Source organism: Ambystoma mexicanum, chromosome 6q, assembly GCF_040938575.1.
Source record: "Ambystoma mexicanum isolate Mex_15411 chromosome 6q, UKY_AmexF1_1, whole genome shotgun sequence".
Classification (NCBI taxonomy): Eukaryota; Metazoa; Chordata; class Amphibia; order Caudata; family Ambystomatidae; genus Ambystoma; species Ambystoma mexicanum.
This window is the reverse complement of record NC_090937.1, coordinates 1,116,281,673-1,117,435,105: the sequence shown is the minus strand read 5'-3', so window position 1 is coordinate 1,117,435,105 and position 1,153,433 is coordinate 1,116,281,673. Positions and strand designations below refer to the sequence as shown.

Genomic DNA, 1,153,433 nt, shown 5'->3' with positions numbered 1-1,153,433 from the left:
GCGGACAGGACAAAGGAGCCTCGTGGTCTGGCCATTTTGGGAGCCAGGCCACCATTTTGGGTGAAGCGCAGAAAACACGCTTAGAACGCCAAAAGGAGCTCAAAATACAAAGAAACGATCGCTGCCACCATTCCCGTCCCTGAATCACTTGCACCGATCAAGTACAATCCTAAACGAGTATCTAGGGCCTGTAGAAGGCTAGAGACCCAAGAGAGCTGTAACTTAGCTTACAGTGCCCTCTTGTGTCATGTTGCACTAAAGCCGCAACATGATAAAAGAAACTAAGGGAAACAGCGTTCCCCGGTAATGACTGTCTTAAGGGCATGTCAGTTTCCCCGTAAGAAAGGAGCGAAAGCCCAGAGGAGTGCGGCAGAAGGCTGCACTTCTCTGGCAAAGTCAAGAACAAGGTGAAAAACAACAGCAAAAAGTTTAGGGGTTGCCACATGAAGGGAAAATTACCTACAATTACGAAATCTTTCCTAACACTCGCCCCTCCCAGACTATGGACAGGGGGAACTAATCCACCCCTGGATGAGTCTCTTGTTCAGGTCGGTTAAACATTCTGGACAACCCATCAGCATTGCTATGTTGGACACCTGGCCTATGCTCAATAGTGAAGTCGAAGCCTTGTAGACTTATGGACCACCTAAGCAACTTTGGATTCTCCCCCTTCATGTTCATTAGCCACTTTAACGGCTTATGGTCAGTTTGCACAGTGAAGTGGGTCCCATAGAGGTAGGGCCTCAGCTTCCTTAGGGCCCACACAACAGAGAAACATTCTTTCTCTACCGTGGACCATCTGAGCTCTCTGTCCTTAAGCTGGCGACTAATAAAACCGATAGGGTGTTCCTTACCCTTCTCATCTACTTGTGATAGTACAGCTCCTATCCCAGTGTCAGAGGCGTCCGTCTGCACGATAAAAGGTCTTTGATAATCAGGGGCCCTGAGGACAGGGGCCTGGCACAAGGAGTCTTTTAAGCCATTGAAGGCCTTCTCACACTCGTCGGTCCAAGTTACCTTCTTGGGTTTCTTCGGAGTTGTGAGGGCAGTCAGAGGAGCAGCTATGGTGCCATAGTCTGCCACAAAATTGCGGTAATACCCCGTGAGTCCTAAGAAGGCTCTCACTTGGGTTTGCGTAGTGGGGGTAGGCCAGTCTTGTACTGCTTGTACTTTACTGGGTAGAGGCTGTATCCTCCCTCCACCTACTTCATGTCCAAGGTAAACCACTGAGCCTTGTCCAATCTGGCATTTACTAGCCTTTATGGTCAAGTGGGCTTTCTGAAGGGCCTGGAGCACAATCCCGAGGTGTTTCACATGGTCTTCCCAGGTGGCACTGAAAACTGCTATATCGTCCAGATATGCAAGACAGAATTCGTCCAACCCATTCAACACATGATTCACAAGACTCTGGAAAGTGGCAGGTGCATTCTTCAACCCGAACGGCATTACCCGGAATTGGTAAAGGCCGTCTGGAGTAGAAAATGCTGTCTTCTCCTTGGCATGCTCTGCTAAAGCTATTTGCCAATAGCCAGCAGTGAGGTCAAACGTGCTGAGGTACTTGGAGGCACCCAAAGTATCCACCAGCTCATCTGTTCGAGGCAAGGGGTGTGCATCTGTCTTGGTGACAGCATTCAGAGCCCTGTAATCCACGCAGAACCTCAATTCAGAAGTGCCTGCCTTTGGAACCAAAACCACAGGGCTGGACCAAGGACTACTAGAGGGTTCAATCACCCCAAGGTCTAACATCTTGATGACCTCGGTCTTAATATAAGACCGTACTTTGTCTGACATCCTGTATCCCCTACTTTTGGTAGGTACACTGGGCCTCATTACGACCCAGGCGGTAAGTTACCGTCTGGGCCGTGACTTTACCACCATGGCGTAAACTACGTTTACGCCATGGTGGTTGGCGGACTTACCGCCCCATTCCGAGGTTGGCGGGGGCGGTAAGTCCCCAAACCCCATTTACCCTTCCCCATTCCCATTTTTGCCCCATAGGGCATAATGGGAGTGGGGAAGGCGTTAATTACGCCACCGTAAATTACGGTGGCGTAATTAACTCCATGGTCCCTTAGCACCATGGATTTTAACACCTGCTAAAAGCAGGTGTTAAATCCGCCATGGCGCTAAGGGACCTCGTACTCAGGCGGTAAGGGTCGGCGCTGTTTACGCCGTCGTAAAACCCTTACCGCCTGAGTCGTAATGAGGCCCACTGTCTCCTGTGTCAATGTTATGTTTGCACCAAGGTGTCAAACCAGGCGACTGTGAAAACAGGGTGGAAAACTGCCTAAGCAAACTTTTCACCTCAGCCTGCTGATCAGAAGTCAGGTGAGGGGCCACTCGGACACCCTCAAAGGAGCTATCTGAAGGACCGCTCTGGAAAAGGTCGGGGAGAGGTTCAGACTCCTCTTCCTCAACATCTGAAGCCAGTAGCAGTGCTGCGATTTCGACTCTTGGGACGAAAGCCTTCAGCCTATTCACGTGAAACACTTTTGGAGCCTGTCCAAGCCTTCCAAGGTCCACTAAATAGTTAACCTCACCCAGGGGCTCCACCACTGTGTAAGGGCCTGACCATTTGTCCTGTAAAGCTCGAGGCCTTATGGGATTCATGATCAGGACTTGCTGACCAGGTGTAAAGTTGATGAGGGAAGCTTTCTGGTCGTACCAATGTTTCACCAGCGCTTGCCCTGCCTTCAATTTATCACTAGCCAAGCCCATCAGAAGTACCATCCGTTTTCTGAGCCCCAGCACATAATCAACTACGTTGGTAGTAACAGGGGGAGTGGGCATCTCCCATCCCTCTTTGACGATGGCTAAGGGTCCCCGTACGGGATGACCGAACAGAAGTTCGAAGGGGCTGAAGCCAACACCCTCCTGTGGTACCTCTCGGTAGGCAAACAGTAAGCATGGTAAAAGAAGATCCCATTTTCTTCTCTGAGGCTCCTCCAGAGCCCCAATCATGCTCTTTAACGTTCTGTTGAAACGTTCCACCAGACCATCGGTCTGGGGGTGGTATGCAGAAGAGAACTTGTAGGTGACCCCACATTCTTTCCACATAGCCTGCATATACTTCGACATAAAGTTGCTGCCACGATCCGACACAACTTCTTTAGGGAAGCCAACCCTAGTAAATATGCCGAGTAAAGCTTTTGCAACTGACTTGGCAGTTACAGTTTTCAATGGGATGGCCTCAGGATACCTGGTTGCATGGTCGACCAGCACCAGGATAAACCTATTGCCCGAGGATGTTTGCGGGTCAAGGGGACCAACGATGTCGATCCCTACCCTTTCAAATGGTACCCCCACAACTGGGAGCGGTACCAACGGAGCTTGGATTGTCGCGCCAACCTTACCAGACAACTGGCAGGAGGTACAACTCCTGCAGTGACTTTCTACTTGCACCCCCATCTTGGGCCAGTAGAAGTGCATGGATAACCTTTGCTTGGTCCTCTTCATACCAAGGTGACCAGCAAGGGGAACTTCATGCGCCAACTGCAGGAGGAAGGGCCTAACAGCAAGGGGAACCACCAACCTCCTATGGTCTCCATCTGTAGACTCTGTGGGCTCGCTATACAGGAGTCCACCTTCCCAATAAATCCTATGCGTCCCAGGAGGTTCACCCTCAAGCTGGGAGCAGGCCTGTCTCCTTAGGCCTTCCAGAGATGGGCACTCACATTGGCCTTTACTGAATTCGTCCCTATCAGGACCTCCTTCAACTAACAAGTCTTTTAGTTCAGGATGATCGTTTGGGTCGAATACTTCAGGCATCGCCACCTCCTCGTCAGGCCCGGGCGATTGACCAACTTCCTCCACCGCAGTGGTAGGCGAGCTCGGGGGAATATTCTCTTTCCCTCGTCTTGACTTGTCGACTCCTTTCGCCTTGGGTTTCTGGCGCGGCGTATTGGGCTTGGCCAATGCTGCCCGTGCTTGAGACCGTGTGTAGGGTCTTTCGGCAGTGTCTCCTACGAGCCCTAAAGCTCTGAGATCATTACCTAACAAGACCTTTCCCGGGATGTTTCTCTGAATGCTCACTGGAATCCTGACTGCTGTACCATTTAAAGTAAGATTTACAGGTATTACTGGAAACATACGGAGGGGGCCGTCAGCCAACTTAGTGGGCATCAGAGTAGCTCTGGCAACTTCCTCTGAGTCTACCAAGGTAGAATCCACTACAGTGCGACTGCACCCACTATCCCTAAGTGCTGGAGTATCCACTCCATTGATCAGCACACTGTCTTTAAAGTAGTGCTTGGTATTATCCGGAATCGTAGCATAAGCCTCTGCGACTTTAGGCTCCCAGGAACCCAGGGACACTAAAACTACCTCAGCCTCTATCCCGCTGGGAAATGAGTCTGAGGAGAAGGATGCTCCTGTAATCTCTTCTTCCTCGTAGGAGGAGAAGGCCAGATTAGCGGAGTGGACCCCCAAAGGTCTAACCTTACAACGGGGATCCCCCTTCACGTGGTCAGTTGCTCCACAAGAAAAACAAGATCCATTGGGTCTATTTACATAGGGAGGCTTATTGTAACCAAAGTTCTGTTTCGGAGGCGGACCTCCACTACCCTGTGAGTTCTCTTGTGTCCTACCCTTATTTTTCTTTTTGTGGCCCTTATGGGAAGAAGATTTAGCAGATTCTCCACCCTCCATATCTTTGGACTTTTTCCCTTCCTCCTGCTTACCAGGATGAGTTTTGTCCTTATGAGACACTCGATGTGACACCCATAAGTCTGCCGCAATGGCCGGCCTCTTAGGATCTATCTCCTTCGAATCAGCCAAATGCTGCTTAAGCTCCGGGGAAGAAGAAGCAAAAATGTGTTCCAGCATGACAAGATTTATCATGCCTTCAAAGGTAGAAACCTTATAACCTTCGACCCAGCCAGTTAAGTTTTTCAAGGATTCAGTGACATAAGATACCCAAGTACCACCTTCCTTTTTCTTATACTCTCTGAAACGTTTCAAATATTGGGCCGGAGTCTTCCCAATCTTTAAAATGAGAGTTTGCTTTAACATTGCGAAATCAGCTCGCTCAGCCTTCGACATTTCCATAATGGCACTACAGCCAGAATGGGGCAGTCTGCTGAGTAACCATGCAATCTTATCAGCATTGTCAACTTGTTGAACTTCGCATGCATACTCAAACGCATTCAGTCAGTCCATAATGTCATTCCTTTCCTCATACACACTGAGCAGATCTTTCGGAAACCGTGGATGAGAGGAAGCCCCAGACCCATGTCCAGGACCCTTGGACCCATTTGCAACCTGAAGCTTGGCCAGTTCCAACTGGTGATCCCTGTCTTTTTGTTTTTCTGCCTGTTCGATTTTTAGTTTGGCTATGCTGAATTCAAGCTCCTGCTGCCTAAACCGCAGCTCTTGCTTCTTGAATTCAAGCATAGCCTCCCCATCAGCACTGGCAGAGGAAACATTAGACATCACATCCTCCCTGTCCTCGTGGTCGCGATGGATCAGTGCAGCGGCAGAACCGTCGGTTCTACCAGTGAGAGCAGCCCCACCACCTTCTGCACTGTCCTCAGAAGTTATAGCGTCAAGCTGCGCTTCTTGCCACGCCACGATTCTTTGGATCATTTCCAATTTAGTGCCTTGAGAGGAAACACCTCTCTCCGCACACATCTTCTTCAATGTTTCTGATTTGGAAGCATTTAAAGTTAACAAGGTATTTGTTTCCATACTGTTAGATAGGACTATGGCCTTTTTAAAGTTATACTACAACAATTCACTACGTGTCCTGTTTGGAATAACCTGATATGCCTTAGTTCGTGCGCAACACTGGATACCTTCAGTCGTATCCCACCGCTGTACACCAATTTGTTAAGACGGATTTCTGAACTCTGTCCTAGTGGCGCAGAAGTTCAGAAGGCCAACCTAATTAATTGGAACAGGGTAACCTCTGGACGAGCCAGACCAATCAAGGTAGCGATCGCGGCGCTCAAGACTAGGTCTCAAGAGGGGTGAGGGTGACTGAAAGCCCGCAATGAGCACACAAAGCAAGAGCGCTTACAAACTACTCCAAACAGTTGTTATATCAAAAATATATACACATTTATTTTAAGGCCTTTAAAATAATGACCGTAGCGAGAAAATCACAATATCACAATATTAAGCCAACGCATACCATATCAACACTATATATATACAAATACGACAGTCTCAAGCATTAGAGGCACGAAATGTGTAGTCCACCTGCAAGGGAAGGAAAACAGGCAGTGCGATAATGCTTTAGACTCAGTTCGCCTTCAGAGGCATCTAACTAGATGGAAGTCCGAGCCCTGCGAAGAGTGGAGCCTTGTGCTCAAAGTACCTGCACACGCTGGTGCCAACGGGCAAAAGGAGAAGCTCTTCGGAGGAAGTCAGGCAGTTCGGGTTAGTGCACAACAGAAGAACAGGTTCCGCGACTCAAGCGCAGCCTCCACAGTAAGCAGAAGCAGAGCGCGAGTATGGACAAAAGGGTACTGTTTTTACACAGCGGGGAAAAGCAATGGGCTACTGCAGGAGGTCGACCAGATCCTAGCTATACTACTCACCGGTCCCCGATGCAAGCAGACTCAGGCTTCTCCACGTTAGTTTCAGCAGCTGGCAGGTTCAGAAGAGCCGGGAATGCCTCGTCGTCGTGTAGAGAAAAAAGACGTCCCAATCGAAGAAACCTGCACAGTTTTGTCACCACAGCAGGGCAACGGAGCGGCCGTGTGTATCTGAGCCAAATGTACACTACTCACTTCAGACTTGGGAACGCCAAGTGTACGAAGCGTGTGAGAGTGACAAGGACTCGAAATACAACACAACCTGGCGGCGGTTACAGAGCAGGACTCCCGTGTAAGCTGGTCAGTCAACTGGATGGCCCAGAGACGCTTCCGAAGGCTCACTGGCAGGAGATGATGAAGTCGCCGAGAATAGCTGTTCCTGCTATTCCAAAGGTCGAAGCACCAGTACAGGCCTTCTGGTTCGATCAAAGGAGGAAAGGGTTTCACAGGACGACAGCAGTGCAAAGGAGGAGTCCTTCAGCGGGTCACCAGCGATTCCTCGGTCCAGCCTCTTGGTTGCAGGATACTTGGCTCCTGTATTCCTTCGTTCGTGAGAAATCAGGAGATCGACCTAGTAGTGGTGTTTCCAGCCCCCTCTTATCCACGGTTCCCTTCGCGCCAAAACGGAGGGGACCCAATGGGAGATCCGCTCATCAACACTCACACCATTCGTGGACCAATCACGGACCACGGTGGTCCCAGGCATTCACACCACCCTAGACTCTCTGGCACCCAGGATGTGTATTGGGACCAGACATCCCAGCCCACACCCTGGAGGCACACAAAAGACATGTAGAAGCCTGCGAAAGCATCTGTGTTTCGCGGGAAAGTACATGCCCAAATAAGGAAGGCCCCGGGTCGCTCGACCTGGGGAAGGTGAAGGGAGCAAGACAGTCAGCGGACAGGACAAAGGAGCCTCGTGGTCTGGCCATTTTGGGAGCCAGTCCACCATTTTGGGTGAAGCGCAGAAAACGCGCTTAGAACGCCAAAAGGAGCTCAAAATACAAAGAAACGATCGCTGCCACCATTCCCGTCCCTGAATCACTTGCACCGATCAAGTACAATCCTAAACGAGTATCTAGGGCCTGTAGAAGGCTAGAGACCCAAGAGAGCTGTAACTTAGCTTACAGTGCCCTCTTGTGTCTTGTTGCACTAAAGCCGCAACATGATAAAAGAAACTACGGGAAACAGCGTTCCCCGGTACTGACTGTCTTAAGGGCATGTCAGTTTCCCCATAAGAAAGGAGCGAAAGCCCAGAGGAGTGCGGCAGAAGGCTGCACTTCTCTGGCAAAGTCAAGAACAAGGTGAAAAACAACAGCAAAAAGTTTAGGGGTTGCCACATGGAAGGAAAATTACCTACAATTACGAAATCTTTCCTAACACCCATCTATGGAATGATAAAGAACTCCAATGGGTGTCAATGGATAATCACTATCTGTCACCGGCGACGGTCTAGGAGTGGCTATGGGTTCCGAGAACTAAATTGATATGGAGACTAAGAAACCACCCTCTACTGGGAACCATCTGGGAGATGTAGAGGGCAAGGAGAGAAATGGTGGGTATAACCTCATGGCCACCCCCCCTGAGCCATATATGGGCCCCTGGGATCAGAGAAAATATCCAAAATCCAGACAGATTTCAGACTTGTTTCGAAGCAGGCCTGGAGAGAGCAGGGCAACTCTGGAAACAGGGGTCCTTCATTACGATTGTTGAACTAGGTGAGAATTTAGGGCTGGGCCCCTTCCCTGTCTCCCATTTCGTACAGATCAAGGGAGTTATAACGAGGGCTGAATGGAAAAATAAAGTTGACAGAGAACTCACCCCCTTCGAAAAACTCCTGGACTCTAAAACAGAAATGAAGGGCTTAATATCCGCTATGTATAGGGAACTAGTCGAGGCGGTAGGGGGCTCTACATCGCAACTAAGGAACAGGTGGGGGAGGGATTTTGGGGAGGAAATAGACCCAAGCATGTGGGCCAAGATGTGTAGGGTGGCACCCCAAACCTCACTAGCCTGCCAATACAAGCTTCATGCAATAAAATTATTGCACAGATGGCAATATGACCCCCTCAGACTCTCCAGAATGTTTCAGCCTCTAAGCCCATTGTGTTGGTGTAAGTGTGGGGGAATAGCAGACTATTGGCACATGTGGTGGAACTGCCCCAAAATTAAGATCTATTGGAGTGAGGTCTTGGGATGGATCGGCGGAATCACAAGGACTGCAGATTGTTATAATCTATGCTTATGAGCACAGGCTCATAACTAGGCTTGTGGAATGATGAGGGTGTCATCATGTGGAATGTGGTGGTTCAGCAGTTCTACTATTGACGGTTGGGCTAGTCAGTGAGCAAAGGTGTTCATGGGGTGTGGGCCTGTCTCAGTGTTTCTCCCTTATACTTGTATTTCGTGTTTCCCCTACAATCCTCATGTTTGATGGAAGAGCTGGACCTGGACATTAAAGACTCATTATAACTTAGCTTGAGTACCGGGAAACCTACTTTCCTACACTGGCGACGAGGATGGGATTGTGAGGGGAGACCGTTGCTGCTGGGGGGGGGGCATACCTGTGCCACCAGAGAACACTGCCCCCGAAGGAAGCCCTGCACCCCGAGCGGATTCAGCTGTGGAGGTCTGCTCTGTCCACATCCAAAGATCTGTAATTTAAGGAGCAGCGGCTGAGTGGGGCTTGAGAACTTCCAGTGTTCTCAGATCAGCTGCTGCGAATATTCCACCCGTGCTGGATGCGCTGTCCATGATTTGGCAGAGCTGCGGTTTCCGGCATATCAGCAGTTCCTGGCCAACGGCCGTGTGCAGTGTGGCGGGGATGCGGCGCTAAGCGGTATCCGAGGTGTTTCCTTCGGCTCTCTGGTGGAGCGAGGTGAGCAGCCGGAAGACGTCAAAACATGGAGGCTGGTGAGGTTAGTGAGTCCGGAGTTCTCTCGGTGCGACAGCGGTTGTGGACGCCTGGTCCCCATTTTGGGCGTGTTCCCATGTTCCGCAGGAATGGCTCAGCGTGGGCAGAGAGCCATTATGGAGGGAGACGACAGTTGTGTATGCCTGGTTCTTTTCCTGGTCTGTCTTCCGCCTCCAACATAAGTAGCTCGTTGGGGACAGGGAGCGATGTGGACAGTGTGGGGCGGAATGATGACGTCGCCCTCAAGGTTCACTTATGAGCCAATTACCGCCAAGGCCTTTGGTGTTCTTGTGGCTCTTGTCCTGCCCACGTTGGCGTTGACGTCAATGCAAAGGAGGTCATTACGACCTTGGTGCTAAGTGCACCAACTTTACCACCATGGTGTAAACTCTGTTTACACCATGGTGGATGGCGGATTTACTGCCCCATTCCAAGGTGAGTGGGGCGGTAAATCCCCATTTCCCATTTTCCCTTCCCCATTCCCATTTTTGCCCCATAGGGTATAATGGGAGTGGGGAAGGCGCTAATTACGCCGCCGTAATTCACGGCGGCGTAATTAGCACCATGGCGGGTTAGCGCCATGGATTTTAACGCCTGCTAAAAGCAGGCGTTAAAATCAGAATCAGGCGTTAAGGGTTAACGGTGGCGTTAACCCTTAACGCCTGAGTTGTAATGAGGGCCAAAGTTTCGCATTTCACTTCCGGATTTTACGTTGGATGATCACATGGTGCCGAAGTATGACTATGGGGGAGATGCCGCGTGTGTTTCTTTTCCGGTAGTACGGTCAGGGGTTATGGAAGATCCTGGTCCTGGTGGGGTCTGCCAGCAGAGGATAGTGCACCCCGTCCCGAGGGATCCTTTGCGCCGTCCTGGTCATGGAAGCCCAGCAGAGGACAGCGAATCGTCCCTGTGCTGGTGCTGGAAGTAGAGTGTGTCATTTTCACTTCCTGGATTTGGCGTAGGGGCACTTCAAGGAACCGTATGAAGAGGAACATTATTGAACAATGTTCATGGCAGGTTAGTGTCTTGGGCCAGTGTGTTGTTGTGTTGATGTGGTGGCCCACTGTGGGTGAGGGTGCAACCTCTGGGTAGTGTAAGGGGTCGATGTCATGGAGGCTGTTGTCTGTTGCAGTGGTGTGTTACGTTGTGGCCTCGTAGCCCATTTTAAGGTCCAGGTTAGGTTTGTTTTTGTAGGAATTGTCACCTTTAAGGGGTCCTCCCATGGGAAGAGGGTATATTTCCATAGTGCAGAGGGGTTGGAACTATTCTCTTGTATGGGGAGTTGACATTAGACTTTGGACTTGCGGGTGGTGTTTCCAAGGGACTGGAATATTTTTGGACTTGAGGGTGGTGGTCTACGGGACAACGTTCATTCAATGTAATGTAAAGCAACTGTATTGTGAATTGGAGAAATGTCATATTTTATGAGATGCATAACATTTTTATGTTTCATGTCAAGTTTTTCCTGTGAGGTGAGTGAGTGAATGTAGTGCCAATGGGGCTATGAAGTTTTTATGCTATGAAGTTTTATGGTATGAAGTTTTTATGCTAATGTTGGGATGGGGTGTTTAGCCATGTAAGGCGTAGATGTCTGGGTGGATCTATGTCGCTTCATTTTTCCATTGGTTCCTACCTAGCTGAATTTATGCATCATCCATAAGAATTGTGGATGGCTGGGTGGGTTCACGCGATATGCTGTTCAGGCATGTAATGAGTAGGTGCATACTTTGGTTTTATTAGGTGTGTGGATTCAATTTTCAAGTTGCCTTGATAGGGGTTAACTTTGTGACATCCGGGAGAGTCCACATTTTTGTGTTGTGGGATAGTTGATATGAAATTATGGATGCCGGGTTGGGTCCATATTTCCACTTTTGGGGTTATGGGTGCCGGGTGGGTCCATAATTCCATTTCTATTTGGAGGTCCACGTTGTTGTATTGTGGGTTGTTAGTATGAAATTATGGATGCCGGGCTGGGTCCACAATACCTGTTGGTGTTCTGTGGTCAGTTCACTTTTATTTTTCCAGATTTTGGGTTGGTGGGTGCCGGGTGGGTCCACCATTGCTGTTGGTGTTGTGGTGAGTACACGGTTATTACTCAGCCTTTTGGTCTTCTTAGGATCATGTAGGGAACATTTCACATGCAGATGGCTATGTAGGGATTACATTTTTCTTTGTCACATGGTCATGTTAGAGGTTAACGAACTCCAAAGGTAGTTCAATGTCATGCCATGTAGTGTGTCCTGGCGTTGTACGGTTTGCCCCATGTTTGTTTTCTACCGGTTGGTTTGGGGTGTGTTAAAATGTGTTGTTAAGGCATATTCAGTCAGATGCGTTGTAGGACTTTTGGTTAGTCTCTTTGTAAGATTCTGTGGAGTGGTTTGGTTGTTTAGTATTAGCCTGGTCCCTCGGTGGTGTTGGACATTTGTTGTGCTATCTTGAGCTGGGTTGTGCTCGGGAGTGGCAGTTCCGAGAATCTGGGGTGCATACCAGAGTGGGTGGATGTTTGTGCGATGGTGGTATAGGGTAGTTAGGTAGTTGTGTTCTCTAATGAACTGCGTGATCTGGGAGTGGCAGTCCTGGGTTCCGAGGTGCAGCTCGGAACGGTGGTAGTGCATTATTTGTTATTTTTGTTTCTTGCAGGTTCTCATGGATGGGTTGTTTAGTCTGTGGAATTTAAGGTGGTATTTTTGTCACCTAGGAATTACATCGGCATTTGATCTGGAGTTTGGTCATGGTGGTGGTGTGGTGTTTGTTGGTGGTCCGGGTGGGCCTGTGGAGCATTTATGGTAGTGGTCCGGTTGGCCCAGTGAAAGTTTTCCTTAAGTTGGGTGCTGCGATTACTGACATGGACGGCCTCTGTGTTTTGTAGTTCAGTGCTTGTTTTGTGATGACTTGGGTACGATGCTGGTCATTTTCCCTTGTTCTTTGTTTGTTTCCCAAGGGAGGGGGAAGTGTTATAATCTATGTTTATGAGCATAGGTTTATAACTAGGCTTGTGGAATGATGAGGGTGTCATCATGTGGAATGTGGAGGTTCAGCAGTTCTACTATTGACGGTTGGGCTAGTCAGTGAGCAAAGGTGTTGATGGGGTGTGGGGCTGTCTCAGTGTTTCTCCCTTATATTTGTATTTTGTGTTTCCCCTACCATCCTCATGTTTGATGGAAGAGCTGGACCTGGACATTAAAGACTCATTATAACTTACCTTGAGTACCGGGAAACCTACTTTCCTACTCAGATCCCTTCTCAGTTCTTTTTGGGTTTGAGCAAGGAGAATATGAAAGAGGGAAAATCAAGGGACTAGCAGCCCACTTATTATTAGCAGCCTGTGCTGCCCTAGTCACGAAATGGAAGTCTGAGCAAACCCCGAGCAAAAGTGAATGGGTCAATGTTGTATCGAACTTATGCGTCATGGCAAAGATAACGGCAACCCTGTAGGGAAAATCCACCCAATGCGACATAATGTGGGAAGACTTTGTGAGCAAGTATATGCCAGGAACCACCCAGCAAATGGTGTTTAGCAGTCGGAAAACCATATACCCCCCCTGGGAAGCATACCCCAACCTGATATGCTGTGAAAAACTAAAAACAAGACCCAAAGGACCCCAAATCTTAGATAACTAATGTCAGTGTACAGACTAGATGTGTCATAATGAAGACCGAACAAGGCTCTACTCTCTATTCCTGGACTATATATATAAGTTAACGATTCCTCCTAGACGGGAATGGAATATTGTGGTCGGGAGGGGGCTGGGAGGGATGAGAAAGGGGATAGCTCTCCTTTTTTACTTTCTCTTTTGTTGATTAAACTACAGGTTGTTTTCCCAAATGTTAATCTTGGGAATGAGAATGTCACAGAAAGATATAGTTTGTTTGAACTGTACAATTTTTGACAACTGTTTTGCAAATGTATCCCTATATAACTTTGAAAATCTTATTAAACTTGAATAAAAAAAAATAAAAAAAACTGCTTCTGTGTAAAAATGCAACTTTCCAACGTGTGATTTGGCTGTACTGGGTTTTCAATTTCAAATCTGTTTTGTGAACTGTATGTTTTTGTGATACTTTACCTGATGGTTGCTAGTGATATAACATCCTTGATACCGTGATAAAACATATGCATAGCATTATTTCAAAACACATATAATTAATTATTTATCAAAATTCGAGTGTTACTTTAGGCCTTAGCAAAGGGTGTTTCCCTCTTATTTTGATTCTGTTTTATGTCTATTATCCCTGACTACCTGCTGTTTATTTCTATCCACTCAGAATTCGATTATTTGTGGGTTGAGGGAGCATTGCAGGGGGAAACCTTAACTTGGTGCTATCTGTCCTAATTCAAAAAGTGCTCCTATTCCACTGTGCTTTGTATATGTTCTACTAAAAGGTTAACCAAGTACATTGCTTCCATTTTCATTGTAATTATCACCTCATTGATGATTGCTCCCCCATATAAAAAATGGTATGATTTTTGTGAACTTTAAAAATAAATAAATATTGTATTTTCACCAACCGGCCTGGTCCATTATGACCCGGGGTACTTGTAAAAGGGGGTGTGAGACGGGTCGGGTATCCGCTCAATTTGAATTCATTAAGATTAAAGAAAAAGCATTCCTATTGAGCACCACATACCAGGCTAAGACCAAGTGTCCTGGTCCAGTGTGTGACGCCTGATTGGTATGCTTAACAATGTGGCATTTATAACACACCTGTACACAAGTGTTTCTAGGTTTGACAAGACAAGGAGTGGGAAACAAAAAGGAGGACAAAATAACTATCCTACTAGGCCTTCTGTCATTCTGATCGTGCCAGTGCGGGGAAGAGGGAAGTGGAGAAGTGCCAGGGGGAGGGTAAGCGGGAAGTGCAGTTAACTCACAATTGCAGCCAGCGGGTGGCTCATACGTGCAGAGAGAACTGACTGTAGGGTTGCAAATACAAATCCTTAAGTGCTGGGGAGCCCGGATGTGGTGCGAGGACAACTGGACATGACGGAGCCTTGGCCCGAGTTCAGAGGGTGACCAAGTGACCAGTGCGCGGAGAAGTCAAGTGCATCAGCAGGGGAGAGGAAGAGAGAAAGCGAAAGCGAAAAGAAAGCTTTTGAGTTGCTTCCAGAACCAGAGGAGGTTCTGCTCAAGTTTGAGAGAGGCATTGAGACTGTTCTAGAGGGTGGCCCCAGCCGAGGAGCTAGATCTGCCCACAACTCTCTGCTTGGAGAAGCGTCTGATCCTCAGAGAGTTGGAGAGCTCAAGAAAGATGCTTTGAAACAGAAAGTTGTAGGCAGAGCGGTCCCAGGACCCAAACAGCCTTTTAGATGATGCAGAGGGTCTTGAAGTGGATCCTTGTAGCTAAAGGGAGCCAGTGAAGAGATTTGAGAGATGGAGAGATAAGATCCCTATGCATGAGGACATGGACAAGTGTATGAGTCCTGTTCTGGATAAGTTGTAAAGGTCGAAGAGTAGAGGCAAGAGATTTAGAAATAAGCTGTTGAATTATTCCAGCCTAGAGAGGAACAGAGCTTTGGAGACAGTGTGCTTCTGCAGGAAAATGAGAAAAGTAAGAATACCTCTGAGGAGGTGCAGCTGATAGTTTGACTTCTATGAGATGTCAGAGATGTGAGGAGAGAAGGGGAGGGTGGAGTCGAAGATGAGACCAAGGTTCTTAGCCTCACAGGAAGGAGCAGGAAGAGGGCCCAGAGTGGGTGGCCAGAGAGAGAGAGGAAGGGAGGGAGTGGGTGTCCCAATGAGGTGGATCTCAGTCTTACTGGCATTAAGGCTGAGACTGTTAGAGGCACACCATTCATGAATTGCGGCTAGACAGCCTGGTATGAGAGAAGAAGCAGAGGTGGCTGAGGGGAGCCTGAAAGAGAGCTGTCTGTCATCCGCATAACATTGAAAATTAGAGCAGAAAGTAGCGAAGCGGTGTGCAAGAGGTGCCAGGTAGTGGTTGAACAGCCTGGGAGGGAGGTTAGACCCCTGGGGAAAATCCCAAGTAGAGAGAGAGAAGTAGAAGAGAGGAAAGACCCCAGTTGGACCGGAGGGGGTCAGTCAGTGAGAAAGGAGATCAACCAGGCCAAGGCCCGATCAGTAATACCAAGATTGCTGTGGAGCAGAGGATAGATTGTGAAGAATGGGGACAGATGAGAGATTAGAGTCAAGATTAGAGAGCAAGTCTTCACAGGTGTTCAGGAGAGCAGTTTCCATGCTTCTGGCAGCTCAGAAGCTAAACAGGTGGTCATAGATGCAACCAGCAGATTCGGTATGTTAGTTAAGCTGGGAGCTGGCCAGCTTTTCCAAGGGTTTGCCCAGGAAAGGAGTGATGGAGATTGGGCGATAGTTAGCCGGAGAGGAAGGATCGGCCCGAGGGCTTCTTTAGATGGGGGTGCACAAGAGAGTGCTTAAGGGGGAGGGTAAAGTTCCAGTGGCAAAGGAGTGATTGCGGAAATCAGCCAAAGCTGGAGGAAGGGTGCTGATGTGGTCCTTGCTGGTTCTGGATGAGCAGGGGAGAACCTGATTTGACGAGTCTTTCATAGATCAACTTGTCTAGAAACATTGTCAGGGTGAACAGGGGAAAGGAGGAGAAAAGAGGAGGAGAGATGGCCTCAGATGGTTCAGGAGTGGTAGAGGAGGAGGAATGGGAGGTAGAGGAAGAGAGGGTGGACAGCATGTCCTGAGTTTTAGTAGCAAAACAAGAGATCAGGGCCGTGCAGAGGGCCTGGGAGGGAACAGGAGAGGTAGAGACTGAATCAGGATTGGCCAGCTCCTTGCAGATTTTTAAAAGTTCTGCTGAGTTGTTAGATGCTGCAGATAGGCACAAATAAGGAAAAAAAGAGAGAAAGAAAGAAAAAAAGAAAAAGGATTCTTTAAATAACTCAAGACCCACTCCAATTGAATCAAATAAAAGATAACCTAAATAACTACAAAGTGGGTAAACCCACAGGAACTTCCTCTGGTTAATTCCCCTCTCGCTTTTCATCCAACCGAAGGGCTTTTAGATAGGTAACCACAGCTATTATAGTGTAGGTCGTGTGGCCTGATAAACAGGATGTCCACATCTCCTCGCTGTCGCCTTAAGTCAAGGAGGACAAAAACGTTTGTAAATATTTCATCATTTGAGAGCCCAGTGCTGGACAAGCAACAAATAGGTGTTTCAGGTTTTCAGACATAGTTTCATTTTTACAGAAGCAACACCCCAACTGACCAACACTCGCATGACCCCCTTCTAAATAGAATTTCTTTAGCCGGACACAGGTTCAACTTAAAAATGAACGACGGCCCGTCAGGCTCGGCTCCAGGAATTTTCATCTGGGGGGGCCAAGGTTGTAATCAGGGGGGCCCACATTCCATTGGGTGTGGGTCTAGGAGTACCATAAACAAAGTGCTGGCGTTGATCCAGATTTCCCAGATCTGTGACCAGCAAAAAATGTCTTCCCAGGTCTGCAAAAATACATTTGCACCCATTTATAAAAAACAGTACATGGCAAAAGAGAAGCAAGGAAAATGGTGTTGCAACATCAATCTACCTATCTTCCCTTCCCATCTGCTCTCCCCTTTCTGTTATATCTGACCCTCCTTCACTTTTCACTGTCCAGTCACCTTCCTTCAGCTGCCCCTGCCCACCATTCCCATTTATCTCCACTGCCACCTACTCCCACCAGCACCCAGCATGCCTTTCCTGGCCTGGCTTGGGAGAATTGAGGGTGATGCCTCGTCTTGCTCCTCTGAGAGGGCTGAGCAGTGAGGCCCCCAGTCTTTGTACCATCTCAGATGGTATCCGCCTAACAATACCTTGCTGAGCACTGTGGCTACTCCCGGCAGGCCCCGGAGGAGATGCTTGTGCTCCCTCCATCTTGTTGGGAAAGACATACCTAGAATGCACCTAGAATACCAAAGCAAGGAATATGAGATTTTGTTTCCTACAAAATTACATTTTTTTCCAAACTTCTTTTCATTTCAAGGACAGAACATAACATGTCCAATCAATACAGGTAGCCTTGTTGATCTTAAGAATATTTCAAGCACAACAACATATCCTCCAATAATAAACACATATATATACAATTCTCCCTTCACCCACCCATTCCACAACCTCCTCCCCCCTCCTTTCCAACTGAACCCCTACAGTAGTCCCATTCTAAATGTCTCCCATCATTGGTTCATGTCCAAAATTACATTTTAACCACAAAATGTTATTTTGTGTTGCATTTTTGCAGCACATTTTAATTGAGTTGAGAGTGCAAGGGCTGTAAGGGCTGCAAACGGAGGCAGACGGTGCTGTTTGAGAGGTTTGCAGCCTCCTGGTATCACTCCTGGTGGGGCGTGCCCCTATACATCATTTTCTAGTACATACTGTTAACATACTGGTTATAATATGCAATTGTCCATGATGACTCTTTGTTTGATGTGTTTACTTTGATTTGCTATTGAATGACACAATTCTGTTCAATAAATGTGGCCCAGATATTTTCAAAGTTAGATGTGTGTGCATCCTAATGCCTGTGCTGCCCATCTATTAAACCATGGGTGAGGATTTTTGGAATAGCTTATAATGCAAACTGAATCACTTCTAGGGGCACCTAATTTTAACAGGTAAGGCATAGTGAAATTAAAAAATATTCCAAAGATCACACACTTTCGTCAAGTCGTAAAGCCATAATTTGGGCCTAGCCTGAAATTTAGATACTTGACCACACATCTTCCGAGCTCAAGTTGGTACAAATATGTGTTGACGTTTGGCTTTGAATACCTAAAATAAAACTAAATGTTATGCAGATTACTTTAAAAATGCACAAGTCACATGATAAACCAACCTGACAATGTATTTATCATTGTAGAAACATATTGATGAAAAGATTAAGTGGGGGGTGGGGTGGGGGCATTTTGTTTTGAATCCTAAATTGCACTGAGCGGAATGCTCCTCTTTGTTGCACCTTTTTTGCAATAAGGGCCATTCATTAATGTTAATTGTTTTCACCAAGTACTGGAAAAGTAAAGAGTAAAACACAGGCGAAAATTGCATTTGCTCCTTTCTTTACCACTATGTGTCTGGAAAAGTGTAAATACTTCCACAATTAACAATTGTGGGAGCTATCCACAATGTATTCCTTTGGACTCTGCCGCTTTTACCAGGTGGATTAACAAGGCCCCCCTGCCAAATCGGATTTGGCAGGGGGACCTTGTTAAGTCCGATTTGCTCTCCAACTTCGCTTGTCAAATCATACAAAAACCAGCAGCTCATAAAAAGTGGAACTAAATGCATTTAGTGCCACTTCTTCCACTACGCTTGACCTGGAATATTATCCCCTATGACTGTAGCTTTATTTTCCCCATCCTGAATGGAAGCCTACAAGCTCCAGCATAGCAATTAATGAGAACTTACAAAAAATGTCATACAGACTTTACTTTAAATTATTTGTTAGGCACAGCCAAAGTGTCCCTGAGGCACACGGGCGCCGAAGACAGTAGTTAGCAAGCAGTCAGATTGTAGGAGTCTGAGGACCCCTTTATTTAAACAAGAGTGTTTTAAGTTTGTTCTTGAATAGCTCGAATGTCGGGCAGTTTCTAAGGCCTGAAGGTAGAGCGTTCCATCTCGCCGGGGCAGCTGCCCAGAAGGCGCCCCTTTTAACGAGTTCCAATGAGGTTTTTGGAATTTGCTCATTTTTGCCATCATTAGAGCGCAGAGTGTGTGCCACCTGTTTGTACTTCAGTCTGTTTGTTATATAGGCAGGAAAGGATCCATTGAGGGACTTATACGTGATGGTAAGCAACCTAAATTCAATCCTTTCTGCAATAGGTAGCCAGTGGAGCTTTCTTCCTATGTCCGATACATGTGCAAACTTACATAACCCCATGATGGCTCTGATCATGCTGTTCTGCACCACTTGAAGTTTACAGAGTTCTGTTTTACCCACTCCTATGAGAAGGGAGCCACAGTAATCAATTTAATCGCTTGAGCGATCGTTTCGCAACCCTGTTGGGATAAAAATGGACAAATATGCGCAAGGAGCCTGATATAATAGGCCGAGGTTGACACTAGGCTATTAACATGATCGGACATATTCAAGGCCTGATCAAATGTCACCCCTAGGATTTTTATGTTGTCCCTTGTCGGGGTGTCGTGATTCGCAATGCAGAAAGATCCGTACTGTGGTGCAAGTTTTCCAATTCTAGGTCTGGATCCGACGATCATAAGCTCGGTCTTGCTATGATTCAATGCCATCCCACTCATTTCCATCCACAAATTCAAATGAAATGCATGACAAGGTTGTTTCACACAGCTTGCTCTGTATCCCCTTAATTACTAATTACCCAACAATCACACTTAAATAGCGTCTTAAAACCCTATATATATATTTTTTTTTTAAAGTGCCACAGCAATGGTCACTGCCTTTTCCTTTTCTCATCTCTAATAACTTCCTGTTGTAAATAATCTGCCTCTGAGACACGTTAATAAGATAAGATCTCACTGGTAGGGCCTGTTCAGCACTGCTGTTTGCATCTGATGGGAGGGAAATCCACCTCTGATTGCACTCTTTAGAATATATTTAAATACTGCTTTTTATGTACACCTTTTATTCTTTGTCCGTAACATTTTAGAAAATTCTTTGTTATTTTACAGGTGTTCATGTTTCATTTCCGGCACTGCCTAAACACCCAGCACCCAGGATTTACATCATACTTTCCAAACAAATCCCACAACACACATGACATATTCTGTTTGCATGCAAACTCTGTAAAGTTAATCAAACAGAATGAGGTTATCAAGGCAGTACTTATCAGTTTGAATCATGAAACGTTCTGGCAGAGTAGACTATGCTTCCAAACAAAGATACATTCTATTTAGGTCAGAGCCCAACTGGTAAGTATGCATGAGAAGATCTGAAACTGGTCAATACTTGCCAACCTAGTCTTATCATTTTCAGGTAGGGCCTTGTTGGACCAGCTCAGGGAGGTGCAGCTTGATTCCATAGGCATAGCAAGCAAGATACCCACATCTGGGCATATACACATTCACTTAGGGAGACAAATGGAAGCCAACATGCATTGGCAAAGCTAACAGCTTGGGCTTTTCATTAGGCATGGATTGGCATTTGCCAGGCACTGCCATAAGGTTACCAGCTGGCCATAAAATGGGAAAAGCTGGAAATTGGTGTTAGTAATTGGGCATATGATGGCATGGAAAATGTCTGCTACTACCTATACGCATGTCAAAACTGCTGGATTGTGATTGTTTGTTTAAGACAGGACTTCAGTGCAAGTCAGAAGCATTGACAAATATATTGCTTATAGAATCAACTTGCTGAAGACACACATTAAGAGAATTTTACTACAGCAGGAGCTCATTTACAGAGGCAATTAAGTAATTAAACACTCAAAAGAATGCCTAGATATAACACTGGCAGGCCCTATACAGCAACACGTTTGTTGTTACTTTGTGATAGAGCTTGCTCAAAGGGTTCTGGAAAGGTTAGATTTTGGTGGTGAGGCATTAACATAACCATGGCTAGTAATTAGGTGGGTAAATGACCAGACACACCCATAAAATGTGTGTTTGTCCTCACAGTTTATTGCCATCCTATCTGTGGTCCAAAGCATGCGTTCTGGTTGTACCTATTAGGTAAAAAGTCTCTGGGCCTCATTACACGGTAGGCGGTGAACCAAGGTGCTATTAGCACCTTGGTCCATGCCGGTAAAATACTGGCACCGCCTTGGAGGAAAGGGGAATTACCGCCCTATTCCAAGGTTGGCGGGCGGTAATTCCCCCTTCCCCCATTGCCCCTACCCATTCCCATTTTTGCCCCATAGGGCTCTATGGGAATGGGGAAGGCGCTAATTACAGTGCCGCAATTTGCGCTACCGTAATTAGCACCCTGGTCCCTTTGCGGGTTGGTTTTTAACGCCTGCTAAAAAGCAGGCGTTAAAGTACCAACCCGCAAAGGGACCTCGTAGTAAGGCGGTAAGGGTTTACCGGTACCGGTGCCCTTACCGGTACCGGTAAACCCTTAATGCACTACGTGTAATGAGGCCCTCTGAATCAATTAGAACCACAATCATTGCTCTGGCTAGCCTTCTATACCATTGTTTGCATATCAGTCTTGGCCCTGTCACTAATGTCAGAAGCCCTTCCAAAACTGCTAGACCACAGGGACAAAAAATTCATGTGGTTGTTTGTGTTCCAGTGCAAATGGAACACGGCCTAGCAATTGAGATTCAACTACACCTTTTGGTGGCAGCACCAAAAGTAATTTGCTAATGGCTTTTCCCCTTCTCTAATCGCACAGACATACTACAGAATTATGGCATGGAATGTTGTGCAAAGCAACGGTAGTGGTAATGTTTAATTGAAAGCATTACATTTATCACTTTTTGATTTTACTATACTCTCCCCTCCAAAATTAAATTTGTGTTACTACCAACCTTATCTTTTCACTTAAACTCAAGTAGGTAATGCAGCAGAATATATACTATGAATGTAATTTGTAAGGGCCCCCCGTCAGTTGACGCACCTTCTGCAGAAATCTGTGTTAGTAATTTTACCTGTCATTTATTGTTTGATATAGTTAACCATTTTATTACGCATGATGTAAAAAAACACTTTATTCCGACAAAAAACAAACATACTTTAAATTACGAAAACCAAAATTGTGATTTTATGTTTCAGAAAATAGTTGTAGGCAGCCTGTTTGAATAAGTGTGCTACCTCACTTAGAGGTGTGAATGTCCCTCCATCTCCCTGGTCATTTGTACTTTTATGGCTTTGGGGCATAAATCATTATCTAGGGTAAGAAAACAAATCCTGGCCGGGCCTCCTGCAATTCAGCGTCTCAGAATGTCTCAGAGGTTGCTGCTGAATGTTTAGAGTGACATCCACCTCCACTCCCTCGTTTACCAGCAGTGTATAACACACCACTGACATGGCCTCCTTTCTAGGGGGGGCCAGAGGCTGGCACTGGGGGGGCCTGGCCCCCCTGGCCCCCCTGATGGAGCCGGGCCTGCGGCCCGTCGGTAGAGTGTTCACTTTTCAAGCTTGACTGGCAACTCAGCTCTCAACATCAGATAGCATAAGGGAGCACTAAGCCATGTCAACACACAGCTACGCAAATAATAAAAATTACGGAGTAGAGGCACCTTCATCACAGAGACAATAATAAAGCAATACATGGATCTGGATTTTAAAACAATTACTCAAGGATCTAGATCTTAACACATGTATCTCATCACATGATCAAATCCTGATAGAAACCTGTTTTATCCTTTTTCCCAGGTAAGCATTTTATTTAATAACTAGATCGTTCAAAGGGGCACCGCTGTGATTATATTTTCCTCAATGTACCTTCTCTCGGGGCGGAACATGTTCAAATTCCAAGAGAGAAGAATATACTTTCAGGCTGAAAAGAAAGCAATATAAAGCAATGTCAGCTGTGATCCATCATTTATACATTGATCAACATCTTTCCCCAATAATACAAACCTAGGGTTTCTTTCACTTGTGCAGCTATTGACGTCTTTCATTGTAGTAATGTACACATCCCAGAACTTTTCAATACGTGGGAATGACCAAACAAAGTGACCCAGGGAGCCAGCTTGACTGCATCTCCTCCAACAGTTGGGTGATTCTGTTGGGCCCATACTAATCATTCTTGATGGGCTATAATGCATCCATTGAATGGTCTTAAACTGTAAATCTCTATTTTTAAAATTGTAGACCTGTGTTATCCTTTCAAAACAAAAACAGATATCCTGCTCACCAACCTTTACCCCCACCCACATACTCCGACCACAGTGAATTTCATTTCTACTCATTTTCTGTGATATGTGGAGGTTGGAAAATTAACTTCTTTTTTGGAAGGTTTCACCATCAGCTTTCATCAGCCTTTCAAAAGCAGACCCCAACCTCTCATGGATTTCCTATCATCGAGCTCGTCGAAAGATCCTCTTGCATATAATCTGAGATTGGCTTTCCTATTGTCTAGCTCCTCGTGAGAACCTCATGTATAGAATGAGAGATGGGCTTTGCTATCGTCCAGCTCCCGTGGGATCCTCATGCATATAATGTGACATGGTATTGACTAGGTCCTCCTGGGTTCCTCATGCATATAATGTGAGATGGGTTTTCCTATCATCTAGCTCCCAGTGAGATCCTCATGCATAAAATGTGAGATGAGCTTTGCGATTGTCTAACTCCTCATGAGATCACTGGGCATATAGTTTGAGATGAGCTTTGCTATCGTCTAGCTCCTCATGAGATCCTCATGCATATAATGTGAGATGAGTTTTGCTATTGTCTACATCCTCGTGAGATCCTAATGCATGTAATGTGAGATGAGCTTTGCTATCGTCTAGCTACTCATGAGATCATGAGATCCTCATGCATATAATGTGAGATGGGCTTTCCCACTGTGTAGCTCCTTGTGGGATCCTAATGCATATAATGTGAGGTGGACTTCCTATTGTATAGCACACCTTGAGATCCTCACACATATAATGTGAGATGCACTTTTCTATCGTCCAGCTCCTCGCGGGATCCTCATTCATATAATGTGACATGGGCTTCGCTATCATCTAGCTCCTCATGGAATCCTCATGCATATAATGTGAGATGGACTTCCTATGGTATAGCGCACCGTGAGATCCTCACACATTTAATGTGAGATGTGCTTTGCTATCGTCCAGCTCCTCGTGGGATCCTCATGCATATAATGTGACATGGGCTTTTCTATCGACTAGGTCCTCATGGGTTCCTCATGCATATAATGTGAGATGGGTTTTGTTATCATCTAGCTCCCAGTGAGATCCTCATGCATAAAATGTGAGAAGAGCTTTGCTATTGTCTAACTCCTCGTGAGATCAATGTGCATATAATGTGAGATGAGCTTTGCTATCGTCTACATCTTGTGAGTTCCTCATGCATATAATGTGAGATTAGCTTTGCTATCATCTAGCTCCTCATGTGATCATGAGATCCTCATGCATATAATGTGAGATGGGCTTTGCTTTCCCACTGTCTAGCTCCTTGTGGGATCCTCATCCATATAATGTGAGATGGACTTCCTATGGTATAGCGCACCGAGAGATTCTCACACATATAATGTGAGATGCGCTTTGCTATCGACTAGGACCGCATAGGTTCCTCGTGCATATAATGTGAGATGGGTTTTGCTATCATCTAGCTCCTCGTGGGATCCTCATTCATATAATGTGAGATGAGCTTTACTTCTGTCTAGATCCTCGTGAGATCGCTGTGCATATAGTGTGAGATGAGTTTTGCTATCATCTAGCGCCTCATGAGATCCTCATGCATATAATGTGAGATGGGCTTTGCTTTTCTATCTACCAGCTCCTCGTGGGATCCTCATGCATATAGTATGAGACTGACTTCCTATGGTATAGCGCACCGTGAGATCCTCACACATATAATGTGAGATGCGCTTTGCTATCGTCCAGCTCCTTGTGGGATCCTCATGCATATAATGTGACATGGGCTAATCTATCAACTAGGACCTCATAGGTTCCTCATGTATATAATGTGAGATGGGTTTTGCTATCATCTAGCTCCTCATGGGATCCTCTTTCATATAATGTGAGATGAACTTTGCTATTGTCTAGCTCCTCATGAGATCACTGTGCATATAGTGTGAGATGAGCTTTGCTATCATCTAGCTCCTTGTGAGATCCTCATGCATATAATGTGACATGGGCTTTCACATTTTATTACCTCACAACTGATTCTTCTAGAAGGGCTTGGAATTTTTAGTGAGATGTGGCAGCACTTAGAGCTCACAATTACTCACCTTAATACAGGAATTCCAATTGAAGCTTCCTTAAAAATAGTAAAATTCATTCTACAATTTAATAACGTAAATTACGTAAATGTTTACTTTAGTTCAAATAATATTGGGTTCCTTTTGGTTCCTAATGCTTTGGTCAGCTTCTATTACAGTCTGCGTGCCAGCTTAAAATTGACCTCATACAATTTTCCATTAACCAGATACAGGAAGGCTAGGAAGGAAAATAATGCATCACTGTTTCCAAAGGTTTACTCCCAACCTGCAACATGAAATGCTCTACCACCTCAGCCTCACATCAACTCCTTCTATTGAGAAAAGGGGAATTAGACTGAACTGGCCTATATAGACAGTGTTCTTCTGTTTGTCATCCAAGTAAGGTGGGAATATAGTCTAACTTGGTGTAAAAGATGGTCAAACAATCAGGACCCAGAATATCTTTTACAAGGAGCCTACTGTATCTTCCATCCCCTCCCATAGGCACAATTTCACCGTAGATTCATCTGGTTGATCCATTTGCTGTTGTTTGTCCAACCGGCTTAAATGGCAGCAAACATACACATTCCATTTGCTATAAATGTGGCAGGGGACCTCTCTCCATAATCCATACTCATGTTACCAGTAAGGGTATCTCAGTACACTGTGTCACCAAGACTTGCACACCAATCGAAGCCCACACGTCTCACAGCATTAACTTCATCAGTTCACCAACTGATCTACTGCCTAATTCAGCTGTCATGCCAACATGCAGTGTTCCCTTCGGGACCCTTTAGAGATTTCAAGTAAAGAACTTTTCTGCACAGATCAACTGATCAGTTTTTGGTCTCAAGATGTTAGCTACTTGAACTCCACCTGCTGAGCGATAAACATCTAACTTTCCTTCCTAAGGGAAATGGCATTGCTGAATGGGATAGCACCCAAGCTGTGAATGAGCCAATAGGTGATATTTACAACCCCAGAAAATGGAAGGTCACACCTCCTTCCTGCTTTCCTCTCTCCAGGGGGTACTACTAGTCACTCATCCCATCAGCAGCAACTCGTTCCCTGTGAAGTTCGGGAAATCACATAATACTAGCTCATTATGTGTACTCTGACAATTCAGATGATTTGTTCCTAGGTGTTTGCTCGCTATTTACACCTGATGTGGTCTATCAACCCCTTCTTAAGAGGTGATCCTTTGTGTTTTCTCACTGCAAGCTTTCTCCCAATGTAATTTTTCAAAGGTGATACTTGCTTCCAGTGTCCACATGGTAGTTTTGACATAGTGAGATTCTTGCACACAAGTGCCTCACTGTTATATCGCCCCATGTGTCCTCAAAGTAATTGTGTCACTTTGAGATTATTCCTCCTAGGTGTCCTCACTTTAAATTTGTTCTGGGGAGATTTGTTCCTAGGTGTTTACTCACTATTCACTCCCTATGTGGTCCAGCTATCCCTACTTAAGAGGTGATCCTTGGTGTTTTCTGACTGCAAGCTTACTGCCACTATATTTTCTCCACTTTGATTCTTTCTCTCATGTTTCCCCAATGTGATTATGCCCCACTGTGATTCTCGCTCTGAGATGCTTCCACAGTAATTGTGCCCCACTGTTATTCTTGATCCCATGTGTCTGTACTGTAATATTGACTCGTAGTGATTTTTACTCTATGCTTCCCTCGCTTGGTGGCCTCACTGTAATTAGGTGCAATTTTAATTCTTGCTCTCAGGGTTCTCCATTTTATTTTTACCCCCACTGTCCACAGTGTAATGTTTCCCCAGATATCCATACTGTGCCTTTTCCTGGCTCCAATTCTTGCACAATCTCTTATGCAGTGATCTCTACTGTTGCCCCACAGGCTTTTTTCTCTCTTGGTTGAGCTGAGCCTGGGTGGCTCCCATTGCCTTCTCCACACACTGTCTGTTGCTGCCCATGCTGTTTGTCTCTGCCTGCACTCTGCTGTTGCCTGTTACCTATCCCCTTGTTCCCGGACTTCCCTCCTTGTAGACCCGGTAGGGTGCAGCTATGTGCAGTATTTTCCTTCTCTTCTCCTACTCTCGCTTCTCCTTAGCCTCCCTCTATCACATCCACTATGGTGCTCTCAATTTCCCCCATCTTCTCTAACTGCTTTTCTATCTCATATCCTTCTCTTCTCACTAAGTCTGGAAGGAAGAAGCTCAGGAAGGACACCCTGGTCTCCAATCCAGGCCTTCCCATCATGACACCTATATCAGTGCATCCTCCAGACAAACTCTCACTGACATCCTCTTTGTCGTTCCTTTACCTGACCTATGGACCTTTCATATGGTCGCACTTCTCTCTCCTTCCTCCTTCTCTCCCATTAATTGTGGCACCCGGCGGGAGGTCCTCATGACTCCCTTCCAGTCTTCTAGAGTCATCATTAAAGTATATCTCAGTGGCACCATCATGGTCCAGTGTCCCCAGCCCGGTCTCCTTCTATTTGATAGGCGCCTCTCCCACCTCATCAACATCCTCCCTTCTCCTGCTATTCCTTCTACCACCTCTCGGGCTACTCTGCCTCCTCCTTCTTCCACTCTGGCTCCCTTGCCATCCAATAAATCTCTGCCTATTTTGCTGCCTCCTCCTTCCACCTCTCTGGCTCCTCTTCAACCCCTTTCCTTCACCTCTCAGGCTCCTTTGCTGCTTGCTCCTTTTACCCCTCTGGCTCCTCTGCGATCCCTGTCCTCCACTTCTCAGGCTCCCTTGCCTTCCACTACCTCTCTGGCTCCTCTGCCGCCTCCTCCTTCCACTTCTCTGGCTTCTCTGCCACTTCCGCTGGGGAAGCTCTCCCCTGCACCCTCCGGAATTCTGTGAAAAGTGGCAACCTGCTCCACGTGGCTACTCTCAACTCTCACTCTGCTGTCAAGCACTCCTCTGACATATACCACATTCTTGAACTTCTGGACCTGGATGTTCTCGCTCTTACCAAGTTCAAGGCCTGCTCTGTCACAAATTATGACACACTCCTCCGTAAGGGCTACATGATCTTTGCCGTGCCTAGGCCCAACAGGCCCGGAGGTGAAGTGGCCCTGATCTTTCCTGAGTGAGTGGATCCCTGCTTCCATCATCCCCACTCAGACCTACTCCTCCTTTGAATGCCTACTATTTAGGCTTGTTATCTCTCCTGACCTCTCCCTTACCTTGGCCACCATCTACAGGCCACCTGGCCCAGTCATCCTCTTCCTCTCTGAATGAGCTGCTCTCACCTCCTCTCTCCTATCCTCCACCTCCCAGCTTCTCCTCCTTATGGATCCCAACATCCAACTGGACTCCCCAGACTCCTCTAAGCTTTTTCGCCACCAATGTGACTCTCTTTCGCTCATCATTCTTCCCTCTGGTCTGACTCACTCTGCCGGCCACACCTTGGATGCTCTTATCTCTTCAGGCATCCCCCTCTCTAAACCTCTCACTACTCCATTCTCCTGGACTGACCCCTTCCTTCTCTCTTCTCACATGAAACTTCCTGTCCCTTTGTCAAAGGCCCTGCCAGCACTGCCACCTTCCTTCACGGTCATTTGACCTATGAAGCGAGTGTCAGAAGCCGCCTTTGCCTCCACCTTCTCCCCTCCACCTACTCCTGCGGCTGACTCCCATCCTGATGCAACCCTTTCCAACCTTCACCTCTCCATCTCTAACACTCTGGATATCCTTGCCCCTGTTATGAGGATCTGCCTGATCTCAATGACACATGGTCTAGTAAGATTGTTGTCTTGTCCTCCCTCTGCCCCCTTCCTTTGCCTTGTTGCGCCTTGAAACACTTGTATATAGGTGCATAATAAATGAATCAATCAATCAATTATGCTATTCAATGATTTCAGACCTTGCTGAACCCAGTTGGCTATACAGTGACCACCACACCAAGAAGGGCACATAAAGGCCCATTTTCACGAAGCTTCACTAGCTCCACATCAAAGCCAGGATTGCATTCTAAATGCTAACTAGTCCCCACAAGGACTTATATGGTGATACACCGATTTATCTTAAATAGTGTTTCAATATTCATGGAACGTCTCTGTGCACAGAGAGCTATAAATACAGATTCTCCACTTGAATCTAACTAGAGATGCGGGTATCTCTTTCTTGACCCTGGCTGCTAGACATTGGTATTCCCTACCTGGCAATATCCATGCCATCACATATTTGCTATTACTTAGAAAATAGATATAATCTTTGCTTTCTTAGCTCGGCTTTAGTTATTCTTCCATTTTGCTTTTCTGCAGAGCCTGAACAGTGCTCAGATTCCCTTATTGGTGGGAGTGTGTAAAATATGTCAAATTACAAAATCACAAATTGCAAACAAATATACTGTACTGTGAATCGCTCTTTGTTTACTTCCGACAACCCACGTTTCTTAAGGGATTTTCAGATATCATTGCCAACCCTGTTCTGGAATATGGGCACCCAATTGAACTAGGGCTTCTTAATGCTTGGTTCAAAGAAGAAAGTTAAACTTCAGTCAGATCACATTGCTCCTGCTGGGCAACCCACACCTCAATGAAATGGTGGAAGGGACTCTTCACTCAGCCGAACACACCCTCAATTAGATTTTTTCTGCAAAGAGAGCCTACAACTACAGCCCACGCCAAGCCAATAAAACACAGACCTTAATCTCACAAAACGCCTTGCACAGGTAAACATATGGCTGACAAGGAACGACCGGAAACTAAACCCATGCATGACGATAAATAATAATTTGCTGTGCTAACACTACACTTCGCACAAAAACTCATGACACACATAAATGGACATTTGCTTAGAGACATTGAAAGTGGTCAAGAACTTAGGAATACTGATGAAGAGTAGACTAACCCTGGTATCATAAATCAACACAGTGGAAAAGAAGTAATGCACCACCTATGCTCAACCAGTTGGGTAATGGCCTTCCAAGCGGCCATATCAGTGGTTCGACTAAGACTAAATTATGTAAAAAGCATATACTTTGACATTCAGAATAATCGACTAAAGAAACTACTATAAATCCAGACTACAGATGCAACACTTCTACTGAAACTCAAATAAAGATACCCCATCGCACGAGTACTAACAATGATCCACAGACTACAAGTAAAGAAAGGACGATACTTCAAAGCACTCTGCATCACACACACACACACCCCTCAGAGTTGTAGAGCACTAGAGGATGCCTTTAAGATCCAGAAACAATGTACTCCTAACAATCCTGAGATACATCAGAAAGAGACACGACTCTAAAGTGAGTACCTCCTGGAAGAATTTGTAATTGGCATGCCCACTCGCACCCTCCCAGCACATAAGCAACAAGAAGCTATCGCCAGGTGAGCCTGGACATTTCTTAAAATGGGGGATCTCAACAAACTGGAAGAGACGCAGTCACTCAGTCTTCTCCAGCATTCAGTCCAGACTTTACATCAGGCCTCGAAGGGCTATCCGCACAATTAATATTCATCTAACATTCCATACACAAATTTAGTAGGCAAAAAAGTGTTATGACAATTAATAGGTAAGTAATGTATAACAACTTATAGAATGTGTTCTTGACTGGTGTAAGAGAGATGCTGCTAGAGATAGAATAGTCCCAGGAAAAGTAATAGTATTCTGGTCTAAGTAGAGATGTGACTCCACGGGGTCTGCAAGATGCTCACTGCGTACGTATTTACGTTTGGCATGTTATAAGTGGGGATTGCATTTTCATATTATTCACACTCAGCTTTCCAAGTTAATTTGTTTGAACTTGCAACATTATATCTGCCCACTCACAACTAGAAAGCCTCTCTAAGGTAGTTGAAACGGTATTAGCCTATTTGACCTAAAACAATTCACCTTTTGACCAAATTGACCTTTTCTGAGTGGTCCAAATTGACCTTTTTGTTTTAGGTGAAATAGGTTAATACCTACTTACCTGAACATGAGGTGTGGGGTTGTCCCCCGCTCCTCTTGTTCATGTAAGTAGGTTAAAGGCGGGTTGCGGGGGTGTCCCCTGCATCCTTAACAATGGAGGGCTGTTTGGTCAAATGTTTTTAGGTCAAATTGCGGAGGGCAATTTGCACAAGGTCAACCATACCCAAACCATTGAAACTAGATAAGGCTGACCTGCACCAATGATAGCATCACGCGGTGTTGTATCTGGGCGAGCCCTGCTCCACCAGGATTTGGCGAACTGACGGATTTATGAATTCTTATTTGAAGTATGTGGAAATATACAGGAAACTGAGAGTTACTCCTTAAAATGATGTGTTAGTCACGCCCTTTTCATTGAAGCTAATGGTGAAGAAAGGTATAAGAATCAAAGTGTTTTGGAGAAAGGGTCATGCATTTTGGATTTTTGTGTGGTATCCTGTCAATGTTCCCTCTGCTTTGTTGCTGATTATTATTAAAGATATGTATCAATCCTCCTGATTGGATTATTTGTGGTTGAACAATTTCCCTGCCACCAATAAAGACATGGCTGCCTAATATGGTATACCCGTTCAATAAACTATAACCAACAAACATCCCACTGCCAAGATCAAAGGTACAGACCTGGGTTACAACCAAAAATGGCAAGTCAGCCACAGAGAACCCGTCAAAGAATCACCATGTAACTCAAAACACACGATACACCTCTAGCCATTGACAAAATAGGAAGCCCATCAAAGACTGTCACTCGACTACACACCAGACCGGGCTTCCCCTTGCAGATTGTATGCTAAGGAGCCACCAAGAACCCACCAGAGAGCTGCAACTCCATGTTCCGGATGTCAACTTGAGGCCCCAGAGCAGGTCAACTGCGGTCATCCTGATCAAGAACAATCACTGGACTACACGCTGTGCTACACGCTGTGCTACAAGCTGTGCTACACGCTGCACTACATTTCCCCATCTGGACTGCATGCTAAGGCACCACCCTTACCGAGGCACGTGAATAGATGCCAGCATTTGTGCAGAGACCACAGGGTGATGCATCAATGGTGGTGTCCTTCTCTGAACTAGCACCCATTGTCCCCAGGTAGCGCCATGAAATTGCTCCGGGATGATCCCACCATGGTTTTGCCCCTCGGTGCGGCATTGCTTTTGGCTTCCAGGTGCCTCTCCTTGACTTGGTCCATGGCTGATCCTCGGTTGCTTGCTCTGATTAGTTCCACACCGTCCTGTGCCCTCTCTAACGCTATTCCTGTGTGTCCCCACAGATTTCAGCTCAGGGGTGCACCCATTGCAATTCAGCTCCACTGTGACCTTCTCAAAGGGGCTCCCACTAGTGTGCACTCCTAGATTTCCACTGCCATTTTGTAGATTCACTTTGATTTACCCAAACTGTTGACTACTGTGAAGTATTAGCCACTGCTCTCTCGCACCACTGTGGCCTGTTCCCCACTGTTTTCTGTTCCTGGATGTCTTCCGCCATTTTGTGCTGTCTATGTTTGAGACCCAGGTACTGCACACTGGCGTATGCCAGGGATACCAGCCCACTCTGGGGTCCTCCAGGATTTTGCTCAGAATGATTATGTCTAGAGAGGCACAGCTAAAAGAACATCGGCACAAATAAACCAGCTAAAATACTGCAAATAGTCATTGGGATCCCCATTGACTGCTCCCCCCCATACTAAGATGCTGAAATTCTACTTGTTCCTCTAATAATACACACAGAAAACACCCCTCCAAACACACATCAAAATACCAGAACTCTACATCCCTCCCACCAACTTGCATAGCGCAGTCCCAATAAACACATCTTTTCAATACGGGCGGGGGGCACACAAGTCGCATCTCTGGACACAGGCACCTCGAGTGCTCCCAACGAGGTACTGCACTCACCAACAAAACAGCAACCCTCTGTTGCAGTTACCCACTGCCCCACTTAGCAAAACAGGCCTCCACTTGTCCAGGTCCCATAGTGGCAAGAGGCCATGCACATGACAACGGAGAGCTGTACAAGTACCAGTAACATTTTTAAACTGCTATTTGAATTTTTTTTGTCATATTCTGTGAACAAAATGCAATTTTAAAGGCACAACCGTTGTTATATTAAACGAGCATTTGTTGTCAAGAGCCATGTGATGTGTGGATGGAGCATGCGTTTTCCAACATTAGTGTAACAACAGGTGTGGGCAAGTCCTGGATGTACTCTTGATAAATAGCAATTAGGTATTAGCAAGAAATCACTGCAACATTGCAACGCCTGGAAAAGTGAATCCTAATGTGCTGAAAGGTTACCATTGCATGGCCGAATGTGGCCCGGCCCTTGACTTTTGCTGTCCAGCCAGTTATGAACAAGGCAGTTAAACTGACCAGACGTACGGGCGCGTCCAGGTAAATAGCGCCATGTACTGGCCAGTGGGTCTCATGCATTTGCCCTCGGAGGCTGAGGGTCTTCACATTCATGCTTGCGGGTTCGTTGGGCTTTTGTGGGGTCTACCCAAGGCAGTCGGCCCGCCTTGCTCGCCGGGCTGTGTGACGTCAGCACAGGCGGCGCCTGCATCTTTAAGCTCCCTCTCCCTCCTCGTGCAGTGCTTGCCCGCTCACTGCTGCAGGCGCCACACACACAGCGCGAGCCTCCACACTGCTGCTGCGGCTGCTCCTGCGTATCCATCTCAGGCGGCTGACAGCATCGAGTCCTGGCGTCTCTGCGAATATTCGGAGCGCTCTGTGCACACGTTTAAGCATTTGGAGGAAGACGCCGTGTGGTAAGAATGATTCGTCCATGGTTTATTGTATAGATATGCATGATTGTGGACCCATTCTCCGCAGCCTCCCGGCGAGGCACGGTGCTCCCTTCTCGAGTTTCCGTGTGCTGGGAAGGTTATTTGTTTGGAAATCATTCGTGCTAGACATATTTTCCCTGAAGGAATTAGCTTTGGTGCAACAATGTACATTAACCCCGGCATTTTAAAGGAACGTTGAACATCTGGATGGAAGTGTGTATGGGCGCTTTTGCGCGAGGTTAGTTTTAAGTGCCTTCTCTCTAGCGGTGTATTGGCCAAAATAAAGTTCGCATGATTTGGAGGTTCACAGCAAATTTCCTTTACCTACTGACAGCAAAACAAAGCAACCACTACCTTATTTCATAGGGATGAAAGATACCATGGAGAGTTGGGGAACTGTGAGGCTGCTGGGGTGTTGTGGGGGTAGGGGTTCATGTATGGGGCCCTGCAGGGGCTAGTTAACAGTAGGGGATTGGTGGGGCTAAAGTTAAGAACGACATGGTGGCTGGCACACTTTAGGGTAGTGGTGAGAGCTGAATGTTGTTAAGATTAAGCAGGCCCGGCTGCTGATGGGGGGGGGGGCATTTCAACATGATGGTTGGCGGCCCCCCCTTGCTCAGAGTGGAAAACAGTCTGAGGCACCCGTGGGATGCATATATTGTAATGGAGACAAAGAAATGCAGTCGGGAGTTAATAACTACCAATTAGCAAGAGATGGCCAGCCAGCAGGGAGCTGAAACACGAAATGCCAACTGAAAAGCTATACATCTTTCTTTGTCAGCAAGAGGCTGATGTGTAGGAATAAACGAGGTGACAACACTACTGTATAACGTGAGGGAAGTGACGGCCAGAAGGGCTCCCGCAAATACTAGGTATTAATAGAAGCGCTGCAGATCACACATTTAAAGCCCCACAAGTAAGTAATATGCAAAGCAATATATTGTTGTGTTATAAGACTGCTGACTAGCAACCTGGGTGTAGTTGCAGGGGGCCCCATTGTAACTCAAGTCCCCTTTCCACTGAAAACATTGAACGGCAATGACACCATCCCTGAGATTAAGGGATTAAGGCGGTGCAAATAGAGGTAGAGGGGTTAAGGCTGCAGTTAAGGCTGACCCAGTGGTTGGAAGTGTGGTGGGGCACAGTGTGGCATGGTTATGGTTAAAGGTGGAGAAGGGATAGTTAAGGGTGGAGAAGGGGTGTTAACAGAGTTTGTGGAGACATGAAGCTTTATTAAGGGTTGGGTTTGTTGGGGTTATCAGCCGATTTATGTATAGTGGGAGAGCCACATTTCCTCTTCGGCAGGTCTCGTATGCAGTCTCCCTTGGCTGTGCCACACTTCCCAGCCCTGAGAAACAGTCTCATACAACCCAGGTACTCATTGTGTTAATGAACTAAGGTGCATAGCAGCTACTGTGAGCACGCCTTGATCCTTTGTTGAGGATGAGAGCAAATAAGCACCCACGCCTTTACATGGGCACTTCACAGTGAATGCCAAGGGCCCACTTGATCTCATCAGGATGATGCAATGCCATCATTTGTTTTGTATGGAATCTTAGGACTGAGAGTGGGTGTGCTGCACACACTTTTATTGTTAGGGTTATTATTAGGGTATTTATTGAGCGCGGACCTAGCTTCGGGAAGCAACGGATCGCCTTGTAATGATACGGGAAAGATCACCGCGAGGGAAGCAGAGAAAAAAGGAGCAGGGGGAAGACAGTGGGGAGCAGATCACTGAGTCTCAGATAGGGTAGGGAGTGCAGAGTGTGTGGACCTAGGTCTTAAGGAGGAGCCATTCCTTGAAGAGGAAGATCTTGAGCTATTTCCTAAAGTGTAGAAGTGATGCTGATGGGAGGAGGTTCCAAAGTCTTGCAGTGTAGACAGAGAAGGCCTGTCTTCTGTGTTTTTCCTTGCTGCACTGTCGTAATTTAAGCCTGCACATTTCCTTACTTCTGGTAGATTGCAGGCCACACCCATTATCCCCAACCTCACTGTAGCTGTAAAATTTCACTTTTTGTCTATTAATCAAATTTGTGGAACACTTTTGTCCCATAACCATTGTTATACTAGCAACGTACTACAAATAACCGGGGTTATCAGTAAAAAGCATGCAAAATCCAAAACTCCTCCCTGCCCTCCCAGGCACTCACCAAGTGCCCCCCCCCCTGTGCCATGCTCTCCCACTCCCCTCAAGTCCCTTTTATTTTTTGTATTTTATTTATTTATTTCTTTTTTAAATTACTTGATTTAACTGTTTGTAGCAGTTTTTACAAGAACGATCATCATTCCTTTGAATCATAGTTTTTTGTTTGTTCTTCTCTCTCCCTTTTAGTTCAGTTCAAATTTACCTGAGTGGCACGCTTTCTCCGGTAGTTAGATTTATGTTCTGGAGTAACTGCCCAATGGCAATGACTGCGTTAGTGTCTGCTCCCGACATCAACATGTCCCATCAGTGTTCTTCTTCCAAGCACTGCGTGTTCTTGAACAAGTGACCCATGTGGGTCATTCTTTTTCAGGTGAAACCCGGACAAGACAGTAGAAGATGTCTCAGAGTCTCGATGGTATCTGGCTTGTCACAGAATCTACAGGTTTTGTTTGCTGTTATACCTCTGATTGCTGATATTTCTTTGGTGTTTAGGAGGTTCAACCTTGCCCTTAGGTACGTGTTTCAGATTTTTTTGCTGGGACCTTTTAGCAGGTAGCCCATGGGCTCGTTTGCTTTTTGAGAGTTGATGATTGGTAGATCGAAAGTTAGTTTGTTGTTGGAAGCTGCTTCTAATGTTTTGATCCAGTCAAGTTCTTTAAGTTTTTGTTGCTGTTTTGTTTGGGTTGGAATCTAATTCCTCTCAGGAATTTCCTATTTCCTCAAGCAGCAAGGAATTTCTTTGTTCCCTGGCGGCCAAGATTTTGTTGGAACCTGCGTTTAGTTCTTCTCGAGTTATCTTGAAGATCTTTAGAGTCGAGAGCCTTATTTTTCTATGGAGCATCAAAGTGTTCAGTTCCACTCTTCCTTTTAGGGATGTCAAATTGAGTTCTCTACGTATGGATGCCATTGGTGTTGATTGCGACAGTATCTGGGGTATCAGAGGCATGGCTTCTGCTCCGTACATAATGGCTGGAACTGCTTTTGCTTTATAAAAATTCAATGCAGGTTTCAGTGTGAATCTGACAATTTTTTTGTCCAAGATTCGCGCTTGGGTTAGCATGCTTTTGGTCTTGACTAGCATGGTTTCTTGCATTGGGAACTCTGAGCGGTTTGAGTTGATTGTGACTCCCAGATATCTGAATGCCTTTATTTTTTCCAGTTGTTCCCCTGCTATATGCCATTTAGTTTTTTCCCTCAGGCTGATGGTTTTTTCAAGTGTCAACACTTTTGTTTTTGTCAAGTTGAGTTTCAGATCATTTGTCTGGAGATATAACAACAGGGAGTCCAGTTGTCTTTGGAGTCCAACCATAGTTTGATCGAGCAGTAGAATGTCATCAGCATACAGGAGTCTGTTTATCTTTTCGTTCCCTACAGAGGGAGGGAATGATCTGATAGTGGGTTCCCAAGTGGTGCCAGGGGGCATCCTTGATTAACGCCTCTGTGTGTTTCGATCGCTTCCGAGATTTGCCCTGCCCCATTCAATTGCACCCTCATGGATGTTCCGGAGTGTTGTTCGATTATTGGATTGAGAATAGCGCAGGTCCATCTCCTCAGTTTGGACCATAATTTGTCTCTATTGACTGTGTCAAATGCCTGAGAGAGATCGATGAACGCCAGATGTATTTTTGGGCTTCCCTCTAGTACCTTTGCCTTTAGAATGCTTAACAGCATTATGTTTGCTGTTGTTCCTGTGTTTTTCACAAAACCAGTTTGGAAGTGATCATGTCCTTGGAAGTTTACCGCCCAGATCTTGAATTTCTCGAGAAGGAAGGAGCCAAACAGTTGTCCGATTGTATCCAATGCAATTGCCCTTGTCCCCTTTTTTGAAGATTGGGACAATGTTGGCTGTCTTCCATGATTTTGGGATCTTGCGGGCTGCAGCACATTGTTGAAAAATGTGGGCTATCAGCGATCCCCATAGCTCAATGTTGTTTTTGAGGGCTACATTGGAGATTCCATCCGGACCTGGTGCTTGGGAGTTGTTCAACTTCCGGATTTAAATTTCTATTTTGTCTTGTTCTATGTCGGCCAAATATTATTTAAAATTTGTATTCAGTTAATAAACCCTTCACAAAAATTCATCAAGAATAAAAAAAATGTATGAAAACAATACAGCACAATAAAAGTAGTCCATATGTGCACCATACAATACATCCATGAATATCACAAATGGATTCCTTTTAAGACAGCATATTAAATATACAACATTAAAGTATTTAAAATTTTATCATTTGCTTATTACTTCCAAATCTTTCGAAAAGTGCAAGATCTTTTTCTATGATCCTTAAGAGGTGGCCTAATGCAAAGATTAGTGGATAATAACGACCATTTATAAGTCTATCCCATAGAAATACAGCACAATCAGCAATTTCCGGATTAACAAATTTCATTAAAAATAAAGTGCGAGGTAGTTTAAATTGTGGGCATTCAAGCACCAAATGCTTCAAGGCTTCATATGGTTTGTTACAATGAGGAAACCTGCATTTCATCAATTGCATGAACAATGGCATATCTGTCCAGTATCTACATCGCTCCTTAGTACAAAATTGGTTCAATTTAAAACGAATATAATAGACCCTTGGGGATAGACAGGGAAAAATAGATATATTGTGACAGCATGGCATTCTCTTCCGTGTAAATAGATATATTGTGACAGCATGGCATTCTCTTCCGTGTAAATAGATATATTGTGACAGCATGGCATTCTCTTCCGTGTAAATTCCGCATATTCCGCAAATGTTGAATACTGTTTCAATTGATCCAATGTACACATCCAATCATTTTCAAACAGTTTCTTTTTAACAAAAGCGGGTCTGAAGCAGAGATCATATTGAGTTACGGAGAGTCTATCCAATACTTCTTGCATATGTTTTTGATAATTGTTAATTGAATAAACCGTTTTTGCTTCCATCAGAGCTTGCAGATCGCTATATAAGCAATTACTCGGGGGGTTTAAGATTTTTGCGTAATTAGCTAGCGAACGCCATAAAACCCTGCATGAGAGGGCAATAAGACTGAACTCATGCCTGATTACACAGTTAGGTATAGATAATGCTAGGTGCATGGCTCCTTTGAGAAGACGACCTTGTAAGGAATCCAAATAAGTACTTAGGTCAAACGGGCACATATCAAGGATATAAATTAAAACTGCTTGGGCTTTCATTATTAGGAAGTCCCATATCGGTATGAGTGAAAAACACCAGTATTTCATGAAAATCAGCTTCAATTGGCTCACTAAAAGACAGGCTTTCTGGTTGAGCCTATCTTTCCATATAGAGATAGACAAATTACTGCTCAGTTGGTACCCTAAGTAACAGATCTTGGTTAATTGCTGAACCATAAGCTTACCAATTTTCCCTTTAAAAGATTTTAATTTTCCTCCTGCATGAATAACAACTATACTATTTTTACCAACATTTGGGACTAAATTCAAGTCATATGCACATTTTTTAAATAGATGTAATTTCACCTGAAGCCCTGCTGCTGTAGCATCCATGATGATTAAATCATCGGCAAATGCCAGCCAGTGCATTCTAAGATTGCTCAATCTAACCGGATACATTCCGATCCCACTCCATTAGTCGTCGAGGTTGCAGAGATATAGATTGAAAAGAATCGCTGCAAGGTTACATCCCTGCTTGAGCCCAATTAAGGTTTTAATGGACTCCGTACTGCCACCCTCTCTGGTGATTTTTACCTTGTATGCAGTAAAACAGTGCAACCTCATCAACCAGAATACTAGTCCTGCAGGTATCCCCAAGTATAGTACTTTGCACCAAAGCAAATCTCTCACCACACTTTTGAACGCAGAGGACATATCTATACTCGCAATATATAGAGGATATGCTCCTTTGTTTTTGGTGTTAGCTATAATATGGGACATCAGGGTTGTGTTCAATGAGGTCCCCATTTCCTTCCTAAAACCGATCTGTGATTTAGAGAGAATTTTATTCTGTGCTATGAATTTCTCTAAATCATGTAGGAGTAAACTCGAGAAAATCTTAGCACAGGTATTAATTAAAGAAATCGGTCTATAGTTTTGAGGGTAGTTTTGATTTCCTTTCTTGTATATTGGAACAATTATACATGTTTCCCATTGTTCCGGAATATTCCCTATCTTTATCATTAGATCAAACTTGATCTTAAGAATAGAAGCCCATAAGACAGGATCTGTTTTGTAAACACATGGTGGAATCCCATCTGGCCCGGCGGCCTTGGAGTGGGTTAATTTATTTATTGCGCAAGTAATGTCATGCTCTGTCCAATTAAAACAATCCCATTTCAAAGATACCCCTAATGCAATTTCACTACATTTGTTTGTTTGTTTGTTCACTTTTATTGCGCACCAGCCCCGTAAGTAACAGGGCGCAGTAAGAAAATGCAAAGCTTACATAGTTACAAGAGATACAATATATACAATAAAGGCTTACATAGTATCCGTAGTTATAAAATATACACGATATATGATAAAGACTTATGTGATTACAAAAATATGCAATGTACAAATATACAGGTTACAGAGAGGCACAAAGTTTAAATGAGAATATAAAGGAGAGTGAGACTCAATTGATCAAGGTACGAAATAGGCCTAGATGTAGGAAACTAGGGGTCGGTGGAGATGAGGTATTTGATGGCATTTTTTCGGAAAGGTGGGCAAGGTTGGTCTACTCTTAGATCTGGTGGCAGTAGGTTCCAAGATTTAGCAGCCTTTACTGGGAAGCTATTACCACCAATAGTGATGAGTCTGTATCTAGGTATGGCCAAGCAATTAGCATTGCCAGCTCTAGTAGGTCTGAGAGAGGTTCTTCTATGAAGTTTATCTGTGAGGTAGCTAGGGGCAGCGTTATTTAGAGCTTTGTGAGTCAGTGATAGCGTCTTTAGCTGTATTTTGTTACCAGTAGACAGCCATTTATGATGGCGTCTAATGGAGGAGATATGGGTTCTTATATTTATGCCAAGTGCTGCTCTCAAGGCATTATTTTGTAATGTTTGGAGCCGCTTGATGGTATTTTTATTAGCACCACTGTATAGGGCATTACAGTACTCAGTTCTGGATAGTATTAAGGCTCTGGCCAGGATCAAACAGCTGTCATTAGAGAGGAATGGCTTGCCAGCTCTGATCAGCTTGCAGGTGTAGGCTGTGGTGGAGGCCAGGGATTTTACCTGTTTATCAAAGGACAGGGTGGAATCCAGGTAGAAGCCAAGGGTTTTTACTTCCTTGGAGACTTTGATGGTATTTCCATCGATGTTGAATGAGGAAAATTCCTGACCTAGTTTTTTGATGTTGGCATGTGTTCCCATGATTATCAACTCGGTCTTATCATCGTTCAGGCATAGGCCATGAGTGGCCATCCATGCCTGGATGATAAGATATACTCTGTTCACCAACTCTGTGTCCTTGATATGATCCCCAGAAAGCGGGAGGAGAATCTGTGTATCATCTGCGTAATTGGTGTAGATGATACCCAGATGGTCCAAATCATCGAACAGGGGCTTGGTGAAGATGTTGTATAGAGTTGGAGAGACGCAAGAACCCTGAGGAACACTGCAAGGATAGGGGTAGGGTCTGCAGCTGCCAAAGGAGAGAAAACTCTCATGGTTCTCTCACTCAGGAATGATTCAATCCATCTGATAGCCTCAGCAGCAGAATCAAGGTGTCTACAGAGGATCTTATGGTCCACAAGATCAAATGCAGCTGAGAGATCAAGTAGGAGCAAAAGTACTGACTTCCCTTTGTCTCTCAGCTCATCAATTTGGGATTTTAAATCGATAAGGGCAGTTTCTGTTCCGTATAGAGGGCGGAAACCAGATTGTCTGTCTCCTAGGAGTTTGTGCCGTTCTAAGTGTTTCTGAATTTGGTTATAGGCAGCTTTGTCCAATATTTTGAGGAAAAATGGTACAGTTGTAATGGGGCGGTAGTTGGTGGGGATGAGGGGATCTAATGTCTGTTTCTTTAGGAGAGGGAGCACCCAAGACTGTTTTAGGTTGGCAGGGATGGAGCCTGAAGTAAAAGAGGCATTAATCAATTTAGCAATGAACGGAGATAGTTCCCTGACAGCATCTTTTATTAGTTGCGCAGGGCAGATGTCGCCTTTACAATTAGAAGGCTTCAATGAAAGGATGATTTTTTCTACTTCCAGAGTAGACATTTTGGTGAAATGGAAGATATTATCGCGTGCCTTCGGTGGGTCGCTAGGCAGAGGGTTTTTAAGTAAATGCTGTAGATTCAGCGTTTCTTTTTTGTGCTGGATTTTATTTTGGAGCATATTCATTTTGTTTGATAATGCCTGTTGGATGTCTGTACACCAGGATTTATCCTTAGTACAGATATCGGGTGTGGCTATAGGCGACTCTAATTCTTTTAATAAACAGAAGAGTTCCTTCATGCTAGAGTTGGATTTGGCGATGCGCTCGTCATAAGAATTACGTTTAGCCAGGCAGACTTCATTCGCATAGTGTGAAGAGAGCAAGGTTAATTTGGCTTTATTATCGGTGGAGGGGCAGAGTCTCCAGTTGGTTTCGCTTTTTCTTTTCAAAAGGCGTAGGTCTCTAAGTTGTGGCGTGAACCATTTATTTAAGTGGGCTTTGGGTTTGCTAGATCTAAGTTTAAGAGGGGCAATTTTGTCCAATGTAGTGAGCATGATATTGTTGAATTCATGGACTAGGATGCTAGGATCTAGATTTTCTGGTAAAGCATTTAGAGTGGGAAGGATCGCAGGGATTACTTTATCAGCTGTAATACTCTTTCTATTTCTTGTTAGACATGGTGGCACTAGTAGAGGGGCAGTGGGAGTAGGTCTGGTCATAGATAAGTGAAAGGACACCAGTGAGTGGTCTGTCCAGGAAAGAGGAGTGATGGATGAGATAGTAACTGCACAGTTATAATCCGCTATCCAATCCAATGTTCTCCCCTTCAAATGGGTGGGTTTATTGACTTTTTGAGACAAGCCTAATGCCTTGATTGAGTTAGCTATGTCTGTAGCATTTTTGTCCATCAGGTCATTAAAGCCTATGTTGAAATCCCCTAATAGGAGTGATTGAGAGGTTGGTTTGAGGTTATTAGAAAGTATATTATGCAGGTCCTCCTCGAAAGTGCCAAGAGGACCCGGCGGTCTGTGTATTAGATGGATGGTGAGTGATTGAGAATTATTTATCTGGAATTTAGCAGATAGAATTTTGCAGGATTGTGACAATTGGGTAGGGGCTAGTCTGAGGGATAGGCACATTCTGGAGATGATAGCGATACCGCCTCCTTGTGCACCATCTCTGTCTTGTCTGGCTATTGTGTAGCCATCTGGGATGGCTAACATAAGCGACGGTCCTGCTGCGTTATGTAGCCATGTCTCGGTAATCGCAAGGAAATCAAGATTGCCTTCTGTGATTAGATCAGCAATGTCAAGGGCATGGGCGACAAGCGATCTTGCATTGAGAAGTGCTCCTTTAAGGGAGGGGGCCTCAGTAACAGCTTTGACCTGGACAGGTTTAGCTGTGATATTATCGCTTGATTTCCGTTTATGATTATTGGTTTGGTGGGCATTAGTATTGGCGATAGAATGTGAAGGTGATAAATTAGAATGAATAGGTTTCAAAGTATGCTGAAGGTTAGTCTTCAGGTTGGTGGGAGGTAGGGATCTTCTTAGTGGTTCGTGTAATTTTGTTAATCTGGCTCGGAGTCTAAGGTTTCTATTAGACGTGGCACAAGGTCGGGAAGCAAAGGATGCTGGCCCTAGGGCAATATGGAATGCAGGTTGTGAGGGCGTAGCATAGTGTATAGCTGTATTTATCAGTTTGAGCGGGCTAGGATCTAGTATGGGTGCTAGAGGGAGCTCAGTGAAGCATGCTAGGCTTCTAGTATCAGTATGTAATGTGGCAGCCATAGTGCAAAACAGAATAGTTGGAATTAACATCTTACTCAGTTAAGCGGCAGGGATATGGCGGTGCTAGTAGAGGCACCTATTCCGAGTACCAGATGGTGAACACGAATATGGCAGTACTTGTGAGGCAACTAGGTGCCTGGGCCAAATCACAATTGGGCAGCAAGAATAAACAAAGTAGGCCAATGCAGGGAAGGCACCTGGGCCAGAACACAATTGGGCAGCAAGAGTAAGCAAAGTAGGTCAATGCAGGTGAGGCACCTGGGCCAGCTCACCACCAAGCAGCACGAGTGTGGCAGTGCCAATAGGCAACTGGGTGAGATATCTATTCACAATTGGCAGTTTATGCATCACAGATTGTACCGTGCAAGTAAGGCATCTGAGCACCTAGGCCAGATTGCAATTGGGCAGCGGTGGTGGACAAAATATGTTAATACAAGTGAGGCATGTAGGCAAGGTAACAGTTAGTTAATTAGCCGTTAGACAGCCCTGATAAGGTAATGCAAGTAGGGCAGCAGGGTAAGTTACCAAGTATTGTAACGCTCACCTGATTCCCACGGAGGCGCAGGTCTGGCTTCGAGTGCTGATGCTTCTTCAATGGTGAAGCGCAGGACTCTGAAGATGGACAGGAAGGGCCCTCTACTCTGGCTTCTCCGGCTTGCAGGAATATTCCCCTGTGCGTGAAAAGGGAGTATTATCTACTGACTGAGTTATGCTTAAGCCTCCCACTCTCTTCCAACCCTCCACGATACCCTTCCACGATTCCCCGTGAAGTCTCACCTTAGGGTCAGGAAGGATGAGCTCTCCATCCTGCTTCTGATGCAGGGGCGCGTTGAAACCCAGTTACTTCACTGGATTGAGGATTGATTGGAGTTCAGGTAAGCTTGACTATTCAGGTAAGGCTCTGTAAAAGTTCAGTTGCAAGTTCAAAAGTCCAAGCTTAATAATAATGTTCATTGTCTTTTTGCAGCAAGCGCTAATGCTTATGTCTTTTTTCCCCTTAGGGGCCGGGGTTCGGAATACCGGAGGTATGGCGCCGACCCGAAGTGAAACGTGCAGTTCCAGTTCCAGTAAATGACAGGTTAGTTCTGGATGAGCGCTCGGGAACTGTCTTTGCATATGCTCATTCAATGTCTTTGTCTTTTTTCCCAATAGGGGCCGGGGTCCGGAACATGCCTAGAAGCGGCAAGACCCGAAATGAAATGGGAATGACCCAACAGGTAAGTCTTATTCCCTTCCTTCTCTCACCTCTTATTCTTGTCTTTTTCTCTAGGCTCTGGGAAGTGGCTGTGTATCCGGATGATCGCTGCTGAAGATGGTGGAACCCAGGAAAGGTGAGTGAAATGCAGCGCTGCAGCGATCGTAACGAAATGCTTTTAAAAATAATGTCTTCCCTTTCAGGATCGTCGGTGATGTCTCCGTGGTGCAGATTTAGCTGGTAGAGTCTCTTGTATCCCTTTGCAGGTGACCCAGGATGCTGACAGGCGTGGCTGAAGTCCAGATGCAGGAGCTGACACGGTGAGCGTCCAGCTGCGAGGAGCAGAACAACGCGAAGCGTGAGTTGCTGATCGGGTGTGGGTTAAATAGCTTTGGAAGAAGTTCCAAAAGTGTATCCTTCCTCCGATCAGGTATGTATCCTTCCCCGACCACACCCGGGTGGAAAGTAATCCCACAGGTAAAGTAGTTCCATTCAGGCCTCAAGAGGGTCTGGATGTGGCAGCATGGTCTGCATCAGGTAAGTGCACATTAAAACACTTGAACACATGTCTAGCTTTATGAGCCTGGCGCCTAAGGCGCCAGGACAGGGGTCCAACATGAGCCTGGCTAAGGCGCCAGGACTGCGTCCAAAGGGCCCCAGCTTGGGCCCGCTGGCACTCCCCTGGGGGAAATGATGCCAGCCTCTGGGGTTGCTGGGTCGGACCTGGCTCCTTGGAGGTAGGCATCATGACAAGTATGGAGTAAGGTCAATACCTATGTGGTGACACGAAGTGTAGACAACCAATGGGCAGCAGTCCAAATGACACAAATATGAAGGGTTTCACAAAGAAGCAAGTGTATCATAGAACACATGCGCATGATTCTGGCATAGTACAGTGCAGCAATAATGAGAACACATACAGTGCAGCAGTAATGAGAACACATACAGTGCAGCAATAATGAAAACACATACAGTGCAGCAGTAATGAAAACACATACAGTGCATCAATAATGAGAACACATACAGTGCAGCAATAATGAGAACACATACAGTGCAGCAATAATGAGGACACATCAAGGTGAATACGTGGCTGTGGGAGTTGGTGAAGACGAGAGTAATGGGAGATGGGAGTACAGGTCGCTGAGCATGGTTAAGAAGCTAAATATAGTTCGAGCGTGCACCTGTGACACAGCAGGCTAGTGAGAGTAGGATAGCACTACGAGTCGGTAGGTGGCGTGTACACGTGTGCAAGAGGAGTAGTTCAGGGACAGGTGTTCAAGCAAAGCAGGCAATGGTCCGATAGCCACTAGGGCTGTAATGTTACCTTAATACCAAGGTGCAGGGGTTCATGCAGAGGCAGACAGCTGGTGACAGGCTGAGGACAGGTGCTGGCCTTGTCTCCTTGGGCCTTGCAGACGTGGGCCGGCTTCTGCCTGTCGGCTCACTGGATAGGCTGGTGAAAAACGGCCAGAAAGCCAATCAGAGCCGTGTAGGGAGGCCTGAGGCTGGGGTTAGGATGAAGAAGCCATTGACTCTCGGTGGGCGGCCATCTTGGAAGGTGCTTCCTTCCTCGTGCACCACAATGGCATCCACAAGCACAAAGGTCCCCAGGGCAGGGCAACTGGGCCTGGGACAGGGTGGCAAGGTGCAATAAGGCACAAAGGGCAAATATGGAGGCAGATTGAGGCAATTCCGGCGCGCGTGGCTGGGAGCGCTATTTCCGAATTTGCATGCACAGTTTTAGTGCGCTTACCGTCGCTTCACAGGGAAATCAGCTGGGACATCCGAGGCTTGCCCACTGCTCCTGCAGTGGACCGAGGGAGCTCCTGCTCCATAGAGGGCTGGTTCCATTTGAAGCGTGGCGGACAAGAACATTTGTCAGATATGTAATTGACCCATGTTTGCGCTGGGATGATATTTTCATTGGTTACTGAATTGGAAGGATTTGTATTGCTTATAATGGACCATATGCCCCTTGAGTCGTGTTCACATAATTTACAAATGATCTCACATCTAAAAGTATTTAATTTTATAATTCACAAGAATCTCAATTTGTTCTTATACATTTGAAGAGTACGTTTTTTTAGATACCTGTACTGTTCATAATTCTTGACAAGGTTTTTAATATTGTGGAGTTCCTTATTTTTTTTACATTTTAGTAATTGAATTTCAGAATCATATTTCACAGATATTGACGTTCTTTCCACTACAGGTTTAACCCCTTATAGATTGAATAGCAGGGGCAACGCTATCACCTACAATTTTTTCTTTTAAAAAATGGGTTGAATGACATATAACAGGGTTCCACCTAATCAAGATCTTAGTGCGAGCAGTTTCGATAAGAGGAAGTAAATGATTTACATTGTGACGGAATTGGGGCCTTGCCAAATGTAAATGTATCGGGAGCGTGGTCACCAGATGTAATCGGGTGAATCATAACCGGTGCAGCTAGATGCATCAACGTATGGGAGATAGCGATAAAATCAATAGTCGAGGCAGAATTCCCTCGACTCCATGTGTATTGCTGGCCTGCTTCAGCAATATTCACAAAAGCGATTTCCCAAGTATCAAAATAAGCAGTCCATTTGCTACCACGACTCCACGCTAGACGCTTTCCTAGATTTTGTTCATGGATCATTTCCCCATTGGTATCTACGCACAATGAGTTAAAATCGCCAGCAATAATTATACTGCATGGGGACCTTTGAATAAAAATATTTTCTAGGCATAGATCTAGATCATCGAACATATCATCTTGCAGTAGTTTCAGTGGGTTCCAATATAATGTTATCACAATTAAAGTGCCTTCCACTTCTTCATAAACATCAATTTCAATTGCCAACGCATTTGCTGATGAATACAAAATAACAGATTTGCATTTGATCTTGTTATTAATTGCAATTGAAAGTCCGCCCATCGGGCGTCCCACATTGCACTTAATTGCATGACTACAAAATGTATTAAAACCTTCAAGCGTTATTCGGCGTACACTCATTGTTTCCTGCAAAAGAATAATATCTAAATTGGTTTTGTTAAGAAAGGAAGCCAACCACCCATGAAGCATCAAATGGCCACATGAGTTCCACAAAACAATATCAAAACCCAATTTCCTTGCTTGCTAAGTCGAGATTTTCACATTTTTAAAAGACAGGATTGAACGCAATAATGGTTCAACACGGGCCAAATCTTGCTTGCCTGCCACCATTGTAAGCAACTGTGAAATACAATTTTGTTCTACAGATGTTCCATCCAGTCTCCATGGGAGGAGGGCTCCTCACTCTTCACTACCGGCTTCTGCAAAAACTCATCCGCCGCAACTTCGCAGTTGAATGTGTGTAGGCAGAAGCCCAATTCCTTTAGGTCTGATCTAAATCCCCAAATGTATTTTAGCACGTTAACATTACAGACATAGCATATCATATGATAATTATTCAGGTATGCAAGGGCAATCAAATCAAAATTCCTACTAGTGAGAATACAAAGTGAATGTATACGTGCAATCACATCCAAAAGATATCTTCGATTAATCCATTCACCTCGAAGGATATCAGGGTTTCCCTCTAATCTGATAATGTTAAACTCTTGAGGTGGTGACACTGTTTCCTTACTTACTGGAGAGGGGTGTAAAGCCTGAAGTGACTGATTTAATGGGGCAGTAGCACCTTCAACATGTGACTCTAAACTCAGTGTAGGACCCCCCACATTAGAAGGCAAAATAGAGGGGCTTGATTCAAGTGCATCAACAGGGAAAGCGCTAGATGGAGGTTTTGCATCATTTAAAACCCCATGTTGCGATTTGGACTGGTACGCCGCAGTTAAATTCAATTCATTTGCCAGCGTGTGCAATGAAAGTTCACCGCTTTCGACCGCTGAATTTAGGGAATGAATAATATTTGCATAACTCAATGAATTTGGTGAGAGTTTGCTTGATTTGCCATGGAGATTAGATCCAAGGGGGGCTCTGTGTAACGCTCACCTGATTCCCGTAGAGGCGCCGGTCTTGACTGGGCGTATACCGTATCTGCAAAGGTGATGTGTAACACACGGCTGGCTCTTTGGGCTGGACCTCTGTGCACTGTATGTCTGACTTGAAGGGTAAGATGTCTGCAGATAGAAAATATGGGATTAAGGAACTGGGTTATTGAATGTCTCTCTCTTCTTCCCTTTCTCTTCTCCTGTAGAACCCCAAAGGTTAACGCTCTCACCTTAGGTAAGTGAACGCCGTGCTCTCCATCTGCCTCGGGGCAGGGTGCTGTAACCAGTTTCTTCACTGGATAAGGGGAGCAGGCCTCTTGACTTCAGAGGACTGCTGTCCGTCGTTTACTGCACGAACGGTAAGTTTCGAGTAATTCTAATGTCTTTAAAGTCTTTAGTAATGATGTTTCTTGTTTTGCAGGGTTCCGGCGATGGCGGATGACGGGCTGAAGTGAGTTGAAGATGGAGCCCGTGTGATGAATAGAAGCGCCTGGAAGCACGTAAGTAAGCGCTTGTTGCCTGCTTCACGATGCGCTCTAACTGTCTTTTTATTTTGCAGGTACAAGTTCGGAGCGGCTGCAGGGTGCCGGAATACCCACTGGGTTAGATGTGGAAAGGAGTAATGGCACGTGAGTATTAAAGTTCCCCAATGTCTTTAAACGCACCTTGTTTTGTCTTTCAGATGCCGGAATGCAGTGTGAAGACCTCCGGAGCGCACGAAGAGTAGGTAAGCCTTTGTCTTTCAGATGCCGGAATGCAGCGCGAGGCGTTGGTGACAGCCGATGGACCAGGTAAGTGAAGAGCTGTCACTGAAGACCGTAATGCTAACCTGTTCTTTCTTGTCTTTATAGGTGTTGCTGAAGACTGGATTCAGGATGGTAAGCCTTTTTCCTTAGGCCCAGGATCAGATGCAGAAGACACAATGAGCGTTCTGCTGCAGAGGATGCAGAATAACGCAAAGCAAGATTCATCCATCGGGTGTGGTTTAAATAGCCTCCTGTAGTGCTTAGGTGTCTCCTTCCACAGCCACGCCTAGGTAAGAAAAGAGTTCCTGCTTTCCAGAAGAGTTCCAGTGTTCTGAATCTAGGGAGTGGCTCCTGCCCCACCCAACAGGAAAAGTAGTTCCAAACAGAAGAGGATCAGAGGCTCAACTGGCAGGCAAGTAAGCAGCATGGTCTGCTGCAGGTAAGTCCACCCAAGCATTATGAGCCCGGCGCTTCCAGCGCTGGGACTGGGCATATTTATGAGCCTGGTGCCACTGGCGCCAGGACTGGGTGCAAAAGGTCCCAATTGGGACTGGTTGGCACTCGGAACCTGGGTTATGGATCTGCTTCCAAGGGAGTTGGGAAAACCCTGACCTTTTGGAAGCAGAGATCATGACAGTACCCCCCCTCAAGGCCCCTCCCAAACCGGGCTTCTCCGGGGGTTTTGGCTTGTCAGGAAATGTTCGGTGAAATCTTTTGATTAGGCGAGGAGCGTGGACATATTCAGCAGGTTCCCAGGATCTCTCTTGGGGGCCGTAGCCTTTCCAGTCAATTAGGTAAAATAGTTTAGATTTGGAGATCTTGGAGTCCAGAATGCTTTTGACTTCAAACTCGAGTTCTCCATCAACTAGGATAGGTTTTGGAGATTTAGTTAGTCGGGTTTGAGGTTGCACGGGTTTTAATAGAGAGACGTGGAAGACCGGATGTATCTTCATGTGCGGGGGCAAGTCCAACTTGACCGCTACTGGGTTTACTATGGTAGTGATGGAATAGGGACCAAGGTATCTTGGGTTGAATGTGCGTGGCCCTTTTAGAGGTAGATATTTGGTGGATAACCAGACTTCATCCCCTACTTGATATTGAGGGGCTTCCTTCCGATGTTGATCTGCTCCTTTCTTGTATTGTTCTTTAGCCCTTTGAAGGTGAGAAACAGCTTCCTTAAAGGCTTGGGTGATTGTAGAATGCAGGTAGTCTACTGCTGGTGTTTCAAGATCTTGGAGGGGATCCAACTCCGAGGTTCGAGGGTGACTGCCGTACAAAAGAAAAAACGGGGTTTTCCCAGTTCCCGAATGGACAGAGTTATTGTAGGCATATTCGGCTATCCAAAGGATGTCTTTCCAAGTTTTTTCAGTTTGTTGCAGCATGCAGCGTAAATACTGTTCCAGAGTTTGATTGGTCCTCTCGGTTTGTCCGTCGGTCTGAGGGTGGTGACTGGTCGATAGTCTCACATCAATTTGAGCCGACCGAGAGCAACTTCGCCAAAAATGAGAAATAAATTGACTATCTCGATCCGAAATTAGAACCGAAGGAAAACCGTGCAGTCGAACGATGTTTTCGAGAAATTCTCGGGCCAGAGTTGCTGCTGTTGGCAAGCCTTTGAGCGGAATGAAATGCGCCATCTTGGAGAATAAGTCCACGATTACTAGAATCGTATTGTATCCGGAGCATGGAGGTAGATCGGTGATGAAGTTCATAGAAAGCGTATGCCGAGGGCGAGGTGGGATGTCAATAGGGCGTAAGAGGCCTGCTGGTCTTTCCTTTTGACTCTTGTTTTGGGCGCATACTCCACAGGACATTATAAAGTCTCTGATATCTTTTTTCCAAGACGGCCACCAGAAGTAGCGCTTGATCTTTTCTGAGGTCTTGGCCATACCGGGATGTCCTTCCATTAAAGAATCGTGATAACAAGAGATTAATTTTTTCTGTAAATCTGTGCTGGGTAGGTATAATCGTTCTTGGAAATACAATAAGTTGTCCTTTACTGCAAAGTCCTTTCCCTGCAGATGCCAATTCTGTATGTCTGCTGGAGTTACAAGTTGCCTGGCCTTATCCTTAACTTCCTCTATGGATTCTGTGGCGATTACACCCAGAATTCTTTGTTCGGGAATGATTGGTACAGGTTTAGGGTTGATCAAGTGTTCTTCCACTCCCATCCGAGAAAGGGCATCAGCTTTACCGTTCTTTGTACCAGGTCGATAGGTAATTATGAAGTCAAACTCGGCAAAGAATAATGCCCAACGGAGTTGTCTAGAGGATTGGGCTTTTGCGGTTTTTAAATATTGCAGGTTTCGGTGATCCGTAATCACAGTAACGGTGTGTCAGGCCCCCAGCAGATAATGCCGCCAAGCTTTAAAGGCAGACTTGATAGCCAGAAGTTCCTTGTCAGTAATCGTGTAATTGATTTCAGGAGGCGAGAATTTGCGGGACCAAAATTCCACGGGATGCAACTGATTGGTTACCGGGTCCTTTTGTGATAGAACTGCCCCCATGGCAAGGCTTGAAGCATCAGTTTCCACGATGTAGGGGAGTTCGGGGCGAGGGTGTTTTAAGATTGGTGCAGAGATAAATTTAGTCTTCAAATCCTGGAAAGCTTGTTCCGCCTCGGTAGACCATTCAAAACGTTTGTTTTTCTTTAACAAGGCAGTGATGGGCTGGACTATTCGAGACAATTCAGGGATAAACCTGCGGTAAAAGTTAGCGAAGCCTAACATGCTTTGCACACCTTTTACGGAGGATGGTGATGGCCATTTGAGAACTGCATCGACCTTCTTTGAATCCATACGCACTCTGCCAGGTGATAATATGAATCCCAAGAATTCAACTTCAGTTACGTTGAAAACACATTTTTCCAACTTAGCGAAAAGTTTGTGTTGACGCAATCTTTCGAGGACCATTTTCACGTGTTTCCGATGTTCAGATTCCGATGAAGAATAAACGAGGATGTCGTCAATGTAAACAACAACACACACATCTATGAGCTCTCTGAGGACATCGTTCATAAAATATTGAAAGGCGGCCGGGGCATTGCAAAGTCCGAAGGGCATGACCTGATATTCAAATAGTCCATACTTGGTGCGGAAGGCCGTCTTCCATTCATCGCCCTCTTTTACTTGTACCAAGTGGTAAGCTCCTCTAAGATCCAGCTTTGTATATATGCATGCTTTTCTGACTTGGTCCAGGAGTTCAGGGATCAAAGGTAACGGATATCTATTCTTAACGGTGATCTGGTTCAGGGAGCGATAATCTATACAAGTTCTAAGGTCTCCTTCCTTTTTTGGAACGAAGAACAAAGCTGAAGAAGCAGGGGACTTGGAAGGACGAATAAACCCATTTGCCAGGTATTGATCCAGGTATTGTCGAAGGTGAAGGTTCTCAGGCTCGGTGAGGGCATAAATTCTACTACAAGGAGGAGTAGATCCAGGTATCAAGTCAATCTGGCAGTTATAAGACCTATGAGGAGGTAGAGAGTTAGCCTGATCCTTCCGGAAAACATCTTGGTATTCTAGGTATTCGGGAGGTAACTGGGGAGTCTCTGAAGAAATTGCTGCCAGTGCAACATCAAGTGGAGGGTGACAAGTAGAGACACACTCTGGAAACTGGACCGTTCTTGCTCGCCAATCGATCAGAGGATTGTGTTTCTCTAACCAAGGTATTCCTAGAATAATCTGAAACTGAGGGGCCTTGATCACATCGAACACGATCTTCTCATGGTGTCCATCTTGACTTACTAGCGTCACCTCTTGAGTGGTATGCGTTACTGGCCCGGAGGCTATCTCCGTACCATCCACCGTAGTAATGACGTCCTTTACAGCCTTGGGACAAAGAGTTAGATTCATCCTCAAAACCATTTCATGATCCACATAATTGCCGATGGCACCGCTGTCGACGTAAGCTTCAATTGCATGTAATCGATCCGGATTATCAGGGCTAATGAGGACCATAGGTATCACGAAATGCGAGGTCACGGAACTGGTTTTCACGCTCGGCAAGAGGACCTCTATTCTTGTCGGGCGAGGTCGTTTCCCTGCTCAGAGTTTGTAACTTTGGTAACTGCAGCTCCTACTGCCTTCTTGGCAGGTTTCATCGGACAGTCTCGAAGAAAGTGCCCTGAGTTTCCGCAATAGAGGCATAATTGCAACTGTTTTCTCCTTTCCCGCTCCTTTTGTGTTAGAGGACCTTTCAGACCCCCTATTTGCATGGGTTCCCCGGGGTCTACTCCTTTGGAAGGAGTTGGCGGTTCGGAAAATACTCGAGCATCAAACTTGGAACGATCGGCCTTCCTGTTCTGCAGTCTGTGATCTATTTGAACGACTAAGTCTATATAGTCCGAACAATCTTGTGGGGGGTTCACTACTTGGGCTAACACATCTTTGAGCTCTCCACGTAGACCTCTATAAAACAGCGTAATCCTTTTGTCCTCAGGCCATTGAGTTTCCACTATCAGTCTGTTGAAAGACGCAATATAAGCCAAAAGGTCTTGATTACCTTGTCGCAACGAAAGAAGCTCATTGTCCAAGGCCTGCCCCTGTGAATGTCTTGCGAACAGTTTTTCCATACTGAGCTGAAAAGCTTCAAAATCATGGAGGACCGGATCATCTTGATTTACTAGAGGGATCGACCAGTCTGCCGCATTGCCACTAAGGTACGAAAGCACGAAAGCTACTTTAGCTTGATCAGTTGGAAAGGCTGCTGGCCGGCATAAGAAATGCAACCGGCACTGATTGATAAATACTGCAAACCTCTTTGGGTCACCAGAAAATCGTTCGGGCGGAGCCAGAGGTACATTCCCAGGTAGGTTGATCTGCACTGGATTCATAGAGGATGTAGAAGGAAGATTTCCCCCAGATGCGGGTAACGGGGTCTGTCCGGCTTGTGACTGTAGCAATTGTCTAGCGAGATCATCTGTTCGCTCCTTGGAAATAATCAGTTCCCTTCTTAGAGCGTTCGTTTCCTGACGGGCTGCATGCACTTCTGCCCTTAGTTCCCCAAGTAACTGGGCTAGCTGGTCGGTATCCGAGGTTTCCATAGCGCCTGGACGGGAGTTTTGTGGTAGGCTTTGCGTTCTGTAACGCTCACCTGATTCCCGTAGAGGCGCCGGTCTTGACTGGGCGTATACCGTATCTGCAAAGGTGATGTGTAACACACGGCTGGCTCTTTGGGCTGGACCTCTGTGCACTGTATGTCTGACTTGAAGGGTAAGATGTCTGCAGATAGAAAATATGGGATTAAGGAACTGGGTTATTGAATGTCTCTCTCTTCTTCCCTTTCTCTTCTCCTGTAGAACCCCAAAGGTTAACGCTCTCACCTTAGGTAAGTGAACGCCGTGCTCTCCATCTGCCTCGGGGCAGGGTGCTGAACCAGTTTCTTCACTGGATAAGGGGAGCAGGCCTCTTGACTTCAGAGGACTGCTGTCCATCGTTTACTGCACGAACGGTAAGTTTCGAGTAATTCTAATGTCTTTAAAGTCTTTAGTAATGATGTTTCTTGTTTTGCAGGGTTCCGGCGATGGCGGATGACGGGCTGAAGTGAGTTGAAGATGGAGCCCGTGCGATGAATAGAAGCGCCTGGAAGCACGTAAGTAAGCGCTTGTTGCCTGCTTCACGATGCGCTCTAACTGTCTTTTTATTTTGCAGGTACAAGTTCGGAGCGGCTGCAGGGTGCCGGAATACCCACTGGGTTAGATGTGGAAAGGAGTAATGGCACGTGAGTATTAAAGTTCCCCAATGTCTTTAAACGCACCTTGTTTTGTCTTTATAGGTGTTGCTGAAGACTGGATTCAGGATGGTAAGCCTTTTTCCTTAGGCCCAGGATCAGATGCAGAAGACACGATGAGCGTTCTGCTGCAGAGGATGCAGAATAACGCAAAGCAAGATTCATCCATCGGGTGTGGTTTAAATAGCCTCCTGTAGTGCTTAGGTGTCTCCTTCCACAGCCACGCCTAGGTAAGAAAAGAGTTCCTGCTTTCCAGAAGAGTTCCAGTGTTCTGAATCTAGGGAGTGGCTCCTGCCCCACCCAACAGGAAAAGTAGTTCCAAACAGAAGAGGATCAGAGGCTCAACTGGCAGGCAAGTAAGCAGCATGGTCTGCTGCAGGTAAGTCCACCCAAGCATTATGAGCCCGGCGCTTCCAGCGCTGGGACTGGGCATATTTATGAGCCTGGTGCCACTGGCGCCAGGACTGGGTCCAAAAGGTCCCATTTGGGACTGGTTGGCACTCGGAACCTGGGGTATGGATCTGCTTCCAAGGGAGTTGGGAAAACCCTGACCTTTTGGAAGCAGAGATCATGACACTCTGCATGAGGAATAAGCCCAGAGGAATGATCAATGGCTGATGGATTTGATAAGCTGGAGTGCTTATTCACAGGGACCCAATGTCTGCTAGACCTAAAGGCACGCTTGTGACACTTCGTTTAGGGTAAGGTGCATCTGAACTGGAAAGGCCTCTAAATTTACCCGGTCCACTAATGATGACATAGTCATTTTTAGTTAGGGGATGTGTCTGTTTCAAAGATCCACGTGCTGTGCTACATACCTCAGCATAAGAGGCACCCGCTCCTGCGCCGAGATCATTGGGATCCACATATTTGACCACTGTTGACTTGGTAGTACACACTTCTACAATGGAGTGCACTGGGTTCGCCACCCTATTCCCTAGTTTGTTACTAGTCTTCATACCAGTGCTGGGAAAGTAGTTCGTCAAATTACTCTGCATTTTTTGACTTTCATGGGTGGGAGATTGAGGCAGAACTATCTCGCTTTGTGGTTGTATAGCCTTTCCTTTTGAATTTTCGATACTCACCAAATTAGAAGAAAGGGTAGACTTGACGTGTTCGCCTTTATTAGGGACACTAACAGGAACATTCCTAGCTTTTCTGGGGGAGAAGGGTGGGAAGAAGGAGTGCACGACTCTCCTCGATAATTGATCGATTATGTCGTCATCTTGGAAACGTGGGATCGACTTCTTCTCTTTGAGATATATGTGTTCCTCTTCTAAAGGTCTATTGGAACCGTTTTTTTCTGAGTTTCTATTTTCTTTCCTGCGCTTCTCAGCGCGTTTGACAGCTCTAAGGTGAGTATTTTTAGGCTCTGTGATAGAAAGATAGGTTTCTCTTTAGGAACAAATTCATTACCCTCTTCTTGTGCAGCCTCTTCAATGATTTTCACCAGGACAGAGGGACTGTCTGGGGTTACTGATTCCTGGGCAGTTGAAGGAGACAAGGGAGGTCGTTGACCAATTGTTAGATTTAGCTTAATTTCCCTGATGTCCTGTTTAATAAGGTCAATATCGCTCAACCAACTTTCAGGGGTCGTAGCGAGATGAGGATCAAGTGGTTGTATTGGATCATCTTTCATTAATTGAGGCTCGTCGATTATCTCAATATCACTGTGCTGGGTCTGTTTGTCTACACAGAGTGGTCTTTCATTTACATTTCCTAGTTGGTTTAACATGTAAGCACAATGGCCCTCATTACGACCCTGGCGGAAAGCGAAAAACGATGGCGGAAATGCAATACCGCCATCGAATAGCGCTCGGTGCGACTATGACCCGTCACCGCAAAGTACGAAGCCATTAGCGACACCGTAGTGAACGCCAACGCTAACTGCACCAAGCACGCGCGCGCGCGCCATGCCAAACCGCAAACACCACCATGGCGCAAGGGTACGCCAATTCCGACCCTAGCGGACATGTACCTAACGCCATCAGGCATGGCGTAATGTACCATTCCGCCATGGCGAGAAGTACGGCATCGCGAATCAACCGTAAACGGCCCCACTGAGTGCCTGTACACCGCTCCCTGCCCACAAAGTACAACTCCCCGTAGGTGCAATGAAGTCACAATGCAACCATTGAAATGTACAAGTCACCCATGCATGCCAACGAACAAAAGCAACACAAGAGGGGCCAATGGGAGCTGCAGGGCACAGATGGCACGAATACAGAAGCCATCCCAATGGACATGACCACAGTCCCCCACCAAGAAACGCACGCAAACACAGGCACCTGTGACCAGCAATATTCCGAAAATCACATCATTCCACCAGTCCACCTGGCTGACCGGCATCTGTTACACAAAACCCAATCCCCCGCCCCTGAGCATGACAACATTCAAACTGTCATATAGGCAGCCCCCATCCCTGACCTCACGGGCTTAGTAGGCAAACGCGCCCAGTACAGTACCACGCAACTAAACCCCGAAGCTGGAACCCAATGCAGATCTCCTCACAATACATCGCCCCCCAAATAGGCATATGCCACATCACTTGCAAAGAAAAACGCTACACGGGCCAAATCAGAATAGCAATTTATGCACATCAAAGTCACCAAGCCCATACAGCCATCAGGCCATGAACTCCAAAACACTAATCACCATTGTGGGCTGCATCCGCAAGAAATGACCAGCCACTACTTGTGTGTCGCCCTGTTCCCCCATGGTACACAGAGCCACATTCACGTACGAAAAGGCAACATGGAAGCGCACAGAACCGCAGGGCCGTCCCAATGGGGAGGCACTAGTCCAGCTGAAAGGCCGAAATGTTGCTCCGAGCCACCAGTACTGCGTAAGAGCATGTGGGCCATTGGCGATCGTCCCATAAGATCGTAATGCTGCTCCACTGATTAACACGAAGCAGCAGGTGTCAGGAGTAAAATCCATCTGCAGGAGTGGCATACAGATGGCAGTGGCAAAAGGGGAGGAGATACCTGTCAACCAAAAGAAAAGAAAAAGAACAGAATGGCCATCAGAACTACATTCGAACAACTCACTTCAATGATCACACGAAATCCACAGCCATATGCATGCTAGCCCACTCAAAAGGATCATCACCACCCCAAAACCACTTGCGACTCATAACCATCTATATCGAGGTGCAAACACCATCACAAACGAGTGTACCTGTGCATGCGTCTGTCAAAACAGAATCCATCAGATGGGAATGTTAACGTGCATGGACACAAGTGTCTGAGGGCGCCTCGAGACAGGGAGGGCTCAACAAGGCCAGATAGACGATGGTCCCACTATGGCAGCCCTGCATCACATAGCGTAGGGGAGGCGGATAGATCCCAAGAAGCCCTGTACATGGCAAACTCTGTATCAAATCACCTGCCCATGCATCCATTCATCATTCCCTCATCCCGGGATCAAAACGCCTGAATAATTACTCACATAACATTAGAAACATCCATTGAGTCTGTGCGTCATGCAGCCTGCAAAATCCACAGTGCCCCAGCCCGTAATTCCAGTGTTGTGAAGTAACATGTATTTGGGAACGGCCGGCCTCATCGCCCACGTAGCTATTGCGCATCCCAAACTATTCATATCAATCATTGCTCCCTCGCCATGGGCCCTGTCTCAAGGACATTGAACAATAGAACGTTATATTTGCAGTCAGACCTGTGGGCATCTCCTCGCCGCTAGCTGAAGACCGAAAGCGCCGCCCTTCGAATTCCTCATTTGCAACACCACGTCGGAAAGGCATCTGTGGCCGTTTGAAATCACTAATTATTCCATCGAGTGCGGCTGTGTGTGAAAATGGCAACTGCCTTCACCCACGAATGGGACGCCCCGCCCGTCGTTGCAACTCGGTACAGTGATGCATGAGGGCCCACCGTTACTCGAGTACTACGTTCCACTGACCCTTCACAAGTCTGTTCGCGACTGCACAGATAGAATGGGAAACAATGGGACCATAGCCGAATGAACATATCAACCAATCTTACACGGCCATCGGGTACAAATACATGATAGCAATAGCAAGATACCCTTCCCCGAATTGCAGCGTTGTGCGCGTGACGTGCTCGGCCAAAGGGGAGGGCAGTTTGCACAGGTGGAATGAATCACCACAGGTGGAGGCCATACAGCCTGAAAACACATAAATTGCACAGACAGTCTCCTCCCACAACCACACCGAAATGCTACCGGCAGGACTCGCGATGTTGGCCCTGGGGGACCTGATAGCACTGCAAGTGCTCCAACTCCAAGAAGAAGACGAACACCAACTACAACCAGCAGCACGGAGGAGACGCAGGAGGAGGAGGAGGCCAAGGCAGGGCCAGCAAGGCCCACCAGCACAGCCACTACCACCACGCAGGCAGCCCGCAATCCCACGCCTCCGAGCACATCCGTTCAACCTCACTGATGAGCAGATCCACACCCTCTACCGTTTGGACCGGGACACCATAGCCGCCATTGTGGACATGACACAGGCTGACCTTGTCAGCATGATAGATAGCCCAACCGCCATCCCACCCCTACTGAAGGTGGTGTCTGTACTCCACTTCCTGGCCACAGGCACCTACCAGCACACAGTCGGACAGTTGCATGGCATTTCTCAGCCACTGTTCTCACGGACACTATTGCAAGTGCTCGATGCCCTCCTGCAGCACGCAGACGACTACATCTCCCTACCACGCTCGGAGCAGGAAATTACAAACACGAAAGTGGGATTCCATGCACTTGCCGGCATACCGGGTTGCATTGGTGCCATCGACTGCACCCATGTTGAATTGGTCGTCCCACATGCCATGGAGGCCCAGTACCGCAACCGAAAACAATTTCATTCCCTGAATGTACAAATGGTGTGTGACTCCAACAGGATCATTACACATTGTTGTGCCCGATTCCCTGGATCAACCCATGATTCTATGGTCTTGAGGAACTCTACAATACCACGCTACATGGAGCGACACGCAGGGAACAGATCCTGGCTACTCGGTGAGTCTCATTACATGCATGATGATGTGGGGTATGTGAATTGGCAATGACCTGGCAGGAAGGGGGGGGGGGTGTGCGTACGTATCAATGGCATTCCACATCATACGTTTCTCGTCCACATACAGGTGATGCTGGATATCCACTGAAGAGATGGCTCCTCACACCAGTCCGGAACCCACGGGACCAGCATGAGGAGGACTACAACCATGCCCACTCACGTACCCGTGTAGTCATAGAACAGGCATTCGGCCTACTGAAGGGCCGTTTCCGCTGCCTCAGCAGGTCTGGCGGGGCACTCCTGTACCGCCATGAGAAGGTTGCAAAGATGGTGATGGCATGTGTCATGCTCCACAACATGTGCGTACGTAGAAATGTGCCCATGCCCCCTGACGCAGAACTGCAAGCACCTGAAGATGGTCATGATGAGGGTGGGGATGTGGCAGCACCTCATGGAGTCTGCGAGGCACCGGAGGCCCGTGACATTCGTCAGCATCTCATTGATGTATGCTTCTAGCACTCACGCCTGGTGGCTGATACATGGACACGGGACTCGTGGCACTGCGTGTGTCTGGGACATGCACAATATGGACTGTACGCCTATGATGGCCTAGTACACAAAGATCAATGTCCACACATCTCATTGGTTGATCGTGCACTTTTTATGGCATATGTGATGTCATGTTGAACACCCTATCGACCCGCCACCCAAGTGAGCCCAACACACCCCCTCCACCCCCCTACCTCCCCCCCGAACACCAGTGTCCAAAGATGCTCATTGTCAGTGGGCTGTCGCTATTGCATGCCCCCTCTGCGGGTATCAGGGGCACCCCTGCCTGTGGAGCGCAGGTTCCTTCCAGATCTACGTTGGGGGCTGCCCTGGACGGAACTTGCAACGGATGATGTGTCTGCCTGCTCACGTCCATGCATGTCCCTAAGGGTTTGCGAGAGCTCAGTGAGCACACGGCGCACTGCGGCAAGTTCGGCACATACGTCCTTGGCCGTCGCATGCAGTTCCCCCCTGAGGCTCTCGGTGCTTCTCTCCATTTGGACTCTCAGGCTCTCGGTGCTACTCTCGATTTGTGCCCTAAGTGTCTCAGTTGATGTTTCTATGTCTGCCTTAGTGCCCCCACATTCATCAGCATGGTCCTTGAGGAGCGTGGCCAGTTGCTGCTGTTGTTCGATCAACTGGTCGAGGGACTGTTGCCTCTGCTGGGCCAAGGCCATTTGCGGGGGTGTCACAGAGGGGCTGTTGTCCTCATGTTGCCTTGCCACAGGGCTTGTGGGGGATGGCCAGTCGTCGTCTTGTGGGTGCCCCTGCGTGGTATCCTCATGTTGTACGGGATGGGACAGACAGGGGGATTGGGACAGGTCATGGATGGATCTGACTTCGGCATCCCCGTTTTCTGTGTCGGAGCATGCTGCCATCAATGGGGTGTCACCTATGGTGCTGCTGCCACCAGAGGCAGTGCCTTCTGTGGCATCCATTGGGGGGACCTGTGGTGGTGGTGTTGTGGGCATGCTGGCTGCTGGGGTGCCTGTTGATGTTCCCTCCTCTGTGCTGCCACCTGATTTGTGCTGCTGCCGTGTCTTGATGCGTGCAGCTGAGGTGGAGGGTCTCTGGCCGTTGGTCTTGGCCCTCTTTGCAGGTGTGCTGGTAGGGGTGTCCTGTAGCTCGTCGTTTGGATCGGACCCTGTGGTGGAGTAGAGGAGGGCGAGGGTTATTGATGGGTCTGTGGGAATTGGAATGGCATTGTATCACATGCATTGGGGTGGTACCTGAGGGTGATTTGGGTCGGGGCCTTGGAGGTGCTTTGATTTGTGTGTGGAGTGAGGGTGCAGTTGTTTGGCAGCCTGCAGTTAGGGTGTGCCTGCTGCACGTGTAGTGCGTGTATTAGGGGTTTTTAATTATTTATGTATTTATTGTGGGTTTTAACGTGCGCTATCAGGCCGATGTGTGTGGACGTTCTCCTGGACATGTGTTTCTGTTGCACTATGTGGACGCATGGTACTTCACATGGATGGACTGTGGATTTGGCATTGTTTTATCTGGCCCACCTACCTGTATCTTCGGATGTCTGCACTCCTTTCTCCATCCCTCCGACTCCCTCTATGCTCTCCATTCCGATGGTGGAGGCACAGATTTCTTCCCAGGGGGTCAACTTGATGGGTGATTCAGGACCTCCCCCGGTGGCTGTGGCAATGTTGCGGTTGGCAGAGAGTATGCTGCGGACGCGTATCCGCAGGTCGTCCCATCGCTTGCGGCATTGCTGTGGGGTGCGGGGTGCGGTCCCCACCGCACTTACCCGCTGTGCCACCAGAGCCCATATGGCCTTCTTGTTTGCAAGTGCCGTCCTGGTCATTTGCGTGCAGAAGACGACGGCAGCATTCTCCTGGAGGGTCTCTGTTAGCACGGTGAGTTCCTCACGGGAGAAGTGGACCTGCCGCTTGCGGTCGCACGCTTTCTTCGCTGCTTTTCCCATTTTTCTTGGTTTCGCTAGGGTGGTTGACGGGTTGGGGTGTGTTTCAGGGTAGTGATTTTAGTGGTTGTGTGGTTTTAGTGTATTTATAGGTGTACGCCGGGATGTTTCCCGTTCCGGGCCCATGTTTTAACTTCCGTTTCCGTATATTTCCGGGCACCGTACTTTCCGGTAGGCGCACACTGCGGTGACCGCTAAGAGGGGTGGCGGTATTGCACCTAGGGCGCCGTACGGCGGCGGTGTGGGCCGTTTTGGGGTCATTTCCGCCATCGCGGACTTTGCACTTCCGCCATGCCGTGGTGCTCGTGCCCGATGGGTCGGAATGGGCCGCACTTTGCTCCTTCGTGCAATGGCGGAAACGCTATTTACGCTGTGGCGCTCCGGTCAGTCGCTTTCCGCCAGGGTCGTAATGAGGGCCAATGACATTTTGTTGGAGGGCTAGCATCTTTTGCCATAATAAAGCCTTTAAGGCGATTAAGTTTATACAGCATCTGGTTTGATGCGACTTTCAGCTCACGTAACTCCATGTGAGTAAAATCGTGTCCTTTATCAAGTAAGTCTAATATCCTGATAATAACTGGAAATGAATAGGGGCTGGGAAGTGGGGAAGTGTGTAGCAGATCGATGCCCTCCTCCACCTGCTGCCCTTCAAACTTGGTGTTACTAGTGGGATCATTTGTCTTAGGGCGATCGCAATATGATGTATTGTACGTAACCTTCCCTTCCCTCTGTGTAGTGTTTAAATTAATTGGGGGTCTGAAGGCGATTTCTTTAGGTGGAAATTCAGTGGAAAAGGAGGCATAGCAAATTGTGAAGTAGAAGGTAAGTCAAAGAAAAATGTGCGGTTATACAGAGGAGTCAAAACACCAATAGAGTCACTAATACACTTATTGAATTCATAAATTGCTAGAGACCCATCTACAGGTATATCATTAACATTGCCACTTCCCAAAGTGGATGTGGTCGGTGAATTGTTCACAGTGGAAGATACCGCTTCTATTTCATAAGGAATGCCAAAGTTTACATCCTCATTCAGGTTAGACTCTACTGCAATTGAAGATTTCACAGTCGAAATACATTTAGGAATGATAATCTGATTCACTTTGCATTTTATGCTTACATTGGGCAAACCCTCAGACTTATTTAAAGGAACACATTTAGCAGGAGATATATGCTCAATCATACTGTCATTGATATTTTCCGTGTTTAGGTTAGTTCAATTGGGCACCTCTAAGAGGTACGAATAAGCAGCATTAACGGAGCATATTAGCGCATCAACGTTCAATATATTTGAAAAGAGCGGCTCCGTGAGACGACCACTAAGCAATCCAGATGCCATTAGAGCTGTGACCGTAGCAAAACGAGAAGGTGATCCCAGAGAAAGCTTGGTTATTCGTGCAATCAAGTTAGCGACCATACAAATACTGTAGGTTTAGGATTGGGGCCACCACTCACCTATCACCCTAATAGCCCAACATCCAGGTCACTTGCAATGCCATTTACGATGGACGTGCGATGCGCGTTCACAGTGGTTTTGTAGCTTGTTTCCTGTTGCAGTTGGGGGCGTGGCAGACAGAGGTCCCTGGGGCGTAGTAACAGCGCAAATTAGCGTGGTCTAGAAAACAAAAGTATGAACAGGAAGTGAGGTTACTTAAACCTCCTTGTTGGAGCAGAGAACCACAAACATGAACAACGTCAATGCACACAAACAGTAATGTGTGCAGGCACAGTCCATTTCTAGTTACTTTTGATGTTGAAGCACGCGCTTTATCCAAGTTGCGGGAATCCCCACTTCGTCTTGGCGACTCAACAATGTTGCGTGTCCATAGTGTGAAGAGGCAGCAGTAGAAGGCAGAAAGTCGACAGGAGACAGCAAGTCAGCCCAACAGCCAGATTAACTTGCAATGCCACTTACAATGCGCCCTTTTCCCTCTCTAGCCCTCTCCCATTAACCCCCAGCACTCGTTGCCTCTTGTGACACACTTTAATTTCCAATCGATTTTTCTATTAAAACCGTGGTTATCTCACTGAATAACTGTGGTTATGCCAAAATGTTTGAGCTCTGAACTTGGTTCCCAGCCCCCCAACTTCCGCATTTCACATGGTGTTCTCTTTCCCTCCACACCTCTAGCCTGATGCCATTGCATGCTTTTTCCTCCTCCAAATGGCATTTTTTTCCACTTCATATTTTCGGCTAGCTGCGGTTATTCCCAGTGTTTACAGCGGTTTTCTCTTGCATCGAACTAAAAAGAAATGGCAGGTTTTCCTTTCTGAAAAGTCCCTCTCCTGCAAAGCACCATTGGAGGTATAGCTATAAGTTGTTTAGTACCTGGTGCAATTCCATCCAGGGTTTCTTGCCCTCCGCTGCACAGAAATGTGGACTTTTTCCCTATGGGGAAATTAATGGAAGGAGGCTGAAAACAGTGTTCTTTTACTTTCTTAATAACTTTTTCATTTCTTAACGAATCTATCCCGAAATTTCCAGTATGAGGAGGCCTGTGATAAATGTTTTGTTTGCAAATTTCATTAAATTTTCAGGCTTCTTATGTATCTCGATACTCAACTTAACTATAGTGGGTCGACCGCTGCACTATAATATAGTTCATTTGTTTTACCTAGTTAGCCAAGGGTAGACTAGACTGCTGATCGAAAAGAAAGATATAGGTCAATACCATAATTAGGTTAAGAAGTCATTTGATTGCAAGCTTTAATGGTATTCACTACTTCCCCGGAAGCCTTTTAAAAACATTACAACACTAGAGCTCAAATAGCCCCTCTTGGGAGTCCCTTATTCCTTTATCTGTGTCTGTCTGTGTACCTGATTAGTAGTTTGCTCAGAGAGGCATGGATTTGATGTTGAAACAAACCCCCTCCCCCACACACAGGCATATTGCTGTCTTAAAGGTTTGAATGGTAAACTGAGTTGAGTGGGAAAGGGGCCAGTAGAACTAAAGAGAAGGGAAAGTAAGAAAACTCAAATGGAAAAAAACACAGCCTACCCTGTTACAAGGCTCTCATGAAGTTATGAGGGATGGATGTTGCCAGTCATGGTACATGAAGTCCAGTTAAAACTTGCCATGTCTGGCCAGAGCCTTTGCAGGATCATCTACATTTCAGGCCGACAAGGAGGAGGCACAACCAGTCATGTTTAGGCCTTTCACTTGTGGAGTCCAGTTTGTGTGAAACACCATCATGACGAAAGGGTGGGGTCTGACTTGAGGCAGAGTCCCTCACAAGTCTCTTGGAAGCTTTCGGGGAAGGAGCATTTTAATGGCTGATGGCTGATGGGGCTAGGCTGGATAATGGCTTTGAAAAAAAAGATATCCATATGAATGTATTAGCAGATGTATCTATGTCATTGCCTATGGTCTATGTGATGTGTACATTTATGACACAGCTTGACTTGCATTACTTACATTCAATCTAGACAGGATAATTGTTACACCGTTGTGTTAGGCGTGAGATTGATTTATTGGTTATGTATCTCTATCTCGAGATGTAAACGTCTACCAGCTGTAGAAGATGTGTCTCTAGGTAGATGCATCATCCAATAAAGTGCTTCACGCGCTTTAGTGTTATTCACAAGTTTTGCTAAAGGATTACAAAGTACAGCGCATTGATGCCATGATCTGGCTCTGTCTCCTCTAAGTAAAAAAATATAAATACATGAATACATATTTCACTTGTGATGGTTGCAATATAGATAGAAGCAGCTTATGTTTGATGCTTCTGAGTGCACTCCCACGTGTATGTTAGCATGACAACTAAACCAGAACAAAGGACTATGCTATCCACAAAGTGTGAACATCTATAGATGCTGAGCACATCGAACCCACAATTCCACAAACCAGGAAAGAACATACTTAATGATTCCGAGCTATACCCTGTGTGTCATTTGCCCCTCTAGCACTCTTGTTCTCAATTTGTGTGCACTTTCATACTCCACACTTCTTTCTCCCTGTCCCACTCTCTCCATCTCTTTCTGTGTCACTGCCGCTCTCTCTCTGTGGGCGAGAGTCATGTTGTCAGAAGGGTGATTGCTGGAGCCACCTCATCCGAAGTGACAAGGCATCTTTTGAGGTGTGGAGTGGACTGTTATTTGGATTGTCATGCATTTGTGTCCTGCATAAATGTCGCCACTGTACTGAAGGTGCATTGTGTGTACCGGAGGTGATCAGATGCACGTGGATAGGCTCTGTGTGGGGTGCTGGATTTCTGACAGACCTTGCAACCACAGGATCGGACCCTATGCGGCAAAGCCAGCGCAGGCTAAGGGTGCAGTGTTGTGCAATGCAGGACTGCACAAGAATCTGGCCGTTTAATCAAAGCATGTTGCGCTATGTTCCATTCATCGTATCATTTAAGAATTGAGGATCGGACCCTCTGCAGCAAAGCCCGCGCAGACTAGGGAGTAGTGTTGTGCGACGCAGGATAGCAGGAGACGCTGGCCATTTAATATGTAGCAGGTTGCGCAACCTTCCACACATCGGATCCTGTAAGAAACGAGGATTAGACCCTGTGCAGCAAAGCCCGCACTGGCTAAGGGCGCAGTGTTGTGTGACTCAGGCGTTTGGCAACAAAGGGGTTACGAGTACCCTGCGCATCCATCAACCATCAGCAACCGTATGGTAAGAAAGGTGCAGGCAGGGGCAGAATTTATTACTGCTCTCTACTAAATTGCTCTGCCCTTGCACGTTTCCATTTAAATGCTTGTCTCAATGTACACTGCCTCCGCGCACCCAATAGGCGTCCTCTATCATGGTTGCCTCACTTTCTGTTCCCTACTGTTTCCTTTGCATTTTTCTCCCTCTAGGTTTGTTGTTCCTGTGCTTTTAGTTGCACTCTGCTTCTGCTGAGCCCTCCAGGCCTTTGTCCCCCTCTAGGCTCCTCCCCCTGCATGTTTACTGCTGGTGTATTGTTGTATGTACTTTACATTCTGCTTCTGTTGTGCCCCCTAGGCCCTTTTCTCTCCCTAGGGTCCACCACTGTGTTTACTGTTGGTTATTGGTGGTTCCCACTAGGCCTGTCTCCCCCTCCTAGGTTCCTGCTCCTCTGTGCGTCCACCTGGGCTACTGTTGGTTGTTATTCACCCCCCTCTAGTCCTGCTGCTCCCAGCTGTCTGCCTCATCTGCCCTTTCCCCTGTGTGTTCATTCCCACTGTTGAGTCTACATGCTTGTGCTTCTCTGTTGCATTCCTTATTGTGCCTCCCTCTATGTCACACCCCTGATATGTCCCCACCTGGTGCATCCTGTGTGGTGTAGTTTTGTGCAGTGCTTCCTCTCCTGCCTCTTCTCTCTCATGTTTTCCCTCTCCTTTTTACCTGCACCCCTATATGGTGTTCTCTGTCTCACCCATCTTCTCTAACTGCTTTTCTATCACCTTTCCTATCCTTCTCACGAAGTCCGGAAGCATGAAGTTCAAGAAGGACATCCTGGTCTCCAATCCAGGCCTTCCCATCGCTGACACCCATGCCAGTGCCTCCTCCAGACAGACTCTCACCAACATCCTCTGTGTCATTCCCTCTCCCGACCTATGGATCCTACATATGGTCACTGTTCTCTCTCCTTTCTCTTCATCTCCCATTAATGGTGGGACAAGATGGGAGGTCCTCTTTGCCTCCTTCCTGTCCTCCAAAACCATCATTAATGTCTATCTAAATGGGACTGTCATGGTCCAGGGCACTCAGCCCAACCTCCTCCTCCGGTATAGGTGTCTCTCATGTCTTATCAACTTCCTCCCTTCTCCTGGTTCTCAATCTACCACCTCTCTGGCCCCTCAGACTCCTTCCATCTCTACCTCTCTGGCACATCTGCCACTCCCTTCCACATCTGCTGCCTCCTCTCTGGCTCTCCCCTCTGCCTCCTCCCTGGGCCCTTTGCCACCTACCGCTACCTCTACCACCTCTCTGGCTCTTCTGCCACCTTCCTCTTCTACCGCTCTGTCTCCTCTGCCACACACCTTGTCCTCCGCTGCCTCCTCTCTCTTACCTTCCTCTTCCTCCTCTATGGGCCATCTGTCCCCTCCTTCTACCTCTGCCCTCTCTTGGGCCTCTTTGCTTCCTCCACTGGGTGTACCTCTCTCCTGAAGCCCACCCCATAAGTCTTTAAAAAGTGACAACCTGGTCCAAGCAGATACTCTCAATGCTCGCTGTGCTGTCAATCACTCCTCTGACATCTGCCACCTCCTTGAAAACCTTGATCTGGATGTTCTCGCTCTCACCTAGACTTGGTTCATGGCCAACTCTGTGCTCTAGCACCTTGACGCGTCTCTTGTGCTAGATGGAATTACCAAATAAAGATCTCAGACCAAATAACCAAACAAACTCAACAAATATAGCAAAGTACTACTTTATTCTCAGTTTAATAAATCAGGGCCAACTGGCAGACATCAGATGGATGCTTGCACACTCACACACAAACTTGATTACAAAGAGGTCTTATACCACAATATAAATCATCTATGACATCATCCTATGTGGCAAACCATAAAACCTATTAACGGGAGGGATTGGTTAGGGGAACAAATCTACCTAAGAATGTATATGGGTTAGTACACCATCCGCTCTCTCTTATCTGTAAGACACACCTCGAACTACCTCTTAATACGTATAGCACTGATTGTAGCTAACAAAATGGCAGTGAATTGGTCAATGCAACATTGTATAGCAGGTTGCTCCACAGACCCACTGATAGGTTAGCATTCTCACCCAACCTCGGCTTGGCTAGCAGCATGTAAGGAAACCGAAACCCGGGTGCTTGAGTCACATCAGATTACTCCCCACTTCCCCAATTAGTCCATCATCTCTCATCAGTGAGCCAAAGCTTCCCATCTGTAGTTGATCTTGTATCCTGCTCTCTGTTCTAGGAGCACAAGCACATCGCTATCTGCATCTGAGGCTTAATGAATAGCCCTGGTTTTTGATGTGTGAGTTACATGTGAAGAGACCACACATGTGTCTATTTCTACCTCTTATTTACTGCTATTTGATTTAATTGTACTAAGTGTCATTGCTCCTCTTGGCTTCTACAGACTTGCTCACTCTAACTTGTATAGACTTTATACACTTAATTGTTCAGTACTTGGCTCTTGCAGATGTTTTCTTCTCTTTTAATCTAAGAGAAATATGTCTCATCCATGGCTTATCCGTATACCTCCCTGTGTACGTTGCAGATATTCCTTAAAAAGAGCATCATTGATCCCAAGCTAACACAGTTTTGCACATGAAGCTGTTCTTCCAGTGTCTCCTGACTCTGCAACCCTGATCTGTTTCTGAGGTAACTTCACTGAATATTAACACAAGCCGGTGTCCATTTCCCAACTATTGCCATCCTTGCCACATTATATATTTCTCTATAGCAAGCTGCTATGTATCGTGTCTACCTTGCGTTACTGCGTATTTACGCTTATTGGTCAGCAAGTTACTTTGCCTTCATCTGTATTCATGATTACTTTATCATTTTGTACATGTTTCTCTCATTGCTTCAGTTACATTGTCACTCTTAAGTATTTTAATATTGTTTCAGTACGGCTTCGTGTATCTTCTTTATGACATCACTCTGCCCTCATCAGATTTCACTCAGCGCTCCATGATGTCCAACGTTGCATGCTGACATCCTTCCATACGTCATCCTTCCACACTTTCAGTGCAAGGGTACATCCAATACGATTGCCTGAGTGCATATCATCTCTCGTACACTCGATGCGGTATAGGCATAACACATGGAGTCTCACATATGGCCCTTCTCCTGCTCTTAGGGTATGATGTCTCTGAGGGGGCAGGAGTTAGGGAAAATGCATCCAACTGCTCCTCTACAGCTCTGTCTCAGGTTTTGACACTCTCCTCCCTGAGGATTACAAGATCCTCTCTGAACCCAGGACAAATCGTCCCCTGAGGTGGAGTGGCCCTGATCTTTCCTGAGTGGGTCCATGCCGCTATCATTCTCACCCAGCCATACTCCCCCTTTGAATGCCTGGTCTGCAAGCTCTCTATCTCTCCTGGTTTCTCTCTGACTCCGGCCACCATCTACAGGCCACCTGGCCAGGTCGCCCTCTTCTTTTCTGAATGGGTTTATCTCTCGTTGCCTCCACCACTAAACTTCTCTGCCTCTGGGAAAGGAAACTGTGAGAAGACCACCATAGGACAAATATTGAGGTCACATAGGGTTTGGCAGAGGCAACTGGATGCAGCCAAAGCCTGAGGAAGCACTTGAGAGACATCCCTAGATCACGCTGTAAGCTACTAGAGGGCCTCTATGCACACCCGGGGAAGATAAAGGAAGTTTGAGGAGCTCAGCGCTTAGAGAAATCATCTCTGCAGTCCCACCTATGAGCTGACCATTTGGGAGTGTCATGCTGGGGCAAACATGGGCAAAACCCAGGGCAGACTTAAGAGATGAACTATGTGGGCCAGCAGGCGATATTGGAATGTTTAGTGAACACTCGTACAGACCTGGCAGGCGTGCACAGACCAGGCAGGTACTGTGCCAAAGCACAATGGGATCAGAGATCATGGATTTTGGCAGATTTAATCGGAGACCCCTGTTGAAAACAACAAACTATTTTTAAAAAGTGCAAGCTCCATGCCTGCCTGGCGGCGGGAGTGGCACTGGCGCAACTCTGTGTCTCGAGTTCTGCAAGGGTTGCTTGCCAACCATGAGCTCATCCGTGCTTTCACCCGCCCAACCTGAGCCTGGCTAGTTCTGGGGCCAGGGAGCAGGTCCGTCGGAGCACACCAACACAAAGGAAGCAGTCAGATGACAGTCACTGCAGCATAGGCAAGACACGATAGATTCAAACTAAAACATTTTTTGTGTGCGTGGCATGTTTTGATGTATTGTGTATCGCAGTTTTGAGCACTGTGTAAAATATTTGTTGTATTGCATGTGTGCGAGTGTGTTTGCAAGAATTGTAATGTAATATGTGCATGCTTGTGTATGTTTCTGTCAGACTATATTGTATGAACGTACCATTTCCCTCAAATTACATATGAAGTATATCTTTGTCAAAAATTGAAACACAAACAGGTAACCTTTTCCCACATTATCTTTTGTTATGAGCATTTAAGTCTTGAAAGTACATTTTCAAAATCCACAGGTCAATTTTTTGCCTTCTGGTGAATTTGCGTCGGGTGTTTTTAGTCTTCCATTCGAGGTGAGGGAATAATGCCAGAATTGTACATTTTGTGCCTAGCATATTTCTATAAGGGTTTTATATATTTGTGTGAGTACTTAACTATGGTTTGGGTACTTTTCAAGTTCTCTTTATAAAACAGAGTATTGTTGAAAGCCAAACATGAGGGGGAGAAGGGTAAGGATGAGAGGGCACGTGAGTCATGACGATATGCTCAGGATGTGGCAAATGAGGTTGAAGTCCTGGACTGGAGGGGCTATTTTTTCTGGTTCTGGTCTAACTCTGATTTTCAGGGCACAAATCAAGAATACATGTGGGTGGACAGCGTCTGCCCACTTTTTTCAAGGGGCGAACGCAACCACTTATAGGTGTTTTTGAGGCCAGCATTTTTAAAAAAGTTTGATCGCTTACATTTTCGTTTACTAGTATTCCACCACAGCCTGTCATGTTTCCAGTGCAGAGGCTTACCCACAAGATCCTCTTTGGCTTTTGTTGTCCTTGGAATATTTCATTATGAAATGTTGGATTTAAAAGGTGGGCATCTTTTATTCTTTGCCAGCATAGTTATTGGAAATTCTCCTCTCTCAAGTTCTTATTCCAGTGTTGATTACTTTGTTTGAAAGGCAAGTACTCATTTGTCTTGTTCAATTTCTTCCAAAGGGAAAAGTCAATCAAAACTAAATTTGTATATTTCACTTTAATATTAATGGGTGGCAGGTTTTTATTTTTCCTATGGGCGCAACTATTCCCACACTGAGTGACGCAAGGGAGCTGTAAACATCCCCACGTAGAACAACACATTTTACAGCAAATTTTGCAGCAGGTTTAGAAAAAAGCCATATTATATAAACTCTCTGAGCTATTCAAGTGTGACACAAATGCTGTAGAATCAATTCCGCAGTTAAGAAGAACCATTTATGAGGATTTCTACCCATCAACCTCCCGAGTCCTTTAAAAAATATATATGCCTACTATTATCAAGATTACTAGTGTGCCATTACATATCCCTGCTGCATCTAAGCACTGCAATAGTAAGTGTTATGTTAATAAGAAATGTTACCCCCTTAGCCAATAAATTACCAAAAGCTACGGTATGTACATTTAAGGATAAATAGCTGGTAAGATAGCTCAGTGGGTTAAGTGCTCACGGCTGGGGTCCATGTGTGTTCTGCCAGTCATAGCTCTGCATCCTAGCAAGGTCTACCCAACCATATATGCCACTGACCATATAGCTCAGACATGTATGGTTAATAACATATAAGGTATGCGGCATATATGAGTACAATACAGTGTTGTCAGCCTCTTGGTCTGCCTGATAACGAGCCATGTATGTATTCCCTTTCACTGTATTCCCTTTCAGTTTGTCTATGAACTTGTGATTTAATTTGCAATTGATTATATTGCCTCTACACACCTGGCCTTGATATTATCATGAAAGTCTACTTTGAGTACTTTGATATTTAATACAGGGGGGTGTGTCAGTTGGCAGTTCCTCTGACTTTATCCCATGCCAGGTGTATGATTCATTAGCTGATACTGGGTCAATTACTGGACCTTTAAGGATGCACTTTGCATGAGAAAGAAGCAACTGGGTGTATAAAGCTGTAACTGTTTTGACCATACATAGACTGTAAGGCTATAACAGACATGTGGTGGAATATCGAAGCACCAGGGAATGTGGGGCTTTGCTTGACATTTGATTTCCTGATCTTACATGTGCAGCAATAATTGGTATAAATTGATAAATAAATTGCCATATGAGGCTAAAGTAGCATATGCATGGCAGTGTCCCGGGCTTATGTTGGTTCTACTGTGTCTACCCCTGTCATAGCATGATCCCCTCCTTGGCATATTAAGGCAGCACCATTCTGAAAATGTGGTTCTTCCTGCTTTTCTTTGGGGTTTTTTTGTAAATACCTTTTTTTGTTCTTGTGTTAGCAATGATAGTTTGTCTTCTTTGCTTTTGAAATAAATTGTAAATGATGAATTGAACTAGCCTTGTATATAGGTGAAAAAGGATGGAATTAACCAAATATGTAATACTCATTCACTAGTTCTTCTTTTGAAAGGTTCGATATTTTGAATCGACCAAAATAAAAATAAATAAAAAAATAAAAAAATAAAAATGTGGTTCGTATCTAAAAAAGTCTTACATTTTATGAAATGTTAGCTTTTGTGTATTTTTATGCCTATTCATCACTTTGGGTGCTAAAAACAGAGTTAAATGTCATAAAATGGCATCGAGGTCAAAGGTCATATCATAATACTTTCTGTGATGTCATCGAGTGTGTGATGTCACTTCTACTACCCCATGCATTTTAGTGAAATTGCATCCCTGGATTTCATATACATCAAAGGGTTTAAGGGGAACACGTTTCTGTGCCAAAATAATAGGTAATCAAGTTGCAGACAAGTTGTACATTTTGAAAACAAAGCAGTGATTGGCTGAGTAGCGAGCGAGTGATTGGTGAGCGGATGAACGCAGACTCTGCACACTCTATCCCTTCTAGATACATTAGGTTGAGAGATTACATCTTACACCACCCAGTGGGCACAAGGAGGATAGCCAATAGCGCCAGCAAACAAAGTAATATGTATAGCTCTGCAAAATTAGGATAAAAGACAAAGGACCTCGTTAGGAGGTTAGTGGTAAAGTGAAAAGGGGTGGTTAAGGGACTACTACCCCTTTACCACCACTCTAAAGAACCACCAAATTCTGACTGTCCAGTTAGTGGAGGGAGGATTAACCCCCGCATTTAGATGGAGATCTTTCCTGAAATTTACCCCAATAAAAGGGAGGATGTACCGCAGGCAGAATTCCTTCCCACAGTAAATCCTCTGAATCTCCAGTGGAGCCCTGCAGGCTCCATGAATGGGGATGAACACCAGCAATACCCCAGTCTGGGGATTTACCACCAGAGAGGCAGCAGTGGTAACAGGTGGGCAGATCTACAGGTGGTAAATCCGGAAAACTCACAATGAAGCCCCTGATGTGAAAGAGGAACGCTGATAGGCTCCGTATTGTGAAATGCTATAAGCAAGATGTCAATGAAAAACATTCCAAGAGCAAATACAGAAGTATTCATTGTTTCCTTGGAGACAACATGTGCATAATGTTGAGACAAGCGTGCCTATCTCTCTTTTATTTACGAGTCGCTTGATGAAAAATAATTAATTAGTTGGATCATCTTCACTTTGACTGAAATGGCTGCACTCTTTTTTTTTGCAAACAAGCGCGTGCTTCCACTTGTTAGAATTTATTGGACCATGTCGGAGATCCTTGTCACCCCACAATCCACCATGGTGACATCTTTTCTGTTAACTGTATTTATGCAATTTCCGCAAAAAGCGAGCACGCCAAGTCAGGAAATTACCATCCCAGCCCGATTGTTAAATAGCTTCTGCCTTATAATAATGGCAAATAGATGAGAATACTTGCATTTACATTAACCACATCCAGCAGGGTGACAATCTTGGAATGATATGAAAATATCTGGAAGAGAAGAGAAGGGAAATGGAAAGGAGATAGGAAACGGGAACAAAAAAAGAAAAAGGAAAAGGGAAAAGGGAAAGGGAAAAAGAAAAGGAAGTGACGGGGAGAACAAGGGACGATGAGGGAAGGAAGGCGAAGTGAAGCAACCTGCCGATGTCCTGACAAAGGGTCCATGCTTATACACATCCTTGGTAACCTGCCGATGTCCTGACAAAGGGTCCATGCTTATACACATCCTTGGTAACCTGCCGATGTCCTGACAAAGGGTCCATGCTTATACACATCCTTGGTAACCTGCCGATGTCCTGACAAAGGGTCCATGCTTATACACATCCTTGGTAACCTGCCAATGTCCTGACAAAGGGTCCATGCTTATACACATCCTTGGTAACCTGCCGATGTCCTGACAAAGGGTCCATGCTTATACACATCTTTGGTAAACGCTTGTGGGAGAAAGACCCTGGGCGCTGTCACTGCAGCATCTCAGTTATCAGAAGGGGGCATTGACAGGTAGCCCTATTTTTTTAAGCTACATGGGACCAAGCATGTTCACTGATGTTATGATGCTGGCATACAGCATTATGAGCAGGTGCAATGGTGCCACATTGGCATTGATGCCAGCATCCAGGGGATACAACAAAAACAGCATAAACATCTGCATGCAACACACTGACTGAAAGCAGTAAGCCCATATCCAAACAAAACAACTCAATACAGCTTAAGTGGTTTATGGAATAAATGAAGCATCTTCCATTTGCTCGGATACATGTTCACTTGGTAACACACTGGAGAAGAGCCCGGCAAGGAACTTAGTCAATGGCCATGGATCCCGGTACAGTTTCCTGCCGGGGCATGAATGCATCACGGTGGCAAGCAATAAAGCATGCAAGGGCCACCTTGGATTCATAATACATTACATACAATGAGAAGTGGAGGCTTCTTATGGAATTAAAGTATCTGATGTGCTAAGAAGGAAGGTGGATTTTTAAAGGTTAGATATAGTCTTACCTAATAGATATAGACTTCTTGAAGTCTCCATGGTATGGCTCAATGACTGGAACGTTTCAGCAGTGTATGAATAGTCTTCTTGTAGTTGAACATTGAACTTAAAGCTCTTTGTTCGGAAATAAAGTCCAAAGATGGCAATGGAAAAGCTAAGACTCTAATATTTCACAGCACCATAAACCCGTCTGTGTATTGGCTTGGTGTTGAGTTCTTGGATCAATGACAAAGATGCAATTCTCAATTCTGCATAGAACCAGGCGTTGATTGGACCCAGCACTAGTCTTGCAACCTATCAATTGGACAAAAGAAATCACATGGTGTGTTGGACTTCTTCCAGTGGTGGAGAGTAGGAGACACGGCTCAGTCTCCACCATATATGCACGCTATCTTTAAGACTTCTTAGAGAGCAAAGTTGTGTACAGTTGTTTTAGAAACAAACAATGGAACTACTCTTGCGATAATTAGTTCTAAAATGTTTTAATTTGGATAAGATGATATATTTATGAAAAGTAACAAATGACTCCTCTTAATAAAAAAACAAAAATATACTGTACAAATTTGAAAGTCTCATCTTTAAACTTCGCAGTATAATAGTATAATACCCCTCACCCCCCCCCAGAGTAATAGCCGACAATGCCCAAGTTTCCTGGAAACAAACAGTATCATACAAACCAATCAAAGATAGCCAGTCTCCATCAAGCAATTTTTCACTCAAAGAGAGGTGGTAAATGCTTAAGCCTGGAGGAGGAAGGGCCAGTGAGTGCTAGTAGGGGGAACTCTGATGTGGGTTGAGCTAGACCCAGGTGGAAGACTGTACCAAAGAGCTCTTGCTAATGGAGGGGTTTAAAGTTTGGGAGGCTGGAGCAGGCAACCAGCAGAGACTCCTATATACACGATTGCCAAAAAAGCAAAGGACACTGGTAACACCTCCCGGAGAACTATGAGAGTTCCTGTGAAGGCAGGAGAGAGTAAACTGGCCTGTAGGGAGAAGAACCTTGTTCCTTCAGATGCCAGAAAAGCCACTGGCATTAGAAGCCTAAAACATTATGTGAGAGACCGAGAGGAAGAACAAGGACAAGACCAGTTGGAAGAGAGACCCTGGGGGTATTAGTATACAAGTTGGGAAATGTAGTTAAAGAACAAAGTGTCCTACACAAATTATAAGAGAAGGAAAAACCGGACACTGAATTCTGTGTATTGTACCAGTACCAATATATCCAATCAAGGCTGTGGCCGAAGGTAAGGTCAAATGCTTAATTCTGAAAACTGTAGCCACACTACCAGAGTGCTCAATGAAGACTGTGAGAGAGGGGCTGCTAAGACACTGAATATTGGGAATTGTAGTCAAAGTAGCAGATTGTGAAAGCACAAAAAGGGCTGTAAGGGGGCATGAGAAGTCTTTCAAGCATTTAACCCTACTTGGAATTGTCCCCAGAGCCTTGGCAAGCGAAGATGTGAATTTCCAGATGTTGAGTGACAAAAAAAGGATATCCAAAAATACCTTTTTTCAATACATATACGCATCTACCAAGTGCTGAATGCAAAAAATAGTTTTCCATCACAGTTTGGCGCAAAAAAAGTTATAACATTCAACATGCTGAAATGGGTAACATCTGTGCAAAAGAGAACATCTAGGGTAATTTAAGATACTAATTAGGGTCTCGAAGTCGTACACTAGATAGTGAGATGGTCAGAAAACCATGGCAGTGCTATTCTGCCCTCACAGATATATGCAAAATAGGGCTTCATTTCTGATGTGTTGAACGCATTAAGAGCATATTATTCCGCTAATGCACTGCTGACATGGCAATGATTCCTCATTGCAAAAGCAATGTTATGTTATGTGCATTCCTGCAGCACACCACTGAACCACCCAAGCAATCTGTGAGTGGGCTTTCAACCTCTCTTTAACTGTCACAGTGTTGAAGGCACATTTGAGTCTTGATATTGATATTGATATTTTATTTCTATTGCGCTCGTACAGTAGTGTTTTAGAGCGCGACAACGCAAGGGAGGGGAGCAGGGGAGAACAAAACAGCGATCTTACTAGGCCCAGTGACATTGAGAACGCGCAAGTGCATGGGCGAGGGGGAGGGGAAAAGTGCATGGAAGGGGGGAGAAGTGGAAAGTGCGAAGCAGAGGAGAAACAGATAAATAATAATAAATAAATAAATAATAAAGGCAACAAACAGTGATAGTGCAGCCAGCAATTTGCAAGTGCTAGGTGTAAGGCAGCAGACAGGGTAGGTCTGATAAGTGCAAGAAGAAAAAGGGGGGGGCTGTATGGGTACAGATACAGACCCCAGTGCAAGGGGTGGCCCGGAGGCAGTGCGGGAGAGTGGCAGGGTGAGCAGGTACCTGGGCCCGGAGGACAGAGGGTGGCCAGGTGCACCGTGCCAAGAGAGAACATATCAGCAGGGGAGAGGGGGAACAAAGGCAGAAGAAAAGAAGAAGGTCTTGAGGTGCTTCCGGAACCAGAGATGGTTCCCCTCAAGTTTTAAATGGTTTGTGTTGTATTCCGACCTCTGTGGAGAGTCTGTTCCAGTAGCTGGAAGACAGGTGCCTGAAGGATAATCTAATCTTCCTAGAGATAATTCCGTGAAGCAAGTTGCAGCTCTTATATGCAGATATATTTCAGTTTCTTGTTCAACAATCAAAATTATGTAAACCATTATGTAAGCAAACATCAGTGGCATAACAGTCACCATGTCCCACGAAAAACATCCTGAGTGCCATTACGAACTGGTAATAGCCTAGGCCCAAGTTAATGGAGATGAGTGCTATGGGACATTATCACCAGGTAATGACCATGTGATGAGGGATACATTTTCTAACCATGGAAAGACAAAGGAGACATTTCGGAATGTTGGGGAAGAAGACATACCAGTCATCATTGCCCTCTATTACTGCCTGCTAACATTCCAATGTTGTAATGGGGGATGTTCCCTTCATTGCACAAATCTACATAAAACGGGAAAGAATCAAAAGGTGTGACCAAGATCACACAATTAGAATAATACTCAAAGATGGAGGACTCAGGTGCACGTCAAAACACATCTTTATTCAAACAACGAATCCAAGCTGGGACAGCATACAAACATCTTTGTTCTCATAGATCTCAACTATTTCAATGATTACATGCAAGTGTGTTGTTTGTTTGTTGTTGTTGTGATGAGGTGAAGTGTGTGCGGTATGCTGGGCGAGAGATGGTTGTGTGGATTTCCGGGTGAGTTAGGTATGCAGAGATTTGAAGTTGGATTACTGGGTTGAATGTCCCGGTTCTAGCAGATCTTGTTCTATTTAAGTAGCATTCCTATGGGTAGACTTATTTGCTGCTTTCCTTTCTTGATCATTTAACGGTTGTGAGTGATGGCGCGGCGCGTTCCCGGCTGTATTGTAATTAACTTAGTATAATGTGGTTGGGTATGTCTATTCCCCCTGTGATTCTGGAAATGCATCGGAGGGACAGGGCCTCCGTATCCTTGTCCTTTACTGCTGTTTATCGTGTGTTCTGTCGTGTTTTCCGCGCAGGAGTCCATGTGAGACTCCTGGCGGTGCAGCTCTCTCTCTTTTGGTTTGGTGAACGGACCCGTGGGATACCCTTATGGCACCCATGGGTGGGGGTACAACCCTGTGCCCCTAGTGTATGTTTTTGGGCACCTGTGGGTGGCCCGCAGAGCAGGGTATGGGCTGGTGACAGCTCCATGCTGAATTTGACAGTTGCGCGGAGTATCCTTCATTTTGGGATACCCCGGCCCTGCCATTGGGATCAGTTGATTCCTGATGGAAAACAAGATGGCCCGGTGGCCTCTTGCTTTCTATTACCCATTACCTTGTTTTCCCAAAGTCCTGGGAAGCCCTGACTCTGTCCCTTCCCCCTGACTGGCTGTTGGGTGGAAATGCCATATATGGTGTTGTTGTGAAGGCCCGGCCGGACTAGCTGGAGTCTTCCCGGTGATGTATGTTGTGGGTACCACCTGTGGGTGGGACCCGGGTGAATAGAGTGTGTGACGAATATGCATTCTGTGTTGTGGATGTCTAGTATCTGGTGGTTGACACAATGACTGTGACAACCCTGCCCGAAACCGGTATGAATGCAGCTTGGAGTGTTGAATGGCTCGGTACTTGTCCCAATACACATAACATGTTGTGAGTGTCTGGAGAGAAGTGAATGGCCTGAATACCTCGTGTGCCTGATTGGCTGCCTGCCTGCATGAATGCCCGTAGTCGTGATTGGATGCTTGAATGTGACCCAGCGGAATGAATGGGAGATCAACAGTATATCTGGGGACCTCTCACTGCTAGGAATCGTGTTCAGAAGCTGAAGTCCACTACGACGAGTAACTGGAGTAATTGACACTTGACCTTGAAGCCCTGCTGGATGAGAAGAATTGCTGTTGCTCTCCTTCACAATCTGAAAGCTGCTGTGCCTCCAAGGACTGACCCAGGGAGGACCTGGTAAGGCGCCCTCTTCCCAAGCTACGAGGGACCATCGTGCACAGCTGATCTTTGCCAATGCTCCCTGGTAGACAGATCTTCAACAGGCTGCCGACCCGATACGGGGACTGCTGCGGAACTCCAAGGAGAAGCACTCAGACTGTTGTCCGCCACTGTCGACGACCGCCGTCGCCGACCGGAGCCACCGTGCTCCCGTTTGCCTAAGAACTTCAATTGATTATCGGACGCTCTCGCCTGCATCGTCATTCGCTTGTCTCCCGCTGGAGAAGGCCCGACCGTTGACGCGCCGAGGAGCATCCACCGGTGGGTTTACCGCCACCTAAAGACCGCAGAGACGCCGACGACTCGACGCCCTTACTGGGCCACAGTTCTTCATCATCTCTTTGCGGTCCAGAGCTATCATCACAGAGGTGCCCCGCACGCCTCTTCCTTGCAGGACGCCAACGCTCTGTCGTCGATGAGCACCGCTAGGAACGAAGCTGCCACTTCACGGCCGTAGTTCAACCTGTTCACCGTCGGACGTTCGACGACCCGTGACTCCCGCCTTAAAGGGAGGGCACTCAAGAAGGGCCGTCGATTCCCCGACACCGAACGCCGAGTTCCTCAACACCTCTCGACGATCCGTGGCTCCTGCCTTAAAGGGAGTCACTCAAGAAGGATCGGTCGACGCATCGTCGGAGAACTCTACTCCACCAGGTACATTGGGGGGTAAAACCTTAATAGGAGGAAGTAAGACTATTGAACATATGGACTGGGCTTGTGCTATACATCTTTATTTACAGGTTACCCAGGTGGGGGGATCTCCACACAGAACTGTGTCTAGGTAACGGGCCAGCATTCTGCCTATTGTTCCAACCATCTAACGTTCCTGCCTATCTCTATTGCTGGTTTCCTCGTTATCAATCTGCGTGACATTTTAACCGTATAGTTGATGCACTTTAATGAGATTCAATAACATTAGTGGTACCACTTTAGAATTGTATATATTTATCATTATTGACTTCCAAGTACAAAGTGCGTTATTGTGATCGTGTACATACCCTTGAATATTAATTATATAAAGACTGTGTTTTCAGTAATACAGTTTGTGGACATTCCTTTGTGGGGGTTCGGGGACTACACTGTACTTAAGAACCAGCCTGCATCACCTCCTGAGAATCTAGGCCTTGATTGCTCGACCACATACCAATAATAGAGAATCTTGGCTTGGGTCCTCTGTGCCTCTCCTCTACCATATAGAGAGCGGAAGTACAGACAACCCCTACCAGTCTTTGCACCTCCCCCTCTGGTTTCTTTGCTGTGGATTGGCCGCCTCATATTTCTTTGCTATCTATTGTGACTTAGGTCTATTGGAGCTTGGTGTAATATCAGTGTTAAAAACCTACAGGTAATTTGGGTTGGTTAGTAGTCCAAGCTACTTACAGAATTCATATGGGTTATTCACTTTATTGGTCACTTTCTAGGAGTGCTTCAATAAGCACTATGAGCTCCGCTGCCTGGGCTGAGTAATGCATACGCAGCCTTTTTTGTACCAGTACTCGTACTCACAATCTACTAGGCAGACAACTGCTGCACCCGTATGCCTCAGGCCTGCCCCTTGTTCAATAGTTGCTGAACCGTTAACAAAAAGTATTTCTCCCCCCTCAAGCCGGCCGCCTTTTGCTTTTGGTATGTCCTCCTCCTCCCCCCTCAAATGTCACACAGTCATGCCTAGCGATATCTTCCTCAGTGCCCAGTTCTGTCAGGAAGGTGGCATGGTTTACTGTCTTGCACCGCACTATGTGGAATTTTGGGCTGGATAAAATGGCCTCATATGTGGATGCCCGCTGTGTGGTTAACGTTGATTTAGATCATTACAATATGGCAATAATGCATGGTCTGCGTACAATGGTACGGAACACTCCTTGGTGAATGTGGAGCTTTTTTCTCTAGTGAATGCAGCAGTTACAAGCGCCTGCTCGCAAGGGATTTGCCCCTGCATTACTGAGTCTAGCAGTCCACTGTAATAGGCCACTGGAAATGTGGCCCATAGTGCTTTTCTGAGTGAGTACTGCCATCAGCATTTGGCCATCAGAATGAGAGAACAGGTAAACAGGTGTAGTCAGGGGTTGCCATTACCGGGGCAGTGGAAATAACCTCTGTCAGTTTCTCACCCGGGGCAACACAGCACCTTGTTTGAGTGTGATCTGAATGGGCGCCACTCCATGTAAAAGCTCTACATTGTGGGCACTGGTTGTTCATAACCTCTCAGGAACCTGTTGTAGTTAATATTAAGTGGAGTGGGGTGCGTAAACAAGGGCCATCATGGAACGCTGTACTTTATTATGTTGCACCATTATCTCACAGGGTATGCATATCTATCCATCATCAACCCAGTCCTCAAACAATTCTGCATCTGTTACCTGTTTCAAGGGTACTGTTGGCTCAATACACAATACAGTGCACCACTCACACCCATCTGAATTGGTCCCAACTACCATACTCCTTTTCTCTGTCACCACCAACCCCTGCAAGTCCAGTGAAATTATTGTCCTTGCCAGAAGCTCCAGGGACACAACAGGTCTAAAGATAAAATCAGATGGTATCCTGCAACACATTTTTCCAATCTGGGGCACTGTATTAAGCAAAACTGTAATCCCATACACAAACATATCAGGGTGAACAGAAATACCACGAACTACCACCCTCCTCCTCTGGCATGTATTATCATAATTGCTCTCAGGGCACACATTTCCTCATCTGGGTGGGTAGTCAAGGACAGGACAGGGCACTTAAGAGCTTTCTGTTGGCTGTCCTAGTCAGGATATGTATTCGTACCCGGGAACGTGAAAGGGTTGCCTCCCTCACGACACTTACTCCTCAATAAGGTACCACTGTCCCATTAAGAACAGCATTGCTTCCGGGCATATGGGCGCCATATGATTGGCCAGGTGGCACAGCTTGCGTTGGGATGCAGGGCAGGGCAGGCAACTGTGGCTGAAGGTGTCCCAGTGGCAGCTATGTATACGCTTGGTATATCTCATATGGTATTGACATAGTCATCAGGGGTGCCGGGAAGTGTTGCTACTGTGGTGTTGGGACCACAGGAGTTTAATGATTGTACCCCGCTCCAATCCTGCATCTGCACTCCCTCACAAAAAGACACATTTTTCCGCATACCCAACACTTAACTGGTCCCACACCCCCTCTCTGCCCTATTCCTCCAAATCCACCTATACCCCTCCTACATTCTTGAAACCCTCCTCTTCCTCACAGCTGACCTCCTTGGTACCACTCAGGGTACTGTGACTGAGACCCACCCTTACATTGCCCTCTGCCTTGCCAGAATGTTGCTATTTTTTGTCTGTTCGTGCTGCTGCCTGCTCTGCTGAATCCATTTGAGTAACTGCCACGACTGCCCCTTCAACTGCTATTTTTGCTAATTTCTTCTGCACCAGTTTCACTTCCACGGCCTGCAACCTTTGTGCTGTTGCTGTCTCTCTTTGTTTGATCTGCTTACAATGATGTATAATTATAGTCCGTATTTTGGCCCACCCTTTTGCCTCTATACCCATGATTTTCTCGAGAGCTTTCTTTATTTCCTTGGGCAATACCCTTTTGATAACAAAATAGAAAAGTGGAACTGATCGGTCCCACTGTTCGCCCGTCCCTGCCCTCCCCATCTCCTGTACTTTCAAAATATGTTGAGCAGGGTCTTCATCCTCCCCCATTGTATACTGCATTATGGACTGCAAATCTGGTTTATCAGGGTATGCCTGCTGAAGTGCAGCCCACACCTGCACCCTGTTGTCGTTAAAGTGGCCCATCATGTACATCATCATCTATTTTAACCACTGGGTATCCAGCCTTAACCCAAACATCTCCTACCTGATCGCCCACAATCGCCACAAGCAAACCTTTGATATCCACCAGCTGTTTCATTTTCAAAAGCATACATCCATTTCCCTGCCCCTGTAGTGATGGGTGAGAGTGCTTTAATCAGGTTGTTTTTGTCCATCTGAGCCCAAGGCACATACGGTGCCCTCCCGGGGCCTTTATGCAATAATGGCAACAGTGTACCCATTCCCCTTCTCCCCTTCTTGCCACTGCTGCCCATCCAAATCTGTTCCTCAACTGCAGACTCCATACGCTCTCTATCTATGGAGTAATTACCGGCATCTCTTCCTCATCCTCTAACTCATCCACTGTGTCCTAATCTTCCTCCTGCAACTCCCTATGTGTATCTCCATCCAAGCTCATCATCCCTTAATCTACACTCCCCACCCCTCGTTCAAAACACCCTTCTTCTTCTCAATATGAACATCATTGATTGTGGTACTATCTAATCTGAACAAAATATCTCTGGTCCTCCATTTGTCTAGTCCAAATCCCGATCTGCTCCTTTCCTCCCAGAGGGCCCTCAAAAACACCAATAACATTTGCGCTGCCTCTTCCAACTCCTTCTGTTGTTTAATATCCATTGGTACGGCAGCATTAGTATTTGTTTATATATGGGGAAGGTAACACAGATGGGGTGGTGCTGTGGCTGATGAGGGCACATACGTTAGATTGGTATATGTAATGGCGGGTGGGGTCGGATAGCATCCTACAGGGGGCAGAGGTGACTTTCTTTCCTCAGATACCTCTGCTTTAACTGCATTCAAGGTTGGACCACTGTCACACTGGGATTACACCCACCATTGTCCTCTATATCCTCCACCATGAATGATTTCCATTAATCTTAAATCTCGTTACTCCTTTGGAGCGTTTTACCTACATATTTAGCAGCCAAAAATGTGTACCAGTATCCCTCTAATGTTCGTATACTGCTCTGTCCATAGGAACAATCCCCCTCGTATCTCTGCCAGCCACTGCTTATGATATTTCTCAATGTTATCCTTATACAACAGCAATGCACTACACATGTATTCTAATGGTGAAACTACCCCATGTTAAAAACATTAAATGCAAAAATGTCACACCAAATCCAAAATATACTTTGTCTTAAGCGTTCCTATCAGTCCTTCACTCCCACTCCCCTGTCACCTCTATCCACACTTCCTTCTCTCTAACTCACTCCACGCACACACACACACTTTCCACACACAAAACACTCACACCACTTCTTCCACCTCACTACACAATATGAGTTAAAAAACTAAAACAACAATCTAAAACAATAAACTAAAAAAACTTCATCTTATTCCCCCACCCAAGATATATTGGGCACAGGAATTCAAACTAATTATGCAGAGCTCCTACTTCTGTATTCTCTTATTTTTTGTCAAAATATGGCGCCCTCTTCCCTACCTCGGAAAGGATTTCACTTCTCCATTTCTATTCTCATATACTAATAATAATAACAATAATAATAATAATAATAATAATAATAATAATTTTAATATTAATAATAATAATACCACGTGGTCTTAACACACTACTCAACTCAATCGCACACCATTCTACCATGCTCTCTCACCACCTCCTCTTCAAAGCACACAAACCCACACAGCTTTTTCTCAAATTCCCTCTCAGCGTCCTAACCCGTTGATTTTGCATGCAAGAGGTGTACTTACATATGCATGTTCACCCGAGCTCTTCCATCACAATGTCCCATTATTGGCCTGCATAATCCAAGGAGCTGCGCCCCTCTCCAAAGAGCAGAAAGAAATTCTGTCAAAACGGCTCCTGTACACCACTATGGGTTGCACGCTTGGGACTGGTCGCTGCAGGTGGGCCCGACCCCTCCAGATGTGCTGCCTGGAATCCTCCATCTCTGCAGAAAATCTGGGATCACATAAGAGTCACCAATTTGTAGATAAGCCCCTCAACGCTCACATCAGAAAAAATACAACCCACAAGGAAAAAAGGCCCAGCACACCTCTTGCAAGGAGAACAAAGTGTATTCTCACAAAAATACAAGTATGTGCCAGCAAAGAACTCTGCTGCCACATAGCGCTCTGACAAAAACAGCATAAGCAATGAGTTCTAAAGGTATACAGCATCACAAGTGACATACATCACATTGGTTACACATCTAAATAGCTGGGAGGTGCGACCCCACACCTATAGCCTGCTTCATACGGGGTGCCAGGTGATTTATCCCAGCATCTTCTGTCCATCTCCTTCCATTTGGGGATCTTCTTCTTCTTCCGTCATCGAGTACGGAGACTCGAATTGGCAATTTGGTTTCACAATTCATTATTTCATAGCTCTAAAGTTCACCTTTTACCAAGGATATGAGTGAGGTGGCTACTTTCGAGGTTGTGATAACTTCTCAGAACTACGTGAGCCCCTGCTCCAATCACAGACATGCCAGCGCCTCCACAACCTTCCTGTCTCCCCTGCCACATAGCAGCACAAATCACATGAACCGATGGTAGGGGCAGCCCGTTGGTGCTCTCTGACCTTCCTGATCAATTGGCCACTTTACAGTTTTATGGCCAAGGGTCTTGGGCTGGTCAGTGCACTCAAATGTTTGTGTGCGGGGGTCAAACGATGCCTATAACATAGATATCTGGACTGGTGAAGGCCTAAAGCTCCCACCCCCCTTCTCATGCGATAGCTCTTCAAAGATCCATTCCGACCCTCTCTTGGCCTTGCAGGGCGCATTCCTTCTGGGTTACATGCACTAATGATAAGGCACAATTTGTCTTCAGGAAATGAACCTTCTGCACGGCTGCCAAGGCTGCAAGCAGAAATCGCACACACGTCATTCTAACCCTCGGGATGGGATCATAAGTGTAATGACATAGCTATGGCACTAGGCCTCAATTTCAAGATGGTGTCTAACTTCTAAAATGGAGTTTCATTGCACACATGATACTACCCCCAGAATTCACTACATTTGCACTACAGTCCAGTTTCTAGTGGTGACCCCCCGCCCCCTCCATTCTTCTGGCTCCCCTACAACATCTCCTTCTACACTCGTCTCGTTGTAAATAGCTGAGAGCCCTAGGCCCTCCGCCCCTGATCCTCAACACTTTTATCCACTAAATGTTAAAGGCAGAGAGCAATGATCATTCCATGCATTTTGTATGATGCTGAGAGTGATGTGATGCGAAAAGAGCAAGGGGTAGGTGAGAAAAGAATCTAGTGTGGATTGATGTAAACCGTTAGAAAAGGTGTTAACCATCATTACTACCTGATAATTCAAAAACACACTTCAAAATTGAACCACTTCATCCGACTTAGTTTGTTTTAAATATGTTTTGGGCAAGTATGTTTTTGCAAAACGGTGCATGAATAAGGGAATTGTGTTTTTCACCTAAGTTAATACCCTTAACATTCAATTCCATGTCAATTATGACATTTTCAGTTGGAAAAACGACTTCCCAAACAGTTTTAAAGGGAGCCAGTTCCTCATATATTAACTGATCATTTGTATTGAAGTGACTATATATGTTATCCACAAAGTTGTTAAAAGAGGGCAAAAAATCAGTGAGAGAGTTAATGGTGGTCAAATAAAATTTTAACAACGTGCTATCCAATTCATTCTTTACGGCAATAATCAAACACAGCTAGACTGCCTAAAGCCCCCTTCTGGCTGAAAGTAAATACATGTAATGACCATGCTACTGTGGTTTGCTCATAAACCGTGTTTCTTAGGGCACATGGATATTCATGTGTGATAATAATGACCCTGCTTTCCCGTCTGACCCAAAACTCGAATGTTTTTGTGAGTTCAAGAAAATAATTAAAAGCCTACTATGTCAATGGCAGGGAGGCACAATAGTATTCAGTTGTAAGGCATTGGGTTACCAAGCCCAGTTTAAGAAGAACCATTTCATCCTAACTCACTTGGCCAAAGGTTTGAACAACCTCTCTAGCACCGTCCTTGGTCATGTAGAGCTGATATTCAAATTATTTACATCCTTCATGTGACATCCATTACCATTAACAAGGTCAATGTGGCAACCCTGTGCCGGTCCCATGTCAATCATTTTGTAACAGGACACATTAAAACAGATATTAATGCCCATAATTAAAAAGGATTCTAATTCTGATAGCATAAGTGTCAACAATACCACTGATATCAGATGAATATTAACCAAATAGGTATCATTCATAGGAAATTCCACTTCAATAATGTTATCTGTACTTAAAACTTTAAGATAAATTACGCATATGTTATGGAACAAATTATTGAACTAAACATGCATTGCCCAAAAACACCAACAAGTGCTGGAATCAGAGAACTGCTACTTACATCATTTCCCCATGTAAATATGGTGTTGTGGGTTGCTGATATGTATATGCAATTTTAAAGTATGTTTCCATTCGGTTACATCAGAATTCGTAGGGTTTGAGTTATGGATGTAGAGTTATCGATTTTGAACACAAAGAATTTAAGTTCACCCACCCAAACTAGGAGAATAGTTTTAGGATATCCTGACACACGTATGAGTGCCCTTAACCTTTAATTTCACAGATAAAGTCCCACTGGCATGGGATTTCGTTTCTATGCTATCTAAAGTTAAGAGTCAAGGGTTGCATGGGATTTACATTGGCATAATTTTCTATGGTAGCAGAAATCACACAGTTAAGATTGCTTTCACTCCTGAATTCAGTTTACATTTATGGCCTTCACAGATTACACATTATCAAGCACATCTTCATTAGGCTATGGTACAGACCTATTTGAATCAGAGTTCAATGTTACCTGTATCTGTTAAAAAGCTTTGGGTACAATTTAGTGAGATTATTATTTACCCAGAGCTGCACTCAGCTGCACAGAATTATCTGTATCACACTATGCATTCAGCTGAGAAATATATTTTCTGTTGGATTGAAATTACATACCACTTGATTATAAAAAAAGTGACAATGCACTGTTCATTTACCATTACACCATCAATGTAGTTTAGTAGCACACTTTCCAGACCACCCCCTTATGGGACTTTGCAAAAAAAATCATTCTACCAAGCATAAATCATTTTTAGGGGGAATCCTCAAACTCACTTTAAAATTATCTTTTTATTTTTGGGGATCAGCATGGACCCTCTCAGATAGGACATCTCCCAGTCAGAAAAGCCCCTCTGGTCTGCCTTTAGGAAGTTAGAACTGTCTCAGGTTCCCTTTTGAACAGGACCCATCCTCATGGAACATGAATCCTCACATCTGCAGCCCTCAAGGTGGTCTCTCTGATTAATCCATCCATAATCCACAATCTTCTGTCTGATTCCAATGTATGATCTAAAATATTCCCACACTTTGTCATTAGTGATTCTGCACATCTTATTTGGACAAGTCCTTCCATTGGCATGCCCAACAGTAAAACAGTAAGACACTCCCAGAGAATACACTCCCATAATCTCCATTCGAAGATGATATGTCTGAATATTAAAAGGGTGGGGGCCGATTTGCTCCGAGTAATATCGTATTTTAAATAGTTTTTGTATTTTTTATCTAATCACAGTAAAATGGTACATGTGATGAAACATGTATTTCTGTACTTCCATGCCCCACATACACATCTGAATAAACAATTAAGTTCATTTTCATATATATATCAATATTAATAATTAAATTAATTTTTTTATGACAACACACTCTTATACTTTTTTCTACCTCTTGTCCTTGCTGAGTCATTTTAAAAAAATGTTTGGCTGTCTGAAATGTAATTCTAACATACTGTGAACATTTAAATCAAGGAAAACATGGGATCTTCATTTTCAGCAGATGCACTCATGTGAGCAAGTCTTTGGTATTGTTTTAGTCAATGATTGATTTGAGTAATATGAAATTACTTCTTTGTTCCCCTGCATCAGGCCAACATGATGGCTGGCTTAATTGTGAGGAAGAGTTCAAAGGTGTTACTTTGATGGGAACATTTCCTCTTGAAATTCAGTAATAAAAGAACAGGCTTTGACCATCTGGACAATTTATATGGTAATCTCCACCCACATTACAAATTTGTACTTGGTAAATTTTTGAATATTTATTTAAGAATCCTCTTAAAAGGATTTCCAGATGTGGGGAATAGGTTGCTGTGAATTGAAACTCTTGTCAGCTTATTCTGTCAGCTCACTGTAGGGCTCAGGTGAAAACAAATGATATTCCAGTCAATTCAGTCAATACACAACCATTGGTTTTTACACATTTGCACCATATTCTATTCTTTAAAGCCAGCATGTTACTAAACTTGTTACTATACATTTTGTACCACAATACGACTGTTGTTCAAAAAAAGGAATACACTGTTGCCACTTTATATATCCTCTTTATTTCTGTCCTGATGATCTTATTTCCAGACTCCCTTTGTTCCTTCTCTGATTAGCCCGAAAGCCATGAAGAAGTGTCTTGATAGCAGCCTCCTTTTCCAAGCTTACGCATGGTACGATGAGTCGTCATGCATGAGGATGGGCAGATTCTCAGATACATCTTGGTTATTTCTCTCCTCCCTCCTGACATTTGTCCTTCCAAAGGGAAGGAGGCACAAGCCTGGTGCTAGGTTTGTTTTGACAAGCATTAGATTCCATGGACTGTAGACTGTAGATTGTCCGAACGCTTACGGCATCCTTTATGATGCAGAAGTGACTTTGCACTTGCTAAAGCCTCACTATGCATCCAGGCCATGTAGATCACTACAGGATTCTAGTGCACATCTGGAGTGGAAAAGCAGACTGCAGACTGTTGCAGCACTTTCTGCAAGCTTTGTGTCTGTTTTGCACTGAGCAGGTCTTGATGTTTGCCCAGGTTGCACCTGGACTATGTAGATCACCACAGGGACCTAGTGCACCCCAAGTAGAGCAGCATACTATTTGAACACGTTCTGCATAGCGCATACATACATTTGTATTTTGCATATCACAGCTCAGGAATCCCAAAATAGATGCCATATAAAAATGCCAACATATGCCTCTGGCCGAGACCAGGCATATGTAGGCAATGTACCTTGTGCTTGATCTATGGACAGCACGTTGTAGTCTTTAAAGTTGGAGTCGGCAACCTGTGACTCCCCTTGGCTATTTTAAACTGCAACTCCCACTACCCCACCAATGACTATGCTGGCTCGGGCTAATGGGAGCTGTAGTCCAAACATCTGTGAAGCCAAATGTTTCATATGACTTATTTGAGTAGTGACAGGAAATCCCCTCCCTAATGCTAGGGTATATTTGTGATGATTTCAGATATGCTGTCTCATTCTGAAAATGCTGGAGTTTGCTTACACTGAGCAGTAGCATATTCTATGGAGCTATCATCCTCATCTTGTTTTTTGACGCTATAGCCACACATGACACAGAGCTTAGTTTGTTATAATCATTTACTCTCTCGGTTTCAATTTTTAATGTTGCATTGTACATACACAACCTGGGTGTAAAGACAGTTCAGAATAACTGCAGTGTTCTGTATTCTATCCATTTTTACTGTTGTATAGTGCATTATATACATGGAAACTACATGACTGTCCTGTATCATTAAATCCATTGATGACCACAGATGCTAGCAGGGAGCATCCAGCTAATGGCTATTAGGGAATTGCTTAAAAAATACAGCAACTTTTATGTCTTTGGGGGCAGGATAAAAATAACTTTTATGGACTTCATGGGACACCGACATGAAGGAGCATGTCTTATAGAGGCCGATGCCACAGGAGAGCGGAAAAGTCTATGGTGCCGGGACCACAAACGTCCACTAACTAGAGCCTTGTTAAAAGGAAATTGCTAAGGTTGATGCAAGGGGAGTTCCTTAAAGCCAGGGGTGAATGCACTTCTGTGCTGTAACAGCAACCAGAAGCAATGCGCCTTTCATATTGGAGAGTCGTCATGTTCAGTAGATTGTTTCTGTTTGTTTTGTGTGTTGTTTGAAGTACAAATAAATATACCCCAAGCTTGCAATATGTACTGTAAAACAAAAACAGGAGAAAATAAATACTATACAAATTATAACTAGTGAACTAGTAATACAACCAGTTGGCTGGAATTTATTTATGGTTCTTATTTTCACCGCCCCAAACCAGAGTGTATAAAAACACAGCAAATACATCAAAATCAAATAGATGAATACCACAAGTACCAAATGAACAATTTAATAAACATAATAAAAGTAATGGAGTTGATTGAACCCTGATCCTGAAATCTACCATGGGCACGCCAGGCAGATTTCAGCCCATATAATCATGGCTGCTACAGAGAGTGGCAAGCATCTTCATTCTTTTGTGGTTTTAGGAATGTCGTCTCCGAATCACAAAATGCCAGTGACCAGGGCCAGCACATAGAATTGCAGGTCCATCCACCCAGCTGAATAGCAAGAAGCCACCTAGTGGTAAACTGATTAACAGCATCTTGAAAGTATGTGTACAATCAGTATTATAGATGCATTGGGGACAAATCAGCATAAAGATTTGTGGACAATGTGGCTGATTCACCTGATTTAAACAAAAATACATATTGACAAATGTTACTAATAGCTACTATATTTTGAATGCATACTCTGGATGAACTACAGTGTGTGCTGTCAAAGATGGGATGATGAGAGGAACACTGTGATAAATTGCATTTTGCTCCGCATGAGTACACGGGGGCAGTTCAGGGTCAACAGTACCTGAATTCAGTTCTTAATGGGCTGACACAGTCAGTCCTGGTTTCAAATGTAAATGCAAGTTGTTTAGGCTAAGTTCGAGCCAGTGGGATCATAGAGGCCCCAGCAGCAAGCAGGTGAGGAGTAGGGGCAAGGACAAGTTATCTGTGTGGTAGAAGGGTGGCTCTCAAGGGTCCATGTTGGGGCAGTCCCAAGAATGCCTCGCAGTTGGAAAGGCTGAGTCAGGCTTTAACCGCTGGGAAGGGTTGATGACTAATGTTCTAGTGGTTCCGGTCAGCAGGCGATGGTCATTTTAGTGGGGACCTTGGTTTCATCGATCTGTGATCAATGAAGCTGCAGTTCAAGGGCTAGCAGGGTCGAGACATGGTTTAGCCCTCAGTTAGTGTCAATGTGTGACTTTCCAGTGATTAAGTTTGGGTCCCGGTGCTGAGCAGTCACTTCGTGCCTACTGGGTGAGCTTTATCAGGGACAGAATGCAGTGTTCAGCTGGTTGAGGGTGAAAGCAGTGTTCAATGTGCTGGAGGAGTGCATCAACCAGCACTAGCAACTTCCCTCTTGTTCCAGGTGCAGTGAACATGTGGCAAGTGGTTTGGTGCGCTAGAACAGGGAGATTTAGCTGGTCTGGTCCAACGGCTGCTATGAAGCCCTGTCAGGGGGACTCGAAGATAGATTGGTTCCGCTCAGGGGCTTCTCACCCACAGAGTGGTACGTCCTGATACACAGCAGAGGTTACTCCTGATGTGCCCTGGGAGTGGGAGGGAAAGGTCTTGTAGGGGATGTTGGGGACAGATCAGTGCAACTCTTCCAAAGGAAGTCCAGGAAGTCCATCTGAGAGAAACTGAGTGAACCTGGCGTCAGGATGGAATAACCCTTCTTTTAAGTACAAAAGTCTTCAGTTGAGTGGAATAAAGCTATCCTGCCTTAGTGGCCCAACCCCTGCTCGAACAGAGTGGAATTTGTGCTTCTGATATCACACCAAAAGTGTTTTGCTCTAGTGGAAGTGAAGAGGTCAGTAAAGACAGAGAGAGACAGTCAGAATCAAGATTGTGGGAGCCTCCTTGCCTTGACTGGAGCCCTCCTGCCTATTATAATCCCGCCCTCTTCTCTTCCCACTGAGAGCAAAGACCTTTAGAGATACAGCACCGTGGTGTGAGGCTTCTTCTTCATGTAACCCAAGTCTCTCACTGTATTCCAATAGTCTGGGAAGTGATCTAAATGGTCCCATTTCTTATGATAAACAAACACTAAATGTTCTAGTAAATAAAAATGAATAAGTAAAGCACAATTGAGTAAAAGGTTGATCTTGCTTTAACATCGGTTATTGCCGCCCTTGCTTTAACATAAACAAGCTTTTTGCTTCTATGAAAGATGCTGAATACTGATAATGGGTTGATGATCTAACCAGCTTTTTTCTTCTGTGAAAGATGCTGAGCACTGACAATGGACCGATGACCTAAACAGTTTTTTACTCCTGTTAGTTATCATGCTAATAGGGGGAGTTGACAGCTTATTCTCAGATACTACAAAAGGGCTAACTTCGGAAGGCAGAGCAGGAGATTAGCCATTTTGATGGGGTTGGCAGATGAAGACGGAAGGCAGATGGAAGGCTGGGAGGACATTCCATGAAGAAGCACTGGGGTCATATCCTCTATGGAGAAGGGAGGGGTTGAAGACCCTCCTTTTTTACTTGCCTGGTTATAAAGCAACTAAGTAGGATGTTGGGCTTTTTATGAGGCATTTGCGTCCCCACAGGACTATTGCTATTTACCATTTGTGAAGTACTACTATTTTCAATGGAGTTGAGTGGGGATTAAACCTTACCCATAGCAATAAGATGACCACCTATTCACAATTGACTATTATTGACTGACACCATGGGCACTTCCAATTGGCACTGCATACTTTTCCCTTTTTTGCTAAAAGATGCCATTGTGATTCTGAGAGGCGGTATTTAATGGTTGTTCCAATTGGCTGGGATATTTTTGGATTGTGCAGATCGCCCAAGACATCCAGTCCTCTCCAGCCCTCATCTCCGTACCCTCTACAGAGAGTGAGTATGAGAGGTTTACACATCATTGATATGACATTGAGAAAGGTCTTGAGATACTGAAAAGGGCAGGTCCTTCTATGAAGATTGCCTAGAAAGATATGACGAGGTTACCTAGCGAGATCTAGTGAAGCGGGCAGTTGCATTTAAGGTGTCTATGATGTTTCTGAGAAGGTTTATTAGTTTTGAGTAGACTTAGAGGCAATAACAATGATTGCTGCATATTCATTAATAACATTTTGCATATTAAGTGTGTTGGGTGTAGTGGCAATAATGGTAGCAATGTTTCTTTATTACTTATTTCTCATAATTAAAAGATTTGCATAATACATGAGAGTGTAAGAAGCATTCATCAAGTGTTCATTGTTCAGAAGCATTTAAACATGAAGATTATGTGTGGGGCATCACGTTGAAATGCTCTGTATTGATATGTTATAACTGGTGCATGTCTTTAATACACATACAAAGGGATACTGGAAGGTTTGAGCAGTGGCCTGTCAATAAGATGGCATAAGCAAGCCACTCCTGTGCAGACGACTGAGAGCGGCCACCAATTGCAGGGGGTTGATTGACTGCTCTCTTTACTGCTGCACAGTAATAGGTATATGCTTTTCACTGCCTCTATTACTACCACACCCTCTGCTGAGGGGGTCTTGGACACTCCACTGGGGATGGAGCAAAGGTTCTGTGAGGTAAGGGTGACAAAGTTCACATCGAGAGATCAAAAAGGAGGCCCGGCCTTCCAGGTTCTCGTTCTGCCATTTTCCGGACTACACCCGGATGACCAGAATACACAGTACCTACCAGAGCAGAGCTAACTCACAGGAGCTGACACCAATTGGAATGTGGCGGGTGCGATCATAAGTAGTACCATGCACTATGCCTAAACATATGCATAGTTTATATTTAGAGTTTACCCTGCCACAAGCATGGGCGACTTATGATCATCATAGTTTTAGGCACATGGAGGCATATCTTAAATGCTGCCTCTGCACTGTCAAATGGGCATCTTGTGACCTTTGAGTCTGATCTGTATGATGAGCAGGTTCCCCGGATAAGGCTACTGGTGTGGCAGGGTATATGTGCACAATGCTTTTGGCAAAGAGTCAACAGAAATGGGGAATCTGTTTGTTATTAAAATCAAAAAAGCCAGGGCTCTGCACCCTTGTCAGATGGCAATTTCTGACACACTGGGATCATGTTCAGTGTGTTTACTACTTGTATGTTGCTTGCCCCTGATTGCCTGCCCTATGAGGATGGTCCAATGGCTGTAACTAATGTTCTGAAGTAACTTTAGCTATTAAAAAAGAATGCCGTTTCACTTACCTGTGCCTGCTGTCTCACACCCTGCTCCCTTACGTTTGTAACAAACAGTGGTGAAGAGTTATTCAAAACTGAGGCCATAAGTAGCTGTGGTGGGAGAGCAGCTTGACTGAGCACCCACCCTCTCTCAGACAGCATCCTCTTTATAAGTAAGTGAGTCCAAAGGGCTGTTGCAGAGCGGCTATGATTGTATATATTCAAGGTGTCTATATGTGAGCTACAGTCTTATGGCAGTGTAACACCCATAAGCTGCAGGCATCATTGTCAAACCGCATTTCCCTTTCTGCAGGCAGCATTTACTAGCAGATAATGGTCCTCATTATAACCCAGGCGCTAAGTGTTTAACGGCGCCGTAAAAGGCTGCGGCGCCGTTAAACACCTAGCGCCTAATTACGAGGTCCCTTTGCGGGAGCCGACCTTAACGGCTGGTTTTACCAATGAGTTGCCGAAGTGGCCACTGTTTTGAAGGTGTTTCGGTATTGGCACAAGCAGCGTTTCATTATTTTTGAAGCTCCCCTGCTGCTTCTGATAGTGCCTAGACTGAGTCACTGAGGTGCAGTATTCTCCTCTATTGTTTAAATTCTTAGGCCGCTGTGCTCACATCTACCCGGAAGTACATCGAGATGTGTGATAGCTTGCTCTGTTTGTGTGGCTATGGGAGATATGCACACTGTGAGGGAGGGCATAAGTATCACTTCTTCAAAGTACAAAGTGCAGATGCTGATGCAATGTAATCTAAGAAGCAAATCCCTAAGCTTGAACCAGTCATCCTTCTTTACCTGTGCTGCTACGCTTGCCTTTTCTGTGCTGATTTATCATAAAATTAAAAGTTCATGTACTGATTTATCTTGTAGATTCCCTGAACGATGCTTATCTGTACGTTCAGTAAGAGTTCCATACAGTTTCAACTTTGCCTGGTGTGTTGAAATGAAGCAAAGTGGTGTTATGTCACTGGTCTGTTTGTGTCTCATGCCCTCCTCTACAGGTGTAGAGCATATGTTTGGAGGGGACGTGGGTCCCCTTTTCAGGGCTATGGAGTTGGGTACACTTGCTTTTTCTAATAGCATTGGCCCAGGGTGATGGTGGAGTGTTGCTGTTCACCTATAATGCAGGTCCTTTTGTGCAGGCCTTTCTGACTGCTTGCATTTGGGATAAATGGATGCATTACCTTTTGGATGTGTCATTACCACTCTGTTGTATTTGCTCACTTAAATATTGCATGATGCTCTGTTCTGTGGCACCAGTGTATTCTGCTGTGGCACTGTGGTCATGTAACATGTTGGTTGGTTTTCTGGTGAGAGGCGGAACAGGCTCCTTACATGAACCTACACGTTCTTCAGTGCAAGTAAGAACATACTCAAATAATTTATAAGATTACTTTAATAGGTGTTTCTTGTTGAACAAAAGTCAAACCAATAGCCCCATATTAAAAATGCTAGATTTAATCTAACTATGCACGCGGCAGCTCCCATTTTTAAATAGCATTAGAACATGACACAATAATTCTTACCTTTAAAAAACAAGAGGCAATATGAGATATTGTTATATTAGGACCATCCAGTAAGATTACCACAGCAGACAAGTAGAATAGGATAAACAAGCATTTGAAATCTCTATCTCTCATCAATATATCATGTTTTTTTCAAAAGGACTAACTTCTGATTCAAAGATGAACATCTTTAAGATGGTGAATTACGAAAATATAATGACTAACATTGAAATTGTGTACAACATAAATTGCCCTCCAACCAAACTTACGCCATGTTTACGCCATAGGTTGCGGTGGTCCCCGTGATGACCTTTGCATCAAGGAGACACCTGGTGGAATACTAGTGTGGAATTCACTCTAGATATAGCTCATAAATCCTTTGAGCTCTGTAATTTTTATTTTTTATTTTTTGTTTTTAAAAGGTATAGTGGGGTTGCTAAATAGGAGTACTGAAAGAATTACCTCCCTGTATAGCCTCCATCACATGTTGGGGTACACTATTTAGTGGCCCTGTGGTGTGTGTTTTTTTACTGTGCTACCTAGAAACCTTCTTAATGGCCAGAATAGAAAGAGCAAGTCTCTTCCGTCTGTCTCCTAACCCTAGATAAGCGAACACCACCACAACCCATGGCTTAAACACCCCAGGAGGGATTAGTAAGTTTCGCTGGAGGGCAATTTAGGTTGTACACATTGGCAACATTTAATGAAAGAAAATGAAATCATAGACCTCTGTGTTTTGTGTGTGAAAACGTTAGGCTACATTTGTAGGCAGTTACCCACCCCAAGTCCCCAATTGTGTTTTTTGTTTTTTTACCATTGAAATTGACCATGATATCTTCAACAACACTTAACTACTGTTCCCAATCAGAGGTAGCAACCATTCCAAGTACAATATTAAGGAATTAACCAAACTACATGACGACATTTTTTATATGAACTCCCAAATGATTCATTCATGTGTTTTTATTCCACAGCACTTACGTTCCTAGAGTAATACTGCTAACGATTTTATAATTATAATGATTATAACACACTTCTTGCTACAAAGGATTTTGAGGCTGAGGTACAGCTATCCATATGTGTGGTGAATTCACAAATATACCATGTTAGTATTACAATAAAGGATGTAGTGTCGACAATCTGCTGGCATTTATTACTAAAATCTACACTTGCCAAAACAATGTATTTTATGATTTATTTGTTTGCTTTTTATGATAGAACATTGCTAAATTACAAAGTATGAGATTGAGAAATTCATAAAAGGTTATGTCATACGATTACACCATAGTAAAATGGTGTTTTCTTTGTCTCTTTTCTCTCACATTTCTCTTACTATTTTCATTTTGAATTATATATTTCCATGGACACTTATATTTACACACCTTGAGGATACCACATTAATTGGATATTGGAAACCACCTGAATTTTGAATCACTACATTCCTTGCTTACATGATTTCTGGTTCTATTTCCTAAAGTTGTGCTTGTGTAGTTTATCCAACTATCACAATTGTATCTTCGTACATAAACGAGATAGAACTCCTCAAGGTACTGAAACATGTGTTGGTCAGCTATAGGATATGCAATGCTGGTTTAGAAAGGACAATTATAAAATGTACAAAGGTTGTTAGAAAACTGAATTAGAAAGGGTCTTTTAGAATCTTCCAGCTATACTTGATTTTTCAACCCTGTAATTTGACTTTAAGTTATTCAAGTCATCTCTTGTGAATTATCTATCAAATGATGTACAATGATTGTTGGAGAGCATTTTATAAGCCGTTATCCGGGAATGATAAAAAGATATATCATGTCAATACTTTGGAACGACAACAAATCTGATTGTGTAGACTGTTTGGTGTAACCAAAACCAATGTATTTTAATAACACCTCACGTTCTCTTTTTAAACTGCTCAAAAATTGAAAAGACATTGTTATGTATTTGACTATCAACCAGTTGGCACATTCTCCACAAAATCTGGATCAATTAGATTCTATTTTTGTTGCACTAAGGGGTATTGGTGTACATTTTAGGATAATGCAAATTCCTTTAAACAAATATGGAGGTAATCAGGGGATGCAGTGTTGATTCCTACCCTTTTTACCTTCAATTGGATCACTATGACTGTCAGATTTGGCACTTATATGGCGTCCTTAACCCATTCCATGGGACATGCCAGAGGTAATGGCCACGCAGCCCGAGTTAACGGCCTGAGCGAAGCAAGAGCGGTTAACAAGGGCACTGGGGCGTTACCCCTAGTGTGGCCCATGGAAAGGGTTAAGTACACCATTCGCACCCCGGGTTACCAAAGCGGTAAGGTAAATAAAAAGCATTTTCATTAATTGAACGGGCCGCCACGTGTGTCCTGCTCAGTGAATGAAAATGCTTTGCTAAAATGGCCACCATGGTAGTAGAAGGCGAGGCCCCTCTTCCATTACCATGGCGGCTGGAAAAGGAAGCGGCAGGGGAGCTGCAGCGGCAGCAGCAGGTGGCGCCGCCGCCATAAGCAGGTAAGTGGTGTTGGGGAGGGGTGTTTGGAACATTAAAAAAAAAAGGGAACAGAGAGTGGGGGGAAGATGGCTGGCTGCAGAGCAGCCATCAGGCGGCTTGGAACGTGGGCTAGATTGGAAGTATCAACCTGCATTCTCAGCCACCTGATTGGCCAGCTCCCACTCACAAAGTTCTTATATAATTTAAGGTATTGACCTGTGATACATACCACAACTTGTCTGTCCCTCCTTTTATCTTGTCCTGGTTTCACCTAAACACCTTACTAAGACCTTTCCTATATATTTTTGAGGAACAATGCAAAGCAAACCAACTGCGATCCACAGGCGCCCGTAATTCAGCGAGGACACAAAGTGCATTCTTCATGATTTTTAAAATGCCTTCATATTCGTTGGTGTGTATCCACAAAATAAAATCCTTCTCATGGGTTGGGGGAAAGAGGGATCAGGTATTTAAAAGCTTGGTCTCTACTGTGGGTGGTTGAAGGTATTGCCCTCACTAATGTATGAAGCTTGAGCCCCAAAAGGATGAACAGGACAAACTGAAAATATCCTGTGTATTTCCACTTCTTCGTGGATCGGGGGCTTACATTTGGCAAAAAAAGAAAAGCCAGAATAATCAGAAGATCTCACGCACATAGATGCTGAATCTGGCACAGCCATATCAAGCCACCGACAAATGCTCCTAAGGGCTCACAACTTTGTAATCAGCAATCAGTCGTAACTAGCTCCATGTAGAGAGCCGTTCTGGGACTTCAGAGCACCCAGCCTCTAAAAAATATCTTGAAACCCTATCAACTACTGTGCTTGCTTCCCATACTGCAATGCCTGGATACCCTAAGGATTGACTCTTCTCTTGAAGGCCTAATGACATATGGAATTAGATACACCTGTGACTTGTATATTGCAACCATATCATATGACCATATTGATACCTGATTCTGGTGTGGTGCCTACTAGAATTGCTAATGAGATGTACCACCTAAATGTGGTTGTTCAAGCAGTGTTTCCTGGCAGGCTAGCATCTGGAACTCTTCCTAGTCAGTCTGCCTTGTGGTAGTGCTATTGGCTGTGTCTTTCTGCTGTGCAGGGCTTTAAGCCCATCCACGGGGCCTTGCCAGTTTACCAACCTTTCCCCACTATCCAGTCAGTCTCCACTCTCATCTCCCTGCATGTATGCTCCTCTTCTCCTTTATCTGGCCTTCGGCATCCAGCCATACCTGAGAGTGTGTAGTCTATGGGCCTCTTTAATTCAGATGTCTTCTTTAGTCCTGTGCTTCCAGTTAAGTCTTCTGTTCTGGCTGTGCCCTTTCCCTGGATCAATGTTTGCTCTATGCTTGAAGTTCTCTCCAGTCCCTAGCTACAGAGTATCTTGTTTCCAGTGGCCTGCTCCAGATTACAAGAATGTGCAATTCCACCAGTTAGTTGCTTTTTGCAGATCGTTAGTTATCTTTCTTCTGGTCCCCTGCTCCATGTTACTAATGTGTGCCATGTCAAATGTTCGTTGTTACAGTTACAGGTTTTTAGCTACCTTGTTTACTAGAACTTGCCATGTTACCAGTTCCTTGTTAACGATTGTTAGTTACCTAGCATCCAGTCCCCTGCTGCAGATTACTAGAAATTGCCATGTGACCAGTCCTTGTTAAAGATTGCTAGTTACCTAGCTTCCAGTCCCCTGCTGCAGATTAATAGAAATTGCCATGTCATCAGTTCCTTGTTAAAGATCTCTAGTTACCTAGCTTCCAGTCCCCTGCTGCAGATTACTAGAAATTGCCATGTCACCAGTTCCTTGTTAAAGATTTCTAGTTACCTAGCTTACAGTCCCCTGCTGCAGATTACTAGAAATTGCCATGTCACCAGTTCCTTGTTAAAGATTGCTAGTTACCTAGCTTCCAGTCCCCTGCTGCAGATTACTAGAAATTGCCATGTCACCAGTTCCTTGTTACACATTGATACCTGGTGTTCCAATGTTGGCAGATATGGCATGGTGAGGTAAAATAATTGGCCCAGGATCTTGCATTTAGTTTATAGGTGACGCCAGGATTTGAATTGAGTTTGCACTTTAAACACTTGTCTAGGGGTCAGCACACAATTATTGCAGTGATTGTTGTCCTGTGATGGTCTTGCGGAGTGGACCATGAAGGACCAGCAGTACATTGCTATCTTGTGCATCATTTCAAATCCACGACCACATAAATTACCATAGAGCGTCCAGAGGGCGGGTAGGTGGCTCTCTTTCGGTAGGCGTTGCACAGAGGCAGACTGCAAACGGTGATTTCAATGAGGCAAACCCACGTTTTAACTGAGGGATTTCTCAGGGTGGGTCCCTTTGACATATTTGTGTAACCATGGGTATACATATTGTGAGCTATGGGTTGACAACTCGAGCAGAATGTTTATGACGTCCATATTTGACCGGGTGCCACATGTCAACCGAACACTCACTGAAGCACGCCTCGGATGGAAGGCTGGGCTGCACACACACAGCGCCCCCTAGAGCAAACACCATAAATGAAGCAAAATATAATCGTTTCCTCGCTGGTACCTCCCACACAGCTACGGACACATAAGCCCATCCATCCACACCCAAAGGCACACCTAACCCTTTTCTCCTATACACCAACTCCAGAAATCACACCCACACACCTGCAGACTCCCACACATACTTGAAATCAACCACTGCAAAAAAGGAAAGACCAGAAATCAAGCCTTAACTGCTTATGCCCCAAGACTATGGAACCTCCTCCCGGTCAGCATCAGACTCGCCTGCATGTTCCTACAATTCAGAAAAGGACTCAAAACCCACCTCTTCAAGGAGTCTCTCCTCCTCAACACCTAGGTCATCACATCGCCCCTCGTGCCACCTGACCCATTAGATGCCGCCCGCCCCTCTTCTCCATGCCACCGGTACAGCTGTACCCTTCTCTGTGCCCTTCTGTATCCTATTGTATATCTGTTCTGTTGTTACCTCTGAAAAGCGTTCTGTTATGCATATGTACTGTTGGATATCTCCGTAAAGCGCTCTGTTATGCATATGTACTGTTGGATATCTCCGTAAAGCGCTCTGTTATGCATATGTACTGTTGGATATCTCCGTAAAGCGCTCTGTTATGCATATGTACTGTTGGATATCTCCGTAAAGCGCTCTGTTATGCATATGTACTGTTGGATATCTCCGTAAAGCGCTCTGTTATGCATATGTACTGGATATCTCCGTAAAGCGCTCTGTTATGCATATGTACTGTTGGATATCTCTGTAAAGCGCTCTGTTGCTTCTCGAAGCTAGGTCCGCACTCAATCAATACCATAATAATAAAATAATAAATAACATACCTGATCTGTTTTTTTATCAACCCCATTAATATGATCAAAGTAAAACAAATGCATTCCTGTATTTTAAAAATACACGCAAAGAAATTCAGGATGAATTTCTGCAAATCTCCTTCGCAAATGACAGAAGAAGCACCGATACTCGTTCGAGCCACCAGATGGCAGTCATTTCCTTTCACTTAATCGGAGCTCAACTTGGAAGCCTATCTTATTAAAGCAGCATTCAAATATTTGACTACAGTGCAAACACTGCAGCATGCGCTCACTAACATGTTCTTACATTTCTACTCAAAATGATAGTCCACTCTCCTGCAAAGGGTCGTTGAGATATTTTGTAATCATGGGTGCCTCAGTATGGGTTTACTACTAAATGCTGTTGGTGTGAATAGTGATGCGCTGTGAGAGATCTGAGGGTGCCCCAGTTATTTGGTTCCACTGTGTTCCTATCCATGGTTGCTATACCATAGGTGGTCTCTTTGGTGGTGATTGGCAAAGTAAGAAAAGAATAATGAGAGTGTTTGCGTGTGTGTGTGTCTCTGTGTGTGGTCAGGATAGACGAAGGGAGCGTTTACAGGTAGCATTCTACCACCCTAGACCCAGTTTATGCAGTAGCCTATGTATTTACAAAATGGCTAATCATAATCGAAAATGTGGTTTTGCACAATTTTAAGGGACCTGGAAGATGCTTCTTTGTTTTGCATGTGTGTATATAGGTTTATACATTGAGCAGACACGACTAAAGGAGCATTAATGGCCAGCATTCTACAACCCTACACCCAGTTTACAGAGTAGCCCAGGCATTCACAGAATGGCTGATCTGTTTTGCTCAAATTTCAGGGACCTTCAGGCTTCTTCTTTTTGTTTCACATCCCCTGTTTAAATTTCTCAGCTAGTTTAGCATAAGACTGAGAGAGGACAATGTACCATTGCTTTTGTTTGCAGCAGCTGCCCAGTTTAAGAGCGAGTGAAGGGTACGTCTGCTGCCTTCTATGCCCTTTTCCTGAGTTTTAAATGTTAGAGTACAATTCAGTCAATACTTCACATATTTCAGAAAGAGAGACAGCTGACAGCCTCTCTCCTTCCTATCTTTTGTAGTGTAAATAGCTGTTAATGGTTGAGGGGGTACCTTTCCTAGTTCCAGGAGATTGTGCATATGCTAATCCCTGACAGCCCCTTTCTGCCCTTGGAGGGACAACCCTTAAAATATGGGTGAATAAAGCATGGATGTTTTTGCCCTGATCTCACAAGTAAGGAAATCCCCACACGGTCATTAGCTGGCAAGGGACCAGAGAGTCTGCAAACGCGCGATTACAGCCTTATTTGAAAGTCCATAATATCCTTCACCCCCAAAACCCATGCCTGTTACTGCTCTTTGCCATGATGCAGTCGTCGCACTTCCCTGACCCCCTTTTTAGGACAAGGTGCTGCACACCCTACCCTCCATCTTCTCTGCTCCTTATTTCATCATAAAGAATGGCATGCAGGGTTTCAGCATCATTGCAACCAAAAGCGTGGTCTCCCATCCAGACTTGGTGAGATGTGGTTGCTGGTATTCAGTCCTTTTGGGTGGGGGGGTATTTTGGACTGTGTGAGAAGAGTTTGGGGCTTGTGGAAGACTGCATTGTAGACCACTGGGCCGGATGAGCAGGGATTCTGGCCCCTGCCCCAACCAATGTATGATGAATGCCTGACAAAATCTTTGCACTGTCTCCACAGGCAGAAGTCACCAGCAGTTCACTGAGCATAGCACCTGAGCAAGAGAGAGAGCCAGAGAGGATGCAAATGGCCAAGGGTAGGAGTGCAGGGTTGCAGGGTCTTTTGCCTTGTAAGGCCTCCTCCTGCCTTCCTCGAACTAACCAACCACCTTTAAAATCTTCTACCACCTTACTCTACACAGATGGCTACCGCAGATCTAGCCGTTAGCACATCAACCCTTGCTGAGCCACAACTAAGCTCTTCTCTTTAGCCCTATCACACGCTCCAAGATTAGTCACTGTAAATCGCTCACTGCCCAGTTTTGTGCATGGTAAAAGGCCAATCATAGAATCCTATCCTTATAAAGGCGGTTTATTGGGAGACTTGATCCCCCACTACCACTGAGTGACGTAAGTGCTCAATAGCCCAGGTTGCTATGAGGTTCTTCTTTGTCTGGGCTTGTGCTTTCTGCTTTCCCAGAACATTATCCTCTTTCACAATTCTAGCATCTCTGGTAAATTGAGGAGGAGGGTCCGGAGGTAGACAAAGTTGATGACAATGATGATGATCACAGGGTCAAGGGGTTCAGTCCTTATCGCAGGTCCAGGATTTGTGAAGAGCAGGAGGAATGTCGAATGAGACCTGGCCGAAACTCAGTTACACTGGTAATTCCAGTTATATGTGATTTAATCATTCCTAAAATACCAAAATCACAAAACAGTGGTAAAATAACAGAGGTATCATTTTCATTCAGAGCGTCCCTATGTAAACAATGGGATAGGCAATTTCATTGTTCAAAAAATAAATACTGCTGCTAGATTATGTTAACCAATGCTAATGTATTTCACTGCACATAATACAACCATTTGCAAGAGGCATCCAAAATTGAAATGAAATAAATTGTGCCATAATTTAAATCTCAGTGAGAAAGGGGAATCATCAAGTGCAACTGTATTTAGAGTAATATGTCTAAAAATCTAATTTTACATTGCAGAGTATTGCATTTAACATACAATATTAAAAAGTGCCAGTTAATAGTTCTTACCAAATTCAGCAACCACAGTTGTTAAGGAATAAATAATAAAAGTGGAAACTTACCACATTGTTATTATCCGTCCAGGTGTTGCAGCGTTTAGAAACATTTTGTTTTTAAAATAATTTTCCAAGACGAATTACGCCAATGGAAGCACCATATCCTGAGAAATCGATCCAATATCCTGTGTATTTGGGCATCCAAGTACCCAAAAGTAATCCAGCGATCCAACCACAGTGTTCAGATAAGCCATTCCAAAAACCAAAGAATCCAGCCAATAAACCACCCGAAACAGTGAAAAATCCATGTTAACAAAGGTTCTCCTGCGGTCCACACGCAGGAACCAGAGAAAACACTGCAAAAACCAAGGAATCCAGTGAAAGAAATATCTGAATATGTGAAAAGTCCAAGTTCCCAACAATAATCCAGTGATCCAATCAAAGTATCCAAAGAAACCATTCCAAAACCAAAGAATCCCAGAAAAAAACGTCCGAAAATGTGAAGAAATTCAAGTTGCCACATGTAATCTTGCAATCCAAAAACAGTGTCCAGAAATAGCATTCCAGAATCCTAAAAACTCAAGAAAAAAACATCCAAAATTGTGAAAAAAATCCAAGTAAAAAAAAGTAATCTGAAAAAACCATCAATCCAAACACTGTGTCCGAAAAAAATATTACTAAAAACAAAAGTAGTGTGGAAAAAAGCCATTCAAAATAGTCAAAAAACAGTTCCCCAAAAAAAATCCAAGGCCCTCATGCACTCGGGAACCTCTTCCCCTTGAGCCTTCGCCGGAAACACTGAAGCCTGAAAATGGCAGGCGTAGGTAACCGCAAACCAAAACTACTGTGAACGAAAGGAACTACAGTTGAATACAATTGTGCAACAGCTTCCAGTGGTGAAAAATTTGAACTATGTGACATTTACACATTAATATCAGAAACATTATACATTAGAAATGTTATATATATTTTACATTGTACATGATACATACATGATTACATTGTCAATGAAAATGTTTTTAGATATTAAAGTATTTCGGTGAATATTCACCACTGATTAATACAGCTTTATTTTTTCTGGCAATAATATGACTGGTTACCGTATTTCCAGTTCATATTGCAGCAGCTGCTAACACAGTGAGTCTGGGCACCACCAATGTGTGTCACTTGTGAGACGCTTTATCCCTATGTTTTTGGCTCAACCTAGCTCAAGAACACTGGAACACTTTACAACGGACTTGGCATTTCATTACTTAGCCCAGTACTTTTGTTGGAGACAGGGTTGGGTTTGTATTTATCTGGCAGTTATTGATTAAAGAGCAACATTGTTAGTGTTTTGTGGAACTGGAGGAAGGTGGGGCATGTTTTACCTCTGACAGGAATGAGTTCCAGATGGTCTGAGCATGTCAAGAAGACTGTTTGCGAGTCTTCTATTCATGAGCTAGCTTAGACTCCAACCTTTTAATGTTTTTTTTAATGTGTGGTGGGAGAGCTCCAGAGGTCTGAAGTTTAGCCATCAGATATTTTGGTATTCTATTTTACACTGCTTTGCAGGTAATACATGTAGTTATTAAAGGAATAGTGTGCTCAAAAATGGTATTGGCTAAAAAGATGGCCCATAAGCAAAATATATATAACATATTTTTAAACAAAGTCCCTATGTAAAGTTTTGAGAAAATGAAGCTCAAACTCAAAATTTTGAAGCACTAGGAGGCATCCATTTTGTGAAATGGATGAGCCTCCTGTGCTTGCCCTTGCGGCACTAATGAAGCAAAAGCCAGCCAGCTGTAATAAACAAAAGTTACCACCGGGTGGCTTTTGCTTCATTGGTGCCGGAGACCAGAGACTGCAGGCAGGAAAGCTGCATATAGGTAAGTGCTTATTTCTTTTTTTAAATAAGCACTGGAAATATAAAAGCTGTGGTTTTCTTTCTAATTTTTGTGTCATGGCTTCCGGCACCATGGCAAACACAGCACCTAAGGAGGAGAGAAGCAGGCAGCCAGATGCCAGAGTCCACATCAGGTAAGTGGGGGAGGGGTGCAGGTTGCTGCATAGTTGCACAGGGTTCGGGTGGACCTTCCCAACATGGACCAGGAGAGGGCTGCACACAAAAGGAGTCACCTTCAGAATTGCAGCTTTTTGTGCTGCAATCGCAGGCGTGACTTTTTATGTGTGACCCATAGACATAGAACCCCTCTATGATGCACTCTGTGCTCTCTGCAACCTCCCTCATGCTTCCTTCAAATCATCTGTAGAAACAGAACCATGGGTCATGATAGATGTGTGGCAGCCATCGTATTGCAGACCCACCTCTTCCTTTTCCTCTGCTGTCATCTATGACCCTCAGAAGAAACCCAATTTGTCAATCTAGTCCGGACCAAATTGGGCTGGCTCCACACATCTTGATTTTCCCCACTGATTGTGTCTGCTGAGTATCCTGGACGTGTGGGCGGATGAAACATTCCATTCCAAAGTGCAAGAATGTGGTGCAGATATGTCTTGGCTTGTTGTTCAGACCTATCCAAAATGCAGGCCATTGGCCTGACCTCATTTTCTCAATGAACCCTAACGTCTGCATCTTTGACCACCGCCTGATATCACTATCCGGGAACACTAACAACTGCATCTCTTATCACCACCTAATATCCAAGTCCAGTTTTCACCACATACACTTCAATGTGGTGTATGTCCTTCGTAAGGCACAGCGGGGAGCCATTTATTCATTCTAGTGAAATGCTGCTGGAGAGGAATGGCGCCCAACACAGGGTATAAATAACACACCTTCTCATCCTCCCATCAAAGAATAGCGACCTTAAGTCTAAGGGATGGATTTTTTCACGCCCTAGTCTTGACCATCATTATTCAGCCTGCCAAGCCATTAGAGAAAGGGGAAAGACCCATAAGCAAATCAGGCTTGGTCCCATCCCAAAAAGGGCAGGTGAAGCACGGTGGCCTGGAGGTTTGCCCAGAGCAATTGACAGAGGTTTAAGATTAATTATAAACCTTCCAGCCGTCACCTCTTTTGTTTTGGCAAGGCACGAGTGGGTTGTCAATATATGATATGATATGATATGATATGATATGGCATTTATAACGTGCCTATACAGAAGTGTTTCAAGGTGTTTCAATATTAACGAGAAGACACTGAGTTCTCCATGGAGCTCCTGCAAACAAATTAAGAAAATTAAGGGGACCCTGTGATATCTTTGGAGGGCTTATAGAGAGTGCACAGCAACAGCTTTTTGATGAATGGAACATGCTAGCAGAAGTTGAAATACAGATGGCCACCACCAAAATATATATTCTTTTTTGTGTGGATTATGGTTAAAATACAAATCTTAAGCACAAACTACAAAACGCATATAATCTTATAAAATACATCTACACAGAAATAATACATCAATCTTAATATCAATAGAATTCATCACATCATACATGGTTAGCACTACAAAAGATTCCTTAAAACACTTACAAATTCATACAAGCTTTTCAAATTATTTCCAAATAGAATGTGCAGCAGCAGATGTTACCAATGACTCCCCAGAATAGATGCTACTCAACAAAATTGATCAGTGCAAATTGATTCTACGTTACTAACAAATGTGTGGTAATCATTGACATGCCTTCCCTGTAATCACTGACAACCGCTCAATAAATGTCTACAAATCCGATTTACATATGGGAATTTTTTCCAGGCTCCTATATTTTCATAGGTTTCAAGGAGATGTCAAGGAGATTGAACCTTTGCTTCATAATGAACCTTGTTAACAAGGCACATTTTGTTTTTACAATGTATGAGTACAGATGGTGGAATGGAAACCATTTCCTGGAATAGATTTCATATTTTTTGCAATCTTTGTGACTATTTTTCCCTCTCCATTCTTCCCTCTAGTCCGACATACTCTGCCGGACACACCTTGGATGCTCTCGTCTACTTTGACGTCCGCATTTCTAACCCTCTCATTACTCCTCTCTCCTGGTCTGACCACCTCTCACTTGGACCTCCTTGGTCCCTTTGCTAAGCCTCCGCCCGCACTGCCAGGCTCCTTCTCTTACATTCGACCGATGAAGCGAATGTCAGCTGCCGTGTTTGCAGCCACTTTCACTCCTATTCCTGCCACTGACTCTCACTCTGACACAGTCCTTACTAACCTTCACCTCTCCATCTCCAACACTGTGGACATCCTTGCCCCTCTCATGAGGATCCGCATGAAACCTGTCTCCAAGGGTTCCATGTGATAATGCCCACGCTAAAAAGCAGTGTGGCAAAAAAGTCACTGCAAAAAGGCTGTTTTTATTTTATTCTTTCCCTAAGGTGAGTGGGGGACAGCCTCGCTCCTCTCACAAATGGTCACCATATATAATGTCGCCACATCCTTTTCCAGGCAAATATATGTATGGTGACCATTTGTGTGGGGGTAATATTACCAGATACCCCTCCAAGTGCAACTCCTGGTATGACTCCAACCTGGCCACTCTGAAACGCAAATGCAGAGTGGCAGAGCGGAAGTGGCAGGTTTCAAGTGCATCCTCTGACAAACTGGCCTATCACCTGTTTCAAAGGCAATACAGACTCTCCGTCTGCTCGACGAAGAGGGCCTACATCCAAGCCCGCATCTCCACAGCCACTGACAACACAGTGGAACTTTTCAAAATATGCAAGGAACTCGCCAACCCTACCACAGTCTCCATTTCTCCCGACCCGTCTCAGGCCCTCTGCACTTCTCTTGACTCTCACTTCATCTCCAAATCCCAAGATATCCTCTCCTCACACTCCTCTACCCCACTCCCTTCTTCACCTTCTCTCAGACCTCCCTCGGCTCTTCTCCCCTCCCTTACTACTCCCCTCCTTTTCTCCCATAACACCTGATGAGATCTCTGGACAAGTCCGCTCTATGAAAGTCTCATCCAAACAGGTACTCCCCTGATCCTCCAGAACCTGCAAGCACAATATTATTTCCCTTGCTCCAGCCCTGGCCAATTTCTGCAATAACTCCTTTCTCACTAGATCCTTCCCCACACTCCTCAAGCACTCCCTTGTCCAAATAACAGAACCAACTCAGGAAGATGGAAAAGTACTGTTTTACTGACAATTATCTAAAACAGGGAGGTTACGGGTGTACCGAATAGTAAATTTACTATCAGGCCGAATACCGAATAGTTGAACTTACTATTCGGCCGAGACCGAATAGTCATTTTGGCTTTGTGTAGGCATGGGAAAGGCACTTGCCGGGCCCTGCCGTAGTGTTATTAACTGGCTATTGATGGTTGCAGGTGCAAAATGGTGCGAGTACCTAGGCATATAAAAACTGTTGCCTTTGCCAATGCTTATTTTAACATGACTTCAGTGAAGGACATGCATAGTGTATACAAACACTTGTGTATAAGCGCGTTATAAATGCCATATCATATCATAGTGCTCATAAATTGTGCCAATGAGAACTTTCATTCACAGGCCCATTGTTCCAAGGTAATTGCAACAAACAAACCTTTCATTAAAGCTTTATAAGGGTGACTGCCATTCCTTCCCTTTCAAAGATATTATCTTCTATGGCCAAGAAATATCTTTTCACATCTAGTATAATTCTGTTAGGTCAATGGCAAGTCAACCCCCATGGTCACTTGGGACACGAGAAGGGTGTCTGCCCCCAGCTCTATAGTTAAGTGAAGTGGACTTGATGGTTTCAGTTTTGTGTGCTGGGACCGGGAGGGGGCACAGGATTCAATTAGCTCCTTTTGTAATTGGGTTACACTCTTCTGTGTTTGCATTTGTGTAACTTGGCGGAACATTTTGTAACCATGGTATCCATTTAAAAAACATTAAAAAACTAATGTGCTTATCTCTGTAAGTGTCCGAACAATTAGGGGTCAGGCAAGGAGATCACACATATTCATGCCTTTCAAATATCCCCAGAGATGCTGCATTGTGCAAATTTACTTTGCAGCCGTGTTAGCAGAGCAAGCCTGCATGCACTGAAGAACATTCAGTAAGTTAACTGCTATTGAAATTCGACAATGCAGCCAGCAACACATGCTTAAGGGGCCACTTCTTTGTACCGCCACACAAAGAGATGCCATTAATCATTGCCTGCCCAGCGCCGTTGAGGCGGGGGCTGGCTTTATCTGTCAGTGGGTGCACCTACAGAGGGGCGATAGTCACTGTGAGCACAGCGCCTATGGGGAGCCTGAAGCCCTGAGGTGTTATGCAGTGCAATGAGACTGGGAGGTAAGGTGAGACCACCCTCTCTCCCACCGCCGGGCACAACAACCTCCTGGGGCCTCTGATATCCTTCCAGCCTATTGAAATTCAAAGTTCCCCTCGCCTCCTCTACCATGCCCGTCCTGCCCCACTTAGCAAAGCAATGCAAACTGATTGCGTGTGAGTCCTGTTTAGAGAGAGAGATGTTCGTCAGCCCTCCGATCCGATTTCCGAGGCTCAGGAGGTGCCTTGAAGAAATCAATGGGGCCTTGCTGCTAGGCATTTCCAACCGACTTGTGCAGAAAATCCATATTTAAAAGTGACTGGATTGGTGGCAACAGGAGGGACACAACATAAACACCCTTCATGCTGATAGTTCTAGCCGCTCGGTTTTTCAAGCAATGCAAGTTCTCTTGTGTGCAAATCGAGTGCCATCTAGTGGCTCATGGTTTGTGCAACAACTGCTATATTTAAGCTCTGCATACAAGGCGAGCACACTTGTTGCTTTTATATAGGAGCAGGTCTTTTCAGTGAAGGAATTTATGGTGTGTTAACTTCGGCTTCGAGTAAGGCTTCAAGTTTGCATTCGGCCAAAACCGAATAATTACTTTTGAGCTGAAAGTTAGGCCGAATACTTACTCGAAGCTGAAGTTCGGTACACCCCTAGTTACAACAAACATAAACGGACGTACGCTCAGTCTCTCAATGATCTTCACACAAAATACAATCCTTATACTAGATAATGCATCAGAATGAAGTCATACTATGTGGTAATCGTGAGAAACCTATCAAGGGTCTGGATTGGTTATGGAAAACAGCTAAGTATACATTTCTATGGGAGTTAAGATTGTTATTGGCTGCCCGTTATCAGGTGGACAACTTATGCCCACCTCCAAAAACATGTAACTTCAGAAACATTAGATACACTGTTTCTCATTGGTTTTCATACTATAACGTCCTCTGTTATATGGACTGATATAATTGGTTGACATGCTTGTGCCACATCTGGAACATTCGGTTCATCTAGCAGCACATAAGCCCAGACCCAGGTGCAGGGAGATAGGACATGAAATTACCTCACCACCCAATTAGCCCAGCATCTCTCATTGCCCATGCCTTCTGCCATGAAATTGTCTTTGTACTTGGCCTTGCATAGTATCCTTGTCTTTGAGAGTGCACATAAGTGAGGGCACTTGCTATCATGTCTGGGACTTCAAGTTTAAGCTCTAGTTCCATCCTTGGCTCACGCAACAGGAGACAACGATTTGGTCAATTTTGCAGCTTTTAAATGCTCTAAATGAATTAAAGTTTGGCATCTTTTGTGTTCTATTTTGCACCTTAATGTGAGAACGTTCATCCTCCGCATACGCATTATTCAGAATAGATAGCTGACCTTGCTTCTTGAATCTTTACTCCAGGCCAGACAGCCTTGCCATGCAGCTTCACGACCCTATTATTCTTGCTGCAACACCGTTTTCCATTCCAGCTCCATGGGTTCTGGCCTACTAAATTCATGATACCAATGTCCAGTATCTATACAATGGCGGCTTCACCTGCATTCTATTCCCGACTCATATTTAGCTTCTAAGGTGCCTTAATCTACCTTGCGTTTCAACATCTTTGTTGAACAGTTGTTTTTCCGCTGCGCTTCGTGCACATATAATAATCTTTCTTTATATTGGAAAGCTCACTCGATCCTTTACTTCGTCATTAGATTCTTCAGGATCTATACATCATCTTCAGCCGGTATATCGGGACATCGTGCACACTTCTTTATGACATCATCAATTCATTCGGTAGCTTCTTTTCATACTCCTTCAGGTTTTTCCTCCTGCAGGTTATCATCACGTCGAGGGTACATTCGGTAGGGTTGTCTGAATAGATATCTTATTTCAAACACTTGCTGTGGTATTGGTATTATGGCTGTTGTTAGGCACGGCATAATCTCATGTCTCCAATACACGGGAGGTAGGAGGGCGGGACTGCTACATCCAACTCTCTCTCCCTAAATACCTCCATGCTAGAGCCCTTCACTCATCAAACCCTCACTCTCTCCAGATTAGACACTTTGCCAACACTTTGCCAAGCAGAGAGATGGGGGTAGATCTCTCTCCTCTGCAGGTGCTTCCCTCCGGAATGGCCTCCTTGCCCCTCTCAGACTTGAGCCGGACCTCCATCAAGTTCCAGAAGCTCCTCAAGACCTTCCTTTTCTCTTCTTCCTTCCTCCTCCCCCTTCCCAGCTAATATCCCCGTTCTGCCCCAGACTGGTGGAATGGTTCCCTTCAGTGTAACACAGGGCTTTAGCCCCCCCTGCCAAATCTACCCCTGCACTTGGTCTCTCCTGACCCCCCCAACCTGCACGTGCCCTTGTGCCGCCCCTCCAGCACTTGTCTAGCTGATCCTGCAACCTTGGAGACATACCAGCCCCTCCAGCACTCTCCTCTTTAGGGCCCGCCACCCTTTACTGCACTTGCCCCCACTCCCCTCCACCCTTGGACTTCTCATGACTGCACTTGCATGATCTGAATGCCACTAGGCCTATTAGATTGCTACCAGTCTAATTAAAAACGGCCTAATATTGATCAATAGAAATCTGGAATATCACTTTCTCAGTACCCAACACCATGGCGAAAAAACATCCAAGCAAATAATTTATGTTACCATGATCATACATCTTCAAGTGGAAGGAACATCTCTGAATCCTCCAAAGAGTCAGGATGGAGGTGAGCCCTAGCTCACAACAGATTGCCTCAGATGGTACACATTGAGGCAAACCAAGAGTATGCTTCCATATCTTACTCTCAGTCTGCTGAAGCCAGAGTATCTCATCTTCAGTAAACACCTCCATCCATACAGAAGGCTAGGTATAAAACAGGCCTTGTATAGGGTTAAAACACCCTCCACAGACCAACCCACTTTAGCTGGTATGAAAGACTTGAGCAGGCAGGCTCTCTTCAATACTCAGGGGATTATGGATCAGGGTGATACAAATGTACGTAATTTGGACTATGATTAACACACCCAGGTAGACATAATTCTCAACAATTTCAATATTTGTCCCATCCATTTTCCACTTGAATTCCCTAGAATTCTTCAGACAATTTCCCAACACCAATATCTTGGTTTTAGAGGGATTAATGGATAGGCCATTCTCCTTGGAGTAGTGAGTCAGGGTATCAATGCTGCGCTGTAATCCAATGGGCGTCCTATCCAGTAAAATGGTATCATCTGCATAGGTAAGCCAGGGCAGCAGGCTGGCACCAATCCTGGGAGGGACATTACATACATTATCTAATCCCCCTCCCATATCTGGCACATATAAATTACATGATAATGGCGCCAGCACGCTGCCCTGTTTTACTCCCTGATTTGAAACAATATTGGTAGAGACACACCCTTCAAGATCAAGCTTGGCCTGCACCTAAGTGTTCTGGTACAACTATGACCATAGCAACAATTGAAGGATCACAACGCCAGGCAATCAGTTTGTTCCACAGCCGACTTCGTATCACTGAGTTGAAGGCTGCTGAATAATCTGCAAAGTATACAAAATGCCTGGAGCCCTGAGTTGACAGCGGGATCTCATAAGGTACAGCAGGCACTAGAGATTGTATATGGTGCCCTTCCCTTTCCTGAATCCTGTCTGTTGTTTACTCAAGAGACCCCTTTCCACAACCCACTCTTTCAATTTATTTAGTATACAGGTTGCAAAGAATGTTGACATTGAATCAGTGAGTAGGACTGCTTCTTGTACCCTTTTTAAAGACAGGCACTAAAATGGCCCTTTTCCAGCTATCAGGCACGATCCCCCGCAAGGCCACATTGTTAAAAACTATCCTGTAACAAAATCGCCCAGTATTGTCCTGTGGACTTAAAGATCACATTAGGGAGCCCCTCAGGGTCAGGTACCCATGAAGATTTAATTTGTAGTATATTGTTTAAAATATCTTCAGAGAAGGTATACCAATCCCCATATTACGTGGCATCAACTGTAGTATCATTAGGCGATTCAAATGGTAAAGACACATAATACTTAAAATAAAGCTGCTGTACATTTCAAGTCTTTTCCACTATACAGTTAATTTCACAATATTCTTTGGCCTTAGTGTGTAAATTAATCATATGCCAGAACATGGAGCTATCACGATTTCTGAGTGTTCCCCGAACAGAATCTGCCAATTAACATAATTTGTTGAAATGTTATGCTCCCAGATCCAATTTCTGTATTTGGTTTTGATCAACCTTATGGCTTGATGTTTTTGTACTGGAAGGAAGACTCACTTTATTATAAATCTCAGGTCCGCCCTGTACTCCCTTTTCCTGGCCGCAATAGCAGCATCATAGACAGATTGTTTGACAGTGCTACGGTAAGCCCTTTTTTGAATATTTTCAAGACTGAGAGCAAGGCGGTTATATAACTTACCAACCTCCGACAGCAGAGTATACCCCCCACTTAACCATTTGGATAAAGTCACTCTGTCCAGCGGTAGCTCAGCAAGCATCAGCTCAGTAAATTCACTGATGTGCTCTAGGGTCACAGGAGCTGTGTGTGAGGGTGCCTCAGGGCCATTACAGCCTCCAAAGTCAGTCACAGCGCTGTCAACACAACCCCAGCCCTCCATACTTTCCTCCATACTTTCCTCTCCATGTTTTCACATAACATAACTTCCAGCCACACTTCCATCATTGCAGAGGTTATTTTATCCACAAGTGCCATAGGGGGAGGTTGAGGTTGACACTGTGGGTCTGGGGGACAGTCAAGCTCTAACAAGTCGTCAGCCATGTCATGCTGCTTACCCACACATCCGTTACATGACGGTGACTCTCCTGGGGCTCCAGAGTCTACCGGGCTGGGGGAGGACTCCAAAGGCTCCACCCGGTATGGGCGAGCACTTCGTAAACTCTTCAGCTGTCCCTCTTGGTCCCTTCCTTCTTTCCGGCTTGGGAGTCTTCTCTTCATGTTTACCCGGTTCGTCCCCCCGCCTCTGTTCTCTGCCTCCCTCAGTTACCTCCAGCAGCCGACTCAGCACCGGACTCGCCGCGAAGGCACTGCGTGCCTGGATTAGGTAATTATAGAGTTCCTTAAAGGCATATCGCAGCGTGTTGCAGCATTCACTTTCTGTGGCAAAGACAGATAAACGGTGACCAGTCACCTCAACCTCATTTTCAGGAGTAACGGGACTCAGCACCGGAATCTCCGCGCAGGTGCTCTGCAGCGGGATTAAGTAATTATGGAGTTCCTTAAAGGCGTATAGCAGCATCTTGCAGCAGTCACTTTCTCTGGCAAAGACAGATCAACGTTACCAGTGTCTCTACTGGAAACTCACACAGCACCCGCAAGGAACTGCATTCTTGATTGAAGGCCTAGCAAGGAGAAGCACCACCCTAACAATGGTTGACACCATAGCAGTAGTGTGCTGGTAGACCACCAATGAAACAGCCAAACTGGGCGATGATTGAAGGAAATAATCATTTAGGGAATTATTCTGAGTATGGCGGTGTGGCAACAAAAGTGGAGGTAATGGAATTACTGCCACATTTACTGCACTGCCATATGCCCATTGGGAGGTAAAGTGGAGAAAATACCTCCAGGTCTTGGCTGAAGAGGTTTGCTCCACTTTACCTTTAAAAACTATAGGAATTCCCACTGGTAGTAATGCAATGACTTCAAACCCTAAAGCAATCCTATGAGATGGGAGAAGGGAATAACACCCCCTCTGAATCAGGAGGATTTACCTCCAGTTCCAAGATGACATCATGGTGGTAGCGGTAATCAAATATGGCAGAATTACCACTAGTAATTTGCCCATGTCTGTAATGATGTCTCCCTTCTACAGGACTCTGTGCTGAATGGTCAGCTGTGCAATCAGTGTAAGGGATGTCATATCTGGCATGGGGCGACGCTGCTCTACTGAGATCCTCTCCTTGAATGACTCTGATGTCTGGTGGGAGGGTCACAAGTTACCCTGGTTTGCCTGAAATATGCGCTTGTGTCATAAAGGTGAATTGTCAAAAGATGGTGGGCAATGTCAGGGGCTGTTACACTTAGTCCATGTCTATCCAGGGTGATGTGTGTTTTCCATGTCTTTTATGGAATATTGTACATATATATGCATGTTAAAACCCATGAGTGTACAAGTGCTGCGAGAACAGAACATTTGAGTGGTAGCACCAGAGAGCAGGCTATTACTAGAGCAGCTAAAAACAGGTGTGTAGCTTTTTTCTCTATTTCAAGATGTTATTTTCGGATTTTAACTCCATCCAGTTAGAGTGTGCTGCATGCCAAGGGTCCCATTATTTTACCCTAAAACAATGTCAAATAACATTTTGGGATATCAGCTTAAGAGCCCATGCAGAGTAGAGGTATCTATAGCCTGATAGCAGCATGTTCTCAAGGTGAGCGTGCAAAGTGTTTAACAATAATAGAATTATGCAGGTCATTTTCTCTCTGAAAGGGTCGTCTGCTAACCAGACACCCCTTTCTGACAATGTTGTGCCAAAAGCATAGTGTGTGCCTGTGCCCTGCTACATCAGCATCCTGATCTGCAGAATCTTCTCTACAGTGGCACAGAGCAGGTTCAGTGGACACAGGCGGCCTCTGATAGCTGATGTGACCGCCAAGTAATTGCAGCACTCGGGCTAAATGTATGATATGCAGCCATGTTCCAAAACCACATAACTGCGAGAGTTACTTATGATGTCTCAGAGGGTGGGCATGAAATATCTAGGTTATATGAGCTCTTGAGAGCGAAGGCAGAGAGGGAGCCGCTCCAGGTGAGGCACGATTGGGAAGAGGAGATAGGGGAACCCATGACAGACAGACAATGGGATAGGGCTCAAAGGTACCATAAAAAGGTGTCCAGGAACGTGAGACTCCAGCAGATCCAGCTGTATGTCACCCACAGGGCCTATTTGACCCCTGGTAGAATAGCCAGGTTCGGAGGCTCAGCCATACAGAAATGCCCCAGGTGCAGTGAGGAGAAGGCAGAGATGCTGCACATGTTCTGGGCTTGCCCAGAGGTGCATAGATTCTGGGAGGAAATAAAGACGAAAATGGCCGGAAGGGGGGTAGTGTTGGACGTGGGGTCAGCAGGGGCATGCATGCTCGGGAATTTCCCCAGGCCACGTAACCTAAAGCATATCAACAAAATGAAAGATCTGGCCTACAGCCTGGCCAAGCGCAGGATTGCACTGTGTTGGAAGGCGGCCCCAGGCCTAGAGTGGAGACATGGTGGGCAGACCTCCTGAGATGGGCAGAAGCAGAAACTGCGGTTTGGTTTGAAGCTGCCACCAGGGGGGAAGAAGCAGAAGTGGGCCCCTGATGGCCTGGAGGCAGCTAGTGACCTCAATGGCAGCCCCCCACCAGGCTAAATATGCATCGGAAGACTCAGATGAGTATACAAGTACCGAGATTCCCAAAAATACTCATGAAGATGACACTGATGGAACGGCTCAAGTTTGCGGGGAGGGAGAGGGGAGGACGGGAAATGTATAAAGTGCGGGTTTGACAATGATTATGAACGTCCTAAAAGTTATAATGTTTGGTGTGCTTTTAAAAATAAAAATTGTTTAAAAAAAATAATAATAAAAAAAAAAAAACAATGCACTTATAGCGGCATTAAGTATCTTAAAAAGGGAACACATTTCACAGGCCAGACGCAAAGCCCAGTGGCTTCCAGTCAGAGATCACATAATCTTCAAAACCTTGACCATCACTCATAGGTACCTCTCCTTCTTAGCCCCTCCTTACCTGGCTGAAAGAATTCACTGAGCCCCCTCCACCAGATCTAAGAGAGCCCAACACTCCAACCAGATCCTTGTCCCGACTGTTAAAAGAGCCAATGCCGGGGGGGGAGGGGGCGAGCTTTCCATTCCTAGCACCTAAAAGCTGCAACGATCTACCCACCTCGCTCAGGAATCAGACATCGCTCACAGCCTTCAGGAAAGCACTCAAAACCAAGCTCCTTAATTAGCCATGCTGACAAATATCTGGTGGTCCTACTGTAACCCCAGGACTTGCCTAAATCATGTTCGTTAAATGTCTGTCTGAAATGCTCCACTGTATCTACCTAAATGCCATATGTTTTTCTTCTCATATACCATGTAACGGTAACCAAGCAAGCTCACTGTAACAGCGCTGCGATACCCCTGGACCATTGTGCGCTTTATGAAGTCCAATAAATAAATGTATTAGTTTGAAAAAAAAAACATGGTGGCATTCGTTAACTTTACATATTAGCAATACCTTAGCTTGAGGTATGGCAGCTAGTATTTCTCATATTTATTAAAGCAACATCAAAATTCATTTCACACATGTGTGAGCCCTGTGAGCTCAGCTCAGCTTTGGAAGGGTTATGTGTATTGTGGTCAGACAGTCTGCTGCTGGAACTTGTATCTCTGCCAATCACACTACTGCCCAGGGCTTCATCATGGTGAAGGGCCCCCGAGTGTGTGCACCAGCCTCCCTTGCATTGGGAAACCAAGAACAAGGATTACACTTGCCTCTGAGGCCCCAAAGTAGGACTCGCACTACCTGAGAGCAAAGACAGCAGGGATGTATGTATTTTGGCTGTTGAACTGCTGCAAGCCATGATCCAAGCCTGTTTGACCTTGTTCAAACCAACGGGACCCTCCGTAACTGCCTTTGGCACTTGACCGATCTACGAGCTGCTATCTTGCACACTTGAACCAGTACGCTGCTGCACTGTGCCAGCTGAGTGCATTGTTGCTTTCGCTTGAACTTGAAGCCCTTCCTTGCCTCTGCCACATTCAAATCACCAGCATCGTCGCTGCCAATCTACATCTGCCAAACTGACTCTGGTGGACTCGCCAAACAGTGACCATCGAATGCCAAAGCAAACCACCCAATTTAAACTGTGATGCAGTCACCAGCATCTTTGTTGGCCAACTGACTCTGGTAGAATTTACGATTAAAAGTTCCTTGAGTGCTCATCGCGCAGACTGCCTAGAAGAGCACATCCAGTCACCAGTTTATTTGCTGTTCAACAGACTGTCAAACCGACTGTCGTGACCCTGTTGATCTGCCCTTCTTTAAGCATCACTTCGAACTGCAACAAATTTGAGTTCGAACCCTGCTCTACACCGCTCTTGTCTGGAACAATATGACTGCCGCATTCCAGCCAATATGAACCGCACGAGTAACACCTATATGCCTTGCTTGCTGTAGGCGAACCTCCAAGACCACGAAAAGTACAATTGACTAGTAACTGCCCTTATGTCCATCTTTAGGCCCTAGAGACTAGCTATGTCATCATTAACCACTTTTCACACCAGAACATATCTTTTTTTTTAAATAATTGTGGTTATTTATTGCCTCCCTGCGCTTCATTAACCAGAGTGCTGCATCTTCCCGCCTTGCATATGCTCTGTTCTTTCCACAGGGGTGGGATTTATGTAGTGTTTTTCGATTTTGTTTTTTTGCCGATGATGTGTTTAATTACTGTATGAATTTATGTGTATATATATATATATATATATATTTGTATAGAACCTTGATTCGCATTCATTTAATTTTGGACTGTTGAACGTTGCTGTTTGGGTTGCTTCTTGATCATATTTACACCCTCCTGAGAGTATAGCCTTCCATTGGCTATAACTGTGCCTCCTTTACCTTTATGTTTGGGCTTGTTCTTGTTCGGTAGAAGTATGAGGGCTGAGGAGGAGTTTTAGCCCCTACTCATGCTTGTCCTCCTGCACAGCGAAATTCACTTTGTCAGAGGGCGGCTGTTTGTGGCCTAAATCTTAATGTAGGAACGTCAAACGTGTGAATTTAATACTAGTCTCAACTGGTAGTTAGTGACATTGTCTAAGTAATAATGTAGGATGATCCTGCTTCAGAGCAAGAATAAATGGACTTCCCAAATATTCTCTCTTCTCTAGGGTGCACAAGCATGAACTGGTTAGAGGCGTTCACCTACAGGGCTCTACCCAATGGAAATCCTTTGGACGGGAAATCTCTTAACCTGGACTCGACCTTGAAGGGTATGAGAAGGTTCTCAAAACTCACCTATTCCCCATGTGTATGGACAAGACTGTTATCGTTATCACTCACTCCCCGACATCCCCCGCCACACAAAACACACCTATTCCCCATGTGTATGGACAAGACTGTTATCGTTATCACTCACTCCCCGACATCCCCCGCCACACAATCATGAAAAGAATTCTGAAATAACTGAGAGGAGCCTAAGTGCCAAGTAAAATAACAAATAGTTACTTTGGGGTATTCTACCTCCAATTTCGGTCAATTGTTCAGCAGTGTTATTTAGTCTGGCATGAATATTCATTTATCAGGTCTTGAGCTCACCTGTGGTTTGATTGTGATCCTAGTACTGTGGAGATAGGGCCTGTCCTCCCTAGCAACAAGGGGAGTCCACAGAACAAAGATCCCAGGCTACCAGCAAGGCGGGGTCCAAGGAAAAACCCTCACGAACAGGGCAAAAACTTCGCAGAATCCAGCGTGGTGGGGAAGTACATCCAAGGAATACAGAAGCAAGCAGTGAAGCCGGCAGCGGATCAGCTGATCAGTACTTGCGAGGCAGGGTGAGGAATGCTACTAAGAAAGCTGTATAGAGCATCAAGATAACTCCAGAGAGAAATATAACAAAGCATCAAGGAAGAAAACAACACAAGAAGCGCAGGAGCAACAAGAAAGTTGAAATGCGCAGATTAGTCATGTGTAAATGCTTTTGTGCTGGCAGTGTGACAAATCCTAGGGTATTGTTACTGCTTCCATGTGGGCCAGGGAGGTGAGGCTGCTACCTGATAGACCCCCCGGGTGTGGCCGTCAGCGCGTGGATCTCATGGGGAGGGAAACTCTTCATGGGACCAGTGATGATGGCCCTGGGAGAATGCAGTATTCCCCTACTCCATTGGTGTCCCCACTCTCCTTGTACCCCACTCAGTCCCCTCTGGTCCTTACCTCTATGTGTTATAGAAGAGTAAAAGATTTCATTAACCATTCTGGGACAGGGAAGAGTGAGAACCGGGACACAGAAAGACGTGACTCTCCAAGAGGTCCACGCAACACGGACCTGGCCGGTGGCAGAGAGAAGAGAATCCCAACCAGCAAAAGCAGACCGAGATCGAGAATGCGAACAGCCAGAGATGTGAGAGAGAGTCTGGAGCTGAGGAGCTATGAGAGACAGAACACCAAGCATGGCAGCAACACAGAAGCTCCACTACACCTCCATAAGAGAGCAGAGACCACACAGAGACTTCCCAAAGGAAGGGAAAGGGCCAGACCGGTTCCTTGGGCACTGAGGAAGTGGATTGAGTTGGAGAGGCAAGTAAATGCACCCCAAAGAGCAAAAGGGGATAACAGGAAGTATACAATTTGCTACGAACTTTGTAAATCACGTAAATACATCCCGAAGAGCAAACGGGATAACCAAGCAATTATACAATTTGATACACCCTATGTAAATTCAGAGAAATACATCCAAAAGAGCAAAAGGGGTAGCAGAGGACTTATACAAGCTGGTACAAACTTTGGGAATAAACCTATGTGGGACAGTACTTGGCAGGAGAGTATACCAGGTCAGTCCAAGGGGACAATAGGTGAAGCAGGGACAGGGATCCCACAAAATCAGAAGAACAGGGTCTGGGTCCCATATGAAAGAGGGGAAGCCCTGCCAGTATACATCATATGGAATTGGGCAAAGCCCATCAGTGAAGTATATAAGAATCAAAGACCTACATCAGTACGAAGATACCTATAACCAGTGGGCTGTAGCCCAGAAGAAGACTGGGAGACGCTGAGAAAGTATAAAAGGATTCAAAGAAACAAACAACAGAGCAAACGTTTTGGAACTCAAAATTGTGTAATCAAATCTGGCAGGATAGTGAATCAGACTTCATACCCCATTGGTGATTACAGTATTAAGTCATTTTGGTAAAATCTACAGTCAGGTCTGGCAGGTCTAGTCAACCAGGCTTCATAAAAGACTGGACAACTACATTTCTGTTTCACAGACAGAGGAAGAGGATTCCTTGAGAAGATTGAGGGCACTGTGTTTTGTTTATGAGTTAAATCAAGGACCAAGGAAGAGGTTCCCTCCAAAGGATTGGGCAACTGGGTTTTCTTTAAGTTGTGTTGAACCTGCAAGAAGTGGTCATTGAAATTAAGTATCCTTTCACTGAAGAACTGAACCTTAGAGTCTATATCCAGAATGAGAGGGCCCTCCTTCTGGGTTAATGAAACGCCTAGTTTTCTTCAGTTAGTTTAAAAGTGTAAAGAATGGAAATAGGTTTAGACACAGGATGGTGGACATTTTACTTTACGTACATCCTGTCTGGGTGCTTAGTATTTTTATTGAGGTAAGGCTACCCCACATAATAAATTGGGCAAGATAGGCTTTTCTTTTTACTGTTCTAAATAAAAGTCTATGCCAGCCAATATGCCACCTCTGTGTCAGACCCGTACTTCTGCACTCTTACAGCAGACAGTAAGGCCCTGCTTCGGGGGCGTAACACAAGATATGTGCTGTCACAGCCATGTTGTGGTGGGCTGAATAAGAGGAGAGCTGGGCTCTGTTTCCTGGTCGGCAATCGAACAACGTATCCATTTGTCCCATATTGACCATGGGTGGGCACACAATCATCCTGCCCCCTTGCAAACCTGGTTCCACTGGGTTGCCAAGGATGCAGCTTGTCAAACCTTCAAATCAAAACAGGGGAATGAACAAATCTTGCAGGTTCCCAGGTATGATCTGCTGGTCAATAACCTTTCCAGTCAATGAAATATTATAAGGTACCTCTGTAAGAGCGGGAATCACATATTTGGGCAACTTCATATTCGGGGTCCTGGTGAATCATTACAGGAGGTGGTGTTGCCTTGGCCTTGTGTAAACTGGAAGGACTCTTATATGATTTCAGTAAGGACGAATGAAATACAGGATGTATATTCTTCCATGAGTGAAGGATTTTCAAACGAAAAGCCACGGGATTGACGATTTTGTCAATCTTGAAAGGTGAGAACTTCCTTTTCTTGAGACGGGATGGCAGATATTGTGTAGACAGCCATACTTCATCACATTTTTGATAGGTGGTAACTGGATTCCTATGCAAGTCTGCATACTTTTGGTTTCTGCTCTAGATGCTTGGAGAGAACCAAGGGTCTGTGGCTGGATTCCATGTAATTATTGCAGAAGGTCTTCCACAGTTGGTACCATAGTACTATGCAAGGGCAAAGAAGGTCACCAAGTGGGATGGTAGTAAAAAATGGTGTAATTTCACTTGAAGAATGCAAGGAATTGTTGTAGGAGAACTCTGCAGATGGAAGTAAGGAGACCCAGTCGTCTTGAGCAGCTAAAACAGAGCATCTTAAATATTGTTAGAGTGTTGTGTTCTGTTAATCCATTGGACTCAGGATGATATCCAGATGACATACATCTACTGATTCCTAAATCTGAATAAAGTGCGGTTCAGAATCTGGAGGTGTATTGTGAATCATGGTCAGAAAGGATGGCTGTTGGGAGTCCATGTAGTATAAAGATGTTTTTGAAAAAGATAGAACTCGATTCGTAGGCCGTAGGTAACATGGAACAGGGTATGAAAGGTGCCATCTTAGAAAAGGCATCCACTGTGACCATTATAATGGTACATCCTTCAGAACTGGTAAAGTCCACGAGAAAATCAGTGGCTATCGTCTGCCATGGTCGAGTTGGAAGTGTAGGTTGTATGAACTTCCCTGCTGTTTTAGCACTATGTGTTTTGGCTTTAGCACATTTGTCACACGTTTGGCAATAAGAAGTTATGTCTTTCCACATTCTAAGGCACCAGAAAGGTCTTTGTACCAGATGATGGGTAGATTCTATACCTCTGTGACTACCTATTTTAGAGTCATGCAGGACCTTTTGTTTTAAAGACTCGGCAGGAATGAAGAGAGCTGTGTTTCTAAACAACAGTCCATCCTTGTTGGTAAGAGTCATCTGAAAAGGCTTGAGACTAGTCTTTTTGGATGCTTCTCTGGTCTCTTGCTAAAAGGTATTCACATTCAATATGGATTTAACGTTTGGAAACATCTTTTTTGGGAGTCTGTACCTCTTTGACAGAATCACCATTTATACATAATAGTGAGTATGCTACTACATTCTAAGATCCTGGAATATAGGTCAGGTGAAACCTGAACTGTTAGAAAAAATAGGCCCATCAGACCTGTCGGCTGTTTCCACAGTCGAAGGACTGAAGCATGAGAAGATTCTGATGGTCAGTTCGTATTTCGGTCTCTTGCTCTGCCCCTAACAAGTAATGCCTCCATTCTTGACAGGCCAATTTCATGGGCAAAGGTTATTTTTCTAGGACTGAGTAATGAATTTTAGACAACTGCAAGGTCCTGGAGTAGTAAGCCAAAAGATGTTCCTCTTGATCATCTCCCAGCTGTTTCAAGACAGCCCCCACGGCCCTGTCTGTCTTATCCAATATGAAGCTTTTATGTGCATCAGGCTGAATCAACACAGGTGCCATAGTAAAACTACGTTTTAGATGTTGGAAGGCTTGTTGGTCTCACAAAAAAGGGTGTATTCTTTTTTCAAGAGTCAATGGTAATACCGTCTGTGAAAAGGATAGAATTAACTTCTCTCACATGCAGTGTATGATCTATAGTATGTTTGGAAAAAATCAGAATGTCCTCCAGGTAACCATATTAGTTATAATAGAAATATGGTCCATGAACCTTTGAAACACTGCTGGGACATTGGCCAAGCTAAACAGCATAACGCAGTATTCATAATGACCAAAGGGCATTCCAAAAGCCTTATTCCATTTGCCACTTTCCTGAATACAGATCTGCTGATATGTGCCTCAAAGGTTTCCTTTTGTAAATAGGCATGTATTTTGTATGGCGTCCAGAATATCTGGAGCCAAAGGCAATGGATACTTGTCTTTGATGGGGACAGAGTTTAAACTGTGATAATCCAGACACAGTCTCAATTCTGTTGTCTCCTTGTTGGGAATAAAAAAAAGACACGCTCCAGCTGAGGATACAGATTCTCTGATAAGCCCATTGGCCACATATTCGTTGAGCTAAGCCTTCAGGACATCCTTTTCCGCTGGTGGCAAGCGGAGCATACGATTAAATGGAACTTTAGCATTGGGATGGAGAGTAATGGCAGAATCTTCGGCCGATGTGCAGGCAGAGTCTACACAGATCCCTTATCAAACACAGATTTATACTGAGAGTATTTCTGTGGGAGTGTACATGATATAGACGGATAAGATGCTTTGAAGTTTATAGGTGGTCTAGCGAGCACAGATATAGGTATTCTGTCTTAAATACACATGACATACAATATGCAGAACCCAAAAAAAGGTATGAGCCCTCCAATTAATGTATGGATTATGGAGGGTGAGCCAAGGAATTCCCAATATGATCAGAAAATGAGCTGCTTGAATGATGTCAAACTCAATATTTTCAACATGTTGATGTATGTGCATCTGTAGAGGAGAAGTGTACGTTGTAATGGGTCCACTTTCCAGGAGCCGTTCATCAACTCCCTCAACCGGGACTGGATGTTTCTTATTTTCATAGAGGGATTGCCATTGCAGCAGCCCAAGAGGAGTCCATGAAAATGCCTGCCGCCCCTGGATCTACTAATGCAGGCACTTGACTGAATTAACTTGATATGCAACACCACCGTCAATACCAACACAACAAAGTTTCCGTCATAACAGGCTGTATGACACTATTGTCTTGTTGTAAGGAACTAGGTTATTCCCGATCCAGAGCCCCTTTTAGGATAAGGAGTCAATGTTTTTCTTCCTCGTAGGGGCCAGGGGGCAAGATCTTAATAGACGAGATGTGGCTCACAGTACATACTATGAGATACTTAACAGTACCCTCACACCTACTCCCCTTGGATCCTCTTCTTAGGTGGCCAGGGAAAGGCCATCGCTTTTGACATTAAGGTCCTCCTTTGGGAGCGTAATGCAAGGTACATGGTGTCGCGTCCATGTTGTGGTTGGCAGAATCGAAGCAGAGTTAGGCTCTAGTTCCTGGTTGGCAATCGTCAGGAACAACGTCACCATCTGTCCCATAGGGACCAAGGGAGGGCACGCAATATGACATTGTGTTATAAAGAGAGATGGTGATGCATAACAAAACCTACATCAACACCAGAGCCACCAGGGTCAAGACACAAAATGGAGAAAGAACAGGTTCCTGCAGCAGGGGTGCCCAGGCCTTATGCCATGTAGTGGAGAATGTGTGGCAGTTGTACGCATAAAGCTCACACTGCCAGTGATTTGTAACACAGACTTATGTTGACTCTCTGGGATTTAGAGTCAGCATGGACCAAGTATCTGTACAGAAATTCCATGAAACTCAATAACTTTATGCGATAAATATTCCTCTATTGTTGAAAACGAACAAGTCAACGCATGCTTTGTTTTTTTAAATGATTCATCAGGGCTCATTCGCATTTGTTGAGAAAATTCATACCAATGATCAATACATCCGAGACTTCCTTCAACAATGATACATCCAGTGAGACAATATGGTGTTAGGGCCCAAAGTTTTAAATAATGGAGAGTGCAGGAGGTGTGTCACTTCTGGGCCTTTCTTTGTATATTGGTTAGCCACTATGGATAGAATGAAAGCTTGTGTAACAAGAGTGATAAACAAGCATTCATGTCTACAGCTAAGCTACACACCATCTAGGTGTTGTGGGAGTTGGGGCGATGGTCATGCGGCAAATAGTTGTAAAAGAAAATAATAAATTGAGCCTCTCTGAAGACATATATGCTTTTTGGGAGGCAGCAGCTCGCTCCTTGGATATTCCCAAATTGCACTATCAAAGTACACCAACCAACAAACAGGGACTTCCTATGGTGTGTGTATTTCTGGGCTTAGAGGCTGAACAGGGATCAGTCTGGAAGTGATAGGCCATCTCTAGCCAGAGAAGGCTTTGACCAATTGATTGATTGTTGCCATAGTGCCAGAACTGGTTTATTGAAGTTCCACCAGGTCTTATGCTTTTTGACATCTCAAAAGATACATTTTACAACTGATCAGAGTATACTGGACATGCGTTTTGTCAAATTTGCAAATGAAACAGATCCAAATGTTAACATCGATTCCTATTAAATTGTGTTATTCTGGAGGATAAGATCATAAATGTTGTGGGGTAAAGTATTTCAAGAAGAATGCATAGATTCTATCGCTAATCACTAACTATGGTTTGACAGAAAAGGTTCTTCTTAACAGTAATTATAGACATCATCATTTTAAGACAGTTTTGTTTTTATATCACACTTCTGAAAAGCTAAGTAGGTATAGCACCCTAAAAAGCTACAATGGCCTGATTCTCAAAATAGGGGACCTGATTTACAAAGATGTTCATGGAACAAAACAGGAGGTGCCATTCAGCATCTTAGATTTGCACCTGGTACCTTGACTCAAACCCTAAAACCCAAGCACATGCTGAGATGCCCAGACCATCTCTGAGATGCTCTTGAGAAAGGCCTTGGGCATGTAACACCAACATTTGCACTGGAGCAAGTTAGAGATGCCAGTGAGCTTCTCAGATTTGCTTCTGCTACCTTACAGCCCATTCACAAGTACTAAAACGGGAGACAATCTGGAGATGCCTTTAGCATCTCTAAGATGCCTTGGAACTAACCTTTGTGAATCACAATTGCACATGGACATCTTAATGATGCTGCAGTCATCTCCAGATTTGCTCCAGTTTTAGACAAATGAGCAGATGCCTGGAACAACTTTGTGATGGCCTTGAGCACTTATTTGTGAAACTCAATTGCACGTGATTACCACAGAAATGCTTGACACGGCTCCAGGTTTGCTCCAGTTTTAGCCTTTATAAATCAGGTAGAAGGTAGCAGGTGTGAATCAGACCTACTCTCAGGAATCTCTCGAGTTGCTCCAGTAGAAATCTTTGGGAATCTGTCTATATGTTTACAGATGCAAATCAGATTCAAACCACAAGCTGTTTAAGAGATGATAAACACTTTGAACATGTGTGACAGATCTGAAATGTCACTTAGCACATGGATGGTAATGTTAAGATTTGAGACACTAGGAAGCAATGCATTTTGTGGGTCTTGTATTGATCTCTCTCAGCATTTCACATATTCAGAATAAAAGAAATCGTTTCTGGCATATGGATGCGCTTTTGGGTTTTGGATTTGAGTTTTAACAAGTCATGCTTGTTGCACATACATTCTCACTCATTTTAGTATTGGGTGAGGGTTTGCAAGTCTCCTTTATGTAGGTGTTACAGACACTTGTTTGTGTAGGGAAAGGATTAGGAAAAATTGATAGTTACGTGCTTGAATTGATCTGTTTTGAAGAGAGAGTCCACGGAATACCCTCCTCACCCCCAGGAACATGACAGGACGTAGTGCCGGGAACGCTCAAAGTCACCCATCTTATTTCAGACGAATCCCAAGGGCACCATTTGCTGACACGTACATGGAAAGATATCCCCTCAATCAAACATACAGACCCAATCCAGTGCATATGGTATTCGGTGATTCCATCGAATACAATGCATCAAATGCAAAAGCATTGAATGCAAAAGCCTCTAAAAAATGCACTTTTTTGTAGGTAAAGTTTTGTTTATTACAATGGGATTTAAGGGGTAAGAAAATGGTGGTTTGGGGATCCCCCCCATAAAAAAAAGAAAAAAAATGCATTTCTTCGATTTTTTTCGAGGCTTTTGCATTCAATGCTTTTGTATTCAATGCTATCACTATAAACCATCCATATTCTTACAGGTATAGGGGAGACCACAGAGATTGTGGATGGAAATACCCTGACGGACAGTCTTGATTAAGCACCAAGAAGCCAAGAAGCTGACGTCATTAGTGATAGCACGACATAGCAGTGTTAGCCATGAAGCACACTTGCAGCCGTGCAACGTATTACACAGAAACACATTTATATAGATGAAGAACATGCTTACACAGTTCTATAGCTAGAGGATAGACACATATACATACTGTCAAAGCTTTTATTATTTTTCTTACTAGCCAAATGCAGCACTGCAGAAACACAAGGCAACAAGAGATCCAGAGCAAGCTTGCAGGTGCTTATGGCAAAATAACCTTATACAGGAGCATATATGGAGCCTGGTAGGACCATGTGTGTCTAATTTATAGGTTACGTAGTATAACACGAGCAGGTAGAAATCATATTATAAGTCCAATGAAAATTACCGAAGGCCTCAAGCCACAGAGCGCAGTTTGGGAAGAGCTGATTCAGACTGCACAGAGAGCAAAGCAGGCTCACAGCCAAGGTTGGAGATCCACAGTCACATTCAAAACTTTAGACATGGGACCAGCTGCAGAGAATTTGAAAAAATCCTCATAAATGCAAGCTCAAGAGCTTGATTCTGTGGTCTACAAGCATGTAATGCAGCTGAGCCAGACAATGGGCATTCACCCACGGTGGGAAAGAAGAGCCGATCCCAGCACACCAGATGAGGAATGAAACAAGTGCTGTAAACGTGGAGTGCACTCTCATAGGCAAAGGTGGTACACTACCAGATACAATACAGACACATAGATGTTTCACATCACCTTGAAGAGGTGCACAGAGGGATGAGAACCAAATCAAGTCCCAGGTCTGGGGAGATCAGCTTTAGCCAATCACAGAGTAGAAAATCAGGAGTGGATGGTAAGGAGCAAGAACGAATGGTAAACCCACTACTCTGCAACAATGAAATAGATAGTTTCTTTGGGGAGGGGATTGGACAGGCCAGCCACCGGACATGCAAGGACCAATAGAATAACCTCCACAGGGTACTTCTATAGGGAATACCACTCTCGATACCCAATAATTTGTGGTGATAGGTTTTTTGTTGAAGGGCCCATAGATGATGTACTTTGTCCACAAAACCAAGACGCACACCATGGAATACCGAGAAGTACTGGAGAATTTTGATTGTCTTGTATGATTCCTGTTGGTTTTTTGTTATAAACCGCAGTTCTAACTTGCCGTTGGCTGAGTCCTCCATTTATTCTGGGGAATCATGTTGGGCCCTTGAGAGTCAGGCGGACCCCCAGACAACCTCTGGTATACTTGGGAGGATTAGCCCAACAGTTTAATAAAATGGCAGATTAGATATCTCACTGAGGTGGACTTGCAATGTAACATGAGAAATAACTAATGACCAGGCCAGACAGGAACACATGTTAAAGACAGATTTAAAATAAAAATGCTGCCTAATGTGATGTACAATGAATACAAAGAATATTAATTGAGAGAAATAAAAAAGTGTGTAATGTTATATGGCTTGGAGTTGTAGTCATGTAGCTAGCAGGCCGTAAGTGTAAAAATGAATCGTGAATGAGATAGGGGCTAGTGTATGGATAGGGGGCTAGGGTTAGAGTAAAGGTTTTGGTTAGAATTTACATAAGGGGCACATTCAGGGTGGTTGTGGGAGGGTTAGTGATGTTGGGGGTTGGTTAGTGGTCAGAGTAGATTAATTGGCAGGGTAAGTGTTAGAATATGGGTTATGGTATGGCTAGAGCTAATAGAGTAATGTTTTTGTCCGTTTTAAAGAAAGGGCTATTGGGGTTGGATTGGGCTGGTGATTTTGGTCTAGGATATAGGTTGGGATATGAAAGCAGTGTCCTTGATCTACACTAGTTCTTGTGGCTGCACCCAGTCATATTTGCCAATACACCATCCTCAGGTGCAGATGACTCGGTTTCAAAATCCTCCTCTTCCTCCTCACCTGATGAACTTGGCTCTGGCAATGGTACCTTCTTCTTTCTTCTTGTTGGTATCTCTCTTTTTTTTAGTAAATAATTTCTGCTATGGAAAGAAGCCACTGTGTCTGCTGTATCAGGCAGGTCGGGGACTTCACTCCCGGAACAACCGGGTGTATGGGGAAAAAGCCTTCTGGCATAAAAAACCCCAGGAGAGTTGCAGGATGGAGAAACTCTTTTTGAGTTTTTGGTTTGCAGGGAAGAATGGTCCCAGAGGATAATAGATTAAACCGGTAGAAATTCCCCTGTGGTATCTTCCTTAGAAAGAAGCTTGTGCACTAAGGTACTAATAAGAAGAGGGTAACTATAGTTCTAGTCCAAAAACAATCCCTAAGAGAAGGGAGTAGTCACAGGAAGGAACTCAAGCAAGGATAAACACTGTAGTAGAACCGGTGTGTGGAGGTGGAAAGTGGAACAGAGAAAGACGTAACCGGAATGGGTCCGGAGAAAAGGAAGCAAGGCTGTGACCCTGGGAGAGGTGAAATAAGCTGGGAGCCCACAGAGAATAGTAAGCCAGAGAGCGAGGGAAAGCCAAACGAGAGAGAGGACAAAAGCCAGAAAAGATCCGGAGAAAGAGAACATAATCTGACGGCTCCGGGAGGGAAGCTGGAAGCCGGGTGCCCACAGAAAATACAAAGAGAGAGAGCGGGGATACCAGCAGGGATAGAATGGAGAGCCAGAGCGAGATCCGTAGCAAAGGCACAGAAAGTGGAAACAAAACGAAGCAAACTTAGAGGGGCAAGCAAAGGGCAAGCAAGAAAAGGAACAGAGCACCGCAAAGGGAAATTATCTAGTGAGCAGAGCAACAAAGCAGAAAGGAATACCTGACGAGTGACGAGTTGCAATACGTCGGCCACCGGGAACTGAATGGCTAAAAGCTTCCCGCCGGCGGCGGCCATGTTGCTAGAACACTAGACCGTGTATAGAAATCACAGCTGAAAATGTGAAGGCACATTCAATGGAGCCGGCTCCTCCAACGATTCCACAGCCTCCAGCCCTCGGGAACCATGACAATATCATAGCAATAATAGGATAGATCAAGAGCAGCCTGCGCTCCTTGGGAAAAGGGAAATTCTGTGGGCATGGGTTTGATAAATCGACTCACCCCATCAACCTCGCTAGATCAATAATATCAGTACCAAATTGTCAATAATAATGACAATAATATGTAACATTGGTCACTGATTGTTGCAAAACTGAATGTCTGGTGATAACTGTATTATATAAACGGTTCTATGTGATCATTTTTATTTTTGTAGGTCGCCCAATAAAAAGACTGATATATTTTGGCTGATTTTGGGCTGCCTACAAAAAGCGAAGACACACATTGCCTCGCACCCAACCCCACCCTCAACTGCACCCTCCCCCACCCTGCCTGACAGGATTTGTTCAAAATCGGGGGTGGTTTCATTCCCCCCCTGTAAACCACTCCCTTATCACTCCCACACTTCCCAAAAATAAACAAACACGCAACACACACACAAACACACACCCAACACACTTACCCGTTCACCGTTGTGGCCACTTCCGGGTCCTAGCGTGCCTGTCAGCCCCTGCGCGTACTCGTGTGCATTGCATCTGCATGTCAGTTGGATTCAGAAAGACCGCTCCATGCGGTCACTGAGCAGTCTTTCTAAATCGATTTTTTGGTGAAAATATTTTTATAAAAAGGTCTTTTCATCTAGAACGATATAAACACCAGAATTATTATTAACATAAACTCACTCATACCCTATCGAGTCAGCTCCTTCATTAAAATGTGGTTGATGACTAAAACGTTTTTTTGTATTTTATCAATGTTTAGCTCATGTAATTTATTATTCGTTGGATGTCCCTTCCTATGATGTCATCAGGGGCAGAGGTCACATGGTAAATGTGGAAATCGATCAGAGAGCAGTCCCAGCCCATAGTAGGCAGCGTTGTATCTTGTCTTAAACTCCAGTAAGGCAAGCTAGTATCCTTCAAGCCTTCCTTTCTCCTTGTCACCCTTGTCATCTAGGTGTTTGTCCTGATGGTCGCAATAAGCTGAGGGTAAAAGGGCAGAGGGAGGGAGTTGATATACGCAGGGTTCTTCATGCTGATAAAAAACCTTAACAAATCAACCAATGCCAACGTGATACTTCAATATGAACTTAAAAGCTCGGTCCAGCTACACCAAAAACCTGTTTAGTAGAAACACAATTAAATAAGTCGATGTGAAATTTACCAATATCAAAAAGGTTCTACATTTAGATATCGATCAATGAACAATCTTAGGATGATTTAAACTCATGCAAAGAGCCGAATGGGTTGTAACACTGGTAAGTGATTCATGAATAGTCTTTTCGGGTGGTGTTGGCCTGCATTTTGCATTCTGGATTTGGTGTGTGTAATTAATAGCAGTTGTTTACCAACTTCTATCATGGAACACTGAACACAGGAGGGGCTGGCAAAGTAGTAGAAAACTGTACAATAATTGCCCTATTTACCAACCAGTAGAACATATGTAACATGTTTTTTCTTCCATATTAGGTGATCCTGTTCAAAGATGAACATCGTCGTTAAGAACATCACCCTCACGTCAGCCTTAGTGGCGTGGTCAACCAAACAGTTTGCCTGCCCCGACAACTTCTACAAGGTGCTGTATCGCACCAACTGGAATGGAGTCTTGTCCAGTTTTTCGAGGCAGAACTTCCACCGCGAGGAGATGGTACCCGTTGGTCACAACTTCCTGGCCCTAAGGAAGTTAAGCCCTTCCACCAGCTACATCATCTGTGTTACATGCCAGGGGGCACACCCCTCCAGAGACCAGTGCACCATCTTCCAAACGATGGCCGGGGGGGCCGTGTCGCCAGCCAGCAAGAAGCTGGACCTGGCCGTGGTGATCTGGCTCATCAGCAGTGCTCTACTCATCATCATAGTCATGGTACTGCTCTATGGCTGCTTTCGAATGTGGTGCAGGAAGTGCAAAAGCAGTGGTAAGAATGCGGATTCCCCTCAACCGGGCGGTGGCAAAGGCAAGTCCAAATCATGGCCCGGAATTGATGCCGAAACAACACTGACTGAGGACATCTTTGAAATTCCCACTCCAACGGTGCTCAACAAGATTTCAGAAGCCATGCCCGATGCCCTGCTGCAAAAGACACTGGACGGCAGGCACATTTTACTGCCCCACAGGAGGGATGCGGATACATTAGCTATTCTGCCCCAAAATGGTTCTGAATGAAACAACTGCCTTCCGGAAAGAGGTTGCTGATTTTGTGACCCAATGGCATGCACTTGATTCCCGTCAAAGTCCGCCATCTTAGTCTTCATCTGTTTACACAACATTGCACCTTAGGATGCGTTGAACCGTAATCACATACAGAAGATTATTACATTGCGTAAAAAACATGCAATAGTAATCATTAACACATTCTAGACAACCACAATACTGAATTACTTTTCCTTTCTTTTAGATGTGTTGGTAAGGCTGTCTAATGCATGCCCAGACTGGGTCAATCACTCATGCACATACATTGAAATGACTATGACACATTGCAGGTTGCAGTGATTTCAGAATAGTCTTTCAACAGCCTAACACACAAAAACATTAGCCAGAGGACCTCAGTGAAGAAATGCATAGCTAAGAGTAAAGAGACCACGCCCATGAGTAGATAGGCCAATGGAAAGCCACTGCACTCTCATTTTGGAGACATTTCTGATCAGGGTGGTATTTGTACAAAATGAGGGACACACAGAGATTCTGACTGTATATAAGTGGATCCTGATGACAAGGTAACCAAGCCACTGTCAAGTCCTTGTTATGGTCCTTTTTATTAAACACCCCTTAGATTTTCAAGTTTCAGGCCAGGCCATTCTCAGGATACTCCAATGCTGATTTGCCAGAGTGGCACAACAATACCAGAACAGAAAAAAGGGAAATGAACCTGTGCTCCCAGGGGCAAGAGTTACACTCTGAAGATGGTTAAAATTAGCTAAACATGTATGGAGGATTTGACGAACCCAGAATAGGTGTGAAACATTATTTGTGGGTGACATCATAATTTAGGCAAATGTCTGTTTTATGGTGTCCAGTGCTATTCCCTCCTATCGTACGCGCCACAGCGGTAACGCAACCGAATTGAGTAGCCACCTGCGTGGCCTGTAACGGAACACTGCAAATCCTAAACCATGGAAGACCAGTAAAGCACACACTGGAGCTAATTTCCCAAGTAATGTAATTAGAAGGCGTACACACCTTGCTTTTATGCCTATCACTCACGTCACGGATCATTTTCATGCATTTGTATCGCAGAGGGGAGGATCGTCACTTACAATTCCGCCATACTATTATTCTCTGTCATACAAATGCACCAGTGTTTGCACCAGCAGACATTTTCATGCTGGCACAAATGCAGCGCATTCCTATGGAGTCCTCCTCCTTTTTAAATCAGCAAACAGCAGGCAGACACCATAGGAATCCATTGTAAATTCTGCCAGTGTTTACTTAAATTCCACAGCAGAGTGCAAAAGGGTGGTGTGCAAATGTGTATGCTGCCTTTTTCTACTCCCCTTTTTCACTCAGCCTTGCGTAAGAGGAAAATTCGGCAACCGGGACCAAGGTATTCTTACGGGAGACTCGAAAATGAGCTCCATCCACTGTGTGTGTACGGCTGTGTAACACCGTTTTCACAGCCGGCATAAATAAGACCCCGCAAAAGCACCCAGGTTCTCTTTGTGTGAGATATTGTCCTGGCTGGAAGTAATGGGGCATGGAAAAGAGCATGAGGGATATGATATGATATGGCATTTATAACGCGCCTATACACAAGTGTTTCAAGGCCCGACGCGGCAAAGGATGGGGCACAATGGGAAGACAGACAACGATCCTACTAGGCCAGGTGTCAATCAGATCGCGCAAGTGCATGGGAAGGGGGAAAGGGAAAAGTGCGGGGGGAAGGGAGAAGGGGAAAGTGCAGTACAAGGGATAGTAGAATAAATAAGATAAATAGAAACGGCCAGCTGGTGGCAAGTGTAAGGTAAGTGCAGACATAAGTGCTGGTAGGGGGACTGTGAGGATACAGAAAACAGTCCCCAGGTGCAGAGGTTGCCAGGGAGGCAGTGCAGGTGGGCGACTGGCGGGCCTGGCCCCGAGATCAGAAAGGGTGGCCAGGTAACCAGTGCAGTTTCTGTCAGGAAATTCAACAGGGGAGAGGGGGGAGAGAAAGCAGAAGCAAAGAGGAAGGTTTTGAGGTGCTTCCGGAACCAGAGATAGTTCTCCTCAAGTTTCAGAGAGGCAGGAAGGCTGTTCCAGAGGGAGGCCCCTGCCGAAGAGAGAGATCTACCACCAACTTGTTGCTTGGAGAAGTGACTGACCCTGAGGGAGTTGGAGGCGGATGAGCAAAGAGCTTGAGAAGGAAGTTATTTAGGAAGAGAGAGTTGAAGGTATTGCGGCCCCAGAAGGCTTTGTGGACAATGCAGAGGGTTTTGAACTTAATCCCCACAGCCACTGGGAGCCAGTGCAGAGATTTCAGTCCTGGAGAGATACGATCCCTGGGCTTCAGGGCTGGACTGCCCCACCGGGACACCGGGACATCCCCCAGAAGGCCTCAGGCCTGCATGGCCTCTTTTTGAGCGGATGGATACACTTTGTTAAGCACATCGATCGCAGATTTTGCCTCGGCTCCCCCTGGGTGGTTTGCCTTGAATTGGCTGCCACCACAGTGCGACCGAGGCAGGTGCTGCAATTTTTTATCTTCCCAACAGCTGGGCTGGGCTGGGCCTGCCCCACGCCTGCGTATTAGGGCCTCCTAGGCTAGGCACCGGAGGAATCGCAAGTGCCCCTGACCACCTGCTGCAGTTTAGGCTGTGTCACGTGCACTTTGGAACAGACAGTCTGAACAAGGTAGGGCCCAGTCACTTTCTCGCTCTGCCCCCTCTCTTTCTCTCTGCACCCCCTACCACTCCCGCACTCTTTCTCACTCTGTCTCTCTCCCTTTCTTGCCCTCCCTCTCTACGGTTCCATCTCGCTTTGACCGCACTGTCTCACGCTCTCCGTGGTCTTGTGTGCTTCTCCTAAAATGGCGCCTCCATGTTCCCCTGCACCGGAGCTCTGCTGCCAAACTCTCCTGCCAAATGTTTTGTTTAAAACCCGAAAATTGTACTGTTCCTTTCCCTCACCCACCCCGTGTCAAGAGCTCAAATTTCACACGAGGTCTGCCTGAGTCCTGCGCTCCCACCGCAACAGCCCTTCTGCTCTCCCTTAGGCTGTCCACCCCTCCTCTGCCCCTCACACTGGACCACACATTCTCCTGCGCTCTCGCTTGCTGAATCCCATTCATTATATTTAATATTTTTATAAGAGTGATGCAGGCCAGACACGAAGCACCGATCAGAACATATGAATGCATAACTGGTAAAAGTGTTAGAAGTATGCCTTAAAAAGAAGCATTGTTCAAGCCAACTATTTTGGCTTTTGTGTAGGCATGGGATAGGCATTTGCCAGGTAGTGCCATAATGGTACTAGCAGGGCCTTTTCAGGCTGTAACACTGCATGAATGCAGGGAAACAACAGCAAAATGGTTATACAGTGTTACAGGGAAAGGAGGGCAAGCTCACTTCAGCAAGTTGCTATGCTCTGCACTGGCGCCAGCGCCAGACGCGCCCGCCACCCACTCATGACTACCACTCGTTAGTTATTTATTTTGAAGATATAATGGAGCATACGAATGGTATAGTATCAATGGTGTCGTAGTGCTTATTTACTCTGTTGTGCACGTGGTGCCTTACTTTGCGTGGCCTTGAGTTGGCAGAAAGGATGTGGCAATGCCAGAGCAAGCACATAGATGGAAGCTTTGGTGGGAGATGGTATGATTATACATTGGCCTTTTATAGTAGCAATTTTATACTTATTTATATTATTTCATTTGTGATGTTGCCGTTTCAGCGTAAGGTAGCCAGGCCACCTATTCCTCTGGCATTTCTTGCAGTGCATTGCTGGATGACGGATTGGTAATTGGGTGGACTCATTGATTATCGTATGGCGTTTCTCATCTGTTTTCTTTATGACTCGTTGTTAATACTTGCACTTTATTTATTTTTGGCGTCCTGGTTATTGGTTTTCTCTGTGGCCAATTTATATACATTAGCAAGGGGCCTGACTTGGGGTTTAAAGGGCCAGCTCTTGGGGCGATAAGCAGCAACTTTTGGACACATTCTACAGGAGCAAGGAATTGGGCCGCGAGTTTCAGTTGCCAGCAGGAGGCGGGAGCAAAAGTCAATCGGAAACCAATGGGATTGAAAGCAAAGCGATTATCAGAGAAGGCGTAGGTACTTTCAACTGCAGTCAAGTGGAAGGACCCCATGTTAGTTATTGGCCTGGTGACACTGCGCAATATTCTTGCATGGATGATTTACTTTGAACAGGATAGAGTCTTCACAGGGAGAGTTGTGTCCTGTGCAGGGAATTACAATTTGCGAGTGTGCGGCATGCAATGCACCGATTTGTCTGCTGTGTACAATGCCGGCAGGAGTGAGTGGGCTGTGGAGATTGATGGAGTGAGTTGTGTAATTACCCACTAGAGTGGACCTAGCATCTGTGCACATCTTTTGTATCTTGAGTTGTCTGACTAAGTAAATAGTTATGTTTGTGCTAGGCCTAACGTTATCAAAGTATTTGTGTAGCTTCTTGACGCCACTGTCCTGTCTCGCTGCTGTTGTAGTTGGTGAAATCCCTGCTAAATATAGGTAAAGGCAGAATAGAGTGGACTTGAAGTTAGGACCACAAACCAGGATATCCTGTGTGACAGTCTGCCAAATTGCCCAAGCTAAACATACATTTTTTGTGCAGCTATTGTTTGAATGTGGGGTTGTTGGTCAGCAAGCTGTCACATTCTGCCACTTTGTCAGAACATTGTGGGTGCTTCATTGGCATGACTCACTGATCTCATACCAAGTCAACCCTTTAAGTGCCACCTATAAGCTGAAACTATTGCATTAGAGTACAGCTAGGAAGAAATAGCATACGATGCGGGACACAAAGATTGTACATGTTGTTTGGTTATGTACCCACCCATTGACTGCCCATGGCTGTGCTAATCCCTATGGCCATTTCTACCCGCTTTCTGCCCCTCTTCACTCAAAACACGACCTCCTATGCTGTATTTGAGCTAGCTTTATCAAGCCTTACCATCAAACTCTGTGCCCGAAGTGCCTGCCAGTGTTTTCTCAAAGCAGTCTTCTGAGAGTTAATGATTTTATTGGAACTGTAAAAGCGCTACTTGTGAAATAAAAATGTCGACCAGGTCTGCCTTCAGCCACTCGATTTGTAAGTACTATGCTATCCTACACTGAAGTCCTGTTAAAAACAAGCATTGGCAAAGCCAACCGTTTGAGCTTGTGTATCAATATTAGGCATTCACCAGGCTGTGCTATTATATGCCCACGTTCTCTCACCACTTTGCATCTGCTACCATCAATGGACAGTTAGTACCACTAAAAAAGTGCCTGGCAAATGCCTTTCCCATGCCTACACAAAAGCCAAAACTGAAGGCATTGCCAATACTTGTTTAAGAATGTCTTTTATCTGTGTGCACTTACCAGCACGGAAATAGGATGGATTAGGGATGCATGTTGTCAGGGCACCTTTAATACCAGAATTCGTTTTTCACATCTGCAAAATGTGTTATGTCCCAGGCCCCTCTATCATTGAAGATCTACTTTAAGAGATCATGAACTTATTTAAAACTAACTTTTTAATCCATATATCTTTAAAACATACTTTAAATGCACTCATTTTGACTAATTTTATTCAACATTTTCTTGGAGGATACTGCCAATACCCTCATAGAAGGGTTGGGCTCACACGCTGTGCTCGCTAGTTCAGCGGAATATGGGGCCACTTTGAAAACATTTTCCAGGGCCACTTTTCGTTCCCAGTAGGGCCCTGCTGGGCTTGAGGCCAAGAACAAGTCTTGCAGTCCTGTTCTGGATAAGTTGCAGAGGGCGGAGAGTAGAGGCAGGCAGATTGAGAAAGAGGCTGTTGCAGTAGTCCAGCCTAGAGAGAACTAGAGCTCTGGAGACAGTGAGCTTCTGGGGGAAGGAGAGGAAAGGAAGAATACCTCTGAGGAGGTGCAGCTGGTAGTGTGACTTCTTAGAGACATCAGAGATGTGAGGAGAGAAGGAGAGTGTGGAGTCGAAGATGACCCCGAGTTTTTTGCCTTGCAGGTTGGAGCGGGAAGAGGGCCAAGAGAGGCCGGCCAGAGAGCTGCAGGGAAGGAGGGAGTGGATGTGCCAATGAGTAAAATCTCAGTCTTACTGGCATTAAGGCAGAGGTCATTGGCGGCACACCACCCCTGGATAGCAGACAGACATTCAGAGATGAGGGAACGAGAGGAGGAGGCTGAGGGTAGCCTGAAAATGAGTTGGGTATCATCCGCATAGCACTGAAAGTTGGGGCAGTGAGCGGCGATGTGGTGGGCAAGGAGTGCCAGTTATTGGTTGAACAGCCAGGGAGAGAGGTTGGATCCCTGGGGACACCACAGGCAGAGAAAAAGATATTGGAGAGGAAGGACCGAAGTTGGACCTGGAGTGCTTGCATAACTTCTCTGCCAGAAGGAAAGCTATTGCTACAATAAAGGTTACATGTTATCTATTGATGGAACAATTGTTCTGTCTCCTACACTTCACTTTTTGTAGGTCTCTAAAGGCGCAGGTCTAAAGTACTGATTTGCTTATAATGGAGCAATCTGTGCACACACACACTGTCACTCAGAGAGAGTTGGTCTGAAGAGGCATGGAGAGTCCTTCTCACAACCATGTGGGCCAAACCGTATATAGCGGGAAAGACAAATTGAGGCAAGCTGGCCCACGTTAACACTCGTCCTCACTTCACTTACCACTTTTCTAAAAGCTGCATCTCTACTCTGGACCTCATCAGTCTCAACTACCGCCCTAGCCTCCTCCATAGCCTCCTCTGGGCCTTCCTCCCTATTGCAATCTCCCCTATATGAGATATGCGCTTTGGGACTCTCACTGTCTACAGCCTCTCATGCTCCTCTCTTAAATCTGGCCACCACCTTCACACAGACTGGTCATCTATGCAGCACATACACCTCTTTAAACTCTTCGCCTCGGTTTTCAAGTCCATTCATGAAAGGCCCTGACGCTTTCGTGGTCAACTCTTGCTCACCTCCTTCCATCCAGAGATCTCAAGCACTTCTCAATCTGGCAGTTCCCAAATTCTCATTACTATTTCCCACCTCTGCACCTACCTGCACCATGCACTCCTCCACTGAACACCCTACACTGGGAGGTTGAAATCATAGCTACTCTCCTGAACTTCAGAACTGCTGTGAAACGCTCCCTCTAGCCATGGAAGGAGCTGCAGAAACCAGTGTGCACAATCACTCACAAGCACTCAACCCCTATGTTGCCCCCCACCATTTTACAAAAACAATTAACTGAATTCATCGATGTGCATATCACAAACGAAAATGTTGGTCTGTGGTATCCTCAATCATTCCTTCTACGTGAATCTTCTCCCAAATTATCAACATAATATGTTCACTTTCACTTATTGCAAAGCACCCCGCTTGGAATTGCTCCACTCACTGTTACAGCCCTTTCATGACTGTATTTTCTGATAGAATTACTCGCCCTCTTTGGCAATAAATAAAAATACAAAAAAATACTCTCTGCAACAATTTAGTGTATCACGTGTCTTTATCTTTCTGTGATGGTTTTTAGGGATTTCCTTCTATATCTCTGAATGCAGCATCTTTCCCCTCCTCTCTCCCATTGCACTCTTTCCTTCCAACAAGAGTGAAGTGGCAGAGTGGTGTCTTGCTAAAGGTGTACTGAGCTCATTGGAGTTGGACTGCCTCTCTGAACATGTAACACCACTCGCTCTCTCCCAGTCAACATCCGACTCATCTTTCCATCAGGATCCTTCACCCCACTACTGCTGGAAGAATCACTCTCCAATCTCCCAGTTAGATAGCTCTTCCTGGTGTGCGTGCCAGCAGACAGACCCCGTTGTCTCCTGCACACTGCCATGACATCTTCCATGCCCTGTCTTCCTCTGAGATCAGCGCCACCTGTCACCTGCGGTTTGGGCTCCTTTCCGAGGTAGCTGTTCCCTCTGCACTTCTCTACAGTATCCAATAAGTCTGCCCTTGACTTCTTCCCCTTCAGCCACTGCACTGCTACCAGCTGATGAGTCTTTCCTGGTCGTTTATGTCAACTCTTCCCAGCACACTTCTGGATCTCTTCCCCAGACCTGCGTAGGTCTACACTTTTGACCATAGTGCTGTGTGTCACCTGCAAAAGACAGAGCAAGAGATTGTCCTGTGTCTGAAGTATGTTTATCTTCCAGATGGACTAATTCACTGTGCTATCTAGGGTACTTCAAAACATACCCTCTACTTATATGCTTTGTGTCTAGTGCGGCTACGTGTGTACGTTTGGCAATGAGGTCACTTGCTCTCGTTCTCTTATGGTAGGGTTGCCTTAGTGAGTAGCATCTCTCATACTTATATCGTGGATGGGGCTACCGCCATGAATGATGTACTTCTCTCGTTTCTATGGTATGGAGGCAGGGTTGGGGCAGCCAAGATGATTGTTGTATTCATTTGCCTCTGGACACCTGGAATTGTGTTACCCATTTCTGCTTGTTCGGGTGGATAAGGAATGAATGCATGTGCTCCTCGATTATTGAAAAAGACATGTTGGTGGCATCAGTGGTCATAAACCAATTAATTTCCAGACCTCCGAGCCTGAACTACATTTGTTGCTGGTTCCCATGAGCCATCAACGTTACACGGTAAAGTATCTATTGGTATGTCAATTAATCGAGTCCCAACATTTCCAATGTGCTCTTTTTTATAGTTTCATATGTGATATCATCTTTAGGATTTTTGGTAGAATAATTGTAGATAACCCACAAGAATGGCAGGGACATTTTGGCTGCAATATTTCTCAGGCCAAGGCACACAGTGAGCAAACCACTCAAAGTTTATGAAGAGCAAGACTGCAAAAACTCAGGCAAGTTCAAGTCTGCATATGTAGTTTGCGGATTTCAGGACAACATCCTTGTAAGATGATGCAGCAGGATTTGAAGCTGATATGTGCTTGCAGCAGGAGCCAGTGTAGAGAGATGTGATCAAATTTCAGAGTACTTCTGCAGCATATAGGGGGGCCGTGGCAAGCAAGCCATGCACTAGGAAGAGCAAACCTGGAGCTCCCGACGATCCGGAAAACATCCTTACAATGCCTGCCTTCTAACCTACTGAAAACGGGACAAAAAACCATGCAAATGGATGCGAAATGATACGGCACAGAATGGTATGCTCGGCAACTGCAACAGTGTGAACCGGAGGAACTGCAAGCATTGAGGCGAGCGAGCTGTAACAAAATATGGAAATAATATGTAAAAATTGTAAAACAATTAAATCAAAAAAAAAAAAAAAAAAAAAAAAAAAAAAAAATATGTCCGCTTAGCACAACAAAGGAATCGAAGGGCTGAAACTGGAGATGCGGACGCCAATTTACAAAAGAGCCGCCACGGACCACTCCCTGGGAGAGGGATTGCAGGAAGCGTAAAACAGAGCACGTGGGCAATCAGAAGATGCCTGCCCCGTGATCGTGTGAACTGGGGCCCCACATGCAGATGTCCCGCCCCTGGGCGCCCGAGAGAGAGCCCGACCCTCAACACAAAGAGAGCCGCGGTGCCAGAGCGGGGGCACGCAGGGCGGCGACCCAACATGGGAGGCCGGGACACTGACGGCCCCCCAATCCAGAGTGTGATAGACGTGCTAGCCGGAGAAAGGACCGACTGCACACACTGTGTATGGACCCCCGCCCGGAAACCAAGAACGAACTGCAGCAACAAGAGGGGCTCCGTGGAGCTTGCAAGGTGGAGCACGGACCAACGCCCGGGCACTTGGCCCCTGACGATCCGCGAGGCGCTCGCCCTGTGAGTGAGTACACCGGGCCCCATACAAGGGGGCTCCATGGCTGGACACTCGCTCCTAGCTGCTAGGAGAGCCGCAGCGGGGGCACAGAGCGTGGCGACTACACACAGAGGGCCGGAACGCTCCCAGCCCCCCCGGGCACACGAGGCAACACAAGTAAGAGCCGGGAAGAGGACCGGCTGTGCCCGCTGCGTGGTATTCCATGTTTTTAGACCTCGAACTGAAACACAGCTTAGGCCCGCTAATCAAAGTATCGGAACAGGAAAAGTGGGGCCACAACAACAAAGGGCACGACACCTGGTGGGGCGCCTACAGATGCAATACAGCTCGGCCATAGATATATGAGCGCAAGGCTGCAGCCTGATCCCACAGTAAGGCGAGCAAATCCACATGGCCACCCGGGGTCGGGGCACTGGGAATAAGACACTGTGTGGGGGGCGGGAGGCGCAGACTCACCCACAGACAAGACACAGCCTGGGGCCCTCGCAGACAGGGGACCAGGCTGGGGCGGAATGGAAATTGAGAAATAAGGGGAACATCAGTGCCAGAACAATACTCAAAGAGTCCATACAACGCAATGCCTTAAACTATCTGTGACCCACCACTCTCAAGAGCAGGAAAGTCTGCAACGCCAGGGGAACAAGGAACACAAAGGGGAAGGACCCCAATACTACTAAAGCCTTGGACACAGACAACGGAGCTGGAACACTGGAAGGGATAGCAATAAGCCCACACAATTAAGGCTGAGTCCCTGATAGCGGCAACAGATCGCAACATCCGGAGCAGGGAGCCCACTCACCTGGCGCAGCTAAGGACATGGCAACCAAGCTCAATAAAACAAAAGGGAAGCAACCTACGATGGAGGACTACACTAAGACCCCGCAATCAACGGACGGTGCCAGAAGCAAGGATAGAAGCGCCCAGCAGGATGTATCCCCAGCACGAGGAGACCGGCAAATCCTGCAAGCTATTGCAGAACTGAAAGCGGCGTGGGAAACGAAACTGGAAGCTGCCATGACCACACTGAAAGTGGCATTGGAATCCAAAATAGACGCAGTACAAATAGACCTAAACCTCCGGAGACAAGATGTAAGGGCAATAGGGGTCCGAATGGGAGGACTAGAAAAAGAAGTGGGGGCCAACACAGCAGCTTGCGCCTCGCACGCCTCAGAGATCCACACGCTGCGCCAGCAGGTGGGCAACCTAGAGAGCAGGGCCGAAGAAGCCGAGGGACAGGCGTGAAGGAACAATATATGTATTGTGGGGCTTCCTGAGGGAGAAGAGGGATAGAACCCCACAGAGTACATTGAATCCATGTTGCTGCAAGAAATAGAAGGGGGAACACTTACTCAGGGATTTGCAGTAGAAAGAGCGCATAGAGCCTTGGCAAGGATCCGCCCCTCTGGGAGCCCCTCGAGGCCCATCATAGCCAAAATATTAAATTATCGCAACAGGGAAAAGATCCTGGAATACTTTCGCAAGGGAGGCACGATCCAAAGGACGCCTGCCTCAATTACAGCATACCCTGACTACACACTCCAGGTGCATCGACGGCGACTCAACTTCGGAGCAGTAAAGTGGAGGCTACGGGAGGCGGCCACAGATACATGCTGATGTACCCAGCGAGACTGAAGGTATTCCATAAGAACAGGACACTATTTTTTGACACCTCAGAGGAGGCATCGGATTGGCTAGATGCACAAAATTGCCCTGAAGGGAAGGAGTGCCGAGAAATGATGCAGAGACTCTGGAGAGTGAGGTGCTGTATAAGATGTAAAAATGGGACTTGATTATAGCCGTGTTATACAATGGGAAGGCAGCGAAATGACAACAGGGAGATACAGAGCACCCAACCTCACACCCCCTTAGTTAGTTGGGTTACCAGTAGAACGGTAACCTCCTGCTGGGTTCCCAGTACCGGTTTAGCTGGACGGGACCAAATGCGGGAATGCCTGAGATCCAGGGATGGAGCTGGGCAACAGTTGTGGTTGGAACAGGAGGGGTGAGGGGAGGGAGTTGGGGAGCATGCACCCGTGTGCCTCTGCGCATAATCCTCGCTAAATATTCTCGGGTTAAAGGACATGGAGGGAGGGGCGGGGAGAGGGACCGGAAGGGTAATGGGTGACCTCAGAATAATAACCTGGAACGTCAGGGGGCTTAACACCTACCTGAAGAGAAATAAGGTGATGATGTACTTGAGGAGGCAAAAGGTAGGCATAGCTCTGCTGCAGGAAACTCACCTCACCAAGGAGAAACAGGAGGTAATAAAACAAAAGTGGAGAGGCACTACCATAGGAGCAACATATTCAGCATACACTAGGAGGGTGATCATTTGGGTGGCACCACAGGTGCATTTCCAGATATTACAGACCATGGTGGAACCGGATGGGAGGATGGTAGCACTGCAGGGGCTCTTGGAGAACAGGGAACTAAGCATTATAAACACATATGCCTCCAACCAAGACACAGCGACTTACTATAAAACATTATATAGAAAGATCAGCCCCCTCACAGGCGGAGCGATCATATGGGGAGGGGACTTCAATTGTACGCTAGACCCTAAACTAGACAGATCTGATACGAAACTAGATAAACCCACCCCCGCAGCGAGAGCGTTACAGGCCCTGCTGAGAGACTTTGGGCTAGAGGACATTTGGAGGCGGCAACACCCGACAGCAAGACGCTACTCACACTACGTGGCCCCACATAATCTGTACACGAGGCTGGACTATGTGATCACCACCCCCGGAATAGCGGGGGAAGTGGTGGGCTCAGACTACAAAGCTAGAATACTATCTGACCACTCCCCTTTGGTCCTGGAGTGGCGCCACCAGCCCTCAAGAGCCAGAATTCCAACAAGAAGGCTTAGGGCCGAGGCACTGAGAGATAACACATTCGGAGATGACCTACGGGAAGAGATAATTAGCTATTTCAAGAACAATACTGGAAGCGTGGAATTGGAGGGAACTCTGTGGGAGGCCTTTAAGGTGGTAATAAGGGGGATGACCATAGAAGCCCCAGTTACACTGGAGGAACTAGAAGCAGTGTTGATGCATCTACCCACGTGCAAAGCCCCGGGCATGGATGGGCTCCGCAGCGAGTTTTATAAAACATACAGACAAGAGATCTTTCCCCCGCTACTAGCAATGCTGAATAAGGCATATGAGAAAGGTAGACTGCCGGAATCTCTGAAGGAGGCGGTAATCATCCCTCTCCTTAAACCAGAAAAGCCTAGCGTAGATTGTGGGTCGTATAGACCACTAACCATGTTAAACCAAGACAGCAAAATCCTTACATCAGTACTCGCGAATAGACTTAAGCCAGTGATAAACAAACTAATACACCCGGACCAAACTGGGTACGTCCCAGGCAGAAGCATATCTGATAATCACAGGAGGCTCCACCACATCATAGAGCAGACAGAGGGCGACCCAAACGAAATAGCAGTAGTTTTGCTAGATGCAGTCAAGGCCTTTGACTCGGTTCGGTGGCCATGGCTGATGGCAGCTTTAAAGGAATACGGGATGGGACCTGGGTAGCTGCGGTGGGAGAAAATGTTGTATAGCTTCCCCCCAGCCAGGGTAAAAACAGGAGCGATAATCTCAGATAGATGACAACTAAGCAGAGGCACGAGACAGGGTGGCCCATGGTCTCTGATGCTGTACATCCTCGCACTTGAGCCGCTGGCAATTTATCTGAGACAGCAATACAGTGTGGTAGGTGTGCGCACCAAAGGGGGACCGCACTTGATATCACTGTAAATAAATAAATAAATTCGGCCGCATATAGGACACATCTCAGGGGTGACAGGGTAGTCACTGGAAGGCCTTATAGAAGGGCATTTCGTCCAGGTGGAAAAGGACAAGGCTTGCACAGCGGATCTGAAGTAGTTTTCTGGCATTAAGGGCCTGATTTTCTGCAGGAGGGGATGTTGTAGCTAGCCATTGGTGTCTTCCAGGCTATGTTCTGCTTGAAGGCAAGGTTGTAATGGTTGGGCAGAAATTCTGAGCCCTGAGCAGACCAGATAGGCCGGGAAATCTCATACCCAAGAAACAGAAGAGTCAAGGCAAATGACAAATGCCTGTTTTATTAACAAGCACTACAAACGAGGGACAGCAGCAAACACAATTTGTCTCAGCGCTCTCAATGAATTTCATGCACAACATTAGCTTATAATCGAAAAACACATGATAGTGATGTTGCATTTCCTAAAACCTATGTGAAGATGGGATTGGTGCAGGAAACTACCTACATATAGCATACATCCTGGTCAGTGTTCTCATTGGTTATTGAACTGTGGTGGCCCCACCTCAGACCACCCCTTAAAAGTGATAAGGTAGGGGAATATATCATAGCAGTAATTAATCAGCTTCTGCAACAGTTGCAAGACAGCACTTATCAGAGAGCAATACGCATAAAGCATCAAGTGGCATACTTTTGTGGTATTATCTGCACGGGTCCTCCCCCATCGTCGACCAATGTGAGAAGTTTTGTAATCCTGTGCCACTGGTCGATGCACTCTTGATTCGCATTTTCTACAACTTCTTCCCATTGTCCTAATAGTGCTTGCGCTTTGCATACAACCAGTCCATCCGTCCACCCCTCAGGTGTGAGTACTGGTCCCTTTATCTGCAGTTGCCCATGTTCCAACATCCAGGTATCTCCTTTCATGCCTTATTGTTACACTGTAACACTTTATTTTCCTCTATTGTAATTCCTGTTCAACTTGGCCCAGGCTGCTCATACCTTATCACTCTATGATCTTTTTCTGATTTTGCCCTGGATTTCAAATCTTGCATATAATTATCTTCTCTTTGGGATGTTGCCTTGTTTACACATACTAATGAAGCAGTTTGGTCTTGGAATTGTCCTCTAGTTAGACTGAGTGCAAGGTGCCTTAGGCAGTGTGCCTTCTTGACGGGTACCTCTGTGACTAGAAAAACCCTTGAGGTGCCCATAGCATAGAGAATTAGGGAACACACGTAACAACTCTCAACTGAAGTTTCTCGACCCACCTTACTCATGTGCTTGTACCACATGTTATGGGTCACCTGGGCTGAATTCATCATATAGGAATTTATGTGTTAGAGGTTAACCTTAACCTCCCATTTCATTCTCCTTGACTGCTGGATACTAATAGGAAAGGCTTGTTCTATTTCATCATCTAACATAGGAATGGGTGTCATGTTAGCATGCGCAGGTTTGGGCACATTATATAGAATCACTTCTTGTACTGCCAGAAAAATGAAGAGATAGAGACAACAGAATATAGAAATGGCAGCTACAATCAGCACTGCTAGTGCATCCGCCTGCTGCAATGGGGCACAGCCATAACGTGGTCTGTGTGCCAAAAGGCTGTACTTAACTGAATAAAAAAGATTCATAATTTTTGCTTCTCCTTTATGGTATATTCTGCACACTGGGTACCCTCATGTTGATGTCAAGTTACTATTGTCTATATAAAAAAACAGTGTCATGATCGCCTGAAGGATCCTTTCAATAATCCATCTAGTGTTAGGATCTACTAATAGAGTGACAAGTGGTACCTTGGTGGACTTGAAGATCCAGTAGCTATTGAGTATAAAGGCAAGAATTCCATACAGCATTACTCTTAGAGGTAACTTCTAGTAATCATTTTATTTTTCCTTATAATACATGCACTTTATTATGCAGGCAGAATGTTCTTGGGGAGGAAGTTCATTTGAGCCAGTAGATTTGTTTGTGTAAGGAGAACAGTGTATTATTGGCTCTAGTTTGCAGATTACTGACTGTTTCTTGTTGTTGACCTCGTCTGGATTCTCATCACGACTTCTTCTGGTTCATCATCTTGGACTGACAGCAGGTGAGTCTCTCCTTTGCAGCGATTGATGTCTCTGAGATACAGCCTGGTGCGCCTTCCTTGCACTGTAACCACAGTTTGTGCGCCTTCTTCCACTGTAAAAGGTCCTTCAAATCTAGGCTTGTGCCAGGTTCAGTACAAAATTCTTGGCAAAAACAGAATCACCAATGGGTTTGAGTAAGGTCTGTAGATCAATTTTTTGCTATCCTTCTCATTGTTATTCGACCTCACCTGCCGGTTCCGAAGCTGTTGAGACATAAAATAGACACTTGCGGTCATACCAGTCAAGCAGTCCTTCATTTCTGAGAAAAACAGCAGTACTATGGGCCTCTGTTCGCACCTTAGTGGGAGGAGCAAAAGGTATGTGCATTTAGCGTCCCATTACCAGCTCATGAGGAGTCAGATGATGGTCTGAGTCGGGCTGAATGCATAATGCAAATAGAGTTAAGGGTAGGCAATGGAGCCATCCTTTTTTCAGGGTAATTGTGAGCTTTGCTATCCTCTCTTTGTGAAGATCATTGAGTCATTCACAAATTCCATTTTCCTGCGGGTGATATGTGGAAGAGAATTTATACTTAATGCCCAGCAGGATGGTGATATGTTCGAACAACTTGTTTACAAAATGCTGTCCATTGTCAGACCGGAGGACTTTGCACACTCTCCATCTCGGAAATACCTTTCATACAAGGAGTTTTACAGCACATGTGGCATCATGGTGCGTAAACGGACCTGCCTTTATCCATCAAGAAAACGGGCATACAACTACCAACATATATCTGTAGCTATTACAGTTTTGGAGCACATCTATATAATCTATATTCAAATGCTAAAAAGGCATGGTGGGATGGGGTATTGTTCCTCTCACTATGCACAGCATGTGCCCAGCCATTAATTTATGGCTCACCGCACAATTAACAACTAAAGCTGCAAAATGCTAAGTGAGGTTGGGTGTGAACCACTCCGACGAGATCAGAGCTGCAATACTCTCTTGTGTCGTGTGTGCAGGAAAATGTTGTCTGAATGGAAGAAGCTCTGACTTTTCCAATGTGACAGTTCAGCAGGCACTGTGGACGTCACGTAGGCAGGGTCTGCATACACTGTTTTTCCTGAAATGTAGATGCAGTCTTGCACTGGCCACTACTTCGAAGTCACCATTCAATTTTAGCTTTACCAATGCAGTCCCTGTGTGTCTTTTTCCTGAAGTCTGGTCAATTGTCAAAAGAACCACAAATTAATAGCACTTCCCCCCTCCGAGGGCATTCTCTCCAACATGGAGTATATCATCGTAATGTTCAGTGTAACTGGTGCAGTCATGAACATAGTCCTCTTCTCCTACTGGCTCTGCTATGAGCATTGCTGGGTTCACAACTCCAAACAAAAAGGTAATGGCTAGAATGTTTTGAATTAATCATAACCATGGGCATAGCTCGGGACAACCCTCCATGCACAACATTTTTCAGCCTGCCAAGCCATTACAGAAGGGGAAAAACCATATGCAAATCAGGCTTGGTCCTACCCCAAAAGGGGCAGTCCAGCCCAAACTGCTAGGTCACATCCCTTCTGCACGAGACCACAAGCATCACCAGACATGTTTCAGCCTTGTTGGGCATCATCAGTAAGGAGTAGCTTGGGTCTCTAGGCTGGGCAGACTCAGGACCCACGTCTGGGCATACCCGTCCCACTTGGTGTGACATTAGCAAAACAAAAAGGTGATGGCTGGAAGGTTTTGAATTAATCATAACGACGGGCATAGCTCTGAGCAACTCTCCATGCACAATGTTTTTCAGCCTGCCAAGCCATTGCAGAAAGGGAAAAACCATATGCAAATCAGGCTTGGTCCTACCCCAAAAGGGGCAGTCCTGCCCAAACTGCTAGGTCATATCCCTTCTGCACGAGACCACGAGCATCCCCAGACATGTTTCAACCTTTTTGGGCATCATCAATGAGGAGTAGCTTTGGTCTCTAGGCCGGGCAGACTCGGGACCCATGTCTGGGCATACCGTTCCCACTCGGGGTGACTTTAGCAAAACAAAAAGGTGATGGCTGGTAGGTTTTGAATTAATCAAAACCACGGGCATAGCTCTGGCCAACCCTCCAGACCATCGTTTTTCAGCTTGCCAAGCCATTACAAAAGGGGAAAAACCATATGCAAATCAGGCTTGGTCCTACCCCAAAAGGGGCAGTCCAGCCCAAACTGCTAGGTCATATCCCTTCTGCACGAGACCACGAGCATCCCCAGACATGTTTCAGCCTTGTTGGGCATCATCAGTGAGGAGTAGCTTTGGTCTCTAGGCCGGGCAGACTCGCGACCCATGTCTGGGCAACCCGTCCCACTCGGGGTAACTTTAGCAAAACAAAAAGGTGATGGCTGGAAGGTTTTGAATTAATCAAAACCACGGGCATAGCTCTGGGCAACCCTCCAGACCATCGTTTTTTAGCCTGCCAAGCCATTCCAGAAGGGGAAAAACTATATGCAAATTGGGCTTGGTCCTACCCCAAAAGGGGCAGCCCAGCCCAAACTGCTAGGTCACATCCGTTCTGCACAAGACCACAAGCATCCCCAGACATGTTCAGCCTTGTTGGGCATCATCAATGAGGAGTAGCTTGGGTCTCTAGGCCTGGCAGACTTGGGACCCACGTCTGGGCATACCCGTCCCTCTCGGGGTGACTTTAGCAAAACAAAAAGGTGATGTCTGGAAGGTTTCAAATTAATCATAACCACGGGCATAGCTCTGGTTTTTCCCCTTCTGTAATGGCTTGGCAGGCTGAATAACAATGGTCTGGAGGGTTGCCCAGAGCTATGCCTGTGGTTATAATTAATTCAAAACCTTCCTGCCATTACCTTTTTGTTTTGCTGGGTTCACTACTCTACATCTAACTATCTTGATTGCCGGGTTCAAAATGATCACCTCATGCCCACATTCTCTCTGTGTTGTCAGTCTGCTTTTGGGTTTCTCAAGAATTGTGACTAGGGCATGCTCTACATATAGCGTTATTCCACAGCCTATTGTAATATTTGCTGACTTCTCAATTGCCAAGGTTGCGGCAGACAATGATTGTTCACAGGGGTCATGGCCCCTCATCACTGGGTTAAGGGACCCACTGTAATATGCTAGTGGCTTGTGTCCCAAAGATGTCTTCTGTGTAAGCACTGCTGTCATTACCACCCCATTGGAGTGTGAGCATAGGAAGAATTCTGCACTGTAATCAAGAATTCCTAACACTGGTGCTGTGCATATTGCTTCTTTCAAGTCATTTAATGCTTCATTAATTTTGCCTGTCCAGGCTACACTACTGTCATTCTTCCAAGCTTCTTTAAGACCCTTTAAGAGGAGTCTGACATACGTACTCTAATCAAAGACCCATGCTCTGCAGTAGTTGCAGAGCCCCAATAACTGCGGCATTACTCTTACTGTCTTTGGCTGGGCAGTCTTCATGATTGCATCTGCTCTTTCAGGGGGCACCTTTCTGCCTTCTTGAGATATCAATTGTCCAATGTACAAGACCTCTACCTGATCATATTGTAACTATTCCTTATCTACCTTATATGCTTTATCTGCTAGAACTGTCATTAAGTGTACTGAATATTGCCTGCACTGTTCTTCAGTCTCACTGCACACCTAATTGTCTTCTACATTCTGAACTATTGTACTGTCAAGATGGATGTTTCCCAAATCCATCTGGAAGACTCTGTTGAACATGTATGGTGACTCACTGTACCCTTGTGGTAAACAAGTATGTTTCCACTTTTCATTTCTATATGAAAAGGAGGTCAGGTCTTGTGATTCTTCGTGAAGGGGGATTGAAAAGAATGTGTTCTTTAGATCAATTACTGCAAAACATTTGGCTTTGGGTGGGGTGTTACACAATATCATAGCTGGGTTCGTGACCTATGGGAACTCTGCTTCAACAATATTGTTTAGAGGGTGTAAATTCTGAATAAATCTCCCCGACCCCCATGCTGATTTCTTCACAGGGTCACCGCTGTATTACATCTCAAAAATGCCCTCACCTGCTTCTCTTGACATGGAGTACTGTTTTACTCTTGGTAGGATTCCCCCTGGTTTTAGTTTGATTTTTACTGTGCCTACTCCTTTCAGTAGGCTAACATCATAAGGACTGTTTGTCCAAAATGTGCCTGGTATATGTGCCAAAACAAATTGGAAAAAATGATGGTCTTTTTTTTATCAGTGCCATCCTCTGTGGCACCTCCCTGTTTTCAATTTTCACACAATAGGTGAGGCTTAGAGGGAATACCACTTCATCATCTGAGCTTTCGTCTTTGAACAATTACTCATCTGTCAGGTCAGTCAGTCTGTGTCCTTCGTCCAAAGCAATTCGTGCTCTGCAAGTTTTCCATTCATCATCAGTCCAGTGAATAATCAGCCTTTCTTCCCTCGCTATTACTGCTTCTAGCTCTAACAGAAACACATACCCTTCCTCCTCATCGATGGGAATCTCTGGCCTGAAAAATATTCTGCGGGTAGCCACAATACCATGCCCCTGATCCCAAGAAGCCATGCTAACCAGAGGCTCACTCCATATTGAAACACCTTGGGATCAATGGGTACACCCCTCGGTGGCATTTGCCCTGAGAATGCTGACATGAATTCTCGATGGTTCATGTAATGAATCCCAGGAGTGGAGCACACTATTCCCTGGTCAGTGAACGAGATGGTCATGTTGTATTTGCTTATCAAATTCCATCCCATGTTGTTTACTGGTGTCTAATGGAAATATAATAGTGGCATGGAAAGGTCCTGTTTTCCTATAGTGATGGATGGGTTGTCAGTGAATAGAACCAAGTTTGTAGCCCCAGAAAACCCTTGTGCATTCATAAATCAATCCAAATTTTATTTTGGATTTCTCCATAAACAGTACACAAAAACACATCATTAAAACAACATAATATATACAACATCATAAAACCCAATTTAAAATCTTCCAACTTCAAACATACATTTTTAAAACGAGGCAGTCTGATAAACGTCAGGGTGGGTAAAACATAAGTCTATTCGCCCGTTTTGTGCAAAAAATGCGTTCTCATGTCTAGAGCTCTTTTTAAAATTTCACCCAAATCATACAAAAAAAGGTATCCTCTGAGTTTAGGACCATAGACATTGCTTCCTTAATGACTGTAATCTGCGTACTCCTAAAACGAGATTTTAACCGATCCTTCCTCATGTCCTGATAATGTGGGCAGATGAGGAGGAAGTGAACCAGATCCTCATCCAACCACGTCTTACAGCCACATTTGCCTGATCCCTTCATCCAGCTAATCCTTTTAGACAGAGGCAATAGATTTAAATGTGCTAAAATCAGCAGCCTTCTGCCTGCTGATGAGTTTATTTTAGTAATTGGGCCTGGACTAAGCTTATACATTTTGAGATCGGAGTGCCAGGCCAGCGACAGAAGGGATCTACAATTTACCACCTCAGAGTCGAGGGCCTTTCCCTTTGACCAGGAAAGAATACTTGCCTTAGCTTACTTTAATATCCCTGGCTTACGGTGTTCCCCTGATCCCGACTGGAACACCTGCCACAGACTGCGCCCAAATCTGATCCACTCATATTTCAGTGCACTCTCCGAGACCTCCATCTCTTGGAATCCAGCAGCCACACTAGCATTAGCAACAAAACCTAATTTGAGCCTTACCCAATATGATACGAGTCTTAGATTGCACTATCAGGTTAACACCCTGAAGTCCCAACTCTACCCTCAAGGTGCCACTTGGGCAGCTAGGCGATAGCCCAAGCAGCTGTCTCAGAAAACAGTTCTGAATAGCCTCCAGAGATTTACCGTCCCGATCTTGTGCATTCATGGATTCATGGCAACGCCCGATATTGGGTATCTCTCCTCCATAACACAGTACCTGGTCACCCCCTTATCTACAAGGAAGGAACATTTTTTGTCACCCATCATTACTCCGACTTGTGGTTCCTCTTGTGGGTCGGGTGTAACTGATAAGATTGAACACATCAGGTCAGTCTATGGGCTGTCCTTTTGGGTACAGGTTCAACCCTGTCCCAGTGAAAGGATTCCCCCCCACTATGGCCACGTTCCCTATTCTAGTTATAGGTGACAATGCTCCTGCATTTGCATTCCGTGCTGCGATAGTTGTATTCTGTTGTACTGGTATTTGAGGCTGTGCCTGTGTTTGCTGTATCTGTGTGGGTATTAGCTGCGTATGTGCTGGTTGTGATTGTGCTTGCACTGGGGTCTTTGGTGTGTGGTGTATGTTATATTTTCAGCACATGTGTATGATCCTGCGTGTGATCTGCAACCCCATCTGATCCTGCCAATTCTGTTGCATTCTTGCCCCGCATTCTTCTCCCACTTCTACATACTCGGGCAATGTGTCCCATTTTCCCACATGTCCAACATTGTTGAGGTGGTCCCCCAAATCTGTGCAGTCCCCCATTAAATCTTCCTCCTTGCAGAGCTTGGAACCCAATCCCTCTTCCTCTCAGTGCAATCACCCTTCCTTGTGGCCAATAATTATATTCTCCCCTTCCTGCACAATTCACTCCGGCCATTGGCTGTACCTGCTGTGTGTTTTGTGTAACCATTCCCTCTCCACTTGTCAACATATCCCCTTCCATGAAAAACTTTGATCGTTTTTTCTGGACTAACTGTGCAGTTTTCTCTCCTCACGCTTCTTTCTTGCTTTCTCTTGTAATAGCCGACAATGGTGAACTATCATTAATTGGATCTCTGTCCATGGATTTGCTTCCATTCCATATAATTCTTCCAGCGTCCTTTGCACTGGCTCTGGTAGTCTTTGGCACAGGATGTGGTGAAACATATCTATAGTTTTGTCAGGATATTGCACTCTAAGTGGCCTCCATATGTTTGCCCTGCAGTTGTTAAATGGTGTGCCATCATGAGCTGTGTTTTGTGCAGTCGCCCACGATACCCCGCCCTTTTCAAAATGTTATCCGCTTTCTCCCCAATGGCGGCTGCTAACAAACTTTTTTTGTCGCCCACCGCTATTGTAATTCCTAACGTCATTCTTTCAGCTCAGAGATCCATGTCCCAGCCCTGAGGTCAATGTTGGTAATTTACCTCTCAAATTGTCCTTGTCGATTTGTGGCCATAGTATATATTCCACTCATCCTCCCCCCTTTCGAACAATGGAAATTGTGGCAATTCTGTATTGTATTCCTGTTCAGGGTTGCCCTTCGATTTTGTGACTTCATCTGTCATGTTCTCCTTTTTCTGTCCCGGTAATGTTCTTACCATGTTTACATAGGGGGTTATGTCTTCTAAGCCCTGCAATTGTTCCCTTGACTACTTGGGATATTTTGCAGGGTCTGATCTTTTCTCCTCTGCTTCTTCCAAATCTGACAACACTACCTCCTTCTCTGGCCACTCTTGCATTTTCCATTCCTCTCCCTCATTATCCTGTTCACCTCTTGCCTTGCCAAACCCCATTGTCCCACAATCGACATCACTTTCTTCATTTTCTCTGCCCTCAAGATCCAACTGCGGTAACGGGTTTGACCCGTATATTTCCCTCAATGCTTACTCCAATAGACTTGGCTCTCCTTGCCGTAATCCTACCACACTCCTTTTCACCTTGAGCGTGTTGCAGCTGTCCCTCTCACTTGCATATAAGTTCCCAATCCTCTTTCATATTGCTGCGCCCTCATCTTCATCTGGACGAGTATTATTTCTCTGAAACGTCTCTCGAAGGTCCTTTCCCTTTCCCGCTCATTCTTCTCTTTCCCTTTTAATATGCGCTCCTCAACAAGCATTTGTACTTCCTTTCTCCTCCTCTCATGACTCCGCTCTATTTGTCTTTCTCATTCTTCCTGTATTTCCTTTGCTCTTCTTTCTTCCGCTTCCCTTTACCTTTCTGTATCCTCCTTCTGCTTTCTCATCTTTCCCTGTTTTTTCTCTCCTTCTCCTTCTCTCGTTCTTCCAGTTCTCTTCTAACTTCCTCCTGCCACTTCTTTTCCCTTTCTTTGTTCATCCTATATTTTCTTTCCCTTTCTGCTACTTCCTCCATTATTCTCTCCCATTCTCTCTGTTCTTCCTCTAACTTCTACCTCTGTCGTTTCTCCGCTTCTTCTCTTGCCTGTCCCTATGTAACCTCTGTTCTTTGTTTTTAGAATCATCTATTTATTTTATTTATTTATTTTATTTTAATATTTATATTGCGCCGGTAGCTCGCAATCCTCGGGGCGTAGAAACACAGACACGAAGGACAAACAGTAACAGGAATTATACAATGAGGACGGGACGGCTACATAAATTTACTCTGGCTGGGGATAGACTGGGGGGCAATTTATTTGCAGATGTGGGTTTTTACCAGTTTGCGAAAACGGGTGTAGTTGGTTTCCAATCTTAAATGATCCGGAAGACTATTCCAGAGACTGGCTGCAAGGGTCGGAAAAGCTCTGCCTAAGCCGTTTTTGAGTTTGTGTGCGATTTTACCAAGTTGGGACGATCTCAATGTTTTATTTGGAACATATGGTTTAATCCTCGTTTTAAGGTAGGTTGGTGCTTTTCCATAAATACATCTATGTACAATGTTTAAGGACTTGAATTGCACATCGTCTTCGATTTTCAGCCAATGGAGCTCCCTTCTGGAGCTGCTGATATGCTCAGTACTAGATTTGAGCTTCACAATTCTTACCGCGTTGTTCTGTACAACTTGGTAGCTTTGTAGACACTGCTTGGAGGCACCCAGGACTAGGGCGTTGCCATAGTCAAGGCGTGACATGATGGTAGCTCTTGCTATGGTCGCGCAGTTGTCCTCTGATATAAAGGGTCTGATAGCTTTTATTAGTCGGAGATGGTAAGCACAGTTTTTTTTTATGTATTGTACTTGGGTGTCCGCCCCCAGAGATGCTTCCAGCAGCATGCCAAATTTGTAACCTTACATAGGACCGGTACGGGTGTATCTTTAATCTGGAAGGATGTGTAGGAGGGAGATAGCTTTGCTCGGGCTGAGGATGAGCCGAATATCATGAGCTCGTTTTTTTTTCTCGTTGAGGCACATCCAATTGGAGCCCATCCATTGTTCAACGTTGTTATATATCATGGTTAGTTGCTCACTATCTTTCAGATAGTCGCCGCTTAGTTCAAACACCAGCTGCGTGTCGTCAGCATAGTTTGTGAAATAGGTGTTGATATGGTCGAGAACAAAGCATAGGTACCTCAAGTAGAGGTGAAATAGCAGTGGTGACATGCTAGCCCCTTGGGGGACTCCGCAAAGGATTTCTTTTTCCAAGGAGAATTTGTCCCCCCAGTGCACCCTAGATATCCTATTTTTTAGGAAAGTCATTATCCAGCTGATGGCTTCATCGGAGCAGTTGGTGGTCTTTTTTAGTGCGTTCTGAAGTAGGTTGTGGTCGAGGAGGTCAAATGCGGCACTGAGGTCGAGTAGGATGAGGAGACCTGTCCTACCCTTGTCGATAATAATGAGAATGTTGGTCTGTAGGTCTAACATGGCCGTCTCAGTACTATGAGCAGGGTGGAAGCCTGACTGTTGTGGGTGGAGGGAGTTCGATTCCTCCACGTGTGCCTGGAGCTGCATGGTGGCGATCTTATCCATGATTTTAAGGATGAAATAGCAGTTTGTTATAGGTCTGAGGTTGTTCGCATCGCGTTGGTCGAGATTGTTTTTTTTTACCAGGGGGGTTACTGTGACCTTTTTGATGGCTTTAGGGACTTCCTGATCTCTGAATGAGGCATTAATGATCTTTGTCAGTATAGGGGCGAATATGTCTGTGTTGTCCAGTATTATTTTGGGCGGGATGATGTTTTCTGCGCATGTCGTGGGCTTCATGGTGGCAAGTACCCTGGTCATTTAACTGCTGGTGATTTCTGTGAACTTGAAAGTTCCAATACATGGTGTTGCGGTCTCATCTGGCAGAGTGACTGTCATTTTTTTGTTGGTCAGGGAATTTATAATAGTGTCCCTAGCTTTAGAGATTTTGTTGAAGAAAGCGATCTGAGTAGCATCGCATTCTTCTTGTGAGGGTAGGAAAGGAGGGGTGATAGCTTTAGGATTTTCTATGGATTTTAGAATGTTGAACAGTTTGCTGGTGGAATTAGCGGCTGTAGAAATCTGTTCATTGTAGAAGTTTTTCTTAGCCTCAGATATCATGTGTTTAAATTTTATTTCACTTTCCTTCCATAGGGCTTTATTGGCAGGTGATGGGTCTTTTAGCCAGACATTTTCTCTGTTTCGTTTGTCCCTTTTTTGTTCTGCTAGTTCTTTGGAGAACCATAGTTGTTTTTTTTGGGTGGATCTAGTTGACTTGGTTTGAATGGGCGCTACTTGGTCTGTAAGTTTTTCAAGATGACTGAGTAAATTTGCTAACAAAGTTTCACAGGAGTCGTTCTCATCTTGGTTGTTTTCCACCTCAGCCAGGCATTGTATGAGATGGTTCCTATCGATCTTTTTGTAGTTACAGTATGTCGAGAGGGTGGGGAAGTTGGGGGTTGTAGGTTTAGGAAGTGGCAAAGTGATTTGAAAGGATATGCTGTGATGATCTGACCATATGCAAGGTTCCGTCTTAAACTCTCAAGTTTCAAGGTTGTTAGAGATGACCCAGTCAAGAAGATGACCGTTATCCATTGTGGGCTCTTGGTTGTTGATCTTAAAATCAATGTTGTTTAGGGATCTTTGTAGTTTGCCAGCTTCTTTGTCTTTGGTGTCGCCATACCAGCTGTTAAAGTCACCCATGATTAAGGTGGCTGTGTTGGGTCCTTTAAGCATGTTTAGCTGGTGTGTTATTTCGTCGTTAAAGTCTGGGGTAGACGCAGGGGGCCTGTAAAGGACGATTAAGTTTAGGCTACTGTTAGGCGTGGGGGGTGTGTTTAAGGTGCAAGATTTTGCAAGCTGTGCATGCTATGCTATTGGGGAACATGTGGATGGAGTCTCTTGAAATGACTGCAACACCACCCCCCTGGCCCTCTTCTCTGTTTCAGTAGAAAATGGAGTAACCTTCCGGGACTGCGATATCGCAGGTAGGGCCGATGGGGTCCTTAAGCCAGGTTTCAGTTATGCAAAAGATGTCTATTTGTTCATCGACAATCCTGTCGTGAACACATTGTGCATGTTTATTGAGCGAGTGTTTAGCAGGCATATTTTAAAGTCAACCTTAGTTGTGAGGTGATGGTCGGGACTGTTCTGGTGGGGGAAGTGATCAATTTTTCTTTGTTGACTGGCCTTTTGGTAGCAAGTATTTCCCTAGTTGTGGACATATCCTGACTAGTATGGTCTAGGACAGTGTCCACCACGTTTTGGACCATATTGATGCATGCGTGTTGAGATCTGACGTAAGCTTGTCAATTGGGAGCATCCCCATGATTACCTGTAAAGATGTTGCTGTGGTCTATGAGAAATCGAGCAGCGGTTTCTGCCCTGGCCGCCGTGGACAGCGAGGACCGGCGCAGACCGGCTTGACTCTGAAAGCGCTGGTGCTGAAAGCGCCTGACGTTTCCAAAAGTAGGCAGCGGAGCTGCTGGGAAGTGTAGTTCCCGTTCAATTAGTGCACACAAAACTAGATACGAATGCTTTGCTCGTTGCACGTTTGTTTTCAGTCAGGTACAACGAAGTTACAATGCAATGAAATGAAATCACAAAAATGCAGGAAAGTAAAGTATAATGCCTTGGAAGGCGAATTAGACAAAAAGTATTCACACTAAACAAATTCAAAATCAGCAGTTCAGATAATTTAAATTGCTTCTTTCTCGTTACTTTTCCACCCTGGCTGAAGGGAAACTAACCTCTAACAGGATCAGCTGAAGCTATATTCCTTCCGTCCAATTTAAGTAACATCTGTCCTCCCAACCACTCGTTTGGAGTAATCACTGTCTCTTCCTTGTCCGTTGGTCTCGTTTTTCATACTTGCGTCCCCTCTTCAAGCTCTATTAGCTTCTCCTGTAGTTTGCTGCACTCGCTATACTCATCATGACTGGGCACTGTCTTTTTATTGTTTATACTATACCCATTTATGCTATCTTCACTACTGTAAGTGGGTGGTGCATATGTAGGGTTAGTATATCCTGCTGCTGCTTTTTACTCTGTTAGTTGGTAAAACCCTTGTTTTCTGTCTGGCGGATCGAGGCTCTGGAGAGGAGGAGGAGCCGAGGGCACTGTGCCCTCCCTTTCATGCTGATTGAGCATCCAAATCTTTCAGTGGTGGCTCTTCCACCTCATCTATGAACATTTTGCATAGCTCTAATGTAGCCAATCTCTTCTGCAGTTTGTTCTCTCTTATTTGCAGCATGAACATATGTGATCATGTGTTGCAGCACTGATTTTGAAAGAGTGCCCTCTTGGGGCCAGGGTAAAAACATTTTATCTGCTGTGACCCTGGGTGTGATATTTTTGAATTTTGTCCTTGTACCACGACAGGGATTTGCATACATTCATAAGGGGAATTTCTCCTCCCATAATGGCATGTCACGCTCTTGACTGCCGATACTTACCAACTTTGAAAAAAACAACCTTCAAATCTATTTATTTTCCACTCCTCCTTCTCAATGTCTTATAATCAACATTTCCTCCAATTTCCAACACGTCTTATGCCTCTTTCCAAGACTCTCAGCTTCACCAACAACCGTTTGGGTGTGCACCACAAATGTCACCCCTTACTTTCAAACACAAGTTCCACCTCCTATACAATATAGACCAATATTAACAAACCCTTGCTATCACAACCCTAAAGAACTTTTCACTCTCCCGTTTGCTTCTCAAAACCTCCTCACCACCTACCGCTGGCGGGCCACTCTTCGACACCTCCTCAATCTCTGTTCAATCTATTGCTGGCCAGCAATCCTTTATACATATAGGTGCACGTTCAAAATCCTACAATCAAAACCCGAAAACCCTACAGCACTGTCTTCTTGCCACACACAAGGGAACCTTATCTTACTCAGACCCTAAAGGGATGTTTGAAATGTATTTTTCCTAGCCCCTTGGCTAAGGCTTGATCTGAGGCTTAATATGTCACTTTTCAAAACCTTGTCCTAGGTAATCTTCTCATAAAACACTTTATCACAATTCCCCACTCTGTACAGACACCTCCCTTCCCTCTTCGTTTGTCACTACGATGCTTCTTATACTTAAAACCGTGGATTGGCAGAGGCCTTTGATATTGCTCCTCCCTTAACCAGCCCCTCGCCTTCACCCTGTGGAGCACCTCAGCGGGGATCGGGGCAGGACTTTCACCAAGGGGTCTCCTGATGGCCATCTTAAGGTTCACTTGTGATTCTCCGGTCTCCATGGGTTGCTCTGCAGTTCTCAGGCTCGCAACAGGAAAGACTCAACCTTCCGAGAGACCTGGTAAACCATCCGGCTCTGCAACAAATATGTAATGGTTGGGTGGAAAATCCCAGCCCTGAGCAGACCAGATAGGCCAGGAAATCCCAGGCCCAAGAAACGGAAGAGTCAGGGGAATGACAAAGACCTGTTTTATTAACCATCAATCTTAAACAGAGACAGAAACAAACACAATTTGTCTCAGCGCTCTCAAAGAATATCATGCACAACATTAGCTCATAATCAAAAAATACATCATAGTGACCTTGAATTTGCTAAAACCTTAATGAAGTTGGGATTGGTACAGGAAATTGCCTACATATAGAATGCATTTGCTTTTACTATTTTGAATGCTCAAATGTTTAGCTCTATTTTATTTGGTGCCTTATACTAGCATTTTAGAATTGCACAAGATTGAATGGTATCTTAGGCCTTTATTTTAGTGTTGAACTTTTTGGGTAGCTAGCTTTACAAGTTTTTATGGGCGTGTGATCGTCTTCCGTTGTACGGCTGCATTTTACATATTTGTCTGTGAGAATGCTACTTTTGGAACTACAATACCCGCCGGTACTGTAGTTTGCGTCCTCTACTAATTTGCTAACCGACGCTCATGGGGCATGGATGGGCTGCTTGCTGCTTGGTTTTTTTGTTGCGATTAAGTAAGCCTGACAATTCTATTTTTTCTTGTTTTTTTCCTTTTTGGAAGTCTGTGCCAGGAGGCGCCCATTCGATCTTTTAGAGGCCGCCCATAGAAATATGGCCAATAGAACAGTTGATTACAGGGCCATTTTAGATGCGGCGGCTGCACGCAGAGATTAGTGCACACTATCTTACGCCTCCTTCCGTTGTTGTAAATCCTCGTAATTTGGCGCAGGCTAATGTGGAGGAATGTACAAAAACAGAGAATTGCAACAAAGAAAATATGCAAATAAATATCTCCACTAGCGATTGTCCTGGTATGAGATGAATTCCAAGATTGGCCACATGCTTGCAGAGAATACATAGAATAAAGCCTCAGCAGGACTAGTAGCGAATAAACAATCTACTGACTTTTCTGTAGTGGTTAAAGTAGATAATATCAATCTACTACCTCTGGGAATTAATTAAACTATAGTGGACCTAGCACGGAATCTCCACGCAGACACTGTCTCCAATATACCAAAATCATGTTACTTAACACTAGATCTCTGGTTAAACATTCCACAGAGGTGGCAGATTATATTTTTGGAACAAAATCTAGATATGTGTGCTATTTAAGAGACATGGCTCCACCAAGCTGCGGGTGCGACCCTCAGTTTGGTTATCCCCCCTAGATATATTATTATGAGGAGGAACAGAGAATCAAAATCTGGAGGTGGGGTCACTGTGATTTCCTGGATGTCTGGGAAATAGCGAAAACAGGACCAACAGATAGTGACTTCTTACACCTTAAAATCGGGACGCCTACCACTAAATCTATTAATGTGGTGATTTTGTATCGCCTACCCTCTTTAATGCAAAATTTTAGTCACCAACTTGGGGAGGTCTTACTCCCATTATTGAAGCCCACTACTAAAGTTATTTTCATGGATGGTTTCAACCTATGGTGGGGTAATGATTCAGATAGCGCAGTCGAAAACCTGAAAGAAACTTTCTCGAGTCTGGGTTGATCTCAAGTGATTAATGAAGCTGTAAAGGTAACACTTTCGATTGGTTGGTTACCTATAATATAGAAACCACCAAGCCTAATATATCACCCTGCCCTTGTTCAGATCATTGTTTCATTTATTTTGAAATTCTTTTAACAAACCAATTTTGGAAAACAGAAATTCCACAAAAATGGGTCACGTCCAGAAATGTGCGGAGATTTCAGCCAGATATTATGGAAGCTTGGATCACCCCACTCTCCAAAAATCTGGTTAACTTAGAAACCTCAAAGCAAATAATAGCAGCATATCAAGATACCATGTCACTAGCAGTAAATTCTATTGAAAACTAGATTGCTTCTCATCGGAACTACAAACGTTGAAAGTAAAGAAAAGGAAATGTTTCCACTTCTGGAGAAAAACTCTTAAAGATATAGATAAAGAAGAATACAGAAAAGCAGCCAAAAAAACTATAAAGTTGCAATTTTAAAGGCAAAAAAGGTATGTCAGAAGCTTGCATACTGGAGGCACAACATTACTCAAAAGAGCTGTTCAAAATGTTGACAGAATTTGAAAATCCCTATCCAAAGGACAATAAAGAACACGTGAAGGATACGAAATGATGTACAACCATCCAACAGGCATGCTTGACAAGCCTAATGAGATCAAGTATAGCATCTCTCTTAAAGAAGATAAAGAGGTCCTGATTAAGTACAAACAGAAGCCTAAGGATTTAGAGGCATGCTTCAATTTTAAACTTGTTTTGGAAAAGGACTTAATGGCAATCATCAGAAAAATTCAAGCCGACTAAATGCAAGGGGGAAATTTGCCCAGCCATCACGGTTAAGGCTTATGCTCCTGACTTAATAACAGTACTTACCACATTTGTGAATAGATCTCTCTTGGAAAAAACATGTGCCAGTCAAGTTCAAAGGGTCCTGGATCACTCCACTGATCAAAACACGGGTTTGGATCCCGTGATTCCAATGAATTATAGACCTATCACAAACACTGCTTTTTTGCTAAAGATATTGGACATATTTTAAGCTACTTGACGCAGGCAGACATACTCAATAAGAGGCAATCCGGCTTCAGACCATGTTTTGGGACTAAATCGGCTTTCCGTGTCCTTAAGTCAAATATATTGCAACATATGGACAAAGGTCAAGCTTCGTTGCTCATGCTCTTGGATATGTCTGCAGCATTTGGTTTGGTGACCTATGCCCTACTTGTGCAAAGGCTGAAGTCTTGCTAACTGTAGTCCCGAAGCAGCAGTGTGGGTTCATGCAAATCCAATTGTTCTGCAGTATGATGTACCATAAGGTGCATGTTTGTCCCCTTCTCTGTACAACATATTTACTGTACCGTTGTTCCGGTAGTTGGATGAAAAGGGCATTTGCTTTACTAACTGCGGATGACACACAATGTGTCATTCCGCTCTCCGGGCAACATGAAGAAGATACAAAATTGCTGAATGAGGTTTATCGCATAATTGAGAATTGGATGATAGAAAGTGTTCTCTCTCAATAGTGGTAAAACAGAACTTATGGTAATGGGCACCAGTACCAGAATAAAGAAGCTTGGCTCTGAATATCAGTTTTTCCAGTTAGCGGGCTGCAAAATGGCTACCAAAGAGAAAGTAAAAACATTGGGAGTTTACTTTGATCAGAACCTTGGTTTGCGAGCACAGGTTAAATCTTTAGCGTCCTCAGCTGCTTATAATATTAGATTGCTAGCCCAAATTCACCCATTTCTAACAACTAAAATCTGTGAGACTAGAGCAAGGGCAATAGTTGGATCCAGAATTGATTATTGTAGTAGTCTTCTAGTTGGGATCTCAAAATGAGACTGTATGAAACTACAAACTATTCAAAATAGCGCAGTAAGAGCAGTGCTGGGACTGAAAGAAATGTGATCATGTCTCTTAGGCAAAACACAAGCTTCACTGGTTGCCCATTGAAGCGAAAATAGAACACAGGCTTTTAGCTATAACGTTTAAATGCCTGAACGGTTTTAATGCCCCTTATCTTAGGGATATGTTAGAATGGAAATCAGAAGTCAAATCCCTTAGATCTAATAACAAGCATCTTCTCATGGTGCCCAGATGGAAGCTTACTGCATTCAGTAAAGGAGCTTTCTTCATGGAAGCCCCAAAAGCATGTAATCGGATCCACCTAGACCTGAGACGATTAACAACCTTCAAAGAATTTAAAAAGAAATAAAGACTTACTTATTTAGTTAATAATCTGATTGCATCTACTGTGGGATTTCAGTTATGGGCCTTACGTTGTCCTGTATGCTTTTTGCTAAACCAACCCGCAGCTCCTTTATACCTCTGTGCCGTTATAGAGGCGCTTTATAAATAAAAATAAATAAAAATACTGGTCAGTGTTCTCATTGAATATAGAACTCTGGTGGCCCCACCTCAGAAAAATTAAAAGTGATAAGGCAGGGGAATAGATCCCAGCAGTAATTAATCGGCTTCTGCAACAGTTGTAAGACAGCACTTATCAGAGAGCAATAATTGGTTGATACCAGCTTTACCAAGCTTGGACATTTTGGCATGTCATCAGCAAAATGAGCAAAATATTTGGTAGGAGGAGAGGCGCCAGAGAGCCGCTTCTTTTAATTAATAAGATACCATGCCAATTTCCTAGGCCACAGGCCAGGGCTTCAACCTTTGAACCTATCCGTAACCAGCATTTTTACTTTGAGAATTAATAGGGAGTCGATGTTCTGATCTTGATGGTCGTGCCGATTATTGAATACCTCCGTCCCCAAGTACCACACAGACAGAATAACCAAATACTGTCTGTGCAATCTTTGAGGCCACAGGTGTGGTGAGCCGTCAACTGGAACCAGGAAACGCCGGAAGAACCCCTTTGACCACTGTAAGGCAATAGACGGTTATCAACTAATGCAATATGGACATAGCAATAAGGAACTGATTGTAGCAAGGCTTACCTAGATGAGCTGTGGGTCAGGTCGTAATGCACTAGGGGCAACCAGCAGGGACAGTGAGCTGGGTTTTCAGAGAGGCTAGGGTAGTAGTTCCACACCTGGGCAAGTTGGCACAAGAGGAGTCCAAAAACACGTAATGGGGTCAAAACCAGTTCAAAGCACAATGTCCAAGCAAAGAGATAATCCGTTTAAGCAATCCGTTGAGGAGGTGCAGGGTCGAATATCTTTGGAAGCAAGCAAGGTAACAGATGAAGCCAAGAAGTAGAGTATCCAAAAAACAGTCCGTGGTCGTAGAGCCAATGAATCCTTGATGAAAACAATAACGCCAAACAGTCCTTCCGAGAAGCAGCTGAGAAGCGCTGCCACCGTGGTTTCTGGCGCTTTTAACTGTTAGTTGTAGTCACATGATGCAAAAATGCGGCAGCGTGGGAAAATCACGTGATGGCAGAGGATGAACGTGATTGGCAGCAGTTCACCTCACGTGACGCATGAATCGCTGTGTTCCACGGCGGTGCTGCAAGGCATACGAGAGTTTCCATGGGAGTTGCCAGGACAATGAAGGTCGGAAAACACCTGGAAAACCAGTCATCTTTCTCCAGTGACGAGCAGAAGATCGTGTTCTTGTGCCCCGATGTGATGTGCCAGGTAAATGCGGGCTGATCGTGGGTTGCCTAGTGGGTTGCCTAGTAGTGGGCACACTGGGAGACGTGACAGAGCCCCCCCCAAAGGCCCACGACCCCGTGGGCAGGAAGGATGGTCCCGATGTTAGGGGCATTAACATCCCAGGAAAAAACCCAAGAGCACTCCTCAGGACCGTAACCCAACCAGTCCACAAGGTATTGCAGCCGACCCCGTCTAAGACGAGAGCCCAAAATGGCACTGACCTCAAAGACATCTGGAGAGGAGACCGAGACAGGGGCAGGAGGAGAGGTGATACGTGTGGATGGAATGCAAGGCTTGAGGAGGGAGACATGGAATACTGGGTGTATACGCCAAGTTGATGGAATCAAAAGACGTAGGGCCACAGGGTTTAGGACCTTGAGAACCCTGTATGGGCCAACAAATCGAGGCAGCAACTTCCGGCAACTAGGGATGTGCAGATGGCGGGTCGACAACCAAACACGGTCACCCAAATGGTAGTCAGGGGCTGCCACCCGTTTCAGGTCTGCCTTTGCCTTCATAGACACTTGGGCCTCACGTAAATGGAGAAGGGTCTGGTCATGAACCGACACAAGATCGCAGGCGCAGGCCGTAGCAGCAGGAGCAGTAGAGGGGTCGAAGTCAGGGAAAGGAAGGGTTCGGGGATGCTGGCCGTATAAAGCATAGAAAGGAGAAAAGCCCGTGGAGGAATGCTCAGAGTTATTGTATGCAAACTCAGCGAGGTGGAGAAGGTTCAACCAGGTATCTTGGAACTGAAGAGTCAGGCAGCGTAAGTATTGTTCTAGGGTCTGGTTCACTCTCTCCGTCTGCCCGTCGGTCTCCGGGTGGTAAGCGGAGGAGTAGCGGGTGTCAATACCAAGGAGCTTAGTGAGGGCTAGCCAAAAACATGAGGTGAATTGTGAACCACGATCCGAAACCAGGACCTGTGGCAGACCAAAAAGACAAAACACTGATTTGAAGAATAATCGGGCCAATGTAGGGGCAGAGGATATCCCTGTACAAGGAATAAAACGGGCCATTTTGGTGTACGAGTCAACGACTACCCAGATTGTGTCATAGCCCTGTCTGCGGGGTAGATCTGTGACTAGATCCATAGAAACAGTGTGCCAGGGTCAGGGAATTTTGGATCCATTGGAGCTGGTTGAGTTGGTATGCGGGTGCACCTAGGTAAAGAGAGTTGGCATAGTCTAGCTGGGAGAGGATAATGTCCATGATTGCCAAGACTCTGTGAGGGAAAGAGAGATAAGGGAAGATGCGCATAAGGATGCGTAGGTGGTAGAGGCAAAGGATGGAGCAGACCTAATTGTCGACCACGGCGTGTTTTGCACTGAGCACATATGGAGCAAGTGTTCACGTAGCCTTCCACATCGCGCCGCATTGATGGCGACCAGCACCAGCGCTTTAGTAGTTCCAGGGTACGTAATTGTCCAGGGTGACCATTGATGGCAGAATCGTGGGACCAAGCAAGCGCCTGATTGCGTACATCAGTTGTGGGGAGAAAGAGTTTCCCGTGAATAAATGGTAACCCTTCCTGAAGAACCAAGTCCCAATCTGTCAATTCATTTGGATGTTGTGAAACCCACTGCCTAATGATGGATAGCATGGGTTGGGATGGTGTGCATAAACAGACTACGTGACCCTTCCCTAATAGTGTTTCAGGATACAAATACAGGGATTCCCCCCCAGGAGAACGAGAAAGAACATCCGCCTTGCCGTGGGTAGTCCCCGGCCTATGTTTCACTACAAAAGCATATGCAGCGAAGAAGAGATGCCAGCGTACCTGTCTGCTATTTACACATTTAAGGGAGGCCAGGTCTTGGAGGTTTTTGTGATCAGTGTATACCACGGTTTGATGTTTTGCCCCTATAAGGTGATGTCGCCATGTTTGCAAAGCGTCCTTAATGGCCAGCAATTCTTTTTCAGTAACCGTGTAGTGATATTCGGAAGACGTGAACTTCCTCGAGTGATAGGCTATGGGATACAGTTGTCCCGTGGCTGAACAAGGTTGAGAGAGCACTGCACCTAATGCAAAGGAGGAAGCATCGGCTTCCAGGACAAATGGAAGATCCGGATCAGGGTATTGAAGCACCGGGGCGGAAGTGAACCTGGATTTCAGGGCCTCAAAGGCCTTTTGATGCTCCGATGTCCAACAGAACGGGACAAGAGGGCTGGTCAAGGCGGTTAGCGGTGATACAATGGAGGAAAACCCAGCGATAAAGCGCCGATAAAAATTGGCAAAACCAAGAAAAGATTGTAACTGTTTCAGGTTGGTCGGGGCAGGCCAGTCTATGATAGCGCGGACTTTCGAGTGGTTCATGGATAGTCCACCAGGAGTTATGTGAAAACCCAAAAAATGCACCTCTTTAGTGTGGAACTCACATTTTTCGGGTTTAGCGAATAAGGCATGATTCTTGAGGCGAGTGAATACTTCCTTAACATGGACGATATGTTCCTCCAAGGAGGAGGAAAACACCAAAATGTCGTCCAAGTAAGCCACTACATATTTGTCAAGAATATCACTGAACACCTCGTTGACAAATCGTTGGAACGTAGCTGGGGCGTTACATAAGCCGAAAGGCATCACAGTGTATTGAAACAGGCCATGTTTGGAGCAGAAAGCTGTTTTCCACTCGTCTCCCTGACACATACGGACAAGGTTGTAAGCACCTCGGAGATCCAGTTTAGTAAAAATGGTTGCACGTGTCAGTTTATCTAGTAGTGGGGAGATCAATGGAATGGGAAACTTGTTCTTTATAGTAATAGCGTTCAGTTTTCTGTAGTGCACACAAGGACGTAAGTCTCCTTCTTTTTTCGGTACAAAAAAGATGGGACTAGGAGCCGGAGAGCAGGAGGGTCGTATGTGGCCTAATCGTAAGGCTTGTTGGATGTACTCCTTTAGGGCCTGTTCCTCTGACTGAGATAGGGAATATATCCTGCCCCTTGGGATCACTGCATCAGGGACTAGATCAATGGGACAATCATAGGGTCTGTGTGGTGGTAAACCTTCTGCCGTGGCCTTGTCAAACACAGTCAGGAATTCATGATAAACGGTGGGGATACAAGCCATTACAGCACCTACAGTATGTGTTGAGGGTACACTTTGCATTGTCTGCTCTAGATGGGAAGAGGCCATTGCCCCAAGAATACTGGCAGGGGAGGAGAGCGTCTGAGATTCTATCAGGCAGAAGTGTTGACAAATATCAGATTGAAAGGAGACTTGACCCGTACCCCAATTGATCAGCGGATTGTGTTGTCTCAACCAGGGAATGCCCAGAATGACACCGAATTGCGGGGTGGTGATTAGATCGAATGACATGGTTTCCTTATGGGTGTATTGGATTATCACTTCCATAGGAGCCGTTTGATGCATGATAGGACCAGAAGCAAGGGAGGTACCATCAACTGCTTGCACTGGTTCTGGGTGTTCCTTCTTAATCAATGGTAGATTAAGTTTGTGGGCCAATGCTATATCAATGAAACAGGTAGTGGCTCCAGAATCTATCACTATGTGTGCCAGGTGTGTAACCTCCCTAGTAGGTTTCAATGAGGCTTGAACCACGATAGGTCTGATGGGACCGAAAACGGGTTCAGTGGGGGACATGGAGGTGCTCGCTGGTACCCCCGCTCTTAGGGGCGAGCCTTCTGAAAACCCTGATTCTTATTTCTTGGGCGTCGAGGGCATTCTTTTACATAATGTCCGTTGATGCCACAGTAAAAACAAGAATTATCCGTTCTTCTACGTTCCCGTTCAGCCTGAGTAATGGGACTCCGAATTCCACCGACTTACATGGGTTCAGGGACCGACAAAGTCGAGGATGTTTGATTTGAAAAACCGACCTCTGCCTTACGCTCAGATCGGCGTGCATCTACTTGCAGGGTTAGGTCTACCAACTCGGAAAAAACAGAGGGAAGGGCCGGGACTACCGAGAGGGCGTCTTTCATAGTATTACATAGCCCTTTGTAATACATAATAGCTTTCTTTTCCTCCGGCCATGAGGTCACTGCAGCAAGTTGGTTAAAGCGTGTTATAAATTCAATAAGTGTTTGTCTGCCTTGTGAGAGCTCTAGTAGTTCCAAGTCTCGAGATTGTGCTTTATACCTGGTATCGAATACTTTAGCCATTTCCGTTACTAGAAGATCGAAATCATATAATGCTGGATGGTTATTTTCCAGTAACGGGTTCGCCCAAGTAGCTGCCACGCCAGATAAATGGGAAAGAAGGAAGGCTGCCTTGGTGAAGGAATCAGGAAAAGCCTGGGGTCGACATAGAAAATGTAGTTTACACTGAATCAAGAATGTGCGGTATTTCCTTGGATCACCTTGGAATCGTTCTGGGGCAGCAAGAGGAAAGGAAGTAGGAAGTAGTACAGGAGTGGGAGTTGTGGGCAGAGCTGGTGGAGACTGGGCCTGAGGAGCGTCTCCAATCTCGGCGTCAGCCGGTAGAGGATGACGTGTGCTTTGCAAGGTATCGAGACGGTGGTGGATTGCTGTTGTTGCGGTGACCATATCGGTCCTAAGGGCCGCAACTGCCTGCATTAAAGCGGTCACGGGATCCCCGGCGGAGGGATCCATAATCAGGGGGACCAAAAAGGCTTCTTAGTCTGTTCTGATCTTGATGGTCGTGCCGATTATTGAATACCTCCGTCCCCAAGTACCACACAGACAGAATGACCAAATACTGTCTGTGCAATCTTTGAGGCCACAGGTGTGGTGAGCCGTCAACTGGAACCAGGAAACGCCGGAAGAACCCCTTTGACCACTGTAAGGCAATAGACGGTTATCAACTAATGCAATATGGACATAGCAATAAGGAACTGATTGTAGCAAGGCTTACCTAGATGAGCTGTGGGTCAGGTCGTAATGCACTAGGGGCAACCAGCAGGGACAGTGAGCCAGGTTTTCAGAGAGGCTAGGGTAGTAGTTCCACACCTGGGCAAGTTGGCACAAGAGGAGTCCAAAAACACGTAATGGGGTCAAAACCAGTTCAAAGCACAAGGTCCAAGCAAAGGGACAATCCGTTTAAGCAATCCGTTGAGGAGGTGCAGGGTCGAATATCTTTGGAAGCAAGCAAGGTAACAGATGAAGCCAAGAAGAAGTAGAGTATCCAAAAAACAGTCTGTGGTCGTAGAGCCAATGAATCCTTGATGAAAACAATAATGCCAAACAGTCCTTCCGAGAAGCAGCTGAGAAGCGCTGCCACCGTGGTTTCCGGCGCTTTTAACTGTTAGTTGTAGTCACATGATGCAAAAACGCGGCAGCGTGGGAAAATCACGTGATGGCAGAGGATGAACGTGATTGGCAGCAGTTCACCTCACGTGACGAGTAAATCGCCGTGTTCCTCGGCGGTGCTGCAAGGCATACGAGAGTTTCCACGGGAGTTGCCAGGACAATGAAGGTCGGAAAACACCTGGAAAACCAGTCATCTTTCTCCAGTGTCGAGCAGAAGGTTGTGTTCTTGTGCCCCGATGTGATGTGCCAGGTAAATGCGGGCTGATCGTGGGTTGCCTAGTGGGTTGCCTAGTAGTGGGCACACTGGGAGACGTGACAGTCGAGCATGTGCACTAATGAATAGACACTGCTTGTTATTTATGAGTCACGTGTGAGGAGACAACATTACGAATTGTCCTGCTAAGCTTTTACCATGAATTTAACTCTTATTAATGCAGGTGCTGTTGCTTTCTCTCACCTCTGGAGAATTGGTCAAGTTACTTTTCCTGTGTTTTTAAGCTTTTGATTAACTGGCACCTGGCATCCGAAGGTTATTTGTTCTTTCACCTAATCTAAGAGAAATATGCCTTACGCTTGGGAACTGTTATCCTTTGCTCTACTTCATAGCTAGCCGACCCTCCCTTTCCTGCACTTACCTTGGCCGCAGGCTGGTTCATGCAAATCTGTGTTTCAATTATTTCAGCAAACTGCGTTGAACAAGCATTATATGTCTCCTTATGGTCTTGTCTTTCAGTATGTATATATACATTAAGTATGTGTGTTCTAGTGTCCATTGAATGCAAAAATACTTTTCATGTCTAAATGCAGTTTGACCTAATGTCTGTGTAACTTCCTGATGAATGCATTTCTGTTTCATGTTCAATGTGTCATCTTTGGTTACAGCATGTCCATGTCTGCTAAAGCTTGAAGATTAATCTCTCCTTCAATTGTTCCAGGGCACAGTCGGTAGGGTTGTCTCAGCGAATACTGTTTCCTGTGCTTGCAATACGGTGGCGGAGAGGGGACAGGTTCCATAAATGCTACATGTCTTCTATCCCTATAATATTGAGGCAGGTTAGGGGCCGACACTATGGATGATGCATTAATCTGCCTCTCGACAAGGTGTCTCTCATTGGCGAACCTAAGGATCTTGCCACAGGTGGTCAGCTAGGGTGTGAAACTCTCGAGGTTCATAGTGGAGAGCCAGGTCTGGATGTCAGGGTGTTTGGTGTTGTGGTCAGCAGTAGGAATTTAGTGTTGGAGGGGTTGAGATTCAGGTAAGCACTGGACATCCATGACTAGATCATTGTGACGGAGGCCTTGAGCCTGTGGATGTATTTGATGGAGGATATCTTGTGGTACAGCTACATGCCATCTGCATATTGCAATAGTGGATGTTCCTGCCGAGCCAAGAGGGTTCCGAGTGGTTCCATGTAAAGGTTGAAGATCACAGGGAGAGGATGGATCCTTGCGGTATTCCACAAGTTATGGTGAGAATTAGTGAATCAATTTTAAGGAATTAGTGGCAGCTAGCAAAGTTAGGATGCAAACCATCTGAGGACAAACTCGCTGATCCCCATATGATGATGTTGAGTGTCGGTGAGTGTCTGGTGGACTACTGTGTCAAATGCTGCTTAGAGCTCAAGGAGACAAGGACTGCCATTTTTGATAATACCATTAAGGGCATTGTGAATCACCTTGATGGTAGCTGTTTCTGTGCTGCATCTGGGACTGAAGCCCGATTGGCAGTAATGCAGGAGGTTGTTGGCTTTGATGTTGGAGGAGTTCCATGGCTACTGCTTTCTCAAGGATATTACCTAGTATGGGGAGATGGGTTAGGAGTTGCTGAGGTTGTCAGGGTCCAGTGATGGTTTCCTGAGATGCGGGAGGATTTGTCTGCTCTTGAGCTTTGAGGGAAGGTGCCTTGAGGGAGGAAGCATTCGATGATTATCAGGTAAGGGAGTAATGCTTTAGTATTGTATTGTATCATTTGAATAGCGCCTTTGACCATTAGTATGGTCCCAATGTGCACTGGGTTGAACGCCCTTAGGGGACCGAAGTCCATGTATGGGAAAATCGTGAAGTGCTAGTATGTGTGTGTGCATAGTGGCAAGTACAAAGCTATGAAGGGCAGGCAAAACCCCTGATAATCACTCATGTCGAACTGGCATGTGGACGGGTGAAGAGAAGAATCTAGAGGGTCTAAAAGAGAGAGATAGTTATGTCTGCAGCTATGAATCAAATCATTGTCGTGAACAATAGAAGCATTTGCATGGCAGAGGTGGAAGCATTTGCATGGCAGAGGTGATGTGCAAAGTGTTTTGTGTAGTGTATGATGTCAGATGCGTGCGTGTATGTGGCCATGCCTTCGGCTTAGCGTCAATAAGTATGGAATGCAACAGGATTTGAAAGCATTGGCTTCAATGAAGGCCTCAGTGCTCTAGCTACCTCCCATGTTCTCCAAGGGTTTTAGCACTAGCTGTATTCTTCCCTCCCTTAGAAATCACTTACTAGGTGGATAGTAAATTCAGTATGCTTATGCACTGGTTGAGATCTACACTGTTCTTTTAAGTGTAGTAAAAGGAATAGCCCAATTCTAATTAGTGTGAAACAGGGCCGACCTGCATGATCCCTCCAGGCACAATATATTGTCAGCCCTCACAGTTCCACTGAGTGCAATACACGGCTATCTGCCCCTTTCTATTGATTGTGATACCAGAGCTAAACTATCCTGAGTAAGTGGGATAGGTGCCTTGCCAGAGGACAGAGAATCGCTGCATCTTAGCCCTGCTGAATTTGACCAATGGATTACCCTCCACAATTATCAGAGTGCCCAAGTTTGCCCCCCTCTTACCCCTGAAGTTCGTCTTAGTGCAATGCCTGCCCCAAGGATCATCTAAGGCCTTGTTACCTGGGGAAGTGGGTTTAGATCAAGGTGGAGGGACTGTGGGTCAGGGAGCAGGTGGGAAAGATGGAGGGCATTCCAAATGGTCGGTAGAAGGACAGAGAAAGAGGTTCTTCCTAATCTATTGGAATTGAAAGGAGGGACCACCAGAAGCTAAGCATTGCCAGATCTCAGGGTTGTATTAGGTTGGTAGGGGAGAGCTTCATTTGGAGGAAATCTAAGCCTTCTATTGGACTGCATGGTGGGTGATGCACATAGCTTTGAAAGTGTCCCTTCAGCTGATGGGGAGCCAGTGGAGTGTCCGGAGTGCAGGGGTGATAAGCACCCTCGGCAGGAGGGCAAGAAGGAGACATGCAGCTGAATTTTGGATCCATTGGAGCTGGTTGAGTTGGTATGCGGGTGCACCTAGGTAAAGAGAGTTGGCATAGTCTAGCTGGGAGAGGATAATGTCCATGATTGCCAAGACTCTGTGAGGGAAAGAGAGATAAGGGAAGAGGCACATAAGGATGCGTAGGTGCGTAGGTGGTAGTGGCTGGAGCTGGAGACCGCATTCATGTGGCAGGAGAGAGAAAGGTCCAAACTGAGGGTGCATCCTAGGTTCTTTACTGCGGGTGAAGCAGTGGCCGGGGAACCTTAGTGAAGGAGGCCATGGGGTTGGTTGGGGAGGAGAGCTATTTTGCTGCATATCAGAATTTTCCGTTTTGCCTCGGTTGAGTAGGAGATGGTTGTTCATCATCCAGTGGTCAATTTCAGAGAGGCGGGCAGCAAGGTCAGGGAGCAGGGAGTAGGTGGAGTTGGGGATCTTGAATGTGATCTAGGTATCGTCAGTGTTACTGTAGCAGGTAAGGTTGTGGGAGCCGGCTGAGGTAGAGGCTGAAAAGGAGGGGGCAGAGGGAGGCACCTTGAGGGACCCCTTGGGACACAGGGCAGGAGAGTGATGAGAAGGGGGAAGGAAGGTGATTTGTTACTGGATGGAGTGGAAAGATGAGATGCAACGTAAGGAAAAACCTCTGATACTGAGAGAATGTAATCGTTCTATGAGGGTGGAGTGGTTAATGTTATCAAAGGCTGCTAAGAGGTCAAAGAGGATGAGTTCTGCACATCCTTCTGAGTCTACAGATCTTTTCAGGTCGTCCCAGATGGAGTCGAGGCAGGGTTCAGTTCCACAAGAGGCCTGAAGCCAGATAGGGCAGGCTCAAAGCGGGCATGGTATTCTTTGTAGAGGGAGAGTTGGAAATATGCTGTGGGATCAAGTATTTGGCGGTTAAACAGTTGTTTGAGATTGGGCGGTAGTTTGAAGGGCAGAAGGGGGTCAAGGGAGTTTTTTTTAGTAGAGGTTTGACATGAGAGGTTTTGAAGTCATTTGGGAAGATGCATGAGTATAGGGAGGGGTTGGTTATAGATCTGGCATAGGTTCCTGCACAAGTGAAGGATACGATTTTTTTTCGGAGTGAAGGGGGTCAGGGATCTCCAGGGGATCCCGAGAGGTGGCTGCTGAGATGAGATTCTGTAATTCCTGATGGGAGACAGGTGAGAAGTAGAGGAGAGATGGCGTGCAGAGGGAAGGGGAGTGAGGGTGGGAGGGGGTGAAAGAAGTGAGCTGACAGGAGATGGAGAGGTTTGATTTGGTGGTGATGTTTTAGAGATGGTCTGAAATGGCATTGCAGAGCTGTTGTAAGTGGGGAGACAGGGGATGAGCAGAAGGGGTTCTTGAATTCTGCAATTATCTTGTGGAGATATTTACTTGGGTTTGGGGCATTGGAGATATGTGAATCGTAGAAGGAACATTTGACATTTCTGATTTCAACCTTATAAGCCCTGAAATGCCTGGATAAGATGGATTTACTGAGGAGGGATTGATCAGTCCACCACTTGCATTCCAGGTGATGCTTTAGGGTTTTGAGGAATTTGAGCAAAGGTGTGAGCCATTTTGGGGAGTGGCCTCCTCTGTGGGAGGTGGATGTCAGGGGAGTTAGGGGGAGAGGGCTTCGGAGAGCCATCAGTCAAAGTATTCGATAGAGGGGGTTTCTCCTGGGGTGACGAGAGTGTGAAAGGAGGCAAGTAGGGAATTGGCTAGGTCGGGTATGATGGTGACCTCCTCCAGAGGGGAGCAGGAGGGAGAGGGATGAAGGAAGATGGGAGATGGGGTGGGCAGGGGCAATCAAGGAGAAGTTGGGGGAGTGGTCTATCCATGATAGTGGTTGGATGGAGGTGGAGGAGATAAGATCGGTGGAGCTGAAAATAGCATCCAGAGGGTGACCTGCTGTGTGGGTAGGACCTGATACCAGTTGGGTCATGTTGAGGGCTTCTGGGTTGTCGATGAGCGGGCAAGTCATAGGGTTTGAAGGAGAGTTGAACCAGATGTTGAGGGTGTTGTAAAGATGAACTCTTGGAAGACAGCAGGTAAGTTCTGTATTTTCATTTACTAGGCATCAAGGTAATCAGGCAACATCAGCTATATGTTCATCACTGCCCACTGTTTGCACTGTCCATGAAGTTGTTCTGCCTCATGACAGAGATCAGAATTCTTGTCATTCTCTTCCAGTAATTTGAATATCTCCTGTTCCACGTCGTGAAATTATTTGTCTTTTTCCATGTTATGTTCGCTAAGGGTTTGCATTTCCCAAAAATGGCAGCATCTTTGTCTCGTTTTAGTGCATCTAAAATTCCTTTTAAGTGCATTCATTCTTGCTCACTCTCATTAAATTGTTTCTCTTTCTGAGCCAAATGGTGTAGCCATATTGCTGCATTTAGATTGCAATTCTGTGTTTAGCTCCCTCAGGTCTCGTTGTGCTTTTAGCTGCTGCACCTGATCACATGCATAGTCCAAGCTGCACTGTAACTTTACTAACCACTTCAGTGTCATTTCCCTGCATTTTTAGGGATCTGTGCAACAAAAACCATAACTTATAATGCAGTTTTTCTCCTCCTTGCAGTCTGCTGCTCGGAATAGTCTCATGAGGGATACCTGCACAATGCTTCCTTCATCAAAGATGTTTTCCATTTCCGCTTTTCGTACCTCAGTGGTAATCCGGCACCTCCATATTGTTGCATATTCTGAAGACCAAACTGCCTGGGCAAAAAGATTTGCCTCAGGGTAATTCAGGACACTCAGCCTAGATTTGGTACATAGTGACACTATTGTGTAAGTTAAGTGCGCACACAGTACTGCACCACTTCACAGCACTAATTCACTTAATAAGTGCACAGAATGGCTATGCTTATAATGCAATGCCATGCCCAGTAACTGTTTTAAAATTTCCCAATGGCAAACACACCAAATATGTGGGATAAATGTATAGGTTATACCTACTTTGTGGTATTATTCATCATGGTGGTAAAGAGTGGTATTTTATGGTGGTAATATCTCTTTTTACAGTGGTGAGACTAACTTCAGAATATTTCCTAACAATTGTTTTTACCAGGGTCACTCACCATAATAGTATACTGAACTTGATACACTCTGGCTAGATAACGTATACCTTCTTTTCGCAGTATTTTATATACAATACTGCAATATGCCCCTGTGGCAGTGTTTCAAAATATATTGATCATTTCATAACCAAATAGTTATACACACACCCACACCTAGCACTTCTGAAAACTCAATTTGCAGAAAAACAATTTATCATAGATTTTAACACATGTGGTAATGTGAACTACCGACCGCGGTAAAATAGGCTTACCACCTGTTGGACATCAGTCAATGTGCTAACAACAATTCAGAGACACATTATAAAAGCACAAACCCAATTCGTTTTTTCTCTTGTGTGTGTTTATAAATGTTAAAGTTAAGAAAGTATCCAAACAGTTGCACTATGCTGTGCCATTTTTTAGTGGTTTATACTTGGACATGGATAAAATGCATTTCATTAGAGAACTTGCACAGTCCTAAGTAACCTTGAATGTTTCTCTCACAATCTTTAACAGTTAGGAGCCTGTCATTTAACAAAAGCTCACTTCATAAATGGGAATCCACGTAGAATATAAATCATGAAATACTTTTAAAAAACAAATATTTTTCTATCACAAAACATGAAAGTATTTCTCAGGCACACTACACGCACCTCAATTACTGCGATATTTCTGTCTCAGCTTGGCATGGAAGCTTGCCTCAGCATGCTTGCCTGTTCTACCCTGGGGTCATGTAAATAAGCACTCGCTCCGCATCAAATGGCCCTCAGCCTGCCAGCTGCCACCTCGTCTCAGGCCGAAGACATCTCTCCCAGCATTCGAATATGTTTGCCCCCAATACACCCACTCACAGTCTTTTAAATAGGTTGTTCTGTCAGTCAATGCAACACCTCCCATCTAGTTCCATCCACATCATTTGATCTGCTATGTGTATTTTCCCTGTTGAAGTGACTGCATTTCTGTGACACTTCTTCCTTCGCTTCCTGACCCAACAATGGTTCACCTCAGCAAAGCGTAATTTCATGTTTGTTTAACTTACTGCCCCAAGCTCTGTCTGCACAATCCTCCATTTTACAAAACACCATGAATTTTCCAAATCTTTCCAGGCTATTACGCATAGACTAATTTGCACAAAATATTAGTAAAGGGGCATGTTACTGGGGTTTGATTACTATGTTAATATATTAGTATTAGTTTTATTACAAATCAGCCAATTGAAATATCATCCTGAAATAATATGCACTTTTAAACAAATGCTCTGCATTTCTGTGTTCTGTGCATTTTCCACCATGCGCCTTATGCAATGGAAATCATGTGCTTTGTGCATTTCTGTCTCACCCACACTACAGCTACATGTGCATGCTAAACTAATAAGCCCCTACTGTACAGAGCCCCCAGCAATTCAGTGCCCCCAGCACCTCCCGCTACATTACAGATTAGCATTCTGGCTGAGTGGTGGGTGAGGCAGGCAGCAGATTTTCAGTATTGTGAGATGGTTTGTTCTGGTAGCAGTGACAGTTGCAGTGGAGAAAAGCTGGATTCTTAGTTCACTGTCACAGAGGACCCAATTGTTGTGCACCTGGGTGAAGAGGTGAGAAGTTCAGGGAGAAGGAAATGGATAATGAGAGTAGTGTTAGCCTTTGAGGCAGTAAGAAAGAGGGTTTGCGTCTTGGAGGTGTTTATCATCAGGAAGTGTAGACCCATAGAGTGGCAGATGCGATTGAAGCAGCTAGGGACACGTTTGGAGATACCTCAAGACGGAGGGAAAGGAGAAAATGATCTGGGTGTAACCAGCAAAGAGGTGGGAGTGAATGCCAAAGGAAGGTGGGGTTCTAGGGAGGAGGTGTAAAGAGTGACAATGAGTGGACTAAGGATTGATCCTTGAGGGACTCCCAAATTAAGGCAGGTCGCAGAGGTGTTAGAGTGTCATGAGATGGAGAAAGAGTGGTTCGGGAGATAAGATGCCACCATTTTGAGTGCACAGTCCTTGAAGACATCGCAGGGGATGGTCCGTACAGATGGATGGTCCACAGTGTAAACAGTTGAAGAGAGGTCAAGTTGACAGGGAGTGGACGATATGCGAGAGTGCTGAGTAGTGGTTCAAAGGTTGAAGAAGTGGGTGAGAGCAGTTTCAGTGTATTGTTTGCTGCAGAAACCAAAATAGAAGGGATAAAAGTCTGTAGTCCTTGAGGAAGCCGATTTTGCAGTTAAAGACAACTCTCTTGTGGATTGTGGAGTGGTGGGGCAGGAGAGAGACTGAGCTGAAAAAAGTGTAATTGTTAGGGTCAGCAGTGAGTTTCCTGATCATGTGGCTGAAAATGACTATTTTGTAGCAGGCAGAAAAGATGTCTGTTAGGAGGGGGAAATTGAGAGGAGAGATAGATGAGGTGACAGGTGCAAAGTGCAAGCTCCTTAATTGTTTGTGGTGTGAGTGGGTCAATTGAGTGGGTCAATGGGAGAACAGGATGGGTGGTACTTCTCCATGCAGAGCGGTTTTGGCAGGGTGTTCCACAGTTTTGTGACCTGAACTGAAAAAGAACGTCTTCCTTGTGGTTTCTTGTTGAAGGCGGGGACTAGTACTAGTGCAGAATTGCTAGACCTAAGTATTCTGGATGGATTGTAACTTACTTTTGAAGGAGGAAAGGCCCCTCCATGGCATGAATGATAGGTGATGCACTAAGTTTTGAAATAAGCCTTTTTTTGATGGGTTGCCAGTGGAGAGTACATAATGCTGGTGTGGGATGTTCAAATTGCTTAATTCTAAGAAGTAGTCTTGCCACTGCATTTTTAACTATTTGAAGTTTCCTCATTGGGAAATCTGGGAGTCCGAGATAGGGGCTGTTTGCATAACCTAGTTTGGATAATATTAGACAAATTATGGCCATGGCCCTGTGGGTGAATGTTAAGTAAGGTAAGGTGTGGCGTAGCATGCGCAGCTGGGAGAAACGGCTTCTGACAATGCCTCTGACCTGTGGATCAAGAGTGAGGATGTTGTGCATTTTCGTTCCAAGATTTCTTACTCTGATTGATGGGTTGGGACATCAGGCCATGCCATTGTGGCAGTGTTAAAACCTGTAGGGTTAAAGAGCATCAGCTATGTTTGGCCAGTGTTGAGTTTTAGTCTGTTTGCTGTCATCCATGTGTTCAACTGTGCAAGGTAGTTTTTAATGTCTGGGAATTTGGTGATGGATGGTTCACAAATGTGTAGATTATTTGTGTGTCATCTGTGTAGTTTTAGTAGGAAATACCAGATTTATGATGATGTCAAGTAGGATTGTCATAAAGATGTTGAAAAGTAGAGGTAAGAGTATGGATCCTTGCGGTACTTTGCAGGTAAGTGGGCGAGGCCAGGAATTATAGGGGCCCAAGATTGTGATTTCTGCTCTACCCATGAATAAGGAGGTGATGCAGTGTAGAGCTGATTCTTTACTCTTAACTTATATCTGCCAGTGTTTTCAGGCGGATCTCATGAGTGATGGTATCAAAAGTGGCTGAGATGTCCAGCAGGATGAGTGCACTCTCTGAGTTTTCATCTACATTGTTTTAAGTGTATCCCAGATGGAGCACAGAACCGATTCTGTACTCCTAGAAGGTCTAAAACCATGCTGAGCCTCATTCAGGAGTTGGTTTATTTTGATAAAGTCCCAGAGTTGCTGATATAGGAATTTTTCCAGCTTTTTCCAGATGAAAGGCGTGTTTAAGATGGGGTGATAGCTGGCTCAGTCATATGGGTCTGCTCTGCGCTTTTTTGAGCAACGGTCTGATGTATGCAGATTTCAATGAACTGCTGCTCTTCCGGTGCTGATGGAGTCATTGTGGAGGGATTGGAAGCTGGGTGCGATGTCTGGAGATTTCAAGATTGATTTGTAAAGATTGGGGGACATGGATCTTCAGAAGATCCTGACGGATTGCATGTGTAAATGGTAGCATGTAGGTCCTCTGCAGACTGAAGGCCGAAAGACAACAGAGCAGAAGTAGTGAGAGGTGTTGGTGGGATCTCCATGGCATGTGGGTGGGGACATTCTTTATTGTAAGATGATCCTGCATGTCCAGGATATTTTGGTTGAAATATGCAGCAATCTGGTCACAGAGCTCTTGTATAGGTTGTATGTGTTGTGTTAGGCTGTAGGGTTTTTCAATCCTCTGATGGTCTCATGCATTTTCCTTTCAAAGTGATGAGCCGAATCAATGCATTTTGAGTAGTGCAACTGTTGGTGATAGGCGAATTTGCTAGTGTGTAGATGGTTTTCCCCCCAGATTTTCTCAATTTTTCGATGTACCTTTTTTAAGTGATTTAGTCGGGAGGTGAACCATTTGGCTTGTTTCTTTTTTTGAGAGATTTTGAAAGGGTTTTTAGGGCCAAAGCAGTCCAACGCGGGAATAATCCAGTTGTGAATGCGGTGGAAGTTTGCATCTAGTGTGGTTGTTGGTCCATCTGCGGGTATGGTAGATCTGGTTGCTTTTAGTCTTTCCAGTAGGGAGTTGATGTGTATTTCTTTCCACAGTCTGAACATGGTCGATAGTACTTTTGAAAGTCCTGTAATGCGTGGCGTCTCTGTGAATTTTGTGAACCCTATAGATAAGTGATCCCCCCCCATGAGCGCTGCACTGAGGAGTAGACAGTGATTATGTTTACTTTAAAAAAAAAAAATTAATTAAAATGTTATATTTGGTTTCCAAACTTTTCATGTGTTTTGGTTATTTTAGAGCCTTCTAGTCCTTCTACACTTTATCTGTCTTTTAGGTTCTGGATGTAGGATTTAGTTTTATATTTATTTTCTTGGTGTCATAATGGCTATCCAACATTGAATTATTGGAAATATTAATGGCTTGTCATGGCCACACAGGATTTGAGACCATCTTTCGTTGGTATCCATCTGTTTTTCTGCAATTCTGTAGAAGGTCTCTTTTCTCAGTCAAGGCTATGCATACCATCACTATATGGAATAGTGTTTCAGACATATGTTCTTGCTTATAGAACCGACACTTTTTGTTCTTTGTGTCGGTCTGTTTAGTTAGTACAAGGTAGTCTTTTGTTGGGAGAATATTCAGGCGAAATTGTAAGTACAGACCCTGGATCTTTTAGTCGGGAAAACAAACTAAGTAATCTGGTAGTTCGTTTAGTGTTCTTATTTCAATTTTGCATCTCAAATTATGCTTGTATTGTGTTTGTTGAGCTACTGTATTTATCCAATCATTGCTTTGGATTTTCCGTTTCGCGTATTGAGGTCTTTGTATTAGCATTTCTGTTGGGATCTCTTCGAATTGCATCAATTTCTCGACCTGTATCATCCAATGGTTTAGCGCTGTTACATTCATCTCATTGTGTTTTTTTACGAAGGATCTCTATTGCTGGAATTTGGTAATTGGAAATTACTTTTCTATACAAGTCAAGCTGCTTCTACATGATTATTGATTGGAGGGACTGTAAGTTTTTTCAGCAGTGCCAGGGGTTTTCTCCAAAAAATCACCAAGTAGGATTGCCAGATGATGTGATGTTGATTTATTAGAGTTTCACCTGCACAGCTCAAAATTAGGACGACTTTCTGGGGCTGATTCATGGAATTTGTGTGCCGAAAAACAGGGATTTGTGTGCCATTTTGCCCGCAAATCCCTGTTTAACAAATGGGGATTTGCGGGCAGAATGGTGCACAAATCCCCGTTTTTCGACGCACAAATTCCATGAATCAGCCCTTTGTCTGAAGAGGGCAATGATTGGTTTCACAGAAAATTTGCCAAATTTACAGTGAAAGTATCTGCCTTGACGTGCCAGAGATTGAGCCTTTGTTTTCAGGTGCCCTTTCCATTCATCTTCATTCCCTGATGGCTTTATCATAGCACCTAGATATTTTATGGTTTTAACCAACTGGATTTACCTCCCAGGCTGGCTCTTGGGATTTTTTCTTTTCTTATTTTTCGGCTTGTTAGGGTCATGAGTTTTGATTTGGAACTGTTGATTTGTAATTTGTTTGCTTCCATGTAATTTTCCAATTTGTCTAGGCTGACTTGGAGGCCTGTCATCGTTTTGTCTGACAAGATGATATCATCAGCATAAATCAACGTTTGAATAGGTTCTGCATTTAACTTTGGCGGATTCGTTGCTGAGGATAGGATCTGTTCTACAACATCTGAAGTGTAAAGGTTCTATAAGGTGGCTGCCAATGGACACCCTTGTTTTAATACATTCCAGGTGGTTATTAGGCCCGACACTATTCCATCTTTCGTTAGTCTAACTCGAATATTAGTGTTAAAAAAAAGTTGTTTGAGTGGATGGCTTCTGGGAATTTCCATAATGTGAATTTTGCCCATAGTTTTTCTCGATTTACGGTGTCAAATGCTAACTTTAGATCAATAAATGCAGCGTATACCTGATGTTTCTTTATAATAGCTTTGTACTTTAACATGTTTAAGAGAATCAGATTGATGTTTGTTCCTACCTTTTGAACAAATCCAGTTTGTCGTGTTATCAGCCTACCGTTTGCAGGTACCCATGTGTTAAGGTTTTTCAAAAGAAATTAAGCAAACAGCTTTCCTAACAGATGAAAAGGGCGATAGGTCGGTAGTTAATTGGAATTTTCCTATCGCCCTGTTTGAAAATAGGAATAAGCGTTGCGGCTCTCCAAGTATTGGGGATTTGTTTAATTTGTTCGATCAGCATGAGTAACTGAACAAATAAGGTGGCCCACTCTTCTGGCGCTGATTTTAAGTTTGCGTTTGACAAGCCGCCGGGTCCGGGAGCTCTTGATGTTTTCAATTGGGTAATGCTTTTGATGATGTCTTAGAGTTCCCAATTTAAGTTCCACAAGACCTCCTGGTTTACTCTTTGTATGGTGGGTATATGAGGCCTCTCTTTGTAGAGTTCTGTAAAGTGCCGTACCCAGGCCTGTGCTTCCACTTCTTGAATCATAATGTCTGCAGTCTTGGTGCTGTGTTTCAAGATGGATCATAGCTGACGTGTGTTTCTTTGGTTCAGACCTCCCAGTATTGCCTCTGCGTCAGTTTGGTGTAGCAATACTTGGGCTGATTAAGCCAATTTGTATGATTCTGTTTTTCTTTTTTGATTTCTTGTTTGAACGCTCCTGTCTTCTGTTTCTTTATTATACAAATTATTTTCTTAAGATCTTTTTTCCTCTGATTAATTTCTTTGTTAAAGTGATGCTTGTGGATTTTATAAGATTTCACATTTTGTGAGGGCATTTGATGGTATTGAGAGAGAATCCATTCATAGTTTAATCTATCATTATCTGGTCTTCTGGTGGTCTCGAATTGCTTTACGAGGTTAACCATATGATGTTGTTTTATTCGTAATTTGGTATTGCCGTTGTTTAATTGTAGCTCTGGTATGTTCACCCGGTCCATGTGGGTTCGGACTTCACCTCAGTTTGTTGCAATTTGATGGTGATCACTGTTGTCCTGTGGCAAGTTTGAAGTCGTTCTCAGTGATTGAAGTATTCGGTCTGAGATGTAAATGTAGTCAATGACCACACTAGAATTGCCACAGGTCCAGGTTGGTTGCATTCTACCGTGATCATCTGTCTATTTTCCTGTCAGGGTAAGGTTTATCATGGCCTTTTCTTTAGCCCATTTCCTTGCTCTGGGATTTAAGTGTGCAGGATCGCCGATTTTTCCGTTAGGTTGATATAAATTAATATTAAGGTCCCCGGCCATGATGAATTCAATATCAATATAGATGTTAGTCAGAGTATCTATTGCAGTGCATATTGAATCAATGATCTTATTGTTGTTCATAGCTGTCGGGATACAGTACAGATTAATGATTCTGCGATGTTTCTCATGTCTTTTCCCATGGGCTTCTTTATTGAGGTGTAGGCCTATGTAAGATGAGATATTGAGCCCAAGTATACAGATTCTTCTTTGCCGTGATTGACCAATTGGGATACATTTTTGTTATTATCATCATCCCAGATGATGGTCTACCTTGCTAATGTGCGATTGCTGAATTCATGGGGGTTATGAAACCTCCACAGATTACATTGGATGAGATCCAAGTCTCTTGCAAACATATTATGTCAATTTTTTTAAAGTCGGCAGATCCTTCAGAGAAAAGAAGTACATGGCCTCACATAACGAGTAACTTGTTGTTGGTAGCTCAATTAATGGTTATGAGTGGGACGATTTTTCCGGGACTCGTGGGGTGTAGACAGTCATGACTGTTCTGGTAACTATCGGTCATGTCACGAAAGATAGCATGCGTCTTATCAGTTGCGGTTAACATGTTCCTGGAATTTACATTCCTGTGTGCCCATCTCTCGTTTTGAATATCTGGAGGAACGGTTACTTGGTCTCTGGCACTTTGCGCTTCCATTTTTCTATCGAAAGCAGATTTGTCTTCTCGCCATTGATTGTTGATTTCATAACGTTGATTGTCGTTCTCGGATATATCGTGGCAATAGAATCCCAGTCTGGCTAGCTGTGCATTCATGATCAGTATTTGTTTCAACGTGAGTATAAGTCTATGTACACTTGTTCAAGCTGGTTATCATTTGGAAAATAAATCACTTTAACGTCTTGTGACCTGATTGAGGTCAGTTGCAGAATTACATTGAGTAACCGCAGTATATTAGCTCTGTTCAATATCAATGTCTTTTGGGATTTATTTCTTTGCTGCAAGCTAAGTCTTAGCACTTTTGAAGGTTTCCTAGGATCTATACATGTTGGCAAAATTAAAAAATCGTCCTGGTGATCATACTCTGTTAGTTCATCCTCTTGTGTTCTGTCGGGGTTTTCTTAGCTGATTGATGATCTTGAGATTGCGTTGCCAGGATTTTCTGCAAGAAGGCTCTCGATCCCGTTTGTTGTCATTTGACTTCTTTCTTTTTCTTAATGTTCGGTGTCAAAGTTGTTTCGCGTTTTGTTAGATCGAAGATCTCAAATGGGGTGCATGGCGGAGACCGTGTCTTGTTGGATTGGAGAGTTAATAGGGCATCTGTTAACGGTTAATCTGTAGCTTTCGTTCTTTCTTGCTCATTTTGTAGTTCTATTAGTGATGGTGCTTACCTGTTAGGACAGACTTGTGCTTGGGTCAGTACTTGTGGGGATGCATTGGTACTAGTCGTGGAGGTTTTTTGCTTTATCATCCATCAATTTCTTGGTGATTACCGTCAGTGTTTCCATTAGTTGTTGTTTATCAGCTCGCTCCACCCTAGCGATCTCGGTGAGTCAATTTTGCCATAGTCTACTTGCCTCAGTTTCTTGGTTTAACCGGTCTTGAATATTTAATATGAATGCTTCTACATGTATCTGTTAGTGTCGCTTGATCTTTTGTAGCATCGACCATGTCTTCTTGTAATTTTAGCAAGGGGACCATTGATTGTGAGAGGACAGCAATTAGTGTGTTCTGTAGGTCCAGCATGGCGGTTGGAATCCTTTCCTGTGGTTCTGATTCCCTTTGTCTCATCTCATACTTGTCTTTGTGGATCTGCTGCTCGGAATACCAATCTTCTTCCTTTCCTTCCTTGTGTATGTTCTGATGTAGGTGCTGGGTAGAATTTTTTAACTTTGGCAGGGGAGACAAGTTTTTGGACATTGGGTGGTTTTGTCTACTGATTTTGTCTGCTGGCGTTGATGTGATATGGGCATTATTTTCTATGTTTTTCATTAATAAAAATTCCATCCCGAGCATGTCCAGCTATGTTAGTGGGACCCTTAACCATCTGTTTGAGGTGTAATGCAGCAAGGTTTGCTCTAAGTGACTTTGTAATAGCATTGTCTTCTTTCTCGAGCCAGATGTTGAAATCTCCAAGTATATTTAGGAGTTTTGCGATCTACGGACAGGATGGCGTCAGCCAGTTTGTCATCAAAGTGGGGGCGGTAGGAGGGAGGTCTAGAGATTGAGAGGAAGCTTAGTATATTTGTGGGAGGGATGGAGCAGGTCAGATCGAGTGCTTCACAGTCTGGGATGGTGTCTTGAACCCTCATTGGATACTCTCATGGATAACCGAGGGCTGATCATCTGAGAACCAAGTTTCTGTAATGGAGTAATAAAAGTGTTCTATTTATATAGCGCTGTTTTTTATTCAAATGCTTTACATAGGACATATTTACATACATTAGTCGAAATGGTCTTCGGAGAGAAGGTTAAAAATATCTGAGAAGGTCTTGGAGACAGAACGTGCATTGATCAGGAGGTCTTTTGTGGAATGACAATTAAGGTGAAAGTTTTCAGGATGTCTATTCTTATATATCCTTTGCTTTCTGTTGTCACAAGCCATTCTCCCCTGCACTGCCTACAGGCCTATGTTCACGAAGGGCTGTAACTGTAACTTCTACAGTCCCCTGCCTACTTGCACTTACCCAAAGCCGGGCTGCTCAGGCTGCACTTACTCAGAGCAATGCCACCCTGATTACACATCCCTCTCTCCCCTCTCCCTGCACCTTTTGTTGTCGCACTATGAATGACACAAGGCCTAGTAAGATCATTTGTCTGTTCCTCCCGCTGTCTTCCCTCCCTTGACTTGTCACACCCAGAAACACTTGTGTACAAGCACGTTATAAATTACATATATCATATCAAGCCAAGTATTTAACCCTGAAAGACTATCTTGTTTCTCTTTGGCAGATTTTTGGGACATCAGTCCTCTCATCAGTTATGTCAGGAATGCTCTTGTCTCAAACCAGTGGCATTTCAGTGTTTAACCTCACAGTACCTTCTTTGGCTTAAGTCGTTGGATGACATGATTCATGTCTGCCAGCATTCGGCATTCCCCCTCTTCCTGAGATAGTGGTAGCTAGTAATAATGCAGTCCCTCATGCATGGGAGTTTGTCTGGGTGGCTGAATAGGTGCCTGCTGTGTACTTCTCTCTAGTGCAGGCACTGGGATGGGGAGAGCAGATGAGAGTGAAGCTGAAAAACTAACCTGTGAATGGGGAATTCCCTTCCCATGCAGGTAGGTTTGTCTGCTATTATTTCTATGAGGGGCATGAGAAATACCAGTTTTCCTGTTGGTGGAATCCCTTGCAATATGCAAATTGTATTTTAATCATATAGATAGAAATTAATTGTAAAGAAGAAATTACCATTAATTTAATCGTTTAACAACAGTCTGTCTCTTTAGGTTAATTCACTCCACGCGACTTCTCTCACCAGTGTAGAAATACATGCACATACCGTCTGTTCTGGGGACTCTAATAAACCCAGTGAGTCTGATTTGGCATAAATATGTTAGGGGACTGGACTCCTACAATAGTTTACACAACTGGTGGTAATGTCGGGGATCTGGTTATGTTCCCCCCGCCCCCTTGTTGACCAATAGGCTTCTAAAGACTGGGGCCTCTGATATCAAGTTACAGGTTCTGGAAAGAATGTAGGAATGGCCATGAGCATTATGGGTCTTGCCGTCCTCACTCATCTATAGGGGCAGATCCAGCCTCAACATTTTGAGTGGCCTGTGCGGGGGCTAGGAGTAAGAGGAGGACACAAGGGTGGCATGTTGATCGGCAAAGACTTTCATTATCCACAAGATAAGGAAGGGGTTGGAGGAAATCCTAACTAGGTTTCCCTGCCTCAACAAAACTAGCTGATGGAACTGTCTGTGTCAGAATGTCCAAAGTAAAGTTTGCCCTTATATGACCAAATTCTAAGCTGTCCCTCACATTCTAAATTTAACATAAGGTCAAAAGGGGAAATGTGTCTTGACTGCCGATCTGCAGCCCGACTTGGTAGACCAAAACACAAAAGTTCCAAAAAGGTGTAGAAAGTAAGCAAAAAATCCACAAGACTCAAGGGGCTGATTCCTAGAGTCTTTTCTAGAGTCTTTCTGGTGTTCATACAATGGTCTCTGTATCTGTAGTCTTGAGGGTTCCAGACCCTTTTCTCAGTACCCCCTGCTTGGTCAACTCTCCTTCCAAGCAGGGTGTTCGACTTTCTTATTCACCCACAGCCTTGGTTTACTCTCCTGCCATGGTCTGTGTTTGCTTGCTTTGTATTTCTTGATATTTTGCTTTGGAGTATTTGTCCATGTGCTCTTTTACTTGGTTAGCTTCACCGCTCTGTCCTTTTTCAAGCCCCAGCCTTAGTTACTCTACTGCCAAGGTCTGTGGAACTCTCTTGTCTATACTCCTCTTGGTTACTTGTTGGGGGATATTTCCTGAGTGTGGGTCTCAGACCCCTTTCACTTGCTCGTTTTCACACTACCATTTACTCAGGTGACTCAGCCTTGGTTTACTCCCCTGCCAAGGTCTGGATGCGCTGCTTGCATATACAAAGTTTGTATTTGTTACGGTTTGGTTCTTATATTTCCACTGTGGGTCCCAGACCCTCTTCACATTTTTACTCTGCCTCTTTAGCTCTTCGAGTGCCTTGTCCCGAACCTCTCGCCTCCACTGGATCTCCCCTACCTTGGGATCAGCCACCCTGTTATTTGTAGAGTGTGGGCCGTCCCGCTCTGGTTGTTTGTGGGTCTCCCAGAAGCTTTGGCAACTTCCCAAGCTCTCTAACATACTTTGCGGCCTTCTGCATGCTCCTTCTGCTGCTTCCTCTGCACTCCAGCTGCTTTGGTCACTGGTTAGACATTTCCCTTTGTTTGGTCTGCTCCCTGTGTCGTCAGCCTTCTGCCAGTGCTGTTCCCTCTTTGACACCGTCTGCTTCCTCCTCTGTCTGTGCTCAGCATACCTGGAGCCTCTCCTGGTCCATGCCAGACCAAGAAAGAAAACGCCATCCTTTGCTTCCATCTCTGCCTTCGAATGACAGTGGCCAATCAGGTCACTGCAAAGGCTAGCGTGTGTATCGTCATTCATGTGAGTAATCATCTTTACTCATGGCCTCTTCCTCCTCCCAGTAGATATTACCTGGGATGCATTGCATCAATACAAGGGGGTATCAGGTAATGTTGAGAAGGATGGGTTTTGAGGGAAGGTGGAAGGGGGAAAGGGATATTGTGTTCTCCCAAGCTGGTCACCACTCCCAATGGGGTTCTACCTCTCCATGAGATCCTCCCACAGAGCACCACCCCCAGCGGGACTATTGGGTAGCGGCCTCACCTCCCTGGCCTCATGGGAAGGGGCTCCCCCATCTAAAGAAGTGACGAAACCTCGGGATTTGTCACATCTGCATGACAGTTTAGAAAGCTGGTAGTGAGTGGGGTCTTCAAACCCATTGTGTCTTCATCCTCCGCCCCCTTCATCCATAAGGCCATGAGGTTGAATAGCTTTATGCTTTCCTTTGCCCCATTAGTTGCATCTTTCACCACAATTCAAAGTGTATTTAATTTCACAAACTGATGCTAATCATTGGAGGCATGGACCATCTAAAAGCTCAACCGAGCAATTCATCCTTTGACTTCATCATAGGGGGTATATTGATATCGCATGACCAGGCTTGTGTCTTCAGCTTCAGTACCTTTGCTGCTGCTGTTGCCACATTAAGTACTGCTTACATGTAAGTAAATACACTGCTCTCTAAGAGAACTTTGAGGAGCTCTTGCCTTAGCACCGTTTGTTATGGGAGCCCTGGAGGCTCCCATAACAAACGGAGCCCTGGAGGCTGGGCATCACAGCAGAGTGCTACTTTTTACCTAAAAAGGGGAGGGCTTAAGCCGCCCATGTCCTCCTAGAGCCACTCCTGACACGACAAAGGGATCAGAGCATATATGCACAAAACACTGCATCTCCGCACCTTTTATTGTTTGACATAAGAAGCATGGGATGAACACCTAAGGGTCACCAGGAGAGGTACAACGAAACAGGATGGCCACCTTGGCTGCACTATAAACAGTGTGCGTGGGGGCTGGGGAGAAAGAACAAAACTGAAATATGGGAAGAAAGTTCCAAAGTCTCTGGACCGAAATTGCCTGTTCTTACCATGTAGCCAGAGATTATTTAAAGGGGCGTTCCCCTTCCTAGAGAGCTCCATGTTATATGGGGGTAAATGAAGTCCTATGGGATTGGGGTGAAGAAAATAATCAAGAGAATGAACTCTGTCTCACAATGTCAGGAGGAGGTTAAAACAAAACAAGCGCGAGCGTCCAAGCTGACAAAACAGTGTCCAAAAAAGATTCGCAGGGATATAGTCCCCTATTGGCTGGTTCCATGTCACTCACAGAAAGTGTTTATGGTGCCCCAAAACACTTTCTTGGCTGCTTTGCCTATTGCTCTTCGGCTCTAAGGTCTTCTGGGTTACTGTTCTATAATCGAATCACAGCTACCAGGCAAGTACTCATGAATCTCCCTGGCATTAGGGGATACCCACCAACGATTACCAGGCAGGAATTTCTCTCACCTTCCCTCAACTGGGTTCTTTTGAGACTGAAGCTATTCTCACACATCAGCAAAAGGCTGCCTTCTTATGCTGTGCCTGCCAAAGTCTCTGATTAGTATCCTTCTCATTGTGATTCTCTGGCTCCTGCCACCCTAAAAGTTGCAGTCCAGGCTTGTAATCTGGTCCATTCTCTGGTAAGGTAATTGACAGGACCAGGATCAAGCTCCCTGTGGGCTCTTGGCAATGCATGCTTCTTCAATATCCTCTGGCCTCTGAGAGGATTTGTATTAAAGCCCATGTTTCGCTCTGGGTAATGTGCACTTCACCTGTGTTATCTCTGCAGATTGCCTTCCTAACCCCTCCTGCTGCCTTCTTCCCCATTGTATATACTCTCATAACCCATCTAAATGATTTAGAATACCTTGGATTAGTGAGATTGTTTCCTAGTTAGCCCTAAATAATAGGATTGGTTGGGGTCTCTAGGCCACACCTCCTTCCCATGTGCTTACTCCTTTCTTAATATTGCGTCTATGTGGTATAGTTCTCACTGATCGCCGGTTATGCAACTGTATGGTTGGATAGAGGAGCATGGGCCAAGGGCTGAAGAACTGCCATGCCATCTTGGAGTCAGGGAGGGCCGTAATAATGCACCTGTATCCTGGTCTAATTGTTACTCTGTCTTTATGGCTTCATCCCACTGGGTTCTTCTGTTCTCTGCAGTTGGCAAACAAATTCAGTCCAGTGTAAGCATGTTCACGAGCCATATGTCCGTACTGTGGTGCCTCTTCAGCTTAAGTTCCCTTGTCAGCCGTCCACTCACTTCCATACAAAATCTTGTAGATGGGTTCTCCAACTTATAACTTCCCCCAACAGAAAGTTATCTTCTGTAACTTCCTCCACTGGCTCCCGCATCTGTTCTGTCCCCTTTACTGCCACACCTTTGCATAGTAGTTTGAACAGGGGGGTAAAAGGCTCTGGAGGCTCCACCAGAGACCACCACTAGGGTTAGCTTCACTAGGCAGGTGGCTTCTCCTGTCCACAGATCCTCCTGGTTCTCCCATCAAGGGTAACTTTATCAGTCAGTCAAACAAACTTATATTTGGTTTTAACATTCAAGTTCCAAATAAAATTGTTATAACATGAGAAAATATTTCATGCAAAAGGACCAATATTATAGCACCAAAAAATTACAACAAATAAAAAAGTTACATGTAGAGGTAATGCTGGAACAACACATTAACATTCATAAAAACAACACATAAAATTGGTAAAAATTAGAAAACGGTTAAAAATGTAATTATCTAAGCTCCAAGGAGAGATCAATTGCGCAGCCTTGGACACTTATCCATGGGTTACCATATGACTGGGACCAAACTTCAGGGCCCTATTTCTCTGTAAATAAAACAAGCTGGCCCATTAATCGCATGAGGATGCAAGCATTCTCTTAAGAATCTCATAGCTGGTGTTACACAACAAATACCTGGGTTAATCAAGATAGGTCTCAGGTACATGCATCTCAGTCGATGGGTTTCGCAACACCTTAACAAAAAATGCATCATAGTTTCCACATAGCGTCTACACATTCGGCAAAGGTCCGACTGTATACCCAGCCCTCTCATAGATCTGCAAGCAACTGGTAAACAACCAAGCCTGAATCGTACATACAGAGATTGCTTAAAAGGCAAGGGACTATCATTCAGGTAACCCTTAAACCCTAGATACATCATACTTTCGAGATATTCTGCTCCAAATTCTAACTTCATAGCATCAGCTATCAGATTCTCAAACCTGGCCATCTTCTCTTTGGTTTTTAAGGTGCTCACATCCCCTGCCCTGGTATTTTGGGGCTTTTTCCACAGATCAGGCATGTCGGACTGGAAAGACTTGACTTAAGAAATCTAAACCAATTTAAACTTCTCCCCCATTTAAGCACATAACATGGGACAGGGCATTCCTGTATTTCCCCAGACCAGCACCAGTCCAGAACAGTATCGGATTAAGCGCAATCTGGGCCGATACTCATTTATTATCAAGTTCCAACTGGACCAGGGCAGTCGCTGCAGACACAGGCAGAAGAAGCCATTTCTTAAAAAATGTCTTTTCACAAGTGGGCAGTTTAACAATATTAACATGGCCCCACAGTTCTGATCCATATGTGGAAACAGGTATAGCTTGTTTATGGTACAGTTCTAGGGCAGGCGCGATTGCACCCCTGCCATGTTTGACACTAAATGAACGAATGCCACCACAATAGTTAGTTAAAGATAAAGCATATTTGGCCACCTGTGGCCCCGAGCTACCAGACTCCTCAAAGCGAACTCTGAGATAATCAAAATAAGATACTGGCTCGATCATGGATCCCTGGACATTCAATGTTAATGATCTCCCTTTCGTATGTGGGGGTTTGAAGGTCATCAATTTGCACTTGCCAATATTTAATGACAAGTGTAATTCAGAGCATTTACGGTCGAATGTAGACAAGCCATATCTCAGACCCTGGGGAGTTGTAGCCAGAAGGAGGGCTTCATCTGCGTAAAAGAGCCTGGGGTATTTATCAGCATCCATCTTTGGGCAATCCTGACACACTCTCATCAGTGCATCAATAATTACTTGTATATATACATTAAATACAAGGGGGGCCAGACCACAACCTTGTGTTACACCAACATTTACCCCCAAACTCCTGGGTCTGTTTACCGCCCAACCCATATCTCACTCTGGTCTTATTAGTAGAATATAATGAGCGAACAATGGCCACCAAATTGGGGGGCTCCACGTTGCAACAAGATCGGCCATAGCTCTTCTCTCGAAACAGTATCGATAGCTGTTCTTAGGTTCAAAAAGACCACACATAGATACATTTTCCTTAAGATCGTATATTTAGCAATGATCAGAAAGAGAATAAAACAATGAACGATTGTACCCCTTTTGGGCCTTAATCCCGCCTGGAGGTAACTAATAACTTCTTCACGTTCAGCCAACTCCTGGAGATAGGTAAGTATAAGCTTCCCAAAACATTTGCCCACACTGTCAAGGAGGGAAATAGGCTGGTAGTTGGCTGGGGATTCCATGCCTCCCTTCTTATATATGTAGGTTCGATTGTCGCCCTATGCCAGGAGGCTGGCATCTCACCACTAGACAAAATAGCATTAAATAGCCTCGACAACTACCTCATCTTTAAACATATCTACAGGGTAATTTTATGATACTCAATAAAAAATATGCCTGTCTTCACATGAGGTACTTTTTGTGACCAGTCGCCTTCTGGAGTAGCCGTGTTGCAAATCAGTGTAATTTCCATAGGACAAACCAGAGAGTGCCTGGACATTCTGAGTATTTGGTTCTTCTCTATCTGTAGTTTCCTTCTCCACTTGGCCCTTCTCTTAAGTACTGATTAGAGCCTATTCAAAGACAGTCCTTTTCATCGCTTGGTGTCTTGTTTACTGTGCCAGATAGCTTCCCTGTAGTCTGCCCAGCATGATCTCATGTGATAGGCATTTTGTCTTTCTGTGAAGCTCGTACCTGCTCAAGCTTCAAAATGTGCATTTAAGAAAGGTTGGATCTGGATATAAGAGGCTGGAAGTAGGTTGGTACAGGGGAAGCAGCCTATGCATACCCTGCAAGAATCTCAAAAAATACCCCCATATCATGTGGCAGGGAATACGGTCCAGCTTGAAGAAGCTTGCAAAGAAGCTTGACCCCCGGTGATTGGCATAGCTGGCAGTGACTTTTGCTCACCTCGTACTTTTCCACAATAATACCTTGAACCATACTTTCAGACCCACAGTGCAATCTGCAATCTGCGCCCAAGCGCATTGACCCCGCTTATCCCTGAACAGCAACAATAGCATCAGCGCCATCTCACTCATAGACTGAGCCTCTGCCCTCCTATGAGGCCCTACTCAACCACTCTGCAATGCTCCAACCCACCTGGTCCCCTCATCCCTCACCACATAAGGTTACAAGGTTCCTCTTGTCAGCAGCAATTGCAGGCTGTGGAATGAAGCACAAACTCCATCAAACCCAGAGCAATGCAGAGGTGTATTCATGTGGAATGTGCATGTATTTTTTCCACCTTCCAAAAAGGGTGCACAATTCATATAAATGCATGGTAATGACGGCCACCATTTATTAAATGGTGGCCTCCATTACTGGTCTCCACCTTGCATAGATGCAAATCACTGTTCAAAGCGGATTCACGGTCTGATGCAGTGTTGGGCACTGGAGCCCATGGTAGGCTCAGATTTCCTTTCCTAACACTAACATTAGCATTATGAAGCAGATCATGAAGACCTGGCAGGAAGTGCACAAACTCTGAAAGAGGCAGTGGTGGCACATCTCCTACCAGATTCTTCCCTAAGTGAAGTCCCCCAAGTGTCAGAGTGAGCAACGTGCAGCAGAAAGGGGACTGTGCTGCCCCTGCTGCTGCTGGGCCTGATTCATGTGACAGTCGAATAGAGGTGAGGGCTGATCAACCAGGTGGAAAAGAGGAAGGACTGGAGATATGCCACGGGAGCCCATCGGCCCTCAAAGAGACTGTGGAAATAAGCAGAGTGCATTAGCTGTAAAGCTACAAGTGGAGTTGACTGTGGGTGTTGAGACATAAGGAGGACTATTGAAAGGGGCAGATGTTTGGTGGGCACAAAACTCCTGGTGAAGAAAGTGAGCAGCGACCTAAAACTGGTCGGAGCACAGAACCTGTTAGAACAGCACATTTTTGGGGACTGTTGGCAACATCTCGTGCAGCTGAAGCAAGGCAGGAGCTGGAGTGTATGTGTAATCCTCAACGCCTACCCTACGGAGCACCCCTTGACCTCCTAGTAAGCTGTGGCCTCTGCGTCCCTTCTCTTCCTCAGCGGTTGGGCCGTCAGAGTTTCTCCTCGTAAGCTGTGGTCTAACAATTTGTTCAAAGCCGCCTGGGACACTGCATGGTCAACCGCCTCACGCCTTTGTTGCTCAACACAGTGGCTATCCATGATGCTGCCCCCATGGCACTGCGGCCCAAACCACCTGATCTTCTCCTTGTTGGTCACGCTGCTTGCTTGATGCTCCACTGCACCATGGGTCCCGACGCTGGCTACCTCCACTGATGGCCCTCTCCAACCTCTTCAGCGGCTGACTCTTGCCCTCTTCTCCACCTCTTCTGCTGTATTTTCATTAAAGCTACTTCTTCAGATCCTGCACTTGACGAGACTCTTCCTGTTGGACTCCCACCGACCTTTTTGGGCTGCTGGGTCACCTGGTGAGTTTGAGTGCATGCTTGTGCAGACTCTGCATCTATCCTCACCTCTATCTACTCCATCTCTATGGCACTCTCCATCTCCACTATCTATTCCAATTGCTATACTATCACCTATCCTCCTACTCTCACGAAGTCTGGAAGAAAGTTTAAAAAAGACCTCCTGACCTCTCCCCATCACAGACACCTACGTTAGTGCTACTTCCAGGCAGATTGTCACCAATATTTTATTTTGTGTCCCCTCTCCAGAGCTATGGACTCCTCACCTGATCACTACTCTCTCTCTCTTTTCTCTTCCTCACCCATTAATCGTGGCACTAGATGAGAAGTACTCTTGGCAGGCTTCTCATCATCCTGATGCATCATTAATGTCTATCGCAATGGTACTATCATGGCTCAGGGTCCTCAGCCCAATCTCCTCCTATTTGACAGGTGCCTGCCATCCCTCATCAACTTCTTTCCTTTGCCTGCTACTTCTACTTCCTCTCTCTCTACACCTCCTCCGCACGCTCTTCCAACAGGTGTACCATGCCCCCTGTACCCCTCCTCGGAAAACCTTTAAAGGTGGTGACCTGCTTCACCTAGCCACGCTCAATGCTCGCTCTGCTATCAAGCACTCTGCTGAAATCTGCTTCTGTCTTCAAGACTTTGACCTCGACACTCTCGCCCTTAACGAGACATGGTTCAATGCCAGCTCACTCAATGCTTTTGACTCTCTTCTCCCTGGTGGCTACAAGATCATCTCCCAGCCTCGCCCCGACCGATCTGGCAGTGGAGTAGCCCTAATATTCCCTGAGTGGGTTCCTTCCTCTCTAATACCCACCCAGACTTTCTCCTCCTTTAGAGGCCTGGTCTGCAAACTTGGCAACTCTCCTACCTCTTCTCTCACTATTGCCACCATCTACAGGCCCCCTGGTCCTATCTCCCTCTTCTTATCGGAATGGTTCGATTTCTCCTCCTGTCTCTTATCCTCAAAGTCTAAACTCCTCCTCCTTGGTGACTTCAACATCCATCTTGATTCTACTGTCACTGTCTCCACTCTCTTCCTGGACCTCTGTACCTCTCTCTCCCTCACTATTCTCCCATCTGTCTCTACCCACTCTGCCGGACACACTCTTGATGCCATCATTCATGCGGACCTTCTGCTCTCCAAACCTCTTTCCTGGTCCAACCACTATTTTCTCTCTTCCCACTTCGGTCCTCCCTGCCCCTTGAGTGAGCCTCCCCCAGCACTGCCAACCTCCTTTGCGGACATCCGACCGATGAAACGAGTGTCAGCTTCTGTATTCTCCTATACTTTTATCCCCCATTCTGCCCCCTGCTGACTCACACATTAACTCTGCTCTCAACAATCTTCATCTTGCTATCACTAACACTCTTGATATTCTTGCCCCTGTCATGAGGACCCACGTGAAACCTGCCACCAAGCGTAACACTTGGTATGAAGCTGATCGTGCTGCTCTCAAACGCAAGTGTAAGATGCAGAGCGGAGGTGGAAGTCCACAGCATTATGCTCTGATAAACTGCCCTATCGCCTCCTCCAAAGGCAATACCGTCTCTCGATCCACTCTAAGAAGAGGACCCACATCCAAGCCCGCATCTCTGGAGCCTCTAACAACTCAGCTGAACTCTTCAAAATCTGCAAGGAATTAGTCAATCCATCTGCAATCTCTACATCTCCTCTTCCATCTCAGGCCCTCTGCATTACATTGGCCACCCACTTTGCTGCCAAAACTCAGGACATCCTGCTTCCTCTCTCAACCCTCCCACCACTCCTCATGATATCCTCCCGCCTTCCCTTGCCTCAACCCCACCGCCCCACACTCTCTCCTCCTTCTCTCCTGTCACTTCGGATGTAATCACTAGAGTTGTCCGCTCTATGAAAGTCTCATCCAAACAGGTCTCACTCTGTTCTTCTAGAACAATATCTGCACCCTCGCACCTTCCCTCACTGACTTCTACAACCACTCCCTTGCTTCTGTGGCCTTCCTCTCCTCTCTCATGCACACCCTTGTGCACCCTCTCCTAAAAAAGCTTTGGGTCCAGCCAACTACCTTCCTATCTCTATCACTCCCTTCCTTGGGAAACTCCTGGAGAAGTTGCTCTTCCCTCAACTCACCCAACACACCAAGCTCATTGGTTGCCTTCACGACCACCAATCTGTATTTCAAGCATCAAGGGGCACGGAAACTGCTCTACTGTACACCCGTGAAGAACTGCTCACAAATCTTGATTCTAATTCTCCTGCTGTTTTCATTCTCTTTGACCTCTTTTCTGCTTTTGACACGGTTAACCACTCCATCCTCATAAAGCAGCCCCAGGACATTCTTGGTATCTCTGGCCTGGCACTGGAGTGGTCAACCTCCTTCCTCACCGACCGCCCCTCCCAGGAGGTCCTTGGCTCCTTCTCCTGCCCCACCTCTACCTGTGGTGTCCCCCAGTCCTCTATCCTCTCGCCTTGGCAATTCAACATCTACTTTGCTCTGCGTGCTCATCTAATCTCCTTCTCTCCTCATTTCCAGTGTTATGCGGATGACACCCAACTCTTTTCCAATCTCCCTTCTTCATCCCTTCCCACCTCCTCTGTCATCCCTGACTGCCTTTCCACTATCCAGTATTGGTGCACTTGCAACGATCTCTGTCTCAGTGCCAGCAAGACTGAAATCCTTCCAGACGGGACTCCTGTTCCCTGCTTACCTGCTTCACTTTGGGCCCCATCTATGGGTCCTCCTCCCTCTCCTTACTCAGAAGCTAAAAACCTTGAGGTCTTCTTTCACTCTTCTTTTCCCTTCTCTCGCCATATCCTGGACCTTTCCAAGAGGCCCACTTTAAACTTCACCTCCTTAAAGGCATTCTCCCTTTCCGCACCTTCCCCCAGAAGCTCAATGTTTCTCAATCACTGGTTCTCTCTAGGCTAGACTACCGCAACAGCATCTTCCTTATTCTTCATTCGTTTTTTCTCCCCCATCAACTAATCCAGTATAGGGCTGCGTGACTTATCCTTGACCTCAAGCCCAGGGACCATATCTCCCCAGCCCTAACATTCCTCCATTGGCTTTCAGTTGCTGCAAGGATGAAGCTCAAATCCATCTGCATCTTCCACAAGGCTGTCTGGGGCCTGTGGCCGCACTATCTGCAACTCATTCTAACTAAATACTCTCCATCTAGATCCCTACAATCCTTCAGCTACAACTCTCTGCTGGTCAAACGCTTCTCTAAGCAGAGAGCTGGTGGCAGGTCTCTCTCCTCGGCTGGCCCTCCACCCCTTCCCTGCTAATTCCCCCTGTTGCCGAGATTGGTGGGCAGTTACATTATGAGTCATACTGGGTTCTGGCCTTCTGCCCAATCAATACCAGCATCTGTCCTCAACCCTCCTTGCACTTGCATTCGGGCCCTTTACCTGCCTTTGGTGCTGTCACAGGCTTGCACTTACTGGTCTTGGCAGCTGTCATCACCCCCCTGGGCTTACACCGCCTCACACTAACCTGTTGCCAGCAACAGGCTCCTCAGCACTTCCCTTGTGGGATCCCTAGCACTTACCCCCCACCACATTGTTTCCTACTCCTTCTCTGAACTTGCACATTCCGAATGTCACAAGGCCTTGTAGGACCGTTTTGTCTTGTACTTTCATCTGTCATTTGTGTATTGTCATGATTGCTCCCTTGTCCTGCTCCCTTCCTGCCTTGTGGAGCTTTGAAACACTTCCTACGTTGTATAAGTGCCTTATAAATGCACAATAAAATAAACCAATGAAATAAATTCTTCACTTCTTATAAAATGAGGCTGTCAATGTTTCTTTATCTCGAGTCCTATATAGTACGTTCTTTAGCCCTCCTTTCATGGACATTTATTGAACTTGCTTGGACATCCAATATGCAGGACTGTAGTTTTACTTGCAACAACCAGAGAAACAGCGTCTTCAAGCTTGCTGGTGTTTGGTGACTTCTCCCGAGTTCATTTACAGCTATTTCAAGGGATTGTAGGAAACAGAACACAACGTGCAATCAATTGTTCACATTCATGCACTATGCCCAGTAGATGGGTCTTATTCCTTAGTATTCATGGAACATGGGAGACAGCCTTACCCCTAAAACCTCAAGAACTGGGTATAGCTGCAGGTCGCAATGAGATACCACTTTAAGACCTTGCTATTTAACTAAATTGCCCATGTTCTCTATACTTCATTCAGTCAGCTGCCTTATCTTCTTCTGATCATAATGTCTAGATTTAGGGCCTATTGATTTGTACTCCTTTCTCGACTCTGTTCTTTCATGTAACCAGTGCCCAGAGGCATCCGGGTTAGTGCGCGCTGTACAAATTAAATAAATAAATAAAATAGACTTTTTTTTAAATGAGCCTCAAATTTGGATGCCATTTTTAAATATTGTTATTATTAATTAACCTAAATGTATGCCAAGGTCCTGGAGATCAGCAGAGATTGTCCCTGTTTTCAAGAAGAGTGATAGACTGTGAAAGCAAACTATAGATTAAGATTTTATTAGGCTCGTTGGAAACCTGGACAAAGGAAAATGACATCATCATGGAGATACAGGATGGATTTAGTGGGAAACTAAGGCAATACAATAGGTGGTATTACTCACTGTAGTTATGCATACATTTGCGCTGCAAAGAAAAATTCCAGTTTATATTTTTTTATCAACTTTAAAACAACTTTCAACAGCCTAGATAGGTCGGAGTTATGAGGGTTCCTGAGGGAAATGGGGGATGTGAGGAACCTGAGGGTCTTCTCACTTAAATTCCATTCGAATCCTCTATGCAGGTGGCCAGGGAAAGGCCATCACTTTTGGATCCCGCCCCTGGTGGTGGACAAGCTTGGGAGGATCACCTAGATAGAGAGTCCTTGGGGAGTGGAGGTGGGATGCCCATGGCTATTCCACATTCTCCTTTCAGAAAGGAACCCCTATTCCAGAAGTGGTTATGGGATATTGTGATATTGTTCATCTTGGTCCCCGGTTTCTGAGAGGGGTAGAAGACATTATCAAATCAGACATGTTAAACAGAGGAAGAGAAAAAGTAGGGATGAGATACTTTGGAACCAATCATTGTATCCCCCCTATCCTCATGATAACCAATCTAACCACCCCCCAACCTTTATGGGTCATTGGAAAAGTGTTCCACTTCATCCCCACTTTAAAATGCATAACAGTACTGAGACGGGAAGAAACAACCAGGAGCCATGAGGATAACCTCCTTTATTCATTTGAGTTCTAGGACGAAGATGATGTCTGGAGGTCAGGCATTCCCTACTTGTTTGCTTAATTGTGGTCAGGCATGTCAGGTAATGCAAAACCCTAACTCACACCGGCAGCCTGTTAGCCCAACACAGGTGTATAAAAGGAGGAGCTGCTTGAACCCGAAAGGTGAAGGAAAGTGGAAGCCGTGCAGAAGTGAGAGAAGCCAAGACACCAGTATGCCTGTCAAGCACATGGAAGTGCCGCTGGATGGTGAATGCAGACAAGAGCTCTCAAAGAGTGGAACGCAGGCAGCAGACACTGCCAGAGGGTGAAGATGAAGCTGTGCATAGCAGCCTGCGAGTGCTTAGTGGAGTGCCAAATTATCTGGCTTTGCCGCAGGAGTTGCCAAGACCGGGTAAGTGTCGGAGAAACTTAAAATACCCCGGGAGCTCCGAGAAGACCGTGAATACAGTAATGGTCAATGAAACAAGTGAAAGTAACTTATTAAACTGAATGAAATGAGGCAAGTTGCTTCTATTGAATACCGTACTGAATGAAACACGTGAAAGTAACGTATTAAGCTGAATGAAACAAGGCAAGTTAGTTCTATTGAATATTGAACTGAATGAAACAAGTGAAAGTAACTTATTGAACTGAACAAAATGAGACAAGTTACTTCTATTGAATACTGAACTGAATGAAACAAGTGAAAGTAACTTATTGAATTGAATAAGAAGTGGCAAGTTACTTCTATTGAATACCACATTGAATTAAACAAACAAGGAGGGATTTATTTGAATACTGAATTGAAAGAAACAAGCAAAGGTATACTTTATCAAGTGAAAGCCACGTGTATAGGTGAAAGCAACATCTTTGGCAAATTGAACTACTTATGTGAATGAAAGATACTTTGAATAAAGCAGAATCACGATTAAGAAACAACATATGTGATAAAGTTTTGAAGCTGTGGTTTAAGAAACTGCCTGTTGATCAAACTATTGATCTTTCAAAGAAACCCGGGAGTTCGTGGTTGAGTGACCTGTAGTGGGTGGACCGTGCAATCTAAAACTGCACCAAGTCCAGAGAACTACTATTTGTGAAACAAAGGATGATGGAAAAGTAAATGCTAAGTTCTTGGTTGCGTGACCTGTAATGGGTGGGCCGTGTGTTCTAAAACTGCGCCTAGACCCAAGACCATATCCATGTCAACAAGGAAGCTTGCTTTGGTGAAAACAGAATAACAATTGATGATGAATATCAGACTTGGGGAAGGGAACCCTGAGTTATAAAGAATTGCAAAAGTCCAGTTGAAAGACAAAGCTGCAAGATATTTCTTTTGGTGTTTACTTTAAGCCTGGGGAAGGGAACTCTAAGTTTTGGTGCCTTGGAACTGTGTTACCCTGGAACTATGTTGAACTTGGGGAAGAGCAACCTAACTGTCACAAAGGTATAAAACTGTATTTCTTCTAATATTCAAAAGAAGACACATAGAACCCTGTGGTGAACTAATTGACATTTGGGAAAGGAAGCTAAAGAGTAAGCCAGAGCTGGAAAACAGCTCAGAATTGTATGTTTGGAACACTATTTTGGTTGATGTCCCCGCACATTGTTTTTGTATTAAGTTGTGGGGACAAGTATATTATTTGAACACGGACAGACTTTTAAGTTGAACATATTGACACAGATTTTCCATAGCATCTTTAGGTAGGGAACTCCCACCACAGTATAGGGCAAGCTAGGCCTTACTACATTCTGACCTTTTCTCGAATGAAATACTATTGTTCAGCTTTGAATCTGTTATCTTTGTCTCCTTCCATGATGCCAACCTCACAGGGATTAATCCTTCCTTATTAATGGATACTTTGAAACTACTAAAGAGTAATAATTCTGCCATTCTCAGATGGGGGCAGGGAGGTGAAAACACTGATGCTTTCCACATAGAGGTGGGCGCCTATGAATAATGTGTTTTTGCCCCTATTGTTTCTTTTACATATAAATGACCTGGCAAGAAACAGATCAGATGTTAATGGTGATGCACCTCATTAAAGTGGTAAGACATTTGGCATTCTGCTTTTTACAGAGGATGCAGCCATAAATCTCTAAAACACTTTAGGAAGTAGGAAGCTATGGAATGTTCTAGAGGATTTCTCTACAAACAGTGGTCTGGTGGTTAATACCACTAAAACTGTTTTCAAGCCCTGACGCGTCTCCAAAGTCTTCAGAATTGATCTTCAATACAATGTGGAGAGCAGACGGTAAGTAACCAATTTGACTATCATTGAGTGGAATTCTGAAATAATGGGGCATGGACACCACACCTAGACATGTGTTTGAGAGGTACTTCTAGTGACAGCATGTCTCTTGCAAAGCATTTCAGAGGCAAAGCCACTAAACCAGCAGTTGAAGTCTACAAAGCCCAGCTCAGGACAGCAATTTGATATGTGGCCAAACTTTGGGCCGTATATCTATCAAAACATTGGAACCACAGGAAAGGTGCCTCTTAAAATAATCCACACAGTACTCCCACCATTCCCTTATTAGTGGATTTGGGCTTGCATTCCATTAAATATGAAGCCTGGCTTAACCCATTAGTCTTTTAATTAATACTGCAATGGGGCAGTGGCCCACAATTGCCCAAAAAGGACATGTATTTAGTGGAAATCAATGGGGGCAACTTTTGGAAATGGATTAACCATGTTAAATCTTTTATTCAAAGACTGAATTGTAAACATCTTCTAACCAGTGAATTAATTGAAACTGACCAGCTAATTAATGGGATTTACAGGTCCTTTCTGAAGCGGCGCAGGGTAATATACTCTGTATCAGATTTGGGCATCAATCTACTAAAATACATCTGACATTTAAAGATTCAGTGGAAAGAGAATCGTACCTTATTTTGACTGCCTTGACTATTGTGAGGAGGGAAACACAGCCTATAGGTGTTTGATTATATGCCCACTGTGATGAACTGAGGGATTCTGTCCGTTCTCCCCAAAGGGATCCTCCCCCTTTGAGGCTGGGAAGGTGAGCCTGCTCCACAAGACCCTACCTAGCGGTCTGGGCAAATGGGACCTCACTTGGAGAGACTTCCCCTTAGGGGGCAAGGACTCCCGTTCCTCTAAGGAACTTCATAGCCCCTCTCCCAAAATGGCATACATGGGACTGCCAGAGATGCTTAACAGCAACAAAAACCAAGAAGGGTCTGAAGACAACATTAACATGCACCATGACCATCAGACAAAAGAAGCTGTGTATTTAAGGACAAACCTCGACTTCACTGTGATGAGGATGTTTAAGGAGGAGGACACACTTAGATTGAAGAGAGAGAGAGAATCATACGGCAGCAGGGGAGGCCCCCTGGTAGTGTAACGCAAGTAGGAGGTGGAGCCAAGGAGAGCCATGGAGCCTGCAAAATAAAACAATGACTCTGAACTAAAGTATCAGACACTGGGAAGGCAGCATACCGAATCGTCAAGAAACCGAGGGTCTGAGAATCCCAAACTAGTTGGTTGCATGACAACAAGTAGTTTGTGGTGGGCAGGGAGCCCAACCAACTATGCCGATACCAACACGCAGAGGTATCCGCAACGGTACCGGTTGCCAGATGGGACACCCAACCGTAGCACGAAAGGGACGCAAGAAACTGGCGAAGAGACACCAAAGGAGAAGACAACCGAGAAACAGAAGCAAAGCAGGAAAGAAGGTCCTGAGTGACTGCAGGCCCTGGCGACGTTCCCCCATAGAAAGACAAGGTAACAGGGAAAACGGGAAGCCAGGGAAGCCAAAAGGGAATCTTTATATGAGTGGAGAAATTCAGCCCATTGAAATTGTTGAAACTACAAAGATGATAAATCTGAACTGTAACAAAATAAGAGGGAATGTCATATATAAACCTGAGAAAGAAAATATTAATCAGTGGATAAGACTACCCTGGGAAGAGGGGAGAAGATCTCAGATCTCAACCCACAAGAAGGATTAAGTGGAGGGTAGTGGAAACAAAAGAGTCTGAAATACGAACAAGATATAAACATACAGATGACCAAGATAAGTCTGAGGTAAGAATGGGACATAATAACAACCTTGAAGGGATAACCCATCCAAGAGAAGATATCACGCAAGGTCGTACATGGAAAAAGTATGTGGATTGAAGGATCAAACAACCTTTATGAAAGAGCCCCAGGAAAATAATCCCACAAAATAAGGAAAGAGCCAAATAACGTGTCCAAGAATTGCAAGCCTTGATACAGAAGGTGGCTAGAGACTATTTAAAAATAAGATATTAGAAAACCTTTAAAGCAAAGCAGAACTCTGCTTCACCGGGCCAAGGGAGTCATTCTCCTGGTCTTTGTTTTGAATAGTGTCAGGGTCAGATAGGGTTAGTTTTCTTTTTTACAGTGGACTTTCTTTTGATTTGGATATTTCAGTTTGACTGATGAGCACCTTAGTTAATTGTATAGGTGGGGAAAACCCCATAGTTATAGAGATAGGCCTTCTTCTTATTTAAAAAACCGTTGTTGGAAATGTCTTCTGAGTGTCCACGTACTTCTTCTGACCCTCCACACCACCCATTGACTGCCCAGGCTCATGCCAATGTCTAGGGCCATTCCCACCCAGTTCCTGCACCTTCACACTCAAAACACCTCCCCATGGGAACTCTTTAAGCTCGCTTTAATCAAGCCTACCATCACACTTTGCACTAAAAGTGCCTCCCAGTATTTATTAAAGCTGTTTTCTGAGAGTTAATGCCTTAATTGGCGGTGTAAACCCACTACTGGTGTAGTAAAAACACGTCTTATCTAAGTTACCTTCAGCCACTCGATGTATAAGACTTCTGCGTGTCCTTCACTGAATTACTATTAGAATACTATTAGAAACAAGCATTGGTAAAGCCAACAGTTTTGGTCTGTGCAGGTATTCACATCATTTTGCACCTGCTACCACCAATGGCCTGTTAATACCACAATGGCTCTGCCTAGAAAGTGCCTTTCCTATGCCTACACAAAAGACCAAACTGTTGGTATTGCCAATGCTTGTTATGCATTTGTCCCCTATAAAAGGAGTTAAAAAGGAGGAGCTAGCTCCTCACCTTCATTTGCCTGGAATTAACTCAGCAGTGTTTGACATCTCTCACGTGTACATACTCTGCAATAACTGTGAGGGTGACTTCGATCTGTCCAGGGCCTGGAACGTAAGAGCAAAATATCTTTGTTTAGGCGTCTGAGTAGCCACATTGTCTAATCTCTGAATTTTAAGACTGCTACCATCTTTCTCATCCTGGTCCTGGCTGATTGAGTTTAGTGCCTAGCAGATTTGAGGAATTGATATTGAATCTTGGTATTGAAGTAGGTTGGACCATATCATATTTTTTGGGGGGGGGCATGGTATTCAGAATCTTTATACGATTAAATGAGATATTACAGGTTATTTTGCACATATTACATTGCAGTATTTAGGTCATATTGAGCGATGTTCATAGATCATTATGGTGGTTTTAACATAAAATATGATTTTATGGATCTTGTATGTTTTAATGCAAAGTTTTCATGGACCTTTCCATCTTAAATGAACTCAATAAAAATGAAATGTTTTGAAGAACACATAACATTGATAAAATGAAACTTGAAGAAAACAGTACTTTCCAGTATAATCATTTAATCTCTTCACAAAATAACCACCAATTATAATGCTGGTTTGAGCTCTACATTAAAAGAGGCTTCAGACAGTAGTAATCGCACCTGCTCAAGATGACAATGAGGCATTAACCCAGAGCAACATTGTAATGCACATTGGGACAACACCCACTAAAAAACTGCACAGCTGAAAAGGGAAATGGTTACTGGTTGCTCTTCAGTAATCATTCATGAGTTTTACCGCTAGAAAAAGTCAACATAGGCGGTTCATATTTCACATTACAGTGATTAACATTACTGTTAAAACAATGCATTAGTACATATTGTATAAGTTGTTTAAACAGCACTTCTCTGAGAAATGTGAGGTTCAACACTTGACGTAGTGTCACAGAAAAAGATTTTGGGTGGGGAACTAATTAGAGGGTTGATAAAGGCGTCCTGAATACATATAACACATCAAGAACATAGACTGCAATGATAGCTCCGGGGCAACACGCTCTTCTTGATAACAGGACAATGCTGTGCAACATGGGTGCGATCCCCGGTGGAATGTTTAGAAGCTGGAGCAGTCTGGGATGAAGCACAATATAAATAATAACATTGTGAAAAGGCAGGCATATCAATAAACAGTTCTTACCTTCTGGGAGCACAATATGATTATATACACGTATTGAATACTCTGCAAAGTCTTGTGTTTATAAATCCATGATCCAGGAAGCCACATCTCATCATCCTTTCTCCCCCATCTTCCATCTGATTAATCTCTGAAACCAGCCACAAGGGCTATACAAATGCAGAAGCCAATGGGCCTCATTACGACCCTGGCATTAACCAGTGGCGCTATTAGCACCATGGTTAAGGCCGGTAACTTACCGAATCGGCCATGGTGAAATGGGGAATTACCACCCCATTCCAAGGTTGGCGGAGCAGTAATTCCCCATTGGCCCTTCCCCATTCCCATTTTTACCCCATAGGGCTCAATGGGAATGGGGCAGGTGGTAATTACGGTACCGCAAATTGCGGTACCGTAATTACCTTCAAGGTCCCTTTGCGGGTCCCTACTTTAACGGCTGGTACAGACCAGCCGTTAAGGTCAGGAGCCGCAAAGGGACCTCGTAGTAAGGCGTTAAGGGGTTAACGGCGCCGCAACCTTTTACGGTGCCATTAACCCCTTAACGCCTGGGTCGTAATGAGGCCAAATGGCTTCCTTAATTAGCATTCCTGCATTTTGCCTGTTATCTTCTCAAACCACTTCCTGCAAAACTGGGTCAAGCTTTGCCAAATCATTGCAGCCCACAAGTCCAGTTACTGATCTTATTTAAACCAATTGCACTATATTTTTATGCTCATGTTTTCTATTAAACATCTCTTAAAATATTGTTAAAAGGATTGGCACCCTTCAATGGTAAGCTATTCAGGATACACAATTGGAGCAGTACCAATGAGGACATTGAAAACCTGATAAGGATGAATAAATCAAGATTGTGGGTTGTGCTACACAAGTCTGCTTTTTCCCACTTGCCCAGACATTCACAACATATAAACATAATATATTCGAATTTGCGAAAAATACTAGAGGGAATCCAGAATTTTGAACCATGTTGCACACTTTACATAAAACATTTCTTCATAGAGATCCCCAACTAATTCTGACCCATTAGAAATTGAAGGTTAACAGTCACTACAACATGTAAAATACACAGTGCTGTGATTAACTCATTAATTATATGGTGAAAATAGGATTTCTTTGCAATGTTAAATGGTTTCTTGTAATTTGATACTCGTCATCCAAAATATTTGAAGCATCAGACACTTAGTCCAGAACATCCACAATGGGTTAATCATTTGAAAGTCACCCAGCAGCACATGTGAAGGTGCTGAGTGATGCTAACTATGTTCACCATGAGCTGGTGCCGTCATGACTGGAATCACGAATCATGGTCATGTTTGCAGAATCTACATAAAAACAAGGTATTAAGCTACAGAAACAAAGTAAGAAACAGGTACTGGACAAGACTTACTAATGAATATGTGCTTCTGGGCGCATTTTTGGTCCTTGTTTAATGAAAAAAAATATAGCTTCCAATTACTGTTCAATCAATCTGCTTCTTTTCACATGCTCCATTTTCAAAAAAAATGTTTTTAGAAATAAACATGAAATCCATAAACAGTGTATGTATTGTGACCTTCTGTGAAATGAATACATCATCTTAATAAACCAGTGTGCACAATACAATGCATGGAATGTTTCCTGTATTAACGATGTGAAAAATACTACCAGGCTACATAAATATATTTACATTTACTTACATATAAATATGATCTAACATTTCAAAAAACCTGACACTTTTAAATGGCTCAGGGGGGGTCTACATTCTGTGTGTGGTTGGCGGAAGGTTTTCAGACGATCCCCAGTAGGCAAAAGAGAAGGTGCTATAGTCTTTGGTGATGTCAGGTTTCTGACCCAATGAAACCCTTTGTGATCAGATCAGTCTCCAGCCTCTAAGATCTGCCCGATCATCTGCATCAAATCTCCAAACGTGGGTCGTCCTTCTGGTTTCTGAAAGATGCAAAATATTTCCTTTTACACAAAATAAATCAAGGGAAGTAGCACATGAAAGTGATGAAGAATTGCATCCTAAAGTGCTGAAGTGAGTGAAACAAAAGAATTCTGTAACACGGTCTGTGACCAGGCATGGAAACAGTTAATAGAGTACATGATCAGAGTAGGCGAAAATATGTATCCAAATTCCAATTCCAGGCAACCAATCAACCTTCTGGGAACACAATGTAAGCAACAGATATATTGAATATTCTGCAATGCCCATTTGCCTTCCTCAATCCAAAGAAATATTAGCTAACCTATAGTAAAATATTGTACTGCTGGGCTGGCTGTCCCAATGAACCTTCGCAAAGCTTAAGAAAAGGATAAGAAAGAATCATCAGGAGAAAGGCTGCTGAAGGTATTACACACAGGCTTATGGGTAACATTCAATTACTGAATAGATGCTCAAAGCCAAACACAAACCCTGAGTCCGAAAATTGAGGCACAAAGGCAGAGACCACACAACTCTGTCAGAGAGTGTTGAGGATCTATAAAATGTCCATCTTGCCTCTTCTCCCTTGGTGGATTGGCTAAACCATTGAAGGAAAAAAGCAAGGGGAATCCAAAATAAAGACATCAAGAGATTAGAAGCAGAGAGAGCAATGACATAGATATCAGTGGGTTTTGGTAATGTTGTTTGCGATATTCTGTTGTTTTAATGTTCATTTATATTTCTTTAAAGCCCTTTTCATAGTCTTCCCTTATTCACACATAGCTGATGCTTTGCCCTTAGTTTACCATTAATTCCTACATAACTTTGCTTGATTCCTTTAACTTCCACCCTTCCCTTGTTTTAGTTGATCACCTAATTGCCTTTACTTCTGCTTTGCAGATTATGAAGGAAGTGTTAGGGAGAGGCTTGGACTGTGAGGTAGAGTGGAAAGGGAGGGAAGCATTTCTTTGTTGGAAGCTCACACTTTTCTGAGAAGAAGATTAAAGGGGTTGCAGGTGGAGGTGTGCAGACTGATGGTTAACCCCTGCATGATGTCCCTGAGACACTAGTATTACACTTTTAAAAAAGAAATAATAATAGAGCCATACTTATGGCTTTTTATAAAAGAAATTAAAGAAGTATTCACCAAATTGGACAAACCATTTTTTTCAAAGATAACCACAAATGAAATAAAAACAATGAAACATTGCAATAGGCTGTTCAAAACCATGAATTCATATCATGATTGTTTATTATATTGGGGGGATGGCACAGGCTCAACCAAAATGTGATATGCGCCAATATCTTAGATGATATAACAGTCCGATATTATGTCCTTCAATATACAAAAGGCATAAACTGTCAAAGTCTATGTGCTGAAGCTTTAAGTCCCCTGTTGCAAGGAAGGCCTTTTTCCTTAATAGATGAGTTTTGGGGTATTCACAGAGAAGATGTTCCGAGACTCAAGTGGCATAGTCTGCTTTTCTGATCCTCTCTTAAAACACCAAGTCTGGTGCCCGTCACTTCAAATGAGTGAACCAAATTAAATTGTATGTTTATGCAGTCAGTACGTACATATGAGTTGGAAAAAGCAAGGAGATACCATTACACATGGGAACTGTGCACATCTGTAAATAGATTCTGTAATTGCACGCAGTCAAGTATAAGAACCATGTTTTACCCTCGACTCTGCTGGTCAATCACAACCAATTCATCTGGCACAGGTTCTTGGGACACTAAAAAGCAGAGCCATTAAAAATGGCACTGCCACCAAGCATTGATATGCAACTTCATTTGAGGCCTCCTAGCCAGCACAGATAAAATGTAATCTGCAATACCAAGATAAGTTAGTATACCACGCGATCACACTTATGTTTGCTTTTACCCTTGATGCAAAGTACAAACATACCATGTCACATTAAGAAAGTAAATGCAGACTGACAGTAGTCGTGCCAGTCTGCATTTACTTTTTTAATGTGGCAAGGCATTTTTTACTTGGCAATAGTAAAGCAAACATAAGTGTTATTACTTGGCTAGACAGTCCTACATTCAATGTACCGTACATCAAGAGTAAAGCAAATGATAAAAGTGTTATCATATGGCTAGATTGGCCTACCGTCTAAGCATGTGATAACACTTTACTTATCTTGTTTGCTTTACCCTTGATGCACTGTACTGTGTATGAAGGCTAAAGCAAAAAACAGACCATACCCCCATCAGGCTGCTGAGCGGGGCCGATAGATTTAGGGGTGGAGGCTGACACACACACTCACACACGTGCACAAATAACACTTCCATCCACACATTCATACAACTTCTTGTACAACTTCTTGTAGAAATTCTTAAAAATACAAACCCACACCAACATACAAACATTACACTGAAAAACACTTACCTGCATGTATCAACCATACGGTACTGGGCAGCCACAGGGTGGACCGGATGGCCCACCCCTCTTCTCTGGACGTAGACACACTGTCTGTGGGTCTCTACAGCGTGAACACGCTGACTGTCAGGAGAGAGGCGTCCCCCGGTGCTGTCATGCAGTGTGTCTATGCTGCTAGCACAGAATAATGAGAGCTTGCAGGGCCAGTCTTCGGACCCCTGTTGGCTACCATTATTCTAAACTAAGTTTATTTCAGAGCCAAAAGGGCTCAGCAAAACAAACAAACAATAAAGTACAGCGGGGAAGGTGCCCGTGCAAGAGGCAAGCAGCACAGACCCCAACCCCCCACAGTGGCAGGCCGCTTGTTCTTTGTCTCGCCCAGAAGTTTATGTTTATGCTCCCACAAAGCAATCCAGAACGCCCACAGACTAATGACTCTTAATTGGTCTTCCTTTTGACCACATTGCATTCCCACTCCTACTGAGGATCATTGGAAGAATCTTGTTAGTGGAGCACAACTCTTGGGGCCCATATGGCAACTCAAACCTCACGTGTCAATACACCAAGCATTCCACTGGTACACAGTCTGCACTTCCAAATCTACATGTCAGGATTCAAACTATACATCTCTCTCTGCTCCCACATCCCCCTCCCCAATCCCTTGAAGAACCTGGCCTCAAGATCCCACGCTAATGGCAGATGTTTTGCTTTAGAAGGCCAGATTACATTACTTTGTGGTGATTTATTGGGAGAGAAATGTGTGATTTAAAATAGTACTAGATATAAAGTAAAATGTGGATAATGTATGCATGTAAAAAAACACAAAATAACAAATATTTAATTTAAAAACACCTATCAAATTAAACAGGAATAAACAATCACAACAGAAAAAATATATTCTGATGAATGCAGTGATAAAAGTAAACAACGCCAGCGAGGAGACTTGAATACTATAACAGAGCATTCTATAACATTAATCTACTGCACAGTATAAATAACACTTGCTATTTTATTTCACAGCAATATTTTATCTTATCTATGAAGCAGCTATTACAATAGTAGCTTTTAAGGGATGCTTGACCTTGTTCTTGTCACCAGTCTATGTAAAGAATTTAAGCTTCAATTTTCCTACAAAGATGCAGATTTTTGCAAAATATTTCTCTTCTGAAATGCTGACAAAGAAGATTATTTGGGCAGAAGTATGCACAGAAATCTTCATTCGACAGCACCAGAATGGTGCAGATTTGAAAACGAAGGTTACAAAATTGGCAGAATATCTACACATATAGTTCTTGCACACTGTAACTGCAGACATAATCCATACTCGCCTCAATGTGTGGATTGCATTTTCCTGCAATACAATTCAATGTATTGTTTTGATAATGAGCTCCGAACCACCATAACCGTTTCAAAGCACATGGTCATTAGCACAGATTAAACATTGACTGGAGAAGTTTTGAATTGCGACAGTTAAATAGAAACAACTGTTTTTATTTTGGCTTTAGATATCCTATACGTCTAAAGTTCTAGCTTATTCCAGGCCTGTTCCCCTATGACTATCAAGAAGGTATGGGCGGGACAGTTCAAGCAAAGCGCAACCCCATGGAACTTTAGGAGATTTTTCCAACATCGGGACAAAGGGGTTGACTTGGCACCTATGGTAAGATCGGTGAGTAGAAACTCGGGACAGTCAATGGTTGCCATTTGAAGAAGCAGGGGTGGCTTGTGCTGTTCAGTGAAGGGATTTGAACTATGGTTAGATTAGAGAAGATTTAAATTGCTAATTTGTCCTGCGTAGAGCTCGGGGAATTAGGGTAGATGTTTTGGGGGACGGTCTTTGTGGGTACATTATTTGTGGGTGTGAATTGTGGGAGAAGAGGCAGTACAACCCACATGCATTCTGTATGAGAAGGCCGAATCACTGAGAACACAATGTGCATTTATTATGTGGAGAAGATCAAAGCACTGAGAACCTCAAGTGTATTTAGTAGGAAGAGAAAGCCAGAGCACTGAGAACCCCATGTGCATTTACTAGGCTAGGAGGGGGCCAAAGCACTGAGAACCCAATGTGCATTTATTATGTGGAGAAGACCAAAGCATTGAGAACCTCAAGTTATTTAGTAGGAAGAGAAAGCCAGAGCACTGAGAACCCCATGTGCATTTATTATGTGGAGAAGACCAAAGCACTGAGAACCTCAAGTGTATTTAGAAGGCAGAGAGGGACAACGCGATGAGAACACCGGGCGCATTTACTAGGCGGAGCAGGCCAAAGCACTGAGAACCCCACACGTATCTAAAGGAAGGGAACTGGTGAATTTAATTAACATGTCTGAATTTACGGAAGTTGACAAACGTGGCAGAGGAGTGGGTAAGTGTCTGGGGAATGTATCTGTTGGGCATTTTCTTTTTATCAGCTGCAGGTGCCACTGTTTGCTTTGGAGCTCCATGCCAGTCAGACCAGTCAATCAGTAGCTGCAGGTCACTTCCTCTTCAAAGTACAGGGGCACTCATCACAAAAGAATCTATTGCATTGGGAAGAAATTTAACTGTGCATGCAGCACCTTCACACATGCATCAGGTGCTAAAGTATGGAGTGCAGGAGGAAGTGGAAACAGTGAGCCGCCACCAACAGAGGCACAGGAGAGAGAAGATATGAGCTCAGCTATAGAGATAAATCCCTGGATTAGGTAGAAGAGATCATTCATGACATTTTTCTTACTTGGAAACAGATTGCAATGAATAACATGACAAAGATGATGCCCACATCAGATTCAAGAAAGTGACTCAAATACCTCTTCTTTGATTATGCAAAATATAGCAACAGAGACCAGACAAAAGAAGAGCTTGAAGGCATTAATGAACCCATGCAATTGCCAAAAGAAAGCAATATATGCGGGCAGTAAAACACATACTTTTGGTAGTATAACTTTGTAGGTGTTTAAATCAACAGCAGTGTACACTCAGTCAACAGCGCCTACACAGCATCGAACTGCAAAGTACATCAAGCAAACCCCAAGAAGGAGGAGAATCAAGGATCCATTGCAGTCCTCCAAGAAAATCAGGAGGGTGGAGTTATTTAGTCACAAAAGCAACTGGATGCCATCTGCCATACATTCCAGAAAACCTGTGTAGGAAGCCGGGTATCACTTTTGGTACCTCTTCTCTGCCGGCCCACATGAGATGGCACCGTCCCCAGAAAAGAGGGACAGGGCAACCTCTCATGCCTGAGCTGGAAATGGGAATGTCCCACACCACTACACCAGAGAATCTTGCTGATTCACTGATTTTCACAAGCCCTGTGAGAGCACATCATTGCCTGAAGATCAATAGCATGCAGACAACTTATTTCCCTCTCAATGGACAGCTCACCACAGTTAAGGCTTTTCACCTTGTTAGAAAATATCACAAAGGACACATAATGCTGCATGTATTCAATGACAACAAACTATAATTACTGCTTAATTCCTTTGTAGAAAACCATGGATTCAAATAGCTGCTTAGACTTGTTGAACCCACAGACCCTTTGGGAAATGTTGAGTCTGCACTACTTCGTGCAAACTTCTGTACAACCCTATCATGGAAGCAATTGACATGGGGGTAATTTGCTAGACCATTGCTGGTGGCAAAATGGAGTGGCAACTAACACTCTCTTGCGGCCACTGTCTCCACTGCAGGAGGGTGATGCATTAGATGTGTCTGTGGCACATAAGGTGAACTTCTTGAACACATCATTGTGCCACAGCCTACAGTGTTTGCGCATTTTAGAGATGCTGAAAGGTCTTACTTGAGTTACCCAGATCCATTGTCTTCTGGCAGAGATTGCATATTCCACTGCCTTCCTCCCCCTCCCAGTCACACACTCTGCCAAGCTGATGTAATCCCACACCCATGTGAGGGAGACTCAGAAGAGGATCCCCTCTGCCTCTTCTGCTCCTTCTCCCATACCTGATTGTCTGTCTGCAATTCAAGAATGGTGTGCCTCCAACGATCTCTGCCTTAATTCCAGTAAGACTGGGATCCTCCTCATTGGGAAACCTGCTCCTGCCTTCCCTCTCTCACTCTGGCTGTTCACCCTGGGCCCTCTAACTGCACCTTCCTGTGAGGCTAAGAACCTTAGTGTCATCTTCGACCTCACGCTCTCCTTCTCTCCTCACGTCTCTGACATCTCTAAGAAGTCACACTATCAACTGCACCTCTTCAGAAGTATTCTTCCCTTTCTCACTTTCCCCCAGAAGCTCACTGTCCCCACAGCCCCGGTTCTCTCTAGGCTGGACTACTGCAACAGCCTCTTTCTAAATCTGCTTGCCTCTACTCATCGCCCATTACAACTAATCCAGAAAAGGACTTGTTCTTGGCCTCAAGCCCAGGGATTATATCTCTCCAGCCCTGAAATATCTCCACTGGCTCTCTGTGGCTGCAAGGATCACATTTGAGACCCTTTGCATCGTCCACAAGGCTTTCTGGGGCTAGGGACTACAATACATCCAACTTTCTCTTCCTAAGCATCTTCCTTCTTAAACCCTGTGCTTATCCAACTCTGACCAAGGTCAGACGCTTCTCGAGGCAGAGAGTGGAGGGTAGATCATTGTCCTCGGCTGGGGCCATCCTCTGGAACAGACTCCCTGCCTCTCTCAAACTTGAGCAGGACCACCCAGGTTCCGGAAGAAACTCAAGATCTTCCTTTTTGCTTCTGCTTTCTCTCTCCCGATCCCTTGCTGATGCTCCTGTCTGCTGCACAGACTGGTTACCTGGCCACCCACTGAAATACAGGACCAGGCTCCTGCACAACCAGTTGCCCTTGCACTGGCCCCGGGCCTCCCAACTACTTAGGGACTGTATCTGTAACCCTACAGTCCCCTGCCTCTCTGCACTAACAACCTGGCTTGGTCACCCACTAATTACGGGACCAGGCTCCTGCACGACCAGTTGCCCTGGCCTCCCAACCACTTAGGGACTGTATCTGTAACCCTACAGTCCAATGACTCCCTGCACGTAGGAGCCACCTCCGTAGCAACACTTGCACGTTCCATCACACTCTCCCCTCCCTCTTCCCCCACTGGCACCTCTTCCCCTTCTTCCTCCCCGCATTATCTGAATGACACAAGGCCTAGTAAGGTAGTAGTTTGTCCTCTATCTGTCTTCCGTTCCTTGACTTGACGTGCCTAGAAACACTTGTGTACAAGTGTGTTATAAATGACTTATCATATCATATCATGAACAAGTGGGCAGTGATGTCATGGGTGGGGATGTCTTCAGACTCGATTTCCCACTCTTTAAGAAAGCCTGTGCCTGTGTTGCCCCTGCAGTGGACTCTTCCTCTTTAGACATCTGTTGGGGGACCATCTCTGGTTCCTTAGCCTGGTGTTGTTTGGTCTCTCACAGGGCCACCATCTCCTCACCCCTGTGGCCATGATCCCATTGCACCTCTGTGGTAACCTCTCACTTCCTGATTCCTGACCTGCCTCCTCCTCCCAGCCAAGTACAAAGTACTTGCACACCTTCTGCAGGAACTCCTCAGAGTAACTATGCCTCTACCTGAACCTCCTCCAGATTAGTAGACACATCCACCTGTACATGCTCCATCTCCCCCTCTTTGCCATCCCCGAAACCATCATGTTCTCTTCCTAGACCACCATCGCCACTTCCTCAACTACCATCTTCCCTTCCTCAACCACTGTCTTCCAATCCTCATCCACTGCTCCGCCCTTACATTTCATCTCAACCTCTGTCTGCTCCTCCTAGTCCTCCGGCTATGTCTCCCCCGGCTGGCCGACTACCTCAACCTCTAACAGAGGTCTAATGAGTCCAGCTCCTCATCTTCTACTCTCTACACTCCCTTAAAAAAAAGCATATTGTCTAAGGCCCCGTTATTGAAAACAGAAAAGTGCGTAAGGTGCCTAATGTGACAAACACAGATCAAGTGATAAAGACAAACAAAGGGAGTCTCACAAGTCTCACACGATTGAAGGGTTCTCAAAACTGACAAACAGTACAGAAGGGTAAAGAGTCTGGTTAGATTTCTCGGTCATACAAAGGTTTCTCTACAAACACAGGGAAAGAAAGGTCATAGTAAACTTTTTTGTTTTTTAATCTTTTAATCTTTTTGGGGCGGCAATAAAGGGAACATAGAAAAGGATAAAAGGAAAAGGATAAAAGGAAAAAAATAAAAAATAAAACACAGCATAGGTAAAAAGGGGAGATTGGAAAGGGAGCCTAGAGAAAACACTCTACAGAAAAAAAAGAGGATAAAATAGGGATCATGGAACGCCAAAAACTCTTCTAGACTCCCAAAAGCAATCAACAATTGTTGTAAAACAACCACAACTGACAAAGGAAGCAGGAAGCAAGGTGGGCCTTGCCATTTCAGAATGTCTCAGGACCTCTGATTGGCAAGTTGAACTCACCACTCGAGCCTCCGGCCTTGCAAGCGGATGGCGGGCCTGAACTCTGGCTTGCATCGCAGCCAGATTCAACCGTATGGAAATCCATCAACAATACTGTATGGTGGGTGAAATACGCCCAGAAAAGCTTTGTTTTGCTGCGGGGCACAGTTTGGAAAGTTCAAGGTATTTTCTACCACTTTCATTTATTTCATAAACTCCACCTTGAGACTAAATCATCCAGCGGCAAGGGAATAGGGCAGGAGCCCTCCCGCCCCCCCCCACAGAAGCCAGATTCATGCTGCAGCCTCTGTAGCGCGGGCACACGGAGCAAGGCCTGCCTGACCTTGTCTCCACGGAGTGCCTGAGCCGTGAATGTCGGGCGCATCGCGGCGCCACAACAAGGCCGCACTTTGCTTTGTTTTTGGATCCGACATCCGCCGGCAGGCGGAAACGCCGGCCACAACGAGGGCCATACAAAGGCCTGTTCTTCGCCTGTTCCGAGCAGTCTGAGCCTGGGCCAGAGACGCTGCCCCTCACCAACTCCATCTTGAAAACCTTCTCAACAATATTACCACAAACGTATATCTGCCCAGGGCATCCGTTGCATCCTGCATCTACCTGAGGCGCCATTGATGTTCCAACACAATCATGCACCTATATATCCATTTGGCCATGTGAGTATCTGCCACTCTGCCATACCTGCCCCTCGTTGCTATGTCATTGCTGAAGGCCTTCCACACGCCTGATATTCTGATGTACGTCTTGTATTCTTGGCGCCACCTGCACACATGACCCTACTTGTCCAAAACTTAGGCGCCCCCTAATGTAGCCTATGCACTATTCAGGACTTAGTTGCTACCACACTGCATCATGTGCTGCACTTGATCTGTGTTGTGTCCTATGTTCGCTATTAGACCTCACTTGATTTGTACTGTGCCCTCGTCGCCAATGGACCTCATTTGACCTGTGTTGTGCCCTATGGTCGCCAATAGACCTCATTTGACCTGTGTTGTGCCCTATGGTTGCCAATAGACCTCATTTGACCTGTGTTGTGCCTTATGGTCGCCAATAGACCTCATTTGACCTGTGTTGTGCCTTATGGTCGCTAATAGACCTCATTTGATTTGTGTTGCACCTTACCTGTAGTTACTACTGCACTCTTGCTAATAACTTATCAACTTCACTGCCCCCATCAGCTGAGCCAAGCCACCTACTATGGCCACATTTAGAGGCGCCACCCTAACTATGGCTACCCTCCTCCTGCTGCTCCGCGCCCACACAACCACACCACTTTACCCAGACCTACTATCTCCAATAGAATGGATAAACAGATTCGCCCGCCCACCTTCACCATGCATACCCTGTCCCACACCCTTTAGAAATACAAGACTAGGTTCTCGCCTTGTTGTACCCACCACCACAGGCCTGAACGTAGCCCCACTGACCATGACTAGAAACGACAGACTCAGCTATCGAACCAATCTTGCCACAAAGCTCAATAGAATGCTCACCAATCAGACTACGCACCCTAAGCAGCCTACCTCACCTTCTGAACTCCCACCTAGTCACAACCCTTCTATACCGCACTCGCCACCACACACGAAAACTAACCCTCCACAGACCTCTATCAAGGGAGCCCTTATCAACGCTCGCTCACTGGTTGCCCACGCTACTGATGTTGCCGACATTATTTCCACCAACCACCTAGACTTTATCGCCATCACGGAGACATGGCTCCACCCAGCAGCCAGTCCCACAATAGCTCTAGCCACTCCAGTCAACTACAACATCATCCGAGCTGACAGGAAAAATGGAATAGGCGGAGGAATAGCAATTATTGCAAAATCCACACTAAACATCAGAGAAGTAACCAGCACAACCCTACCTTCAGCCGAACTTCTATCCGTCAAACTCCCATTATCTGACACACAAACTATCCGGCTCCATATTATATACAGACCCGCAGGACCCCCCTCCACCTTTGAAGAGGATATCTCCATCCTACTCACTACCAATTTGAAACCAAAATCCCAAATCATCATTCTGGGAGATTTCAACTTGGGGCTTAACGACCCCAATGACAACCAAGCCACTTCCCTTAATGACACAATTACTCATCTAGGCTTCACCCAACACATTAATCAACCTACACATACAAAAGGAAGATCCTTGGATTGGCTTGCAGATGCCAATTGCAACCTCTCACTGACTGACATCACTCCCTGTGCGTGGACTGACCATCATCTTATCACCTTCTCCTTACCCAGATCCCTACCATCTACCACACGACCTACAAAGTCACCTCAAATAATCTCCAGAAACAACCGCAACATCACTATAGAGAACCTCAAACTTCTCCTTGCACCTATCAGTAAAGCTAATCTACCCACGCAAAAAAACAACCCAGCAGCCATAGTAGACCTATATAACAATACTCTAGAACTAGCCCTCAACCAGATAGCTCCTCTCAAACTACGGAAAGCCAAACCTATTGCCCATTCCAACAAATGGTTCTCAGTAGAATTAAAAGCTCTCCGTAATATTAAAAGAACTGCTGAAACTAGCTGGAGAAAAGCCCCTTCCCTCTCCACTAAAGACAAATTTGCTTCAGCTGCCTCTGCCTACAAATCCGCCATCTTAAATGCTAAGAAAGAGACCTACAACTTGAGAACACAAAATGCCAAATCTGGCACCAAAGAACTCTTCTCTATACTAAGAGAACTTGAATCACCACTGCCCCCTACAGAGGACTGCATCAAAGACAAGGCCTGGTGTAACAATATCCAGCTCTCCCTCGCTAACACAATTGCCCTCCTACAAACCAAGATAGAAGCAAAAAAAGCTAGCCTTGCCTCCAAGCAGAATTCCAGCAGCAAAATTAACCACACTACCCCTATCTGCCCATCTTTCCACTTCTCACCAGTCACAGAAGAGGAAGTAATCAAGATAGTCGCCAGCCTCAAACCATCCAACTGCAAAGGTGACATCTGCCCTGCATCCGTCATCAAAGATGGTGCTAATAAGTTAGCCCCTCTCATGACTTCTCTGATCAACTCCTCCTTCAAAAACTCAGTGGTCCCCAACAATCTTAAAGAAGCGTGGGTCCTACCCCTGCTCAAAAAACCTAACCTAGATCCCAACATCCCCACAAATTACAGGCCCATCACCACAGTCCCATTTCTTCTCAAAATATTGGACAGGGTAGCCTATCTCCAAATACAACAACATTTGGAAGATAACAATCTCCTAGGCCTGCGACAATCCGGCTTCAGACCAAGGCACGGGACTGAAACTGCCCTCTTGGATCTAAAAATCCAAATGGATGACGCCAAAGACAAGGGCAAACTGGCCATCTTGCACTTGTTGGATCTCTCCGCTGCCTTTAACCTGGTTGACCACCAGATCGTCACTCAACACCTCTCCTCGGCTGCCGCATTCTCTCAGAATGCCACTAAGTGGATCCAGTCATTTCTGTCTGACAGGACGACTAGAGTCTTCACCTCTACCGCGGCTGCGGACCCTATCCCAATCACATGTGGAGTGCTGCAAGGCTCCTGCATTTCTCCTACACTTTACAACATCTTCACGAAGCTCCTATTTGACCGTCTTGACGATCTGGGTGTCAGCTACACTAATTATGCAGACGATACCCAGGTCCTCATCACGCTCACTGGAAGCTATGAAGAAGATGTTGCAAAGCTTAATGATATCTACTTAGAAATCCAAGCCTGGATGGCCACTCACAGTCTTGCCTTAACGACGATAAAACAGAATTGCTTATCGTAGGCTCCCAGGCTCGCCTGAACAAACTGGACCAAAGGTACCAATCCTTTACCATTGATGGTAACATCATAAAAGTCTCCAAAGAGGTTAAAACACTAGGTGTATACCTCGACTCTACCCTATCTCTAAAGAAACAAATAAACTCGACCATCTCAGCTACCTCATACACCAATAAATTGATGAATGCCTGCAGGCCTTTTCTCTCCTCCTCTAGTTGCCTCACGCTATCTAGAGCGCTGATATTGTCTAAATTAGACTATTGCAACACACTCTACTTAGGCACTACCACTAAAAACTTGAACAGACTCCAGATTCTGCAAAATAATGCACTAAGATGTGCCCTCAACCTCCCACGCAAGGTGCACATATCCACAGTTAGAAAAGAAGTCCACTGGCTCCCGATCCGTGACAGAATTAAGCTAAGAACACTGGTCATCACCCACAAGTGCCTATCACTTACTGCCCCACGTTACCTTTCTGACAAATTCTCTAGACACTGCCCCATTAGACCCACCAGAACACCTTATCTACACCAACTAAAGATCCCCAATTATAACCTAAAAACAGCAGGGGGCTCCAGTTTTCCAGTGCTCGCAGCCCAATGCTGGAACACCCTCCCCACCTCAATTAGATCGGAAGCCGCTTTCTGGCCATTCAGAGCCATGGTAAAATCATGTCTACTAGCCTAAACATCCAGACTTTCACTGACATGACCTGATAGCCGCCGCTCTCCACCGGTAGCTATGTTTACTCTACCGACAGCCTACTTAGGACCAACCTGTAACCCGGTCCGCATTAGCCACTGTAACTTCTTTCCTGCATATTCTCTGTTCATACTTCTCTCGGTATGTTCTACTCTTGTATGTAAACATTCAGAGCCTGGACTAATGTACGCTCTGTCCGTTGTACCTTGATGCTCGTGCAACGATATGTAACTCTGCTGTACACATGATTATGCGCCCAGTTACCTGAGGGTTCGGATGCGCTTTATAAATAAACAAACTAAACTAAACTAAACTAAAGGCAAACACAGGGCTATGGTTTATGAAAAGTGACCTCAAGTATTTGGTGGGGACTCTATCTCAGTGAGTTTTACAGTTGCTCTGGAGGGCTCACAAGTCAAGACATACCTTTAGACATGGGTGTGTTCACTGTTAAATGTGCGTGATGGCATGATGCAAGGAAGAAATGGTCAAAGTTCAAAACCCTGATATACGTTTGCAGATTTAGACTGTCCCTAACTGTTCACACACTATGAACACTTACGTCATGCCAGCAACTCTTCATTATCTGGTAGACGCTGTTTGATGCAAGCTTTGGGCGGTACAGCCTTTCTCCATGTGTGACCTTCGTCACTACTTCCAAGTTGGTGTTATTTTCGAAGGGCATCTTCCCCTCTGTGAAAACTTCCCACATTAAAACTCCTGGGAAAGGAAGAAGGGCTCTGTATGTCACAACAATAGACCATCACACAAGTTGAGGAAGAACATCAGCCCCATCACAGCTTAAAACATGTGCATTGGTTTGAAATAAATACACATCTTACCAAATGACCAGACATCTGATTTGCTGCTGAATCGACTGTAATTGAACACCTCCGGCGGGGACCACTTCACAGGAAACTTTGCCCCTGATGAACTTGTGTACTGGTTATCGAGGACATACCTTTAAAACAAGAAGACAGGTTTGTTTATTCTGTTTAGCTTGGAATTTTGTGTAAGGCTGTTCTATTTTCATCTATATACACGTTTATACTTTTTGCAGACTCCAACAATAATTAAAAAATGTGTGATCATAAAGTGATCTGGCTACATGGTGTGTCCATGTAAATGTAATACACTATATAGAACAGGATTGGAGGTGCAGGTGCTGTAACTGCATTATTTACTACTTTATTCTTCCTGTAAATACCAGAAAGATAATTCAACTAGCTTAATCATTAAATGGATGGCAGAAGTAAATGATGGCCTGTTCGAAGGTTTTCACTCATAGGTCATTAGTCTGGAAAGAGACATATGGTGTGTTTATTTTTTCATTTAATTTCATTTTATTGAGTTTATAGAGTGTCTTTCGCTACAGGCGCTTATTAAATATTACAAAAGCAGTACAATCACAAGAAAATGTAAACAAGGATAAAAACAGAAGAGGGAAGAGCATGCAGAATTAGCTGGCTACAGAAGATAAAACATGAGTTTTTAGGTTGATTGAAAAATACAAAGAGATGTGACAGAGTGAAGTGAGAGGGGAAGAGAGTTCCAATGTTTAGGAGCTAGAAGAGCAAAGGAAAGGATTTGAGAAGAAGCGCACAGGGGTTTGGGGACAGTTAAGAGAAATACGTTCTGAGATCTGAGAAAGTGAGACGGAGCATAGAACGGAAGTAATGAAGAAAGATAAGGGTGAGCCAGACATTGGGTACATTTAAAAACAATAGAGAAAAGTGATAGAGGAGACGTGATTCAAAAGGGAGTGGGGAAATAGAGAGCAAAGAAGATGCAATTGAAAACCGAAAGGATAAGGAAAAAAGGAGATGAATCGAGGAATAATAAATAGAATGGAGGGGGTGAAGATTTGAGGCAGGGAGACCAAGCAATATAGATGAGGAGTAATCAATACGAAAAAAGACAAGAGAAAAAAGAAGACGTTTTGTAGCATGAAAAGATTGATAGGGGTGTGCATGACTAATGTTAAACAGTGCATAACGGCAAGAACGAGCAATAGAAGAGATGTGAAGTGAAAATGGGAGAGAAGGATCAAAAGTAACGCCTGAGTTACACGCGTGTGGTGAAAAAGTAAGAGAAGATGGAGGAAAAGAGAGAGACGGAGGAGGAAGAATAAGGCAAATAGTAGAGGTAGAAAAGAACAGGACCTCTGTTTTAGAAGGGTTGAGGTGGAGAAAATGAGAAGATATCCAGTTTTGGACAGCAGAAAGACAGTTTAAGATACTAGAGTGCAAAGCAGAGTCGAATGAGAAAAAGGAGAAAAAGAGCTGAGTGTTGTCTGTGTACAGATGAAAAGAAAGATTGAATGAAGAAATGAGAGCGGAGAGAGGAGCATTATAAAGAAAGAAAAGAAGAGGACCAAGTACAGAGCCTTGAGGGATGCCATATAAGAGAGGAAGTGAAGAAGAAGAGTGTCCGGCCCAGGTCACAGAGTAGGACCAAAGAGAAAGATAGGAGCAGAACCATTCAAGAACAGACTCCAAAATGCCTAAAGTGGAAAGGGAGGATATCAGAAGAGAGTGTTCAACAGTATCAAAAGCCACAGACAAGTCAAGAAGAAAAGAAGAGATCTTAGAATGACGAGAAGACAGAAGTGAATTAGACACATGTAAGAGAGCAGCCTCTGTAGAGTGAGAAGGATGGAAGCCAGATTGAAAAGGAGGGAGAAGGAAGTGAAGATTAAGATAGCAGGTTACCTGAACTTAGGCTGCCCGCTGAAGAATTTTACAGAGAAAGGACAGAAGTAAAATAGGTCAGAAGTTGGTAGGAGTAGATGAGTCAAGAATGGGTTTTGTTCAGAATAGGAAGAAGAGGTGCATGCTTAAAAGTATTCAGAAAGCAGGAATTTGCAAAGGGGAATTAATAAGAGAGGTGGGATAAGGAAGGAGATGATGATAGACCTTAGGGATAAGAGATGAGGATAGAGGATCAGAAAGAGAAGCAGTGGGGTGAGCACAAGCCAGAAGAGCAGAAGTATCAGAGTCAGCAAGTGGAGAGAATGAAGAAAGTGAATATGATGGTAGAACAGAAAAGGAGGAGGAAGAGGAGTGAGTAACAGAAGGAGTAAAAGCTTAGCAGAGATTTGCCACTCTGAATGTAAAGTAATTTACAAAGTCAGAGGAGGAGAGAGACGTGGAAGCAGATGATTCAGTGTGTGATTTAGGAGACAAAATATTGTGAAGAAGTTGATAAAGACTATGAGGGTGATGGGATAGAGAAAGTGTGGTTCTGAATAAAATAAAACAATGTAGGGGCAGGTAAAGCAGAATTAAAGTTAGGGTGCAAAGATGAAAGCATAGCAAAGTCAGAAGGGCTTTTTCCATTGCCATTCAGCTTAACGCAAGCTGCAGCGGACGAAAATAAGGTCGGGAGAAAGCCTGGGATGAGGAGCTTTACAAGTAGGAGAAAAAGGATGCAGGGGAGAGACTGAATGAAGGACAGATAGCACAGAGGAATGCAGAGTACTAGCAGCCATATCAGGAGGAAAGGAAGAAAAGATAGGAATTGATGGGAGAGAGGAATGCAAGGAAGAAAGACTGGATGTTGAGTCAAATGAAGTGAGATTATGACGAGTAAAAATAGTCAAGGAAGAAGACAAGATCGGCAGGCGGAGGGGCAGAAAAAGAAAGTAGTAAATGATCAGAGGCATTAAAGGGGCAGGAAGATACAGGGGAGGAAGAAGGAAGTGAAGACAAAATTAGATTGAGGCAAGAACCAGACAGAGGGAAGGAGGGGAGGGAAGAAAATGCAAATGAAAACCATCAGTGAGGGAAAGCAGCCAAGGGAAGGACGAGTTAGAGGAGGGGAGATTGAAGTCCCCAAGAAGAAAGAGAGGTTTGGAAGATGGAAGAAGGTGAGATAAGAGGAGATCAAGATGTTCAAGAAAATCAGTAACTAGACCAGGAGGACGATGAACAACAAGAAGCAAAACAGGAAAGGGATTAGAAAAAGGAAGACAAATTATATTCAAAGGACAGAAAGATTGGGAGGCTGGACGGAGGAGGTAGAAAAGTCCTGGAGAATTCCAGAGCCCCCGCCACTCCTACATGGGCGAGGACTGTGGGAGGAGAACGAGGTGGAAGCAGTGTGAGAGGAGGCTGGAATAAAAGAATTGTCCGGGGTGATCCAAGTTTTGCTTAAACTGAGAAAATGAAAATTACAAAGGAAAAATAGCCCTCCCAAATTAATGGTGTATCAGAAAGAAATTGGGTAGAATATTTTACTAACATCTATGATCTCCCGCAAACTAATTATGATCAAACACCGTGCAAACCAATTGATTTTCCCTTCCTTCTCATATTCGATCGAGAAGATGTGCTATTTTACATAAATAAGGCCAGCTCCTCCAGAGTCCCTGGACCGGATGGGCTTTCGAATTTTGTTCGAAAACAGCACCCTGAATTGTGGGCAAACATTCTATACACCATCTTTCTCTCCATTCAAGTGAAACAACGTATTCCAACATCTTGGTGCCAAGCTATTGTGGTCCCAATATACAAAAAGGTGATCACGCGAGGCCGGCTAGTTATCGTCCCATAGCGCTTCTTGATGCGCCTCGGAAGAATTTCAAGCCGCATCATTCTGAGAGATCTTAATACATGGGCCATTAGTGAAAATCGAAGAGATCCCTTTAAAACTGGCTTTGTTGCGGGCTTTGGGACCTCTATTAATATTACCACGCTTAATGCTATCAAATCAGCTTACGCAACAAGATGCCAACCCCTGTACTTGGCCTTCGTAGATTTTCAAGTCACTTTCGACTTTGTAGACCGACAACTATTAATCAATAAATTGCTGAAATTTGGCTGCCCACAATCTCTCATCTCACTGATAAATCTCCTGCATACAAATACAACAATGCAGGTCAAATTGAATTTGAGTGGACTACTATCAGAGATAATCCACATTAAGCGTGGGTTTAAGCAAGGTTGCATTTTAGCTTCAAACCTGTTTAACTTATTCATCCTTGACATGAGAGTTGAATTTCTGAGGATAATAAATGATGCCCCAAAACTTGGTAATCAAGTCATCGCATGGCTTCTCTATGCTGATGACTTGGTTCTCATTTCACAAACTCCAAGTGGCCTGCAGTCTCTACTCAACCAACTAGAAACATTTGCTACCAAAAATAGTCTGTTTAATTTAGAGAAAACCCAAATCATGGAACTGGGGAAAAATAAATCGAGCCTAAACATAATGAGTGGGTCCTTCAGAATCAAAAACTGTCCATAGTCACCGACTATAAATATCTTGGTGTTACATTTAGCAACTCTCCTGCCAATACCCCTAATAAAGCTAGCATAACTGGTAAAAGTTTTACTTTACTTTCTCAGGCCAAGATTATCCAGGCTAAATTTGGTAAATTTTCTTGTGCACATGTTTTAACCTTTTTCCAACAGAAAGTTATCCCCATTATTACCTATGGTGCTGAATCTGGGCCTCCTGATAAACAACTGTATTGGGATAGAACGGAAGCTCAATTTTGGAAAAAAGTACTCAAACTTCCTAACTCAACACCCACCGCTCTCTTGCGATTTGAATTGGGCATCTTATCAATTCATATTCAAGTCTCTTGGAAGAGATGCTTTCTCTTTCAAAAATGTTTATTGGGCCTTGCCACAAATAATTTGCTCTCAATACTGGCCAATTATCTACTGCTGTCCCCACACTCCTTCCCATCTAGTTGGAGAGACAGTGTACTTTCTGACTTGTCTGAAGCAAATATTTCGTTGGATCTTTTGCTTAATAATCCAACGAGAGCTAAACTTAAGTTATACCAACTGGATTGGCATCACACCCAACAGAAATTCTTATTGCTAAAAGATTTTGATAGACCTTCTTTTGGTCATAAAAAATGTCGTCAATCAGCTGACTATCTGTTGAAGTGTCCGTCAGATGCACTTAGAAGTCAAATTCTAAGATTTCGTATGAATTTATGGCCAACCAATCAAATCTTATTGAGAAGGGGACTAATCCATCGTGATACATTGTATTGTCGATTCTGTTAAATTGCGTGAATGGAAGAGACATTAAAACATCTACTAATTGTGTGTGTTGCGTTGAGGAAGCAAAGGATAACTGTTTTACACAAGTTAACTCAAACACATTACTTGACGCGGTCAGATGATGAATTGTGGAATGAACTATTTGATACTTTGAAAATTTCAATAAGAATAGCCACAGTGCAATTTTTAAGTTCAGTATTGTCCATAAATTGATTTTGTATTAATCGAGCTGATTACACTGTATTTAGAAATAACACGTAGTCACTTAAGATTATTTTACTTTGGACTGCTAGATTTTATATGTTTAGGTATTAGTTCGTTTATATGTGGCTAATGCTCTGAATTAAGTTTGACACGCTACTTTTATGTTGATTTTATATTTTCATTGTGTTTCTTTTTGTCTCTTCTTGATGTGTTATGATATGATTTGTAATTTAAAGTGTTATATAGAAATTTGTTTTGAAAGGTTAATTTAATTTAGCCAACCAAAATAAATAAAAGAATAAAAAAAGGAAAAATAGGTGAGATTTGTTGCAAATTGAAAAAGCATTCACAAGACCAAAATTATACTGGGAGAGTGCTTCAGAAGTGATTAGGGGACAGAAAAGATTTCAATGATCATGTGCACGAGCAGAGGATAAGCGAGGGAAAGTACTGTAGGTTATCCTAGATGGAATAGGCCGGGGCATGAAGACAGAAAGGAATTTGAAAAGAAAACAGATAGATGGGTAAGTGGCTAGTTGGCGCATGATCAGGGATGAACAGGGGCAAACAGGAGCAGTCAGAGCCCTTAGAAGGTCACCATTTGAATGGGATGTCCAGCTTTAGGACGTCCTATAGGCACTTCCTGAAATAGCAGTCACGAAAACACAGATGACTGCTCATGCACGCCAGAGGGGACGGGCCAACCACGTGAACCTGCTGCAGCAGCGATGAAAATGAGTCCAAAGGAGGACATCCTCCAATCCAGGCAGCAGCGGCAGGCAGCAGATTACACAGGGGGTGAGTAGGCAGCGCACACTGCAGGTCTTCTCAGCACACCACCATGGCACTTCCCTAAGGGGGTATGCAGAGTCAAGTGTCCCCTGTTTCCAAACGGTAGTTTACTGTGTGGTAGCTCTATTCACTCCTACATTGTCTAGGGGCAATGGACTTCATAATGTATATATCAGTAGTGTCTACCACTGATTGGTCTGATGGTGTTGGGTGTTTACCACACACAAAGGATGGAAACCTCAATCATTGTAGATTGCTCGATGAGCAGAGGCATTATCTTTACCAGTGGGAAAGTCTTTCAAGTCAGACCAATGAGCAATTGGGCATAATAACACATTTGCATGACAGTGTTCCATATGTAAATTAGCCCCACTGCCTTCCATCACCAACAGCACTGCAACTATGTTCAGGGTCACAGTGGCAGGTATGTGAGTTATATGATCAGTGTTTTGAGAGCCATGAGCTCAGCTGGGATTCTACAGCAACCCACTTGCATTTGGGACATTTTGGGGCGCGGCTCAGAGGGGCACCTGCATGCCAGGAAAGGGGAGTTAGGAGTATGTCAGACCTCATCTGTGTCCAGCAGTCTGATTTTCAGCTAGTGCATCAATTCAGCACCAGGCATATAAAACACAACAGAGTTGGAAACAGGCCATTGCTTTTATGCATCACGGAAACCGCTACCATTAAGGTGCTCTACGATGCCTTTAATATCCTCGAAGATGAACACCCTTGCTTCCTGTTTCTCCTCGATCTCTCAGCAGCATTCGACACAGTAGACCACCAGAATATTTTCCAACATGTATGGGGATCAGCAAGATAGTCTTCAGCTGCTTCAAATCCTGCCTGCATAATGTCACCAATTCATCCAAATGGATTCCACCAGATCAATAATTCTACCCATCACCTGTGGAGTTCCGCAAGGATCCATGCACTCCACTGTTCCCCTGTCATCTTCAACCTTTTCATGCAACCGCTCGAAACCCTTCTGCCCCCCCACGCCGTCCACATGCAGCAATATGCTGATGACACACAGTTCTGCATCAATATATCCGCCATCAAAGACATCCACATTGCCTGATATGGATCCCGAACTGAATGTCCAGTGCTCACCTGAAGCTTAAGCACACCGAGTCTGCTGACCAACAATATCAAACACCTGGACATCCAGACCTGGCTCTCTGCTATGAATGGCTCTCGATGGCGTAACACCCCACTTGATCAACTGTGCCAAGTACTTTGGGTTTGACATTGACAGACATCTCCTTCAAGGAGCATATAGCAAGGATGACAACAACTTAGTACCAACATGCCTTACTGCAGAAAAATCATGCCCTACATCACAGAAAACAACTTCAGATCTGCTGTCCAAGCCTTGATCCTCTAACACCTGGCAGTTGGCAATGCCCTTCTGGAAGACCTTCTGGCAACGACCCTGGAACCCCTTAAATATGTCCTACATGCTGCATCATGACTCAAAGGACATCACACATTTGATCACATTACCCCAGCCCTTATCAAACTGCACTGGGTCCATCTACAAGCAGGTATCCTCAAATTCTGCTGCATCCTCTACAAGGTTGTTGCCATGAAGTCCCCAAGCTACCTTGCTGAGACGCATACGATCCACCAGAAGTGAGGACAATTGCAGATGTAAATACCACCAGTGCTGGAAAGAAAGAACCAGAAGACAGGACTTCTCGGTCTATTCCCTAAAGCTCTGGAACCTCCTCCATGTCAGCACCAGATTTGCCCCCTCACATTGCCTACATAGGGGACTACATTTCAGGAAGGAGCTCAAGGCCCTCCTCTTCAAGCAATAGCCCCTCCCTAGCACCTAGGTCCACCCACCCTCCACTACTCACTTAACCTGAGACTGGATGATCTGTTCCCCCATTTCCTCAAATGTTTGATAAATAGAACATTTGCTTCCAAACTGCCCACCCTCCCCCACACCAGTTTTACCCAGCCGTTCCCTTGTATCTCTGCTGTAATGAATACCCTAATAATATTAACAAGCATTGGCAATGCCAACAGTTGTGTCTTTTGTATAGGCATGGGAAAGGCATTTTCTAGGAACTGTCGTAGTGGTATTATCTGCCATCGATGGTAGCAGATGCAAAATGGTGAAGAAAATGCCTTATTCTAATACACAATCCAAAACATTTGGTTTTGCCAATGCTTGTTTTTAACAGGACTTCCGTGAAGGACAGGCATAGTACTTACACATAGAGTGGCTGAAGGAAGACCTGGTTAAGACCTTTTTGTTACACCAGTAGCGGGGTTACAGTGGCAATCAAGTCATTAAATCTCTGAATTTCACTTTGAAAAAACACTGCGAAGCACTTTGAGCATGTTTGATAGTACAGCTTGATAAAGTTAACTTACTGCGATCCCAGGAGAATGTGTTTTGGGCAGCAAGGTGCAGGAAGTGGGTGGGAATGGCAATAAGGATTAGCATGGCCATGGGCAGTCAATAGTTGGCTACATGCTCAAGTAACACCTACTGTACTCTAGCTGTACTCTAATGCAATAGATTTGGCTTATAGGTCGCATTCCACAGCCCTTGATCAATTCCTTAGTGCCTTCACAAGCATTCTGTGAAGAGTGAGGTCTATTTTCTTAAGTGTAAATTCATTGGAGAACAGCTTATAATGTAAGCTCCATTTGGGTATGCCAATAATTGAGGAGGCATTAACGTCCTGGATCTGCCTCCTGGGAAAATCTTTGAATCTTTTACACCTTTAACAGTTATCTCACTGTTAAAGTTGATCACCAACCATAAGCCCATTAGTGCCCCTCAGGATCCCTGTCCAGCTAGACTAAGGGCCTCATTACGACCTTGTCGGTCCGGTAACAATAGTGCCGGTAGGCTCACCGGCACCATTGTTACAGGACCGGCAGAGTACAGGTCTGCAAGCTGGATGCCTTTCCGCCCGCCAAGTCTGACGTGGCGGGCGGAACAGCACCCACTCGCAGACTTTGAGGGAAACACTGGCACTGTTGCACACGGTGCCGGTGCTTCCATCCTCCCCATTCCCATTGAGTCCTACGGACTGGAATGGGAATGGGGTGTTACTTTTTCCCACGAAAAAAATACAACTCTGGTGGCAGTCATGCTGTTTTTACCGGCACGGCTACCGCCGGGGTCGTATTACTTCTGGTCCATCGTTTTAGTGTGTGGCTTAGCAGTGAGGCTTCGCAATAGAACACCTCTTTATTGAATAATTGAGCACAGATGGTAGCTCTACCACCTTTTCTTTTGTCCAGAAACAATCTCTAGGAGTATCCCCATGCTCCACTGTAAGTCCACCGTTGTCCAATCTAGACATAGAACTGTAGTATCTCAAGTGCAGTGGTTAAACGGGTGGAATGTTCTGTGGATTCCAGGTCTAACCGCTGTGCAGGACTTCAGGATGGGAGCTGAGACTGAGTGCAAGCTCCCTTATTTCTCTCCTGCTGAACCATGACCTGTAACCAATAAAGACGTTTCTTTCTATTGCACTAATCTGGGTGCAGTGCAGTTCCTGCTCCATGTGTGACGTACCTGATACCCCAGGATACTACCTATTTTTGGTGATCAAGATATATGAAGCCGTTCACCTGTGGTAAAATTGTGAGGAGGAAGATACACTTGCCACTGATGATGATGATCCATGAAGGGGCGAAGTATTGCAGGATCCCTGAAGGAAATCCAGATGGGGGACATGTTCCTGCTGTCGTGGGACATCATGAGGTGATGACTGACAGCTGTGCCCTGCCCGCTCCACTGTGATGAAAGGGTTTCCCATTCGGGAAAGTGCAGGAGGACGGGAAGACCCACAGGCAGGACTGATGCCTTTTGTCAGTGCATGGAGTGGACTCGGTGAATGGATCGGTGCACGGACGAAATGCCGTTGCAGCTGCGAAAGCAGAACACATTGGGACATGTCGTCCCTTTTCCCTGGGCTTTGCAGGAGACCTAAAGAGCTGGATTTCCATAACCTGTGGATCCAAGAGGTTGGTGACTGTCCCCCATTTCCCCCCATGTACCACAACAAACATTGTGTAAGTGTTGGCAATAAAAGGCCGGGGTTTACATTGCACATTACGTAAATAATACACAATCATCATAATCATAATAATAATACATCATTTACACTTTTGGGCACGAGGTCCAGGGTTGCGAACCCTGGCTCGTGCTGCCTTCCTCTTCCCATGACACTGTGGGCCCCATTCATTGCTCTGTATCTCTTTTCTTTCCTTCTCTCGCTTTTTCTTGGGTGGGAGGGTTCTTGGGAAAAGAAAAAGTATTCTACCTACGCAGACTACTTGTTTGGTGCTCTGTGCCGAGTACCAAACTGATTGTACTCATTTTCTGCTTGGGCAGCTCCTTATATTGCCCAGTAAGTAGCCCTGGGCTCTGTCTGCCTGTGTGGGGGCTTGTCCAGCCCACGGCCGGCTGGCGCCGATGGCATTTCGCACCTTGGGGTGCCCTTTGTCCCTGCCTGGGTGTTTTGCTGTTTCCCCTGACACTGGTGCTTTGAACCTTCTTATTGTTTTTTTGTACTGCAGTGCTCCCGCATGGCCCCTCATCCTGCCTGGCTCCAGAAGTCTGAGGGAGTTGAGAGGGAGTGGTGCTGTGCTTCTTTCCCTAACACTTGGCTGGTGATCTGTCAGCCAGTGTCCTGCCCCTCTGTCTCCTTGTCCTCATCCAACAAGAGATCTCTGTTCTGGAGACAAATCTCTGACTTGTGTACCCCGGTCCACACGGTGTCCAGGGTGGACAGGAGATTTGCTGTGTTTGGCCTTAAGCTATGGAACCAGTTTCCACCGGAAATCAGAGCATGTCAGTCCTTGGGACTGTTCAGAAGGAGGCTGAAAACCTTCCTGTTTAAATAAGTTATCCAGTCACAGATCGTACACAGGATTTCTGGTCGATAGTTACCATCTGCGCCCGAATACATTTTAGTCTGTTTGGTGCACGTCACAAATCCTCAAATCAAATCCTTGCCCAACAGTTAATGGCCACCACTTTTTAGCTGCAGGGTGCCCCCTCCGCAGCACTGTCTGTTCTGCTTGTGGAACTCCCAAGACAAGGGAAAAGAAAGAAAATGCTTTTAACAGTCGTTTTAGGCGAGGTCTTTGATGTCACTGTGCTTCCATGGAAGCCATTGCTGGAACGCATAGCGCCGGCACCACCTTCTTGGCACGTTCTGATGGGCGTAAGTTCACTTGTCTTAAAAGCATTTGAGAAAAGGACGTCTGAATTACCATCAGTTGAGAAGAGTTAATACGTTACTATACTGATGGAGAATAAACCGTGGTGGCAAGCTGTTTTCGCTGGACCTTTGCCACCGAAGTACTCTCTGGCCTGCATTCCGTTGATGGTCAGGGCATACGTCATTGATACGTGAAAGAGAAGGATAAAATGGTGTTTTATTTCTGCCTGACGTATTTGTTTTAATGCTTACAACTGCGCAGAGGCCTGAGTCTTTTGGTTGTAGCCCCGATAGAAGCTCAGGGGTTACAACCAAAAAGGCTAGCTAGCCCCGAGTCCTGACAGTCCCAAAATGAGCATTGCCCCGGATCTTTTCCAGACTTAGCAACACCCCTGTAACTGCGGCCATAGGTATAGTGCTCCTGTAAGCATGGGCGTAGGACATGGGGGGGACAGGGGAGACAAATCCCCCCACAATTTTAAGTGGGGGGATATAATGGCATCGTTCCCCCCAGAATATGTCTGTGTTGTGCACAGTGCACTGTGTCTCTGCCCTGTCTGCAGTTGCATGCAGCATGTAAATATACTTCTGTGGGCTGTGCACTGCTGAAAAGTGACTTTGCACTGCCAACACAAACCTGAATCATGGAACTGTGTAAAGTGCATTTTTGGGGTGCAAAGTCAGTGTAAAGTCATTTTTGCTGTACAAAATGACTTTGCACTGCAAAAATACACTTTGCACGGTTCCATGAATCAGACTTTGGGTCGGCAGTGCCAGTGCAAAGTCACTTTTCAGCAGTGCAAACTTGCAAAGTCACTTTCGCCAAGCAAAATATTCCATGAATTGGGCCCAAAAATGTGTCTTTACATGACATTGGCGACCACCCCTGAGGTCTCTCTTGATACCCCTGTGGTCTCCCTTGCTACTCCTAAGAAAATCTCCCCAAAAAAGTGTTTAAACATTTTTTTAAATTTATTTTTAAAATTGAGGCTCATTGGCTGTGGCCAGCAGTATGTGGCTCTTTGTTTCTGGAGTGGCTGTTTTTCTGATAGCTTTAGTCAGCAAGATAGCTCAGTGGGTTGAGCGCTCGCTGCTGCAATGTGTGTGTGGCCTGCAGGTTGCCGGTTCGACTCCCAGCAAGGTCAATTTAGCCTTTCATCCTGCTGAGGTTGAAAATTGAGTACCAACACAGGTTGCGTAATATTGTATGTGTGTTTGTTCTATATGAAGCTCTTAAACATAAGTGCTATATAATAAGGCATCATTATTGTTTGGCCTTGCATTCCCAGTGATTTAGTACTATGGGCCTATACGCATCGATATTAACAATACATATGGTGATCCATTCTTGTTTAAAACATATATCACTTTACAGTGATATTGTAACCATATTTTTCAAGGGGTGAAAGGTCGCGTTCCATCGCTTCCTGTGATGTCACTTCTGGGTGGGGTCAAATTACATCACATCCTGTGATGTCATCAGAAGTCAAGCGTTGCGTGATGTCACTTCACTACCCCCTGGCATTTTGGTGAAATTACGTCCCTGAAGTAATCATAGGAAACCTTTGCCACAATATTTCAACTTTGTATTTATTGAAAGCTCCTTCGCAACACAGCACTTGCATTGGTGTGTTTACAACAACAGGGCCTTATCAGCTCCTGCATTTGTGCATCACTAATCCAATGCTTTGCTGGGTGCATGGTGTCATGGGAACATAGCTATTTATTTATGTATGTATTGGGTATTTAAAAAGCACCTAAACAGAAAATGGTGTTTCAAGGCGCCACAAGACAAAAAAGGGTGCAGAGGACAGGGAAGAAAACACCAAGGACAGTCCTACTAGGCCTTGCTGTTAACAATATAGCAGCTGGAAGCTGCCGTCTGTCAGACATCAGTGAGATAATAAGTCAGTAGCGCCTGACCCTTATTCACATATCCTGATTCCTTCTCTTAAAATATATCAGTGAAGCAACTGCACATGTTTGGGCAACCAGCAAGGCTCGAAATAGAGAAGAATCCAAAGCGACCTTCATTATAAATTCCCCTCAGCCTCATGGAACCTCACCAGTCCGGAACCCAGGGTCTTTAGGTTCTTTAATCACTGCATCCTCAGTTGAAGTTCTGTCCCATTCAGCCGCAGAACGGCCCAGAATGCTGCAAAACATGCTCGCCTACACCAGCCTACGCCAGCTCCAAAAGATTGTAGGCACACAGCTGAGAAATAGATGTCGCAGCTGCCAATGCTCTATTGGTGTAATCAAAATGTTGTAACCAGGTTCGTGCTCAGCCACTCGATTTATAAGCACTAGGTTTGTCCTTCACTGAAGTCCTGGTCAAAACAAACATTGGAAAAACCAGCTGTTTTGGCTTGTGTACAAGTACTAGGCATTTGCCAAGCACTGCTGTTAGATGCCCAGGTACTCACACAACAAGTGACTTTGCTGACACAAAAGCACAAACTGTTGGCATTGCCAATGCGTGTTCTTTTTAAAATCAATTAGGATAGAGGGGGGCGCTGTTGCGCGCGAGAGAAAATGGTCACTCTCGTATGAGCTCCGGCGTGGACCAAGGCCGTAATGCTGACATAACCGCCTGCGATGACCGGTTCCTGACAGAAACTGTACAGAAGGTGTGGCAACAACGGCGGAACAAACTGGGAAAGTTTGGTGTCTGGCAATTGCAAAATTTCAGAGAAAAATCCGAATTAGTACCCCACGTGCGGAGGGAAGCGGCGCCTGGGGACAGCCGAGGAGCGAGAGGAGGAGCCTGGTGAGCGACAACGCGGATACTCGCTGGCAACGGACGGTGCAACAACCAGCTTGGAAAGGCGGTGGGCGCTCCGCTCCTCGTTGAGCGCCTGCGAGTGGCCCCCCTTCAACCCCCCCCTCCGCCCCGGACACTCGGCAGCCTTCAGTCTCCTGCGGCCGCAGCCCGGAAGGGTGTCACGCGTGAAGCGCGCGCGGGAACTGGGGAGCCCCCCGGGAGGTGAACTGCAGAAGACCGGACAAACTCGATCAGATAAGTGGGGCGGTCACAACGGGGGGGACGCACAGTGAGCAGTAAGATTTATGTGTACCCCCAGAGCGCCGGCGATCCTCCCCTCTTACCCTCCTCCAACAATACCTCTGTGATACGCACGGATTGTGGACAACTGCGAATAACAGACACAACTCCCTATAAACACGTAACTCGACCGCGAGGCGAGGTTGGCCATAGTGGTGCGGGCTCATGGGATCAGTTTATAGGGGGACGGGCGGCACCCCTCCACTCGGCGCGCTTTGCCAGAAGTAAATCAGAGTATCACGCCACAGAACCGTAGCGCAGAGAAGGGCACATTGTAGCTCATATCGACCCAGAGGGAACAATGCCAAAGGGCTTCGGCCCCAAGAAGAGTAAGGGTTCTATTGATAAGTTCACGACACCACTGCAGAAAGAACCAGGTGTGACGATGGCGGAGAGCACGATCCCACACGAACAACAGACCCCTCCGGCAACGATGATGGAACCCCAAGCCCTCTTCCTCGCCATGCAACAGGGCTTTTTGGCCCTCAACGACAAACCAGATGGGATAACGGCGAACGTGGCGGCCATCAAAACACAACTGGATAAAACCACTTCACGCATGACCGAGGCCGAGACGAGAATCTCGGCCCCGGAAGACACACTTGAAACCCTGAAGACCACGGTCTCAAAGATGGCGATCGATCTGGGGACTGTGAAGTCCAAATGCGAGGATTTAGAAGCGAGGTCAAGACGCAATAATATTCAAATAATTGAAGTTCCAGAAGAAGCGATAAAAGCACCCATGGAAAAGACAGTAGAGGAACTTTTGCGTGCCCTCTTGGGTGATCCAGGGTGGTCACCGATGTTCATCATAGAACGGGCCCACAGATCCCTTGCCCCGAAGCAGAAGCCAGGAGCCTACCCTAGGCCTATAATTGCCCGAGTAATGAACTACAGGGATAGAGATTTAATTCTGAAAGCGGCAAGAGAAAAGAAAAAATTACGTTGGGAACCTCATATAATACGCATCTTTCCAGACTTTACCCTTGCGGTACAACAGGAGAGGAAGATGTTTACGGGGGTCAAAAAACTGCTACGAGAAAGACAGATTCAGTACGCTATGTTGTAACCAGCGAGACTCAAAATCCACTTCCAAAACAAGATCCACTTCTTTACGTTCCCAGAGGAAGCTGCACATTTTGTGGAAACACATATTCCTGCTCCGAATGATCATCCCAGGATAGGGGAGTCTTAACGAAACTTGTGATTATGTGAATATGGGCATGTTTCTGATATGTAATGAACAATTCCCGAAGCTTTAGCCGCCCCCCCTCCGGGGACGGCCTTTACAATGGGTACATATGGCTGAAATCACAGAATGTGTGTAATTATGTTGCCCCCACAGGTTACGATATGCGTGTGAGCAACCAAGTTGAACCGGTCTACCGTTTACCAGCCTCAAGATGGCATGGCCATTGGTACACGCCGCAGGTCCCCCCCCCCCTGTAGCAGGTGCACAACAATGATGGGAAGGGAGAATTGGGACCCTATGAACAAAGTTGAAGTTGGGGGAACTGTGAGGGTGGGGGGAGGGAACAAGTTGGGAATGTTGGGTTACGGTTATGTTAAGGATGGTAGTAAAATAAAACGCACACAGGTAGTGAACATGATGACCAATAAGCTCCTAATAGAAACATGCTTTTTTACACACATCGATAACTACTTCATAGGTTATGGCTGGAAATAACGATGAAAGTATCAAAGTACTAAGTTGGAATGTCCGAGGCCTGGGGTCCAGAGTCAAGAAGAGGAAAATCCTGGCATATATCAATAGACTGGGCACTAAGATAATTTTCCTACAGGACACTCATGTGGGACCTCAACAGGGGGGACAATTAATCCCGAATTGGGGAACGCACCAGTACTTCACAACATACTCTAAACGGGCAAGGGGAACTGCGATTCTAGTACATAAAACCCTCCATTTTGAATGTATAGAAGCGAAATGTGATCCTGAAGGGAGGTTTGTCCTACTCCATGGTACACTCTGTAATAAGGAGATAGCTCTCCTAAACATATACAGACCAAATGTGGACGACCCAGAGTTTTTCTCCCAAATTTTCGAGAAATTGGCCGCCTACCCCACGGCACAATTGATATGCGGAGGGGACTTTAACACTATCTTAGACGTCCAAACGGACCGCACATCGACACAGACCAGGGCACTGTCCAAAGCAGTGCAGACTATCACTACACATATGAGAGACCTAGGTCTGAAGGACGCCTGGAAAACATTAAATCCTACTAAGAGGGAATATACATATTACTCGACGGTGCACGACATGCACTCCAGAATAGACTTGTGGCTGGTAGATAATGTAGTCCTTTCCTGGGTCCTAACAGCACAGCACTAACCCAGAACATATTCAGATCACTCCCCAATCCAGTTAACATTACGAATTCCAGGCACCGTAGCAGCGCGACCAATGTGGAGATTTAAACCTGCAGGATTGACAAACACAGGAATATTTTGAACTCAATGAAAACTTGGTGCCCAGTCAAGCAATGGTATGGCAAGCATTTAAGGCCTATATAAGGGGAAGCTCAATATCGGCGGAAAATGGAATTCTTAAAGACATCAGGGGTAGACTGAACAGATTGGAATTGCATATAGCATCACTGCAATCACAATATGCACAGGCCCCATCAGCTCACCTCAGTTCCGAAATGAAAGCAAAACTAGATGAATACAATGAGGCAGCAGATCAAGAAATCCGATTTTTTTATAAGCCAGTTGCAGCACGCAGATACAGGGAGGGCGAGCGCCGCGGGAGGTTACTGGCCAGGACAGTGAAGGGAGAGAGGGGACCAACAATCATACCATGCGTGCAAAGGCCAGATGGTTCGGTTACCACTGACCGAGACAAGATTGAAGAAACGTTTCATACATTTTATAAAAATCTCTATTCCCCGCAATCTGATTCCACAGATGAAGAAATTGATCGATACCTGTCAAAAATACCGACAACATTGCTGGCCGATGACACTAGGGAGTCGCTAGAGATGGCAATTACCAAGGCGGAAATGTTAGAGGCGATAAAGGCATTACCCAACGGGAAAGCACCAGGCGCTGACGGACTGGGGGCTGAGTTTTATAAGGAGTTTGGTCCCCTACTGATCCCCAGATTAATGGCAGTATGGAGTGAAGCCCTACATAAAGGAGAACTCCCCGAAACCACTAGGGAAGCAGTAATTACACTCTTACTCAAGGCGGGGAAACCCCCTGAGGAGTGTGGATCATATAGACCATTATCATTAATAAACACCGATGCAAAGATTCTGGCAAAAATACTGGCAACTAGACTAACACCTTTGATGCCGTATATGGTCCCCGAAGACCAGGCAGGCTTTGTTAGGGGAAGATCCACTGCAACCAATGTTAGAAGGTGCAATAAAATCTTAGCCACTATATCCCCTGAGGTCCAGGCCGTGGCTGTTTCCTTAGATATGCATAAGGCCTTCGACACGGTTTCGTGGCCCTTTCTCTTCGGGGTTCTGCGTAACTATGGGTTCGGCCCCAATTTTCTGAAATGGATAAAAATACTGTACACACGCCCACATGCAAAAATAAGAATCAATGGGGTTTTAACAAACAAACTAGAACTGAAGGGGGGAACGCGACAAGGATACCCATTGTCGCCATTATTATTCGCATTAATAATTGAACCTTTGGCGGATATCCTCAGGGCACGGTACAGCCCAGCAGGACTCAGACTAGATGGGGAATTACACATTATAACTCTATATGCAGATGACATTCTGCTATATCTAAAAAGTCCTGATCGAACCTTGGGCAAGGTACTGGCTGTGGTCAAACGGTTTGGGGAACATTCGGGTCTACGTCTTAATCCTAGCAAATCAGAGATATTCCCACTCACAGAAAAAACACTGCAACCACACGACTTATATGGCCTGGTCTGGAGCCCTACTCATATACTTTATTTGGGCGCACATATTGCCAGAACAGCACAGCTCTCCCGCACATTGAACTATTGCGTTCTAACTGAGACTCTATGCGTGAAAATAAAACGCTGGAGCGTCCTCCCCATATCATTGATGGGCAGGATAGCACTGATTAAAATGATTATATTACCTAAGCTTTTTTATTTGTTCAGCACTATAGCTGTCTGGCCGGGCCGCTCTTTATTTACCACACTGACTGGCGCGTGCACCTCGTTTGTGTGGGGAGGACATCCCAGAGTGAGCTGGAAAAAGCTATCTGATACACACTCTAGAGGAGGTTTGATGGCGCCTGACTTGGAGTTGTATTACCTGGCTGCACAGGCACACCACGCCTCCCATTGGGCGACGCAATTCCTCAACCCTGCGACCTCGATGCCCGGTTCTATAGAGCGCAAAGCGATAACAGCACTCCACAAAATGAGCAGATCTACCCCCAAGCACTATAACACTATAGAACCAGCGAAGGTGACGACCACTGCATAGACCAAAATAGCCGATATGTTCGAAACCAATAGACTATACCACCCGAGTATGCCACTCTGGGGAGACCCACAAACACCCTTCAGTGCAGACAGTCAAATCGCGATGCATTGGGCATCCAAAGGGATCACCCAGTGGGGACAACTCTTCCCTGACCAGAACTTCAGTCGGCGGACATCAGAGAGGTTGTGGGAAACACAGAGAGACATAAACAACAGTACACCCAAGTGCCTTCGGCCGTACAAGAAACATGCCCCACATTCCCCAGCGAACCAGTGATAAATATAGGTCTTGGCTACATATTCACAGGGGGGACACAAAAAATCTCGGCGGTGGCGTTGTATAAGCTACTACTTCAAGCACGCCCAGTAGAGAACACCGCAACTAAGAGTCAATGGGAACAAGACCTGGGACAGCAGTTTGATGATCAGGAATGGGCACAGATTTGTTCGCTCACCAAGCAAATATCGTGTAATTCCAGATACAAGGTAATTCACTACAAAATAGTGCAGAGAACACATTATACCCCAGCAAAACTTAAACGACTATATCCCAACATGTCGGCGACCTGCCCTAGATGTCAGACAGAGGATGCAAATATTTATCATATTCTATGGTCATGTACAAAGCTAAGGGGTTACTGGGAAGAGATCTGTGCCGCCTTGGATGAGATGGCTGACCAACCACTGGAATGGTCACCCAAGATATGCTTACTGGGAGCAGTTGGGAAAATGAACCCGACATGGCGTAGACTGTTGAATTTGAGCCTGCTAATAGCCAAAAGGGCAATTTTGATGAAATGGAAGAGTGCACACCCCCCAACAAAGGCAGATTGGGACAAGGACATGGTGTGGACTAATGATACAGAAGAAATCTACATGGACTCGGTACTGCCCCACTCCAGACCAAGGAACATATGGGACAGATATAAACAATACCTGTTGGATAAGGCAGAGTGAGATGACTCAAAATCGGAAACTGACTGATGTTGTAAACTGTATTGAAGCAATGTGCAATATATGTAAGCAGTAATGTTACCTGTGTGCAAGAAAAATAAAGTTTAAAAAAAAAAAATAAAAAAAAATAATCAATTAGGATAAAATCAATAGAAGAAGATATTGTGTGAGTACATGTAGTCTATTGGTGAAAGTAAGATGCAAGCACTTAGATGTGGGACTTCAAAATTAAGTTCTTGACGGTAGCATAAACATCTGCAAAAAAAAAAAAATAATAATAAAAGAAGCTTTATATATTGTCGGATAGGGGATGCAGGCATAGGGAAACCCCTGAGGCTGAACAGGGCAGTTCCTGTATATGGGGAACCCTCGCAGCCCTACTTTACATGACAGGCAGGTTTTGGCTAATGGGTGGGCTGATGCATTCTACTCACAGGTGTGGGCAACAAGAGGCCTACAGTGTAGGAAATTGCATTATCCTGGACCATGTGCTTTGGTTGCATTGAGCACGCTAGCACAGGAACCGAGATTGAAACCAGCTGCAGTGGTTCAACCACTGCGGTTTGGTGGTGCTCAGGCACCTCAAAGAGGAAGGGAATTTAGGGTCGGGAATCTGCATTTGACACCCTTCTAAGAAGGACTTGGAATGAGGGAGCCATATCAAGCAATGACAAAAACACACACCTCCTCTTCGTACACATATTTGAGTGATGTCTCACATGCACTTTGACCACCATTGAAGGTTCCACACTGTATACATCAGAAAAGTCCCTGCATGGCAAGCCTCAGCCTCATCTCCCAGCAACCATTAATCCCAGACTCCCAAGACCTTGAGTGGAGATTGGTGCAATCAACTCACTCTTTCATTGATCGCCTCCTTCTTGTCCACATCATTTGCACTCGCCATTTGCACCACATCCATCAGGCATCGATTAACACTTTCCACCACCCCATTACTTTGGGGAGGTACAGCGCTGTCCTCCTGTGTTTTATACAACATTAGAACCCGGCGAGGGACAATCAGAATGAAAGGACCATTCTGATTGGCCCTCGCTGGGGCATTACCCGACCGGGAATACCTGGATTCATGGCTTTGTCCCCGGCGGGGGGCATGGCAGCCCCTCAGCCAACGAAGAGGCTCGAAGTGGGGCAATCCCCGCTCTGAGCCTCCACACGGCTGGAGGCCACCTTCGTCCCCGCCGTGGATTCAGGTATGTTTTCTTTTTGTCCTCCACCCTCCCCACCCTTACCTTCTGGCTGTTTTGTCTCCAGTGGGGGACGATGGCAGCCTCCAGCCGTGTTAAGACTGGAAGCGGGGACACTTCTGTTCCCAGCGTGTCCGTTCCAGATGGCCACCATGGAAAGGGAAAACAGACTCTGTTTTCCCTCTCCCGGCAGCCATTTTCTTGGGGTTTTTTTTCTGTCCCGAAACACCGCAGAGTTTCGGGACAGAAATGCTTTTAGTGCTCCGGTCACACAGATCCTGTGGGCCGGGGTACTAACTGCTATATGCCCCTCGCAGCGGGGGCATTACCGACTCTGCTTATAGGCCAGAGCGAATCGAGGGCCTTAACGAAGGACCCAGGCCATTACCTGAGTCGGTAATGCCCCCACCACTCGGGGCATGTTGCTTAATTGTCCAAGATACCTTTATAGCTCCTTAGTCACAAACTGGCTGGCTGGGTTGAGCTGTCACCGAAAACGCACAGAGCTCTCACTCCAACAGCCCGCTGCATGCCCTGCTCCACTATACAGCAGAGAGGGCTTTTTAATGCTTCTGCATGGTCTGGTGCCACACCCAATAGACACTGTGCCAGGTGAGGGGATGCCATCAGTCCTACCCCAATAGTTTGATCCTAACTGTAGTACATGCTGTTAATGGACTCTGGTATTCACTGAGCCATGCTTAGAGCACAGAGGGCCTGATTTAAAAAGATGTTGTAACATTGGGTGTCTGTCTTAAGCCACCTCTCCAATATTCACATCACACATTAGATTAAAGCGCTCCTTTAGGGGATATGGATTTGTGAACAAATGCTCATGATCATCACTCACTACAAAATCATTGGCAGATCATTTTACTCTGTGGTTTGTGTCTGCAGCAAAGTCCCCGTTAAGAGGGTTGTAAAACTTGTGAGATTTGTGGACAAGGATTAGTGGGTGGACAGGACACCCAATCATTTTGGGACCAGCTATGCTTAGGCCATGAAGCTTTTTGACCTGGGAAGTGGTAACATTTTTACGTGAACTGAGCCTTCTGAAATGAGATGATAAATTGAAGGATTTTATGCTCTGAACTGCATTTCTTTTTCTTAATTTTCTATTCTTCTCTACTCTTGTTTTATACAGTGATGATACGTGTAATTTAATATGTACTACTATTTTAATTTTAATTTTGTGAGAAAGGCGAGTTCTTTGACTAAAACACAATAAATAAATAAAAAAGTAAAATCCCCAAGGCGTCCCCTGACCCACCCAGATTTGATGTGTCTCCTACGCCTCTGCCTGTAAGCTTTGCAAATATCTGACTGAAGATATACTACCTGCCATGGGCAGCCTGATGGCATTCCGTGTTATTTAGCAGATTGTAACGTGTTGGGGAGCAGTTTGAGTTTTCAGCCCTAGACATTCCTTATTGTGCGTGCCTTGCAGAATAGGCGTCTCTACAGGAAGAGATCAGGGAATGCCGTGATGTTTTCTTCATGCATTCCTGGAGGAAGCGCTTAAGAAAATGTGCTTACTGTATAGGGTACACTGGTATGTTTATATGTGTGGCATCTGTGTGTGATAGATGCAGATTGTGCAGAAAATGAGAGTAAGTGTAGTTTATAGAGTATAAGGGCAAGGAGAACATTGTAATTGAAAGGATATCTGATTACAAGTAACTCGCTTAAGATATAAATGAGTTGCGTATAATGCTTTAATTTGAACTGCCATGGGTTTTCCCCCCAGTGCCAAGGCCTTTTTGGTGATTTCAGTATTTCACCATGCAAAGCTTTCTAACATTTTCTCCTTCATTAACCCCTTAAGTGCCAAGGACGAGCTATCTCGTTCTTGGCACTGGGGAGGTATCCCAAGGACGAGATAGCTCGTCCTTGGCACTTAAAGGGGAACATTTTTTTAATGTGATGATGCCGAAGTGACGTGGACAAGTTCTTGCAATGACAAGTTGATGTACAGGTGGATGTTAAATATGTCAGGCTGTCTATGGGCAAATGCGAAAAATAAGGATGCAAACCGATGTACCATTAACATGTGCAGCTTAGAGGAAAGCAGATATTGAAGGCTTTGGATGGATTTCTAATTAGTATGTTATTACTTGAAATGAGTGCCGGATCACAACTGCTTTCGGGTTATATGTAATCACTAAAGGTAGCGACTGTTCACCATTACCTTTGGTAGGTGTAGGAGTGTTAGGAATTTACACCCTGTGCACGATGGTTGAATTTGATGTTCTACATTGGAGTGAAATGTAGTGTGTGCGTGTGTGTGTTTACTGGTTGAGTGAGGAACCAGTCACACCACTTTGTGTGAATTGTTAAACAGGGTTATAGTTAGTGATTTCCACCACTTATGTAGCCGTCAGGTGATTGTGGGTGAAGTTTAATCGAGTTGAGCAATAATTTAGTATTATTCAAGATCAGTGAGATGATTTTCGTCTGAATGTCTTCGGATTGCCACCTTTTAGGGAACAAGTATGAGCACCGTTTTGCTCCACGAAGAGCAATTGAATTGTGTTCAGTGCTCATGCGCTGCATCCTGCAAACAATAGGTCTATGAGAGGGATGCATGAGGGTGGGTTGTGATGCTTTGTAGCACTAATGGTGTAGAAGCACACGTTAAAGGTTCGTTTCGACGCATTCGGCACTATACGTGTAGTTATTTATGCACTTTAGTGAGTGAAATACTAGAGCCTTGTAAATGGTTTGCTGCTGTACAAAATGAATATGACCATATAAGTGTGGGAGTTGTGAATAACAAGCTGTTATGCACAAGTGTACGGTTTATTTCTAACTTACACGTGAACATGGGAGTTTTTAATCATCCATTGTTTGTGTGTCATGGAGAATGCTGCTTCTCCGCAGTTGCGTTTGTTTCGTGTGATCCTTATCTTTGCGTGGCGTTTTCTGTTTCATTTATTAGATCTGTTATTAAGGGAGATGTCAAGGTGGTGCAAGCAACGAGGTTTAGATCGTGTGTGCGCAGGGTTGTTTGTAGCTCATGCAACGTTCCTTAGGTTTTGACTTCAGCTGGTATTCTCCATGATATGATATGATATGATAGGTTATTTATAACGCGCTTAATACCTCGAGGGGACCCGGGGATCGAACCTGTGCTGCTCCATGTCGTCTTGCTTCCAAGGCGATCACGTTGCCCCAGAGCTATCCTCCAGAGACATGCTGTGCTGCTTGGGCATGTTGCAGGTTCTTTAGATTTTTAGTCGAGTGTTATGGTTGTGCAGCAGGCCCGAGGTCAGAGTTCTACAGACCCAACATGCAGGTTTGTGTTCGAGTGTGGCAGGCCCAAGATCTGGGGTGGCAGGCTTGGATAGGAAGTGAATTTGTTGAGAGTGTGGTTATGTTGTTTTGGGTGTGCTGGTGCGTGTTGAGATGGATTGTGATTTGGGATGCAAAGTTCCTGTCTGTGCATGTGATAGTTGTAAGTCTGAGTGAATGCTACATTTTCCTTTTTGCAAATATTAAGGAAGGGAGGTGTGTAGGATCTTAAGTGCATTAGTTAAACTGGTGGAATGTTCTGTGGAACATGGAACCTGGAGATCTCTAAATTCCAGGTCTGACTGCTGTGCAGGACTTCAGGATAGGAGCTGAGACTGACTGGAAGCTCCCTTATTACTCTCCTGCTTAACCACTATATCTATGACCTGTAACCAAAAAGAGAAGTTTCCTTTTGCACTTACCTGGGTCCAGCGTCATTCCTGCTCTCTGTGTGATGTACAGTTACCCCAAGATACTACAGACATCTTTGGTGGACCTTGTCTATGGTTTTATAATTACCTTATATATATGTATATAAATTGGCAACACTCTAATTATCACTCGCCTGGGAAACTCTGATCATAATTCCATGGAGCATTTCAAAGCGGTTGTGAGTGGATGACTGTGGATCGTTTTCAGCTAAATGCTCAGAAAACGGAGTTACTGATCAGTAAGAAAAATCAGAATGCATATTGAAGTCTCTCTACTAACTCTGCCATTATGCTTTAGTGGGATGATATGTTTTTTGTCCATTGAGACCATGCCAGGAGCAATCAAAGAAAGTAAGCAATCCAGGCGTTTTGCTCGATTAAGCCCTGCAAATGGACACTCAAATTTATTAGCAGTTGTTGTCTGCATTTGAGAACATTAAAAAGATTTTTGGACCAATTTACCTTCTTTGCTAGCGTCCAGCTCATAAATGCTTTTGTAGTTAGCCATTTGGATTATTGTAATGCCACTTACCCCGGTCTTCAAAATCCACACTTAATGAATCTACAGTATATTCAAGATGCAGCAATCACATCGCATCTGCACTCTGAGAAATGCATTGGCTGCCTGTGAATAAGTGCATTGCCTTTTGTGAGAAACCTGAAGATGCCTCACCCACTAGTCCCCGGGGTTCAGTCATTTAGATGGCCAGGACATGGCCATCGCTATTAGATCCAGTTACTGGGGGTTTGTTTGTTTGTTTTATTTATTTATATAGCGCTCCAGACCCAGAGGTAGAAGGGCGCTTCAGGAAGCGGTTACATAGTATGATATATACATTTTTCATTATACAAACATTTATACAATTTACAAGATGGAAGCACAGTTAAACAACAGCAGTATCCTCAGATATTTTGAGAGAGGAGGTAAATGCTCATTTTTGTTCAGTAGCCATCCAATAACATGTTTCCTAAAAGTCTGAAAGGACTCAATAGTTTTAATGTTAAGTGGTAAGGTGTTCCAGAGTTGGGAGGCAAGCACTGTAAAGATGGAACCTCCAGCTCTTTTAAAGGTAAATCTAGGCACTGTCAAGCATAAGGTATTAGAGGATCTGGTAATTCTGGTGGCAGGTTTCATGGTGAATTTATTGGTGAGATACGGTGGGGCTAGGTGGTTTAAGGACTTATATGTGATACAGATGGTTTTCAGGTCGATTTTTTGTTGTATGGAGAGCCATTTGCACGATTTCTTGGCTGTGGAGATGTGCTCTCGCCTGGGGATGTTTAGTGCTGCTCGTAGTGCGTTATCTTGGAGTACCTGTAGTTTGTTAATTATAGATTGGTTTACGCCGAGGTACAGGCTGTTGCAGTAGTCCAATTTGGACTGTATGAGGGCCCTGGCCAATGTAAGACAGCTATTAGAGGATAGGAAGGGTCTGCTGGCCCTGATCAGCTTGCCAGTGTAGGCAGTGGCTGAGGCGGTCATGTTGATTTGTTTGGAGAGGTTAGTGGTGGCATCAAGGTAAAAGCCAAGGGTTTTCACACTTTTAACAATGGGGATTGTGTTACCATCAATGATAATGTTATTGTAGTTAGGGCTAAGTTTCGGCAGGTTACTTGGAGAGCCGACAAGGAGAAGCTCCGTCTTCTCATCATTCAGGCATAAGCCGTGTATGGCCATCTATGCCTGAATGATGGAGAAGATTTTGTTAATCTGGATGACGTCTGCATTGTAGTTGCCTGAGATGGTGAGGAGTACCTGGGTGTCGTCTGCATAGTTGGTGTAGGTGACACCCAGACGGTCCAGTTTGTCAAAGAGTGGCTTTGTAAATATGTTGTACAAAGTTGGAGAGACACAAGAGCCTTGTGGGACACCGCAGGTGATGGGGATAGGGTCTGCTGCTGCTATTGGTGAGAAAGCCCTCATCGTTCTGTTTGCCAAAAAGGTTTGTATCCATATGATGGCAGAAGAGGAAAACTGAGCTGCGGATGATAGGTGGTTGCAGAGGATTTTATGATCGACCAAATCGAAGGCCGCTGAGAGGTCTACCAGGAGTAGGATGGCGTCGTTACCTTTATCTTTGATTTCATCAATCTGACTTTTGAGTTCAACAAGGGCAGTTTCTGTTCCATGTTGAGGTCTAAAGCCAGATTGACGTATTCCTAGCAATTGGTTAGATTCCAGGTAGTCCTGAATTTGCAGGTAAGCGACTCTGTCTAAGATTTTTAACAGGAATGGGACTGTGGTGATGGGTCTATAATTAGTGGGTATGGCTGGGTCTAGTGATTGTTTTTTTAAGAGTGGGAGAACCCAGGATTGTTTTAGGTTGCTGGGGACTGAGTTATTAGCGAAAGACAGGTTAATTAATTTGGTGATTAAAGGGGATAGATTTCTGGCTGCGTCTTTTATGATCTGGGCGGGACAGCTGTCCCCTTTACAGTTGGAAGGTTTAAAAGAGGTGATGATTTTTTGAACTTCCAATATAGTTACCTTCTTAAATGTGAAGCCTACATTGGAGTCGACCATTGGTGGACCATTGCGTGAGGATCACCTGGATGGGGGGTCTTCGGGGAGTGGAAGTGGGACACCGAAAGGTGAGATGCAGTAGCCCCTTCCCTGTAACACCTTTTCCCCATCCTACCAGGTAGGGTACCTAGAAGCTCAGTCCCCTGCCCCTTTCCCAACACAAACGCAGTCATGGACAGTTCATCTTAAGCAACAACGGACTAACACCAGAGCTGTATACCTGACATGTCCCAACACAAGGATCAGGCAGAGTCAGGCAATTACTGATAATTACACACACCTGACTTCCATCACACTTCCCCACACGGACAAAAGGCAGAGCTCGAAAGCACACTCTGAGCAAGGAAAAACACATGAGGAAGCATCAGTTCCGAGATGGCGGTTTAACACAAGGAGAAAGGCAACCCTTTCTGCAAGACCAGAAAGGGTTGCAAGGAGGGAATTGCCCATGGCATTTTCCAAGGAAGAAAACCACTACTTTCATGAGCCCTCGATAATAGGGGAAGACCAGGAATTAAAGCTGCAGAAAGCTGCACCGTGTGTCGAAGATACCCGAGGCTGTCCCGCATTGACAGCCAAGGCGGGGAGGAGCGATTACCACTGTGGTACTGTCCTTGGCTCCTGATACAAAGCTGCTCCAGTAAAGTAAGCACAGCCAGTGAGTTGAGGAGACTGATAGCAGACCGGTCTGTGTTAGAACCAAGGTTGCAAGCGGCAACATTGTATGAAGAAATCTCCAAAGAACAGAGTATAAAGCATATGTGATGAGCAACGCAAAAATAATTGAATATCTAAGGAGTGATTGAACTTTTGAAAACAAGGTAGATGCCATATACAGAGTGGTCCGGCGCCACGTGGGTGCTCATTCGAAGGACTCTGTTAGGCATCCAACCAAGAACATACAATTGTGAACAGTGAAATCGAAAAGGTGCTGCAACGGGTCAAGCCACATCCTGTGCACATTCGAAAGTCTTCGATTGCTAATACAAACTGTAATTGGTCCGAACCCTGCTGAGGGAGACTAATTGTGAAAAGAGGATCTGAGCCCGACTGAGGGGGGTCCAGTGAATCGCCCTATGTGAATACTTTGAAAGGAACTTTTCATTTGTTTGATACATCAGGCCCTCTGAAGCAAGAGACATTTGGACTTAGGAGACTTGGGCATAGAATGCCCTGATACTTGTAAAGGAACTGTGTCCTTGTGCCAAAGAATCCCAAGAGTGTGCTATGCTCGAGTGAACTGCCTTGTCCCGTGCTGAAAACGTGGGCAAGGGAGGCCAGCGGCCTGAACATCTTGACTTATCATTTTGTGAACACTTCTTTTTCATGAACATTACCTCCACACTATTTGTAATTTAGCGGTAATGATTTGGCATTAGGTTTTTTAGTATAGGCCCTTTTATTTTGATGAGACTCCACTAGGGCTGCATTATTATTATTTTGATGGTCGTAGTTGGCTCCCATCTTAGATTTAGGTCTAGATAGGAGTTTATCACACCCTTGATAAAGTTCAATAAACACCCTTGAACTATGGTCACTTCTGTCTTACTTTGACACCATGCCTTGCTTTCAATTTATAGCGTTGTGCTTGGTTTATCAAAGGTCCCTCTAATAACAGCTGGCGTTTTCTACACTATACATGAGGTAGGCTTCTGAAATCAGCATCAGCAAGCCTAGAGGTGATGCTGAGATTTAAATACCAAAGATGGGGAGGTTGCTCCTTCACCATCAAGGCATCCAAGTTTTAGAACTCACTTCCATTTTGTCTATGCCTGCTGGAAGACCATCTTGAATTCAGGCACAAGCTTAAAACCTATCTTTATACTAGGCAATTTGTGATTCGACCTCTTTTAGGAATTGCATGTGTTAAGACCTGAGCACCTCGATGCCCCTTCTGAGGCGAGATAGTGCTTTACAAATGCTAACCTAACCTTCCTGAAATTGGTTGGCGAAAACCTTTTGACAGATGAGGTCCTTATGGTTCTGGGAGGGTGAAGACAGAGAGGTACCCCGGCACCTTGCATTGAAGTGCTTTGTGAATCAAGAAAAAGGACTAAAATCAATGTTGTTCTAATGGCCAGTGCAGGACCTTTGGAACTGACTTGATGTGCTCTTGCATTTTCAGGTTTAGGATACACCTGGCAGATTTGTTTTGGATCAATTGAAGGGTGTGAATAAGGTGTTTGGAGAAGGCCAAGGAAAGATGTTGCAGTAGCATAGTCTAGGTAATACCATAGCCCTAGAAACTACCACTGTATAGTGCATATTCAAGAATAACAGGATCCGCTCAAGCATGTGTCCAGTGTTGAATGGAGATCAAGTGCTTACTGAATAATAAGATGAGCATGCAGAATTTTGCAGCGTAAAGAATATCGTGCATTTTCTGCATACGGTTGTATAGGAGCACTAAAGCTCTCCATCTTGTCTATGGGTATTCATGCATCAGTTCAAAAGTAGTGGTGCATAGACTGAACCCTGGGGGACACTGGTGGTAGTGGTGAATGGTTCATAATAGTAGGTGCCTAGTTCCAAGCATAATTCCCTGTGTTGAAGGAAGGATTAGACCCATGTTAGAGCCAGCACCTGGATGCCCAAAGAATGCTGAAGTGTGTGCAGCAAGGTTGACAGATTCACAGTGTCGAAAGCTGCAGACAAGCATGTTATATCTGCTATAGCCAGAAAAGACTCTTTGATGTGCAGGAAAGCAGATACAGTGCTGTGGACTGGGTGAAACTGTAATTGGAAGTTGTGTATGAGATTCTCTTTATCACACTATACCATGAGCTGCTTAGTTGCAATGTATTCCAGCACCTTTCCCATTAAGGGGATTGATTGTGATTGGACCAAAATTGGCCAGCATGGTGGGATCTACAGAGAGTTTATTCAGTAAAGGAGCAATGTTGGCTTTCTTGAGATCTTTCGGCATGGCCACATCAGTAAAGAGGCTGTTGGTGAGGGTGCACATGGCAGGTGTTTATGTTCTCTTTCATGTTAACAGCCGGGCAAGAGAGACTTTACACAGAATGGGCATTCATATTTTCAGTAGTTTTATTAAAGTATTACCGGATGATGGGTTGAAAATACCTGGGCAAGCTGGCACAGAGGGAATGGGATGCTAGGGTAAATTGGACTTGGCTAGGTCATCAGCTTACTTATGAGAAAAGATGATGGTAGTTCCTCATTCAGCTTTCAGCTAATTTTGAAAATATCAGCAGATTTGTTTTGGGATAGCATGATGTGGTGATTGAGAGAGGCCTTTTTTCTGACTATGGCATAGTGGTGTCCTGTTTCGTGCTTGGTGAGGTTCTCTCAGTCTTCTTAGTTCCTAATTTTGGACCATGTGGGTTTACGATGCATATTTCCCCTTTTTAGGCGTGCCAGGTCATCACTGTACTATCTGTTACTGTTTCTTACAGGTATATATAGATTTTTAATCAGTGAGTATGCCAAGGTGTCGAGAATCCTAGGGTAGTTTGCCTCGAGGGACCTGACAATATTGTCTGGTAAGTTGTCCATGGCGAGGCAAGGAACGCTTCATTGAAATCTTCAGTGGTGACCCATTTCATAGGATGAACCGTGATGCATTTGTTGCACACTGTTTCATGTGTTTTTCGGCACCTCCTTGGTTACACTGGAGAATAAGAGGTAGTGGTCTGACCAGGGGAGGGGTGTGATGCTGGGGTACATGAGGAAGAGGTTGGAAGAGATGAAGGCATTCAGAGTGTGAACTCCCTCTTGTGATGCTGAGGTGGGCAGAGAGAGAGGCTCACGCTGTCTAAGGTGCTGGGGAAGGTTTCTGTGGCCTATTTCAGCAGGGCATCCAGCCAGATGTTTAGGTCACCAATGATGAGTATGGGGATTGCAGTTTACGTATGCAGGCTGCCAATTCTTTTAGGGGGGCAGTGGTATCATCAGTATGTCCTTAGGTGAGAAACATGTTTAAATCATACGTTGAGAGAGTAATTACATTCCAGCCCCTCAAAGGTGTAAATGGGGTTGGTTGGGATCATCACAGGATAAAGGTATGCAGGGAGGATCCGGACTATAACAGTTCCAGGGTGTTTGGTTCTGCTTTTTACAATCATTTTGTTGCTCTGAGAAGGAGAATGTCTAGACAAGTAGAGTTGTTGTCAAAGAACCATGCCTCAGTTATAGCCACAAAATCATTTTCAAGATCTTGAAGAAACTCACACATGTAGGAGGTGTGCTTGGAGGCACCTCTGGTGTTCAGTTTAGGATTCGTTTTTGGTTTGATCAGTGCTACAGAATACACGGGTGGCGGCAATGTGAAGGGGTCTTCAGGTATGGTGGGAGGGTGCGAGGACAGGAAAGCCTGTTGGATTGGGGTACAGGAGATAGGTGGTTTGATGCTCCCCATTTGATCTCTCTGCTTCCCCAAAAGGGAATTAAGGGGCCCAAAAGAGATGCGGGAGCGGGGTATGGAGAAGCAACCTTAAGGCTGTTCGGAACACTCCCAGTAGAGAGGGGGTGATGGCTTCAAAAGACAGTAGATTTTTGTTATTGCCTTGAAACATAATTGTTCCACTATTATAGATGTTTACTGTAAGTCTAGTGTGTGGGTTTCCAGCAGGGAATGGAATCCCCTTGAAGCCATCATTTATAGCGCAGCAGTCAATAACAGAAAATTTGGAATGGAGAATTGAAATCTATGTGTTGGGGTGATGCATAAAAAAACCTGATATCAGTGACCTTTTCCATTGACTTAAAGTTCAAGTATGTGTCTGCAATAGGCGTTCTTTTGGCTTTTTTAAAGACAACTTTAGTAGTGTAATTGCCGTGTAGTTTACAGCAAGGCCTAACAGTCAAAAAAGAAACTATATGCAAGACCTGGGATATTTCCTAAGCGCGAAATAGGGAAGGGAGATCAGCACAGTATGCACGTATCACATTTCATGATTTGTTCCAAAGGAGTCATAGCCAGAATAAGTATTACATTTACATGTGGGAGGTATGTTTAGGCTTTTTTTCAATTGCAAGGAGCCACATCAAGGATTACTCTAAAAAAGGACACAAGCATGTAGGGGAACATGCATGAGAATGCATGGACACAAAGGGCTGAAAACTCCCAATTTACACACTACGGATGTGGGGGGAACACTCATGTGTGAATCCATGATATGGACAATAAAGGAGCAGAGAATTAGGGCCACTGCCCTTTCAGGCCCTAACAGGATCTGGCTTTTGTTGCGACATGTGACCTCTATAAGTGTAGACTAGAGATGAGGGTCATGTGACCCCTCCCAACCAATAAGGACTGTGCCTGCCCTCAAGATAGCAGCTTGGCAGACCTAATCAGACAGCAAGATGATGCCACAAAGGAAGCTCCAGTACTAGGTTGGAGTAAGCGTTCACAGAGGGCTCAAGGCTATACCAGAGCTAATCAGGATAGAGGCCACTTAGTCAGGGGTATCCTAAAAGCCTGGTGCTGTAGGTGCTACCAACGGTCAGAGCTGTAGAACCCTGATCTAGAAACATGTTTGGCAAAGAGATGAGACAGAAGCCTTCAATGGACATAACTATCCAGTGTAGCAGCTGGTCAAGGCCAAGCCACTGATTCATCGCAGGTATCTTCCAAAATGTGTTATAACAAGCTACCCAAGTGAATCCTTGGATACGCACTTTAATGACTAGATTACCAGAATATGAACAAAAATGTGGCTGTAGGCGGTTTTGTGTTTAAAGCTCACCAGCTGGAGCTATACTCTTCGTTTGAAGCCAGCTTGCATAAGCATTTTTTGAAAATGGCGGACGGATTCACTGGTACAACTCGGCATGTCCAGAGTTTAAATGCTCTAGGCACGAAGGAATGGAATGGCCAAGGAGTGGGCTTCTTTCTGTATCATGTCTTTTCGGTAAGGTAACCTAGACTGTGGGGTCATCAAGGGCCTTTGTGTTGGTCAGAGGCAAGTCTGGTGCTTTTGCTTTATAAGGCAGCGGGTCTGCTATCACACCAGAAAACAAAACAGGATATACTTGCCTGGAGACTAATTCCTCCAAACGTCATATGAGAAAATATATTAGTCATCAAAGGACAGAACATCAAAACCCCTATAGCTCACAAAGGACAGTGTAGTGCTTTGTTATTTAGTCCTTTTATTGTTTCTTCTTATGTATATCTTTTATGTATGTTTACATTTCTTTCTTATGTATCTGCGTTCCATCTGCACATCTATTGAGTTCGTGGAGATGGAATGCGGATGAACTGACAGTTGATGGAGGGAGTGCTGGTGGGCCTGTTGAATAAAGCTTGTGCTCACTATACAAGTTTGGTGTGTGCCTCTTAACGATTACATTGGCGATGTGGATATATTCTTGATCAGCGCAGCGGGCCCACCGCACACCGAACTGCAAGAGGAGAGGAGAGTGCACCGAGAATCGGAAGCTGAAGGGTCGCGTCTCCCTGGAGTCTTCTCCCTGACCATTGCGCTGTGATCCTACGCGTGTCTGCAATGTCACCGTTGGGAACCGGCGAAAAGCAGACAGCCGCTCTGTCAGACGGTGTTGCAGTGGCCACAGAGTGCCCCTTAGCCGCTCTGCCCCCTTCCCAGGCGTAGAAGTGGCCAGCCCCCCGGCGGAAAGCAGACAGCTGCTCCGTCAGATGGTGCTACAGCGGCCAAAGAGTGCCCCTTAGCCGCTCCGCCCCCTGCCTAGGCATAGAAGCAGTCAGCCCCCGGCGAAAAGTAGACAGCTGCTACACTAGACGGTGTTGCAGCGGCCACAGTGTGCCCCTTAGCCGCTCCGCCCCTGCCCCAGGTGTAGAGGCAGCCAGACCCTCCTCCCTTCTCAGCCACAAGTCCGGAGAATCAGGCTGCTCTGCCCAACCCACGTCAATGGGCGTAGAAGTGGCAGAAGGTAACTGCCGTATTGTTTATGAAAGAGGGGAAGTTCTTAATTAATGCTACAGGAGCTGGCACAACATTAGCAACGTGTTTCAGAGGAAGCACCATTTTAACTTTAGCAGAAAGGCAGCTGCCTTTTAAAAGTATTGCAGCACAAAGGGAAATACAGAAGTGGTTTGGATAAGGCAAACCTGAGCAGTTTTTCCGAATTTGGGAGTACACTGAAGAAAGTAATATTGTGACAGCATTGAACATTGACAAAGTTTATATTGTATATCCACTATGGCAGCAGCAAGCATGCCCCCCCACCAACCTTTTTGTCAGAACCAGGTACTCCGGTCATAAGATGGGATAGGTGGATACAACTCTTCGACCCGTACCTGATAGCCATCGGGGGTGATAAATTCACTCCTGCAAGGAAGGAGGCAATACTATTACATAATCTAGGAACAGAGGGGTGAATTGTTTTTGATGGGTTCTCTGACCCCACAGACAAAGGACAAGGTGAAGAAGACCAGTTCACGGTGGCCATCAGAAAATTGCAAGCGCATTTCGAACCAAAGAAGAATATCACTTTTGAAAAACACAGATTCTTCTTAAGAAACCAAGAATCGTGTGAGCCAATAGAAACATTTGTTGCAACTTTGCGCACCCTAAGTCACTCTTGTGATTTTGGGCCTCTAACTGACTCTCTGATCCGTGATCAACTGGTACGTTGTAGCAACAACAACAGAATACAAGAGAAGTTGTTGTCTAAAGACCTTCCTCTAGAACAAGCAGTCGAAGTAGCCAGCAGTATGGAGGAAACCACTAAATATATGGCCAGCATGAAGTTGGATAAAAGTCACAATGAAGTAGGAGCTATCAAAAACAGTACGAGACAAACCTCGACTAAAGGCATAAAGTGTTTTAAGTGCGGTAGAAACCACCATGTTTCCTCAAATCCTTTCTGCCCCGCAAGGAATGGTAATTGCCTTAAATGAAAAAGAAAAGGACATTTTGCTAGAGTCTGTAGAGATAATTCATCAGTAGAAAATGTGAAGCGAGCATCAGAAGTCCTGAGCAAGAGGAAAATATAGTAGAGCAACAGAACATACAAACCAAACATGTCCTAGAAATTGGAGATGTTTCTGGTGGAGAAAGAGGACCAGTGGACGTTTTTAAGGTTAATAACCGAGTTGTCACGATGAAAGTAGATAGTTGCTCACCATGGACAATAATGTCTGAAGAAACATATTTGAATTGTATAAAGGGCAACATGAGAGATCTACGTAAACCTACTATTGAACCGTATGCCTACGGTAATGTCAAAATTGAATTACTTGGCAAGTACAATGCTGTCATCCAATTCAAAGGAGTGGACAGAAAAAATTAGGAATAAGAATACAGGCCAATGCGTATTGTCCAGTAATGGTTGCTGAGATTAGAGACCAATGGGAAAAAGAGTTTGCTAAAGTATTCACTGATGACCTAGGGAAACGATTCCAACAAGATAGAAAGAGTCATAGCATTTGCCTCCTGAACCCTTAGAGGAGCAGAAGGGAACTACTCAGTTATAGAACGAGAGGCACTGGCTATATTTTAGGCCATTAATCATTTTAAGTATTTTTTGTGGGGAAGGAAGCTCAATGTGCGATCGGATCATAAACCTTTAGTTCAGTTCTTCAACAGTGGCAGGTGGGCAATAGGATCCCTGAGAATAAGCAGATGGGGTCTTGGACTTCAGGTGTACAATTTCATCGTAGATTACTTACCTGGTAAAAATAATATTGTGGCAGACTGTTTGTCTAGGATGCTGATAGAAGATAAGTCTACAACGAACAATATGTCTGCGGAGGAATTTGTTGTAGGTGAACTAGTGAGTGGGGACAAAGAGGAATGGGTCAGGGCTGAAGCGACTGATCAGGATTTAGAATGTATTAAACAGTGGACTGTAGACGGATGGCCAGAAAAAGAAATTCTTGACAAAAAATTTGAAGCATGGTGGGAAATAAGGAATGAGACGAGTATTGTGGGGGGGAGGTTAAGACGAGGCAACTGTGTAATTCCTCCAGAGAGCGTGTGGAGGTGTCTCATAGAGTTAGCTCACCAAGGTCACTTAGGGGAAGGTGCAACAAAGATAAGGCTACGTCAAAGCTATTGGTGGCCTAAAATGGACAAAATGGTGGAACATTTTGTTAAGAATAATTATGCCTGTCAACAGAGTGACAAATCGAAGGTTGTCCGTGATGTACCAATGATACCAAATAGTGTACGAACCTAACCTTGGCAAAAGGTAGCCATAGATATTTTAGGGCCGGTAGCAGGCCTAGGAGATGGATTTAAATACATCTTTGTACTAGTTGATTACCACTCTAAATGGGTAGAGTGGGAAGCATCGAGGGAAGTAACAGCCAGAGACTTAGTGTCTTTTCTAGAGAAAGTATTTCTCAGGGAAGGGTGCCTGGCAGAATTAGTCTCTGACAATGGGGTGCAATTTGTATCTCAAATTATGAGGTCATTTTTGGAGGGTTATGGAATCAAACACATCCGGACTGCACTATACCACCCAAGAGCGAACGGATTGGTTGAGAGGGTCAATAGACTTATAAAAGGAGGAATCAATTTGGCATTAAGGTCAGGTCAAGATTGGAAAGAGTTGTTAAACCACATGTTATGGAACTATTTAACCACACCACATTCAATGACCAAAGTATCTCAGTTTGTATCACTTAAAGGGAGAAAACCTGGAACTAAACTTTGTGCTGGATGGTTGGGATTGGCAGGTACAGTAGTTGTTGATAAAAGTGCCATTATGAATCTAATTAAGGAAGCACAAAAGTACAATAAGGAATCTTTTGATAGGAGAGAATGTGTAAAATACAGAATGTGGAAAGCATGGGATAGAGTATTCATTAAAAGTCCGAGATACTCTCAGAAATGTGTAGAAAGTTGTCATGATGCCTACCCCCGGAGCACCAGGCCAGGCCCAGCACACCCGGGAGCAGGCATCACGCCCCCGGGTAAAAGCCCAGCGGCCCTTTATAGGGGCTCTTTGGACTCTGTCCTGGCGCCGTTGGCGCCAGGCTCATGTTGGACATCAGTCCTGGCGCCATAGGCGCCAGGCTCATAAGGGGAAGTGTTTGGTGCACTTACCTGAAGCAGACCATGCTGCACACTCACCTGATGCAGACCATGCTGCATGAAGAACCAAGCTAAATGAGGCTTAGGAGGGACTATTTTTCTGAAGGAATTATTTTGTTACTTGGGTGGGGCTGTGGAAGAATACTCATCTGGAACTTCTTCCAAGGCTATTTAAGCCACGCCCGGACAGCCACACGTGCTTCGCGTTGTTCTGCATCCCAGCAGCTGAACGCTCACCGTGTCTGCTCCTGCACCTGGACTCCAGCCACGCCCGCCTCGAACCTGGAACACCTGTAAGGGAATAAGAGAAGAGAAAGGTGAAAACCAAGAACTATTTCAACCTTCTTACCTGCATCCGGAATCTTCACGCCAGCATTCCTGAAGGAAGACTTCCATTTAAAAGCACCGCGTTGCTCGCTGCAGCGCCGCGCTTCACTCACCTGTTCCCAAGACGCCGCCCGGCTCCATCGCGGCTCTCAGTGCCGGTCGCCACATCTCTGCACTGCACCTAAGGGAGAGAAGAAGAGACAAAAGCTGAGCAAGGGAACACAAGAGGAAAGCCGAATTTTCAGCCATATTACTTACCGGCTATTCTTGGTGAACCATTCCACATCTCGGGTCGGCGCCACATCTCTGGCAGGTACCGCACCCCGGCCCCTATGGGGAAAGGACAAAAAACATTACTGGGGAATTATAAAGACATTTAGAGGGGTCGCCCTCATCACTAACTCACCTGATTTTACCCCAGCAATTTAACCCCTCAACGCATCGCCTTTGCTCTGCACCTGAAATAAAGGACAGAAAAAGACAACATAAAAGGAGGCTCACACTTGAACTTTTGCATCTTCATACGTACGGCGTATCGCTCAGTAAAGTCAAGTGGATTTGCCAGCGCCATTCTGAAAACCAGTGAAGTAACTGGACGAACGCGCGCCCCTGCACCAGAAGCAGGATGGAGAGTTCATCCTTCCAAACCATAAGGTGAGCTTAAACCGGGGGTTTTGGTGGAAGTCAGAGAAGAACGAAGGGGGAAAGTGGGGAGCAAGCACATTATTCAGCAGACAGTTAATCCCCTTTCTCATCTGCAGAAGGATATTCCTACGGGCCGGACAAGCAAGATTTGGGGGTCCTGTTCAATCGGTGGTCCGAATTCTGCGCATCACGCTTGAAGAGGCCACAGCAACCCAGACCAGACCAGCGCCTCCGTGGGAGCCAGGTGAACGTTACAAAAGTAAATACATTGGCCCCTAAAAAATGATTGAAGTGTGGAGAAATGTTGTTGTCTTAGAGGGTGGTGAGGTGTGGTCACAGGGTAAGTTGGTAAAAGCTAAAATGGTGGGAAACCAAACTGTAAAACAAGATAAATCAGCGGGAGCTAAATTGGTGGAAATCCAAGTTGTGGAGGATGAAAGAAACAAAAATGAGATTTCTAAGGAAAAACTTTTTGATGATGACCATGTGAAAGCCAAGGATGGATCCAGCTCTAAAAGAAAAAAAAACAAGTCTGGATGGATGAAAGATTTTGTTGAATAAAAAATAAATTGTTGAAATTATTTTTAGGATTTGTTAAAGTATTGGGGAGAGAGATATGTAGTGCTTTGTTATTTAGTCCTTTTGTTGTTTCTTCTTATGTATATCTTTTACGTATGTTTACATTTCTTTCTTATGTATCCGCGTTCCATCTGCACAAGCTCATGCAGCTATTGAGTTCGTGGAGATGGAATGTGGATGAACTGACAGTTGATGGAGGGAGGACTGGCGGGCCTGTTGAATAAAGTTTGGTGTGTGCCTCTTACCTCTTACAGACAGTAAGATTTGTGATCCATTCTGTATAATAAGAAAGAACGACTGGGAGCTCAATGGACAAAACTAGGTTACGAAACTAAGTTACAGAGCACCCACGATACTGAGCACAGATATGGTTTAATCTCTTACGTTCTCGAATGCTCATATTCCTAGTATTTTTACATTTCCAAATAGCCCCAACTAAACTCCTCATTATGTGAAATAACAAAATATTTCTTTCCATGTAGTAACTTCATGTGTACCTTCATCTGTTACTTTCAGCAACCAATTGAACAATTTTATTGTGCTTTTCCATGAGACGTCACACACATTGGGCCTCATTACGACTCAGGCGGTAAGGGTTTTACGGCGGCGTAAACAGCGCCGACCCTTACCACCTGAGTACGAGGTCCCTTAGCGCCATGGAGGTTTTAACACCTGCTTTTAGCAGGTGTTAAAATCCATGGCGCTAAGGGACCATGGAGTTAATTACGCCACCGTAATTTACGGTGGCGTAATTAACGCCTTCCCCACTCCCATTATGCCCTATGGGGCAAAATGGGAATGGGGAAGGGAAAATGGGAAAATGGGGATTTACCGCCCCGCCAAGGTTGGAATCGGGCGGTAAGTCCGCCTACCACCATGGCGTAAACGTAGTTTACGCCATGGTGGTAAAGTCACGGCCCAGGCGGTAACTTGCCGCCTGGGTCGTAATGAGGCCCATTGCACTGAATCGTTCATACATTTTACATTGTTCAATTCAAGTAACCAGTGGTGTCACCCTGCCATGTACCATGAAGGTTAACGCTACAAGAAGTAACAGCATATACTTTCATCTAGTGCACAGCAGGTGATGATTTGCCTCCTGGAACTTGGGCTTCACTGCTAGTGGGCCCTGAAATGAAGCCACCAGAGGCTAAAAGCCTCGGTGGAACTACAGGCGGCCACACAATGAATGTCCAGGAAACATAAAACTACCTGAATGGGAGAAAAGGACTCTAGCAAGGACAGATTAGTGAACAATTTGCTTGAAGTGAAACAGGTTCCAGTTGGCTAAAAAATGCAATTTTTATCTAAGCTACTGACTTCCAAAGTTTTCTGTACCAAGCTCCCCTCGAGAAAGGATTTGAAGTTGGCCCTGCAGGACAGTGGATCGCTGGATAGGAGAAGGACACTGCTTTCCAGAGACCACCTTACTATGGTAGCTGGGAGCATGTAGCATTGGAAGAGTTCAAGTGCCCACACTCCCATGCATACCGCTCAACATTTGAGTCTCCAAAAAGAGTGAAATGGAGCTATGACCATGAAATTCAGTATATGGCTTTTTTTGTTAGTAGAATTAGTCCAATAACAGTGAGGGACAAGTCCTAAAAAGAAAAGTGGGGGGGGACTTGTTAATATACCAATTGAAGGTGGGGTCACCAGAAATTAGCATATCAATGTGTGCTGTGAAAAAAGTGGGGAGAGTCCGTCCACACACGTGTACCCTTTAATTGAGCCCTGAAAGTGACACTATCCAAAGAAGGAGAGTTTTCTTTTTTGTATTCACATATTTATTGAAAACATGAATTCTAAATGACAAACATAAATAATGTACATATATATATAAACCCCTCCTCTCCCCCCATACAGGTACGGTGATAACATGGAGAACAATCCAACTATTTACAACTCCAAGAACCGCCCCCGAATTTCTTCATGAAGCTTGCTTTTATTATTTCTATACAGAATCACCCTTTCCAGTAAAGACATTTTATGCAGATCCTCCAACCAGACAGAGGAACTTTCTCAGTCTTCCATTCCCGCAGTATAATTTTCTTCGCAGATAATGATGCCCTGAAAAACCAACACCTCTGTGGGAATGTCAAATCCTCTATTAGATTATCCTCCCCCAAAAAAATGGCTGAAAAATCATAATCAACGTCAAGCATCAAAACATTGTTCATTGTCAATGTGACTTCCTTCCAGAACAACCTCAATCCGCTGAATTCCCACATCATATGTTGAAATGAACCCATTCTGTGTTTGCATCTCCAACAAGCCTCATAATCAAGCAAACCAATTTTATAGAGCTTGAGTGGAGTCCAGTGAGTCCAGTATACTCTGTTTAGAATGTTGACCTGCCTCACCCTTTCCCCAAGGTTTAATGATGTCATGTTCACATTCCTGCATTAATTGTCCCATCTACACACTGGGTTGTACTACGAGTGAGCCATCTGGGTGCAACTGGATATGACTTCATCTTTTAAAGTGTGTATGAAGCATTTAGGAGCCACTTTTGCCATTGGACGATGGAGTGTGTGACGTGGGCAATTTTTGATGCCCGTTTCTAAATGACATCAGTCCTACATAAGAGGAATCTGTCTGTATATATGCATTAACGAATAGTCCGAGCACAAGAAGCAATTTGAATAAGTGGTTGGTGTGGTTGTGATGCTGTGGACCCGTCAACCATTTCAGAATCTGTGGCTGTTTAGCCCCTGAAGAATGTCACAGTATCTACATTTGGGGACAGAAACATGTCATGCTGTTTACATAATCACACAGTTTGGACCATTGAAGATTTACACTAAGACCCTTGTGTGGGTTGGATTATCATTGTTAATGCATTGTGTTTTTGTATGTTTGTATAATATATGTTGGATGTTTGTAGTGGGTTTTACGTGGTGTTGTATTTTGTGCAACATTTGTTTTAATACATGAATTTTACAATAAAAATGTTTTCATAAGAATGAAAGTTCTTGTGTGTAGGAGAAAATAAGGGAGAGGGGGAGAGTCAGCATTCAGTGCTCCAAGAGCAGTTTTTGTTGTGCTTTTTATCTTCTTGTTATGTATGAACCCGCCTGCACACATTCCGCTCTGACCCAATTGCTTCTGACCATGTATGGAGCAAATTTCCAATAACTTTCTTTATTTCGCCAGAAGCAATATGACCATCCAATTGAAATGCCATCAACCAGGCTACAAGGTCTTTCTTCTAGTTCAGTATCCTCTTGCCAACAGCCGGCTTCAATTTTCTGGATTCAGCATATGTTCAATACTGCAGACCCCTTTCCTCAGTCAGACTACTAAAAGTGATCCACTTTTTATACGCAAACTGGTCGTCAAGCCACCAGACACTGCGAAGGTACCAATTTGGCCAGCACAGGTACTTCCCCTCCAACTCGATCTCAGGGTTCAGCCATAACGACGAATTTGAAGAACAAAAGACATCCTCTTTAGTCAACTCCATATGTCTATGCCAACATTCTCTCAAGAACTTGCTTGTGTTCAGACATCTGTCGAATCCTCAATAAAAGGAAGCAAGTGTCTTGCGTGAAAGACAGATGATAATTCACAGAGTCTTGGACTCATAAACCTCCTTTCTCACATGTGAGCTGCAGCTTCCACAACTTCAAGCAGGATTGATTTTCATCCCACAAGAAAGACTGTATCATGCTCTCTATTCTATTTAAATTCCTTTTCCTTGCCGATAGTTGGACCATATTCGGGACATAAGTAATGCATGCAGTAGAAGTCATCTTAATAGCCCTAACTTTCCCCCAAAGACTAATCTTCAATTGAGACCATCTATCCAGATCTTTATTCAGATTATCAATCAAACATTTGAAATGTACTTCCATCATGCGATCAACATCCTTAGTTAGCCAAATGCCCAAATACCTCATTCTTTCTGGGCACCAACTGAATCCATATCTACTAAGCTGCTGACCGGTACATGCATCTGATGCAGCCATCGCGTCTGACTTTGCCCAGTTTATTTTGTATCCTGAGAAGTTATGGAACGAGTCCATTTGTTTCATTACCGCCGGAACTGACATGTCCACACCTTGTACCACCAGCAACATATCATCGGCATAAAGCCATAGCTTTATTTTATGCTTTTCCAAACTGAACTCCTCAAATCACTGGATCTCTTCTGATCTTTTCGGCAAAATGCTCCATCACAAAGACGAACAGCAATGGGGAGCACGGACATCCCTGTCTCGTTCCCCTCCCCAGTTCGAAACCATCCGAATACAAACCATTTGTATTTACACAGAGGCTGTAGGTTTTGAGTACAAAAACTGTATCCACTGTATCAGAGTTTCTCCGAAACCAAAACCTTTCAAAGCTGCCAAAAGGAAGTTTCATTCTATTCGATCAAGTGCTTTTCATGTCCAAAGACAGGACCACCACATCTGATGATAACCTTTGACTTCCAGACAGGGTCAGGATTATCCTGCGCATATTCACAGAGGCACCCCTCCCTTTAACAAAACCCGCTTGATCATGGTCAACATTCAGAGCCAAAAAGTTCTCCAGATGAAGAGCCAATATTTTGCTAGTGTTTATTGGGCTTATTGGTCTATAGCTACTCAAGTTAGAGGGGGCCTGTCCATCTTCAAAGAAAGCAAAATCGAGGCCTGTCTGTTGGTGAGAGGGAGCAACCCCTTGTTTCTTGAAGAATGCAGCATTGCAAGCATCAGTTCATACACTATATCAGGCATAATCTTGTACAACTCAGCTGGCAGACCATCTGGAGCTGGACATTTTACTACATTCAGGCGGCATGCAGCTCTCTTCAGTTCTTCAACACTATGTTCCTCATCCAAACTAATTCTCATTGCCTGATCAATATTCTTTAAGTTGTAATATTCAATGTAATTCTTCAAGTGTTCCGTATTCATTTTATCCTTGGAAGTGTAGAGCTTGGTATAGTATTCTCGAAACTCCCTACTGATCTCCCTTGGCTCGTATGCCACCAGTCGAGCCTGTAATTGCACTGATTGATTTCTCACTTTCCATAACCCTCCCTAGGTCGATGAACAACAGCTGGTCACATTCCTCTCCTCTCTCATAATAAGTACATTGCGTTCTGAAGAGGAGCTTATCAGCCCTTTCTGAAAGCATTTTCTCCAGTGTGTATTTCTTGTGTTTCAATTCAGAACAAAGATCCACAGTTGAATATATCATTGATTGCCCCTCCAATTTTAGTATTTCTTCCTCCAGCAACTTCACCTCCCCATCCCTCTTCCTGCACCTCTTACTTGAGAGACATATCAGCACATCTCGCATGTAACATTTAAATGCCTCCCAGACAGACCCCACAGACACTTCATTCGTCCAGTTGATCGTGACAAAAAATTCAGCTTCCTTCACAATTTTATCCACAACCTCTACATCAAGTACTGCAACATTAATTGTCCAGAAGCTAGATTTTGGCATTGGAAATGTCATTGATATCTCAATTGATACAGGAGCATGGTCTGAAATCATGATAGAACTAATGGCCCCAAACAGAAAATGTTGCGTGCACAGAACAGTTGTCAGGAGCAAATCAATGCAGGAATACATGTTATGATGCCCAGAATGAAATGTATATTGCCTGTCTTGAGGGTTATGGAGTCTCCAGACATCTAGAAACTGGAACCCATCCATAAGATCTATCAAGGCCCTACGGTTTACCCCAGAGTCAGAAGATGAGGAATCAACTCTCCTGTCCACCAACGGGTCTAATGTGACATTGACGTCTCCACCCAAGATGAGGTTGTCCTGGCCCAAAATTCTGAATAAACTGAGCCAAAGGAACAAAGAATGAGCCATTCCCCCCAAATGGAGCATAACTATTGCAAATACTGTATACAGAATTTTGTACATTCACAGCAACACACACTATCCTTCCAGCATTGTCTTTTGTACATGAAATTACAGACACTGGTAAATTATTCTGAATTAACGTACAGACCCCTCTGGAACTCGAAGTAAAGGATTAATAAAAAACCTTCCCCACCCACCCACGCCTCCATTTTTCTGCATCTGTTTCCACCAAGTGAGTGCCCAGTAGGAGAGCTACATCAGCCCCCATTTCATTTAAACAATCTAAAATCCTCTTTTGTTTGTTCGCACAGTTAGCTCCATTGACAGTCCAAGAGACCAACTTCAAGATACACTTGGAGTTGTTCACCATAGTCAAAGTGTCCATTCCCCACCCTTTGAAGAAGCACACATACAACCAAGACAAAAATACAAACACACAAATAACGAACAAACACAAAAACATACAAACCAACTTGGTATTGCCAAACCCAACCCAAAAGCACCTCACATCAGCGCTGTACACGATGAGAACTCTGGTCCACCCCTTCCCCGATAATTCATCAATCTTAGTATTGTATTATATCAGAATCAAGTTTAACATGTCACATTACACTACAGCTCCATTGAGTATAGAACACGTCTTGGAATCTAGTAAGTAAACACTAAACCCCCTTCAGAATATTCATGTTGCTCATTTCCCCTAATCAGATCTACCACATCTAAACATTACACTGCAACTCCATTGAATACATAACAAATCTTGAGCTCTAGCAAATAACCACTAAACACTAAACGTCTTCTGAACAAACATGCAGCATGTCTCCACTAACCAGATCCACCACCTCCTAAACTGTCCACCTTGAGGACCCAAAGAAACCCCAATACAAGATTGCCAAATATTAAGATTCCACATTGTCTATAGACTGAGGCTACCACTAAGGGTCTCGAACCTTGCAGTGCATAACTAGGCCGTTGCCAAACAAATAACCACAAATACCATGCAAAACAGCCTAACCTCAGCCAATTTGTGGCACAAAAGGACTCCACAGTATCTAGTACTTTGCGTCCATTGGCCATGACTAGGTAGCAAAAACGTCTGGCTCAGGTAATGGGTCCGCGTGTCGAATATCTATTAATCCATCCACTACCCAATATGTTATTATTCAACACATCCTATTGGCTTTCTTGCCATCTCTAATAAACCCTTAAGTAATACTCCACCATCCTGCAACCTATACCATAGCTACTTTTGTCCAGAAACAATACATAGTGTATGCATTTAATGAGTCCTCTCCAGCCCCCAAACCCGGCTCCTCCACATCACTGATGCACAGACCCCTTTCAATATCAACGGACAGTTTCAGTTTAATAACGTATCAAGTAAGTAAATGAATCTACATCATTTGCTAATCCCAACAACACCCCAGTAGCGGTAATTACTAATCGCCCCTAGGAACCACCCATATCAGGGGGTGATTACATCGATAGGCCAGGTCACCGGAGAAGGGGCTGTAACTTAGATTTACTTGCAACCAGTTAGTCGGAGTGCGTACCCGACTCTCCTACGTGCAATGCACACACACCATCTATACCCCAGCATACAATGCTATGTACATTCATTTACACACAGCATCCACGCTTACCATTCCGTGCCCCTTGGTGTTATTTGTGTCAGTACAAAGGTAACAAAACTGTTGGAGGGCGTGGAGAGAAATAGATAGTATATTATTTCATCTCTGACCACTTGATCAATATGTGAGTACTGCATGCAGGCTATGATGAAGTGTGTATGGAGGCGGTGGGGTCTCTGGCCCGATGAGAGGAAAGAGACTTGCAGACTGCAATGGTTCTGCTCCAACTGCTGTTCACTGGGGAGGGGGGGAATGCCAGAGCTGACAATGCCATGACTGCATTTGTCAAGCATTGTGTGTTCTGCAGGGAGCATACTAATCTGCAACTGAGGCAAAGGAGGCAAAGGAGCCTGGAGAGAGAATGCTGCACTACACGGGATCAATCCCTTGCCTGTTGCTGGAAAGAGACCACCCCCCACCATCCTCCCAAGAATCCATGACTGAGTATTCAGAAATAAACATGTATGCCACGCCTCTGCCGCGTACACAAGCATTACCAAATTTCGGATATATGGGTAAGCAAGCTAGCGCCCCACCCCCAGCCTCACATTACCTGCATGACAGCATCTGTCATGTCACCAAAATGATTATTGTCCAGCCATCCCGTATTGAAACTAGCTTCTCCTCAATGCCCCCACAGCCGACACACCACGCCAATGAACGCCACTACAGAGACCAAGCCGCTCACTTCCTGTTAGATGAAGGCACCTCACATAAAACACATTCTCACACATGTCTCGAGCACGATCTGACTTGCCTCCGGAGCTGTTATGAATAACAGTAAACAATTTTACAATTATATATCAACCTAATTAAGGAACAATTACATTTCTTCTAACAATAACATGTGAAGTATAAATAAAACATTGCAACCCCACAATACATAGCATGAATCACCATCCCGTAAAACAGCCCTTCTGAAGAATAAATATAATTATTCCAGGGCAATCCTTGTTGGTTGTACTGCCTTGAGCCATAGTTCAGCTTCTGCAGAGTCCTCTGTACTCTTTACGCCTCCATCCAGGAACATTTTCAGAACTGCGAGTAGTAACCTTAAGGTTTTTTCCACTGCCAAAGCCTTTGCTTCCTTGAATGCTTTACTTTTTCCACTATGTCCTTGCGGTAATCTGGGAAAATAGCCAGGGGTCTCTCATCAACAAATAGTTGTCCTTTGTCCCTCACAGTCTTCAGGATTCTCTCATTGATGCTTACTTTGTGAGGACCAAAATAATCTGACGTGGTTTGTGAACCAAAGGTTTACCGGCCCTGAAGGTATAATCCAAATCACCAGAGGCAACAAACTTCTGCCCAATTCCTCAGCTAGCCACCTTAAGAACACGAGCATCCAAGCCGTTATCCAATTCAGCATTTTCTTGTAAGCCCAACACGCGAAGGTTAAGATTTCTACTTGTCACCTCCAGGCTCATGTTCTTTTTCTTTAGAAGAGAGATTTCAACTCGCAGATCATTGTAGGCTCTGAAGCTCCCGGTACCACAGAAGATAAAGCTGAATTACCAGCCTTCACTTTTGTAATTCTAGACTCCAGATGATTAACCTTTGAAGTCAGCTCACTCAGGGAAAACTTCATTTCGCCCACATCCTGGGAGACCTTCAGTAAAAGGGCATACATTTCATTGATGCCAGGGGTTTCCTCCAGTTCACCCACCTTGCATAGATGTTTTCGGGGTGGGATTCTCAGGTACCTCAATCTTCCTCTTACTCAGTTCACTCATTGTCAAAGGCCCAGTCACTTCAAAATTCACCAACAGAGCAAGGGAGTAGGAGCTGCTGGATTAAGCTGCTGCCGGGTCAGTTGACATTCCCGAACCAAAGAAGGAGAGTTGAGATGTGTACTTTTGTGGCACAAGGGTTGGGCCTAATCCTGCTTCAGCAGTCTTACATGCCAGGTTATTTTACTATGGGAGGATGGAGGGGGTGTGCATAGGTCCCAATCACACAGCATCAATATGTTAATGACTGAGGATGGGATTAGCACAGTGTAGTGCAGCAACTGACTGCTTTGCACCCTTACCTCTATTTTTTAAATCCTTTTCAATACACCTTTGTCTATTACTCTCATCTGTCATGTCCTTCATCTGTACCCAGTCTCTCCTATTTTCATATCTGGTGTTCTCTCTTTTGCTTCTTCAGTACAACTATTCAGTCTCTCTTCTTCCTCGCTGGTCCTGACTGCCTCCTTCACCACTTCTCCTGTCCTCTCAACTCTCTTCCTTCTCATCCCCTTAAATTCCTTTATCTCTCCCTGTTAGACCATTGCATCTCTCCATTCTTCCTCCCACGCTGTCTCTCCTTACGCTACCACTCTGTCTAATATTTCTCTTGATGTCATCTCTTGGCTTTCTATCTTTCCCATACCCTCTTCTGACTATCACACTTGACCAGTTTTTACACACACTATCCCTCCCATTCTCTATGCCCTCCTTTCCCATTCTGGATCATCTACTCCTAATCTGTTCTTCCCTGTCTCTCCTTCTTGTTCTGTCTCGCCCCACAAATCTGTACTATTCTGTGTCCTCCACCTCTGTCTCCACCTCTGTCTCTTTCTTTTATTTTGTCGTTTCTGCCCCTTCCTTCAATTCTCTCCAATTCTGTATCTCTGCCTCCTGTTCTCAGGCAAACTCTGCACTAAACACAAGGAGAAGACAATGCAATTTGGAGATCCATTTGGTCACTAAGTTTAAAGTGAAAAATTGCATATGTGAAATTTGCTGTATAGCGATTGCTAACAAAGTAAAATAGTTTCTGTCAAAACACTTGCTAAAAACGTCCTTGCTTATCATAGTGTTTTGAATTTCACCTACTAACCAGGAAAATCCTTCCAACCAAACAGCAAGCATTGGCCTTCCCAATAAAAAAGTAAGCTCATTTCAAGAACAAATGAAAAAAGATACAGGGCCTCATTACAACCTTGGCGGAGGACCATTGTGCTATTAGCACCATGGTCCATGCCGCTAAGGTTGCAATTCCGCCATGGTGGATGGCGGAATTACCGCCCCATTCCAAGGTGAGTGGGGCAGTAATTCCCCATTCACCAATGGCCCCTTCTCCATTCCCATTTTTGCCCCATAGGACATAATGGGAATGGTGAAAGGCGATAATTACGGCACTGTAAATTACGGTGCCGTAATTATCGCCAAGGTCCCTTTGCGGCATGGCTTTTAATGCCTGCAAAAAGCAGGCGTTAAACAGCCATCCCGCAAAGGGAACCTTGTAATGAGGCGTTAAGGGTCGGCGGCGTTTACGGCGCCGTTAACCCCTTAACGCCTGAGTCAGAATGAGGCCCACTGAGTTGAAGGAGGAGGATCAGTATGAAAAGTCTTCCCTGAAAAATGCTCCAAATATATTGTTTGTTTTGTTTGTTTGTTTCTTTATTTATAATGCGTGCCAAACCCAAGGGTATCAGGGTGCTTGATACATGAAGATTTTAAGCTTAAGGTTACATGGTTACAGCCATATACAGCTATCATACATATAATACAATACAGTTAAGGATCAGTGCAGTTGTTAAAATGCATACAATACAGCTAAAGGATAGATTACAACAACAAGGTATATACATGAATTAAGAGGGTTGGCGGTCATTACATGGAAGGCAGGGAGCAGCTAATAGCGTCTGTAACAGTCTAAATACAGTGCAGATGAGTGGGGATAGTAGACTAGTAGCTAGTGTATTATTAGTGATTGTTGTCTTTGAGCCACTGTGTCTGAAGTGGGAATAGGATTGATACACTCCCAGGAAGGGGGGTAGTGAGTTACAGAGCTGAGCAACTTTGACTGGGAAGCTACTGCCTCCAGCTTTCGTCAGCTTGTACCTGGGTACCCGCAGGCAGTTTGTATTAGCCGCTCTGGTAGGCCTATTGGAAGACGTTTTTTCAGATATATCTTTGAGATAGTGAGGTGCAGCGTTGTTTAGGCACTTGTGAGTGAGAGAGGCAGTTTTTAGCAGGATCTTGTCGCTAGTGGAGAGCCAGTTGTTCTGTCTCCTTACTTCAGAGATATGCTCTTTCCTGGCTATACCCAGTGCTGCTCTGAGAGCGTGGTTCTGTAGAGTCTGGATTTTTCTTATGGTATATTTATTGGCGCCCAAATATAGGGCATTACAATAGTCCAATCTGGACACGATTAAGACTCTGGCCAGTGTGATGCAGCTGATTTTATATGAAAATGGTCTGCCCGCTCTAATCAATTTACATGTATAAGCTGTGGCTGAGGCCATGGAGTTCACCTGTTTGGCAAAGGACAGGTTAGAATCCAAATAAAAGCCAAAGGTTTTCACCTCTTTGGCAACCTTGATGGTGTTGCCATCAATTTTAAAGGTGTATTTGTGACCGAGTTTATTAAGAGTGGGCGTGGTGCCCAGAATGATGAGTTCAGTTTTGTCATCATTGTTGTGAACATTTCCAAAATGTACAGAATACAGATCAGCTGACCTTACACAGTTTAGCAGGTGTGGCATCGGACACAGACTCTTATGATCCAGTGCATTCCGATTATCTTTAAACAACCTGGTGAATTTTCAAAGCCAACCTCACAATTCTCAGCATTTGTGCAGAGGGGCAGGTTCTGTGCTTCAAAGGTCTGTTGTGGCTTAATATTACAAATCGCAGAGAGCAATGAAGAGTCAGCCCTTTTCTGTCTGTGTTCCTAAAATATGGAGTTCACTTCCTTCAAAAGTGGTTTTAGCCACACATTATATGCAGTCCAGGGAAGAGCTGACATCTTGGTGACACCATTCATGACATCAACAGAAGGAGGGAGGGCACAGGCTCCTGCTTTTAGGGTGGGACCAAGCTCGATAACATATGGTCTTTCCCGTTCAATGATGGCAGGCATGGCAGGCTGGAGACATGGTTTAAAAGTTGCCCAGAGCAATGCCATCAGTTAGCATTCATCAGCACCTGAGGGTTTGCATCTGACTAATCGGGTGGATGTGAATGCAGGCAGTATCCATGAGCCTGCTGTGTCTCTCCCCAAGCATCAGCCATTGTGGTTTGTTCCCCGGTTGCCCCAGGCCCATTATTCTCCACACCAGCCATCTCTGTCCCCATGATGGACAGCACCGGCGCTTTTTATCAGTAAATTTTTACCACCAACAAGCCAGGGACAAGCAGTATCCTTGGGGAACTAAAACTGAAGCGTGCCCAATGGCAAACTAAAAGCTTGACGCCTACCACACCCAGTCTTACACAGGCTACGGGTAAGTCAGGCCCCGTCGCCACCCCATGCAGAATCAGGGCAATGAGGGCTGAAGGGAGGCACCATGTGTAACTTCACTCCTACATATATCTGTGTGTGCCTGCTGTTAAAAGCTGGATGAGAAGGAGACCACTGTTGGTACATGCAGGCAGGGATAATTGTTACGTGTGTGTGTGTGCCAGTGTGTGAGAGTGTGTGTGTGTCCGTGTGTGCGTTTTAGAATGTCTGTGTAACTCCTGGTCAGGGAATAAAAAGGAAAAAAGAAAATAATCAGATCCCTGACGAGTGAACAAGGAAAAAAAAGAACATTGCCACTGTGAGCAAAGCGCCCGAGATATTGGTTAAACCCTTCAACGGGGTTGCAGACGCTCCGCTCTGTGCCATTCACTGCCACTTCTCAGGGCCTTTAATCTGGCACCTCCTTGACCAGCAGGATAGTGCATAAAACATCACAGCCATCCCTCCAGGTGGCCTGTAATCTGTGCGGAGCATATTGAAGTAACAGCGCTCCCCACAGCAGGGGAGCGCCCGACTGTTCCAAGCCCTTCTGGGCCTGCCAGAACTCCCTGGGCCACACCTGGTAGACGTGGGCCAGGTGGAGTGACTTGTGTGGGGGTTCCCCACTTTGGCTATGAGTGCTGGGCTGCATCTGGCATACTCAGCCTAGCCCATGTAAAGTACTTTTGGGCCCTAACGCACTGTTGCTGTTGCCGCTGCTGCCTGTCACCGCCTACTGCAAGCCCTACAAAGACTTTGGGGGTTCCCCACACTGTTGTTGTTGCTGCTGCCTGCCGCCTACTGCCACAGAGCCACCACCAAAGAGCGCAGGAAGAAAGAAGAACGCAAGAGCAGCAGCAAAGCCCCTCAGACAGCCCTGGCCAGGTTGTTTTGCAAGTAAGGTCATTATAAATAGTTGTGAATACAGTGCACTGTATAGACTTTGTATATATATTTTATAACACTTTCATATTTTTCAAGGACTCTATATTTGTGCATTTTATTTTTTTAGTTACGCAGCTGCTAGATTTACGGTAATTTGTATATAGTGTCTTGTGTTTTGCACCTTTTTGTAAAACAAAACTCACAAAACCCTGCTGGTGTACTGGAAGAGGAAAAGTAAGCTTTAAACAACTAAAGAACCGTGCACCAGAATTCCTTTGACCGCCTTTCTTTTTGTGCTCCAGTTACTCTAACTTTGTGTTTTGTCTCTAGGGGTATTTGGGGAACATGCCTGCTCTAACCTCTAGATCTACCCTACCCATACCCCTTTCATAGCCAGGTACACCGGGGTGATCTTGAACACAGGAGAGCAGGGTTTGGAGATAAGTAAGAGGCAGGTCAAGTTGTTATAAGAGAAGGTTTACGCTATATATTGATTCCCTTGCACTTGCGCTTTCTTAAATGTCACTGGGCCTAGTAAGATCACTGTTTTCTGTTTTTTCTTTGTTCCCCTCCCTTTCTGCCTGGTCGCGCTCTGAAACACTTGTGTACGAGCGCGATATAAATAAAATATCATTTCATTTCATTGTGTGCCTGCATACACCTGCCTCCCAATAAGGTCTGTTAAACGATCACCCCACTACAGCTGCATTTAAGAATGAGTAGATCTGTGCCTGAGAGCAGTTACGTGTGTGTTTGTGTGTGTGTGTGTGTATGAGAGAGAGACTGTGTGGAGGTTGAGGGTGAGCCAGGGGTGCATCAAGGAGCAGGAAAAAATCTAATATTTTACAGGCAATGCTGGAATATATCGTAGACACAGGCATCATAAAAATGTGCCAATATTTGGTGGGAACAGTCATAAAAATATGACGTAAAATATTGTTGTTGTACTGTTGTTGACATGGCATCTATTGAATTGTTTATTGTGTTCTTCTACAGAAGCAAAATGTAAATCGAATAGCTTTTGGCTGTTGTAAAATGCACCATTTCAACCCATTATTTTTAACATAGTCTCATACTGGGGATGGGAGGAACACCCTTGAATGAAATGGGCCCTTTCAAGCCAATTTGGGTAAAAAAATGTACTCCCCCTTCACTTTCAAAATTCTTCCATCAAATCATAGAGTACATTTAATCTAAAAATAATCTTGAATAAGAAGAGGGATGACACACAGACGTAGCGGATGGGAAACGCAGAATACTCTTTCTGATTATGGTTCTGCAGATAACGGCCCGTTGTGCCTACCTTGCCATTCCAAAATCCGACACCTTCACGTCTCCAGACTCATTCACTAAGCAGTTTCTGGCAGCCTAAAAAACAAAACAAACTGCATTTCAGGAAAAAGACCAAATTACGCGTCTTCACTTGGCATGAAATAACATTGCACTTTCTGGCTCATAATGCAGCAGAGGAGTTACAAGCCAAGAGTGGAGCCAACTTCTTTATGTAAGCAACTCAAACGTCCAAAACAGCATTATTCTCTGCCATTGCCACGCTTTGGAGAGCCAATGTGGACAGGGGTGGGTAGTGTGATTGCTTGCTGCAGCATTTGCAAATCTTCTCTGCTCCAGAGAGGCAACCTCATTCTTTCATTTATCACCACGTCTGACAGCTCTTGGGCATCCCATCTTGCCCTATCTAATGGGAACATTAACAGGAAAAGGTTGTATTTATGATGTCTTACCGACAGATCTTTGGGATTCTGCTGGTCAATCTCCACCAGCTGTACCTTTTGCTGCGGCTTAACACCAGCGTCCTCACTACTGTGGGCATGCTGTGGTCAGAAAACGGCAGCACATGTTTGTGTTACCAGTGTTTGCTTCTCTCTTACGGTTTATGGGGGATTCCACCAGAACCTCCTGTTCGGCACCCCCATCCCAGTCTGATCTCCTTTCCTGTGCCTACATTTACCTTTTTCTGCAGCAAAGTGGCTCACCAGTGCTTGTTGCTTGTGGCATCTCTGTTATTTCCCACAAACAGTGCTAGCCGTCTATGCCGCAGAACAACCAGGCTGGCCAATGTGGTTGACCACCAGCATGCATACGCAGTCGAAGAGGTGGTGGCATTTTTTCAACCAACAATTTCACCGCCTGTGCCACTGGACTCTCAGTACTTCAAAGTTACGATGCAGAGACACGTGGGAGCTTTGCAAACAATTACAATAATTATTGTATGTTTTTATGTATAATCTCACATTTTATGTAGAGATACTCTGGCCAGACTTTATGGAATCCCCTGTGAACCACATTATGCGGTGTGCCTATAGGGCCACATTATATGCAATGTGAATCTGTGATTAATAGAATACAATACTTGCTAAATATGTGTTCAGAAAGTTGCTATGTGCCTAATGTCCTGATACTAAATATGCGAGATTCACATCCAATAATCAACCGTGACAAACATCATAACTAAATGTTGAGGTTACCACTAAAGGGACATGTTTATTTTCTCAGATGACCCATGCATGGACAGCACATTCTGAGAGTTACCATAAACATAGAATGGTGTGAGACATCAACATGTATCACCTACTTTGATTGTGGGATGGAGCTGAAGGTGAATGAAAAAGGATGCTGATCTTTAAATAATGAGTTGATTAAAGAAACATGAAGTTGTGAAATAAATGCATAAAGATGATTGGTGACAAGATTGTCACAAGACTATAACATAAAACTATGATGTTAAACGCATGTAATAGCCACCGAAACTTATCAATCCTGCCAGACCCTTCCTCGCCAAAGCCAACTGTCTAACCATCGGCCACTCAGTGGTGGGTGCCAGGTTAGACTATTGCAACGCCCTTTTTGCCAGCACTTCATCCTGCAATCTTAAGAAACTCCAGACTATACAAAACAATGCCCTTCGTGCGGCCCTGAACATTCCCCGTTCAGAGCACATCTCAACTGCCCATAGAAAGGTTCAATGTCTCCCTATCAAAGAAAGAATCACTATCAAGACTCTCGTCATCACTCATAAATGCATCTCCAAGTCTGCCCCCCTTACTTGTCGCAAAAACTCACCATATCCCAACCCTCCATGCCCACCAAAACCCCTTACTCTCACAGGCTTATGCAACCCAAATTCAAAAGTGTGAAAGCAGGAGGCACAAGCTTCCCAGTCATTGCAGCCAAGCAATGGAACTCCCTCCCACCCACCTTCAGAGCTGAAGGTTTCTTCTGGGCCTTCCGCAAAGCACTGAAAACTAGGTTGTTCAACTCATCTGCCATGCAACCTAAACTGTAACTGCTTGATACTGCATGACCGATGTACGCTGTCTACTCCTCTGTAAGCTTTTGCCTTATCGCCTTTGGGCCCCATATAACTGGTTCTATAGTTCCTGCATGCCTGAGGGCTTGTGTGTGGTTTACAAGTGAAATAAATAAATACATTTAGAGCACCGGTGAGCGTAATAAAGCCCTTAATGTCCATCATAGCCAACCATTTCTTTGCTCTAATAGTAATTGGAGCGGGCCCTGTATGAAAACACAGTATATTTAAATCCCACGCTATTATTATTGAAGTTATATTGGGATCTAAAAGGGCTAAATCCAGCATACTTGCCACACAGTCAAGGAACACATTGTATGCGATTGCTGGGGGATATCAATAAGCATTAAAAAGAGCGAACAATTCACTTAAACAAACCAAATTTGTTAACTGCAACTAACGATTTGGGTATGCCCACCGCTCCAGGATTAATCCGGGACTCATTTTACAAGCTGCTAATAATCCTGACGATGGACGACCCTTGGAAGCCTTGACCGCGTGCATCAAAGAAATTACGTAACCATTTCATACCGGAGGTGGTAGGAACTACTTCTCCTGAAGCATAACAATATCTAGACAAATGGTTCTCTTTTTTATGAGAGTAGGTGTTTGAACCCTCTAGTATTCCACACTGTTATTTTCCAAATGTCTGATTGTTTTTTGGTGGGCAGTTAATTTGAGGTGGTTCGCTTGTAGCTTGCCAGAACACCCGGGAGCCAGGAACCATCTGACTGCCTTTTATTATGAGCTTGTTCCCAAAATTCTCTGTGAATGGTGTTCTTCCGCCTTTGCAGTGAATAGAAATAGTCGGTAGTCCTCTTAGTTTGGTATGATGATCTATCACTGTGCCTTAGTTAAAACCCTGTTGAAATAAGTGGTTTCAACTAGTGCATTCCTAACTAACTGAGATGGAATCCACAGTCTCACCTTCCTCGAAATCAAAATCACTCAAGAATTCGACTTGGGCAATGTCCAAAGACTGTATCGCCTCCAATCCCGGTATTTCAGTGATCAGAGCTAGTATGTTTGATCTGTTCAAAATGGGCTCTTCCTCAAAACCTCCTCTAGATTCCAAGAGTAAGCTATGTATTATATTCTCACTTTTATTTGTATGGCCTTTACTTGAACAAGGTGGTCTAGAGGAAGAATGTGTATCACACCTTTTTTCAGTTTGTCCCCTCACATTATTTCCCTCCTAATGGTCAAAATCGATCCCCCGCCTCTCTGATAGTTCCCTCTTTTTTCCTTTCTCCCCCTATACATGATCTCGTCCTGGCAATCAATATGATTGTTCTTTCTGTGAAACCTTCTATCCTCCCTGGGTATACTTCCACCCCTCCTACTCTGATTAGACTCATTATGATCTTTTATCAGCCAATTTCTTTTTTGTTCCAATGTGAAAAATATTTTAGGAGAGGTGGAATTATTATGATGAACCATTTTAAATACAAGGGGAGAGCTCCGTTGATGTTGGTTCTTATTAGATGATTCCTGGGTTGGGATTGATGCATCCCCTATACCTGAGCTCTTGATTTCAGTGTGTGTAGTTTGATTTAAGGGATCCTTGGCTATTGTCACCTTCGAGAGGACAGGAAGAAGGAGCTCTCCTAATTCCCGGTCCACTCGAGCCCTCTGTAGCAACACATCGTGATTAGCTTCTGTGCTTGTAGGGGAATCCTCGTTACCCTGCCGGTGCCCACCCCCTAGCTCCGTACATAGAATTTCCGCCATAATGGTGGAGTCTGGAATATCATCAAACTGTATAAGCATATTTTGCGAGGGGGGGCCTTGCTCCCAGCTAGATCCTGGGGGAGTTTCAGTGTATCCAGTGACTCGTTTGCAATGGTTTCCTGTGGTAAGCTTTGATTTGTTTTATTAAGATAACCTCTAATATCTGAGGTTACCAATTTGGAACGCTGACGTGTTATTGCCAGCCTTGAACAAAGTGACAGTCCTGCATTTCCCTCGTACTAGGGAGGGGTTTAGTTGGAACTGTAACCTGCTGTTGGTGACGAGATGTCTATGCATGGCAGATGGTAAAGTAAAGGCATATGACATCCTTAGCCTTCTAGGGTTGAAATGCCAGTAGCAGAAATCAAACCTCCAAGCTTAGCTCATAAAAAATTATTAAATTAAATACAATACATTTCTATGGAGTCATAAAAACATAGAATTATGTAACAACACCAAAAAACACAATCTCATGAATAATGTTAAATACCTGCAAAAAACAGAAGAAAAAATAGAAATTCATGCCTGGACCCCAACCACTTAACAGAGTAACAGCACTCAAGGAGCACTCCGGGGTGTGCATGGGTAGGGCGACGTGTTTTTGAGGATTTTAGCGGGGGTGGTCGTGGCCAGTAGAGCGCTTAATAGTATTTTTAATTAAATATGTCCAAATAAGGCCAAACAAATTAAGATTCTCTGAAAGTCTGTGGGAAGTTGCTGGAAGCTTTCACCAAGTAACACCAGCATAACAGCAGTCAAGGAGTAAAACTATTTTAATGTTGGGGATTGCCAAACAGAATCAAGCACAACAATCTGCAGCTTTGGTTGAATCTTACAAACTTTGGTTGAAAGACTGTAGAGGGTTAAGCATTTAATATTAAGAGCAGTGTGATAGTTGGAAAAGGAATATGCGAGCTAGCAGAAGAGAACACAATGTGTCTCTCCCTTTGGGACCAAAAACAAGCTGTTGCTGGAGTGGGAATGTACCTTAAAAGCTCATAATCCTGTGTGGTGGGTTCAGTGGTCAATTCCAAAAAGGACAATAAGTGCAAGAACTCGTGTTTTACTGAGGCAATATGCCCCGAGTTGGGGGGCCCACCCTGTAGGTAATGGCCTGCTGCCCATGTTAAGGGTCCAAGTGCAGCGAGGTGGCAGGCCATTACCTACAGGGTGGGCCCGCCACCGTGGTGCTTATCGCCATTAGCACCAGTGTAATTGTCTACACAGGTGCTAATGGTGTATATGTAAGATAAAAAAGAACTTACCTTAGATGGGTGGCCCGACGCCATGCAGTCCTGTTTGACAGGAAGCCTGTTTTCTTTGTTGATGACGTACACGTAATCAAAATAGAAAACGGGATTCCGGTCAAACAGGACTGCATGGCGTTGGACTGCCACCTAAGGTAAGTTTTCTTTTTAATTTTAAACTAAAATAACTCTTAGCACTGTTGGGGGTCGCCTGCCATGGACATCCGGCAGGCGCCCCTGGGTGCTGTGGTATTCAGCACACGACAGGCCCGGTGCCTGTGGGGGTGGGGCCTGCCATGGACATCCGGCAGGAACCCGGGTGCTATGGGACATCAGCACCATGAGGTGGGGTCACAGCCTGCCAGGCCCCTGACCATGTGGACCTCTGCCAACATCCTGGCGGTGGGGGGTCCCACGGCATCAGGGCATACAGGCCTGTGCCTCCACGTGTAGGCCGGCGGCCTGCATCATTAATGAGACACAGGGCCTCATTACGACCCAGGCGGTAAGTTACCGCCTGGGCCGTGACTTTACCACCATGGCGTAAACTACGTTTACGCCATGGTGGTTGGCGGACTTACCGCCCCATTCCGAGTTTGGCGGGGCGGTAAGTCCCCAATCCCCATTTACCCTTCCCCATTCCCATTTTTGCCCCATAGGGCATAATGGGAGTGGGGAAGGCCTTAATTACGCCACCGTAAATTACGGTGGCGTAATTAACTCCATGGTCCCTTAGCGCCATGGATTTTAACACCTGCTAAAAGCAGGTGTTAAATCCGCCATGGCGCTAAGGGACCTCGTACTCAGGCGGTAAGGGTCGGCGCTGTTTACGGCGCCGTAAACCCCTTACCGCCTGAGTTGTAATGAGGCCCACAGACTCAGTCATTCCTCTTTGGGAGTCTGCAGCCGTTCTTTCTCACGTGCCTGCAGGAGCTCCTTTTATTAGCTTGGGCCATGACACAGTCATGGCCCACCTTAAAGGGGCAATACACGTGGGAGGGACACATCCCCTTAAAGGGGCAATGCACATGGGAGGGTCACCCATAACAAGCACCCACGTTGAAAACTACACAGGTGCTAAGAGATGAGGTGGGAGGGGTAGTGGTGATGGGAAGGGGGCGCCAGCTGCACAGGCAGCTCAGAACGCGGGATTGTACCTGATTGGCTGATGCCACCTGCAGGGTGCTTATATAATATGAGGAGGATGGATTGGTGGCATCCCATCTCCCACAGCGTATGTAATACATGTTCTCCAGAGGATGGGAGAGCTGTTCGGCCATCATTGCAGACTCTGACTCCTGACATATTCATCTTGATAAAGCTGTGTGGAGAGTCTGAACTACTAGTGTGATGTGCCTTATTCTGAGATGTACCTTGAATTCCTCCAACATGGCTATGGGGCAAAGAGAGCCAGGCTAACAACAATGATGATGTCACATGCCGAGACCCCAGGGGGGAGAACGGAAGAGCTGCAGATGACCAGAGATTCTGACTTGCAAAGTGGGGATGACCAGCAAGGTGAGCCCTGGGTGAATTCTTACAGGTGCTCCCCAGTCACTAATCTACTCACCGAAGTTAGAGGTGTCACTGCTGGGGAATTGGCAGGGTGCCTCCATGAGAAGTGGCTGGATCATGAGGGTTACCGGAAAAGGACTTGTGAATTAACGTGCCACGGTCTAGGGCATGGGAATCCCTCGGCAGGTTGGTTGGTAGGTGCAAAACGATTTGCAGAGTTGCAGGAATGCGGTAACAAGATAGGCTACCGAGTCTGAGAAAGACAGACTGCAGTCTAGGGTGTGGAAATGGTTGAGAGGAATAGGAGGCCTTAAGTGCAGTTTTGCCTGCCCCCAAGATGGCTGACAACAAATATGAAACCTCGCTCAGAAGGGCAGACCCTCCCACCCAAACTAGGGATGGAACAGTGTCCCGAATGCCAACCCTCAGAGCAATGACACAGCCAGTCCCATGTTAGTTTCATCCAAAATGGAAACCAATAGGGAAGGAATTACAAAGGGCGGGGGGAATCAGCCATCAAGAATGGATATAGCTGGAAAAATGTTTCTGAGGCCTGTTGAAGCGATTAAAAAGAGTAAGAGAAGTGGACGAGTGGGGGTCAAAAGAAGAGGAAGAAGGAAAGAAAGAATAGAGAAAGAAGCGGGAAATGAAAAGGGTGAAAGAGAGGAAGGAGAAGCAAAAAGGAGGGGAGGGAAGAAGAAAGGATAAACCCGATACAGGTGGGGGACAGACCCAAGTGGAAGAAAAGGAGACAAACCAAACAGGAGGTGATGACTTCAAGGATAAACATGGAGGAAGGAAGAAGTTGTGCAGAGAGAAAAGAAGGGGCAAAACGGCTAAAAAAAACGGTGGAAATAATGGACTCCATGCCAGGAAAGATGAAGAGACATAGAGGAGTGGTAGAGCTAGAGAGTGAAAGGTAAGCGGTAGAGGAGATGCAAAGAATCATATGGATGGCACAGAAGGATATAGAAGGAAAGAAGAGAAGCTGAGAAGAAGCAGGGGAGGGCAAAGGGATAGGGAAAGAGGAGACTAAAAGAACAAAAGAAAGGCAATACTAGATGAGAAGATACACTTAAGAGGAGAGAAGAAGGGAACTTAAAGTGAGTGAGGTAGAGGGCAGAAGAACAGTAGAAAAGGAGACAAAGGAGAGAAAGAGAAGAGTGTAGGAATTTGTAAAGGAAGGAGAGACTGATTTATGAGAGGAAAAGTGAAAAAAGAGAATTGGTAAAGAAGAAAACAGCTGAGCACAGAGGAGGTGGGTAGGCCATTAAGTGGGAACAAGGAAGGAGAAGATAACCAGAGAAGGAGTCATTGGGATCAAGGAACAGATAGGAGTGGAATAGTGAAAAGGAGAGCAGGCGACAGAGAAGGAGAAAGGTTGGAGAAGGAAGAAAGACAACACAATGAGAGAAAGCCATACATCAGAAATAGTAGGCATGGAAACCCCAGAAAAGAGGAGATTCCTCTGGGAGGTGATTTTTTGACACCAGCCAGGCAAAACAAGCAGCACTGGCGAGTTACTGGACCTTATAGTTATTTCTCTAGTGGCGAAGAAAACCCAGCTACCCACCTACTGACAGAGGCCATTTCTGGAGACAACCATGCCTGGAAGTAAAACTGCAAAGAATTGTCACTTACCCCATCTCCTCCAACCTGTGAACCTCATAGCATAGGTATATCCTGAAAGTCAAGCATGTCTGGGGCCCAGGACAAGCATGCACCAATGGATGTTTGATATCACCCAGCCATTGTGCCTACATTTTGGAACTTTTGCCAACATACCTTTAGGCACTTCAACGTTGGAGCGCCCAGGAGGGTAAGCATGCTTAAGTCTTGAGGGGAGCTGAACTGCGATACTCAGTTATAGAGAAGGAAGCCCTCAGTGTAGTTTAGGCAATAAACAACTCCAATGTTTTCCTTTGGGGCCGTACATTCCACGTCTTTACTGCTCATGAACCTTTGGAGAGAGTTTCCAAAATTCATGGTCTGAAAGGGATATCTAAGAGAATCATGAGGTGGGTCGCCTCATTACAATGATGCAATTTTGGAGTCAACATGTGGCAGGCAAGGAGAACATAGTGGCAGATTTCTTGGCCCGGGCAAGGTGAGGAGGAGATGATGTGAAGGGTGATGATGAGGTGGAGGAGATGGAAGAATAAGTCTATGTGGTATGTGGTCACTGAAACAGGATATGGAGCTAAGGGATGTTGTCAGCAGAGTGGAGTCAGGATGGGACAGGCAAGTGGATTGTCCAGTACTTAAGCAGTTCAGTAAAGGATGAATTGAGCATCAAGGTTGGTGTCACGATCCTCAGCCCTGATCCCCACTGGCAAGCCCATTGGCCAGGTGGACCAGGGCTCAGATCACTAATAAGGCCTGGCATCTACTTCCAGGCCCTCTTGGGGCGAGTCCTGGCACCTTTGGCGCCAGGCTCATCAGTAAGGAAAGACATCTGCTTGAGGAACTACTTTATTGAGGCTTTCAGCCAACATGGAGGCATCCACATAGCTTGGTTCCTAGAACCAAGCTATGCGGTCTAGTGTTTTGGGTGTGGTGGCCTAGGGACTACTTTACCTGGACTACTTTACAGTGGCTATTTAAACCACACCTGAACAAGACAACAAGCTTCGTGTTATTTTGCTTCTAGCAACGTGACTCTCACCGTGTCCAGCTTTCTCACGAGCCTGGTGAATTCCGGACCTGTAGAAAAACCAAGAACATCGTTAGCAGCAGAATCTTACCTGCATTCATCATCCTTCACTGCTTGCAGCTCATGGGCAGCTCTGTTGGTGGAGTTCACCGCCCAGATCTAAGGACCTGAGAAAAGGAGAAAGACATCATTAAAGGAGGTAGTGGAGACATTACAACCACAAAGCGCTCAAAGACTTACCTGGTTGGTTGCTTTTCGGCCGGCATAGCTCTGGAACTCCATCTGCGCTGGGAACTCACCGCGACCTACGAAAAGAGAAAAGCACAGGCCAGTGAGGACAAGACCGCTGCGCTACTCAAAGCGCCTCCTTACCGCATCATAGCGCTATAGCGCGCCATCATCTCCCGGTGAGAGCCAGCATATCCAGTTCTCCAAACGGACACTCCGTGCTCCTAGGAAGAGAAATTTAGAACAGAGAAAAGACATGCAAGAATTACGACGCCATCAATCGCAATAAGACCTACCTGAAAGACACTACAAGGGCAGCAGTCAGTGAAGTAACTGGACCGCCCGCACCCACAAAAGACAACGCGCCCCTGCCCAGAGAGCAGGACGGAGAGCCCACCGATTCCGACAACCAGGTGAGAAGAGAACCTGGAGGGGTTGGAAACACAAGGGAGGTGGGGGAAAACTTACCTTGGTCGCCCAGTCCTAATATAGTCTTCACTTCCAGGCGGAATCCCATCGACACCGAGACCACACCAGGGAATCATTGGGAAGGGCACCAACGACCAACTGGCTGGGTGGCGTCCCCGTGGATACCAGGTGAGCGTAACAGTTGGTTTCCTCTACAAGGGAGGTGGAGTAGGACCTCCTTTGGGTGTAAGAAATAAAAGACTGAAGTCGGTCATGATGGACATTTAGGCATGATAGTGGTCAAAGGTAGGCTTTGGTGTGACTATTGGTGGCTTAGCATGGATCAGGATGTTGAAGAAATTGTCAAAATTGCAGTGTGTGCCATGATACCAAGATGTTAAAAAACAGGTCTCAGCTATTAAAGTTAATGGAATTTCCCAGCTTACCAAGGGGCTTGGTGTCGTTGGATGTAGGAGGTCCTCTTGACAGTGGGCACAAGAAGTATATTCTAGTTCTATTGGATCTCTACTGAATGTGGGTAGAAACTCAGGTGGTGAGGGAGGCTAACTTGAAGGCAGTGGTTGAATTCTTGGGTATGGTTTTCCAGAGAGATATTTTCCCCAGTAAGTTACTGATGGACATGGGTTTTAATTAACATCAAAGGTTGCAGAGTGATTTCTAGATAGTGTGGTGGGTGGCACACCATCCAGAATAAAATGCTGTGGTTGAACGTTTCAATCAAACACTCGTGCAAGTGTCCAGGAGAGTGGGGGTAAGTTGGCAGAAAGACATGAAATGCATGGTGTGCGCATTCAGGTTGGTACTACATGCAACAATGGAACTGATACCCTTCGAGATGATGAGGAGGAGCAAGCAGCATAGTTTGGTGGGTCCATCTGTGGTTGGGACGTGGGAGGTTTGTGAAAAGGGACTAAGGCAAACTGAGAGAAAAGGTGAACGAGAAGGTGCAAAATAATGAAGATGAGGTCCAATCTTTAGAAGAATGTTAAAAGGAGTGATTTTCAGGACGGGAAGCTGGTTCGAGTGAAAAAAGCCAGGATACGCCATAAAGGACTCAGTAGGTTTTGCAAGACACAAAAGGTACAACAAACAAGTATATACTGATGCTATAATCATGGATGTTTGGAGCATATGGAAAGAAGTAAGCTTGCCAAAGTGATGGAGTGTGCGGATTTAGGCAGAAGAAGTTGGTTGGAACCTCATCTTATCTTATCTATACTTGTATAGCGCATTGTTTGGCGGAGGGCATCATGGCGCTCATGGTTAACCTCATGGTTAACTTTCATTACATATCAACCTTTCTTTCTGTATTATTTCATGATTGTGAGAAGGCAGGTTTGTTATATATCAGCCTTGTTGTTTCCAGATCAGTACTGCTGTAATGATTCAATGAGCAACATTCTACATGGAGTCCCCAGCATTCGCTGTGGAACTCTGTAAGCAACATTCTACATGGAGTTCCCAGCATGATATGATATGATATGGCATTTTTTAACGTACCTATACACAAGTGTTTCAAGGCGCGGACGAGGCAAGGGAAGGGAAACAGAGGGAGGACAGACAGCAATCCTACTAGTCCAAGTGACATTGAGATTGCACAAGTGCAGGGGCCAGGGGAAGGGGAAAAGTGCAGAGGGAAAGGGGAGGGGGCAGTGCAGTACATAGGATAACAGTAGAAAAGTAAGACAATACTTAAAAGTGCGGCCAGCTGATGGCAAGTACAAGGGTAAGAGCAGCATTGCTGTGAAACCTCTCATTGTGTTTAATTCTACCCTGACGTTCTACTGGTGAATTGAGGCAGGGAGCTGAGAGGCCGAGGTGCTCTTGGGGCCTTGCTACCCACTGATCTGACACGATTCATTATAGTAGGCCAATGTCTTGTCAATGACTTTGATGGTGACTGGGAACTAGTGGACTGACATCTGTATGGGGATGAGGCCCAGGCATGATTCTGCTTATAAGACTGGTCAAAGTGATCTGGGCCATTTATAGAAAGGAAGCTGGCAGTAATAGCCTGCTGGTGGAGTGAATGTTATTCCCCTTATTACAGTACATGGTGTCCTCTGGAGGTAGGGGGTAAGGTTGCGTCTAAATAAAATAAGATTTAACTAGTAGTGAAAAGCGCTGGTCAATTATTCAACCAAGGCAAATGGGGTACTTTCTTAAATTGTGGTTACTTGTAGGCTTTTGACACAAATGGCAAAATGTACCAATGCACGGCCAGCAAGGTGGCATTTGTTCTTTGCTACATTGAATTTGGTGGTTACATACTGTCCTGGGTCATGACACAGCCAAGCTAATGCCCTTTCACACTTGATGATGATCAACCATCCTCCCATCAAGTATGTCCATATTTTAGTCCCAGAGCAGGTAATATGCATTTGTACACCCTCGCCATCTCCAATTCAGGTGTTTTGGGATTGCCACCATTCTCATTCTGCTCAGTCAGAAGGAATGAACGCCACACTTCATGAATGATTCCCTACCATTCAGGGCTACCCGTACCTACCAGAAATCAGCATACAACAACAAGCTATAATGTGGTGTAGTGACTGTAAAGTAGCAGGGCATTCATGGCAACAAAAGACCTTACCTCTACTAAGTTGATGGTGTTGGTGGCTTTTTATTAGAAAGGATGTGAAAGACCATGTCTTACATTGTTCAATATATGCCAAATATAAGTCAAGCAGTAGGAAACCTGTTGGGCTCTTACAGATCATGCCTGGTCTTTATTGTTGACACGCCTAAAGTACAAAGTCGAATCATGATCTGGATAATTGTTCATTACTTTTCTTAGATGGCTTGGCTCAGCTCAAAGGATGGCAGACTTGGTCTTTCAAAAGTATTCAGTTTCTTCTGGCTTCTTTCCATTATAGTGTCTGCCTGGGGTTCCCATGTTCTCTCTCATTTTTGGAAGGCCCAGATGAGGTTATTGATATTGATGCCAGGTGTTCATTAGCCCTCCACCCACACACTAATCGACTGTCCGAGAGAGGAAATCAGACCCTGGAACAATAACTCTGATGTTTCTGCCTTCAACAACTGGAAACCTGAGTTTCGTTGTTATGCATGTTCGAATTTGCATGCAACAATTGTCTTCATTCTACAATGGGTATCCATCTTGATTGTTGCCAACTATGTGCAACATCCATGACTGTTAAGTTTAGATTCCCCAGAATCAACATCAGTTGATTCACTGTGTAATATTTGTTTTCTGCATATACAGCTGGTGCAGGCATCCGTGGTCCAACACCTGCAACAGTCTCAGCAGTGGACAAAATGATATGCTGACGCCATATAGAAACAGAACTCTATATTCCGAAATCACAAACTCCTGACTTGATTTGTGGATCCTTATACAGTCATGAGATTGACCCAGTACCTTTGAAGCTTGCTCTGCCCAACAAATGACATATTCATCCTGTTTTCCACATGTACCTTCTAAAACCATGCCCCCTTCTTCTCAGTTGCACCTACATCCAAGTCCCTTTGTTGACACACTGCTCTAAAGAACTATTTTGGACTCACCTATCCAGCCTCAGGCTGTCCAATATTTAGCCAACTGGAAGTGTTATGGACCTAAAGACAGATCTTGATTTGACGCCTTGCATTCTGATCTATCACATTGTGCAAACACCTTGCAGGGTGGCACTGTCACTTCTCAGCAGTACTTTGCTAGAACCCTGCCTTTCTGTGCAAAGTTGGTGTCGGATTTCCCACAGCCCCGGAACTACATTTGCCATCTTTCCTGGTAATCTGTGACATCATAGATTTGCATTATTTCTGGGCACAACCAACTTCATCTGGGTGCAGGTATTAAGACGGGTATACAGCAGAGCACGCTGGAGAGGAATAAGAAAATAGAATGCTCATGAGCATCAGTTAAACAGATATTTTAAGGGCTTTATGAAATGCACCTAAAGGAGTCATACTTGTAACAGACAGTGATAGCATATTCCATAATCAAGGTCCGTCAATGGAGCGTCTATCTCATCTATGAACACAACAGGAGGGAGTTGGCATCAATAAACACTTCTCTGCTGATCAGTGTGGATGGGCCGGATGATACTGAGAAATATCATATACAATGGTGGAAATTGATTGGTACTTTTAAAGACCAGACAGGCCAGTGGTATATGGCATGTCATAGTTGGCTCACTGTCAGCTCCCAAAGAAATAATTTCATGTTTAGGATCAGGAGCAGTTGGTTAGCAGGTGCATGTGGATCAAGGTCACCTGGCCTAAGCTGCGCCCACCTGTCAATCACCTTAAATTGTTGGCGCCTTCCTTTTTTCCTACCCGTTTTCCTTACTTAAGCAGCCATCCAGCCTCTTTCCTTTGCAGATGGGGAGCAGGTGCAAGTAGATCTAGGTCACCTGGCCTAAGCCCCACCCACCGTCTTAGCCCTGCCTCTTCGTTTCTGCTCTTAACTCTTATATCAAGGGCGTCTCCCGCCTGGGCGTCTGAAGTGAAGGGCAGACAAAGAAAAGGGCAATTCCTGTTTGGACCTGTACAGACCAGGAGGACCTAGGGCGCCAACCCCTGCTCAGAAAACAGATAAGCCCGCCCCAACATGTGTTTTCTCCCTCTGTTCCCACAGGCCATCCCCACCATCACTAGCCAACGTTAATTACATCACCCCTCCTCTAAGGCATGGACTCTGCAATGCAGCAACTTCACCCACATCATCCTCAAGCCCATCAACACCCCCTCACTGTCCACAACAAGGATGTTGATGCTCGTCAATGTCCGCTCAGCTATCAACCATGCAGCAAACATCATCAATCTCATCACTACACATGACCTTAACACCATCTTCATCACAGAGACCTGGCTTCCACCCACCTCCACACACATCCTAGACGTCCTTGTCCCCGACGGCTACAGCATCCAACACATAGACCGGCCGAACAAGACTGGTGGAGGCCTTGCAATGATACACAAGACCTTGTGGCCCTGCACCAGACTTGACGTCTTTTTAGGAGACTACAACCTCCCAGGCAAGAAGGCCACCAAACCGATGAAGGAAGCTCTCCTCAGCCTTCGAGACACCCTCTGCCTCACACAGCACACGAAAGACCCAACACATGAGAAACGTAACATCCTCTACCTAATCATCACTGCACTGTTTTCCCTCCACTACAGCTCTCCTCTCCTGCTGGTCTGGTCTGACCACCTAACCATGCCTTTCAACATCCCGCACATCACTACAGTCAAGCACTCCCAGCAGAAATCCAGCAGACAAACCATCAGGTCCTTAAAGAACTTCCCAGTGGAAGCCCTCACAGAAGACCTTGTCAACCTGAACCTTATATGGACCAAATACCCCCAAGTCAACTGTGACTCTCTACTTCAAGGACTCAACACCACCCTTTCAGCTTCCATCAACCAACACGCGCCTCTGAAACAACACACAAGCCAATCGAAACCGTCAGCACCCTGGTACACGCAAGAACTGAACCTCAGCAAGAGAGTCATCAGGAAACAAAAGAAAACCTGATGCCGCTCCAGGACTACATCTGACCTGGCGCTCCTCAAGGAAGTCTGAGCAACCCGCTGACAACTAATCAACACAGCCATGGCCTCCTAGTATGAGAATACCGTAACACAAGCCAAGCAGTGTGTCAACTCGATACACAACCCTGCCGTATGAAACTCCATCGAAAAATCCACCACCATCAACCCCTTCTTCATCAACAAATTCAGCAAGATTCGCCAGCACAGGGATGCCAGCTCTGCATCCACACACTCTCCTCATGTCCCTCCTTACAAAATCTACACACCCTGGACAACATTGAAGACACTCTTGACAGAGGACCTGGTAGAAACCCTGGCCACCCTCAAAGCCCCATCGTATACAGATAACATCCTCCCAGCATTCATCCTCAAGACCCTCCGAGCAGAAGCTCTCCTTCCCTACCTGGAGACCATCAACAGCTCACTAACTCAAGGCACCTTCCCATCGACCCTAAAAACAGGACAAATCCTCCCTCTACTAAAGAAACCCACTCTGGATCCTGACAATCTCGGTAACTATAGCCCCATTAACCATCTTACCTTCCTAGGTAAGATCATTGAGAAAGCAGTAGCCGCACAACAATCATCTCCAAACCTACCAATCCAGATTCCGACCCATACAGGCCGTCGACGACGCCCTCAACATCCTTGACGATGCCCACCCCTGCCTCCTGCTTCTAATCGACCTCTCAGCCGCTTTTGACACAGTAAACCACAAGACGCTTATGGACACCCAACATAGGGATAAGCAACCTTGTCCTACGCTGGTTCAAGTCCTACCTCGCCAACCTCAAGCAGTTTGTTCAGATGGACTTCTCTAGATCGCCAATGCTACCCATCACCTGTGGAGTCCCGCAGGGTTGCAACCTCTCCCCAGTGATCTTCAATCTATCTTCACACCTGAGCTCACCTCCTGCACCAAGCCCCTTGAGTTCCACATCGACAAACACCTCTCCTTCAAGACACACATAGCTAAGGAAACTCAGACAGCTTGGTATCAGCTCAACATCCTGTGAAATGTCAAGACCTTCCTCCGTCCAGACAACTTTAGATCCGCCATTCAAGCACTGGTCCTATCCCACCTGGATGGGGAAATGCACTCCTGGAAGGCCTCCTGTCATCCTCCCTTGTGCCCCTGAGAAGTGTCCTACACACTGCTGCACACCTCATCAAGATACAACCACATCACCCTGACTCTCATCGACCTTCACTGGCTCCCAATGCATACACGAATCACTTTCAATTCTTGCTGCATTACCTATAAGACAGTCGCCCTCAAGTCACCCAACTATCTCGCAGAGAAAATCTGCATCTCTAGCGGACAGCACACTGTCAGAAGCCAGGAAACGTGCAGACTTGAAATCCACCACTGCAAAAACAAGCCTTCTCTGCCCACGCCCTAAGACTATGCAACTTCCTCACCGTCAGCATCAGACATGCCCCCACGCTCCTACAATTCAGAAAAGAACTCAAGACCCACCTTTTCAAGGAGTCTCTCCTCAACACCTAGGCCATCACGTCGACCTTGCGCCACCTGACTCGCTAGACACCACCTGCCCCTCTCCTCCCTGCCACCCGGTACAGCTGTACCCCTCCTCTATACCCCTCTGGATCCTACCTCCCGCTGTATATCTGTTCTGTTGTTACCACTGAAAAGCGTCCGTTATGCATCTGTAATGGTGTACACCTCTGTAAAGCGTTCCGTTATTTATCTGTATTGGTGTATACCTGTGTAAAGCACTCAGTTGCTTCTCGAAGCTAGGTCCACGCTCAATAAATACCATGATAATAATGATAATAAAAGGTAGCTTCAGTGAGAAGCAGTACTCTTTAGTTGTACTGATAGTGATTTGAGAGCGCAAGTAGCAAGCAGAGTTCGGTGCATGCAAGTGCCGTCAGAGGTTTGGAGGCAGGAGCCGGACGACGGACACCTGATTATTCCCGTGATCTGTAGCAGCTGGTCACAGTTTCAATTGGTAAATTACTCTTCTACATGTGAAAGGGTGAGTGGGGAGCAGTGTAAGTGCATGCAAGTGCAGTACGCAGTCTGTGGGAAGGGAATGGGACTGCATCCTGCCTCAACGCGTTCTACCTGGCAGGTAAGCTGGCGTACCGAAATCTTGGTTTTGTTTTTTTCCACAACTACAATTTTAAGAGACACATTCAGGGAGGGTTAATATGGGAGCATATAAAAAACTTAAGAAGCAATTCAGTCCTTCATTACCTTAATGGCATGGGGAAAGCCCCCTCTGGCAGTCTAACAGAAGCACTGAAACTTGATGTGATGACAAAGATTGCTGGCTTGAATTCCACCCATGGAAAAATAACTGCTTTCTTTAAAACACAGCAGAAGGATCTGGTGACCGATACAGGCAGAACTAGTCACGCTCATTTGGAGGGTCACGATGTAGAGGGTGGTTCGCAAGAGGAAATATCAGTGGATAACAACTCAGTATTGAACCTCTGTTGTAGCCTACAAAGGCAGGTACGTGACCTGAATATAACTTCATTATAATCAGAGCCTAATCAGCAGGAGGTTGAGGCGGGTCGAAGCACTCCTGCTTGAGATGGCTAAATGCAAATGTTGGGCTCAGTTAAACGTTTTGGAATGCAAACATCTATTTCAGTATTTGCAGAGACTGACGAGGCTGCCAATAACGCAAATGGAAACCACAGAAGAAACGTGCAAAAAAACACAGAACATGTGTAGGATGCTGTCCAGAGCAACACACACGATAGAGCTGTTGTCACAGGACACATGTAGCACCAGAGAGATGGGGTTTTGTTATTATGTAAGGTTGGGCTTTGTTAGGTAAGAGTTATGTGTCTTTTTATGAGCAATAACTGGGCAGTCATGCTTTTGTAGGACACAATTGGGGGATAGCATTTTTCTAGTCAGCCCATATTGACATGCTGCAGGCTTCATTTCTCCTGTACTAAGTAGCAAAGGTCAAGATGACAGGGGAGGATTTTTCTCATGGTAACGCAACCCTGCCAGAAGCGTTCCCAGAAGATAGTTGGAAGGCCAAATGGAGGCAGGCAGAATTTCCATGGTAAGAATTAATAAAATAGCAAGGAATTACTTTCCAGCAACGGTGTCTTCCAAATTTATTCTAAGCAGAGCTGGTACAAGGCATGTGGAGGAAGATGAGGATATCACAGGTGTGGGGAGAGGGACAGGGAACGGAGAAGCTAAAATGTAGTGCCTAACCTTGGCACTATTCTATTTGAGCTTGTGTTATCTTCAACCAATAGAATCCAGTTCAAGCTTGCAGCTGCATAGCTAGTTTTGTATGAGGACTGTGCCAGCCAATCGAATCAGAGAGTTTATCTCCTGGTCAGCATTAGGTGATTTCATTGAGGGGAGGGTGATTTCAGGGTTATTATGTAAGAAAGGTGTGTTGTGGGTTTTGTTCCAGGAAATATGACAGCCAGTAAGATTACACAAATATACGGGGCATTATGGATATTTGCACCAATCAGCTTTTTTGAAATCCCCCAAAATGTAATTCATGTTTTGTTGTATAAAATATATGTTTGCAGTGGGCAATGCTGAGAACCTTTCAACCAGTACAGCTTACAGGGCTATTTGAATCTTTCTCCCAGCTGTTGGGGAGTGAATACATGTGTGGGTTTTCTTACTGCACAGTGTCACTCTTCTGTGGAGTAGTTTTTGTACTTTTTTTCAGATTACTTATGTAAGTAGTCCCTCTTTACAATAGCCTACTCAAAAATGAGGAGAACAGTTTTCCGTTAAAAAGGATACCACAAGAGTAACTCAAAAATCAAAGCGAAGTAAAAGGCAGAAACCAGCAACATTGGATCAATTGGTAATACATCAGGAAGGGCCACAATTAAATGTCACTACATCCCAAATTAATGATGAGGATGGTCTGGTGTGTATCACATCACCGATTGACTCTCCTAATATTTTATAATATGAACCGGCAAAAGAAGGTGGTAACAACAGAAGGCCAGACCCCAATGTTAAAGAATGATGTAACAAGTTCAATAAACTACAGTTCTACTATTTACATAACAGAACTATTTCCCACGTCCAAAAAAGAGCCATTAAATAGAAATGAGGTATTAAATATGATGGCTATCATTCTGCAATGAAGAGTCATTACTACAGGGAACATTTAGGTTATCGAAATGATGGACGATGGTATCAAAGTGCACTTTTATGCAGTTCAAACAGTTGATTTGATAATGAAGTTTAGCTCCAGTTTCTTGAGAATTGGTGTCTCACTGTAAAGAGCCAGCAGGGGCAGGAACAATATCTGTACTGACATAAGGCCATTGAACTGGGGTAAGGATAAAATCGTAATTACCTATAATAATCAAGGACGAAAGGTGAACCTAGAATACCTTGAAGCTGGGGGAATTTAGTGGCAGATAAACTACAGGTAACGTGGGACTGACTTTCACGTGCCTCAGGGGGATATTTAGCATGGAGTTCCTAGCCACAATGGTGGCGTGATTAGAATACTTCAATGGAACACAAAAGGGCATAACCATTTTATAGCCAGAAAAGAGGGTTTTGATATTTTAAATGATTATGATATACTATGATTACAGGAAACCTGGCTAACCTTTTTGGATGGGTATTACGTTCTGTGTCGGAAGGCAAAACAAAGGAAATAAAGTCAGACCATGTGGGGGGTCTTCTGATGGGAGCAGAGAATGCACATAAATTATAGGAGATATGCCTGGGTAGAAGTAGTGATGAATCTAGCAACGTCTAGCAACGTCATCACTGCCTCTCTTGGGAAACTCTCTCCCCATAGGGCCAGGGAAAGGCAGCCGCTATCTGATCCTGACCCTGTGGGTAGCTACCTGAGGGAGAACCATATGGGGGGTAGACACTCCTCATGGGAGGGAGGTGGACTTGTTAGCTGGAAAATGGTATCCCCCTTTCCACTGAGGGTATGACACGAACCCCTTCATTTCCCAATCCTGTATGGCATACTGTTGTATAAAATCAGAACATCCAGTCTGGACTGACAACAAGGCTCTTTCATACCCTTGTAATAAAATTACTGAGACAATGAAGAGCAGTAGAGCAATGCAGAGCGCTGAAGCCAGGAAGCTAAAGACGCGCCCTAGATTTTGGAAGGATCTGATAGGTGCCGGGACGTTTAAAGGAACTCATGGCGGCAACAGTAGAGACAGACACAAGTGATCACTGTTCAAAGGTGTTCATTAAACTGTATAGGTACGTTGGAAAAAATGCCTAATCTAAACCTAAATCTAAGATGGGAGCAAGCTACGACCATCAAATAATAATAAGGCAGTTCTAATGGCGTCCTGTCAAATAAAAGGGCCTGTACTAAAGAAAACGATTGCCAGTCCTTACAACTAAACACGAAAAGAGTGTGAGATAGTGTTTACAAGAAAGAAGTGTTCACAAATGATAAATTAGAATATTATAGCCAGGGTGTCTCCCTTCCCCATGTTTTTAGCATGGGACAAGGCGGGACTCCTTAGTGTAGCACACATTCGAGCTTTCCCAGCACAAGACTACAGTTCAGTTCTCAGGTATCAGCATATTCTGTGATTAAGTCTCTTTCCTACAAAAAGTCTCTTGCCTCTGAGGATCTGATGGGTTCAAAATAATAAAACAAAAAGTTCCTTTCCGTATGTACGGTGGTTGATGGCTTCTCACCCCTGGATCCCCCTCATATGGGCTCCTTCGAATAGCAGCCTCCCTCGGTCGGGATCATATGGCTTTGACTCATAAGATTTCATCTATTTTGCTATGTTGGTTGATGGTTTTCCCCCCTGGGTCCCCCTATTCCAGGCTCAGACCCCTCTCGAATGTCAGCCTCCCTCTGTCGGGTTCCTTCCGGCTTTTACTCATACGATTTCACCTGCTACATTGAGTCGTTGGGTGATTGCTTTTCACCCTTGTTTCCCCCTCTTCCGCACTCACATCCTTCTCGAATGTGGTAATCAAAATGTTTTCACCTGTGGTATTCACAAGTCGTTGGGTGATGATTTTTCACCCTTGGATGCCGCTCTTCCTCTTCTGGGCACAGACCCTTCTCGAATAGCAGCCTTTCTCTGTTGCCTTCACTGCAGCTTTTATTCACAAGATTTCTCCCTTTTCATTCTTAACGTCTTTTTAAACAATCCACTGTGGACAGCCCTCCGTCGGGTTCACTCTTGTCAACACAATGTTGATTGGGGCATCATGCTTTGCCCCTTTTTGTCAGCATCCCTCCGTTGGGTACACTCTTGCCAACCACATGGTTCCTTCTCCTTTCTTGCTATGCGGGATTCATCTCCCTTAGCTTTCCAATTACGTGCTGTTCAAAGACTCTGGACTGCACAGGAGTTTTTGCTAGGGTGCTGTATGACCACTTTGAGCTTTTCCTCACGGCTCTCCTAGGGCCTTCTGGTATTAGTAGTTTCAACAATAGGGGAATCTACCAGAGTCTATCGATTGCACACCCACATGGTGCCGGACCCCTCTTCCACTGGTTTTCCACTTCATTTGCCATTCGCAACTTGTTCAACACAGTTCGGTTTCCTATTGGTACTCACTTTGACTCACCGGCTGTGATGAACTGTGTTGTATTATTGTATTTGGAAAGGGATCTGAGGAGCATGATGGGAGGTTGAAAGAAGTCTTGATAAGATTGGAAGATGTTGCGTTGAAAATTGAAAAAAGCAAGTGTAAGTTTGGAGTAGAAGAGGTGGAATATTTAGGGCATACGGTGAATGGCAAAGGATACAAGCCTAAAAGAGATGCCATGAGGGCAATTAAGGAGTCACCTAGTCCCAATAACAAAGATGAATTGAGATAATTTCTGGGGTTATGTGAGTATTATAACAGATTTGTAAGAAACTTCGCTAGTGTAACAGAACCTTTGAGAAGGTTGTTGAAAAAGGATGCAAAGTTTACATGGGATGATGGATGTAATGTGGCAGTTGATTGCATAAAGGGAGAAATGTGTAACTCTTTGGAATTAGGAGGATTTGAGTTTGGGAAGTTAACCAGGATCACGGTGGATGCCAGTGGGAGTGGATTAGGGGCGGTTTTATCACAGGTAGATGAAGATGGTAATGATAAGATAATCAGTCATGCATCAAGAGCTATTTCAGAAACAGCAGATATTCGGTCATTGAAAAGGAGTTGTTAGCTTGTTCATGGGCAGTGAATTACTTTAGGAAGTATCTGTGGGGAAGCAAGTTTGTAATACAGACGGATCACAAGCCCCTGATTGAAGTTCTCACGGTGAAAGGAATGTGCAAAGCTTCGCTGAGGATAGCAAGATTAAGTCTTAAGCTGCAAGATTATAATTTTTTAGTGAAATATGTGCCGGGGAAAAGGAATGTTGTTGCTGATTTTTTGTCACGGTTACCGTTGATGAATAGTGAGACAATGGGGGATGTCGATGAAGAAAGGGTGGCTGTTGTTTTTGAGGTTACGTCCAAGGATACTTGAATTGAGGAGTTTGGTAGAGATGGAGAGTTACAAGAAATCAAGAAATACACTGAATCAGGGTGGCCTGAAAAGAGAGTAGTTAGTGAAGGATGTTTGCGATTCTGGGAAGTAAAGGATGAGTTGTCTATGGAGGATGGATTTTTAGTGAGGGGAGATGAATTGATTCCTCCACGAAAGTTATGTGGTGAGCTTGTTGAAAAGGCACAGCAGGGCCATCCTAGCATCACTGACACAAAAAGAAATGTGAGGTCGAAATACTGGTGGCCAGGTATGGATATGATGATCGAGAGGTTTATTAGGAATTGCTGGCCATGCCAGAACAGCGACAAGAGCTGCAGGAGTGTCAAGTCAGAACCAATCAATATTTGTAAAGGTGAAGCACCATGGGAGAGGGTGGGAATTGATATTGTTGGGCCATATGTGAGGTTGGTTGGTGAAAAGAAGTTCCTAATAGTTTTGATTGATTATTACTCAGGGTGGCTTGAAGTCAAAGTAGTGAATAAAATTGATACTGATGAGGTGATTAAATTCATTATGCAGATTTGCAGGAGGGAGGGATTCCCTAAAATAATCATTAGTGACAATGGAGTTCAATTCAGGAGTAGAGAAATGAGAGAATTTGCCAAGAGATCGGGAATCGAATGGAGATTCTCAGTGTTATATCATCCACAAACCAATAGGCTAGTGGAGAGATGTAACCGTATGATAGTGGAAACTGTGGAATTGGCTTTGAGAAATAACATGCCGGTAGATGAGGCTCTCAAGGAGAGGATATGGAGCATTAGGATGTCTGTCAAGAGGGGAATGGATGTCTCTCCTTTTGAATTAATGAGGGGGAGAGCCCCTAACACATTACTTAATCCGGAATGGGTCAATCAAAGGGGAAGTTTAGAAGGTAAAAGAAAAAGTTCTGACACATATCAAGACAAGTATAAGTTGTCTCCAGAAGAGGCTAGGTTGAGAATTTCACCAGGAGATTTTGTGAGAATAAAGTTTGGGCGTAATGTGAGCAAGGGTGACTCTAAATACAGCAGTCCGGTTAAGGTGATACAAGTGTTCAGGAGAGCGGTCAGAGTTCGTGGTGGATCGGTGTGGAATTTGGATAGGGTCAGTAAATGGATGTGGAAAGGTGAGCATGGAAGGGATAGACAATTTAGACATGAGAAAAAAGTGATTGATTTATTTGGGAATGATCATATTCAAGATGGGAATGAGAATGTGAATGGTGACATGGTGAGACAAGTTGGGGAAGCGGACATGCGACAAGGTAATAATGGAAAGGATGTTACAGAACATAGGATCTTACGTAGTTCAAGAGAGAAGAGACTACCGATATGGTCCAGAGATTACATCATGGAGAGTTAAGGAATTGTATTAAGTTACAGGTGGATTATTCTAGTTGCTGTTTTTAATTGTTAAGTTGTTCTACATGGGGAATGGGTATATTGTTGATTTTTGCTATGCACAGAAATATGTTATTCTGTTTTATTATTTCCTTCTTCTGTTATTCGATATTAGAAGAGGGGGGGATGATGTTATATTCTAAGTATTTATGTGATGTTGCTATGTTATGTTGCCTTGGCTCCCCACCTGCATGAGCGTGTGGAATGTTTGGGTTTCAAAGATGTGTGGATTCGATCAGGCGGTTGACAGGGAAGGACGGAGCTGAGGAGTGAGTGTATGAGAGTCGCAGTGCGGGGCGCCCGGCTAATCACTTGATGTAAATAAACTTATGTTTGTTTTGCCTACCGATTCCTGAATACATCAAACTGCTTGGCTTTTCTTGTCTCTGGAGTCAAGGACGGTACTACGGTAACAAGAATCTCGCCCTGTCCTGATTATCAGTGTAGGAGGGATACGGGTACCGTTGACATCTACTGTAACACACACTGGCAATCATTTGCGGTCTTATGATCCCTTTCTGGGAGCCTTCATGGGTCTGGGTCAGAAAGGGCAAGGTTGCTTCTCTCCTTGTCAACCCTTCGGTTCTCGCCGCTTTTCGCCACCTCTTGAACTGCCACCCTGGGATAGCTGTCTCATCGTGTGGCTTGGCTTGCTCGTCGTTTGGTCTCATGCCCCACCTTTTATCCCTGAGGGGAAGGGAAAGGGCTGTCAGGCGTGTGTGATTTGGGTCAATTTCCTGATTCTGCCTGACCCTTGTGTTGGGACATGTCAGGTAAACGGCTTTAGTGTTAGTCTGTTGTCTTTCGTAGTGTAAGAAAGTGTTAGTCGAAAAAGGGGGCGGGGGAGGTAGAGTGTCTGAATATCCTACGTGGTAAAATGGGGAAAAGGTGTAATAACAAGGGGCATATTGCATCTAACCCGCTAGTGTCCCACCTCCACACCCTGAGGACCCCCCCCTCCAGGTGATCCCGCCCCACACTGGTCCACCCCCAGGACCCCCCAGGAACTAGATCCAAAAGCGATTGCCGTGTCCTGGCCACCTGGATGACAGATCCCTGGGGACTAGTAGGTGAGAATCCTTCAGGTTTCTCACAGCTTCAAGAAACATGGAGAACCACTACTCCCAACGTGGGTCGGGAAACTGAGAAGAAGCAAGTTGCAGCAGGTAGCAAGGAAGCTACTGAGGGCATTGTCACGAGAGACTTGGATTCCGGAGATTCGTAGCGTAGAGGCCAAGAGCAGAGGAAGCTGTGGAATGAAGGCAGAGGTATTGCGGGTACCAGAGAGCCAACAATATTCCTGCAAGAGGAGGAAGCGAGCCGCTGGGAGAATTGCAGACCACAGAGAATTCCAAAGCAGCCAGGAGAAACTAGTGAGCCCAGAAATAGGAGTTGGGATGCCGGGGCGCTTTGTGGCGTACACCGCACACCATTGAAAGAAAGTTAAATAAACTGGGTGAACCCAAGCAGGGGAGCTGGGACGCCAAGTCAATTGTTGAATGAAGCAAGGGAAAGCACGTTGAGGACAAAATGGTTGATTGAAAAAAATATAAAAGCATGGAACTGTTATAAATTAAGAAAGAGATAAAACACATAAAGGGTCAATTAAAAACATGATCCTCCATATCTATGAACAAGGTCCACCGAGGAGAAACAATGTTATATCACAAAAGGGTGTCAATTACTTCACCAATATCCATTTTAGAACTAGTTTTATCCCTCAGGAAGAAATAACTTATCCTGTATATATGTGATCACTAGACACCGATGGTGTGATGCCTATCTAATAGGGTTAGCTAGGAAAGTTGTCCCTAAAACTAGACACTTATGATGCACCACTTATCGAATAGGGACAGCGAGGAAAGGTGTCCCCAAAAACCTCAATGCTATGTTAAAATTACTCGAAGCGAGAGGGTCAAAGTGACTACTCAAGATGGAGTAAGATTATTCTAATGCAGTCAGGAGGGGATTTTAGTCAATTTATTAAACCCACACCTGAGTATGTACCAGAAAACCTGGTTATTAGCCACATTAAAACTACCCCCCCCTGCCTCCAGAATCCCAAACACTGGAAGGGTGGAACATAACACAACTGTGGCAACCTCCCGGACCACGGAGATAGACATAGGCTGGAACACACCTTGGAGACTAAATACTTTTACTAACTGTAACTTGAAGTACATAGGCATGACTATCAGACAAATCTGTACACGCATGACAGAGCATAGATCGTGCATAAGAACAAGCTAGCTGGCTGCTCCTCTAGTGCCGCATTTTGTGGCGGAAGGGCACATCGCAGACCAATTGAAATGGACTATCATTGAAAAGGTCACACCGCCCAGAAGAGGCAGCAATTTCCACAACATTCTGTTCATGCGTGAACAGATGTGGATCTTCAGACTTAAAAGGACTGAATGAGAACATTCAATGGCAGAAGCTAGCGGTTTTGGCATAGGCACAACGCCCCTTCACCCTGCGTCGTACTACCCACGAGCACACGGCCCACTAAGCACCTAACACTTCAGTGCCTTCCATTGTCCACTTTGCACTGACTTGGTATACTCCTTCTTAGACAGCGTCTGCTTATTCATGCTCTGGCACCAACACACACTCTGCTCCATTGTGCCCCCGGTGCTAGCACCGTTTGCATCTAGCCCCACAACCCACCAGCAGGTAGGGCACCCGGACGTTCCGCTGTCCCCAGGCTGCCTTACCCTCTCTGGGCCCACTAGTGCGACAGGCACATCTCCAAGACAGATGACCCTCCCCTTGCCTTTTGGCTTCTTAGTCTCTCCTGGAGCCTTGCAGTCATTATGCACCGAGATACCGATTCCCACCTCGGTCCGTACAGTTTAGTGCAACGATGTTTATTCACCATTGAGAGTCTCCTGCCCTTTTTTGAGCATTTTCCGAACTTTAGACCGCCTGATCGCTCCTCGAGCTGTCATTCTCTGCCAGCGGCAACATCTCATCACCTGCCCAAATCCCCCTTCACGCCTTCTCCTGTTTTGGCACACACGTCCCCATGACAACGGGACGTGTCATGCAGCTGCCAGCGGGACCGCACTCCTCTTTGTTTTTAGAGGCGAACAGGCTTCCTCACCGGAGAACAGTCTTCGCCGGGCACCGCCGCACACATCAGCTCCGCGTAAGAGGTAAGCACCACCACTTTGCTCTCGTGCTCCTACGGGGGCATATATACGTCCCCTTGACTCCTTTGCTCACTACGCTCCACCTTGCCATTACAGCTGTTGCTGGATTATGCTGTGACATGAGCAAATCCACTAGTCCCCTTGGATTCCTCTTGGAGGAAAGCATGGTTGTGCTAAGTCTCCCTGCATGCCAGAGCCGAAGAGTGCAGCCACACTGCTGCATGAGCCCACCCCACTCCTCCTCACTCCACTACCAACACTCCCCCCCCCTCCTCCCTTTTTTAACCTTTGAGTCGGTGTAAAGCTTGGATGAACATGGACCATGATATTGGGACCCACGGTCCACACCCACACGTTTTCCTGCCACCCCCACCCCGGGTACCCCTCCTACAAAACCATGAGACCCACTCTCCACTACCCAGGTGACCAGGCACCCAAGTAACCTGCACCGAGTATGAATTCATTCCTACTGTTCCTTCAGATGAAGGATGCCAACCATAGCCCTTTAGGTAGGGAGATTCAGGTTACGGTTTTGTTTTCTAAAAACCCCATGTTTCTCTCTCTCCTTTTTTGTCTCCTCACAGGGGATGCATGTACCCAACATTGGCACCTCCAGTACAGCGATGCTGGATAAGTAAAATTAACTTTTTTCTTCTAATCACTGTCCTGACGAAGATGGCTAACTTCTCTAACGCCATCGAAACCGGTCGACCCCTCTCATGACCTGCCTGATATCTCCCATTAAAATCGAGAGATACTGTTTGGATTAATCAGATTTCACACTCACATAGATGGAGTGAGCGTTTTTATAAGAGCGATTTTAGCTTTTTTATTTGTAGCAGCCATTCTGACTGTACTTGTTGCATTCCACCAACTAAGACCCACAGGCACAATTAAACTTTGCACTTAGTTTGGAATTCAATTAGTTAACCTGTTTTCAGGTTGCCATCATTTAGAGCTGGCTGTGACAGAATCTACTACACAGTTCTGTCTCTTGTTGCATCAGCCAGTTGGAAACTTTCCAAATGTATGACACTTTTTTTCGCACCTTGAAACACTTGTGTATAGGCGCGTTACAAATACCATATCATATCATATCATATCACTTTGCTCGATTAGGTATATGCCACCATTGTAGAAGGTTAGGGACAGCTCTCTTCTCTATCGCTTTTAGATAGGCGTTGCACCACACGCCACCTTGGGTGAGGCACCCCCGAGAGGGTCAGGGTGTCCTTGCCCAGGGCTAGCTTGTAGCTTGGTTGTCTCCCCTTTTCTTCAGACTGTGTGTCCATGTAAAATTAGTAAATTCACTGTAACTTTGAATAACCTCTTTCCTACTGAACCGTTGTTTTGTGCTAACATATTGTATCCAGTTAACGGTTAAGGACGATAATGGCTTGTCTGTCTCCCCTTGCTTTTACGAATTTACCCTGTTTGTTTGCAAACTTTGAACTTTGCAACCATGGGAAGGGAGTCATTTGCTTTGGTATTTTTGGAAAACTCTGAGGAGCCATGAGAAGAGAAATAACTTCTTGGCATTGTGAATTGTGAAAGTGAGAAAGCGATCAAGGGAAGAACCATACCCTTTATAAATGTGAACTGTAAAGAGCCTGAGAAACTCAGGGGAACGGAATCATCTCCTGAGACTTGTGGAACTTTAGTTGTTCATTTATTTTTGCACCTTTTGGAACTTTATGTTGGAACTTTGGAAAAGGGCTGCAGATGACCAGTTGAAAGACTATTTCCATTTTCCCTTTATCTTGAGTTTAGCATGTAGGGGTCAGGTTAGGATTTGGACACAGGACGGAGAACTTTACTTTGGACATTCTGGCACAGACATCCTTTAGTTTTGTTGAGGCAGGGAAACCCCTGTTAGAGTTAGGGTGAGATAGGACCTTTTCTAACCCTCATTGTACTTTAATAAAAACATATTTGCCAACCACCACAATGCCCTTGTGCCTGAATCTTACTTCTGGTTCCTTAACGTGGGAAGGTATTGTTTCAGACACAAGAAAGAGAAGAATGTATACTCATCATTTATGTCAATGATCCTCTAGGGGGAAGTTATATGAATGGCATTGCGGACCATATTGCAGAAGTCATCAATCTATGGTCTTGTAACAACAAAGGAGTAACTATAACATTGGATGGTGATTTCAATGCATATTGTGGGGAGTTTGATCTGCATGATGTCAAGAAGATGAAATTTATCAAGAATGTTGCAAGGCTGCCCCTAACCAGGTCCGTTGGGGAGCTAAATTGGTAGATATGTGTGCCTCTTATAGGTTAAAGAACAAAGATCGAACATGGCAAAAGTGAATCTACCTGGAAGGATATGAATAAAGTGAACACATTTGAATTCATCGTCCTATCAAAATGTTTAAGGAGAAAGGTCAACTACTTTAAAATAAGAGTTTAATCATTTAAGTGATCATGCAAAACTTTTCCTGGATATAAAAGTAGGATAGACTAAAGTTAGGGAAAGAATCAAATGCATGCATGTAGTTAATATTAAAGGGAATCGCATCATGTGTAACAACGTAAAGACCAAACAATTCAACCAATAGGTTTAAAGGGAACATGAGAAGATGTTATCAGTTATTGAAACTTTATGCCCAGACAGCTTAATAAAATTGATCACTGAGCTGATTATGTGCTAGAGATGCAAAACACAACCTACAGTAGTTGTAAAGCAACACAATAGATTGGTTCCCCATGATGCTATAATTGCCTCATTTAAAAGAAAATGTAGATGATCTCTTAGGCTATTGAGAAGAGATAGAGATGTGTCAGCAGACAAAACAGACATTCAAATTAAACAGATAAAAAAACAGTACAGGAACAGGGTCTGGAGGCATAAGCTATCGCTGAACACCACACCCTGGCACATGAGGAATAATGTGATAAAATCACATGCTACTGGGGCTGCCCGGAATAACTCCAAGAAATTATTTGAAGTTTACAGAAATCTTGAGAATCCAAAATTACAACCTCAATCCTTGTTGCCTACTACAGAGGACTGTAATATGGTGCAGCAGGCCTTCGCCAATAAAACTTGCACCAAAATATTTGATTTCACGAAGACCAACACCCACTCCTTAACTTCGAATCTGGCCCCTCGAAGTGAAGTACCTTCAGATCTCCTCTTCTCGTTTAAGCATACATTGGAGGAAGAGAAGCTAATGGCACTCTAAACCATGCATCCTACCCATTGGCCAGGTGGAATATTCCCCTCTTAAATCATCTTACAATACCCAAATATCTGTGTCTCTTTTTTGGAATGTTTTGCAAACTCTTCCTTCAGTCGTTGTAATGTGCCGGACATCATTAAACATGTAGTGGTCACCCTGTTTCCAAAAAACAGCAGCCTTTGTCCAAGGAGGATAGTTCAGCAGCAACGTGCTCGCCTTGGAAGCAAGACGACACGGAGCAACACAGGTTCAATCCCTGGGTCCGCACTTAGAAACCGCTGGGTATTAAGCGCGTTATAAATAACCTATCAAATCAAGAACCGAGTAATCTGCGCCCCATAACTAGCACGCTCATTCTGCTGAAGGTTACAAATTAGCAACAATCCAATTACAAAAACATTTGGAAAATGCCAACATCTTTCATCCTAAACAGTCTGGCTTTCGTGCCCAACATGGCATGGAAAGTACTCGATTTTAAAATTTACATGCTTAGCTTTATGGAAAATAGCAAATCTGGGCTGCTCATCTTGCTAGATTTATCAGTCGCTTTTAATTTGCTTGACCACAGGCGACTGCTAGACTCTTTATCCACCTATGGGGAGTTCTCTAGCGAGGCCACAAACTGGATTTGCTCCTTTTTCAGCAATATGAGTTTCAAGAGTGTGTTGGGGAGATGCTTCTTCAAACCCTGAGCAAATACACTTTGGGGTGCCCCAAGGTGCCTGCCTGCCCCCAACTTTGTTTAATATGTATACCAAGCCTCTCAGTGACCTCCTCATCTCCTCCGACATCTACTTTTCAAACTATGCCAATGATACTAAACTACTTATGGAATTAAGTGGCGATTATGTATCTGATTCAACTCAGTTTAACAACATCTATGACCTTGTAAAAGTGTGGATGTCTCATAACTGGATGTGTCTAAATCCAGCAAAGACAGAGCTAATGATCTTTGGCTCTGCGCAAGTTAGAGCCACGTTACACCCTGACTACGCTCTCGTGAATATTGGAAACAACCGGATAAAGATCATGGCCAAAGTCAAAGCGCTACATGTGCATATTGACGCCTCCTTGAGCTCTGCTGCACAGGTATATGGTATAGTTGTTAGCGCACAGTACCATCCAAAAGTGCTAAGACACGTCAAACGATTCTTGTCTCCCACAAACCGTGCGGTTTTAGGCGGGGCATTACTCATGCCTCGTATAGACTATTGTAATGTCCTTCTGACAGGAGCAAGTAACAGTAGCTTAAAGAGACTTCAAACACTACAAAACGATGCTGTCCGTACTATTTACAATATTCCTAGGAGAAAGTACATCACACATGCCAGAAGGTGACTACACTGGCAGCAAGAATTCGTTTCAAGGCACTCTTTGTAGCTCACTGATGTGTCTATGGCAACGCTCCTGCCTACTTAAAGGACAAAATAAAAATCTATGCCCCCCTGCGGAAACTCCAGTATAGTTCTGCTGGCTTGCTGTCTATCCCTAGATCTTACAGAGCTAGAGGTCTGGGATGCTCGTTTCCTTTCTTAACTGCCCAATACTGGAATGCTCTACCTCTGGTATTACGCTTGGAATCATGCTACTTAACGGTTCGGAGACATCTGAAAACATTCCTATTTTAATGAATTGCCCGGACTGTCAACAAACTGCATGCATAAGCTCTCCCTCCTGAGTCTATGTTTGTCCTGAGTTCTTATGTACTTGTGTACATGTAGTGCCCTGATGCCTGTTGGGCTTTCGGTGCTTAAGAAATAAATAAATACTAAAAGATGTTGGTCATTATTCAATAAATATATGCCCAATGGGAATAAACATGACATTTATCCTATCTTGGGGTCTGGCACTAACAGAGTTACACCCTTTTGGTGTGATAGCCTTACATGATTAGCATTGTACGAGGGAGAATATTGTGGAACTTATACAAGCATTGAAACCCCCCAAGGCTCCTGGTCCAGGGGCACCCGATATGCTTCTTGTTTTCTATCTGTTGTGACAGAAGGGAATTCAGGTCCCTATCATCAGATTCAGCCTGTGTTCCCTGCAAGATGGTAGGTAGAGGGGAGCATCCAAGATTTGTGGTCACTTAAATGGAAACCTAGAACACAACCACCCTGGATTAGAAGGGGGGACTAATTCAAATCATTGGATCGCATCATAGCACATTATGACATGCTAGGCCCCAGAAAGTCTTGAATAAAGACATTGGGCCTCATTACAAGCTTGCCGGTCGGGAAACACCGGTGGCGCTAAACCCGCCGCCACTGTTGTCTCCGGACCGCAAGACTACGAATTCTGCAGTCGGGTGGTGTCACTCCCGCGAGGTCTCACCTGGCGGGAGTAACGCCACGCACCTGCAGATGGAAATGGAAACACCAGCACCGTTATTTACGGTGCCAATGTTTCCATTGTCCCTATCCCCATCGGACTCCATGGGAATGGCGATTAACAGAATTATGCCTCCGGAATTACCGGGTCACCGGAGTTGTAATGCCCAGGTGATTCCGGCAATCATGGAGGCGGTAATTCATTCCAGGTATGGCGGCAGCCTGCCGGTTTTTCCGGCCCGGCTCCCTCCGGACTCATAATGAGGCCCATGGAGATGATTATCCTAAACCAAGAAGAGAGCCATTATTTTTCAGAGCTCTTAGAAACTAAGCACTCCAGCTCACATGGTAGCATGGCACAAGTAGACCAACAAACATATGCAAAACACAGCAACAAAAACACAGTTGAATTCAAACTAATAGCTGCTTTCAAAAGGAAATATAACCCATAGAGTGGCAAAATCACACACATGCATCATGACTACATCACTCAGTAATCCGAACTGTTGGCATAGATATTGCACTGGGAATGGGTAATACATAGAAATGAGTGTGGGATCTGTGCATGACTTCTCTTACTAGGTCTCGGTGGAGGAAGCTGTTGCCCTCCAGGTAGTGCATCCCGTCGCACACGTCAAGGCACATGCTCAGCAGGGTGTCCTTCTGGAATTGCCCACGTTTTTGTCGAAGGTAGTTCAGGAGGCAGCCATGATCCATGAACTCTGTGACAATGTACAGCGGTCGTGATTTTGTGCATACGCCGTACAACTGAACTAGTTTAGGATACGTCAGTCGCCTGAAAAATATACGCACATAAAACATTGGTAAAGCATCATTGGTAAAGCATACCTCATTAAATCAAATCGTGTACTATTGTCTGCAGTAGAGCGGATGTCCCTAGGTTACCTTTGCCGGTAACTATGGTTCTTTGGTGGTGGTGTCTTAGGAATTCAAATGCTGTTTTTGGGGATCTCCTCAATGGTTAGACAATGACTGCATGGTACAGTTGGCTATGCCCATGACAGCCATCTCATAATCGATAGCAACACATGTGTATGCAAACCAGAAACAAAAGTTAGAAGAGAGGGTAGTATCTGAATAATTTACCTTGCAAATGCTGGAGTAATGCAATTAAAGTCAAGTTACATGTTTTCATGCACTGGATTCTTACACCAGTTTTTGAAGAGCGGGCAAAGTCAAGTTACATGGTTTCATGCACTGGATTCTTACACCAGTTTTTGAAGAGCGGGCAAAGTAAAGTTTTCCTGAAGTGGAAGGTGACGCAGTGTCTCATCCGAACAAATTATCCAATACTGCCCGACATATTTGGGTGCGGGTCTTTGCAGCACCAATTGAGCAATGTACACATTTCTTTCCATAACTGCTCTGCAGATCTTTTTGTTGTGCTGTATTGGCTACAAGGGCTAGCCTAGCTACTTTTCTCCCTAGTCACGTGTGCGTGTATTCTTCCAGGGAGTGATCAGTTTGCTTAGTGATAGCCAAACTTCATGCATCTGGCCGGCCATCTGGATATTTCATATTTAGATCATTCTTGTCAAACTGGTTTATGGCCCTCTCTACATTAACAAAAATCGTAGCAGTGAAGCTATGCAAAGAGCTCTGCAGGGTTTGATGCATTTTGCAAAAGGTTTGGTATAGGTACATCAAATAACATAGCAGTAGCTAAAACGGAAGCATCATATGCTGACCATGCACACTCATTCTCTCGCTCTTTCTCTCCCTCTCTCACTCGAGTCTGGCGGTAACCCTTCCGGTGCTACCAGCGGGTTGCCGCTGGACTTGTAATATTTTACCGGCACCTGACTTCCCGGTGGCACCGGGAGATTACAACTCTGGCGGGCCCGCAAGTCAGGCGCCGGTAAAATTGGAAAGTCCCCTTTACAATAGAGTTCATAGGACTCTATGGCAGTGTGGACTCGGAAGCACCGGCACCGTTGTTAACAGTGCTGACCCTTCCGTGCAGAGTCTGCATACTGAGGCCGCTGAGCCCGGCGGGGTGAGACCTGTCAGACACAGCGGCCTTGGCAGGCCGCACGTCGTTTCCCGGTCCGGAAACAAGGGTGCCCGTGAGCTTACCGGCTCCCATGTTTCCAGACCGGCAAACTTATAGTGAGACCCTATGTCTCTGCCTCGCTTCCTCTTTGGGTGAGAGACAGTTTGCCAGTTGCACCTTTGCTAGAACCGCCTCAGCCGTTGCTGACATCAGCAGGAACCGAAATAAATCGGAGACATCTTGAAGGTAGGATGAGGGAGCTGTGTTTCTGATTAAAAGTGAAATTTGAGAAGCAATGACAGCATAATTAAAAAGAAAGTGCCACTCCCTCAGTGATTAAGATGCTGCTCTAGTGCTGTTGAACACTGCACAGAATAGTCTGCACGGATGAGTGCTTTACCTTGACCCCATTTACAAACCAGAAACAGTGACAGAGGCACCCATTGAGGGGGGAACAGGCCTAGCATTTGGAACATACATTGCCATTGCGTCTGTCCTGCAGGAACCTCGCTATCGTACTGAGCGCACATTGTCCTCATGGGGGGAGGGAGGGAGATGTGCATAGACGTGCATAGGCTTTGAAGGCGTGATGGGGTTCTGACAGACTGTGCAAGGGAGTAGAGGTTTAGGATGCAAGATCTACAACTGCATTTGATTTTATTTTTTTTTGTGTTTGTGCATGCTGTAACAAATGGGTGGTTCACAGCATTAGTACATCAGTAGCAAGCACGCACACCTAAACATAACTTTGGTGCTACTATCAGAAATTGATCAATGGTTTAAATCTGAGTGCAACTCTTTAAAAGAAAGAAGAAGAACATTTGGAGGGACAACATGGCATGTATTCTCAACAAAAAAAACGTTGTTATTTAATTATTCTAACATTGTAAATTGTCTCTTTTTAGAATTCTGCAATTGTCATATCTAATGATCAAAACCAGTAAATGCTGTAGTCAGAACAAGAATGTTACACTTGTCCTACTGAGCAAACACGTGATCAAAACAGGACTAATGACATACATTTTATTTTAGAAGGATATCATTCCAAGAATGAGTCGGGGGCACTCTGATTGTACTTTGAAATAGCCCTTTGAGAAAGGGGAACGGGAAAATAACACTAATAAAGCTAGTTGCGTAATAAAGGATCCTGACGGCTTCGTATAAAATGAAAGAGCATTTTGGAAACACAAGAAAGACTACAGATCTTGGTATTTGACTAATATGTCTGTGATAAAAGGGCTGTTTGCTTGAAACACTAATACATATTGCACACTGGGTTTGGAGTTCACTTCATTTTTCGCAACTATCATCCTAACTTTAATGTGTTTGGTAAATTCAAACCATATATACTCATTCGGACAGCCTAAGGATTTGAATGTGAGAAAATAAATGGCAGCAATATGCCATTGCATTGAGGTATTAGGGCCATCCTGCTTCAAATTATCTAGAAGCCTTGCAACACTTTCAAACAGGATGTTGCGACGAAGGGAAGCCATGCGTATAGATCCTTGGAGAATTATATATAGCACTGTGAAATGATCTTTGAATTAATTTAGAGTGGGAGTAGTATAGGGATATTTTATTTCTATGAAAAATCATATATAAGTCCTTAACCAAACAGTATTGAGCTTCACTAGACTCTCACCCTGAAATAATGGCTGAAACAAATCCTGCTAGAGAGATAAGTACTTTAAGTCAAACAAAACAAATGCATATGCATTTGCTTGACAGTACACTCATTAACAATATTTTGATTGTCACACCAGTGCTGGATTGTTGTGCCACCCAATTCGTTCTGCATCAGTAAAGTGCCATGAGAGGAACTCTTCCGGCGAAATGTCGCAAACTGGAATCCACAACTTATGCATTAGTTGGACCATAAGGAAAATTGTTTCCAATTATGTGGTCATGCTCTGTTCAAGCAGAGGTTTGGCAAGGATCCTTAACGCTGGACGTTCATTTTTAACTGAGGCCAAACCAGCGCACATTCCTGTCTTCACTTAAAGAGCTGAAGTGCAAGCAGCACCCTCTAAGACTCTGGAGGTGTTTGCAAAAGAGCTTTGTACCCTGTTTTTGTAGCCCAAGTTGAGACAATAAGGGCAATCCTGTAGTAGGAATTAAGTAGGGTTTTGGGATGAGTAAAAGAATGAACAGGTGCATATTATTCTGGCCGATGGCAAATCCGCAACAGTAGAGGCGGGCCTGAGGTGGATGCAGGTCACTGCAGTCTCGAGGCACCTCGGCGGCTATGATGAAGTGGTCCGCCCGATACAATCAATATAGTAGGAGCCCAGCACAGTCGTGTCATCCTACTAATTCCATTCAGGATTCTCCGAACTAGCATACAAATGTGCCCACCAATCGTGGGCAGCCCAGATCTAATATAGCCTTGAGTAAGACCTACATGGGTTGAAACACGTGTCGGCTGACCTAGCTTACCTACCAATTAAATCTTTTACATGAAAACTTGGGAAACTATTGTTACTTTATTGTGCTCACCAGCGCAAGATATCCGGGGGTAATTCCTTATATGCTAACACACAACCTTGCAATAATAAGATGGTTGCGTTTAGCCTAAAGAAATGGTTTTTGTTGGTCCAAAAAAATTGATTTTCACTGAATGCTTTTATGTGATGTTATTTGTTAACAGTGTGTTTTGTCTTTTTTAACACAAAATCTTTTTGGGTGTTTTATATTTATGAATTAAAATATGTATATCTCGATTTTTCCTGTCCGCATAGATTGATTGACTTGAAAGATGGCACTTTTTGCAACTAAACACACCTAGCATGTGTGCAGGTGGGTAGCTGTTTTTGTGGCATTCCTTATATATATGTTTATAGTTGGTCCTCTGTCACACAGCCCCCTACAAAAGAGGACTATACAGCTCTAATTGTTTGGTTCACTCTGATGTGTTAAGCCAGAGGGCATGTTGGGGAGCTCAGGGTGCGGGAGGAGCAGCTCATCCACCCATGATCCCAAACTGCTTGCGTGTTGCATGAAAGTGCACTGGTTGGTGCTGAGATCCCACCAGACTGAAGGAAAGAACGAGCCCCCAAGGTACGTTTTGATCCAGAAGAACAGAGTGGCTCAGGCCTATTCTTTATTTAAGATTCCTCCTTAGATTTATCAGGAAGAAACCTTTGAACATGTTCGACGTGCCATCAGTAATTACCGCTATTAACCAGGGATATGCGTATGTGCTTCTGATATGCATAATGCACTCCATGTGCGGATGCATTGGGAACAGGAACCAGCAAGGATTCACAGAAAGATATTCCTGGAACCATTGAACAGGACTTCATTGCTGGATCTGCACCCAGGAACATCACAAAATGTTTGACCCCAATATGAGCATTTGATAATTGACTGATAAGAGCGACATCACTCTGACAGCGGCAGAAGGTTCAACAAGCCATCTATGCAGGAATGCAATCCTTTGACAAGCTGGGACTTTTCTCCTCTAAGGAAATCCACACTAAACCTGTGCAGTCTGGGTCTTTAGTAAGAAAAATGTCTTATTCCTAATGGCAACTACCCTTTTCAAAGGAAACCCTTCCATTTGACTATAAAGGACAATGTCATGTGTTGCATTCTCACTTTAAAACCCCCACAAAGCTAAAGCAATTAACCATACTTGTTTTCTTAGAAATTCACAATTCACAATTGGACTTGTGGCAGAATCCCACCCTAATCGGTCTATCATAGTTTTCAAATGTTAGTTGGAAGCAAGTTGCCCTTCTGCTAGCAGATTATTCACTTTTAATTTTTCTCATCCTGATAAAATATCACCTGTTGCTTTAGTAGCGCCTGTTGGCTATTTTGACTTTCAAGAGGCAGCTGTATTTACCTCATGTTCTATGTTCTGTAATACTCTACTTTTTTTTTCTTTTTTGACAGAAATGATATTAAGGTGTATTTACAGAGGTTGTTTGTGCATATAACGCCACTATAGAATCAGGTATAGTGAAAAGATACACTAGTGCCTTTTTTCTATGTGTTTATGCATTAACTAGAAGAGATGAAGAGTGCTTTCATTAGCAGTGCCTCAGACGTCGACATTAGTACCAGTTGTGGCAAATCAAGGATATTCGTCCCCTCTCCCTAAGGGGGAGCCACCCCCTTTGAGGCTAGGGAGGCGAGTCTGCTCAGCTAAACCCTCCCTAGTATTTTGGGAAAGCGGGGCCTCACTGGGTGACTCCCATTTAGGGGACAAACTCCCATTCCTAATAGGTAACTCCCTACACACAAGGTATTATCTGCCGATAAGAAATACTGACAATACATTCTATGTGTTTGGCTCAAAGTAATTCTGACAATACATCTATGTACTTGGCTCCAATGAATGCTGAACTTTACACAAGCTTGACAACCTCTGCGGTAAACACTACGCCCCCTCTTGTTACAGGAGCAAGAATAAGGAGCCAACAAATCTTGAGTGGAGAAGGAGAAACCATACGGAGAGATGAGCCTCCAACGTGAGGACGTCAGTGTGGGGAGGAGCCGCGTTGAACATCAGAGTTTTCTTTGGTGCAGAGAGAGAGAGGCCAACGGGGAAGGAGAAATGGAGACATTCCGAAAGAAGAACCCCAAAGGTACGACTGGGCCTATCAGTAAAATGGAGAGCAGACCGAGGGGAGCACGGAGGCTCCTCCACCTGAACCAAGTGGGGATAGACCAACAAAGTGGTGGAGAGGAATCAGGGAAGTATCCCTCCATCAACAGAAAGTTGGATATTTTGTTTTGCTGGAACTTAAGACTCTTTGTTGTTGAACTTGGGAAGCTTCAGAAACGTTGATAGACTAACAAGGACTGTTTTCTTTGAGAACTTTTACTTATTTCTAACTATTGGATCCAGACATAGGAGGGATTTCTAGGACAACTAGAGAAAGATTTCTGGAGGACCACGAGTGCAGGGCACTCCACCTATTTTCTTTTACATGTTGTTAAGTGATAAGGCCAGTTTAGTGGATATGTTTTGGACTGGGGACTACTTTTGATTTTGACTATAAATGAGCACCATAGTTTAGTTTGCTTAGGAAGGGAACAACCTTTTAGTAGTAGGGTTATTTTGGCATTTTTTCCTTTTTATTAAAATAAAACTACATCTAAACATGTCTTCTGGTTCGAATCGTTCGTCTGGCTTGCCACAAGGTAGAGGCATTTCAAACAAATTCAAGGGTTCATCTGACTTCTCCAGAAGAAATGTTTCACTCTATATTGCCTTCTTCAGGGATGTGATGAATGCCAGTGCTGCCCTTTGGACTGGTTGGAAAAATCGGGCACTGCCATCAGGTGGGGAAAGTGAAGGAACATAAAACAAATCTTTTTTGGTCCTACATAAGGATCTAATGAAGAATACCAAAATGGTAGGGTACCAGCTTGTGGTCCTCTACAAATTAAAGACCATCATCCGCACATCATGTTTTAGAACAGTTGATCAAGCCCAGGTCTCCTCCCCCTGCATGGTAGCAATATGGTACTTTCAGGAATCGCAGATGATACCTCGGCGACTCCAAAAGCTATACAGCATGGTGCAGCATGCCCCAGTACAGCATTAACAAACTTTGAACATGACATTACCATCCGTAAGGAGGCTCACTGGCTACCCATTCAAGCATGCATCATGTTTAATACTGTTTGCATAAACTACAAAGCAGTCACATCCAAAACACCACTTTACTCACCATGTTCGTGGGCCACGACACCACCAGAAGCTGGGACATTGCCAGACGGAAAACACAGAACTGGAAGAGGGAACAACTAGGAAAAGGTTTTTTCCTGCTATGCATCCCATCTCCGTAGCAAGTTACCAACTCAGGCAAGACAGGCCATCTCAGTCCAACACTTCAGGAAGGACTTGAAGACTCTACCTTTCGGAGAGCATACTGCTGATCACTGCTCACTTCACTCAACTGTACTTTTCCCCCTCTGGAGCTTCACCCCTCTCGTGCACGCCCAACCCAGCAACATCTGCTATCCCCCCTCCCTACCTGTAACCCAATGGGGTGTGTCATCTATGTACAGCACTCGGGTGCTTGCCAACTAGGATTGTACTTTATAAATCGAATTCATACATCCCATAAACATAGTAATCTCAACAGTGGCCGGGATAATTATATGCACAGTCAGCAGTTTTTTTCATTTTGTCTTCATTTTCTAACAGTATTTTCTCTGTTCCGTTGTTTTTTCGTACAGATCACCATTTGAGGAGGAATTTTGCTTTTTGTATGCATGGTGTCTTGGGTTTCACCACCTTGAATGATACCTTGTTTTGCTTACTGAGAGCTGCTGCATCGGATGTCTTGAAAACAGCATAATATTCAACAAGGAAGAATTTGGTATCAACAAACAGAAAAGAAAAATATTTTACAATGAATTAGTTCTCGATTGATTGATTGATTGATATTTATATAGCGCCTATACACAATGTGTTTCAAAGCGCTTCAAGGAGGGAGGGAACATGGGAAAATACAGTTACATTCAGTTAAAGTCCTTGAAACAATACAGAATGTGAAAAATAACTATCGTAATAGGCCTGTCGACATTTCTGATAGTGCAAGTGCATAGAAACAAGTAAGGCAAAGAGGGAAAGGAAAAGAAGGAGAACAAAGCAAGCAATAACATTACTATGTCTGACAACAATTGATGTAGTGCAGGTGGTATACAAGAGGAAGGGTGGGAGGGGGGGCACGGTGGGATATGAGGGGGAGAAGGAGATGAACAAGGCACGCTACTGAGCAAATTTGTCAGTGACAAATTTAAAAAGCAGGGGTGGGGGAAGAGGGAGAAGAACAAGGGGTGGAGGAGGGGAGACAGACAAGCTGCTATCAAAAGTCAAGGGAACAAATGATAGGAGTAAGTGCTAGGAGGGGGAAGGCTGGGAGGAGGGAGAAATAAGTAGGATGGGGAGTAGGAAGATAATAGAAGAGGAGGGAATTTATGGAGGTGGGAAAGGGGTAGAAGGCAGGTAAGGTACACAGAGCAGAAAAAAGGGGGGAGCAAGGAAGGGTGGGGGCACACAGTCACTCACGGGGGGCATGGGGCAAACAGACACTCACAGGGGCATGGGGCACACAGTCACTCACGGGGGGAATGGGGGCACACAGACACTCACGGGGGGCTTGGGGGCACACGAACACTCACGGGAGGGCATGGGGGCACACAGACACTCACGGGGGGCATGGGGGCAAACAGACACTCACAGGGGGCATGGGGGCACACAGACACTCACGGGGGGCATGGGGGCACACTGACACTTACAGGGTGTATGGGGGCACACAGACACTCATGGGGGCATGGGGGCACACAGACACTCATGGGGGACATGGGGGCACACAGACACTCACGGGGGCATGGGGGCACACAGACACTCACGGGGGAGCATGGGGCAAACAGACACTCACGGGGGGACATGGGGGCACACAGACACTCACGGGGGGCATGGGGGCAACAGACACTCACGGGGGCATGGGGGCACACAGACACTCACGGGGGGAATGGGGGCATGGGGATACACAGACACTCACGGGGGGCATGGGGGCAACAGACACTCACGAGGGCATGGGGCACACAGACGATCACGGAGGGGCATCGGGGCACACAGACACTCACGGGGGTTAAGGGGGCACACAGACACTCACGGGGGGGCATGGGGACAAACAGACACTCACGGGGGCATGGGGGCACACAGACACTCACGGGGGGGCATGGGGGCACACTGACACTTACAGGGGGCATGGGGGCACAGACACTCATGGGGGCATGGGGGCACACAGACACTCACGGGGGGCATGGGGGCACACAGACACTCACGGGGGTGTATGGGGGCAAACAAACACTCGCGGGGGGCATGGAGGCAACAGACACTCACGGGGGCACACAGACACTCATGGGGGGCCTGGGGGCCCACAGACACTCACAGGGGGGCATGGGGGCACACAGACACTCACAGGGGGCATGGGGTAACACAGACACTCACAAGGGCATGGGGGCACACAGACACTCGCGGGGGGCATGGGGGCACACAGACACTCACGGGGGTATGGGGGCAACAGACACTCACGGGGGGCATGGGGGCACACATACACTCACGGGGGGGCATGGGGGCACACAGACACTCACGGGGGGCATGGGGGCAAACAGACACTCACGGGGGGCATGGGGGCACACAGACACTCACGGGGGTCGGCGATCCGGCGTACCGTGGTGGACAGGGGTAGACAGGGCCTTTGTTGATGGCCTTCGGTGTGTGGCCGGCTCCCGCCTCCCGGTTTCAGCCATTGGCTTAAGGGCCAAAGGCTACCAATGGGAAGAGGGGGCGGGAGCTGGCCAAAGGAGCAGGAAAGAAAACATTGCATTTTCCGGCAAGAATGTAAAACGGCTATCTTGAAGGGCCTTAGATCATGCTGATAGTTGGCAGGGCAAAAGATATTCAATGCACAATGCCAGGTGGAAAAGGCGCGGAGCGCAACATGCTGCATACAGAATCCAAAGTACAGAAACACGAAGCGATTTGTGCAATTACCAGCAAACATCAAGGTCAAACGTCGCCGCACTCGAAAAATGTCCAAAATGTCAATGTTTCATTGCCCAGCAGTGCGCAGCAGGGAGAAAGTCCGGCGCAGTTGGAAGGTGCTGGGGGCTGAGGGAGGAAGGTCCACAACGAAGAGTAGGAAGGGGAGAAAGATGCTGGATGTAGGCAGGGCCTCAATGATGGTAGTAATAGAAGGCATTACCAGTGTCTATGACTTTAATGAGTGATACAAATGTACTGAGAGAATGTTTAGGGGGCATAATCACAAATCAGTGCATGGAAGAATGCTTGATTTCAAATATCTCAGAAAAAGAAGTCCTCAGATCTTGGAGAAAGACCAAAAGCTAAATGACTTAAAAAGGTATAAAACAGAAGCAACTTCTCAGACACCAAAAGTGACTGCTTTTGATGAAATGGGGACATTTTTATAGAGTGCAAGATTTGTCTGAATAGTCATCACACTGTCATGTGATGACAGCGCATGAGATAGCTAACACGGGAGTAGCCTATTTTTAGTTGCAGACGAAGGTTGGCAAAGCCAACTTCACCAAAGTGTTCCTGTTTGTATGGGTTTTCAGAAGGGTGTTAAAGGCACATTATAATTCGGTTCTGTTTTTCCTTCCTGGTGTTCATGCATCCGGGCTTAATGCCTTAGTGTGTGCACCCTATCTTGCTGCTTTTGGTTCGGGCACATTTAAGCAACACCTTGTGGCCAAAACAATGCTAAAAAGAAAGGGTGTTGAGAAGCAGTCCATCTCCTTCGTCACAATTCTCCATCACAGTCCTCCTCTGTCAGTCTCCTTTGTCATAGTCCTTCCTTCTTCATGGTCACAGTCTTCCCTCATCATAACCCTTCTCCATCATCAAAGTCCTTTTCCTTCATCACAATAAATCTTCACAGTCCTTCATCAATCTTTCCTCATCACAGTCCTATCTTCTCTTCCATCAGACTTTCTCCTTCATCATAGCCCTTCTCATTTGTCACCCTCCTTGATCACAGTCCTCCTCATGCATTTGAGAGTCCTTTTCCATTGCAGTGTGTCTGCTTTGTTAGAGTCCTTCATCACAGACCTTCGGCATAGTCCTCGTTCGCTGAAGACCTTCACGTTTACAGTCCTAGGTCATAGTCTTCCTTATTTACAGTCCTTTGACACAGTCCTCCCTTTTACTTTGGTGCTGTCATTCTTTGTCATAGTTCTTTTCCTTCAACACAGTCCTCTCCCATAGTCCTCCTCCTTTGTCACAGTCCTTAACCTTCATCACAGCCCTTTGTCACTGTCCTTCTCCTTTGTCAGCCATTCTCATTCATCACAGAGTTCCTTCATCACATTCATTCTCCTTCATCAGTCCATCACTGCACCTCTCCTTGATCACAGTCATTTTCTTTAGCAACAGTCTTTCTTCACAGTCTTTCTCCTTCATAGACCTTATCCCTCATTGCAGTCCTTCTCCTTCATCACAGTTCCTTTTCACAGTCCTCCATCATAGTAATTCTCCATCTTCACAGTCCGTATCCCATTGTTTTGCAGACAGGAATTCCCTCAAAGTAATTTACTTTGAAGGAATTATACCGAAAAAACTCATAAAATTATATAGGGGGTGGGGCGAAAGGATTTAAAGGGGTTGGGGGCTAGTATACGGAAAGAGCGTTTGGGGGAAACCCCCAAATAAAAACATGTGCTTAGTTTTTTCTGCATTATTCCTTTGAATTAAATTACTTCGAAGGATTTCCCATCGGTAAAACGCCATAGCGCATCTCCTTCATCAAAGTCCTTTTTTATCACAGTCCTTTTCCTTGATCAAAGTTTTACTCTTTCCTCAGTCTTCCCCTTTTATCATAGTCCTCCTCCTTCATCATCATTCTTGTCTATCATAGTTCTTCACCACAGTCCTCCTCCTTCATTAATTACAGTTCTACTCCTTCGTTACAGTCATCCTGCATCACAGTCCTCCTTCGTCACAGTCCTCCTTCATCACAGCCCTCCTTTGACAAAGCCCTCCATCACAGTCCTTCTCATTCATCTTAGCAATCTGTCGACACAGTTCTCTCCTTCGTAACATCCCTTCATCACAGCCCTTCTCCTTCATTATAATTCTTAATCAGGCCTTCTCCTTCTTCATAGTACTTCCTCACAGACCTACTCCTTTGTTGAAGTCCTTCTCCTTTGTCATAGTCCTTCATCAGTCCTTGTTCATCACAGGCTTCATTAAATGTCTTTCCCTTCGTCGCAGTCCTTCCCTGTCAGTCTTTCTCCTTTGTCACAGTCTATCTTAGTCTTTCTTCTTTGCCATAGTCCTTCATCACATTCCTTTTTGCTCCTACTCTTCACTTTTATCATAGTCCTTCTCCTTCATCTCGGCCCTCGCTTTCTTCACAGACCTACTCTTTTTCACAGTCATTCTCTGTCAAAGTCCTTTGTCAGGCCTACTCCTCCACCATACTCCTTCACAGTCACCCTCCTTTATGACCATCCTTTTTCTTCGTCAGAGTCCTTCTTTGAGACAGGCCTTCATCACAGCCCTTCTCTTTTGTCACAGTCCTTCTTCATAGTTAGTCTTTTTTATCAGAGTTCTTCTTAGTTCTTTTCCTTTTTCATAGTCCTTCATCACAGTCCCACAGTCCTTGTCCTTCATATATTATTCTCCTCCATCACAGTCCTTCGACATAGTCCTCCTCATTTGTCAATTTTTACTCAAAGTCCTTCTCAATTGTCACAGTTTCTTTTCTGTTGTTTTACAATCCTAATAACTGGCAGTCTTCTTTCCTCACAGTCTTTCTCCGTCATCACAGTCCTCCTCTAGGACAGTCATTCTCCAACAAAATCAATTTCTTTCTTTACAGTCCTTCGTCACAATCATCCTCCTTTGAAGCAGTCCTTGCCCGTTTTCTCCATCAGGCTGTCTACTTCATCAGGACTACTTCTTCATCACAATCTTTCATCATCACAGTCATTCATCTTTAACAATCCATCATCATAGTATTTCTTCTTTGCCAGTCCTTCATCACAGTTCTTCTCCTTTATTATAGTCCTTAACCTTCGTCGCAGTCCTTCTTTCATCACAGTACTTCACAATCATCACAGTCCTCCATCACAGTCTTACTCCTCCATCAAAATCCATTTCTTTGATCACAGTTGTTCTCTTTAAAACAGTCCATGTCAGTCTCTTTTGTGAGTCATACTCCATCTTCATGGTTCTTTGCCACAGATGCCCTCCTTCATCACAGCCCTTCTTCTTCATCAGTCTGTCTCCTTTGTCACATTCCTTATCCATTCCCAAAGTCATTTGTAACAGTCCTCCTTCATCACAGTCCTCTTCCTTAACACAGACCTTCTCATGTATCACAGTCCTTCTCCTTCATCAGTCCTTGTCCTTCATCACAGTCCTACATCAGCTGCTCCCCCATTGTAAAAATCCTTGTCCTTTTTCCTCCTCAGACATTGTCATCTCAATCAGTCCGAGTCATAGTCTCCCTATATCTGGGCCCCCTCTGTATTGCTTTCTATATCTTGTCTTCTTTTCTAGCTCCATATGTTCCTCTCTCTCTCTCTCTCTCTCTCTCTCTCTCTCTCTCTCTCTCTCTCTTTCTCTCTCTGTCTCACTTTCTCTCTTGTTTGATATCTCGTTCTCTCATCATCATCATTTCTCTGCGTAGCAAAAGCCATTACAATATAACACAATAAAATATCATCATAGAAATACACACTAAAACTATAATGGGTGGACCACAATCAATAAAATGAGACATAACCATACTAAGACACAAGCAATAAAAACTACAAATTCCCCAAAATGACCCCCCCATGTCCCTTTCTAAGAGCTCTCCCTATCTCTGTTTTTGCAAAGGGCCCGCAAATCTAGGAAGCAAGAGCTTTCATGCCAGGCCACAGAGGGATATTGGCATGCTATGTTGTCACCTTCTCATTTTTAGTGGATGGGCAGTATTCCATGTCCTCGTTAAATGTTTTGATATTGTTTATCCAACTGCAATATCGTGGGCATAGGAGTAAGAGGTGCACCACAGGCATAATGGTATTATTGTCAAATTCAGAGCCTTAGCCACCTTCCGCCACTTAGCAGTTACATAACCCAGAGGGGGCATCCCAAGCTAAACTGCATGAATAGCTTCTTGGACTCCTTGTGTGTAATCAAGACCACAAAAGCCTTCATCCCCATGTATCTTTCAAATACCAGGGCAGCATGGGACGTTGGGGCTACCAACATCGGTCTCACTTCACAAATCCCCAAATCTCTCCCCAACTTCATTAAGTGAATCCCTAGTAATCATAGTTAGAGACTCTCACAAGGTTCCAAATTTCAATACATACAAAGTTGTCTTCACCCAGGCAAGCCAGGATATCTTCATACAAGCAACCCAAGCCTAAAATACTTTTCAATGATTCAGAGGTCTGGACGGAGTTCCCTTCGACAATGAAAGAAGGAATTTACAGCTACAGACTTCAGCAACATATATAGTCACAGGGCGCAACTTCTGATTATATACATCAAGGGCCTGTGCAGGGCCAAACCCCTCAAATGTTCTAATGAATCCTAGATCTCAACTGGTAGCCCCAAGCCTGTTGGACTACCTGGTCGTCCGCTTGGACAGTCAAAGGGAGATAGTACCTCTAAAAACACTTTTTGGGGCATTTAGATAGACCCACCACCATTGGATATACAGGCCGAAACACAAATGTGTCGACATGTATAGAATGTTTCGTTATACATCAAAGTTATAAAAAACTGGTGGTTTAGGATTTTCACAGCAGCACTACAAACAGTGGATAGGGCACCAGTGATTCAGTACACACACAACTGTCGAGCCTTTAAGTGAGTAGAAGTTATTTGAGTGTATTTGAGAGTTAGAGTGTATTAAGGCAGGACAGATCTAAACCAGTCCATTACGATTAAGAGTGTCAAAATTACCATCTGAGTATGAGCACTAAAGGCACGCATTTACTAACCCCTGCGCCAATTCAGTTTTGTGTTCTTTTTAACTTATGTCTGTAATGTGTCATTAGGGGGAATAAAATGACATGTATATTTTGGGAAAATCTTGTTTTGTGTCTGCACTAAATTGTTGAGAAACAAGTCGAGCGAAATGAAGGACTCTATCAGTTCTCCCCATTAGGAGTTGCTTCTCTGACTGACACCGATCCCTACAGAGAATTGCTGCTCATGTCACCATTCAGGCTGCACCTGGCCCATGTCAAATGAACTTTGTAAAGCACCTCTCGAATTCGATGTACCATTCCCTCGGGCCTTAACTCCTCAATGACTCCAACAACTGCCTATGCATGGAGCCTAAACTGCTTTCAGATCTGAACATGTCTGTATCTCCCTTTACCCTTAGCTCACTAGGAAGTGTGGCGCCGCTCATGATGGAAATTGTGCCAGAGAAGACAACAAAAGAATGAGAGGCTGAATGGAGAGTTTGTTATGGGTGCTAGATGCTAAAAGTACAGAATGACATGTAATGTAGGAGAAAATTACTCTGTTATTCAGAAACAGCCACTGTGCTCCCACATACATGCATGGTATTTATAGATTGTGTGGCATGTTAAATGTATGCAGAACATAAACACTGTTGTCAAACGTGTAACCTGCAGGCAAGGACTGAGGATAGCAGCTGCTTAACTTGCCCCAGAGATCAAAGATCAGGCATCGATGATGCTCATATGTTTCTCAGCTGGAAATGAGAACATAACCTTCGCTGTATCAGATCTTCTGTACATTAACTCATAACTAGCATGTTTACATGAATGTTGATACCCTCTCTGCATGTCCCTTACCAGTGAACTGGTGTTGATCCTGGTACAGCACAGTTTCTCCTTGCTGTAAACAATAGTTACCAGGCAGTACATGTCTCTTGCTTCCACATCATGCAGTCTATTTCACAGTGGTCGATGTGAGCGGGAGCTGTTGGGAGCGGTGCTCCTCTAATTTTTTAAATTAAGTTTTACAGCTCCTATACTTCTATTTTAAAAAGAAACCGTTCCGGAATGGTTTCGTATTAAAATAACAGAGTAGGAAGAAGTTTAAACTTGCACTTTCAGTGCACTGCACTGAACATTCCCTTAAACAGTAGGCAAATGTGTTTGGGAGTTTGTATTGTGTGTGGGAGTGGGCAGGTCAATGGGGTTTGCGAGGAGAGGGCACACTAGCAGGGAACATAGTTCCACTACTTCTTTTCTTACACTTCAACCACTGCTATTTCAGAGTGGCACATTCCTACTTTTGGGTCCTGTTTTACATGGATTGTTAGTGGTTACACCATTGTGTTGCACATTGTTTACAGCCTGGCTATTTGGGACTTAAAGGTGTGTCCTTGATAGTGCCATGATGGATGTCAGTGCACTGTATGAGCCTTTGTAGTAGTCTTTGTAATCTGCAGACTTCGAGCCTCAGCTGCTAATTTTAAATGTTAGAAGTATGTAATCAGCCAGCAGGCAAACAGATGCCTCATATTAGTGCCATCATGATCGGCACCTCGGCTTGTGTGTTCTTTGAGCTTGGTCCCTTTCTTTATGGGTCCAGCAGAAATCCATGTCAATAAATGTAAAATGCAGCGAACAGCTGCAAATGCCACAACGATGTGTCAATACTTAGCTGATCCAGTTAGTAGTTGTCAAAAAGGAAAACAATTTCTCTAAACATTCCAGCATGATTTTGCGAATTGTAGAAAGCAGACAACTATCAAAGATCCAAAGCCACAGAATACGAATGCAGTGAATTAGGCCCTTTTCAATGCTAGCTAAATTTATAAATCTTCCATGTCACAGAATGACATTGTTTGTAACCGGAAGCTACGCGCCATTATTTTCTTGGGACAGGAGTCTCACAGTCCGATCATCAAGAGCCAGATCAACTCTACGTTTTCACAATATCCACACAATTATACATATGAATACAGTGATTCTAAATGGAAATTATTTAGTCAGTGGTTGCTCAGGAAACCTGGTGCGCTGGGACTTTCAAGGACCGAACTTGTGAACTCCCTGTATTTGATAATGAGGCATTCAGACTTCTATTTATCTTCAGGTTTACCATCACGTGAAGAGCTTATATGGGCACTTATGAAAAGGTGTGGGATATATATGCCAAACACTAAGGGGCAATGCTAGCGTGGATTTATGGCGATGCTTTCACCCTCACGACCTGAATGAGGAGAACCTTACATCATCACTTTCGCTTCTTCGATGAAGTCCTCCTCGTGCATGGCCCCTTCTCGAATCGCTTTGATTGCCACTTTGTATTGTGCCCTCCATTTGCCCAGACGGACCACGCCAAAGAGACCACTGCCCACTTCTTTCATGAAGGTCAACTCTGATGGGTTGATCTCCCATTTATCTGCATGGAAAAACGAAAAGACAAATGTTAATATAAGCGCTCGTGAATGTAAAAAAGCACCCACAAATGCTTGTTTAGGATTAGCAAAAATAGACACAGTACTTGTCCTTGAAACATTGTTTGTCAGTCTCAATTCCACTGAGTATTAAAATGCCAATTTCTTTGAGATGTGTGTGGCAAGGAGGGATTAGGGCCTGGTGCCACTCCATGTGTGGTGATGGATGTATTTTTCTTTCTTTACCCTCTTTTTGCAGCCATATCCACTCAGTTGTTTCTGTCTCCAGCTATCAAGTTTTGGTTGCATGATCACTCGCTGTACCTTTACTCGTCCCATTGAGATTTTCTCTTCTTCAATACGCCAACATCCTGTTACTCTCCTCCTATTATTTATTTGCCTCCAACAGTCTTTAATCTTCTACTCGTACCCTTGGTGTTATTTTTGATTCCACGCTCTCCTTCACTTTCTACATTTCTTCTCTTGACCGTTCATCTCACTATCAACTCTGCGATATCTTCAAATCCGTCCTTTTGCTCAGGTTTTCTGCCACGGGCAGCTACATTTTAAATGGGGCAGTGTGCTAAATGAAGGAGGGGAAGCCTCCACTTATTGCACCATCCCATTTTGGAGCGGTGAGAAAGTGGAGGAGGGGATTACTTCCTCCTCTGTCATATCAAGGAGCCTTGTTGTGCGATGCATTGAGATTTTCAGGCAGATGTATTCCTGCGGAATCTACTGCGATTGGGGGATTGCATAGCAATCCACCTGTAAACACCACCTGCAAACCTTATTTGCAGGCAGGATGTCTTTTTCCATGGGACGCCTGGAAAGATGAAAGGATAGTCTCGCTTTTACACACTCCTCCTTCCCTCCACCTCTTGAATGTGTACAAGTGCATGCAGGGGAACCCATAGCATGTATTCTAACGTAGGCGGTGGCCTGCATGTAATTCCCGTTTCATACAAAATAAGGCAGTAAGACTCTTGCTCTCACACTGATCTTTTCTTGACTATTGTTCCACACTTCTTTTTGGCCTTCCTTCCTTCCTTTACCCTTTCTCCACTAGACTATGTTTTTAACTATGCTCCTCATCTGTGACTGCTGCGTCCATTCTGTTCCAATATCTCTCCTTCATAAGCTTCTCTGCGTTGGCTCTCCAGCCATGCCTGTCTCCACTATCACTTCTTGTGTAATGCCTTTAAAGGGCTCACTGCCTTGCCCCAGCATATCTTTATTATCTTGTTTCTGTGTCCTCTCCTGGTCAACATCTTTATCTCTTTTCCTATGATGTGTTGCTTGCTCTATGCAATCATGTTTTTATTCATCCGTCTCCCTTGCCGCTAACCTAAAGAGTGCTGCCCCGATCATTTACTCTTTGCCTCTTCCCTTGTTTCTTTTTTCTGAGAATCTTTAAAAACTCATATTCTCTCTCTCATCGCTAAGGATGTTTGACCATGCTGTTTGCCCCTCTTATGATCATGTTCTTTTGCTACATTGTCTTTTGTAATTATATTCAGCGCCCCCGGCGCAAGCGCTTTCTAAGTTTAAATAAATAAATCTGCATTTCAAACAGAGAGATAATAGGTTGGGGGACTTGGACACCCTTGTGACTTGTTTCACTCTATGCACTGTGACCTTTTTTATTCATTGGCTTGTGATGTCACAGATATCAAGATCATCTGTGGTCCTGGTAAAGAATGGGAGTGCTAGAAAGGAAGGAAGGCTGACATTCCTGACCGTCTGCACCTATGAGCAGGATGTGAACACTAACCTTGCTATTACCACCTCCCCAGTTCTGACTTGGTCCCCCCCCCATACCTCCTCAGCCTGCAAATGATGCTCCAACTACTTATTCATTCCACTCCCTTTCCCAGGGAAAAGCTCCTCAGGGAGCTGCAGTAGCAACCTGGGATGGATGTCTCTCTCTAGTGTGGTGCACTTCGCTTGTCGATTTATATTTCATATGTTTAATTGGTGGACATTCAATTTCAGTGGCTGATCTGTATTAGTTGTGAACTGTTGGGAGATGATGAATTGGGTCCTCCATAGAGTCCATCTTCTCTGACTCTAACAGGCAACAGGGAGGATTTGAATGCATTGAAAGAGTAAGTTATATTTCTCACCCTAGCCCAAGTCCCCTTTCCTTCCTACGTGTGGGATGTTAACCCACTGGAGACGGGACCAGAGCACTTTGCCCTGCAGATTTAGAAAATAGCCAAGTATGTGTGTGAGACAACACCCGCATGCAGCCCTTCCCCTCACAAGCTTCTCAGCTCCCAATCGCCATTCCCTTTTGCTGCAGGAATTGTGTTGCTGGGAGGCCCTCATTAGTGGGGGAAGGAAGGTGGGAAGAGGGTCTATGGACTAAGAGTACAGTAATAACATCAATGTACTCCTACATCCCAGCTCCTCTCTTCCATATCTTTGCAAGACTACCAACCAACTTGCAAAAAGGAAAATGACGGCTGTAATCATCCCCACCACTTTTGAAGACATCCTGTGGGCTATGCTAAGGCCAAAGGGAAGTGCTCAGCATTGAAAATGAAGATATCCAAAGGAGAACCTGTAGGACTTGCAATAAGGGTGATGTGATGATGAAGGATATGTGCATGTAGCTGTCCTACAACTTCACCAAACAGATTCCATCCCTTTTTTTGTTGAGAGAAGAGAACTTCTGTAAGGGGGACAATCTTTAATTTTTCAGCAGAAAGCAAAGTTTGAATTGGAACAGGTCAAGGTTCAGCCTGCTTCTGGCCATGTTCTTCTTGAATGTGTAGATCCGTGGATAGAATGATTGGGCTTACTTTGACTAGGGGAATATCTCCACAGCCCTGAGGTCCAATAGCATGCTGATCTCTGACTCCAGAGATAGAGAGAGGGATTGGTGGAGAGAGAAGGTGGGAGAAAATGGGTGGAGGTACCTATGCCCTCCAGCAACAACTGACAGGGTCCATGGGTCCTAGGTGATCCATCTCGATTGGGCCTGATGCAGAGTCACCCACCCCCCTACTGGTGTGAGGTGGGTCAACTGTATATTTGTCTCATTGTTTGGACTTGGAGCTGATTGCCAAAGGGGAGGGGAAGAAGCTCTTGGTTCTCGGCTGCTTGCAAGCAGGTCACATAAGAGAATGGTCCTGCTGTTCTTTTCTTTCTTGCAAATGCTACTCAAAGTCTCTAAATCTCTGGAATGCTCTACCTCTGTCCAATTGCTGTCCAATTTCTCATCTGACTTTGCTGCAGGTTTAGCGATGTCTGTTATTAACTGGGCTGTAAATGTGTCCTTTTCCTTAGTCAAATCTTCATCAGTTGTAGAATGGAAAATTTGGACTGCATCAAACTGTAGGTTAAGAAGTATACCCTATGCATGTGGGAAAAGCATACTGCTTTTCAGCTATGCCTGTCACCCTTGTCGCAGTAATGCACATTCTCATAGAGGCTGTATACACATTGTTAGCTGCAACATCCAGCATGGCAGTTGCCACAACCTTCGCTTCTGCAAAATCCACTATGAATTGCTTCTAATTGTCCTCCGGCAACCATTCACCAGAGTGGCATCTGCATTTGCCTTACAGTGATGTAAGGATGAGTTCCTTACATCGCTGTATACCTTTTTGCTAATGGTGTCCAAGGCATTTTTCTCTTTTACAAGCAGGACTGGCAAGAATGATGCTAAGGAGTGCTTTGTTTGGGACAATGCAGCAGTCACCATTCCAGAATGAGCCATTGGATGGGATGGTCAGCCTTAGCGTCTCTTCAGTAAAGAGTCAATAATAAGCCCCCAGCCATGTGTTCGAGGCCACCACCATGTGTGGTTTATCTGACGCCCTTCTGTCCTTGTGAGAGACTTCCGGTTGGATGAGCACTCATGGTCTCGGGAGTTTCCCTGCCACACACAGCCCTAGTTGTCTGTTTCATCTGGTGCAGTTACTGGAACCAGCAACCCCAGCACCTCCATCACCCCCAATATCTTTCTGTAAAATACTCTGACTGATGACAGGTTCCTCTTTCGCTTCATGTATGGACTTAGTGTCAATCACTCCTGCATCCCTGGGTGGCGAAGGGCTGACTGAGTGGCTGATGAGACCTGCTCCATGTCACCTGGATGGATCCTGGGTGGTGCCTGGCCATTATAATGCCACAAAATAGCATTGCATGATCTTGGTCGCAAAGTAGCTCAATTTTTCTGAAGAGGACTTTTGGTGCCTGGCGGAAGGGATTGGTTGCTGATTAAGGATGGCTTAGTAGGCATCTAAACAGGCTTGCTGAAGTGTGTGGTAGTGATTTTTGTGTTGCTTTTGAGGTGGCTGGTGTTGTATGCCCACCACAAAACGTTGAACTCAGTTTTTTTTTTAAAGAGTCCTACTGGGATCTTGCTTTAATACTTAATGTAGGCATGGCAGCCCTTTATTTCATCTTTAAACCTGTTTGGATACAGAGCGTCAATAAAATGCTGAAATATGTTTATTCCTCTGTATTTCATTGAGGCTGGAGCCTCGGCGGTGGTGCTCTTTGGGAGTCTTTCTTAGAAGAGGTCCATACAAGAGATTATTGGTGAAAAATTACTTTATATGTACAGCATTTTTAAGAAAGCCCGAGGTATAGTCATTCACTACAAAGCTTCGATTCATACACACAAGGAACTGAAATTAATTATTCCATTGACAAAAAAGATATTGAGAAAAAAGGAGCATTAAGTTTCTTTACCATAACTGAAACCCGCAGTTGTAGGAGCAGACTTCTTTTTGGGACACACTGGATATCGCAATCTCGTAACAAGTCCTAGTAAAAGAAAAATATGAGTGTTAAGCCTCCAATATCCAACAGGTCTTTAAGACACAGCTTACTAGGCACAGCAGTTCATGGTGCTGGCTGTACTCCGTGGCTTCCTGGGAACACATGCAATGGAAGGGGCCTTGGAACAGGCCTTTGAGCTTCTTCTGATCAGCCTGGTTGCCCTGCTCCATTGATTACCAAAATGAGCCAACCAGTCCAGAAGCGAGGATCTGGAAGGTCCAACTTTAAGTGTATTTCCATTTCCTGAAAGATTTTTTCATTTGTGTCTTGGTGCACAGCATGCAAAGGGCTTTCCAGTCTAATGTGAACCACATTTTTGGCTTTTCCCCCAAAACGACCAAAGCCTGGACAAGCTTTACAGGAATAAGTGAATTTCTGACAGAATGAGGGGAGGGCGAGAGATGGCACAGAGGAATTACTGTTGAAGCTACAGACTAAATCATTTACTGCCTGATCTGTTATAAGTTCAAAATAAAAAATAAAAAACGGCTGCAAAAGATTTCAAATACCAATAAATATGCATTTTTTCTTCAAGGTGATACGGTGAAATAAGCTTTAAAACTGGGAACACCCAATTTGATCGAATCAAACTGTCCGTATGGACGTTTAGATCGCATTGGGTGTTACCGTTTGTTCGCCGTCAAAAATACCGAACATGAGAAGTGGGGGCTCAGGGAGTGTCCCAGGCTTCCCATGTTCAGAATTTTGGGGTTTCGCCGGAGCAGGGGTGCCCCCCGCATCCTTAACATTGGCGGTGTGGGACAAAAATTGCTCGCCCCCCGTTTTCAATTAACGTGCAAAATGGGGACCCGAGCAATTACACTGTTGGCAGTTCACCCGCGAACAAATCGTTCACGATTAAACATCCCATTTCCTTAAGACCAAAGCGTCTGACAAACCAGAGTTTGAATTGGGGCACTGTTGAATGTGGGTTTTGGAAATTAAGTATTTGTGAGAATGTCAAAAAGTAAAAAAGAGACAATATGAGTAATCTACGAGGGTGCCCGTTGGCCGTTTGAGTAACCTCAGTCAACGTGAAATGTTCAGAGCAGCACACAAGGTGATTTCCAGACACAAGTCAAGGTGCTTTTCAGAAACTGGAATGAAACTGCGGTTTAAGCAGTTGCTTTCCAGAAACCAGTGACCTTATGCCATCTTCAAGAACAAAGAAAAAATACCATGTTAGTTTGCTAGATGTGCCATAGGCAGGATTGTCCTCTTTTTTTTTCATATCGTAGGGTACTTTCACATTTCTTAAATATTGGTTTGAGATCAGCAAAGAGCAACACTGCAGAATGGGCGTGGCATTAGCAAAGGGTACCTTGATGTTGAGGTTTGAAACCACCGTTGATTGGTTTGCATCCCCTGCCATTTATCCCAGTTTACTAGTCACCCATCAAATGTCAGAAAGTCTGATAGTTTAAGTAGCATGGTGTGCCTGCTATAGGTCACTCTTTGGAATCATGCTGCATCATTACCTTTACAACAAAGATTTTTAAAAGGAGCAGAGTCTGACCGTTCACTGGGCATAACGATCATGTGATGTCACTTCCTGTTTTGACACTGTGCGCCCTAAGGTAACAATGCCACTTCCAATGCCCCTATGAACGTGATAAAATGACTCATGTTGGAGCTTTACCTTGTTTAATCATTCTGACGTATCTTGAAAGGTTGCAGCTCAACAGTAATACAGGGACACAAACAACATTGACATACCTATTCCGATGAACCCAGGGTAGGACTATTAATATGAGAGTGCTCTAATGGAAACGGATTGACAGTTTCAAGGAAATCATAGACCGCTTTCAGGGAACATACACTGGTTGCCGATGAAAGCCAAAGGATCCTCAGAATTGTGGTTATCTACTAGCTGCCTGTATTTGGAGGATCCTAATTGGCTGAAACTGAGCCAGACTTCCAGGATGAGTGCCAAGTCACCCAAAATAGACCACCTGAAATATTTGTAAGGTTACTTACTTATATTGGCTAACCAGATTAACATGGTAATTCATAGAATTTCGCAGAAAAGTGTCGCAAGCGGCTGGCGCAGAGTGTCCGCGTGCGATTGTCTGCGCCAGGCGCGTGCGCTAAAACCGATTTCCGTGCACAGCCTATTCATGGATTTTAGGCTCCCAAACCAGCCGTGGCGCAGAGTATCGCAGCGACCTTGCAGCAGCGCCAGTAACGCCCCCAAGAATGCCCTCGCACAAGGAAAAGCCATCAAAATCGCTAAATCATCGCAAAGGGCTGCGCTAACCCTGGACCAGTTTACAAGGATGTCAAACAAGGAACGCAAAGCGGGTAACGTTTATATCAGGGGTACGCAGGAAGTTTTACACGCGATTAGCCAGGGTACGTGTATTACAGGGGTACGTGGGAATTTATACACGCGATTGGCCAGGGTATGTGTATTACAGGGGTACGCGTGAAGTTTTACACGCGATTAGCCAGGGTACGTGTATTACAGGGGTACGCGGGAATTATCACATGCGATTTGGCTGGGTACTTGTATTACAGGGGTACGCGGGAAGTTTTACACGCGATTTGGCTGGGTACGTGTATTACAGGGGTGCGCGGGAATTATCACACGCGATTTGGCCAGGTACGTGTATTACAGGGGTGCACGGGAATTATCACACGCGATTTGGCTGGGTACGTGTATTACAGGGGTGCGCGGGAAGTTACACACGCGATTAGGCTGGGTGGGTCCTCACAGGTGTTCCCTGTACACCCTCCACGGCCCCTGCAGGCAGCCCACAAAACAGGGGACTACCCTGCACACCTGCTCATGTCCCCCAGCACCCCCACTCCCCAGCACTGTGGGCCACCCTCCACCAGGCCCCCACTCATGTCCCCTTGAACCCCTACCCCCCAGCAGTCATGGGTCAGCCTCCACCAGGCCCCCACTCATGTCCCCTTGCACCCCCACCCCCCAGCAGTGATGGGGCACCCTCCACCAGGCCCCCACTCATGTCCCCTATCACCCCCACCCCCCAGCCACCAGGGGCAGCCTCCACCAGGCCCCCATTCATGTCCCCTATCACCCCCACCCCCCAGCAGTGCAGAACAGCTTCCACCAGGCCCCCACTCATGTCTCCCACCACCCCCACCCCCCAGCAGTGCAGGGGCAGCCTCCACCAGGCCCCCACTCATGTCTCCCACCACCCCCACCCCCCAGCATCCAGGGGCACCCTCCACCAGGCCCCCACTCATGTCTCCCACCACCCCCACCCCCCAGCAGTGTGGGGCAGCCTCCACCAGGCTCCCACCTATGTCTCCCACCACCCCCACCCCCAGCCACCAGGGGCAGCCTCCACCAGGCCCCCACTCATGTCTCCCACCACCCCCACCCCCCAGCCACCAGGGGCAGCCTCCACCAGGCACCCACTCATGTCCCCCTGCACCCCACCCCCCAGCAGTGCAGGGGCACCCTCCACCAGGCCCCCACTCATGTCCCCCTGCACCCCACCCCCCAGCAGTGCAGGTGCACCCTCCACCAGGCCCCCACTCATGTCTCCCACCACCCCCACCCCCCAGCCACCAGGGGCAGCCTCCACCAGGCCCCCACTCATGTCTCCCACCACCCCCACCCCCCAGCATCCAGGGGCAACCTCCACCAGGCCCCCACTCATATCTCCCACCACCCCCACCCCCCAGCATCCAGGGGCACCCTCCACCAGGCACCCACCCATGTCCCCCTGCACCCCCACCCCCCAGCAGTGCAGAGGCAGCACCGCTGCCACTACCACCAGGGCCCCACTCATGTCCAACTCATGTCTCCCACCACCCCCACCTCCCAGCAGTGCAGGGGCACCCTCCACCAGGCCCCCACTCATGTCTCCCACCACCCCCACCCCCCAGCATCCAGGGGCACCCTCCACCAGGGCCCCACTCATGTCTCCCACCACCCCACCCCCCAGCCACCAGGGGCAGCCTCACCAGGCCCCCACTCATGTCTCCCACCCACCCCCACCCCCAGCAGTGTGGGGCAGCCTCCACCAGGCTCCCACCCATGTCAACCACCATCCCCACCCTCCAGCCACCATGGGCAGCCCCCACCAGGCCCCACTCATGTCCAACTCATGTCTTCCACCACCACCCCAGCAGTGCAGGGGCACCCTCCACCAGGACCCCACTCATGTCCCCCTGCACCCCCACCCCCCAGCAGTGCAGGGGCACCCTCCACCAGGCCTCCACTCATGTCTCCCACCACCCCCACCCCCCAGCCACCAGGGGCAGCCTCCACCAGGCCCCGACTCATGTCTCCCACCACCCCCACCCCCCAGCATCCAGGGGCAGCCTCCACCAGGCCCCCACTCATGTCTCCCACCACCCCCACCCCCCAGCATCCAGGGGCACCCTCCACCAGGCACCCACTCATGTCTACCATCACCCCCACCCCCCAGCCACCAGGGGCAGCCTCCACCAGGCCCCCACTCATGTCTCCCACCACCCCCACCCCCCAGCATCCAGGGGCAGCCTCCACCAGGCCCCCACTCATGTCTCCCACCACCCCCACCCCCCAGCATCCAGGGGCACCCTCCACCAGGCCCCCACTCATGTCTCCCACCACCCCCACCCCCCAGCAGTGCAGGGGCAGCCTCCACCAGGCCCCCACTCATGTCTCCCACCACCCCCATCCCCCAGCAGTACAGGGGCACCCTCCACTAGGCCCCCACCCATGTCTCCCACCACCCCCACCCACCATGGGCAGCCTCCGCCAGGCCCCCACTCATGTCTCCCACCACCCCACCCCCCAGCATCCAGGGGCACCCTCCACCAGGCCCCCACTCATGTCTCCCACCACCCCCCAGCCACCAGGGGCAGCCTCCACCAGGCCCCCACTCATGTCTCCCACCACCCCCACTCCCAGCATCCAGGGGCACCCTCCAACAGGCCCCCACTATTGTCTCCCACCACCCCCACCCCCCCAGCAGTGTGGGGCAGCCTCCACCAGGCTCCCACCCATGTCTCCCACCACCCCCAGCCACCAGGGGCAGCCTCCACCAGGCCCCCACTCATGTCTCCCACCACCCCCACCCCCCAGCATCCAGGGGCACCCTCCACCAGGCCCCCACTCATGTCTCCCACCACCCCCACCCCCCAGCAGTGCAGGGGCAGCCTCCACCAGGCCCCCGCTCATGTCTCTCACCACCCCCACCCCTCAGCCACCAGGGGCAGCCTCCACCAGGCCCCCACTCATGTCTCCCACCACCCCCACCCCCCAGCAGTGCAGGGGCAGCCTCCACCAGGCCCCCACTCATGTCTCCCACCACCCCCACCCCCCAGCATCCAGGGGCACCCTCCACCAGGCACCCACTCATGTCCCCCTGCACCCCCACCCCCCAGCAGTGCAGGGGCACCCTCCACCAGGCACCCACTCATGTCCCCTATCACCCCCACCCCCCAGCAGTGCAGGGGCAGCCTCCACCAGGTCCCCACTCATGTCTCCCACCACCCACACCCCCCAGCATCCAGGGGCAGCCTCCACCAGGCCCCCACTCATGTCCCCCTGCCCACAGGCCCTGACAATCCTCAAGCATGTGCCTCATGGCCAGCCACCATAGCCCAAAGACACAACCAAGTATTACATGTGCCCATGATACTACTCCAATGGAAACAATGTAAATCAACACATGTGTCTCACACACACACAATGGTTGCAAGTGAACCTGAAACCCATATCATGACATGCATGAAAACAATGAGATGAAACCACACATTGAAGAATGAAAAAGTCCAAATAATGTATTAAAAACAACAGCAATGGCAATCAAAATTAACCAAAATACACAAGTAAAAAAATAACAAAATTAAGCTGGGTCCCTTTTCAAATTAAAATCAATAAATGATAATCCAAAACAATATCTTCCAAAGTTCAAGTCCACGAAAAGGAAATGAAGGGAAAAAAGAAATAGAAAACCATTGCTCCATGGGAAAAAATATTCATAGTAAAAAAAATATCCAAATCCAAAGTCCAACTATGTACAAAGTATTCAGGGTCCATCATCCCAAGAGAAGAAATGAAACCTACCAACTATATACAAAAGGTGGAGCAGTGTCGGTCGACTCCAAATAAAAATAAACTACAAAGGAAACCTATCACTAAATAACTATATACAATGGCGGCGGGCCAGTCCAGCGGCTCACTTAGTGGTGTTCCGGGCCAGGGCATCATCGAACTCCTCGTCTATGTCCCGGAGGCGGTCCTGTTCCATGGCCCGAGGGTCCGCAGGGACGCCGACATGTTCACCTCCAACTCCCTGTGGATTGCCTCGAGGCACTCGGCCCGCCTCAGGGCCCTCCGCCTGGAGTTCTCCGCTCTGACCATCGTGAGCCGTGCCTCTTCCGTCTGCCGCCGCTCCGCATCTATGGGGTGGCCCAACCGCTGCCACGCGGAAGACACTTCCCGTCCAGGGTCCTCCTGCCCTCTGGCCGATGCCTGCCCCTCCGATGTTGAAGGCCCAGAGCTATCGTTGCTCCCACCTACAGCCTCCTGCTGCTGCAGCTGCTGCTGTCCATGTGTCCTGTCCGATGGTGCCTGCACATCCTCCTCCAGCTGGGGTGCAGTCGTTGATGTGGCCACCCCTGCTGGACGTCCGACTCCCGACTGTGGCAGGGATCTGTTGTCCACCAGCCTGGCCGCACGGTCGGAGGCAGCTCCACACGGCACCGAGGTGACACATGGGTGGGAAGATGGCATGGAGGACGACTGGGGCATAGGGGGTTCTGTGGAAAAGGGGGTCGGAACAAGGTCCAGGAAACGGAGGAATCCAGCCCTGGTGAGCTGTCCCAGTGGGTCAACGCGGTCAACGAGCCATGCGAGAAGACGTGCAGACTCATCATGAAAAGACTGCAGGTCAGCTCGCATGGCCCGTTGACGCAACACCACCCCACCCTGGACACACTCAACCTGGTGCAGGATAGCCACATCCGCAGGGAGAGGAAGGCCAGGTGTTGTAAGCCAATCCTCTCCCTGAGAACGGGTCTGGAGGTAGGCATCCCGCTGGTGCAAGATGATGCAGTGACAGGAGCAGGGACAGGATTGCACACAGGCACCTCCGCGGCGGCCTGTGCTGCCTCCTGTCCCTGATCCTGCACTGCACCACTAGCACCAGTGGAATCCCCACCTCCAGACCCCGCCACTGTCGCTTGCACGGCCTCCTCCTCCACCAAACCCCCCACCAACCTGGATGACTCCGTGCCATCTTCCTCCGTTGGGCCCGGTGGGGTCCCAACTGCCCCTTCTGCTGCCGAGGAGTCCAACTCCAACCTCCGCCTCTTGGACCTCCCCTCGGCAGCTGCGGCCTGGGACGCGGCACCGGACTCCTCACTCCCCGACGAGATCACAACCTGGGAGGGGATCCGGGCCTTGCGTCTCCGGCTGGTGGTGCGACCACTGCCGCTGTGCTCCACAGCACCTTCTCCGCCCTCTTCATCAGTTGACGCTGCAGACAGGGAGAAAAAAAACACAGGCATCAGGGCACTGTAAAATGGACTCATACACACATGACAGTTATACATGAGTGGCATTGGTAAACCTCAGACATGGCATCACAATCCCCAACACACATGTCATTTCAACTTGCACACATGAGCCATACCACAGCCATATTGCAACAGCCAGCACCATCCATTCACATACAACAGCATGAGCAGCCAAAGGTCATCCACACATCACATGCAACATAGGGAGTACACTACACATGCACACACAACACCAAACTTGCATGCATGTGTACACCTCCGCCAACTGTCGCAGTGTTTTGATCGACATCCATGTCACACCTGACAATCATTCCTCCACATCCTGTGCCATGCAAGCCCACACACACAAGCACCTTCCATGTGTCACACATGAGACCCCTCGCATATGTCACCCTCACGGCCCTGTACACCCCCCCCTACTTGGCCACATAAAAATACATGTTCAACCTGCACACTCCTGGCACACCACCACACGCACAGCTTACAATCAGTATGCATGTACACTTACCGCTCGACTCCAGACAGGTCTGCTTCTCAAGGACCTGGATGTGGAGCGCTGGGGATATGCGTTCCAGGACCCTCATCTGATCTTCCGACAAGTGGCCCTGGCGACCCTTAGCATCCGCTGCCTTCAGGAGGCGCCGGGCCTTGTTGAGGGTCCTGGACCTGAAGTCCTCCCAGAGCTTCCTGACACGTTCGTAGTCGCGGAATGCCACCTCCTCCGCGTTGATGGCAGTCATGATGTCCATCCAGATCCGAGTCCGTCCTTCCTTGTCGGCGTGCAACCTTACCGAAGAGGGCATCATACTGCCCCAGGACATGCTCCACCAGGACACCAACTTCGGTGGCAGTGAAGCTGGTGCCCCTCTGCCTCCTTGGCCGGGGGTTGCCACTGGTGCCAGATGTTGCAGTGCCCGACATGGCAACCCCAAAGGCAGGAGTGGGTGGGCAACTGGGTCCTGGGGCTGGGCTGTGGGGCGATGGAAAAGCAGTCGGGAGTCTCGGTTCCAGCAGGGGTGGTCACAGCAGCAGCACCCCTGGCTGATGTGCAGGCAGCAAATGGCAGGGCACGTGGGCAGCAGGCAGTCAGGCAGCAGCAGATGGCAGGTGGGAGCGTGCTCAGGGCTCTGGGGGGCAGTAATTTGGCCTTCTGGGCAGGAGCGTGGTCTTCCGTGTGTGAACGCGTGGCCAGCTTGATACGGAGTGATTTTGCACGTGAAAATCCAACACGTCTGCGTGTAATTCGAGGAAAGGCCCTTAGCGCGTAAACGCGTCACCAGCGTATGCGCGTCTATGAAGTCACGTTGAATAGGGCACACGTTGGAAATGTTGCGTGTTAAAAAAATGAAAGACACGTCTGAGTGTCAAAGAGTGTAATTGGTGGAAATGGCCTTAGCGCGTACACGCAGAAGTGACAAAGCGTGTAATTGGTGGAAATGGCCCTACACGCAGAAGTGACAAAGCGTGCAATTCGTGGAAATGGCCTTAGCGCGTACACGCGGCAGTGACAAAGCGTGTAATTGGTGGAAATGGCCCTACACGCAGAAGTGACAAAGCGTGTAATTGGTGGAAATGGCCTTAGCGCGTACACGCGGCAGTGACAAAGCGTGTAATTGGTGGAAATGGCCCTACACGCAGAAGTGAGAAAGCGTGTAATTGGTGGAAATGGCCCTAGCGCGTACACGCCGCGTAAGTGAGGCTGGACGTGTGGGCCTGCATAAAAGGTACGTGTAGAACACCATTTCCTTGTACGTGCTTTTCGTGGAGAGCGAGTGGGTGAATTCTGTACTTCTTGTCGTTTCACACGCGATTTACTTCACAGCGTTTCAAGTTCGTACTCCCTGTTACCTCTGACAGCTTTTTCTCTTTTTTCTCTTTTTCTGGTTTTCCTGGGCCTGTTCCCTCAAACAGTGTTCCCTTCTACTGTTGTCCTGTCTCCTCAGACAGCGTACAAATCTTCTTTTGGCGGGGGTGTTGCCAACCAAACGCGCTTCTTTTTCACGCTCTTTTTCCTGGTATCTAACATCTGTGCTTGCCCCGTGTGTAGCCTACCCCTTCAGAGGTCATTCTAGGCTGCGTGTGACACGCATACGTTCATTCTTGTGTTACTGGGTGCCACAGCGTAGTGCAGGTTTTTTTTTCCGCACACGTGGTCTAGGAGGGGTTGCGTGCACGTCATCTCCCTTTTTTGGGCTTCCTGTGCGTTGCGTGACCCGTCTTCTTTCCCCAGGGGTCACATTCAGCCTTGCTAGAGCACTAGGGTACAATTACCATCTGGTACCCAACCCCTTTGACCCCCAATTGCCCAGGACAATAGTTTACAGCCACTCCCATACGCACATTAACATCAGTGCCATGGTTGGGAGGCGAGGAATCCGTAAGGGTGGCAAAGGTGGACGAGCCACAAGTGGTGGCCGTGGTGGATCCGGTAGGGGACGTGGTCATTACTTGCAGGGTGACCCTGTCCCCCCATGTGTGGAGGACCAGTCAAGGGCACCCATAATCCCCCCCCCGGTTGAGGCTGATGTGGCTGACACCATCCATGCTCAGCCCTTGTTGGACCAGCCCATTGTGGCACCAGACCTGGCTGACTCCATGGCTGACTTCCAGGTCAGCAGGCCTATGACACGTGCGCCGGTGCACGTTGATGTCATCAGGCCACGTGGATCAGGGGCAGCAAGGTCATCTGCTGCCCCAAGTAGGCAGGGTGGAGAGGCTGCAGGGGCAGCTGCGGCTCCATCCACCCCAGCTCTCACACACCCAGCCAGGACAGTGTCTGTCCTAGTCCATCCTGCTGACATTCCCCCTGACACCATTACACTTGAGCCAATGCCTGCACCAACTCCCATGCTGAGTGTGCAATCCCACACTCCTGATACAGAGTCCACCAGGGCGGCGTAGGACACTCAGGATCACCACCACCTTCCAAGCGGAAGAGGAAGAGTGCTCGTCCAGCACAGGCTGATGCCCCAGACACGGCTACACAGTCCGGCCCGTCGAGGAAGCCCAGCTTCACGGATGCCGAACTGAATGCACTTGTCGAGTATGTGTCCGCACATGATAACGAGATGGTCATTGTTGCAGGATCCAAGACCACACCTGCACAACGCCAGGCACACTGGCAGACCGTTGCGGACATCGTAAGTGCCCTTGGAATCGTGAGGCGCACAGCCAATGATTGCTTTAAGCGCTGGAATGACCTAAAGCGCAGGGCAAAGAATAAGCTGGCCTCAAGTCATGCCGCAACTCTAGTGACTGGAGGTGGGTCTCCAGTAGAAGACATGGAACTCACTCCACATGAGTCAGTCGCTGGGACCTACGTCACGGAGGAACAGATCCAAGGCGTGGGAGATCTGCCTGATTATGAGGCATTGTCCGGTGAGTGCACATGCATGTGTGTGTCATCCATGTGCATGGTGTGTGTGAGGGCTTCTGTTTGTGTGCCAGGTGAGGGTGTGTACGCCTGAGTCGTTTCGGTCACCCATGTGCTTCATGCAATACATTCTGCGCAGCAGCATTTGGCCATAGCAGTATCCCTTCTGCCAACAGTAGACATATAGCCCAACAGCACGCGAGTTGCCCTTGAAGTGTCACCTTGCAACAACATTGTTGCTTATTTTTCACTGTTCATTCAGGCAGATTGTTTGCATTCCACCACTTTTACTAGGCATTTCTCAGTCCTCTAGTCACATGTCTGACATGGCTATGGTAAAGTGGAGTGACTTTGTTACCTGGATATCATTTATTTAGACATGTCCCTGTGCAATCGGACCATTTTGGACTGGCAGCTCCAGGTGAAAAATCAGACCTGTTTGAATTAGAAAAGCTATTACATGAGGGAACCGGACTGAATGAATAAGTGCTGCCCTCCTCTCCATCTTCACTCAATAGCAATGGTACATGCCATCTGTGTGATGGCATGTGTATTTCACCTGGCAATCACAGGCCAATGTGTGATGCCACTGCTAGGCAGCATGCAGCAAATGTGTTCATCTTCCATCTTGGTGTCATCAATGTGTGCCATTTGCCTCCCCTTCATACGCAGTGAGGGTGCATGCATGGGAGGGTTTTAGTCATGTGGGACATGTGTCAATCAAGTACTGGTTCTGTTGCTTCTCAGCCCTCATTGTGTGCCATGGTGCTAATGCCTGTTTCCATTTGTTTGCTTTTATGTCTTTGCAGGGGAAGACGCACCTGATACTGCTGGGGTTGTGGAGATGGTGCAGACCCAGGAGGGGTCCGAGGGCCGACCGACCACCAGTGAGGGACGTGGTGTGGTGGTGGGTGAGAACCCACAACTGCTGCAGGTCGTGCTCTCAAGGGGTGTCTCTGGCTGCACCTCCCCCGAGCTGTACTCAGGTGTTGATTCGGATGATGAGACCTACGTGCCGTCGCAGGTGAGTGTTCCTGGGAGGGATTCTGTTCTGTCCCACCCACCTGCACCAGGGTCAGAACCCTCAATGGGGATGTCAGTGTTGGCAGCTACGCCTTTGGTGGTTACGGATGCAGGGTCACACTCCGCGACATCTGATCCTGTTCCTGGGCCAGCAGATCAGAGGGGGAATGCAGTCCTGCAGCCTCAGGCAGTGCCGGCACAGCAAGGCGCAGTTCGCCTTGCCCCAGACAGGTGTGGTGCCCGCCGACGTGGTGGCCGTACGCCACCTGGCAATACCGCATGGGAGCAATCCATTTACGGTATGGCAACCCAACAGGCAGCATCATCAGAGATGATGGCTCAGGCCATGGATAGGGTGGCCACTTCCATTGTCCCCCCCGAAAGGCTGATGGAGCGACTACAGCAGGCAACCGACTCCATCTGCCAGTCACACAGGGAGGACATGTTGGCGTCCAACAGGGACAGGCGGGCGGCACTGGCGACTCTGCAGGAAGCCATCTCCATAGAGTCCCAGGGCCACAGGGAAGCCCTGAGGCTGGAACTCCTTCACCTCAGGACGACTCTTGTTCAGCTTGAGGCTTCAACAAACCGAAGGACAGAACAGCAGCTGGAGCGTCTCACCCGTACGCTCTCAGCTGAGATGCAGGCAACTAGGGCGGAGGTCCGGGCATCCCGTGAGTTGTTGCATGGGGACCTCCGCACACTCATCCTCCAGAACGAGACCTACCACACCCACATGCTTGCAGCCATGGAGGAACAGACTAGGGCCTTGCGTGGGCTGCCTCCCATAGTACAACCACCTCCGGATGCAGCTGCACAGGGTGATAATAGCGACAGCAGTGATACTCCCACAATAGGGTAGCCGTTTGGGCCATGAGCCCATGGAGGTGTTTTTTTTCTCGCAAGATCCACACAGGTGGGTTTTGGTGTGCACCCTATCCTCGGACCTCCTGGGTGGCCTCCCCAACCCCCCAGGGCCCATTAATGGCCATTTTTTATTATTTTTTTTATTATTTTTTTTTTTAATTTTTTTTTTTTTTATTTATTTGGGACAATGTGTTGCCTTGTGTGGCTCCCGTGGGCATACGCTGCATTGTGGCTGGGCACATGCAGGCTTGTCATGTATTTGGTTCAGATGCTTGAGTTTATGTCACACACACCCCTCCTGCTTTCCATTTCCATGGGCTCCTGCTTCCCCTTTCCATGGGCTGACATTGACGTACATGGTGACATTGGGCTCCCACTACATGTGTGGGCAGTCTAGTCAATACTGTGTATACATTCCTAGTGCATATTGCTGTTGTGTTGTACACTGCATGTTGCATTGATGTGTAACTCATCATCCGTGTCTACCTCCTAATTTGCAGGTCCTTTCCTCTTGTCTACACAAGGCCCTCTACATTGGAGATGGGGTCCATGTTGGCAGCAGTGCACCTACTACTCTACATGGCGGCAACACCATACAGTTGGAAGTGGTGGGAGTGCAGGCATTTCCAGGTGGTGAGACTACTAATTCCTTACATTCATAATTTCATGTTAATGGTAGTTTTGAGGGTCAGTAGATGATAAGTGTTTTTGCGAAATACCTGCTCAAGTGTGTTGTTGGTCCTGCATTACTGTGAGCATTTCAGGTGTCGCGAGTTCCAATTAGGGACACTGTACATTGTGACACTTGTGTCATGTTGTGGGGATTACTTTGTTTACCTGCACATAGCATGACATGGCACGGTGTGTCGTGTGGCGGTGCTGGGGATGGGTTGGGTGACATGGCACTGTCCTCATGTTGCATTTTGCAAGTGGGTGTTCATTTTAGCTGCATGAATGTGTTTTTTCACGAAACTGCATTGGTGGTGTCTGTGTAGGTAGGGATGCACACATTGTAACACTTCCAGGTGAACAATCTCAGGCTGATATGGTTTTGACGGTTGATTCTCCAGACATTCAGGATCAGTGTCAGGTTGAGTCATCATTGATTGCCAGATGGTATGTGCCAGGGCAGTGTGCACTCCACAGGGGTGTGATTTCTATGTGAAGTAATTAGCCACTAGCTGTGTACGGGCTGCCTCCCCCGTGCCCTTTCCCCTCCCATGCGCAGCGGGCGTGCATGTGGTTGGGGATGTGGGGGCACCACCATGTCCACAGGAAGGCCCCGGCGTGTTGCAACGTTGTGCAGGACACATGCTGCCACTATGATCCTGCACACTACTGGGGGAGCGTATAACAGCTGCCTGCCAGAACGGTCAAGGGAGCGAAAGCGTGACTTAAGCACTCCGAATGTGCGCTCCACTATGCCCCGGGTTGCAATGTGGGCTGTGTTATATCTTACCTCGGGTGGCGTGGTGGGGTTCCGAATTGGCGTCATCATGTGGGGGCTGAGAGGGTAGGCACTGTCCCCTGTGGAGGTGGTGATTGGTATCATTGGTGGGGTTGTGACCTTGCTCAGTATCTGACATGCATGCATGTGCAGTGGCATTCATACTCACCAAGCAGCCATGTATCGCCATGCCGCCCAGCTTCTAGGTCCCGGCTTAGGGTGGACATTCGGTAAATGAAGCTGTCGTGGGTGGACCCGGGATAGTTGGCATATACTGAGGCGATGTTTCCCTTGGCATTACATACTACCTGCACGTTGATGAAATGCCAGTGTTTGCGGTTCCTATAGATGTGCTCAGATGCCCTGGGGGGACGTAGAGCCACATGGGTGCAGTCGATGGCACCTAGCACTTTGGGGAATCGTGCCACACCGTAAAAATCCAGGGCGGCAGCATGCCTTTCTGCATGTGTTCTGGGCAGGTATATGTGCCTGTGGACTGATGGGCGTGCAGTGATGATGTTCAATACCTGGTGTAGGCAGAGTGACTGCGTGGCCTGTGACACCCCACCCACTATGGCACTTGTCCGCTGAAATGATCCAGTGGCTAAGAAGTGCAGTACATTGAGGACCTTCTCCAGGGGGCTGAGTGCTTGGGAGCACAGGGTGGGTGATGTGAGGTCATCCTCCCACTCACTCACCAGGTCCAGTATTATGTGTGGTGGAAACCTGTACCTCCCATACACCTGGTCATCAGGCATCCCGAAAAGGCTGGTTCTGGGTGTGAATATTCTGGCCCTGACTATCCTCCTCCTCCTCCTCTGGTAGCCCACGGCCACTGCTGCTAGGAACGGTATATTCATCCTGGCGTCTGAGCTTTTTTTTTTTTGCGCGCAAATTTATGCGTCGCGGGTCGACGTATGCCTGCTTCCTACTGGCGTACGTGTTTCTTTGCGCGTGTTGTAGGCGAGCGTGTGAAACCTCCTGCGCACCCCGGAATACACGTGCGCTGATGTACTCGCGTGTGAAACTTCCCGCGCACCCCTGAAATCCAGTACCCAGGCCAATAGCGTGTGGAAATTCCCACGCACCCCGGAATACACGTGCGCTGATGTACTCGCGTGTGAAACTTCCCGAGCACCCCTGTAATCCAGTACCCAGGCCAATAGCATGTGGAAATTCCCGCGCACCCCGGAATACACATGCGCTGATGTACTCGCGTGTGTAAGTGCCCGCGCACCCCTGCAATACACGTACATAGGCCAATCGCGTGTACGCGCACTTTTGTCCAATTACACGCGATGACACTCTGACGTGCAGTCTTTCCACGTATGCTCCGTCATCACGTGCTATGAGGGAAACACCCGTGCGGGTCACGTCACAGACGCGCTTACGCGCTGAGGGCCTTTGGTCCAATAGAATCACGTATGCGTGCTGACGCGCTTACGCACTAAGGGCCTTTCCTCGAATTTCACGCTGACGTGCAGGATTTTCATGTGCCAAATCACTCCGTATCAAGCTGGCCACGCGAAAACACACGGAAGACCACGCTCCTGCCCAGAAGTCCGAATTACTGTCCCCCATGCCCCGAGCAGCCTCCCACGTGCCATCTGCTGCTGCTGCCTGCCTGCCTGCCTGCTGCCACCGTGCCCTGCCATTTGGTGCCTGCACATCAGCCATCTGCAGGGGTCCAGTTGCTGTGTCCACCCCTGCTGGAACTGAAGACTCCCGACTGGGATAACATCGCTCCACAGCCCAGCCCCAGGACCCAGTTGCCCACCCACTCCTGCCTCTGGGGTTGCCATGTCGGGCACTTCCACATCTGGCACCAGTGGCAACCCCAGGCCAGAGGGGCAGAGGGGCACCAGCTTCACTGCCACCAAAGTTGGTGTCCTGGTGGAGCATGTCCTGGGGCAGTATGATGCCCTCTTTGGATCGTCCCGTGCCAGCAAGGAAGGACGGGAGAGGATCTGGGCCGACTGTGTGGTTGCCATCAACGCGGAGGGGGTGGCAACCCGCGACGTCCAGAAGATCAAGAAGCGCTGGGAGGACTTGAGGTCCAGGACCCTCGTGAAGGCCCGGAGCCTCGTGGAGGGGGGCCGCATGAGTTCCATCCAGATGAGGGTCCTGGAACGCGTACGCCCAGCGCTCCACGCCCAGATCCTTGAGAGGGAGACCCGTCTGGAGTTGAGCGGTAAGTGGGCAAGCATTGCTGTGTGAGACAGGGCATGTTGCGGTGTGCTGGTTGTCTGATACTTGCCTGTATGTGATGTGTGACATAGGCCATGTATGCATGTATGTGTGCAGGGACATCATGGTAATGCATGTGCGACCAGTGATGTGTGAACCACATGGTTGTTGCATGTGTTTAAATGCGACATGGGGAGCCCCATGCAGATTTTACACATGAGGGCATGCCAGTCTCTGTTCCTGGACATGGGTGGGGGTGAGGGATGGGTGCTGATGCCAGGTACATATATGGTAGCCATGTCTGTGTGCCTGACCTGCGTGTCTGTGACTTGTGAATGCCATGGATGCATGACACATGTGTGTGACAATGCACAGATTCACTGATGCAGCCTAGTTATCCTTGTATCCGCTGTGTTTGGGGTGTATGAGGCCAGATGGATGTGACTGAGGTGTACTGTGTGCATGTGATAGGCATGACCCATTATGCATGTGAGTTCCATATCATTGTATGTTTCAAGAGTCCATTGGACATGTATGGAAATGTCCATGGCACGCACCATGCCTGTTACTGTGTGTGTTTTGCCTGGACTGACCCATGTGTTGTGGAGGGACATGATGGAAGTGTACTTTGACAGTGGTACTCATCTGCTATTGCTTCCTGTCTAGGGGACCATTGAACAGTACCCTGATGCTTGTGTTCTATGTCTCCCTCTATGCAGCTGCTAGTGAAGAAGAGGGCAGAGACGGCGCTGTGGAGCAAGGCGGCGGGGATGCCCCCACGGCTGCAGCGGAAGGGGTGGGTGAGCCCCCACAGGGGCCTGCTACGGCGGAAGACGGTGAGGAGCCATCCAGGTTGGTGGTTGCCACAGAGGAGGAGGCCGCCACTGAGGCACACATGGGGCCTGGTGGGGGCATCCCTGCTGGTGCAAGTGGTGCAGTCCAGGGGCAGGAGGCAGCACAGGTCACCGTGGAGGGGCCTGTGCATGTCGCTGTCCCTGACCCTGTGAGTGCACCACCATGCACCAGCAGGGATGCCCCGTCCCAGGCCCGTCCGCAGGTAGAGGGGATGTCCATGTCACCTGACTCCCCTCGACCTGCGGACGAGGGGACCCGTGGCCGTATGGAGAAGGTCCTGATTGGGGTCGCGATGCGCGCGGGTGCAATTCGTGATGACGTGCGTGCTTCCCGGGAGGAGCACGCACGTCATCACGAAGAGCACCGTGCCGACGTGGCCCAATTGGGATCTTCCATGTTCGGGGGTTTCCTGCATGTGTCGGCCAATCTGGCGGCCCTCTCCTCCTCTGTGGAGGCTATACGCCGGTCGTTCTCCTTGCCGTCTTCCAGCCCAGATGCCACCAGGGCCCCCTGTGGACCTGCCCTGACCAATGCAGCCAGCTCGGTGGGGATCCCATCCCTGCCACAGTCGGGAGTCGGAGGTCCAGCAGGGGTGGACACCACAGCAACTGTACCCCATCAGATGGAGGATGTGCCGGCATCATCAGGCGGTGGATTCCATCAGCCTGGATGCCGTCGTGCTGGCAGAGGCAGTTGCGTCGGAGGCAGCAGCAGAGTCAACGTGGGAGGCATCATGGCTAGGGGCCATCAACATCGGAGGGGCAGGCATCGGCCGGAGGGCAGGAGGACCCAGGACAGGAAGTGTCTTCCGTGTGGCTGCGGTTGGGCCAGCAGATAGGTGCGGACCGGCGGCGGGTGGAAGAGGCGCGGCTCACGATGGTCAGGGCGGAGAACTCCATGCGGAGGGCCCTGAGGTGGGCCGAGTGCCTCGAGGCAATCCGCAGGGGGTTGGAGGAGCAGATGGCGTCGTCCCTGCGGACCCTCGGGGCCATGGAACAGGACCGCCTCCGGGACATAGACGAGGAGTTTGATGATGCCCTGGACCGGAACACCACAGAGTGGGCCGCTGGACTTGCCCGCCGCCTTTGTATATAGTTCTTTAGTTTTAGGTTTCCTTTGTTTCTTCTTATGATTTGGAGTCGACGGACACTGATCCACTTTTTGTATATAGTTGCATTTTAGTTAGGGTTTTTTGTAGGTTTCCTTTGTTCAGTTGGGCTCATGGACCCTTGGATGTTTTGTACATAGTTCTTCATTGGATTGTTTAATTATTTTTTTTTTTATTTATTCACCATGGAGCAATGGTCTTTGCATTTATTTTTCTCTTTCTGATTGATTTTATTTTTAATGTGACTTTGGACAACATTTTTTTGGATTTGGATTTGTATTTTTTATTTTTTTGGACGGACATGCAGCTTATCTTTTTTTCATTGCCATTGTAGTTTGTTTCATTTCATTTGCATTCCATTTTTTTAATACAAATTTTTGTTTACATACTTCACTGTGTGGTATCATCTCATTGGTTTCATGCATGTCATGTTGGGTGTTTTCCCATTCAATTGCAACCATTGTGTGTGACGGACATGGGTTCATTTGCTTTATGAACAATGGGGGTGTAACATGTAATTTCCATTTCCATGTGGGTGAATGGGTTACTTGGTAGGGCCTTTTGGTTGTGGAGGCTGACCATAACGCACATGATTGGGGATTGTGAGGACCTGGGTGCAGGGGGACATGAGTGGGGGCCTGGTGGAGGGTGCCCCTGCACTGCTGGGGGGTGGGGGTGGTGGGAGACATGAGTGGGGGCCTGGTGGAGGCTGCCCCTGGATGCTGGGGGGTGGGGGTGGTGGGAGACATGAGTGGGGGCCTGGTGAGGGCTGCTCATGGTGGGTGGGGGGTGGGGGTGGTGGGAGACATGAGTGGGGGCCTGGTGGAGGGTGCCCCTGGATGCTGGGGGGTGGGGGTGGTGGGAGACATGAGTTGGACATGAGTGGGGGCCTGGTGGAGGGTGCCCCTGGATGCTGGGGGGGTGGGGGTGGTGGGAGACATGAGTGGGGGCCTGGTGGAGGGTGCCCCACACTGCTGGGGGGGTGGGGGTGGTGGGAGACATGAGTGGGGGCCTGGTGGAGGGTGCCCCTGCACTGCTGGGGGTGGGGGTGGTGGGAGACATGAGTGGGGGCCTGGTGAAGGCTGCCCCTGCACTGCTGGGGGGTGGGGTGGTGGGAGACATGAGTGGGGGCCTGGTGGAGGGTGCCCCTGGATGCTGGGGGGTGGGGGTGGTGGGAGACATGAGTGGGGGCCTGGCGGAGGCTGCCCATGGTGGGTGGAGGGTGGGGGTGGAGGGAGACATGGGTGGGGGCCTGGTGGAGGGTGCCCCTGCACTGCTGGGGGGTGGGGGTGGTGGGAGACATGAGTGGGGGCCTGGTGGAGGCTGCCCATGGATGCTGGGGGTGGGGGTGGTGGGAGACATGAGTGGGGGCCTGGTGGGGACTGCCCATGGTGGGTGGGGGTGGGGGTGGTTGGAGACATGAGTGGGGGCCTGGTGGAGGGTGCCCCTGGATGCTGGGGGGTGGGGGTGGTGGGAGACATGAGTTGGACATGAGTGGGGGCCTGGTGGAGGCTGCCCCTGCACTGCTGGGGGGTGGGGGTGGTGGGAGACATGAGTGGGGGCCTGGTGGAGGCTGCCCCTGCACTGCTGGGGGGTGGGGGTGGTGGAAGACATGAGTTGGACATGAGTGGGGGCCTGGTGGGGGATGCCCATGGTGGCTGGGGGGTGGGGATGGTGGTAGACATGGGTGGGAGCCTGGTGGAGGCTGCCCCACACTGCTGGGGGAGTGGGGTGGGTGGAAGACATGAGTGGGGGCCTGGTGGAGGGTGCACCTGGATGCTGGGGATTGGGGGTGGTGGGAGGCATGAGTGGGGGCCTGGGGGAGGCTGCCCCACCCTACTGGGGGTGTGGGGGTGGTGGGAGACATGAGTGGGGGCCTGGTGGAGGGTGCCCCTGCACTGCTGGGGGGTGGGGGTGCAGGGGGACATGAGTGGGGGCCTGGTGGAGGGTGCCCCTGCACTGCTGGGGGGTGGGGGTGGTGGGAGACATGAGTGGGGGCCTGGTGGAGGGTGCCCCTGGATGCTGGGGGGTGGGGGTGGTGGGAGACATGAGTTGGACATGAGTGGGGGCCTGGTGGAGGGTGCCCCTGGATGCTGGGGGGGTGGGGTGGTGGGAGACATGAGTTGGACATGAGTGGGGGCCTGGTGCAGGGTGCCTCTGGATGCTGGGGAGGTGGGGTGGTGGGAGACATGAGTGGGGGCCTGGTGGAGGGTGCCCCACACTCCTGGGGGGGTGGGGGTGGTGGGAGACATGAGTGGGGGCCTGGTGGAGGGTGCCCCTGCACTGCTGGGGGGTGGGGGTGGTGGGAGACATGTGTTGGGGCCTGGTGGAGGCTGCCCCTGCACTGCTGGGGGGTGGGGGTGGTGGGAGACATGAGTGGGGGCCTGGTGGAGGCTGCCCCTGCACTGCTGGGGGATGGGGGTGGTGGAAGACATGAGTTGGACATGAGTGGGGGCCTGGTGGGGGATGCCCATGGTGGCTGGGGGGTGGGGATGGTGGTAGACATGGGTGGGAGCCTGGTGGAGGCTGCCCCACACTGCTGGGTGGGTGGGGTGGGTGGGAGACATGAGTGGGGGCCTGGTGGAGGGTGCCCCTGGATGCTGGGGATTGGGGGTGGTGGGAGGCATGAGTGGGGGCCTGGTGGAGGCTGCCCCACCCTGCTGGGGGGGGGTGGGGGTGGTGGGAGACATGAGTGGGGGCCTGGTGGAGGGTGCCCCTGCACTGCTGGGGGGTGGGGGTGCAGGGGGACATGAGTGGGGGCCAGGTGGAGGGTGCCCCTGCACTGCTGGGGGGTAGGGGTGGTGGGAGACATGAGTGGGGGGCCTGGTGGAGGGTGCCCCTGGATGCTGGGGGGTGGGGGTGGTGGGAGACATGAGTTGGACATGAGTGAGGGCCTGGTGGAGGGTGCCCCTGGATGCTGGGGGGTGAGGGTGGTGGGAGACATGAGTTGGACATGAGTGGGGGCCTGGTGGCGGGTGCCCCTGGATGCTGGGGGGTGGGGGTGCTGGGTGACATGAGCAGGCGTGCAGGGTAGTCCCCTGTGGTGTCGGCTGCCTGCAGGGGACGTGGAGGGTGTACAGGGAATACCTGGGAGCACACAGCCAAATCGCGTGTAGAATTTCCCGCGTACCCCTGTCATACACGTACCCAGCCCAATCGCGTGTGGATATTCACGCGCACGTACCCTGCCAAATCGCGTGTGGGACTTCCCGCGCAGCCCTGAGATCCACATACCCAGCCAAGTCGCGTGTGGAAATTCCCGCGCACGTACCCGGCCAAATCGCGTGTGGTACTTCCCGCGCACCCCTGAAATCCACGTACCCTGCCAAATCGCGTGTGAGACTTCCCGCGCACCCCTGAAATCCATGTACCCTGCCAAATCGCGTGTGAGACTTCCCGCACACCCCTGAGATCCACGTACCCAGACAAATCGCGTGTGAGACTTCCCGCGCACCCCTGAGATCCACGTACCCAGACAAATTGCGTGTGGAAATTCCCGTGCAGGTACCCGGCCAAATCGCGTGTGGAACTTCCCGCGCACCCCTGAAATCCACGTACCCTGCCAAATCGCGTGTGTGACTTCCCGCGCACCCCTGAGATCCACGTACCCAGACAAATCACGTGTGGAAATTCCCGCGCACGTACCCGGCCAAATCGCGTGTGGAACTTCCCGCGCACCCCTGAAATCCACGTACCCTGCCAAATCGCGTGTGAGACTTCCCGCGCACCCCGGAATACACGCACACGTTATTTTTCAGTCAGCGGGTGTCCGTGTTTGTGGGTACCCCTTTGCACGTCATTTGTCCTGGAGGGCCACAGTATAGGACATTCATCATGGCTGTATATAGGTGCTATTTGTTGGCGCACCTTTTGGCGCACATTTATTACAGGCGCAGAGACGCTACCGCCTGCTTTCTTGTGGCGGTCGTGTTTGTGCCTGTGCGCTGGTTTGACCGTGCGCTTTTTTGCCCTATTCGATTCCATGAATACGGGTCGTAGGCGAGCGTGTGGGCGTTCCGCGCACTTGCTCCCTGTACTTCCCCCGTGACGCCCACATTTTGGCAAGTTGTTCCCCATTCCGAGTGTTACGCCCCGTGTTCCGCCTACTTTTGTTGTGTGCGCTGCGCTATGTGCGATTTTCACTGTGGCCTGGCGCACGCCGTTAGATGGCCTGTGCGCCAACGTGCGCCGCGCACTTTTTTAGCGCACATCCAATGGTTTTCTCGCGCACGGCCTTCCATGAATCGATGTGCGCTGCTTTTCGTGCTATTCCACTGCGAATCGCACGTTTTTGGCCACTTGCGCCGCGCTAATTATTCCATGAATCGGCCTGCACATTTTTTGACATTCCAGATGCCCTTTACAGTCCTTGTTTAAAATGTGAGTTTGATTACTGAACTAATGCATCCTCTTCAGAAATCTATGAGTAACCTGAAGGACAGAGCTCCGAATTCCGGTGGGTCAGCTCAGCCTATAACCCTTCCGAGGTCAATAAAACAAGTTCTATATTGTTATCAGCGGCGAGAGACGATCCATATAGCATGTCGTAGATTACGGTAATGATTTATTTTTATTTGTTAACACAAGAAACGCTTTAATATTACTGCATCCTCTGCATTCATATCTTCATAAAGATGCAAGGTATCAAAGGCGGCAGCATAGTCAAATAATGTCTAAAACAAGCACAGGTCTTGACCTAAGACCCCTGTCCTCTGTGCATCATTATGGCTATGACGAGCCCAAGTTTAAGTATACCCCAGGGAAAGCATGTTTTCATCCTAATGAAGTGCCTGAGGAAGCATGCTTGTTCTGCCATTAGTGCAGTGGCAATGGAAAGTTCAGCTATTGCCATGTTTCTAGGCCGGCAGGATAATAGGCTGCAGTGTTATGGATGCGTTTATGGAAATCAGGTCAGGCAAAGATGGGCAGCAGGTTAAGAAGAAGATCCACTTTCATGGGAGCTTGTTTATAGTTGTACATCTTAATTCGGCCCAACCTCCACCTTTAGGCCACAAGAGGCCTCCAGCGTAAGGCCACAAGAGACCCATCTGGGAAAATCAAACAAAAAGAAATTGCTTCATCCCAGCAACATCAGGGACAAAATCGTTCATAAGTGAAAAGATATTTTTAAAGACCAATGATTGACTAGGCGATCGGGTGACAAGAGCGTGTGATGTCACTTCGAGTTTCTGGCTTTACTTCCGGTTTGTGGCTTCACTTCCTGTCTGTGACATGACTTCCTGTCAGTGGCATCACTTCCCGCAGCTATCTTAATTCGGCCCACACCTCCAGCTAAAGGCCACAAGATTCTCTTGTGGGAACACCAAACAAGAAGAAACTGCCCCATCCTAGCAACATCAGGGACAAAATCAGAGAGACCAACCACTGATTAGCTAGGTGGTCGGGTGATGAGAGCGTGTGACATCTTACCTGAACACCCAAGGGGCATCCAGCCTGTGGGGTCCAAGTGAAGGGCGAAGACTAGCCATTGACCAGCCTCTATATATATATTCATCTATGTGCATTTGCTTTTGCCTTCCTACCTGCTGCACCTGTGAGTACACAGAGCTTGCTAATGAATATGCTGTCGCTCCATACTCCGGCACTCAACTATAATGCATTTGCTCCTGCTGCTCCTCCTAATCACCTCTCTATTCTTTCTCCGGTCATGCTATAACCTACTCCCTTTCCTATCCCTATCATAAAACACATGCCTTGAAACTCCCACTACTCCATTTCTCTTGCACCTCCTACTTCTAACAAAAAAAGCTGACAACCAAACCACACCTCTCCTAGCACCTATCCACCTCGCCTCTCTTCCTCTGAGACTCAACTTCTCTACTCTTCCTTACCGCATCAACTGAACATTGCACTCTGGAATGCTCAGTCTGTATGCAACAAAACTTTCTTTTTCACTGACTACGTTTATGTCAGCTCTCATCCCCTTGATATCCTTGCTATTACTGAAATCTGGATATCTCCATCTGATACTGTTACCCTGGTGGCCCTAAATGACTCCAAACTATCCTTCATTCACTCTCCTCATCTAACTGGAAGAGGTGGAGGCATCGGATATCTACTCTGTTCCTGTTTCATCACCTCGCAAATCTCCAATGCCATGTCCCCCCCTACCTCTTTTGAATTCACCATCTTTTCTATTTCTCCATCTCCATCTATCGCCCTCTGAATAATTCAGTGATGAACCCGCCCAACTCATTGATTCTTTTACTACTAAACATCGCCTCATTCTCTTAGATGACTCTAACCTTCCTTCTAAAACCACATTTCAGAAATTTGAACTTCATTCTTTTCTTAGTGACCAAGATTGCCACTCTTTCCATATCCTACCAACCCACACCGGGGGTAACACTTTAAATCTCTTTTTCATCTCCTCCTCTCAGACACTGATAATACTGGTCTCACCAACCCTATCTGATCACTCAATTGTTTCCACCACATCTCCTTTCTACCCTCTGACCCCTCCTCACCACTTGCCTCATCTACTACTAAACAAAAATGTAATCCTTCTGGCATTCCTCCCTTTCTCTCTTACTACAGTTCTCACTCTACTCCTTCACACCTGATGCCTCTTCCACTATCACTGGCTTCTCTGACTTCCAATCCCTACTATACGAGTCATTCTCCTCTCACTTCCCACTGCTAACTTTCACCCCTAAATCTCAGTGTCCTCAGCCAGGGGTCATCCCATTCATACATTGTCTCCGCACAGCTATGTGTTGGCCGCTGAGCAAAGAGAGGTGTACTCATTTGCATGAGGACCTGCAACCCAACATCTCTGCCCTGAACTCTGTCAAGTCCTCTCTTGAAAGAACGAAAAGGGAATTCTATCTCATCCTCATCGATTCTCTCTGCAACCATCCTCGCTGGCTACAGGGCACTCTAAGCTCACTCTTCATTCATCCTAAACCTATGACTATCAACTCCACTCGCACAGCTAATGACCTACCTGAAAACTTTGCTGCACACATTTCAAACATTAGACTCTCTCCAGACATTGCTCACACTCCCTCTTCCTCCATTCTACACTTCACCCACCTACTATCATCCTTTGCCTTCATCTTCCACTTTAGTCACACTAATAATAAAGATGTCCTATCTCTACTAATGAACGCTTACCCCTCTTGTACCCTATCAGACCATCTTGCTCCTCAACTAGTCAAGCATATTGCCCTTTTAGTGGCCTCTCACCTCGATGAACTCTTCAACCTGCCCTTTGACTCTGCTTGCTTTCTCTCTATTTTCAAAATGCCCATGGTCATCCCTCTCCTAAAAAAGCAACCGGCAGGCACTAACATGCCAGCAAACTTTCACCCTGTGTCTCTCCTTCAGCACTACTCTAAAGTGCTGGAAGGGGTTGTTTTCAACTGTCATACCAAGTTCTTAGAGATCCACAGCCTTCAAGACCACCTACAAGTAGGTTTCCACTCCTGTTTCTCCACGGAAACTGCTCTCGTAAATGTCTCAAACTTCATTGCCTCGCCAAGCACTCCAACCTATCCTCTATCCTAATTCTCCTTGACTTGTCCTCTTCTTTTGACACTGTTGTTCACTCTGATCTCCTTAATACTCTCTCCCTTCTTGGGATTCACGATCAAGCCCTTTCCTGGATTGAATCCTAACTAGCACCTCGACAATTCTCTTTCCCCTGGAAAGACAACACCTCTCAACTCATTCCTCCAACTGTTGGTGTTCCACAAGGCTCTGGCTTGGGTCCTATCCTCTTTACGTGGGGCACTAATCTCCTCCTTTGGGTTCTCAAACCAACACTTCGTGGACGACACCCAAATATTCTTCCTCTTTTCCTGAACTCTCCTCTGATCTCTATTAAAATTTCAAACTGTCTATCTGCCATTAAATATTGGATGGCTTTGCACTCTCTGGTGTTAGACTCTTTCAAAACAGTGGTGCTCTTCTTCTCTGCCGAATTCTTCCTCTCGTCTCTTCCCCTGCCTATCCAGTTCCCACCTGACAATCTCCCGTACTCCTCTTCAGCTAGAAACCTTGGCGTAATCTATGACTCTTCTCACACCATCTCTACTTTCATCTCCAAAACTGCAACGACGGCTCACCTCACCCTCCCAAATATTAGGAAAATCAGGCACCTCCTTTCTTTGAACACCACAAAGCAGATCTTAAACATTCTTGTATTCTATAAACTAGAGACTGTGCCATCATTCTTTTGTTCTGCCCAAATATGCTTTCTGTCTGCCCGACAAGATCATTAACTTCGCTACCAGGACTCTCTTTGAACTCTCTTACCATCACCAGGATGGATGGAAAACAAGCCTAGATTGAAATTTCTACTCCTGGTTCACAAATCTATCCACGGTAAGGCACAGATGTATCTTTCCTCCTCTATCCAACTCTTAAAGCCTTCTTGTAATCTCTGCTCTGCCTCCTCCACTACCCTTGTGGCACCTCGTCCTCCCTGTGCTTCCTCTAGGTTCTGTCTTCTTGCTCCACTTGCATGGAATTCTCTTCCCTTGGACATCCCAAAAACAGTCCACACCACGTTGTTCAAAGCCAAATTGAAAGCCTACCTCCTCGACTCCGAGTTATCCTCTTAACCTATCTCTCATCTGCCTTTGCACTAGCATGTTTCCCTCCCATCTAACCTGCCTCTGTCCCTCAATTTATCTTCCTCCACTCTAACACTTCTTCCATCATGGTCACATCCTAACACAGCTGGCCACACCACCTACCTCCACTTAAAACTGTCTATTGCTGATTGTCCTTAATCTATGTAAATCCACCCATGTATTGTCCCTTATGACTGTTCCATTTACTCCCTACAACAACCTGGCCAGAATGTCATTCAAACTCACCCCATTGTAAGTAGTTCACTGCAAATCGGATATCTTATCTATTGTACAATATTTTGCGATCATAGGGACATGTACTTCTCTGCGTATAAACAAACAAACTATGGAAAATAACTGTATTGAAGGCACCGGCGTGCCGTTGCGGCTTACAACCTGATAGCGGGTGCATAATGCTCAGCATAGACTCGGCACAGCTTTGTATTAGCATATGTGATGGACACGAAAAAGCTTTTATGCACAATTAAATCACTAGCTGGTGAGTAGCACAAGAACTAGTGAAGGGTGGCAGAGAATCGCTTCCGCATAAGTCCAACAGGAACACTTTTGTTTATGGATTTGAAAGCCTTGGCTCATTGACGTTCTTGTGGAAACCATGGCTCACACAGTATTTGGGTTTCATTTAGGCTCTTCCTTTTTGGGGATCTCCTTTTGCTCTGAATTGTGGGGCGTTGCATTATTGTGACAGAGGTCAGTTTCATCTTCTTTATCTGCCTGATCACTGCTAGAGATCCAATGTTTCGGGGGCTTCTTCAGAGGTACCTAATCTTTGTATCCGACTAGATCTCTTAAGAAACTCTGGTTTACTCTGTGCCGTTCTTGGCTTTCTGTGGGGTTCACATTAGCTTTCTCATTGCTTTCTGCCTGTGGAGTACTGATGGGCTGTTGGAGTTTTGGTGGACAGGTATTTCACATACTGTTTTCAGGTTGAAACTTTTTCTTTTAATTCTTTTTCTTTTATTGTCTCAACAAAGTAACAGGCACAGCAATTGATAAATCATTCCCAACACATAAACAATTCTGACACAGATTTATATTTATAATCAATTAACCTTCGTATCAGGTGTGTCCATCTGATATATGGAGCAAAGTTCGTCCCCATTCCTGTGTAGCCACATGGACATGGTTTTCAGGTTGAAACTGGGTTAAAATCTGCATTATGTTGTGGATTTCTTGACTATCCATACAGTCACTCAATCTCAGTAAGATCATGTTCTAATCATACTTCCAGACCTAACAAAACATGACAAATAACTTTTTGAATGCAAGAGATATCAATCAACTTTTCAGATGTATGACTAAGTAGTTTAAGAATGGCCATGCCATTCCCAAGCCTCGCTGAACGTTACCATAGGTGGCTGGAATCCATTGCAGCGTTGTATCGTACCTGCAGCATTATGTTGGTGGTATTCGATCATCTCGGGAATCGACTGGAAGGTATGCTTTTCGGCCAGGTAATACTGCTTTGGAAATGTTGATGTTTCTTTTATGTGGTAATGCCTGACTGCCGAGGAGCCGTCCCTTCAAATTAAAATATATAGGTATAAGTGGCATTACAACCATTTAGAGTCACTAAAAGAAAAAAAAGCTTCACAATCATTGACTGAATGGCTCTCATGGTAAATAATGCTACAACTTTTATGTTTTTATACTTTTAGAAATTATTTTTCCAATTCTTCAACACTTTTTGTTGGACGGTATTATGCGTTTTGAGAGTATCACAGCACAATATGCACAACAAAAGCAATTCAAAGTGATCTGGGCATAGTCCGGCATGTACATACACCAATGTAAATACTGCATCAAAGCACAGCAAGCAGGTTCAAAGCCAATAGGTCTGATAACTTAGTGTAAGCAAGTGTTTATATTGTTGTGTGTGTGTGTGTTTGTGTATACACATGCATATGCTCATGGTGTTATATCCCCTCAGTTGGCGGTGAATAGCTGGTCTTTGTGTGACTGTGTGTACTCAGTGAATAGTGAATGGGCCTGGAGATGGTTGACTGAATGGATGAATGAATGGACGCGCATTGCGGTGGGTGGGCGGGCGGATGAGTGAGAGAATTCGTGGACGAATGAGTGTCTAGATAGAAGAATAGATGAGTAACTGAAGGAGTAGGAGTACGATGGTAGATGTGTGAATTGGTAGATGTATGGGTGGGTGAGTGGATCAGTTTGTCCACTCCCCTTTTTTTTATTAATACAGTAGGCCATTGGGAGCGCTGCTTGTGAGCCACACAAGTGTCGCTGGTTATTGCCTTGATAAAGCTATGGAATAAAATTGGGAAAGAATTGCCACAGTTGGGAAAGGTATAGAGTTGACCTTGGACTAACCAGTTTTGCATTTTAAATCTGTCATAGTCTATAAGGGTTTGATTTGCTATATCTAATGATTGCGAAGACAGAGTTTTGGCAGTTGCCTGACATATTTTAGATTAGATTTGGTCTGTCTAATGTTTATTAATATTCCTCTTATCTTTTTTGTTAAATTGTTTGCTTTTTTCTTTACTTGGTATTTCTCTTCATGTTATTTCTTTTACTTTATTTTATTGTGTAGAAAGTCTAATTTTAAAATGTTAACACAATTTAGGGTACGTAGTAATGCATTTCTGATTCGAGCTTAAATGGCTGGATAATCTTTTCCCCTTTTAATGTGTGGAAAGGCAAAGACCAACCACGCAAAATGCAGTGGCCTTCTTGACTTTCTTTATGCTTGTACCACTCTTTACCCCTATGTTATTGTACATGAGAAACATGGTTGTCTTTGTGGTGTAGGAAATAGAATTGAGCGAGTTCATTTTCCGGAAATAAGTCCTCCAGTTGAACTAGCGCTCAAGGAAGAGAACCCCTTTGCCATTTCAGGCTCAAAGGAAAGAGGTAACCCAGCCATTCTTTCCAGATACCATTTTGAGCAATAGGGTTTGGTGATTCTAAGCCCAGTGTGTGAAGGGTTGCAGGCCCAACCAAGTGAATCCACCATTCTGATTTCAGAAAAGAGGCTTTTATGTGAACCTATAAGTGCACTATGTGACAGAGCATGGGTGTGCCTGTGCCTTCTCAAAGCCTACGTGTGGTGGAGGTGCAGAAGTGGCATGATAGGTATCTGCATAGATTGCTTATGCGGCGAGATGAAGTCCAAAATGTGGTAGTCCCTGCTCACTATCGCCTATCACTTTAGACCCAGGGTCCCATCTAATTCGAGGTGAGCACCCACCCATATTAGCTTGTTGGTGTGTGGAGTTTGGAGAATAAGATATAGGCAAATAAACAGGGGCGGATAGGACGAGGTAAAATTTGTGGGGGATCACAATACGGATAATGGAACTCCCGCCAGCACATAGATAGGCAGTTTTCCCCATCTTTTGACTTGTTGATCCACATATTCCAGAATTTGCATATGATTCAATCATATCAGTTCTTTTGCATTGTTTGTAATTCAAGTCCCATGGTATTTTACAGAGAGAGGGCTCCAAAACAACTCCAAAACTGCCTAGAGATTTCCCATGCAATGGGTAGAGAGGAATATTTCAGTTTTAGGAGGAGTGATATGTAGTCCGGAATGGTCAGTGTATTTCAGCCCTTTCTGCATTTGATGCCATACAATCAAGAATACATCATCTGCAAAGTAACACATTATGTGTATAGTATTTCACACCTTTATCACCAAGTGGTATGATTAAGTGATATCGTGAATTATGGCTTCTATAAAAAACACAAATCGTAAAATAAAAAATTAAATAGATATTTAAAAATGTGGTACCCCTTGCTCACTTTCTCTAGGGGCTGAAGCTTCACCATACTGCCACAGCCCAATGAGACTGAAACCATTCTACAATAGCGTGTAACGTGCAGTGGGGCTTGAGAAGAGCAGCTTGACTGACCTTTTGGGACATAGAATGAATTGGCCCCCTTATAACGGCCTAAAAGAGCAATAAAATGAATAGTGATGCCACCTTGAAGTACTCCCCCACCCCTGTTTAGAAGCATACCTACCCCATGTTTTGTATTCCATATATAGTGGCCTCGCTTGGTAATCCTGCCCGAGAAATGTATATGATTATGCATTCTAGAATATCAGCAGGCACCTGTGTGATGAGCAGGGCCAACAGAGGAAGGCCCTCCATTAACCTTTTCAATGTTCACCTCCTGCTGGGAATCATTCGTAGCCCTTCACAAATTGACCAGGGTTCAGAGGACAAGGAGAGGTAAGGTAGTAAATACATAGGTGTTACATGCAAGTAGGCTCCGTCCAGAAGGATGTGTGCCACCCGAGCACTGACACATACATTCTGAACCACTTACCAATTAGCTGCCTGTGAAAAATCATTGTTAATCTGGTGAGGGGCATATGTTTAGGAGCATGTGTGGCACCTGGACCGGAGTGGGATCTCAGCTTTAACATCATCCTCTGACGGTTGACTGGTGTCAGTGGAAGAAAAGGTGTAAATCCTGTATGTATGGTGCAATGGAGGGATTGGGGATCGTGTTCCCTTTGATAAACTGGAATTGCAAAACATTTCTTAAGAATTGTGCTATATTAATATTCACTTTGATTATAGTAGTAGTAATTATTTATTTTTGTCCAAAAGATGTTTGCTGAGATTTCTACCACTTTTTTTACCCTTGCAGAGGTCTCTCTCAAAGGCAGTCAGATCTTGTATACATCACTGCTTGCAATGAGGTCAGACCATTTTGGTCAGACTGTTTTGAGAGGGACAAGCTTGAGAGGGACTATCTGTTGTAGAGTAATCCTCTTGGGTGTAAAAAGGTTAGTCAGTATTTGTTGGCTGATATGTGAGGAGGGACAGTTGGACAAAGGATTCTGGCTGTGTTATGTTATGTTACTTTGCATTTATATAGCGCTTTATGTACCATTGCTATAATCTCAAGGCGCTGGTAGGTTGAACGCCCTCGGGAACCGTAGTTCAGGTCCGTAGAGAGAGAGAGAGAGTCATAAGGTGCGTGTGAGCACCGGATATGTGTGCAGCAGGTGAGGCACTCGCATGATAGCTGCTTCTTAGCGGAAGGTGTGGTGGTTGGGAGATCAGGAGTATGTGTTCATTCTGGCAGGGTGATAATAGACTGATTCTGGCTGCGTTAGGCCTGAGGAGAACGCCTAGGCTGGCGGGTGTGCAGCCAGCTGTGTTTAGTTAGGATGATGAGGAGTATGTGGCAGGTGTTGGTATGAGAACAGCTATACCGAATGTGTCAGAGTATCGCTGTGTTCTAGTTGAGTGGTGGTGTATAGAAGAGAGTAAGAGTGGTGATGTGATATAGTGGTTTTCAGTAGGTGCTTGAGATCAAGCGCATATCTAAACCATTTATTCTATCTGTTTTATTCACTCAGTCTCTTCAGTCAGCTTTGTCTGTTCAACTCCATCCCTTGAGTCGGTGGTATAGCTGAAGTGGGAAGGTGTGAGCAAAATCATCCAACGCCAACTATAACACAGTTCAAACTAATCGAAACCATGAGTCCACGCAACCCACCAAGGTCCACCCACCAGCCCCGCTACCATCCATCCCCCACTCCCTCATCAACTCCCACCATCATCCCCCGCCAACCCCACTCCTTCCCCTCCCTAAAAATTGCACGCCTCGCCCTGGCAAGAACAGTAGCCGCTTCCCTTTCCCCCTGCAACTCCCGTACCCTCTCTCACACACCAACCGCAACAAAAACACTGAAGAGAAAACTTACCAAAATGCACAAGATAATCGGGGAGATTGGGAATGGAGTTGGAAAATCAAAAGAAATGGAGGAATTCTCGATCCCAAACCCAATTTCAACGACCTCGGCAGAGGCACCAAAACAACAAATGGAAGGTCAAGCAAAATCATCACCATTTGCTATGCCAATTATCTGGATGCAATCAACTGCAAATAAAAACCAGATAAAGTCCTTAAATCGAGGGGCGATCTTAAAAATCTTTAAAAAAGTGGCAAGCCTATATCTCATTAACAGCAATGACATCGAATTTGTGAAAATTCCAGATATAACACAACCTCGGGTGGCAGAAATTGGATACGCCTCAAGAGAGGTGTACACCGCCATCAATGAGGCAAAGGAGGACCTGAAGAATCTAAATGTACTAGTTTAAAATGGAAGGCCTGAGATTGTAGTACAGCAAGAGGAAGGGAGTCAAAAAAGTAAATCACCTCAAGGGCTTAAAAATACACCCAAGTTAAATTCTGAATTGGTAACGAATGCATCAGTAGTTTCGGGGGCAACCTTAAATGGAAATGCGCTATCTCTGCTCCCGGATATTCTCACAGAGGTTTTGCAGAAACTCGGCCTGGCACAAAAACCTCTTTGAAAATGACGGTCTAAAAATGTTCTGTTGGAACACGCGGGGTCCAAATAACATCTTCTCCAAGCTCACGAAAAATTACCTTTTTGGGGAGGGAGATGCTATCATGCTACAGGAAACATGGATAGTAAACCATGTAGCAATAGAGGGTTTCTTCATAGAGACACAAGCCGCATCTCAAAAAGCTGGAGGGAGGCCAAGTGGGGGGATGCTGATAGCTCTTAAGAACTCTAAATTTAGGGATATACACACCATTGACTGTAAGATACAAGGGCTTCAATTCTGTAAAGCGACGTTGAAGAGCTCTCAACAAGTCTTGGAGCTGATAATTGGCAACATCTACTGGAACCCCGCGTGTTCAGGCCTGGCTGCATTTTTTGAAAAACTAGCACAGACCCTAGAAAAGGTGTTTCCAGAGGCTAAAATAATACTAGGAGGGGACTTGAATTCCCAATGCTTGAATTTACCAAAAGAACAAACAAATGAAGGAGGACGGAGGGTGACAGAGAATCGTCACTCATGGATAGACTTCTTTAGCATGTGGGATCTAAAAATGGCAAATGGAAACATACCTCGGGATATACCTGCAAAACCGACGAGAATCCAAGGTGCAGTGGTTTCAACGCTAGACTACCTTTTTATTTCAAACTCACTATTTGTACAAAAGGTAATGCTAGCCATTCGTGACGGGGGTGGCAGTGGCCATTTGATGTTAGAACTCTCATTCCCAGAAGTACTATCAGAAATAAAGTTGAGAGACAAACAAAAACTGGAATGTAGGAAGGGAAGAGTCCGGATCCACAAATATAAAGCAGGGGGATTGATACTAAATGAGAAACTCATAGCCCTGCCGGAATCCCTCCAACATGAAAACTGTTCACCCTCAGGTTTCTCAAAATTCATCTGGTCAATTCGTCCACCGAGAACAAGTGGGGACAGTCCTAAGAACAAGTGGGGACAGTCCTAAACATATACATAAACATATATTTGATGAAGGGACCCTGGTGAAGAAAAAAGAACATAATAGGAATCTACGGTTGATTAAAAAAACCCACAAGGGCAATCTGGAGGCGACCAAAGATGAGATAAGATTGCTGAAAAGAAATTACAAAGACTGGTCTATATCAAGGAAAATAATCAGACACCAGAAAGATGGTGAACATATGTTGGATTTACTCACAAAAAAGAATTAGAAGGATTTCTGGTCTGTTATTTATAAACTTGAGGGAAATTCGGCGACCCAGCTTTGTAATTTGGTTAAAGAAGAAGACTGGATTAGCCATCTAAAATTTGTTTTCGGGAAACCGATCAAAACTATATTTGAACACGATATGCAGATAAGCTGGCAATTGTCATTCCACAAAACCCTCATCAAAGACTTGATTATAAAAGGATCATCCTCAAAAGCGGCAGGTCCGAATGCTCTCACCTATCCAGTAATGAGGAATAGGCCTGACTTGTGGTCAAAACTGCTTAATTGGCTTTTCTTGGAGATCATAGCCAGAAAGCAATTTCCTTCATCATGGAGCTCTGCAACTATAATTCCTTTGTTCAAGGGGGCAGATAGGACGGTGGCAGCAAACTATCGTCCTATTGCCCTCCTGGACATTGATAGCAAAATCTTCATGAAGCTACTGTTAGGTGAATTGGAGGCTTGGGAAAGAAAGGCAAAGATTATATCAAGATGCCAGACAGGCTTCAGGAAGGGGCTTTCCACCACAGTCAATGGCATTATGTTAAATTTATTAAGCCAGAAGACAAAGAAGAAAGGGGAAAAACAGCTATATGGGGCATGGGTTGACTTCTCTAAAGCCTTTGACCAGGTGGATAGAGGAAGGCTCTGGCAGAAATTAAGATCAAAGGAAATTCCAGAAAGATTATTGGGCATGTTGATAGAATTCATCAGAATAACATCAGAGTACGGTTGGATGAAGAAGGCCATTTATCAGAACCAGTGAGGGTAAACTGGGGGGGGTGAGGCAGGGTTGTTTAGGGGCTCCATTTTCTTTCAATCTTTCAATCTTTATACATCTGATATGGGGGCCTTTCTAGCTCCCTTTGCATTAGCGAGTCCAGTATTAAATGGGGTTCAACTACACTGGCTCGCCTATGCAGATGATGTTATCCTAGATAGAACTGCGATAGGACTTAACAACTGTTGGATGGACTCTTCAATTATGCGAATATATATGGGCTCTCAATTAACCCTACAAAATCTAAAATCTTAGTGTACAGACAGAAAACTAAACATGTCATCTACCACCATTGGTCATTGGGGGGAGAGAGAATAATGAGAGTAGAAGAGTTGGTCTATCTTGGCTATAAAATATTTGCTAATCCAGCAGTGTATAAAATAGAGCTTGAGATGTCCCTGAAGCTTAAACCTCTGAAGGCCCAGATGGAAAAGATACTTGGGAAATATAGAAGATTTTCCATTATCCCAGTATTAAAATTCTATCAAGCAAAAATCGTCCCGATCTTATTGTATGGATTGGAGGCAAAACCTCACTTATGGGACACACAGTGGCAAATATGGGAAGGCCTCGTTTGGAAGCATGCATTAGGGCTGCCTTTGAGTTTATCAATAGACAATCTCCGTTTTGAATTATGCTTGAGGTCTCTTGCATCACAAGCAGGTTGGAAATTAATATCACTCTGGCAAAAGATCACCACCGCTCAAGAAGACTCACTATATGAGGTCATAGATGCCCATATGAAGTCAGGGAAATCAACCATCTTGGACAATTTAAAGCTGTTGGTGGAAAAATCACTGTTGAATACTGACATTGAAATTAAGCTTTTACTTGAAGATCCGATGAAAGCAAAAGAAATGGGACGAAATGGACTGGATCCATACTATTGAGAAAATAAGAACATGCACATGCCCAAACCCTCTCCAGATGACAGACCGTAAATTGGGTGTTTTGAATAAGTACCTAGTAAGATTCCCCGACTGGAGAATTTAGAGCAAGTTCTTAAGGTTGAGGTTGAATGTTACCAAAACAGGAGAAGTCTTAGCAAAAAGAGGAATGGGCGATCAGCCAGTAAAGCTCTGCAAGATCTGTGAAAACCCAGAACGGCAGTCTATTAAACATCTACTGCTGTTCTGCAAAGGCACAGCAGAAGCTAGACAACATCTCTTTAGTAAATTTGCTCATTCTGCTCTATACTCTACTCAAGAATCCTGGTGGGAAAGACTTATTGGTGGTAATTCATAGGAAATTACAATTGCAGTGATACAGATGTTGGAGAGCTGTAAAATTGAGTCTTAGCCTGAAAATCAGGATTAAGTTTGAAACTAGCTATCACTATACTGGACAGCTGAATTTGCTTTGGGAAGCGACTCAGAATTTTGCTCAAAATCACTGCAACTGATTGCCTGACCGCAAACGGAGATTACATGTCATCAGGGTACTGTCTTCTGCTGTTTTGGGTGGGAAAGTATTTTCTTTAACTTTGAATCTGAAGTGCATGAATATTTTATTTTGTTTTAAATAATGTTTTTTAGTATGATATTATGAAAGATTTGGATACATGATGAAATCGTTGTAACAGGTTAATGTTAATCATATACAACAATAAAAAGAAAAAAAAAGAAAACGTACCTGGTCTCCCTCAATCTCTCAGTACTCATCCCCACTCCTGACTCGACCCACCTCCTCATCCTCCCAATCTCGATCATCACCACTCTCCCCCCCTGCGTCACCCTACCTGAAACCCCTCTCCCTCGAATTCTCACCGACCACAACTGAAACTCCTAACCCCCCACAACCCACCTTCAAATCCTCCGACCCAAATCCAATCAATCCGTCACACCAGTCCAACCCCTCCCCCCAAACCCACCAACTCAACTGCCCACCTACTCTTCCCATCAACCACCCCCTCTCGCTCATCATTTTCCACCCTCTCCCCTCCCACCCCCGAACTCTGCAACTCCCTCATCATCCTCCTGTACCGAAGTAAATTGCATCCTTCTTAATGCCCGATCTGTAGTAAAAAACAGACAAAGCATCTTTGACCTCCTCGCCTCTGACAAACCGGACCTGGTCTTTATCACGGAAACCTGGTTCTCTGACGACTTCGCCCCTATCGTCAATGAAGCCTTCCCCCCAGACTACTCCCTCATCCCACTGAACCGTCCCTCCAGAGGAGGAGGAATAGCAATTGCAAAAGTCTCACTTCTACGCCTCAATCATCGACCAGCCATCCATTCCTTCCTCGAATCCCTCCTCATAAAACTATCCCTCCCCCATTTGTTCTCCCACAGCTTCCTAATCATCTACAAGCCCCCTGGCTACGATAGATAATTCTCAAACAACCTCTGTGACTCTATTGCCACCCTCCAACTAAACCATCCCACCCTCACCCTTCTAGTAGATTTCAACATATAGCTTGACATCCCCACCAACCCTATGACCCACTTTCTGGTTGACGGCCTAGACGCAATTAACATCCATATCCACATAAACGGGCCGACTCACTGTAAAGGACAAACACTTGATGCCATCTTCAGCTCCCAGAACCTGATAAATCTAAACCCTCCCACCCCTATCATCTGGTGTGATCACTTCATTGTTTCCTTCACCATTCGCTCACCCAACCCGCTCCCCTTACCCGAACCAGAACCTCTGAATCTACGCAAATGCTGGAAGAAACTAAAAATCCTTCCCGACCTAGCCGATGCACTCCTTCAGACTCCCCCCTACCTGCATACCCATTGAACACCTAACCTCCCACGCCTTTGACTCATGGCTTAACACCACTCTAAACCCGCTCACCCCCTCTTGCAAACCATCAGCTTTCCATGGCCTTTTTCCTAGATGGTTCACACCAGAACTGAAGACCACTAAACAACTATATAAATCCCTAGAACGCAAATGGCGGAAAGACAAAACAGCCCTGAGCAGATCCACCTTGGCCCGGCACCATCGCCACTACAAGGCCGAAATCCGGAAAGCTAAAAAAGTCCATTACAACTCCCAAATACTAAACTGTAAAAACCCCAGCAAAGAACTTCACAAAATCATCGCCGAATTCACCAAACCAACAAGTACCACCACCCTTCCCACCCCTCACAATCACTGTGCGACTCAATCTACACTTTAACACCACAGCTCTCGAAAGAACAAGCTCTCTAACCAACAAACTAGCTCTCTTACACCCACCACTCAATCCACCCACCCTACCCACCATCACACCGCATGCGACCGCTATCCAACCAACTTTCGACTCCTTCATTCCAATATCAAGTGACCAATTTGCTCAAACTTCTCTCTGCACGCAAACCATGTGCCTCCCCGCTGGACCCCTGCCCAGCCACAACCCTCAAAGAAATGTTTGCATCTACCTGTGCAGGAAAACACGCAAGAACCATCATAAACGACTCCCTCTCCTCAGGAATTTTTCCCGCTGTGTTCAAAACTGTTCATGTCAAGCCTCTTCTAAAAAAACCTTCTCTCGACCCACTTGAGCCCAAAAACTAACGCCCCATCTCAAACACCAGATTCCTTGCCAAACTCATTGACCGAACTGCCTACTCCAAACTAAAGGCCTTTGTCGAAGCCAACAATCTCCTAGACCCCGCTCAATCAGGTTTCAGAGCCCGACACGGAACCAAAACCACCCTAACCTCAATCTGGGATGACCTTAAAAACACTGCTGATTCTGCAGGATGCGCCGCACTAATCCATCTTGACCTATCCGCCGCCTTCGACACAATCAACCAGTCAATCCTCCTTGACCGCCTCCACTCCCTGGGAATCCGTGGAAAGGCTCTCAAATGGATGGCATCCTTCCTCGACAATAGGAACCAAATAACCCTACTCTTCATCTATGCATCCCACGCCCGACCAGTCAACACTGGAGTTCCACAAGGAGCATTCCTATCAGCCCTCCTGTTTAACCTCTATATGTCCACCCTCCCACGAATAATCCACTCGCACCATATCCTGTGCTACAACTACGCCGATGACACACAACTAATCCTAAATTCATAACCCAACTGCCAACCCGACCTCACTTCCTGCCTCCTCGACATAGATCACTGGATGACCACAAACCACCTCTTGCTAAACCCCTCCAAAACTGAAATCATGGTATGTGGCAACACCGAACTTCTTCCACACCCGCTACCCCGGCCATCTGCCATGGGCAATTCCTTGACACCCTCAAATTCAGTAAAAAACCTTGGATGCACCCTAGACTCAGACCTAACCCTTTCGCTCCAAGTCAACAACGTCTCCAAGTCCTGCCACTGCCACCTTAAAAGTCTTAGGCACATTTTTCCATACCTCTCCTTTCCCAGTAGACTCTCAGCTGTCCAAACAATTGTTATGTCAAGATTGGACTATGCTAACCCCCTCTACCTCGGAGTCCACCCGTACCAACTGACTAAGCTACAAAGAGCACAAAACGCAGCAGCCAAACTGCTACTAGCACTTGGCCCAAGAGATCACATCTCCCCAGCTCTCAAAACTCTGCAGTGGCTTCTGGTTGCCCGAAGGGTGACCTTCAAAACCTTATGCATCTCTCACCGAGCAATGCATAAAACCGGACCTCAATATCTTCAAGACAAACTAAAACCCTACCATCCTCCACACACTCTAAGATCAAGCTCTGCTGGCCTCCTAGTCATACCAAAAACCAACTCAGTCAGGTTAGGTGGATCATCATTCTCAGCCCTGGCCCACACTATGTGGTATGCACTTCCACCCCACATCCGACTCACCGAGGACGTCATGTCTTTCCGCAAATTACTAAAAACATGGCTCTTCCCCTAAAATCGACTCTTAGCTCAATCTGGATAACAGCAATCAATCACCTAAGCCCAAAGCTGCTATATTATAAATAACAATCCAGCATCATGATCCCAGCGAGAAATCAAAAACTAATAACCTCTAATGTAAATGAAACGGTTAAACTGAATAGAACGAGTGAAGTGGATGAAAGTAGTGAAGTGGATGAAAGGAATAAACTGGATGAAAGCAGTAAAGTGGATGAAATGAAGGAAATGGATGAAATAAATGAAATGGATGAAATAAATAAAATGGACGAGAGGAACGAAGTGGACGAAAGGAATAAAGTGGATGAGTGGAATAAAGTGGACGAGAGGAATAAATTGGACGAGAGGATGGAAAGCATGAGTTCATGATACGGATGGAGTGCAGGGAATAGATATAATGCATGGAACGGATAGATGGCATGGAATGACAGAGTGCATGGAATGAACGGAACGAATGGAATAGATGAATCAAGTGAATGACATGGATGGAGTGCATGGGGCGGATAGAGTGCATGGGACGGATGGAGTGCATGGGATGGATGGAGTACATGGGACGGATGGAATGCATGGGACGGATATGGGACGGATGGAGTGCATGGGACGGATGAGGTGCGTGTGACGGATGAAGTGGGTGGAACGGATGAAGTGGGTGGAACGGATGAAGTGGATAGAATGGATGAAGTGGGTGGAGCGGATGAAGAGTGTGGAGTGGATGAAGAGTGTGGAGCAGATGAAGAGTGTGGAGCGGATGAAGAGTGTGTAGCGGATAAAGTATGTGGAACGGATAAAGTGTGTGGAGCGGATGAAATGTGTGGAGCGGATGAAATGTGTGGAGCAGATGACGTGTGTGGAAAGGATGACGTGTATGGAAAGGATGAAGTGTGTGTAAAGGATGAAATGTGTATAAAGGATGAAGTATGTGTAAAGGATGAAGTGTGTGTAAAGGATGAAGTGTGTGTAATGGATGAAGTGTGTGGAATGGATGAAGTGTGTGGAGGGGATGAAGTGTGTGGAGCGGATGAAGTGTGTGGAGCGGATGAAGTGTATGGAGCGGATGAAGTGTGTAGAGCGGATGAAGTGTGTGGAGCGGATGAAGTGTGTGGAAAGGATGACGTGTATGGAAAGGATGAAGTGTGTGTAAAGGATGAAATGTGTATAAAGGATGAAGTATGTGTAAAGGATGAAGTGTGTGTAAAGAATGAAGTGTGTGTAATGGATGAAGTGTGTGGAATGGATGAAGTGTGTGGAGGGGATGAAGTGTGTGGAGCGGATGAAGTGTGTGGAGCGGATGAAGTGTGTGGAGCGGATGAAGAGTGTGGAGCGGATGAAGTGTGTGGAGCGGATGAAGTGTGTGGAGTGGATGAAGTGTGTGGAAAGGAGGAAGTTTGTGGAAAGGATGAAGTGTGTGGAGCGGATGAAGTGTGTGGAGCGGATGAAGTGTGTGGAGCGGATGAAGAGTGTGGAGCGGATGAAGAGTGTGGAGCGGATGACGTGTGTGGAAAGGATGTAGTGTGTGGAAAGAATGAAGTGTGTGGAAAGGATGAAGTGTGTGTAAAAGATGAAGTGTGTGTAAAGGATGAAGTGTGTTTAAAGGATGAAGTGAGTGTAAAGGATGAAGTGTGTGTAAAGGATGAAGTGTGTGGAACGGATGAAGTGGGTGGAACGAATGAAGTGGGTGGAACGGATGAAGAAGGTGGAACGGATGAAGTAGGTGGAACGATGGAATGCATGGATCGGACGAAGTGCCTGGATCAGAAGGAATGCATGGAACTGATTGAACTGAGGGAGTACATGTGATGGATGGAATGCATGGATCAGATAGAGGGCATGGAATGGACTTTGTGCAAGAATGGTTGGAGTGCATGGAACGGTTGGAGTGCATGGAACGGTTGGAGTGCATGGAACGGTTGGAGTGCATGGAATGGTTGGAGTGCTTGGAACGGTTGAAGTTCATGGAACGGTTGGAGTGCATGTAACGGTTGGAGTGCATGGAAGGGGTGGAGTGCCTGGAATGGTTGGAGTGCATGGAACGGTTGGAGTGCAAGGAACGGTTGGAGTGCATGGAACGGTTGAAGTGCATGGAACGGTTGAAGTGCATGAATGCATGGAGTAGTCACTACGGTTGCTAGAGAGCCTTAAAATGCCTGTATATTAGGAAACCTCAGGCATTTAGGTTGAATTAATGGCTTTTAGAGCATAACAATATAAAGGTATGGTAGGCGGGTTGACCAACACTTTCCTTGCTATAATGCAAAAAAGACAGCAGATGGGATGGGTGTGAGCTTCTGATTGAGTAGAGTCATGTCTAATCTTACTCAATCATGCTAATACAGGCTGATGCAGAAATTCCTATGCTACCTTATACCAGACAGAAGTCACCCAAAGTTTGAAATCTCCTGTCAGGAGCAGCAATTTTGCAGGAAATTATATTTCTCCCTAAATAAATGTATCATTCCTTAATACAATTTGCATGATATCCTTAGGCAGTGAACACTACAACCACTACAAAAAAGAAATTATCATATACAAAGATCTCTTTTGTGCAAATGTGGGTAGTCTTTGCACGTGAGTTCTCAGAGAGAAAGTTTGGCCACAGAAAATGGCAGTAGTGTATGGGTCCCCTTTCACGCACATCAACATTTTGACAGGTGGGAACACCCCCTATTTCCGGTCTTAGTCCTTCTCCATTTTGATATGGTTTTGTTCTCGAGTAACTATTCATTTTATATAAAAATTATATCAAAAGTGATATCGATTTGATATAAAAGGTATATTTTATATAAAGCGGGAATAAACGATTATCAATTAGGTTGAGATGATTTTATATAAAGTGAATATAACTTTCATACACAAATGTGTATAAACATTGGAGCAGCCTGTGGTGGTGCTGCTTGGATGACTTTTGAGGGTGAAGTGAGCTCTGAAGACAGGGACTGTGAATTTAGGGTTTTGCAGAGAGATGCAGCGATAACGCCAGGGAGGCGTTCTGCCTTTAATATTATTTGAAGAGTATATACATTTCATATATTGTATAGATGACGTTATGATTTTACCATTTTAATGGCGCTGGGTAGAAAGTTAGCTTCAACGGAGAGTAACATTAAACTTGGCTATAGCTTTGATGTAGAGTGTAAATAGAGTCTGGCATGGCAGCCCTATGTGAATTTGCTTTATAAGCAAAGTGTGGTTTATAGTGCTAATACAAAAGACTCAAAACTATTGGGGGCAATGCGTGTTTGTCTTTTTAAATGAAGAGCGAGAAGTTTACATACAATTATTGGCTTTGTCAATGTTTGTTTCTTAATGATTTGCTAGGGCATTTTAACACGAAGATGTTGAAGTTGATACAACATTATTACTACCATTAACCTCTGACTGTAACATACCAATACAAAAACACAGCCTATTGCCTTTGTCAATGCTTGTTTTTTAATAATTTGCAAGGGCATTTTAACACAACACAGAGATGTTGAACCAAGTTGATACAGCGTTGCCACTACCATCAAACTTTGACTTTATCATACCTATACAAAAATACCGACTATTGGTGTTGTCAGTGCTTGTTTCTTAATAATTTGCAAGGGCATTTTAACACAGAGATGTTGAACCAAGTTGATACAGCGATAACATTTACTATTAATCTTTGACTCTACCAGTCCTATACAAAAAGACTATTGGTTTTGTCAATGCATGGTTTCTTTCTAAATGAACACAGGTACGGTTCTTTAGCATAAATGCTGTTCAAAAGGCATGCAGACTTCTGCAGCAAAGGGACACATGCCGCCTGTGACAGGGAAATGACAGAGTTGACAGCACTGCAGTGGGGTGGGGGTTTTATCTGCCAAGCCCATTCACATGTAAAAGGGGTTTTCAAGGTAAGTGCAATGCCAAGAATTTGGTGACAGCAAGAATTTTGCATTTTTTCGCCGAGCACAGCAGAAAATACAGATGACAGACCTGTTAAGGGCTGGTGACCTCGACAGAATATAGGGAAGGGGGTCTGCAATACACGATATTGTTATCAATGACTGGGCAGAGGGAGGCAGGTAATAGTAGCTGTCGCAAAGTAAGCAAGAAATATATAAACCAGGGTTTCTTAATAACGAAGCTGTACAGGGGAGGGGGAAGTTTTTCACTCTTTAAAAGGGGGCTTTTCACTGAACCAAGGATATTGCTTCCTTGGGGCTGAAAATTCATTTGTCTTCTTTAAGTTTTAATGTTTAATGACTATGGGCCTCATTACGACCCTTGCGGAAATGGAAAAATGATGGCGGAAATGCAATACCGCCATCGAACACCGCTCGTTGCGATCATGACCCGTCACCGTAAAGTACGATGCCATTAGCGACACCGCAGTGAACGGCAACGCTAACTGCACCAAGTACGCGCACGCGCGCCTTGCAAAACCGGAATCACCGCCATGGCGCAACGGTACGCGAATTCTGACCCTAGCGGACATGTACTGAACGCCATCAAGCACGTCGTAAAGTACCATTCCGCCATGGCGAGAAATACGGCAACGCGAACCAACCGTAAATGGCCCACTGAGTGCCTGTACTCCACTCCCTGGCCTCATTGCACAACTCCTGGCAGTCGCAATGTACACACACTATGCAACCAGTGAAATCCACTATTCACCCATGCATGCCAACGTAGAAAAGCATGCAGGGGCTCAAAGCGCCCCGTGAGTGGGCATCCATGTACGGCATGTCACCATAGCCGTACTGACGCAGCACAGGCATGTGAAGGTACAACACATCAAAATGAAAATCAAGAACACATGACACAAAACAACAGTAGTCCCCCATCGCTTGCCACCAGCGCAAGGCAACATCCACAACAGCATCCTGAGGGGGATTGCACCAGCCCTGTACTCATGCCAGTAAACAAACCAACCATCAGCAGAAGCATGTACCACACAAGTCAACTCAGAAGGCGGAACACAAAGCAGATCATCATGCAATACATACCGCCACAAAGCGAAAATCGCCACATCACCTGCAAAGAACAACGCAACACGACAAATATCGGAATACAATTTAAATGCACATCCAAATGACAAAGGCCCCACAGCAATTTGCAAAATCCCACCAAAACAACCATCATCACCGAGGGCTGCATCTGCAATAATTGACCGGCTTCCACTTGTGTGACGCCCTGTACCATCATGGCACACAGGGCTTACATCAACGTTCCAAAAGGCAACATGGAAGCGGCAAGAACCGCAGGTCCGTCCCATGAGGCAGGCACTAGTCGAGCTGAAAGGCCGAAATGTTGCACCTAGCCACCAGTACAGCGTAAGGGCATGTGGCCCATTGGCGATCGTCCCATATGATCGAAATGGTGCTCCACTGATTCACCCGAAGCTGCAGGAGTCGAGAGTAAAAACCATCTGGAGGAGTGGCGTAGAGATGGCATCTGCAATAGGGCAGGAGATACCTGTCACCCAAAAGAAACACAAATCAACCGATTGCATTACGGGACTCATGATGCATTACAATCTTCATTCAACACACCAAATCCACACCCATATGCATGCTAGCCCACTCCAAAGGAATATACACACCCCTAATCCAGTATCGAATCACAACGAAACCAATCGAGCTAAATACACCATTGGCAACGTCGGTTACTGTGCATGCGTCCGTCAAGATAGAACCCATGACATGGGATTAGTAACGTGCCTCGACACAAGTGTATGAAGGCGCGTCGAGACAGGGAGGATCCGACAAGGGCAGAGAGACGTATGTCCCACTATGGCAGCCTTGCATCACATAACGCAGGGGAAGGGGAGTGAACCAAGAAACCCATGTACATGGCAGACCCTAAACGGATTCATCAGTCCATGCATCCACACATCATTCCCTCATCCCGCAATGAAAACGCATGAATATTCACTCACATAATATGTGAAACTTCCATCGCGTCTGTGCGTAATGCAGTCCGCAAAAACCACTGTGCCCCTGGCCGGATCTGTAGTGTTGTGAAGCAAGATGGATTTGGGAACGTCCTGCCTTATCGTCCACTACGCTATTGCGCATCCCATTCAATTCATATCATTCATTGCCTGCTCGTTATGGGCCATGTCCCAAGGACATTCTACAATAGAACGTTACATTTCCAGCCAGACCTGTGGGCGTATCCTCGCCGCTACTTCAAAACCAAAAATGCTGGCCTTCGAATACCTCACTTGCAACATTACGTCGAAAAGGCTTCTGTGAACGCTTGCATTCACAATTACATCAATGTAGTGCGGCTGTGTGTCATGATGCTAACTGGCTGCAATCACAAATGGCACGCCACGCCCGTCGGTGAAGTACGTTACTGTGCTGCATGAGGGTCGGCCATCGATCGAGCCCTACATACCACTGACTCTTCACAGGTATGTAAGCGGCTGCAATCATAGCATGTGTAACAATGGGAGCATAGCATGAAAATCAGTCAAAGTACATCACACTGCCATCGGGATTTGATACATGATTCCAATCCCAAGATGCCATGCGGCCAAATGCAGCCTTACGTGCGGGCCGTGCTCGACCAGAAGGGATTGCATCTGCCACAGATTCATTCAATCAGCACAGGTGGAGGCCATACAGGCCGACAGCACATATATTGCAGACCCAAACCCCTCCCACAACCACTCCCACTCCAAAATGCTACCGGCAGGACTAGCGATGTTGGGCCTGGGGTACCAGATAGCACTGCAAGTGCTACAACTACAAGAAGACGACGAACAACAACAGGTACAACAACCGGGCGCACAGGGGAGACGGAGGAGAAGGAGGAGGAGGAGGGCAAGGCAGGGTCAGCAAGGCCCACAAGCACTGCCACTACCACCACGCAGGCGGCCCGCAATCCCACGCCTCCGAGCCGATCCGTTCAACCTCACTGCTGAGCAGATCCACACCCTCTACCGTTTGGACCGGGACACCATAATCGCCATTGTGGACATGACACATGCTGACCTCGTGAGCATGATAGATAGCCCAACCGCCATCCCACCCCTACTGAAGGTGGTGTCTGCACTCCACTTCCTGGCCACAGGCACCTACCAGCACACAGTGGGACAGTTGCATGGCATTTCACAGCCACTGTTCTCACGGACACTCTTCCAAGTGCACGATGCCCTCCTGAAGCACGCCGACGACCACATCACACTACCACGCACGTACCAGGAGATTACCAACGCTAAAGTGGGATTCCATGCACTTGGCGGCATCCCGGGTTGCATTGGTGCCATCGACTGCACCCATGTTGAATTGGTTGTCCCACATGCCATGGAGGTCCAGTACCGCAACCGGAAACAATTTCATTCAATCAATGTGCAAATGGTGTGTGACTCCAACAAGATCTTTACGCATTGTTGTGCCAGATTTCCAGGATCTACCCATGATTCTATGGTCCTGAGGAACACAAGAATACCACGCTACATGGAGCGACACGCAGGGCACAGATCCTGGCTACTCGGTGAGTCTCATTTCATGCATGACATCGTGGCCCATTTGATGCGTCAATGACCTTGCAGGGGGGGGGGGGGGGGGCTACTTAGCACTATCATTCCACTGACACCCTTTATTCGTCTCATACAGGTGATGCCGGGTATCCACTGAAGAGATGGCTCCTTACACCAATCCGGAACCCACAGAACGAGCATGAGGAGGACTACAACCATGCCCACTCACGTACCCGTGTGGTCATTGAACAGGCATTCGGCCTACTGAAGGCTCGTTTCCGCAGCCTCAGCAGGTCTGGCGGGGCACTCATATACAGCCATGAGAAGGTTTCTAAGATGGTCATGGCATGTGTCATGCTGCACAACATGTGCATACGTAGGAATGTGCCCATGCCCCCTGACGCTGTACTGCATGCACCTGAAGATGATGATGATGATGATGAGGGTGGGGATGTGGAGGCACCTCAAGGAGTCCATGAGGCACAGGATGCACGTGCAATCCGACAGAGCATCATAGATGCATGCTTCTAGCAACCACGCATGGTGCCTATTACACGGAAAGGGGACCTGTGGCACTGTGTGTGTGTAGTACAGGCACATTGTGGACTGTACGCCTATGAAGGCCTCGTACGCAAATATCAATGTCCACACATGTCATTGGATGATAATGAGGTGCTGTATTGTTGATGTGATTTGATTTATACACCCTATGGACCCGCCACCCAGTGAAGCCCAACACACCCCCTCCACCCTACTACCTCCCCCCCCAACACCAGTGTCCAAATATGCATGCTGTCCGTGGGTAGACGCTATTGCAAGCCCCCTCTACGGGTATCAGGGGCACCCCTGCCCGTGGAGCGCAGGTTCCTGCCAGATCTGCGTTGGGGGCTGCCCTGGACGGAACTTGCCACGGATGAGGTCTCTGCCTGCTCGCGTCCATGCATGTCTCTGAGGGTTTGTGAGAGCTCCGAGAGCACACGGCGCACAGCAGCAAGTTCAGCACAAACGTCTTTGGACGTCGCATGCAGTTCCCCCCTCAGGCTCTCGGTGCTTTTCTCCATTTGTGCTCTCAGGCTCTCGGTGCTTCTCTCCATTTCTCCCCTGAGGCTCTCACTACTTTTCTCTATTTGTGCCCTGAGTGTCTCGGTGGATGTTTCCATGGCTGCCCTGGAACCCCCGCATTCATTTGCATGGTCCTTGAGTAGCGTGGACGCTTCCTGCTGTTGCTCGATCAGCAGGTCGAGGGACTGTTGCCTCTGCTGGGCCATGGACATTTGCGGTGGTGTGACAGGGGGGCTGCTCAACACATGTTGCCTTGGCACAGGACTTGTGGGGGTTGGCCAGTCGTCGTCTTCAGGGTGCCCCTGCGTGGTTTCGTCATGGTGTAGGGGATGGGACATGCAGGGGGATTGGGAAAGGTCATGGATGGTACCTACGTCGCCAGCACTGTTTTCCGTGTCGGAGCATGCTGGCATGACAGCTGTGTCCCCTATGGTGCTGCTACCACCAGAGGCGGTGCCATCAGATACGTTCTTTGGGGGGACCTGTGGTGCTGGGGTTGTGGACTTGCTGGCTGCTGGGGTGCCTGTTGCAGTCCCCTCCAGTGTGCTGCCACTTGATTCCTGCTGCTGCCGTGTCTTGATCCTTGCACCTGAGGTGGAGGCTCTTGGGACGTTGGTCCTGGCCCTCTTTGCAGGCGTGCTGGTAGGGGTGTCCTGCAGCTCGTCGTTGGTATCGGACCCTGTGGTGGAGTAAAGAGGGGCGAGCGTTAGTTATGGGTCTGTCGGATTTGGAATGGCAACGTATCAAATGCATTGGGGTGGTACATGAGGCTGGTTTGGGACTGGGCCTTGGAGGTGGTCTCATTTTCGTGTGGATTGAGGATGCATTCATTTGGCTGCCTGCAGTTAGGGGGTGCATGCTGCACATGTAGGGGTTGTTTATGGCTTCTTGATTGATTTGTTTGTTCATTCTGACTTTTAGAGGGCGCTGTCAGGGCTAAGTATGTATTGCACTATGGGGTCACATGGTACTGCACATGTTCGTGGTTTGTGGATTTCGCATTGTTTCTCTTGGCCAACCTACCTGATTCTCCGGATGTCGGCACTCCTTTCTCCATCCCTCCGACTCCCTCTATGCTCTCCATTCCTATGGTGGAGGCGCAGATTTCCTCCCAGGGGGTCAACTTGATGGGCGACTCTGAACCACCCCCGGTAGCTGTGGCGATGTTCCTGTTCGCAGAAAGTATGCTGCGTACGCGGATCCGCAGGTCGTCCCACCGCTTGCGACATTGCTGTGGCGTGCGGGGTGTTGTCCCCACCGCACTTACGCGCTGTGCCACCAGGACCCATATGGCCTTCTTGTTGGCAAGGGCCGTCCTGGTCATTTGACTGGAGAAGACGACGGCGGAATTTTCCTGTAGGGTCTCGGTGAGCACGGTCAGTTCCTCTCGGGAGAAGTGTACCTGCCGCTTGCGGTCACACGCTTTCTTGGCTACCTTTCCCATATTTATTTTTTTAACTGGGGTTGCTAACGGGTTGGGATGTGTCAGGGTCGGATTTTTTATGGTTGTGTTGGGATTCGGATTTTATAGTTGTGCGGCGTGCTGCTTCCCGTTCCGGCCACATGCTTTTACTTCCGTTTCCGTATATTTACGGTGGCCGTAATTTGCGGTGCACGCTCGTTACGGTGACCGCTCATTACGGTGACCGCTAAGATGGGTGGCGGTATTGCACCTGGTGCAGCGTACGGCGGCGGTAAGGGCCGTTTTGGGGTCATTTCCGCCATCGCAGCCTTTCGGATTCCGCCATGGCGTAATGCTCGTGCCCGATGGGTCGTGATTGGCCGCACTTTGCTCCTTCGTGCAATGGCGGAAACGCTATTTACGCTGTTGCGGTCCGGTCAGTCGATTTCCGCAAGGGTCGTAATGAGGCCCTATGTCATTTTATGTTCTACATTGTGGGGCTAGTGAATTTATTTTGTACTTTCAGGTAGACATCACATTTTACATAATTTTACTTTGTGCGCAAAGTGCCACATGCTAAAATAAATTGTGTCTATTTTTTGTGTGCAGGGAAGCGCAGATGTTAGGACTCCTCTATTAAAGTAGCGCTATATCGGTTAACACTAAGTGAACATGTGATAGCCTTTTTAAAACACAGTCATAACTTCAGCTGTCTCTCGCACAATACTGACAATGCTGCTGACAATGCTGACAATGTCAAGTCAATGTCTAAGTAGAGTTTTTTTGTCAAAGATTGCGCATGTTGCGGAAACGGTGTCGCCAAGATTCATTCACACAAACTGCTTGAAAGGTTGAATTTTTAAGGGGGAGGTATGAAAGGGGGCTACACCAGACTTCATAGGTTATGTAAGATGTTTTATGTAGTATTTGAATATTATAATGCAGTGATTTGGCAGGTGTAAAAGATTGCACATTCTGATTTTCCATTGTTTGTTTTTTTAGGCACACTGTGCATGTCATCAGTGGGAATGGCGCAACATGCAGTCCCGCTGGATGTGAAATGTGTCCGCCAACAACTGTCATCCAATGGATTTATGGAGTTTTCTGCATTTGACTCAACTCACCCTCCTTGCTTCTTGCCAATCTTGTTCCTAGGGATAGATTGCTGTGCTGGCTTCTTTGCAACCTCGGGATATAATGCTCTGCCTGCCTCTTGGCAATGTAGGAATATAGTGCTCTGCTCGCTTAGACATCATGGAATCTAGCATCCTGCTCTCATCTTGCAATGCCTAGCAACATGCATATCTCCCCTTGTTTTAGGAAACTCTTCCAATGGAGATAATCCCATCCTCTGGACATTGGTTGACCTCCTGAGCTACCTAGGACACCTAGTGACACACTCCTACCAGAAGATACCTCCTCCCCACCAGCTTTGAATACAGACTAGGCAATAATAGATATCATTACCAGGAGGGGGTGGAATTACGGCCAATTCACCAACAATTCCATTCCACTGGCTAGGCGGTTGTATACCTTTTTTACTACATCCTTTTGCAATTTGTTTTTCCAGAAATTTATTTTTAAGAAGCACAAAACACATCCAAGGTCCAGTGGTATCCGTCTCCCCCTGCCCTCCGACTCTCCTCCTTCTCGCCCATAGCACCGCATGAGGTCACTAGACAAGTTCTCTCTATAAAAGTCTCCTCCAAGCAGGGTCTCCACTGTTCATCCAGAACGATCAAGGACAACATTGTCTCCCGTACCCCAGCCTTGGCAGATTTCTGCAACCCTTCTTTTGCCACTGGCTTCCCACTACACCTTAAGTACTCCCTTATCCAACCTCTCCTTAAAAAGCCTTCTGCTGACCCTTCCTGCCTGGCTAACTACCACCCTATCTCCAGTACTCCCTTCCTGGGAAAACTCTTGGAGAAGCTGGTCATTTCCCAACTGTTCCACTACACTGAATCTGTTGGTTGTCTCCACGACCACCAGTCTGGCTTTGGAGCTGCTAGAGGCACGGAAACTGCTCTCCTGAACACCCATGAAGACTTGATCTCTAATCTTGATTCCAACTCTCCTTCCGTTCTCGTTCTTCTCGATCTTTCCTTTACCTTTGACATGGTCAATCATGCAACCCTTATTAATCGGCTCTGTGATACCCTCATCATCACGGACCTGGCACTACACTGGTTGACCCCCTTCCTCTCTGACCATCCTTCCCAGGTTCAACTGGGCAATTTTCTATCCCCCACCTCACTCTCCACCTGCGGCATTCCTCAGGGCTCTATGCACTTGCCTTATCTCTTCAACATCTATCATGGCCTACTTGATCTCCACCTTCTCTCCTCACTCCAGTGTTACGCAGACGGCATGCAGCTCTCCTTCAAGCTTCCCTCCACTGCCTCCTCTTCCTCCTCTCTCATTCCTGACTTCTATTCAGGCATGGTGCACTGCCATCGATCTCTTCCTTAATGCCCGTAAGACCGAGATCCTTCTCATTGGGGAACCTTCTCATTCCTTCACTCCAACTTTCTGGCCGCCCTCCTTGTATCCCCTCCCCTCACCCTCTTGTGAGATAAAACCTTGGTGTCATTCTCGACTCCTCTCTTGCCTTCTCTCCTCACATTGCAGACCTTGCCAAGAAGGCCCACTTCCAGCTGCACCTCCTCAGAGGCATTCTCCCTTTCCTCACCTTCCCCCAGAGCACTGGTCCTCTCTAGGCTGGACTACTGCAACAGCCTCTTCCTCAATCTGCCATTATCCTCCCTTCGTCCCCTTCAACTAATTCAGAATAGGACTGCAAGACTTATCCTTGGCCTCAAGCTCAGCCCTAAAATCTCTACACTGGCTCCCGGTGGCTGCAAGGATCAAGTTCAAGACTCCCTGAATAATACACAAGGCTTTCTGGGGCCAGGGTCTGGCTACATCCAACTCTTTCTCCCTGAATACCTCCCTGCTAGAACCCTTTGGTCTTCCAGCTCTAACTCCCTGCAGATAAGACGCTTTTCTAAGTAGAGAGTGGGTGTAGATCTCTCTCTTCTGCAGGAGACTCCCTCAGAAATCGACTCTGTGCCCCTCTCAGGCTTGAGCCAGATCTCCTGAAGTTCCAGAAGCTTCTCAAGACCCCCCTCTTTTCTTCTTTCTTCCCTATCCACCTCCCCTGCTAATGCCTCTCTCTGCCGCTTTGACTGGCTGCCTGTTCCCTTCTGTGTCCTACAGGGCACAAGGCCCTCCTCACACAGTTTACCGCTGCTCCCCGATCTCCTATACCCCCTCCAAACCTGTACTTGGCCTTTTCGGGCCCCTTCCCCTGAACAGCCTGGTGGGGTGTGTCCCACTTCCTAGCCTGGTCCACCCTGCCCTCGCTCTCAGCATGTGCCCCTCCCCTCCCCCAACCTCCCTGCATCCCCAGGCACTTGCCCAACTTGCCTCCCCTTAGCATTTGACTAGCCCCAGGGGCCCTCCTCTTCCCCTTATCCGCCCTCCTGCACTTGTTTGCCTCCCCCATCCTTCCCTTCCACCTTACCATTATCCCTGCTGCACTGACAGAACTCACCCCCACTCTCCTTCCCCCTCCACTTAGTGTTACTGCACTTGAACGATCCGAATGTCACATGGTCTAGTAGGACCATTATTGTTACTTTTCTACACTGTTCACCCTCCTTTTTTGTCTTGTGGCACCTTGAAACACCATTTTTTGTATAGGCACCTTATACATATATATATACAATAAATAAAATATGCTGGCCTGGCTGATAATTACTCCAAAAAGAGCTGTGATTGTGGTCGGTCCATTTCACATGTTTACCAACAGAGAGGGGTTCAATACAGACAAGTATTTCAGATGGACCAAACAACAATGTATAGAACAAATAGAACCTTGCCAAAAAAGTGCATACATATAACATTTATAGTTGCACATAGAGCCAACTTTTTTCACATAATTAATGAAAAAAGATTTTACCTCTGGAACACAGTTGGCAATACATGTAATTCAGCCCTGCAGCCAGAGGATCATAAACCCTATTTGCCATCTTGAGGTCAGACACATGCATGGGGAGGCTGGCACACATGTAATTTAGCTCACTTGCTCCCAGAATATCAGTATGGTGCACACATGCTGCGGATTTCTTGACTTGGTCCATATTCCTCAATCCACTCCGGAGAACGTGCATTGAGGTGCTCTAGCCCTGGCATCACTCTACATTTGGTGACTCTCAAATGGAGCCCAGACCTCCCGCCCAACATTGAACGTGTTGTTGTCGGAAGCGGCCCTCTCTGGGTGCGGCTTGATGGCTGTGACGCCCTTAGGTCCATTTCTCTAATTGTTTGCACGGCTGGTTGATGGGAAGCAGAACGCTACTCCGCGTTGTGTGACTATAGCGCTTGTGCGAGGTGAACCGGGAGCCAGTGCCGGCAGGTCTTCAGGATCGAGATGGTGTTTAGCAAGCCCACTGGAGCAATAACGCTGTTGCCTTAGGATAAGCTTTAGGTGAGGATAGAGCGTCAAAGCGGCAGAGGATAGAACCTCCAGGTGAGTGTCCGGGTGAGAGTTTATGGAGTGCATGGCACAGAATTTGCGCTTTCTATCTTGCTCCCTACTTCTCACCTTTACCACTATTTGATGTGTTACCGCGCTCTTGGTGGTCCAGTAATGAAGATTTTCAGTGGCATATTGTTATAGTCCCTTTCCAGGCCCATATCTTCAGCTGATCTCCTGGGTCTATCTGTATACAAGCCCAAGTGGCCTTGTGGATATATTAGCAGCTAGGGGCTTTAGTGGTGCCAGGAGGCTGGTCTTAAGTGATTGAGAAAACTGGAGGTATACGCCTGTTAGTTATGGCTGGACCTAACAGGAGTGAGTTTTATAATCCAAACAGGAATCAGCTATCTGAGGACTTAGCCATCAGCGCCCGTAGGAAAAGGCGACTTCAAGAGAATAAAACACACTCTGTTCTAAATGATGATATGGAAACAGAGAAACAGGGTCAGATTAAGCACTAAGCTCAGTATCAGAAACAGGATGGGGTCAGTGTTGTGCAGTATGGTAGTCCCAACTATCTGATCCCAGCTCTGCCGTATTCCAATTTGCCTAGGCAGTCGTGCGGGAGAAAAGAAGAAAAAGAAAAGGAAATCCTGCTAAATACTGCAGCAGAGTCTGTGGTGGATTCTATGGAGATGTATAATGTGGATCCTGATAACATCGAACCAATGAGGCAGATATGTAAAGACAGGATTATTGCTGCGTTCCAGAAATGTAAAAACTTTCATGACTTTGGTACCTGGCTTGACCTCCTGGATAAATCTGCACAATATGTGACAGATATTTCATGTCAAACCGTCCCGTGTTCAGCTGTTGTAATGGAGGATAAAAGCTGCCAAAACTTTCAGATAGATTGTGGAAAGCCGGCCTGTTCCTCTAACCCTGAATACCGACAGTGGACCCTATGAAGTAGGGGTGAGGGGTGGAGGAGAAAAATTGCCAGACTGAGATGGATGCTATAGATATGGTGAAATTAGTACATTTGGCAAATGATGAGCAGAAGTATATCCAGAACAAGGGCCCTACCATTACCTTAGTGGAAAGGCAGACTCAGTCATCTATGGCTAGGCCTATCGTTGTAGCCGAGGTCTTGCGTCAGTCTCTGCTACTAGATGTTCACTGTGGCAAGAATAAGGCCAAACGGAGGCCCAGAATGATCTTGCAAATTGCCAAATCTCAGATGCCTTCAATACAGGACAAGTACTTAAGAGATTTTGTTCTTGACCGGAGACATTTTATTATTTCTGATCTAATAATGCTAGCAGGGTTTGAATCTAAAGAATCTTTAAGAAACATGCTAATGTCCTTGGCTTAGTCAAAGGAGTGGTCCGGGGGTCATGAAATGTACTGACTTTAAGGTTCTTCATAGATTAAGATTGACCAATCCAGCACTTACCCACTCTTCCCTCTTCCTTGCCGCGCTTGCACGTTCTGAATACTCACAAGGCATAGTAGGTTTGTACCTTCTACATATTTCCCCCCTCTGCTCTTATATATTGTGTTTTTAATGTATTTCCCACCCTTGAGATTGCATATTGGTCGGCTGCGGCAGCAGCAAACCTCCATTGTTTTTATCAAATTGTAACAATCTGATGAATGTGTCATCTGAGTTAAAGCTGATTGTAAACTCTACTGCATAGAGACATTATTTGTACCATAGACTGCCTGTGTTCTGGCTTCATTTTATTGTGTTGCATGTATGACTGCATTTTTTATTTTGTAAGATCCTAATTTGCAGTGTTGGTTTTATGTTTTATTGTGGCGTTTTGTTTTCGTGCTATGCACGTATGCCTCCAGGCATTTTGATGTGCAATATGAATTAAATAAAGTAAAGAGCCGGCCGCATGTCTCCCACATGAAATACATCAACGGTAAACCCTTCCTGTGGCTGCTTTCCATGTTTGTTCCTCTCCTTAATACAGTGTCTACTGGACATTTTTCTTCACTCCTCATGAGATACCTTTCCTAGTAGGATACACTAAAGACTCTTCTTGCAGGTGTGCCCATAGCTGCCAGAGGTGACTCCCTCACAACTGATAGCTCATCTCTCTCAGTTCTCTTCCTGTGCAAGGGCTGAAGTGTATTTCTCGCCATTTAGGGCTACTGTGTCTGGCCTCTGTAGTGCCTACATGCCCCTGGCCATTCTGAGTCTTTGCAGCTCTCATTTTCTTTCAACTTTCTCCGGTATCACAACTCCCCAGCTCCTGTCTGGACTCCTGCTTTCTGTCTCCCAGACTTCGGAAACCGAGCTACCTTTATACTTCCTGGGCCAGGTGTCTACCCTTGACTGATTGGGGCAGTCAGGTAATCCTCGTATCAATCAATTAAATTTGAAATGAGACTTTATCGTTCAGGACTTGGGGAGGCAGGAACAAGTGTGTCAACCATTTTGAATTCATGCCATGTGCCCTGGATGCTTCTTTGCTGAGCAGCCTGTTTCCCGTTTAGCCCTAGCTTGCTGCTTTACTTCCAGGTAAATTGGTTTAAGCCTGGAGAAGTTTGAATTTCCATGGCTTGCTTGCTCACTTTTCCTTGGGGATTTTGAGTTGATTTTTCAATGTAATTTTAGGGCCATATCAGCTTTGTATTTGCAAAAAAGTTTCATGGTTTTTTTGGATATCAACTTCTTAGGCCCTGTCAACCTAGTCTCACCCTCTGGTGTATCGAGTGTCGCGGATGTGTGAAAGAAATAGGAGAAACCAATTCCCCACCTCCGTTGTCAGTGTACAAAGTTGTTACTTCCACACAAGATCTGCGCCACAGATTTGATCCGAAAATATCTTTCATAACATTTTGAAAATTGCTCTTAATTCCCATAGGAGAGCCCTTTTAGATGACACGTGTTTCGGCACGTAATGTGCTTTTTTCAAATTAGGGCATGTAATCTTACAAAGTATAACAATAACATATGTTTCCCACTTTCCATCTTTACTGTTGTCTTTGTCCATAAAAGTTCATGGGTTTCAATCCCATCTCTAAAGATCCCACTTCCTCTCTGTGTGCCGGCTTCTTTGTATTTGCAAGCCCTGGTGCTGAATGGAGATGACAGAAAGTTGTCCATTGTACTGTTCTGGCTGAATGATAGGGAGGAACTATTAATATATGAGGGATGTGTCAGGTTGTGTTTTCTGCCCCCTCTAACCCCCAAGCTGCTATTTGGTGTACCTTGCCTGTAGTCTCTGGGGAGCGAGTCATTCAAAACAAGTATTGGCTGGATATTGGGATTGCGGGGAGTTTGACCTGCAGCATATCTAGCTTGGGAAGTCCTGGCAAGGTCTCCAACTTTCATAACACAATTCACCCAATAGTAGGTATGCTAGCCAGTGCCTGTTCCTGTTACTAAGGTGCATAAAACTTTGAGAAGTGCAGAGGGGCTTTGGGGAATGCCCCATTTATCACCACCGGGCATCTCTTAATGATGCGCACTGTGGAAATCTCTCCGTACAGGGGGCGTCTGCCATGTGACTTTGTCACACTTGGCATTCCTCTGGGATTATAGTCAACTTGTTCTATGGATTTAAACAACTTGCCAGACGTGTGCCTCATGAGTACGTTAATATATTGTCATGACATATGGTATCATGTTAGTTCAGAATATCTACAAATTGGTGGAAAACAGCTGCAGCATTACATTAGGCCGAGGACATTACTCTGTACTTTCCAAGGACTTCTCCACTCCTTCCACTCTTTGACAAAGAGCAGATGATGAGCCTCTGTCAGATCCAGCTTGATTAATTATAAAGCTTGATGTAATTACTCCCGTAGAAGAGCAAATCAATCCTATCACAGTGGTGACTACATTTAGTCATCTATGGTTAATACATACCAGGAGATCTACAGTTTTCTGCACATAAGAAATTAAAGGAGACCAGCAGATCAATTTGACAGAGTCATTAAGACATTCTTCAAGTTCTCTTGTAAACATTTTTCCAAGCTTATCTTTATCTGGCTTCAAAAGAACATATTGAATCTTCCTCAAATGAGACAAGTGTACCAGAATGATTTCTGATGCACAATTATTGTTTCAAAAGGTTGATCTTATCTCCATCTTGTGCCCCGCTTCATTGTGTTTTGCTGGCACGAGAGCTAAAGGTCCAACAAGGTAAGGAGTGGTAGCAGTTACAGGCCCGAATGGTGGGCAGAGGTCGCAATTGCAGTAATTTAATGCTTGCGAATAATGACTGGAACACATTTCAGAAGACATGATTCCCATTCAAGTAGTCCACGTGATAAACAGATTACAGTAATGTAGCCATGGAAATGTAAATATAATCGAGAAGGAGGTAGTCGCTACAAGGTGACAACGCAGGACTTCCAAATGTTGCATTTGAATCTCTGTTTATGGACTAGTGTTCTTGCCAATGTGACTAGACTCCAACCGTTTTCTGTCCACTATCCATGTGCTTGTGACTTAGTGACGATGGGCACTGGCGATGGGCATAACCATACTGAGGGCCTTGAACTCAAGAGAAGGAGCCTCTAAGGGAAAATCACATAAGGAGAACGCCCTACTCTGGTTTTGATTATGAAAAAAGGGTTGCTGAGATGGACAATTTTTATAACCATCCCTCTGGTCCTCCTGCCTAATGAGTGGTTGTCCTCAGTTCCAGCCCTCTCATCCAGGCAGCTCGGGCAACAACAGATCAAATTGTCCTTCTCGCCACAATGCCGCACAAACCCAAATTTCCTTTTTTCTTTCTTGCTTTGTCAGTGGGACTTACATCAGTCTCTGCATTATAGTTTCTGCAATAGGTGTCACCGGCAGCTCTGGAACCTGGGTTAAGAATCTCCAAAAATAAGGTATGTTTTCCTTCTTTTCAGTCAAGCTTTCCCACAATTCACAAACACCCTGAAGTACTAAATCAAAAAATCCCTGCAAGAATAATGAATGTGCCAAACAGTATATGTCATTTCATCATTAAAGAGTATTTTTCTAGCCTTAAGATATGTTTTGGCTGATGGTTCATCTGCAAGTGAGCATTTTCGCTCAGCTCAAGGCTGAAATTAATGTTTTGTTAGTTTTAGTGCTTTTATTTTGTATTTATTTATTTATTGGAAGGAAGATTCTGCTTCTGACAGAATCACGCACCTAAGTAAATGGGGAACCAGTGGTGAATGAGCAGAGGTAGACTATAATCTAGGCACAAAAATATACAGTGGAATGGAAGTAGTGCCCTGATCGGAATGGGAGAGCGAGGTTAGGGAGAGGTATGGATCAGCCTGAAAAAGCACAGTGCATTTTCCAGGAGAAGGAGATGCGGTTCAAGTGCAGGTTTGAAAATGTGGATGTTGGTGATTTAGCAGTATATTCAGATGGAATATTTCTTCCTAGGTTTGGGGATGAAAATCTTAACCTCTTCCTATTATTTGGTTATGATATGTTATTTATAACACGCTTAATACCCAGAGGTTTATAAGCGCGGACCCGGGGATCGAACCTGTGTTGCTCCATGTGGTCTTACTTCCAAGGTGAGTGCGTTGCCCCTGAGCTATCCTCCCAAGGTTGCCTTAATTCTGAACCCAACGTACATCAGCCTGGTCAGCAGGGCTAAATCCCATACATAGAGTCAAGTAGACCAGATCATGGTGGCTTTCACGCTTGCTACAACTAATACATTCATTATTTTTTCCGGCAAACTATGGCAACTATTCTTGCCTTTACTTTAAGTAGGGGAAGCCGGGGATCCACCTGAAAGCACCCATTTCTGGCCCTGATAGCTAAACTATAAAAGGTAGAGGCCATCTTTTGGATATATACATTTTGGACCCTGGTGTACCGCAAAAACTCAGGGATAGACCTAGGAATATCCTCCTCTTGTTTACTTTACCTTGATAAATGATATGATAGGTTATTTATAACGTGCTTAATACCCAGAGGTTTCTAAGCGCAGACCCGAGATTGAACCAGTGGTGCTTCCTGTCGTCTTGCTTCCAAGGCGAGCATGTTGCCCCTGAGCTATCCTACCAAGACAAATACCTTCTGTAGGACCATAGGTGTAGGCGGACGGATCTGAGGTAATCTTTAGCAAAGAGATGATATGAGAATCCACACGAGGAAACGAGCTTGCCTAAAGAAGCGATCTAGAGGGTAAAGTGCAGCGGCTACGAACACAGACTCTGACATACTGGGGGTGGCGTCAGAGAAGAGTGTGTTTTAGAAGATAGCAAAGAGTCAGTCTCTGAGGTAGGTGGCATGCAGGTGTGTGCAATGTCCTGGATACCTATGACAGAGTGGGTAAATAAGAGAGCAGTGTGGTCAACAGTGCGGAAAGCTTCAGAGAGGTTAAGGAGAATGAGAATGGAGGAAAGTTTGTAGTCATGAGCAGTGGCAAGGAAGTCAGGGACATGACTACGAGCTGTTTTGGATAAATGTCTGCCGCACAGCCCTGAGGAGAGTGGATCAGGACGAACTTTAGACTTAAGATAGCGGATAATCCTATTGACCACACATTCGAGGATTTTGGAGTAGGAAGGAAGAAGAGAGACTGGTCCATATGTAGCAGGATGATATGGGTTAGATAAGTAGAACAGTGTCCATTGTAAAGCAGGTGGGAAACATCCCTTCGAAGAGTGATAGGTTGAAGAGAGGTGCGGTAGGAACAGGTTAGATCTGTTATATCTTGAATGACATGAGAATACCACTGCACTCCATGAATGAGGCAGACAAAAAGGGATAAAATGCAAACTAAGGAGAATGAGTAGAGACAAGATAGAGGTGGTGAGGGGCAGGCAAAAGGAATGGTGAGGTTGGTACAAATATTGGACATTTTGGAGGCAGAGTAAAGGGGGGAAGTCATTAGGCGAGAGGGAAGAAGCAAGGGCAGGGGAAGATGGCATCATTTGAAGGGTAACAGTAAGCTTCCGGGGGATGGGAAGGAAGCAAAGAAATAAGATTGGTAAAATAAAAAGTAGGGCTTGATAGATGTAAGGACAGCACTGTGGTTACAAAGAGTACTCTTGTATTTGGTATGGTGAGCGAGAGGGAGAAAAGGAGAGAGAGAAAGAGAGGGAGAACAAGAGAAAGAGAGAGAGAGAGAGAGAGAGAGAGAGAGAGAGAGAGAGAGAGAGAGAGGGTGGGTGTGCTAGTGAAAAGGGTGGATTTACTTTTGAGTCTTAAGTATTCAGATGTTTGAAGTAATCCAGGGTTGGGACAAGGACAAGAAGGAGTACAGGTGTGGACAAGGTAATAAGGTTCAAAATTGAAACGTGGTTAAAGCCAAGCTTAACATGGGGGACTAGCAGGGACTTGGCAAACCTCACCTTCCTTTGCATTGGCTAAAATGCACAAACGCATTCTAAACCTGTCTGACGATTTTGCCATACCTAGACTTATGTCCTCAGAGGACGTTCAAGCGCATTCAGACCATACCAATGGTGAAAGGCACTATACAAATGGCCATTACATTACATTAAAGCCATTAAAGGCTTCATCTATGAGATTGAAAGAGGGGGGTTGAGAGCAAGGGCAGAGGAATAGACCCAAAAAAAAGAAGGGAGCCATGAAATCTGGTTTGAATTTGCGCTTGGTGGTCAAAGAATGGAAGGTAGTGAGAGAGGAGGAGGATGTGTGATATCCGAATGAATTAGCGAGGGGTCAGAGGAAGAGAGGAAAATTGTAAGTTTATTCATGGAGAGAGTGAACAAGAGAAAAAGAAGATCAAGTGAGTTATCAGGAGTTTGGGTGGGCACTCAAAGAAGAAGGAGAGTTAGAAGTCAAATGTACCCATGAGAGCAAAAGGAGTTTCGGCAGATAGTGAATAATGTAGAAGGTCAAGTGAAGGGTGTGGGTGGACGCTGAATGCATGTTCGTTCAAAAGAGAGAAGGATAACATCAGACAGGGAAGTGGGCAAGAGGCGTTGGCTCTATCAATCTTTAGGTTCACTTCACCACCTTTTGTGTTAGGTCTGGATGTGTGATAGTAGGAAGTAGTGTTCGTGTGGCAGGCCAACACAGTGGAAGTATCATGAAGCACAATCCATGTTTTGGCTATTACCATGGCTGTGATGCTGGGATCATGGGATTGGAAATAAACAGAGAGAAAGGAGAAAGTCTGACAGATGTATGGGCCATACCGTGCTCAAGTGTGAGGATAGAGGGAGAGCTGTGAGGGGGCTGATTTGAGTAGGGAAGGCGAGGGGGTAGATGAGGTTGGTGCCATGAAGATGATGGGTGGGACGCTTTTTGTAGTTGATGCACAGGAAGGAGATCGTAAGATAAGAGTAAGGAGAGATACTGGATAGGAGTAAGGCTGGAGGAATCTTAGGAGGATGTAGAAGACGGAGCCAGAAAGGTAGCGCAAAAGATAGGAGTAGGAGTGAGGAGTGTCGATGCATGGTAGAGGGTGAGAGGCAGTGGTTGTCAACGCTCCATCTAATTATTTTTCTCAAATGGCAGAAATGGTTGGCTTTCGTGTGCACACAATTTTAAATGTGTGCAACTCACTAATGCGGTAAGACACTCTGTGAGCATGCATAATTAATGAGCTGTCAACTCTGAAGAGAGTTAGGACGGGAATGTCCCCTTCCCCAATCACTACAATTATTTACAGATCAGTGTCAAAGGTGCCATTTATAGCACTTTTTCCCAAAAATAGAGGCTAAAAAAATACAAATGCTTCATATGTGATTATAAAGAGAGCTCATCAGCCAGGCCAAGACTTCAAGATATGCTACGGTTCCTAGCAAAAGTACTCCTATGCAAAGAAAAATATGTGTACGCAAAGAAATGTACGCTCATGTTATTGTTGAGTAGGATTATACGGTGCTCATTGTGCCAATTTCTGTACCTGTACAGCAGAGAGTTATCATAGCATTTGTTAACGTCTATGCCAAATGGAACTGAAAACCTGGAAAGGGTGCAGATTGTGGGAAAAGCATTGTAGCTGTCTAAATATCTGTTGTCCTAATACTATATAAGTGTAGTACCAGGCATATTCCATGCCCATTTTCCCTTGCAAGCCAAGTACATGTCATTGTATTGCTGCCCCCCACCTATAGGGCAATGGAAGCTATGCTAAAGTAGGAGAGGATGAGCATGACATTTGCCTACTCAAAACCCTTAGAGGGCAAATTAATCATTTGTTTGAATGCATTAACTTGCAAAGGGCCGGCTTCAAAGCATTGTTGTAACATACGTACAAAGAATACGAAGCATGGGGATGAGGTATCACATCCAAGTGGCCTGTTATTTGAGCTGAGAGTTGGGTTACATAGCATGAGTGATGCTTTTGCTATGGCACTAGAGTAACAGAACGTGTACTGCTTGAACGATATATTACAAAAAAGATAAAACAAATTGGCATAAGTACAAGTCTGGTAACCTTTTGCAGAGACATGGTAGGCAGATTCAAGGTTATCAGGAAATAGTGACATATGTCCCTGGGGTGGAAATAAGGTACACGTATGGTAGAGTGCAGTATATGAGTCATGCGTTGGAAGGGAGCGTTATTTGGTTAATGTTTGCAGACATATCTTAGATCTTCTGTTCATGGAGCCACATTTTTATATTCATTTTTAACCTCTTGAGGTTTTTTCAGTTTTTATGTTTTTTTATGTTTTCCAGGTCACGCTTGCATAGTAGGTTCATGAAAATAGGATACTCAAGAATATTAAGATGGTTAGTATAATTTAGCTTTAATAAGAGGAATCAAACGTCAGGTAACCGCTGTGGCTTGTGCGTTATTAATTCTTGAGATGGTGGGAATTTTCTGTGTGAGCCGCTAAAGCTCTTGTGAGTTGCCCAGCTTCCCTGTGGATGGCAGCGCACCTGCACACAGCTCAGAGGGGACATTGGGTGGGTCTTGGGGCCTCTCAGGACATAACAGGGCTAAACAGATGCCAGTCTTAACTGCAAGCAGCATCCTTTACCACAGACACCATAGCATGGAGGAAGCCAAAGCATTGTGGTTAAGACGGGAGAAGGGGATACCACATAAGTCTAGATGCCCAATGATGGCTCAGCCTAATCACAGAATGGCTGCTTCCTCACTTCTGGTTCAATTGGGTTAGGTGGATGGGAGTCCTGGACCAGAATGCAGTGCAGGGGCCCCGGACCTTACCTTTCTCTCGTTTGTCAAGCCACTGAGGAGGCATCCAGAAGCACAGGGAGGATCAAGATCTCATTGATAAGAGGTTCCCATGGAACTCGATGCTGGTTGGGTGACAAAATGGCCTTCCCTTCACTTCCAGCTTGAGTAGGCAGAGATGAAGAGAGTAATGGGATAGGATGGAGGGCAGCACATGCTTGGCGTTGCCGATCCTCCATTTTTCCTCGGTGCAATTGGCTAGAGTCTTCTGTGGTATCATTTGTATGATCTTTGATCTAGTTTGAGGCACTTTGAAACGGGGAAGGATTGTGTTTCTTTTGCTTTCATTTTGTTTTTATATTTGCTTTTCTCAAAGGTTCCTGTCTGACGAAGGGACGACAGAGTGCGTGAGGCAGACCGACAATAGTGCACATCTAATTGGGGGCCACACTCTACTGCAGCCGCACAGTTAAAAAAAAAACATTGTAATTACAAAAAGATGGCAAGGCTGTGTTTTCCGAACTCCAAGTACATTTATTATGTACATCTTGTTTGTAAACTCAATCGATGCAATGCAAGATCACTCATGGCACAACTCCAATACTGGTGCGATTGATAAGTGTGTTCCTGTCACTGCAAAAAAGATCTGAACAACCTGCAAATCAAATGTTGGAAGAGTATTACATGGTTTATTTAATGGGTCAATGCACCTCCCTCAGATGTCTCTGTGTTTACTCTGGTGCAGAGTCCAATCCCAGCAAGATTACTCAGCGGGTTTACTGACTGTTGCAGAGTTATGTGTATGCCTTGCCGGTCACATTTACTAACCCAGTGAAATGCCCCTGTAAATTACAAGATGCAGCATTGTACATCAAAAGTCCCAATCACTGCAAGATAGCTCAGTGGGTAATAAGCAAGTCAACAATTCCAGTGCCAATAATATAGCCCCGTGTGTCAATTCACAACCTGCAAAGATCCAGATGTACGTGTAAATAACTGGATCATAGGTTTTAATCCCAGCGAGAAAGGCTCAGGGGGTTTATGCCCTTTCTGTAGAGACTAATAATTTGCAAGTCCGAAATTCCATCCCCAGTAAATTAGCTCAGGAGTTAATGCACTTGCCGAAAACATTTAAACTGCATGCATGTCCAATATCAATCGAACTAAATAGTTCTGTGGTTTGCCCACCTGTTGCAAAGATCGGTGTGAACTCTTCAGGTCACAGGCTCCATTCCTGGTAAAATGGCTAAGTGCATTAATAATGAACCTCCTATCGGGATTTGTAAAATCTGCAAGTCACGTGTTGCAAGTTCAGTAAGATAACTTATCGTGTCATTACTGCATGCATCGGTGTGTTTGTTATGCTGCACAAACTAATCACAGTAAAACTGCTCAGTGGGCAGATAAAATAGAGAAAGGTTTAGTGAATGTATAACTTGCAGGTTAGTGCATCAATGCCCCACCTTCGAAGATGATGATAGCTGTATAACATTCAGGTCACAGCTACCAACCCCAATATGCACACACAGTGGGGTAATACAACGGAGGGGAACCAGAAGGTAATGGGCTTTGGAATCTGCTACACAATAGTGTAAACTGTCTTTTCCTTGTAACCACTCAATTTCTGATGCAAATGGTTTGAATCGGGTAACACAGAAACCTGTGTCTCGCCGCCCTTGCAGCAAGCTCCCAAAGGATTGCTCAGCAGGAAACACATGGCATGGTACTGGTAGCCCACACGTGAACTTTAAGTCAGAAAAGCAAAGGAATTGTTAATAAAAAGATCTTCACAGCAGTGGCACTACCCACCATTTTAATATTAAGGTACCTGATGTACTATAATGATGGGGGGTCTGTATGGGACTGGTCCAGTAAACGCATCCAAGAATGTCATCATATCTAACACGTGACCCCTCCCAGACCGGAAAGGGACAATCGAGGGTGGCAATTTCCGGTTTCACGACAGGATTCTTGTCTATAAGTGTTTTGACCTCAGAGCAAAGCATCTGAAGAATAGCTGTTGGATCTACTGAATATTGAAGGAGTCAGGCACACCTTCATGGAGTCAGAGCCAGTCTATGGCCGGGTGCGTTGCTAGTGCTCTTCTCTATTCCAGGAACACAGTGTGACGAGAAGAACACCCCTTCCCAGAGGCCACAATTGCGTTCTTCGAGTCATGAACGAACTGTGCCGTGAGTACAAGGGCGAGGCTGAGGAGCCTGCAAATATTACACACAGAAAATACTCTGTACAACAGGTGTATTTATTCTGTCATGGCGACTCGGCCACACACACCCTCCTCCCCTATATCATCCCCTCCCGAGGCCAGATGAAGTGAAGAAGGGATCTTTGGACATCCTGCAGTAAATGATACAAACAGGAGTGGGGCTCCTTCCCTGAGTTCCCGAGAGGTATCATGGGGGTAACTATCAGATGGGTCCCTGTTGAGACCTTTTCACATACCACCCACTGTAATTTAGGAACAGACAATGCCACCAGTGGAATAACACACATCACACAGGTAAAGCCTTTTCTTTTTTCTCTGTCCCCAATGAGGTTTCTGGGCATAGCCACTAGCAACGTTATCAGTCACCCTCCATCCTCTGTTGGTCCCCGTAGAACTTGCTCTGCCGCAGGAGGCCACCACGAGAGTATCTATTCTGTACCTCTCTCCAAGTCTCCTTTCCTTCAAATCCCCAATCTCCTCCAATCTAGGCTGGTGTCTGTTTCCTCAATTCTACCCAATCCAGCCAGCTTGCCTCCTCCTTCTGAGCAATTCTCCCCATAGTGTCCCTAACCTGACCCACAAGAGAAATGCTGTCTTTTTCTCATCCCGATCACCAATCATTCCTCGGTGGCCAAAGAACTGCTGCACAGTGCGCCGGACCCTGGCTGCAGTCCAGCCTGCCAAGTTAACAAACCGTAACCACAGTGCACATCCTCATCATTGATGTAGGTGAGTCTGTTCCTCTTCCACGCCCATGCCTTTCAATACCAAGGGTAGACTGGCCCCTCCTCTTCGCTCCACTCCAGTGGACAGTCCTACAGTAACAGCCCAAGTCAGCCCACTAATACAGTCCTGCACCCAGAGTGCTGGCTTCAACAGAGGCCCATCTCCGCACCCCACACCCTTTACTCACACCTGTGCCCTGACAAGTCCTGGAAACGGGGCGACTCATTCCCCCTTGGCCACCAGAGACTCCATCTTCTGCCCCGCTGTCACTGCGACCTGGCCCATCATGGACCCTGGTGGGATCTTTTTTCACCTCCTGGGCCACCATACCTCATGCAGCCCTGGTGCGGTACTCCAGGCTAGACACCCAACTGGAGCCTATAGAAGAACAAGCATCGGCAATGCCAACAGTTTGGGCTTTTGAGTAGACATGTGAAAAGCACTTGACAAGGCACTGCCGTCGTGGTATCAACTTCCCATTAATGCTAGCAGGTGAGAAAATGGTGCGAGTATAGGGTATCTAATAACAGTGCCTGGCAAATCCCTAATAGGTATAACAAAGCTAAAACTGTTGTGGCATAACTGGCATAGTGATGTGGAAAGGGTATTAGAGGGAGTGGCTAGCGGTTATGGGGAGGACCCCACCAAAACAAAATAAAATGCCACATGGTAATTCCAGCAATGCAAATCACCAATGAGTAGCGAAACCATGTAGGACCACTTACTGTAATTCTCATACTGCTATATTTCTAGTGCATCATGTGAGAATTCTTTATTTCAAGTAGTCCAATAAAAACAGTGCCATGATGGCTCCCAGTGGCAGACAAAGCTAAACTGGACGGAATTACAAAAATTGAGCAATTCCAATGCAGACCCCACTTAGTGTCTAGAGATCTTGGGCTATGCCTGCTTCGCTGACCAGTGATGTAGCAGAACCACCTATATAAAAATATTACATTTATAGGGAGCTCTTCGGTGTACATTATCTTGTGTTTGACTACTATCACACGTGCAGCAAGACACTAGTGTGGTAGCACGAGTATGATTGATGGGCTGGTTCAAATTATTTGCCATCTGGGGCATTCCACTAGGGCACTGGCAGTGTACACCATACAAAAGACCGGTGCAAGGGTCAAAAGAGAACCAAATACAGAATGCAATGGTCATCTGGGTGTAAGTGTGCCATCATACTCGTCTTTAAATACTTGCAAGTTAGGCTTCCTTTTTTAAAAGTGATTAAAGCACAGATGTCACCACACAGAAGAAGAGCCCACAATAATGCACCAAGTCGTGGTGTGAAACAGACAAGCAGCGTTTGCAACTGCGCAGCTTGGTAAAATGCCTGCAAGATACATAATGAGCTGGGAAATCTACACGAGGATGTGGTATCAAATCAAGGACCACACGGCAAAAGGGTCTGGAGACCAATCTGCAGACTAGGCCAAACTGAAGCTACAGCCAAATTTAGAATAAGTCTCTGGAAAGCACAGCACTGCAGCTCGCCTGGATATACTACTCTCAGGTAACCAGTGGAATGCAGATTGAGCCCATTAGCAGCGAACAATGAACCGGATAAAAGCTAGGGGTCAGAACCATTGCCAGCGTCAGGTAGTGGGTGCAGTGCACTTCTCTTACCCTGGCAACGGTACTCCTCACCGACTCTCCGCTGATCACCACATCAAAGAAAACCAGAGGATTGTCTGGACAGGAGGGTTTGGTGACTGGCGCCAGATGGGACATGATGTTGCTATTTCTGCAGATGGCAGGCGAGTCTATTGTGCTATATCTATCTGAAATAAGGCTATTATGCACATACAAATGGTGCACCTCGTAGCTCGCGGCCCCGCTGTGTCGGAATTGAAAGTATACCGTGCCTCCTATTGTGAAAAATATATTTAATATTGCCCTACGCCAAGCTGCTGGAAAGTCGCTTGCGAGAGAAATCTGTGTTGCAAAGTCCTGACCTTTAATCCATGTAGGCTGCCATTTTAGGTCAAACCGCCATTTTAGGATTTGTTGTGGAAAACTCACCCTGTGAGCTAAAACGGTGGACGATGTCATTGCAAAATACAACATGGCCGTCTTGACCTCTGTACATCGCTAATGTGTAATCTGCCTGCAGGCTACTTGTTGAGGTCATGTTACATGTATTAAAAACAAACCAGTTGCAAACCAAACCAGTTGCATGCGGTTATTTGAGACTTGGCATGAACCCTAGAATTGGTGACGTATAAAGTAGAATATTAACCCAAAGTAGGGCTGGACATAGTGCCCACAAAATGTATAAAAAGCGAATGCATTCTAATGTACAGCGTCTCTCACTGAACACACTGAACCACGCTGGAGTTCGTTGTGTTGTACTGAGGGCCGATAGCTATCTGACTTTGCACTGTTTTTGTAATTGAATTCAGTAGAGAATAAAGTACTTTGTATGTTCCTTTGGTACCCATGTTCAGTGTGTTTCCTTTTGGGGTACTCAGCCTCGACATTTTATTTCTGTTTTCACAGTTGCGCCCGAATAGGGACCCTCAAGAAGATGCCGGATTGTTGAAGGTTGACACACGCTATCGGACCGGGATCGGACGGTGTGACGAAAAGTAAGGGGCCCCTGGATGAGACGCGACACCTCAGCAGCGCTGCACGATCCGATCCCTGGATGATTAGCCTGTGGCCTGAGACGGTATCTTGACGAGGGTCCACTTATCGAGGCGGGCAGATTTGCCGAAATCACCATACACGAGGTAAGATTAGTTAGGTAAGATTCTTAGAAGTACCGATCAGTCCTCCTTAGGTTTGGTCAGTTGAGTCGTGACCCGACTCTTTATTTAACCCTGACAATTTGAATTTTGGCGCATTGTATCTGCAGACACAATTATTGACCAGGTAACACCAACAATTTGAGATATGCCTGGGAAATCGCCTACCTGCTTTAGGGCATTATTCCGCAGTGATAGACAATCTTTGGAATTTAGCCATCCCGCACCACGGGAGGGGTTGCCGGCATGTACTATGTACTGTAAGCATGGCATTGGAAGTATAGTATTTAATGATATTTGGCACAGACAAACCAGACATGCCTTCGAACTTCAGTGGCCAATCAATGGTAATTTTGAGATCCCTCGCATTGAATATTTGGAGTCAGTGTTGTTAAAGAAAAAGGCTAGACCTGCAGCATTTGATGTTTTGCAGAATTGGAAAAAAGAAGCGTTACAACAGATTAAGAGTAGAGAGAAACATGCGCGCTGTCATAAAACGAATGCCGAAAAAGCGTTGTTATATGACCAGGATAAGCAGTCTGAGTCGGCTAAAAATATGGAAAGGGCTTTCTCGCTTGGTATTCAGAAAATGTATCCTTCCAAAGATCTTTATGATTCTGATGAGTTTATTAACAAAATATTAAATGAACGAAGGCCTGGTGCCTCTGCGCCACCTCCGTATGTTCCTCTTCCCGCTGCTGTACCTTCTCCTGCTGTTATTCCTGCTCTTCCTACTCAACCTGTTGTTCCTACTCATCCGGCTTTTGTCCCTCCACCTGCTCCTCTGCCTCTTTTATCGCACCAGTTATAGCTCCTCCATCGAATTTGCCTGCTACCTCTCTTCCAAGTGGTCTTGGGCCACTTGTAATCGATCGTGGTGCAGAGTCAAAGGTTGTCACTCGCAGTACTGTACCACCGGAGAAGAAACGTGAGTTAATTGCATGGGCTAAGCATTGTATGGAGAAGGATGATCAGGCTAGTGTTTTTTCCACACTTTTTAATACGGATAATTTTCCTGAGAAAAATGTTTTTATTGAAGGTTTGGGGATTCAGTTATGTATAATGTGGGGAAGATTAAATAATGCGGATGTTCTGCAAGGGTTAAGGGATCTAAATACTTTAGCACTTTCCAGAGACACTGTGGAGAAGGTAAATGAGCATGTTGAGAGGTTATTTGAGTATAGAAAGGAGTTAGAAAGGATACAGAATGGAGATGATGAAGATGAAAGTATGTACGTACAGAAACGGTTCCTTCCGTGTTGAAAATCGATATCGGAGGAAATGCAAATTTATAAGAAAGATGCAATTAGATGGATTTCAGACATATCGATAACTCCAGTTGAGGTATATGACGTGTAGTCAATATACGTTGGAAATGCAGAGGAAAGTGATACAGGTAATGGTAGAGTACCTGCAGGATGAATGTGTAAAAAGGAAGATTATTTGTCCCACAGAGTTATTGAACATTTATAAGAGAGCTTTTTCACTTGACACCTCTTCGACTGCTTTAGCGCTCGACTTGGCTCTGTTGCTTAGGAAGCGTTCGGAGTTGCCTACTTCTCAGTTGCCTATGAGAGACGTTCCTCCGACATTTGTCCCGAAGGTTGAGGTTGCGGCCGAGGCTGCAAATAATATAGTCGCTGTGAACATTCCTGCACATTATGTATCGCAGTTTGTTCACGTCCCGTTTTCACGACAGGAAGTGAACACCATTAGAAAGTCTATTCCTGATATTAGGAAAAATCCGACAGGGTTCTATAAAGAGATGGAATCTGTTTTATAATCCTCAGTGTTCACCTTAGGTGACATTGATTTATTGTTTCCTGTACTCCTGCCTGTAGATTTATGGAAACAAGTTAGAACTACTGACGATGTACCCGGGTTGGGAGATACATGGGCGAATATAACTAGACTCGATGGGGAAAGGCCAGCTGGCGAAAGACCACAACAGGTGATATTAACTTTGCCTGATAGAATTATTGCTAAATTAAAAACCATAATTCCCGAAAAAAGAATTATTTGGGACAAGCTTACGGCCTGTGTCCAAGGAAGTCTGAGGGTGCTACTGAGTTCTTTAATCGATTCGAACAGGTATTTTCAGATTTCAGTGGACAAGACTTAGGCACAGAGTCTGGGAAAAGATTATTTGTGGACAAATTTGTACGTGGATTGCTGCCTGCCATCCAGTCACAGATTATGTCCTCTGAGAGCGATTGGCAGGCGAAATCGCAATCAGAAGTACTGCACATGGCTCAATACTATGAGAATCGCATCAATAGTAGGTGCTATTGCAGCAAATTGTTAGAGGCCCGAGAGGGGCAAACTCTCAGGTTAGAAGCCAGTATGTCCCGCTGGGGAATGTGCCCTTGGGTCCTGTGAATATTAATCAATGTGCTTATTGTCGCCAAGAGGGTCATTGGCGAGCACAATGCACCTTTGTTCAACCGAGGTCGAATAATACATTTGGTAATGTGGGTAGGCGATCCAGAGGTCACCCGGGTGTAGGGGGCCCTGTTAGAGGTCAGTTTACACAGGACCCTCAACAACCTTTTTCACAGGACAATCAGACTCCCAGTGCGGACACCAGGAATATATTCGATCATCCTTCCGCTGCATATTTATCTGAAGAGCTTCCTTTTGATAATATTCTGTTTCGTTAGGATTGCCCGAAGCAGGGTTTGGAACCTACACCTATTCCCGTCAATCAGAAAGGTTCCTACGTTGAAATGATGGTGTGAAATAGGAAACATCAGTTTTTGATAGACACTGGAGCACAGAAGACACCATCAATGATAGACACCATTGATCATTCGCGGGTTCCAAACATTCCACTGTCAGGGCAAACCAATGTTTCTGTAGGGTTTTCCGGTACACCAGTTGTTTGTCCGGTCTCTATGCTGGTACCTATTTCTTTGGGTCCCTTTACGGACCAGTGTCCTTTTCTATTGACTTCGGATTGCGGGGAGAACTTGCTGGGGTTGAATTTGTTAAAAGAATTAAATGCAGTGATTTATTGTTCTTCTGATGGAGTGCGCTTGACTATTTCACCACAGCAATCTTCTGCCTTGCAATTTTTGACTAGACCATTGCCTCCAGAATTCATTGATGTACCAGAGAGTTTGTGGGCTGTCGACGACAATGATGTTGGTGCTTTACAGATTGAGCCTGTTAAGATAGTTTTGAAACATGGAATTGAGCTGCCACGCATTCCCCTCTATAAGATTTCGGTTGAGGGCGAGCAAGCTTTGAAATGCATTGTTTCCGATTTTGTGCATTGCGGTGTGATTGAAGAAGTTTGTGTAATAGTCCGATTTTACCCATGTACAAGAAAGGCGATAATGTAATCCCATTCCGTTTTATAATTGATTTACGTGCCATTAATAAAGTTGTGGCACCGCAGTTTCCAATTGTGCCTGATGTGACGACAATTCTAACCATGATTCCAGCTACAGCTACCTACTTTAGTGTTGTGGACTTAAAGAATGCGTTCTTTAGTATTCCTATACACAAGCATAGTAGATATTTGTTTGCGTTCACCTTAGAGGGACGCTCGATAACATTTACTCGTACACCTCAAGGGTACACAGAGAGTCCTAGTATTTATAGTAGGGCTTTGAAAGAACAACTTGATACCCTTGAATTGCCCTCTACCTGTACTTTGCTTCAGTACGTTGACGATTTGCTTCTGGCTGCTGACTCTGAGAGTGCTTGTAAGGAGGGCACTGTGTTACTACTTGTTCATCTAGCTAAGCATGGTCACAAAGCTTCGCTTAAAAAATTTCAATATTGTTGTCAGGAGGTCGCCTATTTAGGCTATCTCCTGTCAAAGGAGGGAAGAAGATTGACACCTGAAAGAATAAAACACATTTCTGGCATGTCAGTCCCAAATACGCAGAAGGAAGTTAGGGCCTTAATAGGCATGGCTTCTTACTGTAGGTTGTGGATCCCAAATGTTTCACTAGTGATAAAACCGATGCTGGCCTTGACGAACAAGGGCATTTCTTTGCCGTTGGCATGGACCTCGGAACACCAGTAATCGTTTGACTTGCTTAAAACTGCATTATGCTCTGCACCAGTTTTGGGCACACCAAACTATGAAAAGGCCTTCGTATTGTTTGTGCATGAATGTGATGGATGTGCTTTGGCTGTATTAACGCAGGAGCATGGAAGGAAGAATAGGCCGTGAGGTTACTATTCCTCCGCCTTTGATCCTGTAGCATGCGCTTTGCCAAGATGTTTGCGCGCTGTCGTTGCTGCTGCCGCGTCTGTAAAACAGAGTGAGGGAATGGTCCTGGGCCATGATCTGACCCTCATGGTGCCTCACTCTGTAGATGTTCTATTGAACCGAACTCAAATGCAACACCTGCCATATCATATCACCTCACTTCCGCACGGTTGACGAGATACGAATTGATATTGTTTGCCCCTCACATTCAAATTAAGAGGTGTTGTGTCCTTAATCTGGCTGAACTCCTACCTTTCCTGCAAGATACTACTTGCGGCGATGCAGACTCACATGATTGTTTGTATACCACCGAACAAGAAACAAAGGGCAGGATTGATTTAAAAGATACTCCTTTGGATAATCCACAAGGAGAGCTGTTTTGTGACGGCTCCTGCTTTAAACTTCCGGATGGTACATCCACAGCCGCTTATGCAATCACTACCTTGAGCACGGTTGTAGAAACTAAGAGAATTACGCATAATTCTGCGCAGGCCGCAGAGATTATAGCATTAACCCGAGCTTGTGAACTTTCCGAAGGGCTTGTAGTAAATATATATACCGATAGTCAGTATGCCTTTGGGGTGGTTCACAACTTTGGGAGACTTTGGTCGTAAAGAGGGTTCCTAACCTCGCATGGCACCAAGATTCAACATGGCTCCCTAATAGTGCAACTACTCTCAGCACTTGCACTCCCTACTCAGTTAGCAGTTGTAAAATGCGCATCACATCGAAAGATTGTAGATAACATTGGAAAAGGAAATGCTTTTGCTGATGAAATAGCTAGACAAACTGCCACTGATGTCTTTACGGAGATATATGTTTCTAGGGAGACTGAAAATGCTTATGTGATGGATGAGGGTGTGGGGTCTGTACGGGATATCCAGGCCGATGCCACATTAGAAGAAACAAAGAGGTGGGCTGAGGGCTTGTGAAAACTTGATGATGATGGGTGTTGGGTGGACACGGTTGATGGAAAATGATTACTTCCTGATGCTTACGTGATGATGATGGTTGTAATGGCACACGGTCCTATGCATGTGTGTGCCCAACAGATGACGAAAATTTTAGAAAAAGTTTGGGTAAACGACAGCATTTCAAAAAATGCTCAGCATTATATCCAGAACTGTATGATTTGCCTACAACATAATGTGGGAAAGGGGACAGCAACCCCGAGGGGAATTTTTGGGCCACCCTCTGTCCCATTTGAAGTAATTCACTTTGATTTCATTGAAATGGAGCGATGCAACAATTTAAAATATGTCCTTGTAGTCATTTGTGCCTTTAGTAAGTGGGTTGAGGCTTTCCCTGTTAAAGATGCTACAGCCATGACCACTGCGAAAACCGTGTTAAAGGAGTACTTTCCCCGGTTCAGTTTGCCGAGAGTTATCTGGTCGGACAATGGTCCACACTTTGTCGCCGCTGTAATCCTACAGATATGTACAGCGTTACGAATTGACAAACGGTTCCATTCGGCCAGACATCCTCAGAGCGCCGGACTAGTAGAAAGACACAACGGTATCATCAAGAACAAGCTTTCTAAGATGTGTGCCGGCACCAAACTAAAATGGCCGGACGCCTTACCGATCGTGTTACTAGCTATGCGTACAACCCCTCAAACTAAGACTGGGCTCTCTCCATTTGAGGTGGTAATGGGGAGACCTGCCAATATCTGGAATATTCCAAAATGCCGAAATTTGAAAAATATTGAAAATGTACTACTTTCAGATTATTGTAGCCAATTGACTAAAAACCTGTATTTGATTTACCACCAGGTACGAGAGGACTTACCTTTACGATACGAAGGCCCGGGCCACGGCATACGACCAGGGAGCTGGGTGCTCATTAAATCATTTGAGTGCACCTCCTGCCTCACGCCTCGCTGGCGTGGGCCATTCCAGGTCCTGTTGGTCACCCAGACAGCGGTGCGGGTAGCTGGGCGAAAGAACTGGATCCACGCGTCACACATCAAGAAGCTTCCTCACCCTGTGCCACACGTTACAGAAGAAGCAGAACCCCTCGCTGATACTGCATCTGATGATCCCAAAGCAGTAAGCAGCACTGAGAGTGTGTCAGAGAATAACTCTAAGCCCAGGAGGCTTGGGGAAGCTGCCATTTTGTTTCCACACTCTCCGCAAATTTCGCACCCGGAAACGGCTGTTTCAAATTCAGCCCCCTTATTTGGCCCTGGTAAGTTGCTTCCAACGGGAAGTGACGACACATTGTTTCCGGATCAATCAGTACCAGGAACAGCCAGATATCACTTGCGTCCGAGAAAATAGACATACGGCACGGTGCTGCTGTGCATCTGATAGACATACGGCACGGTTCGGCTGTGCATTCAAGGAAGGAAAGAATCATCGAGGGCTTGCTTTTGCCCAAATTTGAGAAAGGGGATTCTGTGGGCTAGGGTTGTGGAAGGACACAGAAATCGCGCGACCGGGGGGTCGCCAGAAATGAACATTGGGGTTTCCGTTTGAAGACTGCAATGCCTGCTACCGCCGCCACTCGTATTGGACTTGTAAATAAGGGGATGACCAACCGGGACAATGGACAAAATGCCTGGGCCCCGAAAACGTATTGCTGTATTTTTGTAGTAATATTTAGTTTTATAATAGTCACTGTTGTAGGCCTTTGGTATCTTGGAGAAACTCATCCTTTAGAGTTTTTGCTACCGACTAAAAATGTACCCACTGTCCCCACACCTTTTGTACATTTGCATACTTTGTCTCCTAGAGATTCCCAGCATAGATAAAGGTATCATAATAACACACTGTTACATATCATGAACGCTACACATGCCATTTTTAATAGGTCCAACTGCTGGGTCTGTTCACATTTACCGCAACACGGGGATAAGGGGCTAGGTTGGTATATTCATCCTTTACCATTGACAACTGCTTGCTATGCTTCTCTTAGAGCACTGTTCTTTGGCCGATGGAATGATAGCGTCTCAGGGAACTTTGATGGCACCAATTTGAATAGTTTTGAGAAACGTGTTTTGACTCCCCTGGGATGCTCTCTTTTTGCAAATAGGAGTAAACCAAATGTTGCTTCTATTAGGCCTTCTGATAGACTGTCTCGTCCCTTTCAATCTTTGATTTCCTTTAAAATGGCTCTGATAGGCAATAAGGATGCCATGTCTCCTTCTTACACTGTTAACCATAGCCCCGATTCAGTTTCTTTCTGCATACAGAGGAATGGCACTCGGTCAATGGGAGTTTTTAAAGGTTGTGCCAACGTTGCAAATTTGACTGGGGAAGACAGACCTTTGTATGTAGGCGAACCTGTCTATTTTGTTTGCGGTAATGTAGCATTTCCATGGTTGCCCAGGGATTGGCAGGGAACCTGTTATTTAGGGATCCTGTTACCTGGGGTGTTCATAGCAAGTACTATAGAAATTTCAAAGGCTCGTCAACGGCGGGACGAGAATGGTGACACCCCAGCACAAGTCTTGGGAGATATAGCAAAATCAATTGTGCCATTTTGGGGGCAGATAGCGAATTCAGAAGATATCAGGAGACTAGCGAGAGTACTGGAGAGAACCATCAACTGGACCACGGTCATACTCTACAATATGACATTAGAGCAGAAAGCAATAAGATTAGTAGCACTCCAAAATCGAATGGCATTAGATGTCATGTTAGCTGAGTGAGGTGGAGTATGCAAATTAGTGGGGTCCGCTTGCTGTGTTTTCGCACCAGATTCCTCCCCAACTATCTTCAAGGCAATACAGAATCTGCACGTCCTTAGTTCCGAAGTGCATGTTCCTGAGGGAAATTGGGATCTTGGTGCTTGGTTCTGGGACTTCTTGCGGTCTTGGGGTTGGAAAGTACTTTTGGCCTTATTAATTATTTTGGGAGTTCTATTGTACTTTGTTCCTTTGTTGCTGTATTCAGTGTCTGCCTGGTATGTGTTCGATGCTAGGGAATGTTGCGCACAAGCGATAAATTCGATAGGACATAAGGTGTATGTCTCAGATAAAACTTCCAAAGAATATGTGTTAAAGTAGATATTAGTAAAAGACCTAATGGCAATAGATATTTCAGATAGTGATTCAGGGTACATGGATACTGATGCATGGAGTTATTCGCAAGGAGACCCAAAGTAGTTTTTAGCACTTGGCATAGGCCAAAAGGAGGGTTTGTCGGAATTGAAAGCATATCGTGCCTCCTATTGTGAAAAATATATTTAATATTGGCCAACGCCAAGCTGCTCGAAAATCGCTTGCGAGAGAAATCTGTGTTGCAAAGTCCTGACCTTTAATCCATGTAGGCCACCATTTTAGGTCAAACCGCCATTTTAGGATTTGTTGTGGAAAAGTCACCCTGTGAGATAAAATGGTGGAAGATGTCATTGCAAAATACAACATGGCCGTCTTGACCTCTGTACATCGCTAATGTGTAATCTGCCAGCAGGCTACTTGTTGAGGTCATGAACTGAGACCTCGTCCTACCTTGACCTATGTGTAAAGAGATTACTCGTGCAATGAAACCAATCTACGAGTATATATTAGGATAATGTATTTACATATTGAACAAAGAACATCTGTCTTACTACATTGTATTTATGTTTAAGAAGACCTGCAATGCGAAACTTTAGAAATACACAGTTAATGCATACGCTTATTGTTACATGTATTAAAAACAAACCAGTTGCATGCGGTTATTTGAGACTTCGCATGAACCCTAGAATTGGTGACGTATAAAGTAGAATATTAACCTGAAGTAGGGCTGGACATAGTGCCCACAAAATGTATAAAAAGTGAATGCATTCTAATGTACAGCGTCTCTCACTGAACACACTGAACCACGCTGGAGATCGTTGTGTTGTACTGAGGGCCGATAGCTATCTGACTTTGCACTGTTTTTTAAATTGAATTCAGTAGAGAATAAAGTACTTTGTATGTTCCTTTGTAACCCGTGTTCGGTGTATTTCCTTTTGGGGTACTCAACCTCGACATTTTATTTCTGTTTTCACAGCTGGGTCATCAGGCAAATGTCATCCGGAAATGCGCAGCAGAGCATGTATGGAAATGTGCAGCGGAGCACAGCAAAGCTGTGTCTACCGCCGTTATTGACTCGTTTCATGGCTTTCATGGAGGGAGCATTAGAAATAGTGTGCCATGTGCAACGAAGCACATCAAAGGCGTGCAAGTAAAATTTTCAACATTTTCGAACACAGAAAATAAACAGTATTGTGTGTTTTTATTCAAAATTTTAGTATGATACTGTTCCACCCACAGCACACTTTAAAACAAGGAAACGAAACACAGAAATGGCAGAAATAATGAGTGCTGTCCAAGGTATTCTCATCAGTGTAAATAAACAAGGCAGATGCATGGCATCTTTACCATTCAAGATGGCTGCTAGTTTTGGCTTGTTTCCAGAGAGCTTCCTTAGAGACAGTCATCCAAGATGGCTGCCTCCATGGAAGAGCTCAAAGAACACAAAGAGTTCCGAGATGGGCAGGAATGGGTGGGATTAGACATAGGAATTACATTGGCTAGGGGCAGGGAATGGGAGGGATTAAAACTGCGTATCCCTCCTCAAATGTCATCTCCATTGGAAAATCATTACAGACCCTGATTCAAAGCCCATATTACAAGCTCTTATGTTAATGACAATAGTTTCAGCTTTAAAGGTACTGCTTTTAGAGCCACCTAATAGGCCAAACAAAAAATGTCTAGGAGGACTTTGCAGCACTCAGGGTAGAGTGATTGCTGCCACTTGCCTTCATCTCCTTGTTCCTTACCCCAGGGTCTAATTACCAAACCTTGGTGACTTCTTTACTCCAGAATTAAGGGGCCACCCTGGCCAGCATCCCCCTGATGGAGAGCTGCACTGCTTTCCTTCTCTCTCTATCTCTGTCCCTCTCTCTGTTCTGCTCTCTCTGTTCCTCTCTTTCTCTCTCTGTCCTTCTCTTTCTCTCTCAGTCTGTGAGGAATTTGACCATCCTCACAGTGGATGTGTGCTTGCCTGGGCTTTTCTGACATTTTAATTGACATTGAAGGATGGTAGATCAATCTCTGGAAAATGAATGGGGCTAATCCGCACACATTTTCCTATGCTCGCCGCACGACATACATATAGACCTGTGTACTCTGGGTGGATATAGCCTACAGGTGCAGTCCTCCCTGTCATATTTAGTTGGGATCTGACAGGTGGAGTACATGATGCATCTCAGAAGGGGAAGGGTTCCAAATCTTCCTTCTGCCTTGACGACCCTAATTAACTATCAAAGGCTCCATGGGTCTGCCGTGTCTGTTTATTTACCCTCTGCATATGGTGGTAGCAATTAACATAATTAACATACTAATAGAGTCTACTTCAAACAGGCCCACATGGGGCCTGGCTGCAGAGGTTAACAAAAGACAGGAAATCCCCACCCACCTTTGATATGCACTGTGTCAACCTGAAGACAGCTCCCGCCTCTCAGTATCAAGGGCAGTGACTTGTCATGTCTGGGACTTTGTATTTACAGTCGTCATCCCTGCAGGGGGACCACATTCAGAAGAGAGACCCTTAGATCCACAGCAGACAGGAAGATGAGTGGGACTTAGTATTACATGTTTTCACCCCTTTACATTTTCCATTGCGAAAAGCTCTGGTTATGACCCCATGCATACAGGAGACTGTTGGTGGGGACCCAGGATTGGTTCCTTAAGATGGCCTTAGCATACACTGCAGCCCATTTGGCTTTAAAAGAGTGTCAAGCCCCTCTTTTAGGCAGATCATCTGAAGACTTTGCAAGGAGTAACATGAAGAACTAATTTGGACCCTGACTGAAGGTAAAGTCTGCCTTACAGCTTCCAACGGTGAAGGAAGGCCAGGATGTCCAAAGAGGGAAGCAAGACCCCTGCCCTAAACATCTCCCAGGGAATAGAAGGAGATACCGAATCCAGAGAACCCTCTAGCTACTCCATAACCAGTACCACCCACCACATAGCGTGTCATTCTTGGCTCTGCATTCAGGGTTCCTAGTTTGGAAGTGCCAGAGAGTCTCTGAACCAAACCAAGGACAAGGCTGTTGCCTACAACACTCTGCTCAGATTTGGGCCCTCCACCTTAAGGGAGGACACAAGCCCAGTGAATAAGCTAGGAGGAGTGCATTGACAAGCATCAACCAGCGTCTGCCTTAAAGGGCACTTATGAGCCACTCGAGCAACAACCAACTGCACCGCTGACTGTTGACAAGCCGCAGTCACTCACGAATTCCGAGACACTTTGCTTCAGACCCACCAAACAGCACTGACAACTATTCCTGACCCCGAGCCGCTGTGTAGGCCAGCCTGTAGCCATCCATCCAGCCTCGTTCACCGAACTGCCTACAGCCTGATACCCACAGCTGTCACCCGTCTTGAACTCTGTCGCAGAAGCTGCAAAGCGCCCTGAAACCGACTAGACCCTGTCGAGCACCAAGAACTTCTACAAGCACAAGGTACATTGTGGTTCTGTCCCCCTGGTCCTTCTCCGAAGTCCCCTTGTGACATTTTATGACCCATTGCTCCCTTTGTGCTGAAACCAAGTATCCTTGAACTATTGTGATTAATTACTTTACCGACTAATCTCATGTCAGTATCCTTCGTGAAACTGTCTGTCCTCTGCATTCCTTTACAGGGTGGGTTGTATTATGTGGTGTGATAGAACTGTCTGTTGTGATAATAATAAAGTAGATATTTGTAAACAACCTTGTCTGGACAGTGCCTTTTATCATTGGGTAATAATTGTATTTTTGCTGTGTTGCAACCAACCAACGATCCATGATCTTGCGGAGAGAAGCCTGCCGTTCCATCCACATTACCAAAATTGCCCAAGGAGGTTTATAATTGACTTGTGTTCTCTCTCTCTCTCTGTCCCCCTCTATGTCCCTCTCTCTGCCCCTCTCTCTCTCTATCTCTCACTCTCCTTAGTGCTTCTTTACACAGTGCCCTTTTCTCTAGGCACACTCCAGCCAAGCCAGTCCCCTGAGGGTGGCCTAGCCCCTGTCAAAAGAAAAGAATCAGCATTCTAAACAGCACCCAAAAAGGGACATAGGCCCATAGTACAGTCTTAAACAACACTACTTTTTTACGCAAGGAACATTATAATGGAACATTAGTATACTATTATTAGTATAATAAACAACGTCCATTTGCAACATGTTCCAAGTGTGTTTTTTCATAAATGTTTTCTCCAGACGATGCTTAGTAAACTCCAGAAATATGGAGCAAAATGGAGCAAGGGCTTACATCTGTACAAAACGACCATGGGTAGGGAACGCAACATAAGAAACCTGGCTCTAAAAAACAGGCTTAAAGGAGAGCCACATGGAAGGGCCAAGCGAAAAAGGATATGATATGGCATTTGTAACGCGCCTATACACAAGTGTTTCAAGGCGCGACGAGGCCGGGAGGGGGGAACAGAGGGAAGACAGACAATGATCCTACTAGGCCAGGTGTCATTCAGTTTGCGCAAGTGCATGGGTAGGGGGAAGGGGAAAAAGTGCAGTACAGGGTAGAATAATAGATAAATAATAGTGCCAGCTGTTGGCAATTGCAAGGTAAGTGCAGACAAGTGCTGGGAAGGGGGCTGTAGGGATACAGAGACAGTCCCGCAGTGCTGGGGTTACCAGGGAGGCAGTGCAAGTGTAGAGTGGCTGGGCCAAGGACCGAGATCGGTGAGAGTGGCCCAGTTGCAGATTCAGTGCAGTTTCAGTTCAAGAATTAGCAGGGGAGAGGGGGAGAGAAAGCAGAAGCAAAGAGGAAGGTTGTGAGGTGCTTCCGGAACTGGAGATGGTTCTCCTCAACTTTCAGGGAGGCAGGAAGGCTGTTCCAGAGGGAGGCCCCTGCCGCAGAGAGAGATCTACCCCCGACTCGTCCTGTTCTGGATAAGTTGCAGAGGGCGGAGTGTAGAGGCAGGCAGATTTAGATAGAGGCTGTTACAGTAGTCCAGTTTTGAGAGAAGCAGGGCTCGGGAGACAGTGACAGTGAGAGGAAAGGAAGAATACCTCTAAGGAGGTATTCTTAGTGTGACTTCTTAGAGACGTCAGATATTTGAGGAGAGAAGGAGAGTGTGGAGTCGAAGATGACCCCAAGGTTTTTTGCCTTGCAGGTAGGAGCAGGAAGAGGGCCAAGAGAGGCCAGCCAGAGAGCTGCAGGGAAGGAGGGAATGGGTGTGCCGATGAGTAGAATCTCAGTCTTACTGGCATTAAGGCAGAGGTCATTGGCGGCACACCATTCCTGGATAGCAGACAGACAGTCAGAGATGAGGAAACTAGAGGAGGAGGGCGAGTGTAGCCTGAAAATGAGCTGGGTATCAGCCGCATAGCACTGAAAGTTGGGGCAGAGAGCGGCGATGCGGTGGGAAAGGAGTGCCAGATACTGGTTGAACAGCCAGGGAGAGAGGTTAGATCCCTGGGGGACACCACAGGTAGAGAAAAAGATGTCAGAGAGGAAGGACCCCAGTTGGACTTGGGAGGGTCGATTGGAGAGGAAAGAGGTCAGCCACGCCAGAGCCTGACCAGTGATACCCAGGTTATCACGGAGACGGTTGAGCAGGATGGCATGGTTGACAGTATCAAAGGCAGAAGAGAGATTGAGCAAAATGAGAACACACAGAGTGTTGGAGTTAAGGTTCGAGAGCAGGTCCTCATGGATGTTCTGGAGAGCAGTTTCCGTGCTTCTGGCAGCTCTGAAGCCAGAATGATGGTCATGAAGACTACCAACAGATTCAGCATGGAGATTAAGCTGGGAGATGGCCAGTTTCTCCAGGAGCTTGCCCAGGAAGGGAGTGATGGAGATTGGGCGATAGTTAGCCGGGCAGGAGGGGTCGGAAGAGGGTTTCTTAAGAAGAGGGTGCACAAGGGAGTGCTTAAGGGGGGATGGGAAGACTCCAGAGGTGAAGAAGTGGTTGCAAAAGTCAGCCAGAGCAGGAACCAGGGAGTCGATGTGGTCCTTGATAGTTTTGGAGGAACAGGGGTGAACCTGTTTTGACATGCCTTTCATAGATCGGACTTGTCTGGAAACCTCGTCAGCAGAGAAAAGGGGAAAGGCAGAGAAGGAGGGAGGAGGGGTGGCTGCAGAAGGGCCAGAGGATGAGCAGGGGATAGAGGGAGGGAGGTGATAGGAGGAGAGTGAGGACAGGATGTCCTGAGTTTTAGAGATGAAGTGAGAGGCCAGTGCCGTGCAGAGGGCCTGGGAGGGGACAGGAAAGGTAGAGACTGCAGCAGGGTTGGCCAGCTCCTTGCAGATTTTAAAGAGTTCAGCCGAATTGCTAGATGCCGCAGAGATGCGGGCTTGGATAAGGGCTCTCTTCTTAGTGAGAACGGAGAGCCGGTAGTACCTTTGGAGCAGGCGGCAGGCCAGTTTGTCAGAGGATGAACATGAAGCACGCCATTTCCTCTCTGCCACCCTGCACTTTCGTTTTAGGGTGACGAGATCCGAGTCATACCAGGAGCTACATTTGGCTTTGGGCTTCAGGCGGATTCTCATGGCAGGGGCAAGGATATCAAGAGTATCAGATATAGCAGAGTGGAGCGTGGAGAGGGCTGTGTCACGGTGGGAGTCAGCCGGAGTGGGAGGGAGGGTGAAAAGGTGGCAACGAAAGCCTCAACTGACACGCGCTTCATGGGTCGGATGACCGAGAAGGAGGGTGGCAGTGATGAGGGTGGCTTTGCCTGTGGGGTAGGGAAGGTAAGGTGGGAGGATAGGAGAAAGTGATCACTCCAGGAGTGAGGAGTGGAGAGAGGGACGGAGAGGGGAAGGTCAGAAGAGATCAGAGCATCAAGGGTGTGCCCTGCAGAATGAGTCGGCCCAGACTGGAGAATAGAGAGTGAGAGAGTAACAGAGGTCTCGAAAGAGTCCAGAGGGGGGACACGAGGCATCCAGGTGGATGTTCAAGTCTCCAAGAAAGAGGAGTTGGGTGGTTGAGGACAGGAGTGAGGAGGAGAGGTCCGCCCACTTGGAGAGGAAGGAGGAAATTTGACCAAGTGGCCTATAGATAGTAGCCACGGTAAGGGAATTGCTAGGAGAGAGAGGAGAGGAGCCACGACATGATGCATTGCCCAATGCCTAGTATGGGTCAACTGACGAAATACCTTCGCCCTGACTCCCCTTTGAATAGGAAGTTCCAGCTTAGATATTGGAGCCCCTGTGTCTACTGTTATGCTTGCCATCTTGGCATCACCATAGAGCCTACTCCTCCCAGAGTTGGCTCTAACTTGGGTTTATATATACAACAAATGTGGTAATTGGTATATGTTCAAGAGCAATCCCTTTGGAACATTTTATCCTGTCTTTGTTTCTTAAAATATTGTCAATTATGCACTTTGAGTGAATAAGGTACAAACCCAAATAGATGGGGGGTTCTGATTACAGAACAGAATTATTAAAATTGCGACCTTTGCACAAGTACGAGTGGTGGTGTGTATGAATGGGGATGAAAGAGTATGTGAGAAATGATGTGTGAGATGTGAACTTTTTGTTGGTGTGATATATTTGTTCTAGATAAATTGGTTTTTAATAGATGTGATATTAATGTGTTTCATGTGACTTTTTGTAAATGTTTTTCTATGATTATATTTGATTGATGAATAAAACAAATGAATTCCAATACATACTGCCTTTCGTCTAGAATACATACCCTTTAAGTAGGGTTGCTCTTTGGAAGGGATTATGTGGCGTTTTCACGCATTAATTGCACTATTAATGATTGGAGGGTGTGCACTTATCTACGGATAATTGCAGTTTTGTATGCCATCTTGGTTAGGGCAGCACAAACCCAAAACTTGCACTGTCAGAAAGTATACCAATGGGCTTCTGAAAACCTCTACTGGTCTCAGCCACAAGCACATACAAATCTAGACCCCACTGCGCAGAGACCTTCAAGACTCATCTAGCACATTTGCACGGCTGCACACTCTTACACACCCAAGACACTCGCTGGACTAGACTGCATAATGCAAAACGTAAGCTGCGAGACCTAGTGAACACCTGCGCCCCACCAAAACATTGGTTCGCCCAAGGGCTTCCCAGAAGGTAGACAGGGTTGTCCAACTCCAGGCATCCAGGGCCAGAAACCTGACGAGTTTTCAAGCCATCCCTCATTAATATTCATTGTATGCAAATGTATCTCATGAATATTTTGAGGGTTATCTTGAATATCCAACATGAATCGGGCCCTGGAGTCCTGGAATTGTACAATCCTGAGCTACGCTCTGATGTGCAAGCGAAAACCGTCTCTCTTACTTTTCATAAGCTAACGTTATTCTCTGCCATCCCCTCTCCCACCCCACCATGATCATAAAATCATGAAGCAACGTAATTGCACTGCACGTTTTTTGATATCTCAAGTGAATTGTGTATTACAACAAACGTTCTGGAAAATACTAAATAGCATAGGCCGTAGTCCCGTATCTTAGTGAATATTTATGTGTTTGTTCGTCTCTTACAATATGCTACATGCTAAGTGCTAACACGAGTGCAGTGGGGGAAAGAGGGCAGGGAGGAGAAAGTGGGAAACGAAGGAGGGCGAGGGGCGTTCAGAGCTGAGCCAGAGTGCTGCTTTCCAGGCCCTGGTCAGGAGGGGATCCCGAGGAGAGAGAGGGATAGAGAGAGACACAGGGAGAGGGATAGAGAGAGGCAGAGAGAGAGAAGGGAGCTGGGACTGTTTGAAGCTAAGCCCCTGGGCCGCATTCTAGGTCCTGACCAAATGCCCAAGGGGGCGGATGGGGAAAAGCAGTGTAACAGAAAGTGAGGGCATTTGACTGCCACTTGTTTGTGGTTAATATATCTGCTCTGGGGAGGTTTTTTAAAGATGCATAAATCTACAACCTAAATATAGTAAGTACTTTTCAAACTGGTTGTGGACCCTGATAGATTAGATATACATGCACCTGTTAATGTAACAGGGTTGTAGAGGACTGTTCTATATTGATTTCAACGCATTGAAAAACTCATGTACTGTCTAATAACCCTCCTATTCATCTAAGCTTTCCCATCCTCATCTTCCGGCTCTAGCCTCGGCTACCAGGATCCACCTCCCCAATATTTAGGGTGTGGCCTCTCAGGTGAATGACCTGTGCGCCCCCAATATCCCACAGTCTCGCACACTTACCAAGCTTCAGCACTGAACCCCGTGCTCCAAATTATTTGTTCCATTACCATGGCCTCCCCTCTACCGCACACACCCCTTCCTTCCGCCAGTGCTGAGAAGCGGCTCCTTACTCTGTGTGGCGCTGTACAAATCAGCACAATAAACAAAGTGTATTTGTACAGAAGATGCACCGGACTTGACATTATTATACAACATGTATGAATACTGGTGAGCACAGCAAGCTCATGTTGTGAAGGAATAGCTTTTGATAACATATATCGTGCCCATGTATGTGTGCAGTGCTGCACAGCAGTCTGAGGTACGGCGGTTGTGGCTGGTCATTTGCATTCGCTGAATGCTTGAAAGAAATGAAGGAACAGGGCCAGGCACGTGACGTGACTAGTTCTTTGTTTTGTGCAGGAACAAGGGCCCTAGGGGCGGAACTGTGAGCATAGGCGGGTGCTTTAAGAAAATCAAATGCAAATCAGAAGAGGAACTCACCCTTTGAACTTTGTGTACAGGGACACTGTGTACAGGCCCAGCTGGCTGGAGTCTCGCACCATGAAGCCTCCTTCCTTATCCTAGAATTCAATCACAAAGACAGGTTTACATGGGACAACTGATTTACTCTCTATTTGTATTTTCCCATTTGCATGATGTTATTTCTTCAGCAAAGTCAACGGCCCCAGACAGGGAAGGACTGGGACAAGAAATAAGTCCGGGTAGCCAAAAAAAGTGGTCCTCAAATAAAGGTGGCCAACAACAAAAACAATGGCCCACATTCACAAGTTACATAGATTCACGATTATTCCAGGCACATTATGGGGCAAGATGGTGCTGGGGAAGATCTGTGCACATTGGTTGTTATTACGTTTAAAGCTTTAAGTGAAAATTAGGAATTTAGCTTAAAGTACATCTAGTTACTTCTAACAGATTAAAACATTCCAACTCCATCTAACAGAACCAGAAATACTGCAAATCCATTTTCATGTGATCCTTCTGATGGATAATTCTCTAGGGTTGGCTGTGGAGACAGCTTCTCCTCCGAGTACCCTCTCGTCTGAAATTCAGCCTAGGTAGAGGAAACATTCCACAAACCGCATTACTGCTAGGGTGAGTGTTGTGAAAATGTAAATGCGCATCAAGCCCAGTGTGCATGAACTACTTGGTCATTCCAGCATCCAGCCCTCTCATCACAGACATATTTCCCAAACATAAACATCTGTAGTCATTCTTATGTTCCCAAAATGGGCTTTTATTTTGTGCAGAGCAACCAGGAACCCTCATTGGTGATATATGTCCCTTTCCCCTTTCATATTGCTTTGTACTGAAAGAGTATATAAGGAAATACATGATATGACTATTCCAGGTTACTAAACAGCGGCCTATTTTACAACATGACAGCGCCACAAGTGATTTGTTTTCAGACTTGCCTGTTTTTGCTTGTAGGAATAAATCCTCCATACGCAATGTTTTAGTGCCTGCTGAATGTCAGAGTACAGTTAAACCCAAATCCCTAAAGTTGGCATCTTCCCTTACCATTCATGCCAACATTGCAATAATGTGATTAAGGGGTCTTCTTTTAACCATCCCTATACGGTACAGAACATCCTTTTGAAATCTTGTTGTACTTGTGACTCTACTAATGTTGTGTATGCCCTAAGATGCCCATGTGGGTTTAACCACTAAGAAAACCAAACAACGATGGACAGAACACAAGTCTTAAATTCACACTCAAAATCCACACTCTCCAGTGGTGCTCCACTTCAAGAAAAAGCAACATACTATTGCACAGCAACAGTTTCTCATCTTGGAGCAAGTGACCTGTCCAAGAAGACAATGCGATGCTGTAAAGTTATTACACCAAAGAGAGCTTCAGTGGATCAATGCTCGCTCTGCATTGAATCCAAAAGGGATGAACGTGGAATTTGATCTAAATTGCTTTCCCTGAACTGAACTGTCTTTATATTAGTGGCAATGTGAGCTCTACTGAAAACATGGTTATGAGATGACACCTTGCATTGCTGGTCGCTGTGGTGTTTGATTGGTTATTGCATTTTATTACGTTTGTTTGTATCCTGTTGCTATGATAATTCCTTTTTCCTGTGTATTACTTTATTTAGATCATCTGTTTCTATTCCTTTTTGGGTCTTTTTACAAATTTTACTTAATTTTTCTGAAATTATTTTGATTATATTTTGGACTAGGGTGTGCTTTATATTGTCGTCTACCTGATTGGCAGGTTTCTTTGACTCACTAACATAGTGCTATGTACAGTTTCTCCCACCTTTCTAGGTGTTTTTACCTGCATAGTGCTTTGGTTCACTTCAAATTGTTTCTTTTCCACTATGGCGCTCTGCTTGCATACACTATTCTGTATGTTTTCCTCGCCTGCATGCCTTGTGTGAACGTCATGATTGGGCGCCCGCCTCATCTTCTGCAGCAGGCGCTCAATCAAGTGCATCGGCTGCAGGACGGGTTTACCACTGCTCTCCAGCAACTCTGTTAGTACTCTTGTTTCGGCAGGATGTGTTCAGAACTGAAGCTGATTTATTTATTCAGATGTTGATCGTTTTTTGCTTGGTTACATCGGTTTTTCTACTTATGCTTGCGTAGGCATTGACCCAGAGTGGGTTTTGAATCACAATCAGGTACATTGCAATATGCTTTTCTTCACATTAGGTGTGTGTGCAATGTTCTCGTTTTGATGGATTGTTTATACTGGTTTCTTTTATAGTTCTGCAGGCTCTCCATAACCTGATACATCACAGCTGGTTTTGATTAGGCTTTACAGGAGAATCAAGTATAATGGAGTGTTTATTTTTCTACACCAGTGATTGCAGTATTCTTTGCCTTTTAGGTTTTACTCTTTTTTTCACATAGGCTCTCTCGCCTGGTGACCTGTGTATACTATTTCTGTACTTTACTTTGGTAGGTATCCTTTTGGAAATTGGATGACTCTCTATTCGGACATAGGGCCTCATTCTGAGGTTGGTGGTAGTCATGGCACTATTTGTGCCATGACTGCCACCAATAACGGTACCGTGTCCCGTTTGGTGCAATGGGGACTTACTGGTCTAGTCAGACCTTGGTGGGACCGGTAAGTCCCAATTCGCCAAACCATTCCCCATTCCCATTTGAGCCCCCATAGGGCTCAATGGGAATGTGGAGGGTGCAAATAACGGGCCGGCTTATGCCAAGCCCGTTATTTGCGCCCAGGTCCCTTAACGGGTCCCGTCCTTAACACCTGGTCAGACCAGGCGTTAAGAAAGGGACCCGCTAAGGGACCTCGTAGTAGGGCGGTAAGGGATTACCGGCAAAGGTCTCCTTACCCGTGCCCGGTATCCCTTACTGCCCTACTCGGAATGACGCCCATAGTTTGGGAATAATTAATCATGCCTCCATATTTAGAATTTTTGATTTGGTGATTAGATTTTGGCTAAATATTTTGTTGTTGTTTACATTATAAGAAGTTCTACGGTTTTTTCCCTGAAGATGGGACATAGGTCTGGAAACGCATAGGATTATTTGATTTAAACCCTCAAACGTTACACTGTATATTTTGCTCCTAAAGCTAAAATATGTTGTTTAGGTCTTTGTTTTGAGAAGTTGTAAACTTGATTGGGCATCTAAATGTAACTTATGCACACTCTATTGTATAAATGCTCTTTATGTTGACAGTTTAATCGACAACTGAGATGGTATGCTTTTACACTAGTTTATTAAATATATATCCTGAGGATTTCACTGACTAACCAAAGCTAAGGGGGGACACTAACACAGAATAACTGGCCCTCACACTAGGCAACAAATACACAAAGTAAATATTCAGCAATAAAACATAACATGAGCACCATTCACAGTCTTTGAATAACCTTCTAATTCCTGGGTGATTTCCCTTCCCCAGGATTCAAAGTCAGTTCTGTTAATGTTCAACCAAAGAAGGAAATGTCTCAAATCAGTTCCTGAAATGCAAAGGTTTGTTACCCTAGGTTCCAATTATAGCAAATCTCTTCTCCTTGCTGAAATATCCCTTTCCACTGCCACCAAATAGCACCAATGGTGATCTCAACCACAATGCTTTGTCACTGTTTCCAAAAAAGACTTGCCACAGTAAAAAAAAACAAATGCAATATCCACAACTGACAGTTATATACACATCTTGGTTAACAGTTAATATTCTCTTGGTTAGAGTTTTAGACTTCACAATGGTACATTTGTCAGGATGCCTTCTCAGTGCTGCTGCTTCCACTTCAACAACCTCACTTATATTTGATTTACTTTGAGAAGCTTAACCATTGTTCCCATAATATTCTACTTGGTTTGGACTACTACAATGTCGCATCCACTGACAACCTGATATACCACCACTGCCTCAGCACTTTGAACTACTACCACAGCTTCAGTGATTTGTAAAGGCTTCGACAAGATGTAGTTTAAAGTACTTCAACCTCTTCAGGTAGGAAAGGCACTCTTCCTCTTAATATCTATATTCCAAAAGGGGCAGTTTATTTGCCTCTCTTGTATTTCTGCCTCAATGACAACCTGACTGTGCCTTTAAGACTCACTTCCCTCTGGCCACCACAGTCTCTGGCACTACAGGTTGTGTCAACTTCAGAATAGTCTTTACAAGCAGCCAGTTTCCCTTCATCAACTTTAGCTTTCTGCCTGTCCCAATTAATTACCCAAAACGCTTGACCCCACTCTCTTAGCTTCAGGTAATGCTTGCACACTTGTATCTTAGGCCAATTAACTGTTGTTAACTACACAGTATAGTTAGATTGCTTTCCAACTTTGAGAAAGGTTTAGTTTTACTATCAAAAGGGGGAAACTCTTGGCATCAGCAATGCTTGTTCTCTTCTTCAATAGTTTGTAGACTTGTACTTGTTAGAAATGAAAAGTGTGCTGTGTTAAAGGAAAGAATAGATTTTAGTCTTTCTTTAGAAGTCACAATTAGGCACATGTGACTACTTATTAACATATTTGTCAATGATTAAAGACTTGTATTGAATTATATCCCCAAATGAAAGTGAAGGATAGAGTCCAGTCCTCTTTTGGGAATCACAATTAGGCACATGCAAGCACTCTTTTATGTAGTTTTCACAAGTTAAAGGTTTTTAGGTATTTGGTAATGGTTTTCACAGCACCCTCTCCTTAATTATGGACACGCGACCCCTCCTTCATGCAGTTTTCACAAGTTAAAGGTTTCAATAAATGTATTGCCAAGGTTAGGTATTTGGTAATTGTTTCCACAGCGTTCCCTCTCCGTAATTAGGCACACACGGCCACTCCTTCATGCAGTAGCAGTCTTTTAACATGTGAACAATGGTTTTAAACAATGTTAGCTTCTCATGTGGGTTAAAGATCTTTCACATTATACACAAGTGCTACATTTCCATTGTTCAGGCATATCGATTTCAATGAAACACTTCTACTGGCTTTAAATGTTACACGAGTTAACAGGTATCTGGGTACTGTTGCCGGCAATACTTGCGCAATGTATAAGAATGATGTGCTTCACTCACCGGCTTCTCTGACACTTGCTCTTCGGGGCACACTGCTTTCCCGACTTCTGCCACAACTTCTACTGCTTCTGGCTCACTAGGGACCCACACCCTCCTTCTGTAAAGGTGTCTTCAGTCTTGCTAAACAGTTAGGGAGCGCCTCTTCCTCCTGAGACCCACAGCTTGACAACTGTTTCTTGCCTCTGTCTCCAGCACGTCTGCTGCTCAGCAACCACAGCAATCATTCTCACTTGGGAAAAGAACAGCTCTTCTTCATGCCTTCCGCTGCACCGCCTCTGCACTTCGGAGTTTGGGTACAGGACTCTCTCAGAACATGCATGTGAAATCTGCTGTCTCTATGTTCTGGTAACCCTCTTGTTCTCTCACTTCTGCTTGCTTTGCCAGCCTCGTGCCTTCTTCCTTCTGCTGCTACTGCCACTGTTCCTATTCCAGTTACAGGTCCAGCTCCTTCCACTCCTTCCTATTGCCTGCACCTGAGGGGGCCTTTTATGCCTCCCAGGTTCCTTCAGGTGAGGGCTATTAGGCTTAATTGCCTGCCTACAGCTGCGCCTGCCTCTTCAACCCTCGTCCTCACCCCAGTACTTGCGGGATGCTGGGACTTGTAGTCCTTCTCAACAAAGGTGTTTCTTTCCTCAATTGAATATATTGTAAAGGCAGCTCTACTTCCCTTAGACATATTAGAAGATGGACTGTCAAAATCAATTGTTGCAGAGGAAGACATCTGATTTAAGGCATTTTCTCTAGATCCTTTTACATTATACCATATGGAGTATGGAAGGTATTTATTTTGAAAAGATCTTTCTGTTGACAGGTCTATGTCAGATTTAATAGAGTTTGTGCCCTGGGTCACAGATCTTACATGTGGGTTAGGCATACTATAATGCAAATATTCAATTACCTGTTTTGGCAATCCAGAAAGACACTTCCTTTCAGTGGAAAAATACTGTGTTTCCTCCCACGTACTCTCCTCACTACTCTGGGCTCTGTCTCCTCCCAAGTGATCCTCCTGCAGTACACCACCTCCAAGGTCGGGATAAGAAAGCGTCTGCCTTTCCCCAGCCACCTGGGAGGAGACTTTAGGCAGGGTTTTAGTGAGGGATCCATAGGATTCTTCACACTAGCCAGTGATCTCCTGAAGCTTTTTACTATTCTGATAATTGAATCTTCAGTCACTAGTGTCAAAAAAGGGTTACGGTGCTTGTTTGAGCATGTGAAGTAATTTTCCATGTAGCCTAGACACAAACAGTACTGAAGCCAAGATTAAGACTCCTGACACAAATTCAAGACTTGATAATGCTGATGAGTCAGTGTGTAAATTCATAAAAAACTGAAATTGAATTTAATAACCAACGCATGCTAAATGCATGTATGCAGTACTCCAAACTACTATTTAAATTTGATAGAGCAGGGAAGCTTCGAATGACACAAAGTAGTGCAGGTTGTCTAGTATTAGGGACAATATGGGCCTGAAACGTACTGACAATGCAGATATGAATCAAGAATATACGTATTTATCAAAATGTTTAAATGCCTCTGATGGTGACAAAGCGGAGAAGGATTAAAGAAATTCTTTGAAGGTACTGAAAGGCCCCAAACTCGGAAGTATGATATTTGTGTGTGGCCCTTTACTGGGAGGTCAAACCACCCATGTTTCTGCCAAGACTAGGAACTCACCAGGCTCAGATGGAATCATGTGTCAGCTTTTAAGAATGTTTAGTCATTCAGTAATTCCAAAACTGACAAAGGTATTAGAAAGCAAAGGGTGGAGGAGGACAAGAAAAATTTGCCGCAAACACAAGTTTATTTTGTAAAATTCTAAGATTGTCAGGAAATTCACAGCAAGAATGATCACGGCAGCTCTTGATGCTGAAAAAGCCTTTAACATGATATGAGTGAGAATGTATGTCAAAGACTTTGGGACGGATGTAATCTATATGACCTTTATTAACACAGTCTGTGTACTGTACCCGACAATTATGGCACATATACATGTTAATAGTGTTTAATCACAATGCCTCGTGCTAGGGAAGGGTGTGATATGGAGATGCCCTCTGTCACCACAGTTATTTGTGTTAGCTATGGGCCCATTGCTGGATAGGCTCAGTGCACATTGGGCTTTCAGGGGTATTACCCATGAAGAGCTTGAGAGGAATCTAGCAGCTAAAATAGAAATATTTTACTGTTTACATCAGAGCATGAAACCTTTCTCTCAGGTATCTCCACCACTGCTACAGAAGTGTCCCACTTATGAGGTTAACATCTTGATATGAACAAACAGGGGTTATGTCCCAGACCAGATGAATAAAATGTGAAACGTTTCCTCTGGGTAAGCTAAATGGTCCAGCAGCCACAACAAATACCTAGGTACATTGAATAAAATAATTACACTACATTTAGAATATGGGATTGAAAGGGTTAACTCACAACTGGAGCAATGGTGCCTCTTTAATCCATATTCAATTTTGCAGGAACAGCAAAAATAGAGTAAGTCAATTTCTATGAGGAGGGGAGAGAGTAAGGGTATCCCTTGTAAAATTACAGCAGATGAACGAGAGGGGGAAGAGATGAATATTAGAGTGTTTGCTAAAAGCTATAAAGCGTTCATAGTCAGGTGGCTAGGTTTATGGTTTCTAGATTTGGAAATGAGGGATGCACTCTTGTGTTTCAAGCTCGAACAACAGCTTTGTGCCCCCTTTCCAAAAAACGTCATCCACTCTACCACTAGTATGATCCTAAAAAATATGTTATCAATAATTAATGAAAGACAAAGTGTTACTACAGATCACTGAGCTATAATGGAACCAGCTATGTCTGCAGTATGAGGTGAATAATTTAGCAGGCTTTAGGTACATAATGTTCTAACGCTTTTTATAGATCACATCCCGTTTCCAACATCCTACGTTGACTGCCAATTTACCTGCTCTGCCACCCTGCTGCCTTAGCCCCTCTGTTCTCCCTTCCAATTAAACTGCCCTTCTGAGATCTCCCCGAGTTGCATTCTGTTAGTTTCGTTAAAGCATTTCCTAAAAAACACCCTGGCCCTGAAGGGCAATGGGGCATGGTACCGTACAAGCGGAAAACAGTGGTAAGATTATCAGGGTAACATAAACAATTATATGAATTCCATCCAAAAAGAAAATGAAAGTAACAAAAAAGAAACAACTAAAATCATGCGGAAATGCACCTGGCAGAGCTAGTAACTAATACAAGCTAACAAAGTTCCCAAAAGGGGGGAACTCCCGTCCCATGCACACTGTCTAAGGCTAGAAAAAAGCCATACTTTTTAGAAACAAGCTATCCCAATCCATGGGTAATAGTTAGTCTTACGTGGTGATACATGGAATAAATGTGCACCAAAACGGGGCGCACACATGCAAAATGTGCGCAAGCGCCCGTTTACTTATTCGTGGAACACATTAAGCGTGGCTTACCTGAGACCTGCGTTGAATCCTCGTGGGTTGAACACATCACTGAAGCACCACGAACGCCTAAAGCGATACGCCCAGCGAAGGCGCCCACCGTCCAGCGCACACACCTAAAAAGAGGGCGGAACACGTGGAATAGGGAACAACACGCATAAATGTGGGCGTTACGGGGGAAGCACTGCAGTAAAATCCTCGCAACGCCCACACACATGCTAACAACACATAGTATGGAATCGAACAGGGCACACTGGCGCACGGCAAAAGACCCGCAAACCTGGAAACACATATGCCATGCGAAAGCTGCCGTAAGCGCCCCCGCGCACCAAAACCAATGCATAAAAGTGCGTGCAAACAGCAAACACGCGTATACAGCTACAATGAATATACCATTTCTTGCAGCAGTGATCGTGGGACACCGCAGGGCCCACTTTTTTTTACCCAGGACCAGTCTTTTTGGGATGCCTGATGACCAGGTCTATGGCAGGTATAGGTTTCCACCTCATATCATCCTAGACCTGGTCACTGAGTGGGAGGATGATCTCACATCACCCACCCTTTGCTCCCAAGCACTGAGCCCCTTGGAAAAGGTGCTCAATGTACTGAATTTTTTGGCCACTGGGTAATTTCAGCAGACAAGTGCCATAGTTGGGGGCGTCTCACAGCCCACGCAGTCATGCTGCCCACACCATGTGTTGACAATCATGACTGCACGCCCCTAAGTGCGCAGGCACATATACATGCCCAGAACACCTGCAGAAAGGCAGGTCGTTGTCCATGACTTTTCTGGGTTGGCACACTTCCCCAAAGTGCTTGGTGCCATTGATTGCACCCATGTGGCCCTAAGTCCACCTAGGGCCACTGAGCTCATCAATTGCAATTGCAAGCACTGGCATTTCATCAACGTGCATGTTGTATGTGATGCCAAGGGAATCATTACCTCTGTCTATGCCAACTATCCAGGGTCCACCCATGATAGTTTCATATTCAGAATGTCACCCCTAAACCACAACCTGGAAGCTGAAAGGCATGGCAACACATGGCTCATTGGTGAGTACAAATGCCTGTGCACATGCATGCATGTCACACACAGACAAATATACAAACTCAACTAATGACAATCGTTATCACCTCCCCAGAGAACAGTGCCTACTCTCTGAGCACCTACATGATGACGCCAATACAGAACTCCACAACACCACCGCAGGTAGGATACAATGCAGCCCATACTGCAACCAGGGCCATAGTGGAGTGCACATTCGGAGTGCTAAAGTCACGCTTCCGCTCCCTTGACCACTCCGGTGGACAGCTACTATATGCACCACCAGTAGTGTGCAGGATCATTGTGGCAGCATGTGTCCTGCACAATGTAGCAACACGGTGGGGTGTACTGGTGGACATGGTGGTGCCCCCACATCCCCAACCACATGCACGCCTGCTGCGCATGGAAGGGGAAAGGGCGAGGCTGCCCGTACCCAGCTTGTGGTACAATTTTCCACCTAAAATACCACCCCTGCAGAGTGCACACAGGCCTGGCACATTCCAGTTGACAATCGATGATGACAAAGGAACAGTCAACTGTCACAACCTTACCACCCTGAGAATGTGTTTTTGGAAGTGCTACATTGTGTGCATCCCTAGCTACTTAAAACAACACAATTCGTTTGACCAAAAGGCACACATTCAAGATGCAGTATGCCACTAACCCTATGCAAAAGAGCACATCCAAACCCTCCCAAAACCCATGTCACCCGGCCAACAAACCACACCATGGCATGCAATGTAAAATGTCCAAAGTAAATGCACAACACATGACACAACTGTCACAAAGTGCGCATTGCCAAATGAAAATAGGTCAGAAACAATTCCCTCTGACACATAAAAATGAAACCGTACACAGTAACATACATTTACCAGCATAACATATCATAAACACAGGACCCAACAGTGACAATGTCAGACAGTGACCAATCACAATAGCACAAGTGCCTCAATGTGACAAAGCCACCACATGGACCCCTTCCATCTTGAGTGTGTCTGCTAGCTAAAGGGGGCAGGATAGCGCATACAGCATGAAGGATATCAATAATGGAGACAGGCCAGGTAATACATGAAGATATAACATTAAAAAATGCCCATTTACCAATATACAAACCCAAATGCAAGCTAACCATGCACTGGACAAACAATCATGAATCCCCACTAGGGGTGTATACACAGGTTGGACTTCAGACGGGCCACATAAATGACGGCAGCCCAATGCATCTGTGTAAGTCACTGTCACACGCTGCCCTCCTTGCAAGCCCATGGAAAGGGCAAGCAGGAGTGGCATATGTGCCTGGACCCCAAGCCACAAACACTAACATGAGACAAGCCTGTATGGGCCCTGCCGGAACAGACAGTGGATGCCTTCGGTTGCCACACAAAGCAACACACCGTTACATGAATGCACAATAGACAAAAAATATAAAAATCACAAAAAAAGAAAAAAATGCCCATGGTGGACCAGGGGGGGAGGGGTCTAGCGTGGATGTTGAGAATAAAAATAAAAAAACCTCATTGGGGTCATGGGCTGCACGGTTAGCCTATAGTGGGAGAGCTGTCACCACTGTCTGCACCCTCTGGTATAACATTAGAAGGTGTGCGTGGCAAGGGAGGCTACCCACGCATAGCCCTGGTATGCTCCTCAATGGCAGGAAGCATGCAGGCCTCAAAGGTCTGATTCTGCATAATGATGGTACGGAAGTCCCCATGCAGCACCTCACGTGTAGCACAGAGTTCTGCCTGCAAGACCTCCCGGGTTGCACAGAGATCAGCAGAGATGTTGTGTGTCAGCTACTCCATCTGCTGTTCTGCCCGTCTACTGCTGGCCACCTCAAGTGCAGCCACAGTAGATCTGAGGGAGGTGTTCTCTTCCTTCAGGGCATCCCTGTGGGCCTCTGCCTGTGCAGCTATGGCTGTGCGCAGAGCCCCCAGTTCAGCCCGTCGGTCCCTGTTGCCGGCCAACATGTCCAGCCTGTGCGAGCGGCATGTGTGACAGAGCTCCATCTGCCTTTCAGTGGGGAGAATGGGATTGGCCACCCTTTCCATGCCCTGAGCCATCATCTCACATGATGCCCCCTGTTGCTGTGCAATGGCATACATGGAATTCTCCAACATAGTATTCCCGAGTGGAACACGGCCATCGCGTTGCCGGACACCACACCTGTCGGGACCAAGGATACCTGGCCCTTGCTGCGCTGGCACTGCCTGTGGCTGCAGAACTGCATTCCTCCCTTGCTTAGCTGCCCCAGGAACAGGAGCAAATAGTGTGGAGCGTGACCCTGCATCTGTAACCACTACAGACGGACTAACCAACCCTGACTGGCCCCGTGAGGGGTCTACCCCCCTGCAGGTGTGTCAGACAGAACAGCATCCACAGCAGAATCACTCACCTGCGACAGCAATGAGGGTTCAATGTCAGATTCTGCACAGAGGCATAGGGCTCCTCAGAGACACCCCTGGCCAGGATGGTCTGGAGCACCAATGGATTTTCATGGGCCACCACACCACGGCCTCCAGTGGTGCCTGGTTGGGGCTCTGAATACATCACCCCCTCCATCATCTCCTCCTCCATGTCCTCCTCCACTGCATCCAGTGCCTCATCACCTGCAGAAAATCAAAAGAAGACATGAACACACATGTTAACAGCATAGGCCACACACACAGGTATCACAATGTTAACAGCTAACACATGAACCAGCCATGTCACACATGACACAAACTCAGGCACACAGTGTCACTGAAATGGAAGCGAAGCCTGAAAGAAGAAATGGATGCGTGTGAAATGGCAAAATAAGACTTGTACTGCATGGTGCATAGCACCTGCATCACACACAAGTATGTTACTGTTACGCTCACCTGGCTCCCACAGAGGCGTCGATCGGAACTGGACAGCTGCGATCTCCACCAACGTGACGCGTAGGGCCGAGATGACGGACTGGACTGGCCCACCTAGCTTGGTTTGCTTGGCCCGTAGGAATATTCTTCTGCAAATGGAAAAAGAGAATTAACCACCCGTGGAGTTGAGCGTAAATCCCTCCACCCCCACTGTTCTCCCCACAGATCGCCTTTGATGTCCCCTCTTATAGTCTCACCTGATGCTTTGATAAGATGAGCTCTCCATCCTGCATTGGGCGCACTGGCTCGAAGGAATTGGTGAGTTCCAGGACAATTTTGACTCCGAGATTCCCGGCAAGATGCCGTAAGTATAAAGTTCGTAAGAGTTCAAATGCCTGACTTTCACCGTTGTCCGATTCCTTGCAGGTTGCAGCTTGACCCTAATGAAGAGTTCCTCGTGGCAACTGGTAGTATTCTGATAAGGATTTGTATTTTCCAACACAGTTCGATAAAATAATGTCAACCTGTTGCTTTCTCCCTTATTCAGGCGATGAGAGAAAGTATGAAGTCTTGGGGAATAATACCTCCGGCGGTAAAATCAGGTAAGTCTATTGTGGTGAGGAGGGCTCCCCTTGTTAGTCCCTTTGTTTCGCCTTGCTGTCCTTTAGTTTCTCCTTAGGGGCCGGGGTTCAGCGAAGATGCAGTGGAAGCTGCGCCGACCCGTGAAGAGGAATAGTACCCCCGGTGGTAAAATCAGGTAAGTCTATGGGGGGGTAACTAATATTCCTCTGTGTATTCCCTTGGCTCATCTTGCTGTTCTTGTCTTCTCCTTAGGTGCCGGAGTGCAGCGGGAACATGCAGGAGGATGCAGTGGGATGTGAAGATGCCACGAAGGCCGGTGAGTTCAGCGCGGCGCTGCAGCAGTTGAGGCGACGCGCATAAAATAACTTCTTTCTTGCAGCTCGAAGGCGCGATGGATTGGGAATTCAGGTAAGGATTAAAGGTATTGCTATTGTTCTGACCTTTTCTCCTTCTTTCTCCCTTTTTCTAGGAGCTCCAAACTCGAGGCGGGCGTGGCAGAAGGCTGGATGCAGACTTGCAGGCACGGTGACCGTTACGCTGCTGGATGCAGAATAACGTGAAGCGTGTGCTGCTCTTCGGGCGTGGTTTAAATAGCCTCCAAAGTAGTCCCAGGTAAGTATTCCTCCCTAGCCCCGCCCGAGTAAAAAATAGTCCCTAAGTAAAATAGTCCCTTCCAAGCCTCTTTTGGCTTGGAGATCTGCATCAGGTAAGTTTGCAGCATGGTCTGCATCAGGTAAGTTTTAATCTATGAGCCTGGCGCCTATGGCGCCAGGGCTGACTCTCCATATGAGCCTGGCGCCATAGGTGCCAGGACTGGACCCAAATAGCCCCTAGCAGGGGTTGTTGGGCTTGCTTAGGATAACTTGATGCCTGCTTCAGGGGTTGCTGGACGTGGTCTGGGTCCCTGGTGGCATAGGCCTTCCACAAACATGACAGATGCAAACACACAGATGGCACGTAGCATAGACATGCCTGAACTGTCAACCAGACGAAGACGGAAGCTCAATACTACTGTCTATGAGCCATGTGCAATGCATGTCATTTGACATTTCATTGAAATCCCTATGACAAAACACACGTGTCACGGGCTGCAAAAACGCTAGGGTGTTGAAATACAGTGAAGGAAGGCACATGGATTCATCAATGGCAGGTCACTTTGACATCACGCAAGTGAATAGGCATGTGGAAAGAGAGAACAGGATTCAGAAGTGTGTGGGTGCAGTGCAGTACATGTGTACAACCTCAACTATCATTGAGAACACAAAGGCAGTATTGTGAATGTCGTGGACTGATGCCAGTGTAATGGCAAGTGCAGTCATTCTGTGTAAAGTGTTGGTAGTGGGTTGTAGGGATACAGTAAACCCCAACCCCAAGGCGGGGGATGGCTTAGAGGCAGTGCATGGCTCAAAATGGTTGCTCAGAGTACCGTGTTGTAGCAGACAGTGTGGGCAGGTGTCAATTGCATTCTTTCAGTCATCTGGGACTACAGCAGGGGAGAGGAGGACAGTAAGTACAACACATAAGGAAGCATCAGAAGTGCCCTCAAACCCGGAGAAGCTACAACAGCAGTTGCATAGAGGCAGGGAGACTGTACCAGAGGGAGGCTTCGACACAGACGAGAACCCCAAACGAATGGCCATGAGGAGCAACGGACCCTGAGTGAGCAGGAAAGGGATGATCAAATACCATGAGAAGGAAGCAAATACTGGAGATGGAGTTGAATTAATTGCTTGGCCAGGGCCCATATGGACTTGCTGGGAATGCACAGGGTCCAGGAATGAACACACATAGCCACTGTGAGCCTGTGCCATCCGCACAGTCCGAGTGAGATACCCTGCACCAAGGCCAAAGGACGTTCCACACAGTCCAGGTCTGGTAGAGTTGCAGAGGGAAGAGTGTTTATTCACAGAAATTCGGGTACAGCCCGTTGCAGTAGTCCGCCATTGGAATCATCAGTCCCATGGAGACAGTGAGCTGCTGGGGGATGGAGAGGTAAGGAAGAATGCCTCTGAGGAGGAACAGCTTGCAGGGTGACCTCACAGAGACGTCAGTCATGTGACGATGGAAGGTGAGTGTTGAGTGGAAGTTCATCACAGGCAATCCGCGACCATAGGTTGGAGCAAGAATAGGGCCAAGAGAGGCTGCACAGAGATTGTCATGGAAGGAGGGAGCAGGTGTGGTGATGAGGATTGCCTTTGTGTGTATGCAGTCTGCATGACAACAAGCACGTATCAGTCCAACATCACATGAGTCACACATGGCAGTCATGTCAATGTAGCCTGAACTGGCAGACAATCATAATACATCACCCAAGCAACATACATATGGCCTGGACACACACGCATCACCACTCACCGGACATTGCCTCATAATTTGGCAGGTCTCCCATGCCTAGGACGTGCTCCACTGCGATGAAATAACCAGCGATCTCCTCATGTGCAGTGAGTTCATCACCCTCTGGTGGTGTCCCACTGCCAATCACCAGAGTAGAGGTGAAAATTGCAGCCAGCTTGTCTATCGCTCGCGTCGGAGGTATTTCCAACGCTTAACGACATCATCTGCTGTGCGCCTCTCATGTCCCAAGGCACTTATACGGTCCGCGAGGCACTGCCAGTGGGCCCTACACTGAGCAGGCGAATGTGTGCTCCCTGCCCGCACCAGCATGTTGCGGCCATGATCCCTCAGGTAGTCCACAAGTGCATCCAGTTCCTCATCACAGAAACTCCTCTTCCTTCACGTGTGGGACTCCTGAGCCATGTCTGGGGTACCAGCCTGTACCGCTAGAGCACGCTTCTTCCTCTTGTGAGGTGGTGCGGACCCTGATTGGACACAGAAATGGGCCATTGAGTCACCCTGTGCCTCTTCCGGGACCACTGCAGTCTGGGCTGGCTGACTGGCTGACCCTGAGCCTGGGTGGTGGTTGTCGCAGCTGCCCCTGCAGCTTCCACACCCTGGCTGCTCTTGACAGCAGATGTCGGGTCTGACGGGTGCTGGGGATGTCAGCAGCAGCTGCATCTCCCTGACCCGCTTGGGTGGGGGGCTTGGCTATCCCTGCATGGGCCTGGACACCTTGCCCTTGTGCACCACCCTGGACACGTCGCCCACCTTGTCCACCTTGGCCACGTTGCCCACCTTGGCCACTCTGGCCAGCCTGGCCACCTCACCCACCGTGGCCACCTCTGGGAGGTCACCCAGCTTTGCCTCCCTTACCACTTGTTGCCCTCCCAGTCATGCCACTGATGGACTAGCACAATGGGAGGTGCAGACAACAATTGTCCTGGGCATTTGGAGTGAGGGGGCAGGGTACGTGATGGAAAACGTACCACTGTGTTCCAGCAAGGCTGTGTGTGAACCCTGGGGGGAAAATAACGGGTTACGCAATGCTCAGGCACCCCAAAAACAATGTGACCTCTCAGTAGCCCACATGTCTTGAAAAAACATCCTGCAGTACGCTGTGGCACCCAGCAACACAAAAATGCGTACGCGAGGAACACGTAGGCTACTATGACCTCGAAAATGGGGTACACGACACACATGGGCAACCACAGTGGGAAAAATGCATGCGTGACTTTACCATCTGCCTCAAAAATAAGAAGAAAAACACACGCGTGTGTGCGCATAGGCAACTCCCCGCCAAAACAAGAAGTACGCACTGCCACAGTAATGAACAATTCGCGTGTGAACCCACAAAAATATGAATCTCATGCGTCGGTCTCACCTGTTGTCCTACGCTGACTTTCACCCCATACTGAATGGCAACGCCCAACGTCCAGCGTGTGTCACGTAACATACGAGCTTAGGGCCTTTCCTCTGACTACACGATAACGCGCTGTTTCTGCACATGCAGAGTCACTCTGTTTCTGCCTGGCCATGCGAAAGAACACGGAAGACCCACGCTCCTGCCCACAAGGCCATTTACCTACCTCCAACTGCCCCAAGCTGCCTCCTAGAGCCATCTGATGCTGCCAGCCCTCTCTGTGTGCCTGCTGCCCACGTGCCCTGCATTTTGGTGCCTGCTCTGAAGCCATTGCCAGTGATCCTGTTGCTTTGACCACCTCTGCTAATCCTGACTGCCCTTCCATCGCTCCACAGCCCAGCCCACCCACACCTGCCCACCCACACCTGCCTCAGGGGTTGCCATGTCTGACCCATATCCATCTGAGGCAAGTGGCAACCCCCCGGCAGAGAGGCTGAGGGCTGTCAGCTTCTCTTCCACAGAAGTTGGCATCCTGGTGGAGCAAGGCCTGGGGCATTATGATGCCCTCTTCCCTGGACCATCGCGACTCGACAAGGAAGGACGGAGTAAGATCTGGGCAGACATCGTGCTTGCCATCTACGCTGAGGGGGTGGCACCCCGCGACTACCGACATGTCCGTAAGCACTGGGAAGACTTCAGGTCCAGGACCCTCAACAAGGCTCAGTGCCTCCTCAAGGCTGGTGATGATTGAGCGAGGCGCCGGGGTGGTTGACCAACGATGAGATGCAGGTCCTGGAGCGCATCGACCCAGCACTGTACGCCCATGTCTTGGATTTGGTGCTCCGTCTGGAGTTGACTGGTAAGTGTTCATGTGTTCTTGTCCACCATAGTGCATGTGTATGTTGACGTGTGGCTGGAGTGTGCACCTTGGCCTCATGTCTGGCATGCCTCCTGTACAGATGTCTGTGTGCATGTCCTTGACAGTTCTGCATGTGAGTCCATTCAAGCGTGACCCACTTCAATGGTGTCTGTGTTGAAATGCGTGATGCGCACCAGCATGTAACGAGGTGCACATGTTTGCATATCTGTGTCTGCACTGGGGCATGCGAGAGGTGTGACACATGGGTGCTTATGTCATCATCATGGACATGCATGGTGTACATGTGCGTGTGTCTGAGTAGTGAGTGTATGACTGGCCAACCCCATGGATGCATGACACATGAGCATCTCAATGCGTGATTGCCTCATGTGGCCCAGTTGTCCCCAAGTGCACTGTGACGAGAGGTCTACATGGCCTGATGCATGACTGTCAGGTGATGTGGGTGTATGTGATGTACATGATGCATGTGAGGTTCAGCCCCTCTTCTTATGTGCCCGCAGTGTCTTGTACATGGATGTGAGTGTTTGTTGCACATGGCATGCATGTTTATGCATGTGTGTTGCTTGCACTGACCTGTGTGTTGGGGAGGGTGATGATGGTTGTGACGTTTGACAGTGCCACTCAAGTGTATTTGCTTTGTGTCAAGCAGACATTTGGTCCGTACACTGATGCGTGTATTCAATGTCTCCCTATCCACAGCAATGATGGAGGAAGAGGGCGGAGTTGGCGCTGTGGAGCACCGCAGCAGGGATGCCTCCACCAGGCAGAGACGCAGGGCCCAGTCATCCTCCCAGGTACCAACATCTTCCGGGAGCGAGGAGACTGGTGCCGTGTCTGCAACAACGGCCGCAGGTGTTGAGGGAAGGCCCAAGAGGGTGTAGTCGGTCATGTTCTCCTCGGCAGTGGGAGGGACAAGTGAGACCACACAGGAGCAATCCGATGCGGAAGACGGTAGGGAGTTATCCAGGTTGGTGGTGGACGAGGAGGAGGAGGAAGCCACATCAGCCCAGCACATGGGGCCCAGCGGGTGTGATGAGGTAGGTGTGACTGGTGCAGTCCAGGTTCAGGGGCCGGAGGCAGTGCAGGTCACTGTGGAGAGGCCTGTGACTGACCTTGTCCCTGACTCTGCGACTGCATCAGTATGCACCTGCGGGCATGCCTCAAGCCGGAGCCGTCTGCAGGTAGCAGATGCATCCACGGAAATGGATCTTCCACTACGTGCGGATGAAGCAATTTGTGACAGGGTTGAGCCGATGCTAGCCGGTATTGTGAGGCATACAGGTGCCATTCGTGTTGATGTGCAGGCTTTCAATCGGTAGCTTGCACATCATCACGATGAGTCACACATTTCTTAAGTGTACTGTCCATTGCTATGACCCCCTCCTCCTCTTCCTCCACTGTGCGCCAGTCGTCCTCCCTGCCGTCTTCCGGCTCAGATACCACCAGGGCCCCCTGTGTACCTGTCCCGACAAAGGGTGGCCAGTCTGGTGGAGACCACATCCCTGCCACAGTCGGGAACCAAAGGAGGATCAGCAGAGGTGGTCACCGCAGCAACAGGACCAATGGCAATGGAGTTAGTGCTGGCACCAAGCAGCAGGGCACGTGCACGACAGCCCCGGGGGTTGCCATCATCCTGGAGGCTGTGCCAGAGGCACAGGCACCGGGCTTTTCAGCGGCAGCAGGCTCGACGTGGGAGGTGACAGGACTTAGGGCCCTCAAAATCAGGGGGGCAAGTATCAACCATCGGGCAGGAGGGAAACGTAGACCGTGACACAATGAGGTCTTCCGTGTTGCAGCGAATAGGCCAGCAAATCGGAGCAGAGTGGCAGCGGGCACGACTCACCATCGCCAGAGTGGAGAACACTCTGTGTCGGGTGAAGATGCGTGCCGAGTTCCTCGAGGAGTCTCGCAGTGAGTTTGAGAAGAGCACGTTGGAGTCCCTGCAGGCCCTCGAGGGGAGAGCAGAGGCACACCTCATGGAAATAGATGCAGAGTTCGATGATGCCCTGGCCCAAACTCTTGGGGGAAATGGTGAGTCGTAGGACTAGCCCACTGCCTTTCTAAATAGTTCATTAGGGTTAGGTTTCCTTTTTTTTTTTACTTGGAGTTCATGGACTTTGCTCCGCATCTTGTAAATGGTTTTTTCTTGTTGTGTTTCTTTCGGATTTGGATAGATGTTTTGGGATCATGGACCCTGCGGCTTTGTATATAGTTGGACCAAAACTTTTTTTGGACGTTTTTACTCATCGTGGAGAAATGATTTTCTTATTATTTCAGATTGCAATTTGAGACATGGACCACTTTTTTTGTGATTTACATTTTTTTCCATCACATGTTTTTTTTCCATTTCATTTTCATTTGGATTACATTCATGTTGATTTTACTGGTTGTCTTTTATGTTAATACATGTTTATACCTTGCAATCAAAGAGGTTTCTGCTCTCAATTGTTTGGTGTATGTCTCACTCTTACTTGGCTCAGTTACGTGTCTCTGCTGTTGAGCTATGTTGTTCATGTGTGTGCAAACAGGCATGTGTGAATTTGCGATTGTCATGCCATGGGGCATGTACTGGGGAGTACAACCAATGGATGGGTGTTGTGGTGCACTGTGGGGGGGGCAGCGTGTGGTGGCATTTTAGTGGACATATGCTACATGATTGCATGCTGGGCCAATGTGTTGGAGGGGTGGGGGGACATGAGTCAGGGCCTGCCTGCAGGTTACGGTCACTAGTGGGGGTGACATGAGTCGTGGCCTGCCTGAAGATTGCCATCACTGGTGGGGGTTGGGTGGACAAAAGTCGGGGCCTGGCTGCAGGTTGCCGTCACTGGTGGGGGGACCTGAGTAAGGACCTGCCTGCAGGTTGCCGACACTGGTGGGGGTGGGGGGACATGAGTCGGGGCCTGCCGGCAGGTTGCCGTCACTGGTGGAAGGTGGGGGGACATGAGTCGGGCCTGCCTGCGGGGTATGGTCACGGGTAATGGGGGGTCCCTTGTGGTGTGGGCTGCCTGCGGGGTATGGTCACGGATGATGGGGGCGTCCTTTGTAGTGTGGGCTGCCTGCGGGGTATGGTCACAGGGTATGGGGGATCCCTTGTGGTGTGGGCTGCCTGCGGGGTATGGTCACGGGTGATGGGGGGGTACGCGATTTTGCTGGGGTACGCACTTCCCTTTCCACACGATTTGGCTGGTGCGAGCAGGGTTACGTGATTTCGCGGGGGTCCAGACGGGGCATGCGTGGGTTTTTTCATGCGATTTGGCTGGTGGGAGTGGAGTACGCGATTTTGCAGGGTACGCGTGGCCCTTTCCACGCGATTTAGCTTGCTTGAGCGGGGTACGTGATTTTGAGGGGGTACACAAGGCGCGTTCCACGCATTTTGGCTGGCGTGAGCGGTGTATGTGATTTTGCAGGGGAAGTTGTGGACCTTTACATGCGATTTGGCTGGTGGGAGCGGTGTACGCGATTTCGCAGGGGTGCAGATGGGGCATGCGCTGGTTTTTGTACGTGGGTATCAACTGCAAAATGGTTCCGCTCTGTCTGCGGTTTCAGAGAAAAATGTCTGATCCAAGCGGCCCCCATCAATAGGACATTTCCACCATCCTTTCCAGATAGATAGTAGGATTATGTGGCTCACTGAAGGTTTGAGGGACCATCATAAACTATAACAGAAAATAGCACTATTCAAAGCTAGCGGGTATTTGTGAATTGGGCCTAGAGGTCAGTGTCCAAAATAGCCTAAAGATGTAATTAAAGTAAACAAAATGGGAGTTATAGTAGGGATAGATAGAGATGACAGAGAACCCAGCAACACCAAATGAAATGCTGGATTACATTTTAGGGAGTATGAGTTAGTCAATACTCAGGTGGAGTATTTTGTAATTAAGGCAGCAACCATGAAATAAAATCGGGTGTCATCAGCAAACAGGTGAACAGAGGCTGATCAAATAATTCAATCATCAAGTGGCCTCATGGTGATGGTAAAAGGTGGGCTCATGCACCAGAGAATAACAGACACCATGGGATGGGGGTCTGATTAAGAAGATTTTATCTGTACATTCTGTGTATGGTTCCTAAGGATGGATGAACTCTATCCAACATGGATCCTCCAAATCCCTGCAGATTATAATCTATTATACAGATCGTCATTGAACATCATATTGAAAAGAACAGAGAGCTCAAGGTGCACAAGTAGGTGCCTCATCATCTACAATATGCGCATGGTATTGTCCACCATCTGAAGGGCTTCTATACGCTGAAACCCAAAGGAATAAATCCGATTGGTAGGCTATAGATGGGTTGTACAAGGTTACAATAGAAGAATGTTTATTTGCTGAACAATCCTCAGGATACTCAAGCATGAGAGAACAATAATATCCTGGAAAAATACCTGCTCAGAGAGGCTGAGTTGCTGTCTTCAGCAATGGTAGGTTTTGTCCCTTCGTATAGACCAAGGAACAATGTTTTGATAAAATGGGGCAGTGGTAAGAGGGAACAGGTACAACTAAATAACTTGCGTGGATTCATTCATTAAAAAAACTTGGCAAAGGATAGAATAAGATACAGGCCTCATGGAGTTCATTTCTCCTATTCAATTTATATGATGGAAAGGTGAGCCATAATTTTACAGCAAGTTATGTATGTCCAAATCTGCATCCTCACTCAAGCTCCTGCATCGCGGAGCGCAGCAATGTCAAAGACTATTTATGATCCCAGTGCCACACCACGTGTCAGGACAATGTTGTGACAACAGCGTCCTCTGACTGATTGAATCATCTCTGGCAAAGATGTGCCCATCCTAATATCAAACCTCTTTTTTAGTTTTTATCCTTCTATTAAATTTAAAGAGATGTTTTCTTGAGGTTGGCCTTACAATTAACATCTAACGGCGGCTCAGTCTGGGATAACTTGCCTTTGTTGGTGCCGGTGCAGGCATGAAGATTTTTAAGAAGGTTTTTGAAGACTTGCCACCTTCTCTAGGTGGGTTTGGTGGGAACCCCCATCAACACCCACATCCACGGGCGCAGGAAAGTACGCAAAAACTATGCACAAGACTTGCTTACACATTTCCAAGCAGGGACCCTGGAGGTCATCACCAGGGCAGTTGGCATGAGTAGTTGATGATACCAGCATCCTGTCATGGTGCAGCTGGTCTAAAAGCTACTCCTCGATTTTAAAAAGTCATCTGAAATTCAAGATACAATTTTACAAATTGAAGATATTGTCTAAGACAACCCAATTCCCTTCTACTGGATATGTCCCCCAGAAAGGGCCCTCACGTTCAGGAGGCCATTTCTTAGGGACTGGCCAGCGAGCTGGCCTCAGAGTGTGTGGGAAATCAGTTCATGCCAACATAAAAGGCAGTGAAGTCAGGTAATTGCAGTTAAGGCTAAATGAGTCAGTTGCTAACCAAGATGCATGAAGGTTTTAACGCTATACTGTTTGCAATGAATAAAACGGGTCAGGGGTAGCGGTGGGCTCATGGAACTAGCGAAACAGGGAGCTTGGGGGGCCCCCAAATTAATTTCCAGACGTAGGTAAAACGTCTTTCTACTGCCCAGTTAATAACCTGGCACTTTAGCTTTATAGTGATGCAATTCTGCCTCCTAGGAAACAATTTCAAACTAATGTAGGAGATGGACCATTCAATGCCATTGTGATCGTACTGCCTGTGAGAACCCAGAAGGTGTCTCACCCACTAGTCCATGCGGATCTCTCTCTCACATGCCCAGGGCATTGTCATCGCCTTTGGATCCAGACCCTGGGGGTGGACTAGTGCAGGAGGGTCACCTGGGTGAGGGGTCTTCGGGAGTGGGAGTGAGACACCGGATGGTAAAATGCAGTAACTACCCTATAACACCTTTACCCCATCCTATCAGGTAGGATATGTGGGAACCTTACGCACCCTCCCCCTTGTCCCCTCTCCAGCACTTTCACATTGACAGCCCACTCTGGGAGAAAACAGACTCACACCCGAGCAGTGTATCTGAGATGTCCCGCTACTATGGTCAGGCAAGGACAAGCAATTACTGACGATCACTCACACCTGACTTCCATAAAATGTCCCCACACGGATAAAAGGCGGAGCATGAGATCACACTCTGAGGGAGGCAAAGCACACGAAGGAACAGTAGTTTCGAGTTGGCAGCTGAATGAGGGAAGAAAGAGGGCAAACTCAAAAGGGTTTGTAAGAATGGAAAAATGTAGTTATTCCAGTTTTCGTTGTAATCACATGGAACCGTTTTAACTTTATCTGATTGATAGGAGGAAGAGGAGCTCAGAAGGCAAGGTACATGAGGGTGGGACAAGTCAGAGGAGTGCACAATTTGACCCTTTAGCAAACCAGTGGGCATCGCGTTGATTTGCCAATAGGTGATTTTTTCTCGAAAGAATTACATCGAAAAACCTCATCAAAATATATGGCGGGGGTACAGTAGGGGGGTGGAGTAAGGGATTACAAGGGGTAGGGGGTTGTTGGGGTGAGGTTCATAATATAGGGAAGGGTCGTTTTGGGTGGACCCACAAATATAAAAACAAAACATTTAAATTCGTTTTTTCAAAATCATTTCTTTGAAATAAAATTCTTTCAAAAGAACTAATGACGCCAAAAAGACATAGAACCCTTTAGACTTATTTGACACCGTTCCCAGGCATGCTACTTGATGGCAGAGGTGTTCGTAGAGTTACAAATGGCAAAGCACAAGTTTAAGATTACTCTTCATTTAATCAGGCAAATGTCGCATGTTTCTTGACTACCAACAACAATGCTTTCAAAAATGTGGTAGTTGAAATGGCAATTAAGCTCTTACCTCACTTTTTAAGAGTTGCTCTGCCTTACTTCTAATGACATTCCGACAATACCACCTGACAAAGTGGAAACACACAAAAATAACATTAGTAAACGGTAGCAAGGACACCCTCTCCTCGTGGCTTGTGCCGAACTTGGCTTAACTTTAACAACACAAAGTATGTGTTACAGAAACAACGTTCTTGTTGACAGGGCTAACAACAAAACAGTGGATCTTATTCAAAAAGAGCAGAGGATTTGCATGTGCCTACTGTAAAGTAAATATGATACTGCAACCATTCTTGTGATACCACAGTGTTATGTTTTTGTGTGGTCAGTTTCCAGGCGCTGCAATGACATGCCTTGCTGCTCAAACAGTTTAGCAAATGGTGCACCGCATGACCAGGTAGAAGCATAATTTGCCAGATATTTCCATGATATGGCAAGGTGCTCGCATCGTATGGCACATTATGTGGCATGTCTCATTCTAATAATAAGGTGTACATTCAGTAGAGTCCCATCATTTGCTCTATATTTCCATGGCATGTCCATGCACTCAGATACTATGGCACCTATGACCAGGTAGTGCCATCATTTGTCATATATTTCCATGATTTGCCACGGTACTCACATCACATGACACATTATGTAGCATATCTCATTTTAGGTATAAGGTAGGAGTGCGGTAGAGTCAAGTCTAGGAGTCATTTGGTTAATGTACGCTGGCATACCTGTTTTAGAGCCAGATATGACTGTGGTTAAGTCACATCTCCCATGTACTGTACTAGGAATTGTCATCATATGCTCAAGTACTAACATCATTGGCAGCTATTACAAGATAAATTCAGGAACTCACACCATTGTCATCGCAATGGCCCCGAGAGTGTTCGAGTGCATCACAATGTGCTGTTGCGGCTGGAGCGCGGCTGTGTCACTATTTCACACACAGTAGGGGTTCAGTTACTCTTTATTAAGTTCACTGGAAACTCCACAACCAGGTATTTGAAATCTTCACAAGGATTACAACTATGGACCTTATTACGTGTCAGGTGGTAACGTTAAAATAGTGAGCATTCAGCGTATGCACCTCTTTTTACAGACGCCCCGTTGCAGAATACAATACCACATGTAGAAAAACAGAGTTGGTCAACTTAATGCATGTGGTATTTGGGCGACGCCCATGTGATGAATACCTGATGTGGAACAATGTAAACAAAGCACACAGTAACTACTGCACAATTACAAGTCCTAAAACAGCCTAAATAACACCAGAAAAACCTCGCAAATATACCTCCAGCAACAGCAGCCAATTAAACCCAACAGGCAGAAACGCCCAACACAATCTTCCTAAACAACCCAGATCACCATGCAGCCAGGTAGTGCTATGGCTCTTCACATTACTGAGCTCATGGTCCAGCTTCAAGGATCATCAGATCTGGTGTGAGAGGGCCCCACTGGCAGGAAGGGAGGGGGTGTTCCTAGTCACCCATCTCCAGGGTCAGATTATCAACACGGGCACTGGCAGACCACCAGTTGATCACCTGTCAGGCCGAGGGACCAACATATCAAGGTCTGGCCGTTGAGTGTTTTTATTGTACAACACAAAGGCTCTGTGATTGTGTAGGACTGGGATAATGTGGAGAATTCAAAAGATCACAAAAAAGCAGGCTACCTGGAGGACCATGATCCATCAGCCATTCCCTCTCAATATAAATCTCTAGCAACTGGCTGTCCAAAAAGTGTCAGGGTTTCAGGATTAAAGAGCCCTGTCATTCCTCTGTAGAGGATTGATTCTTGACTTTAGTAAAAGTTGTCAGGATGTTGGCTTCTTCCAGGTGTAGGTAAAAAGTGTTTCTACTGCCCAGTTAATAACCTGGCACTTTAGATTTATATTGATGTAATTCTGCCTCCTAGCAAACAATTTCCAACTTATTTAGGCAATGGACCATTCAATGCCATCGCGATCTTGAGATCGTACTGCCCCAGGACGCACTTCTGATGCGTTGGTTTGCAATGAATGGCTGAGTAAAGTCTACCATAATGAGGAGGGGTGGATGCCATAGAGAATTCTTCAACTCCTCAAGGGACTTCTGGCTCTGACTTGGCCACAGCCATGGTTGATCCATGGAGGGTCCAGTGATATAGGAGTAGCATGAGAATAATCTCCTGTAGTGGTGTGGGAGGGCCAACATGTGTGCACACACCTCTGGCCCTGGGTTAAGGGGGGAGGATGTGTGGAGGCGAGCTTTGCAACGAAGATATAATTTGTAACAGCATATTTTAAGCAGTGCAAGAGCTAGGGTGAAGATGAATATGTTTGAATCAGTGATTATCATTATTTTACTCAGTGCATAATTGGGAGTTTGTATCCCTATATTCAGGGATACGACACCTGCCAGTCCAAGCTGAGCCCTTAGCTATTTCTTTGTGGTTGGTGCAGGAATTTTCTTCACAGCTTTACACTTTTCCACTTGAAGTTGGACCAACCTTCCCAACTTGAAAGTAAGGTTGATTAACATTTGCTAGGGTTTTACAGCCACCTTCCACAAGATATGGGTCACCAAACAAAGATGTTTCATAGTGATCCTATGTAATCCAAATGGGGCACTGTGGATGCCTGATGAGGACGTCAGCCTTGGTCCATAAGGTGCTGAATAGTGGCAGGTATGTCATGTTAAACAAAGGGTAAAATGGAGAACTGGATTAGTCAGTCTCTTCCTTATATTCTGGGACAAGCATAATCTGAAAATACCCTCTTGTCAATTCCAACGAGGAGATGTATTTTTAGGTTCTAATCCTGTGAATCATTTCATTGATTCAAAGCATTGCGGAAGCACCAAAGAGTAAGATCTTTTCACCTTCCAAAAATCGATATACAAAAATGCCATCTGGTGTACCTACACAAACAATATGTGACGCCCAATGGCTTTGGGAGGGTTCGATGAGCTGCATGTTAAAAATGATCTGGCTTCCTTGTGTAAGTTTGCCGACATGCTTCAGGTTAGTGGTAGCTAAGCGGTACAGTCAAAGCAGAAGGGATTTCCCTTGGGGCAGGTGTAGGTAGTGGGAGAAGACTCTTACTCTTCCTGGCTCATTAGAAAGCACATGCTGGAAATGGTCTGGAAAATGGAGAAGATCTTGGAACTGGTAAAGCTTAAGTCCCTCAGGGATCCTCTTCTGGATCAAGGCTTGAAGAGACAATGTGGTTAGGCTGACCTTGGGATGGGCCCCCATGATGGGGTAATCTGTATCCTTCAGCCAGTTGATATGATAATTGTCTCCAAAGCCTGAATCCCACCCCTTTCTGAAACTTCTCAGCCCTTTCATCCCATAGTGGGTCAACCCCCTGCCAGTGTGATTGAAATATCACTCTCTTGCGTAGCTCTGTGTCTAGTGAGTCTTGTGATTGGGTGACTCGCAACCAGACTACAGAGCCTTTAGCTGTATGATATGTGTGTGCATGCAGTAATGCAGCCCTGTGGTTCTCACTGCCAAAGTGAGCAGAGTGCCGTCTTGACTTCCTTTGTTAGCCATCCGGGGAATGTTAGCCAGCCATGAGGGAAGTGCGCGTTTGATGCTCGCAGTTCCATTACACTGTTTGTGGTAAGCCTTTGCACCTCACTCGTGAGCCACAGAGTGGGGAGGAGAAGCAGATTCTAAATCTCTGTTAAAAGCCCGTTATAGTTTTGCTGCTCTCCAGCTCATGGTGCCCTGCTGCAGCGGTCAAGTGGGAATTCGCAGATTCGAAGTTACTTGGCACTATTACTACATGACGTGTTTGTCTGAACGAGGTTCTTTCCATCAACACAGGGTTTAATCTTTGAACTGGTGATACAAGATTATTGCAAATGACAGATTTCCTATCCAAGAGGGTTAGGCTCAAGGTCTCTACTTAGGTGGCGAGGAAGATATGTGTACTTAGTGAAACAACTCTAACACAACAAGCTAGGGATGACCTCGGGATCCTCATGCTCCTCCTCTTTGTCCTACTTCACACAGCTGGTAGTGGTCCCTAGTTCTCATGGTTTCCCCAGACTCCTCCCCTAGCACTAAACCGCAAAACTTGTCACACACCACACCCTGTATTGCTTTGACAGACACATCATCATATATAATAATGTGCAGCTGCCAGAGGGGACCTACAAATTCCCATCAACATCTGCACAACCACACCTCTTCTTCTCAAGGGGGTGTATAGATATTATGCATGATATATTACATGTTTTATATATATATATTTTTTATTTTATTTTTTTAAATATGTTATATGTTGTTAAATGTTGTTATTATTTTTTATTTTATTTTTGTTTACTTTTTCTTCTTCTCTAACCTTGATGTCTCGAGTATGCTACTTACTATGACCTGACTGGTCTACAGTTGACTAACACTGTTTGTACTGGATATGTTTTTTATTGCATTAGCCTTTGCCTTTTATTGGTACTAAAATAAAGAAAAGCTCTCAAGGGGGTGTCTGTACCATATTTCGGTGCCACTAGCACAGTGCAGAAATTGGTTGGCATTTTGCAAGGTATTTCATAATCTGCATTCAGACACATGCTTTCCCTGGCCTTACATAACCCCCAGACCACATTGCACTTCTTGCCACTCTGAATGCCACCAATGCCTTTAGTGGGTGGTTCTACAACGTCTCACATCCTCAACATCATAGGTGCCCTGGACTGCCAACATGTTGCATTGGAACCAGCCCAGGAGAGGGAGCAGGTTTGCAGGCAGTGGGAGCTGAAACACATCATCAATGTGCAGGTGATCTGTGATGCTAATCTCACCAACACGCAGTGCTGGGCACAATGGCCAGGTACCACCCATGACCCTTCCAGCCTGCATGGCCACCCACAAGGGCCAACAGACCTTTCTACTTACCGGCACCGTTGTCACCATACTGCCATGGTTGTAATGAAGCCCATTTTCAGGATATCGGTTTCTTTGGAATGAGGGAAGTGTGGGGACTTGGGTTGGTGCGTCAGGGAAGTGTGGAGGTATAGAGGTGGTTAGAGTCAGTGGAATTGGGGGGACTCAGATCCCAATCCACTCCCTCTTGATTCCCATAGTGCAACACAAAATGAGCCCTACGTTTGTGCCCCCGTTGATGTCCCCCAAACCCAAGATCTTCGAACAAGTGTATTCGGAACCACAGATTGTGCGGCTGGCCTGGGCCACCACTCATGCTTAACTCTAATGAAGATCATGCTGCTGCAGAGTCGTGCTGTGGATTGTACTAGGGGAAAGATGTAAGATTTTGAATCAAATCTAACATCTTACACATAACATAGAAACAAGGGGGGAGGCGCCCGCCACTGGCACCCAAATGTTTCAGCCGCTGTGCAGCCAGTAGCATGTGCATGGCAGTGGCAGATAACCCATTGCCCAGTAAAGTATTCACATTAACGCATGTAAAAGAAAAACATACTTATGGACCACTGACACCCATTACATGTTCATTCCCAACAGGTGACACTGGATATACCCTGTTGCCTTGTATCAGGCCTTGCAAATTCTTTAAAATCCAACTGGACCTGCAGGGCGAGTTCCTTAGTTTGCATACTCGACCTTAGAGAAATGTACTCACCACATGGTGATGGGTAGCAACATCTGTTTTAGTGCTTTCTGTAAAACGGTGCATGTCCCCATACGCACTTTCCATACTTGTTGCAATGCTGCAACCCAAAGGCCAGACGTGCACTGTGAAACTTGTATTTGTCATTAACTGCAACACCTTTGTTTGCAGTAAATGTTAAATAAAAGGTTCAACCATCCCCATACTCGCCAGCAAGGTACCAGGAAAATGGTATTCACCCCTCATAAAATCACCTCGCCAATGTCAGTGGGCTAGTAGATTTTGTGAGCCCTGCCTTGGCTGTTGATGTTCTACCAGAAACCACAGAGGCAACCGGAACACAGATACAAAGAAACACATATTATAAAGCCATTGTACAATGGAAAGGGCATTTGGTCTACCAAAGGCAAGATTTCAGTGTCTATGTGGAACCGGAAGCACCTTGATGTGCACGCCAGAAAAGGTTGCTGAGATCATCACAGCAAGCCGCATGTTGCACAGCCTATGCATCAGAAGTAATGTCCCATTGCCAACACAGGACAACATCCTGCAGGAAGCAGGGTGACCATCCAGGAATTGGGCAACCACAAGGTCATGATGACCAGATCATTGATAGAGTAATTGATCTAATTTCTGTCTAAAATGATAAGCTACTGATGCTCAGAATAGCATCACGAGCCATTTGTACAATTGACTGTGGTGTTTCTGATTTATGGCCATCTTCACTACGTGGAGTTGCACCAATGGGACATGTGTAATGGGCAGGGGACCAATGTTGTGATCATGTTGGGATGTACGCCATACCGTAGAAGATCCCTTTGATGTCATTAATGGCATCCACTGTGGTATGGACTGCAAAATGGTAACAATCAGATTGAAGGTCAAGGAGTGCATGTAAGACCTTGGCAAACGCACTTGAGAATGTGCCCCGCCACAAACCATGCAGCAAGCCAACAGAGCGTGAACATGCAAGTGGTACAGACATGTAGAAGTGACATCACTGAGCACATGGGCTATGACTCTTCCAGCAGTTGCATGACAGGCACGATGCTGCTCCCGCCTAGGCAAAGCAGCACAAGGTGAACAGATGTCCCCTGCACTGCACATGTGGATGGCCAGATTCTGGGAATGGATTGCCTTCTTCTCACCATGTCCATCATGGGAACACATATGTCAAATAATGGTCTTGAGTCGAGTTTCCCATCATCCATTTTCATTTTTATTTAGGAGCTAGACTTCTAACACCAGAGTTGCCCAACAATATACTGTATCACCCACAAGCCTCTCCCACTACACACACCACAACGTACACCTTCAACCGAACCCCTCCCACTGCACACACAAAGATACACACCCCATTTGGAGACATGTGAGAAAATACAGCAGTAAGCGCATCCTCAGAACAAGGTACAGTTTAAAGAAATCTGAGATATACCGAGTCCCCACTATCTTCTGATTCCCTATGCCAAGGCTACCTCTCAAGAGACAAGTAAATTGGCAGTGAAAGTCAGTAATATCCACAGCGCTTGTACATAGGGTTTTAGTTAGCAATAGGGCAGCGGGTGTCTGGAGGAGTGTGGGTGGACTGCCAATCCACTACCACGTTAATTAGATACACAGTGACACAGTGTGTCCTCCTGTTAACGCCAAGTCCATTTGCCGCAATTGCGAAGCAATAGAGTAATTTGGCAATTTATATATATATGGTTTGTATCCATTCTGCCTCCAATAAGCCTCAGATGAAGAGCCTGGTTTGGCTCGAAACACGTGTCAGGCTGACTACTACACTTCAATAAATACAATTCTGTATTTTGATTAAAAAAAACTTGCATTTTTTGGCGCATTGTGTCTTGACGAAGCTTACTCTGTACCTCTCAAGAGATGCTGGCACACCTTTTGCAATCCCGAGACCCGAAAGAAAGAGTGACACAACACTGCACTGCCTATTCTTACCACAGACTGCATGTGGTGTTAATGTTTAAAACATATTGAACGGAGCATCTGTTCTAACGAAACAGCCACCTTAACAACGAGCCGTAAAGCGAAAGCCTTCTATGACAACATACAGTGGGGGGCATGGTTTGGCACGTGGTTGAGCACCCTGGTAAAGAGTGCCGCACTGCTGCTTGCTGCACGTCAAGTCTGCCATTGCACCCAGATCCGGTACCATAGGGGCGCTGAAACCTGCCATTTTGTATTATGTGCGGAGAAAGCCTGCCTCTATGGTTCCCTCCATGATCCGTGGGGTAAAGCCGCTGAGTACCTATGCAGAGAGAGTGCTGCTGGGGAACAAGGTGCACAACAACTTGCAGCAGTCCCCAGGGGCGGACTGGCCTATAGGGAACTCTGGAGATTTCCCGGTGGGCCTCTGCACCCTGGGCCTAATTTCTGTGGTATTTTCAAATTTTCTCATAGGAAAAGGACTGGGCTTGCTGAAAATGTGTCATATGGGGCCACTTTGAACTGTATTTCCAGGGCCTCATTTGGTCCCCAGTACTTATTTCCAGGGCCTTTTTTAGTTCCCAGTCCAGCCCTGGCAGTCCCTCCATAGCCACTTGCAGGCACGTGGGGAGCCGGCATTGGTAATGACGAGCTCAAGACGCCGTGACGCGCAGCAGCAGAAGCTGAGGAACAGGAATCGCAGCGTGTGGTAAGGGGGGGGGGCTGGCTTTGACGAGGGGGCAGAGTAGAGATGCAGAGCGGCGGGGGGGGATGGGGAAATTGATCAGGGAGTTACTTGGCTAAACCCTGGAAACCGTTGTCTTTCGGGGGGGGGGGGGGGAGAAGCGACCTGAATTAAGGGTGGGGTGGGGACATGAGGTCAGGTGAGCCAAGACATACGGTTGTGGGGGCCTGGATAGTCGGCATGCTAACAAGCAGAACAACAGAAAGGGCTTTCGCGCAAACAGACTGCTCTGAAAAACGGGACACGGCAATTAGGCACAGATTCTTTGCAAATTAAGGGCTATTTGTCACTGGGGGCAACTTAAACATGACACAGAATCACCACAAACGATAAGTGGTCTGAAGATTTAACCTCTCTTTGTCAGTGCAATTTCTGTTCTGTTCATGTCAGTCCTGTAAGAATACTCATTCATTCTTTCTTCCCGTCCTTAAGTTGGTCATTTCTCAGGCACAGAACGGGTGTTCCAGAAAATGTGAGAAAGCGGGAGCTGTATTGTAATCAATTACATTGTTGACACCTCATAGGCGTTCCTTAGGTCAGGCTTAATGCCACATTTCAAAACCTCAATAGAACGTTCCGCAAATGAGAACTTTGACACCAGAGTAAAATAGTGCAACATGTTTGCCTTTAAAATGACTCTTTGTTTTGAGTGGCTACTATAGAAATGTGTAACCTGCACATTAGAGATTTGGTTTCCGCTGGGCATTACCTAGCCACCCAGCCTTTCAAGGTCATATCTTTGATTGGCATTGGATTTGGTAATAACATCTATTATTGCAGCACCTGGAAATAAGAGAAGAGCTCAGTGCAATAATACAGCCTTACAGACCGTGGGAGGGGTCATTATCACAGGATAATGACCTGCCACCAAGTTATGACACTCAACGATGCCAAATGCCATATTTTGGGAAGGGGCATTATCCAAAGCAATAATCACCCCTTCTGAGGTCTATGAGGCTACGAGCACATAGTGGTAATAGCAATACAAATTTTGAAGCTTACGTGATGAAGAAAAATGTTACATTAATGTTGAGTAAAGGCAATAGGCAAACTCAGTAAATTAGATGAGTTTTTATTTTGTAGTATTTAAATAGGATGTTACAGGTGTCTTGTTATAAAAACATCTCGTCTGCAAATTGCATTGTTGTAACTGCAGAAGGCATTTAATACCAGTGGTTAATGACTGCACCCTGAACGTTCATATTGGCTGAGGGGAGGTCAATAACGTTATCCGTGTGCTGGGGGTTGTTAGTATCACAAAATGAAATAGAACTCCATTATCTGACCATGGAAGAATGAGGGGGTGAGTTATCTGCACGAGAATCCTATTGCTGTGTAGGTTATCCTTGTGTGTTCTAAACACCCAGAGTCAGCAAAACAGTAAACGGTTGGGCCATTTTACTAGTGTGCAAAACTTCTCTAATAATATTTCGTACTGTGTCGTACTTGCACTAAATGTGTTTCATTACTTTACTCACCTTCTAAATAACTCACATGCACTTTTTTAATAGCACTATGCACATCTCAATTAAATATCTTATCACCACTATATTGGTACACATGGCTACAGATCCTCACAGTGCGCAAAATCAAACCTTTCACTCCCAAGAATGAATTCAGTATGGTCGTCCAAGTCCGCGTTATCCCACACTTTGAAGGGGGAAATGCCCTCCTTACTTTGCTTCCAGATGCACACCTGGCCCCACACAATGCTGCAGCACGGCTCGTACAGGTGCCCGCAAATTTGACCGTATCTCTCCCACACTGCACACGCTTCACTGGCTCCACTTCCCCACCAGGATCATACTCAAAACTGCATCTATCACCTACAAAGTAGTCTCGAGCGAGACACCCACAGCCTTAAAGGATTTTTGAAAGCTACTTATAGTGCTGCAGTGTGCCTTCTTTAGATCCCCTTAGCTGTGGGATTTTTTGTCGCTGTGCCATGCTGGGGACTAATCAGAAAAATATTTTTTCATTAAAAGACATACATGTCCTTTGCCGGAAAAAACAAAAAAAACATACGATTCTGACTCTGGTTTCCTGGGACAGATTTATTGGCTGCAATTACAGATGGTGTGACGTAAGATCTTTGGATTTGGGAGGGACAGACACACAAACATGAATTCTACTTACTCATATTGATCCAGGTTGTTCGATTTCTTTTCGGCCACGTAATTGCTTGGAATATATCCTTCCATTCTGAAAAAGAGGAAAGTTTAATTTAACGGTCTGTCTCCTCATACATAGAAGGCATAGAAGAGGACTCCCACTTCTTGAAGGGTTACATATCTCTCTGGAAAGTGAAACTCCACACATAAAAACAGAAAAATACATAAAGCAATTTCCTTGACACTTGTAGCGTAAAGTAATATGCAGATAAGATAGGGTGAGCAGACGCCCCGGTTTTGCCAGGACTGTTCCGGAATTTGGTTGTCTGTCCCCCTTTCTCGAGATTATGTTTCCATTGGAAATTGCAGTGGTCCCGTTTTTTGTAGTAGGTTTTTACAGCTGGCAGGCAGGAATGCACAATCTCGCACAGAAGTAATGCTGCATTTTACAATTTAAGATAGTGTTTGTTTGCGATAAATTAATTATACTATGTGTTTATTTGAACAGTAACAGTTAAACCCCTTTCTCCTTCCTAAAGCTACTGAAGTGTAGTGCCTTGACTGTCACTTTCAAGAGTTAGTCCTACCTTTATGTTAGTTGCCATAAGAGCTTGTCAAAAGTGTTATCTGGTATAAATGAAATACAGTACCATTGACATTTGCAATATCGGCCTGCACACGACATATGACATACTCTAGTCTCAGTGAGCAGGCTTCCAGATATTTCTTTTTTCCCCATTGCCAACAAGCCTCATTAAACTAACTTCACCTCTTCTCCACTCGCTCCATGGTGTGGCGCTAGACGCCAAAGTGATTAACTCTTCCCTCCCCGAGCCCCGTCTCTGCTCCTCCCATTGCAGCATGTGAGGAGGCTATCTAAAGGGAATCACTCATGGCCTCCTACGGGCCGGACTCATAGCACCGGCAGCTGGTGCCTATAGGGACAGCAGCCCTGCATGCCCCCTTGCGGGGTGGCATCCTACACGAGAACCTGCAGGCCCCCCGCCACTGAACGCACTTGGCGACGCTGTCATGAACAGCCCTCCGCGTAGTACAGGTGTACTGACGTGGAACGCTGCGTCTGACAGAAAGAAAAGAAGTCACAGCACCTTCGTACTGGGAGGGCTGCACTGTCATCCATTCTAGACTGGCCATCGCTGACTGGAGATCAATGCAGGTTCAAAATGAATACCCCATCGGTCTCAGGTAGAGGCGTTGCTAGTCGGGGGGGCTGAAGGGGTTATAGCCCCGGGTCTTTTGGTTGTAGCCCCGGATAGAAGCTCAGGTGCTACAACCAAAAGGCTAGCTAGCCCCGAATCCCACCAGTCCTGACATTAGCTTAGCCCCTGATCTTTTCCAAACCTAGCAACACCCCTAGTCTCAGGTGTATTTCAATCAGTTACATTTAAACATTAAACGTGTACTTCTTAAGGAATAGAGTTCAGCAGTAAAAAAAAAACTCAACATTTAAAACGGGTACATATTGTAGATTTGATCATTGCAGCAATTGGATCATTGTAGCTTGTGGGTGTGATCATTCTAGTCTCCTTACTTGCAAGAGGTAAAATCGTCTCACATAACCAGGAATATAAACTTCATTACAAACAAAACCGCGTTTTTTAAGACAGCTTAAATGAAAGTACTCTCAATGATGTTAAAAGCGTTGCCATGAAGCTTTGGCAGGAGGTCTACATGCTTGTCTGTTTTTTGTTTTGAAGTTCACAGTGCTGAACTGTGCTGATGAATTATTGCGCAATTCAGGAATCGAGGAAAAAGGCGGCACCCTTTCAATAACTTGCAGAACAAGGGGGGCGAAGGTCGGTGTAGATGGCAGGGTCAAGGAGTGCACTCACAGGGAAACTCCTTCATTTCTCCCCTCCACGCATCCAATATATATGGCATGTACAACATGGGTGCAGCCCAATCAGAAGCGCTTTCTGTATCAAGGAACCGCAGAATAATACCATGGCCCTTCAACTGTGTATTGTGCTCTCTTTACTGTTTACAAAGGCAACGACGAGACCTGTGCTAGTCCTGTTGAGGCCTTTTCTGATCTAAGCACAGGAACATCACGGGAAGCGATGGAACACGACCTTTCTCCCCTTGACAAAACAGGAGGTGGCATCACATAGCATTGTTCCTAAGTGCACTACGAAAAATATGGTTACAATATCACTGTAATTTGACATACATTTCATACAAGAATCGTTCACCATATGTATCGTTAATATCATTGTGTATAGGCCCATTTTACCAAATTACTGTGAATGCAAGCAGACGTCTAAGGCCAAATGATAATGATGTGTTATTATATAGCACATACGCTTAAGCGCTTTATGTAGAACAAATACACATACAACATCACCCAACCTGTGTTGGAAGGGGAGGAAGGATAGCTCAGTGGCAACGTGTTTGTCTTGAAAGCAAGACAATGCAGCGCAACACAGGTTCGAATCCAGATTCCACGCTTAGAAACCACTTGCTGTTATTAAGTGCATTATACAAAACACAATTATAATGAAGATAACCACGGCGCGGGGAGTATTCACTCTATTAAAGACTAGGAGGAGAGCATTATGCTTCAACTTCTTTGATTACTACTCCTCAGCAGTTTCAACAAATATAACAAACTTTGAAAAGTGTCCAACTGTAACTTTTCTTTTCTGAACTACAACTCCCACAGTCTCTGTAGTTCATGTCCATACAGCCTAGCCATGACACACATCCTGTCCCTGGGCTCCTCCTCTCTTTTACATGCTCTGAACAGTCACTTGAACTTCACAACTCTGTCTCGCTAACGGTGCGAAAACCTTCTCAACTTGATAACTGAAGCGCCGATGATTCCTCGACTGTCTGTTCAACCCTCTCACTGGCCTCGGCCTCTCAATTATTGTGCTTCTCTTCCCCTAAGGAAACACAATGCAGAATATCAGGGAGGCGTCTATGCACTGTTAAAATCCATACAGATCACATCATCGAAACAATACATGATTGGGTGGGAATTTAATGCTTGCCTCCTAGTCTTTAATAACATTAATACTCCCTGTGCTCTATGTCAAGACGGGAGGAGAGCATTTTGCTTGCTCAAAGCTTACCCAATACAGTAACAGCCAGACTTTCCATTGGTAAAAGTACAATCCCTAGCCCAATCTGCGGCTAACATAATCTCTCGTAATGACACGCCTGCTGTAAAGGCCCTGGAAGCCATAGCACCCCTTACCGAGTGTGCTCCGTACTTTCCTAGATCAATACCCACAACTTGCATAACTTCTTAACCCATCTTGCAATGGTAGCTGTTGACACTGCGTGAAAAGGCTTTCTACGCATCAGCAACTGGGTAGTGCCCGCTGCCCTGCTCTCCGCTGTCCTAATCTCATATTCCTCAATGCACATTGCGACGCACCACTTGGAATTGCTTGGAAAATAAGGGTAATGAACCGTCGAGGTCCCTGTCTTCATCCTTATGACTATTGTAAAGGTTATCCATTCTGGTCTGAAGGCTCTGCTATTAATCTTTAATGCTTTGACGTCGGATATCTCTCCATGGCGTCCTTCTGCACTAGCTGAGATAGCTCGCGATCTAGACACCTTTGCTCTGCTTGCGCTAGCCGTTGCTGGTGAGGCCAGCTCCTCTGCACCAGCTGCTCTATAAACTCCAGCTGCAGACCTCTTAGGGTTTGCAATATCCAAGCATTGCTGGAAAGCGCGCACCAATTTTCCTAAAACATACCAGTCCTCCCTCCAACTGAAGGGTAATACACTGCTCTCACCTTGTGTAAATCCTTGGCCTCGCCCGGATCCTCCTCCTCTGCGTCCTCTGGGACCACGTCCCCTGGCCGGGAAGAAGGTATCCTGCTGTCTGTTCCCCCATTATTGGGCTCTGTGATTGACGGGTCTTCTCCCTCCCTGATTCCGTCCGGGTGCACGACCCCTTAAGCGGCCGGTCCCGGCAAAAACCCTATTCGGGAATATTTTCCTAATGGAGGCCTGCGCTTTCTCCAATGAGGTGTAAGTGCCGACGAACCGGCCCATTTCCTTCCCAAAAGTCTCTCCGAACAGGAGGCATTGGGCTTCTTCTCCTGCTTCATAAGATGCACAGTCGCTCAGCTTGGGATCTATTTTGAGCAGCAAACCTCTCCTTCTCTCAGAGGAAATGGCGCAGTTGGCGTTGCCTAGGAGGCAGACTGCTCTCTGTGCCCAATCTGCTAAGGCATTGGCATCTACTTCTTCTCCGGTATCCTTAGCCCTCTATGCCAGATCCATAATCTTTGCGAGAGGTCCTTCCAGATCTAACACCTTCACCTGACAGCTCCACAATGATCTGTCAATGCCCTTGCACGGTTCCTTACTGGTTTTGGACACAAACGTCAGCATCTTAGGATCCAGTTCGGGTGTCTCTGCTACCTTCCCTGGGAGATGTGGGCATGGGTATTCTGCCCGTAGGCGTTGTCTACCTCTTTGCTGATGCCCTTTCTCAGTCTCATCGTCATGTACTGCGCAACCCTGGGTGATGGTTGCCAGTCCGAGGATCTTGGGTTCCGGATACTGTCCGGATCGAACATATCTTCTTGCCCCTCTTCGAGGTGCTTCTCCTTGCGGGCTCTCTTCCCCCCGCTGGGCTTTGCCCAATCCTCTTCTACTACTTCCTCTTCCTCTTGTGAGGAAAGATCTCCTCCTTTTAGCTCTTCTTCCGAGCCAGAGTCATCCTCTCCACTATCTTCCTCCCCTGGATTGGGGTTTGTGAGGTCTGGCACCGCCTGGGGCTGCAAATAAGCTTCTCTGAGCTTCGCGAAGGCATCGGCAACCTCCGGGGTCTTTTCTTTTACCCCATCTGATGGGCCCTGGGGATCGCACGAGGATTTCCACTTCGGGCCTTGTTACTCCCCCTAGACCCTGTTTCTGAGGGTTCTGTGGGCGTGCGCTCAGTCTCTTTGGTGCTTTCTTTGGGGTGGTTCAGCAAAGCCTCCAGGATCCCCAGCCTCTCTTGCAAGGGTTTAACCCCCTGGGCCACAGCATCGACTAGCGAATTTCCCAGCACCTCCTTAAAGCTGGCAGCGTGGTCTAGAGGCTGCTCCTCCTCGTTCCATTCGAATTCAGATAGTTTCCGGAGTGTGCTCTGTGCCTGGTACCTGATGCAGGTGTCTTGGCACGCCCACAGCGATTGGTCTGATGCCTGCGTGACTCTTAATTATTATTCTTATTTTATTATTTTTATTATTTTTCTTTTTATATGCTGCCCAGGACTGAACACACTCTGTAGCCTGCAGTGAGTTTTATGTGTACAGGCTACCCTCCTGGTGGGCTTCGCGTGCCTGCGTAGGGTCCTCTCGTGTGGAAGGCTATTTTCTTCCTTCCGCGGACCGTGATCCGCTTTCCAGCTGAGCTGCGTTGTAATATGAGCGGCGCTTTGTGTGGCAATCAATCCCCTTTCCTTTCCGCTCTATAGATGCGAGCTTGGGTGTTCACGTGAATATATTTATAACATAGGTGTTCACCGCCGGGCCCCGCTCCTATGCTTCCATGTTGCAGTCTCGAAAGTGACATCAGAGCACTGTATGGGGCTCTAGCTCTGCCTCCACGAGGGTGGGGGCCGGAGCGCACCAAGCACTTCTCGCCTTCACAAGAGCGAGGCTCTCCCAGCTTAATACTGAGTTCAGCGGGGCTGAGCTGAACCCCTGCAGTGCCAGACATACGGCACGGGCCGCTCGCCCCCCAGAGACGAAATGAACTACTCACCTAACTCGCCGTGACTCCGGAGAGAATCTCCCTGCCCGCCACGGTCGCTGCTGGCAATGCCTAAGGTGTGCCCTATCTCATGCGCGCCAATACTCTCACAGTGTAACTACTTTATATAATACTTAACGCTGACGTTATGCATACATAACATTCCTATCGTCAAATATTCCTAGGCATACTCTTAAGCATACTCCTAAACAGTATTTTACATCAGAATCTGAAGAGGTGAGAAAATGAGTACTTATCTGCTTGAAGAGCAGTAAAAGAAGAGGATGAGCCCAGGGGAAGGATGTGTGTCATAGCTGGGCTGTATGGACATGGACTACAGAGAACTTTTCAAAGTTTGTTATATTTGTTGAAACCGCTGAGGAGTAGTAATAAAAGGTGTTGAAGCATAATGCACGCCTCCAGTCTTGTCATAGAATTACTCATGTATCAATCTCTGATGGATTAAAGGCTGAGTTGGCCTTGCCGGGATTCAAACATGCAACCTGCAAATCACACACACCGCAGCAGCGAGCACTCATCCCACTGAGCTATCTTACCGGCTATAGTAAAATGAGCAATTACATGTCTGAATGGTCTCAAAGTGAGAAAGGATGCGAAGATGGAAACACAGATTGAAGATCCAAAAGACAAAGGCAAACTTGCTCTATTACTCCTCTTGGACCTCTCGGCGGCCTTTGATCTCGTCAATCATGAAATCCTCTGCCACCACCTTAAATCAGCTGCACACTTCTCCGATAAAGCTATAAACCTGGATTAGCTCCTTTTTAGAAAATAGATCTATGCGCATGTTCACTCCACTAGCAGCCGCTCCACCCGCACCTGTCTCCTGTGGCGTGCCACAAGGATCTTGTGTTTCACCCACGTTGTATAACGTGTTCACCAAACCTCTCTTCGATATTTTGGACTATCTGGGTGTCACACCAACTACGCTGACGACACCCAGATACTAATCCCTATCTCAGGTGACCACACGGCTGACTCCCACGTTATCAATGCCATCTACCAGGTCATCTAGGCGTGGATGGCTCAACACGGACTCTGTCTTAATGATGAAAAGACTGAGCTCCTTATTCTTGGCTCGCCACAAAAACTTACCAAACTCGACCCTGTATTCAAGTCCTTCATCATCGATGGAAATATTATCCCAACCGCCAAGGAAACAAAAACCCTAGGGATCTACATTGACTCGACCCTATCCCTGACCAGACAAACTAACTCAGTCTCCTCCGCAGCGACATATACCTGCAAGCTCATTACAGCCTGTCGCCCTTTCCTCTCCGCTACCAATTGTGTCACCCTGGCTAGAACTCTTGTATTATCCAAGATTGATTACTGCAATGCACTGTACCTTGGCACCAATTGCTGCAACCTAAAAAAGTTACAAATTGTCCAAAACCATGCGATTAGAGCTGCCCTCAATATTCCCAGGCGCCAACACATATCCGACACCAGATGCAATATTCGCTGGCTCTCAGTCCCACACCGTATCTCCCTGAAAACCCTGGCTCTTACCCACAAATGTATTCATAACCAAGCTTCCTGCTACCTGGCCAACCGATTTTCCCTCCACAACTCCATTAGACCCTGCAGAATGGCTCATTTAAACTGCCTTGAGGTTCCACGTTTCAATCTCCAAAGATCAGGTGGAATTAGCTTCCCTATTTTGGCAGCCAAACTCTGGAACACGCTTCCTAATGAGCTTAGAGCAGAACCTTCATTCCCGAGATTCAAACACCTTACGAAAACCTGGCTGGCCGCCCAGGACCTTTAGCTCTGGGTTCTCTGCTTAATTTGTACATGTATATATAATCTGCTTGTCCTCTCATTGCTATTATTATACCTGTAAATTCTGTATTATACTTGTAAACTTTGTAATTATGGTTCTGTCTGTTTTTCTTATACTTGTAAACTTTGTAATTATGGTTCTGTCTATTTTTCTTATGTTGTAACTAAGTGATGCGCCCGGTAGCCTCCGGGCCTGGTGCGCTATACAAATAAAATAAATACAAATACAAATACAAATGTCTTGTGGTGATCGTAACAGAGACAACGGCAGAAAAAAAACATGCTATAACTGCAACTTGCGAAGAGCAAAATACATAGTCCGAAATGGATGCCTATTCTACTCTACATCCTTTTTGGAAGTTTTTGTCTGCATTGTGAATTTGACGTGTTTAAGAACAGACTAAATCAGGGACTCACCCCCTGAAGTGTGCCTGAAATAAACCTTTAACGAGTCTAGCAATTATTTTATAGAATTCCAGAAAGATACATTATTTGTTATTCCTATTCTTTCTAATTTAGGGTCACGGCTCAAAGTGTTACACTTGTGGAACCCACTGTTTATTTTTTTAAGGGGCCTGAACAAGAAAGCCAGCCACTCCAGAAACAAAGAGCCACATGGCACTGGCTGCAGCCCAAGAGCTTCCATTATAGGGGTAGCAACGGAGTAACAGGGGTAGCAAGGGAGACCTTCAGGGTCACAGCCACGACCCCCAAATGACATCCTTGTCTAAACGGTCCATCTTCTAGTTCAGAGGCCTGGCTGGAATGTTGTTTTTACCTGTATTTGTTATATAAAACACAAATGGAGGCCCCTCCAGATATGATTGGGGCCTACCCTGAGATATGAGGGCCTGTATTCATTTTGTCCAAAGAGGGAGCTACAAACATCCTTCTCAGGGTCCTCCTGAACTTACCAAATTGACACCCCTCATCATGCCCATGCTTTTAATTGCCTTCTGGATCTAATGGAAAGAAATATATGGAAATCGGTACTGTATCTTACTAAATCACTTTCAATAAGCCTGATTAGATTGGATCTAGCCTGACATTGTGGTGGGGACAATACATAAAAAGATGTTTAGCCTACTTAAATAAACTAAAGCGGGGGGAACCTGTGCTAAGAGCCTATTTGTATGAAAACACATGAAATCTTGGCTTCATGCTTATTCTTAGGACAATCTCTTAAGAGATGCTTAGATTTCTAATGGCTAAATGAGTGTGATGGGACAGAGTCAGACTATGTGAGGAAGGAAAGGATAAGATAATGGGACAAAATGTCAGACTTTGGAGATCGGGGAACAAGTTGAAACGGTATAAAGAAGAAAAAGAGTACCATTTGCCGTTACATAGCGTAAGATCCTACCTGGTTACATTACTATCTCAAAAACACAGAGAATGGTATTGGAAATGTTGTTTAAACTGTCTCCCTACCTTAGAGGTAATTGGTGCCAAAGTAATCCTGCCTACGGAACTGAGAGGTTGTTGTATGTGTGCCATGATCCCACTCAAGATCCTTTTCCATCTAGTAATGGAATGCAAAAAGATCTCAGCCTTTTGCACAGTGCTGGCACCCTTCTGTGGTGTTTTACAAAGATACTGGTTTGTGTGGAAAAACAAGAAAAGGCTGCACCCTAGACTTGCTCAGAGGCTGCCCTGAGCTTTACAAACATACAACAGAAAAATAAAGTCTGGGGTTTGCGCTCTTTCTTAAATGAATACAGTGCAAGTCATTATGAGTGCTATTTTTTTTTAATCTTTATCTGAAAGAAAGAAAAACAAAATAACAGTTTTTTAAGATTCACTGTTTCTTGCCATCTAGATATTGGCAGTTGCCCAATTGTTGTGCTTTGATGGATCTTAGAAAACTGTTATTTTGTTTTTCTTTCTTTCAGATAAAGATTAAAAAAAAATAGCACTCATAATGACTTGCAGTATATTAATTTAAGAAAGATTGCAAACCCCAGACTTTATTTTTCTGTTGTATAGTAATGGAATGCCCCGTACTTATGAAGGAGAGGATACTGTACCCGAGTCCTTTTGTACATTCCATATCCCAGATGTTGACTAATTCTTTATGGGGCAGACTGATGCTAACGTCGAATCAGGCAATAATTTTAGAGCTGACCAAATTATTGATGAAGATTTTTACCAAATTGAAGGGAGCGATGATGCAAGGAGAATTGGATTGGCAGGAGAACTGGGTAAATTAGTCAGGGGGTGACAAAAAGGGGGTTAGTGTACTATTTTAGTTAATACGGCAAAGCAGAAACCTCTTGTCTTCTGGGATTTACCATTTATCCTTTTTGTTTTCTTATGCTCTGTTTAATGAGGAATGTGCATGGTCTTTTAATTAGTTTTATTTTTGATTTATGTATTATTATGAATAGTGTAAAAAGTTTCAATGTATATTGAAAACATTCTTTGGCTTTAATTTTTTTTAAAACATGCCTTCTTACGTCAATGTTAGCCCTGCTAACCAAGTCCAGTCAGGCTGGCCTGCTACCAATTTAGCATAGCAACTGGACACATGTTTGTTTATGTAGCAGACCATACAATAAGAACTGCTTTATTGATTGGATATTTTCTTTATTGACTGGATATTTTCTCAGTATTACGCCCTAATTAAATGTATTGAAACTCGAAGGTAGTGACGATAATTCGAAGTGTAGGAACTTAGAGCGAAAATCTGGTACCTGTTAAACACTAGCAAAGAAGTTTGCTGTAAAATGTACGAGGTGTTGCTTAATGACTTGACACATTTGGGGTCTATGGGTTAAGATCGAAGGGGACATTTAACATGTGGGATGATTTGCTTAAGGGCGTCCTACATTGGGGTCTTCTGGGGGATTAGAAAGGGAACGAACTTGGCATCTCCGCAAAGAGCAGAAGAAGCCAAAGGAAGGAATCGCTGAGGCAGACCCAGGTAGGTACTCAACATTGCAGTGTAAAAGGTCACACTGGGTGAAACCCACAGGAAGGCAGCTTCCTCCACAAGTGCAGAGCTGCAGATCTATCAACATCGCATCATAGCTAGGTTAAAAAAAAACCAGCACATAGGACACATCTGCAAGAGCTCCCATGAAATCTTGTGATAAAAGAGATCTACGTAATCAAGTCAACAAAAAGCGTGTGCTATTCATCCAGCAACTCAAATACCTGTCCATCACATGAGTGAGAATGAGTACTAATCGGTGACAAAGTAGCATCAGTGATGATATGCGGCCTTGTAAAAAAGGCTTCACGGTTGTTTTTGCGTTATGTAACTCAGTAAACATACTTTCAGCTTTATCACGAGCTGGGCGGTAGCCCTTGAATGTGGCGTTAACGCTATTACTGCCGCGTTTAAGGGTCCGCCAATCTCGAGTTTGGCATGTTTGCCTCCAACTCAGAGCTGGGGGTAAACACTCCTGAAAAATGCCCATGTTCGGCACAATTAGCACTGGCGCTATTACCGCACGGTAATTGCACCGAAAATTCCCCATTGGGTCCATTGGGAGTAACAGCGCTCAACCCGCGATCTGGAAGATACCGCCGGATTGTGGGCGCTAACACAAATGAAGTTGGGTGGAACCCTAGCCGGCATACCGCCCAAGTCATGATAAGACCCGTTGTCTAAAATCGTTTGTTGTGGGCACCTTTCCAATGTGAACAGAGTTGTGCTCCTGTATGGTTCTACTTGAGCTATCACCACTATTACGTTGCAAGGCCCATAAATTATGCACCACGGGAATGAAATCAAAGAAAAGGGAAGGACGCTATTTATATTGCATGTAAATATGTTCTATGTAAAGTACTTAGGCATAAGCGCTATATAAATAACACATCATTATCATTCATTCTCATGGCAAGAACCTCTGAGCTGACAATTTCGATTAAAAATATGGATATTTTCATCACAAAACAGTAAGATACTCAAACACAAACAGTGAACACGTGTTGCCTATTCTTGACACTACTACTGAAAAGCAGAGCAGTCTGAATATTGAAAGCTTTGCTCATATGGCAAAGGAGCCCTTAGATGAACAAGTTATGCAAACTAAAGCTCTTATAGATGTTCTTGCAGATGTTCAGACTCATTCCCCACAACAGTGTATATTGGGAAGACTAGGGGTGAGGTGAGATTAACAAGGACTGTCATTAAGGGCCTCATTCACAGAGTGCTTTCCAATGGGATTGCACCATTATAAAAGGCTTCAGTGAATCAGGCCCTTAGTGTGACAGGTATATTCTTCTATTCCCACTATTCCCATTATAAAAGGCTTCAGTGAATCAGGCCCTTAGTGTGACAGGTATATTCTTCTATTCCCACTATTCCCATTATAAAAGGCTTCAGTGAATCAGGCCCTTAGTGTGACAGGTATATTCTTCTATTCCCATTATAAAAGGCTTCAGTGAATCAGGCCCTTAGTGTGACAGGTATATTCTTCTATTCCCACTAGCATTTTGCAGAATACGTTGTTTTTGTTACTTCAAATGATAGACGCTGGACAAAACATACTTTATTTGATTTGAAAGTACATGAGAAAATTCAGTTTTGGAATACTCATTAACTCCTAAATTCAAGCTCAGATGGGTCCAGGGCTGAAGGATTGGCATTATAAAGACCATGATGAAAATCATGTGTACTTAGACCAGCACATCAGTTTAGACTGCACTGCAATTCCAAACCATTAGCTGGAAGGTTTGATGGAACCCATTATTTGATGAGACAACCAATTTGCTCCACACAGAAGAAAGGAACTCAAGTTCCATCAAGCAGTAGACTTTAATAAGAAGTGTATACATCCAAATCACTGTGAACTCTGTATACCGTGTAAACTCATGGACAATCTGATTATGCATCAGCACTTGTGCATAGTACATGTCTGCTGAAAGAAAGCAAGTGCTGGTGGCAGGAATGTGTATCTTCAGTTGCTACAAGCACCTTCCCAAAAGATCAACACCCAGGACTCTGCCTGCAAATGTGGAAACCAGCCGGAGCACTGTGATTGGCTCCTAGAGGGACATGTGACACACTGCCTCCCTTATTTAGTCTCCCCTCGGCATCAAGCCCAGGTGTGTGCAGCCAGGGCCAAAATCAGCAAATTGCTACTCCCTGTCTGGGCCTGTTGGGGCTGGAAAGAGCCTAGCACTAGGAGCCATGTTCAAGCCAGACTGCGCCAGGCTCACCCTTTGCCTGACTTCTGCTGCTGCTCATAGGGATCCTTCCCCCTGTTGATAATCCTTTTACCACAGAGATTCTGTTACCTCAGAAGACCAAGGAACCTAGCTGTTTTTTGCCTTTTAACTGTCTTTTGGTTGCATATGCCCTCATTCCAGCTCAACTCAGAACGTATACCTGCTTCTTCTCAGCCAGCCATCTACCCCTTCCCTTTTTCGCTTACACACCACCCTCTCTCTCTCTATTGGACTGCACTCTTTCTTCATTGTTTATCTGTTCTACCCTTCATCAAGCATCTTGGTTCCGCCTTCTAATTAATCTTCTCTTTAACATCGCTCATAGCCTTCACCCATAACTTGGTGTAACTTCTGCATCAGTCACTAGCCTCAGCATTTTATTATTTACCCCCTGCACCGACATGCCGCAAATGAGATGTTCCTGTGTTCTCAGGATCTCCACATCATCTATCCCCCTTGCCTACCACACAACAACTGCTCCTCTGCCCACCTCCTATCAGTCTTTCACTTGACCTCTGGAATGCATAATCCCTCTGCAACAAGTCTCCCTTCATTGTTGACCACGTCAACTCTTATCACCCTCAACTTTCACTTATTGCTATCACTGAAACCTGCATCTCCCCTTAAGACTCTGCTACACTCGCAGCTCTCCACACTGACTCTGCCACCTTCTCCCACTCTCCCGACCTGTTGGTAAGGCATTATTAATAAGGCCCTCAACACTATCATCCACCACGTCTGGCATAAACACTTCCTCTTTTGAATATGCCACTATTCAACTCCTCCCTGCTACTCTGTAACTGTCCTGGCTCTCTATCCACCCCAGCCTCTCAACTCCTTCTTCCCTAACCTGACCCTTCTCCTTGAGCCGCTTCCTACTGTCATCTCCATTGTCATGCTGGGGGACTGTAAATCGTCCAATCCCTCTGCAGCCACCTGTCAAGAACTTAACTCCCCCCTATCCGACCACAACCAGCAAATACACTCTGTTGGGAACTCTCTCAACCTAGTCTTTCTCTCAAATTCAGTCTCCTCCTCTGACCTCTCCATTGACCCCCGTCACTCTGATTACGCCATTGTTCACTTTAACATCTCAGTCCCCCACATTCAACACCTCAACCCTTCAATGGCTAAGAGGAAAGTTAGGCAGGACTTTCTTGGCCTTACCTTAATGATGTGACGACTCGCTCCTGTCTCTTTCCCCTATTCATGCATCTTCCATTGATCCTGCTTTCCCTGACTATGCACCCATGGCTCCATTTGAGCAACATTATCCTTATTGCACATTCACATCTTCCTGTCCCCGTCCTCAGCCCCGTCCTCAACCTTGGATCACCTCTGAAATTCAAACCCACAAAACAAATATGCAACATAATCTAAGATAATGGTGTCATTTACGGATGCCTACCCTGCTCCTAGCCTACAAATTTCCCTTGCTGCCATACAGTATGCACTAGACACAGCCAAATCCTCCTACTTCAGAAACCTAATCTCCTCCCTTTGCATTCACTCCTGTAAACTTTCATCTACCCTCCAATTTTTGCTTACACCTCCCAAGCCAATAGGCATTGCCTCCTCCCTTTCTGATAATGACTTTGCTCACTACCTTTCCTCTAAAATCTCTAAAATTCATGAAACTCTCACAGCCCTCCTCTAACTCCCTCCTTAACTCCCCTTTTGTCCACCACTTCTCCCGCACACTTCTTCTACTTATCCCCTATTCCTCCTATTGAATTAGCACACATCCTCCACAGTGCCAACCCATCTTATGCTCCTATTGACCCGTTTGTTGTGGAAATGGCCAAAGAGTTGGCCAGACTTGGTTAAAGTCACTTGCCCTAATCTCAGAGGTTTTTAAACTCTTTTTCTCCACTCGACTCTTCCATGCCTCCTTCAAATCTGCAACTGTCTGACCTGTATTGAGGAAATTCTTTGCTGACTCAAACGTCCCAGCAAACTATTGCCCAGTTTCTCTCCTTCCCCATCAGTCAAAGGTTCTTGAAGGGGTGGTCTTCAGTCAGATCACTAAGTATCACTTGAGGATAATGGCCTTGGAGATCCACTTCAATATGGCTTTTGTAGTAAACACTCCACCAAGACTGCACTCATGCATGTCTCCAGCTTTCTCGTTGATGCTCACCACTCGAAACTCTCTTCTATACACGTTCTTTAGGAACTTTCTCCCACTTCCAGCACAGTCAACCACTCTTCTCACTTTCTCACTCTCCAGGACCTTGGCTTTCACAAATCTGCTCTTGCCTGGATCACCTACTATTTGGAAGGTTGATCCATTAAAACCTCTGAGCCCATCTCTCTACCTGTTGATGTCCCTCAAAGATCAGTTCCTTTGCCTCTGCTCTACACCCTCTATACCTCTGCTCTAGGAAGACTTATATCATCATTTGGCTTTCACTATCAATTTTTTGCAGATGACACAAACATCTTTTTCTTTCCCTTTTTAAATCCCTGCTATTTCAGAACAGATTATGAAATCTCTCATTGTGATCGTTCTATTGATGGCTCTCCGCTGCCTAATGCTGGACTCTCCAAAAGCAGAAGTCATCTTTCTACTGGCTTCCAATGCTATATCTCCTTCCCGGCTGGCCTTCTTGCACCCTCACCCAAGGCATGCAATCTTGGGATTCTCTTTGATAGCAACCTACGACTGAAACAATTAATCGCTATCACTGCCTCTGCTGCTCTTAATGACCTCCTCAACATTCAGAAAATGTGTCCTTTTCTTATTAAGCGCTCTACAAGAACTCTAGTAGCCACTCTCATGCTCAGCAAACTTGAGCACTGCTAAAGCCTTCTCCATGGCCTTCCTCTCTACTCCTTCCTCCCTTTAGACAAAGTCTTTAACTTTGCTACTTGCACTCTCTCCAACCTACCCTGATCCTCCTACACTTCAACCTAATGAGAACATGCTGGTTGGCTACACATTCACACACACTCTTGTTTAAAGTACTTTCTCCAAGTATTCAAGGCAATCAATGGTCTTGCTCTTAAGTCTGATTGTATCTCAGTTTACTCACCATCTTGTTCCTTTCAATCCTCCTCTGCACTCAACCGCACTGCCCCATATCCTCAGTGTACCTTCTGCTCAGATTTCTGTTCTTTCTCCCTAATTGCTCCACTCCACTGGAACCCACTGCCCATAACAATCAAAGCCAGTCCAACTGTGTATCTCTTCAAAGCTCAGCTTAAGCTTCACTTACGTGCTAAAGAGGGACCTCCTGCTACCCTCGCCCCCATCCTTGACTCTCTCTTGTCTTCTCCTGATAGTGCTAAAAGGGATTTCTACCTTTCTCTCAGACTCCAAGGCACCCTAAACCCATGTCTACTCCTCCTAAACCCACGACTATTAACTCTACTCTTTTAGCTAGTGACCTTGCTTCCAAAATCTCCATAATCAGAAAATCTTTCCACACCCTCCTCTTACTGCCTTCTTCTACTTTCTACACTCCACCTACCATCTTTCACTGCCTCTATCTCACACTTTAGTCATATCAACACTGAAGACGTTCTTGCACTGTTGGTGAAGGATAGACCCTCCTGTGCCCCATCAGATCCTATTGTGCCCTAGACTGTCAAACCTATTGCCCCTCTAGTAGCCTCACATCTCGCTTATCTCTTCAACCTGTCCTTCGACCCTCCCTGCTTTCCTCTCTACTTTGAAAACAGCCATGGCCACGCCTCTCCTGAAATAAACAAGGGGCAGATTGTAAGAGGATTCAATTCAACACTACAGCTAAGTCAACGCCTAGTCTATAATACTGAATGAAAACCCTTATTGATATATCTTTATGTCCAGTTCATGCGTTCTGGATGACTACCCCTATATAACACCCCTCTCTTGGAATCCCCCTGACCCCACTGAGCCAAGAAGTAGTTCTGTTTTGCAAGTTAAAAGGTTTATTTGATAATTTAAACAAGAGATGTATATATCACACCTTATAATAAATTAATAATTGAATAGCACACTTAATCTGATATGATAAAGATTAACAACGGAGAATCTGGCACTAACACGCTTCTCTATAATCAATAAGGAGTTGACATGAAATGGATAAGGTAGCACACAGGTGAATAGGAACAAAAGAAGAAGGTGGTACAAAATGCTTTATAGAGTTCAAATGGATGCAAGGTTGAATGAATGAAATGCAGTATAGAAATACTCAATATGATTTCAACAAAACAATGTAATCACTTTTCTCTGGCAATCCCCTCCCCCCCTTGATGCAAGGTAAGGAAATGGAAGGAAAACACACAGTTCTCAGAAATGCAATCAAATGTGATTCAGTTCACCCCAGCAAGCTTAGACTACAGAAGTTTGAAAACACAGGCCCAAATTGCTTTGATATGTGCTGGCAATGAATTAAAAAATATGCTAAAAATGCTTTTAATTCCCTTTCAGAGGTTCAGGGTGAGTGATATCTACTCTCTATGAATTCAGGATCACCTTAACAATGCTTTAGTAGTAACTAGCAAGGAAAAGCAAAACTGCTGTCTTTTTACACGTGAAGAAATTTGCAAATCGCGGCAAAATTCGCTGATGCGCCGAGCGCTATTACAGAGGAACCACAAGGACTATCTCTATCGTTTTGGGGTCCTAGGAAAGCCTAGGATCTCAGCTTCCAAATGAAAGTTACTGCAAGTCTCTAAGACAAACGGTCGCGGAGATATGAGCGATTTTGTGAAGGTCGTTTTTCAGATTTGAAATTTTAAAAGCTCAAAATGACAAGTGACAGATTTTGCAGCTAGAATGACAGGTGACAGATTTGGAGCTATCAGGCAGTTCTACTTAGGTTAAATAGATTGAATTAGATGAATTTAAACTAAGAGATTGGTTCTACACAGTTCTGCTGGGTACTCACACTAGATTCTTGAATTAAATGGGCCTCATCACGGATCTGGTCAGGGTTTTAGACTGGGCTCTGGTCTCTCTCTGGGCACAGCGTCTGGTCTCTGGAACTGCTCGCTCTCTGGTCTGGTCTCTTAGTTCTGGATAGATTGAAGTCTCTAGTTTGGCTTTCTGGAGGTTGATGAATTTGAAGTCTGGATCTCTGGATGTTGTATGGTCCGGCAGAGCGCGTTGCAGCAAATGGAATTGAAGGTCCCTATCTGTCCTGTCTGTCTGCTTTTATGTGTTTTGAGAGTGGGTGGGTATGTTGGTCATAACTAAACTTGCCCCTCTCACTTGTCATTGGTCAAATTTCCATTCCTCACTTGATTGGCGAAGCTAAGTTGTGTCAGAGTGATGTCATTTTATGGCTTGCAGATAGGACACTCCTCTGTCAGATTGCACACATTCTATATTTGATAACAAAAGACATATTTCACCGTTACACAGTTACTTGAAATTACATATACATGGTGTGGCTGAATTTAGCCATGTCTCTGTCCAAATCTGTTGTTTCTAAGAGCTTGCATTCAGAAATGGCACATAATTGACTTTTTAACTGATTTTTCAATTTCTGACATTGACCCAACTTTACATACATGTGCGCAGGGAGTATGGACATTAACTGATGAAGTTTCAGATTTTTAACATGCATACATTTAGAGTAATATCCACTTTTCCGCTGACACCCCCCTGAACATACCACCGGTTCTAAAAACCTCTTAAACTGTGGGCAGAAAAATCACAAGAATTATGGTATCATTTATAAAATTTTCACATGTCCGCTCTATGAATGATCCATCTTTTTAAAGTTATGTTCTGGCTCCAAAGGGGTGTGGTTTCCTCTCAGCACAAGGTAGAAATACTGGTTTATCCAGTTCTGCCAAGCCAGCTTCTGTCTCCAGTTTCTCCCCCTCCCAGTTTCTGCCAAGAGTAAGCCACTTTTACGACCCCTGCAATATAAGATTTGCTTGGGTCCTGAAAGGCTCATTGTTCAAGAGGAAGCCATTTATGATCCTCTCAATAAACCCTCTGCCTGGGTGAAGGGAGTTGCATTGTTCACTCTCCTGCAGAGCACAGGTAATTCAATTATCAGATAGATGGTATATTCTTAGTGTGGCCAGCAAAAAGGCAGATAGTCCTGGGAACACAGCTGTGACTCAAGTTTCACTCCTGATGGGGGTAGTTGTCAAGCAAAATCAAGTTCCTTAAGCCAGACTTTCAGCTAACTGTCATGTTTTTTGTTGCTTTTTAAATTAACTTGCAATTTTACACATGCAGCTAGAATGCTGATTCTAAGTGCAAAACTATGACATTTCAACAGTTACAAAGGCATGTGACACCAAACATAGGTCACTCATTTAATCTAAACATTTTCGATTTTAGTGTCTTTAAATCAAGTGCAACTTAAACTGCTGACTCCATAGCTCAGCCAGTTTTGTTATAAGCATTGTTCTGGGCTCTTCATTTCCCAGATTTTGTAGGCACACAAAACTCCATTCTGCCAAATGTCTGCTGGTGTTCAGTGAATATTTTGCACATATTGTAATGTTTGAAAATAGGCATTTTGAGCCTGCCTTCAGAGAAACACAGGGTGGTTTTAAAACGCCGGCTTTTGGATAGTGGTGAGTACTGGTACTGCACCCATTTTTGGGATTTAACAAATGAATTCCCCACAATTCTAAGTTGCATTTGGCAATCAGCATTGCCATTCCCAATGGTTTCAGACTACTGTGTGGGTAGTCCAATGGTGGTTTTAAAGCGCTTTGAAGCTAACCGGCGCTACTGTTTTTCCTTTGGCAACCCATTTCCCTCATGGCAACCCGGCCTTTCATTCTCGCACTGGTGGGTGGCAAGTGAGGCAACCATTTTGGTGGGCGCACAAACTGCGCAGCTTTCCTGGATTTCGGCGCACATGTGGGTTTTCCGCCATCTTGAATTTTCTAAGCCCACAGCACCAAATGTTGCAGCATGATTACTTGCACGTGGGTCAAGACACCCAACAAGCCCCCCCACGCGACTGCACTTTGAATTTGAGTCGATGGGGAGTCGGGTGCACAAGGGTTTTGACCCACGCACCGGTCTGTCCGCATAATCTTCTTCCGGTAGATGGCACAGTTCAGCATCTTTTCCTCCATCCGGTCGGATCGATCGGTTCTCCTCGCCAGTCCTGATGGGAGTATTGGGCGGTCCACTGGGCCCATTGGATCTTCGTTCCTGGTCTCCGGATCGCCCTCCTTGGCCCGTCTCCAGGTTTTCTTTCTCCTAGGACGACAAAGGAAGAGCGGCAATACCTACTCATAGACGTTTTTCCACCACTGTTGAGATAGTGGGGCAGCATATGCATTTCATCATAACGAAACATTACATTCTTATTTTGAAAAAAAAAACAGTATAACTAAGAGACAGTTTCATGCAAATCACAATATTTTAGAGACTAGATGTGGTATGTTTTATGATTGGAACTGAATTAGTCTGAGACAGTACCCGCTAGGATTCCAGAGGATTCCTCCAGTTGTTGCAGAGTGTGCCTGGGATGGCAACATTTCAACTGGTTTATGTGGACCCACTTGTCTTCTCCCTCTGCCAAAGGACCTTTGGGGATGTGGATTTTGTAGGCCACAGGGGAGATTTTGTCTATGATCTCGAATGGTCCCTTCCATGTAGGCAAAAATTTGCGCTGCTTGGCCTGGTTCCTTTGGAAGTTGTATAGATAGACCCGGTCCCCCACCTGATATTCCTTCCTGGAAGTTTTCAGGTCATAGTGGGTCTTCATGCTATCAGCTGATTTTTCTAGATTCCGCTGAGCATAAGCAAAAGCATGTTGGAGTTGTTTCCTTAAATTCTCCACATACTCATGAGTAGTGGAGGCATTTATCAGTGTCTGCTCTTGGGTCCTGTAGAGCAAATGCTGAGGAAGCACCATCTTGCGCCCAGTCATCAACTCAAATGGTGACATTTTGGTTGCAGATGAAGGGGTAGATCTGATAGCCATTAGGACCAGAGGTAATCGGATATCCCAACTTGGCCCAGAATCTGCCACAAACTTCTTTAATATGCTCACAATTGTCCGGTTATATCTCTCTACTGCCCCAGAAGAAGCTGGTCTATAAGCAATATGCAGCTTTCTCTTGACCCCCAGTATCTCCCACATCTTTGTCATTACTTCACTGGTGAAGTGGCTACCTCTGTCTGACTCAATCCTTTGAGGTAGACCAAAACGGGAAAAGATGTGGTTAATCATCAATGCAGCTGCCGTTTCTGCCTTGCAGTTTGGGGCTGGGAGACATTCCACCCACTTGGTAAACAAGCATGTCACAGTCAACATGTACTTATTCCCCCTAGCCGAGCGAATCACAGTGCCTACAAAGTCGATTTGTAAATCTGACCATGGCAGTGTCATTCCCCTCTTTTGTAAAGGCGCCCGGTGCGTAAGGGATGATGGCTGAAATTGTGCACATACAAGACACCCCTTCAAGTATTGGTCGAGGTCCTGTCCCATGTGTGGCCAGTATGCAACCTCTCTTAAGATTTCCAATGTTGTGTGAAACCCCCTATGACCGGCGGTGGCCGCATCATGGGCGTGACTTAACATCAGGCTTCGGAATGAGGTAGGAACCACCCACTGATCGTGGCCAGCTTTGGATTTCCTTACCAACAAACCGTCTTGGATTCGGAACATTTTTGGACATTTCATCAACACTCTTAGGTCCTCTTTCCCAATGTAATCGGTATCCGTCAGGGGAAAGTTCTCAGGGTCCTCAAGGTGCTGGTAAAATTTACCAATAATTGGATCCCCCTTCTGAGCAGTAATCAAATCAGCATCAGGGGTCTCCTTACTCCATTGTGCAATTGAAAGGTCGTTGTGAGCATTTGTCTGGGACCTAGTGATGGCAGTGACCTGGATTTCCCCCAACAGGGACTCAATCTCAATTAGATCCCCTTGGATGGCCCCGGTTTTGGCCAGCTGATCAGCTAAGTCATTTCCAGTTTTGTCTGGTCCCTCTACTTTGGAATGACCCTTGATCTTTTTCCAATAGATGGTCATCTCATTCGATGTGACCAGATCATCAATGTTTTGGATCAACTTCCCATGTTTCAAGGGTTTGTTGTTAGCACATAACATGCCTCTGGTTTTCCAATTAACCAGGTGCTCCACGAACCCGTTCCGTACATAATCCGAATCTGTGATTATGACCAGTTCGTGGAGTTGATGCTGGACAGCAGTGAGGATGGCCTGATGCACAGCCATCAATTCTGCCACCTGACTACTTCGGGGACCAATTTTGTATCCAGCGGAGGGTTCTGGGGACTCATTCACCCATGCATTCCCTACGCCGGCCACCAGTTCTTTCTCCCCGTCGTTGTCAACATGGTAAGAGCATCCATCCACATAGACAGTGGGCATTCCCTCACACTTGTCCTCTTCAAAGACTTTGTGGGGGGAATTAAGGTATGCCTCCATGTTGTCCTTTATTTTTAGACTTTCGTCCTCGAGACAGTTTTCTCTGGCACAATCATGCAAGTCAGCCAGACCTTGCGCGAGGGGACTCTTCTTGTTTTGGCCATATCGGACCTCCACAGGAAAGCCTTGCATTGACAGAATCCAGGAAGTAATTCGGGAATTACTCACATTTCCGGCCCGGATTCTGTCACTTTGGAGATATTGCAGAGGCTGGTGTGGAGTCTCCACTATGATGTGTTCCCCCTGGATAAACGGGCGGTAATTCTTCAATGCCCACACCGTTGCCAGGAGTGCCTTCTCACAATCGTTGAATTTTTCCTCCACAGAGGATAAAGTTTTGCTCGCATAGGAGATTACTTTATTGACCTTGTCATGCTCTTGGTATAATACGGCCGTCAAGCACGTATTAGAGAACCCTGTCTCCAGGAAGAACTCCTTGTTTCTGACAGGGTAAGCTAGGCAAGGCGCTTGTGAGAGGCTTCTCTTGAGTTGTCTTACTGCCTCGGATTGTTCTGGACCCCATTCCCACTTGACCCCCCCCTTTAGGAGATGAATCAGGGGTCTGGTGATCTCTGCGTAGCCCTCAATGAACTTTCTGCTGTAATTAGTCAGTCCAAGGAGGCTCCTTAGTTCCCGCAGGGTTGTGGGGTCTTTCAGTTTCTGAAGTGCTTCCACATTCTTTTCCTGGGGACAGAGGCCCTGAGGAGTAATCTCATGCCCCAAGAAATTAACACGGGTTCTACACCACTGTGCTTTCTGAAAGGAAAGTTTTGCTCCGGCGGCCCTCAACTGTGTCAGAACATAACGGATCTCCGCTATGTGTTCCTCCACAGATGAACTTTTGATGAGGACATCATCTACATAAGCCAGGTTACCCCTCGCACCCAGGTCGGGCATGGCCTTATGTAGGAAAATGTTGAATTCATTGCCGGAGTTGAGGTATCCGAAGGGAGTCCGGGTCCATGTGTACTGCTGGCCCCCAAAGGTAAAAGCCAGTTTGTATTGGTCCTCCCTGCTGACAGGCACGGTCCAGTATCCATTGGTAAGGTCTATTGCAGTGAATACCTGTGGCCCCTGAATCTGGGCCAGCCCTTGGTCAATGTAGGGCAGAGGCCATCGGGAAGTATGGACCCGTTTGTTGAGCTCCCTAAGGTCGGCGCAGAGTCTCCACTGGCCGTTTGGCTTCAATATTCCCAGCACCGGATTATTGAAGGTGCTGTGGACGGGACGGATTATTCCCCGGGACTCAAGGTTCTTAATTATTTCGGTAAGGGACTCCATTGATGCGAGAGGCAAGCGATATTGCTTCACAAACACAGGAGTCATGCCAGGGTCCGTGGGGATTGTTGTTGTGTGGATGTCAGTGTGACCACAGTCATATGAGTCTACCGCAAAGAGATCTTGGAAATCCAAGAAAACTTGTTTCAACTTTTGCTTTTGTTCCAGAGTCACACAGGCATCAGCTAGGTTGACTCTCTCTTCCACCATCTGCCTGAAGCCTGGAAAGACTTCTGGTTTGGCTATCTCCGCGGCCTCCTCCAGCTGGGTGGAGAAGTCCCTGGTCAGAGTGCTGATTTGGACCGGAGGCTTCAGGTGGGCAAGGCAGCCTTCATGAACCTGAAAAATCACCTCATCCCTCCTGAATTCACAAGTCACATCTTCCTTACCATAAGGGCAGGAAGTGTACACCAGGAAGTTCCCCCCATGCCGGGTAAAAATCCTGTCTGGTGTTGTATTGTCCTCACTGTCACTGTCAAAACAGTCCTTGGGGATTGGTCCTAACAGTTCATTTCTAAGATCAATGGAGAAATGTCGGTCATCAACCGCCATTCCAATAATGGTGCCTGCGGCTAGAGTAATACTCTTTAAGTCGCTGTTATCCACCTCTATTGGAATGGTGTCATGTTCTATGTTGACTAATGGTGTTGGGTTTACCCCCAACCCTTGCTGTTGGAGAGAAGCATTTAGATGTATGTAAGCATCAGGGTTTTTCAACTCTTGTCCCCTTTTAACTTTCACTTCCAGGGAGAATTGTCGGGTCCTTTCTGGGATGGTGACTTCCTCTTTAACCTGAATTTCAACTGCATAAGGTAGCAATTGAGCTGACCTAAATGCTTTTTCTGGATCATCAAAGCCCATGGGATTATCCGCTAATCGGGACCAAGCTTTGAAGTTTATTAGGTCCAAACTAATGGCAAAGCGATTGAGAATGTCACTGCCTAAGTAAAAGGCGGCAGGGACGTCTCGCACGACCCAACAATTGTGGACTATGCTCTTGTTGCCAATGGAGATTTTGAGCATACACCTGCTTGGCAGGAGATGTTTGGAATTAGGTGCTTCCAGGTCCATTTCCCATTTGTCTATCAGTTTGAAGGTGGGAATGGCTGGATCTTTTGGGAGTTGGCGAAACATGGCTTCGCTGATGAAGCTCTTACCGTTGTTCACACACACTCGAGCGAGAACAGAGTCCTTCCCATCATTTAACTGAACAGGGATGAACAACTGCTCTCCAATTTGCTGAATATCAGCCAGGCTCTGAGCTGATTTCACATCTTTCTGGACTATAGGAGTGGGAGTTTCAGATTGTGGATTGGTATAGAATTTCAGAGTGTTTCCTTCCAGCGTGGAATACCACCTTAAACTGGAAGGAAGGTTGATTTTCAGAAATAGAGAGGACCCCCCATCACTAGTCTGTTGTCCTACTGCTATTACTGTCACGTCTGGAATCTGGTTGTTCTGGAAGTGAAATTCTACTTGGTCAGATTTTTGTTCAACCATGTGGCATGTGCCGTTTAAACTAACATGGTTGACACTCTGTTTTAATTTTATTGGTCGGCTAGTCTGGGTCCAGAGGACCTTGTTTACACAATCTATTAGGGGTGACAACCTTCTCAGGAGGTCATTCCCTAGTAAACAAGGGGTGCCCTCCGGGGTCACAACTATGACCGGGTGTTTCAACTTATGTCGCCCAATTTTAATGTCCAAGTCTGCAGTCCCCTCAACGGGAATTTCCTTCCCGTCAAAGTTCTGTAGTTGTCCCGGAAGAGAGGTGAGAGGAATTTGGTAATTCTCTCCCCTTCCTGCATTCAGTTCGTCAAAGGCCCTTCTGGACAGAAGGGTAGCTTGAGATCCAGTGTCCACCAGTGCCGAGATTGTACCCTGCCCCTGTACTTGTACCGGGGCATAATATCTTCCCTCCTTCTCCTCAAGGGGGCACAGGTAATGTACATTTTTGGACAACTGGTGGGCTAACTTTCTGGTTTTGGACATTGCTAGCGAAGAGATTTGGGCAGAATTCTGTGGAGAGTCTTGGGAATCTGAAAGAAAAATTTGACAACTGGAGATCAGAGCCATTGTGGGTTCCCCTGGTTCCAGTTCTGGGCCGCCCCCCCCTTTTTGGAGGCAGTCCCCAGTATGGGTTTGAACCCGGGGATTTTCTTGCTGTTGGTTCTGGGATGAGATGGTGGGCGGCGGTAGCTCAGTCTCCACATCTCCCCAGTCTGGATTTGCATTCCTAGGGACCCATTTTTCTTTGGGAGGAGTTCCCCCCTCTCTGAAGGAGAAGATCCTTTTCTCAGGATCCTCTGAGGATCCCTCTCCCTCAAATTGGAAGATCTGTACCTCCTCCTCAAACTGAGTCTGTTTGGGTCTTTTGTTTCTCCTACCCCCCCTCTGCTCCTTAGGAGGCAGACTTTCAGGGGCAAGAGATTTTGTTTCCGGTTCCTGGGTTTCCAGGGGCTGTTTACAAGTGAGGAAGGAAGCTTCCTCCAAGGCTTTACACCCCCCTTCCCTTTGTGCCTCCTCCCTGGGAACCGGTGAGTTATCGGGGTGCTGCCCCCGTCATTGTTCTGGAGCACCAGGTCCAGAGTTGGGTGCGTTCTGCGCCGGCACGCCCATCTGAGGGTTCTGCTGAGCCCTCAGTATGTGACCCAGATCCCGCGCCATGTTTTGAACCTGGCGCTCTAACTGGGAAACCCGCTCAGGCTGATACGGGGCCCTGTTTTCTCCCCTGGGCTGATCCCGGGAAGGGTAGCTGTCCCTCCTCTGGTAATACCCCGGGTTGGGAAGATTTGGGTACCCCTCCACCCTTGGCCTCCCCTCTCCCGGATTCAGTGGTCTGGGCTCAGGGAATTGGGGAAAGAAGGATGGTTTTGGGGCTGAAAGTCGGGTGGATATCTGGGGAAAAAGTTCTGCCCAGGGTTTGGTAAATTTCTGCCCTCCTGTGGGAAGTTTGGAGGGAAGTTCCCTGGGTTAGGTGCTTGGCTGGATCCCCCCCCGTGGGCTGGAGGAGTCCACACATAACCCAGGATGGGTCGATTTCCCTTGTAACGGGGACTTACATAATCAGGAGAGCGAGGGATCCCATTTGTGGGGCTGCCTCCTTGGCTCCCTGTCTGTGACTGACCCGAGGACCTCCTGGGCCTAGCATTATTAGGTGCAGGTAGGTTTTTAGGCCCCCCCATCTCCAAATCCAAAACGGGGGTGACCTTTACCTCTGCCACCTTGGCAGCAGCAGGGGTGCTGTTGGCTTTGGGGTTTTTCTGGGCATTACTTTTGCTATCTATCGGTTTCTGCACCTCATAGATCCGGGTAGCCTGTTCAATGACCCAGTCTAAAGATCTTTTCTCGTGAAAATCCCTCACGAGCTGGGTCATGATATATTTGGGCAAGGCATGGAAAAACGTATTAATAAATTCCCTGCTATCCGTGCGCACCCTTCTTGTGGTCTGTGCAAAAGCCCGCTTTAACTCCTGCACAAATTCTTGTGGGGCCTGATCCTCCCCACATTGCAAATTGTAGGCTGCCTTGCGAGCCTCTTGAGGATTTCTGTGAACAGAAAAATGTTTCAAGATGGCCGCCTTATAGGTGGACCATCTTAAATGATTTTGGTCCTCCAGCCCCGCAAAGAAACTGGAGTATTCCGGGGAGAAGGTCCACTTTACATATTGAATACAGCTTTGGCTGTCCTTCAAATGGAAAGTCTCCATCATTTGTTCAAACAACTCTAAGTGCTCCCAAACAGAATACTTAGCGTTCTTATGGTAAGGCGTGATGACGCTCCTGATCGCCTTAATCTGCTTTAAGGGGTCCTTAAGCAAGGCCCTTTTTGCCTTATTGGCCTTTTTGGTTCGGGTAACCCTTGTCCATTCGTCCTCGGACTCAGAGGCACTGCTCCCAGAGTTTCCCGTCTGTTCTTCCAGGTTTTCCCGGATTCTGCGAGCCTGGGAATGGCTGGCAGAATGTGGGGACCTGGTCTCCTGTGTCCTGCGCAGTTCAGAGGAGTCTTCAGATTCCTCCTTGCTGCCAGGATTTGATGGGTACCCCCTCCACTGACCTAACTGGGCAGAGGTTTTCAGGATGCCCTTAATGGGCCTACTCTCCTGGGGTTCCCCATTGAACTGTACTGTACTTGGGTGCCCATACCCGGATGCCCACCCCTCCATTCCTGAGTGGTACTGGCCTATGAGCCCCATACTCTTAGCTGGATAGTAATCTGCCATCCCTGTGGCCCTGTGCTCATGTGCGCCAGGGGACATGGGGGTGGTAGAGTCCAGGGACTGGGGGAGATGAAGGCCCCTGGTGGTAGGGCTCCTGCGGTTATGGTCAGGAATCTCTCTTTCCCAGCGGACCTCATCTCTATCCGCCCCTGCTCCCTGTTGCAATGCAAGAGCCTGCATTTGTGCTTTCAGTTCCTCTGTTAAGGCCTTACTCGACTCTATCAGTTTCTCCTGCATCGCTACCTGTTGCTGGAGCCTCTCATTGTGCTGGCAGAGAGCCTCATTTTCCCTCTGTGCTTCCTGATTGGTCCTGGAGCACTGGGCCAGTCTTTGCTGCAGGAGGGTTACCTCCTGATTCCCCTCCCTACTGGCCTGCTCCTTTCTTGCCAGAGCATCTTCCACCCTTCTGGTGTGCTCTAACAAGTTTGCATGCTCTTTTTGGAGATCACCCAGCCCCTGGAGGGCCAAGTGATTTTCTTCCGTTTTTCTTTTTAACTGGCAGACTTCCTGGCCTAAGGTGTCCCTTTCCTGAGTAAGAGCCTGCATCTGTGCCGCCAGGTCATCCCTCTGCCTTTGAAGGGCACCAGCTTTCCGGCGCTCTTCATCAAACTCTGCCTGGGTATCCAGGTCTTTCAGAATCAGTTTATTGCTTTCTGCCTTTTCCCTATCTAGGTGGCCTTGCAGGGTGACTACCTGCTCAGCACATGCCCTGTTAAAGTCCAGTTGTTGCTCCAGCTTTTTCTAGCTTTGCAGTAGGGAGTCCAAACCTTCTTGGTGTTCCTTCTGCAAGGCCAGAAATCTGGTATCCTGTTCTGACTTTTCCTTTTGCAGCACATCCATATCCTCCTTTATTTTAGTGATGTACTGTCTGGTCTCATTTTCTGACTCCTGGCTTCTGTGCAGCCTTTGCTCAGAAGAGTCCAGATCAGATTGGGCCTTCTCTAACGCCATCTGTTGCCTTTTTGCCAAATCATGGCCTTCAGCACATTTATTCTGTATGGCTCCCATATATAAATATAAATATGCCGCTATCCTAACAATCTTGTCGTGTTCATCTTTGGCCTTAGGAGCCATATATAGTTCACTCAGGGCCACATGTAATGGACCCTGATCTCTCCATGAGTCTGACCCTGTTTCAGTGACCTGTCGCGTGATGGCCTGCAACCAGGCATCCTGGCCCTGCTCAGCCCATTCACCTCTCACAAATAGTTTATGTAAGAAGTGCTCTCTGGCTATTTTCATATCTACCAAGGTCGTCATTCTAGAGATTGGTCTCTGTCCTGACTTACAGAAGTTAGTATTTTATTTTTGCAGAACAGAACTTTTCTTGGAGTGTCCCTTTTGAGGAATGCTTCACAGCGTAATGCAGCGTGGTGATCCGACTGGATATGTGTATCTGGTCAGCTGGCACGCTGTATTAAGCTGCACAAGTGGTATTCTAACCCAAACGTCCGGCCCGAGCCCCCAATTTGTAAGAGGATTCAATTCAACACTACAGCTAAGTCAACGCCTAGTCTATAATACTGAATGAAAACCCTTATTGATATATCTTTATGTCCAGTTCATGCGTTCTGGATGACTACCCCTATATAACACCCCTCTCTTGGAATCCCCCTGACCCCACTGAGCCAAGAAGTAGTTCTGTTTTGCAAGTTAAAAGGTTTATTTGATAATTTAAACAAGAGATGTATATATCACACCTTATAATAAATTAATAATTGAATAGCACACTTAATCTGATATGATAAAGATTAACAACGGAGAATCTGGCACTAACACGCTTCTCTATAATCAATAAGGAGTTGACATGAAATGGATAAGGTAGCACACAGGTGAATAGGAACAAAAGAAGAAGGTGGTACAAAATGCTTTATAGAGTTCAAATGGATGCAAGGTTGAATGAATGAAATGCAGTATAGAAATACTCAATATGATTTCAACAAAACAATGTAATCACTTTTCTCTGGCAATCCCCTCCCCCCCTTGATGCAAGGTAAGGAAATGGAAGGAAAACACACAGTTCTCAGAAATGCAATCAAATGTGATTCAGTTCACCCCAGCAAGCTTAGACTACAGAAGTTTGAAAACACAGGCCCAAATTGCTTTGATATGTGCTGGCAATGAATTAAAAAATATGCTAAAAATGCTTTTAATTCCCTTTCAGAGGTTCAGGGTGAGTGATATCTACTCTCTATGAATTCAGGATCACCTTAACAATGCTTTAGTAGTAACTAGCAGGTAAACGAAGTTTTTGGCAAGGAAAAGCAAAACTGCTGTCTTTTTACACGTGAAGAAATTTGCAAATCGCGGCAAAATTCGCGGATGCACCGAGCGCTATTACAGAGGAACCACAAGGACTATCTCTATCGTTTTGGGGTCCTAGGAAAGCCTAGGATCTCAGCTTCCAAATGAAAGTTACCGCAAGTCTCTAAGACAAACGGTCGCGGAGATATGAGCGATTTTGTGAAGGTCGTTTTTCAGATTTGAAATTTTAAAAGCTCAAAATGACAAGTGACAGATTTTGCAGCTAGAATGACAGTGACAGATTTGGAGCTATCAGGCAGTTCTACTTAGGTTAAATAGATTGAATTAGATGAATTTAAACTAAGAGATTGGTTCTACACAGTTCTGCTGGGTACTCACACTAGATTCTTGAATTAAATGGGCCTCATCACGGATCTGGTCAGGGTTTTAGACTGGGCTCTGGTCTCTCTCTGGGCACAGCGTCTGGTCTCTGGAACTGCTCGCTCTCTGGTCTGGTCTCTTAGTTCTGGATGGATTGAAGTCTCTAGTTTGGCTTTCTGGAGGTTGATGAATTTGAAGTCTGGATCTCTGGATGTTGTATGGTCCGGCAGAGCGCGATGCAGCAAATGGAATTGAAGGTCCCTATCTGTCCTGTCTGTCTGCTTTTATGTGTTTTGAGAGTGGGTGGGTATGTTGGTCATAACTAAACTTGCCCCTCTCACTTGTCATTGGTCAAATTTCCATTCCTCACTTGATTGGCGAAGCTAAGTTGTGTCAGAGTGATGTCATTTTATGGCTTGCAGATAGGACACTCCTCTGTCAGATTGCACACATTCTATATTTGATAACAAAAGACATATTTCACAGTTACACAGTTGCTTGAAATTACATATACATGGTGTGGCTGAATTTAGCCATGTCTCTGTCCAAATCTGTTGTTTCTAAGAGCTTGCATTCAGAAATGGCACATAATTGACTTTTTAACTGATTTTTCAATTTCTGACATTGACCCAACTTTACATACATGTGCGCAGGGAGTATGGACATTAACTGATGAAGTTTCAGATTTTTAACATGCATACATTTAGAGTAATATCCACTTTTCTGCTGACACCCCCCTGAACATACCACCGGTTCTAAAAACCTCTTAAACTGTGGGCAGAAAAATCACAAGAATTATGGTATCATTTATAAAATTTTCACATGTCCGCTCTATGAATGATCCATCTTTTTAAAGTTATGTTCTGGCTCCAAAGGGGTGTGGTTTCCTCTCAGCACAAGGTAGAAATACTGGTTTATCCAGTTCTGCCAAGCCAGCTTCTGTCTCCAGTTTCTCCCCCTCCCAGTTTCTGCCAAGAGTAAGCCACTTTTACGACCCCTGCAATATAAGATTTGCTTGGGTCCTGAAAGGCTCATTGTTCAAGAGGAAGCCATTTATGATCCTCTCAATAAACCCTCTGCCTGGGTGAAGGGAGTTGCATTGTTCACTCTCCTGCAGAGCACAGGTAATTCAATTATCAGATAGATGGTATATTCTTAGTGTGGCCAGCAAAAAGGCAGATAGTCCTGGGAACACAGCTGTGACTCAAGTTTCACTCCTGATGGGGGTAGTTGTCAAGCAAAATCAAGTTCCTTAAGCCAGACTTTCAGCTAACTGTCATGTTTTTTGTTGCTTTTTAAATTAACTTGCAATTTTACACATGCAGCTAGAATGCTGATTCTAAGTGCAAAACTATGACATTTCAACAGTTACAAAGGCATGTGACACCAAACATAGGTCACTCATTTAATCTAAACATTTTCGATTTTAGTGTCTTTAAATCCAGTGCAACTTAAACTGCTGACTCCATAGCTCAGCCAGTTTTGTTATAAGCATTGTTCTGGGCTCTTCATTTCCCAGATTTTGTAGGCACACAAAACTCCATTCTGCCAAATGTCTGCTGGTGTTCAGTGAATATTTTGCACATATTGTAATGTTTGAAAATAGGCATTTTGAGCCTGCCTTGAGAGAAACACAGGGTGGTTTTAAAACGCCGGCTTTTGGATAGTGGTGAGTACTGGTACTGCACCCATTTTTGGGATTTAACAAATGAATTCCCCACAATTCTAAGTTGCATTTGGCAATCAGCATTGCCATTCCCAATGGTTTCAGACTACTGTGCGGGTAGTCCAATGGTGGTTTTAAAGCGCTTTGAAGCTAACCGGCGCTACTGTTTTTCCTTTGGCAACCCATTTCCCTCATGGCAACCCGGCCTTTCATTCTCGCACTGGTGGGTGGCAAGTGAGGCAACCATTTTGGTGGGCGCACAAACTGCGCAGCTTTCCTGGATTTCGGCGCACATGTGGGTTTTCCGCCATCTTGAATTTTCTAAGCCCACAGCACCAAATGTTGCAGCATGATTACTTGCACGTGGGTCAAGACACCCAACAAGATCCAAACATGTCGGACACCTTTCGACCAGTGTCACTTCTTCTTCACTACTATAGGGTCTTGGAAAGAGTTGTATTCAACCGCCTATTTCATTTTCTTGCCACACACAACCTTTGTGACCCCTCTAAGCCGGTTTCCACTCCTGCCACTTAAACGACTCATGAATGTCTGCAACTTTATTGCATCTGCTAAATCCGAATCTTCCTCAACTTGTCTACTGCCTTTGATACCATCATTCACTCTGATCTCCTCAATACTGTCTCTCTGCTTGGGATTCACGATGAAGCCTTTGCCTGGATCGATTCCTACCTGGCATCTCATCAATTGTGAGTTTTCTGGAACAACAACACCTCTCAAATCGCTCCCCTTAATGCTGGCATTCTGCAAGGCCCTGTATTGGGCCCTTCCTGTTCACACTGTACACAGGTTGTCGTATTAACTCTTTGTAGATGACACCCAAATATTGTTCTGCTTTCCTGAACTCTCCACTGACCTTTCTACCAAAATCCCAGACCATCCTGCTGCTATTAAATACTGGATAGCCTCACACTCTCTTATGTTGAACTCCTCCAAAACAGAGGTGGTTTTCTTTCTTGCCAAAACCATTCTCCCCTGCTGCCTATCCAATTCCCACCTGGCACTCTTCACTACTCCTCTTCAGCTAGAAGCCTTGGTGTCATCTATGATCCTTCACACACCTTCTCTACCTTCCTCTTTAACGGCTCGTCTCAACCTCCTAAATATCAGGAAAATCAGGCACCTCCTTCACTTCAAAACCGCCAAACATATTTTAACCACTTTTGTAGTCTCTAAACTGGACTACAGTGCCAGTATCCTCTTTGGATCTCAAACTATGCATTCCTTTCCCTTGACAAGCTTATTCAATTTTCTACCAGGACTCTCTTTGAACTCCCTCGCTTCACCCCTACTTCCTTCTTTTGCTAGCAGGTTGGCTGGCTAACTTTGCAAAACAGGGCCAAATTCAAATTACTGCTACTAGTAAATAAATCCATCCATAGTAAGGCACCGCCATATCTATCCTCTTCTATCAAACTCTACAAACCCTCTATCAGCTGTGATGAGTCTGATGATGTCATCACTCCTTTCCCAGAGGTAGGCTCTCCTCGTGTGGCCAGGGCACGGCAGTCGCAATCTGATCCTGACCCTGGGGGTGGCTATGCAAGGGAGGATTGCATGGGGAGTGGTGAACCTAAGAGGGGGAGTGACACATTGTCAGATGAGACATGGTATCCACCTTTCCCTTTTAGGGATAGCCCCTCCATTCCTCATGCCCTTCGGACCTATTGTTATGTAGAAATGGAAACAGCAAACCCAACTGATAATTCCCTACATGTACAAGACCCAAGCCACACAACTGGGACCATGAAGAGGGATAGAGGAATGAAGATCTGCACAGCCCCGAAACCAACAACACGCTCTAGTTGTTGGAGGGAGTGGTGCTGTGGTGGGATCTTTAAAACCCCAACAGCTGTTGCAGATAAGAGAGAAACTGACAGGAGCAGTCAGCTCCTTTTGGAAGAAGGAACGGCTTGCAAGAGCCCAGCTGCACGCTAGACCCGCGGGTGAGGGAGGAGCAGCCCGAGTGCTGTCCAATGCTGAAGGACAGCCCACACCACCGAGAAGGAGAAGCGTGAGGGTCAGAGCTCTCACGCGGCATGGGAAGAAGATCCATTGATCTCTGAAGTTCAGGGATTCAATTTGGACGGAGAACAGGCTGAATTACTTAGCACAGCTTTTTGTGATACGATAATTACAGATCTTGAATGTGACTTGCAATCTACAATGCAGGATTATCAGATCCCTGATACTGGTTCATTAGTCCAAAAGGGAGGATTTGGAATATATAATAGTATCCTGTCACACTGTAATTTGAATGGCTTGAAAGTGGCTTTACTTAATACTAGACCATTAGTCCTCCATGCGAGAGAAATTTCCAACTTGTTTACTACCTTGGATCTAGACATTTTCTGTATAATCGAGACATGGCTTAATGACTCTGCCACCCATGCAGCTCAGCTAGCCACTGCAGGGCATTTTAAAATCTTTAGAGCAGACGGTAAGATGTTGCAATCATTTAAAGACTCTTTGAATATGCACGTTAACAATACTGGTGCTTTATAAAGTTGTGAACCTTTGTTTATAAAGTTGAATGTTGATTAGAACACTGCAATCAACTTTGTGGTATTGTATAAAGCACCATGAGATAGATACTCCTGTTTTTGAGGAACAACTTCTTAATTTGTAAAGCGATTCTCTGAATACTAATACACATATGAAGGTGCTAGGAGATTTTTACCCCTGTGCATATAATGAATTAGGTTAGGAGGCTGTAGCATTGGGTGTAGCATTTAATGCTATGTGTTTTTCGCAGCACATCTCCTCCTCTACCTATAGGAAGGCAATACCCTTGATTTGATATTATCTCACAATTGTCAGATCTCTTTCCCTACTGTTACTCCCTGTCCTTGGACGGATCATTATTTAAAATCTTTTGAGTTATGATTCCATGCTCCTTTAAAATGGGCCAATATTAACCCGAGATTGTATCAGAAGGTGAGAAACTTGAGGAAGGTCACTCCAGAGGCCTTTGCTGATCTCACCACACTGATGCCGATTAATAGGCCTCTAACCTATGATGTAGATGTTTTAGCAGGCCAATTCCAGGAGATTACATCCAGGGTGATGGACATGTTGGCCCTGGAAAGAGTCAGGCTTGTAAAAAGCAAAGCTAAAAATAAGACCTGGTTTAACAGCAATGTTGTTTTGCATAGAAAAATAAAAAGATCATGGGCCTCGTTACAAGGTTAGCAGTAACTCGCTGGTGCCACCGGCGGGTTGCCGCCAACACGTAATATTGTTTCCGCCGCCTAAGATCCTGGTGCCACTGGGACATTACAAGTCCCAGCGGCCCGGGCTGTCAGGCAGCGGAAATCGTAAGTCCCCATTCCTATGGAGTTCGATAGGACTTTATAGGAGTGGGGAGATAGAAGCACTGTCACCGTTGCTAACAAAATTGTGCCTACCAGAGCCAATGCACCTTGCAGGTCAGAACCTGCCGGTCACAGAGGCCCCGACAGGCACAGTTGCAGTCTGCCCGTCCGGAATGGGTGCCGGTATGTTGCTAACTGCACAGTTAATTCCGCCCGGCAGACTTGTAATGAGGACCCATGTGAACAGAACTGGCGTAAAATTCCTTGTCCTGAGACAAACACATACCAGCTTGCAGCAGCAGGCTACAATAATGGGATCTTACTTGCCAAAAAGGAAAACCATTATCACAGAATACTAGGTGCGTAAATCTAACTCTAGAGAGCTGTTCTCTATCCTTGAATAATTGGAGGGTAGAAAAAGCTCTGGAAGTTTGTGCCTAAAGAGTGATAGTTGGTGTTTGAACATCCAGACGGAATTCGTCAGGAAAATAGAGCTACATCAACATAACATCAACATCCATCAAAATGGCATGCAGGGTACCCCCACTCTTCTATCACTTGAACATAGTAACATCAAGGATAGTAACGGTAATGGTATCTGAGAGTGAAATTGTTGAGATTGTTTTGAGTCTGAAGCCGGCTTGGGTGATTCCTGCCCAGCAAGTATAGTTAAGAGTTCCATCAACTGTCTTCGCCATTGATCACCAAAATCGTTAACTTCTCTTTTGCGACCATTTTGGTTTTTATGTGCTTAAAAGAGGTTTGGGTCACTCACTACACTCTTAAAAAAAGAGATGCTGGCTCCTTAGGTTTCCGGGAATTACCGTTCGATAACTAACATCCTGTTCCTTTTAAAGTTTTTGGACAGGTCAGCCTACCAGCAGCTTCAAAAACATATTGAAAGCAACTGTCTTCTTGGTTGTCGCCAATCTTGTTTCAGGGCAATGCATGGAACTTAAGACTACCCTACTCGATCTCAGGGCTAACCTTGTGGAGATTATTGATACAGGTAGAACTGCCATGCTAATGCTTCTTGACCTCTCTGCAGCATTTGATCTTGTGGACTACTCTTTGCTGCTTGACAGACTGACTAAGCTTACTAACTGTTCTGATGCTGCATCGGCTTGTATTGCGCCTTTCTGGCCCACGACTATCAAGTTGATGAGTTTAAGGCACCACCAGTTCCACTTCTCTGTAGTGCCCCTCAGGGATCTGTTCTATCCACAATACTCTTTAACATCGATACTAGTGCCTTATTGGATCTGCTGGACAGTGTTGTGGTGACATATATCAACTACGCCAATGATACACAGGTAATTTCTGAGCTTAAAGGTAACTATGATCTCGACGCATCTATGATAAATAAAACCTACTCTCTTGTTCAGGCGTGGATGACTATGAATTCCCTCGCACTCAATGATGGTAAGACAAAGCTGTTTATTGTCGGAACTGCTCAGTGTCTGAACAAGCTAGATGAGATATGGTGAAAGCTGATTAAGCGGATTAGACCTTATTTATCTACTAATAATTTGAGTTTGTTATCTGGTGCCTTGGTCAACTCAAACATTGATTTCTGTAACAGCTTGTTGGCAGTGTAAGGGAGGCATGGTATCACAAGTATGACACTGACACAAAAGGTACACTTTGTAAAACCTTTATTGAAGTTTTAATGGGGTTGGAGAAACTCCTACTTTGCCCTATAGCTAAAATGGGAGTAGTCTCAACCATCAAATAATAAATACAACAGTCCTAGTTGAGTCAGTCAAATCAAAATGGCCTTTACTAACAAAAACCTAATGCCTGCCCTATATCTTGTACAAAAAGTGTGAAAAGGAGAATATGTTTGCAAAGGAAAGTCAATATTCAAATATAAAGAATAAATGTGGCTGAGTCAGCTCTCCTCCCCACGTTGGACAGCACAGAGTAAGGTGGTCCCTGTAGGCAAGATGCCACCTGGCCTTCCATGGTAAAGTCTTTCCAATTTCCAAAACACAGTTCACCAAAAGGTTCACATCGTTCCCCCTCTGTCGGACTCAGACCTCTTAAAGCAAAAGTTGACATGGGTCTCCCTCAGTCGGGTTAAGTTCACGTCGGTCTCCCTTAGTCAGGCTCAGACCTCCCAATGTATCAACAGTTCACATAGGTCTCCCTCAGTCGGGCTCGGACCGCTCAACAAAAAGTACCTGATTTAAAGTAGGTCTCCATCAACCGGGCTCGGACCTCGCAATCACAGCACTTGAACGGGTTCCCTTCCCCAAGCTTCTTTCACCTCCTTTAGGGGTTCCCTTTCATTAATATATTACACCTTCTGTCTCCCTCAGTCGGGCTCGGACCGTTTCCGGATGTCAAAGACTTTCACATGTGGGTGGCTTTTTCTCTACAGACTTCTGCAGGACCACTTCAACTTTCTGGGTTTTAACTCACAGGCCTATGTATTTGCCCCAGTGGTTTCCTTTTCTGGGTAGTTCACTGCATTATGCACCAAAGTTCAATGTTCACCATTTAATCTAACCTTTTCTCTGGTTCACTTTCAATCACCTCACTTTGACAGTTCATCGACTTTATCGCTACACATTTTTCACCTTTTACTGACACTTTTGAGTGGGCTACTTCCTTTTAGTATTGCTGACTTTACAGCTACTGTTACTTCAAGTTTCATTCGTAGATCTGCCTTTCTTTGCATCTCACCCACACGCGGGCTCTCAGTACTCACCAAAAATGCCCCCGGGAACCAACCAAGTCCTTCAGGATCAGCAGACTGGTAACCCGAGTCTAAGATCGGGCCTCCTGTCTTGAGGGTAACCTTTCCCTTGATGTACTCCTCTAGTTGGTAATATGTTACAAATAGAGGTGTAATTCAATTGCAACAGCAAAAAATTCCACCAGGGAAACACCAAGCTGTAAAAAGAAAGGAAGACTTTAGAATCCGTACTTGTGCTAATGTATATAGGCGAAGACAGGGGATAGCACTAACCTGGGGAGCTTTAAGACACTGAAGATACACCTAGGAATCGTTTGGTGAACAAAAAGTTTCTGTATTACTCCTACATGAGGAGTGTTGTCTGTGTCATGTGAAAAGGAGGAGAATCCAAGAGAACACTCAGAGATCCAAGAGGAAAGGTAGGAAAAAAAGGGGGGAATTAGTAGGTTAGTAGGGACCTATTCCGTACGACACGGGCACGCACTAAAGGATACAACAGTACGCACTGCAGAGCATCCAAGGACTGTACACCAACACGGGGTCCAAAGAATAATATCCAAAAGGGGTAATCCAAAGGAAACAACACAACAGTCAAGGGTAACACAAAAACCAATACTTAAAACAAACCAAAGTTTGTAACCATGGATGCAAGAAATGAAGACCAGGAGGATGATCCAAAGACAGTCTGGGAAACAAAACACAGAGCCAATGAGTTTTAGCTTCAAAAATACACAAAACTAACAAGCAAGCACTTACGATCAATCAGAAGCACTGCCGCCATTGCAGGGTAATTCTTTATGTCCGTGTGTGCGGAAGTACAGCGTGCTGATGTTGTGCCTCGTGTTGGGTAACCATGGTGACAAGAGGTCATACTTGACGTGAGGGCGCACTGACTGGAGCATGTTGTATGTGTGCGCTGCTTTCGCACATATGCCATGGCAACCGGCAACGCTGTAGGAAGGGAGTTGTGAAACCAAAATGTTTGTGTAGCAATCGTGCTAGAGTGCGATGAACCGTGACATGTGCAGCCTTCAATTGTGTCATATTATGTTACCACTTTACCACACACCAGTCTCTCACATCGCTTGTCAACTAACCGGCTGTGTCCGTTTCTTTCTTGTCTTTTTCTGTCTTCGAGTTTACGAGTCAAGGTTAGTAGCAAAGGCTTAGCCTCACCTCCCCAACTCTGTCGTTCACCCGAGAGGGTCGCTGGCATCCTTCAAACACAAAGCAGCCTTCTTGTTTGGGAGTCACCCGTCTCCACGTGTCTTTCGTAGCTTTTTAGAGGCAACAACCTCCTGCAGGGAACTTCTGGGGATCTCCACCCATGGCTCTCGTCCCTTGGTCCGTTGCTCTGGCCTAGTAGTTCACCTTTGCCCCAGAGGTTGTGCTCTTACTAGTGTTCCACCTTGAGCAGAGTGTGCCTCGAAGGTCCACCTTTAATCCATGTGAGAAAAGCTCATTAGTATCAGATGAAAGCACTTAAGTGCCTGACTTTGCCTGATTCAATTAGCGGGACATGTCCAATGCAATGTGTAAGAGTTAGCATTATTGCTCTCAGTCACCCTCTTCCTCGGCCCAGTGTTTGTGTGGAAAGGGAGTGTGGGAGAGTTGGGACATCGGAGAATCCCATGAAATAGGAGGGATCATGGATAGGGGAAAGGGAGGAATACCACGTCTCACCATCGGCTGCCTCATCCCCACTCCCGAAGACCCCTCAGCCAGGTGATCCTCTCGCACTGGTTCACCCCCAGGAACTGGATCCAAAAGGGATGGCCGTGTCCTGGCCACCTGGATGACAAGTCCCTGAGGACTAGAGGGTGAGACAACCTTTGGTTTCTCACAGCAGGCACATCAAAAACCACCCTAAACACCTTGCAGGTTATACAAAATGGTGCAATAAGAGTGATCTCTGGGTTGGGCAGGATGGACCATGCTCAGGAAGCCAGAAAAAACACTTAATTTGAATTTGCTGCCTGATCACCACAGGATCTCACACAAAATTCTCACACTTACTTATAAGTGTTGAGCAGGGAAAGCCTTAGGCTATCTTACTGACTGCTTGCATGAGGCTCCTGCACCTAGATCATTAAGATTAGAGAAAACAAGCTCCTCCACCTTAAACTAAAAAAATGTGGTGGAGCAAGTTTTAATGTTTGTGCACCTCATCCTTTGAATAACCTACCATAATCTCTAGCGCCTTGCGGAATGTGCAGTGTTTTAAGAAGGCGCTAAAGACACATTTTATTTACTGTAATTATTGAATGGTACCTGTGTCGGGGGGAAATTCTCCCGTGGTCGGCTGGGCCGTCCGCGGACCTCCGGGCAGGGAGGCCCCAACTCCTCGCGTATATCCCAAAAGAGATAGAGTATGAGACACACGCAAGAAGCAAGGTGAATCTGCTGTTTATTAAACAAAACGGCAGGGATGGGTCAAGGATCGTACGCGTCCGTCCTGACACTCTCTCAACATCGTGGGGCTCGCAGGCCCTTTTTACCTTAGTATGACGCGCTACTTGCGTCACCTGAGAAAGTTAGCAAAAAACCTATCGCCACTCTGGTTTGGTTCCCCGAGTGGTAGGGTTAGTATAGCATACGTATAGAGAACGTTGTTATTGGTTAAGGGTCAGTCAGGTGGTATACTTGGGTTGTCCCTTTAGTTTGATACATAAAAATTGTTACATGAAGACCCCTGAGGATTGGTCAATGTTAATGGCGTCAGTGATAAGAGCCCCATGTTCTGATTGGTTCACCCGCGAGCCTCCCAGTCTGGGACCATCGCTGTTCCCAGCTCGCGGTGCACCTGTCACTTGCAACAATGTTTCACTATGGGTATGTGCAGACGATGTGAGGATTTATTCATAAGCAGGAAGGCCGACTACTCCCACCGCCGCAGATGTCCATTGAGTCGCTTAATTGTATCTGCCTGTGTCTTGAGACGGGGGATCCAGGCGCCTTCTTCCTTCTGGGCTTGGCACTCTATCAAGTTCAGCTTGGTCACGTGAGGTGGGGACCGTGGTTGAGGCAGAATTCTGCACAATTAATATTGCATTTCTCACTATGTGCCTGGCTTATCTTGCAGGTGCGACCTTGGCGTCGGCTTGCGGAATGAGAGTTTGCAACGTTGTGCCCTTGACTGTCTGCTTTCGCTGGGCTCATTCTGCAGGGTCAGCAACAGAACTCTTGCTCATTCAATGTTAATGGAGGCTTTTGCTTGCGGCCTACTTGGGCCTGGTGCATAGGTGGGACCGTTTAATACACAGGTTCTTTTAGGTTATGGTATCATATCGCTTCATCCCCGGTATCGTGTCTTCGTTATATTTCTCATTATGGTACATTGGTTTAGAAGAAGCGTGAGCAAGCCTTTTTAGATGAGTTCATTATGCGTCTTGCGTTTCTGCATTTTGAAAAGCCTATGTGGAAAATAATAAAGATGCACGTCCGTGGGTGTGTCCGTCGCCTACGTCATAGCACTGAGTATGTTCTTCGTGTGGATTGGTGTGGGAGTGTCCGGTGTGTATGTTTGCACGGGTGTGCTGACCGTTGGCTAGGTCGTCATGGCATCTCTAACGACGTGTTGATTTGGTACTGGATGGTTTAGTCGAGTTCATCCATGCCGCAGGTGTCGGCATGTGCAGGGCAGGCTGGTGGGCAGGCGGGTGGGCACGCGAGTGGGCACATCCGTATGTTCTTGTACCAGGGTATTTGGTCATCTGGGAGATGGGCAAACTCCTCTCGTGGCGGGTGTCTGGGCCGTGATCCTCTAGGCCAGGGTTGAGAGGGGATTGGTGGGAGCCTTTTGTTCACTTTTCCCACTTCACCTGATGTACTCTTTTAATTTCCTGGACTCATTACTTTTTTCTCTCTGAAAGGACAGACAGCCAACCAATCAGGACTGGTCGCGTTCAGGCATTCCTAGAGACAAAGGACAGGGGAGTTTTCGGGAACCTCCCTCACATCCTGCCTTTCCAGACACACTGGAGCCAGAGGCGGGCTTCAGGACTGAAGCCTGCCAAAAAGTCAAAATGAACAAAGGGCTCAACTCAGCTCTGACGCGCAGAGTAAAACCCAAGAAAGACCTCACAAACAGAAAATAGCGAAAAAAGTGGACCAGGGCCATTTTGACAAAATGTTCACCCATGGAGGCTATACTGCAGCTGAGGATTCAGCCTGCGGTAGAAAAGCACAATGGCAGGAACATTAAACCACTACCACCAACCATTTAAAGTAGTGAGGGTAACTAGGTAACCCCCCCAGCACTCCATATAAGATGGTGTGGGCTGGACCCATAAAGAGAAAAGGTAAATAAAGTCAATTTCATTTTACTATTCTTGCGAATAGTAGTTCACACAAGAAAAGGTATTTAAACATTAGGAGAAATCTAAACAGATTTCTCTGTGACACTGCACTCAAGGTGCTGTTTGTCACCATACAAAAGTAGATGCCTATGGAGTTTGTCAGACCCCAAAAACAGAGGAAACACATAATCCAAATCAGGTCAAAACTCACGAGAGAGTGGGAAAAAGGTCCCACTCCCTCCAGGGTTACAATTAAAAAGTCCTAAAATCCAGCAAAAGAGCTGTGGGTCTCTAATGTGGGAGGAATGCAGCACTAAAATGAAAAATTCTACCTAACAATACCTGACCCTCTGTTTCAGTTAGTGGCCTCTGGGGAATTTTTCATCTCTCTTAGGGCTAAAGACAACCTAATAGCACCTCTTCAGTCTCATCATTGTGCGTTAGTAGCTGGAAAGCACAATGTCTTTGTGTATGGTTTTGTCCAGGCTTCATGTTTAAGTCATGGCATTGGTGTGAAGTGCTCTGATCGCTTGTCTCTGTAAAGGGAGCAGCCGAACAAAGGTCAACATCTCCAATGAATGTATCCGAATTAGCAATTTTGTGTCTTTTATATTGGCAGAACGTCTTGACAAATAAGCAACAGACCCAGAAATGATGGGGTTAAAGTTATTGCACAATTGGGGCAGCAGTTAGCCTCATGACTTAGTAGCTAAGGAGATCTGTCATAGCGTATGCAGCAACACAGGATATGTTCAGATAATCCATTTAGAGATCAAACCCTTTGACAACCAGGGCCAATGATTTCCCTCGCTACAACATGCTTTAATTACTACAATGAAAACATATGCTGCTTTATTGAAATGTGTGGTACTATTTGGGTGCCAAACAGATACAGAAAAGTTAACATCTGCAGGGTGCCTGGCACCACGTCTGGGCTCTTACAGGAACTTCCATCCTTTTCAGATAGGTGTTTCTGTCTACTCAGCATGCACAAGTTTAATAGGCCCTTATTAATGCACCAAGTGTTGATAGCTCGCATCAGCAGGTTACCCTATGAAACAATTAAACTCTCGACGTTTACACTTTGTGTACCACTACTCCACCTGTCCTGCCCTGTTTAACGGACACCGTTTTTAAGAGGACTGTTAATTTATTTGTTGTTGTGAGCTACTTTACTTGCTGTACTCTCCACATGTGTGTCCCATAAAATGCCTAAAATCATAGAGCCAGAAATGAGCGCCAAGCTGAAGCATCTTTTTGCCAGTACATATTCCAATAACGAAATCTAGCAATGGCTCGTAATGTTTGGGATTGCCTACACATGGCTACCATCTTCTACTATAACAGGTGCAGGTGCACCCACAGAAGACAAACATTAAGCATCAGGAAAAGTGATGTCGGGTGCTGTGTGGATGCAATGGGGTGTTGTACTGTAAACTGAAGGAGGTGGTGGTGCCCATACATGTCAACCCTACCTAATTAGGAAGGAACATTCTCAATTTTGTAGATAGAAATGTGTCAATGTTCCTACATTTTTTTTTCTCGCTGTTTTCCTCTTTCCTAAACATCACCAATTCCAATGCAATTCAATGTGAAAATGTAGTTCCCCCAGTTTTCTTCTCACAATTGCACTAATGGTTGATCTAATATGTTGGCATGTATGGTGCTGATGCTTCTGTGTGTCAAGTCCAATGTGCCATGTTGGTTTTTGGAAGGTGCTGACTGCTAAAATTCTCTTTCACACTCCTTTGTGTTACGTTTATGCTGTACTTGTAGATGTCTGTGTGAGGGTACTAACTCCATGATTAAAGAAGATGAATTGCAAACTGTGCCCCAGCTCGAATTTCTACTGTCCTCTCTTCACACAATACAAGTAACAAATTAAGTCACCTACCATGCATGAAAAGCCCACTTTGGCAAATTGCAACAGGTGTCAGACTTTATAATTGCTCTGGACTGGGGTGAGGATTCTGCACTGTGTTGATGTCAAATGTTTCTATAGTACAGTAAGGCATGATTCTCAAATCACCTTCAGGGGAAGAAGGGTAGCTCTAGGACAACACATTTGTCTTGAAAGCAAGACAACACAGTGCAACACAGGTTCGAATCCTGATCCCACGCTTAGAAACCACTCGCTGGTATTAAGCGTGTGATTTTACACTGAGGCTGCTATAATAGGTCTGCAATCTAAGGGGGGGTAAAAATAAGCCATACATTTTGTATAGTGTTGATATTCATTGTGTATGTTCAGTGCATTGTTTCTGTCCCCTATGATGTGAAAAAGGAGAAGCAAGTGTTGCATGCATGCAAAACAGTGGATCAAGATAGGGAAGGACTTCAAAGCCATGCTGCCAACCGATGAGACATCCATCATGCTAGAAGGGGTGAACAGGATGGCTTCTGGTGAGTGAGCAAAAAAACACGTGGGGGGGCCCGATTGAACAGGTGAGGGGTACACAATATATATGAAAATACTACGCAACCCGAACCTGCAGCTGTACTCACTAAGTTAAACCAGACTATATACTGCCTTGTTTAATCTCTTTAGTGGATGCATTAGTCACCAAACCTTTAATGTACACTAAAACACATCACTCATGAAAACGAATTCATTGATATTACACAATACTTCAATTGTACAAAACAGCTTCCTATATAAAACGCCCTTCATAAAAAATGATTCAAACTACAAATTTAAAATCCATCAGTCAAATTGATAAGAGCATGGGCATGTGCTGTTAAGTGAACAATGAGGTGGTCCAAACGAATGAATATGAAAAAATAAAAATTAATGTTAACAAGCAATCTAAACAAAATTAAGCCTGCCACCAAGTGAATGTAAGTGACAAAAATAATAGTAAATCTATCAACAAATAAAAATAGCTAACTAACAAATCCATCAAATGTGTGCAACTTGACTACAAATAGTCATATGCAGTCCCATGAGTGAGGACACCCCTCTAGTAAACCACGAATGAAGGACATGGTAAATGTCAATGTATGGCAGGCATTTGAAGAATGGAAAGTATTCTCACATGAGACAAGGATTTATTCCTAGTGCACCTAAAACCTCAGGATCATACAGGGCAATGATCCAAAACATTTCTCAGCGGCGAGATCTATTGAGAGGCAAGACCTTCATTGGGACTGGACTTCTCTTGAATCCAATTTGTAAGAGTGTGGCCAAACCTCAAAGGATATTTCAAGCTGGTTCATAAACCCATGAACAAAACTAGGCTAAGCGATGGCATAAACAATTTGGGATTTTAATTAACTCGTATGAGAAATTTGTTGCAGGTCAATTGCCCCCATCAAAACGGTCCTACCAGGGGATGTACAAAAATGTGACATCAACACATATGTGATGTGTGTATATCAACATATGTTCCATGAAGTGAATTGCCTTGTATTGGCCTGTAATGTTGACGAAATAAAACAAACATGTTATCCTGTACCTGCATTTTCCATTGGAGATGTTTTGGGGCCAAAGTGACAATGTAGAGAGGGTGTGGTAGGGCTTTTCCCCATGAATAGATTTCCAGAAACGATATGGTGGTAAAGTGGGAGAAAGGAGGGTGATTGTTCTCCAAGTCGCAGTTCACCCTAAGGTAAGTCTGGGTGAAAAAAAGAGAGACAGACTCCTTTTAAAATCACACATTGGTTCTTATGAGGAGCAGATGATACTTTGGGCTGCACAGTCCATTGAAAACGATCCTCGAACAGTGCAAAGATTCTTCGTAGATTCCCTGAATACTACTTTAGAGTTCATAGCAGTCAGTCTGGTGGAAATGAGTGGGGATGATTAAGGAGTTTAAGGAATGCTCCAAGATGTGAAGGGCAGCCTCCAACGGCGAGAGGGGGCTTGGTCACCGCTTGTCAATAATTCTCAGAAGCTGTGCCCAAAATTATGTTTTACATGACTCAGGGACTACAGTACAGCGATCTTCACTCAGTCTTTAGAACGTGATACAGTAACTTATAATGTATTTCTTTGCACACTCATTGGAAAATTGCTATAGCAACTCATACCTCAGCCATTTGGCTTTGACTTCTGGTCTGATGCCCTCGCTAACTCAGTGATTCATTTTTTATATATGCATTCACAGGAATGGAGTCCCAGGTTTACTGTATACCTGTCTGAATACAACATATAAGAAAATGTTTGCTATAACCTTCTGCATGATCCAACAATTATAATTCTGTGGATGATGTCAATTGTAATCAAACTGGAATCGCCTCGCCCCAGTTGGTTGAGGGTTTCCCATGCACGCATCCTATCTGCAGGACAACCTGTACAACACGAATGGCAGTCACATAAATGCCTAAGTCCTTGATAGAGCTGTTGCGCACTTCGAAGACTCAGGTGTTAAATGTACTGTAATCTAAATGCATTCAATGGAGTCATATGCATATATCCAATTAAGTTGAAGAAGTTGAGTGTACCCAAAAAAGATTTAGATAAAAACACATAAGGTGAAATACTGCTTGATGTGACTAATACGTGTAGTATTTGCACACTGACCTGAAAGAATAGGGAGTAAATAAAAACTATAGGAAGTAAATAAATAACAATAAATATACCAAAATATAGTATGTTCAGTAGTGTCCACCACAAACGACGACAAAACAACATTGGTGAAGATAAAAGCTGGTGTCTTGCTGATTGAGAGATTCAGCCTGTTGATGAAGGGCTTAACAGGTCCAAACACTGCCTCTAAATCAGTTTTGAGTACGACAGACAGGTGCTCAGCCTTGGGTCTACCAGCATTACAGAAAATGGCAGGTACCTGAATGCTTATGTGCGTGAAGCACATCTATGTCACAATCTCCTGTTCCACACCGTGTGTCCATGTGTCTGTAACTTGGTCATTTAGGCGCAGGTGCGTCAACACTGCCAATTGCGTGGCAAACAGCCACCTGGTGACAAAATTAAAAACAGCATTTTGGAAGCCTGTGCCCGTCGGCTATTGGAGATAGAATTGTGCCAAAATGTGTTAGTGAGTTGGCCGATACTGCTGATAAAAAGAACAGTAAGTACAAATATCGCTCTCAAGTACAGTAGTTGGCTTGAAGCATATTGTATGAAATGTTCTATACACATTTCAGCTAGCTAAGTGATGGGTCCAAAAGGCAAGCTCTTAAGGAGAAAATAGAAAGAGCCTTTAACAGTATTCAACCTTATGATTAGATAGAACATGCTGCTGGGTTTCGGGCTTATAATGTAATATGCTGACTTGAATAACTTTCACAATGTACGCACACAGGGGAATGTAATAGGAGCTTTTATTAAAGAGAAGTAAGATTCCACCGACACGTGTTTCTCAACTTCAGGAGCTTTTGCCAGGCTTGTTTATTATTTGCATCAAGTTAATGTAATATTTCCATTGTCTTAGAATATGGAATATGACACACATGGATTTATTTATATTAAATAATAAATCAGAGCAATTGTGTATCTACCAAGGTATGTTAAGGCAGAAAAAAGGTTAAACTGATCAGCTTCCTACTCCGGGAGGATAGCTCAAGGGCAACGGATTTGTGTTGAAAGCAAGACAATGCAGAGCAACACAGGTTTGATTGAATCCTGTTCCCATGCTTATAGGCTGGTCTCCGGTATTAAACACGTGATAAAAGACTAATTTAATTAATTATTACAAATGTGTGCTAGCTGTGGATGCATGCAGCATCCAATTAAATTAAAAACAAAACAAATAAACAAATGCACATTAGTTTACATGATACCTGGGGTGTCCAGTTAAAGGATTGAATGTAAAAGGATCGAATGTAAAAGAATCGACGCAATAGGGCCGAAAACAAAAGAATCACATTTTTTTTAAAATTATATATATTTTTTTTGGTTCTCGTATAGTTAAAAAAAAGTGGTTTTTACCACAAAAACGGAGGTTAGGGGGTGGGGGGTCCCCCCAAAATATATATATATATATATATATATATATATATATATATATATATATATATCCTTTTTCTATCCTTTTGTTTTCGATCCTTTTCAATCGATCCTTTTACCATTCAATCCTTTTTTTCCGATCCTTTGACCTACAACCATACCTGGAGTTTGTGACATGATTCCATATTTTATTCAGGGTTTCAAGGTGGTGCCCATGATGCAAGACATAGAAAAAGTACTGACTCCTAACCTAAGTTAATTATGAAACACTAGACTGCGCAATTTAGCTTGTGTGGAAAATCCTTACCATGTCAGTGTGCTACTTTGTATAAGGTTCGTTGGGTTTTCAAATATTAATTTATGATTCTTATTAATTGACTAATACCAATATCTAAAGGTGTTTGGTTAATAAATGCTGATAACTAATGAGGTTGTGCAGGATAGATCTACATTAGAAATGCCAATAGTTGCTTTGGTTAACAGATTTCAAAATTAGATGAATATGAGATGCATTCTCTTTTCCATGGCCCTTCTTGGTTGAACGTGTAGAGTTCCATAATTAGCTTAGAATTAGTGCAAATACTTTTTTGGTATGTCTGGCTTAACAGCTGTTGTCTAAATAACTGGAAATTACAAGGAAGCAGGTCACAAACCCCAGGTGTAGAAGAACATAATGAGCACTATTTTAAGCTATACAGGGGAAGACTATCAGAATAAACTCTCCCCTTAAAGGTGGAGAGACTGTATCAGAATAAACTATGCCTTGATGAGGGAGAATCACAATCAGAAACAGTGCTAGGCCTTGCAAGGGTGGACAGTGTATCAGAATAATCTCTCCCCTTGTAGATGGAGCGCCCTACAGCAGACTACGTTCTCTCCCTAGAAGCTATAGCCTATTTATAGGAAAAACCTCTACCATTGAGGAGAGGTTATTCTACTCCGCCAGAATAACCTCCCCCCATGAAGGTGGAGATCCTATATGAGAATAAACTCTTCCCTTTGAACGATGAGACTATCAGAAGACTCTCTGTCCCTTTTGAAGTAGGACATTCTATCCCAGAAACAGATCTCGGCCCAGTAGTGGAAGGCATTGTTTCTGAGAAAACTCTATACCCTTTCGGAGGCCTATAAAAATTAAAGAGAGATTCAGAATCAGAATGTTTGTCCTTCGAGTCTACCCCTGCGAGGCATAGAGCCATTTCTGGTTCAGAGTTTACCACGTCAAGGGGGAAAGTTTATTTGGGTAAAGAGTCCTCTCCTTTAAGGAAGTAAGATTATTCTGATGTAGTCTCTCTTTTTTCAAAGGGAAGAGCATGGTTTGATAGAAGCTCCCATTTCAAAGGAGAGAGATGATGCTGACAGATTATCTGACAGACTCCCCTTCAAGGGGAGTTTATCCTAATACAAAAGTTCAGGTTAGTTTACTCTTATAAAGGATCTAATTCTTCATGGGGATGACATTATGTGGAAGCAGAGGCTCCAACTGTAAGGCATCGAGCACTTTCGTGTACATAGTCTCCCACTTCAAAGTGGAGAAATGTTTTGCTACAGAGTCTCGCCTTCAGGGGGGAAGGTTCTGATAGGAATCTATTCATATATGAAATACAAGCTGTCTAATCATCATAATGGGCATTAGTGGAGCCTGCCAGTATCTAAGATTCCCAATATGTAACTTTATCATAATCAGTCAGTCTACCCTCGACGTCCATCGCATTCTAGAAAGTCTGCATAGTAGTAATTTGTTAAGTAAAACCACAGCTACACATTTTCTGCCTTTAGACAGTGCTGGTCATTGGGCCGGCTCTCGCCGGATCCGAGATCCGGCACCAGATGTGATGCCGGATCTCGGGATCCGGCCAGAGTCAGCCCCCAACACCAAACCCATGCTCTGCAGCTGGGTTGAGAAAAAAAACCTCAAAAAAACATGCCCTCAATGTCGTGGTGTAGGGGGCGGAGCAGCTCATTGCCGCCAAGAGTGCTCTTCTGGCTCCGCCCCCCTACCTGTACACAACAGCAGGACACCAGGACAGGCCTTCTTAAGGATGGCTGGGCCTGGCCTGCACTTACCTTGCGCCATCTTGAGGAGACGGAGTTGCCACATCGTCGTCTGGAGCCTTTTGCTGCCATCGTCCTGGATCCTGTTGCTGGGGCTGCCATCACCGGATTCTGGAGCCCGACCTCGCCGACACCGTCGCACTGGTAAGTTTTGTTGTTTTCCTCATCCAGGCCTTAGCATGTACCAGTGAGTAGTTCTCGGCGTGGTTCCAAACGTTTCTCCACAAAGCGCTTTCATCTGCAGGCTGGCGAGTGCAGGCTGCATGTCCGACAGTGTTCAGTGCTCTTGGCCCCATACAGTTATTTTACGCATTTTTGTAAAAGTAGGAGGCACTCATCACAGACTAAAATGCCGGGCCCACGAAGGTGGGGGCTGGAGCTCCGAGCAGCTCAGCCCCCACCTTCGTGGGCCCGGCAAATCCAATCTGACCTCTGCGAGCACGGTGCACACAGAGCAGATTACCTTTGCTTTGTGCACAGTGCTTGCACAGGGCAGAGATCGTGTAAACATTGCTTTTAATGCAACATTCAGAGTATTTATTCAAGTTTACCTCAGTACTCTCATGGTACTAAGGTAAACTTGAATATCTTTAAATTACCCTTAATGTTGCATTAAAAGCAATGTTTACACAATCTCTGCCGTCAGAGACGTTTTTATGGGAGGGCAAAAGGGGCACTTGCCCAGGGCCCCCACCTAAGAGGCAGCCCCACAAGGCTGCCTGATATAAAGTGAGATTCCATTGTGCACCAGACTGCTGAGGCGCTAAACCTATTATATAGTTTGGTTTGGTTTGGTTTGTTTATTCATAAAGCGCGTCCGAACCCTCAGGTAACTGGGCGCATAATCATGTGCACAGCAGAGTTACAAATCGTTACAAAACATCATAATACAACAGACAGAGCATACAAAACATCATAATACAACAGACAGAGCATACATTGGTTCAGGGTCTGAATGTTTACATACAAAAGTAGAATATATCGAGAAGAGCATGTACAGAGAGTAGGCACAAAATAGTTGCATTGGCGAATGAGGACCGGGTTACAGATTGGTCCTGAATAGGCTGTAGATAGGGTAAGCATTGCTGATTGCATTACAATTATATTGCAGATAGAAAGCGGTGGCTGGCCGGTCGAGTCGGTGTGAGTCAAGATGTCTAGGCCAGTAGCCATGATTTAACCATAGCTCTGAATGGGCAGAATGTGGATACCGATCTAATTGTAGGAGGGAGGGTGTTCCAGCATTGTGCTGCGAGCACTGGGAAGCTGGAGCCCCCTCCTGTTTTTAGGTTATAGTTGGGGATCTTTAGTTGGTGCAGGTAAGGAGTTCGGTGGGTCTAATGGGGCGGTGTCTAGAGAATTTTTCTGAAAGGTAGCGTGGGGCAGTACGTGACAGGCACTTGTGGGTGATGACCAGGGTACTTAGCTTAATTCTGTCGCGGATCGGGAGCCAGTGGACTTCTTTGCTAACCGTGGATATGTGCGCCTTGCGCGGGAGGTTGTGGGCACATCTTAGTGCATTGTTTTGCAGGATCTGGAGCCTGTTCAAGTTTTTAGTGGTAGTGCCTAAGTAGAGTGTGTTACAATAGTCTAATTTAGACAATATCAGCGCTCTAGATAGGGTGAGGCAACTAGAGGTGGAGAGAAAAGGCCTGCAATTTATTGGTGTAAGAGGTAGTGGAGATGGTAGAGTTTATTTGTTTCTTTAGAGACAAGGTAGAGTAGAGGTATACACCTAGAGTTTTGACCTCTTTGGATACTTTTATGATGATGCCATCAATGGTAAAGGATTGGTACCTTTGGTCCAGTTTATTGAGGCAAGCCTGGGAACCTACGATAAGCAATTCTGTCTTATCGTTGTTTAGGCAAAGACTGTGTTTAGCCATCCAGGCTTGGATTTCTAGGTAGATGTCATTAAGTTTAGCAACATCTTCTTCATAGCTGCCAGTGAGCGTGATGAGGACCTGGGTATCGTCAGCATAATTAGTGTAACTGACACCCAGATCGTCAAGACGGTCAAATAGGAGCTTTGTGAAGATGTTGTAAAGATTGGGAGCAATGTTTTGACAAGTACTTTATGCCTTGATAAATTAATCATGTAATGCTTTCTGTGTTCACTGTGGAATACATAGTTCGTGTGTTCCATACGGCACAACTTCTGTAGCATTCTTTCCTTCCTGTGGGAATTATGTTGATCATTGCAATACCCAAAGTTGAAATCCATATTGATAAATTGAGTGCCACAATGATTTGGAAGTTAGCTCAGTGTGTTAATCACTCATTGCAGAGATATGTGTTCATATGAAGGATTAGAAGAGCACATTACAGAAAGGCTTACTGAACCTTTCATATGTCTGAAGTTTATAGACCTACCTGCATATGTACTTGGTTTTACAGCATAAAAGGTGCTGTTATCAGCAATGTTCCTGCACCAGATAGGGGTTGCTATAAAAACAAACATGTCATTCGTGCGGTGAAGGTCTAGAAATTGGTTTGTTCAGATGGGGTGTTCTAAAACCTAGGCAATCCCTTCCAAATTTGAGAATAAACTATTTGTCCAAGAGGCGAATAAGTATCCAAATTCAAGACTGAGGAACCAAATCGTTAATGCTTGTATCTTGGCTTTGCCAGCAGACGATACAGTGATCCTGGTCAAATAATATACTATATCTTGCATTACTATGCTGTCTTCTGTGAGGCTTGCCTTCTTGCATGCTGCTGGCATTGTTTAGCTCATTACTTGATCTTTCTTCTTATGAAGGCCATTTGAGTGGAAGTGGTGGTAGACGGAAGAGAGCAGACCAAATGTTGTAGACCTTGTGCAAGCATATTTTAAGGTCTGCTCGTTTGACACAAAAAACATTTAGCTTTTTGTATAAAAGTCAAAGGTTTTTCTGCACGTTTATGAATGACAATTTCACAAGCCATTGTTTTGGAAGTATTTAAATCTTAAAAGTACAAAAGACATACCTAGATTAAATCTGCTAAATCACATCCATTTGTATGCTGGTACTTGTATACTTTCCTTGATGATGGAGAGAATGAAGCTAGAATCATTTCCATTTTGCGTAACACCCTTCTGTAATATTTTGGTTTTAAAAATGGTCAGGTTTGGAAATGTGATTTGTGTACTTTGCAAGTCCGTTTTATAAAATTAGATTGTTTTAGTACACAGTAAGAGCTGGAAAAGAAAGTGTTCAAATGCAGAAATTGCAGAGTTGGCACAAATCCCAGCTTCACCCCTTAAGCAATATGTGATACTGGGCATCTCATGTAATAATCTATTGCCTAACCTCTCAGGATTGCCAATCCATAATTCTTTAAAAATTGGCAGCCCTTTATAGTTCAAAGGCTCTTTCTTTGGAGAGTCAAAATAATCCTTATCTGTGCCTTCGTTTCCTCTCTGTGGCACTCAACAGTGGTGAAACACCATTGAGCATATTGTTCTCTAGGGCCCCTCTGCCCCCTGACATTTTGAACTATGGTGGCTTGCGTGGCTGACCCACAGAGTCATGGAAGGACAGACATTAAACAATGCCAGGGCTTCACTGTTGATTTTTTGGGCGATTGAAATTGTGATGTGGGGTGTGTACCTTCATGCCCTCTCCTGTCCTCCACAAGTGAAACATGGTAATGTAGTACATGTAGTAAAATATTTCTATACTTTGTCCCGTTCATTAGGTCCATGTCTATGTGACGTATAGACAGTGCAGTCAGGTGGCCTGACCCGTACACTTACGTGGATGCCGCTTTAGAGCCTGGAAAGCCGTACTAAGTACCCCGCACCTCTATACCCCGCCTCCTCAGACTCCGCCCTCCACAAAACTCTGGCCCCACCCCAGGCCTTGTGGGATCCCCCACCAGATTTTTTCCATTTCCACCACTGCCTTTCGACAAGAAACTTCAACATGTTTTCCTGACCCAGCTTTGTTCCAGCTTACCTGCTTCTTCATGAGTTAAATGTGTCTCCCATAGCAGTACTACATCTGGGTGGTTCGGAGAGGTAAGATATAAAAGAATTCTCGATCTTAAGAACATTATTTTGACTGTTAACGCTTAAGGGGACAACGGGAGACTTACAGTTTAAGCGGCATAGCTTCCAAAACCTGCTGAATTTTAAGAGTTTTGTTGCATTAAACCAGCACCTTGACATCACTTCAAATTAGGATGTTCACTGATTCTCAAGTGTTTTGCCGCATTGAGCTGTTTTACCTTAATTCTGTCTTATGTGGTAAGTCAGACATAGGAGACGGAAAAGAAGACATGGTCCAACAATGTTGTCATTCAAAAACTTAAAGAAAACCTCCTCTAAGCCCTATTTCTGTGCAGGTATCACTATTCTAGAAAACAACAAATGGGTGCTCATCAGGATGTCTCATAAATAAACCCTGTCCTCTGTCAAAATCTATTCTAACATACTATCTTCCCTATCACTAAAAAAAAAGAACACATTCATCTAAGCTTGAGCTTACGATAGGGTTTCCTCCCCTCTTAGGTTACTTAGTGAAGGCTGTTTTGTATGGCACCAACCAAAGAGTTCTCCTGATATCTTCCAGTCCTGTATAGAATGTCAAAGTCTCAAAATTAAAAATGTCTCACAGTTTCTATGCCACAAGGTTCTCGTCAAGTATTTAAAGCAGTCTAGGCTTCATCCCTTTCAGGAAATTTCCTCCGATCAGAGGCTGGTATTCACAATAGTTACAAGTCCTTTTCAAATGGTTCACTTTCTCAGCCTTGTGTAGACTATGGATGTGGTCAGTCCTGGTCAGTACACTCATTATTATTATTATTATTACTATTATTATTATTATTATTATTATATTTACTCTGTCGTCCAATCCCTCGTGAAATGACTTATTCCTTAGCCCTTGGTGGGCTATGGGCTTTCTCAGACTTGCTTGGTAGCTTGCATTTCTCAAACCCTCATGAGGTACTTGTACACCCAATCTGACGTGGGCTTTGGGCATCCTCAGCCCGGTTTGTAATCTTGCTTCTAACAACCCCTCCTGGGGTACTCGTGTGCTCAGCCCAACGTGGGCTATGTGAGAGAGGGTATGCCCAGACGTGGGTCCCTAGCTCGCTGCGCTATAGGGAACCAAGCTGAACCTCACTGAGGAGGCCCAACAAGGCCAAAACATGTCTTGGGTTGCTGGTGTTACCATGTAGAGGGGACCTAGCCTAGCAGTTTGGGCTGGGCTGCTACTATAGGTGGCAGTTCCTGAATGATTTGCATATGGCCCCTATTGCTATGGCACAGACAGGCTGAAAAGCAGTGGTGTAGAAATGTTGCCCAGAGCATTGCCAGTGGATTTATTCATAACATTCCACTCATCAATTTTTTGTTCGTAGTGATGTGGGCTATGGGCCCATTCAGCCCAGCTGGTTATCTTGCTTTTTTCCATCCCTTTTGTATTACTCATGTGCTCTGTCCAAAGTGGGCTAAGGGCCTCCTCAGTCTGGTTTATCTATCTTGCATCTCTCAACCCCTCCTGGGGTATTTGTGTGCTCAGCCCAACTTGGGCTATTGGCTTTCTTGGCCTGCTTTTCCTCCCCTTCGAGGGATCCTGGGACTTAATAGTCCTGCCTGAGCTGGTGGTTCCTTCAGCCCGGTTACCCCGTTGTGGGGTATTTAGATTCCTACCCTGGTGTGGGCTTTGCTGTGGCCTCACCTCCCTACCCCCACTCTGGGTATGAGGTTGCATACCTCTTTTCCAGAGGCATTGCTTCTCAGGATCTTAGGGGTCTCTGGCAAGTGTGGTTCTGTATCTCAGACCTGGCTTCAGTCTGAGCAGCTGCTCTTCGTTCGGCGCATTGTCCCTCTTGGAATGGACAGGCTTGGGACGTCACTTCAGCGGCACGCTGTCCCACTGCTCCTGCCTTGGCTACCATCCAACTCGCTGTGTCCAGCCTCTCCAGGATTTTCGCTTTACCCCAAACAGCAGCATTTCAAGAGTTTCACTGACTCCTCGCCTACTACGTTAATGATGAGGTTCTTCCTTGTCCTACATCCTGTAAGAGAGGGGTACCCTTGTCAGAGCGGTTGTGCAGGCTGCTGTTTCTCACTCTCCGGCTGCTTCTCTGCCATGTTACTGATATCCAAGTACATTTAAGTTCCTTGTTGGATTGAATGGGAAGATGCCATTGTGTGAAGTTTCATAAGAAGGCAGTGATGAATACAGGTCAGAAACCAAGTCATCCACTTTGAAGGAGCCTTGTACATAATTATCCTGTTCAAACCCCATGTAACCAACAAACATTGCGGAATGATAGTTAAGGGGAGGTGGGATGGAATCCTGACTTGGGCATTCCTTGTCTCCAGCAGAGGGGTCACACACAATAGGATCCTGCTTGCCCTGTCCCCTATGGAAGGTCTTGCATAGTGGGCTCTCCCCCTCCCTTCTCCCAAAAGTGGCGGCTCCCTGATAAGGAGAAGGGAAGAATAACCTGGATTCGTCACACTTTAGTCAAGTTAGGTGAAATGCACGGTTATTTCAAATGATGCATAAAGAATACACATGCTGGATGAGATTGCGCCTCTGTGGCATATGTAGGAATTCAAATCTTTACACTTTACAATTTAGACAGCAATGTACACCACATATTCTCAGTTTTAGAACCAACATATATCTGTTTCTGTGTACTTGTCTTTCAAACAGCTAACCAAGTACACCCTTCATAAAATCTGACTGGTAAAGCACTAACTCATGATGAGTCAACATAAAAACATGTAAGAGACTTTAATAGAAGCAGGTTTGCAAAAACACGTATGATTCAATTCTTCAGAAAAAAGAAACAGGCTGAGTCATCATACAAGAATTCAAACCTCTATGGTGCTATGCAGGTCACGCGCACACCTCAGCACAGGCACTCCAGCATTTACTCCTCTTGGCTCTATTTCCCAGCCCCATTTGACCTCCATCCTTGCCCACACAAAAACTTTTTTTTTAATTCTTCCTCGTCACGATGCTCTCCCGTAAATTCCCATTTTGCAATTCTCATTATGTATCTCTTTTTGTCATTCTTTTTTCAATCACACATGTAAAAACATGGACATTTTGGATAATTGCCTGTAAAAGAAGGTTTCTCATCCATCCCAAAACTCCTGACCTTCACTAATTCTCCTCACACTTGGTTCCTGCACCTTGGTGAGTGCTGCATCTGCCTGCATCGACCCTCCTGGGCCGAATTCCTGGTGCCCCAGACCCTTTGTAACCCTGTGGCCAGCTCGCTTCCACCCCGTTTCAGCCCTCCCTCCCCTAGACCCTCTCCCTTCCGTGTTTGTCTCTCCTCCCGCCTCCCTCCTCCCCTGATTGGCCGGACCGCTTCCTCCTTGGCCCTGATTGGCTCACAAGCTCACAACAACAGAGCCTACCGGGCCGCGCTCGACTCGTGGAGGCCACTTGGTTCCTGCACCTTGGTGAGTGCTGCATCTGCCTGCATCGACCCTCCTGGGCCGAATTCCTGGTGCCCCAGACCCTTTGTAACCCTGTGGCCAGCTCGCTTCCACCCCGTTTCAGCCCTCCCTCCCCTAGACCCTCTCCCTTCCGTGTTTGTCTCTCCTCCCGCCTCCCTCCTCCCCTGATTGGCCGGACCGCTTCCTCCTTGGCCCTGATTGACTCACGAGCTCACAACAACAGAGCCTACCGGGCCGCGCTCGACTCGTGGAGGCCACTTGGTTCCTGCACCTTGGTGAGTGCTGCATCTGCCTGCATCGACCCTCCTGGGCCGAATTCCTGGTGCCCCAGACCCTTTGTAACCCTGTGGCCAGCTCGCTTCCACCCCGTTTCAGCCCTCCCTCCCCTAGACCCTCTCCCTTCCGTGTTTGTCTCTCCTCCCGCCTCCCTCCTCCCCTGATTGGCCGGACCGCTTCCTCCTTGGCCCTGATTGGCTCACGAGCTCACAACAACAGAGCCTACCGGGCCGTGCTCTCCTCCCTGCCTCTCCTGCGTCCTGGTCCGCCTCCCGACCCGCCCACAACCCGTCCGATTGGCCATCCGGCCTCCTTTCCCAGGCAATTACTGCAGCTCCCAAGGCAGCCCCCTGCCTGGCAGCCCTACGGCGAAGGACCCGAGGCAAAGGACGACTCCAGATCGTATCTGCAGGTATCCGCAGGAGAAGCAAGAAGCCAACAACAAGTAAGTGTGGCAAGGGCAGGTCCAGAAGCTACTACTTCAGGCCATACTACCCTACCACTCCTCTAACGCAACATCAACAACGTAATTACTGCGCCAAATAGCCTCTCTAAAAAAGTTGAATTGAGAAATATTCCCAATTTGCATTTAAAAGTTTGCGTTAATACATAAGTGTACCCAATTGCATTTAGAAGTGTACCCAATTGCATTTAGAAGTCTACCCAATTGCATTTAGAAGTCTACCCAATTGCATTTAGAAGTGTACCCAATTGCATTTAGAAGTCTACCCAATTCCATATAGAAGTGTACCCAATTGCATTTAGAAGTGTACCCAATTGCATTTAGAAGTGTACCCAACTGCATTTAGAAGTGTACCCAATTGCATTTAGAAGTGTACCCAATTGCATTTAGAAGTGTACCCAATTGCATATAGAAGTGTACCCAATTGCATTTAGAAGTGTACCCAATTGCATTTAGAAGTCTACCCAATTCCATATAGAAGTGTACCCAATTGCATTTAGAAGTGTACCCAATTGCATTTAGAAGTGTACCCAATTGCATTTAGAAGTGTACCCAATTGCATTTAGAAGTCTACCCAATTCCATATAGAAGTGTACCCAATTGCATTTAGAAGTGTACCCAATTGCATTTAGAAGTCTACCCAATTGCATATAGAAGTCTACCCAATTGCATATAGAAGTCTACCCAATTGCATATAGAAGTCTACCCAATTGCATTTAGAAGTGTACCCAATTGCATTTAGAAGTGTACCCAATTGCATATAGAAGTCTACCCAATTGCATATAGAAGTCTACCCAATTGCATTTAGAAGTGTACCCAATTGCATTTAGAAGTGTACCCAATTAATTTTAGAACTGCTCCCTCCTCCATTAGAACTGCTCCCTCCTCCATTAGAACTGCTCCCTCCTGCATATAGAAGTCTACCCAATTGCATTTAGAAGTCTACCCAATTGCATTTAGAAATGTACCCAATTGCATGTAGTAGTTCCTCCTGATAGCCTCTCTGAGAAAGTTAAATGGTAATTGTTCCCACTCACATCTGAAGTGTACCCAGCAGCCTCTCTGAGAAAGCTAAATCTAGAATCGGTCCAACTTGCATTTAGAAACGTACCCAACGGCATTTAGAAATGTACCCAATTGCATTTAGAAGTCTACCCAATTGCATATAGAAGTCTACCCAATTGCATTTAGAAGTGTACCCAATTGCATTTAGAAGTGTACCCAATTGCATTTAGAAGTCTACCCAATTGCATATAGAAGTCTACCCAATTGCATATAGTAGTCTACCCAATTGCATTTAGAAGTGTACCCAATTGCATTTAGAAGTGTACCCAATTGCATATAGAAGTGTACCCAATTGCATTTAGAAGTGTACCCAATTGCATTTAGAAGTCTACCCAATTGCATATAGAAGTCTACCCAATTGCATATAGTAGTCTACCCAATTGCATTTAGAAGTGTACCCAATTGCATTTAGAAGTGTACCCAATTGCATATAGAAGTCTACCCAATTGCATATAGAAGTCTACCCAATTGCATTTAGAAGTGTACCCAATTGCATTTAGAAGTGTACCCAATTCCATTTAGAAGCTGCGCCCAATAGCCTCTCTGTGAAAGTTAATTTTAGAACTGCTCCCTCCTCCATTAGAACTGCTCCCTCCTCCATTAGAACTGCTCCCTCCTGCATATAGAAGTCTACCCAATTGCATTTAGAAGTCTACCCAATTGCATTTAGAAATGTACCCAATTGCATGTAGTAGTTCCTCCTGATAGCCTCTCTGAGAAAGTTAAATGGTAATTGTTCCCACTCACATCTGAAGTGTACCCAGCAGCCTCTCTGAGAAAGCTGAATCTAGAATCGGTCCAACTTACATTTAGAAACGTACCCAACGGCATTTAGAAGTGTACCCAATTCCATTTAGAAGCTGCGCCCAATAGCCTCTCTGTGAAAGTTGAATTTAGAACTGTTCCCGCATCTAGATCTGTACCCTATACCCTCCCTTAGGAAGTTGAATTTAGAATTGCTCCCACCTACAGTTAGAAGTGCACCCAATCACATTTAGAAGTCACGCCCAAGAGCCTCTATATAAAAGTCGAACTCGAATCGTCTCCCACCTGCTTTTAGACGTGAACCCAATTGCACACCAACTCCACCAATGCCCGTCAGAAACTACTCCCACGAACCTCCTCCACTCTCCGATCTGCCCTCCCTCACCCCCCCCCCGCTCCCAAGACAACCCATCCTCCTCCACAATCCCTGCCAGCACCCTCTCCAAACACCAGGCCAGGGGGGCACGATGGCGTGCCACCCACCCCAAGACCACTCATCTCCTGAACCTCACCGCCGACCCGCCAGCACTGCCCAGACCCGCTCTCCCCACTACCACACCCCACCCTGCACCATCCACCCCGCGCCTCGCCACCATACACCTACCACCTTCCCCATCCGACTGCACCATTTCCCCTCCCTAAAAACTGCGCGCCTAGCCCTAGCGAGAACCGAAGCCGCCTCTCTCTCCCCCTCTGACCCTCCTACCCTCTCTCTCACGCCAATCGCAGCAAAGAAACTAAAAAGGAAGCGTTCCTGGTCCCCCTCTACCTCTCTGCTCTCCTCGCCCCCCTTGTCTCGCCCCACCACATCTCTCCCACAATCCTCCCTCTCCCCCGTATCCTCGCCCTTCCTGAAACCCCTCGCCCTCGATTTCACCACAACCGAAACTCCCAACCGCCCTCCCCCCATCCTCAAATCCCCCACCCCAATCCCGATCATCCCATCACACACATCCACCCAACCCCGCACGAAGCCTGCAAAACTCTCGGCTCGCCCACTCTTCCCTAGCACCACCATCCCTACCCCTCTCCCGCTACTCTCTGCCCCTCCGCCCCTTCCCGCTCCAGCACCAAAACCAACCTTCCCTGCCGATGTGAACTGTATCCTATTTAACGCCCGCTCTGTAGCAAAAAACAGACTTTGCATCTTTGACCTCCTCACCTCTGTCAAACCTGACCTAGTTTTCATCACTGAAACCTGGTTCTCTGATGACTTCAGCCCAATCGCAAATGAAGCCTTTCCGCCCGACTACCGCCTCATCCTACTGAACCGTCCGTCCAGAGGAGGGGGGGTAGCATTTGTCTTTAAATCTCTCTTCCGCGCCTCAATCATGGACAACCAACCCTCCATTCCATCCTGCAAATCTCTCCTCGTTAAACTATCCCTCTCCCCGTCGCTCTCACTCACCTTCCTAATAATCTACAGGCCCCCTGGCTACGATAGACATTTCGCAAACAACCTCTGCGACTCTATCGCCACCCTCCAAATAAACCATCCCAACCTCACCCTTCTCGGAGACTTTAACATATGGCTCGACATCCCCACCAATCCTATGACACACGCCCTAATCGACGGTCTAGATGCAATTAATCTCCAACCCCACATAAATGGACCGACTCATTTTAAAGGACACACTCTCGATGCCATCTTTAGCTCAGACACCCAGATTCAGTTAAAGCCCCCAACTCCTATCATCTGGTCCGATCACTTCATTCTCTCGTTTGCCATCACCGCACCCGGCCCCCTTCCCGTATCCGCATCTGAACCTCCGATCCTACGCAAATGCTGGAAAAAACTAATAATCACCCCTGACCTAGCCGAGGCACTCCTCCAGTCCCCACCACCCACCTGCAACCCTAAAAACCAACTAACACCTGAAGCCTTTGACTCATGGCTCAACGCATCTCTGATGCAACTCACCCCTACATGCAAACCATCAACCCGCCGTGGCCCGTTCCCCAGTTGGTTCACTCCTGAACTGAAGACCAGTAAACGACACTACAAATACCTAGAACGCAATTGGCAAAATGAGAAAACCCACGAAAGCAGGACCACCTTGGCCCGTCACTTGTACCGGTACAAGGCTGAAATCCGGAAAGCTAAAAAAGCCCACTACAACGCCCGAATCCTAAACTGCAAAAACCCAAGCAAAGAACTCCACAAAATCATCTCCGAATTCACCAATCCAACTTGTAATACAACCGTCGCGACCCCGTCACAATCACTGTGCGACTCACTCTCCCTCCACTTTTACACCACAGCTATTGAAAGGACAAAAACTCTAAACACCAAACTGGCTCTCTTACAACCAATTGACAATCCTCCACCCGTACCGGCCAGCCCGTCAACTACAACCTCAACTCAACCAACATTCGAATCTTTTAGTCCAATATCACCAGAACAATTTCTCAAACTCCTATCTGCCCGCAAACCATCTGGATCCCCTCTGGACCACTGCCCAGCCACAACCCTTAAAGAAATCTTTGCCTCCACCTGCGCAGGAGAACACGCAAGATCTATCATAAATGCCTCCCTTTCCTCCGGTATCTTTCCCGAAGCATTCAAAATGGTTCACGTCAAACCTCTAATTAAAAAACCCTCGCTCGACCCTCTCGAGCCCAAAAATTACCGCCCAATCTCAAACACCAGATTCCTCGCCAAACTCATTGACCGAACCGCCTACTCCCAACTAAACGCCTTTGTTGAAGCCAACAATCTCCTTGACCCCGCCCAATCGGGATTCAGAACACGCCACGGAACTGAAACCACCTTAACCTCGATCTGAGACGACCTTAAAATGACAGCAGACTCTGCGGGATGTGCCGCTCTAATCCTTCTTGACCTATCCGCTGCCTTTGACACGATCAATCACTCGATACTCCTAGACCGCCTCCACTCACTAGGAATTCGTGGAACCGCTCTTAAATGGATAGCTTCATTCCTCAAAGACAGGCACCAAATAACGACACTCTCCAGCTTTACCTCCCAAGCCCGACCAGTCAACACGGGAGTCCCTCAAGGAGCATGTCTATCCGCCCTCCTATTCAATCTCTACCTGATCACCCTCCCACCAATAATTCGTTCACACAACATCCTATGTTACAACTACGCCGACGACACTCAACTTATTCTAAAATTCCAGAACTCGAAACCCAACTCCCAACCCGACCTGGCATCCTGCCTCGTAAACATAGAGCGCTGGATGACCCAAAGCCACCTCTTGTTAAACCCCTCCAAAACAGAAATCATGGTTTGCGGCAACTCCGACCTTCTTCCGCACCCGCTACCCTGGCCACCCTCCATGGGCAACTCACCTACACCCTCCAAAACGGTAAAAAATCTTGGTTGCACCCTAGACTCCGACCTAACACTCTCGCGCCAAGTCAACAATGTCTCAAAGTCCTGCCACCACCACCTTAAAAACCTAAGGCGCGTCTTTCCATACCTCTCTTTTCCCAACAGAGTCTCCGCTGTCCAAGCAATCGTTATATCCAGACTGGACTACGGAAACCCCCTTTACCTCGGAATCCATACCTACCAACTGAATAAACTCCAAAGAGCACAAAACGCAGCGGCCAAATTACTACTTGCGCTCAGTCCAAGAGACCACATATCCCCAGCCCTTAAAACACTGCACTGGCTTCCTGTAGCCCGTAGGGTAGCTTTCAAAACCTTATGCCTCTCGCATCGAGCACTGCATAAAACTGGACCGCAATATCTTCAAGACAAACTAATACCTTATCATCCCACTCGCACCCTAAGATCAAGCTCAGCCGGCCTCCTAGTAATTCCCAAGACAAACTCAGTCAGGCTAGGCGGATCATCATTCTCTGCCCTGGCTCCAACCCTGTGGAACTCACTCCCACCCCACATCCGCTTAACTGAAGACTTAACGTCCTTCCGCAAACTACTGAAAACCTGGCTCTTCCCATAAAACCAATCCAGCATCACCACAATAATACCGACCCATCAAACTACCTGAAGCGAGAATGACAGCTAAATAAACTCGAATGTAAACTAGAAAGACAAGCAGGCTTAAACGAGTAAAGTAGATCAAAACAATGAAACAGAGAATACGAATAAACCATTGAGAAACTCAGGAAATCTGAACCGATCAAAACGACATAATAAATGAGAAGGGAATACAGTGAATGACATAAATGAAACAGTTAGAATGGATGAAGCGTACAGAACAGACAATTACACTAAACGGAAGCATGTGGATGTGACTGGAGAACAGATGAGTTGTGGAAAGCGGTTGAGTGTGGAAAGCGGTTGAGTGTGGAAAGCGGTTGAGTGTGGAAAGCGGTCGAGTGTGGAAAGCGGTTGAGTGTGAGGAGCGGTTGAGTGTGGGGAGCGGTTGAGTGTGGGGAGCGGTTGAGTGTGGGAGCGGTTGAGTGTGGGAGCGGTTGAGTGTGGGAGCGGTTGAGTGTGGGAGCGGATGAGTGTAGGGAGCGGATGAGTGTGGGGAGCGGATGAGTGTGGGGAGCGGATGGGAGCGAGAGCGTAGTGCAGATGAGAGCGAGAGCGTAATGCCGATGAGTGTGGAAATCGGGTGAGTGTAGAGAGCGGGGGAGTGTGGTGAATGTGGTGATTGTGGCTGAGCGGGTGAGCGTGGAGAGCGGATGAGCGTGGGGAGCGGATGAGCGTGGGGAGCGGATGAGCGTGGGGAGCGGGGGGAGCGGATGAGCGTGGGGAGCGGAGAGTGCATGAGTGTGGAGAGCGCATGAGTGTGTGTGAGCGGACAAGTTGTGGGGAGCAGATGAGCGCGGTTGAGCGCGGAAAACGGTTGAGTGGATAGAGCGGCTTAGTATGAGGAACCGAAATGAGCGGAGGTCTGTGGAGAGCGGAGGACTGTGGAGATCGGGTGAGTGTGCGGAGAGCGGTTTGAGAATGGAGAGCGGACGAGAGTGGAGAGCGGGTGACTTTGTGAGCGGATGACTTTGAGAGCGGATGATTTTAAGAGCGGATAAGCGTGGGGAACACATGAGTCTGGGCAGCGCATGAGTGTGGGGAGCGCACGACTGATTATGGACTGAACGAATGTCCTACCTCGTCCATTATGTAGACTGGACGAGTGGATAAACTACACGAGCATATAGTCTGGACAAATGTCTAGACCTGACGAAGTGTGCGGCCTGGACGAGGGTGCGGTCTGGACGAGGGTGCGAACCAAACGTAGGGTGCGGACTAGACGAATGTGTGGAGCGGTCAAGTATGAGGAACGGACGATTATGTGCAACGGACAATACTTAACATGCCTTGGAATGAAGGAAACTCTTGAAAACATACATCACGCCACACCCCACGCTTACCCTCTCCCTTACACCACCACTCATCTAGAACGCAGAGATACTATGACACCATTCGGTATAACTGTTCCCATATCTACATCTCCCGCTTACTCCACATCACTCTAAGTAAACATTGCTGGTTTCTCACCACCCAGCCAGGCGTTCTTCTCAGGCCTAACGCAGCCAAACTCGTTCCGGATAAAGCCGACCAGAACGAACACATACTCCTGATCTCTCAACCACCACACCTACAGCTAAGAAGCAGCTACCACTTGTTTTCGCACTAGCTGCACACATACATGGTGCGCACACGCACTTTTTGACTCCCCCCTACTCTCTCTACTGACCTGAACTTCGGTTCCCAAGGGCGTTCAACCTACCAGCGCCTTCAGACCATACCAATGGTATATAAGGCGCTATATAAATGCAAAATAACATAACATAACATAACTAGCACCCATACCTACACTTCCTACAAGCATTCTTCAGGCAACCCCAATACACCATTTCGAGCACTTTTTTAGCTAAAATATTGTGATGTTTCTTCTCTCCCAATGAGGAAAAACACTGCAATTTAAAATGGCAGATTTTAAAAACTGAAAAGCATCTGCGCCAGCAATGCATCATGGGAAGCATCTCAGTGTCGGAAACTATCAGGGATGTCATCTGTGATGTCATCATTGTGGTCATAGACTGCACAACAGGGGACATGCAGTTAAGGTGACTTTAGCTGAATTTCAGGGGGTTTGTTGCATTAAGTTCTCACTTCAATGTCCCTGCAACTAAAGTTTTTTCCTTGAATTTCAAGGGTTTTGCTATTCCATAGATTTTTGGCCATATGCAATGGCCACAGCCTCTGGCCGTGCCCACTGTATATTTTAGAACACTACCAGACCACTAGCCAGGCCTTTGACCACGCCCACTCTATATCTCAAACACTTGCAACCCATCGCTCAAAGACATTCAGCAATCACTGACTGATTTTGACCTGTTTTGACAGTGGTATTGTTAAGTATAAAAGATGGCAGGCTTTGGGAACTGTCCATTTTAAAACACTACAAGACCACTAGCCATGGCCGATGGCCATGGCCAGTGGGCACTTCCTTTGGCGTGCCCACTCTATATTTTAAAACGCTTGCAACTCATCGTTCAAAGAAGTTCAGCAATCACAGACTGATTTTGACCCGTTTTGACCTACCTGCCCACTGGCACGGCCACAGCCACTGTATATTTCAGAACCATACCAGACCACTTTTAGGTCATGGCTAGGGGTCCGTTCGTGTTTGAAAATATAGTGTGAGCAGAGCCGAAGCCCGTGGACACTAACCATGGCTGAAGGCCATGGCTAGTGTTTGGTCAGTTTTGTGAATTATACAGTGGGCACAATTATTTGCCAAGGATCACACACTTTGGTTAAGCAGCGTGCTATAAGCCCTTTGTTTTATGGCCGGTCTCTTGATGACGGTTATGATACATTGCACAATCCCAACTAACCACATTAAAACAGCACAGAAAAGGGAAAAAAATGACCGGCTGCACGAGTAACATATTCCCAGGTACTCTTGCCCCCATAGCGAAAATCAAATGCTGGCATCCATGAATATACGCACAGTAAGTGAACATATATCTTAAAGTGAAATATACACATGTAGTTCAATTGACATTCCCCTTAGAAGAAAGTGTGCATGATAAAAATAGCATTGAACACCAGAAAAATAACCTGAGAGAGGAAATGTTCTAATAAATATGCTGGAAAAGTATAAAAGGGGTCACCTTTTAAACCAAGCAATCTGTAGAGCAATATTCCCTGGAAAACAACATCCCAATATGAGACAAGTCTTGTGGGTAAGCGTTTGCACTGGGAACATGGCAATCTGAGTAAAATCCTGGTAGCCAAATACTTGAGCAAGTTTGCCAACCTCAAAAAAATAAGGGGTTGCGTCTGCCCATGTGTGTCCTTTAATTGTCCGTGAAAAGCAGCCACGCGTTCTATGTCTGACCTACCTCAATATCCCATTGTCAAGTTCAAAACTAACAAAAAAGAATATAGTTAGGTAGAAAAAATATAGATGTTTATTAACATATATGGCTTTACAAAAACAACATTTGACCTGTCGCTGGAAAAAGAACACTCTCGCCAATCCTAATAAGAAGAAAGAGACCCAAACCTGTCCCACAGCTAGCAAATCAACATGAAAGGACCCAACTGCCCACTCTTCCACAACCGTTGAACTGTACAAATATATATTTTACTTTACATTTTCCTTTAATTACAGACAGATCAAAAAAGAAAATAGGTAGCATGCCAGAACAGGGAAAAGGATAAAAAAAAGTACATCACCATAATTCCTGTAAGTTAGAAAACTGAAAAATGTAAGAGTTTGTTGAAATGTGTTCCTATGTTATTACTGAATAACTCTATTTATTTTATTTATTTATATTAGTTTTTAAGTAGGGTGCTACATGCCTGAAGGCCTCACAGCGCAGCAAGGGAGAGGAAAGCAAGGCAACAATAGTACAGAAGATCAATCAGCAGAAGGAGAGGGAATCGTACAAAAATGTCGCCCTCATTTGTGTGCCCCCGCAATTACTGCAACTTTGAAGGGCACACAAAATGAGGGCAAAATTTACTACGCCCAACCAGAGCGGGGATTGCGGGAGTGCCAGAGTGGGGGCTGCGGGGGTGTCCCCCGCTCTGCTTAGGTGCCGTAACGGGCGTCGGGGGTTGCGGGGGTGTCCCCTGCTTACCATTTTGGTAAGCGGGGAACACCAAAGAAACAAAAAAAAGAAAAGCTACCTGCGGCGTCAGCTCCAACACACGTTAGTGGGAGGAGCTGATGCTGCAGGGATAGCAGGGTGCAGGTGGCACACACAGAAGTGTGCTGCCATGAAAGGTAAGTTGGGGGTTGGGGGTAGGAAGGGAAAATCAGGCCGGGAAGCGGGCACAGTGATCTATATGATCACTGCGCCGCACCGTAACTGGCGTCGGCATTTCAGCCTTCGCAGTTATGGGCGGCGCAGTGATCACATAGATCCAAGGAGATTAATCAGCCAGGTTAAAAAGAAGCAGCTTTGTACTTTTATTGAAGACTGTCAGAGAGTGAGAATCTTTAATGGCAGGTGGAAGGGCATTCCATTCACACGGGGCATGGAAATCAAAATCCAAATATTTTCAAGCAAAAGTGCGGTTGAGTAAGCTGAGAGACATCAGAGGAGCGCAGTACACGATGGGAAAATGTCGATGGTAGTCTCCTGGAAAGATAGAGAGATGCTTCCTTATTCTGACATTTAAAGGCAAGAGACAGTGTTTTATGCCTTATTCTCTGCCTGACTGGAAGCCCGTGCAGTTTCCTCCTAAATACGGTTACATGGTCAGGCCTAGAAAGCCAGAATACTGCTCTTAGAGCCCCGTTTTGAGGGGCCTGGAGGCGGTGGAGATTAGCTTGTGAAGTACCCAGGAATAAACTATTACAATCAGTGGTCAAAGTGCACGAAAAGAAGTAGTGGAGCTATGATCCCTGCCAGCCTGCACCCACTCCCCACAAACCCCATCATCACACCGCCTCCCACACACAATACAAACCCCCAAACACATGCACCTGTTGTTTAAGGGAACGTTTAGTGTAGGGCACTGAAAGTGCAAGTTTCAACTTCTTCCTACACTGTTATTTTAAAACGAAAACTTTCCGGATCATTTTCTTTTTAAAATAAAAGTATAGGAGCTGTAAAACGTAATTTAAAAAAGTAGAGGAGCACCGTTCCCAGCTGCTCCCGCTCACTTCGACCACTGATTACAATAGTCTAACCTTGAGTTGACAAGCGAAGATGCCAGAAGCACGCTATTAGCAATAGAAAGATAAAGCTAATCTGTTGAAGCAGCTTGATAACGTGAGCACATGATGAACGCAGCTGTGAGACCTATTTCTTCATAGACAGTTCTGCATCAAGATACACCCCTAGAGATTTCATAGAATTACAGACAGCAATGAGTGCCCGCAATTACAAAATGGGAATATTGGGTACAGAGCTTCTTCAGCCGTGGGCTGGACGCCATGATGAGAAGCTCGGTCTTAGAGTCATTAAGGGTGAGATAATTTTCTGCCATCCATATCTGAATTTTATGGTAAACAAAATGCATTGTATCTGTGTCCTTAGATTGTACTCCTGATAGTACAAAGAGGATCTGGGTGTCATCCGCGTAATTTGCTAATTGGCACCCAGATCGTCCAAGAGGTCAATAAAAGGTCTTACATAAATGTTGAACAAAAGAGGACAGAGACATGATCCCTGCGGCACACCGCAGGACAGAACTATAGGATTGGCCTCAGCTCCAGGCACTGCTACTCTAGATGTCCGAGGACCAAGGAAAGAGGCCAACCAGTTGGCGGCAGTTTCCGAGCAATTTGCCACAGTTAAAGGAATGGTTCGCCCAACATTTTTTATTGCCCAAAAAGATGGGCAATAATAAAACAAATATACTCGCATTTTTTTTTTTGCAGACGCTGCTAATTGATTTTGGCTTTACAGATGTGTGGAGGATGAAACATCCCACTGAGAGGCAATACTCGCACTATTCAGCCCGCATCAACTGCACACTAGGCTTGATTATGCCTTTGCTACAGCAGATGTGATGTCTGAGATTACTCAAGTCGAATATAAGGCTAGGGTCCTCTCAGATCACTCGCCCCCCCGAGGGCGAGGATCCCTACATGGCGCCTCCGAGCAGAGGCGCTTAAAGATCCAGTCTTTAGGGAAGATATAAGGGAAGAGATTACCAACTTCTTTGAGGAAAATACTGGGAGTGTTGACTCCGCAGGCACATTATGGGAAGCTTTTAAAGTGGTGATGCGGGGGGCGGCCATTGCTAAGTCAAGAGGGTTACAGGGTGGGGTCTTGGCTGACCTACAGAGGACGGAAGCTGAGCTAGAAATAGCATTGAAGAACGGTGACGTAGACACGGAGCTGGTACTCCAACTACAGCAACAATGTGCAGGGCATTGGGAAAGACTCTGCAATCTTAATTATGGGAAATAGGTTGAGAGGCAGCACGCAGGGGGAGATAAGACAGGCCACCTTTTGGCCTGGCTATACAAAAGCGAGACCCCTAGGCCTCCGATTAGGACCATTATTAGGGAGGACGGGGATGAAGTGGCCACGCAAGAAGGGGTTAACAAAGAATTCACGGATTATTACTGAGCGCTGTACGTGGATGATGAGATGAGTGACCAACGCAAGATAATTGAAGCGCTAGAAGACATAGGGCTGCCCAAGATCAGTGAAGAGGAGAGGGAGGAGCTAGATGAGCCAATCACGTTAGAGGAGTTAGAGGCGGTTGTTAAGCAGTTGCCTACCTGTAAGACCCCGGGAGCAGATGGGTTCCCCAGCGAATTCTATAAAGTATACAGAGAGGAAATCCTCCCCCCAATGCTGGACATGCTTAATGAGGCGTTTGAGATAGGACGGTTGCCTGAGTCGCTCAGAGAGGCAATCATAATACCGCTGCCCAAGCCCAACAAACCGGACCATAGATGTGGTTCCTACAGACCTTTGTCGATGCTTAATCAGGACAGCAAGATTTTAACGGCTGTCCTGGCAAATCGATTGCAGAAAGTGATTGGTAGACTGATACATCCTGATCAAACGGGTTATGTCCCGAATAGGAATATAACACACAACCATAGGCGTCTTCACCGGGTGGTCGAATGGGGTAGTAGGAATGAAGGTGAGATCGCGATAGTGTCTCTAGATGCAGTTAAAGCTTTTGATTCGGTCAAGTGGTCATGGCTATTGGCTGCTTTGGAAGGGTATGGAATGGGGCCGGGCTATATCAGGTGGGCTAAGATGTTGTATAGTGAGCCGCTTGCCAGGGTCCGAACTGGTCCGGTGATATCCGAGAGATGGCAACTTGGTAGAGGCACCAGACAGGGGTGCCCCTGGTCCCCGATGCTTTACATTTTAGGCCTGGAGCCTCTGGCAATATGCCTTAGGGCACAGTATGATGCGATAGGCATTGAGGTAGGAGGGGAACGACACTTGATATCCTTGTACGCAGATGATTTATTATTGTACTTGCAATACCCATAAGCAAATCTCCTATTCATACTTGATGTGATGGAAAGATATGCAGAGGTGTCGGGCATATCGGTGAACCCCCAAAAGTCTGTCATATTCCCGCTGGGTAACTATAAGGGGACCCCTGTGGATAGACTACCGGTGCTACAAGTACCATGGGCAACTAGCTCTTTTCGTTACCTGGGCATAGATGTATACCACACGGTGGAAGAAGAACATAGACATAATACAGAAGTAGCCGTCAGGAAAATCAGGAACAGCATGCAGTTCTGGGCAAAACTGCCCCTGGCGATGATGGGGCGAGGGGCAATGCTCAAGATGATAGTCCTGCCCAGGCTCCTGCATTACTTTAGTAATATCCCATACATGATACCCAAGAGGTTTTTCAATAAATTGAACAGCATGTGCAGGGAGTTCCTGTGGCATGGTACCCGAAATAGAGTGGCGTTTTGGAAATTGCAGAACTTTTATGAAAACGGAGGTATCAGACTGCCTCATTTTGAGGTTTACTATTTGGCGGGACAGCTACAGTATGTGGCTAAGTGGCTCTCCGATGAAGTGACCCCTGAGCACAGGGTGATTGGACAGGACTGCGCCCCGTTTTACTTGAAAGAAATGATCTGGCTGCCTGAAACCGAAATGAGGGGGCATCCTGCGATGTTGAGGTTTGGGTGGAAAATTTGACGTAGGGCTTGTCGCTTGATGGAAGTCCCATGCCCGTGCCTCCCGCAGATACCGCTGGTTGCTTTGACAGGAGGGGATAATCAGTTGAGGGTGATTATTAGGACCTACTGGGAATCGGTGGGGCTGGTAACGCTAGGCGATGTTTGGCAAGAGGGGTCCATTAAGGAGTTTGTGGAACTCAGCGAAGAGGCGGGGCTACATACGGGCCAATATGTCACGTACATTAGATTGGTGCGAATGATTAGGAACACCTGGCCAGAGACAGTTTTGATAGAAGAACCAGATGCAGTTTTGGGAGCAATATATGATATATCCGAAGGAGGGCATGAGATCTCGAGATTGTATGAGATGGTGATGGCTAAGGTTGGGAAAGACTTAACACATCTGAGACTGGACTGGGAGGCGGAAGTGGGGGCCCCAATGGAGGATGGGGTGTGGGAGCGTGCCCTGGGCTATCACAAAAAAGTAAGTGTCCAGAAATGCCAGATTAAAACAAATACAGCTGTATGTAACGCATAGGGCATACATGACCCCCTTGAGGATATCCAAGTTTCGAAACACTGGAAGACAAGCGTGTCCCAAATGTAACTTAGAAAATGCTGACATGACACATATGTTTTGGTCGTGCCCGATCATTTGGTGTTTTTGGGGAGAAGTGGCGCAGAAACTGGCTGATAAGAGGGTTACTCTTGTTACAGACACGGCCTGGGCCTGCTTACTGGGCGGGTTCCCCAGGCCACGGAAACTCAAGCATATTGAGAAACTGAGAAATCTGGCGCATGTGCTTGCAAAACGTAGGATTGCCATGGAGTGGAAGAAATGCCACAAGCCTAAGGTGGATGTATGGTGGAAGGACTTGCAGAAATGGGCGGAGGCTGAAACGGTGGCATGGCAAGAAGCGAGTAGCCTGGCTGGAGAAGGGGAGGCGGGCACCCTGTTGGCTTGGAAATCGCTAATAGCAGAATTGCTTGGAGTAATATCAGATCCAACAGACTCCGAAGAGAACGAAACCCGGCCGCATGTGCCAGACATTGAATGAGATTGACAAATAGTCTCATGGGGGGAGGGAGGGGTTATGGGAGCAGTGATTAAGATAAATTGATGTGTAATCGAACTATTATGATTATGCTGCTTGTTTGATTTGTGTTGTTTTGTTTGCATAAAATCAATAAAAGAAATTTAAATAAATAAATAAATAAATACAACGTTAATGTGTTTGAGCCGGAGGAGCCTGAGAAACTTAGAAAGAAAAACCGCAGCGTTTTCAAACACAACCGCGTTGTGTTTCTGCCTGCCGTAGCTATCACTTTGGGTCTCTGGTGAACGCGTTTGTGTTTACATGCCGCAGTGTTTCTGCCTAAATCTGCTTTCCCATTTGGGGCATTCGGGCTCCGAGAGCCCCAAATGGGCAAAGCAGATTTAGGCAGAAACACTATGCGGTTGTTTTCTGCAATGCTAAATGCTGCAGTGTTTCTGCCTAAATCTGCTTTCCCATTTGGGGCTCTCGGGCTCCGAGAGCCCCAAATGGGAAAGCAGATTTAGGCAGAAACACAACGCGGTTATGTTTGAAAACGCTGCGGTTGTTCTTTCTAAGTTTCTCAGGCTCTGAGGAGCCTGAGAAACTTAGAAGGAAAAACCGCAGCGTTTTCAAACACAATAACGTTGTATTTATGTTTGCGGTAGCTTCAAAAGCTACCGCAAACATAAATACAACGTTTTTAAAGCTGCAGTTTTATTTCTAAGTTTTCCGGGCTCCTCCAGCCCGGAAAACTTAGAAAAAAAACGCAGTTAGTGCTTATTTAAAAAAAAAAAAAATAGCACTTACCGAGATTCAGCTGCAGCTTTTCTGCCTCTAGTCTCCGGTCCGCGTCCTCCGAGTCCCGGCGCCAATGAAGGAAAAGCCACCCAGTGGTAGCTTTTATTTACTATAGCTGGTTGGCTTCTCCTTCATTAGTGCCGCAAAAGCCAGCACAGGCGAGCATCCATTTCACAAAATGGATGTGCCCATGTGCTTGCTTTTCCAATTTTTGAGCTTGAATTGCTCAAAATTTTACATAGGAACTTAAAAAAAATGTGCAAGTATATTTGTTTTATTATTGCCCATCTTTTTGGGCCAACCATTCCTTTAACAGTCTGTTATGTAGAAGTTTGTGGTCAATAATGTCAAATGCTGATGATAGGTCTAACAATAACAGAAGCGCTGGGTGACATTTTTCAATAATATCAGTTATATTAGATTTAGATCTAAGAGAGCAGTTTCCGTGCAGTGATGGGACCTAGAATCGGACTGAGCGCTGTTTAGCAAGTTATTTTCCTCTATGAAATTCTGGAGCTGTAAATATGCAACTCTGTCCAGAATTTTCAAAAGATAGGGAACCTTAGTGATGGGCTTGTAATTCTTTGGAGCTGCAGGATCCATGGTGGGCTTTTTCAACAAGGGGATAACTCAAACATCCTTAAGGATGTCAGGTACAGTGCCAGCTCCGAAAGATGAATTAATAATTTCTGTGATCCACGGGATCAGAGCATCTCGGAAGCCTTTCAGAATATCAGCGGGGCATGGGTCCCACAGACACAAGGTGGATTTCATGCTCGTAGTACTAAGTCAGTGGTATTAAAACTGTGGCCCTAGCCCCACAGAGGGAAACGCACAAAATCCAGTAGGTGACCGCAATTCCCTTTTAAAAGGGGCGGCAATTATTTTCAGTAAACCGGTGGCCCTGTCTCACTAAAGCGATAAGGAGGATGTCCAGCGGGTGGGCATGAGGCTCTTTTAAAAAGGGAGGAGATGGACTGCTTACAATAAAAATAATCAGGACCAGGATTTGGTGGTACCCCATCTACATGATCTGTACTCGGGAAGACCTCATCATACACAACTTTGAAAAGCTCTGTACTAAACAGTAAATGAAAAACATAAAAATAACTTCCAAAATCAGCCAACTAAAATTAGTAACTGCATTTTTTCACTGATTAGTGAAATCAAGAAATCTATTATCAGTCGTACATGTGACAAGTTTGACTGCCAACTATACCATCCATTATATGTGCTCAAATGTGCAAGTCGTCACAGTAGCCAAGGCCCTCACTAGAGATGCCTTTACACTGCCAACCAGTGTACAATTTGACAGAGATGGGACACTACCAAAAATGACTAGACTTCATGCCTTAGCATTACGGAGGAAATTTAGACCGCAATCACATCAACAGGAGAGGGTATATATTGGAGGCACCTGACAGAGGCAACCATGGTGATACCAGGTGGTCCCTAAGACAAGGCCACCTGATTACAAAATGGTGGACAATATTTAGATGAATTTGGCCCATGGATTCGCAGGCAGTATAATGAGAATAATCGATAAAGTAGCAGAACTGAGGATGCGGGCAGAGGCCAAGAAGAGTAGACCAATCGTCGAACCAGATAAATCAGCAAATACAGGCGCATCTCCTCCTCCTATTAATATTCCATTAGCCAGTGGCACATAGGATAAAAGGGGGCTGGCATTATGGGGGTGTGGGATGCTGGAGAACGTCAGAGAGTACAGAGCAAATTGGAGCACTGCAGGGGAGTGAGGTCAGAGAGGGGCAGGGAAAGGAGGCGTGCCAAGAGGGAAAGATCAGAAGGAAAGAGGGGGGAAGGAGAAGCCAGAAGGATGGAAGTCAGGAGAAAACCAAAAGAACGGATGGTGAAGGAAAGGCCAGAGAAAAAGAGTGGGAGAAGGGAAAGACCAAAAGGAGGAAAGAAAGAAGTTGGAAGAAGACAAAAGAGAGAGAGAGAATATCAGCACTGCCATATGGTGGTGGTGGAGGTACTGACAATGAGGTTCAAGAATCCTAAATTTGGCTATTCAAGGGGGCCAGAGAGGATTCCAAGAAGTGAAAGGCCTAGGCAGTGGGGTACATGTTACGGACAAGTTCAGAAACCAGGATTGGCACAATCAAGAGCCTGGCCTATGTGATCAATCCTGCAGAGTCCTCACAGAAACATGCCTAAAGTCAGGGGAAAGCAGCCGCTACCTGATCCTAACCCTGAGGGTGGTAGTAGCTTGGTGGATCACCTGGAAGGAGAAGGCCAACAAGTGAACAGAGTGACACCTTTATGAGAGATGGAGTATTCATCTACTTTGGAGGGTGAGACGTCCCTGATACCAGAATAGCTAATGTTGTGCTGCCAGAGTCAGACTACACTTCCCAAAAGCACCCACGATTTTAGTAGTTAAAACTCTCATGGTCAACATGATAACAGAATATATCAGGCTCAGAACCTTAATAACATTACTCCTGATATATGTGTTTCCTCCTTTTGTATGAACTCTGAAATCAAGAATCAATCAACAATTACTTTAAGGCCCTTTTCTAAAAATACCTTCTATAAACAAAGTGAGTTTGATAAGGTTGAAATTGGGACCTTTTATATAAAACGAAGACCAAGCATTCAAGTTCCATAATACCCTAGGTACTGGGACAAGGAAGAGGGGTTTGGAGGCACAGAACTGCAATATGCAGTCCAGTGTTTCTAATAGCCCAAACCTAAGCAGGACCTTTTATTATTGAAATCCCCTTCAGGTGCAGGCCAATAGAAATCATGGCGGAAGATGTGGCAGAATTAGCTGGAGAAGCAGCGAGCAGCAGTGCATGCAGCAAGAGCAGAGAAATGATGACGCTGCAACTGCCGCTGTTTGTATAGCAGGTTAATGTGCCAAGAGAGTCGCAAGATTGAGAAGCTCAAACTGCAGAGGGCACGCAGCAGGAAGCATTAAGGTGACAGGCTGCCCTGTAGAAGAAAGAAGCTTCCCATGCCCTGTTCTCACCTCTGGTGGCTAGCGAGCATCGGAGAACGCCAGGAGCAAAGCAGGCTGGGACTCAGGAACTTAACTGGAGCTGTCAAAGGCTCAGACCGCAAAGACTGAAGAGGTTACAGCTGCAGTGGCAGCGGGTAAAGCGGATGTGCAAGGAGAAGCCGGTGGGTTGGCCTATGATAGTTGACCCCGGAGCACTCTTTGAGAACCGCTGGCTGCATTTAATTGTTTTGAATGCCGAACTAATGAAAGAAAGCATATTTGCTGTTATCCATATGTAAAGAGGAACCAAGAGGAAGATGTATATAACTATCATTGGACGCTCTGCAGGCCTATGTACACGAAAATGGTTTGAAGATCAATACTGAAAAATCTTGCATCCTAGTTTTGGAATCAGGGGGGCCTAAAGGTAAAAATACTGCCTCGTGGTATCTCAATGGGCAAACGCTATCACAGGTTACCTTGATGACCTACCTGGGATGTGTGTCAATAACAGTGTCACGGATGCTCCAAGAAGGGCAATCTTAGAAAGCAAGATGAAAATGCCAGCTTCTCAAGCGAGGATCATTAAGAAGAAATTCTGTAAATACACCTTACGTCCAGTAATTCAACTCTACAGAATGAAGGTGGTGCCTATAATTATCTAAGGTGCTGAAGCTTTCTTTGCCCTCCCAGCAACAACCTGACCGTGGCTGGAGGGCCTATTTTGGAAACAAGTCCTCCATTTACCACGACGATTGCCCATACAAGCTATAAGAATAGAGTTGGCATTAAACTCCCTCTACTCAATGGTTGTTTGGAAATCATTGGCAATGCTTTAAAAATGCATATTACCATCACCTCCGAGAGGCTTTGAGATCATACAGAAGGCTATCATGAAAGGGACAGAAGGCATACTACGAGAATCGCTCAGCACTTGTACGGCAATTCTGGAGTCCCTTGAAGTCACGGAGGACATGTTAACTATCAATCCATGCAGTGTAAAAAGGAAACTGTGGGCAATGGACTGGATCCAAAGCCAAGATGAAAGATCCCTGTACAAGCGCTTGGTAAAACTCATTTCAAAGCTTGTGCGCTTAACCCCTTGCCAAAATTCTTGGTGAAATTCCTGAGTAGTTACCATCGCACTGAGTTTATGCGCTTTCGTCTCAAGGCATACCCAACAAAGGAAGTTGTGAGTGCCTGGGGGGTTAGGAACGGAGGAAGTCCTCATCTGATTTGTAGACTGTGCACTGACGAATCATCTATTGAAACTTTGCAGCACTTGGTCCTCACATGCCCGGCAATAACTGAACTAAGAACGAAAGGGTTGGCTATTCATATCAGTGGCTTACCATCATTGTTTGAGAGCCAATGGTGGAATGAACTGATTGGGGGTGTGAACCTGACATTAACCTTGGCATTATTAAACCTCTTAAAGGAAGTTTTTCTCCTCTTGGATTTAATGGAATTGAGCACTTCTGCGTAACTGAACAGTTTATACATACTGATGGACTTGGAAGGCAATTTTTGCCCACACAATATGAATGTCCCTCTCTTTCTTTTTTTCTCTTCTTCTTCTTTGTTGTTGGTCCTTCACTTTTTCTTCTTATCTTGCGCATCTTTTTCTTCTTTTGATTGGACTGCACACGAGATGTGGAAAAATGGTTCCTGGTTCTTTTATTCGGAATGCTGAATTCTTTTTTTATGATAATCAGCTATTGTTGTGGATTCAGTTGTATTTAGTAAAATGTTATATTCTTAACCTAACATTAATAATAAAAAAATATATATAACTATCATTGCCAAAGCCAAAAGGGGGCAAGATTAAAACTAAACTGTATCCAGCATTGTCAAAGCCAAGAAAAGGCAACACTGAGTCCAAACTGTAACCCTCATTACCAAAGCCATGATAAGGTAATAGTGAACTGTCATTGCCAGAACCAAGAGGGTGTAATATTAAAACCTAGCTATACCCAACATTGCCAAAGCCAAGAGGGGGCAATATTGAAGACCAATAATAATAAACCTTGGTTAAGCCACAGAAAGATTGTCACAAAGAAAAGGGGAACCAGTTTACATAAAGAGAGAAGCTTGTATAATAAATTTTAACAGCAGTTAAATGGTGTGATAGTGGAAACCCAAAGGTGGCAAGAGAGAAGCCATCCTTCTGGAAAGTATAAAGGAGAAGAACAAAGTAACGTGCGTTACATGTGGTAGATAAATAAATGTAATAATCAACCTCAAGGTGTGTTCTATCCTTATGGAAGATTTTGTGAATCTCAAAGTTGTTGCTGATTTTTTAAGATAACCTCATCACAGAGTACTTGTAATAGAGGCAGGAGTTCTTATCCAGGCGGCGAGAATACCAGGAAAGGGCTTGTTAGTGGACCAGGAAGAAGACAATGAAGTACCACACTGAGGTGAAAGGTCGTGGTGGAAAGAAAGTGGCAAGGCCACTAAAGTTGTTTGATGAACTGTGGTAAAACCATCCTGACGAAAACATTTTTTGTGTTTATAAAGAAGTTATCTTTTCCAAAGAAGAGAGGTTTTATTGAAATATTCATTGGACGTATGAAACAAGGACTGTTTGTTTGAGAAGCTGGAGCTTGTGGAAGGTTATTTTGCAGAGTGATGAACTTTGTTTAACCCTAAAATAATCCATTATCAAGTGAAACAGAACTTTAATGTTGAAAGGAATTTTGGATTATCCGTGCAGTGGAATTTAACCATTGAAAATAACTGTTGCTAATTGGAACTTTCATTTAGAAAGTCCTTCATTAAACATGGGTAGGGGTTTCCAACCCTGGTTGCAGGGATATTTAGTTACAAAGTTTGGATTTGAATATAATTGCTATTTTGTTGAACTTGAACAGTGATATATATATATTCCTGTATGAGTTTTTTATATGTACAAGTGTGAGGTACATATACCTTTTGATATTAGAGTGTTTTGTTTTGTTGGCAGGGAAATCCTTGCTAGGTTAGGGAAATTGAGGTGTTTATCTCATCCTTATAATTTAATAAAATGCCTACTTGTGAAAAATCTTTATCAAGTTGTCCGCCTCACATTTCTTACCCTTCACACCTAAGACTCCTAGGGCCCAAGCCTATAGACCCTGAGCAGTATAGTAATTGGAAGCCTACATCTGCACTTGGTGTGACTGGCATGCCCAGCAAAGGCGATAATGAACACTTGTTGGCACCAGGGATTAGCATAGGTCTGCTGCTTCCTGATCATTGGTGGGTAAGGAATCAATGGTCCTCTGCAACAAACAAATCTTTAAAGACAACATTTTGCAAGCTGTGATCCATAAGGAACTGTGATTCTGTTTTATGGACTCTACTGGAACCTACCTTCTTTTTTTTTAATTCTTTATTTATACTCAGAAATATACATAACATGAGAACAGCAGTAATGAACAGAAACATACAAACATATCTCGAAACAAAGACAATAAAATATCAGAGATCAAACTAATGCAAAAACAATTTCAAACCTCCTCCCCAACCCCCTCACACCCCCTAACACCAAACATCAAAATGGAACTAGTACATATCTAAAAACTTTCCCCATATTTTGTCAAAAATCATAATTTTCCTCTATGGTCTGTAAATTGTATTTTCCATGTCCGCAAATTTATACATCTCCTCAAACCAGTCTTCTAATTGCGGAGTAACTCAAGACTTCCAACCACATAGAATCATTTTCTTACAGAGCATAGCTCCCCTAACAAGCCATTTCTTCTGAGAAATGGACAATGTATCTAATATTTCATCACAGCCAAGTATCATTGTCTTGGAATCAAGATCAATATGTTCCCCATGTACTCTCAGACAAACATTACATACTTCAGACCCAAAAGACACGCACACAAACACAATTCCAAAGCATGTGTTCCAATGTTCCTACCTCACCAGAGCAACCCCAACATTTACTTGTGTCCGACATACCTCTCGTCTCCAATCGTTCAGGGCTCCAGTAAACTCTGATAAGTATTTTGATTTGCCTCGATCTCTCACATAGGTTCAACAAACAGAGATTCACATTTGCACACATTCTCTGATGAGATAACATAGTCCAATCTTCTACTCCATTCATCTTGTAATTTGACATTTTCATTGTATTTTGCAACGATTCTTTTATAGACCCTACTAGCAATAGACCCTTCACCGGATTCTCTCTTGGCAGCAAAAATATCTAGATTCACATCATCACTACCTTCCTGACTGCAAACTGTTGTTGAACCTTTTTTCAGAGTGACGACCTGGACAAAGACTGGCACTGTGACTTACGGAAATCCACTACTCTTGTTCAGGGTTCTTTGCTGCACCTTATTGAAGGAGAGGTACTCCACCTTGTCTTTCCAGCGGTTACTTGGCTGTGCATGCATCACAAACAATCTGTTTAGTTGAACCTTAAAATGCAACTCAAGTCCTTTCTTGAGCATTCTCCCTATAGCAGTACTCGAGGGATGGGGCAGTGTTATCAATGGGGGGAATACATTTAGTGGCGTGACAGGGAAAGGGTTCCAAAGACAATAACCACACCTACATCATGCATTATCTGGACTAGTTATATATTGTGTTGAATTTCATCTCTTTAAATATTGATTGATGTATGTAATATCAGAATACCATTAAAATAAGTTTAAAAAGAGAAAAAATTGTCATTCTGCATGAGTAATACTTATTCTAAAAATTGCATAAACCCTTTAAACTAAACCAGAGAATGAAGTTAAATAAGAAAACAAATTGTAATGTAAATACTTGATGCATTAAATGAGCATGTGAAGAAGGTGACAGCAACAACTTGCTTCCTTACCCATACTTATCTCTGGCCTTCCACCAATGAGCATCATTCTTTTCAAGTATGGTATATTCTTCTCCGGTCACCAACTGGAGATCATGTGATTCAGTGGCGTTGAAATCAAACAGAGCTACAGCTATCACTTCTTCACCCGCATCCTCCTCCTCCTCCTCCTCTTCTTCCTCTGGTGGCGGGGGTGGAGGCGGTCTTACCTACAGTACAGGAATTCAAAATGTCAAATGGGTCAAGCACGATATAATAAAATTACTAAACCAGCCACTTTCGACCTCATGCTTTGCATCACCTTTAGAAAAATGCTCCCCCTGACAGAGTATCACATGACCCTTTTTACAAAGTATAAGGAGAAATAAGACATTATGCACGGGCCCCTCCTAATGCACGATGTATTTATTTATTTATTTATACCGCGTCGGAGCCCGCAGGCATCAGGGCGCCACATGTACACGCAGAATCACATTAGACACACAGGTCACAGGACAACATTAGTCTATAGATTTTCAGGCAGGTTTTGGATTAGATTATGAGAGTTATCTGAACAAGTGGTCTTGAGTTTCTTTTGGAAGGTACTGTATGAGAGCTCTAGTATTATTTGTGGTGGGAGGTTATTCCATAAGGTCGCAGCTTTGGTGTAAAAGGCTTTGCCGAGCCTGTTGGTCTTTCTGAAACTGGTGGTTGCGAGGTTGCCCTGAGCTGCAGACCAGAGTGCCCATCTCGGTACATAGGTAACTAGTTTCTTCTTGAGGTATGCTGAGGATTTCCATGAACGCACCTATGGGCTAGCGTCAGGGCTTTGAACTGAATTCTATCTTCGATAGTAAGCCAGTGTAGATTTCTCCTAACTGATGTGTTCTGTATTCCTTTTTCCTTTGATGATTCTCACAGCCCTATTTTGTATTTTTTGACATATTGAAATGTGCCTTTTGTTTGCTCCTAGTAGCAGGGCATTGTCTTTTGCATGCAGTATTGGCCAACATGGAAACAGTGGCCAGGGGGGATCAAGAATGGAATGTGACCACGTTTAGAGATGGAACCAATGTCACGGTTTAGTTCATGTCTTCTCTCCAAATAGAGTTGACACAAAATACAAAGCAAAACACAGTAATAGAGGGTGGAACACAAGCATTTTATGGGGTACCGAAGGACTCTGCCAAAGTGACTTTAAACCAAAGAATAGAATTTATGTCAATACATTTCTGTTTGCATTCTTTGCATAATAGCAATACACACCATTGCTATATTAATGCTATATAACAGGGCAGAAAATGAAAGAAAGTGAGTGGCGAAGGAAGGCAAAAAGGGAGTGAAGTGATCGAATGCATTTATTTATTTATTGGTAATTTATGGGGCGCGATCTGTAAACATTAGTAACTGTGTGGCGTTCCAAGAGGAAAGGAAGGAAGCGGGGAGAGGCGAGCAGGGAAAGAGGGAATCTGACCCTTCCCAGCCTTGGAACAGTCCAACTAAGTGCTGTAGAGAGAGGGTATGCGTCAGCTTCAAATGGGTACAGCACCGTCGAAAAGTACATCATAAAGTTACATGCAGAACAACCCGGAAGACGGCTGCAGCTGTGGGCAGCATCCATGGTCTGATGACTTCAGATGGACCGGATGACATCAGGCTACACATCAGGAAGGCATATGATCAACGAGTAGCAGGGTTAGGATTCAAAGCTGTTTCTGTTCTTCTGATTGGAGGATGAACAGGAGGCCACTCCACAGCACATCTCATGTGGGGCCCAGAGATTACAAATGTGAGTGTTGTAGCACTTGCAGATCTTAAAACTTAAAAGTTTGTTTCGAAAATATGTTTTTCTTTGTCTGTTTGAACCAAAATGCACATTGAATGATGTACAGTGATTTGAACACCATACAGCATCAACTGGTAGCCGTTGGAGGGCTTATAGGGGCAGGTTGATATGGTCTCTTGCACCCTTATGTTGTATTAGTTGGATTTGATGGGTAAGGCATTTAAGGAGGCCCAATTAGCGACTATTTCAGTAGTCAAGCCTTGTGAATTCCCATCCCTTCAACCTTGTGCGAACATGTTAACGAAAGGGAATATAGGCTTGAGGATATCAGGAAGTGCAATTATCTTGTGAGGTTTCGAATTTCAGGGAGACTCCGGTAAAAGATGTTTCCTACGGTTTTTTAACAAGGGACGGGCGTAGGTGAGGGTTCCTATTGTGCAAGGCCAAGAGAATGGGAGATGAGTGGGTGCTGAGGAGCCCATGTAGATGATGTTTATCTAAGAACCAATAAGGCAGAGACTGTTATCTCCCAATCTTGTATGTGTGTGAGGCATGCTGTGATGCGTTGTGGGTCGGAAGCTGTTCCTCTCAATTTAAAGGGGATTTGAGTATCATCTGCTTTAGCTTAAACAGAAAAGGAGAAAGGAGTGACACGTTTGGTAGATAGTTTAGATGAGTACTGAAAAAGCAGGGAGATAGAGCAGAACCCTACACAATTGTAGACATAGGTCGTTTAGAAGAAAAGACCTGACTGCGCTTATACCATGTGGTCACAAACGAAGGAGGAAATTCACTTGAGATTCCTGCCATTAAAGGAGGTTTTCAGGTCGTTTAGTGAAGTAGTATGTGTCACAGTGCGAAAGGAAGCAGACAGGTCCAACAAAATGAGGTTATTTGGATAGTTGCTGGATAAGGTTGGTTCCTGGCCAGTCATGACATTGGGCCTCATTATAAGTTTGCCGGTCCAGTAACAATGGTACCCGTAAACTTGCTGGTACCGTTTTTACCGGACCAGCAAATTACGAGTTCTGATCGCGGGTGCCTTTTTCGCCCGCAAGGTCTGACCGGGAGGCGGACCGGCACCCGCGAGCAAACCATGTCGGATGCACCAGCACCATTCCTGAATAGTGACGGTGCATCCGGCCTCCCCATTCCCATTGAGCCCTATCGGGCAATTACTGGGTCCGGCAGAGCTGTAATGACCCGGAAATTGCCCATTCACGGGCACCAGAAAAAAAAAAAAAAACAACACAAGACACATCCAAGAAGCAAGAGACATACATACACCCACAAACCCAACACATGTACATCCCTCAACTTCCCAAACAAATCCTTCAACAACCCACCCACACAAAACCTTGAAATCGTCCTCACCCAGTGGGACAATCAGCACTATGAAATGCCACTACCTTTTTTTTAATACTTTATTTTTATGTTTTCAGCATCAACAAACAATACAACAAAGTGATGTCCGGTTCTCTCCCCTCCCTAAGTCTCCCCCCAGCAATAAATATCTGTAACAAGCATTACATACAATACTCAGTTTTGGAGTTGTCCAGGATTTGTTAGCATACCTCTGCTTTTTAGCTTTGCGCTTTCAGTCGGTGGTTGACAGCAGGTAGTGAATGTAAAGGCCCCACACATCCGGGAGGGCGTGCATGCAGGGGTAGAGTCTTGATGAATGCTGTTTCCATGTCGTAACAGTTGGCCACATCCTGAAGCCATAGCTGTACGGTAGGAGGGAGCCCCCTTCCCCATGTCATGGCGTGCCAGACCCAGCAGTAGTCCTGCTAACCGTCTCACGCTGGGTTGTAGGGTTCATGCCAGCAGTACGGACAGTGTGCTTGGCTCTACTTGTTCCCCTAGAATCAGTGAAGTCTTGGATATCACTTCTGGCCCAAATTGTCTGACTCTCTGGCATTCCCAAGCTAGGTGGAAGAAGTACGCTGGAGCGAAACTACATCTGGTGCATGCTTCGGAAATGGAATGGTGGTATTTGTGTAGCCTGGCTCGGGTGTGGTTTACCTGATGGAGGAAGTTAAAATGTATAAGCTTGTACCTAGAGTTAAGGGAGACCTTCTGCATTTGTTTCAGTATGTAGTGCCAGTTTTTGTCTGCAATAGGGATGCCTAAGGCCACTTCCCACCTTTCCTCGGGATCGCCATCTCTTCTGTCTCGTTTGTCAACAGGTCTTTGTAAATCTGTGAGATTAGCTGGCTGTCTCCCTGTGTCTGAATTACCCCGTGTAGTAGATGCCATACTGGTGGCTGTGCCGGGAACAAGGGCAGGAGGGTCCTAAGGGTGTGATAGAGCCGAAAGTACATAAATATATTGAGGTCTGATTCGCCCCCTCGCTCCCTTGCCTGCTGGGTTGTGAGGAACACACCGTCCACAAACCGGTCTCCTAGAGTTTCTATCCGTAATTTGTCTGCCCATTGCAAATATACCCGCTCTGCTGTCAGAGGTATCCCTGGGATGTGTTTTGCTGGTAGGAGGGGCGAATATCGACTGGTAATGCCACGTTTCGCTGCCATCTTTTTCCAAATTGCGTACGTGATCAGGACTACATTCAAAGTGTGCTCGTAACCGGTTGGGCGACACCAGAGCTTGCTCAAATTGGACATGTGGGTGAACAAAATGAGAATTGTGCTTTCGATGCCCAGTAATAGCGTTCTAGGACCGGCAGGGCTAGGCCACACTTGGCCGTTGGTTGTATCAACGGTGTGTGGGGCACTCTCGCTGGTTTTCCCAGCCCATTGTAGTTCCAAGATCAGGCCCCTCAAGCGCCTAAAGAATCCTCCCAACAGGAGCAAGGGAACATTAATGAACAGATAGGGGAGTTTGGGGAATATGATAATTTTAACGATGGAGATGCGCCTAGGGAGCGTAAGCGGGAGGTGTTGCCACCGTGCTATTTTCCCCCAAAGTGTTTCCATGACCTTTCTGTAATTGTTGCGATACAGTTCCTCTCGGTTTCTGGAGAGTTACACCCCTAGGTAACTGACCTCATAGTTCTCCCATCAGAGGTTAAACTCGTCTCGGAATGTCCTGGTTCCCTCCATTAGGGAAAACACCACCAACTTGTTGTGTTTGATTTTGAGACAGGAGAATACCCCAAAGCTGAGAACCTCCTGCATCACTGGGTTTAGATTGGTTTCTGGATCACTAATGAAAATCGCCACATCCTCAGCATACAGTAATATGATAAGATTATGTGGCCCCATGCTTAGTCCCCTCTTGATTTGGCTTTCTCTTACATCCGCAAAGGCGAATAATAATGTTGACAGAGGGAAAGCCCTGTCTTGTGCCTCTTGTGATTCTGGCGGCTGGATTCGTATAGAGCAGGGAGACTAGTTTGATGCAGTAGGCCCGAGCCCCAATTTCTGCAGTACTGCGAAAAGGTACGGCCATTCGACTGAGACGTAGGCCTTTTCTGTGTCTAAAAGAACCGCAATTGCATGAGCCGAGGGGTCTAGGGCTTCGATAGTTCTGAAGAAACGACGAATGCCGAACGATGTGTTTCGTCCGGCTATGAAGCCTGCTTGGTCGGCTAGTACTATCCCCGTCATCAGTATGAGTAGTAGTCTGGCTAGGATTTTGGCAAATATTTTGTTAGCTACGTTTTTTAAGTAGATTGGCCTGTAGGCGGTGCAGTCCTGGGGGGCTTTCCAGGCTTAAGCAGTAGTATCAAATTGGCCTCACGCAACGTGGGGGGCAGTGTACCCTTGTCGAGAGCCTCCTCGTACACAAGGAGAAGGAGCGGTGCCAGGGTGGGAGCCAGAGCCTTATAAAATTCTCCTGTGAGACAGTCAGGACCAGGCGATTGGAACCTGGAAGTTCCTTAATCGCCTCCAGTATTTCGTCGAGGGTGAGTGGTTTATTAAGAGATTTCCGCAGGTCCCCTTCCACTCAGTATAATCCTAATTCTCTAATAATTGTGTAGGGCTTTGGAGTTTCTCGTGCATTTGGAGCTATATAGATTCTGGTAGAAGGTGCGGAATACTTCCGCTATGTCCTTTTTCAGAGTAGACTGTTTCCCCTTGCGGATTTAATATGCTCTCCACGAAGGGTGGATGTCTGTCCACTGCTATCAGCTGTGTCAGAAGAGCTCCTGGCTTCTGGCATTTGCCATATTGTTGGACTTGTTGTCCACGTGACATGAAACGAATTTCGCGGTCTGCATTCATTCTAAATATATCAAGTTCTTCACGAAGACGGGCCAGTGTTTGTGGTTCCTGTTTCTCTGCGTATTCTCCTTCTAGTTCTTTAATTCAGGTTTCCCCTTCAGCTAGTTCTCTTCTAATGACCCGTAGGAAACAGTTATCTTTGGACATACAGATCCCTCTTGCATAGCACTTAAGAGTTTCCCACAGGACCCCGTGAGAGGAGACAGATCCTCTATTGTTTGTGAGAAAGGACTGGATTTTTTCCTGCAACTCTTGAGCGAATACCAGGTCTTGGTGTGCTCTGATTTGAACCTCCAGGATTGGCCCCCTTTGCCTCCAGACTCAGGTGTGCATTCTAATATCACCGGGTAGTGGTCGGAAAGAGTTATGGGCAGGATGTGACCGTCCCCCCAGTGGAATCCCCCTTCTCGAGACACTAACAGGTAGTCTACTCTAGAACTTGAACTGTGGCCCCCCGAGTAGTAAGTGAAGTCACGGACATCTGGGTGGAGAATGCGTCCGTTAAGTTGTATGCTGTACAGATCTCCCGGATCTGTAAGCCTGCCCTAGTCATCCCGTCAGGGATTGCTCTTGATCTGTCCCGCAGAGGATGGGGGACAGTGTTCAGATCTCCTCCCCAGATGATCGTGGCCATGCGGAACTCAGCCAGTTGTGTCATGACCCAGTTGAATGCATTACTATTGTCTACAATTGGGCCGTACGAGTTTACCAGAACGACTGTTGTCCCCTCGAGCATACTGTGTACCAATACTGCTCTCCCAGTGTCATCTCTGGCCACCGATATGAGCCAGAATTTACTCCCTTGCCTATCAGGATCGCTACTCCCCTGACATAGGACAAGTAAGAGGACAAGTATCTATGACACCCCCAGTGTGCCCTCCACCTCCGTTCAGAGGCTGGAGTGAGATGGATTTCCTGTATCATTGCCACGTCGACGTGGTGTATCCTAAGGTATTGCGTTACCCTCCAGATCTTTGTGGGGTTGTTCCCCTCTCTTATGCTCCAGGTTGCTACCTTGAAACCCATTGGACACAGGTGTATCTACATAGTGAGGTATTCGGTTTTGCAGTCATTGCTGTCTCGGTGTGAGTAAAGCCTGTTTGCATCATCGGATGTGCCAGTGGAGTGGGCTGAGGAGAACCAGACTCCCAACTAACAGAACTTCCCTCAAACCCCCACCTAACTACCCCTTTAGTCCCTCCTCCCCCACTGGCAACCCCCAACCATCCTGTTAGTGAATCCCTCCCCCTTGTCCAATTTCCCAAGAACATTTGCAGAGCTTGGGGAGCTAGTGCCCGACCAAGCTTGCGAGCTCCCTTATTAACTAGATACTGTGTGTGTCTGGGCTATGAGCATTGTGTGGCAATGGTGTGAACGATACATTACTTATTCAACTCCCAGTCATCTCCCGGTGCTGGCTGTGGGGTGGGCGCTGTCAGCCCGGGTCCTTCTGTCATGTTCATCTCTTTGGGGGCCTTGGGTTGTTTCGGTGTGGTTGCCCGCCTATCTCGTCTAGGAAAGAGCTTGCGGCCTCTGGCGAGGTGAAGAACTGTGTTTTCCCTGCATGCTGGAGCCAGAGTTTTGCCAGGAACAACATGGAGTAGGGGATGTTGCTGTCTCTCAGACGTCTCTTCACTCTGGTGAAAGATCGGCGGAATTCCAGAACTGCTGCAGAGAAGTCCGGGAACACTTGAATGTTGTCGCCATCATATTGAAGCTCCTCTTTTTCCCTGGCCAATCGGATGATTGTGTCCCGGTCTCTGTAGTTAAGGAGATGTGCGATTATAGGGCAGGGTGCCACTCCTGGTATCGGGCGGGTTGCTGGCACACGGTGGGCTCTCTCCACCACAATTAGCGGAGACAGCGCGGTCTCCCTAAATAATTCCCTGCACAGGGTTTCTACAATTTCCTCTATCCTGGGAAAGCTCTGCCACTCTCTGATTCCGACCAACCAAATGTTATTGCGGCGCACCCTTACCACCAGATCCTCGTTTTTTCCCCAACACTGATTTGACCTGTACTTCAAGTGCTGATACTCTAGCGAAAAGGGAGGAGTTCCCATCTTCTATCCCGGATATCCTCTGCTCAACCTTGTCCAGGCGGTCGCCATGCTTGTCGATTCGATGCTGCAGCAGGTCGACCTTTGAGGATAAAGAGTCTAGCTCTGAGTCTAGCTTTAAATCGAGTCCCCAATGCCTGCCTTGAGGTACAGTAGAATCTCCCTGTCTGCTTCCGACGCTGATGTGGAGCACATTTCTGCCTATCTCAATGAAACGGTCAGCTCTTTTTGAGAATGAGCCCTGGGCGTCTTAGTGGAGGCGCTGCTCCTAAAGTTGAGCTTTCGTTGTTGTTTATCTGCTTTTCCCATATTTTGCGGGTGACTCTCCTGAAATCAGCGCGCCGCCCCAAGGCAAACTGTTTAGGGACCTGTGTGCATGATCCCCCCCCTGGGTCTCAAAAATGGTGCTCCAGATCAGTATGAGGTTCTGGGAGTGCAGCTACATGCCAGTGTGTTCACGGGCTATGGCTTGGTCGAGTGACCTGTGCCCACTCTTGGTTGGATTGATTTGTTATGCTGTTCGGGTTCACTGCTGGGTTGCTGCTGCCTGGGGGTGATTGTCATTGCTGCGTTGTGCTTTGTGTTTAGCTGCAGTGTTGCTCAGCCTCGATCGGTGTGAGCAGACCCAGTCACGTTCTCTCTCCGCTGGCACCCTGTGCTGGGTGCATGGGTGCCTCTGCCACACCAGAGCTCACGACTGGCACCAATTCCGGCAGTCCTATACTATTGTGGCTTCTCTGTTAACTGGCGTGTGCTCTCTGCCACCAGTGAGGGGTGCTGAGGTGTTTGTTGGGCGCACCGTGCCCTCGCGGGTCTCAGCCTCTGCAGTTGCTTCCTTTGTCCCTCGGCCGTTTGTTGGTCAATTCCGGAAGGGGGGAGACGTTGAGCTGTGTCTTGCTTCTGTCTATGGTGGTCAGTAGGTGTGCACTTTAGTCGGTAGCCGGATGATTAGTTGTTATGCTGGTTCGACTGCTAGTGCTCAAACACATTTACTAATTTGAGGTGAGTTAGATTACTTCTATATTGTCCAGGTATTCACTTGGGCCTCGCCCTTATTTATGCGGCAAGCGAACAATGTTTTATCCACTATTTGGAGGGGGCGGACTCTCAACTGCCTCCGTTCCCCAGCCACACAACTGTCGAGTGCACTGATGTGTCAAATCCTCAGCACTTTAACTGTACCGTCAGCGTATGTGGAAGTCTGGTTATCGCTTCTCTTGGAGGTAGTATTTGTTAAGATATTGTGTTTAGGGGAAGACTCGGACCAGCACTGATCATCACAGTGCATTCCAACCTTTTGTTCCTCCTTCTAACCTCTGCGCAGTTTATGTTGGGATTATTCCTTCTCCAGAATGCACAGTTAGTGAGGGTATTTAGCAAGCATTGTTCCGTTACCTTCTCCTTGCGCTCATCAAGGACACCCCTTGTACGTTGTTATAGAATTAGTGGGGTGTTATGCTGGTAGCCCGGATCATCCCCTCTCCGCCAGCAAGGTCATTTTCATGTGGCCGCCCTCCTAATATTTACTGGGGAGGGATGGGTTCTGCACTGTTCCCATCCCCAGCACCATCCTGTAACACCCAGACAGAGGGTTCTCTTCTTAGACGCTGCTCAGTTTGGTGTTAGTGTGATTCCTCGCCGTCTGGGTTATCTCACATAACTCTCCCCTGACACCCATATTGTTGCCGAGTGGTCAGTGCTGTGCCCTCCACCGGGGGTGAGACGGGCTCCAAGCTGCCTCCGTCCCACTTAGGTGTTGGAAGGACGGAAGGGTGCTCCGGTTGGCTGATTCAGCCGGTCACGTCCCACTTTGTGGACACGGTGGGAAGCGAGGCCTATGTACACTCTGCTGGCTTCCACTTCCCGGGGTGGTGGACAAACTCCGAGCCCCTGTACCATAGTCTCTCGCCTCAGGAGGGCTACCGTTACCAATAACGGGACCAAGTCCGGTGTGGTGCAATGGGGACTTACCGGTCTAGTCCGACCCTGGCGGGACCGGTAAGTCCCCATTGCACCAACCATTCCACATTCCCATTTGAGCCGCCATAGGGCTCAATGGGAATGGGGAAGGCGCTATTTATGGGCCTGCTAATAGAAGGCCCGTAATTAGCGGCCTGGTCTCCTAACGGCACCCGTAAGGGACGTGTGGTCCGACCACACATCCCTTGCGGTTCCCCTTAGGGGACCTCAGAATCGGGCGGTAGGGGATTACCGGCACCGGTCTCCTTACCGGTGCCCGGTATCCCCTACCGCCCGACTCGTAATGACCCCCTATGTTTTAATGGGTACACAATAATCACCAATGGGGTGATGTAACACAGAATAATCTCTTTAATACACAAGGAGTAATAGTGAGCAAAACAATTCAGCACAGAAATAATACTTTGGTGTGTGTGTTCAGATCAGATAGCACTGTGGTTAAAGGTTCCCCCTGCACACCCCTCAACCCCCCAATAGGCAATGTAAAGAGATAGGAGTGGAGAACAGGTTTTCAGGAATGGCAGAATTCAACAGAATATCAATCCCACTTTCCCCCTTTCAAACACAAGAGAAAAACGGAATTGACTGTCAAGCTGTCAGAATGGCTTTTTAAAGTTATCTTAGAATGGACTCGGCAAACACACTGAATATGATCTAAATTGCTGAAATTACTATAAATTCTTATGGGAGCCGCTTTGGATAGTTGCACACAAACACAAGCAATGATTTAATACCAAGAAACAATTGGAAATCTTAAAATTCAAGATGGAAAGCAATCAAAAGCTATTCTACATGTGTAATAATTTTCTAAAAACTAAATTTGCAGCAAACCTTTCACTGCGCGATAATCTACCACAAAAACTGAGGAAGTTATGGACGTTTTAGTGGAGGTCGTTTTTCTCGAGGTGCAAGAATGGGAAACAGGAATGCACTTTTAAATGACAAAAGGATTTCTTACACTAGAGGATGACTATCAACAAAACGAATGCCCCAGAGGAACACAGCCACTTGATCAGAATGACTGCCTGCTAAGGACTCGCCTTCTTCAGATAGGAAAAGATCAGCGCAAAGATAGTTTTAGCAATACTATGACAGGAGGAAGATGGAATGGTTTGGGGAGAGTTCAGACAATTCAAAAGTACTCCTAACAATAGAGGTTCTGAATACAAGATAGGATGGGTTTAAGATAGGGATTGACTATGGACAGTACATATGCTAATGACACAGTTCTATCTATAGATACTCACTAGATATGTTTTTAAAGGGAACCATCAGGATTCCGGTCCGTCTAAATTCTGGTCAGGGAATGGGATCTGGTTCGAGGACAGACAGCTGGGCACATCGGTTTGGATCTGCAATCAGTAAGAGGCTCTGGTCACAGCACGCAACAGGACTGGACTGGATCTGCAATGCACTCTGGTCACAGCATGGCACAGGACTGGATTGGATCAGCCCTTCTTCGTTCTGATGATAATTCTTTCAGCAGGCAAGCAGTACAGCACGGCCCGGCTGTATTTTGATGCTTCCCATGGTTGTGGGGTTATGGTTCTGGAATTTGAGGCCTAGCTGAAAATGGTTCAGCTATGCAATGGGTTTCTGCTTTGCCAAGTTTCTGGAGTCTGGAGCAAGGAAGATGTAGAGTTCAGCAGCAGGGTGCTCCGCCAGGATCAGGATAGTGAGTGAATCTGTCTGTCTTTTTGAGTGGTGAGCTGTCTCTATTTAGGCTATGATAAAGGGGTGTGTGTGGGCTGGTTTATCCTAAGCTCACCCCTTTGACAGGTGATTGGGTCAGAGTCTCCTCTCTGCCTTGATAGGAGGAGAGAAACAGTGTGTCACCTTTATGGTGTACTTTTATGAGGCAGAGAATCCACCCCTAGCCCCTTGAATACAAAATCTACTTTTGGCACAATACATATATACACATGTGCAACCTCTATAAGAATCACATATACAGATTACATATTTTATATAGAAGCTATCCATCAAAACCCCGTAGCTGTGTGATCTTAGCTCGGATTTTCACAGAATTTTGCCCTTTTCATCAGGAACACAATGTCCAATTTTTAAGTAAATTTCTGCAACTGTGCACGTTTAACATGGGCATAAGTGTATAAAGTTCCATACTTCTAGCAGAAATACATTTTGTGTAAAATCACATTTCTTGCCCTTTCTTTCCAGAACATGTCACACGATTTGGCCGCCTCTTGAAACATGCAGCCAAAATTTAGATTCACAAATCTGTTATTTTTATATTTTGTACAATTTTCACTGGCAAATTATGAGTCTTTTAAGAAAATGTTCTTTGTGAAGGTTCAGCCACAGATGGTTGTTCGGGTCCGCCTCTCTCTGTCTCCCAACAGTCCAGAAGCAGTCTCCTACCTGTTTGCTCTTGGCAGAGACCATTTACGACGGTCCTTACACCCTGCATTTCCTTAGTAGCAGCTGTTCATTGTACCCTTTTGCCTCTGTAGACCAAGTTCTTTCCAAACCCTATAATTACTACTTGGGTGTGATTTCCTGGTGGAAGGATAGGCCTTCCTTCTGTGAGGAAACCTGATATTCCAGTTTGGTAGCTTTTAGCCAGGCTTGATTTAATTGTTAATTCTGTTGCATTTTCCCTTAGCTTAAAACAAACTTGTGATTTCAAAATAGCAGCTAGAATTCTGATTCAATATTTTAAACCATGGGATCAAAACAATTACAACATAAGTTACTCTCAGTAACAGGCCTCTTGGATTGCAAACATTTGATTTCAGTTTATCCATGTTTAAAGTTTAATCAGGCAGGCTCCTGACAGCTGACATTCCAGCAGCCCTCTGCTGCACAGAGATTTTTTTTGACATCCACAGACAGGCCACTTTTGCTGTGGAAATCCCTTTATGCTTTCAGCTTTTCAGGACCTTGCAAGTCCACAATGGTTTCTTAGACTAAGTGAATTGTAGCACCCACCAAGAATTTTGGATGTTTGAGGGTGTTTTGTACCGGCATTCTGCAGTTTCAGCACCAAAGAAAAAAGGATTTAAGGCAAGATTTTGGGTTTTCATTTAGCAACACTGCTTTTTCCTTCTGTATTCCATTTTCACATGTTGTGGAGCCCAGCGACATATTCCAGGAGTGAGATCTCTGTTCCACCACTGACAACATGCATGGCAGATTGGGCAGCCATTTTTTTGTGCTTTGCAAAGTGCGATTTTCAAAGGTTTTGGCGCGCACAAGGGTTTCGCTGCCATTTTGTTATTTCTGGCACCCTCATAACACAGTGCTGCAGCATAGCAGAGCAGAAGTGGGTTAAAACATCCCACAGAGGGTGAGGGGGCGGGCGGCACAATGTTGTACTGGAAGGGGGGAAGTCCACTCTGCCCCCCAGCTGTGTGAGAGCATCACAGGTCAGTCAGCCATATCTCGCAACGCCAGGTTGGGTGGATCGGGCACGGTGTATGTTGTCCCATACTCCGTTCGCCAACCTCCGTTGGGCTGCTCTCTGTGTAGGATGTTTGCGTGAGTCGTCGTAAAGCAGGGCTCTAGAGTGGACACCCACACCCACTCGTCAGGTTCACTGGTTCAATGTTGCAGGAGGTTTCTCTGCCCCGGTATCACTGTTGATGCATCTTATTACTTTCGCGGGCTCTCCTGACACCGCTCCACCACCCACGCCGAGCAGGGACCAGGCTTCTGATGTATCAGCTCTGCAAGGCCACTGAGATTTGAGTCAGTCTTCCTGGCTGCCTGGGAGGCTCTTGGGTCCACCCGCCATCTCTATGCTAGCTGTTGTTTCCTCGTGGCGGGCTCCTCCATTCGCCGACCTGGAACTGGGGGGTGCCTTGCAGGAGGCCTCACTCCTCCACAAGTATTGTGGGTTATTATTAGAGCTGCCAACACCTTCCATGTGATTCTGTCATCGTTTCAGACACATTTTTAAATAGGATCACTGGGAGCTCTACACGGTGCTCAAAGAAGAGCCGCCATCACGGTCGGGCTCTCTAGCGCCACCCCTTTTGAATTGCCACTACCTTTCTGCTGCCCCTGATGGATAGACACCAGCCACTGCACAAAGGATACCACAGCCAAACTTAACAACTTCAGGCTTCCAGCCCCAAACACACAACTGAGGTAACCCATGCCGTACTAGCATGCAAAGTGTGCCCCTGGGGGCACGAAGAACTAATCTCCCAAATACCTCTTCACTACAACATACCGGGGGTACCCCAAAGGGCATACGTAGAGTGAATCCCCCAAAACACAATATACCACACACTAATCATAATAAACAAAACCCAGCCCACAAATACAATGTCAGCCATTCCCCTTGCAACACACTGGCTGCCCACCAAAAAATGTGCACCATTCTCAACACTGCAGGGTACTCCAAGAAACACAGTTAACCAACACCGCACTGAAAGAGTACTCCAAGTACCTCGGGTGCCGACACCCGACAAGACGCCTGTGCAGAAGGCCAATCACACACACACCACATCATGACACTCGCACCAACCAATGCATAAAAAATATTCAAAACACTTTTCATAGTTCACTAAATACATGAGGATATTTCTCTCTTACTCTCTTGGAAAAGGATTTAAACTATGCATTTGAAATTCTATTTCCAATTAAATGTTCTTCTGTAAACATCACCCTGTAACCAAAGACATCATAACTTGCACATTGCCATACTAATTTAGGAGGTCTATGTCCTGACTAAATTTAACTCATTTAAAAATGTACAGCCCAACCTGAAAAGGAAAGCATTAAAAAATGTGTAGAGTTTCAGGGTTTCTTGTACATCAACTAGTTGTGCCCAGCGACTAATTCCTTCCTGTTAGTATTGTGTCACACTTCTGAGAGAAATCGGAGAATCCAGTGCCCCAAATTCTGCTACTAACAACTTGGTTGTCTCTCAAAAATGACTGTGCCACAGTTACTTTAAAAACATTTAGTTTTTTTATCATTTTTTATATTATGTTTTCCTGAATCCACTTCTGTGGATAAGCCCATTTCGATTACACGTGTTTCGGCATCTTGTGCCTTTGTCAAATCTGGGCATTAGTATTTCAACGAACCATATACATTGATTGTTTCAAACAGCATCACACGTGGCTGCTTTCATTGTCAGGTCATTAGTGTTGAAGGTTCCCATGATAATCCCACTTCCTGTTTCAAGTGTCTGTGACCTTGAACCTTTCGCGTTGCAACCCTTGCACCCTAGCATCACCCCTTTTATGATAGCTTTTATTGACAGTGTACACGCTCCAACAAATATCACCTTGATCACACTCTAACGCTGTGATCTTTAGCTTCAGAAATGAAAGCTGTATAACCCAGAACAGTAGCTCATCCATAGTGGGATGTTTCCTCATGATCAATCGTTATGTAATGAAACAATCATTAAGCTTAGAAGTGAATATCTGAGCTGGCACCTGGGTGCCAGGGAGGTGAACTGCAGAAATGACTTAGTGAAGCAGTGGGTCAGAAAGACTGAAACAGCCAGGTCTTCAGTCTGAAGGCAAAGTGGTGACCCACAGTGCGTAGGTGGGGTGCAGAAGTGCACGCCGCATCTTGCAGCCCTCCACTAAGAAAGGTCCCTCCTAAGCCTGGGGCTGGTGCTCACAGTAGATCGACAGACCTCAAGGCCCTGACGGGTTGAGAGGGAACAATATATGTTTCAATGTGAAGGGGAGACCTTGCCCATGAATGCCCTGGTGCACATGGCACCTAGCATTACACCACCTGTGCCCAAACACATAGCCACTGAATGGGTCTGCTCACCACTGACCCGTGGCCCTGACATTCAAACCCTTGCCCGTGATGCGGCATTCTATAGAAGTCTCAGCAGATAGAATATGATATGATATGTTATTTTTAAACGTGCTTAATACCCAGAGGTTTCTAAGCGCGGACCCGGGGATCGAACCTGTGTTGCTCCATGTCGTCCTGCTACCAAGGTGAGCACATTGCTTCTGAGCTATCCTCCCAAGACAATAGAATATGTGGTCAGGAATGCTCACATACGAACTGCTGCGCTAACAGAACACATCATAGCTGCAAATCCTTTACTTACCTGACAGGCATGGGCACTAGATGCCCGCGAGTGGATGCAAGAGATTCAGGGGCGCGCTCATGGACGGATGCTACTTTAGATTGTTGCATCCAATCCAGTCAATGCTGGATTGCATTAAACCAGTAAGCACAAGGCAGTCATCCATTCATCCATGTACTTCGCTTCTTCTGTACAGTTTGCAAAAGTGGACAAGCCTGGCTTTATTATACAACACAACATCTACAAAACTATGAAATATAAATATTATTTGAAGGTGTGCATCCCTTGTAGAAGTTAGAGTTGCAACTTGCGTATCTCCTCGGTGCTCCTGGGCACGTATTTCTTAGGGGACACTGTTGGCATCAAGGAGCTGCTTTGATCCTTGAACTCTGTAGACACAGTTCTGCATGCGTTGCTATGCACGAGACAACCCATAATGGCCAGGTATCTTAACGTACCAGAACAAACAGGACTGACACAGTAAGCACACACTAACCGAAACCAGGTCCATAGCAACATAATAAACAATAACATTAAGGTAAAAATGCAATAGGAACATACAATATAAAGAATAGGGAGGTATTGATAAGTCCTACAGTTTCAAGAAACTACGAAGCGCTTTGAAACACATTGTGTATAGGCGCTATATAAATAAACTATCATATCATAACTCTTCAAGAAAATCTCTTTCTAGTATAAAGATGCATACCTTTACATTTGGTGTTGGTGGAAGAGGTTTTCTTGTAACTAAAATAAAACAAAAGTTTTTGTCATTTCATGGTTGAAAAGAGAAACGCCTTGTTTCGCAAACATCATTTTCACTGGTTAGCACAAAAACAGAATTAAAAAAGGTGAACAAATAACATTACTGTACAATGAACTATAAGTGAGTAGCGTCTACAGTTGAGAACCATGTAGAGTGAGGCCCAGTGGACGGAGGACATAACCAAAAGAGGACAGATGAAAATGGAGGTCATATGTAATGACATCGGCGAGCCTTGAATCGGGTCATGTACAGTAAAGCAGTTTCAACAGCTTCAATCAACAGCTTTCTAATGGGCTAAATTCTATACAGGCCGCTTCAGTGAGCTTACATGCACTCCCTGACAGAGTACTGTTAAAAACAGTGCATTAGGTACTGCAAAGACCAGTTACCCGGAGATCTCAATACAACACACATGTGCTGCCCAGAGACACATCCAGAATAGTAAAGATTACAAATGCCACTTCGAGGTACGGCTATCACAAACAGAAACCTAGAAGTAGTCACCCCTGCAAAATCATGTCAGTCCGAGCCTGTCCACTGCCTCATTTTCAAACCAGGCTGTCAGTCTGTACCTGTCTCACAGAGAGGGTGAGTGTCTGACACGTAACTTAAGTAGCCTCACTCAAACACTCCTGCAGCATGTTGAGATCTGATGAACAGGGATGGATTCCAAGCACAGACCAGCTGTGAGCCACTTGATGTAGGAAACCAGGTACGCTTTGTTTACCTATTTACATTGCAGGGTTCCTGTTACTCTTAGCTATGTAGATGGACAGAGAGACATGGGTCAGCCCACCCACCGGCCATCCACTAGCACACCCAGCTCAGGACCAAATGCCGCTCTCGGAACACTCATGCACAGCAACAATCACCAACATTCTACTGAGCTGCCAATCACTCCTAGCATTCATAGAGGGGCAGCATGGACAGGACAACATAAACACATCATAACACAACGCATGCAGTGATGTGACCCCCATTGCCGGATTGCCCATTAGGCCAAGTAGGTGCCGGCCTTTGGGCCCCACTCCTACTATGGGCCCCGCAACAACCGATCCAACTAAAGCAGTGCAGAAAATGAATGAGATAATTTGCAGGCGCCCCTACATTCCGACTGTCTAGGGGCCTCTACCGGGTTTAATACGGCACTGGCTGCCCCCACTGTTAATGGAGCCAATGATTGGCCCAGAGACTGGAATGTCTGTATAACGAGGCCCCTTCGCCATCTGTAATAGAGGGCCACATTCATTTTCTGATAGGCCCCTGACTGTCCTGTTTTCAGATGTATTCTGCACTCACATAAATGTAAAAAGAGGCGTGGCTCGCTGTGCTACACAGGGAGAACAGGCATTCCACTTAATTATGTGCTGAACAGGGTTTCATGGAGCGCAGAGCTATGAGACAATAAAGCTAGCAGCCCTGCTCCCCGGGTTGCCCTTCTAATCCTGCATCTAGGGCAGGGAAAGGTGCCCATGATCATGTGGAGAATCATGCGACTAGAGGGGAGTGGTGAGAGAGAGAGAGAGAGAGAGAGAAAGAGAGAGAGAGAGTGGTGAGGGAGGCGGCAATGTGAAACTCGCATGCCTTACATCTATGATTTCAGCTAGCTCATGTAACACGTATCCGTTTGTGGCATATACATGCATGCATCACAAACAGGAAAGTGGCTACAAATGTCGATATTGATCGGCGAGATCGGTATTGTAAATGTACAGGTTAGCATCTTCACAAACAAGTTGTAAATGTGGTTGGGACAAAGGGTGAGCATACATATTATAGGCAGTATGAAAGAAAATAACTCTGAGAGGGCTAAAAACAAGGGCCTGCAGAGAGGGTGGCATATGGTGGCCAATATTTAGATACAGCATGAAAGCAAGGCATCCTGAACACAGACTGGGAGTGGCTTACTGTGGCAAAGTGGGGATATGCCAAGGTTGACATCCACTCCTGAGGTGGACTGGCAAGATTTGCCAAAAGCCTGAGTTTCAAAAAAGGCCTGCAACCAGATGGTAATGGATTGTTCAATAAGGTTGGCCAAGAGACCAGTGTGGGCCAAAATGATGGACCTACCCTTCAGTATACTTGAAGTCGGGTATGCCTCCTGATATGATCGCGGGAGCTCTACAAGCTGGTTAAGGATAACAGTGATAGCGTCGCGCTCAGTGTGATACAGTGAATCCTGAAATCACCAAGTTTGGGTAGCGTTTAAAGGGAAGGGAAAGAGCAACTAGGAAGTCCCGAAAATGCTCAGTACATAGCAGGCATGTGAGGAAACTATTCTGGCAAACTAAACAGGCGATGCACTATTGTTCCTAAGTCATCATTTGAATAGTTATCAGGGCTCAGTCTGAGAAGTCAATACTCAGACTTACTTCATATCTATCTTTGCTGAGGTGGTGAACTTAGATTACTATCTCCCCTGTAGCACTGATGCATAGAACAGGAAGCTGGGGAGTCTTCAATCGGATCATAGGTTTTCTAAGTGGACAGCAAGCAGTCTGCAGTTCAACAGTATGAAATCAAGGGAGGGGATACAGACCTGTTTGCTGGAGCTTGGAGTCCTACATTGTGCATGGTTTACCCAGGATCAACTCTGGGAGGGGGCACAGGGGTTGCTGAAAGCGAGGATGATTTTTTGTGCTGGTATATGCACACAAAAAGTAGCAACACTAAAACAACATAATCATACTATATAATAAAAGGCCAGCTGTATGTTTGTCTGAAGCCGGCCTGCCCGTTTCTCCCTTTATCACCACTAGAGTGAGCTGTTGCCTTGTGCATATAACAATAAGACTTCAAGTTCATCTAGCAGGCAAACAAAATGTGTATTTCAACAATGATAACATACAATTAGCTACAGAAAAGGCCCAAGAAAAAAAACCACTTTAACAGCACACTTGAAGTTGCATAACTAAGAAACCATATAAACAGAAATTCATTTGATAAAGCACTATTACTCTAACAAAATTAATTACTTTTTTTCAATGTACTTATGTACATTGTAATATTTCTTGATATGTATTATTATATTAATAATATTCTTCATGTATGTTTTATACTTTATTTGACATCAATTAACTTTTTATTAGTGATCTCATGTCTACTTTGAATCATGCTGCATGTGAATTGTATTACTCTGACATCCCTCAACATTTTATATTTGAGTCCAAAGCCTGTAAGTGGAATCCAAGACAATGAGGAGCAGATACAACAATTAGCCGTATGTAATATGCTGAACTTTCAACGGATTCTGTGAGATTTTGTATGAGGTCATGTAAAAGGCGAAAGATCCTTTACACACTTTTTTATTTTCTATTAACATAATTTATGTTAAAATACACCACATAATATATTTACACCCTGAATATGTATTCCTTTACCACATTATCCCGTGTACACAGGCTTTTCCACAAGTTGGAAATAATGGACATGGGTTTGGCCGTATGTAGTGCACCCTGATGAAATGTGCTTTGGAAATTGTCCTATGTAACCGGTTACCCAAAGAGACTTCTGATCATGCACCATAGCCAACAGAACCAGGAGCAGGGTACAAGTGGGTCTAGGTAAGTCATGTAGACAGGCCACTTCAAACGGGTGTCTTGCCACATTGTTCCCTACATAAGATGTTTTGAAGCCTCCTCCATATCTCACACAATGTGACATGTGCCCTACCTTTCTTAAAGAGTGAGTAATCAAAATAAATTGAATAGCTTAGAAGGTCAAATTAACGTCAACTTTGCCCTTCAGTTTCATTGCTCCGGGGTTTCTGGGGGAAGATTGATGTTGTCTCAGTGTCAGGACTCCACTCTGCCCATTGCCCTGATTGTTCACAGAGAGTGGGTTTAGACATGGGAATCTGGATGGAACCCGCGTACAATGCCTACATCCGCTCCATTGCTATAATCTAATTAGTTCACATATGCGATGGCACAAGAGCGGGCAGAAAACACAAGTACCCCTACCTTTCCGCCTGCATCAAAATTGTAATGGGGCAGATTCCCCTGAGGAATCAGGAAAACGCACAGTGCAGTTTTGCCACCCAGTGTCCTGCTGCTTTGCGGATATGGGACTCACACAGAGTTTGTCCCACACTGAGCATTATCAAAATGGTGGGAATTTCAGTCAAAGGCAATAATGGATCTTGCAGAAACGTCAATGGGCTGTGACGTCCACATTCACACAAAATAAAATATTAGTGAAAAGAATTTAGTAGTGGCCCTCTGCTAGTAAGTACGGGCTATTAAATCCTAATGGTGTCATTACAACTGTCACCTGCTCATCCTGCCACCCTCCCGCACTGCCTCTGGGCCACCCTTTGCACTGGGGTCTGTATCTGTACCCATACAGCCCCCCCTTTTTCTTCCTGCACTTATCAGACCTACCCTGTCTGCTGCCTTAAAGCTAGCGCTTGCAAATTGCTGGCTGCATTACCACTGTTTGTTGCCTTTATTATTTATTTATTATAATTTGTTTTTCCTATGCTTCGCACTTTCCACCTCTCCCCCTTCCATGCACTTTTCCCCTCCCCCTCTCCCATGCACTTGCGCGTTCTCAATGTCACTGGGCCTAGTAAGATCGCTGTTTGTTCTCCCCTGTTCCCCTCCCTTGCCTTGTCACACTCTGAAACACTTGTGTACGAGCGTGATAGAAATAACATATCCATCAATCAATCAACTGTCCTCAATAGACTCTTGATCAGGGAAGGTTTTATTTGGGGTAGATGAGATGTGAGTTACTATTTATTCATTGCATTTGTGCAGCGGCCAAGCCCAAGGATACCAGGGCACTTGAACAAGATAGGTACATCTGGACGTATTGTACAGGTAATCGAATACAGGAGCATAGACAACATTGATAGCCAGGCGTCTATTGAGCTTAGTCGTATTTGTTAAGCAAACTGGTTTTGAGGCGTTTTCGAAACGGAAGGTAGGGAGGTTCCTCTTTGATGTTCAAGAATGGAAGCATTCATTGGAACAAGCTGCACAAAACACCTCCTTGATAACAACAGTGGCCCTTAGCGCCAACCATGGGACAGGTACAAAAAGCCCAAGTGAAACACTCACTGTCTCCAAACAGATTGTATTCTTCACATCCCGGTGCCAGTTTTTCGGTCTGTCTGCAACATTGATAAAGCCCCTCTGTCCAAAATTGAGGGTGATACTTGGTCAAAATGTTATGGTTGTTCTTTATAACTAGAATACAAAAAAACAAACAGGGAATAAGACACGAAAATCAATTAAAGCAAATATCCATTGAACAAGATTAACTTAATACTGGTGTGTTAATGCGCCTAGAGGCAGTAGCACATGCCTTTCGTCATGCTTTATAAAAGCAGTCATTACATCATTGATTGCATACTCTGGTGAGCTATAATCATTCTGCTTTGAATGTCTTTGTTTTTTTTAGTCCGGTAAGACTCATGCCCCATATTTCTGCTTTTTCGCACTGAATTTAAATTGCAAGACACGTGTGTATGCATTCTACTTTTTACTTGCAGGGACTGTAAAGCAACAAGGCCATCCAAGCAAAAGCATATAGCTGCCACATAAAACACCTTCTGCAATGCCAGAGATAAGCAAAACAGTTGTAAATCTAGCTTCTTAAAAAGTTTCACAGGGATTTCAAGCAATCCTCCTGTCAACCTGTTATTGTTATGGTGGGAGTTTCTTTTCATCGAGGTCTTGGCCAGCGCTTCCTGCCCATTCATCGAATGCTGATGACCGATGATTCAGTGGCCTGTTCTGTGGGAAGGCGCCAATGGCGCCCCCAGACATTTTTCATATGGGTGGCCACAGTGGAAATCTTGGGGGGGCACACCAAAACAAACACACATACCTGAATGGGCCAGTGGGGGGGCGAGTTGTTATAACGGTGGCCATGGTCCTCCTTGCAGCACACCGCTTGGTGGCGCCCCCTGGAAGGCGCCCCTTCGGGAAGATCGACATTCACACTTACGCCCGCTGTGCCTTAGCAGAGGAGACATTACCGAGCAGAGGAGACATTGCCGATCAGTCTGGTACCAATGACAGCCCAGCAACTATCCTCCGAAAAAGCGTCGCAACACAAGGCACATGTTCCTGGCTTCTTGGGCATCAGCAGTGAGGGCAAGCTTCGTCTCTCTAAGCACAGAGAGCAAGCGGCTCACGTCTGGATTACCCCTTCTAAACCACAAATCTTTCAAAATAAGCCAACAATGTGACAAGCCAGAAACATGTGTCTGGGTTTGCTGTTGGTACTCTTGTTGCACGTCGCTGATGAACTCTCCCTATTGGCTGAGCCAGACCAGTGTGCAAACTGATACCTCTCCTCCTCTAAGAAACAGCTGCCGAACATGTGATTGCAGACCCTCCTGGGCGGGCATCACCCCAAAGAACAGGCTGTTTGACGCGTGTATTTTGTCTCACATTTTTCTCCGTTTCATATATCTGAACTTTGGCCCACGAAATTAATTCTTGATTTGCCTCTCCAGCCCAGTTGTAACCAATGTACTCGCTCTGTATTCTCCCACTTTTTGCAAAGAGCTCCTTTGCTTTGTAGCCAGGGTTGCAATATATAAATCGTACATACACATGAGTAAATGTTTCTCATTTGCAGCACAACAGATATCTGTATTCCAAAGAATGGCTGGGTGTGAACAGTTTAAAGCTAGCGATGAAGACAAACCAGTGCCCACTTTTCTCACTTCAGTACTTTAAAAAAAAACATTATGCTCGAACAAGGCTCTCAAATACTGCATTGTAATTCCGCGCATTGTAGTCAAACAATGCTGCATTCCTGTACAGTGTGCAGGACTCAAAGTACCGGAATGTGAAGAGTCAGGACTGGCTGGGTGATTATTTCACACCTGGCAGGGGACAACTTGAGATCCTGTCCAATAAGTTGTACTAGTTTCAGTAACATGACGCTTCCAGAGCCTTTGTGCATAAAAACCAATGCAGTGCCTGTGTGATAAAAGCACGTTTATAGTTTTTTTTTAGACTGTATGCAGCATATTTTCATACTTAATGGGCATAGTATTTGTAGATGCACAAATAAGTTAAACACTGCTGTGCATTCGCCTCAGCTCGTTAGAGTCATTCTGAACACAACTAAGCAGTAGCCAGGATGGCAGGTTGGGCCATGGGGCAATGGGGTAGGCCGTGTGCCGCATGCTACACCATTGTAAACAGTAGATATGCTTATTAATGCCTTTCATTTATAGAACTCGAGGGATCTTGTGATTACACTTCTGTCAGTGCAAGCATCTTAGTAACCAAGCACTATGTGGGGAGCAATCGTTTCCTCATCCTTCTCGCAATTCACTGTTTGCTAATTCTGACCTCAACAACGTTTTGCCTAAAACTAGAGGGTGTCCTGTGTAGTCATTTCTCTGCAGCATTTCTAAAAATCAGGACCAAACGATCACAATCATACCTTACTAGGGGCTGCACAAAGATTGCGAGAGAACCAAGATTGTTTACAGAAGCATTCATGGTCGTCTAATAATATGTGTTTCTTATCTAAGTGCAAAAAAACATATTTAGCTGAACTACTACTGGACATTAGCGATGGGAGGACTCAGATAAAAAAATATAAGGTCACCCTGCATGATTAGGAGCATGTGGTTCAACAGAAAAACGGTATCCTTATTAAGCAATTTTACCCAAGCACCGGGGTATTACCAGGACAGGTAATACCCCGGCTTTAACGATAGCCAGTAATTCCCCGCCTCCATGCGAGGCCAATATTGCTATTAGTCCCGGCACGTGTACCGGGGTACTAAAAGTGTTTTTTTTAAGTTGAAAAACAACGCGTTCGCCGTTTCCAAGTCGTAGTCCATTCTCTCGTTTCATGCCGGCTAGTCGCGCATCAGCGACAGGCCAGGCACACTACTGTTCCCGACGTAGGCAAGGGAGAAGGAAGCAGCAGGTAAGTGAGGTGGTGGTGCAGGTGCTAAACATGTGGAAAAGGGGGGTAGGGGATGGGGACGAGGGGGTGCAGGGGAGCACTTACCTGTTAGCCAGCGGGGGAAAATGGCGGCATCCAGCTCCAAACAGGCTCGGAGCGGGGACTTTACCATTTGGTAAAGCCCCAATTCTGAGCCTCCTCATTGACTGTTAGTCCAAAACTAGGACCCTGCTGGGTACTAATGATTAATAAAATTCACAGAGGCGACACCAGAGAGGTTGGCAGCCACGAGACCAGCTGCTGGGCGGGACCAAACAGACGTGCCTATATCTGAGTAATGCCGGTTGCATTTAAGTCACCTATAGTTGCCAAATGAGCTGGTGCATCACTTTACTCCTATATGAGGAGTATCTCACTGGGAAGCAGAGCGGGGCTATCACCAGAATGACCAAATTCAGGAACCGAATGTTGCAATTGATCGGAATTGCTCGATTGCGCGCAGTATGTTGCTTTGCATTACATGTTGAAATCCCTTGGACTGTGAGGGGCCCAACAAACTTGGCTGGAGTCCACAGTGGTAGCTGTTGACAAAAGGGCACCCAGAAAGCAACCGGGGTCCTTTAAGATCAGTTGTTTCCCTACTTGATAAAGCAATGAAAATATTGTTCAAGGTGTTATTTCAGGAAGTCATGGTTTAGGGGAAATAAGCTAAAATAATGCCAGTCAACGAAGCTGGGTACAACCCAAGGTACGTATCTTAGATACAAACAATGCCTGGAGAACCAAACGGTTCCTCACGATGTAAACAAAGATGGCTGATTGCTTCAGGCTATATCTATTGGCTGAAATAACATGTGTGAATATATTCAAGGAAAAAACTTCAGTTGCATGGATTTTAAGGTGAACATAAGGCAACACAACCCCCTAAAATTCAGCTAAAGCCACCTTAATTTTGCACCCCCTGTTGCGCAGTCTATGATTACAATGATGACAGCACAGGTCACATCACTGATGGCATCACTCATTACATGTGTATGAGAACACTGATGACATTACAAATCACATCACTGATGCCGGCACCACTTTCTCCGTCAAATTTTAAAATAACCACAGCATGGAAAAAAGCTAAACGACACATGGCATGCAAGTCAACACTTCGTGCCCAAGTTGTTTCGGACTTCAGACTTGATCCAAATCCGTCCAGTGGTTTGAGCTGTGCGCTTTTGCAAACATTGACCTTTTTTATCTATGGGAAAATTAATGGGAAGTAGGCCGCACTTTTGGGGAAAAAGCATGTCTGGGACGCTTAATAACTTTTATTTTTTAACAAATCATTCCCAAACTTTGCAGTCTGGGGGTGGGATGCTGGGGGGAGAGGGGGCGCAAACTTCTAATCACTTTCGAAATTTTGGCCAAATCCATTACTCGAAACAAAAGTTGTTAACAATAGAATTTTGAGGGGTTCCTGTGCGTCTCTGACTCACCTTAACTATAGGGCGGTTATTGCCGCCCTATAATACTTTTGGATCAAGCTGCACAGAGAAGGGGTGGCAGTTTTTAGCCAAAAACTTTGCTGAGCAATTATTTGAGCAATTGTTTTTTGATAATGAATGAATAATCTTTTAGCAAAATGGTTTTAAAAGTGTCTATAACATTTTCAGAATTGTATAAAATAATAATTACACTTTTTATGTAAATTATGTAAGTAAAAATAAAATTCAACATGATGGGGTAATGGCGTAGTTGTGATGCGAAGCCACTTATTTGTGCCAAGTATGAGGCAGATGTTTTAGGTATTGAGTGTGGGTAGGTTGGCCCAGATGTTATCCCTAGGGTTCCCCAGTTTGAATCTATGTGATCAATGCGCCGCCCGTAACTATGCCAACGAAAATGTCAACGCCAAATACGGCGTGGCGCAGTGATCAAATAGATCACTTTACCCACGTCCACTGAGCCGCATTCCCTTGCCCCAACCCCCTCCCACACCACTTCCCTTTACGGCAGCACACTTCTGTGTGGTCTCATACCGATTCTCGTCCAAAGAAGCAAATATTCATGGATAGAATTAAATGAAAGGCTAAGCAAAGTACGGCTCAACTGAAGTAGCTTAAATCTAGGTATTGTAGATTGACGATCCACCCTTTGGTAGAATATTATAGACTCAAAATTGTCCCAGCGATACTATATGGACTTGAATTGAATTCTCTACTTAGAGACTGGAACTTAATTGAGTCATTAATATGGAAGCAAGTTTTGGGGCTGCCAAAATGTGCTCCTATGTCTGCATGGTTTCCCTCAAAGGATGGGACGGTTGGAAAGTTTTAACTTTCTATAAGTCCATACTGGAGCCCCTTTTGGGTCGGCACTATATGAATTGAGAGGGGATATTAAGTATACAAAAAAGGTTAATCCAGTGGGGTGTTTCTGTACCTTTGCCTAGTCTAAGAAATTATTCCTTGCAGAATACTGGTCAAATTCAACACAATGGGCCTCATTACGACCCTGGCGCTAATGGGTCAACGGCGCCGTGAAAGGCTGCGGCGCCGTTAACCCATTAGCGCCTAATTACGAGGTCTCTTTGCGGGACCCGACCTTAACGCCTGGTCTAGACCAGCCGTTAAAGTAGGGACCCGCAAAGGGACCTTCACGGTAAGTATGGTACCGCAATTTGCGATACCGTACTAAGCGCCTTCGCCATTCCCATTATGCCTATGGGGCAAAAATGGGAATGTGGAAGGGCCATGGGGAAATGGGGAAATACCGCCCCGCCAACCTTGGAATGGGGCAGTATTTCCCCATTTCGCCATGGTGGACATGTTACGATACCGGCACCAACCAAGGTGCTAATAGCGCCATGGATTAGCGCCATGGTTTAGCGCCGGTATCGTAATGAGGGCCAATAACTTTGTACTCAAGCATCAGTAAGGGGGATAAACCATTGGGGTTGCTGCTAAACTATTTGGTGAAGTTTTCGAATCCCTACTGGAGGATGTCCATTCTTCGTTCAGATAAAATCTTGTCTACATGGTAGACATTGGGCCTCATTCCGAGTATGGCGGTAAGGGATAGCGGCCACCGGTAATGAGACCGGTGGCGGTAATCCCTTACCGCCATACTCTGAGTTCCCTTTGCCCCCTCGCCCTTAACGCCTGCTTTGAGCAGGTGTTAAAGTCGAGGGCGCAAAGGGGCCTCCAAGCCAATAACGGTGACCGTAATGAACGGTCACCGTTATTTGCATCTTCCCCATTCCCATTGAGCCCTATGGGGGCTCATTTGGGAATGGGGAAGAGCCTTGGTGAATGGGGAATTACCGCCCCGCCAACCTTGGAATGGGGCGGTAATTCCGCCATCCACCAAGGCGCTGCCGGTCCGGGTACGGCGTCAACCAAGGCGTTAATAGCGCCATTGGTTAGCGCCGTACTCGGAATGAGGCCCATTGTCTATTTGAGAGCAGGAAACCCATTGAAATTTAAAATGTCTTCTCTGCGTAAAGAGGTGGATACTATACAGACCCGGCAGCATTTCCTAGTGAGTTGTTCAGCTTTACATTGTGTAAGATGTTCCTTACTCAGTCGTTTTGTTCACACCAGTGTGGTGTCCAGTGGTTGTGTAACTGCGCAGCACCCTCTGCTAGGAGATGGAGGGGTGACTGGACCAATGGAAGAAGGGCAGAATGATGGTATCTGACAGTCGGGAGCCGACAGGTTCCTCGGGGGAGGGGGACCTGGAGCGTGCATGAAGCAACCTGGTTTCATGTTAGGGCAGATTCTGAACATGTTCCATGAGTAGAGGCTTCCCAAACACTGAAACACTTGTGTAAAGGGGCATTATAAAAACCCAATTAATAATAACAATAATAATATTGAGGACTTTCCTAGGGCTCCCTCCCCCATCTGCGTGAGGGAGCCACACCAAACCCCACCAACATACAATGGGCCTCATTACAAATCGCCCGGTATGGAAACAACGGTGGCAGTAAACCCGCCGCCACCGTTGTTTCCATACCATGTGATCACGACTCCTGCAGGCAGAGGCGTCAATCCCGCCAGGTCTGACCTGGCGGGTTTAACACCGCCCGCCTGCAGGCCGACGTGGAAACACCAGCACCATCACAAGATGGTGCCGGTGTTTCCATGATCCCCGTTCCCATTGAGTCCTATGGGACTCAATGGGAATGGGGATTAACACCATTCCGCCTCCGGAATTCCCGGGACACCAGGGTTGTAATGCCCTGGTATTTCCGGGAGTCAGAGAGGCAGAATGGTAATACGAGTCCGGCGGTAACCAGGCAGTTTTACCACCTCGGTTACCGCCGGACTTATAATGAGGCCCAATGACTTTCTAAATGGTATAGCTTACAGCTTCTGAGGTAAGCCACCCAAGAGGGAAACTACCTATGGACTAACCAGGGAAGAGCAACTGACAGTATTTTGGTGCCAAAGCGGTGAAGGTTATGACCAGACAAGTGGACAGGTAGGAAGATTGAGAAGAAGATGTATTTACTAATGGGCGGGTGAGAGCGTATCTGCCCCTGACACACTCTACTCTACAAAACGGTCTATACTAAAGGAGGCAGTGTGTTACAAAGCCCTCTCAATATCGCTAGGCTTTGTGAATCTTGTCAATGAGGGTGAAGATTCACCATGCCCATAATACACCTTATTTTCAAAAAATCTCAATAGAGGGTGAGGATCCACCTGCCTCATAATACCATTGTCCAGGCACTGACTGGCAGGAGGTCAAGGATACTACATCCCTCCTTATACCTAAATCTGTACAACGTGCCCCACGTTTTACATTACAATTTCTGAAAAATAAATAGCTTATTTATTTCACACAGAAAAGGGGAGTGTTGCTGTAGCTTTGGTGTTGAATTATTACTTGTTGATTTATTTCTTTATTTATAATGTTCACATAATGTTCTGTTGAGAAGTAGCTGCTCCTGCCGTGGTCACTTTTATATGGCTCCTAAATGCCCTGCATTTAAGTAGATAGAGCTATATAAATATAATTGTCAGGGAGGTGTTCATTATCGATAGGAGGCGAAGGGCCTTTATAGTGTATTTTGTTGTCTTATGTTGTGCCCCGCTCGTCTGATCTTCTGGTAAAAAGTATTTTTCCAACGTTATGAGGGACCTGATGAATAAAATGAGTTCTGTAAGAAACATCCATTCTCAGAAAGATATTATTTGGGGACAGCAGTGAGAGAGGCACTGTCATGATTGTATGGTCAGTCACAGGGTTTTCTGCCCCAGTCAGAAGAGGTTTTGCCACAATGGAAAAGCATTTGTGAGGCCATATCCTCATGAAATCCATTTGCCCTCTTAAATGACTTTCCAGAGATAAGGGGCAGTGGTGTGGGGCTCAACACCACCATGCGTCCTGCAGAAGCTATAACTTACTGACCTGTAACTCCTATTTTCCAGCATTGGTATCTTTCATAGATTCACATGCTTGTTTGAATATTCTCCGTCGCCATAGTGGCAATCCTCTCTAACATTAAAGCAGTTTCATTTAAAATGAAGAAAAAACTACAGTCACTTCAGTGTTCTCTCAGTGTTGGTGTGGGTCATTTACCCCTCAGCCACTAGGCATTGCCTTGTATAGTTCCACCCTTGGAGCCATTTTAAGAGTCGCATAATGCGTGTGATAGTGCCCAAATGAGTCAAGACGAGCCATATGCAGGGCAAAATACCAATAATGAAGAACAGGAGTTACAGGTAAGTAACTTTTACCTTCTCCAGCATTGGATCTTTCATAGATTCACATGCTTGTTTGAATAGATTATGCAGCAGATCTCCATGCATGGAATGCCACGCTGGGAGGAGGCTAAGGCTCACCTTCAGGACAAAGCATACCTCAGGTGAACATATGTCGCAGGAAAGCCTGCTGGACTCAAGACTACGACACATCAGAACCTGGTGAAGGTGTGAAAGGACCTCCATCTTCCTGCCCTGCAGATGTCTCGGAGCAAGCCACCAAAAAGGAGAGCCGTGGTAAACCAGACAGCTCTACTAGAAAGTGACTTAGGCTGAATGGGAAGAGGCCTGTTGGCCGGGTGAAGGAAAAATGAAATGCAGGCAGAGAACGGTTTGGGAGATGAAGGGGCTAAAGGTGTTAACCAAATTGTTTGAATGGCCGAATTTACCGATAGTCAAGGGTCCGAATGGACCTTTGCGCAATTGACCGCATATGTATATATTTATGCGTTTCCCCCGCATATATACGTAACAATTGACCTTCACAATTCGGTCAATTGTGCAAAGGTCAATTGTAATGCGAACAATTGTAGTTCGAACAATTTGTATAAAACCAACCTGCACAGTCTGTTGCAGATGGGATTGGGTCTAAATTCCACGAACATCAACGAAGACCTTCACAATGGCTTGGAATTGCAATATAGTCCTAACCAAAAGTTAATCAAGGGAAAATTATGAGGGCACAGTAGTTCCAAATGTAGAGTTTGACATCACCAGGACCTTAGACTTGTGGAAATCAAGACAGGGCAGCGAGACGGATAGCGCCTGGAATTCAACCACCCATCTGGCCGAGGAGATGGCGACCAAGAAAGCTGTTTTTCATGACAGGAATTGGATGTCTTTCCTATATAGAGACTGACAAAGGATGTCCCATGCTCTGTTATGTTAAGCAGGAGCCAGTGCTAGCACTGGCAGAAATCCTAAGCAGGCCCTTAAGAAGTGTTCTATTGAGTAAAGAGGGATCTTGCAGCCAAGAGAACATATGTAGCACACCAAACTGTTCCACTTACAGTTGTGCAAGAAACGGCAGCGATAGCATGAGCTTTCACCAAGATGTCTTTGCCGTCCTACGGCATATACACCTGGCCGACCTGTAAGGAAGTAGTACCCACGCTTTAAAGTGGAGTGAGACTGGGATGTGAAGGTGGACCGCTCCCTAGTTCCCTGAAAAGGTGGTTGAAAACTTGCAGGAGCTGAACTAGTGGTGTTGAGGAACGAGCAAGGAGCAACAGAAATTAAAACTGACTTGGCCAAAAGCTTGTGTACCTGAAAGGCTTGTCTACAAGAGGACTGATCTACGAGGAGCCTCATCTATGAGAGTACCTCGTCAATGACAGGCTCGTCTACGGGAGAGCCTCATCTATGAGAGAACTTCATCAATGACAGGCACGTCGATAGGAGAGCCTCACCTATGAAAGAGCCTCGTCCATGAGAGAGGCCCAAATACGATAGGGCCTCGGCTACGAGAGAGGCTCGTCTACGAGAAGGCCTTGTCTACGAGAATGGCTTGTCAACGAGAGAGCCTTGTCAACGATAGAGGCTTGTCAATGAGAGAGGCTCATCAAAGAGAGCCTTGTCTATGAGACAGCCTCGTCAACGGCAGAGGCTCGTCTATGAGAGAGGCTCATCTACGAGAGTTCTCATCTATGAGAAATACTCGTCAATGACAAGTTCGTCTATGGGAGAGTATCATCTACAAGAAGGCTCATCAACGACAGGCTAGTTTACGAGTGAGCCTTGTCCATAAAAAGGCTCCTCAACGACAGGCTTGTCTATGAGAGAATCATCAATGATACTACTATGAGAGCCTTGTCTATGAGACAGCTTCATCTACGGGACAGCCACGCCAGTGGTAGAGCCTCGTCTGCAAGAATGGCACCTCAAATGAGGAAGAGTCTTAAAAGACTGCAGTGTGCCTTGTTTACAAGTATGCTATGTCTTGTCTATGAGCATGCCCTGTGTATGAGTGCACCTGAACTGCGAGAGAGCTTGGTCTACCAATGCGCCTTGTCTACTAAAGAGCTTGTCCACGTAAAGGGCTATCTATGAGACAGCCTAGTCTATGAATGAGGCTTGGCAAGAAACAAGTCTATAACAATGGGACAGTTTATCCACTGGAAAGCCTCATCAACCAATGAGAATAGTAAAAAACTTAACAAAAAACAAGAGTACTTCAAGTACGGAAATGGCTATTCAACGGCAGGCTCGTCATCTAAGAACTGAACTGTGTTTACAAGGGTGCTTGGTCCATATGGGACCCTAAACTGTAACAGGTTAATTAATGAAAATGCTACTCTAAGAGTGGACTTCATCTGTAAGGCGGTCTCGTCTACAAGGGTCCCTAGACCACAAGTAATCTCGTTCGACAAAGAGACCTCGTCAATAATGGCCCTACTATAGCGCTTCATCTATGAACGGCTTACTCTGACACAGGCTCTTTTAACAAAGGCCTGAATTACTAAAAGCCTCTCCATGATGTCTTCTCCAGAAGGGCCTCGTCTGTGATTGAAGCCTTGCATACGTCAGTTTTGTCAGTATCCCTCCCTCTACAAAGGCCCAAGCATCTACAAAAGCCCAACCCCATCCCTCTACAAAATCCCAAGCCCAAGCCTTGCCCCTCTTGTCCACTTGATCTCCACCTTCTCTCCTCATTTCCGGTGTTATGCTGATGACACACAGCTCTCCTTTAAGCTTCCTTCCTCTTCCTCCTCCCCTTCCTCTCTCATTCCCGACTGTCTGACTGCTATTTAGGCATGGTGTGCTGCTAATGATCTCTGCCTTAACGCCAGTAAGACTGAGATCCTTCTGATTGGGACTCCTACTCCCTCCTTGCCTCCAACACTCTGGCCACCCTCATTGGGTTCCCTCCCCCTCGTGTGGGGCTAAACACGTCGGTGTCTTCTTTGACCCCTCCCTCTGCTTCTCACCTCACATCACTGACCTTGCCAAGAAAGCCCACTATCAGCTTCACCTCCTCAGAGGCATTCTCACTTTCCTCACCTTCCCCCAGAAATTCAATGTCTCCAGGGCTCTGGTTCTCTCAAGGTTTGATCACTGCAACAGCCTCTTTCTTAATCAGTCTCTTTTCTCACTCACCCTCCTCTTCAACTAATCCAGAAAAGGACTGCAAGACATATCCTTGCCTCAAGCCCAGGGTCTGTGTCTCTCCAGTCCTAACATCTCTCCACTGGCTTCTGGTGGTTGCAAGGATCAAATTCAAGACCCTCTGCATCATCCACAAGGATTTATGGGGCCTGGGACCTCACTACATTCAACTGTCTGTCCCTAAATACCTCTCTGCTAAAGCCCTTCAATCCTCTTGCTCCAATTCCCTTCAGATCAGACGTTTCTTCAAGCAGAGAGTGGGGGGGGGGCGGTAGATCTCTGTCTTCGGCAGAAGCCTCCCTCTTTAATGGCATCCCTGCCTCTCTTCGACTTGAACCTGATTTCCTTAAATTCTGGAAGCTCCTCAGACCTTCCTTTTCTCCTCCTCCTTCCCGCTCCTCTTCCCCTGCTAGTCTCCTTCTGCTTCTATGACTGGATGCCTGTGTCCCACCGGTGTGAAGCACCCCTTTGTCCAGTCTTCAGCTCTCACCTCTTCCTGCCAGCATTTGCCTTCAGGCACCTTTCAATGACTAGCCTTCTTAGGCTGGCCCTCTTCCCCCCTCACCATTTACCCCTACTTCTTAATCCCCCTGCACTTTCCCTCCTGGGCATCCCTTAGCACTTGCCCAGCTTCTTGGGCAACCTTTTTATGTCTTTCACCCTGGGTGTACCACTTCTCAGATAACGGCAGGGACTACCACTCAACATACTGATTCCGGTCATACGGCGAGCATTGTATATCTAAAGTAAGAAGTATAAGTGGAATTTCAGCCTTATGGATGTTCCCATATAACTTGGCTCTTCTCAACCTACAGGAAAATCCAACAAGTTTCACTGTTGCGCCACAGCAGGAGGATGCCTATATTAGTCAACTAGGTGTTTTTCATAGCAGCCCATGGTCGCACCTCCCAATTAGTGCTAAGGCTGCCAACAAATGTCCCTGCTGAAAAGCCAGCAAACATGTCTTCAGGCGCTTCAACTAGTGGTGCTAGTGTTGCTACCCAAAGGAACTCTATGGCTGCCAACAATTATCCCTGCCGATAAGCCAACAAACATGTCTTCAGGTGCTTCAACTAGTGGTGCTAGTGCTCCTACCCAAAGGAGCTGTGGAGCGAGTCCCCCATACTCAGGAACATCATGGTACCTACTTTCGATGTTTCCTGGTCCAAGTAAAGTTAGATGGGTGGCTATCCATCCTTATACCTGGACTACCTCAACATTTTCCTCTGCTCACTATCATCCCAAAGGATTTTAGAAAAGGAAAGGGAGGTTTTCACCCACCTTTCCAAGGAACATTTTTTCCATCATTTTATGGACAAGTTGGACAGTTAATCGAGGTTCCCTTTCACCACTGTTGTGGCATGTTCCTGCGTTGGTGGTGACAGGCTGCCATATTCAATTCAAGATCCCTATTGCGTGTCCTTGGTTATGCCCTCCCAGCAAATGCTCTCTTCCTGGAAATGCAATTAGACATGGTCTCTTGCACCGATACTCTGTTCCCCGGCAAGACCACCACCATTATCGTCAAAACACTAATGTAGCGGGATTCCAAGATGGCCGCCGGCACTGTGTAGACGTGCCGACGGCGCTCTCCGAACCCCGGTGACTTGGGTTGCCCACTGCCCATTTTTGGTACATGTTGGGGTCTCGGAGGTCTGTTTTTGAGGTGTGCTGAGGCGGAGCAGAATCAGGCTCCGTGGGTACGCGGTGCATAGCGGACGCCGGGAGCAACGCGGTGGAGGTGGGAGCGGGGGCCGCCATCGAGCCGGGAGCGTTCGCGGGTGAAGGAGAGCCGCGAGCTCCAGGCCCGGGCTGTCGGGCCCAGGAAGCTTTTGGGAGCGGAGTGCATTGGGAGGAGCTGGTGTTATTGGAAGCATCGGATGCCGGGTGTGCGGCTGAACTTACCTGCGCTGCTGGCGTTGTGGACTCGGCTGCCCCTCCCCCCTCCTCCGGCGCAACATTAGGAGAACTGGAGAAGTGCGTGCCCCGGGAGCATTGAACGCCGGGTGTGCGGGTGGACGTACCCACGGTGCCAGTGTGGGTGACTTGGCTGCCCCTCCCCCCCGGGTGGCATTGACGACCGAAGCAGCAAGGTGAGGAGCGGGCGGTGACAGGGGCTCGGGAGGCCGGCTGTGCGGTGAGCAAGCCCGCGGTCCTGGTGTCTGGGGGCCCGGCTCCTCCTGCCCCCCGACGTGGCGCCCAGAGAAGGAACCCCCGGAGGAGTTGCCAAGAGTGGGAGCCGCGATGCGTGATGAGGAGAGGCCCTGAGGAGCGGGCGTGCAGCGGAACTGTGAAGGGGTCCAGCGGGAGGAGATAATTCGGCAGGGGTGACCTGCCCTCTCTATCTCCCGACAAGGAGCTGCGGGGACCTGCCACGGGCCCCGCGACTTGTGGCGAACGGCGGCGAAGTGCAGACTTGGAGAGGGAGAGGATTTGACAGAGGGAGAGGACCTCGACTCCAGCTAGTGGCATTGGCAAGCGGGAAGTTTTTTTAAGGCTTGGGCAGGACTGTGGGGGAGCCGCTTGGGAGAGGCGCGGCACACAGCGTGAGGGAGATGGGGACTGGGCGCTCCCTCGCGCTGCTGGAGGAGCAGCTGGAGTAGTGTCGGAGGGGGAGCACCCGGGAGTAGTCTTGATCCTGTGGGGTGCAGGCAATTCGTTACCGGTGGCACGGGGGTCTTCATTTGGCGCACCATCATTTCCCCGCCTCCTCCCCCGTCCCTCGGCAGAGAGCAGTGATTTAAGCACCTACGACTGTTATTGCTCTGCTTCAGCAGGCAGAGCGGAGGACTGGTGTTCCTGCGGGGGACAGTGGACGATCTAACAGGAGAACAATAGATTAGAAGCAGGGAGGTGTATGACATGGCTACGAAATCTAAAAGTAAGGGGGGAAAAGTGACCCAGCTTACGGGAGACACGTTTGGCACGCTCCATGCCATGTGGCCGGCGCACATCCCGAGGGAAGCCCTGGGAACCTCAGAGGAGTCTTTAGGGGGGCCCTGTGACAAGGAGGGATTGGAGGTGCAGTCCGGAATGTCTAGACAGGAATTCCGGGGGGAGTTGCATGCCTTGCAGTCGAATTTAGCTAAAACCTTCCAGGACCAGTTTCAACTGATGCGAGCGGATCTGAACGAAGCCTTAGGAGAGATTAAGCAGGACTTTCGGCAACTAGGTGAAAGGACAGATACGTTGGAGAAAGGCCTCCACGAGGTTGAGGATGAAACTACATCTAACAGTGTGGCCATCGAGAGGCTGGATATGGCAACACTGAATCTCGAAATCCAGATGGAAGATCTGGAAAATAGATCCCGCAGGATCAATATTAGGGTGAAGCTACTGCCAGAGTCATTCCTAGATAAAGATTTGAAGGAGGTGGAGGTAGTCCAAGGCATTTTTGATGGCATTTTGAAAGAAGAGCGCCCGGAAAAGGTCGAGCTTGACCGGGTACATAGAACTGGACGAGTGATTAAAGGACAAATGGCGAGGCCTAGGGATGTTCTGGCAGTATTTACCAAATATGCCCAAAAGGAGGCAGTACTAGGGGCAGCCCGGCAGCAGGAGTCCATTACGTTCAACGGGACGCAAATAGCATTATTTCAGGACCTGGCAAGCAGCATACTCACAAAAAGGAGACAAAAGGGCCCCCTGCTAAAAGTGTTAAATGAGAAGGGTGTTCGGTATAAATGGACATTCCCGTTTGGCCTCCTGTTTGAATGGGAAGGAGTTCAAAAATGCATCACGTCCCTCCAGGAGGGGCTGACCTTGTTCATTTAGATTTTGAGGAGACTCCCCCGAGCTCGGGAGTGCAGGGGGTGACTGCCCGCCCCGGGTCGAGACCCTGGCAATGGTCAACAGTAGGCGTGAAAAAGAGGGGGGGCCAGGAACAGTAAGAGGCAGCGACAGAGAAATCAGAGCGATGAACGGAACCGGTCCCCAACTGCTTCATGACCCTGGTTTGCTGTAAGGGGGTGGTGGGCCTCCAAAAGGGGAATTGGGATGTTGGGTCATCAGAGGTGCAACCATTTTGGAAATGGAAAGGGCGGTTTTGTCCGTGTTGGGAGTGGGGGGTAGGCGGGAAGGGGTTAACCTTCCAGGGGGAGTGGCGAAGGGGGTGGGCACATGGGGAAGGGAGGGACGAGTCATTCAACAAGGGGAAAGCAAGGAGGACAGGAGCTCTTGCTATGATCCAAATTTCAGCTCTGACCTCTTAGGTGGTTGACACATAATGTGAGGGGGCTGATCTCCCCCCTAAAGAGGAAAAAACTGGAGCAATTTACGAGAAAGGAAAGGCCCGATATTATGGGTTTACAGGAAACTCATCTTTTACTCAAAGATCAGGGTCGGTTGAAGTTGAGGGGGTTTGAGCAGATTCTCCATGCATCCGGCCCCAGTAAAGCACGGGGGGTAGCGTTGGCCATTAGGAATACAGTGTACTTTAGAGTTGACGCGGTGACTAGAGATAGAGAGGGGAGATTTATTGTGGTTAGGGGGATGTATCAGGAGGCCCCCTATACTATTGCGGTGGTGTATGCCCCTAAAGCTGGCCAAGAACATTTTTTGTTACGGATCTTGAAGGTGCTTGAAGAACAACCGTAGGGACAGATTATTTTGATGGGCGACCTGAACATCGCTTGGGATAGGGAGAGGGATAGGAACGGTAACTGTGTACGAGGACGGGGGGCGGTAATGTCGGCGGGGTTGAAGGAGAGGTTTGGTGAGTTGGGTCTAAGGGATGCTTGGAAAGAACTAAAGGGGGAAGAAAAGGGCTATACCTTCTTATCTGGAGTCCATGGATCACAATCCCGAATAGACTACCTATGGGTCTCGGCTGAATTGGTTGGAGGTATCCGGGAAGTGACTACGCGGCCGATAGGAATAACAGATCATAAGATTGTCTCTGTGGTGCTGGAAGTAGGTAAAAGGGTGAGGGGGATATGGAGCTGGAAGTTTCCAAGGGCGATCCTGAGGAATCCGGAAGTACGGGGGAATATTGAAGATAAGATCGGGACCTTTTTTGCATTCAACAGATTAGAGGACACGAGCGAGGAAGTTAGGTGGGATGCGCTCAAAGCAACTATCAGGGGAGACTTAATTGTGGCGTCCGCCTTCCAAGCGAGGCAACTGAGGGCCTTGGAGGCCCAACTCGAGTTGGAGGTGGAAGCAGCCAGGCAGGCGGCGGGTATGACTCCCTCCCGGGTGGCTATGCGGGTGTATAGAGTGGCCCTGGGGCAGATGGAGCTATTGTGTACCAAGAAGGCCGAGGGGACACTACTGGCCGTGAGACAGAAATTTTATGCTAAGGCTAATAAGGCAGGCACGTTAGTGGCAATGCTCCTTAGGGGTAAGAAGGTGAGGAACTCCATAACAGCGATAAAGGTGGGGTCTGGGGAAAGGGTAACGAAGCGGGAAGAAATACAGGAGGCCTTAGCAGGGTACTATGACTCCCTTTATACATCCCACAATCCCTGTAGCAAAAAGCAGGAAAGGTTTTTACGATCTGTACAATTAAGGGAGATCGATAGAGGGACACAGGAAGTGCTCAACCAGGAAATCACGGAAGAGGAAGTTTGAGGGGTAATTAGAGCCCTCCCCACAAATAAAGCCCCGGGCCCGGATGGCTTTACTGCGGCATTTTACAAACTATTTGTCACACAGTTGGCCCCGCAATTGACCTCGCTATTTAACTCATTCCGACGGTCGGGTAGGATTGCTCCTTCCATGGAGGAAGCGAAAGTGACCCTAGTTCTAAAGCCACACAAATACCCGGCAGAGAGGACAGCCTACCGACCTATTGGCTTAATTAATCTCGATGCCAAGATATATACTAAAATCTTGGCTAATAGATTGGATGCCATTCTCCCATTTTTGATACACCCTGATCAGGCGGGCTTTGGAAAGGCCGGCAAACTGCCGACAACATCAGGAGGGTGGCCCATTTGGTTGAAAAGGTGCAGAAAACGGACACTCCCGCGGTCTTGGTGGCGCTGGATGCGGAAAAAGCATTTGACCGCGTGGAGTGGTCCTTTTTGTTCCAGGTTATAGAGAAGATGGGCATACGGGGGGAATTCTTGACTATGGTGCAGGCTAATTACCAGCTCCCATCTATTAGGATAATGGTGAATGGGTTAGCTTTTAGAAGGCTGTTCTTACAGAGGGGGACGAAACAGGGCTGCCCGTTGTCCCCAATCCTTTATGCAATTTACTTAGAACCTTTATTGCAGGCGATTAGGGAAACGGAGGAGATATGAGGCATCCCGTTTGGGGGGGACAACAGAAGGTCGCTGCATTTGCGGATGATATGCTGCTAATGCTGGTGGCGCCGAGAGAATCGCTCCAAGCTGGCATGTCCTTATTGGAACAGTTTGGGGAAGCATCAGGGTTAAAAATTAATGCAGATAAATCTGAAGTTTTAAATCTAACATTAAGGGGAAAGGAGCGGGATGAATTGAAGGGGGGCACTCACCTTCTTTGGAGTCCGGGAGGGATAAGATACTTGGGAGTACGCATCACAGCAAAGCTGGCGGGATGGTATGCTGCGAACTTCCCCCCTCTTCTTAAAATAATTTGGAGGGATTATCAAAGGTAGAGGGACCTGCGGGTGTCATGGTGTGGGTGGATCGTAGCGGTCAAGATGGTGGTGCTTCCGCGTTTACTGTACCTTTTTCAGGCGATCCCACAGCCAGTCCCCGCTTGCTTTTTTAAGGACTTGGGGATCCTGACTAAGTAATTTGTTTGGGAACGCAGGAGGCCTAGGGTGAGCGCTGACTTAATGATGGCCCCCAGGTGTGAGGGCGGTTTAGCGCTACCAAACTTTAGACGGTATTACGAAGCCACTCAGCTTCGGGTCATCAGGGAATGGTTGAAGGCTGAAGATACTCAGCAAAATAAACTTTGGGTAAGAATGGACAGGGCGGTAGCCCATCGCAATTTGTCAGAAGTGCTTTGGTTGCCTAAAGAGCATAGACCGCAGCACCTGTATGCAAGCACGATAACCAAGCTCATGGCAGATACCTGGGACAGGATGGTGGGCTCCAAGGGAATCACCACGTACCCATCCCCTTTCACTCCCCTCTTTGATAATGGGGATTTCACCCCGGGCTTGGAGAAGGGGGTGTTTAAAAGCTGGCTGGAGGGAGGCTGTGGGAAGCTAAGTGACTTGTTTCGAGGTGGGCATCTGCTATCCTTTGTAGAATGTAAAAGGGAATTCGATATACAAGAGAGGGAAAGGCTGAGATATGCATAGTTGAGGCACTGGGCACTTCAGCCGGAAGTTAAGAGGGCAGTCACTAGGGAACCAATGCAGTTCGAGGCTTTTTTACTTTCTAACGATGGAATGAAGGGCCTCATTTCTAATATCTACAGGATCTTGAATGCTTCTCAGTCTGATCCGCATTGGTCTTATATGCAGAAATGGGAGCAGATTCTTGGTAGAGAAATTAGTAAGGAGGAATGGGGGAGACTGTGGAGGAGGCTACCCAAACTGGCGAAGGCGACCCCGCTACAGGAAGCGTGGTTTAAGATTCTAGTTGGGTGGCATTATACCCCTGCCCGGCTTCATAGAATGTTCCCCACAAGATCGGGGAGTTGTTTGAGGGGCGGCAGTGTGGTAGGGACCGCAGAACGTATCTGGTGGGAATGCCCCAAACTTGAGCCTTTTTGGAGGGAGGTTCAAAGGGCGCAAAGTCAGATTTTTGGCACGGGAGATGAACAAACTCCAATTCAGATCCTCTTGGGCCTCTGGGAGCCTCTGGAGAGAGGGATCCAGAGGAAGTGAGAAAACGAAAGTGATCCTGACCCTCGCAGCTATGATGTTAATGGCCCAGAGGTGGAAAAGCCCCGACATCCCTATGAGTCAGGATTGGTTCCGTAAAGTTTGGGAGATCGCTGCAATGGAATGGGCGTCCTATGCTATGGAGGACAAAGTGCAGAACTTTGCGCGGACTGGGGGGAGATTATGGCTTTCCTCAAAGATGACTATAGGGTGATGTGGTGCCCGCAACGGCTCAGACTGTTGGAGTTGCAATGAGGTGGAGGAACTGTCCAGTCATAAGCTGATTTAGTTGTTGAATGCTCGTCTTTGTTTATTTGCGTTGGGGTGCTTGGAGGGGGGGTGGGAATGCTTTTTCTGATTTTGACGTCTTGTAAACTCAATAAAAAAAAACCCTAATGTAGCAACCCACCCTGGGGTGATGGCCGCTTCACATGCAACCTCTCTAGGAGTTCCCACATGCTGAAATTCAGCGGATTAGAATCCATTGGGACAAGTTGTTCCTGTGGGGTACATTGACCCACTCAGCAGAATTCCCATCCATAACAAGCTACACTTCAGCAATTAACAGCAAAATGGCTGCGCTGGCTCCTTTGAGCACTACTGCCTCGCATCAAAACTGTGTTTTGCAGCTACAAAAGGATGGCTGCACTGTTTTGCGAAGCACCATTGGGCAAGTTGGAACAGGGAGCACCCCGATAAAGGCTGCCAGGGTGTGTTCATAGAAGCGGAGTGAAAAAGCAGCACTGCTTTGCTGCTAGCCCAAAGCTTCCTATTGAAAAAGGGAAATATTTTACATTTAAAATAATGCCGCTCTGATGCTCTTTTCATCTGTTCTACATTATTCTGCTTTTATCAGTGAGGCCCTGCCATGCCCATCCATGTTCAGATTGTGCTCCAGCGGAAGAGAGCATTATCCCTGAATAAAAGGCAGTGTCAGACCAGATCCAGGAGATCAACAGAAGCTTTAGTTTCAGCTGCATGGAAAAACACTTGACTTTTGGGCTACAAAATGTCAGAAATCACTGCTTCAAAAAAAAAACTAGCTATAAGAGCATATGTCAATTTCAGTGGACCTGTGTCTTAAACAGATTGCTGTATAAGTGAAACTGACCAGAGCTGCAAAACAATGTTGGGAAGTCAAATGGAAGAGAAAACCTTTTGAAAGGGACAGCCCAGCAGACTTCACCATGTGTTAACATTTGCTTTTGCAAATAAGGGAAACTGCCTGTTTTAAAAGTGTAATGTTGAAAGAAGGCCCTGTCGTGGCCTAGCAATGTAAAGGGGGTTTTGCTGGGAAACATACATGGGATGTTTCATTTCAACAGGCTACTGATGATCCAGAACAAAATAAAATAAAATAAAGAAATAAAGACTTCGACTATACTGGAAAATTAGCCAAACAGAGTTCTACTATGGCTCAAAGGACAGTTAGGGGCTGGGGGTAGAAGAAGCGCTTGGTTAGCTCGCTGAGCCTTTCTCTCACTTACCACTACTCCATTGGTGGTTTAACTGCTCATATCTTTTATAACTCTGACAACAATTTTAGCAAAAGCTTCCATTCCCTCTTCATCGTTGCATATTTGGGAGTTTTTGGAAATGAATGTGCCCCTTTTGTGGAATTATTCAAGTGGCTTTGGTTAGACTACTCCCTAACTCATTCAGGAATTTATTCCAGCATTTTTTGACTGCCTATTTAAAATGTTCTCAAACTAAAACATTTTGTGTACATTTTTTCACATGACACTGCCAGTTGTCAAACAAGTCACTCTTGTTTGTTTGGTTATTTATTTACCGGCCAATGGTCTTAGTGAATTTTTTTTGAGCAATAAATGAATTGATTGGATATAGACTGAGGTGGATAGATGGGCCCTGGGAGACAACTGGAGCAGGACAACGGGGTACAAACACGGTGCAAATTATAGGCTCGACAGATAACTTGATGAGCCTACTCTGTCAAACTGGAAATTATATCGTGCCTTCTATTGCTATGAATATCTGTATATTGGCCTACGCCAAGCTGCTAACAAGCTACTTGTGAAGAAATTTGTGTTGCAAGGTCCTGACCCTAGAATCAATGTAAACCGCCATTTTAGGTTCTCTCTCCCTGTAAAGTCACCCTGTGAGTTAAAATGGTGGACGATGTCATTCAGAATAAAACACGGCTGTCATGACCCATGTGTACAGCTAATATGTAACTTGCCTGCAGGCCACTTGTTAGGGTCATGAACTGAGACCTTGTCCTTTGCTGACCTGTGTGTAATGGATTACCTGTGTCAACGAAACTGATCTATGAACATATATTAACTGCAATGTCGTTTGAATAACTGAATGGGAACGCCTGTTTAACTACATTGTATAAACTATGTCCTAAGGCTTAATGTTAAACCTAGAGAATACACTGTTGCCATTTTGACTTGTTGATGTGCAAACCAAAGATGAACTAGATACATATAGACGAACAAATTAGAAGCGAACCTGGCACGAACCCTAGATCAGCAATGTATTTATGGAATAGTTAATCCGCAGTAGGGCTGGACAGCAGGCTAAAAATTGTATAAAAGCCTAACTGTTTCAATGAATATTCCCATTCACTGAGCACACCGAACCACGCTGGAATTCGCTGTGTTGTACTGAGGGCCGATAGCTATCTGATTTTTCTTTGACTTTTTGTAACTGTTTAGCTTAAAATAAAGACCTTTGTATGTTCCTTTGTAACCTGTGTTTGGTGTATTTCCTTTTTGGGCTACCCAGCCTCATATTATTTCTTTGTTTTCACAGTTGGCGCCCTGAATAGGGACCCTCAAGACTGATGCCGGATTGTTGAAGGTTGACGCACGCTATCGGACTGGGATCGGACGGTGTGACATAAGGGGCCCCACTGAACGAGACGCGACACCTCAGCAGCGCTGCACGACCCGATCCTTGGATGATAAGCGTGTGGTCCGAGACAGCATCTTGACGAGGGTCCATTTCTTGACGCGGGCAGATATGCCGAAATCACCAAACACAAGGTAAAATTTGTTAGGTAAGTTCTTTGAAATCTGATTGGACCTCCTTAGGTTTGGTCAGGTGAGTCATGACCCGATTCTTAATTTAATCCTGACAATTTGAGTTTGGTGCATTGGATCTGCAGACACAATTATTGACCAGGTAACACCAAGAATTTGAGATATGTCTGGGAAATTGTCTACCTGCTTTCGGGCATTATTCCGCAGCGATAGACAATCTTTGGAATTTAGCCATCCGGCACCACAGGAGGGGTCGCCGACATGTACTATGTACTCTAAGCATGGCATTGGAAGTATAGTATTTAATGATATTTTGCACAGACAAACCAGACATGCCTCCAAACTTCAGTGGCTAATCAATGGCAGTTTTGAGATCCCTCGTATTGAATATTTGGAGTCAGTCTTGTTAAAGAAAAAGGCTTGACCTGCAGCATTTGATGTTTTGCAGAATTGGAAAAGAGAAGCGTTGCTACAGCTTAAGAGTAGGGAAAAACATGCGCACCGTCATAAAACGAATGCTGAAAAAGCGTTGTTATATGACCAAGACAAACAGTCTGAGTCGGTTAAAAATATGGATAGGGCTTTCTCACTCGGTATTCAGAAAGTTTATCCTTCTAAAGATCTTCATGTTTCTGATGAGTTTTTTGACAAATTGCTAAATGAACGAAGGCCTGGTGCCTCTGCACCACCTCCGTATGTTCCTCTTCCCGCTGCTGTACCTCTTCCTGCTGTTATTCCTGCTCTTCCTGCTCAACCTGTTGTTCCTATTCCTCCGGTTGTTGTTACTCCACCTGCTCCTCCACCTCTTCCCATTGCACCGGTAATAGTATCTCCATTGAATTTGCCTGCACCCCCACTACTAAGTAGTCCTGTACCGCTTGTAGTTGATCAGGGTGCGAGGTCGAGGGTTGTTACTCGTAATACTGTTCCTATAGAAAAGAAACAGGATTTGTTTGCATGGGCTAAGCATTGTATAGAGAGGGATGATCAATCTAATGTTTTTGCCACACTTTCTAATATGGATAATTTTCCTGAGAAAAATGTTTTCATTGAAGGTTTAGGGATTCATTTGTGTGTAATGTGGGGAAGATTAAATAATGTAGATCTCCCACAATGGTTAAGAGATTTAAACACTTTAGCATTTTCAAGAGACACTGTGGAGAAAGTAAATGAGCATGTTGAGAGGATATTTGAGTGTAGAAAGGAGTTGGAAAGGTTACAGAATGAGGATGACGAAGGGGAAAGTATGTATGTACAGAAACGGTTTCTTCCATGTCGTAAATCGATATCTGAGGAAACGCGAATTTGTAAGAAAGACATGATCAGATGGATTTCAGACATATCGATAACTCCAGTTGAGGTATATGACACATACAGTCAATATACACTAGAAATGCAGAGGAAAGTGATACAGGTAATGGTAGAGTACCTGCAGGATGAGTGTGTAAAAAGGAAGATTAGTTGTCCCACAGAGTTATTGAGCATTTATAAGAGAGCTTTTTCACTTGACATTTCTTCGACTGCTTTAGCGCTCGACTTGGATTTGTTGCTTAGTAAGCGTTCGGAGTTGCCTACATCTCAGTTGCCTATGAGAGAGGTTCCTCCGACATTTGTCCCGAAGGTTGAGATTGCGGCTGATCCTGCACATAATATAGTCGCTGTGAACATCCCTGCACATTATGTATCACAGTTTGTTCACGTCCCGTTTTCACGGCAGGACGTGAACACCATTAGACAGTCTATTCCTGACATTAGGAAAAATCCGACAGGGTTCTATAAAGAGATAGAGTCCGTTTTGCAGTCCTCAGTGTTCACCTTAGGCGACATTGATTTGTTGTTTCCTGTACTCCTGCCCGTAGATTTGTGGAAACAGGTTAGAACTATAGACGACATACCTGGGTTGGGAGATACGTGGGCTAACATAACTAGGCTTGACGGAGAAAGGCCAGCTGGAGAGAGACCGCCTCAGGTGATACTAACTTTCCCTGACAGAATCGTTGCTAAATTAAAAAACATAATTCCTGAAAAGAGAATTATTTGGGACAAGCTTACGGCCTGTGTCCAAGGAAAGTCTGAGGGTGCTACCGAGTTCTTTAATCGGTTCGAACAAGTATTCTCGGATTTCAGTGGACAAGACTTAGGCACAGAGTCTGGGAAAAGATTATTTGTGGACAAATTTGTACGTGGATTGCTGCCTGACATCCAGTCACAAATTATGTCTTCCGAGAGTGCTTGGCAGGCAAAATCCTAATCAGAAGTACTGCACATGGCTCAGTACTACGAGAACCGTGTCAATAATGAAATAGATAGAGCCGAGAAGAGAAAAGGTGATTTAAAGACTAAAGTATTGTTACAACAAATTGTTAGAGGCCACAGAGGGGGTAGTTCGCAGATTAGAGGTCAGTATGTTCCACAAGGGAATGTGCCCTTGGGTCCCGTGAACATTAATCAGTGTGCCTATTGACGCCAGGAGGGTCATTGGCATGCACAATGCCCCGTCCTTCAACAGAGGTCGAATAACACATTTGGAAATATGGGTAGACGATCCAGAGGTCGCCCAGGTGTAGGGGGCCCTGGTAGAGGTCAGTTTTCACAGGATCCCCAGCAACCTTTTTCACAGGACAATCAGACTTCGAGTGTGGATACTAGAAACATATTTGATCATCCTTCTGCTGCATATCTATCTGAGGAGCTTCCTTTCGATGATATTTTGTTTCGTTAGGATTGCCCGAAGCAGGGTTTGGAACCTACACCTATTCCCGTTAATCAGAACGGTCCCTACGTTGAAATGGTAGTGGGAAATAGGAAACATCAGTTTTTGATAGACACTGGAGCACAGAAGTGTTCCATTGATCATTCTCGGGTTCCAAACAGTTCACTGTCAGGGCAAACCAACGTTTCTGTAGGGTTTTCTGGCACACCAGTTGTCTGTCTGGTTTCTTCGCCGGTACCTATCTCTTTGGGTCCCTTTACTGACCACTGTCCATTTCTTTTGACTTCGAATTGTGGAGAGAATTTGTTGGGGTTAAATCTGTTGAAGGAATTAAATGCGGTAATTCATTGTTCTTCTGATGGAGTGCGTTTGACGATTTCACCACAGCAACTTTCTGTCTCTCAATTCTTGACTAAACCTTTGCCGCCTGAATTCAGTAATGTACCAGAGTGTTTGTGGGCAGTTGACGACAATGATGTTGGTGTTTTGCAGATTGAGCCTGTTAAAATAGTTTTGAAACATGGAATTAAGCTGCTGCGCATTCCACAGTATAAGATTTCAGTTGAGGGTGAGCAAGCCTTGAAATGCATTTTTTCGGATTTTGTGCATCGTGGGGTGATTGAGGAAATTGCAGGTAGGTTGTGCAATAGTCCGATTTTACCCGTGTACAAGAAAGGCGATAATGCAATTCCATTCCGTTTCATAATTGATTTGCGTGCCATTAATAAAGTCGTTGCTCCGCAATTTCCAATTGTGCCCGATGTGACAACAATATTAACTATGATTCCAGCTACAGCTACTAACTTTAGTGTTGTGGATCTGAAGAATGCTTTCTTTATTATTCCTATACACAAGGATAGTAGATACTTGACCTTAGGGGGACGCTCATTCACATTTACTCGTGCACCTCAAGGTTACACTGAGAGTCCTAGTATTTATAGTAGGGCTTTGAAAGAACAGCTTGATACCCTTGAATTGCCTCCTACTTGTACATTGCTTCAGTATGTTGATGATTTGCTTTTGGCTGCTGACTCCGAGAGCTCTTGTAAAGAGGGCACTGTGTTGTTGCTTATTCATCTAGCTAAACATGGTCACAAAGCTTCGCTTAAAAAGTTTCAATATTGTTGCCAGGAGGTCGCCTATTCAGGCTATCTCCTGTCAAAGGAGGGAAGAAGATTGACACCTGAAAGGATAAAGTTAATTTCCGGCATGTCTGTCCCAAATACACAGAAGGAAGTTAGAGCCTTGATAGGTATGGCTTCTTACTGTAGGTTATGGATCCCAAACTTCTCACTAGTGATAAAACCGATGTTGGCCTTGACAAAGAAGGGCATTTCTTCGCCATTGCCATGGAACACGGAACACCAGCAATCATTTGAGTTGCTCAAGACTGCATTATGCTCGGCACCAGTTCTGGGCACACCAAATTACGAAAAGGCCTTTGTGTTATTTGTGCATGAATGTGATGGATGTGCTTTGGCTGTATTAACGCAGGAACATGGAGGGAAGAATAGGCCATGCAGTTACTTTTCTTCCGCCCTTGATCCTGTAGCATGCGCTTTGCCAAGATGTTTGCGAGCTGTCGCTGCTGCTGCTGCGTCTGTAAAGGAGAGTGAGGGAATGGTCCTAGGCCATGACCTAACCCTGATGGTGCCTCACTCTGTAGATGTTCTACTGAACAGAACCCAAACGCAACACCTCACTTCCGCACGGTTGACGAGATATGAATTGATCTTGTTTGCTCCTCACATTCAAATTAAGAGGTGTCGTGTTCTTAATCCGGCTGAACTCCTACCTTTCCCGCAAGGTACTGCTTGCAGTGACGAAGAGTCACACGATTGTCTGTATGCTGCCGAACAAGAAACAAAGGGTAGAATTGATCTAAAGGACACTCCTTTGGATAATGCACAAGGGGAGCTGTTTTGTGATGGCTCCTGCTTCAAACTTACGGATGGTACATCCACAGCTGCTTATGCAATCACCACATTGAGCACGGTTGTGGAGACCAAGAGAATCACGCATAACTCCGCGCAGGCTGCAGAGATTATAGCATTGACCAGAGCTTGTGAACTTTCCAAAGGGCTTACAGTAAATATATATACCGATAGTCAGTATGCCTTTGGGGTGGTTCACAACTTTGGGAGACTTTGGTCAGAGAGAGGGTTTTTAACTTCGCATGGCACCAAGATTCAACATGGCTCCCTGATGGTACAACTGCTCTCAGCGCTTGCGCTCCCTACTTAGTTAGCGGTCGTGAAATGTGCAGCACATCAAAAGATTGTAGATGATATTGGAAAAGGGAATGCTTTAGCTGATCAGATAGCTAGACAAACTGGCACTGATCTCTTCACGGAGATGTATGTTTCAAAGGAGACTGTAGATGGCTATGCAATGGATGAGGGTGTTGGGTCTGTACGGGATATCCAAGCTGATGCAACAATGGAAGAGTCTAAGAGGTGGGCTGAAGGCTTGGGGAAACTTGATGATGATAGGTGTTGGGTGGATACGGTCGAAGGGAAATGGTTGCTACCTGACGCCTATGTCATGATGATGATTGTCATGGCACACGGCCCTACACCAGTTTGTGCCCAGCAGGTTACGAAAAAATGTTAGAGAAAGTTTGGGCAAATGACAAGATTTCGAAAATTGCCCAGCGCTATGTCCAGAACTGCATGATTTGCCTACAACACAATGTGGGAAAGGGGACATCAACTCCAAGGGGAAGTTTTGGGCCACCCTCTGTCCCATTTGAAGTTATACACTTTGATTCTATTGAAATGGAACGGTGTAGCAATTTAAAATACGTCGTTGTGGTCGTTTGTGACTTTAGTAAATGGGTCAAGGCTTTCCCTGTCAAAGATGCTACAGCCATGACCACTGCGAAAAACATGTTAAAAGAGTACTTCCCGCGGTTCGGTTTGCCAAGAGTTATCTGGTCGGACAATGGTCCACATTTTATCGCTGCTGTAATTCTACAGATATGTGCGGCATGCTCAGAGCGCCGGACTAGTGGAAAGACACAATGGTATCATCAAGAACAAGCTCGCTAAGACGTGTGCCGGCACCAAACTAAAATGGCTGGACGCCTTCCCGATCGTGGTATTATCCATGCGTACAACCCCTCAAACTAAGACTGGGCTCTCTCCATTTGAGGTGGACCTGCCAATATCTGGAATCTTCCTAAATGCAAAGCTTTGAAGAATGTCGAAAATGTATTACTTTCAGATTATTGTAGCCAGTTGACTAAAAACCTGTATTTGATTTATCACCAGGCATGAGAAGCTTTACCTGTGCGATACGAGGGCCCGGGCCACAGCATACGACCTGGGGATTGGGTGCTTGTAAAGGCTTTTGAGCAATCCACTTGCCTTGCACCCCGCTGGAGGGGCCCGTTCCAAGTCCTGCTGGTCACCCAGACTGCAGCGCGGGTAGCAGGCCGACGTCACTGGATACACGCGTCGCATCTGAAGAAACTTCCTCACCCAGTGCCACACGTTACAGAAGAAACAGAACCCCTCGCTAACGCTGCAACCAACGATCCCAAAGCAGTAAAAAGCGCAGATAGTGTGTCGGAGAATCTCTCTGAGCCCGTGAGGCTTGGGGAAGCCACCATTTTGTCTCCACACTCTCCAAAAGCTTTGCTTCCAGAAATCGTTGCTTCAGGCTCTGCATCTGTATTTGCTCCTGATACGTTGCTTCCAACGGGAAATGATGACACATTGTTTCCGGATCAATCAGTACCAGGAAGAGCAAAGTACAATCTGCGTCCAAGAAAATAGACATACGGCACGGTTTTGCTGTGCATCTGATAGACTTACGGCACGGTTCGGCTGTGCATTCGGAGAAGAAAAAGAGTCATTGAGGGCTTGCTTTTTGCCCAAATTTGAGAAAAGGGGATTCTGTTGGCTAGGGTTGTGGAAGGACTAAGAAGTCGTGCGACCGGGGGGTCACCAGCAACCAACATTGGGGTTTCCATCTGAAGACTATAATGCCTGCTACCGCCACTGCTCATATTGGAGTTGTAAATGATCGGGTGACCAGCCGGGACAATGGACAGAATGCCTGGGCCCCGAAAACGTATTGCTGTGTTTTTATGATAATATTTGGTTTTATAATAGTCACTGTTTTAGGCCTTTGGTACTTTGAAGAAACTCATCCTTTAGAGTCTTTGCTGCCGACTGAAAATGTACCCACTGTTCCTACACCTTTTGTACATTTGCATACTTTGTCTCCTAGAGATTTCCAGCATAGACAAAAATATCATAATAATACTTTGATACTTATCATGAACGCTACACATGCCATCTTTAATAGGTCCAACTTTTGGGTCTGCTCACATTTACCTCAACATGGGGATAAGGGGCTGGGTTGGTATATTCACCCTTTACCTTTGACAACTGCTTGTTATGCTTCTCTCAGAGCACTGTTCTTTGGCCTTTGGAACGATAGCATCTCGGGGAACTTTGATGGCACTCATTTGAATAGTTTTAAGAAACGTGTTTTGACTCCCCTGGGATGCTCGCTTTTCGCAAATAGGAGTAAGCTCAACATTGCTTCTATTAGGCCTTCTGATAGACTGTCTCGTCCTTTTCAATCTTTGATTTCCTTTAAAATGGCTCCGATAGGCAATAAAGACACCATGCCTCCTTCCTACACTGTTAACCATAGCCCCAATTCAGTTTCTTTCTGCATACAGAGGAATGGCACGCGGTCAAAGGGGGATTTTAAAGGTTGTGCCAACATTGCAAATTTGACTGGGGAAGACAGACCTTTGTATGTAGGCAAACCTGTCTATTTAGTTTGCGGTAATGTAGCATTTCCATGGTTACCCAGGGATTGGCAGGGAACTTGTTATCTAGGAATCCTATTACCTGGGGTGTTCATAGCAAGTACTGTAGAAGTTTCAAATGCTCGTCCACGGCAGGACGAGAATGGTGACACTCCGTTACGGGTTTTGGGAGATGTAGCGAAATCATTCCTTCCATTCTTTCGGCAGATAGGGAATTCCGAAGACATCAGGAGACTAGCGAGAGTACTGGAGAGAACCATCAACCGGACCACAGATATACTCTATAACATGACATTAGAGCAGAAAGCGATCAGATTAGTAGCACTTCAGAACAGAATGGCATTAGATGTTGTTCTGGCTGAACGTGGTGGAGTACGTAAATTAGTGGGGTCCGCTTGCTGTGTTTTCGTACCAGATTCCTCCCCAACTATCTTCAAGGCAATACAGAATCTGCACGTCCTTAGTTCAGAAGTGCATGTTCCAAAGGGAAACTGGGATCTTAGCGCTTGGTTCTGGGACTTCTTGCGATCTTGGGGTTGGAAGGTGTTTTCAGTCTTGCTGATCATTTTGGGAGTTCTGTTGTTCCTTTGTTGTTGTATCCAATGTCTACCTAGTATATGTTCGATGCTAGGGGGCTGCTGCGCTCAGGTGATAGGTGCGATATGACATAAAGTGTATGCCCTGGATAAAACCTCCAAAGAATATGTACTGAAAGAGATTTTAATAAACGATCTGATGGCAATAGATATTTCCGACAGCGATTCAGGGTGTATGGACGATGATGCATGGAGTTATTTGCAAGGAGATCAGAAGTAGTTTAGCACTTGGCATAGGCCAAAAGGAGGGTTTGTCAAACTGGGGGGAAGGCAAAAAGGCCAAAAGGAGGGTTAGGCAACTATTGTGCCTTCTATTGCTATGAACATATGTATATTGGCCTACGCCAAGCTGCTAACAAGCTACTTGTGAAGAAATTCGTGTTGCAAGGTCCTGACCCTAGAATAAACCGCCATTTTAGGTTCTCTCTCCCTGTAAAGTCACCCTGTGAGTTAAAATGGTGGACAATATCATTCAGAATAGAACACGGCTGTAATGACCCCTGTGTACAGCTAATATGTAACTTGCCTGCAGGCCACTTGTTAGGGTCATGAACTGAGACCTTGTCCTTTGCTGACCTGTGTGTAATGGATTACCTGTGTCAACGAAACTGATCTATGAACATATATTAACTGCAATGTTGTTTGAATAACTGAATGGGAATGCCTGTTTAACTACATTGTATAAACTATGTCCTAAGGCTTAATGTTGAACCTAGAGAATACACTGTTGCCATTTTAACTTGTTAATGTGGAAACCAAAGATGAACAAGATACATGTAGATGAACAAATTAGAAGCGAACCTGGCACGAACCCTAGATCAATAATGTATTTATGGAATACGCATAATACATGCAGTAGGGCTGGACAGCAGGTTGAAAATTGTATAAAAGCCTGACTGTTTCAATGAATATTCCCACTCACTGAGCACACCGAACCACGTTGGAGTTCGCTGTGTTGTACTGAGGGCCGATAGCTATCTGATTTGTCTTTGACTTTTTGTAACTGTTTAGCATAAAATAAAGACCTTTGTATGTTCCTTTGTAACCTGTGTTTGGTGTATTTCCTTTTTGGGCTACCCAGCCTCATATTATTTCTTTGTTTTCACATCTCTTTGGGGCAAGTGGAGATCCCCATCCTTCGGGGAAATTAAATCGTAACATTCGTCTTGCATGGCCGTCATAGAATTTCCTACCAATCCTGCTGTTCCGCAACCGTAAACATTGCTTGAAAGTTATTAAACAAAATAATAAACTGAAGTCAAACGCATTGCTATAAACTGCACCTTTGGTAAGGTTAGTCTTTTTGGGCAGGTAATGTAATCCATCCCCTGGATCAGCGCACACTCTACCCGCCCTCTACATGAGGTCACCCATTCAACGTAAAAACTCAGAGTGAGTCAAGTCCAACAATCACCTTTTATGTAGAGAGGAAATAACAAGATTTTGCTGCAAGATATTTAATTGCTCTGGAATAGAGCTTGCCTCCCACAATTTCCTAACGGCTGTACGTCTTGCCAAAAGAGTGTTTTAGTTGTAGATACCTGACAGAGGCCTCCTACTTGTCTTCTACTCTGTGGTGGTAACATATAGAAAAGCAAAGTAATAGTACAAGTCAATTTTGGTGCGGGCAGACATCCATTAAACAATACAACCCAGCAGTCTAATTCAGCAATGGCCAGAGATGACGTGGATGCTATGGCGGTCGCGGTGGGAGTTAATACATGTGGGAGAAATTTCCCCCAGAGAAGGCTTGAGAATCCGCCTAGGGTTTTGGTATTCAACAGACTCTCTTGCCCTATCCGCATGATTCATTGACAACATCAGGCCCTTGTGTTGGCAGATGCTTAATGGTTTTTTTTATTAGCCATTGGTTTTAGTCTCAAACTTAGCTACATACAAAATGTAAGCAGTCAGCAAATCATCCATAAATACTTTGAATAAACATATATGAAAGCCTTTTTAAAAGAAGAATAACCTGAAACAAAACAAAAACAAAAATGGGGTTGTGTGAGTGCACCATTCCTCAAATTGCGGGAAAAGGACTCTCCACTTCACTCGGTTCTTTCATCAATTCCATCACAGTCCGCTTTAAGGCCAGGTAGTGGCCAAAGAGGTGGGGGGAAAGGGGAACATGCAAGCGAAATACACACAACCACTCCACCCATGTTCTTCTGTTTCCTCCTTTGCATTTCCAAGAGCTGAGGTTACCTTCTTTTATGTTCTTCACCCACTGGTACCTGCTGTCCGCATTAGGGGCAAAAATGTAAAGGGTACTTGAGTCGTAAACAACCTAAAAATAAAAGGAAATATAATTATGAAGAAAACTAAATCATATTGACATATTTTCCAGTTAGATAGTGCAAACTTATTTGTTACAACAGGCCCTTCTAAGTGAGTAATAGGCATAAATTAGATCCTAACAAAAATGTTGAGTTTTTTTTCCTACGGCAACCAATATGAAACTACACCTGAGTACATATCATGACACACATTCTGGTAGGGCATGAGGGCTCGAGCTGCAAAGTTCTGTACCTTAGCACATGTGGTGAACCGCCAGGAAAAGTTCACATAAAGTGCTATTATTTCTATTTACAAGCTTCGTTTTTAAGTTGTCAGAATGGAATGAATGCCTTTGATATTGTTGTCAGTGTGATAACAGTCTCTTGGTGATTCCTTGCAGAATTCATCCCAGATCCCATTCCTCAGACCTCCCTTTCTTACCTATCTGTCGGACACTGACACTTTCATTATGTTTCCTAAACCGCAGTGGCGAGCGCTCATTCGCTCAGTCATTGTTCACAATTCTTGGGTATTTGAGCTACGTTTCCCAGAATGCAGTGTGAGGCTTCTGTTTCTCTCGCAATACCTTCCTGGCGCTTTAGTACTTCCAATGTATTCCCAGAACTCAGTGTCTGAGATGTCTTTCTCTCACAGTCTCCATTAGACACTTTGGCTGGATTTCTCGGAATTCTGGTGCTTATTTTTTAGCAAGACACGCCTTAGGGACTCCTGAAGAAGCGCACATAACGTATTCGAAACACGTTGAGTTATAACAGAATTGTGAAAGGACATTTACATTCTGCCAAACATGGGCTACCAGGCATCAACAATGATAATTGCTATGTAAATGTTGTGTTACCTATTGAACAGGACTGCATCTAAGAAAACAAATACCTGTATTATTGTAATAGAGAATAATTGATGTCTGTACATAAAATACGTTCTTTAAAAGAGTATATTTTACATCTATTAGATTATAATAATCTAAAATAGCACTGAAATATATTAAATTGTAGGATATTATCACTATCAGACTAAATTGCACGGGAAAGGGATAATTCCACATTTGGAGGGTAAGACGGTTCTATCAGAGTTATGTTGGACACTTTTTTTTTTAAACTTTATTTATTGATGGTCATGTTGATAATGTCATAGTACAACAACAATTTCAACAACGTAGTGTGATTCTAGCATTACAAGCACAGTAAGGATGCATACAATCATGGTGATGAAACAGAAGAAAAGTCCTCATCGGATATTACTTCACATAAGAAGCTTCTGAAGGGGGCCCATATGTCTTTGGGGCGGTTAGTTGTACACATTGTCAACACAAATGGTTCTTCACATTCGTTAACAAATGTCATTAACAAATGTCAATTCTCGTAGGAACCTGTCTGTACGGGGTACGTGTGTGGCTTTCTAACATTGCAATATACATTTTTTTCACTATCACACATGATACATTGAGCAATCTTTTAGTGGTTTCGGCCACTTACCCAATGTCTCACAATAGGTATTTCTGTGGAGTAAGAGGGGCCGGGATTTGTGTTACTTTCCCAATAATCTCAGCCACATCGATCCATAACCCAGCAATCAAAGGGCATGCCCAATGCATGTGAAAAGAGTTTGCATGTGGAGCCCCACATTTCAAGGATGCCCCCAAACAGTTTTCAGTAAACTTAGCCATTTTGACTGGGGTATAATGTAGTTGATTAAGGATCTTGAACTGTTGGACAACTTTTGATGTATGCACTCCATAAAGGGCGATGTTAACCACTGTAATTATGAGGGATTTGTGTTAGTGGTTTATGTGCATGCTTGACGGACCTGCTAAAAGGGACTAAATAATTTGCACACATGGCCTGATGCTATCCCACGCATGATGCGTGCATAATCTACATTGAAACCAGTTTTACCAGCATTCATTAAACCAGAACAGGGACACAAAGACCAGAAGACACTTATTTTATGATGATAAGTCTCTTTTGGAGAATGTTGCCTTAAAAATGGGGACGTGCAATGGGACCACAAAAAAGTGACATCTAAAGGCTGAAGCTGTCTAAATTTAGTTATAGGTCCTGGAAAAACGACAGTATGATGCGAGGCCTTTGTATTAGATAGGTCCCACATGCACCAGGGGTTTTGGGGCAACATTAGGAGCATAAACGTTGGCATCCAATAGTGGGTGCTTGGTTGACTGTCTTGCAATGATGTGTTTGGTTCCAAGACAGACATTGGCAAGCACATCATATGGCAGTACCCAACTGCCAGAAGTAGTGGCCCTGGACATTGCTCTAGTCAAGGTGGAAACATCAGATTAACAGAATGGCCATACCTACACCCTCCTGAAAAGGCTCAATTTAACATGAATCTCTGATAATGAATGGTGAAAGTCTATTACAAACTACTTTAAATACAGTGCCATATCCATGCATTCAAAGAATCCAAGGCTCTAGACCACTGTACAACAGTATAGACTGGCACACAGTGTGGTCGTTAAGAACGTATATGTTTATAGAATAACAATAGCGCACATTCATCAAATCGCTGTCAGAACCACTTATTGACTATGAGCACTTTTGAGCTCAGCTCCTCTTTAGAAATCAGCCAGCATCTACTCACTTCAGGACCGCAAGGCTAAGAAAGTTATTATGAAAATCCCCAAGGGCAATACCTTTGCTTGCTAAGGATTGATTAGACTCGGTCGACTTTACAACAAGGCTCTCACCAAAGAGAATTGTTCAACGAAAACAGGTCATTATTGCTGGACTGAGACAAATTCATCATGGCGGGCACATCGAACAAGACTAGAAGAACAAGTTACTTACCAACTGGTAACGTTCTTTCAACTGGATGTTCCTCCAACGCATTCCACATCTTTGACATGTAATGTCCACAGCTGTGCACTTCTGAAACTTTTTCGGCAGAGGGCGTCCTGCGTCGTTTTTTCCTCCAGAACGTGTGACACCAGTCTGATGCCTGCTTGACTGCACTGAGCCTTGCGGAAACGGAAGCTGCAATCACATAGGAAATTCTCCTGAGGGGCAGGATGGGAGGGCGATGTGGAATGCATTGGAGGAACATTCAGTCTAAAGAATGTTACCAGTTGGTAAGTAACTTGTTCTTCGAATGGATTCTGTCCTCCAACGCATTCCACATCTTTGACAGACTCAAAGCAGTACCAATAAAAGGAGGAGGGAAACAAATGTAGAGTACCCAATTAGATTGCGGAATAAAGAACCGCCTTCCCAAGGCCATATCCTGACCATGGATTGTATCCAGGGAATAATGTTTTACAAATGTATGGATTGAAGCCCAAGTAGCGGTATCACAAATATTCCTAATAGGAACACCCCACTGGAGGGCGTTGGAAGTATGTTGATGAGAGATAGGTGGACGAACCCTCTTTTTTATAAGGGGGCTTGACTCGAGAGGGTAATAAGTACAATGGAACAGAAAATGAGTCAAAGCTACCCTAACCAAAGGCGTGACATAGGGTCACCGGTTTGCAGTGGAGCTAGAAGGCTACTAGCTCAACAGACAAAAACCCCTGAAGAGGTAAAAGTAACAAAAACAGGGTTTTTTTATTTTACACTAACAAAGAAACAAAAACAATTTACACAAACTGCGCCGTGGCGCTGAAGGTATGCATGATGAGCACATTAGAGTATGCATATTTGTGGGTTAGTAAGTAGAGTGAAAAACAGTGTTTTCTACATGTATTGTTTTAAATGATAAAACATTTATCATTGTCGACACACAATTTTATTGAGTATTGAGCTAGCAGCCTTCTAGCTCCACTGCAAACCCGGTGACCCTATGTCACGCCTTTGGTTAGGGTAGCTTTGACTCATTTTCTGTTCCATTTGGTGTTGAAAGTAGCCGTGCCCCTAGTGGAATGAGCTCTCAACCCATCAGGAGTGTCTTTACCCGCCAACCGGTAACAGTCCGTAATGATAAGGATAATCCACCTGGACAAGGTCTGTTTGGTAACAGCCTGGCCCATTAGGTGTCCAGCATAGCCTACAAAGTGTTGATCGTCCACTCTAACCCTGGACGTCCTAGAAATGTAAAAGCTAAGAGCTCTCCTAGGATCCAACCGATGGAGACGCTCTTCTTCCTTACCAGGATGAGGAGGAGGGTAGAAAGATGGAAGAACCACCTTTTGGCTCAAATGATATTCAGAGACTACCTTAGGTAGAAAAGAGGGACGTACTCGCAGTACAACCCTGTCCTTGTGAAACACAGTAAAGGGTGGCTTAGATGAAAGTGCCTGCCATTCACTCATTCTGCGAGCGGAAGTAACCGCAACCAAGAACACAGTCTTGAAGGACAGTAATCTCAAAGGTCAAGAGTGCAAAGGTTCAAACGGAGCACCCATGAGAAATTTCAAAACCAAATTCAAATCCCAAACCGGCACCTGGAAGGGTGACGGTGGAAATACATTAGTCAGTCCTTTAAGAAACTGGGAAATCAAAGATAGACAGCGCCACAAGGTAACCTTTAATGGTACCCACTTGAAGGCCCCTGTGGGCCAAAGAAAGCAAGAAAGACAAAACCATAGGAATGGAGTACTGAAAAGCATCAACATTATGACCCCTGCACCAGTCGCAGCACTTACGCCAATGGCAACGGTACAGGGATTTTGTTGCAGGCTGCCAGGACGAAAGCAACACCTCCATCAGGTCATCCGGGAGGTCCCAATCCTTATACCTCAACCTTTCAGATACCAAGCATGAAGGTTGAGAGTCTTGACCTCTGGATGGAGAACCTGACCCCCCTCGCACGGGAGCAGGTCCTCTCGGTGGGGAAGACGGCGTGGAGGGCAGATGGACATTTCCAGAAGGTCCGGGTACCACGCTCTCCTGGCCCAATCCGGAGCAATGAGGATGATGTGGGAACTGAACCTCCGTAACCTCCGCAACACTTGAGGAATGACGGGGACTGGAGGAAACGCGTACAGCAGTGGGAAGGACTAATGCACCATGAACGCGTCTCCTAAGGCTCCTCTTGGAGGAAATTCCCTTGAGCAGAATCTCTTGCACTTCTTGTTGACACTGGTGGCAAAGAGATCCACTTGCGGGGTTCACCAAAGTGCGAAGATCTCCTGAAGGACTTCCTGAGCCAACTCCCACTCGTGGGAGACCATGCTCTGCCTGCTCAGAGCGTCCGCTGACGCATTTTCGTCTCTGGCCAGATGAACTACCGAGATCGAAATTTCCTGCTGGATGGCCCAGAACCAGAGCTGCATTGGCTTTCTGCACAACGGAAGTGACCCTACCCCCCCTTTTTGTTGAGGTAATGCATGGCCACTGTGTTGTCCATCATAATCAGGACACTCTTCCCCCGTACAGACGGCAGAAATGCCTTCAGGGCTAGCCTGATGGCCCTCATCTCTAACAAATTGATGTGGAGTCTGGACTCCAACGGAGACCAACGACCACTGGCAGTCAAGTCGTTGGCATGAGCGCCCCATCCTGTGAGGGAAGCATCCGTCACTACCATCACCTCCGGCCACGGTTGCCAAAACTGTTCCCCCCTCATCAGGTTCCCTTCGTTGGCCCACCACAGAAGATCCTGGGAGACCGAGAGTGGAATCTGAATGGGATCTGACATCTTGCCGGAGAACTGCGACCACTGCCTCTTGAGCGCCCACTGCAGGGATCTCATCCACAGCCTGGCCTCTGGCACCAGAAAAATGCAGGATGCCATGAGGCCGAGCAACCTTAAGAATTCGAATGCCGGGAGACGCTGGGCATGTTGAAACTTGTCCACCATCTGCACAATGTGATGAGCCCTTACCTTGGGAGGCGAACACTTCCCCAAGGACGTGTCCAACACAGCCCTGATATACTGGAGCTGTTGGGATGGTGTCAGGTGCGACTTCTTGAAATTCTTGGAGAAGCCCAGCCTGTGGAGGGTGCAGCAGGTGATACTGAGATGATCCAATGCTAGCTCGGGAGAGCGAGCCCGGATCAGCCAGTCCTCCAGGTAGGGGTAGACGTGAATCACCCCTCACCTGAGTAACGCTGCCACCACCACCATGAGCTTGGTGAAGACCCTCGGGCCGAGGTCAATCCAAACGACAGGACCTGAAACTGAAAATGCGAGTCACCAGCCGCAAACCTTCCTGTGCGTGGGATGAATTGGCACATGGAAGTAAGCATCCTTGAGGTCCAGAGACACTAACCAATCCTGAAGTTCACTGGCCTGGAGGACTTGAGAAAGAGTGGCCATCTTGAACTTGTCCTTCCGGAGAAGTTTGTTCAACCAACGCAAGTCCATGATGGGTCTCAAACCCCTGTGTTTCTTTGGGATAAATAAATAAGGGAAATACCAACCCTTGTTCCTCTCCGCTACAGGCACCAGTTATATAGCACCTTTCTCCAGCAGGGACAAGATTTCCTGCGCAAGGAGCGGATCCGGAAGCTTCAAAGAGAGTTTCCCCAGTCGATTGTCGTGAGGCCGCTGAAGGAAGGCAAGGCATTAGCGTTGGGCTATGGTATCCAGAACCCACACATCTGAAGTAATGGTACGCCATTCTTAGAGATGCTGAGACAGCCTGCCCTCAACCGGCGAACCATGGGACATGGCTTCAGGACTGTTTAGAAGCGGCTGCAGCAGTGCCTGAAGGCAAAGAGGCAGCTGCCTGAGCGGCTTTGGCACCATGATTTCCCCGACCCCCATGGGTACTTTTACGCTGGTCCCTTTGACTGGCGGGCCCTCTCGTACTACCAAAAGAGGAGTAGAAACTAAAGGAACCTCCCCTCCACTGCTATCCCCTAGGACGGAAAGGTGGAGGTTGACGCACTGCGGTGCTTAAAGATATCGCCGCAGTTTTTGGGGTTGGCAACCTCTCAAGGCACTCGTCAGCCTTACTGCAAAATAAATGTGCACCATCAAAGGGCATGTTCAGAAGACGGCTTTGCACATCTGGACTTCCACAACCATGCAAATCTGCATATAACGGTGCTCGCAGCCATGGACCGGCTCACACTGTCAGCCATATCCAAACCCGACTGAAGCGCCTCACACATGGCATCTTTGCCATCCTGCACGATAGCAAGGAAACCATCACTTTCTTCCCCCTCGGGAATAAGCTCAGCCGCGAAAGATACACAATTCTACAGAGTGTGTGTAAACGTTGCCAAGGCACACGTGGAGTTGACCGATTTCAAGACCATGCTCCCAGCAGAAAACACCCACCGTGCCCAACCGTCGAAGCGCTTGTCGTCCCTATCCGGAATGATAGAAGGGTACGCAGCCTGCCTCGAAGTGGCCGTAGCCGCAAGAACCACCAAATTCTCAGGAGTGGGGTGAGTAGATAAATAGCTGGGATCGCTAACGGAAGGGTGGTATTTTTTGGTCAAGGACTTATTAACAGCTGGAAGAGAATCCGGAGACTGCCAAGCAGCTGCCACCCTCTTCTGCAAGGAAGGATGAAAAGGCAAAACCGGGTCAGAGGACGAACCCTGATCTAAAATGTCCATCAGATCGTCCTGTACAAAGTCTTCAGTAGAAATGGACCAGCCCAGATACTCCAAGACCTGTGACATGAGCCTTCTGTACGAAGACTCTGCATGAGCCCCAGGCTCAGGTCTACCAAAGTCCACTTCCGGGAAAGTGTCCAACCCACTGGCATCATGGAGGAAATGTCTCAACTCCTCCAACTGACTGTCACCAGAAAATTGTGGAGCCTCATCCAGTTCACCAGGGTCCTCAAACTCAGACCTCTCCTCCTCTTCATAAATGTCAGCCAGAGGGAGGTGAAACCCAGGTCTGGTGACAGAAGAGGGCTTGGAGGCCACAACTGGCCGCACAGACATTGACGTAGCCTTCCTCAGAGGATCCACAATGTCTGGGAACTCCAAAGGCACACTCTGAGAAAAAATGCCTGAAGGCACTGAAAGCATTGAAGGCTTTGACGTCAGGAGCGTCGACAACCTCGACGTCGGGAGCGCCAAACGCTTCGGCGTTGACATCGACACAGGTGCCGACGGCGCCGTTGGCTGGTATGATGGCAAAGCGTCGATGTCCGAGTCGGACGGACACATCGCTGACCGAGTCAACGCCGGCATCGAGCCCTCCATAGGTAGCTGCAGTCTCACTAGGGATGAGGACCGAGACCTAGAGACACGTCTCTTGCCACTCTTCAATTCCTTGTCCGTACGGGACCTCGGCGGCTCTCGATGTGTGTCACGTCCTGCGATTGAAAAATCGCCTTCATGGATTTCTTAAACACCACCCATTCCTCCGGAGTCGAGGACTTCGTAGGGCACGTAACCTTCCTCGAGGCACCATCCTCCGAGGAGGATGGGGAAGGTGACCGGTGACAACGCTTCCTCGAGTGCCGGGACGAGGAAGGCGAGTGGCGGGAACCACTCCGGGACCGAGATTCCCGGGATTCCTTCCGACGCAGAGAGTCGCCACTCGAGTTGTCGGTAGAAACCCCCTTGGATTTGGACTTAGAAGCACAGGACTTAACAGGCTTCGAGCACCTACCTACCTGGAGCTTCCCCTTCCACTCCCGCAAGGCCTTGGCAGTCAGCGACTGGCATTTCAAGCAGTCGTCGGTGTCGTGCGACTCGCCCCGGCACCACAAACAAATGCGGTGGGGGTCGGTGAGCGACATCTTCGACTTGCAGTCCACGGCAGGTCTTAAAGCCAGACCGCAGAGTCGGAGGGGTCGAAGAGAAAGACATCTTCTACGAAGAAAATACACGAGGCACGCCGAGAAAAAACGGAACTGAGGCTATGGGTGCCGTGTGTGCTATTTATAACATCCTGTGACGTCACCCTTGACTGAGGCCTTCGAGGGACATGGACCCAACGCCATCGACGAAGGACGCCGTCTGCCGAAAAAGTTTCCAAAGTGCACAGCTGTGGACATTACATGTCAAAGATGTGGAATCCGTTGGAGGACACAATCCATTCGAAGTAAGGATTATTATTTCAACATTTTTAGCCTAGACTGATTCTCACTTTTCAAGAATGAAGACAAAAGATATAGCATGTCACACTCTGACCATTTGCGCTAAATATGGAAGCCTACAATTCAAAAGGCAAGGAACATTGTTCAAACTGGCTTGAAGCAGAAGTCTATGATACACCCACGCACTGCCTTTGCTACCACTTGCAAAATCCAAGCTGAGGCCATGCACAGGTATACAGTTACAAGGGTAAATGCCAGAAACGTTCTGGCCGATTGTCAATAATTTCGGGGATGTTCTGCTTACACTACCAGCCTGATACCAAGCCAAGAGTTCAACGTTCAATTCAAAGAGTTACACAGGGTTTGATATTTGATACTTTGCTCAGGATAGCTTTAGAAGTGCCCATCAAAATGAGAGCACAAAAGCAGAAAACAGAATGCAGACACATAAGAGATCTGTGAAGTCATAAGATATTTTCGAGAAGAAAAAAAACAAATTGAGAAATGTTTTGTGCCAAAAAACGAAAATTACTTTTTGCTTTTTTTAACTTTTTTTTTATAATGCGGGGAAGTCCCCCCACACTTCCCTCATACCCCCACGCTAACGTATACCCTTACCCCACCCCCCACCTATTATTTACTATACATATACCAAAACCTACTATTTTCGGCCAAATAAACAAGGTCATTTCTCATTCGTTTTTTGTATTAGGCTATTTGTACGGATTCGCTGGCAGAAGGGGCAGAGGCAAACCGGCTCATGCGGTAGTAAATCAAATGGAAATGCTGTCCTACTTTCTGAAACAGAGAAATTGCTGAAAGCAGATGTACACATATATTTTGCTTAAATAAATTGCATAAAACAAATTCATCTATGAGTTGTATTTGTTTATTATTTGTATCGCGCGCCTAACCCTGAGGTAACTGGGCGCTTGAATACTTAAGGTCACAGACAAAGATGAGCATACAGCTTAGAAGCAACAAGAACACAGAAACCAGAAAAGACCCTGGTTACAGATGGGTCTAAATCTGGGATGCAGGACACGAAATACAATAGTAGGCTAACGGGCGATTGACCAACGTAGAGATAATGATGATGATGGGATGGCTGCCACAAATAACCACTCTGACTCTGGATATAAGTCCAAGCATGTTTATTGAACTTCAGACAGACTGGTTAATGGATATGGGTGTTTCTGAGGTCTGGGGTGTTCAGGTGCTAGGGACGTCCCTCTGTGGCTCAACTATCCAAGCCTGTCCCTACTCCCTAACGTAGGTGTCCGTAACAGGGTGTTAGTAGCTATTTGTAGGTGCCCCCTATCTGTCCTTTCTTTCTAGGGCCAATGAGGTTCTCCCTAACGCGATGGCTACCTGACTCCCCAGGGGCCTTGTAGCTTTCCCTAATCCAGCCCATGCAGCGCTCTTAGAGAGTTAGGGATGGTACCGCATTCCGCCCTGTGTCACTCCCTCTCTCAAACGCTCAATCTCTCCTGGCCCTCATCTACACTGGAGCCCAAGATCTTCTCCTGCCACCACTCAGTATTCCCTCGTGTCTCACACTCTGCCTTCCTGCCTCCACCCTTTCATGTTACCTCTGCTCCTACTACTCAATTCCAAACTGTCGCTATCTCCTACTAACTCTTCCTTCTATGCAACTTCCTTACCCCTACTACTCCTCTGCTGCTTCTAGCACCTGCCTGCTCCTACTCCAAATACTACTTCCCGCCACTATTGCCTCTCTGCCACCACCTTTTATTACTACTCCCCCTCTACCACGACTACCACTACTTTACTTCTGCTGTTAACCCTCCCCTCTCATTACCAGAACTCTCTACTATCGCTACTACTGCTACTACCACCTACCACTACAACCTCTCATCCACACCACTTTGCTACCCTACTCTTATTCCACTCACTCCTCTCTTCCATGGGCAAACACTCCACAGGCCCCTCTCTGCAATAGCTTCTGCACTCCTGCCACGCTCTCTTCCTGTGGTCTCTCGGACGTACACCTCCACCTCTTGTCCTCACCCAACTAACCCACACCTAACAACTCCCAGGATTACCCTTAAATATCCCACTCTCTCCCAGAATAGTCCTCTCTCCCTAACTACTGACTTACCTGTCTTCCCAGGGGGTGTCAGGCGAAGACTTGAAGAGGTTTCCAAAAAGGCTGGTAAGCGCTGCCCCTTTTTACACAGTCCTGCTAACTTTTTCAACTGGGTCACGGAGTGATCCACAGGGAATTGCTGTCCCCAGGCCTTCTTCCAGGCCTAGTTTTCATTCTATCTCCCCAGTGGGCTAGTGTGGTTTGCTATCACAGCTACCATAGAGGCCTTTCATTAATAGAAGTACCTTGTGGCTTAGTGGTGGTTCCCTGATTGGATGCGCCAGCAGGCTCTGTCTGCTGGAGCCGCACTCTCGCTGCGTTGTGCGATAACGGTCCTTCCAGCGCTGAATCCACCTGTCCATCTTTCTGCTCCGGCACCCTGTGGGCTACTGCTGTGGTGGGCCGACTTGCATGGCCCGGCTTTCCTGAATCCGGTTTGGTGCTGGGGCCGCCTGCTTCCCTATGCCATCCTGATGCTGTACCATCAACCTCACTGATGCAGATGGAGGCAAGGAGAGGCTGGGATGGGGTCCGTTCACAGACATTCTGGCACCTGCTGGGGCGTCAGTAATTGGGCCGCTCCCTCCACTGACAGGGCCTGTTTCTCGGCCTTATCACAAATAAAGGCGGATTCAATACAAATCTTATTCATAATTTGCTGAATGCTGTCTTCATATCCATAAACAAAATACATATTTGTCTTAAAAAAATAGACAATATTTAAAATCTTCCCATGTAGGGGAGTAAAGGCAGGCCTGCCAAAGATCCAATGTGAAAGGTGAGTTCCAAGTATTCCGGTGGGGAGAGGCCCATGAAATATATTGCTGTAAAATAGTGACACCTGCCAGTTGCTCAGGTGTCCTGTATAGTACTGTCCCTTTCCACAAAATCAGGTGAGAATTCTGACTACTCCTGAGGTAATTGCTGTTTTCTTAGATGCGCGTTTCTCTGTGGGTCCCCCTTTCTAAGATCCAGTAGAAGAAGCTGATTGGGGCTGGACCCTGTTAACTGAGTCTTCTAGCAAGTTCCAGGGGCATTACCTGACCTCATTTTGGTTAAATCAGTTTGTGCGATAACGGGCACCCTCCATAGTCTTGGCCTAATATATGCTTTAAGTGGTATATGAGACCTCAGCGATGGCAGGTTTTGGTTGGTCCTTTGCCTTGAGCCAGTAGGTGTGTGGGAAGCAGACTGATAGCCAACCTGTATACCTTCCATGGCTACAGTGAACTTGGCAGTGGCCGATGTCACAATGGCATCTGGTTTGAGGCAGTTCAGAGCCCTGTAGTCCAATACCTCCAGGGAAGAGTGGAGGTGTTCAACTGCCAGGGCAGTTCTATAGGTTTACAATTTTTAGGCCTATCCTATTAAGAGGTATCAGCACCTAGGGATTACTCTGGTGGAGGAGATAGGTGCATGGACAGACCCCTTACGGTGTCGGTCCATCTCTGCTTATGACGGTTTCTCAAAAAATCAGATCTTCAAGAGGGGGGGGGGGCAGGCTCGAAAATAGGTACTTAATGCTTCCTTGTGAAGAAATCTAAAACTCATTAAAGCACAAGTTGTGAAGAGGTCTGACCACCAGTGCAACTGATTTTCCCAGTCCCTCCTAAGTGGGAATCACAGATTAAAGAATGTCAGGGATTGTGAGGAAACTAGAACCAAAAACACTGGTGAATGTTAGCAGAGAAAACACAGAAAGGAAAGAAAAGGAAATTAAAATAAAGGGGAACTTTAAAAGACAAAATAGAATGAGACCAAATGTTTCAGATGGTTAGTAAAATAATGTATCCAAGAAACAAACTATTTTGCATCTTTCCATGAAGGGGACTCAAACAAAAGGGTAGAGGAATAAAGCTGGACTTAATATCTGCGTAAAGTCCAGAACTTACCTGAAAGGGGTATTTATTCTGGCAAGGAATAAATCCGCCATCATTCTTCACAATCTCCACACACTTTATTTTGATAACATCCACAGACCCCTTTTTGCTTTTTTTCTGTAAAAAGAAGAGAAGGCGCAAAATAAAAAGGATGGCAAAAAAGATGACAACATTATGTTTAAGGCACCAGATTTCTTCATAGAAACTCATTTGATAAAAAAAAAACTTTCAATAACTGCGGGTCCTGCCATAATACTGTTCAAGCAGACTCTAGGATTTATGGCAGCTTTCCTTACTGTTGCCATACAGGTAAGAGCATGATTTCCACTCAGAACCTACACTATTAATCATCCTTTCAATGTTAATGTCCGAACACTCATTGCAAATGTACTAATGTCCAAATTCAAACAAAGTCCAACACACTACAAATGCACCCTTAGTTCACACAACACCACTAATTCATAACCCGCATTTTAAATTACTGGTAGCTCAAATCAATGCTGCTGTTGAAATTTGTATTGGATTGGGAAAGTAGTACATTTGGACTTTTCAAAGTTTGCAAAGTTTAACTTTTGTTATGTTTGGACTGAGCATTTGTATTTTAACATTGGCATTCCCAGCATTTGTAAGCTTTACATTTTTATAAGCAGTTAACCAGGCCCATTTGCTACTCTGCGTGGCTTGATAGGACCTACGGCATGGCCAAAGACCATGCCCTGGGCAGTGTGGAAATTGTTCATGGGTACAGGCAATGGCCAGTGGCCCATGGACCCTTTATGGGGGTAAAGTGGCCATTGGACCTGGTCGTAGGTGAGACACAGTGGCTAATCTGGATGGCAAGGCAGTGTGGCCAGTGTGGCAATGGCTACAAGCCATGGCCAGTGACCCATGACCCCACTATGGGCTTGGCAGGGGTTGGAGCATGTCCAAGTAATAAGTGAAAGCTGTGAGAGACCTGAGGGTATCCTCACTCCTACTCCCCCTGGATGCTATTCTCAGGTGGGCAGGGGAAGGCCATCGCTTTTGGATCCTGACCCTGGGGGTGGAGAAGCGAGGGAGGATCACCTGGGTGGAGGGTACTTGAAGATTGAGAGTGGGGCACCCACAGGCGAGAAATGGTATCTCCCTTTCCCTATTGAAGACCCACCTAGCCCCCTCAGCCTTTAGAGGCAATTGTACAACATCTCCCCTCATTTTCCCACGCTTTATCTATGACAGAACTGGGATGAGGAAGAGGCGGCTAGGAGTAATGAACACTAGTAACTCTGTTCACCACTCTAGTACTGGGGCAAGGAAGATTCCTACAAAGCACTGGGAAGGTCAGGCATGTACCTTTAAATATGGTTAGGCAAGTCCATTTGGGAGCCTACACCTGCAACCTGTCAAGTGGTTGCAGGTGTATAAAAGGAGACCACAGGAGCAACAAAGAAAGCAGCAGGGAAGCCTGTGTAGGAGAGACCAGCAGGGGACCTTTTCCACGAGGATGCAGCGTTGGTGGAACTGAGAGGACGCCAGGATGTTGGCAGAAGTCCCAGTAGACCAGTGGGGAGTTAGACTCCACAAGTGTGGGAGCCTCATGATCTGGAGAAAGCAGCTGAAGCTGTGGGAAAAGGAAGAAAGAAGAAAGGACGCTGTCCGCATCGAGAGCAGAGAAGCAGAGCTGCCGGCGTGTGCTGGGAAGCACCCACTGTGCGAGTGGGGCTCTCAGAGATCAGCCCACGAAGTGGAGAAGAAGCAGCGGAGCCACCGCAGAGGAATGCCGAGTACCAGCGAGTTCAGGGGAATGGTACTCGAAACCTGGGGGGTTCCTAGCGGCTACGCATGAGTAACAAAGTTAAATTCAGCATATTGAATACCAAACTGAATGAAAATTGAAGCAAAGCTAAATCAAGCACATTGAATACTGAGTTGAGTGAAACTTTTGTGGGCAAAGCTGTGAGCCGAAGAAAGTCAAAAGGGAAAGTGCTCATGTGAAAACAACCTACGGAAAAGAGCCCAAGTGTGAAAGAGCGCTACAGAAAGGTTGGAAACAAATAAGACCACCACAAAGTAAACTACATGAATGGAGACAATGGGGAAAGGCCAAAGATTGGCATAAGACATGCAACACATTATGGCAAAACTAAGAGGCTGATCAGGAGAAGCCAGGAGAGTGTAGAGCTGCACATAAAGCCAGGAGGCCAACAAAGAAGCTAAGTGAAGGTGAACTGAGACACAGGACAAATGTAGAGGAACCTGTGTGGGCTGAAGAGATTAGGGTTCCTGGCTGTGCGAACTGTGATGGGTGGACCGTGTGGTCTGGCAACTGCACCCAGACCATGGAGCCCTAAATTGTGTAAACCGAAGGCATTGTGAAACACACCAAGAAGGAGAACTGTAAGTGAACTGTTGATGAAATCCAGAAGCAGGGTCAAGTTGGCCTGGAGTTGTGTTGAACTTTGAAAACCAGAGACAAGTACAAGTTGCTTGAGGAAGGGGACCCTGAGACTTGATGAGCTACAGATGCTGTCTTGAGGACGGAGCCTCAAGACCCTTTTCTTTTGAACTGTGTTGCCTCGAACTTGGGGAAGGGAACCCCAAGGATTGTGTGGAATTGTATTGATTGGAACTTGAGAAAGGTAATCTTGAGACTTTTGTGGAACTTTCTTGAACTTGGGGAAGGGGAGCTAATAAGGAAGCAAAGGACTGGAAGAAGCTCAGAACTTTGGGTTAATCACCATTTCTTTTATTATTGACATCCCTACACATTGTTTAGCTTTAGTTGTGAGGGTAAGGATAGGCTTGTGGACGCAGACAGACTTGTAAGTTGAACGTTTTCACTCAGACTTTCCTTAGTTTTGATCTGGTAGGGAAATCCCACCTTAGCATCGTGCAAGTTAGGCCTTCTACCATCCTGACATTTGAGTTAATATATTATTTCTGTTTGAACTTTGAATCCAGGGCTCAAGTCCAGGGTACACGTTGGGGGACAGAGTCCACCCACTTTATTCAGAGGGTGGACTCAGTTCCCCCTAGCTAAAATGAGAAACATTGAATGTCCTCTTTGAATTTAGGAATTAAAGCCATCCTCGGCAGTCGGCAGATTTTTAGGCCAGACACTTCACCACTACACTATATAACCTGATGAAAAATAACAAACAACTAAAGGTGAAATGTCCCATTTCAGTACTGCAAGTTCCAGGGAAAACATTTTTATTGGTTCTTGGAGTTTAAACATGCACATCCTTTAAAGTTTTCAAAAACAATATTAGAAGAAAATATCCTCTCTTGGTTTTGAGTGTGTGTTGATTTTATGAAAGGCAAATGCCATTCGTCCTGTTCAATTTGCGTAGTTATCCAAAGCCAATTTAATGAAATGTGCATATTTCACCTTGGTATGCTAATTTCTGGCAACATCACATCCCATTGCGTTTGTTGGTAAGTCCCCCACTTTAATTTTTAGGACTTGACCCCTGTTTGAATCTGTTGTCTGTGTCGTGCTACATGATGCCTTCACAAAGCATCAGTGATGGCATCTGTGATGGCATCAGTGTGCTCATTGCTGTGCTAAAAAGGGCGCTCAGAGTTAAGGTGGCACAGCTTTCAACTCCTGCTGAATTTCATTTATTGACTGAATATTATTTATAAATAAATAGTGCACCACAATTATCATTTTTGTTTTGCAAGCAGTACGTGAGGCAGATAACGTTTTTGAAGCTGTCCTGGCTGCCATCTGGGTGCCAACTCCAGAGCAATTGAGAGTCCAATGAAAGATAGGAAAGACTATGGTCCTCATTATATGTTTGTCGGTATCCTGGAAGTAAGACCGCCACGATACCGGCAAACAGTAATACCGTTACCGGTGCTTGATCTGCCGGTATCACTGGCAGATTACAGGTGCCGGCAACAGTAAATTAATCCCCATTCCATGGAGTCTATAGGCCTTCATGGGGGATTGCCGGTATTATTGGTGCCGCCAATATCAGCTGTTTTTTTGCTGTTATGAAGCCTGACTTACCTCCAGGTCTTGGCTGGAGGTAAATCAGGTCACCCCACCGGCAAACTTGTAGTTTAGCGGTGCGGGAAAAGCGGCAGTAACAAAATGACCACCACTTGTTTCCTGCGCCACCAAACGTGTAATGAGCCTGTACATCTTAATGCATACAGAGAAAGGACACGTAAACCTGTAAAGTAAAGTTGGGTAAAGCAGGAGTGTTGCTCACTGAATTTAAGAATTGCTGTCTGAGTCTGAGGTAAAATATGGCACTGAAGGCACTAAAGACTACTGGAATAACTGTGACATCATCGGCGACACTACTAAGCAATTCCAATATCTAAGCATACAAATTAACATAAAACACTAATGTGGAGACATATGGACACTTCTGGTAATTTACAGTAGTCTTTTATTTAAGATACTTCACAGCAAGCTCCCAACACAACCTCCTGCTCCAGCTCCCACTCTCAAGTTATCAGCTCAGAACACCAAGCTTAGTGTTGCCCATACACATTCCATCCCAATGTTCCAGAATGAAAACCTTGACACACATGAACATTCCACCCTGGGGTTCCAAGCCTTTACAGCAGAAACATGTCTAGTGTGTGAAGTATACACTGGTCAATGCAGTGTCCAACAGACCTGCATAACTCATGCGGGTGCAACCCTGCGATACAAATTCTAGCAAGCAGCCAACGCGAGGTATTGACTGTAACATTATTCTGCGTGTGGCTCATAGTGGCAATGATCATGTCCTAGTCATTACTATTAATCAGCTGATCATGAAGACTCCTGAAGCAAGCATATTCCAAGACACCCTCCGCTGATTGCATGTGCCCCTGGAGTGTGGTCCTATCTGAGTCGTGCAGAATTCACAACGCGTCTGCGAAGAAACCAGACAGACATTGGAGAAATGGAGGTTAGCACGGAGCCTAGCACAGGGGCAACGCGCTGGTCTTGGAAGCAAGACAACGTAGAGCAACAGAGGTTCCAATCCCGGATTTGCGCTTAAAAACCAAACTCAGGTATGGTATTAGGTGTGTAATAAAAAAAACGATTAAATAAATAAACAATCACCACTTACTTTTACTACCCATTCACTCGCTGCCTACACAGTTTACACATACTGTACAGCAACTTCCATTGTGATTGGTCTTTTATAACGCGCTTAATACCCAGAGTATTCTAAGCGCGGACCCGGGGATCGAACCTGTGTCGCTCCTTGTCGTCTGCCTTCCTAGGCGAGCGTGTTGCCCCTGAGCTATCCTCCCGCAAGTTATACTACTCTCTACAGTACCCAGACTGGAGGTACAGTCAGTGCGGCTAGCTGCCACATTCACAAAGTAAAATATGCATCTTTAATTGAAGCACCGCTCTATAGATAGCAGAACATCTCTACATCATAAGCCACTCATTTCAGTTCCCTCTTTCAAGTGTAAGACTTCACTTTTTGTTCAACAATACTTCCTGTTTACCACTCAACTTTAATGAAAGAACAATTGGCACTATATCCTCTTGGGCCTTATCTTGTGCGCAAGAGGAAAATGCTAAGTCTGCTTAGGAAACAGGTTTGGCTACATACCATGTGGCATATAATTTCTGCACATGTGCAGACATGAAATCACACTGCATTCATGAAATCTATATTAGTTATTTTGTTTTACTATTAGTAGCAAACAGTGCTGGAAATGGAAAATATGTGCTCTGGGAACTCACTATTCCTTGGTGGGCAGGGCTGACGGGCAAGGGGGAAGGGCCCAGGGTCCAGGACAGGTCATGTAACACAGTGGGCCTCATTACAACTCAGGCGGTAAGGGTTAACGCCGTTGTTAACCCTTAACGCCTGATTCCAATTTTAACGGCTGCTTTCAGCAGGCGTTAAAATCCATGGCGCTAAACCGCCTTGGTGCTAATTACAGCACCGTAATTTACAGTGCCGTAATTAGCACCTTGCCCACTCCCATTATGCCCTTTGGGGCAAAAATGGGAATGGGGAAGGGTAAATGAGAAATGGGGATTTACCGCCCCACTCACCTTGGAATGGGGCGGTAAATCCGCCATCCACCATGGTGTAAACATAGTTGGTGTACTTACCGCCTGGGTCGTAATGACCCCAAGTGGGCCTCATTACACGGACGGCGGTAAGGGTTAACGGTCACCGTTAATGGTACCGGTGACTGTTAACCCTTACCACCTTACTACGCGGTCCCTTTGCGGGTTGGAGACTTTAACGCCTGCTTTTTGCAGGCGTTAAAAACCAACCCGCAAAGGGACCAGGGAGCTAATTACGGTACCCCAATTTGCGGGTCCGTAATTAGCACCTTCCCCATTCCCATTATGCCCTATGGGGCACAAATGGGAATGGGGAAGGGCAATGGGGGAAGAGGGAATTACCGCCCCACCAACCTTGGAATAGGGCGGTAATTCCCCTTTCCTCCAAGGCGGTGCCAGTATTTTACCGGCATGGACCAAGGTGCTAATAGCACCTTGGTCCACTGCCGTCCGTGTAATGAGGCCCGTATCTTCATGGAACACACGCCTGGAGATTTGCATGAAAGCAAAGAGCATTTTGGGAACATAAGAATGCCCACAATTTTACATTTGAAACAGGTGTGTGATAGTGATTCAGCAAAAAACCTTTCTAAGCGAGTAGTGGTAGTTGGACTCTGCTCTTTCCATTGATCACAATACTCACCTTAACAAAATGACTCTACATCTCAAGACATATATACCAATGTATACAGCTTTTGAGTAGGAGGTGAGGCTATGGCAGTTTCTGCATTCAGTCGCGAATGCTATGTCCTCATAAACGCAGGCTGTTCGTGCGCGAGGGCTCGTCTTGGGAACAGATAAGGGTGTTTCCTGGACTAGCCTCTGGTCTTCAGGATGGAGCACCTCTTGATTAAGATACCATTTCCTACCCTGGTAGGAAAGTTCCAACCCATTTCCTACCCTGGCAGGAAAGCATAACCCTTTCCACATGGGTACATTGAAGGTGCAGAAATTTACATTAACAGATTTCTTGCTGCTCTGTGAGGGTTATAGAGCTTTGCGGGTCATCTATCTCGTCCCCATGTTCAGAGCTGCTAATATTCGGCATACTTGGGCAACAATGGACTTCTGCAGGGCGACATATGACCTTAATATTGTCTATTTCAACGCCAAATTCATTCATCGTGCCTGGCTCCTGAGGAAGCGTCAGATTCCTTCGGCGTTTGCCTAAAGAACCGCATTAGAACTGGGTGCATCGAGAGCCACTTGGCAATGGATTCACTATTGCTGCCACAGTTTTCTCTTGAGCACTAACCATTATGGCCTTTTTCTTTATATCCATCTTCTGTATTGTATGGGTTATTCTACTTTATGGTCGCTTGTGAAGGGATGTTTGTATTTTAACATTGCATTCATGCTGACGCCCTAAGTCGAATAAAGCTTTTATGACCTGAACTGATAACCCTTTGGATTTCAGCTTCTCGTCGTGATTAAGAAGGGTGCTTAAGTGGGAAAGAGCTGATTGAATTGATGATAAAAGGAATGCAACCTGGTTTTTCTATTCATTACATATTTGAGTTTACTGAACAAGAAGATGAGTGTTTTGATCAGAAACGCTGTCCACGAGGACACCACCTGTTTGCTGGGCAGTACCTTTACAGGGTGCTTTACAAAAAGGTCAGAATGATAAATGAGCAGGTGGTGGAGGGGGTAGTTATTAGCGGGAACATGGATTGGGGACGACATGGACTGGCAACAATTGTTTTTACATTATATCCAGATAGAGATACTTATTGCTTTGTATACAATGCAGGAAGGGCTTAGTAATGGGGTCGGGGAGCAATGGTTTACCTGTATATTTTTGCTAACCCTTACCCGGATAGGAGAAATGTTTTAAAAGCAGTCTTGGAGGCCCGAAGTGAGGTTATGCTTTTAATTAGTGGGGTACTAGTTCCAGTGGTGGGGGGCCAAGGGTGAAGAAGCTGAAGTGAGAGGCAGCGCAGATTCAGGAGTGCCTGAGATCACAAGGTGCGAGGCTAGGAGTAAAGAGAGATAGAAGGAAATGGGAGCGTCAGTCCTCTATGGATTTTAATAAAAGACAGGAGGAATTTGAAGAAGGTCCGCTGTTGTATAGAGAGCTATCCCCAATGAAGGAGGTGCACAGACGTAAGGGCACTGGAGGTTGTTGAGAATGCAAGTTGCAAAGTTAATAAGTCTTTTCAGGGGGTAGAAAAGACAGGGTGGACTGCCCAGGAGGAGACTAGAGTATTATAAAGATGGCTTAAGAGTAGAGTGCAGATCGAGATTTAAGTAGAGAGGTAAGTGAGATGAGGACTAATCTCTTGCCCATTCATTAGCTTTAACCGGGCCGCAGTGGCAGTGGAGGAGGTCATGAATTTTCAAAGCTATGCTTCTCTGTCAATGAGTAACACAAGGTTATGGCCTTCAGGGCCGCGGATGAGGAGATGGAGAGGAAAGGATACTAGAGGGCATGTTACCTGTGGAATGCTGTGACTTGGGAGGCAGATCACTATAGTCTAAGAGGATCTGATCATAAAAGCATCTGAGTGCCATCTAGTGGTGGGTGGCACAGAGAAGGTGGAATAGGGTGAAGGAAGGGAAGGAGAAGATAGTTTGGGGATCATCGGCAAGGTGGTTGCCAGAGAAACCAAAGGCGGAGATCGGTTTGGCAAGAGAGGAGGTGTAGAGCGTGAAGAGAAGTGGGCAAAGTATAGGCTCTTGAGGCAGGCCCAGTGGGACGGGGGTAATGGAGGTGCCAGCGCTCCATGAAATGGAGATGGATAGGCCAGAAAGCTAGGAGGCAATCTACTGGCAGAGAGGGCTGTTCAAGTAGAAGGCAGCAGAGAAATGAAGGAGGCTGAGAATCGAGGCAAAGTTGTACGTTTGGGCAGTGGAAAGGGAGGGAGTGAGTGCTGTTTCTTTTGGGTTCCAGATTAGAGGGGCTCACAGAGCCCATTGGTCTCCAGGTAAAGTCACTACTACACATTTGGCCATTTTTAAAGATTGCCACTTCAGTTATGCTGCCTTACGTATACCACATAAGCAGTGTGGTATACGTAAGGCAGTGTGGTATTCTTAAGGCTAAGTATATTACCATTGACTCAGATCCAGCAGTGCAGACGTCATTCCAGTGCTACAGAAATCTGGTGCAGATGTTGAATCAAATAAGCTGCAATGATACCTATGTCTGTGTTTGTATGCAATGTGCCATTTACTGCTACCACGTCTGTACCTCTGTAACTAAGCTCATGCAAGTAACAGCGCCTCAATGCCCTTGGGCTGCTTGCGCGCTATATAAATAAATAAATAAATAAATAAATAAATAAATAAATTGAAGGCAATTTCTATGAGAAATCTAACCCTCCTTTGGAAGACCTCCAACTCTTTTACGTTGAAGACGGGTCTCATGTCCCCAATCTATGACATATCACGTTATATTATATTTTGGGTAAAAACCACTGTGGAATGTGTGACCCTGTTAACATGGATTTCTAAACTCTGTCGTGGTGGACAAAAGTTTAGGAGGCCACCCTAGTTTGGTGGAACAGAGGAACCTTCTGGACAAATCAGACCAATCTACTGTTACTTGGCAGGCGGTCAAGACTAAGTCGATCGGAAGCCCACAATGAGCACACACAGTAAAACTCCAAAGAATATACTTATACAAGTGTATATATAAAATACATATACATTTATTATAGGCCTTAATAATTAAACACAAATATACCAAAGTAATACCAAACAGTTACCACACACGCTGTTTACTATTTACCATATATATAATTATGTTTCACCTAATGTGGTAAAGGGGAAAACACAACCACAACCTGCAAAAGAAGGGTAAGTTAACACAAATATAGCATTGGGCAGTTCTTCAGAGTCGATCCCTAACTTAAGCACTCCACACCTACGAAGTGGGGAGCCTTATGCTTAAAAGTACAGTAGTAGTCGTTATGAGTGAAAGTGAGTCCTCTTCAAGGAGCTGTAGCAGTTCTAGAAGGGGCTTGAGGTGATGAAAAACAGTGTCCTACTATTCGGGGAGGGTCTACCCTTGCAGGTAGTGACTTTTGAGTTTCGGGAATAGCTAGAGAGCACAGGATAGCCCAGCTAAGGTGAGTATATTTTTAAGGATTCTCGTGCGTAAAGAACAATGGTTGTGCCATGGGGCCACTGGTAAGTGATGCAAGTACTCCCCGACCCTTGACACAGTCTGGGCCAAACTTTGCCAGTCTATACCAGATCACTTCTAGGTTCAACCCCTGCAGTTACACGTCGCTCTGGCTCTCGGCGGCTTCGGGACGGGACGATCATCTGTGGCGGGACAGTAGCCTTTTCTCAGCTCTCGATGAAGAAAAGAGGACAGTTCCAGTGCAGCACGTCTCAAAGTACGGGGGGCAGGTATGCAATGCTCATACAACGTCCACCATCACAGCAGGGCGACACAGCGACACAGGTACTGCAAATGCTTGCGGCGTGGCACACTCTCTTAAACCGAGACCCAAAAGGACTACAAAATTTGGTGGTAGAAATTCCTTAAATTTCGAGTGTCAACTCTGCACGGCGGTGCTCCTAGGCGATACCCTGGATTTGGGCTGGTCAGTTCACTGGATGGCCCAGGAACACTTCTGCAGAAGCTCTATTAGAGGGTTATCAGGAGTTGCGCGAGTAGTTGTTCCCACTACTCTAAAGGGTCGAAGCGCCCTTGCTGGCCTTCAGTGATCGATGCAAAAACAGGGGCCAACAGCCGGCTCAGGGTGCTAAACCATCCAGCAAGTCTCAGGCTGTGCCACGGGTCTGCTTTAGCATTTCAGGATACTTGGCTCCTTCTGTAGTTCGGTGTGAACTGCAGGTGATCAACCTGGAATGGGTGCAGAGCCCCATCTCTTATCCAAGATTTGCTTCATGCTCAAATCTGGGATAACCAATTGAAGATCTGCTCTCTTGCATTCATGCCAGGCATGGGCCAATCATGGCCCACAGTGATTCCAGACATTCAGGCATACCAGACATACTGACACCAGTAGTGTGGATTGGGACAAGACAGTCCCAACTCTCTTCCTGGGCACTAGCGCACGTGACATGCAAAATCCACGAAAGATGCGGTTTTTGCAGGAGTATGCATGCCCAAAGAAGGAATTCCCGGGTTGGCTCGAACTTGGGGAAGGTAAATGGAAAAAATGGCCCAAGGTCAGAACAAAAGACTTTGTGGCACTGCCAATTTTGGCATGACCACATATTTCAGCCAAACGCGATAAGCGCAATATGGTTTGTTAAAAAGAGGTAAAAATACTATAACAGTAGACTGCTGCCACCAGTTCATCCTAGGCACACTTGTACAGTCACCAAAAAATCCTTAGAGGGTGTCTAGAGCCATAAAACAAATAGACCCCGATGCGCCGTACAGATATAAAGTTACCAAGAAATGGCAACAAAGTCAAAGACTAAGGGAAACATAGTTTGACAGTACTGACAGTGTGAAGGACGTGCTAGTTGGAAAGGTCAGGTTAGGTTAGCCAAGCAAAAGCAAAAAGGTTGGGGGTTCCATAAATGGAGGGAAAGTTGCACCTATGGGAGATCTTTCCTAACACTCGCCCCTCCCAAACCAAGGACAGGAGAATTAATCTACCTCTGAATGAGTCTAATGTTCAGGTCGACTTAACATTCTGGACTACCCATCAGCGTTGATATGTTGGACACCTGGCCTGTGCTCAACAGTGAAGTCAAACCGTTGCAGGCTTATAGACCACTTGAGCAACTTTGGATTCTCTGCCTTCATGTTCATTAGCCACTTTAAGGGCTTATGGTCAGTTTGCACAGTGAAGTGGGTCTGATAGAGGTAGGGCCTTAGCTTCCTTAGGGCCCACACGACAGAAAAAATATTTTCTCTTCAGTGGACCACCTGAGCTCTCTGTCCTTAAACTGGTGACTAATGAATCCAATCGGGTGTTCCGTGCCTTTTTCATGTACCTGTGTTAGTACAGCACCTATCCCAGTGTCAGAGGCGTCTGTCTGCACAATAAAACCATGTTTGTAGTCAGGGGCCCTGAGATCAGGGGCCTGGCACAGTGAGTCTTTTAAGCCATTGAAGGTCTTCTCACACTCCTCAAACCAAGAGACCTTCCTGGGTTTCATCAGAGTAGTGAGAGCAGTCAGAGGGGCATCTATGGTAGCATAATATGCCATGAAATTTCAGTAAAACACAGTGACACTTAAGACGGCTCTCACTTGAGTTTGTGTAGTGGGGGTAGGACAGTCTTGTACTGCTTGTACTTTACTGGGTAGAGGCTGAATCCTCCCTCCACCTTCTTCATGTCCACGGTAGACAACTGATCCTTGTCCAATCTGGCACTTACTGGCCTTTATGGTCAAGTGTGCCATATGAAGAGCCTTCAACACTATGCCCAGGTGTTTCACATGTTCTTTCCAGGTGGCACTGGAAACTGCTATATCATCCAGATACACTAAGCAGAATTCATCCAACCGATTTAGTACATGGTTCACAAGCCTTTGAAAAGTGGCAGGTACATGTTTTAATCCAAAGGGCATTACCCTGAACGGGTAAAGGCACTCTGGGGTTGAAAATGCCATCTTCTCCTTGACATGTTCTGCTAGGGCTATTTGGCAATACCCTGCAGTGAGTTCAAATGTGCTGAGGTACTTGGAGGCACCCAAGGTATCCACCAGCTCATCTGTTCTAGGCAAGGGGGTGATCATCCGTCCTGGTGACAGTATTCAGAGCCCTGTAGTCCACACAGAACCTCAGATCAGAGGTACCTGCCTTTGTCACCAGATCCGCATGACTTGACTATGGACTACTGGAGGGCTCAATCACCCCAAGATCCAACATCTTGTTGACCTCGGTTTTGATGTAGGATCTCAACTTGTCTGATATCCTATACCCCCTACTTTTGGTAGGTACTCTGTCCCCTGTGTCAATATCATGTTTGCACCAAGGTGTCAAACCAGGAGTCAGTGAGAACAAGGGGGAAAATTGCCTCAGCAAAGTTCTCTTGTTGGGTAGGAGTCCAGTGAGGGGCAACTTTGACACCCTCAATGGAGCCATCTGAAGGACTACTTTTGAATAAGTCAGGAAGAGGTTCTGATTCCTCCTCTTCATTGTCAGATGCCAAAAGTAGTGCAGCTATTTCAACCCTAGGGATGAACGTTTTCAGCCTATTTATGTGGAACACTTTTGGGGGCTTGACCCAGCCTCATAAGGTCCACTAAATAATTTACCTCACCTAGCTGTTCCACAACTGTGGTAGGGCCTGATCATTTATCCCATAGAGCTCTAGGCCTTATAAGGGTTCATAATCAGGACTTCTTGGCCTGGGGTAAGTGAATAAGTGAAGCCTTCTGGTCAAACCAATGTTTTACTAGACCTTGACCAGCCATCAACTTATCACTGGCGTGAGCCATCAGGGTACCATTCTCTTCCTTAACCCCAGCACATAATCCAGTACATTGGTAGTGATAGAGGGAGTAGGGAGTTCCCACCCTTCCTTGACTATGGCCTGTGGTCCCCTTGCAGAGTGACCAAACACAAGCTCAAAGGGGATGAAACCGACACCCTCTTGAGGTACCTCTCTGTAGGCAAAGAGTAAGCATGGTAACAGGAGATCACATTTTCTCCTTTGGGATTCTTCCCGAGGCTCAATCATGCTATTGAGAGTCCTATTAAATCTCTCAACTAAGTCATTTGTTTGTGGATGATAAGCAGATGAAAACCTATAAGTGACCCTGCACTCTTTCCACATGGCTTGCATGTACTTAGTCATGGAATTGCTGCCTTTTCAGACACAACTTCCTTAGGGAAACCAACCCTAGTAAACCCATTGCCAGAGGATGTCTGAGGGTCAAAGGGACAAACAATGTTGATGCCTGCCTTCTCAAAAGGCACTCCCACCACAGGGAGTGGCACCAAGGGAGCCTGGATTGTTGCACCACTTTTACGAGAAATCTGACAAGTGGTACAACTCCTACAGTGACCTTCTACCTGGACCCCAATCTTGGGCCAGTAGAAATGCATGGATAGCCTTGCTTGGTTCTCCCAATCCCAAGGTGACCAGCAAGAGGAACTTCATGGACCAGTTGTAGGAGGAAGGGTTTTACTTGAAGAGGAACCACCAACCTCTTTGGTCATCTTGAGTAGACTCTGTGGGCTCACTGTACAGGATCCCACCTTCACAATAAATCCTAGGTTTCCCAGGAGGTTCACACTCAAGCTGGGAAAAGGCATCCTTAGGCCTTTTAACGATGGGTACTCAAGTTGGCCCTTACTATACTCATCGTTATCAGGACCACCTTCAACCAATGCACTTTGGCGTTCAGGGTGGTCATGTGGGTTGAGAATTTCAGGCAGCACCTCTTCCTCATCAGGTTCAGGTGCTTGGCCAACTGCCTCTACACCAGTGGCAGGTGAGTTAGGGGGAATATTCTCTTTCCCTCTTATGATTTTTGTGATTCCCTTAGACTTGGTTTTCCCCTTTGGCTTTGGCTCAGCCTTGGACTTGGGCAGGGCAGACTTTGTTTGTGACCGTGTGCATGGTTGTTCTCTTGTGTCCCCCACAAGCACTAGGTCTCTGAGGTCATTTCACAGCAGAATCTTTCAAGGGACTTGCGTCTGTACACTCAGAGGTATCCTTACTACTGTACCACTAATAGATAGATTCACAGGCATTACTGGGAACTTGTGAGGGGGCATCAGCTAACTTGATGGGCATCAAGGGAGCTCTGGCAAGCTCTTCTTGGTTTACCAAAGTGGAATCCACCACAGTTCTGCTGGCTCCACTATCCCCAATGGCAGGAGTGTCTACTCCATTGATTAGCACACTGTCTTTAAAGTAGTGCTTGGTATTATCAGTTATACTAGCATAGGCCTCTGAAACTCTAGGCTCCCAGGAGCCCACAGATACTAAGACTACTTCAGACTGTACCCCACTGGGGAAGGAGTCCAAAGAGAAGGATGCCCCTGTGACAATTTCTTCCTTCTCATAAGAGCGGAACGCCAGACTCACAGAGTGGACCCCAAGGTTTTAACCTTACATCTGGATTCCCCCTTCACATGGTCACTTGCTCCACAAGCCACACATGATCCACTGGGTCTGGGGACATAGGGAGGTTAACTGTAACCAGAGCTATGCATGGAAGGATGACTCCCACTATTCTGAACATTCTCATGGGACTTAACCGTATTATGCTTTTTGTGGCCCTTATGGGAGGAAGAATTATTAGTACCCACCCTCCTTATCTTTGTGCATTTTCCCCTCCTCCTTATTGCCAGAAGCAGGCTTGTCCTTATGGGACGCTGTGTGAAACCCATACATCTGCAATGGCTAATTTCTTTGAATCTATCTCCTTAGAATCAACCAAATGCTGCTTAAGCTCAGGGGAACAAGAAGCAAAAATATGTTCAAGCATGTTTGTTTGCTTGTTTATTTATTTGTAATGTGCGCCTCACCCAGGGCGCAGTACAAGATAATGCAATTTCTTAGTTACACATAATGACAATAAAGGCAAACCAGATGAATAAACACATCACACCCTCAGAGGTGGTGACCTTGTAACCTTCCACCCATCCAGTCAAGTTTTTCAAGGAATCAGTCAAATACAAAACACACCTTCTTTCTTTTTGTAATCTCTGAATCTTTTCAAGTATTGGCCAGGAGTCTTCCCAAACTTCAAGACCAGAGTTTGCTTCAATTTCGCAAAGTCTTTTCTGTCAGCCTTTGACATTTCCATAATAGCACTGCAGCCAGAATGGGGAAGTCCCCTGAGCAACCATGCAATCTTATCAGCCTCTCCAACTTCTTGCCCTTCACATGCATACCCGAATGCAGTTAACCAGTCCGAGATGTAATTCTTGTCATCATACATACTAAGCAGTTCTTTTGGAAACCTTGGATGGGAGGAGGAGCCAGACCCATTACCAGATCCTGTAGAAGAGCCATTGGCAGCTTGTAACTTGGCAAGCTCCAATTGGTGATCCCTGTCCTTCTGTTTCTCGGCTTTCTCCAGTTCTAGCTTAGCCATGCGAAATTCAAGCTCCTTATGCTTAAACTGCAGCTCTTGTCTCTTGAATTCCAGCATGGCTGCGACCTCAGAGCCAGCAAAAGAAGCACGGGACTCTACATCATCCGGATCAACATTATTCTCCTATATGAAGGCAGCAACAGTACTTTCAGCACTGTTACTGGGAGTAGCCCCAGCACCGTGTGCACTGTCATAAGAGGACAAAGCTGTGATTTGGCTTTCCTGCCATTCCATGATCTTCTGGATTATTTCAGCTTTTGTGCCGGAGGCTGACAAGCCTCTCTCTGCACAGATCTTCCTTAGCGTATCAGATTTGGAAGCACTTACAGTTACATTCGTAATTGCTTCCTTGCTATAAGTGTGACTTACAGTTAAATGTAAACTAAGGTCACTGTGTTTCTTGTTTAAGTGAAAGCAGGGTATTTCACCAGTGTGCAACACTGGGTACCTCCAATCTTATCCCACCGCTGTACACCAATGTGTTAAGATGGATTTCTAAACTCTGACCTGGTGAGAAGTTTAGGAGGCCACCCTATTTTAGTGGAACTGGGGTACCTTCTGGACAAACCAGACCAATCTACGGTAGCTTGGCAGGCGGTCAAGACTAAGTCTCAGGAGGGGTGAGAGTGATCGGATACCCATAATGAGCACACACAGTAAAACTCCACAGAATATGTTTAGACAAACCTTCCAGCACATCTCTGGCGGTTCCACAGGTCTGCTTTAGCGTTTCAGGATACTTGGTTCCTTCTGTAGTTCGGTGTGAACTTCAGGTGATCTGCTCTCTTGCATTCACGCCAGGCATGGGTCAATTATGGCCCATGGTGGCTCCAGTCATTTAGGCATACCAGACATACTGGCACCAGTAGTGTGGATTGGGACCAGACAGTTCCAACCCTCTTCATGGACACTAGCACATGTGACATGCAGGAGCCTGCGAAGATGCGGTTTTCATGGGAGGCTGCATGCCCAAATAAGTAATTCCTGGGTCGGATCGACCTGGGAAGGCAAAGGGACACCATGGCCAGATGACAGAACAAAAGACTTTGTGGCACAGCCATTTTCAGCACTGGCCACAGTCTTGAGCCTAACACGATAAGCACAATATGGTTTCTTAAAAAGAAATAAAAAGACTATAACAGTAAATTGCTGCCACCAGTTTGAGCTAGGCACACTTGCACAATCACCCAATAATCCTGAAAGGGTGCCTAAGGCCATAAAACAAAATGACCCCTATGCGCGGTACTGTAAGGTACTTGGCCCATAGATAGAAAGTTACCAAGAAATGGCAACATAGTCAAAGACTATGGGAAACATAGTTTCCCAGTACTGACAGTCTGAAGGAAGTGCCAATTTCCCCATAACAGATGAGCAAAAGCCCAGAGGAGCGCAGGTGAAGGCTGTGCTCCACTGGAAAAGTCAAGTTAGATTAGCCAAGAAAAAGCAAAACGTTTGGGGAGTCCATAAATGAGGGGAAATTACACCTGAGGGAAATCTTTCCTAACAGACCCCTTTGTTGTTATCCTCTTTCCAATACTCATATTGTTTGAATTGCATTTGCACACGTTATGGTGTAGAAGCCCCTTTGTGTATTCACCGTCCTCTCATTCAGTAGGTTATGATATGATATGATATGGCATTTGTAACGCGCCTATACACAAGTGTTTCAAGGCGCAACGAGGCAGGGGGGGGAACAAGTGGAGACAGAACAACGATCCTACTAGGCCAGGTGTCATTCAGATCGTGCAAGTGCAAAGGGTAGAGGGAAATGTAAAAGTGCAAGGGGGAAAGTGAAAGGGGATAGTGCAGTACAAGGTTAATAGTATACAGCAAACAGGATAAATAACAAGGGCCAGCTGGTGGCAAGTGCGAAGTAAGTGCAGACAAGTGCTGGGAAGGGGGGCTGTAGGGATACAGACACAGTCCCGTAGTGCAGGGGTTGCCATGGAGGCAGTGCAGGGGAGAGTAGCTGGGCCAACTGAACCACAGCGTACACTCATTAGCAAGTGCCTAGTGCTGTGCTTTATGTTTTCTATGTGATGTCCTGATGTTTTTACATGTGTTGAAAACATTGATCAATAAATTGGTTTTTAACAGACAATTTGGTCTATGAGCAGATATTGATTGCAAACTCTTCGTGGAAGTTGTGTTTGTCACTAGCGAATACGAATAAGGGAGCGGTACGGTAGCCTGGTTCCGTTTTGTTGTAGCTTCCTCTTTCGAAACAGGCACCCCAATCTCAAAATAGGGGGAAGTACCCATAGTGATAGCTACATATCGGACCCATCCATCAGAAATGTCGACAGATAGACTGTGTAGACTTATGTCAAGCCTGGACACTTAATGTGTGTTTGACTTTTTACCAACTTACATCCTGTAGCTACATGTTTATTTCTGCCTTAAAATGTCGCACATTTGAGCCCATTTCTTTCCCTTTTCAGACAGAGCTCACTTTTGTTTCTATGAAATGTGTCGGTGTGGACACTTTGCGTTGGCGCTCGCAGTTCTGAGAGAGAACCGACGTGTGGCGCAGCACGACTTCCTGAAAGATGTTCACCGCAAGCCAGGGCACGCGCCTGAAGAAACGATGACGCTGCCCTCTGAAGTGCGCAGATATGCTGAGAGCGCATCCCGCGCTCCCAAAATAACGTGTTGCAAGTGACAGGCTTGCAAAGCTTGCATTCTATAAAAAACGAAACTTACTCACCCAGCAGTGTCTTTTTTTCTCCAATTGCTGGCCTCCTTGATGGGAACCATACATACAGTAGCTCACACAAAGTGGGCATCTCAAAACAGGTCGCCTCATCCAGTGCCTCTAAAACGAATTAGTAGCCATGGTAATATGAAGTTTATGCGTTCATTAATTGTTTAGTCAAGGCCAGTTCTAGGGCAACGCAAGACTTTATGGGCACTTTCAGGGCCACCAGAAGCATAGCTGCCACTGCCATGGGTGACCCCACAAACCAGGTATAGCTTTGTAGCCAATAGCACTTTGCATCTTTATGGTCCAGTAGTTCCCAGCATTGAAAGTGGTGTTGGCTGAAGGAGTCACATTTGACCTAGGATCATCAGGCTGCTATGTTAGAAGCAGGCACTGCTCTGTCCCTGCCCACAGCCAACAGTGGCGACTCAGCTGCGGGAGGTGAGGGTAGCAAACCGTAGCTTTAACCTAGTGCAGCAACAATGCTTACTCGGCCTGTGAATGGCAACAGGCTTAAGTGGCAGCGACACTGTGTTGGTGCACGTGGCGGTCAGAGGGATGATGATTACAAGGAAGAAGGCCTGGCACTCTATGAGAAATGTTGAAGTTGACTAATAAGGAGACAGAATGCAGAGGAGGGTTGCTTAGGGATTTTATTCAGCTCACACCTGGCAGCTATGCCGTTGAATTTTAATGATAAACCTTTTTTGGAGCAGTTTAGAAATAGTCAAAAAGTAATGAGTGGAGGATTTTGTGCACAAAATGGAGGACAACTTTCAAGGAGCACTGCTTGGATTCTTGAGGTTGAAAGCAGAAGAAAGCTCTACTAAAGGGACTCTCAAATCCATGAAAAGGTTTAGCATCTCCAGCAAGGCGTCCCCTTGAGTTAAATGTTCACTTGACAACCCATCCTTGATGACTTGACACCTTAGGGGACAGAGGTAGACATCTCTTCCCATCCACAGCAGGGCAGAAGTGAAGACTGCATTGTGGCCCATGTTCCTACCTTTGTCTGGGGGCGGGGAGGGGGGGGGAGGGTATCCTATTACTTATGCTTATTTAACAGATTTGTGTTTTGTGAATTTCTCTTCATGTCCTTAAAACAAACATGTTTCCAAGCTCTGCATTTCGAAGGTGGAGTTAGCTTAGGAACCGTTAAACCTACACGGTGAGGCATAAAAGTGGAAACATCTACTCAAGAGCCAGTAAATATGTTTGAAAGAGGAAGGTTGTTTTTATACTAACTGGCATGGCACCTGACTAGCACCGTTGGGTAAAAGAGGATAGCTTTAAATTGCATAATGGAGAGAAATAGTACTGAAAATGAGATCCGTTTGACATTTAAAGAAATCTATTAAAAAAGATATTACGAGCGCCGACGCACCATAGCTCCTCGGGTACTGCTGCTGCCTAGAGAAGAGCAGGCCACCGGTCACTTGGCAAATCGGAGGGCATGCACCACTTCTTTACGCCCCTGCACTAGAATCTTGATCTTCAGTGGCTGGTAGTATGGCTGGTGTCTTCACTGTTGTTCCACTAGCTCCCATGAGCGTAAATATGACCTCATAAGCAACACAGACTTGGTTCATAGACTCATTCGCTCTGGTGCTCTCCAACTCGCAACAGACAATTTACTGCACTCTCTGTAAAAGCCAAGATGCAGGTAGGAAGAGGGCGGGGAACGTCTACTGCAATGCTCTGGCAGGTTACAACATTTTTGAGTTTACCAACACCTTCTAGGACATACATACCTCCTAGCTGAGGACATCACCAGCTCACCAGCTCATTTCTAAGTGGCCACGGTGAAAGGATATAGGATGTTTTTATTGACTGGTCCAGTTGGGGCTGCAAGGACTGGTTGAGTACCATAGTGTAGCCATTGGGTAACGCGGGGGCAATCATACGTTTGTTTCTGTTATATGGAGAGGTCAAACTGAGTTTTCCTAGTTCCATGATGCACTGAGACACGCTGGGCTTGCCCTCATGGAACCGGTAGAATATAACACTAGCAGGGTGTTCCCATGTTTAGGCGACAGAAGAGGACAACGGCAAGGGTTGTGCAAAGCTGGGTTGGGCAATCCGGAGAAGGCCTGGCATTGGGTTAGATATAAGTGGTCTAATGCTATGAGGAACCCTGAGGTGGAGCCTGAGTGGAATGCAGCTTTCCTCTATGCAAAAATGTTTTGAGAAACTGTCATTTTGAATTGACACAATAAAGTGCTTAATGAGGTGTATATATCACCCTGGTCATTATACATGATGGGAAAGGTGGCAGCCGCAATCTGCTGGAAATGTAAATTGGATCCAGCTGATTTTCTGCATATGTGGTGGGGTGCCCTAAAATGATACAGTTCTGGGAGGAGGTTATAAGAGTGTTGGTAGGTTTCATAATTTGGTGACTAAATCCCACCATCAAACTATGCCTGCTAGGATTACGTCAGACCAAAAAAGAAATGTGCTCAGCAATTAAAATTGCTCTCTCCAGGGCTAGTGTGGGCAAAACGTAACATCGGCATGGTGTGCAGAAAGGAGGGAGCGCTACCGATCGCTGTTTGGTTCAGTGATTTGAAGAAATTGGCTTCAGAAGAGCGCAGTGTCTGAAATGATGAAAGACAATTTGAGGAAAATGGGGTGCTCGATCCAGTCCGGCACCAGGTTATTGATGAGATAGACCTTAGACCGCCTTAAGGGCATTTGTCAGAGGCGTCACAAAGTTTGAAAACATATGCATTGATTGCATGTACTCACGAAATGTGGGTGGTCCACTAGGGGAGACGCTATTTAGGAAGACACCCTATCACTGGTCTTCGATCATTAAGATGCTTCAATGCTTTGGCTTGATATATGCCCTGTTTGCACTTTGACTATATCTGCTGTCGATGCTATTCCCTTCAAACCTACTTCTTGATCATGTAATTCAGTGTAATGATTTCAATGCAACACAGTTTAAATTTGACTATCCTAAGGTGTCGCTTGCTGTTAACATGAATCTACACTAAATAATTCACAAAAAATATATAGAAAATATTTTCAGTGAATGAAATAGTTGGTGTGGTGGGAGCTTACAGCGAGGCAGCTGGCACTTTGGGTGGCCACAGATCTTAGACAAGTGTGCACGTTTTTCAGATTCTGCCTGGTTTCATCGCAACTGAACGTCTGATCTTAAAGAAATTGTGTAACTGGTTGGACACACCGCACTCACAAATTACAGCAGATGGAATGGATACTGTGGAATATGCAGATCCGGCTTTCCCGGCATTTTATCCCAAGAAAAAATACCTCATGAGGACTAAGCAATCTACCCATCAATGTTCAGCAATATGATCGCATTCATCAAAGACAGCTGTGAAAGACTCAGCCCGTCTCCCTAGATGTCATGTCATTACACACTTTGATCAGGCTCATGCACAGTGGCGGCTGGTGACTTTGAAAGGTGGTCGGGCATTTGTTTGTTTGTTTGTTTATTAATTTGATAATGCGCACCAAGCCCTTGGGCAGCTGAGCGCAGCAATACAAGAATTCTTGAAACTTAGTTGCAGTGCATGTCAGAATATAGTACATGCATGTGATTACAAAAGTTGATTACAATACAGGATACAGTACAGTTATGGTTACAACAATGAATAGGAGGATGGGTAAGTCACAGGATCTTAGACAGTAGTTATTAAAGAGTGAAGAGATTATGGATCATTCGAACGGAGCCATTTGAGAGCATTGATTCTGAATCTAGTGTACGGTAAGGGGCGTCTGAGGTTCATAGGGAGTGTGTTCCATGCTTGAGCAGCTTTAACTGGGAAGCTGGTTACTCCAGCCATGGTGAGTTTGAATCTAGGGATGACAAGCAGGAAGGTATTGGCAGATCTCAGGGGTCGGGAGGTGAGTTTCCTAGTGATTTTTTCCGTTAGTTAGGGAGGTGCTAGAGTGTTGAGACATTTGGAAGTGAGGGATATAGTTTTAAGGAGGATTCTGTCCTTGATTTTTAGCCAGTGGGCTTCCTTCCTGAATTTAGAGATGTGCTCTCTTTGAGGGATGTTCAGAGCTGCTCTTAGAGCGTTGTTTTGTAACCTTTGAAGTTTGTCCGTAACATACTTGTTGGCTCCTGAGTACAGGGCGTTGCAGTAGTCTAATCTAGACATGATAAGAGCATTGGCCAGGGTAATGCAGCTAGCATTAGACAAGAATGGTCTGGCAGCTCAGATTAATTTACAGGTATAGGCGGTAGTGGAGGAGAGAGAGTTAACTTGTTTTTTGAGGTTGAGTGAGGAGTCCAGGTAAAATCCTAGGGTTTTAACCTCTGGCATAACGTTTATGATGTTATTATCGATGTTAAAAGATGTGTAGTTAGGACTTAATTTTTTTAAGTGAGAGTCAGATCCGAGGAGTAAGTTCTCGGTTTTATCGTCGTTCAGGCAGAGGCCTAGGGATGACATCCATGCCTGAATGAGGATGTATATTTTGTTCACCAAAGCCAGGTCCTCTTCATAGTTGCCCGAAAGGGGTATGAGGATCTGGGTGTCATCTGCATAATTAGTGTAGGTGACACCCAGTCTGTCCAACTTGTCAAATAGTGGCTTGGTGAAAATGTTATACATGGTGGTGAGACACAGGATCCCTGTGGGACTCCACATGTTATTTGGATGGGATCGGCACAAGAGGAGGTAGAGAAAACTCTCATAGTCCAGTTGGCTAAGAATGATTGAACCCAAGTGATGGCTTCTTCTGTAAAGTTGGCAGCGAGTCTTAGGTGGCTACATAGTACTACGTGCTCCACCAAGTCAAATGCTGCTGGCAAGTCTAACAGTAGTAGCAGGGCGGTTTTGCCATTGTCCTTTAACTCCTCAATTTTAGTTTTAAGATCTAGCAAGGCTGTTTCAGTGCCATGGAGAGGGCGGAATCCTGATTGTCGTGAGCCTAGCAGATGATTCGTTTCTAGGTAGTCTTGAATTTGTAGATAGGCTACTCTATCAATAATTTTAAGTAAGAAGGGTACAGTGGTGATGGGTCTGTAGTTGGTGGGTATTGAAGGGTCGAGGGTTTGTTTTTTCAGTAGGGGGAGGACCCAAGATTCTTTCAGATTAGTAGGTACTGTGTTACATTTAAAGGAGGAGTTAATTAGCTTTGAGATGAAAGGGGCTAAGTCTCTGGCCGCGTCTTTTATTATTTGCATTGGGCAACTGTCACCCTTGCAGTTGGAGGGTTTCAAGGAATGTATAATTTCGGTGTCAATGATTGAGATTGTTTTGAAGCAAAATGGTGGAATAGTATTGTGCTCGGCAGGCGGTGGTGCTAATTGGTCAGCGATGGGCAGTCTTTTTCTTTTGTTATTTTGAGTTAGAGGGAGGAGATTTTGTTTGATAGGGCATTCTGTATATTAGTACACCATGTCTTATCCTTCGTGACAGTGTCGACTGGTTGTATTGGGGATTCCATTTCACGGAGGATGGTGAAGAGTTCCTTTGTATTTGATTGGGCCTTTGTGATTCTGTCATCAAATAAGTTTTTTTGTGTTGATAATTTCTTTCTTATAATGTTTGGAAAGTTGGGCTAGTTTGGCTTTATTGTTATCGGTAGGCAAGTTGCGCCAGATAGCTTGTAATTTTCTTTTCTGTTTTCTTAGTTCATTGAGTTGGGGGGTGAACGAGGCATTCAAGTGCGCTTCCTGTTTACTTTTGTGCAGTTTAGTGGGGGCAATGGTGTCTAGTGCCTTGGTCATGGCATGGTTGAATGTGTCCACTAGGATGTCTGGGTTAGTATTATTTTCCAGGTTGTTGATGGTGGGGAGGAGGAGGGAGATGAGTTTTTCAGCAGAGATGTCTTTTTTTTTACTTCTGGTAGGTAGGGAGGGTATCATGCTAAAGGTTTTGGGGGTGAGGAGATCAAGTGAGGCCATGAAGTTAATTAGGTAGTGGTCAGTCCAGGGTTGAGGGACAATGTCGGTAATGGTGATGTTGCAGTTAAGTTCAGATACCCAGTCGAGGGTTCTGCCCTTGATGTGAGTAGGTGAAAGGACTTTTTGCGTAAGCCCGTGGTCATTAAGTAGGGCTGTTATTGGGTGGGCATGCTTGTTGTCTGGGTCATTGAAGCCTATGTTAAAGTCGCCCATCATTAGGGTTTGGGAGTGATTTTTCGTATTGTTCGCTATAAGGCTGGTGAGGTCCTCTTTGAAGGTTCCTTATGGTCCTGGGGGCCTATAAATCAGGTGGATAGTCAGCGTGCAGTTATTGGAGAGCTGCAATTTGGCTGTGAGTATTTTATAGGGTGAGCAGGGAGGTGAGTTAGTCAGTCTAATAGGTAGGGTACTTTTAGAGATGATGGCTAGGCCACCACCTTTGGTTTTTGGTCTATCTACTCTGAGTATCTGGTAACTGTCAGGTCCAGCTAACATGAGAGTCGGACCTGCCGCCTCGTGGAGCCAAGTCTCTGTGATGGCAAGTAGGTCCAAACTGCCATTACTTAGAATGTCAGAAATTCCCAGGGCATGGGCTACCATGGATCTGGCATTGATAAGAGACCCAGTTAGTGTCAAGGAACCTTTAGTGGTCGGGTTTTGTGGTGGTTTGATTAGGAGTTTGCCTTGATTTAGGTGCTTCTTTGCATAGTATAGGGTGGGCACCAGGTTTGGGATTACTTTATTGGTTGCTTGTGCACACTTGGCTGAGTAGTGTGGGGTGGGGGGGAATCCGGTAGTATTGTTGTTTCTTTTAGGTTCGGAGATGCATGGTAATCTTGCTCGAAGTCTGGTGTTTCTGTCCAAGGGAGGGCTTGTATTTAAGGTGGCGGAGGCCATGGTAATAAGGAGCACAGCCGTAAATGTGAGGGTCAGGGTGTTTAAGTTTTTACTCATGGTGTTAGGTACACCTAGGTTCAAGATCCTTAGTAGTGACAGAGAGTGACCTGTATGGATAGAAGCAGTGGAACTAAGGGTTCACCTAGATTCAGAAATCACACTAAAGAGCTAAAAGTGCATGTGCAGGTGCAGACACAATTGAGCAGTAAGGTTTACCTAAAATCAAAATTCACACTGGGCTAAGAATGGCATGTGCGGTCTGAGCAGTAAGGGGTCAACTCAATTCAAAATTCACAGATAAGGCTAAAATGGCATGTGCAAGCAGATGCAGTTGAACAGTAGGGTTTACCTACATTCAGTAGTCAAAAATGAGGCTAAAATGGTGTGTACAAGCACATGCAGTTGACCAGTGGGGTTTACCTAAATTCAGTAGTCAAAAATGAGGCTAAAATGGCGTGTACAAGCAGATGCATTTGACCAGTAGGGTACACCTGAAATCAAAAGTCACAAATAAGGCTAAAATGGCATGAGCAAGTAGATGCAGTTGACCAGCAGGGTTCACCTGAATTCAGAAAATCACAAGTGGTGCTAAAGTGGCATATGCAAGCAGATGCAGTTGATCAGTAGGGTTTACCTAAATTCAGTAGTCACAAATGAGGCTAAAATGGCGTGTACAAGCACATGCAGTTGACCAGTAGGGTTTACCTAAAATCACTAGTCAAAAATGAGGCTAAAATGGCGTGTACAAGCAGATGCATTTGACCAGTAGGGTACACCTGAAATCAAAAGTCACAAATAAGGCTAAAATGGCATGTGCAAGTAGATGCAGTTGACCAGCAGGGTTCACCTGAATTCAGAAAATCACAAGTGGTGCTAAAGTGGCATGTGCAAGCAGATGCAGTTGACCAGTAGGGTTTACCTAAATTCAGCAGTCACAAATGAGGCTAAAATGGCGTGTACAAGCAGATGCAGTTGACCAGTAGGGTTTACCTAAATTCAGTAGTCAAAAATGAGACTAAAATGGCATGTACAAGCAGATGCAGTTGACCAGTAGGGTTCACCTGAATTCAAAAGTCACAAATAAGACTAAAATGGCATGTGCAAGCAGATGCAGTTGACCAGCAGGGTTCACCTGAATTCCAAGGTTGCGCTAGGCTGAAAATGGCACATACGATTTAAACGTAGAGGGTTCATCTAAATGCAAGAATCACAAGTAGGGATGAAATGTACTGGTAGGCGCAGTTGATCAATAGGGTTCACTTAGCTTCGCTGCGTGGCTAAGGATAAGGATACAATACTTGGACAGTATGTGCATGCAGCACGGAGGTTCGCCTAAGTTCAGAGTCTAAGTAAGGGCAGCTTTGGCAGTGTGAATTGTCGATACGGTGAGCCTAAGCAGGCATAGTGTTTCATGGCAGTTACAGTTTTCTTTCCTTATGGGCTCTCAGAAGAGGGTGGTACTGGCGGCATGGGATAAGTGTACCAGGTAATTTGGGCGTTTGGTGCCGTGTAGCTACTGATAGCTCCGAATTTTGCAGCAATAAGTGTTTACAATGTAGCTACACTTCAAACTTTAAGTTAGACAGTTTTTCTTTCTGGAACGAGGAATAAATAGTTAGCACTGCCGTTAGGGAGCGTGTTTGTAACGCTTACCTATATCGACAGCGAGGTCGTAGCTCACTGGACAGGCGAGGAGGGGTTCAAGGAGCAGGGGTTCCGGCCTAGCCTCTAGCCATTCTCTGGACAGGCTCGGGACAGGACCTGCTCCTTTGTGCGTGGTCCTTCATGGGCTGGTCCGGCGTTCGCCTTCCGGCGACTGATTGGCTGGGAAAACAGGGGTGCGAGCCAATGGGTTACGAGGCAAGGATCACGAGGCAGGGGCAAGTCAGGCAGCTACTTGGCAGAGCCCGGCGGCCATCTTAGAATGGAGGCAGCCTCGTGTGAGGCAATGGTAGCACGAAATCTGTGCTCAATTCAAACACTTGGGGCAGCTTCTTGCCGCAAAGAAGATTTTGCGTACATTGGTATCGCATGAGCATGAATGTGAAGCAGCGTTCCCAGTTTTTTCAAAATAGCGCTGTATCGAGCGCAGGTGTGGCATGGATGCCACAAAGCCTACCTTGCGCTGGCGCTGATATCCCCAGCTCAATTCCGGAGCGGGCCACTGCTCCGGCAGTGGAGGAGATCCTGCTCCTTGGGAGGGGGTCAGCTGGTATACATTTCTAGGGGTGAATTAGGGAGCAAGGGAGCCCAACAAACATCAAGGAGGGTGCTGGGGATTCGCCTCCCTCCACCGCAAACATTTTGGAAAAATGTGCTTCTAAAATGCGTAACTTACAGTTCAAACCCACAGAAACATGACATAAAAAGCATTAGGTTTTACACACTAATGGGGGTACATTATTCTTACGTTTGCAAGTGTGATGGTGTATTTTACAGCGGGTTTACCCCAAAATACTGTAATATATACAAATGTCAAATCCCAAAAGGCCGAACTAGGTGGGCTGGTTTGTGGGGGTGTCCCTGCTCCCCCAGTCTGGCATTATGGGCTTGGGGGGGTTGCAGCAGGGCTCAAGTCGAGGGTACACGCCGGGGGATGGAGTCCCCCCACTTTTTTCAGAGGGTGGACTCAGTCCCCCCAAGCTAAAATGAGAAACATTGGATGTCCTCTTTGAATTTATGCATTAAATCTGACCACGGGGATCGAACCGCAGTCAGGTTTGTAGGCCGGACACTTCACCTATAACCTGATGAAAAATAACAGACAACTAGAGGCAAAATGTCTCAATCCGGTCCCAGGGAAAACATTTGTATTGGTTCTTGGAGTTTAAAACATGCACATCTTTTAACACTATTAGAAGAAACAATCCTCTCTGGGTTTTGTGTGTGTGTTGCTTTTATGAAAGTCAAATGCCATTCGTCCTGTGCAATTTGGGTGGTTATGCAAAGCCAATTTAATGAATGAAAGGTGCATATTTCAACATTGATATGCTAATTTCTGGCGCCATCACATTCCCTTGCATTTGTTGATGAGACCCCCACTTTAATTATTAGGACTTTACCGCTGGGTTGCAGGGGTGTCCCTGCTTACATTAAAGGGAAAGTGGGAGACCAACAACCAAAATACAAAAAGCTTCAGTCACAAAATGTGAACAAGTGGGCTTCACTATTTTGTACCTCACCTTTTCATATTCAGTATTGTAACGTAGATCCTTTTACAGCAGCTTGTATTGAGAATAGCTGGTACTATGTTGTATGCATATAGACATTCATTATATAGATATCCAGAAATTATGGAAAGATGTCATTTTGTCATGCTGTTCCTGGCATTCATATGAGTTAAGGTGGATTTTAGGCATTATCTGAAAGGCGAGAAACTAAGCTAAAATATTACCTGTTTACCATTTAATGCAGCATTTACCCTACCTCAAATGGCTGCCTGCCTCGCTGTGGCTCCATTGCTTCAGTTGCTCAAAGTTGAAACACGTGGAATTCACAGGTCACAGCAGATATCTGGCATAACTGCCACCTCCATAAACCCTGTTCCGTGTAAAGGATTTCCATTTCCACGACATCTGCTAATGGCAAGCTCCAATCAGCCTGTTGCCAGCCTCTCATGAGCGCCAACACAATAAAGAGTGGCAGAGCGGCGTCTGATCCCCTGCCATTGCCTGCTGCACAGCAAAGCGAATACATTGTGCCTCGAGTCCTGGAGCTGTATGTGCTGCGAAGGACCAGGCCTGTCTGTCTGTGACGTTCATGGTAACCACTCCGAGGGTCGCAAACGCCATGCTGCTAGTAATTCAAATGACCCCACGCGCCGTGTAGTTCAATTTGCGCAAAAACATGTTGTTTGTGAAGCTCTCAGCTGCTGCTTGGCCATTGCTTTGCAGCAAATGAAGCTTAGAACAGCTCATTTGAGGGTACGCTTTAGTTACGAATCCTACAGTTACAATTCATATATTGGGGCAGAGTAAGCATGCCAGCTGGCTATTCGCAGTCACCAATTTTGCTCTGTTTGGCAAGTCTTGCTTAGGTAGCCAGGCAGCTAAGTGAGTAGAGAACCGGCTGCTGTGTTCAGGTTGCAGGTCCCAAACCGGTCGAATACCCTGTTTTCCCGAATTATCCCTCAGAGGTAGACATTTAGGGCAAGATGAGATTAACTAGTCTAATGGCGAATCCTTCTTTACGGAAATGCAAAACTGTGACAGGAAATGCTATCGTAAGGGTTGTTCATTGTGCCGAGTTACCCCAATAGTGGCCTACATGCACGAGGCTGGTCCGCAAATTGGTGTATTGTTGCCCAGCCTGGGGTATCTAGACCAAGGTCTTCAGACCCCAGGAAAAAAAGGGACGGAGAGGACGACATAGATAGAATATAAATCAAAAGTTATTGCAACTCTTTGTAAGGGGTAGAGGGTTTACCCTTTGCTTTTTCATTTTCTGCAATCACAGCATCTGCACAGAGTGCCCCTTGTGATTTCAGGGCATCTTGCGCTAAACCAGTGGTCTGCAACCTTTGACTCTCCAGATGTTTTGGACTACAACTCCCATGAATCCTAGCCAGTATAGTCAATAGTGGGGAATCATGGAAGTTGCAGTCCAAAACATCTGGAGAGTCACAGGTTGCAGACTCCTGTGCTAAACGACGGCCAAAAGCCACTCTTCATATGTAGTGAGCTGTTCGTTTATTTGAGCTCCCAGCAGTCAGATGCCCAATCTGCCAAACCCCTTGTTCGCAGCGAACAGTGGAAGCCCACTGAAACCCTGCCCTTGCGCTTCAGCTGCCAGCGATCATGCCAATGGCAACGCGTGCATGGAAGCTGAACTTCATAGTGGCTGCTAGCGACTGGTAACTCGGTATTGGCAGATGCCGGCTAAATCATCACAGATCCTTCATGCTCTAGGACACAACTCCTCAACCTATGTTCGTTAGGCCTGGTCTCCTTGTGGGGCCTGAGGTGGACTATTGGCTGTGACATGTGTGATTTCACTCATCCTTAGGGAGCAGTCCTATGGAGGAAATCGGAACATCTCCCTGACGGCCAGTGCCCCATCCAATACCGCATCCGCATACATCAATACTTTTTACGGTGTCCGGTCAATTGGTCGAAAACATTCTGGTCGACTGCAATTTGGTCGACACCATTTGGTCGAATGCCAAATGGTCGAATTATTATTTTTTTTTTTATATATATGTGTTTTGTGGGTTTTCGTGTGGGAAAAAAAAAAGAAAAAAAAGGGGGTTGGGGGGGGGACCCCCCCAAAAAAACCCAAAAAAGGGGTAAAAAAAAAAAAAAAAAAATTCGACCATTTGGCATTCGACCAAATGGTGTCGACCAATTGTCCTGTCGACCAAATGTTTTCGACCAATTGACTGGTAACCACTTTTTACATGTGAGAATCGGGAGATGGCAGAATCGTAACAGTTGTTGCTCGTCATGCAAGATAAAATTAGGGAATTGGCAACAACAGAATGCCTGCACAATTAACTAATATGTGTCTGTTTCGTAGGGTTGTTGTGGACAAAATGATCTAACAACAAAGAACGTATACAAAGGGCGAAAAATCCCCATCTTGCTTTGGTTGGCAGGGTCACCGTGGGTGCACCAGTAAGGTTTTACACATAAACAAACTGGCATGGAAACCCAGGGGTACAGCTGGATCTTCATGGCTCTTTGCTCTCCCCATGTGGAAAATGACAAGAATCCAGCGGCAAGTCCTCCCACCACAGAAGTGGCAATGGTAAGGTGCGTTTTGCATGATTTTCGGCCTCATGTAAAACAAAATGAGGCTGTTGCTGCTTACAGAGAAGAGAACTCAAACCTATTCTGTTTTATATTTTTTATTTTATTTTATTGACATTAGTTTTGTAAAAAAAAAAACTTTTTTGTAATTCTTTCCAATGTTTACATAATGCAATACTTACAAATGAAGTAACAGGTTCAAAATTTTATATTTTGGCTTTAGGAATATTTCTGCTTTTCCACCAGGCAGTCCAGCCCTGGATTGGTGAAGCCAAGATCATTGCGTACCTTTCCCCACCCCTCCCTGATCTCATTTTTCCTTGTACCACCCCCTGTACCTTGGATGCTCGTGTCCCTCAAGTTATTCCCATCAACCAATCGCTTTTATAAACGGTACTCAATTTATCGACCTCAAAGCCAAGCATGAAGAGACTAATCAGCCATGCCGGGATTCGAACCTACAGCATACAGAACATACATGTCTTGGATAAGCGCTTAACTTGATGACCTATCTTGCTGGCTAATGTCTTTTCCCATCTCTGTTCAATTTCTAAATCGTATAATTTTCATTTAAATAGCTTAACGTTGTAATTTTTAGATGCATTCATTCTTTTCCACTTTCTTTTTCTGTCTCTTTTCTTCTCTCATTTCACTCTATCATTTCTCCTCCTCCACGTCCTGCCTACAGCTTGCATTATTTTTCTAGATTTCAGTCTTTTTTTTTACTTTTTAATATCCTAGACTGTGGCCCGTTCCCTCTGTGCCCGCACAATTTTAGCCTCGAGCATCACCTGACGGAGAGGCCCTTCCCCTCTATCTTGCTCTCCATAGCTACCACATTGCATATCCTTTGGTCATTCTATCGACTGTGCAGTCTTTAAATATGTACAGCTTATATTATACTGTATGAATCAATTCCCTGCGATCGTGGCAGGGCAATGTCCGAAGGAGATCCATAGAAATTGACCCCATGAAAGTGTAAGCGCAGATTTACAGTCAAACAGCTCACCCCCAAAATTACACACCCATTACGTGTAATCACAGGGGCGACGCTACTCTGTCATCATTAGACTTGCGACTCGCGACTCGCGGACAGCTGCACAAAAAGGTCCATCTCTGGCTCTGTATTTCCTAGGTTGTGCTGGGGAAATCGGGCACTGGGAGGGCAAAGGCACGCGAGGATCCAGATGAAATAGCTAGTGCTGCTCTTGAAAAGGCATCAAACGACTTTAGTACCATGCTGGTCACTTGTGGGGGGAGAGTTCTCTGGACCTCACCGACCCCATCACTCCGTCAGAGTATTCCATACTAGTAAATCGATTGTTTTCAGGTCAAGTTAACATCGTGCCACCACCTATTTTGCCTTCCCTTGATCTGAAAATAATCGAGTTAGTCTAGGCTAACACTACAGACTAAGCTGTATAGGCCCTGCATCGACGCCCGGCTGGTGGGCTCTCGTCCAAGTGCTAGGAATCGATGCAGGGCCACCCTGGCCTGGCCTAGATGGTTGGCGTCGTCCAACAAATAGGCCCTGCAGCATTCCCATGGCAGTGCTCAAGGATGGACCTGGAGGACTGTTCTTGCCCTGGGAATGAGTTGAAGGTCAGGCTGCCGCTGCAAGTAAGGTTGAGTTACTTAACTGTACTCACCGACGTTGGCGGTACGGAGTTGGCAAGGTAGGTAGGCCTGTGCATGTGGGCCCTGGCCTCTGCTGTTCTCTGCTGGGCAGCTCTTCCTCAACACCATCAGCAGCACGATTAGAAGACAAAGTGATGATGGCACACACAGTGCACCCAACACCCCACCCCCACACTCAAATGTCATTGGCTGGCAAACTGACCTAAATGTAAGCAAGGTCAGGTCAGAGAAGATAATCCTGACACTGTTGCGCTGTTTGCGCACAAATTAACACTGGCGGGGCAACCCCTCGATCACCCGGCCAGCCTCCTAGTTTGAAGGGTTTAGGTAGAGTGAGTGGAGCTATGAGCTCCATGCACTTTACTGCAAAAAAAACTACGTAAAACGGGACACGCTCCTGTAACAGCCGGGCCCATGATGAAGACGCAGCAACACACACACAGAGTGACTGGAGGCAAGTATTTATTCATTTATTTTTTCTTTGACACTAGTACACAGATTTGTTGCGCTGCTTACAAATGCAGAACAGATTCAGAAGAACTTTTGAATCTGTTCTGCACAACTTGAACTTGTGGAACACTGTTCACACACTCTCGAAGGTGGGGTGGCAGGGGCCTGTGAAAGGCCACCACTGCTCATGTGAGTAAAGAACTTTTGAAAACTTTGTTTGCCATCTATTTACTCCACAGAAAAATGATCATTGGAATCATATCCTTTACACTAAACAAAACAATGTAATCTTTTGCTTGACTCTATATGGACGACAGGAGAGATCAATGAAGGAAAAATAAGCCAGAGCTATGCAAAGTGACATATGGGCCTGCTTGATCAAAAATACAACTGGTACAATCCAAAATAATTTTGATACCAACAATAAGATTGTGTGCTGAACGAAGAAAATAAATGAGACCCTGATGATATGCACATAAAGCGGACAGCAGTAAGTGTAATATTACATGACATAACATTTAAATGCAAGAAACCTATTAGCAAGCACCCCTAGGGAAATTGGTTTGAATCAATACCAAACTCTCAAAAACCAGTGACTATGATACCCAAGCAAGTTATTCAATTTTTTTTATTGCATCAAACAAAGAGGATATGTCCAACGCAAATGACAGGAAACACTGAAATGCAGTGATTAACATAAAACTGGATATATCGCCTCACATTTTGCAAATTGAATGAATCACAATGACAAGATAATCAGATTCATAATAACACACAACAGCCAGTGCTCCAGATAAGATTTGGAAGTGGGAGTATTTTACTCCCTATTTTTTTTAAAGTTGGTAGTAAACTGAATTTTTAGGGCGTACAAATATAAGTCCAATTTCCAATGAAAGCATTTTATACGCAAGTAAAAATATGTTTTAACTGAAAAACTGAAATATTTGTGCAGTATTTATTTATTTGCACCTTTTCATGGACATGTTTACTTCTTCCAATCAGGCAGTTCACATAGTAGTTTCTTCTTGTGGTACTTCATGCACTACTGGCCCCAACATATCCATGGAGCTGTGAGGGTAAAATAGGGGGCGCAAGATTCTATATGTCTAATTCCTATTTTCTGCTGGGAGTATTTTTTACCAAGAACATCTTTAAATGTAATGATGTGTTTTTCCTAACAAGTGAATGGCACAGCAGTGGGGGCCTCTTTTGCAGCAATTCTTGCAATTATCTACATGGCCTGTTTTGAGGAGAAGTACATTCACTCTGAAATCAACCCCTTTAAACGGAAGGTTCGGGACTGGAGGCTCTTCATTGACAACATCATTTTTGTATGGGAAGGAAATGAATCAGACTTGGATCAGTTTTAGAAGTGGGTGAATCAACAGCATCCACATATTAAATTTACCATGAATTGGAGCACTGAAGCAATCCCCTTCCTGGATCTCAATATCTCACACCAGAATGGAATCCTACAATGCAATCTTTTTAGGAAGCAAACAGATAGAAATGCTCTCTTGTGCTACAACAGTTTTCACCTGATTCGTTTAAACCATGGGAATCTCTTTGAACCCCGGAAAGAATAGGTGAGATGGATGAGAATAAAATGACTTGTGTCACAACCTTTAGCCAGAGCACTCCAAGAATAAGGGCAATGGTGAAGAAATATTGGGCGTTCGTCAAATTAGCTTTACCAGAGGAATCACTCCCGCGAATGGCTCTAAAAGGATACAAGAATTTGAAGGAGTATTTAACACATGCTCAATTCCAGAAGAAAACTGCCAAAAGTACACTGTGGAATTTGAGACAACTATCAGGACATCCCCCTGCGGGAATTGCGCAACATGCAGATTTACACACATAACAACATCCTTTGCGGTTCAAGGCTGGCAATGGGAGTTTAAGAAATTGACGTACTGCAAGACACTGAACACCATATATTACTTTCAGTGGCCATGCAGTAGAAAATATATAGGACAGACGAGTAGACCAACACATAAAAGAATTGGGGAACATCGGTCATGCGTTCCATGTGAAACGCGCACAGCACCTTTGGTGGAACATTACATTGCACACCACCACTGTGCGGATGATATCCTATGGTGGATAGTGGACGCGGTAAAGAATTCTGCCAATACTCGTATGACCCTTCTGCACCGAAACGTGCACACACTAATCAGCGCATAGATGAAGACCATGGACAGAATATTTATCTTTTCTTCACCTATTAGTGTGTTAGACAAATGTTTTTGAACACGTTGGCTAAATTTAGAGATATCCCTAAAAGTCCAAAGACCTAGACTTTAAAAAGTCAACCTTGAGCACTGAAGTTGAGAGAACTGATAATAATTCTCTGCTCAAATAACCAACCTTCGAGGAAACTGTGCCTCAGAATTCATGTGACACTCCATACATGTTCTATAATTGTTCTGTTTGATTGTATGTCACGAAAAATATGTTGCAGGAAATATTTAGGCAGAATTTATGCTTATTCCTTCTCTGTACATTGATTGTTTGGCACTAAGAATTTAAAGTGCAACACGGTTATATTTTGTTTTGTTTTGGTTACACACTGTATATATGAGTCACTGTAAATTGGTCGCTACACACTTGTACCATATAAATTGTTCTCTTACTATATAAATTGTTTTCTCAATACACTTGGTTGCACACGGTCATTCTTCTTTAGTTTGGCAGCCACAGGGCCCTAATTAATAGAAGCAATTGTACAAACTACAGAAACAGACATAGACCGCGACCAATACAGAGAAATGTGAAGAGCTCCTCAGTAGACCCCTTGTCTAACATTCAGTGACGACTCAGACAAAGACAAGGCAGGAACAAGTTTTATGCCCCCATCAATCTAAGGAGGGCCACATAGAATTTATAAACTGGGAAAGGGGACAACTTTTTTGTTGGCACCTTCTAGAAAAGGAAGCATGGTGGATCCACAAGCTAGGTACCCATACCACCGGACTGAATGAGGAATTGATCTTTTCATAAGCACAAGACAATACTGAACCTTTGATTTGTTTGCATGCATGAAGAGGCCAGTTAAAATATCTCCCTGCATCTATCTGGGCCGGCTATGTACAGGGCGAAGAAATCTGAACATCAGTTTGCTGACCAGACTGGTCAGGCCCTGATCGTAGCATACAAAGATTTCAGTGCAGCAACACCATCTCTCACGTTATTCACTCTGTCACTGCACTGATACACAGCATGCGGCTAGCACTCTAAACAGAGGCCCTCGGCCTATAGCATTTTACTAACGCAAGCACTATGCAGCCAGGAAGGGGCAATCAACATTGGTGCAGGAATATGAATTTAGCCTCAGATTAGGACAAGATGGTGGCTATAGGTATGGGTGTATCTAAATACACACATATATAGATATATACATACATACACATAAAATACCCCTAATTTATATGTATCTAAAAGGTGAACAATGCAAGACATGGTATATGTGGAAGGCAACTTAATATCATTATAAGCAGAGCCAGGACAGTGTATGGCAACAGTCAGACCAAGAGAAAGAGCAATAAACACAGCTAAGGGCAGTGGAAATATGGACGGATCTGTTAATGCTTCCTATGCCACTATGATGACAAACGTCTGGTGAGAGACTTTTGGGGCCATATCACATTAATACTTCCTATGTCGCTATGACAACTAACGTCTGGTCAGAGACCCTTGGGACCACACCACATGGTTGTCCCTACCAATGAATGACTATGGGGAAGGAAGATACAATACAATCCGAAAGCCATTTGGTTTGGTACTTTCCGCCTCAGGTAACGGCACAGATTAGAGCTAGAACAATTAGTATAGATAAAGGGCAGTTAATTACACGGCTGTAGGTCCTGTGCCCCTGTTACCATGATGACAAATGTCACATACGTGCTATTTAGGAGCATGTTACGCGGTTGCCCTAAGCAACCTACTACACTGGGGAAGCAAGCAAGGAGACGCAATATATTCAAACGTATTCAATAAGACTTTGCCACATTTCTTCAGCCAAATTGCCCTGAATGGAATTAAAAACTAGCTGAGCTGAGGATTGGATACCTTGGCCCCAATGCCCACATGTATATTTATATAGATATATATATATCCTTGGACCTAGATCAATCCAGCCACGGACTGCCTGATATGGACGGCGACACAGTAGAGACCGCAAGATGACAGTCTGCGTTCCAATGTACAATCAGGGGAAGTGGTTTCACTTAGGGGCAAGAACCACCCCGAACAGCAGAACCCTGAATGGAATAAGGAATTTCATTAAAGGAAGCGAAGAATAGATAGGGTGACAGCCCGAACCACTAGATCTTTGGGATAGAGGAGATTTATACTGGAGGCATTCTCCAGCGTGAAGGTTGGCAACCGTCTATCTTGCCCATTTTAACACAATATTGACATTTACCCCTGCTAGCTGATCTATGTGTACACAAAGGGAATAGCTAGGGACAGTGATTACTCAGAAAAACTATATCTTTTTGCATATCTTTTACAGATGAGTAAAACTACCTGGATGGACCACAACCAGCCAAGAAGTGGCCCCAGTTCGAGAAAAAATCCTTCCTTAAGGGGGTAAGCGCAAACATATAAACAGTTACATATCTTGTGCAGTGCTATCGCTGTGTGCATTTGTGAACTCAGTTTGACTGTGGCATAATGTTAGCTGTCAGTAGAATGACTAACAGTAGTTTTTTCTGTGTTTGCCCGACAGTGTCCGGAAAGAAATTAGAATATGTGACCAAGAAGGTCCCACAACACATGCCCAATTGGGGGATAAGACGATGACAAGCAATATGCAAGGCAAGTAATTAGCTAGACTTAGATGGAGGTGCAGTTTGGAACTCTAGCTATCACTGTACATAGTTTTTATAATGCTGGATAGGAGTAACTCACACACCTTTCTCTTTATGTTGTTTTTCAGGGTCAAGTGGTAATAGATGAGGTTCTGAAGAAGGCAGCTAGCCAGCTACTCCGCCGAAACGCCGGGCTAGCCTTTGGGGGAAGGGCACTTTTTCACCCTGGCAAGCCCAGTTCCAGTATAGGAGATATTTAAACCACATTTTCTGTGACGTAGACCCTGTTTTAAAGAATGTGTATATAGTTTTCTTTGTATAGCAACACTGGGTGGTTTGGAAGCACCACAAACACTTGGGAATAGATGAGGGATTGATTATTTGTGATATTCACCTGTATGTGTTGTAGGACAGTTTGTATTGATTATATATTTGTCCTTTTTTCTAAGAATGTAAAATGTACGCTGTGTATTTCTTGGAATAATAGAGGTATCTGCTAAAAAACACGTGTCCAAGAAATGTTTATGGGATAACGTTGATACCAGACAATATAAAGAGATGACAAAATAAAATAAGATCATGGACCAATACATATTGAAATTGGTTCTGATAGCTGAGTTCTATGAACTTTGGTTGCTCCATTTATTGGAATTATTGAAAAAATGCAATTATAAGGAAATTAACTAACAGAGTGTTGGGTATACTTTTGAAAAAAAAAATAGGGAGTATTTTTACTCCCTATTCAAATTTTTTGGGAGTATTTGCCAATATCTAGGGAGTAAAAGTGGCTGATACACCGCATATCTGTAGGGCTGACAACAACCTCAGCAGATTGTCAGAAAATGTTGTTTTATCTTCCCATATGTACTTAAACGTCTTCATAAACTATAATCCTTTGATAGCATATAAACGGTAGGTATCGTTAAAACATGTGGCAGGTTTTTAACATGATTTCCCAGAATAACAGACACCTGGGTACTATAATTACCATGCAGATTTCATAAATGCAGGAACTGCAGTCATGCCCATATCGTAGCAACAATATTAAATGCTACTAATGGATAAATATCATAGGATAACAAGCCACCTGTATATCCTCAATTATGGACCAGCAGCTGTGCCGGTTCTATGGTCTGCTTAATGGTAGCTACACTAAGATATTGATGTAAGATCTTAGAGCTTAAGATCTAAACCCAGGAGGATCCTGCTAGCCGGAGAGCCCTGGAGGTTAAGCAGGGAAACACTGGATGGTGATCAGATGCTAATGTGAGATTGTTTTTAAATATGATACTATTTTTATGTATGTGTTTGTGTATGCCAAACTTATATTGTTTCATGAATTGTTCGGTATGTATTTATTGGGGTATGATAGATGTATGCTGCTTCATGAACTAATTGGTCTACTACTTTAATTAATTGTATTTTAACATAACGTGTGTGCAGTTTAATTAAAACCAATACAAATAAATAATACATTTCACATACAATTAATTATTTCATCCTCTGTCATACAATAAATATGTTTTCCATGATCAAATGAAATTACCATAAATGCTGGGTTGGCAGCACCATTAAATCAGCAAAGAGCACATTTCTTGACTAGCTATTCTCAATTTCTAGCAGAGAAACTTGAAAACCCATCAGCCATGCTTTGTAACATAACAAAGAAAATCACCAGGCCATACTTTAGTTGGGATCGAGCAAACTGCAAACCAGCAGGCAGATTCTCTCCCACTCTAAGCCCAGTAGAATGGCATTCCTTCTGAATGGTACCATAATCACCACCGGCTCCATTTCCATGGCAACGCAGGTGTACTTTTATGTTACTAGGGTGGTCTCAAGAACCTCATATTCATGTTTTTGGTTTTTTGGCTACTCTTTTGATCCGGAACCATTCATTAAACTGAGTGGTGACGCACCACACAATGCATTCTGGCCTCAGTAGCTCCCGCAATGGCCGCTACAGGCCCACTTTAAGTCTTTGTTGTAGTCTGGTTTCTATTTGGGGACAAAGATAAATGCAGCAGTCAGTTCCATGTCTCATCAGTGGAATTGCCCAAGGTCCCAGTAAAACCTTTGATGTTTCCCCTGAAGTCGGGTTCAGTGACTGCCAGGATTCTCCCTTGAGATGAGTGCAGCTGCAGGACCTATCTGAATATCCAACGCTGCTCAATCACCAGGCTTCTGGGTGAAGAGAATATAAATAGAGGACATTTGTGCATCTCTAATTTCCCTTCAGGGAATGGCAATCAGGAGCATGTTTCTTCTAAAAGAGACATGTATGATGCATAGGGCCTTGCAAGTCACGGTCTCTGGTTAGCGTAGGGTTATATTTCAGCATTACACCTGTGAGGCATTTGCATCCCAATGGAGAAGTAGTCACCCTTGGAGCGGCCTGAAGCTGCTGCAACAAGGGGAGCATTTGTTTTGTACTCAAATGATTAGAATTTACTTCCCCAAATTATGATAAATAACTCACCCGGCTTGTTTTGAGTTCACAGTGCAGCCTCAGATTAAGGTGAATGGTCAGAGTTAATATGTGCCGGGGTCCATTCTTAGACAATGTTGGAAGAAGTGGCAGTCTATAAGTGAAGCCAGCACATATCCGCGGGTTCCTGCGCCATTCGAGTGCCTGCGATGTCAACCTACTTCCAAGCTTCAAAAACAAGGGGCCACAAAGCTTTTTGGGGAATAGCCACTACAATGGAACACAATAATATACAATGCTCAGAGTCATCTGCATCGCCAGCGCCACAGCAAGAAATCCCGCCCTCACCCCTTACCTTACACCATTTGCACATTTGTTTCCCTGTCGGTAATACATTCAATCTTGCCCTGTTTATAAATCGGGGGATGAGGCGGTAGCTACTTACTTGAAAACTCTTTGAAGTAACTAGCTATGTCATGGACCTCTAGCAGGCCATTCAGGTTTGCCATACAATTAAGATCCGGCATCACCTGCTTTCTTCACCAGGGTTCTTTGCTTGGGAATGCTGACTATGGCACGCTGTGTTCGGTGTTGCGCAATCCCATGCTTTAGACACTCCCTCTGCATGGGTTGGCAAAGGGAATTTTTCATGCCCTGCATGCCTCTTACATTCGTACAAAGTTGCTCTCTTTCCCTGAGTGTGTTTGCAAAAAACACATTTGGGGCAAGGGCATTGTGAACATGTATTTTTTTTTAGAAGGTACACATTGAGGCAATCCGAATACGCATTTCAGAAATGTATTCAGAATGCACTTTTTCCAGAGGTTTTTGCTTGTGTCCCAAAACCTCGTTCACAGATCCCAAACGTGATGTCACGGCTGCTTGGGAAACGTTCAAACAGCTAGGCAAGGCCTGACTCCAAGCTCGAACCCCCTGCTGGAGCTGGCCAGGCTTCATTCTACATATGCAGCTTCCAACTTCCTGTGAAAGAAAAGTATTGTCCAAAATAGACAAATGATCCGATAACGTCTGTCTTCTCCCGGTTAATCCATCACAATGGCGTCTTTCAAGGGTGTCCAATTTGCAAAATATTGGTTTGGTCACATACGTCCTTAAATGACTTTTAAATATTCATATAATGCCAGGTGGCCGGTCTTCATTCACGGCTGGCAGAATCCTCTGGGTAGACAGGACATTAAAAACACTCCCACCCAAACTGAGGACAAGCAGCATTATCCAGGTTAGCCAGGTGGGCCTAAAGAGAATTCCTGCCTAGGCAGTCACAGGCTACTGCACGATCCTAGGATGTTACACACACTTGGGCCTTCCCGTCATTTGCATTGCATGTTATGAATATAGACACAGTAATCTACAATGGAGTGTCCAGGCATAAGCATGCTTGTATGTGGGGGACCAAACTCGTCATACCAGCCCAATCTTGTATCTCGGTTAACGGCCGTTTTCCCTACAATTTTCCAGAGACGGCATGAAGACTAGTTGGGATATAACAGCAGGTCCGCAAGTGCCCTTCTCAGGCCTATACTCCAGAACTGTGGGACTTTCACTGTCCGCTGCTGTTACTACCAAAAGGCAGAGCAGTACTTTCACACACCTGCCCTGCTCCACTCATTACAACCCTGGCGTTAAGGGGTTAAAGGCGCCGTAAAAGACTGCAGCGCCGTTAAACCCTTAAAGCCCGATTCGCACTTTAACGCCTGCTTTTTGTAGGCGTTAAAGTCCAACCCGCTAAGGGACCTTGGTGCTAATTACGGCACCGTAATTTATGGTGCCGTAATTAGCGCCTTCCCCATTCCCATTGAGCCCTATGGGCCAAAAATGGGAAAGGGCCATGGTGAATGGGGATTTACCGCCCCGCCAACCTTGGAATGGGGCGGTAAATCCGCCATCCACCATGGCGGAATCCGGCATGGGCCATGGTGCTAATAGCACCATGGTCCAACGCCAGGGTTGTAATGAGGCCCAGTGTACAGTTTGTATGTTTCAAAATAGGCATACTGGGCTCTGATTGCCTCAGAGTGTTTCGTTTCATACTGCTGCGTTCCTGGTAGAGGCGGCACTGGTCCTTGACAGTAAACAAGGGCTGTGTGGCCCTCATTCCGAGTATGGAGGTAAGTATCGTCCCTTACCAGCATGGCACAAATAACGTGTCCGAGCTGGCAGCAGCCCGCTAATAGAGGACAATTACTGCTTCACGGGCACAAGCTTTGCACCATGCCGGTAAGGGACCTAGCGCCATGCCGCAAAAGGGCCCCAAAAGGCCTTACCGGCATCAAGCACACCGTAGACAACACTACTGCCATAGTGCAAAGCAGCATTACCGATGATCATAAGTAGCGGTGACCGTAATTAGCGGTCACCGCTATTTACGGTCACTGCTAAATAGCGGAAGCTGAAATAGCGTCATCGCACAGGAACGTGAAGGAGCAAGGTGGCCATCTTTCAGCACACAGGACCCCTGGGACACTGCAAATCAACCAAAAAGTTTCTCCAACCACCCAAGAATGCCAAAAGCACACAAGAAGGGATCTGCCCACCTCCAAAAGAAGAGATTCAGCCAGGATGAGCTGCAGATGCTCGTCGACACCCTGGATTAGCATGCAGGGACTGTGTTCAGCAGCAACATGAGGAGGGAGGCTGTGTTGGCGCAAGAAGGAGATTTGGGCACTAGTATGCCAGAAGGTCAGTGCGGTGGGCAACACACCCCGTACGGTGAAGGATTGCCGGAAACGGTGGGATGATTTGAGGCTGAGGGTGCGGAACATCCTATCTGTAAATCGATCACAGGCCTTGAAAACCGGAGGAGGACCAAGTTCTCCCATTAAGCTCACACCGTGGGAGGAAACATGTGCAAGAAAGATTGGCCCAGAATCAAATGAAGGCGTAGGAGAGATGGAGTGTGGCGGCACAACATCTGCGGATGGAGGTGAGTGTCCAAAGTAAAAACTGCTAAGGCAAATGTGATGAAAGTCAATGCCAATGTCTGCCCAAAGAGTGACACCATGGTCGGCCACACACACACTCCCTGTAAAGTATGCCGAAGCAAGTGAGACACATGCCGATGCCTGGTGCAAGGCCGCAACGTACATGACACATACCACACAAAGTAGAAAATTCCATGGGGCACACAGCGTGCATCACCTAAATTGTGAACATGTCAGACAGCACAGTACCTGGCCAACATGAGTTACACTGACATATGGCTGCATTTACCACCCATGTATGAAATTACATGCCCTTCCCAACACAAATGCCTATTACCCACAATTGTGTGGATGTGCAATCGTACCAATTTATGTATGATGCCTATCCAAACATCACTCATGCCGTCCCTCTCCTTCACCCCCACAGGCAGTGAGCATGACAGTGAGGAGCAGGACAACACCCCTGCACAGGACAGCAACCGTCCGTCGACATCCAGGGGCCAAGCCAGGGGGCGCTGTGTCCCAGCAAGGAAGCCACCGCAGGGACACATACCAGCTGCAACACCAAGGCCCGTGGAGGGCACACCACCCTCACTCCTACACCCCACTGTACTGGCTGCAGACACCTGTCCGACACCACGTTCAGAGGAGTCCAGTGTGGCTGGGGAGGTGGCGGCCAGGGCACCCCTCACATTGAAGACATCCCCGATGACATCTCGGGCACCATTGAGGATGACTCAGTGGATGTTGTCTACACGCCAACACAATTGGCATCCCCCCAGATATCCATGATTGGCATTGTTGATACCAACACCCCGGAGCAGCCTGTGCAAGACCACTCCCATGGACATATCAGCCTGGTATTCAGTCCCATGGAGGATGAGCAGGCTGGGCATGCCAGCCAGATCCCCAGCCCGGGCACAGGTCCAGCCGCAGGAGCACAGCGGGCTGACCAGCTCACTACACTAATCCAGGAATTCTTGCAGGACAACCGTCAGGCCAGGGAGGAGTGGCGCACGGAGTTGAGAGCAGTGGGCCAGTCCATCACAGATAACTCAAACCGCCTCTGCGAGGTGCTAAGGCGCATCGCTGATGCTTTGGAGGCAGGTCTTCCCGTCCAACAGCCTCAGCATGAGGCAACCCCATCCAACAGTAGTTCAACACAGACCAGCCCTCTCCGCCGGTCGCAACGTGCACTGCGCCGACGGGACATGCCACCCCCTGGCTCTGGGAGAGCAGAGTGACTGTTCTGGCAGCCTCCTGTAGGCTCCGTGGACCCTATGGGACTTGTGTGGGGGAGTTGTGGAGGGAGGGGTGTGAGGGTGTGTGGGGGAGTTGTGGGGGGAGTTGGAGGGGGGTGAGGGTGTGTGGGGGAGTTGGGGGAGGGGGAGGGAGTGAGGGTGGTGGAGGGTTTAGTTATTCACGTTACTATTGTTACTTTCAATACACCGGTTGTCTAAAAAAATAACCACAGTGGACATTCATCATTGCGAATGTGTCATTTATTCTTGCACAGTGCATAGTGTACATGTACCCCCAAAACCCAGTGCCCTATGTCCAACCATTATGTCACCCTCTGCTGACATGTATGTCAGAAATATTGTGCGATCACTGATTGGCACACAGCTCGTCCCTCCTGTGCATCGCCAACATGATGAGGTTCTGCCACATCTTCATCATCATCAGGTGGTTGCAGTTCCATGTCAGGAGGCAGGGGCACGTTCCGGCGGATGCAAAAATTGTGCAGCATTACACATGCCATGGTGATCTTGGCCACCTTCCCATGTCTGTAGAAGAGTGCCCCACCCGACCGGCTGAGCCAGCGAAATCGTGCCTTCAGCAGGCCAAAGGTCTGCTCAATTACCACACGTGTACGGGTATGGGAACGATTGTAGTCCTCCTTGTGCCTGTTCTGTGGGTTTCGTACAGGGGTCAGGAGCCACGACTTCAAGGGATAGCCACCGTCACCTGCATGAGAGGGGAATTAAGATAATTGATTGCAAGATCTTGTTGGACAACTGTACTAGTCTCACATGGCTGCAGGTAATCGGTGACCACATGCACATGTCCCTGGATGCATTGGCCTCATTTCATGTCCCTCTGTCCTGTGCCATGGACTAATGGTGTGGGTTGCATCTTCAAGATGATTCATGGTGTGCACTGACAACTTGTTGCACGTGCATCGGATATGCAATGAGCAGTGTTGGAGTCAAATTCGTGATGTGTTGTGTTCTGTGAGATTGACTAGTAGGGAACATTGGCAGTAGTCTGTACAATATTGGGCATTCTGCGCTGATCATTCCCATGGTGACATGCAGCACCTCTATAGGTGTGTCAACCCGGTGACACACTGTGGAATCCCTAGTTTGCTCAGTTCAATGCACTCCCAGGGATGATCGTCCTGTGTGGTGATATGCTGGGGACAGCAACATAGTGCATATGCACTGCATGGTGCAGGATGGCCTTACGGTGGGTGAGGGCCACTGATGAGTGGTGCATGTGTTGTGGGATGTGGGCTGGTTGCCTGGTAGTCATGTAGTGATAGGTGTCGACCTTACTTCATCACTATGGCCCTTGGGTGTCATGTACCATTTCAGATGCTTTGGGGCACAGTGTTTGGTGATGTGCACATTGTGCAGTGACATCAACATTCCCACCCAGGTGAAGTATGCATCCCCCCCATCCCCACCCAGGTGCAGTATGCATCCCCCCCATTCCCACCCAGGTGGAGTATGCACCCCCCATTCCCACCCAGGTGGAGTATGCATCCCCCCATTCCCACCCACGTGGAGTATGCATTCCCCCCCATTCCCACCCACGTGGAGTATGCATCCACCCACCTCACAACCCCGATGCACTGCCATGGCCCAGTCAGGCAACTCACCAAGCAGCCAGGCACATCAGCCAGCATGTCGCTCCATGAAGCGTGGTAGCGTGGAGTTCCGCAGGACCATAGAGTCATGAATTGATCCGGGATATTGGGCACAGCAATGTGTGACAATCTTGCTGGTGTTGCATACCATCTGCACATTGATGGAGTAGTATTGCTTGCGGTTGCGATACACCACTTCCATGGCATGCGCGACCACCAACTCCATGTGGGTGAAGTCAAGGGCACCTACACAATTTGGCATCCCTGCCAGTGCATGGAAGGCAACTTTTGTATCGAATATCTCCTGGGGAGTCCGTGGTAGGGATATGTAGTCCCTTGTGTGCTTGAGGAGGGAATCCAGCACTTGGTTCAGTATCCGGGAAAATAAGGGTTGTGATATGCCATGCATGTGCCCCACTGTGTGCTGGTAGTGGAGCACAGACACTACCTTCAGTAGAGGGGGGATGGCGGTGCGTATTTCTACGAGGCTCACTATGTCGTTGTGTATCAGGTCCACTATGGTGGTGATGCTGTCCCGTTCAAGCCGGTACAGGGTGTGGATCTGCTCTGGGGTTAGATTGAATAGACTGGCTCTGATGCGAGGGATTCGGGGCTGCCGAGGTGGTAATGGTGGCTGCACTGGTGGGGCCTGCTGGGCCTGTCTCACCCTCCTTCTCCTCCTGTGTCTCCTCTGTTGTGGCGGCTGTTGTTGTTGTTGTTGTGGCAATGCAAGCAAGTCCTCCAGCTCCAGTAATGCGACTACTATTGGAATCATCTTGGTGTGGGAGGGGGTGTGGTGTGTTCTCCGTTTGTACTGGGCCTGACTCCATTGCCTCCACCTGTGCTGAGTGTGTGCACCTGTGGCAGTTTGGGACACTGCTCAGGGCATATCGGCGATGCCGGTAATTACGCCATGCCGGTAAGCACTTTTTTCGGCTTCATGAGGCCGTTATTTGCATGTCCGCCTCAGTTGTGATCTACTTCGGTTTACGGCATGCCGCTAATGCTGCCATGTTGGGTCGCGCGCGCGCCACCAGACCTCATGAGGCCGTTATTTGCATGTCCGCCTCAGTTGTGATCTACTCCGGTTTACGGCATGCCGCTAATGCTGCCATGTTGGGTCGCACGCGCGCCACCAGACCGTTATTAACTACATCGTACTTTACGATGTCGTTAATTGCAGTCTGGTTGGTCGGAATAAGCCGTAGCGGGAATCGATGCCGGTATTCCTTTACCGGCATCGTTTTTCCCTTTGCATCAACCTCGGAATGAGGGCCGAAGTCTTAAGAATACAGATTGGTTGGTGTTCTGCTGAAGGAAATTCGTAAAGACATATGACAAGTCTTCTGAAAATGGTGATGAAAAGCTCCTGTTTGTGGGAGTCAAAACAAAAACATGCTTTTGCAAAGAGTAGAGTTGTATAAGTCCTAGGGTTATGCGTGCCTGCCATGGGATATGCTGCATGCCAGTCGATCTTCCAAGCCAGGCGATTGGCAGCTTCTAAGGGCCCCGCGTGGATGCAGCAGCTTGGTGTTTGTATCTGCTGCTCCTTCTTGATTGTACAGGTTTGGGGGTTAGCTCCAAGAGCAGCTTGTTTCCACTCCTAGCTTCAGATAAGCAATATATATATTCAATGTATCCTGCTTGGCCTGGTATAAGAAAACATTTTCGGGGAAACCTTGCCTTCCTTAAGTTCACCCATACCCCGACTGGTCTGGTGGAGGGTCTATGTTGCATAGACAGGAAGAGGGGCTGCTGCAATGGGCCGGAGGCAGAGATCCACACACATTTAAGCTAGGAAAGGTGGAACTGACTCGTGAAGGGAGGCACTCTCACTGGCGTAGCAGGGCCCTTGCAGCTCCCAAGGTGCGGTGGCCCCTCCAATACATGTCCTGGGAGGCGGACCCTTGGAAAATAAATCACACAAAGAAATGCACAAAAAAATGTCAACCACATTTTTTTCATTGTTTCTTTTCGAAGTCACTCTGCCTTCCTAAAGAGATTATTTCTGTTACAGAAATCATTTCTTTAGGAAGTCAGAGTGACTTAAAAAATAAACAATTTCTTTTTGAGTTTCCGAGGACTGCCCCACCACATGACATGGAAGCCTCCCTGCTGGAGGCCTCCATGTCATGGGGTCGGGGGAGCGCTATGACTTCAAAAAGAAATAGTTTCGTTTTGAAGTCACTCTGCCTTCATAAAGAAATGATTTCCATTACGGTTCGGTCCTTTAATGGAAATCATTTCCTTCTGAAGCCAGAGTCACTTCAAAGCGAAACCATTACTTTTTGAAGTAATAGGGCACCCCTCCAAACCATGACATGGAGGCCTCATGAACCTCTCCAGATGACGGGAACAAGCGTTGATGGGTGGCTGCCTGAGTGTGCCTTTGTGAGTGGATGGTGAAAGGGTGCACAATTAAATGTATGGGTGGCTGGTTGTGCATGTGTGAGTTTATGTTGAAAGGGTGCACACTTAAATATATAGGTGGCTGCCTGTGTGAGTGTGTGGTGAAAGGGTAGACACTTAAATGTATGGTTGGCTGGGTGTGCATGTGTGCCTGTATGGCGAAAGGGCGCACATGTATATGTGTATGGGGAATGGTGTGTGTGGTTGTGTTCAGAAGCACAACAAAACCTAAATTTCAGGGAGGGGGGGGTTACCCCTCAAATATTGGGAGAGGCGCTAACATCATGGATTGTGAGGGAGGGACACATTTATTTGTGTGGGGGCATTTCACTTCTTTACACATTCTGAGACATTTCTAGTGCAGCATCAATGTTACAAGCAGTTAACTCTCTCCTTTAAGTCTGAAAGCAACCACTTATGGACTGCTGTAAGAACGAGCGGTCTCCTGTCCCCTCTCTACCCTTCAAATCACTACCCTGATATGCAACTACTAAACCCACATCACAATTTCAAATGCCTAAAAAATTAAGCATTTGACCGCAGATACTAACAGTGAAATGCTTTACGTTAGTAATTGCTGGGCCTTTGTTAACAGTGAAACCCAGGTGCCGTTTAACATCTGTGTCCTGTTCTGTCCGACAACTGCTCTGTAGGTCAGCCACATTGAGTCAACATAGCCCAAGATTTCAGGGGGGTAGGGCTGAAGACCAGTCAGCTCAATAGTGTTGCGCTACTGCTTGTGTTTAATGCCTTCATTACTTATTGGTAATATTCATTACTCCTAGCCCTATTCTTCCTCGTCCCAGTACTTGTGTATGATGCACTTTATCTCAGACACAAGTACTGGGATTAGGGAGAGAGACATGGAGGTATTGCCTAGCTTTTTTACCTGAAATCTTCATTCATCATAGTCCCACTCTTCCTTGTCCCAGTACCTACCTATGAGGCAAGGTGCCTCGTACATAAGCCCTGGGACAAGGAAGAGAGACGTGGAGGTAATTCTGGTCCATGAAGCTAATCTGGGTGGTTGGGCCAGGGGGTGGGAGGGAGAGGGGATGTGTGGTGGGTGTGGGGGACAGGGATAGTGTGATACATCCTAATGGTCATCCATGTCCAGGCTAAGCAGGCATCACGTGTGGTATTAGTGGCTAGAGAGGCATTTTGGTGCAGCCAGTCTAGTCATTTCTTAGTTTGGCTTGACTTTCTTTTTTAAACTGGGCATCTCTGATAAAGCAATCCTGCTAAGTGTAATTACTTGGCTAGACTGACATTTTGTGCTGCCAGTCTAGCCATTTCTTACTGTGGCAGTGTATAATTTTCTTGGTATCTGTGATAAAATAACCATGATAAGTGTTATTGCTTCAACTGACATTTTGGTGTCTAAATGTGGCCTGGCATGCTTTACTGTGATATGTTATTACATGTCTAGACTGATCTACATTGTGCAGCCAGTTGGACATATGTTCATTGTGGCATGGCATTTTGTAACGGCAAAGCATTACATTAATTAAAGCATTAATGTTCCTGTGCACTGTTGGTGAATTCCATGTGTTGGATTTTTGGATTGGTGTTACCCTACAAAACAATTGCAAATACTCTGGCTTATTAGCCAATATTTCTCAGAAAGTGTGCTGCATAATGCATTAAAACACGTATTCATATCTTTCTCCTAATGCAGTGTGTGGCATACCCCTGCAGCAGCATGTGTGTGCGTATTGCGCAAGTGTGGTAAACTAGGACAGCCCAGAGTGTGGCGCGACCCGTGATTTGTTTCCAAGCTAGGGGAAGCGGGGCCCCTTCAACATGGCTCGCAGGGGGGCCCCCAAATTGTGTGCTGCGCCTGAAGGGGATGGCATGTCAGCTCGCATTCCATTGCTGTGAATGGCTGATGACTGATTAAGTGCACCCCTATGTGGGCCCATGCTTTTCGCACACAAGCTGCGTTCTTCCCCCTTATTCAGTATCCCATCACAGAAGGATGCACCGAAAGCCATAGGAGTAACGGAAATATTCATTGTCATGCTGTACAGTGCACAGGTGGGCGGCTCCACATGTGGCAAGTTATGCCACTCTACCAAATGAGAAATAGAAATAATGCAATGAAGAGGGCTGGTGGTTGGATGCTGGCAAACTCTTTGATTACTAAGTGGTCCCTGTCTTGTTATCATTTTAATGAAGCAGGTCTCGAGGGGGGGCATAGCTTTCTCACAGGCAGGACCTGGGACCCTCTCCTACTCACCTTTCCTTGCATGAAAGATCACAAACCATGCAGAAGCCATACCAATTATGTTTTTATACCAGCTGCATTGCTCTGACAGGCCATATTTACTCCTGTCAGTGCTTATCTGCCTCCAAGGCTGTGGAGCACTTTTCTAGGCAAGCGGCTCTCTGTCCATCTTCCACTCACTCGATAAACCAGCACTGGCAATGCCAACAGTTTTGGCTTTTGTGTTGACATTGGAAATGCATTTTCCAGCCACTGTCATAGTGGTATTAACTGCCCATCAATGGTAGCAACTGCAAAACGGTGTGAGTACCTGGGCATGTAATAGCAGTGCCTGACGAATGTCTAATACATATTCACAAGCCAAAACTGTTGGATTTGCCAATGTTTGTTTTTAGCAAGACGTCAGTGAAGGACACACAATGGGCCTCATTGCGACCGCACCGGTATCCTGGTGGTAAACCTGCCAGGATACCGGCAAATGTCGTTGCCATTTCCGGCACTCGGTCCGGTAGCATAGCCGCCGGATAACAAGCGCTGGAGTGACAGAGTTAATCCCCTTTCATGGAGTCCCATAGGAATGCATGAGGGGATTTGCCGTTATTACCGGCCCCAGTAATACCAGTGCCGGTAATTACAGCTTTTTTTGCCGGTAGGGCGCCAGCCCTACCTCCAGCCTTCAGCTGGAGCTAACTCAGGTGCACCACCAGCAAACCTGTAGTCGGCCGATCTGGTAAAGTGCCGTTCTCCGTGAATATCGGCACTTTTTTACCAGACCGGCCGACTTAGAAGGAGCCCATTGTGCTTATTTATCAAGTGGCTGAAGGCAGACATTTTTATTACACCAGTAGGGGGGGAAGGGGTGGATGGGTTACAGCTCCATTTAAGTCATTAACTCTCAGAAGACTGCTTTGAAAAAACACTGGCAGGCACTTTGAATACAGCGTAAAGCTAGCTCAAAGAAATCCCAGGAGGATGAGTTTGGAAAGTGAGGGGCAGTACTCTAACGCATTCGTTTTGGCTTATAGGTTGCGCTTTCGTGCCAGGTAAGAGCAAAACTAATAGAATGAGCACATGTAGCCTCTGAGGCCTGAGATATCGAATCTGCAAACTACGTCATGAAGGTCAGCCGGATGCATTCCTTTTCATAAACAACCGTGACTGCAAAATGAATATAATGATGGCTGCCTTCAGTTTGACCATTACCGAAATATGACTTGGTCGGGGATGTGAAACCCATGCCGCCGCGTGCGCAATGAGGGATCTGTGCTGACCTGGACGTCAAGGTGCACCCGGGCGCAGGCACCCTGTAATCATAACTCGGGACCCTTTTCTGCCCTTCAAGAAACACGCATTTGTTTTTGTTTAACAGTTTTGGCAAAACTCGTGTGTGATAGCATCAGATCACCATACCACATGATTTGCATTAATTTAAGAGTGTTCAGGTATAAGCCTCGACAAAGTTTCTAAAGAGAAATTAATTATATATAAAATATATTTAATGGATAAGGTATCTTAATCTTTTTCACGTTCTCTATCCCTCGTTAAGTACCCCAGATAATTGTATTTAATGTTTTTATTCATACGGTTTATTGTAAACTGAAGGGCACCTTAACAATGCAAAGTAATTTGTCATTTGTATAGCGCCTTTTCCCAATGGTATGGCCTCAAAGCGCTGCAGCTGAACGCCCTCGGGGAACCAAATGCTTCACCTAATGCACCTAATTGTACCTAATGCACACTGTATTTTCACCTTCCTACTGCTTTGTCGACTTGGTATGTAACACACGTCGTCTGCCACATGTTTTATCTCTGTAACTGTAGGCATAAGCGCCCAGATGCCTAAGGGTTGGGCGCGCTCATAAATAAATAAATAAATAAACTAAACTAAGTCCAGCGAATGGGAAATTCGTCCCAGGAGTCTAGAATGGGTGTCTACATATGAAAGTTCCATCCAGGGTATTTCTTTACGTCCCCTGAGGGTTGAGGAGTGATATGCTAAAATTCCAAAACTTGGAGGTTTCCCGGAATGATCTCACTGTTCAATAAAAAAAGCTGCAAGAATGGCTAACAGCTTGGAGAGCAATGAGGGGCCTACCATAATACATGTAAGCACACGCATGCACGCCCACGAGCGTGTGTCTACACATATACACGCGGGGTGGACACATCTCTGCTGCTCGGCGTGGTCTTGCTACCAAAACCAGCGCGTTGCCCCTGTGCTATCCTCCGTTTACAGTGGGCTCACATTGGGCCACATTACGAGGTTGGTGGTAATTCTGGTAGAATTACAGCCAAACTTGTTTACCATTACAGCCACCCAGTCCCACAAACTTCATAGCAGGAGTGTGAGTGGGGTAACAGCGGTGTTAGTCCCAATTTTCCAGATTCCATAGGACTCAATTGGTATTTCTTCAGATTTACTGCAAGCGATAAAACAAATGCAGTGAATCTAATACATTTTGGAAGTGCAGTGATGGTAAACCCTGCACAGTGAAAACCCTGAGTGCTCCCTAACATGTAGCAAGCAGCTAAGAGAGCGTTCATGTGATGGCTATGTTTAAATAGGGAAACATGGTTTCCGTTTGACAGTTTCCAATACCACCACACCTGCCCAAGGGGCCATGCAAGACCGGGAGTGTGTTGCTTCCCCAGCCTTGCATGATCCAGTGGGGATGCTGAAGGGCAAATGTGCATAAGGGGGAACCTCTGCACCACCCTGCACATTAAGAGGTCCAGGGGCAGATGATGGAGGCACTCCGGTTTAGCCAGTGGGCTATCATGGCAGTCCGAATTTGAAGTCCAAACCAGAGCTATAGGTAAGATAAAACATGCACAGGAATGTGGGAGCCCTTCAACTGAGAACGAATATGGTTCAAATAGCCTGTTCTATGTGATATATCCCACCCTGGACGGTTTATGACGTTTTTAGATCGCTGTACCCTTCAGCATGGAGACAGTCAGCAACCTGCAGTATCCTCAAACAATATTATGTCACAAGTGGGTTTAAGAAATTCAAGAACCCGAGACATGGTTCAGGAGTTTTTACTTTGACAATTCTTTTAGGATGGACTATGAGGATTCTGGACTGTAGATCAATTCCACTAATGTGTTCTAACTGGTCTCTCAATCTCCTGTGGGCTCCCCACACCTTAATGCAGGCTTCCCTAGCCCTCAGGGCTAGAGTGAAGTCTAGAAATAGGTAATCCCTGTTGTCTAATCCAGCCTCTCCTCTATCTCAGAAGGCCCTATAAATCACTGTTGTATGTAACTTAAGCCTGCCATGTCTTCCTAAGGGTTCCTTATTCCTGTACTCCCAGCAGGATGGGATTAAAGATGTTCAAAATGGTGACTGTCGTTTCTCAAACACACCCCCTTTCTCTCTCTACCTCTGACTCCTTTCCTTGGTCTTACATCACCTTAATCTAGACTCCCTTTTTTCCTCCTACTACCTCTCTCCTATACCCTTCCACTCTCTCACTGCTTCTCCTCTCTCCTTCTCTCTGACCTCCTTCCCTCTCTCTCTCTCTCTCTCTCTCTCTCTCTCTCTCACCTTTCTCTCCTCTTCTGTCGCTCCGGTCTTCTCACTCTCCCCTGCCTACTACTTTCTTACGTCCTTCAAACTCCACCCTTGACCTCACAACTACCTCTCTCATTCTCTCTCTCTCTCTCTCTCTCTCTCTCTCTCTCTCTCACGCCCCCTATCTCTCTCCCCTGCCACCTCCCTTCCTTTCTCTCTCTTGCTCTCTCTTGCTCTCTTTCTCTCTCTTTCTTCCCTTGGTCCCTCTTTCTCACCCTCTACTATCTCCTTCACCCTCTATACGCTCACCCTCCCCGCTACTACCTCTTACATCCTTCTCTCTTACCACTCACTCACAATCACAGCTTCTCTCTTTCCACTTAGTACCACTCTCTCTCTCTCTCTCACACACACAAAATAATATACATCACAGGCACTCCTATCCACCTTCTCAACAGACTCATCAGCACTCTGCCCAACCTTCCGTCCATTGCCTGGTCTCTCAGTCTATCTCCACACCCCCTGACATCACCCAAATAACTTACATTCTGTGTGGCTCTTACAGGTCTTTTGTACCTGTGACTTCCTGTTTCTGCCCTTCTCGACTCCCCCGATTGGGTACGCATTCCACCTTACACTGGTGCCCAATCTAAACGTATCCTTTTCCCCCATGGTTGGTTCAACAGCATGTACTGCTACATAAACCCCTCTTAGCTCCACCCCTTTTTGGTGCATGATAGTTCTAGTAGCAGTCTTTGTGGGATGTTGGTTCGGCATTCTTGTTACTCTCAGCTGCAGTGAGTAATTATGTTCCTCCTGTTAGTGTAAGAATTGGAATTGTTGCTGTTGGCTTTCTTCAGCTGTCCGCTCAACTCTCCCAGTACTACAGTGCATGTTGGTTCTTAAAGTCCTAAAACACAGCAAAGAGAACTCGGGCCAGAATTGAGGGTGAAGGCACTGGTTGATTGACAATGGTAGGAGAATTAACAGTCAAGGCACATAAAGGGGGCTCAGAGACTTGAGCCTCCCTATTCCCTCGCCACATCTCTGGGGTAGAATTGGCTCTGGCATGAGACCTGGTATGCCACCTACACCTGGTTGAGAGAGGTCCTGGTTCCCCCTGGCCGGGTCAAGCCCTGACCCTGTCACAATATAAACACCAAATGACACAAAAACATGCACTCATCTTTTCTGTAAAACTTCACCACATTTCCTACATACTCTTCAACGCCAGCGACCTCCCTTGCAAGGTATTCAAAATCATCTCTCAAGCCCATAATTGTAATCCCCGATTGTAAATTAACCAAACAAATTTTGTGATGAACTGTTAACCTTCCTAATTGACACAATCCACCAAAATGCTATTCAACGAAACAACATGCCTCGATGAAAACACCTTCAAAGCGGACACAGACAAAACAACAAAGTTAATCCCTGTCTTTCCTTTCTTGCCAATCTTTATTTATTTATTTAGCATTTGTAGAGTGCACATAACCCGGGGGCATCTGGGCGCTAAATAGTATTTTACATTACAATATTTCATCATCTTGCTACACGGGGTTCCCTTGCCCAATCTTCCTGCTTTCCTCATGCGGTTTATGTCGAAGACTTTTGAAACGGCACAGCTTTACTTATTCCCAACCCTGACCATTACGACACTGTTTCATTCTGGTTATTGTATTCCTTATATTCTGTTAGATATTCTGTTAGTCTTTCCTCAAGTGTGCCTTCTAGCACCAAGTTCTACTTCCTTGTCTCCGTCTCAAATGTGCTCCTTAGCACTCTGACAAGTTCCATTTTCTTGTCAATTCATTTCATCACTGAGTTCTGTTTCTTTCGATCCCCACCGGGATGTTGCTACACTCAATATTGTCATCCGTAGTTTTTACTGTTGGCTTTCACTTCCATCAATTTTATTAAAATCGCTTTTCACCTCAGCAATACTTTGTTTAACTTTCGCATTTCAGAGAGACTTTCGACAGTGCGGAATTCCACAAGACCATACTGTTACTTTGTTTCATCACAGTTCAAAACAATCGAAGCTTTCTTTCAAACATGTCTCGCTTCTTACACATAACCTTGCTTGCAACTTCGTAATCATTTGTGTCGTTACAAACCGGGCTCTCTCATCACTTTGAACTCACTGGCTGTATTTTAACAATGTGTCCTTCACGATTCCTTTATCCGAGATCAGAGTCTTTACCCTCCTGCCCCTCAGACCTTCCTGGGCGGCTTTGCTGTCCCAGGGAAACGAGCAATCTCTTGGCACAACATTTGCAGAGATTAACCAGCTTCTCGGCTTCCTTTGACAGACCCTTTTGGCTCCCTCACCCACGCTCTCTCCTGCAGCTTTGTAGCGTCTTGGCATTCCATTCCCTCAAGCCTGGTTCTCAGAGGCCTCTGCTCAGCTGCTCACCATCTCGCCTGCTCTCCTTCTCCAACTCGCCTTTGCCTTCCTGGCTTTCTGTGCCCATTTTGTGAATCTAGGTTCCAACTTTTATACTTAGTTCAGTTCTCAATTGGATTCAGGTGTTTGTGATTGCAGCTAAGTGCCTGAATTTGCCTGGCCTCATTAGAGGTACATTCATAGATAGAGAAAAGTCCTTTTGAGTGTAGCTGTTCTGTCGTAATGTTATTAAGACAGGAGAAGCATTGAAAGTTCTGGGGAAACCAGAGGTGTGGCTGATAGTAGGCTGAAGCGATATCAGGTAGGGGGTTATTTAAAAGGGGGATACCATGTCTCACCCTAGGGTAATCCCCCCCCAGTCCCAATGGACCATTCACCCTTGTGATCCTCCCTAGTCCGCCCGCAGGGTCGGAATCCAAAAACAATGTCCATCCCCAGGCCACCTGTTTGGAAGATTGTAGCAATGGAAAACCATTAGGTTTTTCACACATCCCATATAAAATCCTTAAGGAGTATGCAGTTCATTAGAGGTCCCTCTGTCACTAGTTCTCTGCAATAGTTACCTCTGCCTCCTCCTAAATATAAGCAGTGACCACAGTCTACTCTACCAATCATATCGTGTTGGCAGTCCATTCAAGATGCAGAGCCCATGGAAGCAAAACAGGTACCAAACCCTTAAAACCTGATTGGCTGACACAGACTCCAGGAAGGCAAGGAGTTTCCTGAAACGCAATAGAAGCTAAATAGAATGTTTTTTTTTTCTCAACAGCAAATGCACATCTGACCTCCCCTCAACTCCAGCTTTCTTATTTATCTGAGACGAGCCAAATACAGTAGCACCAGTGAGGCCCTGGTAGATACCATTGATCACCTACCACCTTTGATGTCCCAATGCAGCCCAGTTCACCACTACCTCCATTTACTGGGTTTCCCATAATCTTCATCTAATCCCCCCAAAGAACTGTCCAGCAGCAGTAGAAACCACCTTTCACCCCAGATTCAAACTCCCATCTCTAGGTGATCCAGAACGCTGTTGCCGAACAGGTACTCACTTTAGTTATTGCCTGTGTACAGCTGCTGATATGGGCTGTGTAATATGTTCAGCTGCCTTAGGTTCATCATCTGCAATAGTTTCGTTATTGAGAGAAAGTATATTATTTACCAATCGCTAACATTGTAATGAACATGCTTATCAGTTTCTTTTAACACTCATACATGCTGAATGTGTACTTTTCTTAAAATATACTTTCACAATTTAATGCATATATTTTAAAAACATGTATCCCTCAGACTCAAATATACCACAGACTGAAATCCATACTCACGTGTATCCTCTGGTATCGAAATATTTAGTTAGTATAAGCAGGGGCTAAAAGTAGCTCCTGGGTATCAAGCATCGCCCAGTAAGCACAAGCTACCTCTCGCCAGCAAGGAGCAAGTACATAGCATGCTGCCAATCTAACTTGCATATGGTATGACAACTAAAACGTGTGTCCATCACATATGACCCATTTGGCTGCAAATGGTTTCTATCTGTGTCCTAATACTCCTTTATGCACGCTCGTAAACATACTATGTTAATTTCACCTGGGTGTGCTTGTATGACACCAGTTGGCCTGGAGAGCCAACTGGTGCCAGCTGGTAGTCGATGGTGTCAACCTAACCAGGCTCCCGTAGTGTTCTTGTCGCAGCTAAATAGCCCCCAGCCTCCATCAATTCTGAACCCCGAGCCTTCACGCTATCGGCATTAACGGCAAATGCCTCTATGGCGAAGTCCCCAAGTGACTCAACAAACTACAGTACCTGTACACTCCCCTATGCTCCTTCCATCCTTCTTACTCCTCCTGCCTGGAAGAGCCACGCTGTATACATCCCAGCATTCACTCAGTTCGAACAGTAAGAGTGGAGAATGCACAGTCTCCATACAGGACCCTTGCCTCTGGAATCTTCTTTCACAGGCATTTGAGTGGCTGGTCTCACTCCCACTCGTTCAAAATACTCATAGCATTTGTGTTGAAACTGCTCACCACACTTCCCCAGGTAACTTTGACTCCATGTCTGGCACCCTCCAATGGTGGGACTTAGGCTTCTAAAAGCATGTCCACAGGCCTCACGTGTCAGAGCGAGGCAGTAAAAAACATCTGAGAATGGGCGTAGAGAATGCTAAATAAGTGACATATTGACTACTTGAGTGCAAGCTACATTTTATTGCCAGCCCTTCCTCATGACTCAGCCGATGCAGGTTTCCCAGGTTATGATGCTCTTTGGTTATAGCCTGGCTACTTGCCAGACTTTATTGCAGTAATTCATACCATTATGACCATCTATATGGCACTGGGGCAACTGTTAAGGCGGGTCTGCAAATAAAAACGCATTCTGCTCCTGTTGTGCAATACGTGAGAGAGTGAAATAAACGGGGGCGGGGGGCGTTTGTTTCGCTGAATGGACAGTGCATAGGTGTGTGCGTTCTTGTGGGTAAGTACCTTGGAACACTTGTTGGGCGGAATTCTGACGTGCTTAGTGTCAAGCCATAAACCTGAATGGGGCAAATAAAAATAAAAAGGCACCTCCAGGCAGCAGCACATTGCACACCTCGAGACCCCGTGTTAGCACATCCTAGGTAAAGGCCAAGGGCAGGATGGGCGAGTACCGAGCATATAGCATGTGCTATTCAGACGAAAGCCCCAGAGAGGCTGTGAAGAAACCCCTCCAGGCAGAAGCATTTTGCACACTCTTGAACCCCTTCTTTGAAAACCGTACGTAAAGGCCAAGGACACGCTCGGCAAGTAGCGTACAGCATAGGGTTCACATTCTCGGAGACCTTTGCTCAAACACATAAGATCACCGGAGTACAAAATATGGATGAAAATGGCTGCATTTATTTAACGTTTTATTTCTTCCAGCAATTCCATATGATTGACTGTGACTCCTTCATGTTGTTGAAGAACAGTGTCGATTACCCGGAAGCACTTACTTCACACAGGCCCTCGGAAAACCTGTAGGTCTAACCAGGATGGACAGGTATTGGTCAGGTATGAGATAAGGTATGGTATTGGTATTTATTTAATATGTATACAGCCAATTAAGGCTTTACATATAAAAGAACATGACATAATTCAAGGTCATAAAAACATCATAACACATCAGATAAAAGTAAAAAATATAAAAAGAAAAATTCAAACCAGATACCATCAGATAATTCTGTTAAAATTAAAATAGCTAAACTAAATTCATAAAAATTTCTCATATGGAATATTAAGTTTTGATCATTTCCAAACAATAAAAGTTTCCACTATCAGACATGTTTATGCCACCACTCCCCTAAGATACCTCTTAAAAAGCTTAAACTCTCCCATTGGCATAAAATGTGTTCAGTTTCTAGAGTTACCGCTGCATTTAAGGGTCTGCCAAATCACAGGCTTGGCGGATTTACCACCGGCTCTGAGCTGGGGGCAAATCCGCTGCAATTTACTGCACCGCTGCGATAATACAGCCAGCGGTAATAGAGCAGAACAATCCCCGAATGGGTCCAATGGTGACTTACCATTCCGCCAAACCCGTTTGGTAGTATGGTTAATAGCCCCGGCGGCAAAACAGCCGGGGTTGGCGCTCAACTCAAGATGAGGGCCTTAATGTCTCATATAACCTACAATTTCTCAGGGACCTATCAATTCCCAACTTTGCTCCAAGGATCTCCAATGTATCACGCATATTAAATTTAAACAAGTAGCGTCTAACAGTTTTACAGTCAGTATGAGCTGCTTGATATAAGGGCTCAACTGAGTCTATGGACCAAAACTGTAAAATCAACCGGATCTTAGATTTTTCCCAAGCATATGGGGTCGGTTCCCCTAGCCCTCGGACCTGCTCCTCCCCATTCCCTTTGGGCAGCCCCATTTACCAACAGACTATCCCCGCCTGTTGGTCTACAGGACATAACTCCACACTCTCCCCCTTAGCACAGGAAAACACCAGGATTACAAATCATCCACATTACTAATCAGAAATGACTGAGTCCCTGTACCTAGGATATAGCACGTGCTGTTCAGACCAGGGGAGAGGCTGTGAGGAAAGGCCTCCCGGCAAAAGCATATTGCACACCCTGGGACTCCTTCTTAGCAAACCCTACGTAAAGATGGCAAGTAGCATACAGCAGCTGCTGTGTATGGCCTGGTGAAAGGCTGTGAGGTATAAAAGCGAGTACCAGTACTTTGGTGAAAACACAAGAGGCGAGATAAAATCTTTGTCACGTATTTAACATTGTGGCTTCCCACTTAACTAAAGCGTTTGATCCTTGGCCAAACATTGGGTCACACTGTGTGCTGTATCTGTCAAAATAAGGAGTCCACAGAAGGGATTCGGGTGACAGTCAGTGTATGCTATAAAACGTGTCTCACTCATGGTTTTATTTACTATTGTTCCATATACAATATTATAGCGTTAACCCCCCCCTTCCCCGTTCCAAGGGCTGGAATGGGGAGCACCGGGCCAGTGCCCCCATTCCTTTTAGTACCCCATGTTACCAAAGCGGTAACCCAGGGTGCTAAACATTTTTATTTTCATTCATTCAACTGGATGCTGCGCGCATCTCGTTGAATGAAAGACAAAACTTTTACCAAAATGGCCGCCCTGGTCATAGCAGGCAGGACTCTGTACAGAGCGCCTCTTCTATGACCATGGTGGGTGGAAAAGGGAAGCTGCTGTTGCAGTGGCGGCAGGCGGTGCTGCTGCGGCCGCAACCAGGTAATTGGGGGTCGGAGAGGGTGGTTGGAACATTTTTTCAACAACAAAAAAAAGATAAGGTGGGTGAGATAGCAGGCCGCGGCAGGTTGGCAGCCTGTGGGTTCAATGGAACGCGGGCTGAGATTACAGGTTTCAGCCTGCGATCCGTGGAATCTGATTGGCTGCGCCCCACACCCCAGGTGCTAAGATTAATAATAACCATCCATATAGAGCCCATCACAAAGTTCATTGTCTCTTGGCTTACAAATGCCAACTTCTTGTACTGTAAATTCCAAAGATGCTCTCTAGTATTACAAACTAAAGTTACTATGTGTGATATCATTTCTTGTGATGTCATTTCTGGTGATGTCCATACAAATTGAGGGACTAATTGCCTTGTTCCACAGAGGCCCTTGCAAATCCTAAAACGGTCCCTCCTCCCATACAGTGATACACAATACAGAGCTCCACAAAAGCACACCAGGAGTACTACGCCACCAGCTCCCATTGTTGAACTTTAATACACAGTCAGGATGACCATTGTCTCCAACTCCTAGACCACCTCTTGAACCCACAGAACACCATCCAGGGTTCGAAAATGAGGGGCGCTGGGAGCTATTTAGTCCTGCTTGTAACCTAGAAGGGCCTGGTTAGCTTTCCACCAACAGCTACTAGGAACTACTTTTGACTCCCCGGTGCACCTGATGCCAAACAATCACACCTATCTGAATTTAACTCTGTGCATTTGGAACAACCTATAACTAAGCATTAGGACACATCTGTATGACATTTAAAGGATAAGGGGTAATAACAATAAGCAACATGTTTAATTTGTATCTTACATTGATTTGTAGAACACAATGTACTAGCCCCTGGTTCCCCTGCCCTCTTGTCCCCAGGCTCCAGAAAAGGACTGTCCAGATTGTCCAGTTTCACAAGCTCCCAGAAGAGAACCTGAACCCATAGGATATCATCTGCCCTGAAGAAGGGCATGAGCACACATTTCACCCTCTGGCACCGGAAGCGAATGCAAAGATTAACCTTCATTACACCACATGGAGCAGGCTCTCTGTAATTTACTCCCAGCCAAGAACCAGTCAGACCACTTAGTAGGCCCTCTGCTACTAGTCACCAGGACGAGGATGCTTGCCGTCTGCTACCATCCCCCCTCTGCTACCATCCCCCCTCTGCACTTACTTTGCGCCTGTGAGGAGATAGGTCTCTAGGAACGTGTTTAGAGTCATGATAGAGTGCGGGGTGGGAAGGTACTGGGTATGGGTGTTTTGCCGACTCAGCTTGTGGTTGGCTCTCATAGCCTAGCCAGACCCCTCGCTAAACTCTTATTGGTTCAACATATGAGTTATCTGTGTCGGCACAATGTATGCCTAATTGCAGAAGACAAGGGAAGATCGCTTTCGAGCAGGGCTTTTCGGCTGGCATTGGGCGGAATGTCCCAAGCAGTCTAGTCATATAAACCAACCCAAACTTGCCCCTGCGAGATAGCGCAGTGAGATGTGACACTGGACTTGCAGGTCTCTGGTTCAAATCTCAACTAGGGGCGAGTTATTTTTTTTTTTTATTTTTTTTTTTGTGTACACGTCCGGTAAGGAAACATTTGACCCTTTCATCCCTGGCCACTTCGTCCTCTGGTTTTCCTTGTATAACGTAAACACTATAGTGTGTGTGTTTGTTTCATGTATTTTTTGGCATAGCTTCCATTTTTCAAAAATGTGTCTGATAGTGGATGGATATGCATCTTCTTGCTTGCAGTTAGGTCTTCCATGTTACAGCAAGACAATGGGCCCGATTCACAGAGCGTTTTCCTATGGGACTGCGCCATTATAAAACGCTTCTGTGAATCAGGCCCTACTCGAAGCTGCTGTTGTGGTGGCAGCAGGCGATGCTGCTGCGGCTGCAACCAGATAATTGGGGGTGTAGAGGGGGGTTGGAACATTTTTTCAACATCAAAAAAAAGATAAGGTGGGTGAGATAGCAGGCCGCGGCAGGGAGGCAGCCTGTGGGTTCAATGGAGTGCGGGCTGAGATTACAGGTTTCAGCTTGCGATCCGTGGAATCTGATTGGCTGTGCCCCACACCCCAGGTGCTAAGATTAATAATGACCATCCATATATAGCCCATCACAAAGTTCATTGTCTCATGGCTTACAAATGTCAACTTTTTGTACTGTAAATTCCAAAGATGCTCTCTAGTATTACAAACTAATGTTCCTATCTGTGATGTCATTTCTTGTGATGTCATTTCTGGTGATGTCCATACAAATTGAGGGACTAATTGCCTTGCTCCACAGAGGCCCTTGCAAATCCTAAAACTGTCCCTCCTCCCATACACTGATACACAATACAGAGCTCCACAAAAGCACACCAGGAGTACTACGCCACCAGCTCCCATTGTTGAACTTTAATACACAGTCAGGATGACCGTTGTCTCCAACTTCCAGACCACCTCTTGAACCCACAGAACACCATCCAGGGTTCGAAAATGAAGGGAGCTGGGAGCTATTTAGTCCTGCTTGTAACCTAGAAGGGCCTGGTTAGCTTTCCACCAACAGCTACTAGGAACTACTTTTTACTCCCTGGTGCAACTGATGCCAAACAATCACACCTATCTGAATTTAACTCTGTGCATTTGGAACAACCTATAACTAAGCATTAGGACACATCTGTATGACATTGAAAGTATAAGGGGTAATAACAATAAGCAACATGTTTAATTTGCATCTTACATTGATTTGTAGAACACAATGTACTAGCCGCTGGTTCCCCTGCCCTCTTGTCCCCAGGCTCCAGAAAAGGACTGTCCAGAGAATAATGAAGAGCAAACAAGTATTGGCAATGCCAACAGTTTGGGCTTCTGTGTAGGCATGGGAAATAAAGTCACTTGCCAGACACTGCCGTTGTGCTATTAACTGGTCAATGATGGCAGCAGGTGCAAAATGGTGAGAGTACCTGGCCAACTAATAGCAGCGCCTGGCAAATGCCTAATACGTATGCACAAGCCAAAACTGTTGGCTTTGCCAGTGCTTGTTTTTAACAGGACTTCAGTGAAGTACACGCATAGAGCTTATACATGGAGTGGCTGAAGGCAAACTTGGTTAAGGGATTTTTATTACACCAGTAGTGGGCATAAGGTTCCAAATAAGTCATTCACGCTCAGAAGACTTCTCAACGAGTTCCCACAAGGCAGAGTTTTGGGTGAGGAGGGACAGGAACTGGGTGGGAAAGCCCATAAGGATTATCATGGCCAGTCAATGGGTTGACAAATAACCAAACAAAACCTATAAACCGTGTGTCCCTCCTCATATGCCATTACTCCCTATCTGTACTCTAATGCAATAGTTTTGGCTTATAGGTGGTGCAAGCGCCACCTAATAGCCCAAAGTAATGAACAGCATTGGCAGCTCTAGCACATATCTCATAATATTTGCAAAGGATTTCTAATGCAAAAATATCAATCATAATATGCCACACATTTAGAGCGATCAAGAAAATGCTCAAATGCAGGAGACATTTGTTGTGTGCGTTGGGGATGAACTGAACATTTCTTACTCCCCATTTCCTTTGATAAAATATCCCAATCCATCTAAACTTCCCTGCACAAGCTGTTAAATGTTCCTGTAGAAACAACTAGACCAAAACTTTAGAGGGTGGTGGTAACTTCCAATGGTGGGGGGAGGAGCTACTTTCAGGGACTGTACTGTGAAGGGCTGGGGAAAACATGCTTGTGTGGGAATGCTTGTAGAATCTAGGGTCAGGTTAGCAGCGAATGGTGCAATGCAAAGCACACCGGGCCACTGGCACTGCTCGTAAACATGGATGAGCTGAAGGACAAAATGCACGTTTGTTTTGGTACTTGGTGGCATGGTAATGCCATGGTTGTCAAGTGGCGCGTGGTTGGCTTTGCCAGCTGCTGGTTCATCGTGCATATGCAGCTGCATTGTACCATAATCACGTTTAGGCCACTACGGTTTGGAGTGTCTATGAGGTGTCAGAAGGGAGGACTCGGGAAACTGACTAAGGAAACTGAGCCCGGAAATTGGGCAATGACATAGGATAACGTGACATAGCATGACTTACCCTAACCTCTCATAATATAGCATAGCAAGTCCTAAAGGCTGGAGAAAGTATATTTTGAATTGATAGACACACATAAATGTGACCAACTACATGTCCCAGAATGGAAGCCGAGATCTCCCCTGACATGCAAGTGCTGACATCGTGATTACTTAACTGAGACCTAACTTCTTATCATCAATAATTGTGTTAAATGGTTTAATCTGCCTCACTCCTAAAGTTTGTGCCCTTTGTTTAAAAATAAATTGTCACTCACTCTGATTGTCTTACAAGCAGGCACATATTTTGGGGAAATTGCAGCAGGGTGTGGGCTTTCAGTTGGAAAAGGGATCGCAGCAGTTACCTGTGGAGCCTTGACTTCCGGGGGGAGGGGAAGGGCTAAAGCACCATTAGCCCAATGGCCGTTGACCGTCTGATCAACGGTCTGCTCTATACATTACATCACACAAGAGCTGCATCCAAACTATCGGCTGTCCCCACAAGCCCATGAAGGCTGTGTCTACAACCCCTAAGTCAGGGGTATCCAACTCCACGCGTCGAGGGCCAGAATACTGACGTGTTTTCAGGATAACCCTCATTATTATTCATGAGAAAACCTTTGCATACATTCAGAATCATTGTATGCAAATTCATCTCATGCATATTAATGAAGGGTAACCTGAAAATCCAACATGTTTCCGTCCCTCGGGCCTGGAGTTGAACAACCCTACATTGCCACTGTGACCCTGGAGGACGTGAGGATGGAGGACTGGACAAGGCTTATGAAGACTGCCAGGGACCAGGAGCCAGAACAGGGGCAGTGCCACTAAGAATCATACTCCTTCTGACATGCGGAGTTTTTTCCTTAACACTATCAGCTTGTTTACTAGCAATTAACACATTTTGATTCCGGAATGTCGTCCAATGTACTCACTTCCCCATACACACATGTAGACGAAAGAAGTAGCGCAAGGCTGTTCCAACTACAGCAGGAAAGGAATGTACGGTCCTGTCTGGCCTCTCACAAAAAACATTTTATATACAGTCAAAAAATGTTCAAAACAAGTTTACTTGGCAATACATTTCAATGACCTGACCAGAGCTACTTCCCATTTCATTGTAATGCTTTTGGTAAAAAGAAGGTTGGTATACAAGGCCAGGGAGGGACCAGGACAATAAATGGACCTTGCTGTGATTAAAAGCCTTTGCCTTTAGTACAGCCCATAATTCATATTTCCATGCACGTGTTTCCCCCTTATTCCAGTCTTTCAGTGGGCTGCAAAACAGAGCCCTGCAGCTTGTAATCTCCACTGCCCTACTTCCAACCTTAAGATCTCCCTTTCAAACGGACCCCGAACGTCTAGATCATGAGTAGCGTCAGCCCTACAGAAAAGGGGTGTATCGGCCACTTTTACTCCCGCAAAATAGGCAAGTACTTCCTAACAATAAGGAGTAAAAATACTCCCAACAAAAAATAGGAAACGGACACGTAGAACCTTGTGCCTCTGCTTTCACCCTCAAAGCTCAATGGATATGTTTGGTAGCGCAGGAAGAATCTACTTTTATCACTGCCTGATCAGAAGTAAACACGTATCTTTTAATGTGTATGCACGACTAGATGCAAAGAAATGATTATTACATAAATATTTCCTCTTTCCAGTTAAAAACCTATTTTTACTCGCTTATAAAATACTCTCATTGGGAATTGGACTTACATTTTTACTTCCTAAAAAATCATTTTACTCCCAACTTTAAAAAATAGGGAGTAAAATACTCCCACTTCCAAATCTTATCTGGAGCACCGAGTAGAGTCGTCAGCAACTTCCCTAGCAGCGCCCGCCAAATCACCCAGGGCAGGAACTATCCCCAGTGCAACCCATGAGTCGCCCGCCAGCAGCACTGTAAGGTCGGCCAGAGAAGTCACCCTATTTACAGCTTTCTTTTGTACTGTCTCCACGCCAGCGTCTTGGAGTTTCCCCACCTCCTTCTGTGGATTCCCCTTTCCTCTGTTTCCTCCGCTCTTTACTTGGTTTTCCCCTTCCCTCTCTGTGGTTGGTTTCGTCCTCTTTCTGCTGCCTTTTCAACTTCGCCCTCATTTTCTCCATTTCTTTCTGCTTGTCTTTGTTCGGTTGTTTTTCTCTGTTCGTCTTCCTTCCGTGCTTCTCACTTTTCTCGTTTCTTTTCAATATCTTCATTATGTTTGTATCTTTTTTCTGCTTTATTTTTCAGTTTTCCATTCTCTGGAGTTGTTAGCTACATATTTTTCTGTAATTGTCTTACGGATTCCCCACTCAGATGTTCCTGTCTACTGGTCCTCTCTGCGGGGGTCAAGTCCTAAAAATGAAAGTGGGGGGAACTCATCAACAAACGCAACGGGATGTGACGTCGCCAGAAATTAGCATATCATGGTGAAATATGCACATTTCATTAAATTGGCTTTGCATAACCACCCAAATTGCACAGGACAAATGGCATTTGCCTTTCATGAAATTAACACACACACAAAACCAAGAGAGGATATTTTCTTCTAATAGTGTTTTTGAAAACGTTAAAAGGTGTGCATGGTTTAAACTCCAAGAACCAATACAAATTTTTTTCATGGAACTTGCAGCACCAAAATGTGACATTTCACCTTTAGTTGTTATTTTTTTTCCATCAGGTTATATAATGCAGTGGTGAAGTATCCGGCCTATAAACATAACGACTGCAGTTTAATCCCAGAGGTCAGCTTTAATTTATAAATTCAAAGAGGACATTCAATGTTTCTCATTTTAGCTGGGGGGTCTGAATCGACGTTGTACCCTTGACTTGAGCCCTGCCTCTCTGTCACCCTAAAGGCCCCTCCACTGAGGAGACAGACGTTGAGCAATGGGTCTAGTTTTTCCATTGAAATGTGGCGCCTTGCACTGGTGACCTAGGGGTGGTGCATAGAATCTGGGAGAAGGTGGTGCGGATAGAGTTTTTTTCTTTGGTGCAGAATGTTTTTTCTGTTTGCCGAGGTCTGGCCTACCTTTCCTGATCAATCACCTAAAGGAACACCTGCACTGCTGAAGTACTGAAGCGGGGGATGAACCCCTCCTGGACCGTGTGTTTGCAAATGAGCACATCTTCAAGCTAACCTTTCTGCTGCCTTTGCTGTGGTAAGTGTTGAGAAGTGGCATTTCCTTGGAAATATTCCCTGTCTGGTTCCCGCTACCGCCCAGCCAAGTGACATCCACTTTACTCAGAAACATGGACGGCCACAGAGATCAATAATAGCTGTCGTCCCACTGCAGAGGACTTCCCTGCTCAGTATCTCAAAATGAAGCTCTAGTTCCCTTCCCTCTCATGTGATCTTGGCACTGTCTGGGCCTCTTCAGCTACTGTCCCTGGAGACCTGAAGGACGAGCTGGGGAATGTATCCAAATCTCAGTGCTAGCACCAAGGTTGCTTGTAATGGCTCTGTGATGTGGCCTAACACTGGGGCCAGTGGCTGGGCTAATCCAACGCAATTCTGGGCCTCATAGGCACACAGCAGAAGCAGAATGGGGACTAATGCATGCATGCAGACAGCCTGTGCGATCCGGCTTTTCGATACATACATCAATGCAATTGTGGGCTATGTTGACGTGGCCGGACAGAACAGGACACAGACCATAAACGGCGACTGGGCTTCGCTGTTAACAAAGGCCCTGCAATTACTAAGGTAAAGTATTTCATTGTTAGCACCTGCATCCATATGGATACATAGTACTTACATGCTCAGAAAAACGGCACACCCCTGAGAAAGCATCCCAATTGGTTGGACTCGGAATACTCATGGCTTGAGCATGGAGTGCTTCAACATAGGCGCAGGGGTACTCTGTGCACTGCAGAGATTATGCTTATAAAGGCGTTCTACACCGAAAAGCTCTGCAAGCACTGGGCTCAGAATTATTTTAATTAGAAAGAACAATGCACCGGTTTCAAAAGTAAAACACGGTAGTAAACAAGAACACAAATGTTTAATATATTGTATTAGTATAAAAAGATTTAAAAGGGGAAAGAAAAAAACATTGGCAAAGCTAGTAGTTGTTGGCCCTTGCCTAGTGAAAAGCTTCTACATATGATCACAATTATGTTGATAGAAATGGCCAACCCAACAGTGCAGGAAGGGTGATGGTTACACTAAACCAAACAAGAGTTTTTTAGGACGCTGTGCCCCTGTGTTCGTCCCACCAGTGAAATTACCTAAACAGTCCACAATTCTTTCAATGCCCCCCCCACTGTGGACCCATCTACGTGCATCAGATGGCTGCTCTGTCAACGATTGACAGGGAAAGCATAAAGGAGTGCAATACAAGATAGAAATCACATCTTGCCGCCCCTTTGGTGCTGCTGTAACATAGTTGCACAACTACACTCTCCAATTTTGGAGAGATTCAGACACATTAGAGGTCGGGATAAAATGGTAAAACTGTGAGATTGATAAACAATTTGAGTCAGATTCCAAAAAAAGAGGCATCTAAAAATAGCACTGAAGTTACTTTTTTTCCAATGCCCAATTTTGGAAATGCGTACATGAGTTTTGGGAGCACAATCCCGGTAGCAGCTGGCAGCATGTTGGTGCTGGGACAGCATTTCACAGTATTGAGACCTTAAAGGGCATGTCATTGTGGGATACATCTACTGCCCAGCAGTACTCCTCTACATCACCAAACCACATCTCAGCAGTCACCAAGATAATGGCCGCGCGTCTGACCAGCCACACATGGGGCGAGATGAAACACCAAAGACCTTGAGAATTGCTGCCAGTATTTTCTTCAGTGGCACCAGAGAAAAGTTAATTTGTAACAAAAAGAAAAGAATTCAAAGGCAGCGCTGCTAGGCTGCCCGCCCAGAACATCACTGAAAAAGGAATTATTTTGCCTTTTAAAATGACTGCCCTCTGATGCTCTTTTTCATCTGTTCAACAGTACACATTTCTGATCCAGTGAGATCCAGCTACGTCCATCCATATTCAGGTGGTGCTTCAGAAAAAGTGGGCATTTCTCACTGAATGATAGGCTGTGTCAGGTAAGATCCGTGAAATCACAAAAAACTTCATTCCAAACCATACGGAAAAAAGCTTTACTTAGTAACAAAAAAATATCATAGCTAAATTCTTTATAAAGAGCCCCCTCCTGCTCCTAGCACATGTCAGTTTCAAGGGATCTTTATTGGGTCAGATGCCTGTGCATTAGACACATGACTGGGGCTTTGGAAAGATTCAGAAAATGAATGTGAGAAGGCCGCATTGTCAATTAGTACTCGGCGAGAGTCAGGCAGAATGCAACACGCATTCTGATTGGCTCGCTTCGCTCAGGCCTATAACTTTGGGCCCTGGGGCATTACCTGAGTCAGTAATGCCCCCACTGCTCGAGTCATATTGCTTAAGTGACAGTCAAGGAAAATTAACCATGTGTGCGTTTAAAAGGGAAATGGTTTATTAAGGCCCTGTCTGCATATAATGTGATGGGGGTTTTGATTGAAAACACATATAGGATGTTTTATTGCAACAGATTTGCAACAGATTTGCTTCTGTTTCAGAGAAAAAAAAATAACTGCATTTACTGTGAAACCAGCAGGACAGGTTTTTCCAGGCCCTGGCTTCCAAGGACATTTGCTTTTTGGGAACAGGACCTGCATCCCCCCAAGGGGACCAGCATCTGGAAACTATGAATGGGCCAAGGGGAAGACCTCGCACCCCCATCAGACTCTGTGGCACTGCTCCAGCCTGACACAATGGATTTCTGGGACACATAGGTGTGACATTTTTAGCAGCACCTCTCCTCCACTCCAACTGGAGAGCTTCAAAGACAAAATCCATAGCAAAACTGGGGAACTGACATTTGGCTGTGGCCTGGAAAGGAATCACCATATTTGGAAGACAAAAGCCAGCCCACCTGGCTCAAAAGACTATTTAATTAAATAAACATTAAGACTTTTATTTCTGCAACTGGACCATGCAAGAATGCGAAAGTTTAACAGTTTTAGTGTAATTTATTTGTCATTAAAACAAGACATAGTAGTTGTCCCTAGTATGTAGGGAACGCAAACGGCAGAAAATGTAAATTATGGGAAAAGTAAAAATGGTGGAACGTTAAAAATTATTGCAAACATGCTCTGTGATAACAGGTACACATATATAAAATTGTAGAATTTTAGGTGAAAATCGCAAAAGATTATTAGGAGGGCTAAATGACACCGTACAAACCGGGGAGTTGGACTGCCATGCTCTGTATGAAACATTTTATTTGTCTATGTGATTTGCAAAAGTGCCACAACTGTAAAAATTTGCAATTTATGTCATAACTGATAGTTAGTAAAAAATAACTGTGGGAGGGCATGGGCTTTGTAAGCACACCCCATAAAACTGATGTCATGTCTCTGAAGTCCAACCGGTTGACAGGAAGGCGATAACAGTAACTCCTGACCAATCCAGTTGTTAGAGGCATGTCAAGCCAACGGTCTGCCCCCATCGTAAATACTGTGATGTCACCCGCATTATAAAAGGTGGAGGCTCACAGAGACAGGACACTCTCTTCTGAATTTTCCAGCTCCTGTGTATCCAGATATTCCATATTCAACCTGCAAGATTCCAGATCACACTGCCAGGCCAGGGCATAGCTGACCCTATCCAGGCAGGACCATTGACACAGAATAAAACCCCACTAAAAATCCCATTAACTCAGGGAGAAAGGGGAAAGGTGGCTGAACCCTCTTTGGGATTATCCAGTGCTGCCTGCTTGCCCTGCTACCCGATCCATCCAGCTGAGGTGCCGATGTACCGTGTCCAGACCTTTGCCCAGCTGTTTTCTGCTAGGAGAATCTGACGCTGTGACCAGATATTGCCTCACTGTCCAGAAACTCAGTTTGCTGCTCAACATACCCCATTCAAGTGCTTGTTGTGAGTATTTCCCTTCCCCAACATCCACAAACTGCCTCCTTTGCTCCGTTACCTTGTATGAGGTCCAATACCACAGAAATCCCATAACTGCCCTAGCAGGAATCCTTAAAACTGTCAGAATCCTTTGTGCACCCTGTTCTTGATCTCTAAGTGTTAGCACCATTCTTCCACTCATTTCTGTCCTTGTGTAAGTTATTAGTACTATTTTGATTAAATAAATGAATTCTCCCTAAAAAGAGGCACACTGCATAAAGGGTTACAACTGCAGCGTAACCTTTCTATTCACGGGTGGCGTTTCTCTTTTCTAGCCACTAAAATCTAGTTTAAGTGAAACTTGCCCTTTCCTTTCCAAACCGATTTTCTCTGTCAAATGCTTTTATTCTTAAAACCGAATTTCCTTTCCCATTGAGAATCTCATCCTGTCATTAATTTAGAGTCACTCTTTCCTCTTTCCCTTGCATATTATCCCTGTGATGTGCATCTGTCATTCAGCATAAAAACCGCATTCCGATTCTGCCTATTTCACCCGTTTTTCAAACTGTTTTGACATTTAAATCCGTGTAAATTGGCAAATGAAATTTCTATGCGTGTGATTTGGCTGCACTTTGTTGTCACTTCAAAGTTGATTTTTGAACTGTATGCCCGTTGTTGGTACCTTGCCTTGTAGTTGTTAGTGTTCTTACATCCCTGACACCTTTATAACTCAGATTTCCCTCATTCATTCAACCGCACATTTAAATTAAATATTTAGTAATTCTGAGTGCTTTTTATGCGTTTTCGTGGGGGAAGGTCGGATTTGAATTCTGTTTGCTGCCTAGTATACCTCACTCCTTTTTGCTCCTTTCTATCCACTCAAAATTCGATTAATAGGGGTTTGAGGGAGCATTGCAGGGGGAAATCTTAACTCGGGTGCTATCTACCCAAACAGTAAAATTTCTCCCATTCATTTGTGCTTTGGATATGTTATAGTAGAAGGTCAAACTAAGTTTAGTTCATCAATTTACCTTGTAATTATTACCCCATTGGTGATTTCTGCCCAATATTAAATTTGTGTAATTTTGTTTGAATTTATAATAAATAAATATCGCATTACCACCCACCAGCCTGGTTCATGGACCATTGTGACCCAGGGTACTTGTAAAAGTGGGTGTGAGACGGGTTGGGTGCCAGCTCAATCCGAAGTCTAGGAAATTAAGTAAAAGTGTTTTAATTGTGCGCTGCATCCTGGGCTAGTGGCAAGAGTCCTGGTCTGGTGTGTGAAGCCGATTAGAATCCTTAACATCATTGAGAAAATATGATGATAAAATGTCTGAGGGATAGAAATGAAGGTGGGAAAAGCAGCAGTTCAGACCACAGCGAATGACTCAAAACAAAATGCTTGACAGGGTCACAAAAGACCCTGTCATACATTGTGAATCCCTCTGTGCCTTTTCCAGACAGTCACTGGGGGATTTGTTTGTTTTCTGACCATCTGAACAGGAAGCCTTTGAAGATTGGCTGAAAGACATATGCCTTGATAGATACACACCTCAGTTGGCCTATGTTCCAGAACTCTCTCGTTCAATATCATCACTCTGCTTCTGGCAACACATCAACACATGAGCCCAAACTCCTTATTTAGTGTCTAGCACCATTTATATCTTTGGCTGCCTTCATCTGGGAGTGCTGAGCCTGTGCCCTAGTGTTGTGTGCTAGCAGCCTTTGGGCTAGCATCCTCTTGAGTATAAAAAAAACATGTTTCTGTTGCAAGAGATAACTTTTAGACTTATTGACATTTAAAATGTTCAATGTGATATATTTGAGAGTATCTTGTGGACCTGCGCATTAGTTCCAACTCCCTTAGTTACTGGCCACGTGTGTTCCTCTGAAGTCTGCGAACATGGTCAGGTTAGAGGTGGATGCTATGGTTTTCCTTTCATTGATACTTTAAAGGCATCTCAGTTGTGGGTTTATAGGTGTCCACAACTGAAAGAAAAGTCCTATATGAGCCAAGAGAAATCCTGCTGCCCATTTTATCCCTACGTAAACACTATTCAAGTGTGCACCCTATTGCTCCCCCAGACCTGTGTAATGGAGAATATGACCAGACTATAGCTGGTGATAGTAACTGATTCCTAAGTGACATCCACTACCTTGCCTAAGAGAGCATTAATAACCATTAAAGAATGCATTTTAGTATACAGTCATAGCATTGATACAGCACGTTTTGCCTGCATAACTCTTGCTGATGTGGCAACAATGAGCAAAAACATAAAAATAACATTGTGAATGGAACAATATGGGGAACCGGTCCACTGTGAGGGAAAGGAGTTACCGTGGCAGGCAGGTAGTCGATGGGCTTTGAGGAAAAGGCAGGTAGGAATACAGATGTTTCTTTTTTAATTTTGTTTAAAAAAATATATTTATTGTGTTATAGTTTGTATTAAACAGACAAACCTTTCACAAAAATTACAAGTAAAATCAAGGATGGATTACATCTTCCATACAACTTAATACACACCATAAAATACAATTAGAATTTCAGAATTAGCATGATTCCCAAATTTTAAAAAAATGTGGATAAAAATCTGCATAAATCAAAAATCATAGAAACGATACCCACCCAAAAATGTATGCTACAACTTCAACATCAGAATATACATGAGCAAAACGTACCAAAATGTAAACATTGGAGGCCCCCCTTTTCTCTACAAAAGGTTAGAAGATGTTTCATCTTCTCCTGTGCATTGCGACTTTTGAACAATCTACAATCCCTAAATTGCCTTGCAAATGTATTCTAAATCTCAAATATACATGTGCCACTTACTAGACGGAAACCTAATAAGGTATTTGGGTAACAACGTTTTAGCTCTAGGAATTGTAACATGTTGACTGTGTTGCAGGTAGGTGCTCGGTAACTCCAGTGTTGATCCACTCCCACTCATACACTTCCTTTTTCACAGATAGTGTGTTGCATAATATGGTAGTTGCGTCTATGCCCAGACTGGAAATGACAGCATTATTAGAATCTGCAATCCTATTCCTGCTTGTAATGGATTTGGTGCAAAGAATTGTTCTTAACTCCTTGAACAAAGAATTTCGAGGAGGGTCAAGTATTTTTGCATATAATGTATATCTTCTCCATTGCCAAACTGCCTCTATGGACATACACCTCAATTGATACCTTGATACACAACTAGGCAATGACATAGGCAATCTTAGCACCTTTTGACATATAGGGCCTGATTCACAGAACATTTTGCTATGGGATTGTTATAAAACGCTTCTGTGAATATGGGAATATCTTCCCCTCTATTGAGAATCTTCCAAAAATTGATGCACATTTAACCTTCCAATGTTCTCGGAACTTAATTTCATACTGAACATCAATGTCAGAATAAGTTTCAGAATATAAAATTTTGACTTGGGAATCAAAGTAAATTTAGAAAATGGATAACATATACACTTTATTGTGATACTAGCGGCTTCATCTTTGTTCCATAATTAACTTCACATTTCACCGCAGATTGCTAATTCGTAAACAAGAATCCCACGTAGGGTAGTTTTTAACTACTTACATTGTCTAGTTTATCACTTTACTTAGTCTTAAAAAAGCAAATTATCCACATGGTAGGAGATATTTATGCAGCAAATAATCAATGGAGGGAATTCTTCCCCTACCCAATAAAGAGTGTCACACCAATAACGCAATTTGTCAGATCTTTCACTGGCCCCGCCTCTGACTCATTTCACACCACTATCAGCCCTCACCTATGTTCAACAGATATGCCAAGAATCAGACTGGTGTGTAGCAAGAATATATATTTATTAATAAATTAATATTTGCACAAATAAGAAGACATGCCACATGACTCTGTGGCCCAAATGCTTTTCTTTACTGACAATTCGCTTTTTACACAAATTGAAAACACCAGTTGGTTACTGATGACACAGATCCCAGACTCTTTAACCCAACAACATGTACAGTTTTCCTTCTTGGGTTCTTTTTTTCCCACCCTGGTTACATATAAGCACAGATCGATAGAATACTTCAGATACCTGGGTCACTCACAAAATACTCTTAATGTACAGCATTGTGCAGCACCCTGAACATGCCAGAACTATTTAACTTCCCAATATGCTTTGCATGGGGTTTACTTTAGATACCATGCAGCACCTTGAAACATGACCCAATCAAATGCTTGGCAATATACTTTACATGAAGTTTAATTTGAATAACATAACTTTTCTATTGACAAAAGCAATTTCACACACGCAGCACTCTTTATTTGTTAACTCCCTGCACACTTGGCAATGCTAGCAGTGTTGAAGCACAACAGACTTTTAAGAACAAAACACTTTTTATATAGGCACAAGTAGGCTTCAGACCCATGAGAGGAACAGAGACCGCACTACTCTCTATATGGGACGATCTAAAGACCAACGCAGACTCCAACACAAACTCGGCACTGATGCTACTGTACCTCTCTGCAGCATTCGACTCAGTTAACCTTAATACTCTCATGAAGAGATTGGAAGAAATAGGGATCAGCGACACAGCGCTGCTTTGGATTAAATCGTTCTTGTCCGAAATCACAGAAATGGTATAGGTAAAACCATTAAATTGGTGTCACAGGACACCACCTGTGGAGTCCCACAAGGCTCTTTGTTATCTCTGCTACACATCTATATGACGCCACTAATCAACCTCATTAAAAGACACAGCTTCACATGCTACAACTACTCAGATGATATTCAAATCATCTACAAAATCTGTGATGAACAAGAGGAAAACCCAATGCTAATAGACAGTCTAATCTAAAAGAACTCTACCAATGGATGAACATTAAACCGCAAAATCAACCCGGACAAAATGGAAATCATGATTGCACCTGACAACCAAGGAACCAACCAGTACATTCTGTAGCCCACAGAACTGCGAATGCCACCCACACCGTCCAAAGTAGTGAAAAACCTTGGAATCCTAATGGACAACAAGCTAACTCTTGAACCTCAAGTAAATGCAATAATTAAGAAATGCTTCTTCCATCTTCACATGATCAAAAAGATTCTGCCATTCCTCTCCTTCACACACAAGACACTGGCCATCATCTCTCTCATCATGTCCAGGATAGACTACGCCAACAGAGAATACCTTTGAATGTCGGACTACTTACTGAGGAAACTGCAACGAATAAAGAATGGAGCTGCCAGACTTCTCCTCAAACTCTCACGAAGAGACCATAATACACGACCATCTAAAATTTAAAAAAACACACCATGAAATAAACACACAACAGGAAAGTAATGGGGAGCAGACCAGACCGGAGTGGAGGGCAGGGGAGAAGATAGGGGTCTGACTGTGAAGGGTGGTCTTTCAGACCTCAAGTGTACCCATCCTGATAGAGGGCCAAAGTTGGACATAGGGAGGGCGATGTGTTCCACTTAATCGGAACACGGAGGGTGTGAAACTCATCACACATAAAGGAATATGGCTGAACGCAGAAACCAAGCAGCCCAAAGACAGACCACGGGGCACAGGAAACACATTACTCCTGGAGGAACCCGAGGGGGTGGTAATTGCTACACGCAAGAATGAATGACAGGGACGGGATATGTATTGCGTTTAGTCAGAACAGCGGGGATAGGAAATGTACTGCCTCTAACTAGCTGTACTAAAACCTCCCCCTTCTGTATAAACCTCTCAAACTCTAAAGTAAACAGAACCATACCTCTATAGCATAACAATCCACACATACTTCACAACACCACAACAATGAAACAAAACTTGCATAATCTCACTCAACACCACATGGCCGACGCCAACAGAAAAACACACCCACGCTCAGTGACCGGCATATCCGAACTGAAGCTGCCAACAGCACATCACAGATATCTTGTTCTTTTTCCCGCTTAGGGCTACTAACATACCCACCACCCACCTTGCATTACAGTTCCTGTAGAGCACCAAGAAACCACACTGGTGGCAACAGTGTGCGGTATAAGAACCTTTAACATAATGTAACATATATGGAACCCTTTCTCCTCCACCAATAGGTAATGAAGATTCTCTGTTATACCAGAAGTCACTTTCTCACTCTCTGTAGAGGGTGTGCTTTTAATCAGGGAATTACTTTCCTTAATTTGGCAAGACACTTTTCTGCCGCAGCACCAACCCAGATATTCAGTTTACATTTAACACTAGTCTGCTTTAAGGCAGGGTATGTGGAATGGTGAACAGTTAGGAATTTTGTTTGTATAATTACACCACTTCCATTTATAGGATTTTGGAGTTGGCCACAATAAAGTAAGGGAGACCCACTTATTTTTAATTACTATACCTTTAATCAGCACTAGGAGAGAGATCAGAGGTTTTGAACTCCCCCTAGCTCACCCCATTCATTGACTATATGGGAGTTAATGAAATTATACGCCACCCAATTTACGCAAGGATGATATAACTTCATGGGAAAGCAACTCATTTTATTTGAATGTATACGTTGACTAGGACTGGTGCCATTAAACAGACCTGGCGTAGACCAACATCTGTCGCGAGCAGTTTTGAAAACTCTGTCTCTGAGGAATGCCTAACTTGGCTTTTAGTATCTGTGCAAAGCAGCATTATACATTTTGGGTAATGGACACTATGCTCTAAGATGCACAGACTGAACTACAAGAATGTGGTGTTGCTCTGTGAGGAACTTCCCCTAAGTGAATGAGATACACACACTCAAATCCGTCACTAGCAAAAGCACCAAAGTGAGATATTTAGGGTGCTCTGATTGAGATGAAAAGACTTCTCCAACTTCATATCAATGAGATGGGCAAGCTCCTATCAATGATATTTACAAGCCCCTTAACGTTAGATACGGCTAAGCCTCCTCAGTGAGATCCGCATTCTTTTACCACTGTGGCAACTGCACTGCAGAAAACACAACAGAATGTGATGTATGTATGCTTAGTTGGGCTGCTGTCATGAGTAGAAAAGGATAATAGCTGGACGCTCTGTGTGCATAAGGGCCCATGTTCATCGCTTGCGCTGGGGCACATTTTAGCCTTCAGCCAAGCAGCTCCAAAGTCTGATTATGGCTGTGGCAAAGAAAGAGACAGGGGGAGAGGGAAATAAAAAAAGAAGGAGTGGGAAAGAAGGAGTGAGAGAGCATGTGCATGTTTCATTAAGGTGGCACATTTGCACTTTCAGGGATGCTTTCTTAGCTCTACAGACAGCAGCGTTTCAACAGCAGGGCGTTAGTACCACCCGCATGCCAACACTAAAAAGTAGAGATAATGCACAAATTGAGAAGCCACAGCCTAGATTGTACAAACTGTACTGGGTGCTGTAATCAAGCCCTGCTGTATTATTAAATTGCTTTTTCTGGCGTATTTTTCTTCATTTGTGACGAATTGCAGCAGGTGACATTGTGCTCCACCTATAAAAAACCTTTGTCTTTCTTTTTTCGCTCAGGCTCATAGTTGGTGCTGCCACCTATGCCAAAGCTACTGGTATGGAGCATGGGAAGTGAAAGATGGCGTTCCACCTGCCCCTCCACGTTCCGGCCATTGTCATTTGCCACTAGCTGTGTGCTCCAGAGTTTTTATTGGCTGCCTTTACAGTCACTCGGGTAGAAAGTCTCTACATGCTATTCTGCAGATAGGCTTATTTATATTCTGAAGGACTGTTGTGTCACAGCTTGCTACAATAAATTGATGGGTAGAAATCTACTTGGCTGCAGAAGTGAGGAACAGTTAGTTTTTTGGGTCAGGCCAAAACTTTGAACATTAATAAATCTATTAAAAAGCAGTGGAAATGTCTCAGTTTAGTGGGATGGAAAAAGAGCAGTGGAAAATTCAAAATGTTTACTGCAGTATAAGTGTGAAATGACAATGTGGCACCTTTTTGTTAATAAAGGGGTAGGGTCTATTTTGAAAGCTTTACTTCATTCACATTTTTAATGAGTTTTTCAAGTAGTCAGTTTGTGACAAAAGAAGCTATATTTATATACAGTTGTTTGGATATAGTATACAAATATGTTTTATGTATAGAAAAAGGTACAGTGCATACATCTGTGCATAATGGTATGAAAAGGTGTTCGTAAGAAAGCCTTTTAGTTGTATTTTTGCCATCTGCATATGCTGAGCGCTTCTTCCATTTCTAAGTGCTGTAACAGTATATGCAAATATAACGGCACTTAATGATTCCACAGTGAAAACATGAAGTGATGATTTTTCTTATAAATAAGAAAAAACGAACCCAAACAACTCTGCACTGTCTACGTGGCTGGTATCTACTTCAATACTCATAGGAAATCATATGAATACATCCCTGTCAACATTCAACATCGATTTATCTGGATTGAATGAGCCTACAGAGAGAGCAACAATTTATAGAAAATCTTATTTTAATATTCAATTGTCATTAAACACATGTATACAACATATAATTTTTTTATAAATGTACAAAAGAATTACACCGCAAAGTGACTTGTGCAACCAATCAAAGTGACCTGTGCAATATTATTCCACAAATACATACAGTACTCAAAAGAGATGGTAGTTAAAAGAAGAGCCTCAGATATTACAGCACTGTTGTTCCGTGTTTTGGTAACTGCAAGGGAACACAGAGAGAGACCAGAGGTCACGGCAGGCCGTAGTCTGCATCAGTAAAGTTAAGGTTCAGTTTACCTGCTTTTCTGAAGATGCCGGTGTAAGAGTTGCTTACACTTTGCAACTGCAGATATTGTAGTTTCAGGTCTTGTAATGCTTAACAGTTATTGCTACTGAGCAGCCCCATTTGCCTGTTTTTTGTGTGACAGGCTCATCGTGCACACAGCGAAGCTTTTGATGTAGTCAATAACAGTGTTCACTTATTCCCTTATTCTACTTTTGGCCACTTCAGCAACGCCATTAGTAAGTACGAAGCTGTATGACAACAGAGCACGTACGTGCTTTTGATGTATTTCTTTTCATTTTGTGGCTTGACACCCACATTAATCATAGAATGTGTGTTGTTTGTTCCATTTTTCTCTCTCTTTCTCCTCTTTTGCTGCTGCTTATGAATATTTTTGCAGAAAGATATACCTATGCAGGATTAATTGAATGGAATAATTTAGATGCTTTTACTCTGGCCCGAGTGTGAAGTATTGAAGTCATCTGATTCTAGTCCAAGTAAGTGGAGAGAGAGAAACCCAGTTGGGTTTTACAGACAGTAATATGTTGTCTTTTTGTTGAGTATGCAGGTTGGTGTAAACACACTATTTCATTTGTTGTTCACATTCACAGGTAATTGTCTAGTTCCTAAATGCTTGATCCACCACTAACGAACAGTCAGGTTATCGGTTGTAAGCACCCCTCAATTTATTGATTTTATGAGTTGTGCTAACATATTAAAATAAAAGAACAGCATGATTAATGCTGTCTCTGCACTCTGTTGTAGGTGGCTTCATATATTAAGAGTAAGAAATCCATTTCCATTGATTGATACTAGGAATATCTCGATCCCGAAGAGTGTCTTGCAGAAAGCTATCCTAATGTTGAGAAGATTTGTCCCCTGAAGAAGTTCTACGAACAGTGTGATTACACAAGAAGGAACGAAACATGTTGGGCATATATGTACTGCATTTAAGAGCAGATGTATCAATCACACATTAAATGTTTTTGGGAGCTGCATAGCAGTAGCCTTGGTATTGTAAAAACCTAAATAGGGTGACACGACATACAATTAAGACGTGTCTTAAAATTAAAATCTTGTGTGTTGAGCTAATGCTCTTCTTTTTAACTACCATCTCTTTTGAGTACTGTATGTACTTGTGAAATAATATTGCACAAGTAACTTTTATTGGTTTCACTAGTCACTTTGCAGCATAATTCTTTTGTACTTTTATAAAAAAAATGATATGTTGCATATGATTCCCTATGAGTATTGAAGTAGATACCAGCCACTTAGACAGTGCAGAGTTGTTTGGGTTCTCTTTTTTTTCATATAGTTTTTATAGTTTGAGGTACGACCCTCTCGACTTCTTTTCCTGCCATCGCTCCATAGCTGGTCAGATAGCACAGCGAGTAGAGCACTTGATTTGACATCCATGCAGAGCATGTCAATGCAGGTTCGAATCCTGGCAGGGCCAAACTCAGCCTTTCATACTTCTGAGGTAGATAAATGAGCACCACACACCGTGGACAATAATAAGCAGCGTTCAGATGATTCAGGGTTCTTAGCACTATATAAATGCTAAATTATTATATGTTTAGAAGTGCTGGTTTTTCCACAATGCAATGCAACCTTTGAGCACACAGATTTCTACAGCAGGTGCTTTGTTACTTTAAAGACTAACATGTTACATCATTTTACACTGGCGGCAAACCTATTGCGATTACAGGAAACTCTAATGATGTTCTGTACGGTGTTGTTATTACCACCCTAAATAATTCCATGTCAGGTGTCAACTACAGCATTTATCAACACAACTCCCAACCTGTCTCAAAGGTGGCATCCTCTTACTAACATTTTCTGGCCTAACCATGGACTACAAGACTTGCCCAATAACGGAAGGGTACAAAAGCAAACTGAATAAAGGATTGAAGAGGGAAAATCGAGATAAAACCCATGCCCCCTCACCCCAGGCGCATATACAGAAGAACAGCAGGAAGAACAAGGAGCGCACTTATCATTTGAACCAGGCCCCAGCGCACCCATGGGTGACAAATATGCTGAAACACACCCACTTCACCAACAGTGCAACTTCCATGCTACATTAGAATCAATGCTGCAATATCAGAATCTACAAACATAAAAATCCCTGTTTAAAGGCTTGCAAATGCCTATATGAATTAACATGGTCTAATTGCACAGTGTAAAGCCATGTTTCAGGAAAATTACAGCCAAGTTCATTTCTCTCACTGAACACTGGCTGCAGAAGCCTTCAGCAACATTCCTCGCAAAACCTCTGAGCTGCCAAGGCCGCACATTCATGATAAAATTGCCACAAATGCGAATAAATCACGGCAACCCAGTGTGTTTTTTTTTCTTTCTGGGAAAGAAAGACATTTTCTCAAGGACTCGCACAACATTTGAAACATAATTGTAACAAGAATGGCGCAGCCCAGCCAATCTGCGCTCAGAGCTCAAGTGCAAACTGCTTTCTTCAGCTAAAAAGTTATGGGAACAAGGTCATATTGCAACAAGTTAGAATTAGGTAATGGGGGCTGGCACAGCTAAACCAACCCACTGACGCAAAAGGCTAATATCCAATTATCAGGCTCTCTATAAGGGCTATATAGGTAACCTATCACTTAGCAGCCAATAGCAGGAGGAGATAGGTTTCTGGGAGCTGATCCAATTCTGTGAGGTCAGCCTGCAGTGTGATTACAAAGCTGGCTTGCAAGCCAGCCCCTGGGGGAGACGGCACCTGAACTCTCGATGTGCACGATGCTCTGCGTGTTTTTTTTCTTTTTTGCTGCCAAGAAATAAACGCAGTTTGGAACATGCTGCTGCCTGCTTGGGACTCTGTTGCATTTCTGGGGGCCATATGGGAGGTGTTGGGGTCTCCCATAGCTGGTGAGGGTATGGCTGCTGGCCCCCCACCACCCTGGTGGGGGTCCAGCTTCTCCCCAACAGGATAATGGTCACAGGCACAGAACAGCAATTGCACCGAGAAAGCAGTTGTACACCTGGAGCCCATGGCTCCTCTGTGGTATGTAGTCAGGAAAATGTACAGCTTTGATGGCAGAGCACTCTTCCATGGTCTCTCAGTTGAAAAGAATGCCTCAGCATCCCTGGGAAAGCAGCCTTGGCAAGGGGAGCCCCCTGCATCTCAGTGCAATGCTTTCAGCCCACCAAAATCAACAGATTTCTTTCAAGGTGTACCACTTTCCAGAGTACTTTTGTATTGAGTCAACGTTTTCTAAGGTTGTAGGGTAGGGGGATTGCCACTTTTGAAATGCAAGTAAGATAGCTCAATGGAGGAATGCTCCATACAGGATCAAGGTTGCTCCACTAATAAACCGCCCGCCCCCCCACTTACCCATCGCATAGGGACCCTTAACAGGCACCACGATACATGTTTGCTGTTGGGATAAAGTGTTTCACAATTCTGGTGCACGTCTGCTTGGCACAACGCTGCACTCCTTCAACCGCCCATATGTTCATAACATATGCAAATACTGGAGTGCACACGCATATACACACCTCCATAAAAGCGATGCTTCTCCAACAGGTAGACTTCCATTGCCGACTAGAGGAAAGGTTTTTTCAGAGAAGAGGCCCCACATCCTCCTCCCCAACTTTCTCGTCACCAACCACAAGAGGGCCTCCCGGCCAGAATGAAGGAATAAGTCTACACACAGAGACCATAACCAAGGTAATCAGGTAGTACAAAGATTAATACATACAGCTTATAACCCCTGTACTCATGCTGGGCATCTGGAAGCTCACCCGTGTTTTCCCTTTCTTGTCTGTTACTCCCACAACCCACTTAGGTGTATGGGCCTCCACAATCAGGAAGCTGCATCACCGTCTACAGTCTACACAAAAACAAGCTTTCTACCTCTTGCCCTGCGCAAGTGCCCTACTCGACTTGGATTCCCCCAGGGAACTTGGGATTCTGCTACCGACTACGCTTCAAGCACAGCCGGTAACATGAGCAAATAAATTTAAGCTGAACTATTAGCGATTAACAAACATGAGGAACTCCCATATTCCTTTTCTTTTCTCTTCTTAAGTCAAAACAGGGTCTGCTCACTGGACTCCCTGAAGAAGGTGCCCTGTACTACCTTGGTACCTAGACGCACCGAAACGTGTACACACTAGTCAATGTACAGAAGATGACTATGGACAGACTATTTCCAACTCCCTCTTCTAACAGTGTGCTAACAAAACTTTCATTGAACACGTTGGCTAGATTTTGAGAGATCCTTAAAGTCCAAAGGCTCAGACCTTCAAGGTCAGCTTGAGCACCTGAGTTTAGGGACTACAAGAAACGGTGAAAACAATTCAAGATTAGCCCTTTCACACGTAGAACTCATTTAGCCCAGAAACTCTGCTCAAGTTGCAAACCTTAGAGGAGACTGCTTCACAGAATTAGTGTGATATTTTCAACATTCTTACAATTGCTTTGGTTTATTGTATGTCATTGTAAACAACTGTTAGCAACCAATTAGAGCTGCACATATGTTCCTTCTTTCTCTGATCATGAACATTTTGGCACTGAGAACTGAAAGTGAAATATATTTATTATAATCATATTTTTTTGTCTTCCTGTCTATATTGAATATTTGTGTCACTGTAAATTTATGTTATTGCATCACACACGTGGATGATATAAAATTGCCTCTGTAACGTACCTTTGTTATGTATGGATTTTTGTCATTCCTTTAATTTTTCAGTTGGGCACACATAAAGCCTGCACTGCTCTAGGCTGCTCAAAACTGTCTCAATAAGCAAACATAGACTTTGACCAACACAAAGAAATGTGAAGAGTTCCCCACTAGTCCCCTTGTCGAAACATTTGTGACGCTTATAGCAACGACAAGGCAGGAACAAGTTTGCGCCCCCAATCATGTAAGGAGGGGCTTTATTTGAAATCCTTATCGAGGGAAAAGGGGACAACTTTTTCATGTTGGCATCCTTATTGTATGAGACCCAGTCCCCTTGTTCCATTTTGTAACGGTCTCAACCTAGAACCACACGGTTCATTTTCTTTTGTTACTAACATGGGCAACCAAGTTGCTTAGGTATTTAGCACATATAGGTTAGGACATTAGGCCAAAGTAGACACCTAGCCACACCAGTCGACCAACCAACGCCTTTCCCTTGCTCTCCCAAGACCTACTTCATTTCCCTTGGGTAGACCCAGGCCGGGAGTGGTCACAAGCACAGGACACCCTAAATTATCCCCTTCAGGAATGGCAGAAAGCGCAACCTTAAGTTTCACTGAACAACAGATCCAGGACACTCTATCTGGACTTTCCTTTTTTGATACTGCAGGCATGAATCCTCCAGCAAAGTCAAACAACACGGCAATAGTATTTTAGGCCTGAAAAAGAGAACTTTCCGTACAGAATTGCATGCTCACTTTTTGCGTGAATATTTAAGGGCAAGCATCATACCCACAGGACTGGTAGTAAGAAACACACCCTGTCTGTTTCTGGATGACAAAGAATATGTAACAAATTTCAGCTTCATTGCCACAAAATGCAGTCGTGACCTTATGGTACTGACGATCAATACAGCACAGCAAAAAAGAAATCAAATACAAAAAGAATTGGACACAGAAGAGAAAAAACTCCAAGAAGACACTACAATCGTAGATGTGAAAAACATACTAATTGAACTCCAGAAACAGTTTGATGATTTCAAAACCACAATTCTAAGTAGGAAGACAAAAAACTCCAAAAAGACATCAAGGACTTCCAATTAGAAGTAGTTTACCCCTACACTGCTGATAACTATATCGCCAATACCAACCAGGGAGGATCACCCGGCTCATCACCAGGCCCGTCTTCAGCAAGAACCCAGAGGAACCGCCATAGAGGGGTACATTTTTCAGGCTCCAGTAGTGGGTCATCATCTGATGACCTACTCAGGCAGCAGGCTAAACAACCTCAGACCAATTACCCATATCCACCACCCCAGTTCTTTCCTTTTTTAGGAGGAGGACCTTTTGGCAATCAGCAATGGGGCCCCTTGCAACGGGGCCCGCCCCCCAGAGGAGGCAGACCCAACACCAGACACCGCAGGAGGAGACCGAGATATTGACGTCCCAGAACGAGATCCCAACCACTCCAATATTCAACCTGGCAGATATAGAACTCACCAAAGAAGAGAAAACTGTTCTCAATAAAGGGCTGACATTCGTAACGGTTAAATAAACAGACTGGTACGACCTGGAGATGGAGATTTGAACATTCCTACGAAAGGTGAGACTCAGGACCTTCTTCAGAGAACATGAGCCCAACACACAGGAAGAAGTCAGACACAGGTCTACACCCACAATCCACTTTTACTCCAATGGACAAGCAAGTACCACCAGAACTGTTAAAATTTTAGAAGTGTATCCTTCACGATCTTGAAAGATTGAAAACCAGGAAAGTGAAACCCAAACACAACCTTACTCGGAAAGAGAAACAAGCTCTAAAACAACTCCAAAACAACAAAGGCATAATATTAAAACCAGGTGGCAAAGGAGGAACAATTGTCATTATGTCAACAACCCAATATAAGCAAATGGTACTCACAATATTGGAAGACAGAGAATGTTACTCCACCCTCCGCACCAATCCCACAAAAAATTTAGAACAAGAAATTGCGGAAACGGTTGATTTTGCAATGCAAAGAGACTGGGTCACTAAAAAAGAAGCTGCATTCCTGATCAAGAAGGGGGGCCGCACACCATGCTTTTACACACTACCAAAAATACACAAGAACCCTATAAATCCATTGGGTCGCCCTATGGTGTCAGGGTGCGGTTCAATTCTGGAACCCCTGTGCAAATTCATAGATACTTTTTTACAACCTCTAAGTACACAAACCAACACATATTTATGTGACACGAAGCACACCATTACTATCTTTGAGGGAAAAGACTTCGATCCAGAAACAGAGATTTTGGTCACAATGGACATCAAGCTCTATATTCGAGCATTCCACAAGAGGCGGCCATTGAATGCACACGAGAGTGGCTCATTAAAAACCCATTACAACAAAGGGTTCCGCCTAACTTCATTCTCGAACTAATGACCATAGCTTTGACAAAGAACTTCTTTACCTTCGACAGACAGATGTATCTGCAAACAAAAGGCACGGCAATGAGGGCGGCCTTCTCCCTGATTATGGACATTCTATACATGGCTACCTTTGAAGAGCAATATGTATTATCCCAAACGAACCAGTGGAGGGCACAGGTGAACTCCTGGTTCAGATATATAGATGACATCATCTTCATCTGGCGAGGAGACCAAACAAACCTATTAGAATTCTGGCAATGGCTGAACACAGGCAATCCAGATATCAAATTCACTATGGAAAACAGTACCAAACAAATTACATTTCTGGACCTGATTATCTGACACAAGGATGGAAAATTAGAATGTGACTTGCATCGGAAACCTACTGATCGGAACACTTTACTATATCACTCAAGCAACCACCCCAGTCATACTAAAGCCAATTTACCGTATGGACAGTTCTTACGGATTAGGAGAAACTGCACATCCAAGGAAGATTTTAAGAAACACTCAAAAGATCTTACTAATAGACTTAAAACCAGAGGGTACCCAGAATTAACACTTAAGCAGGCAGCGAAAATAGCCTTAAACACTAACAGAGATATACTTTTGAAACAAAACAACCGGATCAGGCAAGAGGAAGAGGAATGTATCACATGTGTAATTACCCATGGAATACACACATCACAAATAAAAAAAGCAATGCGGAGACACTGGCACATAGCTAAACTAAACCTACCGGATGACCCACCAACGCGCATTGCATACAAAAGAGGGAAGAACATAAAAGAAACCCTGGTACACTCCCTGTTTAAACCAGATTTGAGACACCAATCTCAACGATCACTACGACCACTTCAAGGACATCACCCATGTGGGAACTGTGTGACGTGTAAATTCACCATGAAATTAAAATCTTTTAAAATAGGCCAATGCGAATGGACCTTACGAGATCTTACTAATTGTAAAAGTGAATGTGTGGTCTGCTGCATCCAGTGCCCATGTGGACTCAAGTATGTGGGCCAAACAACACGGGCAGTGAACCTGAGAATATCGGAACACCGCTCACGGATTAGGTGCAAGAACTTAACAGCCCCATTGGTCACCCACTAGATTGAAGCAAGACATACACCCAATGACCTCATTTGGTGGGTACTGGAGAAAGTGAAAGGGGGTCCTGATATATCCAGAAGCCTTACACACAGAGAATCAAGATGGATACACCGCTTGGACACATACCATAATGGCCTCAATGAGTCCTTCCAAACCAGCCTGTAGTGATCCCACAGAGTTTACGGGATATACCCAAGCATATGATTGGATCCGAGCAATACACCGAAGATCCTCCATGCCCCCCATATTCATATTGGCCCCCCAGCTGACTTCCCCATGCTCATCACACCACACAGTGACGTAGGGCTAAGCATACACACACACACACCCGTTGGAACATATCCTGAAGGTTTGTGTCATTACCTCTAGGCTACAACCCATATGGCCCCATGTCTGGGGTATCAACCCCACAGCTTCGAGCTCTCTAGACGGGAGCCCATAACTACTGGAAAATATATACACCAGGTACCATGAATGGAAGTTAGGCGCAAGCAGCACGCAATTAAGCTTGCTTCCATATACACGGAAGTGAGGCGTAGGCAGAACTCGATTGAGCTTGCCTTCTCTTTCTTCTCTTTTTTCTCTCCTCTTAACCCGAGCCAAACATATGTATCTGACTACTAATCAGTATTGAACATGTTTCTTATATCATAACATATCACGCAGATACATAGACCACGTTACCCAAGCAAGCTCCTCCTGCCACCGGTACTAAGACCTCGGCGTCGCGTGTTTCCTAGACTATGCCGCATATCCAATCAGCGAGCTTGCTGCGATCAGAGCCCCGCAGCCACATACGTTGTACCAATCAGAATTGGGCCCTCCCGAGCAGTCACCATAACTACCTGCCGGCGTCACTAACACAAGGACTACCCGTGCAGTGCCCACTCAGACAGTAATCGGAGCAACAGCAACCACAAAGGGACTGGAGCATCTGAATCAAGGTGAGGACACATAAAGAGGGGTTTTTGTTGCCTCCGCTGATCACGCCCATGAGTTTCACAGACGGGAGTTTAAGCTTTCGATTCGCTTAGTACGGCATGAAAGGACAAGGAGGAGGACACGAGCTGCACGACCTTCACCGCCCGTCCCCCCACTTTCCCATCGCATAGGGACCCTTAACAGGCACCACGATGCATGTCTGCTGTTGGGATAGAGTGTTTCACAATTCTAGTGCACGTCTGCTTGGCACAACGCTGCACTCCTTCACCCGCCCACATGTTCATAACACATGCAAATACTGGAGTGCACATGCATACACACACCTTCCTAAAAGCGATGCTTCTCCAACAGGTAGACTTCCATTGCCGACTAAAGGAAAGGTTTTTTCAGAGAAGAGCCCCCACATCCTCCTCCCCAACTTTCTCTACAGCAACCACAAGATGGCCTCCCGGCCACAATGAAGGAATAAGTCTACGCACAGAGACCATAACCAAGGTAATCAGGTAGTACAAAGATTAATATATACAGCTTATAACCCCTGTACTCATGCTCGGCATCTGGAAGCTCACCCGTGTTTTCCCTTTCTTGTCTGTTACTCCCACAACCCACTTAGGTGTATGGGCCTCCACAATCAGGAAGCCGCATCACCGTCTACAGTCTACACAAAAGCAAGCTTTCTACCTCCTGCCCTGTGTAAGTGCCCTACTCGACTTGGATTCCCCCAGGGAACTTGGGATTCTGCTACCGACTACGCTTCAAGCACAGCCGGTAACTTGAGCAAATAAATGTAAGCTGAACTATCAGCGATTAACAAACATGAGGAATTCACACGTTCCTTTTCTTTTCTCTTCTTAACTCAAAACAGGGTCTGGTCACTGGGCGCCCTGAAGAAGGTGCCCTGTACTACCTTAGTACCTAGACGCACCGAAACGTGTACACACTAGTCAATGTACAGAAAATGACTATGGACAGACTATTTCCTACTCCCTCTTCTAAAAGTGTGTTAACGAAACTTTCATTGAACATGTAGGCTAGATTTTGAGAGATCCTTATTGTCCAAAGACTCGGACCTTCAAGGTCAGCTTGAGCACCCGAGTTTAGGGACTACAAGAAACAGTGAAAACAATTCAAGATTAGCCCTTTCACACGTAGAACTCATTTAGCCCAGAAACTCTGCTCAAGTTGCAAACCTTAGAGGAGACTGCTTCACAGAATTAATGTGATATTTTCAACATTCTTACAATTGCTTTGGTTTATTGTATGTCATTGTAAACAACTGTTAGCAACCAATTAGGGCTGCACTTATGTTCCTTCTTTCTCTGATCATGAAAATTTTGGCACTGAGAACTGAAAGTGAAACATATTTATTATAATCATATTTTTTTGTCTTCCTGTCTATATTGAATATTTGTGTCACTGTAAATATATGTTATTGCATCACGCACGTGGATTATATAAAATTGCCTCTGTAACGTACCTTTGTTATGTATGGATTTTTGTCATTCCTTTAATTTTTCGGTTGGGCACACATAAAGCCTGCACTGCTCTAGGCTGCTCAAAACTGTCTCAATAAGCAAACATAGACTTTGACCAACACAAAGAAATGCGACGAGTTCCCCACTAGTCCCCTTGTCCAAACATTTGTGACGCTTATAGCAACGACAAGGCAGGAACAAGTTTGTGCCCCCAATCATGTAAGGAGGGGCTTTATTTGAAATCCTTATTGAGGGAAAAGGGGACAACTTTTCATGTTGGCACCACTAATAAACTCATCATGAAAGATTGTTTCTTGGTTTATTGTTGTTATTTATGGTAACAGGAGTTTTGGCTGCAACAGATTCCATAGAAGTAGAGTTCATCGAATTGTGCCCCAAATATATGTGGGGGGTGGGTTTAGGGTAATAATTAATGTAAGGGTGTTAAGGGCTGGAGGTGTGGGAGCTTAGCCCTCATAAAGTTGCAGCACAATTTGCAGCAAAATCAACAAGTAAAATCTTTTCGGCCAACTCACATAGGACCGTAATTCATAGTTATAAAGTTCTCTACGATATCACTGCTGAGGTGAAGAGTTACTTTGTCCACTCTATAAAGCAACCTCTAAGGTCAGTGTGGGTCTCTGTAGACTTCTCAATACACTATTATGGGAGCTATTTACTGTGGAAACGCCCATGTCTCAAGAGGTCTACAAAAGATGAGATGGCCCTCTAGGGTAGCCAGTTCCAGAGATTATCGGCCATGACCTAAAAATACTTCTCTCCAATTCTAACTTAATAAACGCTTCATTTTAACCCTTGTTCAGATTTCAACTGCCTAACTGTACCTTATAAAGAAAACCCATTGATGGGGCATTGAGAGCCATCCCTGCATGGGTGATGTAGTCATTCTACAACACCCAAAGCACGTTGTGGTTCCGATGAACCATCCCCCAAAAAATCTAGTAATGATGATGTGAGTACTTGGCTTTCAATGACAATAACGGTCATTTAAGTTAGTGCTGACCATACAATGGTACCGACTGGCATATGAATGCAATTTTGATGCGAGTGCCTAGGGATAACATGGTCATTCATGGGAAATGATGGCCATAGGGTGGCAACAGCTGGCAAATGGTGCGGGTACAAGGGTACATGCTGGCAGTGGCTGTCAAATGTCTATCCAACGCTTCTGCAAAAGCAACAACGGTTTGGTTTTCCTTGCTTGCATGTGTGGCTGGTGTGGTTTTAAGTTAGCCTACACATTTAACAAAAAAGCCCCCTATACAGTTACCAATGAAAACATGATATGTACTTCGACCATGTAATATGCATAATGTAATGCTAACCAATGCGTTGCATAGTTGTAAAAAATATCATTGTAATGTGAATATGAATGTAATGTGAATCTTAGCCAAATATAAGTAAGGTGTCTGTGATACCCCAGGGTTTGGACGTATAATAAATGTAAAAAAATAAATAAAAATAAAAATCATCAATTCTATTTCAGCCGCACATGCACAAACAATATCCGGTAATATGATCCCCATACATATTCCAGCGCTGCACTTGAAAAAAAAAAAGGTTTCACGGTTGCAGGGGTGTCCCCGGCATGTTCAATGTGATATTAACCCTGCAAACCGCAGCCATTTTTTTAGCAACATTTTGCAGGGACATTATCACACGGAACCCACGTAGTCTACTGAATGCTTCTAGAAATACTGGCAACCATAAGGATTCTCATCACATGTTATATGAAGCATATTTTAAAATGAAAAGAGGAGGCCTACTTGTGGTTCACTTTTCTTCAGCGAATATACAATAAAGGAGGCAGGAAATTAATCATGTTGCACATAGGAGCCGACCTATTTTTATCTGCAGGGTTCTTACTGCAACTTCCTTCAACTGCGGCTGCGGCTGCTATGCCATGAATTTCATTGACTCATTTCCGGGCCAGTGGTGAGTACCCGACAGAACCGTGTGGTGACAAACGTTGCAAACCATGCTTCCTAGGAAAGGCTTGGCTAAGAATATACAAGTCAGCATTCGGCTCGGCCACATCATCCTGGGATGCAGGAATGTTCAATTCCACACGTTTAATTAAAACATTATTTCTCAGAAAATATATACATTTTTCACTGCTTTGCAGTCTGTTTATTTGTTAGATATAGGGGGTTTGTGGTCTTTTTAATGACTGCTTGTTTTAAACGCGTTTCCCTGAAAAGCATTACATTGTCACCAAATGCACGCTGGTAAGAATACATGTAATAAACGCAGAAGAAAGACAAAGGGCCTCATTACACGGAAGGCGGTGAGCCATGGCGCTATTAGCGCCATGGCTCATGCCGGTAAAATACCGGCACCGCCGTGGCGGAAAGGGGATTTACCGCCCCATTCCAAGGTTGGTGGGGCGGTTAATCCCCCTTCCACCATTGCCCTTCCCTATTCCCATTTCTGCCCCATAGGGCTCTATGGGAATGGGGAAGGCGCTAATTACGGCACCGCAATTTTGCGGTGCCATAATTAGCTCCGAGGTCCCTTAGCGGGTTGGTTTTTAACGCCTGCAAAAAGCAGGCGTCAAAGCACCAACCCGCTAAGGGACCTCGTAGTAAGGCGGTAATGGTTAACGGTCACCGTTACCATTAACGATGGCCGTTAACCATTACCGCCTTCCGTGTAATGAGGCCCTTAAAGAGTTAAGGGCCTCATTACGATCCAGGCGGTAAGTTACCGCCTGGGTCGTACCCTTACCACCATGGTGTAAACTACGTTTACACCATGGTGGATGGCGGATTTACCGCCCCATTCCAAGGTGAGTGGGGCGGTAAATCCCCATTTCCCATTTTACCCTTCCCCATTCCCATTTTTGCCCCATAGGGCATAATGGGAGTGGGGAAGGCGCTAATTACGCCACCGTAAATTACGGTGGCGTAATTAGCACCATGGTCCCTTAGCGCCATGGATTTTAACGCCTGCAAAAAGCAGGCGTTAAAATCACCATGGCGCTAAGCGACCTTGTAATCAGGCGTTAAGGGTCGGCGCCGTTTACGGCGCCGTTAACCCCTTAACGCCTGACTCGTAATGAGGCCCAAAGATTCTTAAGTCAGTGTGTTATTGTCGTGCCTTGGAACAAAACACTTCAAAACAAGTATTGGCAAAGCATGCAGTTATCACTGGAGGGGCGTAATAACATTTGCCTTGCATATGCAAGCGCGACAGAGTGTAGAGAGGGAGAACAAAGCAACAAAGGGGTGGGGGGGGGGTGTTCAGGGAGTTTTCATGATGCCTTGGCCCAATATAGGTCATTATTCTGCCACTATGAAAAACATTTCATGCTGGCTGTGCCCATACACGTCCATGGTGGCTGTACCAAAATCTGAATGTATTCCCACATAAGAAAATGCTCATGTGGGCTTTGCACATAATGAGATTATAAGAAAAGATGTCCTTGAGGGTTCTGCCAATACATGCCAGTACCCCAACGTAAAAACATACTCCTGTTGGCTTTGCCCATAATTCCAATGGAATAAAAATGCCATGGCATTGTAAGAAAACATGCCCTACATGGCTACACAATTGGGCCCCTCCCACCAACGTAAGAGCACTCATGTTGGTGTTACCCATCATGACAGCAAAACAATAGCATGCCACTCTAAGGCAACACATCCTTGCTGACTCCACAAATGAACCTTCCCCACATGTAATTGCACTCAAGTTGAGTTGGCCTAAATGCCGGTAAAAAAATGGCATGTGAGATTAAGAAAATATGCCCTTGCTGGCTACTAAAATGTGCCCTTCCTGGTGGTTTCCCTGGATTACTAAGGAACCAGAATAGGAACCAGGAAGCTGCGAGGCTTTCCTTATACCTGCACAACCGCGATGGAATAAAGCATCTCTGTTTCAAGGCTCCAGGCCCCATGAATGTCTGGGGAGGTGCAGGAATGTACCCTACACACATACGACCCTGAAGAACCCAAGCCTGACTACCCATTGTTATGTTATGTTATGTTATTGTGCTTATACCGCGCCAAAGCCCGTAGGCATCCAGGCATTGGGTATGCGTTCTGGGATACTAGTACCGTGTCAAAGCCAGCCAAGGAGTGCATCCTCAGATGCAAGAAGCAGCTGAGGACGTGTTCCATGTTTACACTTGGCTGGCCCGTCCAGATCGGTGGCAGGTCGACTCTCCGTCACCCAATATGGAACGGGCCGCCCCGATATTGAAAATTGCGTAGACCAAATACTACTAGTGTTTTTCTTTTCTAAACAAAATAAGAACATCTAATCAACTCTCCTATCATTCTGGCTGCTCAAATGTGCCCCTTTCCCATTCAAGAACACTTATCATTTTGGGGTTACCATAAATATAAGTGAAAAAATGCTATGTCTAGGATAAGAAAACATGTCCATATTGACTGCACCAATGTGGGGCAATACGCCACATAAGAACACTCAGCATGTTGGCTCTGCCCTTCATACCAGTAAACAAAATGCTATACAACAGTATGAAAACACAAGGCATACATTAGTTTTCAAAAATGGATTAGCAATACAGCATTTTTGTGTACCGCGGAAGTAAGATAGTGAAATGAATCAGGCCTGGCAAATTCTTTCAAATTCCACTAGAAATGCAGGTAATGTAATTCAGTTGACTTACTTGACCTAAAAGAAATGCACTCGACCCATGTCAATGGGTGAAAAAAAATGTAGTGTGCTCGCTGTAAAATGGTGCATGTCACCACAAACCCACTTTATGTTTTCCACACTGCTGCCACCCAGAAACCAGCTATGCACAGTAAAACGTATTTGACATTTACTGTAAAAAAGTAAATGTTACATACACGTTTAAAACATTCCCTGCAAACGGTACTCGCCCTTCATAAAATCTACTGGACTATGCGAGTGGGTGAGTGAACTTTGCGAGCTCTGGCTGAGTGTCTGTAAAATTTAAAAGGTTAGCTGTATGAATGGACTCAAATAAATAGATATGATAAAAAATGCTCTGAAAACAGTTTGGCCAGCTCTCTCCCACAGGTGCTAACATATAATGCTATCATAATCATAGAGCAAAGTGAGCTCTGGAGGCCAACTACAATGTGTGGTATTGCAGTAGATCTGTCGTCTGGGTGGAACTATTGATTATTCGTTTGCATAAACGTCTAGTTAGCTTTGTGTATTCCTAATGTAAGAGGAAAGAAAGTAAGCGTCTAAGCAGAGCATATGGCATAGCAGGGAGAGAGCTGGTCAAACTATGTGGAATAGTGTAGTTTGCTGCCATCTCACTTTCAGGGTGACTGATATAAAACTGCTTATGCGTTGAGCATCAGTTGCACAGATAAATGCAACCTGCAGATCACAGAACTAGATTTGCCATTAAAAGCAGTTAGCCATGTGATCATGTACATTTTCAAAAGTGTTCACTCATCATGGTGATGCACCTTCCCCCCCCCCAAAAAGAATCTAGTTGACACTATGAGACATAGATCGGACAAGACAAAACTTTTCAGCTAGATAAGTATGTCAGCCACTGACCTACTGCTCCCTTTCTCTAAGAAATGATCATAACTGTGTACTAAATGTCTTAGCCTCTAGTATCAAGTTCCACTGTAACCATGGAACCCATAAGCCTCACATCTTATTGCTTTCAGTGTTAATGTTACATGTAGTGTCTCACTGTGATACACACTGCTCTTCTTGTGTCCTGACAGTTTAGTAACATGACCTTGTTCACCTGTAACCACTGAACTATTTGGCCTAAATCACCATGCAACTGGCATTTACTATCTGCTTAATGTGAATGTGTCTTACTCTGCTTTCCTTGTGTAACTAAGTAAATCAACTGTAACAGCTGTAACAGCGCCACAATGCCCTAGTGCCGCCTGTGCGCTTTATAAATACAAATAAATAAATAGATCCACAAACCTAACTGTAAACCAGGGAGGCAATGCAGTGTTTTTACTGAAGCAATAGTGTATTCTGCATTATACAACAACTTCAATTGTTGCATGGAATTGCATGACTGTTTTTAATAAAGTTACACATACTGGTCTTTGCCAAAGAGGACATAGTTAGCGTGATAAAAAATATCATCCATTGGTTTTCAATTGTTTGAAAAAGAAAACATCTTTCCTAGCACTCCCACATAGATGTTTGGGACTTAGGAGTGAAGGAGATGATTACAATTGCACTCTCTCTCCATTAGCCCCTTTGAACTTGCAGTGAACAGAGAAGAGGGTGGTGAGAGCCTTGAGAGCCAGAGAGGAATTCAGGGAGAGCAGTGCCTTTATTGAACAGGATAAGTTAAATAGCTAACTTTGCTACACAAGTGTGAATTTAATTAGCACGCCTACAGAATTGCATAGTAAAGTGCTATGCAACACTTATTTTATGCCTTGAAACATGTCCTTGCTGACTGCACAACGTACGTTCCTCCCTTCTTAGAACACTCATCATGTTGGCTTTGCCCTAAACGCCAGTAATAAAAAGCCAAATTGTAGCTCTCACCTAACCCTCAATTAGAAACCCACACCCCCAGCACACACAAGCACATACATCCAAAAAGCATACACACTCTCATTCAATCGCACACCTATACAACATACACTCTCATTCACACATGCACCCAAAAAACATACACTCTCTCATTCACACGTGCACTCAGACTACATACATTCTTTAATTCACATGTGCACCCAAAAAGCATACAATTTATCTCATTCCCTTTTGCACCTTCAGGCATAAACCGTTGCATCCACTCACACCCAAATACATATAAACATAAATACTTGTTTTTCTTACATTTGGCACTAGTCCGGATTCCGCGCCCCGCCACCCATTATGGATGGGCTGACCCAACATTGGAAATTGCATAGACAAATTACTACTAGTCTTTTCCTATTCTATACAAAAGAAAACATATTTAATCACCTTCCCCTATCATTCACACCATTTAGCCTTCAACTGCACTTTGCGCACCCCAAAAAAATCAAGTAGCTGTTAACACACTTGGCTAAAGGTTTTTTATAACAACAGAAGCAATTTAATAGCCCAAGTAACCCATTACCTTTGTGAGAGTTGATGATCTGCCACTGGTCATTCAGATGGATTATATGCATACCTCCACTAATCTGGGACAAAAGTGCCAAGCGCACAAACTACCTCTACTATTCTTTTTTTCTAATGAAGGCGGTTACTGCCAACTCTATGAGCCAAAACTAAAAATGGGATTTGTGTTAGACACATGGGCAAATCGAGCATTGCTGTATAAAAGTGTGGATTTCATTTAGTAAAAAGGTTTGAAACTTGCACTCACTGACCTAAACGTGCACGTTTCACAGATATTCTAGTAGCCAATTTTAAGAGTAAAGTAATTTTAAAAGCACATTTGCTAAGCATAAAAACGACGGTGGTTTTGTGGGAACGTCTGCAGTGAAAAGACAGTTTTCCCCAAGAGCTGTTCTCTAAACAAATGATCAGCCAGGGCGAGACTAACAAACCAGAAGAGTGGACACATTCCGACTTGCCAGGATGTGGTGGAGGGGAATGTGACTGACGGGGGCCAGTCCAGCCACTCCATTTTCATGCCTTAACTGCCCCAACCGGTTCTACAGCAGCCTCTTAATGACTGCTCTGCAATCTGAAGCATACCCAAGAGGCAACCGGCTGTGACATCAAAAGCCAGGCAGCAAAAGCAAGTGCTGACTTGGAAGGAAATGCATGGCATTATGCCCACCTCTTCACTTCCGCCTTCCTGCGTAGCCTGACCAGCAGCGCCAGAGCATCATGTGAAGGACCCTCCACCCACCTCTTCCACCTCTGGATGTCCCTCCACGCCTTTCCATGAGACATTACGCCTCATAACAAGTGTGCCGGTCCGTATACAACATTGCTGGTAACGACCTGCAGCACTGTTGTTTCTGGACCAGCAGCACCGTTGTTTCCGGACCGGCACACTATAACTCTGTGAGTGGGTGCTGTCCCGCCTGCCAGTGTCAGACCGGGTGGGACGGCACCGGCTCGCAGAGTTCTCACAGGGGCACTGGCACTGTTGCTAACGGTGCCGGTCCTCCCGTGTACCCATTCCCATATAGTCCTATGGGTCTCCATGGAAATGGGGACTAACAAAATTGATGGCGCCCGACTTCCCGGCTGCCGGACTTTGGCACCGGGAAGTCAGGCGACGGTAATATTTTAAGGGTCTGGCGGCAACCCGCCGGTAGCACCGGCAGGGTTACCGCCAGACCCGTAATGAGGCTCATTGTGTCCAATAAAGAGGCGCAAAGGGAGGAGACGGAGACGGGATGTCTTACGGAAAGTTGAGGCCTGCACAGAAGGTGTTGCAATGGGGGTGGAGGTCTGCTTAAGTGGGCATCACCTGGCATCATTGTATGTATGACAATAGCCCAGAGCTGCAACCAACTCCATGCAGTCAGTCTAACAACTACTTTGCGAACCCAGGGCTGCGAATATCAATCACTTTTGCCTCATGTTACACAGTGGAACCCCTAGAATAAGGCCTACTTTTGCTTCCACGGTTTTCTTGGCTCCATCCTCTCCCATTTTATCCCCTTTCCACTTGTCTGCATTGAGAATTACAGAGTTATGGTAAAAGTCTGTGCAACTATAATGGTGATGGTACGTATCATAGCATTTGTTGAGGATTACTCAGTGACGGTGGAAAACATGCATGTGTCTTGAGGGTTAGCTTCCCGGCCATGTGCACCCTCTGACAAAGACAAACAGAAAGGGCAGGTGTGACAAAATGGCTACTGCCCCACAGGAGTACAAAAGTGAAAAGGGGCTAAACCTCCTCCTCATGAAAAACAAGAAGGTGATGGCTGGAAGGTTTGGAATTAATCATAACCCCTGGTATTGCTCTGGGACACCCTCCAGACCATCGTTCTTCACTCTGTCAAGCCATTACAGAAGGGGAAAGACCATATGCAAATCAGGCTTGGTGCCATCCCAAAGAGGGCAGCCCAGCCCAACTGCTAAATCACATCCCTTCTGCATGAGACCACAAGCATCCCCAGACATGTTCTTCCTCTTCCTACACAGCCCTGACACTTCTGCAAAACAACAGTGATCCCAATCATAAAGATAAAATAGGCGCAGTTAAGAGATTTATTTCCTTCACCTTTTATGGTAACGAGGGCGAGGACAGGCTATACTCTTAAGAGGAGTGTGAATGTGAGACAGTAGCAGTCCAAAGAGCAACAGTACAACAGTCCAAAATACAGAAATGCCCAATCAAGGTTGTATGACAAATGTTTTAATTAACAATTGCAATATAAACAATAGTAGAAAACACTAACCAACCCCACCCCTGTAAAGGAAGCCAGAGAAATGCAGAATGGAATGATGCAGGCACTCTGGATAATTCACAGGGAGAAAACGGGGGTTTAACCAGTCTCTAGGGTCCCAACAAATGAATGAAGGGGACTGGGGCCTTCCAACTTTACCTGTCTTACTTCTTGGTGGATTAACAGCATTGAAGCCCGCTTCTTATCTTTGTGAAAGCAGGTCTAACCAGGTTCCGATGCGGCGAGTCACAGTGATCTAGACGAGGATCAGTGATCGAGTCAGATTCAAGCTGAAGCTCATTACAGTTTGATGTAGAGTTCAAAGGTTGCCGGTGAAAGAGGACGCCAGGTTCGGCTTGGCATTCGTGCTTGAGTCGGTGGCGAAGATGCTGGTGGTTCAAGGCGCTTTTGGAAACATGTCCGTTTAAGGACTGTAACAGCGCCACGAAGCGCAGGTGAGCTTCTTTTTTGAGCTGGGGCAATCGACATCTTCAGCTGGCACTGTGCATGTTCAACTGGTTTGAGATGCAGCAACAGTGGTTTGAAGAAGAGCCAAAGGCAGCAGCGTGGGGAAGGCTGGCTAACACCTGCAGGGATCCTTCGCCTGCAGCAGAGAGGAAGATCTTGCTCCAGCAGCATTGCATTACCATTGCGCCCTGGAGATGGGTAGTGAGCAGAGGTTGTCGCACTCTTTACCTCAATGGCTGAGTGCTTTGAAAATATCAACTCTCTCAAAAGAGCTCCAATTGAATTATTCTTGCAATTCAGGAATTAATCAACATAAGAGGGGCAAAAGGTCACCCAGCGTTAGGTAAAAGCAAGCCTGCTTTAGGGTCCCATTCCCTGTGCAAAATACAAGTGGGCTTAGCTTACTGCATCATGCAGTCGGAAGCTTTGCTGTCCATCCAGTCCCTAAACCACGAGGTGTAGAATTTGCCTTTATTCTTTTCAGCAGAACCTGCTGAGAGATGACAGGAACTAGTTGGCTCAGTCAACATAATGTAAACGGGCCATTATGTGCAAATGGAGCATAATGTAAACTGTACATTATGGGCAAAGTCTACAGAAAATTGATTAGCTGCCATTTGCTCAAAACATGATCAAAAACATGAATTTCCCCACAAGTCACCACCACCCTGGTAGCCCTTCACACTAACTTTGATTCTCTCTCTCACTCCCATTGTCTCCCCCAAAAAAGGCGGCAGTGTTGGCGTCATGATTAGCAAAGGGACATTATTGGCACCCCTTTCCCTCTCTCATTTCACTCCATCCTCCTTTGAGCATGTCTTTTTGCACTCCTCACTCCCACCCCTCTTACTATCCCCTCCTTTACTGCACGCTGGGCACCATAAACCTCTTCTTCTCTGATCTTGACCTCTTACTTGAAACACTCCCAGCTAATGTTCCTGCCATGAAAACAGACAATCTTAACCCTCCAATAGGCCTATGACCCAACATGACTTAACTCTCTTTGGCACCTCACTAGTCAACCTACATACTCTTCCAACCTATACTCAAGGCAACTCCCTCAATCTCATATTACAATCTTCCACCTACTCCCTCTCACTATCATATTCCTTTCTTACATCCTGGGCTGTTCTATTCTCACAATTGACCCCTATCCCTCTGACCACTCCCATACATAATATGATAAGAGGTAGCTCAAGAGTACATCCATATTCAGACGCTCCAACTAACGAGATACCACCTAATAGAGACATTGGTCCTCATTACAAGTTTGGAGGTAGCCATGTCGTTATTAAGGGCATGGCTACCCCCAAACTCGGGTCCGGGTCCGGATCCCTAAAAAGGGGACTTACTGGGCCATTCTGACCTTGGAGGGCCCAGTAATTCTCATTCACGGGGACCTGGACCCGGTACGTCCCCATTCCCATTTGAGCCCCTATAGAGAGTCTCATAACAAGACAATTCTAAGCAGGTTTGCCTAAATGCATGACAGACCCTGCTCTTAATTATGTAATTTTCCATTGTCCTAGGACCACCACATTTCCAATATTGACCATACCGGCATTTTTATTAGCCCTGCAACTATGGGAATACAAGAATCTTGAATATAAGGTAAATAGATAATATGAACATTCGAACTAACGTTGACAAATAGCATTAGTAACATAGAATGCCTGTCATGTTACTTAGTCAATTTATGTTTTCCACACAGACACATTGTTTGTTCCTGGTGAACCTGGAAATTATCAATCTCCACCATAGCACGCAGTTTGGCAAGAATGTAATCACAATTAGATACAACCAAGTCGGTGATCACCTAATTGTGAGGAGGTAGAGTATAATATATTAGACTAACATGCATATAGAGTCTCTTGGTGAGAACCGTGGGGACATAAGATTTATACTCGTTTAATTATCTCTGTAGGAGATCTGGCGAAGTGAATTACTTATCTAACATCACAAACAGAACATCATTTTACCTTCAATAGAGAGATGTCCTTGAGGCACCAATGAGAGGTAGGGGTACCCTAAGGAGTGTGAAGGCATGTGAATAGCTATGAACCTTTGATGTCCAAAATAAAAGGTTACTAAAACACTATTATTATGTTATTATTTTTGTATGATACAGATTACCTTGAATGATTTAAGAATAAGAACATTGCAGCGTACAAGCACTATAGAAATACATTAGCTTGCTCCTGAAGAAGGGAACTTGATTCCCGAAACGGGTCGAGCTATTGCAGCAGTAGTGAACACCTGCTACATAGGACAATGTGAATGCAATATTGCAACCAAAAAAATATATATGAATTAATATGTATGAATTACAAAAAGATGTTCAATATTGCTGAATAATTAATGGCATGTATTAGTAAATTGCACAGATTATTGTTGAAAACTGAGGCCATGAGAATATTGTTTTCATTGCAAGTAAATTGAATTGAATTCGTATTATCACGACTGTGAATCTAGAAATCAATAATTGGTTATTGAATATTAGATTAATATAGGACAGATTACACTCGACCAAGTAAATTTTCAGTTAATAATGACCTTGTGAAACATAGTGACCTATTGTTTGCCTTTGGGCAAAAACCTGAGTGTGCAGGGGACGCAAGTGATCTACAGCCCGTGGACACTTTTTGTCTTTTCCAGCAAAATTGCCAATATGTGGAAAACCCTGTCCAGAGCTCTTTTTCTCCCACCCACTCCATCATTTTCCCCTCCTCTTTCCATTGTCCCCTTCTATCATACCCCATGCATTCTCCCCCGCTGAAGGTCTACCCATCCTACAGCCTGCCAACTCATCCTGCTCTCCAATAGATCCCTTTGCACCACAAATTGTTAAGGAACATGTCACCTCACTGCTCAGCTCTCTGCCTCAATCAACCTCTCTCCCCCACGGGTACCTTCTCAGCCTTTTACAAAAACAGCCAGAGCTTTACCTCTCCTAAAGGGACCAAGTGATGACCCCCACAACCTCTCATTCTACAGAGGTGTCTCGTTCCTTCGCTCCCACTGAAAATTCCTTGCAGCAGTTGTCTTCAGTTGCGTCACAAAATATCTCGAGGGGCACTCACTTGATGACCTCTTCCAATCTGGATTCTGGTCTAAACACTCTGCTGTACCTGCTCTCATCAACGTCAACAATTCTCCCATCACTGCCCGCTACTTATCTCAGCTCCATTCTCAGCCTTGTAGACCTTTCTGCTGCATTAAACACTGTGGATCTTGCCTACTTCCTTCAAATTATTTTCCTCCTTTGCTTCAAGGACACTGTACTCTACTAGGGTTCCTTCACTCTCTCTGACCACTCGCCATCTTTCTTGTGGGACACCAGCACCTGCTTCCCCACACACTTTCCAGTGGGTGGTCCTCAAGAATCAGCCAGAGGACCACTTCTTTCACTCTAGAAACCTCCTCCCTCAGAATACCCATTTCCTCCACTGGCTTTGACTAGCACTGCCTTGCTGACAACATTAAAATCTTGTTCTCCTTCCCCCTTCTTCACCCTTACACTCTCTGAACACATAGCCAACTACTTAACTATCATCTGCCACTGGATGGCTTTGTACTGCCTCATGCTCAACTTCTCAATCACGTAAGTAAACTTTCTCTGTGGTTAACAGCACCCCACTCTTCCTTCTCCCATCTCTTCCCCCCGTGACATCTTCACTCATGGTTCGCAACCTGGGTGTCCTCTTTGACAGCAATCTGAAATTATTCCAGCTCATCAGGGCCAATGCTGCCAGACCCAACCTCCAAAACACTACAAAAATACACCCACACTTCACACACTACTCAACTAAAATACTTCTCTCCACTGCGACACACCAAACTGGACTACTGTGTGAGCCTACTTCTTGATCTTCCATCTACATTTTCTCCCCTCATCAAAGTCCTCAACTTTGTGGCACACACCCTTGTGAGCCTACCCAGATCCTCTGCCACCTCTATCTGTTGTCACCATGGCATACAAAATATCTGTCTCCATAAATGCCTGCTTTTTATCTACAAATCCATCCATTGTCTTTCCCCCACAACCTTGCTGACTGCATCTCACTGAAAATTCCCCCTCAAACTATGCTTCCCATCTCTACTCAACCTATCAGCTCTCCTGCCCCCATGCCTTCTGCCGCTTTTGCTCCTCTTTCTTACTTGCCCCCACTCCATTCTCTTAAATGGAACTCTTCAAAACAGGTCTGAAACTCCATTGGATTGCAATGAAAGGAACCCCCCCAAAACCAGTCAACCTTCCAATCCAAACTAACAGTCTGACCCACCACGCGGTTACTCTGACATCAGGGGCTCTCTACCTAACTTGTAAATGTGTAAATACTTGCCTCAGGGGCTCAGTGTTGAACAATATTGTTACGTACTCTAGTCCCTTTCCCTGGTACATGTTTCCACTCTTACCCCTGCACTGCCTGGTATGGGTCATCAATCAAGCCATGCTCTTATTTAAAGGTACATACCGTAGTACTGCCTCCAGTCTCTGTATTTGCCTACTTTGTGAGTCATTTCTGTTCAAAATGACACCATGTTCTTTAATAAATACAAACACAAGCAAAAAAGAAAATATGATATGAGAATGTCTTACTAATTGTATTTGTATTTTGTATTTTGTTTATTTGTAACGCGCACCATCCGGCCCGGGGGCATCAGGGCACAACTTAAGCTTATATACATACAGGTAATATACAAACATGGTTATATACAGGTGAATGTGCAAACATGAATATATACAAAACTTACAATAGAAGTTAACAGGTAAGGCCTGGAGGCAGAAGTGCCTTAGTTCTGATCAAAGAGCCATGATTTTGTTTTTAGCTTGAAGGTGTTAAATGAGTCTTCAGATCTGATGTTGACAGGGATGGTATTGCACAGCTTGGAGGCAAGGACAGGGAAGCTCGTAACTCCCGCTTTTTGGAGTTTGAACCTAGGAATAGAGCGGCTATGGTGCTGGGCAGTTCTTTGAGGTCGGGTGGAGGAGTGGAAGGAGAGCCGGTTGCAGAGGTAAAGGGGGGCCTTGTTGGCTAGGCATTTGTGCGTGAGGGCCAGTGTTTTCAATGAAATTCTCTGCTTGCCGGTAACCAGTGTAGGTTGGTTCTAGATTCGAAGATGTGGTGGTTTCTGGGGATGTTTAAAGCTGCCCTAATGGCATTGTTCTGGGTGATTTGTAATTTATTCTGATTCCCTTGGCTAGTCCCTAGGTAGAGGGCACTACAATAGTCAATTTTAGACATAATGAGCGTTCTGGCTAAGGTGACGCTGTTCGGAGTGGTCAGGAACGGTCTACAAGCTTCAATAAGTTTACACATGTATGCCGAGGCTGATCTGACAGCATTGGTTTGTCGGGACAAGGAGAGGGTGGCATCAAGGTAAAAACCTAATGTTTTAGTGTCTTTAGAGACATGGTAGGAGGGATCTAGTTTGCCAAGACGTTGCGGTAAGCCCAGGATGAGGAGCTCCGTCTTGTCGTCATTGAGACATAATTCATGTTGGGCTATCCAGGCCTGGATGACCAGATAAACGTCATTCTGCTTAAATAAGCAGCTGCTTAAATAAGAATAAAGATTCAATGGTGGTAGTAAAAGCTAATGAAATGTGTGCAGTTTGTTGGCTCAAAAAAGCCCTATACATGGCATATGTTTGCGCTTTAGAAATTCATTTACCATACCATAGTTTCCTAGATAAGTTGTTGGCAGTTCTCTTAATTTGTCAGCAGTAGTGTTAGCTTAGGAAGAGCTTTTGGTGTCTTGATATCTCGAGGCGATAAGTTTGTGGTTTATAAATTAATTTTCCATAACATACAGTATTGGAAAATTAATGTATAAAACAAAAACATATTGCCTACAACATTATTCTTTCATGGGCTGTAATGGCATTGACAATATTTTTAACTGGATGATCAAATCTGATAATCAAAACTAAATTGCCAATGTGAAAATCCCAGTACATTTATTGCTTTACAATCACATTTTGTGCAATGCAATTACATTTTGAGGTTGTCCGTCCCAATATAATTCCAGTTTCGCAAACTAAATGCTATCCCTGTTTTACAATCACAGTACAAAATCCATTTGGACTATGCAAGTATATGCCTTGATGTCTTGTGTAGGTACTTTTCCAGTTTACCAAATCATAGTATATTATCAGTTGGACAAGCCAAGAATGTTGCCATTTTGCACAGTATCCCAGTACACACAATTTCAAAGTACATAAAGCTCACAATTACAGAACTCCAGCATACCAGTACCTTCCCAATTGTCACAATTTCAACAAACTCCCAATCTTTCTGTTGAACGTTTTGGGTATACTACAAAATGTGTCCACAAAAGAACACTTACCACTGCGCTATTACACAATCCCAGTTTACTACCCGTTTACTGTTAAACATGGCTGCCCCAATCAATTTTTACAATCCCAGTACTATATTTTCCAAATATGACAACCTCAATATGCTCCCAGTTTTATAAACTCGGTATACTCTCAGTTGGACAAACCATCAATTTTTCAAAATCCCACTTTCACAATCCCAGTATATGCCCAGCTTGGAAATCTCAGTGCACTTCCACTATAAACAATCTGTAAAGACTGGAGGGGGGTATATGAACTTCTGCCCCCTATATAGTATGGTAAAGGCAGAGAACACCCCAGCCAGGGCTCTCAATTTTGTAGCATGGGCGAGCAGCCAGGCTTAAGCTTTCAGGAGGTGATGTAGGCTGGTTCTTAAGTACAGTGAATCCCAAAAACCCTCACAAAGGAATGTCCACAGACTATATTAGGTGATAACACAGCTTCTTTATATAATATAAGGTTTGCTACCCAATAATATATACATATTAATAATAACACTTTGTACTTGGAATACTTATTCAAAGAATGGCAAATATATACACTCTATGTGATACCACACACTATTTAAATTCAGTAATAGATGCACTAACTGCAGTTTTAAATAGGCATGTGAATTCTTGAATTAGATGCATCAGCATAGAATAGGGATGAAAGGCAGGTTAGTTGTGAACAGTTGCAGAATGCTTTCTTTGGTCTAGATATACAATTCTGTATGCAGATCTCTCCACCTGGGCAACCTGTAAGGGAAAGGTTAGGGAGTTACTTAGCTTGTCTTTTACAGCCCAGTCCAATAATATTCAATAACCTTCTGCTTTCTTTGAAAAGGTTCTACCACTGCAAAGTACCTGAGAGGCCACAGGAGAACAGGATCCAAAACAAATCTGGCACTCCTGGATGACTCCTGAGGCTAGAGGATGCTCTTGCTCGTCACAGTACCTTTGGTACCTTGGCAGGCAAAGTGGCACAGTTTCTCAGTTTCACTTGACTATTCCCTCTGAGGATGGACCCCCTCTTGGAAGAAGAAGCAACTGGGATGCTGAGTTCACGAGAAAAATGGAACCAAAGGCCTTCTGAAGTGCAGCAGTTTTACTCGTCGCAGTGCTCTCCTTTGGTCTACGATTTCTCTAACTGTAGATGTCCTGTGAAGCTGAAACATGCTGTGGGCAGCCCTAAAAGGCTTGGCAGATGAGAGTAAGACCCCTGGGACCCTTGGATGACTTCTGGCAGCAACAGGTGCATAGGTCACTTTTGGTGTTGGGTTTCGTAATATCACGATTTTCAGACTTTCGGTTCTTCAGTGCTGCAGCTGCGACACAGACCTCTAGACGGATTCTGATGACCTGGATTCAACCACTGGAGTGGGTCTTGAACCCTCGCCAAGTCTGGACCCTTGGGGTATCTTCATTATCTTCTGGTGGCCGGAAACCCACCGATGGACCTTCCTCTGCGCTCAGTGACTCTGGTCTCTCTCCGGCAGGAGAAAGTGGTTAATAATGATGGCAAGGATGTCCCTCGAAATGTTCTTAGGCAATTTCAAAGCTCCTGGTGTCCAGCAGCACTATGCCAGTGTACCCCCTCTTCTGGGCAGTAGACAGCAACGGCTTCCAGCGGTCACGAAACGCACCTGCCAACCATGGGCAACACCAATGGACTCCTTCGACTTGAGAAGTCCGGACACTCCTCTTCAGGACTCATGATGACCCCTTTTCCAGAGAGCAGGCACCCAGGACTGGCTTCCAGGGTACTTCTGATGAAGAATAGCAGCTTTGCACGATGGTGCCTCATAGCTGGGGTGAGGTCTCCTTTGTAGGTGCTCTCTGGATCAGTCCTTGGAAGAACACAGCAGCTTTTGGATTAGACAAAGAACATGCAGCAGCAAACCTCTACTCCAGATGGGCTTCAATGAACAGCTTCTTCTTGCTTCAGCTTCAACTTCAGCTTCTGAACAAATTGGTAAATGAGAGGGCCAAAAATATACACATCTGTTCCCCATTCACTCTGGCTGAGCCAGGCTCAGTCGGCCAATCAAGCAGAAGGGCAGCCAAGCAGGCTCACAGGCATTCAGGCCATTCACTGCACCCAGACACCAATAACAAAGACTGTGTGTTGGGGCAAGTATCCAGCCTTTCAGCACACTACACTGCATTCATATCAGTTTCAGTCAGCGCTGTCTCATTCATTGTGTCACACACACAGAAACCAGACACCCAAAACACAGAATGTGAGTTCACTTCAGACTCCATCGATACAGGTCCCACCCAAAGGGTGTACCCACAACAAACAGCCCCATGGAAGGCTTCAGTTACTCTGATAGGAGGCAGAGCCCTAGATGGTATTTCCACCCAACAGGCAGTCAGGAGGAAAGGGAACAGAAACATAAATGGTGTTTCAATTCCAACAGCCATTCGGGGGGAGGGAACATAGACAGGGCTTCACAGCACTGTGGGGAACAAGGTAAAAGGCATTAGAAAACCAGGATGCCACAGGGGCCATCTTGCCTTTGTGGAGGAATCCACAGATTCCTATGGTAGGGCCTGGGTATCCCGAAATGGAGGCCACTGCCAAGTCAGCATTTAGCTGCAACCAGCCCATACCCTGCTCTGTGGGCAAAATGCAAGTGCCCAAAAACACACATAAGAGGTACGATGGTGTAGCCCCACCCATGGGTGCCATAAGGGTTTCCCATGGGCATGGTTCACCAAAAGATAAAACAAAGAGCTGCACTGCCAGAGGTCCAGCTGGACCTCAGTGGCAGAAAACATAAGGAAACACACAGAGAAGTGGTAGGACAAGGACTAGGAGCTCCTGTCCCTCCATATGGCATTTCCAGCATCACACAATCCCAGTTCGTTCTGGTGTGAGCAATCTCACTTTTTTATTTTTTATCCAATCATATTCCTCATTTTGAACATTCTAGTGTTGTGTGTCCCTTTAAGTATCACCCCGGCCAGCCAGAGCTCTGAGCTTAAAGGAGGGCAATAAGGCTTGTTCCGGTGTCTCCCAGCTAGGCAAGGAGATAGATCTAGCGCTCTGCTTATGTGACAGGGAACTATCAGCCACTGATTCAGAACCCAGAGAGCGTCTCTTTGTGCCTGATGTACAGGGCTGATTTTGTTCTAGCTACAATGATTAAAGAACTGGAGTTGGGGGGATCAGGACATATTTCCCTACCCAACTCTAATGTACAACCCTTAGACCCGACATACACCCGACTTACACACTGGAACTGCAACACTTCCATGACAGGTCCTTGTTGCACAGGATACACATAGGTAGATAGGGATGGAGAGATAGAAAGACTTCTCGGGAGGATATCTCAGGGGCATGGTGCTCGCCTTGGAAGCAAGACAACACAGAGCAACACAGGTTCGATCCACGTGTCCCCGCTTAGAAACCTCTGGGTATTAAGCGCATTATAAATAACCAATTAACAATAAGAATAACTTCATGGTGGGAGGCATAACACTTGATAGTTAGTTAGTATTTCACTGTAGCAACGTACCAGAGTCAGGAATGACTAGTGTGATATAGAAAACCTTTCATTCACAGCATATAGAGACCCCCGTACAATCTCACTTTGTCAATACAATGTTTCTCTATATTTGTCGCAGTAAATTACCTTCCAATTGTTTTACTGTTGTCACATAGAATCCAAACACCTTTGTTCGGCACTATTACTGCTGGTGGTATTACCGCCAGCGGTAATATCACTGAAAATCCCCATATATTCCTAAAATGGGAATTTACAGCCTTACCACTACTCAATATCCAGCGGCACAAATGGCGCCAGACTGAGTAGAGGTAACGCTATTTGCATTGGCGGTATCCTGGTGCAATTACTGCCGGGATACAGCCAAGGCTGTGATAGAAGCCATAAAGCCCTGTCCAATCTTCAAAACTATTAAAGTTCAAATATTTTGCTCAATTCAAGGCAACACTATGGTTTTAAAACTAAGCCGAAAAACTTAAATCAATAAAGACAAATATGCATTTTAATAAATAGCATCTCAAAATATAATATAATGCAAAGCACTATTTCTTTGTACCCATCAACCCATCAGAAAAGAAAAAGACCAACATGAAAGCATATGGTTCAGCATAACATCCCCTGCAATCTTTCTGATAGGACCTGCAGCACGACCGTGTCTCAGAAAGTCGCCAGCCGGCCATGCCTGCCAGCCCTGTATGTGCGCTGCTATGGCGTTTATACAGTGTATGTTTGGAAAATCCCTTACCATCAAAGCCAGTTGCCACCCGATGGGCAGGTCCTTTAGTAAGTGGCGAGAATATCAGCTCTTAGAGCACGGCGAGAACATCAGTTCGTCAACCACGTTATCAGTGCCAGCAAGTCGCTCGGAGCATCTCGCCGCACTATCAATGTAGGTCTGTAGTCCAAGGGCGTCATGTTGTCGTCCCTGCTTCTTCGGTACACTGCCATCCATCCCTTAACGTGGAGAATGCAATGGATTTGATGTTCATGGCCTGCTGGTTCAGTATGTATGCATATGGGGATCGTTTACTGGCTCGGTGTTTGCTCAAATCTGCTCATCTATGCATGTGTGCATGCCTGCATGTATGAATGTGCCTGCTGTTCAAACTATTACACGTGTTGCTTACATGAGTGCATAAATGAAAAGTAGCACATAAAACACATTTCTCACTATGTGGTTAATTTGCAATCTTAGGCCAATACAGGTCTTCTGGAGCAAGAAGCGCTTTGAGTACATCTTGCTGTTTGAAACACGACATTGCTATTTCTAAATAGGTCAAGGCGCACTGCTCTTTAAGCATGTAGCACCTTGCTTCAAAGCACTACCTTCCACTAGGCCTTGTCAGGCCAAAAGAGGTTACTTTTTTCAGGGGAATCCAGACATGGAATGGTATTTCACGTGCTGCTCATTACCCCGCAGGGGCAGAATGGGTGACCTCCAAGGACACTAGTATACTCTAATTTACACTATACCCAACCGTAGTCCTGGGTGAAGTTAGTGGTTATGCTTACTATCACCAATTATGTTAGCAATTTGACAATTCTAGTATTTTCTCATTTTTCACAGTATGACAGTATCCACAATACCAGTGAACATCCAATATTTGCAATACTCGCCGATTGTCCAACCACAGACGTTTGACAAAGCCACTATATTCCCACTTCGACAATTGGTGTAAACAGTTTGACAAACACAAATATACTCTCAGTTTCCATGACTCCAGCATAAAACCAGTCTACACAATTCCTCCCTACTTCCCTAGTTTGTTATGTACATGTTTCAAAATTACAGCAAATTCCCAATTTGACCATCTAAGTATACGCTGTTTTAGAATACCAGTTTGACAATCCATGAGGCTTGCAAAATCCCAATTTGACCATTCCAGTGCTGACCCAGCATACTTCCAGTTTGATAACCAGGATATATCAATCTACAAACATCCAATATAATCCTCATTTGACAGTCAGTATATGCTCAATTTGAAAACCCCAAAATATTTCCAAATTGAGAAGTCGCAATTTATTCCCAGTTTTACATTACAAACATAGTCCGACTTTGCTAAATCCTAAATTGACCATTTTAATAAATTTTCACTCTAACATCCCCTAAACTCCCGAATGTAAGTAATTCCATACACACAGTTTACAAACCCCATTATAGTCCCAGTTTACACAAACCCAATACACTTACAGTTAATAATCAAAGTATATTTCCAGTTTGACTTGTCTGAAATTGCACAATCCCAGTATAGTCTGAAATTGTCAAAGTATATTCCCAGTTTCACCCAAGTTTAAAAAACCCAGTTAACATCTCCAGTATATTTCCAGTTTGCCAATTCAAGTACATCTTCTGTCTAAACAATTCCAGTATATTCCCAGATTGGCATGCCATTTCACTCCCAATTTGACATCCCCAGGCTTCACGATACCAGTACATTCCCAGTGTAAAATCCTCATTATACACCCAGTTTGATGACCTTGATGTATTCCAAGTTTGCACAATGCCAGTGTATTACCTGTTTGACAATCCTACTATACACCAATTCACAACATTCCAGTTTGGCAGTGCCAGAATACTCACAATTTGGATTTCCACTTTAAAAATCCCAGTTCATTCTGGAGTATCCAGCCTTAATTAAATCTCTGTTTTTACACCTCCAACTATGCACCGCAGTTTCACAATCTCTGTATACTCATCGTTTCCACAGTGCAATTGTAGTCCTAGTTCTACTAACCTGTTATGTTTCCTAATATATCAACAGCTTGACTTTTTCTACAGTATCCCAGTGTACACAATACTAGTATACATACAGTAGTCACAATTATCCATTTGTAGATTCCAGGTATAATCTCAGTTTGACCACCTGAGTTATATTTCCAGGTTGTCCAACCGCAGTACATTCAGTTTGCCAGTACTAGTATATTCCAACTTTAACAAATCCAGCAAACTCCCAGTTAGTTAACCAGCAATACATTCCCAGTTTCCACTATTCCAGTGTATGTTCAGTGTGCACAATTCTAGTACACCCCCAGAGTAAACAACACCAGTGTCCTACAATGTGGACAAACTCTGAATACTGTCCGTTTGGAAAGCCTAATAAGATTCCAAATTGTAAAATCACAATATTTTCTCAGGTTGGAAACTTCTCTATACTTCAAGTTTACAAAATCCCAGACTAGAGACTATACACAAATTTTGCAAATTGGCAGTAGTTATGTCCAGTCTGAAAAATCCCAGTATAGTTTAACAGTCAGATTGATGGTATATTCCCGGTGTGAAAATACCAGTATATGTTCTGAGTTTTGCAATCCTAATATACTCCTAGTTTGCAAATTAGAGTAAACTCGCAATCTGCCAGTCTCAATGTATCCTAATTTGCATACTCCTGTTATAGGCTCATTTTGACATTCGTCCTACAAACCCAGTGCACAAAATCCCACTTTGACAATTCCAGTATACTGAGTTTGACAGTCCCATGATACTTTTAGTTAGTTACCACTCCTAGTGTATGCAGTCATTGTTCAGTCACAGTATGACAACTGCAGCAGAATGCCAGTATCCCTACATTTGACTGGTAAACGATTCACAAATACACCACTGCAAAATCTAACTTTATTTCCAGTCTGATAATGTTCAATGTACTCTGAGCCCAGTATAATTCCAGTCTAACAATCTCAGCATTTACCCAGTTTGCAAAATCTCAGTATACAATACCAATATAGTCCCAGTTCTTACAATACATATTTATTCCGAATATAACACCAGCATACCTTAGTTCAAACAATGAAAGTACATTTCCAGTTTTCACAATTCGGTATATTCACAGTTTTACATTCAGTTTGCAAAGTCCCAGTATATTGTTAGACAACCTCAGTATTATCGCAGTTTGATTGGTAATCACAGACTATTCCCACTTTATCTAACTCGAGCATATTTCCTGTATGACCATCTCAGTCTACACTAAGTGTACACATTCCTAGTATTCTTAGTATATCTCACATTTGCACAAACACAGCAAATATCCAGTGTGACCAAACATAGTATAGCTCAGTTTCAGTATGACAGTTGTGACGAATATGGAGGTTTAGTCCCATCTTCCCTGGAGGGAGCTACCCCATTTGTGGCTAGGGAGGTGAGTCCGCTTAGAAAAACTCTCTCTAGGGGTTTTGGAAAGCGGGACCTCACTGGGAGTAGCTCCCCTCAATGGGACAAGGTGTAACGCTCACCTGTTCTTTTCCACGGGGACGTCTCCAGACACACACCTGAGGGCTCTTCGGTACCCCTCGCCCGTCCCGGACCCCTGGATTAGCGGATTCAGCTCTAGAAGACAGGAGGGGCAGCTTAGATGATTTCCTACTAGATCGCCCACCTCCCACGTTCCCGTGCAGGTTCCCTAAGGGCGACTCTCACCTTATTGATGTTAACGGTGTGCTCTCCGTCCTGCCGCTCCGGGCAGGGGCGCGTCGATTTTCGGCCCGTTCCGCCGAGTTGCTTCACTGGCGAGGGCCGGAGTTCAGACCGGCTGCAACTCCTTCTTCAGGTAAGTCTTAGTGTCTTTATTGATGAGAGTAAGTCTTTATAGGTGAGAATAAGTCTTTGGTATATGAGCTAACTCTTGTCCTCGTTGCTGGTGGTGGAGGTCGCGAAGAAAGCCGAAGACTGGTTCAAGCAGGTAAACTGAGTCACCATACGGTGCTGAAAGCGTCCTTGCAAATGACTAACCTGCTAACTTTGTCTTGCAGATCTCAACGGGCTGGAGTTGGAGGAACCCCCGAAGGAATGAAGAAATCGGGGGCAGCGCAAGTTGGGCGGCTTCGACGAACAGATGAAGCAGCTAACGGGAGAGAGTTGAGATGATACCTGCTTCGGATGACTAGGAAGCCACAGGATGCTGCAATGTGGTAAGTATGGCGATGGTCTTGCCTTGGTTACTCCAAGGTCGAAGGATGCTGCTTAATTGGTAAGTGTGGCGATGGTCTTGCCTTGGTTACTCCGAGGTCGAAGGATGCTGCTGAATTGGTAAGTATGGCAATGGTCTTGCCTTGGTTACCTCAGGTCGAAGGATGCTGCTGAATTGGTAAGTATGCCGATGGTCTTGCCTTGGGTACTTCCGAAGCCAAAGGATGCTGCTGAGCTGGTAAGCGGGGCATTGGTCAGGCCCAGGAAGGCTCCAAAGACGATGGATGAAGCTGAGCAGGTAAGGATGCAGAGCAGGATGAGCGTCACGCTGCAAAGGCAGAATAACGCGAAGCGCATGCTCTTGGTCGGGCGTGGTTTAAATAGCTAGGTAGTATCCCAGGTGCCTTTGGGGTGGGCCCCACCCTGGAAGGTAGACTGCAGCATATAGCTCTCCAGTATTCCACATGGGGGCAGCCATGCTTATCTATTGGCCATAGGAAGCCCTTAACAGTGAGCGTCTCCTATGCCAGCAGCGCCAGGACTGGCTCCAGGGCATCCGAGGAGGCCCCAATAGGGTTCGTAAGGGCCCGTGTCCTCTTGTGGGAGATAGGGTCATGACAGCACTCCCCCCTAAGGCCCCTCTCAAGGGATTTCCTTGGCCTGGTCCCGGTTTTGAAGGGAAGGACCGGTGAAAATGCTGGAGCAAGCGAGGGGCGTGAACATACTCGCTGGGCTCCCAGGTCCTATCCTGAGGTCCAAATCCTTTCCAGTCCAGTAAATAGTAGTGTTTTGATCTCACCATTTTAGAATCCAGGATGTCCTTCACTTCATACTCCGGTTTGCCTTGAATGATGATCGGCTCTGGTGGAGTTGTTACACGGGTCCCTGGTTTGAATGGCTTCAGAAGCGATACATGAAATACTGGTTGTATTCGCATGTTCGTAGGTAGTGTCAGTTTCACTGCTGCGGGGTTAATAATAGCTTCCACTGGGTACGGTCCCAGGAACCGTGGACGGAATGTTTGTTTCCCCTTAAGTGGTATGTGTTTGGAAGCAAGCCATTCCATATCTCCCACCTGATAAACTGGATCTTCGGAGTGGTGCTGGTCAGCGAATCTCTTCTGGCGAATCTTAGCTTGATGTAGGTGTTCTTACGCTTTGGCGAAGGCTTGGGTGATGGTATTATGCAGGGTCTCGACTGCAGGCATTTCCAGGGTTGTGGGGATGTCTAACTCGGAAGTCCGTGGATGCCGCCCATAGATTGTAAAGAATGGAGTCTGTCCTGTTCTGCTATGTAGCGAATTATTGTAAGCGTATTCTGCGATCCATAGGAGTTCTCTCCAGTCCCCTTCACCCTGGTGAAGCATGCAGCGCAGGTATTGTTCAAGAGTCTGGTTGGTTTTCTCGGTTTGGCCATCGGTTTGAGGGTGGTGGCTCGTGGACAAACAGATATCTATCTGGGCCAGGGAACAGCACTTCTTCCAAAAGCTAGATACAAATTGAGATCCGCGATCAGATATTAGGACTGAAGGAAATCCGTGTAGGCGGACGACATGTTCCAGGAAAGTCTTGGCGAGGCCAGAGGCAGTGGGCAGCCCTTTGAATGGAAAGAAGTGAGCCATTTTCAAAAATAGGTACACAATCACCAAGATGGTGTTGAAGCCTTGACATGGAGGAAGATCCATAATAAAGTCCAATGACAGCGTGTGCCAAGGGGCCGGGAGAATGTCTAACGGTTGAAGGAACCCCGCTGGTTTCTGCTTGCTGGATTTGTTTTGGTCACAAACTCCACATGAAGACACGAATTCGGTAACGTCCTTGCGCCATGTTGGCCACCAGTAATTCCTTTTGATTTTGGCTAGAGTCTTGGCGATTCCTGGGTGGCCCTCCATGAGGGAATCATGGTGCTCGGAGATAACCTGTCCCTGCAACTCTTTCACAGGAACAAATAACCAGTACCGGTAGTATGGCAGCTGCCCTTTCACGCTGTAGTGCTTTTCTCTAGAGGCCCACTCCTGTAGAAGCTCCTGGGTGAGGATCTGTTGAATCTCGTAAAGAAGTTCACTCTGGGTCATGGTGGTGGTAATTCCTAAGACCCGATTTTCCGGTATGATGGCCACTGGGTCCGGTGGTGAATGTGCCATTTTGTCCGTGCCCATACGGGAGAGAGCATCCGCTTTGCCGTTCTTGATTCCCGGTCGGTAGGTGATCACAAAGTCAAATTCGGCAAAGGATAGGGCCCACCGCAGTTGTCGAGATGATTGGGCTTTCGCTCCTTTCAAGTACTGGATGTTTCCGGTGATCTGTTATTACAGTGACGGTGTGTCGTGCTCCGAGCAGGTAGTGTCGCCAGGCCTTGAAAGCGGCCTTAATGGCTAGTAACTCTTTATCGGTGATGGCATAGTTTAGTTCCGCCTGTGTAAATTCTCGTGACCAAAAGGCCACCGGATGCAATTGGCCCGTTAGAGCATCTTCTTGGGACAAGACTGCCCCCATGGCCAGACTGGACGCATCGGTCTCCACGATGTAGGGGAGTACTGGGCGTGGGTGTCGCAAAATAGGGGCAGAGGTGAACCACGTCTTCAGTTCTTGGAAGGCCCTTTCCGCTTCTTCAGTCCAGTTAAACGTCTTGTGTGTTTTTCTGAGCAACGAAGTAATCGGGTGCATGACTTGGGAAAATCTGGGGATGAAGCGCCGATAGAAGTTCGCAAACCCCTGCATGCTTTGAACTAGTTTAATGGAAGTGGGAGCTGGCCAATTGAGAACTGCGTCCACTTTATGGGCGTCCATTCGAATGCCTTGGGGAGAAAGGGCGAATCCTAAGAATTCCACTTCAGTGACATGTAACGAGCACTTTTCCAGTTTCGCGTATAGATGGTGTTCTCGAAGCTAATACAGAACGGCCCGCACATGTCCAACGTGTTCTTGTTCAGAGGAGGAGTACACCAAGATGTCATCGATATACACGAGGGCACAGACATCAATGAGTTCTCGAAGGACGTCATTCATAAAATGCTGGAACGCAGAAGGGCCGTTGCATAGGCCAAACGGCATGACTTGGTATACAAACAGGCCGTACTTGGTACGGAAGGCTGTCTTCCATTCGTCCCCTTCTTTTATACGCACCAGGTGATATGCCCCTCTCAAGTCCAATTTGGTATAGATCTGTGCTTCCTTAACCTGGTCCAATAACTCTGGAATCAGGGGTAGTGGGTAACGGTTTTTTACAGTTATCTGGTTCAATGCGCGGTAGTCAATACACGTTCTCAGTTCGCCCTCCTTTTTCAGTACGAAGAATAACGGCACCGCGGCCCAGGACTTGGACGGGCGAATAAAACAATTGGCCAGGTATTGCTTCAGGTATGCCTTCAAATGCTGATTTTCGGGTTCGGTAAGCGCGTAAATGCGCCGGCTTGGGACTTGGCTTCCTGGCAGGAGATCGATTTGGCAGTCGTAAGGCCGGTGAGGTGACAACGTATTCGCCTGCTCCCTCTGGAAAACGTCCTGGAAATCTTGGTAGTGAGCCGGCAAAGTCAAAACCCCTCCAAGGGTATGAGCGAAGCCTTCCCGCACCGGAGAAGTTGCGAGCTTGGCCTTCCGCCCCTTTGGGTAACAGGTGTGCGTGCAGCTGTGGGCGAAAACTAACTCGCGAGCTCGCCAGTAGATTCGTGGGTTAATGGCCACCAACCATGGCATTCCCAGTATCAGCCCAAACTGAGGAGCTTTAATCAGGTCAAAGGCTATGATTTCGCAATGTCCATCTTCACACAGGAGGGTGAGTTCCCAGGTGCACTCTGATACAGGACCAGAAGCGATTTCGGTGCCATCAACTGTGGTTACGGTCTCTGCGGTTGTCTTGGAGCACAGGACTAGGCCCATGTTTGCTGTGAGATCTCGATCAATATAGTTCCCAACTGCCCCGCTGTCTAGGTACGCTTCGACCACCAGTCGATTAAAGGTTGCTATGTAAGTTAACAGGTCCTGACTACCTTGGCAGAGTGACAAAAGTGTGTTATCCAGGGCTTGCCCATGGTGGCGTCGGGCAAAGAGTTTCTCCAGTTCCCGTTGGAACCCATCATCAAAGTCTCGCAGCAGAGGGTCGTCTCGGCTGATGAATGGAACTGACCAGTCGGCCGCAATCCCACTTAAGTACGAGAGTACGAAAGCCACACGTGCTTGGTCTGTGGGAAACGCCCCCGGCCTACATAAAAAGTGGAGGCGACATTGATTCATGAAAGTGGTGTATCTCTGGGGGTCCCCCGCAAACCGTCCCGGAGGAGCCAGTGGAACAGTCCCAGGAAGGTTAATTTGAACTGGACTGTTCGCGGTAGCCAAGGTGGAGGGACTTACTCCGGGTAACTGGGTTTGTCCTGCCTGTGACTGGAGGAGTTGCCTTCCAAGGTCATCAGTCCTTTCTTTGGCGACAATCACTTCTCTTCACAATGCATTAGTCTCCTGCCGCACGGAATGGACTTCCACACGCAATTGCCCCAGCAATTGGGCCAGCTGGTCAGTTTCTGACATTTCCATAATAGACGCCCAGGTGGGTTTATGTGTTAGGGCTTCGCGTTCTGTAACGCTCACCTGTTCTTTTCCACGGGGATGTCTCCAGACACACACCTGAGGGCTCTTTGTTACCCCTTGCCCGTCCCGGACCCCTGGATAAGCGGATTCAGCTCTAGAAGACAGGAGGGGCAGCTTAAATGATTTCCTACTAGATCGCCCACCTCCCACGTTCCCATGCAGGTTCCCTAAGGGCGACTCACACGTCATTGATATTAAGGGTGCGCTCTCCATCCTGCCGCTCCGGGCAGGGGCACGTCGATTTTCGGCCCATTCCACCTGCTTCAACGGCGAGGGCCAGAGTTCAGACCTGCTGCAACTCCTTCTTCAGGTAAGTCTTAGTGTCTTTATTGATGAGAGTAAGTCTTTTTAGGTGAGAATAAGTCTTTGGTATATGAGCTAACTCTTGTCCTCGTTGCTGGTGGTGGAGGTCGCGAAGAAAGCTGAAGACTGGTTCAAGCAGGTAAGCTGAGTCGCCATGCAGCGCTGAAAGTGTCCTTGCAAATGACTAACCTGCTAACTTTGTCTTGCAGACCTCGACGGGCTGGAGTTGGAGGAACCCCCGAAGGAATGAAGAAATCGGGGGCAGCGCAAGTTGGGCGGCTTAGACGAACAGATGAAGCAGCTAACGGGAGAGAGTTGAGATGATACCTGCTTCGGATGACTAGGAAGCCACAGGATGCTGCAAAGTGGTAAGTATGGCGATGGTCTTGCCTTGGTTACTCCGAGGTCGAAGGATGCTGCTGAATTGGTAAGTATGGCGATGGTCTTGCCTTGGTTAATCCGAGGTCGAAGGATGCTGCTGAATTGGTAAGTATGGCGATGGTCTTGCCTTGGGTACTTCCGAAGCCAAAGGATGCTGCTGAGCTGGTAAGCGGGGCATTGGTCAGGCCCAGGAAGGCTCCGAAGACGATGGACGAAGCTGAGCAGGTAAGGATGCAGAGCAGGATGAGCATCACGCTGCAAAGGCAGAATAACGCAAAGCGCGTGCTCTTGGTCAGGCGTGGTTTAAATAGCTAGGTAGTATCCCAGGTGCCTTTGGGGCGGGCCCCACCCTGGAAGCTAGACTGCAGCATACAGTTCTCCAGTATTCCGCATGGGGGCGGCCATGCTTCTCCATTGGCCATAGGAAGCCCGTCCCAGTGAGCGTCTCCTATGCAAGCAACGCCAGGACTGGCTCCAGGGCATCCGAGGAGGCCCCAATAGGGTTCGTAAGGGCCCGTGTCCCCTTGAGGGAGATAAGGTTGTGACACAAGGACTCCCATTCCCATGGGGAACTCCTTATAACTGAAGCATTACCTGCATACATGGGAATCAGAGAAGCTGAGCTGTGGGACTCAAATTAATACTAAAAGTGCCTTTGTATGTTTGGCTCAAGGCAATACTAGTTTATCCGTGGGCTTGACAGCTGATCATAAAGAACATGCCCCTTCTTGCACACAGAGTGAGAATAAAGGCGTGATGATCCTTGAATGGAGGAAGAGAAGCAACACGCAGAGGGAGCCTCAGACGTGAGTATGTCACTTAAAGAGACACCGCTGATCCAGCACAGAGTCGCCAAGGCCGAGCAGATCTGGACTTACCTGGTGGTGTGACCATGTGGCAGTTGTGGTGGAGGAATGGATCCTCTGCTGCCAATGAAGGAACCGACGAGCAGGAAAACACTGTGATGAGTGGAACACAAAACTCGCTCGCATCCAGGCGAGAATGTCAGAAAGCTGCGGATAATACCACCTCTCTGGAGTAAACGCTGTGATGTAGAAGGTACCCGGGTTGCTCATAGTGGAGAGGAGCAGATAGACCAGAGAGTAAAAGGGGGAGAAGGACGGATTACCGTAACCCCATATAAAGGTCATAAAGGCCCAGAGAGAGAGAAAAAACAAGTGACAGTAAGGGTTACAGGAGCCCAAAAAAACTGAATATTTGAATCTGCCAAACAGCCCACCGACACTACTAAGAACCAAGAGATGCATATGTTAAGTAGGGTCACTTATACACTTGCCAGATAAGTGGGACACAGGGACATAGAAACCCAAGAGAGCCAGAGGGGCCCAACAAGACAAGTGAAGAGCAAATTCTGGGGAAACACAGAGACAAACAAGACGTGAACCTAGTGGGGAGTGAGAGGAATTAGCAAAGCGAGACGGACACAGAAGTAAATTTTTCTCCACGTCAATCACCCTTGAAAGGAGGAAATACCTGTTACTATTTTAAATAGGTTACTGCCCACTTAATGGCCAAGGCTTCGAGTTCAAGAGTACCATAGTTTTTCTCTCGAGGAAATAGCGTCCTACTAATCCATGGCACTGTGAAAGTACAGCCGCTATACCAGTATGGGATGCATCAGTCTGTAGAATATGCTTCCTATTGAAGTCTGCCACCTTCGAAATGAAATGGGTTCACTACACATAATATGTTTTAATTTATCAAAACATACTTGGTCACCTGGATATCATTTGAGTTTCTGAAGTTCTGCATTTCTAAGTTTGTCTGTTAAAATGGGTGTGATGGATGCAAAGTTAGGGATGAATCACCTATAATAACCAACTAAATACAAAAAGGTTTGCAGTTCTTTCTTGGTTTTAGGAGCCTGTGTTGCCTCAACGGCTCTAGCTTTTTCATTTTGAGGCTAAACCAAGTCATTCCCTACAAAGAAGCATAGATATATTACTGCAGATCTAGCTAGATGACATTTCTTCAGATTGGCAGTATATCCATAAGGCCAACCTAGGCCTAACTTCGAGGTGAGTCTGATGTAAGTACCCGGGGTGGGGTGGTGACAAGAAAGAAGTCTGTAGAAATTAATGCTCTGGCTCATGGTTGCAACAATTCACCTCTACTACTATATATATCAAATCATATAGATTGTTCAATAGCAATGGTGGGATCGGAGCCTCTTTTACTAAGATTCTCAATTGTAAAGATTCCCCAATTTGTATCAATTGAGACTGATCCCACCTCTTACACCTTATGTAAGGAGTCAGAAATGCGAGCTGGACACAAAGATAAAGTTTCTCAAGGTTTTCCATTTATTAAATGAAAAAGGGTGGGATAAACACCTGTCTTTCCATATTCTAACAAGGAGGTCCCTGCCTAGCAAACTAAAACTAAAGAAAAATGGCCAAGTGTCCAAAAACGTCTCTGACCATCAAAATAATATACACAACAAAATTGTACTGGGAATGTATGGCTAATTTTAGTTCAACAAAACAGTTAATCAGTTCCAACTTAAAGGGTTTTGAAAGTACTCCTTGTGACCAGGGTTGGGCTCCCTTGCCCTGGATGAATTCAGGAATACTTTGAGCACAGTTCTGATTCAACAAGGTTCTATTCAAAATGAGACAAAAAGTATCTTCCAACCATTGTGTCTTCCCTGTTACACAGCAAATGTATTTTCCACAAATGATTGATCCAAAAGTAAATGTCTTTCTTTCAAAGCACAACTTCAAAACCAGAGTAATTATTCTATGAAACATTTTCAGCAATTATTAGCATATCACACCTTCTTCAAATTAGCTACTTTTGTCAGGATATCACTTCAGGTTCTCTTGATGATGCCACAGCTTGTCAAACAAATTATAAGGTAAATACGTTCCTTGATTCAACAAAGGTATTTCAACCACACCTCTTTGCCACAAATATATGTCATCACACCATCTTCTTCTTTCATGGTCTACTCGCCTGCCAGGACTAACTACTATAATCCATTTTCTGGCATACTCATCTGCCAGCTAGAAAACTACTACAACTACATTCAAACTATATGGCAATATTGATTCCAAGATTCTCCACACCAATCTCTCGTGAAAGGAGGACTGAACAATAACTGCCTTTCTTTATGTTCTCTTGACTGTTGGCAGTTTGAGTCACAAGTTTCCCCCAGCTGATATCCCAAAAAGGCAGAGCTGCGCTCTTGTGGCCTCTGCATGGTTTCACAGTCTTTAGGCTGTTGGCAATGTAGTATATAAACTTTACCCAATGTATATCTCCTAAAATGGCATTAATGCCTTTGTTGGTTTATCGTGTTTTTCTCACAGCCTCTTGAATGTTGGCAATGCTGAGTATAAGCTTTCCACAATGGGAGTCTTCTACTCTGTTGTTTTAAATGTTCAGTTTTCAAAGTTGTTAGGTTTTGCTAACTTTCTTGTGCGGAGCACCCCATGTCAGCATTGGTGGGTTGCAGCTCACCTTCCATTACAAATACTAAAAACTGGAGAACACCAGTACTGCTAAAGGCTGGAAATCAATATAACAGCATTGGCAGTTAGCCAGCTCACTGGCTTTCTTCGGCAGCTCCCTCTTGCGTTCAGGCATTGCAGCGGACCTCCAGCATCGTGCACTCTCTCCTGCTTCCACCTACCCTCAGTAAGTCGCGTGTCTGTATTCTGGAGCTCTGACTGCTCTGATGATCTTCTGCACCGACACGCTGTGTGCCGAATTGGGAGCACATCTCCCCATCAGCTGGGCTTCTTCTTGACACACCACTTCCCAATGCGTGTAGTCTGCACTTCTGCTCGCCTTCACCCGTCATGATGAAGTTCACTGGCAATCTTCTCTCTGTGGCTGCTCTTGAACATCGGACAGACTCCGCTTCCACAGCTATGTCTTCTGCACGGCCTTCAACAGCTCCTTCGCATTCTTCCTCTCCTTCACCTCCTTCCTTCAGCTGTGCCTCAATTTGGGATTTAAATTTCCCACTCAGGTGCCTTGGTCTGTAACAACTAGGCTGCACCTTTTGACAACCATAATTTTGAATCATTGTTGCCTCTGAGCCCTTCTTCCTTGTCCCAGAACCATAAGCATTATGGGTACTGAAGTCCATAGGCGATTGTGTACGATTAGTTGGTTCTATTTTATAATAGGTCATCATAATTCTAGGAAATGTAGGGGAATCATGAGGTAAGGAGGTCACCACTTCCCCCTGGCATGAGTCCCCTCCCATGTGATCCTCCCACATGATACCACCCCAGGGTCAGAATCAGGTAGGGGCTGCCTTACCCTGGCCACATGAGAGGAGGCCCATACCAGGGTTCTAGTGATGATCTCACTAGATTCATCACAGGGGAAACCCACCCAAGTGTGCAGAGGGATTAAGGTGGTATCCCTCCACCTACAACAATCTGGACACTTGATCTTTTCACGAACTTGAGACTTTATTTTGTACACGAGAGACTTTAGGAACTTTGACAATTGTAATGAATCGTGGGAATTCGTCCCTTCTATCCAGTGGGGAACCACCCCTGTGAGTCTAGGGAGGCGAGCCTGCTCAGCATTACCCTCCCTAGGGATAGAGGCAAGTGGGATCTCACTGGGAGAGACTCCTCCTTTGGGGACAAGGACTGCAGTTCCCGTGAGGAACTCCCTGAACCTGTACACATGGTGGCCTGCAAGGGATGCTCTCAACTATCTGAAATCCTTCTGAAGCAAAACTGGGACGATGAAACTCTACAGAGATGCCATTATGTTACTGAAAAGCAATATGTCACCTTAAAGAGTAATGACCAATCTACTGAAATGTGTGCATTGATTAACGTAGCTTCGACGATCCACAGAGAGAGAGAAGAGAGGGAGGAAACCTGACATCGGCCTGGGGAATCCCGAGTCACACAACACCTCAGGAAGCTGGAGCCTGAGAGCCTGCGAGTCTTGAACTCACTCATCTGCTGAAAGCAGAATGCCAGAGCTGTGGCGTAGAAGCAACCCGAGATTCCAGGCAAGCAAAAGCCCAGGAATGGGAGGTAGCAAAATTACAGTCGAGAACCTGTGGTGGACCGTTGGTTTGGCGAACTTTGCTGATACCATCACATATGGGAAGCAACAGGGTGCCTGGAATTGCATCTGAGCACCAGTGAGCTGGGAAGAGACAAGAGGCCAGCTGGGGATGAGACTCCACGGGAAAGCAGACATGAATGCAGAAATGGCACCGGCGACCAAAGCCAAGCGAGAAGGATTCTAATGAAGCCAACTCCGGAAGACGTACCCCATCAGAGAAGAAGGTAACCGGAGTATGGGAGTCATGGGTGGCATCAACGGGAGAATCATCATATCGCACAGCCAACTCATCCCATTATTAACCTTGAAAGGAGGTTAAGCTTGAAACAAAACGATATAAAGGGTGTCATTATGCGTTTGCCACTGTATTGTGCTGGCATTCCAGTGAGATTGTATAATTGGGAGTAAACTTAAGTTGAGACTGATCTCACCTCTTACACCTTATGTAAGGAGTCAGAAATGCGAGTTGGACACAAAGATAAAGTTTCTCAAGGTTTTCCATTTATTAAATGAAAAAGGGTGGGATAAACACCTGTCTTTCCATTTTCTAACAAGGAGGTCCCTGCCTAGCAAACTAAAACTAAAGAAAAATGGCAAGTGTCCAAAACGTCTCTGACCATCACATATATACAACAAAATTGTACAGGGAATGTATGGCTAATTTTAGTTCAACAAAACAGTTTATCAGTTCCAACTTAAAGGGTTTTGAAAATACTCCTTGTGACCAGGGTTGGGCTCCCTTGCCCTGGATGAATTCAGGAATACTTTGAGCACAGTTCTGATTCAACAAGGTTCAATTCAAAATGAGACAAAAAGTATCTTCCAACCACTGTGTCTTCCCTGTTACACAGCAAATGTATTTTCCACAAATGATTGATCCAAAAGTAAATGTCTTTCTTTCAAAGCACAACTTCAAAACCAGAGTAATTATTCTATGAAACATTTTCGACAATTATAAGCATATAACACCTTCTTCAAATTAGCTACTTTTGTCAGGATATCACTTCAAGTTCTCTTGGTGATGCCACAGCTTGTCAAACAAATTATAAGGTAAATAGGTTCTTTGATTCAACAAAGGTGTTTCCACCACACCTCTTTGCCACAAATATGTGTCATCAAACCATCTTCTACTTTCCTGGTCTACTCGCCTGCCAGGACTAACTACTATAATCCATTTTCTGGCATACTCATCTGCCAGCTAGAAAACTACTACAACTACATTCAAACTATATGGCAATATTGATTCCAAGATTCTCCACACCAATCTCTCGTGAAAGGAGGACTGAACAATAACTGTCTTTCTTTATGTTCTCTTGACTGTTGGCAGTTTGAGTCACAAGTTTCCCCAGCTGATATCCCAAAAAGGGAGAGATGCGCTCTTGTGGCCTCTGCATGGTTTCACAGTCTTTAGGCTGTTGGTAATGTAGGATATAAACTTTACCCAATGTATATCTCCTAAAATGGCATTAATGCCTTTGTTGGTTTATCGTGTTTTTCTCACAGCCTCTTGAATGTTGGGAATGCTGAGTATAAGCTTTCCACAATGGGTGTCTTCTGCTCTGTTGTTTTAAATGTTCAGTTTTCAAAGTTTTTAGGTTTTGCTTACTTTCTTGTGCAGAGCACCCCAGGTCAGCATTGGTGGGTTGCAGCTCACCTTCCATTACAAATACTAAAAACTGGAGAACGCCAGTACTGCTAAAGGCTGGAAATCAATATAACAGCATTGGCAGTTAGCCAGCTCACCGGCTTTCTTCGGCAGCTCCCTATCACGTTCAGGCATTGCAGCGGACCTCCAGCATCCTGCACTCTCTCTCTCCTGCTTCCACCTACCCTCAGTAAGTCGCGTGTCTGTATTCTGGAGCTCTGACTGCTCTGATGATCTTCTGCAGCTTCACCGACACGCTGTGTGCTGAATTGGGAGCACGTCTCCTCATCAGCTGGGCTTCTTCTTGACACACCACTTCCCAATGCGCGTAGTCTGCACTTCTGCTCGCCTTCACCCGTCATGATGAAGTTCACTGGCGATCTTCTCTCTGTGGCTGCTCTTGAACATCGGACAGACTCCGCTTCCACAGCTATGTCTTCTGCACGGCCTTCAAAAGCTCCTTTGCATTCTTCCTCTCCTTCACCTCCTTCCTTCAGCTGTGCCTCAATTTGGGATTTAAATTTCCCACTCAGGTGCCTTGGTCTGTAACAACTAGGCTGCACCTTTTGACAACCATAATTTTGAATCATTATTGCCTCTGAGTCCTTCTTCCTTGTCCCAGTACCATAAGCATTATGGGTACTGAAGTCCATAGGCGATTGTGTACGATTAGTTGGCTCTATTTTATAATCGGTCATCATAATTCTAGGAAATGTAGGGGAATCATAAGGTAAGGAGGTCACCACTTCCCCCTGGCATGAGTCCCCTCCCATGTGATCCTCCCACATGATACCACCCCCAGGGTCAGAATCTGGTAGGGGCTGCCTTCCCCTGGCCAAATGAGAGGAGGCCCATACCTAGGTTCTAGCGATGATCTCACTAGATTCATCACAGGGGAAACCCACCCAAGATGTGCAGAGGGATTAAGGTGGTATCCCTCCACCTACAACAATCTGGACACTTGATCTTTTCAAGAACTTGAGACTTTATTTTGCACACGAGAGACTTTAGGAACTTTGACAATTGTGATGAATTGTGGGAATTCGTCCCTTCTCCCCAGTGAGGAACCACCCCTGTGAGTCTAGGGAGGCGAGCCTGCTCAGCAGTACCCTCCCTAGGGATAGAGGCAAGTGGGATCTCACTGGGAGAGACTCCTCCTTTAGGGACAAGGACTGCAGTTCCCGTGAGGAACTCCCTGAACCTGTACACATGGTGGCCTGCAAGGGATTCTCTCAACTATCTGAAATCCTTCTAAAGCAAAACTGGGACGATAAAACTCTACAGAGGTGCCATTATGTTACTGAAAATCAATATGTCACCTTAAAGAGTAATGTCCAATCTACTGAAATGTGTGCATTGATTAACGTAGCTTCGACGATCCACAGAGAGAGAGAAGAGAGGGATAAAAGCTGACATGGGCCTAGGGGGGTCCCGAGTCACACAACACCTCAGGAAGGTGGAGCCAGAGAGCCTGCGAGTCTTGAACTCGCTCATCTGCTGAAAGCAGAATGCCAGAGCTGTGGCGTAGAAGCAACCCGAGATTCCAGGCGAGCAAAGCTTGAAACAAAACAATATAAAGGGTGTCATTATGCGTTTGCCAGTGAAGTAATAATGGGCTTGTAAGTCCTTTTATCGCCACGTTACAGCACTGGCAAAGTACAAGTCCTATGGGACTACATGGAATTGGGATTTACTATGATTACCGACACTCAGAATACAGTGGAAATTCCACCGGACAAGGTGCTGGTAATGGTAGTACCGTTTGCCGGTATCTTGGCGGTAACACCGCCAGGATACCAGCAAACTCATAATGACCCCCAAAGTCCAATTATAAGAAAGAACAAGCTATTAAAAACCAGAATCAAGTGAGAGAAAAACCAATGATAGTAATTTCCTGGGAGAAGGGAAAAGAGTTCAAACCACTAGGGAATCGTAGAACAAGGGGGTGCATGTGTTAAGAAAGCCATAAAGGAAAGTCTTAAAGAAAGAAGAATGTTCTCCAGCTCCAATGAAGAATTGAAGATAATGATCAAAAAAGTCACGAGGGAATATTCAAGGATCCCATATTAATGAATGGACTAATACTAGAAGGTGTCCTAAGGAGCGGTAGGCCACCCTCTTAGCTTTCATAGTGATAGGATCAGTGAGGGTAGTCTTGGACACCTGAGGTCATTATTTGGAATTCCACAAATGACTGACGAGCACCTCGGTTAGTAAGATAGGTAGGAATCACCCTTCTAATTCTTACTTTAATAAACCATCCTGAAACATGTCACATAATAGTCAGCACATTTCTTCTGACCCACCACACAAGACAGACAAGAACTGTTTAAACCAGGGAGAATTGTTTTCTACAGTTAAGCATTGTATCCAACGACTCGGAACGTACACTCTCTGCCTGGCTTTTCTTTGATGTGTTTAAGTGTTAGGGGTAGTTTAGAGACCCTTGGTTTAGACAGAGGACCGTTTTTGTTATTTTGACAATTGACGAGCACCTCAGTATAGTTTGTTAGGGAGGGAACCCCCTTGTATAACATGTCCTCTGGTCTGAGTCCTTCTGGTTTGCCACACATTATATTCCCAGACTGGCAATCTCAGGTTATGTCATGCTATGTGGGATTTGTATACAGCGCCTTTGCCTTTTACACCTTCTCGTGGCACTGAAGAACTTGGCATCATTCCAGTATACCCCCAGGTTGGCATTCCAGTTTGCCCAATTTAAGTTTACTCCCAATTATACAATCTCACTGGAATCCCAGCACAATACAGTGTACATCTAGACTGACAATACCAGAAAAGTAACCGTTTGAGAAACCTAGTTTACTTCAGTTATTCAATCCCAGCTTAGTCTCAGTTTGCAAAGAACAATGCATTCGAAGTTTTTTCACTTCCTAAATAACATATTGTACTGATGGCCATTGCAATATCCTCACAGTTTGCAAAATCCCAGTATATTGCCAATTATAAAATCAGAGTGGCAGATTCTCAATCTGGCACAACACAGTTTATTCACATTTATAATCCAAGTCACTTCCCAGTCTGCACAGCTCCAGTATAGTCATAGTTTTCACAATCCCAGCATACATCTGGTTTGGCACCCTAGTAGAATGTACTGAAAATTCCTAAATAATCACCAAATATCATGGAGAGCAAGCTGCAGTTGGACACATCCTGCGTGTGCATCTGTTGTAGAATGCCATCTGTGATGGTGAAATATCCAGAGCATTCTTTTTTTATTAATAAAATGATGTGGGTAGCTCCGTCTCCAAAAGTGAGGTCTGCTAGACAGAGCCCCTTTTTATAATGATCCATGCTAGAGAAGTATAATGCCCACATGTGACTTTGCTGAGCTTATCCACTGACACCTGTCCAGTCTGAACTTGACAGTCACTGACGGTATATTCCTGGTTTTGAAATACGAGTATATTTTCTGGTTTTCACGATCCCAGTATACTCATAGTTGCAAATTAGAGTATATTCACAATTTGACAGTCTCAATGCATCCTGATTTGCATATTTCTGGCATAGTCTCAGTTTGACAGTAAGGGATTGAGGCATGTATTATCGTGGAGCACCCACGGGTTAAAAGTCAGGTGCATGGGTAGCAGAGGACCTGGGATGAGGAGGGGAGGAGCAGGGGATAGGAGTCAGTGGTGGACTGGCCTAGGGAGTACTATGGAGTTTACCCAGTGGGCCTCTGCATCATGGGCTTCTTTTCTATTACCTGTGTCTCATACAGCCAGTCCCTTCCTTTTATCTCTCTTCATTCCTCACTTCCCTATTTGTTAAAAAGCTTCCAGTATCGTACTCCTCAGACTTACAAATCTTATGGCAAGTTATGGTTCTGTTATACTACTTTTTCATCCTTCTGTTTGGACAACTGTCCTTCAAAAATTCACTATTTGGACCAATTTGAGCTTGCTTGCATGGTGTAATATGGGGGTACTTTGAAAACAACATTGTAGGGCCACTTTTGAGTTAAAGGCTATCCCTAATGGGGGTGCACAGAATGGTTATTAAAGGCAATCAATGGTACTATTTTTGGCCAGACTTCAATTTTGGTGGACATTTAATTCTCAGATTGTGTGGGAAAATAAAATGTTCTTTGGGATAAAACTATTGCTGATTATCTTGGTAAAACAATCCATTTTGGGGACATTATGTTAACGGAAGAAAACGAGGTGCTGCTAGTAAAGATTTACCCAACTAACCACACCCAAAAATCGAGTTGATCATCGGATTTCCACTACAGTTAGAAGTTACCAAGGGGAGAGAGCCAACCAAGTGGGCCGCTCACGTTACACCATGTTTAAAATCCTGGCTTTTCTCCGGAATCCAGCAGCGAAAACCAACGTGACCTGTAAAATGGGGGGCGGCCCTGCTTGACGCAGAAAAGACCTTCGACTCCATATTGTGGCACTTCTTGTTGCCGTGCTCAAGAAGATGGGAGTGGGGACAGCTGTCAGCTCTTTGGTTTCTCTGTTGTATACTCAGCCTACAGCAAGGCTCCTTGTCAATGGACAACTTTCCAACCCCATTTTACTGAGCAGGGATACTAGGCAGGGGTGCCCATTGTACCCCCTGCTATTCACAATTGGGATAGAATCCCTAGCTGAGCTTCTCTGGGTCCACCATTTGCAGAGGGGAATACAACTATAACGCACAAGTTAGTGGTGTCTTTATATGCAGACAATATGATCCTCTACGTTAAGTATCCTGATGCTAACGTAGCGCCCATTATGGCGGAAGAGGTGGACTTCGACCGTTACTCCGGCCTTAAAATTAATGCTGAGATGTCATTCGTGTTCTCACTCACGGAGAGCATGGTGAAATCCGCAGATGTACTGGGATTCCAAAGCCACACTGGCACTACGAGATACCTGGGGGTGGACTCAGCAAACAATCTCGATGTATTGTGAACGGAAATCTATGGTAGGGTATTGTAATGGGCGGAAGAAACAGTGGAGTGATGGATGAGGCTACCAGCTCTCGCTATACAGTAGAATATCTCTAGATGAAATGGTGCTGCTGCCTCGATTTTTATACTTCTTTCTCACTGTGCCGTTGGTGCTGACCAGGGCCTTCTTTAAGAGATTGAAGAGTGCAATCTCTGGCTTCCGATGGGCAGGCAAACGGCAAGGATGGGCTGATAGACCTTGCGGCACAGGCCCAGTACTTGTAACACTGGTACTCCCCACGTCCAGATAGACCGCATATCCAGATAGAGCAGGCCTCACTATTGAGAGCGGCGGTGTTTGCAGATCCAGCGTGGCCTGCCAAAGGTAGGAATGTGCTGGAATGCATGTGTATGGCCTGGGTAAAAATAGCATCAAGAATGGGGGAATTGCCTCCCTACTCACCTCTGCTTCCCATCAATCATATACCGGGGGTGGCACTAACCAGTGAAAAGGCTTATATACAGAGTATGGGGAAATGAGGGCGTACCAATTTATGAGAAATTTTTCCAGTTGGGCAGTTCCTCTCACTCGAAAAATTGAAGGAGCTTGGAAATGTTTGGGCGCTGGATATGTTCCTTTACTTTAGAGCCCGTACGTGTTTAGGGGACTTATTGATTCCTTCCCAGTTCAACCACAAACAACACAACTCTTACATTCAATTATCAAAGCGGAAGCTGACCTCATGTATATACTCTGAATTTATAAAGAAAACTACGGGTTGGTCGCAGGAAGCTGGTCAAAGATGGGGAAAAAACGCTGGGCCATGCCATCCCAGATGAAATATGGAGATTTTGTTGTATACAAACCTGTATACAAACCAATAAGCTTTCTTTTAAAATAACCTCCTTCATTTTAAATGCTTGCATCAAACCTACTATGCACCAATAGCGCTTCATACATTTTACTCAGATAGGTCGGAAAGCGCTGGAAGATGTGGGCAGGAGCAGGCCACCTTTTTGCATCTGGCCTGGGAGTGTGCCCCGGTGGCAAAGTACTGGACTGAGATTGATCAAACTTCATAAGAAACTATGGGTGAACCACTTGAGGCCTCTACCAGGGTGGCATTACTGGGTTACATGAGGAATGCCCCGGGACACTTGAGAAGGTTAATAGGGTTGTTACTACTGCTGGCTAAAAGACGAGCGGCAATGAGGTGGGGGAGCGAGCCGCCGCCTAAACAGGAGAATTGCGAGACAGAGCGTGAAACTATGATGTGGAGGCTGCTTACCGTGCCACAGTGGCGGCGAATGCCAGGCCAAGGGACACATGGGGATCCTAGAAGAACCATCTGAATTCGAGATCAGCATGTCTCCAGGATGGAGATGACCATGAGGCACACAGTTTGCCTGGGATGGTCTGTACTGGGCTGGAGAGATCATGCCTGAGGTGGAAGGAAGCTTACGGGTGCACCTACCAAGCCTTGGAAACGTTCTGCTACTTAGAAAAAGGGAAATGGTGTAATCTTGTGCTGCTGTGTTATTGCTCCTTTTTGAGTTATTGTTACTTTTTATGAAATACAATAAAGAGATTTCCACAGACAAAAAAAAAAGTCACCAAGTACATCACTGACGTCATTTGCTGATTTAGGGAGCTCTGGCCCACTCAGTAACCACCTCAAATCACTGTGGGTGCCAGAGCGGGGCCCAAACAGGACAACTCTAATGCCATGACAACTAATATGCACCTGACACTGATAATGGCCTCCAAGGACCTCTGAACATGACTCCTAGAGTAGCAGCCGGAGCTGCTAAAAGCTGCACACACTAGGGTAATTGCAGTGGCTAATCGCTGGCACAAGCTCACTGTTACAGTAGTCTGCCCCTTTAAGGCAGACTGGAGCACAACTGAACGTCACATGGGAAGTGACGTGGGGACTTGGGGGATGTGAGGGATTAAGGGAGGAGGAGTTAGTTACGTTGGAGATTCAGAATAAAGAAGATGTTATTTGTACCCGCTGGTCTCCGTGTGTTATTTGGAGCGGAATCCCCGTTAACAACTGGCGACAAGGACAGTACAACCCAGCGGTCCTCCTTACGGCGCATCAGTGATCCCACCACGCGGCTTCCCCGCAGAGAGGCAGTGATCCCACTGTCTCGCGGTCCTCCCTGCGCGTCGGTGATCCCAGCACACGGCTGCCCGCAGGGAAGCAGCGATCCCACTGCCTCGCGGTCCTCCTCCACAGCTTCCAGAGCAGCTGAAGGCCGCCACCCAGCTCCAATCCCAGCCTCCAGAGCAGTCGAATGCCACCATCCAGCTGTAGCCCTGCCGACAAACACTGTCATGTAACAACAACCGCACTGCCAAGCGGCCCCCCTGACCCATCCTCCAGCATTCCGCACTCCAGCTACCGCTGCAGCACCTCCCTCAGCCACCCGACAACGGCTGTGTGATCCTGCTGCCCCCACCATCTGCAGAGGGCAGCAACAAGAAAAAAAAATTCAAAAGAGCGCGAACGTCAAACGGGATGCACGGTACCGCTGCACACTCAATCTGAAGACACACAAGGCCACCTTGCCACGCTGGGAAGACGCTCACCCAGACAGCATCCAGACAGTCATCCGAACCAACGCCCCTACAGGAGGGTCACGTAGCAGATACCACAACATGAAGCCCGCTCGCTTGCGCAGTACAAGTACAGTCAAAGGCACAAAGCACCACCTACACAAAGAGACCACATGGTATACACCCCAAAGACTACCAGGTTTGACCCAAAGCCAAAATGAGTACGTCAGCCGATCAGGCAGGCCAAAGCACACCACCAACTGCACCAGCCACGAGGTCAACTGCAACAGCATGGCGCATGCCCCCCCCTTTCTCCATGACCCCCCAGGCTGATAAAGGCGCAAGGTGGGTGGAATGGCTTGAGGATTTCAACAATTTTATTGATGCTGCGGGTGAAGAAACCTCCCCACGCCTGCGCAGCATGTTCATTAACACGGCTGGCACAGAAATAAAAACACTAATCAAAACCATTCCCCCATCTGAACTCACTGATTGATTCACAGAAGCCTAAAGGACAAAGCACCTTCGTAGATTAGAAAAGCCATGCCACTTAGGTTCACACCGGGGAATTCAGGTCCCCATCTGTCTGGAAGTATCAGATACCACACTTCAACTGCAAAACCCTTGGAAAAGGAGAAAGAGAAGGTAGCCCATGGAACGCCCTCACGTGTGCAGTTCTCTTCTTCTGAGACGAAGGCACAAAAACATATTGGGGTTTAAGAGAAAAGTGGAGATCAGGCTGTTTTATATTCTGCACTCGACTCCTTGTGCTCCAGTGCAGTCAGCGGGATCTAGTCCCCTCTTGATCACAGTGTGCTTTTCAGAAATCCAATTACACCTGGCTCCCTTATTGGAAACATTATAACTATATGAACCCTTTGCTAATACATGTCATTAGTCTTCTTGCTAAATTGGCAAAGCAACTAGAAAATAAATAAACTAATTGCCGATAACGAGTAACAGAATTAAACAGAACCAAAATATTAGCACATTCTATTGGGTTCGAATGTAAAATGCAGCTTACAGAGGATGAAGACCCTATTTTGGTTTTCAGTTTTGCTCTGTGGATTGTTGTCCTCGTTTATGTTTCTCGGGAGGATAGCTCAGGGGCAACGTGCTCGCCTTGGAAACAAGACGACAGGGAGCGATCCCTGGGGCAGCGCTTAGAAACCTCTGGGTATTAAGCGTAGGGTAACCAAACGTCCCAGTTTTGCCGGGACTGTCCCAGTATTTGGTTGTCTGTCCCCCTTTCTCAAGATCATGTTCCCATTGGAAATTGCAGTGGTCCCAGTTTTTTGTAGTAGGTTTTTACAGCTGGCAGGCAGGCAGGCAGGCATAATCTCGCATAGAAGAAATGCTGCATTTTACAACTTAAGATAGTGTTAGTTTGTGCTGAATTCATTATAACATCTGTTTCTTTGAACAGTAACACTTAAACCCCCTTCTCCAAACACTACTGAAGTGTAGTGCCTTGACAGCCACTTTCAAGAGCTAGTCCTAGTTTTATGTTAGTTTTTTAACTTTTAAAATCTGGTCACCCTAATTAAGCGTGTTATAAATAACCTATGATATCATATATCATATCATGTCTTCGTGTGGACATCTTTACTGCCAGTGGATGCATGTCAGAGTACATGACATAAGCTCTCTGTGTACACTATCCACAGAAAAGTACAAGAATAGGTGCACGGCTGGGGGAAGAGTGCGGTGTCTCCCCGAAGCATGGACTCCGAGTACATGAAGAGATACCCTACCAAAAAAATCTGGATTGAAAGTGGATTGCTACTGGATTTTCCCAAACATTTAAATCCTCTTTAAATCCTATTTAACTCCAGAAACTCCCATTGTACTGAGAGGATTGCTTTTGGCTTCTTTTTGGCTTCATGCACCCTGAAATATGTTAATTAGCAATCCTCAGTGGAATGCAATCCCAAAACAATCCAAGCAATCCAATCCACTAAAAATCCAAAAACAATCCAATCCCCAAACAATCCACTAAAAATCCAAAAACAATCCAATCCCCAAACAATCCACTAAAAATCCAAAAACAATCCAATCCCCAAACAATCCACTAAAAATCCAAAAACAATCCAATCCCCAAACAATCCACTAAAAATCCAAAAACAATCCAATCCCCAAACAATCCACTAAAAATCCAAAAAGAATCCAATCCCCAAACAATCCAGCAAAAATCCCAAAACAATGCAATCCCCAAACAATCCTATAAAAATCCTAAAGCAGTGCCATCCCTAAATAAATACAAAAGCAACGGATTACATCTGGCTTCCTTTTGGCTAAATGTACCCTCGTAGAGATCCAAAAGCAATGCAATGCAATCCCCAAATAAACCTTTTGAAATCCAAAAGCAATTAATGTAGTCACCAAATAATACTTTACAAATCAAAACAACAAAGCAATCCCAAAAATATTCTTTAACAATATAGGCATTGTTTCGGTTTATGAGCTGGAAATAAATTTAGGAGTTTTAACAAAAATAATGTTTACTATAATCCTGAAAAGAAATGCTTAAAAACACATTTGGTGCACCTTGTTGAATTGGGCTTTAAAAGCGTCACTGTGGCTTAATTGCTGCCCATTTCAGAGAGTTGCATTTTGAATTGCCTTTAGAACAATAGTGATGACTAATTAGGTCACAGTCATTTAGGTAAAATGGCCATGAAAGTCAAGACCATGTAATGGCATATAAACTATATTTAAAAAGAAGCGACACGTTTTTTTTTCCCCGACTATATTTATTAAAAAGAGGCAGAGGTTCAATCGGACACTGTGTACATAGCACAAAAACACAACTGTAGCAATCCCAAACACGGGTGCTTCACAATTTAAAAATAAAGGGTGAGAGGGGACCCAGAACCAGTCAGATTCGGTCCAGCCCAGGGAGCAAGGGTGATAGGGGACACGGAACCAGTCCAGGGGTGTCACACGAGTATACAGGCCCAGCCTAGGGAGCAAGCGGGTCCGGTGGGGACCAGCCCAGGGAGCAAGGTTGAGAGGGGAAAGAGAACCAGTCCAGGGAGTCACACTAGTATCCAGGACGAGGCAAAAGAGCAAGGGAATGTGGAACTACACTTGTGTAGAAAAGACGAGGTTTGGCTCCTTCTTCATCCGGTAGTTCCCAATTTTGTGTTGGAGGGCTTTTCTGCACTCGGATGCAGAGAGTACTGGAAAGCCCATTTCCCTGGCTTTAACATGGATACATTCTGAAACGCAAAAAAGATTTGTGTAAAAAGTTTGAAAAGAGCAAGCAAAGTACTTTTTGGTTGACACATGGCTGTGAGAAATAAAGCATAGGCAATTTTCACTGTACACCCTCTAATGTGCTTTCGTAATTCGAATTACTACATTTCTCAAAGCTGTAAATCTGGTTGAAACCATGGCAATTCCTTAGAATTTAATATAGATTAGTGTCACTTCCCCAGGAAGTGGCTCTCCGTTTATCTTCTTTCCATAATTGGTATATTGTGAAGAAATTACCAATCTCGTGTTTCCCCCATGGACAGTGCATTGGTAAAGGAGCCATACAAGCAAAACAAATACACAGGGTTTGAAATTGAGCGGAGCTGGGGGCTATTTAGCCCTGTTTGTAGCCTTGAAGAGCCTGGTTAGCTTTACACCATGCTTACCAGGAGCTAAATTTGGCTCCCGGGCCAACTGATGCCGATATTATATACCTATGGGAATTTAACTATGTGCGTGCTTGCTTTTGTAACAATCTAAAAAAATAACATAGGACACCACTATGACATTTGAAGCTTAACTGGTCATAAGTAATGGACAAAGCAATATGTTTGCATGTGGGCATATAATGAGTGATGGACAATAACCGGTTAATACATGAGCCACAGTATTTGAGCTACCTTTTCCCACCCTCTGACACAGTCGTCTAGAAGCCCTATGGCTTCATAGGAATGTTGGGGAGGAGGGTTTGAGATTGGGGTGGAGACACAGAAGCCTACAACCGATAGTATTTGGATAGAGAAAAAGCATTTATTTATTTCATAAGGGCACAAACCAACTTTTGGTTAACTCCAATGGCACTTACCTCTGATGCAGTTGATGGACCAGGGTTGGGATTTGTATCGGGAAAACTTTTTCTGTGGCTCCTGTCCGCCTCCTCTATATCCACTGAACGGCCAGTTCCAAGCAGTGCTCAACTGCTACCTGCTGACAGGAATCCACTGTGTCCCAGTATGCTGAAATAATAGCACAAATATTAATATTACACATTTTAATACAGTATGCATTCTAATGACAATTACCAAGACCCGGAACCAGCGCAGGGAGCCAGATGGGTACCCAGACACAGCCCAGCAAGTAAGGAAGTTTGTTAGGAACCCACCCATGGAAGTGTCTCGGGCAGGTGCCAGTCTTACCTGAACTTCTGAAATGGTGAACACCTAGGCACACAAAGCCAGTAGGCGTTTGGTTATTTGCCGAAATATTGACTGCCCATGGTCATTTTAATCCCTATGGCCATTTACACCCAGATCCTGCCCCTCCCAAAATACCTCCTTATGGGAACTTTGAGCTCACTTTAATCAAGCCTTATCAGACTTTGCGCTTAAAGTGCCTGCGCTTAAAGTGCCTGCCTGTGATTTTCAAAGCAGTATTCTAAGAGTTAATTACTTAATTGGAGTTGTAAACCCACTACTGCTGTGATAAAAAAAATGTCTTAACCAGGTCTGCCTTCAGCCACAAAGCAGTTCAACGAAGCAACTGAACAAGTCTGGAAGTGTTAAGATGAAAAAAGTAGGATATACCCTAAAGTATGGGTGCATAACATAAGGCCCGCGGGCCAGTTGCGGCCAGCCATGCCGTTTTGTCCGGCCCGCCAGCAACAAAGACTTTCCTAATGGAGGGCGGCCGGCAAGCAGCATCGGCCCCCTCCATTAGGAAAGTCTTTGTTGTCTTCCGAGCGTGTGTGTTTGTTGGATCTTTGTGCTGCTTGTATGTTGAGATCCGGGGGTGGGGTGTGTGTCGGGTCTGCCTGAATGTTTGTTTTTGTGTGCAAGTCCAGTGTATGTTGAGATGCGGGGTTGGGGTGTGTGTCGCGTCTGCCTGAACGTGTTTGTGTGCAAGTTCAGTGTATGTTGAGATGCGGGGTTGGGGTGTGTGTCGGGTCTGACTGAATGCGTTTGTGTGCAAGTGCAGTGTGTGTCGAGATGCGGAGGGGGTGTGTGTGTCGGGTCTGACTGAATGTGTTTGTGTGCAAGTTCAGTGTATGTTGAGATGCAGCGGTGGGGTGTGTGTCGGGTCTGCCTGAATGTGTTTGTGTGCAAGTTCAGTGTGTGTTGAGATGCGGAGGGGGAGTGTGTGTCGCGACTGCCTGAATGTGCTTGCGAGTTTGTATGGTGAGTTGGGGGTCTGTATGCTTGTGAGTTTGTGTGCTGAGTTGGGGGTGGGAGTTCGGGTCTGTATGGGTGCATAGTGTATTGGTGTATGCTTGTGGGTTTGTGTGCTGAGTTGGGGGGTGGGGGGGTTCGAGTCTGTATGGGTGCATAGTGTATTGGTGTATGCTTGTGAGTTTGTGTGCCGAGTTGGGGGGTGGGGAGTTCGGGTCTGTATGGGTGCATAGTGTATTGGTGTATGCTTGTGAGTTTGTGTGCCGAGTTGGGTGTGGGGGGGTTTGGGTCTGTATGAGTATGTATGCATGGTGCATGCTTGGTGGCATGGGGCATAGTGTTTGGTTGAGGGGTGGGTGTCATGCGGCATAGTGTTTGGTTGGGGGTGGGGGGGGCCGTGGGGCATAGTGTTTGGTTGAGGGGTGGGGGAGCCATGGGGCATAGTGTTTGGTTGAGCGCCATGGGGCATAGTGTTTGGTTGAGGGGTGGGGCCAAGCCTCCCGCCACGCCTGCTGCGCCTACCGCCCCGCCCACATTTACTTTTCAGCCCACTAAGGAAAGCAGAAGGCAATATTTCTAAGGCATCTGGCAAGGGAGAGGCAGTCATGAATGTAGAGCATCAACAGGGAAGGGAAAGATGATTCAAGGGGAGATGGACCACCACGGCGCCTGCCCATTTTGCCCCATTTATCTATGGGGGCGCACTCCCAACACCCACAATTACTTAATTTTCCCCTACCCCAAACCCCATAACAAAAATGCAGCAAAAAAACCTGGCAAAACGGCCTTTCACCGAATGCAGTGAAACAGCTGTGACCAACTACACCCAGATGATGGCACACGATGTAGAGCTAATGTGTACTGTGTGAAACGCCTCAGGTTATCCTTGTGGCTATCTTTCCAAACCACCCCCCCCCCCCCCCCACTTATTGTCCCATTCAAGTGCAGGCTCCCAAGTTAGACCTGGGGAAAAAGGGGCTACATATGCACGAACTTTCTTAATCTGTATGAATTTCTTAGAGGACAGCCAAATGCGGGTAAATTGAAAGGGATGTGGTCGTTTTGAATACAGTCGTGGCCTCAGTGAGCTTTCAAAATGCACAGTTGGGTCAACATATTCATTAAATTAGCCCCCCCCCCCCCATCGAACCCCACAGATGCTGCTCTAACTGCACAGCTTCCAAAGTAGGATTTACGACTGTAGGCTCCTTTTCTTTGAGGTGCCACCCATGAGTCATGTCCTATACAACGGCCCCTCTCGAAAACTCAGCTGGTTTTGTGATAAAGTGCAGTTGTGCCAGTAAATCAATTGCAGTAGGTCTAGGCGCGCCCACTGCACCCCTTCCCTCCCACACTGCCTATGATACACATACACCCAATCCCAGCTCCGAGTACAATTGCAGCTGCATGGTACGTTGATGTGTTTTGGACTGAAACTCCCAAAAGCCATAGCTGGCATATATGACGCTGGATCATTGAAGTCGTATGAAAACAATGGAGCACAATGTTGCAGACACGTGTGTATATTATATGTTCTCCTGTAAAGCTCTAGCCTGCTTGAATATCACTTGTAAAGCAGGTTAGAGCTGCGCCGTGTGAAAGTAATGAAATGTGCCAGCAGCCTGTTATCCAGGGAAGGAAACCATCCCGGTGTCCTGCAGATACACGCACTGTGCCGGCCTTTAGCAGGAGAACATATGATATACACCAAGGGTCTGCAACAGTGCTCCCTGCTTGGAGGCTCACGGAGAAATGGCGTCGCTGGTCCAAGGAGGCGGATGGGGGCGCTGGACGTGGGGAGCGCGCACTACAAAGGCAGAGTCTGCCTCATAAATCAACACAACCTGTCTGACTCCCGAGAGACACACTCCTCACTATGCAAAAGGCTCACTCTGAAATAAAGCCTAAAACGTGTACATCAGCTCCTTACCCAATGATTCTGGCTTTGTTTCGATCCCAGCAGCATGATCCACGCTCGAATCTCGTCCGCCATTGCTCAGCTGGTGTCCAGTGTTCCCAGGTGGAAGGAAAAAACGCGCTGCATCGCCGTACGAAAAAAGCCCAAAACAAGCTGACCCACCCAAATTAACCGAAAAAAGCAAGCGCACATGTAAACGCCATGAGTGGGTTTCAAAAGTAAGAAACAGCACAATTCAGAAACATAGAGAAAACACACATATACTAAGTTAAAATAAAAAGTAGTGTTAGTGGCTTGTTTTTACTGAGAAAGAAGTCAGTAAAAAAATCCCCAAAACTCCTGCAGCCCAAGACAAACAAATCGTTGCTTGGAAAAAATCCCCCAAATCCAAAATAAATGGAAAAAAAATCTGAAGCTTGAAAACTTTTAAATAAAGACACAATTCTCTCAGGTGTCACTTTGAACATTTCTCAAAACTGCCATTTTCTAATTTCTGAGCATTTCTCAAAACTCTGCCATTTCTGACTTACAAAAGTGTCTTTATGCTTTCAGTAAATCAGAAAAGTGGTACAGCCATCTGGGAAATGTGCAGCTTACATAGGAAAGACTTGCACAATAGATGTTAACGATACCTCACAGGCACCGTATTTTAACTCCTTTTCGCGCTCTGCAAGGAGAATCCCCAGGCAGTGCCTGTCCTGCACTCCTCAGAGGCACTATGGCCATTGTCAGGCCATATTAGGGACACTGGAAGCTTTGATGTCTGTACCCCCACATTCTTAATGTCACAGAATACGGTGCTTTTAGGAAAAGAGTTGTTCCACCAAGGAACAATACTTTTCCAATTTTACATGGACTTCAGAATTGGGCCCATGTTTCGGTAAAGTGAAAAGCAGTTTACATTTTAAAAATGGAGCACCTGCAGCCCAGCAGGTCTGCCAAGGCAACCTGACCCGAGATGAAAGCTACATGGAGACAGCCCAGTGAGGGAACTGCAAAGCCCTCCACCAATGGTCCCATGCCCTGACCTGCACGATTTCATATGAAGAGAGCCATGTCTACATTGCCAGGATGCTGCCAGGCCTGGACTGGCCTACAGGGCAATGCCTATATATTTTTTTATTTGTATTCCGGGATTTGTAGCGCCATTACAACGGCAAGACTACAAGTCCCAGAATGCAAACATAAAATTAGGACAGTTACACGTTTTCAACGATCTGTGTGTCCCGGATACGCATTTTTATTACACAGTGCTGTGTGTGTGTGTGTGTGTGTGTATATATATATATATATATATATATATTCATTCAATAAAAAACATTGTTAAGGGGACGTTATGGTTAATTTCCTATGGGTTTAGCAACTTAACCATAACTACATGGCCGCTACAGCAGGCCATGATATATATATATATATATATATATATATATATATATATATATTGTGGTCGTACGCCATTTCAGGAAATCAGCCCATCAAACAACAGCAAGTTCGTTCACTTATCCAGTATATATATAATTTGATGTACAGGGTACAAATGGGGACAATGGTTATATGTTGCACAAGCGAAAACAGTAAGACTGGCTGTGTATGCATTTCAAATAGTGTTTTAATAGTCATAGTGCTGAACGTATTTAGAAGCTGCCATTTGCTGGACACATGAGTATGGTGTGCACGAACTGAAATAGTAACAAGTATTATTTTTTTTACAATTGTGTTCCTTTCGTATGCAGGCTATATTGAATCTGAACAAATATCAGGAAATATTTTACTTCATGAAACGTTTTGTTTTACATGTTCAATACATCTTGGATGTTTCCCGGTGCAGCACCCAGTACCAGGGGCGCCAACTTGTGGTTATCCCGGGGACAGCCGGCAGCGAAAAAAGCCCAATTTTAAGAATAGTTTGCGATACATAAACATGTTTCATGGTGATGCTCTTGTAGTAATCGGCAAGTCATCCCAGAATTATCCCCAAATCATCAGGGCTTAACATGCTCTTCAAGTAATCAGCAGGTCATCCCAGAATCATCTGGGGCAAACCTGTTGATGCTCTTGACGTAATCGGCAAGTCATCCTAAAATCATCAGGAACAAAGAGTTTTCTAAAATAGGGATGATGTTGGCATCATCAGCAAGTCATCCTAAACCCATCCCCAATTCCTCACCCACCATTCTGAGACATTTGCTGATGACTTTAACAGCGTGATGACTTCTGATGATGTGGGAATGACTTCTAATGTAGTTTGATGATCATCGGATGACTCCAGGATGGTCTCTTAAGTCATCCTTTTAGACCTGGGTTTCTCGACCATGCACGTGCTGCCTGCCTGCTCTGAGCCACTGTCCTTTGATCCAACAGGCAGTGACACCCAGTACCCCATCTGACCCTTCTACAGGGTCATTGATTCTGGCAATTTCAGTACTGTGGTCAATGGCCGCAACATTTTGCAATGTGTTTTTACAATACATGCACAGTTTCTTCAAAGATCCAGCTCCGGTCACTGTGGTACCAAACTGTTTAGTGTTCAACCCTCAGGCGCAGCGTTTAGATGGTTTTAATGGCGCGCTGAACAGTTTGAAGTGAATAAGTAACGCATGACACAGGATAAGCTTCGCGTTCAAAGACAGCAGTGAGATTGAACTGCCATTCTCTTTTGCCCAGTAGACAGATGTTTACAGTTGTGCCCTGCCCTGGAAATGGGAGAAGGAGACATACGGGGAACCGGCTGTGCCATAAATCCCCAGTTCATAGTTGTGCTGGGCTAGATGGCGAGTGCGCCTGCTTGTGTTGACGGGTGAACTTTGTTTCTCGATCAGCACACTGCTCCGGGGCTCACCTCCTGAATTCCTCTCTAACCCTCCCTCAGCAGTCCCTCGGGCCACAGAATAAGTCCGTCAGAGCCTCCTTCCTTTCCAGCATGACTTTGAAATAAGATTATTTTTTTCCCGCATCTCCCCTCCATGCCCCTCGATATTCGTGGAGTGCGCAGTGCTCCAGATTGTGTCCAGATACACATCCACATAAATAAAGGTGCCCTAAACGTGTGCACACTTACCTCTGGTATGGTATTTATCTCGTTTTTTGTGCCCACAAGGAGCACGGCCACCATCGTATCTTCTTCTTCCGCCGCCATTGCTGCCCACGCTGCCAGGCCCGAGAAAAAAAAGCCAAATGACCCTGCAAAAGAAGCCCAAAACAAGCCGACTCCCAACTAAATAAGCAGGAAAGAGCACTCATTTAAAACGCTGTGGTAAGGTGTCAAAATTAAGACATTTAACAGAATACCATAACTATACATAGAACAGAGTGTATACCCAGCAAATTTAACCCCACTCTCCTCAGAAACTCTTTTTTAAAACACATTTTTTTATGAACAGCACAGTTAAATTGCATTCTCTTTATTAGTCAAACAATGACTAAATGTAGGTGACCATATTATTACCACAAAATACATTTTGTTGTGTGTCTAATCACATTTGCAAACCCCATGGAGCTTAAATACAAAAGAGGTAGCAGGCACACCTCTCTAGAATAAACATGGCATAATAACCTGTTCAATGGTTTTTACCCACTTGAGAGTCCGCAGCCATCACTTTTTGCTCACTGTACTTTTCACAAAGGAGGAATATCCATTTGCATATCAGTCTTTGTCCCGCCCACAAGGACACTACAGCACCAAAATGAAACCTCCTTTGAACAAGAGTACCAACAGCAACCCCATACACGTGTTTCAGCCTTGTTGGGTCCCATCAGTGAGGTGGAGCTGTGCCTCTCTGAGCACAGTGAGCAAGGGGTCCACGTCTGTGTTCTCCCAGGTAATGGAGGATGACCAACCCCAAGTTCCTTGAAAAAATACAAAAAAGGTAGCAGGCACTCCTCTCTAGAATGAACATGGCATGATAACCTGTTCAGTGGTTTTTACTTGGAGATTGGGCTTATATTACTTCTGGTACTTGTAGCTTTCCAGTGAAAATGGGGAGGAGGATGGGTTGGGGCAACAAAAATTGTGTTTTTTTTCTTTTTCGTGTTACACATATTTCTATAAGGAAATGTTTGTCAGCGTGGTTTATCATGTGATTTGCATACTTTTTAAGCCATCTCCATCAAAACCCAGACATGTCCACAAGCTGTAGCTGGGAAGATATGTGGTTAAGTACTTTAATTGCAAGACTGGACTCCAATCCTGATTTCACCACTTCCCTAAAGTGTCTTATCATGGGAAAATCATTTTGATCTTGCTGCCCCCAGTCTAGTATACCTTGAAATTCTGAGACGATAATAGTCTCCAGAGGCACAGTAAGTGTGTAATATACATTTAACAGTTGAGACACTGCAAATAGGCCCGTCAGCGATTTTGCAGTTTTACCAGTGCAATTTAGGGGAGAAGACAAGGGAGAACAGACAGAGGATCTTCAGGCACGTTGCATTTGCATCGTGCAAGTGCAATGGGAAAATCGGCAGCTATTAACCCATGGCTGTATTTCTTGCTCTCCATTATGATGTATGCACCCCACAGGTGCCTCAGACTGTTTTGCATTGTAAGCAAAGGGTCCCCCAACCATCATGTTGAATTAGGCCCCCATACCTCTTCGGCCAGGCCTGACTATAAGACTGGCCTACATTGTACATCCAGTTTGGACATGTTTTCTCACTGTGATATGGCATTTTTAAAGCTAAACCCAAAAGGAGTGTTTTCTTAGGTGGGGAGACTAGAGCTAGGAGATCCCAGCGGAGCTCGGGCCAGCACAAGCCTCACCTAGGACTCTGGCCTAACCCCCCATCGTGGCCCAGTGCCTGCCAGAAGCAAGTGCCGGCCACTAGCCCCACCTGGTAATCATATTATTTCTTTTCTGCTTCTTTTCTGCTTGGTTTACTTACATCTGCATAAGAAATGTAAATTATTTAAGAGTACCATACATAGTATTTATTGTTTGGGGTAGAGACAGTAGGCTATTCAGGCATGGTTTGCTGCCAATGATCCAAATGTCACAAGGCATAGCCGGAATGTTGTTATCTTTCTCCCTTGTTCTCTCCTGCCCCCTTTATTTTGTCTTGAGGTGCCTTGAAACACCATTTTATGTGTAGGGGACTTACAAAGTATCCAATAAATAAAAGAAACAAATAAAATAGTAATTGCGGGTGCATTCTTTTTTTTCAAACGTAACAGAACAGATATACAGCCAGGGGTGGTAAACAGAGGAGCACAGAGGAGGGGTACAGCTGTACCGGGTGGCAGGCAGGAGACAGTCAGCCACCATCCAGCGAGTCAGGTGGCGCGATGGGAGATGGGATGGCCGAGGTGTTAGCATTCCTTCTACCCATTGCTGCAAATTGATACACCCTGAATGATAGCGACTGGGCATTATTTACTGGAGAAATTAGTTAAGTGCAGTTTGACATTATTTTTCCAACATTTAAATGAAGTAAAAATGTGTGCCTATGTTACTGGATTGTTTTTACAGAGATACAAGTTGGAAAAAATCAAAAATAAATCTTCCAATGTAGCCTTGCTTGCAAAAGAATCCAAAATAAATGCAGTAAAAATGTGTAGTGTTGCTGGATTGGTTCTATTGAGAAACAAGATGAAAAAAATACAAAATAAATCCTGTAGAAATGCCTGCCTGCCAATTAGTGTTAGTGGATTGTTTTTACTGAGAAACAAGTCAGTAAAACTCCAAAATAAATCCTTTAGAAATGCCTGCCTGCCAATTAGTGTTAGTGGATTGTTTTTACTGAGAAACAAGTCAGTAAAACTCCAAAATAAATCCTTTAGAAATGCCTGCCTGCCAATTAGTGTTAGTGGATTATTTTTACTGAGAAACAAGTCAGTAAAACTCCAAAATAAATCCTTTAGAAATGCCTGCCTGCCAATTAGTGTTAGTGGATTGTTCTTACTGAGAAACAAGTCAGTAAAACTCCAAAATAAATCCTTTAGAAATGCTTGCCTGCCAATTAGTGTTAGTGGATTGTTTTTACTGAGAAACAAGTCAGTAAAACTCCAAAATAAATCCTCCTACCCAAGGCAAATAAATCCTTGCTTGAAAAAATCCCCAAAAAATCCAAAATAAATCCAAAAAAAATCTGCAGCTTGAAAACAAGCCAGAAGCAATCCCAAAACAATCCAAAAAGTGGATTTCTTTTTTACTAGGGTACTGCAAGGAGCATCTGAGCTAGGAAAGGAGAAAGGCCAGGGGCAGGTTCCGATAGAAGCTGCAAAGAGTGCATGCGGCTGGCAGAAAGCAAAGCCTGGGTGAAAACATCTACAATTAACTCAGAAACAGAAACACGGAGAAAGACCGAATCAATGTAGGTTGATAATGAGAGAATTCCCAGAAATGGAACCTAAACAGGTGGGAATGGGGGCAGTAAAATGCAGGCGACTTTTATTTATTTATTTATTAATGTATAGGAGCAAGTAAGTCTTCAGCTGTTTCCATAAGTGTAGCATGCACTAGATCTCAGTCTGTGGGCGCTACTGACAGCTCACTGCTCTCTTGCAAGCCTGGCTGTGGGTATTTATGCAAGGCAAGGTGTGTAGTGATCTTCATATCGAAGCGTACACATTCTGCTGCCCAGAAAGGGAACCCGCACATTCAGGAAATCAAGAAACATCTCCAGCAATGTCCAATCAACTGTGCGGTTTCACTTTGGAGTTCAGTAACGAGGATGCTGACGTGTGTGTGCACGCGACCGCCAGGCAGGCAGCATTAATTAACGCAATCTTGCACTCGAAGCCAGTCAGGCAATTTACTGGCCAGGAAGTGTGTTCTAAGGCCAGAGAGCAGAGCCAATTGCGCTTTCTGTATTATCCGACTTTCACACCCAAGGGTGAGGGAGTCTAGGGAAAAAGGGGGTGCTCTGGGTCAGTCTCTAATACCCCGAAGGGTCTAACTATGCTGGCTCTGAGGCTCTGGGAATACAGGCGCAGTTCTTTCAGTCTGTAGAGCTGAAAGAGATATGCCTACTCCAGACCCAATGCAGAGCACTAGGGTCAAGTGGGATTCTAATTAAATGTACTCCACTTGACCTGTGACTTCCTGTTTGTCTGGTGAACGCAAACATGACTTTTGCATGAAGGGGGGGATTAGTTGGATGCTTGGCGTGGAATTCATTTTTGTATATATTTCACCTAATTCTGCTGGATTGTTTTGACAAGACTCAAGTTAGAGGGCCTAATCACTGGTTTGGCCTGAGACCTTTAATGCAGCGGTAATGGTATTACCACCGCATTTAAGGGCTAGTGAAATTACGAGTTGGCAGGAAAATGTCATTTTTACCTCCAGTTTTTTGCTGGAGTTAAAAATTACAATTTTCTGGCCCCTTTTAAGTGTTTTCGGCACTATTACTGCCAGCGCAGTTACCACTGGTAAAATGTGGATTTACCGCCACTCATGATCTGGTGCAATTTGCACCGGATCATAAGTTGCTGGGGCGATAAATCCCCACCGAGTTGCGATAGCGCTATTGGCGTTGGGCGGTATCCCGGCGGTATCACCGCCCAACTCGTGATGAGGCCCAGAGTATGTTAGAGCTGAATGGTGGGTCTTACATAAATATATAAATATTGAAAAGGACCAGAGATGGGCAGTTACCTTGAGGGACCCTAGAAACCAACCGGGCGCATTGAGACAGTTAAGACCCAAACTAGTAACGTGCAGAGAGATGTGTGGTCCACAGAGACCAGCAGATTCAAGAAGATATGTTGACGTCTGGTATCAAACATTGCAGACATTGAAAAATACTAACAACATCAATTGACTTCAATGAGCAAGGGAAGTCTCTGTGCCATGATTCTTCATTGAGCAAGGGAAGTCTCTGTGCCATGATTCTTCATTGAGCAAGGAAAGTCTCTGTGCCATGATTCTTCATTGAGCAAGGGAAGTCTCTGTGCCATGATTCTTCATTGAGCAAGGGAAGTCTCTGTGCCATGATTCTTCATTGAGCAAGGGAAGTCTCTCTGCCATGATTCTATTTAAACCCAGACTGAAATGGAAAGGCGTGCTGGATCCCCACAAGTAAGCCTTGATGCTGTAGGACAGTTAATATATAAAAGATATTTGCGAACTAGGTTGGAAGGTGTTAAAATGGGAATATTGGACAATGTACAGGGGTCCAGCAAAGATAGGATATGGGCTTTTTTTAAAATTCAAGATCAGGGAATATGGGAACTGTCAAAGTTATTTCTTCTCAAGAAAGCTCAGAGTAACATGTTCTAAATAAAAGAATAGGCCATTCGAGACTGGAAGCCAGAGGACTGGCACACACTCATGTGGTTACTGCTTCCCTTTACCAGCCTTTGGGGCTTTAGTCTGATTTATTTTTGTTAGGCACTTATACAGCAAGTCAATTCTGTTTCAAAGCGCCAACAGAGCAACAGGGGGGGGGACATGGGATTGAAACAATAAATACAGTGGAGGATAAAGACGGAGCTACAATGCCTTCAGAATGTGCAAGTGCAGGGAGAAGGGGATTGGGGGTAAGTACTGGAGTGTCCGTGCTCGTTGGTGAGCAGCAGATGTCAGTGCCTTATGCAATTCCTACTTCAAAAATGTCAATTGTTGCATGTGTTTTGGGACAAGGTCAGTGTGGGGTGAGATAAGTGAGTGGAATAATGTTAGACACTATTTCACTAAAAAAACGCTGGTGCTTTCCAATTGGCATGTTCTTGCTGATGTTTGACGATGTAACATTGTTTCTACAAGCTAAGTGCATGTACCATGTCTGAGTGAGGATCTACGCTATAGCGCCTTTGAAAAAGTTAACATTGCTAGGCACCAGATTATATGATCAATCTGCTGCATCAAATTCTGCCTATGACGACTGTGGGTTGCATGCCACAGTTCCAAGGCGTGTGATGCCCTATCTAGTTATTTGTTCTGCTGTATCTGTTGTTGGGGGTGGTCAGCACTCTCCCTTATTCATACACATGACAAAGACATGGAGCCGTGGCTTCTATCAACCTCCTTTATTCTTCTTCAACCTGTAACTGCCCTCCTCCCTCCACTGTCCCTCCCCTTCCACTCTCTTCCCGCCTTGGTGTCCGTGTTCCCTCTTAAAAGAGCTGTGTCCCTTTTAATCACACACAACATCTCCCCCGTGCTTAGCATGAGAGCTAGGTTACATCTGTTCGATGAGCCTCGCTGGCTTCCTCACTGTTCGGTGGGGTCTGCCTGGGGATTCTCTTCTTTCACCAATTGCTTTAACTGGGGGTTCTATTTCAGCTTCCTCGCTTGGGTCTTCGAGTGCTGTCTCCTGTGTCTCTGGCTCTTCAAGGTATAGTCTTTTAAAGAATGAGGAGTTTCTCGTGATGTCCTCTGATTCTCCTGTCGCCGTGATCATGGGTCCTTTGATGGATGTGATGATCCAGGGTTTTGGGCTGTAGCACGTGTCTGTTTTCTTGCGCTGAGTCTGCCGGACTAGGACAGTTTGTCCTACTTCTAGTTGGGATTCTTTCGCTCTCCTCTTTCTGTCGACCCACTCCTTGGCCTTCCTCTTCTTTTCGGCGTCTCATTCCCTGATGGCCATGTCCTCCTCTGGGGTGTAGTCTTCCCATCGGGGAATGCGTGTTTGGGGTTGGTACCTCACCATGAGCTCGGCTGGTGGCTTTCCGGTCGTGTTGAGTATTCCTGTAGCTTCTGAGCATACTGCAGATGGCTTGCATGTGGGGTGTCTGTTCCGCTGCAGCTTTCTGTCTGGTTAACTTTATTATGGCCATAAAACGCTCCACAATCCCGTTGGCTTGGGGCCAGAGCAGTGTTTGGGATGCGCATGTCAACGCATATGTGTAGGCGTCCGTTGTCCTTGGGCACTATTACTATGGGGGATACCCATGGCGTTGGTCCTTCTGCCTTCTCTATGATGTCGTTGAGGAGTAGGAGCTGGATTTACTTCCACACTCGCTCCTGGAGGTCGAAACCTACTTTGCGGGGGTGCTGTGGCACTGGCGCGATCTCGGGGTTGATGTGTAGTTTGATGGCTGAGTTTTTGAGCATTCCTACGGCCTCAAAGAGTTTGGGGAACTGGTCTTTGAGGTCTCCTTTCACCAGGGCTCGGCATGGTATTGCCATGATGGTTTCTCGTGTTGAGGGGTGTTCTTTTATTACTTCTGACTTGTCATACTGGAGGTCGATCAGTGCCAGGGCACTGGCTGTTCGGTAGTTGAGGAGGCAGCGATCTATGGACGGGCTCTATATTACATGGATCGTGGATGTCACCGTGAGGTCACGATGTGTCAGGTCACATTGAAATTGTCCCTCGGAGGTCATAGGCCGTGCTGCTCCCCATTGGAAAATGTGCATTCTGGAAGGTCGTAGGGGGTAGAGAGAGGCGATGTCAAGGTACAGATCTTCGTTCATGACATTCACTGTAGCCCCCGTGTCGACAATGAACTTGTTCCTGGTATTCCCCATTTGTATCGTCACTCTGGAAGCTGAGGTATCATCAGCGTTGACGTTGAGGAGTCGAACGTATTCCCGGTCATATCCGTCTTGTAGATATTGGACTTGGTCACTCTCCCTTTGCTGATGTCTCGGGGAAGAGTTAGTGTATGGGTCTTGTTCACAAAGTGGCGGGGAATCCCTCATGTATGTTGCCCCATGTTGTGGTGTTTGTATTGGGTCTTGTTGGTAAATGTCGTATAACTCGTGAACTTTTCTATCTGGTTCAATCCCTAGTCCTTCTAGTGCCCTCACAGTGTTCGGGCGTTGGTATGGGTTCGTGGGGTATGTCGCACCTCTTTCACTAAGGTGGTGGTTGGGTTGTTCACTCGGCATCTCTGTCGTGCGGTTCGTGGTTCGTGGCGGGTTGAGTTTCCTTCGGAGAGCTGTTCCTTGCACATCACTTGGAAATGGTTCTCCATTCCGCATCTCAGGCAGCGCTGTCTGATGGCAGGGCATGTTCCTCTGTGTGGGTACTCAAACCCACAGCGGTAGCATTGGCGATCGCTCTGTGTCAGTTGAGTGGGATAGCTGGGATTTGTTCTGCTTTGCAAGGTCGAATATTGGGTGTGAGGGCTTATGGCTGCGATGACGTTGCCCTTCTTCGGGTTTTCGATAGCTGCGGCTTGGATGTCAACTGTTTCGTATACTCTGGCCAAGTCTAGTACCTCTTTTAGGGAAAGTGGCTTTTTTAGGAGTTGTTTCCTGAACATTGAGGATATGCACCCTTCTATTATGCAGAGTCTTATCGCCTCGTCATCGTTAAAGTTGGTGAAGTCGCACTTAGTTATCTTTCTTTGGAGGCGAATGACAAAGTCTCCTTTGGGGGAGTTGACCACATTGATTGAAAGTGTATCGCTAGTAGTCACGATTGGGTGAAATGACAAGCTTCTCATTGATGGCTTCCAGGAATTTCGAGTAGGTGGTGCGGTCTTGTGGAGGGATCGTGCGTATGATGTTCTTGATTTCTCTCCCTGTGACGTTTGCGAAAATGCTGAATATGTTAGGAGGTTCTTGTGTGCCAATGGCACCTACAAAGTCCTCAAATTCTTCCACCCATTCTTCCCATCGTTGACCCTGGTCGTGGTGTGGGTTCAGTGCAAATGGTGCAGGTCTTCTCATCAGGCTAGCACGGAAAGAGGGTGTGCCCGGTAGTGGTGGCTGAGCATTTGCCTCAGGCGCATCCTGAGCTGACATGGTGGCGGCACTGTGTGTGATGTGATGGTTTTGTTGTCGCTAGAGTGCAGTTTTGGGTGTTTTCTTTACATCACTGAGGCTACTTGGGTGGGGCAGTGAGGTTTGATCCTGATCCCAGGGCGCCTGTTCCACATGGGCGTGTGGTGCTGGCTTAGGCTTGTGTTCAGGCTCTATGGTGCCACTTGTTTCATGCGCAGCGTGCGTGTGCCCTTGCCGTTCTTTAACTCGATGTGGGTGCTCGTGTGTCATGTGTGTCCACTTTATTTTCTGCTTTTATTGAAGCAGTGTCACATGGCGGGAGACGCAGGGTTTGGTTGCCGACCCCCGTGCTCTTTGGCACTATTGTCACAAGCGGGAGACGCGGGGTGTATTTTCTCCACGTGTCTTTACTATTCAGTCCCTGCCGGCGTACCTTGTCTGTCGGCGGGCCCGTCCTGCTTGATTCGCGCTCCTCCGTTCTTCCGGGCGGCCAGGATCGGCCCGGTATGCAGCGTCAGGATGTAGCTGCGGCGGTCTCTTGCACTCCTGTTGGGCGGCTGTGTGGCCGCTCGTCTGTGACTGCGGTACGGCACAGGCCCTTCACTCGGTGTCGGGTGCAGGTTTCCAGGGATGATCGGGTGCGCAGGTCTCCCAGAAAGTGTTGGGCACACGGGCCCGCTCTGTTATACGGGCACGCAGGCCCTTCCCTCTTAAAGGAGCTGTATCCCTTTCAATCACACACAACAGTATGTATACTTTAAAAGAAGTTAGCAACCTGTGAACAGTGGTGTGATCACCGATGAGCACGGGAGGGGAGTCGCCCTACAAATAGGGCCGAAATGGGTGAGAGTGCTGGTGTCATGGTGTAGGAGGGCATTTACTGAGACATACTGCTTCATGAAAAGGTGAGCACAGTCAGGTTCACTCCCTTTGCTTTCCTCTCCACCCCTTGGGGGCATGTTAACTATTGGACCTTCCTTCTGCACCCTATCACACAATAATGTGATGGTCTGGGAGCTCTAAGAACACATTTCCTTCTTGACTTCACATCCAAATCCATTTCAGGTTTCCGGCAGCCAGAATCATGTTTTCACTGAAGACTATGCTTCCCAGAATGCCTTGCCCACTGCTTCATCTCCACGTTTGCATGATATGGCTGGGTGAAGGATAAGGAAGCCCTGTGGCTAGCAGGTGCTAGCATTGATCATAGATGAGGCGGGTAATCATTACTCAGCTTTAAAAGCCTCTGTTTACTTCAATCCAGCGCTGGTGATTGTTGCAGCGTTCCTGAGTATGGCCATTTTACTGGTTCCTGTTTCCTTATTCCTAGTTCCTTCTTCGAATATGTCCTTGGATTTCAATATTGTTTGCATGTTGGTATTCCTGCTTGAGGAATTCCCTTTCTAGCATTCGCCTGTTTTTCCTGAACAGGAGAATTTGGCTGTGGTCTTTAGTTCCTTGCTCTTGCTGTGTTCTGCAGTGAAACTCCAACCCCCGAGATACCCCCCCTTTGATAAATGGTCTATTCCTGTTCTTGCTCCATTTTCCTTTCCTTAAGAGGAGTTGGGGTGGAGGAAGTTGACTTGTCCTTGTGTTTTCTCTATGTCTGCTTCTTGCTTCCATCTTAGAGACTGCTCCCGGTTTTCCCCTGCTTTTCTCCCTTAGTTTCCTATTGATTGTTTGGTGTGCTGTGCTGTTTTCCTGCATCCCTCCCAGTAACATGCCTGCTTTATAACTACTTCTTCTGCTGGTTATTGGATTGTCTCTATGGGATGGCTCCCTCTTCTCCTAGGCCTATATCATTGTCTTGCATGTGATTCCTCTTGTGAGTGCCCTGAGGCCTTCGGGTTAGTGGTGCAATAGAAAAATCTAGATAGATAGAACTGTGTTCATGCCTATGCTTTCCTCTCTACCCTGTAAGCACCATTCCGATGCATCCTTTTTGAGAATTCTGTATTAAGCCATCCTCCTTTTGCTGTTATAGTCTTTCGGAGTCCCAGCTTCATCGTCTGAGTTGGTGCACATCACTGCCATTCCAGCTGGTGTTTCTTTTCTTTTGAGTATTGTCTTCAATTTGTCTTATGAAATACCATCAAAGTGGTCAGCTCAGAGCCTCTATCGTTGCCTGTCCTAAATGTGGACACAGCAGTGACAGTGCATAACTAACAGCAATTGTGGCGGGGAGCTTGCTGACATTCCTTGTAATCATAAGGAGCTCCTAAGTACTAAACCCACATCTCCTTTAATATATCTGTATCACCTTCTACATACACAACTTGGTTGTTAGCGTGCATGTATCTTGTTTCCTGAGTGTATCTTGTTTAATACCCATTTACTCACTATGTGATCTTATGCACAGTTCCCTTGTCAATATCCTCTGCCTTGTGTTACCCATTGACAGACCCTTGACAGGCACATATTGGAATTGTCTCGGGAGGATAGCTCAAGGGCACTACGCTCGCCTTGTGAGCAAGACGACGTGGAGCAACACAGGTTCGATCCCCAGGTCCGCGCAGGATAGCTCATGGGCGCCGCGCTCGCCTTGGAAGCAAGACGACGTGGAGCAACACAGGTTCGATCACCGGGTCCGCGCTTAGAAACCTCCGGGTTTTAAGTGCGTTAACAATTATAATTAAAATACATGTTGGGGAAAAAACTATATATAAATGCGTCTTTGCTTCAGGTTATTCTAGGTGCGTTTGAAACACGAACAGAGACCAGGTAGGAGGAGATGGATAGAAAATTAATAAACGGAAAGAAAGTGAATCATAAGTTGATTGGCAGACACTTTCCACTTGGAATGATGCCTAAGGTCAGGCTTTGGTTGTGTATGAGGATGAAATACAGAGAGGGATGGCAATGAAAAGAATGACAAAAGTAAAACATGCTTCAGGTGGCCAGCTACCAAACTAGTCTATAAATAAAATGTCTGCTACTGTTGGGGGCCATGGCGGGTGCCAGACAGACAGGTGACCCACACTTTCCTCCACATTCACCACTTGAAACGAGAACCTACAATGGGAAGTAGGTGAGTGGGTGACTTCCTGCACGCTGCTATCACTCAGCATCACATGTGTACACAGGAAGCAGCTGCAGAAGAATTTTAACAATATCTAAAAAAAAACAGCGGGCCAATGGAAAGTCACTAAAGCGAGGTCTGCTTTCAGTCAGCAGGGCACAACAACCGCAACGGTAGTAAATAGATTTGCTAAGTTAAACACAGTTCACTTATAAAGGGTTGTCACTACAAATAAGATTCTGCTTTCTGCAGAAGCAAAGCTCAGACACTCACAACCACAGCTTACAAAGAATCATTACCACTGTGTGTGCCAATAGCCCATTTCTCCTCGTAAAGGGCCGTTATTGCTAAGGATAATGACCCTTCCCCAAATTATGGCCCTTTGTTTAGGTAAGGGCTGGTGATTATTTCACAAAAGTGACTGCACCCTCGGTATAAATAAGGCGATAATATGTTCATCATTAACTATATACAGAATGATACCTTCCTGCGAAATTGAGTCTGCAGGAAATTACTCAAAGAAACGATGTGAATTCTATCAGAGCTTCGAAAAAACGAAATTACAACCTCATAAATTTATATCTACGAATGAGGACTGTAGTAGGGTACAGCAAGCTTTTGCAAACAAAATCGCGTCTGCTCGCCTAAAGATTTCCGACTATCAATCAACACACTTTTCGCCCCACGCTTCAACACTCAAAGTGAAGCCCAGCGAATTCCCAACTTTTCCTTTGCACATGTGACAAAGGATGAGGTGTTGAAATCCTTGAAAGCAATGCGCCGTACATCATGTTCCTGGAGATCTTGCCATCGAAAATTATCTCACAAAACCCAAACATCTTTGTGCCTTTCCTGGTGCGTTTCGTGAGTTACTCCTTTGATCACGGAAACATATCAGACAGTCTGAAAGTTGTAGTAGTCACCCCCTTTCCTAAAAAACTCGGTCCTGATCAAAACCACTCGAGTACCTTGCGCCCAATCACAAATACACTCTTTTTGTTGAAAGCTATAGACAAGAAGCTACAATACAGCTTCAACAACATTTGGAACATTCCAGTATTCTTCACCAAAAGCAATCCGGGTTCCTTGCATCTCATGGTACAGAGACTGCACTGGTGGATTTACAAACATACATGGTGAGCACCATGGACGACGGTAAATCAGGACTACTAGTACTTCTAGACTTATCCGAGGCTGTCAATCTGATTGACCACACCCCGCTTTTGGACCATCTACATAATTTTGGTCAATGTTCCAAAGAAGCAACTGACTGGATCGGCTCTTTTCTCGATAACAGGGACTCTAGAGTATGCTGGGGGGAAGCAACCTCTATATCCAAACAAGTATATGACAGCGTCCCACAAGGAACCTTTTTGTCCCCTACACTGTTTAATATATATACAGTAAGCCCCTTTGTGATCTCTTGATGGACTTGAACATTCATTTTTCTAACTACATAGACAATACTCAGCTCCTTATGGAACTGAGTGGAAACCACGAAACTGACTCGGCACAACTTAACCACTTTTACATCCTCGTAAACGACTGGATGACCCATAACTCAATGTGTATAAATCCATCCAAAACAGAACTGATGATTTTCGTATCAACTCAAGCTAGAACCAAACTTAGTCCTAAGACTCTCATATGAGCACCGAAAAAACCCACATTAAAATTAAAGACAAAGTAAAAACACGAATACCGCTGTGAGTTCTGAAGCACATGTCGATGGTACATAGTTAGCAGCACACAATACCATCTAAAAGTACTGACACAAGTCAAACCTCTTTTGTCCCCAAAACATCGGATGGCTCTGGCAAGGGCAATTATCATGCCCCGTCTGGATTATTGCAATGCCCATTTGCTTGCAGCGAACATCGACATAATAAAAAAAATCCAGATAGTACAAAATGAAACTGTACGTTTCATCTACCACATTGCCAATAGGGAGCAAATTACGGACGCCAGAAAAAAATGGCAATGGCTGCCTGTGTCAGCTAGAATATGCGTTAAAGCACTCACCCTGACCCACAGATTCATACATGGAATTGCCCCTACATACTTAAAGGAAAAAACAAAACCCTATGTCCCCTCTAGACAACTTCGTTTTAGAACCAGTGGCATGCTGGCCGTACCAAGGACCAAAAAATGTAGAGGTTTAGGTCGATCTTTCCACACACTTTCAGCTTAAGCTTGGAATTACTGGCTCCTTACACTAAGGCTAGAAACTAGACAGCAGGTGTTGAGGAAACAGCTAAAGACATACTTATTCGACTGGTTCTACACTCAGTGGCGTAACACAAGATCTGGGGGCCCCCCTGTGAGCCATGCTGAGGACCCCCCTCAACTCGGCAACAAATCACGGGTCGCGCCACACTCTGGGCCGGCCTAGATTACCAGGCTTACGCAATTGGCACTAACGTGCTGGTGATGGGGTATGCCACACACTGCACTAGGAGAAAGATATAAATATGTGATTTAATGCAATATACAGCATGCTTTCTGAGAAAAATTGGCTAAAAAGCCACAGTATTTGTTATTGTTTTGTAGGGTAACACCAATCCAATACAAGCAAGTCACCAACAGTGCAGATGAACATTAATGCTTTGCTATTAAAAATGCCATGCCACAATGAAAACATCTCCAACTGGCTGCACAATGTAGACCAGTGTAGACGCATAATAACATTACAGTAAGGCATTCCAGGCCACATTAAGACATACCTAGACTGGTTGCACAAAAATGCCAGTCGAAGCAATAAAATAAGAAGAAGAAGAGAGCCACACCATCAAGCCTGCGTCTCTGTGGCCTCTAACAACACAGCTCAACTCTTTAAAATCTGCAAGGGACTGGCCAATCCTGTTGCAGTCTCTACCTCTCCTGTTCCCTCAACAGGCTCTCTGTACGGCTTTGGCCTCTCGCTTCTCTGCTAAAACTCAGGGCATCCAGTCCAATATCTCCTCTTCCTCTCCCTCTTCCTTTCTCTGCCCCTTTGGCCATCTCTCCCTCTCCTCCTCCTTTCTCCTCTTTCTCTCTAACACTTGACAAGGTTTCTGGACAAGTCTCATCTATGGAACAGGTGCTCGCCTGCTCCTCCAGAACCATCAAGGACCACATTGACACCCTTGATCCAGCCTTGGCCGATTTCTGTAATCATTTTTTTGCCACTGGAACTTCCCCTCTCCCAAACTCTTGGAAAAGCTGGCCAACTGCCAGCTTACTCTCCTCACTGAATCTGTTGGTTGTCTCCATGACCATCAGTCTGGCTTAAGAGCGGCCAGAGGCACGGAAACCGCTCTCCTGAACACCTGTGAAGATCTGATCTCTAACCGTGATTCCAGCATTCCGTCTGTCCTCATCCTCCTTGAACTTGCTTCTGCTTTTGACACGGTCAACCACACCATCCTGATCAATCGACTCCGTGACAACCTGGGCATCATGGATCAGGCCCTGTAGTTGCTGGCCTCCTTCGTCTCGGACTGCCCTCCTAGGTCCAACTTGGTCCCTTTCACTCTGCCGCCTCTCTCTACCTGTGGCGTTCCCCAGGGCTCTATCCTCTCACCCTGGTTTTTTAACCTCTGCTTGGACCCTTTGGCCCACCTGATCTCTACCTTCTCCTCTCACTCGGCTTTCATTCAGGATCCCCTCAGCCTACTCTGCTCTCTCGCTCATTCCTAGTGTCATCTTCAACTCCACTCTCTCTTTCTCTCTTCACATCTCGGACGTCGCCAAGAAGTCCCACTACCAGCTGCACCTCCTCAAAGGAACTCTTCCCTTGCTCACTTTCCCCCAGAAGCTCACTGTCGCCAGAGCTCTGGTTCTCTCTAGGCTGGGCTACTGCAACATCCACTTTCTCAATTTACCTTCCTCTACTCTCCGCCCTCTGCAACTAATCCAGAACAGGACTGCGAGACATGCCCTTGGCCTCAAGCCTGAGGACTGTATCTCTCCAGGGAGGAAGAATAGGGCTAGGAGTAATGAGTAATCAAGGCATTAAACACAAGTAGTGGTGCAACACCATTGAGCTGACTGGGCTTCAGCACTCCCCCCAACCCCCTAAAATTGTGGGCTATGTTGACTTGACCTGGCTGACCTACAAAGCAGTTGCCGGACAGAAAAGGACACAGATTTTAAACGGCACCTGGGTTTCGCTGTTAACAAGGGCCCGGCCCAGCAATTACTACTGTACAGCATTTCACTGTCAGTACCTGCATTCAAATGACAGTCACCCATACATTTAAGTGTGCAGTCTTTCACCATACAGGCACACCCAGGCAGCCACCTATACATTTAAGTGTGCACCCTTTCACTGTACACGCACACACGCATACCCAGCCACCCATACATTTGTGTGCACTCTTTCACCATACACTCACACACGCACACGTCAGGGCGTTGAGGGGAGTCATAATACTGTAAAATTAAATTGTTTATTTTTGAAGTCACTGACTTCATAAAGAATTTATTTCCGCTAAGGACTGAACCATAACGGAAATAACTTATTTATGAAGGCAGAGTGACTTCAAAAATAAACTATTCATTTTTGAAGTCATAGGGTTTCCCCCACCCCATGACATGGAGGCCTCCAGCCTAGGGTCTTCATGTCATGGGGTGGGGGTAGCCCCTGGACTTTAAAAAGAAAGTTTCTTTTTGTATTCACTCTGACTTCATAAAGAAATTATTTCTGTTACAGAAATAATGTCTTTATAAATGCAGAGTGAATTCAAAAAGAAATGTAAAATAAATAAATAAATCGATATATTTTTTGTAAAAATGTTTTTACTCCAAGTGGGGCCCCCTTCCAGGTCAGGTGGTTGCGGGCCCCCTGCACCGCAAGGGTTGCAGGGGCCCCTGTTACGCCAGTGTCTACACTCCTCCCCCTCTTTGCCTGCTGATCCCACCCACCCCAAAATGTTTGTTGTCTCATCTCTTTAGTCTGATGTGTGTATGTAGTGCCCTGATGCCTATGGGCTTTGGCGCTCTAGAAACAGATAAATAAATTAAAAAATAAAATTGGTGGCGGGCCCCATAGCTCTTTAGCATGTCCAAAGAGCTCGAAAGAAATACTGTCCCTATTTCAGTAAACCACCCATTGCCCCATACACCATGCTCGAAACCAATCACAAGTACTTGTAGCTTCTGAAGACTGCCTTGGATGCTGAAGCACATGCAGTAAGAGCTCGGTGTGACAGGGCAAACACATGGAGAGAACTACTCTTGGTAGAGCGAAGGCTGCTGGGTAAGCGCCATGCACTACCCTCCTGCGGTTTCCGGTCCGCCGATGTGTCGCCTCGAGGAGCGAATGGAAGCTCAACACAAGGGCAGAAAGGGCAGCCAAACATTAATTAGCTGGAAGAACGTTTGCACAGTTGGGCTACAGCCACATCGTTTTTTCTGTGATGGCAACTGTGTTTTAGAAAATACTCCTACATTTTCTTTTCAAGATCTGCATGTTTCCGAGTGACCAGGCTTGTGGTATCAATAGCTTCATGCCCACCGTAGAATGCACTCAAGGCAGCTAGTGAGACGCCAGCTTGCTTGCGCTCATGCCAGCACCTGAGTCTTTCTGTATGTAAGCAACATGTTTTCACCCCTTTTCAGAACAACCAAATGAATAACCACATAAGGTGCCTCATTATAAGTGTAGCGGTCCGGTAACAACGGTACCGGTAAGCTTGCCAGTACTGTTGTTACTGGACCGGCAAACTACAAGTTCTGGTCGTGGGTGCCTTCCCACCCACCAGGTCTGGCCTACACTCCAAAAGAATGATTATATGAATACAATCGAATTAATTGAAAAGTTCACTGACCAACCCAACCATTAGCAATCTGTGGTGAACGCTTCTGCCATTCTCTTTTCACCAATACTTGCTTGCTCGCCAATTGCAGTAGGACTGCGCTGTCACTGCACCCCCTGCAAACAGCGCTAGAATGAGAGTAGGCAGCGTAAGATGTGGAAACTGCGTAATCACGAACGCACGAACATAGCAAGTTATTCACTACATGAATCAGCACGAGGCAGCTTGAAGCTAGACTGCACACCTGCACATTGGGCACATTTTGCAATGTTGCATTCGCGGCATCGCAGTGGCTTTTACCGAATGACGTCAGCAAACTATAGACAACAACGAACGCAAAGCAATGAAGGATTATATTATTTCAGCTCCCCAATTTTTAGAGTGAACTGTGTTTGTCACAGTAATTTTACATTTGCCAAACAATCATTATCTTAATTCTTATAATGTGGGGTCCCCTATGCCTCCATGTTGTGCCTCCTCCCCCTTGTCTCATCATTGCATATCCTCTTCCCCTAGCTATCATTGCCGCAACCAAATACTTCTGTATAAAAATTGTGGGGAAGACCCAGTGCAGATGCAATGAGGGTACCATCCGGCAGACTACACTATAGCCGCAAAGTCATCTCCAGATCCAGGAGTGAGAACTAGATGCGTCAATAGTCTCAGTTCGAGATCAAGATGAAAAACAGGTCCAAAGCTCTTCTAGAATCGATCGAGGTGATGAAGCTTATTTCAAGAGGATTAGCAGAGGATTCAACACAGAAGGTTAAAGGCTAGGGGCCCAATTAATGGATGTATTTGCAGAGTTCAAAGTGATTCACTGACGCATTGAAAGAACCCACTCGTAATCACGGAGGGAATGAAACAAACAGACCAAGAACCCATCAACTAACTAACGATTAACGATTGAATGGCCAGTTACAAGAATAACCACTGAGGTTCTACCCAACAAGGCACTCCCACTTCACAAGGAAACTGCAGGCGAAAAGGCACTGTACTAATACGACTTTACCTTTTATGTAAAGAACCACATAACCCGTCCACTCAGCATTATAGATTAACATATGATGAAATGATTGTATATTTAAAATAATGCTGCTCATGAAAAATGGGCAGTTTTCAGAAAAAATAATTTCTCTTTCAGGGACTGTAAAAACTGTGCCTTGAAAAAGCCCAAGCAAGGGCGAAACTTATGTACTAATGGAAAAATGTACAAATACTGAAATCTTTATGTGATCTTTTTAGAAAAATAAATAACTAATACTTTGGATTATAAAATGAATCACATTGGCTTTTTTGATAGATACAAAGAACTATTTAGTAAGTCATGCGAAACGACTTCTATAAAACCCACACATCTAATCCAATCTCTTACTGACTGGCTTGTGGATACCAGACTCTATGAAGCCATGCAGCAAAGGCCCCTTTTATTTGAATAAAAACTAGCATATTAATTACTATTTCATAACTCTTCAACTAACCAATATGGTTAGAGCACACTGACTAATATTCACCATTCTCAACTAACCTTTAATTCAAAGTGGCTTTACACTGCTGTAAAGTGACCTTGCACTGCCGACACAAACCCTGATTCATGAAACTGTGAAAAGTGTATTTTTGCAGAGCAAAATCAGTGGAAAGTCATTTTGTACTATAATCGATATTTTTTTAAAGGCACAATTCATCATTTCCCCCAAATATTCTAGAGTTAGTTTATATATTTGCACCAGTCCTAAAATAAGTTAGGACGGGTGTTCAGTGCCTCAAGGTTATTTCCAGCTATTATATCACATAGAATCAAGTGCAGTAATGGTGGCTGTTACATTAGCAGTGTTACAAAATCTACAAGACTATCAGAGAAAACACAATCTTCAAACACGGAAACAACTTTAATGTGGTAATAAACTTTTTCCATCATGTGGCACACTGCCAAAGAGAATGGAAACAAGGTTTACAAGGTATGCAGTATTAATAATGAAAAATAAATAACGATAAACAGTTTCAGTGACACTTGAATAATGAAAAACATTTCGCATTGTTAAGTAAAAGGGATTAAAAAGGGTGGGGGTAGTTTTGGGAGGTAAACAAGCTGTAGAAACAGGGGGCTTGTGGGCGGGACTCCCCCAAATTAAAAAAGAGAAAATAATTGTTGTTCGTTATTTAAGTATCACTGAAAAGGTTTTTGTTATTTTTGTTGTCGTTATAAACACATGGAACTGGTTTACAAGGCTGATCTATGATAATCGCAGTCCAGGCAGCTTCTTCATGGATCGTTAAGCAGAATGTGCTGTGGAAAGGCAGACGGAGCACCCTGGTACCCGACTAGGTTAGCACACATACCAGAGGAATGCAGAATATCCTACACCAAGTACAATTCTAGACACATGGACTCAGCCAACCGGGGATAGGATCCTTGAGGCCCGGGTCGGTGGGGCAACGGCAGGGCCACTGCAGGTCCGAAAAAGCCTTGGAGGAGGGATAACAACTTTTAGGGCCCGCTATGTAAAATCGACAACTCCTAGGATTTCTGGTTTATGTGAAATTCCACCAAGACCTTAACACAAAGGAAGGAGAAGGTTGCAAAATACTGCATGCCCATAAAACACTGCAAAGGCACACTGAGCAGAAAAGCCACAGCTCTATAAAAGTCATCTTATCTTTCACCGTATTATGTCATGTCTTCAAAAACCTGACCTTAAAGCAAAAAGGAAAGAAAATAATCAAAACCCACAATGTTGCAGGCCTCCAAAATGATCCATACAAACAGAAAGGGTGCTCCAAAGGCTTTTGAACCCCTGCTTTATAGATCTAAAATCAGTCCAGGTACGACTTTTAATAAGCTCTATTCTCACTCATACAGTTACTATGTGACGACACATGGGTACCTTTCCTGGCCAGGAGAAATGTAAAAGACATGTGAACTTACACAAAGGAATCTGGGTTGAAACCTTTCTTTGCCATCCAGTGAGAAAACCTGAGTCACTTGTTTCAGGACTGACTGAAGACCAACTTCCTACCACTTGAAAGATCTCTAAATAGGTCAAGATAACTGTGTCCACTTGCGTAACAGGGGCCCCCGCAGCCCCCGCGGTGCGGGGGCCCCGCCAGCACATGTACTGGGAGGGGGCCCCACTGGAGGGCAAAAAAATATATATTTTTCCAAACAAAAAATATATTTTTTTTCTTTTTGAATTTACTCTGCATTCATAAAGAAATGATTTCTGTAACATAAATCACTTCTTTATGAAGGCAAAGAGACCTGAGGGTACAGCCCTCCCCATGGCATGGAAGACCCTAGGCTGGAGGTCTCCATGTCATGGGGTGAAGGGAGCCCTATGACTTCAAAAAGAAATCGTTTATTTTTGAAGTCTCTTTGCCTTCACAAAGAAATTATTTCCGTTATGGTTCGCTCCTCAACGGAAATAATTTCTTTATGAAGTCAGAGTGACTTCAAAAAGAAACAATGGGCCTCATTACGGGTTTGGCGGTAACCGTGCCAGTGCTACCGGCAGGTTGCCGCCGGACCCGTAATAATTTACTTGTGCCCGACATCCCGGTAACACCGGGTGATTACAACCCCGGCGGTCCGGGAAGTCAGGCGCCGGCAAATGCTAAGTCCCCATTTCCAACGGACTCTATGGGAATGGGGACCACAGAAGCACCGGCACGTTAATAATGGTGCTGGTGCTTCTGTGAAAACTCTGTTGGTGGGTGCCGTTCTGCACGGCAGGTCTGACCTGCTGGGCGGGACGGGAACCGCCCGCAGAGCTGAATTATGCCGGTCTGGAAACAACGGTGCCGGTAAACTTACCGGCACCGTTGTTTCCAGACCGGCATAGTTGTAATGAGGCCCAATTTCTTTTTGAAGTATTAGGGCTTCCCTCAACCCCATGGCATGTGCATGTGTGAGTGTGTGGTGAAAGGGTGCACACTTAAATGTATAGGTGGCTGACTGTGTGAGTGTATGGTGAAAGGGTGCACACTTAAATGTACGGGTGGCTACCTGGGTGTGCCTGTATGGTGAAAGGGTGCACACTTAAATGTATGGATGGCTGCCTGGGTGTGCCTGTATGGTGAAAGAATGCACACTTAAATGTATGGATGGCTGGGTGTGCGTGTGTGTATATGGTGAATGGTGTGTGTGCTTGCATTCAGGGGTGCAACAAAACTACATTTCAGGGGCTAACCCTTCAAATGATGGGAGAGGCGCTAACGTCATATTACGTTGGGGGAGGGGCAAACTTATTTGTTTGGGGGCATCTCATTTCTTTATGCATTTTAATGAGACTATTCTTGTGCAGCTTCAATGTTACAAGCAGTTAACTCTCTCCTTTAAGGTTGAAAGCACTCACTTATGGACTGCTGTGAGAATGAGTGGTCTCCTGTTCCCCCTCTACCCTTCCAATCACTCCCCTGGCATGCAAGTATTAAACCCACATCACGATTTCAATTGCCTAAAAAATGTGGCATTTGAAAGCAGCTACTAATAGTGAAATGCTTTATCTTAGTAATTGCTGGGCTCTTGTTAACAGCGAAACCCAGGTGCCATTTAACATCTGTGTCCTGTTCTGTCTGGTAACTGCTCTGAAGGTCAGTCAGGTCGAGCCAACATAGCCCAAAATTTCAGGGGGGGAGTACTCCTAGCCCTATTCTTCCTCGTCCCAGTGTGTATGAGACAGTACTTGTGTATAAGGCATGCTGCCTCATACACAAGTACTTGGGTGAGGTAGAGGTACATGGAGGTAATGTCTGACTTAGCTACCTGTAATCTTCATTACTCCTAGTCCCACTCTTCCTTGTCCCATTACTTACCTATGAGGCAAAGAGGGGATGTGTGGGGGGCAGATTGTGCAACAAATCATAATGGCTGTCCATGTCCAGACTAAGCAGGCATGATATTTGGTATTAGTGGCTTGAGAGGCATTTCGGTGCCTACAGTCTAGTCATTCCTCAGTTTGGTATGACTTTTTTTTAACTGGGCATTTCTGATAAAGCAGTCCTGCTAAGTGAACTACCTGGCTAGACTGCCATTTGTGTGCTGCCAGTCTAGCCATTTCTTACTGCAGCATTGTATATTTTTCTGGGCATCTGTGATCAAATTATATGATATAAGTCATTAATAACGCACCTGTACACCTGTGTTTCTAGGCGTGACAAGACAAGTGAGGGAAGATAGAGGGAGGACAAGACAAACGATCTTACTAGGCCTTGTGTCATTCAGAGTGTGCAAGTGCGAGAACAAGAAGTGCAGGGGGAAAGGGAGGGGGGAGGTGCAAGGGATAAGGGAGAGAAAAACAGGGCAGCAATGCTCTGAGTAAGTGCAGCCAGGGCAGCGGGGCTCTGGGTAGTTCAAGGAGAACAAGGGACTGTAGGGTTACAGTTACAGCCCCTAAGTGTGTGGTAGGCCCAGAGGCAGTGCAAGGGTGACTGATCAAGAAAGAGTCTGGGCTCAGTGAGACACTGAAGGTAGCCAAGCAACAAGTCGGTACAGCAGACAGGTAGGTCAGGTAGGCCAGCAGGGGAGGGAGAAAGAGAAAGCAGAGAAGAGGAAAGTTTTGAGCTGCTTCCAGACCGTCAGGTGGTCCGGCTCAAGTTTGAGAGAGGCAGGGAGGCTATTCCAGAGGGAGGCACCTGCAGAGGAGAGAGATCTGCCCCCTACCCCCTGCCTGGAGAAGCATCTAAACCTTAGAGAGTTGTAGGTAGCTGAGCGAAGGGCTCGAGAAGAAAGATATTTTGGAAAAGAGTGTTGGATGTAGTGCGGGCCCCAGGCCCAGGAAGCCTTGTGGACAATGCAAAGGGTCTTGAACTTGATCCTTGCAGCAAGTGGGAGCCAGTGGAGAGATTTCAGGACTGGAGAGATACGATCCCTGGGCTTGAGGCCAAGGATAAGTCTCACAGTCCTGTTCTGGATTAGTTGCAGAGGGTGGACAGTAGAGGAAGGCAGATTGATGAAGTGGCTGTTGCTGTAGTCCAGCCTAGAGAGAACCAGGGCTCTGGCGACATTGAGCTTCTGGGAGAAAGTGAGAAAGGGAAGAGTGCCTTTGAGGAGGTGCAGCTGCTAGTGGGACTTCTTGGCGACGTCAGAGATGTGAGGAGAGAAAGAGAGAGCGGAGTCAAAGATGACACCAAGATTGTTTGCCTCACTGGAAGGCGAAGGAAGAGGACCCAAAGCGGGCGGCCAGAGTGAGAGAGGGAAAGCAGGTGCAGGAGTCCAAATGAGAAGGATCTCCATCTTACTGACATTAAGGCAGAGATCTTTGGAGGCACAACAATGAGCGAGAGAGGAGAGGAGTCTGAGGGGAGCCTGAAGGAAAGAGGAGTGTCATCCGCATAGCACTTAAAGTTAGAGGAGAAGGTAGAGATCAGGTGGGACAAAGGGGCCAAGTAGAGGTTGAAAAACCAGGGTGAGAGGATGGAGCGGAGAGAAAGGGACCAAATTGGACCTGGGAGGGGCTGTCCAAGGGGAAGGAGGTCAGCCACTCAAGGGACTGATCAGTGATGCCGGGTTCTCATGGAGTCGATTGATCAGGATGGATCAGGATGGCGTGGTTGACCGTGTCGAAAGCAGAGGAAAGATCAATGAGGATGAGGACAGAAGGAATGCTGGAATCAAGGTTAGAGAGCAGATCTTCACAGGTGTTCAGGAGAGCAGTTTCCATGACTCTGTCAGCTCTGAAGCCAGACTGAAGGTCATGGAGACAACCAACAGATTCCGTGTGGAGAGTAAGCTGGGAGATGGCCAGCTTTTCCAACAGTTTGCCCAGGAAAGGGGTGATGGAGATTGGCCGATAGTTTGCCGGGCAGGCATGATCAGCAGACGGCTTCCTGAGGAGTGGGTGCATAAGGGAGTGCTTAAGGGGAGAGGGGAACATTTCAGTGGCGAAAGAGTGATTACAGAAATCAGCCAAGGCTGGAGCGAGGGTGTCAATATGGTCCTTGATGGTTCTGGAGGAGCAGTGGAGCACCTGTTTGGATGACACTTTCAAAGATCAGACTTGTCTAGAAACCTTGTTAGGTGTTGTCAGAGGAGAAAGGAGGAAGAGAGGTAGAGATGGCGTAAGGGGGTCCGAGAGAGGAAGAGGGAGAGGGAGAGGAAGAGGAAGACGAGATGGAGGACAGGATGTCCTGAGTTTTAGCAGAGAAGTGAGATGACAGAGCCATACAGAGAGCCTGGGAGGGAACAGGAGAGGTAAAAACTGCAACAGGATTGACCAGTTCCTTGCAGATTTTAAAGAGTTTGGCCGTGCTGTTAGAGGCCATGGGCTTGAATGGGTGTTCTCTTCTTGATGAGTGTAATTGCTTCGATTGGCATTTTGGTGCAACCAGTCTAGATATGTCTAAATGTGGCCTGGCATGCTTTACTGTAACGTTATTACATGTCTACACTGGTCTACATTGTGCAGCCAGTTGGACATGTTTTCATTGTGGCATGGCATTTTTAATAGCAAAACATTAATGTTCCTGTGCACTGTTGGTGACTTGCATCTATTGGATTGGTGTTACCCTACAAAACAATTGCAAACACTTTGGCTTTTTAGCCAATTTTTCTCAGAAAGTGTGCTGTATATCGCATTAAAACACATATTTATATCTTTCTCCTAGTGCAGTGTGCAGCATATCCCTGCAGCAGCACGTTTGCGCGTATTGCGCAAGCATGATAATCTATGCCGACCCAGAGTGAGGCACGACCAGTGATTTGTTGCCGAGTTGGGGGGGCCCTCAGCATGGCTCGCAGGAGGGCCCCCACATTTTGTGTTACGCCACTGACTGTGTCCTGAGGTACAGAAGCATTCGGCAAAGTACACATCTCCTGAACGGGTTACAGCCCATGCATCAAGCCAATTTACATTTTGTTTGTTCTCAGTATAGGGCTTCTCACATTGGTGTGAGAATACTTTTTTCTGCTCCAGCAGAAAACACAGCAGTAAGGCCCACATTAATAGCGGGTGCCACTAGAACAGAAGTCTGCTTCCTTTGGATCTCCAAATATTTTGGACTACAAATCCCACCAGTCCCAAGAAGCATGGTCATTGGAGACAGATCATGGGAGTCTTAGTCCAAAATATCTGGCGAGCCGCAGGTTGTACATCCATGCACTAGAATGTAGAGATCCAGGTCCTTCACTGATAAGTCATGCTGAGCACACTTCCCTAAAGTGAACATGTTAAACCTTTAAGAAGTATAAGAGAGAGAATCATGCTAAGCGGTTTCGCAAGACTCATGAAACAAACAGCTCAACAAGTACAAAAGGTACTGGCTTAAGCTACAATACTGGTCACTCTACAATGTACAAGACCGAGCCATTGGACTAGATGCTAGTAGACCTGGCTTTGTTACTTTGTCTGGTATGGCGCTGCTTGCTACTGAGATGCCACCCTTTTTGATCTAAATGTCTCTGGTCACAGTTGTCTCTGTGTGTGTTTGGGGAGTACTAAACAACACACTCACATGTATTATACAATCATAAAACAACCCTTTTTGCATTCAAAATTGTAAAAAACGAATTGGCAACAACATAGTTGAAGTCCGACCTTCAAGAAACAGGTGACGGATCAAATGTGGACCTTAATCATATTTGTAGAAGCTTCTGACATTGTCTCAGACACATTTGAAATATCTGGGTTCGTCATCAAATTGGTGTAGTTTAATGTGGCATGCCCACCACAAGTGTAAAGAATTGGGGGAAAGACCATGGGCCTCATTACACGTAGTGCGGTAAGGGTTTACCTGTACCGGTAAGGGCACCGGTACCGGTAAACCCTTACCGCCTTACTACGAGGTCCCTTTGCGGGTTGGTACTTTAACGCCTGCTTTTTAGCAGGCGTTAAAAACCAACCCGCAAAGGGACCAGGGTGCTAATTACAGTACTGCAATTTGCGGCACCGTAATTAGCACCTTCCGCATTCCCATTATGCCCTATGGGGCAAAAATGGGAATGGGGAAGGGCAATGGGGGAAGGGGAAATTACCGCCCCGCCAACCTTGGAATAGGGCGGTAATTCACCTTTCCTCCAAGGCGGTGCCGGTATTTTACCGGCATGGACCAAGGTGCTAATAGCACCTTGGTCCACCGCCTACCATGTAATGAGGCCCCATGTCTTAATATTCTTACGGGCATTGAAATTGTCATACAGGTGCCTGCTATTAATCGAATTGCATGTAATATGTTGAAAGCAAGAAAATGAATGGTAAACAAAGTGTTTGGGGCCCAAGAAATGTGTATCGCCAAAATGAAAACATAAGAATCTTGCAATGCATTGTAAGGATATCTCAGAAATCTAGTGAACATAATGAAGATTCTACAGGACACTCAAGATGTAACCACTTGATCGTATCACAAGATTTAGGGGCTCATTACAAGTTTGCAGGTATCCCGTCGGTAATTCTGGCCGTGCATGGGCAAACTGCAGGATATTCCAGGTGGCGGAAAACGCTGATAAATCCCTATTCCACTGAGTCCCATAGGACTCCATGGAGGTAATGACATATTTTTGTTGCCGGTGGGGGCCTCATTTACAGACCGGTCAGTTACATCTGTGGCCCCACCGGAAAACGTGTGTTTCCCTGATACAGTAAAACTGTCAATGCCGGAATTACCAGCAATTTTACCAGCATTTTTACCATATCGGGGAAACTGTAATGAGGCCCTAAGACTAAAAATTAAAAGGCCAGAAGCTTAAAATGTGTTAGACCCAAGGCAAACAGGAGAACAAGATCACCTACACGTTTTGGAAATATCTTGAAGATGGTTTCCTTCATCCAGCTGTGACTGACACTTGTCAGATTCTATCGAGGCCCCCGACCAATCTGCTTTTTGTTTTCCATACCATCTGCTGACAAAGTACTTTCGGAATGCATACCACTGCTCCAAGCACTATGGGGGAATGTGGGTCTTCTCAAAACAAATTAGGAATATATTTTTTTTAAATCACCTTTTTTAAACTAAATTGAAATGTAATATCTTCTGGAAGTCTGATTCAGAAACAAGGATTTCTAGCAAGCAAACTAATGCTGAAACACTCAAAGGATACAACACTAACATCGATGAAAAAATCCATCCACATGTTTTTATGCACACCAATGAAAACCAGTGAAGACGGGACAATAGGGTGAGATGCGTTGGAAGGGTGATGCTGTTCAACGTTCTTAATGATATATGCCACGTAGTTTTAGAATAACTCCAGAGTTCTGAACAGTGATTTGCTGTATTGATGTATAGTTTTAGAAAACAATCCAACATTTTTTTTTCAAACCTGAATCCTATCAAACTCAAATTGATAAGTGATGCTGCAAAGCCATAATTGTACATAAAAGAGTACTTCACAAAAGCAGAAATATCCAACAGCACACTCATTCCAAGTTTAGAGGTATATCTTTTCAAACGCAAAGAATGAATATCTAGTGCACAAAATCCAACATAGAATTAAACCAATTAATAACGTTTCTTTTTTTGGAAGTATACGCCATGTGACGGTCTAACCATAATCCACACGTCGCTACCTTCCTAAAAGTATCATTACCCCACCCATCTTTCAACGTGTATTGTTGTCACTTTCTTCTGATGGCTTAGTAGTTACATGAAACTGTTACGGGTTATTTTTGATTAATTCACCAGTAGCTGCTTGGGACTTGGAACCAATCACAATATTGAAAATCTGAGTAATCAGTCCTCACAAACCGTGTCAAATTCCACCACCCTCCATTCCATGACCCTTAGGATGCAGGCCAACCACGGATCATACGTCGCAAAATGTAACACCACACTATGGACGTTTGTTTACGCTGTGTATTTTTGCTATGACTGATATTAAAGGCTGGACCTTTTGACCCAAAATTTAATAATAATAATAGGACATATGCATACTACGCTTCATGTCAAATTCCTTCTGCATCTAAGTGCCGAAGATCCTGCTAGGTTTTCATAATGACAAACAAATAAGCAAATAATATAGACAAACTCTTAAACCATATTTAGTAGGTCAATATACTCAGCCTTTTTATTATTGCTATCAATTGTTATTAATCCACTGTTTTGTTGATTTTTCATTCAGGTATAACTTTCAAGCCAAACCTGCAGAGAATATTATACATATTATACAAAACCTTGCGAATATCCAATATGGGATTGTGTCAATTGCACGTAAATATCCCTCATCATCTCCTTTTTAGGGTTTTGCCAGAGGAACTTCAATCCGATATTAGATGATGTTTGCCTCTTACTGTTAAATTAGATCACTATCCCAATTCCATATTATACATGTATTTCAAAATCATCTGATTATTCCCATTTTGTTTATCCAATATTTCTTCTTTTAATATACCTTTTATTGTTGCAACTGAATTTACAATCGTTTTAATTCTTTTAACAAGTTTACTCATATCCTGGAGATGTTTCCTTACCTTATCGTTAGTAAATTCTGTAGTACGAAGACATTGGACAGTGCAGGCAAGTATCTGGGGTGTACAGGCATCCTCCAGAAATAATTGGTCAAAGAGAGTGCTAGTGCAAAACATATTTATCAATACTAAGGAGAAATTATACCGTGTTTTGGAGGGCTTTGAATATCTACAGGGTTGATGATGTGGATGCAGGAGAACATATTCAGATGCTTTAAAAGTTAATGCGCAAAGAGTGCTGATTTTTGTAAACTTTTAGGATATCGCAATTTTAAGTCAATCAATGTATCTTAGCTGTAAGTTTTAGGATGCCTTTGCTGCAGTTATAGTTCATTTACTGCATCAGGCGTGCCTATTGTAAATACCACCAATCTTTGTAGAACTATTTACAAGAGCCTAGTAATTACTCAAACCGAACAAATCCTAGTTTATGGATGAAAGCAGCTTCTGGGAAATCTTTCACTTGAAAACAGGAGAACACAGATGCACCCAATTCGGCCTCCAATGCAAAGGCAGTAGCTGGATCCTGTTAATTATGCCCATTGGAATGATCCTGACACCCAGTTTCTCTTTCACTGATCCAGGTTTGACATGTTCTGTTATTATATAGCAGGATGCAGTAGACTATTACTTTCCAATGAGTAAGAATCTGGGAAACTATTATTTGGATACAATTATTTACTATTCTTAGGTATATTCTTCCTTTGGTTCAACTGAGCTATTTGTTCCCTAATGTAATTTAAAGTTGTTCTCATTTAAATCCATGTTTTGGAGGGCTTTGAATATCAACAGTGTCGAGGATGTGGATGCAGGAGAACATATTCAGATGCTTTATAAGTTCATTCCGAAACAGTGCCTATTTTACTAAACTTTTAGGATATCGCAATTTCAAGTCAATCAGTGTATCTCTTTCCACATGCTGTTAGTACATTCCCAATTCTGCACAGTGATCATACTCTAGAAGATTACAAAATCCACACAAGTTTTAAATAATCTTCAAAGAGTCACAGAATTTTTCCTGGCTCTATGAAAGTTGGTTTGGTGGAAACATCACTAAAGAAACCATGCTTAGATATAGGACGCTTTCCAAAGTCTGCTGTATCACAGGACTTTTTTGGTTGGAAAGCACAACATTGTGATACAGCTAATCTCTGGTGGAGCCTTAATAGGCATTATTGACATCCTCGAAACCAAATCAAAGTGCTTACAATGCAGTCATTGATCTGTTAGTCACTTAATTACTAACATTCTGGGGGGGGGGTCATGTTCCCCAAAGTGCAAATTGCACAGAGAGGACTGGTAAAAATAAAGGTCCCCTCTGTGCAATTTTTATCATTTCAACCAAGTTGGAGAAATGTAAAGAGTAAAACACAAACAAAACCATATTTGTTTTTCACTTTTTCAGTTGTGTGTATGCCTTCTAAAATTAACAATTGTGGGGGAAATTTACAATTAATTACTACGAAATCTGCTTACATTTACTGCTTGTAGGTGCTTATTGCTAGTTTAAGAAGGATGTTTTGACCCTTCACACTGGCTTATTTCAAAACCTGCAATTAGCTACACAAGTCTGCATGTACCTTCCCCTAAGGCAGGGAATAACTGTCACACACAGTACATCACTTGAATAACAGCTCCAACATGGGCATCTGATGCCATCATCCTGTGAGAACAACTAACCTTCTTCAAAGACTAAGTTGGCCTTCAAGTATCCAGAAGTAGACCAGTCCATCTGGCTAATCAGTTTCCACATGCTTGGAAACTATGCATGTATGTTGTTGCATGTAAGAGAATGACACGTAACTGGCAATACATTTTCTCTATAACATTCTATCCCTCCACAGACTACAGGCTGGTGCCGTGCTGCACAACACAAATCTTGCATAGCATGATGCATAGCGGTAGCCATTGAGCCACCAACCAATGAAGCAGCTTCTTTTTCATAAACTACCAATTAATATTTTCTGGTCCTCAACAGGTCACCTAATTTCTGTCACAATCTGGAATTTATTTTACTAAATAATTGCCATTTCAAAAAGGCATTGCAAGGAAGTTAGGCACATTTGCAAATTAGACCATGTAAACCAGTTATATTTTATTTTATGATCAGTGGAAACATATTCTCAATGCTATCAAACATGATGAACATCTAACAAACGTCAGTTTACATTCAACGTACAGAAAGAAATGACAAAAAATCAAAATGTTTTACCTAGAAAAATATAGAAAATTAATGAAAATATTACTTACCTCTGGTCGACCTTCGTAATAGGTCAATTTTGAGTTTGTAAGCACAAAGCACCGTTCCTTGTAATTTAAAGGTGAAGTCCTTTTCTTCTGTTGCGACCTTTTAATTAGGTTCTCCTCAAGAATTGCTTCTAAACTCATCTCTGCCTCCTTATTACGGTGTCTCCAGCCATTGAAAATCCGATCATGCGATCTAAAAGAAAAATGGCAACATCATTATTTTATACCATTATGGCATTATTTTCCTGGTAATGGTGTTGAAAATCTCAATATTATTCAAAATGTATAGAAAAATAAAGCTTTTAAACATGTTGTACGAATGATATTAATCTCCAAAACAAAACCCTGTACCGACTATGAGGAAGATGAGAAATGAATGAGCCGCGACTGTCACAGGGACAAGAATCCCAATAAAATAAAGGTTTTGATAGTTGACAACTCCATTCAGCACTACAGCTTTTCCAACTAGAGATCATTCTTTTAAACAATCACCGCAAACAGCGCTGTTCGGTTTCAGCATGGTTTTACCAGCATTTCCCTGTGAAACAGTGAGTCCCTCTTTGCACCTCACAAGCCTGCAGTCAGCATCAAAAACCACTGCCCGCTCCCTGGTTGGGTTGGAGTTCAGCGGTGGAAGATCCATGCCAACATCTGGACCACCATTGTTCCTGGCCTTTGTCCCATCTGAGCAGTCATTTTAGATTCAAGCAGCCACCCTCATGTATCCTAGCAGCCCATGCGTCATCCAGTAAAGCCTGGTCTTGCTGCACCCCACCATCTGGAGTCCACAGCAAAGAGCTACACAGACAAGAGTAGGTTCTGTTTGTCCCTGTCATGGACTGGTAGATCCTAGGGCTACCCAAACTTCCCTTTAACCCATCTCCATCCATTTTACTATCAATGCAGAGCTACTGTTTGAGTCCCATGCCCTAAATTTGCATGATTATTGTAATGCACTTCCACGAATGCATGTAGCAACTGCACCTTGTAAATAACACTGTTTGGTTGCCTACAAACCTGGGTCTTTTTTTAATTGCATTACTTGGTTGACTACGACCCTACGTGTTTTTTTAATTGAACTGTTTGGTCACTGAGACCCCCTACACTGTCCCCAGCACTACTCGGTTTTGTAAAGTGTAGGTGCTTTACATAGCACCTACACTAGAATAGACGACCTATTGTTAGATAGGAGGATGTAGGGTAGAGTGCAGGTTTGTGAGATTCAACTTGTGAGTTGGACAGATCATGATCGAGTCCTTATGGAAGTGAACGTGAGCGGTCTTAATAAATGGGACTCGGGCTGGAGATGCAATGATACCCTCTGGTGAGACCACTTGTTTGGGGAAGTAATGGAATGGGAAATGATGGACATTTTTTAAGTCCAATGACACCGGCGAGGTGGATACGAGTGTGGTATGGGGTGCAGCTAAGGTGACATGGAAATGGCTGCTGATAGGGGAGGGAGGCGAAACAAGGGAAAGAGCGCTATTGGAGGCCATCCTCCGAACAGAGATCAGACAATAGGACAGATGGGTGTTGAATGTGGAGAATGGTAGGGAGGACATTGTGAGTTCTCTTAAGAGAGAGACTGGACCTAAAGGCCCTGAGGATAGGTGAGATGGTCAGAAAACTGCACTTTCTTAAGCAAAAATACTATGAGAAGGGAGATTAAGTGGGTGCGCTTCTGGCAGGTCAGTTCAGGGCACAGAGGTCAGAGCAATGGGTTAAGAAATAAAGGCTCTTGATGGTAGTATGCTTACGGATCCAGGGTATATTGCTGATAGCGTTGCAGGATTTTACACAGATTTATATAGGGGATCGGATGCAATTTTGGATTATTTGGACAGGGAAAGGCTGCCACTCTTAGCTGGGAAGGAGGTGATGGCCCTTGAAGCGCCTATGACTCAGGAGGGAATTATGACAGCTTTCAGGTGTATCCCGACAGAAAAAGCTGCCAGTGAAGATGGGTTCACGATCGGGTTTTAGAAATGGTTCGCAGAGGTGCTTCTGCCTCACTTGGTTACTTTATTTAACCATATCCTTGATACTTTGAACGCTCCAAGCTCCTTTAGAAATGGGATCCTTTCCGTGATTTATAAGGAGTGGGAAGGACCAGGCTCGGTGCTCATCATATAAGCCTATTTCGTTATTGAATATGGATGAAAAACATTTTACAAGGATGCTGGCCTCTCGCTTCGAAGGCCATATGCCTAAATTTACTCATTCGGATCAGATGGGATTCATCCCAGGAAGGCAGGAGGCTGATACATTAAAGAAAACATTGATTTTAATGGAATCAGTGAGTGGGGGCTGGGTGGGGGTGGAGTCCCAGTGCTTCTTTTGTTGAATGCAGAGAAAGCATTTGATTGCATGGCATGGAATTTTCTTTATGCAGTTCTTGTGAAATTTGGTTATGGTGAATGTATTATGAAGGGATTTGCACTATTTATACTGACCCCAGAGCGTGGGTTATGGTGAATGACAAAAGGTCGAGATAGTTCAACCTGCAGAGGGGCACACAGCAGGGATGCCCCATTTCCCCGCTTCTCTTTGCACTCAACCTCGAGCCATTGCGAGCGATGCTTGGAAATAATACTGATATTGTAGGATTCAAATTAAGGGGTGAGGAATTCAAGCTATGTATGTATGCAGATGATATTATGCTAACACGGGTGTAACCCGTTTACCTTCATAGCGGTAGCGCTCCTGACGATTCGAGATTATGGGGTCTTGTCAGGGTTTGCAGTGAATGTACAGAAGTCAATGCTACTCCTCGTTCACAAGGAATTGATGCAGGACAATACAGATTAGGAATCACTTTCACTGAGAGATTCAAGGTGAGGGTTTTAAGTATTATAGTGTAATGCTGATGGGAGACTGGTTGTATGGAAGGGATGACTTAGGCCCCCTGCGCAGAGGGATTGGCTTCTCCATGTCAATATTGTCATGTTGTAGTAAAATATATCGTTTTTAAGGAGTATGGTCCAGAGGTTTTGGTTTGGGAGTCGTTTATATAGTATTGATGCACCACAGGTTTGGGTGGGGATGGAGGGAGGCGTGGATATTGGGCAAAGATGTTTATGGAAAAAATGTATTGGTGTTTATTTATTTTGTCAAGTTGAAAAGTCAATAAAAAGTCATCTCCTCAATGGAACTCTTCAAAGCAAACTTTAAATTCAACCTGTTAGCAATGAACGGAACCCCTCAACAAACACCCAACCTATCTATCCAAACTAACCGCCAGCTTGCATATCCTGCATATTCTGCCCTAAGGACTATGTGATTTGTAAATGTTACAAATATTATGTCCTCTAATCCCAGTCACTGGCTCATTCTCTTATCCTTCCCCACCTGTTATACGTCATTCAATCCAATAATGCTCTAAGCGAAATGTGCCTTGATAACTCCTGTTCAAAATTACACCCTATTGTTAAATAAACACAAATCAATACAAAAGATTTAGTTTGAGCCGTCTCAGTACTTTAACTGAAATATGTGTAAGGAAGTGACTTCCTTTTCATAATAGAGAGCTCTGCTTGACAAAAACAAATCATGTAGTCCTGAATACCGGAAACATTTGTTTTGGTTCCTGGTTACCAATGCACTTATGCCCCTTTCTGAAGCCGTAATAGTGAGGTGGCCTAATACAGGTATTGAACACTACAGAGCACTGTGGCAGAAGTGATTTCTTTATGGTATTGTATGGTAATGTTTATTTGTATAGCTCCTATACATAAGGCCAGTGTTTCAAAGTGCTCAAGGGGGGGAGCAAGTGGAGAAAAACAACAGTCATTCAGTGCCTTTGAATTTCAGAATGATACATGTCTGCCCATGCAGAGTAAGTGCATAAATACAATTAACAGTGTAGATAAAAGCAAATAGGGCTGCCGACGATTCTGCAGTTTTGTCAAGAGCATAGAGACGAAACCATGCAGGATGGAGACAGGGAAGAAATGATAGACGATCTTAGAGGCATGGTACGTTCAGATTGGGCAAGTGCACAGAAGGTACAGGAGAGGAGTGGGGGACAAGTGCAGGGGGAGGGGGAACAAGAGCGCCCAGTTAATCAGAAACTGGTAAGTGCTAAGGGATGCCGTTCTCACGGGTCATTGACCAAGTGCAGTGCAGTAGCAATGGGGCAAGTGCAGGCCCTGAGGCAAGTGCTGGAGAACTGGCGAGGGTGCCAATGACCTGTGAGGCTCTGAGGTACGCCCGGCGGCCTGCAACTCATCCAGAACAGGACTGCGAGACTTGTCCTTGGCCTCAAGCCCAGGGATCGTATCCCTCAAGGACTGAAATCTCTACACTGGCTCCCTGTGGCTGCGAGGATTAAGTTCAAAACCCTTTGCATTGTCCACAAGGCCTTCTGGGGCCTAAATACCTTCAACTCTCTCTTCCTAAATATCTTCCTTCCCGAGCCCTTCGCTCATCTGTCTCCAACTCCCTCAGGGTCAGCCGCTTCTCGAAGCAACGAGCTGGGGGTAGATCTCTCTCTGCGGCAGGGGCCTCCCTCTGGAACAGCATTCCTGCTTCCCTGAAACTTGAGGAGAACCATCTTCGGTTCCGGAAGCACCTCAAAACCTTCCTCTTTGCTTCTGCTTTCTCTCTCCCTCTCCCCTGCTAAATTCTTCATTGAAACTGCACTGAACCTGCACCTGGGCCACTCTCACCGACCTCGGTCCTTGGCCCAGCCACTCTACACTTGTACTGCCTCCATGGCAACCCCTGCACTGCGGGACTGTCTCTGCATCCCTACAGCCCCCCCTCCCAGCACTTGTCTGCACTTACCTGCACTTGCCACCAGCTAGCCCTATTTATTTATTTATTTTTTATTCTACTTACCCTGTTCAGCACTTCCCCCTCTCCCTTCCCCCTACTCCTGCACTTGCGCGATCTGAATGACACCTGGCCTAGTAGGATCATTGTCTGTCCTTCCCCCTTGTTCCCCCCTCCTGCCTCGTCGCGCCTTGAAACACTTGTGTATAGGCGCGTTACAAATGCCTTATCATATATCATCATAAAGGGAGGAGAGAGGTGTAGAGCGGAGAGAGAGGTTAGCAGAGCAGAGGGAGAGAGAAGGAAGAGAAATGTCTTGTACGGTCAAGCTCAAGACGGAGGGCGGCAGGGGGCTATTCCAGAGGGAGGCCCCTGCTGAGGCTACAGATCTCCCTCCAAATCTCTGCTTAGAAAACCGGCTCACTTGCAGAAGGTTGGAGGTAGATGAGCGGAGGGGCCGGGAGGGACAGTATTTAGGAAGGTATTGATGCAGATAGGTGGGTCCCAGGCCCCAGAAAGCCTTGTGGACAATGCTGAGGGTCTTGAACTTCATCCTTGCAGCCACAGGGAGCCAGTGGAGGGATTTCAGCACTGGTTAGATGCAGTGCCTGGACTTGAGGCCAAGGATAAGTCTCGCAGTTCGGTTCTGGATGAGTTGCGGAGGGCGCAGAGCAGAGGCTGGGAGGTTGAGAAAGAGGCTATTGCAGTAGTCCAGCTTTGAGAAAACCAGGGCTCTGGAGACAGCGAGCCTTTGGGGACAGGTGAGAAGAAGAAGACTACCTCTGAGGGAGTGCAGCTGGTAGTTGGAATTTTTAGAGATTTTAGAGATGTGAGAGGAGAAAGAGAGTGGAGTTGAAGATGACCCTAAGGTTTTTTTGCCTCACAAGTGGGTGCGGGTGTAGCGCTCACAAGCAAATATAATAAAAGTAGCATTTTCCTCACAGTATCACGTTAGGTGTTTGAAATGTCTATTTTTCATGACCCTTTTGTTGGGAATTTGTTTCTTTTGATGTTTCATTTGCTTTTGAAACCTGTATGGCTTAATGCTTTATTTATCTTGTCATTACAGTTTATAAAAATGTAACATTAACTTTCTATATCGTCAATTTAAAAATAAAATTCCATCTTTGCAGGAATCAGGACTTATTCTTTCTTTTTTAAAGAGGTTTAATATTTGTTCTTGCTAACATGGTTTACACCCACGCTGCTTCATTATATTTATTTATTAATGGAAAGCAACATTTCTGCATTGGTATGTTGTGGAACAACAAGGCAATGCACTCGCTTTAAAAAAAAGTTGTTACAATAACAGTAACATTTGAAGGCTGTGTTGACACATTTTGAAAGAAAGGCAATTGGTAAAATGAAGACGTTGATACACTGCATGTTACATGAGAATCGCAGTCCAGAGACTGGACACTGCGGCGTAACCTCAAAGTCAACCAAACTACCAGGGACCAACCTGAAGTTCATGAGGGTGCACAAACGTAAGACTTGGCACACTGAAAAGTGAACAAGCATTAGCAAAATAATAGTTTTGTGTTTTTCAGACATTCTTTCCATTTTGCATGGACCCCCATAAAGAACGGGCCAGCTCAAAGAACATGCAAGTTGAAGTGGCGGTCATTATGTGACTATCATTGGGTAAGCTGTTAGCCTCTGCTGGCTGATTAAATACTTCTAACATTTTGAATCACAAGCTGAGGCACTGCTATCCATGCCCACACAATTGTTTTGATCTCTGTACAATCCATCTTGGCATCATCAGTGTTACAACACACCTTTAACTGCCAATTACCAGGGCTGAAAAGGATCTGAAGCAGAACAAGGTATATCCCTTACAATCAGTTTACCAACAGGCCAAAAACTAGTACTGCACCACTCAATACAGACATACATGATAAATGAGACCATGTGTAGTATGGCCTTTAGTGATCAATGACTATTGCTTGCAGAAACATGAACATATTGTGCTGTACCAAGGCAAACCTCCGGTCATGCCCGTGCAGAAAGACATCAATAGTCATGTAAACATGCTAGTTCCAACTGACGCAAGGAATGTCTCATAGCCCATTTCCAGCTGAAAAACTGAAAAGCATTTGAGCAACATTCATGCCTTCCTACTTACATCTACTCACTCCTTCCTTGCCTGCATGTTTCACACTTAATAACAGAGCGTAAGTTCCATGCATACCGGAAATCCTCCAACGAAGCAAGGGCACCAGTTGCAAAATGTAAGAAAGTGATGAATATGCAGGCGTTAGAGATGAAGGGACGGGAGGTTGTTCCATAATAAAAGAGCAAGGTTCTAGTACATTACATCATGTTCACATCTGGGGAAGGGCGAAGAGCCAATTAGGTGGCTGGAAGAGTGGACGATAATACACTGTTTATCGCCCGCTCTTTCCAACCACCCGAGGCCCTTTCCAGGATGGTGTCATCTTAATTGTGGCGAGGCAACAGGGAGACTATTCCTGTTGCCGGCCCACATCCACACCACCCCGCAAACATACCTTAACCTTTCACCACCACTGTCCATCCCTACCCATTTACCTGTGTGACTGGAGCTTTGTGCTCCGGTCCCGGTGCTCCTCCCGCCTGCATGCAATACGTGCGTAGCCCACCTCCCGGAAAAAAAATAACATTTGCACCCGGGGTGTGAGTGGCTATAAGCCCCTTGTCAGAGGGCAGAGATGGCCGTTAATGGCCCACAGCCCTCACTGAGGCCCTCACTTCAATCAGGCCTGCCTAGACTCAAGCTGGCGGGCCATTAATGGCATGTCTGCCCCCCAACACGGCAGTTATTGCCATATTCTATGCCTTCATTGTGCAGCCCCTTTACAAACTCTCCATTCAGGCTTTAATTCTTTCATAGCCTTGTCTTGTACTATTTCAATCCCAACCAGCCCCACACTCCTCAATGAGAGAGAAAGATGTGCAGACCTGAAAGTGGATTCTGTCACCATGAAACAGAGATTTTGTGGGAGTTCCTGAAGAAGGAAGACCTTGGGGAAAGGTATGTAGCGATACTAGGAGTTCTTCACATAGGTAATATCATAGGTAATATAGCATGAGTCCTATACGGCCTGAACGGAGAACTAGCCAGGCAATTTCAATAAGTATGGGTGTCAGACAAGGGTATGTACTGGCTCCCACCCTATTTAGCCTGTTTCAGAATGGATCCGGGTTATTTGACCGTGGCAGAATTGTTAGAGGAGGAACTGACCGTAGTCGATTTTGCCACAAATACAATTTTACCACATCCAAGCTCAGCAAATCTATGTCCTCCCACCCCTCCAATACATCCCCCATGCCCCCCACCTATATTTTCCAAGTCTGCTGCCTCTCCTGACCCTCCAATCTTCCAGAAGCGTGGGACACCCCCGAAACCCCCCCCTAAGGACAAAAATACTGAACATGGGGATCGGGGGACACTCCCGCAACTCCCGCTCCCCATGTTTGATAGTTATTACCCCATTTGATCGAATCAAATCGATCGAATGGTACTGGCCGAATTCAGTCAGATGTACCATTCGATCAATAATATTCGATTAAATTGGGTAATACCATCAGAATGTTGTAGAGTACTTTCTGGTGGGTCAGAAACTGAATGCAACCAGAGTCAGAAGCCAAGAAGGACTGCAAGGAAGGTCTGTAACAAAGAAGGACAGTGATAAAGGAGAATGACCATGACAAAGGACTCTAACAATGGAGAAGGAGTGTGACAAAGAAGATGGACAATTAAAGGACCATGATGAAGGACTGTAATGAGATGAGGGATAATGACTGGTGAACGATTATGATGAAGGGAAAAGACTGTAGCAAATGACTGCAAAGAAAGAAAACTGATGAAGGTGAAAGACTGTGGTAAAGGAAAAGGGCTATGATGATGGAAAAGGACTGCGATAAAGGCAAAGAACTTTGATGGAGGAGAACAGCTGACAAAAGAGAAGGGGGGGACTGTGAATAAGGAGAAGGACTGTGATGAAAGACATGAGCTTTGATGGAGGACAAGGAATGGAACGAAGGAGGAGAATTGTGAAAAAGGAGAAGGACTGTAGCATGGCGTTTAGTGATTGATCTCATTCTTGCCGTTATGCACTCTTCAATATCCGTCATGCTCGCACCATCTTTCTTTTCACGCTACAAAACGTCTTCTCTTTTCTCTTGTCTTTTCTTTAACTTCTCGTTCTTCTCGTTCTTCTATTAAATCCTCCCTGCTCTACATTTCGCTGCTTCCCTTTGAAACACGTCTTCTTTATCATTTTCTTTCAATTGTCTTTAAATGTACCCATTGTTTAGCTCTCTCTTATCTGTGTTCGCTACTCTCATTCTATGTTCCGTCTCTCTCTCTTAGGTCACCGAAAATCTATTTCTTCTTACTGTCCCTAAACCCCCCTGTGCCTCATCTCATTTCCGTTCCTTTGTTCTTTTAGCTCCTAAACATTTGAACTCTCTTCCTCTTGCAGCTCATCTGGAAAAGGTCCAAAGAGCAGTGTACAGCCATGTTTATAGACGAGGCCTGTAATGCACCGGAGTCAAGGTCACTGGCCTCAGCCCGGACCACTGAAAAAACCTATAATGTTCTGTACTTCAATATAATACATCAATGTCTATGGCTCATGTTTACTGGATATGAAAGTGTTTGCATTGCACTGTGCATTAGATCAAGGTTGGACCTATAGCTCACACAACATACTGCTTTATGCATTGCTTACATGGGTCGACACGAAATTACATTCCGATAATGACAGAGAAAGATTGTGATGAAGTAGAAAGACGGTGATGAAGAAGACTGCCTCTGATGAAGGGTGCAGACTGATGAAATAGAATGATTGTTATGAAGGCGAAGTACTATGATGAAGTAGAAGAACTATGACGAAGGAGGACCATGACAAGAGAGAAATACTATGATGAAGGTCAGGACTGTAACAAAATAAAAGGACTGTGATGAAGGAGAAATGTCCGGAACGAGACAGATTTTGATAAAGGAGAAGGACTGCGATGAAAGACTGACTAAGGAGAAGAACCTCAACAAAGAAGGACTGTGATGAAGAAGAAGGACGGACTAATGCAAAGACTGTGACAAAGGAGAAGTAACCCTTATCTCAGCGCCCTGATCTCTTCCCCCCGGCCTCAAGGCAATTTCCTCTGCTTTTTTGTCTTTATGTTTTGTTTAGTGCCTTAATACCTCTGGGTCCATTGCCGCGCATTATAAATGAATTAAAGTAAAGAAGGACTGTGACAAAAGTGAAGTACTTTGAGAAAGGACTATGACACAATAAAAGGAATATGATGAAGGACTGTGATGAATGTGTTGGATTGTGAGGAGAGGGAAGGACTATGACAAAAGAATGTGATGAAGGAAAAGAACTATGATGAAGGAGAAGGACTGTGTTGAAGAGAAGGACTGAAATTAAAGCGACACTGTCATGAAGGAGACACTGCCATGAAGGAGAAGAACTCTAGCAAATAAAAGAGTAAGACTGATGAAAGAGAGGAGGTAGGACAAAATAAAATGACTGACAAAAGAGAAGGACTGTGATGAATGGTGACTATTAGGAACAATAAGAAGGAAGAAGGGCTGTGAAGTAGGAGAATAACTCCGATGAAAGATCAGTGAAGGAAAGGACTGTAAGGAAGGACTGACTAAGAAGAAGAACTTTGGCAAAGGAGGAATGAAGTAGACAGACTGACGAAGGGCAAGGACTGTGAGTAATGAGAAGAACTGAGATGAAGGAATGGGATGAAAGAGAAGACCTTTGAAGAGAAGGACTGTGAACAATGACTATGACAAAGGAAAATTACTATGAAAAATGAATATGACAAAGAAGGACAGTGACAAAGGCGAAAGTCTGCAACAAAGGAGAAGGACCATGCCGAAGGAAAAGGATTCTGACTAAAGAGAAAGTCTGATGAACAACAACGATTGTTATGAAGGAGGAGGACTATCAGAAAGGAGAGCCACTGTGTGGAAGGAGCCTGAAATGATGGAGTACTGTGAGGAAGGAGAGCTGTCATGAAGAAGGACTGTAATGCATTCTGTGATAAGGACTGCAAATACAGAGGGCTGTAATTAAGGAGAATAACAATGGAAAAGGAGGATTATGATGAAGCAGGAGGCCTGTGACAAAAGTGGACTAATGAAGGACTGTGCTGAAGGTCTGTGATGAAAAAGGACAGTGACGAAGAAGAAAGACTGTGATCAAGGACTGTGACAAAGGGGGAACTGTGATAAAGAAGAATGAATGACTGTGAAAAATAACTGCAATAAAGGAAAGGGACTGTGATGAAGGAGAAGGACTCTGATGAAAGAGGCCTGTTATGAAGGACTGTGGCAAAGGAGAAGGACTGTGATGAAGGAGAAACTGTGACAAAGGAGAGGGACTAAGACAAAGAGGAAGGACTTTGAGGAAGGAGAAGGACTGTGATGGAGAAGGACTGTGACATAGGCCTAGGAGAAAGCATATAAATACAAGGGTTGTGATGAAGGAGAAGGACTATGGTGTGGAGGGATGACTGTGACTAAGGAGAGGCGCTGAAATGAAGGACTGATGAATTGGAAGGACTGATGAAGTTGATGGACCCTGGCAAAGGAGAAGGAGTATGATGAAGGAAGGCTTTGATGAAGACCAAGGGCTGTGATGAAGGACTGATGAAGTGAAAGGTCTGTGATGAAGGACTGTGTTGAAAAGGTACTGCTTTCCAACAGCCTTTCTCTTCTCTCTCTTCTTAGTAGTAATGTTTAGGCCACCAGGTGGAGTTTATATGTGTCAAAACAAAAACAGCAAACTAGGGAGCATAGGTCTCATATGGCAAAGTTGGCTTTCCCAACTTTCAGTCAAAACAAAATATGGACATTGCTATGCAGTTATCACTGAATTATATTATAACACATGTTAAAGTATCAAAAAACAATTTCTAGAACTGGCTTGTTATTTTGTCTTGGACGGTATTCTTTGACAAATATAATTCAGAGATTCACCACTACTTTTTCACAAAATAGATTTTATTTGTTGTCATTCACGGGGCAACGTGCTTGCCTTGGAAGCAAGACGACACAACACAGGTTCGATCCCGGGTCCATGCTTGGAAACCTCTCGGTATTAAGCGCATTATAAAAAACCTATCATATCATTCAATTTTATTTTCTATAAGCAATATGCCAGACAAAAGATGATCTGGGCCCTTCTGTCTTACAGTCTACAAACTACAAATGAATCCTTAACTCGTAATACACTACTACTTCACAAGACTCCCTTTACATGTGCGGGAGCTCACTTGCCTGCTATAGTTAATGTGAGTCTTTTGAAGTACTGCTGTAGTGTGAGTTAAGGTTTACTTTGTACTGTCATGTATTTTGTATAAAGAAATGCAAACGCAGTTAATGAAAACAATCATTAGGTCAAGCCATAGCTGGAATTAACAATTACTATGAGTATGTGCTGGGAGGATGGCTCAGCAGCAGTGTGCCTTGGACGCATGATGACAAGAAGCAACACAGGCTCGATCCCCGGGTCCGCGCTTAGAAACCTCTGGGTATTTAAGCGTGTTGTAAATACGCAACTAAGACACACAAAAAAACAATTACCCAAACTAAAAAAAAAAAAAACAATTTCTCTAACAGCTCCTCGATGGCGGCTGTGTGAGTTATTTAAAAATGCTAACTACATAAAAATAAAAACCTACAGAATCAGCCATGTACCACCAACCTCGGTTGCCGTTACAGCCACTAAGTCCTTTGGTTTTGGTGTGGTGCACAGCACAACTTGCATGCTTCTGCAGTACTACGTCAGGCATGTATTTATAATGTTACTCTCTTAGGACAGATAGCTTTTTGGGTAATCCAGAATTATTACCTCACGAGCGCAGCTATCTTCGGCAGAGCGCCTTAAATTATCTAATGGGTTGATGTGTAGCCCACGATTGCGAACTGCTGGAATTCGGCATCCACGCCATGATCAAAGGTCAGGGTGACAAGCACGTCAGGAACGTGAGACACCAAAACATATTTGTTTTTAAATCTGTGTTTAAAATTAGCGTTGGCAATGCGACGGTGTGTTTATTCGGTATACATCCCTGGGAAACACCTTTCGGTCATACTGGAGGAGTAGCATTTGTGACGTAGGTAGATGCCCTCGTGGCAGGACGTATCTCGTGCATAAATCTTGACGCAAGTGTATAAACAGCAACTCAATCAGGATCTTATCTGAGGCGCAAGTTTGCAGAACTTAACTTAGCGGCGGCTGCTGCCAATAGCTGGAGCAGGGGAGAAAGGTGGCTAATTTTGTATTAAGCATTGCCAAAGCCAATAATGTTGGCTTTTATGTAAGCACGGAATAGACGTTTGCCAGGCACTATCATGATGGTACTAAATGGCCCTAAGCTGGAAAGTGGTGTGAGCGCCTGGCACCCAATAGCAGTGTCTGGCAAATTCCCATCTAATACTTAAATACAAGCCAAAATGGTTGACTTTGCTAATGCTTGCTTTTAACAGGACTTCATATGCGAGTACACACCTACTGCGTATAAATGAAGTGGCTAAAGGCACACTTGTTCAAGACATTTTTATTACACCAGTAGCATATTTACAGACAGAATGTAGCCATTGGACCACATTCAGAGTTTGGTGGTATCCCACCGGTAATTCCGGTGGGATGCCAATTATTAGCATTCTCGCTGCCTGATATCCCGGTTTTACTGGGATATTACGGGTGGCGGGAATGCCGGTATCTCCCCATTCCAAGGAGTTCATAGGACTCCATGGAGGTAATTGTGGCATTTATTAACGGTGAGGACCTGATTTACCGGCAGGTCAGGCCTTGAGGTAGATCTGTGCCCCCCCCCCTTCGACCCCTCAGAGCAACTTGTGTTTCTCCGGTCCAGTAAAAATGCCAGTGTTGGAATTACCGGCAATTTTACCATCATTTTTTCCAGACCAGGGAAACTGTAATGAGCCCCATTCATTCTCAGAACACTGATTTATAATAACACTGGCAGGCCAATCACAGAACACAGTTTGATGTTACTGCTTAAGGCAGCTAGCTCAAATAGGCTCCAGGGGGTGTGTTTTAGGCGAGGAGACTGGCTGATTGTTTAACAGCTGGCATGCGATAGTATGAGAGGCCTCCCAATGGCGTTTCCTTTCAAGACACACTCCAGAAGAGCGTATGTTAAAAGTCACATGCGTGTAGTCATGTTTTGATTCAGGCCGTTAACTTATGCATTATTTGGTACCATCTGCATTTCCACAAAAAGCTTTAATATATTTTTTGTGCACCATCAGCTGTCCAGATACAGCTGATTTGAGACTAGAATGGAAGGCTGTGCACTGGGGCAGTGAGGGTGGTCGTTGCCCCTCATGCCACACCCAATCTACACCACCGATAATTAAACAAAAAATAAAACAAACATAAATCAGTGTGAGCAGAAATGGTGGACTAACTGCGATGCTGCAGGGTACTGAAGCCAGTCCTTACAAAACAGTGCTTCTGGTTTTGAGCTGTTGTACGTAAATGTTGACTGTTTTCTGTTCTCACATTGTTTGGCCCAGTGCGGATCCTCTAAGAGTGCCTTAGATACTGACATGCATTCACGAGACGCATGACCTGGCAACACGAATATCTAATGTGTACGTGCTGGGCACACTGCCACCTCTGCTAACCTCAGGGAACACAAAGTACTCACCACCCGAGTATACAAAATAAGGTGGGGCAACTGTCAAAGTCATTCAAAAATGTGGTTGATAGCCCCCTTCTCTCCATTGTCAACGTTTCCTCTGTTGTTGTTGCTGTTTCACTATCCATGTGTAAATCTGCCAAGGCCAATGTAAAACATTGCTTTATCCATCTTCTACTTCCTAACCCTAATGAAATCAATTACTGATATACCACGTGAGTATATGTGCCTTTTTTATTTCAGTACAGTTTACAGGCCTTTTCTCATCTGCCTTGTATTTTTCCATAACAGGTCCTAGAAATCACAATATGAACCACATGGGAACTGTGAAATAATAAAGATTATGAGATCAATCAAATCAATGATTGCATTTATCATTTCATGATGAAGGTCAATGTGCACGCATATAATCAGACTTATGTGCTTGGTATTTGCTGGTACCATCTTTGTGAGGTGTTGCATGCAAGTTTGCGCACAATGGGGGTCATTACGACCCCGGCGCTAAGTGGTTAACAGCGCCGTAAAAGGCTTCAGCGCTGTTAACCACTTAGCGCCTAATTACGAGGTCCCTTTGCGGGACCCGACCTTGACGGCTGGTGTAGACCAGCCATTAAAGTAGGGACCCGCAAAGGGACCTTGGTGCTAATTACGGTACCGCAATTTGCGGTACCGTAATTAGCGCCTTCCCCACTCCCATTATGCCCTATGTGGCAAAAATGGGAATGGGGAAGGGCCATGGGGAAATGGGGAAATATCGCCCCGCCAACCTTGGAATGGGGCGGTATTTCCCCATTTCACCATGGCGGACACGTTACGATACCGGCAGCAACCATGGTGCTAATAGCGCCATGGTTTAGCGCCGGTATCGTAATGAGGGTCTGTGTGAGAACAAACTACTGTACTTGAGAGTGTCAATTCTACATACTGCTTTCTTATTGGTGGAAAAGGCCATCTCAGCAACACATTTCACCAGTATTTTGGGCCCAATTAATCTCTGAAACACATCAGACAGAACATAGCTTATTAGGGGCCGTCAAGTCCTGTAACTTGGATGGAACTGAGACTGAGCACTTGCCTGTTATTTTGTCACTGTATACAGTCGACACTACTGAGTGTATTATAATTGATCTGTATGCATTATTATTTTTAAACATTTTATTTTCTAATAACTTTCCTTTTTTGTGTGACCGGACTGGTCTTAAATGTATAAAGTCAGTTTACACAGTATTTCACTGTGTGAGGTTTGGTCTAAATCAGTACATTTAGAACTCCAGCGGAAATGGAGGGTAGGGAGGGTCAGGCGGCATCCCAGCCAATCAGGTAGCTCGGAACAGGGTCTTTACCTCATGGTAAAGACACTCGTTCCAAGCCTCCTCAGAAGCAGGAGTGCACCATTTTCCCCGCCGGAACAGCAGGTAAGTTCGCCCTGCGCTCTCCTGCACCCATTTTTCCCCTTCCCCACTTTCCATATTTCAGGCCCACCCCCATTCTCACCCCACTTCTTGCAGCTTCCTTGTCCGCGCCAGAACACGAGTGTTCCCAGCAATACGCCAAGGCGGTAATGGCCGCCATGGAAAGGGAGAAGCGACTACGTGTAGCTCCCTTCTGCCTGGTCTATGGCAGCCATCTTGTTTTGTAGGGTTTTTTTAAGTTGAGAAATGTCATGCTGCCCCCAATCTTCACTTAAACATTCAAACGTTCAGGCACCTCTCCTCCCTGTTTTGCAGGTAGGCACCTGTAGTCCCCTGGGTAGGATGCACCTCTGGGAAGTCTTTAACACTTGTTTCCACACATTACATATAATTTCCTGTGTTAATTGACGAAACAACACTACACCTTTAAAATTATAATGAAACATTTTATGTGCTCATATATTTCAATATTTTGGAACTATGTCGATTGGATGTGTCTGAAAGCGAGAGAAAACACTGACAAGTGTCTGCATCAAGAGTCAAGGCTGGAGATAAGACGCATAATGGCTTCATACTTCATACAACCAACTAACAAAAAACTCAGCATTTCTGCAGACTTATCTCACTCAAAAACCTCACACAACCATCTCTCGCACAACAACCTGTACGCACTTCACAACACCGCAACATCACATAAGCAACACCAACAGCACACGAGGACTGACATTGATCCAATAATTGCACCGAAGCTCAGCACCCGGTATACCGAGTTGAAGCTGCCAACAGAACACCACTCCTCTCACTAGCCTACTCCCGCTTCACCTAACCCATCCCACCTTCTCATTTGCTGATCCGCCAGAGCACCTGGGGACCAACTCCGTTGGTGACGGTGTGCGCTACAAATACTTTTAACATTTAACATTTAACAAGGGAGGGCAGGGATAGGTCCCTCTTTTTTTCTCCATCCTTGATCCTTAGGGCTGGTACTGGTTCCCCTCCTGACAAGGCAAGGGTGCAGGTCCTGTCACAAGAGCAAAGTCATCTGGGAAACGACCTCTCGCTCGTTTTCTAAAATATGATGTCGCTCTGAAGGGACCTGCCTTTGTTCCTGGCCACCAATTGCCCTCTCTTGTTTATGATTTTTAAATACTGGAAATGTTTCATTTCCCAGGTGATCTTGGCATATGCAGAAGGGGGTTGACTGCAAGGCAGTGGTAAAACCGCTGGCACTTTGCATAAACCAGAATTTTAGATCCACACTCTTTTTTTGGGTTATATGTGATTATTGTGGGGGGAAAAGAAATTGAATACGAAAACGTCTACATTAATTTTTAATTTCACCGCAACCACCCCCACGCCCCTCCCTTAGCTCCCCCATTGTCGCCTTACCTTATTTATTTCCTTAACCCACCCTAACATCTAATGCTTGTAGGCGCAGCCAGTGTATGATCTGTTTTTTTTCCACCAGGAAAGTACTCCACACAAAAGCATTGCTGCATGCGGTAATTCTCCTTAACCCCAATGGAGTCCTATGCATGCGGTAATTCTCCCTGACCCCAATGGAGTCCTATGGATGCAGTAATTCTCCCTGACCCCAATGGAGTCCTATGGATGCGGTAATTCTCCCTGACCCCAATGGAGTCCTATGGATGCGGTAATTCTCCCTGACCCCAATGGAGTCCTATGGATGCGGTAATTCTCCCTGACCCCAATGGAGTCCTATGGATGCGGTAATTCTCCCTGACCCCAATGGAGTCCTATGGATGCGGTAATTCTCCCTGACCCCAATGGAGTCCTATGGATGCAGTAATTCTCCCTGACCCCAATGGAGTCCTATGGATGCAGTAATTCTCCCTGACCCCAATGGAGTCCTATGGATGCAGTAATTCTCCCTGACCCCAATGGAGTCCTATGGATGCAGTAATTCTCCCTGACCCCAATGGAGTCCTATGGATGCAGTAATTCTCCCTGACCCCACTTGAGTCCTATGGACTCCGAAATGGGGAATACCAGAAGGCTCTGCATGACTCGGATGTATGTAGACTCCTCCTGTTAATGCATATTTACTGCACTGCGGTAAAAGTAAATGAGCATGGCGGTATTACAGGGGGTAATACTGTCAAACTCCTAATGAGGCCCAAGGACTGATATTTATTGGCAGAATGAAACAAAGGAATGCAGATAACCATAGGCTTTTGGTGAGTTAACAGAAATCCTCACTAATTTACTATTCCACGAAGTCTGAAGCAGAGCAGAGTATTGCTTCCATGTTGGGTAAGGAAACATTGTTAGCTGACATAATAACAACGTGTGGTCAGAACTGAGGCAGTATAAAAACAACTTGAAGGATGTTTGGCACTAATGACTGGATAAAATATGTTCTACCGTTGAGCTGATTGGACCTAATATCAGTATCACGTGTTTCACTGCAGAAGGAGGCAAACGATAACGTGAGGCTAGCAATGCCTTCCAAAAGGCACATACATTTAGTGAAATGGTTTCACGTGGCACGCCACCAAAACGGCAGACTATGTGCTCTCGCTGCAATTCACAACATGTGCGTTGAATACCTGTTGCTTCGTCAATTGGCACAGGAAACTGCAATGTGTGAAAAGGACTTTAGCAGTATTTAGAAATCAGCCCCACGTCTCCAGGACACTGCCTTGAGGATACTGAGTCACTAAAAAGGCGAAACGCGCTTCACCAATTAATCCCTCTAAGTTGAATAAAAAGAAAATACGGACCAAGCTTCTGTTCTTTGGATGGACGGATTTACAGGTGCTAAGAAAGAACAATTTACAAAACACAACGGGCGTGCGTGGCCAGCAGCCATGCAGCGAGGCTGTCTCCTCTCTGTGCTCTCGCATGATCCTCATATAAATAAGATTAATAGTGCCCCAGTTTGGCTTACAATTGCTGAATTGCAGAAGTGATTCTGGCACCCCACTCCCTATGTTATGATTATGTAAAAAAATTCAATTGTTTTGGGATGGCATTTTCCAGAGAATTGATTTGGTCTTAGGTACATCCTTCCAATAGATCCGCTTGTTGGTGTATTGGGCCTATTTCCCCCGTTACTGGGTTATCCAGTGGAAAACATTGAAGACACATCCTGACATTCTGGAAAAGTGATACTGCCCCTTGTGTTGATGATTGGCTGCTGAGTTTGTCACTTCTCTCTAAAAGGGAGGAAGTAACTTTTCATGGTAAATATCAACATCATCGGTATGAGAGCATCTGGGGTGTGTTTAATGACCTTTATGCTTAACTCTTTACAATTGTGCCATAAGGTTTGCTTGGTTTGACTCCTCATTAACATCTGTGTACGGTGGATGGTTTTAGTATTTCTGTTTTCCTTTTTCTCTATTGTTCTTTTCCACCCCGCCCTCATTTCCCCCCACACCCTTGTACGTTACGACTATGATAGCTGAGTTAAGTTTGTATCTATTCTACAATATGCGTGGCTCCTGAGGTGAACAAAAAGCAAAGGAGGATTAAAGGGACAAAATGACAGGATGGCTGCAGAAGGAAGCCCAGAGGAGATGAGGGACGGAAACACAGCATGGAAGACGGGTGAGCCCCACCCTTCTGTCGGGACAAGCTGTGGAATGCCCCACTCCTTTGCAAGTAACCGGCTGTTGGGAGAGCTAAGGGTGAACGCTCTGCGAGAACGACAGAGTCTGATGCGTAGAAGGAGGCAGTAAATACCCCTGGGTGAGTCTGCGCTGCTCCAACTGCTTTTTGGTGAGTGTCCAGAAGGGTAAACTCTCGCAGAGAACAGCAGTCATCAACCCTGTGGAGCCCTATATTGGGCAACCTCCTGCTGCCGTTGATCATGACTTGCTATACCCAGGACACAAGGCCTCCAGGGCCTGCGATCCAACCAAGTGCACATTGAACATCCCTGTTCTCCTTTCCTGCGGGCCCAACTCATAGCAAGTGGAAAGCTGGCTCGAGGTAAACGCTGATGCCTAAAGTCGCTTTTCGGACACTGGCAGGACCTTCAGGATCAGCCCCTGCTGACGCAGACTGCAGCCTACTAGGCTGAGATTGCCAGACACAAACTGAACTGAATACTAAGTGACAGCCTACCGAGAGAACCCCTACGCGCCCCTCATTTTCTTCCCCTGCGATAACAAAAAACAGCAGTCTGGGGAAAGGAGTAGTAAGTAGCTTAGTGATTGGAATTAAAGAGATATGGCTTTTGAGATCTCTTAAATGAGGAACGTTGAGGGCAAAGACGACTATCAGTGGGCAACGTATTCCACATGTGAGGTGCAATAGAATAAAAGCAGGTGCCGCCAAATTTAAAATGACAACTTGGCCTATACTTTCTTCATTGTTCCAATACATTAAATGAAGAGGTAAAGTAGCACAGAAGTCTAAACATTTTCTACAATTGCGTGCTAAGATGTGCAACAGGTGATGATTCATACCTTCCAAGTATGTGGCCTGTGCTTCATTATCTGGCTTGCCATTTATCTTTGTTTCTTCTTCATCCTTCTATTTTCTACCTCCTGCTTGACAATCATTGGGCTTCATTACAAGTTTGCCAGTATCCCACCAGTAATTGCAGCCGGATACCGGCAAATGCTAATACCATTACTGACACTTGTCTACCGGTTTTACCGGCACTTGTCTGGCAGTATTACCGGGAGATTACATGTTCAGTTTAAACGGTAAATCCCCATTCCATGACACCATGGGGGATTTTGTCTGTATTCCTGGCAATGGTATTACCGTGTTGTTAATACCTGCAGTTTTCTGCCGGTAGGAGTCAGATTTACCTCCATCTACTAGCTGGAGGTAAATCCTCCATCCTTACCGGCAAAGTTGTAGTTGGCCGGTCTGGTAAAATTGCTGGTAACTGTTATTACTGGCACTTTTACTGTGCGCCGGCCAACATATAATGAGGCCCATTGACTAGACACTCACACACTAAAAGATGAATAGCTGCTAGAACCCCCCTGCGCTCTGCTCTTCTGCCACCAGCTTGTCACACACAGTCCTCTAAACCCTTGACCAATGCTCGCTCTCAGGGCAGAAATCATTGCTAGCAAACCAAGCAGGGTGCTTACAACCAGTACACACAAAACACAAGTGCCCTCACCACAACTCGCCAAGAAACATACCAAAACACACAAAAAGTGGGTGTGTCCGGTTGGGACTCATTAGCTATTCAGATTTTCAATCTTGCCCCTTCTTCCAGCAACTTCCCCGTCTCCTCTCTTACAGGGCAGAGATCCAACAGGCTACAACAGTGACAGAGGTAGCTCTATACAAGACCACTTGATATTTACATAGGCTTTCTCTAGAATTCCCTCTCTAGCTCAGTTTACATGACTGGTCCTGAACTAAAGCAGGATGCCCTTAGGCTGTAATCAGTATTGCTCAGTACGTCTGAGTTCCATATGATATGATATGATATGATATGATATGATATGATATGGCATTTGTAAAGCGCCTATAAACAAGTGTTTCAAGGCCAGACGAAGGAAGGGAGGGGGAACAGAGGGAGGACAGACAACGATCCTACGAGGCCAGGTGTCATTCAGATCGAGCAAGTGCATGGGAAGGGAAGGAGGAGAAGTGCAGGGGGGGGGAAGAGGACAGTGCAGAACATGGCATAAGAAAATAAATAAACAATAAGTAAAAGTACAGCCAGCAGGTTGCAAGTGCACGGTTAAGTGCAGACATCAGGTGTCAAGTGCTGGAAGTGGGACTGTAGGGATACAGAAAACAGTCCCCAAGTGCGAGGGTTGCCAGGAAGGCAGTGCAGGAGTGCGACTGGCGGGGGAGGGAACCTGAGCCCGAGATCAGAGGGTGGCCAGGTAACCAGTGCAGTTTCATTTCCATAGATTCACAATGGTCAACACTAAACTACAAATGTTTTCATCTATTGAGCTTCAACAGAGTTTGCAATTTAAGCTCCAAAGGTGGAGTGTATAGCAGGGAGGAATAAGCAAGAGGGAAAAAAACACAACTGTGCATTCCTTCAGCCATTCACAGAATGCAAGCCCCCTCATTTACAAAGCGAACTTTCTCCATTTGGGAGGGTCATCAGACCCAAAGGCTCGACTGACCCCCCCTGCATATAAATTGAACCCCCACGAGAGGTTCTCATCCCCTCTTTGCCGGCGGGTGAAGTTAGCAGAACAAGTCTTAAAAAATATAAAAATAAGGATTGTGAACTCACTCAGAGCATAAGAGTCTCATCACTGTGCGGGACAAAAACCAGCAGTATCTGTATTGACCATTGCATATGGTAGGTACTGCAGACTGGTCGATGCTCTATAGCGTGAATCCATTTAGTGGTGAAGGGGTGTGGTACAATAACACACCGAACTACTGTCAGGACTCCCTCTAGAAAATCCCTGTAAAATGCCCATCTGCCACGTGCTCAAGTGTACTTTTTTGGTTGGTTGTACCTCAGGGTTTGACCTTAGCGAGTACCTTGAACTGCATCCTTTGTGAGAGGGAAACTGTGTATTGCGCAAATGACAACCTCTGATGCATTTGAAGCCTGTACACATAGGAAAGCTAAGAATAAAGTATCAATGTTGTGTTTTCCAAACAGCACAGAACACTGCAACCTGGATGATGAGATAAGATGGCTCTAGAGAAAGGACGCTTATGCATGCAGATAAGTGATCAGCGACCGCTCCACTGAGACTCTGCATGAAGTTAGCGAGGGAACAGAGGCATGTTGACTGAGACTGTTAATCAGTAACAGCTGTAGTTAAGCAGTGCCTTCCTTTGACACATGCACGCGCTAATATCAAGGTAAACTGGGAGACACTCAATCCAACTGCATAAAAGTACTGCTACCACAACAAGGGTGTTTATTCCTTGCCACAAGGTCACGTCATACCTTCCAAGACACAGTGACATCTTGACTGCATCCTGTGCTTCATCAGGACCCTGTCTTCCGTGGGGCATCGTTGCCATACAGCTGTTCTTTCAAGCTGACCCTCTCTCTCTATCCCGCTGCTCTCCTACCATTGGTGGCCTTGATTTTGGTACCAATCTCTGTAATCTAGTTCTTGGCATAATGATATTAAAATATTCAATTTTTCTGAAGCACAGTTTCTAACTCACTGGTGAGATGGAGCTCAAAGGGCCTCTGTAAAAAACAAAGTGTTTACTGAAGATACTTTGCAAAAAAACCTATATGAACGTAAAATCAAACAAAAGGATCAGGAGTCGTATTGAAAATGGATGAAGGCAGGCTTCATTTATTGCTGTTTGCAAACCATATAAACAAATATCTCGCAACAGCCCACCGCCCAAACTAACCCCAACCTCCAATTCACCTTCCCCTTATATTCCCTCATGGTCTGGCCCCTCAGAATACACCTCACATCCGTTTGACCTCTCCGCCCCAAGACATAATAATGTTCATTGTGTACATCTGCAGTCCGTCTTCTGCGTACATCTCGTCTCCCATCATCATGTGATCCTCCGCTTCTGGGTCAGTTGCTCTAGTCTGATGATATCCAGCATTGTCTTCCTCTGGTGAGGGGCGTGGGGACCCCTGATGCACTTCCGGACAAGAATAAGGTCCCATTGTGCTAGCTGATTTAGGCCGGTACAATCCAAGATGGAGGTATAGGTGGCCTTCACCGAGTGCACCTCAGAGCCCTTGAAAGCACTGCCTCAGCAGTCCTGCAGTTCATGTCCGTTAGTAAGGAGCTCCCGGGGCAAGCATTGCTGAAAGCCAATGAGTGGAGATTTCCCTATCCATTGTCCGGATCGTTATGTTATATTAAAGGTTCTTATCCCGCGCACTGTCGCCACCTGTGTGTTTTCTTGGCACTATGATAAAAGATAAACAACAAACAAACTCGCAGGCACACATGTAATACGATATAACATTACAGGTATCCAACACTATGCCCAGACTACTCCCTTATCATGGCTAATTATCATTTATTGCGTTATTAGAACATGAATCTTGTTCCCCCTCCCATGGGGGTCATCAGCGTTCACACCTACTACCTTGTTTCTTTCACACCTCGCATGCAACCCATTGTTTCCCATGCCAGAGAGTGAGAGGTAAGATAATGCATGCGCAGCATCCTTATTTAGGGAACAGTTTGTGTCAATTGTCTATGTTTAGTCTTCAAGTGCATTCAAACACAACCTTCTGCAACACCCTCCAGAACAGGATCTCTGGTCTGCAGACCAGGCACTGCTGGCTGTGCCAGTTGGTCATGTAAAAGCACAGGTGATTAGAGCGTTTAAGTGCAAACCCCTAAAGTGCAGAATCCCTGGATTTTGGAAACATCAACTACCCATTGGAATAATGTTAGAACTTTTCTATGGAACGAAGCCCTGTCAAGTTTCTCAATAAACGTTACTTGCCCACATGCCTAAATGTAATTTAGTTCACAGTGTTTACCGTTATAAGAAAACAAAAATTAGAGACAGATGACCAGACACGATTATTGTGGGGACTTTCTGCTGGATTGCGTCTCTGTGCAGTTTCCTGTGTGAGACTAATAGAGTAGAAGGAACAACACATTACAAATGCATTCCGCTAGAAACATGCCGGCAAATCTGCTTTATGACATTGTTCTGCTTTAAACAGGGCACACGTGTGTGCATACAGTCAATGTGTGAACCGTAATAGTTGTTTATTGAATTAGTCCTTTGATTTTTAGCAAGTGCAAAATAGGTAGTACAAGTATGTGCCCTATACTGAAAGACAAGGAAACAACATTGCTAGTCCTACAAATGTGATCCTAATATAACTGAAAATGTAAAAATATAAGGGAAACTCCATTGTGTCAAAAACATAATTCTCTTTCATATGATCGCAATACCTTCAATAGTGTAAAATCTTTAGTTTCCATATTTAAAAGCATATACAAAATCCTACACACAAATTCTATAGTATAGTTTGGTGGTATCCGCACTATAGTTAAGTTGAGTATCAAGATACAGAGGAAACCAGAAAATTGAATTGCTAATAACTTTTGACTCGCATGACGGATTTGGCTGATATTTTGCAAACAAAAAGTTTGTCAAGGGCCCCGAAGAACACCCCCCGGTCGCCGCCCACCATCCAGACTAGAAATTTTGAGAAAGATTTGTTCCAAAATTTATTAAGAAAACAAAAAAAACACTGTTTTCGACCTAGTGCCATCCATTTCCCCATTGAGAAAAAGTCAAATTTCCTGTGCAGCAAAAACTGCTGGACGGAATTGGACCAGGTATGGAACAACTTGGGTGCGCAGCGTTGACTCGTTTTCTGGGAGGGGTCTGGCTTTATTCCATCCAGTAGTTGTTGAAATATATGATGGAGAAGGGGGTTCCCCCTTCTCCCAAAATTATAGCTATATTTCCCATGGTGCTTTGCAGCAGAGAGACTTTTCAGAAATGAAAAAGCCACGTTTTTATTTTTTCAAAGTGAGAGATATTCTAGAATATTTCCCAAAAATGTGGTGTTATCCAAAAATAAAGCCTTTTGAACTGGGAAAAAGGATGACATGCATCAGGGTAGAGGTGCTGAGGGGTAAAGAGGACATCATGTGAAATTGGGGAAGTGGGGGAGGGGAGGGCTGAGGACCAAGTTCAGAGATCAAACGATTTTGCATATTCAGGGTTATTTTTGCATATTCAGGGTTATAGTAGAAAACGAGAACAGGAATGGAACTGTGTCACACGTATAATAACTGCAAATATTTTCAAAATATTCAGGGTTATTTGTAGTACATTGTTTATATATCCGTAGTTATGGCAAAAACAAGTTTTAAAAAGGAGAGTAAAAAAATAGTTTAATAAAAATAGTGGAATTTTACAGCTACATTGAGGTGTGGGGAAGAGGCGTAGACAGGGTAGGCCTGAGCGGGCAAGGCCCACCAAAAATCTGTAAATGCCCACTCAGCAGCACTGTGTGTGCATTTACAGATTAATGTCACTGCCCTGGGCCCAACTACATTAGATTCAGGACCCACTTGTTAAACAATCCCGGCTACGCCTCTGGTGTGGGGAGACCTATTGGGGCAACATGTAAAGGTGTGTAATATGGCAGTGGCCAGGGAGCACGAAGGCTGTGCCAAAGGCCCCGGGTAGTGGGCCAAAAAGACATGTATAATGGCCACAAAACATGTACAGTGGACACGGACGAAGGCCATGGCTAGTGGCCCGATAGTGTTTTAAAATATACAGTGGGCTCGGCCAAAGGCCGAAAGGCCCTAGCTAGTGGGCCTGAAAGACAAGTATAGTGACCACAGTCGCGTTCACGGAAAAAATGGAACTGAGGCTATGGGTGTCGTGCGTCCTACTTGTCACATCGGGTGACGTCGGCCGTCGGAGGAGGTCCCCGGGGACGCCGCATCGACATCATCGACGCAGGACGCAGACGCCGAAGATTTTCCGAAGCAGCACAGCTGTGGACATTACCTGTCATAGATATGGAATACGTCGGAGGACCCAATCCCCTTGAAAGACAATATTGGGGGAACATGTACAGTGGTCACGGCCAAATGCCATGGTTAGTGGGCCTTAGTTAAGGTGCAGTTAAGTTGCGCAGATTTAATGCAACAAAACCACAGAAATTCTGCGGGTGTGTGAAGTCATGACCATCTTAACTTGGCACGTTCCCGTTGAAGACCCTCATAATGCTATGTCCCCTATAATGCCATTTGAGGGGGGTCCTTTTCAATAAGCACCTTTTATGTGACCTGGTGTAGTTTATTACAAGGCTACTGATCACCTGATATGTTGTAAATGACACTGTAAGCGGTACCCCTTATAAAGAGATTCCATTTGCATTGTTACGCAGAAGTAATATATGTGATGCCATCAGTGATGTCATTGATGATGTCATTTCTGATGTCATCTTTAATGTCCTTGGTGTTAATGTCAGCAGTGCATGGCAGTGGCACGAGTTATGGTTGCATGGCTTACCATAACTGGCAAATTTCTTGAGTTTTTCGATTTTACCTGTAGCCTTAACACCCCTCAACCTTTTTAAAACCTATATGCAGGAACAGCATATAAATACCCATAGAGATGGAGACCCAGTATGTGGGAAAGACCTCGGCTGCAGGAGCCTACTGGAGGGTGGACTGCCAATCCTGCATCCTGGATAAGTTGGTTATGGGATAGCAAGTGTTATTGGGGCAACTTCAAGCCCGGTAACCGGTGGGGGAGGAAGGATAGCTCAGGGGCAACGCATCTGTCTTGGAAGCAAGACAACGCAGCGCAGCACAGGTTTGAATCCCGATCCAGTGCTTAGAAAACACTTGCTGGTATTAAGAGCATTATAAAAAAACAATAATAATCTCATTGCTACAGAAATATTCCCAGAGTGAGAATCAATTTCAAAAGGATCACGTATACCACCAAGTTGCTAAAGAGCAACTGGCTTCAATACGTTGCTCTTTGCTAACTGGAGAGTTAAAGGCTGCCTACCAGGTGCTGCATTCAGATAGCCAGCTTGAGTACAACTCACTCTACCAGATGGCATTCTGAAGAGGCATGGCAATGATACCGAATACCATAGACAGAAGCTACCGAACATCAAGCTGCTGCCCCAAGAAACACCCCAGCAGATGTCATGTGGTATTTGCTTCCTAACTCAAAATCGATTGTGAAGATGAACTTTAACGAGGTTAAAAAAGAAACTTGTCTTGGAGCAACTGGCAAACTCTGTACCCTGCACTTACAACAGCAGTACAAAGAGCACCATCAGCCTTCTCTGGAGTTGGCAATGCAGAAAGCTACAGGAGTCCAGCAAACCCAATAGTACAGACGGGTTTTACTAGAAGCTCAGATACAGAGACCAAGGGTACCACCACCAAGGAAAGATTTGGAGAATCTCGGTGGACGCCGAGTACCAGAAACTCTAACACTAGGACCCAGGATTCTGCTCAGCTAGAGGCTATTGAGCACACAATGCTGCGATGCTATGCCTGTGGGAAGCCCAGGCATATGGCTCGCTCATTTCTCAAGACATCTCCTGATGACCCAATGGACACAAGTTACTACTTTCCGGAAGTAACAGAGGAAGTGGATCGAACTAGAGCCAGAATATCAGGACACCCAAACTGCCGACGAAAGGCTGACGCAGAATTACATTTTACCGCCCCATCGAAATGGAGGGCCAGCTTGAAATCAGAGAACCGACAGGCGGCTGTATACTCTGACTAGATCCACATCAAACAGGTCAATACCCAATGGCTTGTCCCCATCACTTGATCCATAGAGGCTCAGCTGCATGCTTCGCAAAAAGAAAATGGTATGAAGTTGACATGGCTGTCTTCCCAGGACTACCAGGAGAGGTAATCTTAGAAACAGATGTTCTCAGGTTTGATGAGTGCTTTAAGCAGCAGAGATGGATGAATCTTCAACACAAGAGAAGGATTTAATCAGTTGGTGTGGGGAAGCCCACAGACCCTGGGGTTGCCTCTGGATTTCCTGGGGGATGAGCAGGCCATCAGCAGCGGGAGTACCTCCCCATCTCATTAGTCTCAATCAAGTAGGTGGAAGAGTGGTAGAGAAGAGGGGGATATACATGAGGAAGTCCCCTGTCTGAATATGGGAACTTCTATTGCGATGAGCAATATGGCCAGGTACTTCCCCAAACTAGAGGATGATTGGGCACAGGGGTGGGTCTGGTGAAGACCCCTCTGCCCCGGTTACTCCCACTTTCTACCCTCCATAAGGCAGGGGACAGTCACAGGAATACTAACACCAACACTCCCCTTTGGAAACCCATCCAACAAGCACCCTGGATCAGACAGGTCAACGGTTTATTTTTCATTGTTAGTTTATGCGTGTGCACCTTGTTCATGCACTTTTCCTCAATATGTTTCTCACTGTTTTTTTAAATGGGGGGCTCTAAACTCCCCCCGCTATCCCACACCTCCACCAACACACACCCCCATCCTTTACAACCACACTCACATAGCGCACTTAAAATAAAACCGGTGAAATACATATCGAGGAAAAGTGCACGAATAAACGAACAATGAAAGATAAACGCATGTCGAGGTCAACAACCAACAATCTTTCGAGGAGACTGCTGCCTCTAATTCCAAAATGCCTCATCCCTTTTTGAGGCGCTGCCATCACAACACTGTTACTTTAAGGAGATGGAGATCTGAGCAGGATGGGGAAAACAGAAAGTATACCGTATGAAGAATCACAGACCCTCAGTCAGCAGGGGCTCTTCTTGGATTTGTGTGCAACCTCACACAGACCCACCATCCCCAAGTTCTCTGAGATCTCGAGCATGGCCTATGGAGCACATTTGCAAAAGACCACAGATGTCTCTAACAGTGTCAGGAGGTTGTTCTCAGTGACAAGAGCCACAACAAGAGAAGCAGGCGAGATTAAATCATGCACACCACCCTTACCAGCATTTCCGGATTCCACCCTCACTAAAGCAACACATCACACAGCTCCTGTGGCTCCCTGTAGTACATAGCCATTACACACATGAAATCAAGATGGTGGGTCAGCCATTTAAAGATTTGGTCCACAGCTCAATCAATTAGTGAGACCCGGCGAACCTCTGGACCGCCGTAATTAGAAATAGAAAATGTTTTATTAAGTGCAACGTCTTACCAGCAAAACCAGTTTGAAGGCACTACAAAAATACAAATACAATCACGTACATAAGATTTAAAACATGATCAATGTAAAAAATTACATAAAAACATAAAAAATGTTCAGTACTCCACCCTATCCAGCAGTGTTCTATCGATATTAGAGATTCAAGGAATAAAAAAAAGAAGAGAGCAGATGCTTTTTAAATCTAGTCTTAAAGCTTTGCATAGTAGCATTGGTAACCCATTCCAAAGGCGACAACCCAAAGTGCTGATCGTTTTAGCTCAGGAGCTTTTTTTAAGCATTTCAGCCTCCTCCAATAGCCCTTTCCCACTTTATCTAAGCACACAGGCGAGAACATATGGTTTTACGAATTTCGCCAAATATGTAGGCACCGAGTGATTTTGTAGATCAGAGTTAAAACTCTGATCTGAATGAGGACTTACATTTTCAGCCAATACAATAAGGTGCTGGCTTCAGAGATATGCCCGAATTTCTGGAGCCCATAGATAACTTTTACTGCACGATTTTGCACTGCTGCAATTTTGATATACATCTCTTTGTTATACTCATATATATAGCTGCACAATATTGAATTCTGGAAAGAACTGCTGCTTGAACAAGGGTCTTTCGATGCTTCATATTTTGGAAGTAGCAAAAGCTTCTTATATTGTACAGGTGAAAGTGGGCACTCTTAGCTACAGCGTCCACCTGGGGAGCAAAGGACAATGTACTGTCCAACAGCACTCCCAAATTTCTAATTACCTCAACACGGGGCATGTGGAGTACGTAAATATAGAGGGTCATGTAAATGGCAAGGGGTCCCTCTGGCCACCTACTAGCAAGTTTTCTATTTTTATCCCATTAAGTGTAAGGAAATTGCCATGCATCCATCTCTGTATCACCCCCAATCTTCCACTTTCCTGCCTTCACTTTTCTACCTGTCTACTGTAATATAGCTCTACTTAAAACGGTATCATCGGCATATAGCTGAGTCAAAGCCCCAACTTTCAATGATGTTTGCTAAAGTTGACATATATACCTTGAAAAGGAGGGGAAAAGGAGCAGACCCGTGTAGCACTCCTCTGGTCAACCATTTCCTATCCAATAGATCATTTCCAAGTTGGACACTCTGGCTTCTATGATGAATCCTATGGATCCCTCACTGTACCCCTGCCAAAAGTCTCTGCCACAGTGGCCAAGGAAAGGCAGATGCTTCCTGATCCTGACCTTGGTGGTGGTGTCCCGTCGGAGGATCCCCTGGGAGATGTGAGAAACTTATGGTGACAACAAGTAAGAAAGACACAAGAGATCACAGTTCAAGGGTGTTTATTGAACAATGAAAATGACATGCAGGTTCGAAAAATGCCTAATCTAAACCTTAATCTAAGATGGAGACAGGTGTCGACCATCAAATGATAATAAGGCAGTCCTAGTGGCGACAAAGTCAAATAAAAGGAGCCTATACTAAGAAAACCTATTGCCAATTCCTTACGCTAAATACAAAGCATGTGGGGGTTAAGTTTCAAGAAAGAAAGAAGTATTCTCAAATAATAAGCCAGGAAGCGGTAGCCTGGGCCTTTCTTCCCCACGTTTTGAGCACAGGGTAAGGTTGCAGCTTGGATCTTGTAGCAGAGTATGGTCTCGGGCTTCTACAACACGAGACGACAGTTCCAATGGCAGTTCTCAGCACCGTTGATGGCCAAGTCTTGTTTCCTCTGAAAGTCTCTTGCCTTCAAGGCCTGATGTGTTTAAACAACAAAACAAAAGTTCCTTTAACAAATGAAAGTATGCTAGGGTAATAACGGTTTGGCCCCTGGTACCCCCTCTTCCGGGCAGACCCTTCTCAATTGTATTCCAAAGTTCGGATAGGATGATGACTTCACCCCTGGGTCTCCCTATTTTGGACTGACCCTTCACGTATCGGTTTCCACAAAAAGGTTGGATGAGAGCTTCACCCCTGGATCTCCATCGGTCGGGCTCGGACCCCAATTGACTTTCAGTCCTTGGATGATAGCTCCCTCTTTCTCAATAGTATTTCTTTGCAACCATTCAAATAGAATGAGGACTTCACCCCTGGGTCCCCCTCTTCTGGGCTAACCCGTGCTCAATTGTTTCTTTGCATCTCTTATTCTTTTCTTTTTAAACTTTGGGGGTTAGCTTAACTCCTTGGATCTCCCTCCTTCGGGCTCAGATCTCTCTCGACTGCCAGCCCTTGGCTGACACATTCCTTCCTGGATCTCAATCGTTCGGGCTTGGACCTCTCTCGACTGCAAGTGTTGTGAGTATTAGCTTCACCCCAGATCTCCCTCGTCTGGGCTCGACCCTTCTTATTTTCTTATTTACCATCCAGCATTCACTTCCCTTGCTTTCATGTCAATTCACAAATCAAAGTCTTTCAATTGTGCAGGGTTGTTGCGCAACCCTCTCGTGTGACCACTTTGAGTTCCTTTTGCGGCCTTCCAATGGCCTTCTTCTTTCTATAGTTCTTTTCTAGAAGGGAGTAACCAGCGCTTCTCTACTTAGTACCAATGTGGTCCAGTTTCCATCTTCAGCTGGTCTCCCCTTTATGCCTTTTACAGTTCAATTACAATTCAATGAACTATGTTCAAACTTGCCATTTTGCGATTTTCACTCAACACATTCCGGCTGTTATCGATTCTCTCTTCAACTCACCAGCTGTTCTTAACCGCCTGGCTTTTCTGCTTCTTTGGAGTCAAGGCCAGTACCATGGGCACGGGAGCCTCCTCTGTTCTACCTTTTCAACAGTGGCTGGCCCTGCGTACCATTGACATCTGCAGCTTTACACTGGGGCTATTGTCCGCAGTCTTAGATTACCCTCGACGAAGGTTCCACCTGTCTGGGAGGTAAAGGGCAAGGTCACTTCGCTCCTCCCCACCCTCTCGCTCCCTGCCGCCTTCCTCCTTCTTTTGAACTGCCGCTCGGTAGCCGTCTCTTCATGCTGTCTGCTGTACTCGCCTTCCCCAAACTGTGGCCTCTGGCTCCACCTTTTATACCTGTGACGAGGGTAAAGGGTCGTTAGGTGTGTGTGTGATTCTGATCAATTGCCTGTCTTTGCCTGACCTTTGTATTGGGACATGTCAGGGAAACGGCTCGAGTAATATTCCGTTGTCTTTTGTGTTGTGCGACAATTTTATAGTCAGAAAGGGGGTTGGGGGCAGTGGTTTGGAATGTCCTACATGAGAGGATGGAGAAAAGGTGTTAAAGGAAGGGGGATACTGCATCTCACCCCTCATCCAGGTGATCCTCCCTCACTGGTCCACCCCCAGGAACTGGATCCAATAGCGATGGCTGTGGCCTGGCCACCTGGATGACAGATCCTCGAGGTTTAGGAAGGGAGACATTTTCAGGTTTCTCACAGAGGAGACAGGGCCCATAGAGGTGGAGGTATCCCGTGGGATGAGACACAGTATCCTCCTTTTAAAGGGAATCACCATTCATATATACCAAAACATGCCATGGCTTACTGTCATTACAATGTGTATGGTCCCCATTGTATGTTGTGAACTGTGGGTGAATAGGATGTAACATCTTTAAATATCCCATTTAAGGAGGAACCTGTTATATCTGATATGATTGAATATCCCCCTTGCTCCCAAAGGCATGGAGAAAGTAAATCTGTATACATAATAAAATACCTTTTAAAATTCATAACCAAAAGAGTTCTAAAGTTAAGAATTTAAGAATAGTAAATCCCTACTTAGAAGGGACTCCAAGTCCCATAATCCCAGGAGTACTGGGACAAAGAAGAGGGCTGAAGAGCAGTACAGGCCCGAAGGTCAAGCAATTAGCCTTAACAGCCCACATGGGAGGGAGGCTGGGAGGCTTAAAAAGCTCCCTCAGGTGCAGGTCAGGAGGAGCAGTCGTGGTAGAAGAAGTAGTAGTAGTTGTAGCAGCAGAAGTGCTTGCCGGGGCAGAAGGAGGTGGCAACGGAAGACACGTTGCTGGTGAAATCCACAGAAGTGGGAGGAAAGAAGGAAAGCCGGGATTTACCAACCACTTATTGCAGTTTCCAATCCTGAGTTGGTCCTTTCCCCCCAAAGTCTGAATTGCAGAGGCTGCGCAGTGTAAGGCGTGAAGCCTGAAAACTTTCCCACAGGTGAACTTAATTACAGAGTTTTTTCAGCAAGAAGCGTGCAGCAGACTGTGCCTGGAGGCTGGTGTGCTTCAGAGGGTCGTGGTGAGCCGAACTCTGTGCCTGTGGGTTGGAACCGAGGGCAATGTGCAGCGAGAAGCGTGCCAGGTCAAGAAATCACCCGTAGTAGAAGCCCTGCCACCTGGAACAGAGGCAGAGGAGCCGGTGAGTGTTGCTACATGTTCTCAAGCCTTCAGAAAGTGCAGGTGGGCAACTGTAACAAGTTGTATTTCACTCGCGAAGGAGTAAAACTGACAAAGCTGACCGCAGCATGTCAGAAAGCAGAGTGCAACAAATGTAGCACTCGCATATGGACAAATACGCAGTAGAAGAAAAGTTCAAAGCTATTGTTTTCACACAGCTTTAACAACATTCAGAGTGGTTGTGTGCATATAAAAGTGACTGCAAATCAAACACGAAGCCCCAGTAAGGCCCTGAGAATATTGTATATTGTTATCCATAACTTAAACCTCTGTAAAGTGAGCAAAAAAGTGGAGTTTAAATGCAGAAGGGTGTGTGGTTCACACCCTTCTGCATTTAGGTCTGGCAGGAGAATGTATCAGACAGAAGTAGTTAGGTCCGGCAGGAGAATGTATCAGACAGAAGTGGTAGTAGAAGACTGGGAGGGAATCACCCCGGTAGAAGTTGAAGCATTTCATGGTGCTAGGAGAAAAGCACCATGTCATTTGTTTAATAGTGCCAAGAGAAGAGAACTTAAGGAGGAGAAATTGAAGATGTGGCATTTCATGGTGCTAGGAGAAAAGCACTGAGGGAAAAACCTCATGTCTCATGGTGTTAGGAGAATGGTACTGTGAGCCAATGACTTTATGTTTCATGGAGCCAAGAGAAAGGTGCAGTGAAACAAAACCTTGTATTTAATGGTGCCAAGGAGGAAGCACTGTGATATTTTCTAAAGAAACTGAAGTGCTTTCATGGCGCCAAGGATACTAGCAACAGCTTCAGATGAGAACAGTGATGCATACCCACTGGCTGAACATTGCAGTTTTGAAGTTCAGACCCACTCAAAATCTTCATTAAGCAAGCTCAGAAAAGAGCGTGGATAAATGTGGGAGGAGCTACTTAATGGTTTGGTGCCTTGAGGGCAATTCAAGGGATAAAAAGGCAAGCACTTATTCCTTAGTTCCTATACCAGGAACAGCCTCAGATGAGGACAGTTATGCAGACCCACTGGCTGAACATTGCAGTTTTGAAGTTCAGATGTATTGGAATCTCACTGAAATGCAGCTTCAAAGTTGGCACCTATGTTTTATAAATGCTAGGTGCTTCCCTTTTGAGGTTGAAGTTCTGTGGGTTTGGTGCCTTAAACAGCCTCAGATGAGAAAAGTGATGCAGTCCAACTGGCTGAACATTGCAGTTTTGAAGTTCAGAAATAGTAGAACCTCACAGAAATACAGCTTCAAGGTTGGCACCTTCGTTTTATATGGGTGAATGCTTTTCTATTTTCTCCCTTCTTAGTTGCTATGATACAAATACGCACATTTGGAAATACATAGTGGTAGTATATAAACGTATTATAGTGTTGAAAGAATTGCGGCAAATATTCATAGGGTTTCATATTGGATAGCCTTTTGCATTTACCAAGAGGCATTTATAAATGATTCTTATATGTTCCCTACTATTTAAATCGGGATGGACCACTGTTCCCCATTTAAAATAAAATAAAATATTATGTCACTTTAAAATATTATGCCACGTTACAATATGCCTTTCTTTTAAATTAACAAATGCTTATTAGAAAAAACCTGGTATTTCTATGCAGTATAGTCTAATGTGCTTTTTAGCAACCATGAAATGCATGTTTGTCAAATACATTGATGTCTTTTTGCACTATGTTCCAAGATGGCGATTATGTGGCACGAAAAGGCAGTAGTTTTCTCCAACACAACATAAAAGCAGGACTACATACCTTTTCACCATATAAATACTCAAGTCCTCTCTCTATTATGTTAGACCCGACGAAGCCCTCAAGGGTGAAACGCGTTGTCATTTGCTTTGCATTTTTTGCTGCCCTCCTGTCCATGGATAAATGAAAAATAAAGGACTGTTTTGCAGTGGATTTTCCCATATATATGTATTGTTTTAATTTTTATTCTTTTATTCTCTGTTGTCTCCTCCTCTTCGTTCTCCCTTCCCCCTCTCTCTTCCCGCCCTCCCTTACTTTTTTCTATGCACTTACTCTATCACTCTGATATCAATCAGAATTGTTGCGGACCTAGTATGAGAGAAGCAAATGTTTTTCTCCTCTCCCCCTCCCTTTACTTATCCCCCCCCAGCACTATCTGAAATGTCGTCAGGCCTAGTACGATAGTCGCTTGATTTGTTCCTCTCCCTCCTTTCTCCGCCCCCTCCCTCACCTCTTGCTAATCTCTGTCTCTACCAGAAATGTCGCCAGGCCTAGTAAGGTAGTTGCCTGTCTGTTTCCCATTTCCTTCCTATCTGTATTTCAGCTCTTGCAATATATGAAATGTCGTCAGGCCGAGTACAATAGTTAATTTCCCATTCTTGTTGTTCATGGCCTGTAAGAAATTCATTGTATTTTCCCTTGTTTCCTCCCTTGCTGTGAAGCGCTTGGAAACACATTGTGTATAGGTGCTATATAAATAAACTATCATACCATATCAAGGAGGGAGCACTGTGATATTGTCCTAAGGTAGTTGAAGTGCTTCATGATGCCCAGGAGGAGGCACTATGATACTTTCTGAGTCAGGAAGTTATACTTTTACATGGCATTATAAAAGGAACAAAATAGTTGCGTTTAAATAACTTCTTGAATTCTACCGCCTGGAGGAGAAGGATCTTCTCTGGGTTGAACTGTGAAGTGCTAGACATTTCATTTTGATTTAAAGAACCTTTACCACGACCTGTCTTGGCATTGTATTTCGACCTTGGATTTTCATTAATTCTTTGTATTGAACCTGACTTTGACTTGAAAGCCTGGGGAAGTGGAATCCATCCAGGTAAAGAACATTTCATTGGAAGGTGTTCACATACAATTGTTTTACGTACAAGTTGCCATATATCTTTGTTTATTTATGTTGTTGTATAAGTGTAAGGGCCAGAAATGTTATGCTAGACTGTTTTCCGTAGTTGGTTTAGGCAGGGAAACCCTGTTACAGTAGGGCAAGATAGGGGTTGGATTTCTGACTTTTGTTTAATAAAATGGCGTTGTTTGAAAAACACTCTAAAATGTGTCCGCCTCACATTTCTGTCCCCTCACACTTCTGACAATCAAATACGATTTTAGCCAAGGCAATGATGTCCAACATATATGCCTCTGAGATGTCAGACGCTGAAACAATATATTATGGTCTCCCGTCTCAAAAGCATCTGAGAGAACAAGGAGAATCGATGCTGCAGAGTCTCCTTGATCTCTGATAGCCAAGAGTTTCTCACGCATTCATAGGACCGAAATTAGACAATTGAGAAGTGTCCTCTCCTTCCATTACCTTACTAATAAAAAGGTACATTTGATATAGCCCTGAAGTTTGATAGAATACCAGGATCAGCTGAGTTCTTTTTCAATAGGGAAAGTAACCTGAGCTGTTTTCATTAAGGCCAGAAAAGTCCCTCTCTGAATGGACGTATTTATGATGGTAGCTATGTCTTCTGACAGTACTGGGATGTCGTACTTTAGTGCACTAGGGGTAATAGGATGCAAGGCTAAACCTGAAACCCTCAACCGATGGACCCTTTTATAATGTCCAAACTGGATAGCAAATTGAAGCATTTAAAGGATGACTAGCTGTGCGTGGAAATTACACCAGGACTCTCACAGGTTCTTAGCTCAGCTTCAATGCACTCCAGCAATTTAGTGATTTTAGACACGAAAAAAGATGACAATTTATCACACAAAAGTAAACTCTTTTTTCTTAAGAGTCTATCCTCATGGTGAGTTCCTGATAGAGGTTACAAACTTACCCTGAATTTAAGTTGGCCTCTGTTAGCCTACTAGAGGAATAAGCCAATTTGGCTAACATAATCTGTATTTTTTTTAATTGGCAATATGTGAGGAATAAGCTGTCTTTTCTTCTGCTCAAATAGAAAACTGCCTCCTAACTGCCAGTCTTGCCTTTTGAATTGAGCCATTTCTGAGGTAACCATTTATTTATCAAATGCGCTTCAGGTTTGATTCACAGCTGAGTAAGTGACGCCAGACAGTTCAATGTAAAACCTGAAACCACAATCCGGATAAGTGAAATTCAATAGTCGAAATTCGTCAGTAGAGATTAGGTGCAGTTTACGCATTGGGTGTCTAAGCTTCTGTTCTGTTACTTTCTATTTTTTATAGAACATGAGAAGAATATTAATTCATGGTCTGACCAAATTACTGGTAAGATGGTTCCATGTAATAATGTCCCCGCAAAAATGCCTCCTGACAAAAAAAGGCGCAGTTTTTTGCAGAGACATTATTACATTGAACATTATTACATTATTACATTTTTACAAGGGGAGTAGGGTACATACCTGCAACCTGTCCCCATGCATAATGTCACATATATATGATGTTGCCAATGGCTTGTCCCGGCGACATTATATATGGGAACATTATGTATGGGGACATTATAACCCAATACCTGTAAAATGGTAGGCTCTAAAAGGTGGCATGTAACGCTTTGTCTAAAACCTATAATGTCTAACAAGTTAATAAAATCCTGTGCTAAAACATTACTTTTATCATCAATATGTATGTTGAAACACCAAGACCAATCCATTTGCTGACAGTGATTGTAATGTTTCACAAAAAAAGTGTTAAAAACCTAACATTAGGTTTGGTGGGTGGTATACGTGAGACCAGGTGAGCCTCTGGACCGCAGTAATCACTAATTCCCCCATCAATTGGTAGCACGGATGCAGACCCTCACAGAGAGTTCAACCACAAATGATGGCCTCAGGGCTATATAAGCCCTGGCTCTCAGTCTGACAGTGTGAGTGGTTTGAGAAGGAGCTACTGGCAAGAGTTGGCTGGAAAGAAGAAGGCGCCTGGAAGGAGAGCGGAGCTTCGAGAGTAGACGTAGTTTGGAACAAAGGGAAAGCTTGGAAAGGAGGTTGAAGAATAGTGGGGAAAAAGATAAATCCAAAGAGGAGATGGGAGTCGGAATTTAGTGGGAGGTTGGAAAAAAACAGGAGGGGGAAAATAATGAAGTGTTGAAGGACATCAAGAAAGAGCTGAGTGAAGTGCTTGGGAGGCCGCAGGAGAAAAGAAGGGGGTTTGCACATCTCAGCAGGAGGAGATAGAAGAGTAACAGCATGGGGTTGGAGAGAAACAGGAGGTGCAAGGAGACATCTCACAGGAAGATTCTAGGAGGAGGTTGGGGTTAAGTCAGGGGGTGTTTGGAAGATCTGAATCCAACGGATGATTCCCACAGTGAGAGGGATCATGAGAGCATGGTACATCAAAGAGGAGGACCGGGATCAGAACAGAGGTGTCTAGGAGGGGAAACTCTCAGATTCTGCAAAACCAGAGAACCTTTCAGAGTTCACCAGTGAAGGTAAGTCTAGCCCAGGCTCCTCATGATGCTATTTCAGAAGCTCCTTCAGATTCTATGGAATTTGAAGGCAGGATCCTGTCACCTACAAGAATGCTTGAATGGCAAAGACTGGCCCAAGAGCTGAAGAAAGAAACTCAATGAAAAAAGAGAAGGTGTCGGATACATTTTAAGCTCAAGACTGGTAGAGAGAAGAGGGGAGAAGGCACAGAATTTTAGAGCCTGATTAAAGTCCGTTTCATGTTTTACAGCGAAAACCACAGAAAGGACAAGAATCCTCAAACTTGAGGTTCAGTACACTTATGGCAGGTGGGAGCCCAAAGACTTGCGTTCATTGTGCCTTATCCTTTCCCATTTTGTTGTTTTGGGCCATCTTGTGTGAAAACCCTTAAATAAAGTGCACTCTGCAGACTTTTAGCCTGTGACTACAGTTTGCAGAATGTTTGAAACTCTCCAAGCAGTATTTTCCCAATGCACGTTCATGTGGACATTGCATGCAGTTTGTTTTAGATTCTGCATGCAGAAAATATTGCTTGTGAATTGCAACTTGTATCCAGGTGGTAGAAAAAAGCAGGGTGTATTTCAGAAAGTGCCCATTTTTGACCTTTCCTGACAAACTCGTAATGAGGACCTACCTATACGTTATGTTACCTTACTGCCATTTCTATAGAGCACTACCGTATTGATTTGCCATCAGTTTGTTTTGTCTGCCAAATTGTGCCTAAATAGGTTAGCATTAGCGTTCTGGTAAACGATTGTCTAGATGTTTGTCTACAAGGATGCTTGGATTTAGCAAATTCTATGCAGGAAATTTGTTGTCATAGTCCATAATATGTAACTGACTGCATGGCTGTGTTCTGTGTTTCCTATGATTTTGACCTGCAAGAAGTGAATGTCCAGCTCGCATGCAGGCAACCATAACCCTAGATGCAGGCTATGAAGTGTGCTGGGTGGAGTATGCATCACGTTGGAGGATGTCTAGTGATGTGGGTGATGTCCACAGTCTATTATAGATCATATTGCTGCATTTTATGTCACTAAAACTACTGCATGCACCCATACCAGAGGTGAATGATAGTCGTGGAGGTAGAGTGCCTGAAAGTACAAAGAGTCTGGATCTTCGGTTGTAAGGGTGCCAGCTGAAGTATGACATACATTGGGTTCAGAATGTTCTGCCCAATGGTCTAAAATGTGCCATGTACTCTGTTGCGACAGTTAACACATATATGTACAAGAGGAAAAACCTCTTTTAATGAAAGTGCACTGTATATGACTGTACAAATCCTTAGATCTTGTCACTTCTCCCAGAGGGGGATCCCATTCCAATGAGGTCAGGGAGGTGAAGCCACTACCTGATAGACCCCCTAGCGGTGGTACACAGCGGGAGGATCGCATTGGGAGGTCCTCCTCCTCTGGGGACAAGGACAGCCAACTAGGGAGAACGCAGCATGCCATCCCTCACCCAACCCTCTACACACCGCCATACCCCATACACCCAGGATCACCCCTAACCAACCCATGTATATGTGTGTAGGGTCATGGAGTTAAACTTTACTGAGATGAAAAAGAATATAGACTACCTCAGGGAGCATTATCTGATAAATACTAAAACGAGGAAGATGTGCGGAGTAATGAAGAACACACCGTGGAACAAAGATGAACGTTCTAGTCTTCTAAGGGGAAGTGTGCAACCAAGTAACCAGTTGTTCCATAATAAAAGTGAAGAAGGACTAAATGAAGTAGAACACGGATTGGGAAGCCACAAGAAAGGAGAATGCGGACCGTGAGTCTGCAAGGAGGCAGTCCGCAAGGAAGTGTCCTGTCCTGTTGGGGCGAGCAGCCAGCGTCCAGCGTGAGAGAGGAAAGCACGGAACAGTGGCCGGGGAGAAGCAGAACATGGTGGGAAGATGCTGAAAGAGTTCTCTATTCCCCACAAGAAGGGAAACCAAATCCTGAAACCTGGAATGCACACCAGTATCACGATTGCAGTGGAGACCAGCCTATGGAGATGCAGAGGTGCAACCCATGCCCTGGGAGTCTAAGCGAAGTACTTAAACTCCAGATCTAAACCCCAGAAGAAGTAAGGGGAGATACGAAAGAGCCGGAGGGGGCGAAGCAGCAACACACAGGCTAGGATGGTTCTCCCGGGACCCAGTAACGGCAGGAAAGTTATTGGGAACAACCAAAGACGAGTCTGGGACCCTCATCCACAAAAAGGGAGTAATATTAGCCATTTTCCTTGTTGCAGTAACTGGCAGGATGGCAGGAGAGTGAACCAGGTCTGCCGGAACCAAACCAAAAAGAAACAGGGGGTCTGGGACCCACATCTAAAAGGAAGGAGAAACCATCTTCCTTGCCACAGTACTTGACAGGAGAGTGAACCATGTCTGTCCAATTCTGACGAGGAAGAAGCCGGGGTCTGGGACCCTCAAAGTAAAGTCAAGAAAGGCACGGGAAGGGAGTCATTACCATTTGTGTTGTGAACTGTGTAATTGTAGTGTCTTCATTGCACAGTATACAGCACGCAAGGGACAGTGTGCACTGGCACGAGATGCAGGAGTGAGACTGGAGGGGGAAGGATTCAGTTTGGAATACGGGAGAGAAAGAGACAGCTGAAAGGAAGAAGGAGAGAGAAGACGCTCGTAGTTCATGTCCCCTTATTTATATTTATATCTCAGAGAAACAGTTATAGTTAACAATAATTATACTTTAATAAATATATATTATTCTCCCTCATTGATTGCCCCGTTACTTCAATGGCGACGAGGATCACCGAATCCATTTTGGCCGTTGAGAAGGATCTCCGGCCATGCATGAGATAGGAGTGTTATCCTCTACCCGTTCGCCACACCTCCCCTTCACGTTCACTTGCACATCCGTGTGGCCGCTGTAACCGTTTTCCCGGTTCCGAAGTGCCGGCGCATGCAAGCCGTGCAGCCCAATGTCTAAGCTGCCACTGAGCCATTGATGAGCGCACTGACGGACGTCAAGCTCTCCTGTTGGCTACCAAACGGGAAGCACATTAAAGAAGGCGGGTCTCACTGGCAAGCCCCACGCCTATCTACAATAAGAAGAGCGGTGGGCCCCCTTTCAAGATCTTCCATTGGCCAGTCCTGGCCGGTGCAACCTAACTCCTGAGCTCTCACTATGTCTAGGTCCCTCAATGGACACCGAGAGTGAATGACAATAAAGAGGGTGTGCCCGGCCAACAAGTCATACACCGCGTTTGATGTAGATGAAAGGAACAACTGCTGCCAAAGCGCCGCACACCGAGTGGACACAAAAGAAGGAATCGTACACCACACTGTATATAAACGTGTGCAAGCAAGTCACGTACCTCACCAAATAAAATACACAACAAGTCGCTTTTTTCCGTTTCTTTTCGTATAGTGGCTCTCACGACCTACATTACTCCACATAAGCATACCTCTCCCAGTTAACCAATAAATAAAGACTTTCCATGTCTTCCTGCTGCTCTAATCCTCACAACTCCTCGTACTCATCCTCTTCCCAGTGAATCAATAAAGACTTTCACTGTGTTTCTGCTGCGATAATCCGTGTTTCTGCTGTGATAATCCTCATAACTCCTCGTACTCATCCTCTTCCCAGTGAATCAATAAAGACTGCTACAGCTTTTAATTTCACAGCTCTTTAGAAAATCACTATCAGAACAAATTTGACACATTCAGAAATAAACATGGCGATGCAGGGAGTCCAACCTCCTCACATGTTTTTGCCAGAGGTAGGAGAACCAATTCTTCCGTGGAAACGTTGGCTTAAAGCATTTGAACATTATGCACATGTTGTCTGTGGGGCAACCTACAGCATCGAAAGGAAGACATCTTTGTTGCTGCACTGTTTGGGTCCTGCTGGACAGGAGAAATATGAAGATCTTCCAGACCTTTTAGATGAGGAAATAGGGGACATCAACAACTACGAAGTAGCCATCACTAAACTCAATAAGCACTTTGACAAGAAAGTTAGTAACATACTTGAAAGATATAAGTTTGGCAAGCGGGTCCAGGAGCAGGATGGAACTGTGGAACAATATGCCACTGCCTTGAGGAAGCTGGCCCGTAATTGTAAATTCGATCAACAGCTCGAAGAGTGAATCAGAGATCAATTTATGCTTGAATGCAGGAGTAGTAAAGTCAGAGAGAGACTCTGGTCCGAAGACAATGCCTCACTTGATATAGTTTTAAGATTAGCCAAAGAAGTTGAGCACACAGAAACATGTGTACTGACTTTGGAGAGCGGGGTGAAGGACATATCAGTCAAACCATCAATCAGCTCTATACAGTCTGATCAAGATGAAGAAATAGCTGTGATAAGAGATGCAAGGATGAAATTGACATTAAATTCCAACAATTTTCAACACAGAAGTCCTGGGACATCGGAAATGTACAGGAATCGTGCAGCGGTGAAGAGACCTGATAGACTAGAAAGTAGAAAGCCTGATAGATTTGAGACAAACAGAGCGTCCGTGTCTGGTGGAGAACATCAAAACAAAGGACACATTTCCCGGAGTGGAAAAGGGGAGAACCAGACAAAGAGGATGTTATAGGTGCGGCAGTCCGTCTCACTGGGCGAATAGTAAAATGTGTCCGGCTCTGAAAATTATCTGCAGGAGGTGTGGTGGTAAAGGACATTTAGCCAAATATTGTAGGAACAGCCAAGGTGAGGATCATACCTCTAACTGGATTGGGGACAATGATGGGGAAGAAGAATGTGCATTAATGGTCTCCGGTGAAGGCACACAAGTTGAAAGTCCCAGAGCAAATATTTCTGTGAACGGTTTTCCTGTTGTGATGATGGTGGATTCAGGTGCCAAGTACACCCTTATTCCGGAAAAGATGCGGAGAACATGTGGACCAGAATACCTACGTGAAGTCGACATGAAGCCTAAAGATTATGGGGGAGCTAGGATAGAATTAATTGGATTGTTTATGGCCACCATAGAATTTAAGGACAGACAGGCAAGTGGTCGTATTTATGTCTCAAAGAAATGGGAGACTGCCTTACTTAGTTGGACCCATCAGAAGCTACTGAAAGTGCGATTGGACCCTAATGCCAATGACACAGTATATCAAGTTGACAGAACAAGCAATGAGAATATCCAGAAGGTTAAGGATGAAATATTTCAAGACGATGTAATAGGTTGTTTAAAAGGATTTTCACATCGCATACTACTCAAGTCAGGTTCCAAACCTATCGCCCAAAAACTCAGGAATGCGCCTCTGGCTCTCAGGTGTGAAGTCAAGGAGGAATTACAGAAGTTGGAGAACCAAGGCATAATCGAGAGGATTGACGCTGCAGAGTGGGTTTCGACGATGGTAGTAGTGAGAAAACCTACAGGGAAAGTAAGATTGTGTGTCGACATGAGAGAATTGAACAAGGGCGTGATCCCAGATAGGCATCCTTTGCCTAACATACAAGAACTAATATCGACGTTAGGGCCTGCAAGAGTCTTCTCTACTTTGGACCACACGGCCGCTTACCACCAGGTAAAACTACATGATGACTCCAAACATCTGACGGCCTTTATTAAACCGGAGGGTCTTTATCAATTTCGAAGGATGCCCTTTGGCCTGATCTCGGCTGCTTTAGCTTTTCAGAGAGTGATGCAGAGGATCCTAGGAGAAGAAGAAGGGGTCGTATTCTTTCAAGATGATGTATTAGTCTATGCCAATGATCAGAATGAACATAATTTCAGACTGAATAGTGTACTCAAGAAACTGCACCAAGCGGGAATGGTATTAAGTAAAGTCAAATCTAAAATATACAGAAGAGAGATCGAGTATTTGGGGAACGTAATTTCTGGAGAAGGAATCAAACCGAAAAAGGATTTAGCTGACTCCATCAGATTGATGATTGTGCCAAAGAACAAGGAGCAACTCAGGACTTTTTTAGGCATGGCAGAATGCTATGCCAAGTTCATAGAAAACTAGGAGTTTGTTGAAAATGAATAGGAAATTTGGGTGGAACGAGGAAAGTGAAAAAGAGTTCTGTTTCATTAAAGAAGCCCTGGCTAGGGCTCCAACTCTCCAAGGTTTTGTGAGAGGAAGGAAAACTGTAATTACAACAGATGCAAGTGAAGTGGGGCTCGGTGCATCTTTATCACAATACCATAATGGGCAAGAATCAGTGATTGGCTTTGCGTCCAGACTCTTAAAAGGAGCGGGAAAGAATTATGCCACAATCGACAAAGAGGCTCTAGCAATAAAATGGTCCACAGAAAAGTTTAGGAGGTTTGTGTGGGGAGTAAAGTTCAGCATACACACAGATCACAAGCGCTAGTAGAAATCTTCAACACCAAGGGTCTTGATAAGGTATCCAGTAGGATCAGGAGATGGGTGTCTAGACTCCAAGAGTTCAACTTCAGAGTAGTGCATATTCCTGGATCAAAGAATGTTACAGTGGACTGTCTGTCAAGCCTGACTGGTCTCGATGATGTGGATGATGATCCTGAAGAACAAGAACTTGTTTGTGTAGTATCGGACCAGGCTATATCTGAACAGGAGTGGAATGATGAGATGGAGAAGGATGATACACTGATGGAAGTTATGAAGAATGGCGAAGAAGGAAAATGGAGTAGAAATTAGGTAACTAAAACTGGAGTCAGGGCGTTCTGGGATGTCAGAGATGACCTATATTTGCAAAGTGGATATCTTATGAAGGGTGATAAGATGATACCTCCAACTGGCCTCAGAGGAAAGATAATGCAGCTGGGCCATGAAGGTCACCAGGGCATAGTGAAGACAAAGAGAAGGATTAGAAACACATATTGGTGGCCCGGATGTGATCGTCAAGTCGAGGAGCAGATTGGGAAGTGTATCCTTTGCTTGAGAAATGATAAATTATACATCGGTGCTAGTTATCCTATGGTATTGAGAGATGTTCCTGAAAGATCGTGGAGTAAGATTGCAATGGATGTGATTGGCCCGATATGGAGTGGTGGATGTTCCATTTTCTGTTTGGTGGTCATCGACATTTTAACCAGGTGGGCAGAAATTGCCTTTAAGCCCCAGGTTACTACTCAGAAGGTTATAGGGTTCATGGAAGAACTGTGTGAACGAGAAGGGTACCCCCCAGGAAGTACTAACAGACAACGTCTCACAGTTTAAATCCAAAGTGATGGAGAGATATTTAAGTGAAAGTTCCATAATCCATAAGTGTTGTGCAATATATCATCCACAATCCAACGGCATTGTGGAATGGTACAATCGAGTAATTAAGGATGCCATCAAGTTAGCGTGGGCTAGTGGGAAAGAATGGAAAGTGGTAGTTAAAGAAACACTGTTAGCTCAGATTTATACCCCTCACAGCACCACAGGAGTTTCCCCCTTTGAACTGAGCAGGGGCAGGAAGGCTAATACTAAACTTTTCCCTGGGTGGATGAATGAAATAGCTGGGAACGGGGTGAATTTGGAAGGAGTGAAAGAGAGCGTTGTGCAGAGACAATTGAGTAACAAAAGAGTGCATGATAACAGAAGTTTCAGGAAAAGACAAGAACCACAAGTTGGTTGTTCAGTGATAATTAAGCTTCCAGTGCCTTTAAGGCAGAATGGGTGTCACTGGTCAAAACCGGTAAGAGTGGTGGAGGTGTACTCGCATGATGTAAAAACCAATGATGGCAGCATATGGACTAACGAGAGAGTGATGGTCCTAGGAGATGAATGCGGGGAAAGCAATACTAGTGAAATGTTAGATGTGAGGAAGAAGAGAAGTGATGAGTATGGAGAAGGAATCAGACACAGTGGTGGTGAATGGAGCAAAGATGGGAGAAGGCATGGTATGGCCAGGTTTTCTTGTTGCACTTCCTTGGCAGATGGTCCAGATATCCATTCAGAAGAATCCAGGAGGAAGTCTAGAGCGGGAAGAAATTACAGATGACCGAGACATCTTTTGGACTAAATGAACTAGTGTGATTTATTAGTGTTCTATGAGGAAGGGGGATGTGTAGTGTCTTCATTGCAAAGTATACAGCACGCAAGAGGACAATGTGCACTGGCACGAGATGCAGGAGCGAGACTGGAGGAGGAAGGATCCCAGTTAGGAATACGGGAGAGAAAGAGACGGTTGAAAGGAAGAAGGAGAGAGAAGACGCTCGTAGTTCATGTCCCCTTATTTAAACTTATATCTCAGAGAAAGAGTTATAGTTAACAATATTTATACTTTAATAAATATATATTATTCTCCCTCATTGATTGCCCCGTTACTTCAGTAATAAAGTGAGGGAAAGGCCAAGGGAAGGGAGTCATTCCCCCTGGTGTTGTGAAGTGAGAAACCAGATGTATGAAAAGCCAGGGAAAGGGAGCCATACCCCCTGGTGTTGTGAATTGGAGAACTGAGTGCATGAAAAACCAGGGGAAGGGAGCCATTCCCCATGGTGTTGTGAAGTGGACAACCAAGTGTATATAAAGACAGGAGAAGGGAGTCATTCCCCCTGGTGTTGAGAAGTGGAGAACCGAGTGCATGAAAAGCCAGGGGAAGGGAGTAATTCCGCCTGATGTTGTGAACGGTGACTGTGAACTGTTACTAGGCATTCTCCTAGTAATCAAGAAAGAGCATGGGAAGGAAGTAATTCCCCAGGGTGTGTGAAACTGGGAAGTGGACAGACCAGGAGAAGGGAGTCATTCCCCCCGGTGAGGAACTTAAAACCAAAACTGTGCTAGCAAGTCCAAGAAGAGGGAGTCATTCTCCTGGACCAAGAACATTGGCACACACTTTAGTTTAGTTATAAGTGTAAGGGACAGAGATAGGGACGTTTTGACACAGGATGGTGAACTATTTAAGTTACCAGGACATTTTGACAAACCCATTAGTACTTCGGCTGAAGCAGGGAAACCGCTCATAGATGTAGAGAAAGAAATGTTTTCTCTTTATTTTTATACTGAATAAAAGTCTATAGCGATCATTATGCCACCTGTGTGTCCGTCTCCCCCTTCTGTACCCTTACATAGACATTCTAGGATAACTACAGTTTCTTAGACACCATCCTTACAACCAAACAAGACAGAGCAGTTGGGGTAGGTGGCCGTAAAAGTCCAATTACAAAGCTATTAATGAACAAAGGCTTAAACATGGATTTGAAAGGGGGTATACATTTGGGCGCTTTAGTTTATGGCTTTCCAGGTCATTGTGGGCAGTGCAAAGGGCCTTGAAACTGATGCAGTGCAAGACTAGGAAGCAGTAGAGAACATAGAATTCTGGAGCATGTTGTCCTTAAGAACAAGCTAGAGAAGGGGTCTAGTCGATGTGTTTGAGGCATGCTGAGTGCACATTTAGAGGATCTGTATTATTCTTCTATTAACTTTGACCAGTGATTAACTATTTTGCAATAGCCAACCTGAACCACTATTGAAATCTATAGAACACTTCTCCATGGTGAACCTTCTAATGACAGGCGCTCTGAGCATAAAATAGTGCGTTGATGTGCCAGTTCACTGTTATTTCACAAGTAGAGCGAGCATTGCATCATCTCCAAGCAGTACTTTTAAGTACGAAATTGCAGATTATTAGAAATAATCGTCGTCCAGCAGCCCATATTTCATTCACTTACTGCAAAATGCAGTGTTTTAATAACACCTTTGTGCTCTTATACAGCGCTTCGGGTTCTATTAACTGGTGTTTGTATACAATTTGCACGGCTAATCACACTGAACAAGCACACAGGCTTCCACTGGATCCCTGTCCACCATTGGTCCTTACAGCCTTAGATGTCTCACCTACTTCTTGCTATTTGAGAAGAATTGTCACTGCCACATTGGTTGAAGCTGTATGTAGTCCCTAGCCTGGACCTAGGCGTATGAGAAATTGCCATCCAATATAGAACTTGGCTTGGATGATAGCCGCTGAGCATCATACAATTCTTGATTGCTCCCAACCAGGCTTCCATCGGTGCATGGCGCTGAGTCCATGGTGGGTTCCAAGAAAGATCTTTGGCAGGAGTTTGATGATGATAGTGGTTTCGTGGGTATGACCTTTTAAATCTGTCAGTTTCCTTTATCATCATCCATAATACGTTGCTAAAGAGAACAAAATACACCAACCATGCCTTTGTCAAGTGGCTCTCAAATGCTTGGAAAGTGTTCTTTTTAACAGGGCATACATCATCCCAATCCCGGCTGGCTTTACAGCAGCTTTCATTAGGGTGATTTCCATGCTTCCACTGTGCCCCACTCTTTCACCTGCACTTTTGAATGCTTACCTCTGCCAATTGTGAGAAACCTGGTGACGTCCTCACATTCTATCCATCACCCTACTCTTGCTCAGCCCTTACGGGCTATTATAAGTCCTATCCTTTTCCCCCTGCCCCTTTCCACCACATAGTGAGACAAGGAAGTGGAATCCCATAGTAATGCAGGTTACCTATGGGACAGGTATATAGGTATATAGCCTATAGTACTGTAGGTAAATAGTCTTTAATACTGAGAGGAGAAAGATGACTAGAGAGGCACATAACAACGCACCACCAGCATGTCCCTCTAACGACATCAGGAAGAGTCAGGCATGTCCCAATAATTGGCCTGATTGGGGTCAGGCAAGGAAGTCCAAGGACTCACACCTGAAACCCCTTGACAGAGCTCAGGTGTATACAAGGCGGAGCACACAGCAGATCAGAAGCCAGCAGCTAGGAGAGCAACAGAGAGGCTGCATGGATGAGTCCAGCAGGGGATTCCTTTTTGCTTTAAAGCCAGCTTTGTTAAGGAGAAGGGAGCAAGCCATGGAAGCTAGAGGCCAAGAAGCTGCAGCAGGAAGATGCAGAGGAGTCCGGAGGTGAGCGGGACGCAGAGACGCTGACCCGGTATGCTATAAGAGTTGCAGCGTGGCGAGGGAGCCGTGTCTCCAAGGAGCCGCACTGGGACGTATGCAGTCCTGTGGGTCGAGGTCGGGCAGATGCTCGATCTCCTGGGAGGAGTCCTGGTCCCAGGGGTATTTGAGAGGCAGGTGGCGAGACCCTGACCTTAGCGCTGAAGCCGGCAAGCCTGCCTAACAGCATTGCATCAACTGGTGAGTTTATGAATGCCAAGAAAACCGGTGCGCATGTGAGGCTAAAAGGGAAATTTAAAAGCGTGCCAGCGGCAAGAAAGAAAAGGAGAAAAACTGAAACGTGCAAGTGGCATGAATGGAAGGAAAGAGAAGGGCCTGAAGTATCAGAGTGGTAGTGCATAGGGGAAAGTAAAGCTGTGCGTTCACAAAGGTCTCTGATACTGACCCAGCATTAAAAGGAAGATGCAACAGCACTACTTGAGAGAAAGTGAAATAGGAGGAGCTACACTGAAATTGAAGTGGGAGAAAAATCCCCAAAGTATTTAAAAGACTGTTTAAACCCAAGGAAGAAACCTGTAAGAGTGAATCTGAAAAGCTAAACCTTTGTGAAACTGTGAAATCAGAGAGGCTTAAGCTTGGGATGGAACCCTGAGAAGCCTAAAGGGCTAGTAAGATTTAAGACGGTAGGGGAAGGGAACCCCAAGAGAATCCTACAAACCTGTGTCAACGGATTTGTTTTGAGCAGTGCCTTGAAGAGCCAAGGGTACTCCTTTTGAATTGACTTATTTTTAACTGGCAAAGCAATACCTGAAGATAAGGCCACCTGACTCCAGCTTTGCCTTGGGGAGGAAGGATAGCTCAGGGGCGAGGCGTTTGTCTTGGAAGCAAAGCAACACCGGTTCGAGCCCCGATCTTGCACTTAGAAACCACTCCTGGTATTAAGCATGTTATAAATGAACAATTATAATTATAATAATGTTTCTTTTTGGAACACTATTTTCTTTTTAAAAAATCACTACACATCCTTCTGTCTAAAGTTTGAGTGCAAGCATAGGTTTGACACAGACAGTTTTTGTTTTGTGTCTTACTGACATCGACTATCCTTAGAAACATCAGTTGAGGGAATACCCAAAGTAGAGAAAGAGCAAAATAGGTATTCATCCCAACCTAATTATTTCCATAAAGGTATTGAAACTTGTAAGCTTCTGTGTCTGTGTCAATTTCTCGTCACCATGCCTACCTCACACAATCCCTTCCAATGATCCATATAATTGGCTGTTTCTTTTATTTATCAAAAACATGTATATAGCACTCCAAGCCAGGATCCTCTCTTATAGGCCTGCTAATAATAACTGTTATTTTTACTCATTTTATCAGCCTCACAAAGATGAAGGATTAAGTTGGCCCTAATGGGGTTCAAACATGTGTCCTGCAGGCTGACAACAAATATTTGGCTGACACACTGTTATATCTTTCCGGCATTACTCAATGCCCGTTTAAAATGATTTAGCCATAGGTTAAGATTAATTCTAAACCTTCCAGCATCACCTCTTTTTTTTTGTTTAAATTGATTTCTATGGCACGAATGTCATGTGCCGCTATCTCAAATTAATTGCAGGAAATCCATTTTTGTATGCTAAGCACAGTATCAAAATGAACACCTTCGAAACAGGGATCCTAATCTCCAGAGGAGATACAACAGCTTGACCATTGCATATTTTGCCATTCTCTATTGAACCATGCCCACTTTTCATCAGTCTCTCCTTTCAGTCAAATTCAGCAATATAGCAGTACTATAAAATTTCATATGCCTCTCAGAGAAGGAGATACAGTATTAGGATTATCTGGATTGTAGTTAATAGTAATACATTCATGTTTGACCAGGAATCGTCGATGACATGCTTTCTAAAAGGAGCTTTGCATTAGGGATAACCTTTAAAACTAGAGCCATGGAGGCCACGTGCAGTTTGCCCAGGGACATTGAATATGTGTCTACTTTACACCTCAATCATTTGTTTTGGACCACTCCCTATTTATCGTGGCCATACACAACCTACCTGCTCTCTAGGTATTACGCTTGGCATGAAGCACTGTTGTGGGTTCATCTGTTTCATGAACGATAATCAAGATCCCCTATACATCCTTCACCAACACAACAACTCTCTTGATCTAGATTTCGACTCCTGCATCCAGTGCAAACTCACGCAAAGATATGTCACAAATATGGCAGACACTTCCTGCAAAATTATAACCATCTCCTATTTCAACACAGGTTGATCCAAAGTTATTGGCATCAAATCAGATACTCATTTCCTGGGATGACTCTTTACAGAATCGAATAGGGAGGCATCTACTCTGATTCAACTATTCATATTCCTCTGGGATCTAGGGGTCTTCAAGGAGATCATCTCAAGTGCCCTTTGCCCCTTCTATGTCAAGTGGCTGCTTCTTCTTTTCCTTCGTCCCAAGGAGTCCAGCTCATGTTAGCTTCAAGTGAAGAATGCAGACAAAATGGCGCCTAAGGTAAGACTATTTCAATGTATTCTCTCATAAAGGTATCAATATTAAATAGTGGCTCTTTGTCTCTGTGCCTCTCAGCAGACGTAATGCACGGGTTAACTCTTGTGCATCCGGCATGCCGACAAGTGAATTTGCACTTACTGGATATCGGACTCTCTACTATTGTCCTATTAGTTGCATGCATCAATATATAATTCTCCAGCTGTTCACATAGTTTTACAATATCACATATGCTGCATGTAAAGTAAAGTGTACAAACCCCTCAACTGCAGACAGGTGTCCTAGGGGTTCACACACCTTTTCTCCTCCTATATCCTCCTATATCCCGGCGCCTCATAGCATAAAGGCCCATGACAAATTGAGTCCAGCTGTCACATAGTCTCTACCTACTCAATAAACCATGCTTCTTCTCTCTCCACTCTTCAGCTTCTCATGCCTCTACTCTTGACTACTATGCTATCTCTGAACTTTCTTTAGCAGTTCTGAACTATTCTGTACATTCTCCTTAAATACAACTATCGCTGCATGCACTGCTATGCTCCTTTTCCTGTCTCCTCAGACTACGGTCTGCAAAAGAGCCGTTCTACCTCAACCTCTTCGGCACATAACTTTTTAAGCCTACAGTAGTGCCCAGAAACAGTGCATTTTAGTAATCAAGACAAGTGAGTACCAATAACATAATTGCATAGACATTCTGATGGAAGGAAACCTTTGCCCCAGTATTTTTGCAGTACTAGAAATATACTTTGACAACTGGATTAATTTGGGTTGACTGGGTTAGGTTTGGGTCAAATTTGGCAAACTTGGGATTTTCAGTTTGGCAAAGCTTTATCTTAAAATGGCTGATGAGTAACTATCAATCTGATTAAATAAAGAATTTAAACATACAGTATTGGTCATCAATATTTGTCATAGTGGTGGACACATGATGCACTATTTCCCCCGATACGAAACCCTTTGCCTTGCTGGGTGACCGCGGGTTGATTAATTTTTTCTCCATCAGCGATTGGCCCAAAAGTCAAATAATGCAAGCTGACGTATGATGATTTGCTAATGCTCATCTTTTCTTCAGTGGGATTTATTGGTCGTCGTGAAATATTGAGATCATTCACCTATTAAAAGGGAAAAGCCATTAAAGCAGTATTCGAGTCTCACCTAGTTCATCACTTTATTCAATTGGCCTGGTTAAAAAATATATATATAGTTTTGTTACCCATTGACAAATGAAGCACAACATACATACTGGAGGCAATATGGTTTGAAGCTATGTATGCCCTGAACAGGAATGTGTCTTACAGGTTGGTGGCCAAGGTAATGATGTGCAGTGATGGATTTAGCCTCTCCAGCGATTAAAGCTCAGTACGTTCAATCCCCTTGACATCCAAATTTGTTTTTTAGTTCTTCGCTTCAAAAAGATTTCACTAACTCACATTGTTTAATAACTACAGGATTTCAATTCAATGCTGCATTATTTATTTGATTTTCCTGTTTTGAGCTGACTTTTTAAAACGTGCCCAAAGTCCCAGTCTAATGTGCAACACGTTGCCTAAATTATACTGGTCTTCCAGTGGGTAACCTGGTGCATCACTGACTCGACCCCATCCCAATTACTCTCTCGGCTTGTGTTTAATTAGAATGGGGAACCAGGATAATCCTGAAATCTCCAAAAGTATAGAGTAGCTTTTGTGTGAATTTTGAGTAGGGTCACTGTGGGATCATGACAATTCCCATACTACTTACTTATCACATTAAAATGTGATTGAAAAAGTTGTATGCCCAGGACACCCGAGAGATACAAATAGTTAGAGCTAAGGTGTCCTCTTTTTTAGGGGGCTGTGTGGCTGAGGACGGATTTAGACAAGTAAAAAAAGTGCCACAACAAACAGCTACCCACCTATACACGCATTAGATGTGCTTGGTTGTAAAAAGTGCTACTTAACATGTCGGTCAATAGATCCAGGCATAGAGAATAGAGATGAACATTTTAATCAGTATATATAAAAACATTTGGAACATTTTCCATGTAAGACAATAGACAAAAATACATTTTGATAACGAACAAAGAAAGAATATCACATAAAAAGCAAACTCATGTGACGGTCATGTTTTTCAATAATTGAACAAAACACCCAAAAATTAAAAATACAGGGCAATGATCCCAAACATTCCTCTGCTTGCTGCATGATTTATAGATAGTCAGAGTCCCTAGACCTAAATGTGATTCAAATAGTATGGGTGCCTCTCAAGGGATATTTAAAATAGGTTCTAAAAACATAAACAATGCAGTGTCTAGTGATGGCATTTACATGTTTTGGTATCATGTACGTACACGAGATATTTTCTCCTGGACAATTGCCCATATTAAAAAAGGTATTACCAGTGGTCATTGGAAGGAATGGGGCAGCAATGCCTGTATTGTTCCCTAAATACAATGCATATCTGATCCTTTATCATTCCCACTATGAAAATTCTTTCGTGGGTTTGCTCCCTGCTCGGCACTCACTCATATGTGAATAGGTGGGGCGAGGAGGGGGTGGATGGTCAGCAAAAAAGTGATTTTCAGGAAGCTAATCAGAAGTCACCAAATTCAACGTCAGCTTTAAAGAAATTTGATATTTTGATATAGGATATTAAACATGGTGGTCACACACTGCATCTCAATGTTAAATCGATATTCAATATTTCAATATTTGTTAATAGACACAGTGGTCACACAATTCAATGTGACCTAGTATATTTACCCCTAAAAAGCGGGAATAAAAAAAACAATAAGTACTGAACATATTCACTGCCGTCAAGTGCATATATCCTACCAATAATATGCAAAATGGCATGTGTTTTTTGTATCTTTTATTATTATTCATTTATTGTGCGCTTTTTTAAAACAAACATTGCACAAAAAACTTTTATACATATATCACAGTAATTGCATAACCAAAAATAAATTATATGGTTCTATACAATCAGTTTGTTATACAATTCTAATCAAATACATCAATAATAAAACAGGACATTTGTTATTTTGTCTTTTATGCTGCGCTCATCATTGCTGTATTCATAAGTTAAGAGCCTTGTTCGTCTAGAGGCCAATTGTGACACTGCCCTGGGCAGCAGCCACACGTGGACAATGGGGTGAAAAGGAAACCGGGCCAAAGAGCGCATGAAATGGGAAGAATGGGAAAGGTCAAGGAGGCAAACACATACAGGCTTAAACGTGTAGGGCAATTAAAAGATAAGAGTGAGTGATAGATGTTTTGACCAGAAGAAAATGTAATTAAGAAAAGGGATGAGACCTTCCCCAATTGCTTTCTTGGAGGCCATTACTAATGTGCTGGTGATATGACATTACATTTGTTGTGGATTCATGATGGCGCTGATATCCTAGGAGTTGTGGGGGCTACTAACCAATCATATTGGATCCCCTCCTGCAGATAGCCGGAGGGGGTTCTGGTAAAGCCGAGCCTGCTGACGGAGGTGTGAGAGCCATACATTGATTGTATGCAAAATGAATGCTGGGGGACACAAAAAGAGAGTTTGATGAAAGTATCACCCCCAAACATTTTACTTTCCTCCCACAATGTCAACCAAGTAGTTGTTATAATTTTCTATCTCTCAGAAAAGTAAGACACAAGGACAAAATAATTCACAGGCTTTCTAAAGCCAGGAGAGGTGTTTTAAAACAAGTATGTTGATCTGAATGCAGGTGAAATTTAAAAACACAGAAAAAGTCAGAATGCTTGGGTACCACTTTTTGTACTGTGAAAAAAATACTGAAAAATTCGTTTTATGGCAAAGTATGGCCAGCCTCTGTTTTAAAAGCTCTTCTTAAAACAAGTTCCTCAGGTTCCATGTTGCTGTCTGAAAACTGTAGGCTGCGTCAGTGAACATACTTTCAGGAGCGAACATCTCAGTGTGTTTGTGGGTGGGGTATTGCATGAAGGTGTGAGTGCTTCCAGGGGTTCTGTAAGTGAGACCCTTCTCCCCAATCGTCGCTTCTGATTTGTGCGGTAATGTTTCAAATCCCATTAAAAATATCTGATTCCTTATTATCATATTTTAATTTACCTCCTGATTGTCCGAATTTCCTCCTTCTGTATCTGAGGATGGTAGTGATGACCCGTATTCCCCCCTGCTCTCCTCATTCCATAGTATGGATTATATTTGTTCTGAAACAAATACTTCCTTTGTCCCCATACTCTAAATAATCAAGTTTAAATGTATGTTTGTTGTGTAATTTGATGTCTCAATACTAAAAAATAATATAATGTCATCTAATCTTTGATCATTTTGATAGTTGAATCAGGAAATTGTACGTCTGCAATCACTGTTCTGATTGTATCCATTTCTGATTCTGTTTGTGCTTCTTTATTACAGTCACTCAGCTTTAGCCAACCTAATTGATGATAAAGTATTTAAGTTATCTTTTAATTCCTCATTTTATCCTGTATTGTCCCTTGCGACTGTTCCATTTAATCCCCTCCAAAACCTGGTCAGAATGTCACTGGGATTCACCCCATTGTAAGAAGCTTACTGCTTCCCATCAAATCTGATTTTATTTCAGCCTGTGTATTTCTCAAGTGCCACCCATTCCGACCATTTTTCTGTTTATTTTTGATAATCATTCAAGCTGAATGAATTTGTAGCTTTTCTGAGATGAGGAAATATTTTCTGCTCTATTTCATGATTTGCAAAATATTCTTATTGTATGAAATGTCCAGCTTACCTAACACATCCCAGTATCTAGCCTTGGTTACTCTGGCATTTAGTCAACCCGGCACTATGTCCTAGCACGATATATAACACTCTGTGGTTTCCGGTTTACATGATGCATTCCCATAAATAAAGTACACTTACTCAAATTCAGTCTGATAGACAAGCCTCATCTTTCTCTACAAATCTCTCACTGTTTTGCTGACGTGAGAAAAATAGACAAAATACCTTCTTATTCGTATTCACTAGTCCTTAAAATTCATGCTAAGCAATTCATTAGCAACTATGTTCCATAATCCCTGTGTGTTAACAGTATTTGTTTTCATTCATATTGCATACTTCATTTCTGATATATCACCTCAACTGAGGGCTCAAAATATCGCACGCAGGTAATTGTGCATAATGTTATTTTACTGGGGGTCCGCACTACACAGAAATACTTATATTGATACAAAAAATTGAAGCGTACACAGTGTTCTAATGATGTGGTAACTTGTTGGTTTGCAATTTCACATATAGAACCATAGAAAAATCCTATGGCCATATTTCAATCGTGAATATTGGCTGTTGTCATATATACTATTGTTAACAAAATGTGTGGATAATCCTTTCAAATCTGTTTTTGAGAAGACATGGCTTTTAGCTGTAGCATTTCATTTTATTTAGATGTATAGCGTCTGGCAAAAAGTCCATCAGTCTGGTACACAATAAGTCGATCAGTGTCTCAGTGCTGATAAGTTAAACATAATCCTGAGTCTCTATTGATGGGGTCAAACCCTGGTAGCTTAATACTGTATTACGTTTGCATTATTATTATTATACTTCACTTATGGTGGATGTTGACAAAGGGCAAAACAATTCTGAAATCTTGTTCAATGAGATCTGGAAGAGTGGAGTTTTGCCAAAGTTGTGGAAGAGAGCGATTGTGGTGGCGATTTTGAAGGGTGGGCAGGTTCCTACGGAGTGTAAGTTGTATAGGCCGATTGCGCGGACTGTTGTGATGTGTAAGGTAATGGAACGGATGGTGGTTGAGCGATTGGGGTTTTATTTGGAGTCGAATGGGCGTTTCAGTGATTTTCAGAGTGGGTTTAGGAACAATCGGTCGGTGGCTGATCCGTTAGTAAGGTTGGTGACTGGGGTGGAGGAGGCGTTGTGTGATGGGGAGCTGGTGGGGGAGTTCTTTTTGAATTTGGAGAAAGTGTATGATATGGTATGGAAGAGCGGGTTGTTGATAAGATTGTTGGAGATGGGTGTGAAGGGGAGGATGTTTCGGTGGATTAGGGCGTTTTTGTCTGATAGGGCCTTTCAGGTGAGAGTGAGGGGGGTGCTGTCTGAGGTTTGGAAGATGGAGAATGGGACGCTGCAGGGGAGTGTGATTAGTGCAATGCTGTTTAATGTGATGGTGGATGGGTTGATTCGGGCTTTAGCGGGAATCAGGTGTCAGGTGGATTTCTTTGCAGATGACGGTATGGTATGGGTAAGAGGGCGGAGTTTGTTGTTGGTGCAGAGTCGGCTGCAAGCTGCGATAGTGCGAATGGAGGAGTGGTGTGGGAAATGGGGCTTTTCGGTGTCTGTGGATAAAAGTGTGAGTATGGTCTTCTCGAGGAGAAGGGTGCAGCAGGAGTTGGACTTGGTTTTGAAAGGTGTGAGGGTAAAGAGCGTAGAAGAGTTTCGGTACTTGGGGGTGATTTTGGATAGGAAGTTGAACTGGAATGTGCAGGTGGATGGTGTGGTGGATAAGTGTAAACGTAGGTTGAATTTGTTATGGGCGGTGTCTGGGAAAGAGTGGGGTGCGCAGCAGAAGTGTTTACGAGTGTTGTATAAGGGGTTGATTTTGAGTGTGATGGATTTTGGATGTCAGGTGGCAGTGGGTTTCACAGCGAGTCAGAAGTTGCGGTTGGATAGGGTGCAGGCGAGGGCATTGAGGGTGTGTTCGGGTGTGATGAGGTCCTCTCCAGTGAATGCGGTGCAGGTGCTTGTGGGGGAGATCTCGTTGGGGATGAGGAGGGATGCGTTAAATATGAGGTGGTGGGGCAGAAGGATAAAAAAAAAAAAAAAAATATTAGGTGGTGGGTGAATTGTAGTGCGAAGAGTGTGGCTCATCCGGTGCGTGAATGTTTGAAGTATAATTGGAGGTTTGACTACTTTAGGGACCGGTGGAGGAGGAAGGGGGGCACTTTGGGGTTTCATATGTGGGAGAAGGGGGTGAAGTGGGGTGTAGGTGAGTTGTTGGCTGTGACGGGTTCGGATTTGGTGAGATGGCCGATGTGGATGATGGGGTCTCCGAAGGTGTGTTTAGAGTTGGCGAGTGTGGTGTCGAAGAATCGGGGTTTGCGGGGTGAGATCAAGGCTTTGGGTCAGGCGTATGTGGCAGGGAAGGAGGGATCTAAGGTGTTCACGGATGGTTTGAAAGATCCTTTGTCTGGGTGAGTGGGTATGGCGTATTATTTGGAAATCACTGGGGAGTATAAAGTGGGGCGTCTGACGAAGGATGTGTCTATTTGTACGGCTGAGTTGGTGGCGATTGCATTGGCGATTGATAGGGTGTGCGAGTTGGGGTATGAGAAGGTGGTGGTGTTCTCGGATTCATTAAGTGGGTTGCAGGCGATCGTGGCAGGGGATGGTGATAAGAAGGATGTGATTTTGGACATCAGGAGGAAGATTGATCGGTGTGTGCGTGGGGCAATGGATTTGGAGTTGGCGTGGGTCCCCAGTCACAGTGGCATTTTGGGTAATGAGTTGGTGGATCTGGCAGCGGGTGAAGGTATGAGGAGGGGAACGGTTGATGTGAGGTTGCCTTTGAGTGTGGATGAGGTGAAGGCTGTGGTGGTGAGACGGGTCATGGATGAGTGGCAGGAGAGGTGGGTGAGTGGGGTGAAGGGCAGGTGGATGTTTGGTGTCCGAGGGAAAGTGTCAGTGAAGGTGGACGCGGGAAGTCTGGAATGGAGGAGGGGGGAGGAGGTGATGCTGAATCGGTTGAGGATAGGGAATGTGGGGCTGAATGACTGTCTGCATCGAGTGGGGAAGCATGAGTAGAGGGACTGTTCAGTGTGTGGGGTGCCTGAGACTGTGGGACAGTTTTTGCTTAGGTGTGAGAGACATGTTGTGGAGAGAGAATTGATGAGGGTTCGGTTGTCTGCGCTGGGTGAGGCTGAGATGAGTGGGAAGGCTTTGCTGGGAGGTGACGGGGTGAGAGGCAGGAGGAGGAGCAGTGTGTTGTTGGATTTTGTGAGACAGATGGGGCGGTGGGAGGAGTTGTGAGTTTATGTGGGCTATGTGTTGATTGGTGGGTTGGTGCACATCATCCTATTGGATGGGGAAGCGCCTGCGTGGGTCCGCCCACGCATTCGGTAATTTAGAAGAAGAAGAAGAAGATATCATTAATTTATGATGCCCTGATGAAGCTTGTGTGAATTAAACACCTGTTGGCAATGCAATGAAGTCCCCGGCCAGACCTTGCGAACCAACTGTGAACTGGTCAAAGAGATTGGGGGCTGACATGATCTGGGTAATGATTAAGCTGCAGGCGGTATATGGGAGATCCCCGGACCACCCCAAGTGGCTTCCTGCGCTAAGACAGGGTGCAATCACAGGGGTATTTACACACATGACCTCACTACAGACACCTATGGCCAGCAAGGATAGTACAGGGATCATGGACCATTTAAGATGACTCCTCCCACCAGGCTCACCCTCTGACCCAAACACACTGCAGAGAAAATAGAGCTTATCCTTTTAAGGAAACAAACTTCACGATTTTAAAGACACCAGCGAGTAGGGAAAAGCAGATATCCTTTTTCCCCATGAGTCATACTTGTGCAGAGAGGGGAGACCCTGCAGATACAAACTTCTGCAAGAACAAAGGAAAACTAACTTGTATTGCATGTGTGGAAGGGAAAATAAACAAATCCAATTCTCCCGCACCGGGGAACGTTGCAGGATATACAGAACTGAAACTCCAATGCAACGTACAACTTGTCTGAACGAACAGAAGACTTAGCAGCTTCTCTTAGCCACACCTTCCAATCAGAAAAAACAGAGTGATCAATACCTCTCCTATAACATTGATGATAATGACATCAAGGTGGCTAAAGAGGTAAAAACCCTGGGTTTTTACTTAGACTCCTCCCTGAGCATGCACAAACAGGTCAGTGCTACTGCCTCGGCGACAGCATACACATGTAAGCTCATCCACACCTGCAAACCCTTTCTCTCCACAGAAAGCTGTACCACATTGGCCGGAGCTCTAATACTGTCAAAAATGGATTATTGCAATGCAATGTACCTAGGTGCTAACAAATATGTTGTTAATAAACTCCAGATTCTGCAGAACAACGCTCTCAGAACAGCCTTAGGCATCTCTAGAAGATGTGTTCAAACGTAATAACAACTGGCTCCCCATTAAGGACAGAATACAACTTAAGACAGTCTCCCTGACTTACAAATGCCTCAACAAATCAGCCCCTCAATACCTCACTGAAAACGTCATGATAAACAACCCACATCGACCCACCAGGACTGCAATGTCTGTCTAAGAGTCCCTAGGTTTAAACCAAAAAAAGCAGGTGGTAGTAGCTTCCCGGTCAAAGCTGCTCAACTATGGAACTCCCTACCTTCCCCCTTAAGAGCTCACCAACCCTTCTACAATTTCAGGAAAAACACCAAACTCTAGCTCTTCTCCAAAGACGTGCCACATGCACTTTTCCCCTCCCCATCTCCCATGCACGTGCGCGTTCCTGTTAGTTATCCTTAACTAGAAACCATGCATAGCAACCCCTGTGCTGTCCCAAGCTTGTTGTTTGAACACTTCCGGTATATTCTCTATGATTTTGGATGGCCCACATCCTTTTCTTCTTTACATTCTTACTATGTATTATAACACTGTATTCCTAGGTATTGTTAAAAAAATAGTATATTCCTGTAAAGCTGTATTGTAGGATGTCCCGAATCCCTTTCTTCTGTACATTCTTATTATGTATTATAACACATATTCCTTTGTATTGTAACGAAAAATTGTATATTGCTGTAAAGTTGCCTTTTTGTAACTAAGTAACTGCATACCCTTGCAATGCGCCCAGATACCCCTGGGTTTGGAGCGCTTTATAAATAAATAAACAAACAAACGATAATTTCTAAAAGTTACCAGACAGCTTGACAAGCTTACTGGAGAGTTTTCTGATTTGTAATACACCTAACCAACCAAAGGAAGGGGAGGCCACCCTACAAGAAAACAGCCAGGTTAGCCAGGCAGAGAGGAGGATTTCAGAAACTTCTGGAGGTAGGTGTCTGCATGAAGTTGGTGTGCTAAGAGTATATTGAGTGAGGAGGTCGAGGGGAGATTTGGAGGATGAAGGGGGATGAGTAAGGGTCCTATAAAGTAACAGAGAGAAGCATGAAGAAAAAAAGACCAGTACCATCAGGGTAGGAGAACAAAGAACAGATGAAAGCAAGAGTGGGCGATAAACTGACAACACCTGAGGAGGGAGAACAGATACCCACTAGTAAGGAAGAGCAGGGAGGTTTCAGGTGACCAGGTCACACTTTAGTGGTGGGCGTAGGTACGAGCGGTTCAACCTCACCCTGGGCCAGGAACAGCCCGGGCAGAAGTCTTCCCCGTATTAGAACCCCAGAACTTGGAGACGTGGAATCTTGTAAGAGAAGCTACACCATTACCTCAGTCTCTTGGAAGAGACCACCGGACTGCTTTGTGTCGAAAAAACCATCACAACAACCTCCACATCCTGACTCATCAGAAGAGGATTTAGGAACCCTGAAAACCCAGATCCAAAAGACAAAGGCATGGGTAATCTCCTGGACTGTTGGAACTGAAGTGAGGACCAGCCCAACATGCAGCTGTGTTAGAGACTCTTTCTTTTGACTACGAGTTATTAAATTATCTGGGGATTCTTTTCTTTTGCTTAAATAAAAGCCTAAGAAGCCTATCCTTGCGTCAGTGTCTTTGTGCTCTCAGTTAAGCAGAAGCAGCCTGTGACAGCACAATATTGGTTTGTGGCAGACGTTCTCATGACCCATGTTCTGTTTATTCTGCTAACCTGAGTAGAACATCTTGGGATGCAATGATGCAAATATTTTCTTGGTACAGCTATTCTCCACTGCACTGACAGAGACTCTTATTTGCACTTAACAGTTCAATATTTCCTGTGGAACTGAAAAATAACAATTCCACATGACATTAGAAGTCATTGTAACCTTTAATATTTGACAGCTTATAAGAACACACATACTGAGTAGCACAGACCCCAATGCTTAGGAGAAGCTCATTTTCAGTCTAATGTATGTGGTCACTGGATGTACAGCCCTTTCTCTCAAGCAGTCACTCCATCTAATCCCGACTTAACTGCACAAGCGTGGGAGGTGCTAACGCTGGGTGTTTTCACACCTATAATCATTAATGCACTCTTGGGTCGGAAGGACAAAAGGAATTGAAAAAACAATCTGCAAGATGTATATTATTCTGCAAGGCACTTGAGATGCTTGGCCACATGCAACATGGAGTAGGGCTGACGTACATGCACATATATATGTACAAAGCAGGCATTAGAGACTGCTGGGCAGCTTGTAACTTTGGCACTAGTCAAGGAATCATCACAAAACGTTCAAAACACGATATAGTAACGAGGTTTTCGGGAATGTTTTGTATGGCTTCGTCAAGAGGAGGGCAAACTGCTCAGATCGGTCCCAAATATATGTTTTCAATATTAAGTTCACGGAAATATATACGTGCTCCCAGCTATAGCGCTTATCACAACAAGAATATGCATCAAGCTGTATCAATAAGTTTCTGAAATTTGGTGCAAATCTGTCCAGCTTTTTTAGCAAAAGGCCTAATATTCTCCAAAAAGCTATTGGATCTGGTTTTGGAGCTTGTACAATTTGCATACGCAAATGCAGCTTTTTGGTCACACAAATGTCTATCTGGGTTCTGCTTTTCTGGCCTTCTTCTGGGGAACACCGTACCCGGGTCCACTGACCCAGTAAGGGGAAAGACGGTTGGCCCTCTAAAAGAGAGCCAATCTTGTTGGGTACCTGGGGGGGACATATTTCAGGGTCCCAATGTTGACTTTGAACAGAGTCTGGCAAGACCCTACTCTGCAAACTCTGCCAAAGGGTCACACTGTATCCCTTTAGGAGGACCCCACACCCAAATAATGTAGGTGAGGAGGTCTGGAGGTCAGAGTACAATATGCCCCAACATTGTAAGAAAAATGAGGTTAGGAGGCAGTGGTCTGCAGGCTACCGGGAAGGACCTTGGGGCACTATAAGTCCAGGGCCCACCTCTAGGTCAATAGGAAACATGCAGGTCTCGGACCTGGGGCATGACCCATGGACCAGAGCAGTGGCTGCAGGCCACAATTAGGGTTAATGTGGTCACTGGGTCTAGCCACAGGCTGCAGGCCAGGCTCGGTGGCCACTTTCTAAGGCTTTGGAGGACCTGGTGCACAGACACCACTGGCTTTTTGAGAGGCATAGTGGCCACTGACCACTCAGGGTGGCTATTGGAGGGATGTCATACTCGTTGGTCATTGGTCATGGCAGCAGGCAAGGGCCAGTAGCCAGTGAGGGAGGCAAAGTAGCTAGTGGCCACAATGGGATTCAAAGGCCATCTATGAGCCCACTGAAAACTGGCTTGGGTAGCGGGCAATAGCAGGTGGTCACTCCTGGCTACACACTGGCTACTCAAGGAGCTCAGTGGGGTCAGAGGCAATACCATACGTGCCCAACAATCTAGTTAAATATATGTTATGGTAGCATTGCATAAGAACAAAAACCTCAAAATATGCCCGTTTTTTTAAATGTATTTTTTATTTACTTGATTCAATTGATTTACAATTTTTACAAGATAAAACAGGTCATGAAAATCCTGCGTTATGCTGCTCCAGTAAAAGAAAACTTAATTAATATTCCTGGTCTTTTCCACCATTATCTATGCACTTTTTTTCATTTTATATGTCCTTTGTTAAACTCCTCGATTCTCTTCTTCAATTTAAGATGTTATATTCTTCACTCTTGTCCTAAGGAGATATTTTGAAGGAAGGATGCCACCGCTATCACAAATGAGGTTTTTTCTCCACACATTAAATGATTCCACCAAACCTCTTCTTTGTAGACTCGCAAGTCATTGAAGCTGAAGCATAAGAGTAGAATGTGTCTTAGCGTTTCCACCTGGTCTGGTTTGTCACAATGTCAACATTCATTTGAGGTCGATTTTCCTCTAATTGCCATTATTTTGTTAGTTGGGAATAGGTTAAGACACGCTGTCAACAAGGTAATTCTGTGGGACCGGCTTGGAAGTTTCTTCATATACTACGGCAGATGATTTAACCTTTTTAAATTGTCTGGCAAACCAGTTGTCAATTTATATGTGCATGCCGTATCGTTGGTGTTGATCCAGTCGCGCTATTCCAATTTCTTTCTGACTTTAGTTGGATTCGATACAAAGTCCTCCTCCGAACAGCCAATCTGTTCAAGTGTTGCCTTGTTTTTTTTTACAGGTTGTCAGTAAACTGTTGTTTCCACTCACAGATTCTGCGTTAATGATGTTGAATATTTATGGTCTAGAACTCGCCACCAGAAATACCCTTCCAAACTTGGCCAGATTTTGTCTGGCATGGATGGCATTGCTACCACTGCGTATGTTAAGGAAGGAATTACTTTGGCCTTATAGAAGTCTACAACTGGTATGATGGAAAAGCGGTCGAAATATGCCAGTTATGGTAAGCTATAACTTGAACACTGTATTGCATTGGCCATCTCCCAGCTTAACCTTCACACTGAATCTGTTGGTTGTCTTCATGACCATCAGTATGGCTTCTGAGCTGACAGAAGCATGAAAACTGCTCTCCTGAACATCAGTGAAGATCTGCTCTCAAACCTTGATTCCGACACCCCGTGTCCTCATCTTACTTGATCTCTCTTCTGCCTTCTGCCATCCTGCTCAATCATCTCCGTGATAACCTGGGTATCACCAGTCAGGCCCTAGCGTGGCTGACTTCTTTCCTCTCTGATCGACCCTCCGAGGTCCAACTTGGGTCCTTCCTCTCCTCTAATTCTATCTCTACCTGAGGTGTCTCCCAGGGGTCTAACCTCTCTCCCTGGCTGTTCAACCAATACCTAGCACTTCTTGCCCACCGCATTGATGATCTCTGCCCCAACTTTCAGTGCTATGCGGATGACATTCAGTTCATCTTCGGGCTACCTTCGGCCACCTCTTCTCCTTCTCTCATCTCTGACTGTATGTCTGCTATCCAAGAGTGGTGTGCTGCCAATGATCCCTGCTTTAATGCCAGTAAGACTGAGATTCTCCTCATCGGTACACCCGCTCCCTCCTTTCCTGCCACTCTCTGGCTGGTCTCTCTTGGCCCTCTTCCTTCTCCCACCTGCGAGGCTAAAAACCTCGGGCTCGTCTTCGACTCCATGCTCTCCTTCTCTCCTCACATCTCTGATGTGTCTAAGAAGTCACATTACCAGCTGCACCTCCTCAGAGGCATACCTTCTTTCCTCTGCTTCCCCCAGAAGATCACTGTCTCCAGAGCTCTGGTTCTCTCTACGCTGGACTATTGCAACATCCTCTTTCTAAATCTGCCTGCTTCTACTCTCTGCCCTCTGCAACCCATCCAGAACAGGACAGCAAGACTTGTCCTTGGCCTCAAGCCCAGGGATCGTATCTCTCCAGGACTGAAATCTCTTCACTGGCTCCCAGTGGCTGCAAGGATTAAGTTCAAAACCCTCTGCATTGTCCACAAGGCCTTCTGCGGCCTGGGGCCTCAATATCTTCATCTCCCTCTTCCTAAATATCTTCCTTCTCGAGCTCTTCGCTCATCCGCCTCCAACTCCCTCAGGGTCAGTCGCTTCTCCAAGCAATGAGTTGGTGGTAGATCTCTTTCTTTGGCTGGGGCCTCCCTCTGGAACAGCGTCCCTGCCTCCCTGAAACTTGGGGAAAACCATCTCTGGTTCCGGAAGTACCTCAAAACCTTCCTCTTTGCTTCTGCTTTCTCTCCTCCTCTCCCCTGATGAATTCCTGGCTGAAACTGTTCTGGTTACCTGGCCACCCTCTGGCTTCGGGCCCAGATACCCTCCCCCGCCAGTTACACACCTGCACTACCTCCCTGGAAACCGCCACACTTGGGGACTGTTTTCTGTATCGCTACAGTCCCCCACCAGCATTTGACACCTGATGTCTGCACTTACCCTTACACTTGCCACCAGCTGGCCCTACTTCTCTTATTGTTTTTATTTCTTCGATTAGCGCATGTACTGCACTGTCCCCACCACCTCCCACTCCGCACTTTCCCTCTTCCCCATTCCCCTGCCCTTGCGTGGTCTAAAGGACACTTGGCCTAGTAGGATCTCTGTCTCTGTCTTCCCTCTGTTCCCTCTCCCTTGCCGCATCGTGCCTTGAATCACTTGTATAGTATATAAAATTTTGTATAATTGTATAGGCGCATTATAAATGCCATATCATATCATATCATAACATCACCCACAAAAGCACAGCAGAAATCAAATTAAGCCATCCATAATTTCACTGGTGCCATTACAAATTGTGTCATCCATGGCATCATTGATGACATCACAAACTATGTCATTCATGAAATCACTGGTGACATTGATGGGTGCACACTCTACAATGAAAAGTTGAACTGAACCAACTATACATATATTGTTATGTGCACTGGAATTTCTGTTTGGTGACTGTGATCTATATATCAACACTTCACACATTTTTAGTCTAAACACTGCACTCAGCAAACATCTCCCAGGCCATGTGATTTAACTTTGCCTTCTGACACAATTTTAAAATGGTTACTCCATATGCAGGCATTGGTGTGTCTGTTGTGCAAATGAAATACGCAAGAGGTGCACTCCTAAAATGCACATTTAGTGATATTTGGAGGCTGGCAGTTGTGACTAACCTCTATGTGTGGTATGTGTAGTGTTCTTTTAAAACTTAACTTTAAAAAACGTAACTTTAGAAAATTGCCAGAGGCAACCTTCCAGTTACTCTAATGTGTAAATGCCGGCCAGATCACACAGCCTCTCACACATTTGGTTGACAAGATGCCAGTGGCAATCCACCCAAAGGAAACCTGTTCTGCAAACGAAAAAGCAGACACATTTCATCACACCTACTTGCTATGTGTGAATGCACCGACATTTTGTGGTCTCCCATGAGAACCAAAATAATGTTGCAGGGTTCTAAATTGCAATTCGATGAGCACGAGCTAAAAGCAGCTACCAGAGATGCGCCTTTAACTTGTTGTCCATTTTGTATGAACCATTTTGTTTAAATGTATATTAGATGTGTTCTAGTTCTTCTTTATTAACATTCTCAAATCTTCAAAGTTAATGTCACATTTACATGTTTGGAAAGCACTGGTTGGCTCTATGAGCCAAAGGTAGCTCCTGCTACATGTTGGTTTCAAGCTTACCAGGCTCTACTGTGCCAGAAGCAGGAGCTAAATAGCTCCCAGCTCCCCTCAATTTCGAACCCCGATGTTGGTAGACTATATACAGCTCATTAAATCTCTGAAACAGTTTTTTGCAGTGTATGTACGCATCAGCATATTTTTCATTTCACTGTGTTCCCCTGACTTTACTGCACCTGTATGGTGGCCCCTGATGTGTGTTTGGTGTGCCATATCACCTTGTAAGTTTTACAAAATATATTTAATTTTGCGGTATATTTCTCAAAGCGAACAATTTAGAGGTATCGTGGGTTCAATGGTGCATCTTTGACCATGCAAGGAAGACTCTTCCAAAAACAGTATTTTCTAAGTGATCACTTAGCCAAGAAAGCGTTGATGAAATGTTGCCAAATGTATTGGGATTTGGACAGATAAGTTGTATGCCACATTTGGTGACATTTTATGCATTTTATGGATAAGAAAGGTTGAAGGGGAGGTATGTCTGCATTTTCCTCCATAAAGTTTGATTTAACTTTAACGATTTATCTTTTCTGTGAAGGTATGCTAACTCTTGATTGTCTTTTTTGTGCAGGTTGGAGGAGATATCTGGTTAGCCACATCCTGCCTACCTGATTTTCAGGCTCAGAGTGTCTTGTGAATTATTGGCACTTTGGAGGGGTTGTCCTGAGGGCAAACCTGTCGATGTTTGCGGGACTGCTGGTTGAATGAGTTGAATATCCAATTGTGTAGTCTGTACAGTGCCCAGGTGATTAGGGAAAGGAAAGAAGGGTAGGAGTCATAGTTAGCAAGTCTGGAATCTGCCAATGCCGAAGTATCATGATCAGTTTGGCGGTGCATACGGTTGTGCTCAGCTTGGCAGCACAAAACATTTTGGCCAGGTTGATAAGACTTGGCTTGGTGGCATAGGGGAATGGAGCAAGCCTTCTGGCCCATGGCATTCAAATCACCAAGGCAATGTGAGGTACTGGCACCTGCATGGCAGTATGAGTCGCTGTTGTCCTGGGTTCTTCCCTGCAGGGTACATTGTTTTTTGTTAGCATCTTTGGAATTGCGCGGCTGTTAGGCTTGCCATTGCTCTGTTCGCACACAGCAAGACTGCTTCAATCATCAGTTGTATTAGATGTGAGATGGCATGTAGTGCACAGTGATTTTTTCAGACATTGTTCTAAAGTGAGGCATGCCCCCTTTTCACTAATGTCAAGGTAGCAGCTACTCTACTTCAACAACTAGGTATAAAGGGCATTTTATCTCTCAGGGAGCTGGTCTGGTTAGAGGGACAGCTAGCTTTCTCCACACAAGCTATCTTTGTCACCATCAGAAGGGGCTGACTTCTAACCAGTTGTCCCTCTAACTTTGGAACTGACTTACTGAACTTCAGTGGTAACTACTGCCGATTTCAGTTCCAATCTAGGCCTAGTACTTGAGTTGGAAACTAGCAGAACATGCTGAGATGGAAAGTGAGCAATCTGTCTCTACTGGGGGAAGGGGGTCCTCCATAATATTTGACTGGAAAGTCAGTCAGATTCTTTCACAATCAGGTCCATGGACAAAGCCATGTTTTCTATTATGGATGGACATATTGTCAGAACTTGAAAAGACTTCTGGCAATATTTTCTGGAGTACTTCCATGGTCGATGGTAGATTGGAATTCTCGGTAAGTGATGGATCTCATTGATTGACATTTGGACCTGCAGGTATTCTTGAGGTTGCTGGAGATGTGGAGCCCTTTTGAGATGTGTCTTCTTGCATCCAGTTTCAATGCTCAACTGATAAAGTTCTTGAGTTTGAGGCCAGACTCATCCAGTGGCAGCGTTCTTTGAGATCTGAGGACACAATATGGCTTTCCTCCATTCACAATGCTAACGTGAGTGAAGTGTGGTGTTGGTGCCAGTTTCTGCACAGCGCAAGCATAGTTTCTGGTGTCTTATCCCATTCCTGCGGTTAAGCAAGGAAGTCTGGTAGTCTGTTGAAAAAGTGACATAGTAAGGTTTCTTACCATATCTCCCAATTAAATTGTCATTCATTGTGCTTTTAGTCTCGATTCTCAGTAGTCATCAGGTGGGATTCTAACCCGACTTTTGCTTAACCGCAGGAATGGGATAAGATAGTGTATTGTAGGTGTGTGAGTCCAACACTGCATATATCAACATATATGAGCGTTAACAAGGTAAATGGGGTGTGGTGGTGACTTTGTGTATATTTATGTAAAGTGAGCATATATGAACCTGTTTGTACTAGCAGACAACCACGCTTAAGCTATTGACATTCCAGGAAATCAAAGAGCATTATTTATGACTTTTTCTACTTTTTTGTTTTATTTTCCTTTACACGAACCCTAACCGTCCATCCCTTCACCCAGTGCCTTAAGTGGCACTACAAAATGGGGCGTGGCCTAATGGTGGGGGTCCTGCTGGCACGTTAGGCCACGCCCCCCTGACGAGCCTCGGCTCAATGGGCTACTGGCACCCCTGCCAGGCAGCCTTTTGTAGAGATCAGCACCCTGCCCCGACGGGGGAGAGGGTGCTGATCTCTGCCTTTATTTTCTATAGGCTTGCCTGGCAGGGGATAGCGCCTCGCCTATTCAGCCTTAATGGTGGCGCTGTCCCTCGCCAGCTGGGGAGGGGCAACGTCACCATTAAGGCTGAAAGGGTGAGGCCGCTGGAACCAGAGGCCTTTTTCCTAAAGACTGAAACTCCCGCGAATCCGCAGGAGCTTTAGTATTTAGAAAGCAAGGCTTCTGCTTTCAGCGGCCTCACGTTTTCTCCATAATGGTGGCGCCGGCCCACGGCCATCACTTGCTTAAAGTGATGCCTCGTAGGTGCGGCGCCACCATTTTGGCTGAAAGGCATTTTTTTTTAGGCCTGGAGCTCTCGCACACGAGCGAGAGCATCAGGCTGTAGAAAAAAAGCCTTTTCATGTACTGGGCGGGGCTACCAGGGTAGATTAGTAGGCCCCAGCAGGTCCCCGGCTCAAAAGGAAATTTCGGAGGCTGCCAGAGCCCAGCCCGGGCAGGCCCCGTCCCAAATAAAGCCCTGCCTTCACCCCTCCTCACTCTCTGTCTGCATAAATAATGTAATCATTTACAAAATTTTCTGTTATTGTATCATATATATAATAACATTTATTATATAATTGAACTTATGCCCTAATTTTGAAAAAGGCTCTTTTGAAGCCGAAACACGGGTTAATTTAAAAGGGCACTCCCATTGGAGTTTGAATACAACTTTTTTTTAAAATACAATTTCTGTGTGGCGCATTTGATTTGTGTGGAAAACAAACAGTATATATTTGACCACGGAGGTGGACTAGTGGTTCCTCCGAATCATTCCACACTCACGCGACACTGGAGATATAATAGGTCACAGGGCCTAAGAGGTTGTAATCCCCACAGAAAAACCCGCTCAAATCATATCTTAGTTTCCGGTGTGACTGGACTTTGCCATTGATTCTTCCATTGCACTTTCCAAGATCCACATTTTCCGAGAGACCCGTCGTCGGGAGTCTTCCCTGGATTCACAAGGAATGATTAAACCTAGTGTTATTGAGGGTTTCAGGGCTTCTTGGAGCATTCCAGGCGTTTCAGTGAGTTGCAGAACTTATCCAGAATTCATGAGCCCGCTCCACACAAAGAATTATAAAAGTGCCTGGGGAGTCTGGCACCGCTGTTTGCACAGGGATTCTGGTCCAGCTTTAGCACCTGTATGGAATGTCTGTCGGGGAAAGGTAAAGCTTTTTGGTGAATCAGGGGTTATGGTTCAGCAGTATCCGCGGTGCGCGAGTCAGTAGACGGTAGCCACGTGGGTAAACACCTGCTGGTATGTTGTGTAAGCGGATTCAATTCAACACTACAGCTAAGTCAATACCTAGTCTGGGATGCTGAGGGAAACCCTTATTGATATATTTTTATGTCCAGTTCGTTTACTCTGGATGACAACCCTTATATAACACCCCTCTCTTAGAATCCCCATGACCCCACTGAGCCAAGAAGTAGTTTTGTTTTGCAAATTAAAAGGTTTATTTGAAAATTAAACAATATATATATATATCACACTTTTATATTAAATTAATATTTGATATCACACTTGAGAATATGATGTTGATCAACAATGGATAATGTTATAGTGGTACACTCTTTTTAATGGCTTAGAAGTTGATATAGAGAGGATAAAGTAGCTGAGAATACTCATATGGCTTCAAAGACAATGCAATGATGAATGAAATGCAGTACAGAAAATAAACTTGATATTATTTCAACCAAAACAATGTAATCACTTTTCCTCCTGGTAGCAATTCACCCCCCCCCCTTTATGCAATGCAAAGAGATGGAAGGAAAGCACACAATTCTCAGGAATGTAATCAAATATAATTCAGTTCCCCCCCCCCTAGCAAGCTTAGAGGAAAACAGGTAGAAGTTTTAAACACAGGCCCAAAATGCTTTGAATGTGATGACAATGAAGTGTGAAATGTGCTAAAATTGCTTTTAATTCCCTATAGGAGGTTCAGGGTAGGTGATAGATACTTGGAATGAGTTCAGGTCTGCGCTACAATGATTAATGAGGGATTATTAGGTTGGAAACGGATTTCAGGGATGCAAGAAAAGACAAACATTTTTACACGTGGCTAAAATGAAGCAAAATGTAAAATTGCGGCAAATTTTCCGAGTGCGTCGGGCGCGATTATGGAGGCACTACAAGGAGTAGCAAGTCGGTTTTGGGCTTGTTGGAAAGATTAGAATCTTAGCTTTAAAATGACAGATACAGACGATTTTGTGAAGGTAGTTTTTCAGAAATTAAAATCACAGATTATTTTAAACTAAGAGATTGGGTTTTGCACAGTTCTGGCGGTACTCACACTATATTTTGGACAGGAATGCGACTTCGCCACGGATCGGGTCAGGATTGGACTGCGGTTCCCTCACCACGGACGGTCTCTGCCTGGTTCTGCTCACTGGATAGTTCTGCCTTCTGGGTCTGTCAGGCACCGGTTCTGCTCACAGCGGTCTGGTCTAGTCTGTGGTTCTGGATTCAGCACTGCTTTCTGGTCTAGTCTGTGGTTCTGGATTCAGCACTGCTGTCTGGGTACTGGCACAGGGTACTAGCCAGAATCAGACAGCTCAGCCCGGCTGTCTGAATAGTTTGGTTTGGTTGCTAGGTTTTGAAGGCCTGCTGATAGGAGTTCAGCTGTTGGGTTCTAGAGTTCTTGGAGTTTTGTTCTGGAGTCAGGAATCTCTGGATGTGAAGTCTGAAGTCTGGATGTGGAGTTGTCTGTCAAAATGCTCCGCAGAAAGTGAAAAAGAAAGCCTATCTGGCTTCCAGTGGCTCTTTTTATGTGTTTAGAAAGTGGGTGGGTCAGCTAATTCTGCATGCCCAACCCTCTCAAGATTTGATAGGCCAAAGGATTCTTTGGTCCCTGATTTGAGAAATGATAGTGTGTCAGAGTGATGTCAGCCATTTACGATCTATTGAAGAAACGCCCCTTTGCTTTTACCTTAGAAATCATTTTTCATAACTACACATATTTCCCAGATACACCGTTGTTTGACATTACATGTACATATTACAGATTACTTAAGGTACAATCTGGCCCAACTCTGATCTTCCTGGGGGCTTGTATTCAAAAATGACAACTTATTTTCATTTTTAGTTGATTTACCAATATCGGACGTTTACCAAAAATGGCACACATTTACACCGCCTTTCTACCCATATTCCATTAATTTACTAGGTCTCTAGCATAAATACTGTGTCTGTAATATCAATAAATAACGGGGTTTTGCCTCAGAACATGGTACAAAGTTGAATCAAGTCTTGAACTGTGGGTACATTTCTTAGATTAAGGATCTCCAAATTGCACATTTTTGTAAGCTTAATACAATATTTTAGAAGCATTTAACTTAAACATATATTTGCTGCAATATGATTCCACAAAAGTGTTTGAGCCCACCCTCAGAAACTAGGTAAGTCAGGAAACACATGCCTCTCCTTCCAGGCAAGGCTCTGTTTACAGTCCACACTGAAAATCAACATACCCCATTCAATTGCAAGGGTCTATAGTGTTGGGTCCAGCAGGCTGAGGTCAACAGACCAGGGGGCAACTCTGCATTTGATTAACAGAGACCTTTGATTTCCTGGGCTGTTGCTGCTCAGGGCTGGTGTGAATGCCTCCCATGAACAGAGACTCTTTGAACTTTTAATTAACTAAGACTCCTTCTGATCAATGCACAGTTCTGCAAGACAGCTCTCCTGTAAGAGTTTAGACCGCTAGCGCCAGTTTGTGGACAAAGCTGGTACTGCACCCCCATGATTTTAGCAACTTTTTGACATCAAGAAAATTAATTCCCAACAGCTCTGGGTTGCTTTTGGCAATCAGCCTTGCCATTCCCAATGGTTTCAGGCTACTGTGTGTGTAGCCCAGTGGTGGTTTTAGGCAGTGCCCTCCTGTGCTCACAACATAGGCAAAAATGGGTGGCAGCCTATTCTTCATGTTTCCCTGTGCATTTTCTGGGGAGTTCTGGCCATCATGATATTTTCAAGGCCAGTAATGCACAGTGTTTGTGGTAGGGCTCGGTTGCATGGGTAAAACATCCCACAGTTGGTTATGGAAGGGCTTACATTTTCTAGCGCCGCCAGATGGCATGTGAATCAGATTCTTAGTATTTTAGAGACTTGGAGAAAAGAATTCTAGTCTCAGTATCAAAACTCAAACATGGGAGCGGACTATGCGGGCATGCGTGGTATCCTGAAATATACATTCTAATGTAGAGCACTGGGTAGTTCTCAGAATATTTTATCCCCAGGGGTAGTCATATTTGTGATACCACATTGTACTAGGATATGAATCTACGGGCGGTCTACAGCTTGAAAGCATTTGCATTGGCTTTTAGAGACAGGAGGGCATGAAGCAGTTACTTCTTGACATGAGGTATACTATCGGGATTGTGTCTTCACCCGCGTTGGCATGATGGATGCAATAGGTTATCGGACAGGTGGGCAATTATGTATGTCATATTGGCGCTCATTCTGCCAGTGGTGCTATGGCCTCCCATGACTTCAGTATAGGGGCTAGAATGCAGGCTGTTATTACGGCAGCATATTGGTTTGGGGATTCTGTTTTTAAGTCAATTTATGAAGTGGATTTGTTGTTGCTAGGTAAACTTTGGACATTAATAGTACTTATGTCTTGCAATATCCAAGAGTACTGTGGCTATGATCAGAGGTGGAGGTGCGCATACTCCCTTTTCATCAGCAGGCATAACTTGGTGGAATTATTAAAGAGTAGTATAGTTATACCCAGATTTGACGTATACTGGCATATGTGCTATTGTAAGCAGACCCGTTCTGTTAACCCGTACTACACAACGCACAAAATATTGGAATATCTTACCCTTTGAAAAGTCATACAATGAGCAACAACAAAAAGGGACAACAGGAATAATTATCTCTAACTAGCGATGATGTCATCAGCCATTAATGTACAAAGAGTGCTTATCGAGAGGAAGTTGGCGAGCAGCAGATAAGCGCCGAATGGCAGTGGCAAGTAGGAAGTAGGCAGTTAAGAAAGGAGGTGAAATCTTCATTAGAAGGACGCAGTAGCCCCGAAGAGCATTTGCTTAACATGATAAAGATAGGTTGCTCAGAAGACAGGCAGAACGGACAGCAAGCAATCGAACAGGGGGACAAAGTATAATATACTATGAAGTAGTATCAAGTGCATGGTTGCAGCACAACTCTTATAATATACTGATCAAGAAAAACAGTAAGCACCAAATACACTGATAAAACTCCAGCAGTTGTCTAAAGTCTAGAGTAGGGATATTCGGTAACACCAACCAAAGGAGACATATGACAAAACTAGCCTACACGCTATGAAGCGCCATAGCTGATATTCAAAGAGCTGCATGACTTTGATTAGGTGGAAATGTCAACAGCATTTAGCGCGTTACAAATAACCGATCGTATCATATCGATGTGGACTGGAACTACTGGTCAATTTGAAGACAATCTCTCTTATCTGAATTAAATGGATTTAGGTCTACTTCACGAAAACTAGCTGTGTGAAACCACACTTTCAGAAGGACTCTGATCCCAGGACACCTATGAACTGAAGGGCAATAAGCAGCAAAGTCGTAAAACCTCACCTCCAACCTCAGAAAGGAATCAGAGTGTGTGGTTTTCTTGTCTATGGGGGGCAGGGGGAACGTCAGGTGTCGATGGCTTTGCAGCAGCAGTATTCTTCTGTTTGGTTTATTACCGTGAAGAGAATCCAGTCCTTTTTCCATGTTTAGTGTGTTCATTGTCGGCCAAGCGTAAAAAACTATGGCAGTCTGTTTTTCCATTTCACAAAGTGAGGACGTTCTCGTGCCAACAGTAGTTTTTGTAGCACCTCCCACTAACACCAGATATGTTTTTTCAAACGTAATGTCTTCCATGCCTCCGGGTTTATGCAGCGCCACGCAGTCGTTAAACATTTATTTTAGACTGATGTGCAAATTGCATGATAGGTTTTGGTGTCACTCTTTGGTCCTATTATAAAAGTTTAACTGCCATTTTAGAAACAAGACATTACCCTGCAAAATGTCCTATTTTATTTCTTACCATAGCAGTGGTAACTTTCGAGATGTTTATATTGGTTTGATCTGATTCTTGTGGTTACCAGCTAGAGTTTCGGAAAGAGCAGAAGTCGGCCTCCTGAATCTGGTGACAGGATACACTGAATGTACAAAGCGCAATCCAAACTTTAAAATCTGTCACTTATTTTCAGGTGTCAGGAATGCAGAAAAGAACATTGAGAACAAGACATCCTTATGAGTACGGTGGAACCACGACAAAGTGGCAGTAAGGGTCTTACTGTCACTTATGGCATCCTGCCATATTCCGACACAGCACCACAGTTATTATTGACATTATTAATATCATGATCCATATATATATATATATATATATACATACGGCTAAGGATGTTTAAGGAAATTGCTTGCAAGTATGGACTTGCACCACTAGATGCTAGCACAGTTGAAGCATATTCTGAGACAGCCCTGGATGGATGTCAAAGTCAAATGAAAACCCAAAGCAAGGTTGTGCACTAACATAGATGGCGCAGAGATGACAACGTAAGGCTCACAGAGGGACAGCATGGAAGGGTGCAGGCCGATACAGAGTTGGTGCAGAGATGTCAAAGCAGATCGAGAGAAGCCATTCCAGAAGGGTGTATGTTAGACCACATAGTGGCAGAGCCAAGGGCCGGGTGAGGGGGTGGTTGCCTCCCTCTGGCTACACCCAGGTGCCCGGTGCACCCCCCCCCCTTTGGCTCCTGCTAGGCCGCTGTGCAGGCTGTGCCATTGTGCCATTAATTTCAATACGCCCATTAATTTCCATGCGCCGGCCATCGGTGCGCACGTACCCCGCAGGGCGTGTACCCACACATTCAGGTCGGACACAGCAGCACAGCGGGGGCATCACACCGGACGAGCGGGCGGCGGGTCGGCCGCCGGCCTGCTTATTCAATATATTAATAATGTGCGTGTGAAGTGAACAAACAAATTCAGTATGTGAAAAATGTGCGGGCTCGCTGGCCTGGACTGGGGCTGGACACTAACCTCAAAATCAGTCAAATCTTGCCTAGGAGTGGGGTTTACACAGATCATCAGAGGTACAATTATGGAAGCTTTACAGAAAGCACCTGGCAGCAAATTTGGCTGCTTTGTAAATAGAAATGCACATCATTGCACATGTGCACCAACGCGTGCATGTGTCCACCCTGTCGTATGTTTGCATGTCATGTGATATGGATAAATTATTCACATTAGCAGCAAGTGCACCTGCCAGCACAGCACACGAGCCACATGCATCCTTGCTGGGTGCTGCTTCTGCGCCGGCCAGGCCCGTGCATGGGGGCTGGAGGTGGCACGCTGATTGAAGTCCCAGGCAGTTACAGTTCCTTGCATCGGCTTCCTTCACAATTATATCCACCTCACCCCCTTCCTGTACCAAGCCAGAGCCTGGGGGATGATGGTCCCGTCCTTTGCAAAACGGATGGATCGGGATTGGGAATCATAATCATTTGTATGCAGGCGAAAGAGAGAGTGAGTGATGTTAGTGTGCCGAGCCTGGCAGCGCCAGCTTGGGGAGGGTTGAGGCTAATGCGCAGGTGCTGATGCATTGCCTGCAGCCAGCCTGATGCTCATGCATGAATATAAATTGCACTGACCCACTGCCACTGAGCAGTTTCCATTTCCCCGTCCCCGGCGGCGGCCCGACCCACGTTTGCCTACAGGCCAGAGCCCCCAGACTATATGGAGCCGTGCTGCGACTGACGCGTGCAACCATTAGTCCGTTACCGGGCACATTTGCAATAAATGTAGCAAATCCTTCCCAGCAGAAACAACAGTGCTGCCACGTGCCTTTGGAATTGGGACCAGAGAGCTCTGATACATTCGACCATCCAGTCACGCACGCACAATCAGTCAGAGTTTCCCAGCAGCTGCTGCAGCACCCCAGGCCCAGCCTACCTCCTTGTACATTTACAGTCAATTCCACTGACTGACTGCTGGCCTGCCACGTGCCGCCCCCTGCCCAGGTGGTCCTGAACCATGCCCGTGCTCGTGCTGTACCGTCGACTCATGGGTGTCTCTTGACCGAGCAAGCCCCACCTGGCCAAGCCAGCATCTAATCGAGCTGAGGGAGTCGGTTGTTTGTCTGTCGGAGTGAGTCAGTGACTCTACAGTTAAGTTCAACTACTAACTAGAAAGGATGTACTAGTTGTGTGCTGCAGCTGCTGCTGTACTGTGTGCTGCCCGCTTACCACAGGTGTGATTTGATGTGCTTCAGTTCAAACTAGCCGTGCATTATGGCGACAGCGTATTTTGTAATATGTGTAATAATAATATCGACAATTATTTCACTCGTAGGTATGTACACCCCAACCGACGTCTGCTAGTCTAGCTCTCTTAATCTTAAATCACACAGCAGTAGCAGTGTGTCAGTGAGTGAATGATGATATTGATACTCAAGACAATACTGAGTCGCTGCGCAAGCTTCTTAGCTCTGGACAGTTGTGGTGGATGGTAAGGCAGGTCAGTCAGACAGACTCTCCTCGGCCTGACAAACATGCGTAGCTTGTTGTGGCGCAGGATGATGATTCCTAATCCTGTCCCTCGCCGGCTGAGATTTGCTGCCAGTGCCATCATGATGAACTGTAAAACAAATGCAGGGCTCTGCTCAGCTCAACCCGCCTCGAGCTGTCAATAGCCTTAGTTTCAGTAAAGGTCACAGGCCACATGCCGCCCACAGCCGGCCGGGTGAGTCAGTCTCAGAACTAAGGCTGTGGCGTGTGTGGGATCATCAGTGCCAGTGGATAATGGATATATTGCTTATTGAAACCTTTCTTTGACCTTCACTCACTCAGGGTTTCAGGCAGCCCAGCTACGCTGCAGCGGCACGGATCGGTTAGACCGTCTTCTTCTCAGATAAGCACTTTATTGTGATGCACTTTATTTCTATATAAAAAAATATGCAGATTTAATATTCATTTTTTAATGTCTAATTGATAATAAAATGATTATAGTTTTTTAAGCAAATTATGTCTTTTCTGGGTTGATCTGTAGTGTATGTTCTGGGTTCCTTCTTGTCATTTTTTTGGTTTTGCCTTGCTTATTAAGCATTGTTCCGCTTGACATGACCACCGTTTGAATATTGTTGACTGCTTTTTACAAACGCATGCCATGCATGCATCGAAATTCAGTCCTGCGCCTAGAAGTAATTCTGTTCATAGTAGGTGCGTTACAAAATGATGTAAACACTTTATTCTGTTATTAGCCTGATGGATGAATTGATGAGTCGGATTGGCTCAGGGCTGCAGACTAGAGTCTCACTTCCACCGTTCCAAGTAAAATGCAGACCAGCCCCGGCCCGGCACCTTCTGTAATGTCTTGGCAGGCTGAAATAGGAGGGCAAGGTTGCCAGAGTTGCTGTGAGGGTGGTGGTTGTTGCATGGCACCCCTGCAAGGGGCCATGGTATCGTCTAGTGTATGGTGTCATGGTCACATGGTTACCCATGTGACCATCTTAATAAAAGGTCCGAGCCGCTTCCGGCTCGGCAGTCGAGACCAGCAAGACTCCGTGGTGTGTGTGTTTGTGTCGGCGCCATGGAGGCGCCCCACCACGTGCGCTGGGCCCAAGGAAGGGGCCCAGCTCCAGGACGGTGCCCCTGCCGGGCAACGCCGTCCGGACGGTGCCCCTGCCGGGCAACGCCGTCCCTGTGTGTCTCCCTGGCCCTGTGAGTCGGGCCAGGGTGGCGACCCCGGCCTGGGTGCCCCCAGAGCCGGGGCCGCGGTAAGCCGGTTGCCAGCCGGCCATGTGTGCCGCTCCGGTGTCCCGGAGCGGGTGGGATGAACCCCCACCCTTCATCGTGCGGCGTGATCGCCGCACTCCAGCGTGTTGTGTCGGGTGCTACCCGACACGAGTATGGGGCTGCCCGGTGGACCGGGACAGCCCCCCAACAGTGGTTATGATTGATTCAAAACCTTCTATCCATAGCCATTTGAGTTTTGCTGTTGTAAAGGGACTGATAAGTGATTGAACAGCTGATGATGTGGGGTTTGAGATCAGTAGTTCATGAACATTTGATAACTGCACAGTATGTTTGGCTATACCACATGCACGTGTGTATGTACGCGCATACTTTATGGTTTTGCAATAGCAACACACCAAGTTAGACATGACACTGTCACTGACTCATAGGAAAAGGTGAACATATTTTCATGTGCAACCTTTGAACTTGTCCATTAACGTTTGCCAAATGTGTTGAAAAGAAAGTCTGGCCCTTCCGCCGTACACACATGCCAAACATGGGGAAGCGCGATGAATAGTTTCATGTTGATAAACAGGGTGTTTTTCTTTTTGCATTGGATTTTTCATGAAGCCACAAAACAGTTTTTGAGGCTATGATGGTGAAACTGACTGCTTTTTGATTTTAAAGATTTTTGGCAAACAGGCAGCTAGCCTTAAACATTTGAAAATTACAAAGGAAACTGAGGTAAAATGTTCCTGTCAGTGCTGTGCTCATTCTGTTGTTTGCTATCACACTCTCCTACCAGAGCACCAGTGTAAACCCCCGTGGGGATCTACCTAGAGTTGAGTGGATATGTCTAGAGCACCCGCTCATACACAGACCTATATAATGTTCTGGCTTCTGGGGAGCGTATCCTGAATTCGGATACTCGTAAACTGCATTTACACTGTGAAGAACAAAACAACAAGTACCAGAATGGAAAGAAAACCAGTAGGTCTGGGTTTCATCCAGTTCAATGCACTGCACTAAACCGATGCAATCTGTGGCTGTCTCTTCCCTTTGGGCGGGCGGGTATTAACAATTCATTTCCTTTGAGAAAGACTGAATAGTACCCAAGGGGGAGGTTTTTGATAAAATGTGATGCAAATTGTGAATTTTAAAGAATATTTATTCCGTAAAATTGGTCAGAACCACTAGCCGCAGGCAGCATGGTGAAGTAACTTATCAAACTGGCCCACAAATAAGTGCCCCCACTTTGACTCTGGCCCCAAAAACTGGCCTACACTGGCGCAGGGCAAACCACATTCACCTGTGCTGGTTTTCTAGTAGCAGCGAGTGATGTGATTTAAAAAATGAAGTGACTGGAGTCTGTTTGAAGTGTCCTGAATGGGTATCAGGTAAAAATATCGCCACATATATGGTCGCCGTAAATAATATCGCCGGGAAAATGTTGTGGCGATATTATGTGGCTGACCATATATATGGCGACAGGGGCAAAAAAAAAAAGAAATTAAAAAAAAAAACATTTGGGGGTTGCGGGGGTGTCCCCCGCATGTTCCATGCAATAATGTCGCCTCAAAAAACGACAATTTTTCGGCGATATTTTTGTGGCGACATTATTACATGGAACCCCTGAATGAGCTTCACTGTCCTGCGTTAGCATGGCATGGCATGGTTTAGGGAGGCAGTCAGTGTGGGAAGGCAACAAACCAACATTGACTCGAGTCTGGTGTTTTCATTATTTACCATGTAAATTGAATTGAACTACGTAAAATGCATTACCATGAATGAAACATCGTCTGTGACAGATGTTCCATTTCCCCACCGGCAATGGCTCAATAATGAATTTAAAATTCTGTTTGGCTCATCAGTTTATTAGAGATAGAGAATCTTGCTGCGCTTTAACTTGAATCAAAGGTGAGCTGTGTAAACTAAATTAAAACATGCACTAATCTGTGTTGCTTTCCTTCTCTTTCTGCAGAAGTAGAGAATAGAGCAACATGAATCCAGAGTCATCAGCTAAACCAAAAATGTCTGGTGCCACAAGACGAAAACAGGACAGCAAACTGAAACTTGCTGAAGCACCAAAATCCTCTCAAGCTATTCTGTCTGTTTTCAAAACAAGTGCCCCTGAAGTGCCTGTTGAGCCTGGACACGCTACTCAACTCGTGAAGCCTTCTTTACCAACTTCTTCACTGTTCACTGCTACGTATCACGCGGTGAAGTCCCGCCCCCACTTTACTCATCCACTACATAAAGGCTCGTGCACGCGCCCCTGCACACGCCCCTGTGCACACGCCCTGAGTAAGTGCCCCTGAAGTGCCTGTTGAGCCTGGGTACACTGCTCAACTCGTGAAGCATTCTTACCAACTTCTTCACTTTTCACTGCTAGGTTTCATGCCGTGAAGCCCCGCCCCAATATTACTCATCTACTACATAAAGGCTTGTGCGCGCGTGCCCCAAGGAAGTGCCCCTGAAGTGTCTGTTGAGCCTGGACACGCTGCTCAACTCGTGAAGCCTTCTTTACCAACTTGATAGGCTATGATATGATATGGCATTTATAACGCGCCTATACACAAGTGTTTCTAAGGTGCGACGAGGCAAGGGAGGGGGAATAGAGGAAAGACAGAGACAACGATCTTACTAGGCTCGGTGTCATTCAGATTGTGCAAGTGCATGGGAAGGGGGAAGGAGGAAAAGTGCGGGGGGCAAGGGGGAGGGGACAGTGCAGTACAAGGGATACATAGAATAAATAGAACAATAATAAAAGAATAAAAAAATACAGCCAGCTTGTGGCAAGTGCAAGGGTAAGTGCAGGCATCAGGTGTCAAGTGCTGGGAGGGGAACTGTAGGGATACAGACAACAGTCCCCAAGTGCAAGGGTTGCCAGGGAGGCAGTGCAGGTATGCAACTGGTGGGGAGGTGGCCTGGGCCCTAAATCAGAGGGTGGGCAGGTTAACCAGTGCAGTTTCAGTCAGGAATTCAGCAGGGGAGAGGAGGTGAGAAAGCAGAAGCAAAGAGGAAGGTTTTGAGGTGCTTCCGGAAACGGAGATGTTTTTGTTTTAATGTTAGTTAAACTATTTGTTTTTGGTGTAAAACACCTTTACAAATAACTTCATTAAAATAAATTTTTTTTATGACATATAAGAAAATATATATAACACATTAAAGAAAAACATCCAATAGAAATAATTCTTCAAAATCATAATTTCACTTCACAATTAATACTTCTATTTTTTGATCAGGAAGGAAACTATTCTCTTGCGTATCTTGATCATGCATATCATCATTTTTTTTTTTAAATGAAATCCCCGCTTTGCCGCTACACGCTGCTGCAGTCTCCTCAGCTTTGCTCTGGACTTCGGCTTTTTTTGTGGACTACAACGCCCTGCAGGCTTTGTGCTGGTCCCTGTTGGAGGCGGGCCTACATAAGTCTCGAGCCGCGCGCACCACGCGCGCGCACCCGAGCGAGTCCCCGTGGAGTCCCCGCTTTGCCGCTACACGCTGCTGCAGTCTCCTCTGCTTTGCTCTGGACTTCGGCTTTTTTTGTGGACTACAACGCCCAGCAGGTGAAATCGATCTCCAAGAAAGCCTATTTCTGTGTGTTTTCTTTTATTTTATACACAAGGTGGACTATACATTACTTATACCTTGTTTATATTTACTTAGGCTTTGTGCTGGTCCCTGTTGGAGGCGGGCCTACATAAGTCTCGAGCCGCGCGCACCGCGCGCGCGCACCCGAGCGAGTCCCCGTGGAGTCCCCGCTTTGCCGCTTCGCCGCGGCGCCCGGGGCACCACGGGGCCTTATTTCTTTCCTATTTTTATAAACGGTAAAGCCTTTTTACCACTCAGTCTGTTTTGGTCACAAACTTATGACATTATATTTAAATGTCTACCAAAAGAAACCAAATCTATCGTCTTACAACTGACATGCCTATGAACACACGGCTTCGAATAATGTCAGAAACCCAGCCATTGCTGATCGCATCGGCGGTCGAAAGACTTCCATTAAGTCCTGCAGGAAATATATGTTCCACGCCTGTCCACCACTCTGCTCGAACTAAATGCAAATCAAAGGAAAAAATGAAAAAACCACCGATGGACAATGCTGACATTCGGAAATATGGCTTCGGGGCGCATTGTGGAACGACTACCCAAGCCACTCTGCCTAATCAGATGGTAACCGTTGCGCATGTTAATAATATTATTGATATTGTGCCAATTGACTCTGAAACAGGTAATGGGGGTGAGCGGGTGCTTACATCAGATGACAATTCAAACCTAAAAGAGACACTAGAAACCTCCAAAACGCCTGCCTCCATGTCAGACAGTATGCTTTTAAAAAATGCCTTGTCTGGTGCTCCGCTATCTGGAGCTGCTGCAACCTTTGAAAAACCAAGTGAATTAATAAATGCACTAGAAAATAACAACTCGGATTGCTCGGTTAGAGCAGAGGGCTCTAAATTATCACAATCCCCAGATATGTTCCATCGTCCTGATTGTGACATATCGACTTTGGAGGTATCATTCATACCACCAACTCCACGAAGATCAAATAATATCCTTACGAGTCTTGAAAGATCTTCTACTAATCCCAAATCTGAAAATTTGACTTTGGAAGTCATGAACATAGCATTAATGGCTCTTGCAAAGCTCTTTGAATCAGTGGATAGCACCTTAAAGTGCCTCACTGTTAATGTTAATACTCTTGGAAATAATCAAACTAAACTATTATCAGAGATGTCCTTTTTACATGATGACATTAATGCAAAAATAAATAATGTCACCCATTTACAACAAAGAATAGCTGAGTCTCTAGCCCAGAAGCCGAGTTGTACATTAAAAGAAAGTGTGACTGGGACCTGTATAAGTACTCAAACTATAGAAGACCCAGATTGTCAAATTATAGAAATCATTATGGACTCCCAAATCTGTCTTGAATCACACAAATCCAGTGTTCCACATACTTCCAAGACAGCGGTTCCCTTTGTGCCAGGTATAATAGTAGAAAAAATGGCACCTCAAGAACCTGTCATACTCCCCTCCATTGAACGTCTTTTAGTACAAAAAGAAAATAATAAAAAACTGGAATGTGCTCAAGCACATAAAACGACCTATCCTGTTTTTGACAAAAAAACTATTAATGAAGTGAGTGAGAATCTCTCAAAAAAGAAGAGCTCTAAACAAATGGCGGAAAAAAAAACAAAAAATATGAAAGCTGTAAAAGTAACAGCCTCTCCATCCATCAAACAATTTGTCAATAATATTACAAGAGCGAACTCCAGATTAACATCAGCAGCGAGTCTCATCACTAAAAAATATGTTGCTATAGCCAAATCTAAGAAGCTAAAAAACATCATTAGCACTCAGTCAGTGGGAATGATCATGGATCATCCCCCATTGAACGATTTGATCACTTTGGCAGAGGGACAACAAACCTCATTCAAAAACAAAGATCATAGCGCACTAATTTCTGTCCCTCTCAACAAATCTGGCACTGATCTTAACGCAGTGGCTGGAAATTTATCTTCTAGAATCCAAAATAAACAAGCCTATGTGCCTTTGAGAACCACTGTTGAAAAAACAAATGCAATGAATGTCCCATTTACAAAAGCAACAGATGTAGTTTCATCATCAAGGAAAGCACTAAGGGAGGAAATTGATTTATATCTGGAGGCACGTAAATTTGACCCTCCAGTTTTTCCGATCATAACTAATGGCCCAGCAAAATCTTTAACTCTTAACTCTTCGGATCCTGTATCTTGTGTGATGCCTAGTGAATCAATAAACCCATCAGTTAAACGAGTATCGTTTGCTGACCCATTGTTATATGCCGATGAGGAAACAACACGAGAGGGGTTTGCTAATAATAACATGTCACAATCAGATCTAAATGAAATCAAAGAGTCTATTGCACGCTTATGGATGCTAAACTCCAAAGCACAAATGCAAAACTATCCGAAAGAGGAAAAATTTAAAAAACAGTCAAACTCACTGCAACTTGCTAATCAAGCAATGACAGATCTAAAGTCTACTTCTGATAAACCAATAAAGTTTGGTAGAAGACAGCAATCTAAAGTAGAAAACAGACACTCCCTACTTTTAACAGCACAAGAAGATCTAATTACATCATACAACATGAATCGACAAAATATTCTTAGACTTTTCTCGGATGTGAAATCCTTGCGAGAGATCGACTCTAATGATATTGATCAGATCGAATTCCCCCGCAGTGAGGATCTGACAACAGTTCTTATATGGTGTCGGTCTCTAATAATCCATAACATCATTTGGGCTGCCCGGGATGAACTATTTGATTTAGGATTTGCACTCTCACGTAATAACAAAGATGAAGGACCTATTAAATCTTGCTTGAAATCTACACATAGATTCCAACCATACATCCCTAAGCATAGAAATGAAACTAACACTCCTATGTATAAGAACCAAAATGTCATCACTAGAGTATAACTAGATCGAAATAAGGAGCAGGTTGATTTGTCGGTCCTAAATTGGAACACACAAGGTTTCTCTCATTTTATTAATAACCCTGAAAGTATACTGGGTGATTATGATTTGGTTTTTCTACAAGAGACCTGGTTGTCCACTCCACCAACTTGGAACAATTATGACATTTTACTTGAACCAGCCTTGTGCGCTTTGAGAGGGAGACCTATGTCAGGTCTGCTTATTGCATCAAATTCTCTAGCAAATATCCATCTTTCTCCATTGCCTTCTAGCAACCCGTTCATCCAATGCTCCTATATTTCGGTTAGTTCTCTTGAAATTGCTTGTATTAATGTTTATTGGAATCCAATGGGCATTACAACTGCCACATTTTTGAAAGATATAACAGCTGTCCTGGAAAATGTTGTGCTTGTGCGGGAAATTGTACACTTTGTTATTGCAGGCGATCTGAACTTGCATCTTCTTAACAAAGAAGCGTATACGATTATGGAACAAACTCATGAAGTCTTGGAATTTAATTATGCTGAATGGCACAAGTGCAGCGGACTCTCCTCCATTACCGACATGGCATAGCCAAAAACAGTCAGCAACAATTGATTTCATTTTTGTTTCCAGAAATCTATTCGCGCATACTACTGATTTTGCCATCAAGTCATCACAATATAGTGACCACTGTCCATTAACATTTAAGATCATGCTGTCCCCAGTACCGATTGTAGAAAGCCAATTGCTTATGGGTAAATATGAAACTAATAATTCTCTAAATCGATTAAAATGGTCTCACGAGTCCTTAACATGCTATCGTGACCATATAAGATCCTATGCAGAAATTTCTCAAATGTCAGTAGAATCATATAGATTGGTCCCTTTTGATCTTATGCAATTATATGCTACAAAACAAAACATCAAACAAAAGTCCGTTCAACCATATGACACTGCAATTCGCACTAGGAAAGCTTTGTTTAAAACACAAAAGCGACAAGCTCTTAAACTATCTCCATCTTTAAAGATTCACACATTAAGAGCTATTAAAACTGCATATAGAAATTGGATAAAAGAATACAAAATAACAAAGCAACAAAAAGAAGGAGAAGCTATGTTAGACCAAATTAAGAATAAAAATACAGCACAAATTTGGCAATTTCTAAACTCAGCAACCAATGTATCGCAAGTATCATCTCATATAAATGGAGTGTCAGAAAACGATTGGTGCAACCATTTTTCATCCATATATGTTGCTCCAACCGTAAGTGAGCCCTCGGACATGATAGTGTCACCCTTTACTTTAAAATTTGAGCAAGATGACATTTTTTATTACATTAATAAAACAAGCATGTCACGGGCCCCGGGTCCTGATGGACTCTCGAACGCGGTCTTAAAGAAACATATTGATATGTGGGCACCAATTCTGTACTCACTATTCCAACTAATTATATACCTTCAAAAAATTCCAAGTTCCTGGACACATTCTATCATTGTCCCTATTTACAAAAAAGGAGATAGGCAAAATCCCTTGAGTTATCGACCTATTGCCTTATTGGACGTACCAGGAAAAATCTTCTGCAGGCTTATATTACGTGATCTAAATAAATGGTCTCTCCAGTATAAGCGAAGAGACCCGTTTCAATCGGGTTTTGTAGCAGGTCTCGGAACAGCCATTAATCTGACCATTCTTAATGCAATTAAACAATCTCATGCCATGCGAAAGCAACCCTTATATGTCGCATTTGTGGACTTTCGCATGGCATTTGATTCTGTTGACCGAGTGCGTCTTTTGAGGATATTGGCGTATTATGGTTGCCCAGGGAGACTGTTAAAAATTGTGAGTTTGCTACACTCAAATCCATCTATCCAGGTGAAACTTAATTTAGAGGGCCTGTTATCTAAATCTATTCCAACTGAGAGGGGGCTCAAGCAAGGATGTATACTCGCCTCTACCCTTTTCAACCTATTTTTGCTTGATTTGGCGGATGACCTTGCGGGAGCACACTCTGATCCCCCAAAGCTGGGAAATCAAGCTGTTTCTTGGCTTCTTTATGCTGACGATTTAGTCCTCATGTCCCAAACTCCCAGTGGGCTCCAACATTTATTAAATGCCCTTGAATCTTATGTGGCAAAAAATAATCTCACAGTGAACGATCACAAGACACAAATCATTATTCTTGGGAAACCAAAGTCGTCTCTACGGACCAAATATACATGGTCGATATGTAATAAAAAATTACAGATCGTGAACGAATATAAATATCTAGGAGTATATTTTAATAACTTCACCTCGGAAAAAGCATTTGAGACAACAATTCAAACCAAACTAACAGGATTAATCTCACAGGCCAAAATAATTCATGCAAGATTTGGTAAGTTTACCTGCATTCCGATCATGAAATTTTACCAGCAAAAGGTAATACCTGTTCTTATATATGGTTTGGAATCTCTGCTCCCACGAACTTCTAAATTCTGGAATGGTATTGAAGCGAAATTTTGGAAACGTGTACTTAGACTGCCCAAGTCCACTCCTAACATGTTACTGAGATTTGAACTTGGCCTGCTGTCCATTCATGCTCAAGTTACATGGAAAATGTGTATCCTTCTAAGAAAATGTCTCATGGGGTTAAATAAGCAAGATAGCCTTGCCATCTTAGCAAATTACCTTTTATTCTCCACCCACTCATTTCCACAAAGGTGGAGAACACATGTTATGAATGCCCTTGTTGAAGCACACATATCAATTGATCTATTGATCACAAATCCGAATCGAGCCAAGACCAAAATGAACCAGACTGATTGGTTAACCACTCAAGAAAAGTGCCTAAGACTAAAGGATTTTAATAGATTTCTTTTTGGTCATAAGGAATTTGGTAGCATGGCTGAATATCTCATCAAATGTCCATCTGTAAATTTAAGAACGAAAATCATGCGTCTGCGTTTTAATCTATGGCCAGTCAATGAAATCTTGGCAAGACGTGGTGTGGTTACAAAGAAGCAGAGTCATTGCCGCTTTTGTAATGATAAATCTCAAACAGAAACGCTTGCTCATATAATTATTCAATGTAATGCCTTTGTTCCACATCGATTTAAACTGAAGAAAGAAATGACATGGCAGTATGTTAGTCGATCTTATGATGAAATATGGTCTGAAATTTTCCGTGCAAGAAAAATATCGATCAGCATTGCAGCTATACAATTGCTTGACATAGCATTTCCTTATGCAAAAAGAATTTCTTAAAGCTGCACCTTTTGTAATTTTATATAGCTATTTTTATATGTTGTAACTAAATGTTGATTTTATTTGTCTTATCTGTAAAAATGGAAATGTGTAAAGTTGTACTAACAACTAAATCAAATAAAAAAAAAATAAAAAAAAATTCTTTTTCAGTAAATGGCCCATGCGTGATGCCTTTATTTACATCTTTCAGGGAGCATACTGCTATGTTTTCTTGAGTCTCGGCATTAGAATTCATTTCAGCCACGTTATCAGCAAGTTTGATAGACATTGAGAGGAAAGAACGTTTTTCTTTCGGAAAGGTAGGCAAACCTTTGTTTTTTTTGTTATTTTTAAAACTGGCAGGGTTTATAGCCAAGCACTCTTTTAAGAGAGAGTCCTTAATTTTTTTCCCATTGCGCAGTGTAATTGATTTCTACTGTACAAACTCACAGTTATCTTAAAATGCGAGTTAGAATATAGATCCAACTAAACTACGCCCCAACTTTGCAGCGCACAGCCCTACTTTTCTCGTTTTTACAGCAAGCTATACAGATAAATGTGTCCGATCTTTGTGTCAGAATATCAATGTACACATTAACATCATAAAGATCCTACAGATACATGCATACCTTCATCATATCCACGCACTTACTCAATGAGGGATCACGGTAATTCCCGTTCTCTAACAATAAGTACCCTTTAACATCAAGATGTAATGATGAAGCTGGAACAATAGACACTGCGTTAAAGAAGTAACTAAACCGCACCCCGCACCGCGCACTGCGAACAGCTAACAGTACTTTTCCGTACTTTGCAGTTGTCACGGAGATGGTTGCGCAGGATGGCATGGTTGACCATGTCAAAGGCGGAAGAGAGATCAAGCAGGATGAGGACGCAGGGGGTGTTAGCGTCAAGGTTGGAGAGCAGGTCTTCACAGATGTTCAGGACAGCAGTTTCCGTGCTTCTGGCAGCTCTGAAGCCAGACTGATTTTATTTTAAAAATTTGTTTATTGGCATTTATAGTTACAATCACTATTCAGATTGACCAACGTGATCAACGAAATTCTGTCTTTGCAAATGAACAACAACATTTACATAACAAAAACATCAAACATTAACTATCTCCGGTCCGAGGGCAAGCGATGGTTGATTGGATCGCAAGCGGGGGGAGTGGCCGGGCGCCACGGGCGTGGGTTTGGGCTTTCCAAGAATGATAATGATGGGGGGGTCAGGTTTCGAGTGTTCTGGTCAACCTTTAAGTCATGTGATAGGGCCGGGGAGATGTTCAGGGGGGCTTATCATTGGAGGAATGGAACAGTTTGGACATGGAGTCTTTCCGTGCAGCAAGGGCCATGCTCGACTCATCCGTGGATCTAGCCACGCTGTCCTCCCAAGCTCTTGTTTCGGCAGTCGCCCATCTTTCAAATTCTTTGCGCCATGCTCTATGATTCGGCCCTGCCGGCCGTTTCCATGCCATGGCGATGGTCCTCTTGGCTGTTATGCATAGCAAGTCCATCAGCTTAACCGCATATTTGAGTTTGGCTAATCTGGGGTAGCAGCCTAGGAGGCATTCAGCTGGGGTCCATTTATACCTAGTGACTTCCGCTTCTTCGCAGGTTTTTTTCACCATTGACCAGAGGCTACGTGTTTTGGTGCAGTTCCATAACATGTGGATTAGATCTGCTCCCTCTGTCCCACACCAGGTGCACTGTGTCTGGGCGGTTTATTGAACTTCGCAATCCTGCTTGGGGTTAAGTATGTGCGGTAAAGTATATTTAATTGGATTAGTAGAAATCTCTGGTTTCTAGAGACCTCTTTCGGAAAGGACAACGCTCTACTCCATTCTACCTCGGACAGCTCTTGTCCCATATCTGATTCCCAGCGGATCTTTAGTGCATCACTGCGGGGATTGGGGTTGTCAATGAGAAGACTGTAGATTTGGGATATTGCCCTTCCCCCCTCGCTCAGGCTGTATAGTAGTGTCAGAAAGGGGTTGCCTCCGGCTCCTCTGGCCAGGTGTCCCATTTCGAGCGTGCTATCTTGCGGATCTTTTGGTACCACAGGAATTGGCTAGAGTGAATGCCCTCTCCCTCCTGCAACTCAGTGAAGTCCCTGAATATGCCTTCGGAGTATAGATCGCCCCAAGTATATACACCTTTGTCTTCCCAGAGCCTGATAGTGTGAAGGGTGGTGACAGACTTATCGAGTCCCGAGAGTATTGGTACTTCTTGGAAGTATGGTTGCTTCCAGTGCAGTATCATCTCAGTTCTACGCCATATTTTCCTGCCCAGAGTTGCCAGAAAAGGCAGATCGTGTAGCAAAGTCTGTGGGGCCCAGATCAATTCCTTCAGACGGATTGGGGAGATCATGGCCTGCAGCAGGGGGGTCTCTGAAGTAGTCCCGTCTGCTAACCATTTGGTTACATGGCTTAACTGGGCTGCAAGGTAGTACCTCTCGAGGCTCGGTAATTGGATCCCTCCTTGCCTGTGTGGTAATACTAAGGTAGACAGTGCCACCCTATGTCTGCCCCTCCCCATAGAAACTCCTTAAGTATTGTGTCCAGAAGCTGGAAGAAGGGTTTGGTGATATAGAATTGCACATTCTGGAACCCGTACAGGAATCTTGGTAGGATGATCATCTTGGTTATAGAGGCCCTACCCAGCATGGACAGTGGGAGCTTAGACCAGAAACGTATGGACTTGCGCAGTTTGGGTATCGCAGCTTTGGTGTTTTGTGTGTGCATTTGTTCTGGGGTGTGCATTATTTGGATCCCAAGGTAACGGAAGGATTCAGTCTCCCATTTTATGCCCACTGAGCGAAGCTCTTCTGCGGTTTTATTTCTCAGGGCTGCTAATGGAAACATGCAGGATTTCGTCTTTCTAAATTGTATGCCTGAGACTTTGGCGTAGTTGTCAAGGACCTCAAGTATGGTTGGAACATTGAGGTGGGGGTTGTTGACATATATCAGTACCTCGTCTGCGTAGAGTGAGACAATGTGATCTATCCCGCCCACCCTGATTCCTGCATTGAAAAATTGCTGCCTGAGGAAGATTGCGATGGGTTCTAGGCCCAGGATGTAGAGCATGGGGGAAAGTGGGCAGCCCTGCCTGGTGCCCCTGCAAATATCCCACGCGTCCGACACATACTTCCCAGATTGTAGCCTGGCCCTTGGTTCATTATACAGGATCAATACCCATCTGATAAATCGTTGGCCAATCCCAAAACCCTCCAAAACCGCCACCAGCCACTCCAAATAAATGGAATCAAATGCTTTAATTGCATCTAGGGACAGTAATGCGAGTTGTTTTTCGCTTGTATTGGTCTCAGCTATGATGTGTTGAAGCCTGCGTAAGTTTTGGGACGTGTTACGCCCAGGTACAAAACCATTCTGGTCTTCGTGTACTATGTCACCTATCACTCTAGATAGTCGCTTAGCCAGTATCTTCGTTAATATTTTAACATCATAGTTAAGCATGGCAAGCAGACGATAGGAGTCGCATTTATCGGAGGGTTTATTAGGTTTGAGCATCGGGACCAATAAGGTTTCCCTCATGCTGTCTGGTAGGATACCGGTTTTGAATGTCTCAGAGAAGACCTGGTGCAATACGGGCGTCAGGGTGGGTTCATATGCCTTGTAGAATTCTGTGGGGAGCCCGTCGCACCCTGGGGCCTCACAAGTGGCGAGAGACCTAATAGCCTCTGTTATGTCTTCAGGTGTGATGTCGGAGTCTAGGGCTTCGGACTGTGTTGGCGACAATTTAGGCAGGCCGATTTCTTCCAGGGTATCTAGTATCTGATCTTGTGGGACTTTGTGTGTGTGGGAGTATAGTTGTGCGTAAAAGCTCTGAAAGGTGTCGTTTATGCTCTGTTGGGTTCTGTGTTCTGTGCCTTGTTCATCATGTAGTGCTGTAGTTGTATGCCTAGGGTGTTCTCTTTTACAGAGCCATGCTAGAAGCCGACCCGGCTTATCGGCCTCTGCATGTGTCCTGCTAGTTCTGACGTTAAAATCGAACTTAGCCAGTCTGTCCCATGCTTTAGAGCAGTCCTCTCTGAGAGAACTTAGTTCCTCCTCCCTCCCGGGTGTGTCGATAGGGGTGGACTCTAGCCGCTGCACGTCCGACTCTTTCTGATTCAGTTCCTCCCGAAGTGTTCTCCTGATGCCCCCTGCCTTCGCAATTGCTTCTCCCCATATCACCACCTTTAGGGCGTCCCATAGCGTACTTATCTGGTCTACACTGCCTGAATTTTCCATTACATAATTCTCTATGGACTCCTGGAGCTCCTCTCTGAAGGTCAGATCCTTCAGGGCCTCGGCGTACATTCTCCACATCGGAATGGGCGGTCTGGGGCTGTTGTATTGCCAGTCTAACAGGAGCGGGGAGTGGTCAGAGATGGTCCTCCCCAGGTACTGCGTGCTGCCTATCTGAGGCATATGTTCTCTACTTATGAAAAAATAATCCAACCTCGTGTGAAGTTTGTGTGGGGATGAGTAGTATGAGTATGCCCTTTCGCCTGGGTGAAGGTCCCGCCAAGCATCAATCAGGTCAAGTTCCTTGATCATGACATTCAGGGATGAGGTGGCGACGGGGAAGCCATTTGCCGGTGGATAAGACCTATCTAATTCAGGATTGTGGACGCAGTTGAAATCGCCTCCCCACAAGAAGAAGCTGTCCCGGTATTGTGACATCTGGGTGCTAAGTACCCTTAGATGGGCTGGGATATTGTTGTTGGGGAAGTATGAGTTTACTATACATATTTCTCTTTGTTCTACAGTTCCCCAAATAATCAGATATCTACCTTCTGGGTCCTTCACCATCCTGTGTAGAAGAAATGGTACCTGGGGGCTGAACCAGATGAACACTCCTCTGGCGAATTTTGAGTAAGGGGCTCCCTAGCCTTGTCCCCTCCAGAGTTCTCTGAGCGACTCGTCGGCTTCAGCAGTGCAGTGAGTCTCTTGTAGGAGGGCGATGTCTACTCTCTTTCTGTATAGGTAGGATTTAATCCTGTTCCTACGGAGGTAGGTGCCCAGGCCTCTTACATTTCAAGTCAGTAGTCCAATGTGCATAGCCATCTCGGTTTCGCAAAACGCTTAGGGAACCCCCTTTTCTAACAGAAGTGCAGATGGCGACATCTGGTGCCGTCGATTCGGCGCTGTTTTGCAAGGTCCAGCCCATCTTGGCCCTCAAGCCAGCCCCCCATCCCGTCAGTTGTGTTATTGCCTTCGGAGATTTACCAACTCGAACAACTTCCATCCCATGGAATGGATCAACAGAAAAGAACAACAGTAAACTGCCCCCAGCAGTCGATACAAACACTCGACGCTCGGGGGCCCCCGGGCCTTCCAGTCCTCTCCAGGTCTTCCGGTTCGGGTGGTGTGCAGGCATTTTACCTGCACCACTTCGGTTGGGGTGGGTCTTCACCAGTTTTGCATATGGCCCTTCGAGCTCCTGCCCGATTGCATCGCCTTCCTGGTGTGGCGATGCGGTTTATTCCGAGGTTGTAATTATGGTTGATGTGTCGTTTAGCTTGTCGTGTGGTCTTTGACCTTGCCCAGCTGTTTATTGCTTCTCGCCGTTCCTTCCGCATCCTCTGCCAGGTTGTTGTGTTCAAGCCATAGATTTGCCGCCTCCGGGGTTTCCAGAACGATTGCCTTCCCATTGTGAAGCACCTTGAGTCTCGCTGGATATAGCAGCATGTATTTAAGGTTGAGTTTCCTTAGAGTGGCCTTTACTGGTATGAAAGAGTTTCTTGCTCGTTGTACCACAGGGGTGTAATCGGGGTACATGACTATTGACGCCCCGCCTCTTCTGATCCCCCAGCCTTCCCTCGAGAACCTCAATATGGCCTCCCGGTCCCTAAAGTTTAGGATTTTTGCTATTATTGGTCTCGGATGTGATCCGGGGGGTCGGCGCTTTTGAAGGGATCGGTGAGCTCTCTCCACGGAAAAACCTTGGGTGAGTTTGCCTGCCCCGATTTCTTGCAGGAACAACGATTCAATGTATTCGGTGGGGTCAGGGCCCTCTGAATCTTCCGGTATCCCTAGTATCCGGACATTGTTGCGGCGGGCTCGGCCTTCCGCATCTTCTGAGTGTTTCCAGTCGAGCCACTGTAGATTTCAGCTCTTTGACTTTCGCTTTGAGTTCCTGTGTGGTCTCCACGTTGTCCTGCAGGGAGGCTTCCGCGGTGACCATCCTGTCGGTTAGGTTTCGCGCATCTTGTCCTGAAGCCAGACTGATGATCATGAAGACAACCAACAGCTTCAGTGTGGAGATTAAGCTGGGAGATGGCCAGTTTCTCCAGAAGCTTGCCCAGGAAGGGAGTGATGGAGATTGGGCGATAGTTAGCCGGGCAGGAGTGGTCGGCAGAGGGTTTCTTAAGAAGAGGGTGCACAAGGGAGTGCTTCAGGTGGGATGGGAAGACTCCAGTGGCGAAGGAGTGATTGCAGAAATCAGCCAGGGTGGGAGCCAGTGAGTCGATGTGGTCCTTGATAGTTTTGGAGGAACAGGGGTGAACCTGTTTCGACGAGACTTTCATAGATCGGACTTGTCTAGAAACCTTGTCTGCAGAGTACAGGGGAAAGGCAGAGAAGGAGGGAGGAGAGGTGGCTGCAGAGGGGCTACAGGAAGAGCAGGGAGTAGAGGGCGGGAGGGGATAGGAGGAGAGTGAGGACAGAATGTCCTGAGTTTTAGAGATGAAGTGAGAGGCCAGTGCCGTGCAGAGGGCCTGGGAAGGGACAGGAGAGGTAGCAGGATTGGCCAGTTCCTTGCAGATTTTAAAGAGTTCAGGCGAGTTGTTAACTTCTTCACTGGTCTCTGCTATGGTGTGTTATCTGACTCACTTGGACTAAGAACATACTTTGTCCACTGTGCATTGATTCACTTGGTATATTTATACTTATGGTCTTATTTGTGTCTTCTTATTATCACGTCATGAAGCCCTGTCCCCACATTACTCATCTACTACATAAAGTATTGTGTGCGCGCTCCTGTGCGCAAGCCCAGAGGTAGTGCCCCTGAAGTGCCTGTTGAGCCTGGTTGGCCTGGGAGGCGGGGGACGGGTAGACTTCCTGGTTCGCTTAAACACTTGAACAACACCAGGCACCATTTACACTATCACCCTGTTGCTTTGCTGGCTCGACTGCTCTCATGTTGTCGGCTTCACTTCAGTGACGTTTTGATGCCATGGAGTGTTTAAATTGACCCCGCCACAAATGTACTGTCTTAATATCTGATTCGTAGCTCTGTGGCTTATGTTACATTCATGTTAGTCAAACGACAGCAGCACTTGTATTTTTTTTTTTTTGTACCGCAGTGTTGTCACCCCACTAATATGTTGCTGATACGCACTCCTGAAATGAGTACGGTTCAGTGACAACAAATTAACTCTGTACTTTGGTCACTAATACACATTGTGACTTCCCACTCCATTGGAGGTTTGTCAAATTATATTTAGTATATTATCATACCACTTCCAGTTCACCATCTTTTTTCACAAACAAACTGTTGCTAAAAGATCACGTAAGGTCCTGCTATTACCACGATAAGACCCAAAATGAGATGCATATTGACATGCACCAACTTAGTTCAGAAGTTTATCAGTGCATTCTACAACATAGTAATACGCAATCGCACAACCTCAATTAACCTGACAATTTTTCCTTTCCCGTTTTAACATGAATCCTTAATCTTCTTGACAAGGGACATGACTTAACCCATCATGAGATACGGGACATAAAGTTATCTATATCTGACATCATTGGAAAACTCAACAAGTTGGAGGGCTTCATGTATGCTCATGAACATTTTCATGCACAATAAACATCAATGTCAGGTGCACCCAATATGCCAACTATGCTGAGCGACCAATCTAATCCCAATAACACAGGGAAATGCTCAATAGCTACTCAAACGTTGAAGAATCCACCACCACAAGTAGGCCAAAATAAATCATATGCGGAAGTTGCTAGAGACGCTTCCCTAAGTAAGGAAACTATATTGCAGGCGTCTGACAACACCTTACTTGATGCAGTCACCACAATGCAGAGGAAATAGCAGACATTAAGAATTATTTAAATAATCAACTGGGGTTATTACAACAAGAGGGTAAGGAACATATTGCAGTCAGCGATTTAAATGGGACCAATACAGATTTGTTGTTAGATGCACCTAACGGTCCCACCCCACTTACCGGCATTATCAACAGCCACGAAAAGGCAGGCTCAATCTTGACTCAAAACATGAAAGCTTCTTCTACCAATGAGTCACAGGAATCTTCCAACTCAATCTTCTCACGTAGAATGAAGCATGATATGATATGAAATGGCATTTATAACGCGCCTATGCACAAGTGTTTCAAGGCGCGACGAGGCAGGGGGGGACAAGGGGAGACAGACAAACGATCCTACTAGGCCAGGTGTCATTCAGATTGCGCAAGTGCAGGGTGGGGGGGGGGAAAGTGCAAGAGGGAAAGGGAGAGAAGTGCAGTACAGGTTTAGTAGAACAAGATAAATAATAAGGGCCGCAGGTGGCAAGTGCAAGATAAGTGCAGACAAGTGCTGGGAGGAGGGGCTGTAGGGATACAGAGACAGTCCCACAGTGCAGGGGTTGCCAGGTAGGCAGTGCAGGGGAGAGTGGCAGGGCCACGTACCGGGGTAGGTGAGTGGCCCCGTTGCAGATTCAGTGCAGTTTCAGTAATATTAACAGGGGAGAAGGGTAGAGAAAGCGGAGGCAAAGAGGAAGGTTTTGAGGTGCTTCCGGAACCGGAGATGGTTCTCTTCAAGTTTCAGGGAGGCAGGAAGGCTGTTCCAGAGGGAGGCCCCTGCAGCGGAGAGAGATCTACTCCCAACTCGTTGCTTGGGGAAGCGGCTGACCCTGAGGGAGTTGGAGGTGGATGAGCGAAGAGCTCGAGAAGGAAGATATTTAGGAAGAGAGAGTTGAAGGTATTTTGGCCCGAGGCCCCAGAAGGCCTTGTGGACAATGCAGAGGGTTTTGAACTTTATCCTCACAGCCTCTGGGAGCCAGTGTAGCGATTTCAGTCCTGGAGAGATACGGTCCCTGGGCTTGAGGCGAAGGACAAGTCTTGCAGTCCTGTTCTGGATTAGTTGCAAAGGGCAAAGAGTAGAGGCAGGCAGATTCAGATAGAGGCTGTTACAGTAGTCCAGCTTTGAGAGAACCAGGGTTCTAGAGACAGTGAGCTTCTGGGGGAAGGAGAGGAAAGGAAGGATACCTCTGAGGAGGTGAAGCTGGTAGTGTGACTTCTTAGAGATGTCAGATATGTGATGAGAGAAAGAGAGTGTGGAGTCAAAGATGACCCCAAGGTTTCTAGCCTTGCATGCTGAACTAAGAGCCCAGCAAAGAAGAACAAATAGAAAGAAAAAGCTATTAACTGGTCAAAAATAGAAGGCAGAATTTGTAAGGAATCCCTAAATCTGCTGATGAGTACCCCGGGGTGGAATGTGCAGTTTGAATTGGGTCTAAAGTCTTTAAGGTTTATGGCCGAGTGGAAACAGGTGACATTGTATAGACAGATGATAAGTCCAAGATCAGGCTCCCTGTATGAGGACGTAAAAGAACATCTATCCAACTCGAAATCCCAGATACTGGGAGGGCTAGAAGAAAAAGTGAAAACCATTCTAGCAAAGACAATATTAGACATAGAAGTTCTGATAACCAATCCCCTGAAGGTAAAGCGTGACCTAGAAAATCTGGATTGGATAGAGACTATAGCCAAGGTTTGCAGCTCGATTCCATCCAACACATTCTTGGCAGTGGAAAAAAAGCAAGGCCGTCTGCCCTGATACTTGGTAAAATACCCCGACCAAAGGATAAGGAATAATTTTTTGAGGGTAAGACTAAATCTTTTACCAACTGGGGAAATACTGAACATACGCAAACAAGGGGAGCAAGCAATCAAGCTGTGTAACATCTGTGCGACGACATCAAATCAGTCGCTCTGCCACCTGTTACTGGAGTGCAAAGGAACTTGGCCTCTGAGGTTAGCCAAGTTTCAAAGCTTGGTCCCTTGAGAGGATAGCATCCTATCAGACATATTTGGAATAGAATGATCTCAGGCCAAGAAGTACAGTTAACAGCAGCAGTGGTAGGAATACTGAAGACCTTGCATTTCCTCACTTAAGCCCAATGGAGGGGGGAGGGGCAGGATTTGTCTGTATGGTAGATAAACAACTGACAATAAGTGGGCGGCTAAGACACAAAGTCACTAGCATAACAAGAAGACAGGGGGTAGTGATCAGAGTTAATAGAGATCTGATATTTTATAGAGCAAACATGGATTCAGAGTTTTTAGTGTACGAATTGTGTACATTGAATTATTGGTCATTTTTTATCGTTGATTTGGTATTTTGATATGATTGTGAGATAATTTGCAAAGGTCTGTTCTTCTAACCATATACAAATAATAAAAAAGAAAAAAGAAAGAAAAAAGAAAGAAAAAGCAAGAATGTCTTGGGGGAAAAAAACAGAACCAAGCAATGAATAAAATCAATGGTCATAATTCAAACATAAAAAACGTATGCAATCTCTCAAATGATGACAAGAACCAACTAAATAAGGAATCAAAATCACTACTTGACTTCCAATGAAACGTAAACAACTTCAAAGACAAATTGGTGCCAGAGGGCACCTTTGTCCCTAAATACAAAGAGCCATATCTGATCCCCAATCCGTCTAATGATCCTCTTATTGTTCTGCTAAGTGAATTTAAATCAATTGATTCAATCGTAGTTTCCTATCATCTCCTAACGAACAATGACAAAGCAAAACAATCAGATCTATGTACATTTCTTCCAATACTATACAACAAGAAAGTAAGGGGATCTAAATCTAATACTAGTGTGATGTCAGCTACTCAAGCAAAGGCTGTCTGCACTGACTCTACTCAACCATCAGGTCAGGGGATTGCTAAGTCGCTGTGCAAAACAACGAGTGCTCCACCAAATTTGGAAGCTGACACCCAAACCCTGTCCAAGGAGTCGGCCCTGCAACAATCGACAACTCCAACCAAGAACTTAGAATCTAATGCTACCAAAGAGATTAGGGTTGTGGCAGACAGTCACTTGCCACTCCAATCTAACTGTCTGCCTTTGGTTGACTCGCCTGCCATCAACCTCACAACTGAACTTCCAATATTATGGGATGGGTGAGTAACCACTCAGTCAACGGCAGGCACGCCTTTTTATGCTAAATATCTTTAAACAAAGTCCCCCATTGAGAACGCTTTACTCTGATGACATAGATTGGATCACCCTACCCACCAACAATAACAATCGTATGAGCTGTTGCTTTCACTCCCACATCATCATAAAATTGGTGTGGGAACTCAAATCTGATCTATTACAATTGGGACTCGTGCCTCAATTATTTAAGGCCGTGGAGGCTGTCACTGTGTTCATAGAAACACAGGAAGTCTCTGCAGACGAGTAGAAAGGATCATCCCTTTGTGACTACATGCTTAGGCAGCCAAATGCGGAGATGTTAGCACAATTTTCCACAATTGCAAGTACAATTAAAGATTGGTCGTGGCTTGAACCACTTATGAATAGCCTTCTATCAATGAATAAAGCAAATATAACAGCGTAGCCATGTTGGCTTTAATATTCAAATATGGATTCTCAAACCTATTAATTTGGCTCAGTTCATTGACTCTACTCAAAAAACCTACTGTAATACTCATACAAGAGACAATGAAACTGCAACCTTTTTTTATTACTGGCTACACCACATATACACAAGTAGCCATGACTCGAACCGCAGGTAGACCTGCGGGTGGCCTAGCAGTCTTAGTGGACAACATCTTGAATGTTCTCACTACCTTGATCGCAATCTCGGACAAATTGTCGGCTATCGAACGTAGTCGTTTCGGCCAGCCTAATCTAGGCTTTCTCATTATTTGTGTCTACTGGAATCCTGCTAGGATGGCCATGGATACCATCTTTACGCAGATAGATACCCTACTTAAAGATGCGTTCTTTCGACACCTGCACCATCATGTTTTTTTAAATTTTTTTATTTTTAATTTTATCGGTTTATCACAAACCTTTAAAATGTTTACAAACAGAAACACAAAACACAACACATAATAACGTCATCCTTTAGGAATACCCCTCCCATACTCTCTATCAAACAGTCCGGTCACTATCCTCATTACTCATCAACCGACAATGCGTTCAGGCGATTTTCGATTAACATTAGGAAACTAGTCAATGGTAATATCAATTTCATGTCCAAACCTTGAAACATATTGGCCCACCAATTGTCGGCACAAAATGAGGGGTACTTTAGGCCCCAAGGCCCCAGGTGGATTGTCCTTTCTGATCAAAGAGCCGTGCAGAATAGCACCAAATGTTTAAGGGTTTCCTTATCCTTAGTGCATAGTCTACACATTAGATTTGAGACTTTATTGCTTTTCCATGAAGCCAACCTATCTTTAGTTTTAAATACGTTTAAATGCACCATCATAAACACTCCTCGAGCCTGAGAATCTGGAAACAACTCGATGTAGCGTTGAGGAGCGTTAAATGCCCGGATTTCGAGCGGCGCGTCCCTCATCATTTTAGCTCCAGCTCGTTGTGAGCAAGTTTGAGCCCAATCCGCATGCCAGATTTTTAGTTTGGCAGCGTTCGGGTCATTATGCAGCATGTCCAAACTAATTCCATATTCACACAAGATCTCTTCGCATCTTTTAGACCAAAGTGACACCATGCTATTATTTGTTGGCGTCAGATGGTAAAAGATGTCAAATTGTGGTATATGCTCGCGCTGGTGAGTTTTCCGAAACAAACTCACCAGAGACCAGCATACCCTAGCATGAAGCGAAATGAGCAACAATTCATATCTCACACATGATGTCAGAATTCCCCTTGGGAGAGACAGGACCCTAGACCAGAAACAATGCTCCAGCGATGACCATGTTTCGTGACTGCAACCCAAAGCTATTTCAGCACCATATAGTAAAACTGGGATTACTTTTTGTTGGTAAAAAGCTAGCACTGGTTTTAGTGAAAATTTCCCAAATTTCTTATGCATGATGACAGCTTGACTTGCCAGTTGCTTGCAATTCCTTTTCTTTTCAGCAATCCATGGACCATCGTTGATTGATGAATTTATTAACATGCCGAGGTATGTTACGCTCTGGGCTATCTGAATGGCCTCCTGCCCCAGGTGCCATCTTAGTTGACTCGATGTTTTTCGGCCTTCATTATTCAGGTTCTTTAACACCAGAATTTCACATTTTTTGTGTTTATCACCAAATGGTTAGATGCAACATATTGGGCAACCACATTCAGCTTCCTCTGAAGGCCGACAGGTGTTAGGTCCATCAGGACCAAATCGTCGGCGTATAACAACCAGCTTAGATGAGACTTAGCTACTTTTGGTGGAAAAGAACTTACCAAGTCGATCGCTAACCCTATATCAGATATGAATAAGCTGAATATTGCGGCAGCTAGGGGACATCCTTGTTTAACCCCTTTATAGGTTTTGATTGGTGCTGTTAGATTTCCATACCGATCCAGCCGGATTTTTATGGAGGTTTCGGAGTGTAGTTCTCAGATTGCTGCTACTAAGTCAGCTGGACAGCTCCAACTTTGTAGTTTTAGCCACAAAAGAGGCCTGTCGATGGTATTGAATGTACATGAGAAGTCAATAAAGGCCAAATATACCTTTGTGTTCGACTTTATCGCCTCCATCTTCATCAGGTTCAGAAGTAACAGATTTAACGAGCAGCCCACTTGCTTTACAAAACCAGATTGTCTTTTGTCTACGTGATTAGACTTGATTGCCCATGCCACCAATTTCTGCTGCAACATTGTGGCATACATTTTCCCCAGAGTATCCAATAATGCCACTGGGCGGTAATTTTTTGGGCATGTTCTGTCCCCCTTCTTAAATATAGGGACAATAACAGCAGATTTCCAGGATTTAGAGGTCCTGTGGCACCTACTTATTCTGTCGAATAAAGCTACGCATATGGATGCCCATAGCTCAGGATGTTGTTTGAACGTGAAATTGGTAAAACCATCAGGGCCAGGCGCTCGGGAGTTTTTAGCCTTCTTAATTATTGACACAATCTCCTCTCTTGGAAACGACAAAGCCCACGGTTTCAAAGAAGTTTCCAGTGGGATAATTCCATGATCCTCTGCTTTGTAAAGGACTTCAAAATGGGCTATCCAAGCGGCTTCCGAGACCATGCAAGACTGCAATGCCATTTGAGGAGCTTGAAAGTTATTGATAAGTCTCCAGAAGTCCCTCGAATTTTTTGTTCCTCAATATGGCTAGCATCTGCTCCGCATAGTTTTGCACTAGGGTATTTTTGTGCATCTTCAACCAGTTGTTATATTTTTGTTTCACCACCTTTATTTCCAATTTTCGAGTGGCAACATCGAGGGACTTAGTTCTCCTAAGTGCAGCACGCATCCTTCGTTTTTGGATGAGGATCTCGCGATCGAAGTGATGAGCTCGAACCATGTTAGGGTTTTTTAAGCCTACCTTTACAGTTTTGAATTGTCTCAATAATTGATCGTATTCTAGATCTGCATTCAGTTGACAGTACTGGAGCATCACAACGTTGACTTCACTCTCCTCCAATCTTAAACAAACTCTATTTGATTCGACCAGGAGTTTGTGTGCCCACTTTGGCCTTTGGGCTGATCCAAGTATCACAAATTTCATGAGTAACATGTCATGATCACTATTTGCTTTTTCACAGATCCTCAGCGAATGGATCCTAGGATGAAAAGTTTCGGACACGTACATGTAGTCTATGGTAGAGGATGAATCTGCACGATGCCATGTGGGAACAGATGATATGTCACCACAGGTGCTTCCATTCAACATCTGGAAGTTACGTAGACCCATTTCGATTATCCATGCTTGTGCCAATATGCCTAGATCTGTGTTTGCTTTCTTAATTAGGTCGATGTTTAGGTCACCACAAATAAGTATCTTGGACGAGTCTAATGATTCCACTCGAAGATCAATTAATCCTGTTATCTGGTCAATAAACTCAATTTTTCCTGCCCGTAGATGATTCCAATACAAGTTCAGTATTACAATCCTGTCATGCGTATGCTCATATCCACCAACTCTTTCAATAGCCATCTCCTGAATATAGGGGGAATGGTTGACAGAATTTGTAATACGCCAACCCGATGCTCTTCTCACTATCGTTAGTAACCCTGACATAGGGCGACCATGCTTCGATTTTATGGCCGGATTTATTGCAATCTCAAAGTCCGAATTTACTGGCATCTCGCTTAACCATGGTTCTTGTAAACACACGATGTGTAGATTGTCTAGCCAGATTGTATTAAACAGGTGTGTAAACCCTTGTGTGTTCCAGGAAGCTAAACAGCAGACCATGGGGGCTTCAGGATCCTGGCATTATTGGCCATTTTTTGTGTTTAAGGCCCCTGCTAGCCAATGTCATTCATGATTTCCCGATACAGATTTCGAAGTTTGACGATTCTCATTGCTGATTTCATCGGAAAGTTCATTTCTTTGAATTGTGATTCTTATTTGCGCATTTTGGCCCTCAGAATTCACTCTACCATCACTCGTTGATGAGTGAGTTATCCTTAACGGGCACTGTGGTTGAATGCGTTTCAGCTCACATGTTTGCTTCAAAGCCGAGTGCCCTTGAGAGTTCTTCGTCGCTGTGTCTTTTGTTGGAACCGTTGCTATAAGTACACGCTTCCCTTAGGTCATCCGAGGTTCCATTGAAGGATGGTCGAGGCGCCTCAGGCTCGTTCAATTTGTAGACGTCAAAGCCCAGTGAAAACAAAGCTACGTTTTCTTCCAAGATGGATGTAATGAATAAGTTCGAGGATAGATGGAGCACCACCATGTCGTTCGCACCTTCAGCTGGACACTCCACGATTTTTATGTCATTTGAAGTTATGGCACGAAGACTTGGTACAGGATGAAGTAGCTTAAGTAAAGTTCCCCGATTCAAAATCAAGTTGTCTATTGTTTCTAAGCTCTCAATAATCAGCTTATAAGTGAGGCCCTTATTCGGCACTGACTTTGAGACACTTTCCTTTGGAGTTTGTGGGCGTCTATCAGCCACCAACCCTTACACCTTTCTTCGATTGTCTTCCAGAGCCTCGACCTCAGTACTTCCATTCAACGGCCTACGGGGATGGTTTTCGTTTGTTCTTTTGTTGACTTGACCTGAAATCGACCGTGACCTCCACGGTCTGGCAGCTTGAGAATTGGCTAAGCACTGTTTTCTCTTCTCGTCCGGTGTGAGGAACACCGGGCTGGCAACCGGGGGAGGCAGTGAGTTATTACTATCACGTACTTCAATGATTTCGCAGGATCTTTCATCTGACCCGCGTTTTGTAATGGAATTTCTGCAATCGTCTTCAACAATGCATGGTTGCGTTATCGCAGGGATGTCCAGAATAATTTTGTCCGTCGGCTGTACAGGTTTCTCCTTACATTGAATAGGCGCCTCACTTTGATGCGATCCTATGTTGTGAGGCAAATCAACGCCTATTGGTAAGGCAGCTTCCAGCTCTACATATTCTGGCTCATCATAAGTTGACAGATCCAGAAGTTCCGTCGCAACATCCACAGATGGTGTATTACTCTTGATTTGGGTCTGTTTAACCGGTGTTGAGTGTACACTTTTCCCCTGAATTTTGGCTTGGTTTTTAGTTGGAGCAGGGCCCATAGAAGTCTTGATCAAATCAGATCAGTAGACACTGCCTGGACCATTTTGATGTTCCGCAGGAATTTCTGAGCACCATTTAAAGCATTATTTTTCTTTGCTTTTTGATTCTTTGATTTCTTACTGAATGCTGCAAGTTTCGATTTCGGTGGCAAAATCACCGATTTTCCCGAGGCATGGGGTTCTCCTGTGAAAATGGAGAAAACCTTAGATTGGCCCACTATGGAAGGAGTTATTCGAACTTCTGCAGTCAGTTCCATTTGAAAACTGACGCCTGAAGTCGAAGCCATTTGAGGGTCGAGGCAGGTTTTGTTGGCCGCACATCTAGCCTGCTCGAATGCTGTGTGGAAAGACAGGTCAGCCACGTTTGGTGCAAACGAAATGACCGATGAGCAAGGACCATTCTTCGCCGAAGACTCTGAGACCTTTGTTTCCGACGTCTAAAGGAGCTGCAGCTTCCTTCGCAGTCGCCGTTGCAGGCTCCTCTCCCATCAGAATGATCTGCGTTGGGATTGAAGACTGAAGACATTAGTGTTCTTGCACAGTCACGACATCAGCATGAAGATGCTGGTGATTTCCTAACTTGTTGTATTCTTGCTCAGCTTGGGGTCTGGACTTAGCACTAGTATGTCTTCCATCGAAGATGGCACACTCAGGAGACCTTTGCCGAGCTGAATGATTTTTGTCGTGTTTGAATAGGGCAAGTGTCTCTCTAGCAACTTCCGCAAACAGCCTTTTATCGGATGAATCACTTTTTCTGCTCTCACTTAACAAATTAAAGGCTGCATCCAGTCTTTTAATGCTCTCATGTTGCTCTACATATGAGCGATCGCAAGTTTTTTCCAGTTGGATCAGTTTGGAGTTCATCATTGCCACGACGGTCGTTAGGTCTTTGGTAGCCTCATGTATATTCTCATAAAGTTTCATGAAAGGGGCCAATGAAATCGACGAGGCTGCCATTAAAAGGGCTTGCAATTCAGTTGAAGACGACATGACCGGTATCTCTGCCCTTGTGGTTTTTACCTGGAGCTTCGGTGATCTTCCAGCAAAGTGCTCCTCATCACGGCAAATTTTAGGGAACGGACGTTCCATTAATGATGAGTCCATAGAGTCGTTGTGTGAGGAGTGCTCATTACAATACGTTTCATCAGTAACCCCCTTTGCTTTCCTGTTGACGGTGGCAAGTCTTTTTTGGGAAGTCAGATGAATATCAGATATTTCATGCCTCGATTCTCCCTTTGGCAGGGGATCAAGTGACTTTAGCCATTTGTAGGCAACCTCTGACCATATATCACCCGTTGCCCCCGACAACTGGCTATTACTTCGTTTTACAGCTGTTTTAGTGTTAGTGTCGACAGGCAACCTCTGCTCTATAGCCTTCTTATTTGCACACGCTTTGTTCATGAGCACTAGGTTCTGTAAAACGTTATTCACAACCCCTAGCGAGTCTCTTCTTACGGTATTTATATGGCTCGCATTCAACACAATCAAATTGTCAAGCTTCGAGCTCTGGTCACAACATTGCCTTCCTGAATTTAAATTACTTTGCTGGTGACTAAGATCATTACCATTAACTTCATGCCAGGACACAGTGTCCCAATTGGCCCTCATACACACTGGAGAACTTGCAGTGAACTCTGCATCTGCATCCTTTGCAATGAGCACAAATACCTCACAGGCCAGGCTAGAGAGAGAACAGTCATTTAAACATGCTGCTGCATTCCGTAATCCAGCTGAGTTACGATCTTGCGATAATTCAGCTTCAATTACTGCAGGGTAATCTCCACCAGGGGGAGCCTCTCCCTCCCCACCGCAGCCAGACTCCATCTCGCACCCAGCGGCACTCTAGCCGCACCGAACTGAGCTCTTCATCCCTCCGTTCCCTGCCCCCTCTGAAACGGCGCCTCCAGGACCGCTGGGCAGCCGAGCACCTACAGCAGCCGATGGCGAGGTGTGAGCACCACCACAGCAAGCCGCAAGCCCACCCCCAGCGACTTCCTGGGCATCGTGGCAAGGCACCGCCAAAGAGACGCCGACCTCGGCGCCCACAACGTCCGTGCAACAAGCGCCGCCACCAGCAGCAACACAGCTCTCCCCTGCGTCGCCGTCAGCCAGGCAAGTTGCATTTCGCAGAAATGCGGGTTCATTTGAGGCACTTGGGGGTTCAAATACTGTGTCACAAAGAGGATGTGTGTATGTAATATTAACCGCAGCAGGGTCAGGAACCTGATCGCGAATTAGATTTGAGTCTGCATTACAGTTGGCTATCTCTGAGGAACAAGTATGATAGCGACTTACTTTCGTAATACATAGAGTACGCTGTGCAGCAGCAGGGTCCTCTGTAATGCCAGCACCATCTCGTCGCCTCTGAGCCTGGGTCCTTAGAACGGGGGACGGCGCCGCCGCCATTGCTCACCACGCGCCCACTCGCCAAACAGCCAAACAGCTCCGCGTCCTCAGCCCTTTCCACCTCAGGGCTTCACGCCGCAAGGGTCATAGAGGCGGCCTTAAATAGTCAGCTGACCAGCTGACCAGCACGTTGTTAAAGGCACACGCACCTCTACCCTCTTCTACAGGCTTCTTTGAGTTAGAATGATAGTTAGAGTCTCTCAGCTCCTTTTCCTTTTCCACTCGCCACAGCCAAACAGCTCTGCGTCCTCAGCCCTTTCCACCTCAGGGCTTCATAATCATACCGCTTCCACAAAGAGAGAACAGTGATGGGTTGATTATTTAACAGACTGGGACATGCAGTTAGTCGAAATGGAAGACAACAAACACACCTGTACTTGGCAGCGAGGATGCGCAAGCTTGTACATTGACTATTTCTTTGTCTCCTCCACGTGGTGCAGATCTTGCGAACCTGTCACCATTGATAACTTGAATCTGGGAGACCACATGTCCATCACACTAAAGGTGAACATACCCCTTCATCCCTACCAAAAAGACTCAGTGGTAGCGCATATTGGCGTTGATAGGCAGGCTATTTCCGTACAGTGGAACCCTAAGCTTTGTCGAGAGCTAACTTACAGGGTTAGCAAGGACATTTGTCGATTATCTCAATTGAAAATTTCTGATAAGCTCAACGCATGGAGGAATGGAATACTTCTGTCATCAAATATCACTTGAACACCATGTCACACTCATTATCTAAACAAACATCGAGTCCATACCCACACTTTTAATTTGGAAGTTGCCTCTCTGAAACGCGACAAAAATAAACAACTTAGAGAACTTAAAAGGCAATGTCCTTCAGGCTTAAAGTACAGAGGTCTCAGAAATCACATATGCCAAGGATATAAAAACAAACTTAAAGGTCCTAAACACCAGTTATATATCATGGACAATCAGAATATGATTGCTCACCTGTGTAAAGGCAACACCAAGAATGTCTGGGTGGCATTGAGAGGTGCAATGAGCATTGGTCATGGTGCTCTAAATTCCTCGATATCAGCGGTTCGATGGAATTCTATCATTTTGCGGAAATTTCAGATACCACTACAATACATCAATGCTCCCTTTGACATATCAAAGTTAGCAGCCTTAGAACACTGTCTGTGGTCCATTGAAGACATCCAATGGGCTATATGTAAACTTAGGTTTTCTAAAGCAGCTGGATCTGATGGTATACTCTCTTGTATACTAAAAGCTGATTGTCACTTTTGGGCTAGAATATTACAAGTCAAGTTTAACCACATTTTTCACTCCAACCAAGTACCAGCGTCATGGCTATCAGCCATTATCATTCTGATTCACAAAAAGGGGGATCCTGGCGATCCAGCCAACTTTAGATCAATTGCCTTAATGAACGTTTCCTCGGAAGGTCTTTTCTATACTCATTCTCCAACAGCTAGAACAATACATCCAGACACTTGACATCTTGTCCAGATTTCAGGTGGGTTTTCGTAAATTCATGAGGACCTCCCTCAATGCCACCATCCTTGCCCACATTTTGGAAAAGTCTAAGCAACTGGAGTCTGGTCCCATTTTCATGGCCTCCTTGGACATGACAGCGGCCTTTGATTGTGTTATTAGAAATCTCTTGTGGAACAAAATGCATGGGCTGGGAGTGACCTCATTCTTGATTCGCCTAACTGTTATGCTGCATCAGAACACCAGTTTTCAGGGTATCTGGTCTTTCCATCGAAAGGGTTGCCATCGAAATTGTTTCCAACGAAAATGTTGCATAGAATTGTTTTGCATCGAATGCACATTTTTTTTGCATCAAATGCATATATGGATGGGGTAAAGGGTAATTTTACATTGCGGTGGGGTTCTAAGGGTAGAAAACAGGGGGTTGGTGCATTCGATGCAAATATATTCGATGGACAATTTTAATTGGAAAGGGTTTCGATGGAAACCCTTTCGATGGAAAAACCATAAACCATTTTCAGGTACGAATCAATCAAGAAGGTGCTCTCACCTTGCCCATCCCCACATTCACAGGGGTAAAACAGGGATGCAATCTAAAATCAACTTTATTTAACCTGTTCCTGTGTGATATGAACCAGATATGGCAAAAAGATAACATCTTTGCAGCAAGGCTCCGCAAGCTCCATCTTTACTGGATGGGGTTTGCCGATGACCTGCTTCTATTTGAGATTACCCCATATGGTCTATAAAACAAACTCAGTCTATTCTATGGAGATGATTACAAACATAATCTGCAGGCCAACCCCTCCAAGTCCAGCATCATTATTTTCACTAATAGGAAAATAATCAAAACTTTCTAATGGACAATGGTAGGCACAGTGATCAAACTGACTTATTCTCTATGGTATCTGGGCTATACCTTGTCCGATAACGTTTCCCTAAGTATGTGGGCCACTCACATAAATCAGGAGAAGAAGCCCTTATTGTATCAAATGAAAATCATATTCAGAAAGCACAGTAAGTACTCTTTTTTGCCCACTATCGACTTTTATATCTTAAAAGTCTACCCGATTTTGTTAGATGGTTTTGGACATATGTTTGCTGGATGTGGACCATATCCTTGATACAGTCCAGGGGATGATTTGGAAGCATACTTTGGGCTTAGCCTTGGTTCTACCCAATTCTTTCTTATGAAATGAGCTAGGGTTGAGCTCTTTATCCTCCAAATTCCAATGGTGCAAACTAACTAACTATGCAAAAATGTTAAATCGGCCTCGTAACTCGCTGTTTCAGGACTTAGGCAGTATGCTGAAAGAGGCCAACCCAAAATCTTTGGTGATATTCGAAGGGAAGATGAAGAACCTTCTCTCTAGAATTATTGTAAGCAGCGAAGATCTTGGGTTAGGCTTGTCCACATCAAAAATAAACAATTTGAGTATGATTGGCTATTTACAATTGAGACCAATAATACTTATAAGTCATACAATGAATACACAAGATTTCCTAAAAAAAAAAGAAAACATCGAGCAAAGTACTTACTATGTTTCCCGTGTCATATAGCTTGTAATCTATGCTTGCGATTCAAACTTAATCAATTGCACAGTTACGAGCGCACCCATCACTGGCACAAAAACAATGCGAAAGTTGACAACGAACTGTGCCGGTTTTGTTCAATGACCAGTGGTCAAGAAACTTTGAAACATGTAATTCTTTATTGCTCACACTTTGAACCTTTGAGAACCACTTTATCTGACAAATGCAACATTGGCGATACTACCTTCGCCAGGGAACTGATGTGGTCTCGATGCTAATGGGGGGAGAACACCTCTTTGATATCAGCACTCACCCAGCTGCTGGCTAGAATTAATTAGCTTTTATCTTTGCCTACTAATGTATAATATTTTAAATCTGTATATTGTGGTTGTTATGTTCAACATTTTTCTATTTGGTAACCTATATATTTTGTGTCCAAATTACACTTTGTGATCATTTACCATCTCCTGGTCCTGTTGAACGTAGCCAACCAGTAATCATGATAGCAAACCCTTTGTCATATCAGAGTTCCCTTACCATCTATCATGGGCATGTGCTTTTAGACCTTTTAATCCTACATTTTGCTGGATGTTTTTAGGAATTCTTATCAACTTTTGCTTTTACATATAACTTATACAGCATCATTTGCACATTGGATAATTTTGCCCAGAAATGGTCTGTAATTTGCGCATTGCTAATCTTTCTCAGGGATCTTTCGGGGTCATTATGCATGCTCTACATGTTGAGAGAACTTTGCAACTCAGGTTTTATCGAAGATGTTTGTAAAGGTGTTATGTATATAACCACTTAGAAATAAAAAATTAAAAAATAAAAAGATCCAGCCTAAATGTTCCACTGATAAGCAAGGGCAGAGGTACATTATTGCCCATTCAAATAATGTCAACGTTTTCTCAACCACTGAATGATGTTATGTAGTTACAAGATTCTTTCAATCCTTGCTTTCAGAACTCAGCAGGAAAACCCCCTTCATTCTGTCCCTCATGCTTCTGCTGATGAACAACTGTCTACTGCTTCTCCTTTTATAGTGATACATTCCCCAGATCACCCAACATGCACTGACATTCATGAGCGTCTGTAATGCCCTACTGAATCTACAATGGGTCCTGATCACTCAACAGACACTGTTACCCAGCCTGAAGTTATGGCTGTTCGCACAACTGCTGATTGGACTAAAACTGTTGATGATACCAATGCTGGCACACAAGTAGCTCAAAAAATGATTATTGAGGAACTTGGGGAATACAGTGGGAATGTAAAAATACAGGTCACACGTGACATGCAGCAAGATTACACAACAGATCTATACCTCTTTCAGAGCAGGGCAATGTTTGCACATTTAGTTTGAATGCTTCTTACCCATGTCAGCCTGGATTAAAAGATGGCTATAAAAAATGGCCATAAAACACCATATCCTTGAGGATTTAACCCGGATTGGTTAAAAAGAAGTTTGCAGATGGATTCTATCTGGTAAGGCAGTGGTTAGTGTATTCTCCTAGATGTAGCTGTGTTTTTTGCTTTACATGTTGGCTATTTGCCGAGAAAAACAAATGAGCACTTTTCTAAGGCTTGGTCTGATCTTAGCTGTGGGTTTTCCAATTTAAAAAAAGGAACAGATACAATTCAAATGATTGAACTTTCTAAGATACACTGTGAAGCTGAAAAAAAGCTACAAATAGCCACATTTAGAACTAACCCAGATAGAACTATTGTCTCTGAGCTAATAAAAGCAAAAGGGAACAGAGAAAAACAGTGGTATTCTAAGGCAACTACTTGATGCTATATTGTATCTTGCCAAGCAAGGGATGCCTCTCTGTGAAACACGCGGGATTGGGAAGACGTCCAATGAAGGACATTTTTTGGAGTTACTGAAAATGAAGATGATATCCAAGTATGACAATGTTTTAGCACAGCATATTGCTCATTGTAAGCGGAATGAAACCTATTTGAGTCATGACATTCAGAATGATTTCATTTGTGCACTAGTGAAAGAGACAATGTGCATTATCCTTGAAGAAGTTAAAATGGTCACATTCTATACTGTCATTTTTGACTCTACAATAGATGTCAGCAGAGTTGACCAGTTTCCTTTATCACTTAGATATGTGACATCACCTGGTCATGCAGCTGAAAATGTTTTAACATTATCTGAACTTCCCGGAGCGGGAGCGGCAGACTTTTATAAACTATTGACTTTGGGCCTCATCACGAGTTGGGCTGTAGCCCTTAAATGCAGCGGCAACACTATTACTGCCGCATTTAAGGCCTGGCCCGATCACAAGTTGGGCGCTAAATGGGCTGTACTACCTCCAACTTTTTGCTGGAGGTGAAAATCCCATTTAGTGCCTGTTTTCGGCCGTTTTCCGGTACTATTACCGACTATGGACCCAATGGGGAAAGGGCAATAAGCGCTCAACCGCTACTCGTGATGCGGCCCTAACAGCTCTGGACTGAGTAGCGGTAATGCTATTTGTGCTGGCAGTATCCTGGCGGTATTACTGCCGGAATACCGCCGGACTTGTGATGAGGCCCAGAGTCCCTGGAACTTGATGTTCCTTTAATACATGGGCACGGGTATGATCGGGCATGCACTATGTCCAGATGTAGCACTTGTCAAACAAGTCTCGCCCAGAGCTAGATATGTTCACTGTTGTGTGCACATTTTAAACCTTTTGTTGATTGATGCTGCACACTCATGTATACAAGGAAAGTTATTTTTTGGTACACTTGAGGCACTGTACACTTTCCTTACAAGCAGTCTGCCTCGCATGAAAGTTCTGCAGGAAGAGCAACAGGATCATGACCTACAGGAAACAGCCCTGACATTATGAAAAACGATCTAACACTATATGGGTTAGTTGTAAAAGGGCAGTAGATTCTGTGAAAGAAAACATTGTACCAATTAGCACAGCATTGTGCCTACTATCCACTGCATGCATTCCAAATGGAAAAGCACTTTGGGATGCAAAGGGGCCCTGGAACACAATAAAAACATTGCTATTTTAATATGATTTTGGCACAAAGTACGGCAAACTGTGTCTACACTGTCAACATATTTGAAAAGTAGTAGTGACTGCAGAACGCATGGTTGTGACATGCTGTAAGAAACTAGAGAAGCTTTGGTCAGATGATATATTTGATTGGTTCAAAACAGATGCTACAAACATGGCTGAAGAGTGTGGGACATCAACACACTTTCAAGAGAAAAAAAAGGAAGAGGGCGAAGAAAAGCTTTCATGATGAAGCAGCTCATGATAATTCGTTAGAGAGTGGGAGAGAGGCATTCCAAGTTGAAACCTTCTATGTTCTTGTTATACCTTTGTTGCTCAGATGACAGTGAGGTTTCAGGATTTTAGAAATACTGTGCATACATTCTCAGCACTGAATTCTAAACATTTTACTAGCTCAGATCATTCTGACACATTCAAAGAGTTAGCTACATTTTATGCAGGTAATGTTTCTCTGCTTGACGCTTTGGGAGAGTATTCTTCATTTTGTATAATGTATGGGGAAATGTTCTCTGACAACAAGCAGTTAATAATAAATAAACAATGTGCTGCCTTTCTTGAAAGCCAATGATATGCAGGCTGTATACCCAAACCTCACTAATTTGTACAGAATATTTCTCACTTTGCCTGTAAGTAGTGCCAATGCAGAATGAGGTTTTAGTAGGCTGAAGTTGATCAAAAGCTACTTATGGTCAACAATGGGTGAACAGGGAGTTTCAAATGTAGCCTTCCTATGTATTGAAAGAGACCTGGCTGACTCTGCAGTCTATGATAAAGTAATTCATACATTTGCTGCAATGAAACCCTGCAAAAAAGCTTTATAGCACAGATGATCCATATGTTTATTGCTGTGGCAGAGCAGACTCAGCAGAGGGCTTCTTGGTGCTAATCTGATACAGCAATACATCTGCAAGCAGATTAGTCTTGCTTAGCCTACAGCTGCATGGAACACAATCTCACCTTGCATTTGAAGGAACAGTTGTATCCACATTACTTGTATTTCCTCATATGCATTTATTGAGCCATTGTTCTGCAACAAGCATTTGATATCCGGGATTTTTATTTTCAGCTCTGATGTTTGGGCATAGGTTGGCTTTTTGCTGCTAAGAAATGTTTACAAAAGATATTGCACTGATGCACTCAGGGAATAATGACAATTATATTGAAAGATGTATACAAGTGTACTTAAGTTGTTTGCTAATGTTTAGCTTTGTTTCAGGATCCATCTGTCTGTTGCTGGGACAAAAGGGTATTATTGGTTCCACTCCCTATCTGGTATTATATTGGTATTTATATCATCAGGGTATTTTATTTTAAACTCAAATATCTGGAGACAAATTATGGCTTGTTTGTGCCAGGCAGACCACCTTGTGTGAGAATCTAGGCAAATTATTAAAACATTTTTCCATTAGAGTTTGTGGTTTTGTATTGTTTGGCCTGGTTACGACCAGCGCAAATTGTTTTTTTTTTTTGACTTGCTGATGGATCTGATTCAGATCTCTAGATTTCATTGCCCAACTGAGATTACATTTTAATTGGACATTCCCTCCATAACAAATGTGTGGTGTGTAACTGATAATAGTAGAGGTGTAAGGTTTTATAAATGAAATGTATATAGGGTAAGACACCCTGCCAGTTTGTACTTCAATATTAAGCATTCCAATTAGCTGTTTGCAGACAGTGAAGGAGAAAAATAATGCTGCAACATACAAAATATAGTCATTGTTTTAATGTATAATTGAATACCAAATAAATGCTGCAACATACAGACATAATGCACAAAAAAGTATACCTCCCTAGCAACAGTTCCTAGTTATACCTGCAAAAGTAAGGAAATGCTTGTGACCCCCAGCCTGAGCCTGACCCTTCTCTGACCCAACATGGCACAGCAGCGGTGCCCCCGGAGCTCCATTTCGCCACCCCCTCCCCGGAATCATAACCTAGCTCCGCAATTGACACCACAGTCAGCTAGCCCTCATTAATATTATAATAAGCATTTATAAAGTGCGTTACTATTATAATATGCATTTATAAAGTCTGCGTTCTCGACTATGTGGTCTGCGGCTCAGTAAAAGATGGGTGGGAGCTACAGCATTGATTTAAGATTTTTGGGACAGACAGGTCTTCCAGGCCTTATAAAAGACTCATTGATTATTCACGTACTGATGTCAAAGTAACAAAGGAAAGGCTTATATTATTGTTAGGCCAGAGCATATTTCTTTAAAGTGCATTTTGTTGAATAGTATACATGCAGTAAGGTGTAAGGAAATACTATGAGGTTTTATTCAGGAGATTGAGGAAAAGTAAGGGAAATTAAAAACAAGGAATATGCATATCTACAATAAAGCAATGTGATGCAATTCACCAAAAATTAAAGAATCAGTTTACAAATCTGAAATATGTTTAAAGGAACACAAAACAAAGCACTTAATGAAGGCAAACACTCCACCATGCTGCTGATGACAAACAATCTTGGCTAGTGATTATTGACTCTTGGCGAGTAATAAATGATGTGCTCTGTGTGTATGTATAACATTGAGGTGGAAAGTGACTTTATAGCTGGCTAGTCACTTATAATTTGAAATTGTTACCTCTGATGTTAGCCACTTTCAAGATGACGGGGAGCCAGGTTTCTGTTAGACAGAAGATGTCTAAAGAATTGGTAGCAAGGAATTTGTTAAATATGGATGCCATGCTTGGAAGATAGGTGAGCATTGCGAAGCACATTTGACATTGACGTTGCTGGGTACTTCCTGTCTTACTGCCATTAAAAACTGGATGTCATCCCGTTTTCTTTCTCTCAATACTGATAAGACTGAAGTCTTGTTCTTTCCCTCCATTACTCTTCCCCCTCCCCCTCCTCCATCTCTCTAATCTTCCTATCTCTGCCCATGCTCGCAATCTAGGCATTCACTTTGACTCTTCCCTCTCCTTTTCCCACCATATTTCTCTTACCTCTCGCGCCTGTCACTACCACCTCTTCAATATTCGCAAAGTCCGCTCCTCTCTCACCTTCCATGTAACAAAACTTTTAATCTCCTCCCTTATCTTCTCTCGCCTCTTCTATTGCTCCTCCCTACTCTTTGGACTACCTGCTTCTCATCTTGCTCCCCTCAAATCTATCTACCACTCAGCTGTCCGTACCCTCTTTCTCCTTGCCCTGCATGACTCAATTTCTTCTTCGCTCTCCTCCCTTGGCTGGCTTCCCTTTCACTCCCAACTTAAATTTAATTTCCTCTGTCTAGTCTTTAAATCTCTCCATGATCTGGCTCCCCCTTATCTCTCCTTTCTTTTTATAATCCCTCCTGCTCCCTCCGTTCAGCCGACCACTTCCTTCTCACTGTCCCCCCTTGCCCATGTGCCTCCTCCCATTTCCGCTCCTTTCAGCTCCTAGCCCCCCTGCACTGGAACTCCTTACCTCTCTCAATCCGCTCTATACCTACCTTTTCCTCCTTCCGCACTTCCCTGAAATCTCTCCTTCTCCATTCCCCACCTTGAAACCTTCCCCATCCTCTCATTCTCTCCCCTTCCCTCGAATCTTCCCTATGATCCTCTCTTCCCTCCCTCTTCCCCTTATCCTCCCTCATTTTCACCCTTATACCCCTTCTTTTTCCCTCCTCCTTCCGTTCCACACCCCTTCCCTCTTCCCTCACAGATTAATTGCTCTACTTACTGTTTTTTATTGGTTCGATTCATGATTGTAAATTGCTTCTACTGTTATAATGTTCTATGTGTTCTGTTGTTATACTGTAAAGCGCTTTGGATGAAAGCGCTATATAAACACAATAAATTCAATGCAATACAATGTGAAAGGAGGTGAGTGGACATGAGAAGAACAGGTTGAACTCTGTTACGGTGTGATGGAGTTTGGCATGTAGCTACTACCCAGCATAGACATTCATGGTTACTTGCATTCTGTGCCAATCCTTGAATGCCATGTCATGCCCTTCAACGATATGGACTTGCCATATGGCACTTCCTATTATATCTATCAAAATCAAAAAAAGCACCTCAGTTCTGACACTGTGTCAGATTATTCCAAGATTTCGCTTCTGATGTGAAATCTCGGCTACAAACATACCGATTATAGGCAAGGTTGGTATTCTCCTTCCACAATACCAACACTCAAGCATATCTTAAATCCCTGAAAACCGGGGAAATCATAATTTCATGATGCCCCTGAGTTTACGAATAGGTCTTTTAGGTAAATATGTAAAAGCAGATACCTTTTCAGTTACGCACATTTAGGTTTCAGCAATTGAGAAATCTCTTGAAAATCAAGTGTCCAAGGAATAATTTTGGCGGCACTCAAGGGAGAAAAGGTACTGGTGCAATTAATGTGAATAATGTTCTAGGCTTGAATAAGTAATTATATCCACAGTCCATAAAGTTGCAAGAATTCAGGACATACCTTACATTTCTCTTGCTGTTCCCTCCAGAAGGGTTATTCATGTATACAAGCGTTATCTGAAAAACAAAAAAATATTAATCTTATTGGATGAAACAAGGTATTGGGATGGCAGAAAAATGTAAATGGTTGAATAAAAATATTTTTACCATAAATTCATCGGAATTCATCGGAATTATCGGAATTATCAACACTTTCTCAAGAATTATTGAAGAAATTAAATACTCTTTAAAAAGAAATTTAGTGGGATACCCACACGAGTCCTTCCAGCAGACTGGTGATAATTAACCAGTCAACATTACATTAGTATTTTCCACCTCCCTAAGCAACGGGGAGGAATCTGGCGACAGGACTAAATATCTTACCAAGTACAGACTACCTTATCAATTAATAAGTAGTGCCCACTCTTTCTCTTATTTGGACATGGCCCATTTGTTCTCACAAGGGCTGATATGGTATCTCAATATGAACTGTCAGCTAACTCAATATACATTGTTAAAAAATGAAGGTATTTCAACCTTGATGCATATCTTCATTATACCCTAGACTTCTGAAAGTAATATATGTTTCTAATCAATGAACGTTAAAACTAGGGTTTTAGAAGGACAGCAGTGATCTCGCTAGAACGGATGGGTGCCTGCTGGTGCATCTCGAGTAGTGCCACTTACAGAGTCAAATATTCAAATATGCGCAGTTGATGCACATGTCGATCTGATATTGAGGACAAATCAAGATATAAGACCATTTCTGGTATGTATCCATTGGTGGATGAGCTAGAGCTGCCTTTTATGATATGATTTGATATGATATGATATGATATGATATGGCATTTATAACACACCTATACACAAGTATTTCAAGGCGTGACAAGGCATGGGAGGGGGAACAGAGGGAAGACAGAGACAACAATCTTACTAGGCCAGGTGACATTGAGATTGTGCAAGGGCAGGGGAGGGTGGAGTGGGAAAGTGCAAGGGAAAAGGGGAGGGGGCAGTGCAGTACATGGGAGCAACAGTAAAAATAAATAAAAACCAATAAACAAAATGTGCAGCCAGCTGGTGGCAAGTGCAAGGGTAAGTGCAGACATCAAGTGTCAAGTGCTGGTAGGGGTATTTTGCCGAATAGTTCATAATCAGAGGTGCTTGTATTGGGCTGCAGCAGTATGTTATTGCTTCCATAATCATGACCACAACTGTAGGGCAAAGCACCACTGCAAGTTTCCAATGCTTGGAAATTGGGCAGCCAGTTCACCCCAGAGAAAGCCTTCATCCACAGCTTAATGGTGTGGTCAAATTTGCTCAAGAAGGTATTCTCTCTTCTAAGTCCTTGCCTTCAAACCTAGGATATATTTTATATATATCGAGGAAGGTCCACAGCAACTTCATGTAAATTAGCCTTCCAAGATTCCAGATACAAAATACGGAGAAATACGCAGCCACTACATATACACTCAGTTACAGCCTTACCTCCCATGCTTTGCAGCGGTGCAATAAATACTGTCCAAGACGCAATGTAGAATGCATAAGGCACTCAGGAGCAGAAGACTGAAGTACCTGAAAAAAATAGTGACACATAGGGGCCATTTTGCATAAAGTGCAATTTCCATGCAGGGAACCACACATGTTAGCACTTATGTTCTGCTGGGTCCGTGCATGCAGTTTTACAGATTTACAAAACAGAAAATGGAACGAATGAAAATCAGGCAAAATTACTTTTTCATTCCACTCTCCATTTTGTAAACAAATGTAAATACATATTGCAATTTACGCTCGGCAAATGGCATTTACAATGGATTACTACGGAATCCGCCTACTTTTAGGGGCTAAAATAAATGCAGGTGGATTGCAAATCACTTCAACGACAGCAGAAGGAATACACGATACACGGCAGCAATGTTGATTGCGTTTATTGCTTCTTCTTCCCCTCCTCCAAAAGTCTGTAAAATACCCTCGAGTTCAAAAGGAAGGTGTAAATGGCTCACACATTGCTTTGCTCCGGGGCTTAGCCAATGAGCCCCATACACTCCGAAGCACCACCCAGACCAGTTGCCCGTGATCATTCCTAATGGAATCATTTGAAAGCAGAAAAGAGCTATACAATTCTGGCCTAATTTCATTGTAATTTTACAGCAGTGAAAGGGCTAGTTAGTAGGCATGAACAATGGGGGAAATAAACGGCTAAATAGCTAGCGCAGCCGCCCCAGGAGAGTTTCTGTGCAAATAGGGTATCCAAGTTGGCCGTAAAAAAATTGCAAAATAAATAAAATGCTTTTCACACACTTTAATATGGGCATTGCACTTCCAAGGCCAATTAAGCTCAATTGCAGTCATTATGCAACAATGTTGATGGCCACATGCTATATGTTGTAAAGTACCCATTTATTTTTTGTTATGGGCCGTGATGTTGTCCAGTAAATTGTATTTGATGCAAATATTTTGCCCATTTGTAAAGGTTTAGAAAATTGTGCTGTCCCTTTTTTAAAGCCGCATATCTGTTTTAAATGCTGTATGAAATGATATGTTATCAGTGGTTTATCCCATGCCAATTCCACACCATAGTATGTTATTTTATGTTACATCAATGTATAAAGCGCAACCTACACGGACGAGGGCATCATGGTGCTGAGGAGACAAGCCAAGTGAACGAGGCTGCAGAGCAAAAACTAGAACAAAATAAGGTTTTAAATAAGTGATCCTGAATAGCGCAGAGAGTAAGGAAGCAAATTTCACCGTTGAACGACAGCCGCGGAGAAAGAACGGCCCCCAATACGAGAGCACTTAAAATGAAGAATAGAGATGAGCAAAGCTGCCGCTGAGGGAAGAGAACAAAGAGGAACATAAGGATGAAATTTGACCTGCAATTACACCACAACAGTCTTATAGAAAACCAGTGAACAATGCAAAAGTACCTTCCAGTTGGCAAGCTTAGGCACATGGAGCCAATGGTGAGAAGACAAAGTCAAAGAGATAGAAACATAACGCGGTAAACCAGTGGCAACTCTAGGTGCAGTATTGTGCAAAGTTTGCAAATGTTGCAACAAATAGATCGGTTGAGTGAATTACAATAATCCAAAGAACCCAAGATCAGGGATGACACCATCAGAGGGCGAAACTGTGAGGGAATATAGGGCAAAACTTTACAGAGACTCCTCCATTTAAAGTGAACTCTCTGACAAACAGAGCTCACTTGAGCCTCCAAGGAAAGAGTAGCAGATAGTTTCATGTCATTATTTTTTAACTACTGGCACAGGCAAAGGGCCAGGATCAGGCAAAGGGCCAAGATCAGAGGGTCAGAAATCAAATTACCAGAGAGAAGTGTCAGGAGGAGAGCTAATTACTAAAACCTCTGTTTTTTCATGAAGCGAAAGATCCAAACGAACCAAGACCTGGGTGTCCTCTGCATAGGAATAACACCAGAGTCCAAAAGAGTGACTAAGTTTAACCAAAGGCTTTCTATAGACATTAAAGGGAAGGGGAGAAAGAGCAGACCCCTGGGGAACACCACATGTAATAGAAACAGGGGAAGAAGCAAAAGGAGAAAGAAAGATATTGAGTACAATCTAAAAGAAAATAACCAAACCAATCAAGGATTGAGGCAGAGATGCCCGCTAAGGACAACCTCTCGATCAGACTGGCTGATCGATGGCCAGTTCTATGTCATTTAATTGACACCTGTTTTTATGACGGGTGTTTTTACGCAGAATTCTTGCCAAAAAATTATTTTGGGGGGGTTCCCTCCAAGCACCCCAACATGACCTTTTTTTTATTCCCTACCGACCCAACCCCTTATATGCCCTTTCCCACCCCCCAACAAATGTTGAACATTTTTTTGGGCAAACCTTCTGTGGAAAAACACTGTCGTAAAAACGAGTGTCGATGAAAGGACGTAGTATCCGATGACCTCAAAAGCAGCGGACAAATCTAATAAAATCAGGGCTCGGACAACACCCTGGTCCACAATCTGGTCCAGGTAGTCCACACCAGATACCAACACACTCGGTACCACGACTGAGCCAGAAAGCGGACTAGAAGGGGTCAAGAAAACCAGAATCCTCCAAGTAGAAACAGAGGCGAGGGGTAAATAAAGATTCAATTAATTTCATTAAAAAAGAAAGAAGAGAAATGGGATGAAAATAAAAAGAATCAAAGGATCGAGAGAGGGTTTTTAAGTAATGGAATAACTAAGGCATGTTTAAGAGCGTAGGGGACACAACTATTAGAAAATGAGGCATTTCCTGCTGAGGACACAAAAGGTGCCCTAAAAGAGATCCTCTCTTTAAGAATGACCAGTGGAATAGGATCAGAAGAGGAGATAGATGTCAGGCCCTTAGTAACCATAATGATGTTAGAATCTTCAAAAACTGGAAACGTGGGCCAGGAATGAAAAGGATTCAAGGGAGCCAAGAAGCACACAATGCAAATTAAAATCACCAACATTAATCAAATCAGCATAGCGCATTTTAAGCTAAGCCACGGCTTGGAAGAAAAGCCATGACAAACATGGGATCATAACCAGGAGGATGATAAACTAAACGCATATAAATTGTGTGAGAAAAGAAACTGCAATGTGGACCAAAAAAGCCTCAGCATTAATGTCACAAGTAAAAGAAATTGGAGCACATGCAAACGACGACCGGTGGATCAAAGCAAGACCCCCACCAGGATGGGTGGAAACTATCCAGTCTTAAAATCTCATAACCAGGGGTAGTGCTTGGGCCAAACAAGGGCCAGAGGAAGCGTTGAGCCACATCTCTGTGACACAAACAAGAACTGGATAATATTCATGCAAAAGTTCATAACAAGAATTTGCATGAGCTGCAGGGAACGGGCATTAAAAAGAAAGCATCTAACCTTTCCAAACGCCTCCGTACCTCCGTAGAGGACACTGCGTCAAAGGCCAGATGAGTAGTTCAGCCCGGGGGAAAACTGTTCCAGCCGTAGCAAGCAGAAGCAGATTATCTCTAGAATTCTGTTTGAGAGAAGTAGTGTCAACAGTCGCCCAAACCCCGTCCGAGGCACGGAAGGGCACAGATGGGTAGGGCACATAGTATCCGCAAGAGCCAATCGGCTGACTTCAGCAAATGGAAGCAAGGAAAAACATGCGGCCTGCGTGCAGGCAAAAAATAAATGCCTTCAAGCAAGCCAACGTGAGCGAACCCCGGAGGAGCCAGCGAGGCCAGGCACCGTCGGATCCCACAATGCGGATACAAGGAAAATATAAGAATTCACAAAATATAAAGCAACATCATTTATTTATTTTTTATTTATTTATTTGTCATTTGTATAGCGCCAAACCCTCAAGGTATCTGGGCGCTGGTTGCAGGAGGTAAACAAAGGTATACAGTGACTTAAACAGGCAGGTTGCATACATGGTCAAGTCATGTAGTACAAGCAAATATTTTCTGAGATGTAAAGGATCCTAAAGGCTTTATTTAAATAGCCAGGTTTTGATTTTTTTGGTGAAGGACTGGTGTGGGAGGTCTGACCTAAGGTGGTAGGGCATACCACTCTTTTGCAGCCAAGACTGGAAAACTCCAGCCCCCTACCTTGGCTCTTTTAAATGTGGGCGTGGTAAGGAGATGTAAGGTGGATGCTCTAGTAGCTCTGATGGAATGAGTTATAGAGGTTTTGTTGACGAAGTATATTGATGCTGTGTTGTTGTGGCATTTGTGCGAGAAAGATAGGGTTTTGAATCTGATGCGGTCTTGGACTGGGAGCCAGTGGGCATTGCGTCTGTCTGTGGAGATGTGATCTTTATTTGGGATGTTTAGTGCTGCACACAGTGCATTGTTCTGAATTACTTGTAGTTTTTTTATATTACTTGAGGATGAGCCTGCGAACAGAGCATTGCAATAGTCTAATCGCGATAATATGAGGGCCCTGGTCAGCGTGGCACAATTGTCCGGTGTGAGGAATAGTCTACAGGCGTCGATCGGTTTTGACGTGTAGGCCACTGCAGAGGCTGTTGCATTGACTTGTCTGGTTAAGGAGAGCGACAAGTCTAGCTAGACTCCTAGTGTTTTGACTTCTTTCAGGACGGTGATGCTGTTCCCGTCGATGGAGAAGGCTTGGTATTTGGTGTCTAGTTTGTTGATGCAGGGCTGGCTCCCTACTACCATGAGCACTGTCTTATTGTCGTTAAGGCAAAGTTCATGTTGTGTCATCCAGTTTTGGATGTATTGGTAAATTATGTTGAGGGCAGCAGAGTCAGTGTTGTAGTTACCAGTGATAGGCAGAAGGATCTGCGTGTCGTCCGCGTAGTTGGTGTAAATGATACCTAATTCGTCCAGGTGGTCAAACAGGAGCTTCGTGAAAATATTGTAAAGTGTAGGTGATACACACGAGCCTTGGGGCACTCCATAGGAGACTGGGGCAGGCACGGCGGCTGCTGTGTTAGAGAAGACTCTCATAGTGTGGTTGGACAGCAATGACTCGATCCAAGCAGTAGCTTTGGTTGAGAAGTAGGCAGCTGATGAGAGATGTTGACAAAGATTACATCCTCATCAAATCATTTTCCAGTGACATGGCGTAAGTGTGTAACAGATGCCATGGCCGAAGCTGATATCTCTATAAATCTATTGATTGAGAACCCAGCTCAAGCTAAAGTAAAACTATATCGCTGGGATTGGATTAAGAATCTAACAAGCTGTATGAAATATAGGGATTTTGATATCATCAAATTTGGATATAAAAGACTGCGAAACATGGTTAATTATTTGCTAAAATGTCCTTCACCAGTGATAAGAAATAAATATGTTCGATTCAGACTAAATCTCTGGCCAACAAGAGAAATACTGGCACGTTGTAAACTAATATTACCCTAGGTCACCTGTAACAACAAGTCTTTGACCCCGACCCAATACACAAACCTTCTGATCTCATTCAAGAATCCGACGACAACCACTAGTCGCCGAGGGCTTTTGCACACTCACTCTTTCAATCCTGTAGTCAAAGCCAGAAAGGATGAATATCAACATGAAAAGAAATTAATTGTAAACTAAATCAGCCTTCTCGGAATCAACAGTTGAGAACTTAAAATGCAGATACTGTAACTGGATGAAACAACATCAAGCCCAAATCCTGCAGCGCGACAGTGAACATATGCTTAGATTAATAGCAAACAAAAACACTGCTGAAACTTGGGCCATCTTTAATCAGTGTGCCCAGCAGAGGCAGCCTCTAATGCAAGCCCACAATGTCACCTAGGCGCAATGGATCCAGCACTATACAAGTTTATAAGCGGATCCCAGTTTTCCTGATCGTGCTCCTAGGCAAGAGGAGCAGAGAAAATGGATATTGGAATGTTCTCCTACTATCCTAGAAGAACACATTAAGCTTATTAGCTCCTCCAGAGCCACAGGCCCTGATGACCTTAGCAACTTTATGTTTAAATCTAACCCCCCTATGTGGGCAAAAATCTTGAATGATCTGTTTCAACAGATCATTGCATCACGTTGTATCCCTCTTTCATTAAAAACCTCTATAATAGAGCCCATCCATAAAAAAAGGTGACCGGACTCTGCCACACAATTATAGGCCCATTGCGCTTCTTGACGATCCAGGGAAGCTTTTTGCCAAATTGATCCTTCGAGACATTAACACCTGGACCAAAGCTATGAACCGAAGTGATCCATTCCTAACGGGTTTCTTAGCAGGCATGGGCACGAATATCAATCTGTTCTGCCTCAATGCAGTCAAATTTCAAGCACAGGCATCCAAACAGGCAATTTATTTTGCCTTTGTTGATCTTCATACAGCTTTTGATGCCATTTTTCGTCCCCGCCTGTTCTCTAAACTCAAAAAAGACAACTGCCCTTACACATTGTTCCAAATCATTCAATCGTTACATTGTAAAACATCCATATCAGACAAACTCGAGGCCAAGTTTTGGAAAGCAATACTCTGTCTTCCTCAATGCATTCCAGGGGTTTGGTTCCGATACGAATTAGGTTTAACCTCCTTACATGCGCAATATCATTGGAAGGTGTGTGCCTTATTTCGCAAATGTTTAATGGCAACCAACGAGAACAATATTTTGAGATTTCTATCGGACTATGTATTTAAAACCAGTCATAATTTTGTCAAATGTTGGTTGCGTGCCATATATACCATTTTAGCACAAGCGGAAGTAACTATTGATGTTTTACTTACTAACCCTGATAAAGCTAAATACCTAATTTATCGCCATGATTGGATTAACACCAGAGATGAATGTCTACAATAAAAAACTGCCTATCCTGACAAATTCAAACATAAAAATCTTGAGTCCATGGAACCGTACCTACTTAAGTTTCCCTCTAAAAAAACACATTCAGGAATTCTGCGGATGCGCCTTAATTTGTGGCACACCCCGTGAGTTGCTTTTCAAACGTAACCTTATTGAATCGGATTTGGCCTTTCGTCAATTTTGTTTAAAAATCAAAGCTACAGAAACCTTGGAACATGTGATATCCTTATGCCCAGCCTTAATTTGTGAACTCTTTAAATTTTTCTCCAATCATTGTAATCATGTAGGAATCTTGGATCCTACACAAATATGGTCCACACTGTTGGGCACCACAAATGTTTCTTTACAAATAGCAATGGTAAATTTTCGTTGTGCAGTGAAATTAACCTATTAAGCAATATCTCACATATGCTTGTTTTATGAACCTTGTTTCTTATTTTGTAATTTTCTAGATTGTTTTAATTGTAAAGTTTTGTATATTGAAAAGTTGATTTAATTCAACTATATCAATAAAAAAATAAAACAAATATTACCCTCCATGAATTTTTGTCACTACTGTAACTTCACCACTAAAATAGAGTCCCTACAGCATTTATTGGTTTCATACCCTATGTTGAATGTTGAACGTACATTATATTTCAAAAATACCTTATGTTTGTATGCTGCATTTTCTGATGAAAAGATTTGGCAATTGCTGTTTTCAGACCAAAGATTTACAGTAATGAAAGCCATTGTCCATTTTTTAGATTATGTGTTACCCACAGAATGTACAATATGAAGTAATACTATTTTAACATATTGCACTGAATCTAGCAAACATGAGGCATGTTTAGTGCATTTCAGACATCATTTGTTAGATTTGTATTGATTTAATAGTTGTGTAATTGATTTTAAGCAAATATTTACTTTGGTATTATAGTTTGTATATTATGTACCAAATTTATGTTCTAGCTTATGTTTATGTTTTATTAGAATTTGGTTTTCTCTGTTTTTAAATGTTTGATATGATGTATGAATTGTTTTGTATTTGAAAAGTTGAAAACTTCTCAACTAAATCAAATAATAAAAAAAAGATGTTGACAAAGGATTTTGTGATTCACTAGGTCGAATGCCGCAGAAAGATCAAGGAGAAATAGGATGGCTAGCTCACCTTTGTTTAGGATCTCAGTCATTTGGATTTTCAGATCTAGGAGTGCTGTTTCAGTGCCGTGTTTCGGATGGAAGCCAGATTGGCGAAGGCCGAGAAGGTTGTTTTTCTCGAGGTGTTCTTGAAATTGTAAGTAGGCTGCTCTGAATAACATTTTGAGGAGGAAGGGAACGGTGGTGATAGGGTGGTAGTTGGTGGAGATGTTTGGGTGTAGTGTTGGTGTAGATGTTTGGGTGTAGTGTTGGTGTTTTTAGTAGCAGAAGGACCCAGGCATCCTTTTGATTGTTTGGGACGATCCCTTGTGTGAAGGAATTGTTGAGGAGTGTAGTGATGAAAGGGGCGAATTCAGTTTGCGCAGTCTTTGATAAAGGGGACAGGGCAAATGTTGCCCTGGCATCTTGAAGGTTTTAGACCTGCTATGATTTTGATGACTTCAGGGATGGTAACTGGTCTTAATTCGAAGCGGTTGTTTGTAGTAGGCACACGATTGATGGCGTGGGGATGCCTTGTATGTGTAGTGTGTTTTTTTTTGCTGGCGATCTTAGTTTGTAGTAAGGTGATTGTTGGATATTGGTGGACCAGGCAGTATCCTCAATGCAGCTTTTAGGAGGGTTGGAGGGGGATTCTAGTTTGTGTAAGATGGAAAATAATTATTTTGTGTCTGTCTTGGCATTTGCTCTGCGCTCGTTGTAGGTATGGCTTTTTGCTCGTATGATGGCCTGTTTATAACCTTTTGAGGCAGTGATGAATAGCTCTTTGTTAATTACTGTGGGTGAGGTTTTCCACGAGGCTTTGGCAGTTTGCTTGGCTGAACGTAGCGTTTTTAGGTTGGGGGTGTACCAGGCATTGAGAGGAGCTGCTGGTTTAGTTTTGCGTAGACTCAGGGGCACTGTTTTGTCTATGGCAAGTAATAAGGTGTTGCTATAAAGTTGTACCATGAAACTTGGGTCGCACATAGTGCGTAGGTAGTTTGTGATCGGTCCTAATAGTGGAGGCATGTTTTCTGGGGTGACCTTGCAAGTGTTTCTGGAACATGTGGCTGGAGCTTAAAGTGCAGGGTTTTTGGGTGTGGAGAGTTTGGGGATGGTGAAGGTGATGACGTTGTGGTCGTACCATGGGCATGGTTAGTTGAATGTGATGAGCGTATTGCCATTCATGGCTGCCAGCCGGTCAAGTGTCCTGCCTTTTGTGTGTGTGTGTGTGGAGGCAGATACATTGGGTGAATCCTATTGCTGCAATTGTGTTGTTGATGGTTGTAGCATGGAAATCAGCCGGGTCGTTGAGACCTAGATTGAAGTCGCCCAGCATGACTATCCTAGACGAGGGTTTAATGTTATTGGCTAGGAAGGTGGCAATATCTTCATCGGGGGACAGGGGCGGGACTGGAGGCCTGTACATACTGTGGAAGGTTAGTGCTGCTGAGTTTGGGAATAACAAGCTGAGTGAGAGTAGTTCCCCTGATGGGAAGGTTTGGTTAGATAGTTCTTTAAGGGTCAGGTGTTCGTTGTAATAATAAAACCAAATGAAATAAAACCAAAGCTGAATGCAACGAGAACATGAATGATAAGGAGGCGCCCATTCGAACACCACAGGAAGAGGTAAAAAACCCATAATCTGTAAAGGGAACAACACAGAAACAAACAATAATACAATTACAATTAAAAATAAGAGCAAAGTGGAGCACAAAGCTACCAAACCTGCTGTGTATCAGAGGTCTGATGCGTGTTTGCAGAGTAACATATTCTGCCCCCATCACAGGTATTGAGAGGAACTTGAGGGCATCCTCACCTCTACTCCCCCTGGATCCTTTTCACAGTTGACCAGGGAAAGGCCATCGCTCTTGGATCCTGACCATGGGGGTGGAAATGCAAGGGAGGATCACCTGGGGAGAGGGACCTTGCGGAGCGGGGAGAGGATGTCTTTGGGTGAGACATGGTATCCCCCTTTCCCTTGTCAGAATAACCCCTCCCCCTGCCTTCATAGGTTACTGACAGTCCTCTCTTCTTTCTTACACAAAACCATTTCCCTTTAAATCTGAAACAAAGAAGAGGTGAATTGGAATTATGCATACTCCCATTCATTTACACCTCTTTGGTACTGAGAAGAGGAAGAGAGCTGCAGAAGAGTACCATTTCAAAGAGCCAGGCATGCCCAGTTATTAGGACTAATTGTGGTCAGCCAATTGACACCAAGGACTTGCACCTGCAACCAGTTAAAAGGCTACAGGTGCATAAAAGGAGGGACCACCAGCAGAGAAGAGAGAGAAACCTGCCTGTAGGACAGAACAGTGGAGCTGGCTGGAAAAGGGCCGGCAGGAAGGACACCAGGTGCTGCAAGAAGGTGAAAGTGACACTGCGGCCTGAGCAGGCCGTGAGAGGGTCGAGATGCCTGCAGCCTCCTTTGCCTTGTGGTTTCTCCTCTCCCAAACTATAACCAGTTCATGTTTCAGCTCATCTGAAATGTTATTTGCAGTATCCTGTTTTTCAAAGGAACAGATGCAGAAAGTAGTGTGACGAATCACGGGAATCTGTCACATTTCCCCAAGGGGAACCTTTCCGTGTGAGGCTAGGTAGGTGAGCCTGCTATGCAATACCCTCCCTACCCGTAGAGGTAATTGGGATTTCACTGGGAGTGACTCCCCTTTTGGGGACATTCTTATGAGGAACTCCCTATCCCTAAATACACCATCAATAAACCTCCCAAAACATTCTGTGAGGGAAAGACTGATGAGCATACAAAAATATGTTCTTGTCATCAGGAAATCTTGATAAATACTTTGAGAGAAAAATTGCCTTATACTGAGACGAAGAAAAACAATGATGGAAGGATACAAAGTGTCCAGCAAACAGAGAGGAAGGACTGTGAACCCAAGCTGGGGAAATCCTTTGGCTACGTCATAAAGGAGAAAGTTCACAGAGAGAGAGAAACACCAGACGCACAGCATCAGGAAGCCAAGCGGAGAGAGAGAACCCGCAAAATACGAATCCGTGCACAGGTGAACGTGGATGAGAAACCGGACGTGCAGCATCTTACAATCGAGGCGTAGCTAAGCGAAGCCGTAGATATGTGGCACCAAGAAAGAAAAGAGTACAGATAAAGTGAACTGTACATAAAGCACCCTTACCGAAGAGAAAGAATAAGTGGTGGGGTGACCATTTGCAAGCCATGGTGAACCGGTGGGTTTGTTGCCAATGCCAAGACCACCCAAGTAGAACGTGAGTCAGAATACGAGATACCGGATGGAACGTGCAGAAAACACAGGAATGGGGAGTATCAGACATACTCCACAAATCCAACCTGACAAAGCGCAGAGGGAGTGCTGTCCCATCAAGAAACCCAGTGACGCTGTCCCTGAGCAGAGCAGTTAATGGGGAAAGCAGGAGACCTGGGAGGAAGGTGAAGTACATTACTGGAACGCTCATACTTGTCCCAGTACAAATACAATAGTGAAAGTGAGTGAAGAAGAGGAAATTCATTATTGAAAGACTCATCTTCGTCTCCGTACAATTAAAGTAGTAATCCAAAATAAGAAGTGTTGTGGGAACTCTTGCTTACAAGGAATAAGAGAATGTATTGAGATATGAAAAATACAGCAACAGGGTGAAAAGGAAAGCCCTGAATACTGGATTGAAGTAGGAAAGAAAGACAGAACCCATGGTAAACCCAGAGACTGTGATAAAGACATTAAGAATTAAGAAAGACAAGAAGAAAGTCCAACAAGGCAGGTGCAGTCCTCATGTCAGAAAGAAAGAATAAACAAATAACAGTCAAGGCTGAGAGCCTGAAGAACCCAGTGTCAGAATTATGGGACTTGATAAAAATAGTTAACAAGAACTATTTAAGAATCGCTTACTGAACTGCATTTGGTGAAGAACCAATTTACAGAAGTAGGGAGTCTTTCTCCTGACTTATGTTGTTATAATAGTGGTTGGGTAAGAATAGATTAGTTGGGACAGTGGACTGTTAATGTGTTGGACTCTCATTGACCAGTGTTGAGCTCCTTAGTTTTGTTAGGTAGGGAATGCCCTCAGTATAGGGAAAGTTAGGCGTTGAACCCTATTGTTTAATAAAATAAGCAGTGAGACGACCAGTCAGACTCTGTGTCGTTCTTCTGACCCGCCACAGTAGCCATTATCTGCATACCACTGCCTGTTTTTCTGGTGGAGGAGCACTTTTGAGGCAAGGGCTTAGAAGAGGCGATTTCTTGCTCTATCGTTTGGAGTGACAACCACTGTGCAGTGATGCACATATAATTTGCTGTTTGGGAGCTGATCCACACATTGGTTGTTAAATTGACAACATGGCTTTCACTGAGCATCGGGGCAGAATGTATCATTTTTCACAGGTTTTCATATAATCAGGGTACTTCCAAAATTGAAAAAAAAACATCCAGCTTGGCATGCTCTGATCTGGTGCAAAGTAATTAAAAATCGCTTTGAAACCACTTTTTTCTACAACACTGAATGGGTGCATGTCTTTGGTGATAAACTCTCTAATCAACTGGTTGACTTCCAGGATTCCTCTGTGGTTTTTGACATAGGCATTTCTCCTTTCTAACATTCCAATTATAGTTTGCTGTCAAAGTGATTTCATGGTTAATAGCCACTTGATTGCATCGCTCAAAATGGCTAAGTTGTGCCCAAATGCCCTGCCCGTTTTACACAGCTCCCTTTTAGCTTATATATGGTACAGAGCTGTAGTGATATCTTCAGGGTTCCAAAAAATGAATGTTGAGGGCTTAGTGTTGATACCCTGAGTTTCTGTATTCCTCAAATAGTATGATTGAGGGCTGTTCTGTGAGTGAGTAATCACTATGGGCTTCATTACGAGTCCGGCAGCAACCCTGCTGGTGCTACCGGCGTGTTTCCGCCAGACTCGTAATAATTTACCGGTGCCTGACTTCCCTTCCCGGTGCCACCGGCTCATTACAAGTCCAGCGGCCCAGGAAGTCAGGCGCCAGTAAATTGTAGGTCCCCATTCCCATAGCGTTTGTAAGTGATTTCAATCCAGCACGCCAACTAAGTCAATGCCTAGTATGGGATGCCCAATGGAAACCCTTATTTATATATTTTTATGTCAAACGTTGGTTTAATTCTGGATGATGTACCCTTATATAACGCCCCTCTCTTTGGATCCCCCCGGTCTCACTGAACCAAGAAATAGGGTTTTTTTGCAAATTAAAAGATTTATATGAAGAATTGAACAATATATAGATTACACTTTTATGAATATGAATACTATCTGAATATCACGCTTATGAATATGAACAATGATCAGCAATGGGTAATATTACAATATCAACAACCTTTTTAATCAATTAGGAGTAGGAATAGATAGAATAATCTAGCAGAGAATACTTTGCATGAGTTCAAGAGATTGAAATGATAGGAAGAAATGCAACACAGAAATAAACTTGATATGAATTTAACCAAAGACAATGTGATCACTTGTTCCCCCTGTTGTAACTCACTCCCCCCGACACGCAATATGACGATATGGAATGAGGGCACACAGGTATCAGGAATAACAATCAATAATGCAGTTTCAACCCCGATTCTGCCGCAGCAAGCTTAGAGAGAACAGGAATGCTTTAAAAACAGGTCAAAATGCTTTTGAATGTGATTTGCAATGAATGGGAAAAATGCTAAAAATGATTTTAATTCGCTAAATGAGATTCAGAACTAGTGAGAGTTGCTTTGGATTGGTTCAGGTCAACACTAGCAATGATTATAGAATGATTAGCAGATGGAAAACGAAATTCAGAAGTAGAAAGCAAGAAATAGCTGTTTACATAGAATGAAATTGAGCCAAATTGCAAATCATGGCAACTTATCCGCATGCGGGAAACGCGATTATGAAAAAACCTATAAGGAATTGGAATGTCGTTTGAAAGCTGAGGATCTTAGCTTCAAAATGACATTTAAATTTCGTTTCTAGGACGTAGGGTTCAAAAGTTACAGATGTTTTTGTGAAGGTAGATTTTTCAGAAACAGAGTCAAGATTCAAAATGAAAGATGCGCTTTAAAGATTAGGAACCAAGATGGACTTATACTAAGGAGCTATGAAAGTACAAACGACCCAACGGGACAACCTCCAGAACAGGGTGCCTTCCGCTCTGATTTCTGTGCTCCAGGACACTTGACTTTCTTCAGAAAATATCAGCGCACAGATGATTATCGCTACAATTATCACAGAATATATAATGAGAAGAATTCAGGATGGACACAAGATTCTATAATGCAGTTCTGGATAGGTTGAAATGGATTGAATAGGATTACTTTAAACTAAGAGATGACTATGGACAGTTCTATACTAAACACTCACTCCTATGGCTTTGGAATGGAATGGGCCCGCCAAAGATCTGGTTAAGGGTTTGGCTGGGATTCTCTCGCCACCGGACAGGTCTCAGACACTGGGTTCTGCTCTTGGCAAGGCCCTCTGGTCTGTGCAGCCTCTTGGACTGGATCTGACAGGCTGTTTCTGGGTACAGCTCTGCTCTATGGGTCTGGATCTTGGTTCTAGCACGAGGTTCCTAGCTAGAACAGCAAAACAGCTCAGCCAGGCTGTTGAATGGATTTTGTGGTGCCCCTTGAAAGTTTAGGGGTTAAATCAGGTTTGCAAGGTTTTTAAAGGCCTGCTGAAAAGGGTTCAGCTTTTTGGATTAGGCCTCTGCTTCAGGGTTCTAGAGTCTGGTTCTAGAGTCTGGATCTGGAGTCTGGTTCTTCCGTCAGGGTGCTTCGCCAGGGGATCAGTTGATGAGGGAGAAAGTGTGTGTCTGTGGGTCCTCAACAGTCCCTATTTATTCCAAAGTGGGTGGGAAGGCTGATTGTCTATGCCCAACCTTCTAAGGATCTGATAGGTCAGAGAATTCCCCTTCTCCTGATTGGAGAAAGGATCAGTGTGTCATCATGTGTCAGAGTGCTGCTGCCATTTACAACCTAGGGAAGAACCTCCCCTTTGCTTTTACCCAGAAAATCTATTTTTCCCAAAAAACATATTTCCCATATGCACAACTTGTTCATAAAACATATTTACATGATAGATTAATTAAGGCATGTCTCTGTTCAAGTCCCATGTTCCTACGAGTTTCGGTTCACAAATGACAGTGTTTTCCCGCTTTTGGTTGGTTACACATTTTTGAATCTGTACAATATTTTACATATGCATGCACCTACCATCTGGTCATACTTCTGTGATTTTTCATGTTCCAAGCACAACCACAGTAGCCACAATATTAAAAACCTTCGTGGTTCAGTCTCAGAACATCGCACAGATTCCAGATTAGTTTTAAACTGTGAGCAAATTTTTCATTTTAATAATCTCTAAGTTTCATATTTTTGTCAGTTCGGTACAATATTTTAAAAGTATTTTCCTTAAACATATATTTAATCCAATGTCAAATCCACATTCTCAGTCTGGCCCGCCTCCAAGGTCTTGGCTGAGTCAGAGAGTCACATGGCCTCCTTCCTGCCAGGGCAGTTTCTATTGACGCCCCAAATTAGCATCTCCATTCAGCTCAAGTGAGCCCTTTTTCTGCACTCAGAGCAACAGGCCAGGGTGCCACTCCCAGTCCCTTTTAACAACAGCCTGCCAGTTTCTTAGCAGAGCACAGGAGAACAGGTTCCTTTGTTTAGGGAGGAGGTTTGGAATGTGTTTGAAGCCCAGTGTGGGAAACCTTAACTTTTAAACCCAATGTCTAAAATTGACTTGTCTTAAAATATAACTTAGATCAAGATCATTCCGGAAGTGCACTTCTGTAAGTGTGCTGATACGGCTGACTCCATTTGGCTGTGCCGTGCTGTATTGCCGTGTTAAGAATTGTCAGGACCTGTGGCTGCTGCATCTTCTATGTATTGCCGTATCTGTACGACCTTAAGCAGCGTTGTGCCGTGGCCCCTCCTCCTAAACCAAGAAAGCCTTAACTAGCAACTTACACTTGCATTCCATGCGCGCACATTCCGGAAGTGCGCTTCTGTAACTGTGCTGATAAGGCTGATGGGGTGTGGGGTGTGCAGTGAGCGGCTTACTTTATATACAAGGCTTGTTATGTGTACGCTGTTATGTTAAGCAATTTCAGATTGTTACGTCCTATGAAAGTAGTTTCATAAGCTTGGCTGCTTGGGGGGTGCGAGTGTGGAGCACGCTTGTAGCTCGTAAGGTCTGATTATCTACACGGAGCATTTTGTTCTCTAAACCTGCATCGGCAATTAGCGCTCTGCACTGTGTTTAGACTAGCTGAATTATCTTCCTTTTTTTTTTCTTCCTATTGTCCATGTGTTACCTGGTCTAGGTATTCTGTGTTCCCTGCTTTTTGATACAGGGAATGAAGCCCCAAAAATACATCTATAAGAGAACTGTACCCTTGACAAGAAGGGAAACTATGTCAGGGGTGCGGGACTACGATGATACTTTGTCTGCTCCACTGGTTTTTACACCAGTGAAGGGAACTATGAAAATGGCCTTAGCAATACCCCTACCCCCATCACCTCCTGGTGATTTGGGGGAGGGAGCCCCAGATATTTTTGTGGGTGATGAGTCCATCCTCCTAATTGAATCAGGGCAGAGCAAAACGTATGAGAATGGTGTGGTTAGTGTGGAGGAATCCTTAAAAACAAATGTGGAGGAGGTCTCTTCTCCTTCGTTGGTAATAGGCACTACTCCCATCGATAGCTCCCTACTTGCTCTCTCCCAATACCCTCCGAGTCAGGACATTGAGTGGGAGGTTTCGCCTGTTTAGAAAGAGAGCCTTCCAGAGGGGCCTAACTGGGGGGACGCCCCATATGGGACACTGAGTGCACAAATATTAGCAGAACTGCAACTTCACACACTTCTCATAGGGGATTTGATAAAGGCTGCTGGTTTGAATAAAATGGACCAACCCTTAACGGAGGTAAAGGACCTAACCAATAAGGGTACGAATACAGTCTCTCCCCAAGACAATGAGCAACTGGTTCTCCCCGCAAAAGACACTGGGCCCCCAGTGAAGGGGAAAAAGGGTGGGGTCCCTTTTGGTTTTGATATGCATGATTTTGAGGGGAGGGCCGAGGCCCTGGAAGTTTCAGAAGTCCCCTCCTTAAAAATCCAGGAAGGACAAACCAAAAAGGCTAATAATGCCCCTATGCGGAAGCCTGGTAAAGGGCAAAATAGAATTTTTTAAAAAAACTGGCGTAATCTAATCAGAGAGGATGTAAATGATCTTCATCTGGATTGTAATTTGGATGTGTCAGGATGGGAGGAGGGCGTGTGCAATCGAGAGTCTGGTAGGGTAGCCTTAGATACAATCTCTGATACTCTGAAAAAAAAGGGAAAGGTAAAACACAGGGTGTTTTCTCTAAAGTGGTGAATGACCCCCAGACTAACAATCAGAGGAAGGCAAATCTCTTCAGAAAAGACTATGGATGAAAACAGGGAGAAAGAGATTGGCCGCCCTACACAAGTTGAAGCACCCCCAATCAATATTATTGTGGAACCAACAGCTGTGCAATCAGAGGTTAATCAGTATGTTGATGTAAGGACAATTGTTACCTCACTTGGTGTAGTTGAGGTATATGAAAATATGGAGCCTACTAGAATTTCGAATACTTCCATGTTCAACACTGTTACTCTTCCTATTGATTGTAGGAAACTATCACCACTGTCCTATTCTAAGATATTTGGAGGTAAGTCCAGTTTTAGTTCAAATGGCCCTGGCAGGACCCATTGTCTAGGAAAGGAACTGGAGACCCTGAGTGTAAAACAGCCTCCGATGGAAGTTGAAAGAGACATGAATCCCTCTAATGGATTGGGGAGGTTTGGTTGTGTTTGGGAGAAGAACGGGAGGTATGGAGGGACCAATTGGTTAATATGAAGGGGAACAAGTCAGTAACAATTGAGGAGAACGGCCCTGCCGATGCTCCGGACATGGAGCCGACTTCAACAGAAAAAATGGTTTGGCAAATCATGAAGCATATTTTAGAAAGGGCCAAAACCGGATTAGCTGGTAATGGAGGTTTTCCAGGTGAACTGTCCTCAATGTCTAAACTGATGGAACCTAGTAGAGTGTCCCCACCTCTAGCGCCAGCAGGTCCTGTAATTAGTGAAGCTGTTGAACAAAGACCTGATGTTGATACGGTTAGAAATAAGGAAAATGTAGATGTGCAATATGATGAGGTGCACTATAATGATGAATCAAGGTTTAACAATGTGTATGAGCAGAGGCCGAATAAACAAAGATCTGATGCTGATCCGGTTAGAAATAAGGAAAATGCAGATGTGCAATATGATGAGGTTATAATGACGAGTCAAGGTTTAACAATGTGCATGAGCAGAGGCCAAATAAACCACCCCATTTTAATTCTTGATCTAATAATATTCAGTTAAGACAGCCCCACTATGTGGAGCTTCCAAATCTCTTAATCTACTACTTGTTTCCACAGGGTGGACCTGCGTCTCTGAATAGAGTGAGAATTCTGGCCCTTTTCAATGAGAATCCGAATCTCAGGCTTATCACAACTGGGGATATTAAATTAATTGATTTCATACACCCTGAAAGATATGACTACGTCCGGATAGTGTTCCACTCTAGAGCTATATATGAAGCTGTATTAGCGGAAGTGGAGTCATTTAATCGCTTTGTATATGATGTTATAAGCTATAGCAAAGGTATACAAGAATCTGAGGTGGGTGGCAGCTCCCAGATATTAAAAAATAGAGGCATGGAACAGGCTGAGAGAACTACAATGACTCTTCCCAAATCAAATTATGGTGATTTTAGCGAGTCTAGTCTCCAGCGGCTGGTTTCTTCCCTTCGTGAGTCTATAACGCAGCTACAAGGCCTCAGACCAAATATTTAAGAGTGAGGATAGATTCTCCCTTGTGTCTTGGAACACGAGGGGTCATTAGTCTCTAGAAAGCTCTGTGGAAACTTGTAATATGCTTTCGAGTTGTTCACTATTCTGTTTGCAGGAAACATGGTTTGTCACTCAATGTGCCTTTGATGGCTTTACTGTTCTATCTGAGCCTGCAATACAAGGAAAATTGGGTAGGCCATCTGGGGGTTTGGCAATTGGACTCCATCTAAAGCTAGGACCAATAAAAATTTTCCGATTATCAAATTGGTGTCTTGCGGTTCTGTGTGATTTAAAAAATTGTGTGGGCTTTACCCATTTTTTGATAGTCAATATCTATTGGAATGTTAAAAATTGTTTAAGTGAATCACTTATACTCCTTGGAGAAATGTTCGAAGAAGCTTACATATTGAAATCTGAGGCACTATTGATAGTGGTAGGTGATTTCAATGTTAATATCCCTGCTTGTATGGGTGGTAGATCTTCCACTAGACCGGAATTTTATCCTGTTAGTGGTGATGCTCAAAATAAGAACAGTCAAGGGCACCTCTGGAGCAGTTTTCTAGAGGTCTGGGGTCTGTCTAATTCAGCTGAACTTTGGAGTGACATGGCAGATAGAGATACCTGGACCAATGGTACATTTTCATCCAAAATAGACTATGTTTTTATTTCTGTTTCACTGTGTGCCTTGGTTAGCTCACTGTCCATAAGGGAAACTAAATCCAGTGACCATAAGATTCTGGAGGTTGTATTTAAGGGTTTGGGTTGTGAGATGCATCAGGGGGTCTGTGACGGCATATATGTTGTTAATCAAGCCGGGAATCGAATTGCATGGCATAAGGACAATGTTGATCGATTGAATGCTCTTTTTCAAGTAGACTTTTACAATACTAATCTAGAGCAAAAAACTTGATTATATTGTGCAGAGCATTTTGATCACGACGTAAATACAACCATTAATCTGAATATACTGTCAGTTAAGACTAATGTGAGTAAGTTAAATCATCTTCATACCTTTGATGCTGAAATAAGAACTCTAAAAAACCTCCGACAGAGGGAACTGCTATATCTGCGTAAACAGAATGTAACGGATATTGAAAGAGAGGCTATGGGGAAATTCTTTTTAAAATAAATGGAGAAATCTAATTAAAATCCATAGTGCTAAGATCTACCAAGGAGATGGTGAAGCAATGTTGGCAGCTCTAAGGGATACCTCTGCAAGAACTTTTTGGGCGTTAATAAATAATCTTAATGCCCAACAGGCCAAAATACAAACCTGTGCTGTATCGGAGCAACAGTGGAGGGGCCATTTTGGCCTGGTCTATCAGAACTCAAAGAACATAATTCCTATTGAATGTACAATTTTAGATCATCCATGGAATTTTCATTTTGACATAGATGATGTCAAATTTCTGATAGTAAAGGCCTCCCCGTCGAGGGCCTCTGGACCAAATGGGCTGGCCAATATTGTCTTTAAGGGCAATCCTACTGTCTGGGCAAAGGCATTATTCCTGTTGTTCAAGGATATAGTTAGATTGCGAGTAATTCCAAATTCTTGGCATATTGCTTATGTTGCCCCTATTTATAAAAAGGGGGATAGGACATTGCCTGCTAACTACAGACCAATTGCACTCTTGGATGTGGATTCTAAGATCTTTTCAGGACTCGTACTGAAGCGCATCCAAGAGTGGGCTGAGACAAATAAGATCTTATCATGCCTTCAATTTGGTTTTAGGAAAGGAGTTGCCACAGATGCCGGGGGACTGCTTATGAATATGTTACAACAGAAAGCCTGGAAAAAAGGCAGTGCGCCAATCTGTGTGGCCTCAATAGATCTGACTATGGCCTTCGATATGATGGACAGAAGCATTTTATGGGGGAAATTACAACTTCTAGGGTTTCCCTCGCACTTATTATTTATTTTGTACCACTTACATGAAGGTTCGAAGTTACAGGTACGACTAAGTAATTTGGGAACACTATCACAGACTATCTCTGCAGCAAATGGTTTACGTCAGGGGTGCGTATTCGCACCCACAATATTTAATCTTTATGTATCTGATGCAAGCAAGGCCATCGAAACAGCTGCTTTTGTGCCACCCACAGTTGAAGGGAGAAAGATATCTTGGTCTGCTTATGCGAACGACTTTATGTTGTTTGACCATACTCCATGGGGACTCCAAAGGCTGCTAACTAAATTTTGAGATTACACCACTGCGAACTCCCTTTTGATAAATGCCAAGAAAACTATGATCTTAAGACTGCATTGTAGCGCTACAAGAGGCAATCCTGTCTGGTTCCTGAACATTGAAAAACTGTGTATACAATCTAATTTGCGGTACCTGGGCTATCCAATTTTTGAAAGCAAAAAAAAAAGAACTATCGCAATTCCTGGATAAAAAAGTGCAGGTGCAAATCATCCACATAAAAATATTAGATGCTAAATATGGGAAGTTTTGCCTTATGTCGACCCTGCGCTTTTATAAATCCAAGGTGATTCCACAATTTTGTTATGGATTGGAGCTGTTTGCCAGGTGGGCTATTGATGAGCTAGATAAATACGAGGCTAAGATTTTGAGATCTGTTCTCACGTGTTTGCCCAATTGTGTGCCGCTTGAAGTTCTGCGGTATGAACTTGGTTTACCCTCTCTTAGAAGTATTGTTATGTGGCATAGGATATGCCTATTCAGGAAACTCATAGTGAGCTCTAGAGACACGCTGTATGATCTGCTAGGTAGTAAGATTCGAACTGGTACATGTGTATCTGAATATCTTAATGATTTAATAAGGGAAACCTTAGAGTATTTGATCTCCTTTGGTGCAACATGTGAGATGCTCATTTTTAACCTAAAGAAGGCAAAAAAATATGCGGAATAATTGGAATGGAATCAAACTTGTACAAAGATAAGTGCAACTAAACTCTATTGGCATGTAGTATCTGGTTACAAAATAGGGGGTACAGTGGAGTCATACTTGATCAAGTTCCCAGACAAAGGTTGGCGAGACGAATTTATGCGCTTTAGATGTAATGTGCTGCTCACTAGAGAAATCATAGACTTGCAGGAAAGGAGAGATAGGCTATCGTCTTTATGTAGATTTTGCGGTCTACCCAGGTCAATTGAAACTTTACAGCATGTTGTAATATATTGTACAGCATTAAGAAATGTACGTATACATCCTTTTTTAAGATTTGTGAATATGGATAATGTGGATCTTATGCGGTTATGGTTTTAAATATTGCATGGAAGTAACTTTATTCTACAGCTTGAGGTGGTAAGATTTCTGAGAAAGATTGGACTGCCAGCCAAACGATCTATGTAGAAGAAAGGAAATTTAAAGCTATGAATGAAGCAAATTTCAAATTTGCTCTCATAGGGAGTAAGCTCATTTTGAGAACAAATATATATATGCTTCTTCTGTTTGTGCTTTTCTTTTCTTTTTTCTTAATTGACTTTAGATGGATTCTATGTATTGTAAATTAACTGATGACCATGTAAGGAACTGTGTTTTTATTTCTGATGTAATTAATTGAATTGTTTCTTTTATCTATTTTGTAAAGGTTATGTATAACCAAGCACAAATAAATAAATAATATAACTTACATTTTTAACAAATACATCAACCACTGTCTTACTTCAAGCCTTTTTAGAATATGGTTTTGAATTGTATCCACCTCTTAGGCTTCTGATAGCAAGTCTTTCTTTGGCATAGTTTGAGTTCAATATACAACTTTACACATGACAAGTTTTAAATTGCCAGCTTCTGACAGAGGTGAGTAACGGTATTACACCCATTTTTGACAGATTTCTTCCAGCTCAACCATCCTCAAAAGTGGACTTTGTTCAGATAATATATACTTCTGTGGAGATTGTATTTATGTGGATTCTCGAAGTAGAATGATGTTCACCACCAAACAAGGAGGTGGATCTTTTTGGGTGGTTTGTGAGCCATGATTTTTGCAATTTTGACAGCCAGGGAAAAACTGATTTTTAAAACAATGATTTTGCTCTGGGGGCAGCCAAATGATGGGTTTTGGCAGTGGTCTCCTGTATTCCCACTGACATAGGCAAAAGTGGATGGCGGCCTATTTTTCAGATTATTACTGCGCACTTTCTGGTGATATTTAGCGAGCAGCATGCTTCCCTGCTGCCATTCTGGTGTTTCTGCTGCAAGCAATGCACAGTAATGTTGCAGGGCTTGGACTAGTGGGTTGAAACATCCCACAAGCCTCCTCTTGCGATTTTGCATTGAACGTCCATCAATGGGAATTTGCAAGACTGGGATGTCAGTTTCATCTCTTCTGATTCCACAAATGCCAAAGTTCATCATCTTTTCCTCCATCAGGAGTGGATCGATCGGTTCTCCTCACCAGTCCTGATGGGAGAATTGAGCGATATTCCGGGCCCCTCGGATCCTTGCTCCCGGTCCCCGGGTAGTCGTCCTTGGTTAGTCTCCATGGTCTCCCATCAACTATAGGTTATCTCTCTCTCCTAGGATGACAAAGCAAAAACATATTTGTAGACATTTCCCCACCACTATTAATGTAGTGGGGTGGACACATACATAGTCTATATGTGGAATATTTTAGAGTGGGAATTTTATGGATCGGGAGTGGCCCCTCTGGGGTTCCAGAAGACTCCTCCAGTTGCTGCAGAGTGTGCCTAGGATGGCAACACTTTAGTTGATTAATATGTACCCACTTATCTTCTGTACCCGTTGATTTCTCATCTTTCTGGACTATAGGAGTGGGAATGTCTGATTGTGGATTGGTAAAGATTTTCAGAGTGTTTCCTTCCAGTGTGGAATGCCACCTTAGATTGGAAGGAAGGTTGATTTTCAGAAATAGAGAGGACCTCCCCCACCACCACTCTGTTGTCCTACTGCTATTACTGTCACGTCTGGAATTTGGTTGTTCTGGAAGTGAAATTCTACTTGGTCAGATTTTTGTTCAACCATGTGGCATGTGCCGTTTAAACTAACATGGTTGACACTCTGTTCCAATATTGGTCGGCTAGTCTGGGTGCAGAGGACCTTGTTTACACAGTCTATTAGGGGTGAAAACCTTCTCAGGAGGTCATTCCCTAGTAAACAAGGGGTGCCCTCTGGAGTCACAACTATGACCAGGTGCTTCACCTTGTGTCGCCCAATGTTAATGTCCAAATCTGCAGTCCCTTCGACAGGAATTTCCTTCCCGTCAAAGTCCTGAAGTTGTCCAGGAAGAGAGGTGAGAGGAATTTGGTATTTCTCCCCCCTTCCTGAATTCAGTTTATCAAAGGCCTTTTTGGACAGAAGGGTAGCTTGGGATCCAGTGTCCACCAGTGTCAAAATTGTACCCTGCCCCTGTATTTGTACCGGGCATAGTATCTTCCCTCCTTCTCCGCAAGGGGGCACAGATAATGTACATTTTTGGACAACTGGTGGTGTTGTTTTTTTTTTAGTTTTGGACACTGAAAGGGAAGAGATTTGGTGAGAATTCTGTGGGGAGCCTAGGGAATCTGAAAGAAAAAGGTGGCAATTAGAGATGGGAGAAGTTTTGAGTTCCCCTGGTTCTGGTTCTGGGCCGCCCCCCACCCCCTTTTTGGAGGCAGTCACCAGGATGGGTTTGAACCAGGGGATTTTCATGCTGTTGGTTCTGGGGTTGGTTGATGGGCGGCGCTAGCTCAGTCCCCACATCTACCCAGTATGGATTTGAATCCTTTGGGACCCATTTCTCTTTGGGAGGAGTTCCCCCATCTCTAAAGGAGAAGATCCTTTTCCCAGGATCCTCTGAGGACCCCTCCCCTTCAAATTGGAATATCTGTACCTCCTCCACAAAATGGGTCTGTTTGGATCCTTTGTTTCTCCTACCCCCCACCCTCTGCTCCTTGGGTGGCAGGCTTTCAGGGGCAGGAGATTTTGTTTCCGGTTCCTGGGTTTCCAGGGGCTCTTTACAAGTGGGGAAGGAAGCTTCCTCCAAGGCTTTACACCCCCCTTCCCCTTGTGCCTCCTCCCTGGGAACCGGTGGGTTGTCGGGGTGCTGCCCCCATCATTGTTCTGGAGCACCAGGTCCAGAGTTTGGGGCATTCTGTGCCGGCATGCCCATCTGAAGGTTACGCTGAGCCCTCAGCATGCGACCCAGATCCTGTGCCATGTTTTGGACCTGGCGCTCTAGCTGTGAAACGCCCTCAGGCTGATACAGGGTTCTCATTTCTCCCCTGGGCTGATCCCGGGAAGGGTAGCTATCCCGGGAAGGGTAGCTATCCCTTCTCTGGTAATACTTTGGATTGGGAAGATTTGGGTACCCCTCCACCCTTGGCCTCCCCTCTCCCGGATTAGGTGGTCTGGACTCAGGGAATTGGGGAAAAAAGGATGGATCATTTTGGGGTTGAAAGTTTTGTGGATACCTGGGGAAGAAGTTCTGTCCAGGATTTGGGAAGTTTCTGCCCTCCTGGGGGAAGTTAGGAGGGAAGTTCCCTGGGTTAGGTGCCTGGTTGGATCCCCCCCTTGGGCTGGAGAAGTCCACACAGAACCCAGGATGAGTCTGTTCCCCTTGTAGCGGGGACTTACATAGTCAGGGGCGTGAGGGATCCCATTTGTGGGACTACCTCCTTGGCTTCCTGTCTGTGACTGGCCCGAAAGCCTTCTGGGCTTGGGATTATTCTGTTGTGCAGGCAAGTTTTGAGGTCCCCCCATCTCCAAATCTAAAATGGGGAAACCTTTACCTTTGCCAGCTTACCAGCAGCAGGGGGTTGGTTGTTTTGGGGCTTTTTTGAGTATTCTTGTTGTCTATGGGCTTTTGCACCTCATAGATCCGGGTGGCCTGTTCAACGACCCAGTCTAGTGATCTTTTCTCATGAAAATCTCTCACTAGCTGGGTCATGATGTACTTTGGTAGAGTGTAGAAAAAAGTATTAACAAATTCTCTGCTGTCCGGGCGCACCCTTCTGGTAGTTTGCGCAAAGGCACGCTTTAACTCCTGCACACATTTTTGTGGGGCCTGATCCTCCTCACATTGCAAGTTGTAGGCTGCCTTGCGAGCCTCTTGGGGATTTCTGTGTACAGAAAAATACTTTAAGATGGCCGCCCTATAGGTGGACCATCTAGAATGATTTTGGTCCTCCAGCCCCGCCAAGAAACTGGAGTATTCTGATGAGAATGTCCATTTCACATACTGAATGCAGCTACTACTGTCTTTCAAATGGAAAGTTTCCATCATCTGCTCAAAGTGCTCTAAGTGCTCCCAAACAGAATACTTAGCGTTCTTATGATAAGGCGTGATTAGCTCCTTATTGCCTTTGTTTGTTTTAAGGGGTCCTTAAGCAAGGCCCTTTTTGCCTTATTGGCCTTCTTGGTTCGGGTAACCCTGGTCCCTTCACCCTCTGACTCAGAGGCACTGATCCCAGAGGTGCCCGTCTGGTCTTCTAGGTTCTCCCGGATTCTGCGAGCCTGGGAATGGCTGGTGGAATGTGGGGACCTAGTCTCCTGTGTCCTGGGGCACTCAGAGGAGTCTTCTGATTCCTCATTGTTCCCAGGACTTGATGGGTACCCCCCCATTGTCCTAGTTGGGCAGAGGTTTTTAGGATGCCCTTAATGGGCCTACCTTCCTGGAGTTCCCCACTAAACTTCACAGTACTTGGGTACCCATACCCAGGTGCCCGCCCATCCATTCCTGGGAGGTACTGGCCTATGAGCCCCATACTTCTGACTGGATAGTAATATGCCATCCCGTGGCCCTGGGCTCATGTGCGCCAGTGGACATGGGGGTGGCAGACTCGAGGGACTGGGAGAGATGAAGGCCTCTGGTACTAGGGTTCCTGAGGTTATGCTCAGGTATTTCCCTTTCCCAGCGAACCTCATCTCTATCAGCCCCTGCTCCCTGTTGCCATGCAAGAACCTGAGCTTTCTGTTCCTCAATCAAGGCCTTACTAGTCTCTATCAGTCTCTCTTGCATGGCTACCTGCCTGTGGAGCTTGTCATTAGTCTCACAGAGAGCCTCATTTTCTCTCTGTGCTTCCTGGGTTGCTTTTGAGTACTGGGCCAGTCTTTGCTGCAGGAGGGTTACCTCCTGAGTTCCGTCCCTACTGGCCTGCTCCTTCCTTGCCAGAGCATCGTCCACCCTCCTGGTGTGCTCTAACAATCTATCATGCACTTTTTGGAGGTCACCCAATCCCTGGAGGGCCAGGTGATTTTCTTCAAGTTTCCCTTTTAAGTGACAGACTTCCTGGCCTAAGGTGTCCCTTTGCTGAGCAAGAGCCTGCCTCTCTGCCGCCAAGTCGTCCCTCTGTCTTTGAAGGGCACCAGCTTTCTGGCGCTCTTCATCAAACTCTGCCTGGGTGTCCAGGTCTTTCAGAATTAATTTGTTGCTCTCTGCCTTCTCTCTATCTAGGTGGCTTTGCAGGGTGACTACCTGCTCTGCGCATGCCCTGTTGAAGTCCAGTTGTTGCTCCAGATTTTTCTGGCTCTGCAGTAGAGAGTCCACACTTTCTTGGTACTCCTTCTGCAAGGCCAAAATTCTGGTTTCCTGGACTGCCTTTTCCTGCTGCAGGATACCCATATCCTCTTTTAATTTAACTATATACTGCCTACTTTCATTTTCTGACTCCTGGCTTTTCTGCAGCCTCTGCTCAGAAGAGTCCAGATCAGACTGGGCCTTTTCTAATGCCATCAGTTGCCTACTTGCCAGATCTTGGCCTTCAGCATATTTGTCCTGTATGGCTCCCATAGATAAATATAAATATGCTGCTATCTTGGCAATCTTATTTTGCTCATCTTTGGCCTTAGGGGCCATATATAGTTCACTCAGGGCCACATGTAGGAGACCCTGATCGCTCCAGTATCTAACCCAGTTGCAGTGATCTGTTGTGTGATTGCCTCAACCACACATTCTGGTCCTGCTCAGTCCACTCATCTCTCACAAATAACTTATGTAAAAGTTGTTCTCTAGCTATCTTGATGTCTACCAATGTCGCCATTTTGGAAATATTAATTACTTTCCTGACTTACAGAAGTTTTTTTATTTTATTTTGCAAAACAGACCGTTTCCTTAAAGCGTTCCCTTTTTTTAGGGGTGCTTTTACAACGTAACACAGCGTAGTAGCCCAAAAGGATTTATGTATCCTGTCAGTTAGCACACTGTATTAAGCTGCACAAGTGGTGGTTCTAATCCAGAAATTCCGGCCACGAGCCCCCAATCTGTAAGTGATTTCAATCCAGCACTCTAACTAAGTCAATGGGCCTCATTACACGTAGTGCAGTAAAGGTTTACCGGTACCGGTAAGGGCACCGGTACCGGTAAACCCTTACCGCCTTACTACGAGGTCCCTTTGCAGGTTGGTACTTTAACACCTGCTTTTTAGCAGGCGTTAAAAACCAACCCGCAAAGGGACCAGGGTGCTAATTACGGTACCGCAATTTGCGGCACCATAATTAACGCCTTCCCCATTCCCATAGAGCCCTATGGGGCAAAAATGGGAATGGGGAAGGCCAATGGGGGAAGGGGGAATTACGGCCCCGCCAACCTTGGAATAGGGCGGTAATTCCCCTTTCCTCTAAGGCGGTGCCGGTATTTTACCGGCATGGACCAAGGTGCTAATAGCACCTTGGTCCACCGCCTACCGTGTAATGAGGCCCAATGCCTAGTATGGGATGCCCAATGGAAACCCTTATTTAAATATTTTTATGTCAAAAGTTAATTTCATTCTGGATGATGTACCCTTATATAACGCCCCTCTCTTTGAATCCCCCCGGTCCCACTGAACCAAGAAATAGGTTTGTTTTGCAGATTAAAAGATTTATTTGAGGAATTGAACAATATATAGATTACACTTTTATGAATATGAATAATATCTGAATATCACGCTTATGAATATGAACAATGATCAGCAATGGGTAATATTACAATATCAACAACCTTTTTAATCAATTAGGAGTAGGAATATGAAGAATAATCTAGCAGAGAATACTTTGTATGGGTTCAAGAGATTGCAATGATAGGAAGAAATGCAACTCAGAAATAAACTTGATATGAATTTAACCAAAGACAATGTGATCACTCTTTCCCCCTGTTGTAACTCACTCCCCCCAACATGCAATATGACGATATGGAATGAGGGCACACAGGTATCAGGAATAACAATCAATAATGCAGTTGCAACCCCGATTCCCCCTGACCCCAGCAAGCTTAGAGAAAACAGGAATGCTTTAAAAACAGGTCAAAATGCTTTTGAATGTGATTTGCAATGAATGGGAAAAATGCTTTTAATTTGCTAAATGAGATTCAGAACTAGTGAGATTTGCTTTGGATTGGTTCAGGTCAACACTAGCAATGATTATAGAATGATTAGCAGATGGAAAATGAAATTCAGAAGTTGAAAGCAAGAAATATCTGTTTACATAGAATGAAATTGAGACAAATTGCAAATCGCAGCAACTTTTCTGCGTGGGGGAAACGCGATTACAGAAAAACTATAAGGAATTGGAATGTCATTTGAAAGCTGTGGGTGTTAGCTTCAAAATGACATTTAAATTTAGTTTCTAGGACATAGGGTTCAAATGTTACAGAGGTTTTCGTGAAGGTAGATTTTTCGGAAACAGGGTCAAGATTCAAAATGAAAGATTTAAAGATTAGGAACTAAGATGGACTTATACTAAGGAGCTATGAAAGTACAAGATACCCAACGGGACAACCACCAGAACAGGGCGCCTTCCGTTCTGATTGCTGTGCGCCTGGACACTTGACTTTCTTCAGAAAAAATCAGCGCACAGATGATTATCGCTACAATTATCACAGAATATATAATGAGAAGAATTCAGGATGGACACTAAGATTCTATAATGAAGTTCTGGATAGGTTGAAATGGATGGAATAGGATTACTTTAAACTAAGAGATGACTATGGACAGTTCTATACTAAATACTCACTCCTATGGCTTTGGAGTGGAATGGGCCAGTCAAAGAACTGGTTAATCTGCCACTCAAGAATTGCGCCACACTTGTCAGTTCAAAAACTCAAAAGAACATCCTTTATTCCTTATTTGGCCTTTAATTCTTGTTAACACGTGTTTCGGCTACTCAAGAGCCTTTCTCAAAACAAAACAGGGCTTGATAGGGTACACATCATATTCTATTTGCATAATTATTTTACAATGTTCATAAATTTGTACCCAAAATGGTTCAGGAAAAATTGAGGGTTATGTAATATTAATTCACGTGTATTTTGAAAAATAAATAATAAATAGTAAACAATTACAATTGCATTACACCGCAATACATTTAGTTAAATCAATCTGTACATCCAAGTCACAATAGATGCAAAACAACATACATTAATTATAAAAGAGCAATGAAAAAGTAGAGAAACAAAATAATAAAAGTAAAATAACAAACAGAGAAACAAAGAAAACATTGTTTTAGAATAGTTGCTCATGAATAAGTCCAAATTTTTATATTTATGGTTTCAATATTAAACACAAGTTCTCATTTGTATTACTTCCATGTTGGTTCTATCATATGTTATAATCTACAGTATTATTCCCTCTAGTGGATTGCAGTAAATCTCCATTCGACACACAGTAATAAATGCACGTGTGAGCGCAGTAAATGGATAAATAAAGATTTCTTACCCGTCTTATTCCATAAGTCCCAGGTAATTCCCTATAGTAAAAATAATGCAGAAAAACTATTTCCAATCCAATTGTATGTTTAATATTCAATTTTGCATACATTATTTGAATATATCCCGTGCTCCAGATAGTCCCCTTCATTAATACACATTTGTTCCTCTATATAAGAAAACAGAGTGAGGTCCTATTTATTAGCACACAAATATCTAACCTATTAACTGTCAAAAGTTTTGTTTAAACTTAGCCTTTCGTATAACCATACATTTTTCCCTCCACTTTAAAGTCCTGTACACCGATTTTGTCGGTCAACACACCTTAATTATAATCAATTTCGGTTTATCCATGTGTGGTTAAACATTATCCTCGTTAGCAAAACGTCCCCGGTCTAAATGGACTCCCATATGGGTACTTGGGACGCCCGACTGCGGGCGTGCAAACACGTCTCTTTCCCCTCGTTCGGGACCCACCGCTGTTAGCTTACCTTCTGCTTAGTAACAATCCGTCTCCTTGCGTCGGCCTCGAACAGTAATGGGCCGTCGCGGGGATCCACCATGCAATGTATAGCATCACCATGGTTACACGAATCCTCCTTCTTCTCTTTCTAACATCGTTTTACAGAGCTGCCATATTGGAAAGGTTAAAAGAAACGCACATCATCCATTCACTCTGTCATTGTTTGTATCGTAATAGTGTGTCGTATTCCTCGATCACCCATTCACTTGTTAATTAATTATAATTATATTTCTAAATGGACATCTACCCTAAAACAGATGGAAGCCAGATTGATATGCAAATTTAGATCGATTGAGTTTGGTCTCAACCATGACAATGAGATGGGACATTTTCTCTGAATTTGAATGATCATACATATCATGAAACAAAAGGACATTATTTGGATATGATACCTTTATTCTGGTGGAAGGTAACAATGGGTACTGAAATGGATGGATTTCTATTTTTTGAAAAGTTGATCTTACATGTAACTGTACATAATGATATATAATAATGTATGTAAGGGTATTTTGTAATACCAAGTCTTTTCAACAAAAATTATTTGTATCAAGATTGACATGAATACGCATAAATACATTTAATCTGATCATCGGGGAGGTCCCGATAGAAATGAGCAATAGTGTTATTTAAGGGTGGCTAGTGGTCAATAACATTCGACACAAACACAGTTTTTAAACTTTTGTATTCAAACTCATTTTCTGATAGATAAATTGAAAAGGTGCTATTTAAGGATGCATCCACCATAATAATGCATCATTATGATGAACTATTACATGATTATGGAAGATAATCAATATACAAGTTAGAATGGAACACCAATTGGATTAATACAAAAAATTGTTTAATTTCTGGCGGTAAACAAAAATTTCATTTCATAAAATTCTTTCTAAATTGCCCTACAATCGAGGGTAGATGTCCATTTAGAAATATAATTATAATTAATTAACAAGTGAATGGGTGATCGAGGAATACGACACACTATTACGATACAAACAATGACAGAGTGAATGGATGATGTGCGTTTCTTTTAACCTTTCCAATATGGCCGCTCTGTAAAACGATGTTAGAAAGAGAAGAAGGAGGATTCGTGTAACCATGGTGATGCTATACATTGCATGGTGGATCCCCGCGACGGCCCATTACTGTTCGAGGCCGACGCGAGGAGACGGATTGTTACTAAGCAGAAGGTAAGCTAACAGCGGTGGGTCCCGAACGAGGGGAAAGAGACGTTTTTGCACGCCCGCAGTCGGGCGTCCCAAGTACCCATATGGGAGTCCATTTAGACCGGGGACGTTTTGCTAACGAGGATAATGTTTAACCACACATGGATAAACCAAAATTGATTATAATTAAGGTGTGTTGACCGACAAAATCGGTGTACAGGACTTTAAAGTGGAGGGAAAAATGTATGGTTATACGAAAGGCTAAGTTTAAACAAACCTTTTGAGAGTTAATAGGTTAGATATTTGTGTGCTAATAAATAGGACCTCACTCTGTTTTCTTATATAGAGGAACAAATGTGTATTAATGAAGGGGACTATCTGGAGCACAGGATATATTCAAATAATGTATGCAAAATTGAATATTAAACATACAATTGGATTGGAAATAGTTTTTCTGCATTATTTTTACTATAGGGAATTACCCGGGACTTATGGAATAAGACGGGTAAGAAATCTTTATTTATCCATTTCCTGCGCTCAAACGTGCATTTATTTCTGTGTATCAAATGGAGATTTACTGCAATCCACTAGAGGGAATAATACTGTAGATTATAACATATGATAGAACCAACATGGAAGTAATACAAATGAGAACTTGTGTTTAATATTGAAACCATAAATATAAAAATTTGGACTTATTCATGAGCAACTATTCTAAAACAATGTTTTCTTTGTTTCTCTGTTTGTTATTTTACTTTTATTATTTTGTTTCTCTACTTTTTCATTGCTCTTTTATAATTAATTTATGTTGTTTTGCATCTATTGTGACTTGGATGTACACATTGATTTAACTAAATGTATTGCGGTGTAATGCAATTGTAATTGTTTACTATTTATTATTTATTTTTCAAAATACACGTGAATTAATATTACATAACCCTCAATTTTTCCTGAACCATTTTGGGTACAAATTTATGAACATTGTAAAATAATTATGCAAATAGAATATGATGTGTACCCTATCAAGCCCTGTTTTGTTTTGAGAAAGGCTCTTGAGTAGCCGAAACACGTGTTAACAAGAATTAAAGGGCAAATAAGGAATAAAGGATGTTCTTTTGAGTTTTTGAACTGACAAGTGTGGCGCAATTCTTGAGTGGCAGATTATTCATTCATATGAGTAACTAAGGAGGTAGGGGACTGGTTCCTCCAACAAGTGCCACATAGGATGCGACACGGCTGAAAAGCTGAATTAAACCAATCTAGGTCGCCAACAGGAGAGGTTGTACCAACAAATATCCCAAAACACTAATCTGTATTAACATACAGGTACAACAGTTTGCAGACCCAAGGACACCAAGAAGGAATGGCGGAATATATGTTGAATCGTGAGGAGGATGCTAGCAAATTATTTACTCCAAAAGGCAGCATGGAGCATGGTTTCTCTAACCCCGGTACAAAGAGAACAGAAGATTTACGATACAAATTTATTAAACTTGAACGAATATCTAGAAAAGAAATAGATAAGTATTGGGAATTGATATCATTAAAAAACTATATGAGTAAGAAACAAATACCGAGAGGCCTAAGAATACTTATATTCCCTGACCTATCAAAGGATGAATATCACGATCTGGCAGAGGAATGGGAACAAAACCTTAATGCCAGTTCAGATAACATGATAAGGATCCTAATCCAACATGCAGAAAGAGAACATGTACGTGCAACGGAACAGATTGACATAATCACCAAAGAAATTGAAGAAACTCAAGCGCTAGAATCAACTAAGGAAAAAAACTACAAAAAAATGAAATATTAAAACTCTATCAGGATGATATAAAACTAAGAAAATTGTGCAAATATTTCAGGGACGAAAGGGACTATAAAGAGGACCGTGTATATACTTTTCAGGAGAAATTTGATAAATTTACAAAACCGCTATCCAAGGCCAGTACACCGAATACATCCTCTGGCAGCTCAGAGGTGGACTCAGAATCAGAAAAGGAAGGAGCTGAGGGAGAGGAACCACGACAAGACAAATCTAAAGCCAGTAATCAACAACATGCTGGCTTTTTAAATCAAATAAGAAGATATAAGAAAGGAACGAGAGCAGGAAACCAAAAACAGGTCTGTTTTCAACTGCCAAATGCACAAACAATGAGTACTTCTACCCAAGGAGGAGAGGAAGGAGGGGCGGTTGTAGACACAGACAACCCAGATGCGCTGGAAGATTTTCGACGTCTAACGCAGGCGGCCGCCCGGGAGGAAGCCAGGAAAAAACAATAACTGATTTGGTGATGAATCTAGCAAGACGTATCCTAACTGATGAAGACAAAACTGTATTGAACAAAGGACTATCATTTGCCCCGACTTGCAAATTGGATCTTATTAACACTCAGATAGATTTATTCAAATTTGTAAGAAAACTAAGATTAAAAAAGTTTTTTGCCACCGCACACAAGAGTGGCTTTGTACGGACGGAGCAAGAACTGATAAAAACTGATTTGACCATGGAGGATATTGAGAACATTCATACCTTAAAAACATTGGGAGATGGAGAAGATAGTGAAATTCACAATACACTTCATGACTTGAAAATCAGACCGATTTGCCTTACAGAGAAGGAACTTAAACCTAAATCTAAATTTTCACCGCAACTTTCTAATGAAAACATGATTGAAGTATTCTACAAAGCAACATCCCGAGACATATATAATATGTATGACGAAATTAGAATGAACGTGGACAAACAGAACCTAACAAAGGGGGAAAGACAAGCATTGAAGGACTTGGAGAATGACAAAACAATTGTTATAAAGAAGGCCGATAAAGGCGGAAATACTGTATTGATGAATAGAGAGGACTACATTAATATGGCTCAGAATCATCTAACAACACCAAATTGTTATCTGGAATTACCAGGTAACCCTAAAGTGGAAATCATAATTCGAGTGGAAGAACAGATATATGAATGGCATAGGAAAGGTCTGATTACGGATGATGAAAAATCTGCATTATTAAATAAAACTCCGGTGATTCCAACCATGTATTTTCTACCGAAAATACATAAACTGTTTGACAAGATTCCTGAGGGAAGGCCAATACTCAGTGGTATTGGATGGCTAACGGAGAGAATCTCTGAGTATATTGATAACATACTAAGGCCGCGTGTACCAAAACTAAAGTCGTTTATTAAAGCTACCACAGATACTATCAAGGCAATCAGTAAAATAACTTGGAAACCATCATACCGACTTGCAACCTGGGATGTCCGCGCATTATATACTATTATTGAACATCAAGCGGCTATACAAACTATTGACTTTGAATTTAGACAGGACTCGGCATCGCACTACCAATACATACAAATGCTTAAGGAGATGTTGGCAGTAACATTAGAAAATAATGTTTTCTTGTTTGATAACAAATACTATCAGCAGAAGAAAGGGATTGCTATGGGCACAAAGTATGCACGGGCATTGGCAAACCTCTTTATGGGAATGTTTGAGGAGAAAACAGTATACATGGATGTGGCATTTATACAACATATGATTCTATGGGTCCGGTTTATTGATGATGTCTTCATAATCTGGGATGGAACAAGTTTGGATTTGAATGAATTTAAAATCAGACTAAATGACAATGACCTGGGCATTGAATTTGTAGGCCATGATGACGAGATGTCCATAAATTTTCTGGATCTGACCATTTTTGTACAGAACAATAGATTGGCAACACAAACTTTTCACAAAGAAACGGAGGTGAATTCAACCCTTCATGCCGGTAGTTGCCACCACAAACCGGTAAAATGGAATGTCCCGAAAGGGGAATTCATTAGAGCGCGTAGAAACTGTACAAACACTAAAGATTTTAAGACAGAATGTGAATTACTGCAGGACCGCTTTGAACAGAGAGGTTATTCGAGGCAATGCATTGGAGCAGCAAAACAAAGGGTAGCCAAAGTAACCTGGGAGCAGACTCTGATGCCTAAAGAGAAAAGGACTAATACTGAGCCCATGATGATTAATTTCATTACAACATACAGCTCTAATATTGCAGTACTGAAGGAAACTTTAAATACAAATTGGCATCTTCTACAACTTGATCCTCACCTAACGGGTTATATTGGAGAAAGACCAAGAATGACATATCGGAAGGCTAAAACTTTGAAAATGACCTTGAGCCCTTCTCTTCTACCAGATGTGAAACCTGAACCTACCAGAACATGGTTGGATCCAAAGATGTCAGGTTTCCGAAAATGTGGCACATGTACGATGTGTGATTTTGCACATGATATGACGATGGAATTTGTGGACTCAAGAGGGACGAAAATTAAAATCAAAGAAAATATAAATTGTTGCTCAAAATACACAATATATGCGATAATATGTCCATGCAAGATGATCTATATTGGGAGCACGATTAGGGAAACAAGGTTTCGTATAAGAGAACATTTTTCAACTATTGGAAGCCAGGATGCAACATTACCGCTGGCACAACATTGGCAGCTCAAACATCAAATGGAAGATAAAAAATCTTTGAGGTTTATTGGACTGCAGAAGATACAAATGGGGAAAAGAGGTGGAAACCTGGAGGAGAGGCTAAGACAGATGGAAGCCAGATTGATATGCAAATTTAGATCGATCGAGTTTGGTCTCAACCATGACAATGAGATGGGACATTTTCTCTGAATTTGAATGATCATACATATCATGAAACGAAAGGACATTATTTGGATATGATACCTTTATTCTGGTAGAAGGTAACAATGGGTACTGAAATGGATGGATTTCTATTTTTTGAAAAGTTGATCTTACATGTAACTGTACATAATGATATATAATAATGTATGTAAGGGTATTTTGTAATACCCAGTCTTTTAAACAACAATTATTTGTATCAAGATTGACATGAATACGCATAAATACATTTAATCAGATCATCGGGGAGGTCCGGATAGAAATGAGCAATAGTGTTATGTAAGGGTGGCTAGTGGTCAATAACTTTCGACACAAACACAGTTTTTAAACTTTGGTATTCAAACTCATTTTCTGATAGATAAATTGAAAAGGTGCTATTTAAGGGTGCATCCACCATATGAATGCATCATTATGATGAACTATTGCATGATTATGGAAGATAATCAATATACAAGTTAGAATGGAACACCAATTGGATTAATACAAAAAATTCTTTAATTTCTGGCGGTAAACAAAAATTTCATTTCATAAAATTCTTTCTAAATTGCCCTACAATCGAGGGTAGATGTCCATTTAGAAATATAATTATAACTAATTAACAAGTGAATGGGTGATCGAGGAATACGACACACTATTACGATACAAACAATGACAGAGTGAATGGATGATGTGCGTTTCTTTTAACCTTTCCAATATGGCCGCTCTGTAAAACGATGTTAGAAAGAGAAGACGGAGGATTCGTGTAACCATGGTGATGCTATACATTGCATGGTGGATCCCCGCGATGGCCCATTACTGTTCGAGGCCAACGCGAGGAGACGGATTGTTACTAAGCAGAAGGTAAGCTAACAGCGGTGGGTCCCGAACGAGGGGAAAGAGACGTTTTTGCACGCCCGCAGTCGGGCGTCCCAAGTACCCATATGGGAGTCCATTTAGACCGGGGACGTTTTGCTAACGAGGATAATGTTTAACCACACATGGATAAACCGAAATTGATTATAATTAAGGTGTGTTGACCGACAAAATCGGTGTACAGGACTTTAGAGTGGAGGGAAAAATGTATGGTTATACGAAAGGCTAAGTTTAAACAAAACTTTTGAGAGTTAATAGGTTAGATATTTGTGTGCTAATAAATAGGACCTCACTCTGTTTTCTTATATAGAGGAACAAATGTGTATTAATGAAGGGGACTATCTGGAGCACGGGATATATTCAAATAATGTATGCAAAATTGAATATTAAACATACAATTGGATTGGAAATAGTTTTTCTGCATTATTTTTACTATAGGGAATTACCCGGGACTTATGGAATAAGACGGGTAAGAAATCTTTATTTATCCATTTACTGCGCTCACACGTGCATTTATTTCTGTGTGTCAAATGGAGATTTACTGCAATCCACTAGAGGGAATAATACTGTAGATTATAACATATGATAGAACCAACATGGAAGTAATACAAGTGTTTAATATTGAAACCATAAATATAAAAATTTGGACTTATTCATGAGCAACTATTCTAAAACAATGTTTTCTTTGTTTCTCTGTTTGTTATTTTACTTTTATTATTTTGTTTCTCTACTTTTTCATTGCTCTTTTATAATTAATTTATGTTGTTTTGCATCTGTTGTGACTTGGATGTACACATTGATTTAACTAAATTTATTGCGGTGTAATGCAATTGTAATTGTTTACTACTTATTATTTATTTTTCAAAATACATGTGAATTAATATTACATAACCCTCAATTTTTCCTGAACCATTTTGGGTACAAATTTATGAACATTGTAAAATAATTATGCGAATAGAATATGATGTGTACCCTATCAAGCCCTGTTTTGTTTTGAGAAAGGCTCTTGAGTAGCCGAAACACGTGTTAACAAGAATTAAAGGGCAAATAAGGAATAAAGGATGTTCTTTTGAGTTTTTGAACTGACAAGTGTGGCGCAATTCTTGAGTGGCAGATTATTCATTCATATGAGTAACCAAGGAGGTAGGGGACTGGTTCCTCCAACAAGTGCCATATAGGATGCGACACGGCTGAAAAGCTGAATTAAACCAATCTAGGTCGCCAACAGGAGAGGTTGTACCGACAAATATCCCAAAACACTAATCTGAAAGATCTGGTTAAGGGTTTGGCTGGGATTCTCTCGCCACCAGACAGGTCTCAGGCACTGCGTTCTGCTCTCATCAAGGCCATCTGGTCTGTGCGGCCTCTTGGACTGGATCTGATGGGTTGGTTCTGGGTACAGCTCTGCTCTATGGGTCTGTATCTTGGTTCTAGCACGAGGTTCTTAGCTAGAACAGCAAAACAGCTCAGCCAGGCTGTTGAATGGATTTTGTGGTACCCCTTGGAAGTTTAGTGGTTAAATCAGGTTTGCAAGGTTTTTAAAGGCCTGCTGAAAAGGGTTCAGCTTTTTGGATTAGGCCTCTGCTTGAGGGTTCTAGAGTCTGGTTCTAGAGTCTGGATCTGAAGTCTGGTTCTTCCGGCAGGGTGCTTCACCAGGGGATCAGTTGATGAGGGAGAAAGTGTGTGTCTGTGGGTCCTCAACAGTCCGTATTTATCCATTTTCCAAAGTGGGTGGGGAGGATGATTGTCTATGCCCAACCCTCTAAGGATCTGATAGGTCAGAGAATTCCCCTTCTCCTGATTGGAGAAAGGAACAGTGTGTCATCATGTGTCAGAGTGATGCTGCCATTTACAACCTAGGGAAGAACCTCTCCTTTGCTTTTACCCAAAAAATCTATTTTTCCCAAAAAACATATTTCCCATATGCACAACTTGTTCATAAGACATATTTACACGATAGATTAATTAAGGCACGTCTCTGTTCAAGTCCCATGTTCCTACGAGTTTCGGTTCACAAATGACAGTTTTTTCCCGCTTTTGGTTGGTTACACATTTTTGAATCTGTACAATTTTTTACATATACATGCACCTACCATCTGGTCATACTTCTGTGGTTTTTCATGTTCCTAGCACAACCACAGTAGCCACAATATTAAAAACTTTCGTGATTCAGTCTCAGGACATTGCACAGATTCCAGATTAGTTTTAAACTGTGAGCAAATTTTTCATTTTAATAATCTCTAAGTTTCATATTTTTGTCAGTTCGGTACAATATTTTAGAAGTATTTTCCTTAAACATATATTTAATCCAATGTGAAATCCACATTTTCAGTCTGGCCCACCTCCAAGGTCTTGGCTGAGTCAGAGAGTCACATGCCTCCTTCCTGCCAGGGCAGTTTCTATTGATGCCCCAAATTAGCATCTCCATTCAGCTTAAGGGAGCCCTTTGTCTGCACTCAGAGCAACAGGCCAGGGTGCCCCTCCCAGTTCCTTTTCACACCAGCCTGCCAGTTTCTTAGAAGAGCACAGGAGAACAGGTTCCTTTGTTTAGGGAGGATGTGTGTAATGTGTCTGAAGCCCAGTGTGGGAAACCTTAACTTTTAAACCCAATGTCTGAAATTGACTTGTCTTAAAATATAACTTACATTTTTAACAAATACATCAACCAATTTCTTACTTCAAGCCTTTTTAGAATATAGTTTTGAATTGTATCCACCTCTTAGGCTTCTGATAGCAAGTCTTTCTTTGGCATAGTTTGAGTTCAATATACAACTTTACACATGACAAGTTTTAAATTGCCAGCTTCTGACAGAGGTGAGTAACGGTATTACACCCATTTTTGACAGATATCTTCCAGCTCAACCATCCTCAAAAGTGGACTTTGTTCAGATAATATATACTTCTGTGGAGATTGTATTTATGTGGATTCTCAAAGTAGAATGATGTTCACCACCAAACAAGGAGGTTGGATCTTTTTGGGTGGTTTGTGAGCCATGATTTTTGCAATTTTGACAGCCAGGAAAAAACTGATTTTTAAAACAGCTCTGTGTTTCCTTTGCAATGATTTTGCTCTGGAGGCAGCCAAATGATGGCTTTTGGCAGTGGTCTCCTGTATTCCCACTGACATAGGAAAAAGTGGATGGCGGCCTATTTTTCAGATTTTTACTGCACACTTTCTGGTGATTTTTAGCGAGCAGCATGCTTTCCGGCGGCCATTCTGATGTTTCTGCTGCAAGCAATGCACAGTAATGTTGCAGGGCTTGGACTAGTGGGTTGAAACATCCCACAAGCTCCATAGGACTATATGGGAGTGGGGACACAGAAGCACCGGCACCGTTGCTAACAGTGCTGGTGCTTCCGTGATGGGTCTGCCTACCTTGGCCACTGTGCCTGGCAGGGACAGACCTGTCGGGCACAGCAGCCACGGCAGGCAGACTCAGAGTTTGCCGATCCAGATACAAGGGTGCCAGTGAGCTTACTGGCACCATTGTTTCTGGACCGGCAAACTCTTAATGAAGCCCTATGTGTTTTTTTCTGGGCTTTTTTTTCTATAACGCACCTAATACCTTACCTGAGTTCGGTTTCTAAGCGCGGATCCGGGATTCAAACCTCTGTTGCTCTGCGTGGTCTTGCTTCCAAGACCAATGCGTTACCCTTGTGCTATCCTCCATTCAGAGGAGTCTACTGTTGATTTCCTTAGCAGGATTCCTTGAATGAAAATAACGAAACACTGTCCTGCTTTCTTTTTCAATCTTTCATCACTCATGTCTGTAGGCATGTTGGGTTTCACTTTGTGAAAAACATGCCAGGGGCATCGTATCTGCAGAGTGTACATCTGAGTCCACAACCTCCATGCTGTCAATTAGATGACCTGCTGTTTCTATTTCAAGTTACCAGAGTTCATTTGAGGACTGATCAGATTCAGATTCTCCCTCCCTCTCTATGTTGGCATCACAAATGGACACATCCTTTTTTTTAATAGGACCTCCTTCTTTGGTTGGGAATTTGGCAGCTATATTAGGCATAGAGCTTTCTTTTATAGATGCCTCAATTGTGGCAGAAATGCCCTGGTCGCTTAGTGCACTTCCAGTGTAAGGTCCTGCTCACATTTTCACAAGCCCATATAAAGCATTCATTTTTTGCTGGCCCTTTAGCATCTTTTTAGGCACCTGTTCGGTCTTCTCCGACATTTTGCCCTCCCGCTTGCCAAGAGATGATAATCCTCTTGGTCCAGGCATTATATATATTGTCACCCCAAAAACATGTTGGTTTTGGCTCACCCTTCAAAGATTCACAGAAAAGCCACTCTTTAGCTCCCTCTCTCTCCCTTTCACAAGCACAATTCTTTTTGTCTCTCACGTACAGCTGCTTCCTGAATAATTGGTGCAAGGAAATCAGCTGCCTGCTAAACAAGCTAATTAATCTTTTGAGTGAAATAAATGAATTATTTTTGAGGAAAACTGCAAAGAATGCATGTTTACAGGGGAACAAGTACATGTAAATAAAAAGAAAAGAAAAAACACTACTCTACAAATTATAAAAATAATAAAAGTAATGGAAGAGATAACAAAAGAAGCAATTGGACAACTTTAATGGAAAAAGAAAACGTATTTGTAGAAAACAGTCGAACAGCAGAAAAATAGTAGGGGAAGATTAAACAAAATTCAATATACTTTTGAATGGGAGGAAAAATAAATGATCTAAAAGCACAAACAAAAAAACTACTAAGAAAAAATCTCTTCTTTCTTCCCTTCTCGCTCTTTCTCTGTGTATCGACTCCAGACTGGATTATGGCAATAGCTTACTTGCAGGAGTTCCAGAGCAACAAATACGTTGGCTTCAGAGAGCACAAAACGCTGCAGTACGATTCATATTTAAAGTCCCAAAAACTGTCTCGATCACCTCACCGAGGAGATCTTTGCACTGGCTGCCTATCAAACAGAGGATCGAATTTAAGATCCTTTGTCTGGTTTTCAAATGTGTACATAATCTCTCCCCTCAATATCTCTCTGGGAGACTGACTTGCTATGAGCCTATGCACTTTTTACGCTCCTCTGAAAAATTCTTGCTGGTGATTCCTTCCTTTAGATACATATTCAGGGGCTATAGGCGTTTTTCGGTCTATGGTGCCAGACTATGGAACTCTTTGCCATTGGATATTCGTAGCATTTCAGAGCTTTCTAATTTTTGGAAGACACTAAAAACATGCATGTTTAATTAATTTAATTGACATTGTAGCAAGGCCTCTACCATTTGACAGGGCATGGTTGTACTTAATGGACTTGAACTCCTCTTCACCAAGAAAACCATCTGCGCTGAGATGCCGTTTGTTCTGTCGATAGTACATTACAAATTAAAATAAATCTAATAAATTCAATTCTCATGACATAATTAACGAACAGGGGGATAAGGTATAAGTGATGATTCCCTTTTGCCTTCATTTTTTAAATTGTTATAGGCTCTTGCTCAATTCAGCACTTGGAGAAGACAGACAACAAAAATCTCTGATGCTCAGGTGTTGGGTTGACGAGGTATCAGTAACTTGTGTGTTGTATACTACATGAATAAAGGTAAAAATGTTGTTATGGCTGTGCCTTCGTGATGATTAATGAAAAGGGCATGAGGAATGCTTGTAACAGGATGCATTTTTAACTTGGTTATGAGCTGTATAAGATGGATAGACACTCCACATCTCCAGCTGCTCCCCAAACGGAAGGAGGGTACACCTCATTAAAATGTCAGCGCTGGATACATAGATATGAGATGGTAGATGATGTATCGAGGGTGGTTAATTGACAAAAGAAAGGCTACAGCTTCTGTTCTGACACACACAAACGTTTTTTTACCAGAATATACTAAGTTTTATTAGAAGCAGGTTCCCAACACTATATAGATCAAGCTGTAATGTATTTAGTGACCTTGATTGATCATGATCGTCCAAAGATATGGATTTGCCCCAAAACATTAGCCTCAAAGGAAAATGGCAATGCAATTAACTGCTTTTGTGGGATCCACAGTTTGATGAGTTTATCAAGAGACAGCTAAAACATTCTTTGTTTCAAGCATAAATGGTGAAGTCCAGTTGGGTATATTGTGGGATGCAGCCAAACCACCTTCAGGGGGTTGCTGATGGATAAGGGGGGAAGGTAGAAGAGGTTGCGTTAACACCAGTAGCTAGAGCTGCAGGATAAGTAGGATTCTCTCAGGATGCAGATAGTGGGGTTTGAGGGAGAAGAGGCTCTAGAAGAGGAGATTGGGGTGGTATGATATGAGGTTGAGACCCTTCAGATGGCAGAGGTAGTCAAGAAACCCAGTTTCATGAAATGTTACTATGAGAAGGGGGACAAAGCAGACACCATGATGGCTAGGAGGTTGGCTAGGCAAAGGGTGGAGTGGAAGGAGGTACCAGTCAGGACTAAATCAGGTAATAGATATTCGAAACTGGAAGATGTTAAGGGGGCATTTATGGAATTTTATGTGTATCCATATTGGGAAGATGAGACATGCTCCTCGATGCAGGAGACAGAAATGTTATCATTGTCACTTCCAAAATTCTCTAGAGAGGCCAAGGGGCTTTTGGAAGCACCGGTAATTGAGAGAGAAGTGGTTGGAGCCATAAGGACAATGCATAATGGTATGGTGCTGGGGCAGGACGTCTTCACAACATATTTGTATAGGTAGTTCTAGGATGTTTTAGCACAGAGTGAAAAATGTCAAGTTGCTATCTGCTAGCCAGCCTTAAAAACTCACGCCACCTCAGTTCTATACATACAGCAGCACACCCTTTCTTACTCGCCAAGAGTCAATTATCTCTAACCAATGGCTAGTGGAGGGTTCACATTTTGTGCCTTGTTTTAGTGCCATCTTTTGTTAAGGCCTCCATCTCTGTAATTCCAAAAAGAAGGGCAAAAACTAGAAGATTGCACCTCATATAGGCCAATGTTACTTATAAATGTAGAAGCAAAAATTCTCACTAAACTGTTAACAACAAGATAAGAACTAAAGCTTCCATATTTGATTGACTCCAGGTAGCGGCTGTTAAGGGTTTCAGATAATAATCAGAAGACTATAGACATCATTTATGGGATAAGGTTCCTGCCAGTTGATTTGAACTTGATTTCCCTAGATGCATAAAAGGCGTTTGAAAGGGGGTTTCTGAAGGAGACATTAAGGACATATGGATTTGGCCCAAACTGGTACAGATGGCGAAATGAGCAATAATCCACACTGATTGCCTTGGTAAGAGTGAATGGGTTTTCCTTGCGTACATTTTGCCTCGGGAGGGGAATGAGACAGGGATATTTGCATTGATGATAGAACTTCTGGCTTCCAAAGAAGACAAAACCATGTAACTCAAGGCTTTATACTGCTTTATACTGGGCTGGGGAACATGCATGTAAATTAGGCATACATGTAAATTAGGTCTATTTGCTGACAATATATACCACTCTATTTCACAGAGCCAAATGCCTCCATATCCGAATTTCTGAGAGAGTTGTAGAATTATGGAAATTTAGCAGGATACAAAATAAAAACTGCTAAGTCAGTATTGCTCTTATTGGGTCCACGAGTAGCAAACATGTAAAGATAGCTTGTTCACCACCCCTTTCTGCGCCAGAAAGATATATTAAAATGGTTGACACCTAACCTAAGCATACTATACCAGGAGAATTACTCTCCTTTATGGGAAAGGATCAGAACTGATATTCAGAAGTGGGACACATATAATCTATCCTGGATCAACAGACTTACCTCTCTGAAGATGAATACTCTCCCAAGAAACGTGTTCCTATTTACTATGCTTCATATGAATATCTAGACGACTTTTGGGACGGATGAAAATAACATTTTTTATCAGATTTCTTTGGAATAATAAGCCCCAGAGTATTCCATATGCAGCACTTTTCATCCCCACAGACAAAGTAGGAGCTATATTGCCCAACATGGAGGTCTGTTACATGGAGGCCCACCTAAGGGGGAGCCCCGATTATTTGCAAAGACACTCCACCGAAGCAGTGTGTTAACCGTGAAAATGTAATCCTTCACATGATAATAGTAGGGGAATGGGTATGGGCTCCCAAATCTGTAACATTTTGAGTAATCTGGGTGGGTCCATCCAGTTCAGAGCATCTTTTGGAAACCATGGAGGGACCCAAGACACAAGGGCACAATTACTACATGCCCATCGCCCCCAGTTGCATATGACCTTCCCACCCCCCATTTGTGAAAGAACTATAAGGTGCAGGGAGATTCCAGGGCTAGTTTATAGCAGGCTTGGAGAAGGTATGCAAGCTCTGGCTTAAAGATTCCTTTATATTCATTTGCTGGATAAGAAGTTAGGTGGGGGAGACACTGCTAGAGAAGAGGTTAGGTGGGGAAACACTGCTAGAGAAGAGATAAGTTGGGGGGATACTGTCTGAATGTATGTCTGCAGCTGAATGGGATCTTCCTGCAAGATAAATGGTGGCAACATATCCCAGGAGTCTACCGACTTTTAAAGCCTTAAAGGCTTCTGGACCAGTGTCAAAATAGTAGGAGTGTAATCTCCAAGATGTATACAATATTGCTTGATGGATGTGGTCCTGAGGTGGCATCAGTTAGGGCTAAATGGGAGGCTGCCCTGTTGTACACTCTTTCAGATGGGCACTGGTCCCTTGTTTGCATTAGAAGTTAAAGGGTCTTTGCCTCATATGGATATAAATTGCGTGAAATAAAGATGTTGCATTTATGGAAATGTTCGCTCTCAGGGACTGTAAAGATATTTAAGGGAACAGTCAAATGTTGGGGGAAATGTTGAGAAAGGGATACTTACTCGCATGTGTGGCAGCATACCAACTCACCCACGTTTGGCGGGTGACACCCGCCATAGAGTCAGTTCACTTATCTGCCAATCCCCTTACCCATCCATAAAAATAAAATCATCTTTATTCACATACCTTGGCAGCTCAAAAGGTTGACAGGTGTGTGGTAGGAGTGGGTAGTGGTCCATTCATACTGTTTGGAGTCACTGGCATGGACAGAATAACCAGGCATTTAGATCCACTACTGGTACTATTCTGCCCCCCTCACAACCCCACACAGAAGAGGAGGGGTAACCTCACCTTTCACACCTGGTACAGTTTCTGCTGCTAGAAGCAAGGGCAGCACTGACCGCAGTCTGCAAAGGGGCTTTATAACCCCCCCCCCACGCACACACATAAATGGTTGCATTAGGTTCTAGAGCGATGCTACATGGAACGATAGGTCCACTGTGAATCTCCAAGACATACCAAGGCAGAATATCTCAGTTTTGGTCTCGGGATAAGGACCCAGGTTCAGCCTTAAACGTATAATCCATTCCTGCCCTCTTTGTTAAAAAGCAAATGGCGAGTTGGCAAAGCTTTCAAAGTCAAGGCCTGTAGAATCCCAGAGGCCGCATGTCCAAGCCCGCTGACCAACAAATGATTGTCTCCCACCGTGAGATCTGAAGGAGGAAATCCTTTACAGGACTGACACATCCTCACGTAAGAGAGGGCAGAGGTGGGTGGAAGTGTACGTTTTGGCAGGGGCCCGATAAGGTAATTAAGTAAGTTGAGGTTGGGTCCAGGAGTTAGTTGATATCTGAGTAAGGTTTTCTTTGCAGAGATAATGAGTGATGCAGGGTACCTCAGAGTGGAATGTCTCTAAATGTAGCTTTGCATGAGTATTTTAATTGATTCTGGGAATGTATTGATTTCACTGCATTTTTGCTCAGCTGGACTGAGTTACTTTTGTGAATCTGTTTTAAAATGTTTGGTACCGAAAAAATTCCATTAAAAAACAATAATAATATCCAGCTAATCTGATTGGTCAACTAAGTAAATCAGGCTAAACTCTACACCATACAACAAAGCTGATGAATCAGATGTAAGACATTAACAGCTGGTAAACAATATCCAGCGAATGTAAGTGGACACGGAAGAGCATCACTTCTATGGATTAAGCTACAACCTATTCTACAAAACAAAGCCAATGAATGGCTTAACACGCTGCCAAGTGGTATGAACTTAATGAGACAAAATAATATACATCGAATGTGACTGGACAACCAAGAACAACAATTGAATACATAAGGCTAAAACCTAGGCCAAATATCGAAGCTGATTAATCAGAACACACTAATAACTGGTAAACAAAGACAATGGGCCTCGTTATAGGTTTGCCGGTACGGGAACTACGGTACCGGTAAGCTTGCTGCTACCGTAGTTCCTGGACCAGCAAACTACGAGTTGTGCTCGCGGGTGCCTTTCTGCCGCAGAGCGGCACCTGCGAGCACAGCATGTCGTATGCACCGTTTATAACGGTGCCGGTGCATTCGGCTTCCCCACTCCCATTGAGCCCTATGGGGCTCAAATGGGAACGGGGAAGAATATTTTCCGGCGCCCAGGAATGGGCAAATACCGGGTCCGGCAATGCCGTAATTACCCGGTTATTGCCCATTCCTGGGTGCCAGGAAAAAAAATACGGACGGCAGCCTCCTAAGGATTCCCAATGTTTGTTAACAGATTCTAATAGACATAAACAACATACAAAAAATGAATGAGCGTCATGAAGAAAGAACTATAGTTTATGTAAAGTGGTTCAAATATACTGAAAGTAAATTTGGAAAATTTCGCATTCAGCTGTAGGATAAGTTAATATATTTCGCACCACCAGACACTCAAAGAACAAGAAAGAAGAACAGCTGAGTATTTGTCATTTATTTTTGAGTTAACTGCCACATGTACATAAGTGTACAATGTTTAACTGTGTTTCCAATTGCACCCGGGAACAACCTTGAATACGCGAGTTACTGGATTGGTCAACCTTCTTATAAAAAGTGACATCTTTGAAACTCAGACAGCTTTGAAACAATTCGAAATGTGGCAACAAAGTGGAGTGAAGGACTCATTTACGACCAGGAGAGCATTACTTCAAGTTGAATGTCGCTTTTTTAAGATGGCTTCCAGAAAGTCTTCCATGTGGGTGCAGTAGGTGCATTAATGTACACTTCTGCAGCAAAACTAGAACATGTGATTGTTTGGAAGTACAACACTTTCCTAAATATTGTCGGCGTGATTTGGGACCCTTTTAATGACGCCTTTGCCGCCAGCAGAATAATGAAGCTGTTTCAGACAGCCCATTTTATGCGCGCCCTGGAAATTTAACACGGAAGAGTGTAATGGTGAAACAATGCCAGGAAATCATGAACGGCTCAATGGATTGTAAGGGTCCATTCTTCTGAAACTGCTTTGAACGCTTAATGTTTGGGAAAAAACAAGCACTGGTTACTGTAAGTAGTCGCATTTTAAATTCGATGTCTTCTATACTATTCAAAACTGGCTTAGTGTGCCATATCGGAATGCTGATTTTTATTTTATTCGGAACACTAAGCTTAATCAGCGGAAAATACGTTTTTGTTGATACATATAGAATCAAAAAGATCATGAAAATTGAATTATTTACCGGGTTACATAGTTGTTCCTCTGAACCTCATCTGGTCGCAGGCTGTTATGACAGCCTAGCTTTCCCAACGCAAAGACAGGCATCGGATCTAGGTTCCTTAATTGCAGTATAAAAAGGAAAATACTTCTAGATGATGTGTTTTCTCCATAATGGGGGTCTACTGTGTTTATTAAACACAAATACAGATGAGTATAGCAATGCATGTTATGAGCGGCTGCAAAGCCAATCACAATTTACTAGGACGTGCAAGGGAAGCCTAATAACAGTACGCAGGGCAGCTTGAGTGTGGGGCCACAAGGAACGCGTTACGCCTCTCTTCCTCCAGGTACGGGCTTGCTCCTTTCCAGAAGGAGGAAGAACGTTCAGCCTGCTTGCTTCATCTTGGGGAGAAGTCCACCCTCCCACAATGGCGATCTTCCCAGGAGGCCGGCATCATGTGGAACAATGGGACCAACCTAGGGGCAAAACCGCAATGAGGGGGCAGAGCGAAAAGCAGGGCCTTCAGATCTGGGAGGACAGAGTCCGGAAAGTGTGACGTTTACTGGACTCATTCTCATTCCAAGCTGATATTGACGACGCCCTCCAATCAAGAATGTTCATCCTGAAAAACCGGAGCATCAGAAATCACTGGTCATTTCCTAATTGTCACCCAGACTCTGATCACTTTCAGTTGGACTATGTTTGCTGCCTTCATGGTATGTGCTAATTATTCCCCATGCTAAAGAGCAGATCCTACTCAACTGTGGCCCCAGATTGATCATAAGTACAAAGTGGCCTACCAGCATTCTCCGAATCCTAGCTCACACATCAATCTAAAGAAATGCTCCAGACTGCCTTACTGACCTTATCGCGCGACACGAAACCCCAAAACGACTCGATTACTCAAACATTACTTCAACGACCGGCCTACACTCTTTGAAAGCGTCATCCATGGAAGGAAGAAGGTTTGACGCAGGAGGTATCATCCTGAAAGACTCTCTATTGCAATCTCAGCCACCTCTAATTGCTGAAACCTGCTGAGACATTACTCTTCTCCCAAATGTTCTACTAGTTTGTCTTGTCGTTCAGGTCATCTTGGCAGATGAAATAGCCGATCGGCATACTTATAAATGACCAAAACAAATAAATAATATTGACTAAATTTAAAAATGTCCAGGCTGCAGTCTCATATCAAGGCATAAACACTGCATTAAAAATGAGCAATATTGGCTCTTGGCAATTGCTCCCAAGTAAGACTTCATTCCAATTATTACGATAGGCTTTCAAATATGTTGGCATTGTGCCATGCGGCGTGCAGGAATGAATGAGACATGCATCATACTTTCCATGCATTTCCCCTAGCTTCTGTCAAGAACTCCGGGGTAACCTGATTTAACTGTGTGCCAGTAGCAAAGATCAGAGGTCTAGCTGATAGAATTTCAACAAAATATAAAATCAGATACATTCAATGTTTTAAGGATAGAGTATAATGGGATTGCACCAGTTCTAACCTAAACATCCTTTGCTTGACAGTCAACATTATAGAAGGAAAAGACAACTCTTCAACTCCATTACAAATGACATTGAAATGAATTGTATCCAGCTCTTTGAATGGAGGAATTTAGTCGCCCTGAATATCCTGGTCACACTTGAAATCAATTGTAATGTATTATTCAATTAGTGCTTTTGAGTTCTCTTTTGGTTCTGGTTTAGATTGGGTACTTTGACACTTGCAATAATAAGTAAAATAAGTGGTAAATATCCTGTCGGCAGAGTTTTAATGTATATACCATACTCTATAATCAAAGATGCACATCCTTTTAAAATAAAACATGAAGCAATTTGCATATGATGAAGACAGTCTGTTTGCACTGTTGTTGGGATCAACAGAAGACTTTCTAACTCTTGCTTCAATTGCTACCTTTCTGTGTATTTTCCTCTGCTAAAGGCCATTGGTTCTTTTTCCATTGGTTTAAAAAAATGTGTAGATACTAAGACACCACATACCCTTTACATAGTATAGATACCAGATACATGCTAGAGCTCTCACTCTGTCCAAGAAAGGGTGTACCATTGAACTCTCTTTCAGGTCACGCACCTGTTCCGCATGATGTCCAGATATACCTGCTGAATACACACAATATCCAGGCTTGCATTGTAGGGTTGGGTAGTCAGCCTTGTGCATATGGAGACTGCCATGACATAAGTCAACGGACGAGAGGGCAGCATAATGCTCATAGTGAGGATGCCAACGGATGGATGAATGCACCGGACGTGGACTGCTGAGACAGGAAACTAGAACAGCAAGGAAGCCAAACAACCTCTTGGTTGTAGATCCTTCGCTTATGTGTCACTCCTATTTCAAGGAAAACTTTCATCACTAAGTCATTGCCTTCCAGCTCTTCTAGAGCTAATCACCATGTTTCTTTGTATTTGGGAGAGTTCCAAAGTAATTACATCTGGCACTGCTCACCAAGACCAACCCAGTTTGGGAGTGTGTTGCTTTGCTGAATCTCTTTGGAAAGCGTTGAGGTTATATCCGCTTTCTAGCCAGTCATTCCATTCGCCAGCAAAGGAACACGCCTGACACCTTCAGAACATGTTGTTGCTTTTACATTTATTCCTAATTTGTTCTGCTTTTAATGTTCTTCTATTTTTCTTGCTACTGCTATTTAGGCAATAAGCCCTGAGCCGGTGGGCCATTACCGTGTAAGGTAATGACCCCGGGTGCCCGTAGTGACTTAACGAAGGCGGTAATGTCCTGCCGGTGAGGTGATTATTGCCATTAGTCTCCCGGCCCATTAGACTAGGCTACTAATGGCATTTCACAGCTGAAAAAAATGGCTGCCGCAGAGTGGGTAACGTAGGCTGTTTTCCCTTTCCGTGGTGGCCATAGTAAACAAAGAAAAACAACCAAAGACCGGCACGAGGGACGCGCAAGAAGGTGTGCAGGCTTACCATGTGATAAGGCTCACAAATGCACTAATCAGTGCATTTGTTTCATTTCACATAACCCACGCCGGGTACTAATCATTATTAAGTCAAATGAATGGGTGGGGTTGTTCCAAATCACTCAAACCTCACTCTACTGAGTCATACATATACCGGATCCCCTTCTTCCAGAGTTTCCCTGTTGTTTTTTTACGCAGTTGTTTTTGATATTTTTTTCTGGGTTTCCCCTTTTATCCTCCTTTTGTGCAACCCTCCTGACTTTATCATATATGTATTACAACCTTTACAGGTTACCTTGCTATCTGATAGAAGCATATGTCAGGTCTTTCTGTTCCTGCAGTTGTTGGAATGGCACATGTCATTCCAGACCATTCACCTTAGAGAGTCATGATCCCTCCCATTGTCTGGAAGTTTCTTTTGAATCGATTTGTATTTCTTTCGATTTTTATAGCGCTTTACGTCAAAGCGCTTTACAGAAAATTATAAAACTGTGCAAATCAGTATGAGAATAGTGGAAGAAATTAAAAAGAGAGGAAAAAGTCCTTTAAACATGAATGAAACAGAGTAAGAGGAAAGAGAGTGAAGAGAGAAGGGAAGAGTGTTCTAGTGAAAAGAGGCAAGCATGGAAAAAGAACGGAAACAGGAGGAAGCACAAGGATGACGAGTGACGTTTAGAGGGTCCCAGTTCCCAGTTCCCTCAGACCGGAAAGAGCGAGCTGGAGAATAAAAAGATGCAAGGGCTGGGCGATAAGGAGGGGCCAAGTTGTCAAGAGATTTGGAAACTAAGCAGTGAAAATTAAAGCACATAGGGGAGTGGAAATGAAGCTGTGTAAAGAGGCAAGCGCCTGAGATAGAGAATCACAAGGAGAGGGGAAAAAAGTAACGATAGAGGATAGAAGAATTAAAGACTGAACATAGAGGAGATAGATGAGGAATAGGGGACCAGGAGAAGTACAACCGAAGAGACGAGAGAAGATAAGCGAGGATACAAGAAGCTTAGAGAAAAGCTTGGGCTTTACGAGTATTAAAAAGGTGAAAATGACAGGCTTGAGCAAGAGAGGAAATATGGGAGGAGAAATTAAGAGTAGACTCAAAGTGCAAGCCAGGATTGCACGCTGATGGAGAGATAGAGAGGGGATTAGGTGGAAAAGACAAAGAAAGGGAAGAGCGAGAGGAGGAGATAGTCGTAGCAGGAAAGAAGAGGACCTCAGTCTTAGAGGGATTCAGATTAAGGTGATGGTTGGTCATCCAAGACTAGATAGCAAGCAGACAAGAAGAGATAGTGTCTTGAATAGCAGGTGTGAAAGCAGAGAAGGATATGAAAAGTTTAGTGTTGTCCACGTAAAAGTGATGTGAAAGATTGAATAAAGAGGTTATAGAAGCAAGAGAGAGAGTGTGTAAAGAGAATAAGAGAGGGCCCAAGAATGAGCCTTGGGGTACACCGTAATGGAGAGGAAAAGTAGGGGAGGAATCACCCATCCAAGAAGTATGTGTGACTGTCAAGATTTGAGCAGAACCATAGAAGAACAGTTTTTTAAGCCGAGAGAGTCATTAGAAAGATGTAGAAGAGAGTGGTCGACTACATCGAAGGCAGCCGATCGATCTAAAAGTACCAGCAGAGAGGAGTGTTGAGAGTAGTTAGCTGAAAGAAGAGAGTTTGTAACAGAAAGGAGAACAGTCTCAGTGGAGTGACAGGGTCGACAATCATATTGATAAAGTGGACAAAGGGCCTCATTACACGGTAGGTGGTAAGGGTTTACCGGTACCGGTAAGGGCACCTGTACCGGTAAACCCTTACCGCCTTACTACGAGTTCCCTTTGCGGGACCCGACCTTAACGGCTGGTTTTACCAGCCGTTAAAGTAGGGTACCGCAAAGGGACCTTGGTGCTAATTACGGTACCGCAATTTGCGGTACCGTAATTAGCGCCTTCCCCATTCCCATTGAGCCCTATGGGGGCAAAAATGGGAATGGGGAAGTGCCTTGGTGAATGGGGAATTACCGCCCCCGCTCACCTTGGAGTAGGGCGGTAATTCCACCATCCACCAAGGCGGACACAGTAAAATACCGGCGACAACCATGGCGCTAATAGCGCCATGGTTACCGCCTACCGTGTAATGAGGCCCAAAGAGAGTTAGAGTTAATCTGTGAGGAACCCTGAGAATATAGAATGAGCTCCAAGAGCTTAGAAAGATACAAGAGGAGAGAAATAGGCCGGGATTTGGAAGGAAAGGAAGAGCTGAGCAAAGGTTTTTTAAGAATTGGAAGCATCGTAGCATGCTTGAAAATCAAAGGAAAGTCCAAAGTCCAAAGATTGGAGAGAGTCATTAAAAAGAGAAGTAAGGTTTGGAGTAAGAAGAGAGTAAACTTTAGGAATTAAGAGGGAAGTGAGAGGATCAGTGGGATCTGAACTGGAATGGGACTTAGAAAGGAAGACCACCGAATCAGCGTCAGTAATAGGAAGACAAGAGGAGAACGAGAGAGATCTAGGGAGGGATGTAGGGGGAGCAGAAGGAGTGGGAGAGGCAGAAATAAAACAGTGCATCAGATCAACTTTAGTAGAAAAGTAAGTAGTCAGATGCCGAAAGAGAAGAAGTAGCAGGATCAGGAAGTGGGGGAGAGAGAACCTGAGTTAAAGCCTAAACATGACGATGTGAGTGTGAAGAAAAAGAATATAAGAGATTAGTATAATAATGTTGTTTGGCTGTAAGTAGAGCAGAATTGTAAGTAGTATGAATGGAGGAAAGAAGAGACTGGTTTACAGGTGACTGATTTCTGCCAATGGTGCTCAGCACGGTGAAGGAATAAAAGTCAGAGATAGGGAGGAGGCAAACACTAGATCTCACTGAGTACCAGAAATGTTAAATCTGAGGAGAGGTGGGGGGGGCACTGAAAAGAGATAGCAGGAAATAAGAAGAGATATTAGAGGAATAGAAGAGTGAGTGGAGGAAAGATGGAAATTGAAATCACCAATTAAAAGAAAGAGAGTGTCAGAGGGTAAATGAGAGGACAAGAGAGTGTCCAAAATATCACCAAAAGAGTTCACAGGGCCCGGAGGGAGATAGATCAGAAGAAAAGCAATAGGAGGGGGTTTGAAGAAGAGAGAGTGCTGCTATTCAAATGAGGAAACATTTGGAAGATTAATTGAAGATGGAAAGAGAATAAATGAGGAGTGATATAAAATGCCAGCACCGCCCTTGCGACGTGTTACGTGGGGTGTATGAGAATAAAGTGGTTTTCCACAAAGCCAGGATAACAGTGTTAGAAGAGGATAGCCAAGTTTCTGTGATACAGAGGAAGTGTAATTTCAAACAGAGAAAAGTATCAAGAATGGAATGCACATTATTACAGACAGACCGCGCACTCCAGAGAGCAAGATTGACAGGAGGAGAACGGTCAGAAATGGACGGGATAAGTAGATTTGGCAGATTAAGGCAAGAGAAGTGGGGAGAAGATGGGGAGGAATAGGAAACGGCATGAGAAACAATATAGTAAGAAATATAGAAAAAGTAGAGAGTGTAATTCAGAGGAGGGATGACATAAACCGCGCCAAACTGTAAAGACAAACAGAAACACTCAACAATGAGAAGGGTAGGGGCCCAGAGAGTGAAAGTCAGTCGGGTGTTAAGGATCCAGAGCGGAAGGGCACAGAGGGAGTAGGAAGATTAGTCAACAAAAGGAAACAAGGTGGAAGAAAAGTGAAGTGGCTAGAACCAGTTGAAGAGGACAGAAAAGACTACTCTCATCTGCGGCCCGCCGCAGACAGCAGTGCGATGACTTTGCCGCCTTTGCATGTCAGGAGGGATTCTGCAACAAGTGGGCTGGGCTAGCTGCACAGAGCAGGACCACAGGTGGTGTGTTCCCTTAGGTGAAAGCTGCGGTGGTCTCGTTCCCACTCCTTCCATGAAACAGCTTCATTTCCTGTAGATCCTGCTCTTTGCCTACATGCATTTTTGTTTTCTATCCATCCCCTGGCCATTGGGTGCCTGGTATCTTGTCTTACAACGTATTCTGCATGTTTGCAGCTACTGCTAATTGTCAGTGCTTTCTTTTATTTTGTACTCAGCCGGAAGTGAACGGTTGGGTGAAATAACCACCAGCTAAACGGAAATGGAGAAACTTGCACACCAATTTTGCTTCTTGCTTCACCACTTTACGAAAATGTAGCTTTTCCCCCAAAATCTCAGGAAAAATATGAAATTTTTAGCTGGAAAAAATCACTCCCAATGAAAAACCGGCAAAGCAGGTGAATTTTGCCCACAATTTGGCAATTTGTCTGCAAGACAAATTTCGGGCATTTCACCTACCCATCAACCTTCTGCTTTTGGTACAGAGAAAGCAGCATCAATCGGTTCTCCTGGTATGCCTGGCTTGTCCTGCTTTGTTTAGGCCTATCTGAAAATTGCCATGCTTTACTCAAGAAGTTATGTCATGGCAAGAGGGACATCTTTTTAGCCCCCCTTTGACATCATCCTGCAGTTTACACCATTCTGGGGAGGATAGCTCAGGGGCAACGTGCTCACCTTGGACGACACAGAGCAACACAGGTTCGATCTCCGGGTCCGCGCTTAGAACCCTCTGGGTATTAAGCGCAGTATAAATAATCTATCATATCATATCATTCCCAGGTGGAGCCCCCACACCAGCATATGCCCTCTACTATGTCCTAGATGTCAAGCATGCTCTCTTATTCCAAATGCTCGGCACCATATTTGGACCGTTCTGTGATGTGGAGGCTCACTGAAATCCCAGTATGTGCTCCAACCTCTCCATCGCTTCTCAATCATTCTATGCAGCCAGTGTTTTGGGGTTAGGCCACCAGCTTCTGTAATCAGACTGCCAGATCTGGTGCCAATGAGGGTTAACCAGCAACTATAAATCAGTACACACCTGAAGCACCCAGAGCATCCCTGCTCCTGGCCCATCATCTGATCATCATTACCAATGTCTGTCACATCAGCATCCTCGTTTCCTGCTCTTCAGGCCAGATGGAGCTTGGTTAATGGCATAGAAAGACACCAGGCAAATTCGCTCCCATGCTTTGGCTCGCTGGCTGTAGTCATTCCTGATCCAAATGGTCTTAATGTGTTTTCTGCTTCTTCAAGATGGCAAGTGCATTTACCGGGCACAGCTTATTGCTACCACATTTCTTGTCTGATCGGTCAACCTGAATTTATAGTAGCCTTTTCCAGTGGCTGCTTGATTTTTCCTTGTGTTTCTGCCAGATCCCTTTTTGTCCCACTGTTTAACTGTAGCCCTCTCCTGCTCTTATCTACTTATTCTTCACAAAACCTTTTCTTTTTTTGACAGATGTTGTGTTTTATGCATTTTTAAAGCGCTCACACAGCCCGCGGGCATCAAGGCTCTGTCACAGGAATTGTTTTTTATTTGCGTAATTGTTTTTTGTTTTAGTTGCGTATTTATAACGCACTTAAATACCCAGAGGATTCTAAGCGCGGACCCGGGGATCAAACCTGTGTTGCTTCGTGTCGTCTTGCTTCCAAGGTGAGCACGTTGCCTCTGAGCTATCCTCCCGGGACATTGTGCCAGATAATATGGTAAAGAAAGTTGTGATGTACAAATGTTACATGAATATTTTATGCTTGTGTTTCCGTTCATTTTTATAATCGATCACAGATTCTTTATACATCATTTTGTAAACTGATAAGTAAAGTTAAGAAAAAGGTAGGGTGCATCGAACCAGCAGAAAAACGAAACCTGTATTAAAACGGTATCCTGCCTAGAAAACCTGCCCTACACGTACTCAGTCTACCTTCACTTGGCAAAGACATTTACTTTGTCGTACATTTACTTCTCCTCGCTTTTACTTCGTCAGCGGGTAGCAGCGGGTTGGAATAAGAGGTCAAAAGAAGGGGGTTACATGGGGCCTCCCCCTGTAATAACGAAGTGTATGCTAGGGGAAGTGAAAGAAAGGAGAAGTAAAGGTATGGAGAAGTAGATGTGACTCAGTGAGCGTATGGCGAAGTGGATGCAGGGGAAGTAAAGACATGCATCCACTAAAACATGGTGGGCCCTCAGCTAGTCTTTCCTTGTGACCACATCTCCAGAAGGGTAAGAGGACCCAGCTGAAAGGAAGCTGGAGGGGTCCACCATTGGGCAGGGCCTGCACCAGATACCCTATGAAAAGAGGGGGGAAAAGGACTTACACTATGTATTACCCAGAGAAGAGGAGAGGAAGGCGAGAGATAAGAGGATAGATACTTTAAGCAGTCACGTGTTTAAATGCCTTGGAAAAGCCAATCATGAAGTGACATGGGTGTGATTCCAAATGAAGGGAATAGTCAGGTGCAAAATAAGAATTCTGACAGAGACTCTATGTTCAGTACTACCTGTTTTACCAACCACTACATCATGACATATGGGGTATTTCATAAGCCGTGCTGTCGCTGGTGTTGGCATACCGGAATTGAACTCAGACCTCACTGTTTTCAGTGTGCACTTCTTCCTTCCTCAGATCCAATTCTTTGTAGAGGATCTCAAAGTGGGCAGGAGAGTGGTGCTAAACTAGGGAAACCAAGCTAACGGTAGGTCCTGATTAGCATCGAGTCAATGCAAGACGATGCCACAGCTGTCAAAGGACATTTCCCAAAGTCCATGGGTCAAAATATCATTGAAGACAGATTCTGCTTCTTCCATATTGTTAGCGCAGCCTGCCAGAGAACTAAACCTGCAACCTAATCATTTGCTCCACCAGTGTTAACATGAACTCATCTCTCTGCACCTACATGGATACGGACAACCTAAAAACTTTAGAAATCAGGCAATCATTTACTGGTAGACATTATTAGCAGGATGCACAAGGTAGACAGTACCACAAGGAAGTGGCTGAAAGAAAAAGCAGTGGCCTCTTTTCCGGGTCAGACTCATTTGATTTGGAGAACAATCAACCTCCTCAGCATATACTAGGACCCTTTACCGTTGTTGACGTAGGTTGTGTTTACGCTCGAAAACATTCCTAATTTAGATTCACACCTCAATAAGGAGTCATGCTACAGTGTGGTCAGGGAGAGAACCAAAGGTATGAATTGAACACAGTATGTGCTGCAAGGACAAGTACAGTCCCAGTGTTCTCCTTTGTGACAAGCCGCACATGTAGATTTGGTTATGCCAATTCCTACCCAACATAGGCCACTAGATGATTGGGGCTGAAAACGGTTGCTGTGAAGGAAGAAACGTATTTTAAGGCTAAAAGGACCTTTATCCATCAACAAGAAAACTCAAACCTGGGCTGCCTCTGATTTCCAGTTTTTGGCAACAGGTCTGCGACATTTAAGTACCATCAGATTGGCAGAGGAATTTCAGAAACAGCTAGACTTTAATCCAGCAAAATGCATGAATATTGCTGCTTTTCATCCACTCGAACAGGCATCCAATAAGAAATATGTACATACATTAAGGGGAATGGCCTAGTAAAAGTGTCTCCAACGTGGGCATGCGGTCAGAATTCCGCACATATAATCTCCAGTATGGTTTATAGTCAAAAAGTCGAATCCAATAATGTCGAAAGTCAAAAAGTCGAAAACAAAAAGTCGAAAACAAAAATGTCGAATTTTTTTTTTTGGTTGCTTTTTTTTCGAAATGGGGGGGTCCCCCCCCAACACCCCTTTTTTAATTTTTTTTTTTGTTTTACCCCTTTTTTTTTACCCCCGGAGCCCAAAAAAAATATATAAATAAAAAAAATAAAAATTCGACATTTTTGTTTTCGACTTTTTGTATTCGACATTTTTGTAATTCGACATTATTGATTCGACATTATGACTGGACACCCTCCAGTATGGCAGCGAGCGCTGCAGCATCTCCTGGCAATGCACTCTCATTCATCTGGCAATGATATGTGATGCAGCGTTCGATGCCATAAACAATGAAGGACTTGGATGAACAGGTGCATGCAAAGAAATCTCCAAGTGTCCTCAACCACATCAGAGAGATGGCGAAATCCTGATCATCGTCGCACTCGTCATCTAGCCTTCTAAGGGCTACTGGCAGATTTGTATTGAAGCCTGATTATTGAATATTGTGACATCTTAGTAACACTCTGTCCTTATGAAAACCTTTAGGCAGCCAAAAATGAAGACCCCACTTCTTGGTGACGTGGCAGCAACCATAATGGTTGTTGTATTAAATGTGAGAGTTTTTTAAACTATGCAAAACATCTAACTTGAAAGAGGGTGTTTCTAGTGTGGTCGTGCCAAAAATGATCTCTTACTGTGGAGAGTGGCCCACTAGAGTAGGGATAAGAGGGGCAACACGCTTGAAAACTGAGTTTCAGAGTTGTATTCCTAAGAGAGCAGACTTAGGAGGGATAATCCAGACGGACCAAAAAGTGCACATTGTAAGTCTTTTTCTGGCATACCCTTATTAGAAATCTATCATACTTGACAAATCCCAATAAAAAGACAGGATACGTGCAACAGATTTCCATCTGCACTGGGATACACCTCTCAGGGGTCTTCAAAACAAAATGTAAGGAGCTTGGTTGAATGGATCTGCCTGAAGGTCAGGTCTGCTAATCAGCCACACCCAGATGAAGTGCTCTGGGCCTTAGACATTGTGTTAGTGAGTTCTTCTCAGGTCGTCCTGCCGGGACATGGGGTGGGTAACGGGATCACTAATCAGTAGCATCAATAGAGTGACACCTATGTATACTATCTGATTGACATTGGTGTGGTTTTGGCATAGCAGTAGCTATTAGGTCCCATGGCTATCTAACACAGAAGTATACACAGCAGGGGAAATGTCCACCTCACATGTTGAAAGTAGCACGCAGGAACTATCCTTTAAAACAACTACGTCCAAAGAAATGTGTAAGCTACTTTCTTAACACATGGTAAATCACTAATGCCGGGTTAAAAATGTCACAGTGCGAGCTCCTATGCCAGGCCTAAGCCATGACTCACCCACCCAGTGTCCACATATACACAGCACCCACTCAGCAATACTTAGTGGAGAGTGCAAATTTGGAGGCCTACGAATAGATGTAGTAGAAAGGCTTGTGTCCAGCCCCGTTGTCAGACGTCTTTTGACAATGGCTAATAGTAAGTATTTGTGCGCAAACACTGTGTGGCCAAACCAGAGAAAGAAACATGCAATGTTGCCCAGAAGTGTAACAAATTATTGTAACAAGCAGCACCATGGAAACAAAACAGACTCTCTGAAGCAACGTTCAGCAACTCTCTCACCAACTTAAACAATGCCTCTGGCTCCTCCAAAATGGCTGCTGCGCTAATGGGGCTTTCATAAATATGTACTTATTCCACGTTACAGATCAGCTGATTGCCACGAGAGTCCTAACAATTTGGATCTTCAGGAGTTTTAGCAGAGAGTATAACGTTGACTAGATAGTTTGCTTTCCCTCCCATACTTTCAGTTTTTATTTTTTATTTTATATAGCGCTGGAGAACTCTAGCCTTAAGGAAGCAGGTACCGGAACAGCCTCATAAAATATCATCAAAAAGACATCTAACAAAACAGGACCAACAGAAATATAATAATGAAGGAGAGTGTGATGTTGTGCTTTCTTCCTGCTTGGTCTGTTCTGCATAAATGGTGATGTCATAGGAGTTCGGGCCGTGGGGTGTGGTGTGACTGCTGAGTGTTCTATGTATGACAGCTTGAGAGAGGCTGGCTAGATGAGAGGGTGTGCCGCTAGATGCCCCTTCCTACTGTATACCTTCTGAGGCCTGATTTACGGGCACCTGCAACTAAGTGACTAAAGATGGTTCCTTCTGTACATCTGGCTCCTGTCATCTTGGGAAAGATCTTACGACATAGGGGTGGAAGAGTGACAGAAGGCAGATGCATCTATACTTTTGCTAGGTGGGGGAGATGCATGAGGGACGTGGGAGAACAGTGGTGGAGTGTAAGGGATGAAGTGGGAGATAGGGAGGGGTAAGAAACCCGAGGTAGGTGGTGAAGAGGCACACCAGGTCAAGTAGTTTTGTTTGTACAAGTTGTGCATTGCTTCACCGGTTTCCGGTCTTCACCCCTACCATGCGGCTTCAAAAGGACACTCAAGGGAGTCAGAAAAGAACAATGGGGGAAAACATAAAACAAAATGGTAGCTCTGTTGTTGTCAAGAGGTGGGTACTTTCATAACCCAAGATTTTATGCAACATCGGAACTTAACATCATTCTGAACTCCCCAATAGGAAGCATCCCCATTGCGGATTCTTACTCATTTGAAGTTCTACATACATGTTGTTCACAGACTGTTCTTGCATAATCTGGAAGCTTCCGAGAATAAAATGGCTTCCTGAATACTGATGCAACAAAACCATCACTGTGCCAGGTCAGCATTCATACGAGGAAACCAAAATCATGCTAGCGCAAAATGAGCACTGCATGCTTGCCAGGGCATCTGTTTTATTACTCAGAAAGGACAACTTTGAACAAGAATGAAACAATGGCACAGGAAAACGAGGAAGCGCCTGTGAAAGCATGTTTTCCACATTGCAAATGGTTATATTGCTGGATAATGAAATAGTGCAGTGCATAAGAGAAAGTAATGTGGAGCCAATAAGACAATTGTGTGAAATGCGAAAGCCAAGTTAATTGGTGTGCAAAGGTAAAGGTTTAAAGCACTGGCGCATTGGCATGTGGACGTGTGCATCTAACTGGGGGCATAGCTCAGGGAAAACAGAACCATGCTGTGCAACAAGGGTTGGCTCCCCCGTGGACGGCTTATAAAATGGAATAGTCCATCCAGCATGCGGCCCTTCATAAATAACCAATCATTATAGACACCTGGTTGGTAGGGGATAGTTATCAGTTAAAAGTTGTAAAAGCTTCATAAAAATATTTCAATGAGGGGAACAACATAACACTTCTATGGCTCCTGGCTGAAATCAAAACCAAAGAGGTGATGGCTGGAAGTTTAGAATACATCTTGAACCTGTGGCAATTGCTTTGGGCAACCCTCCAGACCATTGTTCTTCAGATTCCAAGCCGTTACAGAAAGGGGAAAGACATATGCAAACCAGGCTTGGTCCCATCACCAAAGGGGCAGTTCAGCCCAAACTGCTAGGTCACATACCTTCTGCAGGAGACCACAAGCATTCCCAGACATGTTTCGGCCACATTCAGCATGATCTCTGAGGAGTAGCTCAGGTCTCTAGGGCCAGCAGGCACGGGGCCCACATCTGGGCATACCCACCCCACTCAGGAGAGAGGGGGAAACTATAGCAAAACAAGAGGTGGTGGCTGGAAGGTTTAGAATTAATCTTAAACTCTGTCATTGCTCCGGGCAACCCTCCAGACCATCCCTCACCTGCCAAACCATTACAGAAAGGGGAAAGACATATGCAAACCAGGCTTGGTCCCACCCCCAAAGGGGCAGTCCAGCCCGAACTGCTAGGTCACATCCCTTCTGCAGGAGACCACAAGCATCCCCAGACATGTTTCGGCCTCATTGGACATCAACAGTGAGGAGTAGCTTGGGTCTCTAGGCCCAGCAGGCAGAGGACCCATGTCTAGGCATACCCATCCCTGTCGGGGTGACAAAGCAAAACAAAGAGGTGATGACTGAAATCCACCAGGGATTAAGTCACATAAGTGTAACATATAACGGGAGATCGCAAGCCCCAAAATTTCCATTTAAAAAAAGAAAAGATGAAGCAATGTGTAGACAATAATGGTGTAGATGGCAAAGAATATTCCAATGTGATCAGAAAAATGACTGGATGCCATGGATACATCAATGCTAAGAAGAGGTTGCAGGAGGGTGACGGCAGGAGTAAGGGATGACAGGAAAAGTTAGATTACTTTCCTGTCAATGACTAGGAACTCTACCAAATCAAGGATATGCTGGTGTGAGGCCAAGTTCACAGTGGCTATAGCCAACCACCAAAGAGTAATGTGGATGATTATAAATGGTCTTAAGCTGGCATGAATCAGACCTATCTGCTACCAGCCCTTTCCAAACCAATCGTCACAGTGAAGCCCATAGATAAGGTCAAGATCCCATTGACTCCAAACGTGCATCAGGAGGGGGTCATAAGGTGTGTAGAGCTTTCAATCAAGCATCCATAAAAACATGTGCTGGGAAGCGACTGCAAAGCACCGTGTATGTAACAAAAACCATCTTAATAAGGAAATACAGAATAAAATACAAGGTGGTAGAGGCTAGCCGGAAACATCAAGTGTATTCTAAATCCAATTCGGTAAAGCAATACAAATAAAAAGGAGAAAGGACCCACAAGACCCATGCTGAGGAGCAATTGCGGCCAATTTACTTTCAGCCTCTATAAAGAGGAGGCAACAGAGTAGAAATGTTGAAACAACAGGTGGCAATGACTTCCTAATTTACAAAATATCTGAACAGTTGAGCGTTCCTCTCAGAAGACTGTCACAACCAGGAAATCTCAAATTTGAACCCACGATGATGAGAAATGTATTGCTGATATAAAATGTATGTATTAGATGGAGTGAGGAGAATGTAGAGAAATTAGAAAAACTGTGTGGTTCTCGATTGTTGCGCTAGCGAATGTCATGGGTGAAATAATCATAAGTCTAATATGCAAAAAAATAGATTTTTGTTAAAACGATTGTATTTATCCTATTTTCTTTGCAGTCAAACACTTGAGCCCTTCATGCAACACGTGTTTCGACAAATGTGTCTTTGTCAAGGCTGAGCAATGGACATTGAGCATGTATATACATTGTAAGTATTCAAGTGATACAGGATTGTCAAAACAATTCAGTTGTGGGTTTTGGGGAAGGCGAGGACAGAGATGACAGCAAGTGCAAAAGGGGGGTAAAGATTATTTCCAATAACAATCACTATTCAATCAGCATACTGCTTAAAAATCATGCATGATTCCATAGTAGGCAAAATTGTTTGGGTCTAGTAGTATAGAGTATCACATATATTGTGATGCACACTTTAAACAAATGTAGCCATATATGGCACATGGTTATGTGAGATGTACATTTTTGAGGAAATGGTGTGTTTTGTTGTAGGATGATGAGCTCCTAACCCAACTGTGGTTTTGTGTTTTCGAAGAAATCGAACAGTCCTCAATTATAAGGGTTGAATAAGAAAACGTATTCAGTCCCTACGTTGTATGGGTTTCCGTGCCTTGCAATTAAGCAGGTTGGGGGGGGGGTTCATATCAGTGATTTTCTGGCTGATGCATCAATTGATGATTTTAATAGATATTATATTCATTCTAACGGGCTATGTTAATCGATTAATTTGGACTTTGGCCGTAAGGCAATATTGGTGTTTTCATGGGGATTTACATTTTTTTATAATTGGCATTATAACAGCATTTGTATAATGGTGTCAACCCTTGGATCAGGTTTTGGACACTGAACGTATGGATCAAGATCCCCCAGATGAATGTCTGACGCATTCACGTCTTGATGACAGAAACATGGTAGGGTTAATGGACAACACACCAGATCTTTTGATGTGCTTGTCTAATACTGTGTTGTAGTTGTGTTTGTGAATATGATTATTTGACATGTCTTCCATGTAAATTCTTGGGTTATATTTGTGTTCTTTCCTTGCATTGTAACCAGTGTTGTTTTAACTTTTAGGAGATAAATTGTTTATGAATTTTGTTCTTCTCGCTCTGAGAATTTAATAAATAGTATTTTTGATAAATACACTTTTTGCAGTCTCTCAGAAAGCGTCTGTCACCTGCATTCAAAGCTTAACAATATATCTGATCTCCTTGTTCTATAAAAAAAATACATCAGGTATAATTTAATCTAACAGTGCCACCCCCATTTTATCCCCTACAGGGTTATCTCCCTTTAAGTCAGCTTGGATTGTGGGCCACTCTTTCCTGGCAAGAGCAAGCAGATGGTAAGAGGACACGCAAGATTGGATACATTTTCAGAGAACTATTACTTCCTGGTGGGGCAAGCCTGGCATGAGCTGGGGGTACTTGCACAATAAATTAATCTCTTAGGGGTCAGTGCCCCTCCCCCTGATTTCCTAATAATACACTTAGGGGACAATGGTTTTACACATTGGGGTAGAAAGAAGCTGTTGGCGGAAATGTGTACTTCGCTCAGGAGGATTGCAGCATGTTGGAAACAGGCAGAAGTCATGATATCTGAAATACTACCAAGACATCATTGGCACGGGGCAGAATCTAATAAAGCAACAGAAATGTCCAGAAGGAAATTAAATAAAGCATTAGGCAATGTCTGCACATACACATGCCTCAAGCTCATCAAACATGGGGCAATTGCTTTGAATAACAGTAATTTATTTCACCAGGACGGGGTTCATTTGTCAATATGAGGAATGGAGATTTCCACCATTTTTTGGCACCTCGGCAGAAAGAGGATGTACGTAGAGGAGATTTTGGGGAGACCTGAGTGGCCATATACACCCTTAGGGTGGTGGCAGGGATCAGCCTCGAGTTGGCCCTAAAATGGAGCAGGTTCCCTGCTCACCTCATCCCATGTTCCCCAAAATGGTTTTACCATTTGCTGTTTTTTCATCTTGTTGTTTTGTGATTATCTTATTGTTTAATAAAGCTTACGGCCTAACCTTTACAACTTACCTGGTTATGGGTTCCTCATTTTTTGTGCATGCTATATTTATATGCAGAGAGGGCAGTGGGAGGCAGAGGTTTTGGCATTTATTACTCTTGCATGCTTGCAGCACTTCCCTGCACTATGACACTTCCAGGCTTATTAGCCTTTCACCCAGCGGTAGAAGGCCCAGAAGCATAAGGTGGGGGATGGGAATGATGGGCGGAAGGGACTCCTTTCATCATGAAATGAATGGGGGACAGCCAAAAGGCATGTTTCCCTTTGCACCACGGTGTGCAGGGAAGCAAACTATAAGGAACTATAAGGAAACAAAGGCAATCCCAGACTACCAGGCGCCCAGTCCCAGAGGAGGTGGCAGGGGCAGATAACACTCACCTGAGAAGCGGGGGGCTCAGCCCCTTACAGCAAAAGACCAAAGGACAACCACCAACTGGACGGGTGGTGGCCTCCGGTCATTCTGAATGCAAAAACAAGGTGTCCTTCTGCCCTCAGGCCATTCTAGGCCTATATCTGGAGAAGGCGAAGAAAGCCCTCCACAATTATGCCTCTCAGCGCTGCTAAGCGCTGCACTAAGGCTAGCACAAGAAGTGCTGAGAAACCCTCCCATCCCTCCCAAAAAGGTGCAAGGAAAATATGTCAATACCTGGTCAAAATGGCTAAGGAAATAACTAAAAATGTAAAGTATGGCACAGCTCAACCCCTCAAAAAGAGGCAAGGAAAAAATGGCTAACTGGTAACAAATAACTAAAGTAAGATGAAAATGGAAAGTATAGAATGACTATGCCTGGTCAAAATGGCTAAAGAAAGATGGAAAATGGAAAGTATGTCACAGCTCAACACTGCTGTGCAATTAAATTTGAGCACTTTATTAAGGGCAGCAGAGCTCAGCTTCCAGTTGGGCCTACTGATGGAGCAGGTTCCCCGCTCACCTCATCCCATGTTCCCCAAAATGCTTTTACCATTTGCTGGTTTTTCATCTTGTTGTTTTGCGAGTATCTCATTGTGTAAAAAAGCTGATGGCCTAACTTTTCCACCTTACCTGGTTGTGGGTTCCCCATTTTCTGTGCAGGCTATATGTATATTCAGAGAGGGCAGTGGGGGCGGAAGGTTTGGCATTTATTACTCCTGCATGCTTGCAGCACTTCCCTGCACTATGACACGTCCAGGCTTATGTGGATTTATGAAAAATTGACATCCAGTTTGCAAAACCCTAGGAATACAACATGCTCTTAGTTCAGGATATCACCCTCAATCTAATGGGCAGACTGAGTGGTTCAATCAGACTCTCAAGAAATATTTACATTGTTTTGTCCCCGTGCTTCAGGATAATTGGAACAATCTTCTCCCTTTTGCGGAATTTGTCTATAACAATTCCAACCATTCAGCGATAAACAACAGTTCTTTTTTGTACCTACGGATACCACCCTTCCAGCATACCCTCTACAACACCCTCCAACACTACCTGTCCAGCCATTGTGGTCATAGTAGAAGACATACAGGAAGGACATAAAATGGCACTCTTGGCGCTTGCTGCTTCTAGAAAGCAGCAGAAAATAAATGCAGACCGTAAAAGGAAGAAAGAACCTTGTCTACTTGCAGGGGCTAAAGTGTGATTGTTGTCAAAATTCCTTCCCTGGTGCCATCCAAACTATCACCTCAATATTTGGCCCCTTTTCCATATTGGCTGCAATAGGACCAGTAGCTTATCATTTTCAACTGCCCAAAACCTGGTCTTGTGTACACCCAGTGTTTCATATCTCCCAATTAAAACTGCATGTGCCTGATCGTTTCCAAAGAACAGATAAAAGACCCCCACCTCTGGTGGACACTAGCTATGGTCCAGAATACGAAGTAGCCATGATCTGCGATTACATTCGTGGGGACACCTACAGTATCTCATTGATTGGAAGGGATATAGCCCACTGATCGCACGTTGTAATTGTAATAGTATTTATAACATGCTCCAATGACCCAAAAGCTTACGGGCGCTGACAAACACAACACAGAAGGCCAGCCTAATATAAGAGAACAGACAATATTCTGGTTATTTCAATTGAAGCTTCAAAAGGAGAAACTCATCTAATAGAATAGAAGTGTTTTTAGTTTCTTTTTAAAGAGTTCAACTAACTTCACATTCCTGAGATCCGCAGGGAGGACATTCCAGGCTCTTGCGGGGGGGAAGGGGCATTAGCAAAGGATGCCATAATGGCTTTGTTAGAGTTACACTGAGGAGTCATTCATTGATTAGTGTTATTCGATCTTAGGGCTCTCGAGTTATGTTTTACTGCCAGTAGATCCATCAAATATGATGTTTGAGTCCAAAGTGTCATATCTGGGTAATCAGAAGTAGCCGGAACTGAATCCTAGCCCTCACCGGAAACCAATGCAGACTTCGTCTTGCGTCTGACACATGGTCTCTTGGTTTTAGTCCCATGACCACCCTGACTGCACTATTCTGTACCACATGGAGGTGATCGCAATCTGATTGCAAGCTGCTAATAAGCAGACTGCAACAATGATCTATTTTAGAACCAATTATGGCTCTTGCGATTGTCTCTGAATGTATTTGTGAGATGAAAGGACGAAGCGATGCAAGTAATTTTATGTAATAGGTGGATGCAGAGACCAACCCACTAATCTGTGCCCTCATATTCAAATTCTGGTCCAGAATAATACCCAAACTTTTACTTTCTTCTGAGCCTCTATTTTGCATTCTGCAATGGAGATGCAATTATACAGGGCGCCTAACTTCTGAATTTTCTTAGATGAACCAACAATTATGAGTACGGTTTTGTCTTCGTTAAGAGCCAATCCATTTTGAGTCATCCAAGTTTGGAGGATGTCTAAACTATGTTAACATTGTGCTCATCATCCTTGTTAGATACAGTCAGCGGGATAACACATTGCGTGTCATACGCATAATTTGCAAATGTAATGCCTTTTCTTTCTAGCAGATCAAAAAAACAGAACCATGAAAAGATTATAAACTGACGGTGAGACACAGGCTCCTTGAGGTGCATCATATAATAAAGTAACCGGTTTGGCCTCTGCATCCCCGCTCACATCTCGTCATTGCCTAGTGCTTAAAAAGGACTCAATCCATTGAACAACATCTTTAGAGAAATTAGCCACTTCCCTCAACCTGGTGGTCAGTATGGAATAATCCACCAGGTTGAAGGCTGCAGAGAGGTCCCAGATCATAAGAAGGGAAGCCTGGGAACCAGCATCATTTGTCCACGCCCCTGCATGTGTATGGCAGTTCCATAGATCTCGTCCTTAGAAGCTCGGACCTCTCCTGAAACGAAGGGGGCATACTGTCATGAAACACTATTCTGCATGGTCCAAGTGGCAGAAATGGAAACATAAGAGAATAAGATCGCTTTTTTCCCTTTCCAAGACAGCGCCAAAATTCTCCTCAGAAGGAAACCTAATGCAACGGTCTAGTGGGTTTTAGGATGGCCAACAACGAAGTTTGGCATTGGATTAGTGGGACTCAGACTCTCTACAAAAAGTATCCTTCCTTTCTTCTCAGCGTTGCTTCTCCCTTGACCCACGCCTTGTGAGTGATATCCTAATCGCTCTCCTCTTTTGCTTACTTGAATTCTAGTTTCCTTACATCCCCCTTCCCATCTCTCTTGTCTCTGCCCTTTTTTTCCTTCCCTGTGCCCTCTTCTGAGCTCCTCTGTTTTGTTGCATTCTCCAGCATCTTCCCAGGAAATACATTTGGACTCCCTGTGCAACTCGTTCAGCACTGAGTCTACGCCTGGAATCTTGACTTTATTTTACATTTGCCCAGTTCATTTTTCCCAAAGGAGCGTTTTTTTGTTGTCATTTACTGCCGCTCACATCTTCGCTGCACTGCAGTGTTACAGATCAGCCCGCCCCGTGCTACCTTTCGGCACCGGAGCGGGACTCTAGTCTGTGTCCTTGAGAGCGCTCTCAAATTAGCTCTTGCGTTACATGCAGCAGCTCCTCCGGCTCTAATCTGCGCTTCAGAGTTTTCCGATACTGCTCGCCTTTGTGATCACAGCTTTCTCAGTGATTATTTTGACAAGTCCTGTCTTCACTCGCATTCGTGAATTACAGCTGGCTCCGTCTACTGCCTCGGCCCCAGCAAAATACGGCGCTTAAGATACATTGTTCCACATCTCCTTTGTAGTTACTTCACCTGGCACATCCAGCTTTGGTACACAAGTGTTTCAAAGCTACACCACTATGGTTAAACACTGTTTGCTGATAATATATTCTGTATTGTTTAATACATACGCTGGCCTCATATATACAGGATACATCTTACTTCCGCATTCTACTATACCAGCACCATAGGTGTCTAAAATCAGGAAGGTGTGGCAGCTGTAGAGTCCACTCTACTCTGCTAAGCAGACCCTCCCTCTAGTGTGGGTTTCTTCCCCAGGAGGGTTTCCCACACGTTACACTGGGCGCTGTTCATTTCAATTCAGGAACCAGTGAGGAGTATGGAAGGCTTTCCGTATTCTTTATTTCTGAGGCACAAGACAGGTAAGAGTGCATTGTTTTGTTTGGTGTGTACAAAGACTGTGTGGTCATATTAGGTTTCCCCGTTGAGGCTGAAGTGCGGGTGATCCTTGATCTTCTTTCTGGTGAACAGTGTGGCATTTGTCTTGCTGGTGTTGAGTTCTATCTGCCAATTCCTGAACTATGTCGAGATGGAAACCAATTTCTTCTAAAACATTTTTGACTTGTTTTAGTTGATACAAAAACAATCTTTCACATATACATATAAAATTAAAACATAAACGTATCACCCATAATTAAAATCAGAAAAAAAGGAAATTAATCACACATTGGTCCATACATTATTTTAAAATTAGATTCAAGTTCCAAAACGTCAATTGACAAACAAGTTTTGTGTCCTGATATCAACCTCTCCCAAAAAGAAACTGAAGACAACCAAGTGTTGTGGTGCACAAGGCACGACAGATATTTAACTCTGAGATCCCATGTCCCTGTGCATTTAAGCATTAAATGTTTAAGAGTTTGAGTCCTTTGCTCTGAACATAGGGGATACTGGTTGTTTTCATAGATATCCTTAAACCTAATACATTGAATCTTAAAAATTCCTAACACCATTCCAAATGCCATCTAGAGCTTGGAAAATGTCTTAAATAAACTGGTAGGAACCCTCTGGGGTTATCGTATTATGACAGTACTTGCTGCACACATCATTGGCCCAATATCTTCATATAAAGATTTTCCCAGTGGTACTTACAAAAGCCTATTTAGGGAAATTACCCTCCAGTCCATACAGGCTCTGATCGATTGTAACCCCATCTTGTATCCAATGAAGCTTGCATGTTCTTCGACACTTCCTTTTCACTGAATGACTGGGAGATTAAGGCAACACCGTCCGCATACAGTGCCATGTTGGTCTTGTGGAGATCTGTCGGGATGTTGTTGATGAAGATGTTGAACAGGAAGGGTCCAGGTTCAGTCCCTGCGGCACGTCTGCTCGGATGAGATGTGATGAGGACATCTCAGACTGGATGGGAACATGGAAGGTGCATTCACCCAGGTAGCTTGCAATTGTCTTCACCAGGTAATTTGGAAATCCCAGGCCAATCAGCTTATGCAGGAGTCCGTTATGCCAGACTTAGTGGAATGCCTTGGCGATACCCAAGAAGACGATTCCTGTGGACTTGTTGATGTTGAAATCAGTGGCTGATGGTATCCACCACTCTCAGAAGCTGATGGGCCATTGAATGCTCCTTTTGGAATCCAAACTGTACCTTTGGTAGTAGATTTCTTTCAGATACGAAGTTGCTGAGGTGGTGAGGAGGACCTTCCCCAGGAGCTGTGATGATCCACAGAGCAGCCTGATGCTGGAGTAGTTCACAGGATCCCTTTGTGATTTGCCAGCCTTTGGGAATACAATGACCCTTGCTTCCTTCCAGGATCTGGGAAAGTGCTGAAATCTCATGCATCCATTGAAGATCTTTGAGAAGTGTTCCATTGATGCCAGCAGGAGGTTCTTGATTGTCAGGTTGGTTATTCTGTCACTCCCTGGTGCCAGCTTCTCTGCCAATCCTGCTTCCTCAGAGCTTGTACACTCCTTGATATATTCTGCTGCCATCCCAGTTTGGTCTTCTGTGAGATGCTTGGCAAATTCTTACTCCACTCCATCTTAAAGCCTGCCTGCCTTGTCCGGGGGGTGAACAAAGCCCTCTGCCTTGTCCTTGTTGCTACATGCAAGTTGGGTACATCCCTGGATTGGTGGGCTTGGCTCCTTCTTCCCACTCAGGCGATGAGTCATTCTCCACACTGAGTTGTCCGTCTCCTTCAACTTTGCTGTTGCAGCCTCCCACTTCTCTCCCCAGTGCTATCTGATTTGCTCCTGCAGGTGCCTTGTGAGCATGTTGTACTTCTACAGGAGATCAGGCATGCAGAACTTTTGCCACTGGCATCAAGCCCGGTTCTTGTCAGCGATTGACTGCTGGATGCCTCTCGGTAAATGTCATGCACCAACCCTGGAAGTTCGTGCATCCTTGGAAGTACTACTAACATGACTCCAACTGTTCCATTTTGACAGCCTAGTCTATTTCCAATATGGCAGCCGGAACTATAAACAACAGACCAACCTGGCGCTCTGCGCGTTGTATCAACGTTTGTTACGTGTGCTGCCAGTCTCTTTCTCTAAAGTTGACTCGCCCTACGGAGCTGTACTCTGTGTCTCGTTACCTCCTTCATACCTATGTTCTATCTTACCTATTCCGTCACTTTCGGTGTTTCAAGTTCAGGTAAAGTAACAGGTATTACTTTCTGTTTTCCTTTTTCGCACGTAGTATTAACCATCTTACCAGTTAACGCTACTTCTATGTCTGTGGCTGCTTCGACTGATCTTAGTTACTCTCCCTCGCTCTGTTTCTTTACCGTCTCCTCGGTATTGACATTTTTCTTTCTCTGTTTCCTTTTTCGTTCGCTTATTCTGTTTGCATTCATTCTATCCTGTTTTTTCATCTGCTTTATTCCAATCACCGTACCTGGTACTGGCTCTGGAACGCCTCGTCTACGTTCCGTAAATATACTTACCTCCTTCTCTCCCTACCTGTAATCCGCCATTTGCTGCAGTAGGAGACTGCCTGGTATCCGTGGGTCTTCGAGGATTGGGTACTCCAGTCAACTTCCCAAGGGTTACGATGGACATTTACTTGTAACCCTGTCAATTGGATTCTTTGGGTTGCTACCGGCAGAGGGAATCTTCAGCCATCTCGTCTTAAAGAGGAAGTGTCTCATTTGGCGATTGAACCATACCGCTCACCATATTTGAAGAAGGACCATAACACCAATCAGGTGTTTTTCTGACTTTGGGCTTTTTCCCCGCATTAAGGGCGTGCTCCTCGGGGATCCCCAAAATCTGTATTCAATCCAGATCAAGGTGGCCACCAAAGGAGCGCGTCCCTATTTACGTCAGAAAAATGAAAAGAAGCAACAGAAACCACTAAAACTAAGAAGAAGAAGGAAGCAGCCAAGTTGGAGAAGACATTTGAAGAAGGAGGTGAGGAGGAGTTTGGGGAAGGGAAGTCAAAGCGTGACAGTAAGTCACAGATGGAACACCGCTTTGTATTCTGCTTTGGGACGCTGCTCTCGATTGCCTAGTGGACTGCTATCATGAAGTCTTCCTCCTCCTTGTCGATGTCTTCCTTGGTGCTCAGGGGGTTAGGTGTGGCCGTGCTGCTCGGCTCTTCCTTGTAACGGCCCCAGTCAACTCTCCTGAAGTTGTACCTCTCTGCCTGCTGGTAGGATTCCACCTCATCTCCCATGATGATAGTGATTGCTACTGGGTTGTGGTTCGAGGTCAGCTCTGCAGTGTTTCCAGCTCCACAGAGTGTTGCAGGATCTTCAGTAGCATGATGTCCAGCACATCTGGGTTGTGACTCGCTGCACCTGGATAGTGCGTGGGCGCAGTGTGACCTGCTACCACACAGTCGTTCTTCCTGGAGTACACCAGCATTGTCGGTCCCCTCTGGCTGGCGGTCCTGGATTTCACGGTGGGGTCGATGTTAAGCTCTGTGACAACTGCTGCAATCTTCACAATGATGGTCTTCCAGTTGATGGAGCTCGTTGCTCCCTATTCGTGCGCTGGGACTGCAGCTTATTGTGGGTTGATGGCATCTTTAGGACATTAGCATAGCTCAGCCCAGTTTTGGTATATATCCTTTGGTGGCGGGAGAGGTGAGTTGTTCCTCTGCGTGGCAGTTGTCTCTTCTGAGTCCTGGTGATGTGCGGCACCTTGGTGTGTTAGGTGGGTTTCGCTGCTCCTCTGCATGATAGTCTTCTTCTGCAAGTCCTGTGCTGTGACTGCTGGGTTCCGTGCTGTCTGCAGTGGTCGTGGTGCCCTCCTCTGCTGCTTGTTCTGTCTGGTGCTGGTTAGGGCCTGGCTTACGCGGTAGCTGGTAGGGTGAGGTCTTCTGCAGTTGGCGCAGGTTGCCGGCTCACTTTCAGGCACTGTGTTGTGATGTGTGGTTCTTTCCAAATCGCACGCATCATGGCTCCTGGTGGCAGAAGGTGGATGTGTGGCCGATACACTGCCAGTTGGAGCACATGATCGGTCCTCGTCTGCCTTTTGGTGCTTCCGTGATGACAGCACAGCAGCATAGCCGTGTGACCTTTGTAAGGTCAGTTGGTCTTTCATCACTGGTTGACGTCAAGGTGGCAATAAACAGAGGCAATTTTCTGCTCTTGTCTGCCGGTGATGTCAGCTGTATGACACTCTTTACAGGGAGGCCATTTTCTGCGAGCTCCTCTGAGATCTCTCGAATGTTGGCATTTGCTGGGAGGCCATGGATCACAAGCCTCTGCGACCTCACTGGGAAGGTGCGCTTGAAGGGCTAAGGCAGCGCCTCCAGTATCTCAGGGACTCTGGGAATGGTTTCTACTCTTCATTCACAGCCATCAAATGTATTTCATACCATCATAGCTGTATTCGCGAGACTCATAATTTCTCCGAAAACCCACCTTGCTCGATACTCCTCTGTGAGGGGGGAAGCTCCGGGATTGTGCATGCTTATAGGTGTGCTTCCATAAGTGTCTCAGGTGCATGCTGTTTTCTCAGCACCTCAGAAACATGTCGCTCATCCATGTACTCCCAACCTTCTCCTGCTTCAAGACTTGCCTTCTCCTCTGGTCTTCCTTTATTTCTAACCGTCTTTGGGTCACAAGATCGGAGACATGGAAGAAAACAGACGTATTCCTTCCACTCTTAGTGAAGGAAACTGTGGTTGCTTCATCACAGTATGCTATACCATAGTCAGTCAACCAACATCTTCTGGTCCAAAGCGTGAATACAACTCTGCACAATTATCCTTCTTCAGGATGTGGTACTACAATAGTGACAAATACTATGACACCCTTAAACAGGAGCTTATTCAGCTGTCCAAGTTATTTTAGGCACACTGATATCACACTTGGAATACAATGTTTAACTTTCTAAATGGTGGGATTTGTCTTGAATTACATGTGATCTTGCATTTATATGGTGCCTACTGCCATAGCTTATGGCGTCTAAACGCGTTTTGCCTATCAGAGAAGCAAAGGAGGAGTATGATAGAACATTCAGTAGTACTATGGAGGAACAAAGTCGGGTAGATATTTGGGATGAGGGTGAGCAACAGATAAGATGCGCAAGAAGGCATTGGAAGGAAAGTTTGAGACAATTGAACCAAATGTATTGTTTGACTCAACTGTATTCTATGGGGCGTGGCGCTGAAAAGAGACAGCTGGAGAACGGAGATCCGCCGCCCCCGGGGTATGTCTAAAATGTACTCATCTGATGGCGAGCCAAGGCATGTTGAAGACATGGTCAAAAAGTCACATACTGTAAAGCCCTTGTACTTACTACAGGGCCCCAAAAAGCATTTGGAAGGGGTTGCATATCAGAAATCTGAATTTACCAAGTTTGACAAGCACTCCCCAAAAAGCAAGCAAAACAGCCTTGGAACGTTTTAGTTGTTTTGGGCTTTCTGTTATATGTCATGGTTACCAAAATGTATTTTTTTAATCAAACCCCTAGGCGTGTGCTTTTGTGCAAGGTGCTTAAGTTAACAAAGTATATCTATTGCTCTGCAATGGTCTGACTTAGAGCCTTCCGCATTGGGGACCAGGGGAATTTCTGAGGATGCGATCAGCAAAGGAATGCATGAGCATACATAAGGATGTGGATTTCCACTTGAGAAGTTCATATTAGAGCATTGGTAGATGATTAAACTGCCCATGTGTTATCAGTGCCCTTCATGTGCTCCCTCATATGCCATGCACGGGAAATCACTGCTCACTTTGTTAAGTATTGGACTGTTCCTTAAACGCCTGCTTCCTAGGTGGGGCCAATCATCTGCATTTCTCTGTACAAATGCATGTGCTGCTTTTGAGCAAACATAGTTACAACTGAAGACTTGGAGACTATGAAGTCTGTAATGAAATTATAAGCCAGTCCGGATTGAAAAATACTATGATATGTGATTTATCCATATATATTGTACATGTTAATAAGCTATGCTCTGAACTTTTGAACAGTTTCAGTTCTGTGGTTGATAACAAGTATGATCCATTCACATACTTAAATTGGATTGTGCTTTTTCCTATATTTATTTAAGATTACACAGAAAGTAAATAAAGTTTGTGAACTACAAAGATAGAGAGCAACAATGACCTATTACTCAATCTGAATACTGCACAATCATACAAAATGCGCCAACGGCTTTGACTTACAGACACAATTATGGAAGCAATGTTTCATTTTATTGAACTAAAATATAACTAATTATGGCTAAATCTCTGTGGTAAATTAACAAGAGCGGTCCTGTGTGTCCCTCTGCCAGAAATTAGTCCTGGTTACGAAAGACTTACCCAGAGTCTTTAGCTCACTATCTTTCACAGAGAAGAAATATCCCAAACATATCAGTCTTTGTCCTGCCATGGGGCAGTCCAGCACCGAAATGCTAGGCAATTCTCCTCTGAACAAGAGTACCAACAGAAACCCCAGACATGTGTTTCGGTCTGGTTGGACCTCATCAGTAGGGTGGATCTGTGCCTCTCTAAGGATAGTGAGCAAGGAGTCCACGCCTGGATTCCCCTAGTAACTTAGGGTGAGACCCGAAGTTACTTAAATATGCAAATTAACAAGGGGGGGTCCTGGGAGTCCCTCTGCCAGACATTAGTCCTGGTTACGAGAGACTTACCCAGAGTCTTTAGCTCACTATCTTTCACAGAGAAGAAATATCCCAAACATATCAGTCTTTGTCCTGCCCTGGGGCAGTCCAGCACCGAAATGCTAGGCAATTCTCCTCTAAACAAGAGTACCAACAGAAACCCCAGACATGTGTTTCGGTCTGGTTGGACCTCATCAGCAGGGTGGAGCTGTGCTTCTCTAAGAATAGGGAGCAAGGGCTCCACGTCTGGATTCCCCTAGTAAATTCGGGGTGAGAAGTTATTTTAATATGCAAATTAACAAGGGGGGTCCTGGGAGTCCCCCTTGTTAATTTAAATTTCGGTCTGCCAAAAGATGAGATAACACTAGAAACCCGATTAAAAAAAAGAAAGCTTTCATGAGTGAGATTAACAACAGGAAAAGCAGAAACTTTAAACGTAAAAATAGTGCATAGAAAGTAAGCAGGGAGGGATCTGGATTGTCACCAGCGTCGTTATGAGAGGAGGATTTCTAACAATAGTCAACAGTTCACCACTGTAATGTGTGAAAGCTCCAGTGAAATCTGGTATGTGTTTTGCATGTTATATATACATACCACTAGGAAAGAGTAGATCAATGAAGATCTAAATTACATTCAATATATTGTGTTGTCAAACACATAGCAGTAGAATGAGAGTATCATAATAATAATTCGCATAGACATTGTCATTTGAAACCAACTACGATCTACAGCAAAATTTAGAAGCTTTTTAAACACATGTTTATAATGATGGGTGCAATATTTCAGGCAACTGTTAAATTTGTTGTTGCATAGCATCATTTGTTCACGTGTTATATTTCTTTGATGAATAACCAGATTCATTTTTGTGTAACCAGATTTATTGTCACATAGAAAGATTAATTTGTCGATATCAATTGATTTCTTGCTGCATAGCCAGATTTACTGTTGCACAGCCAGATTCACTTCACTAGATGTTTTGTTGTATTGACAGATGTATTGTTGCAAAGCCAGACCTATCATTGCATTGACATATTAATTGCTGCACAGTCACAATGTTTCACACCACTAGATCTTTGTTGCAAAGCAGGATTTATTTTGCAAACATATAGCTTTTGTTGCCTTACGAGTTTAATTGTTGAATAACCAGATCAACTGTTGTGTAGTACAATTCATTTATTCACACCACTACGTTCACTGATGCATAACAGAATGTGTTGTTGCATAGCCATTTCTTTCTTACCAGTAGATTTATCCTTGTATGGCCAGATTCATTATTGAATAGTTAGATTATTCATTGCATAGCCTAATTCATTTTTCATGCCACTATGTCTACGATTACGTGGCAAAAATAACTGTTCACACCACAAGATGACGTGTTGCTTAGTCAGCGATCATTTTCACACTATTACATTTTTTGTTGAGTAGCCCGATTGTTATCATAAATCCAGATGTATTTCTCAATAGCCTAATTAAATACTGCATAACCAGAGTCTGATTTCAATGAGATTATTCATCATCCTTCTGCACAGCTCCGTGATTGCATAATACTGAGATCAGCATTAGTAAATGATTTACTGCACTGCTTGACTGACTCTTCACTGATAGATTGGTTATTGCCCAACTTTACTGCCCTTCTTGATCACGTAATATGACCTTTGTTGCAAGGTTAGATCGACTCTTACACTGCTAGATTGCCTCCTTATCCAACTGTACCACATTCATTAAATTCCAAATGTTTGTTTTTACTTAGCCACCGCTCCGTCCCTGGTAGCACAACCATGCTTCCCATATGCAGGGCTATAGGGTCACATACTGTAAGTCACTATTTGATTGTGTGTTATTAATATTAATTCAGCCTTACCTGAATTTTTGTTGCACAGTTAAACGGATTCACAGTGCTTCACTAGTTTCCACCCAACTATCTATCACTCCATAATTGGAAAATATTATTATTGTTTTGCATTGCTTCCCAACCATACCTCCTCCTGGACTGCATAATATTAATTGTTCTGCATTCCTAGGATTGAGTCCGCTGCCTAATTAGTTGAACAGTGAAACCATGGCTTCAATCTGCAGATACGATATTAAATGTCTCTCAATTTATCAACCTTGACACTCTGACCTCCCACATTTACAACACTAATGCAACTGTCAAACCCCAAGATTAACCTGATTAACCTGATACATTGCTAAAGCAATTTATCCAGCTGCACCAGATTAGCTCTCCTCCACTCCATGAGAAAATTATCTCCAGCCAAAACAATACCTCAAAGGTAAGTGCACAGCCCTAACCGGAGAACCTCACAACAGTTTTCCTTACAGAACTCCTGCATCAACACCTTTCTGCCACACCGCAAGACTGCATCATGCCCAAAAGATGGAATGGTAGCAGGACTAAAGTGAAAAAAATAAGCAGGAAAGCAACCCAATTGACAAGAGACATTAGAGCTAGACCTGTTATCTCCCATAAAAGACCAATGAAAGCCTTAATTTCTACATACCTTTTCAATCAACTTCCTGCATCGGAAACTGTCAACCAAGTCCCTCCTGAAGCAACAAAGAGTTATTACAAGCCACAAGAAATCACAAATCAAAATCTCTTCCCTGGCCACTAGACCTACTACACTAAACAGATACAATTCCAGAAACATCTCACTCTAGGAGACAGCTTTGAGTACACTGCACATCATAAAACAGCACCTTACCACCAGTCCGTAATGGAGATAGCACCACTGATATGATCCCAAGAAGTATCTACTCTACTCATTTAAAGATGAATGCAACAACCCAAAGCCTTTTGATGGACAATCACTAAGAGGGTATTAAGCTGATGGACTTCCTTCTTACAGATAAGTCACAAAGAAATGGTTAGAACCAGATGCCACCTCATCAACACCTTATCTATCTCCAATCATTCGTCTAACATACATAATTTACTATGTAAAGGCCAAATAGATCTGCTCTTCATCATAGAATCCTGTTTCTCCCAGGATCACTAAATGGATACAAGAAGCCATAGCCAAAGGCTGAAAGATCAGGTTTGCCAACAGAGTAGCTTAGAGAGGAGGAGAAATTGTACTTGTACACCCTTGGCTGTAGCCTGGGGGAATCGTTTCCTCTTAAGAGATTGAGGGGTCTGAGAAACCTGAGGGCGTACTCGCATCTACTTCCCTGGGGTCCCCTTCTCAGGTGGCCAGGGAAAGGCCATCGCTGTTGGATCCTGACCCTGAGGGTGGAGAAGCGAGGGAGGATCACCTGCGTGAGTGTCCTTTGGGGTTGGGGGTGAGATGTCCTTAGGGGAAATGCAGTATCCTGCATTTCCATTTCAGGGAGAACCCTCTATCCCAGACGCAGTTATGGGGTATTGCTACCCTTGTCCGACTGACCAAGAACACGGCAGGAGACATTACCAATCTAAAAGCACCAGTAAAAGGAAGAAGAAGAGAAGTTTTAAGGGGGAGACAGGTGAGACATGGTATCCACTTTTCCCTGTGAGAATCAACCTAACCCTCCCCCAGACTTTATGGGCTATTGTAAAGTAGTTCCCCTCAATTTTCCTCATTTAACCTTCTACAGTACTGGAACGAGGAAGAGGCAACTAGGAGTATGAACCACTCTAGTACTGAAATGAGGAAGATGCCTACAGAGCATTGTGAAGGTGAGGCACGTCCCTCTGATTGTAGTCAGGCAATTCTACCTGAAGACTCGCACCCGAAACCTGTTTAGTGGCTGCAGGTGTATAAGAACAGAGGAAACCAGCAACAGACAGACCAACAGGGAGGCCTGTGTGGGGGTGTCCAGCAAGGAGTCCAGTTTGTGAGGAGACAGCTGTGGTGGGTCCAGCAGCGAAGCCAGGACACCAGCAAACGTCCCAAAGGACTTGTGGTGCCCAGGAGCAGGCGCGCCATAAGGAAACCACAGGTTTGGGAGCCTCTGTGGTCGGAAAAACACAGCTGGAACTGCGATCGAAGAAAAGCAGCTGCCAGCATCTGTGGAAGCAGAGTAGAGCTGACGGCGAGGACCGAAGAGCAATAGGAGAGCTAACAGAGCTTGCGAGCAAAGTAAAGCCAGCGAGTGGAGCTGAAATCAAGCAGCGCATCTACTCAGAGGGAATGCCAAGGACCAGTGAGTAAAGGGAGCAAGTCACTCGAACTGGGGCACTCCTGGGGGTTGTGGAGGAAGCAAGGAAAGTGCTGAACAAGTGAAACAGCATAAAAGTAATGAAATTAACCCAAGCTGTGGGTTGGGTGAAATTTAATTGGCAAACCTTTCCTGAATGCCGTAACTGAATGAAAACTTTATGAGGACAGTTACAACAAGTGAGAAATGCATATGTACTGCAAACATTGTTTTGTGGAAAGCCAAGTAAGCGGCAAGAAAGCAAGAGTGGAAGATTGCGAGAGAGCATGACCACAAGGTGGTAAAGGAGGGAAATAACCACTAAGTGAACTTGTGTAATTGAACATAGTGTGACAAGAACAAGGTAAACTTTTAGTCCTGAATGTAGCGTGGCAAGGTCAAGAAGTGGTCCAAGTTGTGTGACACAATGTGGCAAAGCCAAAAGGCTGACAAGGAAGCTAAGTGAGTGGGAACTTCCACACAGGAACAAAAGCAGAAAAACCTGTGGGGGTGAAAGAACCTAAGCTTCGTAGCTGCGTGAACTGAAATGGGTGGACCGTATGGTCTGACAACTGCGCCTAGACCAGGGAACCCTCAATTGTGGAAGCCAAAGCGGTTGCTAAAGCACACCAAGAAAGAGTAAGCGGAATGAAATGTTAAGCTTATCCAGAAGGGAAGTTAAATTAATGTTGGACTTGTTTTGAACATTGAGAAACGGAGGCCAAGCAGAAGTTGGCAAGTTGCACTCTTTGGGAAGGGAATCCTGAGACTTGATGAACTTTAACGTTGTCTTGAAGACATAATCCTCAAGACTCTTTTCTGTGGAACTGTGTTGCCTTGATCTTGGGGAAGGGAACACAAGGATTTGTGGAACTGTTGTGAACTTAAGAACTGTAATCCAGAGACCTTTTTGTGGAACTTTCTTGAACTTGGGGAAGGGGGGCTGAGAAGGAAGCTAGAAGTTGGAAGAAGCTCTGAATGTTTGTTTGATCGCCATTACTTTTATTACTGACATCCCTACACATTGTTTAGCTTTAGTTATGAGCACCACAAGGATAGGCTTTGGACACAGGCAGACTTTTAAGTTGACTTTCGGACTCAGACTTTCCTTAGTTTTGTTCAGGTAGGGAAATCCCACCTTATTATAAGGCAAGTTAATCCTTCAACTATCCTGATGTTTGAGTTAATAAATCATTTTATTTTGAACTTTGAATCTGTTGTCTGTGTCTTACTTCATGAGGCCTTCACAGGGGGTGGAAGAGAAGATGAGTTTGCTGTATAGATCCCTACTTTGTGTGATTTCTAAATATCTCACCAATATGCATTTGAGGAGGGATCTATTAATGGATAAATACTGCGGGTGGGTCAGCCATGAAAATATTAATTCTGCTGGGGGTAATATAGTCCTGACATTTAGAAACAGGAACACTAATTTCAACTGCAACATTGATGACTCAAACATTACAGTACTACCATTCAATTGCTTTTACAGAGCTGAGGCTAAAGGAGCTCCCTATAGGTTTCACCAGGTACAACCCAATTCATTATTAAATAATGAAGAGGCGGCCAGTATGCTCATGGAGATACTCCCCATGATCACTGTTCCAAACACAATATATTTTCTCCGCTCTAAGGTCTGTCGATTAACATACTTGGCCAATATCGGCTGATAGCAATGATGTCGTTATGCAAAGGAAAGGAAACATAATTGAGAAATCATAAAATAGGGAGAAAATAAGGGGGTTGGAGCTGAATGGGACTGTAAAGGGGCTATGTACACATGAGGTGCTAAAGGGAAGTTTGAGCATCAGATTTTGAAGGGTTTGTGCAACATAGGGAAGACGCTCTCTTTGTTGACCACCTACTACTCTGCATATTCGGTGGAATAGTAGGACCAGCTGAAGAACGCAATTTTGTTGGTGTGATAGCTAAAGCTGAAGCAAGCAAAGAAAGTATTACAATCCATCCCTGGAACAGAGAAGGCCGGGCCTCTAAACTAGAGAACACAGAGTTTGTAGAATGTATTAACAATGTTGATATTGAGGAGAAAGTCAACTAGTTCTGTAGAAGGTTACTTCATATTTTGTTGTTCAAACATTTGGTTATTTCAATGAATACCCAGGTGGTTGTATTGCTTAACGAGGTGGTAAATTAGTGTTCCTGTTTAATTGCTAATATAGTAAGAAGCAGAAACTAAACATGGATGAAACTGGGAAGTTGGAGCTTGGGGTCCACAACCCGGTGCATTGCCCTGAAACCCTGAATGACAGCAGTCACCTTATTGGAGAAGACTTTAATGCTGAGCTTGGTAACATGAAATCTTTGGGTTACGATAAAAGTTTGTAAGATGTAAATAATTGGAATGCCCCAAGTGGTTTGGAGAGTTCATGTTTAATAGACTTGTGTATATAGCCCCTCTTAATAGACTATGGTTACAGGGCAGTAAATGGATGTATGGTGTCCGATATCCCACCTAGCAATAGCTTTAATAATGTGAGATTCTCTATTATCACCAACATCATACAATTACTCGTGAAAGATTAGGAGCAAATTAGAACATTTGAGGTCATCTGCCATCCCAAAAGTAATCACTACTGTGAAAAACCAGAGGGTGTTTCACTGCCCAGACCCCAGGGATCCCTTGCTCAGGTGGCCAGGGCATGGCCATTGCCTTTGGATCCAGAACCAAGGGTGGACAAGTGCGGGAGGATCACTTGGTGAGGGGTCCTCCGGCAGTGGGGAGAGACACCTGATGGCGAAACGATACATCCCTTCTTTTCCAATACCCCTATCCAATCCTATTTATAGGATATTCCAACTTCACAAATCCCAGCCCCTTTTCCTACACAAACACTGAGCCGAGGAAGAGAATGCCAAAGGCTAAAAGGATTACCACTCATGCAATATACTGGACATGTCCCTCTAACGAGATCAGGCAGGGTCAGGCACTTGAATTTAATCACGCACACCTAACACCTATTAACTCTCCCCACAGGGTTAAAAGGTGGAACACTGAGACACACTTTGAGCAAGGCAGTGCACGAGAAGGAGAAGTTCCTCCAGGGCTACGGCGAACCAGGCAAAGGAGAGCGACAAACCGAGGGGTTGAACCGAAGGGGCAGGAAGCCAGAGAACCCCCAGCGAGAGATCGTTATTTCCGAAAGGTCGTGAGGATTGCGCATGACAGTCCAGCTGGCAGGGAGAAAGAGACATTGGAATTGAAGGAAAATATGTAAAGTGGAAGTAAAGAAAGGAGGGTCGAAGTGGTCATGTGAAGGTGAGAGCAGAAATCATCCCTGTTTCGGAAGTCTTCGACAGCGAAATCAAAACACGAAAGGTTTACGTCGGATTGAGGGGAACATATAGTGTGGAATGTGAAGAAAGCTTGAGGGAGGAAACCCCACCAAGGAGAAATGGTTTGAGCCCGACTGAGGGGAGCCTATAGTGAACTGTGACCAAATATTATACATAGAAAACATTTTTTGAAATTGCTTGACGGGTGACCTGGACTTGGGTGATGGGAACCCGAGAGGTTAAACTTGTGAACTTTTGACTCAGACTTGAATGGCCAAGAAGGCTCTGGAGGGCAGAGCAAGCTGCCTAACTGTGTTCGCAAGTCAAAGTGTGTTCATCCATCAAGCGTTCCTTCTAACTCGTGCTATACAACATGGGGACTAGAATTAATACTGATTTATATTGCCATTCTGACATTTCGTTTCACCACTGATTTTTCCTTTTTTAGATACATATCCCCATGTCACATTAGATTGTATTAGAGTGAGGGCAGGCATTAGGATTTTGTTAGTATAGGCCTTTATTGTTTGAATAAGACTGACTAGGATTTATTTTTTTATTATTCGATGGTCGAGATTACTTCCATCTTAGTTATAGGGCCAGACAGGAGTTTTTCCAACCCCCTTGAATCTAACAATAAAGGTTTTGAAACTTACAACTCTTGTGTCAGTGTCTACTTGTGATACCCTGCCTCCCTTACACTACCCACTCACTCTTTATCTGAAGCTCAACTCCAGATCTACTGTGGCTAGTATGAAGTGTAACCGTATTGTTTTAACAAATCACTTAAAGAGAATTAAATGGTCCTCCACAATGCATGAAGAACTTTACGAGAGGCTTACCAACAAAGCTAAGTGTCTTATGATAATATGTTTAGGGGGAAATAGTACTAATTCAGACTGTGTTAAGGATTTTGAGTATTCAATATGTTTATTTGGGCACTACTATTGAAACCTGAAGCAAACGAAGTAAGGCCTACTAAATCCTGAGTGGATCGGAACTGCAGATATAAAAAATCAAGCTGTGTATAGGACTATTAAATAGTTACCCAGGGCCCATGAGAAGGTAAGAGTTGCAAGATTTGGCCAATAAAGGAAGATTAATCGTGATGGAAGAATGATGGTCCAGTTTCACAAGAGCTGCAGAATACGACTTACTTTAAGGTAGGATGACACTTACTCCAGCATCAAATTGCCAAAAATCTTTCCATTCACACCTCAGAGCGATATCAGGCATTAACTGCCATGCTACATGTATCCCCTTTTTGAAGATAAGAACCATTTCAGAAAACAGGTCATAAGGTGGGGATCATGCCCCTTTGATAACAGCACTTACAATCTGCAAATTCACAGGACTCCATATGGCTGGGACTGATTGAAACAGATGAATAGGAATCTTGTCCAAACGGGTTGCTTTATCCAGATTTTGAACATTGATTGCCCAAGCACTTCTGCAAATGCAAAGCTTGGTTTAAGTGCCTGCAGTTCACTAGCCTCAATCAAAATCAGGTTGTACTCAGTGGGACGGTTGACTGAGATCCAAATGTGTGGACCACCATACGGGTGCCCTCTTGTAGCCTTGGAAGCTCGATTACATAATTTAACATAAGCCTGCTTATGTCAGTGCATAGGTTTCTGGAAAGACATATGATGCTGTCGTCATTTGTAATAGGCTGTTTCCAGTATTGGTCACAAATGTTACTCCCCAATCTCGCCACATTCCAGCTGAGTAATGTAATAATGTGATCTAGCTCCCCAAATTAAGTGATTTTTCCGCCTTAACTGGTGGCATCCTAGTAGATTCTAAAGAAGCTATGGAAACGTGGTAACATGTTTCATACAGATCTTTGTACTTATCCTGCTGACATGAGTATAGATGGGTCTACGCAGAAAACCTCCTATTTCAATGTCAAAAACGCAGCTCCTAAATATGTGACCATAGCTAGGAGGACTGGAATCTGTGGTTAACAGAGCACAACCTCTTAAGTGCCAGGCTATTATTGAAGTCTATGTAAAAAGGACGAGTACACTTGTCCTTGGCACTTAAAGGGCAGGTTAGCCAGGTTGATCTAATCATTTACCAAGCACCAACCACCATCTATGGTAAGCCTGCTGCACAGATGCTCTGTGGCTAGCTAGAAGCGGTTTACGCTTGAAAGACTATCACATGAATGTCATGCATAAGCCAAGCAAAGATGCCAATCGTGCTGATTTCCTAACTCGCCACCTGATCCCATCACAACAAATGCAGCCATCTATAGCAGACAGCTGTATTAATTATATTGTGCAACACGCCGGACCTAGTCTAGTCACCATAGAAGTCATTCAAAAGAGCAGAAAAGAAGCCCAGATGCTAAACATCATCATAACATGTCTAAGTCAGGAAAATCGGGGCATGTCAAAGGGCTAGCTGAAAAGAATCAGGTATGGATCAACACAGCCTACAAACACTACTTCTAGTTAAGGATGAATTATCAACGCCCAAATACAAAATATTATTAAAGGACAACAAATGTGTCATTCCATCATCCCTACAGCAGGGGTCATTGATAAATGACCAAGAACTATGGTACACGAGAATATACTCCCTCATTTATACTACATTGCACACCTGTGCCATTTCATGAGCCTGCAACTCCACAAGTTCCTAGAACCACTTCGGATGACTTCCTCAAGTGATCTGGAGAAAGCTATTGATTTCTTTGGCTCAATGTGGTCAATGTGCAGTAATAGTACTGGATGAGTACTCAAGGTATCCTGACTTGCACATAATATCATGCACTGTGCTTCTTCTGCGATAAATGTCTTGATATAATATTCACTGCTTATGGCATCAGAAAAAAGTAGTTATGTTTGATAATAGTCCTCTGTTTACCAATCAAGATTTTAGGCTACTTGATGAATACACGGGATTCCAGCATAGGTGTGTCACACCCCTGCGGTCTCATGCGAAAGTGGCAATAGAGCACTTTCAGGGAAAATGAAAACACACCCATCAAATGTGTCAAATAACCAAAAAGTCCATTGAACATCAGCAACTATGGGATTATAGGAACACGTCAAACAGCTGGATTTTATTTATTTATTTATTTATTTACGTTGCGCCGAAATCGGTATGCATCAGGGCACAGAAACAAAGAGACAAACAAGGAACATTCTTAAAACCAAAAGGGCCAGGTGATCATACCAAGTAAACAGTCAAGTTTTAAGAAGCTTAAGAAAAGTTAGCAGATACTTTTCCCCACGTTTTGTTTGTTTGTTTGTTTGTTTGTTTTATTCATTTATAATGCGCACCAGACCCGAGGGTAAGAGGGCGCAGCAGTAAAGGGTATGCAAGGCCTAGGTTACATAGTTACATAATTACACATAATGCCAGAAATATGTACAGGCCGTAACAGTAATACAGTAAATTATATACAGAATATTCTACAGTTTACAGGTACTATAACAGCAGGGTGAGGGGGATAGGAGGTACTGGCTAGTTGATCGCTTGCTTCAGATGGTTGATGTAGTTAGATCTGAATTTGATGTAGGATTTCTCCTCACGTAAAGTGTGGGGCAGTGAGTTCCATATTTGGGCCGCCCGGATGGGGAAGCTGGCACCTCCAACCTTAGTCAATTTGAATCTAAGGATGATAAGTGTGTTGGCATTGGAGATTCTTTAGGATCTGGAGGCTCTTCTTTCTACAAATCTATCAGTTAGATAGGGAGGAGCCGCGTTGTTCAAGGCTTTGTGTGTAAGGGAGGCAACTTTCAGTAGGATTTTGTCTTGGGTCGACAGCAAGTTGTTATTACGCCTTATCATCGTAATATGTGATCGTCTGGGGATACCAAAAGCTGCTCTGAAGGCATTATTTTGTAGAATTTGTATTCTATGTAGGATGTATTTGTTGGCCCCAATATATAATGCACTGCAGTAATCGAGTCTAGATACAACGAGAGCTCTAGCTAGAATCATGCAATTGTCATTTGAGATAAAGTGTTTACCTGCTCTGATGAGCTTACATGTGTAAGCTGTGGCTGAGGCCAGTGAGTTCACCTGTTTGTTGAAGGAGAGCGTGGCATCTAGATGGAAGCTTAGAGTCTTCACTTGCTTGGCTACCTTAATATTGTTCCCATCGAAAACAAAGGCAGAGGGCCTCATTACAACTCAGGCGTTAAGGGTTAACGCCGTCGTTAACCCTTAACGCCTGATTCCGATTTTAACGGCTGCTTTTAGCAGCCGTTAAAATCCATGGCGCTAAACCGCCTTGGTGCTAATTACGCCACCGTAATTTACGGTGGCGTAATTAGCGCCTTCCCCACTCCCATTATGGGGCAAAAATGGGAATGGGGAAGGGTAAAATGGGAAATGGGGATTTACCGCCCCACTCACCTTGGAATGGGGCGGTAAATCCGCCATCCACCATGGTGTAAACGTAGTTTACACCATGGTGGTAAAGTTGGCGTACTTACCGCCTGGGTCGTAATGACCCCCAGAGTAATCCTGGCCTAGTTTTTTGAGTTGGAGTGTGTGCCCAGAATGATTAACTCTGTTTTCTTATCATTCAGGCATAGACCGTGAGTAGCCATCCAAGCCTGGATGATGAGCTACACCCTATGCACCAAGGCCAAATCCTTATTGTAATCCCCTGAAAGCGTGAGGAGAATCTGGGTATCATCTGCATAGTTAGTGTAGGTGATACCAAGAAGGTCCAGATCATCAAAAAGGGGCTTAGTAAACATGTTGTATAATGTCGGAGATACACAGGAGCCCTGGGGAACGCTGCATGAAATGGGGATCGGGTCCGCTGCATCTGACGGGGAGAACACCCTCATGGTCCTTTCGCTAAGGAAGGATTCAACCCATATTATGGATTCCTTAGAGAAATGTGCAGCGGAGTTAGGTGATTACAGAGGACTTTGTGATCTACAAGGTTGAATGCGGCAGAGAGATCCAAGAGTAAAAGGAGGGCTGTTTGCTCTTTGTCTCTTAGCTCATCGATTTGAGCTTTCAAATCGATGAGAGCAGTCTCGGTCCCATGTTGTGGAATGAAGCCAGACTGTCTTACTCCTAGGGGCTTGTGGTTTTCTAGGAATTTTTGGATTTGGGTGTATGCAATCTTGTCCAGGATTTTTAACAGGAAGGAGACTGTCGTGATGGGGTGGTAGTTAGTGGGAATGAGGGGGTCTGGGGATTGTTTTTTAGCAACGGCAGTACCCATGATTGTTTCAGGTTGGACGGCACGGTGCCTGAGGTGAATGAGGCATTTACAAGTTTAGCTATGAAGAGGGAGAGATCTCTAGCGGCATCTTTTATAAGTTGTGCAGGGCACAAGTCGCCTTGGCAGTTGGATGGCTTAAGAGAGGATAACTTTCTCCACCTCCCGGATAGATGTTTTTGCAAATCTAAATTGGGTGGTAGTGTTTTGCTCCATAGAAGGTGGGTTGGTGTTAGATATGGGCGGCTGATTAAGTGATGCTTTCTTAGCCGCTATTTCTTTTTTGGAGCATGGTAGCTTTGTTGGCAAGAGCGTGTTGTATCTCTGTGCAACAGGCTTTGTCTTCTGTGCATGTATCTGGGATGGGCGTAGGTGACTCTAGTTCCTTTAAAATAGCAAACAGCTCCCTCATACTTGAGTTGGCTGAGGAAATACGTTTATTATATGAGTTGCGTTTGGCCAGGATGATTTCCTTCTTGTATTGAGAGGAGATTTCTATGAGTTTGTTTTTGTGGTCTTCTGATGGGGTGAGTCTCCAAGTGGATTTGCAACTTTTTTAAGTTGATGGGGATCTTTTAGTTCGGGGTTGATCAATTTATTCAGGTGGGCTTTGGGTTTGCTTGGTCTAAGTTTTAGAGGGGTGATGTTGTCAAGCATTGTTTGTATAATTTAGTTATATTCTTCAACGAGCATCTCTGGGTCTAGATGTTCATCGAGTTGGTTTAGGATGGGTAGAATGGCAGGAATTACTTTGTCCTTAGTGATACTTTTTTGTTACTGGTAGGGCATGAGGGTGCCATATTGGCTACAGAAAGGAGTGGCCTAGTGGTAGATAAGTCATAGGTTATCAAGTAATGGTCCGTCCATAGTTGTGGGGAGATGGAGGTAATGGAGGAAGAGCAGTTATAGTCTGCTAACCAATCAAGGGTTCACCCTCTATTATGGGAGGGTTCCGCAATTTTTTGGGTTAGTCCTAATTCCGTGAGGGTTTGGCCACATTGACGGCATGTTTGTCTGATGGGTCATTTTAACCTAGATTAAAGTCTCCTAGAATGAGTAGTTGTGTGGAGGTTTTGAGGTTAGTAGATAATAGACAGTTAATGTCTTCTTCGAATGTACCCACCGTGACGGGGGGCCTATAAATAAGGTAGATAGTCAAGGTCTGGGAGTTGTGCAGTGGGAGTTTGATAGTGCACACTTCGAAGGCTTTTGAGTCTGGAATGGAGATAGTTCTCATGTTTAGACTAATTTTGGCAATTCCACCACCTCACATGTTATTTCAATCTTGTCTCAGAATGGTGTAGCCGTCTGGGATTGCTAGAGATAATAGGGGCCCAGCTGCCTCATGCAGCCAGGTCTCTGTGATGGCGAGGAAGTCTAACTTATTAGAAAGTAAAAGTTTGCAGATGTCAGTGGCATGTGCCATTAGGGATCTGGTATTTATTAGTCTGCCTTTAAGCAGAGGGGCTGCAGTGGTGATTTTAGTTTGTTTGGTTTTGATAGTTGAGGTTGGCGATGACCTAATTGTACAATTAGCAGTGTTAGCTTGTTGATTTATGGTTCTTTTATTGGTGACAGGGAGGGATCTGGTCAATGGCTCATGTAATCTCGTGAGTCTTGCTCTGAGTCTGAAGTTTCTGGTGGGGGGGGCTACATGGTATGCTTCGCTGGTAGATCCAATCCTGATTCATTTGTGATGTTAGCTTGCTCCATGGTGGTGCAGAAGGAAGTGGCTATACAGGGTGGGTTGTGTTGGAGAGTGTTAGGGAGAATTCTCATGTATGGCTAATTTCCCTCATCTAGTGAGTCCACCAGCAGCTTTGCTGGACTTCTGGAGTTTATTTTTTTCCACTTGGTAAGAGTGAAAGCTTTTGCCCCACTCTTACCTGTGTTTTGCTATGTGTTTCTACCTGTTTTTGTGATTGTGGACTCTGAAGTACACAACTTCAGTAGCCCCCTTCTTTTTGTGTGTCACACAGCACCTTCAGTGCCGTGGCACAGGGTTGTCTTTGAGACTTCCCTCGACTCCATTTCTGAGGCGACTACCGTCCCCCAGAAAAGGGGTAAATTTACCATTAACTTACTTAGTCAATCTACCACAGATCCAGTACACCCCATCTTCCATGGAGTACTGGAAAGGGTTAATTTGTATCCCTTTGTATCTGTACCTCCTAGAGCATTGTTTCGCTCTTTTAACATTTAGACTTGGCTGGTGGTAGTGGTATCTACCCTAACTTTTCTACCGCGATTATATTAGATAAACGTGGTACTGTTCTTGGCTATTATATTAGCCTCGAACATAAACCCGCTTGACCAAATAGTCTTTCTTTTGGCTCCAGTTGGGTTTATTCGCCATTTCTTTTTGTTAAAGTCGTTCTTGTGTTTTACTTTGCGTGGCAAACTAGGTTTGCCTTCTTTGTTCACTGTCTTTTGGCGGGCTTCTGCTCAGAAGCCCTCCTCAAGGCGCCTGGATGTCTAGGTGGGCTGAATGTGAGGGAGGGGTGTAGTCACCCCCTGCACAGGGTATCATAGGAAACCCAAGTCGCACTTTATCATGAGTGGCCAGGGTAGTTGTCCAGGCTGGACAACCTCCCTGCTGGGTGATTGACATCCAGGCGGTGTGAATGTTTTTTTTTTGCATAAAAGGCAGGTCTCTTGGGCTAGAAGTGAGAGAGTCGCCACTGGAACTACAAGGAACCGAAGAGAAGCGAATAGAACGACGGCTGCTGCAACTACCCCGTCCTGGGGAAGCCCTGCTGCCGTCCTGAGCTATCTTCCCTTCAACGACTTAGAGAAGATCCAGTCCGGAGTCTTCTTCCCTTGAGCTTGGTGGGGATAACCTGCTCATCTTCTACAGCCAGAGGAACCTCTTCCTTGGTCGAAATCACTGCACGCTGCTGTAGTGGTCCGGATAGCCATCTGAAGAGCCTCTCCTGTTTTTTTAAGGAGCACACCTTTTATTCCTCGTCGCTGCTGCTGGCTTCATCCCTGTGTGGTGCAGACCCCCTTCAGACGTCCTCCTTCACAACGAAACTCCAGGAATCGTGGGTCTGTGGGAAACCAACAGGAACAACTGCCAGGGCACCAGCTGCACCATTGGAACAAGGTACTGTGTTCTACTTGAGGAAACTGGGTGAACCCCTTTCCTTCATTTCCAAGGCTTGCCCATGTCTTCCCTCCTTCTTATAACTTTTGCTTCCGAACATTGACAATATCGAAGTACTTTTGGCTATATTGAATCTTGAACTATCTGACTGTGTTCTTTTTTTTAACTATCATAGTCAGAAGTATAAGTTCAAAGTGAACAAAACAGTGGCCCAATTAGACACATGCTCTGATATCTAGGGGACCAATCAAGGAAAACAATCCTTGTTGCCACTCAGTCTAGCACATTGCCCTTGATGTGGGTGGGCTCTTTACTGTGAATAACAACATTGCTGTTCTGAAGCACTTGTTCTAAATTATGGCTTCCGTATCTAAGTTGTTACCTAACCATCTATTAACATCACCCAATGAGATGGTAGAGCTGTTGGGTCTGTCCAGCACAGTTGATATGTCCAAAATGCCCTCATTAAATGTAGGCATATCATTAGGGGACGATTTAGCAAAATCCTGTTAACACAATCATTAGGGGAGGAAGTAACATTCAGAAACATAATTTTGCATCCCTCACAGGTGATGTGGGATGGAAAAGACCTCATGTTTGCAAGGCTAGAATTGCATCCCCACCACCCTTATTGTGTTCTCTATTTTGTCTAAAGAACGTATAACAGTCAGGTGTGGCTAGGTCAATGTTAGGGCCGCTGGAATCTTTCAGCCAGGTTTCTGTGATACACATCATGTCTATTTGATTATCTAAAATGTAATCACAGATATCTATGACATGCTTGTCCATTGAACGAGTATTAAGCAAGGATATATTACGTGTTTTTCCTTGTACCGCCGCTATCTTTTTAGAGAGTTCTTGGCCAATTTGGCCTGTCTGTATATTGCAATCTTGCAATTTAATCGATAATACAGTGTCCATACTATCATTAGAAGGTACAACCAGCATAGGGCTCATGGCTCTCTCGCCTATCTGGTTGTACAATGTACTGACACTATTTCCTTATACATCGTCATAATAAAGCATCTTCAGCCTAGGAATGGCATCGTAGCTGTGCTTGACTCGAGTGCAGCAGCATTAATGTCTAGTGTGTAGTAATTTTGTATGATTGCTAGGCCTGCCAATTTCTGTGCTGCCAACAATGCACAAAGTTGAGGTTCCATGCTTAGAATGAAGTCAAACAGATTGTGACAGACTTCAAAGAAAAACTACTCACCAATCTGACGATTCTGTCTTCCACAACCGTCTGGGAGGTCAGCGCCAGCATGTCCCATGCAAACTTGCTTAGCCCTGACACACTGCCGCTGACGTGCCTGACCCAAGAAAATATCAGCACGCAAACTACAATCTCAAAGGGATTTGTAGTTCTAAATGTGTGTATCGAACAATGGTCAAATTAGGCTTAAGAGGTCTTTAGAACGTCTAAAATGCGACAGAAAAGTAAGTTCAGGGCCGCTCACTACAATCCACAATTTTTGCAATCAAATCTAGGCATTTTTAAAAATATTTTCCCAAAGGCTAAAATATTTCTAAACATTCAAAATCACAATAATAATGACTTTGTGCAGTAAAAAGTGGCGTAGTGCATGGATGAGAGAGAACTCTGAGAAATGTGTGGCCAATCCAAAGAAAATATGAAATGATATGCTGAAAAGAGAAGAGGGGCCAAGTAATCACATCTGGCATCAGGTGACACAGTATTGGAACGACAATCCAACCAGTGACTCACAAAGAGAAGTTACCATTTGACCTTCAACTCCTTCCAATTGCAGCAGTGAAGGGCCCCATGCTGACTGCCAAGAAGGCAGGCAGGACACTCACTGGGAATGCATCGTTCTCCAGAAGCTCACAATTCCAGTGCAGTCTTTAAGAACACTGTGCCCTAAAGGCAAACATGAACGACAATAAGATGACCCATCAAGTGGATTGAAGCAATGGGTTAATGGGAATGTGTTTATCTTTGTCAGGGGACATGGTAGCATCTTGTACTGCCAGTCCAAGTCGTTATGTAGGAGGGATTTAGGCTAAGGCAGCACAACAGATGGCACGAAATGGAAAAGGAGCTCAGATTGGAGAAGGTGATAGAAATAAAGAGAAGTGTTGTGCACAACCTCTTGTCTATGTGCATTTAGATGCACCATGCAAGAAGTCCCTCTCTCTGTCACACACGACATCTAGGGCTGACTGGATTTGCAGTTCAAAGCATCTGGCAAGTTGATACCAGCTGCAGACACCTGGAATAGTGAGTCCAGCAAGACCTTAAGAGTGGATGGAAGGAGGAAAGACAGTGAAGGTCAGAGAGTTCAGCAGGGCAAAAGAAGGGCTGCACAAGAAACAAAAGGGAGGCAAGGGGAGGCCGGGTTGACAAGATGTATAGGGTCAGCTGGCCCATACCATCCACGCTGCAAATGTAAAGTAGGCAATGGGGCAAGCCAAGCAAAGTGAAAAATGGAGCAGGCTACAAGAACAGAGAAGTAGGAGTAGTAATAGGCAAACAAATGATCCCCAGCCAGTGTGTGGCATGTATACCTCTTACCCTGTACTTTAATCTGTTGCCTAACCTGCTGTGTGTGGCCCTCCCAAGTGTATTGCCCTTTTGAGATGGGCAATGACCGCGTCAGGGTCTGACCTAATAAAAGAAGCTCCTGCATGCATGTGCCTCATAACGGCTGCAAACTCTAAGAATGGAACGGCTGAGTCCGTGTCTCATTTCAGCCCTGCAGGTCCACACTGTGGAACTATCGGGCCATGTTGCTGTGAACCCCTCATGCCATCCAGGTGGCAAGCAGAGCCCTGTAACTGGATGCTCCACGCATCCATTGGTGCAACAACACCCCACCAGGCCTGTGTCCGCACGGCCTACCAGGGTCCGCCCTGCATCACTATAAGACCGGGTGATCCCTGTCATACCACTGAGGCGCTGTGCCTCCACAACCCAAAGTGCTGCTGTTCCCAGCACTAACGGGCAGGCTCGAGTGGCCTCTCCGGCCCCCACACCATACTTATTACTTATTTCCTGCCTGAAAATCTAGGTTCTGCATAATCCAAATAATCTAAACACTACTCATTTGGCCCTTCACAGTGAAATGTTTCAGCAAGTGGTGCTTTATAGAACACGGGATGAAAATGAAAATAAATGCATGCTGCGCTTGCTTAAAAGCCACACCCTATGTCACTAATAAGGAAAATGTCCTCAAAAAAGCCAATTGACAAACCCATGTACAAGTAACATGACCGGAGAACCCCGTGGTTTGTTTCCATAATATGAGCAAACAGATTGATGTGCCTTAATGAAGCACCTACGAATAGGCCGAAACATGTGTCAACATGACCTGTTGCATGTTCCTTTGCAAAGCTCATAATCACAGAGTATACCCTCCATCTTGGGCACACTATGTTTGAACACAAATATGTGTGTCTAAACATTTTGTAATTCTAATGACACAACCGCGATACCTCAGAGGATTTATATACTTATGTCTACAACATTTATAAGGCGCTGGATTTTGTCATATCCTAGCAAGCTCCGCTGCTTTTTAGAAGCCAACTAGATCATTGCTGGGGATTATCCACCATGTGTATCCACCGTGGTTACCACAGGTGTTTAAACAGTGCCCCCATTCCCCCCATTGGATACATCGAAGAGGAGAACAGAGAGAAAAGGATGCCAACCCACAGAGGAATATTTAGACACAAATATTAAACTACACCCTCCAAGCCTGCAGTAACAGACCTTTCATAGTCGGGAACGTGGAGAAACCTAGTCCATATTTAAAGAATACAATATTGTTGTGGCAACAAAAGGAAGAGGGCGCTGGACTGATCATGCCACAGGACCTAAAAGCCCGAATAGGAAAGGAAAGGACCGACTGCATCCCAATCGCCCTGGATTTGCAAGCTGCTCACTGACCAAGCACTGCTTTCAAAGACTGTGATGCACATGTTACCAGGGCTGGTATGTATTGGAGGACAGGTGTAAGCGGTTCCATTTGTTAATATCCCCGCAAAAATATCGCCATATTTTTGCGGCGATATTGAGCCATGGACCCTGCGGGGGACAGCCCCGCAAACCCCACATTATTTTTAAATGAGCGGGGGACACCCCCGCAGCTCCCGCTACCGCAAATTATCCCCTCCAAAAATATCACATATGGCGAGACAGACGACCATATGCACGGATATATTTTTGGTGGGGATAATGTGTAGGGATACAGTGTAAGCGGGCACAGCAAAACACTTGACTTGACGTGTGTCATTGTTTTGCCCCCTTGACTGTCTCCAGCGACCCCGCTCTCCCTGGGCCCAGAGACCGCCACAGGGTTGCCCCACTGGAAAATGAGACCAAGAAGGGAAAGTGGTTTCCAAGGGAAGGACCCGAACAGCTTTAAGAAGAAACACTAGGATAAAATATACACACGGTGACTCAAGAATAGGCCGAGGATAACTATAATGCTGATGCAGCTCTTTTAGTGCAAAGGTCTTAGTTATGCAATCTGCGTTACGCGCCAGTTTCTTATTTTGTATAAATGCACACAGAAAGATTAAAACTTATACCAAACTATCCCTATTTTTAAATATGCCCTATATAAGTAAGCAGCTGAAATAAAGACATTAAACAAATAAAAAATGTCTTTACAAAATATAGTTCCAGCCTGTGCAGTTTATAGCGTACACTTTACAAAGAATCTATATGCCTGGACGTCCCACTCGAGGGTGAATGTGCTCTGTCGTGCTCTTGTGCTGGGGCAGGCTCAAGCCCCTGGGTGCGACGTGTGCTGTGTGGCCCAGTGGCCCAGGGAAGCTGCAGTACACAAAAGTCCCCTTTAGGTCCCTTAGGCCGGGCCGCGTATGTCATGGGTGGGCGGCCCGACACACTCAGCTGCAACGGGCGCCCCAGAAAATTACTCCCTGGCATGGGGAAAGGGGGGACCCAGAACAGTTCTATCGGCCAGGCCATGTGTCCTGGATGGCCCAACGACGAAGAGTGGCCGCCTAAGGGAGGAGCGGGCCCAACAATAGTCACACAGTGCTTCTATTGCTAGTGGGGGTGGCACAGGGAAGTATCCAGCATTGCAAGAGTGTGGGGGTGGGGGCCACGAAAAAAGTCCTGCGGCTTTCCCCACAAATGCAGTTCGCGCGATTCCATACGGCTGCGTTCACTCCCAACCAATCAACTTATTTGGTAACATTAACGGCAGATGGCATTTTAACACATACACATAAAAAAAAAAAAAAAAACTGCAGGGCCATTACAGGTGCAGGAAGCTCATCTATTAGAGCTCTGTGGGGCAAAATATATGGAAATCTCCTAATTTGTATATGGATTGCACCAATAGAAGGGACCACACAGAAAAGGACATTGCATTACTTGAAGGCAGCATGAAAGTGACTTTAACATACGTTGCCATAAGTAAGCCAAGTGGCAAATAACTGTGTGGCACAAAATACCTAAATTACACTATTATTATACATGGCTACATGGACCAGCTATATAGTCATTAGGATCTTTTTACGATCCTACCTGTCGGGCAAACTATCGCCCAATCTCTATCACTCCTTTCCTGGGCAAACTCCTGAAAAAGCTGTCTACCTCCCAGTTTACTCTCCACACTGAATCTGTTGGTGGTCCACATGACCATCAGTCTGGCTTCAGAGCAGCCAGAGGCACAGAACCTTCTCTCCTGAACACCTGTAAAGATCTTCTCTCTAACCTTAACTCCAGCCTTCCTTCTGTCCTCATCCTCCTTGACATTTACTCTGCTTTTGACATGGTCAATCACACCATCCTGATCAATTGACTCCGTAAAATCCTGGGTATCACGGACCAGGCCCAGGAGTGGCTGACCTGCTTTCCTCCCAGGTCCAACTTGGGTCCTTTCTCTCCACCACCTCTCTCTCCACATGCAATGTTCCCCAGGTCTCTATCCTCTCACCCTGGTTCTTCAATGTCTACTTGGCCCCTTTGGCCCACCTGATCTCTACCTTCTCCTCTAACTTTCAGTGTTATGCGGATGACACTCAGCTTTCTTTCAGGCTACCCTCGGCCTCCTCTCCTCTCTCGCTCATTCCTGATTGTCTATCCGCGATTGGTGCGTCTCCAACAATCTCTGCCTTAATGCCCGTAAGATGGAGATCCTTCTCATTGGGATCCCTGCTCCCGCTTTCCCTCTCTCACTCAGGCCGCCCTCCTTGTGCCCTCTTCATTCGCCTTCCTGTGAGGCAAAAAACCTTGGTGTTATCTTAGACTCCACTCTCTCCTTCTCTCCTCACATCACAGACCTTGACAAGAAGTCACACTACCAGCTGCACCTCCTCACAGGTATTCTCCCTTTTCTCACTTTCCCCTAGAAACTCACTGTCTTCAGAGCCCTGGTTCTCTCTAGGCTGGACTTCTGCAACAGCCTCTTTCTCAATCTTCCATTCTCTACTCTCTGCCCTCTGCAACTAATCCAGAACAGGACTGCAAGACTTATCCTTGGTCTCAAGCCCAGGGACCTTATCACACCAGCCCTGAAATCTCACCACTGGCTCTCGGTGGCCACAAGGATCAAGTTCAAGACCCTCTGCATCATCCACAAGGCCTTCTGGGGCCTGTGCCCGCACTGCATCCAACTCTCTCTTACAAAATACCTTCCTTTCCGAGCCCCAACGCTCAGCCAACTCAAACTCTCTGAAGGTCAGGCACTTCTCCAGGCAGAGAGTGGGGGTTGATCTCTCTCTTCTGCAGGTGCCTCCCTCTGGAATGGCCTCCCTGGGCCTCTCAAACCTGACCGGACCACCTGAAGTTCTCGAAGCAGCTCAAGACCTTCATTTACTCCTCTGCTTTCTCTCTCTTCCTCCCCTGCTGCCCTACCTGTCTGCTGCGCCGACTGGTTGCTTGGCTACCCTCAGAGTCTCACTGGGTACCAGGCTCCTCAATGATCAGTCCCCCCTGCACTGCTTCCGGGCATACCACGCACTTAGGGGATGTAACTGTAACCCCTACAGTGCCATGCCTCCTTGCACTTACCCAGAGCGGCGCTACCCTGGCTCCACTTATTCAGAGCATTGCTGCCATGATTGCACTTTCCCCTTCCCTCTCCTTGACACTTCCCTCTCTCCCTTCCCCTGCACTTTGCATTGGCACACTTGCACCATCTGAATGATACAAGGCCTGGTAAGATCGTTTGTCTTGTCCTCCCTCTGTCTTCCCTCCCTTGTCTTGTCACGCCTGGAAACACTTGTGTACAGGTGCGTTATAAATGACATATATCTTATCATATAATATAGCATGATATATGAACATAAGCTACACAGTGAATCCGAATTCCTTTATAGAGCTGAAGATAAGACACAGTGCGATTAAATGATTTGGCCAGGATCACACACTTTGATTAATGCTTTGCATTTAATGTGCTTAAATAATACTTTAATTATTGGAATGCCTTTAAAGCAAACCACATTACATAATAAACTAACTTTACATTGTATACATCGTCATAGAAATATGTTGAGCAATATGAGTATGGCTTTAGTTGTATTCTCCCCATTCTCCATGCAAAGTCACAATAGTATTAATGTGAGACCAACAAATCGCCCAGGGGTTTAAAGCCATAGTGATTATTTCATAAAGCATACAGCATTATGATGCAGATTTTGGCCCTGCCCCCTTCTGAGATGCATTGTGTACTCCACCTGTCAGATCCCAACTAAATATGACAGAGAGAACTCTGCCTGTGGCTGTGTTCACCCAGGATATACGGGTCTCTGTGTATGTCGTGCGGTGAGCATTGGAAAATGTGTTTGGATTAGCCCCACACATTTCCCAGAGGTTGATCTACCATCATTCAATTTCATATAACATTTCGAAAAAGCCCACGTGAGTGCACATGCACCGTGTGGATTGTCAAATTCCTCACAGCAGGTGTGCACATGAACCTCATATGAGCCAAAACTACACACATTCTCTGAATTTTCATCTTCCTCCTTAAGCTTTCAAACTGAGGACCAGCACTCAGACTCGGGCTCTTTCATTTTCAGCTGGGGAGCAGGTGTAAATGGATCTAGGTCACCTGGCCTAAGCCCCGCCCACCTGGTGCCTTCCTGCTTGCCACTCCTTTTCACCACTTAGCAAGCCCCGCCCACCTGGTGCCTTCCTGCTTGCCGTTCTTTTCCCTACTTAAGGAGCCCTCCAGCCTCTTTTCCTTTGCAGCTGGGGACCAGGTTTAAGTGGATCTAGGTCACCTGGCCTAAGCCCCGCCCACCCAGTGCCTTCCTTGTTGCCGCTCCTTTTCACCCCTTAGCAAGCCCCGTCCACCTGGTGCCTTCCTGCTTGCCACTCCTTTTCACCACTTAGCAAGCCCCGCCCACCTGGTGCCTTACTGCTTGCCGGTCTTTTCCCTACTTAAGGAGCCCTCCAGCCTCTTTTCCTTTGCAGCTGGGGAGCAGGTGTAAGTGGATCTAGGTCACCTGGCTTAAGCCCCGCCCACCTGGTGCCTTCCTGCTTGCCGCTCCTTTTCACCACGTAGCAAGCCCCGACCACCTGGTTCCTTCCTGCTTGCCGCTCTTTTCCCTACTTAAGGAGCCCTCCAGCCTCTTTTCCTTTGCAGCTGTGGAGCAGGTGTAAGTGGATCTAGGTCATCTAGCCTAAGCCCCACCCACCTGGTGCCTCCCTGGTTGCCGCTCCTTTTCACCACTTAGCAAGCCCCGCCCACCTGGTGCCTTCCTGCTTGCCACTCCTTTTCACCACTTAGCAAGCCCCGCCCACCTGGTGCCTTCCTGCTTGCCACTCCTTTTCACCACTTAGCAAGCTCCGCCCACCTGGTGCCTTCCTGCTTGCCGCTCCTTTTCACCACTTAGCAAGCCCCGCCTACCTGGTGCCTTCCTGCTTGCCACTACTTTTCACCACTTAGCAAGCCCCGCCCACCTGGTGCCTCCCTGCTAGCCCCTCTTTTCCCTACTTAAGGAGCCCTCCAGCCTCTTTTCCTTTGCAGCTGGGGAGCAGATGTAAGTGGATCTAGGTCACCTGGCCTAAGCCCCACCCACCTTCTTAGCCCTGCCTCTTCCTTCCTGCTCTTAACTCTTAGATGAAGGGTGTCTCTCGCCCGGGTGTCCAAAGTGAAGGGCAGTCAAAGAAAGGGGCTATTGCTGTTTGGACCTGTTCGGACCAGGAGGATCCAGGGTCCGACCCCCTGCTAAGACAGCAGGTAAGCATGCACCAACATGTGTTTGCACCCTCTGTTCCTACAGGCCATCCCCACCCTCTGTGGTCCCCCCTGTGTTGTTCCCTTGTGCACTCCCCCCCTTCCTGCACACAGGAGTCCGTCCTGATATATTCTGGTTTCACCATCACCGTCTTGTGGCCAATGCTGGAGTTTACTTTTATGGACTTCATTGATTCACGGTGCGTCACCCTTTTTCAACTCTCATGCTGGACTTCCTTTGCATCTTGTACTCCTGGTGGCCTGAATCATGCTGTTCCATCTTCATCTTGTATTCTGGATTACAACATTATGTGTTACTACTGACTTCTGCAATTGTATTCGCTCTCCTCTCTTGCTTCTCCACTCTTTTTGACTGCTTACTCTCTGTTCTCTCCTCCCTCCCCTCTCCCTTTTCCTTTCTCCTCCCCTCCTCCCCTTACTTTCTTCTATGCACTTACTCTATCAGAATTGTCCCTGGACCTATTATGATAGCAACCTCGTCTGTCGCTCCCCTATCCCTTTATTGTTGCCCCCCCTCCCTCCACCACTATCTGAAACGTTGTCAGGCCTAGTACGGTAGTCACTTGTTTTGTTCCTCCCCTCCCTTTCTGCACCCCTCTCCCTCACCTTTTGTTTTCCTCCGGCTCTACCAGAAATGTCGTCAGGCCTAGTACGGTAGTCGCCTGTCTGTTTCCATTTCCTTCCCACTCTCCCGCTCCCTTCCTTATCTATGTCTTAACTCTTGCACGATCTGAAATGTCGTCAGGCCGAGTACAATAGTTAATTTCACATCCTTAGTGTTCATGGCCTGTAAGAATGTCGTTGTATTTTCCCTTGTTCCCTTCCTTGCCTTGAAGCGCTTTGAAACACATTGTGTGTAGGCGCTATATAAATAAACTATCATATCATATCAAGTCAGTAGAACTCATTACAAGTGGTGGTGCAGGAAAAAAGTGGCGGTAATTCCTTTATTGCCACGTTTTCTGCACCAGCAAATGATCATTTTTGACAGATTTACTGCAGGTAAATCCGCAGACAGTAAATCCCCCCAAAATCTCCATGGTGGTCTATGGACTCCAAAAATGGGGTATTTGTGCCACTTGTAATCCCATGGTAAATCCACGGGATCAAGTGGTGGTAACGGTAATAGAGTTTTGCACTATTTCAACGGATTTATCGCCAAACTCGGGGCCGCTGTCTCTTAATCAATTGTCATTCGGCTTTCACTCCCTCCTCCCACTGCCTTCTCTTCACTCCATTGTTTTGGTCTGTTCTCCCTGCTGTGGCCATTGTCACAGTTTTGCATATCCACTGTACTTCCCCTTTTCTCCTTTGTGTTTCATTTTATCCCCTGCTTTACATGTCTGGTAGGTTGCACGCGCTAACGCCTGGAGGGGGGACATTTGTTTATGAATAAAATAGAAACGGAACACCGGCAGGAAGGAATCCTACTTGGTTTGCTGCAGTTGGTCCTGCCCCAGTTTGCATTCCCTGGTGGTGACCGTCGGGTAAATATAGGCAGCATAAAGTCCACCGTCGCCGGAGGGATGTCGCAACGTTTACTTGCGAAGTTGGGATGCCTCGTGAGAGGTCTGGGGGCCCGTTGTTGGGCGGAATGCACGAACAGGAACTAGGTGTTGCTTCACCTCAGGTCATAAATTACTTCCGGAGGGACAGGGAGCTGCAGACTGCTAATTATGTTAAGAAGCCACGCGCAATAAAGACATATGTCTGGAACTTTTCCCCTGCCCACTCCCCTGCACTTGCGTGATCCCAATGTCGTTTGGCCTAGTAAGATCGTTGTCTCTGTCCTCCCTCTGTTCCCCTTCCTTGCCTCCTCTCGCCTTGAAACACTTATAGGCGCGTTACAAATGTCATATCACATGATATCATACATTCAGTACCAATAACCTGTGATGTGCTAGGAGGCTCAAACGTACTGAATTGTACTTCTGCTCAAACCTGAGCATGATATTCTGAGGCAATATAAACCTGCCTAGCAGACTGTAACAGCCTGTAATGGCCATGTGCCCAAGGTAAAAGTCAAGCATGCCAAGTGCATTAAACAATGGCTGGCAAGCAGGCAGCTAATTATCCCCATTAGCAGCCTCTGGCACAAAATAAATGTACCTCCTTTCCTTCTGTGCCCTCCTTGCTTTTCTCTTCACACCCTTGCTGCAATAGCCATCCTTCCCTCATGATTGCAATTAGGAGAGAAGAAAGACTTCCATGGTCCAAGAGCAGAAAGGCATGTCTTTATAAATGTTCGTGTATATGCAGGGTGGTAGCGAAGTGGCAGGTCCAGAGTCAAGCACTCAGATGATGCTCCAAGCGCAGACACGTATCATGTATTGCAGCCCACCTTCTGAACAACGTGATTGGTTGTTGCACACACCGCTGACTCCCCCCTCCCCCTTCCCAGGCAGTTCCTGGAGTAAAGAAATTAATAGAACGACTCACAAAAAAGAAATAGCGATCACATTACCATGCTCCTTGCAGAATGTCAACACCACTGACACCACCTATTGTGGAAATTACCGCCCTGTCCGATCTAAAGCTGTTAAAAGTAGAAACCGTAGGCTTCAGGGATTTTTTTTAACAAATAAGTTTAATTATTGGCAATCAATGTTGGCAAGACAGCGGACCGTGGTCCATGCAGAGATCGTCCACTACACACTTCCAAGCCTCAAAAAGTCAGAGTGTGATAAGGTGATTGATAGCCATCATTTCCCAAATATTCTGCCACCATAGTAGATATGGAGGTGCCTCTGCTTTGCCAATCATACAGCAATGCTGCTATCAAGGCAGCTACAGGGTTCCACTCCCCGCTTGACATGACTAACAGGCAACATGTAATGAATGCTGGATCCTCCAGTGTGGAGAAACCTAAAGTTGTTCTGAGGGTACTTAGGATTTCCTTCCAATGGACTGTCACCAAAGTGCAGGACCCTAGGATGTATGGAACATCTTTCTTCTGCCCAAACTTCCTCCCACATAGATCAGACTTGTCTGGGAATATCTTGGATAACCTCACCGGTCCTAGGTACAAGCTTTAAATCATTGTAAACCAAGCCTCCCCTTAGAGCCTGGATCTACTGAATCCAGAAACACTTCATTACATGAAGAAACCTGTTGGTCTGTTAGCACGATCATTCGTGCATTGCTTGTCCTTCTTTTGGCATCGAAGAACTAATATAAGGTTAGCAACCAATACATTATACAATGATAATTACTTACAAACCAATCAAGTATTCAAAATTAAGTAGAATAGATAAACATTTATAAAAATCAAACAGCTGTAAAACCCATGGGGCCTCATTACGACCCTGGCGCTAATGGATTAACGGCACCGTAAAAGGCTGCGGCGCCGTTAACCCATTAGCACCTTACTACGCGGTCCCTTTGCGAGACCCGACCTGAACGGCTGGTCTAGACCAGCCGTTAAAGTAGGGACCCGCAAAGGGACCTTGGTGCTAAGTACGGTACCACAGTTTGCGGTACCGTACTTAGCGCCTTCTCCACTCCTATTGAGCCCTATGGGGCAAAAATGGGAATGGGGAAGGGCCAATGTTCAATGGGGAATTACTGCCCCGCCAACCTTGGATTGGGGTGGTAATTCCCCATTGAAAATTGGCGGACTTGTTACGATACCGGCACCAACCATGGTGCTAATAGCGCCATGGTTAAGCGCCAGTATCGTAATGAGGGCCATGGTCTGTTATCCGTATCCACCTCCTTTATGTTGACACAGGGACAGATGTTCACCAACTGCCAAAAGAGCTCCTTAGATTCTCAGAAACCAAACCCCCCAAGGAGAAACTCCAAAATGTTTTAGCACAGGAAAGGTCTCCCTAACTTCCCAAAATCTGTAGAGCTTTGCAAGGAATGGGAATAAAAGCTCTGAACAGCCAAAGATCTTGCGGCGCATAGGTGGAGGGTCAATAGTATAGCATGTCAACTCCACAAGGATCGAGGAGCATCCGGTACACCCAGAGCACAAGGCTGGGCCAAGTGAGCAAAGTAGGCAAGCTTCTAGCTTTGCGGTACATTTCTCACCCCAAGGGTTGCCCTATCCTTCTGGTGCGAGGACATCTGTAGATGGTGATGTTAGCCGGAAAGCCCGAAGTGAGCCTCAAAGGAAAGAAATAGCATGTATTCGATTCTACTCTCTGGAAATAAAAGGAACCGCTCCTATAGGTCTTCTTTCTCACAGTCACACGATCTAACCATCAGGAAGAGGATCAAGTTTAGTAATACCCTACAATTATTTATCATTGATTACAACAATATAGTTCACCTTTAGAGCCCTGGGCCAAAGCAAACTATTGCCTGCTGAGAACATGGTTCAGTCCAGGGAACATCTGTTCAGCCATCTTTGATTGCCAGAGAAACTATACAGAAACTAGAGACTACTGTTGACAGGGAATGGAAACAAAATGGCTGGCACTGTGCGGCCCGCAGAACTCATTGGCATTATAAACATCGGGGAAAGGGGTTGAGTGGAGCAGAGGTTGAGTATACCTAAAAGAGAGGGTTCCCAAATCATTTGAACATGATCAGTTGCATTTCATTCATTTCTAGATTATAATGTCACAATGCACTTTCCTTCTGGGACACAGTTTATCAAGTAACACTTGGTAAAGGAACACCAGAAAACTGCTTGCAGGAAATAAAAACGAACAATTTCAAAATATTTTCTTTTTAAAAAGAAAAAGTGGTAACACAAGTAATATAAATACATAAAACAGTAACAATCAGAAATAACGAAAGATTGTCTGCACAATGTAAAAGAAATGCAAACAAGGGAAGTACTATATAAGGCAACAGTAATTGATAATGACCTTTAACTCCATGAAACAAAATCAACACAAATAAAGAAGGGTGTAACCGATAACATGTACCACTATCCACAAAATGGTATTAAAACATGAGGCTATGGGCCTCATTCCGAGGCTGGCGCAAAGGGATTACCGGCACCAGTAAGGACACTGGTGCCGGTAATCCCATTGCGCCCTATTCCGGGGCCCCTTTGCGGGTCCCTATGGGGGCTCAAATGGGAATGGGGAATGGTATTTTCAATGGGGACTTACCGGTCCGCAAAGGTCCGACTAGACCGGTAAGTCCCCATTGAATGAGGGCTGACTCGGTACCGTTATTGGAGGCAGCCATGGCGCAATTAGCGCCATGGCTGCCTCCAATCTCGGAATGATGCCCTATGTGTCATTAATAAAAATAACATGATGTTGAAAACCAAACTAATTATGTGGCAGACTGACAGAAATGAAAGAACAACTCAGGATGAGAACCTTCTGAAATATGTAGTTAATACAGAAAGAAGACTTACCCTGGCCTCAGGGTGAGCACATTGCTTACAAGCCCCTTTCATAAAAAGATAAACACAAGGCAACAAAAATAGAGTAAAGGGGGCCGTTGTGTGCTTTCTTTCTGTGTGGAATCCTAAACAAAACAAGCATTTCTTTGCTATTTTTTATTTAAAGTGGCTTGGTTAATATCAAACCTTTACACTTATGAAAAAATGCATATGATATCAATAACAAATACAAATAGATAAAATATACACCAAGCATACACATTTATAAATATCATTCATAAAAATATTTTAAAGTGCTAAATGTACAAGCAAAATACGGTCTTGGGAACAGGGCATTTCATTACTTGGTCTCGCCTTATATTTTTTATTTACAAGCAAAATACTGTCTTGCGTCTGGGCATTTCATTACTTGTTCAACATGTTCATGACATGCCTGTAATGCATTCAATATGCCTCCATCCTAGATAGACAGAATGTAGAATCACCCTTGAATTTGCTGCCATCAAATTTGGCCAAAATTGGTTACCCAAGATGTCGTCAACGTTTCGGACAAAATGCTCATATCGGTTGCAATATATAGCTTCTAAGGCCACGCATTGCGTTAGCAGGTGCCTAGTGGTTTCGACCTCCTTTGTGCAAAAGATACGGAAATGCTTGTCTAGCATATTCATTTAAAGATATTTGTGTCGATAGATGCTCAATATTACTTATTCTATCCCAATGGTTAGCCTTTTCAATAAGCAATTTCCTTGCAGTTATGAAATTGTTAGTGAGGTCCATGTTCCAACCAATAAGCATTTGAAATTTGGAGCAGGAAGTCACACATTCTTTTAATACCTTATTACTATCTATGTTTGTCTTGATTATAGCTCTAAACCATTTCAATATAGTTTTCCCATTATGATTTACCCCCCCCAACCCCTCAGCTGATGTACAGTTTTTGATTAAGCAATTTCAGGAAATCGCATCTAAAGCAATTAATATCCTTGCCCCTGAAAGAACAAGGGGAAAAAAAAGAGTGAGGTTAAAAATAAAAAGCGGTTTAACACAACATTATTTTGCACAGGAAAGCCAAAAGGTCCAGGAAGCAGGCCTGGCGAAGGAATCCATGCCATGAAACCAGGAAAGTATATCAACTCGCGGCAGTAGCCTACAAGAAAGCAATACTTCAAGCAAAAGGGGAGGATTAGGATCAGGGAATTCCGGGAGATAAATCAGAGCCCAGGGAACTATTTTCCACCCCTAAAGAGCTGAAGACAGCAAACATCAAGGCAATAAATGCCAGAAGAGTGAACCAAACAGGCTGAAAATATTTTTAAAAGTTGAGACGCATCAAGAGAATGTTAAGTGTCACCAGTTGGAATTGTATGATATTATGCTTGAGGAAGAGGATTTGTGTGCTCATCTCCTTGGTCCCCCAAAAATTAATCTTCATGAGGATTCTGAGGAGGATTATCTCAAGATTGTCCGCAGTCTCAAACCTACATCATGCAAAGCCGATGCCTGCCCTACCAGTGTCATTCAGGGTGATTGATAGCCTTTTACCTTTAATTGCTGGCATTGTCAATTCATCCTTTTCTGCATCATATATACCAATGGGACTGAAGGAGGTATGGGTCCCACCCCTACTTAAGAAATCCACGCTCGACCCAGTGGTGGCCGGGAACTACCGTTCCATCACTAATTTCTCCTTCTTATTGAAAATCCTGGACAAGGCGGTCTACTAGCAACTTATGAGTCGTATCGATGATAATTGTCTGCTGGGCCTGCGCCAATCTGTGTTCAAGACGTGTCACGGAACTGAGACTGCCTTGATTGATCTTTAGGCCAACCTCACTGGAATTATAAAAGGGGGTCATACTGCCATGCTCATGTTACTTGACCTGTCAGCGGCCTTTGATCTTATTTACAATTCGCTACTATGCAAGAGGATTACAGAACTCACCAACTGCTCTGCTGCTGCCACCGCATGGATCGGATCTTTCCTCGGTCATACACTCTAAGGGTATAATTCCGTGACTTTAAAGTCTGCTCTGCTCTGCTGTCATGTGGAGTACCACGGTTTTCATGCTTATCCCCTTTGTTGTTTAATATAAACATCCATTGGCTATTCAATCTTCTGGACAAAACTGGGGAGAAATACACCCGTGATGCAGATGATAGCTTGTCTTTGAGCTGTCTGGAAATCATGAGTCTGATTCCTTGACCATCAACCATGCCTATGTGGTTTAAATATGAATTGCTGGTAATTCTCTGGCCCTGAATGACAGCAAGACAGAGCTGTTAATAGTGGGATCAGCCCAGCATCTAAAAACAGCTTGTACCACCAATTTAAAATTGCAGGATTAAATATTCCAGTGTTTCAAACTGTAAAAACATAGGGGCCATTTTTTACTCTAATCTCACTATGAAAAAGTCACATCTTCGATCTACCTGTGCCTATGCAACTAAATTAATTAAGAAGGTCGAGCCCTATCTGTCTTTGAAGTATCTGGCATATCTGGCTGGTGCCCTTGTTAACACCAAAAATCGACTACTGTAATGGTCTATTAATGGGTACATCTAAATCCAATCTGCAATCGCTGCAAATTTCTCAAAATGGGGCTGTCAGAGCAGTGAAAGGTTAAAGAAAACTGCACCTATGACAGAGGCCAGAAGATCGCTTCATTGGCTACCTGTTTCCCAGAGAGTGTCTCAAAAGGTACTAACGCTGGTGCATAAAGGCAGGTCAAGTAATGCCCTCAAATATCTTCAGGGTCGTTTGCAAGCGGTCCCTAGAGTGAGGGTGCCCTGGTCAAATGGAAATAACAAACTTCACCTGGCACGGTGCAAACTTAAGAACTTTGGTGGCACGAGTTTCTATCACTGTCCCCCAAGACTCTGAAATGAGCTACCAGTTGCTCTGCGGGAGGTACCTAATCTCTTCAGATTTAAGAATGCTATAAAAACACATTTGTTCCATTCTAATGACTAAGTCAGCATCTGAGTTATGCGTATGGATCTGCTGGTTCTTGACTTATTTTCTTCTGGGTGGCTTCCTTCTCTGGTGTTTGATTTTGTCCTGTTTTATGTGCACACTGAGGTCGCTAGGCGTGATGCCTGTTACAAGAAACAAATAAATAAATAAAAAGTAACTAAAATAAACGGTAGCTTCCACTTAACAATGTACCAATGAAGGGAGTGTACCGTCATCCGAGAACAGGCTTCTGTTCAATAAATCAACATTATTCGCCGTCCAAATGATCCTATTCCCCTGTATATTAACTTCATAGGACCCTTCCATGTAATTATGGAACCAGTACTAAAAAAACACTTACCTTGGCCTCAACGTGAGCACATCGCTTCCAAGCTCCTTTCCTAAAAAGACAAACGCAAGGCAACTAAAAGAGAGTGGAGGGGGATGTTGAGTGCTTTGTTTCTTTGTGGAATCTTAAACAAAACAAGCATTTGCAATGCCAACAGTTTGTGCTTTAGTGTAAGCATGTGAAAGTCACTTGCCAGGCACAGCCGTAGTGGTATTAACTGGCCATTGATGGTAGCAGGTGCGAAATGGTGCAAGTACCTGGGCATCTAATAGCAGTGAATGGCAAATGTCTAATACTTAAACACAAGCCAAACTGTAGGCTTTGTCAATGCTTGTTTATAACAGGACTTCAGTGCATAGGGTCCTGACAGTCGGTAGTCTTCAGGGTAAGAATCCTCTTTCTTCAGTCCCAGAAACAGTAGGTGGTGAGACAATCAGTTCCAGGTGGCTTCAGGAGGCTGCCAGGAGAGTCATATGTTCCCTCAAAAAGTCAATTTGGGTCTCTTTTCAAAATAGTGGGGTTCCACAAAGTGCACGGCAGCTAGTTAGGGTAGCAGTGGAGCAATGGAACAGGCCTGTGTGGTTGTTATCAGACTCAAATTAGGGTGCTGAAGAGACAGAGGCAGAGGGCAGTCTGGAAATAACACATATGTACTGCTACAGCTCTTCTTTCCTCACGTACATGCTGGAGATCCAGGGCCTTTCAAAGAGTGAACTGAACATTACCAGCTAACTCGTGGATTGTGCAAACCACAGTGCTTAACAGTAATGCATACACAGAGTGTTGGTGAAGGGCAAGGAACAGAGAACAGTGTGCAAACGGCAGTGCTTGATAGCATCAATACCCAGAGTGCCAATGAGGGCAAGGAAAAGAGTGTATTCAATGATGAAGACTGGATACCACCTGAGGTGTGGTGGTGAGCTATGGACCTATGTTCCCTTGGGTTCAAACATTACAGCCCCATCTGGACACTGGTCAGACTTTTGGCAATTCCATGTACGCACCAAGAAAATCCATACACAAGGAATGGGTGGAGGCATTGATGTTCCCTCGGGAGATAGGCATAGACACCAAACTCCGATTGATACAACTTAAAATTCTGCACCAATCGTACAACTCCAGAACAATGATGGACCGATGGGGAGCGGTGGCCTGTGGAACTTGTCTTTGGTACAATAGGACAGATGGCACCTTCTTCCACATGAGCTGGGACTGCAACGTACTGCAGACCTTTTGGGGGAAATGCACCAACAGACTGAGCAGGCTCCTGGGATCTCCGGTCCTTCTGGGCCCGAAACTGATTATACTCGGCGTCTGGGGGGAGGTCGACGTTACCAAACACGAAAAACCATTCTTGGCGCTGGTACTGGGCGTAGGAAAGAGACAGACGGCTGCGACATGGGGCTCGGCCGACAAGTTGAGTATAGACTGATGGGCCAATGAACTGGACAGATGTGCTTCCCTTGAAAGACAAATCTACACAGCCAGAGGCGGCCCCGTAAAATTTCAAAAAGTGTGGGGGGAATGGGTGGACCAATGATTGCCCTGGAAAGGAAACCCAGGCATCCCATTGACTCGCTATCCATGCCGGTGTCACGCTCCTGCGGGAGCAGGCCTGGGGCACCCTGGAGACCCCCACCAGGGCAGACTACGGTTAATGTCCAGTGATAATGCTATGTGTGACCTACTGATTGTTCATGTTGTTTGCTCTGTTTACAAAGTGATGCGCTTTTTAAAATAATTTTAAAAATCCATACACGAGCGTGAGTTTTTCTTTTTGATATTTAAAGACAACAGGCTTGAACTCCTTGCTAATCGCAACTTTTGGATAACTCTTAAGAGCTGTTAAGACTTGCCACTAAATCAGATAGCAATCATTCGAGTCACCTGTAAAGGTCAGCGGGTCACAGTCTGGTGCCATGCACCACACTTAAATACACTGACCTGAACTCCAACAACATTGAAAGCCATGCACCCGCACAATACATACAACGGCTATCAGAACCGCATAGGCATGTCTTTTGGAAGAAAGTATTTGAGCAAACATTACAAAGTAATTATGAGTAGTTCTTAAAAGCAGATACATGTTCAGAGAAATGAAAGTCGTTCCAAGGACACTGGTCTTAGTTCTTGGAAGCGAGTGCCCATTAAAACGAAACATACTGGTGAAGTGAAAGCAACAACGCCTATAGAAGAGAATATGGCGGCAGAGATAAAGTGTGTGATAATAATCCAGTGGTAGCAACAACACTAACAGTTTACGCCTATCACGCAAGGCACAAAAACAAAGCCTCTCTTCCAAAAAGATATGTCACACAACACAAACCATCGATTTCTGCATGACTTGTTATTTGTTGTTGTACAACTCTAGATTGTTTCCACGCAATTATGCTGATTGCCATGCTATTACTCCAATAAATTCTCTACTTTCCTTCCCAAGGAACACACGGAGAATGTGTAAGCAATAGAACTTTGTCGTTCAGATATTTTACATTTGATCCATGTAACTCGGGTACTACACCGTGTACGTTTGTAATGTTGAATATCCTATGCTCTAGAAATACAAGTGTATCTTAACACTCACTGCAAACAAATTAAATCTGAACTCCAGTATACAGAAATGTCTTTATCATTTTTTGTATGATTCTGTGTCCACAAAATCAAGGTGGGACTAATACAGGACTTAGTTGTTCTTGTGTCAGCAGGTAGACTTGCATGACCTTGCTCATCTGTGTTTTTATATAATTGTACCTACCTGGGCAGAGCAAGGCATCAACCAAGCGCCCCTTTGAATACTTGCACAGGGCGCATGTCCATAACAAAGGACATCATTTCAGAAATAAAAAACCCCATCAAAGCAGCATCGGAAAAAGAAAAATCTCCACTCCTTTCAATGAAGAGGGAGCAGACAATAGGAATGGCACGTTTTTGTTGTTAATGCCCTACCAGGGAAGCTATAATTTCTGTGCTTTAAGTGGGATTATACATCGAAGGTGGGGCTCTCGTTAGGGGCCACGCTCCTAACGAGAGCCCCCCATACCCCAGCCCGCCTAAGGGGGTGCTGGTGAAAGCAGTGGAGCTGAGGCGCACTGGTAGTATTACCTTTGAAAAAAGGAGGGACTGGGTGCTCAAAAGGTTTGACACCAGTGCGCCCCAGCTCTCAGACACAGCAGGCAGCCCTTTCATTCAAGCAGCCACGTGGTTATGCTCCTTAAGTGAAAATTCTGTCTGCTGCGTGATGACCATGTACTCAGAAACAGGAGGAGGGTTGGAGGCCCCGGCTCTCCTATTAATTCTCAGCAGAGTCATCAGCCTGATGACTCTTTACTCAGAAACAATAAGAGAGCCCAGCTCTCCAGCCCTTCTCCTGTTTCTGAGTACAGAGTCATCAGGCAGCCAGTGTATCCAAAGCCAAGGTTACATGGGCTGTCTGCTGGTGTCAGCACTTCGGTTTTAAAAAAAAAGAAAAGCATCTGCAGGCAGCCTGTGTAACCGTGCAGTGCTTTGGCTTCACAGGCTGCCCGAGGTGTCGGCGTGGCTGAGGCTAGTTGGGGTCAGCCCGGCTAGTCCCGGCCCACTTAAAGCCCTGATTATAGTGATAAAGAGTTATGCATTTATCAAACAATGATTAATAGCGAGTGTTGGCAACCATGGTAAACTGGTAGGTGATTTCTGCCTTTCTGTCACCCAGTAGCTATTGCCCTCCCGTGCAGTGTGCAGGCTACTTTGCACGAACATACACGGTTTACCAGCAAATAGTGCACTATCCAATGTGGATAGTCTGTGCTTGGTGCAATCAAGATGGCAATCAAACAAGGCATTGATCCAGGATTGATCCCTAGTGCAACCACCATCAGCGTGGACCCGCCGGAAGTCCTATCATTATACAATGTACAAAGAACAACTGAAATCTGACGAGATTGAACACATTTAGAAAAGATTGGCAATGAACTACAGCCGCATGGAGAGGGGGTATGTCCTGGGAACCTTACCTCCAGCCCCTAATACTCGCGACAGCGATCCTGTCACAACGAACAAAACAGATTCAGAAAGGCAGAGGAAGCAATCCTCACTTGCTGACACAGCTTCTACACGATTCGCCAATCAGGGACAAAGAAATCAGAGAACCCCTCCCACCCCTGTGCCAAAGCGGCAACTGCTCTCAAGATGGCCAATGCCTGATCTCTGAGCGGGAGGACGCCCCATAATAGAGTTCCTGGCCCCAGAGTGAGCCCTTGCCAGGGAGAGCAGAAGGTTTTATCCTGAACGACTCTCAGTTATCGAAACAGTGAGTAGAGCAGGTCAACTGCCTTGAGGAAAACCAGCACAGTCTGACTTCAGGCTCCAGCTGCGCACCTGAAGACATGTCAGGAGTGCAGTGATCCTGATAGAAGGGCCTGTCGGGTGTGGTCTGTGGGAACCCCTCTGGTCTGGATAGGTCTGTGGGATACTGCAGTGTGGATAGCAGTCCCTTCCTCCTGACTGAGAGACTGAGGGTCAACTCTGGTGGTGCATAAGAGAGTTCTCCTTGTCGAGTTGAGAGAGTTAAGGAGTGATGGGAAGCAAGCAGGTGGAGTGGATCCTGTAAAATCCGCCGGTGACACGCCGCTGTGGAGATCCCCGGGGCCTTGGCCCCCAATGCCTCATCCCTGTTGGAGTAGAGTGCAGCTTCCCGGGTTTGGGTCAGAGTCATAGTCCATCCTTCAGCTTGGCCCAGTCCTTAGATCTGGGACTGGTCAGCAGGCTGACTGGTGTAACTAACAAGGCCAGAGGAGACGGGCACTTGGTCGCATCTGGCCCATGTTGGTTGTGCCCTGATTGGGTCATAAAGTGTGGAGGAACCCTAGGAAAAACAAAGGGAAGGGATACTGCATCATCACAGCTTAACAGCAAGGAGGGTGTTGCTGAGTAGGCTGACACCAGAGGGCCAGTTATTAAGCACAGATGTTCAAAGAAAGGAAAAGGGAGCGTATCAGCTGTGTGGGCTTGAGTTGAAGGATGAAGGGCGTATTTTGCTTGGGGGGTGCATCCAGGCTGTTCTTCTTCAGTGCAGTATATAGCAAGAGGAGACTAGAGCTGCCACCCAGGGTCCAGGACCCCAGGAAACTACACTGTAAGCCTGAGGAAGGCCGTGGAAAGGGAGACATTCCCCCAACAGCTAAGGAGTCGCTGAACCCACATTGGGAAAATCCTACCAAGACTAGAAGTGCCTTTTGTCCAGTGGAAGGGGGTCCTTCCTCTGGACCAAGAAGACCTCTCCTTTGATTTACTCAGCTTAGAGTGTAATGAACAGAGTTAGGATTGTGACACTGGACATTGGGACTTTTGCTTTGGACATTCTGAAACGAGTTATTTCAGTTTAGGAAGGAAAACATCTGTTAGAGTTAGGGCGAGATAGGTTTTTCCTTTTCCTTTTTACCCTTGAAAAAAAGCTTATAGCAAGCACTATGACCCCTCCGTGTCAGAGTCTTAGTTCTGCATCCTTGCAGTACATATCCCAGTCTTCACCAGGTAAGTCCAAAGACAATGCTGAATGTATTTATTTCGACATTTGTAAAGCGCACCAAACCCGGGGGCATCTGGGTGCTGTTTTGTTCAAGCAAGAACTCAAAGAAAATGGGTCAAATATATGGTACTTGGCCTGGCCCTTAAATTGCCAGAGGAAAGTCTGGGAGTGGCTGGAGAGTAGAGGCATGGAAGCGGGATGAGAGGACTCTGGCCTCTGGTAGTGAAGGTGTGAAGGGACCATCCTCGAGAAGGTGGAAAACGATAACATCAGATGCTGGTGGACAACTGGGCCTTGGAAACTTCAGTGAGGATCATTGTAAGGGAGGAGGGTTCTTTGACATGATCAATGACTGGAGGGGCAGGTTCACGCCCCGAGAGAAGCCTGGAAAATGTAGGGGCTGGTGGCTGAAGGTATACATGATAGCACACTGGTAAAAAACTGACATTGTCTGTTGATTTGTTAATTTCTGGAAAGGGACTAAATTCAGAGTGGAACATTTGTAATGTAAGTTCAAGTGGTTGGGTGTTTGGTACCCTGTCATCTTCAACTATTGCCATTAATTGAGGATTATTAGTCAACAAATGTTTCATATGGAATGGAATTATGGGGTGCAAGGTGTTGGGGGCGGGCATTGCTTTTTTTTTTTTCTATCAAGGTTCAGAACCCTAAGGCAAAGTTGTCGAACTATGGTACATGATTGGATTTGACACACAAGGTACACATGTGAAAAGAGTCCTGCTGTGAGTGATGGCTGTTCGATATGGCAAAGGAAAGTATTACAGGTTTGTCCTTGAATGTTAATGGGCCCTGTGACAACATTAAGGAGGGTCAGTCTTCTACCATGTTAGGATGTTAAGAAGATAGGTCCAGGCTTGATTCTACTACAGGAAAACTACTTAGCCAGCACCGATTCCTCCTTTATATGACAGCAACTATACAATAAGGTGCGTCATTCAGTTTTCCTGAGATGTGCTCGGAGAATGGTAATATTGGTTAGGAAATCCCTCCCATGGGTAGCTATCTCCGCCAAACAAGATACAGATACTTGGTAGCCATTCGGCAACTGGGGACTGAAAGGATCATGTTGGAAAATGGTCATGCACATTTGCCAGTTTCACAAGAATTCATGACAGAGTTGAGTAAGGTCATATTGAGGGCAGAAAGAGGGTTGACCATGATTGGATGAGATCTCAACAATGTTCCCGAACTCTCGACAGACAGACAACTGTTTCCCAGAGGAAAGTGGTTTCCCCGACCAAGTTGCATGGATGGGCCCCCTCGTTGGGATTGGTGGATGCGTGGATGAAGGTGCACCCAGATAAAGACTGTTAGTCCTTTGATTCTGAGGCACATTGCTCATTGTCGCATATCGACGATAGGTTTCTTCTCCCAGGTAGATATCCACAGGGTGAAGAGAAGTGGTTTAACTACCTAAGGGGTTGTCGTCTCATTCCGCCTTGCTGGTCATGTTTGAATTAACTGGTTCCAGCCCAGCAATCATATGGCACCTTAATGTATATCACTTAGGTGCACCAGGTGTGCTGGAACAACTGAAAGGCGTGAGTAGCAATTATTTTAAGGATAAAGAAGCCTAGGTGAGCAATGCAAGTATTGCCTGGGAAGAATACAAATCAGTACTGAGGGGAAGGTAGGGCCATGCTGCCCAAGAAAAGAAAGAAAAGTGAAGGAACCTTGAGCAAGTAAAATTCTCTATTGGACAGCTGGAAATGGTATTGGTGCATAATCGAAATGAGGGGGTACAAAAGGCAGCTTCTAAGGGCCCAAGGAAAATGTAAATCCGTGCCCCGTGATAGTGTGAGATGACTACGTTAGCTGAGTAGGGGAACAAGGTTTGTAAATTATTTTTGACATGGGCTGTGAAAATGGATGAGGAAGGGAAATGGGTTGCAGAAATGAAAATGCAACAAGGCACACTTATCAGAGAGAGAGGTGACAAAGTTGTTTCCTTTACGGTCTTCTATGCAAGCCTGTACATCAGCACCTATGCTAGTCACCAGGGGATACTCAAAGCTTTCTAGGAAAGATCACAGAGTTTCCCAGCTCATGGATCAGGAGTGGGCCGCTACAGAAGCAATTCCCAGAAGTGGATCTTCACTTTAGTATAAAACAATTGCAGGCAGGGAAAACGGTTTCCCATGCAAACCATGCAAAGTTTCTGTGGGAGGATATAAGTGGTCATGTTTTATATATGTTTGGATTGAGTAGGGATACTCACTACAGCAGAAATCTACTGAATTAGCGCAAAACTCATTTACTGTTACCGCCACCTGGTCCCATGGGTGTACCTTATTTGGGCATATAATCCCCCATGAAAGCTGGCGCTTTTCGCAGACTAATGCATGTCATTTGTGTAGGTAGCCAGAAAGTGGGCTGACACTGTCTGGTCCTAATCCACACTATTGGTGCCACAGATGTCTGGTGTGCATGAGGACGTGAGAGCTGCAGTGGTCCCTCATTGGACTACTGCCGGCATGTATGAATGGGGTGAAACCATATGTATGCCCAGGAGGGGACGGCCCAGAAAAGGGATATAAAGGTTTGTCTAACAATCTAAGACAATGGTATGAGAGGCAAGGCCAGGGAGAGACCTGGGAGAAACCAAGGATCACGAATAGACCTAAGAGACTGGTGCTGAGAAAGAGGATTCTTGAAGAGACTTGAAAAAGTTGAACAAAACTAAGAAACCGGAGATGAGAACCTAACATAGTGAGAATTAATGTTGTTTCAGACAACTCTGGATTGAATAGAGAAAAGAGTATACAACGAACCAGAAATCAAAGAGAAATGTATCACACTTAAGGCCGGGAAAGGCCTATTCGAAGGATGGTGAGAATTTGAAGTGCTATGGGAAAGCCGAAGTGTTCTGAAGATATCCCAACTGTGAGTAACCTTGGGAGAGATTTTTATATAGGAGCAGCAAACATTGTTTTCTAGAATAGGGATGGATTTTTAAACAATAGGTTTATGAGCATTGGGTTGCCAACCTTGGAGAATTCTTTTGTTGTATCTTAGAGTTAAAGGAATTTTGAAGAGTATGCTTGAGCTTTCTGTTGCCCATCACCTTTGGACTTTCATTGCTAGAGTAGGCTGACTTGGCGGGACAGAGATTTATAACTGTAGGTACTCCGTTTGCAGTTATCCGATGCTTGACGCTACTTTATTGACTGTGTTCCTATTGTTTCCAGACTATTTCCCTAGTCGCCATATGCATTCCTCCAACCCAAAACCTTATTTTGCCAATCGTAATAGAGATACAAGAATAATTCACCCAACTCTCTGTGGTCTTCATTTCTCTGCATCATCTCAGCCCACTGTGAGACACTAAATGATTCTATGTTTGACAAAAATGAGCGGGATTGATGTTCTGTTTAAATTGTCAATTCGTTTAAAAAGTAAGTCCTTTCTTGACCAAATTAAATCTGTCAGGTTCCCTGGCATACAGCCTAGAGATTATGTTGCACCTCTAACTAATAGTTCAGGACTATGTTTTGAACTATGTGGCCTTCCAATTAGTTCCCCTACTTCCTGTTACTTAGTTACCTTCAATTTCACACCAATACTCCGGCAAACTGGCAGCCACAGACGCAGCATCAGGAGAAAGGGCAATGCCCATAAAAGCAAAATGATTAGCTTTTTAAACTAAATGCACAGTCACTGCATACTGGAAGTGGCCATTTTGCTTCTCCCAATTAAACGTGCAGGAATACAAGCAGGGACGTCATTTGGGGGTTGCCAGAGGTCGCTACTGCGACCTCTGGTTCTGTGGGCTGCAAACTCTGTGGTTCCCTTGCAACCGCTGTATTTTCTTTTTTTGAAAGCATTTTTTTTTTTTTTACGGATGGAAGCTCCAACTGAAAAACGTGATATTTCAATGATCACGGGCCACGGCGAAGACAGGCTGCCCTTTCTCATCGAGAGGAAAAAGGAAGAAAATGCCTCTTCTTCCGCGTGGAAGTTCTTGTTTTTCCAATTTCACAAAAGCTGTGTCTACAAGTGTCGGACTGCGGCTGCCGGGCTGGCGCCACTGATTGAGTAAACTCTTAGCAGCTAGTCTTGGTAACTCTGCCTGGTGGGAGGATGGAACAGTGCACCCAGGTCTTTTAATTTTGCAAGGAGCTGGCTACGGTATGGTGGATGGCAGCAGGGGGATATGCCCGGGCATATCCCACGATTACTGAGGGGGGCTGGGGGAACTCTCAGCAACGCATGCAACCCAGGCTCGAATCCCGATCCTGCGCTTAGAAGCCTATCTCCGGTATTAAGCTACGTTATAAAAGAATAATTATAATAATCCATGTGGCCTCCCCTGCGGGTTTATCCCCCCAGAAAGCCCAGTGCTGTGAAAGGCTGTGGCATATCACACAGAAACACAGCGGCGTGCCCCCAGCTTACCCGCTGTTGGCACTGTCTTATTTGGTTTGCTTATCTCCTACCATCAGGCAATAAGAATGGCTTTGAGGGGCGCTGCGGGTGTAATAGTGCTAAAGGGGATACCTCCGTGGTCGATGCTGAAGTCAGCTCGGCGTGCGCTGTGCTGGGATCCCCCGGCTTCTCTGCGCTTTCTTCCCTGGGAGCCTGCGCAGAGCCACACACAGACAACTGCTTCAAAAATGTATGATATGATATGGCATTTATAAAATGCCTATATACAAGTGTTTCAAGGCGCGTTACAAATATATTTATATGGAAATATAAACACATTGGTGAAATGCCAGTGGCACCAAAGTGGAAGTTAGCCCTATATAAAGAAGCTACCCCTATATAGCGTCGCTGGTTAGCAATGCCCAAAGGGTTTGCAGCGCGTTGCTTGGGAATTTTTATAGGGGTGCAATGGTGCATTTTTCGAGTTTTATGGAAGGGGTCCCTGCTGGTTAGGTGCAACGATGTTACTGGTTTGATGGTATTTGGCAACGCGCTGGCTGAGCACAAGATAGGGTGGTGGGGGGAACTTGCATTGTTTGGTTAGTGTGCTGGCCGCCACACCTTAGGTTAAACAGCTTTCCAATGGGGCTTGCCAACTAGTTAAATCCTTGAACCGATGCCGGCATTGTCCCACTCACCTGACTGCCACGGTGCTGCAGGGTTTAGCTAGTGTTTGTAAGGTTATGCACAATGTCTGCGTAGGATAAGACTATGTCGTTGTTTGTAATGTTGGTGTGTAAGTAAATGGGGCCTGTAGAGAGCATTTGTGCTGGAACCAGTACAGTGGGCGCTTGGGTGCTAGATTACATGTAGGTTTTTTAACGATGGTTCCCGTGATGTCACTTTTTTGGGGGGAGGGGTAAAATGACATCACTTCCTGTGATGTCATCAGAGGTCAAAGGTCATGTGATGTCACTTCCGCGACCCCTTGCATTTTGGTGAAATGACATCCCTGACTACAAGCCCTGCTACGCCAAGTCACAACGGGCCTGGCTGACCTACTCTCTCGAATTTTTTAGATGAGTGTGGTATGCAACTGGAAGGCAGTGCGCCTGTTGCAATCCTTAGGAGAGGTGGCTCTCAACAACTGATATCGCCTGTGAGCTTCGTGGCCAAGTTCAGGGTAACGGAGGCTATGCTTTCAGAGCCCCAGGTAGCAGCTTTCAAGGTGAGTCCTAAGAAATGTGTCCAGGCATGCCTCAGAACAAGGCACGGTGTTTGCATAGAGTTGTGATGTGAACCGCAAGCACCTCGCAGTATGAAGACAGTGTTGGTTCATGGATGGAGACAAAGCTGGAACACCCACCTATTTATGCTGGTTGGGCAGCTAGAGAGCGTCCCAAAGACGTTTTTATGGGAGGGCAAAAGGGGCACTTGCCCAGGGCCCCCACCTTAGAGGGGGACCGCACAAGGGTGCCTGATCTAAAGAAGATTCCATTGTTCACCTAACTTAAAATAGCACACATCAGGTTATTTTATGGCATGTTATTGTCTCTCTGTTTTGACAAGTACATTCTGCTTTGATCTCATTATGTAATGCTTTCTCTGTTCACTGTGGTATACATAGTATCTGTTTTCCTTATAGTAAAACTCCTGTAGCATTCTTTCCTTCCGGAAGGAATTATGCTGATCATGTGCAATAGCAAAGTTGAAATGCATATTGATAAATTGAGTGCCACAATGGTTCAGAATTTCGCTCAGTGTGTTAAGCACTCATTGCAGAGATATGTGTTCATATGCAACATTAGAATAGCACATTCCAGCAAGGCTGGCTGAGCCTTTCTTATGTTTAAAGTTTATAAACCTGCCTGCATATGTACTTGGAATTGCAACACACCAGGTGATATTACCAGCAATGTACCCACACCGGATAGGAGTTGCTATAAAAACTAACATGTCATCTGTATGATGAAGGTCTAGAAATTGGTTTGTTCAGATGGGGTGTTGTAAAACCTAGGCAATCACCTCCAATGATGAGCATAAACGTTTGGACCAAGTGGTGAATAAGTATTCAAATTGAAGACTGTGGAACCAACATGTTCATGCTTGTATCCTGGCTTTGCCAGCAGACGATACAGTGATCCTGATCAAATCATGTAATATCTCTTACATTACGGTCCTGTCTTCTGTGATGTTAGCATTCTCGAATGCTGGTGGCATCGATTAGCCCATTGCCAGTGGTCGAAGTATACGAAAAGAAATAGTGGAACTATGATCCCAGCTGGCCTGCCCTCACACTCCACAAACCCCATCCCTAATCTCTGTCCCACGTGCAATATAACCCCCCAAACAAATGCACCTGCTTTTTAAGGGAACGTTCAGTGCACTGCATTGCAAGCTTCAACTTCTTCCTACACTTCCATTCCCGGATGGTTTCTTTTTAAAATAAAAACAAAGGAATGGTAAATCTTAATTTTAAAAGAGGTAGAGGAACAGCGCTCCCAACCGTTCCTGCCCACTTCGTCCACTGGCCATTAGTTGATCTTTTTTCTTATCTAGGCCATTTGAGTGGAAGGGGTGGTAGACAGAAGAGAGCGGACCAGTTGTTGCAGGCCTTGGGCAAGCATATTTGAAGGTCTGCTCGTTTGACACAAAAAAACGGTATAAACTTCCCTTGATGATGGAGAGAATTAAGCTAGAATCATTCACATTTTGCGTAACACCCTTCTATAAATTTAGTTTTAAAAAATGGTCATGTTTGGTAATGTGATTTGTGTACTTTCTAAGCCAGTTTTATAAAAATGAGATTACTTTAGTTCATGGTAAGAACTGGAGAAGAAAGTGTTCAAATGCAGAAATTGCATAGTTGGCACACATCACAGCTTCACCCCTTAATCAATGTATGATCCTGGGCATCTCATTTAATCTTGTATTGCCTAACCTCTCAAAATTGCCAGTCCCTAAACCTTTCAAAATTGTGAGCCCTGCAGAGCGATTTCCTTTTCAGGATATGATCTTCAAAAAAGCCTCACTCATGGTTTCACTGGCTACAGTGTTGCTTACACTATAATAGTGAGCATTGATACATTGCACACTACAGGCATATGTTCCTTTGATCTCTAATGGCAACACTATTTGAAAACAATGTCCCGCTTCTAATCTCAACCTGTCTGGATACAGACACCATCCTGGTAGCTTCTAATCTGCATCCACTATCCATGCTATGGTTATGTGTAGCTTTATCCTTCCTACCAATTGGACTCCTCTATACATGCTTGAGCACTTTTGCATTCTGTAAGGCAGCTAATGTGAGTTCTCTATTCTGGGTTACATGTACCTTTTACACACTGTCCTGCATTAATACTAAAGGCTGCATACCTTCCTTGATATTATTGATAAAAAGTCTCCTGTATCTATACTAGAACAGAAGTAACCTCTTCGTAGACTGCTAATGATGACCTTCAAATGCTACTTGTTTATGATTCTGATTAGAGCAAGAATGAAGAGGGTAAGGGGACTTAAAGTGAGAAAACATGCTTATTTTGAATCACTTCATTTCTTTGGTTTGGTGGAGAGGGGGGGCCAAAGATGTCCGCGCCCAGGGCCCCAAAAGTGCTTAAAATGGCCCTGATGCCTTGCCGTCTCCAGGTTGTGTTTTAGGGCTATGTGTTACTGGGGGAGAGAGGAAGACCGGGAGCGGGAGGGGTGCACCTGAGGAGTGTTTGACAGTATTAATCTGGATGCTTTCCCGACGGCACCATTTACATTGTGTATGGTCTGTGATTAAAAGAAACGGGATCTGTGAATTTTCTGTACCTCTTGAAAACTTGGGCCCCTCGTTCGTTTTATGCAACCTTTGAAAAAAGAATTTGCAACTGTTATTTTTGTGCAGGTTGTAATTCGAGTGTTGCAAGGGAATAAGGACATAGCTCCCTTTAAGGGGAAGGCCTCAAGACTATGGGAGGGAGCGGGAAGCAGGAGGAATGGGAGGGGCAAGGGAAGAAGCAAGGCAGTTGTGTAACGGAGGAATAAAGAGAAGGTTGAAATGGATGCTGGCTCCTGCATACTCATTTAAAGTGCGTGGCACGGCCCAAAAGGTGGGCCAACAACTGGCGACGAGACCGATGCGTCCGACGCTGTGAGGAAGGTGGATTAGGTGAGCCCAGCAGAACGACGGGCAAGGTGCCCTGCAGCGGGGAGACGTGGTGGCCGTGTGGGGCCAGCAACACTGCAGAGGAGCGTCGGAGGGACGGGTGTGCACAGCAGTGTGGAGGGTGAAAAGGTTCCCGGCAGCGGAGATGGTAGAAGAGGACTGGCTTGGAAGAGAGGTGTCCCGTGAGCGGACTCAATTTTGCAGCGGCCAGCAGCGGCGAACAGAGCCCAGCAGGAAAGAGGGTCGGCAGAGCCTAGCAGGTGGACGGGCTACACCCAACGCTTTGGAGGGTTAACAGTGCCCAGCAGCAGGAAGATCAGTGAAGCCCAATAGACGGAGCTAATATTGGTGCAGAGGATGCTCAGCATAGCCTTGCAGGCAAACGGATGGGCAACGCCCAGAAGAAATAAGGAGACGGGCAAAGGACTTAGCAGCATCGGGGTCTCCAGCGACTGCACACTCGGCAGAGGAGGAGCAACTGGCAAGGCCTGCGACAGCAGGGGCCTGCCCACTAGAACACACCGCAGGAGGCATGATAGGTCAGCAGCAATGGCGCCGCAGAAGAGAGTGGCCCATAGAGGAGAGCAGCCCGCAGCTGCTCGGAGACAGCCTGAGAGGACTGCGCACAGTCCGCTGGTGCACGCAGAATCAACAGCATGAAGTCGTGCACCCAAGAGGGCCCCATGGGTTACCACCATACCCACCCCCATAGCACATCTGAGTCCAGCAGGACATGGCACCTGGCACTGCATACCGAAGAGACAGGCGACACCATCTAAAGCCACGGCCCAGACCCACGCACACACTACATGCCAGTATCAGCCCCACAAAGGAAGGGTCACACAGCTAAGACCCAGAAACACCACAGCACTACTTCCAGAGTACCTCCCGCACACCGGCCAGGACCACACCAAGCCGCCCATAAGCTAAGAGGTGCTGGCGCCCTCACGGAGAACTTGCACACACTACGCCCCATGCCAACCTCAGCAGCACAAGGGAGGGGGTCGCAAAGGAACGCAGAACACTGGGGACACCCTGCAAACATGGCGCCGTTACCACAGTACACCCAGCCTCATCAGCAATAAAGAGGTGGGGAAGGGGAGCCCGGAAAAAAATTTCATAAAACCGAACTCAACAAACAACTAAGGCACAGGCTCCCGCCCACTAAAGGAGGCTCTACAGAACACAGGCACCACATGCTACGGTACCAAGTGGCACCAACCATAGCCACTACCCTGAGAGCACACCAGCTAGAACAACAAGAAAGATGGGCCCACAATGACGACGCCACCACCCACAACCTAACAAATCCACGGCAGACAACCAAGGAACAACCCCAAAGGGCACTCCCACCAACAACACCGTCTAATGACAGTCCAGGGCCAAGAGATCCCAAGAGCACTACCCAAACAATAGATGCACACTACCAAGAGTCCCAACTGGCCCACACGTGGCCAGCTGCGAATGAAAACAAGCAAGGGCAAGCTGGCAGAGGAAACCAACGCCAGGCCAATACAATCGGAAACGCACCCTAGCCCACATGACCATCAATATGACCGACTACCTACAAAGTGTGGCAGATGCCAGTGCCCAGACCCCCATAACTGCTACATCGGCATCCTATGCCCGCACCACGACCAAAGCCAACTATGGGAGGAATTGGTCGAAGAGTTTGAGGACTTCATACGGGCACTAGGAGAACGTGACCCGCCCAAACAAATGGACATATTCACCAACCTAGCAGGCAAAGAGCTCAAAGGGATCATGAAAACGGTCCCCACGCAGGAAAGAGACATGTACCAACGCCTTCTCACTGCACTCAACGACAAACTGATAATAAATCCCAACAAGGACTTTGAACACTACGTATTCAATCAACGCGTGCAGCTTCCACATGAGTCCATTGGTGAGTTTGTCATCCGTCGTCAGCAGAAGATAAGCAGCTGCGACTTCGACAACTTCAATGATGAAGAGGCAATATGGCTGAGGATCATAGAAGGGTGCATCTCGTCAACACTCTGGAAACACCTTCTCAAAAAGTCCCTATCCCTACAAAAGATACTCAACCTGGCTAAAACGTACGAGCGAGTAGACACACAGTCAGCACCATTCATACCAAAAATCTGTCGGAGCCCTATACTGCAATTTAAAGATGCTAATCACTAAATCGACCTATGGCACCCATACCACTGGCCCACTACACTGTATACATGCTAACACTGGCCACCTTACTGTCTATTATCTCTCTGACTACCACATACGAACCCCCCCCAGTGCCCCGTGCCTGCTTTGAGCCCATAGCCTGCACCCTATACATGTATACATTCTGTATGTATATAATTTGTCTGTATGTAACCTAATTGCCTGATGTAAATGTATATTTCTACATGTAACCAAGCTTTGAGTGATCTTATGCAATGCGCCCTAATACCCTCGGGTCTGGCGCGCAATACAAGTAATAAAACAAACAAATAAACAAAACCATTGAAAATAAACATCAAAGTGACTCCATTGCGGCCATCACAGCAGGACAGCCGGGATACCCTGGGCCCACAAGACAAAGGAGACGGCGAGGACTCAGAAACCTATGACACTGAACCCTGAACGAGACGCAATGCCACAGGTGTGGATTGGAGGCAACACACAGACAACCATGCCCGGCCATTTGACGGAGATGACGGCGATGTGGCCAAGAAAGCCACTTTCAGGCGATGTGCAGAGTGAGACCACCTACAAACCCTACATGCCGACCCGCACCAACCCCAGGCCTGCCCAGTCGTTCTGACCCATCAAGAGGGCCCCATTTAAGGTGCATGGCACGGCCGAAAGGGGGGGCCAACATCGACTAGATCATGATTTATAACTAATCACGTGTCATCCAGGGATGGAGGCAAAAAAATAAAGTGAAACTAAAAAACATTCCGTAAACAAGAAAAAAAGATGTGTCCGCCAACAAAAAAAAAAGGTTCTAGTTGCAATGCTTCTGTGGAAACTGAACCCTGTAAGCAGTCACGCAATCCACAGAAGAGAGCATTGACCCCAAATCCATATATAGGACGTACATCTAAACACGCTTTATGATTTGTGCACTGTATTTTGTTTTTATAAATATCTTTTGACCTGCAGTGTGATTCGCAAAGTCAAAGAGAACAGTATTCATGATTTGCTGTCAACCTTTTAAAAGTGTTGCCAAAAAAAGAAAAGACGGTTAATGCCGAAGCGTGCGCACAGGTGAACTATAATTATGCCCACAGCGCTGCATAGAACGGAATGTCCGAAACAGACTTCCTGTTCATTCCCATTCTAGCAAAGACATGCAAATCCAGAAAGAGCTGCCCCAGGCAAAATATGTGATTGCACAAAGGTCACAGTGCCAGGAAGTTGCACGATGCAGAAGACACTCAGGGGCTCCTTTTGGAGTTCCCCGTAATTTATCGGCGGGGAGCCATTATGTGTAGACATACACGCTGGTTGTGCCCCACTGTCACATTTCGGTCATTTGCTTGGCAGAGTGCAAATGTGCAGGGCAAAAAGCGGCGTAGCAGCGTGTACGCCACCTTTTCCATGCACTTTTGCACTCCAACATGCAAAACGAATAGATGGCAGGCAGCTTCTACAGTGGATCCCTAGGGTTCCCCAGCATTTGCGCCAGCATGAAAATGCATGCCGACACAAATGCTGGGGCATTAGTATGGCGCATAGTAAAGGAGTCCACGGAAACGCAAGTTGAGCTGCACCCCTCCTCTCCACCACACAAATGGACAAAAATGGACCGTAACATTAATGCATGGTGTAAGGCTTATGTAAGCCTTTTACGCCATATGTTAACATTAGAAAATAAGCACGAAGGAAAGATCCCTGCTACTCCACCTGATCAAATTCCTGCAGTCTTCTCATCATTGAACCCTCGGCCTTACCAACTGATCTAGGCATACATTTAATGTCAGTAGATGAAAAGTAATCTGAAAACATGTAATAATATTATGAACTTTCCAGAACTAAAAAGCATTGGCAAAGCCAATATGTCTTGATTTGCAAATGTAGAGGGTAAGACTTTTCTGTCCAAAGGTTCAAGGCAATCTTAAGGGATTTTGGAGACCAGGGCATAGACACATTTGGGGCCACAACGGAACCATAACATTTAAGAATTCAGAATCTCTGGGCACCTTTACTTCCTCTTATCCTGATGACAGCTGAAAGCTTCAAATGTGTCCCCAGCAACGATCACAATAAGCATGGGTGCTTCCTGTTACCCCTTCATCCATGCTGGAATCCCAACAGCCTATGCCACGGTATGCCGGAATACTTACTGAAGAAACTCTGTCTACAAAACGCAGCTGTCAGACTACTCCTGAAATTCTCACAAAGGGACCACATCAGCTGCACTGGCTGCCAGAAAAAGAAAAAAAAACGAATCACCTTCAAAACAATGTGCATTACACACAGAGCTATCCACGGGCAAGGAGCAGAATTCATACAAAAGAAAATCACCATTTACCAGCGGACCAGAACACTCAGATGCAGAGATGACCTCTGCCTAGAACCTAAACCGCACATGACGAAGAAACTCGGTGGATCGGTATTCTGTTGTCTAGACACTAAACTTTGGAACTCCCTGTTTAGAGAAATACGAACCATGAAGGAACATCTGAAATTCAGAAAACTTCTAAAAACCAAGCTCTTCAACTCGGAATGGGACGAAAATGAATGAACAACACCCAAGCCACATGAAACAGACAACCACCTGGAAAGACAAGGAAGCAGGCCGAACCAGAGCCAAGCACAGGAAAGTAGAGAGGCTTCCAAATGTGAAGGAGATCCTGGTGTACCCGTAACCGATAGCGGTTCATATTGGAAGCAGGGGAGTGACAGTGGCTTAGCACCAAACCTGGGTCCACCATGCGAGCCTTGCTACGCGGTCCCCCCCACATCCCCAGCAACAAATCACGTGTCAAACTACACTCTGGGCTGGCCTAGACTACCACCCCCACTGCCAAAATCATTCCTCAGCCCAAAAGTACCTACACGTCCCTCTTCCTTGACCCAGTACTTGGTAATGGGATAAGGAAGAGTGGGATTAGGAGTAATGAAGATTACTGGTAATTAAGCCAGGAATTACATCCAAACCCCTCTACCTCATCCCTGTACTTGTTTGTGAGGCAACGTGCCTCATCACAAGTAGTGGGACGAAAAAGAGTAGGGCTAGGAGTAATGAAGATTACCAACAAGAAACCCAGGCATTAAACACCATTACCTCCATGTCCCTCTTCCTCATCCCAGTACTTATCTATGAGGCACCTTGCCTCATAGGTAAGTACAGAGACGAGAAGGAGTTGGATTAGGAGTAATGAAGATTACTGATAACTAAGGCAGATATTACATCAACATACCTCATACACAAGTACTGTGACGAGGAAGATTAGGACCATGAGAAACGAAGATTACCAGTAAGTAATCAGAGCATTCACCATACACTCACACACAGACACCCAGTCACCTATACATTTACATGTGCATCCTTGCACCATACACTCAAACACACGCACACCAAGCCATCCACCCATACATCATGCACTCACTCATTCATACACATTACATTATATACATATACACACTTAAATGCACGCACATACATTTACACAAAATACTTGTTCTTACCTTTCAGTCCATTAATCCAGGGCAGGGAACAAGACCTCCAGCTCCATGCAGTGGGAAAGCGTGTTCCCGTCATGGAGCTGGAGGCCTACGTCACGGGGTGCAGGGGAGTCACTGTGTCTTCATAAAGAAATTATTTTGATTATGGTAACGCAAATAATTTCTTTATGAAAGCAGAAGGACTTCAAAAAGAAACCATTTCTTTTTGAAGTCATAGGGCTCCCCCCACCCCGTGACATGGAGGCCTCCAACCTGGAAGCCTCCATGTCATGGGGTAGGGGGCGCCTATTACTTCACAAAGAAATCGTTTCTTTTTTAAGACCTTCTGCCTTCATAAAGAAATCATTTCCGTTACATTAACCGAAATAATTTCTTTATGACGTCAGAGTGACTTTAAAAAGAAACCATTTATTCTTTAAATCTATGGGCCCCCCATCCACCAGGCCATGACATATGGCAGCGAGGCCCCCCACACCCGCGGGGGCTGCGGGAGTCTCTGCTAAGCCATCGGGGAGAGAGCTGGGACCACAGATAGAGGGCATTAGATTAAAAGGGAGAGAGAGGTGTCACATACTCGGATCAGATGTACCACGGAACACAGAGAATAGGTGCCCCTGGGGGGAGGCGTGCTGGGGGGATGGTGATTGCTGCACACCGCAATGCGCCAGGTGTAGAGGGATGTGGCCTGCTATTGGTTGGAACACCGGGGGCTGGAGAGGGTGCCACAACTAAACACTAAACTACCCTGCCGACGAACCACACCTCCACACGCAACATCGGGGTGGTAATTTGTAGCAGACCACAATGTACAACATGGGGAGGGAGATATGCAACAGTGAAAATGGAGGGGCTAGGATAGGCTACCGCCCCAATCCAACCCTACTTAAAAACTCATCCTCTACATACACCTCTCGAAGTCTGAACAAAACACAACCATACCTCTACAGCACAACAAACCACACATAGCCTCACACAACAACACATGATGGCTACCGATCGAAAATCACACCTATGCTGAGCGAATGGTGTAAACCGAACTGAAGCTGCCAACAGCACATCACAGCTCTCTTGCTCTTTTCTCACACTCTGTCCCATAAACTTACACCCCCCTTGCCCTATTGCTTTTCAGATCTGCCAGAGCGCCAAGGGTTACAGTGTGCGGTATAAAAACCTTTACCATAACATAACAATAAACAAGTGGCATTTCAAGGGCAACTTGTGTTCTTGCATATGAACAGGACCCATTTGAACAACGGCTGCCACAAATAAGGTATACCGTCTGTAGTATGGATGCAGGACATGGAGCAGAAGCTGTATGAAAAAGGTATGCATGTCCCAGCGTAGACATAGAACTCAGAATCACAGAAAATAAAAGTGCTCAAGTTTGGATACAGGAGACCGTTTAGAAGAAACAACAAAGAACGCATACCATAGCATAGATAGGGGATACCGTTTAGAAACAACAAAGAACACATACCATAGAATAGATAGGGGGTACAGTTTAGACGCAACAACAAAGAACGCATACCATAGCATAGATAGGGGTACAGTTTAGAAACAACAACAAAGAATGCATACCATAGCATAGATAGGGGGTACAGTTTAGAAACAACAAAGAACACATACCATAGAATAGATAGGGGGTACAGTTTAGACGCAACAACAAAGAATGCATACCATAGCATAGATATGGGGTACAGTTTAGAAGCAACAACAACAAAGAATGCATACCATAGCATAGATAGGGGGTACAGTTTAGAAGCAACAACAAAGAATGCATACCATAGCATAGATAGGGGGTACAGTTTAGAAACAACAAGGAACGCATACCATAGCATAGATAGGGGGTACAGTTTAGAAACAACAACAAGGAACGCATACCATAGCATAGATAGGGGGTACAGTTTAGAAACAACAAGGAACGCATACCATAGCATAGATAGGGGGTACAGTTTAGAAGCAACAACCAAGAACGCATACCATAGCATAGATAGGGGGTACAGTTTAGAAACAACAACAAGGAATGCATACTATAGCATAGATAGGGGGTACAGTTTAGAAGCAACAACAAAGAACGCATACCATAGCATAGATAGGGGGTACAGTTTAGAAACAACAAGCAACGCATACCATAGCATAGATAGGGGGTACAGTTTAGAAGCAACAACAAAGAAGGCATAGCATAGCATAGATAGGGGGTACAGTTTAGAAACAACAAAGAATGCATACCATAGGATAGATAGGGGGTACAGTTTAGAAGCAACAACAAAGAAGGCATAGCATAGATAGGGGATACAGTTTAGAAACAACAACAACGAACGCATACCATAGCATAGATAGGGGGTACAGTTTAGAAGTGAGCAGGAAAGTGCATATATCTGAACATAGAATGGGATTAGGAGGGTATCCCCCAAAGGGTCAAGGGGGAGTAAAATATAGAACATAGCCATGGGAGAGTAAGAGGGAAGAAGGACGGGATATATTCTGGGCTGTCGCCCACCCCCATAAAAATACTCCAGTAAAATGTAGTGAAATGCCCACCACGGGGAAATGTAAGAGATCTGGTTAGAAGAAGGCCACTGTGTTCAACTGGCATTGCAAGCACTGAGCTAACACACAGCTTTGTGGTGTGCAGTATAGCAATGGTTACGATTATTATAGAGCAACACTATAGCCAGTTCGGCCATAAGTGAGGCTTTTATTGAAGGGGGATCCTGAGAACTATATCACTCTTAGGGGATGGCAATTTTGAAATGAGCAGGCAATCGCTACACAATGCCACCAGAAGGTGAGAAACACAATTCACAGAAGACAGCAGAGTTCTAGGCGATGAGTCATGATCATTCCATCAATTTCAGAGCAGAGTGCAGAGGGCTAGAAAATAGTACTGCCAACTAGCAATCCTTCTCTGCACTTCTGCATTCATATTCCCACTCTCTTAAACAAGGTAGGGCAAATTGCTTTCAAACAGGTATCCAGTGACACTCCTCTTGTATTGTGTTGTTGTTTGTATCTAGTGCGCACCGGGCTCGTAGGCATCTGGGCGCAATAAGCTCTTCTCTTATGCTCCTTTTTTCTACCTGGAATAAACTACTAGCTCCACCATCCTTTTTTAATTATTGTGAATTGGTTCACATCAAAACTTACAGAAAAACTAAACATAAATACGCTTATTACATTAAATCATCTTGCAGATAAAAGGAAAAATGACATTAAATAATTTCATAAAATCATTTAAACTTCTCTAAAAGTTCCTCCAAAAAGTGATACAGTGCAATAGTTTGTGAAACATTTCCCCCCCACATTAATGTAGACCAAAACAAATTTCTCGAGAAATCAGAATTAAAACGTTCGAGTACTTTTTCAAAATGCCTACTTCTCATACAATCAAAAAACGGACAATGCATATGCAGGTGGCGGAGCGTTTCAAGAATCATCAATTGTGCTAAATCGACAGGTAATTAAAGTGCTTTCTGCATCCCAACCATCAGCTGATCCTTCTTCCGCCTCCACTTTATTTCTGATGGCTTTGCTAACTTGTTTCTGACCAAGATTGAAAATATTAGACTTTCATTGAGTCAAACGGCTTCATTGATCCATTGATCTCTGGACCCAATGACTAACCGTTCCAGTCCTTCTGTTTGCAATCATTTCCCTGTTTCCTTGAATCCTATTTTTGAGAGCAATGTTATTTCTTCTATCACCCATTCTCATCCTACTGCTGTTCCTTCAGATCCGCCACTGCTTCTTTAATTAAGTCTGATTTCCCTTCATTTGCCTTGGCTTGAACTGTCCTCGTTAATCCTTCTCTATCAACTGGTCAATTGCCCTCATCATTTAAAGCAGCTACTACTATTGCTCTGCTTTCAAAAAACGTCCTTGAATCCAGATAAACACTCAAAGTTTCATCCAACTTCTCTTCTCCTCTAAAGTGCTTGAGAGCTTAGGTTATTTTCAATTCAGATCTTATCATAATACTCAGAATCTGCATCCTTCTAATCAATCTGGTTTTTGTCCTGGCTATTCAACCGACACTGCTCTTTATTCGGGTTCAAATTCAATACTTCATGCCTGTCATCTTAAACTTTCTTCCATCTTGGTATTATTAGGTGTCCGTTTGACTTCTGGCATGGTAGACCACCCCACTCTGCTGTCTACTCTTTCTTCTCTAGAGTTTTCTGATATGGTTCTTCACTGGGTTTCCGCTTATGTATCTAATCGTTCATTTGTTGTTTCATGAAAGGGCTCTTCTTGATAGTCTTATCCTCTTTCCTATGGTGTCCCACAGACATCTGTTCACGGTCCAGTTTTCTTTACTCTCTATACATCATCTCTGGCTTTTTTCATTTCAGACCATGGTTTTCAGGCTTATTTCGACGACACTTTCCTTTCCCTCTTTCAGTGACTTTGTTCATTATCGACTTTCTACGTGCCTGGCTGCTGTTAACCATGGATGTCTTCTCGTTTCCTCTGACCCCACAAAAAAATAGAAATCTTGTTCTCCTTTAACTTACTCTCCACTTTCTATTTGTCTTCCTCTGCTGCGCCTTTCTACTGGTCACCAATTTCGCAATCATTTTTTTTTTTTTGCTGCAAGCTCAAATTGCCTATGTAGTTTATTCCTATCGCTTTCACCTTTTTAATATAAAAAAAAATGTAATGTGTCCACTACAAAAGTTGTGTTGCTAACTCTCACCTAATCACGACTTAATAACTGTTGTTCCTTATATGCTGGTCTTCCTAACTATGCACTCCATCCTTCATGATCAGTCGTGCATTCTGCAGGGCACATTTCATTGTGTTTGCCTCTTTCCTCAAAGGTTTCTACTTATTTAGCACGTCTTCGTTGGGGCACGGTTAAACCGAGATTTGAGTTTAGGTTCCTGTGTATCGTTTTTAGAACCATTCATGCTTTAGTCCCTCCTGAGCTGTACTCATGGACTTCTCTACATCACCTGTATGGAGATTTTAGTTCTGCTTCTATTCTCTTCTTTCTGCTCCTCACCTCCCTGTGCACCTAATCGCTTCCATTCATTTCAACTTCTAGCCCCCGAATTATGGAATTCTCGCCCTCTCCATATTCATCCTTGTTCTAACGTAGCCCACTTTAAGAAACGGTTTAGGATTAATGTGTTGCCGATGGCATTTTCATCATGTTGTTATTCCTAGTCTAAGGCTATCTGTCTGGTAAGTTATTTCTTTGGGTCATGTATGTTCTCATGTACCGCTATGATTGTACTTTACATTTTTTTGTTCAGTGCTCTGGATAAAAGTGATTTAAAAAATATTGTAATAAATAAATAAATAACATGCTGTGACAAAGCCAGGCTATGAGTCGCACCGCTTTGTTTCCAGGGTCTTCAATGTACCTTCCGAGTCACCTCTGTCGACTAACACTTTATGCTCTTCGTTGGGAGTTGCTGTCTGTTTTTTGCAACCCATGTTCTTAATAACACCTAGGTAGCACTAGTTATGATAACTAACATAGCCTCAGCATGGTGCAAATCTAGACCTTGGTTCCTATCACCCAGGGGTGTTGCTAGGTCTGGAAAAGACCCGGGGCTACGCTGACGCCGGAACTGTCCGAACTGGGGGCTAACTAGCCTTTTGGTTGTAGCTCCTGAGATTCTATCATGGGCTACAACCAAAAGACCAGGGGCTATAGCCCCCTTAGCCCCCCCCCCCCCTAGCAACGCCTCTGCTATCACCAGAGAATAGAAATGGCGCATCTGGTAGTAGATGGCACCATTCCATGGAAGGTCAGAAGCTGAGAATGATTGCCACGCTACTGGCCAGACAGGGGCCGATGAAAGGCCACCAGACCCGCCTGCGTTTCAAAGGTTTCTTGTCCCCCTCATATAGCAGCGTTGGTGCGGTTTCCAGAAAGGAAGGCAGTGCTGTCACAGTCTTCTGTAAGGCCTGGTCCAAGGATTTGGCTATGCTGCCTTACTGGCCCAGCGGCGGCGCGAGGCCACTAACAGAGGAAATGTGTACTCCCCTTTGAGGCTATAGATCGTGGATAGTTGCAAGAACTCCCCACACACCTACATGAGGGTAACGAGACACGGGACAGAGTTGAGCCGCCCCCTACTGGATGTAGGCCTAGAGTATGATTGGAGAAGGCCTCCTCACCAGAGCCTGATTCCTCTCTCACGTTTACATTGTCCAGGAACCCACCTAGAGGTGACAGGAGGTGTGCTGGCCTCGCACATAGGGTACAGCATTGCGCATACTTGCCAACCCTACCGATTAAGGCAGTAGGATACTGCTTTTTAAGCAGTCCTACCACCTACAGATTTAGTGGCAACAAATACCGTTTTCTTTTAAAAATATTATTATTATTTTTATTTTTTGGGCTGGATTTAGCAGCCTGTTCAGCCATGGTTGCAGGGTGCGCAAGTACACAGAATCCGAGGAACGGCCTTCAGTGGGGATGTGTCCAAGCTGCTGCTTTTATAATGGTGTGTTCTTACTGGCAGCAGTTAGCAGACCAGTGCGCCAGTGCAACCTCCCCAGACTGTTAGAGGCGCCCGTGAGATCCGCTCCAGCACTTCTGGATATCAATAGCCACATGGTTCACCATACCTCAGCTCCCCGGAGCCAGTCATCTACATGCTGGGGCGAGCCGCTGAAGCAATGGCGAGCCAGTCCCCTTAATGAGTTCTGGCAGGTGTGAGATTGCACCAGGAGCCGGGGGAAACCGCACGTTTCAGCCCCGCCCTGCACGAGTCTCGCCACTTCCACCCGTCTGCAATATGCTATTCCTTCAGCGTAGCTGCACAACGCAGTGCCCCTCTCTCGGCACCTGCTACATACTTGCCAACCCTACCGATTTAGGCAGTAGAATACCGCTTTTTAAGCAGTCCTACCGCCTACCGATTTAGTGCCAACAAATAGCGATTTTTTTCAATATTTTTGAAACTTTAAGATTCCTACAGAGTTTTGTTCTCAGAATGTTGGCATGTATGGATTGCGTGCATGCACCAGAGATCCCAAAGAAGGACAGTAACTTTCTTCGCAGACTGTCATTCAACCACAAGGCTTCAGTTACCAGATCACCTCATGTGGGAACAAAGGGTGTCATGGACCGGAACAACAAATCTCCCAGGATAGGAAGACCGCAGAATGATGCAGATCCGGCAAACAGAATCCAGGGACATCCAAGATGGCATGGTACATCACTCCCTGACTACACGTGTGCGTACAGTGCCAAGAAGGGCACAACTACTTCCCACGCTACCCCTCTTTTTCTCTCATCTTCAGCCATCTTTTCCTTGCCCCTTTCTTTCGCTGACCCGTCTTTTCTTCACTCCTAACTGCCCCTCATTCCCTCAAACGTACAGGCCATCTGTAAAAGGCCAACACCAACGCCTAAACTAGTGACTTTATCAATCCTTGTTTACTTGTTATATTGCACTTCTTAAGATGGTCCCTGTTTTATGGGTGTAGGGTGATTACATCGAATCTATTTTGTCGGTTGACAAATGGTCGTTTTTTTTGTTTTTGTTGTCAGGTTGACTTTGCCACATATATATGCAGGGGCAGCCCTCCATACCCTTTTACAGTAAATATTTCCCTACCCCACCCGCCCCCCATATATATATATGGGGCAAAAATCGTAATCTGCCAATCCCGTTTTATGCACTCACAATTTCGACACATAAGGGGATTCAGGTATATCACACTATTTTGATAACCAAGATTTCCAGTTTCCTAACGGTGTGATAGGTTATTTATAACATGATTAATACACATAGGTTTTTAAGCCGGGACCCAGGATTCGAACCTGTGTTGCTGCGTGTCGTTTTGTTTCAAAGCGAGCACAGTTGCCCCCGAGCTATCCTCCCGAGACGAGGACACAGCTGCACCTACAATAGTTTGACACAAATATGAATGGTCATATCAGGCAGACTGGTAAGTTTGTGCTTTGGGTTGACATGCTTGGCGTAACTTTGCTGGGGTCAGGATGCAACATATGTCCCAGACAAGCACCTCTCAAGGAATCTGCCCGCCCCCCCCCCCCCCAAACGTTGCAGCCTATCAATTCTTTTACTTTTCGACCCGAGGATCATAAGCGAACCTGAGAATATATAAAAGAGGGTATAGAAACGTGCTCGTGAAAACAAGCCGCTTCCCTTTTAGAGGCGAAATGAACACAAGCGCGGTACATCTTATCAAGTTACCGCGGAAAGATCGGTGGATTCACACGTTAGTGCACACACTGGATTGTCAAGTGCAAGGAGGGACACCTGCTGTGAATTAAGATGTGAGAAGGTGGCAAACTTAATGAAACAATAGCCTTCTAGAGTTCACTACAGGTGAGTGAAACTGCTCGAGTGGGAGCCTGTAGAGTGAAAGACTGCTTGCCAAACTGCTAGAGTGGGAGCCTGTAGAGTAAAAGGCTGCTTGCCAAACTGCTAGAGTGGGAGCCTAACTGCTAGAGTGGGAGCCTGTAGAGTAAAAGCCTGCTTGTCAAACTGCTAGAGTGGTTAAAGCCTGCTTGCCAAACTGCTAGAGTGGGAGCCCGTAGAGTAAAGCTAGAGTGGGAGCCTGTAGAGTAAAAGACTGCTTGCCAAACTGCTAGAGTGAGAGCCTGTAGAGTAAAGCTAGAGTGGGAGCCTGTAGAGTAAAATACTGCTTGCCAAACTGCTAGAGTGGGAGCCTGTAGAGTAAAAGACTGCTTGCCAAACTGCTAGAGTGGGAGCCTGTAGAGTAAAAGCCTGCTTGCCAAACTGCTAGAGTGGGAGCCTGTAGAGTAAAAACCTGCTTGCCAAACTGCTAGCGTGGGAGCCTGTAGAGTAAAAGACTGCTTGCCAAACTGCTAGCGTGGGAGCCTGTAGAGTAAAAGACTGCTTGCCAAACTGCTAGAGTGGGAGCCTGTAGAGTAAAAGACTGCTAGTGCTTGCAAGTTACATGGCTGCAGAAAGCTGCTTGAAGTTGCAGCTGCACTTGATTACAGCAGGTTCTGGTATTTACAGGTAGGAATGGCCTGGCAGGAGGCCTGGCAGGTGTGGAAAGAAATGAACAAATGAATAAGAGGCAGCGAGCGGTGAGAGAGTACGAGCAGCTTGAGACGTCCTGTCAGATTTGACGCCCAGGTCGGATGGTGGGGCCATCACCTGCACCATAACAAAAGAAAGAGTGCATGCTCACCCCCACACTGCTTGCGATGCCCTGTTTATAGCTGAATAGCTGGGGCACAAGCCCTCCCCCCGACCCCCCTGCCTACTCCCGCTCGTGACGGCCGCAATGAAAGTCGTCTCCAAAATGAAAAGCACCTGCTCCGAATCCGAGACATTCCGGCTTCCTATAGAAATACAAGTGGGGACAGAACGGTTTGCCGATAACCAGGGAGGCGGAAATGCGCGTGCAGAGGGCAGTGCTCCGGTCAGAGCAGGACATCACAGTGACAGTGAGTGCTCAGAGTGCTGGAGCTGGAGCTGGATGAGGGTAGAACCGAAAGTACGGCTCGATACATTTGCGCTGCGCTGTATCAGCGCTTAAAGTGGAGACTGAAAAAGTGCCTTTGGAATACATCTATTCAGCTGTGGCAGATTTTAAGCTTCGCGAAGTGGAGCCGAACACAGTTGATTTCACAGCAGGTGCGCATATGTACCGGGGTCGGGGGTCTTCCTGTGTGTCACAGAGGGCAGGGTTGTGGGTTCGACTCACCTGTCAGCTCTTCCTGGTGAGCAGCGACGGTGGAGAGAGGCTCCGGATGGGGTCCGCTGCCGGTCTGCTGCCCCCCGGCTGGGCGGATGCTGCCCCCGGGTTCAGCGGCGTGGGCAGCGCCGAACTCCCCGACCCGTGGATGCCAGCGGTGGGCGCGGCTTCGAGCTCTGCCAACTGATGCTGCCCCGAGGTCTGTGTGGCAGGGAAGCACCCGAGGGCGTTGACAGCAGCAGCGGGAGTTCAGTCCCGGCCGGGCGCAGTAGGCACGGCTCCTGCCACCCCTCGGACTCAAGCCACGGCAAGTCGCACGGTGATCGTTTACAACCAATCAGAAGCCCGGCGGCTTACTCCAGCTGTCAGTGCTTACTGGTTGGCTGCGGTTGGTTCCTCTTTTGTGAACAGTTTACCTTTTAGTTCCTTCAGCGAGAACTTCCTGTGAGCATGTCGGCGGGTCTCAGTGCGTGGAGTGACAAGTGGCACCGCTAGGGGCCGCTTCCGCGACCTCTCCTCGCCCCTCGCCCGGATCAATGCCATGCCGCACACTGCTCAAGCCTCAGCGAGCATGCAGTCTTCTCCAATGCACATCTGTTTCTTACCAAATATATGCATTGTGAACATTGCCCTTCCCTATTAAATCGGGTAATCTTGCAGAATCTACACTTTTCTGCTGTAAATTAATACACGGTTTAAAGTTGTTATATATGTCTCGTAAACGGTCACTCCTTCTTAATAACGTGTCAGGCGCAAACGCATCTGTTGTCAATTGAGTGGCATTTCATACTGCATATATGGCCAAGCCTTCTAAGGTTAATGTGTCCATCTCAAAGTGTGCATGGTCCTGTGCGGTGCGCGTGCAGGAAGTGCAGTAAACGGTGCTGTTCCTGGCCGTCTGTGTGCACCAGCAGGAAGGGCAAATGGGTGCATGTATCGTGGTGGTGCACCGCAGTCGGCACGCACGGCAGTAAGGACAGGAAACGGTGCATGCTACTGATGCAGCACAGCAGCCTGCGTGCATGTTCAGGAAGGGTAGTAAACGGTTGAGTGTATGGCCCTTTGGCTATAGTGCATGCAATGGATGGGGATGCAGAATAACTCCGACATCAAATAATCAAACCGACTCAGGAAGATGGCAAAGGTGCTGTGTTATTAACAATTATCTAGAACACGGAGTTGCAACGGAGATCAACAGACTTTCACTCGAGCTCTCAGTGCAGTTTGCATTAAAAAACATCCTTATATGCAAAAAATCCATCAGACGTGACACCATACTACGTGGCAAATAAGAAAAACCTATGAGGGAGTGTGATATGTTCAAGGGGAACATCTAAGTATACTTTCTATAAGGGCTGGGATTGTGATTGGCTATCTACTGTCAGGTGGACACCTTATGCCTACCTCTAAAATATGTCATCTTCAACACTGTTAAGTACACAGTTTATCAATTGTCTTCAAACTATAAGGCCCTTTGTTATACAGCCCTCTATAATTGGCTGGCACGCTCATGCCACATCTAGAACATTCGGTTCACTAGCAGCACGTAAGCTCAGACCCAGGTGCCGGGATATTGACTTGACTTTACCTCCCCACCAAATTAGCCCAACATCTCTCATCACCCATGCCTTCTGCCATGAAGATTGTCTTAACTTGGCCTTGCAAAGTATCCTTGCCTGTGGGAATATATGGGAGTACAGGATATCACTATCGTTGCTCTAGGACTCCACGCTCAACTCTATTTCCATCCTTGGCTCACATGACAGGAGACCACGATTTGGTCCATTTTGCAGCATTTAAGTGTCTTAAATGAATAAAACTTGACACTCTTGGTGTTCTTTCTTTGTACCTTAACAAGGAATGATGCAGCTTCACATGTTCACTGCCTTGAAGAATAGATAACCGACCTTGGCTGCTTAAACTTTGATACCAGGTCAGACAGCCTCGTCATTCGTTTCCACAATCTCGGCTTATTTTTGCTGCGACACAGTTCTCGCCTTTTCTCTCCACAGGTCTTGGCTTACTAAATTCATGACACTGATGTCCAGTTTCTATACAACGGCGGCTTTGCCTGCAGTCTATTCACTACATAGAGCCAGCTTCTAAGATTACTTAATCTACTTGCGTCACAGCATCTGTATGGTTATTAAACAGCTTGATTTTCTGCAGTGCTTCACACAAATGCAATCTTCTTTTCGCATACGAAAGTTTACTCGATTCTTAACTCCATCATCATTTTCTGTAAGATCCATGTATTCTCTTCAGCCAGTATCCTCAGGGCGTCACGCTTGTCTCTTGTGACGTCACTGGCTTCTCTTTCACTCTTTCATATTCCTTCAGGGAGTTCTTCCCTCAGATTGTCATCTCTTCCGTGATGCACTTGATAGGGTTTTCTCAGAGGATACCTTCTTTCAAATTCTCGCCGTGGTATGGACACAACAGCTGGTGTTAAGCATGGCACAATCTCAGGCTTCCAACATATAGGAGGTTAGGGAGGCAGGATTTCCTGCAGAGGCATGCAGCTGCTCCACTACATGGTGCATGTTGGTGGTGATGTGCACCAATCACAGTGTACATGGAGGAAGGGACGCAAATGGTGCATATTTCTGGTGGTATACTTTATACAGCAGTCTCTCTGCACATGCATGAACAGCAATAAATGGTGCATGTCCTCGGTGGTTTCTAGCCAACTTGGTGCCCAGGGCGAAATATCAGAATGCGCTCCCCAAACTCCCAACAGGCACACGTCGCTCCCAAACTACACCTCTGTTGTGCTACAAAACCCCTCCTCAATATGAATACATAATTGCTATATCAATGAAGCTGGTTTCATTACATTGTAATTCAAGTATTTTACAGAAGAATTCTAATGTGAAAACACAGCTGTTGCTGCTCAAGTAAATATTTTTTCTACCTGCTGTGCCTTCTTTGGCGCTGTGACAGCGCTGCTTCGCAGGCCGAGGGCCTCCACAACATGGCCCTGCCCACTGGAAGCCGACCTCCCCCGTATTGCACTAATAAAGATCTGCCTAATCTTGCGCCCCCCTGTGCACCACCGCTGGCCGAGGAGCGAGTCCTGAACTGGGCCATGCCCAGCCACTTGAGCACAGTTGCTGGTCCCCCGGCAACTCAACAACTGGTGATGATGTTGTTGTACCCAGCGTGCTGACTGGTGATGCCGGTGTATGTATCTCTGAGTGCCTGGCTATGGTGTTCGCCTCATGTCGGGCCCATTCTGACGACCGTCAGCGATGCCGGCAAGGTACCATTCCACATGGGCTGGTGTTGCCTGAGTAGCCGGAGCGTCTGTGGAATCAGGAGAAGGACGATGAGGAGATCGCCACCACGCTATGGGAACAGCTGCTCCTGACTGCACGAGAAGAAGTGGTGTAGATTCTGTCACTGCATTTGAATGTCTGCCTGGGGAAGAGAAGGAACGGCGTACCATCCACCGCAGCCGCACGTAGTAAAGCAGAGTGCTGTCTCATCAAAGAAGCAGCTGCCCGGAGTCACTGGTGCTGCCATGACCATCGCTGCCACAACAATGAGAGAGATCTCTGGCTTGGGAGGGAGGGCAGAGAATGAGTGGCAACCTCTGCAGCACTGGGAATGGACAGCTCTGGCCTTGGGGGTGGGGGAAGACTGAAAAGCGGCACAGTCTCTGCCGCACTCATGAAAGCAGCGCACACCATACCAAAGTACGTGAAAGAGCTCCCTGCCAGGACCAACTAACGTCCACACAGCAGATGTGGCCCCTGGTCACACCGATCTGCAGCTTTGCCTGCATGTGGGTGGAGGCGACACCCTCCCCAGCTGTGATCTTGTGAAAGACCTATCACCAAGTTGCGTTTAGTCCGGAGACCGCTTATGTACTTTTGTAAGCTGGGTTCCTGCGCAGGGGTGGCACACTTAAAGTGGACACAGTGAAGGGTCGGTCAGAAGCTGTGAGCCTGTGAACTGCTTGTGGGCTTAATTTGGGCTCAGTAAAAGCAACATCCATGATGCACCATTCCTAATGGACTAATAAAGTGTGCAATGCCCAGTGCCCACTGGCTGAGTTTTTAAATGTATGTGTTGTGTGTTTGACACCCTTTGACCCATTGCAAATCAGAATGAATTTACAAGTGTAACCAGTGCAAAGCCATGTTGTTCGAACATTTACCCTTGGCATGGGATGTTGTGATTTAAGCCCCTTCTGGGCTTGTAGAGAATCTCATGTAGGTAGGACCGGAAGAGACAGGTGTTCCCGGCGATGGATGGACAGGAATGACAAAGGATCACCCAGAAGAAATGTCTTCAAGCCTGTTCAGGTGGTGCTTGGATCGCCTGTTAGTTGACGTTTAAATGGAGTGACCATTTTTAATGGCAAGTGGTGAACATTTTTACGGCAGGTATGTGTTGTAACACAGGGCACAATGTTTTCCTCTTCAATGTGTTGGCAACTCTAAAAAGGGCAGGATGTGTGTAAGCAGCCATGGTGAGTGTATGTGCAGGGGTATTAGGGCCACCCCCAAAGCGTAGCAGAGTTACTGGGTGATCCTTGCCATGGATGCTACCACGAACATTACCTGCTGCCGAAACCAATAAGCCTGTGCACTTTGCTGTACTTCTATATTCTTCCATCTCTGTGCACCGCAGGTTGTTTTCTCTTAACCTATCGCCATGTGGACTCTTGTATCTTGAGTCAATACTGATTTCACTTTCTTCTTGGCAATCTTCTTGGCTTTGCCACAACTTGTATTTCATGCAATATGCTCTGTGGTACTTTAGCCCTTCTCACCACCTTGCTGTCACTCCAGCTCATAAATGCTCTTCCACTTCTTCTTGCTTTGGCTCCAACTTTGAAATGCTCATAATGGTTCAGTATTTTAGTTCTGTATTCAATAGAACTTGTGGCACTCTATAAAAGTACTTGTTATATTTGGTAGCTTATTAGTTATTCACATTTTTTTGATTTGCCATTCCGTAGCATTGGCAATAAGTATTAGTTTGCTCGGCGTTCAGTTACGTCTGTTTCACAGCCCTGGAGCGTCCCAGTATGAGGGATCCCTTTTCCAGACTCACCGGTAAGCGTTCACTCCTCCAGGCTTCCCTGTTCGCTCTTCTTTTCTCTGCCTCCTCACGGGATCTCCAGTGAGCAGCTCTCACTACTTTCAGCAGTTCCCAGCCCTGCTATGACACGACAGGAGCTGGTGAGAGCCCCTCTCGCACTGTACACGGCCGGCAAGCTCTCAGAGGCTTTGGTGCCTCACAGCTTTGTTTGTGGGCACAGAGGAGGAAGAATTCCAGGAGCCCTGACCCTCTCACGGCCAGTCTTGGCCCTGGCATCCTCTTCCTACTCCTGCTTATCCCATCTTCCATTCAACCGGATCCTCTCCAGCCCGCTCCGACCCCTCATGCCTGCTCCTTCTCTCCTTGCCGTCTTTGCCTCTCCCCTTTATACACCTACGCCTTGTTAAAAAGCTGCATGTGCAAGTCCTCCACATTAATTGCCTGACCGTGGTGAAGCTGATTAGTGGGACAAGCCTGCCTATTATAGTTCAACTCTTCAAAAGCCTTCTTCCTCGTCCCAGTACTAAAGTGGTGTGAATGCTATGGAGTGTGTATAACTCCTAGTTGATTCCTCTTAATCCCAGTCTTTCCATAACAGGTTTGTGGGACATTCTGGTCAGAATAAAGAGTTAAGGGCTGACAATAGCCTACAAAGGTAAAGGACATTTTGGATTCACTTTGACAAGGGAAAGGGAATACAATGTCTCATTCAAAGACATCCTCCCCCCATTCCCCAAGTTCCCACCACCTGGGTGATCCTCCCTCGCATATCCACCCCTAGGGTCGGGATCCAAAAGCCATGGCCAGGGGAAAAGAGGTGAGGACGCCCTCACGTTCGTCACACCACCTGGCGAGTGTTTTAGGCCAAATACACTGAGGCTGGGACTGCCCATTATGTTGACTCAAATAAATGTGATCTGTTTTTTCCAATATAAAATTGTTGTGTCATTTTATTATGATGGTCATTTTTGGTATGTTGTGTTGTGTTGGTGGGGAGGACTCAGTAGGGGTTGGCCCCTCTAAGGGGATGACAGCCCATGCAGGGAGTGCTAGGGGGACAGCCTGCTTAGCAGGGCACCCCTCTAGCCCCCCTCACTGTGTCCAATCGCCTCACCTCTCCCGAAGGAGGCAAAAGGAGCATACACGCAAGGCTGGCCAAAACCGGCTGGGCCATGGGGGTGCTTAAATGCCTGGAGCTGCAAAGACTCTGCCCCTTTGCAGCCACCCACTCCCCACTAAGATCTTGGGCAGGTCTGGCAGGCTTGGTAAGTGCTGCTAGTTCATCAGCATGGAGTTTTTACAAGGGGTTGAATGTTCTTATTAAAGGAAGGAGAAAGGTGATGTTAGGATGCAATATGCATATGTATTAACAACTTCGAATTTTCTTAGGTAGGATCAGTTTGTTTCTACTGATTATTCCTATGTTTTGTCACAGGCGGAGCTACTGGCCGGTGCCAGTCGGGGAAGAGTCAGTCTACGGATGCTACCGCGTGCATTACCCGCTGGCCGCACAAGCCATGTTTAGGTTAGACGGGCATTGACACCCTTACGGACAGTTGAGACTCTTCGACAACTGAATACAGTGGACCAGGGGTTATCTGCACCATGCAAGGGTGTGGGAGCTTACTGGCCTGGCAGTAAAATAACCAGAGGCAGTCGTCCGCTAGGAAATAAACCGGAAGTGAAAGGGTCACCCAGAAGGACTTTAAACCGAAGTGCTGGTGCACCGGTTGGGAAATCCCAGGAATGACAAAGGGCCACCCAGGGAGTGTTTTAGGCCATGTACACTGAGCAAGGCTGGGACTGTCCATTGTGTTGACTCCAATAAATGTGATGTTTGTTCCAATGTAAAATTGTGGTCTCATTTTATTATGATGTTAATATTTGGTATGTGTTGTGTTGGGGAGGGGCCTCAGTAGGGGTTGGGCCCGCTAAGAGGCATTGGTGAGCAAGTACGAGCAGCTCCAGGCGTCCTGTCAGATTTGCTACCCAGGACATATAATGGAGCCAGCACTTGCACCATAACAATACGCTGCTTGTGATACTCTGTTTATAGCAGAAAGCCTGGGCACATGTCCCCCCTGCACATGTCCCCCCTGCCTACTCTCCCTCGTGACGGCCGGAATGAAACTTATCTTTAAAATGAAAAGCACCTTCTGAATCCGAGACTTTCCGGCTTCCTTTTGCAATAAAAGTGTGGGCAGAACGTTTTGCCTATAACTAGGGAGGCGGAAATGCACGTGCAAAGGGAAGTGATCCGGTCAGAGAGTGGGACACAGACATCACAGTGACAGTGAGTGCTCAAAGTGCTGGAGCTGGATGAGGGTAGAACCGAAAGTACCGCTTGATACAAATGTGGTGCGATGTTTAAGCGCTTAAAGTGGATACTAAAAAAGTGCCTTTGGAATACCTCTATTAAGCTGTGGGTCATTTTAAGCTTCACAAAGTGCAACAGAACCCAGATGATCATTTTCAGGGGGATTTCACAGCAGGTGCACATATGTACCAACGTTGGTGTGAAGTGTCTCCGGTTGCATGCGCCGCACCCAAAGTGTCCGTGAGCCCCCGTCCCTCCTACAAAGGCCACATACACACAATTGTAGTTGGGTTGGGCTCTGCGGTCGCTCTGAGGTGGCTGGGAATGCCCACTTTATTTATACCACACGCAGCAGAGTGCAACGTCACTCGGCCTTGTGCATCACCACACGCCTCCATTTTCATAACAAACAAAGAACAGAGGTTAACTACACACACAATATAAGAACACACTGCACAGAAAGAAACGGATCCCTTTAATTACAGGCACCCCTGAGCGACAGTCTGACTTGGAGAACGCCAACTCATCCTTGACCCTCCATAGCTGTTCAAGGGCCGACTTTGCTTCCTGGGTCCTCAGCACCAATGTTTCCACTACAGATTTCCAAGAGCCTTGTTGTAGAGCCACCTTCAGGATGATGAAAAACTCGTCCTCCACTGCTGCCTGTTTCAGCTCATGGATCAGCACTGAGTTAGGAGTCCCCGCCTCCACCACCAGCCTGACATGCTCATTGGCCTCCTCCGCACTGATGTTCTTCAGCCCCTCTGTCTCCCCTCGTGGGTGTCTGCACAGATAATCAGCCGCATTGTTGTTGCCCGGTCGATACACTAGGAATACAACATACTCCAGCAGGGCCAGCATCCACCTCTCAATCCTTTCCAGTGGCTTCGAGGACAACCCCGCCAGTATGGACAGGAGGGGCTTGTGATCCGTAACCACCATCACTAGCTTTCCCAGGACATAAAGCCGGAGGTGACGACATCCCCACACGACTGCCAAGGCCTCTCTCTCAATTTCAGAGTACCTGTGCTCCATCTCTGACAATGCCTTGCTGGCATAAGTGACTGGCTGGACCTCAAGTTGGAATCGGTCTGAGTGTGCACTGCACTCAGTCCAAACAGGCTGGCATCGACCACGATTTACGATTGAAGGGACGGGTCAAAGAAGGCCATAGTTTCCTCAGCTGTCAGAGCCCCTTTCACGTCTTCAAAAGCAGCCTGGTGCTCCAAGGGGCCCCACTGCCAGGTGACATCTTTTTTAGTCAGAGCCTGCAGCGACTCCGACCGGGATGCAAGTTTCTTGATGAACCAGCCACAATATGTGACCATTCCCAAAAAGCTCCTGACTTCCAACACGCTCTCCGGGGGAGGTGCCTCGACAATGTCCTTCACTTTCTGAGGGTCCGGTGAGACACCCCCTTCTTTGAACACAAAGCCAAAGAACTCAATCTTAGTTTTCAGGAATTCACACTTCTCCCTGTACAGTGTTGGTCCCAGGGATTGAAGTCGCTCGAGTGTCCTTGCAAGCCTGCCCAGGTTTTCGGCCTCGGACCGCACAAACACCAAGTTATCACTTATGGTGAACACTCCCTCCAAGGCAGCAAGGGCACTGCAGATAATGTTCTGGAAGACCTCAGTTACAGACGACAACCCAAAGCTGAGGCGCTTGTAGCGGTAGTGACTGCGGCGCATGGTGAGCTTCGTGATGTACCTCAACTTGGGGTGTAACACTACCTGATAAAATCCGGCCCTCAAGTCCAGCTTAGAGAAGAACCCGGCTCCTTTTAGCTCTGCGATGATGTCATCTATGGTGGGGGTAATATGTTGCTCCCTTTTGATGGCTTTGTTTGGGAGCCGCATGTCCACAAATATGTGCACCGAATCCGGCTGCTTGGGCTTCCTGGTGATGACAATAGGAGAAACCCAGGGTGTCGGCCTTCCATCTTTTCAATGATGTCCAACTCAACTAAGCTGTCCAGTTCTTTATCAACCAAGTCCCACAGATGGAACGGGACCCGGCAATTCTTCAAAGCAATCGGTTGAATGGACTCATCAATGTGGAGACTCACCAGATCACCTGCCATGCAGCCGATGCCCTCAAACAGCTGACTGTACTTTGCAAGGAGCTCCTGCACATCCTCTGCATAAACGGAGTAGGCAAAACTCACCATGCGGAGTGCCTCTGCAGCCACACAGATCAGCAAGGTGGTACTGCTGACCGCCGTGACATAGAATCGGGCCCTGATGGATTACCCTCCATGTCCTACTTTGGCCACAAATGCCCCATATAGCGGGCTGGGTTCTTCCCCTTGGTGGAAGTTCCATGGCATCATAGTGTTCCCGCCCCATGACATTCACAGATGCCCCTGTGTCAACCAGCACTGGGACCGTGGACTCGTTCACCTGTACCAGACACCGTGACTGTCTCCTGTTCTTGGGCCGCAGAGCACCAACACTCGACACAAAGAAGACGTTCTCCTCCTCCTCATCATCGTCCTCCTGGTGGGCACCTTCCTCCCCTTGATCGACCTGGGCGACCTTTGGCAGGCGCTGTTGCCTGAAGAACCACGCTCTGACAGGTCCCCGCGGGACCACGACCGGCATTGGAGCTCTGCACATCCGGGCATAGTGATCTGACGCCCCATACAATTCACATGATTTCCCTTGCGCTGGGCACTCTGTGGGGAGAGGGAGGTCATATCCACACTTCATGCAGGAGTCCATTGTTCTTGTGCCTCGATCACGCTGGTTGCCACCTGGACGTCTCGTGCCTCTGCCCCCTTGGCAACTGGCCCACTGCGCACACCTTTTCAAACTTCCCCGGGCGCACCACCGCCTCCATTCTGGAGGCTCTCACCTCGGACACCTCCTGGCAGCGCCCAACTTTCAGAGATGTGAGGCAGCATGATTCCTGGTTCATGCAGCACCTGTCTGCGCAGCTTGCCTGATGAGCACCCTTGAATCAGCTGGTTGCGGATCATGTCCACATTGTTCCAAGCACATGGCAGAGACAATCGGTGCAACTTGCCGTAAAAGTTGTCCAATGTTTCGTCATCCTTCTGGCGGGCAGAGCACATCACGAAACGTTCATAGTCAGCATTTGCAAGTGGCATGAAGTACTCCCTTAAAGTGGTCTTGGCTGTATCATCTATGGCATTTGGAGGCTGCAGGGACTGCAACACCTCATGGACTGCAGGCCCTGCAGAATACAGAAGCGTCACCACCTTGCTGTCGTCGATGGTTTCACCCGTTGCTCTGAAGTACATGTCCAGCCTGTCTATCCACATCTTCTACTTCGGCTCCAGACTGGACTGGGGGCACCCGACATGTCAAATTCGGGCATTGGCGTAAGTGCGCCCTGCTGTCTTAACACGAGCAGTGCTTGGGGAACAGGAGGTGCTCCCGCACCCTGGCCAGCATCCTGCATGGCAGTGAGCGCACAGGCACCCCACCCAAATCAAATGGGGCCGCAACTCACTGGCCTGTACACAGATGATGAGTGTGACAATGTTGGTCAGGCACTGTTAAGGCTGTACTCAGAGGATGAGCGTGACAATGTTGGTCAGGCACTGCTCCTTACATCTTCTGATGACTCCTCCACCACCATACAAAACAGCCCAGAATTCCCTCCCAGGCACCTCTTGGAAAAAGTCCAAAATGTGAAACTGGTACACCAGCTGCACACCCAGTCCAGCAGGTCACAGATCAGGTGACATTTGCAGATAAGGGACTCCCTAGCCACTCCAGTGGCTCCAGACATTGAGCACGGTGGGCACAGGGGAACAAACAAAGAAATTGTAGGCCTCCCCCAGCTCCTCACCTCATACTCGACATAAAAGTGTTAAGTAACACTTCAAAAAGCACAGAATGTACAGCATCAGCTGTTTCCGTGCTAGGGAATCCAAGAATTCAGCTCAGATGGCTCACAGGCACTATATAATAGAGCTGCAACCCTCCTGACCATGTTGTCAAAATGGCGGCCAACCACGTGGACCTCACTCTTTCAGCAGCATCCAGGAACAGTGAAATTGTCCAAACAAAATCACTGCCTTTCACCGTCGTGCCCGGGTACATGAGATCTCACTTCGTCACCACTGTGAAGTGTCTCCTGTTGCATTCGCCGCACCCGGAGTGTCCGTGAGCCCCCCTCGCTCATACAAAGACCACGCACACACACACTTGTAGTTGGGTTGAGCTCCCTGGTCACTCTGAGGTGGCCGTGAACACCCACTTTATTTATACCGCACTCAGCGGAGTGCAACGTCACTCCGCTGCATGCATGTGCCCTTAAAGGGGCAGCACCACAGTTGGGAGGCTTGCTGCATGTCAGAGAAGATAGGGTTGTGGGTCCGCCCACGACTCACCTGTCAACAACTATTGCTGATGAGCAGCCAGGGTGGAGAGAGGCTCCTGATGGGGTCCTCTGCCGGTCTGCTGCACCCCGGCTAAGCAGATGCTGCCCCCGGGTTCAGTGCCCCAGACACTGAGCAGGAAGCAGGCATTTAGGGCAGCGCTGAACTCCCTGACCCGAGGATGCCAGTGGGTGGCTGCGGCTTCGAGCTCTGCCAACTGATGCTGCCCTGAGGTAGGGTGACCAGGCATCCCGGTTTTTCCTGGGACTGTCCCAGAATTGAGTGTTCTGTCCCTCTTTCTCAAGATTATTTTCCCATTGGAAAATGCAGTGGTCCCGGTTTTTGGTAGTAGGTCTTCATAGCAGGCAGGCAGGAATGCACAATCTCACACAGAATAAATGCTGAATTTTAAAAATTAAGATAGTGGTAGTTTGTGATAAATGAAATATATCTGTTTATTCCACCAGTAACACTTAAATCTCCTACTCCTTCAACCACTACTGTTGTGTAGTGCCTTGGCAGACACTTTCAAGAGTTAGTCCTACTTTTATGTTAGTTTCCCTGTCCCGTTTTTTTACTTTTTTTATCTGGTCACCCTACTCTGAGGTCCTTGAGGCAGGAAAGCACTAGAGAGCACTGACAGCAGCAAGAGAGATTAGGAACGGCTCCTACCACCCTTCAGACTCAAGCCGCGGCCAATCACACAGTGATAGTTTACAACCAGTCAGAAGCTGAGACTGTTTACTCGAGATATCGATGCTTCTTCCTGGTTGGCTCCAGTTTGTTTCTCTTTTGTGAACAGTTTACCTTTTAGTTCCTTAAATCAGATCTTCCTGTGAGCGTGTCGGTGAGTCTCACTGCCGTGGACTCCAAGTGACCTCAGCAACCTCGCCTCACTCCTTGCCTAGATCAATGGCACACACTGCTCACGCCTCAGCAGGAAGCCAATACCTGCCCAGATATCATTTGGGAGCGATTTGCTCTTCTGCCTACCCCTCGGAACCTCCCCCTTTCAGCAAAGTTCCTCCCACTTCTGATGGCATAGTGTGCCTGCCTTGCTCTCCTGACACTCATATCTATAAATAAGGATATCCTTCTCAGTGCTCATTGGACAGTTCACCAATGCTACAACCAACCAGTCTTCTTTTCCAGTCTTCTGATGTTTAAAGAAAGCTGGACAGGGATTAAAACCGCTCTTGCACTTTACCTTAGTCTTCCAATGTAAACTTCTGTTGGGAAAGAGCTAGCGCCTTCCTTCATTCCCAAGCGCTTTAGAATTAGGCAATACTTCTTTTGACTGTGTCTAGGCACCACAAAAGACCTGGGGGGAGGAGGAGCTCTAAGAGAAAGTTTTTTTCATGCAAATATAATCACACACACAGACATGCATCGGCACTAACAGAAGGCAGTTATCATTTAAATATAAGGTGCAAATAACTATTAGCTGAATAAATTGGTACATGTTACATCCTATTTAGTTTTCTCAAAGCACGGTAGAAGCAGGCTCTCTGCCAAAAGGAATGTGGCCTGCTCTACAAATAGACTATGGGCATTGCGTGGTGTTCGCTAGCTCTAGCAGAGCAGCACGTAACTCAGTAACTGTTTGCTGTCTGTAAAAGGGCCCAGGCAGGCTAAGGCTCATGCACACAATGCAGAAATATGGAAAACAAGGTTTTGAGGAGATTATGAAATATGAGGAGAATGAATGAGAAATGGAGAGCATGATGGGAAAATGTTTTTATATATAAATGTTCATAATTTATGTTCATAATGTAGCAAAATGATGAACACCATGAGCTACAGTGTATTCTTGCATAGGCTAGCAATATGTTAAGTAGTATGTCACAAACAGAAATCCAACCATGAAGAGAGGAAGACTGGAGTATCACTTGTATGGTAGAAGGGCAGTTTTGGATGGAGCCATGCCAGTATCCAGTGACCAAGTCAAAGGTATATAAGCTCCTGTCTGGCTCCAGTCTACAGGAGAATGGGACAGTTGAGGGACACCGTTCAGGTAGCAGTTCTTTGCTTATATTCTCATTTCTGTAAAGAATAGATTTGTTATCCTTGCAAGATAGACTCTTGGCCTTACGTCCCTGTTGGGGTGTTCTTTACTCTGGTGTGAGCGTGATTAGGGGTACCCGTATAATTAAGGGGTACCCCTGTAAATTGGGCTACCATTAAACTTCACTACTTTAGACTGGAGCGCTATACAGACAGGGCTAGGTGACCTTAAACCACGACAGTGGAGTTTTGGCCTAGTGTAAAAGCATAATAACATAGCATCCAAAATAGCCATTTGCTGCACCAATAGTTTTGTTTTTTAGTATTAATCATTATATTTTACGTTTATAGGGATTCATTTCATTGATACCATTATCATCAAGCTTGACATCACCAGTGTTAAAATACACTTCTGAGGCTCAATGACCCAGGGTCATGACGAATGTGCAACACAATGCCATAACAGGGCCAAAAAGCAGGAAAGTACCACCCAGAAATAGAAGACAGACTCACATGCTATATAAGGCCATGTACAGGAGAGTTTGATAACTATAATTTATATAACAAGACTAGAATATTGTGCTATAGCTCGACCGAGCACCAGGTTACCAGCTGTGCACAAGCAAAGAGTGCATTGACATTCATTTAAACATGTTAGGCTCAGATTTTCCTTATGTCACTTATAAATTATAAGTGACATAAGGAAAATCTGAGAGTGCAAAGGCCATATGCACATGTCTTCCTGAAAAACATTTGAATAGCCTTCATGCCAAACCATTACCTTCAGGACAACTCAAAGACAAATGAGAAGGACTAGGGTGAAGCAGAAGGATTAAGGATTAGAACACATACTTAGGAAGAATGTAAAGTGAAAAGATGCATTTCGAAGGACTAGAATGAAGCAACAGGACTAGGACTAAGGACTGGGGTGAAGGAGATCGACTGGTATAAAGGGCTGGGACAAAGAACTAGGACCAATGATAAGGACTAGGTTGAAAGACTAGGACAAAGTAAGAAGGACAAGGATGAATGGGAGCAACCATGATGAAGGAAAGGACTAGGATGAGGACCTAGGACAAGAAAGAAGGACTATAATGGATTATGTCAAAGGAGGACTATGATGAAGAACTATGATGAAGGAGATGGTGTATGACAAAGGACAATGAAGAAGAAATATGAAGGAGAAGGAGTAGGGCAAATGAAGATAACTGGGACAAAGGAAAAGGACAAGGATCATGGAGAAGTAATAGAACAAATGTGAAGGTCTATGATCCAGGGCTATGACCACGGAAAAGGACTATGAAGAAGGGCTCAATTAAGCAGAACGACTATGATGAAGGAGCGAGACTATGGTGAAGAACATTTGATGAATTTGAAAGGGTAGGATGAAGGAATATGATAAGGGTGAAGGACTAGGATGTAGAATATGAAGGAGAATGACTAGGAAGAAGGGCTGTGATGAAGGATAATGACCAGTATGAAGCACAGTGATGAAGAAGGCAAACTATGGTGAGAAAAAGGTATCTGGTGAAGAATTGTGATAAAAAAAGGACTATGACAAAAGAGTATGATGAAGGAACATGACTATGATGAAGGAGAGGACCAGGACAAAGGGGCGAGCTAGGACCCAGGAGAAGAAGAAGAGAAAAGGCTCTGGTGAAGTAGAAAAAGTCAAGCAAATGAAAAAGGACTAGGAGGAAGGAGGCGGACTAGGGCAATGCAGAAAAACATTGATGAAGCATTATGATTAAGGACTATGAAAATGGAAAAAGAATGTGATAAATAAGAAGGGATAGAATGAAAGACTATTACAAAATGCAATGACTAGGACGAAGGACCATGACGAAGAAGTACAAGGGGGAAGGACTATAATGAAAGAGACGTACTAGGATGAAGGACAATAACTAGGATGTAGAAATATATGAAAAATGACCATGCTGAAAGGCTATGACAAAGGAGAAGTACCATGACAAAGGAGAGTGACTATGATGAAGGATTATGTCAAAGGATTGTGAGGAACAAAAAGGACTATGATGAAGAACTCTGATTAATGAGAAGGACTACGATGAAATGATGAAGAATTATGATGACGAATAAGGACTAGCATGAAGGACTATGTTGAAGGAAAATGACTATGACAAATCACTACGGGGAAGGAGAAGGATTAATATGAAGAACTATGATGACAGAGAATGACTGAGAGGAAGGACTGTGATTAACGGGAAGGACTATGTAAAGGTACTATGACGATGGAGAACTATGGTGAAAGACTTTGATCAAGTATTATGATGGGGAATGACTAAGATAAAGGATTATAGGCAAGCAGAAGGACTAGGACAAAGGACTATGGGGAAGGAGAAGAACTATGATTAAGGCCTATGATGAAGATTATGATGAAGGACTATGTTGAGGAGAATGATATAGGAGAACTAGGACAAAGGACTTTGACAAATGAGAAGCACTATTGCAGAGGACTGTGAGGAAAGACCAATGTGGTGGAACCAGGATTTCTTGTCAGGGTGAGCCTTCACACTTTACACACAGACCCAGGGAAAGGACCCCTACAACTATAGGAGATATATAAAGGTACCTTCTAGTAGCTGTTGTTCAACAAGGGCATGTATCTTGTGCGTGTTATGATGAAAGAATTTATTTTAATAAGTGCTACAAAAAATGAACCTGTTTATGTATGCCTTGCAAGTAGACATTATAGGAATAAACAAAGCAGTATGTGGCAGCTTTGAGACCAAATGCACCCAGAGCAAAGTGAGGAACCCATACATTCACACTTGCTAGAAAGACTTGTCACATGCAAAAGCTTAACATTCACTGCACCATTGCGAGTACAAGTAGCTTAACAAGATTTGAAATAATTAATGTTCATATTACCCAAACAAATGCATGCAAGTAGCAGCTGAATATGAACGTTCAAAAACCTGCTATATAGATATTAATTCATAAAACCTGATCGACTTTTCTCATTTAACATAACTTCTTCACATAGACTACTGTTTCTTAAAAATCAACCAAAACATAGCTCTCAAATCATGGTCTATAAATCCTTGCATTTTTATAACCATTTTGTATTCCAGTACCGATTATCAATGCAAAACTATGGTCCTTATTATGAATGACCCGGCCTGGAAAAAAGCGCAGGTAACAATTACCGGCACCTTTTCTGGACCGGGTCACTCCGAGCCTGCCGCTAGGGGCTGAAAACTACCAGTAGGCCTGACCTGCCAGTAGTTCAGGCTCCTACTGGCAGATAATTCATTGAAGCACTGGCACCATTACTAAGGGTGCTTCAGTGTTCCCATTCCCATGGGGTCCTATGGAACTCCATGAGGGTGGGAACTTATTGTTCTACCACCGTCTGTAATATCCCAGTATTACCGGTATATCGAGCAGCGGAAACGGTAAGCCGAGGTTGCCAGTAGGACGCTGGTACTACTGGCAGCCTATCGGCAACCTCGGAATGAGGACCCATATGTACAAGAATACAATATGGCGTGAACCTAAAAGCCAGAACTGATTTATTATTTTACACCTGACATGGCACAACTATAAACTATGCTAAGTAATGCTGTACTTCTTTCAGGCTTAAACTCAACCCAGAAAAGCCAGTGTGATAGTCACCTGCTTGTAGGTACTGTTTGATGCATGTCAGTAACTTGCTATTATGTATAATGTACATAAAACCTATAAATCTGTAATTAAATGTCTTACATCCCTTTCAACAACTGCCCAGTCAAACCTGCATGCTTGGGTCTGAGCGGGGAATATCACAGTTATTCCTAGGCTTAATGATTTATTTGTGTTTGTTTTAGCAGCAGAGAGACTTATTAAAAGTTGCATGGTGTTGGTGAAACAGGCAATATTTTAGAATAGTGCATGTTTTACTACTCTGCACAATTATGAGTTTTGTCACCCATGTACTAAAATGCTGCTTCTTTGTAAGAATGCCAATTATCGCAATTATCGCATATGGTAATTTCCGCCTGTGCCCAATGGAGTTCAATATGACCGCTAAATGGGCAATAACTATGAACCTATGCAGTATCGATAAAGTTGGGCGGTATTAGCACATCCAACACCCCCAAACTTGAATGAGGGCCAGGGTATTTCTGCAGAGGCTTTCAGGGATTTCTCATGTGGGAAACAACACTTAATAACAATGTGCAGATTCAGTGCAACCTTAACATTGTAAAATGAACATACAACATCCTGCAGTCAGTGAAAGGAAATACTTCTCAACATGATGTGTGTTTAATCATGTGCCCAGTGTGAAGGCATCATGAAGCAAGACACAGACAACAGATGCAAGGTTCAAACAGAATTGCTTTATTAACTTACATATCAGGATGGTTGAAGGCCTAACTTTCCCTATATTAAGGTGGGATTTCCCTACCTATGGAAACTAAGGAAAGTCTGAGTCAGAAAGATCAACTTAAAAGTCTGTGTCCAAAACCTACACGTGACCTCACAATTGAAGCTAAACAATGTGTAGGGATGTCAGCAATAAAAGAAATAGGGTTCCAAATAAAGTTCTGAGCTTCTACCAGCTCCTGGTTTACTTTTCAGCTCCCCTTCCTCAAGTTCAAGAAAGTTCCACAAAACCTCGGGGTTCCCTTCCCCAAATTCAAGACAGTCGACTTGTACTTGTTCTCAATCTTTCAATGTTCAAAACCAGCTCCAAACCAACCTCCCACTCTTTCTGGTTTCTTAATAGTTCAATCAGCTTTGCTTTCTCTTATTTCATTTCAGCAACCTCTTTGGCTTTCAGAATTGGGGTTCCCCCAGTCTAATCGCAGTTGTCAGACCACATAGTCGCGCAACCAGGAACCCTAGGCTCTCTAGCCGACACAGGTTCTTATGCATCTGTACCTATGTGATAGTTCACACTCGCTTGGCTTCTCCTTGTCAGCCTCTTGGCTTTGCCATAATGTGTTCCTTCCTTTGCCATTCTTTGGCCTTGCCACAATGTATTTTCACTTCACTTCGCATATAGTTCACTTTGTGGTGGTTTTGTTCCTTCGCCACTTTGCTTTCAGGCTCTCTTGCAATCTTCCATACGTGCTTCCTTCTATGTTGCAAACAGCTCGTGCTTACTTTTCAAATAGGCAATATATGAATCTGACACACACTTGTCATCAGGTCATAGCTTTGCCAAAAGCTTTCATTCAGTTCGGTATTCAATATCTGTGATCTGTTAATCTGCCAATTGCACGTTATATTGTCCTTATTTGTCTCTCAACCCATTGCTTTGGGTGTATTTCAACTTGTGCATGCTTCTTCATCCATTCGGAAGTTCATTTCGGGTTTGCCGCCTCAGGAGCACCCTGGTTCGAGTGATTTTCCCTCTTCACTCACAAGTCCTTGGCATCTCCTCCGTGCACCTTTGCTTTCGGTTTCGGCTCCGCCGACACATGTCCTTTCGACCGCGAGCCCCGCTCGCACTTCAGTCTCTCTCTGTCTCCAGCTGGCAGCTCCGCTTTCTCTCTGCAGGCGCTGTCAATCAGTTTGCTTCTTTCGTCTGCGTCCGCAGCTACGGCTGCGGATCTCCGACCAATGAAGCTCCCACACCCGTGGCCTTCTCGTGGTCCACATGGACCTTGGCTCCACAGCTTCCTGGGGCCGTCTGCTGGCATCCTGGCTCTCCTGCAGAACCCACCTTGGCTGTCTCCTCGCATACAGGTTTCCCTGCTGGTCTCCTGGCTGCTGGTCTCCTCCCTTTTAAAACAAAAAACCAAGGGGGGTCCTGGGAGTCTCTCTGCCAGACATTAGCCCTGGTTGTGAGAGGCTTACCCAGATTATTTAGCTCACTATCTTTAACAGAGGAGAAATATCCCAATCATATCAGTCTTTGTCCTGCCCAGGCCTACTGATGAGGTCCAACCAGACTGAAACACGTGTCTGGGGTTGCTGTTGGTACTCTTGTTCAGAGGATAATTGCCTAGCATTTCAGTGCTGGACTGCCCCAGGGCAGGACAAAAACTGACATGTTTGGGATATTTCTCCTCTGTGAAAGATAGTGAGCTAAACAATCTGGGTAAGGCTCTCGTAACCAGCACTCATTTCTGACAGAGAGACTCCCGGGACCCCCCTTGTTTTTTGCATATTTAAGTAACTTTGGGTCTCACCCTAAGTTACTTGGGGAATCCAGACGTGGAGCCCTTGCTCACTATTCTTAGAGAGGCACAGCTCCACCCTTCTGATGAGGTCTACCCAGACCGAAACACGTGTCTGGGGTTGCTGTTGGTACTCTTGTTCAGAGTAGAATTGCCTAGCATTTCGGTGCTGGACTGCCCCAGGGCACGACAAAGACTGATATGTTTGGGATATTTCTCCTCTGTGAAAGATAGTGAGCTAAAGAATCTGGGTAAGGCTCTTCTTAACCAGGACTAATGTCTGGCAGAGAGATTCCCAGGACCCCCCGCCTTGTTTTTTGCTCCTTCCTTTTTATACACCTGCAACCACTTGACAGGTTGTAGACGTAAGTTCCAAATTTTAATTTCCTGCCTGCAATTAGTGGAACATTTGAGAAATGCCTGACCTTTAAAACCCTCTGCAGACCTTTTCTTGGTCCAAGTATTAGAGTGGTGAAATGTCTTACTAATGTTCACTACTCCTAGTCGCCTCTTCCTCGTCCCAGTACTATAATGGGCCGAATGAGGGGAGATGAGGGGAGATGGCTTGCAATAGCCTATAAAGGCCGGGGGATGGTGGGGTTGGTTCTCAATAGGGAAAGGGAATACAATGTCTCACATTTTGGATATCTTCTCCCCAGTCCCCAAGGACCCTCAACCCAGGAGATCCTCCCTCGCTGCTCCACCCCCAAGGTCAGGATCCAAAAGCGATGGCCTTTCCCTTTCCACATGAGAAGAGGATCCAAGGGGAGTAGGTATAATGATACCCCCAGGTTTCTCACACCAGCCTCCATTTTCATCCATGGAGGCACTGAAATAGTTGACATTATTTCATTTGATCTAACCTATTAAAAGAATCTTCAGACAGGGAGATGGTTTTGATAGGGCCCTGCCAGTTTACATCCCTCGTGTATGTCTTCTGTTCCCTTTCAGTTTGTATCTGACCCTTTTAAGCATGTTGATCAGCACACTTAACTCATGAACATCAGCACCTCAACCATTTCCATGCATGTAATGTCACAGGCTGGGCCCTGGGGAAAATATGATAGGCTGTGGCCTGCACAGCCTGTCTATGCCACTGAGAGACAAGGACCACGATGAAGGAAAAGGACAACGGAGAAGGACTATAATCGGGCCATTGCTTCATGGGGGAGGCTGTTGCCACACCCCTTCCAGGGTCAGGTCAGGTCTGGTTTATGAGGCTTTGCTAGCTTTAGGACGCCTCGTTATGTTGTGTGTGATTTGATGGACTGCTCTCCAGCAGAGATGTCATGGCTTTGGTGCACTCCATTGTACTTTCTTGAAGTGCTCTTTTGTCATTCAAGGGCTGCCCAGCAGTCAACAATTAATGGGAACTGACCGTAAAGAGAAGGTCATTTCCAGAGACCCTTTTTTTTCCATGCCTAATCTTCCTGGCGCCTGATAATGTTCACAGTGTGATGCCTCATGTGCATGTTGAAACCAAATTCCTACCACAGCCCACCACTAATTAATATGCACACAAAACATTAAAGTGTAAAGCTTCAATGCAAGTGAGCACACGTTTTACTTCTCTTGATAAACTGCAGCCTTCATTCACATAACGCCAGTGGTGTCGCTAGGAGGGAGGGGCTGGGGGGGCAGGGCCTCCCCTGTGAAACCCTGTGCCCCCCATGTGCCCCCCCTAACTAAGACGAGCAGTGATCATGTTCTCCCCTTACTTTTGTCTGTGCCCCCCTACTTTTATGTTTGGCCCCCTCTGTGCCCCTCCTAAATTTGCTTCCTGGCGACGCTACTGCATAACGCACACGCTACTTGCCTGTATCAAACTAAGAACTAAAAGTTAAAGGACATTGCAAGTGCCCCTTGTTCTGTTTGAATAGTACATCCAGTCCTGTCTCCTTTACTTGCTTTCTGCACTCGGTATTGGTAGGAAAATAGCTACCAAGTGGCCAGACTTTACTGTTCTGCCAATAGCATTTGGGGACTTGTGGGTCCAACCCCATCGAAAAAGCAAAACTACAAGTCCCAGAATGCAAACTTCCGTTGACTGAAAAGTCAGGACTGAATGGGGTTGGCATGAGATCTTTAATACATAAAGTCTTGTTGGAATTTAGCTCCCTCTCTATCTCTCCTGTTGTCCCATGTCAGGAGATAAATACTCCAGCAGCCCTGGCATCCACGTCCATACACCTCTGCAAATACACTACGTGTAGTAATGCATTTAAAATGAGTTTTTTAAAAATTCAATATCCTATCCATGAGGCCTCAAATGAGATGGGATTGACGCACGCCTGAACACCCATGTACCTAACATTCTGCACTCGTGTGTTGTAATCTGGAGGAGGTGTCTCAGCCCCGTTTGAATGGAAAGGAGGCCCCTAGTGGTGAAACAGTACACAGCATCGTGCAAGGCTATATGGACCTGCCATCAGAGATGTAGTGGGGCCAAAATAGTGGTGAGGTATGTTGGTGACATGGCCAATTAGACGGATAAAAAAAGAGAAAAATGTACAAATGCGTTCGGAAAAGTAGTGCCACAAAAACAAGAAAATTGAAGGGTGAAAAGACCGCATCTTCTGTGACTCTGGGAACAGAGGCAGGTGTCCTGCCGCTCACTGCCTATCTAAAGCTGCGCTGAAAACCCGGTCCCCTCTGTAATGGGATATTTGGGAGAGTACAAGGGATACTGGCAGACGATGGATGGGCAGCAGTGGCTGGGGCAGGAGAACTAACAGCTGGGCCTTGATGCGCCTACACCAAGTGGAGCTCGCGTCTCCAAGGCAGGGGCCAGATGGATGCCAACCCCCATGGCAAAAACAAAGAGGTGATGGCTGGAAGGTTTAGACTTAATCTTAACCACTGGCAATGCTCTGGGCAACCCTCCAGACCACCGTTCTTCGCCTGCCAAGCCATTACAGAAGGGAAAGACCATATGCAAATCAGGCTTGGCCCCACCCCAAAAGGGGCAGTCCAGCCCGAACTGCTAGGCCACATCCCTTCTGCACGAGACCACAAGCATCCCCAAACATGTTTCGCCCTTGTTGGGGCTCATCAGTGAGGAGTAGCCTGGGTCTCTAGGCCCAGCAGGCACGGGACCCACGTCTGGGCATACCCGTCCCACTCGGGGTGACATAGCAAAAACAAAGAGGTGATGGCTGGAAGGTTTAGACTTAATCTTAACCACTGGCAATGCTCTGGGCAACCCTCCAGACCACCGTTCTTCGCCTGCCAAGCCATTACAGAAGGGAAAGACCATATGCAAATCAGGCTTGGCCCCACCCCAAAAGGGGCAGTCCAGCCCGAACTGCTAGGCCACATCCCTTCTGCACGAGACCACAAGCATCCCCAAACATGTTTCGCCCTTGTTGGGGCTCATCAGTGAGGAGTAGCCTGGGTCTCTAGGCCCAGCAGGCACGGGACCCACGTCTGGGCATACCCGTCCCACTCGGGGTGACATAGCAAAAACAAAGAGGTGATGGCTGGAAGGTTTAGACTTAATCTTAACCACTGGCAATGCTCTGGGCAACCCTCCAGACCACCGTTCTTCGCCTGCCAAGCCATTACAGAAGGGAAAGACCATATGCAAATCAGGCTTGGCCCCACCCCAAAAGGGGCAGTCCAGCCCGAACTGCTAGGCCACATCCCTTCTGCACGAGACCACAAGCATCCCCAAACATGTTTCGCCCTTGTTGGGGCTCATCAGTGAGGAGTAGCCTGGGTCTCTAGGCCCAGCAGGCACGGGACCCACGTCTGGGCATACCCGTCCCACTCGGGGTGACATAGCAAAAACAAAGAGGTGATGGCTGGAAGGTTTAGACTTAATCTTAACCACTGGCAATGCTCTGGGCAACCCTCCAGACCACCGTTCTTCGCCTGCCAAGCCATTACAGAAGGGAAAGACCATATGCAAATCAGGCTTGGCCCCACCCCAAAAGGGGCAGTCCAGCCCGAACTGCTAGGCCACATCCCTTCTGCACGAGACCACAAGCATCCCCAAACATGTTTCGCCCTTGTTGGGGCTCATCAGTGAGGAGTAGCCTGGGTCTCTAGGCCCAGCAGGCACGGGACCCACGTCTGGGCATACCCGTCCCACTCGGGGTGACATAGCAAAAACAAAGAGGTGATGGCTGGAAGGTTTAGACTTAATCTTAACCACTGGCAATGCTCTGGGCAACCCTCCAGACCACCGTTCTTCGCCTGCCAAGCCATTACAGAAGGGAAAGACCATATGCAAATCAGGCTTGGCCCCACCCCAAAAGGGGCAGTCCAGCCCGAACTGCTAGGCCACATCCCTTCTGCACGAGACCACAAGCATCCCCAAACATGTTTCGCCCTTGTTGGGGCTCATCAGTGAGGAGTAGCCTGGGTCTCTAGGCCCAGCAGGCACGGGACCCACGTCTGGGCATACCCGTCCCACTCGGGGTGACATAGCAAAAACAAAGAGGTGATGGCTGGAAGGTTTAGACTTAATCTTAACCACTGGCAATGCTCTGGGCAACCCTCCAGACCACCGTTCTTCGCCTGCCAAGCCATTACAGAAGGGAAAGACCATATGCAAAACAGGCTTGGCCCCACCCCAAAAGGGGCAGTCCAGCCCGAACTGCTAGGCCACATCCCTTCTGCACGAGACCACAAGCATCCCCAAACATGTTTCGCCCTTGTTGGGGCTCATCAGTGAGGAGTAGCCTGGGTCTCTAGGCCCAGCAGGCACGGGACCCACGTCTGGGCATACCCGTCCCACTCGGGGTGACATAGCAAAAACAAAGAGGTGATGGCTGGAAGGTTTAGACTTAATCTTAACCACTGGCAATGCTCTGGGCAACCCTCCAGACCACCGTTCTTCGCCTGCCAAGCCATTACAGAAGGGAAAGACCATATGCAAATCAGGCTTGGCCCCACCCCAAAAGGGGCAGTCCAGCCCGAACTGCTAGGCCACATCCCTTCTGCACGAGACCACAAGCATCCCCAAACATGTTTCGCCCTTGTTGGGGCTCATCAGTGAGGAGTAGCCTGGGTCTCTAGGCCCAGCAGGCACGGGACCCACGTCTGGGCATACCCGTCCCACTCGGGGTGACATAGCAAAAACAAAGAGGTGATGGCTGGAAGGTTTAGACTTAATCTTAACCACTGGCAATGCTCTGGGCAACCCTCCAGACCACCGTTCTTCGCCTGCCAAGCCATTACAGAAGGGAAAGACCATATGCAAATCAGGCTTGGCCCCACCCCAAAAGGGGCAGTCCAGCCCGAACTGCTAGGCCACATCCCTTCTGCACGAGACCACAAGCATCCCCAAACATGTTTCGCCCTTGTTGGGGCTCATCAGTGAGGAGTAGCCTGGGTCTCTAGGCCCAGCAGGCACGGGACCCACGTCTGGGCATACCCGTCCCACTCGGGGTGACATAGCAAAAACAAAGAGGTGATGGCTGGAAGGTTTAGACTTAATCTTAACCACTGGCAATGCTCTGGGCAACCCTCCAGACCACCGTTCTTCGCCTGCCAAGCCATTACAGAAGGGAAAGACCATATGCAAATCAGGCTTGGCCCCACCCCAAAAGGGGCAGTCCAGCCCGAACTGCTAGGCCACATCCCTTCTGCACGAGACCACAAGCATCCCCAAACATGTTTCGCCCTTGTTGGGGCTCATCAGTGAGGAGTAGCCTGGGTCTCTAGGCCCAGCAGGCACGGGACCCACGTCTGGGCATACCCGTCCCACTCGGGGTGACATAGCAAAAACAAAGAGGTGATGGCTGGAAGGTTTAGACTTAATCTTAACCACTGGCAATGCTCTGGGCAACCCTCCAGACCACCGTTCTTCGCCTGCCAAGCCATTACAGAAGGGAAAGACCATATGCAAATCAGGCTTGGCCCCACCCCAAAAGGGGCAGTCCAGCCCGAACTGCTAGGCCACATCCCTTCTGCACGAGACCACAAGCATCCCCAAACATGTTTCGCCCTTGTTGGGGCTCATCAGTGAGGAGTAGCCTGGGTCTCTAGGCCCAGCAGGCACGGGACCCACGTCTGGGCATACCCGTCCCACTCGGGGTGACATAGCAAAAACAAAGAGGTGATGGCTGGAAGGTTTAGACTTAATCTTAACCACTGGCAATGCTCTGGGCAACCCTCCAGACCACCGTTCTTCGCCTGCCAAGCCATTACAGAAGGGAAAGACCATATGCAAATCAGGCTTGGCCCCACCCCAAAAGGGGCAGTCCAGCCCGAACTGCTAGGCCACATCCCTTCTGCACGAGACCACAAGCATCCCCAAACATGTTTCGCCCTTGTTGGGGCTCATCAGTGAGGAGTAGCCTGGGTCTCTAGGCCCAGCAGGCACGGGACCCACGTCTGGGCATACCCGTCCCACTCGGGGTGACATAGCAAAAACAAAGAGGTGATGGCTGGAAGGTTTAGACTTAATCTTAACCACTGGCAATGCTCTGGGCAACCCTCCAGACCACCGTTCTTCGCCTGCCAAGCCATTACAGAAGGGAAAGACCATATGCAAATCAGGCTTGGCCCCACCCCAAAAGGGGCAGTCCAGCCCGAACTGCTAGGCCACATCCCTTCTGCACGAGACCACAAGCATCCCCAAACATGTTCCGCCCTTGTTGGGGCTCATCAGTGAGGAGTAGCCTGGGTCTCTAGGCCCAGCAGGCACGGGACCCACGTCTGGGCATACCCGTCCCACTCGGGGTGACATAGCAAAAACAAAGAGGTGATGGCTGGAAGGTTTAGACTTAATCTTAACCACTGGCAATGCTCTGGGCAACCCTCCAGACCACCGTTCTTCGCCTGCCAAGCCATTACAGAAGGGAAAGACCATATGCAAATCAGGCTTGGCCCCACCCCAAAAGGGGCAGTCCAGCCCGAACTGCTAGGCCACATCCCTTCTGCACGAGACCACAAGCATCCCCAAACATGTTTCGCCCTTGTTGGGGCTCATCAGTGAGGAGTAGCCTGGGTCTCTAGGCCCAGCAGGCACGGGACCCACGTCTGGGCATACCCGTCCCACTCGGGGTGACATAGCAAAAACAAAGAGGTGATGGCTGGAAGGTTTAGACTTAATCTTAACCACTGGCAATGCTCTGGGCAACCCTCCAGACCACCGTTCTTCGCCTGCCAAGCCATTACAGAAGGGAAAGACCATATGCAAATCAGGCTTGGCCCCACCCCAAAAGGGGCAGTCCAGCCCGAACTGCTAGGCCACATCCAAAGCCATTACAGAAGGGAAAGACCATATGCAAATCAGGCTTGGCCCCACCCCAAAAGGGGCAGTCCAGCCCGAACTGCTAGGCCACATCTGCTAGGCCAGACCCAAGCTACTCCTCACTGATGAGCCCCAACAAGGGCGAAACATGTTTGGGGATGCTTGTGGTCTCGTGCAGAAGGGATGTGGCCTAGCAGTTCGGGCTGGACTGCCCCTTTTGGGGTGGGGCCAAGCCTGATTTGCATATGGTCTTTCCCTTCTGTAATGGCTTGGCAGGTGAAGAACGGTGGTCTGGAGGGTTGCCCAGAGCGTTGCCAGTGGTTAAGATTAATTCTAAACCTTCCAGCCATCACCTCTTTGTTTTTGCTATGTCACCCCGAGTGGGACGGGTATGCCCAGACGTGGGTCCCGTGCCTGCTGGGCCTAGAGACCCAAGCTACTCCTCACTGATGAGCCCCAACAAGGGCGAAACATGTTTGGGGATGCTTGTGGTCTCGTGCAGAAGGGATGTGGCCTAGCAGTTCGGGCTGGACTGCCCCTTTTGGGGTGGGGCCAAGCCTGATTTGCATATGGTCTTTCCCTTCTGTAATGGCTTGGCAGGTGAAGAACGGTGGTCTGGAGGGTTGCCCAGAGCGTTGCCAGTGGTTAAGATTAATTCTAAACCTTCCAGCCATCACCTCTTTGTTTTTGCTATGCCAACCCCCATGGCCTTCATGCGCTCGCCCACAAAGGTAAGCATGGCAAATGGGCATGCGTGTGGTGCAGCCAAACTGTGCGTATATCCCTGGCAGGCATCTACAGCGTAAAATGGAAGCTGTGCAGTTATGTCCTGTTGGCAGCCTAGTGGAGCTGCAGCTCCTCTTGCCAGGGGAAGCCCTGTGAGCTGGGAGGGAGAGTATATATAGTGATTAATCTGTGCAAATATTAAAGAGGGGGAGTCAGTACAAGTAGGGTGGACGTTTCTGAAGAAGTACTGCTGGCGGTAAATACAATTATAACTGGCAGTATTTCTGTAAGTCTTCCCTGTTCCAAGTTTAACACTTACAGAAATGACATTTCTGGAATATTACTGGTAGCGTCCGAGAAATACTACCTCTGCCAATGGTAACCTTTGAAGTCATTTTTGTGCAATTTCTTTTTTGTCCATTTCCATCCACAATATGGAGGTGGAAATGGATAACGTGCCGCATTGGCTCATACCAGTACTGTACATGTTTTACATGTAAAAAGGTTCAGTACTGACCCTTTTATGCTTTACATCGTTAAGGAAATGGGGAAACATCAACGATGCCCACCTCTTCGCCCCCGTACCATGGACCATTCTAGAACTTTTTTTTGTGGATCGAAGGGAAGCGCAAGAAGTCCGAAATGTATTTTCATTTTCAGGATGAAAACCTGCTATATTATGTTCCCTTCGAATATCACCAGTGGCAAATATACTTCCCAACCCCAAATTGGGCAGATGACACATCCAGCTGTATTTGTACAATACCTTTGGATTTGACGTTACCACACGGCTCATTATTTATTTATTTGAACATTTATATAGCGTGCACAACCCAGAGGTGCTTGAACTTAAGAATGTGGTTACTTAAGAATTTGGTTACAGGCGTATGATACATCTTGTGTAGAAACAGCACATCTTGTATACATATCAGGCATAGCATAAATTACATAAAGTTGCAAGTGCAAGTTACAGGTAAAGGGCATCTTGTGTTCATAAGAGGCATAGCATACGCTACAAGGAGTTACGAGGCTCTAGTTTCTTGTAAGATCTACAGGGTTTTCTTCTTTATGCAGGTGGACACTTATGATGTAGACTTATTGAACTTGATCCAGTGGCTCTTGCTGGGAGTCTAGATTGAAAAGCAGTGTTGTTAGGTTTTTTCGGAATGACCGCAGGGATGTGTCATTTCTCAGTGATAATGGCAGAGAATTGCACAGTTTAGCCGCAACCACTGGGAAGCTGGATCCGCCCGCTTGCTGTCTCCTGTGGGAAGCTGGGAAGCTGCCTTCGCATCAAGCAATGCAGCAGCCACTGATGTGTGTCGAGCCCACACTATGTGAAATCGTTTAATATATAGTATTAAATGTCCAAAACATATTTTTAGAAATTAGAGCATGTGAACACAGTTGGCCCAGTAGAGTAAGCAGAAATAGTTGCATCTCACAACTGTTGAGGAAAAAGTATAGCCACCAAGGTCATAGATTCATACAAATAAGCACCCATTGCCCACACTTCAGAACGAAAATGCCCTTGTACCTGCATTGAAATGTTCCAACATAAATGTCTCAAAATATCATTTCACATTCCACAAATTCTCCTGAAATGCCCCAACGTAAACACCAAGGGGGTAATTCATGGAATAAATGTGCGCCGAAATCAGTGGTGCAAGCAGGCGCAAGCGTGAAAAGGCCAGCGCACGCGTGAGATTCATGGAGGGTCCGGCGCGTATAATTTCCGGGATGTGCGCCAAAACCGTGCGTGGTGCACAGCCACGCACGTGTCATTTCCACATCCCGAACGCTGTGCGCAACGCGCACAGCCAAAGCGCACAATGTCAGCGCACACATCAAAAAGGGGGCGGAGCAAGGGGCGGAACACGCGGAATGGGGAACAACGTGTGAAAATAAGGGCGTAACATGGTCAGTACCACTGGGAACTACACGGAACGCCCACACGCACGCGACCTACACGTATTCATGGAATCAAATATGGAAAACCCGCGCACGTCAAAACACACGCACAATTACGTCCGCCACACGAAAGCAGGCGGAAGCGCCCTCGCGCAGTATAAAAGTGCGCGCAAACAACAAACAAGCATATACAGCTACGATGAATGTCCGGTTCCTCGCAGCAGTGATCGTGGAACAACGCAGGAGGAGGAGAATAGCCAGGCCCCGCATTTTTTTGCCCAGGACCAGACTTTTTGGGATGCCAGACGACCAGGTCTATGGTAGGTATAGATTTCCACATCATATCATCCTAGAGCTGGTCAGGGAGTGGGAGGATGAACTCACATCACCCACCCTGTGCTCCCAAGCATTGAGCCCCTTGGAGAAGGTGCTCAATGTACTGCATTTTTTGGCCACTGGGTCATTTCAGCGGACAACTGCCATAGTGGGGGGGGTGGTCTCACAGGCCACGCAGTCACGCTGCCTACACCAGGTGTTGGCAATCATCACTGCGCGCCCCTCAGTCCGCAGGCACATATACATGCCCAGAACACCCGCAGAAAGGCAGGCCGTGGTCCTGGACTTTTACAGGGTGGCACACTTCCCCACAGTGTACAGTGCCTTAGATTGCACCCATGTGGCCCTACGTCCACCTAGGGCTACTGGGCACATCTATCGAAACCGCAAGCACTGGCATTCCATCAATGTGCAGGTGGTATGTGATGCCAAGGGGATCATCACCTCTGTATATGCAAACTTCCCTGGGTCCACTCATGACAGTTTCATATTCAAAATGTCTGCCCTGAGCCGGGCCCTGGAAGCTGGGAAGCATTGCGACACATGGCTCCTAGGTGAGTACAAATGCCTGTCCACATGCATACATGTCATACACAGACAAATACAAAAGCCCCACTAATGACAACTATTATAACCTTACCAGGGGACAGTGCCTACCCTCTGAGCACCTACATGATGACGCCCATACGGAACCCCACCACACCACCCCAGGTAAGATACAACGCAGCCCATATTGCAACTAGGGCCATAGTGGAGCGCACATTCAGAGTGCTCAAGTCACGCTTTCGCTCCCTTTTCCGCTCTGGTGGACAGCTACTATATGTACCCCCAGTAATGTGCAGGATCATTGTGGCAGCATGTGTCCTGCACAACGTTGCAACACGGCATGGCATACCAGTGGACATGGTGGTACCGCCACATCCCCAACCACACGCATGGCCGCTGCGCATGGGAGGGGAAAGGGCATGTGGCGAGGCAGCCCGTATCCAGCTTGTGGCCACATTTTTCACCTAAACTCCAACCCCTGCGGAGTGCACACAGGCCTGGCACATACCAGGACATAATCGATTATGACAAAGGGACAGTTAACTGTCACTACCTTACCACCCTGAGAATGTGTCCACAGAAGTGCCACATTGTGTGCATCCCTAGATACTTAAACACAACCAATCCCGTGTGACCAAAAAGAACACATGCAAGGTGCATATCCCACCCACCCCCCTGCAAAACAGGCCACAAAAGTACTGCTATGCCACCCAAACCCTCCCAACACTCCTCAACCCTGACTGCCACACCATACCATGGCATGCAACGTGAAAACATCCAACCATATGCACAACACATGATACAATAGTCATGAAGTGCCATGTGAGAAATGTAAATAGGCACCAGACAATTATACCTCACATGGAATTGGAAGAAATGAGTGACCAAAATCTCACACCCTGAAACCGGTGCCTCAAATGCATGCCACCAGTCGTTCAAGCAACACAAGTCTAAATACCATTTGCCATGCACACTGGACAATAGCAAATGGCCATGTCAAGTACCGCACACTGCACAGCACAGTGAGTGTGCATTGCATTCCTGAAAACACCTCTGCATCATTTAAACAAATTGCATACAACCAAATATCACCCTGCCATGCATGTCCACGAATAATGACTCTGAAGTGAACATGGATTTTTGACACAGCATGCATGAGAAGGCAATCTGGGTGCAATGTCTCTGGGTGCAGTGTTGCCTAAGCGTATTCGTCCATATGGACATGTCTACAATACATGCATGTGAAATGAAGTGAATGCCAGTGTCCCGTACACAGTTCATATGAACATAGCACCAAGGTCCCCCCTGTGTCTCAAACCTCACCCATCCCCTAACACGTCCAAATAATTCACTACATTGCATCAGTCATTGACCAGCAGAACATTTCATGTACAGAGTACACCACATCGGCAATGGCAGACAGTGACCCATCACTGAATCATTGAAATCGATGAAATGAACAACACACAAACCTCATCAAAGTGCATCAATGAGGGTGTGAATAAGGGAGAAGAACAGTTTATTCCTACAAGTCCTTCAAACAGTTCACAGTGTGAGAATGAACTGGAAAAGCAAAGCACATATAATAAATGCCAGGACCAATAAGGGAGAGCCTAGGGACGGATTGTAGGATGACATAACTAGCATCAACATTCCCATGCCTGACGGGAATAGTTGCAGTGCGGGAGTCACATAAGGAGGGGGGCAACGGAAGAGGATGGAAGAGGTGAGTAGAGTAACAAAACAAGTAACAAACTATGGTAGCTCTACAAAGATTCAACATAGTGCTGGGGAGGTGGAGAAGAAAGACAGAAGGGAAAGGGGGAATAGATGACCTGTAATCATTGGTGGAGGGACTAATGATCAAATAAGCTGTCAAAGTAATACTGAAAGGTATTGAAGGTGGGGTGTTGAAGGACAGAGGCAGAAGGGCAAATGTCTGCAAAGAACAAGCACCTATGTATCACCATGGTCAATGGCAATTGGGCTAGTGTTTGAAAATGACAGCCAGAGTACAAGGTGGAGGCCAAAGTGGGGTGGACAGGGAGAGGTGGGAGAGAAGGGAGGAGAGGGCCAAGCTCAAAATGACCAATGGGGGAGATGGTGAAAGAAAGCACACACAGGTGGCAGAGGGAAATCTGCTGGTAAGGAGAGTAGGGGATGTGATGATGAAGGGGGAAGACAGAGAGACACTGACAGGGGCAGGGGAGACAGAGCAGGCAACAAGTGACTGAGAAGGCATGTTGATAGGTCTAGACAGGGGCACCTTAGTGGGCTTTTGATATTGGTGGGAGGCTCAAGCATCCTGAATGGCCAGATTGTCACAAGGTCCAAGTTCAAATAGGGGGAGGGGCGGATTAGGCCCAGGACACAAACTGACAATTAAAATGACAAACAATGTAGTCATAACTCAGACGTCACATCCAAACACCAGCCAGGGCTGGGAAATGGCCAAAGTGGTGCCAGCAAGGAATGGCTGGTTGTTGAAATGCGTGGTGACAGGGGTAACTCAGCGTTCAGCCTTCATGTGGCATGTCAAATTTACTGTTGGAAAACTGTCCCAATTCCACATTCGCAGCACATGGAACCCTCCGACCATCAGTGTGTAGTATGCAGACAAAGAGTGCATGGTACCAGCTACAGCAGGAAGTGCATCAACATACACATTCAATACAAAACAAACATCTCAAGCAACAAGATGAAATGTACAGTCAGCTCAATACTCACCGAAGTGAACTGCAGACATGCATTGGAGAACCCATCTGGAATATCCACTAGGGTTGTACACACAAGTAGGACTGCAGGCTGGCCACAGATATGACAGAAGCCCAATGCCCATGTGTAATATGCTGTTGCACCGAGCCATCCTTGCAAGCCCATGGAAAACGGAAGCAGGAGTAGCATATGTGTCAGGACGCCAAGCAAAACACATACACAAGACAAGCCTGAATGGGCCCAGCAGGAACATACAGTGGATGCCTTCCGATGGCACAAAGCACCACACTGTCACATGTATGCACAATAGACAAAATAAATTTGAAAAAATATAATACAAAAGAAAATACAAATAAATCAAAATAATGCAATGAAAGAAATAAAATGAAAAGAGTAATGAATTAAACAAAAGCAAAATCAACAAAAAAGAACACATGAAAAAAAACATAACATAAATTAAAGTAAGTCAAATAATTCAAAAATAATAACAAAATAACCGAAAATGTAATTTAAATGAATAATCAAATGATAAGATAAGATACTTACCAGAAACCATACAAATTTGATCAAAAATCAAAAATATATTCAGATTCAAAACTGCTGGAAAAAAGAAAAACAAATTTGTAGGAAAAAAAATAATCAAAAATGGCCATATACAGGATGCACCTCTACACCCACATGCATAGATGTCGAGGTAAAAAAAAAAACTCACTGGGATCAGCGCCTGCACGGCACGACCTATGTGGGAGATAGGCTGTCATCGTCACCCTCTGGAACTGATTCAGAAAGTGGAGGTGGTGCAGTTTATTCACCAGGCCTACCCACGCCTTGCCACTCAACGGCAGCAACTATGTGGGTTTGGTAAACCAGGTCCTGGCGGGTAATGAGACTGAGGCCAGCTTGCATCACCTCACGTGTTGCATGTGCTTCCTCCTGCAGGGACTGACGTGTGAGACGGAGTTCAGCTTGCATGGCCTCACATGACAAACGGAGTGTCTCCCGGCTTCCACGGAGTTCAGCTGAGATGGTTCTTTCAAGCTGTTCAAACCTGTCTTCGGTCCGCCTACTCTGATCCATTATGAGGTCAGCTAGAGTAGATCCGAGGGCTTGTTTTTCCACCCTCAGGGCCTCACGGTGTGCCTCTACTTGAGTATCAAGTGCTTCAAGCATCGCTGCCATTTCAGCCCGGCGCCCTGTCATACGCCGTCATGCCCAGCCTGAGTGAGTGGCACGTGGACTGCGTAGCCCACTGATGGAGCACCATTTGCCTAACAGAAGGGAGGATGGAATGGGCCACACTTTCCATACCTTGAGCAATCATCTCAACTGCTCCCCCCTGTTGCTGTGCTATGGCAATCATGGAACGCTCCCACTCAGTTGACCCCGGTGCCACACGGCCACCGCTTTGCCAGACACCACACCTGCTGGGCCCAAGGAGACGTGGTCCTTGACGGGTTGGAGCTACCTGCGGCTGCAGGACTGCATCCCTCCATCGCCCTGATGCCCCAGGAACATGGCCAAATGGTGTTAAGTGTGACCGTGCACCCGTAACCACCACAGGTGGACATTCCAACCCTTCCTGGCCACCTACTGCAGGTGTCGCAGACAGAAGACCATCCGACACAGGATCACCTACCGGCAATGAAACGTCATGATGCAGATCCGGCTCAACATAGTGGTCAGAGGATACATCAGAGCCTGACTCAGAGTCAGCTCTGGACAAGATGGCCTGGAGTACCTGTAGGTTCTCGTGGGCTGCCACCCCACGACCACCACTGGTGCATGGTTGGTCATGTGAACTGACCACCGTGTCTGGGATGACATCTTCATCCTCCGCCGCCAGTGCGTCATCACCTGCAACATAAATAGAAAAACAAGAATACACACGTCAGTACCACATACCACACACATAAAGTTCACAACATTGACAGACAAATAAAGAAACAGCCATGTCACAGGCAAAACAAACCACAACATGCATCCAGTAGCATTGCAAAGCAGGGCCATTCCAAAAGCAGTAAAGGATGTGTGCAAAATGTGAATGCAACACATGTATTGCATGTTGCACATCACCAGCATCACACACAACTTCTAGAGGGCATACATGCAATCCAAATATGAGAGATGGTAACAAGGATTCGGCACCTAGCATAAGCATGTGTTACCACACAGAGAGACACGGCTAGAAATGTAACAAAAACACCATGATACATGTAACATGCATGTTCATGTGCAGCACTCAACTACAATCAAATATGCACAGTACAAGTGTCATGGGAGGCCTCTACGCTAGTGCATGGAGAATGGAGAAAGGGTTGAAGACCCAGGAAGGGGGAGAAGGGGAACGCGCCAAACAGAACACACCAAAGAAGGTAAATGAAGTGCAATGATAGAATGTCTGTTCAAATAGTGGTAGTGCAGCCAGCAAGTGGCAAGTGCTAGATGATTTAGACAGGGCAAATCTGATGAGTGCAGACAAAGAGTGCTGGACTGTATGGGGACAAGCAATGGACTCATTGATATGGGAGGCCTGTAGGCGGTGCAGCAGGAAGGCAGGGTGAGCAGGTACCTGATCTGATGGACAGAGTGTGTGCAGGGGCACAATGACAACAGTGGAAACCTGTCAGCTGCATAGAAGAGGGGCCAATGCAGGAACAAGAAGGAAGGTGTTGAGGTGCTAACAGAAGCAGATATATCTCCCCTCAAGATTCAACGTGGCCAGATGGCACTTCAATAGTGAGCTCCCAGCTGTACACACAGATCTGCTCCTACCTCATTCATCAAATTTAACGACTGAGCTCGAGGGAGTGTGGGGTAGAGATTGTTGAAGGTATTTCCTACACAGTCCCAAAGAATTATTGTGCACAATGCAAAGGGTCTGAAGTAACATCCTTGCATCCACTAGTAGCCAGTGAAGGGGTCACATAGCTGGAATGAAGGGATCCCAGGGCTTGTGGCCAAGGACAAGTCTTGCAGTCCTGTACCGGATTAGTGGTGGAGGGTGGAGGCCGGTCAATTATTGAATGAGACTGTCACAGTACCCCAACCTTGAATGAACCAGAGCTTGACAGACTGTGAGCATGTAGGAGAATGTCAGGGAGGGCACAGTACCCTTGAGGTGGTGGAGCAATAAGTTAGTCCATTCCAAGATACATCACAAATGTGTGTTTAAAAGGGATGTGTTGAGTCAAAGGTGACCCAGAGGTTCATGGCCTTGCAGGTGGAGGCAAGAGGGGGGCCAAGTGGGGCTAGCCAGAGATTGATTGCAAAGGATGGAAAAGGTGCATCAATGAGGAGGATGTCAGTCTTGCTGGCATTCAGACAGAGACCGTTGGTAGTAAACCAAATGCAAATGGCAATAAGGCTATCTGAAATAAGGGAGGGACGAGAGATGGCCAAGGGCAGCCAGGAAATGAGTTGGTTGTCATCAGCATAGCACCAGGACTTGTGCAAAAAAATTATAATGCAGTAGTCAAGAGCTGCCAGGTTCCATTTGTCATTTGAGGACGAAATTTCAGACGCCTGGTGAACAACACAGGTGGAGAGGGAGATTGAGGATAGGTAAGAGCCAACTTGTAGCTGGTCGGGTCACACATGCCAAACACACTTGTCATTGAGTTGCACGCATCAATACTCACCAGATGATGCATCATAGTCCATCCTCTCTCCCACTCCACGGATTTGTTCCTCCGGGATGAACTCTGAAGCGATCTCCTCATGCTGAGTGAGTTCATCCTCCTGTGATGGTGGCCCACCACCAGTCACCAGAGACATGGAGTAATTGGAGGCACGCTTTTGCTTAGCACTGCGTTTGAGGTCATTCCAGCGCAGCGCTTGTAGCAGTCCTGAGCTGTGCGCACCTGGAATCCCATGGATGTCACACCATCCGCAACACGCTGCCAGTGAACCCAACGCTGGTGATGTGTTGTATTGCACTGTGGGCCCACAAGCATATCACGTTGGTGGTCCGACACGTAGCCCACAAGGAAATCCAGTTTCTGATTGCAGAAAGGCCTCTTCTTTGACGTGCCGGAGGCCGGAGCTGTGTCTGGGGTCCCAGCCTCTTGTGCAGGAGCACGCTTCCTCCTTTTGGATGGTGGTACTGACCCTGAGGGGGCAATGTGGCCCTGTTCAGTGGGGGCAGCGGCGCCAGTGGACTGGACCAATGCAGTGGGTGTTGGTATGAGGACAGAAGGTCTTGCTCGGGTCTGAGTCACTGCCGGGGTAGTGTTGGCTGCATCAGCACATGCAGTTACCACCACCCGGCTGCTTGGAGCAGCAGATGTCAGTACTGCCCCAGATATGTGTGCCACACTCACAGCCACAGTGGATGCAGATGAGCCCATCTTCCGGACAAGATGGAAATCATCCTGGGAGTCCTCCTCACACAATGAAACATGCGCTGCCTGACCCAGAGCCCGGGTGGAGGTGTCCACAGCTGCACCTGCAGCTACCACCACCGGTGGGACTGTGACAGCAGAAGTAGATTGCTGTTGGGTGATATGGGCGCCAGGTTGTGATGCAACAGCTGCATCACCAGGAAACACAGGGGGTGGTGACATGTCTGCACCAGCACATGGCTGTGCATCCTGTCCCAGAGGGGCACCCCTGCCTCTTCCACCACTGTAGCCAACCTGGCCACCCTGGACTCCCCGTCCTCCCTGGTCTCTGCGCCCACGTGCCCGACCACGTCCAGCCTTTGGAGGACGGCCAACTTTGCCACCCTTAGCATTTGGTGGCCTCCCAACCATTGCACCGATTGAATATGGGCTATGGGAGGTTCACTCAACAATTGTCCTGGGCAACAGGCTAGAAGGGGGCAGGCTACTTGATGGTATAGGTACCCAAGTGCCCCTGCAAGGCTGTCTGTGACCCCTGGGGAGAAATGACGGGTCACACAACGCTTAGGCACCCCCTGAAAAAAAAAATCAAAATTGAATATGAAATTAAGCTCACCAAAATAAAAAATGTGTGAACGTGACCCTTGTAGACCACGTGCGTAAATATTACCTCCAGCAGTACGGTGTGGCACCCAGGAATACAAAAAACATATACGCGTGGAACACGCGGGCTACAATGACCTCTAAACGGTACGCATGCACAGGGGGTACCACAGTGGGAAAAAAGAGTATGCGACTCACCGTCTGCCTTGCGTGGGAAAAAAAAATCAACACGCGCTTGTGCGCATAGGCAACAACCCACCAAAAGAAGAGGTACGGGCTTCAGACGCTGTGAAGTAATCGCGTGTGATTCCAGCAGAGTAAACACATGCGCCGGTCTCCATGAACAGCACGTACAGTGTTTTGCTGGCCCACGCTCACCTTTAACCCTTGCAGAGAGCAACACCTGTGCACGTAACGTCACATACGCGCTTACGCGCTAAGGGCCTTTCCTCGAATTACACACTGACGTGCAGTTTTTTCACGTGCCAAATCACTCTGTATCAAGCTTGCCACGCAACAACACACTGAAGACCACGCTCCTGCCCAGAAGGCCATTTTCCTGCCCCCAAGAGCCCTGAGCAGCCTCCCACGAGCCATCTGCTGCTGCCACCGTGCCCTGCCATTTGGTGCCTGCACATCTGCCATCTGCAGGGGTCCAGTTGCAGTGACCACCCCTACTGGAACAAAAGACTCCCGACTGGTGTTCCATCACTCCACAGCCCAGCCCCAGGACCCAGTTGCCCACCCACACCTGCCTCGGGGGTTGCCATGTCCGACACAACACCTTCCGGCACCAGTGGCAACCCCCAGCCAGAGAGGCAGAGGGCTGCCAGCTTCACTTCCGAAGTTGGCATCCTGGTGGAGCGAGTCCTGGGGCAGTATGATGCCCTCTTCACACCATTGCGCGCCGACAAGGAAGGACGGATGAAGATCTGGATGGACATAGTGAGTGCCATCAATGCAGAGGTGGTGGCTCCCCGCGACATGAAACACAACCAGAAGCGCTGGGAGGACTACAAGTCCAGGACCCTCAAGAAGGCCCAGCGCCTCTTAGAGGCAGAGGATGCAGTGGGGCGCCGGGGCCAGCTTACCAACCAGCAGATGAGGGTCCTGGAGCGCATTCGCCCAGTGCTTTGCCACCAGATCCTCAGGATGCAGGCGCGTCTGGAGTCGAGCGGTGAGTGGCCATGCATTGCTGTGTAAAACAGGACATGTTGCAGTGTGCTGGTAGTCAGCTACTTGCCTGTATGTGTGACATTGGCCATGTATGGATGTGTGTGTGCAGGGACATCATGGTGCTGCATGTGAGACCAGTCATGTGTGAACCACATGGATGGTGCATGTGTTACAATGCAACATGCGGGGCAACATGCGGAATACACTCATGAATGCATGCCCATCTCTGTTATTGGACATGGATGTGGTGTGAGAGATGGTGTAACGCTCACCTGATTCTCGCAGAGGTGCCGGTCTTGACTGGGCGACTACCGTATCTTCAAAGGTGATGTGCAGCACCCGATTGGCTCTTTGGGCTGGACCTCTGTGCCCTGTATGCCTGACGTGCAGAGTAAGATGTCTGCAGATAGAAAATACGGGGTTAATGAACTGGGGTTATTGGGGTGTCCCTATCTCTTTCCTCTTCTCCTCTCCTGTAGACCCCCACAGGTTAACGCTCTCACCTTAGGTAAGTGAATGCCGAGCTCTCCATCTGCCTCGGGGCAGGGTGCTGTAGCCAGTTTCTTCACTGGATAGGTAGCGCAGGCCTCTTGACTTCAGAGGACTGCTGTCCGTCGTTTACTGCATGAACGGTAAGTTTCGAGTAACTCAAATGTCTTTAAAGTCTTTAATAATGATGTCTCTTGTTTTGCAGGGTTCCGGCGATGGCGGATGACGGGCTGAAGTGAGTTGAAGATGGAGCCCGTGTGATGAATAGAAGCGACTGGAAGCACGTAAGTAAGCGCTTGTTGCCAGCTTCACAAAGCGCTCTAACTGTCTTTTTATTTTGCAGGTACAAGTTCGGAGCGGCTGCAGGGTGCCGGGATACTCACTGGGTTAGATGTGGAAAGGAGTAATGGCACGTGAGTATTAAAGTTCCCCAATGTCTTTAAACGCACCTTGTTTTGTCTTTCAGATGCGAGATGCAGCGCCGACGGCCTCCGGAGCGTGCGAAGAGTTGGTAAGCTTTTGTCTTTCAGATGCCGGAATGCAGTGTGAAGACCTCCGGAGCGCACGAAGAGTAGGTAAGCCTTTGCCTTTCAGATGCCGGAATGCTAACCTGTTCTTTCTTGTCTTTATAGATGTTGCTGAAGACTGGATTCAGGATGGTAAGCCTTTTTCCTTAGGCCCAGGACCGGATGCAGAAGACACGATGAGCGTTCTGCTGCAGAGGGTGCAGAATAACGCAAAGCAAGATTCATCCACCGGGTGTGGTTTAAATAGCCTCCTGTAGTGCTTAGGTGTCTCCTTCCACAGCCACGCCTAAGTAAGAAAAGAGTTCCTGGTAAAAAAAAGAGTTCCTGCCTTCCAGAAGAGTTCCAGTGTTCTGAATCTAGGGAGTGGCTCCAGCCCCACCCAACAGGAAAAGTAGTTCCAAACCGAAGAGGATCAGAGGCTCAACTGGCAGGCAAGTAAGCAGCATGGTCTGCTGCAGGTAAGTCCACCCAAGCATTATGAGCCCGGCGCTTCCAGCGCTGGGACTGGGCATATTTATGAGCCTGGTGCCACTGGCGCCAGGACTGGGTCCAAAAGGTCCCAATTGGGACTGGTTGGCACTCAGAACCTGGGTTATGGATCTGCTTCCAAGGGAGTTGGGAAAACCCTGACCTTTTGGAAGCAGAGATCATGACAGTACCCCCCTCAAGGCCCCTCCCAAACCGGGCTTCTCCGGGGGTTTTGGCTTGTCAGGAAATGTTCGGTGAAATCTTTTGATTAGGCGAGGAGCGTGGAAATATTCAGCAGGTTCCCAGGATCTCTCTTGGGGGCCGTAGCCTTTCCAGTCAATTAGGTAGAATAGTTTAGATTTGGAGATCTTGGAGTCCAGAATGCTTTTGACTTCAAACTCGAGTTCTCCATCAACTAGGATAGGTTTTGGAGATTTGGTTAGTCGGGTTTGAGGTTGCACGGGTTTTAATAGAGAGACGTGGAAGACCGGATGTATCTTCATGTGCGGGGGCAAGTCCAACTTGACCGCTACTGGGTTTACTATGGTAGTGATGGAATAGGGACCAAGGTATCTTGGGTTGAATGTGCGTGGCCCTTTTAGAGATAGATATCTGGTGGATAACCAGACTTGATCCCCTACTTGATAGTGAGGGGCTTCCTTCCGATGATGATCTGCTCCTTTCTTGTATTGTTCTTTAGCCCTTTGAAGGTGAGAAACAGCTTCCTTAAAGGCTTGGATGATTCTAGAATGCAGGTAGTCTACTGCTGGTGTTTCAAGATCTTGGAGGGGATCCAACTCCGAGGTTCGAGGATGACTGCCGTACAAAAGAAAAAACGGGGTTTTCCCAGTTCCCGAATGGACAGAGTTATTGTAGGCATACTCGGCTATCCAAAGGATATCTTTCCAAGTTTTTTCAGTTTGTTGCCGCATGCAGCGTAAATACTGTTCCAGAGTTTGATTGGTCCTCTCGGTTTGTCCATCGGTCTGAGGGTGGTGACTGGTCGATAGTCTCACATCAATTTGAGCCGACCGACAGCAACTTCGCCAAAAATGAGAAATAAATTGACTACCTCGATCCGAAATTAGAACCGAAGGAAAACCGTGCAGTCGGACGATGTTTTCGAGAAATTCTCGGGCCAGAGTTGCTGCTGTTGGCAAGCCTTTGAGCGGAATGAAATGCGCCATCTTGGAGAATAAGTCCACGATTACTAGAATCGTATTGTATCCGGAGCATGGAGGTAGATCGGTGATGAAGTCCATAGAAAGCGTATGCCAAGGGCGAGGTGGGATGTCAATAGGGCGTAAGAGGCCTGCTGGTCTTTCCTTTTGACTCTTGTTTTGGGCGCATACTCCACAGGACATTATAAAGTCTCTGATATCTTTTTTCCAAGACGGCCACCAGAAGTAGCGCTTGATCTTTTCTGAGGTCTTGGCTATACCGGGATGACCTTCCATTAAAGAGTCGTGATAACAAGAGATTACTTTTTTCTGTAAATCTGTGCTGGGTAGGTATAATCGTTCTTGGAAATACAATAAGTTGTCCTTTACTGCAAAGTCCTTTCCCTGCAGATGCCAATTCTGTATGTCTGCTGGAGTTACAAGTTGCCTGGCTTTATCCTTAACTTCCTCTATGGATTCTGTGGTGATTACACCCAGAATTCTTTGTTCGGGAATGATTGGTACAGGTTTAGGGTTGATCAAGTGTTCTTCCACTCCCATCCGAGAAAGGGCATCGGCTTTACCGTTCTTGGTACCAGGTCGATAGGTAATTATGAAGTCAAACTCGGCAAAGAATAATGCCCAACGGAGTTGTCTAGAGGATTGGCCTTTTGCGGTTTTCAAATATTGCAGGTTTTGGTGATCCGTAATCACAGTAACGGTGTGTCGGGTCCCCAGCAGATAATGCCGCCAAGCCTTAAAGGCAGACTTGATAGCCAGAAGTTCCTTGTCAGTAATCGTGTAATTGACTTCAGGAGGCGAGAATTTGCGGGACCAAAATGCCACGGGATGCAACTGATTAGTTACCGGGTCCTTTTGTGATAGAACTGCCCCCATGGCAAGGCTTGAAGCATCAGTTTCCACGATATAGGGGAGTTCGGGGCGAGGGTGTTTTAAGATTGGTGCAGAGATAAATTTAGTCTTCAAATCCTGGAAAGCTTGTTCCGCCTCGGTAGACCATTCAAAACGTTTGTTTTTCTTTAACAAGGCAGTGATGGGCTGGACTATTCGAGAGAACTCGGGGATAAACCTGCGGTAAAAGTTAGCGAAGCCTAACATGCTTTGCACACCTTTTACGGAGGATGGTGATGGCCATTTGAGAACTGCATCGACCTTCTTTGAATCCATACGCACTCCGCCAGGTGATAATATGAATCCCAAGAATTCAACTTCAGTCACGTTGAAAACACATTTTTCCAATTTAGCGAAAAGTTTGTGTTGACGCAATCTTTCGAGGACCATTTTCACGTGTTTCCGATGTTCAGATTCCGATGAAGAATAAACGAGAATGTCGTCGATGTAAACAACAACACACACATCTATGAGCTCTCTGAGGACATCGTTCATAAAATATTGAAAGGCGGCCGGGGCATTGCAAAGTCCGAAGGGCATGACCTGATATTCAAATAGCCCATACTTGGTGCGGAAGGCCGTCTTCCATTCATCGCCCTCTTTTACTCGTACCAAGTGGTAAGCTCCTCGAAGATCCAGCTTTGTATATATGCATGCTTTTCTGACTTGGTCCAGGAGTTCAGGGATCAAAGGTAACGGATATCTATTCTTAACGGTGATCTGGTTCAGGGAGCGATAATCGATACAAGTTCTAAGGTCTCCTTCCTTTTTTGGAACGAAGAACAAAGCTGAAGAGGCAGGGGACTTGGAGGGACGAATAAACCCATTTGCCAGGTATTGATCGAGGTATTGTCGAAGGTGAAGGTTCTCAGGCTCGGTGAGGGCATAAATTCTACTACAAGGAGGAGTAGATCCAGGTATCAGGTCTATCTGGCAGTCATAAGACCTATGAGGAGGTAGAGAGTTAGCCTGCTCCTTCCGGAAAACATCTTGGTATTCTAGGTATTCGGGAGGTAACTGGGGAGTCTCTGAAGAAATTGCTGCCAGTGCAACACCAGGTGGAGGGTGACACGTAGAGACACATTCTGGAAACTGGACCGTTCTTGCTCGCCAATCGATCAGAGGATTGTGTTTCTCTAACCAAGGTATTCCTAGAATAATCTGGAACTGAGGGGCCTTGATCACATCGAACACGATCTTCTCATGGTGTCCATCTTGACTTACTAGCGTCACCTCTTGAGTGGTGTGCGTTACTGGCCCGGAGGCTATCTCCGTACCATCCACCGTAGTAATGACGTCCTTTACAGCCTTGGGACAAAGAGTTAGATTCATCCTCAAAACCATTTCATGATCCACATAATTGCCGATGGCACCGCTGTCGACGTAAGCTTCAATTGCATGTAATCGACCCGGATTATCAGGGCTAATGAGGACCATAGGTATCACGAAATGCGAGGTCACGGAACTGGTTTTCACGCTCGGCAAGAGGACCTCTATTCTTGTCGGGCGAGGACGTTTCCCTGCTCAGAGTTTGTAACTGTGGTAACTGCAGCTCCTACTGCCTTCTTGGCAGGTTTCACCGGACAGTCTCGAAGAAAGTGCCCTGAGTTTCCGCAATATAGGCATAATTGCAACTGTTTTCTCCTTTCCCGCTCCCTTTGTGTTAGAGGACCTTTCAGACCCCCTATTTGCATGGGTTCCCCGGAGTCTACTCCTTTGGAAGGAGTTGGCGGTTTGGAAAATACTCGAGCATCAAACTTGGAACGATCGGCCTTCCTGTTCTGCAGTCTGTGATCTATTTGAACGACCAAGTCTATATAATCCAAACAGTCTTGTGGGGGATTCACTACTTGGGCTAAAACGTCTTTGAGCTCTCCACGTAGACCTCTATAAAACAGCGTAATCCTTTTGTCCTCAGGCCATTGAGTTTCCACTATTAGTCTATTGAAAGATGCAATATAAGCCAAAAGGTCTTGATTACCCTGTCGCAACGAAAGAAGCTCATTGTCCAAGGCCTGCCCCTGTGCATGTCTTGCGAACAGTTTTTCCATACTAAGCTGAAAGGCTTGAAAATCATGGAGAACCGGATCATCTTGATTAACTAGAGGGATCGACCAGTCTGCCGCATTGCCACTAAGGTACGAAAGTACAAAAGCTACTTTAGCTTGATCAGTTGGAAAGGCTGCTGGCCGGCATAAGAAGTGCAACCGGCACTGATTGATAAATACCGCAAACCTCTTTGGGTCACCAGAAAATCGTTCGGGCGGAGCCAGAGGTACATTCCCAGGTAGGTTGATCTGCACTGGATTCACAGAGGATGTTGAAGGAAGATTTGCCCCTGATGCGGGTAGCGGGGTCTGTCCGGCTTGTGACTGTAGCAATTGTCTAGCAAGATCATCTGTTCTCTCCTTGGAAATAATTAGTTCCCTTCTTAGAGCGTTCGTTTCCTGACAAGCTGCATGCACTTCTGCCCTTAGTTCCCCAAGTAACCGGGCTAGGTGGTCAGTATCCGAGGTTTCCATAGCGCCTGGGCGAGAGTTTTGCGGTAGGCTTTGCGTTCTGTAACGCTCACCTGATTCTCGCAGAGGCGCCGGTCTTGACTGGTCGACTACCGTATCTTCAAAGGTGATGTGCAGCACCCGATTGGCTCTTTGGGCTGGACCTCTGTGCCCTGTATGCCTGACGTGCAGAGTAAGATGTCTGCAGATAGAAAATACGGGGTTAATGAACTGGGGTTATTGGGGTGTCCCTATCTCTTTCCTCTTCTCCTCTCCTGTAGACCCCCACAGGTTAACGCTCTCACCTTAGGTAAGTGAATGCCGAGCTCTCCATCTGCCTCGGGGCAGGGTGCTGTAGCCAGTTTCTTCACTGGATAGGTAGCGCAGGCCTCTTGACTTCAGAGGACTGCTGTCCGTCGTTTACTGCATGAACGGTAAGTTTCGAGTAACTCAAATGTCTTTAAAGTCTTTAATAATGATGTCTCTTGTTTTGCAGGGTTCCGGCGATGGCGGATGACGGGCTGAAGTGAGTTGAAGATGGAGCCCGTGTGATGAATAGAAGCGCCTGGAAGCACGTAAGTAAGCGCTTGTTGCCAGCTTCACAAAGCGCTCTAACTGTCTTTTTATTTTGCAGGTACAAGTTCGGAGCGGCTGCAGGGTGCCGGGATACTCACTGGGTTAGATGTGGAAAGGAGTAATGGCACGTGAGTATTAAAGTTCCCCAATGTCTTTAAACGCACCTTGTTTTGTCTTTCAGATGCGAGATGCAGCGCCGACGGCCTCCGGAGCGTGCGAAGAGTTGGTAAGCTTTTGTCTTTCAGATGCCGGAATGCAGTGTGAAGACCTCCGGAGCGCACGAAGAGTAGGTAAGCCTTTGCCTTTCAGATGCCGGAATGCTAACCTGTTCTTTCTTGTCTTTATAGGTGTTGCTGAAGACTGGATTCAGGATGGTAAGCCTTTTTCCTTAGGCCCAGGACCGGATGCAGAAGACACGATGAGCGTTCTGCTGCAGAGGGTGCAGAATAACGCAAAGCAAGATTCATCCACCGGGTGTGGTTTAAATAGCCTCCTGTAGTGCTTAGCTGTCTCCTTCCACAGCCACGCCTAAGTAAGAAAAGAGTTCCTGGTAAAAAAAAGAGTTCCTGCCTTCCAGAAGAGTTCCAGTGTTCTGAATCTAGGGAGTGGCTCCAGCCCCACCCAACAGGAAAAGTAGTTCCAAACAGAAGAGGATCAGAGGCTCAACTGGCAGGCAAGTAAGCAGCATGGTCTGCTGCAGGTAAGTCCACCCAAGCATTATGAGCCCGGCGCTTCCAGTGCTGGGACTGGGCATATTTATGAGCCTGGTGCCACTGGCGCCAGGACTGGGTCCAAAAGGTCCCAATTGGGACTGGTTGGCACTCAGAACCTGGGTTATGGATCTGCTTCCAAGGGAGTTGGGAAAACCCTGACCTTTTGGAAGCAGAGATCATGACAGATGGGTGCTGCTGTCAAGGACATGTATGGTGTACATGTCTATGTGTCTGAGTAGCGTGTGTGTGACTTGTAAACGCCATGGATGCATGACACATATCCGTGACTATGTTGCGATTCACTGAGGCAGCCTAGTCATCCTTGTCTCCACTGTGTTTGGGGTGTACGAGGCCAGATGGATGAAACTACGTGATGTATGTGAGTTTCGAACCACCATCGTATGTTTCAACAGTTCCTTGGACATGAATGCAAATGATCTTTGCATGCGCCATGCCTGTTTCTGCATGTGTGTTGCCTGCACTGACCCATGTGTGGTGGAGGTACATGATGGAAGTGACGTTTGACAGTGCCACTCATGTGCTATTGCTTCCTGTCTAGGGGACTATTGTACAGTACCCTGATGCTTGTGTTCTATGTCTCCCTCTACACAGCGGCGAGTGAAGAAGAGGGCGGAGACGGCACTATGGAGAAAAGTGGCAGGGATGCCTCCACTGGCCAACGGAAGGCCCAGTCACCCTCCCAGGAATTACCATCATGCGGGAGTGAGGGGACTGGTGGCGCGTCTGCCACTACGGCTGCAGCGGAAGGGGTGGGTGAGCCCCCACAGGGGCTTGCGATGGCAGAAGACGGTGTGGAGCCATCCAGGTTGGTGGTTTCCACAGAGGAGGAGGAGGACGTTACTGAGCCGCACATGGGGCCTGGTGGGGTTGGTACCACTGGTGCAAGTGGTGCAGTCCAGGGGCAGGGGCAGGAGGCAGCACAGGTCGCCGTGGAGGGCCTGTGCATGTCACTGTCCCTGACACTGTGACTGCACCACCATGCACCAGCAGGGATGCCCCATCCCAGGCCCGTCCGCAGGTAAGGGGGAGGTCCACATCATCTGACACTCCCCTACCTGCGGACGAGGGGACCCGTGACCGTATGGAGACCGTCCTGATTGGTGTCGCGTTGCGCACGCATGACATTCTTGATGATGTGCGTGCTTCCTGGGGGGAGCATGCACGTCATCACGAAGAGCTTCATGCCAACGTGGCCCAGTTCGTGCATGTGTCGGGCACTCTGGCGGCCCTCTCCTCCTCTGTGTAGACTATGCGCCAGTCATTCTCCATGCCGTCTTCCAGCCCAGATGCCACCAGGGCCCCCTGTGGACCTGCCCTGACCAACGCAGCCAGCTCGGTGGAAATCCCATCCCTGCCACAGTCGGGAGTCAGAGGTCCAGCAGGGGTGGACACCCCAGCAACTGGACCCCAGCAGTTGGAGGATGTGCCGACAGCATAGGGCAGGGCACGTGCACGACGACGCCGGTGGATTCCATCAGCCTGGATGCTGTCGTGCTGTCGTGCTGGCAGAGGCAGTTGCGTCAGAGGCAGCGGCAGGCTCAACATGGGAGGCATCATGGCTTGGGGCCATGAACATCAGAGGGGCAGGCATCGGCCGGAGGGCAGGAGGACCCTAAAATGGGAGTGTCTTCCGTGTGGCAGCGGTTGGGCCAGCGGATAGATGCGGAGCGGCAGCGGGCGGCGGTGGCATGGCTCACAATGGTCAGGGCGGAGAACTCCATGCGCAGGGTGCTGAGGTGGGCTGAGTGCCTTGAGGGAATTCACAGGGAGTTGGAGGTGGATATGGCGTTATCCCTGCAAGACCTCGGGGCCAGGGAACAGGCCCGCCTCCAAGATGTAGAACAGGAGTTTGATGATGCCCTGGCCCGGGAAATCAACTAGTGAGCCGTAGGACTTGCCCGCTGCCATTGTATATAGTTAGTTAGTGCTAGGTTTCATTTATGTTTTTCTTTCATTTGGGCCGCTTGGACTATGCCCCACCTTCTTGTAGATAGTTTTTCATTAGGTAGTCTTTTTTGTAGGTTTCATTTTAATAGTTGGACTCATGGACCCTGGATTTGTTATTTGTATATAGTTGAACAGTGGATTTATCATCCTTTTTTTTATTTTTTTCACCATGGAGCAATGGATTTTACTTATTTCTTTCCCTTTGGATTTGCTTTGTTGGACGGAGACTTTGGAGACATTTTCATTTGGATTTATTTGGATTCTGATTTCATATATTTTTTTCATTTTGGGACATGCTGCATTTCATTTCTCATTTCCATTATTGAGTGTTTTCGGTGGTTTCATTTAATTCCCTCCATTTTGTGTTCAATACATTTTTGTTTAATACTTCAATGTGTGGTATTCTCTCATTGGTTTCATGCATGTCACGATGTGGGTTTTCACATTCACTGGCACCCATTGTGTGTGTGTGATGGACATGTGTTGATGTACATACTTGCCATTTGGGTTGTATCATGTAATGGGCATTTCAATGTGGGGTGGATGGAATACTTGTTTGGGTCTTTGGACAGGGGTGACGTGCAGTGTGATTTGGGTGGCCATAAGGCCCATGATTGTAGATCATGATGATGTGTTGGGGGGACATGAGTCGGGGCCTGCTGGCAGGTGCCCGTCACTGCTGGGTGGGTGGGGGTAGAGGGGGTCATGAGTTGGGGCCTGCTGGCAGGTGCCCGTCACTGCTGGGTGGGTGGGGGTGCAGGGGGATATGAGTCGGGGCTTGCTGGCAGGTGCCCGTCATTGCTGGGTGGGTGGGGGTGCAGGGGGACATGAGTCTGGGCCTGCTGGCAGGTGCCCGTCAATGCTGGGTGGGTAGGGGTGCAGGGGGACATGAGTTGGTGCTCACTAGTGCATGGTGACATGTGGGCTGGCTGGGGGGCATGGCCTGGGTGGATGGGCTGCCTGCGGGGCATGGCCAGGGGTGCAGGGTAGTCCCCTGTGGTGTGGGCTGCCTGCAGGGCCTGGGGAGGGGGGAAAGGGCACACGTGGGAATACCCACACTGCCAATTCGCGTGTGAAACTCCCCACGCACCCCTCAGAATACATGTACCCCTCTCGCGCTAGAGTAATCGCATGTGAAACTCCCCGCGCACCCCCAGAAATACACGTACCCCGCTCGACCAGTGAAATGACGTGTGACACTCCCCGCGCACCCCTCAGAATTCCCCTTCCCCCTGCTCGACCAGCGAAATCGCGTGTGAAACTCCCCGTGCACCCCTCAGAATACACGTACCCTGCACGCCCAGCAAAATCGTGTGTGAAACTCCCCGCGCACCCCTCAGAATACACGTACCCCGCTCGACCAGCGAAATCACGTGTGAACCTCCCCACGCACCCCCAGAAATACACGTACCCCGCTCGACCAGCAAAATCGCGTGTGAAACTCCCTGCGCACCCCTCAGAATACACGTACCCCGCTCGACCAGCGAAATCACGTGAGAAACTCCCCGCGCACCGCCAGAAATACACGCATGGAGCCCATTCACCCTCAACATTCCCCACAGGCAGCCCATCACCCCAGTGCATGCCCCACTGGCTGCCCACCCCACAGGGTGGAGTTTTACACGTGATTTCGCTAGCGCGAGAGGGGTATGTGTATTCTGAGAGTGCGCAGGGAGTTTTATACGCGATTTCGCTAGCACGAGAGGGGTACGTGTATTCTGAGGGGTGCGCAGAAGTTTGCCACGCGTTTTCGTGGTGGAGGGGCTGTATGCTGGTCCACTGGCCTTTGCGCCATGTACTGGATTTGTGCGCTGTTCATGGCGCACGGGGCGGGGTTGGGGGCGTAACTGGCACTGCTGCAGGGTCGCTGCGCCACTCTGCGCCACGGCTGGTTTTGGATGTTAAAATCCATGTATATGCTGTGCGCTGAAATGGGGATTGGCGCACGTGGCTGGCGCAGACTGCCGCATGCGCACACTGTGCGCCAGCCACGTGCGCCACTTGTGCGCCGAATTCTATGAATTACCCCAAATGTCCTATGAAAATGTCTTGTTTTCCTCAGATGATCCGTCTACACCCTAAAGAACCAAATTTGGCCACACCGTACATCAAATGTCGAACAAGAAGTGCAACCTTCCCAAGCGTATTAACAATAATTGTATTTCCTAATTATTCTGAATGCCTCAACCCACGTGGCCCTCCGACCCCATGTCCTGTCAGTGTGTCTACGTGACTGAGACTCTTTTGACCCAATTTCTTGTACCCAAAAAAGATCTTTCCCTCATACCCAGGCATCTTGCTCCCTCTGTCTTCCCGCCATATCATTTTGAAACAACAACATTCACTCAGTCTCCTTCCCTCCATCAGCGGACCTCTACTCTTTAAGTCTTTTTAACCCATAAACATTGCGCAATCCAACCCAGGCTATTTAGCGGCACCCCTAAAGGAATTTAGCTATTACCCTAAGACATGCATTTTAGAGTTACTTTGTATTAGTGACTCAGAAAGTAAATACATCAGAAATGTGTGGGAACACTATAGGGAAAGACTGACAGCATTTGCGCGAGATTTTGAGAAAATTAAGCAAAATGAAATGGTCTTTATTTTTCGTGCTGACCGCAGTGGCCTAGTGTCAGTAGTAAAAAAAGGTGTTGTTTCTCAGGTTGGAGCGTCGATGCTCCGCATGGAGTTTCACTTTACATAAGAATGTTCAATGCTCACATTATTGCATTTTCTAAGCACATGTCAAATGAACTGGGAGAAAATAAGACATTTCGATTACTTTCATTCTCTTACAGTTAACTTTTTTTGTATCCATTGTGGTTTATTTCAAGGTAGGACACTTTCAAGATGCCCATGTCTACAAATATGGAACGGGCTTCCACTTCGTTTGGTTGCCTTTCCACATTAAGGAATCGCAACAAAGTCTGGATACGAAGAGGGGATTTTGGAACAGGGCTCTGTAAGTTGCTCCATCAGGAAGTCTGCAAGTCACGCGCAAGCAGGGGCGGCCTTAGGGCAGGGCGGGCTGAGTGACCGCCCGGGGTGCCATGTCCCCCCCACGGTGCCATTAGACCCCACCAGGCCAGCTCAGGGGAGTCTTTCAAGGGCTCCCCAGAGCTGACGTAGTGGGAAAAGGCACGGCAGGCGCTCTTTTGTTATTAAATGTGCCTGTGGCGGCGGGACGCATTTAATAATAATAGGGTGCTGATGCACCCTATTGAGATGAATACCTCTCCACTCTGACGCAGGAGCGAAGCGGTTTTCAATAGAATAGGGCGCATGAGCGCCTATTCCAGTGATTACTGCCAGGCGCTGGAGTGGGGAGAGATAGAAGAAAAAAGTGCAGCGCCTGCCCCCCTGCCCCTCCCTCTGTTGCCCAGGGGTACGCGGCGAGGGGGGGGGGCAATTTGCCCAGGGCTCTGCTGCGACTAAGGCCGGCCCTGCGTGCAAGGTAATACAAGTTACTATTTGCGCACACAACACACGCTTGTCTTTAGGCACTTGAATAACTAGGCTATTATTGCCCATTTCAAGTGCCCTTTTGACAATAATATTGACTTCTCTGTGCATGGCTATGAGAAAGGAGAGCAGGGTGTGTTAGTCAGATAGGCAAAAGGCAGATGCAGAAACCTTTGGTGTGGATGGATGCAGGTCGGAAGTACTTGTTACCTGTTTTCCGGTATGGGAATCTCTATGTTGTCTGTTTACCGACCGGCAGGTGGCAGCATAGCCATATGAGCAGACCCACCAACACGTGCATCATTTAGCACATGCAGCCTAGAAATGCTGTTCTGGGTGTCCGTGTGATCCAGGTGCTGCGGTCATCTCCCTGCAGACTCAAGTTTATCCAGGACTTTATGACACTTCAGTTATTGACACTTTCAGAGCTCGCATTTGCGGTACACAAAACTCGCTAATGCTGTGCTGAATTCCACGTGGAATTAAAAAAACAGGAGAATGTTCTTTAAACCCAACCTAGTTTTTAAATGATCTGAGGATCGCACTTGAAAAAGAGGTGACATTCCTCGGAAAATCTCGTGCGTTTTCTGGGGACTCAATGTTTAACAATAACAGGTGGAATAATTGGATCTGAATAAAATCACTAGAATACTCTCCTGAGAGGTTGGATTATTTGCTCGTTGAAAACAGAGTGCGGGACTTGCGTTTAAAGACTATTCCCTGTTCCTTTAATTTCAAATTGCAGAGCTTTTTGCCACTGGGTCTTGGTCCACGCACCTTTCATTAATTCTATATATTCATGAGGGAACGGAAATCCATGTATTCCAAGTGCTTCTCTCTTCCAGGAACGTCATTTGGGGGTCGCCAGGGGTCACAACAGCGACCCCTTAGGTCTCCCTTGCTACCCCCGTGGTCTCCCTTGCTACCACTAAAAAAAATGTTTTTTTTAATGTAAGCTCCTGGGCTGGCTGTGGCGCTTTGTTTCTGGAGTGGGTGGCTTTCTTGTTCAGGCCTCTTAAAAAAAAACAGGGGGTTGCACTAGTGTAAAACTTTGATCAGTGACCCTAAATAAGAAAGAATAGGAATATCAAATAATTTGTCTTTCTGGAATTCTACACAATAATAGTTAGACTCATTAAAGGTACACTTCCCTGATTTAGTCTGTTCTTAAATACTTCACCTAAGCCTTTCATCCTTCTGAGGTCGATAAATGAGTACCCACACAGGTTGGGTGATATTGGGTGTATATTTTTTCTATATAAAGCGCTTAAGCGTAAGTGCTATATAATAACACATCATTATCATTTGGCCTTGGACGTCTGCGTGGATTCACAGTAATTTGTAACATGGGCCTATACACACTGATATTAATGATACATTTGGTGATCTATTCTTGTATGAAATGGATATCAAATTATAGTGATATCGTAACCATATTTCTTGTTGTGTACTTAGGAACAATGCTATGTGATGCCCCTTCCTGTTTTGCAAAGGGGCTGAAAGGTTGTGTTCCTTCGCTTTCCGTGATGTCACTTCAGGGTTGGATCACGTGTCGTGTGATGTCACTTCCGCTACCCCTGGCATTTTGGTGAAATTACATCCCTGCTCTCTTCCTATGCCATCTCTTCGTTGTGATTTTGTACCGCTCGCCTCGGGAATCCAGCTCCTCTGGCACACAGGCATTGACCCAATTGGGTTCTTTGCTTCGTCCTCCAATGTTAAGGTCGTACTCCCTTCCTGCTGGAAGTCACGCCCTCAGTATCCATCATGAAGCTGTTCTCTGCTTCAGTCCTCACGTGCTGGGTCCTTTAGGAGCCAGCAGCTCATGAATGAATGGTCTCAGCCAGTTCCCACCTCTCCGCAGTGCTTTTTGGGACCCTGCTCGCCTTCTTTGGTCATCCCCCTCATAACAGGTTGATGACCCTCAATTCGTTTTGACATTTGCGTTACTTTCCTGTTGCAGGGTCACTGCTCAGTTCGTGTCGTGGCCAAAAGGGGAAAACTACTCTGTTTGCTTCAAGTCTGGTTTTGCCAGAACTATAACCGTACAAGTGCTGTTTTCATGTCACTTATGCAGCTGTAACATAGAACACAATTGCATGCATTTTATAGAGAACCCCCTGACCCCGAGCCGTGTATATCCTCTGGGGTCAATGCTCTCTGATCTCCATCTTTTCTTTTATATTATAAGTATGGAATCCTATTTTACGTGCACCATCTGTAGGGAGTTTAGCAGCAGGCCATGCTTCCTGCTTCTTGTCACATCTTTCTGGTTTAGGGCTGTCAGTATAGGAAACACTTTACAAGTGTAGGCACTTGTTATATGTGGGAGCTATTGGCAGGCCTGCCAAGCACATCTGTGGGTTCAGCAGGAACAATGCAGCAAACACACACAAATAAGTCAGCTACACCTATCCCCCCTCGTAGGGCACACCATAAGGGAGAAAGATAGGACCACCAGGCAGGGGCATTACTGAAATGTCCACGACGACCCAGGAGCTGAGGGAGGGGGTTCACAAGGCAGCGGGTCAGACTCGAGAGTACCACACCTACATCCCTATTACTCCGGAATTAGAGTGCGATGCGGGAGACCTCCGGTGGGGTGGGGTATCCACCCTGGAGGTCTCCTTGTCCTGAGGAGCTGCACAGATATTGGTATCTCTGTGCCCACCTGGGCTGCTACTCTTTTCCTGAAAGGCGATTGTTGTAGGCCGGGGTCTGACTGCGGGAAACCTATAGGTATCTGCGGGAGAGAGGTGGCTTGAGACTGAATCTTAACACTTTGTCCCTTGCCTACCACGACTGTGGATGAGGGCCATGGCTTCTGGGGATAGCAGCACTGCTGACAGGCAGATGTATACGTCATTCATAGCTACGGCTCCTCCCTCACCCCAACATCGCACACTTGAGAAACGGTACTCAATAAGGCGGTCGTACCGCTCTTATCCCAGGCAGGTTCAGCAGGAATTGGACTTAATATAACTAAAGATGGCGAGAACGACCATACTCACAGCGAGATAACATACATGCATGCAATAGACACAAAGCAAATATACACTCACCATGAAGAAACATGGACACTAGGTCAAATATGCATTTATAAAAGAAGAAGAATTATAAGCTAACCCCTTTATAGGGAATGGATCAACCAAGTCCCTGGTGGCCGAGAAAGTAATAACACTCGTACTTATATTAGCCAAAATCCCAGGAAATGCAGGATTAAATCATTCAAAATATGGTGCTCTCACTCATGACCCATAATTCAAGAACACTGTCTGTTTATTAGCCCTGACTCCCGATATATTCTCAAAAATGAGGCGCCTGACAAGGGTAACTACAAACTGGTTGCTCTGGCTCATGGCCTAGGAATAAGGTATAGTATCTTTCTTCATTGAAAGGAAAGCAGTTCTTGGGCTCCCTCCCCTTCTTCTGTCTGGCTCATGTATTGACGACCTGTCAAATGTCCAAGGTTGGTCAGTAAGATGGCAACCAATGAAAATCCTTAATGTTCGGCCACCCAGTACATGCTGCACTAACCAATCACATATTGTGGTGATGGCATGTAGTCACCATTATAAATTTAGAGGAGGTCTCAGATGGAGCCATCAGATAGGTAACATCCAATTAGAAGACTAACCCCTATATAATACATATATAATCAATTCCCTTAACCAATCCCATCATCCCGCAGGTTTTTGTAACTCAGATTGTAGTATGACGTCAGTTCAATTCTTGTATGCTGTCCCTGCTTTATGCTGGATTGTTAATAAAGCAGGTTTTGCCATTCACTTTGACTATTTCCGTTTTTGAGTGCAGGATTTCCCAGCCTCCCATTTCTGCTTAATCTGGGGTTTTCCACACCATTTTAACATATGGTAGGGGATTGGATGGTTGTGGCCAGAGCACTCAGATTGTCAAAGTTTCTCTGCCATGGCTCGAAGAGAGCGAGGTGACCTGTGGAGACCGCTATCACTCCTGAACTGAGAGAGGTCGGCAGGAACCCCCTTAGAGAAATTCATGTCCAATCCCCATGGGGTGCCCCATAGGGCGGAGGGTGGCTGGCTTATTGGGGGAAGCTTGATACCGAAGGAGGGGTGAATAGAGAGTATGGAGAGCCAAAATAGTGGTTGGTTAAGTATTGACAGACTAAATTGTGACGTGCCATCATGGGAGGCACTCCACTTATTCATTTATGTAAAGCGAATTCCCCTGGTACAAGGACATTTCCAAGTACCATGCCCAGTGGGTAAAAGACACTACAGGCAGGATGTTTATGCCTTGGCCACAGGAGGGCACTCTTTTGAGATCAGTACTGCAAAACATGACAACATATTTGCATGCCACACACAACTGAAAGTTAAACGATTAGCCATTCCAGAACTGAGGAAGATGTATGGGGATGAGATTGAGGAGTAACCAGTGCTTAATTTGTGCCGGTGTTTGGTGGTGGACAACACCGGCAGTCATTTTTGGGCACCGGAACATGATTGGGCCAGCTGGCCACATGTAATTGCTTTGTTGTTTAAACTTTCCTGCAAGCTTCCATCATAATTCATTGTAGTCACTGTGTCTGCTCTGCTTGCAGGGCCTGGCCGGGCCTGGGAGTTCACAACAAGGACAGCCAATGAAAACCAACATTCTGTTGTTACTATGCAGTGTTTGATACATTCTGTATGGTAACACAGAATGTATAGTTTTCATTGGCTGTTCTTGTGAGCCAGCGAGTGAAATGACATGGTGATGTGGGGTGGGAGGGTGGGGTCACGTGGGTCTGTTGGTGAGCGGTGCCTGCCATCACTTCACTTGGTAAGGCGTGGCTGCACTCGTGAGAGCAGAGCCTGAGCCTCCCTGCCTGCACGTGTGGTCCTGTGACACGCATTGCGGGCAGCCTAGCTGAAGAAGTTCTAGAAGTTGCGTTGTGTTTAATTTCCTCAGGGCAGGCATTCTTTCTGTCCAGAGTCGAGTCGGACCGCGTCTGCGTGTATGAAAAAAATGATGCAATTTTATATTTTGTAACATCATGTCGGCTGATGCTGGGCCTACTTACATTATTATTGCGACCGCGGCTGCCGCCATGGATATGGTGGCCCGCCGGCACCGCAATAATAATTTATGTAAGCAAAGTAAGCAGCCGATCATGATACAAGCCTTGCTACAGCAAGACTTGCTCTCCCCTGGCTGACTGTGGCTGCCGCTGCCCCCCTGCCCCTACCCCCCCACCTTTGACCGTGGCAAGGTCAGTGATCCAAGTTGATGGTGTTGCCCCAATCAATGCCTACAGTATTATTGCGGCGGCTGCTGTGGATTCTGTGGCCCGCCGCCCGCAGCAATAATAAGGTAAGCAGATGGATCATAGAAGAGCCTTGCTTGCTCTTCCCCTGGCTGGCTGCCGCCTACCCTCCTATACTCCCCTGTCCGCGGTCACACCTCACGGTGTAGTCCGGACCGCCGGACGGTCCATTGCATGATGTGCCCTGCCCAGCCCATTCACCCTGCTGCGGCCGCCGCAGGCCAGGATCATGGTCCGAGCGAGATGGCAGCAGCAGGCCGCGCAAGGTGGCCTTGCCTTATTGCCAATGCGCCACCCGTGACTGCCTACATTATTATTGCGGCAGCCGCCTTGGATATGGTGGCCCGCCGCAATAATGATGTAAGGTGGATCATTGATGAGCCTTGCTCTTCCCCTGGCTAGCTGCCCCTCTGCTCCCCCCTTTGACCATCCGCAGAGAGGTGAACCAAATTGCCCTGGCCCCCAAGGCCTGTGCCATTATTATTGCGGCGGCCGCTGTGGATATGGTGGCCCGCCGCAATAATAATCTAAGCAGGGGGGGTGGATAATAGAAGAGCCTTGTTCTTCCGCTGGCTGGCTGCCCCCCTGCCCTCCCTTGACTGCGGTCACACACCTCACGGAGTCCAGACCGGACGGTCCATTTCGCCCTGCCTGTGCCCACCCTCACTACTGCAGCTGGCGCAGGCCAGGATCATGGCCAGAGCGAGCTGGCAGCAGCACTTTAGGCCACGCAAGGTGGCCTTGCTTATTTGCCAATTCGCCGTGTAACTGCACTGCCTACATTATTATTGTGGCGGCCGCCGTGGATATGGTGGCCCGCCGCAATAATAATGTAAGCAGGGGGTGGGTGAATGATAGAAGAGCCTTGCTCTTATCCTGGCTGGCTGCCCCCATTCCCCCCTTGACCGCAGTCACACACCTCAGTGTCTGGACCGGACGGTCCATTTCACCCTGCCCTGTGCCCTGCTGCAGCCGCTGCAGGCCAGGATCATGGCCGAGCGAGCTGGCAGCAGCAGGCAGCCCAAGGTGTCCTTGCCTTATTTGCCTACATTATTATTGCGGCGGACGCTGTGGTTATGGTGGCCCACCACAATAATAATGTAAGCAGGGGGGATCATGATAGAAGAGCCTTGCCTTGCTCTTAATCTTCCCCTGGCTGGCTGCCCCCCTGTCCCCTCTCCCCAACCCCCCAGACAGCATTTTGTGTTTTTGGTTCTGACCTGGGCCAATTTTGCCCTATAGTAGGCCAGTCCGAGTCTGGCACCACTGCTAGTGCGGCGCCCCTTTCCTCTGCCCTGTTGGTGCCTTTTCAACCAACTTACCCTTCTTGATAACATATATACATATATATACCAAAGAAAAACATCATTAGCTTGCTCTAATAGAAGGCTTATGTGGGCGTAATGCGAGGGCTCGCAGGGGAGAGTTAGAGTCAGTGTGACCTCATTGCAGGCACTTTGTGCTGTTTGTTTCACTCAAAGCAGCTCAGGATGGGTTGGAAGAAATTCGGCTGCCACTTCTGTCTACTACTCCTGTCCCGACTGCATCTACAAGTGCCTGATTTGCATTAGCTGCTTTTATTACTGCTGCATGTATTGCTTTCTGATTTGACAGTTGAGCCCTGCCTCTTCTTCAGCAAGACAGCTCTCATTAATGAGGTTGGGTAACACATGAGATCAGCTTTTATTACTGACTTACAAGAGTCTTCGTTTGCAATGTCTCTATATGATGCTTCAGTCTAGTGTGATGTAATGGAAATCATGGCTCACCTTTTATGCCTCACAATAGCTGTCCTCATTCCCTTATCGAGTCAAGGATTTGAAATAACATTGTAAGTATCTTTATAGTTTTCAAAAATTAAAAATCTCTTCCATTTCGCAGAATCAAATAGAAAATGTTTAATCTGGTACATCCTTTTTACACCATGGGGCAATTGGACAAGCAATACAAATGCTGGCTGCAGTAAAACAAAAACGAAAATAGCGACTCATCATATTGCCATTTCCAAGGTGCTGCTTGTACATGCCCTTGTGTGCTTAAGCTATGGTTTGATAAGTCAGAGCAGCATTTCTTTTTGCCGATGTTTTTTTATAACGTACCTAATACCACCAGAGTTCGGTTTCTAAGCACGGATCTGGGATTCAAACCTCTGTTGCTTTATGTCTTAGGGTAATTTCCTAACTCGCTCTAGTTTTCTCAATTGACAGCATTATTATGTGTAAAGCATTTAGGTATATTTATGAAGCATTAGTAGCACCCTGGGAGGTGCCTGTTGTTCAGAATAAGTGTGTGATCCCGTGCAAATAATGTAATCTCACCTGACTTCAACTGCAAAGGGTCACTCTCCCCCATTCTTCCCCTCTGTATTGTTGAAGGCAAGTCAAACATATGTCTACTCTGCGGGTGCTGTGATAGAGGTCAGTAAAATATTGTGCAGTGGAACATCCTGTCATGTTAAGTCCAACCTTTGCCCTGTTCGTAAAATGTCTCACTTGCAATACCTACAGATTTGGCCCTCTGTGTCCTATGAGGCTTTCTTTTTCCTACCCTCACGTTTGGTGCATACAGTTCAGGGGGCAATGGCCATGCCTTTTGTGTGAACCCTAATATCTAATAAGTGTGGTCTAGAACTTAGAAGTGTGTTCAAATGCACTCTTTTGCCTCTGGGGTTGCCGGAATGCTGGAACCACTATACCTACCATAACAAGTGTTTTCCAACTTTAAAGCATTATACTTTCTCAAGCCATGTGTGCCCTTCCCCATCCATCCCACTACTAGCCTGTGCCAGCAGTTGCTGGCAACACCAAACATGTGACATGGAGCAGCAGCAGTGTGATGGGCTGGTGGTGGGCCGATCTAGGTCTAGCACTGAACTGGCACGCCCTGCATCATGGGGCCAATATTTTTTGGCCACTGGCACTTATTTTTTTACAAATTAAGCACTGGGAGTAACCCATTAAAGGGTGGATGCTTAATCAGTATGAAAGGAGGGCACAGCGCCCTCTGCCTCTCCCGCTCCTTCCCAAATCGCTAATCCATCTCCCGAAACCCAGAGACTATACCCATTACAGCTGCAGGATACACTAACCCCAAATATGCACTCTCAGACCCCCGCGTCTACTTCAGCAAAGATGTCATAAACAGAGTAAAAATGAATAAACAAAACTTAGTATTCACACGCAATGTGGCTGAGGAGGAAATGCAGAGACAGTGAAGCAGGCAGGGCAATAGGGAGGAGACAGAGAGTGCCCCGAATTAATGGGTATGAGGACAAATAGTGCTTAAGTGAGATGGAAAGGGTATTGATGACTTTAAAGAAAGAGAGAGGGAAGTTAGAGAAAGACAGGAGATGGAAGCAGAAGAGAAAAGAGAACACGAGAAAATAAGAAGAGAGAAATAGAATGGGATATAAGGTATGAAGAAGAGAATAAAAAGGAAAAGAAACGAGAGGCAGATAGAGAGAAGGTGAGAAAACAAGAAGAGGAAAAGGAAAGAGGAAGGAGAAGAGAAGTGGAAAAGGAAAAGGAAAGGGAAAGAGAGGAAGAAAGAGATGGGAAGATGCAAAGAAAGATGACAAAGAGAGATAGATGAGATTATCAGGGGACGTATGGTCTCGGATAAAGGGAGAGACAAAACGCAGGAATTGTGGGAAAGACAAAGAAATTGGTAAAGATGCAGCAAGGAAGTGTATGAGATCCTCAGAGGCATACAGTACCAGATGAAGATGAGGGAGAAGCCATGAGAAGAAGTATTGACAATTTGTTCAGAAGGATTGGGCAAGTAACATAGCAAAGACAAGAGGAGGGTCTTCACAAGGCGAGGGAAGGAACATGTTGGAAGAGGTAACGAGTTGGACAAATGTAACAAGTCCCCTCAGGAGACTAGATTTTGATTACGGGGGAATATGAAGGAGGTGAACGTGATGAAACAATGTTTATAGATGAGGAGGAAGATGAAGAGGAAAGGGCTGCACAAGCCTCCTCTACAAGCGCGAGATCAGGGAAAGAGACAGCGTGGTCAGATTTGGAAGACCCAGCAGGCAGGAAGCCAGAACCTGTAGAATATCCAAGACATGCAATAGTGTGATCAAGCTGTTTGGAAGAGAGAACCCCATATGTGAATAGGTTGAGAAAATCAACAGGGAGAAAGAAAGTTAGCATGACAGACAGAGTTATAAAGAGAAAGGGTGCGGCTGTAATCGGACTAGGGGCTGAATTGCCACAGTTCCCATTGTTGGAGAAGGAGGAGGCCAGCCACATTATATTCCATGACCACAGATGGACAAGAATAATTTAGTCTGCAAGCTACCAACACTGACATAAGAAGTGGGCAAGTGGAATTACGAATTTAAAAGGATGGCAGTGGGAATGACGTTAGCGGTGGGTGACATAAAGAACTTACTTGCTGCCATAATAGGAGAGAGGGCAGATGACATTTGGAAACAAGCGGGAAATCCCAGAGTAAGGGGCCAGAGCACCACTCATGATGGAGCATTTTTCAACAGTTGTAGGGCTGATGTAAGGAGAGCACTTAGGGTACACTAACCCGATTCATCAGACAAGAGTGCAATCAAGGCATGTAAGATGCGTGACGACAAATACCCAGTTGCTTATTTTCAAGAGATTCAGGAAAAATGGCGGCTCAAAATGAGAGAGCCGTGGGACAAAACTATATCTATTTTCTATCACATATTGTGCCCAGGGCTGCCTGAGGCTGTGCAGAGACAATTGAAAAATATAGTGGGAATGGAAGTGAAACCATGGCAAGAGATTGTTGGCTAAAACAAGAGAAAGATTGAAAGAAAGTTGAGGAAAGAAAACTACAGGAAGCAAAACTAGTTCAGAAAGTAATTATCAATATTTTCAGTGAAAGGAGCAGTATTAACCAGTGGGGAGAGGGTGATTACACAGAAAGCACAGTGTCTACAGCCAATAACTAAAATTCCCACAAGGAAGAGAGGGTGCACCCAGAGGCAGAGGGTTCAGATTTCAGGCTCCACAGGGAGGAAGATTTAATGGAGGACAACCCGAGTTTGGGGGACAGATCCAGCAATGTTGGACATGTGGAAAAATGGGGCACATATTCCGGGTGTGTAGAAGCAGGGAGGGATGCAACAGATTTGGCCAGATCAAAGAGCGGGGACAGCATATCCCCACCTTATAGTGCAGAACCACCTGAATATTATGCCCAAGATAACACGCAGTACCAGACAAACGCACCACAAATGCAACCTGCACAGCAAGGAAGGCCAATGCAAAGGCAACAAGCATCGTTACAAGTACAGCAAGCCCCCATTCAGACACAGCAGAACCAATTCAAACACACGCGCCTGTACAACAGAATACAGCAGCACCTTGGAGTGCAAACACACTTCCACAGACACCCACACCCAAGATAGGGGGTGTAACATTAGTGGGAGGGAAACCTTTAACCTGCACAGGTATTCATTTATACCCACAATAGGACTGCCCACAGGGAGACTTGATGTGTTCCATCCTATCAGTTACACCAGACCCACAAGAAGAACCAAGAGTTGAGGTAAGCATAGGTGCCAAAACATTTTATTTCCTTGTAGACACAGGAGTGACTCATTCTTGTGTTAGAGAGGGAAAATACCCAATGTCAGGCATTGCCATGAATGCACAATGTTTTTCTGGGGCAACAAGTACGGTTCCTTTCACTGGCAGCTTACCTATCACTATAGGAGATCATGATCTTTCCACTGACGTAAGACATCACTTAACATATTGGGGATAGATTTGATGAGCAAACTGAACCTGACAATATAATTTACCGACCACAGAATAATATGCTCTACTTTATGAATCCATTTTGTAAATGCACGAGAATTCATATAGCGTTTTATGACCAGAAAGCACAAAGGAGCGTGCCATTAGGCCCAGAAATATTTCTTTACGGAGATCACATACTGTTAGCATGGCTTCCAAGAATAAGGGGCAGATTGTTGTGATTGCCCACCGAGTTTTTGTTCTGACCAGAAGTACCCATGGAGGACGAAGAAGGGCAAGTGGTTACAATGGAGTTAGAAACACCAATAGTGAGAGAAGACAGGATGATTTTGCATGTAGGTGATGATGAGGGAATAAACTGACAGTGATAGCTCTCGACGGAGGACACAAACTGACCGATTTGACAGATGAAGACTTGTTTACCGATGATAACTCAGATGATGAAGTAATGTTTCACATAAGTCTTAATTATCAGCTAAAAATTGAGAACAGAGAACTGCTGTAAAGAATGGCAGTGGCAAAAAGGACACTGTTGTGCAGTAGCACCTGAGCATTCCAAGGGCTGAATGGGATTGCTTCATAAATATTCTTGGGCCAAAATAACTGGACATTGTCACAGAATATGGCAAAATACTACTTTATTATCAGTTCAATACAGTAGAGAAATAGTAGCGCACACACTCTTGACACATTTCATTTACGCAAAATATTTCATACCTCGATATACATCAGCTATGACATCATCCTACATGACAAACAGTAAAAACCTATCTTGTGGAGGGACTGGTTGAGGGAACATATATACCTATAGTCTCATAGGTGTTAGCATCCTTATTGGTGGCCCCTTATCTGCTAGCCACGCCTTGAACTAAGTAAAATATCGATAGCAACATAATACCAACAGCAGACTGGCTTCTGCAACAATGTATGGTCCACTGTCACATAGCCCTCATGATTGGTTGGCACTCTCTTACCAACCTTGGACATTTGGCTTTTTAGCAGCACGTAAATGAAACCTAGGTGCAGAGGAACAACATCAGACAACTGCTTGCTTAGCTTATTAGCCTACCATCTCTCATCAGTTAGGCCATAAGTCAAGGCTTCCTCTCTGTAGTTGACCTTGCTAACTGTTCTCTTCCTCAGAACTGAAAAAGGGAGTGAAGGTATATAGCTACCTTCATATGGAGCTTTATGAATAGGTCTTGACTTCTGGTCTTACACCACGTGTGAGCAGTGGTCGAAGTGTACGAAAAGAAGTAGGGGAACTATGTTCCCCATTGGCCTGCCCCCCTCCCCACAAACCCCATTGTCACACACCCTCAGACACACAATCCAAACCCCTAAACAAACACACCTGCTCTTTATGTGAATGTTCAGTGTAGTGCACTGAAGTGCAAGCTTGAACTTCTTCCTATACTTTTATTTTAAAATGAAACCATTCCAGAACAGTTTCTTTTTAAAATAAAAGTATAGGAATGGTGAAACTTAAAATAAAAAAGTATAGAAGCACTGATCCCGACCGCTCCCACCCACTTCGACCTCTGCGTGTAAGGAGACCATAATTCTGTCCATCTGTCCTTCTATTTAGTGGTATTTGATTCAATTATATTGGGTGCTACTACTCCTCTTGGCCTCTGGAGACTTGGTTGCTCGAACCTGCATGTACTTTCTGCATCTTTGATTGTACAATACTTGACACTCGCAAATGTTGACTCCTTTGCTAATCTGAGAGAAATGTATGCAACGTACATGGCTTATCCTCTTCGATAAGGTATGCTCTTGCTACAGCATCCTTTATTCTGAGCCAAACGACTGTCCTTTGTTCTGCACAAATCTGTATTCCAGCGCTTTTCAGCTCTGCAGCCTTGGTTATCCTCGTCGAGACTTCTTGTTTACTATTACACAAAAGCAACATCCATTTTCTCAACATGGCTGCTTTACTCACGTTCTTTTTCCAACTTCAGCAAGCTTCTATATATCTGATCTACCCTGCATTTCTGCTTATATACTTCTACTACATTTCTGGTTACTTATCTTCTCAGTATATATGGTTTTCCTCATATTCTCATGTGTTTACTTTATTACTTTAGTCACATCTTCATTTTCTAGATGTTCTTACATCGGCTTAAGTGCATATCTTCTCTTCTCCGTGGCATCATTTCTCATCTGTCAGACTTCCCTTATAGTTTTTCTATGTTCAGTGGTGTCTGCAGGCGTACATCTACCTCCTCAGTTAAAAACCCTCTGCAGACCTTTCCTGCCCGGCTAACTATCACCCAATCAGCACCACTCCCTTCCTGGGTAAGCTCCTAGAGAAACTTGCCATCTCCCAGCTTAATCTCCACACTGAATCTGTTGGTGGTCTTTATGACGATCAATCTGGCTTCAGAGCTGCCAGAAGCATGGAAACTGCTCTCCTGAACATCCGTGAAGACCTGCTCTCCAACCTTGACTCTAACAGCCGCTGTGCCTCATCCTGCTTGATCTCTCTTCTGCCTTCGACACAGTCAACCATGCCATCCTGCTCAACCGTCTCCGTGATAATCTGGGTATCACTGGTCAGGCCCTGGCATGGCTGACTTCTTTCCTCTCTGACCGACCCTCCCAGGTACAACTTGGGTCCTTCCTCTCTGCTATCTTTTTCTCTACGTGTGGTGTTCCCCAAGGGTCTAACCTCTCTCCCTGGCTGTTCAACCAATACCTGGCACTCCTTGCCCACCGCATTGCCGCTCTCTGCCCTAATTTTCAGTGCTATGCAGATGACACCCAGCTCATTTTCAGGCTACCTTCGCCCACCTATTCTCCTTCTCTAATTTCTGACACTCTGTATGCTATCCAGGAGTGGTGTTCCATCAATGACCTCTGTCTTAATGCCAGTAAAACAGAGATTCTCCTCATTGGCAGACCCGCTCCCTCCTTTCCTGTAGCTCTCTGGCTGGCCTCTCTTGGCCACCCTCTGGCTCTCACCTGCAAGGCTAAAAACCTCGGGGTCATCTTCGACTCCACACTCTCCTTCTCTCCTCACATCTTTGAAATCTCTAAGAAGTCACACTACCAGCTGCACCTCCTCAGAGGTATTCTTCCTTTCCTCTCCTTCCCCCAAAAGCTCACTGTCTCCAGAGCTCTGGTTCACTCTAGGCTGGATTACTGCAACAGCCTCTTTCTAAATGTGCCTGCCTTTACTCTCCGCTCTTTGCAACTCATCCAGAACAGGACTGCAAGACCTGTCCTTGGCCTCAAGCCCAGGGATCGTATCCCTCCAGGTCTGAAATCTCTGCACTGGCTCCATGTGGCTGCAAGGATTAAGTTCAAAACCCTATGCATTGTCCACAAGGTCTTTTAGGGCACTGGGCCTCAATACCTTCAACTCTCCCTTCATAAATATCTTCCTCTGTGAACCCTTCACTCATCCACCCCCAACTCCCTTAGGGCCAGTCGCTTCTCCAAGCAATTAGTTGGTGTTAGATCTCTTTCTTCAGCTGGGACCTCCCTCTGAAACAGCCTCCCTGCCTCCCTTAAACTTGAGGAGAACCATCTCTGGTTCCAGAAACACCTCAAAACCTTTCTCTTTGCTTCTGTTTTCTCTCCTCCTCTCTCCTGCTGACGTTCTGGCTGTAACTGGATCTGTACTGGATTACCTTGACACCCTCTAATCTTGGGCCCAGGTCCCTCCACTGCCAGTCTCTCACACCTGCACTGCCTGCCGGCAACTCCTGCACTTGGAGACTGTTTCTGTAGCCCTACAGTCCCCCTTCCAGTACTTGACATCTGCTGTCCGCACTTCCTCGCACTTGCCTCTTGCTGGCCGTTACTTTTACCTAGTGTTATTTATCTGTCCCCATGTACTGCACTGTCCTTTCCCCCCTTCACATGCACTTGCGCGATCTGAATGACACCTGGCCTAGTAGGATCGTTGTCTGTCCTTCCCTCTGTTCCCCCTCCCTTGCCTCGTCGCGCCTTGAAACACTTGTGTATAGGCGCGTCATAAATACCTTATCATATCATATCATATCAAGGTACATTCAGTAAGGTTGTCTGGGCACATAACCTCTCTCACACCTTCAAGCCGGTATTGGGATAATAACAGGTGTCAAACACAGTGCTGTCTTGCTGTTCGTCCAGTATGACGGAGGTGAGGGGGCGGGGTCTATAAGAGACGTGTATGTCTGCTTCTCTACATTCCCCCCTCTGGTCGAGTTCTCGACCACCTTCACCTTTTCACCTTCTCTTCACACTGTGGTTTCTTCGGAATCCATATCTTTGTCACCCTCCTAAGGTCACCTGTAGTCTTGATGTGTTCATCCACACTCTAGATCATATAGCAGCATTCTCCAGTTGGTTACCAGAACACCCAACGTCCCACATAGATCTTATGGTCCTTAGAATACTGGAACTTCATTCCTGCGGGTGCCAGGGTACTTCCTTTCAGGTGCTCATGGGAGGTGTTTTCAGTCTGTGTGTGCTCGTCAGTCACAGCATTCACGTCGATCATTTTCTTCATCCCAATTGCTTTCTTTGCAGTCTTCTTGCATTATCCTATGATTATTCTTATACGATATAATCCTAGCAACACTAACACTAGTATTGCTCCCAACATTTTGAAAGCATTTTCCATCCATGTTGGAACCAAAGAGAATAGAGATGAAACCCATTCTTGATCTTCGGTTTCTTCTACTTCTTCCACCATCTTCGTATGCAGAGTTGACAAAATTGAATAGAATAAAAATTGATTACATTTTATATGCTGATGACATTGTGCTCATGGACCTTACTCCGATTGGGCTACAGAGGAAACTACGAGCTCTTAAAGAGTATACTGACGCAAATGGTCTTGAGATAAATCCATCTAAATCCGAGGTACTTATATTGCAAAATCTAGTTGGAGCAACTCACAAAAGAAAATTCAACTGGAAATTGGAGAATCAACCGATAACACTTGTAAAGGAAATCCAATATCTCGGTGTAACCATAAATTCCAGTATACAAGATGCAAACATGATTAAGAAAATTCGGCGGAAATGTAATTCATTAACAGCACAAGGAGTCGTACTTAACAAAAAGTACGGGAAATTCACCTTGAAACCGGTCATCGCATTTTATAACTTGAAGGTCATTCCGGCCTTGATCTTTGGTGTAGAAGCCATGTTTGGTTGTCCAGCTGAGACTTGGTCTTGGTGTGAGAACTTCTTCTGGGGAAAGGTACTATCATTGCCGAGGGGGACCCCAACGGCTTGTATTCGCTACGAACTTGGATTAACCTCAATCAATGCAAAGATAATGTGGAACATGTTGTCAATCTACAGGAAGGTCTTGGGAGCAGATGATCTACCACAATATAGAATCCTCCGAAGTGATGATGGTTCATCTAAAGCATCTGTTCTCCAAATGTGGAAACAATCTGGCAAGAACATCCTTACCAAGCTACAAACTGACCAAGATACACTTCTACAGAACCCAGTTGCCGTTAAAAAAAAACTGTGGGAGCAAGATTGGTGTGAAAATCAAGACAAAAGAGCAACACACAGATGCATGAAGGAAAATGCAACGGAAGAAAGGGCTTATAACACCTTGCCAAAATACCTCCAATTATTTCCTTGCCATAAAAGAAGATCCTATTATCTTAAATTTCGGATGAACTTGTACAAAACTAAATCAATTCTAAAGATACAAAGCGAAAATAAAGACGCTGTAGAGGATTGCAGATTTTGTAAAAAAAAGAAAGAAACGCTCAAACACTTAGTCCTCTTTTGTGAAGATCTAAGAGGTCTAAGAACGGCCTTCTTAGGTTCTGAAATCCACAAGAGGCCGACCTTAGATGGTGAAGATTGGTGGAATGTGTTCTCAGTAGGCGTAGACTTCAAACTTGTTATTCCTTTAACACTATTTCTAGAGAAATTGGAACTGCAAATGCTACAGTCACCTGTTACGTAGCACATATAGATATTAGAACAACTAGAAAGAAAACAGCCCATTTACAGCTCATTCAGTGTTATGGTTTTAACGTCGTTATGCTTGTCTCTTGTTTGGTTTTGTACTTTCTTTTGTCTTTTCTTCCTTTCCTCTGCTTTCACGCATTTTCTTTGTCTTTTTTTCTTTTACAATTTTTAAATCTAAGCGGAAGGTCTGAGTTTGAAATATATTTTAAAAAGTTCTTGGTTTTTAAAAGTTCGTAATGAACTAAATAAAAAAAAAAAAAAAAAAAAAATTATTGCTTCTGTCAGGTTTCCGTTTTCACCATTGTGGGCAAGTATGAATGTACAGCAAGAAGGCCCAATTTGTGTGCAAATGCCTCCTTCCATTGCTGTAATCAAGTCCAAGACATACCTGTTCTGCAGGGTCACAAGCCTAATGGCTCTCAATTCATATTTAATCGCATTAAATCCTTTTATCGTTGTATTAATTGTTTGCAGCTGCTCCCATCTGGTGATTTATAACCATTTGTCATTTGCTACAGCCTGAATTTCTGGCAGAAATATAGCTATAAATATCACTGCCATTCTGTCGAACAATTTGTGCATATCTCGAATGCTATGATAAGCATCTATTGATTTTGCTGAAAAATAGTTTTCTCTCTTCTGTCGGGTGAGATTGAGCGACCTCTTCTTTCTTTGGTGTGCATCCATCTTTGGAAAGTCAGCGATGTGAAGATCACTTTGGGGCATCACCAATGCAGGAACATGCATTATCGCTCTAGAACATATTCCGCCCCACTTTTTAGGTAGCTTCATGTAAGCTTTGGATCCACAGGCCCTATAGCTGTCCATCAGCATGGCACAGCAGCTCCTCCTGTCATTCCAGGCATATCAATTATTTGCTTGCATCCTTCATTTTCTCCAACTTTGGTCACACCACTGTTTCTGAAACATAATGTCACATTATTCATGGGCAGTATGGATACAGGTCCTGCTTCATCTTCAACCCACGTTAGTAATTTTTCAAACTTGGCCCCATCCTTAAGACATTTGTCATTCACTACTTGTTCTGGTGCTGTCATCAATAAGTGTGCACTGCATCCTAGCATTCCTGCTTCCCATCCTGTACTGGTGGCTGATGGCTACTTCTCTACATACCGATAGCCGAGGTCTCTACCAGAATCCTGGTACTCCTGTCGTTTCCCATGTGTCTGCACAATTCAACCTCTTTTGATCGACAATCCTCATCTCTCCTCCAGTCAGACCACTAATTGAATACACAAGCATTCTGCTCTTGCACTCTGGGTCCTTTTCCATCTTCTGTGTCTTTATGTAAGCATCTTCATATGGGAACGTTCTCTTTGGCATCCATAGTAGGGTTGCCCATTTTCCTTCAAAATGTCCTCTTGTCACACATGCTGCTAGATGGCTGAAGCACTTTGCTTCGTGTATTGGTATTTCTTTTGCTATAAATGTTCTGACTGTGCTAAAGGCATAAGGGATGAGAGAACATACATAGCAGCTCTCATCTGACATTCTCCTCCCCAACTCTCTCATGTGCTGATACCCCATGTTAATTTTTAAATGGGCTGAGTTATCTAGGTATACATTTATACCCTGGCAATCTTCTCCACATTCCTCTTAACTCGATTAATTTGTTTTAAAGTATCAGGGAAAATATTGCTTGTGCTTTTGTGTGCTTTTGTTAGGAATAGAAAGACATGCCTCATTGTTGGATACTTCATTCGAATTATAAAACATAATTTCGCAAAATGTTTCATCTTCAAAGCATTGTCTTATTATCCTAACTGGAATAGTTCTGTGAATATTCAAAAGTGTGTTCATGTTCCTTTAAACTTGGAACAGTTGAAAGTACAAATCGTTTTTATTTTGCTGACTCCTGTTGGCTCTTGTTAGCCGATCTTGTCTGCATGCGTGGAACTTCTTCTCTTGCTTCAATGTCAACGGGTGCTAGAGGGGTAAGAGTCTCTCCTTTGTAAGGCTTTAAGTCACTCAGAAGCCACCAACCTATTCTTCCTTCGATCTTTACAACAGTGGGGGTAACCCCCTCTGCTAGGTACAGTCCTTCAAAACGGGGCTTCTTCCAAGTGCAAAAAAAACTCTTTACAAGCACCTGGTTAAAACCTTCATAGGGAACGGATCAACCAAGTTGCAGAGAAAGTAATAACACTTGCACTTATATTAGCTAAAATCCCAATCAATAAATGCAGGATGAAATAATTCAAACCGTGGTCCTCTCACACATGACCCATAATTCAAGAACACGGCCTATTCATTAGCCCCGGACACAGATAGGCACCTGCCTCGACTCCCCACATTTTCTCAGAAATGAGTCACCTGGCAAGGGTAACTACAAGGAGGTTGCTCTGGCTAATAGCCTAGGAATAAGGGATGGAATCTTTTTTAATTGAAAAGAAAGCAGCTCCTGTGCCTCTCTCCCCCATCTCCTGCCTGGCTCAAGAGTTGATGACCTGTCAAATGTCCATGGTTGGTCAGTAAGATGCCAACCAATGAAAACTCTCAATGCTAGGCCGCCCAATACATATTGCACTAACCAATCACATAGTGTAGAGATGACATGCATTCACCATTATCAATTTAGAGGTAGTCTCAGGTGAAGCCATCAGATATGTAACTTCCAGTTAGAAGACTAATCCATATAAAATCCATATATAGTCAATTCCTTTAACCAATTCCTTCACCCCGTAGGTTTCAGTAACTAAGATTGTAGTATGAGGTCAGTAGTGTTGTGTTTTTGATTCATAATCTGTTGTTTTGCATGGGAGCTGAGCTAGAGATACGAGAATTCAATTCTTGTATGCTGTCCCCGCTTTATGTCAGAGTGTTAATAAGGCAGGTTTTGCCATTCACTTTGACTATTTCCGTTATTGAGAATTTCCCGGGCTCCCATTTTTGCTTAAACTGGGGGTTTTTCAGACCATCATAACAATAGTGAAACTGTTTTACCAGTCTGGGGGCTAATAGATTGTGACTGCTGACCCATTCTCTGCCTTCAGCTCCATATCCTTTCCAGTCAACTGGGTTCTGGATTCTTCTGCCATAGCAATGGAAGTCTAGGATTTGTGGTATCTCATACTCTTCTTGGGGTCCCTCTGCAGCTGGGTGTTTCATGCCGGGGTTAAGATATTCAGTGAAGGCAAGGGCAAATTTGAGTGGGGATGGATTACGGGATGGATTTTATAGTGTGCGTGTAATGCTAGCTTCACTGCTAAGTGTCTTAGTCTTAGTATTTATAACCCTAAATAATTGTTCTTATTATTTAGATGCTGAGCATCTGTGTTGGTCTGCAGAATGTTTTGCTGTGCCTTGGGTTTGGTAGAAGTATTTTAACTCGGTCTTGAACACTTTCTGCGATTAAGCGATCATTTCGGTTACTGGGGGGGAGACGGAGGGATCCAGCTATTGGTGGGGAATAACCCTAGTATGCTGCGTGAGAAAGCAGTGTGTCTTGGAGGGGGCATGTATGGAATAGTTGTAGGCCAATTCTGCTAATGGGCGAAGAAAGACCAACAGTTCCTTGTTTGAAATATATACTATAACGTCTTTGTGCTTGATTCAGAGTTCGGAAAAGATATGCCATGGGATGGGTCCCTGTGGTTTGTGTATATTTCTGGTGTAATAATGTTCTGTGTGCAAAATCAGAAGCACCTGCCTCTCATGGTCTAGGAGTCTCAATACTGGGGCTGTGGTGAAACCTTCTTTCTAAAGTAGAAATCTCTTTGCATGTTCTTATTCCAGCTATCGGGTGTGCCTTTCTTGGGAGTCAGAGGTAGTATGATCTTGGAATACCCGCTGTAGAAATTGTTGAACCCCAAAAACCTCTGTAACTCCTTACGGTTTATGGGGCTATGCCATGCCACCACTGCCTGAGTTTTCTGTGTGCTCATCTCCATGCCATTGGGTGACAGAATGTACCCTAAGAATGTCACAACATTTGTAGTATTTTGCATGTAGTTTGTGGGTTCAGAGGCCGGTCAAGATTTCCTAAACATGAGCAGTGTTTTGTTGTTTGTTGGCAAAGAAGATCAAGATGCTGTCTAGATAGATAATGACATATTGATCAGGAATGTCCCAAAACACCTCAGTAAGAAATTGCTGAAAGACATCTGGGGCATTGCACAATCTGAAGGGCATCCCTAGGTACTTGTAATGCCCACAGTGCATGTGAAACGCTGCCTTCCATTTGTCTCTCTGATGTAGGCACACCAGGTTATAGGCCCCTTTCAGATTCTGTTTTTGTGCAGATGCTTGTGGGCGAAGCTCGATGAATCAGGGCTAGAATGAGGGGTATGGGAATATGACATTTCACTGTAGCAACATTCATCTGGCAGTGGTCTACACAGAGTCTTAGTTCTGTCTCATCTTTTTTTCGGGGTACAAAAGAGAAGAGCCCCAGTAGGTGGTGCAAAATGTTTAATGAATCCTCAGACAAAGTTCTCCTCGATCTATTGCTTTAATACCAGATTATTCTTTTGCGTGAGGGTATAAGTCCGACCATAGGTGATCTGGGCCCATAGTATTAAATCAATCTAGCAATCATATGTGCGAGGTGGAGGAAGCATAACTAAAACGTCTTGGCAGTCTAGATATTCCCACTGCGCTTTTTCCATGAGGAGTATCGCTGGAAGTGGATTCTTTATGACCACTTCCTGTAGCTTGGATGTCTCCTTGACAATTGTGTCATCAGAAGGAAAGAGGGTCAGAGAAAGGGCATTGGTCTCCTATGAACTGTACCAGCCTATTCTACCAGTCTAGGGGGAACGCTATGACATCCCTGAAATGATGTTAAAATGAGGTGTGAAAAGGACAGCAGAGCTTAGCAATTGATGGTGTTTGGAGGAGCCTGTTATAGACTGGGGAACTGTCCGATGCGTGATTGGGCCAGAGGGAACCGTCTACAAACTGTATCGGTTCCACTCTATTTTTGAAGACTACCAGAAAAACGTTTCTTTGAAAGATACCTTGATCAATGTAGTGTCTAGTTGCCCCATAATCTATTAGGGTTACTACCTGTTCTGTAATCTGCATGGGTTTCCCTAATGTGACTGGGATGTAGATATGTGCAATTTTGTTGTTGGTCTTCTAGATTGGGCTCACCGGCAACCCCCCAGCTATTGATGAGCCTTGTGCTTTCACACCAGACTAAGACCTCTCTTCATGCAAAGATGAACACTGTGTCCTGTCTCACTGCAGTAGAAGTATAGGTTGAGACGTCACAACCTTTCCTTCTGTTCAGTGACTACAGATCCCCTAATGCTATCCAAATGTATAGATTCTGACTTCCTCCCCTGGTAGTGGGTGAAACACTAGGCTACATGCTTTGTAGCACTTAAGTTCCCCCTCCTATAACCCAGACATTGATCAAATTTAATGACCATAGATCTTTTCTCAGGTGCCGATACAATTTGGCTTAATAAATCTGTATGAATCTCAATGGCAGACTGTGACCCATACTTCTACAGGACATGTGGTCATTGCTACTAAGTTCTTGGCGTTTGTTATATATGACATGAGGACTTTGGTACCTTGTTTGGGGTCCATAAACTCATTCCAGACTCATTGGTAAGGATACTGGTGGTCAAGCATTGCTCAAAAGGCATTAGTGATCCTGGTTAAGTCATCAAGAGTAGGTTTATCCTGCTCTACATAGGGAGAGGCCCTTGCTAAGTCATTATGATCCACGTTCATCAGTACAAAGGCTACTTTTGATCTCTCCATATTATACACAGCAGGCCTACTGCAAAAGTATTATGGACGATAAGGCCTTTGTATACCCTGGGGTCCCCCATTTCTGAACAGAAAAGGGGGCATGGGTGAGAGGAGTCAGTGTCCCATGGGAGCCACCAGACGGGGTTGTGTGGCAGGTGCAAGCTCTGGGCAGGTAGAGCCCTGGGCGGTGGAAGGATGGAGTTTGGAACACCTGTCCCCTCTACCTGCGTTGCCCACATTGAGCTCCCAACGAGTGTGTGTGTATGTGTTTAATGTAGCTTGCAAACACAAATTACTGGTACAACGCTGCATTCACTTGCCATGAATTGACTGCCCAAATGTGTAGTTTTTTTAATGGATAAAGACATTTCCTTGGATATGTCTTCCATTGTTGAGAGGGGAAGTAAGGTCTTCGCAATCTACCAGGCCGGCTAGGTGTACTTGTAGGTTTTACAAGAGATCTCTGTGAACATTGCAGTGCACACACAAACCCATCAGCCATGCCTCTCCTTCTTCTTAGAGCAGAACACTAGGGAGAAAGGGAGACTCAACAGGCAGGGGTGTTACTCCGAAATGGCCCTGCAGGAAATGCCCACGTAGCTGAGCAGCAGCCCAGGAGCTGGGGAGAAACAAGTCTCTGGATTACCAACCCTCCATCCCTCCCACCGTTGGTCCCACCCAAGCTTTGGCTTACCCTGCTAGAGGTTGTCTGGCATTTAGAATGCAAAGGGGGTCTTCCTTCTCTTCTGTGGCTTGACCAATGAGGGTTTGCGGCATCACTGCCTCTTAACCACACAGCTTCTAGTGACTAGCTTGTTTTGCTTCACAAGTGTCCTGCACAAAGACGTATCCTGTAGGGATAAGTAGCCCCTGCAGAGTTTACAAGGGCACCAAAGAAAACAGGAAAGGAAATATGAACAAAGTCATGACATCCCATCCCACGGAATTGGTTCTCCTGGTTTGAGTGTCTACAAAGTTGTAGCCTAAGGTTAACAGAATTGTGAGCTTGCAAACACACTGGACTCCTTGAATGATGCTGTCTTGTAGCATCTAGCGTAACTTTGGGGAAGTGGCCTTAATAGATCTCCATTGCGTGTTTGCCTGACTTTCGGGTCTTGTGGGTGCCCCACTTCTGGTGTGACCAGAGGCCTTCCCGGAGTAAACTAGTCCCAGGATGCAAGCTGGAGTTAGCCTGCTGACCCAGCACGCATCCAGATGGAGTATCGTACCTGGAACTCTCCCCATCTTGATTCGCCATGGAGCTATTGGTACCTATGTGTCCACCTGGGTTGCATTACTCTAAAGCAAAAAAATACTAAAAAGGTTTGATTCTTTTTTAATGCACTCTAGCCTATAAGCACAGGGCCAGGTATCAAACTTGTGTTGTTTAGATCCCTCTTGTTTCCAAGACGAGTGCAATGCCCCTGATCTATCCTCCCTGGCCCCATGCCTGGAAGCAGGGTGCCATAAGATGGAGGAGGGCTGTGGCAAACCTGGAAGTATGTGCAGGTTTGAGGCTAAATCCAAACAGCTGTTTCATATGTTCAGGTGTGTTAGGAACATTCCTCTCCGCCCCTGTTTTAAGTTATGAGTAAAGTCAGCCACCTCTATGGAAGCGCATCAGCCTCAAGCTTACCCAAAAATCTCAGGACGGGCACAATGTTGTTAATGGTACAGTATTGAAAGGAAAGTAACCCAAAAACCGCACAGAAAAATAATTTAAAAAAGTCAAATAAGCACTGCACTGCTTTGCAATCGAAAAAAAGGTTTACTATATGCAAAAAGGACAAAAAGGTCTTAGGTGGTCCCATAGAGCTAAACTGACATGGAGCTCTTAGATATTTTTCAAAGGGTTACATTTGTATGGGCTCTTAAGCCACAATTAACAATGCTAACATAATACTGAGATACAACATAATCCCCCAACCCTCATTGGCTGCCACCTAAATAATACACCACACTGGCTGCTATTTGTAATCCACATCAGGGCAATAATCACTAGCACGCTGCTTCCTGATTGACTGTCTTAAATTCCCAGTTTGAGGGTACATTTTTCACTCTGTAAAGGATCTTTTAATCCCTGAACTCACTTTCTTTCTAACTTTATGATATAGTGCCTTTTCCACTATTTAGCTTAGCTATGGGATTCAATGCTCTTCCCACTTTCTGGCATATGGCGCTTTCTCAATGAGAGGAATACGAAATAGTAGTTAGGGGGTCAAAGTCAACCTGGTCCAAGGGGATATATCTAAGATTTTCCAGCACTGGCCAGTCTTCTGGCCAAGGATTGTCAGGGTTCTCCAAAGTGGGTCTCCTCCAAAATAAATACCTCTGTCAGTAGTGCCAGCAAGCAGTGGTGCATAATATTAACACATACTGTTTACAATTGGGCCTTTTTTCAACTTAGTTATCTAATGATACCTATCTTAGAAAGTACATTCATCTGCTACATCTATCACCAACATTTCCCTAATAACATTCTTCTGCATAAAATACATGTGTGCTGGATTTTGAAGCTGCCTGTGTTCTGTGACATGGTTGCATTGGGGACAATTTTTACTATACTAAACAAGGATAGTGCTACTTAACATTACAGTGATAATAATCTACCTAACACATAAACATTCACTCCTGACAGTACTGCATAAACCCCTCTTTGGTATGAAATAGCCATACATGTGATTTGGCATAACTTGTGTATGAAGCAAAGAAAACAGCCAAAAGGAATTCCATCCGGAAATGTCTCATGGAGCTCAATCGCCCCTTGAAGTGTCTCTTATTATCTCACCCCTTCAGGTAGTCCATAGGAAATGGTCGGCTTGCCCACCTGGAAGCTATTCCTTATGGCAAGGGATTCCTTTTTGCAGTTTGCAGTCCAGTTGCCGATGAGTCGGAGGTTCTTGGATTTCAAGTTGTACCGCCCACTCTGTTGCTCCAGCAATGTCTTTGTGGACAAATGGCAATGATGCAAATGTCCAATGTCTCAGCAGAAGGGGTGCTTTTAGTGCCAAACACGGCAGGCAATGTTGTGGGTAATCAAAAGAAGATGGTGCTTGCTTGTATGCGTAAAGCATGGACCCAAAACTAGCAGCCACAATATTTGCGCTGCCGTCTGAGTGGTGAGCAATGCCTGCAACGCCCCTTTTCACATGAGGTGCAATCCTAATGCTCGTCAAATACCCAGTCATCTGCCTAGATGCCATGCCCTAGCCTCCCCAATGGTGTTTAGAAAAGTACTCTAATCAGCAACCGGTTTGCAGAGAATAGACAGGTGTTTAGCTAACTCTTACAGTAACGTATATGACACCTATTTTGAAATTGGGCACACCCCATTAATTTGCTATGCGGCCCATCACTACTTTGTAAGGAGACAATCCAACACCTGAGTGCACTCATTCTGTTCCAGCATTAACAAAAGATACATTACTGTTGTTCCAAACGGTGTATGGCTGTCCACATCGAGGTAAATTCTCATTTACAAGCATTTTTTTTAATGCTTCATGCAGTACTGTCTTCCACAGGGAAATATTTCTACCTATTTGCTAAACATACATTCTTATCACTAAGACATATTTATTTCTTGACAGGGAGGCAACTTTAATAAACTCTAGCTGTAATGTTGGCCAAAACTGTCTTTTTGGGGCTACCTGACTCTTCCCAATGTTATAGGACACACATACTAAACAGTTTATGAAAGGACATTGTGGCTGGACTTTGGTGTTACTTCACACTGTAATGAGCAATTTTGCTCATTCCTACAGCACCTATATGAGACGGGCCATGAGCATAGGACAACATTAAAGGTAAATACATATGTGACAATTTCCATTTTCCCTTATCTTGCAAAAACACCTACATATTTCCCAGTCTGTTTCCATTTCTGAAACTCTTGCTCAGTGGCCTCAGTCTGAATAGTTTGCACTGTTTCAAGGGTGTTAGCAAATATGATATCCTCTGACTGCATCTTGTGTGTAATATAAATAGGTGATACAGGGGACGGCGCAGTTACATTGGCAATTTGGTCAGCAAAAGCATTACCTTTCCCATGTCATTTACGATGACCGTGCCTGCACTGTATTTGATGACAGTCAGTTTCTTTTACAGAGTCAGTGCATACAATTTTTTAAAAATCATGGTACCATGCTACATTTTGATCCCATGTGAAGTTATAAATCCTCTAGACCCATATGCGGGCAAAGTTGTGAGCTACTCCAAACACGCATTGTCTGTCAGTAAAATATTAACTACAAGACCGGAGCTTTACTCACAAACTCTGGTAAGGGCAATACGTTCAGCTGTTTGGGCCGAATGCTGAGATTTCTTACAAGCCACAACAATGGTTTTCAACATTGTATAACAATATTTGGATGTGCCGACCAGTCCAATTGCGAAGAATTTGATTGAGAGGCACCCTGTAGTGTTCTTTTGACAATATTTGAAGCCAATAATGTCAGCTCATATCCTGTCGCTGCTTTTGCCACTGGGTCCAATGTGGAAGAAAAATATGTGCATTGTCTGTTTTTACCCCCTTGTTGTTGAGTTGGTTCAGATAATGCACAGCCTTGCTTTTCATTCACAAACAGCACAAATCAGGCATGCCTAAAAGCAGGTGATTTACATAAAGCAGTTTTGAAAACATCAAAACTCTCTTGCAGAGCAGCATTCCATGTCAAGGGAACTGGGATTATTTGCATGCAAATGTTTCAGCAAATCCATTCCCATCAGTGACAACAAGCTGAGCCATGCACAATATAGGACCTATACTGAACTGTAAAGGATCAGATATTGGACTTTGAACTTTGAACCTTGGATCAACCCTTTGCTGTGCAGTCTATTGTGCTATGGTCATCTTCATAATGATTCCTAGCTGAATATTTCTGACCTTGCCTAGCGTCAAAATAATGATGCGGTTGCTCATTATTATCTTTAGATGTCTCAGTATTTGTTACTATACTGTTTCCAGCCTCAGTTCTGAAAAATGTTCCTCTTGTCATTCCTCATCCACAAGAACGTCATCGCCCTCTCCGGCGTAATGGACACTCCCTTATCTAATGGTCTTCCACCTTACAAAAATGACACCTAGTGTCTATCATACCTGCTCCATTTGGCAGGGTGCTACCATTTCTTATTCTGCTATACATTCTTCTTTGTCATACATATTACCTCAGCCTCTTTTCTGCAAAAGCCTGTTGCATTAGTGCTCTGGTTTTTAATTCCTCCATTTTCTTATCCTCCTCCCTTTTATCTTTGGCATGGTGATTGGCATGATACCTGGCCATAGTCAAAATCTGGGCAGCAGTTTGAGATGGCCATGTAGACTCATAGGTTTGTATATCATTCTTTAGGTGAGGCAACAATCCCTCTGCATAGCCATGTCCATTCCATTAAACGAGGTAAAAGCGTCCTCCTTTTGTGCAAAATATTTTTCAACTGACTCCCCTTCTTCCTGTCTGCAAGCAGTCAATTAATCCCAATTCATTTGCTTGGTGGGAACTACTTGCTGTATACGTTTTATCAGTAGTGCTGGAAGAGTTATTTTTTCTTTGGACAATACCCCAATCTTCCCCCTTTAAATCGCTGCCTCTGTCAAGTCATCCCACTTTATGACAGGATCTAAACTGTTTTTCAATCTGCACTGGTGCCATATATCTGCTGGCAGAGTGCATGAAACCAACTGATCTATATCTCCCAATGTAAGCGGACCTGTTTTAAGTACCCGGTCTGTCTGGGTATACTACTGTTCTGGATTCTGTCTAATATCTGGATAATCTTTGGTAAAGACAGTAATTCTATCCTATTAAAGGGAACATGAACCTGGTGCATCAGATTATCAGTGTCAAACCCAGGCACCTCTGTCATTGCAAAATAGCGTGAGTTACCATAGACTTTGATGGGGCACTTATGATCCACAAAGAAAATGTTGACACTATTGGAGGACAGAAGTTTGAATCAAGCTTATGCTCTTGGATAACTTGGTCTATGTCCTCATAGTCATCTGTCAGGGAATACACTTCATCGTTCTCATTTACCTTTTTATGTAACAGCCACATTTGTTGTGTAGCCTTTGTACTATTGCAAATATAAGTGTATCTCGTTGCTGGGGCACGTACACTTTAGCCTGTTATACTCCTTCCACCCCATTTCTTTTCTATGCCAACACTACCTTTTCTGCAGTTTCCATGTTGTGAGCTGTAATCATGTTGGCACGAGGTGGCGAAGAGACCACCTTATCACTCCAAAAACCTGGAATACGCTCCAATTACCCACCAGAAATGAGTTCTCCCACAAATGCTTCAAAAAGGCCTTACAAACTTGGTTATTTAACCAATACTAGGCCCATACCAACTGCACATGCTCCATCACTAGTCTGACTGTACTACAAATTCATGTATGCCAATTGTAAAGTATTATTCTAACTGTAGCAAATGCCACCAAATATAATGTGATCTGATTGTTATTGTATTTAATTATGCTAAGATGTCTGTAACTATGCCGTGACACCTAAGGGTTTGGCTGTATAATAAATGCAAAAAATAAATAAAAATAAAATAAACTGCAAAAAATCATTAAATCATCCCACTTTGTGCATGGAAGGGTCTCAGCCTGTTTTTCTGCAGTCTTCTGTGCCAGTGCTTCACCAGGAGGGTAAATCTTCTCTCCTCACACAGACGGGGGATCCTCAGTTGCAGAGATCAGTGTGTCGAAGAGGTCAGCTGGTGAGTTAAGGTGTGGCTGCTGGGAAACTCTTGTCCAAATAACCACAGTGCATCCCACGCCCTTCTCCCAACCTTTGCCTGCTCTCCAACCGTGGCACATTAGTCCAACTGCAATGAGGATCCATCTGGGGTTGCCAATTTGTGGGAAACTACTTTTCAGCATGCCCTCCTGTATTCACAAATAACTTAAAATAAAGCACCAGGCACAGGAGATTGTTCAAAGTTTGAGAGAGACAGGTTTATTCCGCTTTAAGCAATGAAAATGAAGGCCCTGATCTATGTCATTAAAAGTTGCGAAATAAAACGTGTCTCCTAGTGAAACTTATTTTTCTACCTGTGAGCTGAAAGAAAAGTCCTAACTGAGCTGCTGATTCTCTATTAATGTGAGATACCTTAAGAACGGGAACTGGTCTGTGGGACTTATAAGTAATCAGAAAGAAGCAATCACCCCTCAAAAGCATGATGATTTTCAATGATTTCTGCAAATAAATTCCTCAAAGCATCGCAGTAGTGTTAGAAAGTCCACAGGGAATGGGGAATAATAATGGTAGCATCTCCAAGCACCTCCATTTATTTCCTGCAGCATAAGAATGTCGATTAGATTTATCATTTTCTTCTTGGTTTGTAGATATTATTCTAGAATGTAGGACTCATCATAAGCTTTGTGGTAATGAGGTCGTAAATCCTCTGAAGTACTACCAAACTCGGTTAGCGGTACTGTCACTCGGTCCTCTTACATTAATTACCACGGGATCATGAGTGGTGTTACATTAGAATAGATCCTCATTTGCCCTCGGTGAAAGGGCGAGTTGCTGTTGTGCTGTGCGGAAGCGAGGAAAAGCCCAGAGACTGCATTAATTCACCAAACAGTCCCTTTGAGGTGTGTTTGCCTTTAAAAGACATTGGGCCTCATTACGAGTCTGGCGGTAACCGAGGCGGTAAAACCACCTGGTTAGCGCTGGACTCGTATTACCATTCCGCCTCCGTGATTCCCGGAATTACAGGGGCATTACAACCCCGGTGTCCCGGGAATTCCAGAGGCGGAATGGTGTAAATCCCCATTCCCTTTGAGTCCTAAGGGACTCAATGGGAATGGGGATCATGGAAACACCGGCACCATCTCGTGATGGTGCCAGTGTTCCCTCGTCTGCCTGCAGGCGGGCAGTGGTAAACCCGCCAGATCAGACTTGGCGGGAACGCCACCTCCCGCCTGCAGGACTCGGGATCGGGCGGTCCGGAATTAACAGTGCCAGCGGGTTTACAGCCATTGCTATTTCTGGACCGCCCGACCTGTAATGAGGCCCATTGAGTCAGCCTTATCAGCTGACTATTTAAAGGCTGCCTTAGCGCCCCTGCGGCGTAAGCCCTCGGTGAAAGGGCGAGTTGCTGTTGTGCTGTTCTGCGTGTCTGCGGAGTCAAGTGAGTCGGGAGAATATCTGCTCGAGCTAGTACTGAATCTAGTGAAATGACCCGCCGCCTTGACTCGCCTGTTGGTACTTTGCAGAAAACGCGAGCGCAAACAAAGAAGAGTAAGCCCTGCAAAGTTTTCACTGATGCACGTACCTCCCTGCAACGCAGACCCTCTTCAGCCCAAGTAAGTTCCACTTACAGCTATGATTTAAATGAAGTAGCTCTTGACTCTGACGCTAATGACTGTGCCTCTTGTGCAAGTAATTCAGCCAGTAATAAAAGCGAGAGCGAAAGTGAAAGTGGTAAAATGCAGTTACAATGCTCGGAAACCACTGTGTTCTCTATTGGAAATAAGCTCCCCGAACGCATTCCGACAGAACACTTACCCCCGATTGCAATTAGAACAAACTTGTGCAATTCGGGAGTAGTTAGTCAAATGGAGAGCGCATGTGCGAACCTGGCCTGTTGCAGCACTAATAATATCCAAATTAACTGCGGAGCTGACCGGCCCAATATTGACATCACGTAAACGTGTATTTTGACAACTTTGGAAACAACACGCACTGAAAACCAGAAACGTCAGGACGAGACACAGGGTGTTATCAACCCCAAACAGCACTTGCAACTTGGAAACCGGCATCTTTCAAACCTAGCCAGTCAATATATGTAAGTGCTTCAGCCTCCCCGGTCTTCATTTTTGAAAGAGCTACAGAAACCATCATAGAGGAAGTCTTTGGTAATGTCACTCTCGCTGATGATTGAAGGGCAAATGAAATTACTGTGCCCCTTGTAACATTTCCTCCATCAGCTCCTTTGAAAAACAGGAGAACATTATCATCAGTACACAATGCAGAAAATCGACGGAATTCGATAGACCTAGCAGATGAGCTGATAGCTGATTTAGTACAGGTAAATAAAGATAGGCATGACAAACAAGCCATAAATACTGCACAAGTAAATCTGGATACTCAAGCTGCTGGCTCTCATGCTAAAATTAAGCACACTTTGAGAGACATAGCTGGAGTCAAACGCAGGCGAATACAAGTAAGTAGTTTGCCTACCATGCGATGCTCACAGTGGAAAAAACATAAATATGGGCTTAGAGAACCGGCATATAAACCAAAAATTGGAACACTGCCCATGACCTCTGACCATGAAATTCAATCAACAGAGTCCTTTGACCAACAGTCTTGTGACTCCTCTACACATGACGCTCAGATTCTTCAATTATGAAGCCCGTATCCTAAAATTAGGAAAAGTAGACAACACTATCGTCAAAAACGGGTAAGAGAAAACCGGAACACAAAGGTCTCTTGAGAATCACCATCTGATAAAGACCTTCAAGCAATTATGCATTGATGGGCATGTCCATTGCGCCGTTTATTAAGCTCTATGAGCATATGAATGAAAATATTAAAGATCTGACAACGCTGTCGGCTCTCCTCAACACTAAACTGACTGATGTTGAGAGAAAGGGTATTGTATGCAAAGATGACCTTATCACCATAAACAGTAAAATGGACTCCTTGATGGAGCTAGTCTCTGGACAGAATCAAAACAACAACGAAGATAAATAAACTCCTTGCAGAAGTAGCAAAAGAGGATTTGAAACTTTTCCAAACAAAATCAGAGGAAAATACGAAAATGACTAGTGCAGAGATAGCATTGGCAAACTCTGTAACCAAAAATAAAGAACTTTCACATGCTCTCAGTGCAGTAAATACAAAGTCAAAATCGGGCGACCAAAGTCAACCAGAAACGCCTTCTGACACTTGCAACCAAACAAGTACAAATGGACCTTCTATGTCCAATCAGTCAAAAATAAAGACTACGGCCTCCAGGAAAAAAGCTGGTGAAAAGGTACACTGCCCGACGACAGAAATGGCATCAGTTGCAAACAGTAACATTTTACTAAAAAGTGTGGATATAATGCCACCGACTGAGTCTATAATAGACCTGGTCTCTCAAGACTTGACCTCATTTGAAGAGGCATTGGAAAATAGTCGACAACCTAGCAATCTCGCACTATCCAATCCGCAAATATCTTCCTCTTCGAAAATAGCTTCTGTGATTATCGAAAAAAGGGGGGGAGATGGAGTAGGTGCACAAGAGAAAGACGACCAGAGCTGCAATAAAAATGTGGCAACATTTGACATCTTTAAGGGAGTAAAACGTCCCATGATGCGGACAAACACCTTTGTCTTTGGAAAAACTCAAGTTTTGAATAAAAAAACTTTAAAAAAAAACAGCAATCAAGAAGCAGAGAGGAAATGGCTCCAGAAAAAGTCTGCGAAACATAATAACTGTTAACTTAACAGTTCATAATAATACTGGGACCAAGGAACAAAACTTGCAGAAAATAAAATCTGCGCACGAAGCACCAAGCTCAAACCTTTACACAAATTCCTTGGATATGATCCAAAATGCAGAAATAGACCTGATCAACTTATCGACATATGATGATGAGGAGGAAATCTTAAACTCTGAGCCGGCTTGTTCTCAGATCAAAAGTCCAGTGCAAAAATTGACTGAAATTACGACTGAAAATTCATCAACCATCACTGTCACGGAGTCGGCAATTGTTCAGCCACAAAGTGCTCCAAAAAAATCAAATCCAGCAAGAACGTGCACGCTTACATAATCAGGCTTTTTCACCTTGTGCCAAGTCTGAGAACGATTCTCTCAGATGACTTAAAAATTGTGGAATTCCACTGCGAACGAAGAAATTTCACAGTGACTTTGCATCTAGCTTCAAGAATGATAAGAGATCAATTATTAGATGCAGTACCTGTATTGTTATCTTTGGGTTTTGATCTGTACCCTCAATCACATGATGTCATGCGATTTAACCCTTCTCCTAAGGGCACGTACAACAAAGTCTCAGAAAATGAAGTACAAAAAAAATAAAAGAAAAATCGTCCACAGGCCAAGTGCACTTGTCGTCCTTGGAAATAGAACCTAAAATCAAAACCAAGGAAACATTAGATCGACAAACAGATGAGAAAATCAAAATAAGGTCGTACCTCTAAGACTGACACAACCCTTCACGAAGACACGGACAAAAGCACATCTGAAAATGAAAATTGGGCATGGCTGGCCTCCACTCTAAATAAGAAACAGAGCAAGTAATGCCAGAAACAGTGTGAAGACCGGACCTTAACTTTTGGATCATGGAACACACGTGGCTTTGTCCACCTATTTAATACACCTTGGATGCGAAATCTGGATTTGATATGCCTCCAGGAAACACGGTTAAGCGAATGCCCTATATCTCCAATGTTTGAGATTGCCTTAAATCCCTCGATCAAGCAGCCTAAAGGAAGACCAATGGCTGGACTTCTAATAGCCGTCAAAAAAGATCTCGGCCTTAAGATCACAGAGACAAAGAATGTCACCCCATAAATACAAACTGCTAAAGTGATGATACCAGGCGCTAGCAGCCCAGAGTTCCTCTATATTATTAATCTTTATTGGAACCAGATCGCAACGGGAACAACATCATTTATTGATCAGGTGACCTTTACAATTGACACAATACTTGAAAATGCATCGGTCCCCCAAATAATAATCTGTGGTGACTTTAACATAGATTTTCTAAAACTGGACACTAATCACACAATACAGCCAGTTGGCAAGAAAACGAATGAAAAAGCTGCCCATATATGGTGCTCAGAAATGGACTCACGTAAATTAACACTTCTGAATGGGAATCTGATTGGCGATATACCAGAAAATCCTACATGGAGTCGGGATCAACAGCTCTCAACAATAGGCTACATATTCGTCTCTAAATCCTTTTTGCCAAAAGCTTGTAGTTTGGAGGTTTGCAAGACGGAACATAGTGACCATGATTTGTTAAAAATGACTTTTGACATCTGTAATAACACTCAAAATACTTTACAAACATTATGGTCACACAACATCATCTACCGTTCGGGATGAATAAGGCTTAACCTTAAAAATTGTGAAGTAAATCTGATCGTATCAACCATGTCATCAATACCCGATGCGATAGAATACCAGCAACTTCTGTCGCAATTCACAAACAAGGGTTAAAACAATGTAGGCTACAACACAAACATAAGTTTGACATCCAAGTGTTGCAACACAAATGAATGATGCGTGGAGAGATACAAGCGTTATAACGTACAAATAAAGATCTTTATTATATAGGAAAAAAACAGGCTATGCAAAAAATACAGAAACTGGAGGAAAGGTCTGTTAGGCAGAATCCTGTGCAGTTCCCTTGGGGAACACTGCAAGAAGATTAAGACTACAGGAGTAAGCAGTAAACCCAATTGGTAGCAGTCTGTACCACCCATATTTACCTGGTAGCTGTGGCTGAGCAGTCAGACTTCTCTCAAGATGAGTAGGGCAGTATACAGAGGATACACAATAGGGCTAAAAACACAGTAGAGCAAGCAAACACTGACCAGAGCTTGGTATCAAAAGTATATAATTATTTATTTAAAACACACTTTAGGCAATACACTAAGCACACTAAATCAAAGGAAGTTCAAACACAGTCAGATAAAGTATACACACCTCCCTTAATAATTATTAGACACGTCTAGGTTAAAACACCACTATTTGTTAAAACAGATGTGAGCGTGTAACTTAGATGGCACTCCAATAATTAAGTTAAATGGAGAGAATAAGGCAGGTCATAAAAATAAAACAGTTCCCAACACTTTTATAAGATCACAGCAAGTTAGTGAAGGCAGAGTCTACTGTAGAGCTAAAGTTCATAGGCCAGGCCCATTTTAGATGGAGCTAGGCGAAATGTGCCCAAGATCACACAGTTTAAAAAGCACTCAAGTCTTTGCAGAAATGTTCAAAGGAGGTTGGTTTGAGGCGAAAGGTAAAGTTAGAAGGTCTGGGGTCAACCCAGTTGGAAAGCAAAGGATTTAAGGGTCACCTTTAGCAATCCGCAGAAAGGGAGGCCAGGTGGAACACAGTACCTTAAAGAGTGAGGAAGCTCCAGCGGTGGCAGTTGTTCCTGGCAGCGGGTGCAGTTTGTGGTTTCGACCAGGGGAAGAGATGACCTCATCGAGGAGGAAACTTGGAGTCGTTGCACTGCCCAGGGAAGAGACCAGCTACGGAGTTTGTCGGTTAAAAGGTGCGTTCTTTTTATTCGCGGTCACAGTGGTGAAGCTTGGCTATCCGGCCGCCGGGGTGCTTGGCACGGGCGATTCGAGCAAGGGACGTCCTGGAAGGCGAATGGCGAACTGGTTGTCCCCACCAGCTCAAAGGGAGAAGACTCTTACAGCAGAAGATCTTCTCTTGTCGTCAGGAAAGTGGTGAGGTTGTTGCAGCAGGGCTCCACCGGCGGTGTCATCATTGCAGATGGCTCAGTTTCTCCCCTCTTCGGATTTCTTAGGTCCTGTGGCGACTTCTGAAGTTCCAGTCCCAAAAGCCCTGCTTTTATGCAGAAAAACCCCCATTCAGCAGCCTAGCTGTCACTCATACATGCTAAGTGGTGAGCCGGGCGGCTCACCACTGGGCCAATCAGAACAGAGTGCAACGTGAGTTGCTAAGGCAACGCAGTCCAGGGTGCCAATTCCCCCACCCACACATCCTGTGGAACCCAGACACAGTGGCACCAGTTGGAGGGCTTCTGTGGAGAAGCCCGCCAAAAAGTGGAACAAAGGGCCCGACCTTGGTTGGAATTATAGAGACGGACACAAACACCATTTTAGAAAAGAGTTCTGGCAAAAAGACCAAACCAGTGATTTTATATTAAATAAATAAACCGGCAGTATCTTTAACATTGCACCAAAAAGTGGTGCGTTTAAAACCAATGGGAAAATTCCATAGGAAATATTCCGATGCAATATTTTGCGTGGTAACCACTTCCATCAGCCAGAAACTCGACAAGGAGGGACTGGACAGTGCCCCCTTTCCCTTGGAAATAGACCCGGGGGCAATCGAATTAACCCCTTCCAGCACTTCCACAATATGATGGTTTGTACTAGTTCTGTTCACAATTTTGGACTAGTAAAGCCAATGGTGACTTTACATGTCCTCGGAGACGGTAGTCAGTCCCAGGGTATGGAGTCTATGTTTGGGGATCACTATGACACCCCTGTTTTACTGCACTGAGGGTGCTGTGTAACACATACACTAAAACAGATGATACCCTATGGAATAAAAGACGCCATAGCCCATAAGCACACAATAGGTCAAAGACATACCTCAAATCATGCCTAAGAGTGGGAGGAAAGGAGTCTCACTCTTAGCAGGAGAAAAAAACAAACCCCAAAAATCCAGCAAAGCTGCTGGGGGACTCACTAGGTTTGGGAAATTAGCCTTTTAAGAGCATTCTCCCTAACAAGGTCACAATGCAAATCTGTTCCAAAATGATTCAGAGGAGATGTTGATGAAACTTAAGAACAAAAACTCCTCTGACTTTTGACGACTAATAAACAATCTGGCTGTGCCACAGGATGCGATGCAAGCTTCTCCAATATCTGAAGAAACATGGGTAAATTATTATACAGAAATGTTTGCCAACACTAGAGTGGAAGTGGGCAAAAAAACAAGAAAACTTGTTGTGGGAACTGAAGTTCGACAAACTTGACATTTTGAACTCGATCAAAAACACCAGTGCTTCGAGAGCTCCAGGCCCAGATGGTCTTACAAATTACACGTTCAAATTAAATCCTGACGAATGGAAGAATTTCTGTGTTACCCTATTTGAAAGAATAACAAGGAAACGGGAAACACCAAAATCATGGAAAAATGCCATTATTGTACCCATTTTTAAAAAAGGAGACAGATCCAACCCAAGTAACTATCGCCCCATCGCCTTGCTTGACGTGCTTGGAAAGATCTATGCACGCCAATTGCAACAAATGTTGCTAGCATGGTCAACCGAAAATAATCACATCGACCCGCGGCAAGCAGGTTTTGTAAAAGGCGTTCGATGTGGTTTAAATACACTTTGTTGAACCTATTAAAAATGGAAGCAATTAGAACTAACGCTCCAATTTATGTGGCATCAATCGATTTTTCGCATGCTTTTGACAGTGTCGATCGACAAAATATGTGGGACAAATTAGAAGAATGGAAGTGTCCAGCTAGTCTACTTGCTGCAATAAAAGAACTGCACTTGAATACGACCATTCAAGTGAGACTAGATCAAAGTGGCACCCTGTCCGCACTGATCAAGACCTATAAAGGTGTAAAACAGGGCTGTCCCTTGGCTGCAATTATCTTCAATCTTTTCATCTCTGATATTGGAGACACATTAAATGCGGTAGCAACCTTTCCACCTAAAATCTATGGATCTCACTTAGGCTGGCTTATATATGCAGACGACTTAATACTCTTAGACGTCACGCCCATCGGACTCCAGCGAAGGCTGAATGCACTTGAAATTTATGTTAACAAAAATGGGCTTGTCATTAATAAGCAGAAATGTGAAGTCCTGATATTACGAAACCTGTCAAATCATAAAAAAAGAACCAAACAACCTGTCTGGCACCTGGAAAAAACAACTCTCAAAATTTCACCCTGCATCAAGTATTTGGGATCCCTAATTAGCTCCAGTATAAACAATGGTCAATGGGTGGAGGCCACAAAAAGGAAAAGCCTGTCAAGCCGCTATAATAAACAAAACATTTGGCACATTTTCTATAAAGCCCATGATTGACTTCTATCATCAAAAGGCCGTTCCGGCATTAACTTATGGCGCAGAAAACATGTTTGGTTGTCCGCATGAGTTGTGGAATACATTGGAAAACAACTTCTGGACCAGAGCGTTGCACCTTCCTATGGGCTGTCCTACCAACAACATAAGATATGAATTGGGTTTGATATCGATACAAGCTAGGGTGTGCTGGAACGCACTAACGCTGTACAGGAAGACCCTACCACCTAATCCAGTTCCTCAATTCAAAATCTTACAAGCTTCAGCGTTTGATCAAAAGGACACAATCCTTTCAAAATGGAGAAACTTATGCACTGAAATTCTGGCTGCATATAACATAAAAACCACAACTCTGCTAGAAAATCTGACAAAGCCAAACTAAAGTTATGGAGAACGGACTGCCATCAAACTTGTGCAGATCGCGCATGCTCCCGCCTTATAAAGGATGTGCCTCCAGAAGCAAGAGAATATGACAAATTACAACCTTACCTGGCTCAATCACCGAATCAAAACTCCAGACTATTATTTCTGCAATTTAGACTTAACCTTTATTTGACCAAAGATCGTATAAAAACCTGGAAGGGGAATGAGAACTCTAGTTTAACTTGTCGGTTTAGTGAACATCCTACAGAGACTCTTAAACATCTGATATTATTCTGCCCAAAGTTTAGATCACTATGGACCAAACTGCTTGGACCACTCATTGAGGAGCGGTGAACTTATTTCGCAAACGATTGGTGGAAAACCATGTTTGACGGATCGGAACGAAAAGTCATGTTCAGCCTAGTTTTGTTCCTGAAAGATCTAAAAACGTCATTAGCTGATCTAAATCCCACACCTGCATTGTCTCCACCAGACTATTTTAGTTGAGCAACGAGAAAGTATGGAATGATCTTAAACTCATCAAGCGATGGTGTGGGATCTTATGATGTGATGTAACTGAGAGCAAATATTTTAAAGGTTTTATTCCTGAAACCAAATAAAATAAAAAATAAAAAAATAAAAAATAGATCGTCATTTTTGGAGTCCATCAGACTCCATGGGAATTTGTAGCAGATTTCCCACAAGCAATATTAACATGTGGTAAGCACGCCAACTTGTGGAGGCAAAGTGGAGGATTTACATCATCCACTACATCTCCAAACCTGTAGTACATCGGTGTGGTATTGCAGCAGTAAATTGGCGGTAACAGAATTGCTACCATTTTACCGCCATACTTACTACACCACCCTACTTATAATGAGGCCCTAAGCATGAGTGTGGCCACAATCTTGTATTTTTTTTTTTTTTAAATCATGCTGGTTCATGGCATCTCAAGACATCTCTGTGTTAGATTCCATCACGGAGAGCGTTAATCTATGCCAAGCATAAATATGGATACTTAGAGCCTGATTCAAATAGAAATGTGTTCTTCCAAGCCGGATCAACACCTTTCTTACATGAACCATATTCTGACAGGGAAAGAATGTGGTGCAGGGACATGAAAGCCTTGCTTCTGCATGAGCCTGATTTACGGCTTGACAACAGCCCTAGCAACCAAGAGGAATGCAGGGCAGCCACGTGGAGGGCATTCTCCTCCCAGCAGCACTGGCTTTGCAGGACAAGAAAAGGAGTACAAATACGACACCTCTGAGGTGCTGTTAAACTACACTGCACACTTTTTCCCTTTACAAACAATACATTTATTAGACTGTAGCACCACTTTTCTAGTTTAAGGAAAGTTTAAGAAAAAGTTCTTAAATTAGAAAAATGGCAGCTTATCAAGGAATGCTTGCGATGTCACTGGAGCACATGTTGCGTCCAAAACGTGTGATTTTAGCAGCTTTTGCTGCTGGAAAGCACGACATCTCCCCTCCAATATTTCCAACCACCTCAGAATGATGGTGCTGGGAACTGGAGAGGAGAATGTCTTATTTTAGCACACTTTTTATCACGAGTTCAGAATCAGCCCCAGAGTCGCTTTTCCGTGTGCTGCACCTTCCAGTAGAGGTAAATGAACCATCCAGGATGGTGTCCCGTGGTTTCCACGAAGCAAATAAGTTCGATGTAATTTACTACATGGAAATTACTTCGAAATGTACATTTGTTTGTGGGATAAGGGGTAAAAGGGGAGGGTTTGGGTGGTGTTAGAAGTGGAGTAATTTCAACAAAGTAAATTGCATTGAAGTAATTTACTAAGTTGAAATGACATGGAACCTTCAGGCTAGTCAAAAAGAGCGGGAGCTCATGTCAGAACCACAGTTCAAGGCATTCACCCTAACGTGGTGTCATGGGCGCAATTGTAGGGGGGACAAGGGTGTTTGTCTCCCCAGCTTTCGTGCAACACCATTTTGTTTCCCTCATTTGGCAGGGGCAACATTCCTTTAGATGTCATCCCCGCCGTGCCCCAGCAAAGTTACTCCACTGCGTGGTGTCCAGCCACGAAGAGAGCAGGATTGCAAAATAAGTCTTGCATATGTGCCATCTCCCTTAAACGTTCCCCATTGACACATGAGCCAGTGACAGTGGGCGAATGTTGTCCACTGCAGACCCTTCATGGTCTTTGTCGTCACGGGTCTGTGCATGGGGTGTCATTGCCCTTGGCATGCCTCCTGTCTTGCAGTTTGCTCAAATGTTTCAACTCAGGCCTGGGTCACTAAAAAGAAAACAGGACCCTGACAATGCGTTCTCAATTGAGCAGTGTTGATACGAATTGGAGCTACCAATTTGAAATAAGGCAACACCGCCATCTACAGGCGCAAACTACAACTCAAGTCAAACCCACAGCAATAAACCTATATTTTTGTTATGATTTCAAATGAACATGTTTTTAGCATTAAAAACGTTTATTGAATGCGGTGTTTTTCCAGTTTCTCTGGAAAGTTCAGTGTTGGCACTTTAAGTAACACGTGGCTATGTTACCACACGAGACTTAATAAAAATGTGCGTTCTCCACCCCCACAAAACATCAAAATATTTCCTTAGCAGGCTTTAATAGCGCTCAATTCATTACAATGGCCTATTCCACCTCCGCAATCACTAGTTTATGCACAACTCAATTGCCTAACTGCACAAAGAGTTCACTTAATTCAGGGAAAGGCGGGGGTTTGTAGGGTTAACTCAAGGTCTCTCATTTTCTGAACTTGTCATACTGATTAGACCAAGCAGAAAAACATTCAGATTTTTCAAAACCAACATTGTTGCGGTTTTTGTTACAGTTTTGTAGCACCTCTTTTGGGAGGAGCTTCAGAATAATCTTTAAAAGAGAATGTCTTTGGAAAATAGTTTCAAACCCTTATCAAAATATGATTGTCGTTTCGTGCCTATAGCTCAAACAGAACTCAGCCTTCATCTCAGAAAGAATACAGAAGAGAGGGCAGGCTCGCAGTCACGCAGGGTCAGCACCCCAAGTCACATTAGTGAGTAATGAGAGAAAATACTAGTTGCAAAGAAAAAGTTTGAGAATTCTTTGGTGGCAGAAGAATACTGTATTTTTTGGTAGCTGTAACTGAGAGAAGCATGTTTTTGTGATGGATGAGAGAAAATGCTGGTTGTGGGGAAATAGTCTTTGGTGCAGAGTGAGATTATATTAGGTGGCTGCAACTCAAGGACCCATCTTTTTGTAGTGGATGTGAGGAAGCACTACCTGTAAAGTATTGGCTCTAGAATTCTGTGAAGGAAATGAAAGATTATAGTCAGTGGCTGCCCCTAGAAGTCTAATGTTGGGGAAAAGCGCTAAATAAAAACAGATTATGGTTAACTGCGTGCCATCTTTTTGTGACGGACAAGAGAAAATGTTGGTTATGAAGATACCGTTTTAGAATTCTATGGAGGCAAGAGGGTATTATATTCAGTGGCTCTGAGTGCAGTTTGTGATGATTCAAAATACTGGTTGTAGAAAAAAAAAGTCCTAGAATTCTTCAGGGGAAGGAGGCGATTGCATTCAGTTGCTGTAATCGAGAATGCCAAAGATGGGCAATCTTTCTAGTGAAGGGAAGAGACCATTTTGAGTACCAACATTTCCCGATCATCTAGATGTGACAGTGGGAGTGGGAGGCATGTGGCTAGAGGGTGTTTTACATCAGTCACCGCAGTTGCTGCACACATCAGGAAAGCCAGAGTTGGGTGCGGTAAGATGCAGGCATCAGGTGTGCATTCAGCTGCAGCCTCGTCCGCTCACATCACACTGGTGCGCAGGGTAAAGTAGCGCATGGGCAGGTACCGCAGCCCTGGGCAAAGAGGAAGAGGCGATTCACTCCACTGTCTCTAGGGTGGAAGGATTGGAGGAGTTGCAGAATGCATCTACTTATGAGCCGGGAGAAACACCACAGCAGAGGTGCACGAGTTCCTGCTTTCCCTCTCCGCCATCACCAAAAGCCACTGACAATGTAACTGTAAGTAACGAGCCCAGATGCCTAAGGGCTAGGCGGGCTATATAGATACGATACAAATACAAATACGATTCTGAGAATGATGATGATGAGGAACGAGATAAAGGTGACCTATCCGAATGCAGCCTGCAACACGTGGTTTTGGAAACCAGTGATGGAAGGTGGGAAGGTGGAGCAGGAGGAGGACAAGGTCATAGAGAGACAGGAGGCAAAGATGATTTTGGAAACCAGCGATGGGGAGGTGGAGCAGGAGGAGGACAAGGTCATAGAGAGACAGGAGGCAGAGATGATTTTGGAAACCAGTGGTGGGAGGTGGAGCAGGAGGAGGACAAGGTCATTGGGAGGTGGAGCAGGAGGAGGACAAAGTCATAGAGAGACGGGAGGCAAAGATGATTTTGGAAACCAGTGATGGGGAGGTGGAGCAGGAGGAGGACAAGGTCATAGAGAGACAGGAGGCAAAGATGATTTTGGAAACCAGTGGTGGGAGGTGGAGCAGGAGGAGGACAAGGTCATTGGGAGGTGGAGCAGGAGGAGGACAAAGTCATAGAGAGACGGGAGGCAAAGATGATTTTGGAAACCAGTGATGGGGAGGTGGAGCAGGAGGAGGACAAGGTCATAGAGAGACAGGAGGCAGAGATGATTTTGGAAACCAGTGGTGGGAGGTGGAGCAGGAGGAGGACAAGGTCATTGGGAGGTGGAGCAGGAGGAGGACAAAGTCATAGAGAGACGGGAGGCAAAGATGATTTTGGAAACCAGTGATGGGGAGGTGGAGCAGGAGGAGGACAAGGTCATAGAGAGACAGGAGGCAAAGATGATTTTGGAAACCAGTGGTGGGAGGTGGAGCAGGAGGAGGACAAGGTCATTGGGAGGTGGAGCAGGAGGAGGACAAAGTCATAGAGAGACGGGAGGCAAAGATGATTTTGGAAACCAGTGATGGGGAGGTGGAGCAGGAGGAGGACAAGGTCATAGAGAGACAGGAGGCAAAGATGATTTTGGAAACCAGTGGTGGGAGGTGGAGCAGGAGGAGGACAAGGTCATTGGGAGGTGGAGCAGGAGGAGGACAAAGTCATAGAGAGACGGGAGGCAAAGATGATTTTGGAAACCAGTGATAGGGAGGTGGAGCAGGAGGAGGACAAGGTCATTGGGAGGTGAAGCAGGAGGAGGACAAAGTCATAGAGAGACGGGAGGCAAAGATGATTTTGGAAACCAGTGATAGGGAGGTGGAGCAGGAGGAGGACAAGGTCATAGAGAGACATGAGGCAAAGATGATTTTGGAAACCAGTGATGGGGAGGTGGAGCAGGAGGACAAGGTCATAGAGAGACAGGAGGCAGAGATGATTTTGGAAACCAGTGATGGGGGGTGAAGCAGGAGGAGGACAAGGTCATTGGGAGGTGAAGCAGGAGGAGGACAAGGTCATAGAGAGACAGGAGGCAAAGATGATTTTGGAAACCAGTGATGGGGAGGTAGAGCAGGAGGAGGACAAGGTCATAGAGAGACAGGAGGCAAAGATGATTTTGGAAACCAGTGATGGGGAGGTGGAGCAGGAGGACAAGGTCATAGAGAGACAGGAGGCAGAGATGATTTTGGAAACCAGTGATGGGAGGTGGAGCAGGAGGAGGACAAGGCCATAGAGAGACAGGAGGCAAAGATGATTTTGGAAACCAGTGATGGGGAGGTGGAGCAGGAGGAGGACAAGGTCATAGAGAGACAGGAGGCAAAGATGATTTTGGAAACCAGTGATGGGGAGGTGGAGCAGGAGGAGGACAAGGTCATAGAGAGACAGGAGGCAAAGATGATTTTGGGAACCAGTGATGGGGAGGTGGAGCAGGAGGAGGACAAGGTCATAGAGAGACAGGAGGCAAAGATGATTTTGGAAACCAGTGATGGGAGGTGGAGCAGGAGGAGGACAAGGTCATAGAGAGACAGGAGGCAAAGGAGATTTTGGAAACCAGTGATGGGAGGTGGAGCAGGAGGAGGACAAGGTCATTGGGAGGTGAAGCAGGAGGAGGACAAGGTCATAGAGAGACAGGAGGCAAAGATGATTTTGGAAACCAGTGATGGGGAGGTGGAGCAGGAGGAGGACAAGGTCATAGAGAGACAGGAGGCAAAGATGATTTTGGAAACCAGTGATGGGGAGGTGGAGCAGGAGGAGGACAAGGTCATAGAGAGACAGGAGGCAAAGATGATTTTGGAAACCAGTGATGGGAGGTGGAGCAGGAGGAGGACAAGGTCATAGAGAGACAGGAGGCAAAGATGATTTTGGAAACCAGTGATGGGAGGTGGAGCAGGAGGAGGACAAGGTCATAGAGAGACAGGAGACAGAGATGATTTTGGAAACCAGTGATGGGAGGCGGAGCAGGTGGAGGACAAGGTCATAGAGGGAAAGGAGGCAGAGATGATTTTGGAAACCAGTGATGGGAGGTGGAGCAGGTGGAGAACAAGGTCATAGAGGGAAAGGAGGCAGAGATTATTTTGGAAACCAGTGATGGGGAGGTGGAGCAGGAGGAGGACAAGGTCATAGAGAGACAGGAGGCAAAGATGATTTTGGAAACCAGTGATGGGAGGTGGAGCACGAGGAGGACAAGGTCATAGAGAGACAGGAGGCAAAGATGATTTTGGAAACCAGTGATGGGGAGGTGGAGCAGGAGAGGACAAGGTCATAGAGAGACAGGAGGCAAAGATGATTTTGGAAAACAGTGATGGGAGGTGGAGCAGGAGGAGGACAAGGTCATAGAGAGACAGGAGGCAAAGATGATTTTGGAAACCAGTGATGGAAGGTGGGAAGGTGGAGCAGGAGGAGGACAAGGTCATAGAGAGACAGGAGGCAGAGATGATTTTGGAAACCAGTGGTGGGAGGTGGAGCAGGAGGAGGACAAGGTCATTGGGAGGTGGAGCAGGAGGAGGACAAAGTCATAGAGAGACGGGAGGCAAAGATGATTTTGGAAACCAGTGATGGGGAGGTGGAGCAGGAGGAGGACAAGGTCATAGAGAGACAGGAGGCAAAGATGATTTTGGAAACCAGTGGTGGGAGGTGGAGCAGGAGGAGGACAAGGTCATTGGGAGGTGGAGCAGGAGGAGGACAAAGTCATAGAGAGACGGGAGGCAAAGATGATTTTGGAAACCAGTGATGGGGAGGTGGAGCAGGAGGAGGACAAGGTCATAGAGAGACAGGAGGCAAAGATGATTTTGGAAACCAGTGGTGGGAGGTGGAGCAGGAGGAGGACAAGGTCATTGGGAGGTGGAGCAGGAGGAGGACAAAGTCATAGAGAGACGGGAGGCAAAGATGATTTTGGAAACCAGTGATAGGGAGGTGGAGCAGGAGGAGGACAAGGTCATTGGGAGGTGAAGCAGGAGGAGGACAAAGTCATAGAGAGACGGGAGGCAAAGATGATTTTGGAAACCAGTGATAGGGAGGTGGAGCAGGAGGACAAGGTCATAGAGAGACATGAGGCAAAGATGATTTTGGAAACCAGTGATGGGGAGGTGGAGCAGGAGGACAAGGTCATAGAGAGACAGGAGGCAGAGATGATTTTGGAAACCAGTGATGGGGGGTGAAGCAGGAGGAGGACAAGGTCATTGGGAGGTGAAGCAGGAGGAGGACAAGGTCATAGAGAGACAGGAGGCAAAGATGATTTTGGAAACCAGTGATGGGGAGGTAGAGCAGGAGGAGGACAAGGTCATAGAGAGACAGGAGGCAAAGATGATTTTGGAAACCAGTGATGGGGAGGTGGAGCAGGAGGACAAGGTCATAGAGAGACAGGAGGCAGAGATGATTTTGGAAACCAGTGATGGGAGGTGGAGGAGGACAAGGCCATAGAGAGACAGGAGGCAAAGATGATTTTGGAAACCAGTGATGGGGAGGTGGAGCAGGAGGAGGACAAGGTCATAGAGAGACAGGAGGCAAAGATGATTTTGGAAACCAGTGATGGGGAGGTGGAGCAGGAGGAGGACAAGGTCATAGAGAGACAGGAGGCAAAGATGATTTTGGAAACCAGTGATGGGGAGGTGGAGCAGGAGGAGGACAAGGTCATAGAGAGACAGGAGGCAAAGATGATTTTGGAAACCAGTGATGGGAGGTGGAGCAGGAGGAGGACAAGGTCATAGAGAGACAGGAGGCAAAGGAGATTTTGGAAACCAGTGATGGGAGGTGGAGCAGGAGGAGGACAAGGTCATTGGGAGGTGAAGCAGGAGGAGGACAAGGTCATAGAGAGACAGGAGGCAAAGATGATTTTGGAAACCAGTGATGGGGAGGTGGAGCAGGAGGAGGACAAGGTCATAGAGAGACAGGAGGCAAAGATGATTTTGGAAACCAGTGATGGGGAGGTGGAGCAGGAGGAGGACAAGGTCATAGAGAGACAGGAGGCAAAGATGATTTTGGAAACCAGTGATGGGAGGTGGAGCAGGAGGAGGACAAGGTCATAGAGAGACAGGAGGCAAAGATGATTTTGGAAACCAGTGATGGGAGGTGGAGCAGGAGGAGGACAAGGTCATAGAGAGACAGGAGACAGAGATGATTTTGGAAACCAGTGATGGGAGGCGGAGCAGGTGGAGGACAAGGTCATAGAGGGAAAGGAGGCAGAGATGATTTTGGAAACCAGTGATGGGAGGTGGAGCAGGTGGAGAACAAGGTCATAGAGGGAAAGGAGGCAGAGATTATTTTGGAAACCAGTGATGGGGAGGTGGAGCAGGAGGAGGACAAGGTCATAGAGAGACAGGAGGCAAAGATGATTTTGGAAACCAGTGATGGGAGGTGGAGCACGAGGAGGACAAGGTCATAGAGAGACAGGAGGCAAAGATGATTTTGGAAACCAGTGATGGGGAGGTGGAGCAGGAGAGGACAAGGTCATAGAGAGACAGGAGGCAAAGATGATTTTGGAAAACAGTGATGGGGAGGTGGAGCAGGAGGAGGACAAGGTCATAGAGAGACAGGAGGCAAAGATGATTTTGGAAACCAGTGATGGGAGGTGGAGCAGGAGGAGGACAAGGTCATAGAGAGACAGGAGGCAAAGATGATTTTGGAAACCAATGATGGGAGGTGGAGCAGGAGGTGGACAAGGTCATAGAGAGACAGGAGGCAAAGATGATTTTGGAAACCAGTGATGGGGAGGTGGAGCAGGAGGAGGACAAGGTCAGAGAGAGACAGGAGGCAAAGATGATTTTGGAAACCAGTGATGGGAGGTGGAGCAGGTGGAGGACAAGGTCATAGAGAGACAGGAGGCAAAGATGAGTTTGGAAACCAGTGATGGAAGGTGGAGCAGGAGGAGGACAAGGTCATAGAGAGACAGGAGGCAAAGATGATTTTGGAAACCAGTGATGGGGAGGTGGAGCAGGAGGACAAGGTCATAGAGAGACAGGAGGCAGAGATGATTTTGGAAACCAGTGATGGGGAGGTGGAGCAGGAGGACAAGGTCATAGAGAGACAGGAGGCAGAGATGATTTTGGAAACCAGTGATGGGAGGTGGAGCAGGAGCAGGACAAGGCCATAGAGAGACAGGAGGCAGAGATGAAGCCACGTTTCACATTTGTAGAATGTCTTTCAAACTCAGCCTAGCATATCTGAAAGTGTAAAACAGTAGCGTGTGGCAGCCACACCACTAACTACACTATTGTGGCCAGAGGAGTGTAGTCCCCAGACCGCTGCATAGGATGGTGCGAGTGCATGTACCCCACCATGACACCCCCCACTGCCAGGGAGTTTGGCTCCACTCTCTGGTGGTCATCTGGCAATACAAGCAGCGCAGGCCTGTATTTTGTAACAACCGGCCCTTCCATGATTACCCGAATAGAGGCACACTTACAAGGCTAGGACCACCACCACGACAAACAAACTGTGGGTGGCGGTGATGGCAGCATGGCCCTATTTGTAGTTGGTGTCGCTGGTGCGGTAGGCACAGGAGGTGATTGTGCAGGTTCAGAGGCCATAACCACCACCAGAAGCACCACCTTCTCCTTCACAGGCCAAGCCCACTCCTGCCACTCCTCTGCTGCATCCTCACTCTGCGGGGTTCCACCACCTTCTCTGCAATTCCAAGGTCCAACAGCTCAGAAGCATTGCCCAGGAAGACTTCTAGTGTATCTGCAGCAACCATGCCATCCTATGCATTAGGGCAAACCCCTCCGACCCCCCCTCGCCACAACTCAGCAGCTTCTCCCACCATCTCTGGCACAGGGACTCCCTGTGCTGTCATGACGCCCCTGCCTTCTCCACCCTCTGCATATCCTGTGGCAGTGCCATGCCCTTCCTTGTCAACCATGACTCCTCTTCACTTCCAAAACCATCCCCCGATGTCTCACCCACATCTGGCAACACCTGCTGTAGCTGCAGGCAACTCCCACCTGTCTCCAGAAGCACAAGAGGCACACAGTTATCCTCCAATACCAGAATTGCCCACCCCCCCCCACACCTCTCCCTCTGAGTACAATGCATAGTCGCATTTCAAGATTGCAATCCCTTTCGAACGATTGAAACAAGAGAAAAACAGGAGAATGACTATGGCAGATAAATGGATTCTTTCAAGACTCACAAAGATTGAAAGAGTTCTCTGACACACAAAGGCAGGTGACTAAAATACGCATTCTCGGGTTCACACACACAAATGGCACGTTTTTTATCTTTCACAAACAAAATGTTATAAATAAAATGGGTAGGTTTTAAAAAAATATTGTATGTTTTGAGGTAAAAGGAAAGGTAAGGGAAACAAATTGAAGATCGCAGAGGATGCCGAGTAGCACAAAGACCAATGAGATTAGATAGACCTGTTCAAAGTTACAAATTGAAAATGTACCACAATTAGAGTAAAAACACACCTTTTTTCTCGAATCTATGTTCATCTTTTGCATCCTAGGGTGATGCAGATACTGTTTCTATTTTCTCACTATCAAATTACTTTTTGTGCTTAATGTCTTTTTTTGCTAAAATGCTTCATTGCATCATTGTTTAATTTCAGATTGTCTAATAAGTGTCACAATTTTTTCATTGATTGTATATTTGTTTCTGATTTCTTGGTCTAAACTTCGACCTGTGTAACACAATACTGATTAAAATAAATGATGTTCCTTTTTTCCTTTCTGTGATACCGTCTTGATTGCTTTCAAAGTCTGACATAGCCATTACATTTGCTTCTCAAGTGATATCGTTAACGGTACACTCCACATTTAAATTAATGTTTTCAAAAATATATCTTTATAAATTAACTTACCAGCAGTTTGGACTTCATTGTTATTGGTATTGCAGTCCCGCTCCACTGCTGACCTTGGGACACTCCCCATACTTTTTGTTTCAATGAGATTAGGTTACAAATCTTAAGTTTTTGCTATTTATAGTTTTTGGGAAAAAGGAAGAGGGAGAAAGGACAGGAGATAGTTTTTGGTGTTCTGTAAATGTTGTCTGAGGAAAGGTAAGGTTAAAAAAGGGAAGACAGAAAATGGGCCTAATAAACAAAGAAACAAACAAAAGAGAAAAACCAAGATTCAACAAGCACCAAAAACAAGTAAGCTCACAAAATCAGACTACCCGACTCCATCAAAGTCTGCCAAAATGCCTCTAGAAATACAAGTTGTTAGTCTGCGCTGTAGACTCAGGACATCCATTCAGTAGAATCCATCTAGAAGGCTCTTCCCATACTTTCAGGAGGCCTGCCAGATTCTATGTGTCCCAATCGGAAAATAATAAGCAGGCCTCACCAATTCTGGACATTCCCTGCATGTCCATCTGAATCATCCCATTCCTTAGCAGTGGCATAACAGAAACTATGGGGCCCCCCTGCAAACCCTGCAAGGCCTGCTGAAGGCCCCACCCCCACTGCCATGGGGCCCCCCAGTGGGCATGGGCTGCGGGCCCCGTGACGCCAGTGTTCCTTAGCTGCCTTCCCAACACTGATTCCAAACATTGCTCTGCCCAAAACTCTTTTGGCTCCATCCCCTTCTCCCTAAAAGCGAGAGCACTTATGCATACCCCACCTGGTTGTTATTCTGTCCTCGGGCAGTGGTTCCTGGAGGCCTGCTGGGCTTGTCTTGTGAAAGTTTCCAATGCTCTAAAAGGTCTCTTGCCTTATATGGCAAGAGGTTGGTTGAG

At 45.3% G+C, this 1,153,433-nt stretch overlaps 2 protein-coding genes and 1 long non-coding RNA gene across 6 annotated transcripts; 1 reads left to right on the top strand and 2 right to left on the bottom strand.

Moving 5' to 3' along the window:
- Positions 1-33,637: 33,637 nt before the first annotated feature.
- On the top strand, positions 33,638-144,658 carry LOC138516514 (fibronectin type III domain-containing protein 9-like). Its single transcript, XM_069631704.1, has 2 exons — positions 33,638-33,865; positions 136,517-144,658. The coding sequence occupies exon 2, from the start codon at positions 136,533-136,535 to the stop codon at positions 137,208-137,210; it is 678 nt and encodes a 225-aa protein (XP_069487805.1). The 5' UTR covers positions 33,638-33,865; positions 136,517-136,532; the 3' UTR covers positions 137,211-144,658.
- Positions 144,659-213,112: 68,454 nt separating this feature from the next.
- Positions 213,113-1,050,779, bottom strand: TEC (tec protein tyrosine kinase). Of its 4 annotated transcripts, none has more exons than XM_069631701.1 (20): positions 1,050,336-1,050,779; positions 1,039,319-1,039,397; positions 908,300-908,355; positions 788,274-788,463; positions 611,084-611,188; positions 598,078-598,159; positions 565,305-565,433; positions 560,185-560,222; positions 543,463-543,659; positions 461,689-461,754; positions 451,314-451,368; positions 427,027-427,106; positions 367,338-367,471; positions 338,892-338,966; positions 334,018-334,189; positions 316,869-317,085; positions 283,416-283,480; positions 229,746-229,864; positions 229,466-229,623; positions 213,113-215,670 (listed from the first exon to the last, which is right to left on the bottom strand). In XM_069631701.1, exons 3-20 carry the CDS (start codon positions 908,338-908,340, stop codon positions 215,599-215,601), a joined length of 1,995 nt encoding a protein of 664 aa, XP_069487802.1. In that variant the 5' UTR covers positions 908,341-908,355; positions 1,039,319-1,039,397; positions 1,050,336-1,050,779; the 3' UTR covers positions 213,113-215,598. The 4 variants fall into 4 exon arrangements, with proteins under 4 accessions (XP_069487802.1, XP_069487803.1, XP_069487801.1 ...); XM_069631702.1 differs by having other exon boundaries at positions 908,305-908,355; XM_069631700.1 differs by lacking the exon at positions 1,039,319-1,039,397.
- Positions 749,647-754,341, bottom strand: LOC138516513 (uncharacterized). The gene is made up of 3 exons (XR_011282281.1): positions 754,208-754,341; positions 750,978-751,128; positions 749,647-750,135 (listed from the first exon to the last, which is right to left on the bottom strand). It is a non-coding gene; the product is annotated as an uncharacterized lncRNA (long non-coding RNA).
- Positions 1,050,780-1,153,433: the final 102,654 nt, after the last annotated feature.

Coding starts and splice junctions, on each gene's coding strand:
- LOC138516514 (XM_069631704.1), top strand. CDS start 136,533: ATGAACATCGTCGTTAAGAACATCACCCTCACGTCAGCCTTAGTGGCG.
- TEC (XM_069631701.1), bottom strand. CDS start 908,340: ATGAATAACCCTTCTGGAGGGAACAGCAAGAGAAATGTAAG. Junction 461,755..543,462: donor AAGGCCAGAGATAAGTATGG/GTAAGGAAGCAA, acceptor CCTCTTTTTCAG/AATGGAAGGATATATTCCAA. Junction 283,481..316,868: donor GCTTCCTCCACCGAGACCTA/GTAAGAGAAGTC, acceptor TTTGTTTTTTAG/GCTGCCAGAAACTGCTTAGT.